The sequence below is a fragment of the Trichoderma virens genome, assembly GCF_000170995.1.
Source record: "Trichoderma virens Gv29-8 chromosome Unknown TRIVIscaffold_2, whole genome shotgun sequence".
NCBI lineage: Eukaryota > Fungi > Ascomycota > Sordariomycetes > Hypocreales > Hypocreaceae > Trichoderma > Trichoderma virens.
Window position 1 is genome coordinate 1 of NW_014013747.1, and position 1,070,581 is coordinate 1,070,581.

The 1,070,581-nt window shown below is 50.6% G+C and overlaps 337 protein-coding genes across 337 annotated transcripts in view; 170 read left to right on the forward strand and 167 right to left on the reverse strand.

The window, feature by feature from the left end:
- Window positions 1–5,990: 5,990 nt before the first annotated feature.
- Window positions 5,991–6,726, reverse strand: TRIVIDRAFT_215156 (uncharacterized protein; the record flags this gene model as incomplete). Its single annotated transcript, XM_014104655.1, has 1 exon — window positions 5,991–6,726. One exon carries the CDS (start codon window positions 6,706–6,708, stop codon window positions 6,043–6,045), a length of 666 nt encoding a protein of 221 aa, XP_013960130.1.
- A 3,268-nt stretch (window positions 6,727–9,994) lies between these two features.
- TRIVIDRAFT_79618 (uncharacterized protein) lies at window positions 9,995–12,754 on the forward strand (the record flags this gene model as incomplete). Its single annotated transcript, XM_014104656.1, has 4 exons — window positions 9,995–10,334; window positions 10,394–10,764; window positions 10,818–12,220; window positions 12,280–12,754. 4 exons carry the CDS (start codon window positions 10,042–10,044, stop codon window positions 12,712–12,714), a joined length of 2,502 nt encoding a protein of 833 aa, XP_013960131.1.
- Window positions 12,755–16,550: 3,796 nt separating this feature from the next.
- On the reverse strand, window positions 16,551–17,483 carry TRIVIDRAFT_185525 (uncharacterized protein; the record flags this gene model as incomplete). The annotated part of the gene is made up of 2 exons (XM_014104657.1): window positions 16,551–16,874; window positions 16,951–17,483. The coding sequence occupies 2 exons, from the start codon at window positions 17,379–17,381 to the stop codon at window positions 16,871–16,873; spliced, it is 435 nt and encodes a 144-aa protein (XP_013960132.1).
- Window positions 17,484–17,806: 323 nt separating this feature from the next.
- Window positions 17,807–18,367, reverse strand: TRIVIDRAFT_218088 (uncharacterized protein; the record flags this gene model as incomplete). Its single annotated transcript, XM_014104658.1, has 2 exons — window positions 17,807–17,958; window positions 18,154–18,367. 2 exons carry the CDS (start codon window positions 18,365–18,367, stop codon window positions 17,807–17,809), a joined length of 366 nt encoding a protein of 121 aa, XP_013960133.1.
- Window positions 18,368–22,993: 4,626 nt separating this feature from the next.
- Window positions 22,994–24,443, forward strand: TRIVIDRAFT_218089 (uncharacterized protein; the record flags this gene model as incomplete). The annotated part of the gene is made up of 3 exons (XM_014104659.1): window positions 22,994–23,033; window positions 23,090–23,348; window positions 23,492–24,443. 3 exons carry the CDS (start codon window positions 22,994–22,996, stop codon window positions 24,441–24,443), a joined length of 1,251 nt encoding a protein of 416 aa, XP_013960134.1.
- A 2,106-nt stretch (window positions 24,444–26,549) lies between these two features.
- TRIVIDRAFT_86039 (uncharacterized protein) lies at window positions 26,550–27,968 on the forward strand (the record flags this gene model as incomplete). The annotated part of the gene is made up of 3 exons (XM_014104660.1): window positions 26,550–26,709; window positions 26,776–27,196; window positions 27,254–27,968. The coding sequence occupies 3 exons, from the start codon at window positions 26,689–26,691 to the stop codon at window positions 27,835–27,837; spliced, it is 1,026 nt and encodes a 341-aa protein (XP_013960135.1).
- A 112-nt stretch (window positions 27,969–28,080) lies between these two features.
- TRIVIDRAFT_111005 (carbohydrate esterase family 5 protein) lies at window positions 28,081–29,162 on the reverse strand (the record flags this gene model as incomplete). The annotated part of the gene is made up of 2 exons (XM_014104661.1): window positions 28,081–28,593; window positions 28,680–29,162. The coding sequence occupies 2 exons, from the start codon at window positions 29,102–29,104 to the stop codon at window positions 28,272–28,274; spliced, it is 747 nt and encodes a 248-aa protein (XP_013960136.1).
- Window positions 29,163–31,328: 2,166 nt separating this feature from the next.
- On the reverse strand, window positions 31,329–32,734 carry TRIVIDRAFT_218092 (putative PTH11-type G-protein coupled receptor protein; the record flags this gene model as incomplete). Its single annotated transcript, XM_014104662.1, has 4 exons — window positions 31,329–31,671; window positions 31,741–32,422; window positions 32,480–32,615; window positions 32,684–32,734. The coding sequence occupies 4 exons, from the start codon at window positions 32,732–32,734 to the stop codon at window positions 31,329–31,331; spliced, it is 1,212 nt and encodes a 403-aa protein (XP_013960137.1).
- A 105-nt stretch (window positions 32,735–32,839) lies between these two features.
- Window positions 32,840–33,603, forward strand: TRIVIDRAFT_91995 (uncharacterized protein; the record flags this gene model as incomplete). Its single annotated transcript, XM_014104663.1, has 1 exon — window positions 32,840–33,603. The coding sequence occupies one exon, from the start codon at window positions 33,118–33,120 to the stop codon at window positions 33,334–33,336; it is 219 nt and encodes a 72-aa protein (XP_013960138.1).
- A 2,163-nt stretch (window positions 33,604–35,766) lies between these two features.
- On the reverse strand, window positions 35,767–37,557 carry TRIVIDRAFT_35965 (uncharacterized protein; the record flags this gene model as incomplete). Its single annotated transcript, XM_014104664.1, has 2 exons — window positions 35,767–36,384; window positions 36,505–37,557. 2 exons carry the CDS (start codon window positions 37,555–37,557, stop codon window positions 35,767–35,769), a joined length of 1,671 nt encoding a protein of 556 aa, XP_013960139.1.
- An 841-nt stretch (window positions 37,558–38,398) lies between these two features.
- On the forward strand, window positions 38,399–39,814 carry TRIVIDRAFT_215161 (uncharacterized protein; the record flags this gene model as incomplete). Its single annotated transcript, XM_014104665.1, has 3 exons — window positions 38,399–38,807; window positions 38,877–39,106; window positions 39,185–39,814. The coding sequence occupies 3 exons, from the start codon at window positions 38,414–38,416 to the stop codon at window positions 39,332–39,334; spliced, it is 774 nt and encodes a 257-aa protein (XP_013960140.1).
- TRIVIDRAFT_176263 (uncharacterized protein) lies at window positions 39,592–40,837 on the reverse strand (the record flags this gene model as incomplete). The annotated part of the gene is made up of 1 exon (XM_014104666.1): window positions 39,592–40,837. The coding sequence occupies one exon, from the start codon at window positions 40,835–40,837 to the stop codon at window positions 39,707–39,709; it is 1,131 nt and encodes a 376-aa protein (XP_013960141.1).
- A 1,176-nt stretch (window positions 40,838–42,013) lies between these two features.
- Window positions 42,014–42,699, reverse strand: TRIVIDRAFT_218096 (uncharacterized protein; the record flags this gene model as incomplete). The annotated part of the gene is made up of 2 exons (XM_014104667.1): window positions 42,014–42,375; window positions 42,435–42,699. 2 exons carry the CDS (start codon window positions 42,697–42,699, stop codon window positions 42,014–42,016), a joined length of 627 nt encoding a protein of 208 aa, XP_013960142.1.
- Window positions 42,700–43,904: 1,205 nt separating this feature from the next.
- On the forward strand, window positions 43,905–45,323 carry TRIVIDRAFT_135855 (uncharacterized protein; the record flags this gene model as incomplete). The annotated part of the gene is made up of 5 exons (XM_014104668.1): window positions 43,905–44,603; window positions 44,673–44,702; window positions 44,784–44,845; window positions 44,914–44,971; window positions 45,036–45,323. Coding segments are annotated over 5 exons (1,137 nt in total), but the record flags the coding sequence as incomplete, so codon positions are not given.
- Window positions 45,324–45,565: 242 nt separating this feature from the next.
- TRIVIDRAFT_112183 (uncharacterized protein) lies at window positions 45,566–52,790 on the reverse strand (the record flags this gene model as incomplete). Its single annotated transcript, XM_014104669.1, has 8 exons — window positions 45,566–46,480; window positions 46,540–46,781; window positions 46,834–47,430; window positions 47,710–49,122; window positions 49,205–49,877; window positions 51,266–51,504; window positions 51,572–52,409; window positions 52,572–52,790. Coding segments are annotated over 8 exons (5,136 nt in total), but the record flags the coding sequence as incomplete, so codon positions are not given.
- A 2,080-nt stretch (window positions 52,791–54,870) lies between these two features.
- On the reverse strand, window positions 54,871–55,760 carry TRIVIDRAFT_35553 (uncharacterized protein; the record flags this gene model as incomplete). The annotated part of the gene is made up of 2 exons (XM_014104670.1): window positions 54,871–55,475; window positions 55,547–55,760. The coding sequence occupies 2 exons, from the start codon at window positions 55,758–55,760 to the stop codon at window positions 54,871–54,873; spliced, it is 819 nt and encodes a 272-aa protein (XP_013960145.1).
- A 287-nt stretch (window positions 55,761–56,047) lies between these two features.
- TRIVIDRAFT_35142 (uncharacterized protein) lies at window positions 56,048–56,505 on the forward strand (the record flags this gene model as incomplete). The annotated part of the gene is made up of 2 exons (XM_014104671.1): window positions 56,048–56,219; window positions 56,312–56,505. 2 exons carry the CDS (start codon window positions 56,048–56,050, stop codon window positions 56,503–56,505), a joined length of 366 nt encoding a protein of 121 aa, XP_013960146.1.
- A 129-nt stretch (window positions 56,506–56,634) lies between these two features.
- TRIVIDRAFT_215162 (uncharacterized protein) lies at window positions 56,635–58,237 on the reverse strand (the record flags this gene model as incomplete). Its single annotated transcript, XM_014104672.1, has 2 exons — window positions 56,635–57,819; window positions 57,901–58,237. 2 exons carry the CDS (start codon window positions 57,965–57,967, stop codon window positions 57,071–57,073), a joined length of 816 nt encoding a protein of 271 aa, XP_013960147.1.
- Window positions 58,238–59,180: 943 nt separating this feature from the next.
- On the reverse strand, window positions 59,181–61,199 carry TRIVIDRAFT_188355 (uncharacterized protein; the record flags this gene model as incomplete). Its single annotated transcript, XM_014104673.1, has 2 exons — window positions 59,181–60,931; window positions 61,058–61,199. 2 exons carry the CDS (start codon window positions 61,197–61,199, stop codon window positions 59,181–59,183), a joined length of 1,893 nt encoding a protein of 630 aa, XP_013960148.1.
- A 7,340-nt stretch (window positions 61,200–68,539) lies between these two features.
- TRIVIDRAFT_82204 (uncharacterized protein) lies at window positions 68,540–72,635 on the forward strand (the record flags this gene model as incomplete). The annotated part of the gene is made up of 7 exons (XM_014104674.1): window positions 68,540–68,881; window positions 68,994–70,106; window positions 70,504–70,560; window positions 70,805–70,889; window positions 71,076–71,542; window positions 71,609–71,842; window positions 71,898–72,635. 7 exons carry the CDS (start codon window positions 68,540–68,542, stop codon window positions 72,345–72,347), a joined length of 2,748 nt encoding a protein of 915 aa, XP_013960149.1.
- Window positions 72,636–74,271: 1,636 nt separating this feature from the next.
- TRIVIDRAFT_188357 (uncharacterized protein) lies at window positions 74,272–75,980 on the forward strand (the record flags this gene model as incomplete). Its single annotated transcript, XM_014104675.1, has 3 exons — window positions 74,272–74,384; window positions 75,012–75,727; window positions 75,844–75,980. The coding sequence occupies 3 exons, from the start codon at window positions 74,272–74,274 to the stop codon at window positions 75,978–75,980; spliced, it is 966 nt and encodes a 321-aa protein (XP_013960150.1).
- A 785-nt stretch (window positions 75,981–76,765) lies between these two features.
- On the reverse strand, window positions 76,766–78,317 carry TRIVIDRAFT_55386 (uncharacterized protein; the record flags this gene model as incomplete). The annotated part of the gene is made up of 4 exons (XM_014104676.1): window positions 76,766–76,846; window positions 76,906–77,997; window positions 78,082–78,210; window positions 78,279–78,317. The coding sequence occupies 4 exons, from the start codon at window positions 78,315–78,317 to the stop codon at window positions 76,766–76,768; spliced, it is 1,341 nt and encodes a 446-aa protein (XP_013960151.1).
- Window positions 78,318–82,389: 4,072 nt separating this feature from the next.
- Window positions 82,390–83,939, forward strand: TRIVIDRAFT_176270 (uncharacterized protein; the record flags this gene model as incomplete). The annotated part of the gene is made up of 2 exons (XM_014104677.1): window positions 82,390–82,535; window positions 82,664–83,939. 2 exons carry the CDS (start codon window positions 82,390–82,392, stop codon window positions 83,904–83,906), a joined length of 1,389 nt encoding a protein of 462 aa, XP_013960152.1.
- Window positions 83,940–85,939: 2,000 nt separating this feature from the next.
- On the forward strand, window positions 85,940–86,701 carry TRIVIDRAFT_36024 (uncharacterized protein; the record flags this gene model as incomplete). Its single annotated transcript, XM_014104678.1, has 2 exons — window positions 85,940–86,020; window positions 86,096–86,701. The coding sequence occupies 2 exons, from the start codon at window positions 85,940–85,942 to the stop codon at window positions 86,699–86,701; spliced, it is 687 nt and encodes a 228-aa protein (XP_013960153.1).
- Window positions 86,702–87,565: 864 nt separating this feature from the next.
- On the forward strand, window positions 87,566–89,034 carry TRIVIDRAFT_63275 (uncharacterized protein; the record flags this gene model as incomplete). Its single annotated transcript, XM_014104679.1, has 2 exons — window positions 87,566–87,953; window positions 88,016–89,034. The coding sequence occupies 2 exons, from the start codon at window positions 87,566–87,568 to the stop codon at window positions 89,032–89,034; spliced, it is 1,407 nt and encodes a 468-aa protein (XP_013960154.1).
- Window positions 89,035–89,178: 144 nt separating this feature from the next.
- Window positions 89,179–90,190, reverse strand: TRIVIDRAFT_86048 (uncharacterized protein; the record flags this gene model as incomplete). Its single annotated transcript, XM_014104680.1, has 3 exons — window positions 89,179–89,758; window positions 89,862–89,943; window positions 90,052–90,190. The coding sequence occupies 3 exons, from the start codon at window positions 90,086–90,088 to the stop codon at window positions 89,314–89,316; spliced, it is 564 nt and encodes a 187-aa protein (XP_013960155.1).
- A 1,299-nt stretch (window positions 90,191–91,489) lies between these two features.
- On the reverse strand, window positions 91,490–92,125 carry TRIVIDRAFT_119825 (uncharacterized protein; the record flags this gene model as incomplete). The annotated part of the gene is made up of 1 exon (XM_014104681.1): window positions 91,490–92,125. A coding segment is annotated over one exon (636 nt), but the record flags the coding sequence as incomplete, so codon positions are not given.
- A 643-nt stretch (window positions 92,126–92,768) lies between these two features.
- Window positions 92,769–94,114, forward strand: TRIVIDRAFT_36290 (uncharacterized protein; the record flags this gene model as incomplete). The annotated part of the gene is made up of 3 exons (XM_014104682.1): window positions 92,769–92,920; window positions 92,988–93,683; window positions 93,751–94,114. The coding sequence occupies 3 exons, from the start codon at window positions 92,769–92,771 to the stop codon at window positions 94,112–94,114; spliced, it is 1,212 nt and encodes a 403-aa protein (XP_013960157.1).
- Window positions 94,115–94,751: 637 nt separating this feature from the next.
- TRIVIDRAFT_218113 (uncharacterized protein) lies at window positions 94,752–95,841 on the reverse strand (the record flags this gene model as incomplete). Its single annotated transcript, XM_014104683.1, has 2 exons — window positions 94,752–95,569; window positions 95,634–95,841. The coding sequence occupies 2 exons, from the start codon at window positions 95,839–95,841 to the stop codon at window positions 94,752–94,754; spliced, it is 1,026 nt and encodes a 341-aa protein (XP_013960158.1).
- A 1,314-nt stretch (window positions 95,842–97,155) lies between these two features.
- On the reverse strand, window positions 97,156–99,214 carry TRIVIDRAFT_36006 (uncharacterized protein; the record flags this gene model as incomplete). The annotated part of the gene is made up of 3 exons (XM_014104684.1): window positions 97,156–98,305; window positions 98,361–98,948; window positions 99,000–99,214. The coding sequence occupies 3 exons, from the start codon at window positions 99,212–99,214 to the stop codon at window positions 97,156–97,158; spliced, it is 1,953 nt and encodes a 650-aa protein (XP_013960159.1).
- Window positions 99,215–99,642: 428 nt separating this feature from the next.
- Window positions 99,643–100,565, forward strand: TRIVIDRAFT_197368 (uncharacterized protein; the record flags this gene model as incomplete). The annotated part of the gene is made up of 5 exons (XM_014104685.1): window positions 99,643–99,647; window positions 99,757–99,764; window positions 99,944–100,026; window positions 100,077–100,133; window positions 100,383–100,565. 5 exons carry the CDS (start codon window positions 99,643–99,645, stop codon window positions 100,563–100,565), a joined length of 336 nt encoding a protein of 111 aa, XP_013960160.1.
- Window positions 100,566–100,592: 27 nt separating this feature from the next.
- On the forward strand, window positions 100,593–102,330 carry TRIVIDRAFT_188365 (uncharacterized protein; the record flags this gene model as incomplete). Its single annotated transcript, XM_014104686.1, has 4 exons — window positions 100,593–100,840; window positions 100,952–101,561; window positions 101,617–101,898; window positions 101,980–102,330. The coding sequence occupies 4 exons, from the start codon at window positions 100,593–100,595 to the stop codon at window positions 102,328–102,330; spliced, it is 1,491 nt and encodes a 496-aa protein (XP_013960161.1).
- Window positions 102,331–104,597: 2,267 nt separating this feature from the next.
- Window positions 104,598–104,867, forward strand: TRIVIDRAFT_218116 (uncharacterized protein; the record flags this gene model as incomplete). The annotated part of the gene is made up of 2 exons (XM_014104687.1): window positions 104,598–104,663; window positions 104,736–104,867. The coding sequence occupies 2 exons, from the start codon at window positions 104,598–104,600 to the stop codon at window positions 104,865–104,867; spliced, it is 198 nt and encodes a 65-aa protein (XP_013960162.1).
- A 276-nt stretch (window positions 104,868–105,143) lies between these two features.
- Window positions 105,144–106,799, reverse strand: TRIVIDRAFT_218117 (uncharacterized protein; the record flags this gene model as incomplete). Its single annotated transcript, XM_014104688.1, has 3 exons — window positions 105,144–105,851; window positions 105,908–106,045; window positions 106,116–106,799. 3 exons carry the CDS (start codon window positions 106,797–106,799, stop codon window positions 105,144–105,146), a joined length of 1,530 nt encoding a protein of 509 aa, XP_013960163.1.
- A 466-nt stretch (window positions 106,800–107,265) lies between these two features.
- Window positions 107,266–108,081, reverse strand: TRIVIDRAFT_35831 (uncharacterized protein; the record flags this gene model as incomplete). The annotated part of the gene is made up of 1 exon (XM_014104689.1): window positions 107,266–108,081. The coding sequence occupies one exon, from the start codon at window positions 108,079–108,081 to the stop codon at window positions 107,266–107,268; it is 816 nt and encodes a 271-aa protein (XP_013960164.1).
- Window positions 108,082–108,883: 802 nt separating this feature from the next.
- On the forward strand, window positions 108,884–111,513 carry TRIVIDRAFT_55393 (uncharacterized protein; the record flags this gene model as incomplete). Its single annotated transcript, XM_014104690.1, has 8 exons — window positions 108,884–108,951; window positions 109,018–109,164; window positions 109,247–109,467; window positions 109,526–109,611; window positions 109,665–109,907; window positions 109,983–110,290; window positions 110,370–110,540; window positions 110,598–111,513. The coding sequence occupies 8 exons, from the start codon at window positions 108,884–108,886 to the stop codon at window positions 111,511–111,513; spliced, it is 2,160 nt and encodes a 719-aa protein (XP_013960165.1).
- A 1,239-nt stretch (window positions 111,514–112,752) lies between these two features.
- TRIVIDRAFT_36003 (uncharacterized protein) lies at window positions 112,753–113,176 on the forward strand (the record flags this gene model as incomplete). The annotated part of the gene is made up of 2 exons (XM_014104691.1): window positions 112,753–112,901; window positions 112,996–113,176. The coding sequence occupies 2 exons, from the start codon at window positions 112,753–112,755 to the stop codon at window positions 113,174–113,176; spliced, it is 330 nt and encodes a 109-aa protein (XP_013960166.1).
- Window positions 113,177–114,644: 1,468 nt separating this feature from the next.
- Window positions 114,645–116,762, forward strand: TRIVIDRAFT_79625 (uncharacterized protein; the record flags this gene model as incomplete). Its single annotated transcript, XM_014104692.1, has 9 exons — window positions 114,645–114,838; window positions 114,897–114,932; window positions 114,997–115,551; window positions 115,613–115,755; window positions 115,841–115,994; window positions 116,067–116,148; window positions 116,207–116,298; window positions 116,360–116,493; window positions 116,552–116,762. 9 exons carry the CDS (start codon window positions 114,699–114,701, stop codon window positions 116,596–116,598), a joined length of 1,383 nt encoding a protein of 460 aa, XP_013960167.1.
- A 727-nt stretch (window positions 116,763–117,489) lies between these two features.
- On the reverse strand, window positions 117,490–119,132 carry TRIVIDRAFT_36444 (uncharacterized protein; the record flags this gene model as incomplete). Its single annotated transcript, XM_014104693.1, has 4 exons — window positions 117,490–117,733; window positions 117,807–118,646; window positions 118,714–118,955; window positions 119,037–119,132. 4 exons carry the CDS (start codon window positions 119,130–119,132, stop codon window positions 117,490–117,492), a joined length of 1,422 nt encoding a protein of 473 aa, XP_013960168.1.
- A 1,210-nt stretch (window positions 119,133–120,342) lies between these two features.
- On the forward strand, window positions 120,343–121,433 carry TRIVIDRAFT_17533 (uncharacterized protein; the record flags this gene model as incomplete). The annotated part of the gene is made up of 4 exons (XM_014104645.1): window positions 120,343–120,510; window positions 120,602–120,676; window positions 120,817–121,083; window positions 121,149–121,433. Coding segments are annotated over 4 exons (795 nt in total), but the record flags the coding sequence as incomplete, so codon positions are not given.
- Window positions 121,434–122,687: 1,254 nt separating this feature from the next.
- TRIVIDRAFT_218123 (uncharacterized protein) lies at window positions 122,688–123,302 on the forward strand (the record flags this gene model as incomplete). Its single annotated transcript, XM_014104694.1, has 2 exons — window positions 122,688–122,905; window positions 122,966–123,302. 2 exons carry the CDS (start codon window positions 122,688–122,690, stop codon window positions 123,300–123,302), a joined length of 555 nt encoding a protein of 184 aa, XP_013960169.1.
- Window positions 123,303–123,921: 619 nt separating this feature from the next.
- TRIVIDRAFT_63289 (uncharacterized protein) lies at window positions 123,922–124,353 on the forward strand (the record flags this gene model as incomplete). Its single annotated transcript, XM_014104695.1, has 1 exon — window positions 123,922–124,353. One exon carries the CDS (start codon window positions 123,922–123,924, stop codon window positions 124,351–124,353), a length of 432 nt encoding a protein of 143 aa, XP_013960170.1.
- An 873-nt stretch (window positions 124,354–125,226) lies between these two features.
- Window positions 125,227–127,372, reverse strand: TRIVIDRAFT_176279 (uncharacterized protein; the record flags this gene model as incomplete). Its single annotated transcript, XM_014104696.1, has 3 exons — window positions 125,227–126,524; window positions 126,629–127,102; window positions 127,256–127,372. The coding sequence occupies 3 exons, from the start codon at window positions 127,319–127,321 to the stop codon at window positions 125,283–125,285; spliced, it is 1,782 nt and encodes a 593-aa protein (XP_013960171.1).
- A 4,992-nt stretch (window positions 127,373–132,364) lies between these two features.
- On the forward strand, window positions 132,365–133,815 carry TRIVIDRAFT_229171 (uncharacterized protein; the record flags this gene model as incomplete). The annotated part of the gene is made up of 1 exon (XM_014104697.1): window positions 132,365–133,815. The coding sequence occupies one exon, from the start codon at window positions 132,458–132,460 to the stop codon at window positions 133,640–133,642; it is 1,185 nt and encodes a 394-aa protein (XP_013960172.1).
- A 194-nt stretch (window positions 133,816–134,009) lies between these two features.
- On the reverse strand, window positions 134,010–138,258 carry TRIVIDRAFT_35415 (uncharacterized protein; the record flags this gene model as incomplete). The annotated part of the gene is made up of 3 exons (XM_014104698.1): window positions 134,010–134,123; window positions 134,211–134,619; window positions 134,699–138,258. The coding sequence occupies 3 exons, from the start codon at window positions 138,256–138,258 to the stop codon at window positions 134,010–134,012; spliced, it is 4,083 nt and encodes a 1,360-aa protein (XP_013960173.1).
- Window positions 138,259–140,723: 2,465 nt separating this feature from the next.
- Window positions 140,724–142,711, reverse strand: TRIVIDRAFT_36050 (uncharacterized protein; the record flags this gene model as incomplete). Its single annotated transcript, XM_014104699.1, has 3 exons — window positions 140,724–142,009; window positions 142,071–142,282; window positions 142,338–142,711. 3 exons carry the CDS (start codon window positions 142,709–142,711, stop codon window positions 140,724–140,726), a joined length of 1,872 nt encoding a protein of 623 aa, XP_013960174.1.
- Window positions 142,712–149,693: 6,982 nt separating this feature from the next.
- On the reverse strand, window positions 149,694–151,039 carry TRIVIDRAFT_141948 (uncharacterized protein; the record flags this gene model as incomplete). The annotated part of the gene is made up of 3 exons (XM_014104700.1): window positions 149,694–150,160; window positions 150,267–150,704; window positions 150,961–151,039. The coding sequence occupies 3 exons, from the start codon at window positions 151,037–151,039 to the stop codon at window positions 149,694–149,696; spliced, it is 984 nt and encodes a 327-aa protein (XP_013960175.1).
- A 407-nt stretch (window positions 151,040–151,446) lies between these two features.
- Window positions 151,447–153,404, reverse strand: TRIVIDRAFT_86059 (uncharacterized protein; the record flags this gene model as incomplete). Its single annotated transcript, XM_014104701.1, has 1 exon — window positions 151,447–153,404. One exon carries the CDS (start codon window positions 153,013–153,015, stop codon window positions 151,738–151,740), a length of 1,278 nt encoding a protein of 425 aa, XP_013960176.1.
- Window positions 153,405–154,588: 1,184 nt separating this feature from the next.
- On the forward strand, window positions 154,589–156,073 carry TRIVIDRAFT_73394 (uncharacterized protein; the record flags this gene model as incomplete). The annotated part of the gene is made up of 2 exons (XM_014104702.1): window positions 154,589–155,076; window positions 155,180–156,073. 2 exons carry the CDS (start codon window positions 154,664–154,666, stop codon window positions 155,979–155,981), a joined length of 1,215 nt encoding a protein of 404 aa, XP_013960177.1.
- A 441-nt stretch (window positions 156,074–156,514) lies between these two features.
- On the reverse strand, window positions 156,515–161,711 carry TRIVIDRAFT_176292 (uncharacterized protein; the record flags this gene model as incomplete). Its single annotated transcript, XM_014104703.1, has 1 exon — window positions 156,515–161,711. The coding sequence occupies one exon, from the start codon at window positions 161,709–161,711 to the stop codon at window positions 156,606–156,608; it is 5,106 nt and encodes a 1,701-aa protein (XP_013960178.1).
- Window positions 161,712–163,370: 1,659 nt separating this feature from the next.
- On the forward strand, window positions 163,371–164,377 carry TRIVIDRAFT_197386 (uncharacterized protein; the record flags this gene model as incomplete). Its single annotated transcript, XM_014104704.1, has 4 exons — window positions 163,371–163,479; window positions 163,519–163,539; window positions 163,907–164,047; window positions 164,250–164,377. 4 exons carry the CDS (start codon window positions 163,371–163,373, stop codon window positions 164,375–164,377), a joined length of 399 nt encoding a protein of 132 aa, XP_013960179.1.
- A 1,256-nt stretch (window positions 164,378–165,633) lies between these two features.
- On the reverse strand, window positions 165,634–166,855 carry TRIVIDRAFT_128284 (uncharacterized protein; the record flags this gene model as incomplete). The annotated part of the gene is made up of 3 exons (XM_014104705.1): window positions 165,634–166,029; window positions 166,102–166,377; window positions 166,448–166,855. Coding segments are annotated over 3 exons (1,080 nt in total), but the record flags the coding sequence as incomplete, so codon positions are not given.
- Window positions 166,856–167,493: 638 nt separating this feature from the next.
- Window positions 167,494–169,371, reverse strand: TRIVIDRAFT_73396 (uncharacterized protein; the record flags this gene model as incomplete). The annotated part of the gene is made up of 3 exons (XM_014104706.1): window positions 167,494–167,752; window positions 167,811–169,155; window positions 169,279–169,371. 3 exons carry the CDS (start codon window positions 169,286–169,288, stop codon window positions 167,677–167,679), a joined length of 1,431 nt encoding a protein of 476 aa, XP_013960181.1.
- A 478-nt stretch (window positions 169,372–169,849) lies between these two features.
- TRIVIDRAFT_35124 (uncharacterized protein) lies at window positions 169,850–171,280 on the forward strand (the record flags this gene model as incomplete). Its single annotated transcript, XM_014104707.1, has 2 exons — window positions 169,850–169,921; window positions 170,090–171,280. The coding sequence occupies 2 exons, from the start codon at window positions 169,850–169,852 to the stop codon at window positions 171,278–171,280; spliced, it is 1,263 nt and encodes a 420-aa protein (XP_013960182.1).
- A 2,518-nt stretch (window positions 171,281–173,798) lies between these two features.
- On the reverse strand, window positions 173,799–178,519 carry TRIVIDRAFT_176299 (uncharacterized protein; the record flags this gene model as incomplete). The annotated part of the gene is made up of 5 exons (XM_014104708.1): window positions 173,799–174,725; window positions 174,786–175,124; window positions 175,178–176,740; window positions 176,831–178,205; window positions 178,278–178,519. 5 exons carry the CDS (start codon window positions 178,517–178,519, stop codon window positions 174,261–174,263), a joined length of 3,984 nt encoding a protein of 1,327 aa, XP_013960183.1.
- Window positions 178,520–180,006: 1,487 nt separating this feature from the next.
- On the forward strand, window positions 180,007–181,398 carry TRIVIDRAFT_35482 (uncharacterized protein; the record flags this gene model as incomplete). The annotated part of the gene is made up of 1 exon (XM_014104709.1): window positions 180,007–181,398. One exon carries the CDS (start codon window positions 180,007–180,009, stop codon window positions 181,396–181,398), a length of 1,392 nt encoding a protein of 463 aa, XP_013960184.1.
- Window positions 181,399–181,985: 587 nt separating this feature from the next.
- On the forward strand, window positions 181,986–182,375 carry TRIVIDRAFT_188383 (uncharacterized protein; the record flags this gene model as incomplete). Its single annotated transcript, XM_014104710.1, has 2 exons — window positions 181,986–181,988; window positions 182,064–182,375. 2 exons carry the CDS (start codon window positions 181,986–181,988, stop codon window positions 182,373–182,375), a joined length of 315 nt encoding a protein of 104 aa, XP_013960185.1.
- A 311-nt stretch (window positions 182,376–182,686) lies between these two features.
- TRIVIDRAFT_36235 (uncharacterized protein) lies at window positions 182,687–183,441 on the reverse strand (the record flags this gene model as incomplete). The annotated part of the gene is made up of 2 exons (XM_014104711.1): window positions 182,687–183,128; window positions 183,242–183,441. 2 exons carry the CDS (start codon window positions 183,439–183,441, stop codon window positions 182,687–182,689), a joined length of 642 nt encoding a protein of 213 aa, XP_013960186.1.
- A 299-nt stretch (window positions 183,442–183,740) lies between these two features.
- TRIVIDRAFT_86068 (uncharacterized protein) lies at window positions 183,741–185,950 on the reverse strand (the record flags this gene model as incomplete). The annotated part of the gene is made up of 4 exons (XM_014104712.1): window positions 183,741–185,160; window positions 185,224–185,386; window positions 185,465–185,615; window positions 185,694–185,950. 4 exons carry the CDS (start codon window positions 185,891–185,893, stop codon window positions 183,992–183,994), a joined length of 1,683 nt encoding a protein of 560 aa, XP_013960187.1.
- A 2,351-nt stretch (window positions 185,951–188,301) lies between these two features.
- On the reverse strand, window positions 188,302–189,502 carry TRIVIDRAFT_35473 (uncharacterized protein; the record flags this gene model as incomplete). The annotated part of the gene is made up of 2 exons (XM_014104713.1): window positions 188,302–188,729; window positions 188,854–189,502. 2 exons carry the CDS (start codon window positions 189,500–189,502, stop codon window positions 188,302–188,304), a joined length of 1,077 nt encoding a protein of 358 aa, XP_013960188.1.
- Window positions 189,503–190,721: 1,219 nt separating this feature from the next.
- Window positions 190,722–194,869, reverse strand: TRIVIDRAFT_211535 (uncharacterized protein; the record flags this gene model as incomplete). The annotated part of the gene is made up of 4 exons (XM_014104714.1): window positions 190,722–191,093; window positions 191,159–194,715; window positions 194,775–194,812; window positions 194,866–194,869. The coding sequence occupies 4 exons, from the start codon at window positions 194,867–194,869 to the stop codon at window positions 190,976–190,978; spliced, it is 3,717 nt and encodes a 1,238-aa protein (XP_013960189.1).
- A 711-nt stretch (window positions 194,870–195,580) lies between these two features.
- On the forward strand, window positions 195,581–196,394 carry TRIVIDRAFT_73408 (uncharacterized protein; the record flags this gene model as incomplete). Its single annotated transcript, XM_014104715.1, has 4 exons — window positions 195,581–195,633; window positions 195,701–195,714; window positions 195,796–195,821; window positions 195,880–196,394. The coding sequence occupies 4 exons, from the start codon at window positions 195,625–195,627 to the stop codon at window positions 196,191–196,193; spliced, it is 363 nt and encodes a 120-aa protein (XP_013960190.1).
- Window positions 196,395–197,304: 910 nt separating this feature from the next.
- Window positions 197,305–197,811, forward strand: TRIVIDRAFT_35234 (uncharacterized protein; the record flags this gene model as incomplete). The annotated part of the gene is made up of 1 exon (XM_014104716.1): window positions 197,305–197,811. A coding segment is annotated over one exon (507 nt), but the record flags the coding sequence as incomplete, so codon positions are not given.
- Window positions 197,812–199,749: 1,938 nt separating this feature from the next.
- Window positions 199,750–202,011, reverse strand: TRIVIDRAFT_35847 (uncharacterized protein; the record flags this gene model as incomplete). Its single annotated transcript, XM_014104717.1, has 6 exons — window positions 199,750–200,119; window positions 200,174–200,472; window positions 200,531–201,484; window positions 201,552–201,586; window positions 201,656–201,884; window positions 201,988–202,011. The coding sequence occupies 6 exons, from the start codon at window positions 202,009–202,011 to the stop codon at window positions 199,750–199,752; spliced, it is 1,911 nt and encodes a 636-aa protein (XP_013960192.1).
- A 1,394-nt stretch (window positions 202,012–203,405) lies between these two features.
- On the forward strand, window positions 203,406–207,420 carry TRIVIDRAFT_73413 (uncharacterized protein; the record flags this gene model as incomplete). The annotated part of the gene is made up of 7 exons (XM_014104718.1): window positions 203,406–203,667; window positions 203,742–204,152; window positions 204,208–205,443; window positions 206,024–206,238; window positions 206,301–206,618; window positions 206,784–207,013; window positions 207,072–207,420. The coding sequence occupies 7 exons, from the start codon at window positions 203,472–203,474 to the stop codon at window positions 207,418–207,420; spliced, it is 2,955 nt and encodes a 984-aa protein (XP_013960193.1).
- Window positions 207,421–208,174: 754 nt separating this feature from the next.
- Window positions 208,175–209,863, forward strand: TRIVIDRAFT_36072 (uncharacterized protein; the record flags this gene model as incomplete). Its single annotated transcript, XM_014104719.1, has 2 exons — window positions 208,175–208,322; window positions 208,404–209,863. The coding sequence occupies 2 exons, from the start codon at window positions 208,175–208,177 to the stop codon at window positions 209,861–209,863; spliced, it is 1,608 nt and encodes a 535-aa protein (XP_013960194.1).
- Window positions 209,864–215,635: 5,772 nt separating this feature from the next.
- On the reverse strand, window positions 215,636–219,043 carry TRIVIDRAFT_35404 (putative phospholipase C; the record flags this gene model as incomplete). The annotated part of the gene is made up of 2 exons (XM_014104720.1): window positions 215,636–218,602; window positions 218,699–219,043. The coding sequence occupies 2 exons, from the start codon at window positions 219,041–219,043 to the stop codon at window positions 215,636–215,638; spliced, it is 3,312 nt and encodes a 1,103-aa protein (XP_013960195.1).
- A 9,247-nt stretch (window positions 219,044–228,290) lies between these two features.
- TRIVIDRAFT_218149 (uncharacterized protein) lies at window positions 228,291–228,758 on the forward strand (the record flags this gene model as incomplete). Its single annotated transcript, XM_014104721.1, has 1 exon — window positions 228,291–228,758. One exon carries the CDS (start codon window positions 228,291–228,293, stop codon window positions 228,756–228,758), a length of 468 nt encoding a protein of 155 aa, XP_013960196.1.
- Window positions 228,759–237,602: 8,844 nt separating this feature from the next.
- Window positions 237,603–240,518, reverse strand: TRIVIDRAFT_211539 (uncharacterized protein; the record flags this gene model as incomplete). The annotated part of the gene is made up of 6 exons (XM_014104722.1): window positions 237,603–238,329; window positions 238,387–238,852; window positions 238,952–239,686; window positions 239,748–239,927; window positions 239,977–240,295; window positions 240,360–240,518. The coding sequence occupies 6 exons, from the start codon at window positions 240,516–240,518 to the stop codon at window positions 237,603–237,605; spliced, it is 2,586 nt and encodes an 861-aa protein (XP_013960197.1).
- A 525-nt stretch (window positions 240,519–241,043) lies between these two features.
- Window positions 241,044–245,283, forward strand: TRIVIDRAFT_73420 (uncharacterized protein; the record flags this gene model as incomplete). Its single annotated transcript, XM_014104723.1, has 3 exons — window positions 241,044–241,301; window positions 241,877–244,892; window positions 244,967–245,283. 2 exons carry the CDS (start codon window positions 241,917–241,919, stop codon window positions 245,159–245,161), a joined length of 3,171 nt encoding a protein of 1,056 aa, XP_013960198.1.
- Window positions 245,284–245,291: 8 nt separating this feature from the next.
- TRIVIDRAFT_111011 (metallopeptidase M48) lies at window positions 245,292–246,990 on the reverse strand (the record flags this gene model as incomplete). The annotated part of the gene is made up of 3 exons (XM_014105442.1): window positions 245,292–245,798; window positions 245,861–246,790; window positions 246,928–246,990. 3 exons carry the CDS (start codon window positions 246,940–246,942, stop codon window positions 245,376–245,378), a joined length of 1,368 nt encoding a protein of 455 aa, XP_013960917.1.
- Window positions 246,991–248,138: 1,148 nt separating this feature from the next.
- TRIVIDRAFT_141803 (uncharacterized protein) lies at window positions 248,139–249,789 on the reverse strand (the record flags this gene model as incomplete). The annotated part of the gene is made up of 5 exons (XM_014105443.1): window positions 248,139–248,615; window positions 248,676–248,919; window positions 249,001–249,149; window positions 249,215–249,486; window positions 249,597–249,789. The coding sequence occupies 5 exons, from the start codon at window positions 249,787–249,789 to the stop codon at window positions 248,139–248,141; spliced, it is 1,335 nt and encodes a 444-aa protein (XP_013960918.1).
- Window positions 249,790–250,605: 816 nt separating this feature from the next.
- TRIVIDRAFT_36229 (uncharacterized protein) lies at window positions 250,606–253,675 on the forward strand (the record flags this gene model as incomplete). The annotated part of the gene is made up of 2 exons (XM_014104724.1): window positions 250,606–250,892; window positions 250,945–253,675. 2 exons carry the CDS (start codon window positions 250,606–250,608, stop codon window positions 253,673–253,675), a joined length of 3,018 nt encoding a protein of 1,005 aa, XP_013960199.1.
- A 1,594-nt stretch (window positions 253,676–255,269) lies between these two features.
- On the reverse strand, window positions 255,270–255,948 carry TRIVIDRAFT_197407 (uncharacterized protein; the record flags this gene model as incomplete). The annotated part of the gene is made up of 3 exons (XM_014104725.1): window positions 255,270–255,273; window positions 255,392–255,576; window positions 255,739–255,948. The coding sequence occupies 3 exons, from the start codon at window positions 255,946–255,948 to the stop codon at window positions 255,270–255,272; spliced, it is 399 nt and encodes a 132-aa protein (XP_013960200.1).
- Window positions 255,949–256,040: 92 nt separating this feature from the next.
- On the forward strand, window positions 256,041–258,548 carry TRIVIDRAFT_86092 (uncharacterized protein; the record flags this gene model as incomplete). The annotated part of the gene is made up of 2 exons (XM_014104726.1): window positions 256,041–256,127; window positions 256,428–258,548. One exon carries the CDS (start codon window positions 256,904–256,906, stop codon window positions 258,248–258,250), a length of 1,347 nt encoding a protein of 448 aa, XP_013960201.1.
- Window positions 258,549–259,050: 502 nt separating this feature from the next.
- Window positions 259,051–262,055, reverse strand: TRIVIDRAFT_113067 (uncharacterized protein; the record flags this gene model as incomplete). The annotated part of the gene is made up of 3 exons (XM_014104727.2): window positions 259,051–259,279; window positions 259,339–261,374; window positions 261,423–262,055. Coding segments are annotated over 3 exons (2,898 nt in total), but the record flags the coding sequence as incomplete, so codon positions are not given.
- Window positions 262,056–263,203: 1,148 nt separating this feature from the next.
- On the forward strand, window positions 263,204–265,212 carry TRIVIDRAFT_188400 (uncharacterized protein; the record flags this gene model as incomplete). The annotated part of the gene is made up of 3 exons (XM_014104728.1): window positions 263,204–263,271; window positions 263,392–263,419; window positions 263,476–265,212. The coding sequence occupies 3 exons, from the start codon at window positions 263,204–263,206 to the stop codon at window positions 265,210–265,212; spliced, it is 1,833 nt and encodes a 610-aa protein (XP_013960203.1).
- Window positions 265,213–265,658: 446 nt separating this feature from the next.
- Window positions 265,659–266,796, reverse strand: TRIVIDRAFT_36225 (uncharacterized protein; the record flags this gene model as incomplete). The annotated part of the gene is made up of 3 exons (XM_014104729.1): window positions 265,659–266,418; window positions 266,473–266,641; window positions 266,703–266,796. The coding sequence occupies 3 exons, from the start codon at window positions 266,794–266,796 to the stop codon at window positions 265,659–265,661; spliced, it is 1,023 nt and encodes a 340-aa protein (XP_013960204.1).
- Window positions 266,797–270,530: 3,734 nt separating this feature from the next.
- On the forward strand, window positions 270,531–273,613 carry TRIVIDRAFT_188402 (glycoside hydrolase family 3 protein; the record flags this gene model as incomplete). Its single annotated transcript, XM_014104730.1, has 5 exons — window positions 270,531–270,576; window positions 270,679–270,832; window positions 271,086–271,513; window positions 271,575–271,663; window positions 271,742–273,613. The coding sequence occupies 5 exons, from the start codon at window positions 270,531–270,533 to the stop codon at window positions 273,611–273,613; spliced, it is 2,589 nt and encodes an 862-aa protein (XP_013960205.1).
- Window positions 273,614–273,699: 86 nt separating this feature from the next.
- TRIVIDRAFT_82218 (uncharacterized protein) lies at window positions 273,700–274,360 on the reverse strand (the record flags this gene model as incomplete). Its single annotated transcript, XM_014104731.1, has 2 exons — window positions 273,700–274,209; window positions 274,296–274,360. The coding sequence occupies 2 exons, from the start codon at window positions 274,358–274,360 to the stop codon at window positions 273,879–273,881; spliced, it is 396 nt and encodes a 131-aa protein (XP_013960206.1).
- A 407-nt stretch (window positions 274,361–274,767) lies between these two features.
- Window positions 274,768–277,820, reverse strand: TRIVIDRAFT_211545 (uncharacterized protein; the record flags this gene model as incomplete). Its single annotated transcript, XM_014104732.1, has 5 exons — window positions 274,768–274,782; window positions 274,857–275,417; window positions 275,472–275,551; window positions 276,064–276,484; window positions 276,540–277,820. 5 exons carry the CDS (start codon window positions 277,818–277,820, stop codon window positions 274,768–274,770), a joined length of 2,358 nt encoding a protein of 785 aa, XP_013960207.1.
- Window positions 277,821–278,328: 508 nt separating this feature from the next.
- Window positions 278,329–278,899, forward strand: TRIVIDRAFT_35233 (uncharacterized protein; the record flags this gene model as incomplete). The annotated part of the gene is made up of 2 exons (XM_014104733.1): window positions 278,329–278,374; window positions 278,436–278,899. 2 exons carry the CDS (start codon window positions 278,329–278,331, stop codon window positions 278,897–278,899), a joined length of 510 nt encoding a protein of 169 aa, XP_013960208.1.
- Window positions 278,900–279,201: 302 nt separating this feature from the next.
- Window positions 279,202–281,443, forward strand: TRIVIDRAFT_79642 (alpha subunit of hypothetical CAAX farnesyltransferase; the record flags this gene model as incomplete). Its single annotated transcript, XM_014105436.1, has 3 exons — window positions 279,202–279,244; window positions 279,855–280,457; window positions 280,524–281,443. 3 exons carry the CDS (start codon window positions 279,202–279,204, stop codon window positions 281,390–281,392), a joined length of 1,515 nt encoding a protein of 504 aa, XP_013960911.1.
- Window positions 281,444–281,738: 295 nt separating this feature from the next.
- TRIVIDRAFT_142066 (uncharacterized protein) lies at window positions 281,739–283,191 on the reverse strand (the record flags this gene model as incomplete). Its single annotated transcript, XM_014104734.1, has 2 exons — window positions 281,739–283,022; window positions 283,090–283,191. 2 exons carry the CDS (start codon window positions 283,189–283,191, stop codon window positions 281,739–281,741), a joined length of 1,386 nt encoding a protein of 461 aa, XP_013960209.1.
- A 2,929-nt stretch (window positions 283,192–286,120) lies between these two features.
- Window positions 286,121–287,039, forward strand: TRIVIDRAFT_176336 (uncharacterized protein; the record flags this gene model as incomplete). Its single annotated transcript, XM_014104735.1, has 1 exon — window positions 286,121–287,039. One exon carries the CDS (start codon window positions 286,121–286,123, stop codon window positions 286,760–286,762), a length of 642 nt encoding a protein of 213 aa, XP_013960210.1.
- On the reverse strand, window positions 286,643–287,566 carry TRIVIDRAFT_73437 (uncharacterized protein; the record flags this gene model as incomplete). Its single annotated transcript, XM_014104736.1, has 4 exons — window positions 286,643–287,040; window positions 287,136–287,264; window positions 287,389–287,422; window positions 287,489–287,566. The coding sequence occupies 4 exons, from the start codon at window positions 287,516–287,518 to the stop codon at window positions 287,006–287,008; spliced, it is 228 nt and encodes a 75-aa protein (XP_013960211.1).
- Window positions 287,567–287,912: 346 nt separating this feature from the next.
- TRIVIDRAFT_218166 (uncharacterized protein) lies at window positions 287,913–288,367 on the forward strand (the record flags this gene model as incomplete). The annotated part of the gene is made up of 4 exons (XM_014104737.1): window positions 287,913–287,951; window positions 288,011–288,023; window positions 288,078–288,208; window positions 288,284–288,367. 4 exons carry the CDS (start codon window positions 287,913–287,915, stop codon window positions 288,365–288,367), a joined length of 267 nt encoding a protein of 88 aa, XP_013960212.1.
- A 365-nt stretch (window positions 288,368–288,732) lies between these two features.
- Window positions 288,733–292,060, reverse strand: TRIVIDRAFT_86106 (uncharacterized protein; the record flags this gene model as incomplete). Its single annotated transcript, XM_014104738.1, has 2 exons — window positions 288,733–289,552; window positions 289,620–292,060. The coding sequence occupies 2 exons, from the start codon at window positions 291,977–291,979 to the stop codon at window positions 288,898–288,900; spliced, it is 3,015 nt and encodes a 1,004-aa protein (XP_013960213.1).
- A 754-nt stretch (window positions 292,061–292,814) lies between these two features.
- TRIVIDRAFT_63330 (uncharacterized protein) lies at window positions 292,815–294,368 on the reverse strand (the record flags this gene model as incomplete). The annotated part of the gene is made up of 3 exons (XM_014104739.1): window positions 292,815–294,003; window positions 294,066–294,196; window positions 294,279–294,368. 3 exons carry the CDS (start codon window positions 294,366–294,368, stop codon window positions 292,815–292,817), a joined length of 1,410 nt encoding a protein of 469 aa, XP_013960214.1.
- Window positions 294,369–294,945: 577 nt separating this feature from the next.
- Window positions 294,946–298,380, reverse strand: TRIVIDRAFT_73445 (uncharacterized protein; the record flags this gene model as incomplete). Its single annotated transcript, XM_014104740.1, has 3 exons — window positions 294,946–297,426; window positions 297,717–298,190; window positions 298,244–298,380. 3 exons carry the CDS (start codon window positions 298,337–298,339, stop codon window positions 295,612–295,614), a joined length of 2,385 nt encoding a protein of 794 aa, XP_013960215.1.
- An 828-nt stretch (window positions 298,381–299,208) lies between these two features.
- Window positions 299,209–301,494, forward strand: TRIVIDRAFT_124891 (uncharacterized protein; the record flags this gene model as incomplete). Its single annotated transcript, XM_014104741.1, has 2 exons — window positions 299,209–300,573; window positions 301,141–301,494. Coding segments are annotated over 2 exons (1,719 nt in total), but the record flags the coding sequence as incomplete, so codon positions are not given.
- Window positions 301,495–303,091: 1,597 nt separating this feature from the next.
- Window positions 303,092–305,290, forward strand: TRIVIDRAFT_35658 (uncharacterized protein; the record flags this gene model as incomplete). The annotated part of the gene is made up of 5 exons (XM_014104742.1): window positions 303,092–303,277; window positions 303,337–303,423; window positions 303,484–303,788; window positions 303,864–304,072; window positions 304,146–305,290. The coding sequence occupies 5 exons, from the start codon at window positions 303,092–303,094 to the stop codon at window positions 305,288–305,290; spliced, it is 1,932 nt and encodes a 643-aa protein (XP_013960217.1).
- Window positions 305,291–306,762: 1,472 nt separating this feature from the next.
- On the forward strand, window positions 306,763–309,062 carry TRIVIDRAFT_73447 (uncharacterized protein; the record flags this gene model as incomplete). Its single annotated transcript, XM_014104743.1, has 5 exons — window positions 306,763–306,803; window positions 306,870–306,918; window positions 306,977–307,061; window positions 307,152–308,716; window positions 308,784–309,062. 4 exons carry the CDS (start codon window positions 306,892–306,894, stop codon window positions 308,838–308,840), a joined length of 1,734 nt encoding a protein of 577 aa, XP_013960218.1.
- Window positions 309,063–309,282: 220 nt separating this feature from the next.
- TRIVIDRAFT_141842 (uncharacterized protein) lies at window positions 309,283–310,176 on the forward strand (the record flags this gene model as incomplete). The annotated part of the gene is made up of 2 exons (XM_014104744.1): window positions 309,283–309,645; window positions 309,709–310,176. The coding sequence occupies 2 exons, from the start codon at window positions 309,283–309,285 to the stop codon at window positions 310,174–310,176; spliced, it is 831 nt and encodes a 276-aa protein (XP_013960219.1).
- A 635-nt stretch (window positions 310,177–310,811) lies between these two features.
- Window positions 310,812–312,232, reverse strand: TRIVIDRAFT_35525 (uncharacterized protein; the record flags this gene model as incomplete). Its single annotated transcript, XM_014104745.1, has 2 exons — window positions 310,812–310,986; window positions 311,061–312,232. 2 exons carry the CDS (start codon window positions 312,230–312,232, stop codon window positions 310,812–310,814), a joined length of 1,347 nt encoding a protein of 448 aa, XP_013960220.1.
- A 2,415-nt stretch (window positions 312,233–314,647) lies between these two features.
- Window positions 314,648–318,029, forward strand: TRIVIDRAFT_35428 (uncharacterized protein; the record flags this gene model as incomplete). Its single annotated transcript, XM_014104746.1, has 5 exons — window positions 314,648–314,983; window positions 315,036–315,652; window positions 315,705–315,798; window positions 316,095–317,388; window positions 317,593–318,029. 5 exons carry the CDS (start codon window positions 314,648–314,650, stop codon window positions 318,027–318,029), a joined length of 2,778 nt encoding a protein of 925 aa, XP_013960221.1.
- Window positions 318,030–318,126: 97 nt separating this feature from the next.
- Window positions 318,127–319,434, reverse strand: TRIVIDRAFT_36315 (uncharacterized protein; the record flags this gene model as incomplete). Its single annotated transcript, XM_014104747.1, has 5 exons — window positions 318,127–318,723; window positions 318,799–318,949; window positions 319,025–319,041; window positions 319,099–319,212; window positions 319,276–319,434. 5 exons carry the CDS (start codon window positions 319,432–319,434, stop codon window positions 318,127–318,129), a joined length of 1,038 nt encoding a protein of 345 aa, XP_013960222.1.
- A 1,225-nt stretch (window positions 319,435–320,659) lies between these two features.
- Window positions 320,660–323,454, forward strand: TRIVIDRAFT_197427 (uncharacterized protein; the record flags this gene model as incomplete). The annotated part of the gene is made up of 5 exons (XM_014104748.1): window positions 320,660–320,666; window positions 321,014–321,050; window positions 321,111–321,445; window positions 321,621–323,097; window positions 323,166–323,454. The coding sequence occupies 5 exons, from the start codon at window positions 320,660–320,662 to the stop codon at window positions 323,452–323,454; spliced, it is 2,145 nt and encodes a 714-aa protein (XP_013960223.1).
- Window positions 323,455–324,617: 1,163 nt separating this feature from the next.
- Window positions 324,618–325,635, reverse strand: TRIVIDRAFT_36419 (uncharacterized protein; the record flags this gene model as incomplete). Its single annotated transcript, XM_014104749.1, has 2 exons — window positions 324,618–325,401; window positions 325,469–325,635. The coding sequence occupies 2 exons, from the start codon at window positions 325,633–325,635 to the stop codon at window positions 324,618–324,620; spliced, it is 951 nt and encodes a 316-aa protein (XP_013960224.1).
- Window positions 325,636–327,858: 2,223 nt separating this feature from the next.
- TRIVIDRAFT_63340 (uncharacterized protein) lies at window positions 327,859–328,375 on the forward strand (the record flags this gene model as incomplete). Its single annotated transcript, XM_014104750.1, has 3 exons — window positions 327,859–327,900; window positions 328,028–328,069; window positions 328,136–328,375. 3 exons carry the CDS (start codon window positions 327,859–327,861, stop codon window positions 328,373–328,375), a joined length of 324 nt encoding a protein of 107 aa, XP_013960225.1.
- A 399-nt stretch (window positions 328,376–328,774) lies between these two features.
- TRIVIDRAFT_63341 (uncharacterized protein) lies at window positions 328,775–330,323 on the forward strand (the record flags this gene model as incomplete). Its single annotated transcript, XM_014104751.1, has 2 exons — window positions 328,775–329,567; window positions 329,674–330,323. The coding sequence occupies 2 exons, from the start codon at window positions 328,775–328,777 to the stop codon at window positions 330,321–330,323; spliced, it is 1,443 nt and encodes a 480-aa protein (XP_013960226.1).
- A 398-nt stretch (window positions 330,324–330,721) lies between these two features.
- TRIVIDRAFT_82225 (uncharacterized protein) lies at window positions 330,722–334,527 on the reverse strand (the record flags this gene model as incomplete). Its single annotated transcript, XM_014104752.1, has 2 exons — window positions 330,722–331,210; window positions 331,277–334,527. The coding sequence occupies 2 exons, from the start codon at window positions 334,525–334,527 to the stop codon at window positions 331,171–331,173; spliced, it is 3,291 nt and encodes a 1,096-aa protein (XP_013960227.1).
- Window positions 334,528–337,762: 3,235 nt separating this feature from the next.
- TRIVIDRAFT_55440 (uncharacterized protein) lies at window positions 337,763–340,081 on the forward strand (the record flags this gene model as incomplete). Its single annotated transcript, XM_014104753.1, has 4 exons — window positions 337,763–337,780; window positions 338,462–338,899; window positions 338,978–339,247; window positions 339,305–340,081. The coding sequence occupies 4 exons, from the start codon at window positions 337,763–337,765 to the stop codon at window positions 340,079–340,081; spliced, it is 1,503 nt and encodes a 500-aa protein (XP_013960228.1).
- A 296-nt stretch (window positions 340,082–340,377) lies between these two features.
- Window positions 340,378–341,383, reverse strand: TRIVIDRAFT_197433 (uncharacterized protein; the record flags this gene model as incomplete). Its single annotated transcript, XM_014104754.1, has 3 exons — window positions 340,378–340,417; window positions 340,696–341,277; window positions 341,337–341,383. The coding sequence occupies 3 exons, from the start codon at window positions 341,381–341,383 to the stop codon at window positions 340,378–340,380; spliced, it is 669 nt and encodes a 222-aa protein (XP_013960229.1).
- A 699-nt stretch (window positions 341,384–342,082) lies between these two features.
- Window positions 342,083–343,867, forward strand: TRIVIDRAFT_35993 (uncharacterized protein; the record flags this gene model as incomplete). Its single annotated transcript, XM_014104755.1, has 2 exons — window positions 342,083–342,282; window positions 342,397–343,867. The coding sequence occupies 2 exons, from the start codon at window positions 342,083–342,085 to the stop codon at window positions 343,865–343,867; spliced, it is 1,671 nt and encodes a 556-aa protein (XP_013960230.1).
- Window positions 343,868–346,687: 2,820 nt separating this feature from the next.
- Window positions 346,688–348,016, forward strand: TRIVIDRAFT_35177 (uncharacterized protein; the record flags this gene model as incomplete). The annotated part of the gene is made up of 2 exons (XM_014104756.1): window positions 346,688–346,711; window positions 346,868–348,016. 2 exons carry the CDS (start codon window positions 346,688–346,690, stop codon window positions 348,014–348,016), a joined length of 1,173 nt encoding a protein of 390 aa, XP_013960231.1.
- A 549-nt stretch (window positions 348,017–348,565) lies between these two features.
- On the reverse strand, window positions 348,566–349,390 carry TRIVIDRAFT_218185 (uncharacterized protein; the record flags this gene model as incomplete). Its single annotated transcript, XM_014104757.1, has 3 exons — window positions 348,566–349,056; window positions 349,115–349,186; window positions 349,255–349,390. The coding sequence occupies 3 exons, from the start codon at window positions 349,388–349,390 to the stop codon at window positions 348,566–348,568; spliced, it is 699 nt and encodes a 232-aa protein (XP_013960232.1).
- Window positions 349,391–350,695: 1,305 nt separating this feature from the next.
- TRIVIDRAFT_197437 (uncharacterized protein) lies at window positions 350,696–351,286 on the reverse strand (the record flags this gene model as incomplete). The annotated part of the gene is made up of 2 exons (XM_014104758.1): window positions 350,696–351,234; window positions 351,274–351,286. The coding sequence occupies 2 exons, from the start codon at window positions 351,284–351,286 to the stop codon at window positions 350,696–350,698; spliced, it is 552 nt and encodes a 183-aa protein (XP_013960233.1).
- Window positions 351,287–351,689: 403 nt separating this feature from the next.
- Window positions 351,690–352,633, forward strand: TRIVIDRAFT_35237 (uncharacterized protein; the record flags this gene model as incomplete). The annotated part of the gene is made up of 2 exons (XM_014104759.1): window positions 351,690–351,958; window positions 352,018–352,633. The coding sequence occupies 2 exons, from the start codon at window positions 351,690–351,692 to the stop codon at window positions 352,631–352,633; spliced, it is 885 nt and encodes a 294-aa protein (XP_013960234.1).
- A 368-nt stretch (window positions 352,634–353,001) lies between these two features.
- TRIVIDRAFT_63350 (Hypothetical protein) lies at window positions 353,002–355,749 on the reverse strand (the record flags this gene model as incomplete). The annotated part of the gene is made up of 1 exon (XM_014105446.1): window positions 353,002–355,749. One exon carries the CDS (start codon window positions 355,747–355,749, stop codon window positions 353,002–353,004), a length of 2,748 nt encoding a protein of 915 aa, XP_013960921.1.
- A 621-nt stretch (window positions 355,750–356,370) lies between these two features.
- On the reverse strand, window positions 356,371–359,269 carry TRIVIDRAFT_73453 (uncharacterized protein; the record flags this gene model as incomplete). Its single annotated transcript, XM_014104760.1, has 5 exons — window positions 356,371–357,241; window positions 357,298–357,797; window positions 357,866–358,025; window positions 358,203–358,452; window positions 358,967–359,269. 4 exons carry the CDS (start codon window positions 358,360–358,362, stop codon window positions 356,556–356,558), a joined length of 1,506 nt encoding a protein of 501 aa, XP_013960235.1.
- A 3,535-nt stretch (window positions 359,270–362,804) lies between these two features.
- TRIVIDRAFT_63352 (uncharacterized protein) lies at window positions 362,805–365,574 on the forward strand (the record flags this gene model as incomplete). Its single annotated transcript, XM_014104761.1, has 2 exons — window positions 362,805–365,411; window positions 365,473–365,574. 2 exons carry the CDS (start codon window positions 362,805–362,807, stop codon window positions 365,572–365,574), a joined length of 2,709 nt encoding a protein of 902 aa, XP_013960236.1.
- Window positions 365,575–365,703: 129 nt separating this feature from the next.
- TRIVIDRAFT_86122 (uncharacterized protein) lies at window positions 365,704–366,677 on the reverse strand (the record flags this gene model as incomplete). Its single annotated transcript, XM_014104762.1, has 2 exons — window positions 365,704–366,198; window positions 366,325–366,677. 2 exons carry the CDS (start codon window positions 366,569–366,571, stop codon window positions 365,945–365,947), a joined length of 501 nt encoding a protein of 166 aa, XP_013960237.1.
- Window positions 366,678–367,974: 1,297 nt separating this feature from the next.
- TRIVIDRAFT_36433 (uncharacterized protein) lies at window positions 367,975–370,938 on the reverse strand (the record flags this gene model as incomplete). The annotated part of the gene is made up of 2 exons (XM_014104763.1): window positions 367,975–368,428; window positions 368,546–370,938. 2 exons carry the CDS (start codon window positions 370,936–370,938, stop codon window positions 367,975–367,977), a joined length of 2,847 nt encoding a protein of 948 aa, XP_013960238.1.
- Window positions 370,939–371,333: 395 nt separating this feature from the next.
- Window positions 371,334–373,956, reverse strand: TRIVIDRAFT_86126 (uncharacterized protein; the record flags this gene model as incomplete). Its single annotated transcript, XM_014104764.1, has 3 exons — window positions 371,334–372,430; window positions 372,495–373,640; window positions 373,698–373,956. The coding sequence occupies 3 exons, from the start codon at window positions 373,926–373,928 to the stop codon at window positions 371,408–371,410; spliced, it is 2,400 nt and encodes a 799-aa protein (XP_013960239.1).
- Window positions 373,957–375,015: 1,059 nt separating this feature from the next.
- TRIVIDRAFT_35862 (uncharacterized protein) lies at window positions 375,016–376,539 on the forward strand (the record flags this gene model as incomplete). The annotated part of the gene is made up of 1 exon (XM_014104765.1): window positions 375,016–376,539. The coding sequence occupies one exon, from the start codon at window positions 375,016–375,018 to the stop codon at window positions 376,537–376,539; it is 1,524 nt and encodes a 507-aa protein (XP_013960240.1).
- A 334-nt stretch (window positions 376,540–376,873) lies between these two features.
- Window positions 376,874–377,373, forward strand: TRIVIDRAFT_27430 (uncharacterized protein; the record flags this gene model as incomplete). The annotated part of the gene is made up of 3 exons (XM_014104766.1): window positions 376,874–376,921; window positions 376,999–377,059; window positions 377,141–377,373. Coding segments are annotated over 3 exons (342 nt in total), but the record flags the coding sequence as incomplete, so codon positions are not given.
- A 247-nt stretch (window positions 377,374–377,620) lies between these two features.
- Window positions 377,621–379,657, reverse strand: TRIVIDRAFT_176372 (uncharacterized protein; the record flags this gene model as incomplete). Its single annotated transcript, XM_014104767.1, has 1 exon — window positions 377,621–379,657. The coding sequence occupies one exon, from the start codon at window positions 379,655–379,657 to the stop codon at window positions 377,750–377,752; it is 1,908 nt and encodes a 635-aa protein (XP_013960242.1).
- Window positions 379,658–380,828: 1,171 nt separating this feature from the next.
- Window positions 380,829–381,770, forward strand: TRIVIDRAFT_63359 (uncharacterized protein; the record flags this gene model as incomplete). Its single annotated transcript, XM_014104768.1, has 2 exons — window positions 380,829–380,850; window positions 380,896–381,770. The coding sequence occupies 2 exons, from the start codon at window positions 380,829–380,831 to the stop codon at window positions 381,768–381,770; spliced, it is 897 nt and encodes a 298-aa protein (XP_013960243.1).
- A 427-nt stretch (window positions 381,771–382,197) lies between these two features.
- On the forward strand, window positions 382,198–383,406 carry TRIVIDRAFT_92008 (glycoside hydrolase family 18 protein; the record flags this gene model as incomplete). Its single annotated transcript, XM_014105440.1, has 1 exon — window positions 382,198–383,406. One exon carries the CDS (start codon window positions 382,234–382,236, stop codon window positions 383,245–383,247), a length of 1,014 nt encoding a protein of 337 aa, XP_013960915.1.
- A 103-nt stretch (window positions 383,407–383,509) lies between these two features.
- Window positions 383,510–384,697, reverse strand: TRIVIDRAFT_35692 (uncharacterized protein; the record flags this gene model as incomplete). The annotated part of the gene is made up of 1 exon (XM_014104769.1): window positions 383,510–384,697. One exon carries the CDS (start codon window positions 384,695–384,697, stop codon window positions 383,510–383,512), a length of 1,188 nt encoding a protein of 395 aa, XP_013960244.1.
- Window positions 384,698–386,412: 1,715 nt separating this feature from the next.
- Window positions 386,413–387,142, forward strand: TRIVIDRAFT_111017 (uncharacterized protein; the record flags this gene model as incomplete). The annotated part of the gene is made up of 2 exons (XM_014104770.1): window positions 386,413–386,768; window positions 386,828–387,142. One exon carries the CDS (start codon window positions 386,577–386,579, stop codon window positions 386,745–386,747), a length of 171 nt encoding a protein of 56 aa, XP_013960245.1.
- A 148-nt stretch (window positions 387,143–387,290) lies between these two features.
- Window positions 387,291–387,911, forward strand: TRIVIDRAFT_131035 (uncharacterized protein; the record flags this gene model as incomplete). The annotated part of the gene is made up of 1 exon (XM_014104771.1): window positions 387,291–387,911. A coding segment is annotated over one exon (621 nt), but the record flags the coding sequence as incomplete, so codon positions are not given.
- An 11-nt stretch (window positions 387,912–387,922) lies between these two features.
- On the reverse strand, window positions 387,923–388,989 carry TRIVIDRAFT_215180 (uncharacterized protein; the record flags this gene model as incomplete). Its single annotated transcript, XM_014104772.1, has 7 exons — window positions 387,923–388,239; window positions 388,297–388,362; window positions 388,420–388,464; window positions 388,524–388,582; window positions 388,639–388,682; window positions 388,746–388,776; window positions 388,844–388,989. The coding sequence occupies 7 exons, from the start codon at window positions 388,861–388,863 to the stop codon at window positions 388,040–388,042; spliced, it is 465 nt and encodes a 154-aa protein (XP_013960247.1).
- Window positions 388,990–389,769: 780 nt separating this feature from the next.
- On the forward strand, window positions 389,770–393,030 carry TRIVIDRAFT_86135 (glycoside hydrolase family 31 protein; the record flags this gene model as incomplete). Its single annotated transcript, XM_014104773.1, has 2 exons — window positions 389,770–390,012; window positions 390,072–393,030. 2 exons carry the CDS (start codon window positions 389,928–389,930, stop codon window positions 392,879–392,881), a joined length of 2,895 nt encoding a protein of 964 aa, XP_013960248.1.
- Window positions 393,031–394,277: 1,247 nt separating this feature from the next.
- On the reverse strand, window positions 394,278–394,652 carry TRIVIDRAFT_141673 (uncharacterized protein; the record flags this gene model as incomplete). The annotated part of the gene is made up of 2 exons (XM_014104774.1): window positions 394,278–394,453; window positions 394,514–394,652. Coding segments are annotated over 2 exons (315 nt in total), but the record flags the coding sequence as incomplete, so codon positions are not given.
- Window positions 394,653–396,732: 2,080 nt separating this feature from the next.
- TRIVIDRAFT_55458 (uncharacterized protein) lies at window positions 396,733–398,492 on the reverse strand (the record flags this gene model as incomplete). Its single annotated transcript, XM_014104775.1, has 2 exons — window positions 396,733–396,807; window positions 396,894–398,492. The coding sequence occupies 2 exons, from the start codon at window positions 398,490–398,492 to the stop codon at window positions 396,733–396,735; spliced, it is 1,674 nt and encodes a 557-aa protein (XP_013960250.1).
- Window positions 398,493–399,894: 1,402 nt separating this feature from the next.
- On the forward strand, window positions 399,895–401,243 carry TRIVIDRAFT_63367 (uncharacterized protein; the record flags this gene model as incomplete). The annotated part of the gene is made up of 2 exons (XM_014104776.1): window positions 399,895–400,227; window positions 400,284–401,243. The coding sequence occupies 2 exons, from the start codon at window positions 399,895–399,897 to the stop codon at window positions 401,241–401,243; spliced, it is 1,293 nt and encodes a 430-aa protein (XP_013960251.1).
- A 187-nt stretch (window positions 401,244–401,430) lies between these two features.
- TRIVIDRAFT_36012 (uncharacterized protein) lies at window positions 401,431–403,191 on the reverse strand (the record flags this gene model as incomplete). The annotated part of the gene is made up of 3 exons (XM_014104777.1): window positions 401,431–402,397; window positions 402,456–402,895; window positions 402,958–403,191. 3 exons carry the CDS (start codon window positions 403,189–403,191, stop codon window positions 401,431–401,433), a joined length of 1,641 nt encoding a protein of 546 aa, XP_013960252.1.
- A 4,369-nt stretch (window positions 403,192–407,560) lies between these two features.
- On the forward strand, window positions 407,561–410,053 carry TRIVIDRAFT_35864 (uncharacterized protein; the record flags this gene model as incomplete). The annotated part of the gene is made up of 1 exon (XM_014104778.1): window positions 407,561–410,053. The coding sequence occupies one exon, from the start codon at window positions 407,561–407,563 to the stop codon at window positions 410,051–410,053; it is 2,493 nt and encodes an 830-aa protein (XP_013960253.1).
- Window positions 410,054–410,501: 448 nt separating this feature from the next.
- On the reverse strand, window positions 410,502–412,627 carry TRIVIDRAFT_123879 (uncharacterized protein; the record flags this gene model as incomplete). The annotated part of the gene is made up of 2 exons (XM_014104779.2): window positions 410,502–412,333; window positions 412,420–412,627. Coding segments are annotated over 2 exons (2,040 nt in total), but the record flags the coding sequence as incomplete, so codon positions are not given.
- Window positions 412,628–414,103: 1,476 nt separating this feature from the next.
- Window positions 414,104–415,548, forward strand: TRIVIDRAFT_35626 (uncharacterized protein; the record flags this gene model as incomplete). Its single annotated transcript, XM_014104780.1, has 2 exons — window positions 414,104–415,340; window positions 415,397–415,548. 2 exons carry the CDS (start codon window positions 414,104–414,106, stop codon window positions 415,546–415,548), a joined length of 1,389 nt encoding a protein of 462 aa, XP_013960255.1.
- A 4,182-nt stretch (window positions 415,549–419,730) lies between these two features.
- Window positions 419,731–422,706, forward strand: TRIVIDRAFT_143141 (uncharacterized protein; the record flags this gene model as incomplete). The annotated part of the gene is made up of 1 exon (XM_014104781.1): window positions 419,731–422,706. A coding segment is annotated over one exon (2,976 nt), but the record flags the coding sequence as incomplete, so codon positions are not given.
- Window positions 422,707–423,806: 1,100 nt separating this feature from the next.
- Window positions 423,807–424,631, forward strand: TRIVIDRAFT_63373 (uncharacterized protein; the record flags this gene model as incomplete). Its single annotated transcript, XM_014104782.1, has 1 exon — window positions 423,807–424,631. The coding sequence occupies one exon, from the start codon at window positions 423,807–423,809 to the stop codon at window positions 424,629–424,631; it is 825 nt and encodes a 274-aa protein (XP_013960257.1).
- A 1,496-nt stretch (window positions 424,632–426,127) lies between these two features.
- TRIVIDRAFT_142964 (uncharacterized protein) lies at window positions 426,128–427,264 on the reverse strand (the record flags this gene model as incomplete). Its single annotated transcript, XM_014104783.1, has 1 exon — window positions 426,128–427,264. One exon carries the CDS (start codon window positions 427,262–427,264, stop codon window positions 426,128–426,130), a length of 1,137 nt encoding a protein of 378 aa, XP_013960258.1.
- A 1,288-nt stretch (window positions 427,265–428,552) lies between these two features.
- Window positions 428,553–430,911, forward strand: TRIVIDRAFT_35845 (uncharacterized protein; the record flags this gene model as incomplete). The annotated part of the gene is made up of 2 exons (XM_014104784.1): window positions 428,553–429,106; window positions 429,171–430,911. 2 exons carry the CDS (start codon window positions 428,553–428,555, stop codon window positions 430,909–430,911), a joined length of 2,295 nt encoding a protein of 764 aa, XP_013960259.1.
- Window positions 430,912–434,270: 3,359 nt separating this feature from the next.
- On the forward strand, window positions 434,271–435,697 carry TRIVIDRAFT_35523 (uncharacterized protein; the record flags this gene model as incomplete). Its single annotated transcript, XM_014104785.1, has 3 exons — window positions 434,271–434,666; window positions 434,749–435,271; window positions 435,333–435,697. The coding sequence occupies 3 exons, from the start codon at window positions 434,271–434,273 to the stop codon at window positions 435,695–435,697; spliced, it is 1,284 nt and encodes a 427-aa protein (XP_013960260.1).
- Window positions 435,698–436,783: 1,086 nt separating this feature from the next.
- TRIVIDRAFT_79653 (uncharacterized protein) lies at window positions 436,784–439,618 on the forward strand (the record flags this gene model as incomplete). The annotated part of the gene is made up of 4 exons (XM_014104786.1): window positions 436,784–436,994; window positions 437,047–438,394; window positions 438,454–439,035; window positions 439,094–439,618. The coding sequence occupies 4 exons, from the start codon at window positions 436,839–436,841 to the stop codon at window positions 439,408–439,410; spliced, it is 2,403 nt and encodes an 800-aa protein (XP_013960261.1).
- A 61-nt stretch (window positions 439,619–439,679) lies between these two features.
- TRIVIDRAFT_36434 (uncharacterized protein) lies at window positions 439,680–440,528 on the reverse strand (the record flags this gene model as incomplete). The annotated part of the gene is made up of 1 exon (XM_014104787.1): window positions 439,680–440,528. The coding sequence occupies one exon, from the start codon at window positions 440,526–440,528 to the stop codon at window positions 439,680–439,682; it is 849 nt and encodes a 282-aa protein (XP_013960262.1).
- A 558-nt stretch (window positions 440,529–441,086) lies between these two features.
- TRIVIDRAFT_215182 (uncharacterized protein) lies at window positions 441,087–442,451 on the reverse strand (the record flags this gene model as incomplete). The annotated part of the gene is made up of 1 exon (XM_014104788.1): window positions 441,087–442,451. The coding sequence occupies one exon, from the start codon at window positions 442,052–442,054 to the stop codon at window positions 441,254–441,256; it is 801 nt and encodes a 266-aa protein (XP_013960263.1).
- A 583-nt stretch (window positions 442,452–443,034) lies between these two features.
- TRIVIDRAFT_55467 (uncharacterized protein) lies at window positions 443,035–444,073 on the reverse strand (the record flags this gene model as incomplete). The annotated part of the gene is made up of 2 exons (XM_014104789.1): window positions 443,035–443,911; window positions 444,012–444,073. The coding sequence occupies 2 exons, from the start codon at window positions 444,071–444,073 to the stop codon at window positions 443,035–443,037; spliced, it is 939 nt and encodes a 312-aa protein (XP_013960264.1).
- A 322-nt stretch (window positions 444,074–444,395) lies between these two features.
- On the forward strand, window positions 444,396–445,406 carry TRIVIDRAFT_86143 (uncharacterized protein; the record flags this gene model as incomplete). Its single annotated transcript, XM_014104790.1, has 2 exons — window positions 444,396–444,877; window positions 444,984–445,406. The coding sequence occupies 2 exons, from the start codon at window positions 444,622–444,624 to the stop codon at window positions 445,115–445,117; spliced, it is 390 nt and encodes a 129-aa protein (XP_013960265.1).
- A 269-nt stretch (window positions 445,407–445,675) lies between these two features.
- Window positions 445,676–448,264, reverse strand: TRIVIDRAFT_113531 (uncharacterized protein; the record flags this gene model as incomplete). Its single annotated transcript, XM_014104791.2, has 2 exons — window positions 445,676–446,426; window positions 446,499–448,264. Coding segments are annotated over 2 exons (2,517 nt in total), but the record flags the coding sequence as incomplete, so codon positions are not given.
- A 1,385-nt stretch (window positions 448,265–449,649) lies between these two features.
- TRIVIDRAFT_142467 (uncharacterized protein) lies at window positions 449,650–457,340 on the reverse strand (the record flags this gene model as incomplete). The annotated part of the gene is made up of 5 exons (XM_014104792.1): window positions 449,650–453,761; window positions 453,893–454,075; window positions 454,307–454,371; window positions 456,061–456,720; window positions 457,000–457,340. 5 exons carry the CDS (start codon window positions 457,338–457,340, stop codon window positions 449,650–449,652), a joined length of 5,361 nt encoding a protein of 1,786 aa, XP_013960267.1.
- A 2,489-nt stretch (window positions 457,341–459,829) lies between these two features.
- On the reverse strand, window positions 459,830–462,649 carry TRIVIDRAFT_211568 (uncharacterized protein; the record flags this gene model as incomplete). The annotated part of the gene is made up of 10 exons (XM_014104793.1): window positions 459,830–460,194; window positions 460,251–460,291; window positions 460,413–460,593; window positions 460,704–460,940; window positions 461,038–461,236; window positions 461,311–461,376; window positions 461,458–461,493; window positions 461,552–461,632; window positions 461,709–461,754; window positions 461,927–462,649. 10 exons carry the CDS (start codon window positions 462,432–462,434, stop codon window positions 459,997–459,999), a joined length of 1,593 nt encoding a protein of 530 aa, XP_013960268.1.
- Window positions 462,650–464,879: 2,230 nt separating this feature from the next.
- On the reverse strand, window positions 464,880–467,339 carry TRIVIDRAFT_63385 (uncharacterized protein; the record flags this gene model as incomplete). The annotated part of the gene is made up of 7 exons (XM_014104794.1): window positions 464,880–465,711; window positions 465,791–465,921; window positions 466,000–466,032; window positions 466,126–466,496; window positions 466,570–466,733; window positions 466,790–466,898; window positions 466,973–467,339. The coding sequence occupies 7 exons, from the start codon at window positions 467,337–467,339 to the stop codon at window positions 464,880–464,882; spliced, it is 2,007 nt and encodes a 668-aa protein (XP_013960269.1).
- Window positions 467,340–468,988: 1,649 nt separating this feature from the next.
- On the forward strand, window positions 468,989–469,578 carry TRIVIDRAFT_19037 (uncharacterized protein; the record flags this gene model as incomplete). Its single annotated transcript, XM_014104648.1, has 2 exons — window positions 468,989–469,141; window positions 469,246–469,578. Coding segments are annotated over 2 exons (486 nt in total), but the record flags the coding sequence as incomplete, so codon positions are not given.
- Window positions 469,579–469,818: 240 nt separating this feature from the next.
- Window positions 469,819–471,697, reverse strand: TRIVIDRAFT_73486 (uncharacterized protein; the record flags this gene model as incomplete). The annotated part of the gene is made up of 2 exons (XM_014104795.1): window positions 469,819–470,490; window positions 470,553–471,697. 2 exons carry the CDS (start codon window positions 471,464–471,466, stop codon window positions 470,118–470,120), a joined length of 1,287 nt encoding a protein of 428 aa, XP_013960270.1.
- A 677-nt stretch (window positions 471,698–472,374) lies between these two features.
- On the forward strand, window positions 472,375–473,339 carry TRIVIDRAFT_35406 (uncharacterized protein; the record flags this gene model as incomplete). The annotated part of the gene is made up of 3 exons (XM_014104796.1): window positions 472,375–472,412; window positions 472,504–472,594; window positions 472,662–473,339. 3 exons carry the CDS (start codon window positions 472,375–472,377, stop codon window positions 473,337–473,339), a joined length of 807 nt encoding a protein of 268 aa, XP_013960271.1.
- A 419-nt stretch (window positions 473,340–473,758) lies between these two features.
- TRIVIDRAFT_35842 (uncharacterized protein) lies at window positions 473,759–474,549 on the reverse strand (the record flags this gene model as incomplete). Its single annotated transcript, XM_014104797.1, has 2 exons — window positions 473,759–474,300; window positions 474,375–474,549. The coding sequence occupies 2 exons, from the start codon at window positions 474,547–474,549 to the stop codon at window positions 473,759–473,761; spliced, it is 717 nt and encodes a 238-aa protein (XP_013960272.1).
- Window positions 474,550–476,258: 1,709 nt separating this feature from the next.
- TRIVIDRAFT_55476 (uncharacterized protein) lies at window positions 476,259–478,223 on the forward strand (the record flags this gene model as incomplete). Its single annotated transcript, XM_014104798.1, has 2 exons — window positions 476,259–477,027; window positions 477,091–478,223. 2 exons carry the CDS (start codon window positions 476,259–476,261, stop codon window positions 478,221–478,223), a joined length of 1,902 nt encoding a protein of 633 aa, XP_013960273.1.
- A 1,374-nt stretch (window positions 478,224–479,597) lies between these two features.
- TRIVIDRAFT_35309 (uncharacterized protein) lies at window positions 479,598–480,688 on the forward strand (the record flags this gene model as incomplete). The annotated part of the gene is made up of 2 exons (XM_014104799.1): window positions 479,598–479,817; window positions 479,892–480,688. 2 exons carry the CDS (start codon window positions 479,598–479,600, stop codon window positions 480,686–480,688), a joined length of 1,017 nt encoding a protein of 338 aa, XP_013960274.1.
- Window positions 480,689–481,157: 469 nt separating this feature from the next.
- On the reverse strand, window positions 481,158–481,952 carry TRIVIDRAFT_55478 (uncharacterized protein; the record flags this gene model as incomplete). Its single annotated transcript, XM_014104800.1, has 3 exons — window positions 481,158–481,742; window positions 481,820–481,857; window positions 481,919–481,952. The coding sequence occupies 3 exons, from the start codon at window positions 481,950–481,952 to the stop codon at window positions 481,158–481,160; spliced, it is 657 nt and encodes a 218-aa protein (XP_013960275.1).
- Window positions 481,953–482,505: 553 nt separating this feature from the next.
- TRIVIDRAFT_35425 (uncharacterized protein) lies at window positions 482,506–483,641 on the reverse strand (the record flags this gene model as incomplete). The annotated part of the gene is made up of 3 exons (XM_014104801.1): window positions 482,506–483,200; window positions 483,254–483,422; window positions 483,483–483,641. The coding sequence occupies 3 exons, from the start codon at window positions 483,639–483,641 to the stop codon at window positions 482,506–482,508; spliced, it is 1,023 nt and encodes a 340-aa protein (XP_013960276.1).
- A 624-nt stretch (window positions 483,642–484,265) lies between these two features.
- TRIVIDRAFT_188465 (uncharacterized protein) lies at window positions 484,266–485,970 on the forward strand (the record flags this gene model as incomplete). The annotated part of the gene is made up of 4 exons (XM_014104802.1): window positions 484,266–484,290; window positions 484,341–484,390; window positions 484,461–485,890; window positions 485,952–485,970. 4 exons carry the CDS (start codon window positions 484,266–484,268, stop codon window positions 485,968–485,970), a joined length of 1,524 nt encoding a protein of 507 aa, XP_013960277.1.
- A 1,712-nt stretch (window positions 485,971–487,682) lies between these two features.
- TRIVIDRAFT_197485 (uncharacterized protein) lies at window positions 487,683–490,248 on the forward strand (the record flags this gene model as incomplete). Its single annotated transcript, XM_014104803.1, has 7 exons — window positions 487,683–487,801; window positions 487,975–488,005; window positions 488,063–488,119; window positions 489,172–489,298; window positions 489,454–489,469; window positions 489,621–489,756; window positions 489,907–490,248. 7 exons carry the CDS (start codon window positions 487,683–487,685, stop codon window positions 490,246–490,248), a joined length of 828 nt encoding a protein of 275 aa, XP_013960278.1.
- A 5,282-nt stretch (window positions 490,249–495,530) lies between these two features.
- TRIVIDRAFT_207878 (uncharacterized protein) lies at window positions 495,531–497,309 on the forward strand (the record flags this gene model as incomplete). The annotated part of the gene is made up of 4 exons (XM_014104804.1): window positions 495,531–495,672; window positions 495,749–496,341; window positions 496,599–497,030; window positions 497,080–497,309. The coding sequence occupies 4 exons, from the start codon at window positions 495,531–495,533 to the stop codon at window positions 497,101–497,103; spliced, it is 1,191 nt and encodes a 396-aa protein (XP_013960279.1).
- A 1,242-nt stretch (window positions 497,310–498,551) lies between these two features.
- Window positions 498,552–500,161, reverse strand: TRIVIDRAFT_4555 (ankyrin repeat protein; the record flags this gene model as incomplete). The annotated part of the gene is made up of 3 exons (XM_014104634.1): window positions 498,552–498,958; window positions 499,027–499,293; window positions 499,528–500,161. Coding segments are annotated over 3 exons (1,308 nt in total), but the record flags the coding sequence as incomplete, so codon positions are not given.
- A 1,040-nt stretch (window positions 500,162–501,201) lies between these two features.
- On the forward strand, window positions 501,202–504,164 carry TRIVIDRAFT_218236 (uncharacterized protein; the record flags this gene model as incomplete). Its single annotated transcript, XM_014104805.1, has 3 exons — window positions 501,202–501,386; window positions 501,517–501,875; window positions 501,931–504,164. 3 exons carry the CDS (start codon window positions 501,202–501,204, stop codon window positions 504,162–504,164), a joined length of 2,778 nt encoding a protein of 925 aa, XP_013960280.1.
- Window positions 504,165–504,237: 73 nt separating this feature from the next.
- Window positions 504,238–504,750, reverse strand: TRIVIDRAFT_35351 (uncharacterized protein; the record flags this gene model as incomplete). The annotated part of the gene is made up of 1 exon (XM_014104806.1): window positions 504,238–504,750. One exon carries the CDS (start codon window positions 504,748–504,750, stop codon window positions 504,238–504,240), a length of 513 nt encoding a protein of 170 aa, XP_013960281.1.
- Window positions 504,751–505,372: 622 nt separating this feature from the next.
- On the reverse strand, window positions 505,373–507,958 carry TRIVIDRAFT_35537 (glycoside hydrolase family 63 protein; the record flags this gene model as incomplete). The annotated part of the gene is made up of 3 exons (XM_014104807.1): window positions 505,373–505,618; window positions 505,697–507,663; window positions 507,727–507,958. 3 exons carry the CDS (start codon window positions 507,956–507,958, stop codon window positions 505,373–505,375), a joined length of 2,445 nt encoding a protein of 814 aa, XP_013960282.1.
- A 311-nt stretch (window positions 507,959–508,269) lies between these two features.
- TRIVIDRAFT_111022 (uncharacterized protein) lies at window positions 508,270–509,417 on the forward strand (the record flags this gene model as incomplete). The annotated part of the gene is made up of 2 exons (XM_014104808.1): window positions 508,270–508,704; window positions 508,777–509,417. The coding sequence occupies 2 exons, from the start codon at window positions 508,341–508,343 to the stop codon at window positions 509,211–509,213; spliced, it is 801 nt and encodes a 266-aa protein (XP_013960283.1).
- Window positions 509,418–510,111: 694 nt separating this feature from the next.
- Window positions 510,112–515,335, reverse strand: TRIVIDRAFT_132188 (uncharacterized protein; the record flags this gene model as incomplete). Its single annotated transcript, XM_014104809.1, has 4 exons — window positions 510,112–511,595; window positions 511,681–514,116; window positions 514,204–514,714; window positions 514,808–515,335. Coding segments are annotated over 4 exons (4,959 nt in total), but the record flags the coding sequence as incomplete, so codon positions are not given.
- Window positions 515,336–517,752: 2,417 nt separating this feature from the next.
- Window positions 517,753–518,239, forward strand: TRIVIDRAFT_35936 (uncharacterized protein; the record flags this gene model as incomplete). Its single annotated transcript, XM_014104810.1, has 2 exons — window positions 517,753–517,779; window positions 517,886–518,239. The coding sequence occupies 2 exons, from the start codon at window positions 517,753–517,755 to the stop codon at window positions 518,237–518,239; spliced, it is 381 nt and encodes a 126-aa protein (XP_013960285.1).
- Window positions 518,240–520,761: 2,522 nt separating this feature from the next.
- On the forward strand, window positions 520,762–521,978 carry TRIVIDRAFT_63404 (uncharacterized protein; the record flags this gene model as incomplete). The annotated part of the gene is made up of 4 exons (XM_014104811.1): window positions 520,762–520,804; window positions 520,883–520,988; window positions 521,058–521,895; window positions 521,952–521,978. The coding sequence occupies 4 exons, from the start codon at window positions 520,762–520,764 to the stop codon at window positions 521,976–521,978; spliced, it is 1,014 nt and encodes a 337-aa protein (XP_013960286.1).
- Window positions 521,979–522,348: 370 nt separating this feature from the next.
- On the reverse strand, window positions 522,349–527,930 carry TRIVIDRAFT_112067 (SEC16 protein; the record flags this gene model as incomplete). Its single annotated transcript, XM_014105449.1, has 3 exons — window positions 522,349–522,914; window positions 522,986–525,694; window positions 525,731–527,930. The coding sequence occupies 3 exons, from the start codon at window positions 527,928–527,930 to the stop codon at window positions 522,349–522,351; spliced, it is 5,475 nt and encodes a 1,824-aa protein (XP_013960924.1).
- Window positions 527,931–530,243: 2,313 nt separating this feature from the next.
- Window positions 530,244–534,459, forward strand: TRIVIDRAFT_63406 (uncharacterized protein; the record flags this gene model as incomplete). The annotated part of the gene is made up of 4 exons (XM_014104812.1): window positions 530,244–533,630; window positions 533,693–534,102; window positions 534,187–534,300; window positions 534,432–534,459. The coding sequence occupies 4 exons, from the start codon at window positions 530,244–530,246 to the stop codon at window positions 534,457–534,459; spliced, it is 3,939 nt and encodes a 1,312-aa protein (XP_013960287.1).
- An 84-nt stretch (window positions 534,460–534,543) lies between these two features.
- Window positions 534,544–535,836, reverse strand: TRIVIDRAFT_218245 (uncharacterized protein; the record flags this gene model as incomplete). Its single annotated transcript, XM_014104813.1, has 1 exon — window positions 534,544–535,836. The coding sequence occupies one exon, from the start codon at window positions 535,834–535,836 to the stop codon at window positions 534,544–534,546; it is 1,293 nt and encodes a 430-aa protein (XP_013960288.1).
- A 63-nt stretch (window positions 535,837–535,899) lies between these two features.
- Window positions 535,900–536,897, reverse strand: TRIVIDRAFT_215186 (uncharacterized protein; the record flags this gene model as incomplete). The annotated part of the gene is made up of 1 exon (XM_014104814.1): window positions 535,900–536,897. One exon carries the CDS (start codon window positions 536,732–536,734, stop codon window positions 536,219–536,221), a length of 516 nt encoding a protein of 171 aa, XP_013960289.1.
- Window positions 536,898–537,516: 619 nt separating this feature from the next.
- On the reverse strand, window positions 537,517–538,578 carry TRIVIDRAFT_136635 (uncharacterized protein; the record flags this gene model as incomplete). Its single annotated transcript, XM_014104815.2, has 2 exons — window positions 537,517–538,239; window positions 538,327–538,578. Coding segments are annotated over 2 exons (975 nt in total), but the record flags the coding sequence as incomplete, so codon positions are not given.
- An 814-nt stretch (window positions 538,579–539,392) lies between these two features.
- TRIVIDRAFT_211573 (uncharacterized protein) lies at window positions 539,393–543,146 on the reverse strand (the record flags this gene model as incomplete). Its single annotated transcript, XM_014104816.1, has 3 exons — window positions 539,393–539,864; window positions 539,938–541,953; window positions 543,108–543,146. 3 exons carry the CDS (start codon window positions 543,144–543,146, stop codon window positions 539,694–539,696), a joined length of 2,226 nt encoding a protein of 741 aa, XP_013960291.1.
- A 1,914-nt stretch (window positions 543,147–545,060) lies between these two features.
- Window positions 545,061–549,173, forward strand: TRIVIDRAFT_35744 (uncharacterized protein; the record flags this gene model as incomplete). Its single annotated transcript, XM_014104817.1, has 6 exons — window positions 545,061–545,205; window positions 545,271–545,808; window positions 545,873–546,320; window positions 546,393–547,401; window positions 547,471–548,306; window positions 548,523–549,173. 6 exons carry the CDS (start codon window positions 545,061–545,063, stop codon window positions 549,171–549,173), a joined length of 3,627 nt encoding a protein of 1,208 aa, XP_013960292.1.
- A 444-nt stretch (window positions 549,174–549,617) lies between these two features.
- TRIVIDRAFT_63412 (uncharacterized protein) lies at window positions 549,618–550,709 on the forward strand (the record flags this gene model as incomplete). Its single annotated transcript, XM_014104818.1, has 1 exon — window positions 549,618–550,709. One exon carries the CDS (start codon window positions 549,618–549,620, stop codon window positions 550,707–550,709), a length of 1,092 nt encoding a protein of 363 aa, XP_013960293.1.
- A 143-nt stretch (window positions 550,710–550,852) lies between these two features.
- On the reverse strand, window positions 550,853–551,983 carry TRIVIDRAFT_35931 (uncharacterized protein; the record flags this gene model as incomplete). Its single annotated transcript, XM_014104819.1, has 1 exon — window positions 550,853–551,983. The coding sequence occupies one exon, from the start codon at window positions 551,981–551,983 to the stop codon at window positions 550,853–550,855; it is 1,131 nt and encodes a 376-aa protein (XP_013960294.1).
- A 514-nt stretch (window positions 551,984–552,497) lies between these two features.
- TRIVIDRAFT_35508 (uncharacterized protein) lies at window positions 552,498–552,963 on the forward strand (the record flags this gene model as incomplete). Its single annotated transcript, XM_014104820.1, has 2 exons — window positions 552,498–552,666; window positions 552,776–552,963. 2 exons carry the CDS (start codon window positions 552,498–552,500, stop codon window positions 552,961–552,963), a joined length of 357 nt encoding a protein of 118 aa, XP_013960295.1.
- A 1,396-nt stretch (window positions 552,964–554,359) lies between these two features.
- On the forward strand, window positions 554,360–555,797 carry TRIVIDRAFT_14161 (uncharacterized protein; the record flags this gene model as incomplete). The annotated part of the gene is made up of 2 exons (XM_014104640.1): window positions 554,360–554,819; window positions 554,887–555,797. Coding segments are annotated over 2 exons (1,371 nt in total), but the record flags the coding sequence as incomplete, so codon positions are not given.
- Window positions 555,798–555,921: 124 nt separating this feature from the next.
- On the reverse strand, window positions 555,922–557,714 carry TRIVIDRAFT_197505 (uncharacterized protein; the record flags this gene model as incomplete). Its single annotated transcript, XM_014104821.1, has 2 exons — window positions 555,922–557,412; window positions 557,442–557,714. 2 exons carry the CDS (start codon window positions 557,712–557,714, stop codon window positions 555,922–555,924), a joined length of 1,764 nt encoding a protein of 587 aa, XP_013960296.1.
- Window positions 557,715–558,600: 886 nt separating this feature from the next.
- On the forward strand, window positions 558,601–560,401 carry TRIVIDRAFT_36017 (uncharacterized protein; the record flags this gene model as incomplete). The annotated part of the gene is made up of 3 exons (XM_014104822.1): window positions 558,601–558,819; window positions 558,913–560,273; window positions 560,344–560,401. The coding sequence occupies 3 exons, from the start codon at window positions 558,601–558,603 to the stop codon at window positions 560,399–560,401; spliced, it is 1,638 nt and encodes a 545-aa protein (XP_013960297.1).
- A 136-nt stretch (window positions 560,402–560,537) lies between these two features.
- Window positions 560,538–561,974, reverse strand: TRIVIDRAFT_82240 (uncharacterized protein; the record flags this gene model as incomplete). The annotated part of the gene is made up of 3 exons (XM_014104823.1): window positions 560,538–561,060; window positions 561,119–561,709; window positions 561,766–561,974. The coding sequence occupies 3 exons, from the start codon at window positions 561,907–561,909 to the stop codon at window positions 560,686–560,688; spliced, it is 1,110 nt and encodes a 369-aa protein (XP_013960298.1).
- Window positions 561,975–562,302: 328 nt separating this feature from the next.
- TRIVIDRAFT_73492 (ras-related small GTPase) lies at window positions 562,303–564,030 on the forward strand (the record flags this gene model as incomplete). The annotated part of the gene is made up of 7 exons (XM_014104824.1): window positions 562,303–562,573; window positions 562,640–562,693; window positions 562,775–562,870; window positions 562,932–563,111; window positions 563,170–563,214; window positions 563,274–563,376; window positions 563,439–564,030. The coding sequence occupies 7 exons, from the start codon at window positions 562,541–562,543 to the stop codon at window positions 563,546–563,548; spliced, it is 621 nt and encodes a 206-aa protein (XP_013960299.1).
- A 414-nt stretch (window positions 564,031–564,444) lies between these two features.
- On the forward strand, window positions 564,445–566,021 carry TRIVIDRAFT_35353 (uncharacterized protein; the record flags this gene model as incomplete). Its single annotated transcript, XM_014104825.1, has 4 exons — window positions 564,445–564,468; window positions 564,561–564,637; window positions 564,705–565,449; window positions 565,509–566,021. 4 exons carry the CDS (start codon window positions 564,445–564,447, stop codon window positions 566,019–566,021), a joined length of 1,359 nt encoding a protein of 452 aa, XP_013960300.1.
- Window positions 566,022–566,905: 884 nt separating this feature from the next.
- On the forward strand, window positions 566,906–567,329 carry TRIVIDRAFT_139472 (uncharacterized protein; the record flags this gene model as incomplete). The annotated part of the gene is made up of 3 exons (XM_014104826.1): window positions 566,906–566,964; window positions 567,036–567,122; window positions 567,227–567,329. Coding segments are annotated over 3 exons (249 nt in total), but the record flags the coding sequence as incomplete, so codon positions are not given.
- A 487-nt stretch (window positions 567,330–567,816) lies between these two features.
- Window positions 567,817–569,514, reverse strand: TRIVIDRAFT_63422 (uncharacterized protein; the record flags this gene model as incomplete). The annotated part of the gene is made up of 5 exons (XM_014104827.1): window positions 567,817–568,402; window positions 568,461–568,892; window positions 568,945–568,969; window positions 569,021–569,035; window positions 569,466–569,514. The coding sequence occupies 5 exons, from the start codon at window positions 569,512–569,514 to the stop codon at window positions 567,817–567,819; spliced, it is 1,107 nt and encodes a 368-aa protein (XP_013960302.1).
- A 471-nt stretch (window positions 569,515–569,985) lies between these two features.
- On the forward strand, window positions 569,986–571,408 carry TRIVIDRAFT_176419 (uncharacterized protein; the record flags this gene model as incomplete). Its single annotated transcript, XM_014104828.1, has 4 exons — window positions 569,986–570,146; window positions 570,209–570,591; window positions 570,659–570,746; window positions 570,797–571,408. The coding sequence occupies 4 exons, from the start codon at window positions 569,986–569,988 to the stop codon at window positions 571,302–571,304; spliced, it is 1,140 nt and encodes a 379-aa protein (XP_013960303.1).
- Window positions 571,409–571,440: 32 nt separating this feature from the next.
- Window positions 571,441–572,363, reverse strand: TRIVIDRAFT_55501 (uncharacterized protein; the record flags this gene model as incomplete). The annotated part of the gene is made up of 2 exons (XM_014104829.1): window positions 571,441–572,186; window positions 572,249–572,363. 2 exons carry the CDS (start codon window positions 572,361–572,363, stop codon window positions 571,441–571,443), a joined length of 861 nt encoding a protein of 286 aa, XP_013960304.1.
- Window positions 572,364–572,381: 18 nt separating this feature from the next.
- On the reverse strand, window positions 572,382–574,823 carry TRIVIDRAFT_229224 (uncharacterized protein; the record flags this gene model as incomplete). The annotated part of the gene is made up of 2 exons (XM_014104830.1): window positions 572,382–574,691; window positions 574,766–574,823. The coding sequence occupies 2 exons, from the start codon at window positions 574,821–574,823 to the stop codon at window positions 572,728–572,730; spliced, it is 2,022 nt and encodes a 673-aa protein (XP_013960305.1).
- Window positions 574,824–575,453: 630 nt separating this feature from the next.
- TRIVIDRAFT_79664 (uncharacterized protein) lies at window positions 575,454–580,646 on the forward strand (the record flags this gene model as incomplete). Its single annotated transcript, XM_014104831.1, has 6 exons — window positions 575,454–575,657; window positions 575,717–577,867; window positions 577,924–578,262; window positions 578,313–579,312; window positions 579,382–579,800; window positions 579,860–580,646. 6 exons carry the CDS (start codon window positions 575,454–575,456, stop codon window positions 580,571–580,573), a joined length of 4,827 nt encoding a protein of 1,608 aa, XP_013960306.1.
- Window positions 580,647–581,915: 1,269 nt separating this feature from the next.
- Window positions 581,916–583,294, forward strand: TRIVIDRAFT_176425 (uncharacterized protein; the record flags this gene model as incomplete). Its single annotated transcript, XM_014104832.1, has 3 exons — window positions 581,916–582,106; window positions 582,164–582,247; window positions 582,305–583,294. 3 exons carry the CDS (start codon window positions 582,041–582,043, stop codon window positions 582,830–582,832), a joined length of 678 nt encoding a protein of 225 aa, XP_013960307.1.
- Window positions 583,295–584,176: 882 nt separating this feature from the next.
- Window positions 584,177–587,316, forward strand: TRIVIDRAFT_79666 (uncharacterized protein; the record flags this gene model as incomplete). The annotated part of the gene is made up of 6 exons (XM_014104833.1): window positions 584,177–584,278; window positions 584,334–584,390; window positions 584,468–584,552; window positions 584,825–586,150; window positions 586,223–586,473; window positions 586,553–587,316. The coding sequence occupies 6 exons, from the start codon at window positions 584,177–584,179 to the stop codon at window positions 587,258–587,260; spliced, it is 2,529 nt and encodes an 842-aa protein (XP_013960308.1).
- A 1,969-nt stretch (window positions 587,317–589,285) lies between these two features.
- On the forward strand, window positions 589,286–591,457 carry TRIVIDRAFT_215192 (uncharacterized protein; the record flags this gene model as incomplete). Its single annotated transcript, XM_014104834.1, has 3 exons — window positions 589,286–589,615; window positions 589,835–590,579; window positions 590,658–591,457. The coding sequence occupies 3 exons, from the start codon at window positions 589,536–589,538 to the stop codon at window positions 590,949–590,951; spliced, it is 1,119 nt and encodes a 372-aa protein (XP_013960309.1).
- A 1,041-nt stretch (window positions 591,458–592,498) lies between these two features.
- TRIVIDRAFT_79668 (uncharacterized protein) lies at window positions 592,499–593,566 on the forward strand (the record flags this gene model as incomplete). Its single annotated transcript, XM_014104835.1, has 2 exons — window positions 592,499–592,588; window positions 592,658–593,566. 2 exons carry the CDS (start codon window positions 592,580–592,582, stop codon window positions 593,384–593,386), a joined length of 738 nt encoding a protein of 245 aa, XP_013960310.1.
- Window positions 593,567–593,669: 103 nt separating this feature from the next.
- TRIVIDRAFT_134900 (uncharacterized protein) lies at window positions 593,670–595,349 on the reverse strand (the record flags this gene model as incomplete). The annotated part of the gene is made up of 3 exons (XM_014104836.1): window positions 593,670–594,799; window positions 594,947–595,137; window positions 595,183–595,349. Coding segments are annotated over 3 exons (1,488 nt in total), but the record flags the coding sequence as incomplete, so codon positions are not given.
- Window positions 595,350–595,567: 218 nt separating this feature from the next.
- Window positions 595,568–597,145, reverse strand: TRIVIDRAFT_86174 (uncharacterized protein; the record flags this gene model as incomplete). The annotated part of the gene is made up of 3 exons (XM_014104837.1): window positions 595,568–596,727; window positions 596,789–596,951; window positions 597,020–597,145. 3 exons carry the CDS (start codon window positions 597,044–597,046, stop codon window positions 595,664–595,666), a joined length of 1,254 nt encoding a protein of 417 aa, XP_013960312.1.
- A 1,390-nt stretch (window positions 597,146–598,535) lies between these two features.
- TRIVIDRAFT_215195 (uncharacterized protein) lies at window positions 598,536–599,576 on the forward strand (the record flags this gene model as incomplete). The annotated part of the gene is made up of 1 exon (XM_014104838.1): window positions 598,536–599,576. The coding sequence occupies one exon, from the start codon at window positions 598,548–598,550 to the stop codon at window positions 599,496–599,498; it is 951 nt and encodes a 316-aa protein (XP_013960313.1).
- A 577-nt stretch (window positions 599,577–600,153) lies between these two features.
- On the reverse strand, window positions 600,154–602,243 carry TRIVIDRAFT_229232 (uncharacterized protein; the record flags this gene model as incomplete). The annotated part of the gene is made up of 7 exons (XM_014104839.1): window positions 600,154–600,577; window positions 600,633–600,811; window positions 600,885–601,269; window positions 601,319–601,368; window positions 601,650–601,680; window positions 601,739–601,833; window positions 601,884–602,243. 7 exons carry the CDS (start codon window positions 602,134–602,136, stop codon window positions 600,284–600,286), a joined length of 1,287 nt encoding a protein of 428 aa, XP_013960314.1.
- An 884-nt stretch (window positions 602,244–603,127) lies between these two features.
- Window positions 603,128–611,750, reverse strand: TRIVIDRAFT_35498 (putative polyketide synthase; the record flags this gene model as incomplete). The annotated part of the gene is made up of 12 exons (XM_014104840.1): window positions 603,128–604,294; window positions 604,352–608,939; window positions 609,017–609,167; window positions 609,240–609,719; window positions 609,789–609,963; window positions 610,031–610,112; window positions 610,177–610,251; window positions 610,335–610,425; window positions 610,473–610,815; window positions 610,933–611,204; window positions 611,329–611,473; window positions 611,547–611,750. The coding sequence occupies 12 exons, from the start codon at window positions 611,748–611,750 to the stop codon at window positions 603,128–603,130; spliced, it is 7,773 nt and encodes a 2,590-aa protein (XP_013960315.1).
- A 2,125-nt stretch (window positions 611,751–613,875) lies between these two features.
- TRIVIDRAFT_218274 (uncharacterized protein) lies at window positions 613,876–614,911 on the reverse strand (the record flags this gene model as incomplete). Its single annotated transcript, XM_014104841.1, has 3 exons — window positions 613,876–614,447; window positions 614,758–614,776; window positions 614,870–614,911. 3 exons carry the CDS (start codon window positions 614,909–614,911, stop codon window positions 613,876–613,878), a joined length of 633 nt encoding a protein of 210 aa, XP_013960316.1.
- An 835-nt stretch (window positions 614,912–615,746) lies between these two features.
- TRIVIDRAFT_35636 (uncharacterized protein) lies at window positions 615,747–616,205 on the forward strand (the record flags this gene model as incomplete). The annotated part of the gene is made up of 1 exon (XM_014104842.1): window positions 615,747–616,205. The coding sequence occupies one exon, from the start codon at window positions 615,747–615,749 to the stop codon at window positions 616,203–616,205; it is 459 nt and encodes a 152-aa protein (XP_013960317.1).
- A 1,292-nt stretch (window positions 616,206–617,497) lies between these two features.
- On the reverse strand, window positions 617,498–618,961 carry TRIVIDRAFT_35703 (uncharacterized protein; the record flags this gene model as incomplete). Its single annotated transcript, XM_014104843.1, has 1 exon — window positions 617,498–618,961. One exon carries the CDS (start codon window positions 618,959–618,961, stop codon window positions 617,498–617,500), a length of 1,464 nt encoding a protein of 487 aa, XP_013960318.1.
- Window positions 618,962–620,661: 1,700 nt separating this feature from the next.
- On the forward strand, window positions 620,662–622,162 carry TRIVIDRAFT_197528 (uncharacterized protein; the record flags this gene model as incomplete). Its single annotated transcript, XM_014104844.1, has 6 exons — window positions 620,662–620,845; window positions 620,958–620,977; window positions 621,049–621,156; window positions 621,200–621,221; window positions 621,271–621,607; window positions 621,697–622,162. The coding sequence occupies 6 exons, from the start codon at window positions 620,662–620,664 to the stop codon at window positions 622,160–622,162; spliced, it is 1,137 nt and encodes a 378-aa protein (XP_013960319.1).
- A 1,050-nt stretch (window positions 622,163–623,212) lies between these two features.
- Window positions 623,213–625,040, forward strand: TRIVIDRAFT_188499 (uncharacterized protein; the record flags this gene model as incomplete). The annotated part of the gene is made up of 3 exons (XM_014104845.1): window positions 623,213–623,304; window positions 623,416–624,677; window positions 624,730–625,040. 3 exons carry the CDS (start codon window positions 623,213–623,215, stop codon window positions 625,038–625,040), a joined length of 1,665 nt encoding a protein of 554 aa, XP_013960320.1.
- Window positions 625,041–625,734: 694 nt separating this feature from the next.
- On the forward strand, window positions 625,735–627,234 carry TRIVIDRAFT_218279 (uncharacterized protein; the record flags this gene model as incomplete). Its single annotated transcript, XM_014104846.1, has 1 exon — window positions 625,735–627,234. The coding sequence occupies one exon, from the start codon at window positions 625,735–625,737 to the stop codon at window positions 627,232–627,234; it is 1,500 nt and encodes a 499-aa protein (XP_013960321.1).
- A 1,156-nt stretch (window positions 627,235–628,390) lies between these two features.
- Window positions 628,391–630,864, forward strand: TRIVIDRAFT_176444 (uncharacterized protein; the record flags this gene model as incomplete). The annotated part of the gene is made up of 3 exons (XM_014104847.1): window positions 628,391–628,967; window positions 629,040–629,260; window positions 629,341–630,864. The coding sequence occupies 3 exons, from the start codon at window positions 628,806–628,808 to the stop codon at window positions 629,819–629,821; spliced, it is 864 nt and encodes a 287-aa protein (XP_013960322.1).
- On the reverse strand, window positions 629,357–631,162 carry TRIVIDRAFT_111031 (uncharacterized protein; the record flags this gene model as incomplete). Its single annotated transcript, XM_014104848.1, has 2 exons — window positions 629,357–630,898; window positions 630,991–631,162. 2 exons carry the CDS (start codon window positions 631,104–631,106, stop codon window positions 630,349–630,351), a joined length of 666 nt encoding a protein of 221 aa, XP_013960323.1.
- Window positions 631,163–631,480: 318 nt separating this feature from the next.
- On the reverse strand, window positions 631,481–632,280 carry TRIVIDRAFT_176451 (uncharacterized protein; the record flags this gene model as incomplete). The annotated part of the gene is made up of 2 exons (XM_014104849.1): window positions 631,481–632,057; window positions 632,214–632,280. 2 exons carry the CDS (start codon window positions 632,254–632,256, stop codon window positions 631,588–631,590), a joined length of 513 nt encoding a protein of 170 aa, XP_013960324.1.
- Window positions 632,281–633,603: 1,323 nt separating this feature from the next.
- Window positions 633,604–635,122, forward strand: TRIVIDRAFT_55520 (uncharacterized protein; the record flags this gene model as incomplete). The annotated part of the gene is made up of 3 exons (XM_014104850.1): window positions 633,604–633,634; window positions 633,820–634,704; window positions 634,770–635,122. 3 exons carry the CDS (start codon window positions 633,604–633,606, stop codon window positions 635,120–635,122), a joined length of 1,269 nt encoding a protein of 422 aa, XP_013960325.1.
- Window positions 635,123–635,736: 614 nt separating this feature from the next.
- On the reverse strand, window positions 635,737–636,585 carry TRIVIDRAFT_35258 (glycoside hydrolase family 16 protein; the record flags this gene model as incomplete). The annotated part of the gene is made up of 1 exon (XM_014104851.1): window positions 635,737–636,585. The coding sequence occupies one exon, from the start codon at window positions 636,583–636,585 to the stop codon at window positions 635,737–635,739; it is 849 nt and encodes a 282-aa protein (XP_013960326.1).
- A 6,156-nt stretch (window positions 636,586–642,741) lies between these two features.
- TRIVIDRAFT_229236 (uncharacterized protein) lies at window positions 642,742–643,802 on the forward strand (the record flags this gene model as incomplete). The annotated part of the gene is made up of 4 exons (XM_014104852.1): window positions 642,742–643,140; window positions 643,196–643,245; window positions 643,295–643,538; window positions 643,593–643,802. 4 exons carry the CDS (start codon window positions 642,742–642,744, stop codon window positions 643,800–643,802), a joined length of 903 nt encoding a protein of 300 aa, XP_013960327.1.
- Window positions 643,803–646,800: 2,998 nt separating this feature from the next.
- On the reverse strand, window positions 646,801–647,526 carry TRIVIDRAFT_218286 (uncharacterized protein; the record flags this gene model as incomplete). The annotated part of the gene is made up of 2 exons (XM_014104853.1): window positions 646,801–647,137; window positions 647,216–647,526. 2 exons carry the CDS (start codon window positions 647,524–647,526, stop codon window positions 646,801–646,803), a joined length of 648 nt encoding a protein of 215 aa, XP_013960328.1.
- A 2,369-nt stretch (window positions 647,527–649,895) lies between these two features.
- TRIVIDRAFT_176452 (uncharacterized protein) lies at window positions 649,896–652,700 on the forward strand (the record flags this gene model as incomplete). Its single annotated transcript, XM_014104854.1, has 7 exons — window positions 649,896–650,008; window positions 650,196–650,382; window positions 650,448–650,511; window positions 650,624–650,741; window positions 650,810–651,114; window positions 651,212–652,134; window positions 652,203–652,700. The coding sequence occupies 7 exons, from the start codon at window positions 649,896–649,898 to the stop codon at window positions 652,500–652,502; spliced, it is 2,010 nt and encodes a 669-aa protein (XP_013960329.1).
- Window positions 652,701–652,785: 85 nt separating this feature from the next.
- TRIVIDRAFT_82254 (uncharacterized protein) lies at window positions 652,786–654,655 on the reverse strand (the record flags this gene model as incomplete). Its single annotated transcript, XM_014104855.1, has 6 exons — window positions 652,786–653,152; window positions 653,215–653,554; window positions 653,622–653,682; window positions 653,739–653,954; window positions 654,018–654,250; window positions 654,306–654,655. The coding sequence occupies 6 exons, from the start codon at window positions 654,624–654,626 to the stop codon at window positions 652,857–652,859; spliced, it is 1,467 nt and encodes a 488-aa protein (XP_013960330.1).
- A 992-nt stretch (window positions 654,656–655,647) lies between these two features.
- TRIVIDRAFT_229239 (uncharacterized protein) lies at window positions 655,648–657,883 on the reverse strand (the record flags this gene model as incomplete). The annotated part of the gene is made up of 3 exons (XM_014104856.1): window positions 655,648–657,023; window positions 657,086–657,635; window positions 657,699–657,883. 3 exons carry the CDS (start codon window positions 657,881–657,883, stop codon window positions 655,803–655,805), a joined length of 1,956 nt encoding a protein of 651 aa, XP_013960331.1.
- A 1,321-nt stretch (window positions 657,884–659,204) lies between these two features.
- TRIVIDRAFT_63451 (uncharacterized protein) lies at window positions 659,205–659,875 on the reverse strand (the record flags this gene model as incomplete). Its single annotated transcript, XM_014104857.1, has 3 exons — window positions 659,205–659,593; window positions 659,702–659,717; window positions 659,783–659,875. The coding sequence occupies 3 exons, from the start codon at window positions 659,873–659,875 to the stop codon at window positions 659,205–659,207; spliced, it is 498 nt and encodes a 165-aa protein (XP_013960332.1).
- A 515-nt stretch (window positions 659,876–660,390) lies between these two features.
- Window positions 660,391–661,379, reverse strand: TRIVIDRAFT_188510 (uncharacterized protein; the record flags this gene model as incomplete). Its single annotated transcript, XM_014104858.1, has 2 exons — window positions 660,391–661,240; window positions 661,306–661,379. The coding sequence occupies 2 exons, from the start codon at window positions 661,377–661,379 to the stop codon at window positions 660,391–660,393; spliced, it is 924 nt and encodes a 307-aa protein (XP_013960333.1).
- Window positions 661,380–665,630: 4,251 nt separating this feature from the next.
- TRIVIDRAFT_36107 (uncharacterized protein) lies at window positions 665,631–667,436 on the forward strand (the record flags this gene model as incomplete). The annotated part of the gene is made up of 2 exons (XM_014104859.1): window positions 665,631–666,063; window positions 666,232–667,436. Coding segments are annotated over 2 exons (1,638 nt in total), but the record flags the coding sequence as incomplete, so codon positions are not given.
- Window positions 667,437–672,819: 5,383 nt separating this feature from the next.
- TRIVIDRAFT_218293 (uncharacterized protein) lies at window positions 672,820–673,188 on the reverse strand (the record flags this gene model as incomplete). Its single annotated transcript, XM_014104860.1, has 1 exon — window positions 672,820–673,188. The coding sequence occupies one exon, from the start codon at window positions 673,186–673,188 to the stop codon at window positions 672,820–672,822; it is 369 nt and encodes a 122-aa protein (XP_013960335.1).
- An 8,143-nt stretch (window positions 673,189–681,331) lies between these two features.
- Window positions 681,332–689,746, forward strand: TRIVIDRAFT_229241 (uncharacterized protein; the record flags this gene model as incomplete). Its single annotated transcript, XM_014104861.1, has 3 exons — window positions 681,332–682,462; window positions 682,515–684,046; window positions 689,627–689,746. 3 exons carry the CDS (start codon window positions 681,562–681,564, stop codon window positions 689,744–689,746), a joined length of 2,553 nt encoding a protein of 850 aa, XP_013960336.1.
- A 6,064-nt stretch (window positions 689,747–695,810) lies between these two features.
- On the reverse strand, window positions 695,811–697,557 carry TRIVIDRAFT_79678 (glutamine amidotransferase class-II protein; the record flags this gene model as incomplete). The annotated part of the gene is made up of 4 exons (XM_014104862.1): window positions 695,811–696,440; window positions 696,512–697,256; window positions 697,365–697,460; window positions 697,543–697,557. 4 exons carry the CDS (start codon window positions 697,555–697,557, stop codon window positions 696,121–696,123), a joined length of 1,176 nt encoding a protein of 391 aa, XP_013960337.1.
- A 3,453-nt stretch (window positions 697,558–701,010) lies between these two features.
- On the forward strand, window positions 701,011–703,259 carry TRIVIDRAFT_35188 (uncharacterized protein; the record flags this gene model as incomplete). The annotated part of the gene is made up of 3 exons (XM_014104863.1): window positions 701,011–701,457; window positions 701,512–701,613; window positions 701,682–703,259. 3 exons carry the CDS (start codon window positions 701,011–701,013, stop codon window positions 703,257–703,259), a joined length of 2,127 nt encoding a protein of 708 aa, XP_013960338.1.
- Window positions 703,260–703,625: 366 nt separating this feature from the next.
- On the reverse strand, window positions 703,626–705,090 carry TRIVIDRAFT_188514 (uncharacterized protein; the record flags this gene model as incomplete). The annotated part of the gene is made up of 2 exons (XM_014104864.1): window positions 703,626–703,655; window positions 703,858–705,090. 2 exons carry the CDS (start codon window positions 705,088–705,090, stop codon window positions 703,626–703,628), a joined length of 1,263 nt encoding a protein of 420 aa, XP_013960339.1.
- Window positions 705,091–706,316: 1,226 nt separating this feature from the next.
- On the reverse strand, window positions 706,317–707,864 carry TRIVIDRAFT_63458 (uncharacterized protein; the record flags this gene model as incomplete). Its single annotated transcript, XM_014104865.1, has 4 exons — window positions 706,317–706,625; window positions 706,690–706,731; window positions 706,804–707,577; window positions 707,667–707,864. The coding sequence occupies 4 exons, from the start codon at window positions 707,862–707,864 to the stop codon at window positions 706,317–706,319; spliced, it is 1,323 nt and encodes a 440-aa protein (XP_013960340.1).
- A 2,092-nt stretch (window positions 707,865–709,956) lies between these two features.
- On the forward strand, window positions 709,957–711,146 carry TRIVIDRAFT_63459 (uncharacterized protein; the record flags this gene model as incomplete). The annotated part of the gene is made up of 2 exons (XM_014104866.1): window positions 709,957–710,270; window positions 710,333–711,146. The coding sequence occupies 2 exons, from the start codon at window positions 709,957–709,959 to the stop codon at window positions 711,144–711,146; spliced, it is 1,128 nt and encodes a 375-aa protein (XP_013960341.1).
- A 310-nt stretch (window positions 711,147–711,456) lies between these two features.
- Window positions 711,457–712,173, reverse strand: TRIVIDRAFT_218300 (uncharacterized protein; the record flags this gene model as incomplete). Its single annotated transcript, XM_014104867.1, has 2 exons — window positions 711,457–711,791; window positions 711,852–712,173. 2 exons carry the CDS (start codon window positions 712,171–712,173, stop codon window positions 711,457–711,459), a joined length of 657 nt encoding a protein of 218 aa, XP_013960342.1.
- Window positions 712,174–713,314: 1,141 nt separating this feature from the next.
- Window positions 713,315–715,791, forward strand: TRIVIDRAFT_218301 (uncharacterized protein; the record flags this gene model as incomplete). The annotated part of the gene is made up of 10 exons (XM_014104868.1): window positions 713,315–713,455; window positions 713,512–714,211; window positions 714,270–714,362; window positions 714,433–714,532; window positions 714,621–714,732; window positions 714,802–714,996; window positions 715,069–715,184; window positions 715,246–715,431; window positions 715,487–715,575; window positions 715,646–715,791. The coding sequence occupies 10 exons, from the start codon at window positions 713,315–713,317 to the stop codon at window positions 715,789–715,791; spliced, it is 1,878 nt and encodes a 625-aa protein (XP_013960343.1).
- Window positions 715,792–717,113: 1,322 nt separating this feature from the next.
- Window positions 717,114–720,821, reverse strand: TRIVIDRAFT_112497 (uncharacterized protein; the record flags this gene model as incomplete). The annotated part of the gene is made up of 3 exons (XM_014104869.1): window positions 717,114–718,911; window positions 718,959–719,772; window positions 719,822–720,821. Coding segments are annotated over 3 exons (3,612 nt in total), but the record flags the coding sequence as incomplete, so codon positions are not given.
- Window positions 720,822–722,043: 1,222 nt separating this feature from the next.
- Window positions 722,044–723,931, reverse strand: TRIVIDRAFT_63462 (uncharacterized protein; the record flags this gene model as incomplete). The annotated part of the gene is made up of 4 exons (XM_014104870.1): window positions 722,044–722,675; window positions 722,739–723,656; window positions 723,733–723,828; window positions 723,892–723,931. 4 exons carry the CDS (start codon window positions 723,929–723,931, stop codon window positions 722,044–722,046), a joined length of 1,686 nt encoding a protein of 561 aa, XP_013960345.1.
- Window positions 723,932–725,852: 1,921 nt separating this feature from the next.
- Window positions 725,853–728,001, reverse strand: TRIVIDRAFT_55531 (uncharacterized protein; the record flags this gene model as incomplete). The annotated part of the gene is made up of 2 exons (XM_014104871.1): window positions 725,853–727,163; window positions 727,255–728,001. The coding sequence occupies 2 exons, from the start codon at window positions 727,999–728,001 to the stop codon at window positions 725,853–725,855; spliced, it is 2,058 nt and encodes a 685-aa protein (XP_013960346.1).
- A 597-nt stretch (window positions 728,002–728,598) lies between these two features.
- TRIVIDRAFT_36088 (uncharacterized protein) lies at window positions 728,599–730,026 on the forward strand (the record flags this gene model as incomplete). Its single annotated transcript, XM_014104872.1, has 2 exons — window positions 728,599–729,508; window positions 729,776–730,026. The coding sequence occupies 2 exons, from the start codon at window positions 728,599–728,601 to the stop codon at window positions 730,024–730,026; spliced, it is 1,161 nt and encodes a 386-aa protein (XP_013960347.1).
- Window positions 730,027–730,592: 566 nt separating this feature from the next.
- Window positions 730,593–731,786, reverse strand: TRIVIDRAFT_79679 (uncharacterized protein; the record flags this gene model as incomplete). The annotated part of the gene is made up of 2 exons (XM_014104873.1): window positions 730,593–731,459; window positions 731,525–731,786. The coding sequence occupies 2 exons, from the start codon at window positions 731,663–731,665 to the stop codon at window positions 730,593–730,595; spliced, it is 1,008 nt and encodes a 335-aa protein (XP_013960348.1).
- A 2,122-nt stretch (window positions 731,787–733,908) lies between these two features.
- TRIVIDRAFT_63466 (uncharacterized protein) lies at window positions 733,909–735,918 on the forward strand (the record flags this gene model as incomplete). The annotated part of the gene is made up of 5 exons (XM_014104874.1): window positions 733,909–734,545; window positions 734,630–735,175; window positions 735,659–735,741; window positions 735,815–735,831; window positions 735,861–735,918. 5 exons carry the CDS (start codon window positions 733,909–733,911, stop codon window positions 735,916–735,918), a joined length of 1,341 nt encoding a protein of 446 aa, XP_013960349.1.
- Window positions 735,919–736,426: 508 nt separating this feature from the next.
- On the forward strand, window positions 736,427–738,015 carry TRIVIDRAFT_55533 (uncharacterized protein; the record flags this gene model as incomplete). Its single annotated transcript, XM_014104875.1, has 2 exons — window positions 736,427–736,672; window positions 736,741–738,015. 2 exons carry the CDS (start codon window positions 736,427–736,429, stop codon window positions 738,013–738,015), a joined length of 1,521 nt encoding a protein of 506 aa, XP_013960350.1.
- A 146-nt stretch (window positions 738,016–738,161) lies between these two features.
- TRIVIDRAFT_176469 (uncharacterized protein) lies at window positions 738,162–741,929 on the reverse strand (the record flags this gene model as incomplete). The annotated part of the gene is made up of 6 exons (XM_014104876.1): window positions 738,162–739,249; window positions 739,309–739,603; window positions 739,665–739,754; window positions 739,818–741,247; window positions 741,326–741,679; window positions 741,890–741,929. 6 exons carry the CDS (start codon window positions 741,927–741,929, stop codon window positions 738,537–738,539), a joined length of 2,922 nt encoding a protein of 973 aa, XP_013960351.1.
- A 4,324-nt stretch (window positions 741,930–746,253) lies between these two features.
- On the forward strand, window positions 746,254–747,288 carry TRIVIDRAFT_35920 (uncharacterized protein; the record flags this gene model as incomplete). Its single annotated transcript, XM_014104877.1, has 1 exon — window positions 746,254–747,288. One exon carries the CDS (start codon window positions 746,254–746,256, stop codon window positions 747,286–747,288), a length of 1,035 nt encoding a protein of 344 aa, XP_013960352.1.
- Window positions 747,289–748,862: 1,574 nt separating this feature from the next.
- TRIVIDRAFT_188521 (uncharacterized protein) lies at window positions 748,863–750,848 on the forward strand (the record flags this gene model as incomplete). The annotated part of the gene is made up of 3 exons (XM_014104878.1): window positions 748,863–749,016; window positions 749,180–750,310; window positions 750,598–750,848. 3 exons carry the CDS (start codon window positions 748,863–748,865, stop codon window positions 750,846–750,848), a joined length of 1,536 nt encoding a protein of 511 aa, XP_013960353.1.
- An 874-nt stretch (window positions 750,849–751,722) lies between these two features.
- Window positions 751,723–754,005, forward strand: TRIVIDRAFT_197561 (uncharacterized protein; the record flags this gene model as incomplete). Its single annotated transcript, XM_014104879.1, has 1 exon — window positions 751,723–754,005. One exon carries the CDS (start codon window positions 751,723–751,725, stop codon window positions 754,003–754,005), a length of 2,283 nt encoding a protein of 760 aa, XP_013960354.1.
- A 285-nt stretch (window positions 754,006–754,290) lies between these two features.
- Window positions 754,291–759,698, reverse strand: TRIVIDRAFT_36031 (uncharacterized protein; the record flags this gene model as incomplete). The annotated part of the gene is made up of 16 exons (XM_014104880.1): window positions 754,291–754,543; window positions 754,604–755,077; window positions 755,146–755,622; window positions 755,678–755,819; window positions 755,886–755,924; window positions 756,087–756,184; window positions 756,235–756,355; window positions 756,410–756,766; window positions 756,837–756,999; window positions 757,050–757,804; window positions 757,864–758,097; window positions 758,150–758,432; window positions 758,506–758,735; window positions 758,802–759,330; window positions 759,396–759,526; window positions 759,599–759,698. The coding sequence occupies 16 exons, from the start codon at window positions 759,696–759,698 to the stop codon at window positions 754,291–754,293; spliced, it is 4,386 nt and encodes a 1,461-aa protein (XP_013960355.1).
- Window positions 759,699–760,562: 864 nt separating this feature from the next.
- Window positions 760,563–762,263, reverse strand: TRIVIDRAFT_55538 (uncharacterized protein; the record flags this gene model as incomplete). The annotated part of the gene is made up of 3 exons (XM_014104881.1): window positions 760,563–761,496; window positions 761,574–761,829; window positions 761,903–762,263. The coding sequence occupies 3 exons, from the start codon at window positions 762,261–762,263 to the stop codon at window positions 760,563–760,565; spliced, it is 1,551 nt and encodes a 516-aa protein (XP_013960356.1).
- A 917-nt stretch (window positions 762,264–763,180) lies between these two features.
- TRIVIDRAFT_86201 (uncharacterized protein) lies at window positions 763,181–765,248 on the forward strand (the record flags this gene model as incomplete). Its single annotated transcript, XM_014104882.1, has 2 exons — window positions 763,181–763,535; window positions 763,593–765,248. 2 exons carry the CDS (start codon window positions 763,277–763,279, stop codon window positions 764,216–764,218), a joined length of 885 nt encoding a protein of 294 aa, XP_013960357.1.
- Window positions 763,181–765,248, reverse strand: TRIVIDRAFT_185571 (uncharacterized protein; the record flags this gene model as incomplete). The annotated part of the gene is made up of 2 exons (XM_014104883.1): window positions 763,181–763,535; window positions 763,593–765,248. One exon carries the CDS (start codon window positions 765,150–765,152, stop codon window positions 764,445–764,447), a length of 708 nt encoding a protein of 235 aa, XP_013960358.1.
- Window positions 765,249–773,396: 8,148 nt separating this feature from the next.
- Window positions 773,397–775,090, forward strand: TRIVIDRAFT_176477 (uncharacterized protein; the record flags this gene model as incomplete). The annotated part of the gene is made up of 3 exons (XM_014104884.1): window positions 773,397–773,486; window positions 773,860–774,014; window positions 774,082–775,090. 3 exons carry the CDS (start codon window positions 773,397–773,399, stop codon window positions 774,986–774,988), a joined length of 1,152 nt encoding a protein of 383 aa, XP_013960359.1.
- A 531-nt stretch (window positions 775,091–775,621) lies between these two features.
- TRIVIDRAFT_63477 (uncharacterized protein) lies at window positions 775,622–777,524 on the reverse strand (the record flags this gene model as incomplete). The annotated part of the gene is made up of 2 exons (XM_014104885.1): window positions 775,622–776,455; window positions 776,523–777,524. 2 exons carry the CDS (start codon window positions 777,522–777,524, stop codon window positions 775,622–775,624), a joined length of 1,836 nt encoding a protein of 611 aa, XP_013960360.1.
- A 757-nt stretch (window positions 777,525–778,281) lies between these two features.
- TRIVIDRAFT_86207 (uncharacterized protein) lies at window positions 778,282–778,977 on the forward strand (the record flags this gene model as incomplete). Its single annotated transcript, XM_014104886.1, has 2 exons — window positions 778,282–778,584; window positions 778,656–778,977. 2 exons carry the CDS (start codon window positions 778,282–778,284, stop codon window positions 778,788–778,790), a joined length of 438 nt encoding a protein of 145 aa, XP_013960361.1.
- Window positions 778,978–779,008: 31 nt separating this feature from the next.
- On the reverse strand, window positions 779,009–781,111 carry TRIVIDRAFT_185573 (uncharacterized protein; the record flags this gene model as incomplete). Its single annotated transcript, XM_014104887.1, has 3 exons — window positions 779,009–779,674; window positions 780,133–780,324; window positions 780,386–781,111. The coding sequence occupies 3 exons, from the start codon at window positions 780,864–780,866 to the stop codon at window positions 779,388–779,390; spliced, it is 960 nt and encodes a 319-aa protein (XP_013960362.1).
- A 4,027-nt stretch (window positions 781,112–785,138) lies between these two features.
- On the forward strand, window positions 785,139–787,831 carry TRIVIDRAFT_36104 (phosphatidate cytidylyltransferase; the record flags this gene model as incomplete). The annotated part of the gene is made up of 2 exons (XM_014104888.1): window positions 785,139–785,688; window positions 785,736–787,831. The coding sequence occupies 2 exons, from the start codon at window positions 785,139–785,141 to the stop codon at window positions 787,829–787,831; spliced, it is 2,646 nt and encodes an 881-aa protein (XP_013960363.1).
- Window positions 787,832–788,276: 445 nt separating this feature from the next.
- On the reverse strand, window positions 788,277–789,806 carry TRIVIDRAFT_134748 (uncharacterized protein; the record flags this gene model as incomplete). Its single annotated transcript, XM_014104889.1, has 2 exons — window positions 788,277–788,385; window positions 788,491–789,806. Coding segments are annotated over 2 exons (1,425 nt in total), but the record flags the coding sequence as incomplete, so codon positions are not given.
- A 657-nt stretch (window positions 789,807–790,463) lies between these two features.
- On the forward strand, window positions 790,464–791,220 carry TRIVIDRAFT_36057 (uncharacterized protein; the record flags this gene model as incomplete). The annotated part of the gene is made up of 3 exons (XM_014104890.1): window positions 790,464–790,685; window positions 790,741–791,079; window positions 791,134–791,220. The coding sequence occupies 3 exons, from the start codon at window positions 790,464–790,466 to the stop codon at window positions 791,218–791,220; spliced, it is 648 nt and encodes a 215-aa protein (XP_013960365.1).
- Window positions 791,221–791,640: 420 nt separating this feature from the next.
- TRIVIDRAFT_63483 (uncharacterized protein) lies at window positions 791,641–792,074 on the forward strand (the record flags this gene model as incomplete). The annotated part of the gene is made up of 2 exons (XM_014104891.1): window positions 791,641–791,818; window positions 791,875–792,074. 2 exons carry the CDS (start codon window positions 791,641–791,643, stop codon window positions 792,072–792,074), a joined length of 378 nt encoding a protein of 125 aa, XP_013960366.1.
- Window positions 792,075–793,218: 1,144 nt separating this feature from the next.
- Window positions 793,219–794,666, forward strand: TRIVIDRAFT_73544 (uncharacterized protein; the record flags this gene model as incomplete). The annotated part of the gene is made up of 2 exons (XM_014104892.1): window positions 793,219–793,739; window positions 793,812–794,666. 2 exons carry the CDS (start codon window positions 793,246–793,248, stop codon window positions 794,467–794,469), a joined length of 1,152 nt encoding a protein of 383 aa, XP_013960367.1.
- A 353-nt stretch (window positions 794,667–795,019) lies between these two features.
- TRIVIDRAFT_176485 (uncharacterized protein) lies at window positions 795,020–796,087 on the forward strand (the record flags this gene model as incomplete). Its single annotated transcript, XM_014104893.1, has 3 exons — window positions 795,020–795,097; window positions 795,192–795,287; window positions 795,369–796,087. The coding sequence occupies 3 exons, from the start codon at window positions 795,020–795,022 to the stop codon at window positions 795,720–795,722; spliced, it is 528 nt and encodes a 175-aa protein (XP_013960368.1).
- Window positions 795,068–797,635, reverse strand: TRIVIDRAFT_79686 (glycoside hydrolase family 16 protein; the record flags this gene model as incomplete). Its single annotated transcript, XM_014104894.1, has 6 exons — window positions 795,068–795,097; window positions 795,192–795,287; window positions 795,369–796,335; window positions 796,429–797,098; window positions 797,171–797,271; window positions 797,349–797,635. 4 exons carry the CDS (start codon window positions 797,605–797,607, stop codon window positions 796,238–796,240), a joined length of 1,128 nt encoding a protein of 375 aa, XP_013960369.1.
- Window positions 797,636–798,996: 1,361 nt separating this feature from the next.
- On the reverse strand, window positions 798,997–800,824 carry TRIVIDRAFT_142219 (uncharacterized protein; the record flags this gene model as incomplete). The annotated part of the gene is made up of 2 exons (XM_014104895.1): window positions 798,997–799,161; window positions 799,238–800,824. The coding sequence occupies 2 exons, from the start codon at window positions 800,822–800,824 to the stop codon at window positions 798,997–798,999; spliced, it is 1,752 nt and encodes a 583-aa protein (XP_013960370.1).
- A 559-nt stretch (window positions 800,825–801,383) lies between these two features.
- TRIVIDRAFT_35707 (uncharacterized protein) lies at window positions 801,384–802,144 on the reverse strand (the record flags this gene model as incomplete). The annotated part of the gene is made up of 3 exons (XM_014104896.1): window positions 801,384–801,677; window positions 801,734–801,922; window positions 801,992–802,144. The coding sequence occupies 3 exons, from the start codon at window positions 802,142–802,144 to the stop codon at window positions 801,384–801,386; spliced, it is 636 nt and encodes a 211-aa protein (XP_013960371.1).
- Window positions 802,145–802,639: 495 nt separating this feature from the next.
- TRIVIDRAFT_82265 (uncharacterized protein) lies at window positions 802,640–805,812 on the forward strand (the record flags this gene model as incomplete). The annotated part of the gene is made up of 5 exons (XM_014104897.1): window positions 802,640–802,856; window positions 802,926–802,931; window positions 803,002–803,952; window positions 804,015–804,622; window positions 804,687–805,812. The coding sequence occupies 5 exons, from the start codon at window positions 802,782–802,784 to the stop codon at window positions 804,880–804,882; spliced, it is 1,836 nt and encodes a 611-aa protein (XP_013960372.1).
- On the reverse strand, window positions 805,023–806,687 carry TRIVIDRAFT_176493 (uncharacterized protein; the record flags this gene model as incomplete). The annotated part of the gene is made up of 1 exon (XM_014104898.1): window positions 805,023–806,687. The coding sequence occupies one exon, from the start codon at window positions 806,500–806,502 to the stop codon at window positions 805,249–805,251; it is 1,254 nt and encodes a 417-aa protein (XP_013960373.1).
- A 563-nt stretch (window positions 806,688–807,250) lies between these two features.
- TRIVIDRAFT_55553 (uncharacterized protein) lies at window positions 807,251–808,519 on the reverse strand (the record flags this gene model as incomplete). The annotated part of the gene is made up of 1 exon (XM_014104899.1): window positions 807,251–808,519. The coding sequence occupies one exon, from the start codon at window positions 808,517–808,519 to the stop codon at window positions 807,251–807,253; it is 1,269 nt and encodes a 422-aa protein (XP_013960374.1).
- A 715-nt stretch (window positions 808,520–809,234) lies between these two features.
- TRIVIDRAFT_55554 (uncharacterized protein) lies at window positions 809,235–810,140 on the forward strand (the record flags this gene model as incomplete). The annotated part of the gene is made up of 1 exon (XM_014104900.1): window positions 809,235–810,140. One exon carries the CDS (start codon window positions 809,235–809,237, stop codon window positions 810,138–810,140), a length of 906 nt encoding a protein of 301 aa, XP_013960375.1.
- Window positions 810,141–810,400: 260 nt separating this feature from the next.
- On the reverse strand, window positions 810,401–811,052 carry TRIVIDRAFT_55555 (uncharacterized protein; the record flags this gene model as incomplete). The annotated part of the gene is made up of 2 exons (XM_014104901.1): window positions 810,401–810,743; window positions 810,814–811,052. The coding sequence occupies 2 exons, from the start codon at window positions 811,050–811,052 to the stop codon at window positions 810,401–810,403; spliced, it is 582 nt and encodes a 193-aa protein (XP_013960376.1).
- A 421-nt stretch (window positions 811,053–811,473) lies between these two features.
- Window positions 811,474–813,422, forward strand: TRIVIDRAFT_79689 (uncharacterized protein; the record flags this gene model as incomplete). The annotated part of the gene is made up of 3 exons (XM_014104902.1): window positions 811,474–811,893; window positions 811,962–812,443; window positions 812,502–813,422. 3 exons carry the CDS (start codon window positions 811,474–811,476, stop codon window positions 813,097–813,099), a joined length of 1,500 nt encoding a protein of 499 aa, XP_013960377.1.
- Window positions 813,423–814,399: 977 nt separating this feature from the next.
- On the reverse strand, window positions 814,400–815,138 carry TRIVIDRAFT_211610 (uncharacterized protein; the record flags this gene model as incomplete). The annotated part of the gene is made up of 1 exon (XM_014104903.1): window positions 814,400–815,138. One exon carries the CDS (start codon window positions 815,112–815,114, stop codon window positions 814,590–814,592), a length of 525 nt encoding a protein of 174 aa, XP_013960378.1.
- A 1,894-nt stretch (window positions 815,139–817,032) lies between these two features.
- Window positions 817,033–818,476, reverse strand: TRIVIDRAFT_176499 (uncharacterized protein; the record flags this gene model as incomplete). The annotated part of the gene is made up of 3 exons (XM_014104904.1): window positions 817,033–817,528; window positions 817,615–818,240; window positions 818,413–818,476. The coding sequence occupies 3 exons, from the start codon at window positions 818,471–818,473 to the stop codon at window positions 817,139–817,141; spliced, it is 1,077 nt and encodes a 358-aa protein (XP_013960379.1).
- A 2,822-nt stretch (window positions 818,477–821,298) lies between these two features.
- Window positions 821,299–823,656, reverse strand: TRIVIDRAFT_188545 (uncharacterized protein; the record flags this gene model as incomplete). Its single annotated transcript, XM_014104905.1, has 2 exons — window positions 821,299–821,410; window positions 821,735–823,656. The coding sequence occupies 2 exons, from the start codon at window positions 823,654–823,656 to the stop codon at window positions 821,299–821,301; spliced, it is 2,034 nt and encodes a 677-aa protein (XP_013960380.1).
- A 1,607-nt stretch (window positions 823,657–825,263) lies between these two features.
- Window positions 825,264–826,748, forward strand: TRIVIDRAFT_36187 (uncharacterized protein; the record flags this gene model as incomplete). The annotated part of the gene is made up of 7 exons (XM_014104906.1): window positions 825,264–825,368; window positions 825,433–825,493; window positions 825,558–825,645; window positions 825,705–825,810; window positions 825,860–826,460; window positions 826,518–826,589; window positions 826,663–826,748. 7 exons carry the CDS (start codon window positions 825,264–825,266, stop codon window positions 826,746–826,748), a joined length of 1,119 nt encoding a protein of 372 aa, XP_013960381.1.
- A 1,027-nt stretch (window positions 826,749–827,775) lies between these two features.
- On the forward strand, window positions 827,776–829,197 carry TRIVIDRAFT_82268 (uncharacterized protein; the record flags this gene model as incomplete). Its single annotated transcript, XM_014104907.1, has 4 exons — window positions 827,776–828,140; window positions 828,233–828,616; window positions 828,676–828,808; window positions 828,871–829,197. The coding sequence occupies 4 exons, from the start codon at window positions 827,897–827,899 to the stop codon at window positions 828,983–828,985; spliced, it is 876 nt and encodes a 291-aa protein (XP_013960382.1).
- Window positions 829,198–830,245: 1,048 nt separating this feature from the next.
- Window positions 830,246–832,976, forward strand: TRIVIDRAFT_211614 (calcineurin A CNA1; the record flags this gene model as incomplete). The annotated part of the gene is made up of 4 exons (XM_014104908.1): window positions 830,246–830,690; window positions 830,855–831,444; window positions 831,510–832,423; window positions 832,493–832,976. The coding sequence occupies 4 exons, from the start codon at window positions 830,525–830,527 to the stop codon at window positions 832,515–832,517; spliced, it is 1,695 nt and encodes a 564-aa protein (XP_013960383.1).
- Window positions 832,977–834,876: 1,900 nt separating this feature from the next.
- TRIVIDRAFT_142897 (uncharacterized protein) lies at window positions 834,877–835,212 on the forward strand (the record flags this gene model as incomplete). Its single annotated transcript, XM_014104909.1, has 1 exon — window positions 834,877–835,212. A coding segment is annotated over one exon (336 nt), but the record flags the coding sequence as incomplete, so codon positions are not given.
- A 700-nt stretch (window positions 835,213–835,912) lies between these two features.
- TRIVIDRAFT_35347 (uncharacterized protein) lies at window positions 835,913–837,706 on the reverse strand (the record flags this gene model as incomplete). Its single annotated transcript, XM_014104910.1, has 1 exon — window positions 835,913–837,706. The coding sequence occupies one exon, from the start codon at window positions 837,704–837,706 to the stop codon at window positions 835,913–835,915; it is 1,794 nt and encodes a 597-aa protein (XP_013960385.1).
- A 3,064-nt stretch (window positions 837,707–840,770) lies between these two features.
- Window positions 840,771–842,288, forward strand: TRIVIDRAFT_35378 (uncharacterized protein; the record flags this gene model as incomplete). The annotated part of the gene is made up of 3 exons (XM_014104911.1): window positions 840,771–840,858; window positions 840,920–841,024; window positions 841,099–842,288. 3 exons carry the CDS (start codon window positions 840,771–840,773, stop codon window positions 842,286–842,288), a joined length of 1,383 nt encoding a protein of 460 aa, XP_013960386.1.
- A 1,241-nt stretch (window positions 842,289–843,529) lies between these two features.
- Window positions 843,530–845,593, forward strand: TRIVIDRAFT_86235 (uncharacterized protein; the record flags this gene model as incomplete). Its single annotated transcript, XM_014104912.1, has 2 exons — window positions 843,530–844,904; window positions 844,984–845,593. 2 exons carry the CDS (start codon window positions 843,635–843,637, stop codon window positions 845,481–845,483), a joined length of 1,770 nt encoding a protein of 589 aa, XP_013960387.1.
- Window positions 845,594–845,684: 91 nt separating this feature from the next.
- TRIVIDRAFT_35950 (uncharacterized protein) lies at window positions 845,685–846,287 on the reverse strand (the record flags this gene model as incomplete). The annotated part of the gene is made up of 4 exons (XM_014104913.1): window positions 845,685–845,727; window positions 845,842–846,099; window positions 846,186–846,218; window positions 846,268–846,287. 4 exons carry the CDS (start codon window positions 846,285–846,287, stop codon window positions 845,685–845,687), a joined length of 354 nt encoding a protein of 117 aa, XP_013960388.1.
- A 514-nt stretch (window positions 846,288–846,801) lies between these two features.
- Window positions 846,802–848,306, forward strand: TRIVIDRAFT_63506 (uncharacterized protein; the record flags this gene model as incomplete). The annotated part of the gene is made up of 2 exons (XM_014104914.1): window positions 846,802–846,855; window positions 846,915–848,306. The coding sequence occupies 2 exons, from the start codon at window positions 846,802–846,804 to the stop codon at window positions 848,304–848,306; spliced, it is 1,446 nt and encodes a 481-aa protein (XP_013960389.1).
- Window positions 848,307–849,764: 1,458 nt separating this feature from the next.
- On the forward strand, window positions 849,765–853,799 carry TRIVIDRAFT_55566 (uncharacterized protein; the record flags this gene model as incomplete). The annotated part of the gene is made up of 2 exons (XM_014104915.1): window positions 849,765–849,861; window positions 849,925–853,799. The coding sequence occupies 2 exons, from the start codon at window positions 849,765–849,767 to the stop codon at window positions 853,797–853,799; spliced, it is 3,972 nt and encodes a 1,323-aa protein (XP_013960390.1).
- A 651-nt stretch (window positions 853,800–854,450) lies between these two features.
- Window positions 854,451–857,410, forward strand: TRIVIDRAFT_73573 (uncharacterized protein; the record flags this gene model as incomplete). Its single annotated transcript, XM_014104916.1, has 3 exons — window positions 854,451–855,057; window positions 855,118–856,438; window positions 856,517–857,410. The coding sequence occupies 3 exons, from the start codon at window positions 854,600–854,602 to the stop codon at window positions 856,685–856,687; spliced, it is 1,950 nt and encodes a 649-aa protein (XP_013960391.1).
- On the reverse strand, window positions 856,782–858,119 carry TRIVIDRAFT_166775 (uncharacterized protein; the record flags this gene model as incomplete). Its single annotated transcript, XM_014104917.1, has 1 exon — window positions 856,782–858,119. One exon carries the CDS (start codon window positions 858,117–858,119, stop codon window positions 856,923–856,925), a length of 1,197 nt encoding a protein of 398 aa, XP_013960392.1.
- An 892-nt stretch (window positions 858,120–859,011) lies between these two features.
- On the forward strand, window positions 859,012–860,269 carry TRIVIDRAFT_35388 (uncharacterized protein; the record flags this gene model as incomplete). The annotated part of the gene is made up of 4 exons (XM_014104918.1): window positions 859,012–859,199; window positions 859,290–859,309; window positions 859,370–859,822; window positions 859,974–860,269. The coding sequence occupies 4 exons, from the start codon at window positions 859,012–859,014 to the stop codon at window positions 860,267–860,269; spliced, it is 957 nt and encodes a 318-aa protein (XP_013960393.1).
- Window positions 860,270–862,042: 1,773 nt separating this feature from the next.
- Window positions 862,043–865,027, forward strand: TRIVIDRAFT_229267 (uncharacterized protein; the record flags this gene model as incomplete). The annotated part of the gene is made up of 2 exons (XM_014104919.1): window positions 862,043–862,918; window positions 862,994–865,027. The coding sequence occupies 2 exons, from the start codon at window positions 862,043–862,045 to the stop codon at window positions 864,725–864,727; spliced, it is 2,610 nt and encodes an 869-aa protein (XP_013960394.1).
- A 133-nt stretch (window positions 865,028–865,160) lies between these two features.
- On the reverse strand, window positions 865,161–866,499 carry TRIVIDRAFT_166777 (uncharacterized protein; the record flags this gene model as incomplete). Its single annotated transcript, XM_014104920.1, has 2 exons — window positions 865,161–866,214; window positions 866,380–866,499. 2 exons carry the CDS (start codon window positions 866,497–866,499, stop codon window positions 865,291–865,293), a joined length of 1,044 nt encoding a protein of 347 aa, XP_013960395.1.
- Window positions 866,500–867,432: 933 nt separating this feature from the next.
- On the forward strand, window positions 867,433–869,629 carry TRIVIDRAFT_35666 (uncharacterized protein; the record flags this gene model as incomplete). Its single annotated transcript, XM_014104921.1, has 4 exons — window positions 867,433–867,530; window positions 867,600–868,148; window positions 868,206–868,338; window positions 868,481–869,629. The coding sequence occupies 4 exons, from the start codon at window positions 867,433–867,435 to the stop codon at window positions 869,627–869,629; spliced, it is 1,929 nt and encodes a 642-aa protein (XP_013960396.1).
- A 216-nt stretch (window positions 869,630–869,845) lies between these two features.
- On the reverse strand, window positions 869,846–871,881 carry TRIVIDRAFT_207931 (uncharacterized protein; the record flags this gene model as incomplete). The annotated part of the gene is made up of 3 exons (XM_014104922.1): window positions 869,846–870,558; window positions 870,615–870,684; window positions 870,745–871,881. The coding sequence occupies 3 exons, from the start codon at window positions 871,879–871,881 to the stop codon at window positions 870,095–870,097; spliced, it is 1,671 nt and encodes a 556-aa protein (XP_013960397.1).
- Window positions 871,882–877,484: 5,603 nt separating this feature from the next.
- Window positions 877,485–878,592, forward strand: TRIVIDRAFT_215213 (uncharacterized protein; the record flags this gene model as incomplete). Its single annotated transcript, XM_014104923.1, has 1 exon — window positions 877,485–878,592. The coding sequence occupies one exon, from the start codon at window positions 877,653–877,655 to the stop codon at window positions 878,154–878,156; it is 504 nt and encodes a 167-aa protein (XP_013960398.1).
- Window positions 878,593–879,836: 1,244 nt separating this feature from the next.
- Window positions 879,837–883,048, reverse strand: TRIVIDRAFT_63516 (uncharacterized protein; the record flags this gene model as incomplete). Its single annotated transcript, XM_014104924.1, has 3 exons — window positions 879,837–880,047; window positions 880,145–882,945; window positions 883,046–883,048. 3 exons carry the CDS (start codon window positions 883,046–883,048, stop codon window positions 879,837–879,839), a joined length of 3,015 nt encoding a protein of 1,004 aa, XP_013960399.1.
- An 891-nt stretch (window positions 883,049–883,939) lies between these two features.
- On the forward strand, window positions 883,940–886,282 carry TRIVIDRAFT_35867 (uncharacterized protein; the record flags this gene model as incomplete). Its single annotated transcript, XM_014104925.1, has 4 exons — window positions 883,940–884,076; window positions 884,128–884,254; window positions 884,316–885,724; window positions 885,790–886,282. 4 exons carry the CDS (start codon window positions 883,940–883,942, stop codon window positions 886,280–886,282), a joined length of 2,166 nt encoding a protein of 721 aa, XP_013960400.1.
- Window positions 886,283–886,684: 402 nt separating this feature from the next.
- Window positions 886,685–887,308, forward strand: TRIVIDRAFT_63518 (uncharacterized protein; the record flags this gene model as incomplete). Its single annotated transcript, XM_014104926.1, has 1 exon — window positions 886,685–887,308. One exon carries the CDS (start codon window positions 886,685–886,687, stop codon window positions 887,306–887,308), a length of 624 nt encoding a protein of 207 aa, XP_013960401.1.
- A 490-nt stretch (window positions 887,309–887,798) lies between these two features.
- TRIVIDRAFT_142290 (uncharacterized protein) lies at window positions 887,799–890,132 on the reverse strand (the record flags this gene model as incomplete). Its single annotated transcript, XM_014104927.1, has 5 exons — window positions 887,799–888,503; window positions 888,575–888,912; window positions 888,970–889,049; window positions 889,115–889,446; window positions 889,500–890,132. 5 exons carry the CDS (start codon window positions 890,130–890,132, stop codon window positions 887,799–887,801), a joined length of 2,088 nt encoding a protein of 695 aa, XP_013960402.1.
- A 1,682-nt stretch (window positions 890,133–891,814) lies between these two features.
- On the forward strand, window positions 891,815–892,662 carry TRIVIDRAFT_229271 (uncharacterized protein; the record flags this gene model as incomplete). The annotated part of the gene is made up of 1 exon (XM_014104928.1): window positions 891,815–892,662. One exon carries the CDS (start codon window positions 892,147–892,149, stop codon window positions 892,660–892,662), a length of 516 nt encoding a protein of 171 aa, XP_013960403.1.
- TRIVIDRAFT_215215 (uncharacterized protein) lies at window positions 892,616–893,546 on the reverse strand (the record flags this gene model as incomplete). The annotated part of the gene is made up of 2 exons (XM_014104929.1): window positions 892,616–892,666; window positions 892,823–893,546. The coding sequence occupies one exon, from the start codon at window positions 893,465–893,467 to the stop codon at window positions 892,844–892,846; it is 624 nt and encodes a 207-aa protein (XP_013960404.1).
- A 664-nt stretch (window positions 893,547–894,210) lies between these two features.
- Window positions 894,211–896,535, forward strand: TRIVIDRAFT_176531 (uncharacterized protein; the record flags this gene model as incomplete). Its single annotated transcript, XM_014104930.1, has 1 exon — window positions 894,211–896,535. One exon carries the CDS (start codon window positions 894,211–894,213, stop codon window positions 896,332–896,334), a length of 2,124 nt encoding a protein of 707 aa, XP_013960405.1.
- Window positions 896,536–896,934: 399 nt separating this feature from the next.
- Window positions 896,935–899,131, forward strand: TRIVIDRAFT_35336 (uncharacterized protein; the record flags this gene model as incomplete). The annotated part of the gene is made up of 2 exons (XM_014104931.1): window positions 896,935–898,613; window positions 898,687–899,131. 2 exons carry the CDS (start codon window positions 896,935–896,937, stop codon window positions 899,129–899,131), a joined length of 2,124 nt encoding a protein of 707 aa, XP_013960406.1.
- Window positions 899,132–900,196: 1,065 nt separating this feature from the next.
- Window positions 900,197–902,428, reverse strand: TRIVIDRAFT_114462 (uncharacterized protein; the record flags this gene model as incomplete). The annotated part of the gene is made up of 3 exons (XM_014104932.2): window positions 900,197–900,262; window positions 900,334–901,615; window positions 901,689–902,428. 3 exons carry the CDS (start codon window positions 902,426–902,428, stop codon window positions 900,197–900,199), a joined length of 2,088 nt encoding a protein of 695 aa, XP_013960407.1.
- Window positions 902,429–911,587: 9,159 nt separating this feature from the next.
- Window positions 911,588–913,471, reverse strand: TRIVIDRAFT_141699 (uncharacterized protein; the record flags this gene model as incomplete). The annotated part of the gene is made up of 2 exons (XM_014104933.1): window positions 911,588–911,710; window positions 911,840–913,471. The coding sequence occupies 2 exons, from the start codon at window positions 913,469–913,471 to the stop codon at window positions 911,588–911,590; spliced, it is 1,755 nt and encodes a 584-aa protein (XP_013960408.1).
- A 621-nt stretch (window positions 913,472–914,092) lies between these two features.
- On the forward strand, window positions 914,093–914,932 carry TRIVIDRAFT_35549 (uncharacterized protein; the record flags this gene model as incomplete). Its single annotated transcript, XM_014104934.1, has 3 exons — window positions 914,093–914,296; window positions 914,386–914,691; window positions 914,783–914,932. 3 exons carry the CDS (start codon window positions 914,093–914,095, stop codon window positions 914,930–914,932), a joined length of 660 nt encoding a protein of 219 aa, XP_013960409.1.
- Window positions 914,933–915,276: 344 nt separating this feature from the next.
- Window positions 915,277–917,967, reverse strand: CK1b (casein kinase I; the record flags this gene model as incomplete). Its single annotated transcript, XM_014104935.1, has 3 exons — window positions 915,277–917,334; window positions 917,410–917,479; window positions 917,614–917,967. The coding sequence occupies 3 exons, from the start codon at window positions 917,740–917,742 to the stop codon at window positions 916,172–916,174; spliced, it is 1,362 nt and encodes a 453-aa protein (XP_013960410.1).
- Window positions 917,968–920,421: 2,454 nt separating this feature from the next.
- TRIVIDRAFT_197618 (uncharacterized protein) lies at window positions 920,422–921,570 on the reverse strand (the record flags this gene model as incomplete). The annotated part of the gene is made up of 4 exons (XM_014104936.1): window positions 920,422–920,566; window positions 920,690–921,019; window positions 921,368–921,427; window positions 921,488–921,570. The coding sequence occupies 4 exons, from the start codon at window positions 921,568–921,570 to the stop codon at window positions 920,422–920,424; spliced, it is 618 nt and encodes a 205-aa protein (XP_013960411.1).
- Window positions 921,571–922,557: 987 nt separating this feature from the next.
- Window positions 922,558–923,798, forward strand: TRIVIDRAFT_82276 (uncharacterized protein; the record flags this gene model as incomplete). Its single annotated transcript, XM_014104937.1, has 3 exons — window positions 922,558–922,684; window positions 922,804–922,958; window positions 923,031–923,798. The coding sequence occupies 3 exons, from the start codon at window positions 922,558–922,560 to the stop codon at window positions 923,796–923,798; spliced, it is 1,050 nt and encodes a 349-aa protein (XP_013960412.1).
- A 549-nt stretch (window positions 923,799–924,347) lies between these two features.
- On the forward strand, window positions 924,348–925,840 carry TRIVIDRAFT_55583 (uncharacterized protein; the record flags this gene model as incomplete). Its single annotated transcript, XM_014104938.1, has 5 exons — window positions 924,348–924,471; window positions 924,611–925,153; window positions 925,223–925,251; window positions 925,349–925,614; window positions 925,732–925,840. 5 exons carry the CDS (start codon window positions 924,348–924,350, stop codon window positions 925,838–925,840), a joined length of 1,071 nt encoding a protein of 356 aa, XP_013960413.1.
- A 29-nt stretch (window positions 925,841–925,869) lies between these two features.
- TRIVIDRAFT_79701 (uncharacterized protein) lies at window positions 925,870–926,695 on the reverse strand (the record flags this gene model as incomplete). The annotated part of the gene is made up of 3 exons (XM_014104939.1): window positions 925,870–926,320; window positions 926,385–926,585; window positions 926,672–926,695. 3 exons carry the CDS (start codon window positions 926,685–926,687, stop codon window positions 926,157–926,159), a joined length of 381 nt encoding a protein of 126 aa, XP_013960414.1.
- An 801-nt stretch (window positions 926,696–927,496) lies between these two features.
- On the reverse strand, window positions 927,497–928,539 carry TRIVIDRAFT_55585 (uncharacterized protein; the record flags this gene model as incomplete). The annotated part of the gene is made up of 2 exons (XM_014104940.1): window positions 927,497–927,551; window positions 927,629–928,539. 2 exons carry the CDS (start codon window positions 928,537–928,539, stop codon window positions 927,497–927,499), a joined length of 966 nt encoding a protein of 321 aa, XP_013960415.1.
- A 1,304-nt stretch (window positions 928,540–929,843) lies between these two features.
- TRIVIDRAFT_63533 (uncharacterized protein) lies at window positions 929,844–930,680 on the forward strand (the record flags this gene model as incomplete). The annotated part of the gene is made up of 5 exons (XM_014104941.1): window positions 929,844–929,846; window positions 929,918–930,022; window positions 930,105–930,109; window positions 930,178–930,257; window positions 930,346–930,680. 5 exons carry the CDS (start codon window positions 929,844–929,846, stop codon window positions 930,678–930,680), a joined length of 528 nt encoding a protein of 175 aa, XP_013960416.1.
- Window positions 930,681–932,790: 2,110 nt separating this feature from the next.
- TRIVIDRAFT_55586 (uncharacterized protein) lies at window positions 932,791–935,551 on the forward strand (the record flags this gene model as incomplete). Its single annotated transcript, XM_014104942.1, has 2 exons — window positions 932,791–933,029; window positions 933,130–935,551. The coding sequence occupies 2 exons, from the start codon at window positions 932,791–932,793 to the stop codon at window positions 935,549–935,551; spliced, it is 2,661 nt and encodes an 886-aa protein (XP_013960417.1).
- Window positions 935,552–936,115: 564 nt separating this feature from the next.
- On the forward strand, window positions 936,116–937,869 carry TRIVIDRAFT_176543 (uncharacterized protein; the record flags this gene model as incomplete). Its single annotated transcript, XM_014104943.1, has 1 exon — window positions 936,116–937,869. The coding sequence occupies one exon, from the start codon at window positions 936,116–936,118 to the stop codon at window positions 937,700–937,702; it is 1,587 nt and encodes a 528-aa protein (XP_013960418.1).
- Window positions 937,870–939,287: 1,418 nt separating this feature from the next.
- Window positions 939,288–941,184, forward strand: TRIVIDRAFT_218376 (uncharacterized protein; the record flags this gene model as incomplete). Its single annotated transcript, XM_014104945.1, has 3 exons — window positions 939,288–939,450; window positions 939,506–939,933; window positions 939,994–941,184. The coding sequence occupies 3 exons, from the start codon at window positions 939,288–939,290 to the stop codon at window positions 941,182–941,184; spliced, it is 1,782 nt and encodes a 593-aa protein (XP_013960420.1).
- A 5,195-nt stretch (window positions 941,185–946,379) lies between these two features.
- TRIVIDRAFT_122714 (uncharacterized protein) lies at window positions 946,380–950,321 on the reverse strand (the record flags this gene model as incomplete). The annotated part of the gene is made up of 7 exons (XM_014104946.1): window positions 946,380–946,701; window positions 946,769–947,386; window positions 947,443–947,547; window positions 947,627–948,300; window positions 948,379–949,153; window positions 949,258–949,367; window positions 949,443–950,321. Coding segments are annotated over 7 exons (3,483 nt in total), but the record flags the coding sequence as incomplete, so codon positions are not given.
- An 8,744-nt stretch (window positions 950,322–959,065) lies between these two features.
- Window positions 959,066–959,552, forward strand: TRIVIDRAFT_218378 (uncharacterized protein; the record flags this gene model as incomplete). The annotated part of the gene is made up of 2 exons (XM_014104947.1): window positions 959,066–959,245; window positions 959,331–959,552. 2 exons carry the CDS (start codon window positions 959,066–959,068, stop codon window positions 959,550–959,552), a joined length of 402 nt encoding a protein of 133 aa, XP_013960422.1.
- Window positions 959,553–964,521: 4,969 nt separating this feature from the next.
- Window positions 964,522–965,318, reverse strand: TRIVIDRAFT_63538 (uncharacterized protein; the record flags this gene model as incomplete). The annotated part of the gene is made up of 2 exons (XM_014104948.1): window positions 964,522–965,102; window positions 965,180–965,318. 2 exons carry the CDS (start codon window positions 965,316–965,318, stop codon window positions 964,522–964,524), a joined length of 720 nt encoding a protein of 239 aa, XP_013960423.1.
- A 558-nt stretch (window positions 965,319–965,876) lies between these two features.
- On the forward strand, window positions 965,877–967,325 carry TRIVIDRAFT_36327 (uncharacterized protein; the record flags this gene model as incomplete). The annotated part of the gene is made up of 1 exon (XM_014104949.1): window positions 965,877–967,325. The coding sequence occupies one exon, from the start codon at window positions 965,877–965,879 to the stop codon at window positions 967,323–967,325; it is 1,449 nt and encodes a 482-aa protein (XP_013960424.1).
- A 188-nt stretch (window positions 967,326–967,513) lies between these two features.
- TRIVIDRAFT_55590 (uncharacterized protein) lies at window positions 967,514–968,459 on the reverse strand (the record flags this gene model as incomplete). The annotated part of the gene is made up of 2 exons (XM_014104950.1): window positions 967,514–967,987; window positions 968,142–968,459. The coding sequence occupies 2 exons, from the start codon at window positions 968,457–968,459 to the stop codon at window positions 967,514–967,516; spliced, it is 792 nt and encodes a 263-aa protein (XP_013960425.1).
- A 1,182-nt stretch (window positions 968,460–969,641) lies between these two features.
- Window positions 969,642–971,037, reverse strand: TRIVIDRAFT_127703 (uncharacterized protein; the record flags this gene model as incomplete). Its single annotated transcript, XM_014104951.2, has 3 exons — window positions 969,642–969,801; window positions 969,860–970,097; window positions 970,212–971,037. 3 exons carry the CDS (start codon window positions 971,035–971,037, stop codon window positions 969,642–969,644), a joined length of 1,224 nt encoding a protein of 407 aa, XP_013960426.1.
- A 1,371-nt stretch (window positions 971,038–972,408) lies between these two features.
- On the reverse strand, window positions 972,409–972,988 carry TRIVIDRAFT_35929 (uncharacterized protein; the record flags this gene model as incomplete). Its single annotated transcript, XM_014104952.1, has 2 exons — window positions 972,409–972,642; window positions 972,716–972,988. The coding sequence occupies 2 exons, from the start codon at window positions 972,986–972,988 to the stop codon at window positions 972,409–972,411; spliced, it is 507 nt and encodes a 168-aa protein (XP_013960427.1).
- A 1,008-nt stretch (window positions 972,989–973,996) lies between these two features.
- Window positions 973,997–977,393, reverse strand: TRIVIDRAFT_218384 (uncharacterized protein; the record flags this gene model as incomplete). Its single annotated transcript, XM_014104953.1, has 2 exons — window positions 973,997–976,807; window positions 976,854–977,393. The coding sequence occupies 2 exons, from the start codon at window positions 977,391–977,393 to the stop codon at window positions 973,997–973,999; spliced, it is 3,351 nt and encodes a 1,116-aa protein (XP_013960428.1).
- Window positions 977,394–979,104: 1,711 nt separating this feature from the next.
- TRIVIDRAFT_129118 (uncharacterized protein) lies at window positions 979,105–979,662 on the forward strand (the record flags this gene model as incomplete). Its single annotated transcript, XM_014104954.1, has 1 exon — window positions 979,105–979,662. A coding segment is annotated over one exon (558 nt), but the record flags the coding sequence as incomplete, so codon positions are not given.
- Window positions 979,663–980,999: 1,337 nt separating this feature from the next.
- Window positions 981,000–985,251, forward strand: TRIVIDRAFT_73591 (uncharacterized protein; the record flags this gene model as incomplete). Its single annotated transcript, XM_014104955.1, has 3 exons — window positions 981,000–982,034; window positions 982,093–983,351; window positions 983,403–985,251. 3 exons carry the CDS (start codon window positions 981,000–981,002, stop codon window positions 985,189–985,191), a joined length of 4,083 nt encoding a protein of 1,360 aa, XP_013960430.1.
- Window positions 985,252–987,471: 2,220 nt separating this feature from the next.
- Window positions 987,472–988,837, forward strand: TRIVIDRAFT_229280 (uncharacterized protein; the record flags this gene model as incomplete). The annotated part of the gene is made up of 3 exons (XM_014104956.1): window positions 987,472–987,819; window positions 987,885–988,497; window positions 988,599–988,837. 3 exons carry the CDS (start codon window positions 987,715–987,717, stop codon window positions 988,835–988,837), a joined length of 957 nt encoding a protein of 318 aa, XP_013960431.1.
- A 1,433-nt stretch (window positions 988,838–990,270) lies between these two features.
- Window positions 990,271–992,202, reverse strand: TRIVIDRAFT_82279 (uncharacterized protein; the record flags this gene model as incomplete). The annotated part of the gene is made up of 2 exons (XM_014104957.1): window positions 990,271–991,295; window positions 991,357–992,202. The coding sequence occupies 2 exons, from the start codon at window positions 992,169–992,171 to the stop codon at window positions 990,386–990,388; spliced, it is 1,725 nt and encodes a 574-aa protein (XP_013960432.1).
- Window positions 992,203–993,651: 1,449 nt separating this feature from the next.
- TRIVIDRAFT_9172 (uncharacterized protein) lies at window positions 993,652–994,119 on the forward strand (the record flags this gene model as incomplete). Its single annotated transcript, XM_014104636.1, has 1 exon — window positions 993,652–994,119. A coding segment is annotated over one exon (468 nt), but the record flags the coding sequence as incomplete, so codon positions are not given.
- A 132-nt stretch (window positions 994,120–994,251) lies between these two features.
- TRIVIDRAFT_166812 (uncharacterized protein) lies at window positions 994,252–996,558 on the reverse strand (the record flags this gene model as incomplete). Its single annotated transcript, XM_014104958.1, has 3 exons — window positions 994,252–996,065; window positions 996,122–996,338; window positions 996,462–996,558. The coding sequence occupies 3 exons, from the start codon at window positions 996,556–996,558 to the stop codon at window positions 994,457–994,459; spliced, it is 1,923 nt and encodes a 640-aa protein (XP_013960433.1).
- Window positions 996,559–998,047: 1,489 nt separating this feature from the next.
- On the forward strand, window positions 998,048–998,859 carry TRIVIDRAFT_17977 (uncharacterized protein; the record flags this gene model as incomplete). The annotated part of the gene is made up of 2 exons (XM_014104647.1): window positions 998,048–998,391; window positions 998,457–998,859. Coding segments are annotated over 2 exons (747 nt in total), but the record flags the coding sequence as incomplete, so codon positions are not given.
- Window positions 998,860–1,000,018: 1,159 nt separating this feature from the next.
- Window positions 1,000,019–1,000,613, reverse strand: TRIVIDRAFT_92044 (uncharacterized protein; the record flags this gene model as incomplete). The annotated part of the gene is made up of 2 exons (XM_014104959.1): window positions 1,000,019–1,000,210; window positions 1,000,282–1,000,613. The coding sequence occupies 2 exons, from the start codon at window positions 1,000,420–1,000,422 to the stop codon at window positions 1,000,136–1,000,138; spliced, it is 216 nt and encodes a 71-aa protein (XP_013960434.1).
- Window positions 1,000,614–1,005,486: 4,873 nt separating this feature from the next.
- TRIVIDRAFT_197641 (uncharacterized protein) lies at window positions 1,005,487–1,007,647 on the forward strand (the record flags this gene model as incomplete). Its single annotated transcript, XM_014104960.1, has 2 exons — window positions 1,005,487–1,006,039; window positions 1,006,413–1,007,647. The coding sequence occupies 2 exons, from the start codon at window positions 1,005,487–1,005,489 to the stop codon at window positions 1,007,645–1,007,647; spliced, it is 1,788 nt and encodes a 595-aa protein (XP_013960435.1).
- A 371-nt stretch (window positions 1,007,648–1,008,018) lies between these two features.
- Window positions 1,008,019–1,009,134, reverse strand: TRIVIDRAFT_197642 (uncharacterized protein; the record flags this gene model as incomplete). Its single annotated transcript, XM_014104961.1, has 4 exons — window positions 1,008,019–1,008,065; window positions 1,008,107–1,008,502; window positions 1,008,558–1,009,080; window positions 1,009,129–1,009,134. 4 exons carry the CDS (start codon window positions 1,009,132–1,009,134, stop codon window positions 1,008,019–1,008,021), a joined length of 972 nt encoding a protein of 323 aa, XP_013960436.1.
- A 939-nt stretch (window positions 1,009,135–1,010,073) lies between these two features.
- Window positions 1,010,074–1,012,457, forward strand: TRIVIDRAFT_63551 (uncharacterized protein; the record flags this gene model as incomplete). Its single annotated transcript, XM_014104962.1, has 7 exons — window positions 1,010,074–1,010,275; window positions 1,010,426–1,010,667; window positions 1,010,781–1,010,831; window positions 1,010,883–1,012,136; window positions 1,012,188–1,012,208; window positions 1,012,336–1,012,345; window positions 1,012,393–1,012,457. 7 exons carry the CDS (start codon window positions 1,010,074–1,010,076, stop codon window positions 1,012,455–1,012,457), a joined length of 1,845 nt encoding a protein of 614 aa, XP_013960437.1.
- Window positions 1,012,458–1,012,890: 433 nt separating this feature from the next.
- On the reverse strand, window positions 1,012,891–1,014,621 carry TRIVIDRAFT_86266 (uncharacterized protein; the record flags this gene model as incomplete). The annotated part of the gene is made up of 5 exons (XM_014104963.1): window positions 1,012,891–1,013,421; window positions 1,013,483–1,014,120; window positions 1,014,179–1,014,314; window positions 1,014,377–1,014,506; window positions 1,014,585–1,014,621. The coding sequence occupies 5 exons, from the start codon at window positions 1,014,603–1,014,605 to the stop codon at window positions 1,013,201–1,013,203; spliced, it is 1,146 nt and encodes a 381-aa protein (XP_013960438.1).
- Window positions 1,014,622–1,015,720: 1,099 nt separating this feature from the next.
- TRIVIDRAFT_188594 (uncharacterized protein) lies at window positions 1,015,721–1,018,998 on the forward strand (the record flags this gene model as incomplete). The annotated part of the gene is made up of 2 exons (XM_014104964.1): window positions 1,015,721–1,018,027; window positions 1,018,099–1,018,998. 2 exons carry the CDS (start codon window positions 1,015,721–1,015,723, stop codon window positions 1,018,996–1,018,998), a joined length of 3,207 nt encoding a protein of 1,068 aa, XP_013960439.1.
- A 393-nt stretch (window positions 1,018,999–1,019,391) lies between these two features.
- Window positions 1,019,392–1,021,906, forward strand: TRIVIDRAFT_55602 (uncharacterized protein; the record flags this gene model as incomplete). Its single annotated transcript, XM_014104965.1, has 2 exons — window positions 1,019,392–1,019,436; window positions 1,019,522–1,021,906. The coding sequence occupies 2 exons, from the start codon at window positions 1,019,392–1,019,394 to the stop codon at window positions 1,021,904–1,021,906; spliced, it is 2,430 nt and encodes an 809-aa protein (XP_013960440.1).
- A 604-nt stretch (window positions 1,021,907–1,022,510) lies between these two features.
- TRIVIDRAFT_218399 (uncharacterized protein) lies at window positions 1,022,511–1,024,184 on the reverse strand (the record flags this gene model as incomplete). The annotated part of the gene is made up of 1 exon (XM_014104966.1): window positions 1,022,511–1,024,184. The coding sequence occupies one exon, from the start codon at window positions 1,024,182–1,024,184 to the stop codon at window positions 1,022,511–1,022,513; it is 1,674 nt and encodes a 557-aa protein (XP_013960441.1).
- A 1,998-nt stretch (window positions 1,024,185–1,026,182) lies between these two features.
- Window positions 1,026,183–1,030,537, forward strand: TRIVIDRAFT_229287 (uncharacterized protein; the record flags this gene model as incomplete). Its single annotated transcript, XM_014104967.1, has 8 exons — window positions 1,026,183–1,026,305; window positions 1,026,364–1,026,501; window positions 1,026,556–1,026,666; window positions 1,026,720–1,026,866; window positions 1,026,923–1,027,296; window positions 1,027,349–1,027,643; window positions 1,027,697–1,028,811; window positions 1,029,305–1,030,537. The coding sequence occupies 8 exons, from the start codon at window positions 1,026,183–1,026,185 to the stop codon at window positions 1,029,591–1,029,593; spliced, it is 2,592 nt and encodes an 863-aa protein (XP_013960442.1).
- TRIVIDRAFT_211639 (uncharacterized protein) lies at window positions 1,029,243–1,031,360 on the reverse strand (the record flags this gene model as incomplete). Its single annotated transcript, XM_014104968.1, has 3 exons — window positions 1,029,243–1,030,266; window positions 1,030,323–1,030,444; window positions 1,030,517–1,031,360. 3 exons carry the CDS (start codon window positions 1,031,358–1,031,360, stop codon window positions 1,029,724–1,029,726), a joined length of 1,509 nt encoding a protein of 502 aa, XP_013960443.1.
- A 138-nt stretch (window positions 1,031,361–1,031,498) lies between these two features.
- Window positions 1,031,499–1,032,595, reverse strand: TRIVIDRAFT_86271 (uncharacterized protein; the record flags this gene model as incomplete). The annotated part of the gene is made up of 2 exons (XM_014104969.1): window positions 1,031,499–1,032,301; window positions 1,032,408–1,032,595. 2 exons carry the CDS (start codon window positions 1,032,505–1,032,507, stop codon window positions 1,032,144–1,032,146), a joined length of 258 nt encoding a protein of 85 aa, XP_013960444.1.
- A 316-nt stretch (window positions 1,032,596–1,032,911) lies between these two features.
- Window positions 1,032,912–1,034,491, reverse strand: TRIVIDRAFT_215227 (uncharacterized protein; the record flags this gene model as incomplete). The annotated part of the gene is made up of 3 exons (XM_014104970.1): window positions 1,032,912–1,033,136; window positions 1,033,229–1,033,671; window positions 1,033,741–1,034,491. 3 exons carry the CDS (start codon window positions 1,034,297–1,034,299, stop codon window positions 1,032,990–1,032,992), a joined length of 1,149 nt encoding a protein of 382 aa, XP_013960445.1.
- Window positions 1,034,492–1,035,072: 581 nt separating this feature from the next.
- TRIVIDRAFT_215228 (uncharacterized protein) lies at window positions 1,035,073–1,035,849 on the forward strand (the record flags this gene model as incomplete). The annotated part of the gene is made up of 1 exon (XM_014104971.1): window positions 1,035,073–1,035,849. The coding sequence occupies one exon, from the start codon at window positions 1,035,120–1,035,122 to the stop codon at window positions 1,035,771–1,035,773; it is 654 nt and encodes a 217-aa protein (XP_013960446.1).
- A 371-nt stretch (window positions 1,035,850–1,036,220) lies between these two features.
- On the reverse strand, window positions 1,036,221–1,037,735 carry TRIVIDRAFT_35899 (uncharacterized protein; the record flags this gene model as incomplete). The annotated part of the gene is made up of 5 exons (XM_014104972.1): window positions 1,036,221–1,036,325; window positions 1,036,408–1,036,870; window positions 1,036,992–1,037,256; window positions 1,037,328–1,037,417; window positions 1,037,600–1,037,735. 5 exons carry the CDS (start codon window positions 1,037,733–1,037,735, stop codon window positions 1,036,221–1,036,223), a joined length of 1,059 nt encoding a protein of 352 aa, XP_013960447.1.
- Window positions 1,037,736–1,041,614: 3,879 nt separating this feature from the next.
- On the reverse strand, window positions 1,041,615–1,046,917 carry TRIVIDRAFT_35144 (uncharacterized protein; the record flags this gene model as incomplete). Its single annotated transcript, XM_014104973.1, has 2 exons — window positions 1,041,615–1,046,758; window positions 1,046,854–1,046,917. 2 exons carry the CDS (start codon window positions 1,046,915–1,046,917, stop codon window positions 1,041,615–1,041,617), a joined length of 5,208 nt encoding a protein of 1,735 aa, XP_013960448.1.
- Window positions 1,046,918–1,047,965: 1,048 nt separating this feature from the next.
- Window positions 1,047,966–1,048,385, reverse strand: TRIVIDRAFT_35915 (uncharacterized protein; the record flags this gene model as incomplete). Its single annotated transcript, XM_014104974.1, has 2 exons — window positions 1,047,966–1,048,239; window positions 1,048,297–1,048,385. The coding sequence occupies 2 exons, from the start codon at window positions 1,048,383–1,048,385 to the stop codon at window positions 1,047,966–1,047,968; spliced, it is 363 nt and encodes a 120-aa protein (XP_013960449.1).
- A 320-nt stretch (window positions 1,048,386–1,048,705) lies between these two features.
- TRIVIDRAFT_35562 (uncharacterized protein) lies at window positions 1,048,706–1,049,154 on the forward strand (the record flags this gene model as incomplete). Its single annotated transcript, XM_014104975.1, has 2 exons — window positions 1,048,706–1,048,846; window positions 1,048,936–1,049,154. 2 exons carry the CDS (start codon window positions 1,048,706–1,048,708, stop codon window positions 1,049,152–1,049,154), a joined length of 360 nt encoding a protein of 119 aa, XP_013960450.1.
- A 52-nt stretch (window positions 1,049,155–1,049,206) lies between these two features.
- On the reverse strand, window positions 1,049,207–1,051,410 carry TRIVIDRAFT_73611 (uncharacterized protein; the record flags this gene model as incomplete). Its single annotated transcript, XM_014104976.1, has 5 exons — window positions 1,049,207–1,049,633; window positions 1,049,712–1,050,106; window positions 1,050,158–1,050,264; window positions 1,050,323–1,050,458; window positions 1,050,516–1,051,410. The coding sequence occupies 5 exons, from the start codon at window positions 1,051,408–1,051,410 to the stop codon at window positions 1,049,256–1,049,258; spliced, it is 1,911 nt and encodes a 636-aa protein (XP_013960451.1).
- A 6,482-nt stretch (window positions 1,051,411–1,057,892) lies between these two features.
- On the forward strand, window positions 1,057,893–1,059,962 carry TRIVIDRAFT_188606 (uncharacterized protein; the record flags this gene model as incomplete). The annotated part of the gene is made up of 2 exons (XM_014104977.1): window positions 1,057,893–1,058,148; window positions 1,058,203–1,059,962. The coding sequence occupies 2 exons, from the start codon at window positions 1,057,893–1,057,895 to the stop codon at window positions 1,059,960–1,059,962; spliced, it is 2,016 nt and encodes a 671-aa protein (XP_013960452.1).
- A 3,781-nt stretch (window positions 1,059,963–1,063,743) lies between these two features.
- Window positions 1,063,744–1,066,986, reverse strand: TRIVIDRAFT_188607 (uncharacterized protein; the record flags this gene model as incomplete). Its single annotated transcript, XM_014104978.1, has 3 exons — window positions 1,063,744–1,065,458; window positions 1,065,555–1,066,779; window positions 1,066,888–1,066,986. 3 exons carry the CDS (start codon window positions 1,066,984–1,066,986, stop codon window positions 1,063,744–1,063,746), a joined length of 3,039 nt encoding a protein of 1,012 aa, XP_013960453.1.
- A 736-nt stretch (window positions 1,066,987–1,067,722) lies between these two features.
- On the forward strand, window positions 1,067,723–1,068,300 carry TRIVIDRAFT_36126 (uncharacterized protein; the record flags this gene model as incomplete). The annotated part of the gene is made up of 3 exons (XM_014104979.1): window positions 1,067,723–1,067,866; window positions 1,067,925–1,068,029; window positions 1,068,094–1,068,300. 3 exons carry the CDS (start codon window positions 1,067,723–1,067,725, stop codon window positions 1,068,298–1,068,300), a joined length of 456 nt encoding a protein of 151 aa, XP_013960454.1.
- A 1,074-nt stretch (window positions 1,068,301–1,069,374) lies between these two features.
- Window positions 1,069,375–1,070,581, forward strand: part of TRIVIDRAFT_35433 (uncharacterized protein) — a gene marked incomplete at both ends in the record, with an annotated part of 1,936 nt that continues 729 nt past the window's right edge. The window contains 4 exons of the mRNA XM_014104980.1: window positions 1,069,375–1,069,663; window positions 1,069,717–1,069,816; window positions 1,069,876–1,069,888; window positions 1,069,946–1,070,581. The exon at window positions 1,069,946–1,070,581 is cut by the window's right edge and continues 729 nt beyond it. Of these exons, the coding sequence (XP_013960455.1) occupies window positions 1,069,375–1,069,663; window positions 1,069,717–1,069,816; window positions 1,069,876–1,069,888; window positions 1,069,946–1,070,581 (1,038 nt within the window). The remainder of the gene's footprint in view (window positions 1,069,664–1,069,716; window positions 1,069,817–1,069,875; window positions 1,069,889–1,069,945) is intronic.

A 1,070,581-nucleotide genomic window follows, 5' to 3' on the forward strand; every position in this document is an offset into this window, starting at 1 on the left:
TTATTATATTAATAAATTAATAAATAATTATAATTTTCTATAAATAAAGTATTATATATTAACTATACTTTTTCCTATTTAAAGAATTAAGCTTTAATTAAAATAAAGTAATAAAGGTTTATATTTATATATTCTATTAACCTATTATTCTTTAATACCTATTAGTAAATAATACTTTTATAATTTAATAATTATTAAAGTTTATTTTTAAGTTTTTTTTTAATTAAGTCTTTATTATTATTTAAGTTATTTTATTTATAAAAATAATTTAATCCCTAGAGTTCTTAAAATTTACAGTTTTTATATAGCTCTAAAATATTAAAATCTATATATTTTATTTTTTTATTTTATTTTTATATTTTAAATAAGATTTATTATTTATTTTTTTTTTTTCCTCTATAAGTTTAAAAGCAGTAATAATAATAAATATATTATTAATAAAACTGCTAATTTTATTTATTTCTTTAAAAATTATAGTAATAATAATAATCTTTTTAAATTATTTTTTTTTAATACTTATAGAAACTATTCTAATCCTTCCTTTCCACTTTTATATATAAAATATTAATTATTATAATAGGTAGTTTAACTAAAAAGGTTATAAGGTATAATTTTAATAATATTAACTTAGATTTTCTTAGTTTTTTTAATAGATTTTTATAAAGTATTAAGTTTACTATATTTATTCCAGCAGTTTTTTTTCTTATAACCTATTTTTTTATAATAATTATATTTTCTAATAAACTTATAAATATTAATAATATTAAAATCTATTTTTTTAAACTTACTATTATTACTATTAATAATATATTCCTATTTAGCTTTATAGTTTATAATATATATATTTTTATATTTTTTTTTTATTTTTTTTTTTAATATTTTTTATATTATTAATTATTAATTTTAATTATTATTTAAGTATACTTAATATATATTTTAAATTAATCTTTTATATTTAGTTTATTTTTAACTTTTAATTTAAGATTTTAATAATATATAGCTATCTTTTTTTATTTTATTTAATTAACTTTACTTAAAAACTATATAAAGGCGACGGTATATTTTAAAAGTATTTTTTTTTATTTAATAATAGTTAGTTTATTTTTAATTTTTTTTTTTTATTAATAGTTTTAAAAAAAATAATAAACTAATCTTTAAATCTTTTATAAAATTAAAAGATTTTTTTAATTTATTTCTTTTAGTTAACTTTATTAATATTATAATAATCTTTTTAAATTAGTTTAAATTAATCTTTAGCAGCTTCGTTAAATTAAAATCTAATATAATAAATTTTTACTTCCTTTTTAAATTCCCCTAAAGTTTTTAAAAAATATTTAAAATAAATATAAACTGCTATAAGGAATTTCTTAAGGTTCTTAAAGTCCCCTTTAAATTTCTTAGGGTATTCTAACCTTATAATTTCCCCTTTTTATTTTATTTTAATAAGGTTTTTATCTTTAAAGTTATTAATAATTTTTTATTATTTTTTAATAGTTTTCTTAAATTTTTTAATTACTGCTATAAACTAAATAATAATTAGTTTTTAAAATATAGTGTTTTTATTATTTTTATTTAATTTATTTTAAAATTTAACGTTATTACTTAAATATTTATTTTAAGCTTTACTTTTATAATTTATTTTATCGTTAGGAACTTTATAATTAAGTATTTAAATTTCTTTATTAATTATTACCTAAAGGTTTAAAGTAACTGTTTAAATAAAAATTATAAATATATAATAAGCTGTAAACCTATAGGTTAATATAAGTTAGGATTTTTAAAAAATAAACCTAGATTTTAGTTTATATTAGCGGATAAATTAAACTAAATATTTAAATAATATAAATAATAATATTATTAATTAATAAAAAGTATTAAGTAGATTTAATCTAAACGTTATTATTTACAACTAGCTATTTAACTATTTTAAATAAGTGTAAAAACGTAATTTATATATTTAATTATATATTCTAAAGTTAATATAGATTAATATCGATTTATATTAATTTTGTTATACGTTAATAAAATCGACGCTGATTCCTATCGACCTAATACTAATTAGTGCACCGGTCCGACATTTATCCAGGAGCGCCTACCCTGTAGGCCCATTGTCGCGACCATAAGAGTTGGGTCGTGACATAACTGCAGCAGATTAATAGAAATTGGTTTAGATAATTAGGGAAATTAAGATCTTTATAAAAACGATTATAAGCTCCTATTAGAAGATTAATATATATTTTGGTTTTTAAAAACCTTTTTTTTATTATTATACTTAGACGTTTATATTAGTTTTATATAGAGGGATCTATGCTGTTTTTGTTGGGGGGATATAAAGTTATATAACCTCCGGTACTTAATATATAGATATATATATTAAGTAGTTACCTTCATAAAGGTTAAATAGAAGTAAGTTATCTTTTATATATCTCTTAGTCCTTTACTACAGTAACCTAAATATCTAACTTCTATACACCTCTCCTAACGTTAATATCTCATATGCACGCTGTAACCCAGAGGTACAGAGGCTGACTTGCCAGTATTCGGTTCCACCAAGCCATGACTGCACAAAACCCTTTATAGTCTTATCGAAATTCAACTTACTCCTTGTAATGTTTTGGTACCACGGCGCCTTGGTTAATCCTCCATCTTGCAATAGCTCGTACCATAAATCGTTATTGTCAAAATAGGACCATATGTAAATGAGTTGAGAGTCTGCGATAAAAGTATTCCCATTCAAAGTACAGTACAGTCTAGTGCAAGGCAAAGCAAGGAGACATGCCTTCTATCAACGCCCTAATTTCACAAAATCCAACTCGGACCCTCCATGTTCTGCCGTGAAATATGCCAGTGGCTCTTCCGGTTCGAAGAATGTCAGGGGCTTTCACATGCCTCCTCCTCAACAGCCGTCGAAATTAATGTAACGCGTCATGTGTCTTCCATTTCTGTCCAACTTGACTGTGATGTCAATTCGTCCTGTTTGGGAGATCCATTGTTTACCATGTTCTTTTGAGGAATGGCGTCTCCAGCCGGCCAAGGTGAGAGCACTGTGCTGGGATTTGACAGCTGCAAATACATAACGGCAACACCTGCAGGCAGCGCAAACAAGCGATTAAAAGAGTCATCGTCAAATTCGGGTAGCTCCTCAGGCCGGGCCGTCTCGATTTGCAGCCCGCCCGGGCGTAGACCCCAAATTATTAGTCTTGGCAAAACACAGGATAAATTGCGAATCCATGCCTCTAGCTCAGGGTGGTGCCTATCTATGTAGTCAAGGAAGTCGCCGATGCAGATACGATTGAGCTCATTTAAACTACACCTATTAGCTCTGTCAATGAGTACAGCCAAGTATGAAGCACAAACCTTTTCCTAGTTATCCCGCAAAGTGGAAAGACTAGGACACCGTAGCCAAAGCGTTGCACTGCCTCGAATACAGCTTCCCCTTCACGGCGGAAGTAGTCCCAGGACGACCGTGCTTCTTTGGGACCTTTTTCTGGAAAAAGCTCTCTCTTAAACTATTTAATTATGCCGTCAGACCTTTTTCCATCTCTTTTGTCTTTCTTCATCCTATAAAGTTCAACCATGCAGTAACAACCAGGCAGCGGCAGATATAAAGTCGCCTTGCCCGCTATTGAGCAAAACGATGTTGCTCTTCTCGTTCGTTCCTGTCTTCAGATTTGCTTCCATTGCCGTGACCGCGACACCGAAATGTCCTGCCCGGGTCTGATCTCTTGCCCTTGCCAACTTGTTTCTGCAATTGAAGTAGATTCAGCAGTGTACGAGTACCAGTTGTACAAAACTCATGCAGTGGCACACCAAGAATGGCTCATCTGCACATTCAGCCAATGGCCTGTGTTGCAGCAGTGAGGCTGTCGACATGATGCGGTATGCGACCTGCGGGCAACATCTTCTTCAGTGGGTAACTAGCAGCAGTATCTCAAGCTGAACCCTATTGCTGCCTTGCGTCTGCACGCCAGATACTCCACAGCATCTTCCATTGCTTGCAGGCACCTGGGGAGCCAGAAGTCTGTTTCCCAAGACAAACCACAAGATTATGGGGCGATGGAAAAGGTGACAAATGTATTAATACAATCTACTTTTATGATGAAGTTTATTAATAAATATTGTCAGCGAATCCGGATGAGGAGCCTCAAAATGAGCCGACGATGTGGTGTCAACCCAAGGCAGTTATGTGGAGAGTGTGACTGTTCGTGGGAACAGAGGTCGCGGACAGGCCTACCAAGAACAAATATAGCTAACCAAGCCAGGCCAGATTTCGTGGTGTCAACCCCACTTAACCACGCTCTAGCCCACTGCAAAATTCCGCGCTACAGCTTGCAATGCGGTTTGCAAGCCAGCCACCACGGTGCCTAGAATTATGAACAGCTTAAAAGAGCATATATCTTGGTCAAACGCTCTAGGAATCACCTTCTTGGACCAATTTGCAGCCTTCCCAGGCTGGCCTGCTTGAGGAATTCGAGTAATAGTCCTACTTTCCTTTGATAGCGGTCATCGAAGAATCATTCACACATCACCTCTTGGTGCCAAGCGTTCTACTTTAATCCCGACAACTACCTAACTAGGTACATACAGTGGGGTGTCAAAAGTCTGGGTATTTTACGCTTTTTTTTTCCCGCGACGCGTTTTCGCGAATTACTTCAAACCACCAACTTTAAAAATTCATAGAAAATCGCTATGTTATCCAATCAACGCCGTTTTGGTACTGTAATATCCGGAAATCGTCAAAGAAATCAGGAAATTAATCCTGAATCGCGCGCAGCTATTATTTCCGCTGTTTTTTCCGGTCACAAAAGTGTAAGGTTGCACGCCAATTTCAGGTCCCGCAGACCACAATCCAAGGCATTTTAAATCGTTACAATTCAACAGGATCAGTATTCTCACAGCCCCGAAGTGGCCGGCCAAAGGCTATAACGCCTCGGAGCATTCGATCTATAGTACGTACGGTTCAACAGGACTTCCAAGGAACGAGAAAACAGCTTGCGTTTGAACTCCCCTTATTAGTAAGCGCTTCGACCATCCGACGAATTTTGAACTACGAAGGCATCCGCAAATGGCTGTCGAAAAAGAAGCCGTTTATAATATCAAAATCAGCAAAGCTTCGGCTTGCTTTTGCATAAAATTGGGAAGGAAATAAACAAAAATTAATGGCAGTATGTGTAATTAAAGTTAAGCAGTTTATCAAAGGTCTAACCGAGATTTCTAGTCTATCTTTTCCGACAAGTCTACAGTCCAGAATTTAAGTTCAAATCCCAGAACTTAAGTATAGAGATATTCCTAAGAAGCATACAATCTAAAGTATGTAAATAAAACCGCACATATTAAAGCCAAAATCTTAATAATAGTCTAGGAAGCAATCTTACGAGGGAAAAAAAAGTCAACTTTTCATCGTAACAGAGAACACGCCTGGGAGAAAACGAAGATTTAATTCTAAGCAGTATATTAATACCCTAAAGAAAGGCCTGTTTCTAATCTACGATGAAATGCGTTATTTCCAACAGGATAATACTTCTATTCATACAGCAAAGCGGGTTAAAACCTTCCTCCTCTAACATATTGTTTCTCTTCACGACTGGCCTCCTTACAGCCCTGATCTTAACCCCATTAAGCATGTATGGAATCTGCTGAAGCGAAGGTTTTTTGAAATATTCCCTTTTCTCTTCGATTCCAATAGAAATTTAGCGGAAATCGAAGAATTCAACGAACGCTTAGAGAAAGCATGGGCTACTATTACACAGGAGGAAATTCGAGGGTTGATTGATTCAATCCCCTGTAGGCTAGCAGAGTACAAGCGGCAAAGGGGTGGTATACTAAATATTAATCTACTTTCAAATAGAAACCGTAGCGACGCGAGAGAACAGATTGTAAGAGCAGAAACTGGATGACAAGGACTCATGGGCTTGCATGAGACAAAAGCTAAGCTTCAGAATGTACACGTGCCATAGGTTCATAGTTGCCCTTTTGGACTTTCCACCGGGCGTAATAAATGAATGAATGAATGAATGTAGCACTGATTGGGCGCGCCAGACTCTACGAGTTCTTTACCGGCCCGTAAAAGATCACTTTATCCCCGTTCTTCACCGCGCAAGTTGAACCAGGCGTAGTGTGAATGCTGAGTGCAGCTACACAAGGATCACCATTTTGCACAATACGGTGCTTACCGTTTCCCAATACAGAGTTCAATTGGAAACAAATTCGCACCGTAAAGATTTGGCCATCTTTCTGTCCCTTCTTGTTTCTCGACTCGTCTTCCAACTTCCAGTAAATCATTTCCGGGCCGTATTCCTCCCCCTCACACACTCCTGGTTTTACGCTTGAATCCCAACAAATTACATCTACCTTCCGTGCCATGATAACATCGCCACTGGAGTCGACAACACCACTGGAGTCCAGTTCATCATGCACGGCTTGACGTAGCTGTTCTGCACACGGATCGCCTTGACCATGACCGTGACCCACGAAACCGTCCAGGTCAATCCCCTGCGTGCCCAAGATACCGCATTGGGCTCGAATTTCCGCAGTTCCACGCACTTCGACTGGAAACTCTAGCACGAAATGCGTAAATCGTGTCATGTCCTCAATCCGAGGCAGATGAAAAGTAGCGACACGCGTCTCACCACCGATTCCAACATCTTTTCTCGCCAAACTGCGAGACACCCGTCCCTTCAATATGAAGACGCCTTTCACATCCTCCATGACAAAGTAATAAAGACGTCACAGGCTATGTTCTATTGTCACCCTAACAATAGTACCAACAACGATGTCTCAACAAAGCAGATGTCCGCTTCTCATGAGCACACAGGATAAGAAGAGAGGAAAGAGGGGAAGAACGAAAGTAGGCTGTCAAAGTCCCTCGTGCTCTTTATACTTTCGGCGCAAGTAGTGGGTAAACTCCATCGGTTACTACGTGCGTCCGTGACATACTATTGTCTGTGCAACCTGGCGCACACCTATTCGTGGGCCCGGATTCGACGGTGTAGTGCGTGGTGTCGTGCTTGGTGTGGCGCAAGCTCGGGTCAGCACTAAATGCAGCCCCACCTTCTATTGAATATTGACACTTTAGTCACAATACCTCCTGGGTCCGACGTATTATTCGAGTCGACGTTTTCTCTGTGCGCGGAAACATCTCGCAGCGAAATAGTGAAGCCGACTCCATAAAAGCAACAACGTGTGGGGATCCGTTCTGGCACAATAGCGGCAGACCAACAGGTTATGAAGGATGGTATTACGAGACCAGGCTTATATAGCATAGGCACGCAATTGATCTCGCATCTTTACATGTGGTGGGGATACATACTGTTCAGGCTAGGCAGCTGAGGAGAAGAAGGGTTCGCTTCGGCCAATTAGAAGCATAATGCTTGTCCTTGATGTGTGGTAGCTTGAGAAAAATGAAGCTGCCAAAAAGACTGCCTGGGACGAATGCCAATCACATTCCGATCGATTTGGACGCGCATCCACACAGGAAGGAAGTTGAGTGTCCCTGGATAGTGGTTGAACCTGGAAAATACTTTGGGTGGCACGAGAGATCTATGTTATGCTTTGGATCAAACAGTGGCCAAGAAGTTATCGAAGCTGTCCGTAGTTCATTGGTGATCATCAGGCCTGAGTTGCTGACAGATCTGATTGACTCATCACACGGATCAGGCCTCCGTTGGCTGCACAGTTACATCATAATATGCGGCGGGACGGTTGCTCGATGCTCAAAGAGCGTCCGACTTCATTCGTCGAGGAAGCCCTCTACTTCGATTGAGACCTGGCGAGTACGCAAGCCACGTCACATCACAATGCAACCTCAGCCAATTATTTCCACCACCTGACCGCAACGTGGCCAGCCCAAGATGTTCCGTGGTAATATACCATATTCAGCCTTCAAGGGCCCACAAAACCGGCTACTCAGAATTCTATACTTAGCTGTTGAAACGACCCTAGGCTGAGACTCTCCCACAACTCACAAAAAGCTGCAGTCGCCAAGCGCGACCCGGATAAAGTACTTTAGCTCCTTCCGTCTCGTTAGATCCTACTACTCTGTTCCCCGCCGACTATGTAAAAATCTGGTCCTTGTAAGGTTTGGTCACTGAAGACAAACCAACAGCTTGTGGAGCTGATTCTTCAGGCTCCGTCGATTTCTACAGTTGTAACCGAAATTAGTGTCCGGGTCTCATTATAGAGAGGGCGCCTATAGAGAGGCGCCTAATAGGGGGACGGGTTCGTACACAGACAGGTCCCTATTCTTAGTCAGCAACACACGCTGTAATATTCCCGCCTCAGCGCTAACCGCCTATAATTTCGCCGTTACAGCTATTAAGGGCTGTTGCTGTATTTTATCAGACAAGATTTTACACCTCTCCTATAGCCTTCTATATAACACTTACTACATATAGGTAGTCTTTTTACTGGCTTACTTAAAGATAGCTTATCCTAAAGCCCGCCCTAAATCTCATCTTAAAGTTCATCCTCTCATTCATCCTGCAATTTACCTTAAAACTCATCTTAAAGTTTGTTTAAAAGCTTATCTTAAGTCTGATTGTAATTTAATTTATGCTGATATAGCTCGTAATTATACTGAGAAAACCGGGATTTAAGACAGTGTTTATAAAGCCAGTTTTCACACTATTCTTCCTTTATAAGTATTAAAAATTAACAACCAGATTAAAATCGGTTATATAAGAATATAACCGTAGGTCGACCAGATTTACCAATAGTTGACCGTCTGATGATAAACATAAAGCCTCGAGCTGCTGCCCATATATTAATATCCACAAATAAAGCTTCTTACAATACATACCATCGCTGAAGCAGAAGGCTATTGTAAGGGAATAAAACCTAATTAAAATCCATTACTTTATGCAGGCAAATGTAATAGCGGGGTTACAGGCGGTCAGCGCTAAGGCGGGAATATTACAGCAAGTGTTGCTGACTAAGAATAGGGCCCCGCCCCCCCATTAGGCGCCTGGTTACCGGCGGCGCTTACATAAATCCCACGGGTACCTGTGGCTCTATTGGATCCCTATTTAGAGGCTATTCTCTAGTTAAGTGTTCAGTATCTATCAGTAAACGGGGGCACGCAATCGATCCGACGATTGGTTCAACACATAATGAATGCAATTCGGTCAACCTTGCAGCCACACACGATACGGTCAATTCGCATCACCCTCTCAAAGGCAGCTACGGGCACCGCGATCCTATTTATCTTACAGCAGTCGCGGTTACCCCTGAATCTAGCGGGTCTCAGTTTATCCGACGATCTCGGGCGGTACATAGCACAGTGTTCTGACCACTGTACCTATTTCATCTTGCCCGTTGACAGTATCCTATCTACAGCAACTGAAGCGATGCCTGCCGTTGGGCACAGGATAGTAGTTGTTGGCTAGTAATTAATTGTATGCTTTAGTTGGCATCTAGTCTTCCGGTCGCAAACGCAAATTTGATAGTAGCTCTTACTGCTCGCATGTCTGGTTTCCAGTCGTCCTTATCTGATCGTGTTTTTCCTCCGAGATAGAAGGATAAAGCTATTCTACAGTACCTTTCGCTGCTATGTATGTATTGTATTGTATGTCAGTAGCAGGCTAACTGCCTTATTACCTTAATCTAAACAGGTGCTCAGGCCTAGGGACTTAGACTAAAAATAGGGGACCCATATCACCCGCAGAGAGCTTTTCATAAGCTTTATCAAGGAAGCATCAAGCTGCCAGAAATGCCCAGTCAAAGACGAAGGAATAGACAAATTATAAGCTGCCCTAATGTTCATCATTATAGCAATCGCGTATGAATTCAATACATGCATATTAGTACACCTGTACATAAAGCTTAGTACAGGTTGATGTACTTACACAGCATATCTAAGCGTACTGCTCCATAGTAGCTACGTTACCTGACTTTCTTCCTCTAGTGCATACCATTGTGACAACTTCTCAGCTGTACCCCTCTTCGCAGGCCAAGCACGTCCCGCTTTTTCAATGTCCCACGTTCCCCTCAGACCGGATAGAGGTAGAACGAAGCAGAAGCAGCGTTCTCGTTATCATTTAAGCCATGGATGTCGAGACGCAGTCATGGATCGAGAACTCGGCGCGGAGCATCTGCGCGACCTGCAAATCCATTCCGTTTGACCGTCTACCGTCCGAGGAGGAGCCTGCGTATCCCCACCATGAGTCGCTAGCTAATCTGGAGGCATCTGCTCGCAGATGTCGACTCTGTCAGCTCTTGCATCACTCGATCAAGGACCTCCAGGCATGCATCGACGACGAGACATCCGAGGGCGTATTTGCTGCCGATGCTGCGGTGTCGGCTGCGGCCGAGGAGAACAACTATGAAAGAGCATCTGTGTATGTTTGGCTCTCCGTAATTTTACCGTGTCTGCTGGATTCACACTTACACGTTATAGTTGCTTTCTGCAGGACACTCAGCGTTGGCAGTCGCTGCGTGTCTTCGCCGATGGCAAGTTGGAGGCGACAGATCTTGGAAAGCGTCTGATGGAGAACCCTGGTACACTTGAGCTTGCAAAATATGGAATATCTACCGCCCCTCCGACAAAAGAAGCCAGCCCCGCCCACGACAAAGCTCGTCCCTGGCTGTACGGTAACTGGTATCTTTTGGCTCAGCCGGAATCGCGGCTCCTGGACGCAACGTTCAAGTTGCAGTTAGTGGGGATTGGAGTCCGCATCTCCAAGCTACCCTTCATGCACGATTGCAAAACCTACGGGAGGAGGGCAACGCATCTGAGAGGCAGCTCTCTACGTGTGTTTACCGACGAAGGTGTGTATGTCATGCCATCCGAATGAAGCCTGCAGCTGAGACGTGATGACTAGCTGATCCTGCGGCAAGGCATGTTCCTGGGAGGCTGCGAGAAATGTTTCCTGCATCCAGGAAGGCCTTCGAGCGTCTCGGCAAGTGGATAGAGAACTGCAGTCACTTCCACGACTGCGTCTCTCCAACCCCTCCGTCTATGCCAACGCGCGTCCTGGATCTTGGGAGTGACTGCATGAGCTCCCAAACGATTAAGCTTTTAGACACACATGGTCGATCAGGGAGATACGTCGCTTTGAGCCACTCATGGGGAAGAACGAACTATCCGTTCACGACGACAAGGGTAAACTTGCAGTCTCGTCAAACCAGGATTCGGCCCGATGAGCTCCCACCGACCTTCTTCGATGCAGTACGGGTCTGCTGGCAGCTCGGGGTCCGCTATCTCTGGATAGACTCGCTTTGTATCATACAGGATGACCCGTCAGATTGGGACAACGAAGCCCCACGCATGTCGGATGTTTACTCACACGCATGGCTCACCATCTCCGCATTGACAGGCCTAGGCTCTGATGCGGGGATCTTCCCGCGTATGCGCATGTTCGAATACATCTCAATGGACAATCACTCGACTGGGTTCACAAGCACACGCGATTTCCGCGATTTTGCTGAAGTATACACCAACTTGTCATTTCGTCAAACGTCTAAGCTATGGTTTGGACGAGAGTGGCTGCCCGCTTCCAGCGCGAACCGGCCTCGCGTGTACTCGATTGGAAATTATGGTGAACAGCATGATCCTCTGCTGCTGGAACCGTTATCTTCGAGGGCATGGACACTGCAAGAGAGGCTTCTAGCACGGAGGACAGTCCATTACGGAAAAGAACAAATGTACTGGCAGTGTTGTACTTGCTTTGAATCAGAGGATGGCACCAGGTTTGACCCAAGAACATTCTCCCTTGACTCAATTCTTGAGCAACAACGCGAGAAGCTCGATGTCGAGACCCCGTACATCTCGTTCAAGCGAGTATTCGAGCCTAATCAGCAGCAAAGCCCTGGCCGAAGGAAGGGCGGATGGCTTGAAGTAGTCATGGGCTATACAATGCGTCGACTAACATACGCAGCCGACAAACTACCGGCTCTGTCGGGAGTTGCAAAGCAGCTTGCATCTCAAACAGGCGATACATATCTAGCGGGGCTATGGAAGAGCCATTTGTTTGAGGAACTGTGTTGGAGAGTTCTCACACCGGCTGATCTCTCTGCATACTACAAACTTTGGGGAATCAGGGAGGAAGCTCGAGTCACGAAACCTGCTTATCGGGCTCCGACGTGGTCTTGGGCTGCGATTGATGCTCCGGTTGACTTTCCGGTTGTCCAGCAGAAGTTTCTGGCGGCACAGCTTGTGGATTTTAAGATTACGACAGGCGCTGATCCATTCGGCCGCGTTACTGATGGCTATATTGTCCTTCGGGTAAGTTCTCCTGTTGGTGTGTTTGTTGTAGATATGGAGATGCTGATGTGGACTATAAGGCTCCGATGTTTGACGTGCAGCCCAGAAGTTTGGGCGAGCACCCTGACTGGCCTGATCAAGAGGAGCAGGCCACCGACTCGCTTCTTGAAGAAGGCCTGAAGGAGGACTGGCCCGACTGTACCGCGGTGAAGATCATGCTCCCAGACCGTGGTGGCGAGGTTTCGTGCGGGCTCGCCGCTTTCGACCATGGGCCTGTGTTTCCCTGCCATGCACTCTTTATTGACTCGTCCAAGTCGCTTCTGCTAAAGGCGTCGTCGGAGCGTGATGGCTATGAGCGAGTCGGCCTGGCACGGTTTGCATGGTCATGGCCCCAGGTCTTGGAATTTCTCACACCATCGGGTCAGGACCCTGAGGAATGTTTGATCACGTCGAACAAGGACCCATCTGGTCCAATAAGGCCACATCATAAGCGCTCTGAAGTGGTTATATACTAGAACACTATCAGGTAAAGATCTAGACCTTTGCATTGGGAGTCGATCCTGCATTTTTAAGGACCCAGCTGTATGATAATAGCATTTTAGGTGTTTACATATAGCTCAACTTGGTATGCAAAAGGAAACGGGCTTAGTACTATTTTTTAAAATATGTACAGTGGGGATTCAAAAGTGACGAGCAACCCCACCACAAGTCGCGACCGCGTCGCGTTTTTTAATTATCTCATGACATCCCTTCTTCCTTCAACTTAATTTTTCTCAACAACCATGTCTCCAATTACTCCAAGAGTTGAATATAGTCCTCATAAGCGGACTAGGGTTGCATTAAAAAAAAAAAAATTTAGGCTATGCTGCCCATCGCATCGCGTTTGAAGGAGTGTCACAAGGCTCTGTGTTCGGCATTACTCAACGCTACGAAGTGCAGAAAAGTGCACAATCTTTGTTATGAAAATATGAGCTTCAAGGTCCAAAAATAGTTTGTGCTAGCCCAGTCTGTCAAGGGATAAAAAGCTCTCGCTCGCCTAGGCACCAAGTTGGTTTGGGTGGTGATGGAACGGCACAACCAGGCCTCCGCAATTCCGCTGCCGCCGCCTCTACCCGTTGGTATGACTTTCAGTAAACCAACGGGTAATTGAATCCGCTGGGAGATGTCTCCTTTTATATGTTGGGTGCTTATTCCCTTGACTACGCTTAGCTTTTTATTAAAATATATTCCTGTTTACGTAATTGAATAGGAAACCTTGACTTCTTCTATTTTGAAAACCCCGTTGGTGGCATTTTTGCGGGAGCCCATAGGTTCGCGGTACCCGCGAATTTAAAATTCCACGGGTACCGCGAAAATGACTAAGCACATCGTGTCCCGCCACGCCAAATATTTAACTGCACCGACCGCGACCCAGAAGTTACATGCAATGTCCATAAAATTAATTGCTACCCTTTTACTACGATATAATCTTCTACAGTAATGCTAGCTGAGTGTAAAGTATTTCGTTGCCTACTGTCAGTTTCTATTCTCTTCCAGATCTTTGTTACACCTCTTCTTGTAGTCGATGGATTGGTCCTCATTTCCATCGCAACTTGGGCTTCGATCCGCTCGTCCTCTGCCTTGCTCCAGTCCAGGTATGCCATCATTTCCTCTTTCGTCCATTCTCTGGACCTCGATGATGTAGAAAAGCGTCTGGACATTTGCTTGTAGTCCAGGCACCACTCGTAGCTCTCCTTATTATACCTCAGTGGAAGCCCTATTGCCCTACGATATTGTTGATTGGTCTTGATGCTTCCAGCAGGCTGCGCTGCATACCACGCACTTCTTGCGGCTACATACCTTTTATAGATAGCCTGTGGGGTGTTGTACTTAGGTGGCACTGTTGTTTGTGGATTAGGCAAACGAGGCGCCTCGCCAACGGGACTTCCCGACAGCTGAAGGTTTCTGGTGGGCGAGTCCAGCCTGACCATTTGGCAACGAGAGGCATTAGCCATTGGCAACTCTACTGCAGCAGGTGAAGATTGAGTAAGAGGGGAGCATGGGGCAGCAGAGGATTCCGCTGAAACGCCGCGGACCACAGCCAGCGACACATCTCCTTGCGCCTTTTCCGATGGCTCTTTTACTGCATTAGCTAACAGTGGAATTAACTGTGGCTCCGGATTCGCACTCTGTGCTAAAACCGACTGCGATTGTGGCTTTGGAGCTAGAACTTTTTCTTGGAGCAATCCTTGGAATCTTATTGGACAGGACTTTGCTGTCCTGGTGTGCCCAACCGCATGGCATCTACTGCACGTAGGCGGCGCCTTAGGCACCATCTCGACGCTCTTAAAAGCGCTAGGCTCTCTCCGAGTACTCTGTTTGGGAATATTGGAGTCTTTTAGCATCGGCTTAAATCGTTGGCGAGGCTCTAAAAGCAGCTGCGGAGCTCCGTTGCGTTGTAAATGCCAGTGTGGGTGAAAATGTTCAAGGGTCAGAACTTGGCCTTGCTCTTGTAGAGACTTCAGAGTATGTAGGCACGGCAGTCCGTGGGATTTGGTGAAAGCCCCGGTGCAAATAAGCGATGGGGGAGGGTCTCTCCTGCTTAGCAACTTCCGTTGCTCCTCTACTTTTCTCAGGGCTTCATGAGATACCCAACCACGTACTGCATCGTAAAGCGGTTCCGACAGTTCTATTGGAGTTCGAATTTGCTGCCGGGTTTGATTAGACCTCAGCTCCGATAGCTGGTTAAGCAGTGTATGTTTGATAGCTCTCCAAGCTTCGAAGAGGTCTAGTGTAGACTTCTTGAGATGAGATTTCATCAATGCGTGTATGCCCTCAACTCTTGAAGTGGCAGTATTGCCAAAATGGGCATGCTGATCTACCTAAGCCTTTATAAGCTTCTCTTTGTACTGTTTAAGCCAGAAAGTTTTAATATACCCAACCTGTTTAAGGTATTCCGGTAAATATTTTTTCTTAAACTGTGTCACCCGATCCTTAAATGCTTCCTTATTAGGTGCGCCTATGATTAAGTGCCAGAATTGGTAGAACTTAACCCATTTATTTGCCTCCAGGGTGTCGTTTGTTGCTAGGTCGACAGAGTCCGATTGGCCCTGGCGTATAAAAGCCGGCTGGCAGTAGCGAAGGACTGCTTTGTTGGTATGCAAGAGGCAGAGAAGTGAGTAAGGCGTGGGGAAGGCGTGGGGAAGGAGACTGCAACAGCGTTCATGCAGGCCATGCAGCGATCCGTGAAAATAACAGAGGGGAGTCTATTGCAATAGTGTTCGTAAAGTGACCTCAACCGATTTAATGCCTATAAAAAGTCGCCTTCGATTTCACCACTAAGAATGCAAAAGCTATGCAAAAAGACCGTTGGCAGGCATCAACTCCAATCATGTCGAGAAGCGGCATGCTATGTTTGTTTGTCTTGTAAGTGCAGTCTAGTAAGAGTACATCCGGGTAGGCATGAAGATATGGCATGGAGTCTGGATGAGCAAATAAGACAGCAGTAACCCGGCCGTCTTGACTAAATTGTATTCGACTCCAGAAGCCTTCTTGATCAAGTTGGCTCGCTAGTGCATGGACAGAGCTCTGCCCTTCGTAAACTTCCCTCTGAGTCGCTGCAATTCCGTTGTAGATATCTTGCTGGGTAGTAAGTGAATTACAATTTTGCCTTATAAATGTCCGGATGTCCTTTGGAGCTATGCCAGCATTTGATAGACGTGATAAATTTTCGGCGTCATCTGCAGTCAACTTGCGATGTGCTGGGTGAGCAGAAGGGTGTTGGCTAGGTGTATGGTTATGCTGAGAGAAGCGTGGGTCCGGGCGATATTTCACAGCCCAAAAGGTCCTGTCCGCCGACTCTTTAGCCAATATAGAAAACTTACAGTTCGTCCCCCGAGTTGCTGTCTTTCGTTGGCGTTCTATTGACGCACTTGGGGGGCGACAGGACCGATCACATGCGTACGTAACCGTTTGTCTGCCGCCCATAGCTCTCGTGGATTTGCCAGTTGTAAAGGCGTAGCCCCGTGGCGCTGCCTACGCATTAATCGCTCTAAAAAGGTCATCGCGAGATGCATAATTGAGTTTTGGAGGCAAGCAATTATAGGCAAACGACTTTATTAAACCGAATAGGGAATGACTTTTCTGTTTTACATATTGATTTTTCGATCGGGCGTTTGTAAGTGAATGCTTGTGTAGCAACGCGAACTCAGTTCATGACGCGGTCCTAAGAATGCTTAGTCATTTTCGCGGTACCCGTGGAATTTTAAGGATGGAAATGGATGCACGGACCATCCATTTCCACGGCGTGGATGCGTGGACCGTGGACGTGGAATGGATCGCCAGCCTGACTTACTCGTCGCATCTCCATCTTCCGACCACGATAAGTTGGTATATAGTCATCAAAACAGCTATTATGACCCTTATGGGCTTATTGCTGCCATTGGTTGGTTGCTAAATTAGCTCTGACGATCGTCAAAAAGTTCGCCAGCTTTTAGCAAAGCATTCACCCCGTCAAGACCGCTTGTTTCATAAGTATGAGAACTGGATAGCGGCTCGTCTGCTGAGGTCATTATTACATCGCTATCGCTTGTCTCCTCGACTCTCATGTGCTGCAAAGCCGAGGACGCGGTTTGAAATCCTTAGCGGCCTATATTAGCTGCATTTCTATTCAAGCTTTTCATGTTCAAAGGATTAGGTACCATATCCCTTAGGCCCTTGGTATTGACCGACCAAAGGCTGACCTTCCCCGCTCGACTGGACTAGCAACCTAGCTAGCTGTATATAACGGATCTTCATCTCGGCGGTGAGGCATTTGATTTTGGGCTGATAGAAGCACATGGATTGGTAACGATCCTTCGCTCAGTCTACGACCAGCTCTGCCCGATGCCACCGTCGGGACACTGCTGCCGCTTGACGATGACTCGTGGTGAAGAGCTGGTACTGATACTAGCGGCAATGCATGTTCTCCTTGAAACGCAGATGGCCTGTGATGAGTGGTTGTAAATGCGTGGGCGAGTCCCACAGTCTCGATCACGGGGCCGTCTAATCTTCCTTGCCAAATGGCCAGCATATTGGAAAGCGATGGCAGATGTTGCTGCTGCTGTTGTGGCATGTCGGCTTGATGTGGTATCATTTGTGTTATCCCTCTTGATGATGAAGAGCCTCGCCGTAAGTGGCCTGAATTGCTGCCTCTCTTAGGCATGTCGACTTCAAAGTAAGCCGATGCTGGAGATGGGATAGGGGCTATTGAGAAATGATGTGATTCTGGGCCAGACAAAATTGAGTTGACGCTGTTTTGCCGAGGATTTGGAGACTCGCGAGATTCGCTATCTCGCGTTCTCTCACTACTGCTACCACTCGCCGTTGAAGTTGTAAGATGCTTGATGTGTAGATTTTAACGGTGAAGAACTCTGATATGGCTCATGATTGTGCTGAGCAGTGATGGATAGAAACGTATTGAAACTGAAACAGAGCTCAGTATCAGTTTCAGTCACTGAAACGGAGGTCTGTTCCGGTTTCGTTTCATATGTTTCATATGTTTCAATACAATTCCTGAGCCTCCCCGAGAAGCAGCGTATAAACACGCTGTAAACTGGAGAGCTTGGCCAACTATCTAGATACTTCATTCTAAGCTAAATCGCTGTCACAAAGCTCTCTATCGGTGGCGCCCTTATTGCGCGGTTTGTCGTGGTCAGGTTCCGCATCGTTCGATTCGCGAAGTGGGGCTGACATTTTGAAGTCCCGAGGTTCTGAGTTGGGCTCGGCAGTAAAAGAGCGCTCTAACTAGAATTTTGCAGCATTTTAAAGATGAACTATTAAGATATAAATCAGAGAGTTGGACTGTGGCATTTAAATAGGGAGTTTTCACGACATTTATACCTTGTGCTGAAACTTAGTGAAACTCCGAAACTGAAACGGCAAGGCGTTTCAGTGAAACGATACAGAGCACAGTTTCATATCATATGAAACTGTACCTGAAACGACTATGTTTCTATCCATCACTGCCCAAATGTCGAGCGCAGTAGGGGTCCGGGCGCGTTTTCTATACACCGTAGGAGAGGATGATTCTGAGAGGTGAGAAGACTCCCCAGTGGTGTCTGCATCCTCGACGAGATTCTCTGTCAAGGCAAAGTAGTCGTCGTTGACAGAGACAGTGAGTGGGTTTGTATTAGAGGCCAGGATGTGCATGGCGATGGCTAACAAGGGCCAAATTCAGCCCTGCACCAGCCAATAATATCCATAGTCTGGCCGTTGACTCCACTTTAATTAATCGTTGAAACTTAATTAATCCTGGGCGGCTCGATTCAGATAATTAATCCAAACCTCGGATTCAGATTCAATGAATCACTAATTAATCGCCCCGATTAATTACATCACTGGAACCAGGGGAGACAGCAGAGACTTCAGACAAGGGAGAGAACTATTCAGCAAGTAGAATTTAGTGGATGGGAAGGTATAGATGCTCTCCAGAAGCTCCACTATCTTGCAGTCTGGGTCCGAAGCTCTCCAATCCATAGCGATTACTGGCGTGAAGCTGTAGGTCGCAGTCTCGGGATTGACAATGCAACACGGTGGTCATCATGGTATAAAGTTATTAATGTCGCCCTCGATAAGAAGGTGCAGATTGTCCAGTTTATAGTAGACCATGATAAGGACATTGGCTGTGCTAATCTTCTAACGGGCGCTGACTGGGATATACTGTTAAAAACATATACTTTCCTCCAGCCCTTTACTGAAGCAATTTTAATAACAGAAGGCGATAAAGCGAGCCTCAGTAGTACACACGGCTGATGGATGGTTTTCTTAGCCACTTTGAGAAAGCGAAGGTATACAATTTCTGCCTTTAGTAAAGAAATAACCCTTAGATAGATATAGGTATGTTAATATCACCTGTAATATAGATATTAAAGGTAATATTAATGTAAAAGAGAAAAATATATTTAATATTAATGTAATAATATAATATATTTAATATTTATATATTAATATAATATATTTAATATTTATATAATAATATAATATAATATTTAATATTTTTATAAAAATATAATATATTTAATATTAATATTAATATAAAATTTTAAAATTTAATTAATTAAAAGTTAATAATATTATTTTAATTTAATTTATTATTTAAATTTATATTTATATTAATTTTTATAATATTATTATTTAAAAAAAAATTATTAATTTTTATTAATATTATATTAATAAAAATATTAAAATTATTTATATTATTAAATAATTTATTAATAATTAAAATTTTTATTTAAAGTTTTATAAATTTATTAAATTATTTATAAAATAAAAATAAAATACTATTAAATATTTTTTTAAATATTAATAAAATAATAATATTATATTTTTTTTAAATTTTATAAATATTATTAATAATAAAAATATATTATAATTTATTTTAATTATATTTAATATATTTATTTTATTTTAAAAAATTTAAAAAAAAATAATATATATTAAAATATTATTAAATATAATATAATATTTAAAAAAAAGTTAAATATAACTTTTTAATTTATAATATTATTAAAGTAAATAATTAAAAAATTTTATATAAAAAAATATTATTATTAATTAAATTATTATAGTTAAATAAAAATTATTTAATTAATTATTATTTAATAAAAAGATTATTTAATAAATTATATTATAAATTTTAATATATAATATTGTTAATTTTTAATTATAAATTTACTTTTTTATTTTAAATATTATTATAAATGGTAAAGTTATATAATTAAATTATAATATTATAAATTTTATATAAAAAATAATTTATTATTATTTAATAAAATTTTTTAATATATAGTTTATTATTTTAATTAAGTTTTAATTCCTTTTTAAATTTTATTTTATTTAATTTATATTTTTTAATATTATTATATTATATAATATATTATAAAATTATATAAATAGTTAATTATTAAATATATTAATTATAATTTTAAAAATAATAAAAAATATTTTTTTAATAAAATAAATAAAAAATCTATAATAATAAGTTAATAATCTAAATAATATAGTAAATTTAATAATATTTAAAGTTAAAAGTAATTTTAAATTATTAATTAAATATTATAAAATAAAAAATATATATTTATATTATACTTTAGTTTTAATAAAATAAAAAAGTAATTTAAATAAATATTATTTAAGGTAATATTATTTTTTATATAATAACTTAAGTAATTAATTATATTATATATTTTTAAAATATTTATAATAAATAATAATTAATATTTTTTATTATAATTATAATAATATTTTAATATTATTAAAAAAAGCTTTTTTAAATTAATATTTATTATGTATTTATTAAATATATATAATAAAAACTTTATAATAATATAATCAAAGGCTGGGGCATAGCCTTTTATTGAACCAGCTGTTACAGCATTGAACCTCTCATTTTGATATTAAATTTAATTTCCATAATAATATAATAATATTTAAAATTTTAAAAAAAAAAAAAATTTAAAATAAATTTTTTTAATATAATTTTTAATTAAAAATAATATAAATTAAAAATTATAATAATATATTATATAATAATATTATAAATATTTAAAAAAAATTTTATTAATAATAAAATTAATTATAAATATAAACTATTATAATTTATTTTATTTAATATTTAAAAATATAAATTTTTAATATATTAAAAAATTAATTATTTTTTATATATATTTTTTAATAATTAAAAATATAATAAAAAAATCTAATAATTAAAAAAAATATATATATATATTAAATTATAATTATTTATATATTTTTTAATTATATAAATATTTAAATTATTATTAATAATTATAATTTTTATATTATTAATTATATATATATAATATTATTATATATAATAAATAATATTATTTTATTTTATATTATATTATAATTTATTATTTAAATAATATAAATATTTATATATAATTTAATTAATTATTTTATATTTATTAAAATATTTAAAAACTTTTTTATTTAAATATATTAATTAAAAAAAAGTTTTAAAATTAAAAAAATAATAATATAATTTTAAAAAATATTAATTTTAAAATAATATTTATTATAAATAATTAAATATTATTAATATTTTATTAAAATAATATTATAACATAAACAAAAAAATTTTCTAAATAAAATAAAATATTATATTATAAAATAAAATAATTATAAAAATATATTTTTAAAATAAAAAAATTTAATATTTAATTTATTAATAAAATTTAATTAATTATTTAAAAAATATTTTTATATTAATATTAACTATAATATTAAAATAAAAAAAAAACTTTACTTAATATTATATATAATATTAAGTAATATAGTAATATAGTAAAGTTAATATTAATATAGTGTATTAATATACCTATATCTGAGATCCCCTTATACCTTACGAGTATAGGTACGAAGAATACCACATACGGGCTGGCTGATAAACGGCGCTACAATGCGACAAAATTATTTGTATGACATTTATGATATATGTGTTACGTTCCGTTATACCGTAGCGCCAACAGGGCAAAAGATTAGGCCAATAATCGCAATTATAGCAACTATTGTAACGGAACCAGCTATTTATAAGGGATTACTGTTACGATTGAACGGGTCGTAACAATATGTAACAGTCATTTTACATATCGTAATTTAATCGGCATGAGGCACCTTTCATCTCCCTCGCCTCCACTGAATCCAACACCCGACTGCGTAGCCAAAAATCTTGTCAATCCACCGCTCAAGTCGAGAATAACTCTCTTCAAAATATTCTGTTTGTAGGGTCAACCGATTAGGCATTTCAATGAGTCAGTATTATTCGCAGAATCTGATTGTGCTGCAAGGGTTATCGACTGGTAACACTGATTGATTCAGCACGTGGTAGAAGGGAGAATTAGATTTGCATATTATATTGTAGCACCAAACAAGAGCTTGTGCAACATTTCAATTTTGTTAATCCGGCGACATAACTGGCTGGCGGTTGCTGCACATTGTGAAACCATTGAGGGGCTCTGTGCTCCCTTGCAGAACTGCTTGCATAGGCATTGGTAAATCCTTCGGGCAGCCCTCCACAGCAAACGAGGAGTATTCTCTGATCCGTGAATCAGATTACAGAAATTTGCACGGGGCGCGTATACCCGATCGAAAGCACACTCCGTGAAACCCGTGGATCGATGAATGCTTTGGCGATCTAGCATTCTGTACCATTAAGTTGCTGTTCCCATGTCCAGCTTCAGCTGCACTTTTATCAGATTTATATTACCATGCACACGGTCACGCTCCAAGGGTTACATTGTGGCTGTTTGAGCTCCCACAACTCGCTTATTCAACCAGTAGCCCTAGCTAATGCAACTGAAAATGTGTTGGTTCCTTGACTGGGTGAATATTGCCAAGCTTCGGCTTGCTATGGAGGAGATAGCATCCGACACCGTTTCCTAGGTCTTATGTTGCACCATTTATAAGTTCTCAATGGAAGCCATATTCAAATACAGGTGAGCTGTATTCCTATAAAACCAACTTCGCCCTCGGCAGAGATGCTCCTCGGCGGGTACCTCATTTAAAGTCAGTACGGCACATATGTGGAGACATTCTTGCAGCTGGCACATCCTCCCTTAAACGAAGCTTCGCCCATCACGATTCTTCAACTTTACATCCATTTGCCAACTTCGTACCAGAAAACGGAGTATAGGGCAAGGACTATATCTCCATTAAAGTGCAGATATTTTCTTTCACTCAAACCCTCCAGTCCCAGGGGCAATTGCACTCATTCAAGGATATACTCTTTACGATCAGCATCGAAGCATCAAAATGGCGGCCGATAATTTTAAAGTTATCATAGTCGGTGGCGGTAAGCAAAACCTGCATTTCAGCATTCTAATTCCAACGGATTAACCCTTTCAAAAGGCCCAGTAGGATTGATAGCCGCCCATGCTCTGCACAAGGCAGGGATTGATTTTGTCGTTCTCGAGCGCGGCAAAGAAATTGCCCCGGATGGTGGCGCTAGTCTGGTTCTGGGGGCGCAGAGTTTGCGAGTCCTTCATCAGCTTGGCTTGTTGGATCGACTGCAAGATATGGGTGGAGAGGTGGTTTTCAAAAGGTTCTTCACCATAGATGGCCACAACTTTAAGAGTGGCACCAGCTTATTTGATGGCGCAAGGAAGAAGTAAGTTTTCCATCGTGGGATAGTATCGCCATACATATGATACATTTTCTCACTGCAAACCTCCAGTCACGGCACTGCCCCTTGCGCCTTTCACCGATCTGAGCTGATTCAGTTCCTGTACGATCTACTCCCGAAGAGGTCAGACCCAATATTTTGATGGGCAAAAAAGTCACGGATATACAGTCCACTGAATATGAAGTCAAAGTCTTCTGTGACGACGGAAGCATATATGAGGGAAACCTAGTTCTTGGCGCCGACGGCGTGCATAGCAAAACTCGACAGATCATGAGAAAGCTTGCTTTGGAAGCAGATCCAAATGCTACTTGGGATTCTGAAGTGCCTTACACGTCATATTATAGATGCTTGTGGGCGAGTTTCAAGAGACCCTCAGCTATTGGAGATGCATTCGAAACCCAGCACAAGGATACGTCAATCATGTACATTACCGGCAAGGACCGTGGTTGGATATTCCTTTACGAAAAGCTTCCAGAGCCCACTAAAAAACGCACATCCTATACCGCCGAAGATGTTGAAGCAATGGCCAACCGATTTGCCGAGTATCCCATCACCGAAAAGCTCAAGGTGAAGGATGTGTTCCCAAACAGAATGACGGGCGGCATGTCGGATCTGCAAGAAGGCATCTGCAACAACTGGGGTTGGGGTCGCATCGCGCTTGTGGGAGACTCCATTCACAAAGAGTGCCCTAACGCCGGCCTAGGCTACCAAAACGGAATTCAAGATGTTGTATCGCTGGTCAACCATTTGAGACAAATGGTCGTCTCTTCGGAGCCGTCGACGGGGCCTAGTGTCTCTGCCTTGGAGGCCATGTACAAGAGCTATCAAAGCCAACGATGGGATGCTCTGTCCTTGGATGCCTCTCTTTCAGCGCACACTGCCCGTATCCATGCCTGGGCTAATACGTGGTATTACTTGATTGCCCGTATCGTGCTGGTGCCGCGCTTTATGGACTATATCATAAATGAGTGGGTAGAAGCGCCAGCCAGAAGCAAAGCTTTAGCGTTTAACTTTCTAGATGCTGAAGAACCATTTGAAACAAAGATTGCTTGGGCGCATCCACTGAAGAACGTTTATTAGGGCCATGTTTTGTTTACTGAGAGTGTCAGGGTGTAATTTTCGCAGCGCTAGTTTGTTATTAGGATATGAAGGCTGCTGAGTTATTAAATAGATAGCCCACAATGAATTAAAGCTGACAAATTTCTCTATGGACATGCTACTATTTCCATGCAGGGTCTAGTTCTGATGAATCTAAAGCAAGGCCCCAGAATTACTTAAGCTATTGATGCAATTGGCCTGCTGTCTCTTTAAAAGGGCTTAACTCCTACATACTTGTAAGGCAAATAAGGGTAGGTTGTTATCAAGGCGGGCGTTGTTAGTCCGCAGAGTGGCGACGAGTGGCGGCATTACGGAAACCAGAGGGTTCTTGACGCCAAAGACCTTGGTCGCATGATGATCCTCATGCTCATTGAGGAAGAGCATCAGTTTGCAGTTTTTTTTTTCCCCCAGCAGTCACGGTCAGTCAGTCCTAGTTACATATGCCTACGGCTCTTCCAGAGGCTACGGGTGCTTTTCTGCTCGAAGCAGGTATCCAACGACCGACCAAGAAAAAAAAGACCTCAGAATACTAGTACCAATTATTTAGGATTATTGGAGCTTCCGGCAAGAACTATCGAATATTCAAACTGATAGAGGAAAGGTGAGTATAGTCCAGAATGGGGACTGCTAATCAACCTGTCAGGGTAAACAGACTGCCGTCCAAAACGCTGCATTGACTAGTTCCCCAAAACTCCGTTTCTGTCGATTATCTCCATTATTTCCGTGGTTGCAGTTTCTTGGGGCTACCCAGATCCGCTCTTGTTCTCTTTTGTGCCAAGATTTTGACTGATGAGATGGCACCACAGTATACCATAAAAAGAACTTGCCTAGAATTCGGCCACATCAGGTGAAGCCTTTTTACCATCTTGCGAACTTATCTATCAAAAGCCCTACATGATTGAAAGGTATCCTCAATTTCTAATCATATTTGGGCAGTTGATGAATCGCTATCCAACCATTGCTTAATTCTTACCATTCCAAACTCTTCCGCCCAAAGTAATCCCAGGAGAAGACTGATGGAGATTGAGGAAATAGAGGGAGATTAGGGAGATTAGAGAAACTGGTAGAGACTGTGAGAAGATCCCCGAACTTTGGATGTTGCGTTGGTGCCAAGACGCAATGTGTACAAAGACGTTTCGGGATCGCACAACCTGCCTTGCCATTAATAGGACTTAGTAATTTATTATCAATTATACTAGATACTCTAGATTAATCCTCTGATCATGGGATTCCATTTTTACTTGAGTAAACATGTCTGATTCGCATCATCTTGGCTGCCTGTAGATCCTAAAATGGAGTAGTCCAATATACATACCAGTCAACAGTTGTCATACGCAGCTTCAGCTGACAAAATCTCCTGGTTCAAGCCCGGTTACAACAGTAATAGCAAAGTTTCGAGCACCCAATCTGTGCCAAACGGTATAGATTTTATGCCGATTCGGGAGGATTATGGCATTCCAGCGATTGTTAGTGCGAGAACTCCATATGTCCGCACCGATTATCCAGCCATGCTAGTTCCCGCTGTTCTGCTTTTGTTCGAAATGAGCTCTAGTCCCAAACTATGCGAAAGCATCTAGGCACTGGCGTTATTAATAATGAGCTATGGCCAATCATGGCCCTCACGACTAATCAAAAAAGGCCTTCGAGTATTCCGAATAGTAATCAGAAAAGTCCCCTGGCCGCGTCCTGATTGGTAATTCCAGCCCCAGAGCCGCGGCTCATCTTCGTGGCGCCAGATTCACCGTGTGTGGAATCTTTCGAAGTGGAGACCTCGGCTCCTCGCACTCTTATGCGGCCAATTATTGCACGGGTTACATCATTTGGGCGTATAGTTGCGGTGTTTCGGTGTTTGGATAAGACCGCAGTCTGTATTTGCGCCGTTATTTTTCAACACCACGCAGTGGCGGCGCATAGGTGACGCCGTGGAAGGATGAGCCCAGTTAACGATTAGAAATGCAAATCATGAGCAGTTTCATCATGGCAAGAGATGGAAGATTCGGAGTCCGTGAGAAATGCCTCTGGCAGAATAGAGATATAAGGATGGCACCGGTCGGTGTTATTGAGACTCTCATCTCCATCTTCAGACTCAATTCAGCTGCAAACACAGAAACAACAACAATAACAAACAAACAACTCAGTAATACACTGACAACCGATCAACTGATCAATTGACTTATCGACCAATCAACTTATAAACAAAAAATCCTCGAAACCCAACATCCTCACAATGGCTGGCGATCTTGTCCTTGCAAGTCCACTATATGCAGATTCCCACATTTAGCAATATCCTGCTAACAGCCTTACCCGCTTTCAGCTCACCGGTGCCACTGGCATGATCGGTTTCAAGACTCTTGTCGAAGTCGTCAAGGCTGGCTACAAGGTCCGCGTCGCTGTCCGAAACCAAGCTGGCTTTGATCGTATCACCGCTCTTAAGCCTCTTGCCCCTTACGTCTCACAACTGGAGAGCATCATTGTACTTGATATTACCATCCCTGGCGCCTATGATGAAGCTGTCAAGGGTGTCAAGTATGTCGTTCACATTGCTTCTCCCCTAGCTCTCCCTGTCGAGGGCGAGGAGGCATACCAGACTCAGATCATCCAGCCCGCCATCCAGGGCACGGTTGGCATCCTTGAGTCCGCGAACAAGGTTTCGGGTATCGAGAAGATTGTCATCACAGCCTCCGTCTTGTCTGTCGCCTCCATCATGGCTATGGCTACGGGAACAAAGGTCAACGGTAAGTCGTCTTCAACTTGCAGCCTACAAATTGAAACTATACTAACTACTTCCTTAGAGGAAACTCGCGCCACTAGCACCGAGGGTCCCTTTGCTTCCAGCCTTTTCGCCTATGAAGCCTCCAAGGCTCTGGCTTTCCAAGCTACCGAGAAGTTTATCGCCGACAAGAAGCCTGCCTTTTCCGTCGTCAACATCCTCCCTGTCTTCGTCGTTGGCCGCGATGATACCGTCACTGATGTTTCCAGCATCGCCAAGGGAACTAACGGCCTGATGATGGGTCCTCTCCTCGGCCATGCCCGCGACCAGCCCCTCCTTGGCTGTGCTGTCCACGTCGATGACGTTGCAAAGATGCACGTGCTTTCTTTGGAGCCCTCTCTCAAGGGCAACCACGATTTCCTCGCCTGCGCACAGCCAAATGAAGTGGTTGATTGGGCAGACTCTTTCGAGATTGTTAAGAAGCGCTTCCCCGATGCTTATGCCAACGGCGCGTTCAAGTTCGAGTCTATTCCTCGACCCGTCTCAGTCCCGGCATATATCGACTCAACAAAGGCCGAAAAGGCTCTTGGCTTCAAGTTCAAGTCATTTGAGGAGCTGACTGTCTCGGTTGTGGGACACTACCTCGAACTCATTGGTAGCAACTAAATTACTATCACACGATGTAATAATGGGATCACAAGAATGGGGGGAGTATAACTGGAATGTTTTTGTGGAGCATATTCAATCAATCCGATATGCTTAGATTAGATTAGCGATGAATTGATTTGATCTTATTTATAATCCGTTATTGGTAGATTGTGTGCAAGCCCTTCATTGGGACAACGAAACACGCGTGAGTAGCAGTGCTGAATCCCACATTTAAGAAGTGGAGTAAAGTGACATTGCGTTATGAAACAGTTGTCAATATTTCCATCCAACAGTGGCTATAAATCTCAAAACGCTAGCTTATATACAGTATCATCAGGCGGTCGGCTATATACATGTACACCGTTTGATGACTTTTAGGGTTCCCTTTTCCATACTAACACCCTCCAGTCCCTAGCGTCGTGTTCATAAACGTGTCATACAGGAAGAATACTTTAAGAAACAAGTGGCTTTACAAAAGCAGCTGCTGTATCTGCGTCTTCGGCATACGTCAAATGCGGCAGCAGAATGAAATCTCCACCCTGGCAAATGTTGTCGCCATCATGGCAGACAACCAAAACCTTTGAAGCGTCATAGTTGGCCACAGGTCTGCCGTCATATGGGTCACCAAAGAGAACCACGGCGCTGATTTTGGACATTGTCGCCGCATCAAGATGGGTTGCTGCGTTGTGCACGACCATGCTGCCTTGAGAGTAGCCACCAAGCACGAGCTTTGTGTTGGGGCAGCTGCTGAGGACAGATTTGATCTGGTTGGCCCTGTTGTTGTTGACATAATATGATTAGCACACAGTCCATCTTGAGATCATAGGAGAAAACCGATGGTTGGGTGGATTGTTACTCACATGTCAATGCCTGGTTGCACTGATCCAGACAAGAAGCCTTGGACGCTTGCAGGATACGGAACTCCTTTGACGCCAACTGTCTTGCTTCCGAGTGCAGTCTGAAGCGATCTAAAGAAGAAAGGCCCAACGAGGACTCCAACGTTTCCAGGATCGCAAGTACCGCGAGCAAATAAGACGGTCACATCGCCACAGGCATCATTCTCTGTATTGGAGATGCCAAAGAGGTCGGCAGCAACGTCTTCGGCATCGCCGATAAGGTCACAGGCAGCTGAGACGGTATCCCCAATAGGCATAATCTCTGCCAGCTCAGTGAGGAACTCGTTGATGGTGGGCCAGTCTCGTCGAGCGGGAGACTCAAGGACTGGTTTTGGGTATGCAAATGCATGACCTGCCAGGAGGGTAGCGAGAATAGCAAGGGACCGCATCTTGCACACTGATGGATGAGAGATGATACGATACTGAGAGAATAAAAATTCACTTTGTTCGGAGGTGCCAGGGAATGAATGGGGAGAAACAGAGTCATTCGAGTAGCACTTTATATACTTATCATCTCCGCCTAGTAGAATGCTTCCCCACGAAGCACATGCTTTCTCCACGATGTATAAACTCATTCCGAGCCCATCTACACACAGGCGTCGCAAGAAATCCGATAGCTCCAAGCTCGGACTCGATTGGCGAGTAGAAACTCAGGCTGAGCCACCCTCTTCAGGTCATCCATTCTCGATAGTGCAAGGAGAACCTTCCAGATCTGGTTTGGAGTGTCCTTTGTTTTCACGATGCGGCGCTTCGCTGCTCCGCCAGTAAGACGGAGCCAATGCGGGACCAGAGGCCATGCGTGACTATACGGACGGAGCATTAAATCTGGGGTTGACAAAACCTGCGTCGTCAGAGAATTTGTCAGTTCGGAGAATTGTGAGACTACGAAAGTGATGTGAGATAGCTTCTCCTAATTTCCGGTGACTATTCGAGATGAATCTAGACAACATGAATATAGGCATGGCATCAAGTAAAACCCAGCACCAATCATGTATATTTTAAGCTATTCTGACAGCCCGGGAACGAGACGATCGCAGCGAAAACCCTTGTATATTCTTTGTTCTGTGCGTCTTACATGCGAGGATCCAAGATCGACGCCCGGTTGGCTTTGCAAGGGTCGGTTGGCACACAGACGCACACACTTGACATGTCCGAGCGACCTATCGCAAGGCAGTATCGCTTTCCCCTCATTGTCTCCAAATTAAGTGGAAAGTTTCTCGGTATCACAAGCCAAAAGATGAAAAAGCAGCGAAGAAGAAGCCGACAGCTTTGCGCCTAGACGGCACTTGCGACCCGCGAACACCCTCAGAGATGGTTGTGACAACGGACCAGTCGGGAAAATAGGAAAACATCCCGACTTGGCACTCTCTAGACAAGAGCAAAATGCGATCAGAAGAGCCTCGAATTCGAAGTCGCTGTTGCTGGTTCGGCGGAGAGTTATACGGCCTCATTGTGGCTCCTCGCCTTCAGCTATGCAACTCCAAATAGGCAGCACTCATATGAAAGGGCTCTTCAGCATTGTGACAAAGACAAGATGGGACTAGCCACTGAACGAATTAAAGCGCTTTCTCATGCATCCCGCATTTCTTCTTCCCCAGCTCCGCCCAATACCCCGCAAACCAAACGGGTCTGTCCGAAGGAAACTATTCGCTTGATACCCAGATGGGAAACGGACCGGCAGATCGGCCACCGAAACAGTCATGAGACTCGTGGGGTTTGTTCGTTGTTATGCGCCCTGTCTGGCGGCTAAAGCATTCGCTCGTTATGCTCACCGATTCATCGAAAATATCTCGGTACCTGACAATCCTTTGAGCGACTCAAGATGATTCATAGCATGTGATTTGCGTTCTTTTAATCCTCTAGTGTCTAGAGAGGAATAACGGATCTTACAGTCTTCTCAACCCCATATATTGTCTCCTCTTTTGTGGTTTCCTCCTTTTGAACATGGATTCCCCAGCCTCATGGCCGGTCTTTGTGCCTCATTTGGCAAGCCGTACTGCTTGGCCACGTCATGAGGCCCAGTTTAGCCACTCTTTATGTATTATTATTAGCTCAGCATCGCATTGAGACGGAGAAAAGCATCTTGTACTTTTATTTTGGTTCGAAATGTTGCTGTCAGATCTGTTGACAGATTGTGGGGCATGGATTAGGGCTCTTTTCAAGAACTGCATACAGGTACTCAATGTGGAGATTTGTACGTAATGTTCTACTACTTTGCTCGTGATTGAAGTTTTGAGTTAAACATATATATTATTCAATACTTCTTATCCTACAATCAAGAGTTGTGAAATATTAAAATTCCTTGTGCCAAACGCACTCAATTTCCTAAATTGGCAATGCGTCAACGTTTCGCGCTCGTGCTTCATTCTTTTCCATGAGACTATTTTCTTATGCATAAGTAAACATAATCCATCATTCGCGTAATCATCATCAATCTTAGTCGTATACAGAATCCTTTTTGTTCACATGATCCAGACCCAAACCTTCAGACAAACAAGATGCCTCCTGCAAGCCGTCATCGTTAAGTTAAACATGGATATAATAATAAATATTCGACAAACAAGACAAAACAGACTGCTCCCGTCTATTCCTTTACTAACAACTATCATGTTCTTACTCTTGGCTATCAAAATGCTTATAGCTAGATCGCGAATCTGTCACAAGCGTAGCCGTCGATAACTCTAAGGGAAATGCCGGTGTTTGTGCATCTCCTCTAGAAGAAACATCTCTAGCCCCAGATACACCAGCATTTGTACTGTGTCCGTCGCCAGTGGATAGCAGATTGGGGAACATGCGCTTGAGAATAAGGCGAACGGTCGGTAGGCATGTACAGATGATGCCAATGTTGACCTCCATGGTCGACCACCAGGCAACGTTCCATTGATCCCAGGTCGGATTGATGAGTTTGGCGAAGAATATCACCGACGTCAGGCGGAGACACGATATAATGCTGACACTAGGGGCAAGTCAGTCACTGTCCTAGCAATTCCGGAATTTATGCCCAGCCGATGCAGAAATAACTCACAAGGTTCCCAGTAAGAACATGACAACGACTCCAATCTTCTTTTTCCAATGGAGATTCAGCCTTCTGATCTGTACCATTGGTAATATGATCATCCACACATCTACCACCAGACCCAATCCTGCATTTGCCCAAGCAAATCTGTTCAAGTCGAAACATGATCCCTTTGGGGGATAATCGTAAAACTGCGACCAATAATAATGGAGCGGCATGCATTGAGCCATTGCGGTGATGAAGAAAACAACCCCAAAAACGATATTGAAAATGGCTGTTCCGATTAGGAGACGTCGGATATTCGGGCCTTGGAAGACGTGGAGGTAGAAGAGCGATAGGCTAAGTTTGACCAGGGACATTTGAACGATATAAAAGATTTCCATGACGAAAAAGAACTTTGCAAAAAGGGGAAGCTCGGGCGCTGGTAGAGTCCAGATGTCTTTCCCTATGCCATGGCCGACGAGCCCGACTTGGTTGACGATGATTGCAGGAACGGCGATGACGATGGCGGTAAAGATGACCCAATCATCTAGTCCGATTTGGCCACTGCCACTAATAAATTGTTTGAACAATAGGCGGGCAATGACTAGAAGAATGGTGACAACGCCAGAGACAATATTCATTGAAGTATACTGTCCTGATACGTCCCTCTTGGGCCGGCCACAGGCGGTCTCTGTAAGATTCATGGTCTCTGCAGTTCACAGTTGGCGTTAGCTATCAAATCACCATCTATCCTTTTAAAACGTACTCAAGGCCTCCGACATCTTGCAAGCTGCCCTAACGCATACTGTCCCCGCGTCGAAAAACTTCTCGTCACCACACATGCACGGCAGGTCGCTAAAAGTGCAAGGCGTGTGGACAACAAGCGTTTTCAAACAGTCGAGCTAAATAAAAAATGAAGTTAGTAGACTTTTTTGACATGATCCTGTCCTCGTCCTTTTCTGTCACCTACAGCACAAGATGGAATGTGTGTGATTAATTGGCTGAACTCCTCTGGTGACATGGTTTCATGACCTCCTAATGATCTGGATTCTCGTTGAAGTCCATGGCCGTAGGCGAGCGGCACTGCCAGCAAAAGCCCTATCCAATTTTTTGTCTTCATTTTTAAATCCTGAGCTGTGATGTGAGAGTTTTTGCGTGGATGGCGTGGTTTGACCAGACTTGTTAGTCTTCGCGGATTGAGCGTCGAGTGCACATATTGCTTCCACCAACTATAGCCTCATTCCGTAGCGTTTTCCCACTGGACAAGAAAGAGAAGGAATTAGAATCAGAAGAGCTGGGCAGCCGGACAGCGAAAAGGAGTGTATGATGTGAGAGACCCCGATTCCCAACGGCAAGGTCTCCCGGAATACCTAGTTTAACTAGCATCGATATCCGGGATGAGATATGGATATACAGGGATACGCAAGCTCTTCCATTCATTTAGACTCCCGAGAAAAAACCAACTCGTACCTATACGAAACAACAAACAACGCGAATCCTACCCACACGCCAGCATCAACGACATGGGCCTCCCCTGAAGACCAGACATCAAAGTTGCCCGTGCGCCACGGCGTGCAAGACAAACGCTGTGCCTTGACAAGCTCAGGCCTTCTTTTAAACTAGCGCTACGACCAGTTACGGTGTTAGTGCAGAGACAAACTCTGTGCCCCTGCATGCAAAGCCCGGCGAGCTTCCAGAGCAGAGGGACTTGGCACCTCTCTCATGTGGAGGTTTGCGAGGGATCGGCAAAGCCGCCAAGAGGGTCGGCCGGGCAAGGGGAATGTTAGAGTTAACAGATAAGGTGATCCAAGGTAACAGATGATGTTATTCGGATGGTTACTTCCATGAACCTGTTTCGAGAGGGTCAAAGCAACCAGTCTCTATTCTGCCATTGTCGTATGTACAAGCTAGGTAGCATTTGCTACCACTATACTCATTTGGAATATTCAGGCATTTCCGTAGTACTCGTATTATTGTGATACCACAACTAGGCCAAGTGAGCGATGTAACACCAATTCCAGTCTTCATCTGGTATCCGATTCCCTACACTGGCGTCAGCCTAAGGCAGAGGATCTTTAACAGATTTAACGCCCTCGTTCACAGACGATCATGCATTACGACTACTGGTACTAGAATTTTACTACTGCAAGGTCAAAGTTTGCTCTGCCAGCTCATACCTCGCCAATCTTCAATTCCCAATAATGTCGGGAAATCTCACACACGTGGGGGTCACCTCAAAAGCAGTAATGCGTGAAAAATGCGTCTGGATCTATTGAGCGACATGCCCGTAACAACTCAATGCAGACTGGATTCTTCGCTTCCGATGACTCCTTACATGTACATGCAGCTTCACCTCCACTTATGAATTCTTTGCCCTCGTCGTCATCAGATTCAAGGCGACAATTGTAACCATCTCGCAACGTTCGGCGCACTGATCAAAGAGCCCAAAACGTGGGCGCCACTAAAGCAGGAACACACGGCCCTTTGCTTCACTCCATAGACTGTCGCCAAGGGAATCAGGGAAAGGCGGTCTTTGGCCAGTGAGATGCGATTAGAAGCAACCGCAACATCACGAGGTGCGACACAGCGACCCTGTAGGGCCAAGGTTTCCGTATTAATCGTACTATCTAGTTCGTATTCCACATGATCAGCACGGCGAACGTTGTGAAATGGCCCTGATTTCCTTTTGCGACGGGATCTGTGACTTCATGTTGATGCATGTAGTAGCAGCAGCACTGACACAGCATGGCTTTGATGCTACATGTATTCTCGGCGCTTATTTTGCCGAAGGCTCCATATCACCACCATCTGGTGCTTCTCTGTCCAAGGAACTCGAGCTGAACTGAATCTAGACAAGAACAACTTGGCTTGGCCTCACGGATTCACCTTGCGCTAAGTCTTAGCCAGAAATACACATATACTCGTACAGGTAATAAGCTGCAGCCATGCAGGTTCCAGACCGAGATGGCGACTCTTCCCTACAGGCATCTTCCTCGTGCCGCGGCTGCACCACATATTCAGCTTCGTCCATGGGGAGGCCATTCCTCGGTCAATTGGAACAGGAAGAAAAGCCGTGTAAATCTCACGGACAGCCCGTCACTAATCTCAATCCATCCAGAGCCAAAAGAGCTGAATGTCGCCGAAATCCACACCCTGCTCACAGCTTCCGAACAAAAAGTGCCTTGCATCTGCCAACCCCTGCATTTCCAACCTTCCAAGACACTCGCCATCATCTCGTCCATTTTTTTTTTTCTTTCTCTTCTCGGCTTATCCTCCCTCTATGAGAAATTCAACGTCTCCACTTGAGCCATCATATCCTAGTTCGCTCTTCATCCTGCCGTTTCTGGGCAAGCAGTCAGCAGAAAGAGAATCGGGTTGCATAAATGGGGCGGCCTAGAAAAGGCCAAGAGAGAATTGCCCAATGCTACAGACGAAGAGTCTCGCCGTCAAATACGAATTACGAGCAAGTGGGAATTACATGATTTACACAATAGAGGATATGCAATGTCCCGAGTCATCGGTTTTATAGGTAGGAAGTTCGAAGCACTATTCAGACGGGCGTGAATCCATCTACACCACAGGTTCATCTTTCACGATACCAAATACCCAATCAGTAGAAGAATAGAAGAGAAATTGGCACAAGGATCACTCACTACTCACTCCCTCTTGTCCTTTCAAAGCATACATATCACACACGCGACGGCCCTGTTGCATTGTCATGTCAATCTGCTGGATCTAGCTGCAATGCAACGCCATATAATGCAGAGCATCACTACATCTCACGAAAATACATGTATCTAGCCATAACGATCCACAAGTGCTAGCTTCTTCAGCTTAGACAGTCCTCCACGGCAAATATTTTGTCTTGTTTTATCAGCGGTGATAAGATCAAGCGGTCAAATATACTAAATTGATGCAGAGGCGGAACACCTCAGGGAGACATACAGCTTTGTCATAAAACATTAATATTACAATCTCGTCTCTCGTTCCCATCCTTTTGAGAGCGAACAGTCATCTATAATAAGCACGTAGGTACGAACATGTATCACGCCCTCACGCCTTTTCCTTCTTCCTCACAAGCCCTGCGCCCAGCACATTGACCGTAGGAGCGTTCACATCGCCGTCATGAGCATCATTCTCCTGCTCTTGCTTGGGCTTTTTCCTAACCAGCCCATCGCTCAGCACATTGACGCTACTGCCATCAGCCGTCTCTCCCTGTGATGCCTCCGTCACCGTGTCGGCCCTTTTCCTCTTGACAAGGCCAGACAGGTTATTGACGGGTGCAACTCCTTGAACCGGCTTGTCTCCATCTGCTACAGCAAGCTCCCGCGTCCCTGTAACGTCAAATCCCCACCGGCTTCCAAGGCCAACCTCGCTTAGCCAGCGGCGCGTGCTCCCTGTGGCTTTTTCCAAGGTAGCAAAGTCCAAGCGCAGAAGAAGCTCATGCATACGCTTATAATCGGCTTCGTCCACGATCCTCTCGCCTCGGCCTTGGGGCGGCCAGTAGTAGTATGCGGACGATACAGGCTGGTCTAGGAGGTAGTTGCGCTGTTTGGTCTTGATACGTGGCTGCCGGGGCTTGATGGGGCCTCTGAGCTTGCTCTTGGTCTTTGCCGACTTCTTCTTCTTCTTCTTGGTCTTCTTGTCTTCAATCTCAGAATCACGTTTTGGCTTAGTTGGTGTGTGGTCACTCTGATCTGTCTTGAGCGGGAAGAGTCTCCTTGGTGTTGTTGTCGGTGTGATATTGGACACAACTCTCTGCTTCTTGGGCGTCTCGGGAGCGATACCCACCGCACTGGTCACGACTGAGGCACTAGATATCGATACAGTGTCACTACCATCTTGCTTTGGCTCGTCCTCCAAGTCATCAAACACGACCCATATGAACCCCGTCATCCTACCACTTGAACACTCTTGTCGGAAGGCCATCATCTCCCAAAACATGTCAAGTGTCTTGACTGATTTCCAGCTCCCCGTAGTCTTCATCGCCTTGGTCTTTGTGACTTCGTCATCCAGCTCGTCGCGGAATCGGGATTTGGGGTCATCCGGGAACCGGGGGATGAGACACCGTGGCGGTACCCAGTCAAACTCTCGAAAATAATGTGAAATACGCTCCAGCGGGTGGTTCAATGACCAGCAAGATGTAGCACCGGCACGTCGCGGAATGAACGCACGAGTCTCGTAGGCGTCAAGGCCAGGAACAAGTAGATATCCCTTGGTGTTTCGCCATGCCGATAGACTGCCGGTTGGAGGTGACTCGACAACGGGGTCAAGCACCCGACACCACCACTTGACGAGGCCGCGATCGTCCAAAACGTGCTTTCCGGGGTATTCGATGCTTCCGGGGAACAGGTACTGGTCTTGCGCGCGTGCAAAGAGACTGACTACGAACTGCACGTCCTTGCGCCTTCGTTTGTCGACCAAGTAGCGGATGAAGGTCGCGCACACTTCTCGAATCGGACTGGGAGCACCCTTGGGCAGCTGTAGCTTGTCCAGAAATCCGGTAGAATCAGCCTTGGACACAAATAAGGTGGTAGATCTGGCCGTGGTGTATATGAAGATTTCGATCCCGAGGACTAGGACTCGCTTCCGCTGCGCAGCCTGCTCCGGTGTATTATCACTGTATGAGGCACTCTCTAACGTGTCTTGAGAGTCAATTGAAACGCTGAGGAAGTGTTTCTCGCAGTATGTTCGTTCGGGCCGTTCGCCAGGAGGTGCAGAGTAGAGCGCGTCAACCTTGGTGGGAGGCGTCGATACATGATGGATGCCGAATTTGTAACCTCTGGGAAGGACGGCAGCAAGGCGGCCGCGCAGGCTAGTGTCTGGAGAGTCTGCAGAAGCCATCTGGGATCAATGAAGACGAATACTGTAGCTCGACAGGCCATAGAATGGTGAAGAGCAAAAGAGGAGAGCAAACGGCGAAGCAGCAGACATAGACCAAGGTTTGGCGCCTCCCTTGAAATCCAAGTCGCGACAAGCTCGGCGCACGCAGAGTGAATGCAGTAGCTCCGCCGCTCTTACAGCTGAGTTAGCGCATAGGTCCACTGAAACCCAGGGCGCCACATGCCGGGAATGGGGACCCCAGCGGACGGCAATAGCGAACAATAGGGCTGATTTCGTACATGAAGCTAAACTGTGGCGTAATCGATCAGGTACGCGAGCCGCGCTGATCGCGTATGCGAAATCGAGGTAGCAGATAGAATAGTTGATGATAAGTGAATCAGTGGAACAATTCTAGTTTTGCTTGGGCTTTTTGATTTTCCATGTTTTGCCCTTGTTTGTTCCAACTAGCATGTAAGTGAGAAGTGACATCTTCATCCACTTTTTAACCAAGTACCTCCTATAACCTGTGAATAGTAAGGATAATGCTTGACCAAATCATTACCATTAGCCAGAAGAAAAGCTGCTAATTTCAAGAGTACAAAATGGATTTTCTCTAAAATTGTTTGAATAAAGATTCACCATGATCGAGATGGAATTTGGACCAAACAGCGCCATCATCTAGGGTAAGGCGCATGTTTCTAAGAAGGACCTTAGTTATTGAGTTAAGATGACGCCCGCCATCGTTAATCGATAAGAAGCGATAAGATAAGATGGTAAAATGCCACCAAACACGTGACCTTGGAAAATGCTCCAGGTTTGTCGATAGAGGCCTTCAACACCATGAACAGCATCGCAAACCACAATTGATTCCACAACCATGGCTCTCCAGTCCTGTCGCCCGAGCCTGGCCCGCTGCCGGCACGCCGCTCGCGCCTTCTCCCCCTGCGTGCGCACATACGCGACCGAATCCGCGCCGTCAACGCCAGAGTCCTTCAAGGTCCCCGCAACAACACCCAGCACAAAGACGAAGCCGCGATGGAGCCAGACGCCCGAGGGCATGAAGGCGCCGCTGCAGCTGGACTTTGCAAAGAGCGCCAAGAACAAGGTCTGGGCGGTGAACAACGACCCCACGCGGCTGGACGAGGTGTATAACCGTTTGCTCGGGCCGGGAGGCAGCAAGATGCTGCCGGAGGAGCTCAAGTGGCTGGCCGTGACGCACAAGAGCTTCGACCAGGGGAGGAGAGGGTTCAATGACCGATTGGCACTGCTAGGTTCGTTGGTGGATTGTACTGTGACACATGGGCGTATCATGATGAGCTGACTTTGGGGTTGTACTGCAGGACGGTTGACAATGGTAATGGAAGCGACAAAGGAGATTGTCAGCAAGGAGCCTCTCGCCGGCTCAATACTCCCCGACCAATTCGACAGAAAGCCCCTGGAAGACGAGCAGCTGCTGTCGGTGGACAACCTCAACGTCATGGGACCCCGAGACGTGATCGGCAAGGACAAGCTCTACCAGCTGGCCAACAACGTGGGGCTGTTGGACGTGGTGCGGTGGAAACCTCGATTGGTGTGTTCCCCCTTGTTTTGGTAGACCGGTGATGCGGTACGACTTTTAAGAAGAATGGGAGAGCTAATGCAATTGTAGCCCCGACGGCTCGAGGCCTCTGGTGTGGAAGTTGTGCTGAACTCGGCGCTCATGGCCATCATTGGCGCCATCACGCTGCAGCACGGATCGGCCGTGGCAGCGCAGGTGGTGAGGGAGAGAATATTGGCACAAGTACCCAAGGACAACTGAAAGATATAGACCAGAGCGGGAGGGGAACCGTGTATGAAAAAAAATTGGACGGCGGCGGCGGCGTTGTGTAATCATACCTTGTACTATTTATGAGGAGACGAAGCTAAACGTGTTTTGAAATCTAGAGGCATGAACTGAATGGACCTGGCTCGGCTTGGTTTATCGTCATGGCGGCAGCATGTAACATAAAAAATTGCGCTTCTTGGGACCTGAAACTTGGGTAGTGAGATTTGTACAAAACCTTTCATCTGGTGTTTGCGATTCATGACTGCTAGATATTGTATTGAAACAAGAAATCATTCGGGGTATCTCATCTAGAGCATCTGCGCAATCATGTTGCCTAGCTACATAATCTCTCACTCCAAATACGGCTCATCCCAACAAGGGCCTCTCCTCTGCTGCATTGTCCTCGTCCTCGATAATGGAAAACAGGTCGGCAAAACCATTCTTGACCAGCCTCTCACGATATAGCCACCCGAAAATAGTTCCCGCACCGGGTCCGGCAAGAATGGATGTTGCAATCATGCTCAGCGGCACCCTCCACCCTGCCTCTACAAAGACCCAATACAAGACGGTCCAGGCAATAAACTGAATGTCGATTTCGATGAAGCTCACCGTCAGCTTGGTCATCTTCTTGCGGTCGTCGCCCTGAGCAAGGTTCCAGAGGACGAAGATGTGCGCAGCGACGGACAGCACAATGGGCAAGGCGTAGACAAGAGCCACACACTGCCAGTGAGATTCGTGATGGATGCTGGTTGGGCTGACACGGCGGATTCTCTCAACAATGTAACGAACGCCCTGACGAACGAGAGATACGTAGAGAGGGAAGAAGAGCCAGACAGTGATGGTGGCCGGAGAGTTGAAGACGAGCATGAGAATCGAGGGCAAGAAATAGCCAGCGGCAACGGCAATAGGGATGGCCACGGCCTCGGAGTCTGGCAGCGTGCGGCCCTCCTCGCTGGCATCTTCAGGTGCAGCCGCAGCTACGGTCGAATCCTCATGACCAGTTCCCCGGCTCTGCTCCTCCGCCAGCACCAGCGCCTTGGCCCGGTGCAGAAACGCCGGCACAATCACCAGCTGCCAGACCATGGCACCTCCCAGCAAGTTGAACAGCAGCCACCACAGCGTGGGCTTCGCAATGAGTGTATTAGACCTGTTGCAGCGTCTGGCCGACTCCACGGTGCACACAGTCGCCAGAGCACCGACATAGGCCAGAATCACACCCATGACGGCCTTGGATCGCAGCGAATCCAGCGCGCACTGGAAGAAGCTGACGAGGAAGCAGCTCGGCGTGCCAATCAGCGGGATATGGCTGAGGCCGGGGATGCGGGCGCGTGAGTGGCATTGCGACCACAGAAGAGCAATGTCGACGTCAGAATGGGTGAAGAGAGCTGCAAAGGTGGCGATGGAGAGGAGAATGGGGATGACGAGGAGCGATTTGAAGGATGCGGTCTGGATGGGCGGCGCGAGCCACTTGGACGAGCTGAAGCTGTGGGAAGGCATTTTTCCTTCTTTTCTCCCTCTCTTCTTTCTTTTTCAGCGAGTCTGGATCTGTAGTTTAGAGAAACGACAGCGTGAAAAGAGGAGAGCAAAGCGCCGGCATGGCTCCTGGAGAAGAAGAAAAAGGCGAAACGACGAGGATGAGGTCGTGAGATGAGAGGGAGGCTAGAGTGAGACATGCACTAACAGGTGCACTAACACGAACGGGAAGCTGCCTGAGAGCTGTCGCTCGTATGAGTGTTAGCAGCTGAACAGGCGAGACTCAGCGTAGCATTTGCTGGGTTTATAGCGGCTGTTAGTGCTGTGGCGCAGCGCTTGGGGACGAGTGGCACCACACCTACCGTTTTGAGGGCACGTGTGCTCCGTAAAGAGATCTGATGACCGGGTTGATGCATGGAATCGGAATGGGGTTTACAACCTAGTTTTTGGGCTGAAGCTGAGTAGATTGATGCAGTAGCCAAGTTGTTTTACATCATGTACAGTGCAGTAGAGAGAGGCATGCAGGTACATAGTACAATGTTTTGATCCATATGTCGTATACGTACTTCAGCCTCATCCATGCATGTATATCAGGACTGGACATGGATGTAGAACACTCACACCTAATAAGGAATATAGAAACGGCTATATAAAACTTCAAAAGCGTCCAGTATTAAGAGTGCTGACAGCTTAATAGCTATATTATCCCCTCTGCTCGGGATGGCAGGGTCTTAAGCTTCATCTCTTAGTAAAGCATCTGCCCCTCTATACAGTATAATATTCCCACTCGATGGCGTCTGCAGTCTGACATTTGTCAATCTTGTTGCTCTATGAGCGGACTACCGACGCCATTGACATAAATAGTAATGAGACTCGCTTATGGACATGGAAATCTTTGGGTAAATAATTTGATAAGATGAAAGCCGGAAATGTTCGGAATGGTAGCATTATACATGTATATCTCAGCTGTTACAGCATTGTTGAACCTCTTATCTTGATATTAAATTTAGCCTCTATAAATGTATATATACTTCACACTGCTCAATAGCGTATGTTCTTTTTTTTGGATCCTCTTAGGAAAGGGGATCGAGCTGGCCAAATAATAAGATGTTGGTATAATGGGTATTAACAAACACTACATGTATTGCGACATACCTGTTCCGCGCAATATTATGAAGCGCCCATCTGCCTCTATTCTTGCTACCGGAACCAAATCTGGTGCAGTTCTTCGCATTTCCCCACAAATGTCTTCCATTGTGAGGCAATCTGTGTATCTTTCACATAATCTGTGGCCATGCGAATGCGTGCAGTTGCCCAGAAGCCCAAAGCCAATGCTGGACCAACGACGGGGACAAAGGTTGAGGCACCAAGCCCGACCATACAACCAACATGCCTTTGTATTCGTTTGTTGAACACAAATTCACGCCTGGATGACATTATTCTGCTTATGATTGAAGCTGATTCTTCTGTAGCAACAGTGATCTGAGCGATGAAGACGGCAAAGTGTTGGCAGTTCCATAGAATAGGCCGATAGGTCCCCCAGTTATGGACCAGGAAGTGGGCTTAAGAAAAGATCAGTTGAAGCTTCTGGAGATGCTGATATGAATGTTGTGAGATATACCTCGCTCCAAGATCCAATCGTTTGATCTTCCGGTCGACCCTATCTCTAGAGCACTCGAGATATCCATGATTGCGGCTGGTTCCCGCTTCGGGCTAGAATGAATGAAACTCATATATGAGTCACTCCCGCTGACCATGCGGAAGATGGAATGTCTCGATACGCCAAGATCGAAGTAGTCTGCATTCAAGAAGGCCTCTCGGGCTGATGGATCAGATGGAACTGCATCACTCCCAGAAGGCAGGACACACAATGCCCAATGCTCCATGAATGGGAGCCTCTCGTTGAGATTCGGTACTGGCTTGCCGTTTCCAATAGTGCGCCATGTTGTAACTTTGGTTGGAGGGCTTACGGCTTCGATTGGCTGAGAGACAAGAAAGCAGCGGCGATCTGCGAGACGATGGTCAGATTAATTAGCCGTCATGTACTTCTCTCAGAAAGCTATCGACTACTTGCCCATTCTTGCCGGAAGGCAGCTTCAGTTTGTTGCTGTTTACATGGATTTAGCCTGGCATCTCCCGTCTTTTAATCGGGCTTTGGCCCATATTGCGCGGCTGTCCGTCTCCTTGGGAGGTAGATAACCAAGCATCGTCCGCCTCTCACGCCACGAGCACGTCGTGCAAGAATCATTGGTTAGGAACCAGGGATCAGACGGCACACGAATCAAGAGGCTGGGCCACCATCGTCGGCCCACAGCTCAGTCGCCGACTATGCCACTGATGTATGCAAATACTATAAATTTCTGGATCCATCATAAATTATTTCATCTCACTTCTTCTTCCCTGTGGCGTTGGTAATGGGTGTAGGTGCACTCACGACAGAAGCAATGTAAAGCGGGGCTGTTGACTATCTCGATTAGGAGTGAGAAGCTCAACCATCACCAACTGAGGACGGAACATTGGTGGAATAGTGCAGGCCAATGACATACTCAACTCAGCGTCCACATGAGTCCAAAGACCTGCGACGAAGGATAGGTAGGTTGTAGAGTGCATGTACATACACTGTTGTGGACATCAACAATCAACATTGACATCTGGACTAGTTGCAGAGCTGCAAGCAATGACCCCAATCTTGCAAGAAACCCAAAAACAACATGTACACATTCTTATGCATGCAGAATCAATAATCAGAGTGCCGATAGTCAACAGCTGTCACCAATACTCGGGACGGCCCCTCACTCACAAATGGCGGGGATCGACAAAACGTACTTGTATAAGCCCCTCATCTTCAGCCATAAAATCGAACAATAAAATCGATTCATACTTACATCACAACTCCCAACTATTTCCACCAAACACAATCATCTAAAAATAAACACACACGTCCAAAACATCCATCCACCAAAAATAATATTGAAAAGATTAAAATAAAATGGCCGCCCCTCCCCCAACATCCTACAATCCCGCCTCCCCCTCCGAATCCGCCCCTCCGCCACCCTCCGCTCCGTCATCCGTCCTCGGCCCCTCCTCCGTCCTCCAGCCGCCGCTCTCCCGCCGCGGCTCCGGCCCAGGCCTCATCCTGATCCTTCCAGGCCCCGGCGCCATCCCGCAACTCGCCCCCGGCGCCGAAAAGCCGCTCGACCCCGAGCCGCTGCTCAAATGGGCCGAGGAGGGCTTCGCCGTTGTTGCCATCACCCTGCCCGAGCCTGAGATGGAACTCACCGGCGACGACGCCTCAGCCTCAGACGTCGTCAACTTGATCCGGGATGCTGTGGATGCGCTCCGGAAGCATGAAAGCGTCGACACCAAAGACAAGTTCGCCCTGGTCGTGTATGAAGAGGCCATCATCAGCTCACTGCTCCTCGACGCCGACCGCCTGCAGCAACATGGAATCGCGGGCATCGTCGCCTTCTCCAACGCCGCTCCCGAAATCACCACTTCGATCCCGCTGCTCGCTCACACCGGCACGGCTTCGAAACCAAAGTTCGACGACAGTGATGAGCAAAAGTCCAATGTGACGGTGCACTGTTATCCCGAGACAACGCCTCACTTCATTTTCCCCTCCGCCGCGGCGTACAACAACGCTGCTGCTAATATGTCTCACACACGCAGTCTAGTCTTTTTACGAAAACATCTTGGCGGGCCGACGTTTGATCTCGAGGCTATCTGGGAGGAGCACTGCTACTGGGAATTCGAAGGGCGAAGTGTGGCCAAAACCATGGCGACCATGGTGGTGAGTTTGTTTACATCTCCATATCCATCAACCCGCTATTTGCCGTTGATCTCTAACTTATCACTATAGGCGGAGCCATATGTTAATCACGTCCCAACGGTAAGTCATAGCCATCAGATAATACACAAATACAGCCTCAAGCAGGGACGACTAACCTCTGCCTCTTCATGACACGTCTAGATGACGGGAGGCATCGGCCGTGAGAAACTAACCGCCTTTTACCGCGATCACTTCATTTTCTGGTAACCAAACCCAAACCCACACCCGCAATGCCATCGAGACACCCTTTTCTAACTCTTCAAAATCACAGCAACCCCCCAGACACGCACCTCAAGCCCGTCTCCCGCACCGTCGGCCCAGACCGCATCGTCGGCAAGTTTCTCCCGCTCACCTCAAAAGAGCCCATTCTAACACAATAAATAAACAGACGAGTTCATCTTCTGCTGCACCCACACGCAGCATATCCCCGCCCTCATCCCCGGCATCCCCCCCACCAACAAGCCCCTTGCCATCCCCATGGTCGGCGTCATCAACGTCCGCGGCGATAGGCTCTACCACGAGCACATCTGGTGGGATCAGGGAACAGTGTTGCGCCAGCTGGGCATCCTGCCAACCCACTTGCCGTATGATGGTGGCGTTGTCAAGCTGCCTGTTGCAGGAGTCGAGTGCGCGAGGTTGGTGCTAGATGAGCGGGATGGGACATGCAATGAGATGATTGAGGGCTCATTGTAGCTGTACTAAAGGACAAGAATGAGAATGAGAATGAAAAACAACAAATAATGAATTGATTTCATGTATCTGGTATCTCTTAGTGTACTGACACCGTCATTTAGGGAGCCAGCCCCCTTTTCGTATATGTATGCCATCAAACACAACACAAGTAAAACAAAATACAATGCAAACATAGCCCATCAAAATATTCCCTGGCTCCTCTTCAGCCTCGACTTACTCACCGGCGGCGCCTTATTCACCTCGGGAATCTGATATCCCCTCTCCCTCTCAAGCCTATGCCTCTCCCAGAAGTCGCTCGTCTCCGTACTCAGCCCACCATTTCCATCGCGATCATCCCCTTGCCTTTGCCGTCGTTTCCCCCTCTTTGCTATGAATATCATCACCTTCCTAGTCACGGGTCTCCCAAAAATCACGTATAACCAGCGCATCATCCTGCCGTATCGCCTGCCGATCCATTTGAAGAAGCGTCGCGCAGTGGTGCTCCACGCAACGATGAGCGTCCCAACGATCAAAGCGACGCTTGCCGGAATTGCAATCACGCCAATTGTCTTCAGCGTCAGGTTGTCCCCGCCTCCCCACTCGCGTGTGTTCATGCCAAAGACACCCGTGAAGAACTGCAGTGGAAGAAAGATGACCGTGAACGTGGTGAAGATCAGGACGCTTCGGCTCTGCGCGCTGGCGAGATCCGCGTGCAGCCTGCTTAGTCGCACTTCGTCGACTTGTGCCTGCCGTTGCACCATCTGAAGCAGCTTGTCGTACTCGTCTCGGGTGTTCTTCACCCGGCGAACCATTTCCTCTGTCGTATGGATATACTCAGCCAGTCGCTTCAGCGCCTCAGCAAGGAATCCTCTTCCATGGACTGTGTGCGGCCGCATCTCGGGGCGGTTGTAGATGGTGTGCATCGACGAAATTACTTTGGACTGTCTCTCGAAAAGACCAAGCAGCGTTGCCAATTCGTCCTCAATGTCTCGAAGCTCCAACAACGCTGATGTGTTGTCTCTATTCTCCTGCTCAGCCCGTCGCCCCTCCTCTTTATGCCGCTCCCGAATTGATCGAGCTTTATTCTCCACCGGCTCGTAGTCGAAGGCCTTGTCACGAAATCCCTCTGAGCGGAATTCCTTGAGCGATGTTGTAAGCTTTTCGGTCTAGCAAGCATATTAGTAACAAGTTCAATATACCGTCAAGATGCAGCAGCTCGACTCACCAAGACACTAATGGCTTCTTCAAATATTCGGAACACTTCTAAATCAGGATGAGAAGCGCGATCAAGAAGCACGCTCACCGCATGCAGAGCTGCCAAGGCGGCAAGGTCCAGGGAGTTATCACATAGGCGTGTTAAATCTACATTGACATCGTTGAAGATGCTGTCTCGAAGATCTGCTTGTTGATACAGCGGTCCCTCGATGGGATCGCTCTCTCGCTTGGGGAAGAATGAGAGTAGTGTATCTGTAAAGATTTAGTCTTGGATCACACCAACAAGAAAACGGCATGGACTTACGAGTTGAGATAGTCCAGAGCCATAGCTGATCCACCATGAGCACATTTCCATTCAGCACGTCCTTTTCAGTCTCCTCTTCGCCATTCTCCTCAGCCTCTTTGCTTAGTCTCTCTCGCCAGCTAGATGTGCGACTTCCACTGCCGCTACCGCTTCCACTTCCGTTTCCGCTTTTATTGCTGCTGTCTCCAGATCTGAGATCGCTGCCAGAAGTCTGGTTATACAGCCCCCGATACTCTGCTACATCGTAGTACCTTTCTTTTGTCAACTTATACAACATCTGGTCATCATCCCGCGATCGCGTATCCCTCATTGACGGATACCCAAACTGATCTAGCGTGCGCCGGCAATTGATTGGCGGGTCGTGCCCCAGGAACTCCCATACGACTTGCAACTCCAAGGAATCTGATTTGGCTACAGATTCAGGAATGGGCCGAGCCCTGCCGTGGGCCAGGCGCTTAGCAATCAGTTCACGCCGGCGAATAAGCCTCTTGTACGAGTCAAAGTGGAGGTACGGAAGAAACAGACAGACATACATCTGATCGTCTCCGCCAGGGGGGGAAAGGGAGCGGCTCGGTCCTGAATGACCTCGTGGAGATACTAATTATCCAAGAGAGTTGAGTATTGAATCTTCCAAGAGCAGAGAATCAAGGTCCACTTACAAGTTCGAGGCGCCGTAAAATAGCACCCTGGCTTTGCAAAATGCGCATAATGCTGCGCATGCCTACCACGCGTGTGCCTCCTGACCCAAAAGTCGTGATTCGATAGAGCAGAAAAGTCTCGCTGGTACGATACTTGCAACGTTTGAAGAACAGACTTGAAGTATTTCATATTAGTAACATAGCTTCTTCTTGGGGAGAGTAAGTAATGGGAGGCCACTTACAGTTACCCAGGTAGGATTATTAAACGGCAAATGAATCCAAACAAACTTGCGCGCCTTGGCCATTGGCTTCATAAAAGGGGTTTGAGGAGCATCATCCACAATGGCGCTTTCACTTGCTCTATGCCCCTTTTCTTTTGCCATTTTTCGAATCGCAAGAACACTCTCAGGTAGCTTCGGGGATGCATCAAGCTCATCATCTTCAGTATCATTCTCCTCTCCTGTGAGAACTCTATCGAATGTGCTGCGGCTCCTCTGGGAGAAAGGTGGAAAGTCGCGATATCGAGGAGGAGATGTGCCCCCGATGTCGCTATCAAGGCTCATTGAGCGGCTGAAGGAGTTTCTCCCCACTCTCCCTCTCAAAGGAGGTGATAGGCGATCAATGGCGAGCTCCTGATCCAAGCTAGCACGCATGAGAGGTGACGGCTTGCGAAAAGGCGTCGATTGCCGAGGGGGAAGCGAGTTGGGTCGAGAGGGAGGCGTCAAGGGTCCAACGCCGGGCTGCGAAACCATTGCCGTTGGTGCAGATTCCGTGCTCAACCTCGGCCTTGATCTAGGGGAGTCAACTGGAAGAATGAGTGGCGATGGCGGGACTGGCAACACTGCAGGGGGCGCCGAAGTCTGGTGAAGCAGAGGATGAGGATTTTCATGTTCATGTTCATGCTCAAGTTCGGCGTGGCTGATTCCCAGAGCATTCTTCACAGTCACAGGATCGGGAGGAAATGAAACAGTAACCGGCGGTCCCTCCATTTCAACCAAGCCCGTCCTTCCTCTCATAGCCAGGAATCTTCCTTCTTCGGGGGGGATTTCCACCTCATTCAATCTCTCGCTGAGACAGGCTTCTGGACCTTTATTCATAAACTCTCTCAGCGGCAACCTCGTGGACCAAGCTCGCACGGTGCCATCCTCAATGCCCGCCTCGTCAAAGAAGCCATGGACCTCTACCGTAACCTTTTGCTCCAAGTTCAGCATCCATTTGCCCCCTCTTGCGTCCTCTCTAGCATTTGAATCCGCCTTTTCAATGTTTTCCGCTAGTTGTCGTAGGAACATGCGTAGAGTGTGAACATTGTGTCTCCCAAACGACGCGATGTTGGCGTGGTCGCTCTGCAGGGGGAAAATACGTTCTTGGCGCATCCCGAGAATAGCAGACTTGATCGACGTGAGCGGCGCGGTAAAGTAGATGTTTCCCGAGTTGGCAGAGAGGCGGGAGTCGATTGTCTCGTAAAACGTCCACACGCGGAGATCGTCTGACACGACCTTGAAGTCCTCATCCACATGGAGGAGAAGGTGGTTTCCCATGCGCAGATCGTCCGTCAACGATATAGGCAAAGGTACCGAGAGCTGGAGCAGGTGCTGGATGCTCGACGCGAGGGTGGGCATGGCAAAGTAGCTGGAGCCCTGGTGCGGTGTTCCTACAAGTTGAATCAACAGCATCATCAGTATCGTTGAACAAAGACCATAGCCATAACTCAAATAACATATGGATCAACTCACCAAAGAAAGCAACCCCGTAACACTCGCGCAAGATGCCCTCATACCTAGTATCCCTACTAGCCTTCACCAGCGCCATCTTGACCACCAACCCTCCGATGCTGTGCCCAATAAACAGCAGCGGCCTCTCCTGATGCCTCTCCCGGGTCCTCAACGCCCTCAACTCATCCAACAGCGCAATAGCCAGCATGTTGAGTGTCGTCCCCTCGCTAATATCCGGATGCTCATACAGCAGAATCCGCGCCATGTTGGCCTCCCTCCGGATACCCTGCCTCACCCACGACGGGTTCTGCCGCTCCGCCTCATGAACCTCGGCATCTCGCATCGACGGCGCGCCAAAGTACCTTCCCATGAGGCCATCGCGGTTCCAGCTGCGCAGCGGATGGGCGGCCGGACACGGAACCGTAACGACGTCGACGCTCGTCTCGTCGTGTGTTAGTCGGCCCTCCGGATCAATCGTGAACCGCAGCCCGCCCTGTCCAGCCCGCTGCTTCTCGACAAACTGCCCGCCATCTCCAGGCTTCAAATCAGTCTCGTCTGTATCGGTGAAGGTGCTCGGCGGCCTCGTTCTGCCAGATCTGGTCCGAGTAGGAGAGGGAACAGGCACGTCCAGGGCGAGACCAGTGGTGACCCGCTGTATCGGGGGGCCGCCGCCTAGAGCCATGGCTGTCCCTCGCTGTAATTACAGCGCACTAAGGTCTGCTGATAGGTGGTGATGTTCAGACCAAGCAGACATGAAGCAATGTACCGAGATGCAGCATCATGAAACTCGTTGATTAAAAAATATCCCCTTTATATATCAAGTGAAGAATAAAAATTGGATAATCAAATAAGAAAAAAAGAGGATGCAAAGGAAATCAAAGTCAAATTCCATCACGATCAGCCCTCAGCATTTCTCTCATCCCCACAATCCAAATCACACTCTCAACTTACAAAGACTCAACATCACCTGCTCCCCAAGAATACGCAATACCCGCACCCTGCAAAGACCAAGCCATCTGCCGGCATCAGACGCTATCGGAGCAAGGCAGATACCGATCAATACGAAGCCAGAAACCTCCCCACGCCCCAGCACACAGCATAGCATCCGAGGCCCCGAGAGCTAAAAGACACCAGAAGGTACCTAACTCGCCTTAGCATCGCAACCCCAGATCACGACCCTCGCTCGTATCTCACACCAAAGACCTCGCCCGCAGTTACACTCAAATCAAGCCTGAAACCATCCCCTGACTGCGCGAAAAAATGAAAGATATCATTGATGTGGAAAATCAAATCCCCTGCCTTGCTCGTGACAACAGCCTCCCCAGGCCGCGGAATGGATGGCAGCCACTGATGCATCTTTCAGGGGCCCCTTCAACAGGCATACAGGGCTTACACGAACTTACAGCTGACCCCCCCTTTCGGCTCGATAGCTGGCCATGAGACTTGCGCCACCGTGACCGCGGCACATGGGCTTTTGAAGCTTCAAAGCAACATGCCCTGCATGGAGTAGCTTGATCGAAATACAAGACTGCAAGGTCCACACGAAAAAGCTTTTAAGCTCATCAGCGATATTTGCCAGTCATTTCCGAACTTTGAATAAAAACTGCACATGATCAGAAGCTGCCATCTCCAGGCTCGGCATTCGTCATCTAGCTCCAGACTCAACTCCAGCTTGCAGGAACTTCTGGGCGTCTGAAGCAGCATGCAACCTCTTCGCCAGCGGCGCCATCTATTTGTAAATTAAACTATAGCTATGTTATTTGCTGCTTAGTTTTGGAGTGTACACTCCATCATCGCCTCCAGAGACAGCATCCAGCATCGACAATATTCATGGCAGCCACATCAATATACACAGCCCAGTCCCTTATATAACAGTTGTATGATTTCAAAAAACGCAAAACACAGAGAATCAACGAGCTCCCAAACGCCGGCCTGTACAGGGGTATCAACTCGATGTAACTAACTAGGCGACCCGCAAAGCTTTAAATCTAATTCGCTAATAAATCCCATTTCTTGTGGCTAAAAGTCATCTTCAAAGGTCGTGCAGTGAAGGATCGCATCCGAGTAAAGCCGATTTGCTACCATGCAACTCTGGCCTGACCGTATGACGACTAGGCCGTTCGGGCCCAGCTTGAACGCCTGGTCGTTTCCCATCTTGACACTAATTTTGCCTGAGGCTACCGAACATGTGCGCACCTTGGTCGCCTCGATAGGCCAGTGATGCGTGTGCCCTGGTTTTATAATGAGAACGTTGAAGCTAAGGCCTGGTGATATCGTAATGGGATGCTGGTTAGACATGTAGGCGTTGGAAAAACCGACATCTAAAGTAATAAGTCAGTTTGATGAGTCCTCAATGCAGAAGTGGCAGCTGGCGAAGATTAAACTCACTCATATTCGTCTTTTCATCCTTCATAGTACCGGGGGCTATCTCCCAGTCTTCCATCTCCTCCATCTCCGCCACCTCAGCAGATGATGGCTTCTGACCAGCTATTGAGGTTGTTAGGGCAGTCGTTGAGAGCGGGGGGCTCTTTTTCTCAGAACTTTGCACGGAGTATTGCTCAGGCTGCTTTGTCGACGTAGACAAACCGTTGCTCCGTCTGGTCGACGCGCCGCCGTCCACATCCTCATCCTCTAGTACTACTACTTTATCACTCTCTTCAACCGATTGATGATTTTGCTGGGATACCGCCCCCTCGGTCGTGCCATTAAGATCCTGCTTACCATCATTGTTGGCCCACTCGCATTCGTTCTTGAGTCGGTAGCAGCAAAATTGGTATTGACAAGCAATGCATGTCGCCGATTTACTGAACGCGGCTCTCGCCTCGGCTGGTAGATCTCGAGGCAAACCCACGCATGGATCACTCAGCCGCGACAGCCCTTTCCACCTGCGACAGGGATTCATTTCTTCCGCCTCACCCACAAGATATGCAAGGATACAGGCGTATTGGAGGGGATCAAGTGTCTTATCATGATGATGCTCCCACCATACACCCGGCAGGTTACGAACCTGCTTGTATTTTGACAATGCTATTATGTCTATCCGGGTAGGGACTTGCTGGCTGGGCGAGAGACTCCTGTGTAAATATCGGAGAACATCGGTCATGGGAGGTTCCAAAGATTGAATAGGGGGAGGCGGCGGCGGCGGTGGTATTGATGGCACCGTTAGCGGCGACGACATAAGAGTGGCGGCCTGGACAGGCAATGGGACCGGTGTGGTTTTTGGCCTCTTCGGAAATCTTTCATCTAGCATGGTCTCATTGTTTGCGTCGCCACGCAGAGAGCGCTTTGACGTATCAGGCGGAGCGCTTCCTGCAGCGCTTGCTCTAAACATTGGGGAGCTCTTCTTGCTAAGCAGTTGCTTCTTTTGGCTCTCCGAGTATTCTGGAACCGCAGGCGGTGGCGCTCCCGGCGATAGAAGATTGCAAGACACGATGATGCCTGGAGAACTGCTCTCTTCGTTCACGTAGTCGCCAACCTTGGAGAATGTGCCATCCCCATTGTCGTTAAACAAGGAGCGGTTGTGCTTCCCGTGAAAATGTGACGACAGAGCCCTCATAGTGATGGAAAGAACTCGGCAATCCCGTACGGGGCACACAAAGGGCAATTTCCCGTTGTTTTCGCCATCGTCATATCGTTCCTTGCCCGGTGGAATTGGTGCATTGTTGGTGCTCTGCTCGGACCCGTCATCCTCTAGAAGCAGGACATGTCAGCTCAACACAACACGAACACAAGTGCCGTGCGCAACATGGTGTACTCACCTATATAAGTATAATATGATTCATCGTCCGCATTTGTCAAAAGGCCAGTGCGGGGAGATTCGCCGTCCCCAGTATCCATGGCATCTGCAGGATCAGAAGGTAATGGCTCTGTGGATGGAGATGGAGATGCAGATGCAGGCGCAGATGTAGACGCAGAGGCAGACGAAGAAACTACACGAGGTCTCGAGTCTCGCCGTCTCGAACCAGCACTCGTAGGTCTATTCAACTCTGTCATCTGCTTGAGCAGAGCTTCTTCTGGCAAGCGCTTCAGCCCAGCCATTCCATCTGTCTCTGATGTCTCGAGTATCTCTGTCGATTGGCGCCTTGCGGATGCCTTTGTCAAATCTGAGTGCACCTGAGGGCGAAGTATAGGTATGCTTGGACGTCCCTCCTGGGTAGGACCTGTGCAAGGGTAAAGGTTAGCAGCAGCCAACGAAAACAAAGAGGAAACACAGGTAGGCAGGGGAGGAGACCAAGTGAATGGCTGCTCTGGTCAATTCGATTCACTGCGAGCTGGCCATTGGCTCAGCCCGTCACAGCCCTTGTCTCCCTGCCCTGTGCGCCCAGCAAACGCAAACGCAAACGCAAACAACGCAAACGCCATGAACCGCACTGCTCACCTTGGTTCTCTACCGACGTCTGCTTCTTCTCCCAGTCCCTCTGCGCCTGCAAAATGTTTTTGTTCGCCGCTAACGGCTTTTGTTTCGCCGTCGGCCCAAGTGTTGAAGTCGTCGAAGTTGGGGTTCGCATAGGTACGGGAAGAGGCACAGGCGTCTCGATAGGGGGGGCGCTCGGATAGCTCCCAGCTGGTGGGAGGATATCGTTGACAGCCACGGGAATCGGCACATCGTCCACATCGCCTGCCTGGCTCTCTGTCCGATTTCCTGCCGGTGACGATGACGATGCCACTCCAAGGGTGTTCCTTTTCCACAGAGCCCGTCCAGTTCGTTTCATCTTATGCGCTGGATTGCCGCCCTCTGCAGTGGAAGCCATGGCTGGGCGTGCGCGGGACAAGAGCCGCTGATTGCGCTCGATAGCCCGGATCTCGTCTTCAAGTGGTCTCGGGTCAGTTCGATACGCATATACGAGATACACGATCACAATGTACAGGTGCGGACGTGTCACCAGGCGCGCGATCTCGTATCATAAAGTTGAGGCTCGCTCAAGCTTCCCAAGCTCCAGGCATGACGCGCAGACTAGCTGCGACGGCCACGTTGGTTGTCCGTATAGAAAGTTGGAAATCGAATCGCAGGATCGAGTCGTACTTAAAGCTCAAGCAATTCACCACCTGTCCCAGCCCAGGGTTTCGCAGCCTCTCCTCTTCGCGCCAGACCGCGATCGAGCGTGGGGAGTGGGAGGAAGTACATCCAATGCATTCACGGCCCTTACGGAGGGCTGCAGTGGAGTTTCAGTGACGTGCGGTGGGCAGGGGCACCACCACAAGGCTCTCAGGCTGTAAAAGGGTAACCTCTAAGGCTCTGGCTCAGGAACAAGCGCGGCAAGCTGGCCGGATTAGGTAATATCGCTGAGCGTACCCCCAAGCTTCACTCAATTCATATCGCGGAGGTCGTCCTACATGTGATACGTAGATGGATCTATCTGCCCACTCCCACGCGGTCATGTTCCTGAGATCGGCGGTGCTTATAGTCTTATAGTGGCCATCGGTATACAAGTAGAGTATTCAAGTTTGCTGTCTTGTCCAAGCGCCTCTTTCCACCCAATGAAGTCAACAGAAGGGTGGTGATACTACCATAGTATCGATCTCAATTGGACAAAGATTCATCCACCTCTACCTATTCATTACCAAGCAGGCACAACCAAAGACGCACCCGTCTCAAGTCTAATTCAAATCAGTCCGTTCATTCGTTTCTACTATACACTTGGATAAGTACAAAATCCCACACAGCTCAGCCCTCTCTCTCTACCGTTTTATTTGGCCTTCTTTCCGGCCTTCTTCGCCGCCTTCTTCGCAGCCTTTTTGCTAATCGCCTTCATCACCTTGCCGCCGCCGCCGCTCTCCGCCCGCTTCTTCTCAGCCTCCTTCTGCCCAGCAATCTCCCGCTCCCTCCTCCACCGTCTATGCCTGAACCACTGCTTGCGCGTCCTGAACGCCTTCGTCTTCAGGCCCGTTGTCTTCACCAGCCGGCCGATGCGCCAGTTGTCCTCGCGGTAGCTGTAATCCGACCTCAACCGCAGCAGTCTGTCGGGCTCTCCAGCCTCCACTCGCGTGACTTCAAAGGGAATTCCTGAGGGCGAAACCTCCGCCTTAGCCACCTCAGTCCGTATCGTGTGCACCGTCTTGTTGAGCTTGCGCTTTCGCTCGGCATGCAGCGGGTAGGGCAGAGTGTCATCCTTGTTGAAGACGACGCCAATGTACTTTCGGTCGGGATGCTTCGCAGGGTCACGGTAGTACTTGACGTAGCCTGTCGCCATGGAATGGATGGTGTGATCACGGCCCATGATGCAGTTCTCGCCTGGCCACCAATGCGTTCCGCGCTGTTTGTAGAGAATATTGCCCGGGATGACGAATTGATCTGTGTTCAGACACACCGAGTTAGCAAGACACAAATCCCAGCCATGGAAACCCCAATTGCAGTCAACATACCTCCAGTCCGCTTAGCACCCAGCTTGTTAGGAATTCCCCTCTTGCTCTTCTTCTTGTAGGCTCCCTGCGCCTTCACCGAAGCATTTCTTCGACCTTCAACCAAGGCATTGGCCAATTGAGCACCGAGAGGAGCAACAACGCTGTTGACGACACTCGGCCTAGAAATGCCGGCCACAGCAGCCAATATCGGCCGCTGTATGGTGAAGAACCGCATGGCCATGCGACTTTCCCCTCTTGTCGTGGGGGAATTTTTTCTTTGGCCTACGAGGGGTTTGAGGTCAAAATGCTTCAATGCACCTTTGCATGATCCTAGTCAAAGTTGCCAATTTTGGAGGTTTTGCCGCTTAGTCATCTGGGGCGCTTCTTATCGATAAGGATTTGTAGTGGCCAGCTTATCATCCAGAGCTTCTTCTCGAGTCGCAAGAGCGTCATCACACGACCTTGTTACTTCCACCCGACTTCGATCTTGTTTTCCCTTTCTCGCCAATCAAGCTCTTCAATATGCGCCTCCTAATAGCCCTCCTGTCGCTCTTCGCCCTCGCCAATGCCCAATTTGGCTTCTTCGACCAAATGTTTGGCGGCGGCGGCGGCGGCGGCGGCGGCCATCACCAGGAACAGCGCTCGCAGAACAACCCCAGCGACGCTCGCCACTACCAGCACCAATACACACATTGTAAGTACAGCTTTTATGCCTCTATTTTCACCTCTACTATCGTCTCAATAATATTGGAAAGGAATATGGAGCTAACATGGAGATGCGACAAGCCGCCTGTGACAAGTACCTCTGCCCCGATACCCTCGCCTGCGTCCACTTCCCTCACCACTGCCCCTGCGCATGGGACGCCAACGACGACAAGTTTGAGCTTGCAGAAGGAAAGCGCACGTGCGTTTCAAAGGGCGGATTCAAGCAGGGAGAAGCCGCGCGCAAGATTGAACTGGCGCGCAAGGGTTTGCTTTGAGTGGCGGCGAGGCGGCGGCACGACTTGTCTTTTGGGAGCACAATAAGATGCGATGCGACACAACACAACATAGCACAGCACAACATAACATAACACGATACACTAGATGCAAGAGTTTGGACATATTATGGAAAATAGGAAATGGGCAGCGTATAGAATGATAAATGGAAATTGCAGCTTGTGAAAAAGGGCTGCAATCAAAAGCGCTAACTCTAAGCTCACGTTTGTCAATGAGAAAGACATACAATCCCTGTTCCGACCACCACAAATCCCAGATGTCCAAACACTCGAGATAACTACCACGCCCTTAATCCGGGCTCGTCGTTGCCTTGCGCACACTGCTCATTCCTCGTTCCACATTCCTACTCCCACAACAAACGCCTCAGATTCGTATCCATAAAACTCCAGCCAAGATCTCGTTACGGGATACGTAAAAAGATAGGCGAAAAAAAACCCTCCATTCCATGACCCTATGCAGCGGTGCACCGAAATGTAATAATATCAATAAGAAGAAGAAGAGAAGAAGAAGACAAACCGGTTGCGTGGCAAAGCCTATCTCTTTCAACTATGACGACCCATTGACAAGATTTGCAGGCAAGGGGGGTACAGGCGGAACTCCATTCTCTTCCTCATTTTCGTCATCATCGTCCTCGTCCTCGTCCTCGTCCTCGTCCTCATCATCCGGCATCGCCTCCGGGTGTCCTAGAATATGCGCCACGCTCTTCATCTCATAATGCTTCTTCCGCGCCTCTTCGAACTTGCGGTGCTTCTCCCTTTCTTCGGGCGAGAGCCCCACAACCTCCTCTTCGGCGGAGGGGGTGACACTCTCCTTGTCCACATGGACCGTCTTTTCGCTGGAGCTGCGCGTCGCCGGCGCCGGTCTCTCCGGGATTTCCTCCTCTGGCTCACCCAACGATAGGCCCGGAATGTCGTCTTCAGCACCAGCACGTTGATTCTTGCGACCAGAAGCAGCACCGTCAAGGCTACCCTGTGCCGCTTCTTCGTCGTCGGAGGGGTCTTCTGTCGGGTCGTAGTGTTTCGCATAGGGAGTCTTTGGTTCAGTAATTTTCATAGTCGAGGTGCGCTCCTGCTCCGTCAGGTACAGGTTGGCCTCATCCCACTTGAGACGCTGGGCCGAATCGGACGGGTCGGTAATGCTGTGAGAGGAGTGGCGGCGGGACCCTGCTCCAGAGGACGATCGACGGTGTCCGGCGTTGATCTGGGTGTTTGCGAGGGTGACCTCTTTGTTGGAGGCCCGATCTCGAGACTCGTCGGGAGAGTGCGGGGCGTTGAAGGAAGGGTTTTTGAGGATGCCTACCACTCCAGAGTCAGCGACAATGGCGAATAATAAGAAGAATAAGAAGAATAAGAATAATTCAGAAACCAGAGACTTACCCCTGGGCCGTTTGGCATCCGGGCCCGGTGGGCTGTGAGAGGGCGGCGACCGCTCGACGGAAGTCATCCTGGCGTCTCGTTTCCGCCTCGGCGTGACTGGCTGGTAAGATTCTGGGCTGCAATAGCGCGGGCTGAGGCTCTCGTGGGAAGGCAGCAGTGCTGGTAGCTTGCTGGTAGCTTGCAGGTGATGCAGGTCGTGTGAGTGAGGTGAGTGAGGGCACAGGCAGAAGCAGAATCACGCTGCCAGCAACGAGAGAGAAATAAGTTTTTGTTTATGCACAAGCTAGTCTGTGCCTTGTCGAGGTGGGGAGAAGCAGCCCAAGCTTGTGAGCGGGGGATGCAAAGCGCTGTGGCAGCTCAGCAGATTTAGTGGCTGCTGGCCACTGCCAGATGACGCTGTGGTGGCATGTCGCCACGCCCCATTTGCAGGCTTGGTTGATCACAAGCCAGTGGAACTATCAGCAGCTCAGGCCTTGTTTTGTTTTCTTCTTGCTGCCACCGGACCATGACAGGGCGTTTGATCATCTCATGCAATGGGCGTTAAGTTGCAAAAGGCGGGCGAGGCCAAGGTGCTTCCTCCGCCGCCGTATGATCTGCAACCTCTCGCCGGCTTGGGTTGGCGTTTTTTTTTTTTTGTCTTTTTTGTCTCTCAACCCATTCATCATCCAATTTCTTCATCAAGTGGAATCATATAATCGGGAATAATATTACTGTATCTAACTTCCACGGGCATCCCTTACCCTGGCCATGGCATTATACCATCAATGTCCTGCTAACTTCGCTTCGAATTTCACAAACCACCCGCCATGCTTAACATCATTGCTTCGTCCTTGACGCAAATCGACCAGCCCGCCATCCGGATGTTACCCAAACCAAATGATAAGAAACGAAGACTCAAATGCAACAAAGAAAAGGGGAATCTCAACTAATGCTCTGCAAAATAAGGCTCAAAAGAGAGGGGATATAGGCCGGCGTAAGATGGGTAGACGAATCCAACTGCTATGATTATCTGGTTGGAAATGATACGATCTCAACCTCCAGTATACAACGGAATAAAAAAGAAAGAGAAGAAAAAGAAAGAAGAAAGGACGGATAAAGGTGGGGTATGATGTTGTAAACCATGCAACATATAAACAATATCGAAGTGACCATTGAGTTGATAAAACAGGGTGAAAAAGTAGTAAAAACGACTCTCGAATGAATATCGTCGCTCTTCATGACAGCCTTAGACAATGCTTAAGAGTGATCGACAGCACATCCACCGTCGCACTTCGGTCAAATTAGATCTTATTTTTAGGAACCAGGTTGAGCACGGCAACAACCAAATTGTACCCAGTGCGGTAGCACACGCTTTTATCCTTTTCCGAGCTCCAAATGTCAACACAGCTTCGCAGTGTGTCGAGAATGATCTGCCGAGGCGGAATGGCGCATCCCATCGCAGCAGCGCCAGTTAGAGGTGCGTCTGCGCGAAGGACATGGATGTATGTCGTCAAGGTTGCGGAGAAGAAATCGAGCACGAAAGCTCGTCCGACCAAGTCCAGGCGCAGGTGCGGCTCACCAGCCCACATCTCGCGGTAGTGTACCAGCAGCGCGAGGCAGCACTCCAAGGATGACCAGTACGACTCGGGAAACATGACGGGCCCCTCTGGGTGCAGGGCAAAGGGACGATGAAGAACCATAAGGCATCGTCGCAAGAAGATGTCGACCGTGACGCGTTGCAGCTGTCCGGTACAGACCCGCTGGGCGTGGCTCATGAGCTCTCGCAGCTGGGCGTTGTATCGCAGCACGTCGGGGTAGGATATTTGCTCCTTGTTGGAGTTGATCTGTGCCATGACGGCCAGCACGGTTGGCAGTGACTGGTACAGCACCATCTGCAGGCTGTCCGGCGGGCCCCAATCGGGGATCTTCTCCAGGCTGCCGAGTTCGTCGGGCCGTGTAAGGGGCGGCATACCGGTGCACATGGCCACCTTGACGTCAAGATACAGGATTGTGAGCCACAGCTTTCGCCGGGAATCCTTTTCCTCCTGGTTACGCCCCTCGTCTTCGAGGCTTGACGGGTCTTGAGGAAGGCCGTAGATAAAGGCCGTGCGAACGAGCATTCCGAGCAGGGACCAGCATGAATCTACAGACCAGCAGGTAGGATTACAGACTTGCTTGGCCACAACCATGAGGGCGAGCGTTTTGAGGGCCAGCAAAGTCGGTCGGAAAGAGAATGGTGTCTGCATAAGACATGCCTCGGCAGCCATCATAAGCTCTGTGGCAACGGGAGGCTCTCCCTCCGGAGAGGCAAAGCTGCCTAAGCCCATGACCATGAGGAACTGTGCCAGCCAACATAGATCTGAGGCGTTGGGATCTACCCAGTAGCGTTCTATCTCACGCTTAAAGATGTGAATGTCCACGATTGGATTTACCACGTCGAGCAGCTCGAGATACCGCTCAAGGTACCTCTCGTGGTTTGCCCTCTCACTCGCCAATAGTCGAGTAACGGCATCGCGGGTATAGTACTTGCTTGCTCCAGGGGTGCCAAAGGGGAAATTGCCCGGCAGCGTGAAGTTGGCCAAGCAAGCATTTGTAGCCACATCCTCAAGGGCGGCAGCCAGTGGTGCTGATTCCAAAGTCGTCAAAGTGCCAATCTTGGTCATGAGGTCTCGCCAATGGCTAGATCCTCGTACTTTGTGCTGGACTTGCCAAGTAGCAAGAACCGTCGTTGTCTCTTCACTGGTGCTGGATGGGGCTGTGGGACAAGGGAACTTTCCGCCGTTGGGACCTTTGTTGTAGCTGTAATAGCACTCCCTTCCGTTGCCGCTCGACTTACAGCGACCGCACGGCAGCTCCTTGTCACACTTTACCTTGAGGCGATGGCAGCGCAGGCAGCTCAGGCAATTGCGCTTGCGCTTGCGGACAACACGCAACTGATTTGCCGCAGACCCAGCAGCAGAGGCACCGTCGATCGGCATGCCATTGGCATCAACTCCGGCGTGAGGCTCAGGGCTCTCAGTCGACGCAGTGGGAGAAATCAACCCATTCTGCCCTGGTACGCCCTGGGCAGGGTCGCCATTGACGGGAGGAGATGATGCCAGCGCAGTTGCAGCCCTGGCCTGTCGCGATGAGTTAGGGGAAGCAGAAGCGGCGCCATTGGCAGCGGCAGCCACTGCACCGGGCACAGCGACGCCATTGACGTCGAAGCTACAGCGCACTCCCGCCTGAATGCATCGTGAGCAAGAAGGCTTGAGCAAATCGCAGCGCCGTTTGAAATGGCGGCAGCGGTCACACGTCTTAACCTCGCGCATATGGGGCATGCTATTCTTCACACCAAGCGAGGGCAGTCAACGGGTGATTCTCCCTCGTCGCCGGTGCAACAAAAGCGACGACGAATGTCTCGCCTTCGGGATGGCGAAACAATGAGCGGGTGGGGGGGGGACAGACGAAGAATGTGTGTTTCCCACGGGTGGCAGACGGGAGGGCGTGCGTTGCACCTTGTCTAAGATGTTGGATCGGAGGACTGTTGGAGACGTGTTTTGGATGCTTGTGCTTGTGCTTGTGCTGTCTGTCCAGTGTCGAGAGAGCCGTGCTGCGGCAGACGAAATGGAATTGAAACCACCAGGCTGAAACCAGGCTATTTCAAGAATATGTTCAGCCGCGCAGAGCAGATGCTGGCCCCCAGCTTAGACACAGCCTCGGGGACGCACACGCGCGCACTCAGCTCAGCTCAGCACAGAGCACTCAGACTCGCTCGGCTTGGGTCAATCGGATCAAGCTCAGGGCGAGAGGGGAGAAGCTGGTTAGCGAGGAGCTGGTCGTCCCGCTTGCTGTCCCGCTTGGGCGACTATTTGCTGTGGTCTTTTTGCAAGCGCAGCGTCAACGTCCCGCGCGTGAGATAATGGTAATGCAGCAGTCAATTGACGGTTGGGAGTGGCAATGAGGGAAAAGAGATGAGGAGTCGGCGGTAAGCGGCCAAACCAGCGAGGCGACCTTGTTAAATGCGAGAAGGATTAAGGACCTGGCAAAGTCGGCCGCAGATATCGCCGGCTCTGGGCCGAGCTAGGAGCCGTTTTTTCTCTCTTAGCAGAGCAGTGCTGTGCTGCTGCTGCTAGCACGAGGTGCCTGCTGAGCAAGCAAGCTAGGCGCCACACGCTGCTCAAATTTACTGGATTTGGAGGGCGTCTGCTGCGCTAGGCCGCTAGCTTTTAGCGCTGCGGTATCCTGTCCTCCTGTATGTAGGGCGGCTGCGGGGGGCGGATGCAATGGTGCCGGGAGCTGGAAGATCAGAATGGCTGTGCTGCGTCGAATATCGTGCTGCGTCTGTCGGGAGCAGCGTCAGGACCAACGCCAACTAAGTACAGGTACTCGTGCGAAGGAATCGTCCACTGTACGGGGTACTGTATACGGTAATCGCTGGGCACTGCAGTTGGCAAGCAGCGCGCGTCAGTTCCAAGCCTCTTGCCGCCCCAAAATTGGCAGCAACTCCATGGACATTCCATCGCGTCTGTGGAGTTGAGGTGGTGGAGATGTGGCCGGGCCTATTAACCAGGGCTGACCAACATGCGGAAAACGGATTAATTAGGAGGGTCGCCATCACCTCTAAATGGCCAGTCTTTAGCACGCAACTGCCAGACTAGGATCAGGCCGACCAGGGGGATCGCTTTGGGGCCAAGCCTGGCCAGATGAGGCCAAGCCGGCGCTGGCCCTCTGGAACTCTCGCTCCTCGCTGCTTGGTCCGCACAAAGAAGCTTTGGGATAACCAGGCGCTAGGGTGTGGCAGCTAACAAGCAGAAACCAGAAGACATGCTTAGCTCTCGATGTGACCTGCCAAGGGTCCAGGCCGCTGCATGGCTACGCCGGGCCTAGCTTTGGCGCAGACTAGCATCGGCAAGTGAATCGAGGCGCGTCGATAACATGTCAAGTCCATACTACTCGTACAGTACAGAAGCACTGCCGCTCGGTTTTGCTGATTGTACGATACAGCACTTTCTCTTGCTGGTCCGTGTCTGATCGAGAACGGGAGCCAGGAGGCCCTAGGGAGGCGGAGAAGCGTTCGACGCCGCTATAAAGCGAGGTGGATAAGGCGCGGAAGCTCTAGCCAAGTCGAGTCCAGTTCGCCTGCGCTCTCTTGACTTCACCAGGCCGTCTGTCCAAACGAAACAAGATCAAATGGCTGGGACGTCGGACGCCAGGGAGCATGGACCTGTACAGTACCTGTACTCGTACCGTCAATTATGCCAGGATTCATCAAGCGGGTGTCAGTGCCGCTAGGAACGGCAGCCTTTTGGCTAAACAGCATCATCCTTCGTACTCCGTGCATACGCCTTCCTCTTCTTGAACAAGACATGGAGCGGCATACCTGTAAGGCTGAAGCAGCCGATGCCACTCGCAATCGCTCAGGCAGCCCTCGGTTCCGTCCTTGCACGTCCAGCTACACGCACTGTACGGTGCATGTGGTAGGTGGGCGGATGATCCGGGAAGACGCTGGAATGCACTGCAACGCCGGGTTTCACATATCGAGAGGCCCGGCCATGGTCCGAAAACGTGGTGGCTGCAGGCCCTAGTCGCGGTGAATCGATCTCTCCGCTCCAGAGGTTGTTCAGACGCCAGTTGCCACTCAGCAGCCCGTCACCTAATAGAGATCTCGTTTCCCAGGAGGTCTTGCTGATGTGGTAGCAGTGCGACAGTGTCTCGTGTAGTTCCAATATCCGCGAAAGTGAAAAGACAGCCGCCTTGTTGCTTTACCTTGCCTGGTGCCACCATGCAATTACTGTAGTGGTTATCAGCATGTACTCGTAGGTAGGGAGGATATACTTCGTCCAAGTGCGAGTCTGAGCACTGCATCTGCAAGTACTCGTATGTGCAAAGTACGAGTACAGCCAGGTACAGTATGTGGACTGCAGTGACTGGGTTGGCGACAGGGGAGATGCGTAAGTCAAGTTGAGGGGACCGCGACTCCGCGAGGCCTCAGGCCAAAATACATGCCATCGCCTCTACTTTTGCAGCCCCAACATGTACACTTGGCTGCCTATATCATGTCTGGTACCTCGTACTCATGCGCATGCAACTCCTTCTTGGCTGCATCAAGCAATACAGTAAGTGATATCACAATCCACTACATGATTTCCATGCACCTGTGCTCCGTATCACAGCCCCGAACTCCGTCATACATGACATATGCCGTACGTGGACCAGCGAGCTCTCAAGTGCCGGAGCCGTTGGAGGAACAAGACTGTTGTTGCTCTGGGCGCAACGGGCCAGAAAAGCCTCTCTTGCTCTCTTGCTCTCTTGCTCTCTCTTTGCCCTTTGTTTTTAGCGAGGCGATTCAAGCCAGCAAATATGGCCGAGATGATGGCATCCACATAGGGGAACAATTATGCCCAAAAGAAAACGAAAAAAAAGAACCATCTGGCCCGCTGCGGTGTGTAACGGCGTCCCCCCTGTCCATTGCAGTGCTTTGACTGTTGATCACACAAATGAGACACAGCCCCATCAAGAGAGAGACTGAGGGCCAGAGAGAATGCGAGAAACTGCGACACTCTTTGCATTCGAGTATTAGCCCTGTCTCATCTGCCTGCCTGCCTGCATGTGGCCAGGCTCACGATATTCATCTGCCTATCACACAAGTACGGGGGTTGCATAGACGACCAACCATACTGCACTTGTATCCGAGCATCGCCAGGCTCCTTGTACCGGAAGAAAGCTCCGAAGAACCAGAGCACGAAAAATCCCCTTGGTTTTGTGATACCATACAGCGCCTGTATATGGAGATGGAGGAGAGTCATGACCCTGCTGGCTTCAGATGAGAGTCTCCACCGCGACAACGTGGGGATGCCTCCCGACTCGTGCAGGTCGAAACATTCGCCATTTTGGCCACTCTGGACGGGTAAGGGCGCCTTTACAGGTACGTTCTGTACTCGTGCTTGCGCTCGGTGCTGCGTCGAGCAGGTAGTATCAACGACTGGGAAATCAGGGCGTACGCGTACCGTCCATACGAGCACTCGTCCATAAACGAAGCGCTACTACTCGTACTAGCCTCCATAGTACATGTGGTTGAACTGCACTACAACCTCGAGCTGTGATAAGCCCAAACTGTGCGCCCTCTGCTACGTCCCGTGTGCCAGTACCTGGATGGGCACATGTCTCCAGGTCACGGCACGATTACTTATTTCTCGGCCCGGCGACCAAATATTTGTCTTGCGGCACGGTTAAATGCTTCTTCTCAGCCTTTCAACATGTCGCCACTAATCTGCCATTGCGAGGTCCAAAGTCAGGGGTTATCTCTCCAGATACAGTATCATGAAGTCCATAGGTTTGAAACAGCAAAGCCCCTACTTGATTACTACCTGTTCGATCTCTACGGGGTAAATACTACAGTACTCGTACAAGTACACGATAACGGAAGCGGGCGGACTTGGCCCTCCGTGGATAGCGCATGAATCAAATCACATACCCATGTCCATCGCAGCATGGAAAGCATGCAACCAACCCTGGACCTCGCACACTGTGTACAGTACGAAGTATTAAGTGTCCGCGTTGGCGAACCTGAGACATCTTTCGTCCGCATTGGTGTAATACCTGGCGAAGAGTACAGCTACTAGGTACGGAGTAGTCATCTCACCATCATTGTTGTGGCTGTCCACATGCAATTCTCATCTCGGCATCGCCCTGCTTTCAAATGCACGCACGACTAGGACAAACAGGGCTGTATACCGATTTACAGGTGCCAGCAAAGCAACGCTCCGGCTACCTATGTAGGGAGGACAATGTCGTCTGGAAAATACGGAGTAGCATTTACAGGCAGTCCATCGCGTCTAAGCTGGGGCTTACAGTAGTTACTCGTACATGTGCGAGCACTACGAAGACCCGCTCCACGTGTTCCCTCTGCTGAAGCAGGCATCGATTGAAATTGGGACCAGGGAAGGCGTTGAGCGCAGATGCCCTGATATCTGACAAGTGATACGTTGGGATCAGGGCTTGCCTCCAAACCCTGTGATGACAGATGAGCAGCTTGGCTTAGTAGATGTGTACGGAGTACGGAGTGCAACTTCGTACATGCAGCCACAGAGGAGCGGCTCAAGATGCCAGGGCTTAGAATGGCGCACGAGGATCTTTCATCGCCAGCTACTGTACTATCAGGGGCTGTTAGTGCCATGCTTTATCAGGGGTTGGATGGTGCGGGTAAGACGCCTGGGACGGCAAGCATATTAGTAGCATCTTATTTCCTGCTACTGTCCGTACGTCCTGGAAAGTCCTTCTAGGTCCGAGGCACTTTGTTTCTTGTTTGTCGCGCTTCGTATTTGGCTTCTGCTCGCATGCAAGTCATGTTTCGCGGTTTGTGGTGCTGAAACTTGGCATTCTCTATTGCGGTCCTCTGGCTAGGCCCTTGAGAATCGACAAGATGCCAAGTCAATTTATCTTGCATGTCATTTTTCAGCGCAGAATGCTATATTTATCATTATCAATTTCCATAATAACTAGGTAATACCCGGTATAAGACCCACGGAATATCCCAAAGTGCCTAGGTATGTTAGCGCCTTGGTTTAATACAATATACGATGGGTACGAGTATATCGTCCTCGCTTATACCAACCGACCTCGCAGCAATCTCTATCCGTTTTTTATCTCATCGTAGCTTATAAACAGGGATTCGTCGTCTTGAAGATCAAACTGCCATAATGCTGCGAAAGAAGTTGAGACACGTGAGCTCATATGCAACTTAAATCTCGATCGCCCAAACTGTGGGGAGGAATCGTGTCTTAGCAAAAGCGAGGCTTGGCATCGACAATACAGTACAGTAATCTATTATTTTTAGAGAGATTCAGAGAAGATCTGACGAGAAGTAATTCAGTAGCATCGAGGAGGGAGGATGACTAATAAAGGCGAAGAAGGGTGAAATTCGCCGCTATAATAATCTCGAGATCATCTGGTGGCGGTAACAATGCTCATGTTTTGGGAGCAGATGGATGAGCATGTTCAGTAAGGAATTCTCCTTCGAATACTCCACGGGGATGGATGGGTTCAACCCCATAGCCGAGCTAATATTGATGCTAAAGAGCTAAAATCCCGTAATCCCAACCAGGGCAAAGATCTACCCTTGCATTTCCTTGTATGTGCTGTTCACGAGAGACGATGGAAATTACCGGCTCCACACATTTGATGATTTCATAGGGCGGTGGCGTGTCTCCTCGGTAGTTGGTTGAATCAAAGTTGCCGACTAGTTGAGCAGGCGGAATTCCCTGTAAAGAGAGCTTCCGTACTTTTGAAGTGCTCACCTCTTTGCCTCTCCCAGGTGTCCCAGGTGTCCGTATAGAACAGATGCAGCCCATCCCGCAGCTGTTTAACTCTAGGGTAAGGGCAGTGAAGCTCAATATGTAGGAAAGGCTGTTGGTGGCAAGACTTCCCCGCATACAGACGCCCGGAGCAATTGATCCATTGTGCGTCAGAGGAAGGCTGTGTGTATTAACTCGTATCCAAACATGTGGAATTTGGCCCAGATGAAATCATATTCAGGGTGGTATCCAAGGGCGATGAAAACAAAGCATCGTGTGTCGCCATATCGTGCCTCCAACTCCCTGCCTCTTCGGGGCTGCTGACAGCCATGGCGGAAGTTGAGCTCCGAATCAGCATTCTATTGTTTGTGTTGCAAGTACACGGACGCACTGCTCCGCGGCACCAGGCACCGACAAGGGAGGGTTACATCAGTGTGATGCGGTGGTGCTCCAAGTGCTGTCCCCAACCATCACCACTAAGTGCTAAGAGTTGACGCTAGAAGCTCCAAGAAGCCCAACCACCCTTTGTTTCTCGTGCCTGTAGCCCAACGGCTGCTATTGATGGCAACTCTCCAGGCTCATCAAAGATGTCATCTAGCAAAGGCAGAGTTAAACCGGCCTAGCTTGAACCAGAAGATATCCCCAAAGGAGACTCACAGTTGCGCCTTTGAGACAGCAGCCCGATGGCCATTCGCCCAACCTACTGCTAGCAGTGGAGCGGTACGTCTCCACCCTCGCGCGATCCCGATCGAGATGAATTGGCGGTTGATGACTTCATCGAAGTCATAGCCAGGAATCGTTAAATCTGGCATCTGGGCACGGATCGAGGCCTCAGGCCTTGCTGTGGTACCCTGTTTGCCCTCCCTCGCTTTGTCTTGGGCGTCTCACCCGCTTCCCCCTTCTCTGGCCAAAGCTGGCTGTAGAAATAGCCCAGTTGCCATGCTTCAGTGTGCAAAATAGAAGCCATTGTTCCTATACCCCTCGATCAGCACACACACACACACTCATACGAGTGCCCATATGGAAAGACTAACATGAAAACCTTGTTCAAAGATGGTTCATGTGCCTGACACGTCCCGCTGCGTCGTTCACTCTTGCAACTCATCACCGCGGTGCTGCTAAGTGGCTCCTAACAAATTCCACCCATCTCACGGCCAGCATCATACCGGCCGCTTGTTCGTTTTTCCCACACGATGGCACCCAAGAGAAAGAAAGCCGACGCTTTCGTAGCCGATCCCCCTGCAGCCAAGGTCAGGCGTAGCTCAAGAAGAGGCAATGGAGCCGCTGGACAGCAGCAAGATGGCGCTCGGCAAGGAGACAAACCAAAGGATCCCCTGGGCCCGGCGGGAAGCCCAAATGGTTCCCGGGAGGCGTTTGAACGCACTATGAGGGAGCTCGGAGAGATGGGACTGAAGCTTCAAAGTGCAGTAAAAATTCAGCGGTTAGCTGTGGAAACGTCCGATTTGTCCAAGTGTGATCCCGAGAAGGTTCGAGAGGAGGCCTTTAAGATCAGACCAGCGTCAATGAGACAGGCAAAAGCTGGCCACGAGAAAACAGCCGAAATCAAGACTGCAGAGCAATCTAGCGTCGATGTCGACTTGGAACCGGCTGATGTAGCTGAAGAAAAAGTGGACTCCGAGGCTATTCAAAGTGAAAGGGCCGCAAGGAGACCACCGCCTGTGAACAGTGGCGTTCTGCCACTGCCATGGAAAGGCCGATTAGGATATGTGAGTGCTGATATAGATATACTTGTCTTTCGCTCTTCAAAGGGCCTTGATTGAAGAGCTCCAAAGTTCACAATTCAAAGTCCACACCGAAGCTAATGCAAGGGGCCAATAGGCTTGTCTTAACACATACCTTAGATCAGCTGGCACTCCAGTCTTTTCGTCCCGAACCTGCCGCATTGCGTCGATCATTGATCATAGATATCCTCTTCAAGATCCAACGCAGCCTGAACATGCTACCAAAAACCGGCCCGACAAGACACAGTCGCCAGATATTCAGCGCGGGAGGGAATTTGTCCAGGAGCTGGGTCTTGCAAACGCCAGAGATATTGTCAAGATGCTGCGATGGAACGAAAAGTATGGCATCAAATTCATGAGACTTAGCAGCGAAATGTTCCCTTTTGCGAGCCATGAGGAACATGGTTACAAGCTCGCCCCATTCGCGGCCGATGTGTTGGCAGAGGCGGGCAAAGTAGCCGGTGAGCTTGGCCATCGCCTGACAACACACCCGGGCCAGTATACGCAAATTGCCAGCCCCAGAAAAGAGGTCATCACCGCTGCTATCAGGGACCTCGAGTATCATAACGAGATGCTGTCGCTGTTAAAACTTCCGGAGCAGCAGGATCGAGACGCTGTCATGATCCTGCACATGGGCGGTACGTATGGTGACAAGGCGGCTACTCTGGATCGCTTTCGCGAAAATTATGCCACGTTGTCAGATGGGGTGAAGATGAGGCTGGTTCTGGAAAATGATGATGTCTCTTGGAGTGTCCATGATCTGCTACCGATCTGTGAAGAGCTCAACATTCCTCTGGTACTGGATTATCATCATCACAACATAATTTTCGACCCCAGCATTCGCGAGGGGACATTGGATATCATGGATCTCTATGATCGCATCGCAAAAACCTGGACGAGAAAAAACATCAAGCAGAAGATGCATTATAGTGAGCCAACCGCAGAGGCCATCACGCCACGAGATCGGCGTAAGCATTCAGCGCGCGTTAAGACGCTGCCACCTTGTGCAGCAGACATGGACTTGATGATCGAGGCGAAAGACAAGGAGCAGGCAGTATTCGAACTCATGAGGACGTTCAAACTTCCCGGATGGAACCTATTCAACGATATCGTTCCCTATGAACGGGACGATGAGCCTAGAAAAGAGTCGAAAAGAACCAAGAAGGAGAAGAAGAGCGGCAATACTGACGAGGCTGGAGAGGAAGCTGCTGTAAGTACTATCGGCCCGGAAGAGTACGGAATGGGAGGACAGCAGAACCGCGTATATTGGCCACCAGGCATGGAGGAATGGCTCCGACCCAAGAAGAGAGAGACGAACAAGAAAGGCAAGGCTGAAGATGAAGAGTAAAACAAAAGCGGTAAAGATACATGACAAGAGGAAACATCAAGGTAAAGACAGAAATATTGTTGATGCGGTCCGTATCGACAGAAGCGAACTTTTGTAGAAGATTCGAGAACGAGGGAGGCTAGCGGAGAACATCTAGGAGGATGGCAGGTAAAAATTGAGATATCTTTTGGATTCAAAACTGTTGGAGAGATAAGTTGGAACGTAGATTTCGTGATACTCTTCCATTTTCTTTTCCTGTGTTGAGGCTATAATAAACAAGAAGCTCATCGAGGAGCTCACTTGGAAGGAGATATCGAGACCAGCTCTAACGAAGGGCGTAAAGTGCTCCGTGCGAGCGAAAATTTTCAAGGCGCAAGCCACGGACGTACGCACTGTGAGAAATTGCTTAGGCAGGTACCTCTTGAAAGATTCTACCTACCTTCACCAAAACACCACTAACAATCCATTACTCTTGCAGAGCGTACGTTCCGAATTGGTATTTTATATTGTTCTGTGCAATTGAGCGGATTTTCGTCATGTCTGAGGAAGATTTTGGTGGCAAAACACAGGCGTTCCTTGAGTGGTTCAAGGCGCTTCCTGGATCAACGTTTTCTGAGCTTATTGAGATCACTGACCTCCGAGCGAGAAATGCCGGCCGCGGTATAGGTGTGTGGGCAAGTCGTCTTCTTGTGCCGTGTACAGTGACTAATAATGACGTTGCAGTGGCTCTGGAGGATATCCCGGCTGACACAGTTCTGTTTACCGTCCCAAGAAATGGGATAATAAACATGGAGACGTCTGAGCTCAAGGAGAAGCTCCCAGACGTCTTCAACCAGGATACGGCTATGGAAGTGGATGACAAGCCGCAGCAGGATCCTTGGAGCATCCTGATAATTATCATGATGTTTGAGTATTTTAAGGGAGACGAGTCGAAATGGAAGCCGTACATGGACGTCCTTCCTGCATCTTTCGAGACGCCCATGTTTTGGTCTGGCGCTGAGCTCGACGAACTTCAGGCGAGCGCTACGCGGACAAAGGTCGGCAAGGCTGATGCTGAGGAAATGTTTCACGCCAAGGTCTTGCCTGTCATCCGTGCAAATCACGAAATCTTTCCATCTAGCCAGTCTTACAGTGACGACGAGCTTGTCCAACTGGCTCACCGCATGGGAAGCACCATAATGTCCTACGCTTTCGACTTTCAGAATGAGGATGAAGAAGACGAAGAAGACGAAGAAGAATGGGTCGAGGATCGCGAGTCCAAGTCTACAATGGGTATGGTGCCGATGGCTGATATTCTCAATGCTGACGCCGAGTATAATGTGCGATCCTACCCATTGCCATTGCGCTTTTAAACGATTTGCGGGTGGCTGACTCGCATTATACAGGCACACGTCAACTATGGAGATGATGCTCTTACCGTGACAGCATTACGGACTATCAAGGCCGGAGAGGAAATCCTGAACTACTATGGCCCTCACCCCAACTCAGAGCTTCTCCGCCGTTATGGCTACGTAACGCCGAAGCACTCTCGTTATGATGTTGTTGAGCTTCCATGGAAATTGGTCGAGAATTCCTTGGCAGCAAGCCTGGGCTTGTCGGAACAGCAGTTGGACAATGCAGTGAGTTTCTTTAATGCGTGCTTCATTATCGTGACTGGGGCTGATAGGAGATAAGCGAGAGTACTTGGACATGGATGAAATCGAGGATACGTTTGTTTTGGACCGAGAATCAGACGAGCCTAACCCGGACGGCACGTTTACTGGTTCGGCTAGGTTTAGCGACATACCAGAGGATCTTCGGGATCAGCTCAAACTGCTTCTCAAAGCTGTTCGCAAAGTAGATCCATCAAGTGTTGCCGACAAGCGAAAACGCGATGAGATCCAGCATTCCGTGCTCATCAAAGCGCTTGATGCTTTGGCGTCGCAGTATCCAACGACCATTCCTGAGGACGAGCGGATTCTTTCCGGCAGCGACATTAGCGAGCGGCAAAGAGCCGCTGTTACCGTGAGGCTAGGGGAAAAGCGATTGATCGAAGAGGCTAAAAGCTACTTGTCAGGCATTGCTTCGGATACCGCTTTGGAGGAGACTTCAGCGCCAAATAAGAGGGCCAGGCGGTCGGATTGAAACGACATATCGATTTATGGTGGCTGGCCCCTCACAATGAAGACCGCTCAGCTTTTATGCGTAGGATAACACCATTCCCGGAACCAACCGGATCAACATTGGAATCTTGGGCGGTAAAAGGGAAAAAAAAATCAATATATCACATGCGTAACCAGGCGGCCCGATCAAGATGTTCATACAGAGCCTCAATTTTAGGGTCCACACGGTCGCGCGGACCACTTAGTACCTACCTGGCAAGGCAACCAAAAATAAGGCAACCCGTCAGTGATTTTGTCAGAAAAATTCTTTATATCTCTCCTTCTCTGTCTCCATGAATCTCGGAACGTATTTATTTCACCCAGTCACCTTACTCCCATCACAATGAAGTGCGAGGCCGCCACGGTCCTCGTTCTTCCATGCTCGCCTTTGAAATAGCATCACATGCTACATCTTCTTGCTACCTTTCTCGTGGTTCATGCTATTGCATTGAATTTACCAGTAATTGATCTTCGCAGCATTGACCTTTCATGTTATTTGCTGAGATAGTTTGGAAACACTGGGTAAGCCGACAATGTGTCAACTAGTTGGGCATCTTTGACTAACATTTGGATGAAGCCTTGGCTGCGCTATTCATTCACCGCTTTATCAGCATCGTCGCAATGTCTATGACTTGCCTTGGAATGCGTCTTGTTATGTCTGCCAAGTCGCACGATTGAGCTCATGCATGAAAGCGGCTTGCGTTTGTTTGGGGTAGCCGTTGGGATTGCCCATCCAAACGGAGAGTCAACGTCGTCGCAAAGATGGCGTGGAATACAACGATCAACTAAATTATGACATGGAAGTTGTTTCATTTCACTGCATCTTGGTGCCTTGGCTCCGCCAAATCCATCCATGTTATGGATCCCTGCCTGCGGATCGTTTGAGTCTTCACCTTCTTGCTGGCATATGGGAAGAGGGCTCTCGGGAGCGGACAGTGCTCTACCCGATATTTTTTTTTGTCGCCATGCATAAAGCAAAGAGCTTCATAGTGCTAAAATTCAGCATTGTGTGACCCTCCATTGTTGGGGACGGACCGCAGATCTGTTGTCTTATAACTGGCCATTCGGCTGCTGAAACCCTGACGGATGGCGAATCTACAACCATTTTGCATTTCACCCGACAGACTTTTTTCCTCTGGCCCCTTATTTTCCCACTCGCACAGAAAACATACAACTGGCCTCCAGTTTGGGCTAGTACTAAGGTGTTACTCTGCCTGGGACACGGTGTCTTGCCACATCCGTCGATAATGCAGCGATTGTTTCGAAATGGACATTACACGACCCTCGCACTGCATACTCGTATCATCCCTTCTGATGCCCCCACACTTGGAGATTGATTGAAACCGGGATTGCAAACCGTGCATGGTGGTGCTTTATGATACCATCAGACAATCGCGGCTATTTACTCCCCGAGGGGGCCGTAATTTGGAACCCCATCGCAGCCTCGTCATCACCACACAGCACATAGCGCTGTGAGCAGCGATAGGCTCAAGGTTTACGAGCCCAAATATAGGCCCGTAACCCCTCTACCCTGGCCCGCAGAGCTCGTGATTTATTGGTCCACGACTGTGACTGGTGGTGTTCAACTTGCCTGAGATATTTTTCAAGCTTAGGTCGGCCCAGGAAACCAACAATTACGTGCCTCCACCAAGAGGATCTCAAAGCCTGCGGCGACCGCATGTTGGTGGCGTGGGTGTACAGCCAGGCTGGGATATGCGCTTTATGGCCTTATGATTACAAAACCGAGCAAGACATACGCCCTGCATCTTATACCGGCCTATCATACGAGTTGCCAGTATCTCGGAGAGCTTGTGACCAGGGTCTGGTGAAAGCGGTGTTGGGCCCAGTTGGCACGCAGTCGTGGGACACTCGAAGAGAGCCCAATAAACTCTACTCAAGCGCAGAGAATGAAGAGCGACAACCAAGAGGATGAGGTACAGTGGCCGTTAGGGACCCAATGGAATCGAACTTTGCTCTCACCGGCTCGGAAGTTGAGCGTCCACGAGACACTGCTACTAATGTATGTCGACGTCAAGCTTATCCTGAGCCTTCCTCTCCAGAGTTTTGAGCCGCAAAGTCCGCGCGAGTGGCCAGCGCGGAACACCATCTTTCCCAGGCCCGATCTCTATGCTAGTGGCCAACTGCCCTCATCGTGCTGTAACGTTGGATACGTAGCATCCCGGCCTAACTTGACCGGTAATTAAGCACTTGATACCTGGCCTTGGGCAGCGACACCTCTGGCATTTGGTGGAGGGTTGAAAAAGAATGATGAGGAGCGGAATTGATAATATGTAGCTCTACGCCACACCTGAAGCTCCATGTGTATCGCCTTCACAAGCTTGTTGTATTGTTGACTTGCAACCTTTCTGAATCGCCAGCCTTGATCACACAGCCATTCAGAGCGTACATCGGTGAAAAGAGCGGTTGTTATGTCTGGATATGTGAGTTTTTAAGTTTCCGACTGGCGTAGCTGGCATATTCGACGATCTCCTGTCGGGGGTTCAACCCAGAAGTACAAAGTACTGACTCGCCATCTTATACCATAGGCCAAAAGCTCACATAAGCATGCGGGGGGCCATGGCAAGCATTCGAGCAGTTCGGGGGCCTCTGCGAGTGCCAGCAATCACCATCTCGAATACGATCCCAGAAGCTTTCTCTTTGTGATCAACGAGCTTCGCGTGCGAAGTGATATCAATTGGCACCAAGGAGATGAGTTTTACAACCTTTTACCGCCTGCTCAGCCCAACGAATATGCAGGCGAGATCCCCGGCAGGGTCATGAGGTATCATAATGGCCAAGTAACCGAAGCTCTTGGATATCGGTGGTACCGAGGGGGCTTCAACGAGCCTGCGTGGCCTCCTGGCTATGTCCAGGTGTGCAATTCCGACGGATCATTCAGTAACGAGGGAGAAAGCCTGTCATATGCTCTCACGTACAAACAGCTCGCAGTCTTCTCATGCAACCCCCTACTCCCGATCGTTGTCTTCAACGGAGACCCATTGTCCGCCTTCTCGCTTCCTCGAACGCCTCTACTGTTCTTCCATCCTCCTAGTCAACCGGAGCTATCGCAAGCAGTGCACCCGGACAGTCCCATGGAGCAAGGTCCCGGACCGTGCAAATACGTGGCCGGGGCAAATCCAAGCTGGATGCCCAGCCTGGTTCCCACGACGTACAGCAACCCTTATAATACGAATCCGTCGAGAGGCCTGGCGGGAGAGCTTCCCATCGTTCTTGGGCTGATGGCGTTTAGCGGGCCTATGAACCCGGGTGGAGAGGCAGTGACTCGCACTTTTCTGGGAGAGGGTGGACACCGTGGCAGATGGCGGGATGGGCAATGGCATCGCACGGAGGCTCCTCAGGGATGTAAGTTTCCACCCTTTCAAATTCTGCGTTGTCATTTTTCGTATAATTTTCTTTCTTCTCTTTTTCTGCGTTTTTGGTACAGGGATGTGATCGTTTGGATATTAATCTTGGTGTAGATCCGCGTTCCGCTGAGGAGACTCCCCGAGGCTTCCTCGTTACGGTGCTCTGCGATCCCGAGAACGAAGACTCCAACGAAGAGACCCTCATGCAAATGGAATGGAGTGGTGTGATTGTCCGAGAAAGTCGACGATAGACGGTACTGAGATGGCATATCTGCTGGCTTCTGTCTTTCTGGATATCTGCCTCTTTACCGTTTGTTGATCTTTCGTTACGCTGAGGGCGCGGGGTGCTCGTTTTCGTTTCCATTTTCTTACTGCTTTATCTGCTGTATTCGATGTTTTGCTCCTCTATTCTCCCTAAATACGTTGAGTCATCCCCGTCGTTGAAGTTTGTCCATGAGCGACACTTGATACGTTACAGCTCCATGCAGGAGGACCGTGGAACTCTCTGGCTCCTCTCCTTTTAGAGCGCATGGGGCTAAATCCTCCTCTTCTGTCTACTCCTACATGCTTTGTTTTGTTACATGCCCTGTTGTATTCTGCTTTTCTTTCCGCTACAATGAATTTGAGGGCTATGATTCAACGATACGCCGAAACTAGGTAGTGGGAGAAGAAATCCAAAAAATTAAGGCAATTTCAATTCATTTAATCTTATTCATCCAGCTAATTTTACGGTGATGACAAGATGATAGCTCTCTATGTTTAGATCCGCCTTCCCTTCTCCCTTCTACATGGCTCCCCTCCAAGAAAATAGAGCGCGGAAGCCATGTAATATACTTCCTCTTGTCACCCCCACGAGCCTGTCAATCGCTATAATTTGAAGACTCCACGTGAATATTTACGGCATTTTCGCGCTCTCTCTCCCCTTTCCAAATATCACGATGCTGGTTTTGCAAAACGAACGGCCAGCCGCTTAAATTAATACACCTTTCTGCTATCCCGCCTATGATTATATAGCACGTCAACTCGCGGCAATGGCTCAAACTACATCGGGCAGTCGAACAGCAATATCACCAGATTGTGTGATATATCGGACCCATGGGAGAGAGGGATATTGAAGCTAGAGCGCATATATTCAGCATGCCGTAAAAAAATCGAGAGGATATCAGCAAAGCTTACCTTGGGCTCAGTGATTTTGAGGTATCGGACTTGAATTCCACTCGTCGTAAAGTATGGAATCTCAAACTTGACTTGGATGGGCCGCTTGGCGCCCTTGCCACCGATTCCACCCATACTGCCTCCGAAGCCGCCCGTCATGCCACCGCCGTGCTCGTCGTCTCCTCGCACGCTGGGGAGGCCAAGCTCGGCGCGCATGAGGAATTCCTTGTTGCCACCAAACTGCTTGATCTTCCACACAATGGCGCTCTGCTCGGGGGCGTAATGCACAGAGCCGACGTTGGTTCTAAATCGGGGGGAATCGGCATCGTCGGGGACGGGGACAATGATCTCGACATTGTTGGCCGTGCTTCGTCGCTTGAACTGAGCTCTGGCCTTGAGCATGTATTCGATACGGGAGCCGGAGTGGGATTCGACGAGGCACTCGACCCAGATTAGGGGCTTGACTTGGGTGTTGAGGCGGTACGACATGAGCTCGAACTCGCCATCGGGGGGGATGAAGGAGATTGTACGGTCGTTTTCGAAGCGCGAGAGCCGTACGCACTGGTGGAACTTGACGTCTTCCATCTCAATGGCCTTGCCTCGCGTCGACCGGCCCGTCGTCTCAAACATGACCTTGTCGTTGAGCCCCAGTCTCAGTTCGGGCATACCACTGAGGTAGCACTTCATCTTGATTGCACCAAGGATCTCGCTCCTCAGCACGTTTCCGTTGGCACTGACGAGGAGGTTCAAGCTTTCGACAACATCGAGGAAGACTTCGTTCTTGCGGTAACGGATACCCTCGGATCGCCAGGACACGGCGTTGGTCACGGCGATTGGTGGGCGGGCCTGGATCTCGAGTTTGTGTGATTCCTGAGTAATGTACTCCTGTAGGATCTTGGATTCGGTGGTTTGCGGGTAGCCAAAGTCCATCATTTCGTCGAGAAGCTCGTAGATGACGACGAAGTTGTCGCGGATGGATTCCTCCTCCAAAGCCTTGAAGTACTCGGTAAAGACCTCGACGACCTTGTGAAGGAAGAGCAGGATCCCGGCGGCATTGGTGTTGCGCTTCGTCAGCGCCAGGAGATATAGGTTGTTGTGGCGGATGTATAGGTACTGTCGCGCGCGTTAGCCATTTCTCCCCGTTCAAACCCCTGATTGCATGGAGCTCCATGTAGATGCTCCATGGGAGCTACGGACATTGATTCCTTCGTGGGAGAAGCATGGTGGAACGGCTGACGACTCTTCTTCGGCTTCTGACAGGAGGACGGGGAACTTTTCGACGGCGGACATGGGAATGTCACCCCTATAGTTTCGGGCGAGAAGGGTCTAGGACAAGACATGTTAGATTGACCCGGCGATCCGTTAAATGCCACACGTTACAAGAGGCTCCGTACCTTGCCCTTGAGATCCAGAAAGAAGATTGCAGATGCCATGGCGACGGTTTATATGGAAGACGACAGCTTTGGCTAGGAGAGATGGCGGGGAGGAGGGGCAGCTAGAGAGACGAATTCGGGGATTGGCGCGGCGGCCAGGGAGAGACGAGGACGAGAGAAGATGCTGGCATACACGAACAACGGCTAGATATGGGAGACTCAAAGAAGGGTCATGATGGCGCGATCTGGAGAGCTGGTTCGCGACAATGTAGCTTCAACTTAGGCTGCTACGAATCGGACAACTGGTTGCTCACCGTATGCGCTGCGATAGGCCTATTACAGGGCAGGGGGTCAACTACGGCCGGTAAAACCGTGGCTGTACTCCGTTGGCAGAATGGACAGAATTGACAGAATGGACACAGCAGAGGTCACGTGCGATGGATCTTGTCTGTTCCTGAGCTGCCCCACCATGCCGAAAAAAAAAAACCAATATCCTAGATGCAGTGGATTTTTTCCCTCTTCTTCTTTTTCCTTTCTCTTCAACGCGCCCATTAGACAGTGCAACTCATCTTTTTACCTGCGACCGCGTGGCTTTCTGTCATGACAGCTGCAGAGCCGTGGATGAGGATGCGATTTGGCGGTGCGGAGAGGAAGGAAACTTGTTTCATTTGGTTCATTAAGAGCTGCCCGCGTGTGTTTTCTGCTTTGGCAGGATTTGATTGCTTGGGCGGCGTCAGAGGAGCCACACATTCATTCACCAGCACTGGATCTTGTCCAATGTTCTGTTAGCGGCGGATGATGATTCCAATAGTCGTGTGATGCCGGTCTGAGAAGATCAAACGCCGACCCTACGGCATGCTGTCCTTTTTTTTGCATGTGTCAGGCATGTGTCAGGCATGGGATAAGCAGAGAGTGATTTTGATGGGAGAGCTATCCGGGCCCGGCTTTTTTCGTGCGCGAGCCTGCTGGGCCTCAACCAATAATGGCTTCCCTGTAGCGCATTGCGCGGAAGACGGCAGCTCGAGCCCAGATCCCAGAAGCAACCATCAGCCTCGCAGGACACGATACAGTACACGAGCTACAGTGCTTTTTGCCTAATTGAACGGGGGCGACGTAAAAGGCGTCATGTGATGGGTGTGCGCCAGCACTGCTCGGAGCATTTCTGCGAATAGGTGCTTTACTGTCTGAGACAGGACCACTGCCGTTGTTGGGGAAGACGTCAAGGTGCCTGTGATGCTGTGCTAGTACCCAATGCACTGCCTGATGATGTGAAGTCGAGAAACAATCTGGGGTGCGTCGGAATGTGTGGTTTAGGGGAGCGAGCCTGGTGTCCTTGCCCGAGAGAGACACAGACAGCAGCGAAGGTTACGGTATATCGTACTGTACACCGAGAGGTCTTGTCCGGGGTCCCCGCATTTGGAATCAGGTTTCGGGGTAATTGATGAAGCCTGCTCGAGCTATACCGATGCCCGTCCTTACAAGCTCTGCTGCAAGTACTGTACCGTACCTGTTGACACATTGGCACACACATGCGTGGCTTGGTTAAGCTCTGTTGGGAACGTGGCTGTTGATGACCAGGTGGGCTACCAGCCTCGTTTGCCTCGCTATCGCTATCGCCCAGCACGATTTTGGAGATGCAAAGGCAAGTCTATTGAACGGACTCAACTGTGGCTCCCCACACGGCGCGTGTTTTGGTGAGAATTCTCGTGGCCATGTGAGCAGTAAACCCTCCTCTGGCACAGTTAGTGGCTCCCACTTACCCCTAAGCCCCCCACTGGAAAGGATGTGGACATTCCAATCACGACAAGGGCACGATGAAGAGCGAAAAGCGGTGGGTTGCTCGGCCGGGAGGGGGCAAAAGCACATGAAATATGCCATGGACGACATGGATGGGAAGCAACACGTCTCGGTGGGGAAGCGAAAAAGTTGGGGCACAGCGAGGCGTCACATTGCATGTGATTGTAGCTTTGCAATGCTCAGGCACGTGCTTGTAGCGAGTTTCTGCAGGGCCGTTTTTGGGTTTGCTTCTAAATTAGCAGCAGTGACGGCACCAGCACTTTTTTGATCCATTGCTGGATTCGGCATGTCCTCGGGAGAGCTGTGGCCGCGCGCCCTCTTGTCTTGTCTTGTCCGTCTCCTCTTCTCTCTGGACAGTACAGTATGTACGGAGTGCTATTGTTGTTGTTGTTGTTGTTGTTGTTGATGATGATGATGATGATGGATTGATGGACAAATGGGATGAGGCGATGATGGGATGCCAAGCAGTTCGTCACAGCAGCCATAACTCAACTGCGTATCATTGCTGGATGTGCTCTGCAAGGATGGCACAGGCCTGCTGGTTAATGGCTGAATGCTTTTGCCATTCTGTACGGAGTACTATGTATGTACAGAACGGCACTTCCAACGCAATGTCTTGCCTCCATGTGGGAGTTGCCCGCCTGCTCCACCCGGACCAGGCTGGAGAGGGCACCAGTCAAGCGTCGAGACGAGACAAGACGAGACGAGGGTGAGATTTGTGTAGCGGCATCGCCGTCTCGAAATCTGCAGCAGCGCGGTAAATGGAACATTCGCCGCCTCTTCTGCCATCCACTGCCTGTGATGATACCGGCCCAGGTGTACCGGTACATGGTGCGCCCACCCGGTGCTCCATACCCTAGCTGTAGTCCCCCATCAAGGCCCATTCGCAGCACCAGGCATCAAAAGCATGAGCACTTTGAAACCCTGGAGACCCTGCAGAAACCCCAGCGCCTGACCTGGGCCCTCGGCACCGCGTACAGGTACTTGGCCGTCGCATTAGCTGCTGTCAATACGTAAAAGCCCATTGATGGACCACACCACGCCGTCACTGAGTCCCCAACAAATGGTAGCATCGAGTGTGTGGCAGTAGGCAATTCTTTTGCAGGTTAGCAGCACCAAGTGGTGTGGCAGAGAGCCGTCATCCATTACCGGATTATGAATGCAAAGGAAGGGATTGATCCATTGCAGCATTGCCCGTTGATACCTGCCCAGTACAGTGGTAGACTAGGTACAGTACCTGTGCTCGTAGGTAGAATCACGATGCTGCTTTGGCCTGACTCGGCGCTTGCACAAGGGCAGAGGCACAAGTGGATTTGCATCTTTTTTTTTTTATCTCGATTTACCCTCTGGCTTCCAATTTTTCTCTTAAATCAGCCGGGCAAACCCTTGACCGTCATTGATATGCCGTCGGCGGGTTTATGCTCTGTGCGCACTTGATGTAATTGCCGTCGTCTTATCGCCATCCCATCCATTGTCATCACGATCCATCCACGTGCCCTGACCACCCTGCTCTCCCCTTCTCTGGGCATCTGGCCCCAAGAAGAAGGCCTAAGTATGTATCAGAGCTCGTTTTCCCCCATCTGAAGCTATTCTCGCGACCCGTTTCCACCGTCGCCTCTTTTTCTCTCGTCTTTTCCCATCCTTTCCCATCCAGTTGTGCGCAAAACCGGCCGATTGAGCTTCGCAGCCCCGGCGTTTATTCCCGCCAAAACCCCTGCCGCAGCGCCAGCCAGCCACTGGAGTGCTTGCGTGCTTATCAGCCGTTTTCCCATATGTGCATATCATGTATGCGTCTGGACCGCAATCACATGCCATGCATCGCCAAACGCTCTCCAACAGTCCAGCTTCGGCCCCCCTCGGACCATCACCATCACTTGCACCACCTCTTCCGCCGCGCCCTCGCCTGCCGCCCATCGCCTCGATACAGCCCATTCCTGCGAGAAATTCGAGCCACTCGATAAACCCCATCCCGGGCTTCAGCAGCGTCGATTCGCGGCCGTCGAATGCGCCATTGCCGCTGCCCTTGCCATTACCGCCATCGCCCCCCAACTACTCGCAGTCCATGCACAGCCATCACCAGTTCCCCAGCCCGTCCGACAACGACAGGCTTCCCCCGCTGGTGCACCATGACGGTGATAGCAGAACATTGCCGTCGCTGAGCAGCATTACCGGCGACGTCGCCATGCGCGCTGACGACCAGCATCGCCCTCCGCAGCATCTCCACAGCCTGCACCAGCACCAGAACCATTGGCCGTCGTCCTTGAATGGCTCGTTGAACTCGTACCGACAACCACCGCCTTTCCACGCGCCCGACAGTCCAGCGACAATCATGGACATGGACGGCGCAGCAAGCGTTGCCAGTGCGGCCTCGCCGTCGCCAGATCGCATCTATGACGGAACACCAACCCCGAGCAGTCTCACGCTCGACGACCCAGACGTGCGGCTTGCGGCCGAGGCTCTGGGTGATTTACGTGCAGGTGAGTGACGTTGCCCTTATCAATCTCCAATGTTGAAATGCCCAATTATAATGCCAATGTTTGATGCCAACTGCCGTCTTGCACAGATTTCGTATCATCGCCGCCCGACTCTTCTTCGCTGCCGCCCATGAGCCCACCCATTGCGCCGTTCCAACTTCAGCAGACAAAACCAAAGTCACCCAAGCCCGAGCCGCTCTTGTCTCTCCTTACAACCGCTCATCCCCTCGTCGCGTCGACAATTGGCGGTGCCAGTTCCGCTTATGGCGGCGCCAAGAACTTCTCTCCGCGATTCAAGTCGGGTGCCGAATATGTTGAGGGCTACCTGACTCCTCTCGCCAACACGGTCAATTCCGTGGGTAGAGTCACCGGTGTTGAGGGTGGTGTTCGATGGTTCCTCGGCGCTGGCCGTCGGCACCCGGCGCCCACATCAGACCCCGATTCGAACGGCTCCAACAAGAGACGGAGGACGGGAGAGAGCAGCAGCAGCAGCGATGCGAATGGATCACCCGACATCAACGGTCTTGACGATTCGTCATCGGTCATGTCCAAGACTCCTCGTCGCCTATCGACTGCCAGTACGGTGGACACGCTACCGGCCTACGATGACCAACGTTCGCCCGCATACACAGAAACCGCGCCCGCAACGCACAAACCGCCCAGTAGCCAGCCGTGGCAGACCCGCCTGATGATGTCTACGTCGGGACTGAGCGTTGCGATGAGCGCCGAGAGCCTACGTAGCCTCAAGTACTGTTTGCGCTGGCTTCGATGGACAAACGACCATATGAACAGGGCTATTCTAAACTTGAAGCACGCATTGGAGGAATATGAAAAGGCAGAGAAGAAGGAATGGTCAGAAGGGGGCTCATCTACCAATAACGCCAGCGATGGTGAAGCCATGGATGTCGACGGCGCGGAAAAGAGCCAACAGGAGCCGGAACCGTCACGAAGCGAACTTGCCGCGCGAATCAACAGCCTTAAGGGGGATATTCTGAAGACGCTTCAAGACGTCATCAACAACGTTTCCAAATACGCCGGCGGCGCCCTTCCCGAGAATGCACGGGTTCTAGTTCGCCGCCACCTAACCAGCCTCCCCCAGCGCTTTCGCCTTGCAACCATGTCTGATAGGCAGTCGGGGGGTGCCAACGGAGACAATGATTCAGCGATGCGTGAGGGAGCGCAAAAGGTGTTGGTGTTGGCCAAGGAGGGCCTCGACATGGTGACGCAAGTGACGGGCGTTTTGGATGGGACCATTGTGAGCGCCGAACAGTGGTGTGAGAGAATGGGCAAGAGGCGAAAGCCTGACGGGGAAGAGAGAGAAGAGGCGGCTACATCGGGACAGCCAGTTGATTTTAGCACCGATATGAAGTCGGGCTAATGCTGAAGCTGGAAGCCCGAGAGAAGTGAAGAGAAAAATGGGGAAAAGAAGAAAAATTACAGGGAAGAGAAATTCCCATCGGGGTGAGACTGAATGCCGAATGGGAGACGGCGCATGGCGGGATAAGCAAAGCAACCTTTACGAGAAATCCTTCAACGGGCAGCCTCTAATCGGCTCAAGGAGGCAAGGAGATACCCAACGAATGCAACAGATTGCAAAAGATGTGAGAGGGTAATAACAGGACTTGATCTAGTCTCTGGTTATGGGCTTTGATGAGTCTATTTTTACAGGCGACTAACTTTTGCAAGGCTGAGTTGGAATGGTTTTACTGAAACCTAACCATTTTACTTTTTTTATTTTTCCCACGATAACCAACACATATTCTTTCGCTCATAAGGCTTTTCATTTATCAACTAAGGAGGGGGGTTCAATCTATCGAGATGGTGTCTCAATGTGTAATCTACGATTTGTCAGGCAAGGAGCCTACAGGGACATTCTTTTTGTTTTTGAGCGCTGACTGTACCTTTTTTATTTTTCCTTTTTACTCTCTGGTTTATTTTCTTTTCCATTCTATTCCTTTGCGAGGCTCTCTGAAATACGAAAGCTTTAGTCAATGAGCGATTCTTATCTTGTCTTCCTTTCCTTTTCTTTTTTTGTAACTAGTTGTTTCAAGGATTTGAAAGAGAGAAAATGACGGTGTGGGTTGTGCGATTTTGGGAATGCGGGATGTTGGGATGCATTACTTGCGAGACAGCAATCAATTTCCATAATGGTCATATTTCATCGTCTTTTGGTATCATGATGCGTCTTTGTTCGAGGGTAGAATAACCGTTGCTTTGCCATTGTAAACTGCATATATGGATAGTTGCTCTTGACGACGCTGCTATTAGAGCACCCCAAACGCAAGGCTCCCCTGGATTCAGGAGTGAGAGACAAATGATATAACGGATTGATTTCAAATCTCGGGCAACTATTATTGCGTGGATCGAGCTGGTGTATACGCCCTCGTCCCATCCTAACGAGCCTTTGATATACGTCTCTACACGAAAAGAGACAGTGTTCGAACAAGACTTGGCAGGTCTAAACAACCATAGCAACTCCATGATTCTCATTCATCCTCGGAAACTTTTCGACGGAGATGTCTCTCTCTCCATGTAAGATCCCCAGCATCGTCGGTTCTGTACGGAAACTTGCGTTCTGCCGTCTCTCATATCCGGGACGGTTGCAACAAAGAAGCCGAGCCCATCCCGTTGATCACCAATCCATCGCAGCAGATGGTGAGAAACGACGCTGCTTACAAAACAAAAAAAGCAAATGAGGAATACACGCGTTAACGCCTATTCCAAGCCAAAGCATCATCTCCAACACTTCTGTGTCTCTGCCTGTTGTTGTCGCTCGGAGAATATCTTAAGTCCTTCTGCGTACATAGTACCTACGTAATAAGGTAAGCAGCTGGGCGGGAGATTCCGCCGCCCTCCAGGCACAGGGCCCTTGTACCCTGCGGCATCATCCGCGCTGGGGCTGACTCAGCTCAGCTGTGCGCTCTCGCCTGCGTCGCCTTTCTCTGCTTTTGCGCATTGAATTGGACAAGTAATATGGGGAACTTGGGCATTAGATAATCGCAGGACTCGGAAAATGTTCCGTCGAGCCTCCAGGACGAACTCTGTGACGCGATTTCAAACGTCAATCGACCCTTGGATGCTGCCGCGGCTTAGGGGCTAAGAGCTACCCGCAGGCGGACCAATAATGGGCGTCAAGGCGGACGGACAACATGCCGAAAGAAGCCAGCAGAAGCTGTTCGCATGAAACTTGAAGCAGGAAATGAGGGGCGATCGCTTCGCCATGTGGAGAGCTCAAGGCCGACGAGGTGGCAGCGCGATGGAACGAGAAAAGGGATATATAAAGAGCATGCTGTTGATTGTCGCTAGTTGAGGAGAAGCAAGCAAACAAGCACTCCAACACTCTCAGACTACAGCAATCTTCAAACAACCCAACTTACAACTTACAACAACTTCATCTACACCTCAGACACAATGGCTGCCAAGAAGGTCCTCGTTGTTCTCACCTCCCACGACAAGATTGACGCCATTAACCGTCCCACTGGCTGGTACCTGGTAAGCTTCTCTCTCTCTCTCTCCTCTCCTCCTCCTCTCCCATCTCAACATCAAGCTCTGACCACATAAAACCAGCCCGAGTTCGCCCACCCTTACCACGTCCTCTCCGGCAAGAACGTCGAGTTCACCGTCGTCTCCCCCAAGGGCGGCGTCGCCCCTCTGGATGCCGGCTCCATCGAGCTCACCAAGGAGGACCCCGTCTCCGTCGCATTCCTCAACAACAACAAGGCTCTGTGGGAGAACACACTGCCCATCAAGCAGTTCGTTGGCCGCTCTGGCGAGTTCGACACCATCTTCTACCCCGGCGGCCACGGCCCCATGTTCGACCTCGTCGACGATGCCGACTCCATCGCCCTGATTGAGGAGTTTTACAACGCCGGCAAGATTGTCTCTGCCGTCTGCCACGGCACAATCGCCCTGGTCAACGCAAAGGTCAATGGAGAACCCCTTATCAAGGGCAAGGAGATCACCGGCTTCACCAACGCCGAGGAGGACGCCGTTCAGCTGACCAGCGCCATGCCCTTCCTCGTCGAGGACCGTGTCATTGCCGCTGGCGGAAAGTTTGTCCAGACGGCCGTCTTTGGCAACAAGGTTGTTGTTGATGGTACCATCATTACTGGCCAGAACCCGACTTCTGCTTCGGATCTCGGTGAGGCTATTGCCAAGGCCATTGGTGCTTAAGCGGTCGTTGCTATGTCTTTTTTTTGTTTTCTTTGTCGCCTAGGCAGCTCGCAATATAGTAGCAATTGTTAAATATCCATGCCACTTATAACCTGATTTTTCTCGCTCCTCTGTGTCGTCGCATTCCTTTCATGAGTGAATTGACTGGCGTGTCACTTTGAAAATGAGAATTACTTTCAACTTCTTGCCCGCGGTATGAGTAGCATCAAACAAAGTTATAGCTTAAGACCAAAATGAAGACTGTGTTTACAATAAATTGGCTAATCATGAGTTTCAATGCCTGTGTCGAGATGCAAAGAAGCAAACCCCACCAAACCACCACTATCTGGTGCCTCGGTAGGGATTGATGACGTACCAGTTTACTGCACCAAACTCCACTAGAAACGCTGGAACTTGCGCTGTAAGAGCTTAACACTAGCTGTTACAGTGGGGTCCCTAGAGTCTCCATTATGTGCTGATTCAGTGCTGATAATACAAATGCGGTGTCCAGTCTCAATTCTTTATGCTAGAGAGGATTCGTTCTATGTTAGCGAAGCAATATTGTTTGATATGGAAGTTGAAGGATCAAATAAAATTATCTTATACTACACTTATATATTTATACCCTTTGATTCAACACCTATAATGCCAGGGATGTGAAGTAGATATACGGAGTACAGGCAGTCAATTGATTCTCGCTTACTAATCTAAGCCATAGCTTGCACCAGCCTTCTCTCCCCACAATTCGCCGGTAGTGGTCCAAAGTTGCTCGCAATTCAAGCATCCTCAGCCTCACGTCAATCCGCACGCGAATCGCTTTGCAGCCAGCTAGCCACCCAGCCTCGACCGTATTCGCAGCTTCGCATCGCCTAGCAGACGACCAATATGGCGAGCGAAACGCCCAAATTGCTGTGGAATACCGAAAATGTTAAGGATGTTGCTGAGTCGGTGGGCATTGGCTCCATGAGCGACGAGGCCCTCAAGGCTCTCACGCAGGATGTCGAATACCGTATTGGCCAGGTCATCATCGAGGCTCTGCGCCTCATGCGTGCTGCACGACGGACGACGATGACCGTAAACGACGTCTCTATGGCCCTCAAGGTCTTGGACGCTGAGCCATTGTATGGCTACGATTCCACGCGGCCTCTTCGGTATGGCGAGGCAAGCTTGGGGCCCGGCCAACCGCTGTTCTACATCGAGGACGAAGAGGTGGATTTCGAGAAACTGATCAATGCACCTCTGCCTAGAGTGCCGCGAGACATGAACTTTACTGGTGAGCTCCCATTGCGCGCGATGAACGCAGCTCTGTATCACACCGCTGACTGCTTACCGTAGCGCACTGGCTCGCCATTGAGGGCGTTCAGCCTTCTATCCCACAGAACCCGACCTCGGCCGAGTTGCGACCACAAGATTTGCTGCCCAAGGGGCCGGGCGCTAACCCTGCTCTGTCAGCCTTGGCTGGAAATGATGCTGCCTCTGGCCAGCCCTCTGTTAAGCACATTGTGAGCAAGGAGCTCATCCTTTACTTCGACAAGATCCAGGCTGCTATCCTCGACGATAATCCAGATGAAGAGGTCATACGACTGCGTCAGGCGGCGCTTGGGTCCGTTAGAGACGACCCTGGCTTGCATCAATTGGTTCCTTACTTTATCAACTTCATCATGGACAGAGTCACGCATCAACTTGACGATACATTCACCTTGAAACAGATGATGGAACTGACGAACGCTTTGATCGAGAACAAGAGCTTGTTCCTGGATCCGTATGCTAGTTCTCTCTCTGCACCTGTGCTGACGTGTTTGATGGCGAGGAAACTGGGCACGGAGGACGGTCAGGATTCTCTCAAGGAACAGTATGATCTTCGACAGCTGGCCGCCTCACTACTCGGCCGCATTGCACGCAAATACTCGGCTTCAAACTCGTTGCTCCGACCAAAGCTCACAAGGACATGTCTTAAATACTTCCTAGACCCCACGAAACCTCCCGCAGTTTTGTATGGTGCAATCCACGGCCTTCTTGAGGCGGGAGGAATGGAGGCGATCCGGGTATTGGTCTTGAGAAACCTCAAGAGCTTTGACTCTGGAATTCTTCAGCCTTTGAAGGAAAAGTCTGAAGGCTCAATCGAGTATGAGATGCTCGTTCAGGGGCTTGTGCAGGCTGTAGCCTCTCTCGCGCACAAGACAGACACTACGGATGCTACCGACTCGCAGATGAACGGGGTGAACGGCAACGCCCCCGCCTCGGAACTCTCTGACCTCAATGATTTCATTGGGCCCATTGTTGGCGAGAAGATTGCATCTGCTCGCAATCACCAGCTGATCAAGACCATTCTTGATGCCCGGTTTTTGGAATAAGGAGTGCTCTTGGTAGGGAGTTTTAAAGAAAACAGCTACAGCTGACGCAGCATATGAGAAGGCGCATGGCGTTCCGGATTGGTTGATATCCAAGAGATGAGCTCACACGCCATGTCATTGATACATGGTGTTCGGATTGTTTGTAAACTTTTTAATAAAGTCTTTTGGACAATTAATCAAAAAAGGCCCCTTAAAGGCCATTTATTTTACATGCACCGCCCGCTGCTTGTCCGGTGTTATTTTTCCCTTGCTTCCTCCAAGCCTTCCATTGATGTTCTTTTACAAGCCAAAAGCCAGGTAACCACCACCGATGAAGCTCGATACCCACAGAGCAATCTCTCCTCGCTTAATCTGGGCCTTGGCAAATCCGATACCCAGGTCGTACACCAGGTGCTTGATGCCGTTGATGAAGTGGAAAGTGAAGGGGAAAGCCAGAGCGAACTTGATGGCGCCCTTGACGACGAAGGGCAGGGCAGCGAAGCCGGAAGCCAGCGCGGCGCTCTCGACGTGGAGGCCTAGGAGAGGAGAGGCGAGGTATGCGGTGAAGTAGACGTAGGCGGCGCCAGAGAGAGCACAGCCGGTGATACGGGTCCAGGCCGAGGCACCGAACCAGGTCTGCTCCATCTTGTAGATGCCCAGGTTGGGGGAGACGGGGCGGTTAAGGCGCTGGTTGACGAGGACCTGCTGGCCTTCTTCTTGGGAGAGCTTCTGGGTCGATACGGGTCTGTAGAAGAGAGACGAGGGAAAGAGGGCCTATATCAGCAAGCTGTTTCTTCTTCCGGCTTCATATCCTTTATGGAGGGGCAGATGCGGCGGGCGTGGCTTACCGGGCCTGTGAGGTTGACATGGCGGAGGCGAGAACCATGCGCGGGATGTTCTGGCTGAAGAAGACATTGGGCTTCGTCGCGCCTAAGAAAGAGCTTCGTGGTTAGAAACCGTCCATGATGAGGCTATTCGCAGTGGTTGCATGTGAAGCAACCCAGTTTCGCCGAGGGAGGGGAAAAAGGGAAGACGTACTGCGCACGGCAGCGAGGCCGAGGCGGTGGGCGATCATGTTGGGCGAAGAGGCTGGATTGAGGGAGAGCGGCGATTTCAATTGTTGTTCTCGATTCCCCAGACGAAAAAGAGAAAGCCGGTCGCCGTGGTTTCGTCGGTTTGCGGGTTGGCAGGCGTTTGGAGACGAGCTTCTTCGGAACGGAACTGCGTCGGTTCCTCGGTTTAGGTGGGCCAATCAGGTAGCTCCAATTCATCATCTCCAGAACTCACGTGAGAGAGAGAGCCGTTTGCTTCTTTGGAAGATGTTCCGCCGTCACGTGCTAGAGATGAAGTTGCTGACTCATCTTGATTTTTCTGGTGGCCCTTACTTTTGGCAGGAAATTTCGCTCGTGGAATTTTTCTTTCTCTTTTCTTTCTTCTCCAGATAGTCACGAATGTCCGCCGCGCGGTGTCTACTATGGACATCGATTCCGGCAAGGCCTTTTTGGTTTGAGGATGTTTGGAGAGGAATTCTTGAATGGATCCTTCGTTAATCTCGGCATTTGGTTGTCCTCCGTACCGGTGCCGTTTCATTCTGAGATCTACATTTCCATCGTCGATAGCTCATCTGTGTGATTGTGATTGTGATTGTGCTGTGTCTTGTAGTGTCATCATTGTTTAAATGAGCATACTGCGGTAGAAGTCATTCGGACTGCAAATATGTTGTTAGGCTCATGGCTTTGATGCACTTTGGTTGCTGTTTTGTTGCTGCTCTGCGACAAAAATACGTGTGTGGCGCATAGCTCCGATTAAGCAAGCTTATTGTGGTTTGGAGCTACCCTGGACTACCCTGGAGCCCGTCATTGTCAAAGGCCCAAGGAAGATATGAAACGTCAATCGCTGTTTCAAGTTCTTTCTTGAGCTGTCCAGAGTGCTGCGCATATGTTTGCTGCTAAATGGCCATGATGGCTTTACAATTGTCGCGATACATAACAGTCCAAGACCGTTCACTTCGTGGGCCAGATCTTACCGATGATGTTAGATATTCGTGATTGAATAGTCCATGGAGTTTAGCAATCACATTTATGCACATCAACTTCTTCTCTCTAATAATCATCTTCGATTCAAATACACACATCTATGGCCATTGTCCAGCTACTGTAATCTGATTCAAATGATTGGGCTTGTAATTCCGAACCATTCGCAAAAAGATAGCGACGCCCTAATTGTATCCAAGCAACTTCTTGAGTTCTTCCTTTAGGCTCTCAATTGGTCGACCAGTTCCAGGCTCTTGCTTGTACGAGTAATCTCCATCATAGCGGTTCTCTTCATCAAACAGTGCCACAGTCCCCAACATGGTGTATGCCTTGCTGAACAGCCGAGTCTTCACACCCTTCTTCGTGTCTTCATCCCAGAGCGCAAACCCGTCTTTCCTAAATTCTTCAACAGAAACATCGACAACCGTCCATTCTCCGGCAGATGAAATTTCTTCAATGATAGCGATTAATTCGTTTGTGCTGACGGCGTAGTCTGCAACGTAAGTGACGCGATTGTGATACTTTTCTGGGTTTTGAAGAACAGATACGATGGTCTCAGCTGATAGCTCTAAGCGGCTCATGGACACCTTTTGGTTACCCGATCCAAAACGAGTAATGGTCCGCTGCTTCTTGTCGATCCAGAAGAATCCAAGCTCGATGCCCCAGTCAAACCATGCTCCGGGGATAATGGCCGTCCAGGAGAGGGTACAACCAGGCGACGAGGTGAGCTCTTCAAGCTCTTTTTGTGCCTTCTGCTTAGGTTCAAAGATTCTAATTTCCGCGGCATGGGTTGAAAAGGAATCAGTGCTGAATTCAGGCGTAATCAGGCGACGCACGCCAGCAGCCAGAGCGGCTCGCACGATAATGCTTTGGTGCTCAGCGGCAGCAGGATTGAAGGCTTCGACGAGAGCATCTTGGCCCTTCAGGGCTTCAGTAAGAGCCTCTAGGTCATTGTAAGATGATTGTTTGACGGTGACTCCGTTAGGATAGCTAGAGGCGCTCTCTGGTCTTGCGATGATAGTCACAGTGAAACCAGCAGAAAGCAAAGCTGGAACCGCAACTTTGCCGACATTTCCAGAGGCCTTAGAAATTTAGTTTTGTTAGTTGATTACTAATCTCCAATACAGAAGAGAATGGAAATCTTACTCCAAGAACCGCGACGGTCTTAATTGGCGACATCTTTTCTGCAAAGGATTGGATTAGAGATTCAAGGTTTGGAGATTCAACAAGCCCAGACGCTCTTTACTCTTGATAATGTGTAAGTGGTTTCAATGAAGAAGAGAGAGAAACAGAGAGAGACAGCAGGCTTATATAGATATTCAGTCAATGATGTTCCAACGCATCTACAACTCATTTTCCCAGCTCCCGGTGCATGATCATGGACAACCGCAGTGACATTCATACTATAGCGCAACTTCTGATTGGATGACACTGCCATCAGGGATCTCAAAACGGATTTACAAACTGGCGCTAATGCATCGGCCGAACCCTGCTCGTGATTTATAATTTGTTTAGTTCCGCATACTGGCAGAAGGTTAAACCTCCGGCCCCACGGTAGCAACACCTCTGGAGCTTTATTCCGTGTATCTTATAGCTGACATCCCCCTTAACAGAATCTCAGTTCCGTCTTTGTATCTTTGATGTCATAATATTGCAGCCATCCACGGGGAATTGACTTGAACGTTACAGCACAGCTGTATATGATTTGATAGCCTCAACGCCATGCAGGCATCGGCTTCTACATCGGATTCCACTCCTCTTCATCTTCCGCCGCAATTTCCAGTTTTCAGTCGAGCGGCTGGGGTCTGCTACCAGTGCAAAAGATCCAAGACCCGCTGCGATAAAACCCTTCCTACCTGTGATCGATGCCTACTGTATGTAGTCTTCATCTCCCGGCACAGTGTTACTACGGCCCTCCTTCCCATACTCAGACTTGCCTAGGAAAAAGATTCGTTGCGTCTACGGGCGCCAAATATCCACCAGCAACTCCGCTGGCGGACTTTGTCCAGGAGACGGAGAAATCATCATGCCACCTAAAGATGCTCAGGCCTGCTGTCTCTCTGAAGTACCTCTTGACATGTGTTACAAGCTCGTTGGTATGATATCAGTGGCCCTGCTTAGCGGCGTTGATGATGCTGAGCAAGATGCTTCACTTCTTCGTATGACACTCAAGTCAGCAGCACTGACCGCCACGTCCATTGTTCAAACTTACAGGGAAACGGTTCATGGCTGGTTTCCAATTGTGGGCGATGATCAAATTAATCAACTTCTCGAGATTTATGCTCAGGGAAATTGTCGAGGCATTGACGGAATGCTTCTTTTATCCATGGCGCTAGTATCTCAATTGCCTTGCGGACATTGTGAGTTTAATATGCACAGCAATTTATACAAGGCAGTAAAACAGTCATTTTTGCTTTTACAAACAGCCTCAAGATCACATTTAAGGGTTCTTCAGATTGGACTTTTGCTGTCACTATTTGAGTACGGCCATGGCTTTGACCAAGAGTCGGAATTGACAGTTGCTGCTTGTGCCGTCATTTGCAAATTACGCAAGATGCCTTCTGATTCTGAGAGGAAAGATGTTCCAGAAATAGGCATAGATGCTGCGTGTCGGAAGGCAGTCATTATCATGGACTGGTATGTGCTGAGGAGACGCGTTCATCCATCTGTGAATGAAGGCCAATGACTGAACTATAGACAACAGTTTGGTAAAATTACCGAAATCCTCGGCAAGGGAACAAAACTTAAACGATAGCAGCCCAGATTCAGTAGCGGAACATGTACAGCTGGATGACGAACACTTCAAAGAAAGCTGTGGCTCATCGTCCAACTTCGAGATGCTCTTCCAAGTTGCTGGGGTCGTCCGAGAGGCAATACAGTATATCAAAGATGAGATAACGTCTAAATCTCCTGAAAATTCATACCCCGTAGTCGAATCGCGGCTTAGAAATCTTTGCTATGCCCTTATCCAAGCAGCGGGTCCTAATTCTCTTATGTTTTGCGACAGCATCGCTCTTGCGCTTAGGTACCATACTCATTACAGGACCGATCACCAAGCAATTACATGAAACTAACCAAATGTATCTAGTTTTTTATTTGAACTCAATGCATTTCATTTGACAAGATCCAAAGAATCTGTCAGCATGGCGGATAGACTCGCCATAGACTCATCCCGTCGAATGGCGGTTGATATCTGCAAGTCCATGAACGAGATAGTGCCAAAGAAGGGTGTCAAAGGACTTTCCCTTATTGGGCTGTCTACAACATGTCGAGCCGCTCAGTTACTGGCCAGGACTACTCCCAGCTTGTGTGAAGAAGGAATATTTACGACTCCGGAGCTTGAAGCTCTGGGCCGTGCACAAGATGAATTCGCGCAGAGGTGGCGAGTGGGTGGTGAGTACATCTAAATTTTGCATACAATGCGCTCATTTACTCCACCATTTCTGATGATAACCGTCTAGCAACATATAAAGAGTCAACAGTCTAGCAGAGTATATTAATTGTGAAGACTTTGTCAACAACCGTGATGCTTTCTCGTTCATGAATCTTCAATCTTCTTTTTGGCATCATCTTAGCAACACGCGCAATAACCATGGTTGCCAACGTATCTTTGTTTAATTTTTCTAAATATTACAGCTATTAATCGTCTAATCCAAACACTTGCATATGCATTTGAAGTAAAGGAAGTAAACAGCCCATACGCCTTCATGCTGGAAACCCGAGTGGGCCATGTAACTTCCCATCAAGTCCTAGAGTATCTCGAATCGTACTCGCACACGAAGCCAACCAATCTTGGATCTTTTCCCAAATCTTCTTGATCCCTGTCTTTAACCATGAGACAACGGTGTTCAGCCAACCAAAGATTGACCCCCAGGGAATGAAATAGACGGCTGCCGCCACGCCTGGCGCAACCAGCAATGCGCTACCTGCTGAGGCGGCAGTCATTGAAGTTGCTGCCGCTGTGCTAAGGGCGTACCCAATAAACTTATACTGCACAAACATACCCCCTGCAGACATCTTAACGAACCCAGTTGAAGCGAGTTTGGCGGCACTTGTAAGAATACCAACGATCGCGGAAATGGGGGCCCGGAAGTCGTCCCACCAACTGCCCTCCATTTTCACACCATCCATCTTTTCAATGTGTGCGCGAAGCTTATCTCGATCAAAATCCGAGATGGCAGTAGATACTGCAGATAGTTGCCCTAATTGACCTATGTGAGAGCCGAGATTGAACACGACTCCAGGTCCAAGCCAAAGTTTGGCTTCATGATGCATTCCCTCCCAAGATCGAATGGTTTGTCCATGAAAAGTAGAGAATCCATCGACGTGAAGGTATTCGTCAGGATTGTAATTGGCTGCGCATCGATATATCTTCAAGTCCATTATGCTAGACCCGATCTCGAAATACAAGTGGCTAACAAATCCACTTGCGATGATAACAAGATTGTCATATAGTCCGGATTTCTCAGCGGCAGCGACTACTGCGCTGAGTCTAATGTCGTCTGTCGCTCTGATCTCGAAATCTGAGGTTTGTGGGCAGTTAGATGAGAGAAATCATTGAGTTGAATACCTGCATGAGATGCCTACTTTTAACCTGTTTAAAAGCCCTCTCTTGTTTCCTGTGATTCAATTTATTCGTCAAGCCTTCAATGGCACCATGGCGGCAAACAATAATCACAAATGTATTGGGATCAAACTCCAGCTTCTTGACATAGTTGACCAATGATCCAATTTCCCGATTCAAGTTCAAGCTAGGTCGTGGCTTGAATTCTTCGTAGGCAGATAGCTGTGTCATGGTGGATAAATAGCCAGAAATATGGCAATGTGAGAATTCAGCAAGCAAATGGGAGAAATCTCAACACTCTTTCGTATCACAAGGATCTACAAATGCTTTCACTCAAGGGTATAGTTATATGTAAAATTACCCACGGAAATGTGAGAAACGGGATACTGAGGGGGTATTTATACAAATAAACTTCAGCCGTAAGGGTAAACATGTCTTGAATTCATCCCTTGCAGAGTTGTTGTACAAGGTCATACGGCATAATGTTGACGTCAGTATACGGATCGCCAGCCGAATCAAATGACACGAAATTAACCGGTGAAGGCAAGCCAAGTCAGCGCAACCTTAAAATGTATTAGAAAGATATATCCGCTCCCAACGCCGCTACGTGTGTAGACCAGTAGGCGTCTGACAGCAAACAAAGTTTGTGTAGCGAATTGGGCGGCCTAGGAAGGGATTGGACGTTGGTGAGACTGGTGTCGGTGAGAGTGTCTTATCCTGAGATTAACGCAAGGGGGAATTGCTGTCATGTCAGGAAATGAGCTAAAACGTTTTAGCGAGAGGCAGCTGAACATGTTTTGTTTCAATTCATGGCCGCTGATTTAAAAGGGAGATGATCAGATATCTTTGGGTGTTGGAACTCAACCCAATTGGATGAGTATAAAGAGAATTAACCACCACGAGTGTTTAAGACGAAAATTAAAAAAAGAAAAAATATTTTAAAAAGAAGATCGACAGGGTGAGAAGGGATTGGAAGCAATAAACTTATAAAGACCCCGATCTGAGATATAGATCTCGCATATTGCAACAGTGCCTACGAAAATTGGAGCAAAAAGGTCTCTGGTAATTATATTATTCTTTCGAATTCCATGATAACTCAGACACTCTCCGAATCTAATTGTTGAATTTTTTTCCCATCATCCAGATATATGAGCCAACGCTGCTTTATCGTGAGTAGCTGTTGAGTGCAACCTGAGTGATTCTAGGATATCGTTCCTTGCACGACCATCCCTTTACAAACAGGGGGGTTGGCAGCCGTCTCTGTAAATCTGTCTCAAGCAGCAAACGCCTCTTATTTGCCCCCCCCCCCCCCCCCCCCCCCCCCCCAAAAAAAAAAAAAAAAAAAAAACCTTTACTGCGCATAAAAAAATAGACAATTACACAATGAAAGCAGAAGTAATTCATTTCGTAAGTGGCTAGGAACTCTTAAAACTTTAATAAGTCCTAAAATAGGACAGAGTGTGAACTTCCTTATGGCTTTCTCTACTGGCTACTACACCGTATTTGACGGTCTCCAACCAAATCATTGCTGTTGCCGTTCCACGTTTATTTAGAACACAGGCTCATGAAGTACTCCAACATCCTGGGATAGTCTGGAGTCCCCAAACCCGATACCGGATCCCAACCCTTCGCAGCCAAAAAGCCCGGCGTTCCACAGCCAGATGAATTACCAACTGTGACATCGTTTAGAACGCTAGGATTAGCGTACAACGCTGGAGTTACAAAGCCTAGAGTGGGCATGCCCGCCTTCAAGCGCTCCTCGTTAATGCGAGTAAGAATAGCAGCGACAATCGGAGCAGCTGATGACGTGCCGCCGCCGAGGAAGATGGAGTTGAAATCAATCGACACAATACGATAACCAACTGCAGAAACATCAGGGAATCCGCGGCCGCCACGATTGAAGATGCCGCCATCGGCACCAATATTCTTGCCCTCAGAGGTGTTGTAGTACTTGTAGGGCGTTGGGTTTTCCTTAAAGTACGTATCAATGGCACTTTTCTGCCATTCAGGAGTAGGATAAATATTTGAGAAACCACCACTGGAGAATAGATTGCTGGTAGCAATCTCATTACCCTCCTTGCCGTCGCTATGACCCGGTGCTAGTTGGGTCGAGCCAACTGCCAGCACATATGGGCAATTGGTCAGTGCCAATGGATTAAAGATGGTGAAGTTGCCGTCCGCGTCTTCAATACAGTCGCCACCGTTGCCAGCGACACCAAAATCACCCGTTGCCCCGACTATCGTCACGCCTTGCAAGCTGAGCTTCATCCACTCACTGCACTGGCGGCGGTCGTAGTTGACACTTCGCTGTTGTTCCTCTGGGCTCCAGGAGATGGAGATGACATTTGTAGGCTTGAAGAGGCCGCACATCCTCTCTCCCGTGTAGCCATTTGGGTCTGGGTATGTTGGGTCATACTCTGGGCTGTCTCCAGTAATGTTGAAAGCGGTGCGGTTGCAGTAGCTGCCGTCAAGTGCGTCGAGGAAGGTGTTGAAATAGCCTTGGGTCGTGTTTATTTGCCAGTAGAGGTCGTCAACATTGTAGACACGGACATTCTGTGGGTAAACGATCGGGTATGCGACGATTATGTCTAGCATAGCCTCGCCATCGCCCGTGGTCATTGGGGTATCGTTATTGCTGAGCCTCATAGCGCCATCAATCGAAGTGAACAGAGGCGTGGTGTTGGTAGGAATATTTCTAAGACGGATGTCAGCTGCATTCTTCCCTAGACTAGAATAGTGAAGATTCCTACGACGAGAACTTCTCAAAAAATATACTCAATGAGGTTTGGTTGTATGGCTGCCGCTCATAGATGCCCAGATCATTGCCTTCGACGGCCGAATCACCGAAAGGGATGTTGTACATGTTGCGGATACAACGGGGCGTGATGAAATCATTGCAGTTGCTCGTTACGTTTGGACCAAACAACGGAGCTGCAGGAATGACATCGTCCGGGTTCTTTGTATTGACATCCCGACGAATCCGCCGCTCTTCGACGTCCCCGGAAATCTGAAGTCTTGAGATGCCTGGGGTAATGTAATCGACATGATCCAAAAGATCAGCTGGGATTGAGTACTCATCCGTTCCAACCTGACGAATGCCGGTCTTCTTGTTCTCATATATGTCATAGGTTGCGTTAAGGAGTTTCTCAAGCTCCCCTACCGTGGCATGGAACTGTATCCATTGACGATTGTCCGATCGAGACACGCGGTCCAATTTGATACCCTCGACTTCAAGCCAATTGTGGACTGCATCAACACTGTCGTCATGGGGTGCAAACAGATCATTCACCTCATCTTGGGTCATGTGCTGGCCATACTTTGGAGAGTCAGGGTTGGATCTTGAGGGGAGTCAGTCATGTTAAAGGCTGCTGGGTTGTATCCTCACGTACCTTTCCATGAGTAACTCATGGCCAAGATTGAGATTTTGTTGAGTCAGGCCAATGCGCACAGGGAGTAGGCCATTGCGATTGATGTTGCCTATTTTGACCCATCCGCCTAGAGAATCCACCGCACGTTCGTGAACGACATGTTTGGCCAACGAAGTTTCAACAAACGTCACCGCTACAGCGTAAATATACGCCAAAGATGTGCGTGACACATGCATATTTTCACTTATTATTTTGAAACCGCCTTGTATAGCAGAGGGGTTGAAGAAAGAGAGCGATTGAAGAATGTAGATATAGGTTCAATCGTTTAGCCTAGATACATGATCGGTCATATAGCACAGCCTCATCCAGTTCTGTATAGAGCAGAGCCTCCGTACCGAACAGGGCTCCCCAGCACCTAACTTCTCGTATTAACCGATATGATTATCATGAAACAACCGCAATCGTGCATACAACATGGGTCCCGTCCACACACGTGCGCAAAGATGAATCAAGTCCTATAAGAGCAAGGGGTTCTACGGAAAGCTCTCTCTCGGAGTATCACTTATTGAGTTTTACGCCCGCATGGAACTTGCCGTTCTTGCCCCGGAGCTCTGCATTTCGCCGACCAGTTTGTCATCTTATACTGATAGTCTAGTATCACAAGATGGCGTGAGTTCCGAGGTTCCGATTCTGCATGGGTGCAAGAGGCCAGAACATGCAACTTGACTCTACTGTTCATGGTATCTACAAATAAGCGTTAAATCTACCTGAATTACAGGCGTAGGTGTAAGGCGGTCAACCAAGTTGTTGACCGCGTCTTTAGGCCTCTCAAAGAATTTCCTAGATAGTCACCTTCGCAACACCTTGACAAGGCTAATGATACTAAATAGTGTAATGATTAACTTTATGATTCTTATTATACGTTACAAAGTTGGAAGGTGATGCTATATGCTTCTAATATATAGGCTGCATGCTTATTGTTTCATGTTTCGTCTTTGAGTTGCATGCTTCGTATTTCATAAGTACCATGAAGCATATGAGCTACAAGGTAATTAATTTGTAGTTAATAGTTATGAGCCACATATACCCTGGAACTAGAGATTACAGGGCACGAAGGCTGTGCTGCAAGCTTCGTATATTGACCACTCACGCACGGTATACCAACCGATCCATACCCTGCGACATGTTCCCCCACAATCAAAGAAGAGCCTGTTTGTCTCTGATATTAGCCGTTATATTATACACTGCCGTGAGTAGTTCGTATCCGTATTCAGAAGGTAGAACATGCTTTAGAGAGTATGCTTTAGTTTAAGAGAGAGAAACGAAAACTAACCCCGCTTGGCATATAAATTGTAAGATGTTGATATTCTCAAAGTATAAGTTCACAAAGCTAGAGTTCAACAGCTATCAACCAAACTCAGAATGAAGAGGCCCGTTGTTGCTACTGTTGTGACGGTTCTGCTCAGCGTGGCTGCAGCTCGTGTGGCACCATCAGGTCATGTACGGCATGCTCTGCGTGACGAGCATTTAGACAGCCTTTGGACAAAGGAGAACCGCATTGAAGGAGATACCATAGTTCCGGTTTGAGTTGGCCTGGCACAAAGCAACCTGGATATGGGCGAAGCTATGTTGATGAATATATCCCATCCCAACTCAGAGCACTATGGGAAGCACCTCTCGGCGTCCGAGGTAGACGAGATGTTCGCCCCGTCAAAAGAGAGTGTTGATGCTGTTACTATATGGATTAACTCCGCTCTAAGTGATAGGAAGATTACGTTATCTAGGAGCCGTCAATGGCTGGAGTTTAATGCTACAGTTGCAGAACTTCAGGATCTCCTCCATACCGATTACCACGAGTATACGTACAAACTATAAGGCAGGGCTGCCATTGGCTGCGAAGAATATCACATTCCAATTCAAATTCGAGATGTTGTCAATTTCATCATACCTGGCGTTATGATGCTCGAGATCAGGAAGCGGGCTGATGACACTGTTCGCAGCTTCGGCCCCATGCTGCCTGGACCTACACCCATGCCGGATCTATTGCCGGAATACTCAAACAACCTCTCGGATTGTTCTTTAATGGTCGCCCCGAACTGCGTTCGCGCTGTGTACAAAGTAGCAGATAAATCCAAGGGAGACCCAAACAACTCAATTAGCATATACTCAAACCAGAGGCAGCGTTACAGCCCGGAAAGCCTCAACACCTTCTTTAAGTATTTTGCATTCGAAATTCCACAGGGTACGACGCCAGAGTTTCAAGGTATCGACGGAGCACCGGCACCCTCTCCACTGCCATACGACGCCGCCAAAGAGGCCGATCTTGACTTTCAGGCGTCATACCCTCTAGCGTACCCAGACAAGGTGGTGAACTACCTAGTTGACGACTTCTATTATGAAGCTGGCGGCGGCGGGGTTAGTGGCCTCTTCAACATCTTCCTCGATGCTCTCGATAAGTCATATTGTACGTACTCCGCGTTTGGTAAAACAGGCGACTTCAAGGGTGTTGACCCAAGCTACCCGGACACGAGAGAAGGAGGCTATGATCAGACAGAACAGTGTGGTATCTACACCCCGACCGATGTTATCTCCATTTCTTAAGGTGAAGACGGTCTGAGCCTACCGATGAACTAACCAGCGACGTCAGTGTCACGAGTGGATGAAGTTGGGTTTACAGGGCGTCACCGTTATCGTTGCCACGGGAGACGGAGGCGTGGGCGGCTTTGGTGGGTTTGGCTGCCTTGGTGGTGTCTTTGGCACGGTATCACCGGCAGACTGCCCGTTTGTTACAGCAGTTGGTACGACGAATCTCACAACTAGCAGCATTGGTGGTAAATTGAAGATAGTAGAGCAGGGGGCAAGGTTCAGTGGCGGTGGCTTCTCCAACATCTTTAGAACACCGACTTACCAGACCAACGCTGTCCACTCATAATTCGATAAGCACCCACCGCCTTACGATTATTATAACATCACGCTCAACGCTACTCATGAGACGGGTCAGTATAACCGCGGTGGCGGTGGATATCCTAACATCTCCGCTATAGGGCATAATTTTGTTATTTGGGTTGGTGACGGTCTCACGCTCGCAGAAGGGACATCTGTCTCCACCCCTGTGTTTGCGGGTCTTATTACAAGTATTAACTCGTTCCGCTTGAATGCGGGCAAGAAGCCTGTTGGATTTATCAACCCAGTGTTGTATCAACACCAAGAAATATTTAACGACATCACCACTGGCAATAACCCAGGCTGCAATACTGCGGGATTCAGTGCGGTCAAGGGCCGGGATCCAGTAACCGGCCTGGGCGCGCCTGACTACAGTAAGCTGAAGGAAGTTTTCCTGAATATGCCGTAAGAAATCTATCCTGCTGTTGTTCAGTTTATACTCCGAATATAGTTTAGGGTAGAGAAGCACTGAAGGTCATGGAAGTAAAGTAACATTTGAAAACATCAAGATAACACTATCGGGTGTATACTAGAGGATGGAAAGTGAAAGCACTCCGTATTATGCAGCCAAAAATATCAGAAAATAGTCCCTGTAGGTATACTTGCTTGCGCTGGTATTTAAATTTCTCTTAGTCAATTAACGAAGATGAAATACCAATGTGCAGACTAGTTAATTTTCCAGAAGTAGAATATATAAACGTAGTGACAACTTTTATAGATGAATAATTGTATTCGGGTGGTAAGACACATAGCTAACAGTACTCCATAGATCTAGAACCAATGCGCCACCAGTTCGCTAGTTCAATTTGGCAATGATATAATAGAGCACATATAATTTCCCCTCGGTCGGTAAATTTAACTTAGCTCAAAAGAGATGCAAAAGAAAAGCCATATGTGCGTGGTCTTATACAAAAAGGGGCCTTAGATGGCATGGTGGTGTCGATCTGGCAATGCCGAGCACACGATGGATTGTAGCATTCAGGAAAAGAATGGAGCATAAATCATAATACGAGAATCAAAATTGCCGAGGATACTATGTGAATGTGCTGCAAAGTAAACGATTACAAAAGTCCTTCCCAGCTCACAGGGGTCAGGCATGAAGGTCTATGAAGGCTTCTACTTGCATGTACGCTTCATGCTCTTTGTCTTTAGTTGAAAAGGCAGAATGACTACCGAGTTGATTTGTTCTATTCAATAATGCAAGATGATTATTAATTTGCCGTAATGGGATCTCATATTGTATTAGTTATTGTGATAGCTCAATGTGATCGCATGTTGTCATGTCGTTCTCGTAATGCTTTTCATCAAGTCATGTGTTAGGTTCCGAGCTACCGGAGTAATAAGAGTTTTCCTGCTATGGTACCCATGTAAATGCAGGAGAAAACAAGGTACCTTGACACGACTTCTTATGTATTGAGTTCACTTGGTAAATAATTTGCGTGCATCGGAACCGGCGTCGGCAATTCGCAATAATTAGCCTTCGAATGAGAAGCCAGATTGGGAAATCCTTAGAGCCCGTGTTGTTTTAGTTGACTCCCGTAGTTAGCTTTTATAGTTAATCTTGTAGCATGCTCACGAGAGTGGGTGTGGACGAAATAGGAAGGCAGATCTTCCTAAGCGGACAGGCTTTGAACTGAACGTTGAGTGCTGTTAGTCAGATAATACGGCAAAAATAGTTGGTTCCGGATAAAAGATATAGTTTTTGGATAGTTTGAAGATACAAGGAGCTCGGTAATTTCGTTCATAAGCGGTTCCATGAGACATCTCCCCTGTTATTGGGGAAAGTTGACGATTAGAGATTGATAGGACATAGGCAATTTATTGAATATATGCTTAAAGATCCCGCCGGTCATTTTCCGCGAGCACGGGAGGCGGCATTAGACAAAATATTATTACCTGATATGGAAAGAGATTGGGAATCGGCTGATGCCCGATACCCTATGAGGAGGACCCAATTCTTCGTAAGGACGCTATAAATATACGTAGTTTTGTATCACAAAAAATCAAGCCCACCAATAACACCCTGTTCACTCAGTCAGCTTGGGTCGTCGGGCCCATACCGACCCCAGTAGAGGGTGTTTGTCTATGCCAAAGAATTCGTATCACTACTCCAGAATATGGGGATACTATGTTTAACCTGCAAATGTCAGATAATAATACGAGAACCACGTCTTGTTAGAAAATAATTGCTACTTTATGAAATGCTAATAGCAAAGAAATGACTGTGACGAAAGACTTCTGGTCCGAGCTGACAGATGTATCGATGTAGGCTGATGTTACTCCCCGGATTATTAGAACGAGTTCCTCTATGTGAAATGGAAACTGGGGTAGTGACCAACTTTAACCAAGAGCAAGCCCCCCTAGTTTGTTGGAAGTCGGTGAGTCGGCTAATGGAACTGACGTCGATGATGTGGTCAGCCATCGCAGTAAATCCCTGAGAGTGACCCAATGCAAGGTACATGGATCAAGTTGAACCAATGAGACAATTTAGGAAGAGGGTTGAGCAGATCATGAGTTGATCTTGTTGAGAGTCTATCATAGACTGCAAAACTTATAAATACTCCTCTCAACCCCCTCGAACATTTAACTTTCAGAAGAACATCCCAATCAACCCTCCAAACAATAATCCTCAATTCTCAGCAATTTAAACAGTCCACCAACCAATCTACAAGCAAGATGAAGGTCTACGCCGCTCTTCTCGTCCTTACTGCTGCTCTGGCCAGTGCTTGCAACACCTGCCACGTATGTCTATCATAATTCTTTCCCTTACCTACTATTTGTTGCCATGTGCGTGTGTTATTAACAATCCTAAAGGACTGCCCTGGAGACCAAGTTTGCAACCACCTTGGCGGTTTTGGAGTTACCCCCACCTCTTTCTGCGTTGAGCCCAATGACCCCAGCTGCAACGACCCCCGTGCCAGCTGCGATACCGACACCTGCAATTAATTTGGGGTTATCTATGATTTATGTGCATGTAAATAATATGCGTTAATGTGAATAATGGTGAAATCAAAGCTCTACTGCACGGTGATCGATCAAAAACGGAAAGGTGTCTGAAGGAGTGCTTTAAAAGTCGTGATTCTACATTTGTGCTACGCCTGAAGTGAGCGCTTGGATAAATATGAAACATTTGGTGTCTGTTTGAGAGGAGTTAATCGCCGGATCACCGAAAACTATCAATGTATTTACAAAAGTCGAATAACGTAGACCATATTATCCTTATTAAGATATCTTCCTTCCAATTACTTTGTTCCATTTCTCAAACTTGGACTTGCTAAGCATGCCCTCGTGTCCCTCGCCTTCCTTACCCCATGCATCTTTCGTTTCAATTATACCCTTAGCTATCCAGCTGCCTTGAGCCATGAACTGATTCCATACTAATGCTGAATCTTTGAAAGAGGCCATCCCTTCCTTCAGACTGAGAATTCTATGGGCTATGTCCTGAGCCTCAACTTCCAGGTCATGGAACTTTGCTGGAGAAACGGCATACAAGAGCCGTGATTTGACCATTCGGCAGACTGCATATGTTCCTCGCAAAGCTAGACGCGTTAGACACCAGGGGCCTAACTCCCTATAGTTAAAGTCGCTAGGAAAGACGAGAACTCCGTATTCATCTTCACCAAGGCCTCCTGTTTTGACAATGGGATGCTTCCTTATCATCGATAGCCATATCACAAGATTTTTGCGTTTTGCCAACAGGCGTTCTGTGAGGTCGTCGATCTCTTTCTGCGGAGGCGGACACGGCGAAAGCAGCAATTCTGTTGTTCGTTTGAACAACCTTGGCATCTCAATAAGGCCACCCCATAGCGCAAGCGCAAATTCTTTATCATTCGTAAGAGTCGTCTCCTCGTTAACAGCCTCTCGAATGACAGCTTGCCACTGGGGCTGTTCCAGAAAGCAAGGTGTGTTATTTAAGAATGCTGACATTACCTAGAGAGAAAATGAGTTTACTAATCGCGATTTGCTTGGGGCTTGAATGTCCTTACTGTTGGTCCAATATGTGCCAGGAATAGGGCCTTTTCGAATTCCGACTGGAACATGTGGGCGCCTCGGGCCTCTACAAGTCGAGCCGCACCGCCAACATGGTGCATCCAAGAATCCTCCATATCTTCTCCATTAAGAGCCTGCAGGGATTCTGTCAGTTGGTTGCATAGTCCACGCTAGAACCACCACAGCTCTACAAGAGATACGAACCTCGAAAATCCCTAGCAATTGTGTAGCACATAGAGTTTCTGGTTTCGCCCACTCGCGCTCATCGAGCAAAGCCTGCTGCAGCGCTTTAAGTGCTTTATGATAGTGCATCAGCGCCTTCACATCGCCTTTGGGTGATCTATCCTCCACTCGCTGCGATTGATACTGAAGCTTTGCAATAACACAGTCGGTTGCGTGACGGAGCAGTGATACGTGACCATATCGGCTCGGAATAAATGACAAGAGCCTCTGGCTTGAGGCTTGTGCTGTGATGATACGATCTTTGGGCTCTGTTGACTCGTATAAGTAATGTGATAGGGTGCCGACACCAAGACGGAGGCCGGTTAGCGGCATGAGATCAAGAAGTACAGAGAATTGCTTGGGCATCATCGGGTCTTGGAAGGCAAAGGGCATGGAGAGGGAGGGAGGTTGGTAAGAGCGCTTCCATTCATCCGGATTTGAAACATCGTGATCAGCCTCTGAATCGTCACGCAACGGCTTGGGCCCCATGAACAATGGATACTGCCTCATGTTGTGCTTGCCGTAATCTCCCCTCTGCCTCCGGGCTATGGCGGTGTCTTTCATTGCCTGCTGTCGGATGCGACGCCGGACCTGCGCATCAGTGGCGAGGTTTGGCCCATCATAGTTGACAAAGGAGAATGACTTGGCCGAGGCCTGCTGCGGCATCTTGACTGTCTCTCTGTGGCTTCACTTCTTCAGATGGCTGAAAAGCGGATACTGAAGTAGGAGTGGGTTGATCCAGGATCAGTAGGTCATACGTGCTCCTTAACACCAATAATCGGCTTCTCGGCCAATATTGCAATTCATACGCAAGGTTCTTTGTTGGCTAGAAACGAATGGGTGGAAGCGCGTCCAAGGGATTGACTGATGGCTTGATTACTATTCACATTTCAAATCGAGTTTAGACCATCGACAAAGCTCCGACACATGCACAAATGCGCCGCATTAGGAATAACTATGGCCTTAGTGTAATGCAGAGGTAGACTATTCTTTATTATCTCTTGTGTTACAAAGTATTATATCATGTCAATATAGATCGAGAAACTCTGGCAGTGATGGCATGGGAGACGAGGCCAACGTGGTTCAGAACTGGAACGTGTTGTAGGCGTACAGCAACACAGTGCCAGGCAACTTACATGGCGGAATCCTGTAGTCTACAATACAACTTGCACAGCCGCTGCTTTGATGGCCTAAGCGGATAATACTCGTTGCCAGATTCATCCTCAGCCACCACATCCATGCTGTTAATCTCGCTCACTAGGTCCGTGTGGAATGGCGCTGGAGGATGACTCCAGACATGGATGACCGCATCGGACACGCATTCGATTTGAATCGCTCGAAACCCTTTTGCTGCCGAGGTGCGCATCAGATAGTGTGCCAGTGATTTCATGATGCCCTTGCCCTCATATTCGTTCCGCGTGCTTGTCGCAGCCCGAAATAATACTTGTCCTGGGCCAGTAGCCTTCCAGGAACTGTCAATTCGTTGATCGGCTGCTTGCAAGGCGCCCATTGCAGACCCGAAACCAGGGAGCGCAGCCATCATATCCACCAGTCTTTCTGGATCTAGCGGATCGAAGCTGTCGTATGCCATGGCGACCGACACCAGAGGGAAATCCATCTGTTCAAGTAACTTGGAGACGCCGGCAGCCTCGTCATCAATATTCCAGTAGAGTCTTCCTGATGTGGCGGCCGACTCTGATCGTTTGAACTCGTATTCTTTGTCAAACACTCCCAACGAGTGGCCGGATTCAATTTGATGCTGGATCAGATACGCCATGCCTTTGTAGGCATCGTAGGTACGACGTGTCAAGTTGTCTGGACATGAGGCTGTCCATACTGTTGTTTGATAGACGTTGCTGAGAGCCACAATGGCCTGGGCCCAGGTGCAGTGTTTCAATTCGAGCGGTCGAATCTCATAACGTGGGGGGAGGTTTGTTATTGATGTCATGAGTACCTGTATAGATGCAAAACCACCAAGGGCTTGGTTTCTAGAGTTGCGATATAATCACGGGCGATGAAGATGTACAGGACGATAAGAAGGGACCACATTTATTGAGCTACAACGGGAATTAAATATATACATAGAGCTTGGACATGCGATGATGGATTGCCGGATACCGATGGACGGCTACCTGCACCTGTATATGGTCTATTTAACAGGGGATCAGTCTAGAGGCCTCATACAACATAGCGCGTATAAATGCTTATCCAACTGCATAATTTAAGCTCCAGCTACCATTTGTATTCTGCACGCATCTGCATCAATTCCGCCCAGTTAAAGCACATCAACGCCTTTCTCTCGCCACCATGCATCTGCTTTTTAGCTAGGTACATATATGCAAGATAGATTGCCCCCCCACAAATGATGCATCGTTCTGTAGACACGAGAATTTGCCCTCTAACAGCGCATAACAGCGTATAACAGCGCAAATGAATATTCCAGCGCCATTTCAATTTACGAGCTAGTCCCCGCATTCCGGACGACGATAATCATCCTCTTCCTCTTCTAGCTTGGCTTATGAGGATAGCAAGGTCGAGAATCCCGACCTCGGCTTGCTCGGTCTCGCCCCCGTCGCTTAGTCATCCCGAACTAGCAGCCCTCTCATATCGCCCTCTGGGGTTCGCGATAAGTCAAAGCAATCCACTCTCCTGCTCCATAAAGTGATGGGCTTCATCATCTCACATCGAAACCGGAAAAAATCTGCGGCCTCTCGGACTGTCACTGCATTGATGTCATCGCTGTGACCCTCATGGACATTCAGAAATCGCCAAAGCCAAGCCGTCATTTAGATAGAGAGAGGAAACGAGCGGCTCGAGCGTATGTTGGCGTAGACCCGCGGCCATGAAGCTTAGAACACCTGGTGTCTGACTCTGTTTTGTGTAGGTGTGATGGCTGCCGCCGCCAGAAGGAAAGATGTGATGGCGGCGTGCCTTGTCGGAGATGCTTCCGGCTAGGTCGCCCATGCGATTTCTCGGGCAGGGCCTCAACCGAGACGGATTCACAGACTGGCTCAGGATTGCGCCCCGGAAGGTAGAACTATCCCATGATATGACGCGGAATTGGTTAAGACGGCATGTTCTGACAGTCAAAGACCTCGCGCATCTGAGTACAGCTCCGCTGAGCAAGCAAAGCGGCTCGAGTACTTGGAGAGAATCGTCAAGGGCTACGTCGGCAGCAAGGATGCTTTAGATCTCGAGACCCTCAAGGGCTTGGCTCAAGCCACAGAGAAACGTCGGAGTTCCCCTCGTCCGGCGGACGCTTCCTCTCAATCCTCTGAATTTGAGGGCGTGGATGATAAATTTGAAATGCGGCCCCTCCACGGCAATGTCACACGTACGAACTTAGTCTTGTCACTCTTACCAGCAAGCTGGATGCTTACTTTGGCTGCTAGATTATTCCGGAGAGTTTTCGCATTGGAACTTTTCAATGCGGATCAAGAACTGGATCGATCAGAGCGCTCCAAACGACACATTAAATGTGAATGCAGCCTATCGTTGATATTTAGCATTCAAGCTGACCAACCTGTGTAGCATTCATCCAAATCCGTAACAACGTGGAAGGAATACTACCGCGCTGAAGAGCTACAGTCACATTCGGATGCAATAGGTGCATTATCACTTTTGCCGCCGAGACCTATCGCTGACTTTCTCATTTATTCCTTCTTCAAACATGCGCAAACCAACTATTTCTTCGTTGAACAGAACTGGCTCAAAGCCAAGCTTGACCTCGCGTATGAAAACTCGGCAGCATTTTCTCGGCGGGACGTAGGATCAGTGTGCATCATCTTTGCCATCCTTGCCATTGGAACCCAATTCGCCTACCTCGAATCGCTGGTTGATGGTGTCGAGAATCCCACGGAAAAGGGACCCGATGCATTTACCGAAGACTCCGTTGGAATACTCTTTTATCAACAGGCATGCCGACTGCTTCCAGATGTGATCACGGCCTCATCGCTGGAGAGTGTCCAAGCCTGTTTATTGCTTGGCATATATACACTTCCAGTTGATGCATCCGGACTGTCGTACATTTATCTCAATCTTGCTCTCAAACTTGCGATACAGAACGGCATGCATAGGAAATACCCCGTCGAAAATCGAGATGCGGATATTGTTGAAACTAGGAATCGGGTTTGGTGGAGCGTGTACACTATCGAAAAGTATGCTTTGCTTAAATGACTTCCCTTTTATGACAATACATGGAGAGAAATACCCAATGAGCTAACTGACGATATTTAGGCGTGTTGGTACCTTTCATGGCAGACCTACATCTATATCTAGTGATGATGTGGATGCCGACTTTCCTGTTCATCGCCCTGATATATGGACCTCGACCTCGCAAGCCGATACTGCACATATCTTGGCAACTTTAGAGCTGAATCAGCAGCTAAGTAAAATGTCTCGTGGAATGTGAGCTACTTCGTGACAGTTGAGCATCAAGTCGGATGGCTAACTAGTATTATCTAGAGCAACCCTGAGATCTGTGCCTAAACACGAGATACCTGACGGACTGAAGAGGCTCGCACAGCTGCACCGTGAGCTCAAGACGTGGTGGGATGCTCTACCGAATGACATATTTTTCAAAGAATTCACGTCCCAGTCGAAAATTTCTCGCAAGCATATGCATCTGCAATTGGAATATTGTCTTGTACGCATGTATGTTGGTCGCGTCTTCATCTTCCCTGAGGCAGGTTTGAGGGATGGCAGCAGCCCGGCCACGTCTGCGAACGGACCTTCGAGTGCGACTCTGGGCAAGAAAAGCACTCGCTCAATCTTGGTGGCCGACTGCATCGAGGCCGCTCTGTCAGTTATAGACACTTGTCGCTGTTTGCGAAACACGATTGGTCTTGCTCGCGCGTCTTACACCGAATTCAGTTCTTGTAGGGCAGCTCTTATGGTCATTACCACACAGTGCCTTTCTCAGAAGACATACATGTTCAGACAGGCTTTGCGAGATGGGCTATCGATGCTAAAGGAGATGTCAACTGGTAGTCTATCAGCCCACTCCGAAACCTCACTGATTGAGGCATTTGAACAAGCCATCGCCAACATGAGCGCGCAGGAGCAGACAACCAGTGCCACGGTGAGCGAGTCTGAATATGCCAAATTCAAAAAATGGGAGCAGCTGTGGAAGAACGACTCGCCTACATCAGAAACAGCAGATGGAAGCACTCAAGGCAAACAAGCGCCAATGGCACCCCCAGCGCTAGAGCCGCCGAAACAAATAGGAGATGCCCCGAAAGACGATACCATGATGATGCCGTCAAGTACCCCGTTTTTCGGTGTGGATGGACATTTTGCATCATTTCCGCAAAGTCTGGACGAATTTTCGGCCTTCTTTGGAAATGAGTTTGGGTCGAATGTTGACTCTGGACAGGGTTGAAAGGTGTAGTATACCAGCAAGAAAAGGCTTGACCCTAATGGACGATAAAGGCAAACCCCTTATCGTGTCGCCCACATTCTTTCGGTGAAAGGATGATGGACCAGACGGCAAGCACTATGTCCTGGTTCTATCAGAGGCAGCCAGCCTGCTCCTTGGTCCAAGGTGCAGCTACTGAACCCACAGCAGCACAAGGCTGTGTATTTTGAGAGATGAGGTCCTCCGCCGAGATATTCTCGGGGGCCAACAAAACCCCGATATTGCATTTATTTTACGGACTCTTGCAAGGCAAAGAAGGGCAAGTCTGTCGATCTATGGGGCGTCATGGTTGTTTTTGACAATTGCAAGATTTCTCGCCAGTCGATTTATTTTATTCAAGCGAAATTAGGAAGACAAGATATTTTTGTCTTTCGCCAACGGCCACTGAACGAAACTTATACAAGAAACTAATATATTATATGATCTGCTACGTCAATGTGTTTGCAAACGTGACATACAGGGATCCTTCTGAAAATATCTCTTGGTCTGATATGACCCTCCGGAAAAGGGCCGGAACTCGTATTAATAGCAGGTCAATGCCACCATGTCCTGGTGTGACAACCTTGCAAACTCGGATCAGTGTTGCCTGTTCGAAATGGTAATGCCTCGTATTTGGCAATGCATCATTTGGCCTTCCTCTGGCATCTCTTGCAACAATGACTTACTTGTATAGGATAGAGGCATGCGCACGTTTCTTCGCCAATCGTAAAAACCTGCGACAGGCCAATCCCGCGCCGTCTGTGCAGGGCGTTTGAAGGATACGATGCCCAGGATAAGGCGGCTAGAGAGCGTCTCATTGGCGCCTCAGCCTGGAATCGCCATACCAGAACGATCAGCCACTTGTGAAGCTACTCCAAAACCGTACGCCAACGCGGGGTGAAACCAGGCACGCACAGCCTTCTATTGGCCTGGCGACTTCGTTTCATTTCCCAGGACTGCGGGGAATGCAAATCTGAAACCTCCGCTGCACAGCCTCTTGGCCGTGCGGAATGGTGATGCGCTTAATATAGCTACTGGTAGCAGATATGCGGACCTTGGCGACCAGAAACGGACCAACGGTGATTATGTGAGGGCGAGGTATATACATGGCTCGAGGTGGTGGCTCAAGGGATGTGGTTTGTTTTGTAGCTGCAAGTTTTCCGTCGCTTTTACCCCCAATCAATGATGGAAAGCAGCAGAAGCATCGAGATGACGCGCGAGACAATGGCAACCGCATTCAGACGCTCAATTGAGCAATTAGACAGCTTCACCAAACTCCTCACGACGCGTTGTGTAGACACCCAAGAAAACAACACATGTGAAAAGCCCGCCGCGCACACGCAGATTGTGGTTGCAGTCGTCGTTACAACAGGGTGGGCTCCCTCCATTCTCATGAAGCCTCGAGTGGCAATATTCCACTTCAATAGCAACCTCACTGACTTTTTCTCTTTCTTGGCCGTGTTGCAGTCTTCTTCTCTTCGGATCGGCACTGTTCGTTCTAGTATGGCTGCACCTGAGACGGAGGCAGATTGACAAACTCGAAGATGCGTCTGATCCATTCGAACTGGCAGCTTACGGCATTGAGCAAACTGCTGCACAGAAACAAAGGCGGCGCGATCGTTTACGTATGATATTCGGGAGAAGATGAGAAGGAATGAGTCGCGATACAAGTTCTGACAGTAACTTCTGTCTTGAATCTTCTGTACAAGATAAAGCGACGAGAAAGAAAGCTGGATACGAAAAAAGAAGGCAGCCTTGGTGTTGCCATAAAGCACTACTTATCCCCACGAGAATCTGAACACCGGACGAACGAGTGGTTAATTGGCTGCCCACGCGACGAGCCATTCCTGCGAGCCAGCTCAACAAGCCGACAACGCGCGCACATGTTCTACAAGTTGGCGATTTGATCTACATTTTGGAAGCGAAATATTAGTGGAAAATGGAAAGGCGTATTGGAGTTTGCCGTTGCGGGTTACGGGTCCACTGTTGCGATTAGGACTGGATTGATCGTCAGATCCAGCCAGGGTTTTTATTTCATCTTGGATTCTTTCGAGCAGACACTGGATGGCTGCCATATTTATTCTACGGATACCTTGGCTTTTTCTTTTTTAGCGCTTTATTACTAATTTGATTTATTCCTGAACAATAGACGGATACAGTTCGATCTCATCATCAAGAAGAATATGGGCATGTTCGGCTTCATATCCGCTGGAGTTGTTAAGTCGTAGTCTTGCCGAAGACATCAATTCACTTTCTCATCTGATAACACGGCAGTTTGGGCTATTAAATGAGATATGTCGCCATGGACCGGGTTGTTTCTCGAGAACCGCTCGAGTATCTATGGCGTGAGTGACTTTCGCTCTGGCAGCTTCCAAGGCTCTGGCGTGCTCTTCAACCAAGGCTCTGGCCAAACATCACGCACGAGCTCATAGTAGCATCGAATAAGGCGATGCATTACTTGAGATTGTTCGTTTGGAGATGACTGTGAGCTGCAGCGATGGCGATTCCGGTATTTGCAGTGTCTACTCTGGGCATTGGCGACTTTCGTTTCCAGTCGAGGTCTCTGTGAATCAGCTCGTTGACATTCTTCAGGAGATGCATGTATAAACATTTATTAGCCATCGTATCATTGAAGAAACTTTCCGTTAACAGAGCACCGCCGTGTTTTCTGTGATTTTTCTTATCTTTGGGTATAAAATGGATGCTTCATCAGCCGTGTTGAATAGTTGACACGGCCCGCTCAAAATACCTTTTATACGCGAATCATTCCGCATTCCTTATCGCAGGAGTCAGACAGTATTTGATTATCAATTCTACATCTCATATGATACGATATTCTACATTTCCATTCCCCGTCGATTCCGATATCGTCTTTACGTCGTTAATCTCGGCTTTGGGCAACCGGAAGTTGTTCACGTGGGTCCGGCACGGGACCGGAACCGGGCCGGTCGACTCTCCTCCATCTCTTCAATCTCTCTTTGCACGCTCTCTTCTAGCCTGGATTCCCCGCATCCGCCACTTCGTCAACCGGCAATCGTAGTTCCGGGGTATCAGGAATTTGACTATATAAGAGTCTATCTTCCAAACCTTCTTTTTTTTTTCTTCTCCAAAAGTATCGCCAGCTCATACTTTAACGAACCTGAAGCTCATCACATCAAGTTCCATTTACAATGTCTTCCGTTCGTGAAGTGAAAGTGACCACTGAGGTCCCTGGACCTCTTTCTAAGGCTGAGGCCGAGAAGCTGGGCTCATTCTTTGATAACCGAGCTTTCTACTTTGTTGCTGATTACGACAAGAGCTCAGGCAACTAGTATGCTCATTCTCCTTATACATTTGGAGGAAACGTGGAGGCTGACTTATATGTGAAGCATTGTCGATGTTGACGGCAACCAGTATCTTGATGTGTATGTTTGAGGCCTCTTAATCAAGAACACGCTCATTTCATGTCATGTCTAACAACTCCAACAGCTACTCTCAGATTGCCTCCATTCCTGTTGGTTACAACAACGCAGGACTCATCAAGGCCGCCCAGTCCCCTGAGATGATCTCTGCCCTGGTCAACCGTCCTGCTCTGGGCAACTTCCCCTCCAGCCACTGGCACGACTCACTCAAGAACGGTCTTCTCAAGGTCGCCCCTCCCGGATGCGACAAGATCTTCACTGCTCAGTCCGGTTCCGAGGCCAACGAGCTTGCCTTCAAGGCTGCCTTTATGCTGTACCGCCGCAAGGAGCGAGGCGAGGGCGTTGATTGGTCCAGCAACGAAATCAGCTCATGCCTCAACAACGCAAAGCCCGGCTCCCCTGATCTCGCCATCCTCAGCTTTGCCAACTCGTTCCACGGACGAGGATTCGGTAGTCTGTCTGCCACCCGATCAAAGGCTGTCCACAAGCTCGACATTCCTTCATTCAACTGGCCTCAGGCCCCCTTCCCGGCTTTGAAGTATCCCCTTGACAAGTTCGCTGCTGAGAATGCCGCCGAGGAGAAGCGATGCCTCGAGAAGGTCGAAGAGCTCATCACCACCTGGTGCGTTTAAGCTACTGTCAGCAGAGACGGTACTAGTTTCCACTGACACATTTTCACATAGGCAATTCCCCGTCGCTGGTTTGATCGTTGAGCCCATTCAGAGTGAGGGTGGTGATAACCACGCTTCCCCTGCCTTCTTCCAGGGCCTTCGCGACATTACCCAGAAGCACAATGTCACCATGATCGTGGACGAAGTCCAGACTGGTATGTCGATCTAATCTACATGGGCAGGAAAACAAGATTCAAACCTGCCGCCCCAAATACGACGTCGCTAATGCATCGTGCACAGGATTCGGCGCCACCGGCAAATTCTGGGGCCACCAGCACTGGAACCTGACCTCACCTCCCGATATTGTTACTTTCTCCAAGAAGGCCCAGACTGCCGGTTACTACTTTGGCAACCCCAGACTGGTTCCTGACAAGGCTTACCGCCAGTTCAACACGTTAGTTTTGTCCCCCGTGGATTTGAAAGCCGTTGTGACGACATTGAATGCATGTGCTAACTCTAAAACTAGTTGGATCGGTGACCCAGCTCGTGTTCTCATGAGCAAGGCCGTCGTCGAGGAGATTCTTGCCAATGATCTCGTCAACCAATGCGTGAGTCCAGCAAATATTTCTCCATCCAAGCCACTCCAAAGACTAACTCGATTGCCAGGCTCGCGTTGGTGTGGCGCTCTATGGCGAACTCGAGCGCCTCGCTACCAAGTACCCACAGCTTGTTAAGAACCTGCGCGGCAAGGGACAAGGGTGAGTCCAACAGAACAAATCAATTAGGATAATCGTATCCTTGCTAATGCAGATTGTCCAGAACATACATTGCCTTCGATACGGCGGATCCCGCTAGCCTCGTCAAGACGATGAAGAGCCTGGGCGTCAACATTGGCACCTGCGGCACCCAGACAGTGCGACTCCGTCCCATGCTTATCTTTGAGGAAGCTCACAGTAAGTCGATCGATCGAGAAGAAAATTTTCATCGTTCTAGTGACTAATGGTTCTATAGTTCCCTTCCTGATCTCGGCGTTGGACAAGGCTCTTGGATCAGCATAGAGTGGAAAAAAAGATTGAAACATTTTCTGGGCGTTGTTTGAATAAGAGAAGCGACATTTCATTTTAGCTGGGCTTTGTAGGATAGGGATTGGCTGGCATCATAATTCGGGTTGGAAAATAGGGCTGAAAAAATTGAATAATTTTACGTTTTACATATTAATGTGCCTCATTCGCATTGCATTACTGAGTGTCTCTATTTGAACAAGATATCCAAGTCTCTCAACTTTTCATGATGATGCCAGTAAAACTTTTCTTACGTCCCTATCTGATGACCTCATGGCCTGCAAGAGCCTCTATCTCTCTCCCACGAGTCAGCCTAGATAACGAAACCCCTGTGCCGAGATTTCATTGCGCGAGCGTGTGGGGGAATATTGCCACCACGTAATGGTTTGATCATGCCGCATCCAAATTCGCGCACTAAACCCCAGATCGGTAACAATGTTGTTTACATTAGCTGAACGAAATTCGAAGCCCGTCACGGGGCTTTCTTCGTTGTCTCCTCCGGTGTCCGGCCCGGGAGCTTGGACGCCGAAATCTTCTGGGCCCGAGTCAGAAGTCAGTGCCATCCCCGCAATCTTATAAGCCGAGATGCATCTATTTCAGGCGTCTCCGGTTCGTTGCCGGTTCACTCAAGGTATCCGGTTCCGGAGGGCCGTTGATCTTTTTGCCCGAGGATAGCCAGCGATAAATACAATTCCTAACGGAACAACGGATCCTGAACCTGGCGATACGAAATCGTAAGAAAACAGTTACAGCAACTTGACTCGATTCAGATGCATGAATCCTGGAAATCTCTGTTCTGCCGCGGCTGCAGACGGTTATTTATGCAATGCAATGCATCTCTATCTCATTCTGTGTGAGAGAGAAGAACAAAAAGTCAAATCAATTAATCTACACGCTTCGCTTTCCCCTGGACTCAAACGGAAGAATAAGACTCAAAATAACAAGCAGCCCAAATAATGCTGCGCAGACAAACAAAGGAGCCGTCGTCTCCACGTTTGCATAGCTTCCAACCAAAACTCCCAGAATGCCGCCGACTCTGTTGAGAACAACGCAGACGCCGTAACCTGTTGCGCGATGGGCAGCTGGCAAGATCTCCGGGGTATACGCATAGATGGTGCCATAGTAAATATTGCTGCAACGGCAAAATGTCAGCGTTTACTCACCGAAAACAAAGACGAATTATAGGTGCTAAGGAGAAGACTCACGATGCCGCTGAAATGGCAGCTGACACGCCGACATTCTGCGCTTCATTCTTGACCTGTGTATAGCCAAACTGGAGCACCATTGTTACCAGGGCTCCAACGGCGAGGGTGCCTCTGTGACCAAAGAACTTTGTTTCGACCAGAATAGCGGCTATAATTGGGCCGATGAGCCCTGCAATCTGGTTGATGGCGTAATCTCTCCACGTAGTATAAGTTGTGGTTTCGCCAAAATCGGCACCACGAGAGGCGAGGTAGAATGGCAAGAAGACGCTGTACAGGGGAGACACCATTCCGATGACGAACCAGTTAGCAATGATGACGCTGGTGGACCAGGCGAGCTGCCGCGTCTGGAAGAGGCCCTTGAAGTGCATCTTGAGCCGTGTAGCAGACCAGGCGGATTCCTCAGTGTGCAAAACAATGCCCTCTGCCTGCAGCTGCTCCAGCGTCAGGCTGTGTGATCTTCCGGCCATTAGAGAAATGTCGTTAAGCGTCTTGATGACCTGCTCATCGTTGTTCTGAGCAATGAGCCATCGCGGTGTTTGCACCATCCGGATAAAGGCAATGCGAGCAATAGCCATAACCAAGACAAGGCCACCGCAAGTAAAGTGAAGGTATCGCCATCCCATGTTATCGGCTCGACTGCATGTCTCAGGCGTAGCATCGGGGGCGCAGCTAAAGTTGCCCATGAAAGCCCAGGCAAGGAGACCTGTGATTGTATATCCAACAGCCCACCAAACGGCCATGAATGTAACGAGCCAGGTATGGCTAGTTGGGAGGAACTCGAGAAGGTTTGTTGCGTCGAGGATGTAGTTGCCACCAGCACCTGCTGAATAGAGGGCCACACTGATTCACAGGACACAATCCCTTGTTAGTCACGGCCATCAAATACAAAGGAAGGGGGGGAACTCACAGGGCAGCGAAGGAGATGTAGGAGGGCATGGCACCGGCAATGAGGACAAAGATGGCGCACGACAAGAGACTTGTGTTAAAGGCCAGCTTCCTGCCGATGATATCGGCAGTGAAACCCCAGAGACCAGCGCCGACTAGAAGACCAATCTGCGAAGCCATGGGGATGCCGGAAACGTGGGCACTGGGATTTCCATACTCTTGCTGGACGGCAGGATTTGAGATGGACTGGCAAAGAACAAGAAGCTGCGCGAGAGAAACGTATTCCACATGTCAGTTTGCAACAATACTTCCAGAGCACAACGCAGTGAAATGGGAACTGCATACCGAATCAACTGTATATCCAAATCCATTGAGCCAAAACAGTTTCCATTGGAAGCCAGTCATGCCAATCTCGTCAATTGCGTTGTTGACAAGCGCCATCTTCCTAGCCAAGACAGGGTCAAACAGCTTAACCTCCAAGACATCGCTAATAGAACTAGAAGACGCTTCGTCTTGGTCATCTTGAGAGCTGACAACGACCGCAGATTTCTCGTTGTTGTCGTCGTTGGAATTGGAGTTGGATTTGGAGCTCGCGCCATCATACGGCGATCCCTTCTCGCTCAACCCCAGCGTTGCCGCTGTTGTTGGTGTTGTTTCAGACGCCATAACTGTGGGTACACACAAGACGATGAAGACGGAAAAGAAGCCGAAGCAATATGTAATCTTGCATTTCGAAACCAGTTCATCGTTCGTATATATATAACATTGAACCCGACTCGCACCAAACGTCCACTCTCTGGGCCTCCCCTTGCACCACTGCCTCCAGAGAGAAATCCATTCGGGCTACACGAAAAAGCTGCGCGCATCGATCTAAAGATGCGATACAGTTTCTAAAAATCACGTCTTCGACTTGGAAATGGTATCATATGCGAACCGCTGCGTGGCCAAGCGCTGCAGCCGCCGTATAGCGTCGCACATAATGGCTGTCAAACCGCAAATAGTTGCCGCCTGTCTATTTCCCGACTCGCATCGCAATTTGGCTGCGTGGTGATGGCGTTTGCTACATTATAATGGTACCATTGCCCTTGTCTGGCTAGAGGGGAGACATCTGACGAATGCGTATCTTTGATTCCATATCGTGATGCTACTTACAGGCTGCTTCCCCGCGTCAAGGCTGCCGTTAGCACGACATCTCTTATCCGAAGATCGCAGGGCGTCGCAGATTGGAAATGATTGACTGCATACACGATCCGCGGAGTTATCGAGACGCATGTTGGTGCTTAATCTGTAGATAGGACGAAGTGTCGTCATCGCCAGTTGGCATGGCGATAGATTTGTGGCTGAGAGATTGTCCGTATTTCGGAATAAGCAGACGAGTATAGCTTCACTTCAGTTTATTGAGCCCACTGGGAGATCACAAATCATGGCTGAACCATCACAAATCATTATTCGCATCGAATCCTTAAATATTGCCTTTGTTCCTTGTTCTTTGATAAGAACGAAAGATCGAGATCGGATAACAAAGGACAAACCAGGATAGAACAAAAACCAATCTCAGAGTCAGAATCGCACAATGGCCACTGTCTCCACCACAATTACTCCGGCCGTATTAGCCTACAAGCCTCCTCACCCCGAGCTCAAGGAATTTGTCCCAGATCGCGATCGCGCATTTTTCGCAGACCCGGCAAAGGCTTCATTGCTGGGCCTAGCGACGGCCGTCGAAGAAGTCACTCCAATTATCGGGACGGAACTCAAGGGCGTCCAGCTAAGCAAACTCACCGACCAGCAAAAAGACGAGCTTGCGTTGCTTGTAGCCGAGGTGTGCACAAAATGAAGTGCTCTGCCGTGTTAAATAATGGCGGCACCGGAGTTGTAAAACGGGAGAGATGTGACTGACAGGTTTATGCTAGCGAGGCGTCGTCTTCTTCCGTGACCAGGATATCACTCTCGAGCAGCAACACGCACTGGCATCATACTATGGCATTGTGCGTACATGTAGAATCAGATATTTACTCACACATGGCATCTAACACAAATTGAAATGCTTTTAGCAAGACAGAGACCCTAACCAGCAAGATCCGAGACACGTAACCATCATTGGTCGAGGCGGGTATGTGCGAGATAGAATATCCAGTCGATTAACCCATCAACCAGTTCAGTATCTCACCCTCTTCTCTGCAGAAACATCCGAGCTCACGGCAACTACACTGCAGAATGGCATGGAGATCACACTTTCGAGGTGAACCCGCCTTCTTATACACTCCTGCGCCTAGTCAAGACTCCTCCAAGCGGTGGAGACACCATCTTCACCAGTCAAACCGGCTTGTTTGACAAACTGAGTCCCGCTTTCCAGAGGGCCATCGAAGGCCTCCACGCCATCCACTCTTCAGATGTATGGTTAAACATCCTTGTCGTCGTAAAAGCTGCTAGCAATCAAACTAACGTGGGAAACTGTAGAGGGCCTATCTGGCTTCGATCAACGGGGGAGGAACACCGCACAGAGCCCCCATCGCCACGGCCCATCCTCTAGTTCGAACTCATCCAGTAACTCGCCTCAAGTCTCTCTTTTACAACCCATCATTCATAGAGCGCATCCAGGAGCTCAACGCCCAGGAGTCTCACCACATTCTCGCTTTTCTCCGCGAGCACCTCTCCAACGCCGATGATTTGACGGCTCGGTGGAAATGGACTCCTGGCGCGGTCGCATTCTGGGACAACAGAATTATTGCTCACAGGGCCGTGCCTGGCGGCTATGACACGGAGTTGAGAGAAGGGAAGCGCACGGCCGTCCATGGCGAGCGACCGTTCTATGACCCTGAGAACAGCGAGAGCTTGTCGGAGAGGGCTGAGCGGCTTGCGAAGGAGAAGAGCGTGAATGGGAACGGGATCAGCGAGAAGGTGAACGACCTGGTGCTTAATAATTAGAAATATGTAGATGACTCAAAGATATAGAAACTATCCATATCCGTACAAATCCGTTGACTTGCCTCAGAGTTTGGTAGCTTCGTGCATCAAGGATGGGCCGCCGTAATTCGCAGCTATTGAATAGAAGAGACGACAGGCATATCATCTTGGCTCAAAGAAAGTAAACAAATGTACCCCGTAGTGAGGGTGAGAATTAGCCAGCTGAATTTGACTCTCTCTTTTCGAATTGGTATCCTAGAGCATGGAGCAGGAGACCCTCTATCGCGATAATGAAGTGACTTTCCTTGGTAACCTGCACGCCTTCTTCAAGGACGAAAGATGGTCGGCAAACAGTCGCTTTCTCTTCGAACAACTGTAGTCCAGGAATCCTAGATAGATAAAGAGAGGAAATAGTCAGTCTTCCCAACAGTCTCCCCAAAGTAAACAGTTACAAAGCAAATATATACCACTGCCAGAAAACACACGCCCTTCCTTCTCCCATCAAATCCCCCGGTACTATCAGAAGTAATTCACTTCTCTCTGCTCGCCCTCCAGGCTGCATTAACTCTACACAAAGACATGACAGAGACGAAAGTACAAAAAAGGGGGAGGCCAAAAAAGACAGACAGACTACCTATGCGTGGACAGTCGACCGCAACAGCTGCCAGCACTTGCAGAATCACTCGCACTCTCTTCTGGCTTCCCCCCTAATCACTTTCTGCCAAACTGCCAGAAGGGAAAATCTTTTCCCCCCTCTCGGAAATTCCATCCTCTTCACCTTCCTTCTCCCAAAGAGACAATTTTCACCTTCAAAAGTTACCACACATTCCATCATTTGATATCATTTTGAAGGTTTCTTCATCAACGCTTCATCATTAATCCCATCATTTCTCCCAAGAAAAGCATCTGCATCAAGGTATGTTAAAAATTACCTCCTTATTTTCCTCGTCACTCAGTTGCATCTCCATCTCCATCTCCATCTCCATCCTCCTCCTCCTCCATCCTCCTCTTCATCATCAACAACATCTTCCTCTTCCTTTCCCCAGTCTCCCCAAACTAAATCTTTTCTCAACAAGCATCCTCATCATCATCATGAGTGACGCCAATCCCAACAACAAGAGGTTCTATCTTGCCATTGGCTTTGGCATCCTAGCCCTCTTCCTACTCCTCATCGTGCCATGCATCATCGCAATGGCCGTCGCCCGTTGCCGCGAGAAGCGTCAAGAGGCCCGTGACGCCCGCGCCCGCGAGCTCGAAGAAGCCCAGGGCGACGAGACCGCGTTCCCCATCCCCGAGGGACACATCCCTGTGTACCGCGTCGACGAGATTGGCGAAGGCTCCGGCTAGCAGCAAGGCGACCATCTCCAAAGCGCTCCTCTCTACCAAGAAGCTACTCTTGTCCACCATGACGATGGCCACATCGAAGTTCGCAAGCCCGAGTCCACCAAGGGAAAGGGCGTCGCCTCTCCTCATGCCCGCCCCGTCGGTCGCTTCCAGGAGGACCTCCCCGAGGTCTCTGAGCAGCTCAGCGACAAGCAAGAAGGCGACAAGCAAGAAGGCGACAAGCAGGAAGGTGACAAGCAGGAAGGTGACAAGCAGGAAGAGGACAAGCAAGAAGACATCAAAGAGTCTCAGGGCTCCCAGGATTCCCAGGAAACCCAGGAGGTGGCCGCCACCGAGCAGAAACCACTTGACAAGGAGAACTAGCCGACTTGAGCCAAGCAAAGCCGCGGCGAAAATCATCTCGACGAGAATCTGATGGCTGATGTATTTCGAAGAATGAATTGCCTTTCTTAATAGGGCTTACGAAAATGGGACCGATTACTGGTTTAACAAAGGGGTATCACGTCATGGGAAAAGACGTTATTTTATTTCATAGGGTGTCAGATTCTTCACCATCAACGTGAGTGTTCTTCGAACAAAAGAAATGCACCCTTGATTCATTGCATCCTATGGTTTTCATCCTTTAAAGTGACTGTCCATAATTTATGTTCCTATTTGTAAACAAGAACGCGTATCTTTGTCTGAACTGCTTTCGCTGTTTTGTGGTATTTCATTGTTTTGCTTCGCGAGATAAAGGTTCGGCCATTAGCTGTTCAACAACTCCCACAGCAAGCTCCATTTCTAAAATTAAACTGTTAACAAGATCGTGGCTGTTCATGCCTCTTTCATCTGTACCAATAATATTCCAGCAGCAGATATATCATCCCATCCCATAAATCTCCCAGCCTCCACCATTCCATCCCAAGTTTCCTAAGCTCTCAACGACTCAGACCACAGACCAAACATCGCCAAATCAAAAGCAAAACCAATTCTCATCTCCAAAATGTTCGTCGGCGGCTACTTTATCCGCTTAACCACCCCTCTCTGGAATCCCTTCACCCTCACCTCCATCTTCTCTCGCTCTCCTCCTCCCTCTTTTCCCTTCATCCGCTCCTCTCTGGCCGCCATAGCCGACTTCTTCCGCGACGCAATCGCCATCTTCCAGTTCTTTTGGCCTCTATTCCTACTCGGGTTCTGCATCAACATCTTCGCCGCCTTCGTTCAGCCATACATCTTCTCCGTGTTCGCCTTTGCATTTCGAGCATTCGCCCATGGCATGGGTAGAGTTATACAGCCTCTCCGCGACTTGGTCATGCCAGCTATCAGGCCAGCTATCCAATGGTTGCCAACCAACTGGATTCCACTGAACAAAGGCAAGAAAAAGGCCGGCGGTAGACCGCGATCTCTTTCTGATAAGAGTGGCAAGCTTCGTTAGCCCTACAATATGGTACGTGGCATAAAACTCAGTCCTTCCCCCCTTCCCCCTGTCTCCCCAAAAGCATTTCGCTTAACCGTTTCACTTCGACAGAATCGATTCAACCCACCAAGCATTACGACACGGTGTAGAGACACCTGCGCTACGCACGGTATTGCATCGATCATGGGCTTGGCAGCTCTCAGCTATTCGAGCATTACTTGGCAACCAATAAGTTACCTCTGGGATCGCAGCTAGAGAAAGCTAAACATCAAATCTCAGCCTCAACGAGCAGGATGAGGTCGATTAAAGCATAAAGATATCTCAGATATATACCGATAAGAGTTTTATATACACTTCATGCAAGTCCCCTCCATGTTGTACATAATCACATCTTGTGATTTGCCTTGTCCAATCGCATACTCGATGAGTCTGAAACTCATCCAAGTACCTGATACATTGTGCCGTTGAGCTGAAGAGAATATGCAAGAAATAAAAAAAATAAAAAAATAAAAAGATAAACAAGCGTAGGAGTGGTTCCATTTCAATCGTACAAGCAATCGTGTCGACATTCACCTATACTCGACACGAGAAAAGAATTAAGTTTGTGGCAGCTCGTGCCCATTGCAGAGAGGAGACCAACTCTATGTCGACCCAAAACGCCCTTGGTAAAAGCATGTAGAGGAGAAAAAAGTAATAAAAAATGGGAGGGTAGAAAAAGAAGAGAAAAAAAAAAAACGCTTCCCATGTAGAGGTCCGTCGACTCTGGTCCATCCAAACTTGTTCCCCTCAATCAAACATACACCTTGCATTCCGGCCAACTCCCAGCTCTCATGTGCACAGACGGTTTTTTTTTTTTGTTTCTCTCCCTTTTATTCTTTTTCCTTCTTTTTTCCATCTCTTTCTGTTGCCTGGTCCTAGTGTGTATCTCATAGAGAGAAATGAAGCTTCTAGCCCATATTGTTCATATTGAGATTGCCCATGGTATATCCGTCAAACATGGAGGCTGAGAGTTGCTCTCCGCTATTCGGCAGAAATTCTCCAAATATTTCCCAATTGACTGTGGAAACATCGAGATACCCACCGAGAAACTGGTTGAAGCCTGTCAGTGGCTGCTGTTGAGGTGTTACCGTCGTGGTGGGAGATGTCACAGATCCCTGGCCAGAAGACCTGGAATCGTTGCATGGCACCAAATCCCTAAGTCGATTGATAAAGTTTGGTGTATCAATCCGCTGGCCATTCTGGGCATATGCAAGCTCCCGCGCCCGCCAGGCTTTAAGTACGAATTGTGCTTGGGCGACGTGGGGTTTGATGGTCATGTCAGAGAATTCGAGGTGGTCAGAATAAATCTTGCGCATTACCTCCCAAGCGCGGTCCGACAGACTTCCCACCGGACGGTCGTGGAGCAACCCTGTGAAGACTGCAAATGCATCAAGCTGAAAGTGAAACCGCATAAACCACTGGAAGCCGGCGGCGACCATCTGCTCGTGAGCCTCCGTCTTGTGCTCCATCATCATCAGAAGAACCTTGAAGAAATTGTCCTTCGGACCGAAGATCTCGGTTCCCCACTCTGGCTGCTCTTGAATTGGAACGAGCATCTCCTGCAACCTGTGGGTGAGCATTGGTCGAATAGCAAGCGCTGCGGCATGCGCATTGCCCGCTCTTATGTCAATCATATTTTTCTCAATCTCCAACAGCCTCTCTTCTAGCGCTTCGGCCTTTTTCCGAAACTTGTCAAAAATGGCTTTCGTGTTGTTCTCAGCGTCTGCACTGTCATCGAGCGTCTGGCCCATCATGGCAGCTTCAAAGGCACGAGATTCGTTAGATCCATCAGTCTCTATTTTGAATCGGAATATTTCTCCGATGACAATGCTGAAAGCCATTTCTGTAGGGCCATCACGCTCCACGACCGGCTCGGTTGAGCCGGGGAAAAGGTCTGCATCGTTCAGATTCAGAGGCTTCTTAGTATCCCAGTTAATATTCACCCATGACTGGCTTAGACCAGACATCATGGCACATTTGGCATCGAGCATCATAATCTGCCACCAAATGCGTCTGCGCATCTCGGTTTCGAAGGGGGTCAAGTTAAGCTGGGAGCCATCTCGATGGTAGCCCATTTTCTGAGCTATCCGCATAATGACCCCGCTAATGATCCATTGAGCATGTCTATCATAGCGTCCCTCAAGAGAAAGCTGAAGGCTTGTTAATGATGGCACATTTCAAATAAAAATCTCAAGAGAAAAGATGGGCGGGAGACAAGGGTAGCAACACGTCTATTGCGTAAGGTCAGACTTACCAGATAGAGAATAATGGCTTGCAGCGTAGTCATATTATAATTTTTAAGAAAGCTGTACTTGATCAAGGCCGCCTTGGTGCCGGTATTGAATTTCTGGATAGCGGCGTCGCGAGACATGCCAAGTGATTGTATGCACTCGGCAGCCGACATGGAAACACTTGCCATGCCAAAGATGGAGAAAAGAAGGGCTTGATTGTGTAGCGGCATAGTACTCATGTTATTCACTGCTTCCATGATTAAGGGCTGCACAGACGGTACGTGGAGAATTTTGAAAAGGGGGTTGACACGATCAAGATAGAGTTGCCAGAGCCGGAAAATATGAATGGGGTCGGGTTGCAGATCTTCAACATTCGTATTGAACAGGTCGGCGGAAAGAACGAGGTCTGCGTTATTGTCGGGGGTGAGCTCATCTGAGCCGAGGAGACTAGATTCTTCTGGATCATCCGTCTCTACGATATCTCGCATTTTTTGAAGCTGTTTGTACACTTCAAGTCAGCATCCGTTGCAGAGTTGAACCAATGAAGAAGGGGGGGGGATTTTTGGAGAAGGGGCAATTTCATGGTCCGAGACTCCGGCTCAGGTTATGGTTCCAGATTGACCAACGCCTATGTCATGACTTCCACTAACCTCATCGTAGACACTGGCCCAAATGTAACTATCCATAAATCGGACGTTGCCATCTTCCTTAACCATGAGAGAGCCTGGATTCCGAGACTGGGTAGAATCGATACTGGCCGGCGTGGCGACGGGGGCGTCGGAGGTTGGCAAGTTTGGGTTAGATGGCGTTGCTGGCAACGATGGCAGTGGGCGCTGGGCAGTAGAAGGGGCAGGAGGAGCAGGAATCGGCACAGATCCGCTTGCATATTGCTTGAGAAGCTCCTCACATCGAGCAAGGCGTTCCTGGAGATCTTGGTTCGGGCGCCGGCGTTTGCGGGCTGGCGCTGGTGTGCTAGGCGTGCAGGTGACATTGGCCTGAGGCAATGTAAGCTTCTTTCAAATCAAAGACCAGGCAGCGAGCTGGAAGGGTCTGTATCCCTTTCCTTTCCATCGCGAACATGTTCCCGGCAAGGGGGAGCCTGAGTTCGGGAGCCGAGAAACGGAGCGGGAGACAGCACGTTTGGACAAGACCTGGAAGCTACCGGACCGGGTCAGGGAGAAATAGATCGCGCACCTTGATGCAGTTGGAACATGGCGAATTCCTGTCGCACTTGATCTTGCGATGCTGGCACAGGACACAAGCCAGTATTCTGGGATGCTTGTGAGGTCCGGGTGAAGCGTTTGACGACATGTCCAAGTTTGCGCCGGTGATTTCACATGTCACCAGCGGGGAGGACGTGGGGTGTGATGTCGGGCCAAAGCCAAACCCCGAAGTCTGGCGATGAGAGCGGTAAAAGAAACAAAGCCCACGAGAGAAGCAAGGCAAAAAAAAACAAGGACCACAAGAGAATGCAAAAGTGGACAGTACGAATCAAGTGCGCCAGGCACAAAACAGTGAAAAAGAAAAAGAGGAAGAGGTTCTAATGGCGCGTGAACAAAATCTTAAAAGCCGGCCAAGTAGAAGAGATGATATTGCCTGACACAGCTACTTTTCGCGAGACAGGGGCAAGAGGCTGTGTGCGTGCAGCAGGTCGGAGGCACGGAGTCGCTGTAATTGACGAAGAATGAAAGCTGCTGGCGGGCAGTCCCTCTTTGAGAATCTGAGGTTATGGGGGGCGGGAGACCACCTAAACCCTGCTTAACAAAGTACCGGAGAGTTCTCTTGTGTCCGGACAAGCCAGGGAGCCGGAAAACGGACGAAACGGCCGTTCTAGATACGCGTATTAAGAGAGGTATAGGCGGTGGAGATGACGTTGGGGCCGAGAAATGAAATGCCAGGCTGGGATCCCGTGCGCTGCCGGATACAAGGCAAGATGCCGTGAGCCAGAAATAGTATTCAATGGCACAGGCAAAATAGACGACAGTATGTCCGGCCAACAATACGGACGGCGGAGACGGCAACGGCGACGGGAAGATGCTCAGCTTCTTATCGAAAGTCTTCCGCAGCCGTGGGCCCTTTTCCCGCAGCCTTACTAACCAGACCCTCTCAGCCGTGGACTCTTTCCGCCGTCTGCTAAAGTATTCCGCAGCGCTGGGACGGTGTCAATTGCGGAGAGAAAAGTTGTTGGCCTAGGTAGATATAAGATGATGAAGCAACGTTGGGCTAGGTGTGAGGTGTCAAAGGGCCGTGGAATCTCCTCCGTATGTCCGTTATTCCGTTCGAGTGTGCGCCCGACGCCAGGGCCTAGCGGTTTCTCGCGCCAGGTACCAGACAATTTATAATACAGCGGTGGATTATACCGAGCTGGTAGGAGGGACGCTGCAGAGTGCGTGTGATCGCGTGCGTGAGTTGGGTTGACCTTGCGCCTTGTGTATTCGTAGCTGCAGGACAGGGCGTGATGTAAGCTTCCAGTGGCTTGTTGGCCTGCAGCAGTCAGGATCAATGCTGTCAATTCCTTTCAGCTCCAGAGACAAAATCAAGGTTCGCGTACTCGGCTATCGCTGCCGTCGTCCCTAGAACGGAGGCCGCGGAGAGAAAAATTCCAAGTAGTAGCTTGGAGCTTAAGCTGGTTGGCCAGCGGCGAACTTGGCAGCGGGGAACAGAATCGACGCCTCGGGGCCTGAATAGAAATAAGAGAGAGAAGGGAAAAGATGCAAGTTTGAGATGAGAAAAGAAAGAGAGAAGAGAAGAAAAAAAAATAAGGTATTGAATACAATGAAGTACTAAATTGGTATGATTTAGGAAGGGAAGGAAGCGGAATTGAGTTTTTCTATCTTCCTCCTTCCTTCTCAGCGCCTCTGCTCGCTTTCGTTCCCGTGGACAGCAGGTACGAGGCCACTATATACATATACCTAGGTAGTCATTCTCGCACGTCCCTGAAGCTCCCACCGGCGAATTGGCTTTCACTAGGCAATACAGTATCACTGCTCTCTGCGGCAGGTACCCAGTACGTCCGAATCGTGTACCTTTGGTCATTGCTCCATACGACCAGTCGTATAATTTTCAATCGCAACTACAGGTGGAGCTGTTTTTGTGGTGCAAGGGTGACTCGACCAAACCTCTTCCAGGCCTTTCTTTTCCTGACTGAGCAAAACAGGAAGAGCGATAAAAGGTCAGCAACAAAGTCTAAAATCCTGTCTTCGTCATGCTCATTTCTCCTGGCTGGCGCTTTCTGACGTATCGTGCTCAACTCACCCGAGAAATTATCAGCGAGCTTCGAAAAGTCCCGAGCCCAGCAGGGGGACACAGGATTGGCGAAACCCAAGACGTGGCAGTGCGCAGCGGCTGAAGGCTAGGCTACAACACTGATGACTCAGGCGTGATTTAAACGGCATCCATTTCAGGAGAAATACGGTTTAGATGCGGCCGTGCTAGTGTTAGACGGGCAATACAGCGGCTTTGCTACGTTTGATATTGGCCAGGCCGCGTATCGATGGAGCTTCGTCTTCTGTCTGCTGGGCGGTACCGTGCGAATCAAATCAATGGCGTTACGCGGAATACGTGGCTTTGTCAGTACCATTTCCATTTCTAGAAAATGGCCTTCCAAAGGGGAACCAAAAGGGAAGGCTCTCATTTCCAACAAGGCCTCCAATTAACCCTATTGCGGAATGCTTGGCCGTCATACTCTGCTTGTGCTCGGCGACGCTGTGCTCATCTCGTTTACGGGCATGATGATTGAAAACCACATCGGAATCTTCAGGAGCCGGATCGGATCCGAAACCCCCAAAAAGACTGCGATTAAGCCCGGCGCTGGGCCGCAGCCTTGTCCAGCCGAAATCTTGGCCTGGCGTGTGACCGAGTGACTCTTGTCCCAGCGCTCGTTTTCATCGTTTGCAGAATTTGCACAATTGGTGACATCGGCCGAGATCAGCGCGGGATGACTCTGCGATGCTTTGGCGCCGGTCGAGCCTTGGAGGCGATTCCGATTGGCCTCTTTAGTCCTCTCCAACTCTCGTCCTGTCCGGCTTGACGTCGCATTGGCAGCAAATCGCCCGCGCCCTCTTCTGTGACCCCTCCATGGACGCCTCTCAGAAAGCGGCGTCGCGCCGGCGCTCCTCCAGGAAGCACGCCAACGACCTCGAATCACAGACCCATGAGGTTAGAGCTGCTTGTGGGCGCGCGGCTGCTTGTCTCCCATTGACTCGTCCCGGGGTTCGGGTCCTTGCCGTCGTCCGAGAGTCGGATAAACCCACACGAATCCGCTTCGCAAGTCCGCACCCCGGTCCCCAGGGCCTGCGGAGGGCTGGATCAATCACCAGACTGGGCTAATGCGTTAGTTTTTGCACAACCTCCAGCTCATCCGGGCCAGACATGGCGCACGGAGTTGGGCGTCCATTCGATGTGCTGCTTCTACAAGTAGCTCTGGCACCACCGATACATCATGTGCAGCCCTTTGTACATGGAGTGTGGTGAGGTGTTGCTCCATTTGGGCTTTGTCGACGCACAAACGCCCGGAACCATGAACTGCCGCAGCACAAGCTAGAATCGTGGCCGAGCACATGCCAATATTACCAGCATTATTGCAGGCTTGGCCTGGTATTTGGCACTGATGCGAGTAACCCGATGACGTCTGTGACAGCTCGAGATACGGCAGCGGCCCCGATAGGAACTCTGCAGCCGAAATTGGCTGGCCTTTTTTTAGTTCTCCAAGTGCGGCATGATGCAAACGATACGGCTCGAGTATTCTGGAACATTCAGACGACATTCCGATCCGCTTTAGAATCTTGATATTGAATCAACTCCGTGCTTGAGCCATCGCTTACCTATTTTTTCCCTCTTGGGCATCGCGGCGGAGTTTCAAAGCTTGAACACATACGCACTTCAACCGCTTTGGCGAGATGTATATCAGATCCGAACCTGCAACGTAATTTTGGTGCCTGTTAGGCACGTTCGAATCCATAACGGTAGCTTTGGATACCTGACAGGCATCTATTCATTGCGCCTAGTGAAGTTTCAGATTCCGTTTCGAACCCCCTCTTCAAAATTGACAAACGGCAATTCAGGCTTCAATTCTGGAGCCTATTTTCCCAAGCACACACCGAATGTCGAAGCAGATGATCCACAGAAAATCAACCTCCTATTATAGGCAGAGTGTGCGGTGAGTACAGAAGCGAGAACTTTAACATGGATGCAGAGCGCCCGGTAATGCAACTCCCTACCGAAGCGTTGTTCTTCTACCAGGTTTCTCGATGACCTCAGTTTAAGCTTAACATGCCGTTGCGGTTCATCCCCTATTACTATAAGCAAGCCCCCGGTGGCTTCAGCGGCACGTAATCTAGCTGAATGCTACTGACTGTGACAGCCAACGTTGCTTTGACTAACAGCTGCATACGCGTGGCTTGTACCGCCCCCTTTGCGCCCTTCGCAGCAGTCCGCCAAGCCTAATCCAAGATTTTCAAAGCCACCACACGCCGGTAGCCTCGACTTTTCTGGTTCCAGACCTTTATGCTGCAGCTGAAGCTGAAAAGGATGGAGAGAAGAACCAGAAGAAGAAGAACAGGTGGCATTTTGGAAGCTCGTCCTTCTGTGAAACCCCACTTCAAGTGAACCAGAGGCTGCATCCTCACAAATAAGCTTCATTCAGCCTCAGCCTCAGCCGTAGAGAAACCCAAGCTAACAACATAACGTGAACCAGAGGTCGTTTTTTATCTCTCGCTCCATTTGCATCTCCAGCCATGGACATGATTTCCTCGATCAGAGGCCAAAAGTTCAAAGTGAAGCCCCGGTGATTTCCATATACTCATCAGCCTTATATCGAGCAGCGGCAACAACTATTGTTGCTAGTGTACACAATGGCCACAACATCGCGAGCCTGGACATTCTCCCAGCGCGGCTCCCCTTCAGATGTCCTATCCCTCTCGACATCTCGACCTATACCTACTTTTCCCCCCGAAGCCGCTCGCCCGGAGGAATGGATCCTCGTCAAAGTGGCCTTTGCAGGACTCAACGTCGGCGCCATCTTCCAAATGACTCTCATCCCTGCTTTCCTGCGCAACAAGACATGCATCCCGGAAATGGACCTATCCGGAGTCGTCCAGGACGTCTGGCATCCTCATGCCAACATTGGCGATGGCGATGAGGCCAGAAGTGCCACTACAAGTGCTGGTCCTGTGAGTTCTGACAGCACCGAGAACAGCACCCAGACTCGCTTCCGTAAAGGTGACAAGGTTATGGCCATGCTATCGGCCAGCCACGCCCTCCCAACGGGCACTGGTGCCCTGGCCGAATATGTCGCCATCCCGGCCAGCTTCGCCGTCCATAAACCCACCTCGGCCCCCTTCGCCGACGCAGCCGGCTGCCTTCTCACCGGCATGACAGCTCATCAGCAGGTTGTCGAGTCCGGCGCCAAGCCCGGCGACCGCGTCCTCGTCAACGCTGCCAGCGGCGGCATCGGTACGTTGGTTGTCCAGATGGCTCGTCAGGTCGTCGGTCCCGATGGCGTGGTAATTGGCATCTGCAGTGGCCGAAATGCCCGGCTAGTCGAAAGCCTCGGAGCCGACGAGGTCATCGACTACACCCAGCACGACAACCTCCCGGCCTACCTCGCATCTCGCTTCCGCTCCAAACCCTTCAACGCCATCATTGACACGCTGGGCCACCAGTCCCTTTACGTGCACTCCCCTGCCTACCTCGTTCCCTCGGGCACGTACTCATCCGTCGGCATCAAACCCCCTGACTTCTCCGTCCCCAACTTCCTGCGCGCCGTCTGGCAGATGAAGCTCAACGAATGGTGGCCCGTCAGCCGCTGGCTCGGCGGCATAGGCCGTCTCTGGCGGGGCGTCTCGATGATGGAGCCCACACTCGAGGACCGCCAGCGCATCGCCGACATGCTGGGCGCGGGCCAGATCCGCGTCGTCAGAGACAGCATCTGGCGTTTCGAGGATGCCAAGGAGGCATACGCTAAGCTGGGCGCCCTGCATGCGAGCGGCAAGGTCTTGGTGCGAGTGGATGAGACAGTGGGCGATGATGAGTGCTAAGACGTTGTCTCGCTGCTTCGTGTTCGTGTTCGTGTGTGGGTTCGATGGGCTACCAGCCGTTTCATCCAAAGCGAGGTCCTCCATATCTGGTACAACTTCGTAAAGACTCCTCACCGCTCCTGTTTTTTGTACGCTAATGTCAAATCTGATTCTCAATTCTCAATCGTAATTATAAAAGTAAAATGACTATTCTACTAGAGCTAGTAACCAATTTAATCATGCTGTCATGTCTCATGTCGTACCAAACCCCCCCCCCCCCCTCAACAAACCAAACCCTGAACCCGCTATGCCAAGAGTTCCAATATGCTTTATACCAACATCATCAAATAACAAGATAGTAAAAAATCCGTCCTCCTTTGAGAGGCATTCACTCTCTCTCTCTTCTCGTATCAACCTCTTCAAGCGGATATTCCCTCTCTTCCGTCAACGGAGTAAAGCCCGGCGGCCGATAATCGTCGTGGCTCACCCTCAGCGACCTCCTCTGTCCCAAATCGTGAAAGCTCCTCCTCGAAACTGCGCTCACCGGCTGGGGACTCTGGCTTCTATCGTGATCCGCCAGCAGCGTGACACCTTCTTCCCTCTGGTCAGTTTGCAATCCCATCTCTTCCAGCTCAATGCCCTGTGTATCTCCCGCTTCTAGATCTCCACCTCCATCTGCGGCGTATTTCTTCAATATTTCCTTGGAGTTGGCATCCTTCTCTATCCGCTGCATCAAATCTTGGTCCGTTGGCCAGTATACCCGACGGACCGCCTGCACGACCAACTCCATGATAATAGGGGTGACCAATCCGAGGACCAGCGACGTCCACCAAGAGAGCCGAGGCCCGAAATTGTGGATGAACTCGTCTCTCACTATTATTGGACCGACGGTTCTTTGGTATATTGTGGACAGAATCAGGTTCCATAGGAACCATCCGGTGATTTCTACAGCAAGGCCAAGAAGTGGAATCAGTGTCTTGCTGTGAAACTCCAAAAGCCTAAAGAGTCGCTCAAGTCAGTCTCAAATCCCTTGAACATGTTCCAATGTTGAGGAAAGAGAGGGCGTATATCACTTACAGCAGCTTCACATTGATGAAAATAACGCCAACACTGAAGCATATAGTTCCCATCGCATAGAGCCCATTATCCTCCGTAAACAGAATGCTTTGAAACGCCTCCAGCATGAAGTAGAACGTAACAACGCTTTCCGCAACAGCCATAGCCATCCATCCCATATACTGCAGCAGGTTAAACCCCTTTCTCTGCTGTCCAAAGGTATACAGTTCCGGCACAGACAGCAGCGTCGCCGGCTGCAAGTCCCTATCAAAAATGCCCAACAGAACAACCGGTAGCGAAGTAAACGCTCCGTTGAAGAGCGTGAGACTCCACGACTCGTAGAGAGAGGTGCCCGTATAGCCGTTGAACCGCTGGAATTGCGCTTGTATAAGGAAAAAGAAAGTCTCTTTCCAAAACGTAGCCAAGACATACTTGCCCGTCCGGATGTAGTTCCATCGACCATGTACAAACAGCAATTTCTGAAGGAATCGAAATTGGGCAATCGAATAATCGGCTATTCTCGCTGCCTGCAGGCCTTCGCGGCCAGAGATGCCAATGCCCACGTGTGAGGCTTGAATCATGCCAATGTCGTTGGCACCGTCACCAATGGCCAGAGTCATGCTCTTGGGGACAAACTTCCTTATGGATTTGACCAAGTTGGCTTTCTGTGAGGGAGATGCCCTGCAGCAGATGACCGAGTCGACTCGTACGATTAGGTCGTAAAACAAGGCGGCAAGGTCTTCATCAGCATCAATCACGGCCAAGGTTTGTCCATCGACCACCACAACCGAGTGAGGCACCATCCCTCGCCCAACTTCAGTGAGCGTTGTCATCAGGGCGTCTTGCAGTTTGCCCTTGGAGGAATCCAAGATGTAAATCTCCGAAAACGGCTTGCACACTCGTGCCGAGTGCCCAATGTTAATGGCAGTTTCTCTCTTGTCACCAGTGAGCATCCACACTTTGATATTTGCACGCCTAAGCTTGTCAATTGTTTCCGGAACTCCCTCTTGGAGCTTGTCTTCTATAGCTGTGGCGCCTGCAAGCTCGAACCCTTGTTCGATTTGCTCGCCAGCTATTTCGATGCGCTCTTGGCGGTCAACCAGGCTCGTTTCGGCCTCCCTATATGAATCTTTCCATTGCACATAGGTGTCTTCATCGATGTAGCGATATGCGTACATTAGAGTCCGTAGTCCCTCGGCAGCAAAGTCGTCGACATGTTGGAAGCACTTTTCAAAAATCGCTGCCTCATCTGCAGCCACCAATTCGTCTATTCTGTCATCGTCATCGCCAGCATAATCCCTGTGGTCCCAAGATGGCATACGACCCAGGCTTTGTCTAGGACTCCGCAGAATGTCGGTCGAAGGTCGAGGAGTCACAATCTCTTCTGTGTTCCTCCTATGAAGCCACGAAGCCATTTCTTCGGCCTGTGATAGCCGGTTAAGATCTGTGGAGCGCCTAACAATGTTGGTTCTCAACCCTTCAAGTCCAGCGGTTGATCCGCTTCGTGCCAAGCCAAAGCTATTCCGAGTCGAATTCTTTCTGCTAATCTGAGTGCTCATGCGTTTGATTGCTTTGTCCTGCTCGAATGTCTTTCTCACGCTCGCTCTACGAGTGACATCTTTTGCCTTCTGCGCAGCTACTTGACGAAGCCTAAGACGGGACATGACGATATTGTCTGCGCCTTTACAAAAGACGCAGATCCGGCTGTCAGGCATTCTAACGATGATAGTCATTCGCTTCCTTTTGCTACTGAACTCGATCACGTCCAGCACTTGGTAAGTTTCTGTTTGCAGCACGCCATGTGCATCTTGCATCTGCAATTTGATAGACTGAGCCGGTCGGTCGATGAGTATATATCCCAGATCCCGTGCTGCCTCAACCAGGGCCAGTTCATCAGGAGATGCGGCCTGATATTCGATTTCTCCGCTTTCATTGGTCTCTGGCAAGCAGGTATGACAAAGGGCGATGCAAAGCAAAAATTGTTTAGCTTTCTGAGAAAAGGGGGTATTTGGTCGACGGCGAATATAATCAAGCAGCTCTTCGGTTCTCATGTCCGGAGCAGCATTCATTGACATGGGTTGCTTTCCCTTTTTCAATTTAGCCACCTCGTCCTCTGGAATATCCATGTCATGGAGACAGACGACACCAGCAACGCTCAACTTCCGAAAGCGCATCAAGTTCTCCGTCAACGTCCCCGTCTTGTCCGAAAACACATAGCTAACCTGCCCAAGATTCTCCAAAATGGTCGTAGTGTTGGCCACCATGGGGGTGTCCGTGACTGGGTCGTACATGTCCACGTCTTGCAGTAAGAAGAGCTGTCCGATCTTGACAATCTCCAAGCTGATGTATAGTGACAGTGGAATCAACGTGTTGAACATGATCAGGAATCCGAAGAAAATCTGCTTGAACGGCACGCTTGCGTCATAGACGCCGCTCTGGACAAGATAGAAGGACTTGTCCTCTGTTCCATTTTCCCACGTGAAGTATCCAATGGTAAACCCGATTGCCAGGGAGAGGACGATTGTAATTTGGAAAAGCACCATCTTGTTAATTGTCGACTGCATGGCCGGCTTTTTGGCATGGACGTTTTTATTGGCATTCATTCGAATCTTGCACTCCTCGCCTGAATTGATCACAAGTCCAATCGCCATTGTGGTATTTCGCAACGTAGAGCCTCGATAGACGACATTGTTCATCGATAGAGGTACGGTTTCGCCTCCATCAACAGTGACTCTTCCGACATAGCTGTATAAATCGAGATTGGGATCCTCGGATACCACTGTAGCCTGAGTCGACCGAAGCCCCTCTACCGTGCCGCACCTCTCCGCAAGGAGAGGACAGGCCTGCTTGGCTTTGAGGTTTGTTTCGCCATCTAGCGCCATCGTTTCGATGTATGCAACGCCGTTTGGTCCCGTGGCATGAAGCATAACAATGTCTGCAGGCACCGATTCGTCGCGGCGGAGGCGCACTACATCTCCAACTTGCACATGCTGCCATTGCACATTCATCCAATCGTTCGTCTCGTCCAATCTAGCGAGGGCTCCCTCTTCAATGTCTTGTAGTATAACGTCCTCTTCATCCGCTCCGAGTCTTTTCTTACTGCCCTTTCGTTTTCTCCTCATTGCATTTCTCCACCCCGACATTCGTGGCCTCTCTCTCCCCTTTCTCACACCGTGTGTCAAAACCCAGGTCATGCTGCGATTCTCCGCCTTATCGAGCTGGTATCGCCTGTAGTCATCGTATCCTTCCTTGGCCATGCTAAAGGCTACGAAGCCAGCGAGCGGAGCGATGGTCGTGTACCTCCCAACCGTGCTCAGACCAGGAATTACCTGAAGAATACCCATGATAAGGAGATAGAAGTTTCCGAGCTTACTGAACTGAAAAACAAGCTGCTTCGGGACAAAGTCGTAGACTGTGTATCGACTGGAACGAATGAAATTGCTTATATAGGGTTTGCTGCTGCGTTCGTCTATCAGACCGCCGGGATCAACGCCCGTAGGATTGAGAGGGATATGACGTCCATCTTTGGAAGGCTGGAGTGGCTTTCGCCGAAGAATAGTCTCCAAGAAAAACTTCTGCATGGAAGCTCCAGCATGATCTTTCCATTCAGAGCTAAGCATCCCATGCTTCTTTTTTGCCTTGGCCTTGGGGACTCTGCTTCGCCCGAATTCCTTGATAACGGTGGATGGGGATGGCTTGACGGGCGTCGGTTCGGTGAACAGAAGCCCATCTCTCGGTGACGTTCCATGGGCCATTCTCCCTTCAGGCGGCGAGTGGAAATGCTCGCTGAATTGTGGTCTCGGTATCGGTTCTGCCAATGACCTCCCTGGCGTCTGCGACAGAGGGCCTGGGGCTATAGGGTCCGTCTGAGAGCGTCTAGGACCAGCAACTCTACGCGCAGTGTTCTCATCGAGCAGCAAAGCATCAGAGTCAGTGCCATCTCGACCTGTCTCCTGGACCAGAGTCTCTTGCTCCGTGTCGTCTGCGTGGCTGTGCTCGTCCGGCAGAAGCGGCTGGTGCCGAGGAAGAGGCATCGTGATGACGTCTAGTGCTGACGGCTGTCAAAGCATTGGCCCCGAAGAGTTTCAACATGGAAACAGGGAGCGTGCCATATCAATAGAGATGCCAAATAATATATCCAGATGCAGTGGTAATGAGCCACAGCAAAAGATGAAGGATGCTGGATTTGGCGATGCAGATGGGCACAAGACTCAACCTCAACCTGGCAGGACGTCACGCCTGATACCCGGAGGCTTGCGCTTGTGCTTGGTGTCCGGCACATGCAAAGCACAGCAGCGCTTCATCCTCTGCCGGCGTGCCCTGCATCCTGATTCGGCCTCTGAAACGAGCCATACTTTATATGACGCACCCGCATTACGAGGCCCAACGAGGCTTTGCCTCACCACAGCCTCTGAGCTGCTGCTTAGCCTGATCTCACATCTCCAACGCCCCACCTCGAAACTGCCCGAGAGAGCTAAGTAGAGCGCCATCAATCAGATGCCCTATCCGAAGCAAAGTTAAAAATATATTGAATGGATGTCACCTCCAGCGATCAGATGTCGATTGGGGCCCCTCCACTCTAGCCGAGTTTAAGTTGGGGATGGAAATGATCCGTCTCCAAGGTATGTAGTTGGTTGTAAATCAGTACAGTAGTTACCGACTTGCTTTGACGTCTGTGGAATTTCTCTGGAAACACATCGCTCGATAGAAGGATGGAAACAGTGTCCAATGGTAATATTAATGTCGCACATACTTTGGCCCTCAGCCACTAATCCGCAATCCCATACATCCAGCAGTGCTCGTACACGATGGCGGCGGAGCGCGAGGCTCTGTGCTTGAGTAACCCACGAGATCACCAAAGGACATTACGAAGTACACGAGCCCAAGGCTGTGTTTACATGTACGCCACTTATTCCGCACAACAGATAATAATAGCATCTTTGTAAAGCAGATGCAGTGATTGGCTGTATTTATACCAGGCAGTGTTGTGTATGTGTAATTCTTCTCCAAGCTACAAGACAAAATCAAAGTGGCGACCTCACCAATAGCAACAGCATATACTCAAGGTTCTAAACACACAAAGGCCAGCGCGAGAGGTTGAACGTCAAAAAAGTACTATTGCAAGGCTCACGGTTGGCAATCACGAGATGCCATATTCCTAGTAACTCTAAAGTTACCCAATAGTTCAAAGTGCGATGCTTTCGCCATCGCCATCGCCAGCCACGTTGAGGAGCTATTTACCTCCTCGCTTCCCTCACACTCCCCGCACCACTATACTTTTAAACAAGTCTCCCACCTCTTACACTATATATCCCTTTGACCTCTCGGTTTTTCCATTAAAAATCCAAGAAAACAAAAAAAAATAAACAAAAAACAACTGACTGGGTCACCGCCTCCGGGGCTGCAAACCAATTGAAGGCATCGAAACACACAAAAAAGATAACTCCCCTAACTAATGATATGCGCCAAAAGAAAATTAGGCTCCTTAGGATGCGAAATAGATGTGCATTCCCCCGAGCAATTACGCGTCAGGTGGCCAAAGAAAAGGCGGAAGGCAGTAAATAAAGAAGAAAAAGAAGAAAGAAGCAGATAATGGAGTGGATGGATGAGATACATCCAGCGACTAAGATCACCAAGCAAAGAGATAAATGCGCGGGCGGTAGATAAAAAAAATATGGCTGAGCAAAATCTCCACGCGCAGAAATAACTCGTACGATCGCTGTACCGGACATGCATGACCGATGTTAAAGAATGATACCGTCATGCAGATTCGTCATGGCCGCATTTTGTGATGGCAGGTGGGTAGGTCAAGCCAAACGTATTATACCGCCGGTGGCAGCTAACAAAAAAAAAGATGGGCGAACAAAAGTTGTGTGGTGAGATGAGCTCCAAGATGTCTTGCAGAAAAGATATCATGTACTTTCCCCATGGTATAAGATTACCGTAGAACGCCCTTTCGCTGATATGATGATTCCAAACAACACCCAGGGCAATGAAGGGCCAAAAGCAGCACGCAGCTAGAAATGTCACCAAATCATTCTTCCAATTACCGATGCATCGTCTCAGGCGATAGACTGGATGGATCAACGGCGTCAAAATGAACCAGCTGATCCATGTCAATATCTGCCTGTGAGTGCTGAACATAGCTCCCAGGCGAATGCTCGTGCAATGGCATGTTAATGGAATGTTTGGAGTACATCTCGTTCAAGCTAACGCCATCATCCGACACAGCGCATGAGCCATCTTGGCCCATGTACATTTCGGAGGAACCAGGGCGGCCCATCATGGACATGGGAGGGGATTGCTCGACAATTGAAGGCTCAGTAGGGCCATTGAAGGGCAGGGGAGAAATGGCTGTGGGCATGTTGGCTTCAGCAGTGACCATGGGCGACAAAAAAGCGTTACCATAGGGGGTGCTGTAATTCGAGGGAGCCAAGGGGCCAGTCTCTTGTCCAGGAGGGAAAAAGCCAGGGCTCGGGGGGAACTCGGATGGCGAAGCAGTCGTCGCCGACATTGGATATTGCCGCATGTCCAAACCAAAGCCTGCCTGTGTGTCAATCCTCAAATTGTGCGCCACATTGGGCTGCTGTGGCACCGGCGCATAAATGTTTGGATTGTGCTGAGCAGCCATATCACCAGGAGGCTGGATGTAGAAGGATGGCATAGGCTGGTTCTGGAACATGGCAAAATCAATGGGGCCAGGAACAGAGCGACTACGCTGTCGCTTGTGGCCCTGAGGCCGCATATTGGCAGCAGAGTGCATATTGGCCATTCCCCACTGTTGCTGAGCCATGGCCATCGGCGGTGCACCAAAGCTGGGCTGCGATGAGGGTCGAGCTGTGGGAGACACCGGCGCCGAGGCAGAGATTGCATGAGGGTCTGCATATGCGTGAACCTGTCGAATGCTGTGGGGGTTGTGGCGGTTCATGAAAGACTCCAAAGAGACCAGCTTGGCCAACTGGTTGGCCAGTACCTTGGGGTTACCCCCAAGATGATGAAGCAAGCACTGGGAGGCCTGTTGATCCTCAGTGAAGTCACTAACATAGTCAAAGCCTGTAGTCGACGAGGTTGCATCCATCATGAAGTAGGGTGGCTGGTTGAGCTCAATGAAAATACCGGCCAATTTGTTCATGTCATTGTCTGCGTTCTCCAGCCAAATGTTCTTGATGTGAGAGAAAGGATATTCGATCTTGTACCCAGCCTGCTCGTTATTAATGTAGTAGGTCATGGTACATTTATCCGGCGAATAAAAGATAATGAGATCCATGGTGTTTTGTCCAACTCGCGTCCATTTGCCGATGCTGAGGGAGCGACAAGTAAGATGGTGAATCACTGGAAACATGGTTAGTACGTTGAGCCCCAAATAGACGAGGAAAACTCATGGCAGACGTACAAACTTTGCCCTGCGCGCTCTGGTCGCCACCAAAGAGCATGTTGCCGCCACCAAAAGGGAGGAGGCCAGTGCGGCCCATATAGCTGCCAGCAAACCCTTTACCGGATTCCATGGCCTGCATCGCGAGATATTGTCGCATCGACTCGGGAATCGAATCAATGTCTTCACCGGTTTCGAGGCTCTTCTTGGCCAGCATCTTGATCTTGGCTCGCCTATAGAAATGTCAGCCCCTGAAGCCCCATTCCGATCCCATGGAGTCATGAATACCTGTTTTGGAACCAAATCTGCACAGAGCGCTCCGTCATATTAATCTCCTCGGCTATTCTGTCACGAACGCTAGCCGTGGGAGTCGGGTTTTTGTTGAACTCCATTTCGAGAGTTGTCAATTGGTCCTGTGTGGCCCTTTGTCTCTTTTGGTTCTTCTGCTGCTGCGTGAGAGTGCTTTTGCGCGGTGGGCGCCGAGAGGCATTAGCCTGGCCATTGGCGCTGGTAGGGGAAGGAAGGGGCCTGGAGGCAGATCCAGGAGTGCCATCTGAGGAACCTGTCGCGGAGTGATGAATGGCAGATCCAGTTGGGCTGGGAGCGGTTGGTGTAACCACCGTGGCCGTCAAAGCCAGCGGCTGCTCAATCTCCGTGGCCATGACGATGAGTACGCGTCAAAGTCGTATATCGCCCGTAGCCGATGGTCGATGGCGTGTTCGAGTTGTTTTGCTTTGGACAGATGGTTGCTGCCAATGAGACTAGGCGCACTAACGCGGTTGCCAAACCCTCTCGATGGGATCAGGGCTGAGGAGCGTTTGGGGGTTCAAAAGGAATGAGGTGAGAAAGCGGCGGCGATGGGCGCTCGAGGGGATCGTATACAAGTATGGTTGGTGTTGATGCTACAAGTAGGCAAGGACAGGGAGTATAACCAAAAAAGAAAACGGCGTCGAGTTCCAGAAAGAAAGAATGTGGTCTGGGACCCTTGCAAGGAACAAAGGCGATGGTTGAATGGAAATAGCGGAGTCTACCCAGCAACGATTGACAGGCCTTGGATATGAAGCCGAAAGAATGGAATGGTCCCGGAAAGAGTGACGGGAACCGAAATGGCCGAAGATTAAGAGAGTGACGTGAAGAAAGAAAACACACGAGAGAAAGGGAAAAAAAGGAGGAGACAATGGCCGCGAGGATGGTGATGGGGGAGACGGAGGAGAGAAACGGGGGACAGGAGGCAGAGGGAAGAAAAAGGCGAGCGGCGGTGGGTTGGGGAGGGGGTCCCCTGGCGGCCTGGGGGCACAACTGGGCGCTGCCAGTGGCTAACGCTGCTGCCAGTGGGTGGGCGAGGGATCGCAGCCGCATTGCTAGTGCCTGTAGCTTCTGTGCAGGCCCTCTGCCCACGAGTTCCCTCAATGGCAAACAGACCACTGCACCGCACAGGGCTCGACACCCAAACCCGTCCAGGTGCAGATGCATGTGCAGGTACGGGTGCAGGTACGGGCAGAAGACGTGTCGGGTACTTGAGCAGTGCAGCCTTTTGGCGCGGCCGCAGCGGCTTCGCGTTGAGGACTGGACGGGCGAGGATGGGCAAGGACGGGTGAAGACGGGGTACCGCACAGGTACCGCACAGGTAGGCGTGGCCTGGAACCGGCAAGGCACAGGCTCCAGACAGGCTCAGGAACAGGCACTGGCCCAGGCACAGAGCGCTAGCCACAGTCCCGTCCATACTGTCCCGAACCCTGGGCGGCCCTGCATCCGCTGGTCAACGCCAGCTGGTCAGAGCTTTTTCCTGCTCTAGACATCCGTTGGCCAGGGTCGTGAGGAGGGGTACCGGCTGGGGACAAAGGCTTCGGAGCCGGCCAACGGCGTCATCGACGTAGCGCCCAGGTACTGGCTGTCCCGTTGCTGGCATGGATCCATCAAGGCCAATCCAACCCTGTCAACCTGCCTGTCAACCCTGGCCAGCCTGCTAGCTGCAGCACTCGCACAATCCGGCCACAGAATCGGTGCTCAAAGAAGACTCTGGGCCAGCGCTACTCTGCAAGCGCCTGAGAGCACAGTGCGGCTACGGTTCTCCAATCGTTGGTGTGTTGCTTGGGTTACTTGGGTCAGAGGCCGCGGGCTCGCGCTCGAAAAGGACTCGGAGGCGAGAGCTGCAGGTACGCTCGCCTGCTTCGGCACTCCGTGTCAAGGTACCCAGTACTCGTACAGCATGCAAGGTACCATATTGATTGTATTGATTGATTGATGGATGGATTGGTTCTCGGCCTCGTCCAGAGCCTGCCACTCGTACTTCCGCATGTATTAATGCGTACTGCTGCGTAGATGAGCGTCGCTGACATGTCGCATCCATCGACATGCTGAAGAAGATGTGCGGGTTGAGCCCAGGGTGCTAACCTAAAGCGAGAGAGCTTGAGGGCTGCTGTGCGTGTCTGCGAAGCTCGGGGCATGTAGGTACCTTGGTATACTATGTACTCTACAAGGCACACGTGCTTCTTGCGCTTCACCCACGAGGATGAAACTGCTCCGCTCGCCGTCGTCAGCCTAGACTGGTCTCCATCTGAGCGACAGATCATCACGTTGTGCCATCTTATCGGCTGTTGAATAGGCAGGCCTCGTTGTTTTTCCTTTTCCATCTCAGCTTGGCGGCGGCTGTGCCCACTCAACCACTGTGCTCCGTACAGGTTCGTCCTGCATGCATGCAGGCATGCATGGTTTGGCTGAGCGGGCGTCGGTTGATGCTCATGATTCGCGGAGCTGCGCCAAAAGGTCCTATCCTATCATTCCCTTCACCTACAAAGTACAAAGTATTGACTACCTGGGAATAGTGGTACTACCCACGGAGCGCATATGGTGCATATGCATCCAAATAGGTAGATTCGACGGAAAAGTAAACCGAAAAGACCCTTGGCCGATTCCTCCATCCAGTCGAGCCATCATACTGTAGCGAATGCAGATACGAAGAGAGGCAACTCAGTATTTGTAGCTCCAAGGTGGCCCTTGGAAGCTCGGCACAGCTCGACGCCACCAACTGGCCGCTGTCTGGCGCCCATCAGTTGATATATGGGGAGCATCCTGTGGGCGAGTATGCGCGACTTACTCGCACGTTGTGCCCCAAGTCGATCTGGCGTTCCACTGGCCGGCCTCCATGTCATGTCCCCTTTCTCTCTCTTCCCCTTTTGTCGCCGGCAACGCCAAACTCTCACGCAACTCGCGCGTTGCCCCAAGGGCGAGGATGCGTGCCTTCGGCGAGACAATGGGCCGCCATTGTTGATTACAGCACCGGGATGGCTTGCTCCGTTGTCATCTCTCTAAACAGCGCCTGTGTCCGCATTGTCTCTTGGACCAGTTGCTTTCTAAGCTGAACAACGAGCCAAAAAAAGAAGAAGAAGAAGAAGAAGAAGAACGAGCATCCAGATCAACCAGCGCTACTGCTTCTGCTCAACTAAGTGGCAGCTCTAGGCGGTCTAGCCCCCAGAGATCGTCACCTTTGAACCTCGCTTGACCCAAGACCCCCACAGCTTGAACACCGACCGACTCGGAGCTCAACATCAGAGTATCCAGCCGGGATAACCCAAGGTCACGATGCTGTGCCTGTATAAGCGGTCCCGTGTCTTGCCGTGGTACGGAGTAGCGTTAGGCTCGCACCAGCAGCAAGTGGTACAGGCATATCCAAGCCAACAAGTGCGTACAGTAGTACGAGACACAAAGCTCACACAGACCTGGCTCCCCGGCACTTGTCCAAGCGACTGACAGGAATTTGGTGTCGCTCCTCCGGGTCAAGTCCCAACATGCCATCTCAACTCTCCTCCTATGATTCGTTCTCGGACTCGAGAAGCACTTGGCAGACCTGCCATTTGCTCCATCTAGCTCCCATCTTCCACGACATACTGGCAACCTCGGCACCTCGAACTAGACACGATTCGCAACGGACGAGACATGGTTCCCAGCTTCTGCCCGGTTTATACGCACTACCCGTAGTGCTACTCACAAGTGTAAACGCCTACGAGTAGCGGCACTGCTAGTTACTCCGTACGAGCACTCCGTACTTACTTATTCAGACGCACGCAGATGCAGCCTTCAAATTAGCTCCAACCCCATACTAGCACCGCACTTGGTGACCCTAACGCATGCATTGCATGGCGCTACTCGTATGTCTGTGCGAGAGTTTGTCGCTGTCGCGCCCGCCATGGCTCGATTCAACGTACATAGTATCCAATGGATGGTGTTCGACCGACAGTGGGGGTGACATCATGGGGGCTAATGGTGAACGGCGAGAGGCGCCTTACGTCTGTTCTTTGTTACTACTAACTACTACAAAGTTGTACAAGCAGTAGTTCATACGGAGAGCTACCACCGTTGGTGCTACGACCGTCGACATGCCAACTCGAAGCCATCCACGGCACAATCACAGATCCGGCGATTCAAACCACAACGGTGTTAGTGTAGATGCGAGTCCAGCATGGCGAAAGAACGACGACTGGGAGGTCGATTGAGAAAAGCCGATACTACGAAGCACTACGCACTACCACCCAAGTACCTACTCGTACTCCGTACAGAACAGCCAAAATGGGAGACCAGCCCGTGTTCCTGCAGAAGGGTGTGATGCGGTCATGGAGCGGGTCGCGTTTGGACATGCTGGTACAGTGCGCCCCTTAACTGCATGTGTCTGGTACTGTGCCAACCAGCTCTACCAACGTCAGGCGAGGGGCCGGCAATTGGGGGAAATCCTAAACACAAACTCCCCTTTTCGACTCACGTCCGCCTCGCTTCCCCTTCGCCGCCGATGATCGCGGCAGGACGATGTCTGCGAGTGGCAGTCGCAATGCCTGCCCAGCGTGGAGTACAAGTACGAGTATAGTCAGGTTCATCTTCTTATTGCCGGTCTGCTGGTCCGAGTTACAGGTCGTCCCGGTGGCATCATGCACGGTCGATACTCTCCAAGTACACGTACTTGCGAGCAACATGCATGCACGTAGCAGTGCTACTTGTTACTAGTAGCATCAGTGGCGCCATCTCTCTGAGCCTGTGTGAAAGATGACAGAAAGCTCAGCGGCATCTCCGCAGAAAAGGGCCAGCATGTCCAAAGGGGTCCCTATCGCAGAGGCACCCAGGGTAGCCAGCTGATAATACGTGATCGATACGATACACGTGGTGGCGACTTCTATGTATATACTCCCCATGAAGTAAAGCATGCATCCATTTCGTACACTTCGGGAGGGATAAAAAAGGTAGCATCGCCTTCGAATACGATGGACCAAGGCTTGTCTTGTCTTGTCTTGGGCGCACAGTACGGGACACACGATATGCAAACACAGTGCAGCATGCCCAACCGTCTCGGAGAAGCTCAAGGAAGCTCCACAGCCTCCTTGCCCCTGACTAGGACCGACCGGGATTCTGGGACCCTGTCGCTTGGCATCACTTCCAACCAGTAGTCGGGAGGCGCTCCGCCCAACCGCCACAAGCTACCCGCTTAGACTTGTGCTAGACCCAAAGGACGATAGGGAGAGATCGTAGCATCGAGCAGACCGGACATATGCACATGCAAGCGGAAGTGCAGGTGCTTTTTAACAGAAAGAGCTCCATATACTTGCACTCCCGGTTCCTATCCTATCCCATTTTGAGAGCTTTCTACCTCCGATCGATCATTCACAAGCACGGCTTTTCAACTTCTCCACACAACCCCAGCGGCATCCCTTCTCACGCACAATCGCCTTGCAGCATGTCGGAGACTCCAAGAATGAAACCTTGCCGACGGCTCGACTTCCCACATGTCTCTGGCTGCATCCTAGGATGAGACCAGTAAACAAACGCCGTCTTGATCCCACCCTCGTGGCAGAACTTGAATGCCCGCAGTTTGTCTAGTCCCATCCAACAAGATCGAGGAGCCAAGTGGACTGGCCCATCTCAGCTCTCTTAGTTCTCACAACTTCACAATTGCTGCGTGATCCGACCAGTTGGGGGTTACACACGAATAGCTGCTTGCTGGTTTTTCAAGGTTCCCAATCGATAACTTGGTAGGCAGATGTGTCTTTGTATTAGAAGCCGGCGAACATGCTCTGACTCCCCTACGCAAACCTCGCAACTCGCTGGCCATTTTAGCCGTCGGCCAAGACACTCGATGCATGCAAGATGCAATGGCGATGAGACTAGTAGTGTCGCAGGATGCTTGACTTGTCTTGCCACTTCTGGGTCTCCATGGCTTAGCCGAGGGGAAAGGTTCAAGATATTCACCCGACGCCGCGATTGTCGGAATGCCTGCTCAAACAGTGAGGACGAAGGTCTAGCCAGTAAGTGGTATTAACTCTACTGCAGAAAGACGTCAAAGGGCTCTTTGCATTCGACTAATATCTATTACTATACCAACTTTTACGTCTATTAATAACATTTTTCCAGCTTGACTCGAGCCTTTAGCAAACTGGATCCCACCAATTGGAGTTGCACAATTGAGCTTGACAGCATTCGGGTTAGAACATCAGCACTTGGAGGCAGTGGAGTTCAGCTGGACTCTCCCCACCAAAGGTAGGACAGTTCACACACTGACTCGAGCGTCCAAAGCAATACTGTACTCGATGCTGCCTACAGTATGGAGTGTCGGCTTAGGCTTTCAGCAGACGCTGAGCCACACATCACGGAAGAGTACAGTATCGAATATTGCCTTTTAGAATTCAGATACAACGGTTCAGTCGTACGATGTTTCATGCTGCCCTGATCCTCACCTAGCTTCCTCTTTCTACTCTGTATTCTCTCCCTTTTCGTCACCCCTGTCCGCAAAGTATCTTTGTGTGCAGCATCGCCCATCAGCATGCTCTGTGTCTCACTTCAACAAGACCATGACGAACTAGGCCGGGGAAACGGATCCGCCCGGAAAGCGTACTTGTGGCATATCCCTCCGCTTATCTGCAAGGAAACCTAATCACGATGATACGAGCACTCAATACGCATAACTTGACCTCAAGCTCAAACCTAACCCTCGCTTTCCTCAACCGAACGGATTATGGTGCCTTGATTTGTGAGCCAAAAGGCATCATCGACCCATTAAATAGCAAACAGGCCTCTGCAACCAGCTTCTGGAGTCCCGATTCTGCGTCCCAGGCCGCCCTTGAATCGATCACCGTTTTGGAACACCAGCCAAGACATGTCTATGGGGACGGAGCAGACCGCGGTGGATGCTGGACGTCGAGGGCAATCGAACTAACCACATACGAGTATAAAAAACTTCCTACCGTGGCCGATTTATATGCAAGGCGTCGGCATGTCTCACATTGTCATGCTTTGGCATGATGCATGACGGCTGTCCCTTGCAGCAAACCACGGTTACCAGGCTGATTACTACTAGCTGCATTGCATACTACCACTAGTATTTTGTGCAAGAAAACATATTATGAAGTCTCCATGGGAGTTGTAGGATCGTCTTAGAAATAGCGAGATCCGTTGTGGAGGCAGCACGAGACATGAGAACCCCCAGCACATATGGCGGGCGTCTGGTGGGATACCGTTGTACATGCACATCCAGGTAGGAATGCCACGAAGCGCCACTGTCAGTTCAAGACCGGAACCTAGGATGATATTGTGGATTGAAAGACTCTGGCTTGCGTATGAACAAAAAGGGAATAAGCAGGGCGAGAAGCATCGGCTTGTTTGACTTCAAAGCTCTCTCATTACCTCCTCCACAGCTCTGGCGGCCAGCCGCTTTCTCTGCGCCTCGCTCATGCCCTCCCCCATTTCTCTAGCTGCTTGAAGCTTCCTCATCATCTTCTCTACCTTGGCAACATCTTCGTCATCTAGCTCACGGTCCTGCGTCTCGTTATCGTTGGTATCAGCGGCGGTGCCCGCATTGACATCCGTCACCTTGGAAATACCCGACTCGGCTGGTTTGGGAAAAGTATTATCGGCATCCCCTATCTCGAGCCGGCTTGTTTCCCATATTGCCATACGCAGCCCTTCAAAGTCAGAACGGTCGACACCAAAGTCCAAGCTCTCTGGATCAAAGTCCTCTGCATCTTCGGATTTATCGGAGTGCGTCTCATCAAAATCAGAGAGTGGGTCATCGTTTAACTGCTCCCAGTCGTTTGATTCAAGGGCTTCCTTTACACGGGAGATACCCGTCTTTTCTGTAAATGTGTTTGCAGTCAGCAAGCCGTCACACCAACGGTAGTGCTATATCGCACAGGCCAGCATTGGCAAAGGTGATGCGGGAATGTTCTTGAGTCATCGTACCTCCAAACTCGTTTTTATCCTTTTGCCCGCTCTTCAGCTGTACAAACTCCAGGCCAGCCTCTGCGCATAGCTCATCCCATTCATCGGCGTCGCCCTCACCGATGCCAACGGCCAGTCTGACTCCATCCCATTCCCATCCTCCAAGGCCCTTCTGAACGACACTGCCGACGTGCCGAATAAGACCGGGGGTGTCGTTATCCGCGGTTAGAGTTTCGGGCTTGGCATTGGGTATCGCGAAGACCAGGACAAGGCCGCCTAGAACTGCAAGGACCTCGCGAGCCTCTTCAGATAGGAAAGATGAAGCCCATTCTGACGGGGAAGCGATTAGATCTATCCAAATTGGGATTGAAGCTGTGTAGTAAGAAGTTTTGAGCTCAAGGTCATGCGTGGTGCCCGCCAGTGACGTTGATGCCGCTTCTGGTGATGACCCGGTAAGATCTGGTGAGATACAGTTAGTCCATAGAGCAGTACAGCTTATTTGATGCAAGATTGATGAGATTGTAAGCTCCGTGGGCATAGTTATGAAGGAATTCCATATGGGTGATGGCGGCAGCTCGTAATCGTAATATATGTGATGAGAGATTCATCCAATCTCCCACTTGTATCCCAGATATACAAGTCGATATACCACAGAGGCCACAAAAGACGCATCCTAAGCAGATAGGCTCATAACAGCAAGGGAAGAGAGCATTACCTTTAATGACACGACTCAAATGATGCTCTGAGCCCTCTAGGCTGACTGCCAGAATCCTCCTCGGGTTGGAAATGTCCATTGTGTTGAGATGTTTGGCTACCCCTTCCTCGTCCTTGCGATCAAAAGCAAAGTTTGCAAGAGAGTGATTTGCTCTCTGTGTTGCAAGGCGATATAATCAATGGTGGCTATGAAAATTAATTGGTGATGAGTAATGGAGCCTTAAATTGTCTTCTTCTGAGATTTTGTAAGGTTGGAAGAAAGAGGAATATATAAGTTGCAGTGTAGAAAGTTTGGTGTTGCCTTATTTACGCTTAGTGATGGCTTGTCAGCCACGCTTGAGCAGATTACAGCGGGGGCAAATTATTGGTTGGAGGGGCAAAGCGCTGTGGAGTCTGAATGCTAATTCCACTGTCAAGTGTCACAACAGACAAGCTATCAAAGTGCATCATGAAAAAAGAGTTGAAACTGTAACCAAATAAAACAGATCAAACGAATATATAAATTCATATCGTGTCCAGTATATATGCAATAGCCAATAAGGAATAGACATGCTAAAGATCGTACATAGGAATGGCTCAACCCGCCTCACCTACAAAAAGGAAAACCCATCAAATGCTACCCTGTAACTCCAAAAACTCCTCCACCAAACAAGTCTTTTTAAAGTGTTGAGGGAAGTAAGGAGCGCTTTATCCAATGAAATGCGCATCTCCAGCCCATCTAAATTCGCACCGTTTCCATCGCCTTGTTCTTTACCACAGAGCTCAACATGCAAATCATTCACCGTCTGCCAAACTTGAAGCGCCGGGGCTGGCTGCCGCTGTCACCTCCCCATCCAAACGACCTGTTGACCACACCCATAGCCTCTACACCAGCCTGAACCATACCAGCAAAGCCACCAGCTTGGTCAGCTGGCTGGTCGGCCCTCTCCACGTCTCCCTGGTCAAGGTGGCCCTGTCTGCGTTCCAAGACGGCCTTCTGGATAGCTCTCGCCCACATCTGATACCACTGAGCCTCGCTCATGGAAGCGTAGCGACGCTCCACGCAGCCAGTGCCATCCGGCTCATCACGGCTCATGGACCATTCGGCATATACTGTCTCCCAACGCTTGGTGCGGAAGAATAGATACGGCCAGGCGATGAGGAACATGAGCGTAAGCATAAACATGACCTCGATCCACTTGGTCAGGCGCATCTGGTTGACACGACAGGCATTGTAAATCTCCACACGCGAGTTCCGCACTGGGAAAGTAATGCTGGTGTGGCCACGATAGTTGGTGTCGTGAACCAGGCGTTCCAGCTGCTTCTTCAGATAATCCCAGTCCCAGCCGGTAACACGGCGCTCAAAGGCCATGTTCTTGAGGCCGGCACGGCTGGCACAGAAGCGGTGGCACCATTCCTCGACGGTAGGCTCGCCGCTTTCGATGGCACCACCGCTGCCACCGAAGCCAGGTGCGCGAGTTGTGAAGACAGTACCTCGGCGAACCTTTTCCAGGTTGCCAACGCTGTGGAGCTGTCGCCAGGCCCCGTTTGTAGGGTCCCGGATATTGTGGTAGAGCAAGTGTGTGAGCTCAATCTCAATGTCAAAGTCAACCACGGTGACCTGCTCCGTCTTGTCATCAGACTTGCGGCGAGTCTCAGTGTGTGTGCCGCGGATCTGAGCAAATGGTCGAGGAGGCAGCTGGGACAGGTGGACGAGGGCATCGTTGAGATACTTGGGATCAGAGTCGAGGCGGGAATCCAGATAATAGACGGTGTCCGAGCGAGGGTCACGCTTGAAGGGCTCGAGGTTTAGGATGCTGGCGGCAGGTCCAGTAGGAGCAAGAGGGTCGATGAAAGGCACGGCATCGTTCTCGTGCTCGTCATACAGAGGGGGCAGGTCGTCGGTGGCGAGCTCGGTAGGATCATCGTCAAAGTACGTCTGGCGATGGTTGCCGAGATTCGCGGGGGAAAAGGTATTCGACGTTGTGCTGAGCGAGATGGAGGCGGCGCCTTCGGCCAAGGGCGATGCAGGGCCGGCAGCCGGAGACGGAGGAGGGAGGAAGTCTGGCTTGCCCATGGTGTAGTTGCTGGTAAAAGTGGAGCAAGAGGGAGAGCAAGAGTAAGAGGGAGAGGAAGTAAAAGGAAGACGAAAGGCGAATAAGCGGAAAAGAGCACGAAATGGGAGAAATAAGAGAATGGAAGAGCGAGAAGGAAAAGATGGCGTCGACGAGTGTGGGAATCGATAAGGAAAAAAGAAGCTTAAAACCGGTGAGAGAGAGGCAGGTACGTAAGCTTTGGGTAGCGGTCCCGGCTGCTACTCGTACTTTCCGCTTCTCTGCTTGTGCGCTCTGGCTTTTTGGCTCTCTCCGATTCTCTCTCTCTCTCTGCAATCAACTGATTCCCGCGATGATCCCGCGATGATTCAAGTCTCCTCCGGTCTTCAATTCCAGCGTCTCTCGAATATTAGCGGCAAAAAAACGAGCACGAGATGCAGAAACAAAACACGAACGTGGCTCCAACTCCGGCTTTATCTGTCTCCAGGCTGCGAGCTGGGCAGACACCAGTCTCCAGTCACCAGGCCCAAGAGCGGACCAAGCGTAGGTGCCCTATGAAATGCAGGAGTGCGTCGAAAGCCAGGCCATGCCGTGCTAATCAACCACTAGACGGAACAATGCGGCTGAATGGCACTAGAGTCCTTTGCAAGCTTACGTCGGCCGTTGTGATTCTTCAGCACCGCCTCCACTTGTTCGTGGCATGATTCCGGAAACGGAAATGGCCGCGGCATTTCACCTTGGTTCGAGACGAGATGACACGAGACGAGACGAGACGAACCTTGGAGCATCATGGCCCTTGGAACAAGCACTACGAAGTACAAGAGAGTTAATATTGCCATTCATCTCTGCCACTACGGAGTGCTGCTCATAGCATTGCCATCTCGGCGACTCCATTAGCTGCCTCTGCTACTGCTCTATTAGCTACCTCTGCTACTGCTGCTACCTCTGCTGCTGATGATACCACTTAACTGCTGCTGATGCTACTACTGCTCTGGTGCTATCACTGCTACTGCTACTACCACTACTCCGTACTGCTATGTAGTAATGGCGCTCGTCGGTGTAGCCGTCTCCATCCACGGCACACATGTCCCGTGCGCCGCATGGGCCAAACTATATTCTACACACAGGTAGCTGGTTCAAGATACTGACTAGCCTTATTATACGACTGTACAAAAACCTCAAGATGCTTCGATGGATAAATATTGGACCGTCTGGGTTTTCACTGAGCTGCTGCTCTCGCTAGTCCGTTTCCACCCGTCTTCCGTCTCAGCTTACCCCACCACCATCACGACCTCACCATGCCCTTCTCAACCGAAACTGCTGCTGTTAGTCTGTACGTGCAATCATCATTGCGACTACACAGCCTTCTTATGAGCATGGGGCTCTCCAACAGATACATCTGCGACGGCGATTGGCTCATGAATGGCATGCCGGTGTATTCCTTGTAAGCGGCTCAATCACATACTTAGCTCTATGATTTTGGCGCGCGGCTGCTGCCTTACCCCACAGCCAAGGTTGAGTGAGTAAGGAGGTGGTATCGCAGCACTACAAATACTCCGTCCATCGAGATTTCCTGGTGACTATCTAGATCGATCGCGTTGATCCATCTATCAAGCATATCGAGGAGCTTATACTACCCCCCCTTAATTCTGTGACCGGGATAGGTACAACATGGACCCTCTCGGGATGTCGTCCGGGGTGCCAAATCTGCTCATAGGCGCCATCCAGGCCAGCAAGACTCTACATGAGACCATCCAGTCCTTTAGAAACTATGAGCGGACGATACGCGATCTCCGTTCCGAACTCGAATCCCTTATAGGTGTCCTCGAGACTCTCAAAACAGTCGTCACCACCGATGAAGGGCCCATGATATCCATGCTCAAGATCCCGGTTCTTTGCTGTCACCAGACTTGCCAGGATTTTAACGCCGTTATTATAAAATGTACCAAACATTCAGCTGGCTCTCGAGCGAGCTTTCGCGACTGGGCTCAGATCAGATATATGGGTGGCGATATTAGAGACTTTAAAGATATGCTGGCTGGCTATAAATCAACTATTGCCATCGCCCTTGGAAGCCTCAACATGTCAGTTACTCCTTCTCGCCATGTCGTCTAGATTTTTGCCTGAGGCTACCACATATGGCAACCTCTCTCATTTTGCCTTTTATAGCTAACATGCCCCAAATAGGCAAAATGTTCAGGTCACTCGCGAGGCACTGGATGGGTATCACGAGATGATCAGAGAAACAACAGCCGATCTCCAGGCCCATCTCCAGGATATTGATGACAAGCTTGCCGTCATCACAAACCACCCTCAACAAGATACCGACCCGGCTGCAAATGAGAGCATCAAGCGGATGGAAGAGGAGAAACAGAGTGCCCAGCAATGCCTTCTGATCTGCGAGAGCGCGAGATCACACTTGCAGAGCTTGCAGGATGGCTTTCAGCCTTTGGGCATCCGGCCAGATGAAACTCACGCAAAAACCGCAGTAGCTCTCAGCGATGCTAGAGATAGGATGGTCCGCATGATTTCTGATCTGCAAGGCCGGCTCATCGCTCTCTCAGAGCAATCGCTAAGCACCAAGGTTGTACAGCCGCGGCAGATAGAGGAGGACCGACTTCGGCTGCTTAAGGAAATCGAAACAGCAAGGCAGTGCCTCGAGGTCTGCAACCTGGCCGCTGATCAGGCATCCCGGCAAAGAGTTCACGTTTTTGGCGACGTTTCCGCCGATGATAACAGCCATCAAGTCATTGTGTCAACCGTGGGCGATCTACTTAATGTTAAGAGCGTGAGAGTTGACCGCTTCTCGACACAATGGCTCGGATCTATGACAGATGCCTCGTTGCAGCGGCTCTCTAGTGACCGTGCCGCCTCGTATTCTCCCTCTGCCCCAAAAGAAGATGATCCAGCTTTTAGGGGGAAATACGGACTTGGACACAAGCTGCAGGAGAAGGGGTTAAGTGTCAAGCAGAGCTCTCCGACTAGATAGGGAGCAGTTTATATCTACTATATCTATTACATCTGCTATATCTACTATATCTATTACATCTACTATATCTACTATATATATTACATCTACATATCTACTATATCTTATATTCACGTTGCCCTTAGAACCAGCTACTATAGCACGATTTAAACAACAAGCGAGGATGAAAGAGGGAAGCTTGCTTCTATTGCTACTAACTAACGGCTACGTACTTCATCAATTGATGATGATAACTCCTCAATTGATCAAAGTCCGATTCATCCCAAGCCTCAACACTAATGAAAAGCAACAACCGACTTCATTATAATATACCCTATAAATGTACAGTTTCCTCACAATTTAATAGATCAAGTTGCGCAGCCGTTACCATATTAGGCCAAGGTATACTTCATGTACTCTGACAAGCTACTCCCCTCTATGTTAGTGCACCCTGGGGTGCAACTGAAGTGATAAACTACTGGAATCGGCACGAAGATTTGATATACACGAAAACAAGTAACATAGCAGGACTGATTAGACGCTTGTCATGAATTGAGGGCGATATAATACCTGATGACATTAATTTATATAAATACTATTGACCTAATTCAGATCTTTTATTTTTATATTTCCTTCTTTTTATATTCAGTTTTGGCCCTCTTCCCACTTCTTCTTTGCCGCTTTCAACAGGGTATCCATATCACCACTGGTCTCACACATACTCCTGAAAGTTCCATCTTTTTTATTGATCAGCTCCCACGGGTGGTCAAATTCGACCACTTCACCCTTATCTAGCACCAGGACTTTATCATAATCCACAATCGTCTGGAGACGATGAGCAATTGTAATGACAGTTCCAGTAAGCTCCCGGATGGTTTCTTGAATTTTTGAGTCGGTGTTGTAATCGATGGATGCTGTAGCTTCATCCATGACCATGACAGTCGGCTTCTTCAGCATTGCTCGTGCCAGGCACAGAAGCTGTCGTTGACCTTGAGAGAGGTTGGAGCCGGATTCGGAGACGGGAGAAGACAAGTCAAGGAAGATATTCTTGTTGGTGGCTATTGACGGTGTTCGAGTACCAGATGAGCCTCCTGCGCTCTCTCCTTCGGCAGAGACTGGAACAATAGGGGTTGTGGGGGTGGTTGTCTCGTCATGGCCAATTAGCTGCACTCGTCTTAGAGCCTCAAACACCTCTTCGTCCGTATACTGATCAAAGGGGTCAAGATTAGTTCGAATGGTACCCATGAAGAGTGTGGGATCCTGCGGTACAATAGTGATGTTTTCTCGCAGATCCTGGAGACCAATCTTGCTAATATCAATACCATCGATCGTAATGGATCCTGAGTCAGCTTCAAGGGCACGGAAAATGGCCAGCGTCAATGAACTCTTTCCTGCACCGGTTCGCCCCACGATGCCAACCTTTTCCTTAGGGTTGATCTTAAGCGAGATGCCTCTGAGAACCGGATCCAAGTCAGCACGGTACCGAGTAGAATACTTGACGAACTCGACACCGCCTTCTGCGGGCCAGTTCTTTGGCGGCCGGCTATCCTCGATGATCGCTTCCGCTTCTTGTTCAACATCTAGATATTCCTTGACACGTTCCATAGAGTTCATATTTTGCTCGTTCATGCCATATTGGCGGACAAGCCACAAAACATTCTCAGTGAAATTCATCGCGTAGCTCAATGAAATACCAGCCGCACCGGCATCAATCTTGCCCAGGTTGACGATAATGAAGACACCTGCGAAGAAGGATACGAAGTTGCCCAGCAAATCAGCTCGGAATGCGAGCCATCTGTTGCAAGCCCACAGATAGATGAATGGCCGGCTCTGCGTGTTGATCTTGGCCAAATTGTCCCGGATGAAGCGTCGTTCATCGCCGTAGGCTCTGATAGTCGTCATACCGCTGAGAGTCTCGCCAAACTGCTGGAAGAGCGGGCTGCGTTGAACTGACTCCAGGCGCTTAAGATCGCGAGATGCGCGTAGATAGAAAGCGGCGACAACATAAAAGAGAATGGCGATGAAGAAGGCAGCAATGAGGAAACCAGGAGTGATGAATGAGATCAGCACAATGGTCACGACGAGAGAGAGTGCGCAGACCATGACACCAATCGCCGTGGGTGCGATTTCTTGGTCTACGGCCTCGAGATCTTTACTAAAGCGGTTCATCAGCTGGCCCAGAGGGGTAACATCGAAGAACTTGAACTTGGCTCGGGTCACAGAGAGAATGAGACGATCGTGAATTCGCCTGGATGCAGTCAAAGATCCAACAAAGATCCATACATCTCGGATCAGAGCGGCCAGGGCGCCAAACACACCAATAAGGGCAAGTCCGGTGAGATAATAAGGGACATTGACTTGTGGCACTGCAGTCGAACCAAGAGTGATCTGATCATCCAGCACGCGCAAACCTGGCCCTGTCGAGGATCGCAGGTTACCCAAACTGGCAATAGAGGCCCAGGAGCCCTTGGAAATAGTTCCAGCACCGTAGGCATGTGGCATAGAGTTTAGAGAAACGTTGATATTCTCCTCTTCGATGTACTGGTTAGCCCACTCCCTGACCCAAATGTTCGTTGCAACGGTCGAGAGCTGCTGCATGCCAAAAACCATGAAAGCGACAAGCCAGAACCACCAGGGTCCCATAGAAGAGAGATAAATGCGCAAAACAGACCATTTGACGGATCCGGTCGCCTTGGTCTCTTCGGGAGGGCCTTTAGGCGGTTCCTTCTTGCCCTTCTTAGAATTGTCTGTGCTCTCTGAGGCGTCGCCGTTGCTGTTAACCATAGTCTCCTCATCGCCGACGCTTGACGGCACACGAGATGGGATACGAGATGCAGTATGAGAAGCAGGTCGAGAGCGCTGGATTTCCTCTCCGAGCTTGCCGGAGGCGATGACCTCCTGCGAGGGTCCTTGGGCTACAACCCGGCCGTTCTCTAACAAGACGACATAATCGGATGACGGGACACAAAGCTGTATGTTGTGAGTGACGAGAATACAGGTGCGGCCCTTCATCAATGGGCCATTGATGCAGTTAGTAAAGATCCATTGTGCCGTGTGCGAATCAACAGCACTGAGACAGTCGTCCAAAAGGATATGCGCCGAGTTTGAATACAGAGCACGAGCCAAGGAGATTCGCTGCTTCTGACCACCAGAGAGAGTGATACCTTTCTCGCCAACCAACGTTTGGTCTCCATGATCGAGGATTTCGAGGTCACGCTCAAGAGCACAGGCGACAATGACATCCTTGTATCTCTGCTCATCATACGGCGCGGCAAAGATGATGTTGTCTTTGATATTAGCGTTGACCAGCCAGGCAGCTTGGGCAACATAAGCGATTGTATCGGCAAGACCAGTTTCGGGATCGGGGCGAACGTCCTCTCGGCTGCGACCGCCAGGGCAGAATACCCTGCCCTCCACGAGTGTCATCTCACCAAGAAGACCCATGAGCATAGAGGTCTTGCCAGATCCAGTTGGGCCGGCGATGATGTTGAGCTTGCCAATCTGAAAGTCAAGGTCGAGATCAAGTAGTCGGAATGCCCTGGAGCCATCTTCGGCCACGCTGTTCTTGGCGCCCCAAATCAAAGTAGCGTCCCTGAAGCCAATGCGCTTCTTGCCATCTTCATCCACGTTGTCCAATCCAAGCTGTTCATACTTCTCAGTCTCCTCCTCCAGAAGGTACTCCTCAACTCGATCAATGGAGACCTTGGCTTCCTGGACGTGAGCGAACATGTCGCCAAGGAGATCGAGGGGAACGCGAAGGAGCATGAAAAGGGAAATGGCCGTGAAGGCAACAGAGGGATACAGGGGCTTCTTCTCAATCAGAGTGTACACCAGGAAAGAAAAGAAGGTGATGAGGATAGGAACCGAGTTCCAGATGGCAACCGCAACCGCCCATAGAAGGAATCGAGAGCGAAGAGCCTTGAGCTCGGCTTCGCGCTTCTCATCCACAATCTTGCCGAATCGACGCTCCCATGCAAAGTACTTGATGATGCGGATGTTTTGAAGAATCTCGTTTGTCACATTGATGCGCTTGTCAGTAGCAGCCATAATGTTCTTGGAAGTGATGTTGAAGCCACGAGCCAGCATGTAGTTTACGGGCAGGAGGATGAACATGACAATGAGACCGGGAATGGCGCTGAGGCCCATGACCTGCCAAAGCAAATAAATGGAGACAATCAGCTGAGTGGGGGCTGAAGCGCACAAGAAATGCAGGTAGGCGGTGATCTCGGCAATCTTGAAGCTGTCAACTGACATGAGGTTGATAATGGTTCCCAGGTTGGCCTGTTCATCATCTCCTTCCTTCTCTACGATGGCCTTGGTGGCGTTGGAGACGTTGGCGGCTTCGGCGTCATCTGAACTGGCAGCATTCTTCTGCTTCTTGTCACCGAAGCCAAGAGCGCGCTTGATTTTACCGACGACGCCTTGGCCACCCTCCTCTTCCTTATCCTGGTCGGATTTGGCATTGTCACCGAGCAGGACTTTGTCCTTGCCGGCGGCAGCTTTTCGGCGCAGCGCCTTTGCGTAAATATCACCAACAATAATAGCACGAACGCGAATACAGATCTTGCGGCCAATCCAAAGAGCCATTCCATCGCAGTAAGATCGGATCGTATCAAGAACTGGGAGACCAATTACGAGGAGCCAGAGAACGTTGACGGGTGCCTCTTCAGGGCGTTCCACATACTGGAGGATAGCTTTAAGCAGCAAGGTAGGGGCAAAAGTGAAAAGGCCGGCAACGGCCGCCATCGCGCATTGCATAATCAGAAGACTGCGGAAATACTTGAGCAAGTGCCATGAAAGGGCGGTGGTCTTCTTCATAAGTCTGTAATCGGCAATGATGGCCGTAGATTTGTCCTTGGGCAGAAGATTCCAGACATCCTCAAGCTCCATGGGCTTCTTCCAACCTTGCCAGACTATAGCATCGACCCACGAGAAGGTGGCAATGGAAAAGAGACTGGCGAGGGGCTCGCGTGAGGGTTCAATGCCATCCTCCCACTCCAACACAACAGTCTTGTTGCCCTTTCGAGTGGAGACCGCAATGCCGAATAGCAGAGTGTTGAGGGCAAAGTCGACGATGACGAGAATCTGAGAGCGCTGTGAGAAAGGGTAGAGAAGAGCCGAGCGGAAGATGAAGAGTGAGAAGAGCCATTTGCAGCCGTAAATGGTGGCGGTGTGGTTCCAGATATACGGAATTCGCCACTTGGAGGAACCCAGCGCGACTCGCAATGTTGCAAGAATCAAAGTATATATCCAAGTCGTAAGACCAGCAGCGGCAACCAGATGGGCGTCAGGACCATAAGCACCAGTGACGAGAGCATATGCGTTGATTGCAACCAGGCCAACAAGAGCAAGCTCCTCGACGAACTGCGAGAAGCGCTGACCAGCGGGAGTATCGGCCTGGACTATTGAGCCCCTGGAAGTCACCTTGGCCAGAGCCAAGCGGCCGCCGTTGATCTCGAGATCATCGTCATCGCTGTCTTCGGATTCTTCGTCGGGAGGGATGGCAGTGTGATCGGGTACGGCGTCGGTGGCAGAGATGGAGCTATAACCTTTGGTCTTGTCACTGCGGACACGGCCAATGTTGGACCAGGCGAGGCGCAAGAAAGAAATAGCAATTACGATTAACGGGAAGAGGACAGCAAGATAACTGTGGAATTGGCCATTAGCTGGATTGTACGTCTTCAAGTGGCAAAGCGGACTGCGAGCGCGAATCAACAACTTACTCTCTGCGGAAGCAGCCGCTGAAATCATCAATGTTCCATAGCGGATCTGAGCATTGAGCAAAGCCCATGGCTGGTTCCAGATTGGGGGCAAGAGCTGCCCGTGAAGCAATAAGAAAGTATAGGTCGAAAAAAATATATATGGTGGTGTAAGATTGAAAGCAGAAAGAGAACGGATAAAGGGAAAGAACACGGACGAGCCTGAGTGGTCTCGCCTCGGTTCCTGGCGTGTGAGGTCTTGTTCCTGCTGCCTCTCTATACACTCATAGCGTTAGCGAATGTACAGGCGTGCGAATGGAAGACATTCAGCGGACAGGAGAGGAAGAGAAAAGAGGAAGAAAGAGGCGACTGGCACAATGATGGGATGTACAAGAAATGGGCGGTCGCATTGGTCAGAAGGCGACGGCGGGGTGGAGCTGCCAGGTAGCGCTAGCTGCAGTGCAGGTACCGCCGGTGGATAAGACATGAGCGCGGACGCACGCACAGGTATGCCGCTCCGTACAGCGAGGTACCTGTACAAGTAAAAGCACACTAGTACATGGTCCAAATATTATGTACAGTATGGCCCGGATCAGTTATCAGTGGGGAAAGAGGCCGACAGGGAGCAGAAGGCAGTAGCTTTGCGCGCGATGCGGTGGGGAAGCAATACGCAGGGAGGAACTTTTTTTTTTTTTTTTTGCCCTCTCTCTCTTAGCAAGCCTCTTTCTTTCGGGTGGCGGTTGGAGTTGGACGGGGAATTTCCATATGGTGGCTCTCACCTAAGGTACAAGTACGTGCTAGCATGCGGAGTACATGCAGCTCTCTGCGTGCGGTGCTCGACAACCTTGAAGGTATTCGTGAGGTACCTCTAATACTGATGCAACAGTACGAGTACAGACATCGTGAATTTGAACGTTTGAGCAAGGACCAAACTCGCACAAGCATGCGGGCATCGAGACTATTGATATCCTTACCGCCCCCAACTCCTTCGCAATTCATCCGGCCACTAGCCTGATGAGACAGAATGATAGAGCCGCGGTGGCACGATGATCGACTTGAGAGTCAAAACGAGGCCTGTGTTGAATCAAGAGTCACACGGCAGGAGCTGCATTAGTGCATGCGTTGGAGCTCCTTTTGCACACCAGCACATGATGAGGATATAAGGTGATTACGGCTCTGGGCTAGTGCCATCCGAATCAACTCAGAGATTGAGAGCAGATCTGGGATGTCGTGAAGGGCTCAAGAGGCGAGGGTGTGCTAACTTGCTAACTCGTTCGGGGCGACTGCAAGACCGGCTTATCCTGCCGCTAGACCTCGGGTAGGGTTGTACTCCGTCCCGTATGTCTAATGAAGTCTTCGTCAGCGGCTCGAGAGTTGTTGCAGTCACGGAGCTCGAGAGTGTGAGTCTTGACGCGAGGTTTGCTTTCGACTTAGACGCAGGATTACCTTTGGTACAGGCAATGCGAGTACATGCAAGATACATGAGCCTTGGTCGGAGTTGCAGCTGCTAGGGCAGTAGTGCAAGAGCTTAAAAATGCAGCAAAAGTACCCTCGAGTACCCAGTATCCAACGGCCAGCCTCTGATGAATCTCGCAAATCACCACCTCGCAGCCCGATCATGACCTGCAGCCATATCCCGCATTCCCAGCTGGGATTTGCACTTGGTATAGCGTCGACTCATTGACTGAGTCACCAGAGTTTGGCGTTGCAAATGTCCCTTGTCCCCCATCCCACAGCCTTTGCTCGGTACCACATGCTGCGCCCTCTGGACACATCGGGATGCGATTATCCATCAGATGGCACAGGCGGTAGCATTCTAGGTAAGGTACTTAATCTACTGACTGTCTTTATGCATCTAGCAAGCTTAATCTTTGATTCATGTGAGTGAATCCGTTTCTGGAATCCCTCATCACTGACAGGATGAATCTATGTTCTTTTCATCTTCTCCTTCAGCTAGACTCAAACCAGGCTAACTGAGCCATCCACTTGGTCAACTCCACCACCGCCCCTCCCCGACCTTCCCCCTTAGGTGTACAGGATCCTCCACAGAATCTCTCTTTTCCTCCATCTCGCACTGACTCACCGCTATGGCGGAGCCTCGCAGCCTCCTTACTACTCTACTCTACTCGTACTACAGTCAAAAGAGCGAGCGGGTGGCACCGAACTACTGAAAAGACGCCACTAGCCATACCTCGACCATGACAGTATCAGCAACTCTCGACCTGACCACGACTCTACTATGTACAGCTTCTCTGCCTCTATTCACCAACCATGACAGCGGCACTGAGCTACTGCACTACGACACATCTGGCCCTGCAGCGTGTTCCGACATTGCCTGCATGGCGTATCCCGGCACGCACGCCATCCCGGACCGTCTACGGCGCGCTGGTTTGCTACCTGTTTCGTTTGGCTATTTACAGGTACCTACGCGTTGCGGCAGGGAGGGAGGCCCAAGCTCCACGGAGCCATCATCCGAACTTTGGCTTGGTTCCTCCTCGTTGATCCATCTGATCTCGCCTAAAAGCTATGAAATATAGATACCATACTCGGTTATCTTTGCGGCGATAGCACTGCCACAAAGCGTGTATAGGTTGTTGGCGCTCCCTTCCAAGCACAGTTGGCTCAATGTCAAATCATTGGTTGGCCAGGAGAGACAAGGTGGTTGGCATCTTTGGTTATTTGCGCCATCAGCAACAGCTCTGTCTCAGCGCCAAGTAATGCTTTCTTTTCCTTTTTCAGCTCGCCATGGCCAACATCAACTAGCCATTTCTGATTGGCCATTCCATCATCGACAAGCGTTGCTATGGAGAATCGAGAAATTGGATACGGTCATCGTACATCATGGCCGCGGCCAGTGACTCAAAAAAATCTCCCCGGGTAAGTTCCCCGCAAATACCCCGACTGTGCCTAGTGCTGTTCTGAGGTGTGCGTCAGGAGACTCGAATAATATCCATCGCCTGGGAACCCGTGTAAACGCTCGCGATACCAGATGCCTTTACAGGGTGGTAGTGATACAAAATGCATGTTTCAAGCAAGATTGACGAGAGAAGGCTGACAACCATGTATGTACTACCGCATCGCAACGCCACTGGCGCCCGTCCTACCATTCAATACCTCTACAGGTAGTTCTACAGGTAGGTAGTACCTCTACTAGGGCATCTTGATCCAGTAACACCCTGGCATTACCATCGACGAGAGCCGAGGAAGACGTTGGATTTCACATCGCTAATCGCGCAATCCCGTTCCGTAACCCTAAATCTTTCTTTGTACACGTAGCTGCCGGCCCGTGGGAAGCCTCACCGTCTTTCTAGCGCTGACAAATGTGCTCCATCGACCCTGGGCCATAATACTGACTGTGCTGAGACGCTGCTATCATCACCCAAGTTATGAAACATGTTTCCGTGGACGGCAGCTGGAGTGGACCCGTTTTAGATGCTGTAATACTTCGTAGCTCTGCATTTCCCAAAGTATTGCTGCACGTGGTACCGAGTAGAGGCAGAACAAATGAGAAAGAGATTAAGATCTGTCAAGCCTTCAGGCTCGTGGTACCTTTGCTGTCTGTTTGTCTTTCAATGGTATTACCAGCCACCTCTTGAGACAAGGAGGTTGTTGAGCTATTGCAGGCTAATCGCTGCCCAATTACGAATCCGAGACAGTGATCTTCCATGCGGTATCATGGTTCACAAAGCTAAAAATTTCCTACGACTACTACGCGATTCTATCACAATCCTGGTCAGATCACGACATGTTCCTCTTGGCGAAAACGGCCAATGCGTCCCGAGAGCGGAACCTATTAATTCCTAGATATGAAATCTTCCATAGATGACACCTGTTCCACAGGATGCTTGCTCAGACTTTCGTAGAGTTGCAGGTAGCTGCCGATCAAGAAAGCCCATGAGCCCCTAAGAGACAGCAGCCAAGAGTCAGTAAATGTTTCCCCCTTGGAACCGAATCTCAATGTACACAACTTACCAGAATGTAGCCAGTCCAGCTTGATACTGCGCCCCAGAATTGTTGTACGCCATTCCTAGGGCACCGCAAAGAGTAAATCCAAATGCTCCCACGAGATTCCAAAATGCAATGTGCCAGCCCAGGAGGTGAGGTGCGGGCTTCCACCATTTCTGCTGTGTTTCCAACATGTACAACGAGCTGCTGACGATGAAGCCACTGCCGCCAATGACCTGAGGGATCCAGTACGCAGCATTGAGTCGCCATTGCGGCGTGAGGTGATTGTTAATACCTGGTAACGCGGTAAACCCAGAGACACCGAAAACAGTGGCACCGAAGAGCTGCGCGGAACCGGCGAGAAATCCCAATTCGTGGATGTAATGTATGCGCAGGTCGTGCCAGGAAGGGAACCATTGCCAGTGCTTTTCACCGCGAACTCCACTACCGGGGCCCGGTTGAGCTTCAATCGAGGTAGCAGCTGAAGGCTTGCCCACAAAGTTGCGTCGATTTTGGTGATGGTGGTGGCAATGATGGCGACTTGCGACCACCCGAAGCCTCGGCTTGCCACTCCTCCCCTTGTCCACTAACTGCTCGACGGCCCAGCCGAAGCAGCCCGATCTGTTGGCGTTTATGGCTTCGAAGATGAGGAGAATGGAGCCCGTCTCGAAAAAGATGATGGCGCCAATGAAGGCGGTGATGCCGCCGCCGTAGTATATTTCGCCGTCAAACTCGGTAGAAGGTGCCACGACCGGAAGCCAGACGAAGAAACCCTGTACGATACATCAGTTCACCAAGCTCAAGCTCTCATTAGCCGACCTCCCCAATTCATTCCAAACATACGTTTATGACCCAAACAACGCTCCCCCACGTGAAGATGAAGGCCACCAGCCACGAAATATCCCAGATGGGATAATGTGTAAAAGTCTTGATGACCGTCTTTAAGATCTCCCGAGGATGCGAAGTCCGCCTCGGCGTTAGGAAGCGCGCCTCTTCTCCTGGAAGCGGCTCCTGGACGAGTAAAGGATGCCGACCCTTTCGATTGTCTCGAGACCGCCATAGGAACCTAACGTTCTTGGCCGGGACATTTGAACCGGAGGCTTGTTTGGGCGGTTCGTGTCTGGTTTCTGCATCATCGCCGCTCTCCTGTGGTGTCGCTGTCTCGTCAGACGCTGGCCCCGAAGCCAATCCCGAGTGATCGAAATGGGCTCTTGTTGGATTGAGAAAGCCGAAAGGCCCTTCGGCGTGCTGCAGTGTCAATCTGTCATCGTTATGGAATGGCTCTCGCGTAAAGAAGCGCCTATTCCTCCTCGCCGGCATTTTCTGCGGCGTGCTCGTTCGCGAGCTCCAGAGTCGGGTGTCTTGTGGCGGTCTCTGGTCTCTAGATGTCCGGGGCTATCGATTGCCTACGCCAAGCAGCCCGTTGAAGAGTATGAGGACGCGTCAGATGCCATTCGGAAGGCCTGATGAAGTCGAATTGGCAGCTAGAGAGCGATGACGACAATAACATGTTCATCCTTGCATGACGCCGTTCAAGAGTTAGCCGATCTTAGCTTCAGCTCCCATGTTAGTGCTACGCACGGGCATTACGTAAAGTCACCCCGAGCTTTGCTTCCCCGCGATCCCCCAACATCGACTAGGAAACCGGGCGTCGGGCAGCGAGTATTAACTTGAAGTTACTTTGCAGCATATACGGCCATACGAGTGTTGGCATCTATATGTGTTTCGTCCATGTATTCGTCCATGTACAATCACCCAATTGCACCGTGTATCGCCTCAGATGTAACTTAGTCTAACGAATATTCAACCTGTAGACACGTAGCTAGATGTCTGGTGCGGCAAACTAAAACACGACACTTATATACATTCACTATGTCGACTCCCCAGTTGCCAGAAAAAAACAAATCGTACATTCCATTTTATATTTTGGTTCATACTCCTTATCCCCTAGTGATATTTCCCTGTTGGTACATTACTACAATTTCCATATTTGTCAAGGATTTACCGAGACGGTAGAAATCAAAGCGATTTAATTAGAGAATCAAGGCTCCCCCGCTTCCCCATGGTTACAATTAGCCCATGATCATGCCCTTCATTCCGGCAAGATCTCCCTCCTTGGCAGCAATTTCGAAGTAGCCGTAGATGATACTGGTAAAAGTTAGCTTGATCCTAATTCCGCTTGAGAATCTGGGAGAATAAAACTTACGTGACAGCGAGAAGTGTACCGGTACCAGAGCCGAGAGCCCCCATAAGGTCGCTCAGGACGGACAGAGCACCGATGCAGGCACCGCCAAAGGCAGCGGCAGTAGGAATGATGCGCTTGAGCTCCTTGTACATGCTCTGATCACGGTGTCCAGCCATGACGAGACCCTGGTCCTTGAGCTGCTTGGCAACGTCACGGGGGCTGGAGCCGGAAACCTCAATCCAGGTCTTGGAGAAGAGAGCACAGGCGCCGAGCATGTAGATGATGTAGACGGCAGTGTGGATGGGGTCAAGGAGAGCGTCCTTGAAGTTGAGAGGAGGGGACATGTAGTAGACAAGACCGGAGACGGCGTGGAGCTGAGAAGTGCCATCCTTGGCCTCCCACACACCGAAGAGACGAACCAAGAGGTTCTCGGAGAAGCGGGAGTAGAGCATCTGGCTGATCAGGAAGACGTTGGAGGAAAGGGCGGACTGCAGCATGATGGGCATGTTGGAGGTGTAGAACAGGCGAACGGGGTATGAGCCTCGAGCACCACGCTGGCGGTTAGACTTGACGGGGATCTCGACGCGGAAACCCTGGAGATAGATGATGGCAACAAAGACCAGGATAGTGGCGAGCAGGTTCATGATGTTGGGGAGGTTCTGCCTGTAGAAAGCCTCCTGGAGAGCGCGCTGCTTGTTGGGCCAGGTCATCAGAAGGTGGAAGAGGGCAATGACAGCACCCTCAAACTCGGGGCCACGGCCAGTGTTGATGGTGGTGGGCGAGAAAGCCTTCCACATGATGGACTCGCAAATGTTGGTGGCAATGAACAGGGAGATACCGCTGCCCAGGCCGTAACCCTTCTGCAGAAGCTCATCGAGCAGAATGACAATCATGCCAGCAACGACCAGCTGGAGGATGAGCAAGAAGACAATGCCGGCGCCGAGGTCGGAGGGAGTGCCGTAGAGACCAGTGAAGACGTAGACGGTGGCGGTACCGGCAGACAGGATGAAAGCAAAGAGCTTCTGGGCGGTCTGGTAGAGCTCGCGATCCGACTTGAGGTCGAGGTTGACGTCGATGAGGTGGGTACCAGCGAGGAGCTGGAAAACCATGCCAGAGGAGATGATGGGGGTGATACCCAATTCCATCAGAGTACCTCGATTACTCGCCATCACCATTCGCAGCCAGTATAGAGGATCCGAATTGTCGGAAGAGACGATGCCGTACAGAGGCATTTGGCTCATGACCAAGAAGATGAGGAGCGTCAATGCCGTCCACATCAGCTTCTGATTGAAGGGGATTTTGGTTTCCGGCTGCTGAACCTCGGGGAGGAACGGCACGAACGGCTTGACCAGATCGAGAAAACGTACTGCAGAAGCATTTCCATGTTAGCAGCGTGCCATTGAGCATCAATTGCGCGTTTCCGGCCGTCTGCGCGCGCGCGCGCGACACAAACCGGCTAGAGGATTAGTGGGGGAAAGATGCAACTCACGAGAACTCATGGCGGCGGCTGAAGGGGAAAACCCGAGAAGGAAAACTAATTCATCCAAGGAAAAGAAGGAAGGAAGAAAAAGTCGAGCTGGGATGAGCTCGGGGGCAGAAGAAAAGGTGAATCGATGGGAGGAGTGGTGAAGGGAGCTGGGGAAAGGTTGCGATCTGGCTTCAAGCCCCGAAATGTTGATGTGTCCCGAAACTAGATGGGGTCGCACGTGACTCGCTCGACGTTAAAGAAGCGTGGCCTCGACAAGCCAACAAGGGTCTTTTTCCCACCCCAGCAAGCCCAGTACTATGTAAGCCAACCATTTCGAGCCACTTGGATGCAACAAGGAGCTGCAAGTGGGGTGGATGACTGTTCCAGTTCGAAATTCTTCTATTGATTTTCTGGTGCTCAGACACGCTGCGGCCCAGCTCGAAGAGGAAGCTTCCACAGCGTTGCGCCTTAAAAGACAGATTGCAGGATTGCAGGATTGCAGGATTGCAGGATCCTGCCGACGACGCCCGATTTGGTTCGTTGTCGAATGCTCAGCCGGGGAGTAGGGCTGTTGCGCCATGTACTATCTATGATGGCCGTTCGCAAAGCTCCAGCCGAACCGTTGCTGGTTGTCTTAGGCTCTACAGGCACGGGCAAATCCGAGGTTGGACTGTCTTTGCTCTAACTGTAGATGACCTCTGTTCACTCTTCTGACTGTTTTGTACAGCTAGCCGTAGAACTGGCAACGCGGTTTAAAGGCGAGATCATCAATTCTGATGCTATGCAGCTTTACGATGGCCTGCCTATTATAACGAACAAGATTAGCCAAGAGGAGCGACACGGCATTCCGCATCATCTTTTGGGCCATATCCCTCTTGACGACGCTCCGTGGGATGTAGAAGACTTCAAGTCTCAAGCCACCAAGATTATACGCGAAATCCGCGGTCGTGGAAACCTACCCATTCTTGTTGGAGGGACTCAATACTATGTTGACCCGCTTCTTTTTAAAGATGTAATCCTTGACGATGTGCAAACGGACCCTTCCTTGTCGTTTCCAATCTTGGAGCAGCCTACAGATGTGATTCTGGAAGAGTTGAAGAAGGTCGACCCGGTTATGGCGGAGAGGTGGCACCCGAATGATAGACGCAAGATCCAGCGATCACTCGAAATCTACCTGCATACAGGCAGACCTGCATCAGAATTATATGCAGAGCAAGAGAAGCGCAAAGCTGCAGCTGCTCAAGAATCAGGGTCAAGTCAGCCTTGGGAGAAGTTGCTCTTCTGGGTTTATTCAGAACGTGACACCCTGACTGCGAGGCTGGACAACCGAGTGGACAAGATGCTCGATAACGGGCTCTTGGATGAGGTTCAAGAACTGTTCGATATGAAACGGAACAAAGCTGCTGAAGGCCAAATCTTGAATATGACAAAGGGCATATGGCAGTCTATCGGTTACAAGCAATTTGAGCCTTACATGGCTGCCAGAGAAGAGGGCAAAGATTCAGCTGACCTTGATAAGCTCAAATCCAACGGGCTGGAGGAAATGAAAGCGGCAACGCGCCGATATGCTAACTACCAAACCCGATGGATCAGACTGAAACAGATCCCACGCCTCAAGGAGCAAGGCCCCGAGGCGCTTGGCAGCTTATACTTGGTCGACAGCACGGATGTCTCCAAGTTCAAAGCCAATGTTATAGAGCCTGCTGTCGATATCACATCCAAGTTTCTCTCTGGGGAATCGAGGCCGGTACCAACTGAGCTGTCGGACTTGGCCCGCGAGGTGCTTACACGAGTGGGTGAGCCTCCGCCAAAGGAAACCCCCTGCAAAAGGACGTGCGAGATATGTCAAACAGTCTGTGTGACGGAACAGGCTTGGCATCGGCACATCAAGAGTGCCGGGCATAAGCGAGTCATGAAAAAGAAGAAGAGATTGGCGCTTGTACCAATAGACAAGACTTCGGACGTCCATTCTGACACTGAAGCGTCTTCGGAGCCCGATGTAACCTCAATCTTCGCCACTTAACACCCCATCCATTCAGATATTACGCCGATAAAAGATAACAAATGGCTGAACCGCATATCGACATGATGTACTGTAACTTTATATACATCACGTGTCATCTCAGCAGGGTGATTGGAGACAAAGTCTTCGGAGATAAGCATGGATACCCCTGTATCGTATCATTGCAGAATTGCTGAGCAATCTGCACTTTCGAGTATCTTGGGAAATGTATACATTGCCGGTTAACGCTTCTTGACTCGACCAAGGCGCATCGCTTGAAAGGCTTCATCTCAGGCTCTAGACGACATATATTCTGCGTCAACTTCACAGGAATGATTACTGTGTAAAGCAGTGGCACATATCGGGTGCCTTGGATCTTTCAAGCAACAGAGTTCCTGCATGCCGCAATTGCCCCATTGATATCTGCTGCAACCCTTATGTAGTACAACCATATCGACAATTCATGCATTGCAACTCATTTATTTCTGTCAATGAGACCTATCACCCAATCCTGGCTAAATGCTTTGAGACTGCGCACGGAATATCCCGTGCCTGATTTCTCTCGCTTCCTCCGAATGGCATCTGTTGGTCTGCCGAATCCTCCAGGATTGTGGCCCTGAGATTCGCTGGCCCACATTGAGATTTGAAGAGATGGAAAAAAAATTTTATCACAAAAATGCACAAATGGTTCATTCTGATTCCTGTCATTGTCGTACACTATTCAAGACTCTCTGAATCCAAATCCCAGCTTCATTGCTCAGGGGTCCACCCAACTGACAATATTAAATTGTCACTCTTGCTAATTCCATGAAAGATGCTTCATCCCACAAGATCCAATGCATAATGCTGTAACAAACCCAAAGAGGAAAAGGGAAAAAAAACAGACAAAATCTCCGAGGAACATCCCGAGCCGTGCAATGAGTCATAATGATTCGAGTGCTCTTCTCAAACTACAAACCGTGCGCCATAACACTCCAAGCCAAGTGGCCAAGAAATGAGAAACAGAAATGTGAGTAGCCTTACAGGATTGACTTCAGCCTGGCTGATCCCGTGTGCTTACATCTCTGACAAGACGGACTGCCGTTTGTGGTGATGGCCGCGAATGCAAAGTCATCGCCAAACAGTCATCGCCAATGGATATCAATGGGGGTGTAAAACAAGAAAGACGGCAAAGAGGATGTGCTTCCCACCACTTCGAGTGAGGCAATGCATAATCCTCCTAGAATGTCTGCTTCTCGATCGTCGGTGCCTTGACGCTGGGTCCACTGCGGGACACCCAGGTCTGGGCTTCACGCACAACGCCCTTGAAGAATGTGAGGACGCCACTGGACTCGCCGGCAGCACTGCCAGAGGTGTTGTCGCTGAGGGCGTCGAGGTAGATGGTTCGTCGAGCCATGGCTAATGTTTGTGTGTGTGTGTGTGTGTGTAGGACTGTTGATTGTCTCGTGCAAGTGCCGGACAGCAATGAGCAGCAGTCAATATATATATTGATATATAACAGAGTCGAGTCAAGGAAGAGAGAGCCTTGTTACGCAAAGAGGGAGACACAGATGGGTATTTATACTGGATTGTGTTTTGCCGAGTGGTGTTGGAACAAGATAAGACAAGAAACCAAAGCATTCCAACAAGCGGCACGCCTCATTCTTTATAGACGACCGGTTCCGTCCACACAATGCGGGCGAAAAAGCCACACGGACGCCCACGCCCACGCGGCCATTCAAAGCTCGTCTATTGTCGCCCCAAGTCCTGCATTGTCTCTCCTAGGGCCGCGGCCGGAGGCTGCATCCAGCCAAATCCCGTTATCTCATAACTTTCTCTTGCTTCTGCGGGCGGCCAATCGTGGACCCCTGCTCGCCAACAGACTCCGCAGCGCATCCATGGTTTTGGTAAGCTCGGCAGTGACAGGTAATTATTTCCTGGCCGAACTCACCTGCGGCTGCTCGCCAGGCTATGCCATGAGAGACAAGGCCCCCCCTCCTCCTCCCATATTGTGTCATCTGGCTCTGCGCTTACCGGGTGGTGCCTAGGAATGCGGGATGGAGCCTCGTGAGCAATAATACTCGTAACACTTTGCCTCTCTCTTGTTGCAGTACGACCTTCGACGAAGCGCCCATGGCTAATCGTGCGAATGCGACCTTGGCCGTTTGCTTGCCTGCTCCATTAGGCAAGCTAGTAACGGGACATCATCAATCTCATAGAATCTCGCGTCTCAGACCCGCCAAGTACCATGGGACGCACGCCATAAGATAGCGTTACTACGTTGCGGCCTTCTCTCGTACTCACCACGGACGAAGTTCGAGCACTGACGTGTAAGGGCACTTGCAATGCCTTAGTGGCTTTGCCGTAAGATTCTAGTTCAAAGTTCAAGGACGGATGGCAATCGTTAGAACGTGCTACCGTTACTTAGTGCTTCCCCGCATCTCGCTACGAGACATACGAGTATCTGCCTCTTTGAGATTGGGAACCCTTGCTTTTTGCAGTGGAAGGTAATCGTCACTTCACCACTTCATCTTGATGTTGTGGAATCGCTGCTTGGCATGCGAGGACTGTGTTATTATTAGAACTGCTACTGTATTTGCCCGTCCGACAAAAGCCCGCATACGACGTTGAAGAGATGGACCCCTGCGGAGTATCGCGTTCTCTCTTCGGCGCTGCTCGTACTCGTAGGAGGAGAGACGCCTTCGTCTGATAATTTGGCCTGCCAAGCGGATATATCTGCAACCGGCCCGCATCAGTGTTATGGGTGCTGGCCACATGCTTTGTAACCCGTACCCAGGCCCCCTGGACCCTGGATCTGTTGGCTAGTCAAATGAGTCTTTTTTTCCCTTCTAATCTGCTACTACTACTTCATACGGGAGCCGTAGAGTGAATGGACCCTGAGCCAACATGCATATTTTAATGGGACACGAGCCCGTGCCGTAAGGCAGAATGCCATGGTTACACCGCATCATGCGTCCGTTTCTCCCTATTGGCCTGCCGATTCTCTTTGCATCCACTCTCCTCAGAGAGTCCTCGTGTGGAGCTGGCTACTCTCTTCCCGCAGACCTTTAAGTTGCCGATCAAACTCCTTATTTGCCCACTCCCAGTAGCCCGTCCACGCGCCCGCTGCCGCTGCATTACTGGTTGCTGCTCCGGCATTTCCAGTCATCGCCTTCATCTTGTCTCCCAGAAGGAGAGTCACTCTCAATATGCTCTTATTGGTTTCCTCCTGCTTCTCAACGTCCTGCTTGACGGCATTGTCCTTGAGCTTAATGGAGAGAACTCCACGGTAGGCCTCGGCAATCGAGTCCAGTCGTCGTGCCGTCTCATCAGGGTCGATGACAATCAGTTTAGTAACCATCAAGTTGCAAAGCTGGCGGATATCGTTGTCATCCTTAAGACCTGCGATAACCCGGTCGTAGAAGTCGATGTTGTTTATCCGTGTGAAAGCCGTCTCCATCAGTGCATAGAGGGTCTCGTATGCGCTCTACATCCAATTTAATGTCAGCAATGTTCAGAATTGCGTGCGATGATGTAATCTACTTGCCTTGCGAACTTCCAGACCGTCGTCAACCTTGTGCTTGAACGGGCCTAGCATGACTTCCCGGATAAGCTCCTTCTTGATCACCGATTCACTGAGTACGAAAGGCAGCAGTTCGCCCAAGTGAGGTAGAATAAGATCTGGCTTGTTATGAGCTGCCGAGTTCAGTGTCGTCATCGCCAGTCGTCGGATTTCCATGTCCGAGTCTTGTAGCATCGTCAGGAGCATTTCGATGAGGACATTTCTGAGCATAGCATCGAACGTCTCATCGCTCTCAGGGAGGGTGTACCTGACAGCCTGGACTGCCATGCCTCGAATGCCCGATGATTCATCCTTCAAGAGCGTCTACGTAACATTAGCAACTTCTGAAACCCACTCGTAGGTTATGCTAGACTTACCTGAAGTTTGGGCATAAATGTTGTAGGGTCCAGGGTGGATAGGCGGCCAACACACTCGGCGCAGATGATCTTGTTGTCAGCATTCAGTGATGCTCCAATAAGCTGACCCCAGATTGCCGTGGCATAAGTCTGGAGATCGGTAGACTGCGACGGAGTTGATTGGAGAATCTCTTTGATAGACTGAATAAGCAAGTACTGTGTATTGCCTCCACCCTCCATTGTCTTGAGGATAACTGGGAGGTACTCCGGCACGTTTCCAGATCCAGCTCTGCCAAGCGCAATGGCAGCAGCCAGCGACACCTTGTCTGGCTCCGGATGGAATTGCTCCAAGAACAACTGAGGCTGAAGAGGTGATTTGGCCCCAAGCCTCATTCCCGCCTCTCCTAGAACAGCAAGGGCGAGGCTTACACCGGCCTCGTCTCCACGCTGCGTGCTGCCGTGAAGTTCCGTGACAAAGCTATCGATAGAAACGCCTGCCGAGGTACCACCCGTCACGAGCAGCGTGCCAATCACCTTGCCCACGACAATCGGGTCGCCCTGAACGCTCACATCCTTCAAAAGACCTTGCATAAGAGGTTCGCCGGCGCCACTCTCGCCAACTCGACTTATCAGGTCAAGCAGCTGGTCGAGAACAATGTTGGCAAAGTGGGATTTCAGCAGCTGGCAGAGCGCCCCAATCACCTCTTCGTTGATAATCAAGTTTGCATGGCTTTGTACCATGTTGCCGAGAATGATCAAAGTTGGGCCAAGGAGATGGGTATCGCTGTTCTTAATGGTAGGCAGCAACGCAGATACTAGTCCCTGGATAGTAGCTGGTTCTAGTTTGCCTTGGGTAGCTTTTGAGAGAACAAGATGCTTGAGGGCCTGAATGCTGGAACCTCGCAGAGATCGGTTTGCCTTTCGCAGCTGAGCTGAGAGCTCCAGAGCAACATCTTGGATCCATGGTTGTTGCAGCTGGTCAGGCGAGATAGCAAATGCGGCAACGTTGTCAACAGCACGAACCGCAGCGAGACGAGTTGTCTCATTCTTCAGTCGCTCCTGAATGATATTCAAAGCGAGTGTGCGCTTCTCAGGGGATAGGAGGCCGGATGCCTCCGTGCTGGATGTCCTGGAAATAAGAATGCCTAGAGCATGGATGGCACGTTGTCGAACCTCTGCATCGGCGTCGTTGGCAGAGCCACGGTCCACGATGACTTCGTAGAGCTTATCCAGGTCACCCTTGAACTTTGAACTACCGTTTCGCGATCGCGGAGGAGTAATCGCCTTGACGAGCTCTTCTGAGGTACGAATGGCCTCGCTTGAGATTTTGTAGAAGCGGTCATGAACGGCAGACGCCACTCCAGCAACAACCTTGCTAAGATATGGCTGCAGCACAGAGGACGAATGCGTCTTGGCGATATCGCTAATGAGCTTCAATGAGGCAACGCGCAAAGTGCTTGGGGTTGCTGATGCAGAGCCTCCCGCGGCTGCGAGAGAAGACGAGATTGAACTCGTACCTGTGGTCTTGATGGCATCGATGATGGGGCCGATGATTTCAGGGAAAAACTCGACAAGGCCGCCGTGCTGAACAGAGACCAGGTCATCCAGCATGCTGATCACAGCCTGCTTCGTCGGGACAGTCTTTCCCCTCAGTTGCTTCGTCGCGGCTTTGACAATCGTTGGCGTAAGTCGAGAGAGGTCCGCCCGTGGGCCCTGGGAGGGGATTTTCTCAGCAGCAAGTGATGTGATGCCGGCGCCTGCCATGAACTTGGCTGCGCTCGATCCTCCAGCGCTACTTTGTCTTCTTCTCTTGCGACTGAGCGGCATCTGAGAGACGATTTCAGGCTCATACTCATCACGGGTTAGATCCACTGTGTGAAGACCTTCACCAGTCTTGCGAATGAGGAGCGACAGGGCGGAGATGACCTCGAGACGAACGTTTTCTTCTCTCTCCTCGATACGCTTGACAAGATTAGGAGCCGCCTGGTTGTATAAAACACCATTGTCCAGAAGATCGCCACTGCCACGAGTGGAAATAAGGGTGTATATGGCCTTTGCAGCACAGCGACGGACCTTCCAGCTTGCATCGTCGTCGTCATCCTCGAATCCGTCGTCGTCTTCGAATTCATCGTCCTGGTCTTCCTCTTCCTCCTCATCGACATCCATCTCCTCGTCGTCATCTACGGCGTAATTGGGATCATACTTTAGATATCGCAAGCAAGCAGCGAGGGAGGCATCCGTAAAAGGCCTCATCTCCTGTGGACATGAAGCCAAGAATGCCTCAAGGGCGACTAGGGCCGTCTCGCGGATCTCGTTGAACTCTGGTCCCAAGTCATCGCCATCGCTGATCTTTTCCAGGTGTTCTTCGAGTTCTGCTTCGGACAGGGCCTCCAGAATAAAAGGCATCGTCTTTTGAAGATGTACGCCGAATCTGGGAGGGATTGACCGAGCCATGCTGCCCAATATGGAAATGTAGAGGCGGCGTGTGACGGGGGGGATGCTAGACTGGGCCAAGCCAGCAGTGATGCGGTTAATAACGTCTTCAAGGTGTGCATCGGACAAGTAGACGGCGAGCATGGAAATAGCGACGACGGCCCTCTTCTTTACCACAGATGTAGCCTTATCCCCCTGAAGTAATTGCAAGACGACCTCTTGCATTGCCTCGACTTCAACCTGCTGCAGCAAAGGGCCGAAACACCGGACAACTTCTACCAAGACATCCACTGCTTCAGCGTTGACACCATTCTCGTCCTGCAGCAGCCCTGTCGGGACCGCAGGGAGATTGATTCGGGTTACCTCTGGGACTCGTGTTAGGGGTCCAGGCCCAATAAGTCGCGGAATCAACACCCGGCTAACGGCATTGTATGCCTCTTGGACACCAGGAGTGCTCGGTATGCCGGGGATCGGTCGAGGAAGGGCGGTGATGACGGCTCGAAGCGCCAACGCAGGGACAGCCGTGTCAACAGAATTCTTAAGCTTCAGTGACGACAGCTTGTCAATCATCGGGGCAATGATGGGGGTGGGGACTTTGCCAACAAGAGGCCCAAGGCTACAAGTTGATGGAGCGTTAGCCACTTCACGGTTCCATTTGACAGGCGTGGGTCACAAGGTTCAAACAGACCACTTGATGGCTAGGTTCTGCACCTCTCCGTTCTGGTCGTCCAGCGTCTTGATTATACCATCGACGGTTCTTGCGGCGATGTTATAGTCGTGCTGTAGGAAGTCATCTCGTGCAGTCGTGAGCAGCTGGAGCAAGTCGTTGAGGGACATGAAGCGAAAGTCGGGGTCAGCATCGCCTAGCTTCTGCACATGGCCTATGACGGCCTGTGGCGTGGCTTGGGGGTTGCCGGCGGTGGTGGCCATGGTGATGCTCCTCGTCTTCGTAGGCGGAGTGATGCCGGATCAGCGCATCTACCTGGAGCTCACAGGCGGTTGATGCTGGAGGCTCGGGGCTGAAGCAGCCTTTGACAGAGTTTGGAGGTTGGAGGTTTACAAATCAGAGATCAGAGGCAAGAGGTTGGAATCGAAGCCGTGATGCTCGAGTTGTTGGTGGGGTCGAGCTTCAGGCAGGCGGGGGCGCCCGTAGGTGACAAAGACGCCTGTAAAACGTCTAAAACGTCAGAGCGAGCGCCGCTCCCCACTAGAGCTGCCAGTTAGTGACACAGGTACATGGCAGAGTGGTATCAGGCGGCATCGGTACACAATTCACAGCGAGATGGCGGGCAATCGGGGGATTATCCAATTAACCAGCCCTGGTTTGATGCTGTTAAGCTTGCAGTTCCTTTTATGCAGCATGCCGCCGTGATTGCTACCTGATTGCTACATGCTGTGCTATCAGATATGGGCAAAGCCGCGCAAGGCAAGCTGAAGGAAAGCTGAGTCATCAAGCTTAGACCAGGGAGTGCAGTTGTTCCTGTGAATAGGTACTAGGTAGGTAGGAGAAGCAATTGAGGACAAAAAAGGAAAGGAAAAGGAAGAAAGAGGACAAGTCCACATACACGTAACATTAAATACTGAATATGTCATTTGGATTTTTTTTTAACCAAACTGCGTGCAATGAACTTAATTTCTCCACTATATTGCACATGCTTCTCCCGCTTCTTCTGTGTCGTTCCAGGTTAACCCACATGAATTAACTCTACATGGCCATCCCCATGGGGTCAAATGACGATTTGCTTTTTTACACCACGGAAAGATCCGGGGTCTATTTGTCATCTCTATTAAGAAATGGGATGCAAATCACCCGAGTCAATCTTATGACCTCGCCGGTGGCTCGCGGAGGCGCTCGGAAACTATCACAACCCAGGCCAAGAGACATTAACTCCGATATTGGTCAGCAGAGATGCGTAAGGAGATATTCGACACGGAGTATCCTGTCCTATCTCAACCAATCCGAATCACTCCGGGGGCAGTATATCGAACCCGGCTCTTGCGGGGTCTGGAGAAGATGGAAAAAGAATCAAATCAAGTCCTCTGGGTGGGGCCGGCCGGCAAGTACCGTCTTGCCCCGGTGGCCTCGGGTATCTCGCTTACTTTGCAAGGATGTTGTTTGGCGGATGTTCAACATCATGGCAGATGTGCTTCTGTCTGGCGCTTGGGTCAATGGACAAGGCGGAGCCGTGGCTAATGTCTGAAGCCGAGGTAGGCGGGTGTCTCCTAACGTGGAAGAAGGCATCTATATAAGACCATAATGATGGACAGACGCTGTTCTTCAGTATCACAATCACCTCATAAGAAAGCAAACATCAATCAAGAGAATCATTCAACTCTAATTCTAAATATTCAGTCTTTGAAGAGACATTGAACGACTTCTACATTATCCTCCTTTACCACATCAGAAAAAAACCAAAATGTCACACTTAACAGAGTACCAGACCATTGACCCAAGCAATGGCAAGCTTATCAAGAGATTCTCTACTACAACCGACGACGAGATCTCTGCCGCCATTGACAAGGCTCACCGCACTTACACTACGGTCTGGCGGTCCACCCCGGTGCGTGAGCGAACAAACGTCCTCCGCAAAGTGGCCGATTTAGTCCGCCAGAACAAGGAGGAAATGGTTGATATTGGTGTTACGGAAATGGGCAAGATGATTGAAGGCATGGAGGGAGAGATTGAATTTATCGTCCAAATCCTCGAGTATTATGCCGACAATGCCGAGCAGTTTATGCAGCCTGTTCCTTGCCCAGGTGTCCCTGGTGCTGAGATTGTCTCAGAGTCTCTCGGTGTGGTGTTGGCCATAGAGCCCTGGAACCTTCCCTACTATCAGGTCATCCGTGTTGTAGCCCCCCAACTTGCTGCTGGCAATGCGGTTCTTGTCAAGCCAGCCAACTGCGTTGCAGAGTCTGCGTTGTTCTTGGAAAAGCTCTTTATCCAGGCCGGGGCCCCCGCTGGCGTGTTCCAGGTCATCCTCGCCACTATCCCTCAAATCAACACCATTATCGATGATTTTCGCATTAGAGGTGTGACTTTGACGGGCAGTGAAAGGGCCGGTAAGGCAGTTGCAGAACGAGCTGGTCGCAACTTGAAGAAGGTTGTTCTGGAGCTTGGTGGTTCGGACCCTTTTATTGTCCTTGAGGATGCCGACCTCGACGAGGCCGTTCAGATCGCATTCCAGGGCAGAATGGAGAACATGGGACAGATCTGCGTGGCTCTGAAGCGCCACATTGTCGTTGGCCGTGAAAGGGGCGAAAAGTTCAAGGAGGGTTTGGTCAAGCTCATCAGGGGTATGAAGGTTGGTGACCCCAGAGATAGGTCTACCACTATTGGACCTCTCTACGCTGAAGCCGGTGTAGTCAACATTATGCGCCAAATTGAAGAGGCCAAGGCTGCCGGTGCTACGGTTGTGGTTGGTGGAAAGAGGATTGACCGTCCTGGTGCTTATGTTGAGCCCACACTCATCACAAACATTTCTCGAGAGAATCCTCTCTTCTTGGAAGAGACGTTTGGACCAGTGGCCTCTTTATACGTTGTTGATACAGAAGAGGAAGCCATTGAGCTCGCCAATGCAACGCCATATGGCCTGGGAGGTGCTGTTGCCTCTTCCAGTGTTGAGCACGCCAAGAGAGTTGCTTCGCGGATTGAGACTGGCATGGTATTCATCAACTCTTCACTCAACTCCAGCCCTGCTATCCCATTCGGAGGAGTGAAGAACTCGGGCTATGGCAGGGAGTTGGCTGAACTTGGGTTTCAAGAGTTTGTCAATAAGAAGATGGTTCGTGTGCATGAGAAATACTTGTAAGTTCAGACGGAGGCACCAAATGTACATGTATGGATATTAGCTAGATTTGTGATGCTATACGAACCACGATAGACGACGGAAAGTAAATTGGCAATTACACTCTTTTTGGTTTTATATCTCATGTATATTATCAATTTATTCGCTTTGTTGCCAGATTTGGTATCGAGTATTTGGTTGTTTACTATGTGCTACATATCGGTATGCAACGATATTGATGGAAGCTCATCCTTCTATCGATTCAGCGTGCATTCCTATGGGCACTCACGCACACAGATGTGAATAATATCGGAAACTACTAATGCTCTCAACTACTTTGAGTAAATACAAATTATAGCCACTCATCTAATTAATGGTATTTTTTTTTGTCTTGGGTTATTTGACACCGTATTAAATGGGTGCCATCATGTCAAATTCAGGTTGTGTTTACTGAGGCTCTCACACATGGCCCCACAACAGCCAAAAGTCAAGGCCCATTCATGTACCTTGGACGGAGTACTTCTTCCAAAGCAACACAAATAGTCATACCTCTCACAATAACACCCGAAATATCATATTGTATTCCATTTTCTCACTCCGCACTCTGCAAGATGGTACGTACGGCCTATATTCACTTACCCCCGTTCCAAAGCAAAACCTCAACTGACGCGCACAATCTCCGCTATTAGAACAAAGACTCGTGCTTCACCTTTGTGCACATGCACCGTTCTGGTGACGCTGATCTCTTCGAGGACTTCTGCAAGGACAAGCTCCCCGATGACGAGATTTACGTCCCGCCTCAGCACCGTCCCATCAATCCAGAGGATGAGGACGACGTTGTCCCTGATCAGCACGCTGCCTTTGGAATCCAGCGCGCGACACAGCGTGTCAAGGAGCCCGCGTGGAAGGACCTGGGCCTGTCAGATCTGATGAGAAAGGGCCCTGGGCCAGAGAGCAAAGCTGCTGGGCCTAGCAAGGCGTCAAAGGCACTGCCGCGGTGAATGAATTTGGCTTGTGGGTTTCCAGGGAGACACGCGGGTTGCGAAGGACACTATGGAGGGCTGGGAACTGGCACGGCGTTACGGTGACTGGGCATTACTTCGACTATTGGTCATTAATTGAATTTCATCTCACATTCCTTCTACTTCATTGATACTAAACATCAAATTTGCCTACAGCCTGAAATAGCCTGAACCGGCGTATCCATCAAACAGACGATTGCTGACTTGTACCCTCAACTCCAATAACTCCGTCCCATGTAGCCTTCTTACAACTCCGTCTTCCCAGTCTTTGGATTGTATCAAATACCAAATCAAGTCTTTGCCAAGAAAGCCTCTCTCTCCACCACTTCGCTTCTGAACTTGACCAGGAACACAGTCTTTCCGGGCCACATCTCGCCCTCTCCAACCGTATGTGCTGTTACCCTGGCAGGGAAATCTGCACCATCGCACACCCCCTCCACAACGCCCGCTACAAAGGCTGCACAGTTCAGCTGGCTCATCTCGCGCGGCACGCTAATATACTGGTTGACCAGCGGCTCATTATCGATGATCATGTATTCGTCGGGCTTCTCCGCGTCCGTTGATTTTTCCAACCTGTCTGCTTGCCGGCCGAAAAGATGCTGCCATACGTTCTGCTTAATGAAGTGGAGGAGAGCAACGATGTTTTGCGGTCGCAGCTGCGTGCGCACGGGTTCGCGGTAGAGGAGGAGGTCAAGAAGCTTGATGCCAATGGAGTGGCCCTGCACGTTGAGTCTGGAGCGTTGAATATCGTTTGTCAGTCCTAGTCACCGAGCCTTGGAGGATTTTGGATCCGGAGAAGGAGAACCAGAGAACTGGAGGGGAAAGAACCGGGCAGACAACCGTACCTGTGTTCAAGCTCTTGGATCCCCTTGACGCGCTTCTGCGCATATGCCACCATCTCGGAGAAGAGAAAGGCGAAGCTCGCCTGGCTGAGCTCCGACGTCTTGGTGCGATTGATGGGGCGGTGGTAGATGGTCTTGCCATTGCTGGGCACGCGCAGGCCCGACTCCTTGCCTGAGGAGGCGCCTGAAGGTAGTGACGACATGGCGATTACCGGACGGGATAGCGGCGCATTGCCGTCTTTGCGAGAATAAGGCGCTTGGGGGGAGAGGACAGGATGCGGCAGCGATGTTGGCGGAGGCTAGATTGGCGATATGGAGGGATCCAAGCCAAGTTCCAATCCAGGGAGCTCCAGACGTGGGGTTGGCTGACTGTGAGAAAGTACGTACTTGTGCGGACGTGCCTGCCCACCAAGCGCCTTCTCTGACTCCCTTGACAGCAAGGCCATGATAAAGCGGCTTCTTCTTTACAACTACACTTGATTTGACTTGATTCATGCAAATTCTCAGCAATGATGAATTATTATCGCGGTCAAGACTATGAAAACGATCGAAAGCGGCCTATGCAAGTAACATGGAGGCGATCGACTCTCAACACAGAACCCACCACAGCAACCGAAATACCTGTGACTTGAAATGAAACACTGCAATATGATATGACATGAGTTTTTCCCCATGAACCGCGAAACCCACAGTTGTTGCACCCCCTCCTTACTTAAAGATGGCATCTTATCGCTCAGTCCAGCTCAGTCCAGCTCACTGCATAGTCGAGACTTTAGAATTCGCCTCCTTCTGTCGCATCGTCGCTTCTACCCATTCTGAGATTTCTTCCAACGCTCGGCGCGGAGACTTTTTGCGCTTGAGCAAGAACCCCTGGATCTCCGCGGGAGAGAAAACACCCTCTGGGATCCGGCGTCCAAACTCTTCCGAAATCTCCTTCATCTCGTCGGCTGTGATTTCTTCTAGCTCTTCGGCATCGTGCTTCGCCGCCGGCTGTTCGTTCGACTTATCTGGCAGCTCCCCCACCACTGTCGTCTTGGTTGTCTCATTTTGGCGAGATACCTCATACATCCGATGGAATAGTTCTCCAGCTTGAATGCTACTAGCATTGCTGAATCTCACTTGGACGTCTACTCTGCCAGGACGAATCAACGCTTCATCCAGGGCCTCGGGCTTGTTGGTCGTCATGATCAGGACGCGGCCTTCGTGAGATGCAACGCCATCAATGGCGTTGAGGAGACCAGACAGAGATATGCCGTCCACAGCTACGGGGTTCTTCTTGGCGGCATCCTTCTTTCTAAGCCCCCTCTTTTTCGGTTTAATTTCAACCTCGCTCTCCGACTCGCTGTCACTGGTGTCAGATGTGGTATTATGCTTCTTCTTCTTCTTCTTCTCCTTCTTCTCCTTCTTGCCCTTGTCTTCGCTATTCTCTGTCTTATCGTCACTCTCAGAGCTAAGATCTCGTCGTAGCCCTGCAGTGTCAATGTCCTCCAGAAGAACAATGCACCTTCGTGGCAGTTTAGTAAACAATGTCGCAAGATCTTCTTCGTTTACACCGGCGTCTTGCAGGCTAATAACATAAATGTCGATGCCAAACACGCCCGCTAGCGCGAAAGAGAAACTCGTCTTTCCGGTACCTGGTGGCCCATGGAAAAGATACCCACGCCTCAATGGAATGCCGCGAGACGCATACCACCGCGGCGTCCAGGGGTGCAAATACTCGTTCACGTCGGCCAGAATATCATGCTTTTCGCTCGAGTCGAGCACAACCGTCGACATGGCCCTTACGGGGCGTCGTGCTACTTGCTGCCACATGTTATGATCCCTTCTCTGTTCCTTGACTCTGGGACGATAGATGGTTGTCTTTTGACGAGTGTCGTTGTAGTAAAGAGCCTTGGCATCCGAAAGTAACTCCTTGATTGGATCTGCGCGAGAGTCAATAGGCCCGAAATTGGCGAATCAAGAAAGAACAAGGTATAATCTCTCACCTATAGAACGACCAAAACAAGAAACCTTGATCTCTTCCAAGTCTTTCATGGGGCCTCCCCAAGAATGAGTGTTGATGAACGACTCTTTTTTTCGGTGAACCCGAAAGTAGGTCCCCTTATGCCAAAATGCTGTCGAACCCATAGCGGGAACAAACCTGGGGCTCTATTTGCGAGATTCACGCATTTTCAATCAGCTTACATCGTTGCCAAGATATAGCAGAGGGAGAAATCGAACACATACCGATCTGGCTGCTTGGTTGGCGAAATTCAGGTACATCCTATTGCCACCGTTAACTTCGCCACCATCCGTCCAGAACAAGGCGTCTTCCAGCTCTTCTTCCTCTTCCCACGCAGTCTTCCAGACAGTCTGAGCCATGAGGTATTGGTTATTTCTGATGCTGGGATGGTGAGACAACCATTTCATCAGATGCATGTATATGTGGTCATCTTCAGAAATGTACATGGCGCACATGAGATAATCGTCAACAAATCGCTGGGAGTAATCGTAAATCTGCGACCCGATCTTTAACGCGCCCCATATGAATCCCAAAATGGCCAGCACCATTGACGGGTCCAGACCAAATTGCGTGCCTAGGAGCTTATAAAAGAAGACGACAAGTTGCGCAAGGGGTGATACATGGCCAGTGGTTGTGAGAATGGTGTCCATCATGCCGCCGGCAGAGAATGGGACGTTTGGGCTATTGCTCTCACCCGCATCATTCTCTGCTCTGATGGTAGTGGGGAACGATGATGCATTAAACGCCGATATATTGGCGGTAGGAGTGCTAAAGATGGGAGGAAGACCCATCCTACTAAAGGAATTGACGAGGGAATGAAGCGTCATGGTCAGTGAGGGACTGTGTGAAAAAGAGATCGATGTTTAACGGACAGCACGACGCTGACTATTTAACCAGGTGCCGCGCCTACAAAGTGAAGGAGGCCACACTAGATGAAAAGAAAGAAAGCAGGTCCGCAGCGGCAAATTTCTTTCGGATTCACCAAGCCCCAACACGCGCAGATACGGGAAGAGGAGTCATAAAATCTTCCGTGATGAAATGCTCGTGGTAGCTGAGGGCAAAGGCAGCAGGGGAGCTATTTAACATGTCACAGCTACACTAAGACTCGGGTCAGCCAACTTCAAAGAGAGATACATGGCGTCAGCTAAGGCTCAAGACAGTTAACAAAGCGCGGCCCAAACGAGACCGTGTGGCTCTTGGGACGCAAGGTAATGTAATACTATGTGATGGCACCGATGAGCGTCGTGGTTGGGACCAACGCGGCGGTTCTGTTTTTGGGTATCCATGAATGCCTGACATTAGGTTTCTTTTCTTTGTTTCTTCATTTCCCGTTTGACTTTCTTTAGGCTCTGAGAGAAGATTGGAAGGAAAGATTAATCGACATGAGTTCGCAGCGCTTTGTCAACGTCAAACATTCTGCCTGCTGGTGGCGAACAGAGTCGAAGCGATCTCAGAGCGACTGCTGAGATGGGTACCAGACCCCGGCTTGGAAAGGCATAATATCGAAAGCCAGGCCTCCCAAGATATGAATTAGCCCTACGGACCTTCAAATATGCGACATGCCGCATTTAGGTTACGTCCGAGTGAGGTGAGTGCATAGCCGCCTCACAGGCGCGAGACGCCACTGACTACGAGATTGCTAGTCCCGCGCGCGTCGTCATCTGTCCGCCTCCCTCTCTTTAGTCGAATCCTGCCTGAACCAAGAGTTGAAATGCTAGCAGAGACCAAATCTTCAGCGCGCATCCTTTTGCTCAAACCAACAACGGGTTATGGCCCAAGTCGGTTAGGGGAGGGGCTAGGGGGATTTACGGTCTGAAAACTGCGATCCATACCGAAGCCACCGTTGGGCGTCGTTGCTTCAGTCTGTGTCAGCGCTACTTGGAAGATTACAATTGTATGCGGCCTTCAATCAGAGATTATGTCTTTGCAGGGACTTTTTGGTACGAGTCTCATGCTCGCTTGCTCACATAAAATAAGCGGCAGCCTGTGATTGACTGATTGTCTGCTTCGGTATCGCCCAACGCGGCACGAGACTCGCTGCGGCCCGTGCAACAATACCCATCAGGTTGAGATTGCGAAAAGCTGCCCTCTTTGTACGACGACTGATGTGTATCACTATCGGGTCAGGTCGTAACGCCGCGCGTGTGCGATGCGGCATCTCTTGATTTGAGGCTTTGGCAACACATGGTTTAGCAGTGAGCTGGCCCAACATCCAAGCGCATACAACATACATATTTGACTGTGCCTTAAGCCATGCGGCGGCTCAGGTGCGGATCCCCGCCAAGCAAGTACGAGTATGGAACCGGATGTGCAATACTGGCATCTGGCTGTTGGGTCTCTGGCTACTATTTATGTGCTTTGCCCAGCGGACTGTCCACGTATCCAACAAGACGTATCTCACTCGGGTATGAGTAATAGTCAGACGTCAGAGATCCGGGAGGTTGGTTCGGCGAATCAACTTACATCGGGCCGGAGCTGGCTTGAACATCCTACTTGACAAATGACAAAAGACCCGGTACCAATGACATCTCGCACGCATCATATCCTGCCTGACCGGCCCTATCTAGACTCTGGATGCGGAGCACTAGTGCCAGGCGTTAGCATGCACGCATGTAAGTCAATATGCAGTGTCCAAATTCTCATCTTCTGAGCTGGGCATAGCTCTGCTTGTTGGCCCTAACTCATCCGGCCAGGCCCCCCGGACTGCCTTGGCTAATGAACGAATCATGCCCAATTGCTTGTGCGAGTGTGTGTAGATGCCCTGTAACACGGGATATGGCCTCATTGCTGTATCCATCTATTATGCAGTCATGTGTGTAATGCTGCTGCTGCTAATGTATGCTAATCCTTGGAGCTACAGTATGTAGCTGCCAACAACAGTCTTTGTCTTTCCAACAGACGGTGACGGAGAAAAAATAGTAATAAAAGTAATAAAAAATAACAATGCAGCAGGTCATGGCCAACCGATATCTCCTCGTCTAACCCAATTAATCTATGTCTTCCCAACCAATGCTCGCCGCTGGTCTCACCGAAAATGAGAAAAAAGGTCTCTCTTGTTCGCTTATGCCTGAGCCTCTACCGTCTCCTCCTCAAGACTGGCCCCTGCTAGCTTCTCCGTCAAGACGCTGGTCTCTGCCTCTACGTCTTGCTTCTTCTCCGAGACTTCCTTGTCGTTGGCTGCGTACTTGAACCCCGTGACGCTCAAGTCTGTGCCGCCAGTGAGATACTCCTCTGATTCGCCAACGGCCTTGCCGGCAGCCGCCCATCGCGCCAGCTTCTGCTCTCGCTTCTGCTTGCAGAGGTCGTTGAGGGCCGGCCAGTACGTCTCGTGATCATACTCAAAGTCCAGGTCGCCGTTCCAATCAGAGCTCCACAGCTGCTCCGCCGGGACGTACTGCTTCATGTCCTCGTTGAACTTTAGCTTTTCCCGCGTCACGGGGTCAATGAAGGGGGTGATGATTTTGAAGAATCCCTGGACAAGCCAAGGCACTGTCGAGCAACACGCCGTGTTAGTTGAAAAATCTCTTTGTCATTTCTCGTATTCCAAGTTGAAGCCAAGGTATCATAAAGCTCGGCTAAAAAAAATTGGGACGAGGGTACACAAAAAACTTACCATTGATGATGAGCGCCTTGCCCAGCCTCTCGGGGTAGTGGTTCTGCAGGATGTGCAACACCTCTCTGGCCGTCGACACGGGGACACTGGTGTTCTGCCTCTGCTTGCTAGGCTTGAAGTTGATCATCAGGCTCAGCATCTCGACGTTGGGGGGCATCATGTCGACGACCCTCTCCACCATGTAGAACAGGTGGTGGATCTGCCTCGGGCTGCTGTCCGTGTTCTGTCGGCCCGGGTTCAGGTACTGGCAGGGCCTTCCCTGGCGATCGAAGCCCAGGATGATCTGCTTGCCCGTCTCCTGCTCAGGTGAGATGTGCTCGGGCGTGAAGTCGTCAATGCCATACTCTCGCCGCCACGCCATCGTCGACAGCAGCCGCTTGGCCGCGTCGTCGACGGTCCATTTGGTTGCGCGCAGATAACGCAGTAGGCACTCCCGCGTCAGCCAGGCGAGCTCGCGGTCCGTCAGAGGGCCCGACTTGTCCTTCTCCTTGTCGCACTTGATCTCTGTGAACGCCTTGGCCTTTTCCAGCAGCGCCTCGTACTTGGTCTGCTGCTCCGCCGTGAGCTCCGGGCGAGGCGCCGGCTTGCTGTCTGGCGTGGGCGCCGCGATGGGCGTCTTCAAGGGCGCGTCTGAGGTGACTGCGGCCATTGCTTTGTGTGACGGATGAGTTTGATCTGGATGCTGTGTGTTGTGTTGCAAAGAAAAGTCGCTGCGCACAGCCACGGTCGGTTGAAGAAGTAAGTGAGATGAAGGCTGATGAGTGAATGCTTATCGCCAATCACAGACAGATATAAGCGTCTCACGCCCCCTTTTTTTGCGCGACCTGGTCAACAAGAAGGATCTCACCTCCTTCAAAGATAACACACAGATAAAAAGAAGAAGAAAGAAGATTCTTATATCTCTTCTCTTCTCTCTTCACCAATTAAAGGAATTGACAAGATAAGATCAAAAAAACAATTGAAAAGGGGAATCCCCCCCAAGGAATTATTTATCGCGGATGCTAGCTGATGTGCTAAAAACTCTTGGCCCCGGATCCCCGAACCGCCCCGGCTATTAATTTCCACTGAAAATGAGATTGCCGTCCGTCCACGTTTTCTTTAACTTTTTTTTTTTCCTTTTTCTGCCTTTCTTCTCTTCCCCCTGCGTCTTCCGAAGCGCTCGGCGTGGACCACTTCCGGGCCACGCCACTCACGCCTTTTTGTTTCGGCTCTTTCTTTCCCCCCTTCTTTTTCGTATTCGTTTCTGGGGTTTGCTGACTGTACACTCGAATTTATCGTCTTCACTTCATATTCATAAGAAAGAAGTAACACGGCATTTATCGTGACGGCGTTTTACTGCATCTGCTGCTATAATATTTTCTGCTCCATCTCGCCATTGAATGTATCTAAGATGCCAAAAACCTCGGACTTTTAATTATGTAATGTCGTATTGCATACCCTCGCACAGCCTTTTGTACAATGTGATGAATCGGAAATTTCGTCTTACTCATCTTACATTCACAACTCTAAACCTTACCCTCGTCCTTGCTGCCGCTGTGTTACCCGATATTCCATAGTCTTTTCTGGTACTCGTATCTGTGTGATGTCACTTATTCCTTGACACAACGATAAAAGACGGGAAAAAAGATCCGATGTAGTACAAATACCACTTCCGAAGGTTAAGCAACTATACCTCCCATATAGCACGACATACTACCAACAAAAAGAGTCATATCAAGAAAACACATGGTCTGCTCTTATTTATTATATATGAAACCAAAACGAACAAAAGCCTCGTCTACCTCTACACCGTGCCCTCAAACTTTGGAAACCCAGCTAGATCCGCTCAATCCGCCCATATTGTCTGTCCTTCCGGAACGCTCCAGTCGCTAGAAATTATGCAGACTTTCTATAAAAATTTCATAACCTTCATCGAATCTCGCTTTTTTTTGCGCCTTTGAACCAAAAAAAACTTGGGCCCCTTTCTCTCTCGCATTCCCTTTCCCTTTGTATCATTTCAAGCGCCTCGTCTTGGGTCTGCCAAATGCCAACTCTCTTTTATACCACTAAAACCCGCCCAGCGCCGCCGTATGTGCTTCCCTCCGACATACGATGCATTACATAGATAAAAGGGGAATCCAAATTAATACCCTGCCCTGCTTCTGCTAGGGCTCCTGTGTGGTTTTCGTGACGCTCTTTCTAGTATTAGCTTCTGGCTCGTCGCCTTGTCGAAGCCACAGACGTGTGTTAGATAATACAGCCTAATCCATCCCAAGTCAGTAATGCTGAACGTTTTTTTAAGGAGATTGTGTTGATGACCACTTACTTATCTTCTGCCAACTCTTTCTGCCGTACGTCTTCAAATCCCTGCTGGCATTGCATCCACGCAGCCGCCCGCTCCTTTGGTCTAATCTTCTTTACCCAAAGTCGGAAATCTCCCGTAACCGGCCGGTGATCGCTCACCCTCACTTCATGTCGTCTATAGTCTAGTTGCTGTACTCTGCCGCGTCCTCGGAATAAAAGACGGTCACACCACGCGGGGCTTCTTCGCTTCTCGCTGGTATCATACGTGTCTGTTCCTACATCGTACTTGTATGTTGGTGCAAACGTGATTGGGAGTTCTTCGAATGCTCGTAGTCGTAGAGCTGGATTGCGGCGGCGCGCAACGAGGAGCTGGTCACGCTCAAGGAGTTTGGCCAGATTGTTCTGCTCTACGGCCTTGACCACTGTATCTCGGGACATTGTATCAATGCGGTAGTTGAGGTCACCGTTGAGAATGCAAAGCTCGTGGTCAAGAATCATGGAGCCATCTCCACCACCACTGAAGGTGTCGATCCGGATCTCATTGTCTCTTTCCACTGGGAATAGGCTGGCTTCGAGTATTGCCGCCGCATCATTGTGGCGTGAGCTGGCCTGTGTCTGACCAGCTGCCAAGTGACAGTTGATAAAACATAGAGATGTGTCGTCCACCTGGAAACGAACCGCAACTGCGCCCTTGTTACCATGCAGACCTCCCATGCCTCGCTTTACTTCAGCACCGCTTAGATGCGTGATCCTGTCCCTCAACGATGACTTGACAAAGATGCAGGTAAACAGCCCCACCATAGGCGCAGTGTGGAGAAGATGATATAGATCATCTGCCGGCATATAATCGTCCAAGGTTTTGAGCAAAAAGTCGCGCCAGTCTCGGTACTGATGGCTCATTCGCTCCTGGTCCGTGCCTTCCTTCTTCTTTGACTTGAGAAGCCGCTTTGCAGTCGCTTTCTTGTCCTCCAAGTCTACAAGCTCTTGGAACCCAAATACTAGGATGTCAGGAGAGCCGCTCGATTGCAAAAGGTCCTGGAAGAAAGTGGCGTCGCCATCCGAATACCGGAGGCTATGAGGAGTGGAGGCTCCGGCATTCCATGTAAATATCAGCGTTTTTATCTCGTCGAAATCGCAGTATGTCGTGTCCTTGGACTTCATCTCGTCTTCAAGCCAGTCATCTTGTAACATGCCGTCCCACACTTTGATCCGACTATCTGCGCCTAGAGAGACGACTTGCAACTGATCTAACTGGTATGAGCTGGCGAAATCCACCTTCATCTTCAAGATTGTGGTGTCATGGGCCTGCCATTCCTTCAATACGACCCATGGTGTCTGAGCAATGTCGTAGACACACACCTTTCCAGTGTTGTATCCCGCCCACATGTACTGGCCAACTCCTGCTAGCGTATTGATTTTCCACGTGCTGATGTTGACGATTGTTTTGCAAGAATAGTCGGATGTAGAAAAGATGCTGATTTTCCCATCGACGTGTCCCAGGAAGACCTTGCCGGGGCAGCTCTTCATCAGAGTTCCGCAAGTAATATCTCCAGCGCCCTCTACCGTGATTGGCCTTGCCAGGACCTGGAATGCAGTGCGGTTATCTCGAGTGGGAGCAAACACCCGCAGCTGCTTTCCAGTCGCTTGCCAGAGCTCATCCCCAACCACCATCGAGAAGGTTTCGCCCTTGGGCACCTTGAAAGTTTGGTGTGGGTGGTTGTTCAAATTTGGTTCGCCATCGCTGTCAGGGCCCCAGACGTGAAGGTTGCCACCTTCGTCAACAGTCCACATCTCATTCAGGTGTCGATATATCCTGGTGACTTCTGACTTCCCATGAATGCCAGCTTTGCAAATCAGTATACGTTGAGTCGGAACCTCAACCTCCATAATCTCTCCCAGATTAGTGCCAATCCACACCTTGGAGCCTTCTTGGTCAGGGTCTGCACTGGGCTTAAACGATACGGCAGTGGCCTTGACGCCCTCCGTGTGCGCCAGACTGACAATCTGTTCTCCATCTAGCAGACTCCAGACACGAGTCAAGGGGCCGGTAGTGCAGACATACTGGCCACAGACGTCGAAGATACGAGGATCATACTTTGGCTGAATCTCGTAACAGCCCTTCTTGATGAATGGAGGTCGGCGGTTGGTACTCGAGCTGTCGGGGTACGCCGCGATTTGAGCTGGAGGGTCAGATTTTGGTACAATTCCCCCCTCATTTGCAGCAGGTGTCGGAACGTGCTTTACTATGGCGGCTGCAGCGGGCGCCGGGGAGGCACGAGCATCCAAAGCAGGATGATCTGCCGCCCCTAATTCCATCATTGTCATAGACCGTCCATGCGCCTTTAATGATAGTTGTTGTGGTTGTTGGGGTTGCTGCGGTTGTTGCGGTTGTTGGGCAAGTGGATTGGAAACGACTCGATTCGCATTGGAGGCCGGAGGTTGTGGCTGGGGAACAGGAGCGGCAGCGACGTGCGCATTGTTTGATCCAGATGGCCGCGGGGGTTTAGGAGGTGGCTTCATTCCATTATTCACTACTGCTTGTGGAGGAATATCCGTGGTTTGGGGTCGTGCTGGCAAGGCAGGGCGAGCGGTGCCCGTCTGCTGGGGAGTGATGGGAGCCCTGACAAGGCCATTGAGCTCTCCTTCACGGGCCGGCTTCCGTACAGATAGAGAAGGGCGGAGCATTGACTGGGTAGGCTGGGCAGGCTGCTCAAACGCTCCTGCAATCTGTCTTGTCCTACTCGGCGCATCATTCTGCTGCACCGGCTTTGGTCGCGCGGGCAACTCTGGAGGGTTTTCTTCCACCTTTTCTGGGATCCTCGGTTCGCCAAACGGGGAGGATTCCTGGGAACGACTAGGCCTTTTCGTAGCCGGTCTCCCTCTCGTCTCAACACCCGTAGCTGATCTCATCAGCGTCCTCTCTGATCGTGAGGCAGGCGGCGGTGGCGGCGCAGGTTTCCATTCCTTCTCTCGCTTTAGCTCGGCGGATCGCCTAGGAGGTGGCGGTGATGGAGCTTTCGAAATCCCCTGCTTTGGCGATCGGGGCGTTGCGGTACCACTGATACCACCACTGCCGGTAGGAGTGAGTGGTCGGCTTGGTATTCTCAACGGCGTGGGGGATCGACTCGACGTGGCAGAGGATATGGTAACCGGATCTAGGAACGGCGATTGTTCCCCAGGAGCAATACTCAGCGCGCCTCCTTTGGGTGGTGACTGGGGAGGTTGAACTGTAACTGCAGGCGGATGAATGGGCAACACTTGCGGTTTCGTCGCAACAGGCGGTGGCCGTGTAGAGAGGGGAGGCGGTGGAATCGGTGCCCCTCTATCTCGGTTTGCAGGGGAGGGCGTTGGAAAGGCTCGGTCCTTCAGATTCGATGGTTTGGCGGGAGTGATTGGAGAAATGGGAGCAGACGTCGCCTCCTGAGAAGTCTTAAGGTTTCTCAATCGATCCGGCTTTGGCCCTGGCGAGACGTTCCGCGACTGAGGAGGAGCGGGAGCGGGAGAAGGCTGCGGCTGGGTCTGCGCCGGGGCGGCTTTGTTCATATTCTCAAACCGAGCAAGGAGGGAGGAGACGGGCCTCTGGTAGGAAGAACAAAATGTTAGTACCCTGGTTTATACTTGCTATTAAGACAACTCACGATGGAAGTGCCATCAGGCCCGCTGCCTTCTGTCTGGTCTATACTGGGGGAAGACATGATTTCTGGTCGGTGGGGTCCTGGGCAAGACTACCCATTACACCCACGGCTTGGTCTCCTAGTAGATCATACGCGCACCAAGAGATGGAGCAAGTGTCTCGTAGAGCACACGTGCAGACGGTCCAGAATATAGAAGAAGTAGTAAAACGTGTAGGGTCCTCGTATGATAGGTGGAAGTCGGTGCTGTCTAGGGGGGAGGATTATCGAGGGGTCGAGGGGATCGCGGTGACGAGCCGGAATTCGAGTGTTGAGATGGTATCGAGCGCAGGCGGCTTTAGAGCATTCTGGTACAGCCGGATAGTTTGCGAAACAGCTGAAGCGTCGACCCTTCACTTCAAAGCGAACGAAAAGAGAAAAGGGGGGGCTCTCCTGCAGCTCTCGTGATAGAAAGTTTCCAAGTTTGTCGAGGTGCTTGCGTGTCTTTAGATGGTGCGGATGATCTATGTCATATCCAGAAAAAGGCTGGGACCATTAATTAGCACTGTAAATTAGATCTCGGTAAGGATGCCCCTGCACAGTGTGAGCCATAGGCGGCCTAGTGATCCACCACGGGCGTTTGAGCACTAAAATTATCACTGGACGCCAGTGGCAGTCAGTGGCAGTCAGTGGCAGCCAGTGCGCAGCGGTTCTTGGCCAATTGCGTGTACCGGTGCATCGCCGCCTGCTAAGCTTTTGATCCGACGACTTGGCTTTCTCCTAGCATCAACTCGGAACTTCCATCCTGCCGGCTCCACCGCTGCGATATTTGACAAGCTCCTGAAACCACCGCAATACTGACATCTGAACCGCCACGATGAACACTGTAGGTGCCTTTCGGTTTGGCTCTGGCTCTGGAACAAGGCAGCCTTTTGCTTACTGTCGTTATCCAGGTTAAATCCTTCTGGTACTAGCCCGGCCATCCCACATGTCACTGCTCACCAACACAGCCTTTTGCTAACCAGACGTGCTTTGTTCTTCTTGCCAGGCTTGGATGGGGCTCCCTTTGCGTTGGTAGGCAGATACGATGTTCTCCTTTTGCTGACTCCCTCAGCTGATGTGTCATGGGCAGCCGGTGGCGGTGCATACTATTTCGCCAAACAGCAAATCCGGGCTGATCGCCAAGCCAAGCTCGAAGCGCACCGCCAGAAGATAGCAGCCAACAAGGCCTTCGAATATGAAGCGACCGCAGCCTCTGCCGGCGCCGGAACGAACAACGGTGGCCCTGCAAGGACTGACAATGCTGGTTCGCCGAGCCAGGAAGCCAGCAACGATCCCGCGCCAACAAGGCATGCGCCAGCGACAGAGTCTGAGCGAGTAACCGAGAAAAGCAAATACGAGAGCGATACGCCGTATCGCACCCGTAAAGGGGACAGATTCAGTTAAAGAGACAAAGAAAAGGAAGGGAAAAAAGAGGAGCTCCTTTTATTGGTCTTTATGCTGGGCATCCATCCATGCTGGCCTTGTATACTATCTTGGTGTAAAAATAATGCCCTTAGCAGGGTTGTATATAGCCTTCGCGCCGCGCACTGACGCAAATCCATTCTTGAAGCCCGGCTGAATAAAATGAAGAATGTTGGCAATTGGAAAGAGAGTTACAGTGCAATTAACATGTGACGGGACGGGCTGTGCAGCAAGCATCTAGAACATTTCATCTCTATTCCGCCCGAGGGAGATTTTTCTCTGCTGATGCGTTTTCTTCCGCTCTTTGCCGGTGACAAGCCCTGGCTCTACAAACTAGATGATCTTGCTATCCAAAGGCAATAATGCTATTATACCATTTCAATTATCCCAGTGAAGTTGTGTGAAACTGTTCCTTGCAGTTTTGTATTCCACCCAGCTCATGTCTACTGTAGCTGTCGTGAGCTTCGGAACAAAGCTCTCCAGAGCTACAAGGTACCTCCGTGGTTTTCCCGGCATTTGCGACAAACTCCCAGCCTCGAGCAACTTCAACTTCAAGCTCCTTCGTTAACCCTCTTTATATCTGAGCTCTGGGACATCAACGGCTTCCTGCACCCTCTCCAGGGCCGCCTTTCCGCCCGCCATGGCTTCTCCAGAGCTGGCCATCACGAAGGCGACGCTGTCAGCGACTCTCTTTCGCGCCGATCCCGTCTCGCTGAACCGCGCCGCGGTCGACGACTTCTTCTCGCTGCTAGACAACGCCATCATCCAGTGCTCCCGCCAGAACGTTCAGGTTTGACACATTGCTCGCAAGCATTTTGTCTTGTCCGCGCTCAAATTGCTAAACTCCCCTGGGTAGAAATGTAAGGCTTGGATAGTCGAGAACATTGTGCCTTCCACCGCGCGCTGCACAGCCTTGGGCAAGTTCTGGGCCGTCTTGTCCAAGAATCTGGCCATGGAGAATGACGGGAAGCGCCCAAGCACAAAGAGGCGGCGGCTGCATCTCCTCTACATTGCCAATGATGTTCTTTTCCACGAAGTTGTGCGCCAGAGCAACCGAAAGCTTGGAGAAGCGTGGGCGGGAATCCTGCCCGCCATGATTGGGAATGCGGCGGCTTTCGATAACTGTCCCAAGCACAAGACTAAGCTGGGTGGGCTGATCAATCTCTGGGAGAAAAAGGCGTATTTCTCGCCCGAGCTGGTTGCTCAGCTCCGCACGGCCTTGTCCAATGGCTCGGCCGAGATTACTGCTGTAAACCTCGAGCTCTCGGAGAGCTCACTAAAGCTCGCAAAGGATGCCCCATACATTCTTCCCTCCTTCCACGGAGACGCCTCGGTTCCATGGTATGACCTGCCTGCTGGAACTTGGTTACCTCACATCACCCCGAACTCTTCTAGGCCTATGATCCCTGACCAGGTCCGCCCTATTCAGCTGGCAGCGGGGCCTGCTGAGAAGCGAGTCGTGGATGCTGTCAAGATGTTGTTGAAAGATGCAGACTACATCTACTCCAAGGATAGCGAGCCGAGTGACGACCTACATACGGGATACAGTGAAATGGGCGAGCGTATCATCCTGGATGAGATTACAGGCGAGGTTATCGGAGGGGAGAGCTACTACGGCTGGTCTCGCCAATTCTGCGAACGAATGAAAGAGAGACTGAAGAAGTCAAAGAAGGCTTCCGGAGAGCGCTCACGATCTGCATCGAAATTACGGCCAAGGTCAAGATCAAGAAGCCGTTCTCAGGACCGATCCCGAAGCTCATCTCCGCCTTCGTTCAAACGTCCCCGGCTTTCGTCGCGTTCCAGAAGTCGCAGTCGACAGCGGGATCGGTCGTATAGCCATAGCCGCAGTCGCAGTCGTAGCTACAGCCGGAGCCGCAGCCCTAGCCGCCCTCGCGGTCGGGGCCGTGATCATGATCGCGACCATGACAGCCGAAGTCGAAGCCCAAGTGGGAGATACGGCAGCAACGAACGACCTAATTCGAGGTTTCGTTCGTATGATGATCGGTCTCCTCAACCTCCTCAACCTACCTCTGTACCACCTATGCCATTTCCACCTCCTCCTCCACCTCCTAACTCTACAGGATTCCCATTCCCAATTCCCCCTCCCCCTCCCCCTCTTCCCCTGGGAGCATTTCCCCAGGGGTGGACTCCTGGTATGGTACCTCCTCCACCGTTTGGCGCCCCCCAAGACGGCTGGGTGCCTCCTCCTCCCAATGTGGTGGCTCACCTCATGAACATGAACCAGTTCCCCGCAGGATCTGTACCCCAGCCGCCGCAGCCACCTCAACCGCCTCAGCATAATAACCAATATGGACGCGGCAACGGCGGATATAGGGGCCGTGGAAGAGGCGGGTACGGCCGCGGTGGCTACCGCGGGCAGTATTAACTGCTCATTCTATTCTGAAGATACCATTTTATAATGCAGGGCGTTTTTGGTCATTGTGATGACATGAGGGCTTGTCTGGAGTTGTGTAACGATTTTCTTCCCTAGACTCGGATTATGTGACGAACTTGGCTCGTAGGCTTCACGAGTAGTGTACTGCTAGATATTTACCCTTTCAATTGAATCCTGTAATAGAAGCTGAGATGATGATACTATGTACCCAGGTAGTTGGTGACGTCTACATTCAAGGTGGCAAACGAGAACATCGTGTCGCCCTCACACCAACAGTCCGTGGAAAATAAAAAATTCAAGTAGAATAGAAAAGAACAAAGCAAATAGTCTATCCGAGTCAAGTACACACAAAAGCACACACAATTCCCCCACAGCTACCAACCCAAAACCCAACTCGCGTCCATCATCCATCACCTCCTTCAACGAGAGAGAGCGAGAAGAAGAAGAAGGAAAACAAAAGAAAAAGCAACGCTCTCCCGTCTTTTTCCTCCCTCCTGAACATGGGGGAAAAGAAAAAAGGGAGCCGCTATTCTACCAACACAAAATGCCCTTGGTCTCCCTCCCAGCTCCAACAATGCCTGGCAATCTATAGCCTAAACACTTTTTTTTTTCTCCTCTCTCCGCTTCCATGTTCAAGGGGCACGTTGTAAAACTCTCCTCGCTGCTTTTTTGGCATCCCCTGTTGAGAAAAAGATAAAAAGGACAAAAAGAAAGGGTAAAAAATATGATTATTGGAACGACCCTCCCCGTCGTACATGAATCCTGCTCAATATCGGTGTTTTGCAAGTCTGCCTATGCAGATAAACATGAGAAAAGGACGAGGAAAAAAAAGAAGAATCATCAACATTACTTGAGTCACAGCCCCTTCGCAGTCCCGTTTAAGCAGTCCCCTTATAGCTCCAGCCCCGACGTTGATCTGCCATCCAAGAAAGAAAATCCCCTCTGAATACTACTGGGCAGCTCTTAACCCCCGGGCACCTACAATAACAGTACTTCTACCGAGTCTATATGGCAGGACTCTCGGTTGCCAAGAATAGAGATTAGCGGGAATGGAGGGCCATGGGACAGGCAGAATCAGGAAGACGAAGCGAAGCAGTTGGCCGTTGGCTCGTAGGGAAGAAAGGCTCGTTGGTCAAACCGAGGCTATCTGCTTCGGTTGGACCCTACGGAGCTTTGTCGCTCGTGAGTATTTTGTTGGCGACCGGTGGCATCTTGAAGCTTTAGCGAATCAAGGCGTTTTTGGTTATCTTCAGCGGCGGGATCCACCTCGTCAACTCGTGGGAGGTTTCCTCCTTGAGCTCTGCCAGGCGCCTCGGCGTGGCCCAGCCCCAGTGACGCCCTCCGCTCGTCGGCCTGCTGAGATAGAGCAGCCCACTTCCGCTCCCGCAGTGCCTCTCGAGCTGCCGCGCTGTTCTGCTGCTCCGTGTAATCGTGGGAGCAATCGTCAAACAGTTGGGGGTTGATCTCCATGAAAAGTTTCATAGCATTGTAAACCATGCCGTGGATTGTTCTACTCGCACGTTAGTTTACGCGACGCCGCATTTTTTCCAACCAGTCGTCAACGTACCTATTCCAGTGACCCTTTGAGTTTTCGTAGAGGGGAGCAAACATAATGGGGAGGATGATTTCCACATTGTCGCTTACAAGGTTGCAGAAGTATTCGTTATTCCAGAAGTACAACGCACGCTCGGCGACTTGGAAATGAGGGCTGGCCACTGACTTGGCAAGCTGGTGGAACAGAGGCTCCTGGACTTTGGCGAATTCGGCTGGGTCCATCACTTCGAAAATGTCTTCAACCTCGTTCAAGAACATTACCTCTTTTGTGCTATTAACCTTTGGCCAGTAGCGTAACAGCCCAAGGACCACCTGAAGAGAGTTTGTCAGTACACTAGCAACTTGGTTCGGGTGAAAAGAGTCTCCTTACATCTTCGGTGAGAGATGCATCTTTCTCCAAAAATTGAACAATACAATAAGCGAGCTGAGGGTGGTACATGCTCAAGCTCTTGGGCTTGTGCAGGGGGAGCAAGACGCGGGTCAAGAAGATCTTGTGTTCTTCCTTCAGAGGCAGAGCAAATCCATTGATAATGGAGCCCAAAATCTCTAGAAGCTCGGCAATTCCGTTGAACCTCTCGGTTTCGTAGGTGAACTGGAAGAAGACGTTGTTGATTGATCGTCGAATAAACGATCGAAGGTTGAGGAACTTGCCGTAGATGCGGTGCAGGGTCGTCTTCAAAAAGTCTCGCTCCCGGGGATCTTCAGAGTCAAAGAGATCCAGCAGCTGGAGAACAAAGCTATGATCAATATGGGCCTTTGCAATGTTGGTGTTGAAGTCCTGGCTTTCAATGAAGCGCAAGAAGAACTCATAAACGACCTGAATATGAGGCCAAGCAACCTCCAGGACGGGCTCATCCTCCTCTGGATCGAATGCCTCGCCTTGGGGGTTCAATGGGGGCGGGATTGGTCTGAAAAGATTCTTGCTGAACATCTCGACGACTCTGGGATACATGGGCTCGGTGATGACCTGCCTATTGTTGGCAACGTAGTCCAGCAGTTCGTGGAGAGCTAGCCGCTTGATCTCCTTGGCTTTCATGTCACCACTAGCGTCGTTAAAGTCAAAGATGACATTGCACTGATCAATCTTTTGCATAAACAGCTCCTGGCGCCTGTTAGGCGGTACTTCGTGGAAGCCGGGAAGCTTCTCCAGCTCGCGGTGGGCGGAAATATCAAATCGCGATGAGTGCTGTCGCTTTGGCGTCCGCAGGCCTTCTGGGATGGCATCTCGGTTGTCCATGCGATTGATCATGAGAGACTTTTGGCCAGGCTTCGGGGGCGCCAGCTCATGAGGCATCGTCTCGGTGGCGCCAGGAGGGGGGATGTGCTAGAAGATGGGAGAGAAGAATCAGCATCAAGGTCACGAGCGGCCCGCGAACTTAGGCGATACTTACACCTGGGGTCGGGCTGATGACGACAGTTGGAGGTCCTCTGCCACCCGCATTGGCGCCATTAGAGTTGGCAGCGCCGCCCAAGGGCCCGAATCGGTCAGCGAGACCCGGTTGAGAAGCGCCAGAAAGGCCAGATGGCTGGCTGGGACCGTGATCGCCCCCATGGCCAGTGTTTGGCGGCAGCGGTTTATTGCGTAAATCGTTGAGGGTCGATGTCGAGGACGACGGGGTCAGTACCGGGGACTGGTTGGAGTCTCGAGACGAGGGGGACGAAGTTCCATCCTTGGAATCCTTATTCTTCTTGGAGGACTTTGTGGCATCTTTGCCTCGCGAGAGCTAGTTGGACGACTTGGCATCAGAGACTGCTTGCTAGCTAGACAAAGGGGAGCGCCGGCAGCGCCTAGGGCGCGCAGCGGGCATCAGGGGGAGGGGGACTCACGACTCTCTGGCTTAATCGCCTCATCTTGGCTTGCAACACTGCTCAGGGATAACTATATCGAAGACCGGAGGCCGTCCAGCCAACTCCGTAGCCGCAGTGGGGTAGCAAGGCAACACAGTCGGGATGCGGAGCGGAGGTGAGGCGAGCCTAGGCGAAGGGGGGCAACGCCAGCTATGCCGGGGGGAAACGGCGTCGTCGTCGAACCACGAAGGCGCGTTTTGCAGCGGCGATGGCAGAGGCGATGGCAGAGGCGATGGCCTGATTCCGTCGACGTCTGTGTAAGAGGCGGCTTCGACCTGGCCTGGGGGAGCAGAGAGGCTCGTTTGGACGCAGGAACGCGGGTCTCAGGGAGCTGGTCGGAGACAGCAGGAGGGCAGGGGTCGATCCGGTGCGATGGCAGTCCGCCCAAGGAGCAGGATTGGATTGGATTGGACTGGGCTGGAGGGTGTTGGGGGGGGCTTCAGGGTGACCAATTGTCGCCTGGTCGCGCAGAGTGAGCGTCGAGAAGGCGATGGTTGGCCTTTGTTCCGCCCGTCGCCCAAGAGAGATCGCGAGATAGAGATGAAGAGAGGTTGGGAGAGGTCGAGAGAGGTCGAGGTAGAGAGCGTCAGCGGCAAGCTGGATGCTGGCAGCACGCTCAGATGGAATCAGAGGAGCTAACAACAACAGCTTGGAGGTTAGCCGTCAAAGAGGCGTTGACGCGGGGGAGTTGTTGTTGCTGAAGAGTCGAGACGTGGAACCTGAACCTGCCTGTGCCTAGCCGGCGCTCAGGCGATCACTGCTGCTGGCAATGCTGCCGGGTACCTGTCCAACGATCCGGCTGTAGGGGCTGTAGGGGCTGTAGGGGCCGTAGGGGCAAAGTTGTCGCTAAGGACTGGCACTAAATCCGATTCTCCCGTAGCGGCTCAATACTGCTGGCTGCACAAAGGGCCGCTTGTGCTGCGAGGCGCTCAAGACGGGAATGAATCAATTGAGGGCAGCAGAAAAACGAGAGGACAGACGATTGCCAGCTCGCTCAATGGGCAGGACACCTTTGTGATTTGATCCCACCAAGGACTGTCGTCTCCAAGGATCCGGGCGTTCTGTGCCAGTATTGCCCAAGCTCCTCGACAGGGCCACGTACGGTGCGGCTTGTCTGGGGGCACTGTCCAGACGCAGCAGTGGTCAGGATGGACGCTACCATTAGCCAATCGGAAGTGCAGACGCTCGAGTCTCAAACACCGCCCCAACAAGCGCGTGATGCGTAAATTACGTACCTCCTTACCTGGGGCCTCCTTTAGCGGCTGCAGCGGCACAGTGCTCGATGCCCCTGGACTGCACTGTATCCCACCCCATTCCAGCTCCAGTTGTTTGATTCAGACTGTTTCGCTAGCTGGAGCTTTTTCAGCAGCTGTCGCAGGGGTCTTGTTTGGCAACCGCAAATCTATCATTGATCCATCCATATGAAGCTAAGCTATTGAAGCTTTGGAGAAAAGTCGTTCGCCATGGATACGCCTCGTCAAGAGGGCGTGGGAAGCGTCAGTTCAGGCATCGCCAGAAACTCGGCTCAAGACCGCCGCGAGGATGGTGCTCCTCGATATGCCATTCCATCGAGGGAGCTCACTGCGGTCGAGATCCCGGCGGTTGTTGAAGATATTGACCGAGCCGTCAAGGCCTTTGGCAGGGCTCCTTCTCTACGACATGTAAGTGTTACGCTGTAGCTCATATGTGTAATGCCGCGCCTTGTCTGTTTGCTCATAAACGAACCTTACGATAGGTCTTGGATCCTCTAAGGAACTCAATACCATTGTATATAAATCCAGAGGAGCCTTTTTGCCCGCCCATCATGTCACATAACGCCAGATCTCACAACATTGTCCTTAAGGTCACAGTCCCCAGGCGAACGGGGAGGAAGCGCAAACGAGGGACGGACGGGCCTTGGCAAGGAGACGTAGAGCTTCAAGGCGCCGACACCTCGCCCTCAGAAAACGTCCGTTCCATAGCACGTCTCGATGATCCAAGACTTCTGAGGCGCAAACTAGAGGACAATGTTGATAAATATCACGTCGAGGCTGTGGGTTTGATTAAGCACACTCATCGATTCAGGGGCCTTGCCGATTTTTATTGGGACATGGACAAATCGTCATTCGCGCAAAGATTTGTCGATCAAGTGTTGCCTGGAGATGGTATGAAATTCCGTTTGCTTGTGCTGTCTGGCGATGTACTAACAGTGGCCCGTAGTCGACAAGATAAAGGAGTTCAAGTTTACGCCCGGCATCGACCAGGGCTCGAATGTGGACATCATACCGCCCCCTATCTTCACCCACATGAGTCTGCCATTCAACTACTTTTATTCACAGAACCCATATGTTCGCTTGACAGAAGATGGTGGAACCGTCAACACAACAGCAGTTAAGCAAGTTGGCCACTTTATAGGGACAGAAGATGCCGCCCCTACCGGCCCTCAAATCCCCCCGGACATGACAGATCCGCGCATGGTGGAGGTAATAGCCCAGCTCGAAGAAGCATTTGAAGACCGTCCAGTCTGGACTCGCCGGTCTCTCTTAAACCATCTTGCTGGCAAGCTTCGAAACTGGAACGAGCTGAAAAAGTACCTCAACTATGCGGCATACCAGTTCAAGGGTGGGCCGTGGAGAGACGGAGTGGTGCCATATGGAATCGACCCCAGAACTGACCCCAAGTACCGCATCTACCAAACCCTCATGTTCAAGCTTCCTAAGCAGAAGCGAGCCCGGAAAGATCAGACCTGGCAATCCCTGCGGAGAGTCCAGATGGGCCGAACAAAAGAGTTTGTCCAAGAGCTATCAGCCAGCCACATGTTCGACGGAGAGACGTACCATACCGATGGCAAGGTGTGGCAGGTGTGTGATATCACAGATCCTTTACTCCGGGAGCTGCTTGATAATGCAGAGGTGCGTTCGACATGGGATGTCAGCAGTGGATGGTACCATGGAGGCTTGTGGGCAAAGGTCAAGGCAATCATGAAGACGAAGCTTGTGGCGATCCAGTTTGGTCGGCAACTGACCAAGGAAGATTTCGCCCCAACGTTGCAGTGCGGAGATCAGACGCCTATTCGGTCTACCTCGGCCACCTTTCACCTTCCTCTACCTAATTTGAACCTAACGAATGAGGAGCTTACGCAACTCCGAGGTCGAGAGCCATCAAAGAAGAAGAGTCAGGTTTACAACGTAAGAGTCCGTCCTCGCGCTAAGATGGGCATCGAGACGGAAGAGCAGTCTGTTGTTACATCGCACGACGCAGATGCGGACTTGGATGTGGATGCAGATGCGGAGGCAGCCAGCATACTTGGCAGGATGGAACAGAGCGAGGACTCTGAGGCTGCCAGCGATGATGATGACGAAGACGAGGATGAGGATGATGAGGAAAACGAGAACGGCTCAGAGGAGGAAGAAGGGATGGAGCATCCCAGTTTTGAGGGAGACGAGGATGACTACGGTGGCCTGGATGACGAAGAATAGATTCAAGTACCATATAAACAATTCTTATCTTACAGACCTAGGCACATGATGTTAAGCTCAAGGCGTATTGATATACTCAAGGTGCCTCCACCATGCTTCGAATATAAAGCATATCGCTGCTTACCTACCTAGGTAGGTAGGTACTGACACAGAGAAAGTGTTCCAATGTTTGTATTGAACCGAAACTTTATGCCAGCTCAGTGTTTTCATCTGACCTACCGCCGGGCAACAATAAAGTCTACAGGTGCTAATGTCTATTGTTGCCCGGATCAACGCACTGCAAACGCATGCGAATAAATGTTGACCCGTGATTCACTGCCCACACACTGAACACCTTCCCTTCAGCACTTTCGATCCCCTGGCTTCACTTCATGCCTTAGGCTGCCTCAGCTTTCCTGCTTCTTCTCGAAGCCACCTCACTATTTATTACTCTTCAACTTCCAATTCCATCCCCCTCTACCTTTATATATTTCATCCTCTTCTAGCCAAATCGCACGGCTCCAACTAAACAAAGTTGAACGGCCATTGACCTTTCAATCTCGCCTAGGCCTACAAAGTTCAAGTTTCTTTGCAAGTCACCATGGATTCTAAGCATCCCTTCTCCGAGGGACCCTGGCACTGCAAGCACTGCCAGAAGCCGTTCTCAGTTTGGGAAGACCTTACTGAGCACAAGAAGCGTATGCGGAACGAGAATAAAGAGGATCATATTCATTGCAGGTTCTGCGGGCGCGACTTCCATACTTTGGAGGGAGAGATGAGGCATATGCAGGTGGTTAGTCAATCGGCACGAGTATTACCCTGCCTGAAGACAGTCTCCTCTGACTTTGAAAATAGGAACATCCCCTTGAGCAGAATCTCGACTGCCCCGGCTGTGGCCAAGGTCCATTCAAGCGCTTAGGTACTCTCATGAGCCATATCGAAAGAGGGTTTTGCACCCGCATAGACAGTGCCGTACTCGATGAACTCAGAGAAGAGAAGCTTGCGTTTCCACGACGCCTGGAACAGTTGACTCAAGAGTCGATAAAAGGAAACTACATGAAGTACATGCCATCACCCAATGACAAGAGCTACATCACGGGGTGGTACGTTGAGGATAAGCCAACCCCATTCAAGATGGTCCCAGAAGAGTTTCCAGATCTGTCGACTACGGCTGTTGAACGCACTCAGCCTCCCACTGCCGTTTCGTCAAATGAGGCGAAGCCTAACGATGGCTCTGACGCTGGAGAGAAGGTCAAGAAGGCTACCCAGCATCAGCTTCGGCTTCCTTTTCGACCAGCCAACAAAACAGAGATCCCACCCACCTCCAACAGCGACAAGAAGGCCAAAGGTTCGATCCGACTTCCCCTTCGGCTACTCTCTGATACCAACCGTGGAAACAATGTCGAGGCGCCGAACTCGGTTCAACATACCCAGCCGGCCTTCAATTCAGGCGTGACTACCGTCATCGCGGGCATGGATCCTGATGATCCAAATAGTCCGTCGTTCAATGTAGCCCGCTATTACTGCTCAATCACTGAGAAATACAACTGCCCAAAACGGCTGTGCGGGTAAGAAAATATCGTCAGGATGTGGATTTAACCATATGCAGCCATTGACATAGTATAGGAAAACGTTCAAGACAGCCAGGGGGCTTGTTGGACACCTTCGATCGCCGGCTCATGGAAACAAGACCTATAGATGCCCATACTGCCTCAAAATATTCAAGACTTTAGCAGGCATCACCTCGCACGCTGAGACTAGAGGCTCAAAGTGCCGACTGCAAGACACTGCGCATTACGAGACTTTCATGGACCAGCTGACGGCAGGCATTGTCGATATCGAAAGAACTCGGTATCAAGATGGAAGTATCATCTTCAAGACTTCGGAGCAGGCGAAGCAGAAACTCCGCGGAGAGGCCACTGAGAAGAAGATGAAGTATCCGATCAACAAGGAACCAGAGGCTATATTCTGGTAGAGATGATTACGGCTTCTTGCGTCGCAATGGAGATTTGTGCTTTTGCTTTTTGATTTTGCTTGGGAGGGTTGATGATTATCCCCTGCTTCGCAGTACTGAGATTTACCGTTTGACCAAAGGGTCGACGCATGCGACGTGAGATTATGAGAAGCCGCCGTTGAGAATGAGATTTTATCAAGGCTAGAAATAAAGATTTCCATCTTGCTCTTAATATGACTGATTGAACGAAATGCAAAGCATTGAGACGCTACTTGTAGAGGCTGGTTGACATGCAAAGTGCCCAATTTCGAAATGCAACATAGGGGTGTAGGGTAGGTAGGTAGCAGTGGTAATGGGCCTGGCTGTTCCAGAAATAGCTGGACAAGGCCGTTTCAGGCTGAGCCGGCGACTCGGGACATTTCCCGAAATCAACTGCGCCCCTGGATGACCTAAGCTCCAACCAGGTGTACGCATCCTCCGAAACAACAGGCTTGATTGCTCAGCACCAGGCCAGATTGATTAGACAGAGCAGTCTCAAATGTGCGAGTCGACCCCTCGCAGCCAATCTCGATTGCCGAGCCGAGTGGTTCCTTATCCGTTGCGAGACTGACTTTTGGGCCAAAGAGAGACGGCCGCGAGATCGATCCCACCTGTGGAAGACCAAGATCAAGATCAAGACCCAACAAGCAGACGACAACGAGGGCAGAAGCTCTAGCAAGGGGGTTGGGCTGCGGCTGATTTAATGGAAGACGAGTCGTCCAGCGACAATCCCAGTATGGCGTTCCGTTGGGCGCGCAGGTTCGAGCGCGCGTGCTGCACGACGGCCAAATACTTTCCCTTGGCCTTTGTCTACGGTTTGACGTCGTGGGCATGCTGGGTGGTGGTGAGCATTGGGCGCGAGAGCGACGGCACCCGCTGGATAGGTAGGTGAAAGAAGACAAATCAAGGCAAGGCGACGGTGTTTCTGGCTATCTGGCTGACAAGTCTGGCGCGCGCAATTACAGGCTCGACATCCTCATTCTTCGGCGTCGTGCTCTATCTGCTGCTCAACTGGTCCTACACAACGGCCGTCTTTACAGATCCCGGATCGACGACCAACGACGACGGCTACGGCCTTCTCCCGACGAGCGGCGGCGGCCAGAGTCGCGTGGCGACATCCTTCACAGTCAAGAGCAATGGAGAGATTCGATTCTGCAAGAAGTGCCAGGCCCGCAAGCCGGACCGCACGCATCACTGCTCGACGTGCCGCCGATGTGTCCTCAAAATGGACCATCACTGCCCATGGCTGGCGTCGTGCCTCGGGCTGCGCAACTACAAGCCATTTATTCTGTTTCTGGTCTACACAACCATCTTTTCCTTCTACGCCTTTGCCGTCAGCGGCACGTGGTTCTGGACGGAAGTCATGGACGACACCAAATATCTCGACACGCTGCTGCCCATCAACTTTATCATGTTGGCAGTCATGAGCGGCATCATCGGGCTTGTTGTCGGTGCTTTTACGACGTGGCACATCATGTTGGCGTGCAGGAACCAGACAACGATCGAGTGCCTTGAGAAGACGAGGTACCTAACAACGGTCAAGAAGACGCTCCATCAGGCCCAGAGCCTTGCCAACGGCTTCCCACAGGCGAGGCAGTTTGTCGACTTTCATGCGAGCGCGTTGCCTGGCATCACAACTAGGGAAGAGGGTGAGGAGCGACGCTCGCAGGAGCCAATGCCCCGCGTGCAAATGTCGTATGAGGAAATGGAACGATACCAGAGCCGCAAGCGCTATGAGGAGTACCTTGATGAGCAGGACTCGGAGAAGCTGCCCAACGCCTTTGACCTTGGCTGGAAGCGAAACCTGCTGCATCTCCTGGGACCCAGCCCTCTGCTGTGGTTCTTGCCCATCTGCAACACGACCGGAGATGGCTGGAGCTGGGAGGCCAACCCGAAATGGATCTCAGAGCGCGAGAGGCTGAGGAATGAACGAGAGGAACAGCGCCAACGGGAGGTGAACGCGGGCTGGGGATACGGAGAGGACATTCCGTCAGCGACCGCGGACGTCACGGGCAATTACCACGGCCGCGGACCTCTGAATCCGGTCAACGGCGGCGCAAGAAGGGCTCCGAGCAAGGCGGATCGTATTCTGGGTAGAGACCCGAATCTGTATGCTGACGCCTCGCAAGACGTGCCTATGCGAAGGCTAAGCCCGCGAGGCCGGGCGGCGCCACCGGAAGATGATTTGCTGGACACGGATGACGAGGAGCAAAGCAAGCTCAGCCCTGGCAACGGCCCCCAGACGGCGGCCAGCCGGCTTGAAGCTGAACGGGTGGCCATGAGCGTAGTGACCAATACACGGCCTTGGGGCCGCGGTGGTGCGAGCGGAATGTTGCGCCATGGAAGCCAGCAAAGCAGCGGCAGCGGCAACGGCAGCCGAATGGAGAGCCCCAGCTCCGAGGTGAATGACGATGGCGTCGACTGATGCTTTTTCGCTGTTCCCTTTTCGTCCCCGTTTTAATCATTGTTTCTTTTTCATTTTTTTCTTGTTTTTTTTTTCTCCAACGTGGCGAGTAATTTATTCGAAGCTTTAATCTTGTTCTATATTACTCTGTCTTATTACACTTTACACTACAGCGGATTTGGAACCATGGGTAAATGAAAAGGGGGTCAAGGGAGGAGAAGAAGGTTAAGACGGCGAGGATCCTACTTGTTTGTTTTTTCCCCCCCGTCCGGAAAGAATGGATTTGTTTAGATGGAATCGACAAACATCCAAGACGTAGATTGGAGGTGATCAAGGGGGTTTTTTGGTGATGAAAAGAGGGGAAAGGGGGGACCAAGTCTTTTACGCCACTGGACGATTCCCTTTTGATGAGAAGAAACGGATGGTTTTAGTGTCTACGCATATATATGAATGAGCGGCATGTTAGTACGGTGTAGCTGCTTTTCTTTGCTGTTTAGAGAAGGGGGGATAGGGGATAGGGGGATCCCTCTAGAGAAGCAAAGAGCCTTAATGTCTTTTTATTCCTACTGGTTTTTAGTTTCCATTGTGGCTCTTAATTTGTGCCTAGTGCTTGTTGGAATATCGACTGTTGCTTCAGTTAAAGAAGCTGACGTCTGTCTAATATACGGGCTTGGGCGAGCCTTGCTTATCCGGATAGCAAGAAGAACGGGCTCGTCATTGGGCATATCGCAGCCGTCTTTTGCGTCCACGCCCCCCTTTTTGACTTTTGACGCGTTCGCGGACACCATTTCGGCTCCGACACGCCGACCTGGGAAAACCGCCCTTGGGAGAGAGAGAATTTGGGCGGTAATGAATGGATTAGATGAGGGAGAGAGGGAATATAGCTCATTGCGGGGAGGGCTTTTTAGAGCGGGAGGGGGCGTGCTGGTTCCATTAGAGGGAATTCGTTCGAAGGCCGATTCGAAGAACGCGGCACAACTAAGAAAATGCCGTTCCAACATGGATATCCCATGTTTGCTATTTTCACGTTGTTCTGCCCACTGTACTACGACTTTAGTTCGACGGGGCTCGTACAGGGGACATCCAGGCAGAAAGGGCCAAGAGAATGGGAGAGCCGTTATCCGTTAAGCTCGTTTCGAAGAGGGAAGAAGCAATGGAAAGAAAAGAAGTGCCCAGCTGAAATGCTTCCCTAATAGACGTCGACGTCGTTGTTGTCTTTTCCCCCACACCCCCTGAGTTTCATCATCATGGCCGAATCTCTTACGAGTACCCAAATCTCTTGATTCCCCCGTTGTTTCCGCTCATCGTCCTCACACGCCCCCCCATATCCCCCCCTTGTCACATCCTTTATTTTCATTGAAGGCATCGTTCGATTGGACGAATGAGGTCACATCCGGGCCGGGTTCAGCCTTGGGGGGGCAACATGTGCGGGATTATACCAGGATTCTCTGTGTTTTTTTTTTTTGCTTTTGCTTTTTTTGCTGCTTGACAAGGGTGTGTGTGATGACAAGTACGAGAACGGGCTCTTCGTATGCAAGTGCGAGCTCGTTTTGTGTTTAAATACGAAGTCCATATTAAGCAACCAGCTGAGCTGAGAGAGCAAAGTGAGGCTTTGGGCTTGGCGTGTTTTACCGCTATGGGGCAGCCCTGGCGCAGCGGGCAATCCCATTCTATTACTGGAGGCCTTGCGCTGTACGAGAACGAGGTCTTATTGATTCTTCTTTGGGGTTGATTTTGCTTTTTGGTTTGACAAGTGGCAGCTGCCTAGAGGGAGGCTAACAGGGTTGAAAGTACTGCTCTGGAAAAGGTACTTGGCCGGCGTCGAAGCTGCTTGTACCTCTGGGCTTTTGGCTTGGCCGTTTCTCCTTTTTTCTACGCGCACCCTTTTTACACCCTCTTCGCGGCGATTGCTTTGGGATCCCCCAGCACAACGCTGCCCCCAAATCGAAAAGTATCTTTTTATTTTTTATGTCTTTCATTCGTCCTCTTTCTTTTTTAATTAATTTTACTTTTCTTTGTCTATTTTATATTTTATACAACGTACATGTTTCTTCACAATTCCGCGGAGCAGACGCAATGCACTGTAGATCCCCCTCACATCAAAATCTCAAAAGCCCAAAATCGCCAACAAGCCAAAAAACCTCCCCCGCTCCCCCTCCGTCACTGTTAGCCATCCCTCTAGCCAACAATCTAAACTGCCTCTAGTAGTACTTTCAAAACGTGGCTCTTCTTTATCTCTCTCCGTCTTCTCTCCTTCTCCGTATTCTTTCTCTCCAGGCCAAGCTCTGCCCCCGTTTTCTCCGTATACCGAGTTGAGTAAAAAGCCGGCTCGCTATCTCTTTCTACTACACGATTTGGCCGGCGCCAGTGAAAACTAACAGGCCAGCCACGAAGCGGAAGAGGAGTTTGGGGAAGAGACCGAAAAACGCCTTGCCTTGATTCAACGCTGCTTGCTCTTTTTTTTTTTTTTTTTTTTTTTTTTTTTTTTTTTTTTTTTTTTTTTTTTCTGTTCCCTCCCTCTTTTTTTTTCTTCCCGTTTCCCCTCAGCGTAATAAATGGACTGAGGTTCCTCCGGAGACTTTAGTCCCCCATCCTCGGCCCCAATCCTTTAGTCGATTGCGAAGAGTTGACATCACCTATTATGCGGATTCTCCTTGGGTCCTTCATGCAATGCAAAAGGCAGTATTAAGTGCTTACATGTCATACAAGCAGCATTAATGTTCGGCCTCAAAACAAATCAGCCCCCCTTGTCAGGAAATCTCGCTTCGCCTTCGGGGACTTTTTTTAACATTTTTTTGACGTGTAAATCAAAGTTTACTTCCTTCTCTATCTTCAGCTGCACTCTTGAAACAAAACCCAAAATACCAAAACCCAAAATCTTAATCTCCAAAACAAAACAAAAAAGATAAAAGAGACAAGAAAACAAGACAGCGGCACAGAAAGTTGAATTCCGCATAGGTAGACAACGCCACGCAAAACTACTAATACACTTCTTGGGATAGTATAGTATAGTATCCTTAGTAGCCTTAGGTTTTCTGCTGTTATTTAACACACCACCTCATTCCTCACCTTTTGCAAACTCACTTATATTTAAACTCTCCGCTAGAGCCGCACAGCTCTGTTTTGGAAAAGCTCTTCTTAGCTTAACGAGGTAATAACTGAATTGTCATCTCAAAGTAGTGTCTTTTTTCTCTTTTCTCTCTTCCCTTTTCGCGCTCCCTTTTTGTTGTGATAGTACATGCTGATGTATTCTTTTCTCAACACACGCCCCCGGCCCCCATTTTCCCTCCTTTAGCCCTTATTTTCCTCTCACCCAAACAATTAAAAAAGCAATTAAAAGGAAGAAAAAGAAAAAAGAAAAGTCACTCTGAGTACTGCCGATCTTTTCCCTTTCCCTCTTTCTTTCTTTCTCCTCCCCCGGGTTCAGCAAAAGATACCTTGATTAGCTAAGCTGCCACATGAAACGTGCCTCTTGCTCATCATTGCGCATTCCAAAAAGTCCGCCGCCATATCCGCTTTTGCATATCGTAATCCTCCAGTTTGCCTATATATCCGCAAAAAGTGCAGATGGGATTGTCGCTCACGGGACATTGCAGTACCTAAACTACACGTCATGGTTCCATCAACAGGACAAAAAAAAGGACATGGACGAGGCAAAACATGTGACGCAAGAATACCTAGACTACACCCAAGTCTCCCCCCTATTACATACTAAACGTACCAAAGATCTGTGTGACTGTACCTACACACAGACTCGTCGTACCAAAAAAGAAAAAGAATGGATAAAATAAAGCACAGCTTTTGCATTAATTCTGTATCGTAATGGCGCAATCCCTCCCCCCCAAGCCTCCTTTTCCTTCAGCCCTTTGGCCAAGGGAGCCTAAAGCACAAGCCACTTCTTGTCATGACACCAGCTGCACGCCATTCGCAGCACAGCTCGCGCCTCCTTGCCTTGGCTCCTCTTGAGCATTATTAATATCCTACAAGTTGTGCGGGATTGTATTAGACTAGTAGCTGGGCTGTTGACCACTAAGGTACTATACTCATTGTGTAGGTGGGAGTCTAACAACCTCCAACAAATGTAATAGCAACTGATAGCACAATAGCCATCTCGGCGCAACAAACTCAAAATCGTTCGATCCACGCTCCCTAATCACATCATTGTCCTCTCTCCATAATTATCAAAGAATCATCTTCTCAGAATAGAACATCATCTGGAATCACGCATGAACTGTCCCGGGGGGGTACACTTGTCGTTTCACCTTGGCTCATTGTCTTACTATGATTACGCGGAGGCAAATTGCCTTGACTTACCAAGGTACGCAGTGGACATGATCAACTATTGCTCCGTGAGCCGCTGAGATGCAATACAAAAGTACGCTTTAGCCGGGTAGTACTTTAGCTGTGGCTCCAATGTAGTAGCAAATACTAGGTAATTAAAGGTATCCGCATAAATGTCATCCTCGTAAAAAAGGAAGCAAAATAGTGTCACTGTACACGCACAAGCATCGACAACACAAGTCTGCGATATGAATCAGGTCCACTATTTCCTATACATCATATGCTATTCGTATTCATCTCAGAAAATGCGCCTTGATCCGCCGTTTCATGCAATTGCAGCAACTACGCACGTGCTGCTGCTCCCGTTCCAAATTCACAAGCTCAATATGCCGCCAAGCAAACAGTCATGAAATGCCCTCATAATCATCCTCTCTTGCCCAACTACCCCCCTGTCCGTCTTGTGCTCTCCCCCCCTTTGCCCATGCATCATCAGACCGACCTTTCCGATGTGCCAAGAAAAAAACAACAGATTTCGCAACGCCGACGCTAAAAAGCAAAACACAAGACAGTATGCATCATCGTTGATGAACAGATCCATTTTCACACCTAATCCCTGACGCTCTCTCCACATGTATCATTTGTTTGTACAAGCCCAATTGGTTCTCTCCTGACCAGTAGTAATGTGACTCTCATCTTATTTGGAGACATGAGAAAAAAAGGGAAATAAAAAAAAGAAATAAAAGAGAAATACAGGTTTAAGGGAGAAGGAAAAGGAGAGAGAAAAAAAAGTACAGAGTGCCAATACATAATTTATCGCAAAACGCATAAAAATGAAAGAGAAAAAAAAAAAAATTGAGAAAAAGAAAACAAAGCCAGTGTGATTTCCTTTGCCCATCCCGTCTATGTTATGCCTTTCATATGTGTCCTTTCCTTATGCAATGCTTTGCTTGTAAATACCAGATAACAGTGTGGTATATGCATTCCCTTGGACACTGTAGTCCCTGCATCCCATCATAAAAACCAAGAAAATTGAAAAAGAGAAAGGGGGCGAAAATGTGACGCAAAGTGAAATACATGTTGTACTCGTTTCCCACACGTCGAGAGTGGGCGGGTATTTGGTTTCGCTTTTGGTTCCGTGCGCCATACTGAACATGAAAAAAGGGAAAACCAAAATAATAAAAATAGTAAAAGACAAGGGGGCGCAGTGCCTTGCATAAAAGCTAAGTCGTTCAAAGATGCCGCTGTTTAACGTAACAAATCATAAAACAAGCATCAGCCGGGTAGGGCCAGCCCTGGCCTGATGAGAAGAAGAGGAAGAATCGTGTCCCAGAAATCTCAGCATGCAAGTGCGCCAGCACAAAGGCGAGCGTCGAATTTTGTGCAGGGGACAGATAGGAGCGGGGATATTTTTTTTGTAGCACGCCCTTGAGAGGCGCCCCAAATAAAGTAGCTTGTTGTCGTCAACGGCTATCGCATATGCCGTTTCGTGTCGGCGAACTTGGTGGAGCTAACTCAGTTGCTCTCAAAGCTGCGCTTCTCTGTGCTGCTTTTCTCAATGGTGCTCCGAGGGCTGGAGTTGCTGTTTCGTCCAAATACCTTGCCGGGGAAGCCCTTGAACATGTTGCCTCCTTCTGGAGCGGCAGAGGGGACATCGATGAATTTCTTTTCAATAGCATCAATGCCAATTTTGCAAAAGAGGCTGGAGAAGAGATATTGCTCCCCAGCGTGATTCAGAAGGGGCAGTGTGCGGTATCCCTGCTTCAGATTGGTAAGCTTGGCAGTGTAGCTAGCCATTGCGGGCTTCTCCTTGGTGCTGTTGCTATAGTTTTCGCCGTCACTAGACAGCCTGACAGACCAACGAACAAAGATCAGCTCTGGGTGTTTGGTGGTAACCTTGAAGCGGAACTGGCCGTTGCTGAACATTGGGTTGAAGCCATTCTCACGAATTACTTCGGTATGGCGTAGTAGAGGTGAATCAGGCTCATGGCTCAGCTCAAAGTCCTTGTCTTTCTTGTTGCGCTTGTCGTTTGCGTGAAACACGTCAACGTCAACGTAAAAGTCCATCGACTTGTTTGCAGCCAGATTGGCAGGCCGCATCAGCTGTTGGGCAGAGATAACGTCAATGTTAAATGACACAATAGACCGCAACTTCTTGCCCTGGGCAAGAGCTTCGTTGGTAGCCTCGTTGTACGGAAGAACCTGGATGCCGCGAAGCTCTTGGGGCTTGAGGACGTATCCAGACGAATCTGTGCCACCCTCAAACATGGCCCGGTTGACTTGCATGCCCATATCAAAGGTTTGCCAGTTCAAAGCCGCCATCTGAACGCCGCGGCGCCAGTACGAAAGCGGGTCGAAATTGCTCGAATTCAGTCGTGTGCCATCTGGGTAAACACGCATAAGGTAGCGCATGTTGTGAAGGTTCAGCTGCGACTTCTCAGTTTTGGATTGAGAATGCTTGGCAAAGCTGGATTCCATGAAGGAGAAGATATGGTTGAACTTCTTAGCTGCCGGGGCTTCGAAGCCCGAGAATTTGAGGCCTGCGCAGTACACTCCCAACTTGCCCAGCTCTGGGACAATGTTGTTAGATCCCTTGGTTGAGCCAAGATCGCTTCCGGTGTCTGAGTCACTGTTGTTGTTTGCCTGGGGCTCTTGCACCTCGCCCTCAGTGATGAGTCCAACCCGGCTTTTGACAAGCTTGCGCGTAGAATTGCTAGGGGTTAGCAGAGGGCTCTGAGGAAGCGATTGAGACGTGGAAATGGCGGTGGCATCGGGATTAGCTGGTCTTCCGAATGCCGCACTGAGGCTGCTTCCGCGCTTCCTGGTACTCAGGATATCGCCACCTGTGGGTTCCTCCTTGACCATCCGTGGCTGCTTGACCTTGATAAGAACGCGTTCCATAAGCTCCGAAGGGGAAGGCAGCTGGGACGAGTCTGGATCCAGTGGCTCTGTAACAAGTTGCTTTTTGAAAGTATCCTTGATGATCTCGGCCATGATGCTTTGCTGTTCAGCGTTGCAGTGGACCTCTAGAGAAATCCAAAGTGGAAACTTGGACTTGACAAAAGCATACTTCTTGATGGTGGTCATGACCTCCTTGAAACTAATGGAGCTAGTAAGCGTGCGACCATGGACCACCAAGGGCTGGCCATCGCCGCCATCCCAGCAGTCGACTTCGACGCAGCGGCAACCTCTGACAAGAGCAGAAATGTATCCTTCGATGCTGGACTGGCCCGCAACTTGTCGTCCTAGGAGGTAAGTATTGTGTGAGCTGGAGACGAAGTACTCGTTCAAGGGTCGATCAAGCGTGAACTCCTGCTGCTCATCGACAGTGGGTAGATTTTGCCGAGAGCTCAAGAAACCCATAAATGCCGTCTCCGACATGAAGGTGAGATCTTCGGTTTTGACCTCGGCACCCGCATCATCGTTTCTATGCTTGCGGACGTATTTGTTAAAGATCCTCTCCCAGTAGGTCCGATTTTTGACGTCCTCCTTTTGGACGTGCTCAATAAAGTCGAGGAACTCGATAAAAGTGAGTCCATCTTCGGGCTTTGCTGCTATGCTCTGCATGAGTCGGTGAACATCCTGTCTTTGCCTCATGAGACGAACAAACTCGAGAAACTCGGAGAAGTTGAGCTTCTCATTCCGCCGGGTATCAGCGAGCCGGAAGTTGGACTGGACGGTAGCCTGAGAGCTGTAGATGTGTAGGTTTTGGCACACTCGCTTAACACCATTGATGTCAAGCTCTTCTTGGTCTTCGGAGTTGTGCTTTTGCATCTCCGATTGCCAGTATTGGGCAATTGCCCTCTCGTTGAAAGTCATCAAGGAAGTCATGACTTCCTGGCGATGCTTTAGCATGTCATTTAGGAATGTGGTCCAAATCCTGTAGGTATCGGCATTATCCGCGATGAGGTGAAGGAACTTTTTCTTGGACTTGTCCGGAACGACATAAGAAATGGAAAACAGTGTCTTGCGTTCCTTGTCTGTAATGCCAAAGTCGCGGGCGTACTGCTGAATGTCCGATTCAGTCCGGATTTCCTTAATCTCGTCGACATGGAGAAATTTGTTCGGACGGGCGCGATCCCACAGCAATTTATTGGTCTCTTGATCATAGGCAAGGAGTATGGCTTTGGAGCGGTTCTTCTTGGAAATCTTTTTGAGCCAAGTCCCCTGTTGCAGCTGCAATGGAATGACAGGGCCAATCATTGTGTTTGAGCCGCTGCTGATAGAGCAAGTCGTGCTGTTAGTCGGTGAATCCCGGGTGCCATCGAAATAAGTCCACAAGGAGCCTCTATCATCATCCATGTCGGACTCGGAATCGGTGTTGATGACGACACCATATTCGGGAGCGGTCGCATTGCTGTCACTGCGCATCCGCAGCAAGCAGGGACCAACGCTAGTTTCACGGCTAGAGGGAGCAGCCGATGATTGGCGCCTTCTGTTGGAGAGTCTTGATGCTCGGTTGGAAAAGCGTCGTATTATACTCTTTGAAGGTGGGAAGGCGGTATTGTTTGCGATGTATGGAGCCGCGGTCGACGAAGTAGTAGTGGGAGTTATATAGGGGCTACCGCTGCTGAAGACAGCTTCGGAGGTAATGTTTGGGCTTCCTGTCCAGCTTTGCCCGAGAGAATTGATGCTGGTTTTTCGGGAGATGGAGTCGGGCATGATGGATTCAGGGAGCTGAAACCCAGGGGGGACTGAGTCCTCATACTGGGGTCGCATAGCCTCTGGAGATGCTTGGATAGATGAGTTGGAGGTGAGAATGGTAGGTTCCGGAGACATGATTGGTGATCCATGCTGGGAATTGGAGGCCCGGGAAGACGCGCTGATGGCGGATTGGGGAGCCATGGCGTGACGTTGCGCGTTGAAGTTTGTCTGAACGTGGCCAGGGCTTGGACGCTGAGGGTTGTTGGATTGTGAGGGCATGGTGTTGCTGGGGCCCAATGCTAGAGGTGTAGAAGAGTGAATTGAGTCTGAGTTGCTGCTAGTCATGTCTGAAATTGCATGTAAGTGAATAGCAGGCTCATTGCAGAGGCAAGCCTCGAGATTTCAGTAGGCGGATTGACCCTTATAAGTCTCGAGCTGTATGCATATTGTAGCATCAAATCTGGGGAATTGAACGGGATGCGGGGGGTGCGAGTGTCGAACTAGTCGATCCGCCGCAGGGGCTGCGGATGGTCCTGGTGCCAGGCAGTGTCCAGGGGTGAAGGAGGGAGTATGGGAAATGTACAAGTAGAGCTCGAGGGCAAAGGCGTCCAAGGCAGGCGAATTGGCGTCCTACACACAGGTCCCGCGTTTGCAGCTGCTGCAGATGCTCCGTTCAGTGGGCCGTTCAAGGGTGGCTTGAGCACGATGATCAGACCTGGTCGAGCGATGCCAGGCCGCGACAGGTTGGTGAGGTGGCAGAAACGTAGGCGTATGCAGGTGGCTACTTTAGGGTATATACCCCCAAGCCAGATGTCTTGGAGACGCTGCACGAAGGACGGCCAAAGCGCGCGAAGCTGCGAGGCAACTATATGATGCGACACAGCCTGCCAGTTCTTGGAGGGGGCGAGTCGGCTATTCTTGCTGGATGTAGGCCGAGAATTGTGGGCGATGCTCGATGACGACTCTGGCTCGAATCTTTGGTGAGGAGGTCGTTGGGGTAATGCAGAGCAGAGCCGCCGGTAGATAGCGAGTATGAGGACGACGAAGAGGACCAGTTAAATAGGAAGCGAGCTCTGGAGTGACAAGATGTAAAAAGAGCCTGTTCGTGACGGAGCCGCAAAGAGGCAGATCGAGGACCGGATGTAACACTCGGTGGCAACGGCGCCTTGGAGGGTTTCGTGCGATGTCCGGGGGAACGATGGCCCAATGGAAAGAGGTGACGCAGAAGGTTTTGTGCACACAATGGCTCGAGGACGACAGCTCAAGTAGAACACTTGCAATATCTGGTCGCAAGACGAAGAAGCGTTGAGAATGGAGGTTGAAGCACAAGAGGTGGAAGCGGCTTGAGTAAAAAACCTACTACCTACTAGGTATGCTGTGACTGGTTTGGGGGTGTGTGTGAAAGCTTTGGGTACTGAGGTACCCAGGCTGGAGAGGAGGGTGTGGCGGTTTTGGGGGAGTGCGCATAATTGCTTCTGGGGGCTAAGGTTTTTTCTTCTTCTAGGTTCTTTTTTTTTTTTTTTTTTTTTTTTTTTTCTTTCTTTTTTCTTTTCCATTCTGTCAACCACCCCCCTCCCCCCCCCTTCATCCCTAGTTGCTGCTGGGCTAGGTACTAACATCAGTCGGGAAATTTGCAGCAGCACAGCTTTAATTTTCGAAAAGTGGCAATGCCTTGGGGGACTTGTACCAGCCCAGTATCAGTGCTTGAGACAGGAGAGACAAGGATTAGAGAGACGGCGCAGTCAATCCGATGCCAGAGTCCGTCTATCACGTCAAGTCAAGACGTCAGAGGGTAAAAGTGAGGCGGCAATGATCCATGCAACGCAATTTCCAGTGAAGGCCAGTGGGAGCCCGTCCTTTCACCATTGTCGGTGACTACATTATCTTAGTTGCACATGGACAACTCGGAGCGGCCATCTACCGTCACCGTCTTCTACCTAGTAGTATCTGCCGCCATCACTATGTATTCAAGTATTAAACTCGGCACAAGTGATGCGGGACTAGGTACTACATAGTAAATTACTGAAGACTCAAGGACTACTGAGTAATACAAATTCTAGGCAGGTATGCAAGAGACCCATGGATCTGCCTAAGTATGAAGGTTTGCACAGGGAGGCTAAGAGGTTGTTTGAGTTAGCATCCCGAATCCAAAGGGAAGAGGGAAAGACGGGCAAAATGGCAAAATGGAAAATACGAGTACCATGTACCGTACAGAATAAAAGCAAAAATAAAAATAAAAACAACCACTTGTACCTACTTACTCTGCTGTATCTAGCTCAAAAGCTCTCCCCAAGGGCGTCGTTTTAACGCTGCGGCAAAGCAAGGGGGAGGCGAAAAGATACAAGTCTGGTCTGCTATGTTTCTGCCAAGCGTCCTCTGTAGTAGACCGGCATGAGCATGTCCAGGGACGGCCAGTTATGACGCGGATGCGCCGGGGGGGAGGGCGTGGCTGTAGACGCCGGCGCCATACGAGCCCCCAGAGGTACCTCGACCACCGCAAGTACCTGAGGTACCGGCCATCTCTGGGTACCTTGCCATGTGTCGAGCCCTCGCGATCAATTTTCTCAGTGTGGTCAACCTTTTCTTATCCACCCCGCGCTTTCGCATGGGGGTTATGTACGAATAAGCTACTGCCTTGGTACTAGCACTGCGAGCAGCATCCTCTAGGCACGCAGCTGTTATTCCTCTATTCCCGTTGTTACTAATCATTGTTGCGACTGGAATTTCCGGTACAGCAGGAAAGGGTTAAAAAAAGAAAACAAGGGAGCGCATTATCAAGGCAGAGCCAGAATCTGCCGGGATGCCGGTGGCGATAGGCGGCCAATGTGTTTGTTGAATCTCTCTGGAAATATGTCAGACTCGGTCAGAGTTGGGCATCCAACATCCATGGCAATTGGAGAAATCCCCGTCTCTCCTGACCATCGTCCCGTTGTCAAAAGGCACTTTTTCTCTGTGGCATTCGCTCTCCATGGCGATCGCCGGCTGTTAGCTCGATCCCTAATATGTATGTGCTTTGAGCGAGCGAATCACATACTACACTTGTTCCAGCAGTTCTGGAGTGAGTACATGCAGACGTCAGATGCCCAGCGGCCAAGCGACTCATGTAGCCTGCTAGTGTGCCGTTACACGTATCATTGCGTGCGCTATCTATCAAGTGAGAATGCCTCGATATTTCCGTCGCCTATCCACGTTTCACCTCGACGCTGTGTAGGTGAGGTCCAGTACGAGCATGTCAGCCAAATATTACCTAGTAGTAGTAGTGCTAGCCTCTCAAACTACGAATGTACCTAGCCTAGGTCTGTTGAACCCTATTAGACGGCGTCCGTGCAACATGTCAACTCTTGAGCCTCTTACTCGTCACATCCACCTCTCCCGGACCCCAATTTGTTCCTCATGATGATGATCCTCGGCTGTGCTTCAGCAAAACTTCAGCGCGGTGATGCTTCATTGGCCCAGTGCTGCTCTTTCGTTGGCGCAGCTGATCACTGTTTCGTGCTGCCACGTCAGGACAACCAGCGATGGCCGGAAGACCAAGTGTTGGGCTCAAAACGCCCCCGGGCCGGTCAAGCTGCACGCCGGATCGCGGACTGAGACCATGGGAGCTCTTCTTTCGCCATCAATGGCCCTGTATCCGTTGCTCAAGACACAACGACAAGCTCAGGCTCCTCGGGCATTTCCGGGAGTCCTTGCTCTATCGACTTCGCGAAGCTTGGACTTGTACTACGTGGAGGAACAAACGGCTGTGATTTTAAGGTGCTGATCCCTCTCATTGCGCAGTGATCACGTTGCGCATGTCAGAGCGAATGATAACGGCGCAACAGTCTTTTCCCCTTCCATTATGTCTTTCCGTAAGCGCCATTGTGTACCTACCCCCCATGAATATGAAACGATACAGTCGGCCAACGAGACTGCAGAGATCGGCGAGATGAGCAGCTTAACCCTTGGCGCTTTCGCTGTTGGTCTGCGGGAACCTTCTGCAGGAAGCCCACGAGGACCGCTTTGGGGAAGATGAGAAAAAAAAAAAAGAAGAAAAAATTAGAGCGGGAGAAGAGGGGCATGAGTTCGTTCTGATGCTCCAGCTACGACCGTTATGGCCTTGGTGCTTGAGTAGTGCAAATCTGTGGCTGCGGATACGAAGCAGCTGGGCTAGGCACCGTAATCCAAACACCACGACACGGGAAGCCCTCTGCTGCTTTGGGGAAATGGCAGAGACCAACGGGGCCGAACTACTCCATTCTGTTTGATCAAGTGATGCTGGGCAGGCTTCACTGCCAAGACCGCTCTATGAGCCGAAAGGCCGCCTGGGCTTCCCCGCCATCCAAGCCCTAGCCCCCGAATGGATGCCTCATCAGCAGCGCAGAGCATTTCGGCCAGTCGGAGATGGCAAGTTGGCAGATGGTCCTCCGCAAGTACGAATATTATGTGCGTGATGCGTTTGCCTCGACGTCGTACTGGAGTCGTTGGGCTAGTGCTGCGCATCTAGTGCGAGCCGTGTATCGAACCTTGTCGCAATCTGTTAGCTGCTCAACAAAGTGGATGACGATTATCTTGGGCTCGATAACCTCTGTCTCACCTTGTTGGCTACCCAATACGACCTACCTTTACCTTACCTGCGACTCTGACTCTGACACTGACATGACACTGACATGCCGTTACACAAGGCCGCGCTGCAGATGAGATGCCCGCTCGTCCCGTCGACGCTAGCAGGTACTAACTTGTGCGGATGTGTACTACGTACGAAAGTACAATAGCAGACGCCCAAGGCTTCGTATTTGAGCACCTTACCTTTGCCTATCTTCTGTAATATGGAGTAGCAAGCGGCACGCCCTTCTGACGGGGCAGCTCAGCCGCTGACTCTGGCTGTCGGCGGTTTGACGGGTAAATTGGCGTCGAGAGAATCCCACGAACACGCGGCCTCACGATGCATACATGAAATAGTGCCAGCTGAGATGTATCCCTCACCTGGCTGCAGAAGGACGAGGCTTGGGGGCATGGATCAGTGGCTACAGGCTCTCTTCCGGAGACGCATGCAGCCGAGATGTGAATCGGGCGCAACCAAGTGGCATCGTATTGGTACAAGTGCGGGAGGCAAGATACTTCCAGTTGGCATATCGACTAAGGGACGGCATGAGGCGCAAGTACGACCTGCATTGGCATTTGATGCTAGTGTAAGGGTAGTTACACAGGCGTCGGCATGCCAAATAGGAAGCTGTGCTTAATTCATTGACACAGGCGTGCTTAATCCATTGACATTGGATGCTCAATGATGGGATCATGGGTGCAGCCTTGGCTACATGAGCTGTGCAATGCCTGTCCAAAGGACGCTTTCGACATGTCTTGGCCGCTTCGCACGGGAGGTAAGGCGCCAACTTGCGGGAACGATGAGATCATCGTTTGCTTATTTTGCTGTACTCCGTACTCGTACGAGCATTCTTTTCTTTTTGGCTTCCAATTCCAACCCACAGGGCAAGGAAGAAAAAAAAAAATTGCAAAGAGGAGCCCAACCCTACGGAGCAAGGACCGCAGCCTCTCGCTCAGTCTCCGGCGGCCTGGTTGGGGGTGTCGTTAACCAGGCCCGCCAGGTAAAAATTAAGGTAGGAAGGCGGGTGCTACCTTTGGAGAGCTCCCGTTATGAGGTGCTCTCTTATCCCCTCCGTCGGGTACCTGTACGACCACTCCCATATCGTTTGACGCATGCGGTGCGCGTGCAGTACGTACTATGTACGTGTACTGCACTCGTATCGCATGCCTTATTCCGTTACATGGAAGGGAAACAAAAGACAAAATGGCGTCACTGCTAGTAAGTCTCCGGTCTCTTCCCCGCTGGTGCAAGTACTGCAGTATGTACATCTTCGTAGACGCTGCATTGGCAGGTTGACAGGTACCTGGCCGGTACAACGTGCTGTGCTGCGCTGGCCGTCCGCACGACTCCAAACAAACGAGAAGCGGCCATACCCAAGCTCACCTCGACACCACAACACCCATGGCCTGTCTCTGCAGCCTTGTGAAGCCCATGCTGCTCATTTATTGCCCAGACTTAGCAATCCTGCAGAGGCATTAGCGAACTGCATCCATGCTACTGAGCGGTCAAGAGCGTCACCTGAGCCGTCAGATAGGCTTGAGGTTAACCATGCCAGCCGCAATCAGCAACGGCCGGTTTGCTTACTGAGTCACCGAAAAAAAAAAAAATCAACGGGGGACGGAAAACGGTTCTATTTGCGGAAGCCATCCATGCCTACAGTAGCGCTGCTACTGGGTCATTGTGTTTGCATTGGTTGTTAAAGAAAGAAAACTCTCCTCCCCATTGGATGGCTTTCCCTGCAACCCCGCGGCGACTAATTCACAAAACGCCCAAGTATCCAGAAGGTACCTCTGCTCTGGTCGACAGATCATATACAAGCAGAGTACCTGCCAACCAGTGGCTCAGTGCCTTCCCATGCCCTGCCCTTCTCGCCAAACAGCCGCCTAGACCATGACCTACCTGCCTTTCTCTCCTCCAGAGCAAGCATCGTGGGATTTGTCGCAGCGCTTCGGGCGGACGAGGCCTCAGAAACCCATGCACGCCCAACTGCGGGGTCTGGCGGCTATCCTCATAAGAGTCATTGATGGCAAGACAACCGCCTCTAATTTCACCGACTTTTAAAGACCGGCTCATCGCGTCATGAGGCCACTTGATGATCGGGTCCGAGTTGCTCACCAGCTTGGCGGCACAACAGGACAGAGTGCCCGGTCGGACGAGACACAAAGCTCCGAGAGTCGCATAATTCGCCATCGAGACAGCGCCTATCAGATGCGGTGAACGGCGAGCGCACGTTTTCCCTCTGAGATGCCCAGGTCTGGCCGCCCAGCGGAGCAGCCAATCAGTGATATCGTCGGCTCCAGAGACAAGGCCCCTACCTGGACAGACACAAGAGGCACAACCCGACTAGTTGGGCCACGGGCTGCCGCTCTAGGGTTCTGTTTCATGCTGCAATCCAGAGGCAGCATGACGTCTCCAACCCTGAATCTGCCCAATCGGCTGCCAAGGCGCAGCCTTACTAGCCCAACTGGGGATCTGTTTGAATTGGAGACTATCGCGCCGAAACAGATGGAGAAGTGCTCCAGGCCCTTTTCTCGAATCATTCTTCGCCTCGGCCGCTGTAAGGGAATGTATTTTCCCCTGACCCTGGACTGCCGAGCCGTGATTACTGCTTCATGGCATCACTTGAGCTCGTCGGGTACTCGTACTGCTGCCCTCGACAACGGCCCAGAGGAAATATTCGGGGCTGCCAAGTAGCCCTCGCTGGCACTACGATTGGTGCTTGGGCCTGAACTGTGACGTAAAGTGACTGGCACCGTCATCTCCGGGTCCGGAGCTCACGAGCCACCCACCACAATTGCATCGTATCGGTACAACTTGGACGACATCGAATGCTCGGCGGCATGGTATACGCTCCATCTCACCCGCCGCTAGTAATACACTGCTAGCACCTCTTCTAAAAAAATTTTTTAAAAAAAAATCTCAAGCCCCGACGGAACACTCTAGTTAAAGTTCCTCTTGTCCCGGAAACTATTAGCTTGCCGTGTGATCTTTAGTTCAGATGAGCCTGTCAGACCTTGGCGGCCATATAAAGTGTCAGTTGGGGAAATGCGACTTTCCCACTGCCATTGTCAATATTGTTAATCGCAACAACCAAAAGCAATTAGTTTCAAATGAAGAGGAGAAGAGAGAGAGGACCCCCTTTCACCCGGCAGAGATAGACGAGGTGGGCAAACCTAAGAGAAAAAAAGACTATAGTTCAGGGATGGCTAACTACTAGGTACAACACTTGCATCTCTACCTACCAGGTATCTATCAGGGTATGCCAAGCGTGCAACCAAACAGGGCAGATGGGCACGCTTCGCATGTTAATGCCAAAAACAAATTCATCATCACATTCCTCTTCATTGTCTCCTGTTACTCTTCTTTTCCCCCCTTGTGCACAAGGCCGACATTACCGAGTCTCTCTACTGGCCCCTCTTATTCCCTTCCTGCCGCCTCCTTTTTCCGTCTTGGCCGTTGAGCTGATCGTATTGGCACGAAGTGCCTAGCGGTTTAAGTTCGAAAAGAACCCGCCAAGAGGTTACAACGAGAACGACAGCAAATCATCATGTACTCTCAGCTTTGACTTGGCTCGGCTGCATCGGATATATCTCAATTCAGGTTAGGTCGGCATGACCAAGCGACCAAAGAAGCAAGGGAGGAACTCCCTTCAATTTTGACCTGCAAAACTTGGTCCGCTGCGTTGGCTTCCAGCACAAAAATATCAACTTTTTTTGAGAGTGCTGAGTCGATCTCAACGTCTCATGCTTGCTCAATGCAAATGTTTACTCAGCACTCTGCTTATTCCGTGCCGGAGCCGAGAGACTTTGGCTGATATAGTGTGCGAGTGCAACTGGTCTTCCCCTCAAAACATAAACCACACACACACTTATACACATGTACACGAAAGACAAGGGGTTGAAAGGGAGCAAAAGGGCACAGAGAGAAGGGAACTTCTCCGAAGATACCAATCGAATCATGCCATCAGGGTGTGACACCCAAAGGACCACCCCAGTCGACGTGGATAAATCGTACAAGTAATGCAACTGATGCCATCAACCGCACCATCAGGAAGCTCAGAACCCATTTATGAGCCCTGATTCCTAACACGCTTGGCTTTTTAATAGCTGAGGCAAAAGATCCATGGATTCAGCCTCACGTTGGCAACATCATATTGTCTAGCGGCATAATCCCATCCCCTGCCATGTCTGATGCAGAGCATCCGCGCCATTGCAACACACCTCCTGCATTATACACTGAATCCTACCCGCCTTCAAAATGCACAAGCATGCATGCGACCAAACATGGCTTCAGTTATTAAATGCTAAATCATGCGCCTCCATACCCGGCGACATACGGCGCAATGAGCGAAGGCCGAAACTCCGCCTAAAGGCTTGTCATTGCCCATGCATTTCAAGCACATGTGCATATACGGGACAATGACCCGTCAAGCACTTGTGTGGGCAAAAGGGCAAACTGGATGGGAGTACCATCACGCTCATTGTCCGGGAGAAGGATTATACACACTTGCAGCCCATCTCAGCGTCTCCTTGTCCACCACATATCATCTGTATGTGCAGCAGCGCAGGAATCGTTCTAGTGGCTCACGAGTCACCTTCGACAACGTCGGGCTAGCATATACGCGGCTGCAAGATCGCATGCCCGCTCCGACAATGGCGTTTACAAGTCACGATCAATATATGCTGAGTAATGGTGAAGGGTCGGCTTGCGGTCCCCGGCGTGGTAGGATGGATGCTGCGTGAGCTGGCGCTGCAACACGGTTGGATCGCTTACTCAACGAAGAAGCCTCATCCATTTGGGCGGGATTGATGCGGGGGAGGCTTGAGTCTTGACCTTGCCGAGGACAATCACCCGCGTCGGATCGTCTTCAATCATACCTTATCTGCCGATAAGAGCTGGTGTTTGTGTTGCCACAACCCTGGCCTGGGCAAGGGTCATTACGCGATGAGAAAGCGTGGAGCTGCCGTCGCTGGCGGCACTCGCGGGAACGAAATGGTGTGGGTTCATGTAGGTCTCATGTCCTCAGGAGACTGCTGTCGTGGCTCACTCTCGGTGGCCTTGCTCTACCGATTGTCGTCGCTACGGGGGTTTTCGGGAGGCGGCTTGGCTTCAATTGTAACCATCGATACCCGCTACGCAGCAAAGGATATGATCAGCGATGTTCTGGCAGACGCCTCTTCGCCCGTTCTGGGAATTCAGCTTGGTCAACGCACCACCACTCACTCCGTGTTACTTGGCCCCAACGTGTGTACTGTAGGTACCACCGCTTGGGCATTCGTATATTCGTTCGATGACCAGGGTCTTGCGACCACCACCACCACAGACAACCATCTGTCACAATGCGTGTTGGAGGCAACATGCATTTACGCAAGTGTGCCTTTCGTCTATTTGAGTGTTTGTTACACCAAGTGATAAATTGATTGATTTGGCGCGCGATGTTGCCTGCGCCGGCCTTGCAGCAAGCTGGTCACGAGTCTCGTCTTGCAGATGAAAACAATGCATTAGGCTCAAGGCTAGTTATCCTTCCCTTGCAGCATCATGCACCCATCGACCAACTCTTGCAGCAGAGCTGCAAAAGTCATCGAAAAAGGGAAATTACTGGTCTCTCAGGTGGCTCTTCTCACGATTGCACATACTTGTACATCTCCTAGGGATCCAGCCACAATGATGTTGGTCTGTAGGGCTGTTCCCTGAGGAAACTCCATTTGTCGCAGCAGCTACAAGAATATTGGATGAGATGAAAAAAATTGTTGCCCCCCCAAAAAAGAAAAGAAGAAGAAGAGAAAAAAGAAAAAAATTGAGCCAGCCAATCTCAAGATCAACTGGAATGGGCATGTGTCAATCGGCCCCTATTATTGCTTATGCAGATCTGGAAGGATGGATGTAGACTCTCGGGCTCTTATCCGCTGCCCTTTCATATCCATTCTCCGCCCCATCATTGCAGGCCGACTATCGTTTTAGCAAGGGGTGTCCCATGGTATTTCGCTACCATTCTGGCTTCTCTTTCCGCAAGCATGCCGCAGGAGTGGCAACTATTGGGTACAAACTCAGAAAGATAAGGCGAGCTCGATCACAATCATCTCGGGGCATGGGCGGAGCAAAGTGATACAACAGCAGGGCACGAGTTTGTTCTGCCCCGGGAGCAGCGCGCGCGCGGACAGGGTATCCGGGACTGATGGAAAGGCCGTCTTGTTTCCAGTTGCTTCTCCAGCAACATAAGTTCCGTCTGGTCGGGTTCCCAGGTAGTTGGTACAATTTGCAACTGTGCCAAGAGGGTGGCCCTGCCAACCAAACTCCCTTTTCCCGGACAAATGCACGGGAGAAGTCATGCCGAGTGCAGCCGGCAGAGGGTGGGATGCAACAATCTACCTATACCAGCTCTACCAGTCCTAAAGTACCTACGTTGCGCATATACTTGCGAATTTGTAGATGCCAAAGGGGATGGAAGATAAAGTAGGTATAGCCGAGTCGATTCGCCGAGGGGTGGTGGTGTGAATTATGATGGCACGAGCCATGATGAGGGCATAGTGACGCCTCTGAGGTCGGGCAACATATGCATCTATTGACCAGCTTGGCTGATATGCAGGGAATGGGCTGCTGAATGACGAATTGGCTGTGCTAAGAGCGCACGAACGGCTGCCACGACAGCACCAGAGGAATCAAATCTTGGTACGAGGTGTTCATGAATGTACGGTGGGGGACGCGCACTTCTGCCAGGTCAAGTCAGTTGATGAAGGTGAACCCCTCTGAATCCTACTCGTACATGCTGCCTACATTAGAGGCCGTGAGCCTGACCTGCTGTCTGGTTGGCAGGGCATTTTCGCCTTTGCTGGTTTTCTCCACACGGCCAGCATTAGGACGAGCATGATGCAGCCCAGCCATGCATGGGCTCGCACGCACACCACACAATCTCCGCACGCCACTGCCGCTTCGTGTCACCATTGACAGCCAGTCACGGCCATCCATCTCCGCTCGGCGAGAGCCTTGGAGTGGGAGGGGGACGCAACGGATTGCCTCTTCCCTTCTCCTCTCCGGCTCTACTGGCGATCAAAGCAGGCCGTGGGGAAGAAGGGGGACAGCGGCAAGAAGGGGCTGATGGAGGGTATGCCAGCCAGCTGGAGACTGGTTTCTAGAATACTTCTCTTTTGCCATTGGCGGCTGGAGTGGGTGGGCTTACCCGAGTTGCGCCTTGGCTGATGTATTGCCTCTTCCATCAGTCGCCATATATCTCCATTTCTATTTACTGAAGCTGTACGCAGCACTAGAGAGGAACGGCCTGGAGGATGCGCTACCTGTCCCCATGTGTCTTGGGTGCCTGGCAAAGAGGATCCTCGCTCTCCGGTAGGGCATGGCATGGCATGGGCGATGGGCATGAGGCATGTGTATGACCAGATGCGTAAGGCCTTGCGCACTGAGCTATTTTTCCCTTTGGGCAGGCCGAGGGGAAGAATGTGACGATGCTATTTTGGCTCCATTTTTGGCTTCTACCAGCATCTGAGAAGCTTAGCAGCACCACCGCGGCCGCGACCACCACGATCCTGGCGCCCTAACCGCGTTTCTGGGGCGCTGCATCTCGATCTTCTGACCAGATAATATGCAGTGAGAGTAAGCAGGTGAGCGCACCAAGAACCTCTGGGTTTGGTTTGTCTGCTGCCTCTCATCCTCCTGTTTGTCCGGCTGCCAGATCTGGCAACCTGGTGTCAGGCAGCGTTTTGCCGTTGCAGGGCTGAGAGGAACTTAACCTCCTTTCAGCTCAGCAGCATGTACCAACGACGCTTGGTATTTCCCCTCGACTCACAAATCATCTTTTTTCTTTACAAGTCGAGTTCGCTCCGTCGCATTGTCGACAACAGACCTGCCGTCAGCTGGTAGCCAACCAACGCCCATAGGCCTGCGCTTTGACTGACGCACGTCCGGGCCGTCTCTCGACATGCAGCAGCGGCAGCGGCAGCAGCAACAGCTTCGCCATTATACATGATGCTATTGGCGCGTCATACCCTCCTTTCGCTGGCGGTGGACTGTGTCTGAGTGTGAGGCTGACCTGCAAGCGGCTGCCTTTTGCTCCTGCAAGAACACTCCGTGGCTGGCTGGCCTGTTGCATGCATGAGGACTTTTTTTTTTTTTTTTTTTTTTTTTTCGTTTGGTTACTATTGATCACGCAAGTCCCATCTCTTGCGGAGCACTCCGTGCAGAACGCTACTTGCATGTCTTACAGCATCACAGGATACGGAGGGGAGACGAAGGGACTGCCTGCTACAGTGAATGTAGCTGCCCAGGGAGCACATAATATTCCGAAATTCACAAATAATGGACTGCCATCTATGGCGCCATCATCACCTATCACGCGACCTATTTCTCACGGGGGCCGCACAGCGATTGCAAACGGCTCAGCTGGCATAACGAAGAACACTAACTAGTGCTTTGAAACGAGGCAATGTTTGAGACCCCGGGAGAGTCTAGGCTTTGGCACCTATGGAGTACTTGTATGGAGTGTTACCAGCTCCATGGTTCTTTGTACTTTGTACCCCTAGATGCTGATAGGAGCACGCCGATTCTCCCTCAGCACCCGCTACCGCCCAGCAGGGGAGAGATCCTGGTGATGCGAGCTGGGACTACGGGACCCTCGTCTCCGGCAATCGCCAGGCATCTTGGTCCAGGTTGACGGGGCAGTTCATCCGCGAAATGGGTTGCGCTACTTCGCACTGGAGCTACGGGTACTCCGTACGAGGCATTGGGAAAATAGTCTGATATCGTTTGCGGCTGCGGATGGAGTTGGGAATGAGGGCATTAGCTACAAATGCTACCCCCAACCATCGGCGAAACACGGCATCTAAATCACAGCGGTTCGTCCGCGATCCTCAAGCAAACGACCCAACAGCCCCTTTCTTGTGGATTCAAAATATTACGTGCCGACACTTTGGCAGAGGAAAAAGTACATGCACGAGACGTATCGCCTCTCAGCCTTGTGCTTGGCTGCTGCCCATGCTGCTGGGGCAGACAGGGGTTTCGGTGAAGGCGGCATGCCGTTCAGAGTCAGGGTCACCGCAACGTATAGCTACCGCTGGAAAGACCCACGCCATCTACGAGTACGAGTACATTGATGCTTCCTGCTTGTACGCGCTGGAACCCGTTCTGTAGCCGTGGGTGCATTCGAATGAGCAGACGCGGCGTCACGGTGCGGCACGGGGTCCTTTCTACGTGCTCGCACTTGTATGTGACGCGGGTTCAATGCAGTGCAGTGCAGTGCAGTGCAGTGCATCGTACCAGCAGCTGCAGGCCGGTTCCCAAAGGGCAAGTCGTGCCGAACCTTGATCACGGCGCAGCAAAACGAGGGCTGAAGGATCGCTATGTCCAAAGAGGCACCATGGCCCGCGGATGCGCTTTGGGCATCGATAGTGGCGAACGGCGCCAAAACTATGCATCGCGGTACGGTTGGGATGGGCGGCTGGAAGGTGTCGACTACGGCACGGTCCTCTGCTACCTTGAGCCATCTCTTTGTCAAAGGCCCAGCCTCCGCCACCACGTTTTTGCCCACAAACAGCGACTCGTCATTTCTCACTCCCTTCAGCAGTGCTACGTAGGGTCATGACTGAACTAAGCCTGCAGCTACAGCCCGCTTGCGTGATGCAGAGCCAATTTGGTTATTGAAATGTACTGCTGGGCGACCGCAACTGGCTCCTGACTACTCATTTTGTATTCTCAGGGGAGGGGTTCCCTGTCCCTTTTTACCGGCCTGGATGATAGCGAGGCGAACATTGAGCTAACATGCCTACCGAGGCAGACTACTGTTACCCTGTCCAGATACCGAGCGGCAGAAAGGCCTCTATGTACCAAGCAAGGGTCTCTGTGCTAGATAAGCGCGGAGCGGTTGTCAGGGTATACCTATAATGAGTCCGTTCAAACAACAGGCTATGCAAGTACAGCACTCAGCACGGACAATGACGCAGACGATGCCTAGAATGGGCTGCCACCTCCTGCCAGCACGCATAGCGGGTTGCTTGCTGCACGGGGTTAAGCGATGCAGTGATTAAAGAGGGCGCTGCAGCTTCCTCTTCGCCGGTTTCAGGGTTCATCCATCGAGTTGCCCGCTGCCAACGGGCATATGCCGCTGCGCAAGGCGTCATACGGTGCAGCGAGACGTGCGGAAAGGCTTCACCGAAGACGTGCGGGCCCATGAGCGGCTCGCGTACAAGTAGCGATGCTGATCTCAGTCTCCACAAGGCACTCAATGGCTACTGTACGGTTCTCGGCGGGACAGCTGAGTTGTCAGAAATCTACCGTTGGGAGGTGAAAAGTGGTCGAACCGTCCATTAGGCCTACCAACAACACAAACACGGCGTGAACGGATTGCTTCGCAAGCTGACTGCATGTGCATGCGTCGGCCGTTTGATGCAGACGAGAGCTGACGCGCCGATGCTTACGCGTATGTCTACAGCATTCGTTTGCGATACAAGCAGAGGAGAGCTGATAAAAATGCCCCCCCATCGCCCTACTGATGCTGCCAGTTACTTTGTCTCCACTGGTCCTTCAGGAAGGGATGTTGAATGCTTAGGTGAGCCGTGGCAGCGACCGGCAGCGTGACCGTTCCCTCTGCATGCGATGGGCAGTATAATGAGCAAAAATATGCTCAAGACAAACAAACAAACGAGAGGGAAGTGGGATCCGGCGCTGGCAGCAACGTTGGATCAGAAGCAGAGCGCCCGCAGCGTGACCTATCGCACACAGGAGCACTTGTCTGAGTCTGCAAAGGATGGTCCGATTTCAAATTGCCCATGCATGCACGCATTGCGGCTGTATGCGACGAGTACGACGCAAAACGCTGTCATGTAAGTACGGAGCACCCTGTTCGTTGAACCGTGCCAATACTACGAGTACGGAGTACTTTCCGATACGATGACATCCTCTCGACCGGAGCTGGCTCCGAGACTGCTATTGGTGCCTCTGACATTTGTTGGTTTGGTTATGAGTACTTGTGCGAGATATACGAAGTCCTGAGGTTGTGGTCGCACTGCTATAGTACTTGGTAGCTCCGTCTCTAACTACCTAAGTAGGTACGGAGTACTTTATGTTCTCGTCTCGTCCCGTCCCGTGTGCCACAGAGGGGAAAAGTTGACGGCCGACCCACTCGGTGGTTGAAACACAAACAGCATCTCCAGAGCACTACTGCCACTCCTACTGACTACAAGTGCGGAACGTCATACCAGGAGGAGCCATAATCTGCTGATGCCGCTTCGAACAGCGACGGGATCCGGCTTCCTGGTTGGATCACGATCGAGGCTGGGTTGGATCATACATAATTGACCGAAAGGAGAGACATTCCGCTAGCCCAGGACGATAAATGGCCCTCTTCGGCAGTAGTGAAATATGCAGGGAAGCTCTCGTGTTGGGGCTGCGGCAGCTTCGGCAGCCTCACCATCCTGATCCAGGCGTGGATAAACATCATCGACGGTTGGTCATTCCCCCCTGGTTAGCTGACTACTTGTCCAATAGCTCGGGCCTCGAGTCACTGCTGATCCCATGGTTCACAATTCTTGACCCCTTCCTTTGGTACAACCTGTCTTCCTCCTTTCCAGCCGGCTAGCAAGGGTGTTTGGTTGTGTGGTGTGGGCTGCACGAGTACAAGTAAATGGCATGAGCTACAACCAAGTACTTGGTACTCTACATGATACAGCTGAGACGGGGGAGGCGTGTGCATTAAACACGGACTATTGCCTAATGCGCGCGCGCTCGTGTACAAAGAATGACTCCCAAGCAGACACGGGCGCAGAGAAAAAGGCAGTGCCGTGTTTACCCCCCAGCCCCAGCCCAATTTGTGGGTGTCCCAAGGGGGCCGGAAGTGAAAATCTGGGGAAATGGCATGCCCTCCATGCGTACCCTGACCTGTATCCTGGGTCCCCGGCAAGAAGGGCTTGTGTGTGTGTTGTGCCTGGCTAGGCCTCCGGCTCTGCCATCCAAGCATGATGGGATATTGTGAATCGCGAGTTGGGGATACAAAGTAAGTTTTTGCATAGCCCGTCCAGGCCGTCAGCGGCTTTTCCCGTCTGGCACCAGGAACCAGCAATCTTGATTGTAGATCAGAAACATACTATAAAAGGCAAGGGCTGTACTTTTGAGCGACGCGAGCGCAAACTAGGCTCAAGTGAGGCTAGTTTTGCCTGCTCTCGCCCAGCTGCTGGCTGAGAAGAGCGGTGGATATGCTCGTGATAGGTCACAGCAAGGCTGCAGATGCTCACATCTCATGTCCCAACGCATCAGCCAAGACCATCGTATTAGGCAGAGGATCAGCTGTACCAGTAAAAATAGCAGTCCGGCGCCCGGATGTATTACTCCTGAGACAAGCTGCTTATGGTGCCTAATTAGCCCCCGAGTGAGGTTCTGAACTTGGACTAAAGGGAACTCGTACGGAGGATTTCCGCAGGAGTTGTGGCCTTATTTTTCCCCTTTGCTTCCTTGCTTCCTTGGTAGTGCTGCTAGCAGGTACTAATTAATCCCTGGAGCGGCAGCTGGAAGGCTGACGTGTCGTTGCAAGGCTGATGACCATGCGCTACTGCATGAGCAGGAGACCGGGGAAATTGATGGTGGTGTTGTTGTTGTTGTTTGTTGTCTCTCGGCTCCCCTTTTTGGAGCACGATGGATGGTGTTAGTGCCACCGCGCTTCCGTTGAATCCGTCCGCGGCAGGAAGATCACGGTGATCAACATGGGACTTTTTTTCTTGGCTCTCCTCTATGAACTGTACAGCGCATTCTTTCGTATCTGGTGACGGACGTGGCGGATGCAGATTACCGGCAAGGGGGGGTTGTTTATGCCCGTGAACATGGGGAGGAGATAAAACAGCAGAGCTGAGCTGACAGGCATGGCTGAATGACTCGGAGCAGGCATGAGCGAGAAAGCCGATATGAGTCAGGGGCTTGCTTGTGCTGATGCAAGGGGTGAGAAAAAGAGATGGACGATGTTTTTCTTTTTCTTTTTTTTTTTTTTGCCCTCTGGCCCTGGGATGCGGTGGCGATGAACGGATGCATGGAGTTGCATTTTATGTACAAAGTAGTAGGCGGCAGTATAAGTCTGGGAGCGGTGAGCATGGGCAAGGCAGCTGGTGGACTAATTACACTTGATTTTTGCCTTGCAAGCAGCAGAAATTTGCCCTGGCTTGCCTGGATGCCTAAGTAATGACTGATACAGACAAAAGTAATCGATACTATGTAATTGCCTTTTTATTTTTATTTTTATTTTTTTTTTGGAAATAGAGTAAAAAGAGACGGGACACGGATAGATGCTATTCCAGATGCATGTGGAGTTACTCCGTACAAACGGCAAACAAACAACTTACTTACTTACACCCCACCTTCAAGCCCCGGAACTACCGTCAATAGATGGAAAGAAAAAAGAAACAAAATTGAAATTAAAATAAAAAAAGAAAGAATATCTTTCTTTTCTGTTCCCACACATCCATCGCCTCTGCAGGAACGAGTCATGAAGGGGAAAAACTATCGAACGATGAAATTGCGATTTAAATTAACCCGCATGCCCGGATGTCGCCCTCGGTACTTTTTTTTTTCTTTTTCTTGTCTTTTTCTTTCCTTTTTTCCGCTAAAGGGCTGAACTCCGATCTATTTGATCTAAAATAGTTCTAGACTACGACCCTTGGCGAATTTTTTTTTTTTTGGTACAGGTAATGTTGTATTACGGGACGGGAAGAAGGAAAGGGAAGAAAACGCCACCAGATTAAAAGAAGAAGAAGTGTGTGTGATAAAATAAAGTAGTCATTGATTAGAAAAAAAGGGGGCGTGTGTGGAAGAAAAAAGGAAGCAGAGCATCTAGAAGTTCTCATCCGGCTTCCGAGTAGAACAAGTGAAGTGGAGTGAAGTGAAGTGAAGTGAAGTGAAGTGGATGGATGGAATTACACTCGTAAACTAACTAACTAGTAGTTGAAAACTCCACCAAAAACGCAAAAAAAGAAACGCTGGACGAACGGGGAATCGAACCCCGGACCTTTCCCATGCGGAAGTATCTAGTCTTTCAAAGGCCAGAAGATGCTAAGGGAAAATTATACCACTAAACCATCCGCCCATGCTATGCGTTGCTTCAATCGTGATGGCAAGAGGCTCAAGAAGCCATCGCGAGAACCCGAGACCCAAGTCTGTCAGCGCAACACCACTGCTGTGGGAGGAAACCAGAATATTCACATCACTCAGGCCGCCATGTAGAAAAGAATGTCATCATCGTATTCATTTGTATACGCCAATAGGCCCATCCTGTCACCTGGCCAGCGGTTCCTTGGCTTTAATCTCCCTAATCGTGTCTCTTGTCCTTGCATTGTCCTCAAAGCTGGCGTGTATCAGATCAATCACCTCGTCCACCGTAAAGTACAAGCTCAGCTCGCTATCACACCACAGGAACTTGACTTCGTTGAGGTTGCTCTGCAGGACCTCGCCTAGATACTTGAGGCGCAGCCAGCTGGGCGCATACTGAGCCGTCGTGGGCATTTCATCTGGCACCGGTGCTGTACCGGCTAATTTGCTGGGCATGAATAGATCGTCAAGTTCTGTTGCCAAAGCTATGAGCTGGGCGATGCTATAGGCCTCATCCTGGCCAATGGACGACATTTCCAACACATCTGATATTATCCGTGAAGAAAGTGCGTCTGCAAGAGACCCGACAGCCTGAGACCAGACGGATCTCCTCAAGATAGGGTCCCACGTTGCGGCCACACTTCGAATGCGCGTTGTTCCGGCCTCGATAGACGCCTCTCTATCGTCTTGTTGTGCCAAGCTCTGTGAACCCCCAATAAGGTCTTGCAGTATTGTCTTTTGAAGACTCATTTCGTTAGAATAACTGCGGTTAGCAAAGCTTTTGAGTGTCCTAACATCATTGTCGATACGGAGCATGCTTCGTGCTCGAGGTGTCAGATCCTCGCGTTGTTTCCAGGCCAAAGAAAAGTCAGATAGCTTCTCTGACAGATACATGGCGTCGTTATATAGAAACCTAATGGCTGTGTTAGTCCGAGTTCAGGCTTGAGACTTGTCGGGTTGCCAAGCTTACATGTTGCCTCCAGCGTCAGACGAGTAATATTGAGGCGAAATTGCTCGAAACAGTGCCAGGATGAATGTAGGCAAGCTGAAGAGGCCGGGTGCCGTTGCTGTTAGCAGATTATATTCATCTCCTTCCCTCGTCAACGCTGCTCCGTCTTCCAGAATGGAGAATATTAGTTCGAGAACAGGCTCAGGCATTGATGAGATGCTGTATGTCTCTTTAAAGACCAACTCTCTTGTCTCTTCTTTAGCTTTGTTCGGCTTTGTCTTGGGAGCTACTGGCGCAGGGGCTACAGCGGGAGCAGGGACGACATGGCCCTCTGGTTCAGGAGCGTCTCCATCATCGCCCCAACCCCATGCATCAGCGCCATCATCCTCATCTTGTGCTTCAGCGGCGTCTTTTGCTTCTGCTGCCTGATTCGCATCGTCGTTATCCCCCCAACCCCAAGCATCAGCACCGTCATCCTCGTTAGTAGCTTCAACAGTTTCCTTTCTCTCTGGCTTTGTATCCTTGTTGTTTGCTTCATCATTATCATCCCACCCCCATGCACCTGCAGCATCGTCGTCGTCTTTACTGTCGATTTCCATTTGTTCATGAGTCTGGGGCGCCTGCTCATTCCCATCTCCTGCCTTTTCGTCATCCCATGCCTCTCCCCAGTCCTCACCCCAGTCGTTTGTGTCTGCAACGGCTCCAGCACCGGTTCTAGAGAGCTCTTTACCCTCCGCGATGGAAACCATTTGCCTCTCAATCTTTTCCACTCGTTTTGATTGCCCAATCCCGCTCGCGAGATTGACTCGGACGCTATTGAGCGCCGTCTCCCTGCTTTTTTCGAGCCATATTGTGGGCGCCTTACCAGCCCAGTCTTGTATTTGCTCAAGGCCGGTGAATCCACTGTGTTGAAGAGTTTCACAAAATGATTTCATTTTTGAAACTAGAGCCTGAAATTCATCCAGGTCCTTGAGTCCTGAGGGAACAGCAGGGTTGAGCCACTCCCTAGTAAGTTTGGATATAATGTCGCCCATCATGACACCAGCTAGCGGTTGAAGTAGATCGGCTGGTAATTTGTGAGCGATAAATGTCAGAATTTGTTCGAGATCTGATAATAGGGCTTCCGCGGAGTTGTCAGCAGACCCTGCAAGCTCTAGCACGTCTCCTTCTACTTTGATGCCTGGGATGTTTGATCTTGTAGCATCCATGCGTGGTGATACTACTGCGGCATCCAAGTTATGCCACAGCTGCTCCATCCTCTCGTCAACCTCTTTATAGGCCTTCAAACCAACAACAGCATCGTCCAGGACCATTTTCTCATCTACAAAGATCAGCACGTCTACCGGAGAGAGGGCTGGGGGTGGAGATTTGCATATGCTGACCTTGACGTGTATTGTAGATTGCAACCTTTCCCAAGTCTGTATCGACTTGTACCAGAGTTTTCCAGACGTGGTCGAACACTTGGTGTATATCGGACTTTAGCTCAAACGCCCGAAGGTCCAAGAGCTTCATTACTCGAGTAGTCTTGCTGACGCCCACCTCGTCGAGGGCCGCCCATGATTCTTCCTCAAAGTCAGCCCAGGCCAGCAATGAATAAATAGGGATACGAACTCTCAAGCAGCCGTAGTGAGTCAAGAACACGCCTTTCTCTGCTTGCCTGCTCGACTTCGATGAGGAGCTGGTTGACATGCTGGATCCGCCTTAGGACATTGTGCATCTGCTGGCTGTATTGAACCTCTCGATTGAGGAAGTCGGCTTTTTCCTCCGCATCTTGGATGGCTTCGCCAGTCACATCAGGGGCCTCGGATTGACGGATGATGTCATTGGCAATGGTCTTTGATCGGATAATATCCTCCTGCAGAACCTTTGAGTTTTGCACCCACGAGCTGATGTCATCCTTCGTCACTTCGTTTATGGTGTGAATTTCGGCCTAAAAATGGTTGCGTTAACACATGCAGCCTTGCCGCAGCAACATCTGGTGGTGCCTCGTGTACCTCGATATCCACCTTGGCCTTGCCCAGAGCTACGATTGTAGGGTCTAGATCAGTTTCTGAGACCGAAGGCAGTGCGGAAACGTCATCAGGAAAGCTCCCTTCCAAGGCAAACGATAGGACGGCATTGCTAAGCTGTTGCGGCTCCGTCGCGGCCGCCATTGTGGTTGCCTCGGGTGGCCCTTGATAGCTGTCGTTTTGATATGCCTGGTCTAGGAAAGGTGGTGATAAGACTCAGAAAATCCCATCAATGGTAAGCAAAGGATTCGCTCGCATCGCCGGACATGGCATTCGTGCGATGGGGCTAAGGGCGCGTCGGTTTGCGCAAATCAGAAGGACTCGATCCTATCTTTCGGTGTTGCTGTCATTTGAGCTCTCTGGGACTGGCAACTTGATTGGCCTAGCACAAACGGTACGTACCCGGGTCTCGCTGCAGCTCAGCTGGCATGTGGTGCGCCACACTGGCTGAGGCTGGCGCCTATACGTACCTGTTGGGTTGGGCAACGCGCCTAATGGCGGTTAAACCCCTCACTCTGTGGCGCAGCTCGGCATGTTACTTCACATGCTCTACCCCACCAACATTGATGCATGAATGGAACAAACTATTTGGGTACGTACACTGCATCACCTTCCAGTTAGTATTGTTCTTTTGCTGAGAATCCTTTGCAGCAGCGACTAGACAGGGATCGACTATTTAAATCCCATTGCTGTCAGCCTTCCGCCTTTGGTCTCGTCTCTTCAGGCAAAGAGACATTCCATAAGCAATCGTTGCCCCTCTTCGATCAGCAGACGGAGGGCCTCTTCTCTTCTCTTCCCACCTCCTGTTGGCTTACCAGCGGGGTAGATTGAGCAGGTAGCTTAACAAACGCTGTTCAGGCAATTTCATCTTCGCCGGGTAGAGCACAGTTTGCTCTGTCTCTCGATAGCAAGGCGTCGTTGTGTTTGGTGAGTTCCAGGCTGCTGAGAACAGCTCCCAAAGCCCTTTGCTCCTTTCCCCCTTCGAATCTCCCCGACGCCTCTACAGCCTGATTGCCTTGTCATCCGTATCACTCCTTGTCAAAGCCCTGAGCTGGGAGCCATCATTCGGCTTCTACGCAACATTGCAGGAAGATTCTGTTGGATGCTGTCAGCCAGGCTTACAAACAAGATACTGCCGCTCATTGTCGCCATCTTCAGTGCTGGTTTGTACTTTCTATTCATCAGCGACCATGGCCAATCTGCCCATGCATTCCTGGAAGCCTACCTGCTGAGGTTGGTCCTCTCTATACTACTCTCTAAGTGGTCCATGCGGACAAACCATTCGCTTACTACACCCCCTCCTCGAAACATGAACCCAAATCCCACCAGTTTGCTTCTTCTCCAGCACACCAATTCAGTATCGAGTGACTGGATTCCGCCTGTCTCACAGCAATCTCTTCTTACTCACGGGACTTGTACGATCTCGCTGCTTTACCAAGGCTGTTCAAGTGCCTTGCCTTTTTTTTTCTGTCTCTCAGTTGTGCTGACTGAGTGCTGCTTAGGTCTGGCTGGAAGGGGCACCCTTTCTCGGAAGACTCCAGGATGCCGTCACAAAAGATAAAGCCCAGTTTCCGCAAGGTTCAAACCTTCAAGACCGATTACGCGCCCTGCACAATCACTCAATATGTGTCCGAGCGGAGTGGTATGCAGGTCGTAGTGGCTGACCGCAAGGGGCCAAAGATCAATGGCTACTTCACCCTGGCCACCGAGATCTTCGACGATTCTGGAGCCCCACATACCCTTGAGCATCTAATCTTCATGGGCTCCAAGAATTACCAGTGGAAAGGCCTTCTGGACAAGCTGTCTTCCCGCGCGTACTCTAGCACGAACGCCTGGACTGCCACCGATCACACAGCCTATACCCTTGAGACAGCTGGCTGGGATGGTTTTGCCCAGATCCTCCCCGTCTACTTGGAGCATGTGATCCTACCTACGATTACCGACGACGGTATTGTCACCGAAGTTTGGCACATCGATGGCGAGGGTAACGATGCAGGTGTCGTGTACTCGGAAATGCAGGCTGTGGAGAATCGCAGCACCGAAATCATGGATCTGAAGGCCCGCCGGCTTTTATACCCAGAAAACGTCGGTTTTCGGTACGAAACAGGCGGCATGACGGAGGCTTTGCGAGTTCTTACCCCTGAGCGCATTCGCCAATTCCACAGGGACATGTATCAGCCGCGCAACTTGTGCGTTGTTATTGTAGGCGAAGCTGATCACGAGAACCTCCTGGAAATCCTAGATGCATTCGAGGAAAGTATCAAAGATGATATTCCTGCCCTCGATACCCCATTCAAAAGGCCCTGGACAGACTCAGCTCAGCCGCCCGTCCTCAAAGAAAGCATTGTCACGACAGCAGAGTTCCCAGAGGAGGACGAGTCCGTTGGTGAAATCCTCATTGGCTTTTTCGGTCCTCCTTGTACCGATGTTCTTGCTACATCGGCTCTTAACATTCTTCTTACGTATCTTTGTGGTTCATCGGTCTCCGTATTGGAAAACACACTTGTTGAACGGGAGGAACTAGCAAGCTCTGTATCATACTGGTGGGAATCCAGACCGAACTCGCTCATTTGGCTGCAGCCCACCGGTGTGGCAACGGAGAAGCTGGCCTTTGTAGAGAAGCGTCTTTTTGAAGTCTTGAAGGATGTTGTGTCAAAGCCCTTGGACATGGATTACATGAGAGAGTGCATTCGAAGAGAGAAGCGACAGGTCAAGTATCATGCTGAGACGTCAGAATCATTCTACTCTACCAACATCATTACCGACTACCTCTTTGGAAAACGCGACGGCTCCACGCTCAAGGAACTGGAAACTTTGGCAGAGTATGATGTTCTTGAAAAATGGTCGGATGAAGAATGGCGAGCATTCATGAGAGAGTGGATGGCTGATGCTCATCACATCTCCATCTTGGGTAAGCCATCTCTGGAATTGGCCACCAAGATCAAGAGTGACCATGAAGCTCGTATCGCCAAGCGCAAAGAGGAACTTGGAGCAGATGGGCTGCAAAAGCTCGCACAAAGACTCGAAGAAGCCAAGAGCAAAAATGATGCACCAATCCCACCTGAGGTAATTGATCGCTGGGCTGTTCCCGGCACAGAGTCGATTCACTTCATAGAATCAGATACTGCTCGCTCCGGCAATGCCAAGTCTGTTGGCCTGGGTCCCGGACGTGCGCAGGAGCTCATCAATGCTGCTTCGGATGGCAAGCTACCGCTTTTCATTCAGTTCGAGGATGTACCTACAAACTTCGTCCACATCACTCTTCACGTTGGCACATCTAAAGTCCCTGTTCACCTGAAGCCCCTGATATCAATCTTTAGTGACAATTTCTTCAACACCCACATCACACGGGATGGGCAGAAGATCAACTTTGAGCAGGTCGTCATGGAGCTGGAGAGAGACAGTGTTGGCTACGACATTGGAAGCTCTCGACAGCTTGGTGACACAGAAGGATACATGATTCAGTTCCAGGCGGAGCCCGAAAAATATGATGCCGCTGTCAACTGGCTTCGTACTATGATGTTCGACTCCGTCTTCGACCCTGTCCGAATCAAGGCAGCTGTTATGAAAGCCTTGGCTGACATCCCAGAATCCAAGCGTGATGGGCGCAGCATGGCCGCTGAAGTGGACACAGCCATTCACACGGAAAAGTCTACTCTTACAGCTGCCAGACGGGTTGTTGTTAAGGCGGTCTACCTCAAGCGTATTAAGAAGCTCTTGAAGAAGAAACCAGACCAGGTTGTGGAGTGGTTCAATGAGATCCGTAACTCTCTTTTCACATTTGAAAATTTGAGAGTCCTTGTCACGGCGAATTTGCAAAATCTCCCCAACCCCATCACTACTTGGGATTCGCTCTCCACAGCGCTCAAGTCACAGAATGAGTCTATGGCTCCTATTCCAAAGCCATCGAGTATTTTGAACGAGGAAGGAAAGGCTCCCGGTTCTGTGGGTGCCACGATCATCCCCATGACAGCTCTTGACAGCTCTTTCTCCGTGAGCACTGCCCCTGGCCTCTCTTCATTTTCAGATCCTATGGTGCCTGCCCTTATGGTAGCAGTAGGATACCTCGAGACAGTAGAGGGACCTCTGTGGAATGCTGTCCGCGGCGCCGGGTACGCCTACGGCACCTTCTTCACGCGCAACGTTGAAAGCGGAGTCATATCCTTCAAAGTGTACCGCTCTCCAGACGCGTCCAAGGCCATCATTGCTTCACGGGATGCCATTCAGAAGATTGCCAACGGCGACGTGCCAATTGACAAGCACCTGCTGGAAGGCACCATCAGCCAGATTGTGGTCACCTTTGCAGACGAGCAGTCCACCATGCCCAGCGCTGCCCAGCAGAATTTCGTCCAGAGCGTGTTCAAGGGGCTGCCCAAGGATTGGAGCAAGGTTATCTTGAAGCGCGTTAGAGAAGTAACCGAGGACGAGATTCGACAGGCACTCAAGGACTTCGTCATGCCTTGCTTTGAGCCGGGCAAGAGCAATGTCGTGATTACGTGCGCCAAACTAATGCAAGAGGTATTTGTTCAATCCACTTTGGGTTTTCACTCGTTTTATGTGTGTGAGGCATGCTGATCATTGTTTTTGCTTAGGGTATCGAAACTGCATTCAAGGGTATGGGCTACAAGGTCCAGACTCATGAGCTCAGTCACTTTCACGATGACTACGGTTTGGATGCTGGTGATGACGAGGAGGAAGATGAGGATGAGGACGACGAAGATGACGATGAAGATGAGTTTGATGATGAGGAGGGGAGCGAAGAGGATGAGGATGAGGACAAGGACTAGATATCTGGGTTAGATGGACACAAAGCCCCAAGGGCAGGCTCTCCGACCTCCAGCATAGGCTCGTATAGAGTAACATAGGCAACTAGAAACATGCTGCAAGATGGTACGAATGCACATTTACGAAAACCATGACTTTGCTTTTGAAAAAGCATCGGTGTATTGTTCACTTTGAACTTCTACCTTTACGCATATCTCCCTAATTTTTTATAACATCTTACAACTCGTCGCGGCCACTGGCTTTGACGACACCCTCGTCCTCCTTCTCGCTAACGGCCTGTTCGCCCTTCCAGTCCAGGGCCTTGAGGCGTTCTGAGAGATGGGGGTGGGAGAAGTGATAGCTCGCGTACATCCAGTCAGCGTCCATGGAGCTGAGATTCTGGATATGCAGCTTGATAAGCGATGTGGCCAGCTCGGTGCGCATACCCAGGTCGTTGGCGAACTTGTCAGCCTGGAACTCGAAGGTGCGGGAGACGATGTGCAAGAGGAACTGGATGACAGTGTCCATTGGCGAGAGAGCATCGGAGAAGAGGAGGAAGCCGATGATGATGGGGTGCTCGTTGTGGAAGCCAAAGGAAGCATAGAGGGAGCGGTTGTTGATGAAGACGGAGAACAGGCTGAAGACGTAGAGGAGATGGGCCTGGAGACTATGTTAGTGATGCTATTCGGGTCAAGTTATGGCGGTTATCGAAGCGCGCGTACCTGAGAGATACCAAAGAGGCTTGTAGTGTGTCCCAGCTTCCAGTGACCAAGCTCGTGAGCCAAGATGGCGAGAACCTCCTGTGGCTCAGACTTTTCCAAAAGGGTATCGTAGATGACAATGTGCTTCTTCCATGGAAGGCCGTAAAAGAATGCGTTGGAGTGAGCGCTGCGCTTGCTACCATCGATGACATACAGCTCGTGGAGGGGGAACTTGAACTGGGCGGCTAATTCATTGACCTTGGTCTTGAGCTCGCCATCCTCGAGGGGGGAGAGCTTATTGAACAGGGGCTGGATGAAGGTGGGGTAGAGGGTAGTCATCAGAAGCTGCAGGCTGGCAACAAAGACCCATGTGTAGAAGACAAACCCGGAGCCAGTCTTCTGGATGATCTTGAGGAAACCAGCGAGGATCGGGGGCATCAGGACGGCAGTGAGCAGGTTGGTCTTGACCATGTCGGAGATGAAGAGGCTGGGCGTCTGCTTATTGAAGCCAAACTTTTCTTCCAGGACAAAGGTGCTGTATACGCGGGTCGGCAAGCTCAGCCCCTGCTGGATGAGCATAAAGGCAAAGACGAAGACAATCGAGTGCGAGATTTCACCCGTGAAGCGTGCGGGCGCATACTTGAGCAGCAGGTCGCCGGTCCAGGACCACAGCTTGGGCATGACATCGAGTTGGATAAAGGCAAAGTTGACGAGTTGGCCCCACAGGCCGCTGGCGACGGAGAACTGGGCTTTGGCACGGCCATAGGCTTGCGACTTGTCAAACGTCTCTTGGTTGACTTCCTTGGCGAGGACGGCGGGGGGCTTGGGCAGCTGGAGGACACGGTATTGGCGGAAGGTGAGCAGGGACTCGAAGACGAACTGGCCGACGGAGAAGCCCAGGACGAGTCTCTTCCATGGGAACAGCGGGCGATCGAGGAATTGCGACAGGCGCTGCGGGGGGGAAGCAGAAATGTCATGGTTAGCTTGGGTGTTTATATGACGTTGGATAGGTATAGTAGTTATGAAAAGTATTTGAATGAAGCTCAGAGTTATGACAATCGAGGCTAATGCCCTGCCTGTAGACGTACCTGTAGAAAGTCCATGATGGCCGTATCTTGATGTCGTCAGGACATCAAACAGCTGGACAGTTTTGCAGAGGTTGAATGAAGATGGACGAATCCTGCAACAACGTAATACTGGGGGAGGCCAGGGTGTCAGGTACCGTTGCGATGCGCGTTGCTGAGCTAATGCATTCCCCGAAGCGGCTCGGATGCTACCCGGGAAGGCCCTGGCTTCGCCGCCAGAATATTACAGGTAGGTACCTGGACCTGATGTAATACAGCACGAGCTTGGTGATATTTGCAAAGGTGTTTATTCAGGTCGCAGAACTAAAGGTTCCCTACCCATTGGCCATTTACTTGCGCCCCAATGCCGTTGAATGCCTATGTAAAATCATCATACTGATGATCGTCATGTCCCATTGACTTCAGCTTCCCTAAGCGGAGCTACAGGGCACCGCTAACTGTTACGTGCCCCGGTACCTCAAGGTGGCTGGACAGGTACCGCGGCTGCTTCTGCCCTTAGCAGCGATCCCCACTGAGCAACAGCCAGTACCTGCTTGGGCCTTAGCCATGACTCCGCGCGCTACCTCGGGCTCTATTAGGGCAGTGTTAAATGTATCTATTACGACACCTCTTCTGCTTTACTAAGTCGTGTGTCCAAGTATTACTGCTCTTACAGTACGAGCAGCAGCTGGGGCACGCGACCCGAATAGAGCCTCATGCTTAGGTACTTTTATTTGTTGAATCATCTCATACGAGTACAACACGTTTCAGAAATGATGCTGAGAGGAGGAAAAAAAAAAGGTTCGCCGAAAAAGAAGCGATGCAATTGATAATGTCGAGGAATATAGCTTAGTACTACACAAACAAACAATACATTGGACGGATCGCATCCCGCTCTGCTGTAGAGTCGCTAGAGGCCAGACAGACAAGAGGCCACGCTTCTACAAGCATCACTGCTTAGCTATCTCTTGAGCCTGAGCCCTTGAGCGTCTGACAATCTCATAGAAAAGCGGTCCACGCTCATCTCGTGGCACTTTGTCAAAATCTGGCCTTGGGACCCCACGGGGCAGATATTTCTCTAGGCATAGATTCAGCAGGGCGGGAAGCCATGGCTCGTTCTTCAATGGCTCCAACAGATAAGGGAGCAGCTGGTCTGGCGGCACACTGCCGAGCTTAAACTCCTTCTGGATTGCCTCTGGGGGTACGCCCGTCGCCAATGCCCGAATAACCGATTCCTAATGTCCATTCGTAGTTGGCTGAGGCGGGCGTTCCGGGCCATATGGCACTGGGGGGGCCTGTTCGCTCGGTTGAGGCTCCTCTTCAGTATCATCGTCGAACTCACTAAGTCCTTCCTCTTCGCCTTCCTCGTCAGAGTATTCGCTGTCTTCACCCTCGCCATCTGCGCCTCCACGTGTTTCCGGAAAACACGCCTCGACTGCGCTGGCCGCGGCAGGTGGAACTTTCCGCCCCTGTTGCTGCATCTGTTGGATGATGCTCATGAGCTTCTCGTTCTTCTTATCCGCGGCCTCGATTTTCCTCTTCCAATCTTGCCGCTCTTCCGCCATGTGGATAATGTTAGCTGTGGTCGCCTCTTTTTGTCTCTTAAGCGCCTCATTCTCCTTCTCCAGCCGCTTGCCCTTTTTTGACATGTCCTCCATTTCTTTTCGGAACGAGAGAAACAGGTCGTTACTGTTATTAAGTGTGTCCTCCACCTATAAGATGGAGTGTCAGTGCTGGGTAGTTAGTGGGCCAATGCAAGCTGTGCTGCATACCTGTTTAAACTTGTCCACGTATACATTGAGCTGATTCCTCAGCTCCGTCTCCGTCTTGGTAAAGGCGTGGACCTGAGCTTGCAAGTGACGCGCTTTCGTCGATTCGGCCTCGGCGTTCTTCTTCTCCCTATCATGGCGAGACAGATGATACTGGACCTCCAGTTCCTTGGTCCTCATAAGAGAGTGGAAATGAAGTTCGCGCAGCTCGTACTGCTCAATGAATGATTTGAACCGGACTCGGAACCTGGTAATTCCCCACGTTAGTCAGGCAATGTACACTAGAGACAACTCTCCAACCGTGAGGCGGCGGGGCGGGAAAATTTACAGTTCGTCCATTTCCATGTCCACGACTTGTTTCTTCGGGGTGTCCTTTTCCTCTTGATACCCCTCTAACTTTGACAACAAGCTCGCAAATTTCTCGTCCCAGGCCGTGTTATTTCGCTTCTGCGTGCTCTGGAGCTCCTTGTTCTCATTCTGGGACCCAGTGTCAGTGCGCCATGTTACGCCCAAGAGTCGATAGCTTGTTTTGCTGGGCTAACCTTCATCTTGTTATTGTCTCTCTGCAGTTCTCGACACAGCTTTTCCAGCTTCTCCTTCAGTCCCACCGTCTTGCTGAGTTCCGTACGACTGGCGTCTCGCTCTTTCTGGAGGGCATCTCCGCGTTTCTTGTTCTTCTGGTTTTCCCTTTCTAGGCGTCGCATGTCGGCTAGGAGTTCGCTGGAGCGCTTCATGAGGTGTTCAATCTTCTGCATGTCGTCCATTTTGGACACCTGCTGCAAAAGATCTCGATTGGCGCGCTTGACTTCTCTCTCTGTTTTACGTATATGAGCATTAATCCACCTCGGGGTTTCTAAACGACATAGCTGGCCCGAGTGGTCTCGGGATGACTATTCCTTCCATCGCAAAAGTTTCTGCACGCACCTATTTCCATCTCTTGGTCTTTCTCTCCAGCAGCATCTTGCTCCAGCTGCGAGATACGGGCCTGGAGCAGGCGCGACGCTTCGGTTGAATCCATTCCCCTCTTTCCTTTGGCCTTCTTATTCGCAACGGGAGATGAATGTACATGTGGTTCATGGCCATTCGTTAGGGCCGTCTCCACATGGGTTGCCGGCATGGCTCGAGAGGATCGTCAAGGCGGAGAGTTTCGGCAGGGCACGAGTCGCATCAAGGGCCAAATCACATCGGTAGAGAGCCGTGGGCACACGGGAAGCGCTCTTGAGGCGGCCGGGTCCTCCCTATTCCCTTATATCGCTGAAATCAATCGATGTCGGGTTCTAAACGTCGGCTAGCCTGCAGACTGTGGCGGGCAACGGCTTGGGCGGCTAAGCAAGCGGAATTGCCGTCAAAATGGATCGCCGGCTGAGGCTGTTGGCCGGGCTACTGGGCAATAAACGATGCTGATGCTTACGAGATGCCGATGAATCGCGAATTGAGGTCCGAGACGGGTGTTATGACGTCGTTGCGCTCCAGACGTGCTGAGACTTGTCCCCAGCCGTCGATGAAAAGCATGTGTAGGTTGGAGGCGTGACCAGGTGGGTGGTAATTCGTAGAATTCTAATAGTGCGATGATGCGGCGTGCAGGTTGCAATTTGTTAGTGCCTCAATGGATTAGGTCAGCAGCCAATATGGTGGGGTTGTTAGTGCACTAGCAACCGTGTGGCCGGAAGCCTTGGGGGCCCTTGCCGAAGACATCACTGGCAGCCTGACTAAGCGCTGCCTTCAACTCTGAAATTTCTACCGAGGAGATCCGCGATGACTCGCAGCGTTAGCATCAGCATCAGCACCCTCTCGTCCTAGCAGCCGTCGTTTTCTTGATTGCGTGGTTGAGCCGTGGGCCCTGTGCAGCTGCTGGAGCCCTCATCTCACTTCTGCTTCAATGTATAATTAGAATCTTTTCTTCTTTTCCCCTCCGTTATAGACATCGATCATCATGTTGCGCAACGCCGCCAACACGGCTCGCAAGACCGTGACGGATCTCGCCTTGTACCCGAAGCCTGGGTCCAAGCTCCATGGATTTACTCTCGTCCGAGCAAAGCATGTTCCGGAGCTGGAACTGACGGCACTGCAACTGCAACACGACAAAACTGGCGCCGACTACTTGCACATTGCGCGCGATGACACCAACAATGTCTTCTCTATTGGCTTCAAGACGAACCCTCCCGACGATACCGGCGTCCCCCACATCCTGGAGCATACCACTCTTTGCGGCAGCGAGAAGTAAGGATGTCTTTTGGCAGCCAGCGGGAAGCGATGGCTGACAATGTCCTAGATATCCTATTCGCGATCCCTTCTTCAAGATGCTGCCCCGGACCTTGTCCAACTTCATGAATGCGATGACAGCTTCAGACCATACCTTTTATCCCTTTGCAACCACCAACGAGCAGGATTTCAAGAATCTAATGTCCGTGTACCTCGACGCAACACTTCATCCATTGCTGAAGCAATCCGACTTTCAACAGGAAGGCTGGCGAATTGGACCTGAGAACCCGTCAGCAGAGACTGCAGAGGGCAAGAAGCTTGTCTTCAAGGGGGTCGTGTATAACGAGATGAAAGGCCAGATGTCAGACGCGGGATACCTCTACTACATTCGATTCCACGATCACATCTTCCCCGATATCAATAACTCCGGTGGCGACCCTCAGAAGATCACAGATTTAACCTATGAACAGTTGAAGAATTTCCACGCAGAAAACTATCACCCAAGCAATGCGAAGCTGTTTACCTACGGAGATATGCCTCTAGCGGATCACCTGCGGGAAGTTGACACCAGGCTTCAGGCCTTTGAGAAGATCGCCAAGGACAAGATTATTCATCTACCGATCGAGCTGAATGGCCCTAAGGAAGTTACCCTTCATGGCCCACAGGATCCATTGGTCGCTCCGGATCGACAGTACAAAACATCGGTATCTTGGATCACTGGTGATACTACTGATGTGGTAGAATCGTTCTCAGTATCATTGCTCTCTACACTCTTGATGGACGGCTACGGGTCGCCGTTGTATCGGGGTTTAATAGAGGCCGGTATGGGGGCTGACTGGAGCCCCAACGCAGGCTACGACAGCTACGCGAAACGCGGCATCTTCTCAATTGGTCTTACTGGCGTCCAGGAATCCGATGTTCCCAAGGTCAAGGGCAAGATTCAGGAGATTCTGCGGGAAGCGAGGAACAAAGGTTTTGACCAGGGCAAAATCGATGGCACACTTCACCAGCTCGAGCTTTCCCTTAAGCACAAGACGTCCAATTTTGGCTACTCCATGCTCAACAGACTGAAGCCGAAGTGGTTTAACGGCAGCGATCCCTTTGATTCTTTGGCCTGGAATGACACCATTGCTGCTTTCCAGGCCAAGATGGCCGAGGGTGGTTATTTGGAAGGCCTGATGGACAAATACCTACTCAATGACAACACCTTGACTTTCACCATGGCGCCATCAGCCACCTTTGGCGACGACTTGATTGCTGAGGAACAATCGCGACTATCTTCCAAAATCCAGGATGCCGTGAACAAGGCTGGAGACGAGGAGAGTGCTCGCCTGCAATTCGAGAAACAGGAGCAGGACCTACTGGTGGAGCAAAACAAGACCACTACCGAGGATCTGAGTTGCTTGCCTACCGTCTATGTCAAGGACATTCCAAGATCAACGGACCCAACGATTGTGCGAGATGAAATTGCTGATGGTATTCCGATCCAATGGCGAGAGGCGCCAACCAATGGTCTGACTTATTTCCGCGCCATCAACACATTGGAAAATTTGCCCGATGAGCTTCGAGAGCTCATTCCTTTGTTTACGGACAGCATCATGCGTCTAGGCACGAAGGACATGACGATGGAACAGCTCGAGGATCTCATCAAGCTCAAGACGGGCGGCGTTTCTGTCGGCTATCACTCCACGCCTTCACCGACAGACTTTGCTCAGTCCAGTGAAGGCATCATTTTCACCGGTATGGCGCTTGATAGGAACGTACCTGTCATGTACGACATTCTACGCAAACTGGTTCAAGAGACCGACTTTGACAGCCCGGAGGCTTCCCTGCGCATTCGACAGCTGCTGCAAGCTTCGGCTGACGGAGTTGTCAATGATATCGCGTCATCTGGACATCGGTTTGCGATGGGCCACGCCGAATCGAGTCTGACTCGCAGCGCTTGGCTGCGGCAGCAGGTAGCCGGCCTGTCACAGGTTAAACTGGTCACCTCGTTGACGAGCAGGCCGGAATCCGATCAGCTAGAGGATGTCATCAGCAAACTCAAGAAGATCCAGGCGTTTGCTCTGACCAGCGGTAAGATGCGCACTGCCCTTACGTGCGGCACCGAGAACGTGCAAGAGAACCTGAACTCTCTAAAGAGCTTTACGGGAGGGTTGTCTCGAGAAGTGTCAGGAGTGGCACACAGCAGCCCATCACCCCTTCCCAGAGATAGCAAGGCTTTCTTCCCTCTGCCATATCAAGTCTATTACGGAGGCCTCTCTGTCGCCACAACATCTTACACCTCACCCGAAGGTGCGCCGCTGCAGATTCTCGCACAGCTGTTGACACATAAGCACCTTCACCACGAGATTCGAGAGAAGGGCGGTGCCTATGGCGGCGGGGCTTATTCGAAGGCTTTGGAAGGCTTATTTGGATTCTACTCCTACCGTGACCCTAACCCGCAAAATACATTGAGCATCATGCGCAATGCGGGACGATGGGCTGTGGAGAAGGAATGGAGCGATCGAGACCTGGAAGAGGCCAAAATCTCAGTCTTTCAGGGAGTTGACGCTCCGAAGTCGGTAAACCAGGAGGGCATGGCAAGATTTTTGTCCGGAATTACGGATGAAATGAAGCAGAGGAAGAGAGAACAGCTATTAGACGTGACAAAGGAACAGGTCAGGGACGTGGCACAAAAGTTCCTTGTCGACGCTATTGAGAGAGGAGAGGAGCGTACAACCTTCCTGGGAGAAAAGCAAGGCTGGGTAGATGGATCATGGAGGGTCCATGAGATGAACGTGAACGGCGCTGAAGAGTAAGAGGGCACATACCAGCACACCAAAGGTTCCGGGTACAATGGGAAAAGGGCGTCACTGGACGGGTTATGGCTAGGTACGTTGTGATGATATGGATGTATTTACGACACAAGATGTACATTATGTTATAGAAAGTTTTCTCCTCCCGAGGGCTCATTTTTCAGGCTGAGGCTTTTTTGGTTGGCACAGACGCGTTCAGATACGATACATCTTCTTGCCGAGTCGGGTCAACCGACTCAATTCACCTATGGCATGGAGATCACAGAGCAACGCAAGAGCAAAACCACTCATTATCACACACGCCACGAGCTTGTCTCTGCCAACTACTTTCGGGCCGGTGCTGAGGTGTGCAAGCATCAAGCATTGGCACTTGAAAGAGGGGGCAGAAAGCAAGACGCGGAGTGACGTGATTAGTTCGTTCTATCAGAGCCAGAGCCCCTGAGCTTTGGGTTCCTGGACTAAAGAGCTGAGCACATTGTAAGATATTTTCCGGGCAAGGCTAGAATGAGGGGGCTTCGCTTTCACACGGAGACAGGTTGAGTTGCAGCCTGGAGGTAAGCGAAAGAGGCTGTGTTGAGTACTTGCTGTGTGATACTAAGTTGCTGGGACTGAGATGTTTTTTTTTTCTCTCTCCCTTCTCCTTGTCCGTTTGGTGCTTCCGTCATAGCACTTGACTGCGGAACGTAATAGACTGGGTCTACGAGGGAGAGGATGGCGAAGCTAGGGCTTGATTAACTGGGGAAGACTTGAGGGAAACAGCTCTTGAAGAGTGGAGAAGGTTGGCGTTTAGAGTTGGCAAAGGCCTTGTCCTTTCGGCTCGCTAGGAAGCTGAACTAACGACCTGAGACTAGGACCACTCTAGACGGCGGTTGAAAGAAAGGGGAGAGCTAGTACCGGCGTTTAACTGCAGGAGAGTGAGTACTGTCTCGGAACTCAAGGCATCTTGGGCATGGCAAACACCGATATTAGTAGCAATCTACTCTTCTGGGAATAGATTACGTGAACCTGCATATGCACCTGGAGCTATTACTGCGTCGAGCATACTTGTATTGGGAAACACCCTCACCACAAGGCAAACAGGAAACAAGAGCAAACCAGCGGTGACCAACGCTGCGAGTTCCCTTACATGAATGCATCACTACCTCACTTCTTTGCGGGGATTTCAGCAAACGAACCAATCAGTCAGGGGCGGTTGGTCATGTTTGTCATTTGTTCCCTTTTCCCGACTCCTGCGGTGTGGCGGCGGCATCGCAAAGGTTTTTGTGCTTTGCCTGGGCCAGTGAATGACTGTGAATGACGCCTGCTTGAGGGAGGCTTCCGATGACGGAAAAGCCTCTTTTGGCCGGATTTGTAGAATGGTCGTGTGAGAGGGGTAAAATGATAAAGGAAGGATGAGTTTTTTTTTTATGCTGTTTGTTTGTTTTTGTAAAAGGGGGGAGATGAAAAAGACTCAAGCTTATGGCGAGTGGACGGAGGTGTTGAGTTAGTTGTGTGAGTGAGTGATGAGTGAGAGTGACAGAGATTCGCTGGAACCGGGGACTGCTAAGAAGCACAGCCAGGGGCCACTTTCCGGAGGCAGCCCAAAGGCACAGAGTACCTACCTGTAGTAGGTAGTAGTACTACATGCTGTACGTACAAAGGCGGCATTTACGTTGGGATGCACGACATGTGCCATTAACGGAGCGACAGTGCCGAAGTCCACAGGTAACGAGTACTTACGTGAGGCAGTGGTTTGCGCATGTTGCATCATCCATTGCCTTTTGGAGGTATGCGCTGCAAAGTCTAACGTGCAGCAGTAGCGGGCGAGTATCGACAGGGGGGAGCTTGTAGGCGATCAGCTCCCATCGGGTACAACGCTGTACCCATCGGGGATAGAGCGCTTGATACCCGTCTCTGTTGGGTACCTATAATCTGGTAGTACATCAATCCAGAATATCAACATCGTGGTACCGGGTACATGAACACGAAAAAAAAAAAAAAAAAAAAAAAAAGAGGGAGAGAGAGAGAGACCAGTACTGCTTCGTCCTCATCTTGTCCTCCTCTCTCCTTGTCTCCCTACTTCTCACACACTCTTTTGCTGCAGCTTCTTGCATCAAAATCCAGCCTCTCCCATTCGCCCAAGCTCTTCCAATTGGCTCCAGTTTTCCCTCCTCCCGCCCCCAGCTGCCACTAAAATGCCATCCAAAGGCAAAATTTCTCCAAAATTGTGGGCAGCGCCAGCCGTTCCCGGTTCCTGCACGCAGGTACGTACCCAATATTCCGCACTTCGCTGTCATTTTTTATTGATTTTTTTTTTTTCGTTGGCAGAAAACAGGATAAAACCTAGCTCGACCCCTCGTCAACAACACAACTTTTCAACCGCATCCTCCTTTTTTTTATTCGCCTTGTGCGCTTTGCATTCAAACATTCCCACTGCATTTGCTGCTGCCGTCGTTGCTCTAGACTCGATTTCTAGGTAGGTTGCCTTTTTATTCTTATTCTTTTTTTTTTTTTCCCTTTTGTGCTCCTTTTTCGAGGGCGTGGCCTCATTGGCGCACCGCCCTGCACGGATTTTCCCGTTACGAGGCGAATGTCACCGCCACATAGGCACCTGATGACTCCCATCTCGAGTTGTGCGAGGCTCACCAGCCGCGTATTTTCCGATATCGCCTTCGCAGCATGGTTGCCCAGTCACGAGTTGAATGATATAAATTGAACATGCTATGCCATCTGGAGAGCTACTGAGCTAACAAGCCTTTCTTTTCCGCTACTCTAGAGCTTCCTCTGTCCTCTCTTCGATACCGTCTTGGTGCCTTTGGTCTCTACAAAGGCACTCACCTCTCCCATCACGGCTCCCCAGGCCGTGACTGACAAAGATTTCTGCGCTCGCAAGATACCTCACATCATCAACACCATCCCCCCACCCGCTGCTTGGACACTCTAAGCAGCTCCGCGACTTCTTGCTTTTCGACGTGCCGCCTCGTCACCAGCCTCCGTCCCCGTCGTTAAACGACACCCATCAGCTGCCGCATAGGAGGAGTTCTGCGGTTCTTCCTCTCGCCGAGGAAGAGTCGTCGAGGAGGCCTCGCCAGATCACTGAGGGAACAGTCTGCTATCGCTTTCGACCACCCTAACAACCGCTTTGCTATATAGCTGCACAGTTTCCCCTTTTTAGAAAACAGCTTCGGACCTCTCTTCGAACTACTTTTCTTTTTCTTCAAAGAAAACATCCCCCCGATAAACTCTTGGGATATGGTTATGGCAACAGCTGTCCTCGACAATTACGTCCACAATGTCATCCATAATCATGTTGTGAAGAAGAAACCCCAGTATCTGGGCGCTCTTCAGAACAATGTTGCTATTGATCCGAAGCAATTGATCGGTGAGGCCTTCCACCAGCGCGTGGGGGCCGTTGACCATGAGCTCTGCGACCCCGGTGAAGAAGATACCTTCTTCGTAGCAGACCTTGGTGAGGTTTACCGCCAGCATCTCCGCTGGAAGAAGAACCTGCCCCGCATCAAGCCTTTCTATGCCGTCAAGTGTAACCCTGACCCCAGGGTCCTCCAGCTTCTTGCTGCGCTCGGCACTGGCTTTGATTGCGCCTCCAAAGGCGAGATTGAACAGGTCTTGGGCCTCGGTACTAGCCCAGACCACATCATCTACGCTCAACCCTGCAAGACCAACTCCTATGTCCGCTATGTCAAGTCGGTTGGTGTCAAGCAGATGACCTTTGACAATGCTGATGAGCTCCACAAGATCGCCAAGCTGTTCCCAGGCGCCGAGCTCTTCCTTCGCATCATGACTGACGACACCTCGAGCTTGTGCCGCCTCAGCATGAAGTTCGGTGCCCCCATGGACACTACCGAGAGCCTCCTTGCCCTGGCCAAAGAACTGGGACTCAACGTTGTCGGCGTGAGCTTCCATGTGGGATCTGGCGCTTCCGATCCCGCAGCTTTCTACAAGGCCGTTCTCGACGCCCACACCGTCTTCCAGCAGGCGCGCACCTATGGATTTCACTTGCGAGTCCTCGACGTCGGCGGTGGTTTCTCCGGAGAGACTTTTGAGAAGATGGCCGGCGTCCTTGACAGTGCTCTAACTGAGTATTTCCCCTCTGGATGCGGCGTTGACATCATTGCCGAGCCTGGTCGTTTCTACGTTGCTACCGCCTTTACTATTGCGTGCAACATCATCGCTCGTCGTACCGTCGATGATCCCTCGGTCCAGACCACTAGCTACATGGCCTACATCAACGACGGAGTCTATGGCAACTTCTCGAGCATCATGTTCGACCACCAGCACCCCGTTGCCAAGATCCTTCATAGCGGTGGCCAGACCCTCTATGACACGTACGCTGCCGAGCCCTGCTCACCTGGCGACGGTGTCGAGTATTCCATCTGGGGTCCTACTTGTGATGGCATTGACCAGATCAGCCAGAGCACTCACTTCCAGCGCATCCTCAATGTCGGCGATTGGCTCTACTTTGAGAACATGGGCGCCTACACCAAGTGCTCCGCCACCCAGTTCAATGGTTTCCCCAACTCGCACGACACCATCTATGTCTGCAGCGAGCCTGGTGCCAAGGCTCTCTTGGACCTCTAAATGGCGTGGCCTCACGACGAATGACTTTGGATTCATTTGCCTCGATCATTCGTATGCAAAAATGGAGGAAAAGATGGGTGGAAGTGGGTTACTTTCTTTCTGGCCATTGGTCTATGACGGCTCCTTAAGGGGCCTCCTAATTCAGGAAGCCTATGAGAGCCAAATAGCAGGCTTCTTAAACCGCTGTCACATGTGGTTTGAATATATTGAACAATCATTATTGTGAGAAAAGACTCTCGAGAGTAGATAGACAATCAAAAAAGATGCCTTAATACAGCATATGAAAAGTTTTATATCATATACATGTGTGCCCCTTTGTCCACTTCGTGTGTGTAGCCCACAGAGAGCACCCTGGATCCTATCACATTCTTAAGCGAGAAGTCAATTAATATACCTGATGCATTGTTTGATGTTGTCAATCTTGACCAAGAGACGTAACTGACTCTATCCCATTTATGTCTTACCTTGCTTCTAATAATTTTCTCAAAGGAAATAAAACAACGGATTCTTATTGTTTTCTCTACGGAGCTTTTGCCGAATGACAACAACAGAAACTAGGAAAACTCGATGCTACAAATGTTAAAGTTTTGTTTGCATATTGCCAGCATTGATGTATACCCGTCTTCATACCAAAAAAAAAAATTCCTCAACGCGAGCAAAAGTCAACCGTCTTAACGCCTCCTGAGCAATTCTTGAAATCATTGATGACCATTATACCCCTCCACCCGATGATGGATTTAATTCCTAATAGCAGATAATGACGACGATGCTGGCATCAAAATCAACAAACAGACCAAAATTTACGAGCCGCGGAAAAGGAATTGCATGTCTTCAGGGCTCAAAGTATCCATTGCTTTGTCATCAGCATTGACAGTAGAATGGATCATACTCGTCTTCTTTTCTTGAATTAACACCATTCGACTTTCCACAGAGTCTTCGATACAAAGACGTGTGATGACGCAGGGCCGTTGCTGTCCAATACGATGGCAGCGGTCAGCAGACTGCCACTCAGCTGCCGGGTTCCACCAACTGGCAACGAAAGATTAGTACAAGTGAAGTAAACAAAGATTGGAGGTTAAAAAACTTACGGGTCAACAATGAAGACTCGTGACGCCTCGGTGAGGTTGAGTGCAACACCACCAGCCTTGAGTGAAACAAGGAAACACTCCACATCGATGTTGTTCATAAAGTGCTCAATTGAGGCCTGCCGCTGGGCAGGAGTCATGCTGCCATCAAGCATGACAGTCGTGATTCCTGCTCTCCGAAGGCGCCATTCGATAAGTTGCAACATTGTGGTGAATTGGGAGAAAATAATTGATTTGTGCGTGGCGTTGTCAGATCGCATCTTGTGAAGTTCGTGAACAAGAAGCTCGATTTTGGAGGATGATGTCCAGTTCTCCATCTTGATACGATTGATAATCGAGGACTTCTTGACCAAAGCTTCGTCTTGTTCAATTTCTGGTTGCTCAAGGTCGATAACCAGGCCGATATGACACCGCGGGCAGTCAGGCTCATCGGTCGATTTAATATAGCTAGAGACACACGCTCTACAGAAATCGTGCTTGCAACGGCTTTTGATGGTGTCCTCTGCTGGTTCGTCACAAATACAGCAGACCAAAACATTTTGGCCCCCATCTGCATTCTTCTTCAATATCAAGTCAGGGTGATCGGCAACTTGTCTCATTTGCATGATTAGACCAAAGATATTGGCATAATTGTTCAAAAGAACACCCTGCGCAACATAGGTGTCGAATTTGCGCTGTCCGTTGGTCATAATGCTGTTGGCAAAGTCATTTTCCTCTTCTCCGAAAAATTGACGGTCAACATGAACTTCCTTGACAGGAAGCTCCATGGAATTAGTGTGGTCCTTCTTGAGTCGCCGTAGCATGATACGATCCGTCATCAGCCGTAGTTTCTTGAAGGCCTCTCTGCCAGGGCCCAGGTTACCGAATTTCTGAATGGGATTAAGGAGCTCCTGATTGAAGACAGATACATGCTGCATGCCTGCATGCCCGCAGTCGGAACAGCGACTGTTTTCATCCATAGACCACTCAAGCGTTGAGCAAGGGCATTGCTTGCAGAGATATGACGCAAAGGGCTTGATGTTGAGGAATCTCACCAAGGAGAAAAGCTCTCCGATTCGGTTTTGTAGAGGTGTGCCGCTCAAGCACCAACGGTAATTTGTCTGCAAGGCGAAACAGGCTTTGGCGGTCATTGTGGTTCTCGTTTTGATACAATGTGCTTCATCCAAGATGGTGCGATGGAAATTGATGGCATGAATGACACTCTTTTCTTTGTGTATGCCGTCCTTTCGTTTGAAACCCTTTTCTTGCTTGCGGTACATCGACTCAAGGCTGTTGTAGGACATCATAATAACATCGAACTTCTTCAGCTCTTTCACGGTGATGTTTTTTGCTTTCTGATTAGTTCCATGAAACACAAACGTCTTTAGCGTTCCATCTGTGTAAGACTTGATTTCCGATTGCCATTGCATCAGGGCGACAGGAGGAACGAGGACCAGAGTGGGTTGCTTAGCCGGGTAGTCAGACATGATGAGGGAGACCGCTTGAATCGTCTTGCCGAGTCCCATTTCATCACCCAAAAGACCTCCTTTCCACTCTGTGGTCTCCATTGCCTTCATCCATGCAACACCCTCGAGCTGGAACGGCTTTAACTGCCTTGAGATGCTCGCCGGCTGGTCTATTCTGCCAGCCTTCATCACAGGCATGTTTTCCAAGTCTTTCCACATAGTGCCTAGCTCAGGGTGATGCTTTTCAAGTCGATCTCGTTCCTTGGCAGTACGACTTTTGTTTTTGGCCCTTCTAAATGCACGTCTGCGAGCTGCAATTCTCCGCAGTTCCCCAGGCAATGGTCTCGTATCTTGGTGAACAGCAGAGCTCTCACTATCACTATTAGATGCAGAGTTGGTGCCAGATGACAGGCCGGATGAGAAGTCAGACGGGAGCGCAGACATTCCAGATTCCGAATCGGCAATGGGAGCATCTGCCAGGTTGGCGGACGGTCGAGCAGCCGCGGCGCGCTTAGCAACAACTCTTGCAGGCTTCTTCTTCCTCTTAGTCGCCAAAGGCTCATCGTCAGTTGAAGCTGCTATTTCAACTTCATCCTCATCTTCAACTTCATCCTCATCTTCAACTTCATCCTCATCTTCAACTTCATCAACATCTTCAACCTCATCTTCACCTTCATCTTCAGTTTCTTCACCAGATGAAGGGGCCTCGCCGATTAATTCGTCATCGGCCAATGCAAGGCCAGCAGCAATTTCAGCATCTATGTCCATATCAACGTCAGACAGATCGTCAGAGTCGGGAATGGTTTTGCTCTTTTTGCTAGGTCGCTTGTGCGCTGCAGAAGGTCCCGAGAGGGATCTTGTTCGTTTGCCTTGGATTTCAGTTGAGAGAGACGGCTGTGCAGCAGTAACCTTAGTACGACGGGACCTCAGACTTTCCATACGGAACTCATTTTGCAGGTGACGAGCAACTTTAGCATCACGAGCACTTCCTGAAAAGTCATCGTCCTCTTCATCTGTATCCTGAACTTCTGTCACTTTCCTGCTCTTGGTGGTTGAGTTCAATGAGTAGATGCTGTGCCGTAGTGCTCGCTCATCTCCACTGGGTCCCTGAAGCCTGCTTCTAGCAGGGATTTGTACTTCGAGGGCCGATGAAGTCTTTCCACCAGGCGCAGTAGCTGCCTCAGCAGGGCTTGGGAGTTTACTAGTTCCAGGCGTTGAGTAGCCGCTTTCCGAAGTTTGTCCAAATGGAGTGAAGACCGAAGAAAAGGAGTCCGTAGTCATAGTATCATCATCTTGCGCAAGAGATGCAACGCGGCGCGATCTACCCCGGAGATTCCTTGCCGCTGAAGCCACAATCTCTTGTGGGGGAGTATTAAGTTCATCTACCGCGGAAGACCCTCTAAGGTTCCTAGCAGATCTAGTGCGGGTAAGGCGTCCAGGCGCACTAGCAGAGGCAGAGCCATTTTCAGTTTCTATGAATTTTGTCAGAGATGAGTGGGCAATGGTGGTGGTGATATATATGTAATCATACCGGAAGCCTTCGGGACAGGGGTGGCAGATGCCTTCAAGGATGGACGGCCACGAGGCATTGCAACGGCTCACCAGTCCGGGTGACAATGAAAATGCGTGAAAATGTGTGGAAACAAGATGGGAATAAGAGAATATATCTTGCTTGTTGTGAGCGCACAAGGAAAGGGCAGGCGCCTCAGATGGGAAACGAAGGAAGATGGGCTGCCGATCAGAAGGGGCTTCACCCGCCCAAGTAAGCACAGGCTTACAGGTTAAGCGCTGGAGGCAGACTTCAAAGTGACCGTCGGAGGACGATTGAATGGTGTCTCGTCTCGAGAGCGAGAGTCCAACGGTAACTGGTGAAGCCAGCCTTGTCGGTTTAATCCGATGAAGTGGGAGAGAGAAAAGAAAAGAATGGGCTGAGGTAACTGGATGAAAAGTTGGTAGGAAGTTGCCTCATCGACCGTGACTACCTAACCTAGTGGCCATGCCAATTCACAGTGTCTACTTTGGCAAGAGGACGCGCATAGCCACTTTACGCGAAAGCACGTGCGATGATAAGGGGCGGTCGATTGGCGAGATCGACACTGTGAGGACACTGTGGCGCCAACTGAGATGTAGCGTTGTTTGCTCCTTTTTGGTGAACCTTGACAGTGTTGATTGCTAAATGAGTTTGCTAACCAAGTCACGTGCCACCGTGTTATCTCCGCGACAGCAGTGACACGCCTCTTTCCATTGGCACTGGGCGAAAGAACGGCGCATACCTAGGTAGAGGCGAAACTCTTCACGCCATCTCTCTGCACCGCTTTGCAAGGGGAAAAAATTTCAGAGACCAGTTTTTGCATGGCCCTTTCAGAGAATAATACAGGAGGAGAAGAGATCTAGAGACTTGCTGGGCCGCCTACGCACTCATCATGTGCGTTTTCCATGTCCCAGCCCAATACTTCGCAGCAATGGTAGCTGACCAATCTTTCTGTTCAGGGTTCGTTCACGCCGCTATGATCAAAGTCAGAATGGGCGACCAAGTCGTAACATTACTGGGCCGTAAGTACAGCGATATTGTGGTTGTTGATGCCGATTCAAGCTGACAATGTCCCTCTAGCCAATCTGCCTTGACTGATTTTCTTGCGGTATGGTTCGATGCGCAATCCTGTTTGCAGTCCGATCTCGCTGACACAACTACCAGTCGCATAACATCTCGGCTGCTCAAATTCGAGTCGATGCGGACCGTCGAAGGCAACAAGGCGTGGAAAGCGAGCCAGCACAAGAAAACGATGCATCCGAAACGGTTGAAACCGTCACAGTCACCGTAGAAGCAAGCTCCTCTTCACGGACAACCAGAGGTCGCAATGCCAACGCCGCAGCAGAACAAAAAGCTAAAGCCTTAGAAAAGATTAAAGGTAGCAAAGCGTTCAAAAAGCGCAAGAAGAGAGCTGGAGATGATGATGATGACGACGACGACATAGCCCAGGCCATCTTTGACGAGAGGCGGGCGCCGCTTCCCGGCCAGATGGAGAACTGCGAAATATGCGGCAAACGCTTCACTGTAACTCCCTACTCTGTGGCAGGACCTGAAGGAGGTCTTTTATGCGCTCCCTGTGGGCGCGAGGTGGCCAAGCAGCGAGAGGGGCAGCCCAAAAAGAAACCTCGAAAGCAGACAGGCGGCGTGGGATCACGCCGAACCATCCAAAGTCGAATGCTCGACGGAGATGTCGGTACGAAAAGCCTTGCTACACTGTGCGTACAGACGCTGGCAAAGAACGTGGATTTGGCGGAAAGCCTGGGCGATTTGCCAGAACACCTGATCGACAAGATTGCTCGGATCTTTTCCAAGCGGCGTCTGCTGAAACCGGATACCCTGCCTTTGTTTATGCAGCCATCTACCGAGGTTTTGCACATTTACGATGGCGCAAAGCTAGGCCACCAAGAATTCATCAGCATTTTCCAGGTGGCCTCAAATTTGAAAAAGTTCAAGGCGCGGTGTGCAGTTCAGTTCAAAGACGAAGTTATGGACTATTTGCTTTCGAGGGACATTCTTCTCGAGAGCTTTTATCTTCATGGTGCAAATCTGCTGAGCGAGGATAAATGGCATGAATATCTCGCTGCCAAGGGCAAACCTTTGAAGGAACTGCAGGTCTATTATACTGACAACCATTTCGGAGACGAAACACTCAGGCTCCTGAAAGAGTATTGCCCCGAGTTGACTCGTCTTAAGGTCTGCCATAACCAAAAGGCCACAGATGCAGGAGTAATCGCAATTGGAAATCTTTCTACCCTGAGGCATCTCAGTCTGGAACTCCAGCAGGATCTCTCACCAGAAGCTCTCAGCTCATGTATCACTCAGATCGGGAAGGACCTCAGAACATTGTCCTTTAAAATTGTACCTGATGCCGACGATAGTGTTCTGGAAGCTATTCATAATACTTGCCGTTCGCTAGTCAAGCTTCGCATCACGGAAAGCGAAACCATGACGGACAAGGGCTTCGCTCAACTCTTTACCGACTGGGAGAACTCGCCACTGGAGTTTTTGGACTTGCAAAAGTGCCGACAGCTTGATGCTGCTCATCCGCGGGAAAACCCTAAGAATATCGGACTCTGTAGCGAGGGATTCAAAGCGCTTATGAATCACTCTGGGCATACACTGAGGCATATCAATGTACATGCTTGCCGGCACATTTCTCGTCAAGCTTTTGAAGAAGTCTTTGACGGAACGAAACAGTATCCGGAACTGCGGCATCTTGAGATTAGCTTCTGCGAAGAAGTCACAGACTTCATTCTTGGGTGCATTTTCCGAGCCTGCCCGAACATCAAAGAGGTGAATGTCTTTGGTTGCATGAAGGTGAAAGAAGTTAGAGTACCGCGAGGTGTCATCTTGGTTGGTGTACCCAACGCCCAAGGGATGATAACCGAGGGCACGGAGTGAGTGCGATGTTTTGTTCTCCTAGATGAACCTTGTGCTGGGCAGTGGGGACTATAATAATGATGGCACGAGGCCACTGCATATGACTTTTATGTTACTTCTTCCAGAAGATTTAAACCTTACCCACGAGTGGTCGACATTAAGTACCGGAGTTTTAAGGCACGTACAGCAAACGGAATAAAAGGGTCATTTAGACAATGAACATGTTAATTCACGTTATTCCTTATAATTGTGCTTATATACGATGCACTGTACATTTCCACCCTTGTTATATGCCTGGAATTTATACACCCCAGCCTGTTGAAGCATCCTGAAGAGGAAATATTGGGGGTTTATCATCCCTTCGTCAAAACTGGTTTTGTCCATTTCACTACATAATTTTCATTTTCCGAGATGCAAGAGCCCATATAACGCCATATAAAACATAATTTCTTGTTATGTGCATTTGATTATGCCTGTCCAGAAGCAACGTAGGCCTGATCCTCTTGGCTCCATTGGTTGATCCTGTCAATAGTCTCCTGGTCATAGCCAGCGGTCGAGTTATCGTCACGCTTGAACTGCAGGGGTGAGGGAGCACAGGCCGAGACTTTCCGGAGGTAGTTGGAATGAGCAGTCAGGTCGAATCCACCGGTGCCAGCGTTGCAATCCGTGTTGGCGATGCCGGTGCAAACTTCAATATCAGCCACAGTATAGTCAATGGTTGAGCCGTCGCCAGTAGAGAGCCAGAACTCGGGAGAGACGTGGCGGTACTCGAAGATGATGGGGGGAAGGCGAGGCACGGGGTCGTCGACGTGTGTAACGCGGAGCTCGTTGCCAGGCTGGCTGGTCACAAAGTTGGCATAGACGTCGTTGCCCACGCGAGGAGATCCAAACGTGACAATGTCAATTGGGAAGCCCTGGGTACGGAGGATCGAGGCGGCAAGAGTGGCAACGGCACCACCTAGAGAATGTCCGGTGGAAACGATTTCGAAAGAAGGATTGGCGGCATGGGCCTGAGTGAGAGCGGCTGTGGCGGCGCTGGAAACTTCCTCCCAGGCAGCGTTGAAGCCATCGTGAACTTCACAGCCACTGGTGAGGGAGCAGTCGGTGAAGGCGAAAACAACATCAGTGATGAAGTTGCGAAGGTTGTTAGTCCCACGGAACGACAGGACGACTTGTTGGTGTGCGCTGTCTACGGCAACAAAGCCGCCAATGCCAGTCAAGGAGCCTCTATAATGGCATGGTTAAATTGATACTTTGCAGAGAAATTTAGTTGTGACTTACTCGAAGGAGTTAACAACAGTTCCCGCGACATCGGGACAGGCGTTGTCGGCGCATGTGACAGCCTGGCCAGGGGGGGTTGCGGAGTTGCAATAAGCAGCTCCAGCATACTGGCTGAAGAATTCGAAGGTGTTGAGTTCTTGCTGGTTAGCAGTGAAGCTGGTGTCGCTCTCTTTGTGGCTTGTTAGTACTTGAACGTGAAATGGGAGTCGAATGGTGAGGGTGAAAGTTACGTCGAGCCTTGAGCATCCGAGTATAGTCCTGGATGGACGGCACGGGGCTGCCAGCTACAGCAGCGGCAAGGGAGAGAAGCTGCCAGCACTTCATTGTAATACTTTTGTAATATTGGACTTTAGAAAAGGAGTTTCAAATGGGGAATAGAGGGCGAAGAGTTGCTTTTGAGCTTGAGCAATCAATGCTTAGCTTCAAATAAAACAAGTACAATGTCAAATTTGCTTGGAGTATTATGAAAGAATTAAACCATTTTATCGTGGAGCGGCTGGATGTTTATATACATTTTATGCGTATCGTGTTTCCTGATGTTGACATGTGAGACAGCACACAGACTCGGACAACCCGAGCACCCCTGATACTACCAGTCAGCAGCGGGATCACCTTTGTGCCGGACAATTTGTGAAGCATGCGTCTCACGATGCGACGAGCATTTCTTGAGACAACTCCATAATTTTTTCTTTTTCATTTTTTAGGTCGACGCATGAACCTCCGTTGTTCCATCACCCCGCAACTTCATGCGTGAGGTTTCTAGTGCCCGTTTGTTGACCGTGTCCGAGTGGCTTAGACGCCTTTGCATCCCAAGGGAAAACGGCACCGGAGGCGGCCCGAAATAGAAAGATTCATTACAAAATAGACGATGGAAACTGTCCGAATGACGAACTGATGTCTAGATTCTCGGCAGAACTTCCAAAGGAGGAATGGGGAAAGTCGCCGATTGGGATAGCCGCAAAGGGAAGCGTAAAAGACGATTGGTGGCTTTCCGATACGGTACTATCTGTGAATAAAAAGATCGGAAGAGGCGGTGCCAGAGGGCGGCTGTTGTGATGAACGGCGTGACTTACATGGTTGGCGGGCGTGGGGGATGTGCTCTAGGATCCGGGATCTACGTTGAGATGGTACTGACAAGGGAGGTGGGATTAATTATAGCGGTAGCGGCTACTTTCCAGATACGGACTTTGCGACGGTTTCAGGTTCTTTTGTGAGTTGTAAGTGATGGGACGAAACGGGAAGACGTGTAGGAGGAGTGTAGTATTCCAGCCCTGCCAAGACATTTCCTCCCCCTTGGAGTCGATGAGTTGAGATGACGAATAGTGTACGGAGTATATCATGTTAATTTCTATCAGCCTTACCATGGTAACAAGCACGACATAGATGCTATATGTGGCAGAGGCTGGAGGATACATATTGTCACTGTATAAGCTAGAGGCGCTGACACAACACCTCCCTCATAGGTATGTACCTACATAGGCAACCTTCAGTACCTATCATCTTAGCGACATGTCTCCTCTAACCGTAATACCAATGACAAATGCTCTTGCTTCTTTACGGACGCACTTATGCTACTCCGATATTAATGGCTCGGCCGGCACCTGGGATGGATCTTTTGCTATATTGTTGCGGGGAGAAGTTCACCTTGCAGTTGACTGCCTTGACTTGTTTGAAGACCGAGTCGGATATTTGTTGCCGTAGCATCCACGTTGCGAAGCGAATAACATCAATGTTGTCTTGTAAATGGGGCCTAGAAATATTCTTTTTCACGAAGTATGGCTACAATGAAGATGGATGGAAAGCAGTATACTGTATGTACCTATTTTTGTCTCTGCCTTTTGCTGCTGTTTCTGCGTCTGCCTCCCTCTCGATTGGCCTCCTCCGTCCTATTGCTCACGAGTCATGGTTTCACGCTGGCGGTCGAGATCCCACGTGGCTTACTCATGAATCTTCAAACTTAATGCACACAACGGCTATACTATAACTGTAGGACATGCCCACAGCCTACGAGCGATTAATGAAGCACCTGACCTCGGACAACATCTCCAAATGGCAGCTCGCAAACAGGCGTTGGTACCCGCAGTGGCTCCTCGTCAGACGCTTAGAAAGGCAACTTTGGATATCAAAGGTGAAGCAGCCCGGCCATTTTCCGAAGTTCTGTCTTCAGCCGCAAAAAAAGAAAGGGAAAAATGACGACAACGGTAGTGAATTAATATACGATGCATGTACAGCTGCAGTATTCGGACGAACCAACTCAGCTGTTGACGTCGGCAATCGGACCGCTTTCATCACCGGGAGCACATCAGGCGCCAACGAGTCGCATGAATTCCACCTATAGTTCACCTAGTCTGCATCTGGAGACGCTCAGATCCCAAAGCTGTTCCCACGTTGTATTTTTCCCTAACCTTTGCAGGGTTCTTGGTACCAAGTGTCTGCCGGTGGGATACGAGTAGTACATGGACGAAGTATTCGAGGCATTACCGCATAGGGATTCCCGGATTATCCTTATCACGGCTGCCCATGTCCGGCATTGAATGCCGTGGCTGTTGGTTGGACATTTCAAACATTGCATTGCCGTTGGCGATTTGTCAAAAATTATATTAGTCGGCGTCAAACACTTGCCTTGAACTTCACAATATCTACAAAATACTGACAACAGTAGAGATCGATGCTGCAATCTTTCATCTACTTCAGCCTTCAAGTGTGCACCTCAACTGGGGGGCATCACGCGGATGCCCTGCCACTGTTACATTTGGGCATCTGGCGCGTGCAGACCCCTCTCGACTTGTCAACTCCAACTCTGGCTGACTCCAACCGACGAAGCGAACTGCTCTATGGCCATACCATGCAGGGCGCTAATGGCATTTCGCCCTTGATTTGGACACAAGAGCTCTAGACGACTTGCGCGAACCGAGGGTCACCCGCCTTTGTCTCCTGGCTGGTCCTGATTTCCTTGTGATTTCCCCGAGATTTGACGATGAATCTGGGGAGCATTTGACCTCGACAAAGGCTTCCACACCATTTCCTTGTGTTGCTCCTCAGGTTGTTTGTGTCCCCTCGCCAAGCCGCGCCATTTGACATCCGCGCCATTGAGATTGATGTTTCCCCAGACTCTTGCCGGCCTCTAGCTTCAGTCCCCTGCACTTACAAGCTCTTCATTGCCGTTGTTGTAGCGATAGCGGGAATCCCCCGCCACTTACAATACGCTTGGACAGCAGAAAAAGCAGCGCCGCTCCACCGCCATGGCCTTTTCGAGACATTTCACCGAAGCCAATGCTTGATGCCCGAACGAGCGAGCCTGAAAGCACATGGTGACGTCCGGTCTGGGCTGGCGGTCAATCGTATCTGCGAGCTGAAAGCGGTGACGTGGGATCGTCGTCTGACTTCATGTCTGCTTTCTTGGTGATACTATCTGCTGCCATGAGCATGGTACGTGCAAGTGCAACCACCATTCAGCTCTTGGCTTTGGAAAACGGAAAAAAGGGAAAAGAAAGGGCCCTTGCTCTTTATTGGTTTTATTGGTTCTAGACCTCTCCGGCTGGTCTGTTTCCCGTCCGAGTGTCTGCAGGTCTCCCTCGCATTGCTGCTAGTATCCTGGCATTTGGGACAATACAATGCGCGATAACTGCTGCCCAAGAAGAGACATGGGGGGGTTAAGCAGCACCAAAGAGGCAGTAGATTACGAAAACAACCAAGAGAAAGAATCGAAAAATGTGACAGCCCAGAACCATGGGCCTTGGCCTTGCGACCTGGCAGGCCAAGCAAGAGGGGTCATGGATGTCTCATCGTGGACACGAGGTCGCAGGTGCTGTGCTCATGCATGCTTTCCTCCCTTGAGCCCTAGGATTCGCCTTGATGGGGAAACGATTGACGGTAAATAGTCGAGAGTTTCTCCATAACTCGTCCCAGTCCATTGGAATTCTCTTGACCCTTGTTTGTGAAGTGCCATGCTCTTGAGCACGCGAGACCAAAAGCACCCGCTTCAAGAGTCTCTATCTACTACACCCTAGCTACGTTGTGACGCCTATTGCCCATCCGTGCCCTGGGCAGTCGGAATCATGACCTCGTTTTCCGACAGCGTCAGAGTGTCCACCGCTGTGACCTGTATTCTATCCAGCTTCGTTGGGCTGGGACAAGCCGGACCTAGTGCTTTCTCAGCAAATGCGCAGGTAGCAGCGGCGGCAGCCGCCCAAGGCTGGGTTCCAGATGGCTACTATGTGCCACCATACTATCCTGCGCCATATGGTGGATGGGTGGATGATTGGCGAGAGAGCTATACCAAGGCCAAGGCTCTGGTCGACTCTATGACTCTGGCAGAGAAAACGAACATCACTGCAGGAACAGGAATTTACATGGGTGAGTAAGAAATCCTTTGAATAAAAAGGGCGATTCCAATGTCCGGGTGAAATTTAGTAATTGCCTGGGAAGTGTAATACGTTATAATGCTGACTGGATTGATATAGGGTGAGTTTGTTTTATATCCTAAGACTTTGCAAAGCACAGTCAAGTCTTGTTCGAGTGTTAGAAACGGGTTCTTATGGCTGGTATCATCAAGATTGACACAATGTTGTGCTGGACGTGAACTCTCAAGTACAAAGCTAACCTTGTTCAAGACGATGTGCCGGAAACACAGGCTCTGCACTTCGAGTAGGCATCCCCCAGCTGTGTCTTAATGACAGCCCTGCGGGTGTCCGACACGCGGACAATGTTACAGCTTTCCCCGATGGAATCACAGTTGGCGCAACTTTTGACAAGGCGCTCATGTACCAGCGCGGCGTGGCCATTGGGAAGGAAAATCGCGGCAAGGGAGTCAATGTTTGGCTAGGACCAACGGTTGGACCGATAGGCCGCAAGCCAAAGGGTGGCCGTAACTGGGAAGGCTTTGGTGCTGATCCTGTGCTCCAAGCTGTAGGTGCAAGAGAAACGATCAAGGGCGTTCAGGAGCAGGGAGTGATTGCTACAATCAAGCACTTTATTGCAAATGAGCAGGAGATGTACCGCATGTACAACCCTTTCCAATATGCCTACAGCTCAAATATTGGTAAGTATTTCCAGCTAGTATGGCAATATGAGATGCTAACGAGTGGCGGCGACTTGAAAAGACGATAGGACGATGCATGAAGTTTATGCCTGGCCATTCGCCGAAGGCATTCGAGCGGGAGTTGGCTCTGTCATGATGGCATATAATGCTGTAAGTGAAACCTAATTGATGGTGAAATATCTAAAAAGAGCATGAAGGCTAATCAATCAATTCACACCACCACCGCAGGTAAACGGCACTGCGTGTACTCAACATCCTTATCTCATGAATGCCCTTCTCAAGGATGAGATGGGCTTCCAGGGCTTCACCATGACCGATTGGCTCGCTCACATGTCTGGTGTCGCCTCTGCTATTGCCGGCCTGGATATGGACATGCCTGGCGACGTTCAGATTCCATTCTTCGGCAGTTCATACTGGATGTATGAGCTTAGTCGGTCTGCTCTCAACGGGTCGGTTCCTATGGATCGCATCAACGACGCGGCCACGCGCATTTTGGCTGCATGGTACAAGATGGGCCAGGATAAGGGATTTCCAGCGACCAACTTTGATACCAATTCTGCTGCTGCGGTCAACCAGTTGTATCCTGCCGCGTGGCCATTTTCGCCGTCAGGAGTCACCAACGAGTATGTTCAGGTCCAGGCTGATCATGACGTGATTGCTCGCCAGATTTCCCAGGATGCCATTACCATGTTGAAGAACACCGGCGGCATTCTTCCTTTATCGCCTTCGCAACACCTCAAGGTCTTTGGCACCGATGCCCAGAAAAATCCAGATGGAATCAATTCGTGCACAGATCGCAACTGCAACAAGGGCACGCTCGGACAGGGCTGGGGTTCAGGGACTGTTGATTACCCCTATTTGGATGATCCCATCACAGCCATTACTGCAGAGGCCAGTAATGTCACCTTTTACAATACCGACAGCTTTCCTTCGGTAGGCCAAGTTGCAGCCAGCGACGTCGCTATTGTGTTTATCAATTCGGATGCCGGCGAGAACACTTACACTGTTGAAGGCAATCACGGTGACCGCGATGCTTCCGGTCTATACGCATGGCACAACGGCGATAAGCTCGTACAAGATGCCGCCAGCAAATTCAGCAACGTCATTGTGGTGATTCACACCGTTGGCCCCCTGATTCTTGAGAACTGGATCGATCTACCATCCGTCAAGGCCGTCCTCATCGCGCATCTGCCTGGCCAGGAAGCCGGAAAATCACTTACAAACGTCCTCTTTGGACACTCTTCGCCATGCGGACACTTGCCTTATTCAATCACAAAACAGGAAAATGACTTCCCCAGTAGCGTCACCACGCTCATCAACTCCGAGTTCCTCAACCAGCCCCAGGACACGTACACTGAGGGTTTATATATCGACTACCGCTGGCTGAACAAGAACAACACCAAGCCGCGGTACGCCTTTGGCCATGGCCTGAGCTACACAAACTTTACATTCAAGGCAGCATCAATTACAAAAGTCACTCAGCTAAGCTCATACCCTCCCGCTCGCTCCGCCAAGAGCGGCGTCCCCAACTTTGCGCAAGCCATTCCATCTGCCAGCGAAGCCGTCGCACCCTCTGGATTCAACTCAATCCCCCGCTACATCTACTCCTGGCTGTCGCAGGGTGACGCCGACGGTGCCGTCTCGGACGGAAAGAACGGCAAGTATCCATACCCAGACGGCTATTCTACCACCCAGAAACCCGGTCCTCGCTCCGGCGGTGGCGAGGGAGGCAACCCTGCGCTCTGGGATGTCGCGTATAGCCTCACGGTGACGGTACAGAATACGGGGGATGAGTTTGCTGGCAAGGCTTCCGTGCAGGCATATCTTCAGTTCCCGGATAACAATGGCTATGATACGCCGGTTATCCAGCTCCGTGATTTTGAGAAGACGGACGAGTTGGCGCCTGGAGAGTCGACGACGGTGACGCTGACGCTTACGCGCAAGGACGTCAGTGTGTGGGACGTGGTGGCGCAGGATTGGAAAGTGCCTGTGGTTGATGGAGGGTATAAAGTATGGATTGGAGATGCCAGTGATTCCTTGAGTATAGTGTGTCATGCGGATACGTTGAAGTGTGAGACTGGTGTTGTTGGGCCGGTGTAGATGTAGATGTTTCGAACAAGGTAGTCAAACGGATGTATTTGAAGAATCAATCACTTATTTCTTTTTTTGCTTCATCCTGTTTCGATGATTTCGAAAGGTTGTCTTTTTGAGTCTTGGTGTCAAGTAATAGTACAATACAATACATCTCTATCTCTAGTAGATGGCCCTTTTATACACCTCCCCCATCCCCCCACGTCAAAGCATACCCTCATGTCAATTCCACAGCATATTCCCATTTCAAGCCGAAAAAATTCCCTCCCGCCCTCTACCACGCAACGTGTCTCCTCCCCTTCAGCTTCCTCCGCTGCAAGATCCTCCGCCCAGTCTTACTCCTCGTCCTCTTGAGCCACCCATGTCTCCGCTTCTGCACCAGCCTCGTGTGGCCATTCATGGTATTTCGGGGTCCGAAGCGCAGCTGCAGGCCCTGCAGGGCGGGATGCGAAGACACTGCCGCGGTGGGCACGAGGTCTGCGGATTCTGGTGAGGTAGCAGCTGCTGTTGCTGGTGATTGCGCTGTGAGGGAGGGCGTGAAGGAGTTGTTGGGGCGGAAAGTAGATGTCAATGTCGGACGGAGAGGTGAGAGGCATGTGTATGTCCTGGCAAGAGAGAAAAAAAAAGGCAATTATTAGCTGAAGCTTTCGCCAATGGAGGATTTATGGCGGGGAGGAGGGAAAGTAAGTACCGTTGGGCGAGGGGAGAAATGCGCGGGGCAAGGAGTGGCCGCGCGAGGCGGATGATGGAATTCATTTTGTGAGAAAAGAAATCGAGCGACTCGTGTGAGGGGGAGTGTCGAGTTGCTGTCCGGAGGGCGAATTGGTGGGGGGTTTTGGCTGGATGCTGCGAATGAATGATTTTGAGGTTGAGGTCGAGATGGTGTTGAAATTTTGGAGGCTTCGGATTGGCGGGCGGTTGCCGGCTGGTGGGTACGTACTGTGTAGAGTACTACCTAGGTAGCTGGTAGCGCCTTTTTGATGGGTGACGATGGTATAGAAAATGGCTCCCTTTATGATGAGGATTGTGTTTCGGTAAATTGGGGATATTAGAGTAAAATATGTTGTTTAATCTTATCTACGGTGCTTCTTTACTAGAAGAAAAACAAAATGAAAAGAGAGGGAGAAAATAAAAACATGTCTAGTTCTCAACACCATAACCTCTCACACAAAGCGAATCTATAGAATCACATCATATACTCCAACTCCCGATATTCCAGTCCCTCAACCATATCCTCGCCCTCACTCGTCACCCAATCCATCACCATCTTCACCTCCCCAAAGTAATTCGCCTCTCCCTCTTGCCTGAATCCCAGCTTCTTAAACAGGCCCCTGCTTCCAACATTCTCCTGCTTAATCTTGGCCATCAATCCAACCAGCTGTATCTTCTCCACGTCCAGCTTCTCGCCTTGTGCGTATTCTTTCAGTATTTCTGGCAAGTGTTTCCGTATGTACGTCAATATCGAACGCACTGCGGCTTCTCCCACACCTTTCCCGCGGTGCTGTGTATTCGCTATCATGACGTCTACTTCGCCGGTCAAGCGTATCGTGCTGCTCTCCCGCGGTCCAGCAGCCTCGTCATCGTCCTCGTCATCTAGATATAGGAAAAAATTGATGTCTCCTCTCATTTTATCGGGTGAATCGTCGACTTGAGCTGTGATTTTTTGTGATTCACCATTCTCATTGCTTCGCTCCCCGCTCAATGGCTCGCATACAATAAAGGTCAGCTTATCATGAGACGTCCGCCATGATTGTTGGTTTTCATATTCTTCTTCCAAGGTCATGGGCTCTGATGCAGTTGCTTCTTGTATGGCCTATATCTACTTTGTAAGCAAGCCATCAGGGCAGCGGAAGTGGGTGTCTAGTACCGGGTCTTTCATCCAGTCGTGATAAGTGAGCACATGGTGGGCTTCATATGGCACCAGCAAGGCTCTGTTTGTTGAAACCGCTGCTAGAGAGTTAGCGTCAAAAGGAAAAAATTAGTAAAGATCTGATTTTTTCATACATATTGTCTGGTTGGTTTTCATCTCGAGTCAGTTATTTCCCGTGGGATGCACTTATGTGATGAGGAATTGTGGGAGGAAAAAATTGGCTGAATGAGAAAGCGCACCAGGTCTGACTAAAAGTGAGGGCGTGTAGCTCAACCTCCACAGTTTGCTTTCAAAGCAAATGCCTGCCGCCACGCAAATAGATGATTTAGGCTCTTCAAAAGTTGAAAAACGCATTGATTGATTCATTGGCTTCGAGTTGTATCTCTACATTGTAATTTTATAAAAATCTCAGGGCTAAGTGGCGACCTGTATTGACTGGCCCCTCGCATTCCATCCAATATCATACATATCCTACAACGCCACGCCTTGCTATGTAAAAGCGCCAACAACTCCATGCTCGTTCATGACTGGCGTGCGCCAACCTTGGATGCATGTGTCTCGGCCAGAAGCTTAGCGACTGCCTCTTCGCCCATCCGCGCCTCCATGGCCAGCAGTTCAGCCATCTGGTTCATCTTATTTCTAGTCTTATCCAGCAATGCCACCCTCAAGTGCTCTACCAGCTCGTCATCTGAGAGGTCTGCGCTAGGCGTTGGTGGGAAAATAGTGTCCCATTTGCTCATTCGAGGTCCTGGCTCTACTGGTTTGGACTCGGTACCGTAATCAGCATCCTTCCCCTTGGCGGCAAACTCAATGGTGCGCCTATCAGACCGAACTCCTAAAGCATCCAACAATTCTGAGGCCTTAGTGGGCATGATGGGCTGAAGCAGGATGCCGGCAATACGCAATGCTTCTGCGCTGTTAAAGATGACCCAGTTGAGCAGCACCCGAGACTCTGCATCTTGAAGTTTGACTAGATCCCAGGGCTTGGTATCTGTAACGTAGCGATTTGTCTAGTTTCATCGGTTAATACTTGGGCGTCATGTGTACAACAAATTATAATCATACCTCTCTCAGCAATTCGAAAATCTCGCGAATTGCGCCGCTCGTGTCATAGTCATCCATTTCTTTGGCGAAAGCCACAGGCTTTTCGGCCAAGTGGCCTTCCAAGCTGAAGTAAGTCGCATCGGCATCACTCGGGCTATGTTTTTCAGCCCAGATATTCAATTCTCCGTTGCGATAGGCGGTCACAGCTTCGAGAGTCGACCATCTGACGGATGCTTTTGGCTTCGCGATTCTGTAAAAGAGGTTGCCAATGTTTGCCTGCAGCTCTTTAACGTAGATGGTGCCAATCAGCTGGTTAGAATAGCTCATATCCTTGTGGAGACTAGCGTTTCTCATGAGGAAGTATCGTAGGGGATCAATGCCCCATCGTTGGATGGCGAAGATGGGGTTGACAACGTTGCCCAATGACTTTGACATCTTGCGGTTAGACATGGTCCAGTGATTGTGGCAAAGGAACCCTTTTGAAATAGGCAGGCCCAGAGCAAGGAGCAAGGCAGGCCAGTAGATGGTGTGGAAACGCAGAATATCTTTTCCAATAACCTGGAGGTCGGCCGGCCAGAGCCCCATGTCTTCCTTTGCCGAGTGCCACTTGCTTCCGTACCCGGCCTTGGTAATGTAGTTGATAAGAGCATCGACCCAGACATAGATGGTCTGGCTCTTATCCTCGGGGTCTGGTATACCCCAGTTAAGCCTGGAGGCGGGCCTGGTAACGGATAAATCCTCAAGATGGTTTTCTATCCAGTCTCTCGCTTCTGCCATTCGATGGGCTGGCTTGATCCAGTCAGGGTTCTCATCATATAGCTTCAATAAGGCGTCTTTGTATTTGGTCAAGGGGAAAAACCAAGTTTCCTCCTTGATCCATTCCACCTCGTTATCCGTCTCAGTGCTCACCATGATCTTCTTTCCGGTTTGGGGCGCAATGCTGGGTCGTACCAAGTCCTCGGGATAGAAGCACTCGTCGCTCACGCAATACCATCCTTCATGAGAACCTTTATACAGCCCCAAGCTTTCAGGCGTCGCATGTTTCAGATGCAGCCAGAACTGAGATACTGCGTCCTTGTGTTCCTGGTCAGTCGTCCGGATGAAGAAGTCGTTTGAGATGTTTGCCGCAGCCACCAGTTCTCGAAATTTGCTTGAGTTGACATCACAAAACTCTTTTGGTTCCATTCCATTCTTGGTGGCAGCTCTCTGAATCTTCATTCCGTGCTCATCCGTTCCCGTACACATGTAAGCTTCTTTGCCTTTAATTTGCTGCCAACGCTTGAGCACATCTGTCACGACCATGGTATAGAGATGGCCAATATGAGGAGCTTTTTGATTAATAAGTTAGCCACGCCATTAAAGAATCAGCTCACTGCTTTACTTGATATTTACCGGCATTGACATAGAAGATTGGAGTTGTAATATAATACGGCTTCTCGCCTGAAGACCCCGCAGAGCTTTGAGAGCTGTTCCAGCGTTGCACAGCAGCAAAACTCGTTCGGCAGCCGGAGCAGATCCAGCCAGACGACGAGCCCAGCCGTGGCTGAGCTCGCCGTAGCCCGGAAATGGCCCGCGGTCTTAGTGAGAGCATGGTTGCGACGAGGTTTGATCTAGAGCGAGATCCAAAGATGGATAGATAGAATTGCATGATACAGTGCTGCCAGTGCGAATTGGCTGCGACGATAACTGTACGATAGGCGGGGCGGTCTTCACGTCATAAGAAAATGTCTAGCTGCCTAATAAACAGTTCGCGTCTCTCTGATCAACAAATATCAATAGCAGCACTGATGCTGCTGAAAACAAGGGCATCATGACACTGCCAGATGCGGACACAGAAGTGAGGGCTTCTAGCGAAGGTACGTCTCATCGTTAACATGACTTTGGCTGGGTCTCAATCACTAACTTGGCTTGAAATAGCTGCTGAAATCTTCGTCAACAACTATTACCAGGCAATAAACGGCAAGGCCAAGCTTGAAACATTCTACATCAACTCTTCAACTCGCTATTCGATCCCAGCCGACATCTCCATCAACGGCTCTGTTGTTCCCACGCCGGAAGAGTACTCCAAGCTCCTCGATTCCCAAGGCGAGAATGTGTTTTACGAGATAGAATCTCTCGATACTCACATCATCAACCCTTCATTCCAATATGGCGCTCCCGAGACTGTCTACGAAAGCGAAAAGAACGAGAAGAGCGGGCGGCGCATGAGCATTGTCGTCACAACGATGGGCAAGGTCCGATTTGGCAAGGGACGCGAGGCACCACAGAAAATGTTCAACGAGACTTTTGTGCTGGTGCCCAACTGGGACGCCATGGCAAGGAATCCGGCCCGAGGACTCAAGAGGTGGCTCATCATGTCACAAAACTTCCGCGCTCTCTGATTCTGGACCTGATGAGGTATTCCATATACAAACAGGTCTGGCCATGACGGCCAATATTGGAATGCGAAGAACACGACAGCACCAAATCCACGATACCCATACAAAACCAAATATTATTCAACCAAAAAAGTTCATAGGATGGTCTCAAGGCATTGTTTCAAGTAGTACTCGTTCGTCTGAGCGGTGTACGTGCAGCTGACCAAACCTATTGTAAGTTCACGCTACACAAGCCAGGGAACGAGTACTACTTGAACAATGCCTTGAGGCCGGTGAAGCAGGATTCATATTCGAAATGGCACTTGATGGCCATTGGGATCGATATGAATGATTGCCAGATATATGTTAGTACGCTGAGTGGCGGGTCCAACCGAATACACATCTTCTGGTTGGTAAAATAAAGAATGGGAAAGATAGATATACTCGGAATTCAAGCAGATAGCAATAAAATCCAAAGACAGGTTCCTGCATACTCCATTCACACTAAGCTGCCTAACCGTAGTGTTGTAACAAGTTGGCCATATTTTGGTCTAGGAAGAGTGACAATCAACATCCTAAATGGGAGAGCCAATACTGGTAAAACAGTAGAAACGCCGTGTCTGAGCAGGTGACTATATCAATGACTGCATCAATTAGAATCCACAATACCAGTAACAAATGCTAAAGGCAAAGTTGAGCGCCCCGTGTCTCTCATTGTTCTCGCCATTGTTCTCGCGACGCTGCGCCAATAGCCGACCCAAGCCCCATCGCGGGGAACCTCTGTTGGTGGCAGACACCAATATTTGCAGCTTCCAGCTGCACCCCAAAAGCCCCGCCATTCACACCTCCAGCATCCAACATGCCGCCTAAGGCAAAGGCCACTGCAAAGGCTGCCAACCCCGAACCCAAAGGCAAATATTAACAGCATCTCGTCTGCTCTACGGAAGGCCCAGCTAACGCATTTCTCCTGTCCCTGCAGCTGCGCCAGAAGCCCCTCCTGAGACGGTTGGCGAGCGGTCCAAGCAGCGCTACTACCAGACAAATCCTGTCGAGAAGCGATTCGAAGAGGTCGGCTTCCCAGGCCTGACGCCGGCTGAAAAGAAGACGTACACGCACGCGAACCTGATCCTCCCTGTCGCGAACCGCCTTGTGTCACTGTCCAACAAGACCGACCGCGAGTACTGGAAGCAGGTTGCTAAGGAAGGCCTGCCCTGTCGACGCCTCAAGAACAACTACCACTGGGGCCAGGACAAGCACGGCCGCGATATCGGCACGTATAGATTCGAAGAGCTCAAGAAGCGTTCGCTGAGCCAGGCTAAGCTGACTGCGCTTGACGTCCTGCACCGCCAGTTTCTGACCAAGAGAGACGCTGCTCGCAAGAACGGCACTGAGCTTCCCCAGGAGGATATCGACCAGGAAAAAGAACGACGGAAAGAGATGGCGGCACTGAAGAGGGAGCTTTACGGCGAGATCCCCGGGCCGCTGGCCAATGATCCGGAGTGGGATGATGTAGCTCCCATTCCGCAGACTGAGCCAGAGGATGCTCTGGCCAGGATTGCTTATCCCGATGAATATGCTGAGGGTATGATGAAATTCGATACGATGACGAAGCGAGAACTGTTTGGCTAACATGATTTTTCATCACCAGCTGTCTCTTACCTCCGCGCCGTCATGGCATCAGAGGAATACTCCCCCCGCTGCCTCCGCCTCACCGAGCGTGTCATTGGCATGAACCCAGCCCACTACACCGTCTGGCTCTACCGCTTCAAAGTTGTCGCCGCCCTCAACCTCCCCGTGCTAGACGAGATCCAATGGCTCAACGGCGTCGCCATGGACAACCTCAAGAACTACCAAATCTGGCACCACCGCCAGCTCCTCCTCGACCACCACTACACGGCCATCTCCTCCGATCCCGAGGCGTGCAAGCAGTTTGCAAAGTCCGAGACGGACTTCATCTCCAAGATCCTCGCCGAGGACACCAAGAACTACCACGTCTGGTCGTATCGCCAGTATCTCGTCACGAAGCTCAACTACTGGAGCCCCTTTGAGCTCGCCACCACGCAGAGCATGATTGAGGACGACCTGCGCAACAACTCTGCCTGGTCCCATCGCTTCTTCGTCGTCTTCTCTGATCCTTCCGTCTCGACCACGGGCAGCGCCCCCACGGAGCACGATCCCAAGGTCCCCGCCGAAATCATCGACAGGGAGGTTAAGTACGCAAAGGAAAAGATCCAGCTTGCGCCCCAGAACCAGTCTGCGTGGCATTACTTGCGCGGCGTGTTGGTAAAGGGTGGACGAGGTCTTGATACCGTGGGTGAGTTCGCTTCACAGTTCTTCACCAACCTGGGTGGCGACGACGAGGATGTCAAGAGCTCGCATGCCCTGGACCTCATGTCCGAAGTCTATCATAAGCAGGGCGATATTGAAAAGGCCAAGCTGTGTCTGCAAAGACTGATGGAGAAGTGGGATCCTGTTCGGGAGGGATACTGGAAGTACCGACTGTCAGAGCTGAAATAAAGTAGAATAGCATCGATGAAATCTGACTTGAAATAAAACTTGTTATCAATGAGTACCAAGATGCCATATTGTCATATCTATTTTAATATCTACGTGTTTATTAGCAATGAATTTTTTTTAAGGCCATCATGTCATAAAGAGAAAAAATGGTTTCCTTAAACGCCAAGCAAGCGACCAATGCTTCATGCGTAGAAACCCCCGTAGTGAAGAAATCCCCCTTTCGCTCAGAATGTCCCAAACCGCATATGCCTTGTCGCCATGATTACCCAACGCCAGACTCAGTAATACGTCCCTCCCCAGCGCCAGAGACACCACATGTCCATCTGCAGCTCACCAGCCCGCCCGGCTACTCGCTTTCCACTCGCCAAAACTTCCACCCCTCTCTCTCTCCACCGTCACCGTGAACGCCGACAAGCTGCTCAACGCCCTCAGTTCCTTTAGCGTTGAGGAACAGGTCCACGTCAATCTCCATGCCGCCTTCGTCGTCTTCGTCGAGGCCGTTCTTCAGGACAGCCGGCCACAGGACACCCACGCCATCACCACCGAGGGTAGTGCCAAACTTCTGGTAGCCTTCGGCTTCAAAGCGGCTCTCTAGAGTAGCGAGCTTCTCCTTTGGCACATCCGGCTTCAGCAGAGTGATGGAACAGCCACCGCCTCCAGCGCCAGTGAGTTTAGTCCATCCGATTCCCTCATGGTCGACCAATTCACGCACTCTCTCCAGCCTAGGATGAGACACGCCCAGCGAGTTCAGAAGGCCGTGGTTGATTGTCATCAGCTCGCCGACCTTCCGCAGGCTTTCCTCCTCCTTGGGGTCAAAGCTCTTGTCCTCGATGAGTTCAGAAGCAGCTTCGGTAACGTTGTGCATGGCATCTAAAATTGTGCCCACAAGCTTAGGGTGTGTCTTGTTCAGCTTTCCAACCTTGGCCACTTCATGCGCCGTAGACTTGGCTTGCTTTGTATCCACGAGGAGCAGAGGCAGCTCGGGGAAGTCCCATAGTGGGCGAACTGATGGAGGTTTGCTGTAGTCTGTTCGTTGGAACACTACAGCCTTACCTTGGCAGGCTACAGTATTATCGACTCCCGAAGGGTTTCCATGAATGCACATCTCTGACACAAAAGCCCAGCGGTTGATACGTTCGATCTGGATACGGGCCTCCTCTGAAGGCTGGTCTGGATGGGGGCCAGAGAGCGTCCGTAGTTGAAGGAGGAGGGAGGCGGCTAGACAGACGGAGATGGAAGCACTGCTACCAAGGCCAGCCGAAATGGGAATTGTAGACCGCAGAGTATAGAGGCATCCTGGGAAGCGCGGTGACCCCAGAGAAAGGAAGAGGTAGAGGAACGCGGTGGCAGAGCTTCGGTGGACTTTTCGAATCTCTTCTGGTCGGTCCGGAGAGACCTCGTCAATGTGTGGTTGCAGAGCGGCCAGTAGATCGTTGTCAAGCTCCGTGACCAGGGAGTAGTACGACTTTTTCTTGTCTGGGTGGTGGAACGCTGCCCAAGGGAGGTTGTCAATATCCCAGGTGTGAGTGAGGTCGATGTCGGGGAAACGAAGCGAAACGGTGTGTTTTGATTTCGACAGCGTTGTGACATGGAGATAGGATCGTAGAGCGATGGCAGCGGCAATGGCAGCCTACACGACAACAAAAGGGACCAGTTAGCCATTGACAGATCACATCTCGGTCACAAGCGACACGCACCTTGCCATAGACAACGGAGTGCTCTCCAAAGACAATCACCTTGCCTGGAGCAGACACCATAAAGGCCGGCGCCATGGGAGCAGACGGCCGGCGAAGCGACATGGCGCGCTGGTGCCCAGACAAAAGTCCCCCACTGCCATTGACGGATGGCTTGACGCCGTTGCTGGGGCCATCGGGGGCGTCTGTACCGTCAGACATCTGAGTTTCCTGACGGAATTGAGCGAATCGTCTGCCGGTTCTGGACGTTGATGTGTCTGGAGTCGTTGCTTGGCAGTCGGCCCACGGCACGAGGGGCAGAGGGGGGATGTTGAAGAGTTGGCAAGGATAGCAGCTAATAGGGCAGAATGGTGAATCTAGTTGTTTGTCCTCGGTCGCGTTAAGCAGGAGTCGAATCAGGATATAAAGGGCGCGCGAGAAGTTGCCAGCTGCCACCAATTCGAGGTTTCGTGGTTGGGGCCAGGAGGTGGGCGATGGAAGGTTGATTTGTACAGCCTGGTCGTGAGATATGGACTAGAGAGTACCAGTCAGGTACCTAAAGGATGGGTGTAAGCCCAAGCCTTGCCAAAAGGGTCAATGCAATAAAGGGTCCCCGCAGAGCGATTGTGTACCTGGTGGGTTCTTTGATCTCCAACTGCCCCCAACTTGCACCTCTTTTTCTTGGGCCGGTCTTGCGATTAGTTGGTTTGGAGCAAAGGGGGACTTGGATGGAACTTGTGCCTCCACTACAACCAGCAACCCTTTTACTAAAGCTACAGCCAACTACCTAATACACACAACTATTTCTATGTTGCTTATTATGAGAGAGAATACTGTTCATCGTCAAAAGGAACAAAACCATGCCCATGTTGTACATAAGCAGTACGTGCCGGTACGTCATGTCTTACCCCAAAGACACAGACACGAATGCGCGGGTCAAGTCACGACTACGAGCTCGATGCCACGATGCGCAAACGGACAGCCTGCATTAGCCGGCCGCCGCTAACCTCAAGGTACCCTCCAGCTCGCTTTGTGCATGCCGGTACATGCCGCAGATGACGGTGGGTGCGTAATAATAGGACGCCAATTGGAAGAAATTTGGTCAATGGCGGGCTTCCATTCGCTGGACCAATTGGCTGGCTTATCTCGATAGTGGGTGGAGAGCAGCGATGCGGGATGCTGCTGCGTATTCGTATTGCCCTTCGCAGCAGGATTTCAGTCAGCTTCTGCTTCCTTAGTACCTAGTAGGTATATCTCACCAGCGTCTCTCTATATGACCCAAACCCAAGCCGCGGCAGATACGAACGTGCATCTAATGTGGAACAGTCTCACTGCATGAGCTGTAACGTTTTGTCCCGGACTTATCTACAGTAGAACATGGTCGAATATGCAAACTCTGTACGGAGTGAGGCATCTACCACACTATACTGTAATCGACATTGAAGCCAGAGTCCACCCGTCACAAATGCATGTCACCCCAACCTGATGCCGTCGAGGCCCAAAGGCTTCACATCTCCGCAGTTGTGGCTGTCTGAACTTCATCTGCCCGCCAATGCCGTATCAAAGGCTAAACAGGCTGCATTGATGGAATCCATTCAGCACACGGGGTGTCAGCACGACTAGGGCGGGGGCTTCAACGTCAATCAATGCCTTGCTTGTCTATAGCCTTCTACAACAAGGGGAAGCACCCTAGCATAGCTCAATATACCTTGGGGCATAGTAAGGTCTAACTGGTACTTGAATATCTCATTATGGGATTCAAGATGGTTCCTCAAACCGCCATATAGTGGGCGGCTTGTTGATTGCTCACGTCTCTTAACATAGAGTCCGGCTAGGAATTGCGAACAACAGCATGTCCCTATCCAACCCTTGTGTGCTCTTGACACCATCTTAAACACTGTTTCATCGTGTCTTATCATAATGCTGCATCAGTAATAACTCGAAATCCCACTGGTATCTCCAAAGTGCCATTATACAGGCCGTATGTGACTTGTACAAACATTCATTACCTTACATGGTAGGCCACACCGGACAAGGAGTAGCGTGGAAGATGTGAAAGCTTCTATGTCTACCGTAAGCCAGCCATCTTGATCAATTTTCATCTTATTGCCCGACATATCTCTCTGCGGCTATCAGTCCAGATAAACATGGGTACTTGCCTAGTAACTAAGCACTTTAATTACGCCTTCTTTGCTCCATCATTCCTGAGACAGAGATACTGTACTAAGGTGTGCCTCCAGGATGATGTGACACTTACATGAACTTTTCAATCCTAGGCAAAAGCAATCAACCCTCGAAGGATCTCCAACAAAAAAGATCACAATACAGCCATTACAGTAACATATACACTCAGATCCCAAGAAAATATATATGGAACCGCAAATCCACATCTGCCCTCCTCTCTCCAGAGTCCCTGCCAAGGCCTTCTAGCTCAGAACCGCACCATCTCAACCATTCCATTTCCATAAACGCCACAACCAAAGGCTAAAACCCAAAAGCAAAATCATCGAATCAAGTTTCCCCATCCAGTCGATCCAATGCCACCGCCATGCCTGTCACTGCCCTGCTTTCCTCTGGCTGGACCTACGATGCGCGGGGTGATGACGACACTCAAACCTCAATCGCAGCCAATATTTGGCCCAGACATGGCTTGCCGATTCGGTGCGACGCGCAATCCCACCCCGATCAGGTTCGCCAACTTTGTTGCGGCTGAGCCGTCATGGGCTGACTTTAGAGTGTCAATAATTGGGCGTTTCTTATAAATTACTTGTGCCTGTTGTTCCCCGTGATTTCGTAGCACCATGTTTGTCTTTGACAAGGGGGCTCTAGGTAACCACCAACACACGCAAACAATACGAAAAACGAGACCAAGATACCCGCGGCTCCGCGGACAACGATCGTCACTGAAAGTCTGCCTAGTTGAGAGAAAATCAAGTGTAAAAGCATCTGCAGTTGTCGGCAGCGTCTTTCCCAGTCAACAATCAAAAAACAAACGATACAATCACTTTGCCCCTCTTGTACTACGTTCACAACGGTTTACCGCAGGCCAGCCATCATGCCAGTTACCGAGTTTGCCATCATTAAGCTGAAGCCTAATTGCGACGCCCTCGAGTTACTCGAAACTCTCATGGAGTGTCAAGAAATTCAGGATAGTTGGATTTGCCGCAATCAGCCATGCAATCTGGAACCTGGCACCAACCTGAGCAGCATGTATACAGATGCCACAGACCAATCAACACTGCTCATCACGGCGCCATGGGATTCTCCCGAGGCGCACAGAGAATGGATTCAGAGTCTTGAGAATAGGATGGCCAGTGGCAGCTTAACCGAGTTCAGTGCTCCGGGGTGCAACTCTGTCATGCTCTTCCACATGGACCCGGCGGGGGCAAGACCACAGATGCGAGAGGCCTTTCAGCACAAGGATACAAACGACGTGTTCGACGTATGTCGCTTAACGTTCAATGGGGATCAGCGGGAGGCAATACAAACTAAATATCAGGCACTGGAAAATGAGTTGCGAGAGCAGGGTCTGGAGAAGAGCATATGGGCAGGCTGGAGGATTGAAAAGGCCGCGGGTGAGGAAGACAAGGAAGATTTGATTGTATTCTGGACTGGCGATGTTCCGAGGAAACGACTGGAAGGATTGGCAAGCCTCGCTCTCAAGAAAGATCATTGCCGCTTCAGGCATATCGTGTAAATAGGCATCACCGAGTAACCGGAGCCCCCTTCTTCAGGCGGCCTGGCCGGCACAAAAAGACATCGGGCTCACCAGATTGGTGTGCGATTGTTGCTTTTTTTGTGTCTCAAATCGTTATTTTGAGCTCTATTGCGAGCGCGCGTTCTGAGCACATGAAATGCAAGGTATCCCGAGACGCCCAGTTGTGCATGTAAACCCTTCCCACGCCGAAAGCCACCCCTATTTTACCACCAATTCATTTCCTTAGTTCTTCTTGGGGACCTCTGCGATTTGCAGGTCTGTCAAAGGGTCAGCTTTCATCTTTCTCGTCTCGACACCATGGCGGTGGGATGGAGATTGGGGGATTTGTGGTGTCAAGGGTCGGGGCGCATACTGGGAGGGAGGCTCTGCTTGAGCTTCTCGGCCTTGTCATTGTCCTTCAGCACCAGGGTGTAGAGGTTCTTCTGGCATCGGACCTTGAACTTGATGTTGTGGGCCTTCTTGTTCTTCTTGATCCGCGCGGCTGTATTCAAGTTAGTCGATACAATTCCTTCTTCCCATTTCCCATTCTCTCTCTCAATTCTCGTCGAGGTTTTCTCCTCGGAAAGGAAGGGGTGCCTTCGGATAGCTGCGTTGAGAATACGTACAGGAAGCGTCCTTCCGACGGCAGATCTCGATGAACTGGAGAGGAAAATATTAGCATGACGAGATTCTACATGTTTTCTTGCTGGAATGATCATCTCCTACCTTCTTGATGTCAGCGACCTCCTTGGGCATTTTGGCGGTATTTGATCGGCTCTGTGAGACGGGTTTGGGACGACAGAGAGTACGAAATTTACGATTCGAGATATGGTGGATTTTTGGCAACAAATTATTTTTGTGCGCTCCCGCTTCGCGGGGCGGGTCGCACGGACCAATGTGCGCACTAGCCACATCTGATTGTGGCTGGTGATTGTGGCGTCGAGCGTGCGCGTTGCCATGCATTGTCTAAGTGGCTTTGCTTTGATGAAACGATTGAGCTGAGAACACATTTCATCAGTGCTGGCTTTTATAGAGAAACATTGATTCCTTCTTCCTTCTCTGTTCATTATAAACCTCCTTTTGACACGCTGCCACCCAACGGATTTACAACCTGCCCTGTTTCTGATCTGATCGTATCCCTCGTCTCAAGATGACCAGTACTCCACTTGATAGTGCGATGAAGTCCAAGGTAAGCCGTGATATATGTATAACCCTCAATTCAGTCTTGATCTTCTAACATATCTCTAGAGTTTACTACTAGGTATATAATTTGTCTATTAATTCGGGATAGATTTATTCTGACAGCTGCCAAAAGCCTTTGGAGGCACCGTGGTCGCCGCAGCAGTTTGGTCCATCTTCGGTGGCGACATGTTTCCAGCACAAGAAGATCCCAAAGGTGATCCAGAAACATGGACCAGAGAAGAGATGCGAAGATGGCTAGCCGCTGTAAGTTGAAATCTAAATCCCAATTGAAACATCTCAATACCAAATGCGCTCGCTAACCTGGTCGTCTTCTTATAGAGAAACCTCTTCCCGCAGAAAAGTGATACCCGGGAGGAGTTACTTGCTAGGGTGCTGGCGAATATGAGGCATCCACGGACATGAAGCATGATGGTTTCCTCTATACCCTTGTTCTTATGTAGTTCTTTTATATTCTTTATCTTATAGCTATGGCGGTGGTTGAAATGAATTCTATTTTTCGTGAAATAAAAGCAAAACTTACAACTGCAAAATATTATGACGAGCTAAGCTATCGGGCTTACACCCAAAGGCCATTACATGGCGACAAACATAAGCAAGACTCGCTCAATTAGCCGCGCATGTGATTTAGTAATAGTAAGATTGACGATTGTTAACTCAGTTTGCAAATGCCAAATCATTTTTGCTAGATTTTCTCGGGGCCTATGCATATTATACAGGGGCAACAATAGGGTAGCACCGGTCAAAGAGAATCCTCTTCACGTTTCCCTCACCATGATAAATGTATTTCTCCGAATCGTATGCAACTTCCTCTTCTAATATTGCTAGACATTCAAACATGACCGCCCTACAATAAAGCCCCCCATCCCCCATCCTCTTCATCCTGCTCATAATCATCCGTCAACTCCCATTACGCCGCCCGCAAATGCTAGTTATTATTGCCACTTAAACTCGCTCAACCTGGCAAACTTCTCATCCAGCTGTCTCCTGGCCGCCGACGTGATACCTCTCTCGGGGTTTGCCATCTGTTCGCTGTAGCAGAGCTCTATCAAAGCCTTGAGCTCGTCATATGAGAAGCTGTTCAGATCAAGGGCCAGTGTTCCCATCCCGTGTCTATCCTTATACTCCCTCGCTTTTTCAACAATAGCCTCTGGACCCCTCTCGAACAGTTGAAAGTAGCTTGTCGCCTTTGCCAAGTCGACCCCGTCCTCAACATTTTTGAGATTCTGCTGAAGAACGAGAATGTTTAGTTGCATGCGATGACATCCTTTGTCGTTCATGGGGGAAGCTAAGGAGGCATTTTGAACCAGGAAAGTGTTGATAAGGATGCCCAATCCGGTCCGAATAAAGACGACTTCCTTGTCTCTTAGGAATTCCACGATAGTTTCATCCAAAAGAATCAGTTCTTGATTGAGACTGATGATTTGAGGGTCAGGCTCGTTCACATCCTGTTCCAGAATATACGGCGCCGAGTCTGGCGAGAGGGTGTTGCGCAACGAGTAAATGACCCGACAGCGAACTTCCATGTGTAAAGTCAGCAAAGCCGTAGCAGCTAGTTCTTCGAATGAAGACACAATGGTATCAAAAGTTCTATCAGAAAATCTTTTGTTAGTGGATACAGGGATGTAGAGCTGCCAAGTTTCCGACAGTAACTTACTGAGCACTCTCCGTTGTAAGAGGAAGCTGTACTGGACTTTGCCCTGAAGTCTTACTCGGGTCATTCAATGTCCACCGCTGGCCTGACTGGCGTGAGAGTTGCTGCCGTGATGAATCCGTCTCTTGCGATGTTATGTGCCTCAAGCTCAGAATCTTCGCAGCCAGCCATCTCATGCTGGTGTATAAGAGGCACAAAGATGAGATTGTGTCTCGGTCTTGGATAACGTCGTTTGCCTCCAGTCGCTGGGCATTTGTTTTCTGAATCAGAAGCTGCACCTCGTTCCTCATTAACGCGCTATCTAATTCCTCTGCGGCCCAAAGCTGCTTTGCTATGTCGTTGACTTTGCTAGATTGCACTGAGAAGCGCGCGGATGCTCGCAAATTGCTTGAATCGGCAGGCTGATCGTGTCTCTTAGTCACGAGGGATTGGAACCAGCTGAAACAGCGATCATAATATCGCATCATCTGGGTCACAATGAGAGAGCTCAAAGCTTGGTCTGGAGGGATGGTTCCAAGCATTCGGCAAAACGCAGTGACTACCTGGAAGAATGCAGTGGCACCCTTGAATATAGGTCGCTGGGAGCACTGGTTCCAGTCGGGATCTTGCAAAAATGAGTCAGCCTCGCCAAAGACGGCGTCGCAAAGCTTCCCAATAGTCTCGTCTAGCTGTGGTTGGAACACATTGACTAAGAAGTTGTCAAGGAATGTGGTTAGAGTGCTTGTGGCAAGATCAGAACCAGGAGGAACTATGGTTTTCAGCCGCTGTAGGAAGATGAGAGTCGGCGGTAGGAGAAGACTCATGTTGAATACGCTCGGCTCAACCAAAGATTTGTAAGAACCTGGTGCCCCCCGATTGACACCGTAGGCGCTCCGTCTTGAACCGAGATCATCTGCCGTTGACTTATTCCTCTTGTTCTCGGCACCGTGCTTTCGGGAACCGCCTGTCAAACCGGGAACAGTAGCCTGAATGATGGTCTCCAGCGCATCAAACTCTGCAGCTACCTCAGTAGACTTGGTGTCAGCCTCGGAAAACTTGAACAGGTGCTCTCGCATGCCGTCCTTGCCGCCAACGCCTGCTCCTGGGGTGGGAGAATCGAATTGGTAAACGTCGGCATCTGTTGTCACGTAGTTGTGCAAAAGAGAGCGGATCTCGTTCTGGTAAAGGTGCCATAGCTCCTTGAAACTACCGAGCAGGGCAATATTATTGCCAGAGCCCTCGCGGCGAATAAGAGCCTTGATGGACTCGTGGAAGACACGCTGGCCCTCTCCGATGGCCTCAAACTTGCCATAGAGCGTCCATAAGAGGTCGTAAATGACGTCTGCTCGCATCTGAATCTCTCTGGCGCTATATATTTGCACCCCGTCCAGCCTTCCCACGGCGGCGCGGAATGAGGTTGGGTGCCGCTGTTCAACCTCGTTAATAGTTTCATTGACGACGACAAACAGCTCGACAGGGAGCCTTTGCTTCAAAGTTTCTACAGCATTCTGCAGCCTGCCTAGCTTGTTCAGCGCCTCGACTAATAGAGTCACGTAGTAGAATGTGTCCGCCTCTGGGTTCTTCATTGGATCTTCCAGCACTGGTCTCTCAAAATCGATTGAGTCTAGTATTAAGTAGAATGGGGTGACAGGGGGGTTTGCATCATTGTGATTGCCTTCGTTGACTCCGCCTCGGTTCTTAGCCAAACTTGACCACCTTTGCTGACAGTAGGGCGACTTCAAATAGAGGTGTTCGTGAAGCTCTTCCACTAAAATATCCATTAGGACAGTTTCCTGGTTGGCAAGGTAGCTTCGTAGATCGCTCAGGGCACCGATATTATCTAGTTCCGGCTTTCTCAGTTTTCGTAGAGCAGTTTGCAGCACGTCAACCGCCGTCAGAAATCGTTTCTCGGATATACGGGCCTCCAGTTGGTCAGGAACGGCTCGAAGGTCGTCCAACTCGTTAAGCGTTTGCAGTAGCTCGTCATACTCTTTCGACTCCTCGGAGAGAATCTTCAAGGTCGGATCCGTCGCGCACAGACTGGCCTTGGACAGTGCCAATGACTCCTTGAGGGCGCGGACTCGCTTCTGCGAGACCTGAATGCTACTCTGGATCTTGTGGAATGTACCGATGGAGCTGTTGAACCCCTGATGATGCTCGTGGACAATGTTTTTCAGCGAGTCCTGGAGATACGTATGTGTCGTCTGGAACTTGCGATAGTCGTGCGCGCGACCGACCGAGCTGTTATCCAGGAGCTGGAGCGCGAGCTGGACAGGCACGCAATCATCACGGCACATGGACGGCCACTCGCTCTTGATGTGATCCAGGACCTGAGCTATCTGTCTCTCGGCGCTCGTCTCCTGGACGCGCGGTCGCGAAGGCATATTGCGGAGGCTCTGCGACGACACCTGGGCATTGTATCTTTCGCCTCTGTAGTTGTTATCGCCGTACGGATCGTAGTCGTCGGCCGTCCGCCCGAAATTGCCGTAGCCATCGCCATTGCGCATCGAGCTGCCGTAGCTGTTGGACATGATGCCGTCGAGTAGTGTCACCAGAGGGGCTCACAAGCGAGCATCGTTGTCGGTGTTTGGGAGGAAGGAATTGCCGTGGCCGGGGCTTGGATTCCCGCAGCTGGTCGTCGTCGAAACCCTGCACGAAGTGGTGGCGAAACAAATGCAACCTGAAGATATGAGGATGTCGCTTTAGGCCAGCATCGGTTCTGGCTGGGAGTTGACCCTGAAGGTTGGCTTGGGAGTCTTCAGCGGACAGCACGCACAGACCACCCCAGCAGCCAAAATGGCCACGAACCCCGCCAAAACCTTAAGCTGCAGGAACATGAAGAACAAAACAGCCAAGGTACTGTACTAAGCCTTGCGATGATGAATTGGCACAACACTTGATGAGTAAGGTAATTAAGCACCAATTACGTATACTTATGATGTTCACTCTATGGACGCTCTATGATACAAATCTTCGTTTACACTGAATTGCAAAGAAAAAGAAGAAGAGAAATACCAAGTTCAAATCAACAAGCATCGCAATCTTATTGTGAGTTCACCAAATAGTGACATCATAGTGCTCAAAATCGCAAAATCTGGTATCGATCCTTCCAACGTACAAACCAACTACTCAGTATTAATACATGAAAGTCATGACCAGATCATCTGGAAAACATGACTGAAATTAAAAATAAATATGTTTGTCCCGGCAGCTATTCAACTAAGCCGTTCTGTTCCCAGCTCCATGGAGCCTCTTGTCTACGACGAGCAATGCTTTGGCAAGATTTCTTGCACCGTCTGCAATCACCTGTGGTCGCTCCCAAGCCAGCAGTCCCTGCTTCCCCTGGACTCGGTCAGTCCAAACTACCTCGTAGTGTTGTCTGGCCCAGCTGGGGCATACGTAGGGATTGACCGATGTTGGAGAAATGCCCTCCCTAGCTGAGCTTGATCCATTCTGAACCGCGACATCATCAGCCAGGAACACTGTGATGGCAGCTTTGGGTTTTCGTGAAGATTTCAACTCTGTATCATCCCTTGCTGACAAATAGTTCTCTGCCAATAATCTTAGTGTTCCCTCCGGACCTGGAAGCCAAGTCAACTTGGTCATTGTGACGAGTTCTGATGCAGTAAACTCCTTCTCAGATCCGAGTAACCTAATTATGGTCAGGAAAAAGACCAAAAGTCCGGTAGGGGAATCGCAAAGTGCGTATGCTAGCGTATTTAGATCGTATGCACCGTTTCCGAACGACTCTTGCGTGGCAAAGTCTGTAGCAGATATCCTGGCTCTTTCTCGCTGGTTCTTCTGAAGAGCCGCAATGTCTTCCTTCGTATAACCCAGAATAGAGGCTTGCAGAGTCTTCGCTAACGTCAACTTTAGCCATTCGACTGGCGATTTCAATGCCTTTGGTGCTTTCAACGGCGGCGATATTAAATGGACGCCGAGGCAAGAATCCGAATAGTTAGCAGCTAGATGTTTGATGATTTTCCAGTCAATTCCACCCTGAGGAGTAATAGATGACCCAGAATTAGTCGCGAGGTAATGCCTATACCCTAGTCGCTTCATGAGGATGTCTAGCATTTCGGATGTTTTGGAGATTACATGGACGTTTTTGGGCAGAGAATCGCTGAAGCCCAGCCCAGGAAGCGAAGGCATGACGAGATGAAATGGCTGATTGGTGTTGGCATCGTCAGGATGCGTAAAGGTGTCGGTGATGTGGCGGAAGGATAGATTGGTAAATGGAAACGGCGGGATCAAGAGCAAAGGAACGGCGTTTGGATGCCGTGAGCGCGCATGGATGAAATGTATCCTTGAAAGGCCCTCTGTGGCAGATGCCTGGATGCTGATCCTGAACTGCGGGACCGAGTCATTGATTTCCCTTTCATGCTCTCTCCAAGTGAAGTGCTCAAGCCTGGGTGTTTCCATTAGTCATCGAGCCGTTGATAAGAAGAGAGATCGTGAGCGCTCACTTACCAGAAGTCGATGAGCGGCTCTAGCGTTGGCTTCGGATCCCACCGCGCCCTCGAGTTCGCGTCAGGAACTTCGCGAGGAAGCCGAGCTAGCTCGAGCTTCTGCCGCGTAAAATCAAGGTACCTGCTCGAGGCCTTTGCACGTCAAATGCGATTAGCTGCGACGCTACATTATGCTTGATGAATTCGGTGGGTATTTGCCGCTCCGGGGTCATACGTGAATCTTATACTCTTTGATCTCTTCATTGGCGGCAGCGGCAGCACCAGCACCAGCACCAGCACCTGCTGCCTCGGCAGGTTGAGCCATGATGCTGACGGGTCAAGGACGATGTCCTCCGCGCGCTGCAAGCTCGTCAGACGGGTGTTAGTTGAGGCCAGCGATCATGGCATCGATAGCACGCGCCGAGACGCAAAAACACTGCGCCCAAGCCCAGAGTAATCGCGAAAGGCTTTGAAAGAGGAGGGATAAGAAACAAGTCTCATTCGGATTGCTGCATCAGCCGCGGGTAAAAGTAACGTTGGGAGCTACACGCCTTATGGCCGCCAAGCTGGACTCTCGTGCAGTCCATCAGAAGCGGCGGCTAGTGCTAGCGTGCCTCTTATTCGCAATTTATGGGGGCAGACCAGCGCCTTGTGGCTTGGCCGCTCACTGAAGGCGTCATGTCTCGCTTCCAACCGTCGTGGGGCTGGAGCTGCTACGGGGCATTTTATCTGTTAGTGTGTCAGTGGCGGTGCGATGAGCTCAGCTTGGGAGATGGCAGAGCTGATATCATTCATCCAGGCGTGCTGTCGAGGCGGCTGAATCGGGGCCAATCGCTGGTCTTGTTCGAAAGCCTCACGTCGCATCCACATCACGGCGCAGCTTTGCAGCATAAACCAGAGTTATCATTAATAGTTCCATTCGTTCTTTCAAGTGCTAGCCCTCCCAAACGTTAAAATGCAATACTAGTATCAGATGTACAAAGAGTTATCAAGTGCCTCGGCCTACCGGGATTCAGCCCGCAGTAAGTGATACTTCAGGAATGTTTGCTACAGCCATGGCGGATGTGCAGCCCAATCTCCAGCCCAGCCATAAAATCTTGGTGCCCATCGGTGCCTTCTGCGCAAATTACCGTCGGTAATAGCAGTCCCCATGCCACCCGGATCGCTGTGATTTCATCGTGAGGCCTCTAGCCACGTCAAGTTATCTGATTGGCCCACTCGGGGCTGTAATAAATGAAGAGCAAGATATACGAGGCAGTAGCCAAAGAGTTCGGTGTGCTACTTTGCTCCTTGTCACCAGTGGATGTGAGCATACACACAGGGATGTCCACCAGGCATCCAGACTTCCAGGGGGGATGATTGGACCAATACTTGTTGGTAGTGCCGCGTATGGGCAGAATGAGATTTGCTGGGCATGCCAGCTAGGAAGAAACTCGCAAAGCCATAATCAAGCATCTGATCTATATCTCAGTAGGCTACTGTACAAGCATATCACACTGTCGATAGTTCTTGGCTCGTCTCATGCACCCTGTTTCCGGAGGGTAGCACATGTAGTACGAGTAGTACCATCATGATGCACCCCTGTTCGGCGCAGAATTTGACGCTGCCGACGCGCCGCGAAGATTTATTTGGCCGATACGTGACACAATATTGCTTCCGACAGCATCCACTGCCCCTCTGGGTGAGGTCAGAGTGGGGCCTGCCGGCGCCGTTTCCTGGACTCGGAAGAGCTTGATGGCCGTGCCATTCCATATACCCATGGTACCCTTTGCAATCTGCATTTCACTGGCAAAGATGACTCCCCAGAGTAGGGACTCGTACCATCCAAGTGCCAGCTGAGACCATTCAAAGGAGTGAACTCGTATGGCAGACGGCTCGAGGCCGATGAATTCAATCTTTTGAATCCGGCGTAGCGTGTCAGCTGCAGCATCTCGAGCTGATGCCTGCCGTGGGAGAACGCTGGTTGTTTGCTGGATGATGGTTAGGATAGTATGCAGAGGTAATTCCGGCAGCCAACTATCGATCCATGGGGCTGTCGGCTCAAAACTGCCACCAAACGCCTGGTTTGCATTCGAATATGCACCAAGGCTTGTTGAACTGTTCTGCCGGGAGAAGGATTGAATATTTGCCGGCATTTTCCCCCTGGCTTTCTCTGACATTCCCCGCAGTTGTACAGGCACTGCATCTTCGACGTTAGTTACTGATGATGCCTGGGAAGGGTTTTCGCTAGCAGTTGACGCAGCTGGTGTGGGCTGAGGCTCCTCGTCGCTATCGTCGTCATCGTCATCTCCGACGGCAAATGCGCTGTCCTCTGGGACTTCTTCCAACGACTGGGTTCGAGATAGAGTGTTTGATGGGCTCCGTACACTATCGACAGAGCTTCGTCGAGACCCATCATCGAAAAGTCCGGTATGACCTCCAGCATCCTTTCTTCTCCTATTGATCTTCTCAATCTCCTCCTGTCCAGTTTCCAAGGTGAACGTGCGGAGTGCCTCAATACGCTTCTTGTTTTTGAAAATTGCCATTATCAGCTCCGGATTCTGGCGGTATTTATTTTCAAGAATGGAATTGATAGAATCTAGCAGAGAGTGCAAAAGGCCATGGTTAGTTTCATTGGCAAGTAGAAATGATGGTGATGCCATCAACGAAAACAGATGCATGAGCTGAGAGCCACTAGAAGCACTTAGTCCCTCGATATGCGGAGCTATGTTGTTGATGATTGCTAGGAGCGCCGGATAGACTGGAGCGAAGTTGCCCTGACTTGTAGTAATCAGGGTATAAATCGAGTGCAGTAAGAAGTCGGCGTATGTGCCCCTGAATGCGTTAATTCTGATGCTCGCAGGGAGGCTTTCCTGGCCCTCAAATGTCTTGTTCAGGTGCGAGCCAAAGCTTGCTTCGACGCTCAAGGTCTGCAAAAGAAACGCGCACATGCGCACAACACCCTGTTTGGATGGTTCATTTCTGTATTCCAGAGCATAGAACAATGCTAGGACAACGAAATCATGCGCCCTATCGGTATCGATAATGAAGGACCGAAAGCGTTTATTGCATTGAATCAGTTCCCAGAATAGCATCAATACCTCTGGAGCAAGGTTAGAAGAAGATTGAGAGCCAGGAATATATGAACTCTTCTCTTGAAGCGGTTGATTGAGAATTCGCGTCATTCCATCAACTATGAATTGGAAGTCTTGAGGACGATGTATGCGGCCGAGGAAATGACGGAAGTAATTCTTATGGGAACCTGAAGATGCATCCTCGGGTATAGGGTATATGAGCATGGCCAATAAGAAGTGTATAGAGTAAGTCACAAGAACCTGCTTAGTGTCTCTGAACACCAAAGTGTTGTATGGTACGCGCCAGCTGGCTGGATTATATTTCAACGTCTACAGGAATGTCAGTTAGCTAATAGTCTTCCTGGAAGAGATATCTGGGCACTCACAGTGTTTAGAAGGGAACATAGAACCGAGAGCACCACCTGCTTATCAGAAGACGTGCAGAGGTAGGTTAGAGTCCGCACTCCCCTCTGTGGAAGTACTCCCGGGGTTGTGTACATGCTTTGGCCAGCAAGAGTCATGAGAAGCCTTAGGATTTCACATCGGTTGCTTTCAAATTCCTTGGTCGTTGCCACGGCTGTATTGCATCCAACCCCGCTCTGCCATATAGCATACGTGACCTTGGATTGCCCATTTGGCTGACGAGGGAGGGTGAAATCTGAGAAAAACAGGAGATCGACCAATGTATCTATCAGTTCTTCTGCTAGAGGCTTCAGATTCTCATTCGTCTCAGCTGAAGATTGCACCGGTTCCTTCCCTTCCTGGGCTTCATCAAACAGAACTTCAGCCTTGGGAGTCCGGCCCTTAATCCGCCGTGGGGTCCACAAGAACTGTTCTTCCCAAGGCCCTAGGCTCTCTTTCTCATACAAGTATGGCAGTATTCGAGTTAGAACCCTAATGCAGTTCAGGATGTCTCGCTCCGGAGCATGGTCGGGATCTGGAAATGATGGGTGATGCCGTAAAGTAAAAACTCGCGTTGTCAAGGCTTGAATCAACGTCTCGATATTTTCTAGGGCATTGTCACGAGTTCGGCGGATATCGTTGGGCGAGAAGAGACTAAAAACATCTTCGGACGATTCAGGAAGCTCCCAAAACTATGACCCCATCAGCATCCGAGCGACCATGTGAGATCAAAGGCATGACGCACCGAGGTCCAGTAAGCATCATTCGCCGCAATGTTGCGCTCCTCTGATAACCTGAAGATGCCCTGCTTAAATCCTATCTTGGAGTCGCTGGCCCCCATAGCTGCCGCACAAGGCCTCGAGCCCTGCTGACTGTTTTGGATGACGTACCAACTGACTGGAGCTTTTGGAGATCCACGATGAAGCTGTCGCAGGGGAGTTCGTCATCAGCGCCATCACTGCAAGGCTGATCACGTGTGGCGCACGCAAACGGCAGTCGCTTGTCCCGCCGTATTGCCGAGTGCAATGTGCCGTCGTATCGATAAGAAAAGTTCCATGATGAAAGGCGAGCTACAGCTGTGAGAAGTACATCCAGGTGAATTCGGAATCTACAAGGGTTCTTTTGCTTCCCTCCGCCCAATACAATCGCATGTCGTTCATATGAGAGCATGTTGTCTCACAATCTGAGATGATTCAACCATTCCTTCGTGCCAGGCCACTGGCCCATACTGCTACCCTGTGGGCCCTTCGCCGACCACAGCCTCTCATCATCGGTGGTCTTAGAAGCTTCACAGCCACCCAGGTGCTTGATGGTAGACCGGGGAAAGCGCGAGAAAAGCGTCGACGGAGGGCAAAAGCCAAGGAGCGGGCGGCTCTCCCGACCAAGTCCAAAGAAAAGAAGAAGAAGCTGCCAAAAGATGAACAGCCCAGCTCTGCGGAACCTGGAGAATCTGTCTTGGATGGGGGGGAACCCCAGGATGCAGCGGCGCCACCATCTGCAGGGTTATGGACTACCCTAAAATCTCGACTTCAATCTTCGACCTCGAAACGGAGAACAAAAAAGGCCGATGAACTAGAGGGTAGGCAGCAGGATGTGGATGTAATGACTCGATACGCAGAGGAACCGATGGCCCCAGGAGATTTACCTTCTGAGAAGACCTCTGTAGCTGGGAGACTTGGAAAAGGGAGGCGAGCAAGAGCCAAAACGCCGTTAGACGTGAAGACGATAAGACCGCAGCATCTAAACCTCTGTCCAGTTGAAGAGGATGCTTTGCTGCCGGTACCGCAGCTCTCTCATAACCTCGACCGTGTGCTCTTCAACCCGGGAGTCTATCACATGCAGGATGGCCGATCTCGTGTTTTTAATTTCGACCCTTATCTCGCTTCCATCATGCCGGTTAAAGAGTTTGATTTTGATGCGCTCAGGAGTTATGTTACCTCATCCAAGGACGTCAAGCTGAGACAGCTCAGCGCTGCACATGGGATGAAGTACTGTGGCTCAACGTCAAGCATGACTTCAATTCTCTCCCATTTCCATTTCTTGCTGTCTGCTTGGAGAAAACCCAATTTCGCATTCTTGTCACGATCAATAGAGCCCGAGTCCTATAATTTCACTGCCATAAGCCGTGGCCCTTCTGCAGCCTTTGCTCATTACAATGATGGCACCTATGCCTTTGATTCGGACAAGGAATACGACACAGAGAATATTCTGAGCTTATTGGGCAAGTCAATGGAAAAGCTCCTCACCCTTCCAAAAGAAGAATTCGAAAAATATAGGCGAACGCGGTCTCATCAGTTGTCAGAAGAAGAGAGAAATGCACAGGACTCTTTCCATTACACGACCTTGGGAGATTTTATGATGCGATCTCAATTGGATGCCTACGATCCTCGACTTCCTGGCTCTGGTATGTTTGACTTGAAAACAAGAGCGGTAGTCTCCGTCAGGATGGATGTTCGGGGGTACGAGAAAGGCGCCGGCTATGAAATTCAGAAGCGATTTGGCCAGTGGGAGTCATTTGAGCGAGAGTACTATGATATGATCAGAACCGTTTTCCTGAAATATTCTCTGCAGGTGCGAATGGGTCGCATGGATGGTATCTTTGTCGCATACCATAATACGCAGCGAATATTTGGCTTCCAGTACATCAGCCTAGAGGAAATGGATGTAGCTCTTCATGGAACATCCGATCGTCGACTGGGTGACCAAGAATTCAAAACAAGTGTCACTCTTCTGAACGACCTCATGGACAGGGCAACAAAGCGTTTCCCAGGGCGAACGCTGCGATTACATGTCGAGACACGGCCAACAAAGATCCCTCTCACATATTTCTTTGTGGAGCCGGTGACGGAGGAAGAAATGACCACGACTCAGGAAGCTGGCAAATCGTCAGTCGAGGAACTGGAGCGCGAGCTTCAAATCCTTAGCGAAGCTGAAAGCGAGGAAAGCCCAAATGAAGCCGAGAGTACTGAACAAACCGAACCACAGCCGTCCAATGAAGAAACAGAGCAAATTCCCGACGAGCTTTCCCGCCAGGACCCACAAAACGAAGCTGCTTGGAACGTTATGATGGCAAAGGTTGATTCAACAGTTGAAGACGAGTCTCTGGGTATAGGTTCTGTCAGAGAGGCCGTTCAAGAGGCTCTAGAACAGAGTGGAATCCTGAATGACAAAACGGAGCTAGAAATTGAACAGTACTTGGATGCTATGGTGGCATCTCTTACAGCACACTCCTCCAAGATTAAGGAGTTGAGGGACAGGTCAGATGACCCGGGAGATGTTACAGAGCCGGCTCTCAAGCGCACCACCGAGGATAATCTCAGCGCGGAGGACGAGTCGATGGCAGACGAAAGGCAGATCTCGGAGCCTGAGTTTGCCAAAGATTATTCGGAGATGCGGGATGCCTCATTGGCCGACTTGATTCTAAAAGCCACCGAGGGAATTGATAACCGGGCAAGCAACTTAAAGACGTTTCAACGCATGTTCGCTGATTTGGCTGTAAAGACCAAACAATCGGATTCAGAAACTAGCGAGATGACAGGAAAGCCACCTGGTGAAGACGAGGCTTTGAACGAAGATGAACTTGCCGAAGAGGATGGAGACGAGAGCGAAGCTGCCGATGTCCTGGAAGAATCGGGGCGACAGAACCGTGAACTGTTGGGCATGTACGTTACTATTCGCAACACAGTGAATGGTGAATATGTCGAGCGACCAACGAACATCAAGAAAGAGGACGACTTTGACTGGTCAGTTGAATATGCCGTCAATGAACTGTCCGATAGAAGTGCGCGGAGAATCTACTCGGGGATGAAGCAGCGGCGGAGAAAGGTACTTGCGCCATCGCCTTCGGATAGGTGGGATTGGTATAAGATGTTCCAGGGGAAACTACCAGAGTTGGCGAAGAAGGGGGAGCAGTTCAGAGAAATGCGCTCGCAGCAGGAAGCTGGCGGTCCATTGCACGTTGCATGGGAGCGAGAAGCTCTGTCCCAGGAAGCCTTCAAACCCACCAGCGAGGATATCAAGAAAAACGAATGATGGAATCACGAAATGACGATGTGTGGTTGTGAGACGGCAGAAAGCTGCTCTCGTGTACAATATGGAATTTGCATAATACTGCTTCACAGCTGATTGGCCAGATTATTGCCTTGGGAATCAAGAGGACGGCTGTATTATCACTTGGACAACTGTGGGAGGAAACAAGGGGCGTCGGTTGACAATGTTTGTCTGTATGTACTGTATACCTAGCGATGAAGACCTGTACGATTTGGCGAAAACTCTTGGTATAGTTGCCCGGATCTATCCCGCGGCGGAGAGCCCTTGGGAAGCGGTGCCTCGGACGTCCAGATTGTCCAGCAAGCCGCGATATTTCTCACTTGAGCCTTGGCAGCGCCAAAATAATCGACGAAGCCGTTAAAATAGGGACGCCAAGCAAAAGATCTCTCATTACGAGAAAAGTGCAAACATACTCGTATATTAGCTAACTTGTATGGGCCAAACTTGACGATCCGGGAAGGTCGGCGGTGCAAAATGAAAGAGGCCAAGCTCGATTTCACATGACATGGAGAGTTCCTCGGCCGACTTCAAATAGCGAAGCAGCGCAGCCCCTCATTCATCGACCTGGTACTAATGTAAGGTGCTAAGTTGGTGACCGAGAAGGATGAAACAAGAGCGGGCATTTTTAGGTGCAGAAAATGGCCCGGCCAGGTGATTGTTGCAGGGTTTGGGCTTGGCTGAATTGAATACAGGGAGCGGTATTTGCGCCTTGGCTCGTGATTCATGCGAAGACAAAGGCTGGAGTCATTTGACAGCCGTCTTACACGGTACCTTGACAAGAGGCTGTCGTGGACTTTTTTCTACATATATTGATTGATTTTGTCAATCTGTAGGTGAATACAAGTCTCATTCCCACGAACTTGGCTTAGATGCCATCTCCAAGTCCATTTAAATTAGCGCAGTCTCTTAACGGCAACCGGACACGATCCTAATAGTTTCTAGATGCATCCGTCTCCGCGTATACCGCGTCGTATCGGTCTTGTTGCCATTACCTCACCTCACATAAGCTTTCTCCAAACAATCAGCCGCCAATAACCTCCCCCGCCTCCTGATCTGCCGTGCCGCACATCATTTCCTCTAATTAAATGGACTCTGCCGATGCATGTGTACGGGATTGCCTCTGATTGGACCTCAATCTCGGGGCCTCGCCGTTGGACGGTCTCAGGGCGGCCGTTGAGGGGTTCTTAGTGGACGGTGCCTCGGTCCTGAATTCGTTCAGCGTGGCATTGGAGATGGAGCGAGACAAAGTACGGAAGGTCATCCGCCCAAGCGAGCATTCTTGACTAGACACAGGGTTGGTTCCTTGTGAGCTGGAGTTAACCTTGTGAATCCCCAAGTTCGTATAGTCGGGCGGAGACGAGCTGCTAGGGGTTGGATTGCGGATTGCAGATTGTAAGTAGACAGGCACTAACTATCATGTAGGCAGGTGGAAATGGATAGGTATCTTATATATATAGCTACGATGGAAGACCCTGTGAGGTTACTGGTTCCTGCGGACAAGCAGGCATCTCGAAGCAGCTCAAGCTAGCATCTGTTATCAACTATGCGTCCCGGATCGGCGCTCTCCCTGCTGGCTCTGGGCTCTGTTGCCCAGGCTGCAATTTCTCTTGAGGACAGCAGCCTCTCTCCCCGAGAAATTGAGAATCTCGAGAGGTCCATTGAGGCGAGAAGCTTGGTTGATGATATATGGAACGATATCAAGAATGCGGCTACATGCACTGCTTGCCAGGTTAGAAAATACCGTTCTCAGCCAGCTGTATGCGTGATTGTATACTGATGCAGCTCCAGGGCATTCTCGTCCTTCTCAAGGGTGTCGCTATATTTGGAGATGACGCTTTCGTTAGCATAGCTACAGGCCTCTGCAAACTCGCAAAGGTACATAGATGACTACGCCAGGCTTGTTTCCATCTGGCTATGGCTAACGAAAGACTTCAGGTCGAAGATGACGACGTCTGTGAGGGCACCGTGGCGCTAGAAGCCCCCATCATTGCGGATGCTATTCGAAACATGGATCTCGGGTCTGATACGTCGAAGCTCTTCTGCGGATCGTTCCTGGGCCTTTGCCCTGAGCCCTCTGTTCCTCAGTGGAAGATCCCCTTTCCCTCTTCGAAGCCATCGACTGGTCGCCCTGCGCCAAGTGGAAAGACGCCTCTCAAGGTTGTTCAGTACTCGGATATTCACATTGACCCCCTTTACGTATCGGGCTCAACCACAAACTGCACCAAGCCTGTCTGCTGCAGGTGAGTTGTTCTGTACTGGAAGGAGTTGTGACGAAAAGCTAGAGATAAAATGCTGACGATATTGTTACTAAAAAGACCTTATACTGCTGCTGATGAACCTGGCCATTCAACGTCACCTGCTGGGCCAAATGGAGACCACAAATGCGATACTCCTGTTGGCTTGGAAATTAGCATGTATCAGGCCATCAAGAACATTGTTCCAGATGCAGCCCTCACGCTCTTCACGGGCGATATTGTTGACCATGCCATCTGGAACACCTCGAAGCCCTACAACCAGAAGCAAAGTTGGTTCCTGTTTTCCTGAAATATGTTTCGTACATGTATTACAGAAGTTGACTAATATGCTTCCGCTTACAGTTTCTGACGCCTATACATACATGAGCCAATATCTGGGCCTCGTTTACGGCACCGCTGGTAACCATGAAGCTGATCCTGCCAATGCCTTTCCTCCTCAGTCTATCAGCAACTCATCACAGTGGGTGTATGACGCACTATCTGCTCAATGGACGCGCTGGGTGGGAGCCTCAGCGGAAGCTCAGATTGAAAACATTGGCGCCTATTCTACCAAGTATCCCAATGGCAACCTGAGAATCATCTCGCTCAACACCAACTTTTACTACCGCATGAACTTTTGGCTATATCAGGAGGACATTGAGCAGGACCCTGATGGCCAAATCAAATGGCTGGTGAGTGAACTCGATGCCGCAGAGAAGGCAGGAGAGAGGGTTTACATCATTGGACACATGCCCATTGGTGAAAGCGATGCCTTCCACGCAGGGTCAAACTACATTGATCAAGTTGTGAACCGCTACTCGTCCACCATTGCCGCCATGTTCTTCGGCCACACGCACGTCGACCACTTCGAAGTCAGCTACTCCGACTACAGCAAGCAGGATGCTTCGCATGCTGTAATGGCCTCTTACATCTGCCCCTCGCTGACACCCACCTCGGGCATGCCCTCGTTCCGAGTATACGATGTCGACCCGGTGACGTTTGCAGTGCTCGACACCACGACCTACATTGCCGACATGACCAATGCAAACTTCCAAACGACTGGCCCAGTGTGGACGAAGCTTTACTCTGCCAAGGAGGTATACGGCTCCAAGCTGAACCCCCCCGTCACCGATCCCAGCGCCGAACTGACACCCGCGTTTTGGCACAACGTAACGGCCTTGTTCGAGTCAAACTCGGCCATGTTCAACCAGTACATCTCACTCAAGAGCCGTGGCTGGAATGTCGCCTCGTGCACTGGGGACTGCCAGAAGCAGGAGATCTGCCAGCTCCGAGCTGGTCGTAGCGAGAGCAACTGCGTGGTCCCCTCGCCCGGCCTTCATATTAGCAAGAGGTCGGATGAGCGACATGGTCACTCCCACCACCGAGCTCATGACCACCAAGAATGCGGTATGTCGGCAGGAATGAAGACGATTGGCTCGTTGGCCATGAGGAAGGATCTGTTGAATGAGCTCCAGGTGAGAGTCAATGAGTTGAGGGCCAAGGCTTGAGCCATGGGGAGGTTTGGATAGAAGGATGGGATTGGAGAGGCTTGTATTTTATTCTCAATAGAGCGTAATGAATGCGTTCTTTATCCCAATTGCGCGAGATTGTCGATTTCAAGTCGGATGTATTATGTCATGATGGAATTATAAAAGCGAGATCTGTCCGAGCATCAGCGAATTCGGAATTTTGCAACGAAGTAGACGTGAGAATGAAGCCGGAGTCTACTAATGGAGGCCGCCGACGGAGGCATGTACCTATTACGTGTATTCCTACAGCGTTTGTGCTGCCTTTTCAAGCAAAATTCCAAGGTAGGTACATACAAGTACAGTAGGTGCGGCCTGAAATAACAATGGGGAATGGATCTTTTCAGCTTCATTTCTAGGAAGTCACACGGATCAATGATGTATTGTAACAACAGAAGAAGCATTAATCTCAATCATGGAGCAAATGCGCGTCTATTGTGGCTTTGTTTAGGTTCCGTCTGTAACGCAGATGTACCTGTACTCAATGCCCCCCCTTGATACGCCAGCTGCCTCGCAACTGTAAATGTACCGGTACCGTCTGTGTGTCCATCCCTGACGCTTGATTCACCATTGCTGCTCTACTTGATCATCTCCCAACTTTCGCATTCATGTTCATGTCTCAGCTCGTAATTGTCACTCTTCTGCATCGCTGGAAAATACGCATCTGTTCATAAATGTTTGCCCGCACCGCGCTCGCATGCTCGGACTGCGGCCACGGCTCAAGGCGCGGCCTTCTCTGCTGGATCTGATTCGCGAGGGCAGCATCAAGGGCTCCAGCGACACCGAGTCCAGCAGCGCCGAAAGCGACAGCGACAGCGACGCCGACGGCGCCCCATCCCCTGGCCTGCAGTCCCCTGTGGGCGCTGCCAAAAGCGCTCCAGCTGCTAGCACCGCTGCGAATACAGGCTCCAGCAGCGCTGAGGCCGCTACAGGCACCAACGCGGCTTCGGGGGCCAGTTTTGTTAGTGGCCTCGTCGGCCCCAGAGCTCAAGCTGGTGGGACTGGCAGCGCTACATCATTGCCTCCACCCCCGAGCCCTGTCCTTTCAGCAACTGCTGCTATCAAGCTTCCTCTGTTGCGAAACTCTCCACCTCCAACTCCATCTCCCTCATCTCCCGACTCTTCCCCTACCGCTGCCGATCGAGAGCTCGACGACGCTCCTCCTCTCCAATCGCTCACGATGCCTTCTGTATGCGTCCTCCCACCCCCCGCACGTCTCCCAGCGCCGTCACTCGGGCATCGGCACAGGCACAGGCACAGACGACCGCAGCCGCAGCCGCAGCCGGTGGCCAGCTGGAAACGACGACGAGGCTGATGCCCCGCTACGTCAATCACTCGAGAAGCTGACTTGTATGGCGTTACAGAAAACCACACAGCCAGATGGCGATGCCATTCACTATGGTAAGGGCGTGATGACGAGAGAAACGCACTTGATTGCGGCGAGATAGAGAAGAGTTACTGACAAGCTTGCAGGCAAGATCTACTCCATCTCAGGGTTGGTCACCTCGACATATCCGGTATCTCTATCAAAAGCATGATTCCGTAGCTGACCTAAATGCAGTCCCGTCATTGTCGCTGAAGACATGATCGGTGTTGCCATGTACGAGCTGGTGAGGAACCAAGAAATCAGCCACAGTCCTGGCTGATTGGCTAATTGTCTCTGTTCAGGTCAAAGTCGGTCACGACAACCTCGTCGGTGAGGTCATTCGAATCTCCGGCGACCAGGCCACCATTCAGGTCTACGAGGAAACTGGTATGGCGACACCCCCCTCTCACGCTTAACTCCACGCTTCGAGACCGATACGAAATACATCAAGATTCGATACTGACCAAGCTCCCTTAGCCGGTGTCAAGGTCGGTGACCCTGTTGCTCGGACAGGTAAGCCCTTGTCCGTCGAGCTGGGCCCCGGCCTGCTCAACAGCATCTACGACGGTATCCAGCGACCCCTAGCCAGCATCTCCAAGCTCTCAAAATCCATCTATATCCCTCGCGGTGTTGCTGTTCCTGCGCTCGACCGAGAAAAGAAGTGGGAGTTCACTCCTACGCTCAAGGTTGGCGATCACATCTCCGGCGGCGATGTCTGGGGAACTGTGTTTGAGAACTCCTTCCTGGCGGTTCACAAGATTTTGTTCTCTCCCCGAGCTCGCGGTGTCATCACCAAGATTGCCCCCAAGGGCGAGTACACTGTTGTTGAGAAGATTCTCGAAGTCGAGTTTGACGGCAAGAAGACGGAGTATCCCATGATGCAGAGCTGGCCTGTCCGAGTTCCCCGTCCCACCTCTGAGCGATTGACAGCCGACCAGCCGTTCGTTGTCGGCCAGCGAGTTCTTGATGCCCTCTTCCCTAGTGTCCAGGGTGGTACTGTTGCCATCCCCGGTGCTTTTGGCTGTGGCAAGACTGTCATTAGTCAGTCCGTATCCAAGTTCTCCAACAGCGACATCATCGTCTACGTTGGATGCGGCGAGCGTGGAAACGAAATGGCCGAAGTCTTGAAGGACTTCCCCGAACTCACCATTGAGGTTGATGGCCGCAAGGAGCCCATCATGAAGCGAACTTGCCTCATTGCCAACACCTCCAACATGCCCGTCGCTGCTCGTGAAGCCTCCATCTACACTGGTATTACAGTCGCCGAATACTTCCGTGATCAGGGTCTCAACGTCGCCATGATGGCCGATTCATCGTCTCGATGGGCCGAGGCCTTGCGTGAAATTTCTGGTCGATTGGGAGAAATGCCTGCTGATCAGGGTTTCCCTGCCTATCTTGGTGCTAAGCTCGCCTCCTTTTACGAGCGAGCTGGCCGAGCGCAGACTCTGGGATCGCCCGAGCGAAGCGGCAGTGTTAGCATTGTCGGTGCCGTCAGCCCCCCCGGAGGTGACTTTTCCGATCCCGTCACTACTTCCACCCTCAACATTGTCCAGGTGTTTTGGGGTTTGGACAAGAAGCTTGCTCAGCGAAAGCATTTCCCTTCAATCAACACCACCGTCTCATACAGCAAGTACACCATGGCCTTGGAGAAGTGGTACGAGCAGAATAACCCCGACTTCCCCAGACTGCGCGACCGTATTAAGCAGTTGATTTCCGATTCGGAAGAATTGGACCAGGTCGTCCAGCTGGTCGGCAAGAGTGCTCTGTCTGATACCGATAAGATCACTCTTGATCTCGCCGTTTTGATCAAGGAAGATTTCCTACAGCAGAACGGATACTCCGACTACGACCAGTTCTGCCCCCTTTGGAAGACGGAGTGGATGATGAAGCTCATGATTGGATTCTACGACGAGGCACAGAAGGCCATTGCTCAAGGCCAGAGCTGGGCAAAGGTCCGCGAGTCGACAAGCGACCTGCAGGCCAAGCTACGTCAATTGAAGTTTGAGGTCCCCACCGATGGCGAGGACGTGATTGTCAAGAAGGTACGTTTTGATAATATCTACAAACAGCATCGATAATATCCGTTGCTAACACACATGTTCTTTACAGTACGAGGCCATTCAGCAGCAGATGCTCGACAAGTTTGCCTCAGTTGCCGACGAGTAAAAGGATGCTGCTATTTTCTATTTCCTCCAATTGTTTGTAGATGTGGTTGCGCGCGTGTATATGTATGGTACAGTGGCAGGACCTTGGAGCAACATGGTACCTCAGGAATGAAGATGGGTAGAAGTCGGGCAGGAGACTTTGAGACGCCGCTTAATATTGTACCAGCTCGATGCCAATATTACTTTTCGTTTAATTCAAGCACCGTTTTATTCCATTGATTGCATTCAATAGCTACCTATATATGAATCAATTCTTGAGCATGTCCTTATAAATACAGTGCGACTGATGCACGAAGCTTAGAGACAGCACTGTGCGAAAATCGTACACCAAGCCAGCGGCTTATTGGACGAATATCAACTCATATCGATCTGGATCAGTGTGACCGGCCTGATGAATATAATATAAAAAAATCATTTAAAACTATCTCACTCCTCCCAAAGCAATGTCCGAAGACCTCCGCGATGAGGTAGAGGCTCTCAACTCAATTTACGGCGAGGGTTGTCTCGCCCCCTCTGAAGATCAAGATGAGAGCCCAGCATCCTCATCGACAACATATATCTTGCAGTTACCCGGTGATGAAGCCTCGTCATTGAGGCTACAGTTTCCAGACTCATACCCGGCTGAGCCACCGACGGTATTGGGGACGCAGCACAGTTCCGGGGGGAGAAAAGGCGCTGGCGCGAGGGACCTGGGAGTGTTTAGGGAAGCCCTGGGGACGGTATTCCAGCCGGGGAGCGTGTGCTTATTCGATGCGGTGGAGGAATTCGTGAGAAGGATGGAGGAGGAGAGGGAAAGAGAGGAACTTGTCCGGCAGCAGGAGGGTGACGACGGCGACGACGGAGAAGGCGTGAATGCGGATCGGGGCGAGCGCGCGGTTGACGGCGGGCAGACGGATTTCGCGGCCATGACGCCTCCCCCGTGGACGCTATCGGAGGTTGTCGTGGAGAACAAGTCGACGTTTGTGGCTCACGTCGCAAGAGTCTCGTCGCCGGCAGAAGCGAAGCTCTTTTTGCAGCACCTGCTCTGGTCCGACCGCCGGATCCGCTCGGCGACGCACAACATCACGGCGTGGAGGATACGCGGGCCGGGGGGCACGAGCTATTCCGACTGCGACGACGACGGCGAGGACGCTGCTGGCGGGAGGCTGCTGCATTTGCTGCAGCTGATGGAGGTTTGGGATGCGATGGTTGTTGTGACGAGGTGGTATGGAGGCGTGAAGCTTGGGCCGAGGAGGTTTGCTTTGATTAATAGTGTGGCGAGGGATGGGCTTGTGAGGGCTGGGATGGGGGATGGGGGTGGGAAGGAGAAGGAGAAGGAGAAGAAGAAGGGGAAGTGAATTGAAAGATGGTGACGTGAAAGGAGAGGAAGAGGAGGAATATCCATATATATCATCTACTTATATGTAGCAAAATAGAACAACATACTGCCTCTATTCGTGGCTACTAATATCATCAACTCTAGCATACTTATTGAAACACCCAGAAAGAATACTAGCACGCGTCTTGAATTTCTTTTATCTTATTTTTTTTTATTTTGCAAATTACTCTCTCATAATGCGTCATGTTTCATTGCCATCGTTATCCCGATAATCCTGATCCGATATAACGGATAGCCAGCTTTTGCGTAGAAGCAGTAGTAGTAGTTGTAGAAGAAGAAGAAAGCTAAAAGCAAAAAGCCAAAAGCAAAACATCAAGGACAAACAGGCATGCTCCCATACAAACTCTATAAAAAATCTTGCGGTACCATCTCTTTGATGTTCCTTCATCCAAATCATTCCAAACTATTGTCGTAAGATGTACCAAAATCTTGGCGGCTGCTCATCGCCGTGTTCTCTCTCTCTTTTTTAAACATCCTTGTTTTGAATTCCACGTCTTTGAGCTTGTTGTGCACTCGCTTGGTGCCGGGGGTTTATAAGATAGAAAAGAAAAAAAAAAGAAAAGGAAAATAACCAAGGCCGCTCATGAGCCTGCTCTATGCGGTGGCAGTTTCCTTGCTTCGGGACTCGGGAGCCACCAGTGACTTTTCCCATTCATCCATCAAATTGTTGGCCGTCCTCTTGAGATTGCTCGGGGATAGATGATGAACAACGCTAGGAAATAGGTCTTCAAGCGTTGGAGATAGAAGTGATGCATCGGCTTTCCTCGCCCTAAAAAGATTGTAGATTTGAATATCAGTCAATCCATTCCTGCAAAGCTTTATGGAATAAGGCATAATCCTTACGGCTTGGCATCCTCTTCGTCCTCCTTCTCGGGAATGTCATCAATGCCACTGCTATTAATGGTAGAACCACTCCAGCGGGCAGACTTGGTGGAGACGGGGGAATCCCAGTTTGACCAGTCAGTATCGTCAACAGAGTCGAAACCAAGCGGTGTCCAGGAGAATTTGTTGTTCCCTTTCCCAGTCCCGGTCTTTGGCTTCAGCTCGGGGGTTCTGTTAGCTTGGGATGTGGTCGACGCGGCCGTACTGGAACCTTCATTACTGCTGGTCCTAGTGTGGGTGGTGGCATGGTTCGGCTTACTCGTATCTTGCTCACGAGCATTGGCGATCGAGGTCGACATTGGTCTCTGCGACTGGCCGGTCACCGGTTCATCTCCCACGGTAATCTGGCGAATGTCCTCTACGAAGGCGCGGAATCCTAGCTTAAAGTCTTCGACGACGGATGCGACGCCGACAACTGATGCGACGCTCTGCTGGGACCGGGGCTGCCAGGATGCACGCTTGTTTAGGGTCGGGTCGGTGAGCTGGGCCATTCTCTGTTCCACTGATGGGAGGGCGACTGGATCTGCTTGTGTAACTTCATTGAGAGAGAATACGCTCTCTGTCCGTACGGGGGAGAGAAGAGATAGTGTGCGGGCGTGTCCCCCACGAATAACCTTGCGGCGAGCCTGAGCGGGAGTGGTTTGGCCCTGAAGAATGTGCTTCCGACGATCCAATTCGACGCTGCGCCGTGATGCCACCAAGGCATCATCGTCAATAACGGCCTGTGGGTTTCCAAAGGGGTCGCCTCTGTGGCTGTTGCTCCGCTTGCGGTAGACTTCTTCCGATGCCCATTGCTTCTTTAGTCTCGCTAACTCAATCTCGGCCGTTGCGAGTTCCTCCTTCAGCTCCAGCACTCTCCGCTCCTGGGCTGCAATTGCTATTATGAACTCGTTTGCATTCGACGGAGAGGTTGCGATACTGGCGGGAGTCTCCAATGGCGTTTGCGGAACCGACGAGGCCATAGCTGACGCAGCCAGGATGGCCGGCGAGTCGGCCAGCCTCGGGCCATCACCAAGCGGTACGGCAACGGGAAGGGTAAGAGAGAGGCGGTTCTTGTGCCGAGAGACGGAAGGGGATGCACGGGAACGGCCTCGAGTGAAGGAGTCGCTCCGGGGAAGAGGCGGTGGAGGCATCGCGTGAGCCGAGTCGTCAAAGGTGGACGAAGTACTAGACGCACTGTGCGATCGTGAGATTCCAGGGGAAGAGGCGGAAGAAGAAGAAGCGAACGTGGCTGTCCTGGCGGTGCTGCTGCTGGAATCGGTCACAGGGCTTCCCGCCGCCGACGAGCGAAGGCGGATCTCGTGTTGCTGCGAGGCCATATCCAGATACCTCGGTAGGTTGATGCGGGCTCGTAGAGACAGGACGATTACAGGTAATAGAGAACGGCTGCCGTCAACCGGACGGCGTTTTTCAGAGTGCAAATGAGTGGCTGGGGCCCTGAGGCGCCGAAAGTGAACGGAGACGACCGCTACTCGGACAAGAAGCGCTCTGTGATGGTCCTGGCTCAGGAGCTGGTAGTCATCGAGGAGAGGGCGAGCACTGCTGTCGACGATGCAAATTCCAAGGCACAGGCCGCTCATGGGACAGCCGATGCTGATAAGGAGAAGGAAAATCGGACGCTCCCGCTCTCATAATAGCACCGGCTGCGGAGCCCTGGCCAGGTTTGTCCAGTCCTTGGGGCAGATGCGAGGACTCCGTTTCGTTTCAGCGCAGGGCAGTTATTGGACAGCCAGAGCGCTGCCGGGGTCGCCTTACCCAGAAGTTGCCCGGGGACACGACAGGGGGCGGCGAGCCTTTTGTCAACAGAGGCGGATTCTCTGGAGCTAGGCTGGCGTGCTTGTGGTTCTAGTCCCGGTACCAGCAAATGAGGCGGTGGGCGATGTTATATGCAGCCCGACGAGGATTGCTGGACGCGAGCAACAGCAGCAGGCAAAAAGCGCCGTGGTTCTCTGTTTGGTTTGGATGGAGGCCTAAAAGAGGGGGGGGCTTCGCTTCCCTTGCTGGTTGTTGACGCTGAGATCCGCTTCTCCCCTCCTCGCTTCAAGAGGGGGAACAGAGAATGCCAACTTTGTCTCAAACGGATGGACCACTCAGTGAACTCGCAGTGGGTGTGTGGTGTGCGTTGGCAGCGAGGGAGCGGTGCCCGAAGTGGTTGAGTTCTATTATTATGAGATGTTGAGCTTCGTGGTACAGGATCGTGGATGAGACAACACCAGGCGAGGTCGCACGCAGCGGGTGAGAAAAAAGTTGCAAACAGCTTAGCACCAGGCAGCAGGACTATATGTATCAAATGTTGACATCCGTTCAACGACCATGACGCAGTTATAACCACTCAACTCGTTGCTCGTACGAGGTAAGACATGCCTTCGCCGTTTGGGCTCCCTTGCGGAGGCGTCAACTGACTTGCACGCTGGAACCCGAAGCCGCCAAACCCGCCCAAACAGCTGCGCATCTCCAGTGGATCGCTTGTCACTCTCAGGGGCTCGGCGGAGAGCGAGTGGGGGGCAGCTGTAGTGCTTGTACCACTACGTGCTAGCGGGCAATTCTCGCAATTATGCTCACTGAGCTTGTTGGGGGCTGGCGGGCTTACAGCACAGCTTGCTTAGCACGAGTACGTCAACTTCGATCAATGCTTCCATGCTTAGGTTGATAGCAGCTGCTGGCTGGCTGGGGCACAACAAACTTGGAACCGTGCTGCTAGTGCCACCAAGTAGCGGTACAAGCGATCGCGTACCCGTTCTACGGCTAGCGCTGATCGCTACCGCCCGTGCTGAAGATGTGGTACGTGCTGGTGGCGCCTTGCTCAGTACAAGTACCTCTTACGAGTTCAAACATGCCTGCTCTCTGCCCGGTGGCCGCATATACCGACCGCCGGTACGTAATTTGGACTTGTACTCGTACAGCACTACTGCTAAGGTACTCTATGCTCGCTAGACGTCAAATTTCCGCGTAATATCTCGACACCTGGACAAGCGGCGCGGCCGTGTTTCGCATGCCTTTCCTTGCGTGTCCTGCAATAATTATGCCCTTCTTCCAAGTAAGTTTGTGACTTGTATCTTTCCCGCTCGACAAACTTTCTGCCTTCTCCACACGGCGCTCTCCAGAGGGCTGCAACCCGTTGCACGTGCAGCCTGTTCATGTGACTTCCCGTCCATCTCGCGTCGCGTGCCCAGAGATCCATGTCAAAGCTTTTGGCTGTGTTTTTGATGTGAGTGGAGATCTCACACCCATCCGCACTCTCGGCTGTTCGTGTCCTATCGTGCTGCCACAAGCGCTCCCTTCCATATGCAGGGCATGATCACGGGCGACTTGCTTCGCTGAGTTGGGGCGTCTAAGCTCGAAAGTCGATGAATCTGTCTCACAGCCTTGCCGGTTCAGCCTCGCGGGACGGTGAGAACATCCAACGAGGAACTACCAGGTACTGAGCTGCTCAGATCGTGAGTGCCTTGGTACTTGGTAGTTAACCACATCTATCTGTATACCTAGGTATTCGTGCACCAGGGAATCAAAGCATGTCGTGAAATGTCGTGCGGTCATATCGAGACGAAATGCCCGTGCCCTTCTCCCTCGTCTGCGACTTGCTTGAAGCATCTTACGCACTTGCAACAGCTCGCAAGTCCAGCACCCCGGCGCTTATTGCCTGGTGCTCTAAACATCGCAGCCTTATTGATGCACCAGACACCAACCTCGCAGCTTTACTCTCCACTTTGCTCCCTGACAAGAGGGCAGACAGGGTGTATTGTATACAAGCAAACGGCCTTGAGCGCATCATCGGGCGCGGTTTGATGCTTGGTTCGTCTCGTCTCAAGGAGCTCTCAATTTATAAACAGCCGGGCCTCGGACTGGATCTTGCCGACTGTGTAGAGCGTATTTTGACTGCCACTGTAAGCTATACTCCTACCACCTGAAGGGGAGTGGCATCTGACCCGTCTTTAGCCGAATCCAACTCTTCCAGAGAGGCTTCAAGTCACTGTTGAAGAAATTGACGAGGCCCTGCATTCTGTTGCAGCCCAGGTAAGATGGAGCTCTCCATCTATACGAGTTCCAGATGCGAGTGTCGCCAAACCACCCGCTCGGAGTGGCTTAGAGGTTGTCTATAGACGACTTACTGCGAGAGAAGCGAAATGGTTCACAAGGATGGTTCTCAAAGACTTTCAACCACTAGTATTTGATGCATATGAAGTCTATTATTCGTGCGATCCTCTTTTGCCGTCAATTTTAAAAATCCGCGAAGACTTCACCATTGCCATCGATACTATGCAACGACTGAGGAGAGAAATGCGCACTCTGCACCCTGAAAAAGTATACATTGAGCGAGAGAGACTCTCGTCAATCAAACCGCAGCTATCTGTCAAAGTGGGCAGGCAGCAGTGGTTTAAAGCTCGCAGCATAAAACACTGCATCAGTATGTGCAAGGGTCTAATGAGTGTTGAACCAAAAGTGGATGGAGAATACTGCCAAATCCACGTTGATGTTAGCAAGGGTAGACGCGGCATCCAAATCTTTTCCAAGAGCGGGAAAGACAGCACCGAAGACAGGGAGCGATTAATCGGGTAATTACACATGAAAGATCTTTATAGAACAAGAAGCTAATGATCATAAAAGGATCATCGTTGATTCATTGGGGATAGGAAAGGCTGGATGCAATATCAAAACAGAGTGCATACTGGAAGGAGAATTAGCTGTTTACAGCGAATTAGTAGGCCATCATCACCTACACTGAGAGTGCGGCTCTACCTTGGCTAACTCGATACATACAGCATAAGAAAATCCTTCCCTTTCATCATATTCGAAAACACGTCGCCCGTCGTGGTCGATTCATGAACACGGGCGAGGATTCTCCGTAAGCCCCTGCTTCCGACTATGTGATTAGAGACATGGCATTCTAACTTGGCCAGTCCGAGACCTCATGAGCACCTAATGATAGTATATTACGATATTTTGCTTCTCGATGGCAAATCTCTGTTAAATGTTCGGCATTCAGAAAGATTCAAGCTACTCGAGAAACTAGTTCGTTGCGACAGGGGACAAGCTGAACTCATACAAAGGCAAATTATCAACACTAGTCATCCTATGGCAGCTTCAGCGTTGCGAAATGCATTCGCCGAAGTAATTACAGACAGGGGTGAAGGATTGGTACTGAAATCAGACCAATCTTATTTCAACTTTGAGAATGATGGACGACCGTTTACAAACCACTGCATTAAGTTCAAAAAAGACTACATTGGTCGCTTCGGAGAGGTTGGCGATTTCGCTGTGGTTGGCGCTGGATTTAATGCGGCCAAGGCGAGATCATACAACATTGACGGCCTCAAGTGGACTCATTTCTATGTCGGCTGCATCGACAATAGAGAAGAGGTGAAGCGATGGAATGCCACGCTAGAGTTTACCGTTGTCAATGTTGTTGAGCTCACTGAAGCTATGCTCAAGACATTCGTATTGTACACGAATCCAAAGCCAGTGCCAGTTGGAGAAAACGTTCAGACCAAACTGAAGCAAGCCGCCGGAAGCCAGCCCACGCCGATGACCGTCGCATTCGCGAATCCTCCCGTTTTTGACATGAGGTGCTTTAGCTTTGACAAGGCAGGCGACACAAATTGGTGGAGTTTACGGTTTCCATCCGTCGCAAAGATTCATTTCGATCGGGATTTCTCCGATGTACTCTCTTTCACTGATCTACAAGAGATTGCAGAGGGTGCCACATCAGCCCCTGAACTGGAAGATAGCCGGGATAATCTTGCCTGGATCGCGAAACTAGAGCAAGCTGACCCGAGAGGTTTGGCAGTTGACGCTGCTACGCAGTTGACAGCAACAACGATGCCAACACCATCGCCGAGACGAGCATCTCATAATTCCTCGGGCTCTCTGCCTCTAACCAGACACGTTACTGGAAGCTTTCTAGAACGATCCCTTGAATTATCAAACACCTCGGTATCAGAGTCTCATAGAATTGCTGCATCGCAGCCATCTCCTACAACGCATCTATCGAAAAAACATCTCAACGATAATAAAAGGAAACGCATCACATTTGCATCCGCCCTGTTCTCTCCACCGAAGAAACGTCGTCAGTCTTCTAGGGAGGAGAACTCTGAATCAACATCTTTGGGTCGCGAACCTGTATCCGAATCGCCAACCCGACGTCCTCTGGGGGAGATAGATGGTAACTCTAAACAGAAGCTCCAGGCATCAGAGCTTCCTCCAATTGCCTACCCTCCCGATAACGAAAATTTGAAGGCCTCCCCCCACACCAAAGATTACCAGGACAAAGGGGCAGATACTAGCAGGCAGGGTCGCGCTGCAGATCAATCGATAGAATCATCTTCTTCTCTTTTTCCATTAAATGATAGCGCTATCGTCATACCTGATAGCGAGGATGAGGATGAGGGTGAGTATGAGACTGGCACTGATTCTGCTAGCCATGGACAGCACAGGCACGATGATGAGCAGAATCGGAAGCCTCCAAGTGAAGGCTCTGAAGAAACAGGCGCTGAAGAAACAGGCGCTGGTTGTCAATATGCTGGTCCGGAATGTCAGCTAGCAAATCGACTTATTCTACTACCGTCGTACTTTCGCAATATCGAAGAAGCCGAGCCCTTGTTCCGGACGCACGGATTGTCAAACATTGTCAGAGATGCCGAAGCCTGGATCAAAAACGACACAGCCGATTCTTCCCAGATATCAGACAGCCAAACAGGTCGTAACAAAATTCTGTTTGTTGATACGGTAAAGAAGGAACAAGAGACGAAGACTTTGCTCTCTAATTTGGAAAGCATCCGCGAAAAGATCCCAGAAGAGAAACGAGAATGGATAAGTGTATTTGATTGGCGGGTCCTAAATCATCTCGCCATTTATGAAGACGCAGAGACTACGAAGAAATATTACGATGGATTTCATGATCCTTGGCGGCGTTGGTATTCAGGGTTGATTTGAAACATATGATATCCACGAGCAGAGGCCTCTAGCATTGTTTTTATCGGGCATATATGGAGAATATCATATTTACATAATTCTTAATTAGATATGGGCCTCACGGCTTCTTCTCATCATCGTACAAAGTACCGTAGCTCTCCTTTAATCTCATAAAGAGATGCTCATTTGCCGTCATGACCTTCCTCTCGGCATACGGGTTCTCGTTCGGCGCGCTCTCATCCGGGTTGAAGTTCTTTACCCTCTCGCTTGGCACAGGCTCCAACGCCACCGAACCTGCGGGATGACAGAAGAAGGCAATCGAGTAACGCGGTCCCGCGCTAGTCTCGCCCTCTACCTTACTTGTTGCATCGTTAGAAGGGAAGACCACTCTGTGGACGGTACTTCTAAACAGCCCGTTGGTCCAATAGGAGAGCAAGTCTCCGATATTGATCAGAATAGGGGGACTGGGGTCGTTCTCTGAGCCTGGGGGACAGACTGGGACGGGAGCCCAAGAGCCGTCTTTCTTTTGCAGCTCCAAGCCTGCCTGGCCTTTCAGCCGGAAGAGCAAAGTGATTGAGCCGTAGTCAGAGTGTGCACCAGCACGGACATCATCACTGGAGGAAGAGGTCTGATCAGGTGGTGGGTAGCGGAGGAATCGCAAGATGGAGCTGGATTCGCCGTTGGTGATGTGCGCCGAGGAGAAGAAATCACTAACCTAACAGACGATTGTACAGATGTTAGATGACAATCAATGTGATTCAATGAGGCTAAAAGAGCGAGAGTGACTCACCTCGAGGCCTATTCCGAGGAGGTGAAGGAGCTTCCGGCAGAGTTTGTGGCACGAGTCTGCGAATGCGCTGACCTGAGGCTCATCCTCTGCGATGGTGGGAGGGAGAGGCTGCTGGGCTTTTCCGTCGATGAATTCGCCAAAGTTGAAGGCCCTTTACTATGGTGAGTTCATGTTGTTTATGTTGGCATACCCGCCGCATTCAGAGGTATAGACGGATATTTCTTACTCTTTGAAGTCTCCAATCTAGTAATACTGTAAGCCAACCACCCGCAAGAAATGTGGAATTGAGGAAGAGTTTACCTTTTGATGTTTAGGATCCAGAGTCTCCGAGTGCATACCAGACCAACCGCGGTTATTTGTCTGGATAGTACATGCCTGCTTTTCAGCGAGGGGAGCATCGAACAGCTTCCGGGACTAAACATGGGCGCCCAATGTCAGATGATAATCAAGGAAGAGACTGCATGAGAAGAGCCCTACCAATGCAAAGGCTCCGTCAATGCTGTTGGCGGATATGTCCGCTCCAAGATTTCTTATGTAAATAAAGCCGTGCTCCTGGGCGGCGTCAACCAACTGCTTGGCGACGACATCCTGGTCTCCGGATATGTCGATGATGGGGATATCTGCACTGGCAACCATGGTTTTTTACTCGTTTTTTTTTCCTCTGGAGTTTGAAGATGACAAGTATAGGGCGCGGGAGAGCAGCTGCCGCAGAGATAGCTGGAGCAGAACCGGCGCCTCGTCTTACGATCTAAATGCCCTAATCTTAGAGATAGCGTCACAGTCCCTTGACGTCGGTTCCGGGATCGCTGCGATAACTGGATTGGGACACCCCGCTATCCGATTGGAACAGGGCTGTGAGTGCTTTGTGGCGGGGTCGAGGAAGCTTGGAGCTACAGTACCCGCTAGTTGGGGGGGGGAGCTTGTAGCTCCTAGGCAGTAGGCAGTATAGGTAGGTAGATTAGTTGTAGTAGGTTGTAATAGATAGTAGGCGTAAATAGACGGTGACCAGGCGTAAAATGATATTTGATTCAAACTGGTGGTGCCGGAAATCCAATCCTGAGCAGCCGAGGTACCTCTTGCTTGGCCCCAAATCATGAGAGACTTACAAACATCCATCTCCATGTTCAGCCCACTTTGCGGTGCCTGCCCACTAGCCACAGACACTCTCTACCCAGTACCTACTCACATGCTAAGCCACACTCTCGCCCTGGGTGGGCGCCACACCAACTCGGGATCGACCTAGGGGAAGAGAACCCCCAAACGCCAGCCAGAAGCAACGCAAACCAAAGCCAAACCTCCCTCTGCCGTGTGCGCTTACCTTTGCATCTCCACCGTGCAGCGACCGCACTGTAACTGTACCTTATTGACTCGCTTCATACTCCTCGCCAGCTCTGCTTACCTGCGCAGGGCTGAACCGAATCTCTCCATCGACTCCTTCTCGGGTGCGGCTGCTGGGGACGTCTGTCTGTTTGTTTGACTCGCCACGGGAAAGCGAGCCTTGCCCAAGCGTTGCCGCAGCCTTTCGTATACGGCGTCTGCGTGCTGTTCTTCCAACGAGCCTGCTTTGGCTTTCTTCCTTTTTTTTCAACTCCCGGTGCGCACTGGCAAGGGAAGCTTTCTTTTTTTGCGAATCCGTATTCTGGCCAACTCGAGAGCCCACCACGTCGACCGAGCCGATACATCCTCCCAATTCCGCCCGCACCTTCGACATCTCGCCCTCTTCCTTGGCTCTGCTCCGTCTGACAGCCGCGGGTTTTCAGCCTCGTCTTGATACAGCACAGCCCTTCCACCCCCGCCGTTCCGAGTCGCATAGCGAAGCCGATAGTCATATACTTGTTTTATTTGAGGAGGCTTGCTCGAGATGCCTTGTGAGTTCATTCTTGATCGCTGCAACGCCGGCTCTGAGCTCGACGAAGCAAATGTGTCGTCTGCGCGTGACTCCTGTTGCGCTACTTGTCATGGGCCATGACCTGAGTCCGGCCACTCTTCGGGTCGTCGCCAAGAGCCCCTCTGAGATGCTACAGCAGCAGATGACGCCTGTTTTGCTGTTTGATGCTGCTTGCCGGCTCAATTGGCAGCTTAGGCTGCCTTTTTGCGGCAGTGCCTCAACACTCCTATCTGGATGTCGTTGCATCGGGAGTCTCATGCCCACGCCCACGCATTTTTACTCTTGATAAACAGCTGTCAAAGCTACACAAGCTAATTCTTGCCTTAGTCCTTGCGGAGGATTCCTGGATCAATGCCCAGGCAAGGTACGCTTGCTCTCTCTCTATTTGAAAGCGAACAAAACATGCTAACTGCCCACCAATCAGCACCTATGACATTGCCGAGCTCGAAGATTGCGCCATTGCCGTCGATGCCTCCTATTATTTGAGTCTTCTTCTGGATACCGATCCGTCCCGCGAGCCCCTGCTCCCGGCACTTGGCGGTTTGACCGGCATTCAGATCCATATCCGGCAGAATCTTGATCTCTGGGACAAGCATGGAATTGTCCCCTTTTTCATCTTTGATGGCCAGTCCATCATTGGCCAAGATGATATTACTCTTAAGCGGGGCCGGGCTGCGAACCAGAAGACGGACGAGGCATGGGATCTCTACTCGCAGACTGAAGCCGAGCAAGCTGTCGCTGCCTTTGGAGCTAACCAAGGTATGTCCTACCTCCCTTGGAGTTTCCTTCATGTTTGGCTGCGCCAGGGGCAGACTCACTAATCGGGCCGCGGAAAGGTGCCTATCGTCTTCAGAATCTATACCCTCTTTTCCAAGGCATCTTGAAAGAGAGGGGACTGCACTTTTTGGTGCCTCCTTACAATGCATGTGCTCAGGTTCGCTACCCTCAATGCCCCCTTGCGCCGCACGACCAAATCTGACCATGATGAAGCTTGCCTACTTTGAGATGATCAACTCGGAACAATGCTCTGGTGTCATGGGCCCCCAAGAACTGCTGCTGTACCCCATTCAGGATTCCATCATTCGAAACATGGACTGGGCCGCTGGAACAGTGACCGCCATCTCAAAGAAGAGGGTCATGCGCGCCCTCGGAGTTGGCGAGCCCATGTTTGTCGACGCCATGCTAATGACGGGAACCTCGTTCCTCCCTCCGTTTCCCCCACTGCAAGACACATCCATGTATCCGAACCCGTATACCATCATGGATGCCGTCAACATCCTGCGGACGTCAGAGAAGACTGTAGCTAACGCCTGCGCATCATTCAACGATATCTTGCAGGCTCATGATCCTAACTGGCTGGACAAGTACCGCAAGGCCAGAATGGCAGCCCATCATTTCATCTACATCTCCGAGAGCGGCGAAGTCAAGGTCAATGATTTTGAAAGGCTCACAAAAGACAATCACGAATATCTTGGCCTGCAGATGCCCGCAGAATTGTTTCACTACCTCAACACGGGACTCATCGGGCCTCGTATCCTGAACGCTATAACACACGGACAGATTATTGTCTTGCCAACCTTGGACGGTACTGCTTCGGACGAATACAAGAAGCTGGTGACCAATCAAATCCTCCCGATCAAAGAACAAGCGCTCGGTCTCGTTATCCCCCGAGTTCACAGAGCAATAGGTCACAAGGACATCACCATGAAGGTTTGGTTCGACCCGAAATTCTCGTACACCTTGAATCACCGTTCTGCTCAACCGCTACCTTCACAATTGGTGGGGACCTGGGACGTCAAAGAGCAAGATCTCCGTCGCTTCTTCCCTGCAGATTTTGCTGGTCCGGTATACTTGGAGGTGCTTGCGCTCGCAAACCAGGACTTTGTTGAGAAGACAATTTCCAGAGAGAAGCCTATCCGAGGTATCGACAGCACTAATATGGTGGTGTCTGTCGCCATCTGGCGCTTCCTCCATCTCAGGGGATATGTTGATGATTCGCACAAGCTAACCAAGTGGGGAAATGCTTTAGCGACCACTCTTATTGCCATCAAGGACACCATGGAGGATAGAGTGCCATTTGTCGAAGAGGCTGCTTTGTTAGCGTTTGAGCTCTTGCGATTCGGACTCTTGAGCGGCAAGTACCGTGAAGGTGCACCCGGCATGCCGCGGAAGGGAACAGATGACGAAAAGTCCAGCGTCATCCTCATTAGCCAGTGTGCTTCGTTGCTGAAGCTGAGGCATAAAGTTTTTGGGTATACCGGACCTCTAAACAAGAGCCTATTGGGATTCCGTGCACTGTCCACAACGGTACGCGAGGCCAATCGCGACTTGATTGAAGCGATTGTTGCGTCCATGTTCATGTATGGACAGTGTAAGCGCGAAAGGACTGACCAGCTCGAAATCAGCCAAAAGTACGAACTACTCCCTTTTTTTGTCATATTTCTATCTATATTTCAACCTTTTGGCTAACTCTATACAGGCTACCTTTCTCGCAAGAGCCACATATCGGACTTGGCATTGCTGTTCTGACCTTTTTGGACGAAGACGAAGTCGAAGATGATAAGGAGACACGAGCCGCTCGGCTAGAAGCATTCCCAGCTGTTTTCGTTCCCCTATCAGAGGCACTCCCAGAAGACTTCCGGACTGCCATTGACTTTGTCAGTGCCCTCAACCAGGGCGTGCAGACGCTGAATGACACCTCTCTCCCAGCCAATGAGAAGTCTGCCTGGACAAAAGCTCAAGACTACATCAACGCCCGACCATTCTAATACGACACATTAGATGCTTAATAAAATAGGAGCAACCAACACATTTAGCAAGAAAAAAAATTGAAAAAGGAGTCCGCAACATTATGGATAGCCTCTTTAGATACCACCCTGCACTGCGTTAACATTTCCATGACATTCCACAAACGGTTACACCATAGAGTTAAAGGTATTCTTTGGAGGACTCGGTGGGACAAGGAATCGATTAATACTTTTTTGACTCTCGCAGTTCACTCAGGTCTCGATTTTGGGGGTTTGTGTAAAAGAATTTTTGGGGGAGGGCCGGCAATCAAAAGTTATTTTACTCATGGTCGATTGGTATGTTCTTTGTGGGTTGGAGCAGAGGGGGAGAGACGCAGTTGTCGGGGGGGGGTTGTGAACGTCTCCAGCGGGCGAGAGCCTCGGGAAGCGAGGATGTGCAAACAGGCTTAAATAGCAAGTTGAAGGTGTTTGCGTGTTCAGGTGGCTTCTTGCGGTATTAATGTGACCCAGAGGTGTGTTTTGTAAGATGGGGGAGGATTCATGTTGTCTTTTTTTCAGGGGGCAGATATGTGCCGTGTTGAAGTGACAGCCCTGGATTCCGACTTGAGTTAAACAAGCTACTCCGGGCTTTTGGGACCAAGATGACGGAAAGTGTTTGGCTCCTGCAGCATTTTCGCAGCTGAAATTCGGCAAAGGGGGGGGTTGATTTGGTAATTGTGTGCCACGGATGTTTCAGCTTTGGTCTTCCGAGAGGGACCCTGGATGAGATGAGATCTGGATTCAGGGCTGGGCTGGGCTGAGCTGGGCTAGCCAAAGATGGTTGACGTGAGTTTGATGGGAACAAGGTGTGTGAGACGATTGGTCAAAGGGATGGCAAAGATGGAGAGAGGTGTACGTTGAATAAATAAATGTAAAATACACCAAAGGTGATATCTTTAATAGTGGTAGCCCTACACAAAAAGGACTTGTCACGATGTGAGGATAGATAGTAATACCGTGTACCCCATATATGCTCGTATTTGGTTTCAATGTCAATGGAAGAAGTAATGGAAAAGGCTTTTATAGAGAGAAAGGTAAAAAGAGTATATATTAAAAAAAAGGTTTGACTCGAATCTTTCCATATTTTTCTACTTGGAAATTGCATCCTCTAATAAATCTCCACTCCCCAAATGAACAATTCCTCCTTATGACACCGTAATAGCAATGGGGCCGGCAACAGTAATGTCATCTGTAAGAGCGCCAGTCAGAGGGCCGGCGCTGGAGAGTGACAGATACGTAATGCCAGCAACTCCCTCGGGGATCTTGCAGCCATCGGTTTGGGAGAAAGGCGTGAACATGGTGCCACCGGGAGTGACGCCACCAGATGTGAAGGCACAGAACTTGGCGCCGCTAGCAGCGTCAGACTGGAGCTTCAGGATAGAGTTGACGGTAGTGGGATCGCTGGGGTTGGTCATCTTGAGAGTAGGGAAAGCGGTAAGCTTGAGGTTGGAGCCCTCAGGGCAAGACTGGATGAAAGGAGCGGCGAGGGAGAAGACAGCCTTGGGGCCGAGAGGCGCATCAAAGGCCTGGGGCACGGCATTCTGGCCGCCAAAGACGCGGATAGAGCTCTGGTGGCGGGCTTCAATGGTGAGAATGGAGCCAGCAACACCGAGAATGGCAGGGGATGCCAGCAGGGGAGCGGCGCCGAGGTAGGCTGAGATACCGACGTTCTCGAGAATGGCTGCAGTCTGGACCATGGCTGCGGCACTGGTGAAGCCAAAGTTGTAAGTGCACCGCTGAACGGGCTGGATGCCGTTCTGTGCGAGCGAAGACTGGAGAAGAATGACATGCTCGGCCTCGGTGAAGCCAATGTTCTGGAGATCCTTGATCTGGATATCGCTGAGGCCGAGGGCGGTAAAGTCAGACGCGGGGAACTTGGCGAAGCCCTCACGGTAGAAGGACTCTTCGAGGTTCTCGAGGGTCAGGGCACTGAGACCGGAGTGTAAGTTAACCAACTCATATTCAACCACGTCATCAACTATAGAGATAAGCTTACAATTGAAGAATATCAAAGTCATTGAGACCCAGAGCCTGGGCAGCAGCATTCTGCCTCTTGGCAACGGCATGATACTCCAGTTGACGGTCAGTCAACTTGGGCACCGAGGGAAGTGCGGCAGCAGTAGCAGCCAGGAAGGAAATGACAGCAGCTTTGAAGGAAGGCATCTTGAATATTCTCTTTTTCTCGTCTCTTTCGATTTTTTCTTTCGTTTATTTTCGTCAGGTGTTTAAATCAAATGGTCCAGCCGGGCGGTTGCGCAATGAGAATTGAGTAGAAAAGAGTTGAATGAATGGAAAGCGGTATAAGTCAAGGGTCGAGTCAAGTGAATAGAATTGAATAAACGAAGGGTATACCAGCAAAAGCAGGCCAGCGGCTTTTTGACAACCCACGGAAAAAAGAAAGTGAAGGAGAGACGGATCGGAGCGAAACGATGGAGATCAAGAGAAGAAAGAAAAGAGGTATCCAAAGCGCGCGTCAACAGTCTTATATCCCAGAGCCAGCTGGGTGAACGATGCTTGGTGGCCAGCTAAGGGACTGCCTAGTCGGTATAAGTCATGATAATAAGGCCAAGGGGCCACCGCAACGTGGGACAAACAGCCATGGCGGCTCCATGAGGATCCGTTTCCTCGCTTCAGCCTGTGTAGAAACCCCAATGAACGGATCCGAGCCTCAAGCGTTCCCCCCTGGACACCTGGACAGTAGGAAAAAGGCCCGGAAGCTGCCAGAAGCGAAGCTCGTCCCAGCTTCCCCCAGCTTATTCGGGCAGGGTCCCAGCTCTTTTAGCTCGCCCCCGTCCGTAGTCCGAAACGAATCTGATACGCGCGCAAAAGCAGCGCCCCGGAGCCAATCTCTTCCGCATGGAGGGGGGCCATTGCAGCCAGGTCGTCTTAACTTTAATTATTTCTTCTTTTGCTGCTGCGAGCTAAAAGAGACGGGTTGCATCTGGCCCTTGTTAGCGCATGCGTCATGACCACGGGAGGGACGCTCGTGTCGCACGATGCAGAAGCGCCTACTCGTGCTGGAGGCCGTGCGCGCGTCTTGTTATCGTGAGTGATGCTGGCCAAGTGCAGTAGTATGTAGGAATTGAAATTGAGTCTGTGGTTGTGCAGCAGCCTTGGTGATTTAGTCGTGGAACTTGATATGCACGTGCTTCCTCAAGGCGGCAATTGAAGCAAGGGAAGGTACGGGAAACGGAGTATCTCGTCGGAGTATTCACATCTGATTAGATTAGTAACTGAAGGTGAATGCATACATATACATCTCTGCTGTTGTCATACCGAGCAATTAATAAGATAGCATCAAGGTGCAGATATGGGTCTGTAATCAGAAAAAATTATCAGATTTCTCCTGTGGCAGCACGACATGACTAGGCCTCCCAGCACGGAGTCCCTGCATCTGTCTCACGGAGACACAGATAGCCTTCAACACACTAACCGTTTCCTCCCATCATCCTGCCCACTAGAGCAGGTTTCCCATGAAATGTTTCAACTGTCTCGGAAACCCCCCCAGCCGGGCAATCCTTCACCATCAGTCACAGGTGACACGTGCTTCCGTCACAAATCGTTACTCACTAAGCAGAGGAAACACTGCTTGCTAGAGCCGCCAATCGGGCGAAAAGTTTCGCCGGATTAGGAGGCATCTACCTGTATTGCGGGAAGCCAACGGTAATAGATGAAGATTCGAGCCACACTAACAAGAAGCCATTATATTACAAGATGCCCATGCTATGGGTGTTTAAGACGATCAAGAGTAGAGCTGTGTTTGTGGAACTGGCTGCTTCAATTGATACACTACGTTATTACCACTCCAAACCATACATTTCCATCATGTCCCCAAACATCCCCAGACATCTTTCATCATCACGACCAAGAACCATTTTCCTCCCGAATCTCTAGCAAGTCTTAGCTTCGCCTGATCTCTTGTCTTCTCCTTGTAAATTTTCCCCTCACATCACATCACATCATATCACATACACAACGGCAACTCCCTGAGAAGCTTTGGTCAAGTAGCCTGAGTGGAGGTGTCAGTCAGAAGGTTCTGGCTGGCCCAAGCCGATCAGCTGGCACCTTCTCGTGGTGTCCTGGGTTGGTAACTGAGGATCTTGTCCAAAAGAAAGTAACGACTTACGATCACTGCCGCTGTGCGGCCGCCAGCCGCGCTTGGGCGCGGTACAACCGCTTTTGACGGCACTCAAACTCCTCCTCGTCCCCGAAAGGGGTCTCGTAAAGGTGGTGTCACGCCTGCTGAACACGTACTTGCCAGAAGGCAATTCTTGTAGCTCTGGAATACGTATTTCCGGACCGCAGGGTAGGCCTAAGTATAAAGGTTAGTACCTGTGCTCAGAAAGGCAAAGGCATAGAAAGTCAGGCAAGGAAGCATATAAGGAGATGCTCTTATTGGTGTTGCTTCTGTTGCTGGTGCTGGTGCTGGTATGTTGGTGTGCTGGTGTTGCTGCTGGGGATGTTGTGGTGCGAGAGCAAAGGAGAAAAGGAGAAAAAGAAACATCCTCGTCAAGAGCTTTTCTACATATCGGTATTGCACTTACCTCGAACACAGACAGTAACGAGAGAAGAAGGGACGCTTGGAGTCTTTCTGCAGGTATGCTGCCACCTGCGACTTCTTCTAGTATCTTCCAGTGTCTGCTATTATCGCTACTCTCTCTAGTATCTGCTACTATCACTACTCTCTCTGGTACCTGCTACTATCTCTACAGTCTCTGGTATCTGCTACTATCGCTACTCTCTCTACTACTTTATCTATAATATTTGCTACTACGCTACTCTCTCTAATATCCGCTACCATCGCTACTTTCTTCTAGAGTCTACCATTGTCACGACTAACCCTTCTGCAGTCTCTGCCATCGTCACGAGGTATCTTCGGTATCAAGCATCAAGAACCTTCTAGCAGGGGGATATCAATAGATAGCGCCCTATACGTCATGTACCATGGAGGTAATTTGGGATACGGGATGCTGGATACGTGGCCACTATAGGTACCTAGTACATGGAATAAAGTTCTTGATCAAACTCATATATTGCGCCAAAAGGCCCGAATTATAGAGTTACAAGATGATGAGTCAAGCTTCATGCCTGAGAAAGTTGGCCCGATGTATAAAATTCGACCATTCCACAATCCTCAAAGGTTGTCATCCTGACCTTCTATCTAGCAGGCGAGGACACTCTTCAGAAACCCAACATTCTCCTTGATTGCTACTCAAACCAATCCTCAGTCCCTCCCGATACCATTTTTGTGCCTATCACCTGCAGCTCCTCTCTCAAGCAATTCAAAATAATACGCCACAGAATGAGACTCCGCAGCGTAACAAGAAGAGCCTGCGCATGGCTACGCCTCCCCGCAGAGATTCGCCTCATGATTTTGGAGATAGTCGCTGCCCAGAAACATCGCGGCTGGGCTTCCCTTGCGTCTGTATGCAGAGAGTGGCAGCACGTTTTAGAAAAGGTCAATTTTCGCAAGGTGAAGCTGCGAGCATCTTGTCTCGATGGTTTCGAATCCATCATTTCGCCGCAAAAGAGAGAGCTCATCCACCACATCTGTCTCAATGTTGAGTTACCACGATGTAGGGGCAAATGTTGCGTAAAAGTACGTCCGCCTCCAGTTGCACTGGGCCCTCTCTTGAGGGATGCAATATCCAAGCTCTTCTCCATTCTCAGTCTCTGGGGGCCCATGGAGAACTTGGCATTGGAGCTCAATGTATATTCTACCAGCGACCGCGAACATTGGTTCAAAAACATTTATTTGTCCTCCGATAATGTTGAGGATGGCACGGAGACAGAGCCGGACGTTTGTATTGAACCTCTATATCATGACCCAAAGTATGGCTGGATGCATGGTCGACAATTTAGGGCTCCACCAAAGACGGCTATTGAACGACTCTTCGGATCTATTCCCTTAAATTTCGATGAAGAATTACCTCCAGTTCAGGCAGTCACCAGCTTCATTATCCGTCGACAACTCCGGCGTTATATCCCTCCGTTCGGATTCGCCCATATGATGGAAAAGTTTCATCGTCTGGAGCATATTTTATATGAGCCATGGGCGCCATCTACAAGTTGGACAAGATATTTTCATGATCGAGGTACGTATTCAGACCTGTAGCAGAGATTACCATGTTAAATGCATTCTGATGATCCACTGCTGATGCTGAGAAATAGATCTTTCTTATGTAATGAGATTTTTTCCAGATACTCTCAACAGCTTGACAATATTTGAGGACTCCTATGAATTCTATGATCGATTTCCAAGGCGGCGGGTCCCTGATTACATGTTGGATATGGATGTTCCTAGTAGAGCTATTGGTCGTGATTTCGCATCCAAAAGCCTCAGCTTACAACACTTTGCCATCTCCTTTATGGTCAATGCCGAGGATGTCTTTCGAGCTTGTCATTCGACATGGTGCTGGCAACATCTCCAATCCTTGGCACTTACATCAGAGCTCCTACAGGCCAATGGCGAAAAGCGCGACTGGATTGAGGTTCTGCTCTGCCGAGCCGGAGACCTTGCGCAGCAGATGCCCAAGATACACACCTTTGTTCTTTGGAACGGTGGAAAGGGAAACGCCTGCGCGTTTGTATATCGTATAGTCCAAGGCAGAGGCTCAGTAACTTGGCGCGGAACATGGCTCCTAAAGCTGTCTCCTCGTGTAATCGAATCATGGCAACTCGCCAACTCGAAGTTGCGTGTGTCTCGCCCTGAACTTCAACTAAAGCAGGAGCAAATTCAGGCGACAATAAGATCTCCGGGTGATGCAATATATCATCTAAAACTGCCCTGCCAAGTTATTGAGCCTGCATCTCTCTGGCAAATCCGGAGGGAAGCATGCATTGGGGAATAAAGTTCGTAGATAGCCTCACAGCAAAGATTACTGTTCAAGGATCATAGCGAGATACAGAAAAGGCACCTTTTATCTAAGGGAGGGCTATTCAGCACCCCAAGTTGGCTATCAAGCACCTCAGCGATTAAAAAGAGTTATAGATATCTTAACAATGCAGAATAAAGATCTTTCTTATCACTATTATTTAAATAAATATACGGTTCCTGGAGTGTCTACTATTCTCGCTACTTTCTGCTACTTATCGCTACCTTCTGCTATTATCTAAATTTTCTGCTGCTATCTGCCATCATTACTACCTAGGCCACCTTAAATTTGAGAACGGGATGCTCAATAGCGAACGTGGGGTGCTGAAAAGTCATTCCCTTAATCTACTTGGTTCCTCAAGGGGACACACAATTATATAGCATCTCCAGTTCTTAATGCCGCGTCACCTTGCCAAGTTAACAAGTTAACAGGGAGCAATACGGCTCAATACAGCTCAACGCAGTAATATATATTACATCACAACTTAGTTATGCTCGTTTCTTCATCTCATGCTTTCCACCCGCAGCACATATCAATCATATCTCATTCTGCTCCACCTCCTGCTCAATGTTCTTCCATTACACCAGTGCCTTTTTCGTTTGCCATTACATGAGATGCATCGCCTTTGTAACCATTATGCGGCTTCCGCGTAAGTGTTCCTTACCGGTTCACTTTTACCGTGTGCCAAATAATAAATAAATATATACCACACATCACTGCTATAGCAGGCAACCCCTGCTCGATACCCTCGAGCCACCCCCGACTATATCAATCTGCCAAAACGCCTCCTCACTTCTACTCCCCTTTTTCAGCTTCGTCCAATTTACAACGCGTAGGGGTTGAGGGATCGGATGGTTAGGCAACTATTTGATTCCTCCATGTTAGCAAGTCTGATATCAATAATGACTCTACAATGTAAGGGAACTTACGGTGGGCTCTTGGTAAGGTCCGTCTTAAGGATGATTGGCACCCGGGTCATTTCAGTCACATCTTGGATGTAATCCCCACCCTCTTCGCGCAGCGAAAACAACTTGAGATACTTCTCCTTGTTCGTCAACCGAGTCTCCACAGCCTCTGCCACAGGAACCTTGGAGTCGGATCGAGTGCGGTGCAGAGTTCCGGCGTTGGATGCAGATCGTGCCGGTGATCCTGGCACGCTCTGTGTAGGTCGCTCAGCCAGCGATGCTCCCGCCATGGCTTCGGTGACATCTGAAGTGTCGTCCTCATCGTCATCGAATAGGGCGTCAACATCATCGGTAGAGATGGTGCCGGTGACTGTCTGCTTACGAGCAGCCTCCTCGCGCTCCTTCTTCACACGCTCTGCCTCTTCTGCCTGTCGGGCAGCGGCCAACGCGTTTGACATTCTCATGGAAGCCGCCGCCTTGGGTCGTTCATCCTCGGGTACATATGCAGAGCTAGGAACGCCCTTCTCCCAGTAGAGCTCCAAAACGCGCTTTTCTTTTCTGAATTCTGCCTTCTTAAGGGGCAGCTGATCGCAATGCACCCGCTTCTCGAAGCCCCACTCGGGAATCAGCACGTCGAAAGCCGACTCGTACACGCAGAGGACGATGCCCTCGGCAATGAGATCGCCATTAACTTCCTGTCGCTTCTTATCCATGGTGCGGCATGATTCGATGTGCATGCTCTGCTCCTGTGCATTCTGTGCCGAGTCCTTCTTGGTGTTGCAAGCTTCGACAGTCTTGACAAGGTTCTCCATATCATCGGAAAATTCAATCTTGCCCTCAGAAAGGACAGCCTCCAATTGTCGGTGGACAATAAGGTCGGCGTAGCGGCGGGTAGGGTTGGTAAAGTGGGTGTAGAGTGGTAGATTGAGTGTGTAGTGAGGCCACACGATCTTCGCAGTCTTACCAGCAATGAAATACTTGGCACGCTGCATAGACTTGAGAAGAACGGTTTCCATTCCCTTGCGCAGGTCCGCATCATCAACCTTGAAGAGGCTGTTTTGGAGTGCCCCGCTTCCAGAGGCGTCGATGTCGTATCCCAGAGCTGTCATGCGCTCGACAAACGTCTGCAGACGTCGTGGGTTAGGGGCAGCTTGGCGACGCAGCAGAGCCTTGTCGGGCAAGCCCTCTGCCAAGCGCTGGGCCACATAACTGTTTGCCTTGTGCATGAGCTCCTCGACAAGCTCCAAAGCCTCGGTAGAGTCAAAGATGTTGTGTTGCACTTGAGGGTTCTCGTCATCAAGCTGCTGCAATAACCGGAGAGGGGCAATGGGCTCGCTGCCAGCACCCAAGCGGGCTTCTCGGAACTTTTGAGCGACAGCGTGCAGAATCTGAATAGTGTTGATCGGAACGCTAGCGTTATCGAAGGTAGAAGCGTCAGTCAGAGCCTTGTCAATATCGCTCAGTGACACCTTGCCGGTGGATTTGATGATACTCTTGCCCACCCAGCTGTCACCTTCAGCAACAGCGCCGTTGACAGGGTTCACAGTGAATACAACACTGACGGTGAGACGCTCCTCGCCTGGCACGAGGGAGCAAAGCTCTCCGGACAACTTCGGAGGCAGCATTGCGCAGAATCGGTTAATGAGATGAACGGCGGTGCCACGCTTCTTGGCCTCCCGGTCCACGAGAGAGTTGGGCTTAACAAAGTGTGTGACATCCGGAACGTGGATACCAATATCAATCTTGCCATCGGAACGAGAAGTGACATGCACTGCATTTCCGAGCTCAGAGCTGCCATTGAAATCAATGGTGAAGATCTTTTCATCCCGGTAGTCGCGGCGCGAGGCAATGGCTGCTTCATCCTCTTGGGCGAGCGACCAATCCTGGAGGCCGACACTGCGCAGAACGGCTTCGGAGAACTCATCGGATGAGAAGTTGTTGTCGCGAAGCAGCGCATCAGTTTCCACCTTAAGGTCACCCATACGGCCCAGCTGCTCTACAAGCGTGCCAAAGGGATGAAGAGACGTAATGGGCCATCTCTTGATGCATGCAACAAAGATGCGATCGGCATAGTCCTGGTGCTTCTCAACAAAGTCTCGAGGAGCCTGCTCCGTGGGGATAGCAATCAGGGGGACACGCTTATCAGTAGGCTTGAACCAGACAATCTTGGGCTTGTCTTGCTGGCGACCGTCGTTTGAACGGGAGTTGCCACCTTCCCGAGCCGCTCTCTCGGCTTCCTGCTTCTCCTTGGTAGCCTGGCTGCTGGGTCGGAGCAGGCCCAAAGTACCCGAGAACATCTGGCCGGCAACACGCTCAATGACGGCGACAACATGACCGGCGTACAGGGGCTTTTGTTCATCATTAATTTCCTCCTCCTCGACAAGAAGAAGGCTCTGGCCCTCGACTTCGACGTCATCATTTTTCTTCTGAGTGGGTCGCTGGCGAAGACTGCCACGACGGCGAATTGCTCCATCAGGAGGGTTGCTTTCATCATTTTGTCCAGAAGCTTGGCTGCCTTGGTTGGTGGAACCGGAGCGAGTATCGGTGATGTCCTTGCGCTTCTTTTTCTCTTCCTTCTCTCGCTTTTGGCCCCATACTTCGTCGACATCCAGGAGCTCGATGGCAACCAAGTCACCCTCAAGAGCACGGTTGCGGTCCTTGCTACCGCAGATGAAAATGTCGGCATCCAAGAGGCCATCAAGTGTAGTGACGTAAGCATCACTGCGATTCTTTTTGTTGACTCGGAGAATACCAGAAACAAGCTGGCCATCTCCAAGCAAGGCGGGAAGGGTAGCTTGGGGGAGGTAGGGGGTGAAGAGGGTCTTTCGCTGCTGTTGCTGTTGCTGGCCAGCAAGCTGGCCGGCGTGCTGCGAGCCCTGAAGACCTTGGAACTGCTGGGTGTTCATCTGGGCAGCTTGCAGAGCCTGAAGCTGGCTGATCTGCATAGGGTTGAGCTGTTGGCCGTACATCTGAGGCATCATCATCTGGCCAGCAAGCGGAAGGACCGGAGCTTGGCCGGGATTGAACTGAAAGCCTCCCATAGCAGAGATGGACTGGTTGACGGAGCCGCGGGGTCGGTGGCCGGGCTGGAATCCCTGGTTTTGGCCAGCGTTGGCGGACTGATCCTGACCTTGGCCTTGGTTGCGCCAGTTGCCCTCATAGTTTCTGGATCCCGTGCGAGCGTGGCCAGGACCGCGGCGCTGAAAATCATTGCCACCATCAGTGCCAGTATTGAAGGAGCTGCTGCGCAGACCGCCACGTCCGTTGACAGCCATGCTCTGGCTGCGGCCGTGTCCACCGCGGCCTCCACGTGTAGATCCTTGGGCTGCGGGGACGTCGAGGCTGCTGGACTGAGAGACGGGCTGGTTCTCCTCCTCGGGCTTGTCAGACGCTGGAGCGCCGGCGGCGGGGAACTGGAATCCGGATGTCGTTCGCTTCTGCTGTGCGAGCTCAGCAGCCTTCTTGGCGTCGGCCAGGGCCAGGGAATGTCGTCGTTGATGGCCGCCACCGGCACCGCCTCCACGGCCACCTCTGGAACCAGCGTTCTCACGCCCGTGGCTCCCTGGTGCCTCGAAGTTTCCAAAAGCAGATCCGGAAGCTCCTGAGGATGGCGCAGGCGGCGGACCCATGCCCATATTAGGCAGAGCCGACTGATTACGGCGATGTGAGAGTGGCTGGGTCGGGGGACCCAGCGAAACATTTTGTTGTGGAATCTGGTTAGGGAACTGGAAAGCATTGCCCATGGGCTGCAAAGGATTGAATGGAGCGCCGGGGCCGATGGCTTGTCCCGGCGGCATCATGCCCATGTTGACATATTGCTGGTGGGTGGCTTGGATTTGCTGCTGCTGCTGTTGCAGGAGCTCAATCTGCTGCTGGATTGCAAGTTGTTCCACTACGGCACGAACGCTTTAGCACTCAATGTCCCAGGTTTGACGGTCTTTGATGTTTGCGATATGCTGTGGATGCAGGGGTTGTGGATTGGCAACGCGGTTGCCCCGCGCCTAGAGCTGGCGAGCGACAAGGGCAGCCACCAACGAGGAAAAAAAGCTGTCCTCAAGGCCAAATAAAGAGAGGGAGAGAAAAAGAAAAAGACGACGGCTTACTTCCTGGGTTGGCAAACATGCTCATAAGCGGCGTGAGTTCAGACGGGCTCCTGCGGTGCGCAATGTGCAGCCTGCGTCCAGCCGGCCCATGAACGCCGCCAGTGGCATGCTGGGCAGCTTGTTGCTGCGACGGCTGCTGCTGCTGGTCCATGGCGCAGACAAAGGGCAGCGGAAAGGTGCACGTCGGGTGCGGGCTGGTGGTGAGCGATGCTAGAGGAGGGGGTTGGCGATGGAATTGCCGTGGGCGAAAGCTTTGGGGGTGGTTGTTTTGGTCGGGATCGTGGAAGTTCGGCTCTAAGAGACAGTGGCAGGCCCCCGTGGACAGGACAGATTTTGCCAAAGGAGGGTCGATGCAGTGGATTCAAGCGAGCTCGGCAGAGCCAAGGAGCGTTGGAAAGGAAGGAGTCGGGCTGACGGTGCAATGCAGATGGGAAATGAGAAGAGAAGGTGAGGATGGATGCGGATGGGAAGTCCAGCTCCTTGCGAGAGGCTGTGAGGGAGGAAGATGGAGAGAGGATGGACGGCTCTCTGGGGAGATACAGGTAGAGCTACCGCCGGGGGCGAAAATATGGGGGGTGCAGTGACGCTCTTGATTCCCACTCGCTAGCAGCTGTTTGGCGCACGCCACCTCTGGGCGAAACAGCTTCAGTCGGCCCCCTTGAGAGCATTTTGATGCCGCTGTACGGAGGATCAATGCTAGAGACATTCTCAGCACGTGCTGTGAGCATTCCACGGCATCCGCTGTAGAACCTAAATCGTTTGACACCTTTCAGGGCTGGGCTCAATCAGACACTCGACGGCGCTGGCTCTACGAGTACATCCTCCATGCAAGTACGGAGTATATTGACAGTAAAATATACCGGACCCTGTGTACTGTATCCATGGACGTGAAGATTACATAGTATGTCGACAGCGCCGGTCCGGTAGAGAGCAATTAGCAGCGGGAGCGTGAATCGCCGTCATTCAATTGATGCCAATTGCTCTACCTGAAGCAGCATCGCTGGCTGGTCTACGTCCCTCAAAGCTGTGCCTGTATTATGCCTGTAGATACAGTATCGAGTGCCTATCAATGGACGATACATGTACTCGTACATATTGATTGACAGCTTCAGACGATATGGATATTGCAGGGATGGGAGGTCAGTCCCTCGCACGGATACGAGACCGCTCCTAGCCATCAGCGTCAACAAGCCGGGCTTTGGCAAGGACCTGGAAGCCCATACGAATACAGCACTGGCCGATATCAAAACCGCTTCCGCCTTCGTTTCGCGCTCATCACAACTCAACATCGACCCCTGCTTGGGGCTGCTGGCGCCGCAGCCGTAGCGCTTCTGTCCCGCTATTCTAACCCATCACGTCGTCACACGACACCGCGGAAACCTGCGATATCACGATCAACGGCAGTCCCGGCCGTCTTTGGCCCTAGGATTCTTTGCAGCGCCAGACAGCTCGTCTGCACATGTATCGCATGCTCTAGGCTGGAGCATGAGCATTAGCCGTGCCCTTTTTCGCTTCTTTGCAGCTGCTGAGGCACAGCTGCTGCTTTGTACAAGCATTGGATGGAGCAACGAGCTCTGATACCCGCCCCTGAAGTTAACTAAACCACTCTTGCCCACCCTCATCAATACGAGCCCCAAATACTAATGATATTGTGCCCACCCGGTCAGGCCCTACTAGTAACAGTAGCACTACGGTACGAGTCTAGTACGCGTAGCAGAGACATCAAAATACTCAGCTGCTCAATTGAACCCATTCAACTGTGTCATGGAGCAGGCAATCATAGACCGGGCCCATTGTACGGCACAGGCAGAAGCTTCTCACCTATCGTGCTGACAGCCAAGCCGTTTGCCGTGCCACAATTCTCTTCAAGGCAGTCAGTTGGTAACTGGAAGCGATAAATATTATCTCAGCAGAGACAAGAGTATGGGGTAGCATGGATCAAACAGCACTGAGTTCAAATACCCTGGCGCCACCATACCAGGGTCATTTGCATGACCAAATCGAGTGGCATACAGACAGGCCATGCATGGGCTCTGCTCTGCTCCAGCCCACAAAACAATTGGGATTTTTATTCGGCACGCGCACAAGAGGCAGCGAGCAACGTGTTAGCAGCCAGGCTCCTTTATTTGTCTCTCGAACATGTACGAAAAGACCAAATCGTGTCTAGCGCGCCCTTGTTCTGTTGCTGGGGCAAAAAAGAGCAGGCCGTCCTTTTCCCACCGGAAACTAAGACAAGCTTCCCCCATAACAGCTGTAACCTACTTCGCAGATATGGTTTTACGCTTTGTCATCTCTCATTCTCCGAAGGAGATACACCATGAAAAGGGAGTCGAATCGGACAGAGCCACGTCAGCGGTGACATGAACGAACAAATCCCTACCGTGCCTGGGCTAAGAACAAGAGAGATATGACACTCGCTGCCAATGTAAGGTACCTCAGCAGCCAATGCCAGGCACCTGCCCAGGATGATATCACCAAATCTGTGTTGAATGTCTGGAGAAAGCCAACCGAAGCATCCATGCCCTCGCGAAAGCGTCCTAGTTAGACGAAATGAGACGAAGCGTCAATCGTAGATCCCGGCCCTTGCTTAGCCCAAAGGCCTCTCTAGCTCCCAAGCTTTTTCTGTAGGTGTACGGAGTACCTAGGTAGTGCTACAGTACATGCTGCGCTGTACTCTACTTGGCCAGCGTGTGCCTGGGCTTGCCGATGCGATGCGGCAGCCTTCGGCGTTATGTTTTGGCGATTCCGGCGCGTCATCACTTTCAGATTTGTCCTGCCAACCAGGGCAGGCAGTACGTACCTCTACCTAGTACCTTGACCCTTGACGCCTCTCTTTTCGAGTAAAGATGCAAGGTTCAAACCTTGATAACAAACAGTGATTCGAAAGTCATCCATCTCTCAACATAGTGCATTCATCGGACGATTTGCTCTTTGATACTTGCAAAATCCCCCCACGGAGAACGATTGGCCCATTCCCTCCCACTGGCCTTTCTCCTTTGTAAATTTTTATGATCGATATTTCCACACTCCAACGATTGCAAATGCCATCGCGATAACGACTGATTGTCTCACCACCCGCCTCGAGAACATGACCAATCCCCCCCAGTCGAGGAGGGGCCAATTGCTGTCGAGTCCGGAGAGCGGCCTTATCTCTAGATTTCTCTTTGACGGCCGAAATAATGAGCTGAGCCACCAGAGCGCTCTCGCCGCTGCTCAGGCAGAGCACAAACGCGTGCGGGAGGCGGCTATTCGGGTTTTTGAGCTCCATTCGCTTCAAGAAGAGCGTCAGCGAATTCTAGAATTGGAGCGCAAGGAGCAGGAAAGGTTAAGAGTGGAGGCGGCAATAGTCGAAGAAGAGAGAAGGCTCCGAGAGCTCAAGGCCAAGACGGTGCCAAAACTTCCTCCCGAACCCGTGCCAGAACCGCCCAAGAAGGTAGAGCCAACGCCTGTTCAGCAACCAGTCGCTGCGAAGCCTCAAGAACCTGTCAAGCAGAACCTTACCGAAGCAAGGCAACAGCCGACGTCAAATGCTGCTGCCCCCCTGGTGAACGGCTTTCTTGGAGCGCAGACCAAACCGGCTACGAACAATCTTTTTGCACCCACCACCGCGGCAAAACTCGAGAATCGCTTGGCACCAACAACACTGGCCAAGCCCGTCGCTCAACCGCCTGCCGCTCAAATCCCAGTAGCTCGCCCTCCCCCAGCGCAGAAGAATGCCCTGGCAGATCGATATGTCGAAATTCACAAGGAGCTGAAGAAGCTGCGTCAAGTGCTGCAGGCCGAAGCAAAAGTGCCTGGGTCACCCCTGAAAGGCAAGATGGGGACCTACCGAAGAGAGATTCGAGTCTCTATCGGACAGCTTACAGCAGGTAAAGGCGCAAACGCTCAACCTGTAAGTCGAGATTTCTGGAGTCCACAAATGTGCTGAGGGTACTAACACGCAAAATAGATTGCCAAAATTACAATGGCACTCACAGAGGCACTCAACGGTACAGTGCCTAGCGCTCCCATTGAAGTGAGCCGGTTTACCGTGGGACAGAGACAACCGGTTGCGGGGGCAGTAAATAACGAAGCCACTCTGCCCTCTCTCTTCATCTACCTATTGAACATTTGTGCCAAGGGCATCATTAATCAGTTCATCAACGAGTGCAGTGCGAATCCCAAGGCTGCAGATCCAATCGGCGTCTTCACAGCCCAGATATTTTCTCAGAAGGAATTTCAATGGTGCGGTGAATCTCTGATTGACATCCTCATGGCCAAGTTCCGAGTCGTCTGTCCGGTCTTGTTTGGCTTGAGAGGAAGTGACAAAACCGAAAGAGGGAGACAAGCCATAGGATGGAAAAAGGATGGGCCTGGGTATGTTACGGAGCAGACTCACAACGATAGGATGACAGGTCTGGGTACCGGTTTCGCTTCGATTTCCCTTCGCGACTTCAGCAAGACGGCCAAGGTGAATCCGTATACATCAGTCAACTACTGGAAGGCGTTGGCCGGTATCGTCAACTCACCTCCTAATGAGACTTCGAACACACAATACGTGGTCTTGAGAGCCATGATTGAAGGCCACGAGCAGCGGTTTTTGAATTTTTACGGAAACGCAGCCATCGCCGCGCTGCGCCTGGCGTTGGTCGAATTCCCCAAGAAGGCGCCGGCGAATGCAGCCGCTGCGCAATCATTACGAGCAATGGTAGAACTGCTTCGCACGGAAGGACTGGTCCTGGGCTGAAGGATTCATTCTCATTTCTTTTTCTTTGCTGCTCTTTCTGCTCCTTAACTATAGCCGTCTCTTTATTACGTTTTAGGGGGTCAAGAGAAGGAAGATCTCATGTATTCGGGTAATACATTGAAGCAATGGCGTTTGGAAGGCAAATCGGTATGCCGCTGCAGGTTATATATACACATATATATGATAGACCCCTGAGGTCCCTTGTTTACACTGCGTACGAGGCGCTATGGGGACTTTGGAAGTGTCTTTCTAAGCTATGGGCATTATAGAAGAAACCCATGCTCTTTATTCTCGCTCTATCCTGCATCATCTTGCGCCGTAGATATTGAACCCACGCTGTATACCTAGTAGGCATGCACGGCTGTAACAACCGATATGTCGGCATAAACCATTCCGCCAAAACTCCTAGTCCCAATCTTCATTCGCCCATTAGACCTCTTCCTTTTTATCTCTCCATAAAGACCATTTCCCAAGCATAAAACATAAAAAGACAGGAAGAGAAGAACACTCTCTACTACAGGATCAATAGAAGAACAAGTAAAAGAATTAAGACAAAAATCAAAACCGCAATACAACAACTGCTCAGCCGGTCCTCGTTCTTGCGCATCACATACTGCAGCTTTGCCATGCCGGTCTGTAGTCGACTGCCTACTCTGTCCGCCAGATCGTCCACCACCTCGAGCATCTCGTTCTGCTCTTCCAATTCTCTCCCCATGTCATCCGCCTGGCGGCGCAAGTTGCCAACCGTGTGAAACACCCCATCGAGATGTCTATCCTGCTCCTGCATAATCTCCATTTGCTGCTGCTGCTCAAACTCATTGTACGCATCGCCTCCGTCGCCCTCGCCGATAGCAAAGGAGCTTGGGTCTGGCAAATCGTTATTGCCGCCTCCGCCACCGGCGACATTCTTATTGAGCTCCTCGCGCATGTCTTGGATCTCGGCGCCAACCTCTTGGACAAGGCGCTTCCGGCGGGAGGCTTCATGATCGGAGATGCCGAACTGGGAGGGGTTGGACTCGATCGCCTGGACGGAGGCGACGAGGTCTGCTAGGTCCTCGGATAGAGAAGAGAGTGCGGTTTCGAGTTCGGCGCGGGCAGATGTGAGCTCGGGGGAGGTGGAGGATGAGGCGAGGGAGCGGATGCGAAGGTATGACGCGAAGAGGGGCCGGATGGATGAGATTTGGCTGAGGACATCTCTGTGAAGATATTGGGTTAGTAAAGCAATTGATCTATGCGTTTACAAGAGACTGCATACTGTTGGACCTGGAGGAAGGGGTCCTCCTCGTTTGTTGAGGACATCATCCTGATGACGGTTCAGGACACATGAGCTCGAGGCTCGGTGCGCCGGACAGGAACAGAACTGCGGGCAATGCGGTGTATACTAAGCTCGAAATCAAAGGAGAAAAGAAAGAGGAAAATTCGCAGAACAAATCGCTTTATTAATTCCACTTGATTGCTGAAGGATCATGCAAAGCTCGGGTGTTGAAGGATGACGTTGCAAGCAATCTTGCGACAGCGAACCAAGGTGTGGCTAAGGTGAGCCGAGTAGCGGTACGTACCGCCTCGGTGAGACACCAGATGGGCAGTGGCCCAGCGCCAATGATATGAGCCTGAAAAACTAACATATTTTACACGAACCTGGCAATAATCGAGACCGAAGCAGCATATCACGACTTTACGACTGTTTTAGGCATTATTTGTGAAGAAAAAGAGTGTGTTTGTTACTTGGATATCTGTCACTGGGAAGAATTTGTCAACCTCAAAAAAAATCAACTCCGACTTAGGTTGGGAATTTTTTTTTTTCCTGAACGATTCATTTTTCAACGCTGGAACTCCTCAACGTCAACACAACCCCTTTGCTCCAACAACCACAAGACACATTTTGCAAAAAGGGATCAGAGATATTCGAGACGTTTATTATCACATTACATTGGAACCATCCTCCCTATTCGCCCATATCATTCAGGGTAAGCTCGGTTTATCTCATTGAAACAAACAACCATGATACCTTCTCGGCCGCTGCCATGCAGCGAAGAATTCTCGACGCCGGAAGAGTATATCGAAGCTCTATTTGAATTCGCCCGGAACACAGATGTATTCCAAATCCTCTGTGGAGGCGTTCATATTCTCGACTTCTTCACCTCGGATCCAGGCATCTTCCACTCAGCGCTGCCAGACGAATGGAAAGAATTCTTGTTGTCGTATGACATTATGAAGACGCTTGATCTCTTTTTAAGGGATGATTTGGACGCTCTCAGCTTCGAACCGGGCCAAGAGCCACCGGAGAGCCTGATTGAGTACGCTAAAGCACTGAGGAGGTTCTCTCTGAGGAGAGAATTCACACCACGACAGCAGAAACTGCCGGTTCTACCAAAGTCAGTCTCTGTAGGGATGAAGCCCAAAAAAATCCACGAGGTTGTCAACTTTGCAGACTATGTTGATGCCCTCTCGGAGGACATTTCTCAGCAGACCGGGAGCGAGATATCCCACTTCGTGGACTTTGGCAGTGGCCAGAATTATCTTGGTAGGGCTCTCGCCTGCGAGCCTTATAACCGTCACGTTGTGGCTGTGGAAGGCAGAGACCACAATGTCACGGCAGCCAAGGTGTATGATTTGACTTCCAAATTAGCTGTTCGGCCCAAGATGAAGAGGAATAAGAAGATGTGGAACAAGGCATTGGAAACTCTCAGCCCAGAGGAGCAAAAGAATCAGGAGGCAGTACAGGCAGCTATCAAGCAGGTCGAGGGGACTGAAGATTTTGAGTTTCAGCCAATGAACATTCACGAGGCCGAGTACGTGGCTGAAGAAGGGAAAGGAGGTGTTCAATACATCTCAGGAAGGCTGGATAGTGGCGATCTCTCAGAAGTTATAGAGGGTATCCAACACAGAAAGCTCAAGGATGGATCTGAGGAAGACCTCAATCTAATGGCCGTCTCTATCCATTCCTGCGGCAACCTGTCACACTACGGCATTCGATCTCTCATCATGAACCCCGATATACGAGCTGTTGCAATTGTCGGTTGCTGCTACAACCTCCTGACAGAGAAACTGGGACCCCCAAGTTACAAGCAGCCCTACCTACGACCCAGTCTTCAGGCGCTCAACGGCAGAATTGTCCGCGAATCTGAAAAGCGAGATCCGCAGGGCTTCCCTATGAGCCAGCAGTTCTCGTCTTACCAAGGTGACGGCATTCGCCTCAACATCACGGCCCGCATGATGGCCTGCCAAGCACCACAGAACTGGACACGAGTAGAGAGCGAAGGCTTCTTCACCCGACACTTCTTCCGGGCTGTTCTGCAGCGAATATTCTTGGACCGTGGCGTGGTAACCCGCGTTTGGCACGATGATTCCGTCAAAGATGGCCAAGACGAGGAGCAGGCAAGCCCCTTTAACATGAGCACGAACCCCGTGGTTATCGGATCGCTGCGCAAAAGTTGCTACGGATCGTTCAAGGCCTACGTGCGGGGAGCCGTGGAGAAGCTGACGACGAGCACGGAATACAAGCAGTACGCGGCCGTGATGAACGAGAAGATGGCGGACATATCAGATGCGGAAATCGAAAAGTACGAGGCCATGTACGAGCCGCGGAAGAAGGAGCTGTGCGTGATTTGGTCGCTGATGGCACTGAGCGCGGCGGTGGTGGAATCGCTCATCGTGGCAGACCGGTGGACGTTCCTAAAGGAGCACGACGACGTCGTCAAGCATGCCTGGGTGGAGACGGTGTTTGATTATGGTGAGAGCCCAAGGAATCTGGTGGTTGTTGGAGTGAAGAAGGATGGTGTTTAATCAGGGTTCGGGGACGGACCGGGCGGTTCGCTTACATTGCGGCAGACGGCCCGGCTTGTGATGGCATCATGAACTGATGGGAATATATTGGGTGGCGTGTTTACCTTGGTGTTGTCCAGATTTGGGGACTTGCATCTGCCGAGAAGAGCAAGAAATGCCCTTTCGGTAGTTTATGCCGCTGGGGTTGCGCTCTTAGACACAGCATTTTGGGCTTCGTCGTCATCAATCTCTCGCTTCCGAGGCATTTAATAGTAGAGAGTTGCATTTGTTCACCCCCAGCGAGCTGATTATGCTTCCATAGGTGATTCTAGGCCTCCATGGCACAGCAGTGGAGGCAGCGCTACGTGATGATAGACAAGTACCTCTTACTTTTACGAAATGACTACTCAAACAAGCCAAAAAGAACTTGCATCAAACAAATGACGTGCAATAGGGCTCTCATAAATCGGAAAAGACGAGCGAGATTGCGATATGTTCCGAAGGGTCGGTTACCGCTTTCATGCGGTAGAGACGACGTGTGGAGTGGACAAAGAGTCTAGGCCAATGAGGTGGGACAAACACCGGCAGCAAAGACCCCGAAAATCATCTCATCTACCTCACGATTACAGCAGAGCCCCAGATATCGCCTACACAAGATACAGCAGAAGCGAGGCGGCGGAGAATTGGCTGAATTCAACCAGAGTGGCGCATCATCACTAATACACTGCCATGAATTGACGTGATGTTGTGGAAACGGCCGTTGAACAGAGGAGGATGGGAAAAGTTGACAGGTCAGCCTACCACGCAGGGCTGACATCAGCCCTCTGCCACATGAGAGGGAAACAGAGGAAAAAAGGAGAAGAGCGAGCAACTAAAGGGCCTTTTGATGGAAAAGCTTGCTTGCTTCAGCCCGGAGGTGACGCTGGTGGCGCGCCCCGTGGACCCGTGGACCGTCTGGCAGTGGCCGTGTCGAGGCGGTATTGGAATGGGAGAGGATGATGGCTTGATGAAATATATATCACCACACCAACTCGTCAGCCTTAACGCGGAGAGCATGGAGGATCACCATGTACATGCACAGCAACAGCAAACAGCGGCTACAACCTTGCCGACGGTGATTGGGCGCCCAGGCAGCATGAATCGTGGGAAAGGCTGAAACGCCGAGCCGTGGTCACGATGCCTTGAGGGTGCAGGCTAAGCGTCTTGTTTATGACATGGCGGAATCTTGGCCGCCAGTTAGCACTCGAGCTGAGAACCTCGGACCTGAACCGTGCCACCCATCATCCGCATTGCCATCACATCACCATACTCCAATCACCGCGGCCATTGAACTGCCGTCACCTGCGTCATGGGCCATGGCCGGGTCGAGCCCTCTGACTTGACAACGGGCCCTGTCACTGCAGCTAGACGCCTTCGTCTCTCCCTGCTTTTGCAACTTGTCCTGAACCTGTTCTTTGCGGCCGCCGTTGGTGCAAAAAGACCTCCGCACTGGATTTTGGGCTTGTCCCGTTCTTCCGCTGCTGGTTAGAGGGGACTGATTTGAGGGGAAAGAGAGAGAAGCGAGATGGACAGAGGAACTGGTGCCAGCGCATTGTACATACAGAAGAGCCATGCTATGCTAGTACTGGAAGAGGTTGCAGCAGCCTTAGTGGTGGTTAGCTTTGGGCTGCCTCAAGCTGGCATTTCCATTACCTTGGTAGTACAACCCAGCAGCAGCAGCCCGAAAGCCGCCGTCGTGGTACAGGTCATGTAACGGTATCGCCAGAGCCTCGGGAAACCCTTGCCCCTGCGCCCCAGGTTTTCCAGCATCTTGCCGGGCTTCAACGGCTCCCCGCTCCGCTCCCTGCAAGAATGCTCGAATGGGCTGTCAGGATTAAGGCGTTCCAGGGTCCTCCCTATTTCGTGTGGGGGGACCTGGTCTGTTCCCTGCTCGAGTGGCGTTTAACCCCCGTGGATGATGGTTGAAGTCTCGTCGCTGCCTCTGGACAATTGCGCTCCCATGGGAGTCTGTGGCATGATTGCCTGTCCAGGCCTTTCCATTAGATTACATTATTGAGTGCCAAGGTATTACCGCCTTTCCACTGCCCAAACCGACAGCGGCTTGGGAATTACGCCATTCATTGCAATACCCGGATGCGCTCGATTCCCAATGCTTCCAGCTGTTCGGGACGGGGGGGCTTGCCGCAGCTACGCCTCGCACGCCGTCGGTTGATATTTTACCATCCAATCCCTACGGCTCTAGGTCACTTAGGCATGTTTTCATAGGCATACATATATAGACGCAGCAGGTCCCTCGTTTTTTTGACCGACGTCTCGTCTTCCTATCATACCCACTAAGTAAGACCGTTATCAGTGCAAGCTCCATGTACCTCCGCCAAACGTAAACCTGCCTTATCACTTATCAGCGCCTTCCCCCCCGATTTACGGCGCTTCGACTGACTCGCCTCGATTTTATTTCCTTTATCGCGACAAAGTTTATCTTCATTTCTTTTGAAATTTTCCCCTCGGCTTCTTGCTCCTCTCGTCCGCTTGTTGTTCTTGATATTGCCGACAGCTTCCCGTGCTCCTGCGCAACCGCATCGTGCTCGCTCTCTGGGACTTGTACCAGCAGGGAAACCCCCCTGCTGACTTGTCCCAGGATTACGTCGGTTGACCTGCCGCCATATTGGAACTGGAGAGCCGAACGTCGATAACGACAGTTATTGCGCCATCTCGACAATTGCAGCACCCACGAGACGCCTGACAGCTATATCTCTTTATATAGTTTCCTTGTGATCCCGTTCTTCTACATCAGTGATTGCCTGCTCTTCGTCCTCGCCGGCGGAGGGGCTCAAAGTCACCATGAACGCTCAAGTCTCATTCCTTGTAAGTCGGCGCTAGCCTATCATGCTGGCCCCCCTCTTGCTCAACGTCCCTTGACGACATCTTCCTTTTCCTTTTCCCCACGACATTTGCGGTTTCTCTTTTTTCCGCATTGCAATTATAAACCCCAATTGATGCTGACTATGACTCACTTGCTAGGAAGGCACTTACACCCTCATCCACATACCCCTCGACCTTTACCCGACTCTCCTGCAACCTCTCCTTCGCATTCTCCTCCCACAAACCCAGAGCCTCAACTTCTCCCGCGATTCAAGAGAATACGAGCTCGAAGGCCTCACGGTAGATTACCAACATGGCTTCCTCAACATTAGCATCACTCCAATCGAGTGCTCCGTTGTCTGCCACAGCTCGTGGGCCAAGAACGTCTTCGAGCCTGCTCTCAATGCTCTGCCGAAACCCCTAAAAAATGCCGTCAAAGTGTACAAAGATACGTACATGATCCTCGCAGTAACAAGTGCTGGTTTGGATCCCGGCGGCCGTGTCATGGAGCTCAGCTCACCGCTGGCTTTCGCTGGGATCCCCATCTTTTTTATCACCACGTATTACTCCGACTTCATCCTTGTCCCCACCAAGGAGAAGCAAAAAGTCGTACAGGCTCTGCTAGCCAAGGGATTTGAGCTTTCAGAGAACCAGTCCAACTTTGTCAACCCGTCCATGTACGCCCCCAACAGCTCAGACACCGACTTGTCTCAGAAACCACCCAGCACCCCGCCCCCTTCCAACGATGATGAGCTTCAAGCAAGGACTTTTAAGCTTCTCTTGAAACACGATGTAAAGGCTCGTGTTGAGCCAGATCTCGAGCTTGTCCAGTGCTCCGGTCGCGAAATAAACCTTCTCACCAACGCTTACGGCCACCGGCCGTCCATGAGTCGGAAGAGTTCGGCCGACTACCGCCGCTCTTGGATAACCCATGTTGACACAAAACTCTATACGTGCATCGTATCTGCGCTCGTCTCGCAGCCTAGATTCTTGTCTCTCACCCTTGCCCAAGATGATCCCCCGTCTCTACTGCTTGACAAAACTCTGCTCCCCATTTTTGACGACTCACTAGTGGGCGACACAGAGGGCGTCTTGATTCCCATCTTCCTCGATCTAGGCGGTCTGTCATCCGAGTCCACCGGTATTGTCTGCGGTGTTGCCGGGCGACTAGTCAAGGGCACAGACATGGCCGAGAGTTCAGAGCTGTCCTATCTCTCCACCTCTCGCGCTGGCACTGTCATCCTATCAAGAGTGCAATCGATACGAGCACTGGAGATTTTGACTCCGTTGCTCACCAAAGGGTCATGAGACCGTATACTCCATGTATAATGTATTCCTAGGTATTTCCTGCGTTTGTCCATCTCCTTGGTTCTCGACTTGGTCGTTCCCCCTTGCGGAGCGACGATGGGAAGTCTAAAACAGTTGACACGATGATTTTTCCTTTGTTCCATTAGACCTATGTTAATATGAGAAGAATGAGAGGGAATGAAAAAAAAGGGGGGAGGCTTCTGGCTCAGGTGGTCGGTCGGTCGGCTGGTGTCTTTGGGCGTTGAATTTGTACAGAGCTGCGTGTGCCATTGTGAGATACCAACTTGTTTTTTTGCTCCTTTGGTCTACAGGGTCGACATGGGATATACATTCGCTTCTCTCACGAGTTGAAGAAATCTGAATAAATAATTTCAATGCAGTACCTATGCTTTGTCTCTTTCTATTTACCACGTCATTCGCCTCCAAATTCTCTGGGTTTGTGGTCATAGGTGACCTTCGATCCCATAACACGACGGCGCATAACACAAGTCTTACACCCCCCCTTTTCCCGGTATCTCCTTAGACAGTTCGATGCTCTTAACCAAACCCTCAAGCTGCCTCCTCCTGCATGAATTTCTCCAATCGTCGTGTCCTTATCGGCTTAATCACCCGCTTGTAAAACAAGATCGCTATAAGCAATGCCACACATGCGCCTCCAACAGCAGACAAATAGTACACCCAATCGGCAATTTTAGGCTTTTTGTTGCTCTTCTTGAGCTCCTCTAACCAATCCGGGGTTGAGGTGTTGTATCTGATAGTAGGTCTTGTGTAGAGAGTCTTGGGTTCTGTTGTATTGAAGCACGGGAGCCGATATGGGACGTCATTGGAAGCTACATAGTTGATATCGGCACAGACATAGAAAGTCTTGTTACCGAAGGGCAAGCCGTAGTTGGACACGTACTTGAGCTGCAGAGTAGCTGGATGACCTGGTCTGACGAGTGGTGGAGCGTCGGGCACGTTGATGCAGGTGATGCCAGCATCGACCTCGGCGATAGATACGTACTCCAAAAGGGGCTTGAAATGGGAATTGTTTTGGGGATCTTATATTTATTCGGCGTCAGCAAGAAGAATGCGAAGTATTGGAAACCATTTACGTACGCGAATAGGTTGAGACGCCCAGTCGAAGGTCCCAAGCCTTGGCTTGCGTCAAAAGAATCACGAACCCTTCATCTGTTGGCGAGTTAGGACGTATCAAGACTGTGAGTACCTCGTCATGTGAAAGGGATCATAAAGCATACGGTTTGTAAAGTTCATTCTGTCACTTGGATCCTCGGAAGATCCGCAAGGAGCGTTGTTCTCAGCAGCGTCGTCCCAGCTTCTGGGCGGTGGCCATCCAAAGGAGGCTGCGCCCATGAAGACTTGCGCGGATACCATGCTAGCAATGGCCACGATGGCCAACGATAACAAGATGAAGTGAGATATGTTGATGATAATAAAGGCTTTGAGCTGGTTATGGATAGTTGGTTGATAGACGTAGAGATGAAGTCGAGTAAGATGTGATTGACAAAATGCCTCCTCAGAGGGAGAGGGGATGTGCTCCTCCCTTATAGCGATGAACTCCTATCAGCGGCATTTACGCATCGTGCCTATCTCTTTACAGCAGTCACTTGTAGAAACGGTTAGAATATTCCAACTTTATTTCTACGGCCCCAACTCTCGTATCCATACCTAGGTGACGATTTGCCTTGCAATTTCGAGTCCTCTCTGAAACGAGGGGCGTAAACTCTCTTATCAGGGGCGCCTCTTGCCGTGACTGGAACAGAGATCCGCCATTGTAAGTACCTATAGAGCAATATTGTTAGCTCTTGTCTCAAAGATCTTCTACTTCAAGACTAGGGAAAGCGTTGTAGCAATACCCTCATTGAGTATCAAAAAAACTGGTGGATGGTCTGGCTTAGATATATGACTTCGAGTACACAGATATACCGGAGACTTTGGTTGAACGTGGCCTGATGTACTCGCAAGGTACTATGCGTATAGCACATTAATAAAGACACTTTCTCTGTAACCTAGCTCGCTTATCTCCTTTTCTGGATCGAGGTAGATCGAGATATGTGTCGATCTTGCTTAAAGCCCCTCCTTTTTCTCTGCTACGGGCCGAGCACATACTTCCTATTAAGGATCACGCCGACTAGCCCCGCTGGCAACAAAGTGTATATATACAGGAGTACGTCTTGTCGACGCAATCTCCTTCTCACCAAGAGTTACTTTGATAGCGCCACGTGGTTGTGGAAAGACGTGACGAATCAGGATGATATCGTATCAACTGCATGGCCTTGATCCTTTTATAATAGTAATTACATACCTAGGTAACGATCTACAGATATGGATGGATCTACTAGATGGAGATAGATCTTGTAAGTGGAGATTCCAAGTGACATAGTTGTTCTCAGGAGACCAGCAAATGCCCGTCACTGCTGAAGAAGGTAGCACTTTTTCTATGGTCGACGATCCAGAACATCGAAAGCATCGTACGGACTACTGGTTCAACTGAAATGTTTGCTTACGTCACTGGATGAGCAAGGGTTATCTAAAAACGTCATATATATATATATATCTCATTAGCAAGCATCGAAATGATAGCCAGTTCTTGTACCCATGTATCGTAAGTAGCCATTACAAACACCCAAACAAATGAGAGGGAAAACAAAATTTATCAGCCGTAAAAACAATCAGCATCTATCTCAATGCCATATCACCAAAAGCTCGATCCAACTGGGCGCCTTCGTCGCTGGAAATATCCCCACTACCGCCTTGGTCGCTCTGTCCGAGGGAAGTCGGCGGACTCGGCTCCATGTGAGGAGCTGCCCCGGTTCTCTCGGGCTCCAGCAGCCGAGCGTCACTGTCCAGCCATCCCGGTGCCAGCCGCCTCTTCTCGGCAAGTTCTCTCTCTCTTATGCGCTCCTCCAGCTCCCTCAGGTCCCTTTCTGCATCCTCCTGCATTTTCGTAATGTGTGCCGTTAATGCACGGCAAGATGCAATGATGTCGTCGGGATGCGCGGCATGCCCGGAATTCGATACCACGTATTTTGGTTTCGGCTGTGAAGAAGGGTCGTCTGACGCATTAGGGATACCCAATGGTGAGGGAGGAATGTTGGAAGGCATCGTCTTGTAGTTGTACGAGAGTGTGGTGGCAGTGGGGAGAGAGACGAAGGGCGATACGGTTAGAGGAACCTGCTCAAGCAGGTGATGTGCTCCTATGGCTTTTCTATCAGCATCTGTATTGCGCCTGTTTAGGCAGCACTGGACTGACTCACTGTTGCTGTGCATATTCTGTCGGTAGCAGATGGGACGCAGAAGACGCAACCTAGGCGAGATGCCGCCGATGAGTTTGATGGTGGCGAAGCTTCAGATATGGCCAGTGGTGATGATGAAGACGGAGGGGATCAAGGAATTTCCTGGAAAATAAAAGTAGGCGATTCAGAAACCTTTCGGCTCTTTGTGTTGATGATTAATATGGCGGATTGGGTATCTCAGCTGAAAGGAAGTTTGAAGTCTCGCCGAAATGCTGGGCGGGCGTGTCATCACTGGCCCCACGTCGCTATGCCAGGCTGGAGCGGTATCGATAAGGCAGCAAGATGCAGCTACCCCACGATCGCAGCTCTTTTTCCGCCTTGCACGCTCCCATCATCTCAAGCCCAGCGTAGTCCAGAAGCTCAACAGCCAGTCAATCATGCTGCCGACAACAATCCGATCACCGCCCGCAGAGGCAGACTACACGCCCCTGGCGGAGTACCAGTCACAGACGCCCGAATCCTTCACGGATGGAAAGCCAATTCTACATTACCATCTGGCCGGTGCAAAGGCAACACTCCCACGATCACAATGCGGCAGCCTGGCCGTCTTCCCCCAAGACACTGCTGCGGCACCCAACGACTCAAATGATGGAGAAGCTGCCGAGGAGCTAGTGGAGCAGACTGTTGATGTGTTTGCGACTTCAGAGTGCGCGCTTCGTCCCTGTTAGTTGAGGTTGGTGTAGATACTAATTGACCTGTAACCAGAAACTTCATCATCTTCAGCCACCAAGCCGAAGCCGGCGTATCGATCCCATACCCTTCCATCTCTATTCACGCCCTCAAATCAGTCGACAGCTCGCAAGCTGTGTGGATGCAGCTTGACCTCGCCGACGGTGGCGTCGACGACTCCGATTTCCAAACTGTCGAGCTGACCATCATCCCACCAAGCTCCTCCGAAGCCAATTCGGCGCAACAGCTCTATGAAGCTATGGCCAATTGCTCCGATTTACATCCCGACCCCGAGAATGAGGAAGACGACGACAATGAGTACGACCGCATTGTATTCGAGGGAAACGCAGGGCACGAGGCCATTGAGGGATTCACCGGCGTCCTGCGCGGTGTCACAGACGGTGGACTGCCTCCTCCTATGCCTGGTAGCGGCGGTTGGATCACAGCGGATAACGTGCATGAATACTTTGATGCGGATGGCAACTGGATAGGAGGAGAGGAGGAAGAGGAAGAAGCTGAAGAGCTTGGCGAAGGGGCTGGTAGAACACGCCCACGAGACGAGCTTGAGAAGGGTGATGATGTCAACGGACACGATTCAGCTGAGGATCCGGAGAGCAAGCGGCCAAGAGTAGACAATGGAGACGACGCGTAGGCTGCGGCTATTGCAAGTAGACTGGAGAAGTAATGGTATGGCGTTTAGGGTCAGAAAGGGGATGTGTAGTCTCCTGGGTCAATTTTTTCCCCCGAAAAACATGGAAGATGAGGAACAAGTGAGTACCACGTACCAGGTTACTGATATTTAACAAAGGAAAACTAAAGATTAGATTTAAACCGGGCCTAAGGCCATTACCAGCTAATATACATATTATATCTACCCAGAACTCCTTCGTTAACCCGTCCCCTATTATTCAACATAGAACCAAAAGTTGTGTTGCTCACAATTACATTAACATTAATGGCCGTCAGGTCTTCCAAACAAAAGAAAAGAACAGAAAGTATTACATCTTCAATACTGTTCGTTTATGCCCTCAGGCCTTTTCTCTTCGCCTCTCTTTCCGGCGAGCTGAGCAAAAACCCGTCTTTGTCATAGAGTTCCAAACTCTCTATACTCGCTCGATGCAAATCCTGCCGCTGCTCTGCCTCAATGAGCTCTTCCACGGGACCGAATTTCTGGGTCAACACCCGTGGGGGGATGCCCTCGATGATTTCGATGGTAGGCTTATAACCGAGGTTGAGGCTCTGCGTGTGCCGTTGTACCTGCATGTCATCAAGCGCTTCGTCGGGGATGCAGGACAATCGCAGTCCCAGCCCTTGGCTATCTTTGCCGTAGTAGCAGGTTTCTGAGCGACGATGCCGTGATCCTCGTGTACCATATCGGTGGGTGATCATGGACCTGGTGTTTCCGACGTTGAGGTAATGCTTGCTGCCAATGTTTGCAGAGCTAAAGCGGATTGACCGTGATTTCGCTATCCCACTGCTGCTACTCAGCGTGGATGGAAGAGTGGGCGAGTCGCCCTCTGCGGCAGCTGTTGAGGCCAAAGACGCGACACTATATGTGCTCAACACGCTGTTCATGCGACGCAGCTCGGCGATGGTGCTGCTCAGTCTAGGGCCCTGGATAGATCGGCGAGACGGCGAAGTCGCCAGTGAGGCCCCCTGATGATCAGCAAGGAAAGACTCCAAGGTGTAAACAGAGCTCGCGGTAGACGCCTGCCGCGTCAAGCCTCCTCCTCGCGACGGCGGCGAGAGAATCGTGACGATGCTCCCATCTGGGCCCGACATGCTAGGTGGAGGCAGCGGCAAAGATCGCCGAGGCGGCGCCGTACTCATCAGCAGAGACATGATCTCGCGCTCATCGTATGGCGATGACGACGACGACATGTCGGAGAACTTTGTCTTTCCCGTAGGCGTCGTAGGGCTGGATGACGCCGAGTCGCTGCTGTCGATCCAGTCTGCTCTGGCCGTCTCGTTCGCAGGCACCTCGGTGACATCAGAGTCAACCGACATCGAGACAAAGCTAATCTCGGACGGAGCCTGAGGTAGGTACGGAATCTGAGAAAAATCAGATCCATGAGCGCCGCCATTCGTTTCATATTCCATGGCTTGCGGTTCGAGCATCAGAGGAGACATCAAGCCCGCGTAGGCAATGTCTGGCTGTGAAATCGCCGAGATGGGTCTCAATGGCGGCGGGCATGAAGGCTCGCCCATCATGAATCTGGTCAAGGCTGTTGAGCTGAGCGTCTTTGCCCGCCTCTGCGAGTCGGCATTTATAGGACGCTGCCGTGCCTGCCAGCTTGGCCACCTCCTTGGCCCCCCCTTTTCCACAAAGGGGTCATCCACCTGTCTTTGCCTGGGTCTTTCTTCTTCTGGCTCGTTTGTGCTATACAGAGTGGATAATGAACTTGATTTATCGCTGTCGAGTGACATACGACGTTCGGGGCTTCTCTGTGGGGAGCGTTGCTGAATTGGTGGCATCGAATGATGCTGTACATGTGGGAGAGACTGCTGTGGATATTGCAGTTGGGAAAACTGCACCTGCGCGGCCTGCATCTGAGGAATCATCATCATCGCTATATGGGTTTTCGACCCCTGTGGGCTGTGCCGTTGAGGGCTGTGCCTTTGCGGACCTTTTGACTGGCCGGCCGTGCTTCGACTCCTCTCAGGGCTTCCAGTCGCCAGCATCCACTGCTCTTTTGACTGCCCTTGTCGAGCTCCTCTAGCCTTGCTGGGGCTTGATGTGCCTCCCGGAAGCTCAAGCTGTTTTGTTGCCGCCGCAATCAGACTGTTCGCAGCACTGCCAACAGTGCTTGTAGAGTTGTTCCCGCTTCTTGTGTAAGGGCCTCTCTTGGGCGGACTTCCCGCTACGTGTATGCCGCGGCTCGATCTCCCTGATGAAGCGGTGTGGTGGCTGTGGTGGCTTCGAGGCGTCTTTGTAGGCGATCCATTTACAATAGATGATCCGGGTTCCTTAATAGGAGACTGTGATTTCCTCTCAGTGAGCCTCATCTCTGTGGAGCGCAAGATGCCCTTGAGATTTGAATCCGTTACTGAAGAGCGTATATGTGCTAGCGGAGGAGCTGATATCTTCATTGGCCCAACCGGCACAGCTCCATTTGGTACAGCATCAGGACGCAATGAAGGGTTTGACACTGAAGTCATTCTCGGCTCCGTCTGGCTGCGTGGCAACCATCTCGGCTGCGGATGTTGCAAAGGCACCGCAGCTTGCACTTCCACCTCCTCTGGCACTGCGTCAACGTTGGGCAGTGTTGGCGCCATCCCAAGCCAACCATCTCGCCCAAACCACGACTCTCGCGCGTTTCTCTTGTTCCTCGCCATCCTGGGTCCGTGCATATCGTCCTCGTCCACCCAACTCCTCGATCTCTTCCTCCCCCTCGAAACGGTTCTTCGCCTTTCAGGCAGTTGAAAACTCTCATGTGTCGGCAGCTGAGGCGGTTCAGGAGGTGCAACGAACGAAAACCGGCTGGAAAATCGACTAGATAGCTTGCCGAATGATGCAGACCCCAGAAGCCGCCGCTTGGTCAATCGCGAAGACGACGGTGGCAGAGCAGAGTTGTGAGCCGCCGCGTATGAATAAACCATCTGCGGTCCGGGACTACGGCTCTTCTTCACCCACCAGACAAGAAGCAAGCCAACCGTCGTGAAGAGCAGGACGCCACCACAAAGTGCAATGGCGAGCAGCCATCCCAACCCTATGGGATGATCAGCTTGCTCGGGATCCCGCCGAAATATGCGCGTCGCGTAGCTCATGTTTGCTGTTTTATTAGTAGTTTCATTCGGATTCCACCTCTTTCATCTCACGGCAGCTTCGCAGGCGAACTGGGATCCTGACAAGGAGCACGCTCACGTAGGAGTCAAGAAGCAGAGAGGCTCAAAATAACAAGAGCAACTACGTTTCGGGGCCACCGCCTTTTGTCATGATTTCTGGGCAAATAACATTTCGAGCAATGCAGACGGTCATTGCTTGCAGTTTGATTGTTGCTGCACCTCAGGAATGCGTTGCCTGGCGTGATCCATTCCACTCAGACCACCATCCGCCTGACCCTCCTCTCAAAAGCCGGCAATTTGAGACTTGACAACATGTCAAGCATGCGGTGTGTCCAAAAATACCCGATGATGCAAAAATATGATAAATAAACGGCTCTGCCGCTATCCATGGCCGTGACCGTTGCGACACATCCTTTGGGCCTTCAAGGGAGGGCTGTCACTCTCGATTCTCTACTCCGTGGCAGTCACGCGCGACATGGGAACATCAAGGTCTAAAAAAAGAAGAGGAGAAACACCAAGCCTCACATAAATTGAATAAATAAAAATTAAATCTCACTTATTGATTGTCACGTAATACATCTGCCTGCGCAGCTCTCGTTAAATCTTTTGATGCCAAAGACTGGATAAACATCTTTTTTACCCTATGAACAAAGCCAGCAGCCAAATGTTGATTCAATCATGCCACACTAAAGCCCCTAACTATCTGGATCCTGTCCAGATTCACAAGAAAATCTTTCAAAAATGACGAAAAAGGAGGATATCAGCGTAATCTATCTTCTGCCACAAATCTAGAGCTGTCCCTGTCCCTGTACATGGCCGTGGCCATGACCGTGGCCGTGACCGTGAGCGCTGCGTCGGTGCTTGGCAGGACGAGCACCAGTTGCGGTAACAGTCACAGTTGTTGAGGGCTGAGGCTCCTCAGTAACGGTAACGTATGCCTGCTTCCAAAGAATTTCGCTGACAACGTTGCCAACAGTGATGAACTGGGTGCTGATGACCGCGCCCTCGGCATTAACAGCCGGTCCAGCTGGGGAGCCCGTGACTGATGGCTTGTTAGACTCAACAGCAGCAATCTGCATGCCATATCCGTTATCTGTGGCAGCCTCCTTAAAGACCTGTCCGGGGAGAGGAGAGCCTTTCATGGGCGCAGTCACACCAGGCTGGTAGGGCAAGGTAGGAGCAGAACCGCCCTTGGTGGGAGTAGCGCTGGGCTTGCCGTGACCATGTCCAGAGCTAGGGCTGGAGCCGCCGACCTGGTCACCTCCAGGGAGCTGGTTGAAGGGGCCGTTGCCAGCTTCGCTCCGCAGGTGCGCGGGCATATCCTCCAGGTGGCACTGTTCGGCAACGCTCTGGTCAACAATGTTGAAAAGGGGGCAATCCTGAATGAGACCAGAGGGGTTCGTGCACGTGTTAACGGCCTGCTGCAAGAAGTCCTCTTCCCAACCCATGATGAAATCACCGTGGAGTGCGTAACCTGGCGAGCGTGTCAGACAGCTTTACTTCACTAAATGGTTCACATTTTAATCTTACCAGTAACGTCTCCATTGGACATGACAAATTGTCCATCTCGGCCAGCATAGGCATTAGTGTTCCAGATGATCTCGAACAGCATGCTGGGAAGACGCTCAGGATAGCCCGGAGGGCAGTTGCCGGTCATGACAAGGTCAGGGAAAGCAACGTGGTCCTTGTGGTTGGGGCTGTCAGTCGCATCACCTCCCTTCCAGCAGGACGGGAACATGATCTCAAAACGGATACCATCAGCGCAGTTGGCATCGAGGTACGCCTTATCGGGCATGAAGTGGCGGTACAAGGTGCCCTCGGGAGCCTTGGCGTAGTTGAGGCAGTTGAAGCCGATGGCACGCTGAGCCAGGATTTCTTGGGTAGTTTGACCCAGTGAAGCCCAGAGAGACTTTGCCGGATCAGGCTGAGTTGGATCACCAGCAGTGTAGGTGCGGCGGTTAGTGTCGCCGGCGACCATGCGGAAATTCGTAGGGAAAGCCTTGATGTTGTCTCCATAGAGAAGGTAGTATCTAGTACGCCTTATTAGCTGACCTGTCTGGAAGATGGCGGCTTTTGAGTCTACAACGAGGTCACTTACGCAAGCATACCACCGACTTGAGGAACCAGCTCGAATTGCTTAGTCTTGGCGTCTTGGAAGTACAAGGCTGGGTGCCAGTAGGCAGATTTATCTTGCGTCACACGACATGATGTACAGTTGCCGTTGAGAAGCTCGGTGGTACCAGACGTTTCGGAAAAGCCTAGAGGAGTATGTCAGCAGCAATATCTAAGAGACAAATCTGAATTGGGGTCAGGGGATGAAGACTACGTGAGTCGAGGGCCATTGATCGAAGGAGACAGTGACATATCTCACAGCAATCGGTCCCTTTGGAGATATAATCAAATCCAACAGTCCTAGAAGAAACAATATTACTCACCTGACGATCCGTGAATAGCGTGCATGTGAGGCGAATCCGCACCGGGGTAAACGACCGGGTCCATTCGCGCGAGACCAACACGTCCCTGGCACTCCATACGCCAGAAAGCGTCGGCAACGGCGGCCAGACCCGCGGTGACGGCGACTACAGACTTGCGCATTGTGATAGATGCGTATCCAACCTCAAGGTGTTGCTCCAGGCAAGACTGATATCAAGAGTTGGTAAGGAGTGGACGACGCAACGAGGCTGTCTGAACAGAGTGTTAGCCGTTTCTGCAGGCCGCAGGCTATGGCAATGAACGAAAAGAACAGAAATGAGAGAATTGATGAAAACGAGAGAAGTGAAGAGTGAGATGAGAGAGTGAAAACATATATGATGGAGAGGAGAGGCTGCAACAAGAAAAGGGAAGGCGGTCCAAAGTCCTCAGTTATGGGAGAAGGTGCGGCAGCGTCACCAGTCCAATGAGCAATTGGCAGGAAGCAGATCAGACGTAGCCTCAACCGCAAAGTCCGTCACTGACGGAGATTTTTCTGATAACTCTGCATCTTCACAGAATGATGCAAAAAAACATATAGTGTAATCGACCAATTCCCCCCGTCGAGTAGCAGCTCGTCGAGGAGCCAATCGCTTCACTGTGGCTCGTTGCATTTGCAGGTTCCCTGCAGAACGAGGTAGGCCAGACCTGTATGCGCTGCTGTGTATATCCTCTCGGAATGGCCCTGCATAATGCCAAACAAAACTGTCAAACTGCAAAATAGGCTTACCAAAGTATCGTCGTTGTCGTCAAACCTTCCCAAAAGAGAAAGGGTCGAGGATGATGCACTCTTGCACAAACTTGTGAAAGACTTTATCTCCTGGGCTATTTTCCCAGCCTCACGAAACTGCTCCTAAACTAAGGATTCCAGAGAAGAGTCCTCAGTTGGTTGATCACACGTGTCCAACCACCAGAAAGAATTCCTCGCAGCAAGTCAGTGGCAGTGTACCAAGTACCAAAGTTTCCGCCTTGCGACACAGTCGAAACGGTCCGATGGGAATCGATACAATCGGTGGCGAGTTGAGCGAACGGTTTATCGATGCGCAAGGGTTGCCACCTCTGTCAGTACGAAAAACGCAGAGAAAGATCGGATAACAGCAATATCCAAAGAAAATCAGAATAATCGAATCCCAGAGTATGGGAGGAATGTGTATAGACAATAGAAAGAAGGAATGTACGTTGGTCGGCCGAAAGGAATGGTAAAGAATGTGGGAATGTTGCGCAAAACACACGACAAAGCGTAAAGAGAAAGGAGCAACACGAAATGAGGGATGAGAGTGGTAGTGGTAGTATACGGGGTTATTAAGGGCGATCTTGCTATCGACAAGGGATGGGGGACTCCAGGTCCTCGCGCCAATACCGATGTTCGAGTGGTTTGGTAGGGAAGAAAGGTCAGGGACAGGCCCCCAGGATCGATGAAGAGAATGGGAGAGATGGTGGATGAGACCAACAACAGGCGGCACGGCGCACCGACTGCCTCTGCTACTGCGCTATACTACAACTACCATCGCGGCCAAGGTTTTGAGAAGTGCAATAGCCGGCTATCAGGCATCTCTCGTTGGCCATCCGCCGGGGGAACACTAAAAGCAGATTACGGAGGATCAAGGGTCGACAGAGCACCCCAACAACGGACCAGTCAGGCCTCGTTCTGGATGGCCCGACTTTCCAAACGCGGCAAATTCGAATAGCCACGGTCACTAGCAGGGGTCACGATGAGGAGCATCTCTGCGATGAGAGGGGCGTTGAAACTTCGCTTGCCGTGAGGTATTTGCCTGGGTTTGCTCTGGATGAGATGATGTAATGACTCTCTGAGCAACTGATTGGCCAAAAAGTCCAAGAAATTTAGAGACATGGAGTTGAGCAGGGATACTCATGTGCCCCTGGGAAGGTTTTTTTGTCCGACCCGCGTCATGATACCACTTCAAGGACCCTTACTCTGTCGACTGGGATTTCATGAGCAATGTATTCAGCCGGCATCAACGCAATGCTTAGCCCCCTACTGCTCGCTAGGGAGGCTCTTGATGGGGAAGATGGACTCAGATTATTCCGCCTCCTGAATCCGACTTATGCGCATAACCGTTGAGGTGAGTTTAGACCCTCTCAACCTGCACCAGGAACAAGGCTTACGGCTGAGAAACAGTCGACGCTAGATTTCTGCCGAACGAACGCCAACCGCTGTTCGACATCATAGCGCCCTTGTGGTGCGGCGGTCTACGCCTGTGGTTAATTACACATCTTATTCCAACCACGAAACAAGCCGGAACTTTGCACAGCTTCTGGCGTGTATGACGATGCCGGTGGAGCCTCAGGCCTTGCGATGCGTAAATAGGCTGGGGGGGGCAAGTATGTCGCTTCCCGTTCATCCCAATTTTGCATCGCAGAACCCGGAAAGCACAACAGTCGGTCAAGCCGTGGATTCGTGGGACCGCCGAGGGCCAACCATGCCTGTACTCGACAGCAAACGAAATGCTGTGGTTCATGAGTTGCTCGCCAGAACATGGACCATCGAAAGAGCGAGCACCGTGCAGCAGGACAACCATCATTTATCCAAGGTCGCCGCAGCGCTTGTTTGCTGCTTTCTTGCAACGGGATGGCGGAACACTCGCATAAGGCCATGGATTTTCAGGGGCGCCAAGATAGAGGGGCCGCTACAAGTGCGCATTGCATTGCATTAGGGAGACCCTGCGGTCATTTGAAACGGTTTCATCAGCACAACTGGCCAATCAAACACCCGAATCTGCCCCAAAGCAGCAGCCCCTGCTTTTTGTGCCTGGCGGGTAGGCGAAACCAACACAGAAATGAACATGGAAGCGATGTCCTGTGCAAGCTTGTTTGCTGCTCCATAGTGGTAAATAAGGTGCAAGGTTCGCTATGAGGTGTACAGTAAGCCTCTGTGCTCACTGGCGGGAAATCAGCTAGGCTCGGTGCAGCTGCCTCCTAGTTTGTCTGTTTGAGTCTCCCTCTCCTCATGGATTCAGGATGAGGGGCTATGACTTGTTTGTTCTAGAAAGCCGGGTCCCTATAACGGCCCCGTGGAGTACGGAGTATTATTACAGTATACACGTACCTTTATTGTTCGCCTGCTGTACAATAAGCGAGGCAAGTCCGGATAGTATACCATGATTACAGTATACTATCTGCCCGTATTTCCAGATTCATCTCATCTCGCTGGCTTTCGGTACGAGTCGTTGTGTGTGCTTTCGAGCTATCACCGAGACTTGGCGCTATGCAGCGGCCTGTGAATGTTCTACTCTTAGATTTCACAAGTAACAACACACCTCCACTAAGGAGTGAGGCTGTCAACAAGTATGGGTACATGGATGCTCTCTCAGGAGAGCTGAAATATAGACCGGCGTTTTTCGTGATGTTGATTGGATCTAAGGGGGCCGCAGCTCGCTAAGATCACTAGTATCCAGCCGGGTTGTTTGGTTTTAACAGCCTCTGATCCGATGACGAAATCGACAATGTTTTGGTATGCCAGGAATTCATATCCGTATTCCGATTTGATTTACTAGCCCAACGAAGAAAACGATCGGCAAGTGATTCGCGATCCCAAACACGTTATTCGCTAGGGGGCAGCAGGCATTATAGCATTCAGTACGGAGTACTCCGTATGAAGTACCACTGCTTGTGCATGCAGGTATTACGCTCTGTATAGGCACTGGATATAGTACCTATATGCTCACATGTAAATGGTACGAAATAATTCATTTAAGAGATGCGCAAGTATATGTCAGTTCCATGAAAGGGTAATTTTGCATTACTCGTCACCAGCTTGGATGTCTCGGGGAGATCAAATGGCCTGATACTCAAGGTATATAGACTGATTTAAGCCTTCGAGGTAGCATCAAAGAACATATCCGACGTGGTGTAGTGGCTAGCATACCGCGCTTTCACTAGAAAGTCCCGCGGCGATCCGGGTTCGACTCCCGGCGCCGGAATTCATTTTTTCCATTTTTTTCGTTTTGCTCATTTAGCCCCAGCCTACCCTATATTCTTCTTGACTGTTATTTTTAGAGAGTGCACACAAGCCAGAATTGCATGAGAAGTCGATCTTTTCGATGCGTGACTGATGTATTCTTATTTTCCCTTTTGTATATAGTCCGTCCTATGCATTGCTGTAAGGCGGTCAGGAGGGCAATAATAATAGCAGTTGCGATAAAGTGGCAGCTTGGTATCCCATGTAGGGAAATACTTCCAATACGACTGGACCAATCAGTTGCCTTTCCTATCATTGCGCTGAAAAGGCTACCCAGCATATAGATCGAGGCACAGAATACGGAATTCCCAAATTTATTGCGTACCAGGTGCTCATTTAATGTGAAACTTATATACTTCCGCGCAAAGTGCATTTGCTGTCATGAACAGGGTCATGTGACCCGGAGCTGTAGCGATTCGTTGCAGTGCCAATGACACCAACCAGCCCCTGTCTTTTGCAGCTGGCGGTTCGCGCACTCCAGATAAGTATCCCCTCTATGGGGCCAAGCGAGCGATAGCCTCAGCCTCCAGAGCGACAACGGATTGGCTATGCCTGACATCCTGCGATAACCAACAACACCGCCTTCACCATGAATGACCTGTCCGGACTCGATTGGTCTTCGGACGCATCGGCTAACAAGCCAAAGCCGATGGCTGTCAACCCTTCTTATCCTCCGTTTCGATCATCGCCGTCTCCCTTCGGATCGGGACAGAGCACGCCCCTGTCGGCTCAGAAGCCAAACAGCCCAGCGCCCAAGGCGGTTCCTGCAAAAGCTGCGCAAGATAGCTTCAGCAACCTGAGCTTTGGCCTGCCGAAAGCCACCCAGAACCTGTCGCTGGCCGAGAGACAGGCGCAGCTTGAAATCGAGAAGCGGAAGAAAGAAGAAGAGAGACGGAAGCTGGCAGAGGCGCAATTTGGAAATGGCCAGCACTGGGACTCTCTAGGATCGCGAGGCTTCACGCCCAGCCCGGCGCCCCAACAGCAGAAAGTAGCCGCCAAGAGCGCGGCAAACGACGACGACGATCTATTCGCTGCGTTCAACAGAGACACCAAGGTAGACAATGCTAGCCATTATCCTCCACCCCCGCCAGACAAAAGCAAGCTTGACTTGGGCGACCCCTCAGCATGGTGCGACCCTAAAGCATGGGTTATAAACGCAGCCTCTAGCGGCGGCGGCGGTTTCAAAGCAGAGGACGATGACCCCTTCGGACTCCACGAGGTGAAGCCTGCTGCCTCGAAAGGAGCTGGCCGAGGCACCACCACCAGCGCAGACGACTTTGACTTTCTGGGAGATCTTGGACGACCTGTGGACGAGGTTCGAAGAGAACAACAAGCCAAACAAGAATCCTTCCAAAGCGAACCAGGGAAGCCCATCGAAGACGACTCGAGCTCTTCCGACGATGACGAACCTGCGGAGCAAAATATTGAGCGAGTACCCAGGGTGAATAAGGATCCCTTTGACAAAGCGGTTGCGCAGCTTGTCGATTATGGGTTTACACCCGAGCAGGCCAGGAGGGGGCTTGTGGAGAGCGGGACAGGTTTCAATGCCCAAGCAGCTGCCAACTGGCTCTTGGACGAAGCTCACAGGAAGTCCAAGGAGGCATCGCAATCTCGGAGTTCCCAAGGCGGAAGTTCTGCTGCGCCAGGAAGCCAAAACCAGCGGAGCGACAGCCGGTCTCCCGCCAGGGGTGAAACTGATTTTGCAAAGACGGCTGCCGCCATGGGAAACACTTTATTCAAGTCTGCGAACACGTTGTGGAAAACTGGGCAGAAGAAAGTGCAGCAAGCAGTTGCGGAATTACAGCAAGATATAGGAACAGACCCAACCCAGCCGAAATGGATGCGGGATGCTCAACAGGCGCGGGGACAGCCGAGACCTCAAAAAGCTGACGCTGATGTCACGGACGAGGCACTTATGCTCGAGTCTGGCGGTAGACCGCAACCAGCCAGGAGTAGTAGTAGCAGTCGCCATGCTGTAGACCCAAGAGCCGGTCCTCAAATTTCGCGAACATCATCACCCGCCCAGTCCTCGGGAACACAGAGTCGAAATAGCCCTGTTCCACGATGGCAGCAGCAGACAGCGCCGCCACCAATGATTCCGGATGCGAGATCAAGACTTAGCAGACTAACGGCCGATGATGATGACAGCTTCTCCAGCTACGTGAGTGCTAGCAGAAGAAAGAAGGCGAGCCCGGCACCGGAGCCACCAAAGAAGACTGAGCCTGAACCCGATCTGTTGTTTGGTTCACAAGCGTCGAAACCATCACAGAGAACTCCATCTCCGGCAACCCAGAGACCAACAGCAGCTACCCCAAGCCGACCTCAGCCAGCACCAGCGCCTGCACCTCCGCGCAAAGTTACACCTAGACCTACAAGGCAGATTCCCCAGATCAGCCCCGAAGCATTACAGGCATCAACAAAACATAGACTACAGGGAACCACGCACTTCAAGCGTGGTGATTATGCTGCGGCTCACGCGTCTTACTCATCGTCTCTAACCTCCGTCCCTTCTACGCATCCTCTGATGATCATCCTGCTTACAAACCGTGCTTTGACCGCCCTGAAAACCGGAGAACCCAAGCAAGCAGTGACTGATGCAGACGAGGCACTGAAGATTATTGGGCCTGGGAACGGCCAGGGAGAGACTGTGGCTGTAAGAAATGAATCCGGACAGGAAGAGAGTCGTGATATGAAGGAGCTCTACGGCAAGGCGCTGAGCAGGAAAGCAGAGGCCTTGGAGCAGATGGAGAAGTGGGCAGAAGCAGGCGCTGTGTGGAAACAATGCGTCGAAGGCGGCGTTGGCGGACCTACCGCCGTCAAAGGCCGCCAGCGATGTCAGGATGCCCTCACTCCTAAACCCAAGGCTGCCCCGAGACCTGCGGTGAAGCCTCGACCTCAGCCAGCTGCCAGCCGAGCACCACAGAAAGACTCGGAAGCTGTTACCAGGCTACGTGAGGCTAACCAAGCCGCCGCCAAAGAAGATGACGAGAAATTTGCCCTTGCGGATAAGGTAGATGCCAAAGTATCCGCCTGGAGAGATGGCAAGAGGGAGAATCTGCGGGCACTGCTGGCCAGTATGGACTCAGTGCTCTGGGAGGGCAGTGGATGGAAGAAGGTTGGGCTGCACGAGCTGGTAATGGCGAACAAGGTCAAGATTTCGTACATGAAGGCCATTGCAAAGACTCATCCTGATAAGGTAAGAGATTTACTTGGTATTCGGCTAAAATGACTGAGAAACATGCTTACCTGAGTGTTAGCTCCCACAAGACGCGAGTACCGAGGTTAGACTTATTGCTGGATTGGTGTTTAGCACTCTGAACGAGAGCTGGGACAAGTTTAAAGCGGACAACGGGCTATAAAGTGGAGTGACTTATTTGACAGCGTTCTTAGGCAAAGGTGGGAGCAGCAGTAAAGACGGCAGAGGGGCAGTTTCCTGCTGGCTGATGACGACGACGGCAACGATGTTGATGATGGACGCACAATGATTTCAATGTTTACCCAAATGATTTCTCTTCTCTTTGGATTATCTTCGCCATACGCCATGCTAGCCCCCAATCATACATACATATATGTTTATAACAAATACAATAGAAGACGCAACCCTGCCCGTGAAGAGATAGTTCCATCCAGGCTACATCATGCATACTCGTCTCCGCCTCTATCCGCGCAGTCTTACTCGCTTTGTGTTTTATTTGCCGCAGAAGAGAAAGCTCAAGAGAAAACCCGCTCTCACAAACCCAACATGCGCCGAACACCGTCGCGGACCGTCTTTTCGTACTCATCACGACGCTCGCGCCACATCTTGGCGGCCTCGACATTTGCGGGACTCTCATCGTTGGGCTCGGCCAGCATGCTCATGACGGAGATGAGGATCTTCTCGACGGATTGAATGGGGGACCAGCGCTCGGAGGCGTGCTCGTAGTGGTTGGGGTCGTCGCCAGGGGGGTGCAGGATGGAGATGCAGACGAGGCCGCTGGGGTAGACTGGTTCTTTTTGTTAGTCTTCTTTTCCCACTTTCTCTTTAATACCATGATTATCTCCCCTTTCCTCTTCCGGCATGAAAGCTGCAATGTGAAGATGACACGGGATTGTACACTTAGAAGACATACCGTTTGGATGCCACATGTCGGCGAGGAACTTCATCGTGGGCGGCGCCAGCGGATAGTCCTTGGGAAACTTGAGCTCGGCGGGGAAGACGCCGCCTTCAAAGGGGGTTCCCTCGGGGCCCTGGATGAGGCATTCCCAGTGCAGCAGGTCGTCCTCGGAGACGGGGCCGGCGGTGATGCCTTCGGGCGGGTTATTTGTGAGGGCGCGGTATTCTTGGAGGAGGCGGCGGTGGGCGGTGGATTGGGCCATGGTGGGCGGATGGCCGTTTGTGCGAAGAGAAAGAAGAGAGAAAAGGAAGGGTTTGATTGGGAAAAGGGGGGGAATTAGAGATGTGGTCCTTGTCTTGTGTTGTCTTTCGGTGGGTTTTGGGATTGTTGATGTTGAGAAGTTGGAAGGTTTGGGTAAAGCGGCGGAATCGGGGCCGCGGCCTGGGTGGAACTTGGGCGGCGGGGCGTGGCGGGGTTTCGGGGCGTTGTGAAAGTTGGGGGAAGATTTGTGGCGTCGTTTTTGTTGTCTGCGCCACAATAGGGGTCGAGTATAAGAATTGGTACGTACTGTACTTGGACGGGCCGTTGTAGACTACCTATGACGACTGCATTCCTGTGGCTAAATGAAGTGGTGCAAGAGGAAATAAATGACTTGCAGCTTTTGTTTCGTATTACATGTGGCATGGAGGTATCGGCTAAATGACGTTGTTAATGAGGCTAAGAAGCTGAGTCCAGATTCTCTTCAGGCATTTATTACTCTGCATGAACGAAGTAGAAGGTCTATCAGCTGAACATGGTACACAAGGAGCGGAATGATTCCTCGAGGAATGGCCTTTTGTACTGCATGGAACAAGGCAATGATGGACGCACTCGATGCTGTCCCGTGAAAATGGCAGCTCGTATATGCAGCGGTACTTTATGCGAAATGCTACCACACAGCTGGCTGCATGTCTTGATGTTTGTCTCAGGCGGCGATACGAGGCGGCTGAGAAGAGTATGACATGTACGCCTTTCGGTTGGAGCCGTGGATTTAGCTGTCCTTTACTATATGAGAGCCCCTTCTCACCGTATTACTTTCGAGATATTTTCCATCTTTCATTTTGTAAACCAATTGTTACAGTGATATACTTCAAGTCAAGTGATTAAACTTGAGAACATGAGATTCTTTACCCCCCTCGCCATGCTCCTTGTGGGAACAGCTGCTGCTTCCCCCTTAAAAGATCGCCAGGACGACTTGGATTGTTACGACATTTGTTTCAATGGACCCCTGCCTTGTCCATCTAATAGAGTATGTACAATATGAAAAGAAGCAAGCAATGCTGTCTACGCCGCGATGCTAACGAGATATCGTATAGATCTCTCAAGAGATTGTGAGTTTCCTTCTGACATCACCTTTTTTACTGTGGACATAGCTAATGATTATGATTAACAAGAATGGTTGCTGGACCTGCTGCCTGGTGTAAAATACAACAGTTTTGATCGAAGCTGGAGACTGCAGTCTTCAAAGGTTCTTCAGTATAGGCACTCAGTTTACATCAAGCTACATTGTCCTCTTAAGTTACATTTTCTCATCAAGTTCCTTGTTTCCACAGTACAAAGCTCAGTGAATCGTCGCAATTCCATAGCGCCACAGTTACATCCATTCAATCCACACACATCCCCTTCCTACATCACACAGCAGTCTGGGCTTCCAGCTTCCACCACCGGTCCATCAGTTGCTTCTGCCATCGATCCCTCGTCAGGCCAGTACATGAAATCAGCCATACTTCCCCCACACCTCTCAAACGTCTTTGCCATCGTCTTCAGGAGCTCTCGGTCCTTGCCGTCGAGAGCACGCAGCGAAAGGAGCAGCCTTTTATCGCCTTGAATGGAGCAAGAGCTATCACCGGCTTCATTGCGACTATAAAGAGCTCTGATCATGGTGCTGCCGCTGTTTTCAGCCTCTTTTTCGAGTTCTTCGAAATACTGTAGAATTCGTACTGTAATCCATAGGTAGTTGAGGCTTGAGAGGGGACGAAGACCACCACAAATGTCGCCGTGGATGTCGTTCCAGAGCGTGCTCAGTATCATCTCCGCGGTGAATTCTCCGTCTCTAATTTCTTCGTCGTCGTTCGCCTTGCTTGGCACCTTGCAGGTATTACGGAGCCAGGAGAGCTGCGTAGAAGCGCAATCCGGTATGCGCAAGGTCATCCGAGCCATCTCTGCCCGTCGTTCATTCTTCAATTTGTCAAATAACGGATCAAGCGCCATTATGAACATATAATCTATGCCCGCAGCGTAACTTCGCTTGACTAATTCCGTTTCCTCCAGCCGCCAAGGACATCTTGCTGAGTTGCGAATGCGCTTCGTTTGGGCGAGCCGAATCATCCCCAGAGCCGACATTGGCTCGATATCGGAATCTGGGATTCGTGATGGATCCCAATCGGCCTCACTGTATAGAAGCAGGATCGACTTCTGCTTAAACAGACGTAGAATGACGAGTTTTAGAAAATCGCGGGTATGGGTGACTGAAGATGCTGCCCGGCGATTTGCTCGCTCTTGAAGGAATTCTTTGCGAGTCACCATCTTGTGGACGTGGGATTGAAAAGAGTCGACAAAGTTGTCCTTGGGGCGTTTCCCTTCCAAGTAGAAGCTTTCAGAGAACATGATGTCCAAGCGAATGTACATCTCTATAGGTCCTTTGAGATATCCCTTTTGCACAAGCATGTTGTGTAGATGAAGGACAAGCATTGGCTCTCGCATACCATCCCACAGAACCATGATGCTCCGATAAGTGATCTCGAGCCCTTCTGCCAGACCAGCGCCGCAGAAAAAGGGAGAGTAGTCCCAAACACCATTCGGATTTGTCGACGAGAAGCGAGAAGGTAGTACGGCTGATAGCTGGCGGAAGAGATCGCATCTTCCCAAAGCCTCGTTAAATTCAACACTGAGCTTTTCAAGTATCCCTATGCAGTCCATTGTGTGCTCAAATGACCTGCCACTATTCTGGAAGCGCAGGTAGAACGACTTGAGGTTATACGTGCCCTGGAAGAATCCGTGGCCCGAAGACGCCCAGCTCCCTCGGCCGAGAAAAATGTCCAAGTCACGTCGCGGTTGAAAGCCATGCGCCGGCTCGCTGATGATGTGGCCCTTGACACCGCTGATTGCCCATCCGCGAGAGATGGTCCAGGCATCCATAATGCACTGAAGATAAAACACGAGGTGAGGTGGGATTTTGTGGCTAAAGGCAATGCCGGGTTTCTGCATCGCAAGCGTCGTTATTTGTGCGGCGAAGTCCATCAAGCCAAACATCCTGTAATGAGATTTCAACGGGCCATTGTTTGACCAGTCCACATCCTCTAATACAAAGCCTTCTCCCTTGGCATCCGCACCAAATAGGGCGGCACACGCAGTGATGTTGACAAGATCATACAACCAGTTGATTGTATAACAGCGTCTCCACTTGATTCTCTCCTCCTTGGTAGCGTCCTGTATATTGAATTGAGGATCCCAGTCATCGAGCTGGGCGAGCATTCGTTTCGTCGGTTTTCCGCTTCTTGTCTTCTGGTAGTCCTTGATGAAGTCGACGAGATCTTCGTAGGCATTGATAAGGAAAAGCTCCTTGATGTCTAGCGACACTTCAGTAAGTTTCGCCGAGTCCTCCTTCTCGTTAGCTCGGATGGTAAGGCGAAACTCCTTTTCTGCTTTCCTGATATTCCCGCGCGTGAGGGTTTGCATGATCATCTCAAACGATTCGTAATCTGGAAAGTCAACAAAAATCGTTGCCTCGGATTGCTTGACCATTGCCACAGCGACTTTGGCGAGAGTAGCCGCTACTGCACTATTTAGGTTCTTGTAGGCTACTCTTCGCCAAATGTCCTGAAGGAATGATCGAAGCTGGATCCAGTCTCGGGTCAGCGCAAGCACCGCCATGACATACTCTGTCATGGCGTTGTCCTCAATTATGCGGTAGCTCTCTAGTGGTATCTCGTCAAGAGGTTGGTCAGCTACTCGTGAAGTCTTTCGCTCCCGCTGCACCTTCTTTCCCTTTCCTTTCTTTCTTTTGCCTTTTCCAGCTTGTCTCCGTCGCTTCTGCCGAGGACTTGCGACACTGCTGGCCTCTTTTTCGGACTCTTCGTTATCGGCATCATCACTCTCTGAGTTGCCATTCAAGTCCAAGACTGAAAACTTGTTGGCAGTGGCGAAAATGCTAGAGCCATGTTCCTCTTCGCCTCTCTTTGTTTGTTTCTCGTGTTCATTTGATATCCACTCTTGACTGCCCAAGATGTCGAACGCTTTGGTGAGGGTGTCGATGAAATACTTGTGCGTTGCGTTATTCTTTTCAAGCTCTTCGCTAGGACTTACGGATGCTAGCTGCTGAAATTGAGAGTAGTAGATAGAGCGCAACTCAATCACAGACTGGAACAAACCAAATATCGCAGATGGTACTTCGATGTTGTGTTTTGCAATGAGCTCCGACATAGGGACAAGATCCGAGACAGTGACTTGACCTGTAACATTGAGTTGCAATGGCGAGTCATTATCAGCAGCTTCCAGAGACTGGATGATGCCATTTGAAGTCTTGACCAGCCAGTACAACAATAATCTGGTGTCTTGTTTGTACAAGACGTAGAAATTATTGAACTTCATCGTCGATGATGGATAACCAGCATCTGCGAAAAGCCGATCCAAAAACACGTAGTCTGAAGTTTTGATGGATGGAGGTGGAGGCGAATGTCAAGGCGTGTTTTTCTTTCCCGTGAGATGCAGCTGGCTAGCTGAGATGAATGAAAAACAAAGGCTCCTGGTAAACACAAACGACTTCACTTTGCCATCAGCCCCTTATCACGTGCGGGCAAATGTTGTCACAGCTGCCAGCTGGCGCAGCTGTCGAGGTGACCTTGTCGGTGGGGATCAAGAGAAACGCGACAGTGTAGAAGCACTATTCTCCTGTTGAATCAAGTTAGGGGGCGGTTAGGGGGACCGGTCGCCAACATGATGGCGTAGGAACATTGCCAATTTTCCGACTCCTGAACTCTCTCGGTGGGGGAGCAAAAAATATATCGATGTCTGCTAAAGCTTGTCTACCTGCTATCTAGCATCCAAAACAAAAATGTGATCAAAGGCCTCCCTTGGCTTTCAGATCCTCATGAATCTTCTTCTGCTTATCCCATGCCTTCTTGAGCGTCTTAAGTTGGCTCTTGGGAACCTCACTGCCATCTTTCAGCTTGGTTGGGATTCCCTGCTCATCCCAGGCGCCGTAGCGCTCATCCTTTTTGAATAGCTCCTCTGGAGGAACCTTTGCCTTTTCTCGGGCCTCCTGGTCTGCCTTTTCTTTGGCAAGCCTTGCCTCCTCCTTCTTTCTTGCTTTCTCGGCTTCTCGCGCAATCTTCTCTTCGCGAGCTGCAATAAGTTCTGCGGCGGGTACGAATTTGATAAGCGATGGCTGGTTGTCAGGCCGGTCATCAAGATAGACGCCGAGGTTGGTAAGGTCCTGATCGCGAATTCGGTCTGTGATTTGCAAAATCGCCTTCTTGGTTTGCTGATCGTAAGAGGAGACAGTGCGACGCAGCTCATCACGAATCTGGGACACCACCCTCAAGTAAGGCAGTGATAGTCTCTCAATATCACGAGAGCCTCCCTGAGCAATGGCTTGGAACTCTGCAGTAGGATCTCTAGCGAGAAGTGTAACAACAGCCTCGTTGGACAGTGAGAGAGCGCTTATATCTGACTTGACCTTTTCGAGCACTTCAACATAGAGCTTGACAGCAGTTTCAGGATCCGTGTTCTCGGAAATCACAGACGCCCAGCCAAGACCTTCGTAGGGAGGCTGAGCATTGGCATCGAGGCCAAAGATGCCAACCAACTTTGTAATCCAGCGAGCAATAGCCTCGACTTCAACGAGATCCGTGTCCTTGTTATCTTTAAGATAACTGTTAGTGGTGTTGACCAGCTTCAAGATGACTAGCATTGCTCGCGGGGTATCAATTGAGTTTGCGAGCGCCGCCTCTACGTCCTTCTTGGCCTGCTCGAGCTCGGCTAGGAGACCGGTGGCAGGCTTGTCTGAGCTGATGCTGAGTGACTTGACGCCGCTCTCGATGCCAGCCTCGGCTAACCACGACTTTGTGTTTGTGAAGAAATTCTGTGTCAAGTATGGTTAGTTATAGGATAAATCCAATTGTTAGTGGGCGATGATCTGTACTTACGCTAATCGTTGACTCCCAGTTATCAGCCTGAGCTCTCATGTCTGGCGAGATTTCGACGCCATCATTCCATTTGCCCATCAAGAAGACGATGCGCATGCTTCGAGGAGTATAGCTGGTTGCCAATGCGTCTTGGATAGTCTGGAAGTTCTTCAATGACTTGGACATTTTGGATCCGGAAATGGAGAGGTGTCCCATATGAAGGAAGTACCTAACCCAAGTGTGCTCGCCTTTGCCATGTTCGCAGAAGTAAGCTTCACTCTGGGCCAGCTCGTTGTCGTGATGAGGGAAGGCAAGATCGATTCCACCAGAGTGAATATCCATCTGGGAGCCTAGAATGTCGGATGCCATCACTGAGCACTCAATGTGCCAGCCAGGCCTACCATCACCCCATGGGCTAGGCCAGAACGGCTCTCCAGCCTTGGACTTTTTCCAGAGGGCAAAATCACCGGCACCCTTCTTGCCTCCCAGGTTCTTCGACAAGGATCCCTCGCCCTCTTCCTGGAGAGCCTTGTCGTTTTTGCTTTCCGGTCGTAGTCGCGCATAGGAATTACCGGCCTTTTCAAAAGCAGCAATGTCGAAATAGACAGATCCTTCGGATTCATAGGCGAACCCCTTGTCTACAATCTTTTCCACAAATTTGGCAATCTGGGGAACATACTCAGTCACCCTTGTGATGTGATCCGGCCTGAGGACATTCAGCGCATCCATATCAGCCATGAACAGATCTTCCATGCTCTTAGTCAAGTCTGTAAACATGGTCTGGTCTCTTGTGTCAACGGTTTCCTTGTAGAGAGTGTCGAGGTAAGGGAGGAAGATTTCGTCCGCCCCGGGAAATATCGAGCCATTCTTGAGAGCCTCTGCAGCAGCATCCATGTTGCTGATGTGCATCTTGATTTTGGCTTCGGCATCTCCTGGCTTTCCTTCCCCAGTCAAGGTCCCCCCCGTGAGGACTTTGCCGTACGATGCGTCTCGTTGAGCAGTATACGTCGTCTCGTCCAAATCGCCTCCATTTTCCACCAGCAATGGCAAGCTACTGGCCGCATACGCCTTAAAGGCCGCACGTGTCAGCTTTGCAAGCTCTTCTTTGGTGTAGTTTTTGCCCTTTTCGATGTCGAGCAATCGCTGTCTTCTCGCCTTGATGATGATCTAATAGAGTGTTAAGCTTCGAGGCAGCCCAATCCCAGTCCAAACGATTCCTCATACCTTGTCGTCGATGTCAGTAATGTTCATGACAAAGTTGAGCTTGAAGCCAAAGAAGTGCTGCAGGATGCGCCGAATAATATCTGTTGACACATAGTTGCGCGCATGTCCCAGATGACTCTTGTCATAGACGGTCGGACCGCAGGCGTACCAGGACACCTCTCCAGATCTGATGGGAACAAAGGGCACCGGCGCACCGGGCTTCAATGAGTTATGGAGCTTCAGAGACTCCATGGCAGCGAGGGAGAATCTTCGATAGACGTGGTTTTTCGCAGGTTCGTAGAAACGGAGGCGGGGTCGAGGTCGGGAGACGAGACGCAGGAGATTCATATATAGACTGCCCACAGCTAGGGTAGAAGAGGAAACAAAGTTAAGAGGGCATCACCGAGGTGATCAGGTGAGTCACAGCACAAATGCGACACGAAGCTTTGGACACAATAGTAAGTTGATGCAGTCTCACCACACCCTTGCAGAAATGCCCCTCCTAGTTTCGAGGAATGGAAGCATAAGATCTCCCACTAATTTTTTTTAGCGCGTTTTGATGCCCTGAGTCAATGGTGGCACGATGACTCGAATATGCAAGAGCCTTTCATTATAATTTTACAAAAGCAGAAAACTGCATGTGAAGCTCTAAAAATAACTACAAGTTCTAAATAGATCATGTTCGTTATGAGTGAATTTCTCTAGATAGAGTATGTTTCTCTCCGTGATGTGATTTATAGCACCATATAGTGTTCAAAAGCGAGGGCTGTAAATTCAGAAACATAGAACTTGACACCTAAACACACTGGGCTGTCTACTACTGCAAGCTTCTGTAGATGCCTACATAGCACTATGCATGGGTCAATAAACTTTGACGGTTGGTTTAATAAAAGGCCATAGCCAGCCCTTGGCTCAAACACTAGCATCAAATCCTTAAATTGGACCGGTAAACCTTGGCCTTTCAAGCTATACTGACGGCAGAAACACATTGATTGATTGATATGGCTAATAAAGGCTGTGGGATTATCCAATTTGCCAAAATCGGACATGGGGAGCTGCTGCACTTTTACCATGGAATCCTACCCTCTATTGCACTGAGCTGGCATGCCCCTCCATGTAATCGCCCCTAACGGCACTGGAAGGCTGGAAGAAAAGGCGGGGCACGGCGCCGTTCCGCTGCGGAAATCAGCGCCAGTCATCACCGTAGTGCAGCTGGGGAAATATTTTTTTTTTTTCTGGTGATAAGGATAACAAGTCACTGGTAGACTTCGTTTCTGCCACCACACTCTGTCACCTTCTCGGCGATACTCAATCGCACTGCAAATAACATAATTCGACAATGGTTCGGCCGTCGACATTTCTGGAGCCTGGCGACAAGACGTCTGCCGGGACGCTCGCCATTATCAGCTTATCGCGCGACAACTTCCTGCCGCTGACACTGGAGAAATCAACAGGCGCAGTCGACGGTTACCTCGAAGGCGCAACATTGAATACACGCTTTGGCTCATACCCTCACTCAACATTGCTTGATGTGCCATGGGGCTCCCAAGTCCGCGCGTCGAACGTCGATACGGGCTCTCGAGGCAAGAAACGGAGACGAGATGCCACCGATGAAGATACACCGATAGCTAGTCAAGACGACGAAGAGGACTCCACGGCTGCCAACGCGTCTGTCAAGAAGGCTGTCACAGCACCAAGCGGCTTCATCTATGTCCTGCGTCCAACCCCCGAGCTGTGGACCACCAGTCTACCACACAGAACGCAAGTCGTATACACACCCGACTACAGCTATATCCTGCACAGGATACGCGCCCGACCTGGAACCAGAATTATTGAGGCTGGAGCTGGTAGCGGAAGTTTTACTCATGCATCCGTGAGAGCGGTTTACAACGGATACCCACGGGATGCGGACGATACAAGAGGGAAGGTTTTCAGCTTTGAATTTAACGAATCGCGATATCAGAAGATGCAGGTGGAGATTGGACACCACGGGCTTGACGATCTTGTTAGACTCACACATCGTGATGTGTACAACGACGGATTCAACGTTAATGGCGAATCGCCAAATGCGACAGCTGTATTTTTGGATCTGCCTGCTCCTTGGGAGGCTCTACATCACCTTTCAAGGCGAAAACTTCAAAAGGGAGGCGAAAGAGCTGATGATGACAGCGATTGGGTATCACCACTAGATCCCAAGCAGAGCGTCCACATTTGCACATTCTCGCCGTGCATAGAACAAGTTACTCGAACCGTCACGGAGCTGAGAACCCTAGGCTGGGTAGATGTGGACATGGTGGAGATTTCTAACCAGAAGATCAACATATCAAGAGAGCGCGTTGGGGTAAACTATCCTACCGAAAAGGGATACAATTCCTCCCCTGCGGATGTTTTAGAGGCTATCACAAAGCTCAAAAGCCTTGCCGACAGGAATAAGGAGACTCAAAGAGTTCAGGCGCTGCAGACAGGAGCCGAGGGTCCTGATAGCGAAATGGATCTCGACTCCACTCCTAGCCGCGAAAATCGGCCCTCAAATCCCAATGGAGCAGTTAACGATGAAGAGAAACCTTGGATGCAGGGACGGCTGGTTCACAGACCTGAGAGCGAACTCAAGACCCACACTTCTTATCTAGTATTTGCTATTCTGCCGTGTGAATGGGATGAGGAAGCCGAGGCTGCAGCCATGGCTAAATGGCCATGCGGAAACGAGAAGAAGACGATTGGAAACCTTGACAAGCAAGCCCGCAAGGAAGAGAAGAGAAAGATGCTGGAAGGGAAATCCAAGAAGCAGAAGAAGGGGAGTGATACCCAGACAACGCAGGTTGTGGTGTCAGCTATGGCGACACCAACGACGGATACGGCGTAGCTTTGAATATTGATACGAAACGTAGAATAAAGCTAAACTGCAATATTTTGCAGCGCCTTAATATGCCCATTAAAGTTGAACATCTCATACATGGAATTTGGTCTCATTTACACGGAATTTCCTCGGTAAAAGCCCACCTCTACCTTGTCAGGTACCAGGCTTCATCGAGTGCTGCTCCGGAGAGCGGATAAACAATTGACCACCACAGGCAAACCTCCAACCTAAACACCAACCAGCCCGCCATCATAGCCAGGGTCTTGTAAAGGTCAATTTTCAAGCTATCCATCCATAGCTCTAGATTGCAGCATTCCTTACTTCCCAGCAAATTGCCACAATGACTTCCACCATTGGCATCCCGATCAAGCTCCTCAATGAGGCACAGGTTCGTCTTTTCTATGCTGCCAAAGATTGCTTTTGACTGGGTTCGTCGAATGGATGGGAGAGCTCACGTATAGTTAGGGTCACATCATCACCCTCGAAATCACGTCCGGGCAGACATACCGCGGAAAGCTCCTCGAAGGTACAATCATCTAACTCGTCCCAATAGCCCAAGTGCTCAAGGCACGACCTCGCGCGTTGACACGAACTGACATCAATGCAGCCGAGGACAACATGAACGTCCAGCTCAAGGACATCACCGTCACCGCTCGCGACGGCCGCGTCTCGCACCTCGACCAGGTCTACATACGAGGATCTCACGTCCGCTTCTTCATCGTCCCCGACATGCTTCGCAACGCGCCCATGTTCCGCAGCCGCAACGTACGGGGTAGGGGTGTTGGTTTGGCCAGAGGTCGTGCGACGGTTAGCCGTGCCCGTGCTAGCGGTGGTCGTGGTCGGTAAAGAAAGAGCGTCTCTATTGTACGAGCGAGGGTGGTGGTGGAGGCTATTGTGCGTCGTGTTGGGGGGGGAACATGGGCTTGGCGTTCAGGATTTACGGGATTTTGTGCTTTTCTATATGAGAGAGAGAGAAAAAGAGATCATGGCAATACAAGGTAATGTTGTGCTGAAAGCGACAAAGATACCATGGCAAAGTGGCAGTCGGAATGGCAGTCTGAAGTTACGTAGGATAGGCGCGGCTGAGCGAGGCTCAAACTTTTGGGCTTCGTTTCTAGAGCAAAACATCTAGATATACATGTGTCATAGGGCTCAATTGCCTTCCCATACTCGTACAAAGTCTATTCCTATCCATATTCGTACACAATCTCAATGTCTATTTTAGCCGTGCCAGCGCGTCTTCCGCTTTGGCCACCAATTCACTAGCATGCTCCAGCTCTTTGATTCTCTGAGCCGACAGCTTATCTTGTTGCACTCCATCGAGAACCTCGCCGGCGCTCTCTTCTGCGGCTCTGATGGCCTTGCGACCTTCCTCTCGAACTTCGCCCTCCCAAAACTCGCGAGCAGTCTCCCACTTCTTCTGCATTCGGCCAAGGCTGTATACAACACCGAGAGCTGCTACAGCACCGGCCTCAAATATCGTTGATGAGAATGATGATACGTACAGCAATGCTGCCAGACACGATGTGACGGATGACGTGCCAATAGACTGGATAACCAGTCGCTGAGCTAGTGACTGAAGAGCAGGGACGGTCTCATTCTGAATGTAGCGCCTCGTAAACGCAATGTGTCCTGGCCACTTGGGAAGATGTGATCGAGGAGCAATGGGAATCACCGGTTCGTTCTTGGCAGACCTAGCTGACGAGCTCTCTGAAACAATTTCGCGGGAGGATACAGGCTGCGAATATTGTCCAGCTTCGCCTTGAAGTTGGGCAATCCGTCCAGTGAGATAGACCAGCTCCTGCTCCGATGTGGGCAAGAAACGTTGGCTCAAGATCTCGTTTGTTAGCATCGCAACATCGTCCACGCGCCAAAACAGCTTCCACCATCCCAATTTTTTCCAGCGGCGTCCGGAGAAAGCCAAGTCAAGCTGCTCTTGCAGCTCGGTGTGTGCATTCTGGGCCCATTTTGAAAGCCTCTCATTCATAACACGCATTTCAGGGTTGATCATTGCGTGCGACAACTCGCGCGACATTTTCCTGCTCGTGGACTCAGTCTCAATCGCAGAAAGGGCACCTTGTAGAACTGAAGCAATGAGTTTTCGAACCGCTGGTTTGGTCGCTTCATCGTCAGCGGCTTTGAGGCCGGCTTTGAGCCATGCAACCAACAGGCCCAGGTTGCTCGCAGACCAGCGATGTTCGTACGCCATGGCATTCTGGGGGCCTTGGCGGAATAGGTTGATGGCTTCTTCCGCCAACGAGGTATCGATTACTGTGAAATTGGCTCCCAGCTGTTCCTTTGAGAACCCCTTTAGGTTAACAGCGGCAGTGATGGCATCGCCGCAGTCCAATACGGGTAGCCCAGAGATCCCGACAGCTCCAATTAGTCCATCGGCCACCAAGAGTGCCTGATGGACAGGAGTGATCATGGACGTAGCGTGTTCATCGGTAGCAACTGTTGGGACTAGGACAGCCTCCTCAAGCGATTGAACAGTAGCTAGGCCTGATCCGTTGACAGGCACTTCCACATCCATTAGAAGGAGCTCCAGGTTGAGTCCATTCAGTTCTGCAGAAGAAACCTCCAACACATCCGGCAAGTTCTCCTTGGATGATTCCAAGCGAGTAACCTGGCCTTGGCTTGGGCCAACCCGAATAATCAACGGCCTGGTGGTGTCGTGCTCATCAAGCCTCTTTTCCCAATCTTGCTCATCAACCAATGGATCCACAATGAGCGCTTTCAGAACTTTTCGCGCTGCATCTATGCCTTCCGAGCCGTTGGCAACTCCTAGAATTGCAACTCGTATCGCTTCCTGCCCAGGCACCTGTCGCAGTCCCTGGAGCGCCAATTGCAGCCTCGAGAGATTCACCAACCCCGGGATTTTCTTTTGCAGCTCCAAAAGGGTCTTTTCAAGTTCATTTCGAGCATTCGATGAGGCGTGCACTGCAGCTGTTGAGGTCGATTGCCACCTTTGAGACTTGAGACCGGGCCTTGATCGAGTCTTGGCTGCTCGAGATGCTGGAGAAAGCGAACAGAATGGGCATACTGATGAGAGGACGGGCGGCTTCGGCCCCGTCAGCAGACGGAGATGCCCGTTTCGAGACACTAGAGATCGCTTGGATGCCATCGCCGCAGCGATGTTCCAGAAGGCTTTTGGGGTTTGAAGCTCATGAGCTCAGTGAAGCAGTCTGAGCTTGATTCGGAAAAGTTGCGGCAAAATTCGGAATCGCAGAAGCGGGGCCCCAGACGCTCTTCAACGCAGCTCAATACTTTCAGCTACTACTAACCTCAACATGTGAACTCTGACAATGCCTAGGTAGGTAACATATGAATAATTCAATCACGGCAAAGGTGACATTTGACACACTGGCAATTCTATTAACGGTGAATTGAAAAGGGTGATGGTTACATCGACGACTATGTTCTCTCTGAATCGGATAATCCGTACGTTGTGCCATCTGGTACTAACTGGTGGTTTCCAAGCCTAGCGCTCGTAAAGGCAGCGCCTTTAGAAGCCACCATGGCGAATTGAATGTCCCCCTTTTACGACGCCTTCAGCCTGAGGCTTAGCCAAGACCAAAAGTTCAGCCCTGCATTGCTCTAAACGGAAATCGATTCAACGCCGCCGCTGCTCATGAGGCAATAGGCCACGCTGATCGGCGATGTGGACCACCGACGACCGACCACCGACGGAGATGCTCCACTGAGAGCGGCACCTTGCCAGATGAGTGCCGATATGCTTGACGATGGAATCAAGGGAAGCGATGCTCTGGAATTGCAGCGTTGAATGATTACTATTTGTATTGTAATACATTGTATTGTAATACAAGATATTTATCAACTCATATAATATTTAATTTGAGAAATTGAACCATATAAACAGACAAACTAGTTGTTGCTATTGATGGTTGCAATTTTGGCGTTCTGGAACGCGGAAGATAATAAAGACCGCGATGTATATCATGCAGAGCCAGTAGCAAGATCGCGGCACTTACTATCAGCCCCGTGCGGGTTCATCTCCCTAGCTCGTTACGTACGCACGGTTCTAGAACTATGGTTACGAGGGCGCAGTTGAAACCTGGGTTGTCGATGAATTTGGATCTCTAGCTGTCGTTTGTGGCTGCCAAGCCTGAATGCTACTTTGACCGCTACCTCTGACTACTCTTAGACTTGGAGGATATAAGACAGACGAGTATTCTCACAAAGACAAGACTGGAATACAGAGAATAAACAACCTTGTTTAATCATTTGACAATTCTCATAGCTGCTACAAAATCTTAAACTTGACTTTGAACACCATGGGTGCAAACGGAACAACTTGTAAGTTACTACTCGTCCCCCAATAACTTGGCTCGACTAACACAGCAACACCAGCCGACGGCTATGTCGATCCAAACTGGCCAGACCCCAAGGGCAAAAACGACATTCGAATCATCATCTATGGCTACACACCATCCTTCTCCTTCGCCGTGTTTGCGGCAGTCTGGTTTTTCCTCATGCTTGCAGTCCACCTGGCCCAGACAATTCGCTACAGAAGCTGGTGGTTTATTCCATTTTCCGTCGGCCTACTATTCGAAATCATTGGCTACATCGCACGCTGCCTCTCGGCAAAGGTAGACCCCTACAACTTGATCTACTTCATTCTCAACTACTTCTTCATCGTCGTCGCGCCTGTCTTCCTCGCTGCGGGTATATACACCATCCTGTCGGCCCTCATTTCTCGACTGGGTTCCAAATATTCCTTTCTCTCGCCCAAGGTCATCATGTGGTTCTTTGTCCTGTCCGACGTTATATCGACCATTACCCAAGTCATTGGCGCTGCTCTCATTGGCATCCAAGAGTCAAAGCACAAAGACCCGACTGTTGCCAACAACATTCTCTTGGGCGGTCTAGCTTACCAAGTATTCTCCATCGGTGTATTCATCGTGGTGACTGGAAGCTTTTTAGCACGTGCCGGACATGCAATTAAACAGCGCGGTCTATCTGCTTTTTGTGTCGTCTTTGCTTCTGCAACACTCTTGATATATATGCGAACAGTCTTTCGGCTTGCAGAGACGGCCCAGGGGCTGAACGGTTCTATTCAATCGAATGAGATTTTATTTGCTTGCTTCGAATTTGCGCCAGTAGCGGCGGCAGTGCTCCTTTTCGCTGGGTGGCATCCTGGACGATGCCTGGGCAACACAGTCTCAGGGACTGAGGTGACTGGCGAAGCAGAACGTAACAACTGGGACAAAGCTTAAATTTGGGGAACGCCTAGGTTTAAAATTCTTGACACTATTTCTTTTCGAAGTTCACACCATAGGGCTGTAGAAGCAACATGGCTATGTTGTATTATTACTTTTGGGAATATACGTGTATTTTGGGAAGCGCTTCAGCATCGGATATCTCAATGGAGGATAATCTGGAGTATATATCAATTCTCAGGGTTCACTCGATTAATTCCATATAATATTAATGCGCGTCAGTATATTCTGGTTTGAAGGAATATCTCCTACTGTACCTGTGATTGAACTGTCAGCTGCGTGCATGTGATGTCGTTATCCATTTCAAGCTCACCAAGCTGAGCGTCCCTTGATAGCGGGGTCCTCCCACCCCCACCAGAGGTCATTCCAGCTGAACACCCGCCATCTCAACTCTGCTTCCTTCGCATATTCCCAACTATTCAAAAATCTTTCTCTGCTTCATTCATATATTCTATCCCCAATGCCTCCAATACCACTAGCCTCGAATCCCCTCCCCAGGATCATCACCTACTACCAAACCCACCATGACTCCGCCGGCAAACCCATCTCTCTCCTCCCACTCCTCACCCAGCCCGGCATCTCATTGACGCATGTCATCCTGGCCGCCATCCACCTTAACGAGGACCCGAACCAAATCACCCTCAATGACCACCCTCCTCATCATCCACGCTTCGAAACCCTCTGGGCTGAACTCCGCATTCTTCAAGCTTCCGGCGTCAAAGTCCTGGGCATGCTTGGTGGAGCCGCCAAAGGCTCATACAAACGTCTGGATGGCTCTGACGCGCAATTCGAAAGATACTATGTTCCCTTGAGAGAGGTGATTCGCGCGCGTGGACTCGACGGTCTGGACCTCGACGTCGAAGAGGAAATGTCTTTAGGCGGCGTCGTCAAGCTCATCGACCGTCTAAGAAGCGACTTCGGCAAAGACTTCATCATCACACTCGCACCCGTCGCCGCCGCTCTCCTCGACCATAGGAGCAACCTCAGCGGCTTCGACTATGAGGCCTTGGAAGTCATGCGCGGCCATGAAATCTCATGGTACAATGCTCAGTTCTATTGTGGTTGGGGTGATATGAGCAACCCCATCATGTACGAAATGATCATTCGAAAAGGCTGGCCTATCGAAAAGGTGGTCGTTGGCCTTGTGACAAACCCAGACAATGGCAGTGGATTTGTCATGTGGGAGTTTCTCTCAGCCGTCCTGACTTTGCTCCGAGGCCGTCATGAGCGGTTCGGTGGCGTCATGGGGTGGGAGTACTTCAATAGCCTTCCAGGTGGAAAAGAGAGGCCCTGGGAATGGGCGAAGCAGATGACATCTGTTCTGAGAAATGATGCTTCTCTAACAAGTGCCCAACCTCCACCAATAAACGAGGCAACAAAACCTGTGCTAGAGGCTGACCCTGATGCCCCCAACAGCAAGCCCGTTCAGGTTCCTAAACAATTTGACTACTATTCAGATGACTCAGATATATGAAAACAGACAAACGTCAGCGCTGTATGCAATTACATTGTGATACAATAGGCAGAAGCCAAGGTGGACGGAGTAGATGAACAAAATGAGTTTGTATTCGAGCAACATACATACATCTATAGTATTGAGCAAGTAGTGTAAAGATGACTCTTGATCCTCCTCAACCATTGCGATAGATAATGACAACAGGTTAAGCCATAGTGCCTTGTTGATACATACAGATGCTGAGAGCTACAAAAAGACCACAACAATCGTGGGGTACTGGTTATGCGCAGGCCATCCAGGGGCTACACTGAGCCTCGATGGTAAAGTTGTTATACACCGGATAGCTGCCCTGAACGGCAGAAATAATGGGGTTGAAGAAGTCCGAGTTGAAGCGGGCAGTTTCACATGCTGAGCATGGGCCGCTGAGGAAGCCATCATACTTGGTGGCGTATGACAGATAACCGACAACCTTGCGGGTTGACAAGTCTGTAGCTCTGATTGTGAAAGCCTCTGGCATGACGACCCAGCTGGTGGAGGTGACATTGGTTCCATTGATTCCAGGGATGACAGGATTCTGGTTGAACCACAAACTCTTGAGGCCGACGTCACGGAGGGCCTTGATGAGAAGGAGTGTCATGTGAGTGTCGTCGTCGATCTTCACTCCAGCACACTCAACGTTGATGGTGTAACCCTGTCCTTTGATGGGACCACCAACACAATTGCCAGTAGTCTGATCCCAAACGAAATTGTTGATGAATGCTCCCCAAGTGTTTTGCCAGTTGATGAATCGGGGACTGAGAGTGGAATAGACAGCAAGCTGGCCGGTGTGAGGAGTGGAAGTTGGTACGGGCTGGCCACCATTGCTCCGGGTAGAGACAGGTGTCTGGGGTGGCTGAGAGAAGAATGTAGTGGAGGGGGCCGCAGAAGATGTGGTCAGCGTCGAAGTCTGGGAGCCCATATCCGCGGGGCGAGGAGGCGGGTGGTTGTCACGATTGCAGACAAAGGCACTCCAGCAGATGGCGTCGTGATTGACAGTTTTGTTGAGGGCGGCACTGACGGGACGGCCACGGTAAGCCCAGCAGTTGAGAATTTGACCACCTTCCTTGGTGGTGACTGCACTTCCAGCCTTGAAGCCATCAGGGGTGCCGTCTTCAATATACGCGGTCCAGACATCACCGTTGGGCATAGTGGCGGTTGCGCCCGAGGGAATCCAGGGATACCAGCCCTCCTTGAAAGGAATTTCAACAGCCATGTCGGGAGCTTCAGGATACTTGTAGGCGGAACTAGGCCAGTTGATATCCTGGTACCAGTTCATCTGGCGAGAGGTGGACCAATCTGGCTGATCAGAGTTGTCTCCAATTCCACAATCGCAGAGGATGAGATCCTCATTGCGGAACTGCTGGGCATGGACAGCTTTGAAGAGGCCGATGGCACCGACAAAGCCGGCGGTGATCTTGAAGAGAGCCATGATCAATAAAGACGTCAGGGCAAGTCAACAGAAGTCGAAACAAAGAACGTTTGAAGAGGATCAAGCTGGAGTGATTGGAACAGTTGGAGCTTTGTTGGATATGTCAGGAGAATGAGTGGAGGGTGTAGGAAGAAAGTAGAAGTTCAGAAGAGGTGAGAAATTCAGAAGTAGAGAACTCATGGTCATTTTGCTGCAATCGAAAAGTCTGTTTCACCGCCATACTTCGTCATGTTGGTGCGTTGAGGAAGCATCACTGGCTGTTAAGGCAAGAGATGTGTTAGATAAGAGGTGAAAGAGTGTCTCGAGGCAGCAACACTTGCACGTGACGTCGATTTTTAACGTGCAAGCGCATTTACGAGCAGGCAGAAACATCTTGATACTTTCCAAAACTAGAACCTCTCGTGCTGGAGGCGGTCAAAGATGTTGCTTCGCGAGGAAGGCGGGAACCAACTTGAGGCAAGCTCACCTCCCGCGATATGATGTCAATATCACGAAAGAAGCAACCTGCTGAGCCCGTAACAGCTACACCAAGTGACTGCCTGCTATTGCTCTCAATTGTGATGAGCCGCTGGTTTGTAGGCATGTATTCTGGTGAGCTACACCGTTGGGCTGGGGAGATTGGGACAGATTGATGGGAAACGCCTTCGTTTTACATGGGCAACGCCGTAGACATTTCGAAATTTCATGATTTGATTCGGCGATAGCTCTTAATATCAATACCGTGCTTCTCAATTACACAGTTGATAAACATAACGCTCATCATGGAGATGTTGTGGCTTTGCGACAGAAGAAGGTATCATGAGATTTAGCAGGCCTCGAATCAGCTGAAAGTCGCCAACTTGTACAACCAGGATCATCAACAAGATCGATATCGTGTCAGCATGATGGACAGTTTGGTCTTCATAACCAAAAAGTTCTTCAAAAAAGAAATCCAGTATTTTGAAGTTCCATCTTAGGTCGCATTTCTCTGGGCGCTTCAAAGGACAGCGGCGTGACAGTTGCATGCGGCGTAGCTATGGGCGAGCAATACATAGTAGGCAGTTAAGGACGGCGGCCTCCAGGGAAGATGCGTGAATGTGGCTTGGACATTCCGTAAAGTTCGATCCGTGATATGAGGCAACACAAGACCAAGTCGGCCTGATACGAGGACGAAACACAAATGCCGTCCACTCTCTATTTTTATGACCTTGTGCTTGCCATACTCAGTTGTGACGATGCCGCGCGCCTAGTCACCAGCCGCGATAACTTTGGGTAACATACCAAGATCTTACCGCAGCCAGCAGAATGCGAATAGCATGTCTTACCGACTCTTCACCGCAATGTGGACAAAGGCTATACTGTCTATTTGTACGGTCTGCATCGAGGCTTAGCTTACAGCGATTGCGCGATAGCGTTTCATTATCTCAAGGTGTGCTCATGATTATCGAACGGATTTGCCGCGGTCTGCATCGTCAGCAGCATTGATTGGCCAAAAGCCTCCGTCATGGCCCCGGCACTTTTGGGGCAAATACAGTCCAGAAGCGCCAGGAGCCCCGGCATGTTTCTCGTTTCAGATTCGGATGGCGAACCAAAGTGAAGCTCTCCATGTATGATGGCCTGGGCAAACATTGGGGCAAACTGCAGAACCCAACCAAACTGTTCAGGGGCTGTGCCACCAAGCGAGGGGTGCTTTTTTATGCGTCGACATCGTCCTGACGTGTCTTGTTTGCGAGCATCTATATAAGCGGTCTCGTCTGTAGAGTGCCTTGATATCTCATTATAGCGACCGTCTGCAAGCACATCTCCAGAAACAAACTATTCGCATCACGACCATTATACCTGCGAAAGTTCCCATCTTTTGCCTCAACAGAAACATCACCACAATCACACACAAACAGTCATGGCGCAAAGGCTCATTGCTTGCTACCAATGGATCAAGGCTGCTGGTGGAAGAGGCAACTTGTACACCAAGATTAGCAACAGGGGCTCCTCATACAAGAAGATTGCGGGAGAGCCAACTTTGGCCCAGAACCAAGATCTGTACAACGACAATGTCCCGCTGCTTGACTGATGCATAAAGCATGTCTCAGTGGTAAGTCATCACTCATGATCAGTCACAGTTCAGCTGAATTAAATTAACCAAACATCTAGATGAAAAGGTCGGCAAACTGCTACGACATTATGAGAACTACGGTTTATACACGGATTTTTTGGGATATTTTGGCTTGGGCGCTCTTTATTACACAGGGATAGGGGCATGGCTGGTGGGTTAGGCTAGGGAATACAGTTGACACTGCTGGACGGACACTTCAACTTGGATATCAACGGCGTTTTCGCTTTTCGGGCATTGTGAGGGAATATCACGGTCAAGGGTCACATCATGGGTCGAGATGGAGCATTTTTCTCAAGTTGCATAGAAATTTACAGACTTCATCTGTCAAAATGGCGATATTCAGTTACAAAGCGCTATGGCTTTAGGCACATCGACGCAGAGGAGCCCCACTGCAACAGCGCATGCCCACAACAAGGGTAGCTCACGACTCGAGCTGCTTATCACAGCCCAAAACTTCTCTCCAACAACGTGCTTCTGCCACAAAACCTGCCTCTGCTGGCCATGTCTCGCTCTCGCATTCCCTTCAATTGGCGCTCGCCATTTCGATCACGCCCTCCTGCGCTCCACCTGCGCTCCTCCATCCGGCCCCAGTCCACCGAAGCGAGCGGCATATCGCGCCTTGATCGCCTGACGTCTAAGCTCCCAAAGCGTCTGCAAAAATACACAAACGGCCTCCGCAATGCCCCTGTTTCGCATGTCGTTTCGTTCATGATTCTACACGAAATGACGGCGATTGTGCCTCTGTTTGGGCTATTTGCCCTGTTTCACTACACCACTTATGTGCCCATCTCGTACATGACGGAGCATTTTGGCGAATACGTGCAAGGAGGGGTATATAGGTTTGAGAAGTATTTCAAGCGAAAAGGTTGGTTTGGCTTTGGGCAGGAGGACAGCAGCACAACTGCACAGCTTACGCCCGGGACCACGACCCAAGACGCACACGTGGAGGACGCTGTGCAGCGATGGAAAAATGGAGAGCAAAAGTACAAGATCCTTGTCGAGGTCGCCTTGGCCTACGCGATAACGAAAGCCCTCCTGCCTGTCCGAATCATTGGCAGCGTTTGGGCCACGCCATGGTTCGCAAACATACTCGTTAGAATCAAGTCCTCACTGGCACGAAGGCCGTAAACGAACGCGAAGAGACCAAATTCAGCATGTCTTTTTTTTTTTTCTACCCTGTTGCAACATATTCAACGGTACAGTGACTGTAGAGCTATACAGCTGCTTCAGAGCTTCGCCACAAAGACCGCTTAAGCCTTCTCGTAGATCCAGTCGAACTGAGAAGCCTTGTAGGAGACGGCCTCACCATCCTTGAACCAGAGGGCAATCTCCTTCTGGGCGTTCTCGACGGAGTCGGAACCGTGGCAGACGTTGCGGCCGACATCGATGGCGTAGTCGCCACGGATGGTGCCAGGGGCAGAGGCAAGAGGGTTGGTGGCACCGAGGATGGCTACGTGAATAGATTAGTTAATTGCATCCGAGAGCTTGGAATATCGAGGGAACATACTGCGGCCGGTCTTGACAGCATCACGGCCCTCCCAGACCATGGCACAGATGGGGCCAGAGTTCATGTCTGTAGAGAGAAAGTCAGTCTGGGTTTTGGCTTATTAGGCGTTTGTTAGGTCCTTACACTCAATGAGGCCGTTGAAGAAGCCCTTGCCCTTAAGGTCAGCATCTAGAAGGTGGTCAGTTAATAATGATGATTCTGATTGGCATTTGGTTGGGAGGACGAACAGTGAGCCTCGAGGTGCTCCTTGCCGGGCTGGGTGAGCTTGATAGCAACCAGCTTGAAGCTATCATCTTGTCAATTTCGGTAGATCGTATGGAGGGGTCGGTCGAAATTTCTTACCCTCGGCTCTCGAAGCGGCTGATGATGGGGCCGATCAGGCCACGCTGTAGCAAAAGTTAGAACAAGGAACCTCGAGAATGAGAGCAGCAATATCAAGTGCAGCTTACCTGAACACCATCAGGCTTGATGGCAATGAAGCTATTGAGTGTGTTAGATTCCCGCACAATTCTATCGATGGAGGGGTAGATGGCGGGGTGCTGCTCACGTCTGCTCGGTGGAAGCCATGGCGACTGTTTTTGGAGTAGAAGAGGGAGGGGTATAGGATACTGGTTGGACTGGCGGGATGTGTTGAAGTGAACAAGCTTGTTGGACTTGAGAAGAAGGAGAAGAAAAGAGAAGATAAAAGGCGGCGAGAAGTAGTAGCGGGACGAAGAAAATTGGTGGGGGGAGGGTTACCGTTGTCCACCTCAATAGCGGGTTGTGTCGCTGTTGTTCTCTTGGCTGCGGGATCTCCTGAGTGGACTTTGGGCTTGGAGCGGGGTCCTCGTGGTGGGGTTCAGGCATGGTGATTTGCTGGTGGTTTCGGGAGCAAAAAAGCAAAAAAGAACAGTTGGCCGTTGTACAGTGCGATGGGTTGGACGGATTCCTCTTGATAATGACAATATTATATACGAGCAGGTACTTTCAGAAGAGCCATATTAGATATTGGAGAGAGGCTTGTGATGTTGATGACGAAAATAGATGTGTGATATGATGGGACGAGAGGTTCCGAGTACGTACAGTTAGACAAGCAAGACTTGGGCTACTACCTAAGTCGTTCGTCAGCTCAAGGTACGCTGGGAGTGCTTGGATACGCAAACAAATTTCGTCACAAAACCATCAAAAGAAGAAATAGCAGAAGCCTCATTCATCGTTGGATCTCTGCGTGTACAGTGCCAATCCAGTGCTTGGCTACCGCTGGTTAAAGGGGTAGAGGATGAGTATAACGCGAATGTTATATCGCATTGTTGAATATAATGCACCTAACGCGGCTGACCCCTCCAACATGGCGGTCGGGCCTTGGAGCGGAACGTGTCTAATTTTAGTCTATGCCCGATTGAGAGCTTGTCGAGGAGGTCGAAACGGACAGCTTAACCTCGACTCCACGTCTCCCAATCCCAACGGTGTCAGATACACCTCTGGAAGGGATTCTATCACCAGCATCATCACGTAGCCTCGGCTGACTGTCTGGATGAGGCTGTGTATTACTGATCTTCCCGAGAATTAATGTGGCTTGCCATTGCCTGCATTTGAACGACGCCTTTGTACTACGCCCTTGATTTGTTTACCTACCCAATCTCGCCCTCGGCATGAGGTCGACGATGGGGCTGTCCTGGAAGTGGACAGCGCTCTTCAGCCTTCTGAGTGCATTTTTATGCCTAATTGAGCCAACCTGTATGATGAACCCCCCATATTTGCTTTGGAACCTCTTTTGCTGATGGTAAAGTGTCTAGTGGCTGTCAAGGAGCATGATTTCAAAAAGTGTGCCCAGGCCGGTTTTTGCAAGCGAAACCGAGACTATGCCGATCAAGCGGCTGCCCAGAGCTCGACCTGGATCTCCCCCTATCAAGTTGTTCTCGAGTCTCCTTCTCTGAAAGACGGTCAGATCCAGGCTGTCATCCTCAAGACGATCAATGCCGCTGGCGAAACCGTCCGACTGCCTGTTACAATCTCGTTCCTCCAATCGGGTGTTGCTCGTGTCGTCGTTGACGAGGAGAGGCGACAAAACAAGGATATTGAAGTCAGGCACGGCAGCGCCGCAAGAAAAGAACGCTACAATGAGGCCGCCAAGTGGTCCATTGTTGGTGGTCTGGAGCCGGATCTGAAGGCCGAAATTGTCCATCAAGACGACTCTCAGATCAACGTCAAGTACGGCCCTGAAGCCAACTTTGAGGCCGTCATCAAGCTTTCACCTTTTGGGATCGATTTCCGAAGAGATGGTGCCTCCCAGATCAAGTTCAATGAACGTGGCCTGCTCAACTTTGAGCATTGGAGAGCAAAGATCGAACGGCCGGAGGGAGAGGAGAACACCGAAGAGGATGAAAGCACTTGGTGGGACGAGTCCTTCGGTGGAAGCACCGATACCAAGCCTCTTGGCCCTGAAAGTGTAGCCCTCGACATTTCATTCCACGGATACGAGCACGTCTACGGCATCCCCGAGCACACTGGACCTCTCTCCCTCAAGCAGACCCGGGGCGGCGAAGGCAACTACGCGGAGCCGTATCGCTTGTACAACGCCGACGTGTTTGAGTACATTCTGGATAGCCCCATGACCCTCTATGGATCTATTCCTTTCATGCAGGCTCACCGAAAAGATTCCTCTGTCGGTCTCTTGTGGCTCAACGCTGCTGATACTTGGGTTGATATCATCAAGACCAAGGGCAGTAGCAACCCTCTGAGCCTGAACGCCGAGGCTCCAAGCAGCACTCAAACTCACTGGATCTCTGAGGCCGGTATTCTTGACATCTTTGTCTTTTTGGGCCCTACTCCTCAAGATATCACCAAGAAGTATGGCGAGCTGACCGGAACTACCGCTATGCCTCAAGAATTTGCTCTCGGATATCACCAGTGTCGGTGGAACTACATTTCTCAGGATGATGTCAAGGATGTGGACCGCAGATTTGACAAGGCGCAGATCCCGTACGATGTCATCTGGCTGGATATTGAGTACGCTGATGGAGTAAGATACTTCACATTTGATCCTCATTCGTTCAGTGACCCCATCAGCATCGGTAAGCAGCTGGACAGCCATGGCAGAAAACTTGTGGTTATTATCGATCCCCACATTAAGAGAGTTGACAACTATCCGATCAATGAGCAACTCCAATCTTTGGATCTTGCCGTCCACGACAAAGACGGCAACATCTATGAGGGTGACTGCTGGCCGGGCCTTTCAAACTGGATTGACTGTTTCAACCCCAAGGCTCGCGAATGGTGGAAGACTCTACACAAGTACGAGAACTTCAACGGAACGATGGAGAATACCTTCATCTGGAATGATATGAATGAGCCCTCAGTCTTCCATGGCCCGGAGACTACCATGCCCAAGGACAACCTTCATTATGATAACTGGGAGCACCGAGATGTTCACAATCTGAACGGAATGACTTATCACCACTCTACCTTTGAAGCTCTTAAGAGCCGTAAGAAGGGCGAGTATCGACGTCCCTTTGTGCTCACTCGCGCTTTCTTCTCTGGCTCCCAGCGCTTTGGAGCCATGTGGACGGGTGATAACCTGGCGGACTGGGGTCACCTCCAGACCTCCATTACCATGCTTATAAACCAAGGCATCTCTGGATTTCCCTTTTCTGGCGCTGATGTCGCCGGCTTCTTTGGGGATCCCGAGAGTGAATTGATTACCCGCTGGTACCAGACGGCTGCGTTTTACCCATTCTTCCGAGCCCATGCTCACATCGACACTCGTCGCCGCGAGCCATATCTGCTTGGCGATCCATATTCCGCTATTGCTACTGCGGCGCTGCGACTGCGATACTCGCTCCTTCCCTCATGGTACACTACTTTCTTCTACGCAAATCGGGATGGCAGTCCCATTCTCCGCCCAATGTTTTGGACGCATCCTTCTTCGGAGGGAGGCCTGGCAATTGATGACCAATTCTTCCTGGGATCTACCGGTTTGCTCGTCAAGCCAATTGCAGAGAAAGACAAGTACTCTACCGACATCTGGATCCCCGATGATGAGACTTACTATGAATACACTACGTACAATCTGGTGAAGACGCAACAGGGCAAGCACGTCACATTTGACGCTCCGATTGATCGGATACCGATATTGATGCGAGGAGGTCACATCATCTCCCGCCGTGATATCCCCCGTCGCTCAAGCACTCTTATGCGTTTCGACCCCTACACTCTGGTCATCTCCGTCTCCAAGAGTGGCGAGGCCGAAGGAGAACTGTACGTTGATGATGGCGATAGCTACGAGTATCAAGACGGTCAATACATCTACCGCAAATTCAGTCTGAAAGACGATGTCATTTCTTCAGCTGATGCTGAGGGACGCGACACGCGAAAGATTAAGCCTGGCAAGTGGCTCAAGGCTATGCGAGACGTCCATGTGGACAAGATCATCATTGTCGGCGCCCCTGCCTCGTGGAACCGAGAGGAGGTGCAAGTCGAGTCAGAAGGACGCACCTGGTCGGCCAAGGTGAATTACCAGGCTGCCAACGGAGACAGGGCTGCTTTTGCAACTGTCAGCCACATCCGTGCACGTGTTGGAGAGAACTGGAGCATCAAGCTGGCTTAGATGGCTGAGTCGCGGAGCTTTTTGACAGTATTGAGATAGAAACGGATGGTTATTGGGGGCAAAATGTGAAGGAGGATATTTAGATGTTTTGGCCAGCTATTGCATGTTGTATGTAGATGAATGAAAAAGAGAGCGTTGAGCGCCGTCGTATAAATTATTGCCCACAGTGACATCTTGCGATGCATAGTATGTGGCAGATTGAACCAATCCTGATGATGAGCTGCTGTGTACATGTATATTGGGGTAACACAACATTAAGGCACGATAAACAACTATAGATCTGATCAATTTTGGTGCCGGATTATCAATTCGGGGCTTTATAGAAATCATACTCAGCCATTGGCTGTCTCGCAGACTATTGCAACGGCTGGATAAGCTTAATTGTTGAGCTCGCGGGATTAATATACTGCAGCTTGACGCCCCAAAATCGCAACAGACTCCCGTCGTCATAGAAGCCCTGCATGGGCTGTCATCGAAGTGTCATGAGTACATATCGGATGTACCGGCCGCTCTTCGGAATTTACGATAGTCCGCGAGCGCATAGGTATCTCGTAGTTTTTCGACCACCATTCGCTGAACAGCTTGCAAAATCACTTCCACTACTAGACGACAGGATTCCAATCTCAAAGACCGGTATGTTCTTGCATCTTCTGGTTGAAGACATCAGGCCAGATTGCTGAATGGCAATAGCTTCAAACGGCATCTTTTGCCTATTCCCATTAGCGCAAGCCCGGTCTCAAATGGCCAGCCACATCAGCTACGGCGCATGGCGCGTCCTGGAATAGCAGACAGAAGTCGAGAAGACGGTGTGCCTCCGCAGCGCTCCTCCGGATACACGGCAAGCTCCCAGGCCTGATTCGATCCACCTGCTGTGGCTCTGGTCGATGAGCCCCGCTAAAGATCCCTGGAGCGACCCTTTCGCTGCTGAAGATGGTTGAGCGTTTCAGCCAGGAGCTGGCCAAAGCCAAGCTTTCTCCAACGAGCAAGGCTTCTCAGCCACTATACATGCAGCAACTGACATGGTCTTGGAGCTAATCGGCAATCATTTTCCGGCTAGCCAACCAATATCGTCACTCGGACCCAGGGGCGGATTATATTGGTTTACATCACAATTCACGCAGAGCACCCTACTACGCCAGCTACAAGTATGTACAGTACTGTACTCGTACTCCGTACTGCTACCACACTTGACCGCGCTTACGAGCCCCTAGCTCGCCTGTTGCGAGACAGGTGCAGCAGATAACATCATCTCACCGACTTGGGGACACACCAAAGCTTGTGGGAGAGCTTCATGGAGGGGTTCTCACAACCCCGCAGCGAGACACGCGTCTTGAACGAAACGATTGGCTTCAATTATACGTCGATTTTTTTGTTTTCTTATTCTATCTGACTGCATTTACCATCGGTCTCCGTACTGGTTGCTGAGCTGCTCCTCGGCCTGCTCCTGAGCGTGGCGCTTGGCCTTCTCACGGTCGATGAAGTCGAGGCCCTTGGTCTCAACCTCGCGGTCGACGAAGAAACCAATGGCACCGGCGAGGATCTCCTTGGCCTGGGCGTGCTCGTCAGGGTGGCCTAGACAGTTGAAGTTAGAATATGAACCGCGATACAAGAGTCAATGAGGGCTATTCTCACCGTTCTGGGCGACGTGGTCCTCGTAGGCCTTGGCAGCCTCATAAGCGGCAGCACCGCCGATGAGCTCGTGAGACCACTTGGCTTCGTGAGGTCGCTGGGTGACCTCCTCGTAGGCCTGAGCCTGATCAGAGTTATCTGCATCATCAGTTAGACAAAGTCACATCACAGGCGGTTCTGGGGCTCATCATACCGTCGAACCAACCCATTGTGAATAAGAAGAAGTTGAGTGATGTGTGGATTTGTGAAGAGTGTGCTTGATTCAAGGAGAGAAGAAGAAGAAGTAAGTTCCAAGGGAGAGGGACGGGACTATTTATAAGCTTACAGCTGCCACATTGCGCAAGAGGGGTCAGTCAGAGGCCTCATGAGTCTCTGGATAACCAATGATTTACATGACAGCCCCTTGCCCACTAGCCGCACATACAATTATGCACCCGAGGCTACTGCGTTGTTATTCTGGCAAGTTTCAATGGCGTAGCAGCGTGGATCAAGGGGCGTTGGCCCCCTCCATACGTGGACACACCGTCCGGCGTCCGCTCATCTGATGATCTGGACTCACCACAGCTCCAGAGACACGATAACGCGATTGGTGGCTCTCAGCACATACGTGGTGTGGCAAACGGGGTCCAAGGGTCTCCACGCACAGGAGAACAGCCGGAGGTGTACCCTGGCCAGCTGGACATTGCTAGCATCCCGACTTGAATCGTGGAGAGGAGCTCGGCACCTTTGTGGCTCAGCCCATTGTCCGCAGGCCACCCGTCTGTTCCCCTGATTTCAGCGCTGCAAACGTCATATCCTATCAACGTGGCGCATGGGAGGACGGAGTTGAGGGGCAGAGGCGCCATCGTTTCTCACCCGACGGATTCCTTACGAGTCTGGTACTATCGACATAGCCTCCCTAGTTGGGAGTGTTGTTGCAATCCCTGGACGGCTGAGAGTCAAATGACTTGTTGCATACGAACAACGGGCATAAACGACATTGATGATGCCAGAATGGTTTCTCATTGAGTGGTCGGAGCTATGTTTGCTCGAGCTTCCTGGCAGGCCTTCCCGGGCCCCCGCCATTCCGTCTCCCCCTCCCCCCACCACATCCTGTTCCGCGGGAACCTGGTCGACGAAGGGCTGCCCCTCCGAAGCCCGCGAGAAATATCCGCCTAAATGATGGATGAGTGTTTACAAGTCCTGGCTCAAGCAACCCTGGATGCTGGAATTGAGGTATAATATCGACAACCCCTATTCTATTCCTCTGGGCGACCATGGTCGTGTCTCTGGAAGAATCTGGTTTTGCGCATAATTCGGCCTCCTGATAAATGGCCGACTGCATGACGCATTTCCACCCCTCCATCCTGAATGGTTAACATGTGCCTCAGTCGATGTACGAGTATGCTTATGAGCAATACAGTAGATTGATTAGTCGCCATACGTGGTGCATGTTCAACACATGCATCCCCACCTGCAGTACATCCTCGTGCTATTGTATAAATACTACGGAGTATTGATTTATATAGTTCCCGGGTAAGTACCTGAATCTGAATTTAGACAAGCTTCGGCGCTAGGATGCTCCCAACATGCTAGCATTGCTGAACTATCAATCTTAATATAGGCAGTAGTATAAATCAATCAATAAATATGAAGCGGTGAAGCATTGCCTGCCTCTTTTGGGAAATGATTCGCTTGATGAAGCGGTTTCTTGAGACTGGTAGTGTATCGTATAGACCAATCCGCTGCATTGCTTGAGTTGCACGGACTACGAGTACATCCCTCTTTTTCTCATGAGAGCTGCTTTGGCAATGAGGGGCCCTTGGCTGCAGGTACGTACCTCCGAGATTCTCCGGCGCCGACTAAAGCCGGCCGGAGTCCCGCCGAAACCACCCGCAGAATAGGAGGAAGAAAAAAAATGGATATAGTACAGAAAAAGAAGGACGAAAAATCTTCAAAAAAAAGAAACAACTGGACGAACGGGGAATCGAACCCCGGACCTTTCCCATGCGGTTAAGCAGCTCGAAGGTTGCTTGATGCTAAGGGAAAATTATACCACTAAACCATCCGCCCATTTGCGTTGTTGAAAGGATTGGCCGTAGAATGCTTTATACACTATCAACGCCTGCTTTGTATCGATGTTGTAGACGTCGGAGGTGAAATATTAATCTAACTAATCGTACAATAATGCTACACTAGATGGATAGTGGGATTGCTCCAAGTTTTCTTCTTTCATTATGTCTCTATTGGACGCCTTCAAACATCCAGTTTATGGGTTCTGTTACGCCTCCATTGTAGGCAAACATGGCGTCCGATACCTGTGAAGCAGTAACACGAAAATTAATCAGTTAGCAGCATGCAAATACTAGGAGTCAGAAGAATCAAGACTTGGAATGAAACTTACCAAGAAATCCCAATCTGGGCTCTGTGCCCGGATTCCTATGTCTAACGCATCCGCTCCTTCGTCTTGACTTTGACCGGCTCGTTCTTCTAATATCGCAAGGCACTCCTCTATAGCATCTTCGGCGGCTTTGAGAAACAATGGACTGATTTCTTGTTGGTCGAGACCCTGCATTAGACCTTCTACGTGGGCGACTATGACGCAGTTGACCATGTAGCCCTTGACGTTCGTCTCACCGGCTTTGATGGACTGGAGGCACCATTCCTTGGATTCTTGGATGACGGAGAGGAGATCTGCTCGGAAGGGCGAAGGGACGAGACCTTGCTCTTCTCTGAGCTGGTTGTCGATTTCGGCGGCGATGAGCAGGCTTGCTTGTAAAGAGGCGATTCTGAAGAAGCCCACCCCGCAGCAGGAAAGACGTGAGAGGAGGTCTTCCTCGGACGAGTTGGAGGCATCTTGGCGGACATGCGGGGCCATGATGGCCGAAGAGGGATACATTGCGGACCAGGTCTTGAGAGCCGCCTCGACGGCGAGTTTACGGGACACGGCGTATTTCGTTTGGCGCATCGCTGGGATGAGGTACGGCGTGTGGAGAGCCGACATGTATCGTTGCATGATGAAGTCTACAAAACGCAATTCCAGTGGAGAAGGACCGGATGTTCCCCCAGATTGAGACTTGAATCTTCCAAGGGTCTGGCAAAGAGTCTTGTACGCTGACCGTAGTTCGACGTCTAGTTCCAGCGTTCTCTCGTATGTACCGCACGAGGAGAGGTCGTTCAGGAACGCGGTCACTGTAAGCCGAGCAGCAAATGTCTTGCGAAGGGCTATCGCAATCGACATGCTTGTGTATTCACTTTCAAGCTTTTCGACTGAGGCCTCGATCATGAGCTGCTCGTCGTCGAAATTGCTGGGAGGTTCCGTGTCAAAGTCTTCGAGGCGAATGAGCGGAGGGCCACCTGACGTGAGGCTCATTCTCAGGAGCATCTCAAGAATAGTATTCCACAGCCTTCTGTGCATCTCAGTTGCAAAGAGGGACCGCTTTGGTAGGTGACGCGGATCTCGATGCAGGCCCATGTGCATAGCCCTTCTGACCAACTCGCCTGCAGACACCCAGACCGAGTCGCCAGCGACACCAACATTTTCTCGAGCCAGCAGCAGCAATATCTGCGTTTGTATAAACTGAATGCCTAACCGGGCTTTGAACTCGGGCTCCGCTGCCCAAGTCTGTCCTTCGTATACCCAACGGATTGCGGAGGGACGCATGGAAAATCCATCGTCGTAAGACATTGCGCCAATGGCCAGTATGAGCTTGAGATGAACGATGAACGCTATGTCTGGATAAGCGCCGGGCTCCCACAACTCTTCGTAGTCCCTCATGAAGGACGGGAGGTGCAGAATCCTGTATACGCTCTCCGATGTCTTCATATAGCAATCAATGAGCTTGTCGCAAACTTGCTTTTCAGGCAGCTCTCTTGTTGGTATGGTCGGCCAGGAAGGAGTCCTCTTGGCTTTAATAATCCTCGCTAGAGACTTACACTTGAGTAACTGCGGATAGACATTGGACTTGCTCTCTAAAAGATGTATATCATTCATGACAAACATGCTTTTGAACTGAAATTGAGATGAGCGATGTTTTTTGTTCTAAATAGAGCCAGGTAAAAAGGTTTGCCTACCATTTGAAAGATATTAATCCAATGGCTCTGACCAAAGAACCGCGTCTTATGTGTGACGCTCCGTAGAAGTACGACGTTTGTCGAATCTGCTGGGTTGTTGTCACGGTGAAAGTGAATGGCTCCTCCAGTTATGCGAGGTGCGTCGGCAAAAAGGTCCTGGTCAGAACCTACGTCGGTGGACTGACTCTGGGGATTTGGTACACCTTCAGCTCGATCCAGGCCGAAAAAGCCAGGCCTGCTCGCATCAGAAACGCTCAGGTTGAGCGTCGACTCATCTTGGCTTCTAGGGGTCAAGGGATTGATGAGACTCCTGTGTGCTATATTTGATGCATGACCTCGTACTGTCAACGTGTCATGAGAGCTAGAATCCAGAGCAGTCTGTGCTTGAGTCCGAGATTCAACTGGGAAGACGCCAAGTTGGCTGTGTGCAGGCGACTGCCCAGTCGCCAGAGGCGGATCCACCAAGTGGTGATTCTCGTAGACGCAGGTCTCCGTTTTAGACCGGATGCAGTTGCTACAGGGCCGTTGCCGGTTACACCTGAGCTTGCGTTTTCTACAAAGCGCGCATGATCTGCAGTTTCATTTTATCCCCTCGTTAGATGAGATGTGGTGCAAGTTGAGATGCAGACATACATACATTGCTGGTCTCCGACGTCGTCGCTCTACTTCGACAACAACAGTCCTGGGTGCGCTGGATGGCTGATTCATTGCGCAGTCGTCTTTTCGGTGCAACACTCCATTAAGTAATCGATATCAGCGATAACAGTCGAGTTGTAGGTAAAGAAAGTCGAAGGATTGACGTGATGGATTATTACCTCTCGGACTCGGGAAATTGCCAAATGGGGACTAAAGACCGAATCGGATCGGAGCTTTGGTTTATGCCCACCGCGAAAACAGTTCGGACAACATGTTCCGCCCATTTCCCAATTCGGCAGAAGCCCGACTTACACGCAATCCTACGAAAAGTCGTTAGGTTGGATTGACGACAAGTGTTCAGCTCCGTGGCTAGTTTTCAGCTTAATGGCCAGTTCCATCTCCGAGATGTGGATTAAAGAGCCTGATGATATGGCGCGACCCGAGACCGATCGCTTCTTCTCGGTCTTGAATCGCTGTTTTCGCTATTTTGCTGGTATAAGAAAGATGCATTTCCTGGTTATCAATCGCATTTCCGTCCAGCATGCCAAAGCAGATTCACTATTCTCTCTCAAGTCCGAATCAGATAAACAAGATTCAATATTCTCATCTTCGAATCAAATACACAACGTTCACCACCGCACTCTCACCTTCGAATCAGATAAGCAAGGATACCCCGATCTACGGCATACCCAGCCATGTCAACTACTTCGTCAGACGAGCCAAAGGCACCTTACCCAGAGGAGCAAGAAGGCCTTGGACGGCAAGAATTGCCTTTAGCTGAGGATGAACTGGAGCCTGCGCCTGATGGTGGTCTCAGAGCATGGCTCGTCGCCCTAGGAGCCGGTTCCATATTTTTCTGCTGCATGGGCTTTTCCAATACTTTCGGCACCTTTACTCAATATTACTTGACACACCAACTTAGCGATCGGTCTCCGGATGATGTCGCCTGGATTGGTTCCTTGTCTGCATTTCTGCAGTTCTTTGTGGGAATGGTTGGAGGTCCTATGTTTGACCGTTATGGCACAAAGGTACTAAGAGAAGCGACCGCCACTGTGGAGAGTCTTCGTAACTGACTGTGCAACAGGTTCTTCACCCGGCGGCTGTCGTGTACATCTTCGGCGTCATGATGTTGAGTCTATGCAAGACATACTGGCAAATCATGCTTGTGCAAGGTGTGCTCATGGGCGGTACCATGGGTTTTCTGCAATTTCCAGCCATGGCCAGCGTATCGCAGTACTTCGATAAGAAGAGAGCTGCTGCTTTCGGAGTGGCGATATCCGGCTCTTCTGTCGGCGGCATTATTATGCCCATTGCTGTGTCCAAGATGCTCAACAGTAGCTCTCTGGGCTTTGGATGGACAGTGAGGATCATGGGATTTCTCATGCTACCCTTCATGGCATTTGCTCTTGTTGTCGTTAAGCCTCGTCTGCCACCGTGGACGACTTCATTCTGGATCCCTTCAGCGTTCCGCGACGGAAAATATGACTTTATCATCCTCTCCACGTTTTTCGTCTTCATTGGCATGTTTATGCCTATAATCTTCCTTCCGACATATGCCGTAACAAGAGGCATGGACCCAACGCTTGCAGGCTACTTACCCGCCATCCTCAACGGCGCATCTACTTTTGGTCGTATTATCCCGGGTGTGCTGGCGGACAAGTACGGGAGGCTGAACACGTATGCCCTCGGATCCGTCATCACCAGTATCGTCATTTTCTGTATGAATTCGACAATGAATAATGCAGCAATAATCGTATACGCTGCGGTGTTTGGCTTTACTTCTGGAACAATTATATCTGGAGCGACGGTGTCCATCACGGGATGTGCCAGTGACCCACGCAATGTCGGTACCTATACCGGCATGGGGTTGGCTCTGGGAGCTGTTGGAGCATTGATAGGGCCTCCCATCGACGGTGCCTTCGTGAAGCACTATGTTGGATTCTTTGAGGCAACCATGTTTAGCGGAGCCATGTGCCTCTTCGGCGGCTTTGTTGTCCTTCTGGCCAAATATGCATCTCCTCAGGGTCTTTTCAGTAAATCGTGAGCCGGCTGTGCAGCATTCGCTAAGCGTATACGACATAGAAAGGTTAATCGGGGTGGGAACAAAATCAGAACTGCTATCTCAGCTCACTTGTACTTTGGAAATAATGATAATAGAGGCGCGGCGTTTATCGAGATAGACGGATACTATAGTTGCTTTCACTTTCTAGACCACTCATCTTTTTGTCTAATTAATAGATATACACGAATTCGTCATTCTCGCGGTCTGTGAGGTCTAAGAAAGCGTTTTGGCCAAGGTGATCCTCACTCTCACCGGCTTCCTCGTCATCTTGAAGCAACCCATTCTCGTGATGCCTGGTTGTGTGGTAGTGGTTTTGCATGGACCGGTCAATGACAACTGCCTCCTTTCCGTTGCGTACGCGTGCCTTAGCTTGTATCTTATTGAGAACAATGAGGTTGGCCCACTGGATTAAAATCACTCCAATCAAGGCTGAGAATACGCCAAGGCATGAACGTAAGCCAGGTTTATATGCAGGTGCGTCTCTATCGTTGAATAAGATGGGGCCGATAATGTTGCCCACCGAGCTAGCCGCGTTGTACACACTCATGATGATTGACTTTTTTGTTGTTCCAGCAGTATTGCCGACAATCCAGGAGACTATGAGAGGGTTACCTGCAAAGATGAAGGCCAGAAGATAGTACCCAGCCAGTAGAGCCCCCTGCTCTGATTTTTCTCGTGGAACACAGTAGAGAATAATCAATCCGGCTAGAACTGGCAGCATGAAGACAGCCAATATGGCCCCTTTTATCTTGGCTCTCTGGGCTAAAAAACTGGCAAGAAGAATTAGGATTGTTTGGAGAGCACCAAACGGCATGTTGAGTAAGCTGGTCTTGTATTTGTCAAAGCCGAGTCCATTTATGATGAGAGGACCAAAAGTGTTGGTAACACTTGCCCCTACGTTGAGCAACAAGGTCATTCCGAACCAGAGATACGTTTTAGGCTCTAGAGCGGCCTCGAAGACGTGTTTCCATTTGAACTCTCGATTACCAGTACCCGTCTGGTTGGCGCGAAGCCGCTCGATTGCCTTGGGTTTCTCTTCTTCAGTCAGGAATCTCGCAGAAAGGATGTCGTTGTCCAGTTTCCAGTAAATGAATGGTACAGAGATAACGGTGAGAAGGCCGACGAAGAGAAAGATGCTGTGGTGGGACCACATTAGCCAAGGCCCAAGCGTCGATGCAGATGGTGAGTACTTACATCTGCCATTCTCTCAAGACTTTGGATTCGATTCGCCCTAGTCCGTAAGAAATAGCGGCAGCAAAAATCGTGGCGGCGCCGTTGGTTCCATACCACGCGGCAACACGGATAGGCTGCTCAGCTCGTCGATACCATTGGCTGGTGATGACACTGAATAAGGGCAAACAGCCGCCCTCAAACAAGCCGAGAAAGAAACGAGTGGCCATCAGTCCCGAGAAGTCGTTGCACGCCGCCATCGAGGTTTGGGCGATCCCCCATCCGAGACAGAGGACGGGCATTAAGATACGGTGAGGCACCTTGACGATGAGATAAGACGAAAATGGCTGCCATATCAACTGGGCGATTGGAGCGATGGACCCAATGAGAGAGTATTGACCACCACTTAGGTTTGTGTCTTCTTTGAGTCCGTATGTCGCACCATATCCCAGCACGGATTTGTCCTTTGCTTGTTAGATCTTGTCATACTCCTCTAATTGAAATGATCTCATGGGACTATTCTCACGAGTATCTGGAGGAAATAAACCCAAACCAGGATGACCAAGATGACTCGATCGGTCTTTCGCAGGATCCGACGATTCTCCTCCTCGGAAATTTCAATCTTTTGATGGCCAATGATGGCCAGCGCGCGATCAGCTCCTTTGCTGCTGGACTGACCGCCTCGCCGAGAAGGGCCAGGGAGTTGACTGTGTTCCGAGTGCTGCACTTCCGTCGGCTGTTTATCGTCGGGGGAATCCATCGTCGCAGTTCTCGAATAACTGATGATAGTAGCTCTATTCAAAACAGTAAAAGGCGAAAGACGCGTAACAAAAAACACGGAGACATGAAAAGAATGAAGGCGCCAGGAATCGCCTGCAAGCAATAAACTAAAAACCACCAAAGCTCTGCGATGATCTTGTCCAACCGGCGTTTGTTGAGGGAGGTTCGCGCTGAACCTTTTATATGGATGCCCAGTTATCGGCTTATCTGCCTATAGCTGCCGGCACTCACTGGGCGACCTGCCTAGTGGCCCACCATCCGCCAAAGATTGCCTGAACGGTTCAGCGCCGGGGCATTTTGCTGCACCCCGCATTCTGACGAAGGCCCGCTAGAGCAAAGTTAATCTCTGTAGAACTTATTGATATCTAATGGAATTCATCCATAGCAAATTTAGGTGCCTACACAGCCAGACAGATATAAGCAATAGTGTTTTTTTTTACTGCTACAGATTATGACACGATATGGATAAAAATTATCTTACATCTCAGTATGAAAGGTGTTTCTGCAGGCGTGTAGAGAGAGGTAATGCACCATTCTCCCTGCGCTTGTGACAACCTGCACCAGCTAATCTAAAGTTGAGCCGGATCCAAGCGCTCTTTTGGAAAGGATAAACTAAGAAATGTCACGCTGGATGCTTCGTTTATGACGCGTGTAACCTTTTTGAATTGCCGAGAGCCTAAATCAACGTGACCAGGGCTATGACTCGTCAGGAGTGCTGAGGGGGTATCCAAAACCCCAAGACGGAAGAGGGGATTAAGAGTAGACAACTGATTGGGTGCCCAGGCAATGTAACAGTAATCCACTCTATCTAGGTTGAATTCATCTATTCACCCATATCAGGAACCATAGTCTTGAATGGGGATAAAGTACCAATATCTAATTCATATTGCATCAGGCTTTTTTGAAATACAGAACTTTGATGGCAACAACTTACCTTGGTATCCGACAGACTTAAGCTGCACCTTCATACAGATAGATAGGATTCAATGTTGAGTATCAACCACACAAAACGCGGATGCAGGATATCTCTGTAAAGGCGTGGCTTGGAGTGATAGCCCCGTGTCGCCATGATATATCCAGGATTTTATTAGCACTTACTATATATAGTGTGAGATCTCAGACCAACTATGCCTCAGGAACTAGTTTCATAGCCTATTACCAAAGCTCTTATGCAAACATGTAAGAACATGGAACCTTATTGGGTGGAAATTTACTGTCTGTGCTTAAAGTGCGCAGCGCAGCAACTTTTTACTAAGTGGCTCATTTTCAAACATGACCGTCTCGAAAGGGTTGAATGCCCATAGTTGCTGATAGATGAAGATGAGTCCGAAATATGGCTGGCTCTTGGCTAAAAGTATTTTATGTACAGTCACAGATGTTATCAGTAAGTGATTTGAACTTCATTCCGGGAACACGGTAATTAGGGTCTGCTTTCATTGCAGACTCTCGTCGTCAGATAATAGATGTCCTAAAGGGCGTTATATTGTTCACACTTATTTTCCCATATTGGGAAAACGTCATTTATTAGTCTGAAGTTACAACTTGTGTCTGATCCTTCAATGCATGATAGTTGTCTCTTCCTTTCAAATTTGATAAGTCTTGAGCTCGCCTATGTCGGAGCCATTGTCGAAGTAAAGTTTCCAGAATGGACACTGTTCGGCTACTGTTCTTCAACGTTTTATGCTCCACATTAGTTTTCTTTTAATAGAAAAGCCATGGTGAACGCTACTATGAGTCAAAAATCCTTATCTACGTTTGGGTCCGTTTTTTAGGGCAAGGATCTGGTGGGTTGATATCCAGGGACGCGCACTCACCACTGACTCAATTGCAGTTACAGAAACAGTGAGAGAATCTGACATGGCCCCGATGCTGCCGAGTCATTTATCCACCTATTGAATACAGTATTTGCACATGGGATTTTATGGAGCAAAAACTAAAAAGTGTTTCATCCGATTCAGGTGTTGCCGGGTAAAGGGGAGGGAGCTCGAGGACAGCAGAGTGGCAATGCTAGATGGCTCTGCAAGGTTTACGTACTAGGCATGTATCTGCATAGGTACATGCAAGTGCTCAATTTAAATGTGGAATCAAAGTCAATATCGTTATGTTCTTTAGCCGTGCGGGCGTGCTTGGACGCATTCCATGGCAAGCAATCTCGATTTGTAGCGGGCCCGGCGGGCGGTGGAGAGCAAACCGAGAAGCTTGTCTTTGCCACTGGCTGTCTCATGTCAAAAAGGAGGTCGGGCTATTGACCTTGGCTGTCGTAAAGGAAACGACTGATCATCTTGCTGAGACGGGCGCTTGATTTTCTTTGGCTTAAAATAAATCTGTAAAGGCATTGATAAGCTGATCGTCTTCAATACCATCGTCTTATTTGCCGACTATATATCCTGACAGGCGTCATGAGAATGAATACGGATTGCTAGTGTGCTAGCTTGCGAGCTTATCTTTGTGCGGCCAGCCGTCGTGGCCGCTGCGGACAATTATCTCGCAACAGACAACTCATGGGAATCGCCGATGGCTCTTGGCATCGGGGTCCGATGCTGTGCCTGTGCACGTACGTGTGTCCTCCCACAGTCCACGGGTCCGGTGCGGGACTGGGTAGCGGTGGGACTCGCGGGGCCGGCAGCACAGTGAGAAAACGGCGCTGAGTCGGACAGTGGCAAGGCCCCGAGCTGCGGTTTTGCAAAGGCAGAGCCAAGCCGGGGAATGAATATTGACGCAGCGGATGCGTGTGTGTGCACGGAGCTGCAGCTTAATCAAGGCGGAAGCGGCGGGTAACGTGTGCGGTCCTGTCTCGCGGTATGTCGTCAATCGTCTACTGCGGTGAGGGTGACGGAGGATATGCACGATGCCGATCACTTGCAGAGGGGGTCAAAGCTCCGTACGTCCCAGCATGAGCTTCGTCGATATCAGCCAATTGTTTGTTGCAAGGCGGACACCTGCAGACTCTGGCACGATACCCCCCTCCCCTCCCTTGACGATGCCGCCATCGAAGCAGGGCCCTCGCATCCCCTCGCCAAGCACAAGCAAATCGAGTCAGCCAAGAGGCCAAGCTCTGAAGGTTGGTGAATGCGACTCGCCGCCTCGGCTCGATGAGACAGGCTCCAGCTGTCCCGCATGCTGGGCTCCACTGCGATCGTCAGCAACCCTGTCAGGCTCGATGGTTATAAAAAGCTTGAGGGGGAAAATCAAGGAAATCGCACAGCATCTGGTGGGCCTATGGATCCCCGTAGGCCTCTGTGGTTCTGGGCAGTTCCAGCAGGGCTGTGCCTTCCTGCTTTTTCTCGTCCCAATAAGTGGGAAAAACGAGGTCTGGTATATTAAAAGCAGCTTCCAGCGTCTTCCGTCCATTTCAGTGACATGTGGCAGAAGCGGGCTAAGCTGGAAGAGGCACTCCGGAGGCACCTCGTCCTTATGGCGGGTGGCGCTAGCAGATGCACTACCACCTGTGTTTGCCGCCATGCGGGTAGAAATGGATATCGTGGGTGGGAAAAGATTTCCAGCGCTGGGGAGAACCGGTCTGGTGGCTGCAGAAATGCCCTGAAGGCGCTGCATCGCCGGCGAAAAGCACGCCGCTGGGCGCCACAGGGGGTTTAGCCGTGGACAAAACGGGCATGAGGGCGCCGCCAGGAACAGGCGAGATTCCCGAAACATGCTCGCCTGGCAGATTTTTCTCCATGGAAATTTTCTAGCCACATTAGCGGTATCAGTCACCAGGCTATACTCGGAGGTCGTAGAACTAGCACACACAGTAGTCCACAGCCTTACTATGTGCTGCACAGTATTCGCCATCATGATGAGAAAAAACCCTCTCCAAAAGACGTCGTCTCCTCTTTTTTCTCTTGCGTCTGTTTTTAAGGGTGAATTCCCGCCCTGGCCGGAACCTTGTCTCTCGTTTCTTGGCTACACATTCCTCTTTGCGTCTCTAAGCAAACGGCATCGTTTCGTCACTCGCTCCACAGATCCGTTACTGAAGCCAGCAAACACCACGCCGATCACCTCGGACCCTGTGCTTCTGACATCGACTTTATTGAATTAAGGTCAGCATTGGCTTGTGGAGAGCCTCCCCGTTGGATCCGATGTCTGGATGCCATCCATACTAGCACATTTGCTTCCCCTCTCTGTATCTCTATCTCCCGTCTGCTCTTATAAACCGCTGCCAACGGTTTCATTTCCCCATTTTATCCACCATCCTTTTTGAGCCCGAGCCAACTACAGCATATACATACTCCTCCGACTGCGGGACAGTTCGATAATTCAAATTCACCATGGCTGGAGAGCCATTTCCTCCTGTCCCTCCCCTCCCCGCTGCCTATGCCTCATCTTATCAGCAACGTGTATCTTCGGACATGAATCGAATTGAGGAGCACGATGGTGAGACGTATGACGGCAAGTATGACGAACCATACGACGAAAAGTACGAGGCTCCGACTCTCGATACCTTCAACACCTTAAATACGCTGGCCCCCACTCACGACGACCCCAATGGTGCTGTGACCCCGACAAGCCAGCGTGCTGAAGCGAATCGCCTTAATGATGATCTTGAGCTTCTCCGCGCTGAGCGCATGGTCTCAAACCAAGAACATGACGGAGCCTCCAGGTCTCGGACAAAAAACCGGCATCACAACCCTGAGCCTGAGGATGCTTTTAACCAGACACCTACAGAAGTCGCGCCAGAGAGAAAGAAAAACACCGATGCTGCCCTTTATAAACTATGGCTTTTTATCAGCAAATTCCCTCGCTTCTTCCGGTACATCATCTACCTTATCCCTGGCGCTGCCTTGCTCCTGGCCCCCGTCCTGCTCGGTACATTTAAATTCAATGGATCTGAGCACGCCGTGGGCGGCCCCGGCGGCGTCTATATCATGTGGTTTGGCATCTGGCTGGAGATCGTGTGGTGCTCGCTTTGGGTGACACGGATGCTTACGAATCTTATCCCGCCTCTGTTTCATGGTGTTGCTCGAATGGTCGGGTCGACCAATGCCCACAAGTGGCGGGACATTGGACAGCGTCTTGAGCTGCACACAGCCTTGTTCTTATGGTTCCTAACTATTCTCATCTCTTTCCAGCCCACCATGGACAATCACCGTGCCCCTGTCCCAGATGGCGATTCAGGAAACGTTCACATGCACTGGATCAGCGTCGTAAACAAAGTAATCATTGCTCTGTTTGTCCTGGCTGCGTTGAACTTTGTGGAAAAGATTCTCATCCAGTGGATTGCCCAAAGCTTTCACCAGCGGACGTACGCCACTCGAATCGAGAACAACAAGGCTGATATACGCCAGCTCGTGTGCCTTTTTGAGTACGCAAAGTCCAAGCTAGAAAGCACTGACACCTTTTGGAAGGGCAGCGTCGGCAATGCCTCCAGCAGCGGCTTGCAGACGCCCATGAAAGCTTTCCACAACAATGCCCGCCAGATGCTGGGTAAAGTTGGGCACGTTGCTGGTAGAGTTGGCAATGATATCCTGGGCCGGAAAGGAGCCGACAACAACCACCCTCGCAGGATTGTAGCTGAGCTGCTACGCAACACTGCCTCCGCACACACCCTTGCCCGCCTCATCTATCGTAGCGTAGTGCGCGAGGGCCGCGAGACTGTTCATCTGGAAGACCTGCAGGCTGCCTTTGAAACAGAAGAGGAAGCCGAAGCGGCCTTCTCCATGTTCGACAAGGACCTCAACGGCGACATTTCCATGGATGAGTTTGAGGCTGTCTGTAATGAGATTCATCTCGAGAAGAAAGCTATAGCAGCATCACTCAAGGATCTCGACTCCGTTATCAAGAAGCTCGACAAAGTTTTCCTATTCATCATTGTCGTCATTGCCGTTATCGTCTTTGTTGCCATCCTGTCAGATTCGACAGCAGCTGGCCTTGCGTCTGCGGGCTCCTCGATTCTTGGTCTGGCATGGATGCTTCAGGCGACGGCTCAAGAATTCCTCCAGTCCATCATCTTCGTCTTTATCAAACACCCGTTTGATGTAGGCGACCGAGTTACCATTTACGGCAACACAGGAGCTACACTGACTGGCGATGACTATTATGTCACAGAGGTCTCGCTTCTTTATACCGAATTCAAAAAGATGCAAGGTCATATTGTTCAAGCCCCAAACTCACTTCTTAATACCGTCTTCATCCTCAACCAGCGGCGATCCAATGGTCTTTCGGATTCGATTCCCCTCGAGATGCGATTTGGAACACCGGCTCATTTGATCGAGGACCTCAAGGCCAGGATGCTGGAATTCGTCAAGAGCAACAAGCGGGATTATCAGCCGAGCATCATCACCGAAATGACTGGCTTCAAAGAAGTGCGATCGTGCACTATGAACATGGTCTTCTTCCACAAGAGCAGTTTCCAAAACGAACTTCTTCGACTGAACCGCCACAACAAGTTTGTCACTGAACTCATGTATCAGATGGTCCAGGTGGGCATTGAGGCACCACTCAGAGTCGACCCTGGTGGTAGCCGAGAGCATCCCATGTACTGGGCAAATATGCCTGCGCCGCCTGCATACGGCAGCGGCAACAATGAGACTCCGTCTCAAGGTCGACCTCGAGCTTCCTCGAGTATTCGCAGTGTTCCAATTCCAAACCAAGAGCCTACTACTGGAGGGTTCCAAGATGTTTTTGAGAAACGACGAGAAAATGTTCACATGCAGAGAATGGCTTCTATCCGAGAGAAGGAGAGGGGACTGCAAGAGGAATCTGAAGCAACTGCTCGTGCGTCTACCACCTCGGCGCTGGCCCCAGTCATGTCAGTCGATTCTCAGTCTCAGTCTCGGTCTCGCATCTTTGGGCGCGCACGTAGCGGGACTAGGAGCATCAACAGTCATAAGGACATGGTCTAACCCTGTGGTGTACTCTATTTATGATATTTACGGCCGCCCCTTTTCTGTCTTGTCCCTATATTTTTATGAGCCAAGCGCATAGATTGAATGGTTTGCTGGGACCAAGCCTTGAATTTTGTTACGGTTTACTCTCCTTTATCACGTTAAGCAAGCTTAGCATTGCATGTTTCGGACCGCCGCATGGGCGGGTTATTGTTGGACAGATACCATGGGTGGCGCAGAAGTGTTGATTTGAATGAATAATGTGTTGCTCACTGGCTGAGACAGGTGAATGGAGGCAGCGAAATATGTCGCATTCACGTAATGGTTAATACGGTATGCATTAGAGACAACAAAATGAAGAAACTAGATTAGATGTATCAAATTTAGAAAGCACTCGCTGAACTCTTCAGCATTCAAGTTACAGTTAGAAATCTTAAGAAATGACTTTCGAGTAAATTGGTACCTTCTAGATGAGTGTGATTATTTTTTCTGGCGTCAAGATCCCAGGCCAGACGCTCTTGAACCACTCTTCTCTCTTCGCCTGCGTACTATGTGTTATAGTTACCAATCCTACTCTCTCAAAAGTGTCAGGTTGGCCCTTGACTTCCGCCAATACCAGAAAGGCATCTGCATCGATCCCCCTTTCGCCCGCCTTCGACTTTCGTATTCCACCACCCCTCCCTTCAAAACGATGTACATATAACAAATGACATGGGGCCAGCTTGCATGATCCTTTACCAATGCACGAGAAGAAGCCGTATCGTGCCATATCATCGACCAGAGCGTCAGCAAAGAAACCAAGACTTGCGCCCGTCACGTCCAGTCGTGGCTCTGTGAACTCGCAAGGCGACCAGTCTTCTACTGGCGATGGAAATGTTTCATTCGTGTATAGAGTGTAATCGGCGCGGGGAAGGCCCGCCTTGCCTTTCCTACCGGCTGGAGTAGTGCACCCTCGACAGCGAATGCGCCAGAATGTGTGCCCCAGAGATGCTTTGAGGCGGATGAAGCCAGAGGTCACTTGGCCAAAATCATCTTGCCCAGCGATGACACATTCCGCGGCTTCGATTTTGCCGTCGAATGATTTCGAGAATCTCGTCGCAGGAGCGATAAAGCCCAGCCCAGAGGGTGAATCGATGCTGGCCCATGACCAAGACGGTGCTCTCCAGTCTTCACCTCTCGGTCGAGGCTTTGAGAGCGGCGCTCTGACATACCAGAGCAAGCCCTCCATCAATGTACTCCTCCAAATGCCCGCCAGGTAACCATCGCCCATGTTTTCAGCAAGAATCCTGGCCGTCGCGGACAGTGCAGGGAGCTTGTCGGATCCCTTGGTCAGATTGAGCTTTGCATATGTCTCGACGACTTCCATCCAGTTCCGGTACAAAAGACTCGTAAAATCTTGGCCGACAAGACCGCCGCCATGCTCGTCCGGCTTCAAACTCGCCGCGCCCTTGAGGCTGGCAACGTTCAACCCCCTCGGGGCGGGCGAGAAATGGGGGGCTATCAGGCCGGCGCCGCATTCACATCGGAGCGATTCCTGGCATCCGACTTGGAACTCGGATTTATTGCAGTAGAGAAGGCGTCGAGAGAGCATTCGTTCTTGGTAGACCCACGCACGACTGAACAATGGGAAGTGCTTGAAGAAGGCGGCCTCCCTGTTTCTAGTGGTCTTTCCGGCCCCGTTGCAGTCTCTAATGCAGACGTATACATCTGGTACTCCCGGCTCTTTTATGGCGATGCAGTGATCTGGTCTAGTTTTGGAGAAGCATCCGCCAAAGGAGCCAGGCGATGCCGATGCAGCTATAGTGATGTAGCTATTCCGGTATATGTCGCCCATCTTGGTAGATTCCACTTCCCAATCACTCCGAGAATCCTGAATGATGCAAAGGGAATCGATCCATAGGTATTCGATGCCGAGCTTCCGGCATAAAATGATGGCATCTTGAAATGTCTTGGGTAGTATTGTCCATGAAATAAAGTCAAAATAATCATCGATGGTTGTTGTTAATGTTTTTGAATGAATCAGCCTCGGGTCGCCCCAGCAGTGAGAGAGGCAAGCATATGTTCCAGTCATGCCTTCAGTCATGACTAGTTTTATCCCCATATCAGCGCTTGAGTTAGTGATTTCGGTCACATGAAGGAGTCTTTTGGGAAGTGCCACGTTCCGTCCAGAGCCACAGCTTGGATGGCCGGCTTCACATTGTGTTATGAATTTGTATGCTCTATCGAAAGACGTGGAGGAAGACGTATCTCCAGTCAACAAGCTTGATGGAGGCATGCCGAAAACCCTCATCTGTGCGCCTATACATGCAGAAGTTAGCTGGTCAATGGATTCCAATTACACATCGCAAATCTACTTGGACATGGGAGTTGTGTCTAAAGCCAACCTCTGGGATAAAAGAATTGAACATGTCGAGGACTTCCGTTTTGGGGCGTGACCTCTAATGCAAACTGCGCTCCAATCCATCTAAGATGTGTATTTTCGGGGCTGAGTTCCGGGCAGGCCTCGAACATTCCTGACAAGAGGAGGCTGAAAAACTTGCATCTTCTGCACCCGTGGCCTGCCGAAGAAGCGACTTGCTCGAACTGGAATGAAGCTGTGGCAGATGCATCTGATTTGTGATGCCTAACGGGGAAGATTAGTTAAAAGGTTCTAATGTTGCAGAAGGGTATCATTGAAGTGTCTTTCATCGCGGGCTACATGCTTGTGATTTGACTCATTCCAACAATTTAGAGTGCATTTGGATGTGCTTGACGAAAAATAATGCATATCATATTGATCTGTCTTTGGATGACTCGCCATATTAATGACATCTTGAATGGGTACTGCGACGGATTCCATCTTCACGACGAACAAGCGGAAGAAGAGATGCCAATCTGGAAGGGGAAGAAGAGGGGATCTGAGTACAGGTATGTACCCCGCGGATGCATCAAATGCCTCCCCATTTCGACGCTGACAGATTCTCAGGCTGGCAGTGACTTTTCGTTCATTAGAGGTACCTGGGAGTGGCTATTCAGAAGCCCGATTTTGCAGTAAGTCTTGTTAAAAGGCCACAATTACTTGTGTAAATAATGGGCAAGTACTAATGTATTAATAGATATGTTAAAGATATATAAATTTCTCCCTGAGATGCGTGCAACACACCTTTTGCCTCCAACTATATGCTATCCCTATATAAAGATTCTCCATTCCCTGATCCTCTACAGCTATCTTAACAAAAGGAGAGGCGTAGTGTAATTTTGTCAAAGCTCCGTCACATCCAAGGATTTCTAACTACATGTCTCCGTACCTCTCCATTGTCTTGGGGCTGTGATGGTGACGACGCCGACAAGGGCAAAGTACAGGCTAGTCAAGTCAGTGCAGGCCATGCAAGAGACTTGGTTGCACTCGCGAACAAAGCATTGTCTGATATATGACCAATGACACAATGCGAGCATGACCAATAACACAGACAGATGTTTCATGGAACAAAGCCCTGGTTCAAGAAGCTGTCCGAGAAAGGCTAGAGGCCGGTTGGCCCAAAGTGTGCCTAACAAGGCGTCCACTGGATTTCCATTCCAATGCTGGTTCCAATAGTGATGTGGATGACAGCCCCCGCCTATCGGCCGGTCTCGAGCCCCAGCCGCAGTGGCTTGGATGGCAGCAGCGCGGCATCAGCTTCAGCTTGGCCCATCATTTGCTGCGTTTGCAAGCTGTCAGCTTCTTATTTATTTTTATCTTTTTTTTAATATTGACGCAGAACAGCTTGGCCGTTCTCGTTTTGGTCCTTGCTGCTTGGATCCTTTGGACGCACCTCATCTGCCGAGAGACATTGAATGTGAATGCCAGATCCAGCAGGGCGATTCCTGGCATCAAATACAACGCTTCCCCATGCATAGCGTCGACGACTCTTCCTCTTCCGCGGCGATGCGACAAAGGAGCGGCTGAACGAGACGAGACGACCCGACACGACGCTTTTGAAACACGCATTCAAACACAGACACTCCACCCTCTGATTTATGATACGGGCTGGCGGAAGGGCTTCTGCGTTTGTCGCTTGTTTGGACTGAAGAGCAGAGCAGCGGCTTATCATGGCCACTCTGCCGACTGGCTGGGAGTGGGACTATGACGGCAGTCGATGGCTCTACCGATACAAGCCTACCGGCCATGTCCAGTACCATTTCCCCAATGCAGGCGACGAGTTCCCCGACTATGTCGACGCCACCTCTCCGGTGCCAGACCTGGCGCCCGAGGAGCGGCTCGAGTCGCAGCAACAAGTCAAGCGACATGCGAGCGTCAGCGGGAACCCCCTTCGCCCGGCTCACGCTCCCCCGGAAGACAGAGATGGATGGAGATCGCGCATGTCCGCAACGGCGCAGCCCGTCAGCGCTGTCTGGGACGACGATTTCGCAAAGGAGGATAACCATGCGGACGAGGCGGACGAGGCGGAAGAGGAGGGGGTGTTTCAACCCGAGAACTTCATGTTCCTGGGCCCAGGCACATATACGGATGTAAGCCCGCTAAATGAAGAGGAGGAAGAGGCCGCGAGGAGGATAGTAGTGGGAGCGGATTTAATGGGTGGACAATCGACGGCACATAAGGGTGTCAGCCCCATGGTGAGCCAGAATACGACGCCAATGGTACAGACGACCGAGACGGTGGCCAGCGGTTCCACGACCGCCATGAACGAACGAGCTGTTGAGCCACCACCTATAGTGCATCACGAGGAGCAAACAACAATGGTGCTCCCGCACGGGTATGTCATGGGAGATGATATCGTGGGAGAGGCGAGTGCAATACCTGACGACGGAGGCTATCACTATGAGATGTACGAGCTTCCGGTCGAAACTGCCGTTCCGATGCACCTCCAATTTGATCCAGTGGGCTTTGTGGCCGAGATGCCGACGGAACACACGGCATCTGCCCGTGTTGAGACACACCCCGACCCCATTGAACTGGCGGACAACTATGTTATGGCGCCGATTGAGACGGAACCGCGACCTGGTTATGTGGAGCTACCGGTTGAAGTCAATCCTTTAGAAGAGGGAGCTATGACACAAGAAAGGTTGACGGAAGAGCAGCAGTTGGAGCAGCGGCGACAGGAGGTGAGGCGACAGCAAGAGGAGCGGCAGCGTGGGGTGCAGCAGAGACAGGAAGAGCGAAAAAGACGGGAAGAGGAGGAGTTACAAATGGAGCTGCGGCAGCAACAACAGCAGAACGAGGCCTATAGCCCGTCTCAGGAACAAAGCAGCGACGCTTCAAACAAGTTTAAGATTGCCAGGAAACCGACACTTCGAGAATCCAGTGCCGTTTACAATGCTTATGCTAGTAGAGGCCAGACACAGGAGGACTACCAAGCTTATGCACCAGGCCAAGCTCCTCAGCAAACAGCACAGCCCGCGAATTTACTCCCAGGTCGGGTAATGAGCCCAGCATTGCAACGAGAGGCATCACTGAACTTGAGCATGAAGCCGAGCACCGAGTCCACGCCGCAGGTGGACGCAAGGCGAGTTCCGTCTGTCCTGAAGCCAGCTAGGAACTCGGCTGCTCAGCAACAGCAACCTCCAGTGCCAACTCCAATTACCCCCGTGGCTCCCCAAGGACAAAATGATGCACTCACCCAGGATACCTCTGCTCCTGGAGTGGTCAAATATCCGTCCGTTCTTCGGCCTGCTCGAGGGAAGCCAGGACAAGATGCTACGAAAAGCCCAGAGCAAGGTTCTGGTACAGACGCCGCAGGGAAAGATGCTCGAGTATCGGGATACAAACTCGTCGCTCATGGACAACACCCGCCGTCTATGACTCCGGCTCCCGTTCCGATTCCAGCTCCAGCTCCACCCCCGGCTCCGCCCCCAGTTGTCGCACAGCAAATTCCACCACAGAACCCCCCAGCTCCAGTTCAGCAAGCTTTTGGCATCGCAACAGCCCAGCCTCCGGCTCCTATACAACGACCATACACGACCGCGCCAGATCTTTCAAAATCCAATGTACAGCTCGCTCAACAATATGCAGCACCCCCTGTACCACTGAAAGTTGTAGCTCAGCCTCCTTATCCCATAGAATCGGTTGCAATGCCGCAGCTACCAATTGCTCGTACATCCACAGCACCATATCCCCATGACGATGCTCCATTGGTCGCAGCTCCTTATGGACCGCTACAGAACCAACAACCGATGAGACCTGCAAGTGCAATGCCCGTTCTTCAACATCAACGAGCGGGGTCAGTTCCTGGTCAGCCGCCACAGATGCCTATCAGAGCAGGCCCTCCGCCTCCTGGATCAGTAATAGTACCGGCTGGAATGGCACCGCGTTCGGCTACTGCTGGCCCGGCACAATATCTTCAACAGCAACGTCGACAATCTTATCAACCAGGAAGTGATCCGCGACAGAATCCGGTTCCGGTACAAAACTCGCAGCCTCTAAGGCCGCAGAGCGCCGCTTATCCAGGCGTTTATGCTAGTTTTGCGAGCCACCAATCACCCCCACCCCAACCGCGGCCTATTCAGCGCCGGGCAACTCAAGATGAGATTCTACCAGTATCGCCTATACGATCTCGATCCCAGAGCACTACTTCGTCTGGCCTTCCTATGGAAACACCATCACCGCTGGAGTCTCGAAGGGGATCTGAGAATTCTATCGCATCTCAGAATGTCAATAATTCCTACTTTGCGCCCACGCCTGGCTCTCAGAGCTCATCCTCAGTGCCCCCCTTAAATACATCAATGGGGAGACCTCCTGCTCAAGAACCGCTTCATTCTCCAATTCATGGTGGTGCTCCAAATCCCAATGGGAAACAGCCATACACTCCTCCTATTGGTGCGGTGCAAGATAGGTCAAACAGACACTCGATGCCACAACAACAGCTGGCGAATATAATGCAGGGGAATCCACAGGGTATGACATCTCCCCAGCCTCAGGCTCAGATACAGCCAAGCCTAGAACAAGGACCAGGCGGAGTACAAAGGTCTCAATCTCTGCGTCAAGCTAGATCAAATTCGGGTGATGTGCCCAACCAAAAGGGACCACAATCTCCCACGGGTATTGGGCCTTCCTCTTCCAGTCATCTCCTAACTAGTATCGAGGAGCATGACGAGAGTCAGCATGTCGCGGCTGTGTCTCCGCTGAAGATTAACCAGAGAAAAGTTCTTACCAAGCCACCGCCTTTTACGACACCTGCTTCTCCGTTGGACAAACGCGGACCTCAGCAGCAGTTTGTCCAGGGGGCTCCCGCGCCAGCTCCTGTACAGACCCAGGCTCAAGTACCCCAGAATAGCCAACAGCCACAAATGGTACCACAGATGCCACCAGGCCATGCACCGCCATTTCAACAGAATGTTATCCAAGGCCAAGGAATGCCGCTGCAGCAGAACGTTATCCAGGGTCAAGCAAGACCAATGCAGCAGAATCCTGTCCAAGGTCAAGGAATGCCGCTGCAGCAAACTGCTATTCAAGGCCAAGCAATGCCACTACAGCAGAATGCTATCCAAGGTCAGGCAAGGCCAGTGCAGCAGAATGCTTTCCAAGGTCAGGGAATGCCGCTGCAGCAAAGTGTTATCCAAGGCCAAGCAATGCCACTGCAGCAAGCGGTGGTCCCTCCAGGGCAGCAGATGGCATATGGCCAAGCCCCCCAAATGCACATTGCGCCACTGTCAGCTCCCCCTTTGACCCAAGGGGCTCCGATCTTGCAACCAGGCCAAATCCAGACTCAGGCAGTGCCTATGCAGGGATTACCAGTTGGTCAGCATGCACAGCCGCTACCGCAGCAGTATCAGCAGCAACAGCAGCAGCAGCAGAGAGTTGCTCAGACTCTCCCCAACTCGCCTTTAGCGACTCAGCTGCCACCACAACAATATCAGCAGCAGCAGAGAATTCCCCAGACTCTTCCTAATTCGCCTCTAGCTGCCCAGCCTGGTGCTCCTCCACCACTGCAAACACAACAACAGACATCTCCTACTAGCGGCAAGGAAAATAGGAAATCTTGGGGGAAATGGTTCAAGAGCAGTGGCTCCAAATCTGCGGCTCAGAGCCCAGTGGTTCAGAGACCGCAGCAAACCTTCCCTCCTGTACCCATTCCACAGGCAATGCCCGGTCCAAACCAGCCATTTCAAATGCAGGTTCCTGGTCAGCCATACCCTGTGGGCTTTCAAGGCGGACAGCCAGCTCCAGTGGCTCAGCAACAAATGCAGTTTCAACAAGCTGCGCCTCATCCAGCAACATTTGCTGGGCAACCTCCCCCAGACGCATCGTCTCTCATGCAAGGAAGTTCTACACTACACAGCCGTGATACATCAGATGCTGCATCTGTCTCTACGATATCATCTGATCTGAAGTTTCTGCCATCAAACAACCAGGCGATTGCTCAAGCACCAGCCCATGCTAATACAGGCAATGCTATGAACGACGCCTCGATGCAGCAATTTCAAAATGGCATGGCCCCTGCTCCGCTGTTTTCGGGGCCGTCAACGCCGAAAAAAGCAGTTGCACAAGATAAGTGGACGGGGAAGTCTCCCGTGGATTATTCCGGTGGTGATTGGGGGGATGATGACGAGGAGTTTTCATGATATACGGAGTGAGAGATAGAGATTTGAGATGAGATCTATACCCATTTCCCTTTGTGTATGGTGTTTTGCATAGGATTTCTCAGAGTAGTAGTACTGATACCTGGTACTTTAATGACATTTGTGTGAATTAGTCTCATATCATGGTGTTGATTGAGTGGGTGACAGTACAGTTGAGCTGTACCCATAAAATTACATACCTTAGTACCTACCTAATAGTAGTAATCGTGATTCAAACCATCTAATTACACATAGTAGCTTGCTAATTAGGCACCAGTGCTAATAATATTGAAAGCTGCGGTATTTGGCTAGATATCTTCACTGAACACTTGATGCACGTGATAGCGCGTTACAGTGGCGTAGAGACTCTTTCCAAGTACTCCCTTCTCTAACAATTGCCCCTCCAGATCCTTCTTTCACAGCACTCGAGCTTCGTTCCCAATCTTTATATCAGGAGACAATGCCATCATAATGACCCGATCGCGGCCGCTCACGCGAGCTGAGCAACTGGCGCTGGAAGAAAACCCCGAATCGCAAGACAGTCAAGCCATTCTCGATGCTCTAAAGGCAGAGTTCCAAGCCGCAACGGTACGTACCTCAGCTGGCCGGGGTCATACGTGCGTTTGCCTTGCTTGCGCGCTGACCCAGCATTTTGACCAATAAGTATCACGAGCCCCTTGCATCGCAGCCACAGCCCGGGATAGAGAGCGAGGGCGTCAAAGGAGGCGTTGATGATGCTGAGGCTGGAGATTTGGTCATTTCAAACCCCAGGAGAGGTGTCCGTCGGCCAGATAGTTTCAAGGTTTGTGCAAGGCCTGTAACACGTATTATTTTCTATGCAGCTACCCTCTCGTATGGCTGCTGCGTTTGATTGAGACAAAATTTTAGAGAGAGACACGTGAAAGCTGACAAGACCCTGCGAAAAAATAAAGAAGCAGCGGCAATCTACGCCACATGGATCCATTGCCATTCCCCATGGCGATGTGAATAATCTCACAGGCACAATTCGCAGAGTGGGACGCGAGGACCCCCGGACTCACCAACCACCGTCGCGACCAGGGTACCGCCAACAAGACTTGGACGATGCTGTCATAGCTGCGAGCAGCCCGTTCGGCCGAAATGCACATTCTCCATCCCCTCCACACCACGACACCTCCAACCAGAGCGACGAACCCCCTACCGTGCCAATTGGCGCTGGTAGGCCACAAGCAAAAGGCATGGACACGTCACAGCAGACGCCCACGCAGCTCAATGTAGAGCGAGACTATGGCCAATTCTACGGACCTCCGGGGTCGAGCCCACCGCCTGATACTTTGCGCTCACACGACGAGCGTGAACGGACGCTGCAAGCTGACGATACCGGTGCGGTCAACTTTGGGAACTTGAGTCCTGGGGTGCGTCCGTCTTCGCAAGTTTCAGAAGATGCAGGGTTCGAAAATACTCGTGGCGAATGGAGAGTGCCGGACGTGACCTCGCAACAGCGGTCAAGCCATGGCTACACTCCATTGAAACCTGGAGGTCAGCTGCCAGAGACGCCAATGCCACCGAAGAATCCCTTTGCCGTTCCGAATAATGCAACCGCCGGTGTCCCTTTTGCAGGCACGCAGCTCTTCGAGCAGACTCCTGTGGTAACCTCTGCTGTGAAAATCCACAGCCCTACGTCATCCCGACCGTCACCAAACATACTGCCCGACACGATTTCCTTGAATATTATCGAAACATCTCCTTTGAGAAATCGCGACAATGTGTCCTCGCCAACCGTTTTGCATACGTCGAGCCCTACTCGCCCGAATAATTTTCCCACAAACACAAGAAAGCCTAGGGTGTCTCCAATTCGGGAAGAGGCATTAGACGAAGACAGAGATGCCCATGATGACATGATTCCAGAGTCACCGACTGTTCAACCGTTGAGACCATACGGAAATCGACAACCCCAAGCTCATTATGAGCCAATGAAAAAGTCACAAGAGCGCAAAGCAATAGTGGAGGAGGTCCCTCAGGGTATTGACAGTGACTCAGACGATGCTATCATAAGGATGAGGCGTAAGAAGAAGATGGAGAAAATAAGACACCAGACTGCAGAAGAGATGGAGAGGGTAAGAGTACAGATACCCACACGGAGAGATTTGAGTGACAGCCGGAATCGAAAGAGAAGAAAGCTCTCCTCCGGTGGTGAAGAAGAGAATCTCCTCGATAAAAATGCAAGCTCAGGCCAAATGGAGCTTGCTAGTGCCCGCATTGATATGCAGAGTTCTCACAAAGGATCAAGTTTGCCTGAGCAGGGTCTATCAGCCGGATCCACCAAAGCAACCCCAAGAGATACAGTATCAGGCGATGGCAGCAGAAAAGTTGCAGCTATTCGATCAGGCAGAAGTAAAGAGGCAGCCTCCGAGGAGATGATTCCCGCTACTAGCCCTGTGAGATCCTTATCAACAGGCGCTCAGCGCGGCCCTCTACTTGCCTCTGAACCCGATCTGCCTCCATTAGTCGAGAGTGTGGCGAGGGAAAAGGAGGCCGAAAACGAAGCGGAAACTTCATCCTTGCCTCCACCCCGTCGACATGCACAAAGAGTCTACGGCAAACAAGTACAAAGCCGTCGTCGAAATAGAATCATTACTTCATCAGAAACTAATGAGAGAGTATCAGCGGAGCCAGATACCGAAGCCCAGAAGGGCCTTGGAAGTGCTAATAAGGCACTTGCTATACCTACCAGATCGGCCGTGGCTCGAAGATTGGCCGAACAGGGTGAGCCAATGCAGACAGGCAACACAGAAACAGAGCTACCGAAATCGTCCCCTCCAAGCTCTCGTTCTGCAGCGACCGCAGCAGCATCGTTTCGGACTCAGAGGCGCGATCGATCACCTCTTACACCTGTGCACCGTCGTGCGTTAGATCGGGGGGCTCATACCTCGTCAAGTTTAACAACCTTGTCAACGCCAGTGATTTCTGGGAAAAATACACCAGATACACAGGCCTCCTTAGCATCTGACGAACCAAAATCAACTTCCAATCTACCTTCCCCAGCTCAGAGTCGAAAGACGAGGGCTCGAAATACGGGACGGGAATCAAGAGAGAAGACTCCACAGCAACCCATCAAGGCGATGAAAACGAGTATGCGATCTGCACGTGTAGAACCTAGTTCTACCGATGAACTGCAACAAACACCATCAAGCAGTGCTGCCGAATTGGGCGTTTCCTCACTGAGATCTAGTAGGATCTTTAAGCAAAGCATCGGATCTACGTTTCGAGGACGAAGACTGTTTGAAGGCATGGTATTTGCGATATCAATGTCGCCTGACAAGGGGAATCAAAAGACTCGTGCAAATCTGGAGACAAAGATTAAGCAAGCGGGTGGCCTCATCTTGGAATCTGGCTTTGAGGAGTTGTTTGAGCCTTCTACTGTCATGAGCACCTACGACGTACCAGTTGGTGGTGATGCAGAACCTCTCAGTCTATCTAAGCAGAGCCTAAGCTATGGTTTTACCGCACTGATAGCAGATAATCACTCGCGGAAAGTCAAATACATGCAAGCATTGGCCTTAGGGTTGCCTTGTCTTGCATACCAGTGGGTAATGACGTGCCTCAACAAGGGAACTCTGATTGATTGGGAGCCCTATCTCCTCGCAGCCGGATCATCTGCTGTTTTAGGAAATGCCGTGAGATCTAGATGCTTGCGTCGATACGATGCTGCAGATGCCAGGCTCGTAGAGATGGTTGAGCAACGACCACAATTACTTGCAGGCGAAAAGCTACTTGCACTTGTGGATGATTCAAGAACACGGAATGAAGGAAAGAAGAAGAAGAGCGACCCAGAGAAAAAGCCGTACATGTTTCTCGCTCAGGCGCTGGGTCCGTCTATATCATGGGTTTCAACGATATCGCAGGCTCGTGAACTGCTCGAGGCACACGACAAGGCAGGCAAACCGTACACCTGGTTATACATGGATGAATCCATCGGCCCTGTTGAATCGGTGCTCACGATATCCGAGCCCACGGGGAAGAAACGGCGGAGATCTCAGGGGCCGTTGGCAACGAGGAATGTTCGTGTCTTGTGCGATGAGCTTATGATTCAAAGCCTCATTCTCGGCAGAATGGCAGAGGAAGATGAAATGGATTACGCGGGAGAGAAGAATTGAGAGCCGACGAAATGGCCCGGGCGTTTTGGAATATTGTGGCTGGGCAAGAGATTTCTTTACAGTAATGGGTGGCTTCAGCTTCAATCTAGCACGTAAAGTGCATTTTATGGTGGTATTAGAGACCATGCATGGTTCAAAAGGCATGGCTAATTGGATTTGTGGCGTTGGATTATTGAGGAGGCTGGATTTGAATTCAAAGGGTACTTATTGCGAGTGCCACAACTGTTTACTTCTGTACTTGTTGGATGAATCAACCTGGCTATGGAGCGAATAGAAGCCCAGCATATGGGATGCGAAAATACAGATGATCCAAGTTAATTATTTCACATACTGCTGTGTGTTGTAGGCCAACGATTTAAGCTTGATGCGATGTGTCAGCTTTATGCTCTGATGTCGGTGTAATATTCTGTCACATAATATCCTCTAGTCCGTAAACTCTTACACACGTACACTATTATTAGGAAGGCGTATAATATTTATGGGGTACTCTTAAAGGCGAAATGGATATATATTTTGTAAAATACCTAGGGATAATAGGAGTTGAGGTCTTTAAGCTACATATGTAACTTTTCAAGGGCCACAGGGTAGATATACCGTTGTGTACTACTACGTACGGGTAGCTTTGCGAGATGCACTTATAGCGGGAACGTGCCTTATGTTCCCATGAGTATCAACCACATTTTGAGAATTTCGCGTATAATGTTTTCCCTTCCACTTGTTGAATTCTGGAGTGAAGGCACTTATCTCGTCAACAGAAAGAGCAGGATATGTTCTTTGCACATGCACACAAGCAAATGAAGGGATCAACGAAATCTTCGCTGCGCCTCAAGGCTTGGGAGTCAGGCCGCCATGTGATAGCCCAACCTAGTACTCCATGCCTGCCGGCTGCGAAGCTGCGCATAATACCTTGAGAGGCACCCAATAAGAAACCAGGTGATCTCAAATTAGTCAGGGCATCCTTCAAAGAAGAAGCCAATGGAACGAGAACATCCGGCGGATTCTGTTATCCCACTTTTTTCCACATCAGTCAACTGCAACTCTTCGGGTCAGAGGTGTTATTGTGTTTTTTTTTTGAATTAATTCCAAGGCCTTCGGTGACTATGTCAGCCTCAAAGACAACTAAAACCTGGATCCTAACCAGATCGCAAACCTATGAGCCTGGCAAGAGCTTGCGTCTTGGCCAGGTCCTATTGGATCCACGACGGCCAGCGGACGCACTGTTTTCAAAGTCCTCGAGCTTCCTACCTATCCCAGCAGAATATACCAGAGATTTAGGCGAGAAGAACAACGTCACCATAAAAGTCGAATCGAAGCTTAATGCATCCTTCACAGCTTGGGGCAAATTGAACAGCACACCGGTCACAGCAAAGGGGAATGCGGCTACAAACCAGTGGACCACAAAGAAGTGGATTTTGCAAAAGCTCGAATCGGAAACATTCCTTCCCGAGTTGGAATACGTGAAAGAAATCTTGAAGAGAGGCGATGTGCCCGCTGCGACTAAGTGGTGGAGGCTGCAACGCAGGATCTTCTTAGTGACTGGTGTGAGAATTGCGCGTGGCGCCAGTGTCTCATTGGAAACCGACTCACACAAGACTTCGGCCAGCATTAAGGCTGGACTAGATGGATCAAGTCAGGGTGTGCCAGTGCAGGCAGGCTTAGGCGCAGCTCTCGGACAGGAGACGGAGCAAATCGAAAAAGCAGAGGAGTCGTCCGACTTTGTCTTCGCCTATCGTCTGCACGAGATTACGTGGATTGCTGGAGTAGATAAGCGTGTCTATACTGGCGGTGACGTCGAATCTGTTCGTGAGAGTCACGCCCCTGTCGATCAACAGGTCAAGAGTGATGCGGACGAGATTACGGGTTACGAACTCGAAAGTCTCGAGCTCTTTGATGAGGAGGGCGATGTGGACGACATGGTAGAGTAATATCGCGCACTGTAATGTCTAGTTGATGCACTTGTACTTTGCAAAGATGCTAGGACATGCACTTCCTCAGTTCCTCTGAAACCCTGTGAACAACATTATCTCGTGATACCTCAGGTGCAAAGAGAGCCCACGGCTTGATGTAGCAATATTGCGGTGGCCGTGGCGGCCTGTCTCCTGCCATGCAACCCCGCAGGACTGCCGTCATCCCCTTAGTCAATAGCAGACGATCATGATGCTGAACATTGGGGCCGCCTTTTTTCTCCATTCGAGAGAATTCTAAGACGAGTCCAGCAGTCCCAGCAAGCATCGCTGTCGCCATCGAGGTTCCGGTCATGCGCTTGAGAGGTTGATTGCCGTTCTTGGCCAAGGGAAAAGCCGCCTGCAACTCCTCTCCAATGATACCAATATTGCTTTCTTCTGAATTACATGTTGGACTGAAGCTAGATGGGGAACCTTGGTGTGTACAAGAGTTGACTCTGATCACTTCGTTCATGGATGCTGGAAACCCTACGGGATTCTCGAGGTCGTGCTTGTTATTGGATGCAGCAGCAAAGATTAATACGTCTCGCTGTCCTTTTGCCTTGTAAATGGCTTTATGTATTGTGTAGTGAAATTGCGTGAAGGCGAAGCACATGACGATGATGTCAACACCACACTGAACAGCCCAGTCGATTGCCTGCATTCAATCTCAGTATCGATGCTGGGTGAATTCCACCCGCCAGGTCACGCACCTCAGGAATTCTCTCCACAGCCCCTTCATCTCCCGTATCTGTTTCAAACACCCTTGCAACATATAGCCTTGTAGTTTGGCACACCTTTAGGATAAGATGCGCGCAGTGCGTTCCATGGCCAGTGCTATCTCTAATAGGTGACTCCCCTGGATTCACAAAGTCACGGCAGTAACCGCCCGTGATTCTACCGTCATCTCTGAACGGCTTGAATTCGGGATGGTCAAGGTCAATGCCTGTGTCCAAGATGGCAATTTTGACAATCTCTTTTTTCGGAGTCGGTTTCCTCCTGTATTGGGCGAAGAACCTATTAACCTTCCCCATCAGATTTCGATTGGAGAACCAATTATCAGCCGCTGCTTGGCTAATGCAAGTTAGCACACACGCTCATGGTCACTTATATAGCACGTACGCCGCAGTTGTGTTATTTACAGACATGACTTCCACAGAGTCAAAAACAGTGTCTCCCCATGAAGTAATTGAAGGAACAGGAACAGCCTCAGAGGGCTTCATACCCGCCTCTTCCTCCCTGCTCAAGATTAGTAGAATTCTCGATTTTATGGAACTACTCACCCAGCAGAATGATCGCGGGTTGTGTGAGCACGATCAGAATCAAAGATCTCTTCGTGTAAACTACGTTGGATTAGGGTTAGATCTGCTAGGACTTATCTTTCAAAAAGGTGGTTATTCCGGTTAGGAAGAGGTGATGAAGAAAACTGCCGATGAGATGCAGGTCTCACTGCGTTGACTGATAATAATGTCTGACGTTCATAATAATACATACCTTGAAGAGACTGTCACTGAGATGGTAGAAGCCTCGTCAATCTGATCAGAGAGAATATTGCCGAATCCTTTCTTAGCCTCAATTGTGCTAGGCAGCATTCGGTTGAGGTTTGAAATAGTGGAAACCTCGTCAACCTGATCATGGAGAGTATTGTCGAACCTCGTCTCGGCCTCAATTTTGATAGCAGGGATTTGATAGAGAAGATCTTTAGCATATGCAGCCGCCGCCATTGCTGCACATCCTTGCCACTCCTTGTTTTTGTGGGCGTCCGCATAGTCGGATATGCCCACTATAACTAGACAGGGGAAGTTGTCCATACCGCCGGCCCATCCTTGGTCAAAACACAGAACGCCCTCTGCTGCTGCAAGTTTATCTCTGAGTAAAGCATCCCTTATCGATGCGTTTCCCGAGGCAATTAAACCATAATGAATCGCCGGGTTATCCTCTTCCTCACCCCGTTCTTGTCGGAGTATCATGAGTGATGGATCATCACCACAAAACGTAGCACAGTCTCCCCCATCCTGATGAGTGACATTGATGCGATAAAGCCTATCACTTCTTGGATGTGGTCGATCATATTTCCTCTGTAACCTTGGTCTGTTCAAGAGGATGTCATGGACAAGCTCTTCAAGCCGGTGGCCCACGATCTCGTACTTGGCGATAAGTTCATTTACCGCTGTTTGCAGAATTGGTGGCGACGCGCTGGACACTCTAGTGGTGTAGAATTCCTGGTCTTGTATCGCTTTGCTCAAGTCGAACTGGTATACGCCACCCTCCCCATTGGGCGGAATGCCAACCACGATGTCGCCCAAACGAATATCATGCTGTTGACTTGGTACACCGCTGCCGATGACGACCATCAGAAAGAATGCGATGTTGGGAAAGCTGCGTAGCATATTTGTAGCGACGATTGCTGCAGAGGATGTAGTAATATCTCCTCTTGGGAGGATGGCCATAACAACATTGTGCTTCCCGATTTTGCCCAGAGTGTAGCTGCTGTTGTCACCAGGGGCCACATCGTCAGGACGGTCGTGCGCCTCGTCGAGAACAGCTTGGGCGGCGACGTACTCGGTAATTATAGTGCAGATCCAGCCGACAGTGTAATCCTTCGAGTTCAACATGGTTGCTTCTAGATTAAGGACAATATAGCATAACGTCAACAAGCATTGTTTAGATGTGCCCAACCTGACGGAACCAACTGCTGAGGACAAAGTCAAAAGATTAGTTATGAAGCGGACTAATAGGGCCGTAATATGCTCAAAGTTCAGAAGGCATTCCTGATCAAACGCTGTAAATGAGGACGGTCGTGAAGTGCGAAAGACTGGGGATGGAAAGATGAAGGAAGATCAGGGACCAGATGGGGCAAGGCACACCTGGACGCGGACTACTACTATAGTTCCCGCTGTTAGTCGGGCTGCCTCTCCTACAAAGTACCTCCTTAGTACCTACCTTAGTACTATTGGTACAGGTGCCTTATAACAAGGGAAGGGCTATTCAGCAACCCAAGTTGGCTATCCAGCACCCCAGCGATTAAAAAGGGTTACGAATATCGTAACAGCGCAGAACAAAGATCTTTCTTATCACTATTACTTAAATAACTATACGGTTCCTGGAGTGTTTACTATTCTCGCTACTTTCTGCTACTATCCATATTTTCCTCTACTATCTGCCATCATTACGACCTCGGACGCTTTAAATTTGAGAACGGGATACTAAATAGCGAACGTGGGGTGCTGAATAGCCATTCCCTATATCAACTACAGGACTACCCTGCGGCCCTTAAAAAATCGGGCATGTAGGCACACAGCTAAATAGGTCATCAGCGACACGTATTTCGCCTTCTACTATAGCATCTTCGATTTTACATTGACTTTCCAGCACGCATACAGTATCGTCGCATTAAGTCATTAGAATGTTATGTAAAGCATCTCCTTTGGATCCTTAATATGATGCATTCTGGAATCAACTATTGCCAGCAGACTTATCTTCTGAGATCTGAGGAGTACTACTGTACACATCTGGCACCAGCCACGCAAGCCACATAATACATGTAAGTGATCTAACACAAGACGGACACTCGTATCACCTTTTGACTATACGACGATCGACTATGCATATTTTTAGCTCAGCACTTAAAAAAAGATGCCCGTCTTGTGCCATGATAAAGGCTGTGCTTGCTTTTGACAAAACTCCGACCCCTGCGGCTCATGCTACGGCGTTTCATGCAGCTGACAAGGCAGCAATGGCAATACTTATATCTAGCTGTAGCACTTACGAATCTCTTTTCCTTGGATAAATGTAGAGATATTACACCGCATAGGTAGCATATCTTGTTTGTTTGTTTTCTCTTGTAGAAGCTCTCTCCAGCTTTCGACAAAAATCGTCGCCTTCCAGGAAACCAACGCCACCATGGCAGACTTAATCCCGACATCTACTCTCTGCGATGTCTGCACCGGCATCTTCGCCGGAAATTGGCAGCCTCAGCTGAGAGGCTGGAAGAGGGCCATCAAGAGGCCAAACGCCCCACCCGATCCGATCAACCCGGAACCAGCCTTCGGAACGGCGTACGACCACGGCATGGAGCCGTACGTGCACCGCACTGGCGCTCCGCCGACGCTCTCCTATCCGCACTACTCGGTTGAGGATCTGCGCAAGTCGGGGGCGTCGTGTGCGCTGTGCCAGACGGTGGTATTGGCGTTTGACGCGCTTCATCCGCGGAACGATATCGGCATGGATTATATGGAGGGGCGGAAGCCGTATGGTGTAGCCGCCTGGGGCCAGGAGGAGATTGCAAAGGCCAAGGGATATGTCTTTATATACACTGAGAAGAACAAGACCAGCAAGCTTATTTTCCGCTATCATGTGTACGCGGACTGGGCGGCGAACAGGAACATGGATGTGAATCCGATAGTAGGAGAGCGGGAGGGCAACGTGAAGGATGTGACGCTAGATATTCATGGTGAGTTTGAATCAACTGTGAAGAGGGATTTCGTCCCTCCAATAAGTGTGTATCTCTGTGCTGATGAGTAACCCAGATTTGTCCAAGGAGGAGAACAAGCACTACATTGCTTGGATGGATCAAGGAACCACGATAGAACGAGTCCACCGGTTTCTCAACGACACGAGCGACTTCGCCAAGGATTTACCCAAGAACCTTGTTCGACAGCTCCCAACACGCCTTCTCCATCTGACTGCCGGATCGCCAGGACCGATGGTGCGACTAATTGATGGAGCAAACGTTTGTCTCGACGTCAACACCCCTTATATTGCCCTCTCCCACAGCTGGGGCAATACCATGCCCATCCAATTAATTGCATCGAGGCTCACTGAATTCACCAATGAGATTGCGTTTAGTGATCTACCTGCAACATTTCGTGACGCCGCGGCTTTGACGCTCGAGCTGGGTGTCTCATACCTCTGGATTGACTCCCTTTGCATCATCCAAGATTCCGCTTCCGACTGGCTCCACGAAGCACAGCGCATGGCATCCGTATACGCCTTTTGCCATCTCACCATTGCCGCATCAGCCTCCAAAAATCCCACCACGGGCTTGTCGCCAAGCCCTCGACCTCGTACCGTCATCATCCGTCCGACGTGGACCGGATTTATCCAAGAATGGGGATTGCAGCCCGGTCAGACACTCCGAGTTACCAATCCGTGGTACCAAGACTTTGGCAACACGATTGTCTCTGCTCCCCTCAACCGTCGCGGGTGGACCTATCAGGAATATGCGCTCTCCCCACGCGTGCTGCACTGCACAGATGGTGAATGGTGGTGGAACGGTATCAGCGATGAGATCTATCGTGAGACATCTACCAACCCCACTAGGTTCTTTACTGGCTCTGGGAGTATCACTTGGCCAGATAAACTGTCTTTTTTCAACAAGGAGAGGCGGCGTATAACTAGAACTCCGGATGTTTGGTTCTGGGATTACCTCACTTCTCAATACAATCAACGAGCTCTGACAAAACGAAAGGACAAGTTGGTGGCATTTGGAGCAGTGGCCCAGCTCTTTGGTCAAATTAATGGCTTGCCCGTAGACAAGCCCGGCGAATATGTCGCCGGAGCATGGCGAACCTATCTACCTTTTGGGCTCCATTGGAGCATAGGGGAGAATGCAGAGCGACATGTCAGCCAGCCAGGCTCTGAAGATGAGGACTATGTGATTCCATCATGGTCATGGGCTTCCATAGATGGTCTGGTGCGCTTCCACGATGGCAAGTCGCTGGAGAAGACACGAGAAGAGCAAACTAAAGGCATGCCGCGACTGGTGGATGTAAACGTAGTAACCGAAGGAGGGCACTTTGGGCCAGTAAAAAGTGGTTACATCGTATTGCACGGCCCAATCTTTCGAATCCGCGTGAGCAAAAAGGCGAGGGACCACAAGCAAAGCGGATTCTATCGCAATTTTAGGGTCCTACGGAGCGACGACTCGGAAGCATGGCAGCATGACGGACAGGCCTTCTCCCTCGACACATGGAAAGGCAAGCTGGACGAATGGGCGGACGACCGGGAGATGTATTTGATGATAGCCGACTTTGACAAGGAAGATGAATATGGCTCTGCATTTGCCATTTTGTTGGAACTTGCTGGGGGCGTAACGAAGGAGAAAGGCGTATTTCGACGGATTGGATCGACCCTGTTCTACTTCCATGGCCTCACGAAGCTTATGAAGGATGTGAGGCAAGACGGTAACGAAGCGCTGAGAGACGGGGAATACATGGACATTGACCCCAAGACCGGCTTCTATACGTATAAAATCGTCTAAGCATAGCCTGAAGAATGCAATTGTTCATCGGGGGTAAGAGCTGCTCCACCGTAACTAAACATTGAGCGCGACGCCAGCGGCTGGCTGGAGCTGAACAGAAATCTCTTGGCTCCCGATGCATCTGAGTAGATCTACTAAATCCAGCCACGATGACGCCAATGTCCTGGAGACATTCTCGAGACTAGGATAGTGACATCGTGCACGGGAGGCATTGGTGGAGAAGCCTTTAGTCTTAGCGTGCCCTGTCAACCGCAGTGTTTCCATCTGGCCTTGGTGGAAAGCTCCGAGAAGGGCGATCTGTTCGGCTCGCAGATTATGCCTGAAAAGCAAAGAAACAAGAGAGCTGGGGAAATTGGACCCAGCGTCTAACAGCAGTTGGTATTAGCGTGGGATCGCCCAGTTCCTCTGCAGACAGTTTCAAAGATCCACGTTGTAGTAGTATTAGAACGGACGCTATCTCGGTAATCGAGGCTGTGCAAACCATATCGGCGCAGGGGAAATAAGCACGATATGAGACCTGCAGCATAAACCGCAAGCATATAATTGAAGACGAACAGATAATCGGTTTCTTCAATTGCTGTAGCGTTGGCAAACCACCCAAATCAGTTTGTTAAATCACCAGCTGTTGGCATCAGTGGCGCAGAAAATTCAAGTCAAAGGTGTAGCAAACTTGATTTGCGAATTCCAAAATGGCTTCTAAAGCTCCTTATATGAAAGAGAGAGAGACACGCGCAATGCAATCGTCAATCGTCCATCGCGGCCGTTGTCGTTACAGTCTTAGAGATCAAGTGGTGACGTATCGTTTTCCTGTCTTGAGGATTAGTTCGCGGTGATAAACGGCGACGCCACTCCCGTTCGCCTAAATAGTCAACGAGTGCCATAATATCCCTAGCACTCCGATGGATTTCTGCTTTGATTTTGGTTTCATCTTGGCCAACGGTCAAATGAGTTTGTAACCTGCTTTGTCATCTCCCATGACATTCTCGTAATTGCAGTCAGAAATATTACCATTCTGTGAAAGGTCTATCTGTTCATCAGTAGTCAGAGAATCGGATAGATAGTAATCATGATGACCATCGTCCCCATCATATGAAATAGCCTCAACGTCATCAAGGAAGAAACGGCACCTAGCCTTCCGCCGCTAACTTGGATCGCCGCATTTCAAGACAGACGCTCTGGTAGCATCAGCACGTGCTCGTTCGATTCGACGGGTCCCAGGTCGCAAGATGCGTGGGAGCGAGTATTACGGACTTCGGACGTCTGCACGAGCCGATGGATGGATAAGTGATGTGAACGACTAATGGTATCAATTTCCGGACAATCCGGAGGGCTGAGAATTTTGAGTTGGGCAAGCTTAGTGAGACCCATTGCCGTCCACATTATTAGGATTTTATGCGTAAGGGGTTCTACATTCCCAAACTTCAGGTACCAGCAACACTTGACTTCAAGTTTTGCTCTGTCGCCTAGAATCTCATGTTTCGCTTCGTGGTGCCCGTCAATGAACACACGGTGCCCAGGATACTTGCCCGCTCACACGAGGAAAAAAACCCCACGTCCAGTTAATATACTTTGCCAGACTCTGCTCACCGAATCAGACGGCACGACCTTGGTCTTGGCAAAAGCATTTGTGGCGCTAGACGGTCAGAATCCACATACTCTCTGGGTTGCCAGAGCCGCGGAGCTTTGCAAGGGAGTAATCAAGTCGGCAGTTAAGCTCCTGCACAGTGCAGCCACGATACACTATGAATGGCGACCAAACGGCTGTCTCTTCTATTAGCATGAATCCTCTCAGCCACATGCAGCACGGTTCTTGGAGGCTGGCGACGATCCTTTGCCTCGCTTGGAGGGGATTCGGATCGAGAAGCCGATTATAACCCAGTCGTGGAGGGAAGCTTTATGATGTGAGCACCGATCTTGCGTTTCTTCTCACGAGTCACGCGACACCACTTACACACACAAAGCAGCGCTGCCCTTCTCAGTGAGCGATGCATATTGGTACTGTGCCACCCACCCCTGCCGAAAACAACGGACCAGTTGAGACCGAAATATGGAGCGGGCACGCGACAGCTGCTGGAAGATGGAGCCAGAACAGCTTCGAGCTAGGCCTCTGTGGGATGAGATAACAGCCCTTTCGCTTGTTGCGGCCTGGCAATGGCTGGCTGCAGACATCAACTCAGCAGAGCGGCACGAAGTTGCCGCTGCTTTCGACATTATCCGCCAAAAGAGCCTTGCATGGGAATTGATACGAGTATCAATAGGATGAGGACTGCCACCATGCAGAAGTGGAAAGTTCCGCATGCTAGTCCGCTGCTGAAAAGCTGAAAAAGACCGTCCCGTGTCAACCCATCACTCTATACAATGGGTCCCAGATATCAGGCAGGTGTTGAAGGCAAGGAGAAGAGGGCCTCGGCCTCTTTCTAATGTGCGCCTTTGCAAAGGAGTAGAACATTTTTTTTCCCTTTCCGGGTTTCGGGTGGGCACCAACGCCGCGAGCCTTTTGCAATTGAAGTGCCGCTCTTCTTGTTTTGCGTTGTAAGTCTTGGGTGTAAACGGATACATCGGGAAGGATAAATTTGTCTTCCATGGGCCAGATGCTGACAGCGCATGGCTATCTATCCGACAACTGAGAAACTCTCGAGAGCTTTGCTGGGTTAGAGCCCAGAATGTGAGAGCAACAAGCAGGATATACGAGTAGCAAGGGGTGTGGTCAAAACCCAATACCCATCCCACCCGCTGATGCCATTAGCCTAACATCCATGACGCTGCATCACCTCGGCGGCTTCATTCGTAGTCTAACTTCCTCCTTCACATAGACCCTCCCTCCATACTTATCCCACTGTGGCTTCGGGGCCGAGGTTGTTTGTCTCCGGATGGGAATTGGTCCAGGTACTTGCGAGGAATGTGTGGTTATAGTACGCCACGCTCCGTACTAGATTACGAGACAACGGAACCAAGGGTGTGGGAAAGTTGCCGACACTGGTACCCAAAAGAGTCCGTTCCCCGTGGCGCTGTCCGTGATGTCTTGCTGTTTGTAATATCTGTACGTGCCTGCATGGTTCCATATCCACTAGCCCTCGCATTCCATCATAGCTCGAGTGCCTGGCTCATATTTGTCGCCTCTAGCCATCTGCTTATCATGTTTGCTCGGCCTCTTTGCATCTTCTCACCTCCTCTTTCCTGAGTCCTTCCCCTCCTGTCCTTTAATTAATTAATTGATTCTCGTCATCATCATCTGGCGTTTTCCTTCATCTTCAAAGTCGCCTTTTGAGAGCTGGTAACTCTTTCAATGATCTTTTTTCGTCTGTTAGATGTATTTGCCACAAGTCGACAATAATTATAATATCTGTGCTCTTTTTACCATGGCTGTCGGCGCGTTCCTAGAGCCATTCGTGGTTGTGTCGCTTCTGTTTGGCGGTGCTTGGTTCAACAGAAACAAGGAGTATGACTTTTGGAAGGGGACCCAAGGCTGGGCTGGCGGCAGCACCAGTCACAAACGAAGAGATGACTTTGGAGTAAAGCGTACATCAACAGATAGCAGTCCTACTTGGAGCTCTGGTTCATCGTCGCCCACTCTCTCGTCTGATGATGAGTCGCCTTGGTCTCTCACATCTCGGCAGCGGAACATTCGATTTTTCGGATATAAAAGGACTGTCAGAACTCCCAACACTCTCATCTTCAAAGATCGACTCCTTAGCCGAGTTCTCCAAAAGTTTCCCTTTCTGGTTGAAGCGTGGTATTGGGCTCTCATCTATTGGGTAAGTCGAGCTCCTGATATTGGTAGCTGCATCGCGCTCTTCCATCATCCGGACGACTAATTTCTCTTGGCTGTTTCGATAGGTATACCAATTGGGTCGCGCGTTTACGGCCGTCACCGTTGTCGAGGGAACTGTCCATGTCGCGCGAAAGCATGCCCTGAAGCTGGTTCATCTGGAGCAACGCCTCGGTATCTTCTGGGAGGTGGCCTTCCAGCAATGGTTTTTGGAGCGTCCTGTTTTGTTGCACTGGATAAACCGAGTCTACTCCTTCATTCATATTCCTGGAACAATCTTCTTCCTGGTAGCATTGTTTTATCTTACTACCTCTCAAAAGCGTCGGGGAATGAATGGTGGAGCCCGAAACGACATCGTACCCGCAGGGCCAGCATTATACGAAGCCAGGCGTCGAACGATGGCCATGTGCAATCTTCTTGCCTTTGTCGTCTTCACGGCATGGCCTTGCATGCCCCCTCGACTATTGAGTGATCCCAACTATAACGGACCTGATGCTCCGGAGGCGAAGAGCTTTGGCTTCGTTGATAGCGTCCACAGCAGCGCGGGCGAGAGCAGCGTTTGGACAACGAACCGATTCTGCAACCAATATGGTAAGCATCAGACGATATCCATTAAGATTGTGTCGATGAGCTAACCTTGTTTCTCTGGCAGCTGCCATGCCTTCTCTGCATTTCGGCTATTCTCTCCTTGTTGGCTTGACCGTTGCGACTCTCCCCGTCAATGGCGTTCGACCCAACTCCTGGAAGCGCGTAGCTAACGGCGTTTTGGGCTTATCTTACCCAGCACTCATCTTCACAGCCATTGTAGCAACCGCAAATCACTTCATCCTGGACGCCGTTGCCGGAGCGATTGTTTGCGGCATTGCTTGGAACGCGAACGGCTTGCTGTTGAACCTATGTGTTTTTGAGGACTACTTCCTGTGGGTTGTGCGGATTCACAAGCCCGTCAATCACACCGATCCCGAAACTGCAGTTGAGCTAGAATTCCACCCGATTCTCCTGTCGGAAGAAGTTTAGAAGGTGGATCGATCTTTGCTTGAAGGGACTGGGTTAAACTTTGGCCATCAGGGCTAAGCGAGATACAAAGAGGTTTTTCTCCGGTCGTTGTGTAACGCTTGATGACGGAATTTTATTAAAGCGGATAAACGAATATTGGCGTACGGTGTACCTATGAGGGAGGACATTTATTATCAATGACGGACTGATTTATCTAGCAGTGGCAGAGGATATGGATGCATGAGATTAATTTTGTATTCGCTGTATGTGGACGAAGTATTTATAATGTCAAATATTAAAGGCCGATGACATAGAGAATACTAAAGCCGATGAAATGCTAAGCTCGATACACCGCGAATGTCGGTCAGTGACAGACAATAGGTACTCTGTGATATTTGCTTTGCCAGCTGTTGTTGGTGGTGAATGCCAGCAGTGCTTCATACGCTAATGGGCAATGGCTCCGAGCTTCGGGGAGGCGTCTCGTATTCTTCAAGCTTCTAGACTGGCTATTCGTTCCAGACTGATGCTTTGATGATGAGCCATATAGATAGAGTTGGCAAAAAAGAGAAAAAAAAGAAGAAAAAAGAAAAAGCAACCAACAGTCCAATGGGGAAGACGATGATGATGCGGTTCCGCGTAGGACAGTACGTAGGCATTGTCTGAATAGGGTCAAGAGCCAGGCGACTTGCGGTTAGCCTGGTCGCAGCGATTCCGCCTCGCCTGGCCACTGCCGCGCAAACGCCACAGCGAGTACCGCTACCCGCGCCGTCGAACAAAGGCCGCCGCATCCTCCGGTAGCTGTACCCAGGCATCAGCCCCTCTGCGGGTGACCTCTGGTGCTCTGATGGCCTCTGGTGGCCTCTGGTGGCGGGGCACATGCGCTGCGCGTCTCTCCGAGTCGTCATTCAGCTGCTCACATGCAACTCAATTCCGCAAACGAACTTTTGTTCTACGAGATGCTCCTTCAAAGGCGCTGCAACCCTCCGTTTTGCTAGACACTTCTCTGGAATATCCCCATCTTGAGTTCTGTCTTTTTTTTCACGCCTTTCTTTCCCTAGGCCCCGTACGGACGTCGAAGAGGCAGCTGGAGGTTCTACTGTCGCAAAGCTAACCGTTACGTCAACGACGATCACGATCGATCTACAAAGAGAGCGCTCGCATCATGACCTCTAGCCAGGCTTCTCAGGGTGGCTCTGCCCGACCAACGTCGCCGACTGGGAGCTTCTACGCTATGAGTGACGATTCTGAGGGCGGCTATGAGACCATTACACACATGGAATCTGGCAGAGGAGTGAAGCTGCTGTTTTCAAAGAGCAAGGTGCGCAGTGCGCTCTGCGGCGATGCCTGTTGCAACAACTGACATTCTCTAGGTCTACGTCCACCCGACACCATCCTCAAAAGACAATATCTGTGGCTACATAGCTCTGCTGCAGCAGAAGGGACCAAGGCGTGATCGCCCCTCCACATCATCTTCGACAAAGAGTATTGCGTCTTCGGATCTCCTTCTTGCTTGGGTTCCCGAATCGTCACTCGGTGACTCGGCGAGCATCTATGTCAAGGTGGATCTCTCCGATGCCGACTCCCCTCCAAAGCAGTCATATCTTGTCCCTCCACCTCCTACCGTGACCTCCCACAGCAGCTCCGTTGGTGGCTACGCGTTTGCCATCCCTGTCAGTGCCATATACTCTCTGTTAGTCCGACCACCGAGTATAGGCTGGTGGTATGGCTCTATCATCATCAACTCTCGAGGAGGCGATAGCTTTCCTGCCCTCTTCTTTCATGATGACGAGTGCCAAAGCACCATCCTTCAGAAGAAGAAGTTGGCCCGGGAAAACTTCGATCCGTTTGGCGAGAATGGCCAGATGTTTTGGGGCGCAGATGAAGTCCTGAGATGGCTAAAGAGATATATCAAGATTGAGAGGTCCGGGGCAGAGCCCAACATTTATCTCGTTGAACCTAGTAAAGAAGATCTGGAGAGCTTTGGCGCTAGAATGACAACGACAAAAGCACAAGGAAAAGCCAAGGCTGGGAGCTCAAGCAAAAAAGATGCCCAGATGGACCCCTTTATGAAATTCGTCAAGGAGACGGGATGGAGCCTCATGGAGCAGTTTAGCAAAGTGACCACTTTGACTAGGAGAGCAGCGCAAGACTTGTCAGAAAATCCTAACCTGCCTCCTCAAATGCGAAGACTGCTCAGAAATCCCGAGGTTCAGACACTACAAGATGAGTTCGACAGCGCAAGAATATATCTTGCCCGGTGGGCGATGGGCATGGCAGAGCAGAGCGAGCGTGATCATCGGCAGAGAATCTGGACTGTTCGGGATGTTATGGAGCTCGAAGATACTGATGTCGGAGAATTTGAGCTTCTTGATGGAACACATTCCATGTCCTTTGAAGACAGGAAGCAGCCATTATCGATAGAGGAGTGGGACGCATTTTTTGACCCTGAGACCGGACGATTATCCATCTCAGTTGATGAAGTCAAGGAGCGCATCTTTCATGGCGGACTGGACGCCGACGATGGGGTCAGGAAAGAAGCGTGGCTATTTTTGTTGGGCGTGTACGAATGGTACAGCACACTTGATGAAAGAAAGGCCACAATTGCCTCCCTGAGAGACCAATATTACAAGCTCAAGCAGTCTTGGTGGAATCGACTGGAGGGAGAGGGAGGAGAGGGGGATGACGGCGAGTGGTGGCGCGAACAGCGCGGCCGTATCGGTAAGCTATACTTCAATCCGATCATTTGCGTCGAGAGCATACTAACGACTACGCTGCAGAGAAGGATGTTCATCGAACTGATCGAAACGTCCCCATCTTCCACGGAGAAGATACTCCTCATCCAGATCCAAACTCGCCGTTTGCCGAGGTTGGCACCAATGTGCACCTCGAGCAGATGAAGGAGATGCTTCTGACGTACAATGAGTACAACAAAGAGCTCGGATATGTCCAAGGCATGTCTGATCTCTTGGCTCCAATTTATGCCGTGGTCCAGGATGATGCGGTGGCCTTTTGGGCATTCCAGATGTACATGGATCGCATGGAACGCAACTTCTTGCGCGACCAGTCAGGCATGAGAAGCCAGCTGCTGGCTCTAGACCAACTTGTTCACTTCATGGACCCTAAGCTCTGGGATCACTTGCAAAAGACCGACAGCACCAACTTCTTCTTCTTCTTCCGCATGATACTGGTCTGGTACAAGCGAGAGTTTGAGTGGCTGGACGTGCTTAAGCTTTGGGAGTGCCTGTGGACGGACTATTACAGCTCTAGTTTCCACCTCTTTATTGCCTTGGCTATTCTGGAGAAGCACAGGGATGTTATCATGACACACCTGCAAGCATTTGATGAAGTCCTCAAATATGGTAAGCTGCAAAATCTCGACACCCCCGTTACATGACAAATTACTAACACATGTCAAAGTGAATGAGCTATCCGGCACTATTGACCTCGAATCGACGCTGATTCGCGCCGAGGTCCTTTTCCGCCGTTTCCAGCGATTGGTTGAGGCAGTTGACAAGAAACATAACTTCCCACCTCCTAGAACTGAGAGCCCGGCTCAGTCAAACGCCAACACAGCTAACCAGACTCCTTCAAAGGGCAAAGCCAACACAGCGTCGCCAAAACAAGAGCGGGTAATCACCCCCGAGCTGCGAAAGCTACTTAGCCGAAAAGTCGAGTTTTTGGAGAAAAAGCCCAAGGCGGCTGTGAAGGTTGATGGATCAGCTGATTCAAAATGAGAAGAGGGTGTTTCTCCTTTTCTGAAACTAGCTATTTGAGTTTCTTCTTTTATCTTTTGTTATTGGATATGTATTTTTCTATCTGTTTCTTGTTTTCCAAGCATGGAGGCCATGAAGAGTCCTGAGACAGGGGCGTTATTATTTTGTTTTGCCAGTACTTGGTCTATACGCAGCGATGAATTGAGAATCCTTTTTGACACGGACCCGGAGACTTTGAGCTTCTCCTGACATAGGTGATCCCTGGCCCATTCTCTTTATGCACTTTCTATCTACTCGCTATATTTGGCCAAGTCTTGCTCTGTGACAGTTCCGAGGACAGCACCCAAATTACGCTCAACTTCTTCATCTTTCTGGAGACCTTTATCAAAAAGAGCCTTCATACGAGCAGCGGATGGCCATTTGGTGGATTCCCCAAAAAGAGCCATTCCGGCAGCAAAGTCGACTTGGCTCGGCATCCCCCAGCGAGCGTCCACGACCCGCTTCGTCTCAACCAGGAGCTTTGCATCGAAGCCTGCGAGTCGTCGAGCAAACTTATCGACGAAGTCTTCAAACTCGGCGTCTGGGATGGCGCGGTTGATCCATCCGTACAGCTCGGCCGTAGTAGCGTCATAGTCGTCTGAGCTGAGGAGGATCTCCAAGGCTCTTGCGCGGCCGACCTGTCGAGGGAGCAGCTCGAATGCTCCGCCACCGGGAATGACGCCCGCGCCGACCTCGGGCTGGCAGAAGACGGCGCGCTCACGGCTGGCAAAGCGCAAGTCGCAGTTGTTGGAGAAGTCGGCGCCGAAGCCGCGCGCGCGGCCTCTGATTGCGGCGATGGTGACGACGGGGAGACTGGCGATGCGGACGGCGAGGCTGGCCCAGGTGGCGACGAAGCCGGTGCCTGGGCCCTGGGGCTCTTCGGCGACGCGCTGGATGTCGGCGTGGGCGATGAAGAAGTCTGGGCTGGAGGAGTCGAAGACGATGACGCGGACGGACTTGTCGGATTCGAGGTCCGCGACGAGGTTCTTGAGGGCGATGTAGCCTTCGGGACCGAAGAGGTTGAGGGTGCCGTTGTTGAAGGTTGCGCGCCAGTAGGCGGGGGTGATTTTGTTGACGATGATGGCTTCGTTGGAGGACATGGCTGAAGTTTCTTTTCTAGTTTTAATTTATCGATTCAATACAATTTCGTAAACTAAGAAGGATGATAAGACTATGAGAATGGTTAATGTAGAGTAACTGAGGCCATCATGTTCCTTTTATAAGAGCTTCCAAGCAACTTGTTTCCATCATATCGACATTGATTATTCTAACAAGAGCATCTCCTTTCAACCATCTCCACTCAATATACAGCTCTTTGACTTGAAGACGACTAAACATTTAAAAGTTTTACAACTGACTTCGATGTAATAAAATCTTCAGCTGTAGGAGTATCTCTGCTAATAGCTCAACGCCGAGAATGGACCCGGCTCGATTAGGAAAGTGCATGGATGGCGACGATGGAATCCAAACAAGTCTAAAAACGTCGAAAGGCCTCATGCTTTATAAATCAAAGCAATCAATAAGGCATAAGTTCTGCTGAATTACAAATTCGGGTCAGGAATCTATCCGCTGCGTTATGTAGAGATCCATTACATATACAGCTAAGCAAGCACTTGTACATATATCTAGGAGTGGTGAGAAAAGACACGGAATCTCTTAAGAAAAAGAAGCATTAATAGGCATTATACATTGCGAGCCTTGGCTGAAATCGACAATAAGCACGCAACTCAAGACTAGCTACATGAAAGAAAAGAATATACACTACGCACCATTGACCTAGACGTTATACATCATATAAAAAGAGACAAAGCACATCTTCCCGCCTTCATCTATACCCCCGTGGGCCACTGGGCAGCCCTTTTCTTCGTACTCCATTCGCAGCTCCTCCTCCTCCTCCTCCTGAGTAAGGATTACCGTCACTGGACCAAGGGGCGTTTGCTCCGACAAATGGCTGACCTCCACCACCGCCTCCTCCCCTAGCACTGTCATAGGATCCTCCTGGTGCAAACCTGTCCTCATAACTGCCTTGAGAATGGTGACCACCACCTGCACCAGCTGAGCCTCCGCCTGGTGGTGGCTGGAAGGGCCCGTTACCGTTGCTAGAAGACGGGCTCGTAGTGCGGGTTCCCCAAAGCCGCTGTTTCAAACGATCCTGCGCCGATCCAGCCGGAGCCGGGCCGGGTCCAGAATAGCTCCCCGCACGAGGTGCTTGTCCTCTCCCAAGCAGCTCGTCTCTCGAAGATGGCCCGGGCTGCGTCGTCGCCGGTCGTCCAGCCCGCAGGCTCTGCGGAATTTGCGGCGGCGGGGGCTGCGCAGGACCGTTGTCCCATAGACTGCTGAGCCCTCCAGCGCCGGGTTGTTGAGGCCCACCAAGCCCGCCGTAGCGCGAGCCGACCTGCGATTGGGCATATACAGCTTGGGTCATCTGTGGCGGCGGTGCCTTTGGGTCAGGGGGCAGCCAGTTGGGAAACTGACGGCCCTTTTCGGTGTAGTAGTTGCGCAGGACGCGGCAGACGTGGGTGTCGTCTTCGGTGTCGCCATCGGCCTCGCTGGAAAGAAGGGTAGAGCGGAGATTTGAGATTTGGGACGAGGTTTTGGTGACGAGGTTGGAGTACCAGGAACTCATGGCGACGGTGGCATGTAGCTCGCGTGATGTTGTGGGAAAAGGCGTGGTATCGTATCGGCAGAGGCTCGAAAGGGTCTGGTGTGAGCGGCCTGTTGAAAGACAGATTCACAGAGGGCAAATCCGAGCGATACCCTCCAGCTGCGTTCCTTTTATCGAGAGATCCTGCGGTGACTGGTGTGGCTGGGCGAAGAGGCTCAAGCTCTGGCCATCTGGCGGTGATGCTTCGCCTACAGATCTCCTGTTCGAGTCGTCCCTCTTTTTGCGGCGGTGAGAAAGGCGAGAGAGCGCTTCGGCTTCGTATGTCCGTATATCCGGTGTCTGTGGGAGAAATAAAAACAGCAGCAGCAAAGAGCAAGAGCAAGAGCAGAGCGCCGTTCGCCTGGAGCAAGATGCCAAACGAGCTGGAGAGAAGCCAAAGAAGGGCGAGTATGAGGAGGGAAAGGAGGTTGGCGGCTAGACGTGGGGTTGAAGATCCATGTGCTTGAGCGGAGAGTTGGGCCTGTAACTCGCTCTGTTTCCAGCGCTTCTGCTAGCGGGCGGTGCACCAGCTGCGAAGCTTTTTAGTGCCCTGTGTAGCCGTTTTAGGTGGTGGGGGCCCTGCTAAAGCGGGCTACGGAAGCGTGCATTGGCTGATGGTGGGCGTCACAATGCATTCGGCGTTTTGCGCCAGTCCGGTCTGAAACTCTTCCGTGAAACTGCATTACAAGTCCATCCTATATACTCGTACTTTGCTTTGTATATATCTAACAAAATCCTCATCCAGACAGAAATGACCAAAGACCCCTTTTATTATCTGTATCCCGACGCCGTATGCCATGAAGCCCTCGCGGGGACTAATAAGCTGATACAAACTCGAAAACCCATCCATTTCAAAGACACCTCGTGCAATGTCGTGCTCCTGGTTTGACCGGCACGCAATTCGCTGCCCATTTGCCACGATACTGAATTATGAATAAATCTCTTCCATGTCGAGAGCCGCTTTACCAAGCCAAGTCGTTGGTCAATGCCAGCTTCTCCTTCTCCTGCTGCTTCGGTCGCTTGCTCTTCATCTTGGTGACCTTGCCGCGCTTGCGCTTGTTGCCGGCCTTTTCCGCCTCGGACTCGTCGCTGTCTTCCTCCTCTTCCTCCTCCTCCTCGCTCTCCAGCCAGTCCTCAAGGTCTTCAAGCTCGTCTTCGCTCTCATCGAGATCGGAGACGTATTCAATGGCGGCCTCGGCGTCCTCATCCCCGCTTGCGGCCTCTCCATCGACCTCTTCCTCCTCGTCCGACTCGATGCCTTGGTCCATATCCTTGTCTCGTTCACCCTCGCCACCCTTCTCCATGGCATTCAGCACCTTCTTCCAAATGTCCTCGCTAACGTTTAGAGGCTGGTCGCCGTAAGCACCTTGTCTCAGACGCTCAAGCAGCTCTCTCTCGATAGTCCTCTCAAGCTTGGCTGCTGCCTCAGCCTTGCGCTCTCTCGTCGCCTCGCGGTGTCTGACTTTGGGGGCCAGCTTGGGAACCAGCTTCTCGCCCAGGCGTTCGTCCTCGGCGGCAATCCTGCGCATACGGATCTGCACCTGCGTCAGGCGGGTGAGTCGCTGCTTACACTTGTGGATCAAGAACTTGGGCCAGTAGATGAGCCTCTCGTCAATCTGCTCCAGGGCCTTGGTGTAGTTGTTTGACAACTTGATGCGCTCCCACATCTTAGAAGGCAGGTGCGCTCGCTCGACAGTCTTCATGTAGAGGTATAGCGTATCCTTGGTCGGGTGTTGCCGAATGGTGGCATACCGCGAGTTGGCGAGAGGACATGACTGGCGATTGCAGAGTCCAGTGACGTTGTATTCATTGCGGCAGAAGTTTTGCTGCTTCTCCATCCTTGGGATCTGGTTAGCATCCATCTATGCAATGCCCAATTGCATCCAGAGCGACAGAAATCCCAGGATGTGACAGTGTTTGTCTGCTGGCCAAAACTTACTTTAACTTGAAGGCGCAAAACTGCTGGTTGATGATTTGCCACACAATCTCGTCCGACGCCATCTTGTCTGAGTCTCACAAGAGGATCCCTTTACCCAAGTCAATGAAAGAAAAAGAGAATGGGAGAAAAAAAAGAAAACTCTGGCTTTTGATATGAAAAGACTTGCCAATGCAGAAAAAAAAAGTTCCTGGCGGGGCGGATCGTTCTCCAGATTCCCATAATTTTTTTTCTGGCGTCCCAGTAAAGCTCCTGACCGCCTTCCTAGTTGATACCCCTGCGTCGCGGCTCCGGAACAACACTCGCTCCGACGATCCGTGGCTGGTGCTACGGCCGCTGACCTGCGTCACTCGCTGCATCAGCCGCCTTTCTCCATCATCGCCTCAACACCAGCCAGCCAACGACTCGACGTTTTGACGACAGCCCGCGCCTCAGCTCTCCTTTGTCCGCCTCCGCTAATCTTCTTCACCGTTTCCTTTATAAATTCTTCGCAGCTTCATTAGCTCGTACCTCCCCCTTTGCGGGGCTGCCGTCCACCCAATCCCGAGCCAATCTCACTTCATTACGACGACTTCCCGCCCGTAACACACGATCCTCAAAGAACTTGGTCATCATGCCTACCGCCGGCCTCAAGACCATCATCGCCCTTTCCTTTGTCCTCGCCGTAGGATTCCTCCTCGTCATCCTCTCATGCGCCCTGTACAAGGTTTACTATCCGCTCCTCGTCGTCGCCACCTACGTCCTCGCGCCGCTGCCGAACTGGATCTGCGGCCGATGCGCAAATCCGGATGACTTTGTCGAGAGCGGCGGCGCGGCAGTGCTCGATCTGGGAAGGTTCTTTACCGGCTTCTTTGTTGTCATGGGCATTGGTACGTGCTGATATCCCGTGTTTCATCTCCTTTGAACCCTGTCAGGTGGCGAAAGAGGAGTGTCGAAGAAATAGATGCATAACTAACCGTTATCCGTACTCGACAGCCCTCCCCGTTGTCCTCGCGCACTCCGATCTGATCCGAGTCGAAGCCATGATCATGTCCATTACCGGTGGCCTGCTGATTTACGGGACCATCATCAGCTTTGGCATGTTCTTCCAGGAAGAGCAAGAGTTTTAAAGAAACGAAACGGGAATTTATGACCTCATGTATGAAAAGCCGGGAGGGGTTCCGCAAGAGGGAGGAGTTTCTTTATGCCTGTGCGAAAAACGAAGAATGATCCAGCCTACTTTTGCTTGAGACGGTGCTTATCGACCTGTATGAGACTCGGGTCAAGTTGTACCATTAATTTCTTGGGGGAAATTCGATACGAAGCATAAGCGGTCTTTGGGGTTACTGTCTGCAGACTCTTTTTACCATGTGTGTCTTGGATGATTAGATGCGCGCTTGAAATTGAAAGAAAAGAAAAATAAATGTTTCTGTTATTTCCTGAGTTGTGTTTTTCCTTTATCCATGTAAGTAAGTAAAGCGTCGCTCGAGCGCCGTCAGATCTACTAATCTATATAATGTTGAACCATGTCCCCAAGAAAATAAAAAGCCAAAAGGCAAACACCGCTATGCATACGTTGAGTTATCGTTGACATCCAAGGAATCCCATCCCAGATACCAAGCCCTCCCACCAGACCATGTGTACACCGTGAAAAAAGTCAAAAGAATAAAATCAACCCAAAGATGCTTTTATGCCACATCCTTGAAAACGCCCAAAGGCCCACAGAGCTTCGTAAACATCTCCTCCGTCTCTCCTTCAGGCGTGCTCAGAATCGTCACCGCGCCGCCGGCTCCAATGCGCCAAACCTCCCTGGGCTGCGTCTCGCCCGGTCCCTCGGGCGGTGCCTTTTCGTCGTCCCAGCGGAACATGGTCCTGATGGTGACGCTCCAGTCGCCGTGGCCGCGGGCGTCGAGGAAGCCGACGACGCCGGAGTAGATGCTGCGCTCGGACGGCTCGATAGTGCGGAGGATCTCGCAGCTGCGCTTCTTGGGAGCGCCGGTCATGCTGCCGGGGGGGAGGGCGGCGGCAAGGACGTCGAGGCCGTTGGTGCCGCGAGAAGGAAGCTGGCCGTTGACGACGGTGATCATCTGGAAGACGCTGGAATATTCCTCCACCTTGAGGAGATCCGGGACGGTGACGCTCCGGGCTCCACAGACGCCGTACAGGTCATGCCGGACCAGGTCCACAATCATGAGGTTCTCCGCCTCTTCCTTGGGAATGTGGAGCAATTTTTCGGCCTGTGCTAGTGTCGAGACGGCCTCAGATTTGCGGACCGTACCTTTCATGGGACGCATGGAGCAGAGACCCTTGGCGTCGTGGGCCAGGAACCGCTCTGGCGAGCTGCTGAGGATGGTGGCTCCGGCGAGGCGGATGAAGGAGCCAAAGGGAGCCGGCTGGCGGGCTCGGAGAGTTCGATATATTTGCCATGGGGTGCCGTGCCTGGATGCTTCATCGCTTGGCCATGAAGAAGCTGCTCCATTGTTCGTGCCGTTGGTTGTGCCGTTGGTCAACTTCGGCTGCAGGTGATGCGGCACATCGTTTCCAGGCGGCCGAGTCATGGTCGTTTGTGCTGTAAGGCATAGTTCGTATGACTGGCCTTCAGCAATAGAGTCTTGACACTGGCGGACGTCGTCGTCGTACTTGGCTGGCTTCGGCGTCTTGAAACGCAGTCTGCCGGCCGGCTCCTGGATGATCTTCAGCAACGCCTCATTTGGCTGTTTCTTGGCAGCGATGAGTTTATACTCTTCCGTTCCATAGCCTGGCTGTTGCCACGCCCGGGAACTCTGCAGCTTTGCCACGACCTCGTCGATCCACGGCTGAGGATTTGAGTTGGGGGCAGTAAGGGCTTGGACATATGCCACACCAGCTTGGTGGTCGAGAACCAGACTCTTGGAGACCCAAGCATAGCAGAGGTCCGGCCTGTGGTGGCCCCTGTTTTTGGAAACAGATTCTGGACTCAAAGAACTCAGTCCCATCTCATACGTGACGAAGCCCATGAAGCCTCCCTTGAATGCTGGTTCCTGGCCCCTCTCTTCAGCCACCCTGCGCTGCTGCCAAAACTCGGAGATGACATTCCAAACATCGTAAGCGCCGTGCTCAGCGCCACTGTCAATTTCAATCCTTTGGCACACTTCTTCCTGGGCCCCAAATCCAGGCTGGCGTAAAGTCACCCAGTCATCTCCAACATGGTATTCGAAGCGTAGAGCCCTCTCAACCTCGAGTGCAATAACCGAGCTGCGTGCCAGGGGGTCGCCACTGATGGTGCTTGACGAATCCAGCATGATGGAATCAGCGCCTCCCACGCCCAGGAGCTCCGCAACGTCGGCTGCATCCACACCGTCGGGGAGTTTAATCCGGCTGCAGGAATAGATGGGTGCTGCTCTCGAAGCTGCCAGGCCAGACTGCATATCCCGCCACCACTTCTTGCTTGCAAGCTGACTCTCAGCAGCAATACTCCTCTCAACAATCATAGATGGCGCCAAGCTATCGGTAATGTTGTCCAAGTTCATCGGCCTCAGCTGTCGTCCAGTCGATTCGTTCCACTTCAGAGCCTGGCTGAACCAGTTCTTCAGCACCCCGTGCGCCGCAGGATCCGTACACACAGACTCGGGATGGTACTGGACCCCCCAGAAGGGCAATCTCGCATGCCTCACTCCCATCAAGATCCTCTCGGGTTCGCTTCCATCCTCGCTCTCCTCCATCGTCCACGCCAGCGGAACAAGCTCAGGGGCATTCTTGGGCGGCAGCCACATATCCGTCTCCCACGATGCCTGGGCGACTTGATCTTGCCCCACGTCGGCACACAAGCTGTGATACAGCGTCGCCTTGAACTCTGGCACGCCCGCAAAGATGTCTCCCGAGTGATGCTCAATTGGCCTCACCATGCCATGAAGTCCCCTCCTCAACCTCCGAATCCCACCACCAAAGTGTGCAACCAGGCTCTGGAAGCCCAGACAGATGCCCAGCACTGGGATAGCGTCACGCAGCTCCCACAGCAGGCGAAAGGCCCCAACATCGGCCTCGCACAGCGGCGATCCGGGCCCGGGGCCGCATACCACGGCATCGAAGCCCAGCAGCCGGTCCAGGAACTGCTCCGGCGTCCAGTCGGGACTGGGGTCCGCATGCAGCGTCTTCAGATCCATGTGCAGCACGTGCACCAGCACATCGTCGCCGAGCGCCTCCTTGAGCAGCGACACGATGTTGTTGGTGAAGGAGTCATAGGCGTCCAGAAACAGAATTCGGCGGCATTGGCGGCGCTGCGGCTCCGTGTTTGCCGCCGGCACCGGAGAGGACTGCGACTCAAGAAGAGGCATGTTGGGATGAAGATTTGTCTTATCTCATGGAAAATTCATGAAAGAGATGGCAGGATCAGTTATCGAGGTGAAGATGGAATAAAACGGCAGTGTCAGGGCGATAAGAAAAGTCGAAAGCGCGCCGCCGAGAAAGGCATCGGAAATGCCGCGAAAAGCCGGGTCTTTTTTTTTTTCCAATCTTATCTTTTTCGGATACTAACCGACTAGCAGCTGATATTGCGCCGAAGCTTCGCGTAGAATGATGGCATGTGCAGTTAGTTGGCGTCTTCCAGCGAGTGCCGAATAATTCATTCCCTAGTAGCAGTGCCGAGTGCCGGAGTTGTAGACTTATGTTTTGAGCATTGGGATATGATGCTTCAAAGAGAGTGCTTACAAAATGCTTTCACTACAATGCCTTGAAAGCTGCTGGAAAACCCCCAATATTGGTTCTAGACACTTTTTCTGTATGTTTTATTTGCTTTAATGGGTCCTTCCTGTGACGCTACGTAACGCCATGTGGCGGCCGTAATCGCCTTCTTTTCTCCAGGTTGACGTTTGTATTAGTCCAACCTCTTCTAGTCCTCGGGCGACATTTGAAGCGGTAATAGTGACCTGAATTGGTTAGGCGCGCTTCGCTGCATTGGCATTACTTTGGCTGTCGGCTCTGTTTCTGCTGATGTTGTTTAACATGCCTCTTAGATTGTGGCCGAGTTTCAGAGGTTGCTATTGCTACGCAGTGTCTAGTAGCTCGTTAAGTATACATCGCCGGTCTTTTTATTTGTTGTATATATAAATCTACATACCTACTTCAATATGTGTAAGATCGTTCTCTCAAGTATGAGCGTTAAACATCCGTCAGAGTGCTCACTCCAAGGTCGTCCTGTGAGGGACACTTTCCAATATATTGATGTTGCGTCTAATTTCTTTCGCCCTGATTCTCGCGACATTGCATTCGTCCCACAACCCAAAACTGTTTCCCCCTATAGAATGGCTGACTTACGATCCTCTAGTCAGTACTACTTGAATAAGCATTCCCTCAACAGATGCTGCAGATTAGATTAAAATCCATTGCGCAGCAAACTTTATCGTTAGTACTGCTGCTGTTGTTGGATGACATCTGAAGAGCGATCATGGTCTAAAAATATTGTTCTGGACAATCGGAAATACTAGATTCACTTCAACATCGCCTCAAGCCACATATTGCGCAGAATATTAAATGATATCATTTCTAGTATTCCTAGTATTAAACCTATACTATGCGAAGATACCAAAAACGTCTACATGTGTATATGTTGCAGCGCTATTCATCGCCATCGCCATCGCTATCATCATCGTCATCGTCATCGTGCTCTTGAATCGTAAGCTCCAATTCAATCGCTGTCCTTCACCGTCAGTATGCATGGTCGTCGTGAATGCCACATCCTCCGCTCCTTCATCCCAAGCGCCGCATCCTCCCTCGTCGGGGTATCCGACGGCGGGCGTCCCTGGGGCTGCTCACTGCCGTCTCCCTTCTCACCGCCATCTTCCCAGATCTGAACTTCCTCAACCGACGCCGTAAGCTCAAACTCTCCTCTGCAGAGCGCTGTCACGCCGATAACAAAGTCTGTGCTGGCGCCACCCTGGAGCTCCGGTAGAAGTTGCTGTAGTGTACCATTCCACACAAATTTGCGCGTATAATCAAGCGCGATATTGACTGAACGATGACATAGCGCCGGCAGGAGTCTGACAAGCGAGTTCATTGGTCGGCTTGTCCTGTTCGTGACTCGCACCCGCACTTGTATAAACTCGTCCACATATGCTGTGTTGATGTTGCTCTCGCTTTCGCCCGGACGCTCCACAAAAATATCTATACCAATCTCGCCCACCTTGACAATATCAATCATGCGGGTAGTAAGGCGAATATTGCGAAGCTCAACGGTGCCATTTCGCTTCGGCACTGCCGTTGTTCTCCAAGTCGCCTTCAAGCAGTCGAGAATCCTCTCTCTGTACCAAAATGCCTCTCGGTTGGCTCGCTCCATCTCGGGTGAGATCTTGCTGGTGCTCACCACAAACTGTTTGTTCTTTGACGGGTTAAGACTTGGAATTAAGGCATGCGGGTCTTCTAGGTAGACCCGCTTCACAGGTATAATGATTCGGCTCGTCTTTCCCGGTAGAATGCCCTCTTCAACAGCCATACCATCTTCGTTCTCAAGATGGACCGCCATTTGGCTAGGCCAAGCATTTCGCAGATCCACGGACAACAGACAGTACTCGTCAGGCTTTATCGGCTTTGTACCCCCTAGACGCTCCCACAAGGGTTGCGGAATCAAGCCATGCATGGGCAACACATCAATCCTTGCCAACTCGACGCTCGCGTTGACTGTGACTGTCAGGGGCACAGATATCTGCCGTGTGTAAAATTCCTCAGTTACCTCGTCGCGGGGAACTCCAAGATATGTGTAGTCGATTTGAATCGTTGCGTGTGTCAGCCCAGGCTTGCCGAGAATCTCAAACTCAAAAGTCGCCTCGCCTCCCGGGGAGATGTTGCGGTTCTGGTGGTTGCGCGGAAGTCGAAGAGCTTGTTTCTTTATTAGTATCAGCTCATACTCATATAATTCCGCCGGCGTGGCATCTCGGTTCGCAAGAGCTGTCTGCAGAGGCTCCTGTGTCGAGTCCTTGAAGGAGAAGAGCATAAAGTCAACCGGCGTAGTTGACTGGTTTTGCAACGTGACAGAGAATATTTGCCTCTCGCCCTCCAAGATCATAACTGAAGATTGAGGAAGCGTCGTTGACTTGACAACCACGAGGGGCTGGGGTTGGGTAACGTTCAGGTCAAGGCTAAATGGCTCTAGAGGCTGATCGTGAAACTTGCCCGACATCATAGGAGCAGACACTGATGCAATACCCTTGACTTTGATTTTGTCTTCTTGATACGGCTTCCAGTGCTTGGGAAAGACGGCAAATCTCCTCTCCCTACAACCTTTAACCTTGATTATTGCCCCCGTCACTTTGATGGACCCGGACTCCTTGGCTAGACCTTGCAGTCGGACCGCCTGCGTTCGGTAGGGTCCGATGATGGCGGTCTCTTTCATGGCTTCGAAATCGACACCTTCGGTTTCTAAACGTATACTTTCGATATCCAATTCAACGTCATAGGTGTTTTGGATTGTTACTCTGAACTTGGCTGGTTCGCCAGCAACCAGGTTTGCAGCTGTCTCGTCAGGCTCCTGCAAGAACGGATTATAAATAAACGGGTTGACATCCTGCGACGCACGGGTCGTCGTTGCTCCTGGCAAGACGCTGCGAGCGTGGGGGATAGGAACCCGGGTACTTGGGAGAGGCTCCAGCTTGATCTCCCGAACAAGAAACTCGTCCCAAAACTCAGCCGTCAAGTGAGACATGCCCAGCCTCTTGACCAGGTTCGAGGTCCGTGAAATGTTGCTAACTAAGCGGATCTGCTCATCTCTATGAATCTTTGGTGATGCATCTTCGCGACGGGGGCCCGGGGCGACGCCAGATCCAGCTGTGCGCATTAAATCACTGGAAAACTTGAGAACCCCGTTAAAGTCCGGTAAGGCTTCTGAAAAGTTGATGCATGCCCGTAAAATGTTGAGCTTGATATCGGGGAAGCCGAAGAATCTCGTCTTCATCTGGCCACGGATTCGAGCAATCACAGCATCATCCGAGTCGTCAAATCCTTCAGAGAGCGACTGTCGTCGGGGCTTCGCCCTGTCGAAGCCAACAACCCCGTATGACTTGCAAAGGAGTTCGAGGAAAGCCTCTATACCTTGCTCAATGTCTCCCTCAGCCAAGTCCAGGGCCATCGCCCCAGTCGCACCATGCGAGTTGCCACCCGGCGTCAGCGCCACGAGACCTGCAGCAGGATGGACCCCAGCATCCGCAGCTCCGCGTGTTCTTGCTTCGACGAGGCCTCCGATGAGAACGGAGACCAGTTCGCGGGTTACCATGGCCTTCTTCCGATGATAGCCCAAGGGTCCCAGAACAGCCGCAATGCCGCTCAAAATGGATATCCGATCAACGGTAGTAAGCAATTCCGTGGCTGTGGAAGGGAATGCCTTGAATAAAAGTGTTAAAATATGTTGCCTTGAAGGCGTTATCAGCAGTCGCGGCGATGTTGTGAGATCCTTGTCCAACCCTCTACCCATCACAATCATATCAAACGCCCTTTGGTCAAGTTTGCCATCGCAGAAATGCATGGCCGATAAGATCTTGCTGAATCTAATCACAGTCTCCGCCAATGGCAAATGGGGGACATTTTCGGCTGATATTCTAGAATAGAGGCCTACAATTCGTTCCAACAGCTCAGGAAGTAGAGCTTGAAGATATCGGAGGTGCCTGGGTTGAGTCTGGTCTGCATTTTCTGGTTCTGGCTTCATCGACGAGTGTTTATCTTGTGCGGGAAGACAAACTGTCGGAATTTGAAAGGTCAAGCCTGACCAGCCAAGAAGCAACAGATTCATAAGAATCAATTCTAGTGCTTTTCCGTGCCAGATGTGATCGTTCAAAGATTTGGCAGCGGCAGCTCCCTCGCCCAGTTCCTTTAACGAATCGCCCCAGCGACCTGCCTGCAGGTACATGGATCCTATGACAATGGCTGATCTGCCTTTCCCTTTGAGTCGCCATCGATCGTTTGCCCCACCAGGCCCAAATCCTTGTACAGAAACACGGTCGCGGCTTGCATCTTCAATGAAATCGGGCTTTGGGTGAGTTTCGGGAGACTCTGGTCTCTGGCTCGAAGCACCCGGAAAATCGTCCGCGCTTAACGGAGGACTGGAGAGGTTGCTTTTTAGGGGTGTAGACGGGCGACCTGGCGTGGAGACACTGGAGCCGCTGGGAGCCGGAGGTAGCGACAGGCGGCCCCCTGATCGATCCAAGCCCGTAGCAGAGCTTGAGCGCTGGAGGTGCTGCGGTATGGCAAACTGGGAATTCCGCCGAGTAAAACTGGTTGGCGAAGTCGCATCGGGGCCCCACGAGGTGGTACTCAGCTGTCTGGCCAGCGAATAGCCCCCTGGTGACTCAATCGCCGTCATTGCCTCGTAGGATTTCCCCAACGTCGTCATCTCAGCCAGCAGCAGCGACGATATGTCACACATGACCGTCTTCATCGTGGTTCTTTTGGACTCCTCGGGCGGAGGGATCGCCGCCATGCCCTCGGGTATGGGCACTTCTGTCGACGGCGACACATAATCGAAGATGAGGACCCGGTGTATGAGAGCTTTAGGGTAATTGTCTCGCAGCTCTTCAAGCTCCTGGTACAGCGCCCTGATATTCTTCTCCACCGGTGTAGGGCCCTTTCCATTCATGGAGTTTCGCTTACTATACGTCACGTCGCCTAGTTCTTTGCCGTCGGCGATTGCGATAACAGCCATTGGCTCTCGGAAGAGGTCGAACGGCGAGAGCGCAAGGTGCGAAGGAGGGGGGACGTGGGCGATGAGGTCGTAGAGCATTGCGCCGTCGGGATACGCCAATGGCGAGAACATGTCTGGGGAAGCTTCACATCAGTTTGTCTAGTCCCGCGTATACACAGTCTATCACGGTACGGCCCTATCCATGATCCTTCTCCGCTCCCCGTTCTCTCCCCCCGCGGCCAGCCATGTATATGCATGTACTTACTCCTGTTGGGTCGCCCATCGGCGCTGATATCCCTGAGCTGGACGACATGCTCGGCTTGCAGTCTCTCGGCAAAGCTCGCAAACCTGGCGGCCTTGATCTTTCCGAGGGGCAGCAGCAGCGCCTTCACCCTCGCGGGAGCAATGGGAAGCAAAGGGTCCAAGCTCATTCTAGCATCGGGAGGCGCTCAGCATCGTCCGGCGTTGTCGTTCTCAGGGATACCATAGGCGGGTCGCAATGGAGAGGGAATCGGTGTCGCCGGCCAGGCTGATGCGCATGTTCTTGGAGCGCAGCAGTCGTCGGTTGCGCAGAGCCTGGGCGGCAAGATGTCGAGTCGCAGTGATCGAGTTGGAAAGCTACCACAGTGAGGTATGTTGGTCGTTTCGTGTCCCCAAACAGCTTGTCGCACCGTCCCACCCGTGACCTCCCCTTCCTTCCTCGAGCCTGACGCGGTGGAGCTTTTAGAGGGACCAACCCACGGACTGATATTTTTACGCCCCGAGCGAATCAGTTGGGCCAATCTGGGGATCTGCGAGCATGTGTGGCGGGGAACGTGTTGAGACGGTAGGGCTGCTGAAACTTAGCGCGTGTAGGCACAAGGAACTGTCGCTAAGGCCCCTACAGTAAGAGTCAGTGTCCAGCGGGAGACCACATGGAAAGATTCATTCAACGACATTGGACCCACGAGACACTTGACGCATATCATGTTCTTTACCTAGGTGAGCATTAGTTAACAAGCGAGTCATGTAGGCACACTATTATCGTGGAAATCTTATTTACATGTACAATCGGTAGTCTACACTCTCCTCTCAGACTACTAACCCACCCACCAGTTTCCTTTCTCGTCTTCTGTTCCGGGATTATTTTTCAGCGATTCAGTTCAAACTATCAAACTAAATAAGTTCATGACAAGCTGGGGGGTGGGATTATCTGGTATAGAAGCACCCGACATCATATATCACGGAGGCTCCGCACACCCGTAGCGATAATATTTGTCAATGATCTCTTATAAAATACTGCTACGTCATAACTACCTACCTCCTAGTACTTGCTACAATATCACGGTTACTTCATCTTACCTTATTTTGATACTCTTGTCTGCATAGATCTAACCTTTCAGGCTAGGCTTTACCATTCATAGATTGATGTACTTTATGAATTTGGAATTTTCCTAGAAATATAGTTGTGCCTTGCCATCAACTACCTAAAATCTACACCATTCCACAGCCCTTGCTTCTTTTGTCTACAATTTGCCACCGCATCATCAAGCAGACACAATTGGGTCGATCTTCTGCAGCTAAAATAGGTGCATGTGGTTGCATACATATATCTCCAGGTCCCTCACTTTCAAGGCACAGCTGTACATGTATACATGAGTATAAAAGGCGTCTAAAAAGTGAAATATGAAATTAGAATATCAAAGAAAAAGTGCCACAGTCTCATAGCAGAATTCAACTTGGTTAAATGCTATCTCCGGGATACTGCTTAGACGGTAGCTCCCTCTATTATTCGCCCATTTCACCTTTCCTGCTATCAAGTTCCCGTTCACATGGCATCATAACAGCCCAAGCATCTATCAAAGACAATAATACCAGTATGGAGCAACCATGCTCATAAGGCTGCATGCACAAGTACCTTTTCCGAAGCAGCCAGAAAGAGAGAGAAAATGCCATCCATGATTTGTAATAGCCTCAAGTGGATGATGCTAGGAACCTTATCAGCGCCAGTTCATCATTGATGATCGAGCCTAAGGCAGCCTCCACTTTATCGTACAACGAGGGCCGTTGATTTACAGGCTACGGCCAGCAGCTCGTCCGGATCCGGGATCTGCAGTACGTGTATTCATGCATCCTCTAACGGGCCCGTGACCCAACCTCCAGCGAGCACTTCATGAGAAGTCAATGGCCTGTATATTTTTGACTCCCAAAGTTTTTATCTATAAAGTGATTTTGCAAAATGTGTTCGCCGCTGTTTCGTATACAGCAGTGAAGCTGATGCCAAGAACAAGGAAGGGTAAAAGTTTTTTCAAGAAACAGCGCCAATTTCCCCCTAAACTTGAATCCGACGAAAGAAAAAAAAAACCGTTGCTTGACTTTTGTCCTGCTCCAGGTATCAACTAAAAAAAAAACGCCCTCTCCTTCTCGCCGTTTTGCTATAATGTAGTGGTAGACGCAGTCGTAGATGGTCCCGTGACTGGAGTCTGGCTCGCAGCTGGTGTTTGGCTGGCACCACGATTTCTGTCGTCCCTGGCCTCCTCGGTTAATTCGCTCTCAAAGATGTCCACGGCAAGACTCGCTTCGACGAAATCTTCCATTTCCTCTGTAACAGTCTTCAGCTTCTCCTTTACCGCGAGTGCCCCTTCGGATCCTACAATGTGTCGCGAGGGCGGGTTTTCGTGGCCGCCAATGGCCGTCAGGGCGTAAATTGTCTCGTTTACTAGCTTGTCGATGGACGATGTCGGCAGTTTTGGATAGCGGTAAAATATCTCACCCACAGCTTCGCCCGACTCTAGTGAGATGCTGTCCGGTGACGTAGGGGAGCTGTCGGACTCCGGATTTACCGGGACCGCCGTGTCGGGGTTGGAGTTGAGAACGGTAGTTAGCATCTCCCGAACGCTGGGGGCATCGGCGAAGCTGTTGGAGTAAGCGGGAATCTGCGGAGCAAATGTGATACGATTTGTGAGAGACTGGATCTCCTTGTTGGGCTGGACGATGGTGACTTTGATGTTGAACGGAGCGACCTCGTATGCGAGGGAATCGCAGAAACCCTCGAGCGCCCATGTCGCCGCGGTGTACATGGACATGTGCGGCGTGCCGATGTGGCCACCGGTGCTGGTGAGGACCATGATGTGACCAGTATGCTGAGCCCGAAGTTGTGGCAAAGCGGCCTTGATGAAATTGACTTGCGAAAAGAACAGGGTCTCGAACTGGTCCCTTGCCAGGCTCTGGGTGGCGAGATTCGTAGAGAGCTCCTCAACGGTCCCAACGACAGCTAGCGATCGCCGGAAACCCGATGGTTAGCAACATGTTGGCTCGGTGCTCATGAACCGCACACGTAATCGCGAGATCAGTCAATGGACGGGGAGCAGGGTTTTTGTCATACCTTCCGACCGGCAGCAGAGAAGAATATCAATCCTCCCAAAAACGTCGACGGCTTCGGCAACTGCGGCGCCGCAGCCGCTCATGGTCCTCCCATCGCATCGAATACCGCGGATCCTGTCCTTCCACCCTTCCCGGTCCTTCCGCCCACTAGTGCACTCATTGATGAGCTCGCGAAATTCGGCACTTCGTTCCTCGTGTTCAATCTCCAAAGGAGGGAAGCAGGCTGCGACACAATCGCCGTGGGTTAACAACTGCCGGATCAGACGCACCGCCAATGGTGATAGCGATGCAGTGAGGAGCCACGTGCGAGGCGAGTTATGGGTCGCTGTCGGGCTCTCTTGGTCAGCCATTATTGATGCTTATAGATTGTCCCCTCGAAAACATTTTACGAAAGGAGCGAAGCTGATCGACAGGCGGGACTCGCAATCATTTGAGCGTAGGGTTTTTAAGTGCAAAAAAAAAAAAAAAGGAGGGAGGAGAGGATTTGAGACAAGGAAGTGTGTCTTTGAAATAAGTGACTGAGTCCGGTAAGGCAGTCTCAGACTAGCGAGGGTGGTGAATGAAGAATTAAAAAATTAATTTCTTCGGCGTTTAGGGAGAAAAAAGAGAGAGTGACATCAGTTGAAGAAAGGAGTAAGGTATGCATTAGAAACAATAGGGAAAGCAATAACAAATCAGGGATTCTCCCAGGTGCTTGACGAGAAAAAAGCCAGTTACGGCATCGCCACGGAAAGAGGGCGTCGTTCTGTATACTGCTCGGGCGTTCGCCACAAAAAAAAACACAAATGCGAAAGGTATGGGCAGGGGATTTCATGGCATCGTGGAATACGTGTATAGAACATGTACGTACGGAACACGGGATTTTGGCGCACAGGCGCAGTAGTGACGTCGAGCTGTCGGTTCTGGTTCAGAAGGCGGTAGCGCTGCGACGCAGGCTTAGGCGGCGGTACAGGCCTGTTGCCACTGGACATGGTGCTGAGTTATAGGCGTGTCTCGCTACTCGTACCACCTGCAGTGAGCGTCAGAAGCTCCAGTCCCTGACTGACTCTGACAGCAAATCGTATCAAAGCCGGGCCACACAAGACAGAAGCGAGATGGGGAAGGATAAACGAAGGCAAGTGAAGAAAATGTTGGTGTAAAAGAAAGTCTTAAAGAGAGTAAGAAAGAAAAAAGCACACACACAGCAACACAAAAAAAGAGAGTGAGGCACTTTGCAAGGACTGAGCAAGGGGGGGGGGAGCGCAGAAGCATATGAATTATGTAGTTGCTGTACTTGGTAATGGAATATTTTTTCTCTCCTGCAACTGAATCGTCAAGCAGGCTGCATCCCGTCTGGGTACTAAGTAGTAAGTACGAAAATGGGGAGCGGCGATAGTACGTTCACAGGCAACGAAATGGATCAGCCATGACGGCCCCCAGCGCTCGCTTAGACCTGACACCGGGCCCCGAGCGGAAGAGTAGCCTGAATCCATCGCCATAGATAGCTTCTAGTTGGGCATTGTTCCACGGTTACGCCCCCACTGGGCCCAAAGTTGGTGATAGAGCCGACACTTGACACCTCTGTGGCCGTAGCATAGGGCTGGCCTGGTGCAGGTAAGCTTGTTTTCGCCTTGCGAGACCCGTGTCATGACACAGAAGCAGCGGTGGGGAGGGGGGTGGTTCAAGACGACGACTGTTGCTGTTGTCTGAGGCCTGACTCGGAGCTGCTGATAGTGTTGGTGATTGTGGACGACTACAAAGACAGAATTGCAACTGCCGAGTGTTGGTGTTGTTGTCCTCAGCAGGGGGGCCAAAGTTAAAGACGGAGCGCCGCTCAAAACGAAACGTCTAAGCCACTAGTTTGGTCAGCTTTGGCTAAAGGAGCGGACCAGGTTTGTCGTCTGTTCGTCAGCCTTGCATCGACAGTCCGGATTTGGCAATTCTATAGTGGAATCACGCGGTGCCTCCCGGCGGTTTTGCCACCGAACTGGAGAGGGAGACCTCACGTCGTCCGTACTGTGCCGAGGGCTTCCGGTCCGGATACGGTGCTGCAGAGTTTTGAGCGATTGCCGGGTTGGTTTGGGCTGGTTTGATCTGCTTTTGCTCGGGCGAGTCGGCGACAGAGACTGCACTGACTACGGAGTAACTACAGTAGAAGCTAATCACAGATCGGATCCCCTGCTCCAGCTCCAGCTTCAGGTGCATCGAATCTCACTCTGACCAGGTGCAGCAGCTACCGTTCTTGTGCAGCATGCGGCGTCGCTCTGGCGCTGTGATTGCCCAGCCCTGCGGGTGCTCTATTTTCACTCGTCCAAATGCCCGTCGCCCGCTGTGATTGGGCAAAATTACGTGCTGCCACTGAGGGATCAAGGCGTATGGAGCCCTACAGGGCAAGCCCCCCCGCCCTTACCATGCTGCTGGGGAAAACGCTAAACAGGCGTCACTAAATTTGAATTGTTCAGCTGACTGACTCGCTCTCAGTTCGGGGGCAACATGCGGTGCTTTTGCTTCGCCCTGGGGAGCAACCTCTCGAGTCAAGAAGCTGATGATGCGTTATCGCCATGCACTTGACAGCGAATGAGGCAGGCAGCTAGGCCTCATGGGCGGCTCTAGCGGCATCGTGGCGACAAATGGCCGGGCCATGGCTCTTATCCAAGTATTATTTGATCATGACAAGAGAACCCTTGGAACCTTACGAAGGGCTTGCTCAGATGTCAGGGCCGGATCCGCGCTTTTCGCTTCCTTCGGCACGCCAGCTCGCACTAAACACGGAACGCATACGAAGAATCGGCCGATGTGATTGGCTCCCCCGGACCCTCCCAGGTAAGCCACGCCTCACATCAAATCATCAAAACGGGATAAAGAAGCAACAGATTAAGAATAAGCGTATGATGACAATGCACTAACTGGATAACCAAGACAACCAAGAATCTTTCCAATGCGCTACGTAAATCCACCCGGTGTTCCATCTGTCCGCCCAACCGAGCATCAAGCGAGCGCCACATTAAAACAAGGCGTGAGAATTCTTCAAGACTTGATCTCTACTTCCTCCCGAATGCTGTCCGGGTGGCCGGCCTCAGGCTCAGCATCGATCTTCTTGACCAGCTCTGTAACGCCAAAGAGCTCGTCCATCCTTTCCAAGCTAAGACCCTTGGTCTCAGGCACGAAGAACCACACGAAGATGCCCATGATCCAGCAAAATGTGCCAAACATGAAGAACATGCCCTGGGAGCGAGTCAGCACACCAATCTTGGGGTTTCATTTTGAGGTGTAGTACTTACATAGCCAGCCTTTCCCATAGTTTGCTGCATAGTAAGAACAGCTATTAAGGGGTCAGCAAAACGTCGAATACCACTTCAAGCCTTGTGGGCGTATGTCTGCCAGAATGGAGTGCCCAATAGGGGAGCGGGGACAAGGGGACGGCAGATTGGACGGTGGCTTACATCGAGCACAAACAAAGTTGAAGAGCCATTGAGTGGCTGCTCCGATGGCCACGTTCATGGCACGCAGTCGGGCCGTAGGTATCTCGCTAACCAGAATCCAACAGACGGGACCCCAACCGAACTGGAACGACCCAGCCCAGAGGTAGATGCATGTGATGGCGACGTATCCAAAAGCCGTGACCTAAGAAAGGGGTGAGGGCATGATCATCAGCCAACAATTCCCATCGAGTGGCTTCGAAGGAGCGGAGTCGGGGCGCTAGAAGCCCCCGGACGCATGAATGGAACACTTACAGGCTGGCCGGCAACAGGGGGCTGAACCCTTCCGTAGATTCCAACAATGTAGAGGAATATGCCTTGGGCTGCGGCCGTCCACAGGAGACTCCAGCGTCGGCCGAGCGAATCTGCGACAAAGACGAGGAAAACAGCGCAGGCAGCCGTCTTGACAACGCCGTACACTCCAGTGGCGAATAACGACGAGTCATTGCCAGTCATTCCGAGGTTAGTGAAGATTTGGGGAGCATAATAGTTCTACGACGTCTGCGATCAGCATATTCCCTGTAAATGCAACATTCCGATCCATCGGCCCCCAATGGGGAGCAACAGAGTTTCAAGGATCAAGTCTTACGATGGCGTTGACACCAGTCATTTGCTGGAAGATCATGAGGAAGATGGAGATGAGGGCTCGGTTGCGGTTGCCAGGAATTGTCCACATTTCCTTAAGGAGCGTCTTGAAGGTGGCGTCTCCGGTCAGTCGTCTCTCGTGCTCGAGCTGGTCGGCCATCTCCTGAATCTCATTCTGGACGTATTCCGAGTCGGCAGGCAAGCTATACGCATACACCCCCCAAAGTCAGACAGATATTCCTTGCAACACACGGCTCAGAGTTTCGAATTGACTTACCCACGGAGCTTGATGAGAATCTGGTTGGCCCGGTCCCAATCGTCTCTTCGGGCGCACCATCGGGGACTGAATCAGGAGTTAATCTCGGCATACTTGCTTTTGATGTTGAGACGTGCCGCAAAAGGGCCGTCGGGGGTTATTACGTACCTCTCAGGAGAAAGAAACATGCCACCCATCAAGAAGCTTCATGGCGGTCAGCCAACGGACTGGCTACGATTCATGCAAGTTTACATGTACTTACACGGCAGGCAGAGCTTGCAAAGTCAAAGGAACAACGTAGATTGCAGGGGCTGGGACGTGCAATAGGCATCCGTAGTTGACCCTAAGAGTGGATGTTTTAGTAAGATGATTATTATGGCCCAAAGCTAACGAGGGACCGGAGCGGTTTGGTTCCATACCAGAAAGCAAGCATGATGCCGAAGACGTTGAACAATTGGTAGAAAGCTGCGTATCAAGAAACAGGATCAGTAAACGTATAATTATTCCCCATTGTTTAGTTATCATGGGGGCTCATAGGGCGGTGTCTAAGGGGCACGGGGTTTGGCTTGATGCCTGAGGCTAGGGGGCGGGAGTAGGGCTCAGGCTTTCAAGCTTCTTGCATCCTCAATGTTCTTACCTGTCAAACCACCTCGAATGGCACGAGGAGCGCACTCAGAGACGTACAACGGAGTCAATGCAGATGCGGCGCCGATTCCCAGGCCAGCAACAAATCTGCCGACATACATGAGCGCCAGCGTGCCATTGGCAGAAGACGCAGCCTGGAAGATGATGCCGACGATGGTCAGGGCACCAGCGCCAATCAGAGCAGCCCGGCGGCCATATCGATCAGTGATCCAGCTGGTGAAGAAGCACGCGGCAAAACATCCTGCCTGCAGCGTCGAGACAATGTTCTGGCTCATGTTGGACTTTGCCTTGGCCGAGCTGGTGGCGTAGTTGAACTTCTCTTGGAAGTCGGGCATGGTCAGGATGCCACCGATGGCGCCCGTGTCCCAGCCGAACAGCATGCCGCCGAAGCAGGCGGAGAAGACGAGAGTGAAGACGCGCCATCCATAGATTTCGTCGGGATCGCTGCGCATAGCATCGTTACGCACGATGGCGCGCAGGAACTTGGCTGTTACGCCCATTGTGGCGGCGTATTAGAGTCGACTTGGCTTATGCTGGCGTATGGATCCGCCCCGGCAGTTGTCGGCAATGTTGGGCGTGGAGTGACAGACAACAAGCACTATGGGATAAAAGAAGTGCTCTGCCCTGTGCAAGACTCGAGGATCCGGTCTCGTCTTGGGGCAACGAATTGAATGGACGGCTCCTGAGACAAGTCTGAGAGGCTTAATCAACAAGGAGACGGACAGAGCGACAAGGGAAGAGAAACGGAGGTGGACGAGGACTGCGACGCTGATATGTACTATTTTCCTGAGACAGCCGGAGAAGGCGACCCGCTTCTTGGGCTGGAGAGCGCACCCTGGTCGCACCGACGAGGAACAAGCTCAAAGTGTGCAAATGCAAGCGAAAGGAGCAAGCTAGAGCGCGCCCCCCAGATGCACGGAACCATCAGACCAGTGAAACCACCGGGCTAGAATTCCCCAGACTTTGAAGCCAGCTGGCTGGGGGGAGTGGACACCTTGGAGCTCTTGGCTGCCAAGCGCCAGGTGGAGAGGAGCGATGATCTGATGGTTGGTTCTACATCATACTCGTACAGCACAGTACTTGATGGCTCATGAGGGCTCCTGTGACAGACGATGCTGAGATGCATGATATTAGCCGTAGAGGGTGGCTCAACTGCAAGCTGCATGCACCTTTAACACAGTCAGACATGGGACAACAGCACCGAGAATCAGCAAATTGCCCTCTCACGCATGGACATCGACATCACTTGGGACTATTCGTCATTATTCTTGGCCTATGCGGAGCTCTCATGCTTTCAACGAGAGAGCTTTCGGGAGAAACATGAGGAGACAGGCTGTCTGTCACTCTTTTGGTTGGGGCGCCCTTTTGTCGGCCCTTTTTGCTTTCGCCCATGCTCCTTGTTCGGCTACCCAATGTGCTGCGAATAGGGCGATCAACCGGTCCCAGCGATCCGCTGACACTAAGCGTGTCTTTTTTTTTTTTTTTTTTTTTTTTTTCACCGTTGCCAAATTGGCAGTTTAAGCTACCTTACGGCAAGTTGAGCGCCGCAATGCCATGGACGCAGGGCCTGTGCCGACAAAGGGGCCCTGGATTTCGTACATGGACTAACAGTCGTTAGAGCCAGGTTTTGCCTTTCAGCTAAGGCGCTTCTTCACCCTCCGTGGAGCGCCGATTATCTTTAGCACACAGACACGGGCCGGGGTCGTGGCTTCGGCTCTGCATTGAGGAAAATCTCCCTGCGGAAGAATCGAGTCCCACCAATGAACGGGACACTGAGTGCCAAGGACAATGGATTTCCATCTCGTGATGACGAACAAAGCCATCTCTGACCCAACACGGCCACGATTACAATTCGAATTCCAGTCTCTAGAGGTGCGGTGGACTTGCAAGGCATGGGGAAGCGGCATCCCCTCCCCCGGATTCTCCCCCAGCCCGCCAACATCAGAGGTGCGGGATATCGGCAGATATTGAGAATTGCACCACGCTGCACAACCTACACATGAATCACAGCCATGTTTCCCCATTTTGCACTCAAGCTCTTAAGCATACAGGGGCCCCTTTCTTTTAACCGCTTGTGGGGCCGAGAAGGTGGGGTCCGTGGAGGCGGAACATTTGAATCTTTTGGGCTTCTGTCTTTTTCCTCTTGTCTTGCTCCGCACGGATATGTTATTCGCCTTTTCTCCAGATCTCTCCGCATTTCTAGTTGTGGCGCGCCAAGCCATCGAGATGCGCTATTGCTAGCACCAGCTGGATTTTGGGCCCTTTGTTTCGAGGATTTATTTGCGAGCTGGCCGTGACAGCCCTCTCGACAGGAGAGCCTCGGCCGCGATTCAACGGCGGACCAACGAATCCCAGTTCCCCTGGGCTCGTACAGGTATGTCAGACACAGGGCATACTGTATTCGTCTTGGTGTTGCAACCATGTGCCCAGCCAGGCACCCTAGTAAGCTGCTCAACAGCCACTCGTGGGGGAATGTTGACGGCAGCACTCCTTCGCTCAAGTGCCTAATTGAGGCATGCCGTCAAGCGGGCTGCTTCCGAGTGGAGCCTCCGTGAACCGCTGGGATTCATGGAAATTCATTCATCAATCTCTCCGTGCTTAACGACTCTCATCTGTGCAGAAGCACTATTTCTCGCGTGGCGGCAGGTTACATGTGCATGCGTACCTCACCTGGCCTCGCCTCGCCTCGCCTTGCCTCGCCGCACGCCTTGGTGGCTTACGCTACAAACTATTATGGTTTGTGGGATGAGGCTGTCGGTACAAAGTAGTACATGTAAGTTTATTTCTTTATTTCTACGTCTATTTGCTATGTTCACTTTAGGCAAAAATCCCTTAGCCTTGATGGATTGTGACCTCGTCCCCTCTCCTAGCCACTAAAAAAGTGGGAGCAAGGCTGTGGGAAAGAGATGATCGCAAACACATGCGGCAAGCTCGGGCCTGCACTGTTACATCCCGCCATCTGCTGCCATCTCCAAAACTAGCCAGTTGGGGATCGTGGGAGGACTCTTCCATCCATCTAGATAGCTCTCTTTGGGGACGCCAGTGCCTGCTGGTTTGGCATAGACTGCAGAAATGTACCACACCTCTTGACCCTGCGGGATCTTGTGCTGCAAGGTCGGTATTGTTGTCCGACTGTCCATGAGGTTTGTGTTGGGATCAGCATTCACAAGATTGGCTTGTCGTTGGCCTTGTGGTTCCAGAGCTTTGATGCCAACAGCTCCCCTGTCTGCGGCCACTGCAAAGGCACCATTGAGCCCCGTGTCCCAGCCAGCCGGAGTGTTGGTGTCATAGTTTCCAATGATCTTGGGGCTAGTCCCCTCGCACTTTGATTCGTCGTAAAGGTCCAAGTATCTTCCGTTCTCAGAATTGGCATTGCGAATGGCAAAGGCGCCATCTGCGGTCATAACCTCTCGACCAGCTTGGATGCGATGTACCCGTAGATGCCAGTTCGGCGTGCTTTCAACAGGGGGCACCAACAACGTCTTGATCTTGACGTCGGCAAAAGGCTTCCAGACTGAAACGAGGATGGGCTGGCCGTCTCGCTCTTCGATGGCGGCGTACTCAGACAGTCTTCTCGTCTTCCAATATTCGCCGCCATCATCCGAGAGTCCTAGCTGCGATGCCAAGGCATATTGCTCTAAGGAGAAAAGCCCGGACGGTACGGAGTATCCAAAGGCGCTACTATATGCAAACCCTCCATATTTGGCGTGGGTGGCCTTCATTGGGTAGCCACAAGCTTGACCCGAAGAGAGGAGCATGCAATGTCCGCCAAGGTAACTTTAACAGCGATTAATATCGCAGGGTCAGCCAACCGTTTGTGGCCCTCCCATTGGTGGGTAAATGAGGCTGCTCTCACCTGGTAATGTGACCTGGATGTCGTATAGCCTTGACTTTTGGAATCAGGGAGCTGATTGGCTCCTCTTCAGATGTCCAGAATGGGTGCTGCTCTGGAACTGCCAGGCAGATGAAGGCCAAACATGACCAGTACTGATGAGCGTTTCGTGCAGTTAGTACGAGGCTTCTCTAGAAGATGCCGAGATAGGGGGTTGCATCAATGCTACTTACAGGACTTCCAGGGCTATTGTAATTCTCGGTAATCTACATATGGTTCACGTGAAATAAGGGTCAGCAATCTAGCATCGGAAGCAATATGGAACCTGCATGAGTAGCCATCATGATCATCACACGTACATACATGCTCGGGTACGAAAACCCGAGAGACAGCGTCCCACTCGACGTCCAGATGTCACCCTGCGTTTGCCACCACCTGAGATTGCGGAGGACAATTCCCTTGACCATGCCCCACGTTAGGGGAGCCGGCAAGTCGACGTCTGCGTATGCCAGGGCGCCCCAGAATGAGACCATGGCGAAGCGGTAGACTAGACTACGGCCAAACGGGATAGCTCGGCCGAGGGTGTCGTGATAGTGGACGAGGTCGAGGGCGGCAATCTGAGCGCGGTGCTTGAACTCTTTTGCACGGGAGGGGTCGGATGTGGCGGCGAGCTTGGCGTAGAGGAGCTGGAGAAAGTGGATGGCGAAGCTGGAGGAATAATAGTCCATTTCTGCGGATCAAGAGGCGTGAGTATTGTGGGAGAGGACAGAGGAAAAAGCAAAGTGGGAGAGGAGTAGACTAACGATGGATGCCCTCAGGACCGTCGTTGGACCAGCCGTCTCCTCGATAGAAGGTATCGAGGTGCTTGATGTCGCTCTCGAGTCGTTCCTCTGAGTATTTCGCTCCGTTTTGCTTGAGGCCTAAGTTGGCGAAGACGCGGAACCAGAGCCAATTGGTGTTGGGCATGCTGTAGGACTGATCAGTAAGTGAAGGCATTTACAGTACGCTTTTTCTTGCAAGAACTAATCAGACTTTTTCTCGTTGATAGAGTTTCCAAGCCAGTTCTCGACATTGACTCGCTCCTTTGCCGAAAGACCAGCCCATATCTCTGGTGCGACGGCCAGCGCGAATCCTATACAAGATGATATCATCAGCTTCCGTCGTTTTAAACCACCGAGCTCCAATATCAACAGTCGCATGAATTACCAAATGGGCACATTTCCACCATCCGCTGATCATTATCACGAGGATATCCCCAATACTCGGGGCTCTCTGGGTCGGTTCCGGCCTTGATCCCCTGAATCCACCAGTCTGTGCCGCGATACTGGCCGCCTCCGGCCAAAAGGCACGCCAGACCCCAGATAGGACGGAAGAATCCTTCTACTTCGGACGCGGTCTGGTCGAATCTGACGGCCGTGGCTCCAGGGCACTTGACGCGGGCCTTTTGGGGAGAGAAGAAAGGCTCAAGGGGATCAAGGACCGTCCGAAGAAGCTCTTGAACTGAGGCGCGATCTGTAATGGGCACCTGGGAGAAAGGGTGCTTGTCATCGTAGCCAAGCGTGAGGGGAGCCATTTTGAGAAGTGGTGAGCGAGCTGCTGATTGATGGGATCGCTCTATGCTGCTGTATGTTGATTTAACAGTCTGGACGCTGCGTACATGGAGGTTTGGCAAGCTTTATTTTATTTCACGCTACAAAGGTAAGCATCATGAGCTCTCCGGCAAGCAAAGGCACTAAAGCTAATTGCTTGGCCAAAGGGTGTGGAAGAGCCATGCAAGCTCTTTTTTTTTCGGATTCGATTGAGCCGAGCTGGGTGATATCAGACTGCGGCATCGCGGATGAGGGGCAAGATGGGGTTTGTGTGGAGAATGGACAAGAGGAAGAGGAGAAGCCAAGCGAGAGCTACTTTGTATGGCACGAGTGGCTTTTTCTAATTCATTGCGTCTTATGATTGAATGAAATAGTGGGATAATTTAAGCGGGTATGTGATGTTTGCTTCTTCCTCTTTTTTTTTCTTTTGAGAATATTTACGCGTATTGGGTAAGTTGAAAAGCAATGTAGGACGCCTGTAAATGCGCAGTCCGGTACATGGCATTCTGAGAGAGGGTCTAGACTACAAGGCAGAGTGTCTTGAACCCTGCATGGTGGTCGATCATTATTGATGGGGGTCTGGAATTTGCCGGCTAAATTCAAAGGATAATGTCTGCAATGTATAGATGGATTTTTCAGGGCCGCATATGCGGTTTGTCCTGTATCAATGTTGGGGTAGGGGGAATATGACTGATAGGACCTGGTCCGAAGATGGGATTTCATGCAGAGATGGGATGAGTGGGTAATTGGATGAGTAGGTAACCTTGTTAAGAGCTCGAAAACTTTTGACTTTGGAGCTATTTGCGATGATAGGGCTCAGCACTGAGAAGAACTATTCATGACGATAGACTATTGCTACTCTACTAGTATTTATTGAGTTGTGAACTTGAGAATGTGGGAGCCGGGTGAATTAAGTAAATATGCGGTAATTCACCTACCTTACTAATTTAGCACATTGCTTAGTACTAGGTGGGCGGAGAAATAAGAGCGTTGGTAGGCGTAGAATAACTTCAAGAGGTGGCGATTAGAGATACAAATCGGAAGTTAATACAACGAGTCAGGAGAGGCAGATATGGACTGTATGTCTATTATAAATAACGCCTCTTTATTAGAGAATTAAACCTCGATTCAGCCTCCAAGACCAATGCTTTCGTTTCTGGCCTGTCTCATATAAAGATAGGACGTTTAAATAAAATGCTCACATGTAATGCGCTACCCTAGAGCTATATGTCCTTGTTATGGGCTAACAGGGTATCCAGTTCGGATGTCTTCCAGAGTGATTTAACATTTATAAAATCCGCTGCGTCTTGTTAAATCATTGAAGCAGGACCGAGTCACTTTGGATTATATGAAACATGTACCATTTAGCGCTATGGCGACATCCTTAACCTCTACCGCTCATCTCAACATCACCTGAGCGACGCTCCATTTGGCAGCATCAAAACCTCATTTCAGCCCGCACCACAAGATGTCGGCAGCAGATTCAGCGTCGGTTGACGCAAACTCAAAGCCAGAGCCTACGAAGACGGAAATCGCGTCTTCTTCGACACTCTCGTCGCTTGGATCTGAGATTGAGTCGCCATTCACACCGGTGCGACCGCGGCGCAACGTCACTGCTCCCAAGCGCTTCGCATCACCATCCAAGGACGACTCCAAACCGATACCACAGCGGCCAAAGAAGAGAAATCCAGTGAAAAAGCGAGCTAAGGTCCCAAAGAAGCCCAAATGGGATGCTGAGAGTCTCCTAAAGGACCCGAAATCGCCTCTGGCCACGGCGAATCTGAGAGTACGTCCAGTCTCCTCTTTGCCCAGCTGCAGCTTCCCACAGTTGCCGCGTTTTTATGCTGTTGAAACGCTGCAAAGTAACATGGCGTCTAACCAAACAAGCAGAGTATTTTATGTAACCCCATGGCATGGACGGCCCTAGACCCAGAAGACAAGGCGGAAATCCTCGCTCTCTTCCCTGATAAGAGCCACATTCTTGACTCGGGCACGGAAGACGCGCGGCCCAACTTTGCGTCACTGATGAACGACGACAGTTTTCGCTACGACTGCGCTGCTTATACAGAAAACATTGCGGAGGGTCGTCATGATCCGGAATGGCTTGCGTCGGCGTGGAGTGCGCACGAGAGGAGGAAGGCGGGAGACTTTGACAAGTATCTGGTTGATAAGCTGGAGGAGGAATGGGGCGTTGAGATTCCAGAGGGGATGAGGATTCGGAGGGAACTACCTCTGCCTGGGGCTGAGAAGAAGGAAAATGTTGATACGAATGGGAATACGGTGCGAGAGAAGGTTATGTCCAGGAATAGAAAGCTGGACGATAGGATGGAGATTGATGAGCTTGCGCTCTAAGATTTGGAGGTGTTCGTGGGGAGGATGGCTGAGCGTTTGAGATACCAAAGCAACACAGAATGCATAAATATTAAGCAATTATCAAATCTTTGACCAAGTAAGCCCGGCGTTAGTATTGTGAAATCTTATAACTCAGCGATGGTTATAGACATGTCTGTGTTTTATTGTCAAGGAATCTTATAGCTCAATGATGACTATCGACACGCAGATTTTTTACCTGAACTTTTCCAATCTCACCAAATATCACGTACCCACGCTTTCGGACATGTTGAAATTCGACAGCCATATGTCCCAGTTGATGCAAATCCATACCAACGTACATGCACAAATATACACAAGCATATAGAGCATGTCATAAAACGCCCATCATTCATCCAACCCATAACGGCGGCCCAAGGCGCAAACCGCGCTCAAGAAGCCTTTGCGAAATCAACAAGAAACTGGGCCAGCTTCTGGGCTCCCTCCAACGCTATAGAATTATAGTTGGAAGCTCGAATTCCGCCAACACTACGATGTCCTTTGAGACCAGTGAGGCCTAGAGCAGTGGACTGCTTCAAGAAGTCCTTTTCAGCAGCGTCGATGTCGCCGCCCTTGGTCACCCTGAAGCAGATGTTCATTCTGGAGCGCACCGACTTATGGGGCACGATGCGGTATACATCAGGGTGGGAATCCAGAGCATTGTAAATGAGCTCGGCTTTCTGCTTGGAGAGAGTTTCTTGGCCGCTGACTTTGTCCGGGTAGGTGGCCAGAGCCTTCTTCAGGACTTGGCCGGCGATGTAGACACTTGAAGGGGAGTAAGAGTTAGTATGCAGAAATAACTTGAGTTAGCGGAAGAAATAACTTACTCGAAAATGCTGAGCGTGTTGTACAAGCTGTTATTCTGAGCAATGGTGTCGTATTGCAAGATGATAGGGGGAATAGGGAGTCCAAGGTGTCTCATCGAGGGTGCCGAGGGCTGCGAAGTGATGGGAGCAATGAGGTTTTTCTTGATGATGACAACGGTGATGCCGGCAGATCCAAGGTTCTTCTGAGCACCAAAGAAGATGAGAGAGTAGTTTTTGACGTCAATCTTTCGTGAAAGGATGTTTGAGCTCATATCGGCCACGACAATGGGGCCCTTGCCGTCAGGACCGGGGGTCAGGACCTTGGGGAACTCCTGAAATTCCACGCCGTCGACAGTTTCATTCGCGCAAAAATAAACCAAGGCAGCATCTTTGGACAGTTTCCAGGTGCTCTCGTCAGGGATAATGCCGAACTTGCCGTTGTTGGTGAGTCTGGCATCAACGGCGACGTTGACCTTGTCCTGTCCAAACAGTCTTGCCGACTCGGCAGCCGCCTTGGCAGACCAGCTGCCGGTGATGATGTAATCCAGCTTGAGATCGTTGTTAACTGCATCATTCAGGAGCTGCATCTGTGATGGCAAGCCGTCGTCCTCATGTCTGGGCTGTGCAAAGATCTCCTCGCGCTTGTTGGCGACCCAGGAGCCAACCAGGTTGTAGGCCGTGGCTGAGAACTCGCCCGTGCCGCCTCCCTGCATGAAGAGGATCTCATAGTCATCGGGGATGTCGAGAAACGAGGCTAGATCGGCCTTGGCCTCATTGATGATGGTGTTGGCAATCTCGGAGCGATGAGAATGTTCAGCCAGCCCAAGTCCGGTGCCCTGGAAATCAACAAGCGCTTCGGCAGCCTTCTTCAATACGTCCGTAGGAAGCAGCGCAGGGCCAGCGCCAAAATATGTAATGTCCTCTCTGGCAGGCATTTTTGTTGTTGGATTGATTTGTGATGAGCAGAAGTGGGCGAGTGAGTGAGTGAGTGAGTGAGTGAGTAGCTCAGGTGTAGGCCTTTGGCGATATTTTCCTCGGTCGTCTGGTTCTTATAAGCCAACAAAAATTGCGGCTGGGAGTGAGTCACGAGCAATGCAAGGGCGAAAAAACAAGCACAATGGCACCGAATACGATGCGAGTTTGAGACAAATTGGACGGGATCCGAGTTGAAGTGAGTCAAGTGTAATTTCCAAAATGCGTCGGAGCCTGGGGATTTGATAGATCTTACATCGATGCTGCCCGACTCCGCACTGGCCGCTCTCGGAGAAAAAGTACTGTTGCGTTTTTGCTGACGCTTTATGCTTTTAGCAATAAGCTGGCGTCACAGTAATTAATTCTATCTGCTGCCTTATTAGTACTACGGTATGATGCCACCAATGTCTCAAGTGCTCATGAATTGGGCTCCTTTTCTCAATCAATTGGACCAAGACTCGCTCTTGGTACTTGAATTGCTAGTAATAACCGGACGTCACTTATGTATTCCAGCTACCACATTCGACTACATACTGCCATGACAGCTCCATTTGAGATCTAGGAACCAAATTGATGGTTTTCGATTTCTTCCAAGTGGAGCGGACTAACAAACCGCAATGCCGCGTTCTCAACCGCTGCTGACTAAGTCATCGAGCGAAGCTTTGCCGGCTGTGGCTGAAGAGTGCCTGCATTCGCAGTGGCGCCCAGTCTCCAGCCACAGCAAGGCGACGAAGCTTAGGTTGCCTGGATGCGTTTCCCTCATCAGCCATATTGCAGCACCAAACGGCATCTTTCCTTCGTCGCCGCGCCGTTACAAGCAAAACTCGCCTCTTTTTTCCTCCTCGTCATTCCCCAACCGCAGTGAATCACCATGTTCAGGAACAACTACGACAACGATTCCGTCACCTTGTATGTGCCCTGCCCGACTGGCTGGAGCCCCTCCAGCTGCTGTCGCCTCGTAGCTCCAAGCTCGCCATAGCTGACTTGACAACGCTTCTAGTTCGCCGCAAGGCCGCATCTTCCAGATAGAATATGCGGGCGAGGCCGTGAAGCAGGGATCAGTGGTGGTCGGAATTGCCAGCAAAACACACGTCGGCCTGTTTGCCGTCAAGGCAAGTTTCCATCTACCCCTCAGCATAGCACACCGGACAAGCCAAGGCTGACCTGGCCCGCGTGGCACAACAGCGAAACGCAGAGGAACTGTCGTCGTACCAGAAGAAGCTTTTCGAGATTGACGAACACACCGCCATTGCCATCGCCGGCCTCACATCAGATGCCCGCGTCCTGTCCAACTTCATGAAGCAGCAGTCCCTGGGCCACCGCCTCACCTACGGCCGCCCGATCCCCATACACACACTGGTCGGCATGATTGGCGAAAAGGCACAGATCAATACCCAGGTCTACGGCAAGAGGCCGTACGGCATTGGGCTGCTGGTAGCTGGTGTTGACGAGAACGGCCCCCACCTGTTCGAATTTCAGCCATCGGGTATGACGGAGGAGATGGTGGCGTTCGCTATTGGCGCACGAAGCCAAATGGCCAGGACATATCTGGAGCGCAACATTGAGTCGTTTGCCGACTGCTCAAAGGAAGAACTGGTCAAGCACGGGCTGAGGGCGCTCAAGGAGAGCTTGGTACAGGACAAGGAGCTGACGGTCGAGAATACATCAGTGGGATTGGTGGGCCTGAAAGAGGGGCCCAACGGCCGATCAAGCATCGAGCCCTTCAAATTATACGACGGCTTCGAGGTCAAGTCATGGATCGAGAGTGTCAGCGAGAGCCAAGGAGGCGAAGGTGAGGGCGATGCCGCGGGCGAGGGTATGGAGGTTGATAGCTAGACGACACTGATGAACTAGAGGGACTGCGGGAGAAGGGTTTAGATCATGCATCACTAGAGGCTGCCTGGGACAGCACAAATGGTCAAACTTGGTACGAATGAAGGAATAATAACAAAAAAAGAAAGATACCTAATCATGACATTACTCCCGTTCCATGACGTAATTGTAACCTGTCTATGGATATATATCTTTTGCTGAAAACCAACCATTCTATACCATACATCAAAAACCAAGTGTACTCATGATTATTCCCAAAAGCAGCCGGAAAAAGAAAGGAAAAGAAAAAAAATAACATAAAATAAACAGGTGCTAATCCTAGCAAACAAGGGGTTGCTTGCTTACAGCCCTGAAACGTCCAACCATTCCTTCTGTACCTAGGGTTTTGCCTGTTTAACCTCTATATCCTAACCTAACCAAATCTATTGCGATCCCCATTCCAGCTTGAAGGTGCCCTCAGAAACCTGGTAGTTCATCAGAGCCAGGATGGCGTCCTCGGCGCTCGTCGCAGTGACGAGAATGTCCTTGTTGGGCAGCTTGACGAAGCCCTGCTGGACAGCCTTGTCGACCCACTGCACGATGCCGTCCCAGTAGCCGTTGATGTTGAGCAGGCAGATGCCGCGCTTGTGGATGCCGAGCTGGTTCCAGGTGACGGTCTCGAAGAGCTCCTCGACGGTTCCGTAGCCGCCGCTGAGGGCGATGAAGCCGCTGCCGGGCCCGCCGGAGAAGACCTCCTCGGCCATGAGCTTCTTGCGCGTGTGCATGTCCTTGACGACGGTGGTGCGGCCGTAGGTCGACTCGGTGGGCACGTATTGGTTGTTCGTGTTGACGGTCTGGTAGGTGCCGTCGCGCTCGTACTTGACGAGGGCCTCGGGGATGATGCCGTGGACGGAGTCGGGGCCCTTGAGCTCGCACAGGGTCTTTGCGACTTCGCCCATGAGGCCGACGGTGCCGCCTCCGTAGACTGTCGAGAGAGATTAGCAAGAGTGTCTGGTAGGGAGTGGGGTTGAAGTCTATCAGGGGGTGTTTATAGCTTACCAAGGTCAATATCGTTCTCAGCCATTACTCTGGCGAGCTCTCGGGCGACCTCGACATGCTCAGGGTCGAGTCCGGCGCTTGAGCCGCAGTACACGCAAATCTTGGTGCGAGGAGTGCCGTTGGTGTGGCCGTTGGAGGAGCCATTCTGGCCGGTGACGGAGCTATCAGCAGTCATGGTGGGGGATCTAGGAAGTGTTGATTTCGAGTGGTGGGGTCGATGTAGAAGTGCGAAAAGGTGGCGATGCGACAGAAGAAGAGATGTCGACCCGATTTATATAGGGTTTATATCGGATTTATATACGTCTCAGAGGAGTATCGAGCAGACGGGATTGGGCAGATGCCTAAGGAGTGGTGGGTATGACTTGGGCGTTAAGAGCCAGACGGTGAAGTGAAATGAGCGAGGCTAGAGGCTTCAGTCCTGTTGGTTGCAAGGCCGCAAGCAGAGTTCAATCTTTCGTCGAAACAAGAGAGAAAAGACAGAGAGGAGAGGAAAGAACGAAACAACGGTGGCGAACGGGGCTAGATATAACTCTGCGAGTGACGCTGCGAATACGCCAAAAGTCGAGTTCCCGATCTGACGGCGCAAATGCTGCACTAGTTCGAACCCCCGGCAGCCATCGGCCACCGCCGGCCCCCCATCACTGAAGAGACTAGCAGTCTGGATATCCTACTCGAGGTGGGAGTCATGCGAATTGCCGGGGCCAATGCGAATGTGGTAATTTTCAAAATTGCCAAATCCGCTCGCCGCAGCCCGCCATGGCCCAATTGGGCGTTGTGTTCGGGCGGTGGGACAGGCTATTGATGACCCCTTGGGAACGTAGTTTGGTGTTTTGACGGTCCATCTTGTACAACAGCAATTGAGGCGTCCATTTGCTGGTTCACAGGGAGGGGGGTCAGCAGGACAGGGCCGGTGAGAAACAGCAGATTCTGGTCGAGTGGAATGGGAAAGGGAGCACATGGGCCGGTGAGAGGGAGTGGGTTTGTGGTTCAGTTGGACGCAGTTGTGTCTTGTCTCGCGCTGCTTTGTTGCAGTCGAGGCTCGATATCTGCATACCGCCACTACGAGTAGGTATGCATCACTGATACAATTGTCATGTACAAGTATCCCAATTGCACATCGTTGAAGACAATTACCTAGACATGTATCTACAGGCAACACTGAAGCAATGCTGCATTCACGTCTCCGATTCTCGCTCATCGCCAGAGGTCTCTTCTCAGGGCTTCTGGATGCGTCACCTCGCCGTTTGTTGAGTGGATCAGAGACAGCGTGTCACGGCCAGCGCTGATGCAAGACACGGCTCGCAGTTTGCTCTCGATCGGGCTTCATCGTAAAAGCGACGGACCCGCAGTTACTGATGCTAACCATGAGGCTCTTTTCCCGTCTTCTTCTTCTTCTGCGTTTCGCTGCTCTCTCGTGCCACGGAACCCGCCGCTGATTCGCCGATCCGGTTTTGGCGGGACTCACGGCGCCGACTTACTCCGGCCGCCGCCGCCTGCCGCTACGCATGTACCTTTTTGCGCGGCGCAGTGTGTGACAGGTACATCCAGCTTGGCCTAGGCCCAAGACGGAACTGGACCTCTCAAGGCTGTGTGCTTGCGAAAGGCCATCTTGCACAATTTTGAAGCCCTCGCAACGACACTCGCCTTTTTGCTTCCAGGGCGACCAGCTGCTCTCCGGATTAACCACCACAAGGCGAAGAGGCGTCCGACTGACTGGTCTGTGTCCCACGCGACGCCCGACAGTCTGCGCAATGCCCGAAACAGTTGCGCAACGGCCTGCGGGCCAGGCGGCACGGCGCCAGGAGGACCAAGGCAGTGTAAGTCGAGATGCCGGCCGAGCTGTGCCTTGAACGTGCGCTGACTTGTTGCTTGCAGGGCATTAGCATGAACAAAATCATCATGGGAATCGTCTTCTATTTCGGCGTCAACATCTTCCTCAGCTTCTACATGGCCAAGGACCAGACGGGCGTGGCCACCACCAATCCCGAGACCGGCGAATCCATCATCGTCCCCGGCAACTTGGGAACTATCCCACCATACCAGCTTCGGCCGCGACATCTGGATGAGGGCGCTACGTACAGGCACATCCCCAAGACCATTGCCCCCATCTGGCCGCAGGACAGTTACCTGGACATTGTCGTCACCATCTCGCCCTCGTTCAACCCGACCCCTCTGGCTAATGTTCCGGCGGAGTATGTCGTGCTCGACGAGAAGAGGTTTCACATGAACAACAAGACGGACAAGCGGTCAGTCGATACTACCTTTACCGTGCCGAAAGCCGTGCAGAACAATGGCACCCTTTGGGGTCACTTCTACATTGGTCTCGCTGGTAGCGTTCTGGATCCTTATCTGCCCAGCTATGACCCTGGGCGAGCGTACCATGTTGCCCACCCTCTGACCCAGTATCTGCCCAAGAAAAAGGTGGTCAAGACAAGGAACCTGCTGGAGGACCTTCCTTCGCCCGTGGAAGAACCGGAAGAAGTGGACACGTCTGGTCCCCTCATTGCGAGCTACTACCACCAGAATGCCAGCTTTTCTTTGGTGCCTGGCCTGGGAGTCAAGGATTTGGACACTATTCACCCAGCTCTCAAGACGTTCCTCCGCCTTGAGGCAACCGGAGCCCGCGATGGCACGGGCCAAAACGGCTGGTACTGTATGTCATGCTGTCTTGGTGCACTTGTATGTGAATTGACTGGCTAACCTATCACTCTCATAGACCCAACCCTGTTTGTCAACACGTTCTGGCAGTTGAAGACCCACATGACGCTTCTCAATGACACAGTCAAGGAGCTGCCCCTTCACATCGACCTCAACAACATGCCCGGCTGGCAATTCTATGCCATGGCTGCTGTCGAGCAAAACTCAAAAGAGAACGCTCGCCAGGCTGCCCTTGGGAACCCAGTCCCTGGAGGCGGTGACGGATCGGAAATCGAAATGATCAAGGAAATCTTCATTGACACCAACCCTATCCTTCTCGGCATCACAGCTGTCGTCAGTATTGCCCACATGATTCTGGAGACGCTTGCCTTTGGATCCGATATTGCCCACTACCGCAAGAAGAAGGACAACGTCGGCATTTCCGTCCGTTCCATCTTGGCCAATGTGTTTATGCAGACAGTCATCTTCCTGTATCTGCTAGATAACTCGCAGAACACGAGCTGGATGATTCTCGGCACCCAGGTTGTTGGCATCGTCATTGAATTCTGGAAAATCACCACCGTCGTCAACGTTCGTTTCCGAGAGACAGCCCCAGGCTCGCTTTTGCCCTACTGGTTCGTCTTCGAAGACAAGCACAAGCTCACTGAGACGGAGGAGAAGACCAAGGAGTATGACCAAATCGCTTTCAAATACATGTACATCCTGGCAGTTCCTCTGCTGATTGCCTACGGCATCTACTCTCTGTTTTACGAGACTCACAAGTCATGGTACTCGTTCGTCATTACCACGCTTGTCGGATCCGTCTACACTTACGGCTTCCTGATGATGGTTCCCTCGCTGTACATCAACTACCGACTCAAGAGCGTGGCACACATGCCCGCCAAGGCCATGATGTACAAGTTCCTCAACACTTTTATCGACGACCTGTTCGCCTTCACCATCAAGATGCCTTTCCTGCATCGACTGGCGACGTTCCGAGATGACGTCATCTTCTTCATCTACCTGTACCAGCGCTGGGCCTACAGGATCGACTATACCCGTGTCAACGAGTTTGGCCAGGGAGGCGACGATGATGAGCCCGTTGAGAAGAAGGACGAGAAGGACAAGGCCGCCATCAAGGATGCGGCCGGGGAGAAGAGCGAGGCTACGACCACTGGCGCCGATGCCGGAAAGGCGACCAAGAGAAAGTAAGCAATTAAGCCGTGCTCTAATGCTACCTGTGTGCTGTATCGATTGGTTTGGGTTTCGGGATCATAGCAAGTAGATAGACGCCTAGCTGGCCTTGGACTAATTTGATAATCATGTACGACAAGGAGATATAAATAGCTCCTCTCTCCGCAATGCCCCGATCGCCAGGAACGAGCACTAATAAAGCAAGCGCCGAGCTGTCAAAACCAAACTTTGGATGAGGCCTCACGCATGGATGCCCTCACTGTGTTAGTGCCCCCTTGGCTATTGTTTCAGGATTGATGACAAAAGGTGGGAGGGGTGAAGGCTTCAGGTCGGCCAGTCCTCGTTTGTTCTCGCTAACACGAGCTGACGCACCAGCTGGACACCACTGGGCACTACCGGGCTCCCGTGATAAATCCATCAGCCCTATGGACAGTAAATGTCGAATCATATTGGGTCATGAGCCCCTAGTTTTCGTTCGTCTCTTGGTGGTGGTGTCATTAAATGTGCATAAGTGCATGTAGGACATGTCGCCGTCGAAGCGAAGAAAAAAAGGGACCCTGAGCGGGCTGCTAATAATGCGCACATGGGGGACTGCCACAGCGTGCCAACCCCTGTAATCTGTGCATCTTCCCAAGAGGCCGGCGCCCCTTCCAGCGCATTCCCCCCCACCGACGGCCTCCAACCAGAGGCCGCGATAGTGAATTAAGCCACATAGCGGGAACATCCATTTCTTGCGTGCATCCAGTCCTCTAAAGCGCTCAGGTTGGCATCTCCAACCCCATCCGTCGTCTTCCATTCGCCTTTGTCTTCATTACTCTCGTTGCTCAACTTGTGCCCCCCCTTTTCTTCTTCTTCTGCCCTTCTGCTTCCCTTGGCAGCGTGCGTCGTTCGTGCTGATTCGTTATCCCTATCTCTCCCTTTCTGCCACAGCCTCCAGGCCCACCGTTTGCTGCACAGCCTCGTCTCTCTTGCTTGTGTCTAACCGTCTGGGGTTCACGATTGAATGCTGGCCACAGCCACAACGTTCCGTTGAAGATTCCACGGCCCGTATCCATATCCATAACCTTACTTTGATAGTAATAAACGGCCCTCGACCAAGCGCTACGTCATCTGTTGGAGAGCTTCACCCAACCGTGGAGCTTCCCCCCATGCGACGCGCCCGTCGACGGGTGCTCTTCGAGGCCCCTTGACGAGGTCCGTTGATCCATTTTGGTTAATACATCTACAAGCATCCATTCGTTCTCGATACATAAGCAGTGTCACCCCGTGATTGTGTGTGTCTCTGGCTATCAGATCTCACAACGGCCTAGCCACCTGCTCAGCTCCTGCAAGGCGGGGTTCGCATGCCAAGAGAGTCATCATCCTTTGTCTCCTCCTCACCTCACCAGAGCAATGGGCGTCTTCGATTCGGTTGGGACTCTGCTGGCAGAAATCGCGAATCTCATTGCTGACGGGCAACGAATCCTGAGCTTCTCCGACAAGCGACATTGGGGGCAGGACGAGCGCGAGCAGGAGCGGGCGCTGGAGTCGGTGCTGGACGAGGCCAGGAAGGACTTTCAAGAGCTCGGGCCGCTGGTCAACGGGCGCTCGCAATATGAGCATGACCGCAGACGTAAGAGAGAGCCTCATTGGAACAGAGTCCCCGATGGATTTGCTCAGTCACTAACATGATTTTGCTGCCGCTAGATGAATCAATGGAGGAGCTGCGGGCGATTCGGGCCAAATTCCAAACATTGACGGATAAGCTGAAAGACTGGAGTCGATCCGGCGGTCCTATCGATCCTACCTGGGTGCGCGAGACGTATTCGCTAAAACGAGAGCTACATCGAGCTCAATGTCGGGCGGCAATGCGAGTATTCACATCAGCACGGGAGGCTTCGCAGCGGTGTCTGGGTGCGTTTATCGTGCAGCGGAAGCAACGTGCCCCTGCTCGCGACGTCAAGGCCGGAATCAAACCCGACGAGAACACATACCGGAGGTATTATGCGGAAGAGCTTTTGGCATGCAAGAATGTGGGAGCGTTTCAGCGGTTTGGAGATCAAGATATTGCATTTGTCTGTGACTTTTGCGACGGCCATTTGGTCTGGGAGGACTTGGAGCGCATGCCGACGGTACGGTCTTCTACTCAGGCGGTGCCACCCGGCTCATCAGATGTGCCTGTATCATTATTGCCGAACGACTCGAATTGGCAAGCATTGGCCTTGTCCAACTGTGGCCAGCATCAGAAGCAGATCATCTTCGCCCCGGTGGCCATTGCGAACCATATTGTACCGACGCATGGAGATTGGGAGGCCAAGCTGCTATGTCCACTCTGCGAGGCGATTGGAGAACAGCCGCAGGACGAAGACGACGACGAGGAGCCATATCGTCCGGATGAAGAATTTGACGACGTAAAGTCTTTACAGGAGCACCTCGAGTGGCAGCATGGAACAGGCGCATTGCCAACTACAACGACAGCTGACAATAATTGCCGAATCATGTGAGCCATAGGAGCTACAGGTCCCTTTTATGCAAGCAGAAGGAGATGGAGGAAAGTATACCACGTCTTTGATGGGGCTCAGCGACGCATCTGAATTCGGAGTTTGTGGCGAATTAAGGGTACGGAGTGATTTTCTTTTTTTTTTTAATAACGACAGCTGAATCAGTTTGGAGAGCAGCGCTGCCTCAGATGCAGGAACAAGTCTAGGGAGGATACGAAAAGTTTCGGGACATTTGCGGTGCATAGAAGCATTAAGTCACATAACTGTATATAGAATATATAATGGATATCCATCAACGCCACGCTCCGCTCTTTTGTGCATTGATAACTTGATGTTTCCCTCCGCCCCCCCCCCCCCCCCCCCCCCCCTTGTTTGCCCATGTTTTCTCTTTCTACCCCCTTTGTTTCTCTTCTCTTCTGTTCTCCCCCCTTTCTCGCTCTCGACATGTGATAGCGAATTCGCTGCGTCCCTTCTAAAAGAAGCGCCAGTAGATGAAAATCAGGATGAAGAAGCCCAGGCCGGCAAAGGGGCCGTACTGCTTGAGCATGAGCTCCCAGTTGATGCGCACCGCAGCGCGGCGATACTTTTTGCTGTCATCCCGCAGACGGCTGCTGATCTCGCCCATGCGCTCGAGGTTGTCGCCGCGGTAGAGCAGGTCCTCGATATTCTTGGTCATGATCTTTGTGACGTCGCGCAGCTCGTCGTTGAGCTTATCGAGGTTCTGTGCGGCGCGGGCGTCGGCGTAGGTGGTACGCGTCTTCGCGATGAAGTTGTCAAACTCCATGAAGGCGTAGGGGCGGAGGGCCGGGTTGTGGATGGCCTGCGGGGTGTATGTGGTTGTGAACTCGCGGGCGAGGTCGGCGAGGTAGGTGAATGCGAGCTTGCGCGGGTAGGAGCGCTCGCAGATGCAGAGGAAGACGACGTCGGAGTCGATGAGGTAGTGGATTGTGAAGAGGGACGAGGACTCGATGCTGGCTTGGGACTCGGAGTTGCGGGTGAGTTTGCGGAGGATTTGGCGGAGCTGCTGCTTGACTTCGTTGAGGGCGGCGGCGTCGGACTGTGTGATAAGGGAAGAGTTAGTTTGTTTTTTGGTTGATTGGAGTGATTTGGGGGGAGGGCTTTTTGCGGACGAACCTGGGACTCGTCGTCGACGGAAGCGCAAAGCATGAGGCCTGTGATGGTGGGTTAGCGGCTGATGCTTGGTGGTTTGGGTTTTGGGAGTCGTTTACATACCATCTAGCCTCGAAATCTGTGTTGAGCGAATCATGTTGATGGGCTTATTATGTGTATGTGTATATGTAAAGAAAAGAAGAAGCCAAGTCTCGCAATTCTTTCGCGGACAAGTGATTGCGTATGGTGTTGCCGAGAAACTACGTGTCAAGTACTGTAGACACACGACCTTCAGAGCGATTGGTCGCCCAAATAGTCACAAGCACGGCTGAGGCTTTGGCGCGAAAGAGATGCCTGTGGCAGAAAACCGTCGAATTGGTGTTGATGTCTCGAGAGGGAAATGCAAGCTCGAGCCAGACGGCTTATATCAAGAGTTTGTTGTTTTGCGTTGTCGATAAGTGTTGACTCTATGGGTTTGGAAGTGTTGGGTGTGGCTGACGCTATGCAGTTCGGGTGGCGCAACCATCCATGTGCGCCTCAGTTGTAGAGATATCAAGGCCATTCAATGTGGCCGTGCATCATAGACAGCTCTTTGCCTCGCATTTGATAACGGCGTATTTATCTTGGTTTATCCTTTTCTCTTTTTTTATTCCTGCAGTTCTATTTTTCTTCTTTTCTTCCTTTTCTTCCCTTCTAAGCTAGTTTCCCACTTATATCTCGTCTTCTTCATCGTCGAAATCGTCCTCTCTGCCCATCTCGTATAGAATTCTACCTCCCTCACCCGCTCCTATATCTGTCTGCGCATCAAAGTACGGCAGCACAATCCCCTCCCTATCCTTTCGCTGCTTTTCTGTAAGACCCAGGTTAAACGTGCTCTCGGGCTGCTCGTCCCCTCCATCTCCCCGCTCAGCTTCGGGCTTCTTAAACATGGTGTGGTCCGTGAGTAGACAGAGCTTGCCCAGCCTGGATTTTGCAGCTGCAGAGCCGGGCATGAGGATGAACTTTTCGTCGACAGCCCGTCCGCTTCTCCTCCGTAACTCCATGGTAATGACGACGCCTGCTTGGTCCTCGGATTTGCCCTTTTCTGCAAGGCCAATGAGGATGCCTTCGCGGTGTTCTCTAAGGCCCCACTCTGGCTCTACGACGCTTCTGTTGCGCGCCTTTTGTCGTTCGATTTCTTGCCGCAGGCTTGATAGAGTCAGTACGGCTGTGGCCAGATGGCAGAGCAGCGTAAATGGGTGAGGCTCATATTCGTTGAATGATTTGGGTAGAATGACCGGCACATCGGTGTGATATACACCCACGATGGATACTACCGGTGTGATGATGCTCGATAGAAAGACTGCCAAGGATTGAGTGGCTGCGGATGAAAGAGAATTCAATGAGTCAATGAAGACGACAGCTCCTACACCACATGTTCAGTCATGCATCTTCCGTAAAGTAACCAGATTCACTCACTTTGCGCAGTCTTATCCTTGAGAGCTGACGGTTGGAATGAGGGGTAATGTGCTAAAAGTTCTCGGGCTATCGCATTTGAATCTTTTCCAGTGGCTTTAATGAGGATATCTGCATCTCGAGGCTTGCGGAGCGTGGAGAAGGACAAGAAGATGATTTTTGTCTTTGCTAGCTGGTTATAAGTGTTAGTCATCTGCGGCATGAGTAATGTAGAGGAGACTGTAAAAAATACCTTTGATCTGGTCATGAGCTCCGAGATGACTGGGCGGGCGGGCTGTTCAAGGTTGTCGAGGAGGAGAGTGAGAGGGCTGGCGGCATCACGAAAATTCAGAAGCCTTTGAAGCAAAAGCAGGCTGTGAGAGCGGCCATGGGAGTGTGCCGTGGGAGCCATGGTCAGCCGATGTTTGGTTGTTGATCGAAAAATGACCTATGAATATTTCGATTTGTGAAATTCAGTTGGTTGGCTACTGTATCCAAGTTGCTTCTGAAAAGTACGAATGAGACTGGAAATGTAAATTGCTGGGATGCATCATTTGACGTCCATTAGACTCATTGAACGGCTGGATCCGCTAGGACGCTTTGATTTAGTGCAGAGTTGATGCCTGAGAGACCACCACGGGCACTAACAGTAGCGAAAGCATCCACTAAATTCTCAAGTGTGCTCTCAATCAAGGTTATGTCTCCATAGGTATTGCTTGGTCGATGTGCAAAACAGCTGTAGCTCTCATCGTCTCAGCAGTCAAATTTTCCCTTCATCCATACATCACCAGCCTCGTCCTAGACGCATCTATGCAATACAACCTCGCCACTTTGGAGATTCATAGCCACAGCCTTCCTCTTTATTAGGGGACACAATCCATGCGTCGCCACAGCCTGCTGTTGCAGCACTTGACTCGCGCCAGCAGACGAAGTCCAGGTGTTGCTTTATCAATTCGAGCACTCAAACAGCCACCATCAAAGTCATGCTCATGTAACCATAGCCTGAGGCCCCTTTCAACCCAAGCTGCTCAAGCCAATGAGCCCAAACATCTCAACACTAGGTTCGGTGCAGGCACCACCGATACGATTTATGCACTTTCTACTGCCCAAGGCAAGGCGGGAATCGCCGTGATTCGTATCTCTGGCCCGGCATGCTTAGACGTAAGTGGCCAGAATTCCAAATCACAGGACGCCGTCAAGTAACCAATCATACCGCTTTTTTTATTTTTAGATATACAGAGCCCTTTGCCCGTCAAAGGCACTGCCAAAGCCTAGATACGCCTCTGTACGATCGTTACTCGATCCCAAGCTTGCAGGACTCCAACGGGGCGTGCTTGACTCGGAAGCAGTAGTTCTCTTCTTTCCCTCACCCAAAACTGTAACCGGAGAAGACGTCCTAGAGTTGCACATCCATGGTGGCACAGCTACGATCAAGGCGGTTCTAGCAGCTATCCCGCAGTGTCCGTCTGAGCATCGGATCCGATACGCCGAGCCTGGGGAGTTTACCAAGAGAGCATTCCTGAATGACCGCTTGGATCTCGCGCGCGTCGAATCTCTAGGTGACATTCTCTCCGCAGAGACGGAGCAGCAGCGGCGCGCAGCAGTCAGGGGAAACTCGGGAGTGTTGGCTCGCACCTATGAGGGCTGGAGGGAGGAGCTTCTTCTGGCTCGGGGAGAGATCGAGGCGCTGATTGACTTTTCAGAGGACCAGCATTTCGACGAGTCACCAGCGGATTTGCTAGACAACGTAGCGAGGATAGTGGACGGCATTCTCCGAGGCATTCACCTGCACGAACAGGGTGGTCAGAGGAGTGAGCTGCTAAGGAGCGGTATCCAGATCGCGTTGCTTGGACCGCCAAATGTTGGTAAAAGCTCGCTGATGAATTTGATTGTCGGTCGTGAGGCTTCGATTGTATCTGGCGAGGCTGGTACCACACGAGACATTGTAGAGGCCAGCCTCGACATTCGAGGGTACCTGTGCTCCTTTGCAGACACGGCCGGGTTCAGGTCGAGCGATGATATAGGACCGTCGGGTCCCGTCGGGGCGGTAGAGCTGGAGGGAATCCGTAGGGCCAGGCAAAAGGCACAGCAGTCAGACATCGTCGTTGCTCTGGCATCGCTTGAGAGCGGGCCGTCTGGTCCATTCATCCTCTATGACCAGGAAACGCTAGACATTGCAGCGGCGGCCGAAGCCCATCTCATCGTGGTAAACAAGAGAGATACGGTCAAACCAACGGAACTCCAAAGGATACTGGCCGAATTTCGCCAAAGATTAGGCGAAAAGGTTCCCCAGCTGGGATCAGCCCAAATAGCCGCCATCTCGTGCAAGGAGGCCAGCCTGAGCTCTGAGCTGGGCAAGGATCCAGGAGGAATCCACGCTCTGACAGAGACCTTGGTAGGCACCTTTTCGCAAATGACAGAGATGCCTGTCGATTTGCAGGATCTGCTGGGGGTGACGGCACGCCAGGCACAGCTCCTGGCCAGATGCAGGGGCCATCTGGAGGAGTTTCTGGCGGAAGCGCGGCCGGAGGATGCGCAGTTTGAGGCGGATACTGTGCTTGCGGCGGAGTTTTTGCGTTATGCGGCGGATTGCCTGGCGCGCATCACGGGCAAGGGGGAGGCTGGCGATGTGGAAGATGTCCTGGGGGTGGTGTTTGAAAAGTGAGTAGTTCATTGCCATGGATATTGATGCTTTATTTTGTGATGCTAACGTGTGTTTTAGGTTTTGCGTGGGTAAATAAAGACTCGAGGTAGAGATAAAAACTCTTGTACTATTATTCTACATTCTAGATAAAGGTGAAAAAAGAGAGAAGCGAAGAGAAAGAAACTGCATCTATGCCGTAAAGCTCCAGTGGTCTACCCAAAAATGAAGAACAAATCGACCGAACCCGTCCATGTTTCTAAGCTGGCTGCCATGTGCAGCATGTTATCTTGTTCCCATATCCAACGCCGCGTGAATATCGTCAAACCAAAGGGTGAAGAAGAAGAAGAAGTGAAAAGGAGAGAAATCCCGAGGCCCAAAAAACAGATCCTATGCCGATACAAATACAGAGGGGTAAAAAGAGAGCAGGTGTTAATTTTTTTTGGGCCGTGTTTTTTCCAGTGAGGTTGTATTCCCGTGTGGTTTTTTTTTGTCTATCCGTCTTCCCCCTGCGCCTCTGCTGTGGCGAAAATGAAAAATGCCCGCGAAGGCACTTGATGCTTTCAAAACGAAAAAGAAAGAAGCAGTTTTAAGTGCAAAAAAAGCAGAGATGAAGTGAGCCGTTTAGTATTCACGGGCTTCGGGCCGGCGGCCGTTTGAGGAAGAGGTCGAGCCGGAGCTGGAACCAGAGCCGGGCCCGGTGTTGGGTCGGGAGACGATGTTGTAGCCGCTTCGAGCAGAGTCGACCATGGAGACGGAGACGTCGAAGGAGGAAGCAAAGGCGGCCATTGTGATGAGTTTTTGGGTTGTTGTTTTGAAAGTGTGTAGGTTTTTAATGGTGGTTGTAGTAGATTGGGTTGAGTAGATGGATAGATGGTTTAGAAAGAGTTGTGGTGAGGGTGAGAAAGAGTTGAAGAGTTGACGGCTGATGTGATATCCCAAGGATATATATATGTGTGTATAGATCAGAAGAGATGTGGTTGTTTAGAGTTTGTTTTGTTTCTGTGTTTTGAATGCTGTCTGAGGAATAGTGGCATCTGGTCCTGGGATGAAGCAGCCACCTTATATATGCAAAGCCGCAACGTCGATACACCAAGCAAGTTGCCCAAACCGAAACGACGTCTCTTGTTCCCTGCATCGAGACCAGTTCCCAGGATTCCTTGGAACCAGGTCCCTCCCACACACCCCCCTGACTTGCACCGTGAGATGACGGCTGCCCTGCCCTGCCGTTTATTTCTCTCGCTCACTGCACTACGAACTTACAGGTACAGCCCAGTCCGGCGCGTGCTCACATCCAGAGCTGCACACACCCCCCAAGCCAAGCAGAATCCCGCCAAACCCATTTTTCTCTCTCTCGCTCTCTCTCTCATCCCATAGGGAGGGGTGGCAGGGTGGCTGACGGCCCTTCTTTTTTGGGGGCGTGGGCTTTGCCCGCTTTGATCAAGCCGTAGGGCTGAGGTAGGTTGCGCGTGAGTCAGCCCAATCGTAGAGGCTACCGATGTGCAACTAAGCACTGCATCCTGACTGCATACATATGCGAGCGTCTGTGTATAGTGAATACATAGTGTATGATGTATAGTGTATAGTGTATACGACTTGTCTGGCCTCTTGTCTTGGTACCTTTTGCGCGGCATGCAGCCTTCCTGGGCCTCGTGGCAATTCCTACGGGAGGGTTCCTGTCGGCGTCTCCATCCAATCTCATCGACGGACCGGGAGCCGGCTCAGCAGCAAGATGGAGGCGTGCATGCAGATTCTGGATCCAGGGCAAGAGGATTCATGTTGAATCATTTCGCAGGTTTACTCGGGCACAACATGATACATGTTTGGGGAGGCAAGCTGCAAGCAAAATCCAGCGAGAGCCGGTACGAATCGCCCAATCGAGAGAGCTCCCCTGGGCCGTCATCATTCTCTCTCGAATACAACGTCAAACTGTATGTGTCGTGTCATAAACCCAACCCATCACCTTGTCCCTCCCACCCTGGTCTCCCCATTTCTCTGGCTCTCGTCTGATGATGTGCCTTTATTCCCTTTTGTTTCTGCGACGAGGGGAAGGCAAATGGCCGCGAGTGGGTGGAGAAACTACCGTGCCTAAAACCTGTGCCAGGTTGCGCACTGATGCTCTAGACGTTCCGTCGGTAAGGGATCCCTGGGAGTCTTGAAGCCATCATCTCATCTCAAAAGACGACGGGCAGATTACAAGTGGTGCTAGCCAGGCTGATGCCGACCAAAAGGTCATGTCTCCTGCCCATGTAAGTGCACAGATTGGGGAGTTGCTTCTATCGCAGCCCCCACGTGGCGCGTACCTTGTTTGCCTTGAAAGGATGCCGTATTCGTCCAACTGGGCAGTGCCAGGGGGTCCCTTGCTGATGGAGCAGCCACTACGCGCAACCCTGAGGTTGTAGTGGTTGGCGAGAGAGACAAGGCCATGTCATCTCATCGTCGCTGTTGGAATCGCTGAGGCCATCAATAGAGTTACATGATGCGCGCCCTTCTCCACGCCTGCGACCAATATCACACACTGGTCCCAGCAGCTCCCAGCGCCCAGGGAACGCCAATGCCAGGAGCAGGGATAGCCGCATGTGGATATTTCCCATCTGGGCACTTGATATTGTACGCAAGGCAGACAAAGGCGTGGTGATGATGATGATGATGATGATGGATGGGTATATCAGATTTGAGGCTACACGTGGTGTCGTACAAGCAAGTCAAGATGCATCGTGTACCTGTACCTACTCATCGCAAGTATTGGGCGATACGATATGACACGGCACGGCACAGCATAGCACAGCACAGCACGGCATGACATGGCATCATATCAAAATAGCCATGGCACGGCATGGACCCCCCCTAGCAGAGCCAGAGCTAGACAGAGCAACTTGATTCATCCAAGCGAATCCCTTGATCCTCTCGTCTCCTTCATCTCTCTCTGTTTCTCTTTCCTTCGCTCTCGTTCCGGCTCCTGGTACGGGGCGTCATGGCAGACTATTCGCTTGTCAATTCCAAAATAAGACGAGACGAAGCTTCTAAGCCCCTGCACCTAAGGGCCGCTGCTGATCTATGATTCATCGGGGGACAGGCAGAGAAAGATGCCTCGCTTGCGGCCAAAAAAAGGAACATTTCAACGGCACTAATACGGACTGCCGCCAGCGCTTGGCATTGAAGGACTCTTCCATCGTATAGGTACAGGTACAGTTACAGGTACCGAGAAGAGAGAGTCCTTGGAATTATCATGTGCTTGGCGACGACTAACAGGCCACAATCAATTCTATTACTACCATTACTACTAACTACTTGTAACTAGGTAGCTAGCCGTGACAAGTACCGCGGCAGCAGGGCAGAGGAACACATGTTGACTCAACTGTATCGTACTATGGACAAAACGACAACATGTCCATTAGAAATAAAGAGCCCCTCATGGGTTCCCGCCCGTAAGCGCCGCGAAGCTCACCAAACAGCCCTCGGCCTCTCTCTTAGGGTTTCTGGGGGATAAAAATAGCGGCCCAATGGCAAGCGAGCCGCGCGGAGGGGGGCGGTACTTGATTTGCTGGCCTCGCTTGCAAGTTTGTGCTTACTGTGCCGTTAGTAAGGAGTATGGGATGGTAAGTGGACGTGTAATTACAGTACAGTAGCAGTTCTGGCAGAGTTGAACTCGTCTAACAAGCTCCCTAGGTATTGATTCGCTTCACCAGCCTCACAAGGCGTCAGCACTTGACGCCAAAAAAGGGGCCACGCGCACTGCCCATCTCACAGGGTTTTTCGCTTCCATGTTCGCTTGCGTCTGGCTGTGGCGCCGCATCTCGCCTTCGGCTGTTTGGACAATCGAGATGCCGCCCGGCGCAACGTAATCGGGCTTGGCTGGGATACTACATTGAAGACACGCTGCACAGTAAGCACAAGGAAATTGCACTTGATCCATCTGCTGGAGGCCCGTGATAACTAACTAACCGGCCGGCAAAGTAAAGCAATCCCCACGATGGGCAGAGCAGGATGTACCGCTTGGCACAGTTCGCTTAGGCGAAGTGCCTGGTCTGTTTAGCACTCGGGGTTTTGCCTGGCCAGTGTCATGGGATGGAACTGTCATATCAAATGCTTCAAGGTTCACGCTTTAGCACCGTCATCATCGTCGTCCCAGGTAATAACACTTGTGCGGAAAAACCAATTGTTGCAAAATTGCCCTATCTATGGAGCTCCTCTCCTTGCTGAGCTCGACTTTGAGCTCTCCAAGAAACCGGCACCCGCTGCATGTGCATCACGGCGTCTTAGCTCGCCGTCTTTTGACCCGATACGAAAGCCGGCGGCCTATCAAACACGGCCTTGGCCAGCACCGGTGACCTTGGCTGTCAGATCAGAAATGCACGCTCACTGCGGCTGCGGATGAGCATGACTGCCGGGTGACTGATTCATGAGTTTCTTGTCTGGGAAAGAAATTATTAATTATTACTGTCAACGGCGTTTCAATCAATCTCGACGAATCAAGCACCCGTCCCGTCGCAATGGCGAGAAAAAAGCAGGTGCCTGGAGGGAACTCGGGGCGATGCAACATTACACCCATTTCGAGCCTTATAGTACACAGTGCACCCATCCTTCCAAGTGGCAATGACGTATCGTGGAGAGCAGATGCTCATACAGGCACGCCTGGCCTCGTCACAAGCATTGCCGGATCGTCTATCTCGCGGGCCGTCCAGTGCGTGGCTTGCAAATGCTAAAGGAGCGGCGCCCTATGGCAATCGCCCGTCCTGCCGGAGCCCGCGATGAAGGATCAACCTGTACTTTTGTAGGTCCCGCAAATATTCGTCGAAACAAGCCGGCGGTTTCTAGTAGCTGTCGTATTGCGTATTGCGGAATTGCGCCTCCGCCAAGGGGTGTAGGAGTCTACGAGTTTCGGAATCCAGCAAGTCCGGGCGAATGGCTCTCTCGTGTTCGGTGCTGTATTTCTCCACGGTCTGTCGATGGACTTGCTGTATTCGAATGCGGCATGCTCTTCGCGTGCATGCATACATGTAGGCACGCGTAGGGCAATATGGATGTTCAAGCCAATGCATCGAGAAAAGCGAGTGTAACGCCATGGACATGACAGCCTTACCGTCCCCTTACCGCCATTCCGCTAGATCTGGGTTCGCAGAAAGGGCTAGTCCACATACAACATAACATGCATGCCATGCCTGGAAGCGAAATTCGAGCTGGTGTCAGAGTCAGCTTCTAGAAGATCAGATGGAAAGACCTCTCATGCAGCCCAGCCTTGCATGCACTGCACTGCGCTTTGCCGGCACAGCCCTACAGGATTTGGGTGCGGCAGCACAGACAAGCGGCTCGCCGCCGGCAGACGACGATGACGATGGCCTCACGACGGACCTGTGTGTGTGTGCTACTCGACCTACACAATGCGCAGCTTAACAATACCTGGGTACCAGTATATGCCCAACTTGGTGTAGGACGGAGTGGGATTCCGGCAGTGCGCTGTTTCATCCATGTCGTCTCTATCCAAGAACACACTCGCCGTAGAACGGCTGGCTACCCTGCACACAAGACAGGAAGGATAAGGAATTGCATTCGAATCCATTGTCATGCTATCATGGATGCCGAACACCTTGATGGACGACCCCCGAGGCCCCAAGGCGCAGCACGCAGTGCCCGCTCCGCTGCCTCAGGCCTTGCTTGGTAATGCTGGCAAGGGGTACAGCCGGGCTGTGAGGTGAGAGCAGTTCCTGTTGCTGTATTACCTCATGCCAAACTATACCTATTACTCCGTCTGGGCACAGGTAAAGTGCCGAAGCAGGGATTGCTGCCCGTCCGAGTCATTCCTGTGCAGGCACGCCGAGGACTCGAGGATTCGTGATAACTCGTACGAGTCTGATAGAGAGAAGGCGCTCTTGTCCACGGCTCGGGATGCACTTCAAGGCTCCAGGCCCGCCTCACATTGTCAACATGAACCCAATACGACTCTGGTTTCAATTGCAGGGCGCGGCACGGCATCCGGCCGCGTTCCTGTCCCTGTCTTGTCCTGTCCTTGTCCTGTCCTGTCCTGTCCTATCCTGGCCTGGCCGTCTTCCTCACCTGCGTTGGTCGGTCCAGCTACGTTTTGCATGCCGCTGCGGGCGATCCCATGGCCGGGGCAACGCAGCCGGGCTTCCGCGACTTCAAGTCTCAAGTGCACGGGCCGATCTGCCAGAACCATTCAGCCGGATACTCGAGCGGCGTAGAGTCGCAGCAGGTCGTCGACGATAGGCTACATGTATGGACCTTGAATGCTACGGTATTAATCATCACTGCGGCATTCTTGCGGCATGCGCTCTTTTCTGGTCTTGCTTCCTCTTCCTCTATCCTCTCACCGTGTTCATCTCATTTACTCGCTGCACGGAACTTCCCTTTTGGACGCCCTCTCTGTGTCCCATGATCATGATGCTCTCACGTCCAGACGCCAGGAAATTTGATATTGCTCGAATGCTACTCACACCTCTCTGCTGGCGATTACTGCTTGCAGCATCATATTACTGTACGAGTACGGCACATATCAAGTACAGTAGCGGCCTTTGGCCCTTGGCTGTGATGAGCCCTGCAGGTGGGCTATGGGTCTCTTTATCCAAACGAGCACAGGCATCATCCTTACCTGACCACATCCAGGATGAACAGTTTCTCCCCCTGTTCCTGTTCCCCATCGTCAATGGGCTATGCACAGTATCTGTAGCGTCGTGAGGGTGCTAGTGCTGGCATGGGGAAATGCTACGCTACGTTCTGGGTATGAGAGCAGCATCCTGTAAGCCTGCAAGCAACCCCCCCGGCTCACTTACAGTTAACCCTGACCATGACAGTCCCGGATTCAGCAAAGCGTCGAGGCCGACAGCCACGGCAGCGTTGTAGCGCAGTTAATTCCCACGTGGGAGAGAGAGGCTCGTGTTGTAGCTGCATCCGCTTTTGACCTTTGTCAATGGCCGTGTCATCCTAGGAAGATGAGCGAATACTTGGTATATGCTCACCTGTCACCGGACATATATATCTCTCAACACTCCGGCCCTGGAAAATCTGCTGCGATTACTTGCACTGCCTGTACTCGTACCGCTCCTGCAAGGATCTTCACCAAAAGGAGGGCACGGAACAGCACTCTACGGAACTTTCGGGCTACTTCCAGGCTGTCCTGCCCATTAAATCTGCTGATGGCCCTGTAATATTGGAAAATCAGCACATGGGGCTGCTCAGGAAGGGGGAGGGGGTGGGAGGGACACAGGGTGGTCTGGAACTCCTTCGTCTTGAATTGTTCCGACTCGCCCGCGCAATTGTGATCTCACCCATCACGTAAGCGCGAGATCTCTCTCGCAGTACCGGCCTCGAGATGAGCCCGATATTGCGCTGGACTTGCTGGGGATCGACACGAGGTTAGGAAAGGGGATTTCTGCCCACTTGGATCATTTCCCGGCGGCATGCGGTGGCAAACAGGCGACGGCAAACGAGAGGGAGATGGGATTTGCCCGTACGGAGTCGTGTCGATCCAGCGAGGGGAGATTCCTTCCACACACACACACACAATTACATCGAGCAGCCCGTTTCTCCATCTTGCATGTATATACTACTACTTGGACACCACCACCAGCTGTAGCCTGCTCCACACTGCGCACCTTGAGCGGGCCGACGGTGTTATCTCTTTCCATGGTTAGGAATTACAAAGGAAGGTCAGTTCAAGGGTGCTACGACACTCCCACCGTCATGGGTACGGATACAATGTTACAATAAGAAGCACCATCAGTCTGGATTACAGAGACGGACCTTCTCTTAGTGAACCCATGACTCGTGCCTTGCCGTGCCCTTTGTTTGGGAGAATATTAGACACTGGTGAGACGACGATAGAGTGGAATCTGTCATGTTCAAGGCCACTCTCGCCGCCTGCTCCACCAAGGTTGGCATCTTGGGCATGGTCACAGACCCGCCTTTTTTGTGGTCAAGGGAAACGAGCAATACTACCACAGCTATGACTCCGTGTCACTCGGAATCTCTTTCCCAATGACATGGAGTCGGCTCTTCGGCTGTCATTGCCCTCTCCTTTGCTGTCTGTGCTTCTTTCAAACTTACCGAATGCTAGGACCATGAGGCCCGTGTGTCTCCCCCCTCTAGCACGGAATATTGGCAGACGTCCGGGGCATCGGAAGGTTGTAAGAACGCGTCTTTTTTTTTTCTTCTACTTGTTGGCTTACAGGTACAACTGCCGAAAGGGTAAATACTCACGACAAACAAAAATCATTGAGCACTCAATGCGGCTTGAGACGATTAAGGGATATTATAGTGGACCCGTGATGGTCCCCTCACGGCATCGTTTCAAAGGCCTCTTGGCATATGCCATGTCCTCGACAATCTGGCAAAGTCTTACTCAATAAGTGGTGCGGCCAACACCTCCATGGGATGATATCCTGCTAATTGCAATCACATTTCAGGGCGCTACTGGTAAAGATTCCAGCTATGGAGAGCCACTAGTATCTGACTTTATTTTATTTGCTGCTCTGGGACAAGTGCCGCGCAGACAGGGGGAGGTTCTTTCTCGAAACTAGAATGATTCAAATCGCCTTGGTGCTTTGAGTGTGTCGTGCCCTTGCAGGCGTGAGAAAATGGGGCCATTTTAATCCCGGAAGGTGATCATTACAATCCCCTTTTGAGAAGGAAAAACAGGGCTCGATAAACGATACGCCGTCGCATATTGGGGAGGGGGGGCGTTTTGATAAAAAGACGTGGCCGTCCCTGAAATTACGTACATTGCGGTGGGCGCTTGTATGAGCCGTATGAGATTTCCGCGAGGAGAGCTAAAGAATGATGCTTGGCTGGTGTGCCGTGTGTTGCTCGGATGGGAATAGGCTGAGATGACATCTCGTATTCTATAATGATCGACGCTTTGCGAGTTTGGGCTAGAGTGCCATGCTCACTTACACAAGAGAGTCGGATTGCATGTCATGGCGATCCTAGTTGGAGCTAGCTTAGCCTAAGACACATGGGCGGGGGTCAGGTTTGACTACAGCGAGAGGCGGTAGCGTTCCGTAAAGGCACTTATGTTGTTGAAGGATCGATCGAAATAGGAATAACGAGGGGCCATGGATGGCGATGATTACTTTGTAGCATTACCCTGGTTTGATGGAGGAGGGGAAGGGAGGGGAGGAGTGGGCCGGCTATCTGGAGGGCTATAAGGCTACGGCAATTGGGTTAGGATCGATCACCCCAAGCGGCCGTCGGATAGCAAAAGGCAAGAGATGAAAGTAGTTTGACTACATTCAAATTAAGCTAATTCGCCGTCACTACTCGCATCCTGCCGATAGTTATTGGAACTAACTAAGAGAACTAGAGGCACAAGTACACGAGTTGCCGATGGCCGTCAAAGGCTCAAGCCATGTACATATGTACTTTGTGGGGGGACTGTGGTGTGATGCTCGACCACATCAAACGACAGAGCAGTATGTGCTGCTGTATGGAGTTTCATATAGTTGTGCACAGCAAGCAATCTCCTCCAATCGATTACAGTACGCCGTAAGAGTTGGGCAGTCATGCATGGCGGTCTAAGGCATCATCAGCCTCCAAGGCATCCAGGTGTTGGACATTTGTATAGCAGTTGAATAGTAAACCTTTTCATACTCTATTTGCCCCGTGAAAATGCTCTACCGACTTGGGTTTGAATTCTCTTCAGACACCATGGAGTACCCGCGCATCATAGCCGCTGGCGATGTCCACCGAAGCCGCAACGAGAATCAACAACCTGTTGTTGGCAATAGTCTTGACAAGGCTGTTTTCGATCTGAAAAACAGTGTCGTTAGGCTAAAATCTGACTTTGGTGGTACGTCTTTGGTATTCGGATGGCATCGTCTTGCTAGTCTTGATCACATGGCTGATTTTTTGATAACATTTTGTAGATGGAAAACCAACACTCGGCACTGGGTTCTTTGTCAACTTCCCGTCCAAAAAATACGATGTCATATTGACAGCCGCCCACAACCTCATCAATAAAAACAAAGTCGAGGTCTCGAACTTGAAGGTTATATGCGCAAGGGAGAAGAAAGACTCCCAGAAAGACGCCCAGAAAGACGCCCAGAAAGACTCCCAAAAAGATGGAGAAGAGTCCAAGAAGGATGAAGAAGAATTCGAGCATGTTGTTGAGTACAAAATCTGTCCCAAGTACAGGGAACTCCTCGAAAACGGGGGTACCCCTTCCGAAATGTGCTCTCATGACTACGGGATCATCTTGCTTCACAAGGACGATAGTAAGGCAGGCAATAGGCAAGGTCTGGGATTGAGTCTTAGGCTCAGCTCCCATACATCCTTGCAAAACGCAAAAGAAGCACGGGTAAGCGGTTACGGAGCAGGAGACGACGCAAATACTCCGCCGAAAAACAGCTCCGGTTCCCTAAAGCTAGGTGGAAGTCAATATCTTGAATACAAAGCGCCAACAGAACAAGGAATGAGCGGATCACCCGTCTGGGTTCCCTATGGCGGTTACCCGATGGTGGTAGGCATTCAGTGAGTTATTGCCTGAACCTCTAAATAATTTCTTTCTTATTTCTCACGTGTTCTAATTCATCCAAACTCTCCAGTAACATGCGGCCGAATCAAAAAATAAAAGGTTCCGGGAGCAGGGGCACAAAGATCACTGAAGAAGTCTTCCGCACCATCTGCAAGTGGTTAGATATAGGCTTCTTTGGAAAGCGTCTTTGCGTTATCGGAGGAAAAAACAAGTCGCACAATACATACTTTTCTTTTTTCCAGAACAGCGATTTCGCCAAGGTGTTCCTAGGCTCGAAGGAAGTAGCCTTGGAGCAGGATAATGTTACCTTTGACATTATGCCGGCGATGGTTTTTCCGAGATGGACTGAAAAAGTCGCGCTATATGCGTTCAAATTCCACAAGCCGTCAACTTGGAGCGATGGGAAAAAGTGCTGGGTTGAGTGGCAGCCAGCACGGCAACGGGCGATACTGGTAGACATCCTGAAAGATGTCAATCTTGTCAGAATACAAGACGGTATGGGCAAAAGCAAAAAACGACTCATCATCCTTATACCTGTGCCGGGAGATAAAGTCCAATATCAGGAGCTGAGACTATATGACGATGAGCGGGATGAGGATGATATCGAGGATGGAATGACCGAGTTTGCGGGGGTATCATTTGGAGGATGGGGGGAAACGGCGAATATGGTTGGAGTAAGTTTTGACCTCTAGCGGACGAATACGAAGCTAACACTGCTACTAGACCCGGCTCTTGATGATTGAGTAGACCTGAGTGTCTGGTTAGCAACTTGATTCTTGTCAAATTGATTCTTGATTTTCCTGGAATAAAATACTTTCAATTATTGGCAAATTTATTTACAACTACACAGATAGGTATCTACTAGACCTACATCTATCTATTATATCTACATCTATCTACTAGATTTACGTCTATCTATTACATCCATATCTATCTACTAGATCTATATCTATATCTATCCGCTAGATCTACATCCAGCCAAGATCCTCTTTGTCCACGTGGCGTCGTGGGCCTTGGTGGCTCACACCAGACAGCAATCGTAAGGTTAATCATGACTTGAGCGCTAAGAAGAATATGGTTGGTTAACTGAGTCTCCCTCTACAGGTGAATTCTGCAGACTACGGGACGTGAGGGAGTAAGTAGCGTTGCCGCCAAGGGACCAGTATATACATGTGCATGAACTCCTGATCTCAATTGGGCATCGATGATATCAATTGATATCGATTAACTTGAAGAAACTGAACTAATTGACTATTTAAGGGAATTTTAGCACAGGTAGTCCAGTGATAGAAAAGAAAGACGACTAATACAAAGACGACTAATACAAAGAAGAAGAAGAAGAAGAAGAGAGAAAGGAATAGGAGAGAGAAAGGAATAGGAGAGAAAAAGGAATAGGAAAGAAAAAGGAATAGGAGAGAAAAAGGAATAGGAGAGAAAAAGGAATAGGAAAGAAAAAGGAATAGGAGAGAAAAAGGAATAGGAGAGAAAAAGGAATAAGAGAGAAAAAGGAATAGGAGAGAGAAAGGAATAGGAGAGAGAAAGAAGAGGAAGAGGAAGAAGACAAGAAGAAGACGAGAAGAAGATGAGAAGAAGAAGAGAAAAAGAAGCAGCAGAAAGAAAAAAAAAAAAACTTTTCGACAAATGAAAATGATGACTAAAGAATGTCCTCAAGAAAGATTCCTCCGAAAACCGACCCTAGCGCCTGAAGTTTCATCAATAATTCCCATCTCTTTCAATTCCATCTATTCCTGTAACTCCAAGCACCTTTTATGCGCAGAAATGAATACCATCTAGTCGCTACCGCTTCCAAGACTGGTAATAGGCCCCATGAGTGTTTGCAAGAGCTGCATGGCTTGTCAGCATTAATGTTCGTGTGATCAGGCGTCCATTGTAGTCCAACATACCCATCGTTCGAGATCCTCTTCGTTCTCATTGAATTTTCTGTATTCCTCGTCCAAGCGCTCTATAGGTTGAAGTCTACATTAGCTTTTTCTATGCATGTTATTGGACCATGACGCTATGTAACACCACTTACGCGTAGTGCAGAAGAGCACTTCCTCGAGATTGTCATCATCTTTAAGCTTTTGAAGGAAATTTGCGGCAGCTGAATCATTACCAATCTGACTAATTTGGAATCGAACGGCTATCAGGATAATTAGCACTCGATGAACTGTCCCCGTTGAAGTAAATGACAAACCTTGGGCTGGGTAATCGTGGTCTATAAGGAACTGAATGCACTCGATAATTGTTTCCTTAAACTTGTCTTCGACTTCACCACTAGCACAGCCATCGGTGATGCAAGAAATAAGAATTGGTCTTTTCAACTTCTCTCCGCTGTTAATGACGTCGTAAACCAGGGGTTTGAGGATCTTAGTCTCGAGCTGGGTACCAATCCTGGTCTTGCCGCTGGCCTTGGTTGCCTTCATAATATCTTGCACTTGCTCGGCATTTAGATTCGGGTTCAACGTGCGTTTGTCATTGATAAAGAGTAAGCCTGCTCCGTGGTCTTCGGGTACCAGCAATGTAGAGATTCGGGCGACTCGTCGGACAAGGTCAATCTGATCGGCTTGACGGGTACCTTGTTTCATGGAACCGCTGTCGTCTATGTGAAGCAATACAATCATTAGCAGCTGTAAATGTACTCAGTTGCTTAGCTTCATTTCAACTCACCGCAATAGAAGACCGGTTGATAAAGAGCAAGCTTCGTAATGTCTTGGATATCTTGTTCGGTTCTCAGCTGGTTTTCGGTCTTGCCTTGAAGCTCCACTGCTTTATTCGCGACAATTTGCAAGAATGGGTCGCCTTCCTCGAAGAAGTAGTCGAGACCGGTATCATTAATAAACTTCATCATGCTAGCCTGGAATTCTTCTGCCGTGGTATGTTCTGAGATCTCCGAGACAGGCACTACAGGCGGAACATCATCGTTATCATCCTTTTCTTTGCTGAGAGCCAATGTTCTGTGATCTTTGGGCTTTTCGGAACTTGGAATGAGAGATTCGGTTGCGTTCTCTCCCGTGAAGATTCTATTTTTGAGTATTTCGGTCTTTTCGGGTGGAGCATCCGCAGGTTTGGAGACGTTCGGCATTGTGTTCTCAGGTGCATGCTGACAGACAACAAGAGTTAATACTCATTGAATATACATGTAATCTGGTCCTTGGGGATTTGCATCACTTACTATAAAGGATTGATTCAGGTTACCTCGGATGCCGAAGAAGGTCTTGACCACACCTTTGAGTCTATGGTTCATAAAGCCGATAGACTTGAGGACATAGTTAATCAGCTCAGTCACGAGCTCATCCCTGCTTGAGGCCTGTCCCGGCATTTGATTGATAGCTCGGATCACTGCTTGGTCGTTGGTGGCTTTTGCGAGCTTTTCAACGTCCATAGAGTTTGACCCTTTCTTGCCGTCCATAGAGGCACCCTTTTGCGTCAGAAGCTTGATGGCACCGGGCTCTCGATGCTCGATGAGCTTCATGAGGGCAGTCGAGCCATCTTTTGCTTGCACATCGGGATTTGCACCCTTTTGCAACAGATACTCGACGACTTCGCGACGCTGCTGCTTGGTGACAGAGGAGTGGGAATGCGAGGCATACCAAAGCGCAGTCCGATTCTTGTCGTTGATGCTATTGACATTTGCCCCCTCCTTCAGCAGAAGCTTTACAACATCGACGTGGCCCCTCAGAGAGGCATAGGCGAGTGCTGTCCGACTTTTGTTGTCCAGCTCATCAATGCTGAAGTGAGGGGATGACTTATACTGATCAAGGGCTGAGGCCGTGAGGCTACCCTGTGCCGCGGCAGCGTGGAGAGACGCCATTGTTCTGCAATTTTCTTTTGATTTAGGATTGGAAACAAAATTAAAAACCAGATTGAGATTGAAATTGAGATTTAGATTGAGGTGCTGGGGAAAGAATGATATAAGTAGTAGAGGAAAATTCGATTGGGATTATTGATTGTTCTGGTATTGTGACCTGTCATCTGTCATAAACCGTTATATACCTGGCAAGGGAACTCGATGGGCAAAATCAGGCACAAGGCCTATAACCCTGACCCAAAAAGAGCCTCATAATGTACACAGTATGCACAGCCTCGTCGTCACTTACTTCCTGCATGATGTAGGTAGATGTAAAGGAATGACCGAACGGCTTCCGATATGTCCAGCCATTACCGACGTGTCTCTCTCATTGCATTGCAGCTGAACATGCATGCACAAGCGTCAAGCATGGATCACAACACGTTTGATAAGTCACATATGTCTACTCGGTGAGTGAGTGCAGCTCAGCCGCACCGTTGACGAGTTAGAGAACATGAATACATCATGCCCGGATAGAAGCACCACCATGATGCATACAGTTTGAACACGTCGGCAGCAGCCCCCACCCAACGGCCTGCGAGTGAAACCCTCATTGAGTCCCGATGTCTTGCTGATCAGGCCCAATTACATGTAGAGATATGCCATTTCCCCCGGGCGGCGCATGCATGCCAAGTGCGTCCATTATCCGGTGCGAGGCTTCCAATGAATCGGCCTTGAAAGCGTGGCAGTGACGCCAGATGTCTTGTTAATGCACCACATGACGAGCAGAGTTTTTCCATGCGGTTCTCGTTGCCCAAGCTTGATGAGGGCTTGAAAAGGCACGCTGTATGGTTGTATAGACCCGCTTGAGGCTCAATTGTCAATTGCAGCCCAAGCGTCGTCCACCCAATTGGGGGTCCATGTCGTCAAATACGGCGGCTATAAGTTATATGTAAATCAGCCATTAGGTTGCGCAGGGGTCACTGTCGTGGTGACTTCATTGCCATTTCCACAGCTTACGACTCCGAAAACAAGCAGCGCATGTCTGTCTCACCATGGACAAGATCCAGGACGTGACGCGCTTCCTGTTGGCGGCTGGGGGGTCTCCCTCTGCCGACGGCAAATCAACCCATCTGTTTTACGAAGAGAAAAACGCCTTGTACATGGAGACATGGACGAACACTGAGCTTTCCGACCGGGTGCAGGTTGTTGCCGGTGTCAGGACCGGCACATCCGCACCGTTTGTGTACTTGAACTACAAGGCAAGGATTGAATCCACACATACCCAGGCATGCTTACATGAGACACTTACTAATTGTACGACGGCAAATAAAGAGAATCTTTGTTGCTGATCAAAACAACGTGCTCAGATGTTTCACGGAAACATTGCGAGCTGAGGATGAAGACGACGATGAAGACGACGAAGAGGAAGAAGAACTCTGGGAAAACGAAGAGTTAGACGACGTGACCGTTGCTCTTCACCAGAAAAGCCAACTTGCCGTCTCCTGCGGTGACAGCGCAATCGTAGTCTTTTATCAAAAACCAGATGGCACGCTGGGCGCTATTGAAGATGACGGCGACGGATGGAAGGTCGCTGAGCTCCCAAGTTCAGAAGCCTTTCCAGGAACCGCCCTGGCCAGTTTCCAAGCCGAAGACGCTGCATACTTTGTCTATGTTGGGGCCGAAGGAGCTCTTCGTTTTATGGAGCATAGCAATAACGAATGGAAAGGTACGTATTCCTGTTTCCCAAAATCATGGCTCAACGTCTCTTATTCTGGCATTAGATTTATCCTTTTCGAGTGTCAAAGTAGATGGAGCTACCGCCAGACTATCCGTTGCCGAAGACGAACAAGCGGAGAGTAGCCCAAAGCTCTTGGTCTTCTCTCTTGCAGATAACAAACTGTCTACGATTAAACTAGGGAGCACAGAAGCAGAGATCTTGGGGACGGTGAGAGACAGAGAATTCAAGCCAGTATCTGATCAGGAGTGCGGGGCGGCATTGGGGGAATACCTGTACTTGGGCACAGCTCCTTTCCGCCGGAGAGCTTTTGCGAGAAACACTTGTCAGGAATACGGCGAGGATGAAGAGTCTTGCGAGGACGAGCCAGCTGTTTCTGTGATCGTGGCTCCCTTCCAGGCCCTGGCTTTTGATCCTTACTACGGGCCTTATGATGCTTTTCGCTCTCATGATCCCTTTCGCCCTTACGATGCTTTCCGTTCTTTCGATCCCTATGATCCTTTCTACTCGGACTTTCATCATATGAACATGAGGGATGAGCCTGAGTATTACCAGGCCCGTTATCCACTCCGATATGCCCCCCCTGCCCCCCCTCCCCCTCCCCCTTATCAAGCTCCTCCTCACCAGAGGCAACCTGAAAATGAGAGAGGTGAGGAACAACTTGAGCAAACTTCTTTCCGGAGACCTGCCCAGCGACGTGAGATGAGAGCTGATCCACGCTTTGTGGATCAACGAACTCTTTCTCAAGATAACATTGGATACCCACCTAATTCTGAGGAGCATTTGCGATATCAAGTTGATCCTCAGGAGAATTCGAGACGCCAGCTGAATCCTGAAGAGAATGCACGATTCTTTCCAGATCCCCAGGAAAGCATGCGATATCAACCTCATACGTGGGAGAATTCGAGACACCAAAATAATCCTCTGGAGTCTTCGCACATATACCAGATTCCCGCCCGTCAGACTGCGCGAGAGGACCCGCCTCCTCCGCAGGAAACCTCGCGGCAACATCCACCGCCTCCCCCTCTCCCACCCAAGGTTGAAGCGGAATCTGTTGCTCCTAAGGTCGAAGAAGAGTCCGAAGAAGAATACGAACCTGTTCTCGACCCTCCTCATCCTCCTCTACCCAAAGTTGAGTCTGAAGAGGAATCTGATGACGAAAACGAACCCATGCATGATATACCTCCTCAAACAGAACCTCGGCCTGATCCACGAGAAGAATTTCGAGAAATTCTTCGAATAGACCATGAGCGCACTGTCAAAGCTCTTCGAGAAGAGCATGAGCGTGCTCTCCGAGCAGAACGTGAGCGTAGCGAACGTGAACGTGGTAATCTCCAGTCAGAACATGAGCGCGCTCTCCGAGCAGAACGCGAACGTGCTCTTGAAGCAGATCTTGGGCGTTTTGCTCAGGCAGAGCGTGAGCGTGAAGCTGCTGACGCAGAACGTGAACGTGAACGTGTTAGTCAAGAAGAACGCGAGCGCGCCGTCCAAGAAGAACATGAGCGTATTCTTCGAGAGAACCGTGAGCGTGAAGCTGGTGAAGCTGAACGGGAACGCGCCCGCGAGCGTATTTTTCGAGAAAGTCGTGAAGCTTTTGAGGCAGAGCGTGAGCGTGAGCGTCAAGCACATTTTGAACGTTTTGTTCGAGAAGAGCGTGAGCGTCAAGCTGAAGAGGCGGAGCGAGAACGTGAACGTCAAGCTGAAGAGGCAGAGCGAGAACGTGCTCGTCAAGCAGAACGTGAGAATATTTTTCGAGAAAGCCGTGAAGCTGTTGAGGCAGAGCGTGAACGTGCTCGTCGAGCAGAATATGAGCGTATGCGAGAAGAATTCATCGAGCGTGAACGTCAACGAGCAGAATTTGAGCGTTTTGTTCAAGAAGAACGTGAGCGTCAAGCTGAAGAGGCAGAGCGTGAACGTGCTCAACAAGCAGACCAGGAACGTGCTCGTCAAGCAGGACAGGATCGCGCTCGTCAACCTCGTCCCTATGATTATATGAATCCAACCCCGGGCTCTGGAGATCAGCATCGACCTCGTCGATACGACCGCCGATCTGATCGCCGACCTGGCGTCGGAATAGGATTTGGTGTTTACGTTTACATCGACAAGCATCGATGCAAGTGCTGCCATCGCCGCTTCAAGAAGACGCGCGGCGTGTGGATGAAGAGATGTCGCTGTCCAGAACAGTGCACCACCTGCGGCCGCAGTTACAAGAGAAACGCACGAGATGAGTGGGCTAAGAGATGTCGTTGTCCAGAACAGTATGATCCTACGAGGAGGTGAATGAATATCAGATTGAGAAAGAATCTATTTCTGTGAAAACAAACTATCGTTGAAATATTTGTATCTAGTCTAGTTAGTCCTTCCTTTTCAACTCCTTGCGAAAATACACTCGTTCATAACCATCCTCGCTCTTCCTCCCCGTCTCAACATACCCAAACTTAGCATACAGCCCAATGTTCTCATACATCTTGACATTCGTAAACAAAGCCATTGATCCAATCCCCTTCTCCTTCGCCACGTCCTCTGCAAAATCCATAAGAACACGACCATAGCCTCGTCCCTGGGCCGCAGGCTCAACAACCAAATTGTTCACCTTGACGGCATCTGCCTCACCGTCTATTCTCAGAATAATAGAACCGACGATTTTCACGATTTTATCATCGGAAGTAGTTTCTAGGATATAAATATCGCTAGTGTTTAGCAATTCGTTGTAATCGGCTACCATTGGCGCGGGAGGTTTTCCTATGCGCTCGATATACTTTGAGTAGCTGGCATTGACCATGGCCTGTATAGAAGGTACATCTTCAGTTTTGGCTCTTCTGATGCTGAGGCCATTTTCTAGAGCTTTTTGCGAGAGCACAGCCATTGGTGGTGGTTGAGTGCAGGTTGAAATACAACAAGTATGAGGCTGGAGAGAAATAGCCTAATGTCTCTCAGTTGAAGCTCCTTACTGGTGCAAGTCCTAAAACCGGCCCAAACCTGACTCATATTTACTCTCCGATATCCTCCAAGCTCATGCCCTGCATCTATCCAGCAACGCAGCATCACCAGCATTTTTTTTGTCGACGACCATTGAGTGAAATCCGTCTTCTCTCTCACTTTCCCATACAAATCAAGACATGTCGTTGAATGAATTGAGTCAGCACACAGGATCACAATGCGAACCGCTGCCAGAAGCATCCAATCCATGCGAACCACTGAGAATGCGAACTGGACCGTTAGCTGTGTCGCCAATCTCTCTCCATGAGTCATGAATACATGGAGAGCTGCAGCGAATATGCGTGCGCTTTAGAATTGCGGCCTGACCGTCACCGCTGCCACGTAGCACAAGCAGCAGAGAGTGCTTTCGGCCCAACCAGCCCAACCAAGGGTCACATTGATGCAGCGCGCGCTGTTCTCAACCAATCTCTTCTGCTGCAGTACTCTATCTTGGTAAAATCTTGGTAAAATCTGGGCCATCATCTAAGGCATCAAGCGTAACTCCACCTTCACAATTCATCCCTTATCGGCGCCGCCTCGTCTAATGACGCCATGGCCATAATCTTCACCACCAAGCTTGTCCATCCAGTGAAATGTTGGGTGCGCTGACCAGCTCCCGTCTCAGGGTTGTACTGCTCCCACGCGAATCCCGTCTTCTCCCAGCTCTTGAACACCGTGTCGACCAGATTTGTGCGCAGCTTGTTGTACAGGCCTCGAGCCTTACCTTGGAAGGGGCCCTCCTGAGTCGCGATTTTCTGTACCACAAGTTAGTTTCGTCATCTTGGGCTGCTAGTGAAAGGCGTCCGTCTTGACAGCAAATCTGTGATACTTACGTGGAGCTGTGTCAATGCCATGTAGTTAATGGGCATCCATACTGGGCTGCGCCAGTAGTTCTCTTCCGTTCCGTACAGCGGATCTTGCTTGCTCAAGCTGCGCAGGCCATGTGGACTGAACAGGTGACTCTCGTCGCCGACAAGATCAAGAATCTTGCCCAATTTAGCATCGTCAGGCTGCATCAACCCGACTAAAAATGGAAACAACGAGATGTATCCCTTGTGACACACAAGAGCATGCTCCTCATATTCATCAATAGTAGCATCGCAGTAGCACCCATCCTTCTCTGACCAGTGGAGGTCATCGAGGTTACGCTCAATGGCAAATAGGTTCTTCTTGAGCTCGGCAATTTCATCAGCCATGCCCAATGCGTCCGCAATGTTGATGAGTGACTTGGTCATGAATCCAACCCACGACATGAGATCCACATGGAGCTCGCCAGGGTGTGGTGGCTGTGGTCGAGGATAATCATCCAGTCCGCTGGTAAGACAATGCGTCTCGGACCGGCCCTTCCACCTATAGGCCTCCTTGGAGGAGAAGGCCTCTCGGTCGTATGCCTTAATGCTACCCCTCTGCGTTTTGCGGAACCAATCGTATTGCCGTCGAAGAAGTGGATATATCTTGTTGAGAAAATCGCCACCGAGCTCTAGGTTGTCCAGATGAGCATTATACAACGTTTGTCTTTGAGATAGGCTCTCCTTCTCAGCGGGTGCGCTGACGTTGGCACCACGGAGGCGCTCCATAAAGCCCTCAATGATTAGGAATAGAGTCGGCGGGTTGGCGTAGTGGGGGTATTGAACCTGGAATTCTGCTGGCACTTTGCTTCTCGCCTCTGGGCCGAGAATCTGTTCACGGGGGATCCACCCATCACTGTCCATGGTGTTGTACCAGCTTTTGACAACTTCAAGCGTCAAATCAATATCCCAATCAGCAATTGGGATCAGGTGGAATCCCTCATCCCAAAAGAATCCACGGGGGAAGAATGGTCGTGAAGGAACACTCGTAAAGAGCTCGTAAGGGCCTTCTAGCTGCTGGGCCTTGCGGGCTCGGGCTTCGGCGGTATCATCCCAGAAGCCCTCGTTCTCTTCCTCGTACTCATCCGCATAAGATCGATCAATCAATTGATGTCCGTGGAAATATCCAATGCCTCCAATCAGGTTGGAAAACATGCTCTTACCAAACTCTTTGTATTTGTCAGCGTTGTAAGGCGCCTTCAAATCAAAGACGCTGGAGAACCGCTGCCCAAAAGCCTCCGAGGTCTCTTTGATCTCTCGGGTGACGTCTTGGCTTGTCAACTCCTTGCCAGCAGAGGCCGATGAGAAAATGACGTCGAATTCGAATGATCCTTCAAACGCCTTCTGAATGAGGTGGACATTACCACCGCCCGCGTTGGACTTGAGTCGGTACATTTGCCATGGCGGAGGCAGAGTCTCGTCAGTGTAATCCTTTTGAATCTCCTGGATGGATTCTTGCAGCTGCTGGAACACCGCAGGTTTCGCCTGCCAAATGTGTTCGTTAGGGAGGCTAAGGCTGCGTACCACTGTCGTATCTCCTCGTCGTGAGGCGGATAGTTCATGGTCAGAGGTAGGGTGGTTGCCGCTTCCCTGGGTAATCACGACGGTGTAATCGCCCAAGGCATTGGAATTTCCTTTCAAAGTAACATCGCCTTCGAATCCTAGCCCATCATTATCCTCACCCTGGACAGCAAGATCTCCTAGGCCTTCCTGGGCGATGTAGTAGTGCACCAGATACTTGGTGTCGTCAGGTGCATCATCACGGACGGTTCCCTTGATTCTCGCAGCCCAGCTGCCACCGTGGTTTCCGCCAGGAACCTTGATGAAAGAAGTGGTGATGTCAATGCCGTTGCCTTCGTCGTGGATCGTCTGAACGCCACCAGTCCGTGCGTCATACTCATCCCAGCCATATCCATGAATGTCCTGGCCCTGCTCGCAGGTGTAGCGGAACACTGCCAGCAGATTAGCATCAGATCCACGAAAACAACCACCATCCCGCTCAATCTCTCACATACACGACTGGATGTCCATGTACTCATCAGCTTTCCCCCACATCAAGCCCGTCCATAAGCCCTGGGGCAGCCTCGGCCGCACTCCAAAATAGAGGTTTGGCTTGTAAGGCCCCCATAGCAGGCTCTGGTTGTTCAGACGGCCAATTTCGTTGATCAAGACAGTTTCGCTGCCCGTGGCTGCGGCGCCAGCAGCCAGCGCGGCCGCAGAGGCCAGCAATTGGGCGATCTTGGCCATTTGCGCCCTTTTTTCTTCCTTTTTTTCTCTACAGAGCTCGGCTCTATGTAAAGAGAATCCCTAGAAATCCCTCCTCATCCAAAGCAGAGGAAAATGCTAGGTCAAGACTGGCTGCTTCGCCAGAAACAACTTCTAGGGTGCTGTGAACACGGTGGTGCTGCCCGAGGTCACTGCAAGGCTGACGAGCTATGAGAAGCCAGGTGGCCAATCAAGAATGCCGGGATGCGCCACACCAGCCACCACAAGCCACCTATTCTGCAGCCTTGACCAAGAATTGCCAATTGAATCCAGGAACTTTCAAGCTCCAACGTCATAGTCCCCCTCGCTGCTGTGTATTATCCAACCTCTCAGCTGCCGCAAATTCAAAGCATATTCTTCCATCATGAGCGATTCACGTCGTTCTAGGCGGCCCGACAGCCGGCAAATGTGGGACGACTCAGACCGTCGCGACAGGAACCCTCCTCGAGATCGCGAGCGCGAGCGCGGCTGGGACAATCGAGACCAAGGGAGAGACCGTGATCGTGACCGAGGACGAGATCGCAGAGGCTACAGATCACGGTCGCGGGACCGACGCGATAACCAGAAGGACCGCTCAATGTCACCGGATAAACACCGACGAGACCGTGGGGGGGACAGAAATCGGGGTGGCCGAGACCGTCGCCAAGGACGAGATGGAGATAGGCGGGATAGCCCTCGTCGGCAGGACGACTGGGATGACCGCGATGACTATGACAGAGACAGACGATGTAAGCAAACAGACAGGGAACATCATTCACAAGCTACTGGTATCCTCTTGCTAACAGACATTGATAATACAGCAAAACATCGCGACGACCGTCGCCGCTCACCATCCCCTTCCCACTCCGCCCTGCCCACCCGTCCTCATCCCGAAAACGGCTCCCGCAAACCCCAGCCCAACATCACAATCAAGGCCGACAAGCGCAGTCCCTCACCTCCTCGCCGCGACCGAGACCGCGATCGAGATCGAGACCGCGGCGGCAGACGAGGCGCATCTCCCTCGCCTGTCAGAATGGAGCAGGACGAGTACGACGATGACATCGAGGTCGAAGGTCAGGATGACGACGACATGGCCGCCATGCAATCCATGATGGGCTTCGGCGGCTTCGGAACCACAAAGGGGAAGAAGGTGGTGGGCAACAACGCCGGCGGCGTCCGCAAGGAGAAGAAGTCCGAGTATCGGCAGTACATGAATCGACAGGGAGGATTCAACAGACCGCTGAGTCCATCGCGATGAGAGTCATCTTCTTCTCCTATGAAAGACCTTTGGAAGATGAAGCATACCGGGAAGTTTTGTTTTACTTTTTTTCCTTTACCCTTTCTTATATAACGATATCCATGATGGCATAGCACCTGGGGTTTTACTTTCTGGTTTTCAATCTCGGTTTGTTTGCCTTATTACAGAATGTTGTATCAAAAAATGAATAAAACAGTATGATACATGCTTGAGCAGACTCTCTCCATCTACGATGTAACAAAGCTACATATGTGACTGCCGCTAACATGCTGCACAATACAATGCATGCAAATATCCCCTCCAGTTCATACCCAGTACTTATTATACCCATCCGTAAAAGGGAGACGTAGAGAAAGGGGGAAAAAAGCCGCCAACAGGCACACCAACAACCATATCCTCCAACAGGTAGGCAAACGCAAACAGACAATAGTAGCGTAACGTCTATATCGACCGACCAAATTCGCCAGCCCTCTTCCAGATTAAAAAAAAAAAAGTTGAATCAAGACGGATAAACGAACGATGGAGACGTCCTCCCTTCTCGCCTCTTGCGGCTGTTGCAGTTGTAAACATTATGTGTGTATGTACTTGCTGACAGGTATATATGTATATGCTGATCCATGGCTCTTGTTCATGGTGGTTTTTTTTTTTCTTTCTTTCTTGATTCTCTAGAAAATACATGGGGATGCTGGCGTGACAATTACTCCTGCATCTTTTCGGATTCATCCGGTTTGCCGTCTTGGCCAGCAGTTTCTTCCTCCTTTGCGTCCGGCTTTACTTCTGGCGTCGTCGCTGTCGGCGTTGTAGTCTCCTCCTCTTGCTTAGGTACGTCAAGTGTTGGCGTGGGTGGAACATCCTCTGATACCGATAAAATGGAAGACTCGTCCTTCGGTCCGTCTGCTGTGCTGGAGGCTCTCTCTCTCCGTCTTCTCCTTGCTCTCCGTTCTTCCTCTGCTGTCTGCCTCCTGGCCTTTCTCATTGTCTCTCTCCTCTCGACATCGGCCTCATCGTTTCCATCTCCCCCGCGCACATCTTGCAGTAGCGCTGCAGCTCGGTCGGCCAGATCATCCTCTTTGTTGCCATCTCGTGAGGGAGGGGGCTGTGAAACGGGCGTTTGAGAATCTCCGTCTTCGTCAATTGTAGGTTCAGACTTGGAGAGACTGGTCTCGATGTCTGGAATTTCGTCGAGATCGTTTATTTTCTGCCCAGAGGCCACACGGACCTGGTGGCGATCCTTCAAGCGGGCACGGCGGCGACGGTCTCTCTGGTCCCGTGCCTGCGGTGCGGCTGCTCGAAGCCTCTCAAGCAGTGAGTCCATGGCGCCAGTGCTTGATGACGATGCGGGCCCATTGTCTGCCAAGAGAGTGGCGGCTTTTGTTTGCGCATGCTTGCGCTTCATGGAGGCTTCGTTACGCTTCCTCGTCTCCTCCACCTGAACGTTCTTCTCACGCGACTTCTTCCATTCCTGCAAAAAGCTGGCCAGCTTCGTGAAGAAATCCCTCCGAGAATTTTCGTCTGAGGGATCTTCTCCGTAGAACAGCATGATATCTTTGTAAGTCTTCATCATCTCCTCCAAGTAGACTTGCATCTGCTCCGCCTTCCTCCTGGCCTCCTTCATCACCCTCTGAACGACTTGGCCCACACGATCCTGGGGGTGGAATTTCTTGGGGTCGCTCAAATTGCCATTGTCGAGGGACATTTGCACATTCTTCACGTTGGCAATGTAGTTCTTGGCATCGGCCTGGAGCTGTTCAATGTTGATTTTTTGTGCCGTCATGACGCCGGTAATGTCATCGGCGAAGCTCTCCCACTCAGGGTACTGGTTTCGCACAATGCGCTCCACAAGATCGGCCAGCGTCGATTCATTCTTGTCATCCTTGACCATACCCAGTCTAGCGAGCGAGCTGAGCTTGAAACCACGAGCTTGCTTGTTGGCATCATTCATGTAGTTTCCAATATCCAAGATGAGACCAAGGACATTCATAAGTGCGACTGAGTCTCTCAATGACTCAGAGACAGTGACAACGTCCTGCATCTTCGCACTGATCTCGTCGTAATCTGATTCGAAACTCTGCGTGAGAGCAAGTGCCCTCATTCTACTCTTCCAGTAGTGGTGAAGCTCAAATGCCGTATACAGATACATCTGATCCTGTCGCGTGAGCTCTTCGGGGTCCGATTCTCGCGTTTGGTTCTTGGCATCTGGCCCTGTCAAGTCAGTACTATAGGGGGCCATTTGCTTGGCAACGTTGTCGTTGATATTGCACATGTCATCTTTTGACAAGAAATCCATGATACCCTGATTTGTGATTATAATGTCGTCGCAGTGAATAATCATCTGAACAATCTTATCAACAGAGTACTGAGAGAATTTGGCAAAAGCGATTTCTAAAAGATTCACGTATTAGTCCAACACTGCCAAAGTTGCAACGGGGGTCTCAGCGAAACCCCCTTCTCCAAATGATTCACATACCGAATGCTTTCCGAAGGTCGGACGATATAAGTTGCTTCTTGTCATCCTTCTTCGCGCCAGATCCACCAATCTTCTTGATTTCTTTGGCGACGAAAAGCTTTTCGACTTCGTCCAAGATTCCTCTGCGACTAAGCTCGTTGTATTTCTCTTCTCGTTCCTCGGCGGAAGGGGCGTGGGCTGCCCAGTGACTGGTCTCAGGGGTATCAACCTTCTCCCAGTGAAGAGCCTTGAGTTTCTTCTTGGGCCGCATCACCGGCAAGCCGACAGAAGGCGAAGCGGTAAAGGCAGGTGTCTGAGGCAAGAAGTGACCGGATATAGCTCCAGGCATGCCAGGAGGCGGCGGTGGAGGCGGTGCCATACCTTTGACGCCAGGCATAGGCGGCGGCGGAGGAGGAGGTGGCATTCCCATACCGGGCATGGGCGGCGGCGGCGGTGGAGGAGGTGGAGGAGCGGGGAACGCGCCGGGCATCGGCGGAGGCGGAGGAGGCGGCGGGGGAGGTGGAACACCGGGCAGTTGACCGGGCATGGGGGGAGGAGGCGGAGGTGGAGGAGGCGGCGGTCCGCTGGCAGCGGTGATCTCGACCTTGGGGGCCTCGCTTTCTGCCGGAGTAATGGGGGAGGACGATTCCATGCTCGGGTGGGATGGGCCTGTAGTGGCGCCCTCGTCGGCTTCGGAATCGCTGCCCTCGTATCGCTTGACCTTGGAACCGATCTCGCCGAGAAGCTGTGCCTGCTGCTTTGCGTCGACAACTGGTCGTCTCATCTCGATGATTCTCGGTCGCTCGATAACTACACCCTCCTCGTCCATCTCGACATCATCTTCATCAATAGCATGTTGCTCGAGCTTAGCCGGCCGCTTGGACGCTCTCCGTCCACGATGGATGGTTCCGAGCACACTGTTGGTAAAGTCACGAGGAGGTGTACCGCCGCCGGGAGGCGTTCCTGGTTCCCCGTCGCCATCCATGGCTTCTCTGAGGGCACGGAGGCGGTCGGAGGGACCATCCGAGTCTCCCCAAATCCTGCCTTCCAGCTTATACTGGGTTTTTTGTCGCTCAAGCTGCTTCTGCAGACGCTCCATAAGGCGCTCACGGTCAAGAATGCCTTGCATCTGCGCCGAGTTGTCCTTGCCGGGCTTGCCACTGCTAGCCTTAACAGCATTGGATGCCGCGATGTCCTGGGCGTCCCGCAGCATCAGATATAGCTCTCTTGTCTCAAGCTCATAACGCTGCGCTTCCTTGGCACGGACGCTTTGGATGTTATTTAACTCGCCCTTGAGGCCATCAGCCTGGCGTCTCTGCGCTTCAATGAATCGGGCCTGTTCGTCTAGCTGCCTCTGCAACTTGGCCACAAGGCCATCGGCTCCGAGCTCCAGTTTTGCCTTCATCTCGTCTCGCTCTGCCATGGCGGCCTCCGCAATCTGGCGGGATTCCAACGCCTCATCGAGTGCCTGCCGAGCTTCGGAATCGGTATGCAGCTTGTCCAGCAGACTCTGAACAGTAAAGTTGAGACTCTGCTTCAGGTCCATGTTGGGGAGGCGTCGGTCCATGGCCACATAGCTGAGCATTGAATCAACAAGCTGAAACATGCGCAGGCGCTCCTCGCCGTCGTTGGCACGGATAAGCATAAGGTGCTGAAGCGCAGAAACGAAATAATCATGTGTTTTTGTTCCGTGTAGCTGCTGTTGGATCGTATCTGCGATTTGAATCGGGTCGGTCAAGTCTTTGGCATCTCCCTCGATATTGTCCTTGACACTGCTGTTCTCACGCTCGAGCATATCCTCATAATCAATGGCCTCGTTGGTGCGGAACCGATCAATCTGCTTGTCTAGTAGTTCGTACTGAAACCCCTCCATCTTGGTCAAGATCCTCTTGATGCCACAGGCGTGGAACTGGGCTCTGATATGAACCCTCATCTGGAGGTCCTTTTCCGGTGCGTCGATGATCATGTTGACCAATATCAGCGTGGCAACGGCGTATTCCATCAGCAGGTTCTCCATTCCGATGCCTCCCGTACGAAGCTCATCGCTGGCACCCACAAGACTGCCCATCTTTCCTCGCCCATCGACGGTGACCTCAACCAACCGCATCCATGCATCGAATCTTCCATTCTCGCCCGACTGTGTTTTGACTTCGTCCAGAGCCTGAATGACTTTCAAGTGTCCTTCGCCGTGGGTGCCCCAGGTGCAGAGGAAAGTCAGGATTTCGCTCACGAGTTTGCGCGTGGTTAATCGAGATGAAATAAGGCAGGTGGCCAAGGCCAGCAGGACCTTTGATTGCATCAAGGCATCGTCGGCACCGAATTTGTTGTTCATCAAGGCCTTGAGACACTTGACAATGTCGTATTCGCGATCCAGATTCTTCTCCGTCTGTGTGGAGACCGCCGTTGAAGCCGGTCCTCCATTGGCATTCTTCCTGTTAATTTTGAGCAGCAAGGTTACTAGAGCCACTTGACCCTGGCATTCGACAAATCGTTTCACCCAGCCTATCTGTTGCGTTCTCAAGTTGACTTCGAGAGACCCCATACCCTTCGCATCTAGCTTATCCTCCATGACCCTCCTGACATACCACTCGGGGGTTCCCTCCTCGTCGGAATAGGTGGTTACGTCGGGTGTGGCATACTGGTTGGCCCTGGCGGTCTGCTTTCGCTTCTGTTCTCCTTGCCACTCCGTCAGACGGTCCTGATGTAGCAACGTCCACTTCTTCTCTGCGGGGTAGGCCGTCATCTGTCTTCTGGCCTGCTCGGGGAGGTTGTGCCATCCTCGCTTCTGCATAAGCTGCATGAACATCTGCTCAACAACGTAGTTATCATCGGGCTTGGGGAAGTAGAAGCCGTCGTGGGAGGTCGGGCCGTAGGCGCTCATCTTGGTCAGCCGATGAGACTCGCGGGGCGAGTGAGGCTGGTGATGAGAGCTCAAGGGCGGCGAGGGCGCAAGCGTGGTGTGTGAGGAGCGGGCGGATGCCGGATTCAGGAAGCCCTGGCCGCTGCTGTAGGGGTTGTTGAAGCTCTCGCCCGAGGACCGTCCATAGTGAGGGTTCTGGTAAGAGTCGTACCGCATGGGATAGGAGCCGTTGGTTGCGGAGCTGGACGTGCTCCCGCGAGCCGGGCCGGCTCCAGGCATAGCTCCGACGGCAGGCCCGGGGCCCCATTGCTGGTATTGGGCTTGCTTGCCGGTGGTGGCCATGGTGATGTTGTTGACGGACATGTTGGACGACGTGCCCGGTCGCGCAGACGTGTGGGGGTGTGAGGAAGCCATGGCGGACGGATCGATGGACGGATACTGGTGGAAGTCGAAGCCGCTGATGTTGAGCTGGTGAGGCACTGGCTCGCGGCGCTGCGGTGCCTGGTCGGGCTTGGGGAGGAACTCGAGCGAGACTGGCGAGCGGGAGCCTGGCGGAACGTCGTAGGGGATGGACGTGATCACACCCGCCATCTGGTTGATGCCAGCATCAGGAGAACTGGGTTGGTCGATCGAAATCGACGACGACTCCCGCTTGTGGCGCGAGGAGCGCGAAGAGATTATGGACGCCGTTTCGAACTGATCTGACGAGCTCTTGGGATCGATGTCGGTGTAGCGCTTGTCGGCGCGGTGCTTGCCTCTGGAGAAGAGGGATCTGCCGCCAGAAGACTGCCTTGACTTATCGGCAGCGGACGACATGATAATTGATCGTGGAGAGAAGTGGGTAGGCGAAACACGTAACGGCAGCGGAGTGCGAGCCCTGGACCGCTCGCATGATGGAGGCCTAATTTGCTAGCCAAGATGCGGACAGGGCTGGGCCTGCAGTGGGGGGAGGGGGGGAGAGGGGGTTTCTGGCGATTTTTTTTTTCTTTCTTCGTTTGTTTCTCTTGTTGTTCTTGTGGTTTTCGTCCTGTTCACGGGCTCTCTTCCTTTGACGTCTCTCGTGCCCTGCGCTTCCTATTACTGGTTCGGCGACGGTCTTTTCGCAAACGCTGTTGAAGATCCAAGGCTGGACGGCAGTGGCGCCGGTTTGATGGTTTGGAGCAAGGCTGAGATACAGAAGACGGGGCCGCTGAAGGGCTCGAGAAAGTGGTTAGTGATAGGGGGCGGGGGCCGTAGAAGGATGCACGCACACACACTACTGAGTATACTGAGACCAGGGGTGGGTGGGATTGATTGATTGATTTCAGTTTGGTTTTTCGCCGTCGAACTGTCTCGACGACGGCCAAGTTCCGTAGCGATTTCAGCTCTACAGCAGTCGCTCTCTCTATGCGCCTTGGATGCCGCTCTGGTACTGGCCTCGAAAGTCGAAGAGCGAATGAATGGATCAAATGCCATGGATTCGTGTTAACGAAAAAGGGCCCCCTGACCAGACGCATCACAGGGGGCCCAGCGTCGGCCACTTTTAGGCTCGGTCAGTGGCGAAGCCTCTGTAGCTCTTTTTGGCCGCTGCAGCGCTAGCAGCGGGACTGATGGGCTAGTCAGGGTGCCCGAGGGTGCTGAACGCTGGCGCCGAGTGCACAGGCGTCGAGGCCATTGGGTGCCGCGCAGGCGCTGAGTTCAGTTGACTGTGGCCCCTAAACCGCTGGCGCCGCAGTATTGACGGGCCTAATTGGGTCTTGCGTGCATGTGGATCACTGGCATTTGGGCAATCGAAGATGATCCACAATCGACGACAGGCGGGAAATGAGACAAGGGGGGGGCTGGCCTGAGGAAATGATGGCATTGTGCGATGGGCTGGGTTATTTTTATTTTTTGCTGTATTTTGTGCTTCGCATCTATACATAGCACGACACCTTTTTGCTTCTTCTCATTAACCGATGCGGCATATATAGGTACTAATGCACGCCATCCAATGCGCATGTGGCCATGTACATGTAGTAAGGTACCTATTATGTCATCACGACGAACATGCGTGTGCATTGCAAAGCCTCCTCGAAACAGCCGAGGTACCTCACTAGCAGGTACTAGACGACATCAAAGCCGCATCTAGAGACTCTAGTAATATGGCGCATTGATTCTTTTTCTTATTCCTGATAGAAACCCCGTATCTACGGAGTACTCTGACGGCATTATGGATGAAACACCTCATGTGCTGATAGATGGCACGGTAGTACCAAACATCCGATACTACCTGACGGCTCGGGATTAGGGAGTTGGTAGCCCAAATCTGTAACAATCTAATATACGGTAGAGCAGCAATTAAGATCACGCGTTGGGGCCCTCGTCATAGCAGTGGGGAAGGGTAAGGCCTTGGTCCATGCCACATCTAGAAGCAGTCCCTGGAAGCTTCTATCCAAAGTCCGATCCGGTTGGCAATGGGAGGTACCTGTAAGCTGAAGTCATGGTATCTGTGGTCTAGGTACCTACGAGCTCATGGATCATTGATCTCTCACATCGCCGTATCTCAGACCTGGCAGCATCCCTTGCGTGCCTGTACCTGTACCTGTACTCTTGGTCTAGGCACCGAGCAAGTCCATCTCAAGTCTTTGAATGATACAGGTACCGATAAGAAAAAGCCAAGTTTGACACCCCAAGATTCCTAGATCTAAGGTACTGTCAAAATTTCATAGACTCCCTCAAGCACCTGCATACTACCTACGGCCTAGTACCTTAGGTGTAGTGAAATATACCTCGCCATGTACAGTACCCAGTACTCCGTAAAGCAGGCCCAACACACGACTATACTCGTATCCTCGCAATCCCGTCATCGTCAATCAATCAATTCAATAAAATCCCGTCCCCCCTTCCCTAAATCGCCTAGCCCCCAGCGGTGGCCCGTCCCTGCAAGTGCTCAACCGTCGCCAGGCTCTTTAGCGCCTCCGGGGTACGTACATCCAGGTAGCCTGTTCGTACACGTCCATGTACTCAGAACTCTATGTCAAGCCATCATTCAATTGAGTCTCAGCCATCGCCAGCCCCAATCGTCAGCCCGACGCTCAACATCACCCCCCCTATAAACCACATTCTGCTTGCTCTGCTCCATGGCTAGGAGTCGGCCTTGTCGCCCTATCGCCAGTATCGCCTCGACGAGAACGGCGGCAGCCCGCAGCCGGCGACACATAATCGCATTCGCCCATCACCTATAACAAAAGAAAACCAGCATCAGAGACAAAATGGGCGACAAACTAGCCGGCATCAAAGTAAGCCTCATCTTCCCGAGAACAAACCAAAAAAAGAACAATCGACGGATAGCTCGAATCCCGACTTGATGCGCCCGCGACTAACGCGCCGCGTGCCGCAAACCAGACGCTCGTCATCCCCGCCGTCATCTCCCTCATCCTCTTCCTCCTCCTCACCTTCGTCGTCGTGCCCGTATGGCGCCGCTACCGCGCCCGCTACAGCCAGTATCTGCCCATCGACGCAATCTCCGAGCACACAACCTCTCTGCGCTACCGCATCACAAACCGCATCATCCGCATCATAAGCCTCCCCTTCCGATGGCGGCGAGATAGGGACATCGCCATGGCCGGCGGCATTACTGATCGTGACCTCGAGGAGGGCGAGGAGCTGGAGGACATCGACGAGGACATTGCCCAAGTGCTTGATGCCCTGGCCCGGTCCAGACGGCCGGACAACGAGAGACGCCTTAGCCGGGAGTAAGTCCCTTGGCGGCCAGATGCATTTTGTTCTGTATTCCGTCCCGGCTGACTGTGTACAAGGCTAGAGGAGGGATTTATAGACGACAGCAGCGATTCAGACTCGGATTGAAACGAGAACCCGCTGGAGAGATGGATAAAAAGAGAAACAGGAGGAGAGCATGTCATTATAATACACTTAGAGATATCACGCCATCTTCTGGCTATGAAGGGGGTTACCTGCTACAAAGGTAAAACTGAAAGGCGAACAAAGAGGGCTGTATAATTAACAAGGCATCACTAGCTACTCGTCCAAGACGGCCTGTATCAGGCATGCTTCAAATATAGAAACGTACGCATCAGTAGCCTGACGTACAACCTGTCTGATATTGGGGCATTAGATAATATGAGTTGGCACTACACATGATGGACAATCTAGCATAGTTGGATAACGACCGCTTTATTATATTTATAATAGACAAGCATAGCACAATCTATCGAGTTGAATAGAAAAACGACATGATCAGACTGGCCGCTAATAGACGCTGCTCTAAACAAGATGCCCGCTCTTCAGAACAGAAAAATCGCTTGCTGTTCTACCGGCTATATTGTGGCCGTCTAAAATCAAAGACGAATTAATAACGCATCGCTGAAGTTGAACCCGCTATGCATATTGAAAAGATGAAACCGAAGCTGATGAAACTCCTCGAACACCGCCGTTGTGTTCGTCGCTGATGTGTCCCAGATGTAAATAATGCACCGCTGTCGAAGCTAAACAATATCTCCAATCGTGAAGCACTTTTCTTCACCATCTTCACCACACTCCTTCGCTTTTAGCCCAGTGATGATCCTCGTCGCCAACGACTGTTCTTGCGCCCACATTGAGTGCATACATGTGAACGTCTAGCAGCGTTGACTGCTCGAAGTTGGCGGATCCAGCTTCTCCGCGCTAGACTTGGCCCTGGACTGTGACCCTCTGCTGTTTCAAAAAGACTATATTCTGGGGGTGGTTGGGGGGTAGGGAGAATGGGAAAGTCGACGGGTGGCCAGACTGGTTCATTAGACGGATTTCCTCTAGATATGCGCACCCTCAAATCGTTTCTCGGGTTATCGCGCACATCTAGCGGCGGGTTCGAGTTATAATACATATGCGGATTGCCTGCTCGAGTCCGTTGATTCGAAGGAGTCCTTATTGCCGAACGTACAGTAAAACCGTTGCCCGAGTTATCACTACTTGTTCCCGTGGGAGTCGCAAACGGATTATCGCGGCCGGGAGGGATGGGTTGGATGAGTTCACCAATCTCTGAAGATTCCTCATCTAGAAGATGCTCGGCCGGGATCCCAAGAGCCGTCCCAGTTGGAGATCCCGAGGGGCTAAACTCGGCCGCATTATTTATGACCAGGAATGGACTCCGATCAGAGCCAGCGTTTCTAGAACCACGACTGGAACCGCGCCTGGAACCGCGCCTGGAACTACGCCCGGAACCACGCCCGGCAACGGGCTCAGAGTTCAAGTTGATGGCTGGAGTTGTCTCCTGTTTGATGGTTTGCGTGACCAAGATTCCATTGTTCTCGAATTCCTAGTATTGTGGCGTACGATTTCCTCTCAGCCGCTTCCACGAACGCCTGCATGCTGCCTTGATGCTCTCCTTCAAGGCCAGGCTCCAGAACCTGACCTCCATTGCTGGCTTTCCAAGGTGCTGGCCGGCACAACGGACTGCGTGATAGCGCTCATAGCGAAATTGGCGATATAAAGGGGACAGGCAAATTGATGGATGATGGATATAATAGATGGCTGCTTGGAATACAAGCTTGGTGATGGTGATATTGGATGCTTTGTTGTTGGGAGGCAAGTCAATGGTATTGACTTGTGCACGAGTTTCTGGTATGTTTGCGTTAGGTTTCTATTACTTACTTCCAGAGGGGTGGTTGCCTCCTTGATGGCATTGTTGCTGTCCAATTATATCATGGTAAGCTCGACCTTGTGTGTGTTGATAGGTACTTTGAGAGACTAACAAGGGCCAGCGGTTTCCCACGTATCAGGGCTGGCGCTTGCCTCGAATGATAATTCCACTTGTCGGATGATTTATAATTTGAAATGAATCATAGAAAGATAAATAGTGAAGGTAGCTTTGGCTGCAGCATCCCATTTGTTGAGGTTAGGATATTCAGGATGACACTCCAAGGTGCTAAACGACCATTAATGTTTACTATTAAAGTCGGTATTGATTCCTTCAAGTGTTCCGAAAAACAACCAACTCTCTGTGTTCGGCTTCTTTGGTGATAATTTTCAATAATCTCCAATAAAATAAATAGCAAACCAATTGATTCTCTATTTTCTCCCCCCATAATTCAGAATCATGAAGACTATACAGCAAACGGGATGATAGGGATCCCAGATCTTGGCACCAGACTCCAGTAGATGCTAGGGAGATCTAGCCACTATAGAGCTCGTTCCACCCACTAACACCAAAACCACAGCAAACTCCAGCTTCTCTCCGTGAACCTGTCCATTTCACGAGCCACAGCCAATAACATCCCCCCAAGATGAGATTCCACAGCGACCTGAAAAACATTCGCACATTTGCCAGTGAGTCCAGCTACATCAAAGTAAAACCACAACCGTCGTCCTAAAAGAATTGCGCTAACCGACCTTCACCCTCGCAAGAGCTCACGGCCGCATTCTCCGCCTTGGAGAAGCTGGTATGGCTGCGCCTGAGCGATGAGACGGCGCACTTCACCGTCGTGCCGGACGCGGGCTCGCAAATCTGGTCGTAAGACATCACCCTGATTGCTTCTCTTGTATCACTAGTGAATAAATTGCCAACCTGTTTCTGTCAAAGGGTGCTGCCAATGGACTTCCTCTTCGAAAACTGCACCATTCAGTCCGCCGAGCCTAGCAACACCATCAACCTCGAGCTTTCTCTGCAGCCGCTCCATCGCGCTCTCAAATCCGCCCAGAACAGCATCTCGGCTTCCCTGCGCCTCACCAAGAAGAAGGGCATGCCCGTGCTGTCCATGACCATCACAACCACCACGTCCAGGCCGTCCCATGGAAATGCACCAGCTCCCTCAAGGCCCTCTCACGACGATCCCTTTGGCGACGACGATGACTTCCAGTCAGCCCATCTTGAGACTTCTCTGCGGAGAGAACACGAGAAGATCATCACTCAGGATATTCCCATCCGGGTGCTCCATCCAGACACCGTTGCCTCCACCGTCCAGCCTGTGCTGCAGGAACCAGATGTCCACATCCAGCTGCCGCCACTCCTCCAGCTCAAGTCCATCTCAGACCGCTTCACCAAGCTTGCCCTTGCCTCCAATGGCTCCAACAAATCCCCCAGGCTCGAAATCAGCGCCAACATGCACGGCGGTCTTCGCGTGCGCATCGCCACCGAAACGGCAGACATCTCCAGCGCCTGGACTGACCTTGATAACCCGGAGTTAGATCCAGCCCAGCTCAGGGTCCCCCTCGAGGATCACCCTAGCACGAAGTTCCGTGATCGTGGACCTGACTCTTGGGCTTCGATTTATGTCGATGGTAAGGACTGGAGCAGAGTCCTCAGTGCTGGCAGGCTGGAGGGTAGGGTCATTGCTTGCTTTTGCCACAACCACTCCCTGGTGTTGTACGTCTATATACCACATTATGACGACGCAGGTGGGGATGATGCAGTCCTCACAGTAAGTTCTGAAGTCTCATTTTTCCCGCCTCTATATATCAGCTGACCCAGTCATAGTATCATGTCCAAGCATACACGGCATAAGGTAGCTAGTAAATGGCAACGCTATCAACAGGAGCAAAGGTATTTGTGGGTTTCACGGCGTGCATGGGGAAAAAATGTATATAGGGAATCAAATGCTCTTTTTTATTTTTGCTATTCTCACCCAAAGATATCCAAAAATGTTGCGTAGTCATGTATATCTGCATCAAGTCATCCTCTCATTCCCTCATTCACCCATTCCGAAACTTCGTCGCAAAGGAAAAATGACCCCAGTCAACAATTATTACAGTACCATGACGTCCAATCCTATAATACAATGCTACCACCGGCTGTTGTTGATAAAGAAATAGATTTGTGTTCAATGCAAAAAGAAGAAGGAAAGAAGCTCCTGACATTCTATGAAGTTGTCATTTTATTTGGCCATGACATCAACATAGCGCCCAGCCTTCCTAGCTTTCTTTTGCCCTGGTTTACGGGGCCCAGCGTTTAATAGGTCGTCGATGCTGCTGGCATTGCTCATGCTCGTAGTAGGTCTGCTGGATGGCTTGCTCTCGGTGCTTGTGCTGGACATGGACCGCAGCATTGGCGGTGCACCGAGACTCTCCTGCGATGGAGCCCGGTTGAGGACTGCCGGCGGAGCTAAACTTCCAAAACTAGCTGATGGTGGAACACTGGATCGGCCCTGTACGGGAGGAGGCGTCTGCGGAGGTGTTCCGCTGACGGATCGTGGACTACTGGCCTTTGGAGGTGGGGGAGTGGCCGCCTTTGCTTCGACTTGCTCGGCTCCTGGCTTCTTGTTGACCCATCGTTTGAGCTCGGGATCATATACAAAGCTGCTTGCTTCACCGAGCTTGGCCTTGATGGGTTTACCGGGAGACGAGAGCTCTCCAGGGCTTCCGCCTTCCTTTTTGCCACCTCCAAACCAACTAGAGAAGCCCCATCCTTTCTTGGCTTGCGCAGCCTCGGCAGCGCGTTTAGCTATTTGACAGTTAGCAAAATAGTGTTTTAGGGTCAAAACAAAACAGTCAAGCGGGAAGAACAACACCTACCATCCTCTTCTGCGGCCTTACGGAACATCTCTTCATTCTCACGATCCTTTTCCGCTTTGGTTTTCCCTTTAGGCTGAGAGGTGGGGAAATCATCATCGTCGTCATCCATGATACCTCTCCTCCTAGGCTTGGGTTCATCATCGTTTTCTGCGGCAGATGGCCCAGCATTGGGTTCATAGGACGGTGGCTCATAGCCGTAAGACTGGAATGATGGGGGCTCATAGCCGCTTGATGATGGGGCTCCAGCTACGCCATCATTATTGGTATCAGCCTCCGGTGCAGTGGTATTTGTTGGAGGTTCATAGCCGTAGGCAATGGGCTGGTATCCTTGAGTAGAGGAACCTGTCGTTGGCTCCTCAGAGAAAGGCTGTGATGAGGCTGATTCTTGATGTCCATATGGCTGATATCCGGTGTGCCCTTCATTTTTAAGGATAGGAGTCATTGGCTGGAAACCGAGGCCAGATGATACAAATCCATTGCTGTGAGGTGGAGAGCCAGCAAGAGAGGGGGAAACTCCATATGTGCTAGTATTGTACTCGTTCGAGTTCCGCCCACCTTGAGACAAGGTCGTCGGCACCTGTGGTGATTCAGCGCCGTACGTAGGCTGAGAGCTAACGGGGGCGTATCGGGACAATGCTGATGATAGAGCCGATGTTGCGGCGGGAGCACCAGCCCCTGGGTAGCTGGGGGAGCTAATGCCCAAGGTGTCAAAATTGGAAACAGACGGAGAGCGACTCATGGATGGAGTTCCTATGCGGGCAAATGGGCCGCTTTCTTCAGTTGGCGTTGAGGTGGCGCCATCAGGATCCTCCCCGGCAACAAACTTGTTGAATCTGTTCCACATGCTATCTGACACTTTGTTCATGGTGGGCTTGGACATCCATGAGGAGGATTCTTCCTTTGGAGCCTGTTTCAAGCGTATCATGAAGTCTTCGACAGCCGCTTCCAGCAGCTGGTGATGATAGGGTGACCTCTTTGTCTGAGAGGATATGGCCGTGAGAATGGCATCGCAATATTGGAGGGCCCTGTCCCGGAAGCCATATTCAGCCAACGCGATAGCGTGGTGAAGTTTGTAGGCTGCAAGGTGAGGAGCGCCGGCCGCTGCCGAAGGGGCGCCCGAAAGAGAAAGGCCGTACTCGTACACCTCGCTGAGCTGTAAAGCCTCCGTATCCTTTGCAATCTGGTGTGAGTTCTGGCGATGGTCTGATCCCAACAAGACGAAATCCACATTTGGATCATCAAAGCCACCATACACGGATATTTGCTTGCTGAACATGAAGCAGATGTGAGCTGCTTCGGCTCTTCCGTAGCTAGATAGCAGCTTGCCCAAGGCGTTCAAGCCCCGGATGTCATCGGCACTGCGATTGCTCAAAACAAGAGTCAACGTCTCCCTCCACTTGTCCAGCCCTTCCATGGCGTCCTTGGCCGGCTGAGAAGATGATCCGGTCGAGACTAGCTGCAGGCCAGCACGAGCATGCACAGGAACTAGCTCATCAACACAATCGTCATAATTGCCGGACAGGACTTTGTACAGAGCAGCAAGAGACTCGTTGTTCTGGCCAGGATGGTTGACTTCCTTGCGAACAAACTCCTGCGCAACACGCTTGTACAAGTCGGGCGAGACTGTGTGGGAAATGAGCATGGCGTGTCCCCACAAACGCTTGTCAACTGCGGCCCAGACGGCAGTTTCGCGGTCGCCTTTGAGGAGGCAACGGCGAATTTCTTCCATAGTAGTGGAATCGGCGCCATCAGCCTGCATTGAAGTCACTGCAGTGCCATTGATACTAATAGTTGGATCGGTGGGAAACAGAGCATCATTATCCGCAGTCGGCGTAATAGTCCCTGGAGAGAGGACATCTCGTACCGCCTTCTCCGCTGCAGGGTTGCCTTCTAGCACGCCGTCATATTCGACAAAGACTCGAAGTATCCTCCACAGCAGTAGGCGTTCAATGGCCCGTTTCGCCTCATAAGAAAGCTGTGGGTGGAAGGAGACGTCTGGGAGTTCCTTTGCTAAGCTTTCAATTCCAGCACTTAGCCACGTAAGCACCTCTTTCTTCTTCGATTTGCCCTTTAGCGGACCAGGGAACTTGGCCAGACGGTCTTGCAAAGACTCAATGTCCTTAATATTCCGCACCTTGACTTCTCCTGGAGCTCGCAACATGGACGGCGTCGCTTGGTTCATGACATATCTCGGAATACTTTTGGGGAAAGAAGTGACTACCGTGCCGCCAACTCCCCAAGAAATAATGGGAACACCTTGCCATCGCTGAAGAGGGTCCTGCTCTCGTCCATCGGTAGGAGCAATCATGCTCATAGCCTGAGATGGAGGTCGAGGGTGTGAGGTGGGGGCATGCGTGGTCCTAGCAGCCGGAGGAGACGCGGGCGAATGTGAAGATGCAGGCCGGCGAGAGGATTCTAAAGGTTTCGGGCCATAGTTGCCACCTCGAGTAGCCCCAGGAGATTGCGTCTGAGCTCGCGGGGGTGGAACAAACCCTGGTTGGGTTGAAGGAATAGCGTTGGGTATGTAACCAGAGCCTGGCCTTTTAGGGGGGGATAAGGTAGCCTGAGTCGAAGGAGTAGGCAGAGGTGGTGGCGAACGGGTGGTGCTCAACCGCGTAGCACTGGGAGACTGGTCGTCTTCCTCCTCAACCTCGCGCGTGGGAGGGAGAGAAGCAACACGGGTCAGTCTCGGTTCATACGAGGAACTAGCTCGTCGCTCAGTGTGAACAACTTCTCCATTGACACCATGTGGCTTGTCGCTGCTAATCTCAAAATGTGCCAATGGGCTAGAGGTTCGCGGAAGGTGAGGTAGAACTGCTTGAGGCGGAGTTGCTGAGACAGCGGGAGCATATGCAGTCGCTGGATGGGATGCAGGTGGGGCTGGAGAATATCGGCCGGCCGGCGGCGGCGCACTTTGGCTAGTAGCTCCCTGTGGAGGAGGAGCCGGGGAGTATCTAGATACGTTGGCAGCCGGTGAAGGCAGAGGGGCATTTGGCGATTGAAGAGGCGCATAAGGGCTAACCCGCTCAGGAGCCACAAGATTCACCCTAGCGGTCTGACTGGGAGCAGCAGCAGGCGGAATTTGGGTTGCCATGGGAGGGCTCAGAGGAGATGGCCCATGGGGAGAGGTTGCTAGCGCATATGGGTTAGGGGAAACAGCCCTGGTGCTCTGTCTAGAGATGGAACGCGGCCTAGGCGCAGTCGGCAAATCCTCGAAGAAGCTGGATTTGTGTCGCAGAAGAGGCGATTTCTGGATACCGCCTGGAGGAACTGTATCAGTGGCGCTCATGCTGGCGCTTCGCGGTGGAGGTGGAGGCTGAAGTGAAGAATTGCTGCTGTCCAGCTGTAGTTGTTGCAGACTGGCCCGTTTCCTGGGCTTCACAGTAGTGGTAACTAAATCCGATGGGAGGTCATAAGGTGACGAATAGCCGCCCTTGGATTTGTCGGCAAAGCTCTGGGCTTTGGGCGAGTCTGATGACTGCTGCGGAGGAGGAGCTTGGCCATATTGCGGCGCAGCTTGGAAAGCCGCTCCCTGGGAAGGAACACCATAAAACGACGACTGTGATGGTGTCGTAACAGGTGTATAAGCAGAAGCGGATGCTGACCGCTGCTGAGTAGGCACGTATGTGGTGGGCGCAAAAGCAGGTGTTGATACCACACTACTAGCTCGCGAGCTCAGCGGCGCGGTCTGAGTGGGCGGTGGTGCCTCATCAAGATCATCCAGAAGACCTTCATCATCACTACCCAAGAACGCAGCAGCGTCTACTTCCTTGTCACCTGCTGCCGTGTCTTCAATAAGGAAATCATCACCATCATCGTCGCTGGCGAAGGCTTGTTCCCATTTTGATGAAAGATCCTGACCTGAAGGAGCCCCCGTTTCGTTCAAGCTGCCATGTGCTTCGAGTGGATTTGGCTTCTCGGTCACATGGGCAAACGGCGAAATAAGCCCTTCTTCATCCCATTCAGACGTCTCCTCTAATATGGGTTGCTGAGAGATGGGCTCTTGGTTGGCAGCTGCCAAGACTTGCATCGTCGATTTCCTCTGCAGTGACGGGATGGCATCACCTTTGCTCGCGGCATCTTCTCCAGACTGGTTGATTTGGTTAAAGAAGTCATCATCCTCATTATCATCATCAAAAGAGGGGATATGGGCGTTTTCACCACTGGCCGCAACTTCAGGTTCGACGTGCGAATGAGGAATCAGCGGAACCCCTTCCTCGTATCGCGCTTCGGTTTCTGCATCCTCGGACCATTGTATATCCCCTCCAATAGATCTGGACGGCGCATGCCTGCGCTGTGAATCCTTCGCAGGCTCAGATGTCGCATCTGAGCCTGCCTGAGGCTGCGCATCAGCCTGATACTCCTCTTCTTCAACATGAACATCTCTCTCCGTCTCTTCTAGCACGTCGAGCGCCTGATTCGATGGCAGGGGCATATCGTCGATGCGCTCCGGGTCCTCGGCCATTAGAGGCACGACGGGGAAAGAATTCGTTCTGTCGGATGGAGACATGAACTTGAAGGGATCCGTGTCCGTTCTTGAGAGGGTCCACTCGGTTTCGTCGTTGTCGCTGAAACTGACTTCGTGAGAAGTCCGAGCAAAGGACATTGAGCTTGAATGTTGCGCAGTACGAGTCGAAGTTGCAGCGGTATCGCCTTCTCCCTCTATTGCAGGCGCTGGAGGCTCTGCAGAGGCCTCAGCAGTTTCGTGATGCGGTTCGGGGTCCTCCGAAGCTGGCCCAGCATCGCCCTCAACATCGTCACCGAGAGAATAAGCCTGGTCTTCGGTATCGCGTCCGCTTTCATGATGATCCAATCCCACCGGTTCTTCTTCATGTGTCAGGCCATAGTCCTGGGTCTCTTGGGTCTCGGGTAAGGGCTCCGCAGGCGATGCTAATACTGCGTGGTCATCATCGGCTGCTGGGATATCATGGACGCTGTTTGGCATCAATGCCGGATTCCATGATGAGGTGAGGGGCTCGCTGGCCATGGTCAATTGAAGGCCGGAAGGCACAGCTCCTTACGAGCAAGGCTCGAATAGGAAGCTTCTATTCAGGCCGAGGATTGTTAGCAAGTGAGGACGATGGAGACGAAAGCCGACATTGGGGTATCGGGGCTGTTCAAGGTGCGCGCGAAGGCAGAGGCACGAGCAAAAGCAACAATAGGTACCTTGTACAGGAATGAATCGAGGAAAGAGATGGCGGATGGTTTAGACGGAGGTCATGTTCGGTAGCAAGGGCAGCATATAAACCGCAGACCGGATATCAGATGGAGAAGACAAGGGCCAGTTGGCACGTAATGCTTGGAGGATCAGGAGTACTTGAAGCCACTGAGCACGGGCGGACAATGTACAGGTACTAACTTTTGCGCTAGCGGAAGCGTGGGAAAATACCTAGCAGCAGGTACTCGGCTGGGTGGTGCAATGTGTTCCTTACCTCTCTCAGCCGGTGGTTTACCAACGTCACATTCCCGCCGACACAAAAAGTCGACCTGGAGGGCTGCCGAGGCTTAGCCGGCGCGAACACATCCCACCTCACCAGCTTCGTGAGGAATGTTTGCTTCAAGGATGATACGCGGTTGTTCTCCCACTGCCACGTTATTCCTTAAGATGTTTACCCAAGGCAGAGACGGTTGCCGACACCGCCCTCCTCTACTGTCCTCGCAGGCGGCAGAGCTTCCAGTGGCGAGCACCGCTCCCAACAATCCATAATCTGTTATCCATGCGCATAGACCCTAGGTCTGACATACAGCTCGGAGCACGGAAGACCGACTCATCCTCAACCATATCTGGCCACCTGCCTGCTGAGGCCAGGTTTCACAACCGTCGCGTCCCCACGATGTCAGCTTGTATCCTCTCTATAGCCATACCAGCGAACTAGGATTCAGCCGGGCCGTGTGGGCAGTTGCAAGGCCAGCTCTCTCTGAATCAACCTCTGGAAGCCCCGCGATTCTTGGGTTGTGCTCTTTACCTGCATTCACTATACAACATCCCTGTGCCACGGGATCGATCCCCGCAGTAGCTCGAGATGCGATGGCCCTCATCAGGAAGGTCTTATTGGCAGCCGACTGACATGTGGTGATTTTCTGTCCAGTCGGTGCTGCTATCGCAAACTGCTTGCATGAAGGTGCTGCTACCTCGTGTGTAAGTGTGCATGTACACCGTAGCTCTGGCGGGGAAATCAGCAGCGGCATGGCCCAGACGAGGCCTGCGTTGACTCGACTGCAGATACTACTTGGAAATGACACGTACGCCGTAATCAAATCTTGCAGCCGGTTTTTCTTTGTATTTGATCAGCTGTTCGCCACTCCAAGTCACAGACGCCGCTTGGTCTAACTTTCGCAGCCTTCGACAGTTGTGGGGAGCAAGCTGTAGCCACAGGAAAGAGATGTTACAAACTTACAACAGATGAAATAGGTCAACCAAAAGACTCCGTCTGGTACATTGAGGCTACAGTAGACCGACTTCTTCTTGAGTGCCTCATAATATGCACATGTAGGCTGTATTCCATGCGGAGTTAATCATGTAGATGTACCTTTATTCCTACCCGATCCGAGCGTTGCTCCCGGATGCCTAAAAGATGCCGACATGTGATGGCGGCTTCGGCTTCTAGATGACGTGCGATACGGCATTGAAACCGCTATCCATGCACTGTACTGCACAGCGACGCACCTCCTAGTGTTATAATCTTGCATAGCTGCCTCCATCAACGTGTCCTGTGCCAATGCTAGGCACCCATCTACACTGTAATTACTGTAATTGCACAGGTATGGATCTGAAACATCAACCTGCGTCGAGGTACGCATCTCAACGCCTTTGCGAGAGTCCGTCTGTTAGTGCATGTGTGGCGCTGCGCCGGCGCCCCACCCAGGCTCTGACGAAATCCCCTAGCTCCGGGCCTTAGCGCGAGGCCTTACGTATCCCTTCTGTTTGGCTTGATACTACTACTACAAACAAACGGACACGATAACTTCAGACACTCTTGCTTTGACAGCAGAGACGCACATGGACAATCGCATACTTCTCTGAGAGTCTGCCAGCCATCGATACGCATATAAAGCCCGTTTGGGCGAGCTCCACTGCCATCCATCTCACAGACCGAATAATGCTTCCCACCGCATTTACCGGTCTGCCGCTGTAATCCACTCCGATTCGCCTTTTCTCCCCTCCCCTGCTCAAGCACGCAGCATGAGCATCCGGCCGCGGTGGCAGCTCTCTCAGAACGCAACTCATCGCCGAGGCCCGGAGTCAGCTTGATGCGGGATGCCTCCTTCACCCTCATACCAGTCGCCCGAGTCTCCCTCCAACGATTCCGACTCCGATCTCGATCTTGACATCCAAGAGCTCGACCCCATTTCAACAGAGCCAGCACGAGAGGTGCAACAGAACCACCCAGCAGAAGAACAGAGGGCATCAAGAATAGCTCTAAGGAACTTGCGTATGGGTGGGCTGCGGCGCACAAAGCGAGACAGTGGATATGGAGACCTCGGTCGGAATCGACAAGACTCGAATGAGCAAGAACAAGATCTAATAGAAGACCATGATGAGCCTAGCCCCAGGCTCCATTGGTCTGAAGGAGGTGGAAATGGGGAGGATAATGCGCCCTTGCTGGGCGAACAAGGCTCACAGAGCCGAAGAACACCTACGTCCGGACGTCTAGGTTCCGGCATACGACTACCTAGCTTCTTGTCGTCAAAGAAGCCCGACGACAGGGAAGCAGAAGACCAGGGAGAGGATGATGACCCGTTGTCTTCTCGAATGGTCGCCGTGGGCTCTATCCAATCGTCTCGATTCCCGACCAATATCGTCTCCAACGCCAAGTATACGGCATTTACATTCCTGCCTATTACGCTCTACAACGAGTTCTCGTTCTTCTTCAACATGTACTTTTTGTTGGTTGCGCTATCTCAAGTGATACCAGCCCTTCGAATCGGTTACTTATCCACATATATTGCTCCACTGGCCTTTGTCCTTTGCATTACCATGGGAAAAGAAGCATATGACGATATTGATAGACGACGAAGGGATAACGAAGCAAACTCGGAAGAATACCGTGTACTACAGTTTACGGAGCCTGGAAGCTTCGCAAAGAGCTCTAGGCCACGCAAGCCATTAAAATCAGAGACGGTCGGACGCAAGCCCCGGAAAGCGCAAGCCGGCCGTCATGACCTTACGGATATCCAAGAGGATGGAGAGCAGCCCACCTCGGTTGTTCAGGAAATCAGCCGCAAATCAAAGGATCTGCGCGTGGGTGACGTTCTCAAGCTTACCAAAGGCCAGAGAGTGCCGGCCGATGTGGTAATTCTACAGTGTCACTCCACAGAGGGGACTACAGTCGACTCCTCGGCTGATGAGCCTCCTGAAGAGGAGGAAGAGGAGACGTTGCTCGCATTCGATGAGGGAGAGTCTAGCTCTAGTGCCAAAGGCAAGGCGCCCGAGACGCCGGCATCTCAAGAGAACGAAGCGAGCAGCGGCCCTTCTGGGGAAACATTCATCAGGACGGACCAGCTGGACGGAGAGACTGACTGGAAACTGAGGCTGGCGTCTCCGCTAACCCAAGGCATCGCTCTGGAAGACTTTGTCCGTCTTCGTATCACGGCTGGCAAACCTGACAAGAAAGTCAACGAGTTCGTGGGAACAGTCGAGTTGATGCCTACTAGACAAGCCGCAACCAGCCAGCAGGCCATGTCGGACGGTGAGATGAGCAGCGATTCCAGATCGGCTGCGCTGTCTATCGACAATACCGCTTGGGCCAATACCGTGATTGCCTCTCAGGGAACTACTTTTGCAGTGATACTCTACACCGGCCCGCAAACCCGATCCGCACTGTCCACCTCTCCGTCTCGCTCAAAAACTGGCCTCCTGGAATATGAGATTAACTCCTTGACCAAGATTCTCTGTGCTCTGACGCTGGCCCTATCCGTCATTCTCGTCGCTCTAGAAGGCTTCGAGAAGAGTGGCGAAAATGCCTGGTACATCAAGATCATGCGATTCCTTGTCTTGTTTTCGACCATTGTGCCAATTAGTCTGCGAGTAAACTTAGATCTAGGCAAGAGCGCGTTTTCACGATTCATCCAACGAGATCCAGGTATCCCGGGGGCGGTTGTGCGCACGAGCACCATTCCAGAGGATCTAGGGCGCATCGAGTACCTGCTGAGCGACAAGACCGGCACACTGACCCAGAATGACATGGAGATGAAGAAGATTCACGTGGGCACCGTTTCGTACGCCAATGAAGCTATGGATGAAGTCACCTCCTATGTTCGCCAGGCCTTTTACGTCCAGCCCACCACTGACCCTTCATCGCACGGCACACTCATTACTCCTTCTTCTGCCATGTCCAACACCGTCAACATAGGGGCCACTCGCACACGACGAGAAATCGGCTCCCGCGTGCGAGATGTTGTGCTCGCTCTGGCGCTCTGCCACAATGTGACACCAACATCAGAAATTGAAGACGGCAAGGAGGTTACCTCGTACCAAGCATCTTCTCCAGATGAGATTGCCATTGTGAGGTGGACCGAATCCGTAGGTCTGAAGCTATCGTACCGTGACCGCAAAGGGATGGTTTTGGAGTCCACCGAGACCGGAAAGCCTGTTGTCAAGGTGCGGATCCTCGATGTCTTCCCATTTACATCGGAAGGCAAGCGCATGGGAATCGTGGTCCAATTTCTCGACAATATGCATGCCAACCCTGGTCTCGGTAACGGCGAAATTTGGTTTTATCAAAAGGGTGCAGACACTGTCATGAGCTCGATTGTAGCGGCAAACGACTGGCTCGATGAGGAAACAGCCAACATGGCGCGTGAAGGCCTGAGAACTCTTGTCGTGGGACGGAAGAAGCTTTCGCATCAACAGTATCAGGAATTTGCCTCTCAATATCACGAGGCCTCAATTTCCATCACGGGACGAGACGCCGGGATGCAGCGAGTTGTCTCACGCTACCTCGAGAGCGACCTAGAGCTGCTAGGTGTGACGGGCGTGGAGGATAAGCTTCAGAAAGACGTCAAGCCCTCACTGGAACTGCTGCGAAACGCCGGGATCAAGATCTGGATGCTGACGGGTGACAAGGTTGAGACGGCAAGGTGTGTTGCCATCAGCTCCAAGCTGGTTGCGCGAGGCCAATACATTTACACCGTCGCAAAGCTCAACAGGAAGGACAATGCTCAGGAGCATCTAGACTTTCTCCGGAGCAAAACCGACGCCTGCCTACTGATCGACGGAGAGAGCCTGGCGCTCTTCCTGACGCACTTCCGTATCGAATTCATCTCTATTGCCGTTCTCTTGCCTACGGTGGTGGCCTGTCGGTGCTCGCCGACTCAAAAGGCCGAGGTTGCGAAGCTCATTCGCGAATATACAAAGAAGCGAGTGTGCTGCATTGGTGATGGTGGCAATGACGTTTCCATGATCCAGGCCGCCGATGTGGGAGTCGGAATCGTCGGCAAGGAGGGTCGCCAGGCCAGTTTGGCAGCAGACTTTTCGATTGAGCAATTTTGTCACCTGGTTAAGCTGTTGGTGTGGCACGGGCGGAATAGCTACAAGCGCAGTGCCAAGTTGGCTCAGTTTGTTATTCATCGTGGACTCATCATTGCCGTCTGTCAAACGATGTATAGTATAGCTCTGAAGTTTGAGCCTGAAGGCTTGTACAAGGTACGTGAAAGCATGATTTTTGCAGCGTCATTTGTTTTCTCTTTTTCACTAACATGGCACAGAACTGGCTCATGGTTGGCTATGCCACTGTCTACACTGCAGCGCCCGTCCTGTCCCTGGTGCTAGACAAGGACGTAGACGAGGACCTGGCAAACCTCTATCCCGAGCTTTACAAAGAACTCACATCGGGTCGATCTCTGTCCTACCGCACATTCTTCGTCTGGGTTCTTGTGTCCATCTACCAGGGCGGCATGATCCAGGGCCTTTCGCAGCTTCTCCTCGAGGTAGACGGCAAGAGGATGGTTTCGGTCAGTTATACGGTGCTGGTGCTCAACGAGCTTCTCATGGTAGCCATCGAGATCACAACGTGGCATCCCCTGATGATTATGAGCATTGTGGGAACATTCATCTTTTACATTGGATCGATGCCGTTCCTTGGTGACTACTTTGACCTCGCATTTTTAATTACTTGGTGAGTTTTCTCCCTTCGCCTTTATATTTTTCTAGATCACCTACCTTTTGTGACTGATGGCTAATCTTTTTTGCTGTAAAATAGGGGATTCGTCTGGCGTGTTTTGGCCATTGGATCCATCTCTCTAATCCCGCCGTATGCGGGCAAGCTAATAAGTAGGACGATGAAGCCACCATCATATAGAAAGGTGCAGAATAGGTAATATGAGCTATAGTTTGGGGTGTATAGGGCGCAGGAGGGGCGTATCGGCGACTCAGCGATTTTGTTATGCGTTGCATATATATGTGCGATATGCAAATAGAGGTTGCTACTGTTTGTTGTTATTCCAGGCTCAGGAAAGACGGGAGGATTCAATAAATGATGATGTTTAAAAAATCCATCTATTAGCCTTTATGTCGCCATTCTATGTTCGTTTTGGTTTATTCTACATATACACTGAGTCTACAGCTTCAGCACAAGCCAGTCGTCTGCCAGCTTTGGGTATCTTCTCTGAAGCTGAGCTGCCACGCCAGCCACCGGTCCTTGAACCTGCTGGCCACCCAGCCATCTCTTGGGTCCAGCATAGTGAGCAATGAAGCCATCCGGCCCCGAAACCATGAAGAGGTTTTTCCCAGCTCCATGCCCGCATCTACACTCCTCCGCTGTGGCGGGGGTCTCAAACTCAGGGGCCATCTCGAGCATTGCTGAGTCGTGCAGTCGGCATCCGGGGCCTGTGGTAGAACGGCTAAGCGGGAGACGCCCATTTTGTCCCCCTGAGATGGCGGTTTGAAGGTCTGCCTCGCGGAACTGCGTTTGCTCCTCATCAATGGCGACTTGCACACGCAGTCGCTGGCCATACTTCGTCTTCATGGCCTTCAGCTGTTGCGCTATGGGACTAGGATCCTGCAGCTGAGCATGCAATTCGACTGGCTTGCTGCTGCTATTCGCATGCCAAAACTGCCACCATGAGGGCCGCGGTATCGGACTGCTGACGCGCTGCAGCTCCTCCCTCTTGCGTACCGCCCACAGGATATTCACCTGCGCATCTGGGCTCCGCTCCAGCACTGCCTTGGCCACCTGCATCGCTGGGACGACGCCTGTGCCGCCGGCGAGGAAGACGACATTGTCCATTGCGCCGAGCCTCGCGGGGACATCGAATCCTACGTGCGGTCCTCTCAGCCAGACATCGTGCCCAACGCCCAGACGGCTGAGGTACGTCGACATTTCGCCGCCTCCGATGGCGCGCACGTAGAAGCGAAGAGATCCATCAGCCGGATCTTCGGAATCTTGAGGGGGAAGAGGCGTGTAGTGGCGGGCGATTTGGACCTGGGGCTGCTTGAACTCGACAGACCAAAGGGGGTAGCGCCATGAGGATGTAGAGGGAGTGAGATACGGGAGAGAAGGGTCTGGGGTATGAGGTGAGATTGTGAAGACGAATGAGGTGGGAGAAATGGCTTCTCGGGAGGTTATTGTGTAGGGGATGAAGGTTTCTGTGTTGAGGAGAGTGGGTTTGGAAGAGGATGAGAAGTAGTAGATGGTGCCGCCGAGGATGGCAGTGGTGATGAGGATGGGGATTTTCCGGGATCTCTTAACGGGGCGGGAGTGAGATTGAGAGGCGGTGGCATATTGTCGGAGGCATCGTGCAGATGGAGATGTTGCTCTCGCTGTTGAGAAGGGGTTTATGAGAGACTGAGACGATTTGAGATGAATGTGGTTAAGTCTTGCCGCAGAAAGAACGGCTCTCCGGCCCGACATTGGACAGATATTAAGATTTAAATGTCAAGAGCAAATAACAATCATGAAAAAGAAGTGTAAAATACGGAATATAATATATCCAATTGAATTTACTCAACTAACAACTGCTTGCCGTAAAGAGAATCTCATCATGGCGGAAAAAATAGGTACGAAAAAAACGGTTGAAGGCGAGTCACGTGTTCTGCCTGTCCCAACTCAGTCTGTCCCTTCTAAGTGACCAAAGCCCATCACCACCTTATTTCATCCAAGGTACCTAGACATCGATGCTTCTCCCAATTGACAAAACAAAATAGCAAGAAAAGCAAGAAAAACGCCGTTTCGCCATCCCGAACAAGCGCAATGCACATAAAAAATCCAAAGCCGCACAGAATAGAACCCCCAATCACGCAATCAGAATCTCCAGGCTGTTGGACTCGTACAGGCCCGAGAACTCATCTGGGTTGGACACATCGTCCCAGTCGGCATCGCCAATCTCCTCCTTGGGCCTCTTCCACACCGACATCCACTGGCCGCTCAGCTTGACGGTCGCGGAGCTGCCCAACTGGCGCACCGGCACCGGGTGGCGGATGACAATCTCGGTGGTGCGGCTCTCGCCCGGGCCCAGCGTCACCAGGCTGTCGCTGGGCGGCGGCCAGGCGCGCTTGAGGGCAATGGTAGGATAGTCGAGCGGCTTGGAGGAGGTTGTGCTGCTGCTGTCGCTGTCGTTGCCGTCGGTCGCGCCGGGGAAGATGAACAGGTTGCCCTGCTCGAGGATGAGCCCGTCAAAGGGCGACTGGTAAGGCGCGATGGTGACGGAGTGCGGGTTGTTGTTCTTGACGGTGGCCACGATGGTTGGCGGCGACGTGGTGCCCTGGCTGATGGAGACGTTGAGGCCGGCGAGGGGGTCTGAGGAAGGCATCTTGTCTTTGCTTTGCTTTACTTTGCTTTGTTCTGCTTTTCTTTTCTGTGCTCTTTCGTCTCGTATCTCTCCTCGTCTCTTCTTTCCTTATCAGCGACTGACTGACTGACAAAGATCAACAGGTGAATGGATGGAATGGAACAGTTGGTTGCGTTTCGCCTCGCCTTTATCTCTCTACTGTAGCTAACACAGGCAGCGCCAGAAACGGCCCTTCGCGCTGGAAAATGGCCGAATCCGGCAGCTTATATGTGCCGGCGTCGAACCCCTAAAGGCTTCGAATCCATTCAAGGCCCGGCCAGGGCGCACTTTGGGTCGCTGCATGCAGTCATCAATCAACCTGATGCACAGACAGGTGGGTCGGCACGAGGCCCTCGCTGCGCTGTAAGCCGTTTCTAGGCCGTAAGAACGCTGCACAGGTAAGACTTCGCCCTCCGTGATGGATCCTGCCAAGCGGCCAATACGGGGTGGTGGTGTAACTGATTCCGGGAGACGGTTGGCGGAAATGCCGAAGAGCTGGGGTAGCGCCGCGACGAGGAGCCAATGGTGGGAGCGATGCAACCGGAATGGCTGCTGCAGTGCGTAAGGCATGTGGCATGTGGCATGTGAACCACCAATTCCGCCACGTTCTTTGCTTTCCTATCTCGGCCATGGACTCGAGGAGTATAGAGTTTACTGTGTATTCGGTTTACATTTATACCTATGTATTCACGTCTACTGTACAGTACATCCAAGATACTCCCTGGGTACGAATCTAATAATCTAAGATACAGTAATGTCAAACATCACAGCCGCAATATCCGTCGCTGCCCATCAATCCCTCCCCGGAACATGTCCTCCACCACGCGCCCCCCCATCACCGTCTCTCCCACAATGCCCTCCACATGCTTCGGCTCTACTCTCCCATACCAAATCCCGCAGCCTGCCAATGCATGCTTCTCGCCTCCCCCAGTCGTAAATCCAGGTGGAATGTAAATAATCACGTTGCCCGCAAACTTGTGGCCCCCGATGTGGCTGATCAGACCGACTCGGGCCACCTTGTCGTTGCTGCTCCCTTCTATCCTCCCCGTCTCCCCCAGGTTCCCATCCAGGTCCCCGATCTGGACAGCTTCGCTCGCAACGTTGAACCCTCGCCTCTCCAGCTTCTCCTCAAACTCGTCCCTCAACACAGGCCCCATGGTGCCGCACCGCAGATCCCGCCCGCCGTGCCCGCATATCAGCACCAGCACGTCCTTGACGTCCTGCACGCCGGGCAACAAGCCCTGGAAGGCCTCCTTTCGAGTCAGCCGGTCGCGGTGCACAGGCGACAGTCCGGCGTGCGCTGGGTGCAGCTTCTCGGGTAGTAGAAAGCCCTTTGCGAGCGCCTTGACGCTGTCAAAGGACACGCGCGGCAGGAAGGGGACGTATTTGAAGCTGGGCAGCAGGTAGGCCGACGTCGACTGGATGGCCTTTCGGGGAGGCACCGAGCTCGGAAAGGAAGAGTTGATGACGGAGATGTGGTGGAACGGCTGCACGTAGCATCATGGCGCGTTAGTTCTAGTTGCTCTGGCCCCCAGTGTTCATGTCTCATGTCTCGCTGGGCTTCGTCCACTTACATCCGTATACTTGCCCCCCCTCCCAAACAGCTCCTTCAGATCCGCCGCCAGATTGTCGCCGCTGTTCTCGTCCTCAATCTTGGACAGCCAGTCGTCCTTGCCCGTACACACAACGACGTGCTCGGCATACCCGGCCATGACGCCATTGAGCGTGTTCTGGTGGTCAATCTCCAGCCCGTCCGGCATGGCTGGGGTGTCGGCGCACGTGCATGTCGGCGACGGACAGCTCGAGACGGTGGGAAACGGCGGGGGATGCGGCGGACGCGCAGATTTCGAGGTGAGGCCTCGTCTTGATGCAATCGCAGCTGGGGCGATGCTGATTCTGGCTCCGGTCCTGGCTCCGGCCCTCAGAGTGCCGAACCGGCGCGGCAGCTCGAGCTTCAGCCTCAACGGCATATACATATAGACAGGGCCACGGGCATGCACATGGACATGAAGAGGCATGCGCAACGACATGCTGGCGACAGGCGACAAAGACAGATGCCAGCGCTCGACATGCTGGTTGATCCGGGGATAGATCAGATCTGCTTCCACGGGGCGGCGAGATTACCGTATGCAGGCCAGGAATCCGCCGATTTAGCTGCTCTCCATCCTTTAGCATGGATAATGTAGGGAAATACCTACGTCAAGTCAGAAAATCTCGGAAACCGAGAATGCGGGCTTTTGGATTTTTAGTGCAATCCATGCTCCGGCTCAGCATCCCTTCTCCACCACGGAGCGGCCCCACGGCGCTAGCTGGCGGCTCCTTACAGGGAGAGGAGAATGGCAATTCAGGGCATCAGAATGGATCAGAATGGAGCGGTTAACGATACTACTATGTATGTACTCTTGACCTGAGTCCGTGCGATCCCATGTGATGCTGACGTTGATGTTACATGTAGTCACATGCCACTTGCTGCATTCTTTGAGCAGTTTAGCACAGTTCTAAGTAGGTAAGTAGGTAACCAGGGGATAATATTGCGTTGAGTACTGGTCCTTACTACCTGTGTTGCCATTCACAACTTCACGGAATAGATAATTTGTAGGGTATATATGCACATGCTCCCAAAATACGCGTATGTATATTATAGCTGAAAATCAAATATGCTGCCAATCGCTCCCCCTTTCTGTATCTGTACCGACTCTCTCTATCGCAAATTACCCAATGGCCTACATGTAAGTACACAAAAGTGAATCATCCTCCTCTATACAAGTCCTTGCAATCTGAATGTTATCCCAGTCCAATCCCTCATCCTAGTTATCCAAAGCCCTAATGAAACAAACAAACGAAAAAAAAAAATGACTAAATACTTTACCGACGACTACCTAAGCATATCAAAAGCACCACACAGTGCTCTCTTCTCTCCATGCATCAGCGCCGTCCAAACTTATGGGCCCCTTCGGTCACAGTATCCAGGAGCTTTAGGCTCAGAGTTGGCCCAGCTCATAACAGTCAAACTTGTGGTGTAGGCCATGGCGATGAAGCCAAAGATGCACAGCCCAATGTCCGACCACCTCCAAAACCTGTTTCGCGCAACGGCCTTGTAGTGGAGCAGGGGCTATAGGAGAGCAATGTCAGCAAATAATGTCTGCCAAAAAAGGTACAAGTGAAGAGGGTTAGATAAAACTCACAGGGTAGATATAGACCAAGGGAATGCAGGCGAAATTGCCCACGAGCGCGACGAACTTGTCGAGGTTGTCAGCGCCGCCCCAGGCAATGGCAGCACACAACATCACGACGAAGAAGCGGAAGATGTTCTTCTGCCACTTGATCCAAGGGTTGTACTTGCCGCTCCTGGTAAACAGCTCGGTTTCGGCGATACGGATGGCGGGGAAGATCTGCAGCGGTGTCGACAGCAGGATGGCTACCGAGTAGAGGAGTTGCACCACATTGACCATGCGGTTGTCCTGCGGCAGGTTGAGCAGGACGACGGTTTGTGTCTTGGAGCCGTACGCGGCGTAGGAGATGGCGCCCATGACCGTGAACAGGACGGTGATGATGATCATGACCAGGAACATGACCTTGGGGAACTTCTCCGGCTGCTTCATCGATTCCTGGATGGGGATGATGAGGCCAATGCCTTCAAAGGTAAAGATGGCCGTTCCGATAAAGAGCGTCCAGTCCCGCTGGTTGAACATGATAATGTCGGCGAGGCCCTCGGCCGCAAGAGTCAAAACATCGTAGTAGAAGAGGTACGCGAGACCAATCAGGATAAAGGCGTCGGCAATCAGTGCCGTGAATCCAAGTTTGCCGATATCTCGCAGTAGAGAGAAGGGCAGGAAGACAACCATCTGCATGAGAATCAGCATTGGGATGCTGATCGATGTCCGGCAGTTCGTCACAGCCAGGATAAAGGCCTGCAAGTTTTCCGAGGTAAAGACGATGTAAGCAGCGACAAATCCGACCTGACTGAGGACAATCGACGCCAGAATAACGGCTCGCATCCACTTTCCGTACAGAATACCACCCATGTCACCAAACGAACCCTCGACGTGGAGTCGCGTTGTGACCAAGAGAACGAAACAGTAGTAACTTAGCAGGGCCACACCAAGGAGAACCAGGTTGCTGAAGAGCATGCCGCCGTTGAGGTAGGCACGCGGCAAGAACAAGACACCGGTTCCCACAAAGGACTTGAGCAGCAGCAGAGCAGCGTTCATCTGGCTGTTCTGGCCACTGCCGCCGCGCACCTTTCTCTTGCGCTTCTTTTTCGAAGGGCCCAGCAGCGCGCTGTCTTCCATGGGCTCTTCGTCTTCTTCTTCGCCATTGTCCTCTCCAGATTGGAAGTATTCGTTGGGGCCGAGTACTTCGTCATCTTCTTCCAACTCTTCACCGGCGAAGTGGCCGTAAATGGTCAGGAATTCAAGAAAGCTCGACGTGAATAGTGGCCGGTTGCTGCCAGGGGAATCAGCTCCTCCGTAGCCGTTCTCATGGTCTCCAGAAGGGCTGATGACGTTTCTTCGAAGATGGTTCCTTCGGAAGCCGCCCGGCACCTTGATGGAGTTGATGTCAAGCGTCTCGCTTTCAGGCTCGGGCCTAGAATGATCGAAGCTCTTACTACGCTGCATCCTTGTTTTGGCCTCTGCCTGCTCAGTCCACTTGTAGATCCCCCGTGTCACATCTCCACCTTGCAGACGCAGACTCGAAAACTCATCCTCGTGCAGACCGGTTGTACCAAAGCCGAAATCGGCCGTCTGCTTGCCCTTGCCAGTTTCGGACGACGCTTCTGACGTGGGTTTATCCATCTCGCTAGGGTGCACCAGATGCCTCTTGACGATCTCCGGATCTTCAAAGGGCCCCGTGCTCTCCGCTCCAGGGCGGCCCCTCGAGTCGAAGGAGCCGTAGTTTGTCGGTGTAGCAGAGCGACCAATGCCGGAGGGAGACTGCGGACGGACCGGCGGTGTGCGGACGCGGGCTGGAGGAGTGCCATGTCGCGGCGGCGTTTGCCCCAGGGAGTCGGACAAGGCCGCGGCTAGAGCAGATACACCAGGACCTTGGGCAAAGGCGGAACCTTCGCCAAGCGCGCCGCCTTCAGGTTTTGAGAATCCGGGACGAGGCGAACCGCTTCTCATCATGGGCGACGAGGATCGGACCGGCTCCGCGAGTCTGGCAGTAACTTCATCTCGGGGCAGAGATGACGAGAACGGCCGCTGGCTGGGCGAGGAAGACAATGCAACGGGGTCTGGGGTTAACCCGCTCCTCGACGGCGAAGACATTGTGATGGTGTTGTTGTTATCAATCTCTGTCTAGTAAACGTCAAGCCTCCTATCGCATATCGGTCTGCCGTATAGTAGAGGAAGATGCGTCGCTCTGGGAGTGCCAAAGCAAGCGACTCTGATCGCGAGGGAGACTCGGTGACAAACCAAAACACGGCAAGATAAGGTTCGGCGGCGCCCGGAGTCGAGAGTCGAAGGACAGGATGATGATCCGAGGTGATGCCGCTTGAGTTTGGAGATGCTCGTGTTAAGAGATGCTTCAAAGAGGAGATGCGGTTGAAAGAAAACAAAGGCAGAATGCTGGTGTGAGCGAGGATGAAAGAAGTGCAAGCTAATCTATTGGCATAGATTACTCCGTGAGTGCAAGTACGAGCTGCCAAAAGGTCCTTGCACTAATGACGGAGAAGCCACACTAGCCGCCTTGGCGGGTCGCAGGAGACGTGGAGAGGTACCGGCGAGGTACCGGCGTCAAGGCAGCAGCAGCGCAAACGCGCCAGGCACAGGTGCGAGTACCTTACAGGCCACAGGCACGGCACGGGGTGCAGGTACAGTCACAGTACAGGGACTCGCTGGCAAGGCGGTAACGGCACTCGACGTGTTGCGGCGCTGGCCGTTCAAATTGCACCGCCCCAGCAGCGCTCACAGCGGCTACGGTCTGGTGACTGGTAGGGGCTCATCAGTGGGCCTTCAGCGGCGAGGGCCCGCTGTGACATTGATTGATGCGACCTGGAGTCCAAGATCGGCTCGATTCGCTGCGTCGCCTGAAGCGGCAGCTGAGCGCAGGGCCTAAATCCCACAACCAATATTTGCATACAGCCCAAACACATTTGATGGATTTTGTCCAATCCCGCCAGCACGCAATCGTCCATCGAGCGAATAAACAGCATCAATCAGCCATTGGGCGGGTACCAGGCAAGATGAGGGGTCTCAGTTCAAAGGGCCCTCGGCTCGACGACCCGTCAGTTGGCCGGATATAACAGCGCTGAGTTGGTACAAGCTACAAGCTACAGTACAAGGTTTGCACTTTGCTGCTTGATAATTGTGCATGAAGCTTATCGTGAGCCTGGGGTTGCGGTGGTATGACTAACAACTTGGCAGATTTGAGACAGAAACGGTAAATGAGGCATTGTGCCGCACGCAATCGGAGAGTCCTGATTTGCTCCGTCTACCGTCAAGGGCGAATACAAGACGCTGTGCGGTCACGCTGCGAACCCTGTGACTCCGTGTCGAATATGATGGAGATAGCACTGACACACGCAGCATGATGCTGTACTCACTTGGTACCAGCAAGTGGTGGCAGATATCTCACGTCTCCCGTCAGCGTTTGCCCCCCCAGAAATTCAATTCCCTGCCAACCTCAGCCACCAGGACCCAAGACCACGCCTCCGGATAAGAGCGGGGAGGCCTAATTGGACGATGTCGCCAGTGCGCGAGCCAGTATGGTTATCACGAGGCTGGACCATGCATTCCGCTGGCTGCTGACACTGGGCTTATGCTTTACTTGATGATAACGATCGAACCTAATGCCTATAGATGCCCTCTTAGGTGCCGTTGCCTGCCCATGGGGTAGTTGAGATGCCTGGTCACGCCGAGACGCCTCAAAGCTGCATCAACACCAATCCAATCCATAGCGAACGGGACGAGCCGGTGGACATATTAACCAAGTGCCGCACTAGATGATGATCTCCGTACGATGGGCCTACATACTAAGCGGGATCAAGCACTCTTCATACTTGCGTTTCTTCTGCACCATTACAGTGTTACACTCTTGGTCACCAAAAACTCCCATTGGCAACCAATAAACGATGGATATGAGCATCAGGAATATTCCTTGCACCACAATGCATTGCCTGGCTCGGAATGCCGTCATGGCGCGTGATAAATAGAAGCGGGGCAGGCAGGATGATCGCCGCGCATATGCGTGACAGTCTCTGTTTCTACAGTATGGAACGATGAGGCTGCTACATTTTTTTCAATGAAACTGAGTAATGTTTGAAGTGTCGTTTCTATAACCGGAGCTCACTTTCATACAGGGGACTGTGGCCGGCCTTGACATGTTGCAGCCTTGCCGTTGCATCGAGGGCTGCCGTTTATATGGCTTATAACCGTGGCCAAGCAGCCGACAAAAAGCACAAACTGCCCGCAAATCAAATTCCATCGAGTCCCGTAAGAGCCGGGTGAAGATCATCTTGCCTGCCTGCCCCTAGGATGACGACCACCTCCATCCCACCACTGCGGAGCTTACAGTACGATTCTCACCTGATCTGTGGTTTTCTGGACGAGAGATTTATACAGTATCAACGGTGAAGCTAGCCGGCTTAGCACTAAAGTCTAGCGGTAGTGCTTGAGCCAAGCTCAAGTTCGTCCGTCCACGGCGCCAGGGTCACAAACAGACAGCAAGCAAAAAGAGGGTTTTGCCGAGGGAGGATCGATTCACACAAGTCGAACAAAGACCTCCACGATACAGCATCGTCCCCGTAACGAGATAGAGAGCCATTATGTGACGAGACGTGCATATTCATTATGCAACGGCAGCTTCAAACTTGATTTGCAGCATCTTTACATGCGAAATACCAGCATGATGGCGTCGATGGCTCTCTCACCAGCTGCCCCGCTGCAGATCCCAGAACCTTGGCGTGACGCCGGCCTTGATTGATTTTAACGGTATTGGTCACTGCTATAATTTTAGTAGCTCGCCTGGGGATTGATATTGCCGTGATCGCCACCATAGTTTTGTGCGCGCTGCTTTTGATGGTCTCTCAAACCACCTCAACTCGTCGCTGGCAGAGGCGGTGGAAGCCGCTCGTTGCATTTTCCTCCTCTTCTTCTTCCACTTCAAATTAATTTTCACTCTATGCTGTGGTCGTGTTTCACATGAGACATCAATCAAGGTACGGAGCGCAAAGAGGGAGGCTCTTTGGAATACGTCGCCCGTAACCAGCACTTACAAGTTCGTTACGCGACCTGAGAGCCTCACGACGATCATCGTGTCAGCCATGCCTCATCAGTCGCCGGAAAGAAAAGGATCCTTAGCAACGGCCATGGAAGCCGCAAAGGGTGCTGGCAACGGCAAACTGGGCACCGTATCTGGCGTCTACATCCCCGTCTATCTCAACATCCTGAGCATCCTCATGTTTCTCCGGTTTGGCCACATCCTGGGACAAATTGGCTTCATCGGCATTCTAGGTGAGCAGCAAGTAAGAAACGGAAGATGTTATGACGCTCAGTTCCAACCAGTCTCGTCACACTAGGTCTTCTACTCGCCGCGTATTGCATCGATCTTCTCACTGTCCTGTCGCTTTCCGCTATTGCATCTAATGGCGAAGTCAAGGGCGGAGGCGCTTACTACTTGATTTCCAGGTCTCTTGGCCCAGAATTTGGCGGCTCTATCGGCATCTTGTTCTATCTGGCCCAAGCTTTGAATACCGCAATGAACGTAGTTGGTCTCATTGACTGCATCAGACTCAACATGGGGTCCAGCTTCCCTCAAGGGTATTGGACTGGTTATGGGCTCCAGACAGCTGCTTTGATGTTGTGCACAGCTCTTTGCCTGCTTGGCTCGTCAACATTTGCAAAGGCCTCGAATGCACTGCTTATTATTCTAACTATCGCCATCATCAGCATCCCGGTATCTGCCATCTTCAAGACGCCTTTTGTAGATGAAGCAGCTGGAATCAAGTTTACGGGAATCAGCGTCGATACGCTTATTGGAAACTTTGTACCCCGGGTCTCTGAGGGGAGTTATGGGGGCATCAGGACATTTCGAGATCTCTTCGGTGTTCTCTTCCCGTAAGTACTTCCCACCAGTACCCGTTCACAAGCACCATATCAGCTAATAGTATCTGGCATAAAGAGCCACTTCGGGGATATTTGCTGGGGCTTCCATGTCTGGGGATTTACGAAATCCGAGCAAAGCTATTCCAATAGGAACACTATGGGCGACCCTTACAACATTCATTGCCTATTTCACCGTCATCCTATCGATGGCAGCGGCTATCACTCACGAATCTTTCTTGGCCAACAATAACATCATTTCTCTAACGAGCTTGTACGCCCCTATTATCCTAGCCGGAGAATGCGCCGTCACTTTCTTTTCGGCTCTGATGGGGGTCATTGGTTCAGCCAAGCTCTTTCAAGCGCTTGCTCGCGATAAGCTTCTCCCAGGGCTATCGCTCTTTGGGAAAGGATCTAAAAATGGCGATGAACCCATCTTTGCCATATTTTTAACTTACTCTATTGCGCAAATTGCCCTTTTCGCGGATTTGAATCAGATCGCTACACTCATCTCCATGGGTTATCAGGTCAGTGTGTAGACAGGCGTCTGGATTATGTTACTCGTTGCATTCATGCAGCTAAGCTAACAAGTCGAATAGATGACCTTCTTTGTCATGAATCTAGCTTGCTTCCTTTTGAAAATTGGATCTGCTCCCAATTTCAGGCCCAGTTTTCAGCTTTTCAGCGCAGAAACTGCATTTCTTGGGAGCTTCCTATCTGCAACCGCCATGTTCTTCATTGATGAGACTTATGCTTCAACCGCAATCTGCGCTCTCATTCTAGTATTCTTGCTGATTCATTATCTTTGCCCCCCGAAGCACTGGGGTGACGTCTCTCAGAACCTCATCTACCACCAGGTGCGAAAGTATCTGTTAAGGCTAAAGCCAGAGCACATCAAGTTTTGGAGACCGCAAATCATTCTCCTTGTCAACAATCCCCGACGGCAGGCTAGACTCATTCAGTTTTGCAATTCACTGAAGAAAGGTTCGCTCTATATCTTGGGCCATGTTATCGTAACGGACGACTTCAATGCGGGAGTCCATGAGGCGAAGCTTCAACAAGCAGCTTGGACGCGATATATATCCGAATTTTCAAAGATTAAAGCATTTGTACAGCTTACAATGTCGCCGTCTATCAACTGGGGCATCCGAAATCTCATCCTGTCATCGGGCCTAGGAGGTATGAGGCCCAACATTGCCATTATGGGATTTTACAACATGGACGATCTACGAAGATCTAGCCATCGATTAAGGGTGCCAGATATTCCAATGGCTCCCGCTTCTAAAATGAATCGACCGCCAAAGTCCCATGGGGAAACAGTCACAAGGCGTCGCGGCGATACGTCTGCTCGCTTACTAGAGGGGTTCCTACCTACCGATGCAATCCGTAACGAGGATATGATGTCTCCGACAGAGTATATGACGGCCTTGGAAGACTTGGCTCTGGTATATCGGCTGAACGTAGCTGTTGCGTACGGATTTGATGAACTAGAGACGCCCCGAAAGGACGAGTCCAACACAAAAAAGTATATTGACTTGTGGCCTATCCAAATGTCTGCCGAGGTTTCATCACAAGGAAAGAATATGTTGACTTCTAATTTTGATACCTGTAGGTTTAGCTTGATCTCTCTTAGTAAATGCCTCTCTTTGAGCTTTGGGTATAGCTAACTTTCAACAGACACTCTCATTCTGCAACTGGGTCATATTCTCCGAAGCGTCCACACTTGGAAACGAGTCTTTACAATCCGGGTCATGGTCTTCGTCGAATATGAAACCGAAGTTGAAGAAGAGCTGGCGCGAGTCCAGGCCCTTTTAGAGAAGCTGCGTATCGACGCCGAAGTCCGGGTCTTTTGGTTGGCGTGCGGCCAGTTGGACACATATGAGCGCATCATTAACGGCAGGAGCAGCAACCTCGACTGTGAAATTGTCGTTGGTGACGCATTGAGAGATGAGGAGTGGTGGAATGATTTGGAAGACTTCCGCGGGAAAACCGAAGCCATGTCGTCCAGCCAAGAGTTTACGCATCTGGCTCATATCCTTACTTCAACCTCTGGACGACCTGGAGTATACAATCCGCATGAGGAGCTAGAATCGCGACGACGGCGTTCCAGTGTCATGAACCTTCCGGGTATACCCAAAAAGCCGAATATTGGCTCCCTTTCCAAGATGGGTATCAATATCGGGATGCACACTCATCACTTGAACGAAGAGGTCTTTGAGGAATCTGATTCGGAATACGAAAGCGGGAGTGATACAGATAGCATAGGCACAATGGGATCTACAATCGATCCGGCATTGCCAGAAATGCCATCTTCGAATCTTTCACGGGAGCCACGAACACCGAGGATGCGGGAAAATGGAGCTTCTGACCTGACCGTCAGGCCAGGATATCCTGCCAACGGCAATCGCCCAACTACTCCATCATATGGTACCATGTCAACATCTCAAACCTTTTCACAAACTCACAGCGGGCATGATTCGGTCATCATTCCAGCAGCTCAGCGGATTCCCGAGGTCGACTTGGACGCCACCCCGCGAGCGAATAACCGACAGAGGAGCAGCTTCAAAGTCGAAATTAAAAGCATAGAGTCTTTTCCGAATTTAGATCAGTTAGCAGTCCCTGATGCTCGCCACAATACCTTTCCATCAAGCAGCTCAGCAATGACCTCCAGTGACCGATATTCTGGAGATGACGATACATCAACACCCCGACCGGGTCTATCGCGACAGTCATCTGCCGCACGGTTTTCAAGCCGACCTGTTCCAGAGATGAGAATAACGACGGAAGCAGGAAGCTCGAGGATTGGTTTCGCCACGACCAGCTCCTCAAGCCCAGGAACCCCTAAAACAGACCGCCCATCGTTCTCTCGACAGTCGTCTCTCGGCAAGTCCTCCGCGCAACCACTATCTAAATCGAGGAGAAACTTTGGAGGAGGCGTGCGGGCGATTTCATATACCGAGCAGCCAACGTATTATGCACGCGCAAGTACACAGCCTCTTTACCAGTCTCGACTGGAACCTCAGCCTTCGCACGTTGATCAAGGGGATGTCAGCTTGAACATCCCTGAGCTTGTACAATCCTACAGACTTGATACCGAAGCAAGCCAGGCAGATGGTACACCTTACTCTACACAAGGCGTTGCTTTGTCCTTCAACGACCTGCCCAGTCGAGCGCAGCACCTAATCTTGAACGAACTTATGCGACAGAATTCCAAGTATACGGCCGTGGTTCTAAGCACTCTACCAGTTCCCATTGAGGGGACGTGCTTGGACAATGATAAAACGATCAAATATCTTTCGGATGTCGAGCTATTGTGTCATGATCTTCCGCCTGTTCTCTTGGTGTTAAGCAATAGCATGACGGTCACAGTGAGTTTGTAGATGGGAATTTCATGGGCATTTGATTTGAGCGATTGCACAATAGCAAATTGCAGTAAAATTAGCGGACATTGATTTTTTTTTCTTCATTCATTATCATGACCATTCATGGCGCGTATATAAAATGTATCATCCCCTCCAAATTGAGACATCGAGGACTTCTCGTCTTTTGTATATAAAGCAGTTCATAAGAGAGATTTTTACGACTATAAAAGATCTTTTGTCACATTGATGGTGAATTGTTCAACAGCACATGAAAGTATTGGTTTTGGATGGGCGGTAAATGTTTCAAGGCAACAAAGAACAGGCGGCTGTTCAAGCTCGTGATCCAAGGTGAATGCCCCTTTATTCCTCTCCCACCTCATACTTATCTACTGACTATTAATTTTTCTTGTGACCAAAGAAAAAAAAAAAAAAAAACCATGGTAAGATAAGATGCCATCAAATATGCCACTTCACACCTTCCAGCGAAAAAATCGCAAGGAATCATCCCATACAGTCGAAAAGGAGCAAGAATTTCGCATGACCCATTTCCCAGACAGGCCCCTGAAAAGAGTCGCATTCAAAGACATTCCCGGAGAAGCAGACTGCAGACGGATATTGTCAGGCTGGAAGAGTGGCAAGATGATGCCGCCGAAAATGTACAGCAGCAGAAGAATGAGTCGAATCATCGAGAGAGAGTCGGAGTGTATGAGCGATGTGCGTCCAGAATTGCAGAGGAGGCAGTATCATGAGAATTACGAGAAGCAAGGACTAGAGCAGTATATTCGTGTGGAACCGGGGTCGGTTCCAAGTAGCAGTCGAATGGCAGAACATGGTTTCATAGATCGAATTCCTCCAGAACATCAGCACGCGTCGGAACAGATTCTTCTACCAAGAACGACTTACAACCCTCAGCTCGAATCAAAAGCAACAGAGTCATTGCCAAAAGCATCCCATCCATCAACACCACCCTCCACCATATATCCTCGCCGACCAACACGATCCTCTACGCCACATCGTCGAAGCCCTCCTATACCTCCATCCACATGCCCCCTCTGCCACTCCTATTCAAGAGACAACCACGGCGACCTCTGCAGCACATGCAAATCGGAATTCGCAATGCCATTCAACGATTTCTGCGAAGACGACGAGAGCATTTTGTGTTCCTCTGCCTGTCTCCCCAGTGTCGAACATCTCGCGCCCAAGGAGCTCTATGGTTATTCTAGTTCAGTGTACTCGTCAGATACGAGTTCTACAGACAATAATAAACTTGCAACGTCGCCCCAATTGTTAGGTGACGCTGATAATACAATCTCGCCAGTGTCGTCATCTTCGAGCATGGAGGATCCATGTATTCTAGGGCCGGATACGAGGAAATTGGCAAGTCATCCGAGTCAGTATGAAAGAACGGAGATGGAAGAGGAATATCTGGATTTATATGATCGCGATTGGGCAGAGTACTACTTTGATGAGAGTAACTTTACTCCTAAAAAGGATCCATGGGAGAGTCTCTACAAGTACGTGTTGGTTCTACACAATACAGCACAGAACAAGTAATAGAAACCATTTGAGAAAAGAGAGCAATAATATAAATGTCCATATTCTATTTGCCCATTGTATCTGCGTTTGTATTCCATGTCATTCCCAGTCGCCTGTCTAATTTTCTTCAAGTCATCGCATCATCTATATCAAAACCATCTCTACAACATTCTCTTAACAAGCAACTCCCCTTTATCCCCACCATCTAATTCGATCAAGCCACCAGCCTCTATTCTCTTCTTCCACTTATTACTCTCGTATCGTGCCAAGATCATCGTTAACCGTAGCACAACACCGTTGCTCGAAGAATGCTCCTCGGCGCTCTCAGCTAGAGGCGTAAACGTCCATCGACCAAAAGCCCAGTTCAAGATGTACCGGCCACGGGGGTGGGCTTCAGGCTGCGGTACGTCTGGGTCGGAGTTCTTGGGTGTGGATGAGAGAGTGAGGACGGACTTGATGCGGTAGGCCTCATCCTTGGGAGCTGATTTGAGAAACCCGAGCAGCTTCTCTGTGGAGACGGCAGCACCGCTGTCGCCTTTGAGCTCTACCGAGAGCACTTCGACCTCGCTTTGGTGGCTGTGGCTGTGGTTGTGTTTATGGCCATCGCCGTTCGCATCGTGATCGTGATTGTGCTCTCCGTTGACTTCCACTTCCGTCAACTCCCTAGCCAGGCCACCATCAACACCAAACACCACGCCGATATCAACCAGTCCTTTGTCGCTCTTGACACGGGCCACGTCCACATCCAAGTCGCCCACTCTATCCAAGCAGTAATCGTATCGGTCCTCGCCCGCAGTCTCCCACTTGTTAAACACAATCAAGTCGGTATATCGCGCCTGAATCTTGGCCGTATAACTCGTGTCCTCGTACCCCTTCCAATTCTCCACGTCAATGACGCTGATGACGCCATCAAGGACATATTTGCCCGTATCTCTCGCAATTCGGTTAACCTCGAGCGCTAGAGTCGCCGGAAACGCAGATCCGCTCGTCTCGATGATGATGCGATCCGGTGCGACAGTCTTTTCGAGTTCTGCAAGCGCGGGGCCGAGCTGGCCTACGAGATTGCAGCAAATGCATCCGTTGAGCAATTCTTGGACGCCGGAGATGGCTGAGCTGGAGGCCAGCTGGGAGTCTACCGCGAGGTCGCCGAACTCATTCTTTAGCAGGGCGAGTTTGTATGAGGGATTCTGGGCTCGGAGTTGAGGGATGAGGTTGAGAATGAGGGTCGTCTTGCCAGAGCCCAAGAAGCCCGTGACGATGGTAACAGGAATCGGGACAATTGTAGAGCCCATTATTAAAGAAGGCGTTTATCTTGTTCGTCTATATCGAATCAAACAAAAGAAAGAAGAAAGAAAACCAGTATTCAATCACTGGTTATGCCTTGATCATTGTCATGGAGGAAAATATCGCGGCTTGTAAATCACATGGAGGAGGAATAGAGGAATGCACATAGGATGATTTGCTTATCTTATCAGCGCCGTTCACCGGACCCCCCGAAGCCTTAGCAGCAGCGCTAACTAACAGCCGCTATAATTTCAGGGAGCAGTTCACGGGTACTGTACCTCGCAGCGGCCAACACCTCTCTGCACAGTACCGGTTCTCACTGATCTACAGCACTCTTCTTCCAAAGTCTCAACTTGACGTCACCCTTCGCTGTAAGATCCAAAGTCTAAAGCGCCAGCCATGACATCGTTTAAGGAATCCAAAGTCGGCAAAGTCGCCCTTGATGTCGCGACTTCTAGCATATATTTGGTGTTCATTCTTTTTGATGTTTTGCGAGACCAATACGACAAAGTGCACTACATGATGAGCTCGCCCAAGAAGAACAACAACAGCAGCAGCAGCAGCAGCAGCAGCAGCAACTCGGCACCGGCGCCGACGTTCAAGGAGCAGCTCGACAACAAGGCGATTGAGAGCCGGATCCACGAGAACGAGAGCGAAGGGAGCTCGGTGGTTAAGACTGTTGTCGATACGAGTAAGTTTATCTCTTCTCGACTGCCCAACTTATATAGTTGAATGGGTGAAAAGCCATACGACCTGGTCACTCTTCTTGGCTACAACTCAAGTTAACATGCACGCGACAGTATCGCATGTCATTCCCGCGGCCGCGCCCATCATCGGCGGATCAAATCCAGACAGCAAGGTGGAGGAGAATAAAGAAGAGCCCGCAGGTCCTCCTCATCGACCAGAGCATGACACCCAGATTGAAGAATTCGTGAGGGAGCAGCATCGAAGCACCATTGCAGACAATGTGAGCTCCGGAATGGAGTGATGGACTTATCCATGTATTCAGTCCAGCAGGTCTCTTTCATGTACCAATAGCCATCGAGCTTTACTTTGCTTTTTTTGCTTTAATACACCAAAGTCTGCGCAAATACTATGCAGAGCCTTACAGATTGAAATAATTCGAGACTCGTGCGTCATAGATGATCTTGTGCTACCAGACATTTCTGCCCTTGATTCGCACTCAAACACCACGAGCAGAATCCCCAATCATCGAGGGACTACGATGCGAGGCAGCCAATCTCCCCAGCTGAACGGGCACATCCGAGGATCTTCAAATCGTCCCCAACAAAAGCGTCAGTTTGACAGCTGACAGCTGATAGATTGCATAGCCCCTCTTCAGCTCTTCAGCTCTTCAGCTCTTCAGCCGCACTTTGGCACTATGGCACTACAGCAAGGGCGCAGGCACGCGCGCACAAAACAAGAAAATAATCCCGAGCTTTGGAAAAAGCTGGCATGTCCCCCCTTCTTGGCGTCTACCGCCCACTGATTAAAAACGTAGCGGCAGACTTCCTATATCCAAGGGTTTTACTCTTCTGAGCGTTTCCCACGAGGGGAAAGGCAACGCAACACCGTGGGTTAGCTGGGTGAGGGTCGTGGCAGCTCAGTTGGCTTTTTGATAAAGAAGAAAAGAAGAAGAAAAAATTCAAAAGATTGGCTGGCGATGGCGGCTTAAAAAGGCTGCGGCAGGGTGGGGCTGTGGGAAGTTGTGGATGATGACTCAGCAGGGTTTAGTTTTTTTTTTTTGCAGCGTGAGATACGTACTTCCTAGCTCCAAGCGATTGCGGAGCTCTACTAACTCTGATATTCAAACATACATACTCCGTATAGGGTAATGGGAAACAAACACCAGTTGAGCTCTCTAGAAAGCATATATAACAGGTATACTAGAGGAGTTGCCCCCTTTATTCTAGCAATTCATCTGTAGTGAATAATCATTGCTTTCGATTTTAAATACCATCATAGCTAGCAACATTAAGCAATGCCACTGTCAGCGCACACACAATTTGACGTCAATTTGACGTTATGAAGATGACGCTACAAGGGCATCAGGATGAATACATCCACCACATCACATACGAGTATATAAAATGAGTGATAATCAGTCTCGTGGTGTTTACGTTGAGAACACATTATAAGATGCGATATTCATCATGTGGTCTCTAAGGCAGCGTCGTCAAATTAAAGAGCAGGTCATTCGGGAGCTCAACCAAAGAAGAGAATCGCAATCGCAATTACTATCGAATGGGCGTGCCGACCTCGAGGTGAATCAGCCTCTCCAGCCATATCATAGAGAAGAATCTTCGCTTCATGCTGGACCACCTTTTCAAAATGTGAAATCGGACCCAAAGGCTTCATCCAATGGGCAATTATTAGTCACCTGCGGACCTGACGATACGCTCAATCCACAGAATTGGCCGCTGATTTCAAGGTGTAAGAACCTTTTCATATTGGCATTTCTCATCTTTACCCAAGGCTGGGCAGGTGCCTCCCAATCAATGGAGAATTTAGTAGCAAGTTCAACGTTTCATGTAAGCCAGACAACGGAGAGTCTAGATACCGCCATGTATCTTTTTGGTGTTGGAATCGGCGCTCCATTTGCAGGTCCATTGTCCGAGACGGTGGGAAGAAATCCTGTATACCTATTGGCTACTTTCTGCTATCTGTTCTTCGTTTTGGGATCTGCCAAGGCAACCACATTTGGCGGGCGTATTACCTGCCGTTACTTCGTGGGCTTGTTCTCCAGTGCTACTTTGTCCATCAACGGATCCAGTGTTAGGGACCAGTTCAGAGACGTAAAAAGAGCTTTCGTCTTCCCAATTATTGCTTGGGTTAATGTAATAGGTGAGTAGCATGGTTCCCCTACGATCGTCATCTATAAATGCTGATGATACTGATAATTCTGAGACAGGCCCTGTAACTGCTCCGGTAGCAAGTGGCTGGCTCGTTTCTAGCCCTGGATTGAGTTGGCATTGGCCTGATTGGGTTACGTTAATAATATCCGGTGCAGCCTTCTCGATTGCAGTTCTGTTTCTTCCAGAAACATACTTGCCGCTGCTTTTGGATTGGAAAGCAAAAGAACTTCGGCATTTGACTGGCGACGATAGGTTTACATCTGAGCACGCCATGGCAGCCAATTTCCTAGGACGCCTGAAACACAACATCACACTTGGGGTTACGTTTTTTCGAACAGAGATTATTGTAACGGTACTGGGCTTCTACCTTCTACTCCTATACACGCTACTTTTTACTTCCCTGTCTGGATTCGATTTCATCTTCAAGGACACATATGGGCTCTCCACGGGCCTTACCGGTAGCTGCTTCGCCTCTATTGCAGTAGGATCGACGCTTTTCACATTCAGCGCACCAGGCTTATACAGCTGGGCCCGCAGAGTTACAGAACATGTGCGTGGGGCATCTGTTGAACCCGAATTTCGACTATGGCCTGCGATTGTTACATCGCCCTTGTTGCCCATGTGTCTTTTCTGGCTCGGATGGACCAACTACCCTCAAATTACTATATGGTGCGGACTGAGTGCCTGTTTAGTGTTCGGTATTGTCTTGACTGCATTCTATGTGAGCAGTTATGAATACATAATAGATAGCTACGGTGACCATTCAGCCATCGCTCTTGCGAGTGTTACATCTGTCCGGTATTTGGCTGCAGGCGGTATGGTAATGGCTACGCGCCCAATGTATACGGCCATCGGTGTCCATTGGACTATGACGATCCTGGGTTGTGTTGCAGCTATACTGAGCCCTGCTCCTCTTCTGTTCTGGTTCCACGGACCCAAACTCAGATTGAAAAGCAAGTATGCGAAGAATCCACGACAAGACTCATAGGAGTCATTGGACAGCAATTTATTATATTAAACTTAACAAAAACGCTCTATAACTGTAAGCAGAGTTGGGTAATCATGTCATCATCAAAACGCCAAACTTCCAATCATCCCGATGCTGCTTTGAGGCCCTTTCCCAGGAGCTCACTTCCAACTTCTGTAATCAGTGCCTCCTTAGGGAAAGCCTTCTTCTTTGCCAACACCGTTCCCTCGGCATCTAGAGCTCGAAGGAGGTCGGCAAGCTCGCCTTGAAGATCTGTGTAGTACACCAGGTGACCCAATGCCGAGAGCATGCCCTGAAGAGCTTCCGCCGATGCCTCTTCCTGAGCGATTGCCTCAACCACGGACGCTGCAAGCTCGATTAGATCCTCATCTGGGAGACTTGATTTAGCTTCACCAAGCCTTGATTTGCGGTCTGCCAGTGCGATGTTGAATAAGAGTGACGACGCCGCCACGCGAGTATTGCTGTGGCTGTCGTCGAGGAAGCTGGTTGATATCAATCGGGTGATTGGTGCCCGAAGGTGCTCTTTCCGTAGGATTTCATCTGGGAACAGGGGCGTGGAGAAAAAATTACATGCCATCTGCAAAGTGACAAGACGTAACGCATATGGGCACTCGCTCTGCTCGTTAACGGCATTGAGGATGCTCACAGCCGTCTTGTGTTCCGTCTCTTCGGCGAAATACCCGCTAACCCGAGGGTCCAGAAGAGCACACCGGAGAAGATCAACAATAGTAAACATGGTATCGATAGGCAGCTTGGTGACTGACTCTTGAAGAAAACTGGCCATGTGTCCCATATTTGGCAGTACTGCATCCAGAGCCTCGCCTGTAGCGCGGTCCTCAATGAATCGCTTCAGTTGCTCGACTTCTGGCTTGCTCGAAATCTCGACCCCCATCTTGGCCACCAGTTTCTGCATCGGCGGCACCTTTCCAAACAATACGGGCTTCGTATTGGGATTGGCAAACGTGGGAAGCCGTAGCTTCTCATGTGGGTGGCTGGGATGCGCCATCTGTACCAGCAACTGGACATTGCCTCGGAGAGCAGCTTGGTCAGCCCCAGACCATCTATTCTCCTGTTCTCCCTTTAGGAAAGTGATGAAAGTGGGCGTTGCACTGATCGAGTATTGACTGGCGACCAAGCTCGCCTGTGGCTGCGCGATGTCAATCTTGATCAAGGTTGCCTTGCCAGCAAACTCATCGGCCAACTGATTGTACAGAGGATAAAGCATCTTGCACGGTGCACAAGTCGCGGAAGTAAAGTAGACAACTGCGCAGGACGTCTTTGCTTGATCCAAAAGCGTTGATAGCTCCGACTGGCTATTCACGTTCTTGACAGATGAAACCGCCTTCACGGGTGCAGTAGGCTGGGAACTCTGCTGCAATCCTAGGATTGAGCCGTTTTGCCTGCTGGCATTGACGCCTTGGGTGAGCTGGGGCATCAGCATGCGCCCGAACGGCGAGTCGAGAACTGCTTGTGGCATTTGCGAGATGTGGCCTGGGATGCCTTTGCCGAGGAGGAAGTTTGAGAATGCATCTGTGAAGTTGTTGCAATTGTGACGGAACAAGTCATAGGCCTGTTTTGAAGAGTCAGCAATCGCCTGTACATGTATAAGGCATATCACCATACCTCTATCGTGAAGATCGATCGTATTGACTCCAGATAGTCTCCGATAACGTCCATGGGGAGGTTTGTCTTGCCGAGATGGAGCCTCTCCAGCGGCTGGCCAAGGTGTGAGGAACCGGGCACGATGGAGATGATGCCTCCGTCGTAGACATACTCACGGCCCTGGAGCTCAATAGAGGTGTGGTAGATGGCATCGAGCTGGAAGCCCAGGAGTCCCATGGACATCTGGCGGGCCAAGCCGCGAGACAGGTCGTATACAAGGAGATGGACGTCCATCTTTGGCTAATGTGTTTTATGCCTGAACAAATGTGAGGATTAGGCGGCGGGTAAATAATAGGCTGCAAATTCAACGCGGTTTATTTCGAAAGCTTCTGAATGCGATGGGTATCTTGTAACGGTGGGAATGGCGATGGGTATGAGTCTATAGACAGCTGGAGGGCTGAGCTGAGCCGATGTAGGCAGATATTTATTGAATATCAAGGCAGCAAATGGCATACGAATCGACGAAGCTTCCAGCTACAGCGGACTTTGGCCTAGAAAACTCCGCTAGCCTAAATCCGAAGCCTCTGGCAGTTGCTGAATTGATGGTGAGAAGCACGATGCGCAATGACTGTGTACGGAATCCAAGAAGATGAGCCCCCGACTTTGCATCAGCGTCTGTCCAACTTGCTTTGCATCTTCATCTCATCATCTTCGCATCCTGCCACCGCGTAGAATGCCCCTCGGCACTTACCCTGCACCTCTCCGCTAAAAACCAGCGCTTCAGGCCTAAGGCGACCCACTGACGCATCATCCAGGGGGGGCGATGGCTTCGAGACGCTCGATTTCAGGGGCTGTGGAATGTGGCGAATGGGCTCGTCAATCTTGGCCGCAAATGCAATGGGCCTGTAGCGTCGCGGATGTGGATGGGCAAAGTACCCCTCCATACAGAACACGGCCATGTGGTACCTGGCACCTGGCAACGGGCCTTGTCCCTCCACACACCCCCGGAACAAGTTTGTTCGGCTGGACTCCTTTTTCCCTCCAAATCATTTCCACCTAAATTAATGAAACCTTGTGCCGTTGTTCGTCCCGCAATCCAACTGTTCTTCACTCACTTCCCGTCCTTCCTTTGCCCTATTTAATGCGTTGCGGCGTCTCTCATTGATCGCCCCGCGGCCTGATGAGGAGAACTTCAGTGTCGCTGCCCACCAAGCACGCTGCCTACGACCCCCACGAGAAGACAGATCGATACTACCCGAGCCAGCGAAACCAAGGCCTGTTCAGCAGCATGAAAGAAACCATGCTGTCGCAGGCGCAGAAGTCGCGGTGGCTCAAGACGGGCGCGCTGGTCCTGATCTTGATGTGCCTGTTCTACTGGCTGTCGCCCACCGGTGTCGAGGTCTACAACAAGAGCCCTCTGGGCGAAAGCTCCGAGAGCGTGAGCAAGCCTGCTGGCAACGCTGTTCCTGTTGCCAACACTCCCCCCGTCGAGCATGGTGCTGCCGCTGCTGGCAACGGCGCTCCCAACAGCGGCCAGTCCCCCGTGGACTCTTCGTACGGCACCGACAAGTGCTCCAAGTCGTACTCCAAGGACAAGCCCATCGTTCAGTATGTCCTCATGATCGACGCGGGCAGCACCGGTTCGCGAATCCACGTCTACAAGTTCAACAACTGCGGTCCCATCCCCGAGCTCGAGAAGGAGGAGTTCAAGATGACTGAAAAGTCTGTCGGTGGCTTGAGCGCTTTCAAGAACGATCCCGTGGCTGCTGCCAAGAGCCTCGACCCCTTGATGGCTGTCGCTATGGAACACGTCCCCGAGGCGCTCAAGAAGTGCTCCCCCGTCGCTGTCAAGGCTACCGCCGGTCTGCGTTTGATCGGCAAGGAGCTCGCTGATGCCATCTTGGTCGAAGTCAGGCGACACCTGGAGCAGGACTACCCCTTCCCAGTCGTCTCTGCGGAGCAAAACGGCGTTGCCATCATGGACGGTTCGGACGAGGGTGTTTATGCTTGGATCACCACCAACTACCTCCTGGGCAAGATTGGCGGTCCCGACAAGAGTGAGACTGCTGCTGTTTTCGACCTCGGTGGTGGCTCAACCCAGATTGTCTTCGAGCCTACCTTTAAGGGAGTTCCCGGCGGAGGCATGCCCGAGAAGCTGGCTCCTGGTGATCACAAGTACGAGCTTGACTTTGGCGGCCACAAATTCGACCTGTACCAGCACTCTCACCTTGGCTACGGCTTGATGTCCGCTCGCAAGGCTCTCCATTCCGCCTTGATTGACGAATTGGTCAAGGTCAAGGGAGACGACCAAACCTGGATGAACTCGCCCGTCGTGCACCCCTGCATTGCCCCCGGCACCACCAAGGCCATCGACGTCGAGGTCAGCGGCGGCGAGGCCCGTACCTTCAACTTCACTGGACCTTCCCAGCCCTCCCCGGCCCAATGCCGTAACATTGCCGAGAAGATCCTGAAGAAGGACGCCGACTGTGCCCTCGCCCCTTGCTCGTTCAACGGTGTCCACCAACCCGCCCTGTCCAAGACATTTGCCAAGGAGGACGTCTACATCTTCTCATACTTCTACGACCGCACCAAGCCCCTCGGCATGCCCGACTCCTTCACCCTACGTGAGATGCACGATCTCACTCACAAGGTCTGCGAGGGCAAGGATGCCTGGGACGTCTTTTCCAGCGTCCCCGGTGCGCTGGAGGAGCTTGAGGACCGACCCGAGCACTGTCTGGATTTGAACTTTATGATGGCTTTGCTGCACACTGGATATGAGATGCCCATTGACCGTGAGGTCAAGGTTGCCAAGAAGATTAAGGGTAATGAGCTGGGTTGGTGTCTTGGAGCTAGGTAAGAACATGACTTCTCTGATGATGTAGCATTGGCGTGTTTTTTTTTACTAACTCTTCTCCCTTTTTAGTTTGCCGCTTTTGGCTCCTGGCTCGGGCTGGTCATGCAAGATCAAGGAGGTTTCATAAAGGCGTTTTTATGAATTAAACGGTTCATGATATTTAATTGTAATGTGCTGCTAGAGTCGGTTATTTTACGTCGTCAAGCATATCATTCATTGTATGACATGTACGCTGTTGGAGAGGGCATCGGGATTGGGGGCGTAGTATGTTTAATGCGGTGTTGATGCCATTGGAATCCGGGATTCTACCTATATTATGTATACTTGGGACACTACTAAAAGGGCTTGTCTTTTCTTTAGCGACAAGCTAGCTCGGGTTGAAAGAAACAACATGGAGCAAATACAAGATTTTCAAAGAGGCGCGGTGACCATTTCCAAGACTTCTTCCATTACCTCCTCTGGGCCTACATCTTCCAACAGAGCCTCCACAGCCTCCAGCTGGCTCCCCCACTGCATACTCCTCTCCTTTTCAGGCTCAGTGATGCGTATCCGGTGGAGAAAGACTTTTTTCACAGCTAGCCCGATAAGAGCAGGCGTCACGAAATCAAGCTTGTGTAAAGGGGCGAGGCTTTTGACGAGCTGGTGGAGATGCTTGGTTGCCGCGGGTGTGATGCCCCCGGCGACTGCTCGGTGCATTCGGAGGAAGGCGATGATGTTCATCTGGTACCGGAGGATGTCGATATCGATTTGGACTTCCTGGCTTAGCTTTGCGAGTTGACTGATTTCCTGAAAGCTGCCTGTAAGTAATGATGTCAGAGCTCAGGGGATTGTGACCATAGCTTACAATATCCGATATTAATGCTGTCGATGGTGTTGTGTCATTCGAAGCCTTCTTCACAACACTCTCCGTAGATGCCGTCTCATCGTCCCCATTGTTGCGATCTTCAGCCTCGTCTAGGTTGACATATCCATCTTCTGGGTTATGCCAATGCGCAACCGCGAAGAAGTCATTGAGATGCGCCGTAACATGTGCTTCACCACCGCTTGCGGCCCCCAAGACAGGAATAAAGACAAACTGCTTCGGTGCCGCCTGCACTGACGTGCGCGTGAAGATGCGTCTCGTGCGCAGTAATTCGAGGGCCTGGATCTGGACGACTCGCGGGGCGCGGTCGAGGTTCTTTGCGATGACGAAGTGGGCCATCTGCGGAGAGAGAGGGAAAGTTCGGGGGCTGAGCGGTGTGGAGGATCGGTGGTTCGAATGCGAGCTGAGCGCAAAGTATGAATCTGTCCGTGCAAATGGCGAGATGGACCCAGCGGTGGAGTTGAGGGGGGTATGCTGAGGCTGGAGAAGCAGAGCTGAGGCGAAGTCTTCGAGTGTCGTGGACGGATGGCAGTTGACGACGACGGATTGGAGACTGTATGTCTTGCTTGCTATCTGCGCGTGTGTCAGCCTCCTCGTGGGTGGCCATGGAACAATGGGGGAGAACATACCAGCTGAAGCTCTTGCACCAGGTCATCAATGGCGGCCGGCGGAGTGCTGATGAGGACGTGCTCTCGATTGACAAGACACAACAGAACGGCCAGCTCCAAGTCGCTGAGGCTGTGAACCTTTTCCAGCAGGTCGTCATCCGCCATGGCAAAGCGCCGGTAGCCTCGCCAGGGCCATCAGGGCGACTGCAGTATGTAGAAGCACAAGATCAAGATCACTGCGGATGCTGAAGAAGCATTGATCTTTCTTTCCTCAGTGACAAGCGATATGAGATGCCAGGGTGTGGACTGTACATGCATGATGTAGCTTTGTCTCCCAACACCCAACAAGTGCTCAGAGGTACCTCGTCACGTGCATGCATTGGACGACTTAAATATGGGCTCATCATGCGGAGGCTACATTTATGCATGGGGCTAGGCTGCAAGCGGCCTAACGCGGTTGCGACACCGATATCTGGGCGTCTGGCAAGTCTAGGTACCTACTAATAGGTACCGTTGGGTGGGCGCTAAATCGCTGCCCGCCATCAACAATCCGAAAGCAAAAGCCAGCCTCGTCATTGAAGCCTCAAAAGTATAGGCAACCGACACACAGGGTCTCGTGACGTCTGCAACCCTAATTTCCTCCATCACACAGGCCAGCTCTCTTTTTCGACATCTATCTTCATCTATCTGCGAACAGTTGCACCCGGAGAAGGCCCTCTTCGCTCGCGGCGGCTGTGCTTTGGTTCATATCTATCACGTCATTCGAGCGGCGAGTGTACGACGATAACCGGTCAAAATGTCTTCGCGCAACAAGAAGGTCCTTCTCAAGGTATGAGGGCTTCGTCATCGGTGCTGCGCTGCGTGAGAGCGATGCTAAAGTTGCATTCTTCGATAGGTCATCATCCTTGGAGATAGCGGTGTGGGCAAGACGAGTTTGATGAATCAATACGTAAGCGTGCAACTCCTACGACTCCAATATACCGCCAAGGCATACGACGGCTAATGGGCGAAATGACATTTGGCATATTAGGTCAATAAGAAGTTCAGCGCAAGCTACAAGGCGACTATCGGCGCTGACTTCTTAACGCGAGAGGTCTTGGTGGACGACCGACAAGTCACCATGCAGGTATGAGGTGTTTGAGGATACGCAAGGGTTGCAAACCAAGGGGTGCTAATGCTCTGGTCAGCTTTGGGACACGGCCGGACAAGAGCGATTCCAGTCTCTGGGCGTCGCATTCTACAGAGGAGCCGACTGCTGCGTTCTGGTGTACGATGTCAACAACTCCAAGAGTTTCGAGGCGCTGGACAGCTGGCGAGACGAGTTCCTGATCCAGGCCTCTCCGAGAGACCCCCCCAACTTCCCCTTTGTAAGTGTGACGGCCGAGGCTGCTCTCGAGGTGGACGCTTTGGCTGATAATGCTACAGGTTGTGCTTGGAAACAAGATTGATGTGGAGGAGAGCAAGCGAGTGGTAAGGAACACCCTGCGTTCACATCCACATGCAGAGCATGGGTAGCTGATGCAGAGTAGATTTCGACCAAGCGAGCCATGACATTCTGCCAATCCAAGGGCGACATCCCATACTTTGAGACGAGTGCAAAGGAGGCCATCAACATTGACCAGGCATTTGAGGGTACGAGAAGACCTTTTTACGACGACAATGGTAGGGAAAGACTATAAGCTAACAAATGACAGTTATTGCTCGAAATGCTTTGGCTCAAGAAGAGTCCGAGGAATACAGCGGTGACTTTGACGACCCCATCAATATCCACATCGACAACGATCGCGACGGCTGTCCTTGCTAAGCGGTAAAAAGACGATGGGATAATTGGATGGATACGAGACTGGTCAGAGAATGAGCGTGAACAACCAGAGACGGCATACCCGGTCCTCGAACTGATGCATTTTCTTGTCTGGAAGTAGAGTATGGAGAAACGAGGCCATGTTGGTGTTTGCGTGGAAAGTAATTTTTTTCTTCTTCTTTATTATTTTTTCTTTTTCTGTCTGGGCTGATTTTCTTGCTTTTCTTGTTTGATTGATGGGATGGGAGATGCTTACAATTGCTGGGGATGGAGGCTCGATAGCAACAACCATAGCCTCGGCTCCGACTAGTGGCCATGGGAGAGAAGAGAGGGGGAAGAGGAGAGCTTTTGATACGGTCATCTCATACATCTATTTGTCAGGAGATTGCGGGGCTATAGATTCTATGCGTAGCTGGGAGCAATCCCACGCTATGGGACTTGATTATACGTTTGCCTCTTTTTAAATCAATTGATCCATCATGCCTAGATATACATCAATGGATTGATGTTGTTACTCTCCTCTGTATTTCTGTAGTAGTCTGGTAAGTACTATATTGCCCACTAACAGTCTCACTGTAGCCGCCAACGCAACCCGCTAAACCGCGGCAGATACAGCGCTCTAGGCAGTCGCGTTCAGTGTCGGTGAGGCCCCACTCTGCACCTCGGCTTGCGGCATACCCCAGACTGTCTCCGCGAATCGTGGCCCGATGGCGTTGGCTTTCCGCCTCGGCTCCGCATCAGCGCTCGAGATAAATATCGGACCATTGGCATTGCTGATGATCTGACAGCTTCAGCATTTTTGCGGAGAAGTCTTGGGTTCAAGTTCTCCTCTTATCACTTTATAATTTTTCTTCTTTTCTCTCTCTCTAGTGTGCTGACCCGGTACATCATTCGCCATCATGTCAGCTAGAATTCCAGCTCTTGTAAGCTATTGGAGCTTTCCTACTTGCTTTTTTCTGGTTGGGTTGGATAGCATTGGATACATGGACTAACGTGTTGCGATTGATCACGATAGGTTACAAGATACGTCAGCGAGGCGGCGCGACAAAAGATTGACATTGTCGCCAAGTTTGTCGAGGAAGAATGCATCCCGTGAGCCCTCCAAACGAGTCTCGACATTCCATACCATCTGTGCCGAGGAGCTAACAGGCGTCAACAGCGCCGATCCCGTACTCGAAGCCCAGGTTGGCGAGGGCGATAACCGCTGGGAGAACCATCCGTCCATCATCGAGGAGCTCAAGGACAAGGCACGCAAGCTGGGCTTGTGGAACATGTTCCTGCCCAAGGGCTTCTATGCCGAGTCGCCCGGCTGGACTAACCTCGAGTACGCCCTCATGGCAGAGTGGCTGGGCCGCTCTCGCAGCGCCTCAGAAGCTTGCAACTGCGCTGCTCCCGACACAGGCAACATGGAGGTGGTGGCCAAGTACGGCAATGCCGCCCAGAAGGAGGAGTGGCTGAAGCCCCTGATGGAGGGCAAGATTCGCTCGGCTTTCCTGATGACTGAGCCCGAGGTCGCGTCATCGGATGCCACCAACATCCAGCTCCAGATCACCCGCGACGGCGACCACTACATCCTCAATGGCTCCAAGTGGTGGTCCAGCGGTGCCGGCGACCCTCGATGCAAGCTCTACATCGTCATGGGCAAGACTGATCCCAACAACGCCGATCCTTACAAGCAACAGTCGGTCATCCTGGTTCCCGACAATCTGCCTGGCATCACCATCAAGAGAATGCTCAAGGTCTACGGCTACGACGACGCTCCCCACGGCCACGGCCACATTACCTTCAACAACGTCCGCGTTCCGGCTAAGAACCTGGTTCTGGGTGAGGGCCGCGGATTCGAGATCATCCAGGGCCGACTGGGACCTGGACGTATTCACCACGCCATGCGCAGCATTGGTGCTGTAAGTTGTTATTAATATCAATTGACCAAATCCCTTTACTGATCGACTGTTTTTTATAGGCTGAGCAAGCTCTCGACTGGATGCTGGCACGCGTCAACGACGAAAACAAGAAGCCCTTTGGCAAGCTCCTGCGCGAGCACGGCGTCATCCTCGAATGGATCGCCAAGTCCCGTATCGAGATCGACGCAGCACGCCTCATCGTCCTCAACGCCGCCGTCAAGATGGACGAGGAGGGCCCCAAGAAGGCTCTCAAGGAGATCGCCGAGGCCAAGGTTCTCATTCCCCAGACCGCCCTGAACGTCATCGACCGTGCCGTCCAGGCATACGGCGGTGCCGGTGTCTCCCAGGAGACTCCCCTGGCCAACATGTGGGCTGGCATCCGAACGCTCCGCCTGGCTGATGGCCCTGACGAGGTGCATCTGCAGCAGATGGGCCGCAACGAGAACAAGCGCGGCAAGGAGACGACGGCCAAGATCAAGTGGCAGAAGGCCAAGACCCAGGAGCTGCTGAAGAGGTACGGCGTTGAGATTGCCGAGCCCGGCACCAGGATCAAGCACACCGCCAAGTTGTAATGAAGAATGGCTGGTCAGTTTGGGTTGTCTTGTTTTGATCATGTCTTGTTGGTTTGTAAAATACGGGAACTAGGGTAAGCAAATAGCGTATACAGTATAGCATACTCCATAAAGGAAGTCAGATGCACTAGTACTTGATTTATGAGATGGACGTATGTGAGGTGTTCTCCAGTCTCCTTGTCAGCATACTAGTATACTCAAATCAATCTCCAACACGCCATCATGAACCACCACACCTTCACCAGTCTCTCAATCACATGCCCATGACTCACAAAGCCATCAATTACCCCGTGTTAAACCCATAAAGCTAGTCTTTGTTTCCAGCTTCTTCAAACCTCATACCAAAATCCCATTTCTAGTCCCGAGTAAACCCAACCAAAACGAAGCCAAGATATTCGCTTCCCCTGCTGGTTGGCCAACAAGTGCCGTTGCCGTCTCCACACACATTTCATGCATGCCAGAGAGAAACAAGGGTGGCAAACTCCGTTGCCCAGCCAACGTCCGTCATTCGTTTACTTTTTTTTTTCCTCTCCGGAACTTTGTAGTACGAGTATGTGAATGAAATGGGGACGTCATATTTTTCTGCCCTTGTTTATTCTTCTCCGCCCCTCTATTTGGAAAGTAAACTAAGCTGAAAGAGCTGACGCTTGCATTTCTGGAACGTTTACAAAAACGGGTGCTACCCCCTGCGTTTTTACGGGCTGTGACATTCACGGTCGATTTGTTGCAACACACCGAACCAAACTGTCTTCTTCAACACAACCACCTGCACAACCACCATAACTACACAACCAACACACCGTCAAATCACAATGTCCGGTAGCAGGATCCTCGGAGACAGAGACGTCAACGCCGCTCTAGCCGATGGCCAGCCTCTCGGCAAGGACGTGAAGACCATGGAGTACCATCGCCAGGTGCTGCAGTCCAAGATTGCTCATGAGCCGTATGTCACCGCTCCTTTTTGCCTCCAACTTTCCGCCTTCATGTCTTGCTAACTAACGTCTTGATATCCAGAACCAAGCAATACGTCTCCCCCTCGGATACCATCATGAGCCCTTGCACGGCAAAGCTCTCGGCGCTACGAAGCAAGCAAGTCACCAAGTATGTCACTCACTCTCGAACCTCCCAAATCTCTACATCGAAGAAACCCACAACATCCCTGGACGAGAATCAATTCAGAAGACTAACATAATCTGTGCTTCAAGGGCCAAACCAAAGTCTCTCTTCGCCCAAGCGAGCGCTAAGAAACTCCAAGGCGAGAGCCTCTTCGGCGCAAGGCCAGATCAGAGCGAGAATCCCCTTGGTGCTAGAAGCGTCAAGGCCGAGCGGCCCCTAACTTCGCGACTTCGCTGATCGGGACCGTGTCCCTTTTATATTCATTTTACATTTTTTCCTTTGTTGGTCCGGTTTTATTTCTTGTGTACATTAACGACTGCTTCTTTTTTGCACCCTTCATCACGATGGGAGACGAGAGAGACAAAAACTATCAACTTGGTAATGGTTGGGCTGAGCAAGACCTCGGACTAAAGAGAGGTTATCGCGGGAACTTGTGGGTTATTAGGGGCATTGGCGTTTTCCGGATTACGTACGTATCGAGTACGTGCCCTATTATGGTGATTCCGGAAAGGGTCGACATGAATATTTTCATCTTTGTTTTTTTGCTTTTTTAATTGCTATGACTGATAAATACTACTATCAAGGGGAAGCTAAGCAATTCACCAATACGAGATTCTGATTAGAGTGCAACTTGATAAAACAAGGCTTCGTTGACTATGTGTTTTTTTATGCTATTGTACTACGCTTTCCACGCCGTCACGATATACACGACATCCTCATCTGCAACGGGATGTCCTAATCCCACCCTCTGAGGAATGTGTCTCGCACTGGCGCCCCAAACTAGAGCGTACTTGAACGTATCTTTTAGCGTGCGGTGAATCCTGTCGCACACGTCTTCAATGGTGCTGTTATTCCGCACAATCAAAGCCTCGCTAAAGTCCGGGTCGGTGCCCTTTCGCTTGGTGTAAATGCGGATCAGCTTGAGCTCCTTCCAGCACCGGTCGATGACGTCTTGGATGCCTAGGTCGAGTTCACAGCTCATGACGACGGTGTGGTCCTCCCTGGCGAGCTTGTCGAGAAAGTCAAGCGAGACACTGTCGATCTTGTTGTAGACGTATAGGCACTTGATGTACTTGCGGTGGTCCTTCATGATGATGTCGATGAGGTCGTCGACGGTGGCTTCTGGATCTCGGATGAGCACCTCGCAGTTGAGAATCTTGTAGTCGCGCAGGATGTTGAAAACCATCTTCTCGTCCAGCCTGTTGGGCGGAGACTGAAACGTAATCTTCATTCCGCCTGCCGTTTTGACTTTGAGGTAGATGTTTCTTCACCTTTTGTCAGCTGATAGGACGCCATGTGAAAATCACATTTCCTTCTACTTACGGGGGTTCGCGATTTAATCTGATTCCAACAGCTTCCAATTCTGCCTCCAGCAGAGCTCTTTGTTCAGCTCGTTTCGTCGCGTCCAGGACCATGAGGATCAAGTCGCTCGTCTTGGCAGCTGAAATAACTTGTCGACCTCGTCCCTTGCCCTCGGAAGCACCTTCAATAATACCTGGCAGATCGAGCAGCTGGATTTCAGCACCACCATACTCTAGCACTCCAGGAATGGCTGTGAGAGTTGTAAATGCATATGAGGCTACTTCGGATCTGGTCTTGGTGACTTTGGATAGAAATGTTGACTTCCCTACTGATGGGAAGCCAACTAGAGATATTCGGGCATCGCCGCTTTTACTGACGTCGAATCCGGAACCACCACCGCCGCCACCTCCAGGCCCTGGCTCTAGTAGCTGTGCTCGGAGACGTGCGAGCTTTCTAGTCAAATTAGGCATGGCCGAAGCATGGAGGCTGAATTGTCTTGACTTACCCTTTCAAGAGACCCAAATGGTATTCTGACCTTCTGTCAGCCTTGGTAGATTAATAAGAATCGTTCAAAGACATACCAGTCGCCTTGTTTTCTATTTACATCGTTAGCTAGACTGTAAATGAGGAACTTGATAAATATGTGCATCGATATGCCCTATACCCTGAACAAGCAGGTAATAGAGAGGAGTTGGCGGTTTACAAAGCCGATGATATACTCGACAGGCTAAATGGGATAGGGCTTGTAAATATGCATCTTCAATTGCACACATAAAACGAACCGCCCCAAATGTATCGCAGCTAGCCTGTCGAGTACACCAGTCATCTTCGTAAGAATGCCGTCCCCACGTCATTTCACGCTTTCCGCGGTTACCAAGAGATGTGTGTATGCGCAACGCGAATTGGAATCGCGGCTGTCTATACGACAGCCTCTTGGGGGTAATTTGCGGCTATAGCGGCACATGGAGTACTCAGGGAATTACAAAGACACAGAGATTGCAAGATGGATTCCGTAGGTTTACTTACTCTGTGTTTTTCTCATCTCCTCCTCAATCCTGCGTAGGCCATCAGTCATGATCTCTCATAAAGCGACCAGTCTACTCACTCCTTAATCTTTTCTGTAATGTTCACCATCTTGACAACGGTTATTTATAGACGGAAATACCGTCTTCCCACGTATATCAGTAAAAGAAAAGAAAAAAAGGGGGTATTTGTCTACTTAGAGACGTCTCGTTAAAGCCTTAGAAGAGCAGCGTTGAAGTCGGCTCGAGATTTGAGATGGCGGGGCTCTGGCAATTGGAGCAAAAGCCTTAGGAGGGGCCCGTTGGCTTTGCAATGGCGACCGCACTAGCCTCACCGCCTGCCTCTTACGCCACACTCGTCCTGCAGCCTTGCCGGCGCGTCGAGCTGGACAAAATTGCTGCTTCAAGCTTGCACTTGTCATCGCTGCAAAGTGGGCGTCAGTCTTTCATTTTGCTGAATCATGGCCGACCAACAAGAAGATGGTGTCGCAATGGCTCCAGTATCCGATGAGGAGACTCAGAACATGGCTGTTGCAACGACGAACAGCGAGGTCGCGGCTCCTACCGAGAAAAAGGTCGTCAAGAAGATCATCCGCAGGAAGAGGAGGCCAGCCAGGCCGCAAGTCGAGCCGGATTTCTTCACGAACGAACCTCCGCCGCAGACGGGAACGACTTTTAACATTTGGTGAGTGATGAGAAGCTGCGAACCCTCGATTGTGCGGTACAACGACAACTGATACCGGCCAGGTACAACAAATGGGCGGGTGGCGATCACGAGGCATACCAGCAGACGAAATCGAAGGGACGCTGCAACGTTGCTCGCGATAGCGGATACACGAAAGCCGACGGCGTGTCAGGAAGCTATTTCTGCCTATTCTTTGCCAGGGGACTGTGTCCGCGAGGAGCAGACTGCATGTATCTACACCGACTCCCCGGACCGTACGACGTCTCGGCGCCGAATGTCGATTGCTTCGGCAGAGACAAATTCTCCGACTACAGAGATGACATGGGCGGTGTTGGAAGTTTCATGCGCCAGAACAGAACCATCTACATCGGCCGCATACACGTAACAGACGATATTGAAGAGATTGTGGCGCGACACTTTGCTGAATGGGGCCCGATTGAACGAAGTAAGTGCCGTCACCAGCTGCAACTACACTGCTTTTGTTTTGGACTTCACTGACCACCAGCATTCAGTTCGCGTGTTGAACTCTAGGGGTGTTGGTTTCGTTACCTATGTTAACGAAGCAAATGCGGAATTCGCCAAGGAAGCCATGGCGCACCAGTATGTATTGCTCATCATGCCTCATCTCAACATCCGCTGACCAATGGCAGGTCTCTCGATCATGACGAAATCTTGAACGTTAGGTGGGCCACGGCTGATCCCAACCCCATGGCACGAGCCCGAGAAGCGCGACGAATCGAAGAACAAGCCGCCGAAGCTATCCGGAGGGCGTTACCAGCAGAATTTGTCGCCGAAATCGAGGGCAAAGATCCAGAGGCAAGAAAGAGAAGAAAACTAGAGAGCAGCTATGGGTTGGAAGGATATGAGGCCCCAGATGAAATCCATTTCGCCCAGGGCCCTAGCGCAGTCAATCCTGCTGGAAGACGAGGATTCGAGGTGGAGTATCAAGAACGGCCTCTGATCGAAGATGGAACGGTTGGAGAGACGGAACCAGAAGCACAAGAAGGAAATCAACAACAACCGGCACAGAGCGCAGGTGTATTTTCCAGCAGCACTCTGGCTGCTCTAGGCAGGGCAAAGGTTGCAGTGGCATCGAAACCAGCGGCCCCTGCTTCTACGGGACCTCTGGTGGCATATGATAGCGATAGCGATGAGTAAATGGGGCGTTTTTATGGTATTTGGCTTGGGATTTATCTATAACTGTAGATTGGGTACAGGATTCTTGTTATGCACAGCATTCATAATGATACCATATTAATATTAAAGAGCAAAAGAGAGTACTAGTATATACTGCTCAGCTGTTGAATATTCTCGAGTAGAGCAGCTCATGCCGCCCAACCCACAGATCCATCACCGGCACACTCTGTCCAGCTTCTTCAACCGACGTATGCCATTCCCTCTCCACCACTGAATTAATCAGGGTCTGCACGTTGTCACTCGCAAGCAGCTTCTGTGCCTGATACGGCCCAAACATGTTTGCCCTCACGGCCGCCGAAATCAGCGCCTTGACGTGGCTCAACATGAAGACATAAGCCGTCTGTCTAAGCGTCAGCCCCACGATGGCGCAAATCGCGCCGAACAGCGGACCGAGATGAGCTGAGACGAGAGGAGCCTCGCCACCGGCCTTGGTGCTCTCTCGACGAAGAAGCGTGGCAAAGTCCTTGAGGACGAGGGCGTCGTCCGCGGCGCTGCTCGGAAGCGTCGCCTTGAACGAGCGCTCCCAGATGCTCAGCAGCGCCCTGCCCTGGGCGACGCTGGCACGCCGGCCGACGGTGCAGATGACGGCGGCATCGAGCTGGTCGTCCAAGGACGCGAGGGCCCCGGGCTGGCGGTGCGCGGCGAGGACGAAGGGCAGCGTCGTGCAGGCGTAGGACGACAGCGAGAGGGGCAGAAAGGCGCCAAAGGAGGCGCGGGCGTTGTGCGCGGCGAAGGACTCGAGGCCGCTGCTGAAGGCGAAGGACCCTATGGGAAGCGCGGAATCAGAGAGCAAGAGGAGGAAATGCGTTGATGAAGACGGTGATGGCGATGGGGCTGGCCGGACTGAGGTTGGTTTTTGCGTGAGTAAATGGACGAGATAAAGATGTGGGCGATGTTTGACTTACACGGGATGCCGGGGTTTGATGAGTCGAGAGCACTCAGACGGGCTTTTGCCTCGTGTAGACGACTCTCAAGCTGGGCAATTTCATCTTGGATCTGAATCTCATCTTGTGATGCCATTTCGACGCATGTGTGTATGTAAAGTTTAAAAGTTGTATTGCATTATCTCTCGTCATCCGTTCCGTATTAGACCGTGTGATATCGCGATTGATACGATACACGCCAACGCTGTCTAGCAATAGTTACAAATAGGTATGTATATGAACAAAATTAAAAGCCAAAAGAAAAAGAAAACACAAAAAAGGAATAAAAAACCAAATATCCATCCAAGCAGCAAGAGCTTCCAGCTTGCATTCCACTCGGTCCCGCTCGTAATAAAACATGTTGATAACCGCCCTCCATTTGCCGAATAACACCAACGCTGATCCCTAAATCAAAAACAACTATTATCGTAGATTGCTCACAATGGAGCATCGTCATCTCTTCATGGCCGTACATTTTCCTTGTCTGTTCCATCTCGTCGCTGGGCCCTCTTTTCGGCCATTCTCTTCTCAATCCGAGCCAGAGCAGCTGCTCGACGCTCCGGTGGCAATGAGGCCTTGCCGTTGCCGCTCTTGGGCACTTCCTTCAGTCTCTCTTGACCTGAGTCACCGCTGCCTAGGCGAGTAAAGCGATCCTGTAAAAGGTCGATCTCGACGTCCGTGTCGTCGATGGATGCCGGTTTCTTGGATTGAGCCATGGATTTTGCGAAAGCGGGCATACCGGCAAGTGCAATATTGTCGCTTCCTGCGTCGTTCCCTGGCTGGCTACGCTTTGGCACGGCCTCACTGGCAGAGGCTCTATCTCGGGATGCCTTTGACGCAGAGGGCTGCCATTTAGATTTGTCGTTGATCAGTCGGTCGCCCGAGGCCTCAGTTGTGCCCCTTGACTTCGCTGCTGTCCTAGACTGGCCCGGCGTAGCATCGGTTTGATACTTGTCTCGTAATGTTCGAAATTTGGCATTGCCCGCTTCAAAGAGATGTCGGGGCCGTTCAAGATCTGCCACGTCAATGCTCCTGCGGGTGTCATCTGCTGTAGCGGAGAACCTAGGTAGATATATCTCATCTTCGTCGTCCCTTGCCGGCTTATTGTCGCCAGGTTTGTAATTCCGGCCTTTTGACCGACCTCCGTCAACGGCATCCTTAGCTTTCAGAGTTTTGATCTCTTTTTTGAGATCAGTTATCTTGGTTTGAGCACGCTCAAGGACGCCCTTGGTATCCGCATCATGAGCTTCTCTCTCTTTTTTGAACATGTCAAATTCCTTCTTCAATTGGCCAAGTTCACTGTCCTTTCTGGATGATTCTTCCCTTGCTTGTTTAAGTTGGGCCTTCAGCTCCTTCATCTTTGTCGTATCGGTAACTTCATCGGTAACTGGGTGATCCGCAACTTTTCGCTGTTCAGCAACTTTTAGCTGAGCCTTGAGAGAGGACACTTGGTCTCGCAGGGCGTCCAACTCCTTCAGTTGCGCTCGAGACCGTCGCAGTTCTCGCTGCGTCTCGACCAGAGTTCTTGCCGTATTGGGGGAAGTCGTTCCTTGCAACCGCCTCCACTCTCTTGATTCGTCGTCCTCTTCTCGCGCTTGGTGCAGCTCCTCAAGCTGAGCCTCCAATTCCTGAACCCTATGTCGGTATTGGGCCGCAAGGGCTGTTTGCTTTGTGAGAGTTGCTAATAACTCTGCTGTCTCGCTGCTAGAGGCACTATTCTGTTTCGATGCCATCTGGTTTGCGTTTTCAGCAATCCTCTTCTCCATAGCAATCACCTTTTCCTGTTCTTCCTTGAGTCTCTGAGCAAGATGGATAGCTTCCAAGTCCTTCTCCTCCGCGTAAGATTTGAGATGCTTCTTGTACTTGAGGAGCTTCTCCATCTCCGCTCGTGCTTCTCGGTGATACTTTTCAAACTCCTCTTTCCAGTATTTGCCTGATTGGGAGTGTGGCTCATTCAAGTCCACTGTGGTATCGTGCGCGTAATATTCGCCATTATCGTCAAGTTCATCCTCCTCCCATTCGTCCTCCTCCGGCTCGTCCTTGATAATACGGGGCTCGGTCACCTTGGAAACGTTGGTGGTGCTTTTGCGCCTCGCCTTGTCGAGCACATCGGATAGACGAGTTCTTTTGCTGACTGCAGCCCCCTCGCCATTCGGGGAAATGGTTTTCGTCGTGGCAAGATCACGATTGAATGATACGCGTTTCGGTCTCGAGGTCCCCGTACCAGGTGTGAGCAGGATGCCTTGCGGCTTTAATGGAGTATCTAAGCCATGGTCTGCTGCCATGGTTGTCGATTTTGCTGCTTTGGCCCTGTCCCGCGACGCTCGCTGTGCATCCCGAATAGGAGTGCCAAAGAGAGCACTTTTGAAGGATCTGGCAGCAAAAACGGGCCCGGGGGTGTCTGGCAGATCAAGAAGCGTCGTGTCTAATTATTGAAAAGAAATTATTAGAATACATCCATCACGACCATATTATTATCACGGGAAGCACTTTACATACCGCCGGTGTCAACCGCGTCCGGCGCGTTGTCCCCGCGCCCCAGCATCCAGCCCAGCATGTTGGACGAAATGGCTGAAATAATCGGATCTTGATTAAATCCAGTACAAAATCGATCGTATTTTGTATTGGTGTATTTCTAGTGAGCTTGCAGGCCAATCGATTCGAGCGTTGCTGTATCCGCAGGGTCGATGTTTGATGGTTGCGATGTTGTATTTGTTTACTTTGCTGTGGTATGTTGGCCAGTGACGAAATGCTTTTTTCCCTTATCGACACAAGCCACAGTGCGGCGATAAACAACCAGCCAACCTGAACTCTAGTGGTGAACTCTAGTGGTAATCAGCAGGTCCCTAGTTGGTTAGGAGGGGTTTCCCGCAATCTGGCAGTGGATCGATCGCCACCCGGCCGCTGTAGCCCACTGGACAGGTCCTGGCTCAGCCCTGTACAGGCACAGATTTAGCGGCCCAACAGCTGACCATGGGCCGCAGGGGATCGCTAACGTACCAGGTGATGAAACTGCCCCGCCACCAGGTATAGCTTCATCGAGCCGCTACTGGCTCTTCTCGACATTCTTCCTCCTCCATACCACACCAGCCTTATTATCCCTCGTCTCTACCCGTATTCACAATGGCCTCTTCTGTGTAAAGCGTCACGGCTTTAGCTGTGGCTCTTACCTAGGTATCACGCGACTATGGCGTGGAAAAAACCCAGGATACTGACGGCGCCGCCGCAAAACTCAAAGGATGACTCAAGCTTTCCGGGCCTCAAGCCCCCCGGTCCGGATGCGACGACCAAGATTGAGTACGAAGAGCTCCAGAGGAACGAGATTTTTGCCTTAGAAGCTATATACGGAGATGATTTCATCCAGCATACGGCGGCGCATAGCGCTTGGAAGGTATTCCGCCTTGAGTTTCTCAACCTTGCTGGCGCATGTCGACTTACACATATATTTAGAAGTCCGACCCGTCATTTGACATACGGATCAAAGCCCCAAGCGATGAAGACTTTGCTGTGACAGTCGGATTTACTATTACGGCGACGTATCCAAAGACACCACCGCTTTTGACCCTCAAGGGCCAGAGCTACCTCCGAGAGGCTACTGGGTTCAAGATTCAGAAGTTTTTGGAAACACAGCCAAAGATTTTCGCCAAGGAAGCTGAAGAGATGGTCTACAAGATTGTTGAGGGTATTCAGGATATCCTTGAGGATGCTGCGCAGGCAAAGGCGTCTGGTAAACAGCTGCCGTCGCTAGAAGAAGAGCGTGATCGACACGAAGCGGCCTTGGCAAAGCTGGCGCAGGAGCAAAAGGAGAAAGAGAAGCGCTTGGAGGAAGAGGAGATGAAGGAGCAGGAGAAAGCTGCCGCCGAAGAATTACAACAAGAGCTTCAGCGGCAGAAGCAAAAAGCGAGAGAGTCAAAGTTCAGTCGTCGCACAAATGGCTTGAGCCCTCACCGGCCATCCTCATCCTCGGTCTCGAATGGCGAGACGATTGACTTTGATCAGTTTTGCACTGTGACTGATCGCATGGGAAATGTTTTGACGTTCAGATCTGTCACTGGGAAATCCGACCCTCGTGCCGGAGAGGTTTCCACCGTTTATACCGTGCGTCCAGTTCTCTCGAATGGCCAAGGCAACCAACTATTGGCGTTGAAAGAGGCTGTCTTGCGTCCAAATGGGAAAGATCAGAAAGAATTCAAAAAGCAACTGCAGTCTTTAGAATCTCGACTTCAGGATCTCAAGATTGGGAACAAGATTCATCACCGACATCTTGTCGATATTCTTGATTTCAAGGTCGAGAGTGGTGCAGCCGCTGATCGTACCGCATCCAGTACATGGACGGTGAGGATACTAAGCCCGCTGGCCGAGAGAGGCTCACTGGAGGAATTGCTAGAGCTAGCAGGCCATCTCGAGATAGGAAAAGTTCGAGCTTGGACAAGAGACCTCCTGGATGCGCTAAACTTCCTTCACAACAAGAACATAGCCCATCAAAATATCCACCCAAGGAATATCCTCCTCTTTAGGGAGTCCACCGGTGAAATTATACCAAAAATATCTGATGCCTCATATCAGAGAGAGATTCACAATCTCACTTCCAAAAAGCAAGGCCCCCCAGGGCTCGCCACCGCAAAGTCTGCGTATTGGCTACCACCAGAGATTGCTGCGGCCACCAAACCTCAATACACATCCAAGGCTGATATATGGGACTTTGGCATTGTATTCGTACAGATGGTATTTGGGTTAGATGTGCTTCGCAAGTATTCGTCTCCCAAAAATCTGATGGAATCGGTGATGCTTTCCCAGCCCCTCCAAGAGCTGGTCAGCCGTTTCTTCAAAGACGATAGGCAGAAGAGGCCGAGAGCGTTTGAACTTGGGGCTAGTGAATTTCTTGCGACAGATGCTCCTGTCCTGTTTGAAGACAGTTCTGCCATGCTGTCTCACAGCCCATCCATCAATTCTTTGCAAGCCCTTCCCGTGAGGCTCAGACGAGACTCAATGAATAGAGCAATAGCCGTCTCTCGGTACACGGAAGACTTTGTGGAAGAGGGAAGACTTGGTAAGGGCGGATTTGGTGAGGTTGTCAAGGCTAGGAAAAAGCTGGATGGACAGATATACGCAATTAAAAAGATCACACAGCGTTCACAGGCAAGCCTTACGGAAATCCTCAAGGAAGTCCGACTGCTCTCGCAGCTTAGCCATCCCGCAGTTGTGCGGTATTACAACACTTGGGTCGAAGAGATTCCTGATTCAACAGACACCGAGGGTGAAACATCAACGGATGACTACACAGAGGATACTCGGGACACAGGTAACGAATCCGCTGGTATTGATATCCAGTTTGCTACAAGCACTGGCGGCTTGGATTTTATATCGTCCAATGCTGGAGTGGAATTTGACTACGATTCGGACGAGGACGAGGAGGACGAGGAGGACCATGATTCGTCCGATGACGAAGAAGACGACGATCGAAGCTCTATTATGGACTCCATTGGTCATCGTGAAAAGCATCACGAGAAGGACAGGCTAGCTGCCCTGCAGCGGCGCGCTCGAATGCATCGGTCTTACCGAACAGTTCTCTACATCTCCATGGAATACTGCGAGAAGCGGGTACGTATACAAGATTGATCAGCTCCTCTTGAGCAGTTACTCACTTTAATCCTTAGACTTTGAGAGATCTTATCGCGCGAAAGTTGTACAAAAATACTGCAGAAGTGTGGCGGCTTTTTAGACAGATTCTGGAAGGTTTGGCGCACATTCATTCGCTAAGTATTGTTCACCGCGATCTCAAGCCGGAGAACATATTTATTGCGAGCAGTGCCGACGGTGTGGACAATGTCAAGATTGGCGACTTTGGTTTGGCAACCAGCGGCCAGTTTTCTGTGGATCGAACCACTGTCAACGGCTATGAGGCAGATGACATGACAAGAAGTATTGGAACAGCTTATTACTCTGCCCCAGAAGTGCGATCTGCATCCAATGGAATGTATAGCACTAAAGTCGACGTATGTTTCTCTATACGTATGTCTACAAGTGGAAGCTGACGTGCTTACAGATGTATTCCCTCGGAATCATTTTCTTTGAGATGTGCTATCTGCCTATGATGGGCATGCAAAAAGCCGATGTTCTTGGGCAGCTTCGACGTCCTGTCCCTGTTCTACCCTCGGATTTCCGACCTGCTGAAAAGACACAAACTGAGATTGTGCTCTCGCTTGTCAATCATAACCCCAAAGAACGGCCATCTAGTTCTGATCTACTCAAGAGTGGTAAATTGCCAGTCCAAATGGAGAGCGAGACCATCAGGCGAACTTTGGCGGGTCTGGCAGACCCTAATTCCCCATATTACCAAAAGATGTTGTCAACGCTGTTTGCACGGCCCGTGGAGGCGGCCAAGAATTTCGCGTGGGACATGAACGGCACCACACCCAGTTCTGCCGAGCTTCTGAATCAAAGCATCGTCAAGAATGCGTTGGTGGCCATTTTTCGCCGTCACGGAGCCCTTGAGGCAACACGAACTTCGATATATCCCAAGACGGTGCACCATGCTGACAACGCTGTTCGACTTCTTGATTCCAACGGCACTGTCCTCCAGCTTCCTTATGATCTTACAATGGGACACGCCCGAATGTTGGCAAAACACTCGCAGACTCCTCCCCTGCAACGCACCTTTACGTTTGGCAGCGTGTTTAGAGATAAGCAAGATACAGGGCAGCCTCAGATGTTTGGTGAGGTGGATTTTGACATTGTCACGATCGACACGCTGGATCTGGCATTGAAAGAAGCCGAGGTCTTGAAAGTCCTGGATGAGATTCTCCATACGTTTCCATCCTTGTCAGCCTCGCAAATGTGCTTCCATGTTGGACACTCTGACATCCTCCAACTAATTTTCGAATACTGTGGTATTCCCCCTTCTTCTAGGAGGGCAGCGGCAGATGTCTTATCCAGGCTAAACATTCACAACCATACATGGCAGAAGATTAGGATGGAGCTTCGATCTCCTGCAGTGGGAATCTCAGCTACCAGTATTGACGAGCTTCAGCGATTCGATTTCCGAGGTACGAGTTCACCGTGGCCATTGACCCACAGCCAAGACATTTCGATCCTTTGCTAACGATATGATACAGACACACCAAACAAGGCGTTTGCAAAGCTAAAGCTCGTTTTTGAAGGCAGCGACATGTATCAACGGGCCGCGTCGACAATAGCACATCTCAAGGAAGTGGTGGAGTATACCAAGCGATTGGGCGTCACTACCAAGATTTACATCAATCCTCTCAACAGTCTCAAAGAAGGCTTTTACATCGGTGGCATCCTTTTCTCCTGCATCTACGATAAGAAGGCCAAAGACGTTTTTGCCGCTGGTGGCCGGTATGACCACTTGATCAACGAGCAGCGTCCCAAGATTGGAGGGCAGTTTGAAAAACGCCATGCCGTCGGGTTCAGCCTGGCTTGGGAAAGGTTGGCAAAAACGCCAAAATCCGGCGGCTACTCGTTTTTGAAGAAGAGCGAAGAAGATGTGAGCAGCATATTCAGCAGTAAACGTGTAAGTACCTATCAAATCATGCGACAGTTTGAAGTGCCCGACTGACGCCAAACCTGCAGTGCGATATTTTGGTGGCAAGTTTTGATGCAGCGACTCTTCGATCCTCTGGAATTGAGGTATTGCGGCTTCTCTGGTCACACGATATAAGCGCAGAGCTTGCTAGGGACTCCAGATCTCCAGAAGATTTAATGTCGAAACACCGGGATGAGAGCTATTGTTGGATCATCATCATCAAGCAAGATTCTATGCTGAAAATCAAGACTGTGGGAAAGAAGGATGTACCGGATGTAGATCTTCCCATGGCGCAGCTCCTTTCCTGGCTGAGACCTGAGATTCGAGACCGAGATTCCAAGGCTGCAGCAAAGTTTCGTGGAGCACCCGAGCCAGCAATACAAAGCGAGAAAGATCACGAGCAGGAAGTCAAGATCATGGTTGCCCAAACCAAGAGCAAAAAGTTCAATCGGCGCACAGTGGTGGAGCAAGCACAAATCACCGCAGCCACGCTGATGAATTCGTTTCTCGAAGGCCCTATCTTGGCCGTCGAAACCAGCGATCACCTGATGGAGCTTGTACAGAACACAAACTTATCAGACCCTGAAAGCTGGCGGAGAGCTGAGCATGGCGTGGCAACGTCGGAGAAGAAGAACATTCGTGAGATTCACGATCAGCTTGACACCTGGAGGTACAGGTATGAGAAGAAGAATGGCTCGAAGCATTCGTTTTTGTACAACTTCCGATCGGGAACCTGCATGTATTACGATTTATCAGGATAAGAGACGTATTTTGTTGGGCATAGGGGCATCCGTGCATATCATTCGAGCGATGTATCTTGACAGGTAGCATTGGGCCATTTCTCTATCATATACGTGATACCTTGGATGGAAGGATATCTACGCAAGTATACTTTATCCCTGAGTTGGGTATAGCTCGTACTGGCCCTCCACACGCCGTCCATTGACTCTGTCTGTGTTTGTTTCATTTGGTGCCTAATATAGGAGCCGTCGTCGGGCCAAATGCATGTGTGCGCCACCCAATATGCAGACGGCCGAGTCCATTGGCCACCTATGAGGCGAGAATAAGCCATGCCTATGCAATGATAAGGTGCGCTCAAGCGAGCTGAATGGAATCAAATGGAAGCCGCTAGTTTTTGTTTCTCACCCCTACATTACAATGGAAAATCAGCTTCATTCCCGCCGAATAAATTTTTCATTGAGTGGCTTGAGAGGATGACGGCGCAGATCTTGATGTTAGATCGATGGCTTGATAATTCCAGTTAGAGCACGCCTGTTAGCATTCGGGTTACTCCGTAGTGGCCAATTAAGGTACTACCTAGTGAGTACATGCACGCACATACGAGTACATTATCTAATTACTAGTAGGTATTAGTAGACGCGCTTTGTTGAGGCTCACCTGCAGGATGGAATGGCTGGGCCTTGAAATGATGCATTGATGGATCCAATCGTACGTTGACCCGTGCAGCTAGATACGTATCACCACCACATTAGTCACTCGTCTCTCTCAGTGGAATTCAATTCAATAGCACCGAACTGCCCTCTCATGACAGGTGTCAAACTCCTTTTCCCCCCTCGTCTCAGGCGATTCACGTGGCGGCTATGTAAGTACCGCCTATTGCACAGCTCGTACCGCGCAAGTATCGCCGTCAACCATCGCCACGGGACCGATACTTGGCTGTACCTGCCGGCGATAGCACTCGGGATGCACCCCTAAGCCCAGGCGAGGACCCCTGCAGGCGGGGGCGCTGGGGGAGGGGCAGCGCACTCTAGCTGCGACTAGCAGGCGCCTGTAGAGGCTTCACCGCCCGGGACTTGCGGCAGTCACCTGTTGCAGCCACCTGATGCCGTCACATCTGAGGTGCCATAGCCGGTCCGGCTGAGTTTCGGAAATTCCTGTACGAGCACTTCTACGTCGCCAACCCTTTCTTTACTTGCATCTTCTTTTCTTTTTTTGATCTCTATTCCCATACGCGCCTCATTTCCACGCCTCTTGTCACGCCCAGTGTCTATCCTCGGACGACAGCATCGAGTCTTCAGTGGCGGCCACCCACTCACCCTTCTCATCCATTTCCCCCTAGACTCTGGACTCTCCCGGTTGCTGCCGACAACCAGCCAGACGCTACTGCTCCTGCGCGTTGAGTAGAAGCAGCATAGAGGAAAACAACTTTCGAGCCGTTCTGCCTCCTATATCGTTCCATATAATCTTTACAATCACCTACCAGCGTCATGGCTCAGAAGCGCCTTATGCAAGAGCTGCGGTCTCTCCAGAAGGAGAAATGGGTGGAGATTACAGTAGGTACACCTGAATCGACTGAAACCCGCAAAGACTCTCCTACTCACAATACCCAGACAGATGAGACAAATCTCCTCAAATGGAGGATCGGCCTCTGGGTTGTCAATCCTGACAGCGTTTGGCACGGAGCGTTCCTCAAGGTAAGCCAAGCAATTTGTCCCGGCGAGAGGCGATGAGATACTAACAAGGAACTCCAGGCCGAGATGAGATTCCCATCCGACTATCCTTATCAGCCGCCGGTCTTCAAGTTCCTCACCCCCAACATCATCCATCCTAACGTATATTCCGACGGAAACCTCTGCATTTCCATTCTTCACAAGCCTGGCGAAGACGAGCAGTCTGGCGAACTTGCAAGCGAGAGATGGAATGTCCTACACGGAGTTGAATCTGTTCTCCGATCCGTTCTCCTGCTCATGGACGATCCCGAGATCAATTCAGCTGCCAACGTGGATGCCAGCGTCATGTATCGAGACGATCGTGCTCAGTATAATGCCTTGGCCAAGGCTACAGTGGCAGCGACCAAGAAAAGCATCCCGGCGGGTGTGAGGATGCCCAGCATGGACGAGCTGACTCCGGTACCGGTAAAGCCGATCGATGACGATGCCGACTTTTGGAATATGACAGATGAGGAAGAAGACTTTGGCGGAAGCGATAGTGACGAAAACATGGATGACTTCGAGGAGGAAGAGGAGGAGGATGAAGAAGAAGATGAGGATGATAAATGAGCGTTCAACTGTGACATGATGTGGGGAGAATGCGCTGTTTCCTGAGTGAAAAAGCGAAAAAAGCGAAAGAACCAACAGCCGGCTGGCTTGTCATAACACGCCACAACCGATGGCATACTTTTACCTACGCAACTAGCGGATCCGATTTGATGGCGTTTGGCGGCTTCTTACCTACCTATGCATGGAACGGGCTGGGAGAAGGTTGGTGTCATGGCGTGGCATCTCTACTCTTGGACCACGGAAGGATTGCATTTGAATTTTTGCGGTTTCTTGTTTTACTTTGCTGCCTTTGTTTTTGTTTTCTTGCCTTTTTAGGTCATTACAGGCATCTCTCATATTAGCGGGTTTTTATCGTTTCTTGTAGCTCGAGTCTGAGGGCAGCCAAACTTTACATAGAAGGCAAAAGCGCATAGACGCGTTGATACAGCAAGCACAGATATACAATTTCTTTTTCTTCTTAAGAAGCAGAAGGGTCTCAAGTGACTGTGTTAGCCTTTTAAATCAAAAAGGCGAGAAAACGTAGGCACAAAGGTATTCTAGGCACAGAGAACCCAGAGATACGAAATGTCATGTCTTAACATTAACAGGTACATCGCATGAGACGGCTAATGAGTGTCGAACTGATCATCAAGGTTCTCAATAAACTACTAATTGAGAACAGAAATACACAAAAATACTACCAAAAGGCATTTTAAGGGCCCGAATCAGAAAATTTGCTTGCCATGAGCACATGCACCTACATGTCCTCCATTATTTGACTTGAGTAGAAAAGCAGGGCTGCGTAATACTTGCGTGGCCCAGCTGCGGTTATGCTTTGCAGCGGGCAGTCAGATGTTATTTCCAGCAGCCCCTCAATCCCTCAATGCCAATGCTCAGGTACTAACACGCTGGCGCAGCTTATCTTATCAACTCAGGTCCCTCCTTCACTGACGTGCCGCCCGCAACGCAACCGCCTTTCACCTCCCAAGGTGCTAAACCATTCGACGGCCACATTCCTCCAGGCTGGCACCTACAAGCAGCAGCTTGCGTCGCTTGCTGGCGACGCTTTTTCGCCTCCGGTATTGCTTAAATTGGCCTTTCTCTCATTTTTGCTTCCTCATGCCCGCAGCCGCCACGCTTGGTTCGCATCCTCGATAGCTTCGTTCCGATTCTGGAGCTAGGGTCACCTGTCCTGTCCCGTCCTGTCCTGCCAAACGAGGCGAGAGAGGGAGACACAGGGCTCGAACCAGGCTCTGGCTGGTCCCGGAAGCCGCACGCTGCATTTTAATCTCAATATTCTTTCTATTACAGCTCTAGCAGCTTTGCCATTGTTCCGAATAGAGCTACAACCGGCCGTCATTCGTCATGGCCTCGATGGAGCCGTCCGAGGATGACATCTCGCAGGTCATTGACTTTGCGGGCCTCAATCCAGTCGATGACCGTGCCTTGGTCATAAACGCGCTCAGAGTCTGTTTGCGATGCACCCAGTCGCCAGTTCGTTGCGGTAACTAACACGACGCAGAATAATAATCGAAATGTCGAAACCGTCGTTATGCAATACTTTGACAACTCTGAGAGTGTATGCAAAACTCCTCTAACCCCTCCCGCCTGGAACTACATGGCCGAGTCGCACAATACTAATCTGTGTTGCTGTAGTTCCGACAAAAGTATACTTCGCTATGGAACGAGGCCATGTTTTCAGCCGATAGAGACGGTGCCATCGGTAACAATGCTGGCAGAGGTATGAGGGGGGCTACCCGCACCACAGGAAGATCATCATATGGGATCTGACACTCTAGGCAGCATTTCACATTGAATCGCTGAACGGCAACGATATCATACAAGGGGTGACGCCTCCCCCACCTGGCTATGGAGCTCCATCAAGGCCTCCTTCGCGGTCTAACGATAGATCCCCGCTGGGTAGGATGGTCGAATGGACCACGGGAGACGCAGCTGGTAGTGTTCTGCACTCCCCCGCATCTGCGAAATAATCTATTCTGACATGGCTGGTAGGGGGAAATACTATGCACTCGCAAGAGGATGAGGACATGCAAAGAGCGTTGCGGGAATCAGCTCAAGAAGCGGGGCTATCGATCCCTCCGCAAGAATCTGGAGTCATAGATCAGTCGACCTCAACGCCGTACTTTGGCCCCGCGAACCGTTCCGAATATGACCAGGACAACTGGGCCATGGTTCCCGTTGGGCCGCTCAAGACAAGGCTAGATAACGCTCCATCACCAGCTCAGAGAAAGCGAGCCCCCGAAACTCCGGCATTCCTAATCCAGGGACCTAGCTCAGCGAGACACCACACCTTGGGTGGCTTACTCACGATATTTAGCCAAATTCCACTGGCAAGGAATGTCCTCCTACAGTGTGGCTCTCCTGCGGCATCCTACGGTTTCAATAACGAATGGTGGAACGGGCAGGAGATTCTACCTCCAGAAGCCTTACGACAGATGCAGTCAGGAGAAACGGATTGGGGCTACGATAATACTCCGAAGCCAAACTTTGAAGAAGAAATCCATCGGCTCATGGCGTTTCTTGAGCTGACAGAGAGGAGTTATGCGACAGTCGCTACGCTTTCGAATTTGATGCAGGATGCAACAAATGATACGGAGAAGCAATTTTATGCACATCTCGGAGACACTAATGGTGGAAAGCTGCTAGAGCCGTTGTACCAAGAAGCGGTACTGACAAGCGTCGGTAGTAACGACGATGACGAGGCCCAGCATGCGACTTTTGGACTGCTTGAATTTGACCACTCAGGGCTCGAGTACGCCCACATCAAAACCCTCTACGAAGCCCTGGATTATTTGATGTGGGGAGACTTGCTGTCGTGGCACGATGCGGACGACAGGGCTAGAATCGCCATGTTTCGGAGAATGGGAGAAGTCCTTAGTATCAAAGTCGGAAATGATGGGCCGCTTGATTCGTTTGACATTCCAGAAGTGCTATACCCGGAACGATATCTGGAAAGTCGTAAGGAGGAGGCCAAAAGAATAGCATCTGCTTTACTGGAAACCAAGAATGCTTTCGACATCGTGACAACCGAGGAGCGGCGTCTACAGGAATGGCAGGATGACTGGAACCAGTTGACATTTAACAAGACGGACATGATCCGCAATGCTACGGAGCAGTGGAAGGCCTTTTCCGACTACCTTCAGACCTCCGGCCAGTTTCAGGCGATGGAAGCCTCGGGATTCGACACAAACAAGTATCCCAACTACCGGGATGCGCCATGTCAAATGACGGCGGAACAGGCCAAACACTCTGAACAGGTGGACGAAGTGCTTCTTCTGACGGAACGGATACTGCATGATATGGAAGCAAAGACCGAAGGTGAGGAAAATTATCCAACTATAGGCAGGAAAAAGAAAATGAACACGGCATGCTGATGAATTACTGTTTTAGACCTCCGCGTTCAGCTAGAGCAGATTCAAGCCAAACAACGCTTTCTCGGCAAACTCTTGACTGTCCCAGACAAGCCAGGCCGACCAAAGCCAATGACTTGCAAGAAGTATCTTCTCAGAGGTGTAGCAACCGACAGAGATATTGTTTATGTCTGCCAACGTGTGTACCCGGAGTTCGAGGAGTCAGAAGAACCGAAATCGCCAGTCGATCAATGGTGGCGGCTAGAATACTGTCCCAATGAGGACCAACTAGTTAGATCAGAGGTGCAGTAACCCGAGTTTCTCTTATGCTCTAGTGAGAGACAATGCTAACATTTACACCCTTCAATAGAGAGTAGAAATTGAGCGAGTCTTGAGAGATGTGTGGCATGAGACAAAGACGCCTCTTCTCATATATGCGACCGAAGAAGCACTCTCCACGCCGAGAACCCCGCTGTCAGATGCCCTGAATATGTTTGTCAGATCGGATAATAAGGCTTTTCGGCAAGAACTGAAGCGGCCCGCCGCCGACAGCGTGGAGGAAAGGAGGTATACGTCTGTCGACCCCGTCTCGCCGTCCAAGCGAAAGCACCGAGATAGCATGGACTCCATGGATACGAACCGAGCGTCCATCGGCAGCGAGGACAGAAGTCCATTTGAAAATGCATTTGACGAACAAATAGAGCAATCAGAGATGGAGATGGCAGACATGTCTGGAGGCAAGGTGGAGTATGTCAGAGGCTCTGACGCAGAGGGAAAATTCGGGCCTCACGGAATCCCATCGGCCCTACTAAACCCTGACCCAGCGCTGATTACGATTGAATCTGCAACCCTTACACCAGAAACGCTCGCGGCAGACGAGGGCGAAGCACATAAGCCAACTCCCTCTGAAGATAGCCAGACAGACGACGTGGTGAACAAGTTGGCCGAGGCTCAGGTGGCTAAGAGCCCAGAAATGCAAGAGCGAGCCCGACCACCGTCACTCATACGGCCACCGCTGGGGAACGAAACTGGGAGGGATCTAAACATGGACATGGATATACCAGATGTCCAGGAATAGACGTCTATAAGGGATTTTAGAGGGTATAATGGACTGGGTACAGTATGATTTGCTGCAAAAAGAAGAAGAAAAGGGGCCACGAGGTCGAGTCTGGTTGCGGAAAAAGGAACAGCGCTGGGAAGGGATTACGGACTGGTCGTGAAGGGGGGAACGTTTGTATATGGGGTTACTTGTCTGCCAATGAATGGGCTGGCACTATAGCGCGAGGCTTTTGAATGGCAGTGTTCGCCTTTTGGCAATGAATTTCTCGCTTTTTGGTGAGATTCTAGTTAGAACTCAGCTTCACGGCGAGGAACATGATGCCACGGATGGACAGTCTTGTTATGTTATCATTAGCCTCTAATTTCAAATGTATTCGTATCCAATCACGAAGAATACCGGGCACTAAATGCTTGGTGTTGTAGTGCGTGCTTGATCTCGTGAGCGGTCGCAGAATGGGGATAGAGAGTTGATGGTATGGAAGCTTCTAGAAGCTTCTACGAGACGGGCATTTTCGGCCAGCCACGAGCGTGCACAAGGCGTGATTCAAAGCTGTAACGAAGTACTTTTGGGGTGAAACACTATAACTCTCCGGATATTGCTTGCCTTGGTGTTCGGTTAGCTGCTCTAGTGTGGTGTTTGTTGTTTCTCCTTCTGCTGCTCCATGTGCATCAAGGCGTTACCAAGTAGGGCATCAGTGCTACAATGGCAGCGGGCATATTGGGGCCTGACGTATGAGTGTATGAGTGTATGGCATGGCGTGTACAGGGGTTGCAGAAGGGCCCTCCATCAGTGACATACAGACGAATGGACGATGCAGGGGCAAAAGGGAAGATGGATTCGGTTGCAGGTTCTCTTTGAGGAGGAGGGATGGCTGGGCGTGGCTGGGTTGAGGGCTCATTGGATTTGATAGACAGCGCATCAGGGAGTGTTGACGGGTCATTGCCAACTGGAGCTTAGTGCTGCCAGCGAGCTGTTTTGGCATGATCCTTGTAGCGTGGGGCTGTTTTTGATCTGACGTTTTTGGCTCTGCGTGTGTGTGTGACAATGAAAAGTGTTGATGTGGATGAGCATTCAAATATGGGTGCGGGAGGATGAGATTAAACAAAGAAGCCAAATGTGCACTTGTTAATTTGGTAGTAATACCTTGCAGTAAGGTAGGTAGTAATTAATAAATAGAAGAAATGAAGCCCGGGAACTCATCTAGCCCATAGTCTAATGGCATGACAGAAAAAAAGAGCATCACCTGCCCAACCCCGGACCGCTTGCGAGAGAGTCACCTGCTGCCAATAGATTCCACAGTGCTTCGTGCCAGACCAGAGTCAAAGGGGGAACAAATATGCTCTCTCTCTCTGTCTTGTTCTCCTTTTCCCTCTTGGACCCTTTTTCCTTTTTTTCCCCCGTATCTGGCATTAGCACTTGTTGTGCGTTGGCCTGCTGTATGTTGATGCATCTGCAGCTGCAGCGTTTCCGCATCACATCACATTCACCTTACATGACAACCCCCTCTTTTTATAATTGGTTCTACTGCTGCTGCTACTGCACTTGGTCCGGAGTCGGTAATACGGTACAGACGTGTGCAGAAGATACTAGACTACCTATAGTAAGGCATTTCGACTGAAAGTATCCATCCAACCTGCTGCAGACGTTATCGTACTGGCTTATATAGGACGTGGTCGACCTCTACCTACCTGTCAAACAACCATCACGTCCATCCTTCACTTGTCCGACCGACGGTCAATTGGCCCCTGGCATCAAGTCAAATCGAACCAGCAGCCAAGCTCTGGTCGCCCTGCCTGTGCCGATCAAACGTTGCTTTTTCTGCCGTCTCTCTCTCTCTCATATTTGATCCCCCCCCCCAGCTCTCGTGCGTCATAGCCGGTAGCGGGAAGCTTCTACAAGGTCCCAGCAAAAGGCGGCCCCACAACCGGCTCACCTTTGTGCTGTAGTAACCTGACCAGGCCTGAATATTAGTAGCAGCGAGGCTTGCTCTCTCACGCTCACGCTCTCACTCACTTCTCTCCCAAAACCCCCTCCATACCAATCTCTTGACCGATCTTCCTTTCTTTCTTTTCACAACCTTTACCTTTCTTCTCTCCAATTACACCCCCCGACTGCGGCATAATAATTCGTTGCCAGCTTTGCTCTTTCATCCAGTTTTGATTCCGAATCCCAGCTTTCCGCCTCGTGTCTTACATTCGATTCGTCGCATCTTTTGCTGTGAATCTGCCTTGGCAATAGCTGCCGTTGGCCCCCACCACTGCTAGAGAGAAAGCACACCGACAAGCTCATCATCATGGTCAAGGAGACCAAGCTTTACGATACCTTGAGTATCAAACCCGACACATCGCAGGACGAGATTAAAAAGGCATACAGGTACGTGACAGCTATTTCGCTCATTGATTTCTTTTTGCACGCCCTGCTTTTGCTCCCCAATCTTTGTCGTCATACTTGGCTCAAACTAGCTGGCGGGTGGCAATTGGCCGACGACGACCAAGCGCGTGCTCCTCCCCACACAGCTTTGCCGCCCAACCAGCGAGTTCCAAACCGATGCAGAAAGTGAGATGGCGAGGCTAACCACGATTTGCGTTACAGAAAAGCTGCTTTGAAATGGCACCCTGACAAGAACAAGGACAACCCCAACGCCGCGGAAAAGTTCAAGGAGTGCTCGCAAGCCTACGAAATCCTGTCCGACCCGGAGAAGCGCAAGATCTACGACCAGTATGGCCTCGAGTTCCTGCTGCGGGGTGGTGCCCCTCCACCCGAAGGAGGTCCAGGGCCCAACGCATACCCGGGAGCAGGCGGCATGCCTGGCGGCTTCAGCGGCTTCGACTTCGGAGGAGGTATGCCGGGAGGTACTAGAACCTTCCACTTCAGCACGGGCGGCAACGCCAAGGGTTACAACTTTATGAACCCCGAGGATCTATTTGCAGAGTTCAAGCGCAGTGGAGGCATGCATACCGGCGGCCCCGACGATGACGACTTTGGTGGCTTCTTTGGTTCTTCGTTCGGTCCTGGTGCAGGCGGCCCGCGGTCAGGTCGGACAAGGACGAGATCCGGGTTCGCTGAATCACAGCCCAGAAACCGTGAGCCAACGCCCGAGATTACCACTGTTGAGCGGCCATTAGCTCTCACTCTTGAGGAGCTGTACAATGGAACTACAAAGAAGATGAAGATTAAGCGCAAGACGTTTGATGAATCAGGCAAGCGCGTGCAGACAGACCAAATTTTGGAAGTGCCCATTAAGCCGGGGCTCAAGAAGGGTTCCAAGATCAAGTTTAACGGAGTTGGTGACCAGGTGGAGGGTGGTAGACAAGATTTACACTTTATTGTTGAAGAGGTAAGCTACGCGATCCCCTTGCACTCCCTCTCCCCCTTTTGCAATTGACCGATCACGGAATGCTAACAAGCTGTGCAGAAAGAGCATCCCTTGTTCAAGCGAGAGGATAATGACATTGTACACACCGTCACCTTGGAGCTCAAAGAGGCGTTGACTGGATGGAAGCGTGTAGTCGCTACAATCGACGGCAAGCAGATCAGCATAGACAAGGGCGGTCCAACGCAACCCGGAAGCGAAGATCGGTATCCGGGATTGGGCATGCCCATGACAAAGAAGCCCGGACAACGCGGCGATTTTATCGTCCGCTACAAGGTCAACTTCCCATCAAGCTTGACGCCGGAGCAAAAGACGCAGCTCAAGGAAATTTTGTAAGATTGGAATTGGACGCTCAATAGGCGCTTCTTGCAACGCTTGAAACAATCGAAAAAAAAAAAGGGAAAAAGAAATTACCACACATAACGACAGAGGGCTTGGTATGCGGGACATGAACAGGACCTCGGGAGCCGAGCCGCACGATCCTTTTGAGCAGGTTGGGAATGAATGTCTGCGCATTCAGGCACAGTCTGTCAACTACACATGGCGCGGATGACGATGATGACGAGTTGGCGTGTTTTGTTCTTCTTTTCTCCTTTCTGTTTTTCTTTGGCCACTTTTGTAATGTCAAGAGGAATTGACAAGGAGTAGAGGCGTTTTAGGGATGAATTTCTGGCAGAGTTCAAGGCACGCGGAGGATTCTTTGTTGGCATGAGTGAGACGATAGCATCCAGGATTTTGTGATTGAGGAATTGCAGGGGATTTATACATTATGTTTTAAGTTGGTCGGTGTTACGACGCAACACTTGATAGCGGTTGAAAAGAATTATATTGCTTTTGGCACCAACAATTGATTCCTTGCTGTATGCTCTGTATCTACCATAGTAGCCATTGAAAATTCAGCAGATCATGAGACGATGCAGTGCTCGTAGATTAATGCTTTCCAGCTGCATAACTTTGTTCATAACTACCTACGTTGATTATTTTTGGCATTGAGCTGATGAAAAAGCCCTTACATGCTGGGTCTCAGCCACTAGGGCGCCGTCTCAAACTCGCGTTCCAAGGCATGGTCACGAGCAGTCAAAGCATGACGAGAATTCCAGCGAAATAAATTGATTAAATGGTTTTATTGATTAGATCGACTGGACGTGTTGCTGAAACTGATTTCTGAATGCGCCTTTAACATCGGAGCAAGGTCTGGTGTTTTTATCCGTATGGAGCGACGAACCATTCTAGCATGGGATGGATGGGGGCTGCTAACATGGTTCAAGGAGGGGCGATGACGACACTGATGACCCGCGGAGGGGGAGGGGTAGAGAGACGAAGCAAGGCTGGGAATAATAGCTGTATGATGATTGGGGGGGAGAGGCTGGGTAAGGGGGGAATTGATTGTTTTGGATCATGTTGGGAATGGGGGTCGAGAGAGAGGAAATAAGTATGTAGGCAGAAGATTAGGTAAAGAATAAAGAAGAGTAGAATACAGAGTACGGAGTACGGACTAATACTTGTTTTGGCATGTGAAGGGGACTGTACTCGTACGGAGTAATGATGATTCAATTGTGCATCTGGGGCCTCTGGTGAGACGGGGCTGACGCTGTATCATATCAGCATCGCGCGAAGAAACAAGATTTCGGGGGGCGGCAAGGGGATTTGATTGATACCCACTTTGTGCAATGTGTTTTGACACGTCTGGATGCCTTTTTGATTCGGGTCTCACATGAGGTAATTGCGTCTGTACCTGGACCTGTTACCGCTTTAGCAGCCCTTCCATGTGGAGAGCTTGATTGGCTTGGCTTGGGCGATCTTTGCGCCTTATATACTTGAAGCCGTTCCCGAATTCTCTCGTGTTGGTTTTCTTCCTCTTCTTCTTTCATTAAGACAGTAGACGCTACGTTGTAATCCTTTATTTCTTCCTTTCTCTTTCTCTTTTCTCTTGGAAATAATACCCAACCACTGCATTGATCAAGATGCCTGAAGTGAGCCAAATCTCCATCCCTACTTTCTTCTATCCGCACACCAGCTAACCTCCCTCACTCTTCCTCCAGATCAACGCCATCCTCTTCGACTGCGACAACACCCTCGTTCTCTCCGAGGAGCTCGCCTTCGAGGCCTGCGCAGACCTCATCAACCAGATCTGCGCCGAGCGCAACGTCCACGTCAAGTTCACCGGCGAGACGCTGATCCAGGAGTTCGTCGGCCAAAACTTCCGCGGCATGCTCACGACGCTGCAGAAGACGCACGGCATCGAGATTGCGCCCGAGGACCTGGAGAAGTACGTCTTGGCCGAGGAGGACGCCGTCATCGCCAAGCTCAAGGCCGCGCTGAGGCCGTGCGTCGGCGTCGACGAGCAGCTCGAGGCGCTGCAGCGGAGCGGCAAGTACCAGCTGGCCGTGGTGTCGTCGTCGGCGCTCCGGCGGGTGCGCGCGTCCATTGAAAAGGTCGGCCAGGACAAGTTCTTCCCCGGCGACGTGGTGTTTTCCGCGGCGACGTCGCTGGAGAAGCCCACGAGCAAGCCCGACCCGGCGATTTACCTGCATGCGCTCAAGGTGCTGGGCAAGGCGGCCGGCGAGAGCGTGGCCGTGGAGGATAGCAAGAGCGGCACTCTGAGCGCCACGAGGGCGGGCATCAAGACGATTGGGTATGTCGGCCCGTATGCCGCCGACAAGCAGGAGGAGATGGAGGGCGTGCTGCGGAATGCGGGCGCGGTGGTGATTATGCGCGACTGGAGCGAGTTTCCGGCTGCCCTGGCCAAGATTGAGAAGGGCGAGGTTTAGATTGGCTTCATGTATCTTTTTTATTTTGGTTTATTCTGCATTATGGGTTATGCCCTTTGAAGGCTTGGAATTGGGTTCTTTTTGCTCGTTGGCTTGGTTCATAAAGGAGATCAAGACAGAAACACCAACATGGCAAGCTAGATATGAATAGATATGACGGAACGAATTTGACGCTTCTTGAAAATACAGACCAATTCAAAAGCACTCGGATGCATGTTTGTCCCATGTCATTTATACCATGTATTCCAATTAGACGTCGTTACTAATCAGCTCCTTGCTAATTCCTCCAGTCCATCAAGAAGCTATTCACGCTCTGCAAGGTACTCCTGCTCGGATTCGCCTCGGGATACACCGTCATGACGGCCCCGAGCCTCATCTTGACCAACGTCTTGGTAAACGCCACCTTGTCGTCAGGCACGCGGAAGCGGCCCTCGTCGTCGAAAAGATGGCATGACAGCGCCAGGGCGACGCCTACGGAGAGGTCCTTGCCTGAGTCGCAGGCGACGACGATTTGGGGCGGCTTGACGACGGCGTCGTTACTTGCTGCATCTGTTGGAGTGGAGTGCTCGTTGCGCTGGAGGAAGAGGGTTGCGAAGGAGCAGATTTCGGGGAGGGCCAGGCGGAGGTTGCGGCTGGCGGTTTTGTGTTTGCCGAGGCCGACGCGGAGGAGCGTTGGGGAGAGGAGCCAGGTTTCTTTTGGGGTGGGAGTTTCGGTGAGGAGGATGAGGCATTCGTTTGGTTGCTGCTGTGATGATGATGCCGCTGTTGGTATTGAGAGGTCGAGGGGTGATATTGCCCGGACGGAGAGGTAGGACGTGAGTTGTTTTCGCGGGAGAGTAGCTGGGTTTACATCGCCGGTGGGAGCAGCCTGGCGCTGTGCTTTAGCTTCTTCTACGAGCTTGACGATGAGGTCGGGGACATCGGCTTCTGCGGCAGAGAGAAAGGCTGTGGTGTTGGCCCAGAAGACGTCTGGGGTCAGGCCTAGAGCCCAGTTCTCGGTGTCGTCTCCGGCGCCTTGGATGTAGCCGCCCTCGTCGACCTCGCTGCCGATGACTCGTCTACTAGCGGTACAACAGATGACAGGTCGGTAGTCCTGAAATATGATGCCTTGGTCTTGATTTTGGTCTTGGTCTTCATCCTCGTCGTCGTCCGAGTCTGGGGGAGGAGGGAGAGAGGAGTCCTGTGTGATCCAGAGGGGGCGAAGAGGCTTTGTGAGAGACGTCGGGAGGGTGAGGTTGAGTTCTTTGAGGGAAGATAGGAATGTGGGAATGAGAGCGGTGATTTGGGAGTGTGTAGATGCGGGCAGGTAAGGGGGGAGGAAGAGGTTGGAAGAAAGGGGGTTGTTTGGGAGGAGGGCCATGTTGAAGACGGTGCACCAGATGGGAATGGTGGTTGAGAGGGCATCGGGCATGCCTGAGTTGAGGAGTTAGTACGATATACTGGAAAATGTGTTATTGTTGGGTGAGATGATGGGAGACTTGCGTTTGCCGCGGCGAGTAGAGTCCACAATGATGATTCTGTGTAGGTGAGTGTTAGCATGAGATGTGATGAATGGCAAACACTGGCTGGAGAGAAAATAAGCAACATACCCGTCATTCTCCTCAATTATGTCAATTAGGTGCAGGTTCAGTCTCCTAGTGCTAAACTTCCACGCCCGCTCATGTCCATCCGTGCTCTTGAAATACGCACTGCCGTCTTTCTTGTCCGGCGGGATATACCAGCTCCCACAGCGCTCATTCGCCACCAGCGGCCTCTTTTTCCTCTTCCGCTTCTCTAGACCAGCAGCTGAATTAGACTCTGAATGAGAGGGAGGATAGGTTGGAAAAGAAGAGGCCACCTGGGCGACAAAGGCGGCGTCGGAGTGGATGGACTTGAGGCGGTTGTGAGGCGTGAGGGTGCTGCGGCGGAGTTGGGTGAGGAGGCTGGAGATGGAGGGCTGGTTGGAAAAGAGGTCGTCTGAGTCCATTTTTTGTTTATTTTCCTGGGTAGAGGGGGGATTTGGGGGGGGATTGGCTGAAGAAGAGAGTTGCTCGGTTTGATATTGAGTTTTTGGTATATGGTTAAGATGTTGCTAGCGGAGGATTCATGATTTTTTTTCTAGCATTTACACTCACACGTACCCACCCAACACTTTAAGTCATGTAATTGGCAGCGAAACAGCACAACGACAAGAGACACGGTGAAGAACTGATTTTGGTTCATTCAAATTTCGATTTTACTTTTTTTTATTTTCATTTCATCAAGTCATCTATTTTGTTGAGGATTTTCACTCAGTCTCTACACCAGCTTCCACTGTCCATTCTCCACCACAATCTGAATCTCACGGCCCTCGTCAATACTCCGTCGACCAGCCTCCAGAATAGCCGTCGTCGCAATCGTGTTGTTCAGAGTCGGCAGGCCCTTGGCATCCAGATCAGCAGGCGTCGCCCTGCCCTCGTTGACCGCGCGGCAGCCATCGACAAACTTCTCAATGGAAATGTAGCCATAGCCCGTCTGGCCGTTGAAGTTGCCGTCCTCGTCGGGGGCGTAGCGCATGTAGAAGGGGTTGAACCACTGCAGCTGGCCTGCGCGGTCATCAGCAACGTCGTAGCCTCGGTGGGCCTGGTCGACGCGGATCTCGCCCTCCTTGGCCAGGTAGTGGAAGTACTGGTTGGTGTGAATTCCGGCCCGCTGAGGCGCTGTCCACGACGACGTGTAGACGGCGATGGCGCGCTTGTTGGGCTGGTCCTTGAGCTCCCAGGTGACCAGCAGGGAGATTGTGTCCTCGGTCTCGTCGACGCAGCCCAAGCTGGTGGCGACGCCCTTGGATGAAGTAGCAGAAACCTTGACGGGCAGGTAGCCGCGCTGCTGGACCATGGAGTCGCAGATGTCGACGTGGTGGCTGTTGAGATAGTAGGAAATGTCCGACTCCTTGCCGGCCCACGACTTGAACGTCTCCAGCTGCGACTTGGGCTGCGACATGTATGAGTAGAAGTAGTTCCAGTCTCCCAGCGTCTGCGCCTTGAAGCGGGCGTCTGAGTAGGCGGGGTCGAAGCGCTTGTGGTGCTCGATGAAGACGTAGACGCCCTTTTCGTTGGCCTTTTTGGCCAGCTCCAGGTGGTGCTCCAGCAGCTTCACGGCGGGCTTGGTGATGAGGACGTGGATGCCGCGCTCGATGGCGTACAGCGCAATGGGGAAGTGGGTGGGATCGGGGGTGAAGATGGTGATGGCGTCGCCGGGCTTGAGGAGGTCAATTGCAGCCTTGTAGGCATCGGGATCGACCTTGTCGTTGGCGGGGAATGAGTCGAAGGAGGTGTCGAGGTTGTTGTAGACTTGAGTGATGTTCTTGCTGAGATGCTCTCCTACAGGCCAATGAGTTCAGTCAACCTGGCTCGCCGCATCTTCGAGGGGGCTTGTACGTACGGATTGCGGGAAACTTGGTGCCATTGACGCCGACCATGCCCAGCTGGCCGACCTTGCCTCGTCGTCGCAAGTCGAAGAGAGTGAGGCCGACAACTCCCACCTTCTTGTCGGAACCAGAGGCGCCACCGCCAACGAAGCCGGTGGTGTACTCGCCGGTACCAATCTGTAATTTCAAAGTTAGTCCGTCACTCAGTAAGAGGCACGTTTGCGACAGATTTCAATTGGACTCACCATCAACACGTTGAGAGGAGCTGCCATGGTGAGGAGTGCGTCTTCAAAATGTCTTAAACGGGTATCTTGTATGAGATGAAGAGAACAGACAGAGACGCTGCGAAGAAGATGATGAGAAGGGCTACAAGGATGAAGTGAGAAGAGAGTAAGAATAAATCATGGAGTTTTAAAAGACTCGAAAGAAGGATCATCTACAGCCTTGCCGAGTCGCGTTTCTCATGTGCCAGCTTCCGAGCTGGTGACATTGCTAACGGAGGAATTGAGGGGCATTGGCGGGGCAGCAATTGGAGGGATAAATAAAGGCCGTGGAGCAGCATTGAGGTGATGCTGGACCCTCATTTCTGATGGATTTGCTTAGTTCAATTGAATTAAATTGATTGTGTGATTTAATTGACTACATTTGCATTTATATTGCTACTGTACCTTGATGGATGCAGATGCATATACTGTATTGTGTACATGATGCAAGGCAAGCTTTTCTGTCAGGGGATGATCCATGTTGATTTTATACAAAACATCTCCCAGCTTCGTAGTCTCGGGATTCACTACCCCGCGCTGCCCTTGAATGACCCCGCAATCGTCTTGGAGAAGTTCCAGGATATGGATTGTTGTCATCATATCACATCAAATCAACTCAAGGTCCAGACAACTGGTCAAGAGCAGCCTTTATGTCAGCTGCCTGAACCTCTACATAGTAACTCTTCACCTCTACTCCGTATATCCCCTTGCCATCAGCCAGCGGTCCCCGTTCATAAATCGGCGTCAATAAACCCGACGGACATGCTTCCACTTTCATCTCTCCAAAACAAAATTATATAGCCGTACTACCGTACTACCGACGGATGAATCGAGCTAACCAAGTACAGGTACGGATGAGTGGGCTGGGCCTCTCGTGATCCATCCTGTGAATGGTGGGAAATGCCCAAAATCGAAATATCCACCAATCAGATGAAGCGTATACGCCATGCCAGCCGTCTCCATTGTATCTTATTCCCCCAGAAACCCCCATCAAACCCAACTACGTACTAGGTAGTATCTGCATCGACCTCGACCGGAGCAAGTTGCCTTACTACGTACCTATATATCCACTATCAAGAGCCGTTGTAATATGCAATTCTGCCGTTCTCCATGGCTCCAGCTCACTAAATCTCACCCATTCCCCACGCCGTCTTCGGATCGTAGCCCTTGGAGTCGGGGTCAGTCGGCCGAGCTACAGCATGGCTATCGGACCTCTTCGGTGGCTGCCCCTCCGAACATGTGCCCATGAGTCGAAGAATGACCATGTTTGTGGTTATAAGCGGCTATTTTTTGTGCCCGAACACGACACTGGTGTGTGTATTGGGTTATAAAGATTGGGTCCATCCTTTTAGAATTACAAAACCAATAATCCTCCCTGTCTCCTCTGTAGTAACACGATATCTCCATCCTCCTCTCTCTCTCTCTCCGTGCTGCCTACCCTCTTCTCATTCCTTCTATCCTCCATTGATACCCTCGCCAAAAGCCTCGCTCTGCACATCACAGTCTCACAATGGCTCCCGCTCGATCGCTGCCATGCGGCATCTACGCCCCTACCATGACCTTCTTTGACCCCGTCACCGAAGATCTCGACATCCCCACCATCAAGAAGCACGCCGAGCGACTCGCCAAGGCTGGCCTCGCTGGTCTCGTCATCATGGGCTCCAATGGCGAAGCTGTCCACTGCACAAGAGAAGAGAAGATTGCCGTTGTCAAGGCCTCAAGAGAAGCTCTCGATGCCGCTGGTTTCCAGTCTACACCCGTCCTGTTTGGCGCCACCGAGGGCAGTGTCCGGGGCACCATTGAGCTGTGCAAGCTCGCAGCCGAAGCCGGTGCTGAGGCTGCTCTGATCCTTCCTCCTTCATATTACCGCGCCCAGACCGACGAGGAGTCCATCTACAACTACTTCATTGCCGTGGCCGACGCAAGCCCGATCCCCATCATCCTGTACAACTACCCCGGTGCCGTGTCCGGAATCGACATGGACAGCGATCTGCTCATCAAGCTGGCCGAGCACAAGAACATCACCGGCACCAAGTTCACCTGTGGCAACACTGGAAAGCTTACACGCGTGGCTCTTGGTACCAACGCCAAGACGCCCTTCCAGGAGGGCTCAGGATACATGGCCTTTGGTGGCATGTGCGACTTCACTCTGCAGACCCTGGTCAGCGGTGGCAGCGGCATCATCGCGGGCGGTGCCAATGTCATGCCCAAGCTGTGTGTCAAGGTCTGGAACTCATATGCCGAGGGCAACAAGGAGGAGGCCGAGAGGCTGCAAAAGATTCTCAGCCGCGGCGACTGGCCCTTGACGAAGGCGGCCATTGCAGGCACAAAGCAGGCAATTCAGAGCTTCTATGGATACGGAGGATACCCTCGTCGGCCGCTTAAGCGCTTGGAGCAGGCTCGCGTGACGGCCATTGAGGAGGGCATCCGGGAAGCGATGGAGGTTGAGAAGTCTCTGTAATTATTTCGTTTATAAATAGAAATGTAATAGGAAAAAAAGAAAATAATTTGAAGTCACTCGGTGTCGAGTATATTTAGCATTCTATTGCGATCTATAAATTCAAACTATATTAACATTGAGTCCTCCTATTTAAACGCCGTAGCAACTGGATACATGTACTGAGGCGAACAACATAGCACATCAACTGCATACCTATGGTAGCTGATGTCGGCCACTTCCAGCCACGGGTCTACCACCTTATTTGACGCATTGGGGAAACATTATCCAGGAGACTGGGGTTTTCTTCTCTGTCTTTCCATCAGAGCTATTCCGTTGGAAGAGCTGAGAATAAATGGTTCAGACCTGGACTAATATCAGCTCTGTTCACTTTGGACGATTCCGCTAGGAATGTTGATGTACCTCGTCCACCTATGGGCGCCCATAAGAGTCCCCAAAATCACCGCGGGTATTACTAGTAAAATACCTGTTTCTTTTGTATATGGAACTGATCCGGAACGACATCTTACTATTCCAACTTCTTGACAGCTTTCCTTTGCAAGATTGACGTATAATCCACAAGAAGGATATCACAACATGCCGTAGGCACTATCCTTGCTTCCGGTTTGTCCCGGTTATGCCCAAATCATCAAGATATGCACGTTCCTAGAGCAGCAAGCACATTTATACTTCGTAACATTCATTTTAGTAGATCGAAACTTTCGTGCAAATATAATACACTTTTCCAATGCCCCAAAGCGCCCCAAATACCCAACATATCACATCGCATCACATCATCATTACCACTTCTATTGCTGGACGACATCCAAGTGGTATGAGCGGATGATACTGTCGGTATCGTCGATGGCCAGGGGTCGGATATCGGCCATCTGCTTGATCTTAGCCGTCACCTCCTTGACCTGCTCGTCGGTCATCTTGAGACCAAGCTGCTCCACACGAGACTTGACGGCGTTCCATCCCGTAATTCTTGAATTGATCGAGACGTATCGTGTAAGTCCAAACAAGCTGGGATCGATGATTTCGTATGTTGAAGGGTTCGCGAGAATGGCCTTGGCGTGAATGCCCGCCTTGTGTGTAAACGCCTGAATCTCTAGTTAGCTGAGAAGGTCTAAAGACGGCGAAGTAAGGTAAACGAACGCAGAAGCCGGTAATAGGATTGTTGAAAGGAATGTTGATTTGTACGGCATCGGCAACCAACTCTTCCAGGCTCTTGAGGGCCTTGAGGTTGTACTTCTTGGTAACATATTCGGGAGCAGTCACAACCATGCGGGCCATGAGGGCACCAAGCGGGGTGATGCCGTTACGCTCGCCAATTCCTGTGGACTTGTCAGTCATTACGCCATGAGGTGAGGGAGACCTGCATAGATCCCAAGACAGCCTCTGACTTACCGAGGACTGAGGTATCGATATGACTTGCGCCTGCCTCCAAGGCTGACAAGGCATTTGCAACAGAGCAACCAGTATCGTCGTGGAAATGGCATTCGATGTCGCAGCCTACCACCCCTCTTAAAGTGCGAACCAAGTCATATGTCATTCTAGGGGTTGCGCCTCCGACGGTGTCTGCAACACCCACACGATTGACTCCGGCTCTGTCGACGGCCTTGTACAGGGCAAGGATATCAACGAGATCTGAACGGAAGGAGTCCTCGGAGGAGAACCGGACTTCGACACCCTGACTCTTGACGTATTCGATGACTTCAAGAGCAATCTTCTGGATCATCTCCATGCTCTTTCCGTGGCTGTACTCACGGAGGAAGCTCGATGTTCCGATAACCTGAGATACGGTGAGCACATGAACGGGGAGATGCTGGGAAGAGACGCACGAGATCGACACCATCGACACCACATTCTACAGCCTTGCGGGCGTCGTCCACTATTTGACTTGTCAGAACTGTCTTGGAAATGTGTTGATGAAGAAGAGTAGAGGGGGCTCCTCCAACTACCGGACTACCGCAAGCTTTTCAACTCTGCCTGTATACACTTTCGAGTCTGTTTTCGCTGAAAAGAGATCTGATCGAGGTCTCGTTGCTACATTCAACTCTTCAGGACTCGGAACAGTGTTACGAAAGCATCGATATGACGAGAGGTGTCCACAAGCAAAATCGAACAATTTGAGGTAATCCGGAGTCGAGTCGTAAAAATCGAGGGACGTACTGTTACATCGGACATGCGTCAAGACCTTGGCCTAAGAGATAATCAATATCGACACCAAATCGGGCAAGAGAAATGGTATCAACACCAACCTTCAATCCAAGCTGGCAGATCCGCTTGCAGTCTTCATACGATTGCGGCGACGAAACCGGGGACGTAACCTCAATATAGTCGACACCGAAGTTGTCTATAAATCGTCAATAATCCACTGGTCTCTGTCCGGACCGATTTGCGTACCCAGGGCCTTGGCAATCTTGAGCTTGGTCTCGGTGTCGAAGAAGGCGTTGGCAAACTGCTCGCCCTCACGAAGCGTACTCTCAATGATCTTGAAACTGTTGACATTTGAGATGTAGTCCTGAACGGACTGGTATGGAGAGCTCTTGGGTAGTCCTTGGGCAGAGTGAACTCCGTTGGTGGTGGACTGGGAGGGAGGGTTGGCGGCAGCCGCGGGGGCCCCTCCATTTGTGTCACCGTTGCAAGTGCCGCACATGATGGGTTTTTCGGGATTCAATTGATCGTAAGGAACAAGGCAAAATGGGCGATTGGCAGATAAATCGTGGACTTTGCGCTGAAATCGTTAACTCGTTTCGTTTCGTGGTGATGGTGTTGCGAAGAGTTTTTGTAGCGTTTTTGTATACAAAGTTTTCACAGTTTTTCCGCGGTTACGGAGTGGCTTGAGTCAATGAATGTGGAGGTGTTAGTCAGCCTGTTGCGACCCTCCAATGACGCTGCAAAACAGGGTTCTCCGAGATCGGTACCTGCGTAACGATTGGATGCGTCATTAGTGGGGGCGGCCATTCAATCAAGGGATTTTCTATCCAGCACCCCGGCTTTGCTATCCAGCACCCCAAGGTACTTAACCTTATCATGGTGCGCACATAGAAAGAGTAAGTACCTCCACGACCGATGACTCAGCAAGTTTGCGAATGACTAAGCAAAATGCTCCCTACAGAAGAATACCTCCTCTAGTAAACTAAAGTTTACCCAGAAACTATTATTTTTAAGATTTCTTTTAAAACAAATTAATATATATATTTCTTAGTTTTAGTTTTTATATTTTAAAAAAGAAAATTTTAGTTTTAGTTTTTTTAAGCTGGGAATTTCAGAATCTATTGTTGGAGTTTTGAGTATCTTTGTGTATGTCCCTACTAAAAACTTGGGGCGTTGGATAAAAGAGTTGGGGTGCTGGATAGGCATTCCCTTCATCAAACATGACCCCGTTATTGACAGGTAAGAAAGAGTACTATACATAAAGCACAATGCCTAAGGTACCTACACTATATCAAATGGGATTCTTAATTCCTCTAAAACTTAATGTTAGCGTTACATGTATGTTTATGGTCTAGCAGATTGCTTAGGTAGGTAGGCAGTACTGAAAGTCAGGATTTCCAGGTGTCTACTCCGTACATCCTACTGTACATGCCAAATGCCAAGTTCCACCATCTACATCTACAGGTCAACCTCCATATCCATCTATACATTTATGCAATTGTGCTCCGCTGAACAATCATATCCGCAATCTTCGCAATCGAAGCACCGCCCATGATGTCAAAGGCCGTAAGGAAAGCGCCAAGCTCCCGTCCAATCCAGTTCCGTAAATCTACAGACATGAGGGAATCGACACCATAGTGTGACAGCGACTTGTTCAGTTCAACATCTGCAGATGAAATGGACATGGCACGCGCCAGCCTTGCAGCCAAGGCGCCCAACACAATCTTGGTACGGTCTCCCGCGTCAGAAGCCTGTCGGAAACGAACTCCCACTGCGGCCTCTTGGTTGGCATTTGCGCTTGTTGCTGCGTTTGAGCTGGCAATAAAAGAGAAAGGGGCAAAGAATGGTCTGTCCATCAGTTGCGGCAGGTTGCGACCTCGGGAGAGGTTATCAATTGGAGTCTTGAGTCCGAAGAGAACTTGACCGCTGGCCTGGGACACAATGGCCGATTGGGGACTGGCTGGGTCGCAATACAAGGAAAGGGTGGCCAACAGATCGGCGCCATCAATCTGCTTCATGTCATCAAAGGACCCGCGCTGCTTCTGATATACGCCTGTTTCGGCGACAATACCAATGTTGCGCATCCAACCGATGTCAAGAGACAAAGCTGCTTGACCTTGAGCAAGACGTTGTCGTACGAGAGCGTCTTGGAACGAGCAGCCCGCCGAGTAGTTTGCACTGGCTATTTGACCAACGACACCAGCAAGAGATGAGAGCATGATGAAGAAGTCGAGGTCCTTTGGCAGGAACCGGTGCAGGTTCCATGACGTCTGCTTCTTGGAACGCATCGTGAGGTCCCACTGCGCAAAGGTCATGCTGTTCTGGAAGACAGCGCCTTGAAGGACCATGGCCGCATTGATGCAGCCTCTGATGGGCGGCATTGTGCGAGTACAGCTATCCAGAACATCAGCAAGCTCCGTTTCAGATGCCACATCGCATTTGGGTGCCACGATATTGATGCCGCGAGCTGTCAGTTCTTCTACTGCTTCCTTGGCAGCTTTTGACGTGGCTCCAGATCGAGATGGTAGAATGAGATTCTTGGCTCCGCGGTCAACCATCCACTTAACAATGGCCCGACCGAGGCCACCAGAGCCTCCGGCAATCAGATATGATGCGTTTGAATCAAACCTCCAAGGCCGCTGCTCCTGAATGAATTTCTGCTTCAATGTTAGCATAGTATAACGAAGACTAAGAATATGGGCTTCTCTACTTACCAGCACTACATCTTCACTTTGAGGCATGATAATGACACGACCCAAAAAATCTTCCTTTTGAAGCTCTCGGAACGCATTTTCTGCTTCTGATGCACTGAAGCAGCGCAATGGCTTAGGATGTTCAAGGTGCTCTTGCTCTATAAGCTCCATTGTCTTCATCAAAAGCCTGCCAAGCATTTTAAGATTGAGGTTGGTAACATCAACAATAGAGAAACTGGCGTTTCGCTCAAAGATACCCACAGGAAGAGTGGCATTGGTATTGATGCTGGAGCGGTTCATCTCAAGAAAGCGTCCACCAGAAGCCAGACACTCACAAGAGGCTAGGGTAATGTCTTCTACAGCAAGTAGATTGAAGATAACATCTACTCCATCCCCACCAGTGAGCCTCATCACACCTTGAGTAAAAGCGATACTTCCATTGTCAAGAATGCGGTTCTCAGGCAAACCCATAGTCTGGAGCACGTCTCGCTCTATAGGGCTTGAGTATGTGACAATGACTTCAGCACCCTGCATCTGAGCAATGCGGACGGCGACCTGGCCAAAGGCACTAGCAGCTTCATGGATGAGAACATTTTCTCCTTTATCGAGGCGGGCAATGTCAACTAGAGCGTGATAAGCCGACATGGAGGGGATCAAGATAGACGTGGCCACCTCATATGACATTGATTCTGGAATCTTGCAAATGGCTTTTGCGTTTGCGCGAGGATATTGCCGCATACAGCCTGGAGCCACCATACAAACCCGGTCTCCAGGCTTGAAAGAATTGCAATTTCGTCCTACCCGAGTGACGATACCGGCGCAGTCGACTCCCAACTGGAGGCCATCATGAAAATTGTACCGGCGTCCAATAGCAGCCTGTACATCCTTGTGACTGACGCCCCATGCTTTGGCGTCAATTTCCACTTCATCAGGGTTTAATTCGCTGTCATACTTGGAATCTCGGACAAACTGCAATGCAGTTCTAGCTTCTTGAGTCCCGACAGAGAGCTGTAGAGCCGGTCCATCATACCAAGGCTTCTGTTGGAGCTGACAGGACAAGAGAGAATTGATAGCATCATTGCCAGACACATCCTCGACTGCTCTTCCAGTCATCAGAAGGCCATCCCTGACGAGGTATTCGACCTCCCTAGAAGCTGAAGACCCGAAACTGGCTTGGAAGACCTTTCCAATGAGCTGCGCAGACTTGAGAGACTCTACTTTGCCTTCCATGGCAAGCGAAATGATCAAGCTGTCTGGATTTTCTACTCGAATAGAGCGGAAGAATCCCTGCATGACGCCATAGTCGGCATACTCGTCACTATCTGTGTTGCTGGCAGTTACCCAAAGAAGCTTGGAGGTTTGTCCTACCAAGTGTTGAAGGCACTTGAAGCTCTTTTCTGAAAGATTGGAGAGTAAGGGCTTGTTATTGACTTCAGCAATGCAGACGACAGTGTCATCTTTCGTCATGTTGTTGAGAGACTGAGAGAGATCGTCTATGGAGAAGGCACAGATGCTCGAGTTCTTATTGCCGTGAGGATCTAGTTGCTTCTGCACCAACTCAGCTAGCCTAGTTTGTCGATAGGACTTTTGCTCATCAACAACAATGACAAGCTTACCAGGCTCAGGAGCCAACTTGGGTTCTTCAACGGCCGTCGTAATGATGATACTCACAATGTGGCAAGCCTCAGTCTTGTAGTCGCGGAGAATCACGTCGTTGCCCGTGAACCCATTGTCTCTTAAGCACTTATCCCACATCTTCTCGGGTACTGCTGCAGAATGAGGTCTCCATTCTTCTTTGGCAACCCACCATCCGGGCACAAGACCTGCCATGAAGTTCGTAGCGATTTCATCCGGGTTGATGACCTCAAGCAAAATGAGGCGGCCGCCTGGCTTCAACGCCTGGCGGACATGGCGAAGGCTGGTCTCGAGGTACGGGGTGGCGTGGAGCACGCTGGCGGCAACAACGAGGTCATAAGATCCGGGCTCAAACCCTTGATCCTGAACAGGTTTATCCATGTTGAAAGTCTTAAAGGTTAAGCGACCCTCTGACGTGAGATGAGACCATTTCTCACGCGCACGCTCAAAGAACATCGGAGAGATGTCTGTATATGTGTACTCGGAGAAGCTGTAGCCTCCAGTTCGTTGCTCACGTTGTTGCAGAATAGATAAAACATGGCCAGTCATGCCACCAGTTCCGGCACCAACTTCTAGAATTCGTTGAGCAGGACGCTCGTGAGCGGTCAAGTCCAAGATAGTACCAAGTCGACCATCTTGGCAGAGCTTCTGGAAGAGATCTGCATAGAAGAGTTCCGCCTCGTCCGACGCGAACACAACTTGTAGAGGATCAACCTCACCCGAGAGCATTTCTAAGAGCCTTCGTGCGCAGGTAGTGTACAGCTTCCAGGCTGGAAGAATCTCCTCCATCTCAACGAACAAAGCCTCGAGATCCTCGTCGCTCATGGTTTCTCCAAGTCGTCTATTATCAGGGCTCATGTTGCTGACGTGATGCTCCATCCAGTCGACGTGGCGAGTCAGAGACTCTGGGACTTTGGCCCGGTCTAGTTTCTGAAGTACCCGTATAGAGTGAAGCTCTAGAGCTAAGGACATTTTTGAATGATTCTCTGCAGCTGACGTTTCATCTCTATCAAATGAATCGGCTCTACAGACACGAGCCAACTCCTCTGGCTCCAGCAGGCTAAGCTGTGGTTTCCACTCAGCACTGTAGAGCAGCTTTTTATCGGTTGTCTTAACGTCGCTAGAAATGGACGTTGTGGTAGCCTGTTGTATAGTGCATAATACAGTCCCGTCGTCAGCTAGGGCAGCGATTGTACCTTGCTCGCCATATCCCCGAGCACCATCAAAATGAGCGGCCGAAGTAGACGTTGCGATCCAACGGATATGACCAGTCCCAGGTTTCTGCCACTTGGACGTAGAGGCAAACCAGGCGCCTACCAGGCGTGACGGAACATTGGCAGTGGGCTGTTGGCCGGCACTCACACGCAACACGTGGAAGCCTTGGTCAAGAACACTGGGATGTACCAGGCTGTTTGTCTTGAACCTATCCTTGGACACATCGACACGAGCTACTGCAGTTGCTCTCGAATCCCAGCACACATCTTGCACAAGCTGAAACCAATCTCCGTACTGCAGGCCAGCCTCGGCGGCATCGCGGTAGAGGGTAGCAGACTCGATGGGCCAGATGCATGATTCGGTGGCTTGGCTGTACTGGCTACGGGTCTTTTCATGCCAGAGTTGCCTACGCTCATTGCCATAGATGCTCGTAGATTCCTCGTAGTCAACTTGAATGTTGGCATGGAAGCACTTTGTCCAAGATTCACTTGTATAAGAGAAAATATCCACCTCAAACAGCTGAGGGCTGTTTTTATCTGCTGGCTGCGCCTTCAGAGGGCGAAGGTGAACTTGAGTCTCTGTCCTGTCCTCCCACTTCTCATAAACAACAATGGGATTGAGGAAATCAGCCTCCTGAAAGAGAAAGCCGGCGATCTCTTGGTCTTCGGGAACCATCTGCTCAACAGCCTCAATGGCCATTAATAGCATGCCAGCCGCAGGATACAAAAGGGAGTTGGTAACTTTGTGGTGACCAGTCCAGGGGATAGACTCAACAGTAAGAAATTTTCTCCAGCGAGGAGCGAGGGGGTTCCAATCGGACGCTCGAGCTCCGAGCATGTCACCCTTTACGGTGCCACGAAGTCGGTAGTCGCGGCTGATGCGAGATTCTGTCCAATACTTGTGAGATCGATCAAAGGGATACTCAGGAGTATCGATGAGGAAACCGGGGTTCTCCTTGAATTCGTCCGACTTGGTAACCGGCTTCAAGTTTTGGTTAAGAGCTGTGATGGATACCTTGTGTCCCTGGCAGAACAGCTGCCCTACAAGCTCCAATGTCGTCTGAACAGGGGAGTGTGATCGTTGCAGCGCAGCATTATATCTTATAAGCTGCTTTTTGTTTCCGGCCTGGCGGATAGTATCCTGGGCCACTCTCCGTAAGGCCGGATGGGGCCCAATTTCGACAAGATCAGTAATGTCTTTCAACCCAATTTTGACTTTGGATGGTTCTTGGGTGAGTAGTTGCACGGCATCGGCGAAGCGAACTGGAGAAACCATGTTGTTGACCCAATACTGACCCTTTACCAGAGCAGATGGGCGCACGATTTTGCCCGAGACGGACGACACCATGGGAATATTGCTCATGACTTTGAGATCCGGGAGCGAGGCGCCCTCTAGTGATCCCATTAGCGCTAGATATTCATCAGCAATGGCCTCCATGGCCTGTGAGTGGTATGCAACTCCAGTCTTGAGCTTCTGAGAAAAGATGCCATCTTTATCAGCTCGCGCCTTGATAGCATCTATCGCCGCCTCGGGGCCCGACAATGTGCAGTTGAGGGGACTGTTGATGCAGGCCACACAGACAGCGTTAGCCTCAGTTCCAATGGCAGAAATGTAGCCCGACACATCTGTATCTGTTATGTTGATGGACATCATAGCTCCAGGGGACGACACATTGGCAGCCCTCAATTTTCCTGCAAGTTGGCCCCTGAAATAGGAGACTTTGCAGGCAGATTCCAATGATAAGGCACCAATGGCATAGCTGTTATAAATAGAAAGCATGAATTAGTACAAATCACTCTGAACAAGAAGGGTTTGAATGTTGGTTATTGCACATACGCAGCGGCAATCTCTCCTGAAGAATGTCCAACGACAGCCTTAGGAGTAATACCAAAACTAGCCAGCAGCTCCAGCAGAGCAATCTGAACTGCTGTAGACAAGGGCTGGCTGTACTCTGGTAGATCAATGTTCTTGCTAGAGCGCAACTCATCTGTAATGTGAGGGAGTTTGTTAGCTATAGTCTTCTGCAAGTATCGTTAAGCTGGGGGAATACTTTTCTTACCAAAGATGGACCATGAGCAGCCAAGGCTCTCATAGATTTTGTCAATCTTTTGTAGAGTATCTGCAAAGACTGGGTATTGAACTAGGTCCCATCCCATGCCTACGTACTGAGCTCCTTGTCCCGTAAACACAAATGCTAGTGTAGCGTCTGTTGAGCTCCTCATGGGCTTTACGGGGTCAAGGCCACCGGTACAATCTTGCTTCTCTGCATCATCTCTAACAAGAGAGAAGCTTCTCCAGAGCATGTGCGTCCGGCGAGCAGCCAACGTATAAGCCAAACGATCGAGCTTGGTGCGGTTTCCCGCTATCTTCTCATTGTAGTAGAGCTCATAATCACGTAGGGAGCGTTTTGCTGCCTGCTCGTCTGCGGCGGTCCATACGAGCAGCTTAGGTAAAGCCTCTGCGGTAGACGCTTGCGAAGCTGCAATGGTAGATTCAGTTTCTTCGGAGCCAATAACGGAGGAATCAGAATTGGAGAATTCTTCATCCGAATTGGGAAAGTCTTCAACAGGGCCATCGATTATTGTCAATGGTGGTGAAACTAATTCACCTGACATATTCTCAGGAAATGCAATTGTGCAATGATTTCCAGGCAGATTCCTCTCTCGCAGATAGTGCAGGGCATCATCGATCACAACATGGGTGTTGGAGCCGCCAAAGCCGAAGGAATTGACTGAGGCCCTGCGCACGCCTTGTCCCGGCCAGAAGATACTTGCAGTGGGAATCTGATGAATACTCCAGGTCAGAGAATTTTGATGTGTAAGAGCGGACTGTTTAAAAGGCAGGACTTACCGAGAGATTCCAGAAGTCTGCGTCTATAGCAGGGTTGATCTTCTCAAAGAGTGCATTAGGTGGAATGACACCTTTCTCCAAACTCACTGGAAGCCAAAGGTCAGTGATCCATTACGTAGCTTTCCTGACATACATGAAATACGAACTCACAGATGACTTTCAGCAAGCCAGCCAGGCCGCTGGCACCCTCGAGATGGCCAATATTTGATTTGACGGAGCCACTGTCAGGCAATCTGGGTCAGCATCCGTGAATTCAATATGGTAACGACTGCTACAGAAGGAAGGGAAGGACACGGGAACTTACATGTATAGAGGCTCTTTCTGGGATCTGTATTTTCGAAACACCCGCCCTATAGCCCTTGCTTCAATCGGATCCCCTACCGGAGTTCCCGTTCCTGTAATTATCAGCAAAAGCGTCTTGTTTAGCCAATAACCGACTTACCGTGTGCTTCAACATACCGCGTATCGGCTAGCGAAAGATTTGCCTTCTGATACACGTGTTGAATAAGGTCTTGTTGTGCTTGCTGACTAGGCTGTGTTATAACTGGAGTGTGTCCATCCTGATTTGAGCCGGAAGCGCGAATAACGGCACGAATCATATCACCATCTCTCACAGCTGCAGCGACGGACTTGAGCACTACCGCAATAACACCTTCACCTCTGGCGTAGCCATTGGCTCGCTGGTCAAAACTGTATGATAGACTATCCGGAGATAAGAAGTTCTGATTCGACAACAGGTGGAACAGGGTAGGGTCAAGGAGCAAGTTTGCTCCGGTGACAAGAGCCTATGGGCCATGAACTTCAGCCTTTCTGCCTTTCAAACATTGTTTCTTCGGCGGGGGGGTATCCGAATTACCCGTTTAGGTAACATTAACAGGGATAGAGGGGCTCATTTGACTCACACATGATGCATCGCCACTGCGTAATGTCTTACATGCCATGTCCACGGCGACTAGTCCACTGGAACAAGCCGTATTGACATGGATGCTTGGGCCACGAAGATCAAAGTACCAACTGATACGGTTTGGGACCATACATGGCACTGTACCACCAGTAATAGTGGTGCGTTCTATATTATCAGGGTCCATTATCATCAGCCGCGTGTAGTCCTCCAACATGGATGCATGGAACACAGCTGTCTGAGAACCTCTCAGGGCATCTGTAGTGAAACCAGCTACAAATCATCAGCACAGTCATCCAAAGCTCCCTATGACAGCATGGAAAAGATGAGACAGTCAAGGATGGGGGAGAGGAGGTATCGTATCTAGGCTCCTATTTTGTTTTGTATTCATGCTTACCTTTTTCAAAGGCTCGATACGAAGTCTCGAGAGTCATACGCTGCATAGGGTCCATCGACGCAGCCTCCTTCGCTGTTACCGAGAAGAAAGGAGCATCAAAACAGGTAACATCATCTGTGATGAAATGAGCTCCCCGAGGATATGGCTGCAAATGACGTCGAGTTAATGAACCACTTTCTCTCTTAGAAGCTCGCTAGAGAGATAGAGAAGGGCACTACCTTATCGGCATTCGTATCCAAGAATGATTTGGCGTCCATTCGAGACTCAGGACAGCTAGTCATCAAACTTCGACGATGATCTAGGGCTTCCCAAAAGCTCATGTCGTCATTCACATCCTGGGGAAGCCTGAAAGAGAATCCGACGACAGCAATGTCGTCGTTTGCCTGTACAGCCACCCTGACTACGTCTAAGCCTTGAGACATAATGATAGCGTCAATGCTAGATTCTCAACGCGGACAAATATGTAATATCGAATAGTTTAAAAAAAAAAAAAGTGATTTTCAGCAACTTGAAGAGGACGAAGAGGGTGCTGGTGATGACAAGAGTGCTATATAGAGCGATGGATGACCTGAGCTTAAGAATGGCTCTTCTCTTCTAAGAGTAAATGAAGAGAGATATGAGATATCTTGACCAAACACTCAATGGCGGATGGAAATACCCTTTATCTACTTTACACAATTGTCTTCCCTATGAGAATGTCCCATTTTTACAAAACACTCCAAGTAGGCTAGGTGGCGATTATCAGGGTCCAAACCAATTCAGACACCGTTCTCCCTATACAATGCTATATCAGATCAGGAGAAAGCTTGAAATGAACCCCTGCTGTGACAGTCGGTGCAAAAGAACTCTCCGGATAACGCTTACAAGTTACGCTGCTCCTTGGCGAGGCGCTTGTTGTTTCCGGGGATGAGGCAGGACGAGGTCCGAATGGGTCTCTCGGCTACAAACAAGGAACTCGGAGGAGTCTATCCTAAAGGACCAGTTGGTCTGATACCATTGTGTTGAAAGGGGGTCAGTCGCTCGGTCATGAGGCCATGGGCTGTGCTGCTATATATATTTCTGGTGTTGGTTTGAGGCACAGTGTTGGTCGATTGCTTGCAGTAGTTTATCATACTTTGATACTCCTTTAGTATTACGGGCCAGTAACATTCACGCAAAATTTGTATATTTAGAACGCACAGACTGCTGTCATCCTGTCACTCCTCTTTCATGCGAGTAAAGTAATGCAAATGACACAAGAGACTAGACGGCCACGATCATCATAGTGACCAAGTATCTAAGGGGTACGGTTTTCTGGCAAATTGGCTCAATGTCCCACAAAAAAAGTATGATAAACTGTCATGGATATCACGGGGGCAGTGACCCATTGAGAAAAGGCAAAACCGCGCCATTGAAATGGTAACGAATCGGTCCGCACTCCGCGGATCCCAGTCCGAATATCTTCATTAGATTGCGATATGCAAATGTAGTCGAAACACTGGGTCATTATACCACAGCAAGCCAATGCACCTCCGGAGCCAGTTGAGCCCGAGGAATAGAGCAATATATGGTCAACCAGGAAGTATTATATCGCTGTACTCTTTGTTCTCCGTGTCTTTAGAGCTACCACATTCACCCTGCTACCACAACGTTCCTAGCCTTTCCTTCTGAAGCTGCTCCCGAGTTGATATGAACTGCTACCGCCATTTTGGCTGTCTCTGGTTAGTCTAACCTTGGCAAATCAGCCAATCGCTAACCCTAGGAACTTTCTCTTGCCTCTTAACCGAACAATTGCTTGTCCTGTTGCTGCGGAATTCAAATACTGAACCAATTTCGCGGAACGCGGATGACTGACAGGCTTGCATCTGTGCTCCATATTTCGTACCTAGCATTTGCCGCCTCCCTTTCATACTCTAGTGTTCCACCAGTGAGTTGTTAGCTTAGCCTGTTGGTTTGGTAGCCGTGAAGAATAACGGGGATGAGCGAATATCCCATTCATCTCATTCCGGTTCAAGAAGACGTCTGGGTACATTTGTAACTGTACTCGTACTACGATGTATCTGGTAGGTTCTACGGAGTATCTACACGGCCTGCTGCTCAACATGGTCAACGACATCGGTGTGGCAGATTCCAGGGTCCAGGTTGCAAGGCTACCCTGGGACGTTAGTAGGAATTTAGACCCACCGGTTGGCCCGACCCGTTGAGCCGGTGTATACATAGTAGTTCATAGTAGAAGCCCGAATTTGATCAGAGCGTTCAGAGCGGTACTTGAATGCCGAGGACATGGCCTTAGCGATGCACGGAGAAGTGGAGTACATGGGAGGGTTTGGACAGCTAGCGAACTCTCATGTGAGAGGGAGAGATTCCAAATATGCGAGGGATTCTTAGAGCACTGCCCAATTCAAAAGGGTCTGAACGTTTACTGGCAGAGAACTCCGTAAAATAGCACCTATTGACATTCGTGGCAATTCGCAAGGAAGAAGCTCGATACGTATTACATGGCATCTGCTTTTAGCCGTTTTCTAAGAATATGTCTCCCCCCCCATGGAGACACGATCTTACAAATATTTACCCCAGCTGTGCTCGCTCGATCGTTCGCTCTATGGTCCGAAGAGCCCCTGATAGTCCCTCGGCCGACCTCGCTCCAGGTACCTCATGTCCTAATTGATGGACAAACAATTCTCGCTGGTTGTCGCACAGCCGAAACAGCCACTGGTGCAGCTCCTCCGGATCCTTCAGGCCGCCGCTGATCAAGAGGCCAGCCAGAGGCGACAGGGCCAGTAGGCGGGCGAATGGCTCGTTGGAACCGATGATATGAGCCGTGGGGACGCGAATCACGGCCCCGTCAACAGCAGGGTTGAGACATCTGAGCGTCGCCGGCTCTTGATGAATCCCGCCAGGATCCAATGGTGGCGCGGCGCTTAAAAGGATGCCGCACTGAAAGCCCGCAAATGCCTGTCTAGCGTCTTCAGCAAGCAGCATTGCCGCGACTATACCGCCTTCCGAGAAGCCCATTACCCCCTGGAAAGGCCCGTTGTTGGCAATGAATTCCATCAGACCAAGGAGGAGTTCTTTCGACTGGGCTTGGCTGATGGGCTTGTCGAACCAACCGAAGAACTCGTCAGCGATAGCTTCGGCCCCTGAGAAGCCGACACGTAGTTAGTCTTTACCATTGCCACTAAGAATACAGAGTAAGGGGAGGCAAGGGGATTGATAAGATGGCCATGTGTGTTGCTGCTTTCGGGGTTTCTAGGGTAAGGAATAGAATAGGTAAGTTGAGAGTCACCTTCGCTTGGCTCCGTCGACACAACTCCATTTATAAAGATAAATTCATGGCTGCTGAGCTCTTCCCGGAGTCTGGCTGCCAATTGATATCAATATACTGTTATAAATGTGCCCGTAGTTCTGCACTTTGCAATAGGTTTTGATAAACACCAAATGGAACCTTACCTGTCTGCAGCTCAAAGATCTAGCCAAGAAGGGCAATTGTCAGCGAGTCTATGCATAGGCAAGAACCTGCTCTCCCCTTGAGCGATAGTATAGTTGTACTTGGCTCACGTACCTGGCTGGATGTTCCACGTCCGTGAAGGCAAAGAAACCGCATACTGCTGAGTTGTTGATTTTTTACTTCTCACAGTTACGTACAGGAATTGAGAAGCCCTAGGCACACAAGGCCATACTTGTTAAAAGTACACTCGCACCCGTCCGAACCTCAATCATCCCAAGATGCTCAGGGTACTTTCATGTGGTCTGTACATTTCAAGCGCGCTTTTGAGAGAGTGATGTGTCGTTTCGGCTGTCGGCGTTTCTTCTCATTTACGCGAACTCCCCCCTGGTGCCTCTTAATCAACATGGGTGCTGTTCTCCCCCTGGAGTCGTTCAAGATGCTCCGCATACTGTACGGTTTCTAGTTTCAACATGGGTTGCGTTGCATCTTTTATGAGGCCCCGCTTATTGAACAGCAGTGATTCATCAGGTGCGTACTCCGTACTTGTTGAGCTAAATAGTAGTTGTTGTTTCTATATGCATAGACAGGGATATAGGAAGAGGCGGGATTGGCCCGAATAGTATGTAGAATATAGGTATCAACCTAACATACTCGTACGTGTACTCGTACCAGTAGAACGCCATAGCCTAAAAGTATGCACACGCATGTTGGCTCTGCTGTCGTTGGTCGTGTGCTGCACTTGTGTGGATTTTCATCAACACTTAATCAAATACATATATATCAACAGACTGATTACCAACACCAATGTGCATTGTAACAAGTTTCTCTAGGCTCTCCGCCATCTCCGAGCAGGCAGTACTCTGTAACACCCGCAGGTTTCCCCTTGTATCGACCAGTTTTCGCTGCTGCCTGGCTCATCTGGAGCATCTATCCCTCGTCTCATAGCTACTCCACACTCTCTGAATATCCACACAGACAGCTTTCTCAAACCATGGCCCTCAGCCTTCCAGCCGGCGCCGCGGAAATCATTACCCGCAAAAAGGCGCTATACTGCCGTCTCGCCGACACTAATGACTGGAGCCAGGCCGACAAGGTCATGTTGCCTGATCTGATCTTTACGGCTGTCGATGAGAATGACAATATCGTTAATCTTAACGATACTGACTATCATTGGACTTCACGAGCAGACTGGGTGGCATTTTTCAGCAGGATATTCGCCCCAATCCAAACAATGCATACTGTCGGCTATCCTGAGCTGGAGCTGGTTGCACCAGGCGAGATCAAGGCCATTTTCGGCGTCACTTATCTGGTTGGAACTAAGGAGGCCAACAAAGGGGTACATGGCACTGGTGGAGGACACTATTACGAGACGTGGAAGCTCAAGGATGGCGATTGGTTCATCCAAACGATCAAATTTGTTAGGATCTATTGGAAAGAAATGACCTTGTAGTAGAAGTTGGTTGGTGATCCTGTAGTAATACGAACAGCCGTATGCAGTAATGGTTGTATTATCTGCAGAAGCTATTCACTACCTTGCAACAATGAATATCATTCCCATATATAGTAGATAAAAAGGAGGTAGGTAACGCTCTCAATACAAGGCAACTTGGAAGCATTTTCATTCTCCCGTAATCCTCATGTGGGGCTTTTTTTTTTTTTTTTTTTTTTTTTTTTTTTTTTTTTTTTTCCCTGTGGGAACTTGTCCAAGAATCTACATCATGTCCAACAGCTGAAGACTCATAACGGGGCCCAAAAGAAGGTCGCTGGTGCTAAAAGTGATCGGCAGAGGCTTAGACAGCCTTAGCGATAGAGTTGAGTCCGCTTCTTGCATAACGCTAGGCTATTTGGACGGCATGATGAAACAAGCTCGCAAGAGAAAATGACAAGAAAAGGAAAAAGATCAAGCAAATCCCGTACCGTCGTTGACAATGTTACGCGTACGGAACAAGGATATCACTTCGGCCGTTTATTCATTTACACGATGCCCCTAGACCCATGGTCCATTTTCGTGCTAGCAGTCTATATGATATCATTCTCACTTGCCGGTGACCAAGATCCGACATGCATTCGGTATTTCGTTTTTCTGGCAAGGAATACGAGTATTGCGTGCACATGCACTTCGTACGAGATTCCTTGCTATTTCTCCTACCGGGATTAAACACATCGGTAGACAGAAATTCGATGTTAATGCCGGAGAACCCCCCCTCGTTGTTGCCCTTGGCGCGAATTTTGCCGAGAAGCACCACGAACCCTTGCAATCATCGCCGCCTAACGCGCATATGCAGGCAGTGCGGATTTTTACCTCCTTGGAGCCGAGAAGCCAACCCTCGTACGGAGTACTGATCTTGACATGTGCAAATGAACGCGGTTCAAGAAGTTGGTAAATGCCCCCCTTGCAATTAGCTCGCTGGAAATACACTCTGGCCGCCCATAGCGGTAATATATCATATAACACAATAATGATACATATGAATCATCCGATTCCTGCATGATGTTGTCACACTATCCGTATTAAGATCGTCACATTTCATGTTGGGACTTTTGGAGACGTTTTGGGAGATCATTCTTGGCATTTGGAAGTACATGTACCTGGGCCAGGATCCCAATGTAATTATCACTGAGGCTACAAACGCCACTGGATAGCCCATTGTCTGATCATTGTATGGATACAAGGATTCCATGCTTGTTATCTTCTCATAAGTTTTATTCTTAACAACTGTCTATCGGCTAGGCTTCCAGTAACTAATTGAGGACTGCTGCGGCAGTGGCGTCCTCCGCATCAATGCCTCTATACTCAAAGTACTTTCCGAACTCTGCGTCTTCGATCAAAGTTTGTGCCAGCCGCTTCTCATAAAAGAAGGAAAACTCCAGGCCCTCATCCGACTCTGGGTCATTGCTACGAGATGGGTAGACAATAATAACTCCCTCCGTAATGCGATCCGTAAGGTGGCGATAAGTGATCGACTTAGCGAAGCCAAAGTCTGTTGATGCCATGGTGGCATCTCGGTGGTCGGTGAAAAGAACAGACATGGGGGGCAGGGAGTCGATGCGGACATTGAGGGCCGTCTTGTCGCGGATTGTTGCCACCATCTCTAGTGTCTTGTCCAGGCTCTCCTGGGTGATGCTGTTGGTCATACCCCGTATGTACTGGGCAACCTTGGAAAGAGGCCATTCCGAAATGACTTCGGCTACAGTTGGCTGCTCGACAGGGGCGGTTGTGGAGAGAGCGGCAAACATGACATTGCCCCGAATACGCGGGGGGACTTTGGGGTTGTTGAACCGCCTTCGCATATCGACTGCTTCGATGAGGATGGATTTTGAGGAAGGGTCTGGATTGAATACTGGGGCCCTGACGCGGGTGATGGAGCGCCAGATAAAAGCCGTGAAGGCGTCGTAGGTAGAGATCCATGTCCCATCTGTTGGCGTAGCCATCTTCTTCAACTCAGCTGCCTTGCTCTTGGGTAGGTGGAAGAGTAAGGCAATTCCCTGGACATGGCCCGGGTGGCGTTTGGGCGCAGGAGGCCCTTCAATCTTCTGGTCCTCAGGGGGCTCTGCCTTAGAGAGAAGGGAGAGATCCATGTTCTTAGGGGCCCAGGTGGGATAAGCTGTCTTATTGAACGCGGCAAAGCAGTTCTCTGCCAACTGCCTAGTGTAGCCAGCCCAGCCCATGACATCGTTGGAGTAGTGATGGTGATGCATATTGAGAACCATGCCTCCGCGCACAAAATTCATCTTGAAGGCAGACACAACAGGAGAAGCGCCAGGGTGGGCCTCTGGCTTCTCTCCATAGGTCATTGGGTCAACGCTCCAGAGTTTGAGGTCACCCAGCGGCACTGCACTGAAGTGTGCCTTTTCGATGTCTTCGAAGGACGGGTACTTGTCTGCGTCCTCAGGTGAATCGAGCCACTGTACAAAGAGACGGACCGTGCTGTCCTTCTTCTTCAGGTACATGTAGCCGCTGCCGCTGGTGTTCTTCTCAATGGTGCAGCACAAATGCCTCGCTTGGCTGATGGTGCGTGAAAGTCCTTCTTTCATAATTTCTACTGCCCGAGACTTCATTGCATCTTCCATCTTGAAGAAGAGTGCATAATTGTTATAGGACATGGCTGTAAGGTAGTCCAACGTCGACATACCGAATGTCTCCTGTTCAGGGTCATTCTCCCACCCAAGAGGGTGAAGATGGAAAGCCTCTTGCTTTGGAGCCATGATTCTGGATGATCGTGTAGAATTGAGAGAAAGAAAAAAATAGGGCGAGGGTACAAAGAGGGTTAGCTATGGGAGGTATGGTCAATAGCTGTGCGGTTGTATGGACATAACAATATTTCCTTTTTTCACATTTCTGGCTTCTCCTTTCAACCCTTTAATATGTCTCGCCACTTATGGTAAAACCAAAGTCAAAGCCGGTTGCTCGCTTGTAGCTAATCCTTTCGGGCCTGCTATAGGTCCCCAGTAGCTGTCACTAACTTGTGTTTGATAACTTGGTTAATGCGGCGTAAGGAGCAAGGCTTTGAGACCGACTTGTCAGAAATGATAGCCATGAGATATCCTAGTTTCTCTACATTGCTTGCGGTGAAGCTGGGTGAAACGGCAGACTACCAACAAAATCCTGGTGAACTTTAAAAAGCCAGTCTACAACGGCTTTACAAGCAACAAGCGGTGCGGTAAATCGGTCATGCATATGCGTCTCTAGTGGAGAATTCAGGGGGTTTCTTCTTCGTACGAGCAGCTACTCATGGTCCACGTTTGTACTATTATCTGTACTGTACGTTGGATGTAACTACCTGAGGTGTCATTCTATGTCAATCTGCATCTGCTTGTCCCTGCTTACATGAAGTGTACTCATGTATTGCTGTTCTGTGTGGGTAACATCAACGTACAAGCAATCCCATATACTTTTTGGCTGCCCACCCACGGCTCTCGCCCCAGCTGTACGGAGCTTTCTTTCTTCGTAACGGCAATCGGCAGACATCTCCGCAGCATCGGCTGTGTATTACTCGCAGCCATTGTATTTCTTCCTTTACAAACACCGACAAAGCTCATGTTACCCGCTCGCTTCGCGATGGTCCTGCTGGGTTTAGTTCGACGCGATGGATTTTTTTATCCCGGCTTCTAGTCTCGGTTTACTAGCTAGTATTGCGCGGACTGCTTCCGGAGAGGTACTGCATTAGCCCGAAATGGTCCAATATGGATGAATGCCGAGCTGGGACCAACAATTCGCGCAAGGGTACCATAAATATCAGCCAAGAAATGAAGAGCTAAGTTTGGTGTTCTGCTCGAGTCGATGACGATCAGGGGATATTGTTGACATTGAAGGATCAGCTGAGGAGATTGATCGGCATGTTTTTTTCTGATGTATCATACAGGAGAAACATGGGGTGGACAAAGCTATTGCAAAATGGGTTGAGCAATTCGTCAAGAATTTGCAGCCGCCCTCACGGCATCACCGCAGCTTAAACGGGCTTGAAATGCTTCTGACCCCAGCACTGTTGGATGTAAGCAGCATGAATTACCTGGCAATATTTGTTTCGAATCCGGGATTCTTGGTAGATTACCCGTTTGACCGTAACAATAACAGGCAATGGTTTCCAAACTGTACTACTTACCGTATGAAAAATGTGAAAAAAGGAACGACTCTGGGGTAGAAAGCTCTTCTCCTGATCTTCAGACAGTCATTACCTTCAACAACTTTATCTTTAGACGGGATCCGCATACACGGAGCAAGTTAACGAAAACCAAAATCAGAGAAAGTGCGTAGACTGATCCAAGCGCGGTGCGCAGCAGTTAGTCTTGTATATGGGGCATCATCACTCCAAAGACCAGCCAACGTCTGATCCTTGGTTGACTGACAATTATCTCTACCCATTTCTCTTTTACACTCTTTTGACAAGTCTGAAGCTCATATCATCATGGATCTCAATGGCCCTGCCATTCCGGCACCTCCTGGAGAGGTCTCAATACTTGATAATCCTCCGAACAGCAATGGGCTTGCTTTGGGAGTCCAGGTAGGCACTTGCGTGGTTGCGACAGCTTGCTTCATGCTTCGTATCTACGGCCGTTGTGTTATGCTGAGGAAGTTCCAAGCAGAGGAGAGTAAGTGTAACCCAAATCCAGTAAACCCGTTTAAATTGCCCACATCCAGATCCAACCGATTGAAATCAAACGATGATGGTAGAATTTACTAACCTCTTTTTACGTTACACAGTAATGGCCATATTGGCATATGTTAGTCGACCGACGTTAAAGAAGTGATACAATTTCTGTGGCTAATCTGTTGCTTGATTTCTTTCGTTTAGGGATGCTATTGGGGCGCTATCATCTCGTCGTTCAAGATGCTCAAATATCCGGGCTATCTTGTCCACGCTTGGAATGTCCGCCTTATAGATGTCGTTCCGACAACTTATGTGAGTATCTTTTAATTCAACTACTATTTTTGAAAACCATCAGCTAACTCATGGAACACCAGTGGGTTCTTGTTTATGGTGTATTCTATTCTATTGTGCTTCCGCTGCTCAAAGTTGCCATCATGATCGAATGGGTCCGGTTGTTCGTTCCCACTACAAAATCTAAGAGCCCATTCTTTTGGGGAGCCGTGTTGATTTCATTTGTTCAAGTTGCCGCTGGAATCGCCATTGTTATTGCACTCAACCTCCAATGCACTCCGCACACGCGAATCTGGGATTTCAGAGTTCCTGGTACATGCTGGAATCTGTATACACTCCAAGTGATCTCTGCAAGCATTCAACTCGGCTCTGATATTGCCATGTTCTGTCTTCCACAACACACCATCTGGACCCTGAAGATGACATGGCAGAAGAGACTTGGTGTTGCAGCCATCTTTGGCATGGGTGTACTGTGAGTAGAACTCTTTTCTTTAATTGCACTATTTGCTTTACTTTGGCAAAAAACACAGATAGCTAACATTTTTCTGCTCTACCTCTAAGTGCCATAGTTGCGGCATCTTTCCGAGTCGATGTAACTGTCCAACACGGCAACTCCCCCGACTCAATCTATACTCTCGGTCCTATTGTGTTTTGGGCCTCGGCCGAGATGACATGCGGATTCTTCATTCTTTGCGTCCCTTGTATCCCCAAGATTATACAAGAAACAGGTGTTGTCCCCGCCATCAAGAAGGGAACGGGCTTGTTCCAGTCTAGCGGCAAATCCAACCAAGGTTCAAACGGCTATGCTCGCGGCGGTGGCACTACTAAGACTTCCGTGTCCGCGAACAAGGACTACTATCAGTTGGAAGAGGACGGCGTGCGTATGAAAAATCTGTCAGAGTCGACGGAGCAGCTTCACCATGGAGCACATGGCCCTGCCATCACCCGTACCACACGCGTGACGGTGACCAACGACAGCCGCTCTATCAGCGATTCCGACAGCAAGAATGATGCCTGGGGCAATTAGATGGACAATGACCGGATGCAACAACGAGGCTGCTTCGGGCGGCCATGATACCCTCTCTTAAAGGTTCGAAACTTTTCTTGATGTACTACTACACTAACGGCCGAGGCGCTGGCACCGCTGGCGAGTTGTTGCCGGATATCTTTTGATTTCTTGTCATCTCCTTCACCTCCTTTATTACTCCATAGTATCTAATACATAACGCCAGCTCCATGAGATGAGCACTCGTCTCTGCGGGACTTGCATTGTGCACCTATATCCTATATCCTATACTATACACTATATCCCATAGAAGAATACATGTACACACAACGCTGGAACGTTGGCTTACGCCTAATACTTACTATGCCGTTATACCCATGTCATTGCCGCTTATAAATAAAAATCCGGCATGGCTGTGCGATTGATTAATATGAGATGGATAGTGCTTATGATTTTACAATGTCAATCGTTTGCTATCGTTGAATTGTTGCTGTTCATGTTCATACTGTTAACCCCCCGGTCAGCTTGGAACCGCGGCCCGGGATATAAAGAGTGCTGGATAGCCACTTCCGAGATATATTGCGAATAAGCGCGCTGTCAACATCTAATGCCGAGCAAAATCTCCGTACGTGACAGGCAAAAAGGAGGGCGAAAGAATCCCCTGAGCTGAAAGCAATAAGTCTAGAACATGAACCCTGGACCTGGTTCATGGAGGCGGAATCCCGGGGTCTGCAGTACGGAGAAGAGACCGCTAATAAGCCACAAGCACCCGTTGAATCCTTTAGTGCACCAGCCACAATCCTTCAAACCGCTGTACTGTAGATGATCTGTCAGCACCAAATACTGCCCGCCCATATTACTCCGTGCTCGCCTATCCTCACCCAAAATCCAGGGTCCAAATTGGCAAGGCGTAATGCAACGTCCACCGCCTTTGCCCAGCTCTGCCTAATCCTGCCAATACCAATCATCATCCTCCATTATCCAGCTGGACTCTCGCAATTCCCACTTCTCAAACCCACTGCTGCAGGAGTGCTGTGCCAATTGCTGGCCCACGAGCTCGAGAGTCCAACGATGACTGTAGAACGAACCGGGCATCAGGCCCCGGCCGGGTCGGTTGCACCGGCTTCGGAGCGCACGCCGCTGTTGGGATCCGGCGCGTCTGAGTCTCACACAAACGGCAGTGGACTAACGGGGGCGGCAGCAGCAGCGGCGGCGATTCTGAGGCGTCATCAGCGTAATGAGAGCGAGAATGAGCGGCTGCTGGCCGGCGAGAGTGATGATGGTGACAATGACAATGACAATGACCAGGAGGAGGAGACGACGGTGCTGGCCGAGGAAGTGTCCTTCTCCAAGCTGTGCCTCATCATGGGAACCGCCTACCTGGGCGTCTTTCTCGGGGCCATCGACTCGTCCATCATCGCCACGCTCTCGGCGCCCATCTCGAGTGAATTCCAGTCTCTCAGCCTGCTCTCATGGCTCGCAACTGCGTATCTCATCTCCAATGCGGCGTGCCAGCCCATCTCTGGTCGCTTGACGGACATCTTTGGACGAGGCCCCGGCTTGGTATTTAGCAATATCTTCTTTGCCGCTGGCAATCTCATCTGTGGTCTAGCCCAGAACTCCAGTGTCATGATTCTCGGTCGTGTCGTAGCGGGCATTGGTGGCGGCGGCCTGATGAGCATCTCGACCTTTTTGGGATCCGATTTGATTCCCTTGCGCAGTCGTGGCGTGGTCCAAGGCATCGGCAACATCTGCTACGGCTCTGGAGCCATGCTGGGAGGCGTGTTTGGTGGATTGATGCACGACCACACCACACTGGGCTGGAGGCTGGCCTTCCTCGTCCAAGTCCCCCCAGCAATCCTCTCTGCCGTGGCCGTGGCTATCCTCGTTAGGGTGCCGCCAAAGCAATCCAACAAGTCATACCTTGCACGAATCGACTTCGGTGGCGTCTTCTTCACGGTGTCCTTCCTAGTTCTCCTACTGCTTGGCGTCAATGCCGGCGGGAATCTCGTACCTTGGACCCATCCCCTGCCACTCACGACGATTCCTCTCTCCATTGCTGCATTTGCTGGCTTCATCTGGTGGGAGAGCAGAGCGATGCAGCCCATCATTCCAGTCAGGCTTCTGCTCGACCGCACGCTATTCTCTGCCTGCTTGTGCAACTTTCTCGCCACCATGGTTACCATGTCTGGTGTCTTCTATGTCCCGCTGTACCTCCAGGTTCGCGGTGACTCGCCAACAGTTTCAGGTTTGAAGATTTTGCCTTCTCCTGTCGGTATCTCCATCTGCTCTGTTGGGGCTGGTTACATTATGAAGAAGACTGGCCGGTACGTCTCGCTGGGCATTAGTAGCATGCTGATGGTTATTTCTGGAGTCCTCGTCTTCTCTACACAGAATGAATCCAGCTCGGGATGGGTGACCATGGTGGCATTCTTCCTGGTGGGCGGAGGCTATGGTGCCATGTTGACGACGACTCTGCTCGCATGCATTGCAGCAGTTGATCACTCACAACAGGCCGTCATCACATCAGCAACCTGTAAGTTTCTGTTCTTCTCATTGATCATGCGTTAAAAAGCTAACTTGGTCAGATCTTGCTCGAAGTCTGGGCGCTACGATCGGCATCACAACCAGCTCGGCCGTCTATCAGAACCTGCTCAATGCTCGTTTATGGCAGCGATTCGGTGATGAGCCGCATGCTGCTGAAATCATTCAAAAGATCCGCGATGACTTGAACTTCTTGCGACACTTGCCACCAGGATGGCATGATGGGGTGTTGAGGTCATTCATGGAGGCATTTAAAGGTGTCTGGTTAACCATGCTCACCCTGGCCATTGGTGCTCTCATCTGTGTCTCGCTTATGAGGCAGCACACGCTCCACGAGACTCTTTCTAGGCGATGAGTCTGACAGATTGTCACATTTAAAGGCACAAACATGTGTTTGCCAAGCGCCAATGGAAAGCTCTATGGGGGCTCATTGGCGCTGTTCGACTGTGATGCTATGGAATTAAATTAGAAAGGCTACCTTTATTCAGCACACTAAGTTGTCTGTTCAATCCCCTAGAGACAACGTGGACTTTAAGTGCCGCAACAAGACGCAGAGAAAAGAATCTTTTTATTGCTATTACTCAAGTGAGATACACGGTTCCTTGAGTATCTGCTACAATCGCTACTCTCTACTGTTATCGATATATTCCTCAAGATAGCTTGAGTTTGAGACATGGGATGCTGGATAGCCAACTTGTGGTGCAGAACAATCACACCAATTAAAATTCATCTTATAGCTACTGCGGTAAATAGAATGGATATGTATAGATAGTTTCACTCGCAGGCAGAGATTTACGCATCGGGGACAAGCAGCGATTTGGAGTCCCGGCTTGATCAGAACACGCATTCGCGTCTATTTTGCTGCACATGGGTAAACATTTGGTACTGTTGTTTCCCATTCACTGACACTTTCCAAAGTTTGACGAGCATGGTATTTGGATATAAGGCTCGTTCTTGCCCCAATTCCAAGATATATCATCCATAGTTGTATTTGAAACCAGAAAGAAACGAAAATATTCTTGCCAGAGCTCATCTTTAATTTTATCCCCATGTCGTTTACCCCCACTGAGACCGTCAGCTTTAACCTGACCCCGATTGAACAGAATGGCACCAGACAGTATAAACGAGTTGCTATTGTTCTTCCGTTACTTCTATCAACAAACGATTCCCCCCGGGAGAGTTCCATCATCCAGGAGAGGACGCTGAGAGCGTTCCTCGACACCCTTTCGGCGTGGCCATTTCTCTGGCGCAGTGTTAGAATCTCGGGAGAAAGGAAGCTCGTAATGCTGGGCACACCAAGTACGTATAGCGATTCACAATCTGAGCTGCGTAACGCCCCTACGCCTCCCAGCAACCAGCCTGAAGGGCAAGAATTCTTTTCTCAACTGTATCTCAATTCTTTGAGCGCCGGTTTCTTTCGCTCGGAGAGTGAGTTGAATCTCGTCTCAGGGGTGCCACCGGTGATGATGAAGGTTTCTTTTCTAGATACCCTCCTTGTGCTTGGGTTCTCTTTCTACGAAGCCGTCGTCGACGGTGAGTTCATCAGCCGCTTCTTTTCTTGGATGATTGATGCTACTTGGATGTTCGACTCTACCCACATCACCGCGGCCAGTCGAATGGCATTTGTCCATCGAAGGCCTATTGAGGCTGTCCGACCAGCCGACATCAACCGAAATATGTTCTCCTTTTACGATTGGAGCAAAAGGCCACCTCCCCAATACACACCAAAGGACAGGCTGGTTTGTCGGCTTATTGAGTTCAAAAAGGCCAATATGCTGGACTTTATGGGCCGCATCCGACGAGCGGTAGGCAGCTCCGTTTTTGGGGTCAGGGTCAAGGACGAGGACTATATTGTTGCCATCATATGGGCTACAATCATACATGCACGGCTTATGATGGACAGAATCAAGTTGCGGCACAACGCAAGGCTCAATATCCTGCTCCCTGGAGAGCCGCACGCACGGCGAGCAGGAGAGCACGACTTCTGCTACTTTGGCAACTCGACGGTGCCCACTGTGGCCGAGCTCGGCGTCTCCCGCATGCTTTTTCCAGATAGATATATTATCGACCACAACTTCCAGTACCAGTCCAACTGTCATTACAGCATCAGAGGCCTATCCGAGGCTGCTGGGGCAATTCGCTGGGCGATCAACAAGGTAGACCACAACTACGTCCGGCATCTCATGGGCCTCAAAGACACTCTGCAGCCGAGCACCGATTGGGCGGCATACGAACGGGGCATCGACCGACACACGACCGGCACGGTATTCGAGGACTGGAGTGGCTACTTCAACAATCAGGCGATAGGACTGCCATACAGTATGGGCAGGGCGGTGCGGATGCTGCCGTGCGCGGATGACAAGGAGGAGGGCAAGATTGTGTTGCTGCCAACGCTGGGAGGCCTGGATGCCTCGGGAAACGAGATTGGCTGGACGGCGTGGGTTTGTCTGGACGTTGAAGTGATGCCGATTGTGCTTAGGGAGCTGGATATACAAGGTTGGACCACAGGGGGGGCTGCTGCGAATATGAATACGATGGAAAGCTGGTAAAGGTTGGGGATACGAGGTTGATGTTATTTTGACGTCGTTTAGATACGAGGCACGGACTGGGTTAGAGTAAGTACGAGTGCTGTATGGATACATGTACCCTTCTACGTACCTACTAGGTATCGTCTTAGCACCTCAGGAGTGAAGGAGGTAACTCCAATTGGTAATACTCTGGATCTGTATAAGCATGCGCGCAAAAGATGCCTGGTTTTTTGCATGTGTTCGGCAAATGGAGCCGTATCAGGTCATGTCTAGAATAAGTGTCTCATTTCAGAGGTCATGGGCCAATGACGTAGCGGGTGTAGAGGATGGGAGGGGCTTAGTATTCAGCACCCCGTATTAACTACACGACGGAGAGCTGAAGAGCCGTCCATAACAAAGACGCAGAGGAAAAGCCTACTAAGGTTTTTATTCACTACCGGTACTTGAGTAGACGCACTGTTGCTTGAATATCTGTTACTGTCACATTGTTCCTCTATTATCGGCTATAGTCACTACTAGGTACTTACCAAAGAAGCCTCATGTTTGAGAGCCAACGTGGGGTTCTGTAGGGCCACTCCCTAAAGGATTGATGCAAAACACTCAGCGATTTAGGCGCTGTCGTCCTGTAAACATTACCGGCCCCGGGACATAGTGCCGAGAGACCCGCAGCAATAGGGCGGAGCCACAGCTGCCGAATTTTCATTCATGCTTATGCGCTTTTGTTTCGTAATAGTAAGATGAAGAGAGTAGGCAAAAAAAGAGAGAATATATGCATAATTCCTAAAATGTTGGTAAAAATAAAAGAAAATAGTACTTCCAAATCATAAAGCGAGATTCTATCATCATCATCAGCATCATCATCTCCAGGAACCGAAAGCGAAAAACCCAAAGTGCCTTGGCGGGTGGCGCAGCTCCAACCGCACGCGCCCCATCCCCCATCCCAAGTAAGCCCGCGCGGCTGTGGCTGTGGCTCAGGCTCGAATCAAATCAACAGCACTGATTAGTTAGTCTTGAGCTGGTTGCCATGCCGCAACGCGTGGCTCCCACAAGCTGACCAGACCAGACCAGACCAGACCAGACCCTCCCCCTCCATCCTGGCTGAACAGACGCTTTCTCGTCGCCTTGTCGGTAAACAATGCAAGCCTCTTCTCTGCTGTTCATAATCCTCAGCAGGTCCATTTAGTGCCTTGTTGCCCCCCTTTCATCCCGTTGTTTCTGTTTCGTTTTTCTGTAAATCGAAATTGCAAACGAGGTCCTGTTATTAAACGTCCCGCCATCTCAGCTTACCGGCCCTACCTACGGAGCACGGAGTACCGAGTCCCTAGTACGAGTAGATAGCCGCTGACGGCCAACCGCCATCCCGCTCAGCCTCAGTCTATTAGCTTCAGGCCCAGGCTCTCGACCTCGCAGATCTCCCGGTGCGGGCACAGAAAACAAAGAGGCGTCGTCTCTCTCTCCGTCTCGCACACGTCTCCTGTTTAGCATTCTCGAATTTTGATCGCCTCTGCTCTGTCAACCATCATCGTCCGCCACATTCCGCCAACAACCAACCCCTCTGTCGACGGCTCTCGACCGCTGCAAACGTCGGCACCATGGCGCTCTTCGAGATTGACCCCCAGATTCTCCCGAATCTGAAGCTGGGTCTGCACTCGTTCCAGATCATTCTGGGCTTCCTGGCGTGGTGCTTGGAGATTGCTGTCTTCCGCGGCGATACGTCGAGGATTGTGGGCTTGAACGGATGGACCTTTGCAGTGGTAAGTTTGCGCACACTCTTTTGCTCCCACAGCGCAAAAGCACTCGGTCGCTGACTTTGGCCCCCTTTCCAGTGCTTCCTCTCCATCCCCGCATGGATCTATCTTATCATGACCCCTCGATTCGAACGCACTCGCAGATTCGCCAACCCATATGTCATGCTGGCTGTCGATGGCCTCTTCATCATCATCTGGCTTTCTGCCTTTTCCACCCAGGCAGCCTATAACAGCTCTGGCCAATGTGGTGGCAGCTGTGGCATCAGCAAGGCTATTGTCGCCGCCGGAGTCTTTGTCACGTATGTATACTTTCAACCTTCAAGGTCCCTATGTCAACGATTTGCGCCGGTAGCCTAACCCCTACTTCTTGTTGCTATAGTCTCCTCTGGATTGCAACTGGCTTCCTCAGTGCCTACACCCTGCAGTACTACAACTTCCACGGCACTCTTCCCGGCTACGACAGCCGCAAGATCGGCGGTAGCGACAACATCGACCCTGACAAGGCTGCTTTCTCCATGGCGCCCCACGATGAGGAGGCTTACGAGCGAGTCAACATGGATGACCACGATGCCCCAGGCTACGACGACCACCACACCAGCATGAACAGCCGCTACGGTGACAACACCCCCTACAATGCCGACGACTTTGATGACCCCAACCGCTACGGTGCTCTCCCCCCTCGAAGCAACAGCAACCCCATTTTTGACAGCGAGACCGAGTACCACGGCAGCAACCTCGGCACCGACTTTGGCAAACACAAGACACCCTCGCCCGGCCCATACAGCGGCAACCACTCAGACACCTATGCTGACGGCCCGGTGCAGTTCCCGTCTGCCGACTATGACAGGATAGAGCACTGAAAAGGGGAAAAGCACATTGGCAGGCACAAAGACAAAGATATACGACGACGGTAGCGGGCACTATCAATGACTTGGACAAAAACCAAACCAAACTAAATAACCCTGGGGACGGTCTCTGGTGGGCCTGGATGCTTGTGTTTGCTTGGGTAGAATATCTCTGCGGCGTTGACGGCATCCCGATTTTTTTTCCTCTTGTTTGGACATCTGCAACATGATGAAACGTTGATGAGATACCAGGTGTATATAGAACGGCCGGAAACTGCACACGAAATGTAATTTGTAGTTCTTTTTCATTTTCATTTTCATTTTCTTGTTGTAATCTTTGCATTATCAAGAAAATATCGTAGCTGAGATTCCATTTCGGAAATGCTGAAGAAAAGTAAATCCTTTCCGTCTTGATATTCAAATAACATCCTCCCAACGCCGTGATTTAAAATGCACCGTCTTGGTCTTTGCATCCCATATACATTTGCTGGAAACAGAAACAGGAACCCAGTATGAATCACTCCCACATCCGTGTTATGCTCTCACGCCCTCAACTTCTTCAGTCGCTTCGCAATATCCGCCGCCGTCTGCTGCATGGGGTTGAGCTTAGGATCCCTCGCCATGGCCCTCGTGTCGTCTCCGTACTTGGCGACCAGCCTCTCCAGCCACTCCGTCTCGCGCTCGCTCAAGTATCGGACCTTTGGCGGCGCCGGGTTCTTAGCCTCTTCGATGAGCGACTTGACCACATCTGTCGTGCCCACACCGTCGTCATTAATACCGCCCCATTCTTCGTGGTCGTCACCGTTGTCTTCCTCGCCTGACGACTCAATTTCGTTGAGAGGGTCGTTGAGGGGGTTCGCCTTGCGGCCTAGGATGCGGACAATGTTGCCTTGGGCGTCGCGCTCGACCTTGGCCTCGGAGAGGAGGGCCTTTTCAGTGACGGTGATGGCGAAGGGATCGGATTTAGAGGTGGCCACGACGGCGTCCGCTGATGCTGAATTGAGCTTCTTCTCAGTGCCGCCGGTGGGGGTCTTTAGTCGTGCGAGGAGGCCCAGTCGGCGGTAGTTTTGTGCCAGCGTTTCCTTCTTATCCCTATAAAGGCGAAGTTTGTTAGTTTAACAATTGGGTTTTTACTTTGATTGTAACTTTCTCGAGAAAGAGAGAGAGAGAGAGGGCGAACGTACCAGTTTTTCGCAATGACGGAGTTGCCGCGAGGATTGAGAATCTTTTTGGTGGTGTTTGACTGGCGCACGGCAGGGCGGCCGGAGCGGCGCTTCTTCTTCTGGAGTTCGCGGCCCATTGTGACTGTGAAATAAATGCGATGTTGGGAGGATTTGGGAGTGTCTTTTTTTTTTTGGTTCGGCTTGGTGATGGGAGGTTGGATGGAAGCCGCCCAAATTTTTTGGTATCAGGCTTATCGATAAGGATGGAGCAGCATGCTATGCCTCTTTTGAGCCAGGAATTGCGCCAGATTCTAAGAAGCGCCAGGATTTCATTTAGAAGATCAAGTTGATTCTTTGAGAATCTAATTTCTAAAAGAAAAAGGGCATTTTTAAGTTGGTAATTGAAAAGGACTACTTCATGCAGGTAGATGCATTCAATGCGCAAGCACTATGTAGTACGCGACAACAGAGAAACTTGAAAGCCGTCTCTAACGCTACGTGCGAAGCACATAGGAAGGTATAATTGAATCATCAAATATTACATACATTCTCGTTATTTACAATCTATTCATTCGTTTTTCTTCCTTTCTCATTCCTCTTCTCAAGCATCATCAGCATCTATGGGGCTGGCGCCTTGATGGCCTCGATGATCTTGCTCTGAAACTTCTCCGGCTCGGTGGTGCTGGCCCAGCGGTCGATAACCTTGCCGTCACGGCCGATCAGGAACTTCTCAAAGTTCCACTTGATTCTCTCTAGACCAAGAAGGCCGGGCTTCTCGTGCTTCAGCCACTGGTACAGGGGGTGCGCATCGTTGCCGTTGACGTTAATCTTGGCCATGACGGGGAAGGTAGTCTTCTGGTCCAGCGAGCAGAAGTTCTGGATCTCCTCGTTGCTGCCGGGCTCTTGGCCGCCAAACTGGTTGCAGGGGAAGCCGATGACGGTGAAGTCATCAGGGTACTCCTTCTTGATGGCCTGGTAGACGGACTCGAGGTTCTTGTACTGGTAGGTGAAGCCGCACTTGGAAGCCGTGTTGACAACCAAGACGACCTTGCCCTTGTAGTTGGACAGAGGGACTTCGGTGTCGGCGGCTGTAAGAAAGCGTGCTCGTTAGCGGGAAAAGTCTCCGGGCTGCTACTATCATGGGCGTTGTGTCTGGCGCAATAGCGGGGTGATAGCTATCGGCGCAAAGCTGGGCGACGGGGATGGAGGGGCTCGGGGGGGGTTGGAGGGAATGTCGAGCTTACCGTCGAGCACCGTGAAGTCGAAGAAGTTGGTGGCAGAAGACATTGTGGAATAGAGTCTGTCGCAAGAAGCTGTGGACTGGATGCGGTGTTGATGCAGAGTGCAAGTCGAGGCTCCAGGACGGACCGCGCCAGAATATAAAGAGCGACTCCTCAAGTCAGTCCACTGGTGACGTTTTGCTACTAGCGGCGCTCGGCGGATTGCTTCAAAACGGCCTGTGTCACAGCTCCGAGGGTTCGGGCCCAGCAGCGCCCGGCCCAGCACGCGGGATGTGAATTTGGAATTTGCAAAATGGGCCATTGTCCGATCCCCACGTGAAATTACAAAGCCAGCGGTGATGAAGTACGAATTGAGAAGCGATGCCGCTATTGTTCGGCTTCAGCCTTACGGAGGCCCGAAAATGCATGCGATATGATGCAGTGACGGCTATGAGTTCATCACTCGCATTTCAGCCTCGGTACGCCCCACGTCGGTGGAGAGCTGGCGATAAAAGGGTTCCAGGTTTTCAAGACGCAATCTCAAATACCTGCCGGATCGGAGCACTGAGTTTGTCCGCCACAGAAGATGGATGACCCCGCACCAAGGTGGTTGTGCGATTTGAATTGCTTTCCAGGTTTCGTATGGTTTATTAATCTGGACGTCTTGCGATAAGGACTTGCACGAGCCGCGGCAAATTGTTCAAAATCTGATGCAGATGCCGCCACTTACGGTATCTAGCCTTTTGAAATGCCGGGAAGGCTAAAGAGTTTTTGAGTAGAATGGAGTTCCACAGGGTCCTCTTTAGCGCTTAAGCCAGGTACATAATACACCCAAGATGACAATGGCGATCAGCACTGGAGAGGCGTTTTGGTAGCACCTTGGCACCACAGAGTAAGCTTGGGCATGTGGGGAACGGTCGTGTAAGTCGCCAGGCAATCCTGCTAAACAGCCCTCATATGGATCTCCATCTTGCTTTCAAGATGCTATTTTGAGGCTGGTTCAGCGAGAGTTTTGAGAGTTGTTGGCGACAATATGACCTCAATACTGTTACTCGTTGGATCAACCAGTTATTACAGTAACAACTTTGTCGAGCTGGATGGTGGTGGTTCCATTGACAAAGAAACACAAGACAACATAACCTGAATAGTGTAAAAGGACAACATTTGAATTTAGCAATGTATATACCTGGCAGTCCTGATCCCTACTGTGCTGTGAGCTTCTATTCTTTGGCTCTCTCACATCTGCTCTCATATATCAACTTGACGGGTTGAATTGGCTTACGTCATTGATCCACGACTTCAAGACCCACCGCTCCGACACTGGCAGCTACTTGCCTATAAACAACATTCAAGATGCTCTGCTTGCGTTTGCCTCCGCATCTGCATCCGTGCCAATAGAATCTCGTAGCTAGCCATGGAGGAGAAGAGAAACATAGTCATTGTCGGTATGTGTCTCCTTGTCCTCCTGCCTTTAAACTCAGCCCAAGCAATCGCCGCACTGCAGGTTGCAAGTAAAACTACCTATAGAGGGGTTCGAAGCTCATACCGCAATCAACCATACCAAACCAACAATCTCGCACAGACGCTTAGCGAGGCTTGCAACTCTAAATAGCTAATTGCGGGAATCTAGGAGGCGGCATCATCGGCTGCACAACCGCCTACTACCTGACCCGCCACTCTAAGTTCAACCCTGCTTTGCACACCATCACCCTTCTGGAAGCCGCTCCATCTGTGGCAACGGGCGCTTCGGGCAAGGCGGGCGGCCTTCTTGGGCTCTGGGCCTATCCCGTGTCTCTTGTTCCGCTGTCGTACGGGCTCCATGCAGAGCTTGCGGCAGAACACGACGGAGCCAATCGCTGGGGCTACCGCAAGCTAAAGTGCGGCAGCATCGAGGCGGTGGTTACCAAAAAGAAGCTAGGCGAGCGCCAGAAGTCTGCAGGTGAGCATGGCAAGGAGTGGGAGAAGCTCCCAAAGCAGGATGAGGCTGCCATGGAGCTGCTTCAGGACGAAGAACTGCCTGCAGACCTGGATTGGATAGACAGAGAAGTGGTCAGAGGATGGGCCGAAATGGGGTCTCCGGGAGCTACCGAGACTGCCCAAGTGCATCCATTCCACTTTACTACTTCAATTGCAGAGCTGGCTCGGAAGGGGGGCGCTTCCATCAGAACGAATGCAAAGGTGACAAGACTCATCACCACAAAAACAGGCGTCGAAGGAGTCGAATATCTAGACCGGACAACCAACGAGACTAACAAGATTACCGACGTGACCGATATTATTGTTGCAGCTGGACCGTGGACTGGTCGAGTACTTCCTCGGTCCAAGGTTGAAGGCCTGAGAGCACATAGTGTCGTCTATGATGTCGATGTCAGTGCGTACGCCGTTTTCACAGACATCGAATTGCCCTCAGACTTTATCCCAGAACATCGGGCAAAATTGGGACAGAAGAGACAACACAGGGGGAGAGTAGACCCCGAAATTTATGCACGGCCCTTTGGCGAGGCATATGCTTGCGGTGAGTCTTGTGAAAGAGAGCGTCTTTTCCATCATATGGGGGAAATGTACTGACTTCAATTTCAGGTGAGCCAGACAGCGTCGTGCCGCTGCCAGAAACGGCTGATCAGGTTCAATTCGACGAAGCCTACTGCGACGACATCATCTCTTATTTCGCAACCGTGAGTCCCGTACTGGCCGCTGCGCCTATCAAGGCCAAACAAGCCTGCTACTTGCCACGGCACATTCGATTTGGACAAGAGAGTGGTCCTCTCATAGGACCAACGGTGACACCTGGTCTGTGGGTTGCTGCCGGCCATACTTGCTGGGGGATCCAGAACGGTCCGGGGACGGGAAAGCTAATGTCGGAGTACATATTTGATGGCGAGGCCAAAAGTGCCAATGTGGCTAGTCTGGATCCACGCAAGTTCAAGGTTTGATGGAATGCCGTTGCCTATTATAGAATCATCGACCGACCTATAGAGCGTATTTACAGATAGAGAGCGTGACAGTAAGCAACGATGCGATGATGAATATCCATTCGTGGATTTATAGAAGAATTTTTGAGTTCATACGGCGTTTTTGTTTATACAACGATAGGCATTAATACTTACATTCAAGAGAGAGTCTAGTTGAATTCTGTTTTGTTCTAATGCGTCCGGTTGTTTGTTCAAACATATTACTTCTTTACAAGTTCATCTCGTTGTAGGTCTAGATATCCTTAATTCTAACGGCTTACTTGTCTCTGGGCTCTTGATAATTATACATCTTCTGGAACTTTGCCTACTATCTCGAACAGTTCAAGATGCCAGCATATGAGTTGGAAAATAGCCTAATCATCCGTAATGTTAAAAAAGCTTTGTAACTTGCGAATGGAAACAAGTGATACAAAATTTCATACTATTCTCTCAACAACTTCAATGTTCAATTATTATATGGCGTTGAACTACCGACATAAGCAGCAAAAGGGAAAGAAAGTGAAGGGGTTGCTCCAACAATTAATGTATTCTGCTAATCTCTTTGACTATAAATTTCCATTCACACGGTCCACCCCTTAGTTAGTCTTATAGATAGCCACGTATCTAACCCTCATAGAGGCATCATACCCACTGACGGTGCTATCAGTAGGATTGCCTGGGTATCCTCCTCCAACGGCCACGTTCAAAATCATGTAGTATGTGCTTTGAGCCAACTGCACCCACTGCTGGTAGGCTCCGATCTGAGAACCTGTGACACGGTAGAACTGGTTACCATCCAGGTACCAAGTCAAACTTTGCTGAGTCCAGTCCGAGTTGCGGCGGTCCACCTTGAAAGCCCAGGTATGGTACTGTCCTCCCTGGTACGTAACTCTGCCGTTGAATGCACCGTTGTGGTTGCCGTTTGCATCCTGGAAGTGCAGCGTTCCCTGGTTCTGGTTGCTCATCTTATCAGTAACCTCGAAAATGTCCCACTCGCCGCATCGTGGCCATGGTACACCGCTGCTGCGGTAGTTGTTTCCCTTTGCCCAGAAAGCTGGCCAGAGACCAGCGAACTTGGCCGGGTTCCCGGTAAAGTCGGGAATCCAGAGCTCAGACTGGAAGATCATAGCACCACCCTCGTCGCACACCTGCGCAGTGGCGCTCTCGATGCGTCCCGAATACCATTTTCCGTTAGACTTGGTGGGAACGATGTACAGCTGACCATCGCCCGAGAGATGGACGTTGTTGGTGCCGGATGTGTAGGTTTCCACCTCTCCGTTTGGGTTATTAGACCTATCGATCTGCACCCATTTGCTGTGGTCGATACCGGCGTAGTGGTCGCCATTGAAGTCGTCGGACCAGACAACATGGTAGCCAGACAGGGCAGGGATAGCAGCAAGTGCGGGAGCCCATAGGAGGCCAAGGACGGCAAGATTGGAGATCATGGTGTTGCTGTCTGAATGGATGGCCTCTCTAGTTTATAATTGCTTTGCATGTAGGGTTTGCTTCTGTATGACTTGGACAATATTCCATTCAAAGGCGATCTCATCCACTGTATTTATACTTCTAACAGATCAGACTATGGGGCACAATTATAGAGATGCCTTTTCATTCTTAGAGCTCTCAACACAGCCTGATAGTAAGCCTAGGCTAAGCACCGAAGAACATATTTTAACCCTAGAGCAATACTACTCCTAAGCTTACTCCAACTCTTAAACCCTGATTCGTCTAACTTAGTCGCATGATGCATGAATCCTCGTATCCAGTCTTGCTTTGGAGTCTCCATCCAGCCCTGTAATGCTGTCCCAAACAAGGTAATAGCGGGTAATACCTGTTGGCTTAATTTAGAGTTAACAGCATGTATTCCATATCTGGAAGTTTCAGGGGTCACTAGTGTATATCCTATTATAACCCTTGACGAACCATCTCTATAGGAGCTGTGATTTCTTCCAATCCAATTGAAGTCTGCTCAATTTCTTGGCAGGTGACAAATAATCACCTATACATATATCCACCAGTGCAAAGAGATTAAGAATAAGTCTTCCTATTTGCACTGTAACGTATTCTTATTTAAACTGTAATGCTCTACATCGTAAGTTAGATTTACCCCTTTAATTGTAATTACTATACCTATACACTAAAATACAGTATAATACATTAGAAAAGAAGATTAATATATAAAATTATATATTATAATACTATTAATTATTAATTTATACTAATTTATTTAAAAATAATAATTCCAGCCTTTTTAATTAAAATAAATATACTTTTTATAGCTTAGCTAATTTATTAACTTTATTATTCTCTTTAATCTAAGTGGCTGGGATAATAATAATATTTTTAACCTTAGATTTAATTATAGCTTTTATTTTAAGGTTTATTTTAAAAGCAGCGGCAGCTATTACAGCTAGCCTTATTATAGTAGAGGTATTAACTTATCTTTATAACTATCCCTTTATAGTTCTTTTAATCTATAAATTTAAGTATAACTGTAAACTTTTTGTTAATTATAATAAAATAGCCTAGCCCCAGCCCTAGCCCTAACTATAGCTTTATAATAGCTTTTATAAATTTTTAACTTTAAATTATAATAAATTACAGTATATACTTAACTTTATATAGTATTTACAGTAATATAACTATATAATTTACTTTAGTTTTTTTAATTATATTAATTATATTATTTTTTTTTACTTAATATTATTTTAGCTATTAATAGCCCTTAGTATTAATAGTATAGTTATTCTTTTATTATTTAAAAGCTACAGTTAGTTATAAAAGTTCTAAATAATATTAAGGTTTTAGATTTAAAGTAAAAGCTTATTAATATTTTAATATTATATAATTAATAGTTTTTTTATAAAAAAAATAAAAGAAAATATATTAAAAGCTTAATTAATTATTATTATAAATAAATATTATCTTTACTAAAAGCTTTATTAATATTAAACTTTTTAAAGATTATATAGTTATAAAGAAATATATACTATTATATAAAGCTACTAATGTAAAAAAGTAGTAGTAAAAGTATTAAAATAAAGCTTAAGGGTATTATAGCTATAGTTAAATAATATTATTATATAAGGAGATTAATAATAATATAATTAATAATTATTAAAATATTATTTAATTAATCCTACTGTTAAATAAAATACTACTACAGCTACTACTGTATTTTAACTATCTTTTTATTATAATTTTTTTTTTTTCTATAATATAAAGTAAATTATATTATAAAAGTAAAAAAAATTATTTATACTTATAATAAAAAAAGACTTTATATTTTTATATACTATTTTTATAAAACTGTTAATTTATTAATTAAAGTTATAATATTACTTAATATAACAGTAAGTTTATTACTTTTAATATAATATATATTCTTTTAAAATATAGTGTAAGATATAGTTTTACGTTAAATCATATATAACCTTTATTTTATATTAAGCTTTTTTAAAACCTTTTTTATCTTTAATGTAAATAACCTATTTTTAAATATAAAATATTTTTTTATAAATTAAAAAATTAGCAGTAGGTAGTAAAATAATATTATTATTCTTAGTGATTTTTTATTTAGTAGTATAAATAGTAAAGTTATTATTTATAGCGTTAATACTAACTTATATATTAAAGAGGTTATTATTATTACTATTAGCAGCCTTAAACTTATTATTATTATTACTATTATTTTTACTCTTTTACTTTAATTAAATTTATATTTTAATATTAATATTAATATAGTAAATATATAGTTATTGCTAAATATTAAAGAAGATTAATTTAAAGGTATTCTTTAATATTAATTTTTTATTTATAATTATTATAGTTAACATTAGTATATAAAGGTTTTAATAAAAGTCTTTAAGTTATTAATAAAACTATAAAAAATTATTTTTTTTTTTTATATTAATAAAATTAAATATAAAATTAACTATTAACTTTTAGTTTATAATATTTATAACTTTAAAAAAATATATATAAAAATAATTAATTTTATATATATTATTAAGATTTAAGACTTTAAAGAACTAATATTATATTTTTTTTAATTAAAAATAAGTTTATAAAATATCTTTAACCTTATTATTAACGTTAAATTTAATATAATAATAAAGGTTATTATCTTAAAGTTACTTAATTTAGGCTTAGGTAATTAATAAACCGTTAAGTTCTTTAATTTAAATCTTCTATTTATTATTATAAATATTTAATTAATAAAAGAATATAAGTTTAATAGCGTTAAAGTCTTTTATAATCTCTAATATTTTATATATAGGAAGGGCCTAGTGTTTAATTAGATTTTACTTTTATTACTACTAAGTTAAAGTTTATTAATAATATATATTATATACTGATAAATAAATTAATAAATTATAATTATATTTAATATAAGTAATATAATAAAACTACTTTTAGTTAATGTTTTTAATTATTAATATTATAATTTTATAAAAATATTCTATCTATTAGCTTAATAAATATTAAATTCCTTTATTTATTAAAGGTAAATAATTTATATAATTATAAATAAAAAAATAATAAATAAAGACTCTTTTACTATTAATAATCTATAAGTTTAAACTTCTTTTAGTTTAAATAATAATATTATTATTATAGTAAAAACTTTATAAAAAAGTTAAAAGTTTATTAAATATATTATATAGCTTTAAAAGTAGCAGTAATAAAATCTTTAACTTTAATATAGTTTTTAATATAATTTCTATAACCTCTACAACCTTTACAGTCTTTACAGTTTTTATAGCTTATTACAGTAACCCTATTATATATAAAAGCAGCTGTAATAGCCTTTTAGTATATAAAAGTAATAATATTTCCTTATATTTATCTTTAAGCTGTTAAAATATAATATTATTATTAAATTTATAATATTATAGCTATTTTAAATTATTAAATTTATTATTATTAAAGTTAATTTTAACAGCTAGGGCCTTTAATACCGCTGGTGTATTTAATAAAAAGAAAGCATTAATTTTATTAAAGCCAGCGTTAATTAATATCTTTAATAACAGCAGCAGATTAAAAATACTATTACTAAAGAAGGCGTTATTATTAAAGGGAGGTATTATAATATTTAACTTTATAATCTTTAATTTTGTAATTTTAGTTTTATATAGAGTTTTTAAATATATAGTATATTAGGGCGCTGCACTGTAATTAGGTATAGATTAATAGGATCGGTGGTGTATGTACATTAATTTTAATATAGGCATGGACCACTACAGTTTAAATAGGAATACGTTACGGTGTAAATAGGAAGACTCTTAGGAATACTCTGTAATATCCGCGATATTGAATTTATTTAACATTCGAGACCAAGAAGTTTGTAGATCACGTTGTAACACTTCATCAGACGAATCCACATTTTGCTCATCGCATCAGTCATTATTCTCTCCAAATGAACTGGAGGGGATCGATCGCTTGGCCATCCTGGCATCTTTTTATTTTAACCTCTTAATGTTAACGAGACGCTAATACGATCCGAGGAGATGCAGCCCTACCACTCCAAAGGGCATGTACCCAGTTCCGTAATAAGTAACAGCCCTCCGAATGGCGCCATCGTCAAGCGAAATACGGAGTCCTCCAACGGACATTTGAAACAGTTCAGCTCGCCCTATGGAGTCGATTTGTCCGAGAGATATTAGTCGCAGAAGCTATACACCACGCCTACGGGTCCTCCCCAGCTGTTTGCTGCTTCGGCTGTATAGGTGGAGGGGATTAGGCAAGGCTAGGAACCGCTCGGCTTTATAGGTGGAGGCGAATGAGGCATAGAACTACCAAAGAACTACAGACCACTCAAGCCAGCCTCGCCTCTCAGTGAGCATTCATGGACATGCTATGCCATAATTGGAAGTTTAGAGGCTTTTTGTCCAAAAATGATCATCGCCTTTCACCGCCTCTGCTGACTGTGGGGATATTAGCTGCATGAATCAACGTCGCTTTCAACTAATCAGTTACCAGTTCGCAGCCGTACCGCGCGCTTAATACATATATATATATATACTAATACTTCAAAAGAAGAACAGTGAAATATTTGGAGGCTACCCCTATAAATAGAGGGCGCTTCGTGATCGTCAAGGTCATCAGGAGGCTAATACGACCTACAAGATGCTTCAATGTTTAAGCGCATGAGAGCACTGCATCTGACCATCTCGTTTATGTAAAACCGGAAATCCTCTGGTCAGCTTTCATAGACATCGGCCACCGTGCGTTGTTCAAGTTATCCGATTGATCCCGCGTATGATATAAATGGATAAAAGGCGACTATTAGCGTGGTAGTTTCTCTAATAATTTTTGCGCCGATTCATAGCAAGTAGGAATTGATGTCTAAAGATATTAGAAGCTGGTACGCGCAGGCCAAGTTGTGGAATTTCCATTGTACTTGTGAACGTTCCATGGCTTCGGGACGGTCTTCTGCACCAAATAGTTCAATAAATTATTTTCGCTGGCCACTCACTGTTTAGTCAGGACTTCTAGTAAATGCTCAGCCAATAGGTAAGAACTTGCTAGATTTTGTCTAAAAAATTGTTTTAAGACTGTTCTACGATGACATGCAGACTCTAAGCTTTATTGGACTTCTCATATTTTCCGCCACTAACTTTGTCAAGAGAATCTGCAAGGTTGAATGAGAGACCTGGCGGAATAATATTATTGCTATATGCCTGCTCCCAATCCGTATTACTAAGTCTAGTTATATAATAGCCGGGAAAAAGCATTAATCTGTTAGCTGGGGTAACATTTACTATAATAGCTAAGGTGTGACAGAAGGTAATATTACAGGTAGTATTATGGGACTTGTGTAATAATTAAATGGAGGTAAAGTCTATTGCTAGGTTGTGTAAATTCGGGCTGCATGTTGGAGTAAGTTGGTTCACTGTTTTTGGATATCATCCAGTAATAAATTTTATCTGAGCACCAGATACCAACCGGTAGAATGAGATGAGGGCACAAAGAGAATTCTGGCCATTTTGCAAGCAGAGAATAAGAATGCCAGACGAGAATTCTGTTGCACTAGGGAATTAGGCAACATCAGATGTATTCCCATGTCTACAGAAAAGAAATTTCGATGTAAATCAAAGATGCAACAAGACATCATTCTATACTTTGCCTATCATCACCCAGCCAAATATTCTGTATAGACACCGAGTTAAGAGTTACAGACCATACGGATCAGCGATGTAGCTGATAACTCACTGCTTAAGCCAACCTAATTTTTCTACACGTTGGGAGTATTGTGAGTGGGTACTGACTATATAGAATTACCATTTGACCTATAAATGTATTTATAGTCAGAAAGCCTCTCAGTAAACAAAGTTGCTGTGATGGGCGTTCGTTTGGACTTTACCGAAGTATTTTTAATGCATAATCTACAACATATATTCTCTCCAGTATGCCTTGTGTTGTGCCTGCTGCAGAACGAATCGCTCAGCCTCGTCCGCCCACTAGCAACCACCAATAACAATTGAAGGCTCAGAGTTGGATTGGCGTGCTATGAGACCCACCCCGTCTGCATATACATTCATATTCCCCCTCATTCTTTGGCCTTTGGCCTTTGCTTCACTTATCTTGCAGGAACTACCATGTCTTTTGGTTTCGGAATAGGCGATTTTATCGCCGTGGGGGAGCTTTGCTGGAAACTCTACTCGCAAGTCTACAAAGTTTCTAGAGATGCACCTGAAGAGCTCCGTGGACTTAACCAAGAGCTGGGAAACCTTCACAACACTATCCAGCTGCTTATAGAAGAACTCAAGGACGAAGATTCGGTATTAATACGCTCTGGAGATGTTCGGATTAACACTATTCGGCGAGTAATGTCGCAGTCAGAAGAAACGCTTAAAAGGATGCAACAACTATCTGAGCGGTATGCAGAGCTCCAAACACCATCTGCCGGGCGAGAGAAGCGACGCGTTCTGCGCATTTACTGGGACCAACTAAAATACTCACGGGAACTTCACACTATTAATGATCTACGCGCTAAAGTGAGAGAGCATATTGGCAATTTCGACTGAACGCCGTGCACTAAACAATTCACAGATAATGCTTCAAAATTCTCAGCTAGCTCTCATCCTGCAAGGTGCTCAAAAGTAAGTAAACTCTTACTGAAATATAATGAATTGAGTTAACGGTAGGAAGTTCGTCGTTAGAGCGTATAGAGAAGCAAAACGCGCAGACCGACAAAAAGTTGGACGAGCTGCGGCAACTACTCATGTTTGATCATGCCTCGCGGGATCGACCGATACTTACAGCGCCATTGGATCCAAATACCTTGATGGAGCTGACAAATGTATTTTTACAAAAAGCAGAGTTTGACAATCGGCCCTGGGCCTCAATTGGTATTGATAGCTGGCTCCAAGTAGGGCAATGGTGGCTCATGAAGGTAAAATGTGAAAATATCTGCCGAACTGTGATGATTGCTAATGAGAGGGAGTAGGCGCAGTCGCAATTGGTGGCGGCTCCACCAAGTCATGAGGACCAGACTACATACAACCAAGGATACGCGAATCTGTTGAAGGCATGCTGGATCTTGACTGACATAATCGCCATACATCCCCAGCGGACTCACATGGGCTCGTCAAATGACCGTCGGGCGCAGAGCATTCAGCGTCTTACTCAAGCAAGTAAAATGAACTGGCAATTCTAAGTGATTTGTTACTAATTGAAACTTTTTTTAACAAAAGGGAGCAATATCCAAGATGAAAACCCTTTCCGTTATAGTACTTGAGCTGAAAGATCTCTTGGCATGCAATTTGGATATTTGGAACCTCCCCCCATCTACAGCTCTCACTCCAAGTCGTCGAGACACACGCCATCAGCCTGAGCTGAAATGGCAAACATACCGTGGGGAAATAATATTTCAAAAGTAAGGTTGCCAGACACAGTTTACGATTAATTGCTGAATAAATTCGCAGATTTGCGGAGTACAAGGACGATACACTCGAACTACCAGTCGAGTGTATAGTGATCATCGAGATGCCCAACGAGCAATCTACCGATACTCTCTTGTTAAACCTAATTGTACAAAACTCAATGGGCCATGACATCTATAAACGTCAAAGTAAGCTTGGGGTTTTCCTTATGCACTAGTAGAGTTGCTTATAATTGTGCCTCTGATAGCAACGTCTAGCATAAACAACGACTTATTACAAACAAAAGACTTTCCAATAAGATTTCTTACAAAGCAAGGTTCGTCTTTTCCAATTTGCTTTAGAAGTTATAGGATACTAATACTCTAAAAACAGATGAGCGGCTCTCGGATTGCATTATAAAATCTCTTAATCTGCTTCATGACTCACTCAAACCACTTCCTGTGGACGCATCCATGATATATTCAGCTGCCCTTCTACATAAATGCTGTGGTGCTGGAAAATATCTTGCCCCTACATACCATACCTCCAAACCTGACACCGCAGTCGAAGACATCAATATCTTAACTCGATCTAGAAAAGAACTTCAGATCGCCCCGACGACGTCTCTATCTTCTTCTTTTCAACTAATTGTTGATCGCATTGTTGAGTACACCAAACAATGCTATGAGGACTTTCCAGGGAAATCTGATCGAATGTTTTGGTCACAGGCTCACCATTGCGTCTGGATGTTGATCTACTGGGTCTGTGACACATTTGAAGAGTTCTCAGAGTTTTTCCAAGCCATCGGAATTCATTCTCCAAAATTTCATCCAGTATCTGGGGCTTGCTTAATAAAGTCCTCACTGTTAAGGAAAGATACGGAGTTTCCTCAAAAGTTTATTTCATTTATGAACCTAAAGCCAGATTGGACCATCGGTAAAATTGATCTCCTGTTAATTGCCTTGTCCCGCGGTGATGCTGCCGTTTTCCAGGCCATACTAAAAAAGACCGATGAGAACACGCTCAGAATAAATTGGAGACATGCATGGCATCCCGCATTCGAAAGCTTCAAATGGGATATCATGGGTATGCTATTGTCAGCACCCGGAGTAGATCTGTATGACCTTCTCGGTTCACTTTTCGGGTTGGCACACTGGCATAAATGGCGAGAACTACAAATTTTCGCAGATTTACTTCGGTCTCATGGTAAATACCTTGTCCGCTTAAGTGGTTCCGATGCGCCTTATCGCCACACATATGAATCAATTACGGATTGCTGCACTAAGATAATACATAAAGGTGGTTTACATGACCTGAAGATATTTATCGATTGTCTTCAACAACTAGGCATCTCTTCCTATGTTTCATCTACTGGCGAACTGTGGACCCAATCAGCTATATTATCAGCCTTGGCATCTCGAAATCTCTCTATATTGAAACTGCTTTCTGAGACAGGCGTAGTCTCAATTTCCAGGAAGGCCCTAGACAACCATTATTATACGTTCAAGGCAGAACAACGAAGTGATTACGTCTTACGTGTACCTGAATGGCCATTAGATCTGGCAATTGCTTTTGTTTTGGATTTGGAAACTGTCGAATACCTTTGTCGAGCTGGGGCTCGTTTGGGGAAATGGAATGGCACCGATTTTGACGAACCAGAACTCATACGAGAGCTTCGTCTGACTACCTCTGTTTCAGATGCTCGAGCAAAAAGTTGTTATAGGAAAGCCACTTTGTACGAATCATGTTTCTGGGGTAGAGATGGAGTCCGATACTTGGAGAACCATAATGGTAAGATAAAATATCAATCTTTCTTCGATGACTGGCACACAGCGTGGAATATTATATTTGAGAACGACTGTCGGCACCTCTATGATGTGGCGGACGTGTCTCCTGGATTGACGTGGCGCGGCGTCCAAGATGTGCTCTACCGAAACGGTCCTAAGGATATTCCCATCACAGCATCATGGCCTGCCCCGCTTTCGACGCAGGAACTCTGGGATTGTTGGCGATCGGCAGTCATTGATCTCCTTGAAAGAACACACCAAGGAAAGTATGATATAGGTTCTGAATAGACTGTATTTAGTGTGGTACATATTGCCTGCTAGACAGAACATGGTAGTTGGCCAGCTACCAAATATCCCTACTATAAGATTACGTTTGGTACCATTAGATGTTATTTTTCTTTATGAGCACTTTTCAGAATATATTATGGTTGACTACGTCAATTCTTGGCACAGGTAAATGAAGCATCTATTAAAAAGTGATCACCATATCAGTAAACAGCCATATATTTTTGCCACTCGCTACGCTCAGGATGTTGTTTATGGAATGGTTCCAACTGACATCGCTATTATACATTAACAGCTTTGGTTCGTCTAAAAAACTGATACAGCATACTAAATAATAATAGTTGGAGGAGTATCGGTTTTTAAAGCCTTTGAAACCGAGAGAGTATGAGGTTTTTATGAGGCACAGTGGGAGAAAACCGTGGAATAGCAAAAACCGTAGAGAGTAAAGCGTGTAATAAGCTCCATTTGGCGGTGATGATATGTTTATGATTTGAAGAACTGGGGCAAGCAGGAGCAAGGAGAGCAAGCTAGGGTATGACCCAGTGGAAATGTTAACAATACTACAAACCAATGAAGTATGTAGAGGTTTGTCTCCCTGCACTCTTATACTAAGGTCTGGAGATAATGAAAAGCGGCGAAGGAGTTTTAGTCAATGAGGAATGCGTCCAAACTTGGATAGGGCAGCAGTAATTTCTGCTTTACTACATACGTAGACACCTGATCAACTCCGCACGTCATCTTTGTCGTATTTAAGCATATATGTAGGCCCTAAGCGCTCCTTGAATTTGGACTGATGCATCCTTCCCTCTCTATCGACAACTGAGGAATTTATGCGGAACCGGTCCGTTTTGCCCTTTCTCTTGCCACAACATCTTGGGACTGCCAACACCTTCTTTCCTGTATAGTCTGCTGGATTTACCGTAAATAACAGGCAATCATTTGCGTATTCTCCAGCATCATCATCCATTTCGATGATGTTAATTTGCAGCACTTCTGGATCTTCATCATCTTCAACGGGAACGTGGTGATCAAAAGTGACTCCATAGTAATCGATGCATCTGTCAAAATAAGTCAAGGGTCAAAAAATATAAGCAAGAAGCAAAATAGTGCTGCTAAGAAATACCTATAGCACTTACGGCAGCGGCCTTCGGTCTTTCATCACCCAGCCCAGATACTCGTCCCGAACAACCATATCACCCGTAATTTGGCTGCTAACTTCCCGTCCATAGAGCGCTCGATATGTCAACTTTGCAAGTTCGGGACCAGCCGGTTGTGGAAACACCAAAAATCGGGAATCACTGACGTGCCATTGAACATCCGGTAGTAGCTTTTGCACAGACACCAACGGACCTTCGATGCATATCCTCAGTGGTTTCTTCCATGGTGGGAGATGGAAAGGGTGGGCTGGGGTGCGGATGCATGGGGGGATATAAAGCTCGAGAGCCATATTTATAGATGGATTATAACACGCGGTGATAGGGATCTATATGTTTCGGGGAGAAGCCATGATGGATTGGGAGGCATTGTGGTCCGTTTTTAAGTTCGAATTTGAGACATCTTTTAATCAGACACACTGGAATGCGTTGTGTTTGTATTGGTAGCAACCAACATGTTCCAGTCACTGCAGCTGGGTTCCCACTCATTTAAGTCGGGCATTGACATCATGTTGACCTGGGTCAACGTTATAGGTCCAGGCAGTGGGAATGAGGATGCATTTCGTTTTTCTCTTACTAAAAGATCCTATTTCCACCAAATGGGCTAAATCCAACTGAGATTGCGTACAGAGTTTTATTTTAACAATTCTCTAGATGTTATATCTGCAGCTGCATACATGTATTTACTACCTACGGTGGTTCGTATTCATCTGGTCTCTACGATGTCAGCCACATGCAACCATATATATGATCCAATATCCGTTATCCGTTTGAGTCTAGAGAACCCCCCGAAACAATTATCGTAGCCAGCCATTCAATCTGCTTGAATATTAATTATCATTGCTTGCTTCCTCTTCTTTCACACGATGCTTCAAGCCTAATTGTTAATAATCCAAGTGCCAGATCCATCTGCAAGCTCGGCGGAGTGCTGCCCCACGCGGACCGCTCAGCGGACCGGTCCACCATGCCCAGAAATGGAGGGGCATCGAGTAATAGGTAATCGCATCACCGTCACTGCTCGTCCGCAAAGACAAATCCAACCTCGAGCGTCTTTGCCGGAAGCATCTGCCGGATAAATCTCCAGACGTCTACGCGCGATGCGGTGTCTCAGAGAAAGAGACGCGCGAGGCGACCGATTGCCGTTGGAGATGATCGGGCGATTGCCGTCCAAGCGCTGGATAGCCGCGGCGTTCCGTCTCTCCCTGGGCTTGTGATGAGCTGAATACCGCCAATCTGTTGCATCTTGATCGTGTTGGAGTCCAAATCCAACTCTCAAATCACATCTGGTGGATGGTAAGCAATAGCTGGCACTGCTATTCCAATTGGGATGGGTGTCAATCCTGGCCGCATCTTCATCTTCAAGCATGTAAGCTGATCTCTATTAGGACAGCATACAAGTTGACTCATCATGCAGTGTCGGGAAACTGCAAGACCAAGATCCGGAGAGCAAAATGTCCCCAGTGCTGGAGCAACGAACGATGCGATGTGCCAAGACTGTGACTTCCCTCGTGGCCCTCCCCTCTAGCACACATTGGCCCTCAAGCGCCGACATCACATCGTCTGCTACCCAATGAGAGCTAATGCAGAGCACCTTTACGACGTTGGGTCTGGCTGGAATGCCTGGTGCTGGCTCGGGCATCAAGTCACGCGGAATTCAGGCGGCTGCGGTTCGATCGGCAAACCGACTTCGAGAAGCAGGATCGTCTATCTGGTAGCACATCGACAAAGGATGCTTAAACCCCACAAGAGCTGGAGATTCTATTCCTTGGGCATCGCATCTCGGGGGGTTTCCTGCTCCCAATGGGGATACGAATGATACCGATATAACATGGAAAAGAGGGGAAATGGCCCGTCTCTAAATCGAGACAAGCTACCGAGGTCGGGATTCAGCCGCTCTGCGAGTCGAATCGGAATATTACGCTCTTAGACAACTCTTCTGCACATGGCCAAGCAAGCCAGGTTGTCAGCCGCGACAACCGAATCTCCAAAGGATTTCGCTGCATGTGGTCAGCTCGCGATGCGCTGCGTGATGGGCTGCAAACGCAGGCTTAGCTGAAACATGACTCAGACAGATGGGAGGCTGAAGCAGCAGAAGATGGAACCTTGGAAGCCTTCACGTGGATTGAGAGACGCCACTGGACACTACGGAGTACCTTATGCGAAGATCGTGCAACCGCCATCAAACCGCCCGAAGCCCTTGAAAGGAGAAGATCCCCAGAGAGCCAGAGAGCCAGAGAGCATCACCACTAAAGGGTGTTGCACAATATTAGTGATCAGCCACTGTGTCTGGCAATAGTGCAGGGCAATAGTGCAGGGCAATGTGCAGAGGTATCGGGTACAGGCCTCTAGCGCCAAGGGTACCTGCTGGGCGCTGCGAGGGTTGCGTCAGCCGCTGACTCGATGATTGCATCACGCTGCAATCGTCGGAAACTCGGGCCCAGCAGCCCTGCCCCTGCCGGGTTCTTCCGCAGCTCACCTCATGTACCGGCTACTTTCCGCGGAGACTTGTGCAGCCAGCGACACCAAGCTTTATGCAGGCACGCTATTATGTACAACCCCGCTCATCTTTATTCAGCGTCTGCTACTGCAGCACATCACATCTCAATCGAACATCGTGATCGATGGTTTTTTCGCATCAGTCGCACAGGCATGCGGTAGCACCATGTCCGACCCAGCAGGCGATGCTTCCAACTGGGAGCGGTCCGATGCGCGAGCCCGGCCGGCGCCGACAGTCAACACGATCCGCCGCATCCGCCAGGCCTGCACGAATTGTCGGTGCGCGATCTCGCCTCCCCGTCTCTCCGTCTCCCCGTCTCTCCGTCTCTCCTTGTCTCCCAGGCGCCGGCACAGGTCGGGAGTGCCGTTTCAGCTGCCGAACGGAGCTGTCCAGCCTAGGGAGCCTAGGAGCTGTCAATGCCGTGTCGTGAACCATGTAGCTAACCCGTGCGAACCACCTCTACAGACATCGCAAGACCAGATGTTCCGGCGAGCGCCCCCGATGCATGAACTGCCGACGAGTCGATCGCGTCTGTCACTACGAACCCTACTCGGCCACCAACCCCCCGAACGCAGCGTCCAGCAATGGTTCCGTCAAGGGCAGATCGCCGTCTGCTCCCTCTGCAACGTCGACTCTCTTCCCTCGCACCGGTGTCGTTGATGTGAGCTTCACTGTCTCGAATCTGCATTCGCGTTCTGACCATCGATGTAGCCCGAGCTGCTCAACAGGATCAACACCATCGAATCGCAACTAGCCCAGCTGCACAGCCAGGGCTTGATAGGTTTCTTGTGCGTCACCTTTGTGTCAATAGAGCTACAAGTTCACCGCTTGCTAATGCTTCTCAAGAAATGGCGAAGGTCGAAATGGATCGGTTGCTTTCCCGGATCTGGCAGCATCCTCCAGCTACCAGGAACTCTCGCCAGAGTTCACAGAGCCATCACCGCCTCAGCAGCAATTCCCACCTTCCGTCCCCGAAACAACAGAGCCCGTACCCGATATTTCGAATGCAATGTGCGTTTCCTTACCATTGTCTACACCTTGGGATTATGCATCAGAGCTAGCTAACTCCCTAGCAGGAGGTTTACCACCGCGCCGCCTCCCCCAGTCATGGCTCACCTCATCGACACTTATTTCCTCCACGTTCACAACCAGCCATACACATATTTTCACGAGCAAAGCTTTCGAGAGAGACTAAACTACGGCGTTGTACCCAAATGTTTACTCTTCGCCATTTTAGCATCAGCCCTCAAGTTCTCAGATTCAGACTACTTTGCAGGATGTAGACGCGAAGCTACCGAAGCATATGCTAGAGAGGCGTGGCTGGCTCTCCTCAATGACCACCTAACCGTCGAAAACAACCCTAGTTTACAGGTCGCACAAGCTAGTAATATCCTTGGCGTGGTGGACTTTACATGTAAGTCGTGTTTTGATAATACACGATTAAGCAGGGTTTTTTTTGGCTGACTATGGATATCCTTCAGGTGGTCGTACTAGCTCAGGGTGGCTCAAGATTGGCCTTGCTGTCCGCATTGCCCAAGACTTACAGCTAATGAAGGAACCTAAAAATACATTGAGCCCCATCGAACAAGAGGAGCACCGCCGAGCCTTTTGGTCAATATATCTGCTCGATAAGCTAGTCTCAGTTGGTCAAAGCCGGCCGCCGGCTATATCTGAAGAGGACATACACGTTCAGCTACCCGTAGACGAGGAGACATTCAGAAGGGGCATCTGGAAGAAAACACCGACGCTCCACCAGCTTATCAACTGGAAGTCAGAGGGGGACGTTGCAGTCAACAGCACTTTCACTCAAACGATACTCGCCGCCACAGCTCTTGGACGATGCGTACGATATGTCCTACACGGGCGAGAAATTGACGAGATGCCGCCTTGGGATCCCAGGTCCGACTTCACATTACTAAATACCTTCCTACTCCTCATCGATCATCACCTCCAAGTAGAGACCATCCCCATCCCTCAGATTGTGGAGCAGTATCGCAAGCCCGACGGCACGTTGGATTTCCAGTCTCTTGAACATGTTGTGTTTGCTCGCATCACTTTCCACACTGCCCACTGTCTGCTCAATCATCCATTTCTTCTCCGAATGAGACTCCAGAAAGGAAACTGCAAGGTGCCACCAAAATTCTTGACCCGCTCATTCGAAGTCAGCTGTGATCATGCTCGAGCAATATCTTCCGTGGTAGAAGACGCCATCGCCTCTGGCTGCCACGTACAATCCTCATTTTATGCATACGCCTCCATTCTTGCTGGTGGTATTCTCTCCTTGGCTATCCATATCGACCAGGAAAAGGGACAAGTCACGGACCCAGAACTACTAAGTCATTACCAAAAAGCCATTCACATCTTGGAACGGGTGGGGAGAAGGTGGGATCATGCTTCGAAAATGGTGAGTCTGCGTTACCTATTCCCCTATATATGTTTTTCAAATTATTAACATCCCACCTGCTATTTCAGCATCTTCAATTAATGCTCTTCGACGCCAACTATCACTCCCTGTCTGCCCTTCTGGACTCGACATCTCCGGAGGTTGATCCAAAGCTGGAAGCTGCTTTATGGCTGATGGTCGATTACGTGGCCATGTCCGCACTCAACGAAAATGCATTGACACCGCCCCCTCTATCGACCGATACGTTTCTGAGCCCGCTCGATTCTCAAATGAATATTGAGAATAACGATGGGTTCACGGGCATGCCGCCCGATGCGAATACTGATCCGAACGTTGCGTTTCTTGGTAATGGTAGCGTGCCACTATGAAAATGGCTTTTGATTTGTCTTGATATATGACAAATGGTGAAATGATGTAAAACTCCTTTTGGATTCAGCAGTATGACTTATGCACATATCAATTTGGGAAAATCGACAATTAGGTAGTTTCGCATGTTTGGCGCCTCTTCGGATCAGAATTTTATGATATTAATGCAGCAGTGCTTCTATTAGCGCTCGTTCATTGCGAATATCTCCTTGTAGAGCTCTCTCTTTACTAGTGTTGGACTACATGGTCAATCGTAGATGTCAAGCAAATGTTTGTTGACGAAATACGTAAACAAAGATGTCTTTATTTTCATTCTATGTTTATCATTCATCAAGGCTTGCTTGTCTATATAACCTCTAGCTCACGACGTGCTTGTTTACATACATGGACTGGACGTTGCAGAAGCTCTTGATTCCGTTGATTCCCCACTCGGCGCCGATGCCACTCTCCTTGTGGCCGCCAAAGGGCACATTGGGGTTGATCTCAAAGTGTGTGTTGATCCAGACAGTGCCGGCTTCCATCTCGCGGCCAATTTTGGCGGCCTTTTCGATGTCGTTGGACCAGATTGAGGCGCCGAGACCCATGGTTGTGTTGTTGGCACGGGCAATGACTTCTTCTTCAGTGCTCCATGAGAGGAGAGGGACGATGGGACCTAAGAAGCAGAACAAGTTAACATAACTGAACGCCTTTTTCATTATCAGGCAGGCTTCTTACCGAAAGGCTCCTCGACGACAATTCGGGAGTTCTCGGGGGGTCGGTCAATGACTGTAGGGGCGATGTAGTATCCGTTGGTGGCAGGCTCAATCTTGCCACCGACGGCGACCTTCCAGCCCTGCTTCTCGATATCATCGAAGAAGGTCTTGACACGATCATACTGCATCGAGTTTTGGAGAGGGCCGTGGGTGACGCCAGCCTCAGCACCGTTGCCGAGAGTGTATGCCTTGATGTGCTTGACCATGGCGTCTCGGAACTGCTCGTAGATGGACTCGTGGACGTAGATGCGCTTCAGGTTCAAGCAGACCTGTCCAGAGTTCATGAAAGAGTAGAGGGCAACCTATTTGCTGTCAGTATTTCGACATCTAATTTAGAGTAAATTTCAACGCTGCAGAATGAGGCAATACCTTTTCGGCGACCTTGTCAACATCTACATCTGGGAAGACGATGGCTGGGTCATTTCCGCCTCTATCACATTGTCAGATAAACTCCCATCAAGATGGACCAAAAGAAGGAAGTCTTACAGCTCAAGGGTCACTCTCTTCAGAGTCTTGGATGCACTCTGCATAACCAGCTTTCCGGTCTGTGTTGAACCTGTAAAGCTAATCTTGTCGATGCCGGGGTGGCTTGTAAGCCACGGGCCAAGGTTGTCATCTCCGCTGAGAGACTGGACAACACCAGGAGGGAAGAACTGCTGTGCCAGCTCAACGATCTTCAGGCCACAGTAAGGTGTGAAAGGTCTGCACAATAAACTGTTAGATGAAGTGTTCTTGTAGTATGATTCTTTTTGAGGTAAAGCTTACGATGGCTTGACGATGATGACGTTTCCTGTGAGCAGAGCAGGGGCCATCTTTGAGGTTGTCAGCAGGACGGGGAAGTTCCAGGGGATGATGGCCGCTACGACACCTAGAGGCACGTATCTTGTGATGACAGTGTGCCTCTCGTCGTCCTCAATGACATCTTCGGGGATATTGATGTTGGCCATTCCCCTAAGCCACGCAACAGCCGCCGTGGTTTCGCCATCTGCCTGGGGGATCTAGGAATAGATCAGCACAAAATAGCCATCATAAGTAGTTTCGGTAAGTACTCACAGGCTTTCCTTGTTCTGAAATCAGAAGATCACGGAACTCAGCATGTTGCTTTTCAAGAGCATCTGCAAACGCCAGCACGGCGGCTTTGCGCTCCTCATAAGGGACCTTGGACCACGTCTTGAAGGCCGCCTTTCCGGCAGCAACTGCATTGTCAAGGTCCTCCTTGGTGGCTAGAGGGACTTCAGCCTTTGCCTTGAGAGTTGCGGGGTTGATGCCATGGCGGGTTGTTGCCGTGGGTGCACTTTTGCCGTTGATGATCTGGACGAAGCCGCCCTGGAAGTCCAGGGCATTGGTGCTGGGTTCGGTGGCTGAGGGGGCCATTGTGAGTATAGATTAAGATATTGAAAACTTGCTGTCAAGGACTACGAAAGAGAAAGAGAAAAAGAAAATTTTGGAGAGGGGTTTTGGGCTGAACTCGAGCTTATGTTGGGTTATCAACAAGCCAATTTATGCAACACCAGTCAAGGCTCCCTTGCATATTCCCTCGTCATATCGTGCCAATCAACCAATCCAGTCTGCCTGCAATCCTACCCTCCCGCAGGGCTAGATTGCGGTCCGTAGCACAGGGCGTCGGCCACGGAGCCATTGGAGCCATTGAGCGTGGCTTGCCACGACACGGGCGTATCATCTCCTCTTCCTCCTCCTCTTTGCTTGCAAATTCAGGACTAATCGCTGACGCAAGATATTACAAACATATCTTTTTTTTCGTACGCTTCCCAAAAGAGAAACTATTGCCCCTCCCTCAGCCTCGTGTGCCCCAGATCAAACCGCCGCCTTGCAAAATGTTGAGCGGACCGCAGGCCCAGCGATTGGTGACACGGACCGAGACGTGTCTCAGCCAATGAAGTCGTTCTCAGCTCGCCGGACGACCTTGATCTCTGTGGGGTAGCGGCGCCCATCTGACGCAACAAGAGTTCCGAGCATCTTTGTCTAAAGTTTAGTGCAGCGGGAGCTAAAAAAAGACTGGAAGAGCTAACGGATGCGGCTTCACTCGATTCGTATAATAGAGAGCAAGCTGTATCGCCACATACCGTATTAGGCAATTTCCTGAGAAAATAGCGATGGGTTAGGGCTTCACTTTTCTTGTTTGAACGGACAGTTTGTACGTGGGAAATCCCCAACGCTCCACTTGTTTGCGCGAGACATGTGGTTCTAATCACGGGGTAACGCGTCGAGATCTTTTGGATTCTATGGGGATTTGAGATTGTGGGGTACAGGTGAGATTGAATCTTCGGATACGGACCCGATATCGCAATTAAGAGCTGGCAAAAGAGAAGGGAATCGAAGATGGTGGATTGTGTGTTACGTACAGCATGGTCACAGCTGAGGCAAGAAGAAGATTGCAACAAGAAAACATGAGGAATAGCTCCCATGTATTGGTATTTCCTAAACTAAAGGCCGTTGTAATATCCATATGCTATGGATCCGTGTATCCCAAAAACGCCAGTATAAGCAGTGACTCTTGAGCCAGTACTCTCATGCTTATGATTGTTTCATTTAACAAACAAAAAACTCATTGACAACGTCCAACCCCTCTCCGGGATATTGTAGAAAGCTATCCGCCCTGTAAGGCTCAGCCACCAACCAGCATGTCGCGGCCTCCAAGTCCTTGAGCCAGCCCTGGTCCACCATGAGATAGTCTTCCGCTGCCTCGGGCGTCTCTTCCGGGCTGTCCTCTTTATCCCATTCAAGGGACTCTCTCGACAAATCAGCGCCTGCGTAAATGTCATGCATGGACTGCATGAGCTTCCTACTCTGGCGATAGCTGTTCTCGGTGGCGCAGCCCTGAAGATGGCCCTTTAGCTCCAGGAGATAGACGCTGGCAGTTGAGACAGCAATGTTCGCCGCCATGCTAGGGAGCAGTCGATCGAGGCCGTGGTCGTAAATGTTCTTTGAGATTTCTTCTATTCGCTTGGCAGAGTGCTGCATGTAAATCTTGCACATCTCCTTCTCCATCGTGGACGCAGTTGGCTCGTTTAGCAACACCATGAACCGCGAGCGGTAAAGGCACAACACTGCCGTGTAGTAAATCATGTGTAAGACTGCGCGATCCAACGAAATGCTTGTATTGCCATCCTTGCCAATGTCGTTGTTCGAGATGGGTCGATACGAGACGCTCTCAGGCAAGCCGTCTCTCCATTCCAGCAGGTCCCGGATGTATGTGGTGAATTTTTGCTCGCCATCCGGCGTCATCTTGCGGGCCTCGGAGAAGTTGGAAAAGTTGTCGTGAGGGGCCACGTACATGCTGCTCGACAGGAAGCTCATGGATCTGCAAAGAGTCGCCTGCGCAACGCACATGCGAGCCAGCTCGGCGCGCTTCTTGCGGCTCTTGACGTAGACGCACATGGCCTCGAACTTTGCGTGGTCGTCGTCGCTGCGGATCTGCTCCGGCTGGAAGTCGGCCTCTTCAAGCATCGAGACGTGGAAATCGCCGTCTTTGATACGTGGCAGCCGCTTCATGCCTAGGGAGAGCAGCCGGTCGCGGATGAAGCAGCACCACCAGACCCGACGGCGCAGCCTTTGCTTTCGTTTCGACAGGTTGGGCTTGTTTACGGATGGCTCCAGGTGCAGTCCTGCTGCAAAGGCGTGAGAAACAGCGGCATCGATCCAAAACCATGTCTTGCCGTGCTCGTCAGAGGCATCTTGCCATGAAGTGATGAGCAGCAGCGATTGCGTGAGGACCATCTGATCCAGCTCGCAGTTATACTTGTATAGGAGCTATCAAACGGCATTAGCAACTGAACAAAGCACATCATGTAAGAAATTAAGGACAAACTTACCCGAACTCGCTTCATGAAAGCTGTGCGAGCCTGCTTGCGCGTCGGATATCCGCCATTTCTGAGGTGCTCCAGCTCTACATGTGCCGTGCCAGCGGCAAGGACAGCCTGCAGCAACAGCAAGCTAACCTGTCCCGCTGACCCATCATGTGTCTCTACAGAGTGCAGGAAAGCATCCAGATCCAGTGTAGGAACATATGGATGCACGTATTCGAAGAATGCACGGAGAAGGGCGTTTTGTAGAATGCTGTCTGGTAGATCCAAGGCGCCCTCGGAATGCAGATACTCCATGTCGTCTGGAGGCAGGCTGGTCAGGGGCCTGACATACTTGGGCAGATCAAAGGTATCAACATCATCCGACAATGAATCCTGTGGAGACTTGTCTGAATCGATGTCTGCTTTGAGAAGCTCCAAATCCTCCAGGGAGATGGGCGCATCCAAGGAGTCAATGGCAAACTCCTCCAGCAGGTTGCATGCGCCGTCTTTGAATTCAAGCTCCTTTGAAGCTCCTGACTCAGGTGCAGCCACAGCAGGAACGGGCTTTCTTCTCCGTCTAGAGGTCATTTGTTAATAAACACTGCCATTTCTTATCAATTAATCAATGTCTAATACATACCTTCTGGCACGTCGAGCATGTGTAACACACTGCTGTCCGTTCCATTGGCAGTTGCCGCATGGTGATCTGACTGTCACATCACATCTGACCTTTCTCGCTCTGCACGCAAGACAGGCTTTGCTAGCTCTCCGCACAGGCTGCTTAGACGAATGCGGCTCCGGACTAAGAGAGCTGCTGTCGGACATTGTGTCCAAGGCGGTGCTAAACTGCTCGAGGGTATCCATCTGTAGGGCTAGTGCAAGGAACTGACAAGCGGTATTCGGTTTAAGCACATATAGCCGAGGTCTGGTAGTTACGAGATGCGGGCTTGGGATATATTTAAGCATCTTGCCCTCGAGTGCTATCCGATGCCGGGTCTCAGTCGACTCTTCCGGAGGGCCCCGGCTTCGGTCCGGAGCCCCACCCTACGTCCACACTTGGCCACCACAAAGCGGTCCGCCACCTGATCCCCAGATTCCCCAGATCATGAGCTAGAAGGCGCGGGGCCCGAGCTTCCAAGAAGACCGTCTTCCCCTGATTGTGATTTGTTGGTACTAGTGATGAGAGCTGGGGAAATGGGGAAATGGGGTGATAAGTTATTAAGAACATGTATGTAGTCGGACTGCGGCCCGGGATCAATAACCTCGGATAACCCGAGTTGGTCTGGAAGCTATCCGTGTCCTCGACCGAGAGCTACTGTACGGTACAATAAAGTGGGAATAGGGCCCAGCTTTACGTATTAACACTTCATAATCTAGATTGATCTCAGTTGCCACCAAATGCTTCCTATACATCCACTCAACTCCTATTCCATCTCTCCTCACCATGATGTCTCAAGACGAACACAGCACGAACGAGCGGTAGATCTACGGACGGATATGATGGAGGCAGCGCTACCAGCATACACCAAGCCACAGCTTCGAGACCAGCATTCGATCTAGTCTTCTTAGTTTGAAGTCCACGGAGCGCCTCCCCCTCCGCACCTCTCAGGGCAGTTGCCCTCGGCCCGCTCTCTCTTGAAGCTCCCGACTTGTGCTTCATGACAGCGAAAACATCGGCCCGCAGCAGCCGAAGAGGCTGTTTTGACAGCTCATCTAGTGCTTCTTTTAAGGCTACGAAGCCGGGAGAGAAATATCGTGTGACTGACTCAGGACCCTGAAAATACTCTGAAAACACTCAGAGGTGAGCGGCTATGGCTTTTCTGGGACCAATCTGGATTTTCTTCTCCGGCTCAGTCCGGCATTTCTCGCAAACTGTGATACCGCCCCTCGTAATAAGGATACACTGGATACTGTCGTGAAGAATGCCGCGCCCGAGGGACTTTTGTCTAACGGGGTTTATCAGTTGAAACATAGTCCAACTGCCAGCCCTATCAGTCACACGACTCTACTGCTAGGGATAAGCATACAGATCTCATACAATGACAGCTGCTTTTTATTCGCCTAAAAAATGCACTCTATTCTATTTCGCTGACCACTACTGGGCATGTCATTAGCAGCCTCCCTTCCTTTCTTCTCTATAAAGTCTCTATTCCCTCTTTCTCTCCCACCCGTCCTCCCCTTCTTTGAGAAACTCTTTCCCTCCCTTCAGCAGATCAGTCACTCCTGGAATGGCGTTCTCCATCCAAAATTGTGTCCCATTGGGCCTAGCCAGCTCTTGACCAACCTTGCCGCCGTCTTCATGCACAAGCCACCTTTCATCGACGGTCCCCAGGAAAACATCGACGGTGCTACTATCATCTGTGGATCGCCAAACCAATGAGGTTCCGCACCGCTTGCAGAATCCTCTATAGCGGCCAGGTGATGATTCATATTCGTCGTATGTTTCATGTGTGTGTAAAGGCGGCTCCAGCTGGTCCGGGAGCACAATGATGAATTGCGCAATGAGGGACGACGTCCACTTTCGACACATTGTGCCTGTCAACTCGTTAGCATGAATATAACAGCTGATATGAATGCGTAACAAGTGAAGCCATCTTGACCACACCTGAAAACCTGGCATTTCTAAAAATAGGCCACACCTACATTGACAAGCTGATGACTAAAACAAGGTCGAAGTAAGTCATGTGTTTTCAGGTGGCATAAATTTATTCCTTGAGAGCATACCTGAGGCGGCCATGGGGTCTCACTAGACGCAGATATGGAGTAGCGGACCGAGCCGCAAAGACATCCTCCCGTAATAACATCAGGGAATCCCATCTTGATAGAGTTTTCTCTTGATACTACGCAATCAACTGAACAATTCATAGCGTTCGTGTTGTTTTGTTTTAGGCTTGTATCTTTATCATGACAATAAGATCCTGCCGCATGGTGTAATGTGGACCTGTCATACTCCGACTCTCGATTTCGGCGAGATCGGACAAATCGGCTCAAGCCAGTTCCACCCGGACGAATACCCGCACGAACAAGACCGTTGCTTTGTCCGTGATAAAACGAGGATCAAGCGCGGCCCCTCATCGACGAATCAAGGTTGCTCCGTAAGCTTCCAAGATATCTCATTGATGCCATTTATTTAAAGAAATCTTAATAGATTAACGCACAACTCAGTCTTACACACTAATTGCCCATTTCTGATAATCGCTGAATTGTTGAAATAAAAACGAGGCAAAAGGACCTTCACTTTATGTCAAAAGAATACTCCATAGCCCGCCGCAAATCCAAATAGTAAATAAAAGAGCCGGCTCAAGATTGAATTACAACAAGCAAAACCGTTCTCAGTAACCCCTCTGCTTCAACTCTGCCTCTGTCCAATCCCACAGCCTCTTTTGCATATCAGCATCGGCGGCGTACTTGTTCTTGCTCTCTAGTTGTCCCACGGGCACGTAGAATCCTCCCTGTTGAAGCTTGCTCTTGTCCACAGTAGATGCCCAAAGCTGGGTCAAGGCGCCGTATGCAACGTCGTGGTACAAGATGGGGCCAAAGAAGCGCAAGAGGTTTCTGAGGAAGAAGCTGTTTGTGGTAGTTGTCACATACAGGTCTGTCTGGATCATTCCAGGATGTAAAGACACCGATGTAAGTTCGGGGTGTCGCTTGGCTAGTTCAGCAGCGAAAAGTATGTTGGCAGCTTTGGACGCGCTATAGGATGTCCATTGGCCTTGTGCCGACAGCTTTTCGGTTGATATCATCGTCTCAAACGCTGGCGCAAACGTAAGTCCATTAGATGCGGTGGACACGACGCGTACATCAGGGTTATACTTGGTTACGGTTTGCTTGAGCACAGGGAGCAGCTTCTTTGTGAAAAGAAAGTGGCCGACATAATTGGTACCGAGTTGCAGGTCAAGTCCGTCATCGGTTTTTCCCGGAGGCTGGTTCATGATTCCGGTATTGAGAAACAGCAGATCAATCCGGTCGGTATTGCGAGTAATTTCCTCCGCTGCGGCAGCAGCCGATGCCAGGTTGCTTAGGTTGAGTTTCACAAACTCAATGTCCGCAGGTTTGGACAGTGTGGAGTTGATGGACGCAATGGCATCTTTGGCCTTGGCCTCGTTTCTCGTGGCGAGGAAGACTTTTTTCGGCGAGTGCTTGCATAGTTGCAGTACGGTCTCTTTGCCAATTCCCGCGTTTCTGTTCATCATTATGTTAGCCAAACTTGACTCTCTTAATCTGAAGATTTGAAAGGCTCAACTTGCCCTCCAGTAACCACAATCACCCTCCCTTCTTGAGAAGGGATATCCCTTTCGGGAGAAAATCGACCCCAGCCCATCTTCAGTTTTAATGCTCGATTTTGTTCAAGATCAATTAATTATAGATTGCTTTGTATATTGAAGCAATGTTTGTCTTGATAAAAACTCTCTTATGAAAGAGAGGGGGACTGCCTTATAACACATTTCAACGTTACCCCATTCGGGCATGACGATTTCATCGTCATTAGTTCGCGTACATAGAATGCGAATATAGCATACTCGTTTCGTATTGGTCTGCTGAATATTAAGTTGCGGAGATTCATAGCTGTCGGTAAAGTAACTACTTTTGTTGTGGTCATATTGATGCTAAAGTTATCGGACGACTCACATCCACCAATAGGGTCGGACATAAGCCCTGTGTCCGTTTAAAGACTGAATCCAACCGCATAACTTTGAGGGACATGGTGCAATTTCCACCCTATCAATTGCCAATACGTGTTTATCTGGATATTGATAACAGTCTTCTTCATTACATCACTTCACTTCACAAACAGGTTCCAATTCATTAACAGATTGCTCCAGACACCCAAGACCCTCCTGGTCGCCATAAAATACAAAGATTCGGCAAGCCGGGGAGTAGACCAAACCCGACACTGACGCCCGGTTGAATAGTAGCTGATTGCATTAGTCCAGTTGAATAATTACTAGACTTGCACCAGCTGACTGTCAGTTGACTCTTCATCAAGTGGCTAAACTGTAATCATGTCAGAAAACTATCTCAATATGACAGCATACGCAATGTTAAGCATGCCGGGCCCAAATGTTATCTTATGGCAGGCTGTCTTGCGCATTTTTGTATTCTTCTTGGCTTCAGTTCCATCTTGGTTTATCTAGTCCAGTTGAACAACATTGTTCGTTAACTTCATCAGCATAGTATATTCCTAGTTCTACATGCACGCTACGTATTTCTTCCTTTCATTTATTCCGCTACCTACATAACGAGAAGTATATACCATCAAGCCATGGTATTACTTGTCTCTCTTCGGGTTTATTGGTTAATTCCCTCTTGTTCCCATTTGGCAGAATGTCAAGTGTGGTAAGATGAAGCCCACCACTAGGCAGAGTACTACCCAGCTCAAGGGTCAAGCACTTGTTTAGTTCCGCTTTCAGTTGAGACAAAGTCCGACCAGTTGGTTGCTGAAAGTGGAACTAATTGGTTAATTCACACGGGTTTAGGGAAGTAAAGGGGTATAATAAAAGGGCATGACTTGATCATTTAAAAGTCGCATATGCAGGTATAAGACGTTGCTCGCAACCTGACCGTTCAATCCGCTTGGGATTCATCCTCTGAACCGATGCCAGCTCTAGCAAAGAGGTCCGCAGCATCTGGGCTTGAAAATCTAAGAATCTGATAGATTGGCCATCTTGATACAGCAACTCTTTGATGCAAAAAGATTTGAACCTACTTTCATTACGTTGGTGTCCCGCGAGAAGTCTGCATCAGCGGCTGGGGATGATGAGCACAGCAGCGCCGTGGTTCGGTAGTCTCACACTTCATCGGGCTTTTTTGAATACACAAAAATTTCGCAGAGTTTTTGCCTCTCCCCTCAGGAAATTATCATCACGATAAAAATGCCATCAACAGCCCGACCTTAGAACAAGTCCTCTGCGTGAGACACCAACAGTGTCTGTTCACATTTAGAGCTACCCTAGAGCAAACCGGTGAACTGCCACGCGCATCGTGGAACCAAAATACGTGCATGGCCATCTTCATAAACTTGGACGTTACCAATCTATTCAAGTCAAGACACTCTATACGAATCCATTTGCCAACTACATAATTGGCTATCTTTGGAAGTCCGGTGAGATGCATTCTGAACTCCATTTGGGGAACTGCTGCTAAAAATCAAATTGATGACTGCACTGCTAGTATCAACCTCGCTACGCGTACTATAGATTGTCATTGAATGTAAAGCATAGTGCTCGCTTATGAGCCGAAATTCTATAAAAAACCACTCGGCAAATTTAAAGTTTGCTCATTTGCTTTGGATGCGGTTCCTCCTCGTCGTGGAGAAAAACGATTGCCCCCCCAAGAGGGAAATGGCCGCCGTTTGGAGTAACATCGTACGAGAGAGAGATGTGGCTTTGCGGCTGTATCATTTCACAGCATGAGCTCAGACTGCTCGTACATGTGTCACCAAATCATCTGTCTTGTACAAGCATTCTTTGGTTCAGATCACATGTAAGCGAACAGCTGGATGAATTTGGCCCATTTTACTCCGTATGTTGGTACCAGCTGCTTCGTGTTTTCGCTTTTAAGATTGAAGCTACCTATGCGTAGAGAATGCCGCCATCTTGGCTGATGAACGATCGTGTCGTGATATAACTTTAAATTACTCCGTCGCACTATTCTACACCCCGTATTTACAAACCAGATTACACACAGCAGCGACAATTTTAATACGGAGTGCTTGACACTCTGAATCCCCGCCAAAGGGACGCGCCGCTTGGAGGCTTTTTTTAGAGTTTTGTTATCATCGATCATACTCCGATCATACTATTGCTAGCATATAGTGGTAGTAGCAGTTTCTCTGGGGAAGCGAGCGATGAAAAAGCCACCGCGACTGGCATTGACTTGCTCCATGTGGTAAACAATCGCCAGGACGGGATCCCGCTGTGGCTGAGCCTAAAATGTCGAGGTGCGCTATCAACACCTTATCGCGAGCCGTTACAGTGGTTTGCAGCGATCACAGGCCCGTATCACAGCAAAGGTTGGGCGGCCCCTGCAGAGTGCTGCCGTGCTAAGGCTCAATAAGGGGCACTAGAGCACTGGGCTAGGCGATTAGCGTACAAGTCAGTGTTGGTCTAATGCAGGAACCGAAACGTGGCTCATCAATTGTCCAAATCTCCTCCCCTCACCATCACCACTCGCTGGCAGGAGAGTATCAATCACACACAGTACTCAACTCGAGCTCCAAGCATACGCATAAAGTACGTCGCCCCTTTTCAGCCTTTTTTACTCGCTTCTGCCGGCAAACAAGAAAAAATAAAAAATAAAAAAAAACCGGATACCACCACGGCTGCTGCTGTCGCCTCCCGTCCGTGTCTGGCTTGGCGACTTCTCCGATTTGTTTCGTCTGCTCCGCTACGCGACCCCTTCATGATTAATGTCTCTTGATGTTCAGCTGCGCCCCCCCTTTATGACGATCCCTGTCCGCTCGCCCCATTGTTTAGCCTGACCCATTTCGCTCAATTAATGCTTCCGAAACTTTGCCCTCTGTCGTCCTCCACACATAGCGAGGCTCGCCTTTGCCTTAGCGGGTGACGGTCCTGGATTGACGCTTGCCATCCCGCCAATGGGCGCAGCAGCTGTAACATCAAGGACGAGCAGGATCTACAAGTGCATCGAGCGGTGCGAGAGATGATGGGTACGAGTGGGATTCCTGTGGAGGAGTGACCGTCGACATTTCCCTGATTTCAGGATGGTCGCCAAGGCCCTAGGAAGCATGTCTTCTCCCCTCCTCTTTCGGTACAGCAGTTTGCAGAGCAACATGCATATCTCCGCCTGCTTCTATCCACCAGAGATGACGGTGAAGCCAACGCTTTGAAAGAAAGGAATGCGAAAAAAAAAAAGGAGCTCGGATAGCTGCGCTTATCCAGGTTCTCCTCAGGCTTGCGAAGGCGATATTGCAGGAAGAAGGCATGATGGAAGCAAAATACAAGCTTCGCGGCCTAGCTCTTTAGCGTGAAGAAAGTCGAGTCTAATGCCACCGAGCGCTCCGTATCGTATTCCGCTGCAACACTCGGCCGGTTGGAACTGCACAAGCTCGAAGCTTGAGGCCTCTCTGGCACACGTCTAGTCGCCACTACGTGGAGGAGGAGGTGAGAACGTGAGAATCTGGCGCCCCTGGTCGCCTTCATTTGCTCATTTCCTCTGTGCACCCATTTACCCACTGCCGCGGCTTGGCCCAAACAGACGCAGCAAGAGCCGTCATACTGGCGCAACCTTGTGGCCGTTTGACTTATCCGAGCGACGCCATACTCGTACAAGCATGGGACCCACGCCAGCGCCATGGATGGCTTGGGTTGGTCGTCTTGTTCGCTCATCCTCCGCTATCCACACGCGCAAGGCAGGGAACGCCGATTAAATTATACATAATGCTCCCTAGGCCAGCTCCCTCTGCCTCATAGGTCTCCCTCCTTCTCGCCCACGTCGCTCCCTTTCTTTGTCCAACTGTTTTCAATCTTTGTTTCTTTTTCGTTTTCTTAATACAGCCTCTTTGCCGGTCATTCCTTACGCCGGCAATTGTTTGGCGTTGCATATATTCACTATGCGTTCCACTCTTTATGCGCTCGCGGCGTGGCCGCTTGCCGCTCAGGCCCTCGACTTCATCGACAGCTACACATCCGAGCAAAATGGAATTATGCGATATACTCTTACTACTACCAAGGGTGCCCGTTCTAAGCACCTGCACAGGCGCCAGGATAGCGCCGATTTGCAATCCCAACAGACTGGCTACTTTTACAGCATTCAACTCGAAATTGGTACGCCACCGCAGGCAGTGAGCGTCAATTTTGATACTGGTTCTTCCGAGCTCTGGGTCAACCCCGTGTGCAGCAAGGCTACAGACCCAGCCTTTTGCGAGACCTTTGGCCGATATAGCAACTCCACCACCTTTGTCGATACCCAGGCCCCGGGAGGCATCAAATATGGTACCGGCTTTGTTGATTTCACCTATGGCTACGACTATGTCCAGCTTGGCTGTAAGTGAATGCCTTTTTTTATATAGCAACCATTCCTGAGAGCCGTCACATCGGGGAAGAAATATGGTCTCAGTGAGGAAACATGCACAAGCTTGCCTGAATATTGCCACAAGCCAAACAATTTGAGATTAGGAAACCAATATAACATTTGCTAACCAAATAATATAGCATTGAGAATTAACCAGCAGGTCTTTGGTGTTGCCACTGACAGCGAGTTTGCTTCCGTTGGCATTCTCGGTGCTGGCCCTGATCTGAGTGGCTGGAAGAGCCCCTACCCCTTTGTCATCGACAACTTGGCCAAGCAAGGCTTCATCCAGAGCAGGGCTTTCAGTCTTGATATCCGAGGCATCGACAGCGACCGAGGCTCTGTCACCTACGGTGGAATCGACGTCAAGAAGTTTTCTGGTCCCCTTGCCAAGCGACCCATCATCCCCGCCGCCTCGTCTCCCGATGGCTACACTCGCTACTGGGTTTACATGGATGGTATGAGCATTACCAAGGAGGATGGATCCGACTTGGAGATCTTTGACAAGCCCAATGGCCAGCCGGTGCTCCTCGACAGCGGCTACACCGTCAGCACGCTTCCTGGCCCCCTTTTCGAGAAGATCCTCTTGGCCTTCCCTTCTGCCCGCCTGGAGTCTTCTTCTGGCGACTACATCGTTGACTGCGATATTATCGATAGCCCCGGCCGTGTCAACTTCAAGTTTGGTGACGTCGTCGTCGACGTTGAGTACAAGGATTTCATCTGGCAGCAACCTGACCTGGGCATCTGCAAGCTTGGCGTTTCCCAGGACGACCAGTTCCCTGTTCTTGGTGACACCTTCCTGAGGGCTGCCTATGTCGTCTTTGACTGGGACAACCAGAACATCCACATTGCAGCAAACGAGGACTGCGGCACCGAACTGATTCCCATCGGCTCTGGCCCCGATGCTATCCCGGCTTCTGCCATCGGTCAATGCTCTTCCTCCGTTAACAAGACCACCACCTCCGCTGTGCAGACCACCACTTCTGCTGCTGCCTCGACGTCCAAGCTGGCCACCACTTCTGCTGTCGCAACAACATCTGCTGCCGCCACTACCTCTGGCGCGGCCAGCAGCGGACATCTGCCCACGACCTCTCACCACTTTGGCAATGGCACTGTTGTCTACTCCCTCCCTACCCTTAGCTCCACTTCTGTCTCTGAGCAGAGCACCGACGCTGCTAAGGGTACTACCACCGCAGCTGGCGCCGGTACCACTGCCGCTCCCACTTACACCTCGACCTTCACCACGACCAACGTGTACACTGTCACCTCGTGCCCGCCCTCCGTCACCAACTGCCCTGTTGGCCACGTCACGACCGAGATTGTCACGTCTTACACGACCTGGTGCCCCGTTGAGAATGGCAGTCCCACGGCTCCCCCCAAGACGGCGCCTCCCGAGATCACTGCTACATTCACGCTGCCCAACACCTACACCTGCAAGGGCGGCCAGAACACCTGCTCTGAGCCCCAGACTAAGCCTCACGTCATTGTTGTCACTCCCATTGTCACACATACGGCCCCCGTTACGATCCCCTCGTGCACCACGTGTGCTGCTGTGGTCCCCACCCCCTCCGGCATTGCTTCGACTCCTGTCTTGACCAGCGCAGTTCCACCGGCTACTGCCCCTGCTACCACCAGCCCGGCTCAGTCCGCCTACTACCCGCCTCCGCCTCCGCCTCCGCAGCACGCTGTTTCTACTCCGGCCGTTGTTTCTCCTGTCATTACGCCGGCTCCTATCCCCTACCCTACCGGTGGTTTGACGACCGTCATTACCCCTGGCAGCTCGGGCGCCGTTGCTTCTCAGCCTGCCCAATCCGGCCTACCTCCTGTCCCGGCTGGAGCCGCTGGATTCCGCGCCCCTGCCATGGTGGCTCTGTTTGCTGGAGCCGTGGCTGCTCTTTTGTTGTAAAATGATGTGAATACGAGATGAGCATTGTATACTTTGGTTATGTTAATACAGAGGAAGAAGCGAAGCCCAGGCGCCCATAGACGAAGGAGACGAATAGTGTGTGTTCGTGTGTGTGTGATTGAGTGAATTGAAAGCGGATCACACGAGATGGTTCCATTTGTCTTCACAGGTTGACTCCATAATGCTATATATTTTACCAGTCCAAAGTTGTGGATAGTTTTTTCTCTCTACGAGGTTTCTACAAAAGCAAATGGGAAAGACGGTTGATTGTAGCTCATGTCCCCCATACCTCGATTTAATATTTTATTCTTTCCAAATTGTTACCAAGTGCCGCTCTTTGTTGCCCGAGGCCAAACCCAAGCCCAATTACCTTGAAGTATGTTGGGAGATATACAGACGTCGTTGAAATATGTGAATATCCTTGGCAAATCACATGTTTGAATGTGAATAATCTCGTGTTTTTATACATACTCCACAGAATAAACATTCAAGCAACATCGTCTTGAGCGGCAATGCAAGCCTTGCTGCGGCATGTCACGGCGTGTGTCTTGGCCCTCTGTCCAACGACATCATAACGAAGCATCCCGTCGAATCCTCAGCGGGATGAAACATTCACAGGCGTTGTCATTACCAAATATATATCCAGTAACGGAGCAGAGTGCCATTGCGCTTCATGGCAATCGTAAGATTTGGGAAATGGGGTGCGTTAGTTGTTCCATATTTAGGTCAAGCCGCAATTCTTTTTGGAAATGCTGGAACGGCAGCCGACCTTTAGGGAAGAGATCCCAGCTAGGTATTCATTTATAACTACATGTACGGAACACAACATCGCCATACTCACTTTCTGTTTTTCTAGTACCACATTTGCTGGGAGGAGTTGGTAAATGCAGAATCACACGCCAAGAATACAGCAGATGATCTATTCTAGGAAACGCACTTCTTCAATCATCGAAATGGACAAAAACGAGGGGCGGAACGAAGAAAGCATGCAGGATAATTATCCGCTGCCGGAATGCTACCAACATCTCGCAACTTAATCCCAAACTGAAAACTTTTTCTTCTCTCTCTTTCCACCTGCTGTTCTAGACCTCAGGCATGGTCGGCATCCACTCTGTTCTAGACGAAGCCAATCGATCCCAAGAGGGGACCCTCCCCCCTCTCCCGCTCAACTACATGTATGCGGCCGTTTTAAGGACGCTGCAGAGTGCAGGATTTCAACCATTTATGGAAATGACGACATGAGCCGACCCTGATCGAACATGATCGTATATCGCGATCCTAGCGTCGAGTTTGCGTTTACGTTTGGTGAGGACAAATTGACATTCGTATCTGCAGAGAGAGAGAGAGAGAGGAGGAGGGGAAGGAGAGAAAATGGAGAAAGATGGGAGGTAGCATCGCAATCGTGCTGGGAGACAAATGACTGATACGAGTACTCGTACACTGTAATGCTACTCAGCTCTTGACCTATTCTAATGGAAGCGCCCGTGAGTCAGCTTTAGCTCGGCATCTCTGCTCAGCCTGTTCCATTCCCTTCTTCATGTGAAAACTCCACTCCTAGCGGCATGCAGATAAAGCACGATACAGTAGAAGAAGAGAAGAAGAAGCCAACTTCGTCATAAAGGCGGTAGGCGAGTCGGAAACTCGGCAGGTTGACACAAGGTGAAAATCTCGCACCCGCCAAGAAAGAGGGAGAAATGGTGAACGCCGCAAAAGGACATTACTCTGCCCAACCGTCGAGGCGAGTCTCACGAACTGCGACCCCGCGCTTCCCCCATTTTTCCCTCGTACATGTGTGTTCGCGCGGGCTACTGCAGCCGTCCCAAACCTCTCGCTGGGAGGGGGGTGGAGCAGAGGCAAAAGTTCGCTTTCGCCTCAAGGCGCGAAGTACCTGGGTATCGCCTCCAAGCTATATATGGCATCGCGTCGTTGTCCAGCTGCGATAAGGCCATTGCCAGGACCCTTTGACAGACCGGGACCCTGTCTGCTTTGCCATCGCGTTATTGGGGGAGAGGAGGCGCGTATCGACGATCACTACCTACTATATTTACCGCGGCATAGTCAACTCCGGGCCCGGACTTCAAGGAATCGACGGGCCGTCCGGTAGGCTGCACGCAAAATAGAGGGAGGAAAAAAGACAACAAAAGAGAGGCGCGGCGCGGCGAGGCGAGGCCCTATCACCGACGGCTTTGGGACCCGCTGCCAAGCTGCTTGGCTTCAGCCGAGCTGGAACTCGCCTCTATCGTCGTCGATAGGTGTTGCTGAACTCGCTTCTCGTGAGCTTTCTTTCAACCCAGCTGCGTTGCGCTGCGTAAAAAACCTCCCTCCAGTTGCCGCTAGCAAATAAAGGTGGAGATAAGAACACAACGATCAGCAATTGAGGCCGTCAAGCGATCGCAGGGTAGGGCAAATCAGGCATCATCCCCACAACCGGTGCAACACAGAAGGTATCGTGAATGGGCTCTGCTGAGGAGCTCAGATGAAGGTCGGGAGTCGTCCGAGCCAGCGATTAAGAGGGCCGGGCTGGTCCCCGGACAAGTTTACGAGCAACGCCCTATCCCGATAGCCAATCCTGTGATAAGATCGAAGACTTGCCGTGCCGAACAGTAGGTGCGGTACGACTGGATCTTGCAAACGATGGAGCTGGAGGAGGAGCATCAGGCCCATTGCCACCACCCTCCAAAGGGCTTCGGAAACTGCGGCTATGAATCCCACCCGCACTTTTTCCTTGCCGGGTTTTATGCAAGGGCCCAATTGAGCCAAAAGGAAAAGAAGAACGGTGGTCAAGGCGTATCACGGCAGAGAAGAGCTCCAGTGCCAGGATGGCGGAAATAACTAGTCTCTCCAAGGCTGCAAAGGCTGCAAAGCATTCTCCTACATGATCGTGCTCTGTAGATTGTATACGTCAGTCAAGTGAAATGCACATCAACTGCCTCAATCCGAGAGAGACGTGGGCAGGGCATGCTACCGGTTTTGACATGGAAAGGGCTTCATACCTTCCTCAAGGGGTATTCTTCTTGGGCTGCAATACCACCTCAGCCAGTCAAGAGTTCGAATGTAGCGTTCCATGTCGCATAAAAGGAAATGTTACCTCAACAGCCAAGGTCCGGGGTACAGACGCAAGCCATCAACGGCTGCCGCCGCATATGCTAATTACCGGGGGAGGTGAATCAAAGTGCGGCCATGGGCGTGCTCTCTCTCATGATTTTGGGTTATCTCTCAAGTCGAGGCATTCTGCAAGCTATTGCCACCCCGGACTAGTTCCCCTACCACTAAAGAGGGGAGCTTAACATGATGACAGGAGGGATGAATCCTTCCTTCATCAAATGAGAAAGAGATCGTTTCGATACTCTGTGAACATGCTCAGGGTTCACGCCGCCTTGTCTTGCTTCGAGGCTGCGAGGGAAGCACTAAGGGATTCGGAAACTCGCGCTGCTGTAATCTGGACCTGAACCCCGATGCTAAGTAAGGTATTATTAGTGGAAGAGTAAAGAGAGACTGAAACAAATCAACAAACCTGACCAAAGCGAAGCGTCCATGTGGGGAAACTGGGGGGCAAGCACGCATTCGCTCCGCACCCGCTTGATGCTAACCGTTTGTTACGCAGTCATCCGTATCTTTAGCCCTCCACTCTATTTTCTGCAGTTTGGTCTTTAGCCTATCCATCCAATGCAGCCGCAACCAGAGAATGCGACGCTACATGTCCAGTTGCCCATGCATAATCGTTCATTTCGGAAAACTGTTCGCAAGGTGGATGTAGGCAAGTTTTGCCCACATTTTTGGGCTGGGTCCTATCTGTAGTGGAAATATTGGACTATTGCCGCCGACATGACGCGACTAGCAGGGCTCGGCCGACACCAGCAGCCGTGTGTACATAGTATTGCTCCACGGCCTCGCGCTGGCAATGCGCTCCGTGAACAACCATCATCGTTGTTAGAGCACTTGGGGAGCCGCAAAAGAGGATGCCGGACTGTGCAGCAAACCATCTCGATTGCGTGCTGGGCTGCAGGTGGTTACTCTCGGCACAACTTTTGTGCTCATGAATTGCTGCAGGAAGTTGAATGCTGATGGCCTGGATAGGTCCATCTTGGTAAAGTGTGGTTGACGAATCTGAGCCCTCCGACCCTGCATCTGAATATGCAGGCAGATCAAAGGGTGTACAAGTATAGAGTAGCTACAAGTGGCTTAACGAGGGATGAGCACCTGCATGATATGCCAGGGCCACCAAAAGGTTGTGGTAGAGGGGGCAATGGTCGGCCACCGATGCAGCACTTGCTAGATGCTACCCATGCGCCCGTTTTCCTGCCCAAACTGCGCGTGGCAGAGGGTATCGACGGCGATATGTAGTCGGCAGCGATCAACGGGTGGGATGTCATGCTCGCTAGGCGGCGCGTGGACATGGGTGAGACAGACTTGGAGGGTGACTTGTTCGCTTGCAGACTTTCATGCATGCCGCCAGATGTCATCACACATTTCATGGCTATGTACATAGTACTCCGTAGCTGAGAAACTTTGAAGAAAATTTTCTTGTCGTGAGCCTAATGGTGGAGTTGCAACAACAAGCCGTAGTGAAAGGCTCGTTACCGAAAACCCTTGGGCATAGATAGGTATGCAGATTCTGACATGCGCATACGAGTATTGTGATCAAATCTACTGCACCGAGACCTGATTCATCGTAGCAGCCCACTAAAATTTGGGCAGACGACTCTGTACAAAGTAGGATTACCACTACTGCGTCGTTGGCAAAGGTTTTGGCCCACGATCCGGTTTTGAGGCTGGGAACTTTTGTGGCAACGAGTCTGGGTTGCACTCGAATGACCACTCTGTCCTAGTTCTCCAGCCAGGCAGAAGGATAGACGAATTGACAGAACTCCCGTGACACATTGAAATCGAACCCCATGGGGATTCCACGTGTTGACAAGTTCACGACGTTGGTCCAGCAAGAGGCGGGATGCGAGATTGCTCGGGCCGCAAATTGCTCTCGGGATGGCTCATTTCCATTATCGGGATGTGGGACTGCTTCCATGGACAATGCGGTGTACCATAGCTTCTCAGCGTTGGTAGAGACATTGCGGATGAGAAATCGTAAACGCAACGAATAAGCTTCTTTATCTCGCTCTTTTGTAGCGCCGCTCGCCCGCAACCCCTTGAGCTCTGATTCGGCGGCTAAGGATTGGGAACGGAGAGAGCCATGCATATTCATCCCAACAACTTTTTTTTCTTCATGAATGGGATAACGCTGGATACTGCACTCCGTACTCCGTAGCGTGCCACCTGGCAAAACTTGCCATTACGTCTCGAAAACTAGCATTCTATCAGGGTTGCCACGGGGTGATGGCCAGCCAATTGACCCGTCTTTGCGGGGAAGCATGTCAGCCGACGAGTAGGAAGCGTCTTGTCGAGTCTGGGGAACATCTAGACGGTCTATTTCGCCATCGTCCGGAGAACGGCCAGAGCACTTGTTCCCCGCTATTTCACGGCTCATCATCGGGGTGATTCTTTTAGCTGTCTGTTCGACACACGCCCCGGCGGCAGCTTTGCCTGTCCGCAAGTTGAGCCCATGGGGGCGTAGACTCGAGCACCAATCAAAGGCCTGGATTCCAACCCCGGAAAACAAGGTCCAGTTTTCAAGGTCCGTCGTATACACTAGGATAAATCAGTCAGTCCTCCGTACATAGATACAGAAATTCGTCTAAACAGGCTCCAACAGGGCGGCTAGGAAAAGGTACAGGCCGAATCAATGCTAGTACGTGTCTGAACAAGACACGCAAGAAAGTAAAAAGAGAGGCTTCCGTGACGCAGGGAATAGTCGTACGACGGACGGCTGGTAAACCCCTCCCCCTTGTTGATTCGTCGGTGCTTTTAGGCATGACGAGGCCAAGTTTGGGTGAGCCATTTTGAGCCAGTACCGCAACACTGGACAACAGCCGCCCCTACAAGGCACCGAGTACTGAATGGAGCCAAGAGCAGAGCTTTGGCATGATTTCGGCGGCATCCAAGGTGAAGGAGGGTGGCTATGGGGCAGCCGGCGCAAGAGATGTCGAAGCATGGCTGCAACGTTGTACTCCCAGTCGGCTCACTTCCTCAGCCAATCGGGGAGCAACGATAATCCCACGTCCCAGCTCTAATATCAGTTGCGACAAGGTACTCCGAATATAGGTCCATCCAGAATCAAGCTTGCGCATGTGGGCAGGGCAACCTCTCTGCCTGCCAAGCGTAGATCTAGGGATTCGCGCCTCGCTGCGATACCGAGCCTTGACCCTCACACGATCCCGCAACCAGGCGGGCCATTGTCATTATCAGGACTCGTGTGTTTCATTTTGAATCGCGGCGGACTAAGTGCGGGTACGGATAAGAGAGGGCCAATGTTTACCTCATATCCTTTTGACTGTTTCTCTCGTCGGTCTCGTCTCTCTAAAGCATAGGCGGAGAGGCATGTCTGCGGACGCCGTACCTGAGTGCTTCGCTCTGCCGGGCGGCGGGCCATCGGGAGAGTGTCTAGCCGGATAATCGGTGATGTCGATTAGCCACTATCTTGCCTTCTGGCTCAAAATCGAGTTGGGAGCCCATAGTTGCCCGCAAAGATCGTGATGCTATCCCTATTCAGGGGCCGCTCCGGCATTTGGCTCGAGTTCTAAGCCGCCAAGAGTTCGATGTACGATCAAGATTCCACAATCTCCATTCAGCTTGACATTTCGCTCCGGGATGAATCCAACACCAACACACCTGTTGTTGGTGCTTGCCCGCTTGATTGGAAGAGTTGGCCTTACATAAGCCACCCAATCCCACGTGACACCGTCTCAGGAACAGCGTTAAGCCAATCGATAAGGTTAAGGCGCAAATAGGCACCGGCACGTGGGAGGATTAGCAGCGAGAGGATCACCTGAGATGGCCAAACTCGTTAATGCGGGAAGATCTCTCGGCATCAAGCGCCATTCGCCCAAAGCAGCAGCGTAGCCAACGCCACCAAGTTTCTCGCCAAAAAGAGCGGAGGGACTTTTGGATCACCGCTGAGGCTTAGACATTTGGGCTGCACTCGACTTCCACACAGCGTTCCTCGCATTTTCTAGCGCTCGGTTTGCCCCTCGCAGCCCCTGGATCCGCAATCTCTTCACAGAGGCGCCACCACGCTGTACATGCATGCGTTAACAGTGCAGAGTGGGTTCCTCAGCCAATATTGCTACTGCGTGACGTACATCCACAACTGGAGCTCCATGCACCAAAGCAGCTTGTCACTGCAGCTCTTATCGCTTGTCACTTTGCCAACTTGATACCTGAGATTAGAAGCGGGCTAGGTAACAATGAAAAGTTTTTCTCTCCGTATCAGTCAACCCTTTTTCTCTCTCTCTTTCGCATTATTGAAGTGCTCCCACCCGGCGATAACGCCATCGTTTTACGGAGCACAATGCGGACGACCCAATGGATGCTGCAACCGAAGCGTGGCTGGTCCGCTTTCCAATCCCAAAGTTCGCGCATCTCGGTCCGGGAGCTTCCTCGGACAACTTTGCCGCTGCAGCTACAGAGTATGGCTTTTGCTTCTAGCCCTGATGGGAGCGTTCGTCTTTGGCCACACATGCTTTTCGCACAGGAAGCTCGGATCTGGGGAATCACGGGGCACGTCTATTGCCACGATGACCAGAAGGGCGTAGCATCCATCAGTCTGCTTTGGCAATGAGGTCACAGCCTGCCATCCCGTGCTGTCAGCGTGCCAAGGGCAGTAGGGAATGCCCGGACTCCTCAGTGAAGCAGACAAACGATGCGATGCGACTGCAGCTTTGCTCTGGCCCACCCATGCGTTGCCCGGGAGCCTTTTGGAGTCATAACGTGGCAATGGCAGGAATACTCGTATCTCTCTGTACAGAACCGTATGTTGTCTTGCAGATGGGGCCAAAGGAGGAGCCGATGCGGTCCGCAGAGACACGGAGTAGTCCGTGCAAGTATTTGCCGTGATGCCCGATGCATGTGCAGCCTTTGCTGCTATCGAAACCTCACACCGAGGGGGACGATAAAAAAAGCACGATGGAGCTAAGTAAGCTGGCAAGCATACTCCTACATGCATTAGGATCCTGAATTGCCTGGGAGTGCGGCTTTGAAACCGCCAGCCTTTCCGCAGTTTCTCTTGTCTTCCATCCAAGCCCCTCTGTGAATCGGCGGGTGATTTCGCGAGCTCCGTTGGACCCCTACCGTTTTGGCTGGGCACATACTCTAGCTAGCCCATCGATGATGATTGGATTCGGCACCGAAGCCAATTAATGACAACATGAAGAGTTGGAGCGAGAGCTGACAGAATGGGCCAGGCTAGCAACACACCAAGACCTTCGCAGACAGACTTGTCCAGATGCTGCTATGCCTGCATGTCTTGGAAAGAGCAAGGGTCGATACGCGGTTTGTTTGGTGGAGTCGCTGGTGATCGACAGCCAGAGCCGCCGCCTGTCTGCCCAATCCGGTCACGCAGTCGCGACTTGTCATTCTCACGTTGGTACCGAGCAGCTGATGAGGCAAACGGCCAAGCCCGCGTAGAATGGCCATTTAGTAGGGTGAAGCCCAGCAAGCCTCGTAGGCTCTATACTTGTAGACCAACCAAGGTGAGCGTCCTGTTGTCTCGGGAATACTAATCCCACGGCAACGATTGCAAGGAAGTCAGTCGTTGTGCATCCTCCAATCAGGTCGTCTTAGCCATGTCCACAGATTCTCTGTAACGAAGAACTAGCACCAAAACTCCCCTGGCCCGTCACAGCCTCCGTGCGTGTGGGAAGAGGGCGCAGAGATTTCTCCGAGCTGCCGGCGATTTTGCAAAAGAGGGTTTAGACAACGGATGTCGAGCGACTAGCAAACTAGACTCTCAGAGCCAAGAAAACGAGGGAAAATAGAATAAGGAAAACAATGACGTGAAGGAAATTAGAGCCAAAAAAATAAATAAGAAAAAATAAAGATGAAATTGAAAAAAACAAACCCATACTAAGAATAACTCGCGCCAAAGCCATCGAATGCTCCCGACCATCAGTACCGTTTCCACAACCCTTTTCGACCTTCGGTGTCTCGCGTGGCCTTTGCATTGACGTACAGACAAGGGGGAAATGAACAGCCAATGCTTGGGCGTAACTGGACGGCATGTTTCCAGAAGAGCGAATTACGTTGGTGGCAGCAAGACAGGGCACATGTGCATCAGTAGGCAATCTGATGAGGTTGTTGCAAAACCCATGAACCCTGCTTTGCTCGACGCACGCCGCCTCTCGCCGAAAACAGCTGCCTGTTGCCACCTCCGCTTGGAGGCTCCGTACATGCGCAGAACCTTGGTGATGCTGGGCATCTAACGCAGTGAGACGCTGAACCAGGTCAGGCCAGGTCAGAGACAAGATGTTTCTGCGCGGTAATTTGAGGCAATAGAACGCATTCGTCTGCTGATAAGGCAGCGGCTGTTCTGATACTACTAGACACTTCCCAGCTCTAACAAGGGCCCTGGACCGGTGTAACAATTGCCTCGCTGTAGCGCCTACAGTACTGTCCCGGACCAAGGCGGAAAAGCGAATACGCACAGCGAAGCTCGTACCTCACTAAGAGTTTGGTCCCTGGAGCGTAGTGGGGGAGGGGGAGGGGGGTGCAGAGCAGTGCCCTCCGCATATACCTGTCCCGACTTACGGAGACGGCGCTCCGTTTTCTGGCCAACGGCCCCTCAAGACGGGACGGAGCAACTTGCATCACAGCAAAACTCACACATGACTCTGGTACCTGATTCAGTGGCCAGCAGGTAAGATTGCAGATTAGTATTCACCGCGGTCGGTCATGCTGCAATGTGAGAGCGCGTGTACCAGAAGCATTTGATGTTCGGGAACATGGAATTTGCAACCTATGGCTGCGACCATGTCGACCTGTTTGTCGCCATTGGTCGATGTAGCGTGAGATCAGATGATGCCATTTGGCTGGTGCGCACGGAGGAAAGTTCTCACTGTGTGCTGAGAGTTTGTAGCCTCGACCAATGACATGTTGTACCGCTCTTCTGTCTCCGTTCTGACACCGTCTCGGGGGCGTTGGAGACGGTCCTTCATCTTATCGTGTCGCTCCACTCGGCATCGAGCGATTACCGCTGCCGTGATAGCTCCTACTCTGTACAGACCGTACTCGTACAGTACAGGCTAGTCCGTCGTCGCCACCACCATAGCGAGCCTCCAGAAGAACTCACACGTGCACACTAGATGGGCGATCTGCGGTCAAGGTCATGGGAGAGCTGGCCGGAACCCTCCAACCCTCTGAGACATGCATGGATTGCCTGATCTTCAAGCCGGTTATCTGTCGATGCTCTGTTGATCTCTGCCATGGCCGTTCGATAGCCATGGCACTGATGCCAGCCCTAGTCTTCGCTAGATGGATCATGTAAGTGCAGTCTGGTGGTTTGATGGGGGGTGACTTTGGGTAGCTTTTTGTGGTTTCAGAGGGAAAGGCGCATGGACGTCTTGGCGCGGGCAAGTGGGCAAGCCTGGGCAAGCGGGCGGGCAAATGGAGTACCTGGTAGTACTTATCATGCAAGTACCGGCCAGCGACACCGCTGCCTGGCAGTACTAAGCGGCAAGTATTCCGCGTAGGTGCCTGTGCTCGTAGGGCCCGTAAGCAATTGGTGGCAGCGGCGGCAAGAGCTAAACGCGGGCACCAGGACAAGCGAAGCGCCTCTCACGACTTATTCACCTCGAGAGAGCCTCTCAGGCAACTGACAACAACAGCACGCGGATCGACAATACAGCGCCTTAGTCCACAGACTAAGGTGCAGTAGGCAGAATTCAGTTGGCAGAGCAGTGCCAGATGCGATCAACGGTCTCTCCCACAGCATCTCTCCTCGAACCAACAGCACGATGCTAGCCTCTGCCACTTGTGCTAGTCCGCCTGGCGACAGGGTTATCCGGCGCTCGCGGTTGGTGGCTTTTTCCAAAACGGCTCTCCTCCATACCAAGCGTCGCACCTACAGTGCTTATCTCCTCCGTTTTGTAAGGGCTCCGTCCTGCGCGGCTCCCGACAAATTGGTTACCCGCTCTTGGCCCTGACAATCAGCTACGAGTACTGCTGCTTGTGCTTGGACCGCAGTTCCGGCTCGTGAGTGGTGGTGTTGTGTTTCCGCGAGAGATGCCCTTTTCACCGCCGAGCTGGCCATGACTTGGTTGCCAGAGGATGACGGACGCAGCAGAAACGGAAATAGAGGGGCACCATTTCGTATGCCGATGCAAAAAATTTCCCGGCATTCGGACGAAATCTCCCACGACACACACCTTGCTCGCTCACTAACCCATCACGCAACAAACTGGTCAGACCAACAAGCACGGCCCGCATCCGCTCCCCGCAAGACAGCAGCTCAGTCAGTCAGCCAAGTTGGTTGCTTCTGACGCGGATGATATCGAGAGGTCTGCGTGCGAGGGCGGCCGTCTGCATGGCCTGCTCACATGAGTTGGTGGTGGGTGCGTCCTACCATAAGTTGCACTCTGGTCATTTGCGTCACTCGGCGACGTCTCACGATGCCCCCTCTCTGGAGCATTGAGTAACAGCTGGCTTCACACTGCCGTTGTTCGAGTGGCAATGCCATTTCGGACGTGCTCGTGGCTGAGGGACTCGGTGACTTGAACACTTCCGCCGGCTCATGTTGGAAAACGAGGGGAATGGAATCTGATAACGGCATATGAACCACCCGAGATTACTGACTATGCGCGCCAGCAAGTAGTGGATGACATCTCGCCGGCTTTACCAAGCATATGCCGGACCTACAAGCACTCGATCACTTTTTTTTTGTTGGCCAAACGTCTTTGATATCACCCGCCCCTCATTAAGTGACGGACACTTCTCCAGGACTCAGGCACAAGATGCTAGCATGCGGCGGCCGACTCCGAAGACAAGATACAACTCGTACTGCTACCAGCATTGCGAGTAGGATTACCAGGGCGAAGCAGAGCGATGGAGTCACTGTACAAGTCGACTCTGCGTACAAGCGTAGAACGCCGGCACCGAGTGGGTTCACTGTGGGTTTTGCAAAAGGACCTGTGCAATTGGAGCCATAGCAGCGCTAGATACCAAATGGTAGCCGTTTCCGGGACCTCTTAGTGCCTCATTGCTCCGGAGCCAAGAACATGTTTCGTACCAGTAGTGAAGACCAAACCTGGTTGATTCTTGAGCTCAAGGACGCTGTCTAATTTCAACCTGCCTCAGTCAAAAGCGGCTCCGGTAGAGTAGGTCCGTTAATTCTCTACTGTATTGCTCCGTTTAAGGACATGCCGCTGGCTTGCGAGCTAAGCGCTGTCTACTCCGTGCTTCATATCCTCGGTTGTTCCTGAGTGCAGTGGACCTGAGAAATGAAGCTGTAGGAGTGTTTCGAGGGCTGCCTTGCCGGCCACGGCGTGACCGAGAGGGACAGAGGGAGAAACATATGATCGGAGGTTTCATCTTGCATCCAAAAATAAAGGAAAGGAAACGTTTCGCTCACTCTTACACACAAACATGCATGGCTGTGAGTTTCAAGGTGTTCTTCATCCTCAGGACTGCAAGCAAATTATGCTGGCCCAAAACCTACGAGAAGGGGGGGTGGTCTGCGCCCAGAAGCGCATACAATGGCACTGGCCATGTGCTAATAGTACCAGCCCATGCATTGATTTAGGTATCCTTGGGGTCATCTCTGCATCTTCGCTGGCGTCTGTGTTTTGGAGCGGAGCTGGGTGCAAGTGTCTGCCCGCCTCATATCCAAAAAGCTCACACCACACACCCTCCCGAATCGACCCCCATCTAAGCATACCCCGGTCTGCCCTGATGACAAGGGACCAGCATCAAGACAGAACGGCCCTAATCAACCCCCCTGTTTCCCCATCATGCAGCACATGCCTTACTACCCACCCTGTCTGCGGCTCTCACTTGGGGGCCCTGTCATTGCAAACTCGGAGGCTAGTCTGCCAGAGGGGCCGACCGACGACTGTCGTTTCTGCACACCCCCCCATGAAGAGAGAATCCCGGCCCTAAGCTAGGCTGTCTTCATGTGCCAGTCCCGCTGATCTCCTCTTTCCAGGGCCGCTCCTCTTACTGCAGAGTACGGGGGATTCATATCCAGATAGCCCACACCACGAAAGCACTTGCAAGTCGCCCCTTGCTCACGATCCATGGGACAAGCGTCCCGGCTACCATTGCCTTTGCCGCTACTGTAAAGTGCCATCCTGGACTTGGGTTTGTCTGAGCCATTCCATATCAGCCGGATCCATGACTGCTCCGATTCACACCACACAGATTCCGTCCTTCTCATACATACATAACCCTCATCATGCCCGTTCCCATCTGAGGATTCTTGCTCTCAGCACAACTTGCTTCATTGGCATAATTGACTCTTTGCACACACACATACTTCTCTCTTCAATCGCCCTTCATCTTCTCTCATCTTCGGTCGCAACTAGCGTTGATATAAACAATACCCACTCCACGTCTAAGTTGAGATTTGAAGAATCCTGAGTCTTCAGCCATACCAGATTTCCTTTCTCTTCCTCTCCTTTTCTCTTCAAGAAAAAAAAACAACTTCTTCCTTCTTTTTGAAACAAAACTCAGCCCCTCTATCATCATGACTGCTCCGTTATCCCAACCCACTGTGGCTGTAGTTGCCAAGGACGCTGCCGCAACCATCCGCAAGCGCAGAAGACGTGCCCCCGCTGGTGGTGCCGCAGACGACTGCTTCACATGCTCCAAGCGCAATGTCAAATGCGATCGCCGTCGACCCTACTGCTCTCAATGTCTCGAGATCGGCAACGAATGCTCGGGCTACAAGACACAGCTGACCTGGGGCGTCGGTGTTGCTAGTCGCGGCAAGCTTCGCGGACTGTCTTTGCCCATCGCCAAGGCCCCTCCGGTCACCCGTGAACCAAAGAAGTCGCCCGTCTCGCGCGCAAGAGCCCAATCGAGCGCCGCTGCTCTTTCAACAAAATTGGTTCGAAGTCCCATCGACATTCCTTCAACAACACATACGGCTTCGACGCCGAGCACGCCAGCATATCAAGTCCCCGCTTACGACTACCTCTCCATCTCACACCACAGCCACACCCCGTCCTTGTCACAGAGCAGCTGGAGCAGTGTTGGATACTCTCCTAGTCTTGTTCACTCGCCGGATGGAACACCGAGATATGCTAGATTCCCTCTGCATCTCAGCACCGATGCGCTTTCTTCCTCGTGCGAATCGGTTGGCAGCGAGGTGGACTATCTTTCTCCTCTGAGCCAATCATATGCTCGCGAAGAGATCCCCTTTAGCCATAGCCCGACCGTCATGTATGAAGGATATCCTGCCCAGCACAGCTCCCCTATTGCGCAAAGCCCCCCAACCGTGTTGGTTCTTGACCACTGCCGGGCTCCTACCTCTTATCCTGGGCTGGTCTATGCCCCCTCGGAGACTCACCCTGCCCTCGCTCACCACATGGACCCTTTTGAGTCGCACCTTGGCCACAAACTTATGCGGGGGTGTGAAAGCCTCAGTGAGCATCACATGGCGCCCTGCCCGGCCTACCCCTTCTAATAAGCGAGCAGGTGTTCCTGAAGTCGATGCCGGCGGTGGCTCCACTCCACGAATTGCACGAAAAGCCTTACCACCGCCTAGACGCCATAGCAGTGGCCAGGTGCAATGGTTTGGACAAGCCGGCGCCAAGACGGATCTGTTGGCCAAGATGCCGTTTTTTATGGATTACTTCAAGATTACCATGGCCCCGTCTATGGTCTTCATAGATGGCCCCCACAACCCTTTCAGAGAACACGTCCTACGCTTGGCAGTGCATAATCCAAGCGTGCAGCACGCCATCTGTGCCTTGTCGGCTTGCAATCTGCGAATGAAAAGGAGGCTGAGCTTGGGATACGGAACGCATGAGTTGCTAGCAACTCTAATGGCGGAGAAGCAGGCCTCCGAGACTACCTCTGGCGCAGAGATGGAGGACAAGTCACTCTCTGAAGAGATACAGCATCGCAATCTTGCAGTACGCCTCTTGAATCAACAGCTCGGCGATCCAGTAAAGTCATGCCACGACTCGGCGCTCGCAACAATCCTCCTCCTGTGTCATTACCGAATGGTAGAATCCGGCATTGCAAAATTCCATACGCAGTTTGCAGGCGTGCGCAAGATTTTAGCCATGAGGAAATCCAGAGACTCTAATACGTCCAAGGATTCTATATGGATGGAGACTCTCTTCACCTACTTCGACGCTATTTCGGCGAGCATTAACGAGCGAGAGGCTCAGCTGGCTCCTGGATTTGAAGGGGTCTCTCCTGATGTGCAGAATCTACCTAGTGGATCTGAAAACATGATTGGATGCGATCGCAATCTTTTCAAGACAATTGGCAAATTAGGTCGCCTGAACCTTTTGTCCCAGCATCGATCCGTACAAGGCATGAGCGAGCCAACACTATCACAGCAAGAGGACCGAACAGACAAGTCGAAATCGCCTCCACGATTTGATGGAAATGGTTTCGGTACAAAGCTAGATGACGACGAGATACTCGCTTCTGCGATGTATTCTTCAGTATCTTTTGACGAGCGGCAGTACGTTTTCTGGAAAGAGTGGAAGGCTGCACGGCAAGAGCTTCAAGACTGGCAGTTTGACGCTTCCGCGGTGGCCATGTCACTGCCTGGCTCACCTACTACAGGCCAGCTGCGCGATTTGGGGGCTGTTTCCGAGGCATTCCGATATGCAGCCCTGCTCTACTCTGAGCGGCTGGCAAACCCACATGGGCCATCTACACACAGCAACTTCCAGAACCTGGTCAGCCAGGTTGTGCATCACGCAACAAGCCTGGAGACCAGTAGCGCGGCAGAAAAATTCTTACTATGGCCCCTGTTTGTGGCTGGGTCCGAGTGCATCGTGGAGTCTCAACAAACCATCATTCGCGACAAGTGTCGTGGTATCATGAGCCGATCCGGCTACATGAACAACCTGGCAGCTCTGGGTGTGCTGGAGAAGCTGTGGTCAGGGGAGATCAAGGGTGAAGCAAAGCTTCACTACTACAACGCCATGGGAACTGGCAGAGGTCCCTTCAACTGGACCAAGTGTCTCGGCGGGCCAGGCGCCGGGGTTGAGTGGATCATGTTCTGATTGTTTTGGCTCTCTATCTTAACATACGATTCATACGAGTAATACCTCATATGTTATCGCGGGGGGAAATGGGGATATAAAAAAAACTTCCTTCCTGTTTCGATTGTACATATTTTGCACGTGGCATGTTCGCCACGTTTCCCCCTCTTGTCTATGGTTATTTTTCCTTTTCCTTGTTTTTTTCTTTTGTCAATCAGTCGGCTTGTATGTTAGTTCATGATGAAAAAAAACGATGGGCATAACTTGTACAATAGCTTACTGTCCCTTAGGGACATCTATGATGGGTGGAAATGTCTGCATATACTGAGTTGCTTGTTTGGGATTTACTCTGAGTTAGTTGCATTAGCTAGCGGGTATGAATATCTTGGCACGAATCTGGCGTTTATCAGAAATGAAATTGAATCTTGACATCAACTTTGCATACATATGGCGGCGGAGTGATGTGCATGAACAAGCCAGTTTGACTGACCAAGAGAGCTGACACTGGACGTCCCGTTTGGTTACGACTGTACACACAGCCTACTGATGCGATACGATACGGCACGATATGCACATGTGCGATAACATCAAAAGTGCTAGCTCTCGGCGATGCCGGTTTCAAATCCCAGAGGAAGCCCCTCTACGCAGGCGGATGGAAGCGGACCGGCTGCACGAAGCTTTCCGTGTGCCCATCCGCTCTAATGGAGAGGGGAGAATGGAGAATGCAGAATGCAGAGACAATACCAAAACTGCAAGGCACCAGGCACCAGGCAAAAAGGTAGGTAGGTAGTACAAGAATAGACCCGGGAGAGGGAGTACAAGTTAGTATGGGACGGTGAAATTTCGTAGGCTGGTACGACGTCTACGGAGTATTGCTTGGTCTGGCAGGGGGGCGTGTGGTGAACAAAGTTCAAAAGCAGTTCTGCCCGACACCCGAGAGAGGAAAGGGCATCGAAAGAGGCAATGAGATGATGACAAGGAGGGTGGACTATTGCTTTTTGGTGCGTGCCACCATCTCTTGTGGGTTGAGATGAGTGTTGAAAGGGTGGGCGTGCGTGAGACGAATCGAGATGCGGCAGCGCCTTTTCTTTTTCCCTGTCCTTGAGCGTTATTTTTTTATTGGTTTTTTAGTGGGAACAGGACAGATTCGGCAGATGGTTCGAGTAAGCGGAATAATTTCGAGTTGAAGGGACGGATGAATACGGGGCATATGGAGGAACTATGGATGGCGTATATGGAAAGCTTGTCGTTTGGGGGCCACTGAGGAGAAGAGTGAGAGCTAGGTGTGAGAGGCGTGGGCTAAGAGCGTGGATTTGCCGGTGATGGGGGAGGTGAGATTTTCAGGGTCCTTGAAAAGTGCCTTTGGCTTCTTCTCTCTTTGCTCTAGCTGATATGCAAATCCCCATTCTATTTCGATCAGCGTGTAGATTTGGGGGGAGGGGTGGGTTGGAGAGGGAAATGGATGGTTTCATGGCAGCTATTGGTGTTGCGTTTCCCCAGCATCATAAGATGCCGGAGCGATGATCTTCCGTCTGCAACTCTTAAGCAGCGGGCAACGGTGAGAGCGAAGTTGAGAGAGAGCGTAGAAAGGGCGCCCGTCGCAATGTATTATCGGTAGACACTCATCCGATGGCCTGCTTCGGGAGAGTTACAAGCGAGCATGCTGCAAAATGTATGTCAGGTCGAGGTACCGCTGCGCCAGGATTCCCAGTTCTATGAGACCCTTTTCCTATTCCATACTATTTTCTTCTGCCTTCTTTTCTCTATCTAGGTGCTCCGTTCTAATGCATAATATTTGCGTGATATATGAGACCTGGTCTGTTCATGATTCAGGCATCATGATGCTATAGCCGCCGTGCAAAAGAATCTTCCGCAGGCGGGCTGATTCTGCACAGCCCAGCTAGGACCGGGTTTCCACGGCTAGAGTATGTCATCGGGCTATAACACCCTGATGGGCAGTTTTTAGTTATCCGTTCCAGGGGGGCCGGACATCGATGAACGAAGACAGCAGACATGAAAAAGAGACCAAAGGCGTGGAAGACAGAAAAAACTCCGGTTCATTCATGCACCGTTCTTGGCTACTTGTGCTCATTGGCTGAGCCGGGCTCGACGGGAATAGTAGACAAGGTGATGGCCGCCCTAGGAGATATCAGATCAGAGGCGTAAGCACAGAGATTGCAGTGGCCTGAGCGTGAGGCTTGCTTGTGGAGGCAGCTCCAGTGAGGGGATCAAGCAGGGGGAATTGGTATTGGTAACAGAATGCGAAAGTTTATGCGACGAATGGATACTTTGAGTAATAGGACTCGGCTGTAGGTCTTTTGCCTCTTTTACCTTGCAGCGTCCCCTTATTCAGAAGTGATTATATCATATAATACCCCAGACGAGCCAATCCTAGAACTTAGCAAGTGTAATAAATGATTAGTAATTTGTGCGGTAATATATCTGGGATTTGAAGCTTGTTATGCCATTTTCAAGCTTATCTGATCACTGGGTATTGATCCCAGAAGGGGAACGGTGGATGACCTTGATGACATAGAGCACTGCCAAAAAGGAACGATTCGCCATACATAGTAATCACCTCTTGGATTCGGCGCCTGTGATTGGTGCGTTGCGAACGACCGCCAGCGTGGGACGACTAGGGTCGCTTATGACGAAAGAACGCAGCAATACTCAGTACAGAACCTTGTATTATAGTATTAGAGGGAGAGAGAACAAGCGAGAGCGATGCTATTGCTCGCGCCCAGCCGCGCTTCGAGCGTAGAGACACTAGTATGGAGGGCGTCGTGTGGGCCTCTGGAACTAGGAGGCGGTCCTCTACGGACATCCGGCACTTCCACCGGGATCAACCAACAGATGGAGAAGAGCGGCGGTCATCATTGGCGCTACACCTTCAAATGCCGTGGGCAACGATGAATGATGAGGAGGGGGGACAATGCTACCAAGCGATTCGCTCACGGGGACGAGGCTAGCCAAGCTCCTAAGCACTGTCGGAGGGCGAGGCTAAGCAAGGCGCGCGCGTCAACTAACCTGTGCTGACCGACTCCTTTTTCCGTGAGGCGGAGAAAGCTTCCAATCGATGACGAATCTCCAGCCGACGCAGCGGCTGTGGAGGCCGACCTGGTATCTTCTTGCGTGTTGGGTTGCCTCTTCTTCTGGCCTCGACTTCGTTTGAGCCTAATGCAGAGATGGAGCTTCAAAGTAAGCATATAGAGCCACTGAATCGGACGCTCCGTGCGTTACTCCATCCACGACACTAAGAATTGCCAGTTTGGAGCAAAGGCGTCGAGTCCGGTCCGCAGAGGGAAGAACGTGATGTCTGGTGAATCGCATGATGGGGCCTCTGGAGACGCCTAGTTTCGGTGGTTGGAACAGAGCTTGGCATGATGAGCGGAGACGCGGGAGGCTTTGCTGTCCCAAGCTGGTGAAGAGGGGGAGGGGCAGGAAGAACTGAGGTCTCCCAACGCCAGGGGTGACGGAGGAGAGTCCGGGATTGAGCATCAATGCTGTGTGTCATGGACGTGTTTTGTTGACGCTGAGGTTTTGGGCAGAGCAGAGAGGACAGAGAGGTGCCCCCCTCTATGGCTCGGAAGGGGGGATGTTCCGGGGTGTGACGTTGCTTCTCTCCTTCTCTCCCTCCAGCTTCTCTTCTTCCCCTCCCCCCCCTCCAATCTTCACAAACATCGAGGCCATCGTCGAAGAGGAAACACCACGGCAAGTACGGATAAATCGAGGTGCATCGTCCATGTGCCACTCCTGTACGTATCCGCAGAGGGCATCCATCAGGGCATCCATCAACACCAAAACAGGCACAGGCACAGGCACAGGGCGCTAAAAGATTGCCATATCCATCAACCCACAGAGCTAACACTAGCACGTAGAGGATGGATCAAATCTGTCTGGTGCCAATGCTAATTCTAGACCTAGGGAAAGTCAATTAATGTCGGCCGACTATTGATTGGTACCAGCACTTATCTAGCATCTGGCAATACCTCTATCTGGTTACAGACCACTCGGTCGGTTTCTTGCTATTTCACTATGCGTCCAACATCCCGTGGTCCGGGCCTGCCAGGTACGTGCGCTCCAGCTGAAGCTGCGGCTGCGGCGGCTCTTTCTCTGGACTCGCAAGACAGCTTTCTATTTTCTCCGGTCATATTTGATATTATACGTGTAATCCCTCGGCTTCGCATCGCTTTGCCTTACAAGCACTCTGGCGCATGCGTGTATCCCAGAGCTTAGACTGAAAATATGTCCATGGGATGGGATGGGATGGGAAGAGAAGAGGGGTTGTCTGCGAGCATGGGGCTCCAGTTGGCCCTGCCTTGCCCTGCCAGGCCCCTGGACGGTTGGAACCTGCATGATCGCGAGGCCAAAGTCCTTGGATCAAACACTTCTAGTGCGAATATGGTGGCACGGAGCAATGGTCGTACTCCGTACCTGTAGTACTGCAAGGACTATCTCAGAGGACAAGACAAGGGCCAAGCAGACGGGGGGAGGCAACGAACGCCGTGGCCGAGAGCAGCCATCGTCGACTTCTTCCAGCTCCAGGCCCCTCCCCTGGCGCAAATTGTCCAGTTCTGACAGAGCTCCACGGGCTAACCTGCTTGTGGGAATTGTTGGTGTTTAGCAACGGCCGGGCTGCGGCGGATCTGCAGATTCCACCAGTGTCTCTGCCCCACGGCATGGATGGACCTTGGGGAGGAAGAAGGGGGGTGCATCTACGAGTGCTGCTAGTACCTGTATTGCAGTTTTTGCGACCAGTCAAAGCAAGCGCAAGCTCCTCCGTCTCAAGTCTGTCCCATGCTCCCTCCTGCTTGCTTTCACCAGGCTATGCCACAAGTGGCACGGCGTGCTGTTGGCTGTCGTCTATAATGGTGGATTATCCTTTTGTGACCGAATTCCATACCTCGTGGACTTGATGGTCCAAGTATTGCGATTCGCTTTTTCATTACTGTACGTGTATACGATGGGATGCGACACAGCTGCGGAGGGCGCGAGAATGGCTCGGCTTACATGGCCCTCCGAGATCGCAGCTCATTGTCTGGACCTCGGCCAGGGCTCGAATCCTAAATATAGGTCCGGACTGCTCCCCCATACTTTTGACGTCATTTACGCGACGGAAGTAGAAGGGCGGTAAAAGAAATCAAAGTCAATACTACTGCGGCAAGAGTATGCCTGTCAAGCATGCAGCAATTTACTAGGTACCTGTCTGCTACGATACCACCTCAGACACATTATATGGACTCCTCAAAGACCATGCGTTCATGGATTTGATCCCGTCTCAAGAGGTTCAAGTGCTTGGTTTTACCAAGGTAGTAGCTGATGCGGGCTGTGTATACGTGCAGTCGTGACAAGTGTTGGGCTGGCCCCAATTCAAAAACACGCGCGTCTATTGACGGAATAAACGACTTCCATGGTCCTTCGCAGAGTCTTCTTTCTATCTGCGAGTCAGCCAATCAGTCCCATGATCCTGCCAGCAGTCAATTAAGCAGACCGGTAAATCAATTAATCGATCAGCCATCTCGCTACTGCCGCAAATCCTTTCGACTCCATCCATCAATCATGACAGATGGGGTCGTCTAGGCCATGGCCAAGGCTGTGGACATGGGCATGGATATGGTCAAGGTCATGGTCAAGGTGACTGCGTGGGAGAATGGGGCATGTTCTTCGCTCTCCGTCTCACTCACAGGCACATCCCGATAGCACCAAGGGACCCCTGATGAAGATACTCCTTGTACTCTTCACCAGTGCAACAGCTCGGCAGTACTCCGTCAACTATCAGTGCCTGTACGCCGCTCGCGAGTCTGGAATATGCACCCTACTAGTACGCCTGCGTGCACAGACGGTATCCTCCCAAAGCCATGTCTTATTGCCCATGGCGAGCCCAAGTGCTTTATCTCATGCATCTTTGTTTGATAACAACACCCTCCTTCAACGGGCCCCTATCAGTCTTCGCTTGCTCTCACCCATGGAAAGGCACCATCCCGTGGCATGTAACCATCACTAACGGAACTCGTCGAGGCAAGCTAGCTAGGCAAGCAGTCATTCAGCTACATGTGTTCATCGCCGTTTCTCACGCCCCCAAGGCACGCACACAGGCTTGCACCCTGTAATAAGGCGACTATATGCCATTAACTCAACCAGACCTCCCCTGCTCTGTTGCTCATTCTTACCCCTCCTCCTTCTTTCCCTGTATCCAACTCCCTTCTCTCCGTAGTGCGATTCCCGAGGTGAATTGATGAGTCGACCGGGCAAGGGGAGGAGGAGTACTACTAGTACTGTGTTCCTGTCCCTGGCTGCTTGCTCAAAAGAACAGCCACGTGATGGCGATACAACGGATCGCTACCGCGCTGTCATGATTCGTTCAACGTGTCTTCATGTTACCTCGTACATGCTAATGTACAGCTAGTGGTATGGAGTGCAGCTGCGGACTGAGCTAAGCCAAACCTGCGGTATACCATCCTGGCACACCATCAACAAGTGGAAGAGACAGTTGCAGCAGCATCGTCGCAGGCCGCCGGTGCACTGCCAGGTGTTGTTTCCACCGTTTCATACTCTGAGTATCTTGCTGCCTGGAGCAATCAAAATGTCATTGAAATAATAATCCCTCGTTTGACTGTGAATGGAAACACGCGTTCTGCGACTACACAAGAAGCATCCTGGCAGACGGATATCCCTTGTCAGCCAGGTATCCTGCCCCAGTCAGGATATCAATCAGCTTTCGTGCTAGTACAAGTTCAGAGAGACGGAGAGACGGCTGTCACTCTACGTTATCCGTTATACTCGTACTCGTACGCCGTGCCACAGCCGTCAAACAAGCCGCTATACCTACTTGTACGCCTTTTACGTACATCCCCCGAGCCCTAGTACAAAGCAATCGGCTCTTCGCTTTGCAACGACGCCTCAGGTCCCTTCAATATTAATTACGCCCGACGTGGCCCCGAGTGTGGAGGAATCAAGCGCGTCGGGGATAATCGCCTCTCCCTTGCCCGTAACGCGACAAATGCCCGACTGGCCAATTGCATTCCCTGTTGCGCCGCAAGTTGAGATGGATCCGTCCCTGCAACAACGCTTCGAGCTCATGGCAGCAGCGCATCATCCGTTGACCAGGACCGCACAGCTCCCATGCGACGCTGCATACCTGGACCATTTTGTTTCCTTAGGGTAAGGTTCGCCATTTTTGCCCTTTCAAGCTGGTCGTCTCCCCTTGCCACTCTGTCTGCCTTTTGCCCTTGATGCTCGCGCGCTTGCCTCTTGGGTCTACAGCACCCAGGATGCCAAAGTGCTCTGTGCTCGTCCAGGATATCTCAACCTTGCCACAGGCTGCTATACCTACCCGGCAATCCATGATTGATTGCTCGCATGGATTGTTAACATGCCAGGCCACCCCTACTGCGAATCGAAGTACGAAGTACTATACGAGCAAATGACCGCCACTCACGCCCTCTTTCACGAATAGCCATAAACGGAGTCGTTGCCACTGAACCCAGAAATGGGGTATCAAGCATGAAGCGTGTGATCCGGCCTTCGCAAGTTAGCCCACTTTACGCTCCAAGTTTTATGCAGCAACCCGTACTGCGTACATACAATGCAACTCAAGCACGAGACCAGCTTGTCCCGTCCTTGATGCTTCAAGCATCTTGGCCCGGGTTTTGCTCCGTCGTCCTGCTGCCACTGATACATACGGGGGACTAGTAATGTTGGCGACTCATGCAACCCTGTTTTGGTAACCAATTGCGAGTCTTTCCAAAATAGTAGCGCAGGCACTTGATGAGAGAGACATACAACAAGGACACGTACGGCAGTAACTGGAGGCCAATTATCACCGGCCTCTTAACACTCGCATGAATGCCAAGCGTCAGCCTTGTTGAGGTGCTCTCAGCTCTCCTGCCTACCCGCTCAAGGGAGCCTCGCTTCTGCAATCCTTCTTGCAAAACCTCAGACCAGAGGTTGATCCGTTAAACGACCTCGGGGTTCGTCTAGGCGGTTTACATGTGCAGCTTCAGGCTTTGCTTACCCCTATGAGTAGCATTTCTCCAGCCTCAATTGCTTATGTGCAGCTCACCAACGCCCTGCTAATTGCGGTGCATGCAACATGACCTCCATCCAAAACGCTCTGGATCCTTTTTTCCCACTTCTTACCAACCACAGCAACCGACGCTCACCTCACGCTTATGTCTCCGACCCAAAATGCTACGTGCGTGCGTACTCAGGTCTGTTCTCGCCCTCGCCCTCGCTCTCACTTCACTGCAAAGAGTACACAGCCTCCCAATCCTTGTCTTTGCTGGCCATCTTTGGAAACACCCTCCGGGGAAGACTGTAAGATTACACATCACATTGCCCGTGAAGCTGCTTGTACAGTACACAATTCCCACACACGCTCTCTCGGGGCCATGATGCTTCGGCAGTTAGAGAGACGCCAAAGAAGACTGAAGATTGAAGGAAAAAATAATAAAAAAAATAATAGGAGCCCCCCACTGACTCCCCCGGACGGAGTACACATAGCCCGAGAAGAGAGTAGCATCAAGCATCGTCTCGGGCTCGTCCCGTTCCCGAGCCACAGCAGTTCCTAGGTGGGAAGCTGAGTGAGTGCTCGTATTCTTCTTGCATATTTACATGCATCAATCTATCTTTTGTGCTTTATTTTTTGTTCTTCTATAGTACTATATTGCGTGCTTCCCTGCTCGAGAAGTACGGCAAAAAAAGCCGGCAACCAAATCCCTATTACTCGAAGGATTTTGCGGATCACAAATCGGCGCGTTGACTAAGGAATCTATTAACCCATTATAGAACAGAGTGCACCGTGTAATACTTTGACCTAAATTCACCTAATTGTCTTGTTTGGAAAAACTAATCCTCTCACCGTATTTTACGTCGCTTCCAAGCACTTGCGCTTTTACGAGTACGCCCGAGATTAGTACCAACTGCTTCAGTCGGCTATCGGGGCACTCGCAACTCTAGTCTTCTCCTCACCGAGTTTCGTCTGCCCGGGCTTTAATCAACATCAATCATGCCCTTTCTTGACCCTTTTGCTAAACAGCTGTGAACAAGGCCACCGGAACGCCAGCCGAAACGTCAAAGCTCAAGTGAATCCCTGAATAGAACGAGTATGGCCGAGCGAACGCTCAGCCTCGCTACCCGACGTTTCACTTAAATATTATACCCCAAAACAGTTTCATCAGGATTAAAAAACAAATCGGCCAACGCTAGGAGCATCGCATACAACGTAACAATCCACCAACAACCCAAATATAACACCAAAGGTGCATTAACTCCTTTTTTCTCTGCCTGTGTCTGCCCCCCCTTTTAAGACCATATTGTCCCCTCAAATCAACGCACAAGACACAAGTCGACTGGTGCCTTTTCTAACCGAGCCTCACTCTTGCAGTGCTCTTACAGGTACGTTTGTATCGCAAGATGATGCCTGAAGGGTTTGTTTTCGGTGCTTTCTCCGATGCGCCCGACACGTCACATCTTACTTGTGCGACTGTAGGGAAGAGATGCAAACGAATGGCCTAAAAAGAAGTAAGAAAGGGGGGAACCTGTCAAAAAGCTCGGCACTCGTTAGCTTTGACGCACCCCCCGTTAATCATGCGGAGTGCACGAAGCCAGTCAAAAAGTCCGTGGAGGTCAGATCCCTCTTGGGTATCGTGTAGATTCTCAGCCGCATCTAGAGATCGGACGGACCGATGGGGTGAAAGTGGCTGTCCCAACTAGAGGGGTGGGAGCCTCGGCAGCTCTGTGTTTCATGCATATAAGTGCTTTGAAAGCGAAATCTCATCTACCGAGTGAGAAAAGGGGCAAACTTGGAATATATTGAGTGACATGAAGAAAATGGCATGATGTTCTTGTTTATAAACCCACACCAGAGGAGAAAACGAGCATGCTATCCACCAATTGTAGACGGCATAAGGTTGATCAATCAACTGGGTTAGACCCATCGCTACCTCGGCGGTAGCCAAGTCCTCTCAGGGTGTATGATTCCTCACTCTGTTCATACCTGTATGCACAGACGCCTTCTCTCAGGGGGGGGAAGCTCACGGCTTGTCACATGTGAACGATTGCCGTAAACTCGCCAACGGGCCTCGCCAGCGTTTGTCATCGCAACACCGAGTGGCCCGATTCCTTCACCGCAAGGTACAGAAGTTCTCCAGGCTATATGATGACAGTTGGGTAGCGAGATTATAGTTCTCAGCTGCAACCAGTCTGGGATTCCCCCCTGACCTGCCTCATTTCCCATATTTGCCACTATCTTGGCCCTCATTCCGTGAGCTGTGGCACCTTTTCTTTTTTTTCGGCTTGTGGGCAGATGTGGGCAACGTAAGAGGAAAAGCTCGTGCTGATCGACTTCACTGAGGAATCGGCGTAATTGATGCTGTTGTGCCCGAGGAGTGGGCTGTGTGATTCTAGGACTTGTAGTGGAGCGGGGTGATGGAGGTGTGTAATCTGATTTACTTGATGTAGGAGGTTGCAAGACGGCGTATACGGACCCGGGAGAACTACTGGTGAGAGATGGGGACGATATGGTGAAGAGAAATTGGTGAGAGAATGTTCCAAAAGCAGAATGAATCATATAGGTTACTAAATAACCACGAGTTGGAACTCGATTACAACCATTGTGTTTGTAGAGCTATCGCCTTTAAACTGACCTGAAAGGAGAGGTGTTTTAGAATGTATCTATAGAGATCTAAATAACTATGCTGCTTTTGTGACGTTCGGAGAGAGGGTGGATGAACTGTGAAGTATGCCTTCTCAGGGGGTGAGGCTCAACTTGTCCCCAAAAGATGCATAAATAAGACCTAAACGTAGCATAAGTCGACGTAGCTAAGGCGTATAAGAATTAACCTCAAATAACGGTGACTATTCAGTAAAATGGGCAAAATTATTGAATTGTCATAAGATAGTCAGCATGGGCAAAGATAGATCGATGTAGGATTTGAGTTCAGAAAGCGGCGAATGTTGTGAAATTCGGCTAGAAGCAATGAAAGCGTCAACCGTCTTTGCATGGGCCAACCAATTATCCTATAGATGAGCATATTGCTTGCTGTTTGCTGTAGAACGTTGCCCATTGTCACTATTTAACTATCTCTTACTGAGGGTGATCTTCAGTGAAGCTCATACTTCACTTTGTTGGCGGATATAACTGCGCGAGCTAGAGTTTGGTCATCTTTACAGAGAATTTAACACTTTCTCAAGTGAAAGGGAGAGGAAAATGGGGATAAAGGAAGCCATCGGCTAGCAGGAGACGGCGTGTCAGTTACAGTCACTATTAGGATCAAGATCACACATGAGGGCTCAACGTAGCTGGAAGACACTCCGATATCGAATAGCTCGAGAAATACAGTACTTAACGCCTCGGACAGCCTCTTGGCTAAGTCATGAAGACTGAGCTGGATGAATAGATCGAGTTGGAGGGCTTTAAAACCTTTTGTTATGCACTTGCGGAAACCAAACGGACCGAACTTGTGAGGTGTCGGCGGAGTATCTATCGTCAATGAGATAACATGTTGAAGAATTAAGAAGAGAATAGCCCATCTTGAAAGTACAGGGAGTTTAACCAAGGACTGAGAACTTGCAAGCTGATGGGAATACTTGTCTCTGAAAATATCCTCTTTCTTACTTCAGGGTAGTCATAGTCGGGATATAAAGCCTGGACTTGGCAGAGAGAAGAGAATGTCAAAACAAACAATGACTACATTTCCTCAGCATCAGTAGCATGAATGTTTCACGTTACAACATGTTTAATACAAATTGCTCAGCAAGATGTAAGCTCCGAGAACATAAAATTGATGAATTACAATGAATAGATTGAAGAGAACGCCAGCCGTCTGATGCCACGCTATCTAGGCACGCCAATTCCAACTCCTTAAACCCTTTCGCCCAGAGGCTTAACAAGCCCTTTTATATAACACAAAACAATTATCCGTCGACTTGAAAATTCGCAATTTGTACCATAAACATCATTCCAGAATCAGCATGCAACTATCCCATCTGTTCTGACTAATAGGTATGTGGAGTGGCCAGTCCGTGAAACCGAAGAAGCCACTTGAAGCCCATTATCGTGGCGGCGATGTCAGTTATGGTGCTGTTTGGAGTTGAGAAGTAAGCCGTGACTCTCGGGAAGAGACCGGTGTGAGTGATCGGCGCACAAGATCAGGACTGAGACCCCGAGCAAAGAGTGACTGGGCGGTGGCCTTTCGTGTGCCATCGATGCTGGCTGGGCTTTGAGAGCCGCTTGATGTCTTTTCATTGGTAATGAGGCCCTTTTCTTGAACGAAGGCACTGGAACGGACGTGATACGGATCTCCTTCGTAGTATTTGTCCAGAATGGGATGAACCATGACAGTTTGTTGGTGGATGGTCAATATTGAGTTGGTTGGTACATTGACCCAATTTTCTAATACCCAAAGTCAGTACTTAGGTATTCCGAGTTGAATACTTTGGCGTTGAAATTGATGATATTCTTACCTCTTTCAAATGTCAAGGGCTCGCTTGCGACCAGGACAATGTCACCCCCTTTGTCTTTTCTGTCCATCTGGTATTGTCTATCATCTGGCGAAGAGGTTCTTGTAACCCATTGTGTTCCGGAGGAATAGTATAGACTGGCGGCCTCATCCTTGGAGCTGCTGATATAACGAGTGCAGATGACGCTATGGCCGTCTGTCACAGCAAAGTTCAATAAGCTTCTGGTGTCGACGTCTTCGTTTTGCAAGATGCTTTGCGGAATGGAGTCTGTCAATTCGTTGATCTGAGCAATCGTCTTCTTCATGACCTCTCGCAATACTGTTGGCCCAAATCCGCCGGGCGGGCAAGCGCTCGGGTCGTGGCCTGACTGCTCGAGCGTATTGAGAAACAGAGCAAATGCCCACTCGCTGTCGGTGCCTCCCTTTACGCCCAGATACCATTTGTCTGCCAAGAGACTTCCAAGCCTCCTCTTGATGTGCTTCCAGCCACCGAGGCCGCCGTTGTGCATCCACATCAAGCTGCCATGTGTAAAGGGATGGCAGTTGTCCTCGCTAAGGGAGCCCTCGGTCGTTGCGCGAACATGGCCGAATATTAGTCGCGACGCTGTCTTGGATGCAATGCGCTGAAGATTTGTGCAGTTCCACGCGGGGATCGTCGATGTGAACAGGCAGGGAGCCGAGCCAAGCTTGAGATCAGTATAGAAGCCTATGCCGAAGCCATCGGCATTGTTCTGGCCTCGTCGCGTGTCCTAAGAGGATGGCAAAGAGGGGGATGTCAGCTGAGTCTGAGGGGTGAGATTGTGGCGAGAGGAACAGGGAGAGGGAGAGGGAGAGGAAGAGAGAGGGCTTCATCATACCAGCCGCAACCGTGAATCAAACGACTGCTTAAGGATCGAATGGGTCGGATCGAGGATCAGCTTCGACAGCAGGATCTCGTCGCTGCCTTTGTAGACCTAGAGGCGAGTGCTTGCGTTAGTCGTGGCCCGATCTCGGAATGGATTTTTGGTGTTTACGGTTCCCCGGACGATGACGTACCAGAAAACGACACATGGCGGGCAGCTGGAACGGGAGCTGAGCAAACAGGCGTTGAGTGGCTCAAGAGCAGCGTACGATGTATATCTGATATCTGCCCGTGTCGTACCAATTCAGCAACTGGCGAAGCTGTCAACTGCAGGTTTAAGGAGAAGCAGCTGCACAAGTACGAGGATGCACGTGTATGGAGTTTGAGGAATGAATCACAGCAAATGACACCATAGCGCAGCGAATTATGCCAGCGCCCAAGCCTGTTTGGGGCTAGCTGGGCGGTGCTGCACCGAGTACCTGTACCCGTACCTGGACATGGACATGGACGTGGACCACTTACCGCTTTCGTAGGGCCAAGGGTTCAACACCTAGGTAGGTAGGAAGAATGATGTTGAGGAATTTGGTATATCAACAAAACGTAGGATTGAGTATATGTACAGGTATCTTGTAGGTAATGAGCCGGTAGGTAGGAGATATGCCATGTTGTATGTTTGAGGAACTGCCAATGTGTCCTGGAAATACCCTGATGGATCTACAAGTTCTTGTACTTGGGCACGTGCTCAAAAACATTCCAACAAACATATCATCCTGCTCCACATACACAAGAAGGAAGAAAAAAAATTCTTTCATATCAATGCGAATAGACCCATTGACCCAAGGCAAATGTTCATTTTTTTCAGAGGCACTGACTAGGTTGGTACTTGAAGCATATGATTGTCACTTTGGATGTCTCAGTTCGTCCACCGCAACGTTGATATTGGGGTATCAACGAAATATCCAACCTTGATTAGCCAAAACCCTCACAAAGAGCTGTTGTCCTGAACTATATGCCTTTTATCCCCCCCCAACATATTATAGAAGCACAGATACATGCTTCACTAAGAAATATGAAGCCAGAGCATCTTTCCCTGTGCACTGGAATCAAGGTGCCACGCCAACTGATGTGCATCCAACCGCTCTTCGACGACTCCACCTGTGACTCGCCAAAATAACCCGGAGGTCTGCCACATCTTGAACCGAAATTTCTCTTTGATGTCTTTTCTAGGCTGGGTAGCGCCTTGATGCCCAATGTTGTTGTACGAGCGATCATGGCATCAATGCTGAAGCATGCGTTTCCATGGAACATTACCATTCCAATCTTTTCGCCCCCAAAAGTCTCCGACTGGAATCGGGGGGATCGAGTTTGTTACTTTTGTCGATTGGACGGCGGACAATGGAAACATGAATTGTCTGGCCCCGTACTGAGTCTTTCTGTGTCGAGTGATATCTGGAACGTAGTGCGGCACAAAATGACTGTCATGTAAAATGCCGTAATCACGTTCGAATATGGATTTTACCTTCTTTACAGGATCCGTTACACACTCAACAAACCAAAGCAACTCGCTAATCTTCTTCTTCCATGTTCTTTGGGATGAGAAGACAGCGTAATAGAGAATAAAGGGGGCCAAGACGTATAGCAAAATGGCTGAACAAACATCAAAATCACCCTGGCCAAGACGCGGTAGAAAAGAAGAGAGAGTGCCAACTGGTTTAAGCCCTTTAGTTGCTGCAGGTTGGGTGTTACAGCTCCTAGGGCTTCATTCCATTTCCTTTCCACCGTATCTGAGTGCAGATTTGCTCCCTGACTGTAGATGATCCAGATGTTTGTCCAGCCATTCTGCTATACATTTCGGCTACCTTTGTTTGAGCTGTTGCGACGCCTTCTCACCTAGATTGGAAACAGTAGATCAGCGAGTTGCTTTGATTCGTTGAGTGTGTTGCGGATCCTGTAAAAAAGGTGAGGTTCAACACTATTCTGCTGCAGGAGTATCGCAGCATTTTATATTACCCCAACAGATGGTTAGGCCGTGTCGTCATCAATTGAACCTTGGTTGGATGGCCAGCTGTTGAGTCATCAAGGAAAGCGTAATTAGCCTTTGTTTACTAAAAGTCTTCCGTATTATTAGACAAAACCTTGATTCGTGTGTTAATATCTGTTCTTTTTGATATACTGGGTGTCTCTCATTTGCACTGATTTGACGGATGAGGCACAGGCTGCCTGAGGGCGCTGAATGGATAGATGCGGGTTCACTCCGTATCTTATCAAGAGGTGACAACGCCTCTGCCAGATCCTATTGCATATTACCTGCATGCTTAGAGCACGCGCCACGAATCACGAATGTGCTATTAGGCTATTTGATTTGTGGGCGCTTGCGATTGATGCAGAATGCACGTCGATGCTTGCAGCTTGCGCTGTCGTGGGTTCGGTATCTTTATGCAGCTGGCCAACATGCGATGCCGTCTACATCATCACTGGGCCTGCCTCTAGAAGACGAGAGAATCCCTCAGTAATTCTTAACTTTAATTGCATTGTACGTGGATCTTGTCAAGGAGAATCTTTTCCCTTGACGGTGCAACGTCGGTATCCCTTCTTTCACTCCCTAGTGCAGGGAACTCAAATCGTCAACGCATCGGTGGCTGTCGTCAGGATATGCAAAGGCTTTGAGGAATTCGATGGCCTATAGCGCGCAATGGCGGGCATTTTCAGCCCATGCGAAATTCATCGTATCTGCATATCAATGATATTAATAAGTCAAACGCGAAATACACGTGTAGGATGCATGCAACAGTCTCGCCATTTGAGCTATAAACACGGAGTGCTGATGAAATCCTTACATGAATGGTGATACATCTGTGTCAGCGCTACATGTACATACACGTGCTAATACAGTAGAGCAATATCTACATGTACTGCATACGAATGCTCTCTGCTCTGTTGATTCGATTTCTTTCTTGGATAAACGTGCTGGAAATTGGCATATAAACTTCGCGCATACGTAATAACACGTATCATATAAGGCTCGATTGAAGCTAAAGAAATAGCTCACGTCGGCAACAACAAACATTGATTCAATGCCAGCTGAACATGGATGGATCCAATCATGGAACCCAATTTGTCAATCACAACACGACATCAAGGTGCCTGTAGTGCGACTACCTACTACTACAGCGGGCTCTAAAGCGAAGTGGCCGCCCCCGTCACCCCTGCGAGATCCGCTGTGGCAGACGCCCATTCAGCGCCCTGGATCGCTGGAACCGCCCGCCTAGCGCCCAAGCACACGACGATGCCCCAGATTCGTCAACCGCCAAAAACGCGCCAGCGAGCAAATCCCATTTACACGCTCCCGCGTCGTGAGACCGCGTCTCTCCACTTTGACCTCCCATGTCCCTAGCCTCAGTCATTTTCGCTTATCCAAAATCCTGTCTCCGCTTATTGCCTCCAAGCTCTTTTTCTTCCGTCTCCCTTGCCATGATTCGACTCGCCTAGACTCTTGCATCTTGTCATCTGTCCATCCGCCGCAGCCTTGGGAGGCCTTGCCAGTGCCAGTATATCCGCCGTAGAGCAGCATCATGGTGCATTATCATTATGGCCCGTCTGCCGCGTCTGATGCCGTTCCCTCCAGCCCGCCCGCCATGGCGTCGTCATCGCCGGCAAGCCAGATGCTGTCGCCCACCAGATCCACGCGGCGAAAGGAACGACGAAACCCATCGGTAACGCCACGGAGGTTTGGCCGCTTCTTTACGCCGCGGTCGTCTCTGCCCCCTCTGCCCAGTGGCCGGTCTGTCTTGGGCATGCTGGATAGTGCCTCAGTCAACAATCGCCAGCTGGCGTCCCCCATGTCCTTTTTCAGTGATCCACTACTGAGCTCGGATCCGTTATGTCCATCCTCTCCCACCGAGCGTTTGGGAATGGGCGTGGAGCACAAGAGGTTGATGGAGGAGACACGGGCGGACGGTGCAAAGAGGAGGAGAACCGGCGATATCTCGCCTTATGCTTTCCAGGAGCTACTCAACCCCACCATTATCGAAGAGGATATGACCGAGGAGGATGGCGCCAGGTCACGAGAGACCCTTGAAAGCTTGGGGGACCGGCGCAAGGCGACTCTGGTAAAGAAAGCTCCCTGCTGTGCGGAAGGCTGTAATTTGCTAACAAGCTCCAAGAACCTCTTCTTCAAGGCCAGCCGTAGTGGTTCTCGTGGGCTGCAAGAGAAGTCAGGACTAACTCCACAAAGGCTTTTTGCCGCTGACCCCAAAGGCCCCCTGGTATGGCTGACTGATATCTCTTCTTCTTGCCTTGTCCTAGGACAGGTTGCTAATCTTGCCCGCTACAGCACCTGGAAGGATATCAGCCAAAGCCTGTCCGCAAATTCCGGGATACTGGTTTCGAATCTCACCTTCTTGACCGAGAGCATGGTTTCTCTCTGCACCACGGCAGACAGCATCTGAGCCACCCAGCCTGCGACCCACGGATTGAGACAGCTTCATTTTACAGCCGGAGCAATGACCTCCACCACTGCGCTGCCTCCAGCGGAAACGGCAATACGATTCCCTTTAGCCTGGCGAGCTGCCACAAAACTTCGATTACAGCAATTGGCGATGAACAAGGATGTGTTCGGCTCTTCAAGACCGATCTAAATGACCCGATGGACGACTCCAAAGTTGATACATACATCTCCGTTCATGACAACGCGATTATGGATCTGGCGTTCTCACAAGATGATATGCGCCTGGTAACAGCGTGCGGTGACCGCAGTGGTAGAATACTTGACATTCCTACTCTTACGGTGGCCGCCGAGCTTGGAGGAGGTCACTGGGACTCATTACGGCAGGTTGCGTTCCAACCAGGTGAGGCGGCCGGCAATGTTATTGCCTCGTCTGACCGGGCTGGCCGCATCCAAATTTGGGATTTGCGATGTTCCTCATCACCGGTCAACAGCTTTTCATGCCCCAGCGGCATTGGCCAGCGAGATACCTCCCTAGAGCCCTTCCACGCCAAGGGTGTCAACACCATCGACAACGCCCACGAACGTACGGTGCAGGGCAATACTTCATCAGCCTCCGTCACTGCTATTCACTGGATGCCACCGGGCCGCGAACACCTCCTGCTATCTGCATCTGAAGCCAATGCCTCCATCAAGCTCTGGGACACGCGCTATATCAAGCCTCGGCGGCAGGCCGAAGAGACACCTCTAGCTGTGACTTCAGAACCACGTGGCCACACGTGGCGCTCCTACGGCATTACATCCCTGGCGATCAGCTCTGATGCCGCTCGCCTCTACGCCGTTTGCAAGGATAGCACCGTCTACGCTTACTCAACAAACCATTTGATGGTCGGGCATGCGCCGGAGCTCGAGGATGGAGCCACCAAGCGTAGGCCCAACGGGGCTCAGGGTCTCGGTCCCATGTACGGCTTCAAGCACGATTCGTTCCGCGCCCAGTCCTTCTACGTCAAATGCGATATCCGCCCCGGCACCAACGGCTCCTCCGATCTCCTCGCCGTGGGCAGCAGCGACGGTTGTGCGCTTCTCTTCCCCGCCGACGAACGATATATCCGCAGCGCCTGGGCCAAACGCTCCCACATCCCCTCCGAAACCGCCTTCGCCACCCCGTCACAAAGCATATCCACGCCTTCTGCCTTTGGGTCATCCGCCGCCACGCCTCTCATCCCTATCTCGCGCCTTGGAACGCCTCTTGTGCGTGGCCACAGCCGCGAAGTCACCACGCTAAGCTGGGCTCACGACGGCAAACTCGTCACCGCGTCAGACGACTACATCGTTCGTCAGTGGCAGCAGGACGAGTCTCGAGCGCGGTACTTGCGACAAGTAGGCGAATTCGGTGGCGAGCGCCATATGGCAGGCTGGGCGGACGTGGAAGACGACTGGGATACCTCTGATGACGACTCTGAATAAGTCATTGACGCTGAAAGGAAACACAAGTAATGATGAGTATATGAACTGAAGGATACCATGGTATGGAATTATCGGCCTATTTTCCCTTCCTCTGGCTTCTATTTTTTTTCTTCCAATGCTTCAAAGAGTATATGGGCATGTAGCAATAATATGCTTGGATAAGCATTGTACGGGAAGAGGTCTGAGCTATACACCCTGTTTGCGAGAGAGTTGATTTTTTGTCTGTTTTTATTCTCAAAAAGCATAGCATGGCGTTTGTAGGGTTAATTGCGGCATAGCCAAGCATCGAAGCATTGTCTGAGCCATGATGGGCAAATACATGTAAAATAAACGAAATGAAAGAAGTTTACATTGTAATTCTATTGATCATGTGCTGATATCCAACTCTATAGGGGCCTGTGGCAATTGGTCGAGGATACAGCGCCGTGTGCCAGTACATATATATATGTACGCCTCGCGCTCACTGAACCATCGCGGTGTAACCTAAACTCACAATCCCTCTGATACGAACGAATATGTACAGGAGAAACAGGCCGATTATTCCTACCAGGATCGGTTTCTGCATCGTAGCATTCACGGGTTGCCTTGGTGATCTTACACCTAGCTTGCCATTGTGACTACCACCATTTGCGGCAGCAACTCGAATATGTTTTCGTGGCGGAATAGGGAGCGACTTTGCAAATCTCATAGATTTGGGAATACCAGGGCACAGTTCGATGTCAGTAGCGACATCACCGTGATCAGCCTCTCCATCTACAGAATCATGCTCCCCTTCTTCAGTTGATGTCGTGTCGAGCGATTGGTTCCGGAATGAAATCCCTACCCCCCGTTCTTTGGCTATCAGGAAGCTGTCACGGATACGTGCCACGAAGTGAGTCTGCACAAAGCGACTAGCCAGGGAAGGTCTCTTGGGAATCTGATCGCTGGGCTTCTCTTCCTGCTCGTCGGAATAGATCTCGTCAAGCTGGCGAACGACGGATTCTATGTTCTCCAGGATAACGACCGACTCTCGCACGATATCATCTCTCTCCTTAGGAGACAGCTCATTTTCCAATCTGAGCAATCTCTCCTTATAGTCCCGCTTCAGATCCTCGCCGTCTTCCGCTGTGTTAAAGCGCCAGAACTGAAGCGGTGTTTGGGAATGGAAACTGGTCTCTTCCCAGTCATACGTCGGCTCAAGCGGAGATGTAGCAGCAGTTGATTTTGGTTCGCACGGCCGCATCGTTGGTTTGATGGGCATGGGAACCGTTTCCCAGAATTCATCGCCGGCCTTTTCGAACGACGCTCTGATGAAGCGGCCGCCGGCGAAGAGGGCCATGAAAAAGTTATATGAATAGGCGACGAGTGTGTGAGGCTGTGCGTGAATGGTTTGCTGAATGTGAGAGATGAAAGCGCAGAGCTGGCCTGTTCCTTTTATGATGAGGAGCTGGCGATCGAGAATATCATCAGACCAGCCAGTCATGGATTTGATATCGGCTCTGAGAATATCGGAACGAAAGAGTTGTGGAATTCTGAGCTCTTTGAGAATCGTCCGCATGCGCTCGGAAACTTTTGGTCTTCCATCATCATCATCCGACGCAGCTTCCTCGGGAGGAGTATCGAGAACGATATCTAGCCAAAGTTTCTCAAACGTCATATATACCGGAAGAAAATATAACAAGCCACTGATGTATGGACCAGTATCAGAGGCCTGTGGAGGTAAGGCTAGAGGTAGTCGAGATACCACTAGTCTGTTGATTATTGTGTGCATTTCCCTCGTGGCAGAGATAATCTCAAGCGCGAGTGGCTTTTTGGGCTCAGAGGGGCCATTGTCATTGTCGGGATGAGACATGGTAGGAGGTGACGTCGTTAGGATGCAAGGTAGGTAGGATATTAGAAACAAAAAGAGAGTATAAGAGAAACAGTAAAAACAAGTTGCCTCAGGAATGGTATAGGATGCTGAAGTGGCTTCTTGAAAGAAGCCAAGTAAGAATGAAATGGTATAAGAGGGCCAAAATATCAAGAAAAAGGCCGATAAGTGGTGTTGTAATAAGATATTAGGTAGTCTCGATATGTCGTTGAGCAAGAGAAGGAAGCCAGAGACATATAATATGTACTTAGACGAGCGCCAGGCAAGAGTACTTGTAGACGAGCGGTACCGAACCAAGCTTCCCAGGACTGCTCCTTGTACTTTCCAAACTCATAGAGGGCAGGATGTTCAAGGTACATATATATCCAACCAGCGACTGGATGTCTTGGACTGCATGTGCCCTCTGCAATTTGCCTTATTAATGAAGGCTGATAGCATATGTGACTTGTGTTACAAAAACCGCAGGACCAGGCAGCCTCAGACGGCAGAGGGACTCATGCAGGAGGTGACCGAGAGCTTCGCCACGCTATGCAACAAACAGGAAATATAATCGTCCAGCTGGTTTGCTCTGCCTTTGTCTCGGCGTTCGTCGATGTTTGCCCTGCTGATCCTCCGCCTTTAGATCCCGTCTTCTGGGGCTTGGTGGCTGCAGGGGGCCTAAATACAGGTCACGAACCTTGCTTTCACGGTTCGCTCAGCCAGGCCTCTCCTTATTTGTCCCAGTAGTTGTATTTTAGCTCTTCGTTTAGTCGAGTATTGTGAGCACGCCGGACTTGATGCTAGTAGGCGCGCGAGGGTACTCACGGGATAAGGTCATGCAGCTCTCAACACCAGACGGTAGCGCTGCGGGATGCGTTCACCGAAGTCCAGCAGGTTGAAATATGACAAATAACTCACCGTTGATAAACACGTTTCACGTGTAATGGTACCTCCGGCCGTTGTTTTCCCTCTCATTGCTCGTCACGATCGAGAATTCAGCGCTTGATCGGAGTAAATGGAGGCGGGTCCCGCTAAAGGCATTTACTAGTATATTCTACTGTCCTATATAAACATCTGATAGTAGTAGCGCCAGGGAATTGTACAACCAGTCGCGAGAAAAGGCAATGAAAGGTCTATTGGGATTCATTCTAACAAGAAGATAATTAATATGATGCACCCATTAAGAGGCGTAAGAAGGCGGTAAAAACCTTCCAGTCTACATGCACTTATTACAATCGCCCATACGTCACGCCCTCGTCGGCATCAGGATCAGAGGCCGAGCCAAGACCTGCTGTGCCGTGGGTTGCTTTGCTTGTGTCTTCCTCTTTCGTCTCGTGATTAACAAACACAAATGAGACAAATACAACGGCAGCACCGATCCAGTAGATAAAACTCGAGTACTGCTGGTACTGAATCATTTCGCCAATGAGTGAGAGCGGGATAGTCAGAGACAGGCCCACGGTGACGATTAAGGGCGTCGTCAGGAGCATGGCCAGAGCCCAGGATATGTCACTGACAAAGGATGCGACTGCGTTTACCTGCGTAGATGTGAGCAAATTAAAACGGAAACGGGGAATAAGGGGAACGAGTGGCTTGACTTACTATCATGATGGTCCAAACCTGGCTTGTAGGAGGCAATTCGAACTGTGTTGGATCCAGATCAGTATTCTGATTTGCAACTCCTTTATCAGTATTCCAAGGGAGAGCGGCACGTACCGGTTCAATACCCGTCCAGTGAAGTATGAAGAAAAGTGGCCATAGCAGTGCCAAATTAAACATTCCCACCAGCCCAAAGAATAGCTGCATGTTGACCTTGTCCTCGTCGCCCACCCGTCGCTTCATCACGGTAACATATATGCCGTAGACCACAGCGCTCAAAAAAGCCATGGAATCTCCGAGCGCAATTTGCCCGGGAGTCTTGTGCGGGAAGGATCCTCGGTTCTCGTCGCTCTGGCCTGACAGATCCACCATGGAAATGAGTATGATGCCCGTCAGAGATGCCACAACCCCAACCAGCTTGCGCAAGGAGAAGGTCTCGACGCTAAACATGGAGCCGAATACCAGCGTCCATACACTGCTTGTTGACGTGAGAATAGTGACGCTGGCGACGCTGGTATGCTGGAGACATGCTGACGCCAAGTAATTCGCGAGGAACCACAGCATGCAGAACTCGAAGCTCAGCACTGCGGTTTCTCGGAAGCCAAGCTTCTCCTTCTCCTCTGCAGGACTCCATGTTGGCGTCATGGGATCATGCTCATCTACTAACAGGCGCTCTTGTGCGTGATGATCTTCTTCATCTGGCGGAGGACTGCCCGCGGCGGCTTGGAATCGATGCTCTGCCCACATGCGCCTGACGTCGCTCCGCAGGCCGTGGAATCCCTTCTGAGCGAGATATCGAATGAACATGGGTATTAAAGAAATGGCGAACATGGAGGTGTTGAAGTAGACGAGGAAGAAGGGTTTGTCGTAGGTTTCGTCGGAAAAGATAAACTATAGTGCTATCAGCCGCTGTTCTTTGACTTGTCGCAAAGCGTACGTATATGGCATGTTGGGCAGCCATATCCGATTTATGTACTTACGCTGGCGAGAAAGTTGGACAGCGTCCACAGAAACACCGTCAACAGCAGAAAACAGATTCCCAGTGTTCTCCTCGCAACTCCCGCCAGGCCCAGGCGCTCTCGAAACCCAACTGCTGCGCCATGAACAGAAGAGGCCGATGTCGCTAGACTGGCAGCGCCGTGTGAGGCTCGCCTCCCAAGGCCATCAAATGAAGGCATCGCTACCTCGTATGTCTTATTTGATCTTGATCGCTCGTCTCGTCTCGTCTATTGTCTCTCGTTCTATTGCCTATCGTCTATCGTCTGGTAGCGGCGCCTCTCTCTCTCGCTCTCGACTATGGGCCCGTGATCAAGCGCCGGTCATAGCGTGGTCGCGTGCATCCTACATGTACTTTGGCCTGGGTATTTCGGAGCGCGCAAATCAACGTCGGCACATGTGCCTTGAGCTTCAGAGTTGGCACGTGCAAGGTGAGTTCGCAGCCCGAACAGTTTTGCCGCAAGAAACGAGCGAAGCGACCTCGAAATGCCCAAGTGATGATTCCGCAAAGATAAATCACCGAGCCTGTGGAGGGAATCTTACTCTATGGAGGCCTAGTCTCGGTCTTAGTGCTCAGCCGGTGGGTTGGGCTGCAGCGGCTCGAATCCGCCGAGTCCAACAGCAAGACTCGCAGCTTCTTGAAGGGGGATCGAGGATGCAAAGAGATCGCAGCCTTGTAGGATTTACTATTATCACTAATTTTTCAAGTAGTACATTCATCTGTATTCTCAAATGAACGATGACCCGACGGATATATACGAAAAGGGGTCCAGAATATGTTGGGGTACAGTGAGAGCAACTGTGTGAGACATCGGAAGCTGGACAAGGGTATGTCACCGATAAGGACTGAAGCACACAGCTTATGCCATAAAACAAAACGCACGGTTACGACATGTGTTCTGTCAATCTATAGTAGGTGTGATTGAGATATGAAAGATCCTTTCAATAGTCTGAATTGGCCTGATATTCATGTATACATCTCTTCACAATTGAGGTATAGATACCTACCTACATCTGCTCTGGGACGAATCCTCATTGCAGGCTGAACAAATATCGGCAGATGGCATGTCAAGAGGCAGAATCCGCTAGGCAATGAAATTAAACTTGACACTTGCATTGCCTCTCTTCCAGATGTAGCCAATAAGCTCGGCCCCAAGGACAGACAGAATGCACTATTGAAAGCACCAAGACTTCGGGTAACACAACCACAGAGCACGCACATGACGTGGCACTGAGACTTGTAGTAATATATGTCTTACAAGCTGTCAAATGCCAAGTCCCCGAAAAAGCCGTATGATCAAATCATTGTTATATGACACTCCCTTCAAGCCGATGACTAGATCGATCATTACGCCGGGGCATCGAGGAGCGAAGTCCCCTTCTATCAAGACAGCTCACTCAGACAGCATGACGTTTGATCAATTAAAGGTGCATATATGCGGAAGTAGACTCATCAATGACAGGCAGAAGACTTGGCAGATGAGTACCTATGTACATGTTTGTTGGGAATGAATGAATAGCGAGATAGCGCATCTCCGACTGATCGCTTGAACGTCGCTTCTGCCTACATCTGCAACCACCAACCGTAACTTCTTCTATTCGCCCGGGCAAACGGGGCATCGATCGGATTTGCCTCACAATCGGAGCAAGTTCCGGACACGAACAAGTTCTCCACGTTCCAGAATTTCGTCCTGCACGTCAACTGCCGTTGCTTAATCAGTCACTAAATTCATGGAGTGACGTCTCTAGCTCCCCGGTATTTTCTAGCGTCATGTCATTTAGGGCCAGTGAAAATGCTGGGAATAAAGGCTCCAGCCAGAGGTTGTGGTCGCGCTCTTCGCTTAACTCGCCTGCCCCCTCCAGGTATTTCTTCACGCTCGGAGAAGCTCGAATCAACGAGCTGAGGTAGCGAAAAGTTCTAGCGTGAACGGGCGTTTAGTACCTTTCGAGCTCAAGCTTGCTTATGAGTCTATCTCCAATCCCCTGTACCTCGCATGTCGTAGTTTGGCCCCATCCTCGCTGAGAGTATCCTTTTTAAGGAGAGAGCACCGCCTAATATTCTTCATGGCTTCACGTCATCGATGTTACCACTAGCTATCAATCCACTATCTCTCTCGCTTCTAAAGTGTAATTAACGAAGCGATATCCTGAGAAATATATTTAGTCTTCAGAAACTTTTGCTCTACATATAACTTACACACCTGTAATGGTTGCGCACAACAATTTTTTGAACTTTTCAGAAGAGACCAGCCATTATCTCCTAGAGGCACAACTATGTACAAATCCAAGACTGGACCCACATCGAAATCGATGGGTTTCAATCCAGATCAACGGGCACGAAGCGCACACAGCATCGGCAGAGATGTGCGGCGTACACGAGTATCCAAGGCCTGTGAGCGGTGTCGCCTAAAGAAGATCAAGGTTCGCTTGTCAATAAATGCCGAATCTGACTACCTCGGGCTAACAAAGCGGTCGTATAAGTGTGATGGCGAGCTTCCTTGTCAAAAGTGCAAAAACAATGGCCATGTATGCACTCCCGGTCTCCGGAAGAGGACGATTCACGTAGAGTATAAACAAGTCCCTAAGAGGTATGTATTTTCACCTAGCAATATAAATACATGCATCCAGCAGTGTCTAACCTGCGCTTCAGTTATGTTGAGTTCCTCGAGACCACCCACCTGGCCCTTATCGGCAGCGTCCACAAGCTATACACGATGATCCAGAAGAATCAGCCTTGGGATCTTGGGGACCCAGAACTGAATGATCAAGGCGAGCTGGTTATCCACGATGTGGCCAAGAAGCTAGGCTGCATCGGCCCCAATGGCGAAATCGAACTGCCCATTCAATATGAGCTGCCAACAACAGCTACCGGAATGGCAAGACTCGCGGCCCACCCCGAACGACAACAATATCAGGATGAGGACGATGAAGAGCATGACGAATTTAAAGAAGCCGATTCACCCATGAACGACCACGCTAGTGATGCCTCACCATCATCTGAACCGATGCAGAGCATCAAAACCGAATTGGAATCCCGCAAGGAAGCTTTTACTAGCTACAATAACTCTATTACACATTCCCCTCAAAGCCTCTGCAGTGTTGAGGACTCGGAGCATAGCCATTCTGGATCCGATGGTGTTAACTCATGCGTTACATCATCACCAAATATTCCATCAATGACAGACTATACCGATTCTTCTCTATCGCAACCGGGATCAGAACCTGACGAGATAGCGGCTTTCCTTCATCAATACGGACAGACGCCAAATATGGGCACGTTAGACTGGGACTTTGACGAATCCGATTATGCGCCCAAGGGTGACCTATCGATAATACCAGAATTTGGAATGGAGATGAATATCGAGGGCCAAATGATGCTTCCTGAATACAATGACCACTCAGCGTGGTTGTCTCAAACGTTATCGGGATGGAGGGAAGAGAATCAGATCTCTATAGAGTCATGATCTTTGGAGGCATACCCAAAGTGGTTTAATTGAGATGTAAAGCATGATGTTTAGAGCGTTTAGACAAAAGTTCACACTTGATTAGATAGCTTATAGAAAACCTTTGTGTATCCCACTCGTGGGCCCACCGTTCGGAATAAGATTTTCTTTCTGACTTATATTTGTAAGTCGAACTCAACTGTCAAAATATGTTGGTGCATGAGAGGCCGATTGTGATAATATTGTTCAAGTATAATTACTTCTCATGAAATGTTCTATCATATGTATTAGATTCTGTTCAGCAAGTGCCTGGATCCATAGCTGTAGAAGCCTACTGGCTCATTTCCTCGATATTTTCCTCCATCCAAGGAAACAAGACCCTGCATATACCATCCATAATTTTATCTGTCTTTCCAATTGCGCGTGCTAGTAGAATTCCTGATTTCAATATAATAAAGCCTCCCTGTTTGATAACACCCTTAGGCGAAGTAATCGACATGGCCTTCATCAAAGATCCGTCTAAATTACTAACAAACTGTATCGGGCCTTCATCCTTTGCCACAAACGCAGCAAGTGATGATACAGAATCTCGTGAGATGCCTATGGTGTTCATTTCTGCCGGATCCCAGTCCAGCTGAGCATGGTCAAACTCACCGCAAAGGTCGTCTGCTGTGAGTAAGTTAGGCGTAGTACAAGCCAAATAGATAGAGTGCGTTTAACTCATACCATCCTCATCTAGAGGCTTCGGGTATACAAAAACAATAATCCCGTTAATGCTGTCCTCCACGAGCTGTTTCAGCGAGGTTTTGGTTCCATCGTGAAGATAGAGTGCTCCCCCAAAGTCATCGGTCAATGGAACTCTGGATCCAACGCTTATAATGGGCGCCGTATTTTCATCACTTGTCTCATTTCCTTTCTTAGGGCGGGATTTTTTTACAACTTTGGCCGTTTGCTCGCGTGATGGTTTTGGGACCTTTGGTGGTGGTTTTGTCTCGACCTTCTTTGTTGTGGAGGTGCGACGATTCACGGCCGATCTTGTTCTTGGCATATTGTGGGTTAGATGTGTGAGTGCATTTATTCAGGTAAAACTGGGCGATTTAGCCTTTTTATGTCAAGAAGCAATAGGTACAGGTACAATATAGATTCACGATCATGAGTCTACCGACCGCAACAGAGTGCACCGCAACAGAATGCAACAATGATTGTGCTTGTATTCATAGGTTTACCTGCGCGCGGAGAACCCAAGGAGTTATCGATGGGTACATATATAAATAACTAGGTACATATAAGCCCTAAGCCCAAATTGGCTAATAAGTCACTTACAGCTACTAAACCATACAAATAGCTAATAAGTATATTATGAAACTAATGATGTAGCTTTTTATAGTTTGAACATTTCACAATGCATATTAGTAGTTGCTGAATGTGTATATATGTTGTTTTAAGAATTTGATAAGTTGACTGACTAACCTGTTGATCGTCTGTAAACTAAGATTGGTGACTACCTAAACAGAAACTGGCCTGGCTCTTTGGAAGCATATAGATCGTAAGACAGACGTCGTGAGATTCCATGTCAGAATCACTCCCAATTGCGCCAGCGGGTAAGGTTTAGGGAGTACAGATATTCAGCTGCGGAAGCTTGACCAAATGCTTCTTTAATTTACTGTCACTTGTGGTTTGTAGAGCGGTCGGATAAGCTGGGTTTCGTTTCTGTTATTGTATTGTGTCGGCTACCTGGTATTATCAGTTTCTATGTAAATACCTAGCTGATAATGAGATACCTTTCCAAGCTGTTTTAGTTACATTTTCTATTTCTTACATGCTCAAACAATTAATTAATTATATTCATCGAAATTTGGCCTAGATTGGGAAATAAGGGATTTATTCTGTTAATTAAGCTGATATCGAAAAGTCTAGTTAATAACGTTGATGTATTTGTTATCTTAACGTAGCATCTTGGCCACAAAGTCGATGTGTCCCTTCCTTTGTGAAACTTATTTATTATTGTTTATATTATTTTAAAGAAACGATGTTTTGTGCGTATATGCTGTTTTGCCATGTTGCCGCGGCGCACAAGCCTCCTAAGTCTATGGGGGTGCTGGTAGAAATTAATCCAGCCCGTGCCACCTGCGTGAATCAACTTAATTTCTCAACAGGCGACTGCATACGCCAGCCCTTCTAACAGTATCATGGCAGCAAACGACTCTTCACCTTCACCTCAATTTGCCATTATGAGCCTCTCAGACGACTGGCAAACCGTCATCCGCCTTGATGAACGAGAGTACCGGCGGTCTCATGGCCCTGTTGCTCGCCTCAGCGACGACCTTGGAGTGAGCCCAGCTATTTCATTCGCTGTTGCATACATACTGAACAAATAACCATCTAGCGACTCTGTTCTGAGGTTTCTGGGAGCCCGTGCCTCGTCTTTCGCGCTGACGACTGTCCCGATCTCGTCGACTCCAGCCTCTGCAAGCTCTTCTCGCATTGGCTTACCGTTGACGACGTAACCTCCGCGTTTTTCTGCAAAGCTGTTTTCCTACTAGAACCATCTCTCGAGCCCGGAAGAGCCGAACGCATCCACGTGGAATCGTTTCCAGGCCTCAGAGATCTGGGTGCGATTTTCATCGTCCGCATGGCCATCAGTGGCTTGCAGGAACTGCGTCCGGGGCCATACATTTATCAAGGAGCTGGATTCCATCGCGCCTATCGAGTGTTCCCTGACTCTCAATCTGCATTCTTCTCGACAATCATGCAGAGCCCTGTGAGCGGTCGGTTCGTGGAGCATCGCCCGACGGACCATGTCGCCGTGCCGTCTCGCCTTTACTCTCCGCCTAAGAGTCCCAAACTCCCCTTATCCGGCCTTCGCTTTGCGGTCAAGGACGTCTTTGACGTTGTTGGGTTAAAAACAAGCGCAGGCTCCAGATCTTTCTTCAAGCTCTCTGAGCCTAAACCCGAATCGGCATTCATTGTACAATTACTCACTGATTTGGGCGCGGTTCTGGTCGGCAAGGCCAAAAACACTCAGTTTGCAAATGGTGAAGATCCGCAAGAATGGATCGATTACAGCTGCCCCTGGAACCCGCGCGGTTAGCTATCACTTTGCTTTGTTCGAGATCTTATAATTCCCTGCTAATTGCTTAGTAGGTGACGGTTATCAAAATCCTGATACAAGCAGCAGTGGGAGCGCGACAGCGATTTCTTCATATGCGTGGCTAGATTTTGCCATTGGATCTGACAGTAGGATTTAGCTCTCATTTTCGACACTCTCTCTTCTTGGCCGCTTTTATCGCTGACGAGACCTTTACAGCTTGCGGCAGTATTGCGTGTCCGGCCGCCGCCCAAGGCATCTTTGGCTTAAGGCTATCTACCGGTGCGCTCTCACATGAAGGCGCATTTGCCATCAGCAAGTATGAATAACCGGAGCATGTGGCTTGTTTTATTTGCACTAATTTATATAGCACCCCTACAAACACACTGCTAATTGTCATTTGTCAGATATTTAGATACATCGGGGATCTTCACTCGAGATATCGAGACTCTGTGTCTCATCACCTCTCGGCTACTTGAAGGGGCGTCAGAGACTGTGAAAGCCCCCCATCCATCCAGTGTAAATTCCGCAACGCCCTTCAATTATTAATTATTCGTTATCCGGAAGCTGAAAATTCACCCCCAAAAGATACCCTCGAGGATAATATACCCTGAATCGTCATTTCCACATGATAACGCCGAAACCCTTGAGGCTGTGGATAGATTCGTGAAGGCTATGGAGATTTTCTGCGATACGGAGCGAACAACGCCGAACCTAGATGAAGAATGGCAAAAGGCAGATCCTCAGGGCTCTGGGTTATCGATTTATAGCGACTTAAAAACGGTGATTCCCTCCCCTGCTCTATTCTTTTACTCAAAGTACAGCTGAAATGTGTATCCTGACATTAGTACTAAGACCACAGCTCATCTACACCTGGCTGGATTTCACGATGCTATTGAACCGTTTCGCAAGACATACCGAGATACGTACCACAAGGATCCTTATTTGGACAGAGTCAACACTGAAAAACTGTAAGACCTCTGAAGCTCTTGGCTGCGCCAGGTTTTCATCCATCTAATCGCTGTGCGCTAGAAAACTTGCCCGGTTGGTCACGGCAGAGGATCGCGAAAAAATGGTACGGCAGAAGACACTATTTGCCGATTTTGCCTACAAACATATCCTACAATGCGGCAGCGGCGACCGGCCCGACTCTCTCGGGGGAATTATGGTATGGCCGTTTAACCCCCAGGAGCCACAATATCGAGACAGCTATCCACCGTGAGTTTTGGAGTTTATTACTCATCTGCCGAAGCTGCGTTTCTGACAAACGCAGGGAATATAGCCTTACGCCTCATGTAAACTGGCGCTGGGATGTGGACTATACAGCCCCTCTCGCCGGGTTGCCCCAAGTCATTGTGCCCAGTAAGACAAAGAAACTGCCTTCATCCACATTTGCTCACATGATCCCATCTCTGATAACTCTCTTCCCCAGTTGGCCAGTTCCGGTATGAGTCTCGGATCACGGGAGAGCCAGATTTCCTCCCGATTACTGCTTCGATCGTGGGACCTCCAGGTGAGTTCGTCCGGCTCCAAATCATCCATGCTTCAGAGAATGTGGTGGCATCTAAAAATATGTAATAATAATCACGGTGCTATAGGAAGCGATGTTGCTTTGCTACATTTTGTCTCAAGGTTTCTCCGTGAAACACAGGGACTTATTTCTGTGAAACCTGGCCGGTATATTGTGTGAAGAGCCATAGAGTATAAAACAGTGATGATGATTGAAACAGGGCTGCTCGACCCTATGATTTAATATTCGACTAATACATGCCGAATCTCCTTGGGCAAAACAACAAAAGCAAACCAGCATTTGAATAACTCCATCCTTTTCCCACCTCTTTCTCTTGCTCCTCCAACGCTATGCACTCAGCCTCAGTGTGTGTAACGGAAATAAAACCAGAACTATTGTGATGACTCTGGTAGAGTATTATTTATAGGACAGGCTTCTACTAAAATATTTCCAAGTTTTACGCGGCATCTTAGCCACAGAGATGTGCTCCCTCCTTTTGTCATTTTTGATTTGTTTAGAAGAAAGGCCTGTTGCGGTTATGTGCACCTTTTTCGTGCGGCCGTCGCGCATACGCTTCAGGCTGCGAATGTCGCTCGAACGTTTCACGCGGCGTCGCGGCCGGGGAGTCAACATGATTTTGCCTTTTTTATGTTTCAGTTGTATAGCACAATGACCCTTTGCGCGTATGTGCCGCTTTACTAGGCGTTTTAGAAATATGTGACCTGATGTAGAGTCGCAAACTTTATGTTCGTAGCCATAGGTAGGTAGAACCAACGGGGATGTCTATCATAAGAAAAAGCTGAATAATAGCTCTATACCATTCTCAGCGGCGTAATGTAATGACGTTCGATTGCTTTTATCGGCTAATTTATTTTTGTGAATGCCGCCGGTGGCAAATATCAGTTTCGTGCTCCTTTTACATCCACTCTAACCAGCGTATGACAGTGGTGTTCGGCCATAGTCTATATGTTTGCTGAATTCACATGGGTTACACCTTTTGCAAGCAGTAGCTTCACAATAGATTTCCGCCGGTGGATAACAGCATATGTAAGGGGTGACCGACATCCGAATCTTCTATAATGGCGCTGGGTTCAGGGTTTCGCTTGACAATATTCTCGTAGCTTAGGACTTCATCAAGGTATGATATTTCGCAGAATCCCCTATCGTCAAGATTCACTTCGTCCACAGCGAGCAGCAATTTAACAACATCTTCATGCCCATTTTCAGCGGCATATGAGAGTGGTGTTCTGCACTCATTGTCCCAGAGATAAGGAGTAGCCTCTCCTGTCTCAAGCAGCAAGTTAATAATATCTTTATGCCCATTTTCAGCGGCATATGAAAGTGGCGTTCTGTTTTTATCATCCATACAATCGAGATCAATCTTGCTTGTTGCCAGCAGCAACTCAACAATATCCTTATACCCCTTTTCAGCGGCATATGAAAGTGGTGTTCTGTCGTTCTTATCCGATAGATAAGGAGTAGCCTCCCCTATCGCGAGTAGTGATTTGACAATATCTTTATACCCTTTTCCAGCGGCATATAAGAGTGGTGTTTTATTTTTATTATCTCTATCATCAGGATTAGCCCCTGCTGCAAGCAGTAACTCAACAGTATCACCATGCCCCCCTTCAGCGGCATATAAGAGTGGTGTTATGTTTTTATTATCTGCAGTGTATGGAGCAGCTTCCCCTGTTGTAAGAAGTAGCTCAACAATATCCCTATACCCCCTTTCAGCGGCATATGAGAGTGGTGTTCTGTTTTTATAATCTGCAGTGTATGGAGCAGCTTCCCCTGTTGTAAGAAGTAGCTCAACAATATCTCTATACCCCCTTTCAGCGGCATAGGAGAGTGGTGTTCTGTTTTTATAATCTGCAAAGCAAGGAGCAGCTTCCCCTGTTGTAAGAAGTAGCTCAACAATATCCCTATATCCTTTTTCAGCAGCATATGAGAGTGCTGTCTTAAGGTATTTATCACGAAAACCTGGATTAACTTCGCTTTTTGTAAGAAATAGCCTGATAATATTCGTGTGCCCAGTCCGAATAGCACACAAAAACGGTGTTTCGCCATATTCATCCTCATAATGAGGACTAACCTTGCCCGCTGCAAGTAGCAGCTTGGCAACGTCCTTGTGCCCATTCTCCACAGCATCTAGAAGCAACTTTCCTCCATATTCGCCACTAAAATCATGATTGATCTTCCCAGTTTCAAGCATCAGTTTTACCACACCTTCATGCCCATTTTTGGCAGCGTATGAAATTGGCGTTCTACCGCTTTTATCGCAGGAATCAGGATCAACCTGGCCTGTTGCAAGTAGAATTTTGACAATATTTTCATGCCCATTCATGGCAGCATACTGTAGCGGTGTCGCAGCATGACTGTCTCTCACGTCCGCAGACAGACCGGGTTGGAAGATGGCGTTTACAGCTTCACTGATACCAAAATATGATGCCAAGTGCAGCCCTGTCACGCTCTTTGGAACGTCTGCATATAGGCAGGCAGGCCAGCGCCGCATTAACGCTTGAGTTGAGGCTTCTAGATTTGCTTTGCTGTTCAAGAATTTCATGACTTCCTCATCTAACTTTGAACATTTACGCGCGTGTTTTCCCCAGTGATTTGCAGCATATTGGTAGAGAGGAAAGAGTCGTAGTCGCTCTCTATATGCACAACTTTCTGCACAAGGCCAAAACATAGAGACGCAGTCCGTTTGACAAGGCCCCGTTCGAAAATCATCCAATAGAAGATATGTAACACATGTTCTCGTAATTGCAGATTCAGCCTCAGGAAACCACCGTTCTTGTGTTCGCTTAAGGTATTCATGCGTAGTATAGTGAATCAGCCGTATTATGCCGCTTTCTTCATCAACTGCTACCAGTCCAGCGCATACAGAGGCCATATCTCCGATCGGTAGAAGATTATCCTCATCAATGCGATATTTTTTGGCTTCTATGGCAAGCGCATGTTGAAGTTCCAGCGTTTTAAGTGGCCTTTTGGCACAAGTAATCCATAATAGAACTAGTATGGCTAGCTCTACTGTGTCTGAGTCTTGGCTCATTATCCTGTTCATGGTTTCTTCATAAGCGTGGTCGTATGCGTCTTGTCCAGTAGGCAGATCTCTTAATGCATCCATTATCTTTTTTTGGGTCCTTTTGCTTTTAACAACCCCAAACAAAAGCTCCGCGAGAAGGAACCTACCTCAACGTTAATTAACGCCATACACACAAAGGTTAACACTTACATGCCACCAACTGCCTTTGTGATCTTGGTCTTGATATCTTCGCGACAAATATCCAATATTTTAGAATCTGACTGAGATATCTGACTGTCCAAATAATCTCTCACATCATCGTCATACGCACAAATCTCGATCGTCATACTTTCTTTGAATTTCTGACAAATCTCTGGAAGAGGTCGCGAGGTTGCAAATATGTTTATGCCGCCGTGAATCTGAAGTTTAAAGAGTCGGGAAAGGAATTGAAACCGGCAGTTGTTAGAAGTTTGGCACTCATCCAGAGCATCAACAATTATGAAGATCCTTGGATATGAAGCTATGATGGACTGAAGAGTGTTATACAATTCGTCCACCGATGGTCTTGTTCGTCGAGTATAGTGTCTATTATGGAGGTCTTTCACCCTTGCTGCCAGTAAAGGCTGAGTCTCAGCAAGCTGTTTCAGTATACTCGCTAGCAGGCCACTGGTAGTCTGCTCATTGTGCTGGTGGAAGTTGCAGTATATATATGCGATGCCAACATCCCCTTGACGAAACTCCGAGATAATATGATCAACCACTATTGATGTCAAGATAGTTTTCCCCGCTCCGGGCATACCCGGGCAGAATAAAGTCTGGTTGCTAGTAGCCAACCATTTTTGGAACGTTTCGGAATCTAGGAGCCAACGGCATGTTCCTGGCTGCCGTCTTTGGAAATAATCACTTTGCTGTAAGCCATAATCCGTGGGCGTTAACCAATCAAGGATCTTGATGTCTTCAATTTTATCCAGTTTAGTTCTCGTATATGCTGTGTTCTCCCCGACCGCAGATATGGCATCAAGAACTATACCAGATGTGAGAAATGATTATAATTTAGGATAAAAGTAACTAACCTTCCCTAAGGCTATTCCTCGCCGGAGGTTCTCTTTCGACTTCAGACGTCTGCACATATCCTAGGAGCTCTTTTGCAAAAGCGGCAGCTACAGCAGCAGCATGCTCTTGCCAGACATTGTTTTTATGTGAGTCAGCATAATCGCAGATGCCTCGGATGATGATGCAAGGGAAGTTATTCATCAGACCCGCCGCTTCCATCTCAATACATAGAATGTGACCGTCAAGATCTTTGGTAAGTTTATTTCGGAGGGTGGCGTCTTTAATAACCTGGTTACCAGATGCGATTAGCCCATAATGAACGCGCATCTCCCTAGGTTTCTTCTTCAAAATCTGACTCTTGTCGCATAATTCGCAGCTCTCTTCTTCATCATAATCGTCAATGTCGGAAGCATTGTCGTAATTTGTGTCTTTGCTAACATGCCCATAATCTGATCTAAACAAAATGTCTTTATGATAATCAGATCTGAGATATTTCGATGCTAAACGTGGCCATTTCTCTCTTAGCTGATTTAGATACTCTGGTATCTTAGAACCGTTTAACTCATGCTCCGTCTCCAATCTCGTAAGAGCGGTTAATAGAGGTGTCGGGGGGGTATTTAACGAGCCTGTTCGCTCAAATTGGCCCCCTTTATTCGCCTTACCAATATCCCATTGGACTACACCAGGAAACTGGCCAATTGGTGTGCTAACCACGACATCACCAAGTCTCACTTTAGGCGGAATACCACCACCAATACCGACCATAAGGCCCACCTTAATAGATGGAAAAGCACCAACCATCCAGGTAGCAACAGTTGCTGCTGAACTTGTTCCTATCTTGCCTTTGGGGAGACAGGCTATGGCGATATTATGGCCGTTTATAGACCCTAACGTATAGGTGTTGGGATCATTTGGTGGCTTTGGAAGGTCTGCATGCTTGTGATCCAGCATGGCGATAGCTGCGGTCTGCTCTTTAGGCAGAGCGCAAATCCACCCCACGGTATAATCACTATGGGCTCTAGGCCTGAGGTTGGCCTTAGGAGAGATAGCAAGAGAGAGTTGCGAACTGGATGACATTGCAGACCTGACTCTTAGAGATTTGGCCAGAATTAAGATCAACAATGATTCCAACGGAAGTATTTGGGTCCACTTAGAGAAATAAGTTTATTCAAGGCAAACATTTGAAATGTATCAACTGGGAGCCGATGCTGGGCATGGATGAAATTCAAAAGCTGGACGCGGGGCAGCTCGGGCAGCAACTCAGCCGCAACACGCCAACGCATGAAATTGGGTTCGCCGTATCATAGGGGCTAACAACCAATCATTCCTTGTCCATGTATTAATGGTAGCCTTGTGACCAGTTTTTCTTGGCTAATAAGCATAACTTACAATGCACACCTATATTATTCCCACAGCCTGTAAGTTGACATTGTGCATTGTGTTAACAGTTAGTATCCCTATTGACTCGGAATTAAAGGTGCCGAGGTCATCACCTTACGGTTAGCAGAACTACCTTCACCAAGGACGTACCTCTACCCTCAAGTCTTCGCTGGTTTTTCGTATATCATATCTAGTGTATTTCCTGCTCAGCTATGGCGCGTCATGCCAAAAGACAAGCAAAATGTATGACTAATGTAATGAACTTTTAACTGTTGTATATATAAATCTGTATCCAAATACGCTCCCTTTTTAGATGTCCGCAGCTCACCCTTCTATCTTCTCTCTCGCTAAATCGATCCACAAATGGATTAATGTGAGATCGCGCACAATGGTATACTTGGTTAGCTGTCTATATAGTTTGCAAGACGATCGCGATTTGAACTGGGCATTGTGCGACTGCCTTCTTCCTGGGAGGTGGGTTGCGTATGTGCTTAGCATTGGACTCTGGTTTAGTATAGTGAACATTCTCATCCAACGTTCTTGGGCCTTGAGATTGAATCTACTATTATAGCAAACACTGAGATGCAATTCGGGAAGATGGGTGTGCGGATAGCATGGTAGAGTTTGTGAATTCACACATACGCTCAACCAAGGCAAAGGCGCAGTGGGACTCAGATAGATCTTACTAATGATTCCATATTCACACGACATGCCTAGATGCCAGAGACAAAGTATGAGTTTCTTTCATGACTATCTATACATTAAAACTCCCATGTGTTTTAACACAACTCATCTTTCGAGCAACGTATAATTAAAAAGCTGCGCAAATTCCATCTCGTGTATTTAGCAATTCCTCACAAGTTTAATTGTGCGTTCCAGCCGAGGGCGCTCCGTTACTGCTGTTAAAGTGAGGGCTCTTTTGGCCGTTCGCCGCTCGAAGAGCACTATCCTTTGCCAATCCGTTGTGACAACCGTTGAAAACAAGCCCACTGATACCCGGGTATCCCTTGACCCCTGTAGCCTTTTCCAATCTGGTGGCTAAATCATCCGATACTTCGCGGAAGATACCAATCTGGCGTCTAATGATTTCCTTTTCAGTGCAAGTGCTCATGTGGCCGGCCACATTGCTAATGAATCGCTCCTTGGCGGCATCATCAAAGACTTTTTCCCAGAGGACGCGAGGTTGGTTGAAATCTTCTGGTCTGATCTCGGATAGGAAAGTAATAGCTCTACCAACGAAAGCACCATGAGTCTGATCCAGATTCGTTTTGCGCTCTTTGAAAGAAATGGGTTCGATAGATGAGAAATAATTTGGCCTTGAACCCTGGTTATAGAAAGCCATGGCGCCATCTCGCTGGAAGTTGGCCATGCGATAACCTGTGCGTGGTGCATTGACAGGAAGCTGTTGGTAGTTTGCGCCAAGACGATGGCGATGAGTGTCGGGATACGAGAACAAGCGACTCTGAAGGACAGGGTCGGCGGAGGGCTCAATTCCTAATTCATAGATTAGTATTTCTTATGTGATGCCAGCCTCATCCATGGAAAATGTTAGCTTACCAGGAACGAGATGAGATGGGCTAAAGGCAACTTGCTCAATCTCGGCAAAGTAATTCTTCACATTCTCATTCAAACAGAGCTCTCCAACTTTGCGGAGAGGGAATTGGCCTTGGGGCCAGCAGTGAGTAAGATCAAAGACATTAATCTTCTGGGTCTCCCACAGCTCCTCAGCCTGCTTCGGGGTCATGGTCTGCACACACAAATCCCACTGAGGATATTCGCCGCGCTCGATGGCCTGATAGAGATCCTTCTGGTTGGCATCTGGAGAATATCTTGTCGATTCCTCCTGAGTCAAGAATCCAGTGCCCTGCTTCGAGCGAATATGGATCTGGCAGTATACCCATGAACCTTCCTTGTTGACGAACTTGAAGGTGTGACCGCTGTATCCATGCATACGACGCCAACTATCGGGAATACCGCGATCACCAAATGTGTACATGACTTGGTGGACAGATTCAGGGTTCTGGCAGAAGTATTCCCAAAAGTTGGTAGAGTCATCACCGCTACCGAGATGACTTGCGGGATGACGCTTCTGTGTATGAATCAAGTGAGGGAACTTGGCGGGATCTCGGATGAAAAATACTGGGGTATTGTTTTGGACAAGATCCCAGTTGCCCTCCTCCGTGCGAAACTTGATAGAGAAACCTCGAGGGTCGCGAGCATGGTCGTGAGAACCGCTTTCGCCGCCGACCGTTGAGAATCGAATGGTGATAGGACACTCTTTGCCTTCAGCAGAAAAGATATCTGCGAGGCAGAGATCATCGAGGGGATTGGTGGTCCTGTAGAAGCCGTGGGCACCACCACCCTTTGCGTGGACAACTCTCTCGGGGATTCTCTCTCGGTCAAAGTGTGAGAGAAGATCGATCAGGTGGAAGTCTTGGAGCAGCAGAGGGCCATTCTCTCCAGCCCGCTGAGTTTCTACATATATTAATTAGTACAAATTAATACTTGTAACGATTGATAATGGGATATATGTGCATGCAGCAACACATACCAAAGGGGTGGTGAATTGGCGCTCCATTGCTGGCTGTGTACACAGTTTGCTGAGATGCAGTGTTGCGATCTTCGACGTAATTCAGGTGCAAGTCACCTATGTAACTTGTTAATATAATTTGCAAAGAATTGGGTAGAATCATTTATATGCTATACGCACCGTTCTGGCGGCCTGACACAGAGTGTGATGCAGAACCCATGGCTCAAGTAAGTCGTAAGTCTTGCTTTGCAGTAAGATAAAATGATCTGAATGATATTTTGTTTCTAGAGCATCTGACAAGCGAGCAGCTTTCAGTCCTTTTATACATGTTTATCATCTTTAATGAGGCACACAATATCACCGTTTGTCTCTTCGGCCGATAGAAACGCGTGTAAGTGACCGGTGACGTACCTGCGCCATTCCATCAACCATGTGGCTGTTCAATCATCCTTGCCGCTATTGGTTCGTGTGGCTCACCTTGTTTGTTGTCAGCATATGGGGCAGAAGCTCGCCTCGGCCGACTTCGCCGGCGAAGGGGACTAGTCCACCTCCGGGAACAGACGGCGAGGCTTTACCTGTTTTGTGTAATTCAAGCCGTTCATGTACCTGTTCACGCTCACATAACATTTGGTAAGCCCTGCCCTTCCGTTCAACTGCCGGTAGCATCATAGTATTTCCAAGATGTGATCGAGGTGTAGATTTTCACGGCAGTTAAATTGCTTAGATGGTTGGAAGATTCTCGTAGATACGAAGTACATCCGATGTCAGATGATGCAAAAAGTTCCAGGCAACTACGTAGTGTATGATACCATGGAGGGACATCTTGAGCGATGGTGGTTACATGTAATTGTTCCGAGTGTATTACCTTCTGCACAGGGTAATGTTAAATTGTACTAAGTTATATGTCGGCCACTTCATCAGAGCCCAAATGTTGGTATGCCAACTCTACATCAAGGAGGCATGGTTGCTCCGCGTAAATGCGTCTGTTTGGGAGTATGTGCAGCATGACTAGCTGTGATTGTTTGATCATACAAATTTCTGAGCGTAATTTCCAACAGAGGTCTCTGGATGATATAGTAACTAAATTAGAATGCAAGTTTAGCCAATGTAACAGAGCACAACCTGTCTCGACTAATGGCAATGTATTCTATTTTCTCGTATCAAGGGGCAATAATGCATCTTATAGACCAACTAATAGGCTATTTCGATACTGTATTCTTCAACAAGTGCCCGTCGGCAACTAAGTTTCCGGATTGTTTACAGGTGTCGCGATTGGTTCGGCACTGACGTTCAGTACGCTATTGACCTACGGTTAATCCTATTTTGCTCTGCAATTGCCTAGACAGGAGCTTTATTAAGATAGCGTTTCATTCCTTTCTATAAAGAGTAGCTGAGCAGAATACGAGGATCGCTAAAGCAAAATTTATAGGTCCATCTCTACCATCTCCGGTCTCATACAGTACTCTCTATCAGCAACAGTCCGTCAATAGTTAAGAGTTTCTAATCTATTTATGGAATATTAAATACAAAGCTATTGGCAATAATTTACTATCTCAGATCGAAGTTTCCTGGTCGGACATGACTGACAACCCCCCTCGCTCTTAATGTGGGCCACGATCAACGGTCCGCTAAGTAAAGCATCATCCATATTGAAGACTACGAGATAAAGAATACTTAGTATCTCATATCTAGGCGAGATTAGCGATTATAGCGGTGATGAAGCCTCAGTATGTAGAATTGCACAGGAATTGGGATACAGACACTAGTCCAATCAAAGGGGCTGTTTTGCCAATAACCAACCACAGCGAGAGGCTATTCCGCAAACAGTATCCGACAGCGAGCAGGCGTAGAGATGAATGACATCATACGACAACTCTTGAAGGCAACACCAAGAATTAACAGCATGCTCGATATATTGAATGATAGCACGTGGGTGCACAAATCAAGCAGCTGTAAGCGGAAATAAGAAGAAGAATAAATGCATAATTACGTAGGCATCTCTTGAGATGATGCCGCTCTATGTAGATTACCTGTAGTCTAACAGTGCATTACCCACAGATCGCCGTTGGCCGAAATACGTACGACCTACATTCTCGCTTATAAAATCTGTTTCCTCTCATCACTAAAGTATTAATTATTCTTCAATATCTCATCATAGTCCCCCCTGGCGTTTGCTGATTCATTGGCAGCAAGCGACCTCCATTAATATGATCGCGAAGGACGTGATCGAGGTTGAATCTCGTCTCCGAGGAGCGAGTTTGCCAGTTGTTTGCGACTGGACGACTGAGAATCCACTCGGAAGTAAACTGTTCCTCCATAGACCTTTGCTCATCATACGTATCAATCTCTCTCTTGGCTGTATTATCGTCATCAAGCTCAGGAGAGAAGCGCGCATGGGCAATAGGATAATAGGTGAGGGTATCGCGGTTGATCCAACCGCTGTTGAATCGAGAGGGTTTAGCATAATAGCAAACAAAGCCCTGAGCGTTTGTCTCTGGGATCAGTGTTGAGATAATCCGTAGCGCCGGGTTAGGATATCGCTCAATCCTATCTGTCGGGAGCAAATTATGGCTAAGCTCCATTCTGTGCAGAACTTTAAGGCTCTCGGACAGAACGAAGCCGTTGAACAATCCTTGTTCTCCAATCTGTTTCATCAGTTGCGCGATCCAGCGAAGCCAGGATGGCTGAGGACTGCATTGGCCCGTGATGTACAGAATAGGCAAGAAACTCTTGTCCAGCTCCTCGCTGGCAACAGGAGCATCGGTGGAATAGGTGTTGTTGGGCAGCGTCCTTGTACTATTGTTCGCTGTATGGGTTGCTGCAAATCTCATGGTTTGGTAAAAATGCATGTAAGCTTCAGACTCCATCTTCTTTGCGTCTTGGCTTTTATCATAAAGGCAAAGAGTCCACATTATGCGAGCCATGAGGAAGTTGTACATTGCCCCAGAGAGACATAGGTTTGATGGCAGCGCCAAGAAAGGAGACGGAGGAATGGGGAAATGGTATTCTTCCGAACTTTCGAGGCTGGCCAGGGTCGCCGTATCTGCCTCCAGGTTGGGATGAAGATGGCCATGAACATCCTTCCATTCCCGTAAATTACGTTGTAATCGGTAGACCTTATCTAATAATACGGGTGACTCTTGGCGTATCGGCGTGAGACTCCATATCTCGTCATGAACTCCAGAATCAATTAGAATCTGCAGCAAACTACGCTGCAGAAAGGAAGGACTTGGTGCAGTGTACGCTGCATTTATCGTGCGACCAACAGAGAGCAGCATGCCGGGAAGTGGCACCGCCATGTAGCAGGTCCATGTAAGAGTCTGTAAGGCAGTTCCCAGAGACTCGAGTGCAAGGTCATCAACATGTACTGGTGTGTTAGACTTGAGTGCTGTGAAGTAATAGTTTGCTGTGCAGACATGGCTATACGCCGCTGGGATGTTGCTCGCAAAGCACTGTGATCATGACGTTAAAACCGTGTATTAGATATATCACTCTACTGGCCTTGGTTGACCCGGCTTTCTGCTCAAGCACCATTTTACTTACCTCAAAGTAGGCCATGAGTATTAAGACGGCCGATAAAACCTCTAATGATTTCTCGGCCTCGTCTAGCCGACTTGAGAGCTCCTGTAACGCCTGGGTGTATGCCTGGACGGCAATAACTTTGGTGTCGAGCCCGCGGGCCTGGTCATTCTCACCAAGCATAGAAATCATGAGGGCCGCACGATGCATACAGCCTAGAGCTAGCAACCCCCGCTGAGCATGCTCGATACACCAGGCCTCATCGCAGAGACGGTCCCTCCAGAATGGCAAGTGGTCAGCCGGGAACAGCATTGGCAGCGTCCTGAAGAAGAACTGGTGATAGGCCAGGACCTCCCGGGAAGCCGCACAGGGGCGCTGGGAGAGCCGCGGATTGCTTGGCAGGCCAACCAGGGGCAGGCCGTCGTGACGGAATTGAGGCCTTGGAAGAGTGCAAGTGGCGGGCTGTGTGGATGGAGCAGAAGCCGGGCCGGACGGCGGACCGGACGGGGTGGAACCCGGAGGGCCTTGAGGCGAGGATTGAAAGCGATCTGAACGGACATCGTCATCTACGACGTCTGCTGGCGAGCTCTGCTGCGACTGAGACGCGCGGTGCGACATCCGCACTTCAATGTGCCGCTTTGGCGCATATCCCGCACACTCGACATTGGCAATGGTGCAGCGGTTGCAGGCTGGCTTCCGCTCGTCGCACTTGACTCGCCGCGCTCGACACGTGAGGCAGCCAGTGCGCGTGCGTCTCTTGATCTCACTCATGGTTGAGGCTCAGACAAGGCTCGGCAATTCGTTGCTCCTGAATCCTCCCGTCACCGCGAGATGTTTTGCTCGAGCGAAGCGAGCTAAGCGTCAGCCCAGCCTTAGGGAGTCGTGGAGCGCTTGTGTTCATTAGGTAATTTTGGAGACGTCAACGACACTTGATTAGAGCAGAAATGCGGGGAGTCTCTGTTCTGTGGGTGGACTTAGACGACATAGCCGAGGCTGCCGATGCTGCAGATCTTCCTCCGTACACGGAGTACATGGGTTGGCTCTGCATACCCTACTTCTCACATCAAGCTCTTCGGAAGGACTCGCTGCAGTCGCCAATTGCTTGGATAGACGCGAGATTGCCGAGCGCCTCCTCTCCGCATTTCCTCATGCGGTAAATTTAGTATAGTTCCATGACTACATATGTAGATTCGTATTCAGTATTACTATATAACTACGAGCGGCTTGGTCTTCTTTGGGACTTAGAGAATAAGATAGAACTCATTTAAGCCGCCAAGTGCCATTTCATCTTCATCTTTTATTATAGGCTCTCTATATTAGAAAGAAAAACCACAACGAAGCATTTATATACCTTCTCCCTCCCCTGCAATGTCTCATTCCCAGATACAAACAGAAAACCGAGAACTGCCCTTGAACCAGCCTGAAAACTGGCAAGTCAAGTTCCCTCGGTATATGGTGGAACTTCCTGAACATGTTCACGACGTAAATGTTTCTTATATCGGCATCCAACCGCGTCATGAAGAAATTCCTGTAAGGGGATCACATACCGAACTCAATGCTCATGTCAGTTCTGCTGCTCAGAGAACAGCCGCAACAAAAATCGAAGAATGGATCCGACAAGGAGCCGGAGAATTGGCACCAGTTCTATGGGAGAAGACATATGTGGAAGCTGGCTATGATGTCCCAGATACAGAAATCTATATTCTCTATTGGACTGATAAAGATGTCGCCAAGGCAGCCAACAAGAGCTTGAACCTGCAGCAACTTCATAAAACACTGTCGCCATCTGATCAAGAGATAGTCGGCGTATGGAGAGAGTCATTCACAGTCCCCAAACTCAGATTCGAAACAGTGTATTCCGGAAACGACTATCAGCCGGGCATCGCTTCCCTAGAGGGCGCACAGCAAGTAAGTCACAAATTCACCGGCTACTGGGGAGCAGCCCGCGACCGATTTCCAGCATCATCGCATGATCCTTTTGAGCCAGAATATAAACTCAGCACCCCGAACTTTGACAAAGACAACAAAGGCCGTGTCATTGAGGGAGAAAACAAGGTTTCTGTCCTCCACATCCGGTCCGGCCAATACTGGGAGCGGTGCAAAGAGGATGAAAGGGAAGCATATGAAAGCACCCTTGAGCCGGTACTAAGAGTTGGAATGACCTATCTGGAAGAGAATGCCGCGGAATCGGGTGACATTGGGCTGCGCTTCTCTCGGAACATGATCACAAACCGGCTGCTTCAGGCAGAAGAGGCGCAACAATTGGCTTCTTTGACTGGTGTTGGAAGCACCGTGGTGAACGGACTAACCAACCTTGTCAAGAGCTATGCCGGGTATTTGAATGGAACTAATGGAACAAATGGAGCTCACGGCTTGAATAATACGAACGGCTCCAATGGCACCAACGGCATGCACGAAACGAACGGTACGAATGGAACAAACGAGACGCATAGCTCGGACAGCTCGAACAGCACAAACGTCACAAATGCCAATGGCACCAACGGTGTCTCCAAGGCAGACAAATTCGGCCTCATGGTCACAAAAGAGCGACGAAGGCGTGAGACTTGCAGCAGTGGCTTCTTCCGATCTCTCAAGGACATTGAGGCGTGGGCTTCCAAGCACAAGTCGCACCACAAAATCTTCCACGGAGCGCACTCGCACTCCCAGCAATTTGGCAAGGAGGCGTTCAAGATGCGCACGTGGCACGAAGTTTCCGCTTTGAAGCCAGGCGAGGTGGCGTTTGAGTACATCAATTGCTATCCTAGGACAGGATTGATTCCCTTTTTTGATGTGTGAGTTGGATGTTAGAATTGATAGATTAGTAGATTATGAGCATTGGAGTGATAGCATGGCATGGAATGTGCTTGGATGTTATGGATTTGTCTGCTGAGCCTTTGTAATATATTGATGTCCATACGCCATTCAAACCACAAACGCCTTCCCGGATAGATGAGTTGTGCATTGGCAATCTTGATGTTGTTTGTACGTATGATAAGTTAGCTTTTCAGAGTTGCACCCGAAGGTTAATGCATAGCGATGAAGTATATCATATTTTCCTACCTTCTATTAGTTGTTCCAATGCATCATGCAAGCTACATATTAATGAAGTAATTGGCTACTACCACTGTTGAAGATTTCTGAGGACTCATGTTAATGAGTGCCTTATACTACCTACGCATCTAATATCGTACCTTCAAATCTAATATGTAATCAAATTTTGTCATTGATATGAACCGAACAAGTATAGCAAATGAAACCATGTATTCTTTTATCTATCCTGTAAAGCCTGAAAAATGAACGCTATAAAATCACTGCCGCTTCGCCATTCGCTATGCATCATCCCTCAATCACCACTCGCCATTTTACTGTTGAGAAGGCAGCAGAACAACTCTGTATTGGACCTTGCCGGCCTCAAGGCGCTCAAATGCCTTGTTAATTCCCTCCTCTGTCATGGCGAACCTCTCAATAACAGGCGCAATCTTGTGGAGAGCAGCAAACTCAAGCATCTTGCGGTGCACAGCGCGAGTAGCGACGAGAGAGCCGTGAATGGTGATGCCGCTCATGATGAGTGGCATGTAGGGGATCTCCAGGTTGCTGGATGAGACAGAAAGCGGGTAGATGCGAGCGCGAGTGGAGAGAAGGGGCAGGATCTTGTCCCAAGAGGGCTGAGCGGAAGTGGTCACCAAGAGACGGGAGATCCTCCAGTCGCCGAGCTGCTGCTCAATGTTGCCGTTGTTCATGGCGACAAATCTGTGCGCACCGAGCTTAATAGCGTCGGCCTTCTTGCTATCAGAGCCGGAGAGAACAACAACGCGGCAACCAAGCTTGGCTGCAAACTGGATGGCAATGTGGCCAAGACCGCCGACGCCCATGATGCCGACAGTATCGTTGGAATCAACATCGTGCAGAGCAGTAAAGACAGTCGCGCCGGCGCACTGAAGAGGCGCGGCATTCTCGTCGCTCAAGTCGTCAGGAATGGGGTGGAGGAAGGCCTCTCGCACGAGAGCGTGAGAAGCAAAGCTGCCCCGGTTAATTGACTCTGCGTCACCGTAGAGAACACGCTCTTTGCAGAAAATATCTTGCCCCTGAAGGCAGTCGAGACAGTGGCCACAGTTGTCGGTCTGGTATCCCCAGCCTACTCTGTCGCCCTTCTTGAGGTAGGTGACTCCAGGACCTGTCTCCTCAACAACTCCGACACCTTCATGGCCCAGAGCAGTTTCTCCATTTTTCTATAGGCAGCACGTCAGTATTTGTCGAGGGAAATAGTCTTTTAACTGGTGTCGAGGTCACTTACATAGTGAACGTCAGTGAAGCACATTCCTGAGGCAGTTATCCGCACAAACACCTGGTCGCCAGTGAGCTGGTCAGGCTTGGCGGCATTTCTAGGTCTGACATGTCCGTCTTTGGCTCCAGTGTAGACGGCAAAAGACGGCATGGTGCTTGTGGTTGGATGAATAAGAATAAGTGGTTTTTGGTAAAAGTCGTGTTGTTGATTGATGGATTTCGAGAGTGTAGCTGATTTCGGATGCTGTGTGTCCAAGAAGCTCGAAGATGTTGTCGATGCTGTTTGTCTGAATGATGCAAAACCATTTGACAGCTCCTCATCCAGGACTTATATACCTTTATCGTTCCTCCGATCGATCAACCCAACCCTTACATCATTGCATGGTTTCTCTCCCAATAGTCGGACACGCCTACAGAAAGCCGCCAAACCTTAGCAAATCCCGAGCTCCGGAGTGGTCCGTTCTACTCGCATGCATCGCTTGGATCGGCCGATTGGGGTGAGCTGACCCGCTACAAGGGCCGTCAGCGAATTGACTTCGGCTAGAAATGGAGCCTGAAATCCTTCCGGGCGCTGGATGCCCCGTTTGAGAGCAACTCTATGACAGTTTACCATCTATTGGAAGCTGCATTTCTAAATCTCCAAAAGCAGCTGCTCGGAGTTTAGGATGGGTCGAAATTGGATTTTCTTCTTGCCCGCCAATATGGTGATTTTTCCTTTCAATTACTATCTATTTTACAAGCTGTACTTTTTGTGTGAATACTGCGTAGTCACTCCATGTATATAGGTACGCTTCGCCCTGTTTACATGTAAAGTACACATCTTGCGGCAATAACAAGTTGAAGTTTTCCCCATATCTCCATTACCCTTAGGAGATAACCTACTGAATTGTGTTAGTAAATCTTGATTGTTAATGCCTAACACCCTGCAAAGGCGGCTGAGATCGAATGAGGTTGCTGAAAATATCAATTGCCCTAATACGGAGTACGGCCTGGGGCAAATGCCGGCATGTTTGACGTCAGCAGCACGACGTTGCGGCGGAGCTGTCTCGGAAGTTTCCGTCCAGCCCATGAAGCGGATTTTCCCATTGCTTATTAGATGAGATCAGCGTACCAATGGAAATGGAACGATTTATTAGGGGATGACAAACGCGTCATATTTTGACAACTGATGAAAAGTTTACTCCGTAGATGCGGGAGAATTTAATAGTCGCACCTTAGTTGACGTTTGACAGATTCTAGAGGCTGCGCTAACATCGGCGATGGCACTTCCCACGTGTAGCAAAACTTTGGCGATTTAAACGTGCAATCATATGACGCAATCCAACTTCTCGCCAAAGCTTTTGTAAAATCAATCAACAATCTATAATGGGGAATAAACTATTCTGCATCCTGATATTGTTTCTCCGGCGGCATCTCCTTACTAAGAGTCTTCAGTCTCTGTTGCAGATCTCGTATCAAATCCTCCACAGATTCAACTCCACCGCTCACTCTGACCAGCCTCTGGTCAAAACTGGTATTCGGCATGGCCCGCCATTCTGTCAAACTCTCTACACTTCCCAGAGTAGTCGCATGTTGAAAAGGACGGAGCTTGCTTGGGAGTCGTTTTGCTAGGGTCGAATCCTTCAAAGTAATAGAGAAAACAGGCCGGCAGCGGTTAGGCATCTGTTTCTGAAACCAGCTATCCTCCTCTGTTGCTTCAGCTTGCAAGCTCGCATGGTGAACTTGTTCAACCACCTGATGGGCCGCAGCCGATGAATCTTGACGCTGGCCATTAAGCCACGCGACAAGTGCTGTTGCAGAGACATTCTGTCTTGTGACCCGAAGCTCAAGAGTCCACAGAGATCGCATAAATTGCCAATGACAATGAAACCAGAATACGTGTACGTGAGACGCAGTTGAGAAAGCATAATGAGAGTGGAGGATCTATTATCTCAATATCTTCAACACGAGCCTTGAATAGTATACAGTACCTACCTAATCGTATAGATAATGTATGGTTAGCTAAGGAGCGCACCAAATAGAACCGGCTTGTCTGACCGCTATAAGGGCCACGACATGAGAACAAGTCAGGTAATTATTGGATATAGCCGCCGCGGCCACGTTACCTTTAATTGAAGCCCTTGGTATAATTCGGAATTATTTTGAGGCATAAGATTGTCTTAATTACATTTACTCAAACCGAAGAAACGTTCCTCAGTTGGCGGAGAAACGGAGTAATCCGTCAAGATATAAATGGCAGCGACGATCACGGCCCATGAAATGTTTGGAGGTTCCAGATAATACATTTTCATCTCTTCCCACCTGCTAATCTTATCAAACATTCATGGCAATAACACCAGCAACAGTATTTTCGCCTACGATACCATCGCTACACCAACAACATCTCCGCTCACGATGCCGCCACACGATTCTACCGCGAGGGTGTTGTTTTTGCCCGAATTTATCCATTTAATATTCTCATTCTGCCTCGATACCGGCGATTGTTGGAGATTATCAGGCAAGTCGCTGTACATGCTCGCCGGAGCGGCCCAAGTAAATCGATTGTGGTTCGAGTGTGCAACGGAAAAGATATGGTCACACCTAGAAGCTCCTTATCATCTTCTCCTAGTGCCACATCACCGACGACATATGTACGCCTCCAAGATTGTTACCCTCCATCTCGATTCGACCAATGTAGCGAAATTTTATCGAGAATTCCGAAGCCTCGAATTCAGCCGATTGCGCAAACTAGAAGTTGCAACCGATGGTGGAAAACTTGGATTGACAAAGCCATTCTGTGTACCATCGGTGCAGAAATTTATGTTTTCGGGTACTGCTATCCGACCCTGGATGATTCATTATCTGCAAAACTGTTTGCAATTAACAACGATACACATTGACTTGATACGCGTTGACTGGGATCACCAACCTCCATTCACCTCTGGAGTACTCCTTGATATTGTGAAGAATCTTCGGTTTCTGCAAAAGTTGAGGTTCAAGTCTAACTCCAGAGGGTTTATAAGTGGCGATCTTCTTGTGCATTTGGCTGGAAGTAGGTGTATAAGAACACTGATACTTCCATGGAGTTGGACCGTTGGAGCGACACGACAAGTCATGGCTGCAAATGATGACATAGGATTTACGCCTTTTCCGAGACTCACAACCCTAGGTTTGGTTGCTCCATCAGCATCTATTGGAAGGCTTGTGCCTTGGCTCAGAAATCTCACTTCCCTTGACCTGAAGCTCGAAGATTCGGACCCTGATGTGCTATTGCGCATCGCTCATTTAACCACCTTGACCAAATTGTCATTGATATACTACAACAGGACACATATTTCGGCGGAATCAATAATGGCACTGCGACATCTTTCGCAGCTCCAAAAACTAATCATACGTCCCCATAGCACTTTCATCGCTCCTGTTACTATCACGTCTGATCTCTCAGACGATGACTGTGAGAGGGTAACCTCCCATTGGCCGAATCTTAATTTCATCTCACTCGTGGTGGATTGGGCCAATCTGTCTACCAAAGGGTTAATATCTCTTGCCCGTTCTTGTCGGTGCTTGACCACGTGTCACACCAGTCAGAAGTTTAATTTTGACGAATTATTCGCCGATGGTTCTGATGGCGAAGTCTTGTTTCCACAGGTCAAGGACATGCGTTTAGCCTTCCTAGTGCCAGGTAGGCATGATGTTACAAGGTTGGTTTCGATCCATCTTGTCGTCAGAGGCTATCATAAGGAAATAACTAATGCAGCTTTTCAGTCGATTAAAATTGGAGGAATTTGTGGAACTCTTTGAGTATCATTTTCCTAAACTCGAAGAATTGCGGCTTCCAACCCCCGTCCATATGTGGCGCTCGTTTTACAATGATGCTTTTTATCTCTGGCGCCAGAAGAAACCACGAGTTCGTTGCTACACAATGTTTTAATACTACATGTACCAGGTGCTGGGTTAGGAAAGATTCTTACCTCAGTTCATTGAGCTTGCTCACTGCCAGGTACTTGTCTGCTAATTTTGGTATACGTTTCTCGATCAGAATTACCTGCACTTGCCTGTAACTGCTAGGGTAGGCAGCATTGATATGTACAGGTAGATTTCAAACCAATACACTGTATGGGTTTAATATCAGGTAACTTCAATGGCTCAGTACTACTAACTATAGGCAGAACGGAGGTCCACTATCTTACTCCAACATCTGGCATCGATGACCTCTATTACTACCTCACTAAGACAAGTCACTACCAGGTACGGGTAATTACTAAGGTACCAAAGGGATGCTGATAACTGCATGTAGATACTTAGCACTCTATATGTTTAGTTGGCACCTTTAGTAATGTATGGACTTTTTTATAATATGTATATAGTTCCTATGGAGGTGATCTTCTGCATTATCTACTCCATGTTCAACTCGGCGGTGTCTAGTCCGATTCATGCAGGTACCAGTACGTCATGTACACGCACGCCGCCACTATACGAGTAATAGGCGTTTATACATTCAGGGCGCTTTGCATGGCGCCTTATCCGCTATAAATCCCCTAATCGCCGCTCCGATAGGTTCCCGCCCTTGGCGCCACAAAAGGACCCGTGCTTATCGTGATTGTACCCCAGCTTCTGTCCCTGCTGCGCCCCAGTCCGGGGACATGCGCGCATCTCCTTGCGAATGACTCTCGACAACCCCAACCTCTCTCTCTCTCCCTCTCTCTCTCGCACCGCCTTTTTAACGCGCTCCTCGCCCTCTCTCTTCCTCGTTCTCGTCGCAACCATGACTCGGCGCGTGCCTTCTTCTCTGTCTCTCCGACAACAAGCGCCTCCTCAGGCCCAGTCTCCCCTCTCGGCCTCGTCTTCCGCTTCCACCTCTTTTGCCCCGATCCCGGCCCCGGTTGACGCCCCCTCTCCCTTGGCTTCTTCCAAGCACTTTGTCCTCGCAGACATGAACGGCCGCCCGCCTCTCGACAACCGCGCCTGCCTCAGCTGCATCTCCAGGCTCTCCGCGAGCGAGGTGTGCCAAGTCAACTGGCATGTTGACGAGGAGAACAAGTGCAAGCTGTGCGCCGTGAGGGACCTCAAACCCGAGGCTTTCACCAAGCCCTTCCTCGACTTCCTGCGCGAGAACCCGACTGTCTTCCATGCCGTCGACTACTTCAAGACGAAGCTGCGCCAGTCTGGATACGTAGAGGTATGTGCGCTCGTGATCCCTCTGTGTCTGTCTAGGTAGCACAGATCAAATGCTGACAAACCCCCTAGCTCCCTGCGCGCGACTCCTGGGCCAACAAGATCCAGCCCGGCGGCAAGTACTGGGTCACTCGCAATGGCAGCTCCATCATCGCCTTTGCCGTCGGCAAGTCCTACAAGCCTGGCAACGGTGTTGGCATGATTGCCGGCCACATCGACGCCCTCACAGCCCGACTCAAGCCCGTCAGCAAGAAGCCAACCACGGCCGGCTACGTCCAGCTCGGCGTTGCCCCCTATGCTGGCGCCCTCAACCAGACCTGGTGGGATCGAGACCTGAGCATCGGCGGCCGAGTCATTGTGCGCGATGAGAATACGGGCAAGACCACCAGCAAGCTTGTCCAGCTGGATTGGCCCATTGCCAAGATCCCCACGCTGGCGCCGCACTTTGGCGTCGGCATGATGGGCCAGAACAACCCCGAGACACAGGCTGTCCCCGTCATTGGATTGGACAGCTCCGATGGCTCCAACACCGAGCCGCTTGGCTCCGTTGGCGCCTTTGTCAACACCCAGCCCCCTAAGCTGGTCAAGCTCATCTCGAAGCAGCTTGGCATTACCTCATACGACTCCATTGTTAACTGGGAACTTGAGCTTTTCGACTCTCAGCCCGCCTCCGTCTTCGGCTTGGACAAGGAGTTCATCACCGCGGGACGAATCGACGACAAGCTGTGCTCGTGGCCCGCTCTCTTGGGTCTTCTCCACTCCACGGAGCGAGAAGAGGACAGCTACATCAAGCTGGTAGCCCTGTTTGACGATGAAGAGGTTGGATCACTGCTGAGACAGGGCGCTCGTGGTAACTTCCTGCCCTCTACTGTTGAGCGCGCCGTCGAGGCTCTCAACCCGACTACCTACGGACCTGGTCTCATCGGCCAGACCTTCGCCAAGTCCTTCCTCCTGTCCGCCGACGTCTCCCACGCCGGCAACCCCAACTTCATGGGTAACTATCTCACCGAGCACATCCCCAAGCTCAACGTCGGTCTCGTCGTCTGCGGCGACAGCAACGCTCACATGACCACCGATGCCGTTTCCTCAGCCATCCTCCACCGCGTCGCCAACCTCTGCGGTGCCAAGCTGCAGGACTTCCAGATCCGAAACGACTCCCGCAGCGGTGGTACTGTCGGCCCCATGTTGTCGAGCGCAATGGGTGTCCGTGCTGCCGATGCTGGCTTGCCTCAGCTGAGCATGCACTCTATCCGTGCTACAACGGGTGCCCTGGACCCTGGTCTGGGTGTGCAGTTCTTCAAGGGCTTCCTCGACTTCTGGGAGCAGATTGACGGCGAATGGGAGTAATTGTGAAGTAGATAGATATAGTACTGTACAGAGTAGACTAGAGCATGTTTTGGATTAGTTGGAGGGACTTAATATATATATAGATGAGATTAGAATCATGTCACCCATGAGTTTAATATAGCAGATAGATGCTGCCAATAGTAATTGACCGCAAGCAATGTGATTCAACGCTATGCTGTGTCTCCATGCTACTACACATTATCATTTTGATATATATCATCTCAATCCAATTTGTCTCCTATTCCATCATCATGCACCTCACCTTCCCTTCCCCCATTATGTTGCCAACTTTTTCTCATCCAGTCTATTTTCGTCGTGAATATGCGTGTCAAATAGCCAACATCTTCCCCAGGATATGCCACCTCGACGTTGAAGCATATCCCTGTTCATTATCCATCTCTGATAAATCGCAATGCTTTCATTCCATCCATCCATCCATCCATACATACCCACCATGCAATACTATGGCAACAATAACCAGCCACAAAGTTCCTCAATCATGGTGGAAGCATTAACAAATATTAAGCTGCATCCCCGCTGTTTCGGGGGCGCATATCCGACAGACTGCCGGCGTCATCGTCTTCATCATCGTCATCATCATCAAAATCGTCGCTTTGACCAATTCCACCAGCCTCCTCGCCGGCTTCTTCGACGGGCTTCCGCTTCTTCTCGAAATCCTGCTTATGCGCCTCGGCCAATATCTTAGAGAAACTTCGGGTAATATGAGGTGAAGAGAGGTCGGTGCGGCGCCGAAGGCTACCACTTGGAAGGCCAGCAACGGCAGTAGAGCTTGCAGAGTCGTAGAAGCTGGGGTGTTCTGCTGGCTGCGGTCGTGGTGGCTGCGGCTCAGCCTGCCGCTCCTCTTCGGATGCCAATATGGGGCTGGATTCGATGCTGGCACGCTCAAGCAGCGGCTCAATGTGGTAGGGGAGGGGGACATCGCGAGAAGCCTTGTATTGCGCTACGTTGGCGCAATGTTCGTTTTCTACACGAAGGAGAGACCATATGCCGCGGCGGAAAACTTCCATAAAACTAACCATGAACGAAACAATGGTAGAATGCTGGAGGTCATGAGTGAATATAGCATAGAAAATCCATGAGAATCGGAGCACAGGATCGACAATCATAATCACGTAGTAGATCCAGCGGTGCTTTAAGGCGAGAATATCGCGGAGAGCAGTATGTCGGCTCTGGGGCTGAAGTATGGAGAAATCCATGAACAGATCCCAAATACCTGCCGTCGTCTGTCAGTATCTAAGAGAGTCTTGGGGGAGTTGAACGGGAGCGGCTCACAAGTATATACGCCGTTGATGGTTGAAAAGGTCACAAACAAGGCAAGGTTGGTGCGGCTCTGATGAATGCGGTAGAGGGATAGACAGAGGTAAGATAATATGGTGGCGGCATATTTGCCGCAGTTGACCAAATGTGGGAAGATATTGCGTGTGTCTTTGTAACGTCGAATACACTGAAGAAAACGCCATATTGCCGGAAGCGTCGTCAGGAACCCAAGCAGGCGGGAGCTGGTCGAATTGCACTGCCCAGGATTATTCCAATGATGTGCATACAAGCAGAAAAATAGTTCTATATTCTGTCGCGCGCATCCCAGTCAACTATTGCCCTGCAATGGTTCGGCGACGAGGACCACTTACCGCCATTGAATATGTCAAAGAACAATACATGTCTCCTAGGAAAAAATCACGAAACTCCACAGGGTAAAACCCAGACAAGAGAAGACGCCACTATCACAAGGTTAGCATTGTCTGGCAAGCAACTCTCCATCAGGGGGGGCCTGAGGTACTGACATGTGAATATGCAAGCCATCTGCGGCTCTTGTATGCAAGCACAGGAGCAGGAAATAGAATAACAACGACGGTTAGGCCAACCAAAAGTACAGGGTAATAAAGAAACATGGTATCGTCCCCATATCTGCTGAAATTGGCCCACATAATAACCCCAAAAAGCAAAAGGAACGCAGAGGGGAATTCAGAGAGCTGACGCCAGTCGAGCTGACTTCGCTGATCAAATTCAAAGATGAAGGGGTAATTAACCCTGTTCTGCAGCCAAATAGAGCAATTGATGCAGAAAAGAGAGAAAAGCATGAGCATAAGGAAATAACCACCATATAACTGTAACAGATAGCTTGTCTGAAGACGCACTGTCGGGTTATTGTCATTGAGCAGTTGAGTGCCATAAACGAGGCCCTGGATGCTGAAGACAATTCCAGTGCCGATGAGGAAGCCATTCAGGAATGAGCTGCCGGATTCGTCCTTGGGCTTTTTATGCAACTTCCGCAACTTGCCAACTGCAAGCTTCTGATTGCCGCGCTCAAAGTACCTCGCGTAGAGATCTTCGACAGATTTGATGTGAGCTTCCAGAACATCGCTATTGACGAACCAAGCGTTTTTGACCTTTTCGTTCATATAGCGCATGGGAGGTCGAGCGTTGACAGCCTTATCATACTTCTTATTTAGCTTTCGAAAAGCAGTGCGATTAAGCATGGCGTATGACTTGAGTAGCTCCAAGCTGCGATAAAACTCTTGCATTGCCAGCTTCAGCTTTCGTTTTGCTGTTCGATATGTCACCTCGTGATTTTCTGGCCGTCGCACATAGTCCATGCGATCGTTATTAGCCCTGCTGCCAGCTGCTAGGTGTGGTGTACGGGGCATGTCCTGGAAACTTTTCGAATTTGGTCCTGGCGGGAAGATCTTATTCTTCAACGGATGTATCCAGCTACTCGACTTATCAGGGTTCCCCTCACCAAAATTTTGGTTCGACGACCGGGAGAGTGAGTTATTGGCACGTTCGTTGGCTATTTCTTGAATTCGCCGATTGCGCATCTCATGGAGCTGTTCTCGCAGCATGGCCAAGCGCTGGCCGGCTCGATCCTCATTCTTCTTGTAAAACGTCTCCACCTTGTCAAGCTCTGAGTCGAGGAATGCGTAAAACTGCTGTTCTCGCTCTCGAACAAGGTCAAGGCTCTGGCGCGGAAGGCCTGTTATTCGGGCAGATTCTCTCGCGCTGGAAAAAATGCGGCGGAGGCGATCATCGGAGACGTCTTTTGGTATCAGAGTCGGCAGCGTTCCAGAGCTCAAGGGACCCGACGAGTTTGACCTATGGAAGTTGAAACGAGCAGCTTTTCTCCCAGGACTCAACGATTGTTTAGTACCGGGAGAGGACGATGTTGTGTAAATGGCAGGAGCAGGGAGCTCGAAGTCGTCGTCGTTGCCATCGCCTTGGTTGTCACCCTGGTTGCCATTTTGCTCATTGTCTTGGCCATCCTGCAGGTCGTCATTGTCGTCGTTCTGCAGACGACGCGATAGTGGTCGAGGGTCTGGAGGGGGCGTTGGTACGAAGCTCCCATACCCCAGACTGTTGCCATTGCTGTTCAGGGCCTCGTCTTCCGTCTGCGTTGCGATGTTGACCGGCCCCGACTGACCATGCCATCTCGAGCTTCTAGGAGCCTCATCAGAAGGCTGAAAGTTATCGAATCGAGAAGACGGCTTGGGAGAAGGCTCCGTCTGAGGTCCTGCTATTGAAAAAAAGGTTGGAGTGCGGCGTGGGTTAAGGAGTCGAGGCGTAGAGCCGGAAGTTCTCTGGATGGCCGAGGCGACGGCTTTGACGTATTTTTTCCCCGCCTTGTAATTGAGATACTTGATTCGCCATTCTGTGTAGTTCCCAGAGAGGGAAAAGTCAGCAATCTGACAACTGATGGTTGCACAACCCGGTTCTGTTCTTGTTCGTCTTTTCCTTTTTTGCCCCTGGTCTGGTGGCAATCAAACAGTTACAAGTAGTACAAGAACACCAAAATGAGAACACAAAAATTCACAAAAAAAGACCAAAACACCAAGACAACAAAGCCAATATCATCTCTTACCAGGAACTGCCTCGCGCTCGAGCTCCTTTGCGAACTTCATGGTATCGCGCAGGCCCAACCTTGGCCAGACCGGGGTTCGTTTGCACTGCACCAGCACAGGGACGAGTATGCAGGTCTTTCTCTCTGTTCAGGCGCAGGGGCGACATAGAAATGCACGTCTGCAGGTCGCAATTTGTCGATCGAGCCCTTGCTCTTCGTGACTATGTCTCAGAGGTACAAGCTCCAGGCACAGGAATGAGATGGATTGAGATGGACCTGTGAGAGTTCGTCATGGAGACACGTGCAATGCCGCTGTCTTTGGAGGTTCGTCAAGGCCCGCTTTTTTTGTCTAAGATCCCTGACGTCAAGACGCTAAAGTGCTGAAGAAAAAATGACCGTGTTAGGGGGTAGCTACTCGTAATAGGCTAGAGCTGTAATGCTCTCCGAAGCTGTTCCATTGTCTTGTTCAGCTTGTCTGTGTGTCTGAGTGATATTGAACGTGAGCTGTGGTGTTGCGCTTCAATCAATCCTCTGTGTAAACAGTCATATATATGAACAGCGACCCTTTCTTCATGCTGCTCCAAAGAGCGGTGGACAAAAATGCTAGTTCATTAGGGGCATGACCCCCTGGATTTTATTACCACATGGCGCTGTTGCTGAACCGCCACCGCTTCTCTTATCTCCTGTTCAGCCAAATGTTGCAAACTTGAACGATGCGCAATTGATGATTTTGCATTGAAGATGTTTGCTTCAAGGACGTTCTCCCTCGAACAGATGCAACGCATCGAGACTGTTCGTCTGCTGATGCTCAGCTCTTGCGACTTTCGTATTGCCTATATAAACATCCACGGGATCGAGGGCATCATGAGGATAATACAGAGGCCACATTCCAATCAGCGCCACGAAGCAAACGTCAGCCACCTAAACAGAAATTAACTCGGATAGCAACAGAAGTAACAGAAGCAGCATAAGTAACAGAAGCAACAGAAGCAACATGTGTCATTTCGAGCATCAGCATCACTTTTGTCCGTGCAGAAACCCAGACTGCAAGACTCCTAGTGCCGTATGCTGCAAACAGAGTCCGCCGCCCAAGGATCTTGCCAAGGGCCAACTAGGCCATTTCCTGCCTACCTGCGACGCCGATATCGATTCGTGCTTCGACTGGGAAATGGAACGATTGAGTCCCGGGGCATCCCTTATCGCAACAAAGTGCCCGAAATTTACTCATGGAGCCGCCCTGAAGGTGGTTGGCCTGTGTGCGAAATGTCGGCAGGATTGTGCTAATAAGCAGACCGGACCGGCCCAAGGAGCCAAATAACGACCTAGCTTTCATCCCCCTTTCACTGCAAGATGCTTTAGCATTTGGTAATCAAAACGAGGTATCAAAGGCCCAGCTCGGGTAGGTATCTAGTCAACAGTGAAATCAAGCCTGGGTTATGTATGGGACGTCTGCGTTGAGGAGTCCAGTCCGATTGTCTTTGCTCGGGTCACATGGCGTTGGAAATTGGTTCGGATAAAGGATAAAAGGAAAAAGGAGCGAAGCCATGCTGCGGAGTGCGGAGTAGTTTGGAGAAAAATAGCTTTTGAGAATAAACCTTCATCTGCCCAATAAAGTAGCAGCATCCCAGTGAATGAACGTCCGTCCTATCACATCGAAGCCCCAGCAACGAAACTATTGCCTTTTTCGGTCAGGATTCTACGCAAAGTATGGAGTATGGATCGCTTACAACGGCCATGCAATGCAGAGTGCCCGGATCCTCGTTCGACTGACAATCTGGCAGCTGTCAATTTGACAAAGTCGATTACGTCAATGCATGGTAACCCGGCCGCGTAACCCGTGAAGAAGTGAGGAGAGAGAAGTGGGATAAGATGCCGTTGCCGTGCATTGCGGAGAAGCCATGGCAGCTTCATATAAGTACTCCGTACCTAAACAAGGAAATCGTGCATTAGCGACGGAGTTGAGAGCTTGGTTAAACCGAGGCACCGCAATCCTAAGGTAACAGTAGAGACCGTCTTTGTGTGATGTAGCATATATTTGCAGCGAACATGTAATAATCCAAAGCAGATGAAGCTTCTACAACAGAGGGGGATTCTGATTGGATACCTTCAAAACCCGGTAGATATCCCATACCTGGCAAGGCATGTCAAGTGCTCTCTTAGGCTGGTTGCACTACTTCGAGCATGTGAACATGAGAGTATGTTGTGTGTCGTACTACATTCATTGATGTATTTATTCCCACCTCTGTGTTCGGTGCGAGACAAAATGATGCAGCCCCACTGGTGTGAGATTCATCCCCGCGATTTTACTGCAGAGCTTGGTGGCCCCAGGCAAGACATTGCGCATGTGGAGATGGCTCCAGGCGAGGAATGGGCACGGCGCCTGGCAATGGCTGGGCTGCAATTGGCCTGGAATTTGGTTTAAATGGAAGCCATCTGATCCGTGTGCTCGTACTATAGCGATAGAAAGCGGCCCGTGTGATATCAATCGCTGCCGCGGGGAAATGGCTCGCTCGCCTTGCCCGAAAGGCTGCAGTAAAATACTCCGTAGTAAAAAGCATCACGCCGTGGTCCAGAAGTTTAATGAGATCTGACTGTGCTGCAAAACCGTAAGACCAGCCCCAAATCAGAGGATGCTGCGCTAATCTGCGGGCGAGAGCCGGGGCAACAAGTCAAGAGATCCAGGCACGCACGCCGATTGCTGTGCTGTACTCCGTACTGTACTGTACATACAAGAGCCGATGCTACGCCTTCGGACCAGGGAAGACGGTAGCATTGCCTGGAGATTTGCATTCACCGTGCTCTTCATTCCCGGCGATGCCGGTGACATCAGCGGTGGGTAGCTGCACGACGCTCCACTGAAGAAAATGCTGGAACCACAAAAACGGACGACTCCCTGGCAAGGCAGATTTTACACCCTGATGGGCTGCTACGTAGCAACCGAGGCGTTTTTTGCCTGCTTGTTTCGCTTCAACTGGGAGATTGAAACACATTCGACGGCCTTTAATCAAGAAAGCCCCCTTGGTCGGCGTATGAAACGGAGAGCACGGGGGGATATTGCACCTAATCGGGAAAGATGTATTTTATTTCCAATTTCTTTGGGGAAAAACGTGGCATGAGACGGAGCTCGAAACATGACAGGACATGACGCCAATTTGCGTGAACCACGTTTAATTGTAAGTCTATGTTGACGAATTCTCAATACTGTACTTGCACCTCAAATTGCGCAGTAAAAGTCCCGCCGGGAACAAAAGACCATCCATGGCATCAATACTACATGTACCTACTATACCCAAGTCCATGTATTCGTAGCGAGTGCTACAGCACTATGTTCTGTTCTATGCATCATCATCGTCATCGTCGATGCGGGAGCCCTATGGCCTAGAACCCCCCTTGTCCATTTCTGTCTGCTTCCACTCGCTGGCAATTGTCCCAAAAGATGCCAAATTCAAATTCCCACTAATCCCATCTTCCAGGTAAGCTCAACACTAGTCGTGCCAGCGCTAAACACGCCATGTCGCGCGTAGCCTGCAGATGTTTCTCACCACCGGGGCAGCTAGCGAGGGGGCCAGCCCCTCTGTGCCCAAATCTCTTTCTTCTGCGTTTCTTTGTCGCTTTTTACGTTTCGGAAGTGACCGAGAGGAATCAAATACTGTACATAGTATGTACACGCTACTGTGCAGTGTGTTGGTTAGCAGTTGCTCGTTTTGCCGAATCGCCATTGGCATCAAATCGTTTCTTTATTCGTGATGGGGTTTTAGCCAAGTGGAGTTGTCAACATCAAAGAACATAATCTTGGACCTGATTAGTTCCAGTAGTACATGCATTTCAGGTGCCATCACCACGCTTCGTGCAGGTACCTGCTTCGGCACTGGCTCTTGGCCATTTGCCTTCCAGGCCCTCCTGCAGCCCTCCCCCTCTCCAGGCCCGCTAGCGCCGTCCCCCCAACCACAGCTGGTTCAGCTGGCCAAAACCTGGCGGTTGCCCGTCTGGTGCCATTCTGGGCTCTGCAGTGGGACGGGCAGCGCTAACCACTCAAGGCTCCACGCCAGGTCACATCAAATATCTCACCCTCCCTCCCACCTTTTTTCTTTACAATCTTCTTGGCCAATATCATTTGTGCGGCCGTTCTTCTCTCGCCCGCGTCTCTTTCACGGCTATTTTTACGGGGATAGTCTTGTTATCATCTATTCTTTTCTTCTATTCAGTGTCGTGCGGCTGAGGGCATCGGCCGATTCGGGATTGTGCGGCGGAGACTCGATCCGCGGACTCCCCCCCGCTGACAATCCAAAAACCTCGTTCCTCCCGATAGACATTCCCAAACAACAAACCGAGGAGGAAACGGTTTGCTTCCCAGCTGGCCAGGCTACTGCTCTCTGAGCAGGAAAATGGACCAGAGCAACGTCTATAGCCACTCCCGCTCGCGGACAACGTCTTCCAACGTCTTTCCGTCCCAACCTCAACACCCCCCGCCGATGCTTCTGTCGCACCAAATGTCGAACCAGCAGTTCAACCGGCGATCGCCCTCAGTGAGCACCTTTAGCAACTCGAGCATACAGCCGCCCGCAGCGTACCGAACCTCGTCCAATTCGGACCTTCGACGGTCCATCTCTAACCGCTCCTTCGGCCAACCCCAGGCGTCTGGCTATGTGGCTCTCTTGCGCAAACAAAAGGCTACGGTATGGTGCGATCGCGCCCAGTATGAGGACCCCCGGTTAGTCGCTCAGCAGCGAGCTGCCAAGATGCGCGCCAACTTGGAGGTCAGTGGGGGAAACCGAGGGACTGGCTCAGCTGGTTCCTCGTCAGGTGGCCGCACAAGCACGGGCATAAGCGCAACCACAAAGGTCGCCGCCAAAATCAGGCATCATGGCAAGACGCCCGTGGTTGGATATGCCAACGAGAACCACGTCGGCGTTGGAGGAGTACCCATGCGACTGAGCGCTACAGAAGTCGAGGGCGAGAGCAGCGAAGAGGAAGACAACGGCTTTGCGTCGCGCTCGCATCACCGCAGGACGGGGAGCAGTGGACGGAGCAGCATTGGTAGCAGCGGCCGCCGCAACGTCTCTTACAGGGCCTCTGGAGGCACTGTCACTGGATCCCAAAGCGGCCGACGATGGAGTCCCGGCGATACTCCAGAAAGGGCTGGAAGCTTGGTTGAACAGCCAGAAGACACTATGCCAATCATCGACGACGCTGCTAGCGGAAGAGCTCAGAGTACGCATAGTGGTAGCAGCGCTGAGCGCGCAGACAATGTCGGCGAACTAGGAGCGGCCCCAAGACTCGCGAGCAAGTCGTTAATGCACTCTGCTCTAACAAGAGAAAAGAGCGTCAAGTCTCCCGAGGAGCTGAAAAGACGGGGAAGTGTCGACGAGCGAACAGCCACCCTAACCTCCCAACGTCTTTACATCGCCAACCCTGATTGAAGACTCGCTATTTCGCAACCATTACATTTTTCACATATACACCATTCCATTATTACGCGACGAAGGACGATGCTATCTCAACTGCCTGCCATTCGTTATCCTCTAATCAATACCACCACCAACAACAACAACAACAACAACAACAACAACAACAACAACAACAACAACAACAACAACAACAACTTCACAATCGTTCTTGTGCATTGTCATTTTTTCCTTCTCTCGTTGTTTTTCTATAGTTTTACTACCCGCATTGTTAGGCGTTTGGATATGTTAATATCACTTTGGGCATTGGGAGGGAGTGCAGTCGCTAATAAGGACCCGTTTGACGCTTCATATTTTTTTTTTGCTTGTCTAATACACTTTCGCTTCTGGAATTAAGCTTGCTGGTTGAGCGAGGCGGCGGCTGAGACGAGGATGACTTGGGAGAGCAGGGAGAAAAAAGTACATTTGATGTGCCTCGAGAAAGGCCGGTTGAAAGAAGATAATATGACGTAATGGTTAATATGTAATACTCTTTTTTCTCCGTCGGGTGATTTCCTATTCATGTATCAGATGCTTTTCGACATGCTGGATGCTAATTTATTTGCATGAATCAGTTTGGCAATTCTGTCGTCATCGATTTGATCAAGCCATGCATAGCGAGCATCGGAATCTTGGCTGATTTGGATGAACAGGCGAGGAAAAAACATTTCCTCTGTGTACTCCAAAGGTACATACAAATTCGGATCGTTATAAGTACCAATTTATAACTTATTTGGTATGGAGAAAGCTTGCAATTGGTGTCATGTGTAGAACCTTAACTTAGTAGGGGTGTGATGCTTTTTTCATGTGATTGGAACTTCGCAAGTGTGTCGTGTGAGGCGAACTTAGTGCCCTTTGGCAAGCTATAAACCTCCAATTTTTTGGAGATTGGTATATCTTGGCATGGCTTACTCTGCACAGCAGCTTGGAGTTGTAATGAGAACGAGGGTATCACAAAGCCACAATCCTGCGAGCCTTTGTTCAGCTCTGTGAGATGCCAGGTACTTCCATGGAGAGAAGGCAGAGAGTACCCAGTACAGCCGTCAAAGCCTTAATATTAGTATATGTTGGTACACAGTACTTGAGAGGCTCGTGGTGCTTGAGGACTGGCATCCAACTCCGGCTTTTAGCCGCAGCAGCCTGGACTTCTCCATAACGATTAACGCGTCCTCCAAAGGAAAGCGCCAAATTAACGCGTTCAGAGCAATCGCGACTCTGCACTAATTTGTGTCGAGTATCCAATTCAACGTCAAGCAGCGCAGCCTCTGTCACCGTTGAATGTAACCGCGTGCCCCTCGTTCCTTTCGTTCGAACAGCAATTAATTTCAACTTTTTTTCCCTCTTTGTAATCTACTCCAATCCGCTTTTGTGTCCCTATTCACCAGATCCTCTTTGCATCGCTGCACTCTGCCCCCTCCTTTCTGGATCCTTGTGCACATATATGCTCAGCTGCACGCCGAATGCAACGCCAGGTTTCCCCCCACTGGTGAAGAGAGATTCTACGCAATTCCGAGAAAGCTACAGCCATTTACACTGCGATTTGAACGACAATGCCTCTTCTTGAGGTGTCACATAACGTCAGGGAGCCAGAGTCATCTGGACGGAAACGAAGTCACCAGGAGTTCTCCGCCGAGTCGGGAAAAGTTGATCCGGCTGAAGATGTTAAGAACATCTTGCCCGTAAATATCCAAGAGCCGGATGACTGTGAGCACAGACCTAGAGTTACCCACTGCCGATTCTCTGCAGAAAGATACTGATTATCTACCAGCACCTCCATCTTCACCCTTATCATCACTCGCCCCCTCGGAAGCTGGGGATGACGGCATAGTGGCACGCGACTCACATTTATTGTCATCACCGGCCAAAGCTGTTGCAAAGCTAGATATCTCTGGAACCTCTACACCAGGGTCAGACTCAAAGCCCGCCACAGACATGAATCCACCGCCGAAACGGAAGCGCCTCACAGGCGCAGAAAAGGAAGCTCGAGATAAGGAACTTGCTGAGAAAAAGGAAGTTCGAGAAAAGGAACTCGCAGAGAAAAAGAAAGAACGCGAGGAGAAAGCAGCAGCACAGGCCGCGGAAAAGGCTAAAAAAGAAGAAGAGAAAGCGGCACGAGCAAAAGAAAAGGAAGAAAAGCGAAAGGTGAAGGAAGAAGAGGAACGAGTAAAAGCCGACAAGAAACGAAAGAAGGAAGAGGAACTAGAGCGAAAGGCCAGAAGTCAGAAGACACTGGGCAGCTTCTTTAAGATCCCGAATACTCCCAAAAAAACCGAAGGAGAAGATGTGGCCAAAGAGAATAGCCCCGCAAAGGCCAACTTGTCGGTGGTCGAGAAACAAACAGTATCGGAATACTCCAAGATGTTCAAGCCATTTTTCGTCAAAGACAACACCCAATTAGCACCGATGGCATCGCAGATGGATGAGACGACTAGGGAAACGAAGTCGAAGATGTTGGACGACTATATCGCGAGCCAGAGCAGCGAAAATGCTCCTCCAAAATTCGACCCTCTAGAGGCATTCTCATTTTCCAGCCTCCCTGCTCCCCGTGGCAAACTGCATCAGCCGGTCCGGCACCTGATGGAGACAGCTTACAAGGCTTCACAAAATGCAGGAAAGACAGGCAGTGCAGATTCAAGTAAGATCTTGACAGAATTCCAGACCGGGCTGAGCAAAATCCCCATGAAAGTGATTGCTTTCTCTCAGGATGTGCGTCCGCCTTATTACGGTACTGTAACTTTCAAGCCCTTTGCTCTTGGTAAAGGAAACATGCAAAAACTAGCGCGAAGATCAATGGGCCGTCGACTACCACTCGACTACGATTATGACTCGGAGGCTGAGTGGCAGGACGAAGAAGAAGGCGAGGATCTCGACCTAGAGGATGAAGAGGAAGAGTTGGATGATGAGGATGATATGGATGGCTTCCTTGATGATTCCGAAGACGTTGGCCTCTCTAGAAGGGTGTTCGCCGATACCATGAAGCCCGATATTACGGGCCCATGCTTCGAGAACCAGAATCGGAAAGGCGTAGTCCCCGCTTTGAATGAAAACAAGATGGAGTTCATTCATGGTGAGTTTTTTGTTATTCATTGAATTGTATTTGAGGCCTGCTGCTAACACTCTCTCCAGAGGGACTCGACCAGTTATGGGATATTGATCCTTTTTCAACGAAGTACTGGGAACCGGAGCCTAGCAAGGTTGCCAAGGGCAAGACTCCCAAGACTATTAAACCCGAGAACGATGCCAAGGCTCCCCCGCCAGTTCCGACAAACGCCTTTGCCGCCTTAGGTGGTGCTGCTGGCTCCACCTCGGCCCCAGGTAAACTTGTCAAACCTGAGCTTCTGAACGAAATCAAGAAGGCCATCTTGGACAACAAGGCTCTCTCGAAAGTCGGCATTGTTGACTTTATCTTCCATCAGTTCAAGGATAGTGCTTCCCGTCTGGAAGTCAAGAACACAATTGAGCATGTTGCGGAAAAGAAAGGCACTGGTCGAACCAAGGAATGGGAGCTGAAGCCAGGCCATGAGATTACTCTATGAGGTGTTTTGTCTTTGGGAAGGTTTCGCTGGCGACATTCTTGAGTTACGATTGACGAAAATCAGCTTAGCATGGAGTTCTTTGGACGATACTAGGTCATTCCGGTTGCTTTGAGGGTTTCCCAAGCTGGTTGCGAGCTTTGGGCTGGGGTTTTATTATTCGCATGGCTGGAGGCGGTGTATATTAATTAGATACATGAAGTTCTGAGCATTTACTGCATCTGAGGAGTGGCAAACAAAGGGACTATATTTCGAGAGCGCTGCATGATAGCATCCAATGCCAATATTTATTCCTCTTGGTAACAGTTAGACAAATCTCTCCAGTCAGTGATTGATCGCTTTCAACGACGAATTCTGTTACGCGCATGCAAGGATGACGCGGAGCGCGGGGCGTCCAAGATATCAAGCAATTCGCTAAGGCAGGTCCCTGAACCCCCTGTCTGAGTCGTGTGTCCACTGATTGGCGTCCGCTAAGAACCGCCCATCATCCCAGCTTCTCTTCCATTCTTTTCTCTCTTCCAACTTCCAACCTTGCTCCAACCAGCCAAACAATAAGCACGGCTCCGCTGCGCAAGCAATGATGAGGTGAGAACCTTATTGGTCTTTATAGATCACCACCGCAACTTCCGCCCTACTTCCGCGTAGCTCGATTGCGCATCGTCGATTCAACAGGCTCCTATTTGTTTATACCGTCTATCCCGGGAAGGGGACATTGATTGTCGTTCCAGGAGAAGCGAAATTGGACAGACAGCCCCGATTGCACAGATTCGCAATGTTACGACCCAGTTCATGATAAACACGCTATAATAATATTTCTTGCCGCATCGAGTCTTGCCTTTAGCAGTCCATCTCTGCGCGACATGCCAAGTCGCCTGGAATGGAAGATCCGTGGGGTTCGCCGTGGGCTGCAGACTCTCCGGCTAAGATAGAACTCCCATCCGCGCCCCAGAATGCGCACTTCTCGACCGACCATCTCTTCCCTCGACGAAACTCTCGTTCGCCTGCGCCGTCGCGATCACGGTCACCGGCGTGGGAAGACGACAATGCTTGGGGCGGGTGGAATGGCGGTGATGCCAGTGGCAGTGGCAAGGAAAGCCCCGGATGGGGGAGAAGCCCTGGGCTGAAGCCACTGCAAGTTACACCGTCGGTGAGGTCGTTGTCACCAGATCCCTGGAAGGATATGGCCCTGAAAAGACTAGACACGACGGCGCTGGAGAATGAGGAACGGAAGCCAAGGGGGAGACGAGCTTCTGAGACTTCGGGTGACGATCGCGTCGTGGACTCTGCAATCAGTCTTGGAGAAGACCAGGAATTGCAAAGAGAGGAAGAATTGAAGATTAATATCCCCGTCGTGGTGCCGCCATTGGATATTGATGCCACGGACGATGCATGGCGTGTTGAGGCAGCGCCGGAAACACCGGCAGCCGAGGTGGTGATTCCGGCTATTCAACTTGAACAACCAGACTTTTTTCCAGACACAGAGGCTCCAGTACCTGGTGTTGTGGATGACGAAGAGCAAGACGAGGTTCTATTCACAGCTGATGAGCCTGTTCAGAAAGAGGAAGCCATTGCTGCGCAGAGTAGCTTCGAGGTGGAACAAGATCAACAACCGATTCCAGCTGTTGAAGCGATTGAAACAACTCCACCTGTTGAAGCAATCCCAGCTACTGAAGCAACTCCTACTGCCGAAGCAATTCCAACTGCTGAAGCAACCCCTACTGTTGAAGCAATTCCAACCGCTGAAGCAATTCCAGCTACTGAAGCAATTGCAGTTGTTGAAGCAGTTCCAATTGTCGAAGCAACCACAGCTGCCGAAGCAATCCCAACTGTTGAAGCGACTGAAGATGCGGCAGTCATTCCGGAACAAGAAGTCAGTCAGCCTCCGTTGGGCCTGGAGAGTGAGAGTGAAGTTGTCGCGGGATCTCAGCGCCTGCAGCATGAATCGCAGAATCACATTCCGCCGGTGCTCGCCGTGAGCGAACCCAGAGTCTTGGAAACGATGGCTGCCCCGTTTGAGTCTGACATGGTGGAGCGCCCTACCTCCCCAACGTCCAAAGTACACTACCCTATCGATTTTACCAAGCTCGACGATTTGTTCCCGTCGACGCCGCCCATTACGACTGAAGCGGAGCTTGTTCCAGACGTCATTATCGACGACACTTTTGCTTCCAGCAGCGAGCGCAGAGCTTGGTACCGGGTCTCCCGTTATGGATCGAAGCGGAAGCATGATATGGGAGGGGATGAGAATTATGTGCGCGTTACCTGGTCCAAGTCACAAATTCGAGAACGTACCACTCAGACTGTGAGGAGATGGATGGAAGAAGACTCTATTACTGGGCGTGTGGTTCTGGGTAGACGCCTTGGCGGATCTGGTGCAGTCATGTTCAACTGGAATTCACCTGCACCTCAAGTGGAAATCGGAGAGTTCCTAGGAAGACATTCGAGAAACTCATCCTTGACCGTGCAATCGGCAGTCGCATCGCCTACTGCGTCGTCATTCGGCTGGGCTAGTAGCGTCCCGTCATCGCCAGCGGTTTCGAGGCATCCTTTGGCCAACGAGATCTCACAAGCAGATGCACAAGAACTGCAATCACCAAAAGAGCCCAAAGCGGACTCAGCTCGACAATCCTTTTCTCTTGAGCCGCCGCCGCTGCATAATCGATCACGTATTCCTACGCCAATTCAGATTCCACCCACTTATCCCATCAACCAAGAGGACGATGACGATTGGGGCGAGATGATGACTGCTACACCGACCACTACCGTGTCATTCACCGAGGACGAAGAACCCGCCAGCAACCGCTACAGCATTGCTTCTCAGTCTGCTCTCCAGTTCGACACGGTGTTTGAAAGTCCCAAACTCCTTGCATCAAAGATCGAGAAGGCTCCAAGCAAGCGACCCTTTTCATGGCACTTGGGACAGACGCTTAGCAAACCCTTTAAGAGAGGGGGCAAGACCCCTTTGACGCCATCATTCCCTAGCCCGCTCTCCAAGCCAATGACGCCGTCTCAAGTCACACTTACTCGCCATGCTCATACCATGTCTGCCGACACATCGCTCGTCCAGTCACCAATCGGACCTACCTTGAGCGCTGCGGACGAAGAGACTGTGGCCAGGCTTTTGGAGGATATTCCTGATCTTACATATATGTTGCGTTGATGTGAATGTAATGTTGTGAGGGGTTCGTATTTGATGTTCGATCCCTAGAGAATTTGCCCAATATTGGTGATGATTATAGCATATGGAAATAGCAAGGCGTATCTGGTTTATGTAGATTATCTTAATAGTGTGTACCCTGGAAGGAACAGCTTGGATATTCTGCTCAATATAGAAGCTATATATATACTCTTGATTCTTTATAAATCTATCATGGCTATTACTTAATAAAAATTAATCGTGTTCTCTAATTAGACTCATCAACTCGTATATCGTCCAGCGGAATAATCATTCTCGTGAAATTTCATCCGAGCTTCTCCTCTTGTTTGTTTTATCGGAGGCGTAAAGCTTCGAGAAAGCACCTCCCTTCATCAGCAATTCCTCAGGGGCGCCAATCTCTGCTAGCGACCCCTCTTCAAGCACGGCAATTGTATCAAAGTCGAGTAATGAGTCGAGACGATGGGCAATCATGATGACTGTGCGGTCTTTAAACTCTGATTTGATGACACGTTGGATTTGGGCGTCAGTTTGGTTGTCGATGCTATTTAATATGGTTAGCTTTCTTGCTTAAATTTCCGGGTTTGAAGGCGGAAAAACATACTTGCTGGTTGGTTCATCGAGGATGAGGATGCTACTCTTCTTAAGGAGCGCCCTTCCAAGACAGAAAAGTTGTCTCTGTCCATGAGAGAAGAAAGTCTCATCCATTTTCTCGTCGAGAGGGTTCTTGCTCGTGTCGACTTTAGAAATGATGACATCCCATATAGCAGCTCGCTGCAAAGCGCTGATGATAGCCTCGTCAGAGTGGACTCCAAGGGGGTCAGCGTTGAACCGTATCGTGTTGGTGAAGAGGAAAGGATCTTGGGTGAGGCAGCTGAGCTTCTGGCGGATGAGGGACTTGGGGACTCTGGCGATATCCTGGCCGTCGAGGAGGATCTGGCCGGCGGGCGTGTTGGCCATGCGGAAGAGGGCTTGGATGAGTGAACTTTTGCCGCTGCCGCTGCGGCCGACAAGGCCGAGTTTTTGGCCCGGCTTGATGGAGATGGAGATGTTTTGGAGGACGGGGTGGGAGGTCGAGCTGAGAGAGATGAGGAGTTAGTTTCATAGTATTTTGATATAGGATGAGGTGAGGTTAAAGATACATACTCGTATTGTACGGATAGGTTGGCAAATTCGAGAGAACCCTGGGCAGGCCATTCCTCAGGGGGAGTGTAGTTTTCTTCGGGGAGAAGTTCCGAAGGAGTAGTTTCTTCAAAGGTCTTAATGCGCGTAACAGCTCCAAGAGATGTTTCAAGCTGAGACCACGCGAGGATAATACCCTTCAGGTTAAGTCCCAAGTTCATCATGTTGACGAGTGCGACGCCAAGGAGGGAGGGATTGAGTTTCCCCCTAAGGACCACAGCAAAGACGACGAGCAGCACGGTGAGAACTGCGACCACGAGGTCGAGCACGAGCGTAAGCCATCGCTGAATGCAGTTGAGAAGATACGAGGGTTTTTGCGCGTTGTCGAGGAGGGACAGGTTTTTGTCCGAGTAGGGATGGGTCCAGCCAAAAGCGCGGATTGTGGCTAGGCCGTTGATGGATTCGAGGAAGTGGGAGTATAGTGGTGCCTTGTGCTCGATCCTAAAGTGAAATAGTTAGTAGATGATACTATATGGGATGTTGTGCCAATGCCTACTCTAGAATACGGAGCTGCTTAGATGTTCGGACGTAGAAACGCTGGATCATGAGGAGGATGGTGATGACAAAGGGTAGGGATGCGGCGAAATAGCCGACTGCTCCAACTGCCAGTCCTGTTACACCGACACAGGTTGATACATCTATAATTCTCGAGTAAGCAGTGAAATTGGGGTTATTTTACGAGTATGGATGGGGGAGAAGTTTACCAAAGAGGAAAATGGCGAGGGAGACGGGGAGGTCAATGTCTACCAGACGCAGGTCTTGACTAAATCTATTTCAATATTAGCAAACTTGAAGAATAGGATTCATAGATGTATACTTGCCGGTTGATGAGTGAACCAGTTTCAGAATTGGAAAGAAATGACATGGGAGCCCTGAGATCATGTTAGCCCAATATTCCCAAGAACAAATCAGCTTCGCGTTTAAGTCTTGCCTCATAACTGCATTCAAGATTCTGCTGTGGAATTTCTTGGAGACTGCTGGTCCGAGAATGATCAAAAAGTGCCTAAACCTGTTGTCAGTGCGTGTTTGCTTCCTACTCCCGATTTGTCTTACATGATTGCCAGAGATATCAACGTAGCCTCCACAACAGCCATGACGGTAAAGATGCTCAACCAGTATGCAACGTCGTTGCTCGCGCGTCCTCGCCCATCGCCCCACCAGGTAAGCCAAACGGCTACAGAAATTTGTTAGAGATGACTGGAATAATTGTTTTGTAGGAATCACTTACACCTGAAAGTCGAGAAAAATGCCTGTCCAATGATATACGCGCCGCCAACTGCCAAGCTAAGGGGTCGCATCGCGCCAAAGTAGTACTTGAAAGTGCTGCGATCACTTGAAACTGATTGCTGCTCTCCCCTATCTTGCTCCTCCTCTTCGTTGTTCTCATTGAGGTTCTTAATCTCTTCGACAATGGCCTGTTTAGAGGTTGATTCGCTGTCGCTGTCGCTGTCGGAATGGGGGTCTGTGACGTCGAGGCTTTGGACGTATTTACCGCTTTGCTGAAGCTTTGCGAAAGATCCTTGCTCAATGACTTGGCCATCTTGACCAAGGGCGATGATATGGTCGGAGCTGGGTAGAAGGTGGACTAAAGAGGTAGACACTCATGTTTAGAAACTCATTTCGACACTCCCAGGGATATCACTACTGAGTCTTACCGGAGTGGGTGGCGAGAATCACTGTTGTGCCACTGCGTCGGAGGAGTCCATCTTTGCTGAAGACGCGAGCAAAGACGATACGCTCCGTTGCTTTGTCCAGTGCACTGAACACATCGTCGAAGATGGCCACTGGCTTTCGAGCGTAGACAGCACGAGCGATTGCCTGTGAGGAATTAGACAGCTGCTTCACACAAATCAAAAAGTCGAACTCACAAGTCTTTGTTTCTGACCTCCGCTGAGTTTCACTCCTTTATCACCAACGACGGTCGCAACGCCTTCTGGCAGCCTGGCAAAATCCTGAGTCAAATCACAGGCCTCAACAACCGTTTCAAACCATTTGTCTTCAAAGTGTCCAGATTCCGCCACAATGTTGTCTCGAATCGTTGCATTCATTACCCAGGGGGTCTGATCACAGAACGCGATGCTTGGAGTTGATAGCGAGACCCTTCCGCCAGTCGATGATGTCTCTCCAAGGATGGCCTTGAGTAAACTTGACTTTCCGGAGCCGATTGGACCAACAATGATGGTGAGGGATCCCGACTGTGCTTGTGAGAATGACACGCTAATGTTGCTCAACACTTTCTTCTCCTTCCAAGCAAAGTCTCCTCCAGAAATAGAGATGCGGGCGCCTTCTTCATTATAGCGATCAAGTGTGCGAAGCTCAATGCTGCTCTTGCGTGAGCCATCTTCTTCGTTCTTTGTTGAAAGTCCTGGCTGTGCGCAAATCTCACGGCTATCAACCCTTTCATTAAGTAGTAGGAACTCTTGGATACGCTTAAAGCACCCAAAGGCAGCATAGGCGGACGAAATATTGCCGAGAAGGAAGCTGAGTGGATTTATCATGACGTTGAGGATAGAAAGAGCCGTGATGGCCTGTGATGCAGAGAAGGACTGGTTGTCGCTGAGCTTGGCTACAATGGCGTAGGCGCCAAATGTAGCAGCTTGAGTAAGACTGACGTTTGCGTTTCCTAGAAAATATCACAATAAGTTATGTGAAAGTTCAAAGAGGGAAGAGAGATCGACTTACCAACTGTGTTGGCCCATACAATCATTTGTCGGTAATGTTTGCCAACGTTCAAATCATGGTCGCGCTTGTCTTCAAGGAGATCAGTGAAACGCTCAGTGTATCCCAGCATCTTGACGGCTTTAATGGAGCCGAGCACTTCGGATGTGAAATTGATGCGAGCTTGCGTTGCTTTCTGGTAGACGGTCTGGCGTTTGACTAGGACCTTTCCAATGAACCAACACAACACAATAGATACTAGAAATTATAAGTACTGAGAATCACAAATAAGCTCAATTGCAATACTTACTAATTGCCATAACAATGGGAGCAACACAGACGGCGCCCAGTTGTGCGTACAACATCCAGACGGCGATGGCGACAGTAAGTGTGTTGGCCCAGCCTTCGATGAGCAAAGCGTTTGCTCGCTCAGCCAGAGTCTCAATGTCGTTGCCCATAAGGGTAACAGCTGAAGATTCGTTCAGTTCGCTGGCCGAGAGCTTCAACATCTTACGGTAAATGAGGCCAATCAAGCCACCTCGAATCATGGCGCCAACTCGAAAGGTTAGATGTTCATACCATGCCGTCAGGATCTAGTTTCATGAATCAGCTCTGGTTTGGGGAGAGTGGTAGAAATAATGCTTGATTATTAAAGTATAAACTCACAGCTGATCCGACAAAGACAAGAGCAAAGGCACCAATCAACCCGTAGCCGATATTATCAGAGTGCTCGTTCTTGGGCATGGCGAGGAAACGCAGAGCTTGGGACACAAGGAAAGGCTGCGCTATTGTCAAGCCAACTGTAGCCAACCGAGGAAGGGCGATGCCGGCGATCTCGAGTTTGAGGATCCAGACAGTGTTGAGAAAGAGGGATGCTTTTCGTCCATCGCGAGTGACTTAACAGGCGTCAGTCGTGAGTTCAAAAAAAAGGTGCATGGGGTGAGTTGGTTGTGAGAACGTACCTTTGTCCCATCGCTTTGTGAAAATAACGGCCAGCTTCTCAGAGGAGAGTTTCTCGTAAATGGCGGGGAGGTCGTGGTTTGTCAAGACAGTAGCCCAGCCGGAAATGAGTAGCGAGTTGAGCCAGATGAAGAAGCCGCGGTTAAAGGGGCCACTCGTGCTTTCTGTTGACGGCTCCTTGCTTGAGTCTACCAAGATCCTCCTCTTTTCGACATTTTCCAACACTAGCACGACCAGTTTGAGAACGGTTGAAGTAGATAGCACTGCTGCATACGCGACATTCACGGACAGAAGCCATTCTGTTCGTAACCGAGCAGCATCGAAAAGGAGTGACGTGAAGAGATAGGAGGTGAGAAGAAAAGATGGACGTATAGATTTCACGTGTTCGATGTGCGAGAGGAGAACGATGCAACACGCGGCGATGAGATTGAGGATGGCGGCGGCGAGAGAGAATTTCGTGTTCAGGAGTCGTGAAGAGGCGACGAGGGCTAGGGAGCCAACTTGGATGCCTGCATATGCACTTGATGCAATCTTATGAAACTGTCAGAGATATTTGCCAATACGAAGCTTAGAAACTATCAAGATGGTGAACCGACTAGTTTTGGTGTATAAGCTGATCGTCGCTTCGCCTTGTCGGGAGTTCGAAGGAGATAGATGGCTCTAGGGATGGAGAATAGGAGGAACAGAGCCGAAGGAAGGGTGGACAAGATGCTCTCTTCAAAAGACACTATACAGCAAGATCAAATTAGCAACCGCGTATAATGAACCCCTTTCACCTGTTTATCTGGACATGTCGCACGTGTAAAGTCGAAGCCACCTCGACAGCCATCGGGCCACACCGCCGGGCCGAAGAGGCCATCACCACACGCCGTGGCGTTATAAGATCGGTGGCGAATCATATTCTAAATCAAGCCGCACTCGTACAGGTAGGTAGTTTTACAGCTATCATTCCATGTCGCACAAGACTCTTGAAGGATGCCAATACCGTAGGGCTGAAGGAAAATGCATTACTGACAAACTGTGTGGGGGGACAAAGAAACTTTATAATAAAGGACAAAGAATCCATAATGCTCCGTACATGGATCTATCAGAGACACACGTATACCGCCGCCTAATCGCTAACAAAAGATCCAATCAAGGCGTGGAGCATATCTCAAAGGGGCGCTGACGACTGAGCGGCAATCGTACCCGTTAAAGCCATCGGAGTCATAACTGTCATCCTTCTCTCCCAACTCCCAACACTAGCCGTATCTAAAAGACCCAGGTAGAGCCGCGCTTGCGATGATGACTCTTCGGCGTCTGCCCCGTAGTTGCCCAGATGTTCTAGCTTCGACCGGCTCTGTGGGGAAGAGAGTTCGCCCATTGGATCTTTTGTTTAAACTTATTTCGCAGAAAATTGAACGGTTCTCGTCAGCGGCCGCGTGATTGTTGCGCGGCCTAAGGCGTAACTAAAGGTTCGATTGGCGAATCCATGTTAAACAGACTGACTAACAGATGGAGAGGCTCGCACTAATCGAGTTGGCCGACACCATTTTAGGCAGGTAAACCGTTTTGCCGTTGTTGGACAACCAGCCATGTGGGCGGCTGTTATCAATTGCTTTTAAAGACAAAGGAAAAGACATGTGGAATGAATGCTTCATGGGTTTGACTCCTTATTCTATTGATGTTTTGTATTGCTTTATACTTTATATATTGCATACAGGTAAACAAGGGATTAAACAAGAGATACGAGGTTCATGCTGTTGAGCGGCCATGTCCATACACTAGTCTTCATGAGGATTCATCGGCTCGTCTTCCCCATTTTCGTCGGCGGGAACCTTCTTCGCCGGCGGGGGCCGCACAAAGAGGAGCGCAATCCAAGTAATCATTGACAACAATGCAATGTAAAACCAGGGCAAACCAATCCAAATGCCCTTCTTCTGTAATCCCTGGTCAAAGCACCATGCCAGCACCGGGCCAGCGATAAAGGAACCAATCATTTCGCTCGTGCTAACCAGAGCATAGAGCCTGGAGACAAATTCAGGCTCAACATAGTGAGTTATAGTAGCTCGGGCCAACGGGCTGGCAGCTGCTCCGAAAGTCTCGACGAAGAGGCCCATGATGAAGAAGTAAATGTTGCGGCTGAAACCCTCAATCATTGCGCCGACAAAGAGCAACACCGTGGAATATCGGGTCAGAAACAGATCCTTGCCGAAGGAACTGTAGCCGAATCGGGGCGACATGAGAATTTCGGAAATCTTGGGGAGGACCGCCAACACAGTCAAGTTGAGAAGTCCAAAAGGAGACAGAAGAAAGGTGGTCTCTGCGAGGCGCCATCCAAAGTAAGTGCTAACGTATTGAACAATCGTGCTGGTATACGCTGTAAATCGCGCAGCCTGGAATAAGAACGTAAGGAGTACCAGAGGGATGCTGGGGTTCTTCAACAAGGCCAGAGCTTCTCTCAGGTCGGCCAAGCTCGTGGCTATTTGCTGCTTAATGGCTGTAACAGACATGTCGTTGTCGCCCATCTTCTTCGTTTTGTCCACCGGCAGCGTCTCAGGGATGAAGCAAAAAAGTACCAAGATAAAAGGGAAAATAGAGCAAGCAGCTATCACGGGCACCCAGGGGCTGAATTTCTCCATCAAGAATCCAGTGAGGAGAGGGCCGGCGAGGCCACCAGCCGTGGCGCCAAACGTAAGTTGCAGGAAGCTGGCAGCTCTAGAGAAGGGTATAAAGTCAGCTTTCTTGAGCATAGGATCACACCATAGCACAGTATTTCTCAGAGATTTCCTTACTTCTCCTTCTCAGAACTAACATCAGCAGCCATGGCAAAGAGCATGGCCAGTGTAACTGGGACTCCGCCGCCAACCAATAGAAATAGCGAGCCGATCATTAGCAGGTAAGGGTTCTTGCGGAGGGCATATTGGCCAACTCCAAGCAATAGGGGACCAGAGATTGCCCCCATGATCATGCCTCCATAGGCAAGCAGCGCCGTCGGCTTGCGGCCAATCTTGTCGGCGAGCATGCCAAAGGGAAATGTGGTGAGCAAGCCTATACATGAGGTGAGCGAATAAAGTCAGTAAGCGCCATTATATATTCATTCATTCAAGAGGCAGAAACGCACTCATAATGGAGTTGAAAAGCCCCAGCCATCCGAGCAAATACGCCATCCGAGCCTGGACGTCGTCCGTTTTGCACTTCATCTCGTCAATTATATCCAACGAGTCGTCTCCATAGGAGACGTGGCAGACGGTGTCCTCGATCAGGCGGTAAACGGGCATCATCAACAGCATGCCGCTGAAGACAATCATAAACTCCAAAAAGGCAAACATCCTCACCGCCGCCTTTGGCGTTTTTACCTGCCAACGAGCCGCCTTGAGGACTCGAGGCACAGCCTCATCGTCCCCAGGGATCGGCTCATGTTGGCGCTCGTTTTCCCCTAGAAGAGGCGCGTCCGCGGGACTATCCATTTCGACGTCCGCCATGAAGGGGTGAAGAGGCTGTTAGAACAGCCCGAATTACGCATCAATCAAGAAGGAAAGAGAGAAGGAAAGAAAAACGAAAAACAAGGGCGAGCCAACAGCGAAACTTGTTGCAAGTAAGAGTTCAGCACACTTGACCAGGGGGTAGAAAAAAATGGGGGAGATTGATAAAAAGAGTGCACGCTAAACCTCCGGGTTTACGTGGATCATGATCCTAGTCCGAGATGCTCAGCGCTACATAATTTGACACTAACAAGGACATACTTTATTCTATGCTGTGGCCCGATAGAAGGGAGCCGGGTTGGCATTACGGGACACAACTGTAACATCAAGGAGTCTACATTTAGTTGCAGGCAGGCTAAGCCGAGACAGTTCGTTCGGTGTGCGCGGCTGAAACGAACGAGACGGCCGATGTCGTCCTTGTTCTCAGACAACATAAGAGAAGCAGCCCTACGATGCGTGGGCCCATGACGCGGCTATAGCCTAAAGTTGTCAAAGATGACCCGAGCTGACGGCGAATCGCATCTCAGGGCAGCGGGCAGAAATGCTGCTTGTGGGAATAATGGTTTTTCACATGCGTCCAATGACGACCTTGGCGTGGAGGGGCTGAAATGCGTACCTAAAGATTCAAGTTTGTATGAGCCCTAGAACAGACTTGGACTAAACTCACTTCAATAAAGAGCATGAGGATACTGTCTAATGCGGGAAGTGAAGATGTTTGATTTTATGAAAGTATCTGGTATTACTACATGTAGATCATCATTTCAAGTTTATAGAAAGGAAAACAAAACTCAAAAACTCACCGTGTAACCGTGCTGCTCCGTAAGCCAGTGAGAGCTTTATTTCATCATCGCCATGCCTTCAACCCCACTCAGCGTGACCGAATATTCAAGCTTAGAAACTCTCACCTTCACTTTCTACCATTTTGTCGTGGTATTTCAAGATTGAGCTTCCATTCATGAACACTTCTTCACCAATATCAAGAAACTACGTGTGATAACAACCATCCCTTCGCCATGGCCACCCCTCTTCGTATCGGATTCGTGCCGGAGCACTTTTCTACCCCGCTGCACTTTGCCCAGAAGCACTTTGGTCTTGATGCCACTCTGATCCCCTTTCCATCGGGCACCGGCCACATGATTACAGCTTTGCGGGCCGATGAGATCGACATTGGCATTGGCTTGACAGAGGCATGGATTGCTGGACTCGGAAAGGAGGGCATTGAGGGAGATGGCGGATATCGCCTGGTTGGAACATACGTTGAGACTCCCCTCTGTAAGTATACGGAACGCATCAAGTCTCAATTTACATAGCACTTACACAAGCACATAGGCTGGGCCATCTCAACCGGGGCCAAGCGGCCCGAAATCACCGCCGTCGACTCCCTCAAGGGCGGCAAGATCGGCGTCTCCCGCATCGGCTCCGGCAGCTACGTGATGGGCTACGTCCTCGCCGACAAGAACGGTTGGCTCTCGACTCCAGGCACGGAGCCCTTTTCCGACACCGTCGTCCTCAACACGTTTGAGAAGCTGCGCAACGCCGTCAACTCGGGCGAGGCGGATTTCTTCATGTGGGAGCACTTTACGTCGAAGAAGTTTTACGACTCGGGTGAGATCCGTCGCGTAGGCGAGATTTACACGCCTTGGAGCAGCTGGAAGATTGTGGCGTCGACGAAGCTCACTCAGGGAGGGCTGGATGCTCGCGTAAAGGATTTGTTTGAGAAACTGGACAAGGGGGTGGCCTATTTCAATGCTCATCAGGACGAGGCGGTAGAGTACATCTCAACGAATCTGGATTATTCGGCTGAGGATGCAAGGGAGTGGCTCAAGACTGTCGAGTTCCCAGCAAAGACAGAAGGCGTCAAGCCAGAGGTCGTGTCCAGCTGCATTTCGATTTTACGAAAGGCTGGCGTCCTGGCTGAGGGCAAAGGCATGAGTTCGGATGCGATGGTTGTGTGAGGATTTATTCATGAGAAAATTGAAGATAGCTAAGCGAGCATCGAAGTATAAGAAAATTGATAATGTATTACTATCTAGATTAAATATTACTTTATACTCCCTTACGCCCAGGGCAATACCGAGTACTGTAACACTATTCTTATTACACCTTTCGCTTCAAAATGTCAGTAACAAGCTCAATCATGGGTATTCGCCGCGGCGATGCTGATGCGACTCAAGAGCGCACTTAAGGTCCGTACAGGCTCCAGTTGATGGAGGCAGGGTTGGCGTAACAGTCAGACTTGATGGCAAACTCGTGGCTAGAGTAGGAGCCAGCAGGGAGGTCCTCGAGGGTAGCACACTCAGGGAGCAGGCGGACGGGAACACAGCCGGCGGGGATGTTCCTCTCGACCTGGCCAGTCGAGCTGACGGTGGTGGCGGCCTGCTTCACGACATTGAACTTTGTGCCCTGGTAGTAGGCGAGGGGCTCGTTGCAGATGACATAGGTCTCAGGCTGGAGGAAGCGGAAGCCCTCTGGGAACTGAGAGATGGAAACACCCTTGGTGCCAGGGCCGCCGTTGATATTGGCAGTAGAGAGAGTCGCAGAGCCGGCATCCTTGGCCAGAGAGAAGCCATAAGGAGAGAGGGGAGATCCCTGGTCGGTGATGATGGTCGAAGCACCGAAGCGGTAGTCGGTGGCAGTGCCGTTCTGGTAGAAGATGCTCGGGTTGTCACTCTTTGCTCCGACGCCGGCCTGAGCCAATCCAGCACCGACGTGGATGCTGTTAACGTAGAGGCCCTGGACAGAGGGCGAGAAGTCGAGAGACTTGTCGGTAACGTTGACGAAGAGGCGGAAGCCCGTGGACTGCTGGGTAGGAGGATAGTTGGGGACAATGGCGAGGGGAGAGGCAGCAGCGGCGCCGACAAGGCCAAGGAGAGCAGCAGAGACAAACATCTTGACGGGTGATTTGGTGGGTTGTTGGTTTGTCTGATGTGTTGAGTTCAAGTCTGTTGTTGGAAGACGTTGGCTTTGTGGTGGTGTAAGTTGTCAGGCTTTGTTGGATAAAGACGGAATCTCTTGGCTCAGCGACGGGCGAAGCTACCAGCTTATATACCCGCCGCGAGTCTCCACGATCATCGGATGTCCTCAGCCAGGATCCAGTCTGTCTTGCTGTGTTTCTGCTGAGAAAGTCCAGACGGCGTTGCCACCGCAAGCCAAGGGAGCAGCTTCCCCTCGCCATCTCCATAACTCCATAACTGCCCAAAGCACAGCGCCATCGCGCGTGACCGGAAGCCTGTAAGTCGCCTGCCACGGCCGCTAGCCTAGGCCGCTTAGGGGACTTGGGGGAGCAGCCCAGCACCAAGGCTGGCCCTAAACCGCCTAGCAGCACAGGGCTAAAATGCCGACGGGGGGCGCCACATCTCGATGATCGGCAATATGCCCTTGGCAACGTCATGCTCGTATTCTCTGCCCTGCATATGATTGATTCATGCTGCCTGTCTCTGTACTGTTTGTCAGATTACCGTTACTGCTGCAATTGGCCGTGGTGTATCTTTTTGTTCCGTCAGGGCCAATTGTTCCAGAATGATCTGATAAAGAGCAGTACCAGAGTATGCATGTGCATGTACATCTAATGCAGGTACAAGCATGGACATCTACACTCAACTTGGTACAAACACAGTAGGGTCTCCATGAATAGGTACATGTACCTCGACACTTAGTAATCGGAAGCTACAGCCGTCTTCCTTAGCACTCGTACTTCTACCTGGTAAAGTGCAAAATGGAATATGCAATTTCAGCTTTTACCCAAAACACCACAAGATCCGCCCGTCATCCTAATCGCCGTCATCCCCCTGCTCCTCCCCCCCTCTGACGTGGTTTCTACTTACACCATTGAACGCTGCCATCGCCATTACATTGCATTACTTCACACCTCCGTTTTGCTCCTCGCGTACCGCTAGCATGATTCCACGGAATCCTTCCCCCGGAGCCAAATCGAAATTGATTACATGCAAGCATAAGGAGTTGGTAGTGGATCAGAGCGGACAGCGTGGCTGCTACGATTGATGGCATTTTATTTGTCTGGCGGTATCTTCCGCACTCAACCATGATCCCAGCTTCATCGTATTCCATAGAAGCATCATTACGGTAAATGCGGTTGGCCTCTACCAACTCTGTGTTTGCATGTTTACATACCTGCCGTTGATGTCGTTAGCCACGTTTCACATCAAGGATCGCCCTTACGGTCATTCCGATTGGTCTTTGGAAAGAAACGAATGCTGTTACATACAGCCCTCTCACGAGTAAACACGCCCAAAAACAACTTGACCTAACGATGACTACTTCAATGTTGAACATATGCAGTGGCTGTTGTGCCCGGAAGACCGTGCCGAGCCTTGGCCAACTTGAGTGTGAAATGTCAGAACCGCAGATCATCACAAATGGCTTCCAAGACCCGTCGGGTCCTTTCTGCCAGAACAAGAATAGTAATACGATGGTCAGAGACTCGCTGCTTGCACGACTTTATCCCAATCGCTACGGACTGCTTCATTCATCATAGCACGGACAAGATATCCCGTGTGTTAGTGTTGTCCTACGTTTCACCTACAGCACCTGGTGAGCTTTTCTCCTGAAAGCTCCACCCTCAGCCTACATATGCCGATAATACGTTATTATTCAATGTGTGCGAAAGCATATCTGGATCCAAGTCCCATAAAACATGCAGACCTATTTCCCGAACTGCCGGCAATATTAGCAAATCCGTCCCGCCCTGGCCATCTCCAGCTCATCCTGCATACGGCAGCCGGCGCCATCTCGACTCAAAAGCCGCCTTGCGCCACTGCCATCGGGAGATGTGCATTGGACAAGCAAAGCACCAGGTTATTCCGCCCGTGCTCCTCGTCGAGGCCACGATCTCCTTGGAGGAGAGCCACAAATACGAGGCAGCTAGGACAGGATAGGCGGGCGAGATCCTTGTCATCCTAGTTGACGATAGCAGTAAAAGCGGCCGCCTAATGCCGCTGGCTGGTTATTTCTCCGTATAACGGCTCTCGGTATTTGCATATTGAAGCGCACTGGAATAGAGCCATTGGTTTGGTACAAGCATCAACATCTACCCTGCACACCGCTGGTTTGTTCTAGAGCTCTATGCTCGTAACTGAGCTACTAGGTAGTATCGTTCATTTAGAATACGAATATAGCTTCGTATCCAAATCCAGTCTCCTGAGATGGAAGGGTGATGAGCATTGGTGGCGGAAAATAATCAGACTGGAGAGCAGACAGCAATGCCCTTCGCAAATCCTGTTATTTCTCAGCCAATAAACCCAACACCTGCGGTGGCTATTGAAAGTCCCTTAAACCATTGCAGCTTCATCAAATAAACTACAAGATAGTTCTCCTAATTATAATTTTCCCAGCCAAGATAGAGCGCCGAGTGAAGATGTGGACATTATAGGGTAGCACATCAACATGAAGCTCGCAATTTCCGTGAGCTGTTCCAAAATCAGAAAATCACCAATCGTAGATCATTATGTAGGGCTGCATTACTGATCAACTATTCTCTTTATGCATTTCCCAAACACTTGGAGAATTTGTGCTGCTAATCATAGTGATCCGGTACCATATTTGGGTCTTGATATTTGTCTTTGCCTACCTTATAACTTCATAAGTCGAATGACTATATTGGTGGATTTAGAATAATATGGAGATCGTAGCCAACGATTTTATTGCTTTCGTGAAGAAATTATACTTTACTAAATGGCTTTATAAAGGACACTTTCTAATCATTGAGAAAGCTCTACTCAAACTTACCGTGTGCATTCAACGGCTACCAACTTACTACAAAACGACACTGATGCGATCGGCTAGCGCTAGAAAGTCACTCTACGGAAACATATCATCTTTCCTTATATGTCGGAGATCGATTCTGTCATATAATGTTTAGAAATGCAAATACAAAGTGCCGGATAGTCGGATGGAATGCGAGACGAATGCGTGGCTATGAGAGCGAAGCGTGATTGCGGCAATTGCGGCATCGTATTCATACGTGGAAACGCGTTGCTCATCATTTCCAAACAAGGGCACTTTGTTCGAACCGATATTTTTCTTTTCGTATCTCGGTGATATCACGACAATGTCCTGTTGAAAGGGCGGTATGGTAAGTGAGGGAGATGCTTGGGCGTCTCTGCTCTGCCTCCTGAGTCGCAAATTGTATCATTTTACCCATTCATTAAGAATGATGCACAGTAGCTGACTCACGGACAGTCCGTTCTCGCGCCTCGAATAAGTCTTTTTTTTTTTTTTTTATTGTTTGGCAAGTTGGACAAAGATTGGGCTTTGATGTAGGAAGCGTGCTGAGCGTGAGCCAATATAGTGCGGCTGAAGACGACACCTCAGCTATTGGCTGCACCACTACGAGATGAGTGGATGAGGAGCTTTGACGCGCGCTGGGTTGCTCAACGCCGTGATTTCGATGTATGCTGTCGATCGTCGTTGAGATATATCGAATAGCTGGAGAGTATAGTATCACGAAGTGATCCACCTAACGGAGTATATCGCCGCTCGTCGCGGCGCGATAGAGTATTCCTAGCGGTGACGGCTGTAAGCGGATGATATCGTCAGCACCGAGAAAGGCACATTTTTGTACATGGAGTAAAGGGACCATGGTGTAACTCCATGCTTCACAAATTGCTGGTCGAAACGTTTCATTCACACTCGATATGGGGAAGAAGAAGAAGAAGAAACACAAACTGGTGAAGAGTTGAGCTCTGGCAATTTCCTTGCCATTCAAGGTTGAGCATCCCCTGCACCGTCAGCTGCCATGTCCAGGAGCAATCGATCCGTGGGGGATTCTGGCTTCTGCTTCTTCAGCATCCAACCAACAACAGTTGCTCCGGCTTCCAGCTTTAGTCACGCGTCATTTTTTCGAATCCATGAGACGGCCTAGGCCCAAACTCGACCCGAAAGACCGACGGGGATGTGACAAGCACGACCTTGATAGTTCGGACTTGTCTCGCTGGGGCGGGTTCCTCTCGTCCTCAACCAGTGCACGGCTCTAATCATAATCTTTGACTTTGTATTCCGTAATTGACGCATAATAACCATGAAGCTGCAGATACGCAGCGGCATCTCTGTTTCAACATGAGCGGCAAAAGGGTTGTATATTTGCGGCAATTCTGCAATACATGTATCATGTATGCTTCAGGCGGCACGCCTCGGCTACGTGGAGAGGCAACGCCGAAGATGACCTTTATGGAGGAGATTCGGCGAAGTGGGCATCGCTCCATGGTGGAGAAGCTGGGGCTGACACGCGAGATTGCCGGATATATGGGCTGAGGGGCTTTTTGTACTGGACGCGGCCTTGCGGGGGCTCGGGAGAGGAGGTTCGGAGATTCGGATTCGGTGAGAGCAGGACAAGCGGGGAAGCTGTTTCGGAGTACCTGCATGGCAGATGGGACATGGTTGTTGAAGCCACACGATGTGACGTGATTCTTCGCGACGAGCCACAGGGCGTGCTGTTGTTGGTGCCCGCACAAGCGAGTGGGTGTCTTCATCAACATCGATTGGGTTTCTCAAGGACGCCAATGCAGCAATTGGACGTCTGAGAAGGGCTTAGACCTTCTTACTGGATGGTAACAAGTGGCGTCAACGGCACTACGAACAATGGAGCTCCTAAGAGCAATTAAGTTCAGCGGCGGGTGAAGTTTGCCGTGAGAGTGTACGGGAAGAAGGGGAGAAACACTACGCTCATTGAAACTGGTGCAGGGGATCCATGCTGCGCTTACACGGTACAAGGCTATATTGAAAGTGATGTTTTCGATATCCAAGTCAGTCAGATAGCTGTTGATGGGTTACTTCTTGACATCAGATGCAGCGGCAGTTGGAGAGTACACTGAGCTACGAATTGACATGTCTTTTTTAGTTTCGATGCTAATACAGGTAGTCCTTCTTGGCCTCCAAGCTAGAGGAATCTACTGGAATTTCAGACTTGGATGGACCTTGATGGACACTACGATGACGGTGAGTTGAAATGTCTGTTATTACCACTGAGACTCTCTCTTCATGATATGAGAGATATAGCTGTCCTCTTTCGATTCAATGCGGATGTCTCGGAGGCCAAAGCGTCCACCTGTTGGAATACATTTACCTGATTCAGGTATGGAGAAATTATGGCAGGTAGATAAGATGGGTACATGTACGCAAGGTATCTTCTATTAGGTAGGTAGCATACAATCGGACAGCTCATTACTAAGACCTAAACAACTGAGAAGATGCTAGATAGGGAAATATTCTGCTGCCGTTGTTTTACACGATTACATACGTGTACTACACAGGTGGATCTCCACTGACACTTGCCTCTACAGAACAACCATCTCAAATGCGGTCACTAGTCTACTCTCTATGGGTATATGTCTCGAAAACATGCACCTGGCAGTGAAACATTGATTAACTCTAATGAAACCCTGTCTTCAGATCTTGTATGATACACAAGGATGGTAATGTGCTGGTGAGCAGAGGTAGTGGATATGACTGCTGTGGGTCTCATTGGGTAGAAGCTGAACATGTACAAAGTAACTAGTCGCCATTGGGTAGCAAGGCTTCGATGTCAAACCCTTCTAGAAGCAAATTGGTCGTACGATGAATCGATCCCGCGATAGAGTACCCGTTGATATCGGCCCGCCCGTTCCTGCAGGAGATATGGGGAGAGGAAGGGGCATGAGATGAGGCTGGAGATGAGGTACGCCACAGGCGGTTTGCTGGATGACTGATTGATGCGAGGCTATGACAAGTTTGGGGTTTTCGCTTTTGGTATAGTTGATGGTGTGGCCATGTTGGAGATATTCTTGTGCTACAGTTGCGAAGATTGGGGAAGTTGTGTTGCGCTCCCACATGGGGACTCCCTCTCTATGGTATAAGCTGATGAGCATTGTATGGACATACATCATTTTTGTATATACCATATTATTTTATCATATGCCGCAAATCGATTTTTATCAAATCAACCCAACAAGAACCTTTCCCATAGTACTACCTATGTAGACTTGGTCAATATTAGTAGGGTAGGTGCTTCGTCCATAAGGGAGACCAAGGGCAGCACTTCTCCAAAACGTGCAGGATACGTTTCTTTTTTTCTTTCTTTTTTTTTTTTTTTGCTTGAAATCGAATCACAATTCAGTAAATGTAAGCAGTAGTATGATATCGCTATATCCACAGCTATTTGCACGCATCTCTGGAGGAGTTATTCATCTCATGATAGAAACAGGCCTTTCACGCTGTCAGTTGTCGATACATATTTGGAGGCCCCAAAGCTCCGAGTCTTCAGCGGGGTTAAAAGCGGGACACGACCGCTGTGGGGGAATTCACCAATACAGTAAGGACATGCACCTCTTCCACTCCCATGTATAGCCTGATGTGTCCAAACTCGCCTCTACACCCCTCACCGTGAGATGAGCAAAACAGCAGCAAAAAGGGTTGTCTCAAAGGCGGGGGAAAAAGAGGAGGTCGAGCCAATTGGTCTTCACTCTGGCATATTAAAGGAACATTTCGATGCACAGAGTGACCAAATGGTTGGTGCGGCTCGAGGGCTGGGCGGCTGCTGATTGGCTGGCAGGGGCTCTCCGGCTTAACTTTTAGGCTCCGTGCATGTAAGTTGAATGTTAGTCGAAGCTTCGAATGCATGTAACCTCCTAGGACAGTAAGACCTAATGGACTGCTACTGTAAGGTGTTGATGCTGCTCGGTGGTATCGAGGCTGGGAACTAGCAAAGATGAAATTGCCTCATGGAAACACACACGGCGGCATCAGCCTCACAGAGGCAGGACGTGCATTAGCAGAGTGGCATTGCGTGAAAACAGCCTTGACGACATGAACTACTTGCTACCGTGCAGCAGCATGCAGTGCATCCAACACTGTAGCAGTGGTGCATAGCGTTTTGGAGTGCATGCATAAACGACGAGATAGTTTGTAAACTACATGCAGACATACCTAGTACTGCTACGGAGTAATCTCTCTGTATACACGTACATACATGGATGTTGCAAACAGCCAGTCTTACATGCCTCGAAGCTGTAGACTACTTACACGCAATACGTGCCAACACACACACACACATCAACACAACATTGCCAGAAATAGAATCCCTTCCCACCAAACTACACCTATTCAAGTACTAAAGCAAAAAAATCAGTATCCGGCAAAATGATCAGCAACTCTTCAAGGTTCTCTCCCCTTGTTCTCCTTTCCCCCGCTCCCAGCGCTAAGCACATAACTTGCCTCCCCCACATCTCCAACATGACCCCGAATCCCGAGATATGTACGCTCGCGATGCCATCAAATTACGTCTTCGGCTAGATTAACTGGAACCCGTTAATCCTTTTACTCCCCACCCTCCTCCCCCCTCTGGCCCAGGATTTGGAGAGACGCCTCCCAGACGGATCAAATGGGCCAGTCGCGGCCGTCGGTGGGATGCCGAGCCTGCAGCGAGCCGGGGAAGGCCGTTTGGCACCAAAAGTGACGACTGTGGATGAGCAGGTGAGGAGTAAAGAGGCCTGAGCACAGAGAGGGACAATTACGTACCGGGACGGAGTAGATGAGGGGCTTTTTTGGTCTTTTTTTTTTTTTTTTCTCTCTATCTATTTCGTATGTGTCATTTGTATTGTCCTGGTTGAGACAGAGGGGGTGTCGAGGAGGTGATTTTGGGGCGTTTTCTCGGAGCATAAATATCGGTGCTGCTACTCTGCTCTACCACTCCGAACTATCAACCTCATTCTCCCGACAACCCTGCAGCAACCTCCAAGCCTCATTCAGCCCAAAGAGTCGACAGCATCAGCCCATCGCTCTCCACCCTTGTACGCCTCCCCCCCCGGCATCTACTTGTTGTGTCCCTCCGACGCCCGGGCTCCCAACTAACCACACCCAAACAAACAGATTCCTCTACATATATAAGCTCTCTCGCCCCGATCGATCGAGAAAGCCTTGTAGATCCAAATCACACCACTCCCATCTTCCTTTCTTCTTCTTCAAGAAACTTCCAAAAAATCAGCCAAAATGGTATCTTTCCGCCCCCTGTCCCGTTCTGTCTCTCTCGCTTCGCGAGCCACCCTCGTCTCTTCAACACCTTCTATTGCTTCCCGTCAATTCTCCTCGCGCGCAGCTGGCCTCGCCACCTCCAAGCTGGGCTCCTTCACCAAGCCACGCCTCATGCCATCATCAATCCGCACGCTGACAACCGCCCGCGAAAAGGTCAAAGTTCTCCTCGTTCTCTACGACGGTGGCAAGCACGCCCAGGAAGTGAGTCTCGTCCCTTTCCCCCGTCTCCAAGCTCTATTCTACTTGCCATTGGCCATATTGGCTGTGGCATTCTTTGTCTCTGGTTGAGCTTCTCGTCCATGTTGAGTTTCGGACCATATTTGTGGGGGCCGCATAGTCTCGATCCAAACCACAAAAGATGGGGCCGTTTCGCGCCGGTTCTCAGACCCAAACTCCGCTCATCTGAGTGCGGGAATGCGGGGAGGCCGGCTGGTGGCTGCCGAAACCTCACATGATGCGGGGAGCTCTCCAAAGACTTACAGAAGTAGTAATAGTGTATGCCATCAGTTATCTACTGGTATACAAGCATACGACTTATACGGAGTATCATCTGCTAACACACAAATCTCCACAGGTCCCTGCCCTTCTCGGAACGACTGAGAACGAGCTCGGCATCCGCAAGTGGCTCGAGGACCAGGGCCACACTCTGGTCACCACCTCTGACAAGGAGGGCCCCAACTCCAAGTTCGACCAGGAGCTAGTCGACGCCGAAGTCATCATCACCACCCCGTATGTTTTGAGCCCTTTTTTTCGCCATAATCCAGTGATCCCCAGTCTAATAGTGATGCTCGAATAGCTTCCACCCCGGTTACCTGACCGCTGAGCGTCTGGCCAAGGCCAAGAACCTGAAGATTGCCATCACCGCTGGTATCGGCTCTGACCACGTCGACCTCGTCGCCGCCAACAAGACCAATGGCGGTATCACCGTTGCCGAAGTCACCGGCTCCAACGTCGTCTCCGTCGCTGAGCACGTCGTCATGACCATCCTGGTTCTGCTCCGCAACTTCGTGCCCGCCCACGAGCAGGTTGCCAGCGGCAAGTGGGACGTCGCCGCCGTCGCCAAGCAGGAGTACGACCTCGAGGGCAAGGTTGTCGGAACCGTCGCCGTCGGCCGCATTGGTGAGCGTGTCCTGCGCCGCCTCAAGCCCTTCGGCTGCAAGGAGCTGCTGTACTTCGACTACCAGGGTCTGTCCCCCGAGGTCGAGGCCGAGATTGGCTGCCGCCGTGTCGACACCCTCGAGGAGATGCTTGCCCAGTGTGACGTTGTCACCATCAACTGCCCTCTGCACGAGAAGACCCAGGGCCTGTTCAACAAGGAGCTCATCAGCAAGATGAAGAAGGGCTCATACCTCGTCAACACCGCCCGTGGCGCCATCGTCGTCAAGGAGGACGTCGCCGAGGCTCTCCGCACCGGCCACCTCGCCGGCTACGGTGGTGATGTCTGGTTCCCCCAGCCCGCCCCTGGCGACCACCCTCTCCGCACTGCCGTCAACCCCTTCGGTTTCGGTAACGCCATGACCCCCCACATGTCCGGAACCTCCCTGGATGCCCAGAAGCGCTACGCCGACGGCACCAAGGCTATCCTGGAGAGCTACCTGACCGGCAAGCACGACTACCGCCCTCAAGATCTGATCGTCTACGGTGGTGACTGGGCTACCAAGTCTTACGGCCAGCGTGAGAAGATCAACACTGTCAAGCAGTAGATGGTGGAAGAAAGAAGGAGACGAGGAGGTATTGCCTGGCCTTGAAAGGGGGGAACAAGAAAAACCCACCCACAGAACAAACAAAGTGAAACTTAACAAAATCGGCTCATGTATATGATAACGCTGAAACAACAACACGTATACCTCTTGCATATCTAGCTATTAGTGCCAGCAACAATACTATATCTTTTTTTATTTTTTTCAACTAGATGACCTTCCTTCACTGTGACTTGTAAAGCTTCTTCCTCGATCGCTACCTTACTCTTGCATCCGTACAAAATGGGTGTAAGAGGACCTCATCGACAGGCAGAAAACAAATACGACACATCATGGAAAAATTAATAAAGCCTTTATTCATTATGTGTGTTTATAAATAAATGCGTTTGCCTCTTTCACCATGCGTTACTCATTCCAGTCTTCACATCCGTTAGCAATCATGCCCTCCCAATGCCAGCCGTCATGTCTAAGTAACCCTTTTGAAACTACCCTAGCTAAATCGAACAATATTCATTATCGAACCAGCAAATTCAAACAAGGCATTAATAAGTATAGTAGTATTCTGAAGAAAAACCTCACGGGAATTTACCCGATATGAGAAACGAAAAAGAAGATGAAGAAAGATGCATATATCTTTCATCGTCTCCAGAACTGCCACCACGGCTTCTCTCCGTCGCCGACGTCGCCGCTTCTCCGCGTTGTAGACCTATCTCTCCCCCTGATCCGCCAAAAGTACACGGGTATACCGGCCGCGACGAATGCTACGACAATCATTGTCTGCAGGGGCTGCGCAAAGACGGCCCTGCTGAGCAAGAATAGACTCACGCAGCAAAAGATGATGGGGGTGGAGATCCACGTCTTGTAAGGGCGCTCCAGGTGTGGCTCCTTGACGCGCAGTACAATGAGGCCTAGAACAGTGACAAAGTAGAACGTGTAGCCCGCAACACCGTAAAAGGTGACCAGCGTGCTAAACTCGCCGACGAGGCAGTATCCCGACGTGAGCACGGCGTTGAGTAGCAGGGCATAAATGGGAGTAAAGAACAGGCCGGCATCTTCATCGCCAAAGCAGCTGCGGAACTTCTTGGAGACCCAGCTGCGGGAGCGCTGCGTCGATAGGCCGTGGTCGTTGTCGTTGCTGCCGACACCCAGCCGGCCGAAGATGTCAGGGATGTAGCCCTCCTTGCCGGCGACGTAGATGAGGCGGCTAGCTGTAAAGGTAGATGAGTTGAGAGCGCCGAAGCAGCTCGCGCTGACGATGAGCGCAAAGATGAGCGCGCCAATCGGTCCAAAGACTTTGGATCCAAACATGACGGCAACGGTGTTGGAGGCGTTGATGGAGGCCAGGGGGAGGACGAGGAAGTAGGACACGTTAGCAAGGACGTAGGAGACGATGACTAGCGGCATGGCTGTGTGAATGACGCGGGGAAGATCTCTGCTAGGATTGCGAAACTCGCCCACGACGTAATTTGTCTGCATTGAAGCGCATGTTAGCTGACAGCTCCTTCGTCGTTCACGTATATATACTTTGGCAACTCACATTGTCCCAGCCATCGTAGGCCCATAGTCCGGCATACAACGCAATCGCCCAGTTTGACGGATCTGAAGACGTGCCCGTGAACCAGTCGTGCGATTTCCACTCGCTGCTTGCCTGTCCCTTAAACGAGAGGCCTGTGGCGGCCACCACGATGCCCACCACGGTAACCCCCAACAGTGCCACAAACTTGAGGAACATGAGAAAATCATTGACTCGTGTGCCGACCCTTGTAGAGACGCAGTTGAGAAACGTCACCGCGAAGATGCCCACCAGCGCAACGGCCTTGGTGACCCAGGGGTTGATCGTCTCCGCTTCAGCGCCGATGATGGCCCGCACGAAATACTCGCCCATGATGATGGCGATGATGGCGGCGCTCCCGGGCTTCAGCACCAGGAGGGCCACCCACGAGAAGAGGAAGCCAGCCAGCTCGCTGAAAGTCTTGGCCAGATAAACCTGGGAGCCACCGTTGAGAGGGATTGCGCCGCCAAGCTCGGCGTATGAGGCACCACCTGTCCATGCGAGAATACCGGCCACCACCCAGACGATAAGGGCCGCGCCAGGGGATCCGAGCCTCGCGCTCACCTGGCTGGGCGAGGAGAAGATTCCGGATCCGATAATCAGCCCAATAATCAGCGATAGCCCGTTCAGGTACGTCAGCGTCTTGAGCTTCTCCAGCGACCCTCCCCCCAGGCCCCCATTCGGCCGCCCTGCTGAAGTCGGCGCGCCAATGGGTGCGTATCCGCCAGCGCCGGCCGTCGAGCTCAGCGGAAACAGATTGCCCGCAAAGTCGAACGCCGATGACACCGAATATGAGCGGCCAAGTCTACCCCTCACCGCCGGGTTGCCGTCGTCCAAGGGATCCTCCTCCTCCACCATGGACAGCCTCCGCGACGACGAGATGCTCGGACGCGACGAAACCTCGGAAGCGGCGCCATCGTAGGCAACGCTAGAACTGGCCAGCGACGCGAGCTCCAGCGAGTCTCGCGATTGCGACTGCAGGGGCATGGCTGCCGTGTGTTTGTCCCGTGCCCTTTGTCCTTTCGTTTTCTTTCTTACTCCTCCTCGATTACCACACTGATCGTCAAGTGTTTCAAGTTTTACGTTTCGACCGGCGAATTTAGTAGAGATGTCCCATATCGCCAAAGGCTGGCCAACTCAGTCGCGGGGCACGAGGAACGTCGCCGTATTCCGTGGCAAAGAGTCGCAGATCTCGACAGCGATGGACGAAAAGGAATGCGCTGTCTCGTAACAAACCGCCTCGGTATCAAAAAAGGACGGACGGACGCAGAAATCGTAGTCTTCGTAACGACGTCTCGGAAATAAAAACGAACGAAGAAAGAAGAACAAAGAATGAATGCTGGATTTTTTCCCCCTGAATATAAAAATTATATATAAAAGAAAAGAGTCGGTGGACCAAAGGGAACCTTTAATGAACGGTTCAATGTGAAGCACACACGAGCCCGCTGTTCCCCTCGTATGTACTAGTGAGAGATGTAGCAATTGGGCCCCCTGTTCGCCCGCTCTAATTGGCTTTTTCGGGCGGGCTCTCAATGCTTAAACCTGCTAGCGCCGTATTGTCGGCCTTTCTCCTTGCTGACTAAGGCGACGATTTGGCTCTGCAATCGATCTGCGATTCTGCATTCTCACCTCGTCCTCGTTATTGTCGTTATTGTCGTTTTCGTCGCTTTTATGCGCTGCAACATCATCGTCGCATAAGAGGTCCCTCCACCGCGCCTCTTTTGCTGCTACCTGACGACTAGCAATGGGTTCCGACGATTACAAGGCTATTGGCGGCGGCGCCCTTAAGCTGAAAGGCGCAAAGGTCAGCAAGAAGAAGAAGAAGGCAGCCAAGTCAGACCTGGAAAAGAATCTCTCGACCGGAGACGATGCCGCACTCGCCAAAAAGGACGACGACGACGACACGTCCAAACGCAGCCGCGATAAGAAAAAGAGCCCCGTAGACGATCATCACAGCAACGAAGATGGCGAGGACAAGGAAGAGGATGAACCAGTGGTACTGAAGACGGAGTCGGAGCGACGGCACGAAGAAGCTAGGAAGAAGAGGGTATGCTTAACTCCCATCTCGTTTTGATCTTGAACCGCAAAGACGAACAGTACATCTGACATTTGGCATAGCTTCTCCAGATTGCGCAATCATCTGGATCAAGACCCGAGCTGTTAAAGACACACAAAGAGCGCGTTGAGGAGCTGAATACGTATTTGTCCAGGCTGAGCGAGCATCATGATATGCCCAAGATCGGACCGGGCTAAGAGGCAATGATGCACCAGCATTGGGCCCATGGGAAAGGGTATTTGCATGGAATGGAGTTTCGGCGTTTTCTGTTCCTGGATGTTGAAATTACTGGATTATTATATACCCATGAAAACCTATCAAAGGAAATACGAGTACCAATTTCACAACAACGATTGGTTAGAAAATTGAAAAACCGTCAACATCACAAATCCAAAGATAACGGCACCCATATGTTGCGCCTAAATGTGTGGCTGCTCCGTTTGCATGTGTGCTTGCTTTACTATATGCTGAAAATACATCGTGTCCCCTTTTTATGCCATATGTGCCAAATGATTATGCCAGAGGCTTTCCCGCGTAGGGCCCCGTCCCAGTCTAAGTCCAATTTTGCTGCCAAAAAAGATCAAAAAATGCAGTTACCCAATCTATGCATCCGCCGAGTTGTTGTATTAAGAAAAGAGTGGTAAGGAAGTGGCCGTGAATTGTCGAGAATAAAAATGAATGAAACGCCGTCGCCAATTCCTCTAGCATCGATACGCTTATGCTTATGCTTATGCAATTTGAAAAGAGAGTGAAAATATTGGGAAAAAGGAGGGAAGGACACAGTCGTGTCTAGTTTATACCATCAGAACAGCCCCGACCAAGAGACCGATGGCAGCTGGCAGCATCACCTCGCCGCGAGGCAGGGAGGCAGCGTTCTGAAGGTCAGGGCTCTTGGATCCCTCAGCCTGGTCGGTAGGGACAACGGCAACCCATGAGGTGGAAGTGAGAGTGGTGGTGCCGCCATTGGGAAGAGTCCTGGTGAAAGTGTGGAGAACGGGAGCAGACGTCGTCTTGGAGCCTGAAGTAATGGTTGTTTCTGGAGCCTGGCTAGATGTACTGGTGGTTGATGTTATGGTATTATCTGCTCAAAATAAGTTAGTTACTGTTGACACGGTTATCGCAAACCACCAAAAGGTGGAAGAAGAAAATGACATTTCCATCCAGCAAATCATGAAGCACTCGCAATCAAGCAATCACAACACTTCTCCATTTACATCCAGCAAACGGTCCAAGCATCAACACCAGAGCTGGAATGTCTGTCTCGACAATGTCAAATGACAGCGCGAAAATCTGACATACCAGTAGTGGTCTCTGTCGCCGTTGTTGATTCCGGTGGTGAAGTTGAGGGAGGGAGGGAAGAGGTAGAAGAGGTAGGGGGGGAAGTAGTAGAAGCAGTTACAGACTCATCGGTAAACGATGAAACGATGCCTGATGACGACCTACCAGAAGAGGTGGTGGACGTTGGAGGAGCGGTCGTAGGAGAGGACTCAGAGGAGGAAGCAGCCGTAGTGGTTTCTTCTGTCTTTGTAGTGGACGTACCAGTAGTAGCAGTGGACTCAGGAGCAGAGGTGGTCGTGCTTGGGGGCTCGGTTGAGCTTGGGGTAGTGGAGGGCGCCGAGGTAGAGCTCTGTTCCGAAGTGGTGGTTTGCCCTGCGGTGGTGGAAGCAGGAGCAGAGGTCGAAGATGTTGAGTCCGTGGTTGAGGACTCAGAAGTGCTGCTGGAGGACTCGCCTGTTGATCCACAAGTTAGTCGTCATCATGACAAGGTTTCCAACATCGAGGTACAACTTACTTGATGAGGTAGATTCAGTTGAAGTTTGTTCAGTACTGGAGGGCGTGGATGTGGTTGATTGCTCCGGTGTAGTTGAGGTACTCGGGAGCGAGGATGTAGATGAAGAGGGCGGAGGGGTTGTGGATGATCCGGGAAGAGTGGTGTTGTTGTTGCCCGGGGTATCATCTTGCCTCTTGGCGATCTGGACAATAGCCGAAGCCACAGAAGGATCATTCTCATGGATAGCATCAATGGCCTCACGGTCCGAGGGGAAGACTCCATGCTGGTATCTCTCGGGGAGATAGGCATGCAGCAGTCGGTGAAGCAGATCAGGAGATGCCTTCTGAAGGGCCTCAACCAACTCCCCGTTGGAGCCATGAGCCTTGGCCACAGCCATCTTGGAGTTGTGGCAGTTGATGACGCCCGGTCGAGCAGTGACGACGCCCAAGCCGAGGACGAAGCCCACTGCGATGATGAGCAGTGCCCGCCTAAAGTAAATCATCTTGGTCCTGGGTTGGGTCTGCTGCGTTAGATGTCGATGTCCGGTCTGCTTCTCTCCTTGGGTGCTCCTCAGAAGTCCAGCCTCTAGGTGGCCATCACGGTCGTTGTAAGCCGCGGGAGCCATGACAGCGGATAATATACTGTCAAGAGTTGAACGAATGGGGCAGTTGAGTATGCGAGTCCCGTGTTGCTGCAGGCAGGGTAGGGGGTGTCTTGAAGTTTACGAGACTGGACGAATCCGAGACGCACGCCACCACCGGCAGGCCAAGCGGAGAGGTTTTTGGGTTTTTGGGTTCAACCAGGCCGGACCCGAAAGGTCTAGCAAGAGGGTTTCGAGTGAGGGCGGGTCCGGTTTTCTCCTCTGGAGATTTACGCTCGTCTGGAGATGTCCTCTTGGGGCAAAGTCTGGGGCAGATGGCTGCAGGTCGGTCTCCGTCTTGCCCAGTCAGGTCGAGGTGCTGATAGGCTTTTTGCCTCTGGCCAACGAAGATGCCAACTGTTCGAGTATGTGTAGTGTATATATGCAGGTGGATGAGGAGAAGGCAAAGTGTGGTGGAAAGAGAGGCTCTGGTTCCTCGACAATGGAAAAGTATAAGTTTTGGGGGCTGGGGGAGAGTCCGTGGGCTTGCATAAAGCGCTCCGCCAGCTTGTGAAAGATAAGAGTCGATAGCAAGCATCAGTGAATCGATCCCAACCCAATGCTAATCCGAATCCGCATCTGCCTGCCTGTGCGACCTGACCTTGGCACTGGTGAACAGCCTCGCGCTTGTGCTGTACTGCCCAGTACGAGTATTGCTATCACAGGTCCCCGTTTCTGTTGCTATCCATGGATACGAGGTGGTGGCCCAGGCTTTTCGGCCCAGCCCACTCTGCTTCAGCTGCCATGGCATGGCATGGCAAACACGGCAGGGCAGCAATGACAGCTCACAGCAACAAGGACATGGGCGATAGCTTATCCATGCGTCATTATTAGCGGACATCAGACGCTTGCGCAGGCTGGAGGTTGGGATGGCGGGACTTGAAGCACGGGCTGAGGGCCAATATTTCCAGACACAAGCCATTCGCTGTTTCTGACTGGCCGGCGGCGTTGCGAGAGAGCTCTAGCGGCCACTAGGCCCGCTGCAGGGGGGGGAAGCTATCGCTGAAATCCATGACGAGTTTCAGTTGTGCAGAGCCGCTGCCGGTTTGACAGACTCGCGGCTCTCAATATTTTTTTTTTTAGCGCCAGAGGGAGCTTACTGGTGCAGTACTATGTACAAGGCACATTTGTACCAGGCATGCATCGTCTACTATGTAGGTACTTAGTATGACTCGACACCAAGCAAGGGCGGAGAGAAAATGGAAACCTCAAGAGAAGAGGAAACAAGACAAGGACGAATTCAATCCGATTTATTGGCCCAGAGCCTCCATTCCAGCGACACACAGGCGTTACGCCACGTCACGCACTTGTGCCTGTTTTTAGCTGGAAGCGTTGCCATTAGACTTTCTGTATTGTTTCGCCCCATGAGCCGCGACTTCAGCACCAGGTACAAAGGATTACAGGGAGAGACTCGGCGATAGTAGAGGAGCAGGCAGTGAGAAAAGGATCAGATCTAAATGATTACGCTGGCATAGCTGAGTCCCTCCTGATCACTCACGATCAGACACACATGCTACTGGATTTGAGGCTTCACTCCGGAGCGGCCTCACGATTTCGCACTCTGCCCAGCTGAGGCGAAGCCGTGAGTGAATGAATGGGTTTCCATGTATTCTCGCAAGCTGCTCCGTACTGCCAAGTAGCTATACCTGGTATTAATCCACTTGCCGGCATGAAGAATCGCCACCCTGCTACCAGCATCATCGACTGCGACTGAATGCAGCACAAATACACTACAGTACTTGTCGTGGTTCGTTGTAAGGACCAAGAAGAATACCTAGTAGTTGCTGCCGCCTGATCAACCACTCCGGAGAAAGCAACCATTCTTGCGCTCCGTCGGCTGGATGCTCTGATTTTAGCCCCATCACCCATCGCCATGGCATTCCCGTGCCCGGCTCTTGGTGTCGTATCCCTATTTAGCAGCGAGTGTTTGCGGAGTCCCTACTCCCTACTCCCCGGTTGTACGAGAGCCTGCATTTACGAAGTGCCATCGCCATCTCCTTATGATCATCGATGGTCATATATCACCCGTCTTGGCCCATGCCCGAACGACAAAAGGGCTGCGTAAACCATGATGGCATGGCGATGGCCTGGCGATGGCCTCTTTTCACAGTCTCTCCGCCGTGCACAATCCCTCCTTTGCCCGTAACCGTGCCAATAACGTGCTCCCGCTCACTTGTACAAGTATTCATTTGTATCATGGCAGGAAGCGTGGCGTGATCTCCCATCTCCACAGCCCGTCTCCTAGCCCTCGCTGCCGGCATTCCCGCTGCTTGCTGCTTACCCATCCTTTCTTCCGCTTCATAGACAGGGCCCGTCGTGATCGTGAAAATCGGGGCGGTGTAACCCCTTTGTGGGCGCCTTCAAGACACCGGAACGCCGCCCGCAGCATCCCGTAATCATGACAGCGACCGAGTTCGAATGTGAGCATGTCTTGCGAATGCCCCCCGGATACGCTCTTTTGCTCTCGTTATTCTCCGCGGGATCGCCCCGAAGCGGTATCACAAGGAAACCACACTAGCTGTGCTGCTAACAGCAGCGACTCCGTAACCGCACTCCATCACTGACATCACCGCCGGCGACACTGGCTCAGCCCATTTCTCGCGGCTCGTATTCGAATCGAAAAATGGGCGGACGGGAGAATTGGAGACCGAGCGACTTGGCCGACGCCGACTGGACCATGGACCATGCGGAAGAGGACCAGACTACCGCTCTCTGGCCAATGTGCAAAGGCCAGCAAACTTTGGACTTCAGCCAAGGCTTATTTAGGCCCTGGGATCAACGTTTAGATTGGCGAGTCCGCGCCTTTGGGTGCCCTCAGCCTCATGGGGAATTTTCGACGTAAGCAAGGGTATCCACGCTTCTGGAAACGCCTCGGAGGCCACGGCGCGCAATCCAGCGGATGGCCAAAGACGAAGGAAATTTGAGAGAAGGAGGGGAAGGGAAGGGGGGCAATTGCTTCGATGACTGGCTTCGTGTGAGCGGCATTGTTTTTATATCGATTTGCTTCGTTGGAGCCTTTAACCTTCTGGGCCACATCTGAGGCTTGTGCATGGTATCGACTGATCTTCCATCGAGAATTCCATCTTCGGATGCCGGCTGCAACCCTGCAAACTATGTTCGTGAGATTCATCTCCATAGTCTCAACTTTGTTTGTCTGGTGCACCAGATTCTCAGATTCTCATGATCCTGCGGCCGTCAAATGGCTCCACTCGAGCTGAATACATTTAGCCCACCAAACCGTTTGCCAGCTCAAGCATGGCATTTCCCTCAGCAGCAATTGGCTGTGTGCATCCTGGTTTCAACCTTGGAGCTATGCATGGCATCTGTAGCTTCAGATCCTTCCAGCCTTGTGAGGTGTCATCCTTTGTGCCGTGGCCTTTGGAGGCTCCAATTGGTGTTACAAGAGTATCGAGGCTGCAAGCTTTGCCTCTACTCTGCTCTTTTTGCCCATTTTGGGAATGTTTGGACAAAGTGATAAGTCACTAACTTGAGGGTGGCTGCAACTAGTTGTGGTCGACTCAGTTTGCTGAAACAATTAGCAGAGGAGAAACGGCGTCTAGCTGCGTGAATGGCCACATGAGGTTTCAGTCGCCAAGACACGTGAAGTTGACGGCTGCAATGCTAAAACGCACAGGCACAGGCACAGGCACTTAATTATATTAAATGCCGCTGAAGATGTCGGCATGCTCTGCCAATAAAACGGCCAATAGCCCGTCACATTCTTGGCCAAGTATAGTACGGAGTACCTCTTCAGCATATTTAAAGAGCTGATACATGCAAGTACCATGCACGTATGGTTTGCAGGGCGGTGACTTTGGCTAGCATCAGGACTTCACGTGATAATGCCAGCAAATGGACCAACTATCTATTCGCATCGTCGCAGCAAAACCTTGAGTCAGGTACACGTAGCTTTCATGTGAAAGTCCGACACGATACCACGTAATCTCGTCTATTTTTTAATTCCAGTTTTCCCAATGTGAAGACTCCTTTGCCTGCTGAAGCCGCCCGAGCAGCAGCCATTGGATTTTCCCAAGGCTGTCGACGCCTCAGTTCTCTAATACGTCATCCTTTTTTTGAGCCACATCCCACTCCAACCGACTTCAATGGTTCCTAGCAAAAGTGGCCTCACACGACATGCCAACACACCTCAGCCCAGAGTCGATAGAGACTCTGGATCTAGATGAACAGCATGTCCTTCGGGCATTGAACCGGTCGCCTCACCCCTACCATCACCAGAGTTCCGAGCTGCCCTACCCCTCTGACCAACTGGTCTCTCGAGGCCAACGGGCTGCATCTCCGAAGCTATCTAGTCTACCAACCTTCTCCAAGGAATCGACACCAGCGAGCGATAGTGGCACCGATGCCGACGATGAACACTTCCTCAAGGGCTTGCCGCCCCCGAAGCTACGACCCCACAAAGGACTGAGAGGCCGGAACGAGGTCATATCCGGCACCTCGACGCCGCTCTTGTCGCCTGCAGTCCTGCAGGAACCAGTGCCTCCAACGAGTCGTCGAGCACCGCATAATGGAAACAAGTCTGGGGATAGGATTATCCTACCAGATGTTATCCGCCGGAAGAAGATTCTCGTGCAGCGAGCCATTGAAGCTGGCATCATCACCACACTGGCCGGGATGATCCAAGCAAACAGGTTGCTGGCACCGGTATTAAGTACTTGGCGCAAAGGTTCATCACATTCATTCTTCATACTTTTGGGATTTCTTGCTTACTAGTTGTAGATTTCTATCTCTTTACTGCTTTGTATGGAGGACTGTTACTGCTATATCCGTTTCGGGTTGTGGCATGGAGCTACAAGAATGGCCAAGCATTTTCAGGCTTCCCGTTGAAGATCCCAACAGTCTTCGACCCTGCTCCTCTTCTCTATCCTCCAGCGATCACGATATTTGTGTCACTGCTGGTTTCTGTCAACAACCCGGCCGTTATCCTCCCCAATATTATACTTGGCATAAGCTCGATCCCACAGCAAGTAGTGCCGAAAATTGATCACTACGCGGCATACGACTCTCTCCACTGGGCTCTATCTTGTCTGCCTCTTATTTGGCGGCCTTCTCTGTCAGATCACTCTCGACTTACACCTACTTATTCTTTCCTCTCGCAAGAAGACCTTGTCCTGCTATACCCTCTGCATAGAACTGCGTCTGCCGTATTACATCATCTTACCACGACTAGTCTCCTTACAGCCGAGCTTCAGCTTCTATCAATTGCACTGATCAACGTGTTGCTTTTAGCGTCGTCACCCCAGATTCAGATACTAAAGGCTCTGTTATGGGGCGGTGGACTGGGCGTACTTGTGCTCTGCGGTGCCGTGATTAGATGGGGAATTGTACTGGCAAGAGTTCCCAAATGGCGGTTTCGAAGAGAGCCATATCCGCCACGCCGCCCTCTTTGGAAGTCCTTGATTCGAATGTTATCTTGGCAGAAGCTTAGGAGCGAAATTCTAGGATCATCTTTCGATTTACATAGCGACGATGCGTTGTTCTCAACCGATGAGGAGGAAGACGATTTGCGATTCAGTAGCCCTACTAGAGTTCAATCTTTCGGCACAGCAGCAGACACGCCATCTGACGTATATAATCTCTCTTCGCCCACTGCCGAGAATGGATGGAAAACGGGTGGTATTTCTCGAAGACATACAACTCCGCACCCTGAGAAGGTTTCTCGCAAAGCAGCAACGCACACTCCATCTGGAAGGAGAAAACGGACTGCATCTGTTTCCGTTCGTGCGTATTTCAAATTTACACCGGCACAAGCAGCACTGAGGAAATGGATGTACGCAGGCTATGTATACGTCTGCTTGGGAGTAATCATAGTGGCCCTTATCCGCCCATATATAGGGAAATACGCCCTTGGTGGCAATGAGCCCATCGGTTGGGCTCTCGGCTACTTCTTTGGTGACTTGCCAGAATTCAGGTATCGAGTTGTCAGAGCCGATCTCGAACGCTGGATTTGTCTCCCTCCACGGATTGACACCTCGGATGCGAAGCAGTGCCACCTTGGCTGGGTGCAGCATGTTCGCCATGACGATTTTGGCGAGGCCAGCACGCGACTTTTCATCAGCGGCTACTGGGTCGTGATTTTAATTATTGGACTCGCCATTGTGTTTCAATTGAAAAACACATATGAGGTTGACACCCGACGGAAGGTATTCCACTTTATGATGGTCGGTATGCTTCTCCCAGCAACCTACATTGATCCGACATTTGTTGCCTTGGCCCTTTCCATTGTCTTAGCCATCTTCTTGATTCTGGATCTGCTGCGGGCGAGCCAGCTGCCGCCTCTTTCCAAGCCGATAGCCTCCTTCTTGGCTCCTTATGTGGACGGAAGGGACTTTCGCGGACCTGTTGTGATTTCTCACATCTTTCTACTTATTGGGTGTGCCATTCCTCTCTGGTTATCGCTCGGATCTCTGCCGCGGACCGGATCTGACTACCTGACCGGCTGGGAAATACCCACTAGAGAGATCAGCATGGTTTCAGGAGTCGTCTGTGTCGGTCTGGGTGATGCCGCTGCCTCCCTCATCGGGCGCCGTTATGGTCACCGTAAATGGCTCTGGGGTGGTGGCAAAAGCCTCGAGGGGAGCTTGGCATTTACCGTTGCCGTCTTCCTTGGTCTAACAACGGCGAGTCTTTGGCTTCGAATAGGGGAGTGGCCCGTCGACGGCGAAGGTACGAGCATGACAACTAGAGCTGGGCATGCTTTTGTGTGTTCCTCCATGGCTAGCTTGACAGAGGCTGTCTTGACAGGAGGCAACGACAACGTCATTGTGCCGGTGATTCTCTGGACATGCGTTAAGGCGCTTGAAGTTTAATTGTATAGAAGCATGATACGGGCGTTTTCTTTCTCTCTTTGGGTTATCAACGATGGGTATTTTACTGCAGTGTGGGATGACACGATGATACGATTCATTTCCTCTTCGTCTGCTTGTTTTAATAGATCGATTACAGATGGCGGATTAGACAGCTGCGTATGGTGAAATTCCAGCGATGCAGGAAGAAGATTTTATGATCTAATAGCTAGATATTCACTTGGAGATGAGGTAGACGGTTAGTTTTTGAAAAGAGGGCGCGCATGCAGTGATAATATGACTCATTAGATCAAAAAATATCACCTTAATAGTTGAATGTGAAAAAAATGTGCATAATAATGCGCTTGCTTTTGGTATCATCCTTCCCCCTATGTGCATTCCCCCTATTTCCTGTGCTATATTGGCAGTAAAACACCATGAAAAGGATCAAGAAAGACAACCTCTACGCAGTTAAATCCTCTAAAATGGCTTCAAGGTCTTCTTTTCTAAACGGTAGACTTAGCAATTCCGTTCCCAGGTTGTCTTTACGGCTTGTCAACATCTGATGGTCGTGGAATCTACACAAGGCGAGTTCTGTTAGTACCATTACCGGACGATTTATAATATGACATTTGTCTTAAAAAGGGGAGATATTAGAGAGATTTTGGGCTTCGCTTGCTTACTCCTTGAGCAACGTCCGAAATGCCATTTCGGAGCTGCAGATGAATTCCTCCACGGCCTTGTTGTACACCATTCTATACTCCAGACCAACACCCTCGTCACCCTCGTCCTCCATTGCGATCAGAACCTCGCCAACAAGCAGTCGGAACAAGTTCTTTGCATTTTCTGTGAGACTCTTGAGGACGAACGCGACACCTTCACGGCCGTTGACGCGCTGGGATTGCCGGCCGAGGAGCTCGTGCACGTCATCTACAACGTCGAGCTCGGCCTTGAAAGGCGAAAAAGTGGTACAGTCGTGGAAGACAAAGTTGAAGTCTGACCGAACGCCAATGTCCCACAGCAGGGCGAAATCGGGCGTGTCGGCGGAACCTACAAGGTTGATTTGCGGGTGAGCTGCGAGCTGAGAGAGGATGGCCTGAGAGCCGGGCTTGCGGAGGGGGATGGCGTCGATAGAGTTGATGATGATGGTGATGGTGAGTTTGGTGGTGGAGAGAAGGGAGATGATGCTCTGGATCATGATGGCTGGTTGAGCAGTTGGCACTCTTTGGGTGGGATCAATGGCGGACGCGACGACACTGAGGATTTCGCGAAGGTTTGTGGTGTGGGCGTAGCCGTTGACCATGACAATCTTGCCAGCCTTTGTGGATTTGTTGTTGGAGTGGATGTAGGTTGCAAACTTGCGCAGGAGATGCCTCTTGGACCCCAAGCCATATAGACATATGCTGAAGCCCTGGGACAGCTCAAACGCCCATTGTGGAAAAGACTCTGCGTGTAGAGACTCGAGATACTCGATGTTTTCGGCGTGGCGGTCTTTGTGCTCCCGTAAAATGCTAAAGTACTCGTCGTGGGAGAGCAGATTGAGGGAGGCCAAGGTATTGTCCGACGTCTTGGGCCGGCCTGGCTTGTTGTGCAGAAAATACAGCTCATGGGGAGGCAAGTCTCTCGGCGGCGTTGGCGATCTGGCTCTCTTGGGCCGGCCCTTTCGTCGAGCTGGCGTTTTTGAAGGTGTAGCCGCCTCTGCTACAAAGCTTGCCGCCTCGCCGTCTGTTCTCTCCTCGAGCTCGTCCTCTCCGTCGTCTTCATCTCCACCATCGCTCGACTCGTAAATCTGCCGTGTAATGTCGTCGCCAATGTGTTCGTCGTCGTCATCGCTCCCTCCATCTCCAACAACTCGATTTATCAGGGCTCTCGCGCTCTTCCTCCGCGCAGATCGGTCTGCTGCCCTGCCGGGCGTGAGGGCATTGAAGCCTGTAGGTTTCTGGGGAGTTGCAAATACGGGTACGACGTTTGATTTAGAATTGGGAGTGCTGCCATTCGCCTTGGCCTTTGGAGGACGTCCGCGGCGTCGAGGTGTTGGCGTTGTGGCAATCGGCTCGGGCTCTGTTGCAGTTTCTTGGATCTCAACGTCCATCTTGTCGCCCAATGACGGGGTATTTGGGGTTTCTTCTTCATTTGAATCCATCGTGGCTCTTCAAAACTGCGTGTTATCTGGCTCTTGAATTTTGTGAGCAATCGTGAATGCCTGATAGTGGTTGTTATTGGATGGAGGGGTTGCTTTGAGGGTATCTTGAATTGCAGAGGCGTAGGAGACTGAGCAGCACGAGACCGAGTTGCTGCCTACAATATAATCGCGATCGTCTCAGTGGAATTTGAATTACAGCCCTCTGACGAGAATAGACCTCTGGGAATGATGTTCTCGTCAAGCCTCAATATCGTCGAGCTATGTTGTAATAGCTAATGGCTGACCTCATCCGAGATTCTCCCTGGAAAAGCCCAAGCACTCAACGCGACAGACGCGCTGAAGCTACCGGAGCTCCAGGGTCTTGAGGCGCTAAACGGAATTTGATGATGTGGTGCAGCGCCTTTGACCCACTGGAGCTGCCCGAAGAAATTGCATGTGTCTACAAGTGCATATATCCATACTTGACTCTTCTACTATATTCATTTTGGATATACGGACATTCATACTGCAAAAATGAACTTCAATTTGTACGGATCTCTCAGCTCGGCAAAGCTACTGCTTAAGCCGGGCTTGTGTCTGCCTCACCACATTGCGCCAACCTTCAACGATCTTCCCATCCCTCTTGATGCCGCCCTGCAAAGAGAAGGCCGGAGAGTCAACATCAAGGCTGTTGTTCTAGATAAAGACGATTGCTTTGCCTATCCCGATGCGAAAGAAGTGTATCCCGCTTACAGGGTACGGCCATGTCCCGCCATTTGTGAATGGGAGCGCAACTAACGGAAATCTGCAGCAACACTTTGAAAAGCTGAAGCAGACGTACCCTGGCCGCAAGCTCCTCGTAGTGTCCAATACAGCTGGAGCAACCAGCTGGGATAAAGACCTCAAGCAAGCAGCTGATGTGGAGAAGAGCACAGGAGTCTATGTCCTCCCTCACTCAACAAAGAAGCCCGGCTGCGGCGCTGAGATCATGGCGTATTTCAAGAAATACCCAGAGACTGGGGTGACTGATCCATCGCACATTGCCGTTGTTGGCGATAGACTGACGACAGACATGATGTTGGCAAATATGATGGGCGCATGGGCGTTTTGGATCAAAGATGGCGTGGTGCCGCTGAATCAGAAGAGCATCGTGAGTAGACGAAACTGCTGAGGTGCATCTGCATGTGATATTGACATTGAGTAGTTCTCCAGGATTGACCACTGCATGGCAGGCTTTCTCCAAGCCCGAGGCGTCAAGGCACCTGAGCCTCGATTTCCCGAGAAATACTGAGCCTCCTGTTGCATCGGTGCCAACTTACCTGGCTAACAGAGCTGCTTTGTACCGCTTCTTTCTCGGCGGTGTCTGTGAATCACTGCCACAATTTGGGTCATGTCTGTATCAAAAGAATCTCATCCGCCTAGCCCTCTGGCGGTCAGCATGGACGCTCAAGCGGTTCTCCTGATGGACTGAATCACCCCATGGGCGATTAGACTCCAACGCCTCGGCACTATAAATTCTTTCTGCTTTGCATCTGACCCTGCAATAACTACTGGTCGTGGGCTGGATATATTCTCAACCCCTTATGAATTTCTTATTGATCATCAGCTCCTGATAACCCTGCTCTTTGCTTGGAACTCTTTGACCACATACATATCCACCTTTACCAGACTGCGATTCTTCGTACGATATTATAACCTGAGCTCGCGCACAATGGGTGGCAAAACGTGGTCCAGGCAGGAAGAACGCCTTTTCTGGAAGATTATCGTTCCACAGTCTCCAAAGGCTGTGAAACCGTCTGATCGAATCCATGACTGGAAAGTCTGCGCCGAAATTATGCAACAGGAAATGGGGGTGAATGCTCGCCGCAAGTATTCGAAGCTCATGCTCTGTGCGTAGCGTGGCCCTTGTCGGAAAGTCTCATCAACTGACTGCTACTCTTTCAAGTCGAACATTATTTCCAAAACGTTCAAACCGGCCACAAATCGCCTTGCGCTCGTGAGTTTGTGGTGGAGCACAAGCGTGAACTTGGTGAGTTCCGCAAACGACGAATGCTATCGGACTCCATCGCTGAAGAGAATCCAGCACGGGCTCAACAGCGAATGGTCACTTTGATGCAAAGAGAGACTGCCAGGGCCGATCTCTAGGTAGGGGATACGGGCTCTGCTTCGGCGACTCTCCTTTCAACTTGATCCATCTTCATCAGCATTACAAGTATCGTAGAGTACGGGGAGTATAGGTAAACACGGGATCGAGTTAAACGAATATATTAGCTGGTATAGAGGGATACTTTCCTGGGCATTCGATTGTTGCAGTTTTTCAGTCGCCAAATAGACATGCAGAGCTGCTTTATTGATGCTGCGCGCACTGGTTGGCAAGACGAGTTTTAATGGCCCATTTATACGCAAATCAAGAGTATCTCATTGCTCGTCATACTCTAAAATTCATAACATTCTAGAACAAAATACTCAGAGGGATAGAAGGAATAATCACATGCGAGTATGTACTCGCTCCAAACTCGTATACGAGTAGATTTCTCCTACTCACGTAGCAGCCATGCTCCAAACATAACAACAAAACGCAGGTCGTCTGTCGCCTCGTGAAGAGGATAAATAGGACCAACCTTCACATTTGTAATGTCAAAGCCTGCTCCTCTCCGGGCCCACAGTCATGATGACCTGAATGCATTGTTAGACATTTCAGCTGCCCACTGCCGTCGTATCACTCCCAAAAAAGAACCCATTGTTCTCAGCTGCCGTATTCTCGCCACTCAGATATCCAGATCATCTCAGCATAAAGCAAGGGAAGAGATGTCTCCTCCACAGCCGAAGCAACTATGGACAACACCAGCATCTTCAGCTGCCCCCGATCTGCCTATGAGAGGACAGCCAATGCTGTAGCCCATTTCGGCACAGCCTAGACGGCATTTTTCAGGGCAATATTTCCAGGGGTCTGCCGTGAGATTGGGAGGCTAGTGGACGGCCCGCGTCTAAGTGGAGCCCGCGTCTAAGTGGAGCTGGTCTAGATGAGCAAGCGACAGCTCAGCTGGCCAAGAGTCAATAATTGGCCCTGTAGCGACTCTAGAAACGGGATGGACCGGCAATAGTCTGAGAGGCTTGACGGGGCTGATACTTGATAGTTTGCAGCTCTATTGTGTGGATTACACCAGTGAATCAAACCAGCACGCTCACCAGTATATGTATAAGTATATACTCTCTCCTATGCAAATACCAATTGCGCTGCCACCACTTCTCATCTTCAAATTGTCTAATTGTTCTTGCATTCTTCTAGCCGTTTAGAACAGCACTTCACAGCACCATGGTCTACCTCCCTGCAACAAAGCATCTCAACGGCGTCCGCCTCCTCGCCCTTGATGGCGGCGGCGTCCGAGGCGTGGCCTCCCTCATTGTCCTCCAAGAAATCATGAAGAGAGTCCAGGTTAAAAAGGGCCTCAAAGAAGAGTGTCGCCCCGCAGACTACTTTGAAATGGGCGCAGGCACCAGCACCGGTGGCATCATCGGTATTATGCTGTTCCGGCTTCGCATGACAACTTCGGAAGCCATTGAGCAGTACGACATCATCTCCAAAGAGGTGTTTAGTCCCAAAATCTACGGGTGGAACCTCACGCGCATGATGCCCAACATGATGGCTTCTTGGATCAACAACAGCAAGACGCTGGTTCAGAGCAGCAGATTTGACGATAAATCGTTGAAGGATGCTATCGACAAGGTTGTTGCCAAGTATGGCTTGGATGAGAATGACAGGAAATTGAAGGGCGAAGCGCCATTATTGCATCCCAAGGCTGGCAGGATGTAAGTTTCTAAATCTTTTGTCCATCTTTCACCCGTGTCCGGAGAAATCATGTCTAATAGATGATTGTATAGGTTTGTCTGCACAACTGCGCAAAACAGAGCTGAAACAGTCTTGTTGAGATCATACAAAAACAACACCGTCCATGTTCCATCCAAAGTCAACAACATCATGCGAGAGCATTCAGACAAAGTCACCATCAGCCTAGCTACGCGCGCAACCTCTGCCGCGCCAACATACTTCCCTGAAGTCAAGTTTCCCGAGCAAGTTGCCAAAAAAGAAGACCAGCTGACCTTTTGGGACGGCGGTCTCCTCAACAACAACCCCATCGACCAGCTATGGTACTCAAGATACGAGCTTGTCGAGCCGCACGAGCCTTCCCCCTCCGTATCATGCGTCATCAGTCTGGGTACCGGCTACACTAAGCCAGACGAGTCACCATCAGATGCGTGGTTCAAGCTCGTGGGAGTTGCATCGTCAGTCATGGGATTTGCTACAAATACAAACGCAAAGGGCAAGGACTTTTCGCGGCACATGTCAGTGCTGAACAACCGATCTGAACACTCCCAGACACGATACGTCAGACTGAACCCGTCGCTCGGCAAGAGTGAGATTGGCCTGGCGGATTATACCAAGATGGAGGAGCTGAAGCAACTGGCGACTGCGTACATCAAGGGCAAGGACAACCAGGAGTGGATTGACAAGGCCGTGGCTGCGGTGTGCGGCGAATGAGAGGAGTTGGGCCATGTTTATATAATTTGATGTTTCCAAGGGCGTGCGTAGGATATATTGGCATGTATTGATTATGAGTTGGACGGTTCAAAACGTCAAACAAGATGGATGGAATTCAAGGGTATATTATACTTGTAAGCGTTGTTCATTGGGGTTTTACTTTTGAAGCTTTTGAAAATATTTAAAGGTCTAGCAATAGATGCTTTTACCGCGCTAAAATATGTCCATCATCATCGTCATCAGTATCCTATTTGTTGCACATTAAATCACATGCCACCTCCGGCAAGCTTGTCCGCTCTGCTCCGGCCGGCGGCACCGAAACTCAAGCCTGAATCAAAAGCCCCGCCGCGGGGACAATCCGTCAACCCACCAAGGCGGTCAAGCCCGGCAGAAATAATTCCTCTCGTTCATCTTCAAGGTCCCGTAGCTGGCCTACGATTCATCGATCCCCAGTATTCGCAGAGTGACGGCGCATTTGTCGAGATCGCATCATCACCATACTGGCCAATTACCCGATTCATTTTGTTTCAGAAACTCCTTCGCCGCCATCATGAGCATTCCATCTCCTTTCGGTGGGGGCAACGCTCCTCTTCCGCAGCTGGGCCAGGATGATCCCAACGTCAGAGCTGTAAATCATCCCATCTTCTCTCTCTGCTTTGCGCGCCTACAAGGCTCGACACCCATAGCGTATAGACCGATTCGCTGACTTTGCTCGGATCTAGATTCAAGGCGCAATGGAATCATGTTATGGCAAGTCCATCATGTCAGGTGTCATGGGCTTCGGCATGGGCGGACTCTTTGGACTCTTCATGGCCTCTGTACGTTTCCTCTCTCTCTCTCTTCCTACCGGCGCCAACTCTTTCGTCCATCTTACTAACATGTCCTGTTCCATTCTGCAGATGTCCTACGATACCCCCTTCGGCAGCCCCCTCCAAGGCGCCAACGGTCAGCCCGCCATCACTTCGCTCCCCCTCCGCCAGCAGCTCAAGATCGGCTTCAAGGACATGGGCACGCGGTCCTGGAGCATGGCCAAGAACTTTGGCAAGGTCGGCGCCCTGTTTTCCGGAATCGAGTGCGGCATCGAGGGCATGCGTGCGAAAAACGACCTGGTCAACGGCGTCGCGGCTGGATGCCTGACGGGAGGCATCCTGGCCAAGAATGCGGGCCCGCAGGCCGTTGCAGGAGGCTGCGTTGCCTTTGCGGCTTTTAGTGCGGCTATTGATGCGTACATGAGACAGCCGAGTGACGAGTAGAGCATTTGCTGGCTATAGCTGTTGAAAAAGAGAAAGGGAGGTGTATGATGATATGAAGGAAAGGGTTCGAGGATACTTGCGTTTAATTTGTGGTAATCATGGGTCGAGGAGTTCCGGTAGAGTGTACATATAGAGCATCTGGGTTGGCGTTGGTGGAACTGACATGGCATCTCTCCACTTTTGGTGTGGCCTTTTGATCGATGGAGAGGGAGGGAAAAGAGAGAGAGAGAGAGAGATGACTGCATGTTGTTGATTTTATGAAGAGATTTGGATGTGTATCACAAATACCTAGGCTTCCATAGAGGCGGATTATGTATATTATGACTAACTAGTCTACCAACTGTCTCGTAATTTCCTCTTTCTTGAACACGTCAAGGGCCAAAAGTACCCCCTGATGCCCGTTTCATTCATTTCATTACTATATAATACCCACACATATTCCTCGCGTTTCTCTGCGTATTAACCATGATAATTCATGACGATTCCTCATTAAACGAAAATGTCGGCGCTCGCTCCTACAACGCCTGGTAGACTTGGAATTTGCCAACCTCCCAGTAGGCATTAGTAAAGGACTGGGGGTTGTTTGCAACAATATCGGTGCAGTTGCTGGAGCCTGCAAAATTAATAGAGTTAATACCATTCTTCATATTTAAAGCAAAAGGGAGAATGTGGAATAAGACAAGGCAGAGAGAGAGAGAGTACTCACATCCAGAACTATCCCAAACGCCGTACACCAAGTCGCCGCAAAGATCAATGTTCAGGATAATCGAATTGTTCTTAAAGTGACTCGCAACATCGCAGTCCGTGCTCGGAAAATCGGCCGCAGCCTCGCCCCAAGTGCTCGGATCAGGTTTCTGGCCGGTGATGTCGGAGGGGATGGAGTTGCGCGCAAACTGCCACACACGAATACCCGCATCTCGCCACTCCATGGCCATGATGCCGCCTCCATTGTTGTTGTAAGCCGAGCCAAAGGTGTTGTCCGCACCCTGGACGCCGCAGCCTGCGTTGCTGTTCTTGGTAGCGTCGCAGTTGGTCTGCAGGGCCTTGTCCGTCTGCTTCCTCTTGACACTCATGGAGCAGTCACTGGAGGTGTGAAGCGTCATCTGGTTTCCGTCGCTGGCCTTGTTTGTGGCCTCCATGACGTCGATCTCGCCATTCTTGGGCCAGTTGGACGGATCAGTGAGCCAGAGAGCGGGCCAAGTGCCACAGCCAAACGGAGTGTGACGGACGTCAAAGATGAAGAGGCCGTTGTTGTACGTGTTTTTGGATTCTAATCGCACCGAGAAGCGACCCGTAGAAGCATCGGGGTTGCTTCCCGGGCCGACAGAGGTGTCGACTTTGAGGACTGCAGCATCTTGGGATGCAAAGGTCAGGTTCTAGCAGTACGTTAACGACATCTCTTGCATTGAAATATAGTAGCTGACGGCATGAAAGTTACTGCTACCTACCAGCTGCTGAGCTCTACCAGCATCAACGTAGTGAACGAAGCCTCCGGCAGGGTCAAATCCTGTGAAGTAGTTGAAGTTGTCAAAAAAGGTTTCTCCCTGGACTAATCCGTGTGCGCGCAAGCAGTGGTTAGCATGATTCCCACATCGTCTAGGAAAGAAAAAGAGAAAGTAAACTCACATGTATCCTTTAGGGTGTATGAGAGCTGGGAATAGTCGGGATATGAGCTCTTCTTCCCTTGTGTAACACCAACAGCCACACCAATGATAATGGCGATGACGATGACAACAGCGATGCCGATCCATACTTTCTTAGACCAGTATCTCGGATCCCACGCGGGGGCGGAAGAGCCTGAACGCTGATAGTCACCACCAGAACCAACGGCGAATTCTTGGTATCTTGAAGGGATCTCGCCCGGCTTTACGCTACTTCGCTCCATTCTGTATCTGGATGAAGGGATTTGCGCCACAGAACTGAAAGACGAGAGACCCAGACAGAGAAAAAAGAGAAAGGAAAAACAGGGGCAGAGATGCTTTTCGCTTTTGGATTTGTCAAAAAGCAATAATAAGAAAAAATCAAATCAGTGAGCCAACAATCGAAGGATGCCAATCCTAGCCAATGAGTGTAGGCGGTTAATATCACCGGCGATAACCTTTTTAGGAAACAAACAGATCACCAACGAGCGCAATTTATCTGATAAATGCGTGCCCAGCCGTGTATACCGCAGAAAAAGAGAAAACGAGCGACACTGGCAGTTTGCGGGTTGAAGAAGCACAAAGGCTATCGCAAACACAGAATACGAGGTGTGGTGTAAAGAGTAGGAAAAAAAAACAAAACACAAAAAGGTGGACTGCAGGTTGACCTCGTACTTGATCTGATGCTCACTGACAGGTACCGGTACTTGTTCTATTAGGTATCTTCACCGGCATATTACTGGACCTTATTTTTCTCGCAAAGCACCGGATACTACGGCACAGCCAGCGATCCATTCCAATGCCCCCGGCGTCTGATACATGCCCGCTTCCCCGTCGAGAGAAAACGTGCCATATTTAGTAGTCCGTAGCGCCGCGAATTGTCTGTCTGTACCTACATGTGCCCATCTTGCCATCCACGGTAACCGAAAGGGCCCTGGCTAACCTCTTTGCCTCTACTCCGTAAACAAACTGACAAACCAGAAAATGCAACCTGCAACCGGAAATCGTTCAAAAGCGGGCTAGAAGATAAAAAATGGGGGCGAGGGACCTGGATCGACACAGCCTGTGACAATGACGCGTCATTGAAACTCTACTCGTATTATACATGATGACACTACGGCACTGACAAGCAAAACGCAGCCATTCATCATCTTCTCTTTCTACTACCTGAGGAGTGTCTACTGTTGCTCTTTTGGATAAAAGGGGGAGCAAATGGAGATAAAGAACCAAGCTAGAGACGGCGTGGCAGTGCAAAAGGCCAATCCAAAGTGTGCCAGATACGAAGTGTGAGTGGGCTCAAGCTTTTGATGGTGTGATGCGGGACAGCTCTGTTCTTCACCTGTCATATGCCATACCTTATCTTCATGCGTTGACCATGCTGCACTTCTCTATAAACACCAGCACCCTCTCCTCACAAATCGCATCAGCACAACATGTCAAGTGGTTGTCCTCTTCTCATATGTTTTCCATTCCATATACCTTTAACCGCGAGCACAGTGACCATGACACCGACAAAACCAAAAGACATTGACCCCTGGATATCCAAGCAGCAGCCGCGATACTGCCTTCGTCTCATTAGTATTGGACATGATAATGCATCTCTAAAAAAAATTAAAAAATAGTACATGTACGCTTTAATCGTCATCTTCCTCAACGCGAGCCTTCTTGGCCTTCCGATCCTCGTCTTGCAATCCATATCCTCTCTTAGACGACGCGTTCTGATCAACCTCAGACAAGAACTTGTCCACGTTGAACGGGTCTGCAGCATCCTTCTCAAACTGCACGGGTCCTTCTCTTGCCTATTCCCAATCAGTTAGCAGTGTTACAAAAAGATAAAAGTAAAGGGAGGGGGAGAATATTTTGAAAAGAACTTACCTCTGCCTCACTGGCCCCCTTAAAGGTACCCTTGCCCAGTGCTTCGCCGAATCGGCTTGATTTCTGGATCTTGGCCATCTCCTTGTCGCCAGCTTCAGCATCTTCGTCGTCCAAGTTTGCTCGCGGCCGGTAGATGCTGTTAATAGCATCCTGAGCAGCAAAGAGGGGCTTGTCGTAGGGGTTGTCCTCGTTGAATCCGCTATCAAACCCGCTGGACTGGTTGAATAATCGGGAGTCGTACATGGTCTCTTTGGATTGCGAAGGTTTAGCAATGCCAAGAGCAATCTTCTCAGATATGTCTCGGTTTTGCTCTCGTGCCATGACTTGGATACGTCGCTCTGCGCCCATTCGTGTTTGTCGCAACTTGCGCTCATCTTCCTTTCGCTTCTCCCTACGCGCCCTTTCTCGAGCCCGAATCTCTGAATCTTCGCTATCAGAACCACCCCTGGACTCTGAGCCGCTGTAGCTTGACCGTGATGGTGATCTCGACCCCGAATCTCGTGAGTCTCGCGAATCCCTCGAGTCCCTTCTTCCACGCCGCCCGGCGGCAGCTCGATCCTCGCGAGCCTTTTGAGCCAGAGATCGCAGGTTTTCTTCCTTCTGAGCCTTCTCCTTCTCCGCTAGCCTCTGCTGCATCAGAGCTCTCTGCTGGACCTCGTCTCGGGCATGGCGTTCTGCCATCTTGATGGCCTCTGCAAACTGTGCGTGCTTGTCATTAATAGTAATATCCTGTAAGCCTCGCCCGTCTGCAGCCAAACGCTTGTCCAGGGGCACTGTAAAGCCCTTCGGGTTCTTCCAATTCGACACTGGAGGTGGGATTCTCCACATCTCTTGGTCCTCGGCTGTAAGTTTTCGTGGGGGCGAGTGCATAACGGGAGGAGGAGGTGACGGAGGGCCGCGGGGGATTTTCTTGTGCTTGAATTTCGGAGGCTCCATCGGATCTCGCTGCCGCTCCACAATCTTCATGATGCGATCCTGCTTCTTGGAGTTGTCTCCCATCTGGTTTGCCGGCGTATATCGCACAAAGGTCGGGTCCTTTCGCTGTCCGATGTTGAGGTTCTTTGGCTTCTGCGCTGCCACTGCTCCGCTGACGAGAGCTGCCAACGCGTTCTTGGTTCTCTCCGTCGTCGCCTCCACAGACTCCTTGTCGGGACGCGATAGATCAATCTCTCCAGCATCAGCTCGCTGCCTCAACGGGATCAGATCCTTGAATGATGTGTGAATGATTCGTCCCTCGCCGTGACCCTGTCTCGCAATCGCGTCGTATTTGACCTTGCCCTCGGCATCGACCTGCAGCGCCAAAGCATTGCTCGTTTTCGCACCCTTCTTGCCCATGTCAAGGGGATACTGGGCAATCGGGATTTCGGGAAACGCACCGCCATCGCCGAAATCCTCCTGCGAGCGAGGTCGCCATCCCGCTCGCTGGCCATATGGAGGAGGTCCGCTTCGCTTCAGGACGATTTGCGTCTCGTCCAGCTGGCCGGGACCCACGATGCGAGGGCCGCGCTGCTGCGTCCGTGATGGCGCCTCCTCATCCTCCCCGGTGTATTTCGGCTTGGGGAGCGACGCCTGCAGCGATGCGGCCATGGACGTCATGATGGGCGTCGTGTGAGATGATGTTGAAGCTTGCGAGTTGCGATGCCAACTTCTAGGCAAGAAATTCCAGGTATGGCGGTGCAGGTGTGGCTGATTGCAGGGATTAAGCGTCCAAGAGTGGCGGTGATGGGCCCACGCACAGCTCCGCAAGGTGGCTCGAGGTGAGTAGCCTCGGAATAATTATTCCCCTGTCACCAAGAAGCAGCTGTCTGTATTAGCTGTTGTATACTCCGTACATAAGAGTTAGAATCACGAGCTAATAGAACGATGCGGTTGATGTATGTAATTGGTTTCTTCTTTCAATCAACGTCTCCTTTTTCATTAAGTTGCCACAGTAATTCCCATGACGCTCTTCGCTAGCCATTTTCAGGCTTCTAAAAAACGCCCATTGTCGTGACTTCCAGCCACGCTGGCCTGCCCACCCTTGCGCATAGAAATGCTGGTATCCGTTCATGCCATCCCTCCTCATGTCCACCTGTAGTCTGTTGCTTGCCATCCAGTTTGCCAGCCTACCCTTCCGTCCAGCTGCAGAATAAAGAACAACATTCGCTTAAACGTAACCCTTGCGAGCACCCTGGAAAAAGAACCGGACAACGAACACTTGCAGTGCTCCCATGCAGACAATCAGAGCAATCTGAATCATGCTGAAGTTGACAATGCGCTTCTCCGTGCTCGCCACAGTGCTGAAGTTGCGGTTCTCTCGTGTTCTAAAGTACTTTTGGTTTCGAGAAATGGTAGAAAGCTGGCCAGAGATCTTGTAGATGGATTCCTCCAGGACGGACGTCTGTTCAGGTGATGAGCCCTGCTTGGAGGGGAGCTGGGCGGTTCGAGACTCGTTTTCGACCTAGAGGGGTGTGGTTAGCTACGACGCCGTGTTCGCAAAGCCAATTCGCTACTAACAGCAATTTCGAAATCGACAAATTTCTCGGCAAATGTGCTCATCTCGTTATTGAAGCAGAACGAGTAGTCGCCAACTTGCTGCGCGGTGAAGACAAAGTCGCCCTGTCGCTCCTTGTCGCCCTCCAGGATGACCTTTCCACCAGGTCCCTCGACAAGGTAGTCGACATCGAACGAACCGCCGGATTGCACCTAATGCGACTTGGATGTTAGCATATGTGCAGAACAGGCATCATCTTGACGCAATGCGGCGGCACCAACAGCAAAGTAAAAGGCAATCTTCTCGTTCTCGTTCTTCGTGGTCGCGTAGAAGCAGGCCTTTTCGTTGGCGGTCAGCTTGTAGGTCAATGCTGTAGCGGCAACATTGGTGGCCATCAAGGCCATCAGGCCAGCTACCAGCGTTGGCAATCTCATTGTGTCGTTGTGCAGGTTCGACGTTGTCGAGGACGGACTGGTTCAGGGATGCTTGAATGGGACACGACACATTGGCCCCAAGTCAGTAGTACTACGAAGATACGCCACCATAGGACAGGGAGTGCTAGGTACACCAGCCACTTTTGCAAGCCACTAGCCACACTTTTTGAGCGAGCGAAAATACATCCATGATGTAAACATCTCCCAAGCACCCACTCTCGGCAACGGAATTTCGCAGCGACCGACCCCTGATCCTCCTGCCTACTGCCCTCTAGGGCCGCTGCATTGATGCCTATCCCACTAGCTTCAGCGTTGGATCGCCTGCAATAGCGGGACAGCGCCTTAGCAGCGTTTCGAATGGATACGTACCGCTTGAGCCACAGCCTGAGACACCGCTATATTATTGGCGTGTTCACGTGTTGTTATTCTTATTGGAGGTGACGTCGATTGTACATTCTCGTCTCTTCCATCTTCGCAATATCGCCATGAGGTGATTGGAGTCTTTTTTCCAGCTTCATCGCCTTGCTTCACGCCTCTTCAGCCCCTCCTGGTTACCGCTAAAAAGTGACCTGCTTCCCCCAAGTGAACCCCCCCAGCCGTCTGACTCTGCGGGGGCGGCAGTGGCATCTTGCTCAAGATGGCCATCCAAAGGACTATCGCTAATGCGTCTTCGGTCGCTATAAGGATAGGAGCCATTCTCTTTTTCCGTGCTGTACGTGATGCTCTCTCGCCTCTCGCTGGGTGCATGTAGTGTTTGAATCTGAACTGACGCCCGGTATAGTTTCCCGTAAGTATTGCTCACTTGCTCATTGGGTGACCGTGAACGTAAGTAAACATGCCTGCCTAACCATGTTTAGGCTCGACTGCCGTCTATTATCTTCGCCCTGTTTGCCATATATATCCCAGCGTTCTTGACGAGCTTCTTCTCTCCGCCTGAACTTGAAATCGTGGATGATCAAGTCGACATTACTGTCAAAGAAACTGTAGTTACACCCGATGATGATTCGGATCAAGAGCTTGTCGCAGAAGAAGTCGACGTTCAGGAGACGATTTCTTACTCCGGAAAAGATGTGCCAGCCTGGAAAATCATCTTTTATGGTGCTCCTAGTTCAAAGCGCCCCTTCAGCTCCTTGCTGAGTTTTCTCATCAACCTAGCATTCGTTGGTCTTACTGCCGACGCCTTATACCGCGCCAGGTGGTATTATCCAGCCAGTGACCTGTCTTTTGTGCGACTTGGATATGTCTCTCACAACGAGGCCAACATCCTCATCCGAGAGCCTGATCAGACCAAGATGCCCGTCACTTTCCAGATCCGAAACTACAACGGCCTCATTTGGCAATCCGTCGGCAGCGTCAAGAGCACCGCCAATGAGACGGACTTCACCAGCGCTCTCACCATTCCGCTCCTGAGCTATGCAGAGCAGCAAAAGTATGAGTGGCGGACCTCGAACAACCACTCGGGTGAGCTGACTGCGGCGCCAAAACCCGGCAAGATGCCAAGTCAAAATGGAGGGAAATATACTTTCTTGTCTACCTCGTGCATCTTGCCGCGATTCCCCTACTCGCCTTTGGATCATCCGCTTGCCATTCCAGGATTACGAAATCTTGCCAAACGACTTCCTGAGTTGGGCGCGCAGTTTATGCTATTCTTGGGTGATTTTATCTATGTCGATGTTCCCGAGCGCTTTGGCAAGTCAGTCGAAGAGTACCGTATGCAATATCGGCAGGTGTATGCCTCTCCCGATTGGGCTTCTGTTGGCCAGAATTTGAGTTGGATTCATGTTTTGGATGATCATGAGATTGAGAATGCAAGTCCCCTCTCATCAATACATGCTTGCTTTTCTTGTTGACTAACAACGACGGCACATAGGATTGGTCTGCAAACACTACCGGGGTTTACCAAAATGCTGTAGACCCATGGCACATTTACCAGGCTCAAATCAACCCTCCGCGAGCTGTGACTGCTGGCACTAAGAGCGAGCGCCGCAGGGGTGCGACATGGTTTGAGTTTGTGCAGGGCCCCGCGAGCTTCTTCATGCTTGACACCCGCAGTTACCGATCCAGCAATCAGCTGCCGTTTAATGAGACGGAGAAGACAATGCTGGGTGCCGATCAATTAGCCGACTTTTTAGCCTGGCTTGGACGACCTGAGCCCAAGGGCGTACGGTGGAAGTTTGTGGCATCGTCTATTCCTTTCACAAAGAATTGGCCTGTGAATGTTAAGGACACTTGGGGTGGCTTCTTGGTCGAAAGAAAGAAAATCCTCGAAGCCATGTGGGCTGTTTCTGCCCGCGGAGTCGGAGTCGTGGTCTTGTCCGGAGATAGGCACGAATTCGCCGCAACCAAATTCCCGCCCCCTCCAGAGTCCGACTGGTCAGAGGAGTCTACCGTCTATGAGTTTTCCACAAGTCCGCTCAATCAGTTTGCGTCTCCTATTCCTTCATATAAGCAGGTGGACGATGAGGACGTTTTGATCCAGTAAGTTTGACTAATCTCATAACCCTCCCATATCATCAGAGGACTGTTCTGACAGCAACCATAGATATCATCACTCTGGCATGTCAAAGTTTGGCTCGTTCACTATCGAAGAGGAAGATGGTGAGAGCAAACTCCTCTACCGACTCTTCATCAGCGGCGAGGAGAAATGGAACACGACCATCACAGCACCGCCAGTTCCCCCTGAAGAGGAGAAGAAGGCTTCTTCGGGATCTTTTTGGGATAGGCTCAGAGGCTGGTAACTTTGTTATATAAATGGAACAAGACCTTGGAGTTTGTTTGGCGTCTGCCTGGGAGATTTTGGGTGTCACTTATCGGCTGATGGGGATGTTTCTAAGGCCATTTTCCACCTCTTGGAATGTGTATGATGAGAAGCCGTGCACGGATGACATGTCTTGTCAGTTTTGTTTGGGACGCAACAGGGACCCGTTTTCACATGTGGCGACAATATGGTGATGAGGATTGCTTTTTATTGGATTATCATGTATGAAAACAAAACGGTTTAAGCTTATCGCTCAAAATGTGCTACTCTCGTTTTTGCTCATACAATGCCTGCCGGCTGACTTTCATTAACAGCTCAAATTAGGTATTCTCATTTCATCACATCGTCAAGTTCTGTTTCCGGACACCACCTCTTGGAACCAGTCAAAAACAACTTGGTTTTGCAGCACAGCAGCGCCAATCGAGCAGTGCTCACCTGCTCCATCCTCGGCCGTGAACAAGTGATACGTCGCCAGTTCTCCAACAGCTTCAGCAACAGTCTTTGCCTGTCCAGGCAACAAGTCATCCTTCTCCGCTTCAGCCACGAAGAACGGGACGCTGATATTGTGGACGGCATCGCCTAGCTTATAGTCCAGGCACTTTGTTGCCCACTCATATGGCGACTTGGTGTTGAACGCCCACAAGCCCTGCTCAATCGCCCAGCGGAAAGAAGTGGGCGCTTCGGGACTCGACACGGCGAACTTGACGGCCTGGTCAACTCCCTCTTTGTTGCCGGCTTTATAAAGCTCAAGCAGCTCCGGAGGGAACTTTTGGAAAACCGCCGCGCCAAAGTCGCTGACACCGTCAATGGCCATGACGGCGGCGATGCGAGGCTCGAATCGAGGCTCCATGGCTGCGGCGCGAGCAGCGAGATATCCACCTAGAGAGTATCCCCAAAGACCAATGGCGTCATGGTTAACATCATCTCTCGTCAGGGCATAGTCGACGACAGGGGACACGACTCGTTCCCATTCGTGGGTGAAGCCCAGATTTTGCTCTCGGCGGACCGTGGGCTGGCCGGGGCCTTCATACGTTATGACGTTGATGCCCCGAACAAGGGCAGCCTCAACGGCAACATGGTAGAGCTCTTCCTGGGAACCATCATAGCCGCTGCACATGATGATAGTTGGATGACGGCCAGGGCGTCCACAGCCGTAGAAGATGGCCGGGACATCGAATCCCTCAGCCTTGAGCGTTACCCTCTGGCCAGGAACAGGAAGAAGCGCAATAGCCTTGTCAAAGGCCACCCTGTGCTGTTCCCAGATCGAGTTGATACGGGGGTCCTCCCAGTTTCCATGGAGGAAGAACTCAGCCGAACGAAGATACGTAGCCTCTCTGAAAAACGCCGTCCTCGCTGAGACGGGATACTTGGCCACGTCGATCTTCTCAGCTTGGTTGTGTGCACGGACGGCAAGGTCGTGGAAAGCAGCGAAGTAGCTCTCAAAGTCCCCGGGCTTGATTTTGGCAGCGGCTGTGAGGACCTCACCAATGTCGGCGCCTTGGTAGGGTGCGATGGAGACGGCGCGGAGGATTTCGAAGTGGAAGCTCTGGTCGGTGCTTAACTGAAGCATTGTTGAACCTTGCTTGCCTTCCTCTGCCATTTTGATGAGTTTTGTTTGGTGTAAAGAAAGGTGTTTTAAGTATGGGGATGTTGTAAGTTATTATAAGTGATGTATACTTGACAGATGTCTCAACTCAAGCTTGATATACTATATATCTGATACAGAAACATGATGGTACAAGAAATCGAACGTTTATATAGAAATCTCACCTGTTGTGTGATGCCATTTCTTACACCCATCAAGGGCCGTCTCCCCAATATCCCGAGATGCATTTTCCGAGCATCTCGCGTTCGAAGCGAATCCGAAAACTAGCTCCGCGCAACCTCGTCACATGCGTTTTGACGTAATTGAAGCAACCACCTTTTCCCACGATGCAAACACTTGGGAATGTCTTTTTGCCGTGTTACAAATCTCGTTATCGGTACTTGTGAATGAATTGCTGGTGAACGACGGAACGAGAGCGAGGCTCAAAAGAGATGAGCGACGCAGCTAAGCCTGATTCAGAAGAACGAGAACGACATGCCGCCCTGCAGATGCAAGTCGGATCCGAGAACGAAGAAACACCTCCGTTCGGCTATTGAGTGCATGGTAAAGGATAGTACGGATTGATCCGCTTTGGACACATGCAAGACGTTGGTCATGCCTGGTATTACAGGGTCGCTTGGTATTTATACTATGTGGCAGACCCCAGCATCTCGCCCTCAAACCCACACACGTGGCCGGATACCAGCGCTATTTGCAGATTTCGGACAAGCAAATTGTTTCCTATTGACACCTGGTCCTCTCTTTATATCGGCAGAATGGTCCCCGTCTCTACCACCCGCAATGGCCAGTCCATCATCTTCTGCCACTTGGCCGGCAAGTTTGCCGCAATGCTCTGCACTTCAAGCTTCCCCACATCGCCAACCCACCACAGCTTTTCAATGACAAGCATCGAGAAATAGTATGCCATGATTACCATGGCCCTCGGACGGACTTCTTGCATGAGGTCGAGAAACTTCTTCTTCACGGCCATGGGGAATATCACCAGCCTTCGCCTTGCGTCGCCAGGGTCGATGTTGGCGTCTTTGGAATGCACCAACAGCAAAATCCCTCCGATGTAGCTGAGAGTCGTCTCATATGCGTCCTGGATCTCCATGTCCCACGGCTCCGACACAACGTCTTCGGCATCACGCTCGAGCATGTACTCCAAGCCCCGCCGGTTTGCCTCGCTGTATCTCAGCTGCAAATCGTAAATGATGGGCGAGCTCCTCATCATGCCCGCCACGATCGATTCCGGATGCGCCAAAATTATTCCCCAAGCTTTGGTGAAGAGGGCTTGCGTCGTCGCCGTGATCAATATCCATTCGAGAGGAGGGGTATATGGTTCACGAGCTCGGTACCGTAACGTAGCAAACGTGCAGACGCGCAACAAGTGTGATGTGAGGCATACGACTTCAAAGTTGGACTCGTTCAGCTCGAGAATCTCCTTTTGATGCTCATGGACAGCCATTGTCAGGTATCGTCTATGTACATTGAGTCCGTCAAAAGAATCATCTATGTTGCATATGAGCGAGTGGATGGCCGCCAACGCATAAATGGCATACAACAAGGCTTCAGAGTCCAACGCTAACTTGGGAGCCAAGGTGGCGAAGACTTTGTAAGTCTTTTCATCGATAGGCAACGAAGGTCCAGTCTCAGTGACGTAGAGGTGCATCAGCCTCGTCTCCAACAGCCGTCGCTGCTTCGATTCCAAGACCTCTTCGTCCAGCGGATCCACCGACGATAAAGGGGAGGGTTTGTCAGGGCTGGTCTCGGAAACTCCCGATTCGCTGGCCAGGGGTTGAGATGAAGAACCCGGAGATGTCTCTTGGCTCGTCCTCTTCTGTGGAAGCCGATCATAGATGCACTTGGCCCTGTGTCGCTCGCAGTGCTGGCATGTGGGCTTGGCCTCATTGCACTTTACCCGCCGTGTGCGACATCGCTGGCAGCCAAACCGCGATTTCTTATGATTGAGCTTTGGCACCCGATAGGTTCCATCGGCCGGGATGCCATCGAGCGTGTACTGGCCAAACATGTCTTGGAGATGAAGGCCTGTCGTCTCCTGAAAGGGGGATGGTTGATACGATGACGCTCTGCTAAGCCAAGCTTACCGCACCAGCTCCGCCGGCTGGATAAAATACAGCTGTTTATGAAACAGCACTTTATCTTTATGAAGCCCTCCGGATTGTCGATTGCAACAAGGCAGCGATATGGGCAGATGACGTTAATGACGGCCAACAGCACCGGCTCTGCCCCGCAAAAAGCCGATGCCGTCCGGGGCGCGATTCAAGCAGTTGCGACGATATAGATGAGCGTATCAGAAGCGGTAAGAGTAATAACAACGGCCAGCAATGGTGTCCTTGTCTCTAATTCCGTAGAAGCGTGCTGTTTGTGCTTGTTCTTGTTGAATATGCTCCGTCATGAGGCCGCTCGCTTGCTTGCGCTACGTAGAGAGCCTTGGGATCCCGTAGGATTAGAGGCTTGGTTTGGCTTGAGACGTTGCGCCTCAGTAATCCTCAGTAATCCGGAGTTCGGGCGGTACGTACCACTGGTCCACCTGCCAGGTGAGCCTGAGAGCTTCCCAGCGGGGCACTTTCACCGCCTTCCCCAATGCGATGCGCTGCCTGCTCCAGAGAAAAAAGTTGGACCTGGCAAAATTATCCAAGGCCTTTTGATTTTTCAGAAAAAAGTCCAGAGACAGCAATCATCAAACCATCTACTGTCATATCTAGGACGGTTAATTCAACACAATGCCTGGAATGCAGAATAAGAAACGGCGTTACGACAACAAGTCACACCGCCCAACCAAGAAGCAGCGAAAAGCACAAGCATACAACAGCGACTCAGAAAACGAAGAGGAACAGACCTTTGACGCGGTTAACCTGCTGGATTCCGATGACGATATTCACAATGCGCCCGCGGACGATGTCGCTGAAGCCGAAGAGAATGATTCCTCGAGCTCCGATGAAGAGGCGCCCGTCGTAAAGAAGACCAATGCCAAGAAGTCAAAGCCAAAGTCAAAACAGCCAGAGCCGGAAGCTGAACAGCAGGAGGAGGACGATGAAGAAGAAGAAGAGCAGAGCGGATCAGATGACGATGATGATGACGACGACATGGACCTCGACGTGGGCGCAGCAAAGACGAAGTCAAAACGTAATGACCCCACTGCATTCGCAACGTCGCTTTCAAAGATTCTATCAACCAAGCTTTCTACATCAAAACGGTCCGATCCCGTTCTGTCTCGAAGCGCCGCCGCGCATGAAGCTTCAAAGGTCGCCGTGGATCTCGCGCTCGAGGCCAAGGCCCGGCGGAAGCTGAAAGAGCAAAAGAGAGTCGCATTGGAAAAGGGCCGCATCAAGGACATTCTGGTGGCGACGGTGGACGAGTCGGGTGAGCCGGAGATGACCACTTCGGAGATCTTGGCGATTGAAAAGAGCTTGCGCAAGACGGCACAAAGAGGTGTGATTCGCATGTTCAATGCCGTAAGAGCCTCTCAGGTACAGGCGGCCGAGGCGGAGAGGGCAGTGAGAAAGGAGGGCGTCATTGGTCATAAGACCAGGGAGGAAAAGGTCAACGAAATGAGTAAGAAGGGCTTTTTGGATTTGATTGCTTCAGGAGGAGGCGGCTTGAAAAAGACTCCGTTGGAAGAGGCGTAGGGTGTATTTTTGTCTTTGCCATTGATTTTTGTTTTCAATATGTATCTATACAGGGAGCGAAGTTCGGCCTGTCTTCAGATCTACTCATCACTAGGTATACAATATTTGACCCCAAAGATACCCCCTTGGGCAAATGCTTGCGCCCAACCCCGAGGCTCGCTGACCCAATCCACCGCTTCTATTTTGTTCAACATTATAAATACAGGGTTTCCAATTTTCCGTCGTGTATGCCGTATTCACATCAAACGACTCCTACTCAATCATTGAAAGTCACTCGCTTGCATGTTTCTCGTCATAGAAGGCAGCCTCACGACCAAGCCGTCCAGCTCCTTGGTCATTATAACCTGGCAGCCCAAACGGCTAGTCTCGGTCAGCCCAAAAGCGAGGTCCAGCATATCGTTCTCGTCGTCTTCGGGCTCGGGCATCTTGTCAAAATGGTCTTCTCCCTCTACGATGACATGGCAAGTCGAGCATGCGCATGATCCTCCACAGGCGCCCTCCATCTCCAGGTCGTTGGCCTGGGCAATGTCGAGCAGGTTGTCGCCAGCCGAAACGGCGAACTTGTGCTCTTCGCCCTCCTTATCGATGAATGTGACCCAAAGCCTGTACCGGTGTTAGCCAAGACTTATTTTTTTTTTTTTTTTTTTTTTGCAGGAATTGCATTGCTCCTCACTCTTCTCCGGGCTTTGGCGGGGTGACATGGCCATGCCGCCGCTGGGGTGTTGTAGAGAATGCGCGACGGCTTGCAGCCAATTGGAGAGACTGGAGGGCTCGTGATGTAGGCGCAGATTGAAGGAGAGGGCTCGGTGAGGCAATCAAGCCTCTATACGGCGCACTCGTGGATGGAATTCGACGGCATCCCGCTTGCGACAGCCTAGCAAGGCTTCGTGAGAGCGATCTTGAGGCCGACATGTGGAGCGCTTGGTCGGAACTCGGTGGCAGCGAAAAAATTGGGATCAAGGAAGAAACCCCGGCGTGGTCGAGTCGCAAACTGGGATTGGCCTGGACTAAATGATCGCCAGCGCCCAAAGACAACGCCGCAGCAGTTTAATAGCCGAGAGAATCACAAAAGAGCAGACCCGGACATGCTCGTTAATAAACCGCCTCCGGTTCGCTGGACGCTCGCATCTCCGAAGCTGTTTGTGGTGGGAATTGGCCGCCGTGATAAGGGTGCTTATCGGCTGCACAATGCATCTATCGGGGGAGGTACCGTAGCAGCAGTAGCTCCCCTCCAGCTTGCCAATGACTGCATTTTTATCGACCACAGGAGCCCAACTTGGGTTGTGAAAAAACAAAGGCAGAGATCTGGAATCTCTCTCTTTTTCAATCAATCATGTCGTCCCCCAAAGAAGCCGCCGTCAATCCCCTGCGGCCGTACTACCGGCCTCCCTCAATCGAAGAGCGGGCAGAACCGGTATTGATCCCGAGCTCGAATCCGTTCTCTGGTGGCAACAGCTACGATGTGGCCAGTGGTACCAAGTACGCCTCCAAGGCGAAGCACATGCTGAATGATCTCGACTACAAGGAGTTGATAGGCGAGCCCTCGCCGTCGGTTGTCGAAAGCGCCAGGGAGCTTGTCGATGAGTTGATATGGAAGTACATGTCCGTCTTGATCGGGCAGCCCTTTGAGGTTGCCAAGATGATCCTGCAGGCTCGGGATCAGGATGAAAAGGCTGCTCTCATGGTAGCTGCCGAACCAGAAACCCCTGCTCCCGCCCCTCAGGTATCAAGTCGAGCTGGCTCGGCATTTGATGTAAGCACCGCTTTTCGAGATTTCTCTCTCTCTGGTGTTTTTTCTTGGCTAATGAGGAACTGTAACAGGAGGATTCTGATGGCGAGGAGCCGGCATACTTCACCTCGAGCGATCCGGCCATACCCAATCCCTGGGGTCCGATCCCAGCCCAGCCTGAGAAGCGACCCGGCAGCGGGCGTGCAGAGTCTCCTTTGCAAACCCCCACGACGCCAAAAAAGGTGCCCGTCACGCCGGAGCACTTCTTGAATCTTCGACGACCTGATGCTATTCTTGACGTCATTGGGCAGCTATGGCAGAGGGATGGCGCATGGGGGGTATGGAAGGGAGCAAACGCAACCTTCTTGTATACCGTCTTGCAGTCTCTGTTGGAGAATTGGTCGAGAAGCTTCCTGAGTGCTGTCTTTAATGTGCCAGACTTGGGAGTCAAAGACAACATTGACCGTCTTGTTGACATTGCATCTCCATATCCTTGGGCTTCCCTGTTCGTGGCCGCCGCCGCTGCCGTCACAACCAGTCTCGCCCTTGCACCTCTAGATCTCATACGCACGAGGTATATGACACAGTTCCACAGACCAACTTATCTACTGTAGTAACTGACATGGCAACAGGTTGATTCTCACCAACCCTTTCAAGGGACAGCGGAGAACCATTGCTAGCCTTCGAGCTCTCCCATCTTACTACTGCCCTCCCACCATTGTCGTTCCCACCATTCTTCACTCTCTTGTCAACCCCATCTTCACTCTCTCCACCCCATTGGCGCTCAAGACCAAGTTCATGCTCACAAGCGAAATTGCCCCCATGACATTCTCTGCTGCCAAGTTTTTTGCCTCGTCAGTGGGAATTTTGATCAAGCTTCCCCTGGAGACCGTCCTCCGCCGAGGTCAGCTCTCAGTCCTTTCTGAGCCGGAGTATATCGAGGCTCTCAATGGCGATGAACCAGCGCTAGAGACCATTGTACCCATTGGCAAATACCATGGTACTTTCGGCACCATGTACCACATCGTTACCGAGGAAGGTACTCGAGAAATCCCACCTAAGCCCGTAATAAGCAAACGAGGCAAGGTCAAGACCAAGAACCTCCAGCCAACCTACAAAAAGGGCCAGGGCATGGAAGGCCTCTGGAGAGGATGGCGAATCGGCTGGTGGGGATTGGTCGGCCTTTGGATGGCGAACATGGTTGGACATGGTGGCGATGGCGAGTTTTAGACGACAACGAAATGAGAGAGGTCGAAGTGGACTTTGTATACCAGTGAGAAACGAAAGGGACAAGGGAAAAGATGGGAGAAATATCAGTACACATCTCCTGAGGACGACAGAACAGAGAGGAAGAAGAAAATCCCCGCTTCAACGACTTTTATGATGGAACGACAACATCTGACTATGCCTTCATTCATACGCATGCACGAATAGCCTTGAAACTATCCGTTCTTTTTCTATTAGAAAGCAGAGCATTGAGTGGTATTTAGTTGGCTGATTTAGGAATTTTGCTCTGTAGCCGATATAGGCAGGAATGAATGCATTACAATGACAAGTATGCAGCAGTGTCACAATTGAATTACGGCGACTGAGATTCCATTAGGGTTCCATCCTTGGTCATGATTGTCTTGGTTTTATTCATATTATTGTCAGATCTATACTGTGGAGAAGATAGAGATGGGGTTTATATTCGTCATCGTTCTATGGAGTATAAACGAGCATAGGCTGCAGCAGTAGATTCAATAATGCGAGATAGAAGGAATGAAATCGCTACATACCTAAACAAATATTGAGTTGATTATAATAACTACCTAGAGTATAGCATCAAATGAGGCCAAGGCAAATACTACTTGGGGGTCAGGGCAGATGTAGTCCATCAGTAATACGGTAATGGCTCAGTAATATTACCAAGGCAAGGCTCCCGATGCAACAAGGAGATCGTATTGAAGCAGTTGCATATTTTAACAAAGAAAAATGCAAAATACTCGAAATGCATGTGATAATACAACTCTCTTTGTCCATAAAATGATACATTTGAGCTCGCTCTGAATCGTTGAATAGGTACCAACGTACGATTGCTGTCACGTGAGCTGGCGTTCACCTGATGATACTCCCACTTCTGCCCTCCAACTCGGCAACATCCCTTTGGCAAATGGCATAGGCGGCGTCAAGTGCGGTTTTGGCCCTCCGATTTGATTCTGAGGCTGGATTTGGCATTGCGAGTCACTTTTTGGATTTAGCGGCATGTCTTGATCCGAGCAAAGCGATTCTCCATCTCCAGACGGGACGCGCGCATCACGCCACGCGCAGGCAAATTCAGAACAATGGCGACGTCTGCAGAGAAGTCAAACATGGCAGGCGAATCGACAGCTGATACGACAACGCGGAAGTTCAAGGCTTCCGAGCTGCCGTTGCCATCTGCAACACGAGCGGCGATCGAGTCTCTGGCACATAGCTTCAAAAAGGAAGGCGCCTACGATTCGATACGGAAGCAGGTTTGGGACAAGTTTGCAGCCAGCGTATGCAGAATAATTGCAACTTGAATCATTCTTTCTTTAGGCATTGCTAATCCTTTCATTTCTTGCTATCAGGACTACGAGGCTCAGGTTACAAAAGCCATCCTCGAGGTGGCAGAGCAGGAAGTCGAGCGCAATCCGCATCAGCTCCTCACGTTGGACCGTAGAAAGGCCGCAGCTCTTATCGATGGCGCATTAGAGCGATCAGGAGTGTATCACAAGGCCGAGGAAGTCATTGGCGAGCTGATCGATGTCGGCGCAATCGAGCAGAGTATTCGTGAAACCAGACGAGCCGAAATCGGTGTAGAAAACGCCAACGAGGAGCAAAAACGAGGAGCCAAGACGGACGAAGAGTATGCCGCCGACACTGCAGCCAAGCAAGCGGAACGCGAGAGAGTGCGAGAGGAGCTGAGGCAGAAAGAGGCTGCCATTGAAGAGGAGAAGAAGCGCATCGCCAAGGAAGAACGCCGCCAAGAAGAAAAGGAGCGTGAGAAGGCCGAGATCAAACGTCAGGAAGAAAGAGATGAACGCCGGAGGAAGCGCGAGAAAGAGCGCGAAGAGAGAGAGCGACAGCGCGACTTGGAGCGAGAGCAAAGGCACAAGGAACGGGAGAAGCGAGAGAGGGAAGAGAGGGAGCGCGATCGCGATAGAGACCGCGACAGGGACAGAGATCGGGACAGGGACAGAGATAGAGACAGGGGCCGCGACCGTGATCGTGATCGTGACCATGATCGAGATGGCACTCGCAAGGAGAAGGTGGTCCTGTCTGAAGAGATGAAGGAGAAGATGTCCAAGGAGGACCACGAGCGACTGGAACAGGAGGCTTTAGCCGATCTTCTGCGCGAAAGCAGCAAATCGACCCGTACAAAGCTCGAGATGGAGATTGATTCTACCTTGGCCCCTCCTCCTAGAAAGATTGGCCCAGCGTCGGCCATCAACCCAATTCGAAGAGACTCTTCCAAGACCGCAGAGTCTAGAAAACCAAGCGACAGGAGAGACTCAAAATCGTCCATCGACCCGAAACTGTCAGGAGGAAAGGACGAGCGCCGTTCTAGTAGAAGCGCATCACGGACTCACGATAAGGACCATGAGAGGGATCGAAGCCGTCCACGAGACATGGATGACCGGCGCCGCCGTGATCATCGCTCAGACTCGCCAAGGCGTGATCGCAGTCGTTCCAAAGTTAGAGATAGAAGGGATAGAAGCCGTTCAAAGCTGCGGAGAGACAGGAGTCGGTCTCGGCGCCGAAGGGACGATAGACGGGAGCGAAGTCGCTCGAGGCTTAGACGCGACCGATCTGTTGCTAGAAGTAACTCACGACGGCGAGTTCGAAGTCGGTCACGAGCTAGATCTACTAGACGAGAGAGAAGCCGTTCCCGAATCAAGACCGAACGACGAGACCGTAGTCGGGATCGTAGCAGGGACCGGAGGGAGCATTCGCGCTCTCATGCACGACCCGATCGACGCGACAGGAGCCGCAGCGGTTCTCGTCTACGCACTGATCGACGCGATAGGAGCCGATCCCGTGCTCGACGACAGCGCAGCCGATCACGAGAGAGTCGTCGCGGCGCAGCAGATTCCTACTATCCCCCTAGATCGGACGCACGCTCACCCCGTCGCCGCAGCCGTGATCGATCCGGCGATAGAGACAAGGATCGAGATCGAGAAAAGGATCGCAAAGACCGGGACCGGGAAAGAGACCGCGCCAGCGACCGACGAAGCCGGTCGCGGTCTCGACCAGGATCATCGGCCGTGCCACACACAGCTTCCAAAGACGAGCTTGAGGAGTGGAAACTCGAAGAGGTCAAGAAGCGGGAGAAGGAGGCCAAGGCATACCTGGCGGCTCAGAAGGACGCCAGGGAGAAGGGCTTGCCCATCCCCGGCGTTGACGACAAGAAGACCAGTGGTGAGAGAACCCTTGCGACACGACACAAGGGTGATGGACAAGCTGTTGACAGATATGCCCCTGGAGCCCGGGACGATCGACATAGGAGCAGATCGCGGAGCAACAGTCGGGATAGGGCCCGGTACCGCGAGCGAGACAGAGACAGGGACAGAGATCGAGATCGAGACCGACGAGACCGTGATAGAGACCGTGACCGTGACCGCGACCGCGATAGGGAAAGGGAACGGGACAAGGACCGGAGAGACCGCGACAGGGATCGCAGCCGAGAGAGAGACCGTGATCGCGACCGTGACCGTGACCGAGATCGAGACAGACGGACCAGACGAGACCGCAGCCTATCCCCCCGCCGAGAGAGACATCGAAGCCGGAGCCGCCGTCGCAGTAGGAGCCGATGAGACCTGGGAAGGGTGGGGGAGCTTTAGCTTGCTGCGTTTTCCTATTTTTTATTTTTTATTTTTTGTATGTATGTGCGCGCGCGCGTTTTACTACTTGATACAGTTTGGAAGCAGCGGAATGCTACTATCGATTGGCTTCTTAAATGAAGAGAGAAGATTATATATACCCTGGATAATGGAAGGAAAGGGGACACGAAATAAAATTCTATGTTTTTTGCCTGAGCATAGCAAAGGGAATTCCATAAACACTAGCAAGAAAGCCGTGGCAATCATTAATGAAGACGTTGCTCTCTTGTCGTGGACACGGTCTAGCAGACGAATAGATGAAACTCGAACTAAAAGGGGTATTATTCGTAATTTTTTTGGGTTCGCTACGCCCATCATAGGCTCATCTCGTAGCAAATACTAGAATCTTTTCTCTTTTCTCTTCAACATCATTAAATATCAATCATTCACTGATGATCTCCATGTCCCCCATGCCTCCCCTGCCATGAAGGAGTGGCCAACATCCTCCTCCCCCTTTCGCTCAGGGTCAACTCAAGTACCACGATTACGGCCACCAAGGAAGATAGTCCAACTACAATGAGTCTTTTTGACCGCATCGCACCACTTCCGCCATTTGATGAAAAGAATTCGTTTATCCAAGCAAGCGTCGTCGTGCCAAGGCTGACGATTTGGTCGTAGCCGAGGGAGTAGTAGGTGAGTCCACCAAGAGCAATGGTGTAGCCCACGGTTTGGAGGAAGGTGATTTGAGTAGACCAGATGAGCACGGAGGCGACCACGAGCAGGATGCTTTTGAAGATGCCAGTCAGAGTCATGACTAGACCTGAAGTCTTGCCGATCTGCGCAAGGACATGCGTTAGCATTCAATATAGTTATGTACAAGGCTTCTGCAGGCAGATTCACGAGAGCAAGGGGACAAGCTTACCAAGAATACACTAGCAACGTTGAGAATAAAGGCAATAGAAGCATTGAGGAAGAGCATTCCAAAACCAGCGCGGGCGGCGTCTTCCCAGTGGAACTTGGGCAGTTCACTGACCAGGGCAATAAGGAAATTCATAACCGCACAGACGGGTGCGTAGTAGTAGAGACTGACAAGGGGATCCATGTTGAGACCTTCGCCGCTGAGCATGACTTGAATCATAACCACGCGAACGGCTTCAAAGCAAGTGCCGCCAATCTGGAAAAAGAAGCCTGTCCAGGAAAACTGAATCTCTCCAAAACTAGAGACGGCCACGCCAAAAACAATCACCAAAACATTGATGAATTTGGCCAGGTTCGGTTCGGCAACGCCCCAGGACCACGAGGCAAACAGCACGGCAACTGGAGAAGCTGCCTTGAGCATCTGAATGAAGGAGACGGAGAGGTAGAGGTACACAACATTAGAGCAGATGAGAGAGCCGGAGTATAGCAGGCCGATGGGGAGAATGGTGCGGAGGTAAAGGCGGCCGGTGACGGGAAAGTTGCGGCGAGAGTCGAGGAGCGTCGTCGTGCGAGCGAGGATCTGAGTTGCGATGGTGGCATAGACGAGATGCCAGCAAGTAAGTAGAATGGCTGTTACGAATGGTCAGTACTTGGCTCCCTCGCATGCAGAACCTCTCCTCATATTCTCCTCCCCAGAGGCAATCTATGCGAATCAGACTTACGATATTCTGTAATTGCTTGTTAGCTACATGTATTTCAAAACACGAAACTGCATCATCTGCCGTGGATATTGAATACTCACTGAATCCGGCAGTGTCTATCAGCCACTTGTTGAAGATGATGGTGACATTCGAAAAGAACATCCAATTTCTACACAGCAAGTCAGCCCCCCCGTTCGTCACTGTCCCGCAACATCCGCGACTGCACGCCCAAGCACACCATTCGCACAAGAGTATTCTTCTTACATTATGTGTGCCCAGACGGGAATCTGCATCTTGACAGAGGGCAAGATCTCCATCATCGGCAGCAAGCCGCCATTGGCATTTGAGACGGTCATGGTTGGCCTTGGCACCGCCAATTATAGTACTTCTGCAGCTCTGGCAGAGGTGACAGTTTCCTTGGCGTTCCCGCCCGGTCCCGCCAAACACAAGAAGGGAAGGAAATGCAAATGCCGTGTGATAGCCGTTGTTATCAAGACTGGATGACAGCGTTGCGCAGCGTCCGAGCTGTGCCGCCAAGAGTTACACGGCGCAAGGGGTCGACGGGCGAGGGCGTAAACCGACAAAATAAGCCGCAACGGTGATTGTCCCGCCTATTCAATTCGATCCCAACTCGCGGCGAGTGTCGACGATTGTTTTTCGCAGCTCGCCGTCCTCGTCTGTCGTGCAGAGCTACCAGGGTGTGCGGTTTCGGTCAAGATCACCAATGCCAAGACAAGGCGCGGGCTAGGAAAAAGAACGGGCGACCAGGAATTTATCATGCAATTCGGCTTGACCAAAAAAGAACAGGCAAAAATCCGCAGCTCAGCAAACGTCCAAAGCAAATCCGCGTTAAAAAGGCCCAAAAAACGAAGTCGAGGATAGAGCTCGGTTCCCCCACAAGGAGCGCGACAAGAAAAAGGAAAGAAAAGGAATCTGGCAAAATGCAAGGCTCCAACGCAAGGATGGGAACGGCGGCGCGAGGGAAGGGAAAGAGCATGGCAGCGCACTTCTGGCTTATGAAGAGCAAGAGCGATGGATGGATGTCAGTCTGACCAATCCAGATCGGTCCAAGACGGCAAAGTTAAGCCACCGGCAAGCACTGCTACCTTGCACCTACCGTGCTTGCCACTTCTGGTTGGCATGGAAGGAGCTTCCAGCGTCGCAGAGTCTGATTGAATGCCCCGGCTGGGGAATGTGCTGTGCTGTGCTGTGCGGTTTTTGGTAGGCGCAGAGTGTCTCGTCTGGCTCGTCTCGTCTCATCTGTGGCCGGAGCACGCGCTACTCAATACGAAGTCACTACTTGGCACTATCCAATGTACATAGGTAGTACAAGTACTTGATCTACTTGGTACGCGCTGTTAGCCTGTGAGCGCTGGCGGCTACAGCGACAATTACTGCCTGTACTTGAATTCATCCATTTGTTCCATTCATGGCATTCGGCATTGATGCACTGCATGTGCGCCATCAGCCCAATTCTGCCGGTAACATTCATCCGCCCTCCGAACAAGACGCTTCTGGTTGTATCTTTTTTTGCCTCCACCTCTCTCAGCAACCCTAACCAGACGAAGACGAAACGTTAACCACAATCTCGTGTCACTCCCAAGCCCATGAGCGAGAGATGTCGTAGCCACGGCAGCAGTACCCTTCCAACGACGTACGGAGCTCGTCCGTGGCTGAACTTGTTTTAGCGGGCCTCTTGCTTCATGCCCATCTCCACTGCTGAGCTTCGCCTCGTATCTACGAGCAGAGCCAACACCCTACCAATTCTAGGGGGGTACTCACTCGAATTGCTGAAAAGGCCATGACCGCTCGATCGATGACATGTACATTGCATCGCATCGCTTCCAGGTATCATTTTTAGGTACTAAACTTGATGCACAGCACAGTACTTGTATCAATACTCGCAAACTCCAAACAAAAACCTCGAGATCTTGTCTCATCTAGCCTCGTTTAGCTCTAGCACCATACTGCAGTCGCCCATCGTCGCTAACAAATTTGGCTTCTTTTCTAATACCCTAGGCAATCTCTTGGCCCAGCATTCCTCCCTTGTCCCGTACCTGATCCTGCATCAAACATTCGCCGGGAAAAAAGGGGTCCCATGGATGGTTCCCTTCCCCTGGAGCCCCTCCAAGTCCCCCCTTGGATGCCCGACTTAGCCCTATTTGGGTCCCCCCGAGTGAGCACTATTGCTGTACGGCCCAAACGAAGGTTTTTTGCTCGCCTGCCAAGCTTTCTGCCAGCAGCGGCCTTACAGGTAGCATGACCGCTAAATCGCTACGGGAAGAAGCGCCAATGGTCCTGGCGACGGGACGCCGATTGGGCCGAGATTCGACGCGCCCTTGTCTAGCGTAGTGCTTGTTTCTCGCTCTCCCATCTTCGCATCCTGGGCCTTTTCCAGCTTGGGTTATAATTATGCGGCCAGCCAAGCTAGAGTGCAGTAGTCCCTTGCGGATGGAAACATCCAGACCGCGATCCGGCCAGGCCTGTAACAATGGTCGAGTGACAACAATGCTGACTGGCATCGTCAACAACTTCTGAGCTTCTCTTCTCTTCCCACGTTGCTGTACTCTGCTGAACAATATTCTATTCTGTGCGGCAATCAGCGCGACGACGCGTCTTTTTTTGTTGCACGACTACTGCTCGAGCTAAGCACATCGTCAAATTAGCCCTGCGTGGCTGTGTTGTCTTCTTTCGGCACAACCCATCGTTTGAATCCTCCCGACCCATCCAATAAATCGCACCACGCGCGGCATCCGTTACAGGTGACGCAAAGTAAGGCGTGTGCGTGCATGGGCCATGTTGTCTTGATCGGGGCGCCGAAACAGTCCGACTTCTCTCACTCTCTCTCTCTCTTTTTTTTTCTTACTTCACGGATACAGTACGTTGAGAACCAGGTAACAAGTATTCTGCATGACAACTTCGTACTGCTCGTATGGCATCCACCGTGGCAAATTGGTTAGGTATTCATTCTCTCGCCAGTTTGCGGCTTAACATCTACCGATCAAGTTCCCATTAAACGCGCTCTCCCCCCCATATTGTTGACGCCAAAAATCCATATCCCACTGATCCTGTTTTTGAAATCTCACACCAACGCCGTCGCTATGCAGATATATAATAAGACGAAGAATAAAAAAAAAAGAAGAGGAAAAAGGCATGTCGCTTCAACCATGTTACGTTGACGTCTTGTCTCCTTCCTCCACTGTGCTTTCAGATGCGGCCTTCGGTTCAGCCTTTACAGGTTCAACCTCTAAAGGTGTTTTCTCTTCTTTGAGGGCTTCCGAAAGTACCGTCGTTGCTGGGATAATGGGAGCTCCATTCTCCGCTTTGTTTTCGTCTTGCTTCGTCGTAGCGGCGGCTTGTGAGTTTGTATCTGCGGCCTCGTTTTCCACCTCGGATTGTAGTATCATGGAGGCGTCGACGCACTCGTAGAATAGCATAAACACTCCGGGAGACAAGCTCATGACAGTTTCTTCATTGACTTGTGACACATTATGATCACTGAGTCTCCACCAAGAATCTCTGTCTGCTTGGCTAGTGTTCTTCTCTGTTGTCTCATCTGCATCTGCGTTCGGGTCTGCTGGCTTGTCGTCGGTAACGCTGTCAGCAACCGCCTCGGGCGAGTCAGCTTCTTTGTTGTCTGCACCATCAACGCTTTCTGGCCTGAGAGGCGGATATTTACGATAGCAGATGTAGTGCCCATTTTCATGCCGCCCGTAATGCGTTACTGCTGCTCTCAGCTCGTAGATTGGCCCCGTCAACCTCGACTCTCCCAAGTCCCCCGCAACCATAGAAGACATGGGGTCCAGCTGCCACTGCTCCTCGCCGTCTTTGTCGTCCTTGTCTTCTGTAGCCTTTTCGTTCACGGGCTTTACTGGCTCGGCACTTCCCAGGCACCATGGACCTAGATCCAGCGTCATCGGGAAGCTCACGGGTGCAGAATTCTTTATCATGTTAAAGGTGGACGGGTCAAAGACGGATCGGTTGACGTGGATGGCTAGGCTTTGAGGCGGCCGCGCTATCACCATCTGCTTCGTCTTGGTCACACTAACCCTGCCTTGCGCAGAGATTTTGCAACGATCTTTGATCGTCTCCTCGTCGAACTCGTCTTCTTCCAGGGCTGTTTGAACAGCTTCCAATCTGCGCAGGGGCTCAGCTAATTGCTCTTTTGTCGAGCCCCCCGACTGTAGCCTCTCCACGAGCTTGGTAAGGAGTCTCTGTGCTTTCAGTAGGGTGCATTTCGGACATTCGACTCCCTCGATTGCCTCGACCTTGCTATATGAGTCCAGTCGTTCATACAAATCGTGATGGTTCTTGTCAAGCCCAAGGCTGAGAGTCAGGCAGTTGAATGGAATCATGGACAGCCCGTCTGAATGACCGCACTGCACGCAGGCCACTCTCTGAGCCAGAAGACCTTCCAATGGATTTCGCACAATTCTTTTCGAGTCCGTCCTGGAGCTTGACGACTGGCTTTGATAACCGCTGTCGTCGCTATGCTCGCTGGGTGAACCTTCGTCCGCGCTGTTATACTCGCCGGTTTCCAGCCCCATGAGTTTATCAGAAGATAGCTTCTTCGCCACCAACGCTGCTCCTTTTTCGACATCGTCCAACACCTTGGAATAGTACTCTTGCGCGTCTTGTTGCGTCCACGTGTTCATCGATTTCAGCAGAGAAGGCGTCCAAAGGGTTTTCCCGTTATTTGAAACATCGTTCAGATCTGCAATGAGCATTCGCAGCGTGTGTGCTACATTGTCATCAGCAGCATGTCCAGTCTCATCCACTCCCCTAAGACACGCCGCGAGATAGTCGGGCATCGAGTGCAGAGAGGCCAGACCCTGAAGAACGCTATTCTGATAGCATGAATTATCTCGGTTCCCCAATCCAGCCGGCCGGTCGGATTCGATCTTCAGGCCCAGAACACTTCCCGTCATGGACAGCGCTCTTGTTCTGGCTCGAAGGACCGAGTTCATGACGCCATCCTGGCGATCCAAGCCCATGACCCTCCGCAAGGCTCCGCTTTTAGCAGCATAAGTGCTTTGGTTCGTGGTATCGCGCATCGGTTGTGTCGTGGAAGAATCCATCCAGCTGTCGAGTGCGAAGAGTAGCGGCGAGGGGATCAGAAACACCAGCGCGTCCCATAGAAAACCGCCAAGCAGCGAAAAGATGCCCTCAATCGATCCGTCGGGGCTGCAAAACTTGGCCAGCAAAGTCACCGCAAGCGTGGCGACGGTAACAAGAACGGCGAAGTCGTTGATGCGATTGACGGTGTTCTCTCGCGCGTAAAACTGTCGACGGGCTGCGACCTGGTCGTCGTAAAACGTATCGAACCCGCGCTGCCGAGAATTCATGCTGCAAGACCTCTTTCCCCCCGGGATCCACGCTCTTGTATTACCACAAGAATTAGGCTTCGGTGCAGCAGCGTCGGCTCGATGACGATGCTTCCATGACCAGCAGGGCGCGGCGCAAAGCGTTTGTGTCGAGAATGAAGAGCTTTGCGCGATGCGGCGATCGGAAGCGCCTCGCTGAAAGAGTCGTCCAGTCACGCAGCAAGGAAAGAAGAAGTGGGCAATGCCAAAAGAGCTTGCTGCAGGAGGAGTTGACTGAATATGACTTCCAAGTTATTTCAACTTTTTTTTTTTTTTATCAAGGTGTTGTCTGTGGACTGGCCAGTAGCAGATCGAGCCCCGGAAGTCGGATTATCTTCAGCATAATGTACAGGTAAGCTCGTGCCGAATAAGCGCAGTCTTCACGTGGCTTTTATTAGGTACTTGTTTAAAGATGCATGAACCAGTGAGGAGGGCGCTGACAAAATACATGCTCACCCACTTAACCTACATCCTCACTGGAGAAGCTGGCTAAGAGAATCTTGTACTCAGGCGGCGGTCTCGAACTACTAGGTAGGTAGGTACTATTACCTAGTACCAGGTAGTAGGTTGCTCTCTGCTTAGGTATGTGCGTGATTACAGAGCTGCTTAATCATTCTCAGGAAATTGTAGAACGTTGCGAGTTCGATCGATTCAGCAGCCCCAGGCCCTCGGGTGAGACTAAAATTGCTGTGAAATCTCTGAAAAAGTATATAGTCGACCTCCCATGCCATCGCCTCAGACCTGACTATAGACATGGTACTGTGTAGTAGTACTAAATTTACTAGAAGAAGTACTAAGGTAGTGCTTCGTAAGGAGCGGATTGATTCCCACATCTGCCATTGCTGAGAGAGTTTGGGCAGTCTTTTTTTATCAATCACTTCTCTGGCTTTCCGCCAGCAGTATCAAACAACAGAAGGAAAGAAAATGTAGAGATGGGATTGAGAGTAGCATGAAAAGAGGGACGATACGCATCGTACTATAGGTAGCTTGCAGCTGTGATCGAAACTTGTAGCCTCAGATGGATGTAATAGCACATGTCCATAGTATGTCCCCTCCACTTTTTTCTAGCCGTTCGCAGCCCTGACGTTTGGCACTGCAGCTACCGCCGCTATACTAGAGCTACAAGTACTAGAGCTTGGTGCCGGGGCATATGGAAACATGGGCTGATTCTCATCATTAACCCTCATTACGTCTGAGCAATAAAATGTTGTTCTTGGTGAAAGGCCGTATGATTAGGTTGGTCGCAGTAATTCTCTGTCTGCATCTTGGCTTAACCTTTGAATCGACTCTTTGCTCATTCATGCTATACTCGCAGCTCTGGCCTTGGCCGCCGCCTCAGCTTCATCCCTCGGCAGGCCTCGGCAGCTCTCTCAAGGCCACGATTCTATGCGACAACCCTCGAGACCGGCCCCAAAGGACTCGTCTTGAAAAGCAATGGTTCTGGATCACCTATCAAGGCTGAATTGTAAGTACCCACCTTGTTTTATGACTGCCAGCCACGCACACAATCGAATCGCTAACTTCTGTTTCCAGGTCGAAAATATGGCTCCGGTATGTGCGCTCACATGCCACAAATGACAGCATTGAGCATGAAATGTAACACTAACTGGCGAATCCCTTTCTGCAGCGATAACTGCCGTTGCGCCCAATGCGTGAACCAGGATACCCTACAGCGCAACTTTGACACCTTTGCGGTAACTATTGACCAGGCAATGTCTGCCACAATTTCATTTAATGCTCATCTCCCTATGCTTGCAGATACCCAAGGACATTTCGCCAATTGAAATATCGCCCAAAGATGACGGCGTCGACATATTATGTACTCACCATTCCAAATATTTTCCCTCTTTGGTTATGAGATGAAGCTTATTAACAACTGCCAGGGTCGGACTCCCACAAGAGCCACTACCCCTGGTCTTGGCTCAACTTTACTGTTCAGGAGACGAATAACAAGAAGCTCTCAAATCAAGAGTAAGTAAGGACGGATCAGCTGATAACAGTACGGAATCTAATACTCTACTTAGCGAAAGGAGGCTATGGGGCGCAACAGTATCTTCAGCTCCTCCAGAAGTCAATTATGAAAACGTTATGAGCAGCACTTCTCCAAAGGGAATGGCTGAATTGACGGGAAAGATTGTGTGTACTTGTCCCGTTTACATGATTGATTAAAACTTACCATGAGTAGCGCCAATATGGGTTTTGCTTTGTCACCAACTCGCCCAAAACTCCAGAAGATACAGAGAAGCTCCTAGAAACAATTGGGCCTATTCGAAACACTCACTACGGAGGCTTTTACGATTTCATCCCAGATCTAGCTCTCGCTGATACAGCCTACACCAACCTGGCTCTTCCGGCGCATACAGACACGACATATTTCACTGAGCCCGCAGGTCTGCAAGCATTTCATCTACTATCTCATACGCCACCTACAAATAAGTCCGCCGATGAGGTGCTGGGCGGACAGTCACTCCTTGTAGATGGATTCAATGCCGCCGAGACCCTTAGAAAGGAGTCACCAGGAGATTTCGAGATTCTGCGCAAGATTAAGCTCCCTTGGCATGCTAGCGGCAACCAGGGAGTGGCAATTGCGCCTGATATGGCATATCCTGTGATTGAAGGCAGTGGCGAGAAGTTGCATAGGATTAGGTGGAACAATGATGACCGAGGAGTTGTCCCCCTGGATGTCGACGTTGATGCGTGGTACCAAGCGGCTCGAAAGTGGGATGAGATACTGAAGCGCAAGGAAAGCGAATATTGGTTTCAGCTTGAACCCGGGCGAGTTTTGAGTAAGTGACTGCATTTTGTGAGATTGAGTATGGTGGCATCATCCTGACTCTTCTTAGTCTTTGATAACTGGCGAGTGCTTCATGGGAGAAGCGCATTTGAGGGACTGCGACGTATCTGCGGTGCTTATAGTAAGTCATCTGGTCCCCAACCCCTTGAATCGTGTTCCCGTAATCTATTCAAAGATTGACAATACAAAAATAGTCAGCCGTGATGACTTTATCTCGCGTTGGAAAATGACCAACTTTCCGCGTGAGGAGGTGATTGCATCGAACATGCAGCTGCGATAAGGACTCGGGAACGGGAGAGGGAGATACGTAGGCCATACCCCGTATAGTCAGAGCATCATGTAGTTTAGAACTGAACATATCAATTGTATATCCACAAGCTGTTAATGGTGATGTTGCGGGATGGACTCTTTGGGTGATACCGCTCATAATTTCGGCTAATGATTCCGGCTCTCGATAGCCGTTCATACAGCTTCACCCAATCACAGCAAACAAGCTCCATCAATTAAACAGCATATCTTATCAATTCCCCAAGCCACAACATTCGAGTTCAAAAACACGACCAAAGACGCAGCCAGAAACCCCCACCGCCGATGACGTGGGATCTTCAGGCGCAACAGCCCGACTAAGACATAGCCCAACTGCGCAAAAAGGAGATGGATCCGCTAGGAGGATTTTTAGCTGACCTTGGCTGGCGCTGGGCTTGTTTAGCTGCCCAACAAGCGGCTGGCGGAATGTCCCAAAGAGTTGCTGTTTGGCGGGGAACGAGCTGGTGGCCAGAGACTATCACGTATCTACTGGATTGGTGTCCGGATGACATTTGAGGGGTCCGGAAGATCTCAGACACGCTCAGGCACACAGACATGGGCGAAGAGGCAGAGCACGTGGGCTGCTGTAGACACGAGATGGCAAGCCGCCAATCAATTGACACGGTGACATTTCGATCCACGCACCCTACTGTATGAGCTGGCATATGTGCCCATGTACGAGTATTCGTGCCGGTACAGGTAATAAATAATTCAACATCAACGTGGGGTCAGACGCCAGGCCGTTTACAACGGAATCCCCACATGGGCTGGAGTGACGAGGTCAAGCATATCAGAAATAACGAGTCGACATTGGAGCGCGTCAACGCGGACAAATAGTGGTAAATGTCGCACCGCCGGGCCCGCCTTGGATTCGTCTCGCGGACGGAGTATTTGCGGAGGAAAGCGGTGGCATGTCCTTGTTTGCATGTATAAAGAGGTGGCAGCATCTCCAACTCTCCCCACAGCTCTGCCTCTCGCGGTAGTGTCACAGCAGCCTTGATCTTGATACCTTGTGTTTTCACCGTTCTCTGTTACTTTCAGCTTCAGTCGCGTCTTATTGATTCTCCCCTTATTTACACTAATTGACCATCTTTGCTACCTAACCATAAACCCACCGCCAAAATGGTGCAAACAAAGAACGGCGCCTTTCCCCACGACAATGCGGCTGTCCCCAACGTCGACCGAGTGCTGCCCCTCTTTTCTCTAAAGGGTAGAACCGCCATCGTGTCGGGCGCTGGAGCTGGCATCGGGCTCGCTGTTGCGGAGGCGTTTGCAGAGGCCGGCGCCAATGTGGCCATCTGGTATAACAGCAATAAGCAGGCCGTGACCTCGGCCGAGAACATTGCCAAGACGTATGGCGTCAAGAGTGAGTGGGATGGATGTTTCAGGCTTCCAGTCTTTGTTCCCTGGAGATGCTGCAGTATTATGTTGCTAACCTGAGGACCACGCCCGGCACAGGCAAGGCGTACCAGGTCAACGTGACTTCGGCCGAGGCTGTCGACAAGGCCATCACCGAGATCGTCAAGGAATTCAACGGCCGCCTCGACATCTTCGTTGCCAACTCCGGCATCACATGGACCGAGGGCGCCTTCATCGATGGCTCCGTCGAATCAGCCCGCAACGTCATGTCCGTCAACGTGGACGGCGTCATGTGGTGTGCCAAGAGCGCCGGCGCCCACTTCCGCCGCCAGAAGGAACAGGGCACGACGATTGACGGCAAGCCCCTGGACAACTTTATTGCCGGAAGCTTCATCGCGACGGCGTCGATGAGCGGCAGCATCGTCAACATTCCGCAGCTGCAGGCCGTGTACAATAGCTCCAAGGCTGCCGTGATTCACTTTTGTAAGTCGCTAGGCTGATTGAGGATGGGTGGCAAAGACTGACACGATTACTGCTTGTAGGCAAGAGTTTGGCGGTTGAGTGGACTGGATTTGCCCGAGTCAACACCGTATCGCCCGGATACATTCTTACTGAAATCTCCAGCTTTTGCTCGCCCGAGACAAAGGCTATTTGGAAGGACAAGATTGTCATGGGGTAAGTTGGGAGCGGTCGATCTATTTGACTATGGCCAATTGCTAATACATGCGTTTATACAGTCGCGAGGGTCACACCGGCGAGCTCAAGGGCGCATACCTTTACCTGGCGAGCGATGCCAGCTCTTACACCACAGGCTTGGATATGATTGTGGATGGCGGTTATAGCCTGCCATAAAGAGCTGTAGGGAGGCCGAAATGAAGAAAATATACCAGAAAAACAAAAGACACGAACGAAATAACAGAAGATACAATAGAAGATGGATGCATGCATATTTGCTGCTTATGAATATCGTCTCCACGAGCAAAGGTATGAGGGTTATGAATATATTGTGTTTAATATCTATACGGATGCAGAAATAGCAGAACAATACTTTGCTTGCTCGTGTGACATCAACATGCCGTAAAGTTGTCCAATACATGACATGCATACTCCGAATATAGCGCCTTTGACTGCCACACCCATTCAGACATCTACAAGTCCTCTTTTGGGACGCTTACATCATCAGTGCCCCAAACGGCAAACTGTCTTCAGGGTCTGGCGGCGGAATTAGGCGGGGCTCCAGCGGGAACAGGGACCATGTGCTGTGCTCCGTTCTCCGGTCTCCAGGGAGGTACAAGCTGGTACATGGCCTCGGACAGCGCATAACAAAGGAGGGGCAGCCAGTCTTACAAAGAAAGGGTGCTAATGACAAGTTGCCAATCCCATCTCGGCGTTGCTTGTACTTTGCTCTGCAGTCGCGGAGCTTCAAACCAGGAGACTGATGCTATTTGAGCACAAAGTACCTATATACTGAGCTTGATACATGTATCTGGCAGATCACTGGCAAATGCCACCAAGGTCGGATGCGGTATGGGCGATTGAGGTGATGTCAATGACTCTGCACCTCCCCGCCCCTTTATTTAACTGGTGGCGCGCCGGCAGAGAAAAAACACCTTAGTATTCCCTACATAGGTACGAGTAGGTACTTTAGTAGGTAGGTAGGAATGCTGCTGCTGGTACTCCGTATGGCATCAATGCTAATCAGCAAGCATCAAGCCTGGAGTCTCATGTAACACGTGCTCAATATACACATTTATGTCTCAAACTGTAGATACTTTAGCAAACGACAAAGCAACAAGAGCATCAGCCGCACCAGCTCCTTTCGTGGTGATTCGCTGCCATCTGCTTGACACCAATCATGATTGGGCACAACTCCTGTCCCGCTTTGCCTGCCCAGCCTTAGCAACTTAGGTAGGTACCCAAGGTTCCCTCTGGTAGCGGCCTCGAGGAGGCAAGTTTAGCGCTTCCAGAGGCCTACAGGTAGCCTCTAGCCCCTAGCAGCCAGTTCCAGCCTTTTGCCCCATGGCCAGCTCCCCAACTTCTTCTCCTGTCAGCCTATTCATCTTTGCCTCGCCAGCGCACGGTTTTGGTCTTGGGCACAGCTATTTGGCACTCCGTGACCTCGCCAACATCTGTCGTCCATCTTGCTGCCACGAGCCTTGCCTCGCCCCTAGCTTTTGAACCAGCAGCTGCAGGCCTGTTGCTTGTCCCCCTCACCGCTACCCGCCACGCTCCCGCCGCTCCAGGGCCTCTGCGACCTCTTGGACCCTCGCCGGGCAGAGCCTCAAAGCCTCTTCCTCCTTCAAGCCCTCCCAAGGACAGCATATCCTGTGTCTTCTGGAGCCTCTAGTTTCTTCTTCCTCTCAGCTCTTCAACACACTCTAGTCGCCCGCCATGGACACCGATGGCGACCACGCCGATCAGGCGCCTCGACGGACCGCCCAGGTCGACAATGCCATTCGCGCAATTCAGGAGAAGAAGCCGCTCCCCGAGATCGACTTCACCATTCACATGATGGAGGATGGCACTCAGGTGAGCACGCTCGAGCGAGTGTGCAAAGGTACGTTTGCCTGCAGTCCATGCTGTGTCGTCGCCGCCTCTCTCTTTCAACTACCCCGCCATTGTCGTTGATAAGGGGAGGCTGCTGTCGGGATTCAGCACCAAATCACACACAATGTCTCAAACATGGCATTCGCTGACGCTCGCGGCACCGCTCGTCTACAGATGTCCAGGCGCCGGCCATGTTCAAGCCTACGGATGAACAGTTTTTCGAAGACGACACCAAGGAAAAGCCCGACATCAACTTCCTCAAGCAGCACTTCTACCGCGAAGGCCGACTCACCGAGGAGCAGGCGCTGTGGATCATCAAAAAGGGCACCGAGCTGCTGCGTGCCGAGCCCAATCTTCTCGAGATGGACGCGCCCATCACCGTCTGTGGTGATGTCCACGGCCAGTACTACGACCTGATGAAGCTGTTTGAGGTCGGAGGCGATCCTGCCGAGACGCGATACCTCTTCCTCGGCGACTACGTTGACCGTGGATACTTTAGCATTGAATGTGTTCTCTATCTGTGGTCCCTCAAGATCCACTACCCCAAGACATTGTGGCTTCTGCGAGGCAACCACGAGTGCCGCCATCTGACCGACTACTTCACCTTTAAGCTGGAGTGTAAGCACAAGTACTCAGAGGCCGTGTACGAAGCCTGCATGGAATCATTCTGCTGCCTTCCCCTGGCCGCTGTTATGAACAAGCAGTTCCTGTGCATCCACGGTGGTTTGAGTCCCGAGCTGCACACGCTCGACGACCTGAGAAGCGTAAGACATTCCAACGCCGAGGCTCAATGCATCTGGCCACGAGGCTAACAATGTGACAAATGTAGATTGATCGATTCAGAGAGCCCCCGACTCAGGGTCTCATGTGCGACATTCTATGGGCCGACCCGCTCGAGGATTTTGGACAGGAAAAGTCCAGCGATTTCTTTTTGCATAACCACGTGCGAGGATGCTCGTACTTCTTCTCATATCACGCGGCATGTGCATTCCTGGAGAAGAACAACCTGCTCTCTGTCATCCGTGCCCACGAAGCCCAGGATGCCGGTTACCGAATGTACCGCAAAACGCGTACGACCGGCTTCCCCAGTGTTATGACCATCTTCTCGGCACCAAACTACCTCGATGTTTACAATAACAAGGCCGCCGTCCTCAAGTACGAAAACAATGTTATGAATATTCGCCAGTTCAACTGCACGCCCCACCCATATTGGCTGCCCAACTTCATGGACGTCTTCACCTGGTCGCTGCCATTTGTGGGCGAAAAGATCACCGATATGCTCATTGCCATTCTGAGCACGTGCTCGGAGGAGGAGCTCAAGGAAGAGACGCCATCCTCACAATCCCCCGGCCCCAGCTCGCCATCTCTTGCTGGTAGCCTGGAGGATCCCAACTCAATCGAGTTCAAGCGCAGGGCGATCAAGAACAAGATTCTGGCCATTGGCCGCATGTCGCGTGTCTTCCAGGTTCTACGTGAAGAGTCTGAGCGCGTGACGGAGCTGAAGACTGTTTCGGGCGGAAGGCTGCCTGCCGGTACTCTGATGCTCGGCGCCGAAGGTATCAAGAATGCGATTAGCTCATTCGAGGATGCCAAGAAGGTCGACTTGCAGAACGAGCATCTGCCCCCAACTCACGAGGAGGTTGTCAAGCATCAGGAGGAGGAACGAGCGATTGCCCTGCAAAAGGCGGCGGAAGAGGCGGACAATGATAAGAAACTGCACCAGCTGTCCCGGAGACTCAGCACGTAAGTAGCACCCATCCTAGGTTCATGTGTTTTCCATGTGGCTGGTAACTAACGGAGTCAAATGCATAGGGATCGCAAGAACCGATCATCATGAAAGCATTGGGGATTTCAGCAAACTTGTGCAGCGACAATAGGCTTTAGAAAATTTTGGGATACGGACTGGCAATGCGAGCTCCAATGTCAAGGAGCCGATGACTTGATGCTTCATGTTACCCATATTTATCAACCTCGTCTTTTTCCTTTTTTTGAAGTTTATATATGATTCACTAGGCTTTGGCTAGAGCAAAAAAAGAGTCAAGGGCTGGGTTTGGCGGCGGGAGGTTTAGTCGTAGGATCGGGGAGGGCAGTGAAAGCGATGGTCATGAACATTTTCAGTTACGCATCTCTTTGGTATAACTTCGCTTCGTTGTGCTTGTTGTCGCATGGCAAAGACGTACGGATCGATGCAGGCTGCTATGCTGTTGCGCGGAGATGTCGATAATCCCATGCCATGCTCCAGCCATACGCATCTGCCTATCTAAGCACCTAGGTATAATAATTTAGTAGCATTTCCAACGACGCACATATACGAGTATACGATGATATTTATTACTTATTAATTGCCTTGCTCCAGGGAGCATCCTGAAGCCAAGCTTTCCAAGCCCTAGACTTGGGTATGAAATAGCGTGAATAGTGCAGACTCCAACGGGGGGGCCCACAGTCACGGGAGCCTTAATAACTGGAGCCATTGGAGGTTAAATTCATGGTTTTATATTGGGGTTACATTGCGGCTGAAGACGAATGTCGAGGTAAAACAAGGTCAGCAGCCCGTGATAATCTCAATTGGGGGCTAAGTGGGAAATCCTTCCAATCTCTAAGATTGGCGGATTCTGCAGGGCGGGGAGGACATTCTTATTTTTTTCGTTTCGTTTCTTATTCTTATTTTCCTTTCATGTGATTTTTGGAATTGTTAGAATTTGTGATTCTTTTCAATTGATGAGTCTGCAGTTTTGAACAAAGTGATGACGTTGTAGTAATACACTGCTGATGGGCTGAGATTTAACATTTAGACTTAAAAACGCCAACCTTCGCTACGGCAAGGGGCACGATAAGATGCATCTGGACGTAGTCGGCAAACGAGCATGCGACTACAAATGCGATCAACCAAAGAGAAGGAGTGACTCAACGGCACACAATAAATATAGACGATCTGCATCTTTGCCCTGTCTCTCGTCCGTGGCGGGCGATATTTCCTCCGTCTTACGGCCTCAACCTACGGCCGAGGAGGGAAACGTCTGCGACACTTGGGGGAGCGCACAAGCTGGTTGGAAGGTGAAGGGGCAGGGCTGGTTTGGGCAAGTCGAAGGAATGGATTGTCTTTTCGACAGGATCCATGCATATAGCTAGTAGCAAGGTCTTTAGCTGTGCTGCTAGCTCAACACCCGGACCTATTGGGGGTTATTTTCATCTCGAGCCTTGCTGGCTGGGGGAAATGATGTGCAGAGCTAGCCACGCACGAACCGGTTCGAGCCTTGCGGACTCTAGCCGAGGCCAGAATGAGGCGGTTGAGATTTGATTTGCTTTGTGCTATAAACTGCGGGCAAGGTCCCTACTAGTCTTGTGGATTTCTGCGTTCAAAGGGTCAATTAGTCCGTCCGTCTTGTCTCGCTTCTTGGCTGTTAGTTGTGCTCTGTTTCCATCTCGACAAGCAATCGTTACTATGGATCCGACAAAAGATGACCCGAAGGGGCACCAGCACGAAGACCAAGCCCAGGACCAGGTCACACATAAACAAGAGCCACAGGAGCAATCGTCGGCGGAAGATGAGAACCACCTGCTCCCTCCTCATATCAACCGAGCTACGAGCTCATCATCAACAATCAGCTCAGGCTACGGACCGACTTTTGGCATGTATCCCGCTGATGACGAGGGATTGCCTGAAGTAGTTCCGGATTCGAGTCCACAGGCCTTGTCCCGCCTCGAGGCCGAGTACAAGCGCAAGTTTCTCGATGGCGATGCGCCACAGACAGTGATCCCAAAGGACGTGGACACAAACAAGATTGCCGTCATGGCGGCGGGAGATGGATATAGTGTGGAGCCAGACGGCATGTCGGGGGACATTGAGGGGGCGCGAACGGCGAAGAAGGCGGGAAACAGAATCTGCGGGCTGTCACGAAAGATGTTCTTGATTCTTTTGATTGTGGCTGTTGTTGTGCTCGCCGCGGCAATAGGAGGTGGAGTGGGCGGAGGACTTGCTGCGAAAAAGTCCAACGGGGATTCTCCAGATGCTGCTGCAGCTTCAGAGACAACGTCCAGGTAAGAAGAGAGAATGGCGTCAAGATGAGACAGACAACAAAAATCTGAAAAAGATTAGCTGACCTGTTTTCAACAGCACACCACCACCGACTTCAACACCAACAACCTCAACTACAAGCTCAAGCTCAACCAGAACCACAACATCCACATCCTCATCACCAACCCCGAGCTTCCTCAACAACCAAACCACCTCCGGCAACACCTTTGCCTTCCAGGCCTTTGCAGACGACACCTTCCTCGGCAACGCCACAGCCATCATCGACGACGAGGGCGGCACGGATCTCGGCTTCGAAGCCCACAGCTACGTCTGGGTGCCCTCCGTGTCAGACTGCTGCATCACCTTCTGCACAAATGCCACCAGCAAGGGCATGGTTGGATGGCTGTGTAGTCAGCGGAAGCAGCCCAAGTCGTCGGATGCGTTTAAGCGGGTGTATGTGTGGTGTCATAAAGCCCACGAGAAGCCGAATGCCATCTGTATAGGTGAGTTTATTTGATGTGTTTTTTTTATAAGGAATTGTGAGTGGGAGGATATATGCTGACTGAGTGTTGTAGATCCGAAAACTTAGGGAACTGAATGCCCCCCCTTTTTTTTTGGTTTCACTGCTTCACTGTTTATAATGATGTTTTTTTTTACCCTTGAATAATGATGCGATTTTGTGGCGATATGATTTGAAAGCGGGAGGCTGCTGTTTACAGTTCATTGTGACTAATAAGAGATGTGATGTCTATATTTTCTAATTTCCTTGTTCGAATACAATACCAGAACGCAATAATAGAAGCATTGATCACACTATAATAAAGAGCCAGGATAGGAACAAAGTTAAGATTCCGTATCAAGGTGAAAAGGCCATCGATACTCGTAATCTCTAAGACACACTCGGTGCAATTTTTAATGGGAGTAACTATTCAACACCCCACTCTGGCTATCCAGCATCCTTGGTGGTGGTGATACTAAGAGTATATCGATAGTAGCGGATACTCAAAGAACAGAGTACCTATGTGTCTACCTGAGTAATGGTAATAAAAGAATCTTTCCTCTGCTTCTTATTCAGACATTTAAACTCCTCGTAGTTGCTGGGTTGCTGAATAGTCATGTACTCTTCAATGCCAAAGCCTAAATCAAACAAGGCAAAGAAAACATCTTTCCCTGGAAGTTCAATAGGATATTTCCAGCTCCTCTACCCGCTCTATTTCTCAAAGCCGGAGCAGATCCAATTCCCCCAACATGACCTTATATTGCTCGGCCCGGGCATCGTCATATATATAGCCATTACGCGTCTTGTTGATCCACAGCAACTGTGCGTCGTCGAGCTTCCACTTAGTCCAAACTTCAGGTTGATAGATACCAACGCCTTTATTGGGATCCAGGTTGTACATGAAATTGATCATGTATGTGCGGATGCTGGCAGTCGAGTAGTTCTCCTCCGGGGGGATGCCGAGCAAAAAGTCCTCCTTGTCAAACTCAAACGCAATGGCGTTTTTCTCAAAAGACCCATGTGCAGTACCAAGTAATCCTCCTCGCGATATCGACTTGTCATACTCCTGCGACCCCTGATACCCCCACAACGGTACGGAAGGATGTGAGGCGGCAATCAAGAACATTGCGAGCCGGCGAGGAAATACGAAGAAGAGGTCGCCGAGAATGGATGCAATCCGCTTCCTGTCATGCCATTGCTCGTCAATAGGAGTAAGTTGCGTGCGGTAAGGGCTGCCATCCTCCGGTCTGTCACTGTATAGCGAGGTAAACCTCTGCAGATTGGCTTCCGGCAAGTTGTAAAAGTATTGCCGGCGAAGGTAGCTGTCGAATGTCTCATTTTTCTTGACTTCAAAGAGAGGCCTCACCTTTGCAAAGATGGTACCCTCGTCTTCCTGGTTGCCGATAATCATGGGCACTTGAAGGAAAGTACCACGATTGAGATGCACTTCTGGACTATATCGAATCAACTCACCATCTGGTCGGGGAATAAATTGAAGCCTCAACGCCTCGACAGAGGAGCTTCCCAGGACGGCAGCGCTCGAGATTGCGAGCCTCGCCGGGGTAATCTCACGCAGGCACTGCAGAGAGTCCTCTCTCTCGCTGCATCCAGCGGCGTGGACAATCTTGTCGTAAACCTCTTGAGGCCTCTTTGCGTCTGGATACTCGGCGAGCATGAGACTGCCAGAGCTCATAATGGCACCGTGAAAGAGCTGCCTGCCGTTATACGTTGCGTTTCCATCATTAATAACCAAGTGGCTCAAAACGGAAACACCACCTGATCCTTCGCCCCAGAGCGTGATTCTGTCCGGGTCGCCTCCAAAGGCTTTGATGTTGTCTGACGTCCATTGCATGCTCATTCGCTGATCATAGAGACCCAGATTGGCTGTCTTGTTGGCCATGACCTCTTTGCCGGGCAAGAATCCCCAGACACCCATTCGGTAGTTGGCGGTGACAAGGATAAATGGTTGGTTATTTTCAACACCAAAGTTGAGGAAGCTGGTAGTAGAATGACCAGGCGCCCCTCCCACGACAAAGCCGTAGCCCTGGATCATAAACAGCACTGGCAAGTTGTCTCCCTCCTTGGTGCCCGCCGGACGCTGTACTGTGACGGTTAAGCAGTCTTCTTGAGTAATCTCCACCCTGGGATACCCGCGGGGCCCATGAATGCCAAACGTCTCATTGAAACTTCTGACAGATTCGGCGCTCTCGTTCTCATCCCACGGGTAATAGTCCAAGGGGGTCACCGGGAAATGCCCTTGGTAACATCTTTCTGCCGGCGTGCTTGCATCAAGCAACCCCAGGGGCAAGGTTCTCCTGACGGGTCTCTTGAGACGGTTGAGGCCTGTCGGTGGTTCAGCATAAGGTATGCCGAAGAAAGACTCGACGCCTTGGTAAAATACACCGACGATCTCAGAGCCGGGGAGCTTCACCAATGGTGTTTCTGTCGCCTGGGCGAAGCCAGAAAGGGTCAAGCCCACGGCTAGGACTAGGGGAGATGTGAGTGCCTTCATAATGTAATAGCTATGGTCTTAAGTGTGTGATGTGACGATGTGCCATAGGAGTAAATGAAGTGATGCATCTTGGAGAAGGGGAGTATATGAAGGCCTCATTATAAAACGGGAACAATGAAAAGGAAACTTGTTCATTTATTGAATCTTAAATGCTAAAGTTGAGTTTTTAAAGTTGGAATGCGTAATCGTCCATTGGACTATTGATCACAGTGGATTTACACGATAGGCTAGAACACGCGGTTGAGTGTAATCAACATGATGCAGAACTTTGATATCCACTACTAGCCTCATATAATCGATCACCTCTGCAGAACTTCACTACTCTTTCTGGAATGTTCTTGGGTGACGGCCGTTTTGTTCATGGTGCGAGGCTGTCATAGAGTTTCCTGGCTTATAAAGGTAAAGGTTGGCCTTTTCGATGACGACTCCAGCTTGGTTACAACTTCAAAGTACTACAGGAGAAAAGAGGGGCTTTGCAGCATCAGAAGTTGTACTTGTTGCTGACATCAAATAAGACTCCTTAAGACGTCCAACTTAGGTTCAAGCCTAGGTACCTATGGAATAAGTCAAATTGCATGAGGGTTTGTCTCATGTCAATACACGATAGTCGCTGAGCTCGGACTTGAATCAACGCACAGACGGGGTAATGCATTGAATCGTCTCTGCATATATGAACCATTCAAGGGACAGTGTTGTTTTGGCTTTCGGCGAAACGGGGTTACTTCGCAACAGGCTTTATTGCGTCTATGGTGGACATCTTTCTTCCATCTGGTGGTCAAAACCACTTACGCGTACATATCTACTCTAGTAAGTGCCTAGGTACCTAGGTATCTATACAAGTATACTACTACCTACCTACCTACCTAGGTACTAGTCTTTCTGCTGTTTGTGAAAGTAACAAAGGGCAAGTTACTGAAATTCTTACAAAAGGATATACCCAACTACTGAGGTACCTTGGAATAATGCGCGATAAGGAGCATCCAAATCCCCTCTTGCTATGAAACAATGGCAGATCGTGCCTTCTCCAAGTGCACAAAAGCCAAGCCGATCAAAAAGGAAAGTCCCAACCAAGCCGCCAATAGAATGTCTTTGTTCCCTCGCTTTACTCCGGATACGGGTCGCTGCCTCAACCCCCTTTGACGACCATGAAGGAAAGAGCACGGTACTCGATGCTTGTACCTACTAGCTCATACGTACCAGGTACCTACCTCAATGTCTGCCATCCTGCCTTACCTGCTTCGCAACAACCTCAACTCTTTGTTCATCTCTGTTCCAAAATAACCTCCAGCTGATCGCCAGCCATGATCCGCATAGCCTCATCCCGCCTGAACCACAGCCTGACACCGTTTGGCAGCCACCAGTCCGAATTAGGCGCCAGCCTGAACCCCGACAAGATACATGAAGCACATGCACATGCACACCAAGTTCTGAAGCATCCACAGCGACCGTCGATGTGTCTCTGATCGCCACCTCAGCTCTGCAGCCAATTTTAGGGGCGGTGCTTCGTATTCCAGCATTGAGTTGTGGCCTCGCCCATTAGCGCATCGCCGCAGGCAATTTGCAGCGCCAGACCGTTAAGGGCTCTTGATTCAGAGACGTTGAATGTTCCCGAAACAGACACTAGCCGCTGATGCACAGCCTCACCCCCGGGCTGTATCCACCCTCATATATGTCGGTCGTCCAGTGGTTTGAGAGAGAGGCGGACGCCAATCCGTTGCGAAGACCAGCGGGCCAGGGGCTGCGTTCTTGGCTTGAAACCAGCCCAACTTTAGCACCGTCGACAGCACCTGTGCGCTTGACAGACACTCTGTGGACCCCTGTGGGCGGCCGTGTGTTTGTGTCTTCGGTGCTCCGAGTTTCTCAGCTCGACTTTGTGCAGCAAGACATCAACTCGCTTGAACAGATGGCTAGAAAAAGATATGGGCAAAAGCATCACGGGCATGCGAGCTACGACGACGTTTGAGGCGAAGCAGCAGCCCTACTCGACTCTGGCTTGGCGATTGCTCAGCACCGAGTACTTGATACGGAGTACTGCTACCTTGCTGGCATTGCACTGGCGAATCCCCCTTGAAAAATATGCGCATTGCCGGCCTCGTCCACTGCCGGAATTTCGGCTCCGTAGCAATTACGCAGCACTGCCGCTGCGGCCGATAGTTCAGGTACGAGGGCCTCTTGTATCTCTTCTTTTATTCCTTTCTCGTTTTTGGCGGCTTCATACCACCGAAGGGGCTGTGGCATACGAATACATACATACGAGTACAGGCAAAGGACTCCGTGCCAATAGTGACGGACAAAGATCATCCATCCTCCACCCCAAGATGGAGACGCACCACCTCCGTGAGGCGTTTCAGGCCGTTTGTCCCAAGCTTCTTCAGTCTCATGGGGGTCGAAACCTGGAGTGCCGGGGGGCGCGGCATACTGGCAACTAGCAGGTTCCGTGAAATTGCACAGGCGGCCAACCATGTCTCCCCATGCACTCGTATACTATTACTACTGATACACTTACACCCTTTCCATGGCCTACCTTGCTAAAATGAAAATGACGCGCCTTAACTCTTGTGCCCATCCGTACTGTCATTTTTCCCCCTACCACTATTTTTTCGCGTGCCGATTTGCATGCTGTCTCGCCGCACACTCTCTCTTCTCTTCATTTTCAATCTCTAATCATCGAGCCTCAAGAGGCCCGTATGTAAGCAGTGGAGCAACTACTCTCGTTTGACGCGCGGCGGGGATCCCCTTGAGCAATCACTTCTTTTCCCATTCTCTATCCCATCTTTTGCCATTGCATGTAGCATTTGTCCTCAGCAACAGCCGCTCGTTTCAACAGCCGCATCTCTCTTGCTCCTCATTCTTTGACCCCTTTGACGTACCGAGCATTCCGGTTGCGATACCCCGGTGGAAGCGAATCGCATCTCGACATCTTGTTGCGAATCATCGAATTTGCGCCGCCCTACTTCCTCGTTGGACAGACTGGATCTGGACGACTATTTCCATTTATCAATACAACATATAGATACCTCTTCGACACAACTAGAACATCCCGACCTCTAGATTGCTATAAACCATGAAGTCTCCATTGGTGGCTGCGACAGCGGCTCTGTGCCTGCTGGGCCAGGGGGCGAATGCCATTGCCTTGACGGTGACCGACAGCAGTAAGACAATAGGGACTCTTTAGACACAATGGGACAGACATGGCTCACCAATTTTCCTCAGATTCGGCCAAGAGCGCCGCGGGTACCATTGCATATGGGTTAATGAAGTACTACACGGGAAACAACACTGGCGATAACCCCGGAAACTTGCCAGACCCATACTATTGTTAGGAACCCTCTCTTCTCTTTGCGGCCAGTCGTCTCCTGCTCGAGCACAGATAACTAACATCGAAAAAATAGGGTGGGAGGCCGGTGCGATGTTCGGAACCATGATCGATTACTGGCGCATGACAAAAGATTCGTCGTACAACACTGCTACCATGCAAGCTATGCTTTGGCAGGCCGGAACCGATGGCGCTTTTCTGCCCACGAACCAGTCGCTGACTGAAGGAAACGACGATCAAGGCTTCTGGGCCATGGCCGCCATGTCCGCTGCCGAAAATGTCTTCCCCAATCCGCCGTCCGATCAACCACAGTGGCTGGCCATGGCGCAGGCCGTCTTCAACCAGTATGTCGGTCGATGGGACTCTCACTGTGGTGGTGGTCTCCGCTGGCAGATTTTCTCATGGAACAAGGGTTACGATTACAAAAACTCCGTCGCCAACGGTTGCTTCTTCAACATTGCCGCTCGATTGGCCCGATACACCGGCAACCAGACGTATGCTGATTGGGCACTCAAGGTCTGGCAGTGGGAGAAACAAATTGGTCTCATTGGCCCCCAGTACCAAATCTATGACGGTCTGAGTATCAACACGGACAACACATGTGGCCACATGGACCAGAACCAGTGGTCTTATAACGCGGGTATTTACATGCACGGCGCCGCCGCCATGTACAACTTCACCGGCAACGCCACCTGGAAGGCCAACTTGGACGGCATCATCTCCCAGACGGTCTCCAAGTTTGTCCAAAACGGCGTCATTTACGAGCAGTTCTGCGAGCCTCGTGGCTTCTGCAGTGTCGACCAGAGCACTTTCAAGGGTTATTTGGTCCGCTACATGGCCTCTACCATGCAGCTCGCCTCGCATACAGTTCAGACTCTCATGCCCCTGATCACAGGTTCTGCTTCAGCCGCAGCGGCAATCTGCACAGGCCCAGCCTCGGCTGCATTCAAGGGAATTGACGGCACTGGATGTGGCTTCGCATGGCTTCCCAAGGGCACATACGATGGCAAAAATGGGGTTGGCTCGCAAATGAACGCTCTGGATGCCGTCATGTATACTATGGTTCTACAAGCCCCTTCACCCGCAACGGCTGACAAGGGCGGTACTTCGAAGGGTAACCCCGGTGCTGGTATGGGCAGCATTGACCCCGCAGGCGATCTTGACAAGATTACGAAGCCTACCACTGGTGGAAAGGTTGGGGCGGCGATCCTCACTCTCCTGTTGCTTCTCAGCGTCCTAGGTGGCAGCGCGGTGCTCCTGTTGTGATGAAATTTTAGACCACGCAAATACGCCCCAAGAAGGGAAGGGATTTTTTTTTTTTTTGGATATGTTTCTTTATATATACATGCGTTACACAACGCATATTTTTTTTTTTTTTTTTTTTTTTTTTACAAGTCCGAGAATTTAGAGCGTAGGATGGATGCTCTTTGTGGCTGGCGTTTGGGAGTGGCCTTGGATATACATTTCTTGATCCCCTTTTTTGTCGTGCGGATAGGTACATCTCACGGCGATGTGGAACGCGGGCATCATCACTTATCGTCGTCATCATTACCTAGTATTCATTTGTAGCAGTTTGGAAGAACTACCTAGACAGGCAGAAGCCTGATAACAGAATTGCACGACATTATGACTAAAAGCCCCTGACTGGCTGTTGCGTTTGGGAGTGGCTATGTATGCAGCACCCCGATTTGGCCATCTAGCACTTTGGCGATTAGATTATTAAGTGTCATGCAGAGAGCATTTCTTATTTACATGTGGGTAGGTATGTTCAAATGTTTGGTTTTAGCACAGCCTGGCTCTAGGGTTTATATGTATCCCCTCGCATTATGTTCTGGGTGTACTACCTACCTTAAGAACCTACCTAGTAGTCGCTATATATTAGGACACGGGATGTTTGACAGCCAATTTGTTGTTGTTTTGGCCACGAGATGTTATGGCCCGAATGATTGGCCGCCGACACAAAGACGCCAATGCAGCTCTACAGACAGACTCAATGGCTTTTGCATTTGGGCAGCTTCCAATTCGATTCCGGAGGCGGAGACATAATGCTTGGATCACGGTCGTTTAAGTGCACAAGCCTTGTTGGGACGGGCCGCAAAGTGCTACTACTATAGGCAAGCCGTCAATGCCAAAGACATGGTCACTTTAGTCAATTGATAGGTCAAATACTCTGCAGAATGAATCGAATTCCGAAATGTGAAACCAGGCAGCCAATTCCCCTTCCCCGCTCATTGTCCGAGACACGGCGCTCGTACTGCTACCAACGCGCAAGGCTGCATTTACAGCAGGAAAACATGTAGAGACTTGTACTCGGTTTGTTGAGCTCTCGCATTGTGGCTTCAACCCCGCCGGGATGCCAAATCTCGAGCTTCCCCGCCCTTTTTTCTTTATCAGCCGGCGGTGTCATCACTCTACGTCACTGATAATCAGGCCACTCTTATATATAGCATTCTGTGCTTTTTTGGGGATTGAATATATTACTGCATAGACATCCATTGATATCTTTTCTGCATCATTTTCTCATCCATGATCTGTCTCATATCTGTGTGATCAACGCCATACACATACATAGCCTTTGGATTACAGCTGCAGTCTCCTCTCAGGCGCCCATAATGTCTACAAAGCACTTCATCAATGACCCAACTCACCTTGTCAACACCGCTCTTCACAGCTTGACGCTGACCAATCCCAACGTTGCCCTCGACTCAGAAAACAAAATCATCTACCGCCGGCCATCCGATGCTCCTCCGCAGGTCTCAATCATCTCAGGCGGAGGGTCTGGCCATGAGCCCTCGTTCGCCGCCATGGTTGGCCCGGGCATGCTTTCGGCTGCCGTGGCGGGCACAATCTTTGCCAGTCCTTCGGCCGAGCAGGTCAGGAATGGCATCATGTCGAGGGTAGACACGGAGAGCGGCGTGCTGGTTGTCGTGATGAATTACACTGGCGACATTCTCAACTTTGGAATGGCTGTGGAAAAGGCCATAGCAGCGGGCCAAGCCGTCGAGATGGTCGTCGTGGGCGACGACGTGGGTGTTGGGAGGAAGAAGACGGGCAAGGTTGGAAGGCGAGGAATCGCCGGCACTGTACTCGTGCTCAAGATTGCCGGCGCTCTCGCCGCGCAAGGACGGTCATTGGAGGAGGTCGCAAAGGTCGCACGGCTGACTGCGGCCAACATCGTCAGTGTTGGTGCCAGCTTGGAGCATGTCCACGTTCCAGGGCGAATCATCGATGCCAGTGAAGGCTTGGCACCTGAACAGGTTGAGGTGGGAATGGGGATTCACAACGAGCCGGGTTCCAGTCGCGAGAAGCTGGAGCTGCCTCAGTTGGTGGAGCGGATGCTAGCTCAGCTGCTCGACCAGAGCGACAAGGACAGAGCGTTCCTGCATGTCAACTCAAACGAGGTCGTTCTGCTCATCAACAACCTTGGAGGTGTGAGTGTTCTGGAGCTGGGTGGTATTACTACGGAAGTGGTGAGCCAGCTCAAGGACAAGTACAACATCCAGCCAGTCCGCATCATCAGCGGCACTTTCATGACGAGTTTGAACGGCCAGGGCTTCAGCATCACTCTTCTCAACGTCGTCAACACCGACATTGGTGGGCCGAGCATGATTGAGCTGTTGGATGCTCCAAGCGAGGTCACCGGTTGGTCTGCTCCAGTGCAAAAGACATCATGGGAGGCAAACAACACGGCGACGAGGACAGACACTGCTTGGACGAACAAAGAGACTCAGCCGAGCGGGCTGCAAATGGACGCTAAGCATGCTACGTCTGTTCTCACCAATGCGCTGGAACGCGTAATTGCGGCCGAGCCCGAAGTTACCAAGTACGATACGATCGTTGGGGATGGAGACTGTGGCATTGGTCTCAAGAGGGGAGCTGAAGGTAAGCTTACAGGATATCCCCAATTCTACTTTGGCTTCAGATGTTCTGTGACGGCTGGATACTGACATGAATATTATAGCCATCCTGAAGCATATCCAGCAGAAACCACTAACAGGAGATGTTGTCGTCGACGTGGCTTCCATCGTACAGGTGGTAGAAACCGCCATGGACGGTACATCTGGTGCTCTTTACGCAATATTCCTCAACGCCCTCGTCCACGCTCTTCGCACCCTGGGATCCGGCGAGGCAGGTCCGTCGGTATGGTCTGCCGCTCTTAAACTTAGCTGCGAGGCCTTGTCCAAATACACACCTGCCCGGCCAGGCGATCGCACGCTTGTGGACGCGCTTTATCCCTTTGTCGAGGTTCTGGGTCAGACTGGAGATGTGAAGAAGGCTGCTGATGCGGCGAGGAAGGCAGCCGATGACACCAAAGGCATGCAGGCAAGCCTTGGGCGGTCAGTATACGTAGGCGGCAGTGGATATGAGGAGGTGCCTGATCCCGGAGCTTGGGGGTTGGCATGCTTCTTCTTGGGCTTGGGCGGTGTCAAGCCGACAGAGGAAGGCTGGGAATCAATCTAAATTTCACATAGACGGAGGTCCCCCAATCTCGGAGGCCACGATTTGGTAAGAAATGCCCGCAGATTTGGTGTGTGCTTAAAGCAACCGAATAAATTGTTTTCAACGCCTAAATTCGCCTTTGAGACTCTCGTGATGTAATCCGCCATCCAATAGCTCAATGTCAATTAAACCCCAAAACAACCCAAAGCAGCTCATATAACTCTAGCTTAGAAGAACCAGGATAACGCTATCGCCTCTCAGGAACCTATAACACGTTAGTACCTAATATTAATGCAACGAGGTTTCCATATTTCGACGCGATCATGTCTTTTGAAGCCCAAGATCTCGTCGGCATCTGGAAAGGGGGAGTGTGGCATACATCTTGCTGATGAATCTGTCCTTGTTGACCGGCCGGCCCTTCTTTCCATCCGCTAGCCTGGGCGTCTCCGTCCACATTTCCTTGACGTTCTCGAGCACCATGTTGCAATGCCTGTCAAAGGCCTTGACACGTGCCAGCAGCTTGCGGTTCGAGCGAATGGAGATGAGCACCTGCGTGTGCGACCTCACGGCCGTCTGGAGGATAGAAAGGGGCCCGGAAGAGAACTCATACTCTTCAAGCTGCGCAATCTCGTACTCGCTAGATAGATGTTAGATGACTACACTGGAGGCAATCGTCTGGGAAGCGGTGGGAGGGGCAGAGCGTATCCGCGACAAAAGACATACGTGAGTTCGGAGCGAGATTTGGTGAGGAGTTCCCTGTAGAGCGTCAGCACGAGCACAATTGGCGGTGCGCCGTGGCACTTACTGGATCTTGGGGTCGGCCATGTTTGCTGCTGGATGGATTGGAGGGATGAGGTTGAGTTGCGTGCGCAAGGCTGGCAAGCTGGAAGCTCGAAAAGTTGTAGGCGTATCGCAGGCGCTGATGGTGATTGGCCCTTGTCGCGGCTTGCTGTGGGAACAATTGGTGCTGTCCCAAGTACCTAGTACTTTGTACTAAGAGGCGGACAGCTGTGATCACCTGACAGACAGCTGGAGACAAGCCGACTTTGGCAGAAAAGGTACGTACTGGGATGGTCGGTTCTCCTCCATCCTTATCGGCAATCGGCGGGCCAATTTTCAGGTGGAGCTTCTATTCTTTGCGAAATAGCCGGGGATCAAGTCCAAGTCAAGTCCAAGGCCCTCCGGTCTCGTCCTCCCTCTCTCTGTCTCTCCTGCTTTAGATGTCTTAGAGCTCACCTTGTGAGAGCATCTGTACAGTCGACGTCAGATGTCCTTCCGAATAATTGCGGCTCGAGCTGGCACGGCCGCGAATGCTGCGGGCCGGAGCTATCGCACCACCATGAGCATGGCACATCCCAGCAGAGCCATGAGCTCGTCACTGGGCGCACGACCGGTTAGCAGCGAGAAGATGCTCTATTGTATATGGTGTGGTGCTAATTCGGTTTACAACAGCTGTCTGCTGAGGCCTACGGCGTCAAGGAATTGCCCGGCGACGAACCCAACGATGTCGTCTTCGAGAGCAAGTACGGACTCAGAACCGTGCTGCTGAACCGCCCAAAGAAGCTCAACTCCCTCAATGGGTCAATGATTCGCAAAATCGTTCCCCGGCTGATCGAGTGGGAAAAGTCTGACATGGCAAACGTTATTGTCATGAAGGGTGCTGGCGAGAAGGCTCTTTGCGCTGGCGGCGATGTTGCCGCGCTGGCCCAGTACAACCAGGAGAGTGCCGATGGATGGAAGAAATCAGCCGACTACTTTGCTCTCGAATACCAGCTGGACCACTACATTGCCACATATCAGAAGCCTTACATCGCCTTCATGGACGGCATCACCATGGGCGGCGGCGTTGGACTGAGCATCCATGCACCCTTCCGAATTGCAACTGAGAGGACAATGTTTGCCATGCCCGAGACGACGATTGGATTCTTCCCCGATGTCGGTGCATCTTTCTTCTTGCCTCGGATGAACGGCTCTATCGGAACCTACCTCGCCCTGACCAGCGACCGGCTCACTGGACCCAACGTTTTCTACAGCGGCATTGCGACTCACTACCTTCACTCATCAAGCTTGCCGGATCTCGAGGCACGCCTGGCAGAGCTGCGCTTCCGCGATGAGGACCCCCTCCCCCGTAGACTCGAGCTCATCAACGATACCTTGGAAGAGTTCTGCACCGGTCTGCCCTACGACCAGGCCTTCGCCCTGAGTGGTGAAACCCGACGGGCCATCGACCGGTGCTTCAGCAAGAACAACGTGAATGACATCATTGCTGCCTTGAAGGAAGAGCGGGGTGAGACTGAAGAGTGGGCGCAGAAGCAGCTGGCCACGCTTGGAAAGCGGTCGCCCACAGCCGTGCATGTTGCCCTTAGGCAGATGCGGGTTGGCGGTAAATGGAGCATCTCGGAAACCTTTGAGAAGGAACACCAGATTGCCAGCAAGTTCATGCAGCACCACGACTTCACGGAGGGTGTTACGGCGCTGCTGGTGCGTAAGGAGGCTGCCAAGTGGCAACCCGAGTCTCTGGAAGCCATCCCAGCCAGCGAGAACACCGCCAAGCCGTTCTTCGACTTCAACAAAGACGCCGGATTTAAGCTGTTCACGGACCGCACCTACTCCGAATACCCTTTTGCCGCCCTCGGCGTGCCTACCGAGAAGGAGATTCAAGCCATTGTATCCAGCAACTCTCTGACGCCAGCAGAACTCGCCAAGCAGGTCAAGGCATCAAGAAAGAACCGCCAGGGTGTGGCAGAGGTTGTAGATGAGATTATCAGCAGAAAAACAACTGTTGACGAACAAGGCAAAGCCCAGTGGGTGGCCGGGGAGCCGGCGACTTCAAGTCGACTATAAAAAGGAGGGCAAGGAGACAAAGAAAGAAATTAGAAGACGCATGTAACATGTACAATAGTAAAATTTAAAAAAAAAAGACGATACGCAAATGCATTTAATGAGATGAAGTGACGAATGAATGATGGAGTCGTCATGGTGTTATCTTGCGGAGATGGATGGCGTGTGGTGCGCCCGTGGTTTTTGCAGACGGCGGTGGAGCGTCAAACCATCGGGCGTCATGGAAATAAGGTGCGAGGCGCGATAGAAAACGGCTTCATTTATCGTGCTAAAACGGCAGGGCGAGCCTGGCTATGGAGGGGTAGACTTTGGGAGCCTAAGAAAATGCAGGGAGCAGCCAAGTCACGAGACGGATGAGTTGGAGGGGTGCTGATGGGATGGCAGACGAGCTCTCAAGATGGCGTCAACTCGGCTGGGGCAACTATAAAAGGGTCGACAAGCCCCGCCTGCCACGACCCAGGGCAGAGAGAAACAAGTGAGAGAAAAAAAGTGAGAGACAAAGAGTCTGGCCATTGTCCTCCTGTTTGCTCCGTCGAATTGCCCGCTGAACCGGAGCTTCTTTGCCAGGCCGCCAGACGGTCGTTTGTGTGAGACGAGTTTGCTGGCATTTCAGCGCCAGCACGCGAGCTGGATCGGAGCCGGACCGCTTCCGGGGTTCAGCCGGCTCCAACCAGCGATAAGATCAACTGCTGCATTGGGTAGGTGGGGTCCCCGAGGAGGCGGCAGGTTAGCAGGCGGGCAGGCTAGGCTGGAGCCCTGCAGCCTATTAACGCCCATGATTCAATGACTGCCGGCTGCTGCTGCAGGCACTTTCTCACTAAAAGCTCACCTGCTGCTAGTTCTAGTACACCGAAACAGCTGCCGTGGCGCGGCTAGCGAGCGCCTTGAAAGCAGCAATTGGCGGCACGTCGCTGTGCGTGTTACAGCGTGTTACAGCGTTACAGCGTTACAGCGTTACAGCGCAGGCACACGCTGCTGTTGGCTGGAGCGTGACGGAACAGAGGCCATCATCACAACAGCTGTGCTGCACCTCGCATCTCGTTGCTCCTCAACCTCAACCCACGCACCACCAACGAAGAACCCGGTTTTTCCTCTTGTCCCTTTTCTAGCCAACGGCTCTTTCTCTTGTCTCTGTAGCAACGTGGACCTGACCTCTTTTTTTTTTTTCCGCCCCATCGCCTTTTTATCTTAAAAAAGTCCCCTGCGCGCCTCTATTTCTCAGATCCACTTACGCAGACGCGACCTGGAGCATTTGGCGCGTCACGAGCATGAAACCCGCCTCCCCAATTTGACCCGGCACCAGAACCCAAGTACAACAACCCAGCACTCTCCACTTCCCTTTTTCAAATTCCCAACTCGGCAGAGCAATTCCCAACTCCTGCATCGGCAACCCAGCACCAGGGCTCGAACCTCCCGAAGGGGGACGACGACGACGGGCCGCGAGGGCGAGGCACAATCGCCATGGCTTCACCAATGCCCGCGCACTCCAGCGGCTGGAACAACACGCCTGCCGCCGCCGACGCTGACGACTATGGCGTGCAGACCAGGTTCATCAACTGTACGAATCTCCCTCATGGTGCCGTGTCTTAGTTGGCTGCAGCGGCTAATTCAGTCCCAACAGTGAAGGTGCACTACACGTTCGATAAAGAGGCCAAGGTCAATTGCCTGGCCAGAGGCTCCCAGCCCTTGCAAATCCAGACGGTGCCCATTGACGAGGCCAACTCCATTGGCGTCGTCGACCTGAGGGCTTGCGTACATGTGATAGCCGAGTGCAGCCCGGAGCTGACCAACCACGAGTGCGACTACACCATCTACGCAATTGATTATTCCGAGCCCGATCTCCCTCTGGTCGGCCAAGGCCTGCTGTCATGGGTCTTCCAGTCGATGCGGCCCGACTTTGGGAACCACCAGCCCAAGATGGTGACGGGCCGTGTAACGAGAAATGTCCTGGGTGTTTTTGGCGGTGGCAACAGAGAGACGCTCGAGGTCAAGTTAAAGCTATCTGAGACAGCCAGAATCCAGCGTTCCATCACATATGCCTCTTCCGTGGAACAGCAGCCTACCAGGCCGATGGAGCCAGTCTTGCCGCCCAGTGCTACCTCGGAGTGGAATTCACTGGTTCAGTCCAATCCCCAGATGGCCCAACAGGCGAGCCAGAGCCATGGTAGCCCTATGCCAATCACCCATTCACCCAGCATGGCTCCTGCTTTGCCTCAGGGACCTCCGCCACCGTTGGTGAGGCAGGGCTCCTTTGGGCCGAGCTACAGCCAAAATCCGCCTACACAAGAGCTGCCGAGGTTGGCTCCGATTCCTATCGAACCTCAGTCTCAGTCCATGTCTGGTATCCCGGCACCTTCTTCACGACCATCTAGTAGAGCGTCAAATAGGCCGTCCCGGAGGAAGCCGCCCACGGGTAGGCCCCGAGGCAGACCACGAAAGAAGCCCGCTGAAGGCAACACATCCGGTTACGAGGACGGAACTGAAGGAGAAGAAGCTGCACCCCCCAAGGAGGATGAGCCTGTCAAGAAGAGAGCCAAGGTTACCAAGGTGGACAAGTCAGACGCGAACCCCTTTGCTGCTGAGCCCGAATCCCTCAGAGTTGCGGCGAGCAATTCCAGCTCCCTGCGGAACTTTCGGCCCATTGCCATCAACAGCGACAGTGTGACAGGTAGCCATCTGCAGGAGGTCCCTCGAGCTCCCACACCCGTTCCTAACGGTCGTCTCAGGGCGGTACCAGGACGAGAGCCCAGCTCCCTCAAGCGACGTGAATCCGCGCTGAGCCAGCCGCCCGTATCAAGCTTTGCCACAAGCGAGGTCAGCCGGTTCGCATCTCCCGGCATAGACGACGACAGATCGCCAGAATCCATGGCCCCAACGCCAAACTACCCCGATGACAGCCCCGCTGATATCGGATCCTCGCCACCAGTTCAGCAGGCGACGCCTTATATGCGGTCCAGCCCTCCACCTTCAAGCCCCGTGCTGCCCCCGATGCCGACAATGGCCCCTCGTGAGCACGAGCACAGCATCCCGGGAAATGATATGAGCGAGCTTTTCGGAGAGGGAGATCCGTCTGTTTTGGAAGAGCTACCACCGCCACAGCGCACACACAGAGCTCCAAAGCAAAGCGTGCCGGTTCAGGTTTTTCAGCTCCAGGACGGCCCTAGCGGCCAGGATCTGGTGCATCTTCTCACATACAACACTCCCTATCCGACGTCGAATACGCCTGCCCCTGCCGAGAGCTCCTTACCACCTCCACCAAAGGGGGGACCAAGCCGGCTACAGACGAATGGCCAACCTTCAAAAAGGAAAAGGCCACAGCCGACATCACCAATGCTGGCGCCAACTCCACCACCTACAACGGATGCCGTCGAAAGACCCATGAGCCCAGCCCTCACCTCCACCCCCGCCCCAATCCAGGCTCCAACCCCGATCCCTCTTCCCGCACTTACTCAGGCGTCCATGTTTGCGCCTATTCCTGCGGCCACATCCCCTGTCACCACCGCTGCTGATGTCCCGGCCCTGCCTTCTGCACCTCCTAATGAGCCAGTATCCGCTGTTACGTCTACTCCCGAACTCTCACAAGCCGCCCCCGCGACGGACGACATCTTCAACGACCCCATAGTACAACTCGCCTCTACATTTTCTTCAAAAGAAGTGGCTCCTCCATTCATCAGACCTCCATCACGATCTTCACAACCTCCTCAATCAAGACCGCAAACCTCCAAGCCCAAGTATCCCCGCCAACTAAGTAGATCTCAGTCCGCAGGGCCGCTTATACTACCATCGAGCGATCCCGTTGGCCCGTCAGCTTTGTCTCAAGCCTCTGCTGTCGTCTCGGACCGCCCATCTTCTGTAGGAGGTGCTGACGTCCGTCGGCCAAATTCCATGGGGCAATTGGCTTTACCGATGCCTGAGCCTCTCACTGAAGCCACGACAGAGTCTCCAGCAGACCCTACCCCTTTGGCAAACCCAGCGGCTCCTGAGGAACCCTGTCCTCCAAGTGACTTCCTTCCCGCACCATCTTCACCCCCTGCACAACGATCAAATAAGAATATCGTGAAAAAACATGCCATTAAGCAACGACTAGAGGAGGCCATCAACAACGGAGAGATGCCTCCATTCTGCAGCAACTGCGGTGCCATTGAGACGCCTACGTGGAGAAAGATTTGGATTCAGGAACGTGACGGCGTTCCGGAGCGTTGTGAGTATTCTGAGAAGCCAGGGAAGATCACCGCTGTTGAGGTTTTACGGCGCGATGAAGAGGGCAAACCAACACTTCATCGAGTCGTCAAAAAGAGTCTGGCCATCACCGACGAGAGGAGTAAGTGGCAGGAGGCCCTGCTTTGCAACCCTTGTGGCATCTGGCTTGCCAAGTGCAAAACCCACCGGCCTCCTGACAGGTGGGACAAGGATGCCTCTCGACTAGGCCAGGAGAGACGGAAGAGAGGCACTGGCCGAAGCACTTCTCGGGCGAAGAAGAATCGTCCAAAGGATGATGGCCCTCTCAACCTCACTTCGGAAGCGTATCTCCCCACCGACGCGTTTGAGCCAGTAGCACCCTCGTCACCGAAGATGAACGAAGTTGTTCCTTTGGACTCGAACTCAATACTGATGCCCGAGAGCACCGAAAGTCAGCAAACTGAAAAGTTTGCCGGGAATGACGGGCTGGATGTGGTGTCACAACCAGGATCAACGCATTCTCAGGGCAGTGGGACAGCTCAAAGCCCCATTGATATTGACTTTAACGAAATCGCTGGCAGCACGAGGAGACTGCTATTCCCATCTCCTAGGAAAGAGGGGATGCCGAAAGTGCTTTGCGATGTAGACGTTAATATCGTTCAAACTGCAGAGTGTCGACCGGGAGAACATATCAAAGGCGATCAAGAAAATGGTGTCGTGCCAGGATCGCACGATGGCATTAGCAAATTGGACGATTTAGATGCTCTATTCAACAGTCCCCTTAAAACACGGCCATCCACCCCGCCACCCGATGCAGCGCCTACACTGACTGAGTCTTTCAAGACCCCTACACGACCTACCCCAAGTCATAGACCCATCACTAGAAGTGTCTCTCGGTCCTTGCGATCGGCTAGGTCGATACTATCGCCGAACCAGCATGCGCTCGAGCAGCAAACTCCTACTAAGACGCCGAGATCTTTGCTGAGAATTCCCAGTAGCAGCACTAGGAGACGCAGTCCGCGGGCCCATCAGGGAAGTTTTGACATCTTTGATTCGCCTATTAGTCGAAGCATTGTGCAGCTGCTTTCGGAGGGCAATGCCTTGGGATCTGGGGAAAACGAGATGGACCTCAGCAGCCTACCAGGGCTCGGGGGACACAATGAGGAGCTGATTGACTTTGGCAACCTCTTGAGCACGGATGACATGATGCCCAGTTCATCCCCTAAGAATGGATCTATGGGACTGAGTTTCGATTACGACGGCGCTGCTAATAACATTGCCGATTGGATGGACAGTGTCATGAAGAAGCTTAAATAATGCGTCTTTAAGCAATGCGATTAGAGAAAAGGGATACGGTACTTGATGATTGATGTCGGTTTTCATTATAGCGCGTGGAGTTTCGGATAGGTATTACAAACAAGCTTTCTTGATGAGAAGCAGGAGGAGCACAGAGTTGCTGCTCCATTACAGCTAAAAGAGAGAGATTTCTCTTTTTTTGCGCTCTTATATTCTCTTTACCTAGATAATTTATCTACCTTATATAGTGCTAGCATAGTGGATACCAGAGCGAGGCTCAATGATGTTACGAGGTTATGTTTGTGTGCCTTTTTTCCTCTGCCTGTCTTGAATACTCTTTGTTTTTTGAAAAGTGAAGAGTGTAGATTTGGAGTTTTGGGTTGCCATTATGAGAGACAGTGGCATAGATCAATACATACAAGCGTTCCCTATTCAAATAAAAAGCTACATGATATTATTGAATAAACAAAAGTTAAATATGGTTGTTATAATTATGACCTAGAAATGGGTTTTGGAATAGCGCTGGGAATTGACAAACGCAGAAGCTGTCTTACACTGCTGGAAGAGTACATGCGCTCATGTACCTCGACCCTCCAGCTCTAAAGCTCTGCCACTTAACGCGTCGCGTCTCCACGTCTTCACTCTCAAACCCCCACTACAGCCAGAGAGCTCTGTCTCTCTCTTGTTGCCACAGACAAGAATAAAATTGTCGTAATTGCCGGTACAAGTTTTTTTTTTTCGCATTTGTTTCGATACCGGCAAAGGACAAGAGGAGTCATTAGCTGCATAATTGGCCAATTGACAAAGTGCGGTCGCCCATAATGGCCGACGAAGAAATCCAGTCTCGATTCGCTCCCAATGGGACGCTGGAGCCAGATGTTCTCAGCGAGCTCCAGTCCATGGGACGACTACACGACATCTCGGCTGAGGACCTCTATTTCAAGTGGGAGTCGTACTGCATCAAGATGGACGTGGATGCGCAGGCCGTGACGCTGTCGAATGTGCGCGGCCTGAAGCAGAGCATCCAGGATGAGCTGGAGAAGTCGCAGCGGCGGGTGCAGCTCAAGAGCGAGAGGAAGATGGCGCCGACACCGAGGCCCAAGGCGGGCAAGGGGGATGTGTTTGGCATGCTGGATAGCTTGGTGCCGAGTACACCTGCGGCAGGGAAGCACAAGGCGCCTGGAAGTGGTGGACTGAGGAAGAGGATGGAGATGCAGAGGGACATACCCAGCTCGCCAGCAGCAGGGCTCAACGAGCAGTTGAGGTCGATGAATCTCCCGTAAGTAACTAGTGGCCATGATAGGCTGTTCTGCAAGTTGCTAACCAGTTGGTGTTTTAGAACGGCGACCTTTGCAGAACGACAGAATGCGGGAGAGGTGGTGGAAATCCTAAACGACGAGCTCCCGCCGGCCGAAGCTCCCATTGCGCCCTTCCCCGAACCGAGGATCAAGCTCACAGCGGCCTCTGATCAGAAGAAGATGGGATATAAGCCGCTGGCGATGAAGCTATCGGAGGCTAGCGAGATCCTTGACGACCGAATCGACGACTTTGTTGATCTTGTCCGCGAGCACCATAGTCTGGAGTACTCTGCCTTTGGCAATGCTGCAACCGCAAGCACAAGCGAGATTGTGGCTGTAGGTCGCATTGCATCGGATTCTCTGGAGGGAAAGCTCAACGCCGCCTCGATAGTGCTGGAGACATCAAGACGGATGGGGAGGGGTCTCAGAGTGCCGCTCAAGCTGGACGGTGTTCAAAGCTGGAGCTTCTTTCCGGGCCAGATTGTTGCGCTCAGGGGCAGTAACATCACGGGGGATGAATTCATCGTCAAGGAGATTCTAGATATGCCACTTCTGCCGAGTGCTGCGTCCAGCCCTGCGGCTCTTGAGGCTCATCGAGAGAAGCTTAGGGGGGACCCAGATGCCATGGACGCAGACTCGGACCCTGCGCCGCTAAGCATCATCTACGCAGCCGGGCCGTATACGGCTGATGATAACCTCGACTATGAGCCGCTGCAGGCGCTCTGCAATCAGGCAGCTGATACATACGCCGATGCTCTCGTTCTCACAGGACCGTTCCTTGATATCGACCACCCACTTATTGCCACGGGCGACTTTGATCTTCCTGAAGACGCCACATATGACCCCGATACTGCCAACATGAACACCGTCTTCAAATATCTCGTCGCCCCCGCGTTAAGCCGCCTCGCTTCTGCAAACCCCCATATCACAGTCATCCTCGTCCCTTCCGTGCGAGATGTTCTCGATAAACACGTCTCCTGGCCACAGGATACCATCCCCCGACGAGAGCTCGGCCTACCCAAGTCGGTGCGCATCGTTTCCAACCCCATGACCCTATCCATGAATGAGGTAGTTCTCGGTCTGTCTAGCCAAGACGTGTTGTATGAACTACGCAGCGAGGAGATCTCTAAGGGAGCACCTCCCGGAGAGCTCATGCGGCGGCTGTGTCGCCATCTGGTTGAGCAGCGGCATTACTTCCCCGTGTTTCCGCCGACAGACCGATCAAGGCTGCCCAAGACGGGTACGGAAGATGGGCTTGCGACGGGTGCTATGCTTGATGTGAGCTATCTTAAGTTGGGCGAGATGGTCAGCGTTCGGCCTGATGTGATGCTGATGCCCAGTTTCCTACCTCCTTTTGCAAAGGTAAGATATATTATTCATCTCTTTTTTGTTTCCTTTTTACCGGCCTATCCCCATATGACTAACTAACCATGGCAATAGGTCGTTGAAAGCGTTTTGGCAATCAACCCAGGCTCTTTGTCGAAGAGGCGTGGAGCAGGGACATATGCTCGCATGACTCTCTATCCCCCATCCTCAGACGGAGAAGTAATAAATGGCCTGATAACCCACAAGGTATTTGATAGGGCACGGGTAGAGATTGTGAGGATATAGAAGAAAAGGGCACCAAATTGGGGGAGGGTGGGTTTTAGCAACTGATGACAAGACATTTGGCACATTTTTTTGATATACTTGTTCTCATTTTAATCATGTTCTTTTGGCCATTTTTTCATGCCAAATAGATGGGGTATATATTTGTACGGTTATAAAAATCCAAGGTATGGATGCATCTTTGCATCCCCATTAAAAATATTACATGTGCAAGCCATCCTTTTGGGGGAAACCCCCTTCAGTCCCGATCATCAACCCTGCGTCTCTTGTCGTCGTCATGGCGATATCTTTCACGAGACGTACTCCTCTTTCGGCGATTCCAGTCGTCATCCGGCCGGAATCGATCGTCCTCACCGTCATACCGACGACGGTCATCCCTCCTCCTATCGCCATCAAACGACCCCCATCGCCCAGTATCTTCGGTCCGCATGTCCTTGTACTTTGTCGCGCCCTTCTTGCCCAGCTTGGTCATGTCCCGCAGCTGCAGATACTCGGGAAGCGCCTCGCGGTTGCGCACGTCGTCCTGTATGCGGCTGCCCATGATGTCTCGCTGCAGCAGGCCCGCGGCGGCCGTCTCCTCCTGGAAGAAGGCGCCCTTGTGGTAGTACTTTTGCTTGTATGCCATCTTGCCCTTGCTGTCCTTTTCCTCCTGCTGCTTCGCGATGTAGGCCTCGTCCTCGGCGGCGCGCTCTTCCTCGGTGAGGTTGCGGCGCCGCTCCACCTCCGCGAGCTCCTTTTCTCGTTCCTCGATGGCTTGGCGGGCGCGCTTGAGGCGCTTCAGCTCGCGGACTCGCCAGGCTGCTTCTTCGGCCTCCGGGTCCAGTCCGTCCGTGGTGTCGACGTCGGATTCCTCATTCTCTTCGTCGTCCCAGTGCTTCTTGCCTGCAGCTCGCGCGGCGAGGTCCTTCTTGATTTGCTCCTCGACGAGCTCATCTGCGGCCTTCTTGCGGGCTTCTTCTTCGGCCTGTCTCGCGGCCTCTTGTTCCTTTTCCGTGTCCTTTGCGGCGCCTCGCTGGTTTTTGGGTATGAATTTCGGCCGCATCATTAATCTCCTAGGCGCTTCCTCTTCGCTGCTACTCTCCTCCTCTTCTGACTCGCTTTCGTCATCCTCCTCCTCTTCCTCGTCTTCTTCCTCTTCCTCTTCTTCCGTAACGAAGCCCTCTTCCGCCGCTAACCTCTCTGCCTTTTCGGCGGCAATTCGACGCGCTTCGGCAGCCTCTGCATCTTTACGCCGAGAATTGAGATCGACTTTGTTTAGGTTGCTGATGATTTTGCCGGCGCTGGTGGCCTTTGGGGGAGGAGCGACGGCGACGGGCTCGATGGGCTCTTCGACGTCGCTGGCGTCGGAGTCTGAAGAGGAATCGGCGCCGGAGGGCTTGCCGGCTCTGTGCCGAGACGGCTTGATGGGGTTTGCCGTCATACGCTTTGGAGGCATTGTGAATGTGGTTGTGGGGGGAGGCGAGGAGAGTGGACGTGGTGAGTGGACGTTTTGTAGATAGAGAAACAGTTGTAGTAGCATGTCCAAGTAGAAAATCAGCCTGCGATAAGCCAACGCGGTAAGCTATCGGGCGGATAGAGCACTAAAACTCTCGGCCTGCGCGTCATAGCGCTGCGATTGACTACATGCTCTCACCAAAGTCTTGTGAAAACAGGCCTAGGGAGGTTTCAAATTGGTTTCTGTATGTGCAAGTAAATTTATATATATGTTTTGAATCACCTTGGATATTCTTGGGATGATCCCCCCCAAATTCTGCGCTCAATGGCTGAATATTATCGTCAGCATACGCCCCCTAGGTAGGCAAGTAGGTAAGATAGCGAGTAATACGAATAACCTTGTGTAGGCTGCCGATCACCAATGTCGCACCTCAGCTTCATATTATGCCACCCATTTACCACCAACGACAGTACCTTCCTGGAACCGCATCTACCCACAAAAGTAGACAGTAGACTAGTGTATAAAGATATCTTCCTTAGAATTTATTAAGCTGTGCGTCTTATCTTTCATTCATAAGCTGAAAGATATCCGTTATAGGGTAGGTCTGCCTGGGAAATGCGGAGTTGGCCCCTCGCCTTCACGTCACAGCTCCACCAGCCACCAAGCAATAGCTCAGGCACAGCATCTTTTAAGCTTTGAGGTACGCAAGCTCGTATGTTGCCAAGTTCACCTCATTTTTTCACCACGAGCAAAGTGACCGCTTTCCCTTGTTCCTTGAGGTACCAGCAACAGGTCGACTGTCTTTGCACGGCATTGACGATCCAACAGCTGCTGTGATAATTTAGCTTTAGAGCGGCATCTATAACTCAGACACTTGATCCCCTCATAGACAATGGCGCAGCGAACGGTCCTCATCACCGGTGCTACCGGGCTACTAGGCAGAGCAGTCGTCGCCGCGTTTCACACTCGTAGCGGATGGACCGTCAAGGGCTCGGGCTACTCACGGGCAGATGGCGTTGATATCCTCAAGCTCGACTTGGAGAGCGAAGCTGATATTGCCAAAACACTAGACGAGATACGGTGCGTTTCTCTTGCCCAGCGCTTCATTTGGCGGCTTTGCATAGCCGATATAACGACGTTTATGCTAACGGAGCTCTGAGCGGACGGCAGACCCCAGGTGGTGGTTCATTGTATGAGCCGTGTCTAAGCAATTGGAATTGGAACGGATGCTGATTTCCTACTCTCTCCAGGTGCGGCGCAGCGCTTCCCAGACAAGGTGGACAAGGACCCAGAGGCGGCCAGAGCTCTCAATATCGCCGCCAGCAAATCCCTTGCCAGTGCTACTGCGGCTCGGGACATTTTTATGATTTACATCTCCACTGATTATGTCTTTCCTGGACGCCCAGGCGATGCCCCTTACGAAGCCGATGCCACCCCAGGTCCTACTAACCTCTATGGCCAAACGAAGCTAGATGGCGAAAAGGCCGTGCTGGAAGAGTACGCTGCGGCCGGAAAGGAGGGCCTTGGAGTTGCTCTTCGAGTCCCAGTGCTCTACGGCCACGCAGAAACGCCCTCTGAAAGTGCCGTCAACGTGCTCATGGATAGCGTTTGGAAGGCCCAGACGGAGGGGACCAAGATCAAGATGGACCATTGGGCCATTCGCTACCCGACCAACACGGGAGACGTAGGACGAGTCTGCCATGGTTAGTTTTGTCTCATGCAAGCTCCGCCTCCAGGTTCCCGTTGTCTCATTATCCCTCTACTTCCCCCTATTTGAGCATCTTGATATCCCGTTACGCCTTCAACTGCCAGTGCCGACCCGGAAAGCTGTGCCGACGCTAACATGTTCCCTAGATGTGGCGACCAAGTACCTTGACTCGGCTGATCGCAAGCATTTGCCCCGGACGCTCCAGTTCTCGAGCGAAGACAGAATGACAAAGTACGAGATCTGCCAGCACTTTGGCGACATCATGGGTTTGTCCATTGCCAACATTGAACCCAACACGGAGGGCAACGACCCCAACGCTAGTGTGCAACGGCCGTATGATTGCCATTTGAGCACCCAAGAGCTCAAGAATCTTGAGATCGATGTGTCGACTGTCGATTTCGTCAGCTGGTGGCGCCGCGAGGTTCGAGCGTTTCGAAAGTAGTTATTAATAACCCACTCCTCTTTCCAAGCTGATTGACCGAAATACGATTCCGTATTGGCGACTTGATCTCTCCAGAGCCTTCCTAACAGGGTGACGTGTGCGTGTAAACACGCAGTTGCAAGCACGGGGGTGTGTAATCTGCCGTTCAAGACATGTCGCGCTAATATGCTAGAATGCTCGTATCGTGGACGGAGATTCGATGCATTAGTGGTTGCGCGCACTCCGCGTTACTGTCCAGTTGGCCGCTTGTATTTGTGAATACTGGTCCATGTGCCGCAACGGTGTCTGTCATATTATGCGGAGTACGAAGTAGGGAGGCGAATGATATATCAGACCCCGGTTTACAGAGTAGCCTAGACTCACCGAACGGTGGTTCGTGGGGGATCCGCTTGGAAGGCGACATGAGAAATATCTCAACCGCCTCCATGACCCGCCAAGGAGATGCCTCGAGTTACCCAAATCCATGGGGAGTAAATTCTGGAGAGGCACGAAGCAGCGCGGATCTAATCCGTGTAGTTTTTGGGCCTGGTAAGGGATCGCAGCGTCGCACGGTGAGTACCGCAAACCAAGGGAGAAATCGGAGATGCTGGTTGTACTAACCTTTGCTCTATGATGTAGCGCAATCTCCTATTCACTCTGGTGTGCACTCCAAGAGCCTCCCTTACATGAATTCTCTTGCTAGATTGAAGCCACAAGGTGATGGCTGCTTGTGTTCAGGATGCCGAACCCGGATGTTTGAGCGCTATCCAGCGAGCCGGTCAAATTGGGACCCGCATCAGGAAAAGCAAATATGGACGGCATTCACTCGCACGAACCCCCTTTGCAGGCGCTTGGATGCAGCAGCCACGACGGAACACTCGTACTGCTGTTGGTGGCAGTATTGCTACTGTACTTGCCACGACAAGGCCTACTGCAAGCGAGCAGATATTTTAAGACATTTGACCCATCTGATGGCCGTGGAGACGACTGAGCGGCCGACAGTGGACGGGGCCTGAGGCGGTTGACATTTTGGCGATATGACCTGCATCATGGGCATCGACGCTTGGCAGGGCGACTCCCTGATGCTCGCGCGAAGCCTGTCGCTTGCCACGAGAGATTGCGTGAATTGGGCTTTCTCTCCTCGATTTTTCCCTTTTCTCCAGCCTATTTCCTCTTCTCATCGCCCTTGCTCCTAACCTGTTCCCAGACAGCTGTTCTTCCAAGAGCTGCCTTATTGATAGCTCATTCCCTGGGCGACAACATTGCCATTGATTCTTTCTGCGAAGCCAAGTTAACAGCATCTGGTATGTGAGCTGCGGGACTGGTTACTGCATGATGACAATACGAGTTTTTTCTAATCTTTTTATAGTACTGCCAACCTTACACTTGCTGTTGATTACACCACCCCTTGTCTTTGCACCTTGGTCGTACTGCAGAGGTTGACGCTGAACATAGGGTATTGCGGGCGGAAAAGAACAGTGCAGAGGGCAAAGAAGAAATATTGACGGCAAAAAAAAAAAAAGAAGAACAATAAGGAGAAATTCCTTCTTATTCTTTTCGTTTCTTTTTTTTCCCTCTTCTCAACACTGTGATACACAACCCCCTGTGCACAACATACGAGTACGCCTTTAATCTCTGCTGTGTGGCAGTTATATTGGCGGAGGCACTCAACTCAAAACAGCAATCAGTCAATCAGTCGTGTGCTGTACCTGTGGCGGTTTTAGGTGGCTGATCGACTGACGGATCCGCTGCAAAACCTAATCTGACAGCGGCCCCAGCGCGGCTACAGCAACCATGGCTGCTGCAGACGATGTACCTGCAGGGGACCAGCCGCCAAAGACGCCTCGCAACCGCACCTTTCGAGGGAAGAGCGTTTCTCGCTTCAACCTGTTCCGCGATTCAGATGCGCAGAGCTCGCCCAGCTCCAAGAGCATCCGCAACCCGCCTGCGTCCATTTCGCTCTCGCAAGCTCCCCCGTTGCCAGACGCGCCGCCAATCCCCAACTTTGTGCTCAGCGCAAACCTCAAAAACGACTCGAGCCCCTCGCTGCTGGAACGCCGTTTCTTTGGAGGCGAGCTGAAGCCGCCGCCCTCTCCCTCGGCCAGGTCCTTCATTTCTGAGCCCGGATCGCCATTTGGCTCGCACTTTGGCACGCCATTGAGCACGACTGCCAGCAGGACTGAGAGGGAAATAGACGAACTCGCCGCACAGTTGGACCTTGAAATTGAGGAGGCGCATCGCAAAAAGGCAGAGGCTCTGCAGAGCTGCAAGGAAGAAGACGCCGCTCGCTGCGAAGACGACGTCGCGCGACTCGAAGCCGAGAGGGACCTTGTTATTGACGAGCAGAGGAAATTCGACTTGGCTCGTCTTCAAGCGCAGCCGCCTTCGACTCCGTCCGCGACAAAGCCCAAGAGGGTCCTCGAGAAGCTCAACCTGTTCTCGAGAAGCAGGAAACCGAGCAGCTCCAACTTGATTCAGCCGCCATTAACCCCTCTGCCACCGGCTACTCCAAATAGCATAGCACCATCTGTTTTTACGCCTACACCAAGCATAAGCCGAAGAAGTAGCCTTGACGACTCTCCTCCCCTGCATCCCTCACAAAGGATGAGCTTCATTCGACCACACCCGGATGGTGATGCGCCAATCTCTGCCATCAATGGCGGTGAACGAGTGAGTGCTGTTGATCAACTTGTGTTACCGTCGCCACCCATTTGCTAACCCCTCTTCTCCCAACCCCCCTTGCAGCGCATTACTGTTCGATGCCTTTCGTCGACCATCAATCTGGAGGTAACGGCTGAGACTACGCCGGAGGATGTCCTCATTGCAACGGCTGCTCAGACACGGCATGACATTGACGTTGAAACGAGTATCGTCGTTGAATGCTATGACACCCTTGGGCTAGAACGACGCATGCGACGTTATGAGCATGTACGAGATACCCTGAATTCTTGGGATCGTGACCAGGACAACTCACTCTTGGTTATGCCTTGTGATTTGCCGGGAGATGACGACAGCCTTGAGCTTTCGTCTGTCCCGCAGACAGATGAGCCTGCGCCTGGCTTTACTATCCAGCTTTATCACTCTCCTCGCCCTGGCAAGTGGAGCAAGCGGTTTGTTACCTTGCTAAGCACTGGCCAAATATTTGCTTCCAAGCGCGCCGATGCGCAACCCTCAGATAAGGAGAGCACATCATTGTGCCACCTGACGGACTTTGATATTTATAAGCCAAAGGAGAGTGAGGTGAAGCGGCATCTCAAGCCTCCCAAGAAGATCTGCTATGCCATCAAGAGTCAACAAAAGACAGTCGTCTTTCCCAATGGAGAGAATTTTGTCCACTTTTTCTGTACGGACGATGCCGCTGTAGCGAAGAGGTTCTTCAACCAGGTGCATGCTTGGCGAAGTTGGTACATTGTCAACAAGATAACACACTCACGCCCGATAGAGAGGCCGCCGCCCCTTGATCTGAGCGTTGAAAGTATCAAGATGCCAATAATCCCCGAGAAGTCCCCGCGAGTCTCTAGCGGCTTGACTCTTTCTACTGGATCCTTCATAGATGAGAGCGATTTTACCAGGGCCATCGAGGAATCTACCAGGAAGCTGGCTCTGGAGGCCCAACTCAATAAAAACAAACCTAGAGGAAGAAAAGCCTCTAGCGCATCTGTCGCCCACAGCGTGAAAGAAACGTTTTCACCTACCGGCTTATTGGGAGACGGGTATGAAAAACGCAAGGAGGAGGCAGCAGCGGCAGCCGAGACTCCAACTGAGAGCAAAAGCCCTACCGTCAAAAAGATTGAGGGTCCATTCACAGAAGGCCCATCATTGCTGAATAGCATTCTATCATCCCCCAAGTCGCCCGAACAGCCCCCGGTGAAGTCTTGGTTCCCATCCGCTGCAGAACATAGCGCGCGCAACCGAACCGCTTCGATTTCTCTTCGACGGCCTGTGACAGCTGACCCGTCGGCCCAGTCTGATCATGGCAAGGGGCCAGCGCCGCTTTTGAACTTTGCTACCAATTTCCCAGAGCCTCCACGGGCCCGAGATGGCCCTCGACAGGGCCCTGGATCCAGACATGGCCACGGCCTGCGCCCCCCACCAGGGTCGCCTCTCGTCAACTTTGCAACTGGGGGACAACAAGGACCACCTGGATCTCCAGGAGGAAGACCCGGGCCACCTCCTTCTGGAGTACCGCCGCCAGGCCCGCGAAACCGTAGCCGCTCGATTGCCAGTGCCAGCGGCGGTGGCTTTCGACGCATGCCTGGCGCCGACGATCTCCCTTCCGCATCTTCACAAAACAGGCAACCCGGCCCACGATCTAGTCGAATGCCTCCCCCTCCTTCTCCTCACGGTGCTGCGGCGCGGGACCGTGATCATCGCCGCCCGGGTCCTTTGCTACAGGAACGCCAAGAGCGTCCCAAAGAGCGTCCCAAGGAGCGTCCTCAAGAGCGACGACCAGGGCCTCTAGTCAATTCAGCCCGATAGAGTTTATGCACTGTATATACATAGCAGTGATGCGTGATAGCGATATGCGTTTCCTTGTCATGAGACCCTGATCCAGGGGTAAAGAGTTTTCGATATTAGGGGTTTTTGGTATTCCCTTTGTTTCATTTTTCTTGAATAACTCATCTTGGTCATAGCAATGGTCTTTTTTTCCCTTTGTTCATCATTCAACCAAGGCGAGTGGCACCGGGATGGCTTGTAAGCTATACATGGCAAATATTATGGGGAAAAATTGGACGGACTTGGTTTGAGCTTGTGTGAAATTTCATTTTAGAGGGAAGCCGTGTTTTTAGCATTTAGGATGGTTTGGTATTATAAAGTATGCGCAGACGCACACGGGAGAGATATCATGGGAAGGCTATAGCAATACGTAACACTAATCCATTCATGCGCTCTTTTTTTTTTTTTTTTTTTTGGTCTATATCTGTCGTGAATATATTAATCTGACTCTGTGTCAATTTTTACCATGCTGCAACGCCCTGTTCTAGCTGGATGGCTGCTCCTTTTTCTATATCTGAGAGATTGAGAGAGGGAAAGAATTAGATTTATTTGCTTCGCTTGTAGATCTTGCTCAGGAACACCTCGAACACCTGCTTCTTGAGGCCCTGGCTCTCGTCAATCTTGTTGATCATTTCCTTGATCTCGCCGGCGCGTCTCTCCTCAAACTCCTCGTATCGCTCCTTGAGCTTCAGGTCGTTGTAGAGCTTCTTGATGACCTGCTCCTTGGCGTCGTCCTTCTGGCCGTAGTTTTCCTCGAGGATCTTGCGCTGCTCGGGAGTGACGATCTGGAGGGCCTGGTTGACCAACCAAGAGCACTTGTTGTCTTTGATATCGGTGCCGATCTTGCCAATGTGCTCAGGCAGGCCGAAGTTGTCGAGGTAGTCGTCCTGGATCTGGAAGTACTCGCCAAGGGGGATGAGGATGTCCTTTGCGGTCTGGAGGTTCTCGGGGGTGGCAATGTCGAGCTGGTAGAGGGCCAGGGCGACGGGGAGGTAGAAGGAGTAGTAGGCGGTCTTGTAGATGACGATGAAGCTGTACTTGACCATGGAGAAGTTGTCGAGGTTGACGGTGTCCTCGGGGGCAGTGAGCAGGTCGCACAGCTGGCCGAGCTCGGTCTGGAAGGACGTCTCGTGGAAGAGCTCGACGAGGTCGATGTAGCGGGGGTGGTCGCGGAAGAACTTCTTGAGGATGATGTAGATGCCGGACTCGAGCAGGAAAGCGTCGTTGATGGCGATCATGCCGACGCCCTCCTGGCGGTACCAGCAGGGCTGGCCGCGGCGGGTGATGCTGCTGTCCATGATGTCGTCGGAGACGAGGAAGAAGGCCTGGAGGAGCTCGGTCATCCAGCCCAGGGTGGCGGACTTGAAGTATTCCTCCTCGGTCAGAGGTCGGCCCAGGATGACTGAGACGGAGTCGGGGACGGACATGCCGCGGTTGCATTTGCCGCCGAGGGGGTTGACCTCGAAGTTCTATCAAGGAGGAAATGGCGAGTTAGTATTGGTGGTCTTGTTGTTGTTTGATTTACTACCCCTTCTTCCTCTGCTTGCCCGTCCTCCTCTCCCTTCTTCTTCTGAGATTTGTAGGGGTATGATATAACGAGTATAGGGGACTCAATGAGGGCATTTGTTACTCACCTTCTTGAGCCAATTAAGCTCCTTCTCGGGCAGCTTGTAGGATTTGGCATGGTCAAGGAGAGCTTCTTCCAGCTTGGGGTAGACAGCTTCAAACTCCTTGAGGGTGGTCTTTTGAGCCATGGCGACGGATTGGAGATGAACAAGTCAATTGGACAGCGGGGGGGAAAGAAAGAAGAAGAGAAAAGAAAAGAAGAGCGGGTATAATCTGGCTTGAATCCAAGAGAAGAAGAGAACAAGCCGAGCGAGGGCCGGAGAGAATAATATACGTGCTGGGCGAGGTGTTGGGTCGAATTCGGCTACTCGAAATGGATGAGACCCCTCTATTCAATTCCGGGCCACGCTTAAAGCAGAAAATTGCCAAAAATGACCGGGGGGCCCCTCATTGCTTTTCCATTTGGGGGGGCGGTGAGCGGCCTCGACAAGGGCAGCTGTTTGTATAAGGTACTTGGCAGCTGCAGTTACGCGCAGCCGCTCCAGCGGACAGCACGAGGTAGCGTGTACGCGGCTTGCAGCGCGGCTTGGGATGGTGGCATTTGGTCCGCTGTAGTGGTGGTGCGGTACCTGATTGCCTGAAAATTGGGGTGGGAAGGGTGCTGGAGATAGCTGGGTTTGTGATCCATGGGCAATGATATCGGATGAGACATGCTCGCTCAACTATTAATACGCAGAGAGCAGCGAGTACTCAGTGCGGCGATCCCCCAATCAGCGCACTGCGCACTGTATTTCTCTGCGGGAGCAGCGCTAATTCCTTCCTGCCTCCATCACTGGGTACTTGGCACCACCTCGCCCTGATACGAGTACGGCGCAAGGCACGTACTCGGATTTGCTGTAGTGCTTATCGCGACAACTACCACCCAAAACAAGTTCATCCAAGTTGATGCGCACAGCCTGATGCATCTGCATTTCTGCGACGCTGACGCCCTGCATGATAGTTGAGTTGGATTCATGACACAGAGAGCAAGGGGTTTGGGGAGTCACAGCACGGCCGCGGTCGGGCCTTTGCGCCGCATAATCCATCGCCTGCCTGGTTCTGCTTTGTTTACTTAAGACGCCATGGCGTTGAGCTCCCACGAGGTTGCGCAACTCAGGGTGGCCCTGCAGGACGCGGTTGTCAAGTGCTCTGAGCGATGTCTCTACCAATCGGCAAAATGGTTAGCTGCTGAGTCTCCTGTCCGTGGAATTTGCGCGTGGAAAGGACACAGCTGATCGTCTAATTCAAGGGCAGCCGAGCTCCTCAATGCAGTGCCTGAATCGGAGGACGGCGAGGAAGAGACGGCTGGCTCCGAGCTCAAGCACGCCTCGCCCATCTTTTCACCAAACCAGGACGCCGACGAGGCCGCTCTGGAGGCAAAGGAGCTCAGCAAGTACCTCCTCGCCAAGTCTCTGTTTGACTGCAAGGAGTATGATCGTTGCGCCGCCGTCTTCTTGCCGGACTCACTGCTGTCCACTGTTCTCGACTCGCGCCTCGAGAAGCCCTCGGTAGCTGTCAAGGGCAAGGGCAAGTCCAAGGCAACGGATGACACGAAGCTGAGTGCGGTTCCGCTGCCCAAGCTGAGCCAAAAGAGCCTGTTCTTAGCGCTGTACGCCAAGTTTATGTCTGGCGAGAAACGCAAGAATGAAGAGTCGGAAATGGTCATGGGCCCCCAGGATCTCGGAACCGTCGTCAACAAGCAGCTTCTCATTGTTGGGAGGTTTCTGGCCGCTTGGTTTGAAGAGAGGACGACAGACGATGACGAGGTTCTCGGAAGCCAAGGTTGGCTGGAATACTTGTAAGTCGAATCCATTTTCAATGATGGGGCATCCACTAATGCTAAGTGGCTTAACAGATATGGTATGGTGCTTGCCAAAGAAAAGAATGATGAGAAGGCGCTGGAGTTTCTCATACGCAGTGTCCACAAGTACCCCATGAACTGGGGCTGCTGGTTAGAGATGACGTCTCTGATATCAAGAGTCGAAGATGTAAGTGTCAAATGCCGGCCCTTTTCTTCTGACAACAGTAGCTGATGAGCATCTGCAGCTGAACCGGATATGTCGACACTGCCCCCAAAATATTGTTTCTTACATGTTCCACCTCCACACATCGCTTGAGCTATACCAGCAGTCAGCGGGGCTTGCCAACTCTCTTGATCAGCTCCTTTCCATCTTCCCAACCTCATCATTTCTACTCACATGCAATGCGCTACTAGCCTACCATGCAAAGGATTTAATGGCTGCCGAGCAACATTTCAGCCGGTTGCTATCGCTTCATCCACACAGATTGGACTCCTTGGACCACTATTCAAATATTCTCTATGTGTTGAATCTGCGGCCAAAGCTCGCATTTCTAGCTCACCTATGTTCGAGCGTGGACAAGTTTCGACCGGAATCCTGCGTCGTCATAGGAAACTACTACTCGCTCTTATCAATGCATGAGAAAGCGGTGGGATATTTCCGGCGAGCACTAACACTTGACAGATCCTGTCTCTCAGCCTGGACCTTGATGGGCCACGAATACGTGGAGCTGAAGAACACTCATGCTGCTATAGAATCATACCGCCGGGCTGTGGATGTCAATCGGCGCGACTACCGTGCTTGGTATGGTCTTGGACAGACGTACGAAATGCTGGAAATGCATACCTATTCGCTGTGGTACTATAAAAAGGCGGCAGGCCTTCGTCCCTGGGACGGTAAAATGTGGATGGCGGTTGGATCATGCCTCCAGAAGATGGGTCGAGAGCGTGATGGCATCAAAGCACTTAAACGCGCTCTGCTAGCCGATGCGTACTATGACGTTGGCAGCAGCTTTGGAAGCGGCGGCGATCTGCTGGGTGCTCGTGGCGCCACCGGCCAAATGGACCCAGAGATATTGCTACAAATTGCTACGATGTATGATCAGCTGGGCGAAGAAGAAGAGTCAAAGGCTTACATGGAGCTGTGCATGGCGCAAGAAGATGGCGGCCCGGCCGCTGCTGGAAATCTTGGTGAGTCTGTGAGGATTCATAATGACTCACCGGGAGGCTCTGAAGGCTATCCTGAGCGAGATGATACCAATGCAGAGGGGAATGCTGAGGGCACTGGCGTCACGGCTGCGACCAGCAAGGCTCGGATGTGGCTGGCCAAATTCGCTATGCGCACGGCAGATTATGCGACGGCGAATCGACTGGCAGCTGAGCTGTGCCAGGATGGAGTCGAAGTAGAGGAGGCCAAGGCTTTGGCACGGGAAGTCAGATCGAGACTTGAGGCATCCGGGATGTTGGGGCCTGCAGGCTAGCGGCGGGTGCAGGCGCTGCGTCGATTTCGATCATGACTCCCATCATTAGTAGACTGAATGAACTTTATGATTTACTGTTATGAAGTTGGTTCTCTCCCATTTTGTGCTTTGTAAAGTTAGATGCATAGAATGAATGAATGAATCTAACTTTACAAAGCACAAAATGAAGAATAGGCAAGTTGATTTCACGATGCTGTGCAAGTGCTTCGATGATATAAGGAGCGTACTTTTTTTTATTAAATCAATACTTGTCTAGGTGTAAACAACCCAATCCAGCAAATCCTTTTTCGTCCGCCTTCAGTTCTCACGTATACATTAATCGTTTCCCTAAAATAGCAAGGAGTGTGAAGAAGATTAACTCAAAGCAAGAATTAAAAGCTGAGAACTGTCCCGTGTAGTGGGATAATGGCACTTTTGTTGTTGTTGATGGGCCTTCAGGGGCCCATGTGGTAGCGACGTCGTCACTTAGAGAGCCAAAGCGGCAATACCAGCGATGACGAGAGCTCCGAGACCAGCCTTGTTCTTGTCGGCAGCACCGGTGGGGATGACCGGGGGAGCGGTGCCAGTGGCAGGTGGTGGCGGAGGAGGAGGAGGAGGAACAACGGAGTGGGGAGGAGGAGGAACAATGGTGTGAGGAGGAGGAACGACGGTGTGGGGAGGAGGAGGAGGTGGCACGGAGGTGACCAGAGGAGGAGGAGGCTTGGTGTGAGGAGGAGGGGGAGGAGGAGGTGGCACCGAAGTGTTCGGGGGAGGAACAACAGTGGTAACCGGAGGAGGAGGAGGAGGAGGCGGCACCACCGAAGTGTTGGGAGGAGGAACAACAGTGGTAACCGGAGGAGGCGGCGGCACTGAAGTTTCGGGAGGAGGAACCACAGTAGTAACCGGAGGAGGAGGAGGAGGGTGAGGCTTGGTGATGGTGCAAGGACAGTCTTTTTACGAGTTAGTGGAGGCCGAGGAAGAAGGAGTGTTGCAAGGGGATACTCACTGGTAATGGTCAAAGTAGTTGGCTCGGTGACAGTAATAGTCGTGCTTCCAATAGGGATGGTAGTTGGCTCCTGCAACAGAGTGTTAGTCGCGAGACAAGTAAAAGCTCTGACAAGACATGAGAAACTTACCGGACAGAAGGTTGTAAAGTCAGTGGTGATGACCGTGGTGGTGTAGGTTGTCTCTTGCTCCTTGGTGTAGGTATGGGGCTCCCTAGTGAAGGTCTTCTCCTTGGTGTAGGTGAAGGTATGGGGCTCCTCCTTAGTGTAGGTGAAGGTATGAGGCTCCTCCTTAGTGTAAGTCTTTTCGTGCTCCTTGGTGTAGGTGAAGGTATAGGGCTGTTCCTTGGTGTAGGTCTTCTCGTGTTCCTTGGTGTAAGTGAATGTCTTCTCATGCTCCTTGGTGTAGGTGTAGGGCTCCTTGGTGTAAGTCTTCTCATGCTCCTTGGTGTATGTGAAGGTATAGGGCTGTTCCTTGGTGTAGGTCTTCTCATGCTCCTTGGTGTAGGTGAAGGTCTTCGGGGGCTCGTACTCGTGCTCCTTGTGCTCTTCGTACTTGTGGTCTTCGTACTTGTGATCATCCTTGTGGTCTTCGTACTTGTGATCATCCTTGTGGTCTTCATACTTGTGATCATCCTTGTGATCATCCTTGTGGTCATCCCACTTGTGGTCGTCCTTGTGGTCGTCCTTGTGGTCATCCTTGTGGTCATCCTTGTGACCGTCCCATTTGTCATCCTTCTTTCCATCCTCCTTCTTGAAGTCTTCTTTCTTGATGGCATCAGTATTGGCATCCACCTTAGCAGCATCCGCCTTGGCTGCATCCGCCTTGGCAGCATCACCATTGACAGCATCACTATTGGCAGCATCCGCCTTGGTGGCATCAAACTTGGTGGCATCACCCTTGACGGCATCGCCCTTGACGGCGTCATCCTTGGCGGCATCCGCCTTGGTGGCATCAAATTTGGTGGCATCACCCTTGGTGGCATCAGTATTGGCATCCGCCTTGATAGCATCCGCCTTGGTGGCGTCAGTATTGGCATCCGCCTGCTTGATGTCTCCCTTTTCCTCCTCCTTCTTGCCGTCCGCCTTGCTCTCCTCTACCTTGGCCTTATCGAGGGCGACTGGGGCAATCTTGGGTTCATTGACCTGGGGAGCAAGTTTGTCATCGGCCGCTGGTTCGACGGCTTTCTCATCCCGCTTGTTCACATCGGCGATAGAAACCGCAGACGCAAGCGCCGCGGTGGACGCCAAAATATGCATGAAACGCATGGTTGCGAAAGAGAAAGTTGATGATGTCAACGAAAGACAAAAAGATGCGGCTTCTGAACTGTAAGCGAGTGTATGTCTGAAGACTGTAGCGAAAGAATGTTTTGGTTGTGATGAACGAAAGAATTCCAGTTGAGGACAGGATCAAGACGCCTCTTTGTAGTTGGGAAATAGCGGGTCAATCATGGAATGACGGCTGCATTCAGACTGAGAATCCAAATACTGCATCATGCCGCATGAAGAGAGGCTTCATGAAGCCATCCGTCGCCTCAGAGATGCATCGCCGGATCGAGAGAAGCTCGGGAGCTAAGTCTGCACGGTGTCTGCTCACAAGTATAGTGTTAGTGGGATAAAGTAGTGTTGATCAAGATAAGATAGCTAAAATGACAAGTAACGAACAATCTAATTGCGAATAGTTGTGTGACGAAAGCGTCAAGTGGGTATCCATGTTCCTGGGGGATACTCTTTCGGCTTAAGTCGAAGCATCCAAGGATCAGCGCCTCAACCCCCAATAGCACTGACAGGAAGCTCGTGGTGAAATGCAATTAGACCGTTAACGGCTCGTTGTCATGCAAACGTTGGGAATCTGGCTAGCCTGCGAGCTTTCTAACCGTTGAGGCTTTCTGCTGGCTCCAAGAGGAAGAAGCTCGTAAATTAAAGTTAGAGTTCCATCTAAGCTCTGCTAGCCATCAAGAAATTCCAGTTAGCTTGGTTTGAGACCAACACATAGTTAAAGTCCATAATTACTACCATAGGTAGATCTTCTCAATCGAGAAGGGTTGTTCCCATAGCTATCGCCCCTGTAATGCTCTATCAACCCCCGCGAAGGTGCTGGAGGCAATTTTCTAAAGCAGCTTAGTGCGTTAACATCCTGGGTCGAAGATGCCGGCTTATCTGCTGTTGATTGAACACCCAGTTGATGATATCCTTCATGATAACAATCATGAGGAGAGTCTGGAGGTGTTGGAAGCTTGCCCCAATAGCATCTTTACCTGGCTTAATCATACAATCGTCTCAAGAGCAAGCCAGACTCCTTGCATAGGCCGATTTTGCATTGCTCGAAAGGGTAAAAGCTGGATCCGGGACCATCTATGAATGCAGTCGAACAACCTAGGAATAAACTATTATGGCGTTATATTCTGTGCCCACCCAATCACCGACCGTCATCACCGTAGGTGTAGATGTATGTCCAATTGAATGCGGCTGACAATGGCGATATATTTTTCCGCCGTCAGATAGGTGTTAAGGAGCTTTGTGCCGATCTGCTATTGTGTATATGATTCCGGGTGGTAGATTGAGTTTCGACTGGAATGCGGATAGACGGCACCGGAACCAATCACTAAGCTGGCCAACCGAAAGCAACGCAGCGATTTTGCCACCAAGGGTAGAAAGAAGCTCTCAATGCTATAAGCTAAAAATAGTTTCGACAGAATTGGATGATGGCTGGCGAGAGAAATGCTGGCTTCATGTCTGGCTGTGTGCTTGCATGTGATGAACGGCTTTCGGCTTGGTGTGGTGCGGAACTGCGGTATGCATCTAGAAGTATGTTGGTAAGTTGGATGCAGTCTCAAGATGGGGCAAAATTTGCTAACCGTACCTGTATAGAGATTACCTCCTTATTTGGATTTTATTTACAGAGTTGATGTATGATAATCTGAAGCTCATTGGGAAGATGCATCGTGAGGAAAGAGAAGCCTTGCGCCTTGAGTGATTGGCACTGTACAATGCTGGCTTATCGCTATTATTTTATTACAGTGCTATCTGAAAGGCCTTGAGAATGTACTGTGCAGCCAACCTCAACACCACGTGCCTTGTGCTTCGTCGTCGTCACTCGATCAAATCAGATCAAATCAAACAGCGAACAGGTTTCCCCACTCTAAAAAGCAGGAAATCTGCCTCAACACTATTCCACATATTCACGACAATAATTACTACATGCAGCTACATCCTTTCGGACGAAATAAACACTTTGTCCTACACCCTGTGAAAGAGGGAGCAGTGAGTCACGATGATGGTTCAATGACTGCGAAAGCCAGAGTACGGCTCAGCCTCGAGGTTTCTTCTTTTCTTTCATTTCTATTTCTTTTCAATATTTTTTTTTTTATTTTATTTTTTTTTTTTTTTATTTATTTTTTTTTATTTTTATTTTTTTTTATTTATTTATTTATTTATTTATTTATTTATTTTTGGATAAATCTAACTAGGCTACTCTCTATAGAATCGCGAGACTCGATGATCAAGACATCGCTGGACCTCCCCATGCCAAAGATTGCGATTATCACGAGGTCTTCGCCCATAGTCCTCCACACCATGTGCACCCGGATGGCCCTCGTCATACCCATGCCATACATATATCTGGCACATAGACCTCTGATTGGATTCACATGTTCACACGATGGCTGATTCTCCAAGTGCCACGCATACATGCACATGTACGATATACATGCTCACCGAGTTTACATGCGTTAGTGCGGTGTTACATTCGCATTCCAGCTCTTGGTTGACGCCTTCTCGCACTATCACGCAGCCCAACTTTGACAACCGAGTAGCTCGCTCTCACCAAGTCTCCGAAGCACCCCGTTAGCCAACCAAACTATTGTTTCACGGCTCAATTGCAGTAGCTGCTCTCTCGACTCGGTCAGGCTCAGAGACACGCAGACATATCTCCGCCTGATAAACGGTTATTCCCACCGAGGGCCGAAAGTTGTGAATCGATAGCCCAGTTATCAGTCATGGCAAAAGCTCGGTCTTTGCTCTACGGCTCAAACTCGCCACTGTGCGGGCATTCCGAACAGCCTAGACCGCTGGCTAGCCGTCCGTCTTGTAACGGCGTTAACAATGGATGACTTTTTTTCTGTGCGTATTTTCGGGTTTCCCTTTAGGGTGGCCAAGTTGCCTTCCACCGTTTTAACCCAGCTTTGGGTTGGCTTTGGCAAAATCGTCAGAATTGGTCCGAGCTGTCTTACACGAGAGAGGCAAGTTTACCTACATTTACCGTATCAGGCAGTCATGTCCATCGTTAGCGAGGGATAACTGGACCTTCTGATCTTCCCAGGTGGAGGTCAAAGAGCTTTCTCTTTTCATATTCGCCAAGCACATGAGAAGAAAAAAAATCTAGAATGCCCCAAAAAGAACCCCTCACTGTGTGAATGGTGAATGTCATCGTTGCAATGGATGTTCCTCACGCAACTGCTAGTCTCACACGCAATTGAGAGATAGAGGATTTCCAAAGAGCCATTTGTCAGTTGCCACGCAAGCCTTTGCTGCTTGATGGTTATTCAGGCGTTGCCAAGTTTCATTGTTGCCAAGCTACGGCTCTTGATATGTGGCCCAAGTGTTGGGCAGACATATTGGGTCGGCAACATCATCCAAGTCGCTATGGCAAAGGCTCAAAATGCTTCCAACACGGTGCGCTCTAGTTTATCCGGAAGCTCCACCGTCAGTATTGGATCATGGAAAGGGTTGCATAATCAAGCACACGATTGAGAATGTCGAATCAGCTTTGCAGCTTGGGGCCGCGTTAACCAACAATGCGCTCCCATTAATGGCGAACAGATGCACCTCTACGTGGCTTGCATTGTTGCATTGAGCGTAATGGGATGCAGGCTATTATCGGTCGTCGCTTAACATCAATAGCACGGCTTACACGCAGCTGGGAGTCATCCTTCGACGGATGTTGGCACTGAGATCGTGACAATGGGCCCACGCATCGAGGAGAAATCGCGATTGTTTCTGGAGGCGGAAGGCAGCGGGAGGGAATCACATGGAATCACCCTGCTGCTGATGGAGTGTACTATGGAGCCTTGAGGATTTTTCAGGTTCCACCTCTTGTTGCCGTTCCTTGGAACTCATGAGAAGTTGCGCAAGCAGGTTTGCAGGTGGTTGCAGCATCCCTGCGCCCTGCACTTTTGGTGACAGGGATTGGCTTGTTCCTCAGGACGGATCGTAAAGCATCGGATGCCCCAAGGACGAAACCCTGCAGGGCGCCGAGGCAAAAACTGAGCACAGGCTCAGCCCTCTTAGGCGGGGATGAGGAGAATTACTCGATGGTGCCCAACCCACCGCTTTAGTGACGAGCTATTTACGCAAGGGATAGGCATTTCAGAGAGGCCGTGCATCCAAACCTGATGAAGGAAAGACTGGAAGTACAGTACTCGTACTGAAGCCGTTGCTTCTCTCTCGTTCAATCATCCGCACAATGCTTTCTGCCGCCAAGGCAACTGGCATCAGCCGGACCACACACTGTGGTCACTCTCGCCAAGAGGCCTCGTGCAACTTTCTGCGACTGGCTCGACGCAGGGCATTTTGCTCGGAGGCAACGGAGAGAGGCACAGCAGGAGAAATCTCACGATCCACCCGCCGGTCCGGCCTGTCAGGGCAGGCCACATGGATTCCTGCCAGGCACCGACCAATGGAGTCGCAGCCCCGGGTCCCGGCCGTTATGCAGCTAGAAAAGACGGTTTTCCAAGCCGTCGGGCACCCTCTGGGCCAATTGCAAGCTTTGAATGGGTCTGGATGGTACGTCCGCTTGAGGTACCAGCCGCTGCCACTGGCGGCGAGAAAGCACAAAGTCAAATAACAAATGGACATTGTCGACAAGTATCTGTGAGCTCCGAACTTTTAAGCGTTTTGCTCGGCCCTGGATTTCTGAATCCGGATCAGGAACCCGTCCCTGCCGGCCAGTGACAAGACAGTGCCGCTGGTTTGAATTTGAATTTGTGGCCCTTGACTGCACACCATCTTTCTCTGCCGCTTACTGACAAGCTCTGAGACGCCCGAGCGCCAGCATCGATACGAGTTTCAGTGCTCATTGGATTGCTTGGTCCGTTTGCGAAAACACTGTATTATGCTTTTCCGCAGGGCGTTCATGGCTGAGGGACATGCATCACAGGGTGAGGGGAACGAGCGCAGCGGCAACTGTAACTTCCAACAGCGTTGCAGTTCCCATTCAGCACGGATTACGTTCATCAAAGGCCCTTTTTTATTCATGTGGGATGTCCCGAAGTGGCTGAGAATGGACGCCGTTTGTTTCAAAATGCGCCAGCACAAGACCAGTTTCGGTGACCTGTCTTTGCTAGCTACAACTCGTCTTCTCTTTTTTTCCAAATCGCACTTTTTCCCTTCTGAAAAGGCCCACTCGTAGTCCAAGTGTGCCGCGCAATAGGATGCCGCAGCTCAGACTTTACGAGTCCACCGTAATCCATTGTGGCGTTGAGCAAGGGTGCTCAACGGCTTCGGCTTCCGGGTTCCCATCATGCTACCGCTTCCGTCCACACTACTCGCCAGCACAGCTGCTGGCTAAGAAATGGTGCCTGCATTAGACTCTGTACGCTATGCACATGTAAAGTCTTTCCAAGGCAAGGGCAAGTACGCAGGCACTAAAATAGCTTCTGACCATGTCGGTCTCGTTGAATCGACCCACGATAGGCGCCTACAGGGGGGACAAAGAGGGGAGAGAAGCAGTATCGTTTACTCTCCTCCCCACCAGAGTGCCCTTTGCCACGCGTGTCTTGACCGACGAGCCCTCTTGGCTTTGTGATTGAGTGATTATAAAGAGGACGGCTCCCTCCCTCTCTCGTCCCGCGAGAATCTGTTCACGATATCACCATCACTGTTCATTTCACTTGTCTACGGACTACCATTCTTTCTTGTGTACTTTACACCTTTTCACTCCTTCTGGAAAGCAGAGTATAACGGCAAGGCCCGTCACATTATAAAACAACACTCTTTCTTCTTCAGCTTATCAAGCAAACAAACCCAAACAAACCTTCAAAATGCATTTCGCTACCTCTGTTGCTACTCTCATTGCCTCGGCGGCTCTCTCTTCCGCCGCCACCGTCAACTTCTGGACCCTGGACAATGTTCAGCGCACCATCTACTTCACCTGCAACCCTGGCAATGCTGATATTGCCTCCGTCACCGTCGACGGCAGCAAGAACACCACTGTTACCTTCCCTGACACCTGGCAAGGCAACTTCTACGCCGTCAAGGAGGGCGATGCCAACGTCCCCGGCATGCTTGGCGAGGTTAACTTTGGCAGCTGGCACGGACTGACCTACTTCGACGTCTCTGCCATTGTCGACCCCAACGACAAGGACAACGTCAAGCAGATGTTCCCTGCTGAGTCCTATGAGCCCATGTCTGGCTGTGTCAACTTCCCCTGCAACAACGCCTACTACCTCCCTGATGACATCCAGACCAAGGCTACCCAGGAGAGCGACCTCATCTGCACTCTTGGCTCTGGCTCCGTCGCTCACACCTTCACTGAGGAGCAGTAAATTACTGTACATTCAGAGACTTTCCTTTTTTTCTTTGGTCTGACTTGAGATGCTTTTAGCTCTCCTAGGGTGCTGAGCACCAGGTCACTCACGACGCTATGATGGAATGCAAAAAAATTATCATCTAGTCCAAGATGGCTGGAGATATACGGGCAATGGGTTACTGGGCATGGAAAAAAAAAAGGACAAACTTGGTTGCGAGCACAACCATTCACTTCTTACAGATTTGGTCTTCCTTCTCACGGGGCCAGAGGCTGGCACTCATTTTCTACTTATACCGCCCACAGAGGCGCTTCTCACACTCCTTTATTACGGCCTTTATACAAACTTTTCTTCACTTCTTGAATACCCCTTTTTTTCTTGATGTATATATTTAGAGACTTTATGCAGATTCTGGATAGATATAGAACTGGCAATGTGGAATTTTTTGATTGGAATCATGACTTGATGGCCTTGCTCCTGTGACTCTCAGCTGTTTGATATTACAAAGTGTGTAATCCACGCCATGAAAAACAAGGAAGCACGCAATTCTATTGTTTTTGCCGCCGGAGTTTATTACACGATGACCAATCCGTCATGACAAAAAGAAGCAGCCCGTTAGTGTCAACTATCTTGACGCTAAGAGACCTTTCTTGCCTACTTTAATGCCCATAACTGTCAGCACTGTTAAGAAGTTGCCAACACCAACACCAACACCAAAACCAACACCGACTCGTGCACTAATAGCAAGACCAACGGGGTAAGTTGCCTAAAGGAGATGATGCTCTTTTCCAGGGGCGAAAGAAGAACAATGGAAGGAAACTGGAAGTTGCGAGGAATCGCCGACAAAGACACCGAGATAACTGACTTTGCATTGCGGTTTGAAGCGGAAGCTCTCTCGCCACCTTTCCAGAGCAAAGAAGAAGAAAAATTCATCTCAGCAACAACTGTCCTTTTTTTAAGATGTTCACAACGTCATTGTAATAGACACGCACAATAAAACAGCTTTTAGGGCTTTTCTTTGTTTTTTTTCTTACCATATTAGACAACCGACTAAAACGAAAACGAAAACCTGTGCGAGAGAGAGAGAAAAAAGGGTCCCCGGATGGCGTCTACCTTTCAGTTCACTGTTTTGACTTGACAAGCGCCACAGCCGGTGGATACGGAATAAACCCGAAGGGAAAACGAAAAAAAAAGACGAACAAACAAAAAAAGAAACCTGCTCTATTGTTGCTTTGCTTTGCCCACGTGGAGATGATTGCAGAGGCGTAAAGGTTTTGCGCCAACTCGGCTACTCGCGCTCTTTTCCAATACGCAAAAAACAAAAGAACGAACTGACCAAAAAAAAAAAAAGATCTAGCGGTTCTTTTGAATGACTAGCGGAATGCCTTTAGAAGCGCCGTAGAACATCCGTTTGTCAAAGTGCAAAGGTCCCGTGGCCGAACAGCCGGCTATCTTCAGGTCAGTATAATAGATAATATAGTATTGAGGGCCATAATTTAGATCATCATCCCCACAGCATTATATGTACACGACGCGGATAGCCATGCGTCGGTTCTTCGCTTTGTACAACTGTAATATACAAATCCAACGAGGTAAACCCCCCCAAAAAAGCAGCCATAAACTCCCATCTAATGACCCCGTGTCTGTCGTAGAGCAAAAGCTATCCGATAAAACATAAGGTAGACCCAAGTGACTTTCTCACTCTTGTGGGGCCTCCTCTGAAGATGTCTTGGTTTCCGATTCAGCCTTGTCCTCTGTGTTAGAATCGCCTGTTCCGTTTGTTGTAGTCGTAGCTGCGGTTGTAGTTGCAGTTGCTGTCGCAGTGGGTGAATCTGCCGCAACCTTCTTTGAATTGACAATATTGGTGAGGAAGTCACCAGCATCCCCAAACCCGTCGACCTTTTGTAACCTATTAATGAAGACGTATATGTCTTTGATCATGCTGTGAATAATATGTTAGGTTCCAAATAGCGCGCATTACTTATATATCCAAAGACACCACTTACCGCTCTTGACCAGCCTGCGTTGTTACGGTTGCTTGCCGCATGGCATCTCCTAGCTGGGTCTTGTAGCTCGCAAAAACAGGCACCATGATGGCTTGAATAGACGTCTCGGGAAGATGCTTTGTCAAGACACGGTGTAGCGTTGTTGTCTCTTTGACAAGCATCTCAATGTACGAGTGCGGTCCCTCGGAAGTGTCAGAATCCCAATTGATGCCTCGAATGCTCTTTGCATGATTGACAGCACGGCCACTCATAATTTCGATCAATTTCTGATGGATGTTGTCTTGGTGCTCTTGAAATAATCGTCGAATTTTATCAAACTCTCCCATGAGGTTGGAGGCATTGGCACCGGAGCCTGCCTGACGGCGAACATACTCTCTCACGTGGGGGATCAAGGTAGCCATGAACGCTAAAGCCTGAGATGCAAGTGCTAAATGTCTTGTCGTGATGTTCTTCAGGCCAGCAGATCGAGTAGCACCGGCTCCTAAAATGAGTTGAAAACATCGGGAATTGAAGAGTTGTAGGTATGCCACCAAGGATGTCGCAATATCCGTCGTCATAGATGGGATTCCAGCAATCAGCTGCAAGAAATCTCCCACACCATCAAGGCATAGCAGAGCAGAATTTGGAAGCACGAATTTCTCCGACTCAATGACTGCATTTCGAACCCTATCCTTGGAAGCACCATTTGCTTCTGATGAGCCAACATCCGAGCTCAGCTTCTTTGGACTCTCATAAGGAATCCATATCCTACTGTTCTCAGTCCATGCTTCAATGTCTTGGGTACTGCACTCAAGAATTTGATTCAAGAGTAGAGTGTTCTCGTCTGTAAAGTCCTTGGCACTCCATTGGTCCGATTCCATCCCCTGGGCAAGCTTCTGCATTTCGGCGTCACGATATTTTTGCACAAAGTCTTTGATATGGCTGTTAACCACAGTCTTCAAGGTGGAGCAGCTTCTTCCAGATATCGCTTCGCATTCGTAGGTAAAGAACAGGTTGAGGTTGAAATATCGCAGGAACAAGTCCAGTGGGAGATGGATAGCCTGCTCTGAGCGAACTTTGAGTATCTTAACAATCTTATCGTTTGCCAGATCGACAGCCTGGGCTAGCAGGTTTCCCAAATCGATAGCCTTGTGAAGTTCTTCCTGAATTGCAAACGCGGACGGCTGCGGGTTGCTAGTTTGCCGGTCATATCGAGGGCTGGGCAAGGGAGACCGATTCGGAGGCGATTTGAGCCCATCGCCATTGGGCTGATCTGAAAGCGAACTGGCTATATCCAGTAAAACCTTTACTTGGGTCGACACACGCCTCAATGTCTCTGTCACACCAGTATATATTGTTGTGAGGAGTGCCTCTGCATCTTCTGGGTCTAATGCCCGTAGGTTGCGGGCCAAATTTGCAGATTTCTCCTGACTCGACAAGTGTTTGCCTCCACTTGCAGTAGAAATTGACATCATGGACATGTTATCATCGTCATTGGAACTTGGTAGCGGTCGGCGGATCAAGTTCCTGATTTCACGGAGAATCTCTTCGCGATAAGCGGTTGCAGCAACTGCAACATGCTTAGCGCGATGCAAACCAGTCATAACTGGCAATAGCTGCGCTTTCAATTCGTCCGTACCAGCCAGATACGTAGGAAAGATAGATGGTGACCTAGGGTAGTTGCCCCTTTTTGGTGCTGCGTTGCTCCATCGAAGAAGGACATCGGCCGTTGTGAGAGATTTAATATGCTGACGAACGTCGGATGAAAGCATGAATAAGAACTGAGATTCGTATGCCTTGCCGATGCGAAGCCGGAGTTGATTGAGATCCGAATTAACTCCCTGTAGAACCGAAGCAGACCGTAAATCTCTTAATCGGGGCATCTCAGCCTGCTCACCAGGCTCTTCACGTTCGCCCGCAATTAACATTTCCAGCGAGTCAATGCTAACTAGTGCCTTTTCCACTTCGCCAGCATCAACGAGAGTCTCACAGTTGGCCACGCCCTCAGTAATCAATCTCAGTTGCCAAATGGCATCGCTAAGCTGTCGGAGGTTTTCCTGCCGTCGCTGTTTTTGAACCATCATCAGACCGTTTGCAGCCACTCTCTCATCTAAAGCTTCCAGTTCCTTTCTCAGAGCCTTGATTCGCTGTACCGAGTCTGCTGCTTCAGAGTGGAGCTCTTTCAAGGATCCAAGCGCAGTGAAGAATGTCGTCGATGCGGTTGAAATGGAATTGATAAGGTGGATTTCAATGGTATCCATGTACCAGGAAAGTTTCTCTTGTAGAATGGCATTCGTTGCCAGCGTCTTTCTTGGCACAACGGCACTCCCATTTCCCTCATCTTTATGCTTTTGTATGACCTCGGATCGTTCGCTTACAACATCAAAGGTTCGGGGGTTCTCAAGATGAAAATCATCGTCGAAATACACAGTGGGGATAGTCGAAAGTGGAGGGGGCCCTTGTGCAGCCTTGCGACTGAGCGCCGATGGCCTCCGCAGGGAGCTGACAGTGTCTACCGAATTCACAGAAGACAGGGAAGCCGTAGAGCCTTTCCGAGGGAGACGGCCTTTCGTTCCCGGTCGCAAGAGTCCATCGCCGGTATTTTCGGCCTGTTCGTCTTGTCTGCTGCCTCGTCGATTGGCATTTTCTTCCTCCTCGTTTTCCTTGACGCGGCGAAGCTGCTCGTATAGAGCGCCAATCTGAGAGAGGTAGGGCGCAAATTCCTCGGGGTCAATCTGAGGTATGTTGGTCAATGTAACGGGCGGGATATCCCTTGCGGTGGGAGGCTTGTGAGAACTCGAGGCTGGCGCTGATGTGTGAGGCTGGAGGCCTGTTCGTACAATAGGGGGTTGCAACAACGTCGAGATGGCTATGGCGCCTCAATTAGCTAGCGCTGTCTTGGTCGAATGCGGCCCAACAAACCATTCTGTCCAGATTCATATACAGCAGCGGAGCCGCTGCTCAGCGACGTATCCAAAGTCCCTCCTATCGAATGAATTGAGCTGGCTACAGAGCTCCTTCTCGAGTGCGGCCGCTGATAGCCCTGCCCTATTCGACCGCTGCACTGCCGTCAGCTACCGGATAGCTTCCCCGCCAAGCTCAGAAAACAATGCCCACCTGTGGAAAGGATAGTCTGCTCGGCCTCCCGGAGACAATGGGGCAAGATTATCGACAGATCTGCCGGCGCTGGGGGAAGAATACATGGCGGAAGATTGCAAAAGGAAGCTCAGATTGGCTGTGGCTGAGCAGGACGACGAAGCAACGCTACTGACTTAGAATCTCCAAGGCTCGTACGGAGTATTGAGTATTGAGTATTGCGTAATGGAAGGCACTATCGGGGTATCATCGCTAGCAACTGAGGATTGGAAAAGAATAGACGCCGGATTAGGATTAAACAGAAACCAAGAGAATGGTGAGCAAGATCAAGTGTCGAGCTTCCAGCTGAAGAGTTGACGACTGTCCATTAGCCAAGCTGCCAGGCCAGAGAGCTGCAAGTCGCATGCCGTCAGCAAGTCAGCAATGCGCAGCCAAGCTAGTTCGTATATATGACCCGGATTTCTACCGAAACACACGTGATACGGTCCCTGAAGAGAAGAGCGCGCTAGGCCACTTTCGGCTGCGCCACGACCATGCTGCAACCACTAAACGCGTGTTTCGCGTCTCTTTTTTGCTGGAGGCGCGTCGATTAGCCAGATTTGCCCCGCCAATTCTTTGTACCCAGCAGCTTGGGCTTAGCATCATATACGAGAAGTTGTGTAGCCGCTCGTCGACGAAAATCTGCATCTTTGCCCGACGCAATTTGTCCCCGCGAGCATCATGGATCGTCAGTCTGTGTATTCGGCTCGAGTGTACGAGTCCAACTTTGGCGATGTCGACGACACCAGGCTGCAGCTGCAGTCCCAGCTGGAGACTTTCATCCTGGACTTCCGCCTCGACAACAACTTTGTCTATCGGTAATGGCACAGCTCCGTTCAGGAGTCCGAGTTGGCTGACATTGCATGCAGAGACCAGCTGAGAGAAAATGCGCTGCTGAAGAAGTTCTACTGCGATGTCGATATTAAGGATCTAATCAGCTTCAACGAAGAGCTTGCACATAGACTGGTGTCAGAGCCTGCTGAGATTATTCCTCTTGTGAGTCCCCCTTTAGGTTCTCCTGGAGGTCAGCAGAGTTGACAAACGTTCAATCTTTCAGTTCGAAGCAGCACTGAAGAAATGCACACATCGAATTGTGTTCCCCCACGAGAAAACCGTCGATCTTCCCGACCACCAGCTTCTGCTGCACTCTGATGCAGACGATGTGTCGATTCGCAATCTCGATTCTATGACAATTGCTCGAATGGTCCGCGTCCCAGGCATTGTGATTGGAGCTTCCGTCATGTCCTCAAAAGCAACCGAGTTAAACATCCAGTGCAGAAACTGCAACCATTCCCAGGTGCTCCCTATCCTCGGTGGCTTCACAGGTGTCACACTGCCGAGACAATGCGGGCGAAAGCGTCTTCCCAAGGATCCCACGCCGACTTGTCCGCTAGACCCATACTTTGTTCTGCATGAGAAATGCCGCTTCGTTGATCAGCAGGTTATTAAGCTTCAGGAGGCCCCGGATCAAGTCCCTGTGGGAGAGCTGCCTCGCCATGTGCTCATCACCGCCGACAGATATCTAACAAACAGAGTAGTCCCCGGCTCTCGATGTACAGTGATGGGTATCTTCTCCATTTATCAAAACAAAGCGTCGAAAAACTCGTCAACGGGAGGCGCAGTTGCTATTCGAACACCATATCTGAGAGCTGTGGGAATCCAAACCGACATTGATCAAGCTGCCAAAGGAAACGCTACATTCTCAGAAGAAGAGGAACAGGAGTTTTTGGAGTTGAGCAGACGGCCAGACCTGTACAACATCATGGCAGATTGCATTGCGCCATCCATCTATGGAAACCGAGACATCAAAAAGGCCATTCTTTGCCTGCTACTCGGTGGATCAAAGAAGATTTTACCCGACGGCATGAGACTAAGAGGCGACATCAATGTGCTGCTTCTTGGTGACCCTGGTACTGCAAAGTCGCAACTCTTAAAATTCGTCGAAAAGGCAGCTCCGATTTCCATCTATACGTCCGGAAAAGGTTCATCAGCAGCTGGTCTGACGGCCTCTGTTCAGCGAGATCAGTCGACAAGAGAATTCTACCTGGAAGGCGGTGCCATGGTGCTCGCTGATGGCGGTGTGGTATGCATTGATGAGTTTGACAAGATGCGAGACGAGGACCGAGTAGCCATCCACGAAGCTATGGAACAGCAAACGATATCGATTGCCAAGGCTGGTATCACAACTATTCTCAATGCCAGGACGTCTGTCCTTGCCGCTGCCAACCCCATTTTTGGACGGTACGATGACATGAAGACGCCAGGAGAGAACATCGACTTCCAGACGACCATTCTGTCACGTTTTGACATGATCTTCATTGTCAAGGATGAGCATACCCGTGAGAAGGATGAGAGGATGGCTAAGCACGTCATGGCCATCCATATGGATGGCCGCGGTGCTGAGGATGTAGCCGAGTCTGAGATTCCCGTGCAGAAGATGCGACGGTACATTACTTACTGCAAAACGTATGCTTCATTCCCTTTCTGCTCATTGGTTTACGCATTGATTTTGGCTAACATGCTTCTTTCAGACGATGCGCTCCTCGACTCAGTCCCGAGGCTGCTGAGAAGCTGTCCTCTCACTTCGTCTCCATCCGACGGCAAGTCCACGCCGCCGAGATTGAGGCTAATACACGATCTTCCATTCCCATCACAGTCCGTCAGCTCGAAGCCATTGTCCGAATCACAGAATCTCTCGCTAAATTAACCCTCTCGCCAATTGCCACCGAAGCACATGTCGACGAGGCCATCCGCCTCTTCCTGTGCTCAACCATGGATGCAGTCAACCAGGGCAGCAACCAAGGCAGCCGCGAAATGAACGATGAGGTGAGCCGTCTTGAAGCTGAGCTGAAGCGGCGGCTGCCCATTGGATGGAGCACCAGTCTAGCCACACTGCGCAGGGAAATGGTAGAAGGAAAAGGCTACAGTGAGCAAGCCTTGAATCGGTCGCTAATGCTGCTGCAACGGAGGGATACAATCATGTTTAGAAACCAAGGAGCGCAGGTTTACCGCAACGGAGCTTAATCGAGGGGGGCCGCCGGTTTTTGGGTTGAACTGCGTCATGATGTTTTATTCTATGTTATATGAGACGGCGTGGCTTAGAACGACAGCCGTGATTTGAAATTATAAGAAAAATAAAGAATTCTAAATGCAACGCAGCTATGACTATTTTCATTTACCATGACTCCACGGGTGCTTACTATCATGTGAACTACTCGACTGTTGAGTGTGAGTTAGTTAGCGCGCATCCTACTTTGACTCATCGGCTCAACTCAACCCCGTCTTCTCATGAAGAATCAATCACCCAGCCTCACCATGACCATGTCCCAGTCTGCCTATATATAGCCCCCTTCCTCCCCCTTCGCTCTCACTTCAAAACCCAGTCTCCTACACATCAATGTAATCCCGCCAAAACCAGCAGGGAAAATGGCCCCCGACAAAGTCCTCTCGTCTCCCTCTCAGCCCAGCAACGAGCCGGGCACCGTCCTCCTCGAGACGGCCAACCTCATCATCCGCCGCTGGCGCACCTCAGACGCCCCTGCACTCGCCGCGGCAGCCAATTACCCCTCCATCGCGCCCAACCTGCGAGACCGCTTCCCCATGCCCTACAGCCTCGCCGACGCAGAGGACTATCTCGGCAACTACGTCGTCAACGAGCATGGCTACCCCTACGCCATGGCAATCTTCGTAAAGCCAAACGCTGGCCACAACACCTCCGCCGAGCCGCTCTTCATCGGCGGTGCGGGCCTCGAGGGAAAGGGCGACGTGTATTATCGTACGTGGGAGATTGGATACTGGTTCACGCCCTCGGCTTGGGGAAAGGGTTATGCAACCGAGATGGTCAGCGCCGTTGTGCCGTGGGCGTTCAAGACGTGGCCTAGATTGAACAGGATTGAGGCCATGGCGTATGCGAGGAACGAGGCGAGCAAGAACGTTTTGAAGAAATGCGGGTTTACTTTGGAGGGTTTGAGGAGAGGGGCTTTGGAGAAGAACGGCGAGGTGCTGGATGAGTGTATATTTGGCATTGTGAGGAGTGACATTAAACAATGAAGCTGCTACTTGTAGAAACACATGGAGCGTAATCGATTTTATAAAGCGGTTATTGATTAGGGGTTTGCCTGTGTCTGAACACACTACTGCTAGATGATAGACTCTATGCATGTAAAGTCGACTATCCTGGATATATCGAAGATTTAGAGGAATAGTCCGTTATCACTATGGTCAACTGAGTCATCATCACAAACTGCTTCCCCCCATTACAATCTGCTTCACCCCGTTACTCTAGAGAGAGGTCACATTTTCATCAAGAGATATACATCACACCAAGGGTGGATATGAATGGCACGGGATCATTATGTCGATTGCTCCGTAAAAGTCTATAGAAATGCTAGAGATCTGGTAAAAAGACTACCCGGTGTTCCAATACAATCAAGTATTAGAAAAAGATTGTACCTAAGTACACGGAAAGAGTTGAAAACAATGTCATACAAGAAAAGAGTAGACGCTTTCTCGTTTGCGGGTGAACGCCGTATGATGCTCATTAAATTCCAGTGGCCGGCTTCTGCGGCAACGAGGCAGGATTACCGTACGTGGGTAAATGACTACTACTAAACATTTGATTCGGTCCCTGGGGTATGTTTGCTCGTCCCAGAGCATGAGCCTGCTGGCTCTGGGGTAAATGCTGGGGTGGTGGTATATGTTGCAGGCTTTGCATTGTCGGCATGTGCTGAACGTGGGGCGGCGCGACAAGAGGGGGCGGAGTGTGGTATGCGGCAATGGAATTGTTCGATCCCTGTCGAGCCATGTTGTATCCACCGGCATACGGATGAGGGGGCATGACCGATGGATATCCACCATAGGCCAGATGGGGAGTCCCAATCTGCGGGCTGCTGTGGTGAGAGCCCGGCGCCGTGAAGGGCGGGTGGAGCGGCTGCATCGGCGGTGGCATGCCGTTCGATCCCGGCACAAAAGATTGAGTCTTGGGGTTGAAAGCATGGTTCCTATTATAGCTTCCTGGAATTGGATGCTGACTCTTCGGGTCGTGAGGGTTGGAATTCGCAGGTAGTTGCCCAAATGCGTACGGAATACCGCTCTGTGAATGAGGGCCGCTGGGAGTAGGGCCTCGGGGCGGGTAAGGAGCGGGACTGAAACCGGATTGCCAGTTTGGCGGAGGGGCGCCAGGTAGAATCGGCGAGCCGTAAGCTGTCATTGGGCTCCCATTCGGGGGGTATCGTTGCTGTACGGGCTGCGGCGCATACTGCTAGTATCAAATGTCAGCTTCTGGACTGTCAGTAGGCATCGCGATGAATAACATACCTGAGGTGGGGTTGGATAAGGAGGACCTGGATTCGACACCATTCCTTGCACAGCGGGATATCCAGGTTGCTGACCATACATAGGTGCCACCTGAGCAGGGTAAGATGGAACAGGTTGCGGAGTGAACTGCCCATTCGCCGGGGGGATGAACTGGCTAGGTGGCTGAGACACCCACGTTTGCTGTTGGGGCCCCCAATAAGGCGTGTACTGGCGTCTGGAGTCGAAACCGTCGGTATCGTCACGCCGCTGTTTGGGTGGCTTTGCTTTTTTGCTAGTAGATGATCTGTTGTTGGCAGAGACTGAGCTTGTCCGGGATATGCCATATTCGCCTTCAATCTCTGGCGAGGAATATTAGCTGCCAAATTTCGATGCATTCGACACTCTAAGCTACTTACCAGATGTAGTATCTTCAGAGCTTCCAAAAATTCGCTGTCTAGCCAGCTTGTACATCTCTTCTCGTTCTTCTCGGGACAACCTATGAAAAGGGTTAGTTATCTGTCGCGTTTCTTCTCTTTTCCCCCCCTGGCTTTTGCAACATACTTTTGACTGGCTAGCGGCTGTTTGTCTTTGGAATCGCTTCCATTCTCAGATGTAGGCTTGGAAGCCCCAGCACTGGCACCACCTCCCTCTTCGTCTTGTCCACGACGCATAATCTTCCTTGGGAGAACTGCCGGCGGAGGGGTGCTGCTAGTCGAAACAGTTGTTTGAGGTATCATTGTTGCTAGAGAGGGTGGCACTCGACAAAAGGGTGTCCTGAAGATACGAACAGAGCCAATATGGGGCTCATAAGAATGCGTCATGTGGTAGTAGTCAGCCAGTTTATGGGTCAACATTCTACAAAACGAGTTCGATGGAGGAAGGTCCATGTATGGCTCTCTATGCTGCAGGTTAGTTGAAATTGTCAAATTAGAGCAGGAGGGTTCACTTGCTTGGAATCTTGGACAAAGTCAATAACATCTTTCTCCAACCTTAGAAGGAAAAGTCGGTCTCTAGGAGCCGCCAAAGCTTCGAGGAGTTTATCATCGGGAGCTTGTCTGTAAATAACATTCAAGGCATCTGATGAGCCGCTTGCACTTCTCAATGGGTTCTGTGAAGGTTGCTCAGACGATGTGCTCTGGGGTGTAAGGATGCCATGTCCGTGAGCTCCGGCCACTGGCTGTGCCAATCGCCGATCTGGCATATCTCCCAGCTGAATGCCCCTCGCTCTAGCGGCAAAATCTGAACTCATCCGAGAGCCAGCAATCAGAGATCCCCGGATCGAGAAAGAATCGTCATCCTCTGCAGCAGCCTTAACACTAGCGCTGTCATCTGGACGGAGAGATTCTTTCTCGTCAAGTGCAAAAGTAGTGCCGGAAGTTATGCTTTTCCCATCTAGACTTGGAGGCTTGGTGCCCAGTTCTGAGCTGGAATCAGCCTTTTGAGAATCGTCTGAGCCGCTAGCCCGGCTGAAGACTGCCTGCGATCGGGCGGCGGCAGATGAGTTGCTACCATCAACCACCAGGCTTGGGACATTTGACTCAAGATTGAGGCCATCCAAAGACACTACAACCTTGTCCATTGTCCCAGGAATGTCCGTTGGTAATGGGTTCACCGACTGGGGAGATGAGACGGCTGGCGGCGGAGACTCTGTGGACTCGCCAGTAGGCGATACGATATCGGCAGCTGATTGATCCTTCGGCTGCATCGTCGATCGACTTGTGGATGGACCTGAGGGGTTTTCTGTCGCTACAGACGCAGCTATCTGCGTGTATGAAGATTATTGGTCAGTCCCAAAGGCCTCCCAATGACAGACAGCTTCTGCAGAAAAAAAAGGTACTGCGCAGAGCACACTTACATTTGCAAAGGAGCGTTTAGGTAAACCAGATGAGATTGTCGCCATGACGTTAGGTGTTCGCAGCCTCGAGATGGCTTATTCGAAGCCAATGGCTGGTGTATAACAAGGCGGAATACAAGGCAGAGAAGGAACGTTTTTTTCGACGGTTGGCGTCGCAATCCAAAAGGCGCCCGACCACTGATGCCGAAATCGATCAAAGGTGGGCGGGAAAGACCGTAGACAAGACAAGATTAAGAAGCAGAATCAATGGGAACGAGCCAGAAGATCAAGAACAGAGTGCAGGTGCTCATTGTCGTAGTAGGAAGTACATTGTTGTAAGTTGGTCAATGTCTTGGCGAACGGCGAAGCGAGGCGAGGCGAGACGAATCAAGATTTTCTCAGCGTCGGTCGAGGGGCCGGGGAGGCGTACTGGGAGGTCGGATTCACCTCGCAGCCTGGAGCAATATTCAGTCAGTCAGCCTGCTGCGCGCGAGGAGGAAGCGGACCACTGGCGGTGCGAGCCAGGGCGATGACAGGACTTTCTTTTGTGGAGGGGTGTCCCAAAACGAGGTTATCCCTGAGAGGGGTGGACATTGTGGGTTTGCTGCGGAACGTGGACTTACAGTGACGAATTGTTGGTGGCTCCCCCAGCGCCTATGGGACAGACTTGAAGAAGAACAAGCAGATTTGAGCGCCCAAGTCGCAGTTCAGGCCGATGTCATCGCGGTGAGGGCGAGGAGAATCTGCAGTTACAAATCTCGAGAGGGAGCTCAGATTGTCCTAGCGCCGGTACAGCGCCAGAGACAAAGTGTGTGCTGCTTATGTAAGGCATTCTTTTTACATGTACTCTTGGATTTCTTCTACGAGTACGGAGTACACAGTCACAGCACGATCGATTTGATATGAAGAGCTTTCTCTGACTCCTTAACTGCGAGCAAAAACAATACATTAAAAAGAAATTAAAAGACGACAAAAGGTCCAGTCCATGCAAACCCATTACGCCTACTCGTACATGTGTTGTTCCGGGTGTAATTTGCAGATACGTACAGCATTGACGCCCAGCCGGTCACGTGAGACTTTGCGGTCTGTCTGAGGCTGGGTGGCTGATTCCCCCATTTGGGTACCCAGGCCGTAGGCTCGCGTGCGCGCTGAGCAGCAGCAACAGTCCACTGAAGACTCTGCCCGTACTCTAAACACCCGATCCGTATAAACTCAGACATCCTGAGGCTGAGCCTGAGCACTTCTCATTCAACTTGAAACGCTCTTCTTCGCGTCCCCAAACACGGCCATCCGCCTTCTCACAACTCTTCACGACTTTGATTTTACTGCATTTCATTTCATCAGCCATGTTCGGGAACAGGGGCCGTGGAGGACCCAGCCGGTCGACTCCGGCCAATGTCCAGTGCCAAAAATGCTTAAAACGAGATATGTGCCAGCAATCTATTATTCGATGAGGCTATGTGAACTAACATGCTCAGCACGGCATTATTCATATGAATGCAAGTCGTCCACGCAAGAACGGCCATATGTCTCTCGGCCTTCGCGCTCACAACAGCTTCGCAATCCCAAACTCGTCCCTAAGCTGACAAGTGATACTCCAAACCCTTTAGAAAAAAGGTGAGCAGCATGTAACTTTGCTAGGACAGACCAAACAGCTAACACCGTCACAGGAAGGGTGTTGCGGATGAAGAGCTTGCCAAAATAGAGGCTGAGCGGGAAAGGAAGCGAGAGCTTGAGGAGCGCGAGGATGAGTTGCTAGATGCAGGCTCGAGGCGCCGAAGATCAGTGTCTTCACACTCAGTATCAACTATCTCTACAGATGCCTCACGAGACTCTCGCTCTCCACCTCCTAGGCGAAGAACTAGGTCTCCTACTCCTGATCGACGGGGACACAGCCCCGAGTCAGCGAGTGATCGCAGCTACAGCCGGAGCCCGTCGCCTCCGCGACGAGAGCGGCGTTCAGTATCGCGCGATAGCCAATCACCTTTGCGTGAGGATCCCCAGCAAGGAGATAGAAATCGACAGGGACAGTCCCCTTATGACCGAAGAGATGATGTTTCGCCCCCTCGACAGCGCCAGCGTGACCAAGAGGCAGGACGGCGCCACGGCAGGCGACGAAGCTGGTCAGGTTCACGATCGAGATCACCGCAGCGAGATGACCGACCATATCGAAGGCGAGATGATCACGGCCCCCAGCGTCACGGGCGTCGCGGCGGGCGTGGTGAAGGGCAAGGGAGAGCACCGCCTAGAGAGGCGCCCCGAGAGCGAAGTCTGAGCCCCTTTAGCAAACGATTAGCACTGACTCAGTCTTTAAATATGGGTGGAAGATGATTGGGTATCTTAATTTGGCCGGATGTAAATATTAACCGCAATGTCCAAAAAACAAAAACTCCAGCCCATGCGATAGTAATAACAAACACAGAGTAATTACATACAGTACCTCCAGGTTTCCCCCTTCACAGACCCATTGCTTCCTCTTCCTCGCGCTCTCTCTGTTCCTCTTCTTGCTCTTCTTGTTCACGAACCCTGAGCCCCTCCACGAGGGCGATGCCGTCAACACCAGCAGCGTCTCCATCTAGGTTGCCATTGTCTGCGTCTGTCGTCTTTTGGGCAGCTTTTTGAGCACCCAAAACTCGGTCCCGAACCAACTTGGCGATCGCATTGTCCGTCCGCACGTTCAACAACTCCATTTTTTTGCCCAGATTCCGTTTCAAGTCCCAATTTGGCTTCTTCGGTTGCAACTTGAAGAGATCCAGGCCCTTGTCGTCTCGTGCCTCCTCGGCAGCCTGCTCCCTGACCTCGGCTTCCACCTCTGCAGCCTGCTCTTCCAACGTAGGCTTTTCTTGGGCGAGGGTCGGCGGGGCGTCGAATCCGAGCTTGGGGCCTCTTGTTTCGGGGTCATAGTTGCGGCCAGACAGGTGTAGAGTCGCAACGTCTGGTGCTTCGGGTGGTGATGCCTCTCTGTCGCCTTCTGGCGTGGCGACTTCGTCGATGGGCTGTTTTCGTTTGAGGTTTTTGAGCTTTGCTAGACGCGCTTTCCGCTCGTCTGATGCGGCGCTGAGGCTGTTGTGGGAATTCATCTTGCAACGCTCTGATTGTCACGCGCAGTCTGTCGATTTCAATTCAAAGGCTTCACGATGCGTAGGTATGGAAAAGCGATTTCAAGCTTGGTGGGGCACAGGTACAGAGGTACTCCGGTAAGCCTGCCAGGGCCACTTGCGTTCCGCGAGTTTTAGCGGCTAAGCCAACCGAGGACATTTTCCATCAATCGGTGCTAAAATTGTTCTCTGCGATAACCTCAACGAACAACTGCTGAGACGGTCAACCAGCAAAATCGCGACTCGCAGCAGTGCACCATGCATACTGCTGGCCGTGTGTCGGCCACTGTTCCATTGAAATGCCCGCGGCACTCATGGCCCGCGCCAGCTCCCTGAAAACCAGGTGCTTGACGGCATATGCGGCCGGTATTCTTCGACCGAGACTTCATCTTGCTGCGAGGCCATTGTTGCGGCAGCTCAGCTCTGTAGCGCAAAACATATCGCAGAAACATGTCCCGTCTTTTGAAAATGGGATTCCACCTCGAAAACCGCAATATCTCACCTCGTCTCTGAGTCCACAAGAATCTATCTACCCCACGATGCCTGACGCAAACAGCCGTGTCGATTTGGATGAGCCTCATCCGAGTCACCATGCCACTTGGTCGGATAGAAACGACTTACAGAAAAAGCAGCTGCCATCGAATAAGCATGTGCGTTCTGGACAAAAGCTGAAAACCAAGTCCCATTCTCCGAAGCAGCCTTATATTATCAGAAAGAGGCGATATATGATCACATACGACAGGTTGTATCGCTCTCCCACGCACAATGCGCAACCTACCAACCGATTCTCTGCTGTGGAAACAACTGTTTCAGAACCCGATGAGCCGTCACAAGACGCATATCGAGAATTGAAGAACCTGCGAGGGATGCACTTGCAGTGGGGCTATGTTCGGCATCAATATCCCGATTCTCAATTTCAATCTGCCCGAAAGGACTTCACATCTTGGAAGACCAAGTTTTTCAAAGTTTCTATGCCAGACAGACCGGAAGAACCGAAGCTACCGTGGCCATGGCGCGACAATGCGAAGTGGCTCTTCGAGCTCAACGGTGTTCGTAACATGCAAAAGGCTTGGGAAAGCCTTGACATTGAAGACCGCCGCAAACAATGGCCCTTGATTATGCTTTCCACACTGGATCGTTGCCCCGATAAAGCACACATGGTGCTAGAAGCTACGTTGGATCCTTTACCGCCTGGGTATGCTATCAATGACGTGCTCCTCTTTGTTGCACAGCGTCTACGCATTAGCAGCATAAAAAACGTGCGTGAACGAACGCTTAGAGCCGAACAGGTGCTAGAATTGGTGATCAAAGTTTTGGAAGAGGCGCCAACCGGCCATGTCCCCCTTGGGCAGCGAACAGCCGGTATACTTGCACGGAAATTACCAAGCGAACAAGCAAGCGAGTTGTACAGTATTTTACAGAGGGCTAACATTAAGCTGCACCCAAACACGCTGTTACAGTTTGCAGGAAAGTTGGCTGGTGACATGGCGCATAAAGATACGGCGTTTGAGATTCTCAAGGGGCTCGCCGACAGCGGAGTCGATCTTAATGCACCCAGTCCCTCAAGCGCCATCACTACGCTCCTACATTGCCGAATAGCCCACGGTGGCTCGTCAGAGAGCCATTCATCTTTCTCACCCAAAGATACTCTGGAATATTTCATGGACAGGGGCTTCATACCCAACGTGATTAACGCGACTGCCTTCCTCGACTCTTTATGCCAACGGGCAGAAGTTGAAGAGGCTATACGGCTGGCATTGCTGTTTTCCGAGTCTGGCGTCCAGCTTGATACCAAGGCTTGGTCTACCATATTCAGAGGCGCCAAAGGGAGCCTCAAGGTAGAGAACGTGGCAAAGAGCCTTGATGTTGCTAAAGCAGCCAATGCCCCCTACGTGGATGTGCTCAATAATGCTCTCCATGCCATCTTCTATTTCGCAGAGATGGAATCCCGCGAGAAGCGACTCACTGCACCCTGGATCTATCCCCTGTTTGGTCCGATGCTGCGAGCGTACGCAAAGAAGTTTGAATTGGAACCGCTACAGTGGTGGCTGCCCGACTCCTTGCCCTTGATGCTAACACAGACAACGGGCAATGACGGTGAGAAGTTTGACAGCAATCAACTACGAACATGGGACTTTCTGCAAACCATTGTTCCTCTTACTGAGAAATCCTTTTCAGCGCAAAACAGCGGGCCGAAGTTACAACCTAATACAACAACAATAGCCATCATGCTGAGGGCCTACGTCAAGACACTGCAGTACCCCTATGATCTTATGGCTTTCTATGCCTTCTTCAAGGCCCGGCTTGAGGAGCAAGGCGGGAAAGAAGGCTTCGCCGCTCAGCTGATCAAGGACCAGGGCAGCCTAATTCACGATACTATCATCATGGCTATGATGGAAAGGCGAGGGTTATCACGGCCAGCGCTGCAAATTTTCGGAGACATGCTCAAAGACCACTTGCATAGAAGTACGACTGAGAGTACGGAGAGAAGCACCTCTGCACCGGTTCATCCACCGCCAGGTCTATGCACATTCAGCATCCTTGTGCGTGGTCTACTCAATAGTGGCGATCGGATTTTGGCAGAGCAAGTTATTCATGTTATGAAAGAGCAAGGTGTTGAGCCAAACCTTGTGACGTGGAATACTCTTACAAAGGGATATGCAGCAATGCAGAACATCAACAAGACGGTGTCAACCTTGCAGGATATGGAGGCGGCAGGCTTCAAGCCTGATCTATTTACTTTCAAGGCGTTTGGCAAGCTGAAGAACCAGGGACGGGCATTGGAGATGATGGAGGGCATCATCGACGTGAATAGACAAAAGATGGAGGGCGATGATCTGTATGAATAAGGCGACGTGGATTGTACACTTTAGCATAGTATCTCGGCGCTGCTTGGGACATGTTTTTCCTTCTTTCATTTAAATAACGGCGAAATGATATGATACCATGGAGTAGGGGGCTATGGAAACAGATCTCAGGATTTGGCAGCTATGAACAGATAGAACGGATATTACTCTCATCTATTGAATAAATGACAAGAATAAGATGTTAATATTTCTCTCAACTAAATTATTTTCTTCATTGTTTACAGATGAAAAGTTATATGTTGATCTAATCTCAATCGAATTTAGGGGACATAGAACGAAAGACCGGCCAAAGCCCATCTTTCAAAGTTTCGGATTTAGGACTTATCCAGACATTATATCCTCACGCGGATGGCCGAGTCGCCAAGCAAGAACGACGATTGACTTTTCTTCAAACGAGCCAATCCGCTTATCCTCATCACCATCAATGACTTCGATTGGAGAGCTCGAGAAAAGCCGTGCGCAGCACTTTGACGTCTTTGAGGGCATTAGCAACACCATTATCAGCGCCAAAGCCGACATCACCAGCCTCACTTGGCCCAATCAGTTGCACACATTTCATAACAAATATCTTCACAGTCCTTGATGCCCGATCCCAGCATCTCGCAGTTCACCTCCGTCTTCCGTGCCTCGGACGCCCACCGCGTCAAGCGCTGCCGCCAGACCGTCTCTTGCACGGCCTGCCAGCGCCGCAAGTCCAGATGCGACCGCCAGCACCCGTGCGGTGCCTGCGAAAAGCGCGGCAGCGGCGAGACTTGCTCGTACAGCTCAGCCGCGCCGGCGGCGGGAATTGAAAAGGCAGCCGGTAGCAGCAGCAGACGAGATGTCCAGCTGAAGCTCAGCCAGCTGGAGCAGATGGTGAGGGGGCTGGCCGAGAAGAAGGCGGGCGGCGGAGGTGAGAGGCGCTCGGGCAGCGACAGGGACGAGCTGGAGACGAGCTATCACGGGGCGACGTCGTGGACGGCGTTGGTTGAGAGTATCCGCGATATCCAGGACATTCTGGTGGCTGATCAGGAGTCTGGGTCGCCCGAGGAGGCGGCCGAGCCAGAGCTTCTGCTGGGAGACATGCCGCCCATCACGATCAAGGAGGTCATGGTGGCCTTGCCGTCGCGGCAGGATGCCGACAAGCTCATCATGGCCTACTTCAAAGCCAAATTCATCGCCGTCTGCCTCATCCACACGCACCAGTTCAAGCGCCGCTACGACGCCTTCCGGGCCGATCCCTCGTCCACCAGCTTCCTCTGGATCAGCATCCTATTCTCCATCCTCAGCATCGGCACAATGATCACCAACACCAAAGAACCAGACACTTTGTCTTCGTCGTCATCCTCAACCTCATCAGCGCCAGACTCGCGCTTCTACATGGTCAAGGCCGCCCAGTGCCTCATCGCAGGCCAGTACCTAAGGGGGAAGCGCTTCTCTGTCGAGGCCCTCCTGATGCACGCCCACTCGCGCAATGTCCAGAAACTCGACTCGGACTCGTCGCTGTGGTCGTTGTATGGGATGGTCGTGCGGCTGGCGCAAAGGCAGGGCTACCACCGCGATGCGGTCAAAATCCCCGGCAGCAGAGCCATGACGCCGTTTGAGGCCGAGATGCGGCGCAGGACCTGGTTCCTGATCCAGTCGACGGACCTGTTGTTCTCCTTCCAGAACGGCATGCCGCCCATCATCACGCAAGACGCCTGCGATGTTGGTCACCCTACAAACCTGACCGACGACGACTTCGACGAGGACTGCGTCTCTCTGCCTGCGCCTCGTCCTCCCACGGACCCTCTCCCCATTCTCGCTTACATCACAAAGTCCAGGCTCTGCTCCGTCATGCGCCGTGTTGTACGCCATGTCCTTGCTGTTGCTCCGGCCCCTTACTCCGAGACGCTTGCTCTCGACCGGGAGTTGCGAGAGTGGCATGATACCGTGCCCGCTTGTCTGCGAATCCGCACCATCCGCAACACGGCCTTCACCGATGCCAACTATACCATTATGCACCGGCTGATGCTCGAACTCATGTACCTTAAGAGCCTGTGTATACTGCATCGCCCGTACCTTACAACGCACAAACATGACGCCGAGTACAACTCCTCAAGGCAAGTCTGCAGAGAGTCGGCGCTCATGATACTGGAGATGCAGGCAGAGCTTGATGTTGAGACCGGTTCAGGGGGGAGAATGTATGAGGATAGATTCATGGTTTCCAACCTGACGCTTCATCATTTCCTGCTTGCGGCAATGATCATCTGCTTAGATCTCAGCGAGTCCACAGACATAGAGTAAGTGAGCATCAATTCCCCCCAGGATTTCCTGATACATATACACACTAACACCTTTCTCTCCATTCTCCAGCTCAGAAGAAAGGCTCAAGCGCATAATCACCCTCCGCACCGCCTATTCCATCTGGTCCGCCCGTAGCACCACCTCCGCCGACGCCCTCCACGCCTCCAGAGTCCTCCGCGCCATTCTTAACCGCATCGACTCCCCCGGCAGCACCGCTTCCACAAACTCAGGGCTCATGATTACCACGCCAACTTCCTCCCTTATGCAGAGCTACGAGAATGCTCCTACGATATCAGACGACGCAATGCAACAAATCATGCCCATTGGCGGTAACGACACGTATATCACAGACGACGCACTGTTTGGAAACGGCATAGGTATTGGTATGCCGAGCTTCGAAGATATGTTTACCAACATTGACATGTTCGACTGGGTACGTGACCTCCCCCTTTTTAGCTCTTTTCGTTATCCTCCGCTCCTTGCGCTTTGTATTAACGCCCAGCCTTCTAAATAGAGCTCCCTCGACCAATACATCCAATCTTCCGATTCCAGATCATGGAGGCAGTTCTTTTCCGATACGAGTTTATAGACTGGTCTTTTCCACCCTTTCCCATTGCTCAACTGAGAATCAAGACAGAGAAGAGAACCAAGCAAAAGCACCTTGTAAGTGAAAGAGGGACAAGAAACCACGTTTGTCCACTTTGGGCACCAGTAACTGATATTCGCAGTATTGATAATCATCTCGATACCTATGCTGTGAGATAAATGAGGCTCAACTCTCTACCTTGGTTGTTGTTGCCTACTTGTCTTCTCATCGATATCACTCTTGGCTAGCAAAAGGGGGTAAAGAGAGACATAAGTTGCCCAATTCCTTATACTTGATACGAGGGATTATATCTCTGATTGGTCTCATTCTAATTCAAGCGCTTTGCTCAAAGAAAATAAACAGAAACAATAAACGCAAATCGTCAAAAGGGGTGGGGTTCACACAAAACAAACAGCAAAACGCAAAGAAAAAGCCACACAGCCCGTCCAAATGGACCACGAGTCGCATTATTCATGTTCCAAATACACACACTATTTGCGCCCCCGTCCCAAAGTCATAGCTCAAGGACAGGCACAAAATAACCACAAAAGAAACCATCGCTAAGCAAAATCCCGACATTCTCTTTCCATCGCATCCCTCAACCGAGGACCTTCTGTTTAATCCCGCCAGAGCCAAGCCCAGCCCAGCCCAGCTATCCTATCCCAAACGAGTTTGCCTCTCCCAAATTCCATTTCCGCCCATGTGTCCGCGAGGTACCACGTTCATATCATTAAACGTCAACGCCGACACAAACTTTTGCTTTCTTATTCCTATAAATGACGAAAAAAAAAGAAGAAAAAAAGGCGCATAACAAAGAAAAAAACAAAAACAAAAGAGTCAAGAGAAACAAAAAGGAAAAGGAAAAGGAAGGAAGAAAAAAAGCTTGTGGGAAATCGCGAAATTTTACACACAAGTCTCCATTATGCGCGCACGCTCGGGTATCACAACGTTAGATGCAAAAGCATGCGCCCCAAGGAAAGCAGAAAACCGAGATTAAGAGGCAATGCCGCGAAGTACGCGTGCAGGATTCCCAGCCACGATAGTGAAGGGAGGTACATCCTGTAGAACGATATTTCGTTAGCACCACTATTGTCCGTTTTCACACTCAGGGCGGAGCCATATAAACATACCTTGGTAACAATAGATCCAGCTCCTACGGTGCTTCCCTTGCCAATGGTCCGGCCAGGCAAGATGATGGCACCGCCACCAATCCAGCAATCTTGCTCAATGACAATTGGTCTGCCATACTGCGGGCCCTGTCCTCCTTGACGTTTCTTAGGGTCAATGGGAAGGGAGGCAGTGAAGATGCTGACGTTGGGACCAAGGACACAATTGTCCCCGATCTTGACCTCGCAGACATCGTTGATGATGCAGTTTCGCCCAATGACGACGTCGTTGCCAATAGAAACATTATAGCCGTAATCGCACACAAAGGGGGTTTCAACGGCAACATGACGGCCGACCCGTCCAACGTTTGTAACCGGAGACGCCTCGGTGGGAGACACACGAACAGGATCACGAGGCTGCAGAATCTCGAGGAAGAGGCGTGCTCGCTCCTCGGGAGATACGCCATTCGTCGGAGGTGTCGTGAGGTTGTTGAATCTCCAGCAGGCAGCGGCGCATCGCTCTCGTTCAAGGCAGAGCTCTTTATCAAACGGGTAATAGTGTCTTCCTGAAAGCATCTCCTCCTTTTGGGTTCGTCGGGGAGGAAATTGTGAGTGCGAGAGCGCCAGTTGCGCAGCCATCTGTACATTTGAAGTTGCAGGTGGCTGGGGACGAGGCGTTGGGCTATTTGTCCTTGTGGGATGCAGGATGTTGATTTGCGGCAGCTGGTTGCTTGGATGAGGCGTTTCTGGCTCGGTTCGGCTCAGGTCGTGCAACGGAGGCACCCGCTGATACTCCTTTGCTATCCTTTCCCCAAACGGCGGTGCTTGAGTGTTTGCGCTTACCGGCGTGGGGAAGACATTGGCGGGAGTGTATGGCAGCGCAGAGAGCTTGTTGTCGGGACTCGTCACGGATGCACTTGGAATGGTCGAAGCCGTTGGGCGGTCGTCGTCCGAGATGATGACTGGTCGGCTCTGTGGGGGGTCTATCCGGAGAGGCTGGCCGCGGTAATGGGACAACGACTCTCGTTTCACAGGCTGGGGTCCGTAGGGGGCGGGCACTGATCCCGGCCCGGCCACCGAGGCTGGCTGTGGAGGCGGCTGCGATTGCGGTTGCGAATGAGACTGTGGATGAGGCTGCGGATGAGGCTGCGGATGAGGCTGCGGCATGCCATATGCACCAGGAGGCACGTAGCTGGGGTCCTTGGATTCGAGTGGAACTGCTGCGGCCTTGTTGTCTGGCTTTTGCCAGCCTGGCCCCCGCTGTGGCGGATAGCCAGCACATACGAAGGCACCACGAATGCAGTTACTGCCTGTTTGCATTGTTAGAATAAGGCTCGCACAAGGCATGGGGATTAAAAGGGCGCCTCTGTGGCTGGAACCTACACTCAGGCTTCTGCTCGTCACACTTCTTCTTTCTCTTCCGGCAAGTGAGGCAACCAGTTTTGGTGCGATTGCTGAAATTCCGCTTCCGCTTCTTCGGATCGTGCTGAAGCATCGAGTCTCCTCTATGGTCAGTATACGAACCACCGTAAAGAGATATTGATCGATCATCGCCATCAGGGCTCGTGCCGGCATAGTCACTGTGGTCCATTTGGCCTGTAGCTCGCCTCAAGGCTTCCCCAATCTGCTCTTCCGTGTTGCTCTGTGTCGAAATTGCCGAGTTCTGCTGCGTGTCATAGGGATTCCTCTCATCCCGAGCTTGATGTGAGTACCATAATTCCTTGTCACGATCCCGTTGCTCATCGCCATAGGAGCGATAGTCTCTTTGTGGTGTTCCATAGTGATCGCGGGCCTCGTTGTGCGGTGGAGCCGTTGCAGTTTCCGGTGTACGCTCTTGTACTAGGACTTCTCTCCGAATCTCAACGGATCCCGAGCGCTTACGCTTATGTGATCCTTCTATTTCCGGATAGGTTGCGACGTGTATGGTCCTCTCCGCACTTTGAGGAGTCCAAGAATCCCTTTGAGACGATGATGTTGGCGGTTCAGGGGCCGTCGATACCGATGCAGCTGCTGCCGGGCCAGCGAGACGTTCTTCTGGCGCAGAGCTTTTGTCTCCCGGCGCGGCCGGAGAGTCTGTCAGCTTTGATGAAGCGCCATTGAGAGCAGTGAAGGTAGACATGTTGAGTGCGAGTGTCAGTAACGGTATAGCCGTCGATGACCATACAGCACACTGAACACACAATAAAAGCCAAAGGAGGAAAAATTCAGCCAAAGCAAATGTGAGAAATCCTGTGCTAAAACTATCCGCAGTGGGTTTCTTTTGGCTCACACAGTGTGCTTGTCCAATATGAATGGTGGCGAGGAAAGCGGTTAAGCTTTCGCTTTAACGGGGTGAGTGCTTCAAAGAATATAGGTTCTTTGAGTATTGAGTCCCCAAAATCACGATTGTCGTGTTGTTAGGAGTCCCGAGCTGTGAGCTCTGCCAAAAGCTGCGCAAGTGAGACTAGGGCGAGTAGATCAAGTAGATCCAAGCAGGCACCGCTATGCAGCGAAATTCACATTCCCACAAAGCGAAACAAAAAGATTAAGGCGCGCGGCAGAGAATCTCAAACCTGCAGAAAGTCTCGCCTGAAAAATAACCAATGCTCGTTGCTGCCGCAGCGGTAAAGCGAGTGCGGAACTGACTGTTGCCAACGCTGGTGAGAGCGCGAGCCACGCGCAAACGAGTGAGTGAGCGAGCGAGCGAATCAGGGCCGGCTTCAGTCCAATGCAGCTTGATAGACGGCTTCTCGCCCTTTGGATGCCCTTTGGGTCCTCGTCGAAAAGTCGATGGTGCAGGGCGACGGCCGAGTTGCGCAAGCCGTTTGACTGGCCCGAGTCCAAAGAGTTTTGCTGCGTGCAGACGTTGTCGAGGAGCCGGAGTGGGAGGTGAGAGAAGGGTGTTGAGGCGGAAGAGCTGGGGGCCTGGCCGAAGTTTCTAAGTCGCGCTTGGGGGGCTTAGGTAGCTTTTTTTTTTTTTACACGCGCGATTATGCTGCGCCTGCTAGTCAAGGGGGGGTGGCCGGTTCAGCAGAGAAGCACCTGGAGGCGTGTACCTGGTCTCGGAAAATGGGGAACTTTGCAATTATTCGGCCGTGCAATTCTGGTGCTGTACTCTTACTGTAGCAACGATGAAGAATTCGGCGTGGGATGTAGTCTGCTTGTAAGAATCTATCGCCAGCGACAGATGGCAACAAAGCTGTTGGGGTTCAAGTAGAGCAGGGCAGCGGCCGATATCGTACAGATGGAGAGGGAGGCAGCAAGGCGCAGACAAGCAGCCACAAGTAATGCACCCCAAGAACCAGATACCCTCCGAGAGGAAGCAAAGGAGAGGAGGGGGAAGGAGAAAGGAGAGTAAAGGCTTGCGGACCAATTCCAGGGACACTGAGGCGACGTGGGCTGGGAGGGGGAGATATGGAGATATGGTCGTCGAAATGGTCCTCCGAGTCCAGGCGAGAAACACACAGAATCCACGTCCATAAAAGAGACCCGGGAATGTACCGAAATGCACCTAGGGAAAGCGGCTCTTTTGACGCATGTACGAAGTACAGTTCGTACAGGTACACAAAGTGACAGACTGACAAACTTGCTGCCAACAGGGCAAGCCAGGCACCGTACAAGTGCGTGCGTGCGTGCATCCAAGGCACAGGGTTAGTCGCGGATGGAGCATCAAAAGGACGCACATGATGGGGCCTCTCCGTGGATAGCTGCCATGGCCTGGGGAGCGGCCAGATGGTTCCTCGAGCAGACCATACGAGCAGCATTTCGCAGTCCATCGCTCAACCCAGCATTGCCCTCCACGGCCAACCCCCTCCCGCGCTCAACGGACAGGCACCGTACACAGGGCACAGTCCGGCGAATGGAGAAGGCGTCGCAGCCAATACTTGGCCCATGGCAGCGTGGGGAGCTAATAGGCGGCGCTTCTCGCTGGACCCAACCGAGTGCGCCAACACCTCTCCCAGAGCGACAATCGCCCGTTGCATGTAGCAGCGCTGCTAGTCCAAACCTAGCAACCTTGAACCTAGCTCCCTGGTACCTGGCTGCCATCGCATGTGGCAATTCGCCAGAGCGCCAGGGCCTCAGCCCAAAGCCACATCACGACTAAATGGCTAAACTGCGTGGTACAGGTGCGCCTGTGCTTGGAGCAGTGCAGAAGTGTGTGCGTGCATGCGCGCGAAGGCGCAAGTGTGAGTGGATGCCGCAAGAGCCCTCCGAACTCCACGGAGGAGGGTGTGATGCGATGGCCAGTGTACCTGTAAGACAAAGCCAGCGAGACGGATATACGATCCCAGAGGCGGCAGTTTTCGGTTATGCTCAGTGGCAGTCGCAGCGGTCCAAGGGAGCGGTGTTCCGCGACAGAGGGGGGGCGTGCTCCAGATTGTCTCTTCGATATCATTGCCGGGGCACAGACGACACAAGTCACCCAAGGACTGGCAAAGGCACCGTGGTTGTCGTCTGCTGTATTCAGAATGCTCGCACAGCTAACGCACGCCCGTGGCTCAGCTTGCCCCATCAACAGCGTCATCAGGCCTCGTACGGAGCAGAGGCGTCTTGGTCTCGGGCGCAACATCGAGTCTGAACTGCTCGCTCCAAAGAAAGCTGGCAGCGGGTAGCAAGGGGGTCTAGCCGTGACATGTCCGGTGGTTTGGCCAGACTCTCCCCCACTCTGTGCTAAGCTTTGCAGAGCCTGGCCCAGCTGGTCCTGACGAGATTTGAGTGCGAGGTAGCAGCCTGCGTTTCGCAACGAGCACGATTCGCCCCGGGGTGGAGATGGGTGTGACCGCAGTAAGCGGTGTTGCCGCGGCTCCGCTCTCTCGGCTACCACAGACAGACTAATGCTGGGCAGAGGAGTGAGCGCAGCGCGCGGAACCAGGACGTAAGTCTCTTGTGTCTCGTGTGTGTCCGTCTTCCAAGCCGCTGGCCAGTCTTCTAGCGTTCTTTTCGTCGACTTGAGCGCACCGGGGAGCCATTGGGATGATGCCGCCGCTATTTGTTCCTGCTTTGCGCAAGTAAGCCCACGCACGAGGAATGACGGAATGCTAGTACGTACAAGATACGAAATCTGTTGCACCATTGGTGCTCCAGCCGAACCATGGATGAGCAAAGAATGAGGCATGGGGGAATCTGCTCTGCTTAGCAAGGGCTCGAAATAGTATATCCTTGGGATGACATAGCAATACCTTAGCTACATAGGATTACCTGTCCACGCTGCCGTCTACCGCGATCAGGGCTGGTACCTGGTAGGTACAGTAGCAGTGGCAACCGTAATATTGTTACTAAAGTTGGCATGGACGCAGTAGTGCCAACAGAACCGTCAGGAAAGAAGGACCCGAATCCGTTCAAACATCGCCGTTGACTCCTTCCCACACCAACAAGCCAACACGGAAAACTTTTTCTGTTCGCTCCAGCATCCTGCAAAACACCATCGTGCCGTCTTGCATCTCTTCTTCTCGCAGTCTCTCATGCACGCACCATCTCGTTTTCTGCATTCATTCGTTTCTCTTTCTCTCTGCAGAGCATTCATCTCCTCTCACTCCCCCGCCACGGTCGTATATCCTCTCTCTTACGGGGCCTGCGATGCTAATACGGAGTACAGTAGATCCAATTCTGCCTCCGGGGCCAGGCCGACAAGGGATCGGTTTGGAAACAGTCCATACATTTGCCTCTGCTGCTCATGCATCATCGCAGTTGTCCCCTGTCTGGGTCCCAGGCTTGTTGCTGCTGCGCCCATCTCAATCCCTTCCCACGGAGTGCTGTTCCACCTTTGCGCCCAACCCATCCGGGTGCCATCGCAAGGGGTGCCCCTCCCAAAGGCGAGCCGCGGCCGCCATCGTCGCCAAGTCTCCATTCCAACAAGCACGACCCATTTTTGGGACCCTGATGCGGAAACGCGCGGCGACCACCTACGCCTGCTGAGCCAATCCACGGGTGCCGCTAGCTCCAGGCGCCACCAATTATCACAGGGCTTTCCCCGTCTATCCCGCCAGTCACCGGCCACAATGTGAGCAGCCATCCGCGTGCATGCGGCCTATACCCGATCAAAAGGGCACATGTAGGCCTCTCTGGCCGTCACCTCTGCTTGAAGCATACAAGTAGATCGGTCTGTGGACGTCTATGTCCGAGAAATCGGCGGAATAGAAAGGCGTCTCATCTCGAAACCATCGTACAGCACTTGGGCTCTGGCTCCTTCGTACACAGCACCTGGTTGGATGATGGTCACACCGGCTCGCCTGTCAAAGCCGGCCTGCTTGGCCTTCCTTGCCAGCACAGATACTACGAGCACTCGCACCTGTCGTTGGTGTATACCGGGATCGTGAAATGGCATTTGGTCCCAGATCTTGCCCACTTCTGTCATCGAAGTGGGACAAGAACCCTAACAGACGCCTTGTGAGTACATCATATGCCATCTATGAGATTGAACAGACAGGGTTCGCGGGTAAGTTGATAGGTTCATCACCAGAACCTGCCGGCCTGCCTGCACTTCCGAACTCTCTAGCGGTCCGACACAAGCGTCTGTCAGCTTGCTTACTAGCTACCGGTCCCCGTGCAAATGCCCCTTCCAGGAAGTCGGCCCACCAAAGAGCAAGGCGTAAAAACCTGTGTCTGACTATCTGTGTGCCCGCTCTAGTAGTTCAACTGCTATACACCAGTTGCCAAAATAGTGGCTCAAGCACTCCAATATCCAACTCGGCCATGTCCAGATTCGTAGGCAGGGCAGAGCTGCCTCGATGACGAGCCACAAGGGCATCGGCTGTTGTCCGACCCTGAGAGCCAATAGGAGCTGAGGGACTAGGGAGCAAGCCGTCAAGCACTTTGGCTTATTAACGCCGCGTTTAGCACCGTCTCGTATCGCCGCCGCCGCCCGCGGCTGTGTCAGGCCACGTACGCCCGACGGCATTACCTCTTCACCCGCTGGATGTGCAGCACCGTTCCACTAGCGTAAGCCTTCGCTTCTGCTCCGGCGCCCTCCAGCACCGTGGCACGGTAAGAAACCAGCCTGGGATCCTTACAGCGTCCCATTACGGACGGGGCGCGCTACATCTGCCTACTATAAGGCTTGAAGAAAATCCCGAGCCTTCGAGCCACTGACCAGATCTACGGGAGGTTGATGGAGTGTTTTTGCACGAATTCCTCCATAACCGCGCGCGATGTTGCCTGGGCTGTTTTTTCTTGCCAAGAACGGAAATGGCTTACATGGTCAACCATATCGCTTTACGTTGAACAGCTGCGGAGAGAATAGATCACAACGCATGCCGGCCGTCCTTCAGCACAAGGCAACAGCTCCTCGTCACATCACTCCAGTTGATTGCCCACACTGTTGAACGCTGCCACGGCTAGTCCAAAGGATTGCTTGGCCATAAAGACTAGCACGGTTCACACAGCACGCCACATCATCCTTTGAGGGTCGACATTGGACTCCAGGTAACACATGGCTGAACACGGCCTGTGGGAGTTTGGCCAGACAATTCGTGGCTTGTTTTGGCTTGAAACGCATGCGCGAAGATGCTGAGATATCACACCGCCGGAAGGGCTTGGGCCGAGAAAAGGATGCCGGTCTCGACACTTCTCTCATGCCCTCTTGTGCCGCCAAGATAACCGCTGGAGCAAACCCACTCGGCGGCTACCTGGTAGTCACCTTTTTTTAATACCTGTGGGCTTTGAGTAATTGCTTCTGGGCTAGCTGCTAATCTGTGATGTTTCTCGCAACCTCCTGCAACGAACATCAGAACTAGACTCTAGCGTGCCGAAGGATCAGGGTCGCAAAGATAATGTTCCGTTCTTATGGCCAGAGGCCCACCTACCATCCAGGTTGACATTTAGTTCATGAGTACTGATGTCGAGGTCGCCGATGCTGGTGCTTAACGCCGGTCGTTTTGGCCATCGCGGCTTCGACGACTTTCAACGGCTCCGGACAGAGTTGTCCCTTTGAGGGGGGCAGCCCCCACTACCTATGTTGACTAAAAGGCTTACAGCAGAAGTGTATTAAACGTGGGGTAACTGATTCTGCTTTCTTGATTGCAGGTGCGTTTTACCTAGAGTGCGATTACCCAGTAGATAATGTACAGGGCAAGATGTCGATCTTGCCAATACTGTACCGGGCGGCGTATCTACATCCAATATACTGTACAGGCGATACGGCAACCACGACACTGCTGAATTTGTGGACAAAGTGGCACAAGACTCGTCTGGATGACAAGGGTGATGACGGCACTGTTACACGTGTAATATGTTATGCTCCCCCATCAGCCCAAACTTCGAAGGGTCGTGGGCAAACAGGGGAGTGGCCAAGACGGTACCCTCTCACGAAAAGCTAGGATATGTCGCCGGATAGCACTCCCACGCTTTCTGTCCATAAGCAAGGTAGCACCAGCATTGTGACCAAGCCCTTGTAATCGCCACGGCTCGAAAGATTCTGACGGGGTTCTTTCAGCTCCGATCCAACTGCTGGCAGGGTGTTAGGCTGACGATTCTATTCCCAGATGGGATATGATGCCTGAGGGAGCGCACGCTCACACGCAATACCAATGCCTGTTGGCTCGAGAGAGCAAACGATACTGCCATTAGGAGTAGTGTGCTACTATGACTGACAGAGCCCCTTGATACGAGAGGGGGGAAGCAAGCAAAGCAGCCCCAACTCGATGTCTGCGTGGGTTCAATCGTCTATTCGTTTTCCAAGTCCTGGGCATGGCAACATGCGAGATAAGACGTACGAGCATATCGTGGAAGCCATGTGCCAAGAGTCAAGAGCCAAGAGCCAAGAGCGAGGATCCGTTGGTGCCGGCGTGGCCTCAGGATCGCATCCTTGTGGAGAAGGCTCTCTGCGAACATTCAAGCCAGTGAGTACTCAGAGTGCTCTAGCGGCAACGCGGGACATGACGGCAAGCTGTTGGCTCAATGCCAGTCAGAACAGCACAGAACAGCACAGAACAGCACTACACAGTACTGCAATTTGCTCTGTGCTGCTGAAGCCACAACCTAACAATAGACTGGACGAGTTGAGGCCCAAAAAAGAACAGTGGGGATTGGGGGGGCGTGTGCGGTTGGTTGAAGATTGCGGTCGTGGGCCTGTGCGTGTCTCTGCTTTAGCGAGGCTAAAATTAAGTTGGCGGTTTGGCAAGCGCGCAGCGGACAAGGGAGCGCCGGGCCGGAAAATCGTTTCTTCATGCTTCTCTACTCTGCTCTGCTCTGCTCTACTCCGCTCTGCTCGATTGCAGTTACGGCACGAGGATTTCCTCAATACTTTTGTGCAACCGATGCTCCTCCGCACTCCCCGAGCGGGCTTTCGTATTCCGCTAGCACTGCTGGGCTGGGCTGGACCCTTGCGTCAACCAGGCAAACATTGCCGAAGGCGGACCTGGCGAGGGGAGGCGAGTTTAGCATCTTACAGTGCCTTGGGTGCCGTAAGTAACGCTGACTCAGGTGCTAATCCAGGTGCTGTACCTGGTCGTTGGCTGCTGCTAATTCATTTTAGGTCTCGAGGCAGCACCAAATCACGTCAACAACATCATCATCATCCTTGGAATAAATCGAATGAGGGCATCCACACAGAGTAAATGCCCAGTGCCAGTCTAACTAATTACGCACCATTCAAGTGCTTGTGCTTACCAAATACAACTAATTCATCTCCATCGCCAATCACAGCACGTCATCTTACCGTTTCTCGTCCTCGCTCTCCTTCCTCCATCACGACAGCGACAGCATGCTATTCATCCAAACAGCCAAAAATAGCACCAGTTGACAAGGTTCATCGGATATCTCTTCCTTCTCTCGGCATGGCAACCAAATCAGATTAAATCAAATTAAATCAAATCAAATGCTACTCAACTCCAGCATCAAAATCTATTAATATTTCCTCTCTCTCCTCTCTCTCCACCCCCACACCCGCCCCGGCCAATGATTTCCCTCCAAATAGCCGCTCAGCCAATACTAAGCGCTTGCGAATAGGCGGGCAACTCTTTTCTAGAACGATTCTTGCTCTTTGGCCCTCCAATCTCGGAGCCTCTCGACAATACTCTTATCCTCCGGCCATCCACTTTCCTCTCTCAAACTGCAGAACAAAGAGGGTAGCACTCTGGCTATTTTTATCGCCCATGTTTCATGCAAGGCATCGCTCTTGGGACCTTGCATATTGCCGCCCCCCCTTCCCCCAATCACCGGTTTCCAACAACACCATCGAGGTTCTTGCTTTCTTACCCGCCCATGAACCATTGTCGTGATGGAGACGCCGGACCTCTTTCTCCACCTCCCATGTTGAGAGAAACCACCCGGCATATGCCAGTAGCGGTTCTTCATCCGCTTCTATTTCTGTCTTGCCGCCAGTAGAGTCCCACTGCTCATGCATCGCGAGATTCCCCTGATTGGTGTTCCTGATCCCATTCCGTGCTCACGGTACCGCCGTGATTCTTGCTGCTTCATACACGCCCCTCCATCTCTTCTCCTCCCCCCTGAACGTACAGATGCTAGTTCATGAAGCCCAGATATAGCTATCTCGATCTTTTAATTCCACGCGAGATCAGGGCTTGTGTTATTTTTAGAGGCGTTGTTGCTATATTAAGATGTAGCCTCAATGCAACTGTCTAAAAGTAGCATGAGCTTTAATGAGACATCATTCATGAACCCGTCAACGACACTCTCGTCTCCCCTTGAGCTCTTTTCTAGCCACCGATCCCCCCGTCAAGCCCCGTATCTTATACGTGCTCTGAAAAGAAACGCTGTTTCATGCGGAACCCCCCCTTGTTCATCCCATTATTGCTTATACGCCAGCCACTCAGAGTAGATGTGCCGTTGCGAATAGTTTCCCCCCTCCCCCTCTCTCACCCAGATAGCACGCGCCCACTAGTACGTCACCATACGTTGGGACCTGCAGGGTCCTTCTCATATTCACGGCCGGCCCTGCGACCATGGCGCTTCTTTAGTTCATGAAGCCGAAGGGGCAAAGCTAACACCCCGTAAGAACTGCTCTCCAAGCAGAAGCGCTCGGCTCATCGAACTCAACACGGTAGTCGTTTGTTTGTTTCATGCCGTGCTTTCATCTCGCACAAGCGCTGTGAACAAACCATGGGTCACATCGGCAGCTGCTAATCTTGCAGATAATGCTTCAATGCGCGCTAACATAGACTATAGCGTTTGCTAGAGTGGGCGCGCCACATCTAAGATGATCTCGCTTCCCGGTTTCTGCAAGTTTCCATTCATCCCCGCGACAGGGTTATCTCCCTGTCATTTGATAGAACAAGATGTTGGCAATGGGCGCGTAGGGCAATGTACCGGTACTCGAGAGGTACTCGAGAGGTACTCGACATCATTTCTTCTGCCTCTTTGCGCTCTTGTCGCTCACAGAACTCATCACACTAGCGCTTCGCTTGCGCGCAGCAACACCGCCATCCTGACGACCCTCTTTCCCTTCGTCCGCGTCGTCTTCGTCCTGTTCCACGGATGGCTGAGCAGCATCTTCGGCAGATGGTTCTGCGTTCTCATCTTCGTCCTTTTCACCATCTTCGGGGTGAGTTGCGGTACCGTCTTGATCGTCTTCTTTGGAGGGCTCATCTGCCACTGCCAACTCGTCTTTGGCATCATCACCGTCAGCGTCTTCGGATTTTTCGGCTTCTTGATTGCCCGAAGCCTTTTCCCGTTCTGCCTTCTTGGCCAGTTCCAGCTTAATCTCTGCGTCAATCTTGTCTGTTATCTTGCGAGCATCAAGAAGGCTATTCACAGATGCCAAGAGTTGCTCGAACGCATGAGTTGTCGCCGCTGTAGGCATAGCCAGCTTGGCCGGAACATCTAGCTCGTTAAGCGTGTTGGTAATACGCAGCTGCTGCTGGTTGGATTTGTGAGAGAACAGCTTGTTGATCTTTTCTGTCCGGAATGTAGGGCCGGAACCCAGACGATCGTGATGTGTGACACCGTAGATGATCTCCTCGTGTTCGGTAAGTTTCTTGCGCTCCTGCAGCTGTTGCTGCTGTGACTGTTGCTGCTGCTGCTGCTGAGCCTGTTGCTGCTGCTGTAGCTGTTGCTGTGTTTGCGACTGTGATTTCTTGTGTGCAGAGGACGCCGCTGTTGATGCATTCGACTCCCGCGGTCCAGAAGAAGCCGCAGCGCTATCGCGTCTTCCGTTCTCTGGAGCTGCCTGCTGCGGCGTGGGTTGTCCCGTGGGCGTAGGCACTTCAGCGCCCATAATAGACTTTCGCTTCTTGGATTTATCGGCCGTCATCAAGTTTTGGAGTAGCGTCTGTAAACCAGCCGATGACTTGAAAGTGTTGATATCTTGCTCCGCATGGGGATAGTCGAGGCGGTTGTATAACTCTCTCCGTTCTTCGTTAAACCTGTCACTTCGAGCCAAGATTCGCTTAATTTCCAGTAATAGCGATTCTTCCTCGCGAGCCTCTTCGCGGGACCTTCCAAAGGAGTTGAGCGCAAAGTCCTTGCGCAGCTTTTCCTGCTGGGGATTGAAATGTGCCATCAACTCATGCAGCGCAAACTCGGGCTGTGTCATATATTGAACTGGCTTCTGGACGGCCATCATTCTGGACGCCACTTCGTAGTATCTCGCCTTGAGGTCCTCCATCGACCGAGACCGCGTAGCTGGCACGATGGCCTTACTCTCGTCGCCATCGGCGTCAGCCTCTCCATTAGTAGCTGGCGGGCTCCATTCATAGCGATCCCATATAAGGGGCCATCTGATATCAAAGTCTCGCACCAGCTCCATCAAGTAATCGGTCTCTTCCTTGGTCCAGTCGGGATTCTCCAGGACTTGATGATACTGATCGTCATTGTACTGAGGCACAGAGACCTGAACATTGTACTTTGCATACAACGAATCTTCGATATCCTCTTCCTCCTTAGATCCGGGCACATTGCCTTCCCCTGCCGCTGAAGATGACTCCTTCCCTTCTTCGGCCCTTCTCCAGTGCCTCAACACTAGACTCGCATCTTTCCTTCCAGAATTCGTAAACTGCCGCAGCTCCCATCGGGCGGCCGGCTTGCGACTGACGAACCGGCGCTTCTTGAACTGCGTGACCTCTGGAACAATGGCAATGGGGTTGTCGCCGCCTAGATTGTGCACCTCGCGCGCGAGGCCCTTGAGGTTGGGGCGCGGTGCGGTGACCTTTTGCTTCTTGGAGGGACGAGGGCCACCGGCAGCGCCATCGGGGAGGTTGAGCACGTCGCGAACGTCGGAAGATGTCATCGTGGCAGAGATTATCGACAGCTGTGTAGGGAAAGTTGGGGAAAGAATTTATGCCGTCATCGCTTGCTTCTCTCTAAAACCGCGAGCAAGAAAAAAAAAAAAAAAAAAAAAAAAGAATTCGTTCGGAAAGAAATATTTTTATCGGTCGGGATGATTAAGAGCGATAAGCTGCAGTCGAATGCGGATGCAGCGATTATCGAAAGTAGGAAGAAAATAGCCAAAGACTGGAAAATAATAGTAGTGCAAGGCTGATGGTTTGTAGAAGCTTCAAGGCCTGGAAAAGCGCGTTTGAGCAGCCTGTTCGAGTGCACGTGACCCGCGCCGGGCCTTGGTGCAGCACCCCTGGATTTTCTGAACGTGGCAGCTTCGCCGAGGAGGGACGAGTTTAAGTGACCAAAGGGAGAGGCTCAACCGCAATTGCGCTGTCTTTTTCCTCCACAACCAGGCGAAAAGGGCCTCAATTGCAACTCACCTCGCCGGCCTGGGATCGTGCTGTTTTGCTATTGCACGACAATCACAGATTCATTCCTGGACCAAACGCAGATTCGCTGGTCCGCGCAAGACAGCTCCGCCGGTTTATAACACATCGCCCCAGCACAGCAGCTCCCCCTCGCCGACAAGATGAGGTCCCTCTTCTCTCTGGCCACCTTTGTGGCTGCGGCACAAGCTCTGTACTTTTACGTCGACGGCGGCACTCCCAAGTGCTTCTACGAAGAGCTTCCTAAGGACACTCTGGTCGTGGGCCACTACGCTGCCTCGGAGTGGGACGAGAGGGCGAACCAGTGGCAGGAACACCAAGGCATCAGCATCTACATCACCGTTGATGTATGTATACATGTCTTCTTTATCCATGAAACAGGAGCAATCGAAAAGAGAGACACCTAGCTAACGCAGCAATTTCCCCCCCTTGACAGGAAATCTTCGACAACAACCACCGTGTCGTCTCCCAGCGAGGCACTTCCTCCGGCCGCTTCACCTTCTCCGCCGCCGACGCGGGCGACCACAAGATCTGCTTCATGCCCTCGTCCAGCAGCGGCCGCGCGGGCTGGCTCTCCATGGCAAACTACAACGGCGGCATCAAGCTGCGCCTCGACATGGTCATTGGCGAGACCAACCAGATCGAGAGCGACGACAAGGAAAAGCTCCAGGACATCACCACCCGTGTCAAGGACCTCAATGCCAGACTAAACGACATTCGCAGGGAGCAAGTTTTCCAGAGAGTCAGTGCTTTATTCTTTCCTTCTCCCCCCTTTCCTTTTGACCTTTTTGCCGTTTTATGTTAGTTCGATGCTTACAAGCTGTCATCTGCAGGAGCGAGAGGCCGAGTTCAGAGACCAGTCCGAATCCACCAACGCCCGCGTCGTCCGCTGGATCATCATCCAGCTCGTCGTCCTCGGTGCTACCTGCGCATGGCAACTGTCACATCTACGCTCTTTCTTCATCAAGCAAAAGCTTACTTGAGAGGATACAACTAGAAGCAAAAATAGACCATAGGAGCGGGGGGTTTTGGCTTACTGGCTTGGGGAGAGAATAACCTTTTTATCAAAACGATGCGGTGGGATTGAAAAAAAGTCGAAATACGATAAACAACCTGTCGTTTCGTTCCACATCTAAACCGTCGAAAACCTCTCCATCAAAGTACATATCAGGTGTGCAATGAAAGGATGAGGCTTCTTGTCCATTTACTTAATGTATGATGCGTAGCGAAGTTACGGCAAATTGAAAGAAATGAAAAAGTCGATATAGTAATTGTTCCAGTTGATTTTTTTTTTAGTTTACTTGTTTGCTGCGACCACACTTTTTTTGGACAATCCTAATTCCATTACAAGGTATACCGATGAATAACTCCCTACCTAATGACGGATCCCAAACTCTCAAAAGACATCTTCTCTCCGTACAAAGCTCGCCGATTTCTGAACTGTCACGCACCAAATGCTGCTGCTACCTCGCCTTCGTCTCTCTATACACATCCATGCCCGGCTCGTCGCTCTCCCCTCTTTGCCTCTATTTCATTCTCCGCCACTCCATGATTCGCAAGACTTATTATATAGACGGCGCAAATAGAGTAAAAAGAAAAGCACACCTGGACCAGACCCAATGCTGCCCTTCGTGACCATCCTGCGCCTTGCTGCGCTGCACATCGAAAGTGGTGTAGTATGGTGTCGTAATGGAATGTCAGACATAAGAAAAAAAAGGAAAATAATATGAAAAAGGAAAAAAAGGAAAAAAAAGGTCCAACCAAAAAAATCAAGACCAGTATCCGTCTGTCGTTTTTTACTCTCTCTCGCAACTCCTTCTCGGTTGGTCGTAACGGACACGCGCTCTCATCAATGCCGCGGTTCTTCTATTGAGTGGTAGGTGTTATGACATGGATGTGGTGAAAGTATGGAGTAAATCGATTCGCTGTTTTGTTTCCAAGCCAGGGCGTCTTCGCCTTGGACGATCCATCGTCTTCTTCTGGTCCCAACCCTGCAGCTCTCTTCTGCCATCTAGTCATTGGCCTAAGCCGCAGTCGCCCGGATCCAGAGAACAAAATGTCCGTCTTGCCAGCAGGTTGATAATTTTTTTCTTTGGTTGCTTCAAGGAATCAATCTCCAATAGAATTAAGAGGGGCTTCGGACATAATTTGTCGGGTACAACGTCGCCAGCCATGCAGGGTACTAAATAAATCCCGAAAACTCGCAAAAACAAACGCCTGCTTTAGCCACAGCAAATGGTCTTCATGAACTTCTGGAATCCGCTGGGCTGCTGGGCCTCGGCGGGTCGCGCACTAGGCTGGCCTGCTGCCGTCATGGGGCCCTGCTGGCTCGTTACCGGTTGGGGGAGGTTCTGGGTGCTGTTCTGGAACTGGGCCTGAGTTGAGCCAGTGGGGGTACCCATTTCGCGAAGACCTGTTCCACTCATCCGCTGGGCTGGCAGCGCGCCGGGGGCGTTTGGTCGATCTCTCTTGCTCCCCATCTGCTTGATCGGCGATGGAGGAGGGGGCTGCGCGGCGTTTAAACGGCCGACAGTGAGATTCTGAGCCTGCGATTGAGAGGTGGTATTCGTAGGACGATGACCACTGTGCAGCTCCATTTGAGAAGGACCGGGGCGCGCGTTTGGGTTGTGCAAGTATGCTGCGCCATGATTCTTCATCGAGTCCCACCCCTTTCCCGAATCCTTGCTAATCTTCATCCAGTCGTACTCGCCATCCTCGATGTCGCCAGCGTTCTTCAAGGCCTGGGTGAAGAGCTCTCGAAGGTAATCGTAGTCGGGGGTGTCTTCGAAACCAAGGTTTCGGACATATGTCAAGTACTTGCTGAACTCCTCAGGGAAGCCCTCGCAGAGATCCTTGATTGCAGTGGTCTGCTTCTTCTCACCAATCTTTTCATATTTTTGCTTGTTAGTGGCAGCTTTGAGTCCCTGCCAAGGAAGACCACCGCGAAGGAAGTACATGAAGACGTGGCCAAGAGCCTCCAGGTCGTCTCGTCGAGACTGTTCGCGGCCAAGATGGGTGTTAATACTCATGTAGCGGGCAGTACCAGACAGCGACTTCCTCTCGCGGTAGGGGATGTGCTGCTTGGTCTTGGGGTCTCGGTACTGCTTGGCCATACCGAAGTCGACCACGTGGATGACATTGGATGCCTTAGTTCCTGGTCGTCCGATCAGGAAGTTGTCAGGCTTGATATCACGGTAGATGAGGTTCTTTTCGTGGATCGTCTGGACTCGGGAAAGCATCTGCTTGGCGACCATGACGACGGTCTTAATCGTAAACCGACGTCCGCAGTGGTCGAAGAGGTCCTCGAGTGAAGGTCCGAGCAGGTCGATGACGAGGATGTTGTGCAGACCCTCCTGTCCAAAGTAGTAGACATTGGGAATGCCGGCTAGAAGAAGCGCGCCACGTTAGTATCAACCGTCTGTGTCTTTGAGGTTGGTGCAAATGAACGGATATGGCTTACGGCAACCAACGAGAATCTTATACGTGCGGTACTCATCCCGAAGCTGTGGTGCATCACTCTTCCGAGGTTCCTGCGAGGCAGCACGTCAGTATTAACTAAGGGGGAAGAAAATCAAGAATCGACACTGTATGGCGAACAAGACGCGAATATCTCGTCTTTGCGTGTGGTGTTTCTATAGGCGGAGATGCAAGCTTGGCTACTCACAAATTTGATGGCCACCTGCTGGTTGTTCAACAGATTGGTTCCCTCAAAGATGACTCCAAAGGAACCCTCTCCAATTTTCTTCCCGACCCGGTAATGGACGCCGACGACGTTTGAGGACGAAGAAGCCATTGCTGCGGAGGTCGAAGAGCGGCGTCGAGATGTCGAAAGAGGCTCGGAATGATGGAGGACAGAGGGCGAAAGAAGGATCGTCGACTACTTCCGGTCGGACGAACGGTCGGGGGGCGGCGAGCAGACGAGGCTCGGGAGCAACGAAGCAGCCCCTGGACAGGGGGCCGGAGAATCAGAGGGCCGGAGTCTGTGGGAAGGGCCAAAAGGATACAAGCAGTCAGCAACGAGGTGAACTAAGCATTCCGGCGTGGTGCTGAAACGGAGGCGATGGCGATGGTGATGGTGATGATGGCAATGCAGCGCTGGAGAAGAACGACGATGTGCAGAAAAGGACGAAGGAGCGAGTGGACAATTGCTGGGGTGCTCATTTTGGGGCGAGGCAAAGTCTGCTGAGGCGGGCAGGGGTTGGGCAGGGGCTGCGCTGGGGGGGTCCGGGCGGTCAAGCCAACCTGGGGGTTGTCCCGTGTGGCCTAGAGGCCTGCGACGAGCGCTGAGTGGCGGGCGGTCCACTAGCCTGGCCGAGGCGCTAGCGGTGCATCCAGTGCCTTGCACAAATAATTGTCCACTGCAGCGCCTGGAGGCCAGCGAGAGCCAGCGCCTAAGTGTACAGGTAGTGCTGCCACTGGGCGCTGAGCACGAGAACAGCCCAGTGCAGACCAGAGCGGCGACACCGCGCCACAGCCCGCACTCGCCGGCAGCCGCGCTTCCTAGGCCGGGAGGTTGTCTTGCACCCGACCCTTTCAATCCAGGCACTCGGCGGTTAGCAGGTGCAGTAGCAGCAAAGTAGGACTCACACAGGCTGGTAGCTTGTTGCCACTTTGTTGCTGAAAGTTTCAATGCCTGTTTTTCTTGTTTTTCGTCTTATTATTTTTTTTTTCCTCTCTCGATCGGTTTGGATTGCCGGTCAACGGGCGGCGAGACCTCGGCGGGAGGATGAAGAATGAAGAATGAAGAATGATGCTGAAGGCCCAGGCACGGAGGAAAGGAGGAGGAAAGAGGAAGGAAAGGGAGAGAGGGAAATGGGACGCTGCAAGGTTTGCCAGTGCATTCTCACCCAGGGTCGCGCGATTTCTGTACCTTGGACCGCCAGGGTACTCGCTCCACAAGTAGCTGCCAGCCTCTCAGGCCGCGCAAAGATACCTCGCTGGACGGTGTTTTGACGCGTACCGGGAACGCGAGCTACCTAAGGTACCTGGTAGTAGGTTAGCAGGCGATGGGTTGGAGCACAGGGCCCAGCAGTAAAGTAAGGCAAGTGTACGGATTCGGCCGCGCAGAAGTTCTACTCCAATGCAAACGAAGCTATGGAGCAAGCTACTATAACCTTGGCTCCCACGCGACTCGGTGCCTGGCCGTTTCTTTTCTCAACGGGCACAAGTGCTATGCTACGAGTAATACTAGGCACATAAAGCAGAGCAGTTTGAGCGGCGGCCTCAGATCCAAGAGCAATCTGGACTGGATTGGAAGCTAATGCCACCTAGCACGGAGAGCTAAAGAACCTACGGTCGGGTAATAACCTGGAGAACCTTATGGAGTGCTCGTGCTTGGACTTGGGACTTGGGCTTGGGCATGAACATGGACGGAATCAGGGCGAATCCGTCAATGCGACCGTTGCGGGCACAGGACACGTGCAGCCAGTTTGTTTTCTTGCAGCGCTGCGCTGGAAGACCAATCGATGGATTTGGAAATTGAACCAATTCTACAGAGTACATCTACAGTACAGCAGAGCACATGCAGCAAGCCCTACGCCAGCGTCGTGCAACAGAATCGGCATCGTCATCCACTGAGCTATTTCGCTTCCGAAGCTCTCAATGCGCGTCAAAGTCAATATTACCACTAAGGCTAAGATGCACCAGCCCGGTCTCCCACGGGCACCGCCGATGGTGTTCCGAGTCGTTGCGCTTGGCATCGACCAGCCGAGTGCAGCCTGGCGTGCTGGCATGGGCGGATCGAGAGGGCCGTCGCTTGGCCCTCGCATTCCCGCAAGCTCCAATCATTGCCTGCTATGTGCCTCCAAAGCGTCGATTTCCGATGTCGTCTGGTTTGGTCTGGTCTCTCGACGGCCCAAGATGCAAAAAGCCGTTCATAGCATGGAACATGGACGGCGGTGACATGCTGCGATGCTTCCTGTACGGGCAATGTACCTACCGCGCCGCCGTGTGGAGCACCTCGTACCAAGTGCATACATGTACATTGGGATTACTGCTCCGTACTACGCTCCAAGACGGCCAAGCTCAAGCAAATGGCCCCCGATCCCAGAAACAGCGTCCCAGTTCCGTTAGCCGCACTGGGGAGCGAGCAGACGAGCGCCCCATCGTCTCCACGGCAATGATAGCAATGCGTTTCGTTATACGGAGTACGGAGCTGTTCATAACGACCCCCTGGTGAACCGATGGTACTTGTGCTCGTACCGTGGCCGTTGCCCGAGTTTTCTCATCGCTAAGGGCCCCCTTACCAGCAAATTTATTTGCTAATTATCCTCACCTTGGATCCCCGGGCAGCAAATGTTTGGGAGGCCAGTACGGATACGGAATGCTGCCACCTGGAAATGCCGTGTTAAAGCGGGAATGTCGACGGTAGGTACCTATTGGCCTTACTTGCTTACTAGCATGAGCACGAGTACACCGTCTTGTAGATAATATTACAGCTCCATACTGCGTTATTAACTGGCGGCACTGGCATCTAGCGAGAGGCATCGCCGGTTTCGTCTGTGTTCGATGTTGGGTCGAGCACGGAGTAGAACGCAATTACGGCTTCTCCATCGTCATTCAGCTCAGTCGTTTGCGTGCCAGCTATTGTCGCAAGATGGCTGCTATTACCGTTACCCCTTCACTAATGTAGTGTAATTGATCTGTCCATGTCACGTACAGTACGGGATATACTCGTACATCATATCCACGCCAAAAGGCCAATGCGCGTACTGGTGCTCGTACATAGTATTACTCCGTACTTGTGCAGCTTGCAGCACTCTCCTGCTGCATTGATCGAATCCTCATCCCCGCCGTCAGCTACGAGGCACTCAATGACTGGCTGTCGCAGCAAATAGTGCGCTGCATCTACTTTCTCCTCTGCACCGCTAGCCTCGTCACACGCAGCGGCACATGTGAGTTTGCTGCCCTTGCAGGACGGTTGAGGATATCTGCTGGGTCGGTTGCACAGTCGTGGGGCCATGAATGCAGGCGTGTGCCAAACGCGGCCGACAACCAGCGCCGTATTACTTGCTGTACTCGTACATGTCTCTGGCCGACGAACAATGGGATTCGTTGACCGCACTTGTTCTCTGTGTGTGTGTGTGTCTCTCTCTCTCTCTCTCTTTTTCACTTTCATAGCGGGGTCTCAGCTGCGCAAAAGTGAGTATCCGTAAGTACCTACCAGTATACAGAGCAGAGCAGAGGTACGGCGCACAAGCATGCAGTACATGGTACAATTGGGAGCCCGAAATATGTAGTACCCAATTGCTGGGCAACGCGTGAGTCTCTTCAAATTCCCTCCACCATCAATACAAGATGTAAGAAGGTCGGCTCCTGTCGAGTGCAAGAAATCATGGGGGCGTAGCAGCTTCCAGCATACCCCAAAAATGGACATCCATTACCCCAATAAGCGCCAGGCATTGCCAACTACTACCTACATGTACTCGCGGCAGAGAAGGCACCACAGGTGACGTACAATCGAGGTCTGGTCCAACAAGCTATGAGAATAGTTGCAGTATAATATACGGAGTACTATTATTGCTCCATACCACACGCACGGAACCGAGAACCGAATCTGAAGCGTCTTTTTTCGGAGTAATCCTGGGGTTAGCTCTCCGTCCAGATGGGGGCTTCGGGGCATGGCGCTTTTTGCCGTCTGATCTCTGCGCGACAGATCGGCCTTGATTCCCCGAAGCTGGTCTGTCAGCCAAGTGCCTTTGGTTTCGTCGGCGTGTGACTCAAACGATGTTAATCGGTAGAATGAACTGCCGCGATACGGTCGATCAAGAGCTTCTGATTAACCAAGCCCGAAAAAATCACCGGCGCTTTTGTTAAAACGGCCCTGATAATAGGCAGATGGCGACGTGGCTTTCGTGGAGTTGCCTGCCTACCCTGCAGCTGGCGATGAGATTTATATGGCCAGGTACCTAACTAGTCTATGTACTACCTATTTATTGAATGACGCAACTGGGAGTTGATAATCTGGGCGTCGCTGTGATACTTTGAGGACTGCCTGGTATTTGAATCAAGTCAGGCTATCTACCATTGATGCAACTCGCTGACTTTTTTTTGCCTATCAAGGTGCCTGCACCGCATGCTTTGCTCTACCGTTGCGAGTACTCGTACACTCTGCAACACAAAGTTCCAATCCTGATATGCCTAGTGCCGACATCTACTGCAGCCCCTCGCATTTAGCCCAACTAGGCCGATCCACAGCCATCAAAAGAAATGTTGCAAGTCTCCCCGGCTTCGTGCTTAGAAATCCGGATATATCGTTGTTATTGGACGGCCGTCAAAACTCAGGGACGCCAAGGCTGGTCGTGCTAACGGCCGCGGCTATTTCCACCTTAACAAGGGCCCCAAAATACACCTCACGGTAACGGCTTCTCCCCGTCACTCGGTGGGGGGTGTTACGTCGTAGATGGCCATGGACAAAAGTTGCCCCGCCTTGTTTGTGGGAAGCTGTCCGTGTATGAGGAGAGCACATGGGAATCGAATTACCCCTCCGAGAGGGGGACCAAGGCTTGTGGGCTGAGGTACTTATAAGGGACGGTTGCTCCGAGCTGGTCGATTCTCCTGGACTGTTCTGTGAAGCAAACATCGCGAGATTCCACCCGACTCAGACACAATGGTCGCCACTGCCAAACCCGAGGGGCTCCCCCCCATGACATACCGATTCCTGGGACGCTCAGGTCTTCAGGTTTCGTCCATCTCGCTGGGTGGATGGCTCACATACGGCGGCCACGTCGACCGAGGTGCGTAGGAGAATTGGCAACTATAACTCCAAGAAACCGAAGAGGGGACGAGAGGAGGGGAAGAAGAATAAGAGAAATAAGGGAAGAAGACAAACCGTGTGCTAACTGATGGTCATCAGAGGGCACCTACGCCTGCATGAAGGCTGCCTATGACTGCGGTGTCAACTTCTTTGACTGCGCCGAGGCCTATGCTGGAGGCGAGTCTGAGAAGGTCATGGGCGAGGCCATCAAGAAGTTCGGCTGGAACCGTAACGACTTGGTTATCTCCACCAAGGTACTGTGCAGCTCCTCCACAATAGCAACCTGCTTCTGCATCTGAGAATCCCGCTGACGTTGGCTTTTGTAGATTTACTGGGGTCAAGCCTATGGCAACAACCCCGCCAACAACTTGGGTCTCTCCCGCAAGCACATTGTCGAGGGTGTCAATGCTGCCCTGAAGCGTCTCGATCTCGAATATGTCGACCTGATCTACGCCCACCGTGCCGACCGCAAGACCCCCATGGAGGAGGTTGTCCGTGCCTTTAACCACATCATCGACTCCGGCAAGGCCTTTTACTGGGGCACATCGGAGTGGACCGCGGTCGAGATCGCAGAGGCATGGCGGGTGGCCGACAGGCTGGGTCTCATCGGCCCCCTGATGGAGCAGCCTGCATACCACATGCTCAACAGACAAAAGGTTGAGGGCGATTACGAGATCCTGTACCGCGAGCACGGCCTTGGCCTCACCATCTTCTCCCCCTTGTACCAGGGCATCTTGTCCGGCAAGTACAAGAACGGCATTCCCGACGACTCTCGTTTCGCTCAGACCCAGGTTGCCTTCATCGCCGGTTACTGGAAGCGAACCGGAAAGGAGGTCTGGGAGGGATACATCGAGAAGGTCAACAAGCTGGAGCCCATTGCCGACAGGCTGGGCGTCAAGCAGAGCGCTCTGGCCCTGGCCTGGGTGCTCAAGAACGACCGAGTCAGCTCGGCCATCACCGGTGCCAGCAGCTCTCAGCAGGTGTACGAGAACATCAAGGCTTTGGCCGTCGTGGACCAGTTGACACCGGAGATTATGGCGGAGATTGACGAGATTCTGAACAACAAGCCTCCTGCGTTGGTGGAGCGAGAGTAGAAATCATGAATTAAAAGAAGAAGGAAGAAAAAAAAAAGTTACGAAAAGAGCTATTGCTCCAGCAATATAATGACTCGGCGGCTTGCTGACATCTCACCTTGCTATTGTTCCAGTCATCTTCTGTGACGTATCGCCCATAAACTATTAATATCTCCAAGCCATCGGATTAGTATACTAGTAACCAAAGAGGGCATTGCATCTTGGTTCATTGCTTTTGGCTTGCTTGGAGTTGAATCAGGGGTTTCTCCACCACTGTCTTAATGCAGGACCGCCCAGCTCATATAATATTCAAAAGCCAACATGTACTAAGCCCTAGGATGATGACACGAAGTTTAAAGAAGCCGCCACTAGCTATTATCAATCAACAGAATCAGCATCTCCGGACAACGCTTACCCCTCTTCATCCACCTTCAGGCACGCTTCTACTTAAGCTTGTGTTGCCTCATCCAGCTGTGTGGAAGTCCATGAACCAACCCTTCTTGAAATTCAACCTGTTGCATCCTACTCTTGATTCTCAACAAGTTCCTTGTTCTTTACGTATTTTTCATAATGTCGGCTTCACAGATCCAGCAGTGGTTTCCATGGGTAGAAGCTCCGGTGATCGCTAATGCGCCCATGGCTCACGCTGTCAGCGCGGAACTTGCCGCTGAGGTTTCCAAGGCGGGAGGCCTTGGTATGTGACGGCTTCATTTACGCGTAACTCTGACCCCAAAAACAAAATGGAAAATCTATACAGAGAATTATTAAGATAATAATAATAATAAAATCCATAAAAAACCAACACATTAAACACTAACAATTTGACCAAAAAGGCTTCCTCGCATGTATCGCCGACGTCAGCGACAACTCGCCTCAAGTCACCAAGCTTGACGCCGACCTCACCAAGATCCGACAGCTCCTGGGAGACGGAGACGCCGCAACCACGCCCTCGGGCCATCTCCGAATCGGCGCCGGCTTTCTCTCATGCCACTCGAGTATTGGAAATTTTGCGGCGACGGCGCTGCCCGTGATCCAGAAGCACAAGCCCGCGGCAGTGTGGCTGTTCGCCCCTCATGAGCACATCCGGCCGCAGAAGGAGATTGTTCGGCTTCTGAAGGGGCTCGAGACGGCGCCGAAGGTGTTTATCCAGGTGGGCAATGTGACGGCGGCGGAGGAAGCTATCAAGGATGGCGCGGACGTGATTGTTTGCCAGGGGACGGACGCGGGCGGCCATCAGTTTATAAGAGGGATGGGCGTGGTGCCGTTGCTGGCTGAGACGAGGAAGTTGGTCGATGAGAAGGGCTATGATGAAGTTTCTCTGTTTGCGGCGGGAGGTATTTCGAATGGCAAGGGTGTGGCGGCTATGTTGACGCTTGGTAAGTCTGGTTTTCTGTGATGAAGACGAGGATATGTTTAGGTTGGGATGATGCTAACAAGTGATGTAGAAGCTGATGGTGTAGTCTTGGGCACAAGAGTTCGTATTCCCCGTAACCCATACAGAGGACATTTGCTTGATTTCAACACAAACTCATTACAACATCCAAGAGAGGTCAATCTAACCGTACATACAGTTCACCGTCTCCGAAGAGAGCATTGTGCCCGAGTTCCGGAAGAAGATCATCCTCAACGCCACCGACGGCGCCATTTCCACCCTCAAGTCCCCCTTCAACGACCAGATTTCCAACTCTAGCCTCTGGGGATCTCTATACGATGGAAGAGCCGTCGTTGGACCCATTCACGAAAAGTTTCTTGCTGGGGCGTCGCTTGACGATTGCCAGAGGAGCTTGCGTGATGAATATTCGCCCGAGGAGGGTCCGACGTTGATTGACACCTGGGCGTGAGTCTCGCTCCTTTTCTTTATGCCTTGTTTTGTGCTTTACCTGTTGGATTTTTTTTTTTTGATATGTGCTGTAATTGGTGGTGGCATTGTTACTGATGAGCTTGACATACATAGAGGCGCGGGCATTGGACTGGTGACAAAAGCGCAGCCGGCAGGTGAGATTGTTCGCGAGGTACGTGAGGAAGCCAAGCAGGCTATTCGGAAGGTTGCGGCTCGTGTATAAGATACAGAAGCAGGCACAGGTCAGGTCTTGTATCCAATGTACGCTTGATTCTTTTGAAAAGGAAAAAAAAGTACTCCAGACTGGAAATGATCCAGCTGGAATATGGTATTCTCGTCTATGCCAGTATTCATAAGGCACTATAACCAACCATCCCTAGCCGACTCTTGCGGCGGGAACAAAAAAAAAAAGTGTAACATCAGTGGTAGCAGCAACAGATGTGATATGATACATAAATAAAACAGAAATGCCGTTTAATGGTTGTTTCCACCTGTGTCCTGTATTCAGCACCCCATGGCTAATGCGCGTGGCCTCGCCTTTACAGCTTGGCCTTGGTCTGGGCCTTCTTCAGGATAGGCTCCATCTTGGTAGCCTTCATGACGTCGCCCTTGACCTTGAGCTTGCCGGACATGAAGAGACGCTGGGCCTGAGCCTTGCCGGTAACGAGCTTGCCAAAGTCCTCGTCGGAGAGAGACAGAGTGACTGGAGAAGTAAATAGAGTTAGCTAACTGTAGATGGGGAGAAAAGAAGGGGAAGAAGCCCGTACCGGTAGGGTTCTCGCCAACACCAGTGCCGACTGTGCCCTTCTCCTTGAGGTCAATGTGCCAGCTGGCCGTCTCGCCGGCCTTGTTCTTGAGGGTGAAGGCGAAGACGGCCTTGCCGTTCTTGATGGCGTCCTTGCGGTCGGCCTCGTTGCTGCTGAGAGCGGCGCTGATGGCATCAAAGGCCTCGGAGGAAGGAAAAGCGTCTGTGAAAGAGCGAGCGCGCACGTTAGCTTTCGGTTTTATTTGTCTGCTTGGGAGGTGTAAAACGGTGGCCACGTTTGCTGCTTACCGTTCTTGAGAGACATTGTGGGCGAGACGAGGGAGTTGTAGCTGCGAGTGGTACAAAGAGAGGGAGCTCAAGGGTGGTTTAATGCGACAGTTTGATGGATTGGAGAGAGAGGGAGAGAGATTGAGGAAGGAGATTTGTTTAATACTGAGTATTAGCCGGAATGGATGGATGGCTTTGGAGGGATCGTGCATGTGATGCGAGCCTCGGCCAAACTTGCTGACATCATCATCCTGACCACCGAAACAGCCGCTAGAGCTTCAGCGGTCTCCATTGCGCTTCGTTTTAGCTTGTTTCCCCCAATACATGCTGCTGGGGCTAGTCTGAATCGAGCAGGCCAACGAAGAGATGCAGCGTTGGTTCTTTCGAGCCTTTTTGTTGAGAGACGCGGGTTCTATGACATATGGCGCTCTGTGTGCCGTGAATGTACATAGGTATGGCTGATGCACTTTCGGCTATTCTTACGCGTGGGGTTACCCCGGATCTTGCACGTGGTAATGACAAAGTCCGAGCAAAGAGATCAAGTTGGAATTCGGTTATTGTCTTGAACTCGGCTGTTGATCAATATGGTAATACTATCTATTGGCTACTCCGTACATACAACGCACATGGAGAAAGGGCATGAGTAATTTTGAATGGAGTGAGTGCATTAAATTACCAAGCTCTATACACACTACTGATACAACAACAACAAGACATGGCCTTGCTATCCCGTCTATTCCGTGACCCAACTCATATGTATATGTATAAACATCTATCAAGAAGCCTTTTCCCCGTGATTACCGATCCAAGCACTCTCAATATGTATCATCTCCGCATAGCCCTAATTTACAGCTCCCACTCAGGAACGGCAAAGTTGCGCTGTTGGGGCCAGTTCTCGGGTCTGCATACATCACATGTCACATGTCAGTTGGGTGTTTCCCGAGATCAACCTTAGGAAAAAAAAAAAAAGGTACATACCTTGTCAACATCAGCGTTGCCATCCGTCGCCTTCGCTCTCCCAGTTCCTCAGCCGCGGTCAATCGCAGCCAGTCCCCAAGTCGGATCCTAAGCTCCGCCTCACTCTTGCCCCGAATATTGAGGCCACGGTCAGAACAAGCAATACGCAGCTCCTCGACTTCGAGACCCGATGGACCACCGCCGTCAATCAGTCGTTTGTCGTCGACTTCAAGGAACGACAAGCGCAGCCTGCCCTTGACATTCCACATTCCCGGAGGAGTGAATCCCAGCCGATCCCACATTGCTCCGGGGAGATCCAAGGCTCTGAGAACGTGCTTGCGCGCCACGGCCTTTGTGATTCCGGGGCTGAGGACGCCTTGAGGGTGCTTGCTCTCCAGCTCGTCGAAAGCAGTTGCACGCCGCCGCTCAGCTTTCTCAATGGATTCATTCAGTAGACTCGGAAACCGGCATGTGTACGGCAAGATGCCGCTGACAAAAACGACCAAAATGGGCGTAAATTCGCCGGCAACTAAGAAAAACAACGCAAAGACGGGCAGTCGCAGAAGGTCGTGCCTGGTTCGCCACAGTAGCACCCAATCTGCGCGAGAGAATGAGTCGGGAATGTAGTGTGGCCTGAACACTGATGGTCGCTCTCCGCGCGGCAAGCTCTTGGCTCTGGCGTTTAGCAGCCTGGCATTCGCCACAACGGCCTTGACGCCTTGAGCGAAGAATTTGGCATAGGATTTGCCCAGCTGGAAGTAATACTTGAGCTTGGACTCCTGGGGCTCAACGGGCAGTAGTGGTGGCGGGCGAGTTGAAGCCGGAGGATTGAGGACTGCGTTTACGGATGCTAGCCGTTTGGCTCTGGGACTGATGCCCTTGTCATTGCCAAGGACTCTTGATTGATGCAAAGCTCGGCTGGTGCGAAACATTTGGGACTGTCCGACTAGGAGTTGAGGGCTAAGAAGCCTTCTGTGTGCTGTGAAGCCATATCGCTGCGTGATCTGATAACTCATCGCCGCAACCGCACTCTTGCCGATACCGTTAGGCTGAAGTCAAGAATGAGAAAAGAGGACTAGATGGGATTTTTAGCATCATGAGCGGCTGAAATTGGACCCGGTTGCGTGGAGCAGACACCGTGGAAGCTTTACACACCTATGGACGAGTAAGTGTATATGAGTAATCTATGAGTCGTCCATTCAACGTTCCATGATATTAGTGTTCACCAACTGCTAAAGTGTTAGTCGTGCAATAGGGATGGGACTGATGTTTGTCAAATAGTTGGGAAGTGGATTTGGTACACACGCTTGCATTCCATTGAGGTAATTGTCAATTATATCTGAAGACAATTCTGGACATGTACTCCGTATGCTGTTAAAAAGAGAAAAAAAAAAGAAGGAAAAAAGGCTTGCTGCATCTTACCAACCTAGGAAGCCGCACTCCGCGGGCATTTCTTCTCCGAATCCCATTTGGAGTCCGTGCGGGGAGAAGCGCCGACTTTTGGAGATGAGATGCAAGTCTATCAAGCGCTATCAACAATTCGCCTTAGTACATGCAGAATTGAGACGGCACAGTATAGGAATTACTTCTAATTTAACAGCTTGAAGCGATATCTAGACACTACATAGTCTATATATTCGATACAAAGAGACAAGCTGGCGTGTATGCGGCCAATTGGTTCTCTGTCATGTCCCGGTTCGTGTATGTACATCTCAGCATCGATTTACTCTGCAGCGTTCGAAGGTATTGTTCCGTACTGCTTATTACGCATTTCGTGCAGCTCATCTCGGGATCGAGTTGTGAGAGCCTGACTTCCATTTCCACCAGACTCTCCGTACGTGTATAGATACTAGGTGCTTCTGATACTAAAATCGTTAGTTCTACGTGTATCCAGTCTATGCTTCGTCACTTATGTAGACCAAGTCATGTCATCCTCCAGATTCCTCAGCACAATATCTTCAACGGGACAGGAAAGGAAAAAGTCCCCACCTAGCCCCAATGGCGTCAATATCGGGTCTTGGTGAGTGGGTTCCCATCTCGAGTTTTCGGTGACTAATCACCCAGCTCAAGCTCTCCCACATCCTTCGAGAAAAGCATTTTGAATCGCGAAACAAGCCTCGCCGTTGCCGATCTGTGAGATTAAAAGGAGATTGATTGACGCCAAGAGAAAAAGAAAGTTCTTATCCGCCACCAGGGGTACCGAGGAAAGGAGAACAAACGTCGAAGAAAAGGAGCCATGGTTCGTTCAGGGCCCCAATGCTAGCTAGGAGATGGAGAAGGGAGGCTGGTATGCTCACCTGAAAGCTGCAGGTCCACGCCGATGCGTCCAACTTTGCCGAGGGCATCACCAAGGATGATGCCTATGAGCAGGTGTTGCTCCAGGCCGAAGGGCTCTTTTACGGTCAGCGCAACTGGGTTCGTCAATCTCCTTTCCTCACCGTCTTATGTGCATGTACCAAGGACCAAGGCTAACATGCGGCTCCTCCGGTGGTGACAGGTTTGGTAAGTGATCTGAGGGAGAGCAGAGCTTCTCACATCAGACATGACTTGTACTGACATGATGCGGCTAGCAATCTTTCCAACGCTGCCTCACTGCTATGGCATGCCTACAAGTCCCTTGCCGCCCCGAGCAGTGAGGTAAACTGGGCAGGTAAATAACAAACCCGTCAACTCTAGCCATAGTGCTTGGAGTTGGAGAGAGCCACGAAGGATTTATGCTTATTACTTCAATTGTTTAGGATTCTATGTGCTGGATCCCACTGCCAGTGAGCAGCTCATCCTGGGACCGTTCCAGGGCAAAGTTGCCTGCCAAACGATCAAGTTCGGAAAAGGTGTGTGCGGCACTGCTGCGGCCACCAAGACTACGCAACTAGTTGAGGACGTGGAGAAGTTCCCCGGCCACATTGCGTGTGATAGCGAGAGCCAAAGTGAGATTGTGGTGCCCATTCTGTCAGGCGACAAAGTCGTTGCCATCATTGACGTCGACTGTGCCGTCTTGAACGGATTCGATGAGACGGATAAGAAGCACCTGGAACGACTTGCCGACCTTTTGTCAAAGAGCTGCGACTGGTAGACAAGATTAATCAAGAAAATAATATTCAAGACATGTCTTTATTGCGTCCACAAACAATCATGGCTCCTTGATTGGCTCGCATCACGTACGTGTAGCATGACGTTGCAGTCGGTCTTGAGCCTCAATGCGCCAGGAGAGACTTGTGAGGGGTAGGAAAGATTCAACGTCGTAATGCTTTAGCCATCGTATCGGCCACGCGGTCGATTATACGACATGCCGAACGAGTGGGAGTACTGATCTATACGAGAAAATTGGCAATCTTGACCTACCAATTCCGTACCATACCTACTTCTCATCCCACCGATATTTCATCGAGCAATGCGTCTTCCAGTCCTAGAACACAAAATACTTGATTCGACTCATGCAAAAGGTAAGCGAAACAGTGACCGCCAGTTCTGTATCCGCGCTCGATGATATATGATACGGAGCACACCGTATATTATGCGTCGCGCAACACCCACACGGGGAAGCTCCGTTTAGGTAACGAAAAATATATCCTGATCCGCAATCCAGGAAAGCCAATATCGGGCACGAATACAGATGGCAGGGATGTGGGGTTGAAAAATCAAGTTGAGCACCAAGAGGCTGCTGGTACCCGCTGCTGACGCCTCCTGAGATGCGCAGCTAGGAGAAAATGCTGCACCAATTCCACACGTCGCGGGCGCCGAGATTTCTGATTCGATGGCATCATCTGCGGGACGGGATGGATATTTGACGACGTTGATGGGTGGCAGGGCGACGTCAGCTGCTGGGCTTGGGAGGGGGAGGAGGAGGAGGAGGAGGAGGAGGAGGAGGAGGAGGAGGAGGAGGAGGAGGAGGAGGAGGAGGAGGAGCAAGGATCAATGATGTATTTTCTCTTTGTATGGAGTGGGTATAGGTAACTGTTTGTTTGAGGTTAGAGATCCGATGGAGAAGAGACACCAGCAGATTGATAATATCAATTGGATCAATGCTGTAGCGAACTGTTCCCGTCTCCCTGCAGCTGTTATATAACCCAAAATCACGGAGCTGAAGCTGCAAACCCCCCAAAACAGGTCGCTGCAGAAACGCGCGTGGGCGATGGTGAGACACCCAATCCCAATGCCATGTGCATTCCGCTTCAGCAATGCAGGGAGCCCGATCGATCGTCATTTGCTTGATGCACAACTGATTTGACTCTTGGTCTTGTTCCCGCTCGGCGTGGTTGCTGAGCACACGGGCTCCGTTGACAGGGCACCGCCCCTGCTAAATGAGACGCCGGGCGGGGCTGAGGCACAGCTCTTGGGCCACTAGACCGCTGGAAGCAGCCAGTGAAGCTGCGAGGCCCTTGCAGTAGCCCTCTCCAGCCACCTTGATTTTGGCAACCAGCCACCCAAAGGGCATCATCCAAGGGATCGCGGATTGATCCTTGGCCAAAGGGCGGGCGGCTTGCTGCAGTTGCTCGACGCCACGGCCATATCAAGCAAGACGTGCAGCATCGCCGGACCAGCCCTGAAACATGCCACATGCAGCCGTAGATGCCAAGGGCTGCCCTGTACTGCCTGGTCTTGTGCTGTTGGCGCAAAGCAACCTGAAAGCAAAGCACCGCTGCAGCGCCTGGCCGTGCGCTAAAGCTCGACTGCAGCAGCGCTGCACCCGCTGAAAGAACCCGCCGGCCAGCGGCGCTGCTCCCTGGAAGGGCGGGTGCATGACGCTTGGCTGAGCTGGTGCGCCGGGCAGAGCGGTGCTGTCGCAGCATCCGTGCTCCCCTTGATGCGGGACGCCAAAAAAACAATATTATCTCTCCGGCCCTCTCTTTTCTCTTTTAACCTCTGCATTGCCGTGGGCTTGCTGAGCACCACCTCGGCCAGACTTGTTTTATTTCCCTCATCCACGATAATTCTATTACTATTATTACTATTAGGTTTTGCTCAGTCGTCATCACTGCCCTCATCTGGCACAGCCCTTCTCAAAGCTTAATGGTGGCGTCCAATTACGTGGGCCGCTGATCGCCATACCGCTAACATACCTTCGAGTACTGCCGATGTAAACAAATAACATTGCTCTTATAATCTGGATTATGGAAGTCTCCAACTTCTTACCGTCCAAAAACGCCCGAGGCAGCGCTCTTGCGAGCCTGTTCCAACCTACCATGGCCATGTCCACGGCTTCCAAATCATTTGCCATCAACGGCCCGCACACGGCAGGCCTCTTTGCAGACATGAGTGTTGATGGTCCTATCATCGGCACCCTCGTTGCCATCGTCGACCGCGCAAAGAACTTGCCCAACCGCAAGACCATTGGCAAGCAGGATCCTTACTGCGCCGCCAGGCTAGGCAAGGAAGCCAAGAAGACGGCGACGGATGTCAGAGGCGGCCAAACGCCTAAGTGGTAAGCCGTTCCATTTCCCATCCTATCCCGTCCTGCATCTTGCTTGGTGGTGAGACAGTTTGAGGGCTGCGGCTGACCTGAGCCGTCTTTGTTTCTGCAGGGACCAGGAGCTCCGGTTTACGGTGCATGACTCGGCCGACTACTATCAGCTCAAAATCTCCGTCTTCACCGACGACAAGAAGACAGACCTCATCGGAGAGTCATGGATCGACCTCAAGGGCATCATTATTCCTGGAGGAGGCCAGAACGATGTGTGGCAGACACTGACCTGCCGCGGCAAGTATGCGGGGGAAATTCGACTCGAAATCACCTTCTACGACAGCAGGCCAAAGCCCGACAAGCCTGCCGCCAGACCAAGACAGTCCATGGGCGGCGAGCTGGACAACATGTCGCCTAAACGCAAGGATATTGTGAAAAGACGTCCCCTGCCGACTGATCCCGTCACCGGCGAGGTCACTGCAAATATCTCGTCTCAAACCCCTCCAGATTACCACCAGACGCCTCCTCGGCCCCAGGGCAAACCCATCTCGCACTCACCATTTGGCTCTACCAACTCTCTAAACGAAACTGGCGAGTACGGTACCCCGCCGCAAGGGAGTACTCGGTCCCGCCATGCAGATTATTTTTCTTCACACTCGCCTAGCGCTCAGGGCCACCCTGGTTCCGGTCGTGTTGAGGGGCCTCGCCAGCCACGCCCGACACGACAGGACTCGTATGAGAGAGAGAGAGGCTATAGCCAAAAGATACCCGTCTCGTCATATGAGCAGCATGACCCCCGAGGGAGCAGCTACTCGCTCGCCGGGGAGACGTACGAGATGAACCCGACAGATGATGCTGCTCAGTATTCTCCTCATGGCGACCCTCGACAGGCAGCTCCTCCGCCACCGGCTCATCGATCACGACATAGCACTAGCCAAGAAGGTCTGCAAAGGAGAGGCGATGAGTCACCTCAGAGGGCCGCTCCGCCTGCATCCATGAGATCCGATGTTCTGAAGAATGAGGCTCATAGAAACACCACACCGACCTACCCTGGCCGCCCAGTGTTCCGGGCCTATGACCCGAGCCTAGCTACGCAGGCCCCTATCCAGAAAGCCATCACATATGAGCCGCACAACTCTTACGACGCCTATGATGCCCAGTATCGTTCCATGCAACCCACCGTGGAGGATGTGCCGGAATCGCCTCCAGGCTCCATGCGAAACAGGCCTCGTCGAAGCATCCCTCCACTGGATGAGGTTGTATATGACGCTGGCCAGATCCCCATGTCGTCAGGCCTCAGTCGTTCTCCAGGAGCATCTCCTGGTTACCTAAGTCAATCCCCAGGAGGCTATCCGGCGTACCAGGAGCAGCCCCGGAACCAGAATTCGGTCTCCCCTCTGTCTGCCAGAGATTACACTGAGAGCCCAGGGCAGATGACGCAGTATTCTTATAGCAGCCAAAGCCAGCGCCCCAATCAACAGCGTGAGCACGAGACAACCTATATCCAGAGTTCTTCGAGCTACGGACTTCCCGCATTGCCGCCGTCTTTGGCTCCCGGCGTGGACCCTAATATGGTTCAAGAGATGTCCAATAGGGCATACGAAGACAGGCATTATGATGGGCGATACCATAATCACAACAATCAAATTGTGAGCACGTCTACTCGTGACCGCCATAGGAGCGAGCCGCCGCCGCCTTCACACGAGCAAGCCTTTGGCACCTCGCCGCAGGCCTACGAATCATACGACAGACCAAGATCCGGTGCCTATGCCGGTGGGCCTGACCCGCATGCGCAGGGATATCGAGATGCTTCTCCTAATCCCCAGCATAGAATCCGACGCAAGTCGGTCAGCCCTGCACCTCGTTCTTCTGACAATAGGAGGCACTCCGACATTCCCTTCAGTCCAGACTCCTACGAAGCCTTTAACCCTGGAATGTCCTCTAGGGATGGATCACCTGGACTCGATCAGCCAGATCCACCATCGAAGATTGTGACACACGATGGCCGAGAAATTGACCCATCTGATCATCTACCTGAAGAGTCTTGGGCTCCCGAGCCTGAGACCAAACCCGCTCCGCAAGAGCCCGCGCAGTCTCGCACCAGGCCACCCTTGTCTGGAGCACAGCCGATGCCCCCGAGCGGCCGGAGACCACTCCGAATTAGCATGGCGAGAACCTCACAGGCCGTGGTGCCGTCCAACGCATACGGTTACTCAGAGGGACCGCGTGCCCCCCCGGTGCAAGGCGGGAGACAGCGCCTCCAAAAGAAGACCCGTCATTCGATGGGGCCGACGACGTCTGCTCCAAATCCTGACAATTTCCAATATAGTTCAACTCGATCACGCGCTGGCGCGTGGGATTATCCAAACGAGAACTATGCACCTCAGTATAACGGTGGTAATCAGGGACCTCCCATTCCGGCCAAAGTTCCACTCCCCATCATGAGCGGCGCCAATGGAGGGGCGGAAGACATGGCTCTGATTCAGGAAATGTCAACGATTGACATTGGCACGGGGCGCTCTAGACGCCGAGGAGGATTCTAACACGTTCGATTAGCATGTTTTTTTGTACGAATATTCAATGAGACTACATACAATGGTATCACGAAGGATAAGGGGCGGCGTTTTTGGAATTTGGGAATCATCTGCGATGTATAATGAGAAGGGGATTTCCCCCTTATATTTCCCTTTTTCTTTTCTTTTCATTTCTTTATGAATACTAAGATCGGCTTCGTATATTGACGTGATGTATCGGTATCTCTAGAACAGGATTCAATTAAGCAGTACCGATCATGTTTTTGCATGTGCATGTGATGTTCTTGTTTCTCATAGAGACTTTATGTGAAGCAGTTGATGCAAAGAAAGCGCCCGTCTCAATTGCGCTAGTCTGTATGAGGCATAGTGGCATCGCCCCGCGAAAGGTAAATACAATTCGGTCTTAGATAAGATAAGCAAAAAAAATATATCCAGGAACCTGCTGCACGGCTACTTCATTTATCCATTGAAAAGAGACTGGCCACCAAGACAGCGCTCGTTCAACCAGAAAAAAGAAAACTACTCACAAAACCGTTGCTGCAAAGAATCAACCAATCGAAACGAACCGATACAATGGCAACCCAAGCGGCGCCCTTGCCAAGGGTGAAGCTGGCATCTGGTCCCGCGCCTTTGACGGCAGAGCAAAGATACTGGAAGGCGTTCAAGAACCAGCTCCTGATCCCATCGCCGACCAATTTCCCTATTACGCACGTCTCGAATAGCAACGACTGCTTTGCCGTGACGACAGGCACGCGCGTTCAGATCTACTCGAGTCGCACCCGCAAGCTACTCAAGACAATCACCCGCTTTGGAGATGTGGCGCGAAGCGGAGAGATTCGCCGGGATGGCCGCGTACTGGTGGCAGGAGACGACACGGGCAGGATACAAGTGTTTGATGTGAACTCGAGGGCTATCCTGAGGACGTGGTTGGAGCACAAGCAGCCCGTATGGACGACGAAATTCTCGCCTGTCGAGCTGACTACGGTGCTGAGCACGAGCGACGACAAGACGGTCAGGTTGTGGGATTTGCCTACCAGCGAGCCGACGAGTACGTTTGTGGGACACGCGGATTATGTGCGAACCGGAAGCTTCATGCCGGGCACAATGGCCAATATGGTGGTGTCGGGAAGTTACGATTCGACAGTCAAGCTCTGGGATCCGCGAACAGGGAATAACTCTGCCGTCATGACATTCAAGCACGCCGCCCCCGTCGAAAGCGTCCTACCTCTGCCAACGGGAACAACTGTTCTGGCTGCTGCTGGTAGCGCCGTCAGCGTACTCGATCTTGTTGCCGCACGACCGCTACATCTCATCACCAACCATCAAAAGACAGTCACGTCTATGAGCCTGGCCTCTGGCGGTCGCCGTCTTGTCACCGGCAGCTTGGAAGGCCATGTTAAGATGTTTGAGACGACCGGGTGGAATGTTGTCAACAGCTTCAAGTACCAAGCCCCCATTCTCTCTGTTTGCGTTATCCCCTCAAGCGATACCTCTGATGCTGGTGACCGCCATCTCGCCGTTGGTATGCAATCTGGTGTCCTTAGCATCCGCACACGACTCACCGCCGCCGAGGCCACGCGTGAGCGCGAGCGAGAAAAGGAAATGGATGCTCTCGTTGCCGGTACTATCGACTCCCTTGATGCGAAGAAGCAGAAGCGCAAGCGCCGCATCGAAGCCACGAAGCGCCTTGATCTGCTCGGCGAGGGCGCAGACGTTGTCATTGCCAATGAAGGCCGCGTCAGCAAGAAGAAGGAAAGACCATGGCAATCCGACCTCCGCCATGCCCGCTATGCCAAAGCTCTCGACCAAGTCATTGACCGTTCGTCACCCGAGTACGCGCCCCTCAACGTCCTTACCTTGCTGCTTGCGCTTCGTCACCGCAGAGCTATACGAGATGCGCTGGAGAACCGCGATGAGCAGAGCGTGCAGCCCGTTCTGAAGTGGGTATGCGGGCATATCTGCGACCCACGCTACGTGAGCATCTGTGTCGAAGTTGGCATCCACTTGTTGGACCTGTACGCCGAGTACGTTGGTGCCTCAGCGGAGCTACATCAAGGATTCAAGACTTTGCACAGGAGAGTCAAGCTCGAGGTTGAGAGAGCACAGTTGGCTTGCCAGAGTGGGGGCATGCTGGAGAGCTTGATGATGGGGGCGATATAAAGGGAAGAGATACGGCATATTATAGTGCAGGGCTCCTGGGACGTATTATATGAGGGGAGGAAAAGGAGGCGGGAGCATTTGGTATAGTTTGGCGTTTTGGCGGCATCATTCAAGGCTACGAATGCTCGTTCGTATAAAACTTGGGAATTCTATTGTCAATTTTGTCTATCTGAGTCGAGATAAGTAATACAACGTAAAAAGATTCAGTATACTGATGATTTTGTGTCTGTGATTGTCAGGAGGTGGTAACCCCAGCCAGGATGAATCCCTCCTGCTTGGAGTAGCATCGCCTTCTGCCTTGGACAAGTTTCTAACTAGGTATTTAAATAATAATGACATAGAGAATACGAACTTACTGTAGTATCAAACTCTCCATTATATGCAAGCCAAGAAGCGCTCCAGTTTATAGTAGGTCCCAGGATACATGCCCGCCATCTACAGGACGGCTACACGTTTGCTTACTACCTACTAGGTAGGTATTAATTTGTCTTTGTATTCTACCAAATCTTCGGATTCGCTGCAACCTTCCTCTTTAATAAAGTACAGCTGCAGCGGCCATATTTTACAAGAAATGGACGCCGTGTACAAAACTCAAGCCCATCCCCTCGTCGTAGCAGCCGGCACTTGAGAGTCTTAGATGTTACTTCTAAGTCACAAACTATAACGCTACTAGAAACTTTCAAGATGAAGTCTGGGGCAACGATCTCAGCTCTTTTCGCGGGTCTCTCGATCGCCAGCCCCTTACAAACCCGCTAGTTACCATCGGATCACTTCAACATATCTTTTTTTCACACTGCAATGTCAGACCTTTAGCTGCTGCTACACAAAGCTTCTCAATGACTGACTTAGAAGAAACTTCAAGTATTTAAGGCACATGAGAGTGCTGCTTTTGATTAGTAAATACTATTTTTACTTTCCAGGGAAAAATTCCAACAGTATGACTAGTCCACATACATCACATTTGCGTCGTCATGAGTGCGTGCTTGTGTTACTATACCTTAGGTATGTGCTGGCAATATACAAGATGCTGTATCAGGCTGATGTAGATATGGACATCAATCCATCTCAATAATTGGATTCTGCGCCGCACACTTGGGAGAAGTAATAATGCCCAAGCCAACCAATGGGCTTGTGCTACAATTCCCTCACAATCCTTATCTTTAGCTTACGATGCCTCCCGCATAGAATGAAAGCAAAATATTCAATACAGCCAATCCCGTGCCGTTGGTTCGAATCTGCATATGCAATCAGGCTGCGAGACTGGAGGTACATCCATTGCACCTGTCAACCGGCAGACAGGTGTCACGCGCCTGTAGGCCTCCCCGTTGCGACTCGCCAATGCAGCGCTGGAGCCCTAATTCACCTGTATATGTTTATCCCTTTCGAAAATATATTCCCTGAAGCTATTTTTCTTCTTCCCTTACTTCTCATCAAACCATCAGTCTTCCTTCCACATCTGCCAACAGCAAATTCTACACACCTTGTGTCTCACATCACCAGCATTTATTTGCATCTCTTTCGGATAATTTCTAAAGCCTCGCAGTGGAATAGCGAATCTTGATCTGTGCATCAACCTGCTCATGCCATGGAGTCTCAAACCCCAGAACAGCGACTCCGGTCGTGGTACGCCCATGTGTGGGCTCCTAGAGTCGACCTGATCGGTGACATTGCCGGCAAAGAGCCATTCCTTATTCATGGCGAGTCCCTGATTCGACACTGTCTTGAAGAGTCACCCGCCGATTTTCAAGGTATGATGAAGAAACCCCCCGATGCCCATCGTAGCAGCCACCTAACAGCCCATAGATGGGTTCCAATTGCTGCATGCTGTATATCTTGTCGAACGGTTCCTTAGCAATCTTCAAAAGAGAGGATGCGACTTTGACGTCGTCTTCTTCCGCGACCTAAGAGATCTTTGCGTTCCTCGTCTCTCTGGCTTCGAATACAAATATCAATACGCAAGAAGGGTGATTATCAAGCATCTGCAGAGACATACTAAAGAATGTGCCAACAAGTCTGGTACACGATCTTCTATTTTAGAATTTGACTCCCTTCGCAGCCAGGAATTCAGCAATTACCTCCAGGGTTTGCCCATTCATTTTGTTTTATGCCATGATGGGGATGATTCAGAAGATGCCAAGGATGCCACCATCTTGCGGTATATTATACGCTATTTAATCTCTCTTGGCAAGAATGTAGCCATTATCAACTCGCTTAAGTGGAAGAGTTCAAAGGTAGCATGTGTGACCTTCGTTGTGTGAGCATCTGAAACTGATATTGCGCATTTTCTCTAGGCATATGCAGCGTTGCTAAGCAAGTCGCCTGTGCAGCTGGCACCATTGTCCATTCTAATGGAATTCGATTCACCATTTACTCCACTATTTGATCAAAAGAATGATTGTATCCAGCCTATGCTCATAGAGCTTCAGCATTTGACCATTCGAGAGCGTCTAGGCATTACGGCCTGTCAATCTCTAGTCAAGCTATTGAAGGGCAACTTGGTGGCTCAGGTTGGCCTGGACGAGAGAATACAAGCGTTTCTTCTCCATCTCGCAGTCCTCAAGCACTGTACTCTGCTTGAGCGTCAGCATTGGGTTGGACCACAATGTGGCCATCTATACCCCGAAGACCGTGAATTCTTGCGTCAGGTCATTGAACTGTCATGGAGGTTGCTGGAGAACGATGAGTGGCTAGCCAGCATGAATATTTCGGAAAACGAATGGGATCTGTATGATGCCATTGATGGATCTTTATTCCATTTTATGCTCGAGTCTCTCCGCTCTAGCCAGCGGCTTCCTAGTCAAATCATCCAGTCGTGGCAACACCTTTGGACAGCTTTTCGCGCAGGAACAGATACTCATTTCCCAGAGCATCTCCCCCAACTTACCAATATTTCGGACGAAACGCCTCCAGGAGAGTCGAATATGTTGCGAGTATCGGCTTTGCCGTTTAGCCACCCCGTGCTTGATACTTTTCTCAAGGATATCCAACTGAATGAGAGTCGAGAAATACAGGATTCAACCTCCCACTACGTCTTTGAGGATCTTCACCATTGGCATAATACCAAGATGCTGTTGCCTCAGAGAAAAATCCGGAAGCTTGGCTTTTTCGCGAGACAAAGGATGCAAAAGCGCATTGCTAGCGTGGTGGCATACTCGGCGAGCCTTACAAACGCAAGAGGCAAGCTCATTAACCCCGAAATCGTGGTTGTGAAGAAGGTCGTGAAGAAGCCTGCAGTTGCGCATAACCTCAAGAATAAAGATGCACAGACAAAAAATGTCAGCCTTCAGCCCCAGGCAAAATCCAAGAAGCCGGGACGCCATGCAAACAAGCCAGGTGGTAAAGAGCTCGCACTAAGAGCTGCTCAAGAGCTTCAAGAGCAAAAGGCCTTGGTCAAGCGAGACAACACAATCACCCTATGGATTCAATGTTCCCACGATGGCTTCAAACGTCCAATCACACCCCAGGGAATTTACTTTGTATAATTATAGAACGATTATCTAATCGCAAAACGCCTCCTTTGCTCTGCGAAATCCAACGTAAATTGCGTCTCTCCACCCAGCTCCATAAAACGACCCGGCCCGTCCGATATCCGCCGCCGAACCAACCCCAGTTTCGACCACATCCCTCAAAAAGGTATGTGTACATATATGAAGGAGCTGGCAAACGAGTTCTCCCTCGGCTTCAAGAGGTGACTTGTCGCCACATCTGATTACAATGACGTTGCATAAAACAACTGGCGGTGGGCTGCCGGTGGGTTGTCCGCAGTCAAAATGTGCGACTTGTCTCTCTGGCAACGAGCGCGAATCCGCAGGTACCGGTACGACTAATCGAGTAGCATGAATAGAAACAAGAGACACGAGTAATATAGATGCCTAGCTTTGCGTAGCATTGTCTCATGCAATGTGGTGTGTTGCATGGCTCCTAGTGCTCATACCGTCACCAGCCAGTCATCGCTAGTCGCGATGGCATCAAGAGCTGTTCGAGACCAGCCATCCTGGTCCCACGGCAAGCAAGAGTACATAGCCGGCACAGGCCATCTCAGGGCCCGGAAAATATCCAGGGAAATCCAAATGCCCGGAAACTAAACCCCAAGGAACCTGATCCTCGCATCCCTTGCCCGCATGCCTCGCATCTACGGGGTTGCCCGGGCCTCTTTGTCTTAGATTTTGGTAAAATTATTTTTTCATCGACACCCACCACAAAGGCCTGATCGAGGGTAGAAATAAACGCAAGGCAATCCCCTGCTGGCACTTGAGGCATAAAAACTCTCTGCCCCTACGTAACGCCGAAGACCATGTCACTGGTAACATTCACCCACAGACGGGCCGTTTTGTTTTGGAGGGATCGTCTCAAGCTAGCGGGGAGATGAAGAAGATGCCCAAAAACATGGACTCCGTGCCACCAACTAGTAAATACATGGGGATAACGCAGACAGACAGACAAATAGTTTGCGGGGTTTAATTAAAAGTCTCGTTAAAGTTCGCTTATACTAACCAGAAACTTCCCCTTACCGCGCAAGTGCCGCGCGTATGTAAGCTGAGAAAGAGAGTAAAGAGGAAAACAAACTGGTACGGAGCTGGGCTTAAAGCCGAGAGGACATTAATCACAGCCTCACCTTCGAATCAATGCCGCTAGCTACAGTTACTCGGTGTTACAGTAGGCGGCATACGGGAGGTCTGAGCTCAACCTAGAAACGCGCTTGCGGTTGTCGTCTACACTAGAGCTGAACGGCGGCTCCTTGCTAACTCATCTCGTCTGTCATTCTCGTACGATTTCGGAGGGCGCCCGATGAATAAACGCATCCATGATTGGCACTAAACAGCGATTCTCCCATCTCGCCTAACTATATTTGCGATTGGGATTTGTTACCTGTAAGAAAAAAAAGAGAGAGGCAGTGACGAAGGACGAAGAGAAATAACTCGGTTGATCCTTGAAAAAAAAAACACACACGGAAATGTCCCGACAGCAAACTAATTCTTTAGTCGGCCTCGTGATATGTGCCATTATGAGTAAAAGATGCGCGGCAAAGGTTCTTTCAATGATACCTCCTTGAATAGGTACGCGTTCATCTAGACCTTGCCACCACGGAACTCGCTGTCACATATCTCTTCTTTTCTTCTCTCCATCTGTTGTATTAGCGAAGGCAGCAATCAGATTAAGCAGACCCCAGTCCGCTAACGAATCAACCTTGTGGTTTTGATGCCCTGTTGAGCGGCATTAGTCGGGGTTCTCTATTGCCGAGCTGGACGACCCTCGGGAAATACCAGTACAAGTAGACTTGTAGCAAACCCATCATACCTCGGCCCTTCAATTAGCACCAGGTTCGTTCGTCAACTTGTTTCCCTTTAGCGAGCCGATTGTCTCATCGCCAACTACCTATTCCATTGACAATCTGTGAGGCCAACACGAATCTAACAACAGAGTGTTGACGAGTGTAACCCGGACATAATCATTCTGCTCCTAGCTTGCAGAGTTTACAAAGTAATCCCAGTAGTAACACCTTCTTGGCACAGGTAGAGACGGCACAGAGTCGTCAAACACAGCATTGCAACAATGCCCACAACTCACTTACACACACGCCCTCCCCCCCCTTTAACCTCCAAGCCTCCTCCAATGGGTGTATCCAGCTCACTGGGCATTTCCAAATCCAGCCCTAGAACCCCGTCTTTACATTAGTGCAGATTTTCAATTCCCAGAAACCCATCCCACATGTTGTATCCTTGAATAGTAATCTCCGTGGTATCTGTCAAAGCGGCAAAGCCCCAACACCCCAGGACCCGAGTTTTGGCGTCTCGGCTCCGTTTCTCCATCGCGGAATCCTTCAACCGTTCGCCCACACCGGGCCCAATTGCAACGTTCTTGGGAGCCTTCTTTGTGCGTGACAAATTAAATATTTCCCGCCGCCCTTACAATGTCACTCTGGGAGGGTACCTTGCACCGCGGGTTGGCATGTACATGCAGCCTGCAGTCCTCACATGAACATCCGCAGCCACCACACAAGACGGTGGCTGAAACCAGCCCCGACAAATCTCCAAAGGCCCAGGCCTTTGAAATCAAAACATCAACGGCGTTAGATGGATGGGCCAGAAATCGCAGATGATGCAAGCTGTTGCTTTCTTTCCCGGGCTTCCCAAAGCCACACATGTTCGACAGACCGGGAACCCCTTCCTTTCTCCACGAACACATGTAACCATCTTTTGATGTTTCGCCGTCTTGTCGCGAATCAACAGGGCACGCATCTGCTCGTTGCTTCAAGAACAGGCCAATGACATTCTCGCACACTCACCCGCACTGCATACTGCGTCTTGGTATCAATCCCAATGCTACCTTGCGTGCGATTCGCTTCGGCACATGGGGCTCGTACTCGGCACATGCTACAAGCCATTCACCCATTCATCCTTTCATCCTTTTCTTTTCCTGTACCGGCATCCCCCTTGCTTACTTAGCATTGGGCGCTCACGGGAATAGAAAGGAGAAAGAGTAAATGGCAAAGAGCAATGGGACATCCCACATGGATGTACATGTACAAGTCCATCCATCCATCCATCCATCCATCAATCCCATGATAGTTGCAGTGAAAAGGGCCCCCAGCCTCCAAAACGGCGGCAAACCTTGACTCAAACCCTCTCCTCACTTTGCCCTCCCCTTGCTCTCCTCCAATTTTTTTCCCCAAGACCCCCTTGCCCTTGTCCAGTCGGTCGGGTCAGCTCTAAGCTCCGTCGTCCCTCTCTGATCCCCGCTCTATCCAACTAACTGGCAATGCATACCCAAATGCTCTTATCATGTCAATCCCGTCACCTGCTCGCACTAACACACACACACACACACACACACACACACACACACACACACATACACGCATAACACGCATAACGAGGCTTTTTTTCTCCTTCTTGCCTCTCTTATCAGGATAATCAGCCGCCGCCAAGCGACGTAAAACCCCTGCTCCAACACGCCAGGTTTTGATCTCTCGATACACGGTCCACAAAAGTGCACTCCTGTTGTTGTGTCGACTTGCATCCTTCCCTACATGGCTACCAAAGTTTACTCCGTGACTATTGTAGGCGACCAAAGACCCCCCCCCCCCCCCATTCCCGCCGTTTTGCGGATATTGCGGTGGTTGGCTGGGACACAGGAGTAACATGGTCAGGGGCGTTTTATTGTGGAAATAATATGTCTGCTTACTGCCAGCTTGCCCTGCATCAAACGGTCTGTGCCGGTACTTCCAGGTTGATGGCCCAAATGGAAAGCAAATATTGTACAAATATATGAAAAGTAAAGTAAACAAAGGGGGACCGGGTGTGCATGTACATGTATAAGACATACATACTCCGTAGATATGGATACTCCCGGAGAGGGTTGAGAGGGAGAGACCAGAAAATGCTGATCGCTACACCCTGGCAGACCCGCCTCCACGGTAACCCCGGCCTAGACGAGGAACATCAATCATTATTGCCACCAAATCCCCAGCACATGGCATTGATCGTCCTTGAAGGCTCGGATCTTTCGTGCCGAGGTCAAGTCTCATATGGACTAATACATATCTTGGTTCTGTACAGTATGTACATGTAGCAAAGTCCACTAACTGCGACAACAAGCAACACACTCGTATCGACAAACACCAGCAGCGATATACTTGTACAAGAAGCTTAAATCATACCTAGTATGGAGTGAATATTATGTATATACTTTATATATGTTTGGGTGTAAATAGCGTATCGGATATGTGGCGACAGGCCCCTTTGATAAATAGATGCAGCCACCATAAAATCCTCATTCATGGCCCCATGATGCCACCTTCACTTTTCCCTCTCGACAGAGAGCAAAACAAAACAAGAGTAGATCCATGATTCCCTTTATCCCTAGTTTCCCAGAACGAAGTACCCAATGTTACGACGCATGCAAATGATCGCTTCGCCCCCTTGTCCATTCAACCGCTCCTCCCCCTTCTCCCCCTTCCCCTTGTCACCGTCGGCCATTCCTTAAAAGTCATGGATACGCGTGGTGGCTTGCATGCAGAGTGGTATCTCCTCCAAATCCATCCAAGGCTTGTAATAGTTGTGTAAAAGGGGAAGAGAAAATGAAACAAAAAACGTAAAAACGGTAAAGTGAGCATTAGCTTTCCGACAGCGCCAGTCCTGGAACAGAGTATTCGATACATTGTATGAAGTAGCAGCGATACATTTTGAAATGATAGCTTCTAGATTGTTTCAGAATTTTTTTTTTTTTGGTTTAGCAAGAAAAAGAAGAAGAAGAGACATGGTCCGAAGACCATCAATGAGGTCTATGCCTTGCGTGTAAATGATATCCAAATGAGAAATACGAGTCAAAAAATCGCAGTACGATGCAATCGTCGCGCCCTGCGCTGCGCCGTCAACCGTAATATCGGCGTATCGCTGAGCTAACCGCCCATTCAAACGTCTTTGTATTGTCCACTGAATGCTTCCCCGTTCAAGTTCATGTAAATAGTTGTAAGAGAGACAAAACAAGATAATCCCTAGATTTCGCCATTGGTCAAAGAAGCACAGTTACAAAAGCAACAGAGCTAAGCCACCCAACTTTGCCAAAGAATAAACAAGGAAATAAGATATCAAGGGACTTTGTTGGTCCATAAAAGAAACGGAGGATAAGAGAAAGTTGGCGTTTTCTCTTACTGCCCCGAGGGCAATCCGATCTGCGGCGGTGGCTGTGGCACCATCGGCGGTGCAATATTAGGATCGCTAGCATAGGGTGGTGCTGCGATCGGAAGCTTGGGGGTATGATGGCTTGGATTGCTGGAGGAGAAACTCGAAGCTGTTCTTCCATCCGTTGGAAACAGGTCTCGCTGAAGTCCTTCCAAGATGTGCATGTCAATCCTCAGAGAGCTCGTATGCGTTGCCGACTGCCGGAGGAACGCAATCGTCTTGGTAAACAAGTTGCGTAAAAGCCCGTCGTCTACAAACTTGTGCAAGACGGGATCTTTGAAGGCTGCTGAAAGAACGAGAAGATTGCCCCATTGCCTATACCAGTCATGTTAGTAAACAATCTGATTCAACTTCACCTTTGTCATGGTGGATGCAAACTTACGCATGCGCCGTGCCGAACACGTTAGTGATAATAGGTCGCTTATCCCCAAGCCCGTGAAACGACTTGGTGCTTTCAATCAAAGCCACAATGCCCTTTCGAGCCAGCTCAATGATGGAAGGATCTAGTTGGCTTGGTTTCTTGGTATCTGGGCGGATATACGGCGCGATGATGCCATCGCGGTATTCTGACATAACAGGGATGTGGGGGCTCGAGGGGTGACGTTTCACCTCAAAGGACCACTGGAGGATTTGTCGAACAAATGGCCGATACGTAATCATCTGTGCTCCCCAATACTTGGCTCTCAGACGCGCTGACAGAATGTCATGTGCAGGGGGGTCCGACTCATTGAAGCGGAAGCTGGCCGGGACCCAACGCATTCCGGAGACACCACCCGCCACCAACTCCACGTTCTTGAGGCCCTCGGGCTTACTGGAATCATCCGGGGAGTAAAACATGCGGTGGATGCTGTTCAAGTGCGTCCGGAGATAGAGCTGCGCGGGATAGCTATCCACAACTCGTTGATCGAATCCTTGCAAAAGACTCATGTTGGGCTGGGGCATGTCATTCTCATACTGCAAAAGGCCAGACGGTGGCAGTGGGAGCTCGGCAATCAAGTCACTGTGACGAATACGAATTAGTACCAAACAACTGCACGATACGTGTCCGTCCCTTACCTTTCTAGCTGCAGACACGTCCAAAAGGCGAGCGCAAGCTGGTTGTACTTTGTTTCTTGGATAAATTCCATCTTGGTCTTTATTCTCCGTAGCTTATCCAAGCTCCTGTAAAAATGTGTTAATAGCCTTAAACAGAATCGGTGTTTACTGTGATTGCAGTAAAGAAGCAAAGGGTGAGACTTACGGTCGCATAATGACTTGCAGCTTGTGGCTTGCTTTGTGGATAAATGCAAAGCTCTCCAGCGGGCGTGCGAGCTGGCCGTGATATAATCCAGCAAAAATGTTGGCGTAGACATTCTTCATATTATGGTAGGCGCCCGTGTGGTTTCCGAGAATGTCAGTTGCCAACGCAAAGTACTCCAAACCAGGAATAACCTCATAGTTCTTTTTCAAACTATACCCTGAGCGAACAGTACCACTGGCACCGTGGATGGATGATCTCCTGCTCTGGTAGCCACGTTCCTGATCCCTAGGCGAGGGGAAACCAGAGGATTGAGAGTGTGATGAGAATCCCGGAGGTGATCCCTGTGTTGGCGATGGAGGCACTCCGTTGCGACTGACTGGGCTCCCGTGAGGGATCGGGTCGACAGGGAAAATCACGTCAGGAACATCTTCCTGATGCAAGCAGACCTTGCCGAGAGCAATGACGATGAGAACCAGCGCGCTGTGGATAGAGCGGCTCGGCTTCCCAACACGAACAGGCCCTGGCGTTGAAGGCCCATCCGCCTCTGGAGTTCGCTTTCTCTTGGAGCCCGTGACCTCCAGCGGTGGAGGTGGCTGTGGCGGAGCGACAGCGAAGGCCGACTTCAAAGGTTGGGGCTTTGGCTTCGGGTTGGCAGTGGGAAGATCGTTCAAGAACTGCGCGACCCACTCGTCCAGCACTTTTGGCTGAATGATGGGGTGCATGTTCAAAATGTTGTCCTTGAAGCTCTGCACATAGAGCGCGATCTTGTGCTCGCTGAAATCCGGGTTTCCGTCAGAGCCAAGAACGCCACCTCGATACTCGATCTGATCGCCAGGACTAAGACCGCCTAGCTGGCCCCAATCCGCAGCGGGAGAAGAGGAGACAATGTCCGACATGTTGTCGTCGCCCATATCAACGTTGCCATGATCAGCTGTTGCCTCTCTGGAAACTCGAAAATGCGCGTCTTCTCCTCGCCCGTATACCTTCAAGATTCCGCGGTTCTGCTCTATGCTGATGGGATACTCGCTGACAAACTTGATGCCTTCGCGCTCCAGGTGGTTCCGCGTTAGCTCTCTGATAGGGTCCCAATCAAGAAGAAGGCCGGCCAAAGTAGTATGGTTGATGGGGATTGCAGGCTCTCCTGGGGGCACAGGAGGCCCAGGTTCCGCCTCTATCTCGTCCTCGGCCATGAATGTGGTGGCTACAGGTTCGGTTGGCACCGATTCTGCGGGTACCGTTTCAGTAGACAGTACCGGCTGGTCTCGGGAAATTTCATCCACGGGTGATCGGTTCGCCATGTACTCGTCCGGCGGATGTGGTGAGCTCGGAATAGGTATTGACATGGGCTTGAGCTCCGGATCATGGCTGGGATCTCGTTTAGGCTGAAATAAGCTTGACGTCCTTGAGAAGACTACTTCCATCTTAGTCAACCTGTCATCCATGTGTCCGAAGCGCTCTGCAAGGTTAGCAAGCGTGGACTGCATGCTTGAGATGCCATCCAGAATGTCGGCTTGCGCTTTGTCGGTTCTATACATCAAATTTATGTCAGCCTACCATCATATTTCGCTTTCAAAAGGCCAAGACTGGGGGGGGGTGAAGGCGAAGATGATAAAAAGTCCGGTGCGGCTTACGCTTTTGGCACGGGGTCGCGATATCTGCACTCCGTGCCCTTATCTCTACACGTTTTGCATGGTTTCGTCTCATCGCACTTGGCTTTCAGTTGTCGACACTGATCGCATGCCTAAGAAGGGTCAGTTTCCGAGTCCCACACAGCCACGCGTAAGAAAATAAAGTGATAAGGGGGGCCAAGTCAGACCTGTGAAGCTCTGGTATTCTTCTTTTTCTGGGTCGAGTAAACACCGTAGAAGGGTTCCGCGGGTTGGTAGCTGGGGGTCTGTTCGTAGGAAGACTGATGCGCCATCGGTGTAGGAGGGGGGGGAAAGCTGGGAGCTCGGTAGGCTGAGGGAGTCGGGGGCAACGATGGTCCATTCTCGTAATTCATGTGTCGTGGCGGAGGATTATCTTGGAATGGGGGCGGAGGGTGCTGCTGCTGTGGCTGCTGAGGATGTTGTTGCGGATGCTGCTGCTGAGGGTGCGGTGGTGCCATCTGTGGTGGCGGCGGAAGCGACTCTGGCGCATGGCCGGTCGAGTTGGGCCTCCGTAGATCCTCGCCAGGCTCTCGTTTTATGATGGTATCTCGGTTGGCATATGGGTGATAGGGAGTATGCGCGGGCGACATAGGATGCTGAGGCCCCGGGAGTTGCGGTCCCGGGTGCTGAGGTCCCGGATGATGCTGGGGCGGCGGCGGCGGCGGTTGGCGATACGGGTCCTGCATGGGAGCGAGAATCTCTTGATCGGAGTGTCGACGGTCAATCTCAGGGTGCTGCTGAGCATGCCCATGAACCGACGCCGGTGCTGGCGGCGCAGGAGGAGGCAGCTCTGGGGCACGAGACGGGTATGGCTGGTAGTGGTGATGGTGGTGAGATGAGCCTTGGGGAGGAGGAGGCGGCGGCGGCGGCGGCGGTGGTAGCTGGGGATTGGAAGCAGCATGAGGAGCGTGAGAAGGATGAGGAAGAGAGTGATGAGGTGACGGAGGAAGAGGATGATGATGAGGATGCGGCAACGTAGTGGGCTGCGGCCCGGCACCCGCCCAAGAGGTGAGGCGCGGCCGTTTGCTGTCGGGTCCTGGATCCATGCTGGCTTGACGTAGAGACAGTACAAGCTAGGACACACGGACACATAATCAGGAACGAGGCGAAGAGAAAAGCAAGGACCACAGAGGGGTGTTGGCCATGGGCTGGAGGCGAAACACCAGACACCGGGGGAGTGAAGCCCGGAGGGCTTGATGAGCGGTGCTTGGTTATTGGACCTTTGGCAGCGGGAGACCGGGAACCAGGGAGGACATGGGGTGGGTGAGCCTCACACGATTAGGGCGACTATGATGACATCTGAGTTGCCGCCGTCGAGAGACTTGAAGGTATAGGTGTATGTGTAGGTATACGTGCAGGTGTAGGTATACGGGCAGGTATACAGGTACGAGTACAGGACAGAGGACGTCGGTTGATAGTCGAGGTGAGAAGCGGGCTATTGACGGCTTGGCCTAGCCCCAACCCAGTAACGCGAACGCGGCAAAGGGGGGCGATCAACCAGGACGAGCCTCTCGTTGGGCAGCAGGATGTAGGAGAGAGAAGGAAGAGAGAGAGTGAGAGAGAGAAGCAGAGCAGAGCAGAGCTTCACCAAGCTATCCTCCGGTTGCCGGCAGCCTGTGGGGGCGGGATGAAAAGAAGGAAGAGGGCCAAGGCGAGAGAGACAAAGTTCCCAAGTACCCAGAACCCTGCAGCCCAGCCAATCCTGCCCGATGAGGTCGAGCCGCCTAGGCGAACGAACGACGATGACGGGCAAATGGGCGGAGGGGGGGGGGGAGTGTCAAATCGAACAAGGCCGGCCGAGGGACGTGAGAGGGCGAGAGAGGGAGAGGGTGGTGGTAGCACAAGACGTCAAGCAAGAGGTTGGATGCCGTAGCATGGCATGGCATGGTATGGACGGACAGTAGAAAAAAAAAAAAAAAAAAAAAAAAAAATAGCTCCAGCGTCCAGGTGAGACGAAATGCTGATACCGCTCGCTGGTCCAGAGCCCGAGAATGGCCTCCATCCTGGCAGGTACCCCGACTCAGCGCCAGGCTAATCAGCGAGGGTGTCGGCTGGCGTCAGGTACCTGGCGAGGTACCTCGACATGCCGTTGTCCGTATTTTTGGCATTCTGGGGGGGCGCGCGCATGTGGCCCGCTGACGCCACCAGAGCTCCAGAAGCTCCCAGGTACACGCTAGCAATTAGCTGTCGTACTACCTGGGAGGTACATGTTGCGCTGTGGGGCGCGCAGGGTTTGCTTGCGAGAAACCGGGGCCTCGTTGCAGGGTTCAAACTTGGGACTGCGGCGAGAACACCAGAGGCTGTGGGATGATGTCGGCGATACAGGCCAAGCAAGGGATCCCTGGCTGCTGTCTGCCGGGCTCTTTGGCGCTGCGTCTGGCTGTTTTTTGTTCATGGCCTGGCCGTAGACAGGAAGCGGCAATACATACGTCGCCCAGTGGCCGGGGGGATTCATGGTTGGCACCCAATGGAACAGTTGCCCAGAAACTCGGAGGCGACCAGGGGCTGGGAGTGGGAGCGATCACAACAAGCTGCGAGCGAGGGTGTCATTTTGGAGATGGCTGGCTGCGGGCCAGGGCATCAAGAAAAAGGATGGATTACGGGTACAGACAGGTTGGGCAGTATGTGCGAGAAGGCACAGTAGCACCTCCTTGGCTCTAGGAGTATGTAGGTACTCAATACTGTAGCAAATATTGGAGTGGCGGGAAAACAACACTAGCAGCAGCAGCAATAATATCAACTACTCGGACACCACCGACAACACAGACGGGAAAGAAAAAGGAAATAACAAACAAAAAAAAGAAAAAAGGCGGCACATGGTGGAGGAGGAGGATGAGGGTGGACTCCAGCCAGTCGCGTGGACCACGACCGCCTGCGATTGGACATGACGGCATGTACTTGGGTACATTCGCGCTCCAAGACCTCCAACTGCCTGAACAGAACAAAGATGGTGATACAGCAGCTCCAAATTTGCTCCGCACGCACTAGCGGCCGGTACTCGTACATGCACAGTACTACTTGCGAGCGCTCCAATCCTGGCCCAGGTACTGCACCTTATGATCAAATACCTAATACTGCCAATACTTTGCATGTACTCGTGTCAGCGGCTCCCGCTGTCCTGCCAGAGCCATGTACTTTGCGAGTACCAGCAGAAGCGTGCAGTAAACGACATTGGGACGGAGGTTTGCGCATGTCCGGCCTTCTCTCCGACTACGTGTGTGTACGAGTACTCGTACTGGCGCTTGTACGTATCTCCGTGCCGCCACTACCACAAATGCTGCTACAGTACAGTACGGCCACTATACCGTCATACTCTACTGCTTGTCTTTGTTATGCTCATCATTCCCGTCATCTTTTTTTTTTCTTCCTGTCCTTGTCTCTCATCGTCGTCGTTCCTTTCTTGGCCCATCTCGCTAGCCGCCCCGTATACAGCGGTAATATCTGACTAATGTTCTCCGAAATGAGCCGAGGCCAATGTACATGAGGTTAGCACCAAGGCACCCCCAACGTGAAAAGTCCCGAGCAACAAATTCGCCTGCCTGATGCCAATGCCTTGGTTTTGTTGCCTCTCGAGCTGCATTTACACCGTGGAGACGCCTGGTAGCACACCGACGGAGAGCAGCAGCAAAGCAAGCAAAGCAATAGTGCACCAGCTAGTATCTAGAGCGCACCAGCTCCGTCAAGCCATGGCACGTACGAGTAAGATCCGGGCGCCGGATGCAGTCCCTAGAGCGGCGGAGAGGGCGGAGAAGCCTCGACGGTTGCTTTAGAACCCTCGCCATCGTCACCACCGCCTGGTTTCATCCTCACGATGGCTCCAGAAAAGCCAGTCAGCTCTCCCAGCTGAGGCCCCGACGAGTGGACCGTGCCGCATCAAGTCCAGCAACAGGTCCAGCGACTGGTGGTGGTGGCGTGGGGCAGCCGGCGCCGTTTGTTAGCAACAATTCTGTTTTTCGTGTGCCTGTAGTTACTCGTACTCCGTACTTGGCCTGTATGTGCGCGCTGCCAACTCGTGGTTCGCAGGTCGTGTCGAGGAGGGAGCACCAAGTACGTGGCAGGTACTTCCGCGCGCGGTCCGCCGCCTGCCAGCTGGGCGGGGCACGGGGGCAGCCTCCGGGTTCTTCTAGAGTACCCAAAACGAAAAATGCTCCTGTAGCGCGGCCATGCAGCCACTATAATTCGCTCGGCGCACTAGGCCGCTGAGAAGACGTGCGCTCGGCTTTAGACACCAGACCGCAAAGCCTCCATCCCACAAGCTGCCTCCGTCGCTTCTCTCGATCCAACGTTGGGCACAAGCCGTAACGGTGGCCTCCCGACTTCTTGTTTTACTGCCGCCACTTGCAGCTCAGCCGTTGCAGCGCCTGCACCCATTGGCTTTAGCCACTCCCGCCAGTCTGGTTTAGTGTGTGGGAAAAACGGCCTCTATGTCTCTAGCGCGGCAGATAGGCAAGGGGAATTCCACGTGAGACGGATACGCCGGGCATTTTAGGTTCATTGGGCATTAATTTCCCTACTTGGCCCTCAGACGTCTTCAACCATTTGTCTAAGAGCGTGCACAAAGATCTGCAAAGGACGCAAGTCGTTGACGCAGGGCGGGCAGAAACTCCGAGGCGCGGCATCAATGTTTTACCCAACGCTCACACGGACCACACGTTGGCTTGGGGTCAGTGAGGGGTTCTAGTCTTTTTTTTTTCTTCTTCTTTTTTTTCGCCTTCGTCTCTTGATTCATAGCAGTGCATGCAACATGTCCTTCAGCCTCTCTCACTCGCCGGTGGTCGTAGCTAGCCTCGCATTCGCACCCAACCACCGCGCCTCATCTACCCGTTTGTACTAGGCCAGGGGCTTTTTTCTTTTTCTCAGCGCCGTGCAGTGGAATCACGCTGTCATGTTCATGCAGCTTCGTGAAACGGCCCGCACAGCAGATGAAAGGCAAGGGAGTGGAAATCCTCCGTCACCCTATTAATAGTGAAGAGCCAAGATCAAGCCAAGTCAACATCCCCGCCGGCAATACAAAAAAAAAGAAGAAAAGAGAACAAAAGAAAGAGGATACGTGCGGGTACTGGTAAGAGAGGATGGCTGTGCCTTTGTCGCCTCCCACTCGGCGAGCCCACACTGAAACCTGGAACCCCAAATTGGCCTCTCACGACGTGACCGTCCAGCGACTATGACAGTACACAAATATGACGATGAGCGATTTCAGGCCCTTGTCCAGCTGCCTTTACCGCCCAAGATAAACCATGTTGGATGTGTCTGCCGGGCTGTCCGTGCTAGCCGATGCGGCTCGGTTCCCAGTTACCTGGTTTTACCTGGGGGGACCGGCCTGGGTAGCTGAGGGCTGGCGAATCTGGTGCTGCAAAGCTGCCATCGCCACCATCCATCAGCTCTGTCTTGGTGCCATGACATGTGCAGCGCAGTCAGTCCGCCTTCATGCAACGCAACCATGGCGAGGCAGCCTGCGCATTACAGTATTCCAAATTCCCAAAGGCAAACGTTCAATATCCCATGTTCCTTGTCCTCCCCCTCTATTGGTAGGGGAGGGGGGAAAATCCTCTCCGTCGTAACGTATGAACTTTTTTTCATCTTACTTACTCGTTGACTTTCATTCGTCCAGGGTAAGTCGGCGCGGCAGACGAAGTAAAAGAAGAGACCAATCGGCATACTTGGTGACCCTACATACCGTGGCTGGAGTGGTGTACGGCTCCAATAAAATGCCGGTACCCCAACGACAAGCACCAACTCTCACACGACAAAGATCGTGCGCGATAATATAGCGACAGGTATAAGTCCCTGCGCCAGAGAGAGGCTATGGCTCGCGGCAACAGAACAGTGACCTTTAGTCGTGTGCTAGGCAGAGTCAAGAGTCGTCGGGGCTCCCTGTATCCTTGCCATGAAATGCTCCGGGGGGCGTCCGATGACACTACGAGTGCATAGTATGATAGAGCTACATCCCACAACCCCAACCGTGACAAGGCATCTCCGTGCCATTTTCGCCATTGCAACCTCCAGAGGCAAAGCCGTTGCCGCCAGACTAGAATAGACGCTCCTATTGATCAAGAGGCTTCCCAGGATGAGGTCACCAGAAGAGCTCTACTGGCCAGCGAGTTCCTAAGGGTACCATTGCGCCGGTACCCTCCATCAAGTGATCCGGGCCGACAGTAGTGTTACTCCTACTTGCTTGAGGAGAGGCAAGGACCAGACGTGAAAGACATTCATGCAAGCGGCAGCTTGACAAGGCATCGATCAAGTTGCCGACAAGCCTGCTAGCATGCTTACTTGGGCACTCATATTCAAACAGCCGCTAGCGAGGCTATTCAAGGTCCTCGAGTCAAACCAACACCCGGCCTCATTATCGACAAGTCCATGCTTTCCTTGGCAGAGCTCATCTGTGGAGTGATTTGTGTCATATCAGACCTGTCCGTCGGCTGCTCCTTGAGCTGGCACATGCAGTATCACCTATCACATTGGCCGTACCAACGAGACCCCAAAATAGTGGACTGGAATGTCGGTAATGTCTAGGGCCCGATGCAGCCTCTGGCGATTTCGTTCCAGATTGGTGTTTTTCTTCTTCGTTTCCGTGGCGGGGACTTGAGGACCCTACGTGCACGTCTATGTACTTTCTCCTCTCATTTGGCCGTAGTGATGCCTCTAGAGTAGACAAACAGTACTGTATGCCTTGTCGTCTTCCGGGATGCATCGGTGCTAGTGGGATGGACACGTTCATCTCCTACCAGTATTATACGTACTGTACGAGTACGTACTATGATTACGAGGATCTGTAACCAACCATACATACGAGCACCAATCGAGTAACTGATCAAATGGACTCTTTGACGTGCTGGGCGATCGCCATCCGACGGCAACACCGCCACTAACACCACGGGTTTGCCTCTTCGCTGCGTGCAAGTATGTACGATACATTGGAGATACATGCGGGCCCCATGAGACATCTAACGAGCACAGCATTGACCGCCAAAACCAATCTACCTAGGCATCTTGACGCAAGCTATGAAGGTGCAAACTCCATAAAAGCAGAAAATTTTTTCCTCTGCTCATTCCCCCTCTGGGTCCCCGCTAGGTCGTTCCGGAGCACTCACTTAATTTCATGCTTAGCATAGTTCGGTTGTTCGGTACTGTATTTTCCATCAGCTGGGCGGTTTAAGGTGGGCAAATATTGCTCCGTAGCTGAGCATCCAAGGGTCTGATGGGGCAGACCATTCGCCCTTCAATATTTCCTTTTTTTTCCATTTCTTTGGTTTTTTTTTTTGTCGTTGCTCCAACCATTTGATCCACTATTGATCATTGCCTGGGGCGTTTCGTCCAAGATAGGAGAGCACAGACTTTTTTTTACGAAGTACCACATACGAGGCGCTGCTCCGTGCCCATCAGTACCTGGTACATGCAGTGCTTTCCATTTTTTCTCTCGCAACTCCAGCAACACTGGACGAAACACCTACCAGGTATAGTACCTTAGTCCTGGGCGCCGATGGAATTTCACCAGACCGCCTCGAGTCCCTTTTGCGCGCCGGTTGTACGCACGAGGGGATTACCTTAGTACATATGTAGGTACCTCTGTACTGGTAGGTACCTTTTCTTGTACCAGTACAGGACCGGGTTCGTCATTGAGTTTCGCTTCGTGCAGGCTAAGCTGCTGGTGGGAGGTTGGTAGCAAAGTATACTGCAGCATCAGCGGGAGTAGCCAACGACAGACAGGTACTTGGCCGCGCCTATCTGAATGGATCAAATGATGCCAACCCAGCCGTCTCCAGGTCTCACTTTGCCGCAAACGTCCCGGAATGTCGCAGAGTGGCCGTGTCCCCCCTTGCTGCCGTCTTTTCAATGTCATGTTACTACTAGTATGTACTACCTACTTGAGTGTCTTGACACGCGCACGTCCTGGGACAGGTAGCGCTAGCAGCTCGAGTACATCCAGACAACATCCAGAGCTGCACGTCCCGCGCCAACTTCGCTTTGATGCCTTGATTTACAGTAGTCCCTTCTTTTCTTTTTTGCAGACCTGCTAGTACATAGGTAGTAGTGCCATGTACACGGTACCCCCTCTGCACCACCGTGGCTTTGTACGAGTACATGCCCTACACCCAACGGCTCACTTTACTCACCGCATCATTTCCCGAGCATGGATGTCACAGACTTGGCCCCATGCCCTTGGGCCACCCCCTGGTCTGCCCCGAGAAGAAAAAAATCAAAAATAATCGACGATCTAATCTCGCGCAGAGGCGGCCGCTCATGTGAGAGGCAGGACGTTGGCCGTCCCTTCGGAGATGACTCCGAGGGCGTGATTGCACTCGCTCTTGAGATGCAAGTACTCGTACATAGCACAGGTATTCTCGCTCGCTGTTTGTTGCCGCGTCCAAAGCAATAGCCTATAAAAAGAAAAGAAAGAAGAAGACGGAAAAATTTGACAGGTCTCATGCATGATGACCTGTAAGAAATGTCTTGCTTGCCTTTGCTTTTTTTTCTGTGCGCTTGTGCTTGTGCGCAGGATTCTTGTGTTACACTTGTCTCTTTATTGTTCCGTTTTCCTTTTTCCTGTGGGTGCAAATGAGCCTGACATGGGCCGTCTGTCTCACCCAGCTGGGCGGTTCGGAAAAAACTACTGCATGATTCAGTCGCCTGCACAATGAATCCCTTCGGGTATTTTTTAGTGCTTGAAATGTACAGTACGGAGTACAAGTATACGTGTACAGAGGTATGTAGGTACGGAGCACCTTCCCTTGCCGTTTAGATTGTGCGCAAAAGAGGCACTTGCAAGGCCATGCAAGGCCAGCGATGAGGCCTTTGCGATGCTGCAGAGCTGACCGACTGCTTCGCGGCGGGCAACAAGGTGCATGGACTCGTACCAGGTACAAGGTCCTCTGCTTTACCGCATTTTCATCTTGGCCGTGGCCTTCAAGGTTCTGTTATCTTATCACGCGTCTGTCCATTCAAAATTGGCTCTCCAGGTTCCTGCATGGCACTCGACCTGCAGCCGGTCTGAGGACATTTTCCCCACGGGCTGAGCATTTGTGGCTGGTTGGCCAGCTTTGCTCCTTAGCCGGTGTCATCCGGCGCGCCATTCCATCAATATGTTTGTAATCAGGCATACTGTACTCCGTACAAGTACGAAGTAATATGGCCTGTGCCTGTGTATCGTACGGCGGTACTCCGCAACACCGCTAATAGTATTCCGTAACACCGCTTGTTGCAACTGACGTTAGTACTACTAGATAGGTATGTACTACAAGGCACAGACAGTGCTGTACGAGGCACTTTACTGAAAATGAAATGAGCGAGGGCTTAGCATCGGGGCCGAAGATGACAGTCATCGCCGCTTTTTGTCTCGTTCAAGCGCCATCGAATCGACGCGCCACGGCAGCGAGGCGTTCCGGCCCCGATCCCCATATTGTCTCTGCTCCGTCCAGATGCAAAAATGGCAAATCAGCGCATCCAATGGTGACGTCTGCAGCTTCATTAGAGGCACCAAAGTTGCTGTTGGAGCTAGCGCTAACACGAGGCTCGTGCCGTCCCTGCTGACTACACGTAGTGGGAGAGCGGTTGAGACTAGATTTTAGCATGATGGTGAAAGACCCAGAAAAAAAAAAGAGAAAAGAAACCTGTCGAATGACGGAGGAGGGACTCCGTCATGGAGTCTTCCTGCTGCTAAGGCAGACGTCAAGCGTGAGGCGAGGCGTCGTCACTGACAAGCAGAGCATTACATAATAGCAGCAGGATCGGTACAAAGCTGGTACCTCTTTGAACCCGTTCCCGCTTGGACGTCACTTTGGCTCTGCCAATGTCACTCAACCTAATCTCTGGTGCTTCCCCCACTCCTCATCACAGCTTGTTCGAGATAGACAGAGCTGTTATCCTTGAGTACACGTACAGTACGAGGCCAGACCTATTAAGCGTGCCAGTCAGCGTTCAGAAGCAGGCTCAGCAGATATCCAACTCCTCCCTCAGCTCCCCACATGAGGTTTTTTTTCTTTTTTGTCTGCTGATGTGCTCGCTCCTAGCTTTTGCTTTTTTTTGCCTCTACTAAAGGCCAAGCGAGAGAACAGGAGGAGCAGCTCGACGAGGGGTTGATCGCCCAGGAGCTCGTGGGGGCCAAAGCAAAGGAATCGACTGGCTGCTCCGCCCAGGGTAGCATGGAGATGGTGCCCTTAGCAACATCGCCAAGTCAAATCGCGCAGCCCCAAGGACACGGGCTTGGGTCGGCCGAATCCCTTCATGGAATGAGCATCGCCTCCGAGCCATCCAGCCCTCACTCGTCTCTGTCGTAGCGGGAGGTCATGTTTTTCCAACAATGTCACCTCCTTGACATTGGATTGGTGCGTGTCGGAAAATATGCTGGGATTCAAAGATTAGGGGAATGTGACATGTCAGCTGCTGTCGAAGCCATCAAACGCGAAAAGACTCAAATTTAAAATTTGCATCTCGACAAAATACGGCTGGCCACACTAGCGGAACCACGACCTTTCGACCCTGCTGGCATGCTTGTCAGGTAGTTTGTCTTATCCCTACAGAGTGACAGTTTCGGTCGTGTAAGCACCATATGTCATATTTGACAGCTGACATCTGGATTTTGCCGAGGGAAAAGGAAAATTGGAACAGAAGAAAAAGGACAAGGTAGTATATGGGCTCCTCCCGTTGCTTTTTTCTTCTTTTCTCTGTTTCTTTGTTTTCCCTCTTTGCGGTTGGAAGGCTTCAATGTTGGTATCTTGGTTTCCGCTCCGTGGGTGGGGGCTAGCTCTTTTGCCCAGCATCGTATTGAGACGTTTAGCTCGCTAGGTTTTCTGTCTCTATGATTACTTTCTGAACTAGCCGCCACGGCCGCGGATACGAAATCACCAGCGCTCTCTCGCGGCTACGGCCACGGGACTAGTATTGTCAATATAGCGACATCTGGCGAACCGTTTCCCTTGCTACGTCGCTTATAGAGTTTGTCGAGTGGATTTCTGGCGATTCGGCATGGGGTACACTGATTCGACCTCGTCATCAGACGTGGAAGGATGTCGCTGCAACACGACGATGGGTTTTGCATCCAATAAAGCCACGCGCTACGGCCACACGCACATATCCGCACGTGAAGGAAGATTATCCAGCTGGAGGAAGCGCGCGGGAGCCCGGAGACGGCGTGACTTCGACGTGGGATGTTGATGGCCAAATTTGCCGGTCGGCGAGAACAAGCATCCGACTGCTACAGGTTCGCGTTGGGTTCGTGAAACGTGCTCAGCATATTAGCTGACGTCCCTTTCCCGTGGGCTACACAGTGCATAGGCTCTGGCTCTTGGTTTGACAGCATGTACAGTACTCGTACGCGGGCATGACAGCCAACCACTCGTATACTAATGGTTTGCTGCCGGTCTGTACTCCATACCTACCGAGTGACAGGTTCCGCTTACCGGGTATCGAGGCAGATGCTTCCATTACAGTACACACCAAACTTGTCCGGTTCCTCTGTCAGTCACGGCATGTAAGCCGGCCACAGGCCAAGCATCGGAAGCGTTAACTTAAAAAGATTGGATTACCATACGGAGTCTAGGTGCTCCCATCCTCTTTGGCTTACCGAACGAGTGTCACGTATCATGAGAGGAACGCCAAGCTAACCCCAGCATGCCGGCCAGCAAGTTGAGATCTTGCTATGCACTTCCCACGTTTTGCATGGCTCCATCTCTGCCGTAGGGCACGTGGACGATCTACGGATGCGAGCACGGTCAGTGTACACGGCCAGTCCGCGCGGGAAGCATCTCCTAAACAGAAGGAGGTTGTTGAAAAGGGGACCATCGCCGGCCAAGGACTAGATGTGGTTGTGACAGGGCAGGAGATGCCAAGATTTCTAGATCATCCAACGAGACAGGGCTAATTCAACAAGGCAGAACTCCGCGTTGGAAAGCTTGTTGATTAGTCGACGAGTGTACCTGCCCGCCTGTAGATATTACCAAGTTACGCGTACGTAGGTGACCGAGTTTACACGGTACGGAGCATACGAACAAGCTTCCTTGAGGCATCTCTGGGTCTGTTATCCGAAGTCAGCTCTCTGCCGTCTCTTTGTTTCGTCTACGGAGGAGAAATGGAAGGATTCCCTTTAGCTTGCCGAAGTCGAAGCCGAACAGGCCTGTTGCCTCTGCTCACCGCAGTCGTAAGCCTTCATTCAAGGGACATCCTAGATATGCTGTTGGTGATGGGCACACAATCACCCGAACGTGACAGGACCGTGTGTATACAAGGGAGAAACAAGGTGTTTGCTTGCTGACATGCACTTGTACAGATATGAACGTCATGTTTCCTAGGCTGGCAAGCTGGGTAGGGGCCAACCGCTTCCGGTTTTCTTCTCCAGCCACTTCCCTTTGTTTTCCTCTGTCAAAGCTTGTTAAGTTTGACTTGTTTTGCGTTAAATTACGGCTCTATCTACGGATGAGACGGGCTGGTACAGCAGAGTGAGCTTCATGTCAGATTGACGGATTTCTCTTTTCGTCGATGGAACCTTTACTGCGAATGGCAGTCAGAGATCCATGTCCTCCTTGGCGAAAAGGAAGATTCTTTCAGGCTTCCCTGTCACTGCTAGAAGAACGAAATTACTCTAACCTTTGGTGTGGAGAAGACTGGGCAACAAGGAAAAACAAGAACCAGGTACGGAGTACAGGTTGGACAAGGTCCTGGATGCTTGTTCGGAGCAATTGTCTGCGCTCCTTCGGAGCATACAAGTACTGCCTAAGTACATGTATCTTAGTGGAGCGTAGAGCCAGGGGGGATAAAGACCAAAAAGGTAAAAACACAACAAAAATGAGATGAGATGGGTAGGTTTAGCGTTTTCTCGCAAAAGTTACTGTACGGGCATACAGTTACTCGGGTACCTCTGGGGGGTATTAACCCATTAATCCATTAACCCACGGAATAGCACGGGCACGTTGAGTTTGATGGTTTAAGTGGCTTGGGACTAAGAAGGACTACGACCCTAGTCGAGCGTATCCTTGGGCTGCCACACCTGGGGGAAGTTAGCCGATAATAACAGAAGAGGCAGGCTGTGTTTATGGGATGATGCGAGTTTCAAGGCAGGCTGCAGAGAAACGCTCCTTTTGAGGGACGTAGATTCTGGACTTTTTCTTGCTCTTCTCCATTTTAGTTGTCACTGTGGAGAGGTCTGGAATGGAGGTGAGGTTCACGAGCCTCTCTGGGGGTGAGCGTGGGGCCCATGCGAGGTGAGATTTGACAGAGACTAACACAACGGAAACGGTCACTGATCCGTACCTTGAACCGGGCATAGTATTCCCTTTCGAGACTCGACAGGTTTTTGCGCTATGCGATGTTTTTTTTTTTCTCTTCCTCTTTTTCCTTTCTATTTTGTTAAATGTGGGTTTTGTTTCGGTCTGCTGCCGAAAGCGCAGATCTGGGAGCACGCGCTCTGCCAGCATGACGCTGGACTTGAAACGTTTGCCAGTTTGGCTGTGTGGAGAAAAGCCAGCAAATTCATATCAGGCACTTTTGCTTAGGCTGCTGGTTATCTTTTTCTCTGTTCATGCTCTTCTCTCATTTCATTCGTCTTTGAGCGGCATAGTCTGCATTGCACAAGTACAAGTTCATTGGGTGCTAGTCCAGGGCACGCGATGTCTGGCTGTGTTACATCCAAGTGCGGTGAAGTGACTCCGTCCTATGTTAGCCAGACTCGGTCAACAAGCAGCTTACCCACATAAGAAGCATGGCCGCGTGATTAGCCTCGCCATCGTGCATTCGGTCTGCATGCAGGTTGTCCATATCACATCTTTCCTTGAGTCTATACTTGTACCAAGTAGTATCAACCACAGCCAACCACGTTCTGTGCGAGGGTGTGCGTGCTTTTGCGGAGGTTTAGACCCGGGGGTTCTCAAGTACATGTCTCGGAGGGTTGTTGCATTTCCTCTTTCTTGCTTCTTTCGAGGTACCCTATTTTCCCTAGGAGAATGCATTGGGCCGCAACGTCGTGCTGAATGTCGATCATTTGCTGCATTCACCCGGTTATTGCTTTTTCGTGAGGCCGCATTGTTTGGCCAGCCTCAGAGAACCACTGGACAGGAAGGGACGGCTCGTTTATTTGGCACATCACATGCCAGCTACTGTGCATGTAATGTAATAAGACAAAGCAGCCACATGCGCAGGTCTCGAGCAGATCCTTTCGGTTCCGGTTCAGTCATGGAGCTGTTTTCTAGCGGCACCTCTGATGGGAAACGGGACGTGCCAACTCGGATGCGGTGTTAGTTGCAACCTAAAGTCAGTCCACAATTTGGGGGCACGAAGTGGTGCTGCGCTTCGTCCCGGCTCGGTAGATGATGCCTAAGATGTATTTGGAATAAAGAAGAAATTAATGTAAAGGGAAAGTAGAAGGATCTGCGAGATATACAAGCACATGTCAGAAATGAGTTGTAATAGGCGCTGAGTTACTAAGGCAAATATGGAGCAGCCCATCTGCTTCTTGAATCTAAGAGAAATATGCGTGAGTCTAACACAGAGTTGTATATGCATCCTCTTCCCCTTAATCGCTTTGTAATGTCTTTGCGAGGACACACGAAAGCGGTACGTGCGCACCCGTACGCTGTATTTGTACTCGGCTGGCAATCTGAGTTCCACATAGAATGTAACATTGGAGGCTCCATTACTTGGGATAACCAACAACCACTCATGGGTACTCCAGTGGTAGATCATTATTGCAAATACGACGCTACGACGCGGAAATATACTCGTAGCTTCACTGGATGGGGGTGTCGTAATACACTTGCGTGAATAATAACAGTATGATGGATGGGTTGTGAGAATTTCCACTAAATGTAGATGCCATCATTACTTAGCTCCTCAGTGCCGAGCACGCCCACCCAATTCAAATGAAATCTTTATCATGCAGTATTTAGTACATGTATAATATTATTAGTCGAATTAGAGCTAACGGTTTATCCTTGGCTCCTTTGACGAGCACACTCTCTTCGCCATCGGCTGCACTAGGTATTTTGAGTCACTGGCATAATCTCGCCATCTCCTGCCTTGGGTCTTCATCTAACAGCCTTCGCTTCTATCGCTTGACTGGATAAGGCAACGGGCAGTGTGCAATCTTCGAAACTACGGACTTGTCTCGGCACTTTGAGCTGTTGGCTTCCTCTCCAGCGAGACCGACTTGGAACTAAGGAAGAGCGTCTAATTGCGCTGAGAAGCAAGATTTTCCATGGCAGAGTCCCTGCAAAACGACGATTTTCCCATCATGGCAATGCCGAGCCAACGTTACAGTCAGTCGTCATCTGCTTTCGCAAGCTTTCTTCGCTTCCTTCCCGGCTGTCGGGATCCGACGTCCTCATGGCCCACCACAGAATCACCGCCGGAGTCCTGCGCCGCACTGCCTCCTTGCCACTCCTGCTCACCGCTGCTGTCGCCATGAGTATCCTGGGTGCCCTCAGTGAAGACAAGATGCCCTCGTCGACCTAGAACCTCTCGCCCCGCCTCTTCTAGCAGGATGCCTAGCGCCAGAAGTGCCGTCTCATCCATGCTACGCTCGTCCAAATTACGCCCACTTTCGAGCACCCGCTGGTTGCGGTTCAGGGCTCCGTAAAACTCGGACGAGTACTCGTGAATGGCTTTGAGAAGATCGCTCTGCGGCAAGACGCCCTGGCCGCCGTTGGGCAGCTCCCACTCGTGCGCGCGGTAGATATCATGCTCCGCATAGCGTTCCGGGGCGTCTTTGCGGCGAAACAAGACATCATCTGGAGCGAGCTTGAAGCCATCTCGGGCCGAGCGCTGGTCGATGATCCCAGGCTGAAATTTCTTCTGGTCCTGGCCCTCATCTCGCAACACTCTATCATAGGTGACCCTTCCTTGCATACGGTCAATTTCACGTGACGATGATTTCCAAACTGCCGGGAGAGGCTCATTTCGGATCCCTTTAGCTTACCTGCGACGGCGTCGTATACGGTAGCGAGCACGCGCTGATCCTGGCGACGGCCGTGGGAGGACTGCGGCAAAAGCGGCGAATCCCCGATTTCGGCAATTCCGGGGGCAGACGACTGCATGTATTCATCTGTAGAGCCCATGGTTTCCTTGTTCTCCGTGGGAGTTTCTCTTTTGGGTTTTTTTTTCTTGTTGTTTCCTCTCACCTTGCCCTTGGCCTGTGCTTTGATATGTACCTAATCAGGACGATCCCTCGCCTAGTCCTCCTTACTCACGGGTTCCAACGTGCCGCAAAAAGACAACTAAGCCGTATCGAGCAGATCATGGCAGCTAATGCAATGGACCGACGGGGTCAGTGAGAAGAACAGCAGCCGTCTTGGCGGCAGTGAAGCGTCGCGAGTGATGGGAATGGAAGAATATCGTCAAAAGAAAGTTTGCGCGTGGAGCGGTACTAGCACCAATAGCATGTGGGGTTAGCCTCTGACCGCCTGGGGGTGACATCACCCGCGCAACTTGTGACATGTGCTCCATGCTTTTCATCCAATCTCGACATCTCGACTTCACGCTTCTCGACGCAAAGTACTGCTGCTATTAGCTGCGTACCAGGTAGGTACCAGTATACGGCGTTGGACAACAGCGTTTCCTCTCTAAGTACCCTATACCTACATACCTACTGTCCGTTGCCGAGACCCCTCAGATGAATGCAGTCTCGTCTGCTGGCCCGCGAAGTGGGTGATCTGCCTCCTCGCGACCTCACCCAGATCGTAGCATCTCAACTTCTGCGTTCCTTCGAACCAGCCCCTCAACACCGCTTCAATGGCGAGCTTAGTCTACCCGACAATGATCAGCAGACCGTGCTAGAGGACCGCCCTCACAGGCTCCGTGCTCACGGTGCAGGGGTGAGCAGCCTTGCCCTGGAGAAGTTTGACGGCCGCATCCTCCTCTCTGGTGGTGCAGACGGGGCCATCAAGCTCTGGAACCTGGAGAGCTGCCCAAGTCCATACCAGATTCACACCTTTCGGCCAGTGGGATCCATCACCCGGTCTACGGGCGGTCCCAGGAGCGGAGGGCATAGCCACGGCATCACGCATCTGGCCTTCTACCCGTTCGACCCTGATGCCTTTCTGTCTAGCTCCTACGACAAGACGCTCAAGCTGTGGGCCACTTCGCGGGCAGCCTTGTCCGCAGAGTTCGACCTCAATGCCACTGTATATTCCCACGCCTCCAGCCCAATAGCACCTCACCTGCTTATCTCGTGCGCCACCCAACACTCCAATGTCCGGCTCGTAGACCTCAAATCAGGATCCGCTGTTCAGGCACTCGTTGCTCACGGCGGCCCCGTTCTCAGCACGGCGTGGAGTCCTCGCCACGAACACATCCTCGTCAGTGGCCACGCAGACGGCAAGGCCCGCATATGGGATATCCGGCGCGCTGGTGGCGTTATAGCACAGCTCGATCAGGAAGACTCTCTGGGCATTGTGCATCGCTTCAAGCACGCTACGGCGTCTGGGTCCGACTGGGGTAGCATGCCGCATTTTCGTGTCTCAGCCCAGGCCCACGACGAAGCTGTCAATGGGCTGCAATGGACCGACGATGGGAGGTACATTGTGTCGGCTGGGCTTGACCGCCGCGTTAGAGTTTGGGATACCGATACAGGAGCCAACACGCTTGCCAGCTTTGGGTCCATCGTGCAGAACCAGCACGCTAAAACTGCAAGTTTCCTGGTCACTCCGTCAGGCCTCTCCACGGGCCGCCAGCTTCTGGTCTGGCCGAACGAACAGGAAATCCTCCTTTTGGACCTCCACGACGGAACTGTGGTAAGCCGCCTGAGAAGCCCTGGCTCTACGCTCTCCACGGGACCTCGAGGCAATGAAATGGGGCGAAACCGCATCACAAACATTGCGTGGCGTAGTGCAGGGGGCGGCAATGGACAGATTGGGCCTGCCATGGGAGGCGGCAACTCGATCGGAGCCATTTATAGTGCCCATTTGGATGGGCAGATACGAGTGTGGATGCCGCAGCTTCCCGGTCCAGAGGATGTGGACGAAGAGGAAGATGTTGGCGTGGATGAGCAAGCAAAGCAAAGAAAGAGGAAAGCTATCGAGAACGCATATAGAAGTCTCATGGGTAAAGAGATTACGTTTACTTAGCCATACCCGACTTGTAAATACTATGAAAGAACAAACACATACTACGGAGAAGAACTTAGATGATCAAACTTAGTGCCGTCTATATTGAGAGAACAAAATGATCCAAATCGCTAGCCTATCCTTGACGCCACTCCTACCATAAGCTCAATCCTTTCCCAAGAGGCTGCGTAGCTACAACCAGTGACAACTCAGACAACGACCACGAAGCAAAGCCAGCCATCGGGATATGCAGCTTCCCTCATCATTTCTCCTAATGGGGCATCAAAAGGAGCGGACACACCGTGAAGCACCACGCTGGCCAGCACAGGGTCTCGACTGCTGGGAAACAGCATGGGCATCAAGTCCTTGAGAGCCTGTCCCAGGAGCTTTGGCTTGCGGTCTGGTGTCACGACAGGGACCAAGGATTGGACGATCCTGAAAGATCCAGCTTCACCGGCTGCGGGAGCAGAGGGGGAACCATCACCGCCTGCATTAGGGGGGGTTGAAGGGATGTAGACCCGAATGGGGGCGTGCTTGAGAGTGGCTGGGGCGTTGAGCAGGCGGGTGTGTATCTTGGAAAACGCAGCATAGTCATTGTCAATGACCGAGTTCCAGAGCTGGGTGGTGTGTTCCTTGCTCATCTTCATGATCTGATTGGCGTTGCCGTAGCGAACAAAGTCGGCCTGACTGCAGCATGAGCATGGGCTGTCCCAAGAACCGGTGTGAAGCGATGCACATGGGGGCAGTACTGCAGCATGTGCCTGCAGCAAAGAGCAAACAAAAGAAGACAGAGGAACCGAAAAGAAAGGGCGGATGGATGAATGGGGAAAGGCTCACCTCCTTGACGCTATTCAGAAAAGTATCTCCAATATCCCATGCAACCCCATCATCCACCACCAGCCGCCACGGCAGGCTAGGCGCGTACAGGTCGGCCAGCAACCCCACTGCCAGGTTCCTTAGCTGCACATCCTCAAAGTGAAAGCTGGAGCAGGGGGCATCGAAGAAGGCCGACAGGCGCGGCAGTAGCAGTGACAGGTAGCTGAAGCGCGGGACGCTCGTGATGAATGGCGTGGAGGGCGCGGACCGGTGAGTGATGTGCAGGGGGATCTGTGCTGCCCAAAGCGCCTGGGGGATGGACGAGGCTGAAGTGGACATGATGTTGGAAGAGACTTGGTGAGGACTATGCTATGGCGGATTCATGGCGAAATGCGACAGTTGCGGCAGGCTTCAGATACAGCCGGAGGACTGGAGCCTAGAGCAGCTTGTTTTGGGTACTGTGTATTGGCTGCCGGGGGAGAGGACTGTAGCTGGTTGAAAGCTCGGTGGAGGCTACAGCACAATACAGTACAGAGCAGTACGGTACAGTACGGTACAGTACGGTACAGAGGCTCTCTGGATCCCACCAAGATGGAGAGAAGAGGTCAAGAGAGGCCGATCTTGAGCGGCGATGCGATGCGATGCGATGCGGCTTAGTGGGGGTTGTAGTTGTTTGGAGGAGTTCAGGTAGGCCAGGCACATGGAGAGAAGGTGGGGTTTTGCGCTGGCTGGCGCTGTGTGCCGTTGTCACTCTGTAGGTACTCCGTACCTTAACATTGATCCCCCGCCATGAGATTGTACCTGTACCTGTGCCTGTGCCTGTACATCGATTGTACTGTACACCTTCTGTACACCTTCTGGCATCGTGACCTTCAGCTCATCTCATCTCAAATCTCGACTTCGCATCTCCCTCTCGAGTGCCTAAAACTCCGTCCAGCTTCACCCAGAAACCCGGTTTTCGTCCCCTCCCAAATCTCCCGACTGAGACAGCTCTGCGCTCTCAGCTCCTCGCCGGCATAGCCGCTTCCGATGCATCCCTTGCTCAATCCTACCTCGCTCAAGTCAGCCGCACCGGCGTGGCTGTCTGATAGATGATCAATCCTGTTTGCTCCCAGCTGCGATTGGCTGTGTTGCATAGGTATCTGCTCAGCAGCTCGTACGACGTGCCAATTACGCGTGGTGATACACCGAGTGTGTCTGTGCATGTTGACGTGTCTCTTTTGATCGGATTCTCGTGCGGAGCAACAAGACAAGGGACGTGAGCGACGAGATATTGCACTCCCCTCCTGGCACCCATGTTGCCATGGCAGCTTGGACTGACTCTGCGGCCGCAAGTCACGCGCCGCTGGACAATGTGGTTAAACGACCCAAAACTACGGAGAAATAGACGAATACGTTCACATAATTCCTTTTTTTTCTTGGGTTCCAATTTCATTTCATTGACCTGACGCTAAAAATACAATAATATTACAGACTGCATGTCCAATGAGCCATCAAAAGAAAGTTCCCTGCGGCCTACTCCTACAATCCACGATGCTGTTCCTGATGAGAGACGCTGTGTCTCCGCACACGATCATATGTGCTATCCCCATGCTCAATAGTTGGCTCACCAATGTGCTTCCGCAAGACTGAAGGTGGCACCTGAGCGGCATCCGTGGGATCCTTGGCCGTGGTCCTGTCCCTGGAAGTCATTAGCAAGTTGATGACTTCCTCAGGGCAGGAAAATATACCCCACTCACGACTGCGAATAGGTCTTGTCGCCTCCAAAGGTCTTGCTGTTGTCGAGGTCGCTGTCCACACGAGGATCCATCTTGTTCATCATGTCGGACTTGTGGGGACCGGCCGTGGTGGGAGCTGGGCCAGTAGCCTGGCGGGTTGTTCCATAGCCTCCACCGAGACTGCCCATACCGCCGCCATATGCACTGCTCGTAGTCTCCTGGCCCATGCCCGTTTGATGGCCTGTACCGGAGCTGAACTCTGAGGTCCGGCCCATGCCAGTCGAGCCATAGGTATCAGTACCACCGCTGCTGGTGAGAGTATCACTGCCCATGCCGGTACCCATTCCAGTGCCCATCGTGGTTCCAGAAGTACCAGTGGTGCCGGTGCCGTAGGTAGCGCCGCTGGACCGGAGACCCATGTTGCGGCTGCCGTCGAGGTCAGAGTCAATTCTGGGGTCAGCCTTGTTGGCCATGTCTGAGCTGTGCATGCCCGCAGTCTTGGTAGTGCCAGTACCAGTTCCAAAGCCAGTGGTTCCAGTGGTTCCCGTTCCAGCAGTGGCGCCGCTGGAGCGGAGGCCCATGTTGCGGCTGCCGTCGAGGTCAGAGTCAACTCTGGGGTCAGCCTTGTTGGCCATGTCTGAGCTGTGCATGCCAGCAGTCTTGGTAGTGCCGGTGCCGGCTCCGAAACCAGTGGTTCCAGTGGTTCCGGTGGTTCCAGTGGTTCTAGTAGTTCCAGTAGTTCCAGTAGTTCCAGTAGTTCCAGTAGTTCCAGTAGTTCCAGTTCCAGTTCCAGCAGTGGCACCACTGGAGCGGAGGCCCATGTTGCGGCTGCCGTCAAGATCAGAGTCTACTCTGGGATCAGCCTTGTTGGCCAAGTTGGAGCTGTGCATGCCGGCAGTCTTGGAAGCAGGGCCGGTGGTGGCAGTTGAGCCGAACCCAGTGCCTTTGCTGGAGTCCAAGGTCGAAGTACCAGTCGTGCCCTGGGTGGTAGTGTCACCGCCATAGGAGTAGTTGTCTCCGCCGGTGGTATAAGAGCCATCATGGCGGCCCAGTTGCTCACGGTGGTCGCGGTCGGAGTCGACGCGAGGGTCGGCAGCATTGGCAGCTCGGGAGCTGTGAGGTCCATGAGTGCCCTCAGGCTGCTCCGTCTTGTTGTCGGAATGGAGCTTTTCCTTGACCTTGTTGATGAGAGAAGACATGGTGACGAGATTGTGTTAGGCTTCGAAGATGTAGATATAAGTTTTGTGATAAGGTTGTGGTGTTTGACAGTTAAACTAAAAGTTTGGATTGATCTGAGAAATGGACGGGAACTACGGAGGAGCATCGTAATTATATAGCACTTGGTCAGATCACCATCCGCAAAGACCTGATCGCTGTCTATGATGACATGGTGGCTCACGCTGTAACCTCAACCGATGGCGTTCAACTCTGGAGCTTTCCCGATCTGTTTACGAATGTTCTTACTTTGCTACCTAGCCCTTGCTAACCTTACCTGAGCAGCCACAGATCTCATGGCTCAGGAATGAGTTAAGGCGTTTGCATCTCCATATCAATCCGTCATATCTGGGGCATGGTGACGTTGAGTTGGTTATCAGCCTCTCTCCGGAGTATTTGCGCCGCACCCGCTTTTCTCTGGGGGATGGTTTGTGGAAACCTGACAGCTTAGGTAACCTATAGCGAGCTAGAAGTAAAATACGAAAGCAAGTTGGCTTACGGTTTCTCTGCCGCTTTGACTATGTGATGGTGATGCAAGGACGTTTGAAGTTGGATTGAGTTATCGATGACGCAGCTAGTGGGGCCGCGTCTTGGTGGAGCTCATGGGTGGCGGCAACAACAATCATCGTTGCATCATCAGTTTAGCTGTGGCTGGTGAGTTACAGAATTACTTGTAGTAGAAGAGCTTGGCTCTAAGAAGCATGAATTCATCGTGTTGGATTGGAGGAATGCTGCTGTGGCACAGCAAGTTTTGTGGAGGTGACGTTGACGGGAGGATCTACACTGGGGCTTCGTTGTGGATAGAGCTTATGCTGTCCGAATATCAATGCCATGGCGTCGGTGGACCAAAGGTTTCTGAATTCCAGCATATGCCGGAAACTGTAATAGACCGTAGCACGAAACTGGAATTCTATTACCAAAACGGAATCCTTGGTAGAAACTCTCTTTGATATCACGATAATCAGGTTGGAGAACGATGCGCCATGTCTGGGTATTAGTTCTCCTTCATGTTGGGTAGATGTAAATGAGATAAGCACGATGGCAACAAACAGATGCGTGCTCTGAGTAGCAAAGATAAAATAATATTAATTAAGTGCTAATTTAACGGGGTATAGTCGTTATAAAGTCATTAGGTTGAAACGGCATTATGGGAAGTGACAGAAGCAATACAACATCATTGCCAAAACAATTTTTTCTCACACCCTCCCCTCATCCCCCACTCAACCCCAACCTCCTTTTCATATTATTATAAACCATAGACGACAAAGGAAAGTATACAAGCAAGGGTATCATGAATGAGCGTGTGTCGCCTATGGCTGTTTGCGGATTTGCAGATGCTAATTGCGTATAGCACTTTAGACGCGGTTGCGTCGGTACCAGCGGCGGTGGTGCTGGCGGTGGGCAGCATCGACTCGGGCGCGACGCTCATGGCTGTGAACCCAGAAGATGCCGAGCAGGGCAGACACGAGCCAAAGAAGAGCCGACAGGAAGATGAAGGCAATGTCGGCCTTGAACTTGCCGCACTGGTCACCAGAGATGGGGTGAACGTTGTTCCAGTCGAAGATGTAGCCGCAAGAGTTACCCAGCAACTGAAAAAGGAAAAGTCAGCCTCGATATTATCGAAAGAGAGATAGACTGTATACATGTATAATAGTCACTTACGTTAACCAAGAGGCCAAAGGCAGCCCACCAGCAAAGGCTGAGAATGATGTCGACAGGCCAATGCACAAAGGACCACGAAAAGGGGACGAGCCATATCAACGCAAAGAACATGGACAGCGCTGCCACCACCTCGGTGTATATGAAGCGGCCCTGGGACCAGTCGGACGCATGACGGAACTGGTGAAGGTGCTGGCCTGTCACGCCCGCGACGATGGTAGCGAAGACGAGCTCTGCAGCTCGCAGGACGATGTTGACGATGCGGTCGAGCGCCATTGTTGGTGACTGATTCCCTTGGTGGTGCGTGCCTGGTGGCGGTGGTTATACAATGTTTTGGTTGGGCAGGCGAACTGCTTTAATAGATGAGGTGGTGATGTCGATATGTCTGAGCGATGGATGATGAGAGGCTGTTGATCTTGTCTCGAGGGACAGAGCAGCTGCATTTATTCATTCGTGGATGGGCAGCGACTGCCCAAGACCGTTGATCTGCAACACCAACTTGGGGCCTTCATCGTCATACCTCGCACACATGACCCCTGTGGACGGCAGGACATACGACATGCTCATCCCCAAAGGCCTTGTTTGCGTCTTCCGCCTATGGGAGGGTGTCCGATTAAGGCAAAAACGTGGTTTGTCCCTGCGGCATCGCTTGCCCAAACACGGCAGCCGCTGTTAAGCGAATCATGCTCTTTGTGGTCGATACACGTATTCTGCGCATAATTGGGTATCTACGGAGTACATGTCACTTAGACAAGGGCCTTGTAAAGTGTCGAATGCCTTATTTCCTGGGAATATTATGCGTGGTGTCGTGATTGCTGAATTGGGCGGCCTTCAAAATCGATTGCGTCATACCTGGCTATACCTTGATTGTCATTTGCTGGCGCTGATCATGGTTGTATGGCGATTGGCAGCAAGTTCAAAAAATGACGGGCTGTTATGGATTAATTGGCCAAGCTGCACTTCCAGGTTTTGGCTGCTGGTTGGTTTTAAAATCCCGACTAATTGCAATGAAAATCCTTGGCAGCGAAGCACCATCGTCGAAGCCTCATTGAAGGGAAAATGGAGAAGGGCTGGTTTTAACGTTATCACCCCTTTTGACCGAAACAAAAAGATCAGAGCGTTTCCATCACCTCTGAACCGAGACAGAATTGCGAAATCTGCTATTTACAATCGGTGCTATTGGAGAACTACACTCTCACTTTCACTTAGCCATCAGTTTATAACAAAAATAGTGAAAAGGGCGCTCCATACATGTATTGTGCTAATGTTATAGCCATTGGATTCTTATTTCGCTTCCCATTCTTGCAACATCTGGACAATCTCTTTATGACCCTTTTCTGATGCGCCATGTAGCGCCGTATCCCTATAATGGCTTCTCTTTTCATTAATGTCAGCGCCACTCTCTAGAAGCATCTGGACAATCTCTTTGTGACCAAATCGTGATGCTACCCCTAGCACCATCATTCCATCAATGCCTCTCTTTGTATGAACATCAGCGCCATTCTCTAGAAGCATCTGGACGATCTCTTTGTAATCTCTTTCTGATGCTGCAAATAGCGCCGTGTCTCCAACGGCGCCTCCCCTTTCATTAACATCGGCGCCATTCTCTAGAAGAATCTGGACAATCTCTTTGTAACCATTTTCTGATGCTATATGTAGCGCCGTTTTTCCATAATAGTCTCCCTTTTCATTAATATCGGCGCCATTCTCTAGAAGCATCTGGACAATCTCTTTGTAACCATTTTTTGATGCTGTCCGTAGCGCCGTTTCCCTAGAGATTGTCGCTGCATTAACATCAATGCCATATTTTAGAAGCATCTGGATAATTTCTTTATGACCTTTTTCTGATGCTATATTTAGCGCTGTTTTCCTAGAGTATGTCGTTGCATTAACATTAATGCCATTCTCTAGAAGCATCTGGACAATCTCTTTATGGCCCTTTTCTGATGCTATATGTAGCGCTGTTTCTTCTCCATAATATATTCTCTTTGCATTAATGGCAGCGCCGCTCTCTAGAAGCATCTGAACGATCTCTTTGTGACCTTTCTCTGATGCTAACTTTAGCGCCGCTTCTAAATTGTGTCGGGCATCCGCCTTCTCTAGCAGGATATCTTGGACAATTTGTTGTAGACCAAAATAGCTGGCCCACTCTAGACCTGAGAAATCCCGACGAGGGACGTATACTATGTCTTTCCAAACGTGGTCTATACAACACAGCGTGAGCGCATCCTTCCGGTACAAATAAGTGTCAGTAGCTTCCTGCGAGGCATAATGAAGAGCCCAAGAGTTGGCGGCGTATAAAAGAAACCGATAAGGCGAATCATTTTGTCGTTGTATGGAGACAGTTGCAACGTCCAGCAAGAGTAAATATCGTATGCAAATTAACGATACCCTGCTGTGAAGTTTTGGCTCGTTGTTGAACTTCCCTTTCCAGTTCCCTCCTTGTTTAGCATGGGTAAGAAACTCTCTGGCTGTTTGATGTATGAAAGATAATTTTCCATCATGAACAGTAACAAAGAGACCGCATAGGTTTTTCACGTCATCCTTGAATTTATTTGATGGCCAAAGATCATTTTCCAAAGCCGCATGAGAGTCAAACCCTTGCTCCTTTGTGGCCACTGTCAGGGCGAAGTTGGCCTCATCCAAAGTCAGAGGGCGTGTTGCAGCTAGAAGGATCTGAAGGAGAGCTTCCGTATAATCTTGCCTTTTGCTTTTATCCAGGATCTTTTCATAAGCTTCGGATACCTCCGTCGGTAGGCTAGAAAGAAGAACCTCGACATCAATGCGCCTGCCGTATTCGCTTGGACTTTTCTTAATAATGTCAAGTGTGAGGTGTAGCCAGAGATATGTGCGGTGTTCCATGCTCTTAAGCTTATCTGAAATTAATCGGCGATCCTCCTCTTTAAAGTCTTCTGCAATTTCGTTTACTCTGTCATCGATGACTAAATTGATCTCATCGCCGATATCCCCAGATTTGTCGTCACCATCGAATCGTAGATACCCAGCAACACCAGAGAGATATTTGAAAGACACCTCTATATCATCATATGGACGACTGGTGATAAGAAACTTGAGCTTTGAACGTAATAGCTCAGAGGGACGCCGATAAAATTCCTTGAGCTTTTCGATAAAGCTCTTTCTGCTGTCAACATTGCATTCGTCTAAGGCATCGATAACACAAATGATTTCACCAAACTTCAATGAGTTGGAACACCGTATTAAAATCTCCCATAGCTCTGAAAAACTCTGGGCCAGTTTTTCACCAAAGCTTTTATGAGCGGCGAGAGCTTGTGCAATCAATTTGCCAGTGGAATCTTGCGTAAAAAGCTGGTGAATTACTGCACAAAGAGCATTATGAGCGTACATTCGGCCTTCATCACCATCCTTGAAAAAGAAATAACAGACGGTAGATGTGGTGACATTGGTAGATAGTCGTCGCTCATCGATCAGCGCCCGCGACAAGACAGATTTTCCACACCCTGGGCCCGCTGAGACCCAAAGAAGACTGGAAGCATTGCTATCGCGCCAGTTGCGAAATCTCTCATCCGCAAAAAACCATTCACATGTACCTTTGACCTTCTGTGGATTGAAGTCTTTGTAGCCTTGATAGTCGGATGCGAGAGTTTGAAGGAGCTCTCTCTCTGTCCGTTCCTCGTAGTTCTTCTGGTTCTCTATTCCGCTTTCTAGGAGAGTATTGTATATCTTATCGAGAAAAATCCGCGACTCTTGCATCTCAAGTAGTTGCTCTTTCCAGTTTCTCTCAATCTGATTTGCATTGACAAGATGGAGAATATCGCGGCATTTGTTGTTAAGTTGGTGAATTTCCTGTATCTTCTCGTCCCATTCTCCAGGGCTGGTTATATCACTCCATGCTCGGGAAAGCTGACTTTTAGCGAGGTGGCATATGACTCGAGCCTGGTATTCAATAAAGAAGGAATATAATTTGCCTAAAGATTCGATAAAAGGCTGTGGAGATGAATCATAGATAGATGGAGAACCGGTGTTTTCGCAGATTCGCCAATACATTTGTAGATCGCCAATGGAGTTAAAACCCTTTAGCATAGCTTCATTTTGTGTGGTGCCGCTGGTGACAAGCTACGAGTATTAGCATAAGCTACAAGACTGGAGGAAAAGCGCTTACTGGAAGAAGCAATGAAACGCCAGACCATGCTAGTGCTGCGTATGGCTGATTGCTCACAGTAGCTTTAATGATCGGATCAGACCACAGGAGGAATTTTGTTAGCCTCTCAGCTTGTGCTCTAACCTCGATAGATGTGCCAAGGAGCGAGAAGCGCCACTTCTTCTTCTCTCTTTCCTCTATCGCCCTGTTTACAATAGAAGTAATGAAGTCGGGGATTGAGAGATCTCCACTGGCTGCATTGTCACTTTGTAGAGAGGATAGATACTCCTCATAGGCAAGCATTAGCTTGCCCTCCCTCTCCTGGGCCATCTTGAACGCGAGAGCCCATACGTCACCGTCAGTGCGTACGATAGAAACAGCTGCGTTGGATACAGACTGCGATTGAACAGACTGTGGTGCCGAGGCTGGTGACGTGGAGGGTAAAGAAACATCAGTACCTTTGGCCGTAGGGGAAAAAGAAGTTCCGCCATTTGGCACCGGGTTTCGCCTCTTCAACTTCTCCAATATGGAATTGGTGGATTTGGAAAGCCGTTGTCTCATGTTGGTCTAAGATTGGATATGTTGCATAGGTATCGGTAACGAACTGACGGAGAGTATGTTAGTATGTTGATGGTGTAGCATTTAGATGAATGTGAAGGATCCTGCCAACCTATTTAGGCTGTCATTGATGCCTAACCACCGACCGATGGACACCTGCGTTGTGAAAGCACTGAAGTCTGTATGTCGCATGCGCATTTCTGTGTTCCACATTTCGTCTGCAAGTAATTAAAGTGAGAAATTTCCCCTGCAAACAGAAATCGCTTAAGCGAGCGTGGGCTTTCCATAGTAATCGAAGTTAAAGCAAGTGAATTTTGCGCTGGAGGAGCACGAGGCTTGCCAGTATAATTATTTATATGGAATCTATCCGGAATTAATATGCGTGTTGTACAACGCCGTGAAGGTACCAAGGCTGCCATTGCAACGCGACCCGCATCAACGAACATTAATCTTAACAGTATGAACGTGCCGACCGAATAAACCGACGAACTATTGGCTGTGCAGCTCAAAGGCTGCGAAAAAGCTCTTAGAATATATAATACCTAAGTATGCGATATGTGAAATAATTAAAATGGGAAAGCGTGCAAGGAAAACATATGCGTACTATCTAAGAAGAGAACTACAATGTGGTCGCGAACACCTCAATATAATCTTAGGATACTAAAGATGCACCCGCTCACCTGTAAAAGAAAAAAACTAAGTATAGAAATCAAGTTAATTTTGCACATAACTGTAAAGTAACAGTCTTAAAAGGGCCAAATTACCCCACTGGCTTTCATGACAGTTCTTTGTGCCATTGTGTTCGCCAGCCAGCTTCTGCCGCTTTGAGTGTCATCATGTTCAAAATCCTCCTACAGCAAAGAAATACGGCTTAGAGTCATCGATTAAAAGTTTGAAATACCATAGAACTGTATCTGCATGATTGACTGTTATCGAACAATATTATCTCAGTCATTATTGAACAATGTCTGACGGGTTTTCTTTACAGGGTGAGAAAAATGATATAACATGACCGAAGTTTCCGAATTCAATATGAACTTGATACGATAAAAGTCTAGCATTATATGGCAACTCTGCAATCACTTCAAACTAGAAATAAACTCGGGGCAAATACAACAATCAGTACATTCAGTCAACCATGCCACCAAAAGCAAGAAGACGAAACGCGGCAGTTGCAGATGATTCAGACACGCCACAAATTCAACTAAGGCGTTCCAAAAGGAGAAATAAAAAAGCACTTACACCAATGGAAAACGAAGGCCAAGCTGGACCAGAGAGATTCGCGCCGTGGTATCCTCTTTTACAAAAAATCAGGAGAGATGATCGGAATCAACAGCACAATGACTCGAGCCATATCCCGGTAGCGAAAGACGATTCACACCAGGCTGAGGAAAAGTTGGGAGAAGAATTTGTCGACATTCTCGAGCATATACACCACAGCTTGAGTGTCGCTCCCAAAGTATTTGATAACCATCTAGTCCCTTCAAATGAGTATCCAGCTGTACAGCTGCGAAATGGCGTCCTCACGCTAGATATGTCCAGACCACCGAGAAACTTGGAATGGCTGCAAATGCGACTCAAGTCTGCACGGCATGTGCCCGACTGGCCTACCAACAAATGGCAGTCTTACACAATGCATTCGTATCTAGGCACAACAAAAGAAGCCATCATGTTTGAGATGATGCCACTGTTCCAAGCATTTCCAAATCGGCCCGAATATATCAGAACATTTTGTCAGCGCTTCGATGATTTCCCGGAATACGCACCTTTCGCCCTAGGAATCGAGAAGCCTTGTCCCGGGTTCGCTCAAGGCTTCAGATTGGAAGCATACCCGTGCATGAACATTGAATACGTATCTGCCGCTGTATGTCTTGTTCGCGATCATGCTTCGCTTGTTCACCCACACCTCGCTGGCGATTTTACATCTGGAGATGTCAATGATTTAGAGGCAGTCAGCGCACGCCATGGTGCGGCACTCGTCTACATGAGGAATCTGGCTCTCGCTCACATTAGAGCAGAAATCTTGGAAGACATGGCAGGAATCATGACTTTTACCACGAACGGCACGTATATCAACTTCTTTGCGCACTATGCGTCCACCTCTGCTGAGGGTAGGCTGGAATATCACCAATACCCTATTGCATCGGTGAATCTGATGGGCTCTTATTTTGAGTTTATTCAGGGCGTCACCATGCTCCGGAATTGTCAGGATCATGCCCTTTTTATTGCCACTCATCTCAGAGACGATTTGGAGAAATATCATATGAGAAATGGAATCAATGCATGGACTTATCATCTAGATGAGGATAAACACATACTGTCAGAAGGCGAAGACAGTGAGATGGAGGATGGTGAATGCAGAGAGTATGGAAACAAAGGCAGTACTCGTCGAGACAATCTCAAGAGAACTGGCATTTCAGGGAAAAGGATCTGCATGTACAATGAAGCTAGCAGTTGTATTAAGATAGGGCCCAACACACGAGCAGCGAGGGTAGAAGAGAAGGGAGGGTCTGGATCTAAGAAACGACCAGCCGGCAAAAGTCCTAACGAAGCTCCACGAAAGCGTAGGAGATGATCTTTTCAACGCCGTTCACCACCAGGGGACATTGTATATATAGACAATAAATCTCAGAGCAGTTACCAGCAAAAGAAACACAAGTCTATTACCGTACATGAAAGTGAGATTATGAGCAGCTCGTGATGAGATATTGAGAAGAGATATACTAGTTGCATGTACTTTGTACACACCAGATGACGCAAACAAACTGTGAATTGTGACTGACAAGAAAATGTACGTACCCCGTACACCATCCAAAATAGGCAGTGAGGGCAAAAAGAGAAATCCCCATCTCCGTTATGAAGAACACAACATAGAGAGAGAAAACCCAAAAAGAATGACACCTGAGGGATTCGAACCCTCGCCTATTACTAGACCGCGATTCTGGACTAGTCCTGAACACGGCGCCTTAGACCACTCGGCCAAAGTGCCTTGATGATTGGATGGGTGGAGGAGGCAGATTTTGCACTATGAGCTCTTCACAGCAAAGTGTCACGTATCTCCGGTCGGCTTGGCGTCCTGGAGTGTTGTATTGCGGAGTAATGCTTCTAGCAGCAGCAAGGATTGTTTTGAATGGAATGGAAGACAGCTCTCGTCTGAGTGTTGTTGATTGATGCTTTGTGTCTTCTCATGGCATTTGAGTGATTTATAGGTCGATAGAAACACCAATCAGACTTTTCGTCATCTTGCAGGATGTTATACAAGACGTCTCTCACCAGGTATCATTCATGATTGATCATGTTATTCCTACGGAGACGGAACCCCGCCACTGCGAGGACTAATACTGGAGCTCTCCACACCCCGCCATTCAAAGTACACGCACATACACCTTTGTCGGCAATCATCGCCTCATGTAGCTACCCGTTGTTTAATCCGACTTCGCTATGAGATAATTGCTCACTAAGCAGCTGAGTTGATGTAATATATATACTGTAGCATTAGACCGTTGAAGTGCTGCTCTTCTCTCATCAAGCTCATTGTCTGCTATTGAAGATCTTTTTGGTGATACCCCTCCATCTCCATATCTTTGTCATCTCATCGTCACCCTCATCATGGCAAATACATCCAAAGAGCGCGGCATTCGCATAGCAATCGACCGAGGCGGCACCTTCACCGACTGCGTTGGCGAGTACAATGGCGAAGAAATCATCATCAAGCTCCTCTCTGAGGACCCGGCAAACTACAAAGATGCGCCGCTTGAGGGAATCCGGCGCATCATGAGCCATTTCCTCAAGCGGGATATCCCCCGCGGCGAGCCCTTGGACACATCCAAGATTGATTCCATCCGCATGGGCACCACTGTAGCGACCAATGCGTTGCTGGAAAGGAAGGGCGAGAAGATTGCCATGGTCGTCACAAAGGGCTTCAAGGACTGCTTGACGATTGGGAACCAGTCCAGGCCCAAGATCTTTGACCTGGCTATCAGGAAGCCGGATGTCCTGTACGAGCAGGTTGTCGAGATTGATGAGCGCGTCACACTGGAAGACTATGCCGAGGATCCGGAGAGGACAATCACGGCGACAGATGCTCAAGCGGGCACCAAGGAGGCTGAGGGTAAGGACCTCGTTAGGGGTCTCTCCGGCGAGACGGTCAGGATACTGAGGCGCCCGGAACACGACGACATAAGAGCAAAGCTGCAAAAGGTGTATGACTCGGGAATCCGCAGTATAGCCGTGTGTCTTATGCACGGGTATACGTTTCCTGACCATGAAGCCCTGATAGGCAAGATCGCAAAGGAGATTGGCTTCCAACACATCTCACTCAGTCACGAGCTAATGCCCATGGTGAAACTTGTGCCGCGAGCAACATCAGTCTGCGCAGATGCTTATCTAACTCCCGCAATTAGGAAGTACATAGATGGCTTCCAAGCAGGCTTTGAAGGAGGCCTGGGCACGCAGAGCGTGAAGCACGAAAAGGGACCCAAGGGCGCTCGCTGTGAGTTTATGCAGAGCGATGGTGGTCTTGTGGATGTCGACAAATTTACGGGTCTCAAAGCCATTTTATCTGGTCCGGCAGGAGGTGTAGTAGGATATGCCATGACATCGTATGATGAAGAGACGAGGGTTCCCGTTATTGGATTCGACATGGTAAAATTTCTCGCCTACATTAATCTTCGAGTTACAACTTAGTCTAACCTTGAAATAGGGAGGCACTAGCACAGACGTCTCTCGTTACGGAGAGGGTCGGTACGAGCACGTCTTTGAAACAACCACTGCCGGTGTCACGATTCAGTCTCCTCAGCTTGACATCAACACCGTCGCCGCTGGTGGTGGCTCTCGTCTCTTTTTCCGCAACGGGCTGTTCGTTGTAGGACCTGAGTCTGCTGGTGCTCACCCCGGCCCAGCTTGTTACCGCAAAGGTGGCCCTGCAACTGTCACAGATGCCAACCTGTACTTGGGCCGTCTCCTACCTGAATTCTTCCCCAAAATCTTTGGCAAGAATGAGGACGAGGGGCTGGATCTGGAAGCGAGCAGAAAAGTGTTGCAGGAACTGGCAGACCAAGTGAACCAGGAGACGGGAAAGAACTTGTCCGTCGATGAGGTCGCTTTTGGATTCCTAACAGTTGCCAACGAGACCATGACAAGGCCCATTCGGTCCATCACTGAAGCAAAGGGCCACGATACCTCTAAGCACAGACTGGCGACCTTTGGCGGTGCCGGCGGTCAGCATGCCGTCGCCATCGCGGAATCTCTCGGTATTAGCCAGATCCTTGTCCACCGATATTCATCTGTCCTCTCCGCCTACGGAATGGCTCTTGCAGACGTTGTGGATGAGCGACAAGAGCCTGATTCTTCAGTCTGGAAAGACAGCGGCAAAGTCATCACTGAACTCCAGGCCAAGATGGAGAAATTAAAAGACAAGTCACGAGCCGCTCTCAAAGATCAAGGTTTCGATGAGAATGAGATTGTGTTTGAGGAGTATCTCAACTGCAGATACCGCGGTACTGAGTCTGCTCTCATGATTATCAAGCCTAGCGAAGAAGAAGCAAAGGCGAATTTTGATGGCAAAGACTGGGAGTTTGGTAAGGCGTTTGTCAAGCATCATCGCTACGAGTTTGGTTTCACGTTGGATGATCGGGACATCATCGTAGATGATGTGAGAGTTCGCGGTATTGGAAAAAGCTACCGCCATCATGAAAAGTCCATTGACCAGCAGCTCAAGACGATCAAAAAGCAGGAAGCTTCTACAAAGAAGCAACACAGCGAACAGGAAGTTTACTTTGATGGCGGCAGAGTCAAGACTCCTGTTTACAAGCTCAAGGACTTGAACGAGGGCGATGTGGTCAACGGACCAGCTATGCTGGCAGACGGAACTCAAACCATTGTCGTGACTCCACGGACCAAGGCTCTCATTACGGGAACGCATGTTGTGCTTGATATTTCGAAAGAAGGTGCCAAAGACGAGTATGCCTATAGACCCGCCTATTATGTTAGAACTGAACTAATTATGAATAGGTCCCATAGCACAGGAGGAGACCGCGAAGTCGATCCCATCATGCTCAGCATCTTCGGTCACAGATTTATGGCTATTGCAGAACAAATGGGCCGAGCTCTGCAAAAAACAAGCGTTAGCACAAATGTCAAAGAAAGACTCGATTTCTCCTGTGCCATATTCGACGCCTCTGGTAACCTGGTAGCCAACGCACCACACTTGCCCGTACATCTAGGAAGTATGAGCCACTTGGTCCGTCGACAAGCAGAGATTTGGAAAGGACGACTAGAAAAGGGGGACGTCATCATCTCAAACCACCCTTCGTACGGAGGCACCCATCTTCCAGATGTGACGCTGGTGATGCCCGCCTTCGACCCCAAGGGCGAGAACATCCTCTTCTACGCAGCATCCCGAGCCCACCATGCCGACATTGGTGGAATCAGCGCCGGCAGCATGCCACCGCACTCTCGCGAACTATTCCAAGAAGGAGCCTCCATTAAGAGCGAAAAGTTAGTCAGCGGCGGCAAATTCGATGAGGAACGTGTTATCGAGCTTTTTTATAATGAGCCTGCCCAGTATCCTGGATGCAGTGGCACGCGATGCCTTGCCGACAACATCAATGACCTGAAAGCGCAGGTCTCTGCCAATAATAAGGGAATATCTCTTATTGAGACTTTAATAGAGGAATACGGCGAAGAAACTGTTCAGTTTTACATGGTTAACATCCAGAAGAATGCCGAGATGTGTGTACGCAGGCTGCTCAAGGACGTCTACAAGCGATTCGAGGGCAAGGAGTTATCCGCTGTAGATTATATGGACGACGGAACCCCCATTCGTCTCAAAGTCACCATCGATCCGGAAGCAGGCGAGGCTGAGTTTGACTTTGAAGGAACCGGTCCCGAAGTATACGGCAACATCAATGCTCCCCAGGCAATCACCTATAGCGCCATCATTTACTGCCTACGCTGCCTCATCTCCGAAGACATTCCCTTGAACCAAGGATGCCTGAAGCCAATCCACGTCAAGATTCCCCCCAAGTCTCTCCTTTCACCATCCGGCAATGCAGCTGTCGTCGGTGGAAACGTACTGACTAGTCAACGTATTACCGATGTTGTGTTTAAGGCCTTCCAAGCTTGTGCTGCCAGTCAGGGATGTTGCAATAACCTTACATTCGGATTTGGTGGCAATCAATCCGGCAAGCAAGCTGTCAAGGGCTTTGGCTACTATGAGACTATTGCAGGTGGAAGTGGTGCTGGACCCGACTGGGTTGGTACGAGCGGTGTGCACGTTCATATGACCAACACGAGGATCACAGACTCGGAGATCTTTGAGCGAAGATATCCCGTTATCTTGAAGGAGTTCTCCATTCGAGAAGGATCAGGTGGTGACGGTCAGCACCGCGGAGGCGATGGAGTCATCCGAGATATAGAATTCCGTATACCGCTGCAAGTGTCCATCCTCAGCGAGAGGCGCGTATATCGTCCATACGGTTTGAATGGTGGAGAGGATGCCCAGTGTGGGTTGAACCTATGGGTAAGAAAGGTGGAAAAGGCGAATTGGGAGCGGTCCCTCAAGAGGCTCCAAGGGGAAGAGGACGCAGGGCAGACGGAATATGAAGAGCGGCACATCAACTTGGGAGCCAAAAACACAGCTGCCATGTCAGCAGGGGACCGCATTATCATATGCACCCCTGGAGGCGGAGGCTGGGGAAAGCCAGGCGAAAAGAGCAAGGAAAGGAAAAGAACCGATTTTACTGAGAGCTGGAGCAAAGGCAGTTTCGCGGCCAGAGAAGAAACTGCCTTGCAGGCTTAGTTGGGTCATTTCCAAGTACTAGTCCGGAATAGACGTAAAGCAGACAACAGATGTTTAAAAAGACAAGGATGACGATTATGATCAAATGAGAGAAATGATCACCTTCCTAAGCTGTGCTGAATGCTAGGAGATCTGTAGGAACACCTGATCCGTGCTACTGACCGGTAAGCAGCAATCCCAGCCCTATTTACGAAGTACTTGGCTTCCAAAAACAACCAACCTGACAAGGTCGAAGTTGCACAGGGCCAGACGCCCCGGTGAATGACTTTGGATAGGGGTTCAAAATCAACCCCGGTCAGGTAGCGAATTTAGACACAATACTGTTAGCTAGACTCATCCTGTCCATCGCCCAGCAAACGCTGCCCATTAGCCAGTAAAATGGTGCTTTTCAGCCTCAGCCCTACGAGTCAGGCTGCCGATCTCCGATGTGCCGTGGTTGCATCCTTGGCCCCCAAATCCTTCGAAGCGTAGCTACTGCAGTAGGTAGCATACTCTGCACTCTGCCGACCTGTGCTAGAACTTTTGTGACCTTGCATGCTACTCTCTCGCCAATTACAAGGCGTACCACGGTTTAGGGGAGAGGCTCCGCCATGGCTCTTGAGCGCGATGCGGTGGGATCGGTGATCGATTCACGACGCTCTGGAGGCATGGCCTCACCCTAAACCTAGCCCGAGGAAAGATCCGAGCCGTGGTGCTTGTCTAGCCCCACAACCAGTTCTGTTCCATGTCCGGTGGCCTTCTCGACGTGTAATCCGCCGACTTGGAGCTTCATAGAGCATCGTCCTATCATCCTGTAGCACTCTCTCCTGGATCATCTTGAATAGGGAGCTCGAACGGAGGATGAACTATTTTTGACGCACGGCTATTATGTGTTATGCTGTCGAAAAGTGCCTCACCCCGTACGGAGTACCGTAGCTCGTTTCGTTGGCTGCATATGGAGTTTGTCATAAACCCCGGTTCATGTCGGCCGACCCAATGGCCGAATGCCCTTGTCGACTCCATATAAGAGATTTGACAAAAAAAACTGTAGCACTTGTACGGAGTACCTGTAAGCACAATGGAATCCTAAGAAATGGGAACAAAGACTGTGATCGTCGGGGAACCGGAAACACAACACGTGCATTGCATATTCAGCGTTGTACCGGCAGGGTACCATGCCTGTCTCGGCTAAATTGACACTTTTGCTTCTCTTCCTTGGAAGATTACCAGGAAGCCGCCTCCGCTTCTGCATGATTTGGCCTTGTTAGCCAGCGTTAGATGCAGCTCCTAGCAGTAGTGACGCCGCTATCAATGCTCCTTTGATAGGAAGCTTTGCCAAAGTCGACACTAAAGTTTGGAACTCCGAGGCCTTTCGGCATCTTGTGATTCTTACTTACAGCGGGCTTATCAATTCGGCGGGTTTCTCTCTGCTGCCCTTCTCCATGTCTTTTCTGTCTATGAAACCCCCCTTTCATTTATTTTATTTTTTTGGAGCTGCTGGTGTTCAAATCCTTGCTTGTTTCCACAGGAACCCTAGTCCAAAGAGAGTCGTGGATGCATGAATTGATAGACATCCTTTTATCTGTCTTGCCCGCCAGCTGACCAGCAGAATGGAGATGGCTTCGTTTACACAAAACCGCCCTCCGTCCAATAGGCGCCCAGCAAAGGGCGTGGCATGCCACAAAATGCCCTGGGCGGCGGCTTTGATTTACCACTCCGGCACTCTATGCCGAAACTGTGCTTAGTTGTCTGAAACGCCTTGTCCCCTTTCATGAGATCTCCCGGTGAGGCGATCAGTGGCCCTTACGGCGGATCAGTTCGTTTTCCCCACATGGACCACAAACGCTGCGATGCTGCATCGTCACCCATCTATCACTCAACCGAGGCGCCAAAAAAAGTTGTGCCCTGATAATCACCTGCTTCACAGGCCACCATTCCGTAAACAAAGATGCGGCCTACTCGGGCCTTTCCGGCCGGAGGGCCATATGCATGTAATAAGGAACCGTCTCGTACTGGCTGCCGCCGCCGCCCTCTGCCGCCCTAAGCACACACACATGGCCTGCGGCATAAGTGAAAGGAAGTGTATCCCGAAACAGAAAAAAAGCCAGGCTTGCCCACGGCAGCTCGTCCCCCCCCTCTCATTCCCTCCCTTCACCGGGTCTCTTGTGACTACAGTAAGAGGAAAGTCGGATAGGGTGGCGTATCTGGGCGATTCCGGGTGGTTTCTCACACATATGTATGTGGCCTTTTCCCGCGGCAGGCCAAGACGTCTGTCCATTCGTTCGCTCTGCGTGTCGCATATGCACGGCAATTGCAGCATGGTGTGTGTATGGGCGAATGTAACGTCAATGTCGCGGAAAATCGAGAGCCCCCCAGTTTGGTATTTATACGCACATGAACCGCACACTACCTCGCGACGCCATTAAAGCAAGCCGGCGGCCATCCAGATCCCGGGGGAGGAGAGCAACACTACGCATTCACGCCTAGAAAGAGTGCAGAAACACAGAGGACGGCGGCCCAAGCTGGCCGCGGAACGGTACCATCATGATGCGGATTGCAGTCGCCGGCGGAAGAGGCTTCGGGTTCCTGCTGGCGACGGAGCTGGCACAGGCGGCAAATGCCTACAACGTCGTCGTTCTATCAAGATCTGTTGGGTTTTCCGCGCCACATTCCCATCGGGCTCAGAGCTTTTTCGTGTTAACCCTGCGGCGCAGGCAAGACCCGAATTCGATCAATTCGACGTCCAAGTTCACGTCGTGGACTATCACGATCACGGCAGCCTTGGCTATGCGCTCCAAGGGGTCGACCTGGTCATATCAACAATCTCCGGCGCCGAACAGCTAAACCTCATCGATGCTTCCGGGCGCGGGCGCGTCCGCATGTTTGTGCCCTCGGAATTCGAAGGGTCGCTCAGCCGACGACAGTCACGCAACGATCCCCTGGATCGCGGGTCATCGCAGGCACTCGCCTTGCTCAAGCAATGGTCCGAATCATCACGAATGAAATATACCGTTTTCTCATGCGGCCTCTTCATGGAGCGCTTTCACCCTTACGGGCTCTTCAATACGTTTAACATCGGTCACGGCTCTGGCGTTGGCGGCGCTGGTGAATTCCTCGTCAACTTTAGTACGGCCACGGCCGAGTATGCGGAGCGAGACTCCAAGGGACATTCAGTACGTGTCTGCCTGACATCGGTGTACGACGTGGTCCGATACGTCGTGGCAGCCGTCGACCTAGGGCCCTCACATTGGCCCCAAGAGTTTACTATGTGCGGGGACCGGATGACAGTCCGAGACCTCATCAACGCCTGCAGCACCGCTTCCAATGGTTAGTTTGCCCCCTTTGCCGCCCAAAACCTCAGACTTCCTGGGATACCCACGCCAGAAAAGCTGGCAGGTGACACAAAGAGCTAACGGGGATGTCGTCAGCGGTGTTTACGCGGCATGTACGGCAGTACGCGGAGCTGGAGACGTACCTCAGCTACTCTGCTCAGCTGTGCGACTATGATAAGGTGGCATACTATCAGAGGCTCGTTGCGACGGCCAACGGGCGATACGATTTTTCGCAGGCGACGCTGAATGAGGCCGTCAACCGGAGCAACAGCGTCAATGTACAGCCAGTCACATTCGGCACCTGGTTAGCGGGCATATGGAATCAAGCATTTTGACGGATAGCCACGGCACGGAGTTTATTATCTTGTTTTTTTCTTTTTCCTTTTTTTCTTTCCTTGTTTTTTCTCTTATTTTCTTGGCATTAACATGTCATGGACTGGCTGGAGCGGGCGTTGCATCGGGCTTGCTTCCTTTTTGCAGCCCCTGAGGGGAAAAAAAGCAAAATACTCCATGGGATAAACTGGGAAATTGGGCCAACGAGCTGGAGCAAGGAAAATTAACTGTCGATGCCTGCGTCTTGGAGCACTTGCTCGCAGCGGCCTGTAACAGATAGATACAAGCCTCATTTCACCTCTGCGGTGGCACGAGGAGTAGCAACTTGGGAATGGATGGAAATAGCACGATACCCAAAACCAATTTCCACAGGTCGGCCGAGCAAGCCCCAGGCCGTGTATGGCTCATTTCCCATGCTCCGGTGATTCGTCTGTTTGTCCCGATGTCTCAGACTCGCAGCCACTTCGTAAGCACTCGATGCTTGCTGCGTGCTGGCAGCAGGCCATTGGGTCACGACGAGCCCGCCCAAGCCACAGAGGGCGAAAAGCGACACTGTCTTACCCATGTCTTGAGCAGAATCTGAGTTGTGATGGTGCTTGAGGAGAGGTTGGTTTGAGGGAAAAAAGAAAGGCGAGCTGAATAAAAGGGCTGGGCAAAAGTTTTACGGGTTAGTACGAAAATCGCAGGGAGGTCGCCTGAGGGTACCTGCGGTGGTGGCTGGATATTGCCGCACCAAACTTTGATACATCAGATGTCAACCCTGGTACCTGAATAATACATGTGCTGATTTATGTCAGCTCTCCCCCTGAAACATGCCTAAACATGCCTATATTTTTACTTCTGCCTAGGTACGAAGCATATCGCCAGTGCCTGGCTGGCGGAAACCCCACAACGGATAGACGGGACGATTCAATGAGGCAATTCAGTGGCGGTAGCTGTCGGGATGTTTTCCCGGGGAATTTCGTAGTGGCTGACACTTGGCATCTCGGGGATGATTTGGCGGATTCCTGGTGCCTAAGAGTGATCTGATTGATCAGGTACTGCACATCAGCTGTTGATGACGCAGTACGGACGAGGGATGTAGCCCAGCGACATGCTCGGCCATATGGAGGGAGAGTGTTTAGGTGGATAAAAGCAACAAGCATTGGGTGAATACAGTACCAGCGGTGCTTGATATGGGGAGAAGTTATCCTGCATCACAGTGACCACATTTTACGTATTGATGTGTCATGGGCGGAAGAAATGCCATTGTTGTATATCAAAGCCTTCATAGACCTGCTACCTACACAGGCACTATTGCTATTTTCTTCCAATAGATATATACTAGGTACTATCGTTATCTAGAGGTACCTTGATTAATATCTTCATCATAATCTTGAATTACGCACTCCATCTTGAGTAGCAAGAGATTTTTCCTGATCGCCCCGATGATGTTACGTATTAAGTAATTTGGAACACAGTATGCCGGATAGCCGCTCCCTTTTTATTGATCTTCTGGTCCTCAATCTATCTAGTGTATTGTTGTGCAAGATGAATAACCGAGACAAATGCTAAGCCTCTGCTTCAGGGTCAAACTCATCGCCAAACTCGGTCACAATCCACAAACAGAAAGCCTCCCAATCCACCCTCCACTGTTTAAGTCTATCTGCTTTTATGCCGCTTCCAAGACTGGCCTCTTGGATACCTTTCACCCATTGCTCCTGGTCTTGGTCTTCAAACGTTGACCATCGAACGCTGTTTTCGGCCAAGCTACCCAATCCAGCCAGACCCAAGTTGTCCCAGCCTTGAAGGGCTTGCCAAAAATCGTGAGACATGCCTGCCGTGTTTTGGCCCAGCATTGCCGGGTCATCGTTGCAGAGGCTGCACGGAACTCCACGGGCAAGAAGAGCGGGTAAGGGGTGTGCAGTCACGGAACCGCAGAGCCGGAGGACTTCGTTTGAGATGGGGCACGATTCGATGAGGATACGTTTGTCCTTGACCATGTCTATGAGGAGAGGATGCTTATATAGACTGAATCCATGGCCTATGCGGCGGGTGCCCAACAGTATGGCGTCAAAGAGGTTGTTATCTGTGCTAGAGCCGTCACCGAGCGTTTCACCTGCATGGAAGTAGAAAGGCAGGTTGACGCCCTCCTGCGCACACTGCTTTCGGAACCAGAAAAGCTCGGGCAGCAGGTTTACCAGCGGCTTACCGAGATCCTCGGGTCCGACGAGGTCGTATCCCGCTATGAGATTAGGGAACTCCATCTTGGTCGTGATGCAGTGGTCCATATTCTCAACTATACGCCGCGTCTCAGCGCTCCGGAGAGTCGTCCAGATGAGTGTGAGGCCCCAGAAACCCTTGCCTTCCTCGGAGGCTTGGAACTTGGCGACTTCCTCCTGGATGACCTTGCACATGTGGCTGTAGTCCGTCTCCGGCTCCTCCCTACGGTCACGGCAATAATCGAGTGGCCATGTGAAACTGTGTGTAGTGTAAGCCTTCAAGTAGTTGTGAAAACATCAAAACATGCGGGGTTTCATACCGAAGCTCGGCCCAGTTGACGCCGTCGGCCTTGAGAAGCCCCATCAGGCGCCGCAAAAAGGCGCGGAACATGGGCTCGTAGTGTATCATGGTCGCGACGACGACGAAGCACTTGGCAAACTTTTCCCAGATGGCATCGATGCCATGGTGTTGCTCGTGGCTGTCGACGAGAGAGAGCGTACACCGGCTCTTGAGCCACTTTAAGAACCCAGTCCGGCCGCCCTCGGGAAACTCGTCAGCCACTTTGGTGAGTAGCAGAAAGGTGCCCGACTCGTAGCTCTCATCCCATATCGACCCGTCTGCCCTTTCCTTGGCCCTGAATCTAAACCGCACGACTGAATTCTCCCTAGCTTCGTCGCTTGTGAGAGGCACGTCGCTAGACATGTGCATGCCGGGAGTCTTAAGAAGCTCATCGAGAATAAAGTCAAAGTCCACCATCGCGTCCATGTGGGCATGCAGCAGGGACCCCTTTGGCATACGACGAACAATCTTCCACAGGTTGGTCTTCTCCATGCGATCCTTGGCCATCATGAACATCATTCCCGGGAAGATGTTCTGCTTGGTCTCCTGGGCCAGCTGCTCCTCGACGCTGGGCGTCCAGACAGCGGCCTGTTCATGGGCACGGATGCGGTCGACGATGGCGCAGGCGCGTCTGGCGATTGGCGACAGGGACTTGCGAAAGGACGCATCTGATCTCGTCTCCTTCTCTTTGCTGATGAGGCTCTCACGGCCCGTCAGATACTGCGTCACGAATGGATCCGACGTGGACGGAATATCTTGGGAGAGCGCCTCCCAGAGGTCATCAGGCATGGGCATCTTGGGCGAGTGCTGCACGTTGTTCGGCGTCCTTCAGTCACATGCGCTTGCGAGAGAAATAGAATCAGAAATCAGCGAGGAACAAGGATGGGACAAGGATAGTTTGAGGATAGACGAGAGTGGACAAGCGGTCTGCCGTACGGAGTCCCGGCTGCCTTATAACAACTCGGCCGGCTCCGAAACGGGGCTCCGGCGAAAATGTAGCTGAGGATTTGAGCAGTGAGTCACGACCGAGCCGCCAGTGGAACTTTTGCTTGCCTCGTGGTCGATTTGAGTGCGTTGGTGAAATGAACTGATCGCCGTGAAAACGCGTCAAAATTCGGCCTGTATGCAAGTGGGATTCACGCGGCTAGACTCGCATGTGGCTTGAGTGGAGGCTAAATTACATGTAATTAGAGTGACAGCCCTATTGCAAGATTTTACAGTGTACATAATCTCTCGTGCCATGCGAGGAAACCTGAAAATGAGACGTCTCTTCTTGATGACAAGGAAGCAAAAATGAATGTCTCACTCAGCCCGGTCTGTCATTTCACGGCGACCCATCTGCAGGCAATGTTACTCCGTACTTGTGCTCGAAATACATCGCATGCATAATACAAGTGCTGCGTCGGGAGAAAAAACTCACGGGATTCTACCCCAATTACAAACAAGCTATGAAACAATTCGGCCGACCATTTAGTCATTCCTTAAGCTTATGCACAGCTAATCACGTAAAACCAGCAGTATTATTTGTCAATCTAGTTCGAATCGTCTCAAACGTGATCATCCGCCAAATCACAGCCAAACCCCTGTAATCACGGCCGGACAAGCAGCCATTCGCAGCCCCAGACGCATTTTCCCCTCACAAACTACCGTCCCATCGCCACAGTAGGTGAAACTCCCGTCTTGGCCAGTCATCTCTCTCGGCAGCCTGTGATCAGGCATCTTGTGCCTGAAAGGGGGAATGCGCTACTGGCCAGAGCTAGACATGTTCTGGACGCTGATTCGCCACGCCCGTCACCAAGCTTCCGGGGATATCACTGACAGGGCGCTTACAGCCTTTTGATTCAAAATCCCAGAAAGTATAATCGCTGGTGGAGCTTGGTCAAGTGCCATACAATGTCTCGGGATGTGCAATGAGCTGTGATGAACGTGATGGTCACTTGTTTTGCGGATTATTAGCTTCACTTGTCCAGCCAATGCGGCGAGATGAACAAGACCGATTGCACAACGCTCTTTTCGCCAGTGCAATTTAGTAGTAGAAATCGAGGCTGCGATACAAGTATAAATTGCCTCGCCTTCCTGAGTGTAAGTTACATGGAATATGTTGATTATCCTCCAGACAGCATCTCGGTGAAGCTTCTACTCAGCCAACACATCTTCTGATATTTCAAGTCAGCTACCTATTGACATCATTATAAGTCCCAATCTAGAGGCCACTCTCCATAAGGCACATCGCCAAGCAAACTATAAAATGATCTCTTCCAAGTTATTCTTCCTCCTCTCTTCCTCATTATCGTTTGCTGCTGTTATCCCACGAGATAATAGCGTACCACCTGGTTATTGTTGCTTCACGCTCTCAGATCTGTCAACCGGTAAAACCGTCCAGCAGAACACGGAATATGGTTTCCTCTACTTCGACGCAAGCCAGCCAAACGGCTGGTATTGCATCAATCTCGCGGACACTGCTCATCCTATACTGTGGGGTGATGGCTTCAATAACGCTTGCATTATTGCCTGGGATGGGCACTTCCAGTGCCTTGATCCTACGCCTGGTGACGATACGTGGACGCTAGGTCACAATGGCAGTAGCAACACTCCTTTGTTGCTACATAACAGCTCTCCCACTTATCAAGCATGCCCTAACAAAGGTGGAGGTGAATTCATTTCGTCCGGTGCCCCAGCAGCATCCGGATGTAGGAATATCCAGTTGGAGGCCACAGGTCTCAAGGGAACATGCTCGAGCTTCACTCGCTAAGCTATATTTCGAACTTCTTGATGGTGCATCCAAAGTCAAGATAAAAGATGCTGTATTATCGGCAAAGAGTTATCCCTCTTCATGCGTTAGGTTAAGCAGAAAAAGATGGGGTACAGATGACTTCTCTCAACTTCTTTCATGTATATATTTTGCAGCTACGGAGTGCCGGCCACTCCAAATATTTTGTTAGATATAAATTATAGTACATAGTGACCGCCAAGCAATGCAATATTCTGACTAGATCCTTGCCCATCCCTACCATCCCTAAAATCCGAAAAACAACAGGAAGAAAAAGAAAAGAAGGAAAATTTCAAGATACAACTATTTGTTACAATTTCGGAACGATAATCTCCCTGCTCACAGCCTCTGCCTCCTCTACACCATACACAATAGCCAAGTCCCTGTTCAGCTCCTCCGCCGTGGTATCTCTCTTGCGCTTCTCCCTTGAAAATTTGTCCTCGATAAACCGACGGAAGATTTCTTGTGCTGCCTCGTTTGCATCGGTACTGACATCAACGAAAAGCAACAGGGAAATGAGAATTTCGGCAATATCCCACAGAATCTCCCTACCCTCGCCGACCAGGTCAGCCTGCTTCCTTTCGTCAATATATGCTCGCAGAGCAGTCCACTTGGCTACAGGATCCCATTCAAAGGGCCTGACGACGCCACCTTCACTGTTGAGGGCGTATGAAGTCTTGATGAAGTTCTCAAGAGCATCCAACGACTGAGTCCCGGTCTTGGGATGCTTGAGAGCGCGGATCATATCCGTGCACAAGACGTCGGTTGTGCCCTCCCAAATGGGCAAGACACAGCAGTCACGGTAGAGTCGAGCCACGTTGAGGTATTCCTGCTCTTCATTAACGAGATAGCCCACGCCACCGAGCGATTCCATGCACGAGTAAAGCAGCGGGACAGACGCCTTGCACACGTAGGCTTTGGCAAGTGGCACAACAATACGGAGGAGTGGCTCGATGAGCTGATCTGCTGGTGTAAGAGCGGCGAGAGCCGACGTTGGCGGCGTCGCCTCGTGCTCTGAAATGCCCAGAAGATAGCCACAGTAGTTACTGAGGAGCATCAATCCGTGATATTCGGCCGTCAGCTTGGCTAGAGTGCGCATATGTAACGCGCTTTCAGTCAGCTTCATCCGAATACCGCGGCCAGCCCCGACTTCTCGTCGACGCGCATATGCCCTTGCAATACCCAATCCGCGACCAACGTAACCGCAAGCCGTAATAACGTTGTGAATCCTAGTGAGAGTCAAGATTGTGCTAATCTCCTGGATGCCCTTGCCCTCTTCGCCAATCTTCCAGCCGCGCATATCTTCAAGCACGAGCTCGGCAGTTGGAAGCGACTGTGTGCCCAGCTTGTTCTTGAGCCGCTGGATCCAGACGCCGTTGAGTCGAGTTCCGTTAGCTTTGGGGTATCCAGTCATGGTTTTGGCATTAGGGTCGTGTCGCCGCATAGGTGCCAAAAAGGTGCTCAGCCCGCCTTGGGAAGTACGGGCGAGCAGAATGGTCATGTTGGAGTCTGTTGCGGACGAAAACCATTTGAACCCATTGATGCTCCACGGTCCGAGAGGTATCTTGCCTTCTCTCGATGCGAGCGCGCCCTCGGCTTCTTCGGGCTGATATTCGGCAATGGTCTCTGTCTGAGATACGTCGCTACCTCCAGATCGCTCCGTCATCCACTGGCCGCTAGTCCAGGCAACGCTTGGGTCGCGAGAAATGAGGCGGCGATAGGCATCCTCGAAGACCTTGCGCTCCGCCTCGCTGATACGTCTAGACGCCAGGTGCCTCCTGAGAAGAGCGGCCGCGCCATCTTGCATCGCAGAGGGGCAGGTGACGTTGGCGGACGAGGCCTCCCAGAGGTGCAGACGAAGATACTGTAGCGGACGAGAAAATGCGCCATATGGCGTGTCATAGCCGGTGGCAACGATGCTAGCCAGTTCGCGTCAGCAATTGGGACAATCCAAGGTCGCTCTGGATCGACTTACCCCCTAGAAAGGCCAAACTTTTGCAGCTCGCGCCATCCCTCGCCAGTTACCAGCTCACCGTGCCATCTACCAAAGGCATCGCGGCCGCTGCCCTTGAGATAGGGCTTGTTGCGCTCGGCATCTGTGACCCAGGCAAACACCTCGTCGGAGAGGACATCCCTACCCAAGGCTGCGACTTCAGCCTCGACCTCCGTGATCACGCTAAACGGGAGGAATACTGCGCAAGCTGCGTTAGCGATCTATCGTTTTGTCATTGCAGCGTGGAAGCGGCTTCAGGTGGTGGATTTGCTGGGCGTCGGCGACACGTCATTGCCTTTGTTTACATGCACTTGGGACTCACGTTTGAAGCATCTGCGAAAGGAAACATCGTCATAGAACTGGTTCGGCAAAATCGGGGCAGGCTGGAAGAAACCCTTGTTCGCCCCCGAATGCTCCATCAGGTACGAGTACGGGTAGTGCTACCAGGAGGCACAGATAATACAGGCAATCAATCTGGGGTTCGCGTCCGTCGCGCAAGAAATGGCGTTTGCAGAGAGACGAGATGCCGCACCGAGGAGTCAACAAGACAGGGGGCAGATGCCAGCTGATATACGCAGCGGCCGTAGCTGAAGGCTCGTGTGTTTTGGCGCCCGAGTTTTAAAATTGTCCAGCTTACTACATGGAGGTCACTCATGTCAGACGCAGGTTTGTCGCTTCACGTCGTTTGTCCTCCTCTCGTCTCCCTTGCCCGAAAGAGGTGGTGTGGAGACGATGGTCAGCCGAGGCTTGAGCTGGAACGGTTGATCTCAAATCACGGGAATTGGAAAATGCAGCTGATGATGCCGCGGAACATTTCCGTTGTTTACCGGATGGCATTATTTCGACGGTGCTGATCTTGTAGAACCGAGAATAAGGTTGCGGAATGCTTTCAATTCTATGGGGTGGCGTGCTGTCGTGTACAGGGCGTAATATTGAAGCTCCAATAACAGCTGATTCAATTGAAGCAAAGTGAGATGCTATGGAGAGAAGTCCAGCAACAGATGATGTCACATAGAGAACGCTCACAATTGCAGGTGTAGATATTACAGCATATGGCCAAAATGGACCAAATTTTTGACTACAGTATACGAATTAAAGAAACCCCAATTGTGGCTCGACTGATGATGGAAATAGCATCTTGTGTTGACCTACTCCATACTAAAGTCCGAGCTTGAGCGGCTCCACGTACCAGTGCTACCCTACACTTTTCAACCAAAATATTCAATCAGAACGTCGTGCAGCAGAGCATTACTGTCATGGAATTCACAAATCTCAATAGCAGAGTTGAATTCCCTATCTCTTATCTAAATAACAGACGTCAATGCTATCACTTTCCAAATCGAGGCGACTGCCAAAATGGGGTTTGCGGCCCACCATATCATGCAGCCGGATCGGATCCGAATATGCGGATCACCTTAAGTCAACCCGCCACTTTCCATTCCCCGTACCCTTAAAATCACCTTATTCACGACAATTCACTTTACACATTTCCACAACATGGCCATCAAGTGATTGACAAGATCATCGACAATGCGCACATCACGAATATCAAAAGACACGGCCAAGCTCTTGAAGCAACCCGCGGGTTCGGGTTCGGGTTCGCCACCGCGACGCACGACGCGATCCTCTCTCGCGCGGTTCGCACTTAACGCGGCCTCTTCAAGCGCGACGAGCAATTCGCAGACACCCGATATTGAGGACAGTGTTAGCCCGCCGCCAACAAAGCGAAGAAGAGGCTCCGATGAATCCTTTTCTGGCGAGTTTACCAAGCCTGAATCCGACGAGGATGAAGACGACAAGCTCGATGCGATAGCTGCGGCTCCTTCGAAGAGTGCACGCCGTGCACCCGCTCGCGCCCGCAAACCTGCGCGCAAAGTTGCCGATCCGACAACGGGCGAAACTTCCATCTCACCGCCGTCCGACTGGGAGGAGATGTACAATGTGGTAAGGAAGATGCGTGCGCCGGGCGGCGCCGCCTATGGTGCGGCCGTGGATACCATGGGCTGCGAGCGGCTGGCGGACAGGAACGCTTCGCCAAAGGATCAGAGGCTGCACTCGCTGATTGCACTGATGCTATCAAGCCAAACAAAGGATACGGTGACGGCGGTGGTGATGCGGAAGCTGCAGACAGAGCTACCGGCGTACAAACCGGGGGCTCCGGTGGGCTTGAATCTGGACAATCTGCTGGCGGTGGATGCCAATTTGCTCAACGAGATGATTTGGGCAGTTGGCTTCCACAACAATAAGACCAAGTTTGTCCATCTCACGTCTACATGGCTACGATACGTGGATGCTAACCATCGGTTCTCTTATGCAGGTACATAAAAAAGACCGCCGAGATCCTCCGCGACGAATGGAACGGCGACATCCCGGATACAGTGGAGGGCCTCACGTCTCTGCCGGGTGTTGGCCCAAAGATGGCCTATCTTTGCCTATCGGTGGCCTGGAACCGTACCGAAGGCATTGGCGTCGACGTGCACGTTCATCGCATCACCAATATGTGGGGGTGGAACAAGACTAAGAATCCCGAAGAGACGCGGCTGGCCCTGCAGTCCTGGCTGCCCCACGACCGCTGGCGTGAGATCAATGGCCTGCTGGTGGGATTGGGACAAAGCGTATGCCTTCCCGTGGGCCGGCGTTGCGGTGAATGCGATCTGGGGCTACAGGGACTTTGCAAGGCGGCCGAGAGGAAGAAGGTTCTTGAAGGGAGGAGGTTCAAGGAAGAGGCGATTAAAGAAGAAGCGATAAAGGAGGAGACGATTAAGATTGAAAAGGATGAGGACCAGGGAGTGAGTGGCGGCGCAATTGTCAAGGTTGAAGCCATCGTCAAGGAGGAAGTCAAAGTCAAGCAGGAGCAAGAGGACTAGGCGACCGTCGTATTGGCGACAAACACATGGTCGCCGACTTCGCTCGCAGATCACGAAGTCCGTGGAGTTTGCGGTCAGCCACGTTGCGACCACATGTAAGCACATTACTGGCCTTTTGACTTTTGTACATTATTGTAGATACAGTAGGCGCATGTATATAGCACCGAGCGATAGCTAGACACGCCCTCATAGATTGTCATAGAAATGTACGTTTATTCGATGGCGGATGCTTTCGCTGGCTGATCTCGCTTTCCGTATTACTCGTTTACATGCCGCGTTTGCATGTGTTATTGGCTTATCTCACATCACATTGATGGGCAGGGATTCGTATCACTTGATGCTCGGTCCGTAATTATGAGTAACACGTAACTTGTCACCATCGTCGGATCGAGGCGCCGCTCGGAGGACAGTCGGTGTTGGGTTCGACCAGCCGAAATCACCAGCCCCGCCGGCTATATGAAGCAAGTCGATTTGCATAGAGATGTCAATCCCGACATTTGATGACGGGGGCCCCAGCCATGCCGAGCCCCGGAAATGCGCCACCGAGGCCAAAAGCCTCACGAGACATGCCATTGCATCGCCGGATCACGCAACGCCGCGGTTCTTTTTTCACGATGCAATAGACATACTGGATGACTTTGTTTTTTTTACTGAATTTATTTCTTTATACGTATTGCGAATAAGAATAAAGTTTAAAGTTAAAATCAACAACCAACGCGACATGGCTCCGAATGGTTCCCCGAGAAATGCCAGAACAGATGAATCATACCCAATACTCCGTGCGATACAAAAGCCGCAGCTGTTCCGACCGAAACAGTAAAAAAAGAACAATAAATGGTAGAAATGTACAAAAAACTAGAGAGTCCACTATGGTGCTCTCCTCTGTTGGTTCTCTCCCTCTCGCTGTGGCAGAAGAATCAAGTCTCTCGCCAGTGTCTGTGCATCCCCGTTCGCCCCCCCCAAAGAATATTTCGTTTCATGTAATCATAGTCCGTGAGTATGAATTGGGCCGCGGCGGGCAGCAACTCATGATGTGAAGGAGAATGGTAGTAAAGTAGACGGTGCGGTAATTAAACGGTCGGGTTGTGTTGGATGATGGCTATTCGGGGGTGTTTGCAAGGATGTCGATTTAGACGCCCCGGATGACTTGCGTCCGCTCAGCCTCAAGCTGAGCGGCATTACGTGCGTGAGACTGCTTCTTGCACTGCATGCCAAGCGTTAGATGAGTTAAAAGGTTTGAGGTTATATGAAAGGGGAAGCGCTGATGAAACGTACGTCTTCTAGACCGCTGCACTTGTGGTCCTCCAACAGACGGTGCTTGCCACAGAAGTGGCCGCTGCAAAAGGTACAGTCGCCAACGATGCGCTGAGCAGGCTCTCGGCAGTCCTTGGCGTTGCAGCGGAGCTTCTTGGGCATGATGGGCAAGTCGGAGGGTGAAAGCGAGACTGAAAGCGAGGTTGGAGAGAGAGGACTGGCTGGTCGACTAGTAGAGTATGACGCTCTGTCGTGTGATGCTGTTACTTGCAAGGAGTGTTTTGTCGAGGATGCAGAGAAGTGACTGGGGCCGGACGCCGTGGATTAAATAGCCAAGACACAAAGGGAAGCAAGATTGACGCTGACCGACGAAGCAAGGAAACCTGAGCCTTTTGAGTCAGCAGCAACAGACGCTCGCGGCCGGCGGATCGCGCGAGGCTTTATATGAGAGAGTCCCGGGGGGAGTGACAAGCGCAAGACAACAGCGGTGCCACCAGGGTGGAGAATATCCCAAGGCGCCGGGGGTGGTGTCAATCCGCCACCCACACCCCTTCTTTGGCCTCTTTGGAGAAGACGAGAAGTCGGTAGAATCTCTGAGGGGTGCGGATAGACTTGGCGGGCGTTATCAGTGCTTTCTATGGAGTACGTTTCTTCCATCTTCCATCTTCCATCTTCCGGCATTTCCTCCATCTCTTTGTCTCTCCGCTCTTTCTTAAGACGTCTTTGGAATTGGGATGAATGGAATTGGGTTCCGCAGCGTCTTGGGTAAAACAGAGACCGCCTCGGCTATATCAACTGATCAATTTACACCTTGACGCAAAGGCGGCGGCATGGGCTATTTGGTGGCGGCTCCATGATCCCGGCCGAAATTCCAGCCGGAGCAGCTGAACATCACCCATACTGAAATTGCATGGGGGACGCCCGGCATGTACTTTGTACACGTGTTGTTGAATTGACTGAGACAGCTGCGGTAAAGATACTGTACGGAGCCCAGAGATACGAAGCTATCTCGTCAGTCGATTTCCAATCAAAGCCCGCACAACGATGCCAGCGGCCACTGGATGCTAGCCTAATGTGACCCGGTACGGATACGACAGGTACCTGTACCACCACCACCTTGCTGTTGCGACTATCACCTCTAGTACGGCTCTGCTGAGTGACCTGTGACCATACTTATTTCTGGTTCTGATCTAAGAAGTGACTCCAGTCTTTTGCCGCCTCCGAAAGCGGCTGAAGACTTGCAAGCCGGGGTAGCCATCTGGAATTCAATCGACAGAAAGTAAAGGCATTGGTACTTGGAAACAATGCCGCAACATGGTGCAGCACGTAGCTGATAAAGGTATCTACTGCCGTACTTACTTGCATCTTCTCAAGCCGTAGACAACATTAGTATTTGTGCTTGACCATGTCCGTCACCCTCTGTGGCATCAGTTGGGCACCTATGTCACATCCATCGCTTATTATCCCATGCCGATGCTAATGTAGAACCAGCGCAGCCCCAGCTAGCCAGCGAACACGTAGCGGTGGACCCCTGTCTCGCAATGCATCGATACATCGTGGAGAATGGGGGACCATTGGGATTGTGCATATTAGTACATGTACGAGCACATACAAATAAGTCGATACTTGCATGTCCGGCATTGTCGTACAGGGACGATGTCTCCGGACTTGGACGCTGTCATACACTCTCACACGCAAACAGGGACAAATAAAGTGCGGATGTTGTCCCCATCAAGCCTTTCCCTGCATTGGCGGGCTCCACGATCAACGGAAGAGAAGGGATAAAAAGCCACATTGGTCGCGTGCGTGCTACTTCTACGTCGCGGCAGATAAAATCCAAGTGCATTTCATGTCTACACTGGTAGCCAGCAGCCTTCCTCCATCTCCTCACTTCCTCAGCCCATCTGCTGCGTGCAATCTCCCATATCTTTAACCGCTCACGTATTTGGTTGACTGATTTCAAAACCCGTCTCAAGCTAGGCTGCCCTTTTCTGGTTTCATCAGGGTTGGCGGCTACATGGCGAGACGTAAGACATGACTTGCCATGCAACAAGCGCCCTGGAGGAGCAGCTGAAAAGTCGCGCGCTCACAAGGCCAAGGCATGAGGCCCAACCTGTTACATGGTGAGCCTGTCAGCTCTGAGATACGAGTAAAGCGAATTCTCCTACGATGCCCTCAGGTCGTAAAAAGTAATCCTACCTAGTACTGCATCCAATGTTAGGTAGGTGGTAATAGGGAATTCTCCGCATGTGTGACGTACCCCGGCCTCTTTAGGCAGCTTAGTAGCTGACGACTACTCGTACAAAAAGCCATGGCCAAGAGTAAGGGCAAGCCAACAAGCGGGCATCCTTTGATTAGAGCGCCATCAGTCAGACGTCTCCGGCCAACGGTCTAACAAGCGTTTTCCTTTAACACTAAGGGAGAGTGTGAGCATGATTTTTCAGCAATCTCCTAAGCCTGAGCGAAATGGGCTCCGTACAGTGGTCTGTTGCCAGACGGACTGTTCATGTTTCCATGGTCTGACTAGTATGTATATAAGTACTCCGTATTAAGATGCATACTTTTGGGTAAAAAGACTGCATCTCGTGAGTCCTTTACGGGGTTGGCGATACACCCCAATGCATTCCGTCTTCTCACCACTTAATCGCCGTTTTGGGGCGATCGTACCCGGAATCTTCGCCGTCGGATCCGACCTCCGAACCAACCTCGACGCTCTTGGTCTGCCCCAATAGGAACTGCCGAGTTTCGCAATTGCCGGCATTATTGCTAGAGCAGAATTTTTCTTCTTCTCTTCGGTAGCCATTTCGTCATTCCCGGATCCCGCTGGGGTGCTTCAAACTGATGTCACTTCGGGCTGAGCGATGAAGACTAGTCGCTGCCGGTGTAAAAGCTTTGCTCCGCCATCATTGCGTCTGTGGTGGATGTACTTTGCGCCAGCCAATCCCTGTTGCTAGGTTTTCTTCTTGATCTGTTCAAGAGGAAGAGAAGTCTGTGGCTGGGAGGCTTTGACTCAGCAGTCGCTTTTGTTACCTACTTACTAAGGTGATTGATTAATGGATGAGCAGTCAAATGGGCATTATTAAGTCGGCTTTGTAGAATTGTTAACTGGAGAGATGTCTGGTATTCTCATTTTAGGGAGTTTTGTTTTGTTTTCTTTCCCGTGGATCAATTTTTAACCTGTGAGGTGGTGATTCTATTGGGCCTCATATTCTTCTCAATACTTCGAGGGTTCATTGATGAAAAACGGCGCAAAGCAAAACGTGCCATACACATACGCTGAGTCATCAATACCCACACTTTGATTCCGAATGCACGTGATCAATCCCCACTTTCCGAATTCGGCAATGCAGCCAAATTTGGCAGAGGTTGGGAATGGGTGGTCTTGACATAGAATTACAGACATTATCTATCATCCATGTGTGGTTTGATGCGATAGAAGGAGAAGAGTTGACGATTGGTAGTGAGTGGCCAGCAAACAGATTCCGAACTGAATCGCTGAAGCTGGAGTTGGCACTGGCACGCTCCTGTTTCTCTGCTCGAGAATTCCTCATGGCCACTGTTTGACCGTTTCAACAAGCACGTTTAACTGTGCAAACCAGAGAACCACAAACTAATTTGCGCAGCCTGTGCTCCGTAGTACAGTACGGAATACATAGCTATCTGATTGGTTTTTTTTCCTTTGTGACCCCAGTCGTTAGCGTCTCCACCCACTACATTCCAAGCCCCCAAAAAAATCGCTACTAGACGCAAAAAAAGATTTGTGCCGTGACCAGGAATCGAACCTGGATTTACAGTGTCTCGTAAGATCCACAAACTGTTGTACTAACCGTTATACGATCACGGCTTTGTTCTGATTGTTTTTCTGTAGTTTTATTTTAACTTATATCAGAAACATTCTTGTTTAAAATAGTGGGTCTACAAACTGCAACTCTAACCTGCGTCTATGCTCCGAGAAATAAGAGATATGGCACTTAAATGGTATACAAGGAAACCCAGATTACCAAAAAGGAAAAAAAAAAAAAAAAAAAAAAAAAAAAAATCATACCTCTATTATCAATATCTGTAGAACAAGCATGAGACAAAACATTCACACGAATTATACAAGCGACCGGATAACAGCACACCGCGTCAAGAAATACGAGGTCCAGTACCGTCGGCAATCGGACACTCCTCCCTCTCCTCCCGGGCGCCTCCCCGTGGTAGGTTTCGCGGACGGAACATTGTACAGCACAAGATAGCGACGACGTGGCGAATGATAATGCTCAAGTCGAAGTCTTCCATGTACAAGAGGGTCCCAATGACCCCTTGGTTCGATCTAATCTCATGTGTAGGAATGTGGGCCAATCTTCAGCTTTGTTACAGCACACATCCTAGGCTCACATGGGCAACTGAAAAGCTCATAAAGCAACGTGTTCTCGTCATCGAATATGCGGCGGTTTCGTTTGTATCAATACAAGGCTCAATCGTATGCTCTACCTGACCAATCTAAGCGTTCCGACATCATGCGTGCAGTCATGAGACTTAATAGGAATTTATTCTTGAAAGAGAAACCTTCAAGGTACATATCGACCGAGCTGCTTGGCAACAGTAGACCACGTAAAAATATCTCCCGACATTTCTATTATCTTTTCGTACTTACGGCACAGGCAAGTAGAAGGACAACAAAGCATTTACTAAGTCTTGAGTTAGAGCACACATATCCTACTTCATTCATGCTCAATTGAATAGGCGGCCCCTAATCGACAAAGCTCACTGCTTCTCGTTACACTGAGTCAGGTCCAAAATTGACGAGTGGCTGCTAATTTTTTTTCCCCCGTACACCGTAGGACAAGAATATAAAGCCCCTCGTACGGATGCAACTGATCGGATAGACTCGGAATAGCAAGTAGTACCGCCATTTGGTTGGGCACCCCTTGAGTACACGTACGATAATTAATTCGTTGGCCTTCCTTTGTGTAGCAATGTACGTGTGGTAGCAGAGTGCAATTTCCGAATTCTTTGTCCCGTAGTCAGTCAAACAAGTGCACAGATGATTGTATGTCCAACAATGCCCCCTTGTTTTAGTTAGGTAACAGTAGAACCTGGATATGATCAAGTATATTAACCCTCATTCCTGGTATATGGTCTCTGTCATTGCCCAAGTAATCTAGCGACGGCAAAGGAACACTCTAATGACTCGAGTCTCAGAATCCAGACGCCAATAATATGAAATCGAAATCCAACAAGATGGCTCAAATATCGACTGAAGATGATGTTTGGCCACCGTCTGCACAAGCGCAGAGCTCAACCACGTTTCGACATACAGACAACGGTGCTTCTACCCTGTCGCTTCCACCTGCAAACAGGTCTGGTTCTGATGAACAGCCGACGAAACCATCCATTCTCACTTCGGAAATACACAGAGAGGTCATGGGTTTACTTATCTTGGTAGCAAAGCAAGATGCAAGCCCGATGCGATCGTCCATGGCCAAGCTGCCTTCACATGACCGAACGGAGCTGACCGATTCATCAACAATTCTCGCAATGCAATCTGACATGAATAACGACATATCAAGAGCGACGGCTAGCCACTCAGACGACCAGCAGACATGGCACTTTGATTCTTTGGGGTGGCGTCAACAAAAAGGACTGCTCCAACGAATTATTAGACGCCTACGAGGCTGGAACAAAGTTGTCCGGGGGGATGATGAAGAAGACAATCGATACCTCGGCAATGATAAAGAAACAGAGGAAATGGCTGAAATTTACTTTTCCACCATTGGTAAAGTCTTGACAGAGAGTAAGTATTTGATGGCATGCTCAACAACTTCAGGAAATGGCTAACAAGTAAGTGCTACGAGATGATTCGCATTTCAAAGAGCACATTGATCGCATTAAGAATCTACTCAATAGCCAAGTGTACCAGGAGGCTACTAAACAGGCTGAAGCTGAGAATGATCCATACCAAAACTTGGAGGCTGCGACCGACGGCCTTTACGACCTCCTACGTCGTCCATTGAAGAGAAAGCGAACACGAGATTTCGCATCGACAGACTCAACACCAAGGAAGAGGTCCAGATCGCTTGCAGGAAATCTGAAAGCAATGCATAATGAGGAAAACTACAATAGCTGTGTCGATTCTCCCTTATAAGAAGAGTATGAAAGCTCCTTAGAAGAGGAGCATATAGACAGCTCACCCGACCATGAGAAGTCAAGAAATTCTGCGGTTGAACGAAATGAGCCAGAAACCGAAACAATTGGTCAAGTAATGAATCCCGAGCACAAGATCATTCTGAGGTTTGTTACTCGGCCAAATGCTATTCAACAAACGACAAATATCTCGAATTCTTTGAACAGCCAAGAAAGAAGCAGTAAAGACATGCCTTCAAACCTGCCTGGAAATACTGAAGAAGAATGCATTTCGCAACTCGGCGAAAATTTTGCAGCGTTCGGCATAGCAACAACACCAGAGACCTCATCCTACCCCATGGCAAGAGCACTGCTTGACTTTGCACAAATTGCAGAGAGGTCAGGGTCCAAAGCGTATTGCCTGAAATTGAAACCTGAACTTAAGCAATTTCTGGACAATTTGAATTCCATCATTGGCTTAATTGCCTCCCTACCTCACTGGCAAATATTTATTATACCAGATCAAAATCACTACGCAAAAGAAGCTGCTTCGTTGATTTGCCTGATTCTAGTAGAAGAAGCCATGAACTGCGTGACAGATGTTTTTCTGGAATTTCGCAGACACATCAAGGATAGTCATTCAATGGGCCATGTTCTGAAAGAGATGCATTTCTTCTGCTCTTGTCTCCGGCGACTGTCGCAATTGGTTGCAAAGCATGACAAAACATTTCCCCGCTTTCAGCCCCGTTTCAGAGAAATCCTGAGCAAATACAGCAATTTAAGTAGCATCGTCTTCCGTCGTACGGTGGTGGAGGAAGCTGACTACAGTGAAACCGAAGCTGAAGACAGCCAGATTGAAGACGATTCAGATGAGGACAGTCAGCTTGAAGACGATTCAGATGAGGACAGCCAGCTTGAAGACGATTCAGATGAGGACAGCCAGCTTGAAGACGGTTCGGATGAGGACAGCCAGCTTGGAGACGATCCAGCTGAGGACAGCCGGATTGAAGACGATTCAGATGAGGACAGCTGGATTGAAGGTTTAAATAATGATTGTGTTCTGCGATCGGAATTCGCGGAGAAGCATCTACGCACCACGATTAAATGTCTCAAATCCCAACGTCAATACCGCCCCCTTTCTATTGCCTGCTATTTGTCAACTGATTCCAACCACTTGCAATTAGATTTGGCAAGATTAGCTGACACAGAATTCCCTGGCGGTTTCCAAGAGGTAACGGCTGGAGATTATTTTGAAGAGACCGAACTAGAATTGTCCTAGTCTGGGGCAAGGCTTTCTTGACCTGTTGTTGAGCTGTCAGGTGCTTCTTACCGCGAATCATTGCCCTATATAGTCTTCATAATTAAGTACCTAGATGGTGTCGACTCATCGGCAATACCTACCTTCATTGTACTGGACACGCTGGGGTTGGATCAGATAAATGCAAAGTCGTCATTGGAATTTGGAAGTATAATGGAAATCACGCAGTTTGGACGCAATCGTTGATATAAAGAATTATTTGAATGCATTTACATAAATAAAATCCAATTCCCTTACTTAGATGGTCCCGGGGATGCACTGATGCGGCGCTAAATGTATCTGAAAACTCATGGAGTCTTCCACCGCCTTCGTTAGAATCTAGCTAAATGTGTTTAGGTCTCAGCCTTCGTCGCATCTGCTCCACGGACTTTCTCACTAACTAGAGTTAGCTGTCGTAGGCTGAGTATCAAATCTACTGACCTCGAGATCTTTCAACTCTTCCCTCTCTCACACGATCAGTGACATTCTGTTCGGGGTCCCTCTGTAAAGCCTTTGTAATGTTCTCCCCAGTGAGGAGACCCTTGTCAGCTAAGAGGTTGATCATTTTGACTCTCTCCTCTCTGACCTGATCCCATGTCTTCTCCGAGATAGAGGCATTGACCATGGTTGCCTGGTTTTGGGCAACGTTGTTGGTGATTTTGACGTGCTTTGGTTCGACAAATCCCTCAATGCCAATGGTTCCGTTAATCATGATAGCCTGTCCAATCGCGATGTTGTTATCAATGAGCCGAGAGCCGTCCTGATATGGGCCATCTTCCTTTGTCTTTAATCCGAGATCCACTAGATCAGACTCGTCAAGGAGAATAGTACCGTCAGCTGTATATTTTCAGGTTAAATCTTGATCTATATAAAAGGACCGGGGCATACATACAGCTTTGTTCTCGTCCATGCAAATAATCCCTGATCATCAAACCTTCAAATCCCGAAATCAGTCTCTTCAGATTCGCATCCACCTGTTCAATCTTATCCATTTGCACTATAAATCTCTGATTGGACGAAACGGTCAAGCCGACATGAGCGCTCTGAATTTTCATCATCAAGTTCGATTTCACTCTCGAGATTTCGGCCGTTAGAGTTCTCAGCTCGTCTCTGTGATCATCCCCATGTCTAAATCTGCCAAGAAATCCTGCAGATTCCATTGTCTTGAGCAAGTCTTCGAGGCTAATAGCTAGTTCTTGTATTATTGCGATTTCCTCGATGATAGTCTTAGTCTGTAGTGATTCTTCTTCCCCGATCGTCATCACAATATCTTTGAGGGAGGTGACTTCGTTTTGGCTTTGACTAATCAGTAAAGATAGAGCCCTTTTGTCGGCAGCAGATTTGATTCTACTGGACAAATCAATGATCACTTGTAAGATTTGAACAGCAGCACCAATGCTACTTTCCAGAGGAGTCTATGCATCGCTGTTAGCACTATCCAAATCTTTCAGCTTCAGACTTACCGCCATTGCGTTAAAGTCGAGAGAAAAACAACCGATTTGCGGATGAATGTGGAGTAGGGCCAGTATGATTAGAGAAGAAGTTGCTAAGGATCTTAAAATGAAGGCATTTTGGTCGAACTGCCTTTATAGCCGTGGCAGGATCTTCTCGTGTTGTTGGGTGGGTCTTCCAAGGGGAAGTAACAGTTACAGCTTGGGATCATGAAGGCGGTATAACTCCTGTATCACAAGCCGTATTCATTTAGATGGAACACGCATAACCTGCGGCTATCCGAGATGCTTCGCCCCTCTTTATCGGAAGGCAAAGTGCGGGTGGTTGCCGAACAGCCAGGCATACTTGGATTCTCCTGCAGGCCCCGCATAACTTTGTGCCCCTATATTCCAAATACAACAATAGTTGCAACATTCATCACAACAACTTAACGACAGCTCATTGAATATTTATAGATGAAACAAACAAAAACCCACACACCTATCGCTAAGTTTCGACTCTTGCGTTGGTTTTGTTATTCTTATCCTGCATGTTCTTAGGATTTGTGGGTGATTCAAACTGAAGCTTCGGAAGCTATCAGTTGAATCAAGCTAGTTGCCGCCCGAATATATGTCGTACCTTTATCTTTTGAACATCCCGATGGGACACAATGCTAAATTTATGCGCGCTTAAGTCGTGGTGGCACGACATGCTGCCCAATCACATGAAGCGCTGATTTTCGTGGCTCTTCTGATGGAATTTTCGTGGATAACTGGAACAAACCGCGGCCTGGATCTTTTAGGTTTTACTCACATAGCTGATTAACCGTTTTGATTAGCCGTTTGTCAGTCTCAGGATACTGATGCTTATTCGCTTCGTCTCATTATATATCTCTCTGCCTATCCCTCAAACCACACTGCTGGCGTCCTTGTACGCCTCCAGTGTTACAAACTACATGCATTTGTAGTGTTTGTAAAATGGTGCCCAAATCATCCCAAGCACCTGCAGTGCGTGAATTACGAGGAGATGAAAATCCTATCCCGGCAACAGTCTCGTCCTGTGGAAACGATGCCAGCGGCATTGGAACCGTGCAAAGGAACAATAGTCACAATATCATATGCAATACCTTCTACCATTGTCCTGAGTCTGGTATGCGGGGTGCGGTGGGTTCCTCCACAGGTATGTTAAGCAACTTCCATGGGCGGGATAAACTATTAATGGAAGAGAGGCTCACGCTGCTATAAGATTTACCCTTGACGCCTCCGTCACCGCCGACTTCTCCACGTCATTGTGCTGTTACTACCATACGAACCGACAGTCAATCTGTAGTTAGGTATAATCACATTCCTCCCGTATATGAGGATAAAACTTCGTTATTTTATTGGCCTCAGGAATACGACAAGGTTCGGGACGTGTTGCAGTATATGCTTGCCAATATGACTATCATTAATAAGTGCCTTGAGCCTTATCACAAGAATGAAGCTTTGATGGGCCATTGGCGAAGTGTATCACGAAGACGGCATGCATTGAAAATACTTTGCGACGATGGGACATTATTAGAAATTATGAGGGTAGGTGAATTTCTCCAAAATGGCAGGGACCTACCACAACTGATCAATAATAACACCAAAGTCTCGAAAACTTCACCACCAAACTTAACGCTACAAACAATATAACCACAAAGATCTGTAATTCTTTGAACTGGGACGACAATAAAAATATCTCTATTAAAATGGTATGTGCCGTGATTGAAGATAAAGTAGATTTGTATGCTCACCATGATAAGTACAAGTCAAAAGGCGGAAGTTCGCCAAGACAACGACAAAATAGCATGGCGCCGAAGTCCAAATCTTCTCGCTCCAGGCGGCGGCGACGAAACAAGCGGCGACGAAACAATAAGACGCCAAAATTACATGCCCCGTCCACCAAACGCTTAACATGTGTGGGGACCAAGTTTGGCCCCTCCATTTGCCCAAAAGACATCAAAACCCTGAAGAACGAATTACATTTGCTCTACCAAAACACTATGGGGTTACTCACTGTATACCAAGATCTTCACAAGCGCTCTAAGTTGCTTTCGGCCTTGACATATGCAAAAAACACACATACTCTGTTATACGATCTTCTGTCCAGCCACTGCCTTCAGCATAGTGCTCATATAATTGAGTTTGATCTAGAGGCAGGCCTCGAAGAATATAGCCACTGGGCAGACATTAAATTCCGACTTTCTATCGGCATAGGTTTTCCCAGAGATGAAGTACGACTGGCCTTGAAGACCACGGAAGAAGACGTATCGATCCAGGGCCCCCCCATAAAACATCCTTCAGGTTGCCTGTTGAACCTTGATCCGCGAATGACTAATCGTTCGCGACACGGAACCGTCATCTGCCCAATACATCCCCACCATGGAGCTGAGTTGATTTGTAATGGTCTCGTCACTGAAAAGAACGCGGCATGCCTTCTGACCGAGAGAAACATCATTCTGCAAAAGAGGCATCATGTCCAGGAAGCAGAGAGCCTTCACCTTGCAAGACAAATCGCTACAACTGTGGTTAAGTTCAGTTGTACGCCATGGCTCAGCGCCTTCTGGGGCTGTGATAATGTAGTCTTCTACCTGGACCAACGAGGAGAACTTCCTTACCCAAAGCCTCATTTCCGTATCCGCCTCGAAAACGCTACAAATCGCAAGTCCGATGACTTTTGCAACTCAAATACGGGAGAAACGCTTTTTTATCTCGGCCTCGTCCTGTACCAACTGTGGAAAGACTTTCCTAAAGACGTACAGTCAACTAAATACGAGCCTCCTCTTCAAGAGTTTGATAGAGCTCGGATCCCTCGCATTAGGTGCTGTGTTAATCGTCAAGTGAAAGAGTGGATTAGGAAGAACAAAGTACCGAATAAATATGCAAAGATTATTGGATGGTGTCTAGATGCACCAAAACGCTCAACTAAGGGGATGAGCGATTCAAAAATACTAGCTGAGATGTATGAGATGGTGGTCTGCGGCCTGGAGGAGGTGGAGAGAACATACGACGGCCATGTGTGATATGATGAATACCATAATACTAATGGCTGTTGCAAATATTCGCAGTGCTGGCACTGCTGCTATTGGGTGAGAGATGATTACATGATTGAACATAAATAGATTTTGATCTTATAAAATGAGACTATGTCAACTGATTTGAGAGCAACTGTAAACTTCCAATCAATAATGATGGATACACGGAAAGACTGCTTAGCTAGATACATGTAAGTAGCTGTGAGGTACCTGAACTATCTAATTACTGGGTATGTAGGTACCTCTTCCAAGCCGCTGTACCTCGGGGCTACTGCCACGCAACCCGAACCACAAGTCCTTTAACACGTACCTACCTATATCAAGAGATTAATCAGAGGATTCTTTCAAATTTACGAATTGCCTTGTGGTCAGCCAGTCGCTGTGTCATCTTACACCAAAAGAAGATCAGCCATGCGGTTTCCCCCAATTACTATATGTATCTCTTGCTTTACTGTTGCACCCACCAGAATGCTGAACGGACCAAGATTTGATACTTTCCTCTGCGGCTTCGTCGATAGCTATCACTCTCCTCGACCTACTGGTCTCACCTCTTTCACCCAGTTCAAACTTGCCTCTACGCTCTGTAATAGGGATCCACGTTAGTATCCTAAAGATGAGTCTTTCGGCGATTCTTATCTGTATCAGCCTTTCATTAGCATGGTATGGCTTGCGATTAGGACTTCTGATTCACATGGGAAAATATTATAATCCTTCATCAGTCTTTCGAGAGGTAGGTCTCAGAGTAAGAACTGGGGTTTTAGATTTACTACAGCAGATCGCTTTGCATTTCTTACGCAACCCTCTGATCTATTGGACAATGTGACTTATCGCCCTCGCTGAGATCTTGTTCCCCCCACCTGACCATCAAGGTGCAAATTGACGTGGTAACAGCAGAACACATATATCTCCCAATACTCTCATCCACCTTTCTCTCACCCTTCCTTTTTTTTCTTGCTCTCGCTTCCATAAGTATCATTTTAATTTTCATATTTTACATCTTCTCTTAAGTTTGTCTCTCGAGCTTAGTCCCTCCACACAAATTTGATCTACAGCGTCCGGGAGTCAACAACGGCGCGGATGCAATCTCCCTGCTTCATCGTCTCGAATGCACTGTTAATCTCGCCAAGAGTTTTGCGGTGAGTAATGAACTCATCAACCTTGAGAGCTCCACTCATGTAGTCGTCCACAAGTCCGGGCAGCTGCGAGCGTCCCTTGATACCACCGAAGGCGCAGCCCTTCCAGACACGACCAGTGACAAGTTGGAATGCTAATAGGAAGAAAAAACTTGTGTTAGTATTATTCGGCTTTAAGATGGACGGGTTACTCACGGCGAGTGGCAATCTCCTGGCCAGCAGCAGCAACGCCAATGATGATACTCTCACCCCAGCCCTTGTGGCAAGCTTCTAGGGCAGCACGCATAACGTTGACGTTACCAGTGCAGTCAAACGTGTAGTCGCAGCCACCATCGGTCATCTCAATCAGCTTCTCGACGATGGTCTGTCCCTTGAGGTCGTTGGGGTTCACGAAGTCGGTAGCACCAAACTTCTTAGCCCACTCCTCCTTGGCCGGGTTGACATCAACAACGATAATCTTTCCAGCCTTGTTGACAACAGCTCCCTGGACGACTGACAAGCCAACGCATCCGGCTCCAAAGATGGCAACGTTGGAGCCCTCTTCGACATTGGCAGTGACGCGGGCCGCACCGTAGCCGGTGGTAATACCACAACCAAGGAGACAAGTGCGGTCCATGGGGGCATCGGGCTGGACGGCAACGACGGAGATGTCGGCCAGGACAGTGTACTGAGAGAAAGTCGACGTTCCCATGAAGTGGAGGATGTCCTTGCCCTTGCACTTGAATCGACTGGTGCCATCAGGCATGACGCCCTTGCCCTGGGTGGCTCGAATCTTGCCGCAGAGGTTTGTCTTGCCAGACTTGCAGAACTTGCACTCCTTACACTCGGGAGTGCTGTGTGCTTGGTTAGCTTCTGTCATGAAGCACGCTGTTCGCTGGCTGATAGACATACTAGAGAGCAACGACGTGGTCGCCGGGCTTCACATTGGTGACGCCCTCGCCAACAGACTCAACGATACCGGCTCCCTCGTGTCCCAGGATGACGGGGAACGCACCCTCGGGGTCCTTGCCAGAGAGGGTGTAGGCATCTGTGGCTGTTAGCTTCTGGTGCCGGCCCTTTGCGCCATCAACCTTAATCCGCATAGCTTACCAGTGTGGCAGACACCGGTGTAGTAGATCTGCACGCGGACCTCGTGAGCCTGGGGAGGAGCAACTTCGACATCCTCGATGCTCAGCTCCTTGCCCGCCTCCCAGGCAATGGCAGCCTTGCAGGTGATGGTCTATTTGCTCTTTGGTCAGCTCACAGCAAATCGAGGCGGGGCACATCATGGAGAGGCATTTGCAGCGACGCTTCTCACCTTGCCAACAGTCGAGGCCATTGTGTTAGTCAGATGTTGAGATGGAGAATACGGGAGAAAAAGCTCAGTCAAGAATGGAGCTCTTATTTATTTGCCAGTAGCAGCTCAGCTCTGCCCAGCCAAGCTCGTCGGCCCCGAAGCGTCATCATTATTATTCGATGCTCCAGTCTGCTCTACCCCGCTGTCAGGTGGGGACGAGTAAGAGACAGGATTGCTCATTTCTGAGCGCTTACCTCATGCACTCAGCCAGACACTCCCAGGCATGGCCTTCAACCTTCATTTTACCCGTCAACGAATCGTATCTTGGGACGAGGGTAGATTTTCACGAGTGTTGCTCTCTTTGCCGCCTCCTCTACCGGGTGTTATGTGACAATGACATATATCCAGATCCGTGCTCTCCGTGCTCACCCATGAAGCGGCTATAATTATTGCCGACGTGGTAAGTGAAACCAGGTCAGTCATGCGGCGTGTCGAGAGAGGCATGGCCCTGTAAACAAAATATCTTTACCAATCACCGAAATATCTCCTGCATATGATTACATGTATGAGAGTACGATTTATAAGCCCCGTGGATTGAGACAGTGTAAAGCGTCGAGAGACGTTCTGAAACTGTAAGAGCAGAATCGGAATTTTGTCCAACAGATGCCTACCTGTAGAATTTGGTATTTTTTTTCAACTTTAAAACCGACAATCATCATTTCAACGGCAGCATAAAGAGCCCATTATGTGTTTCATTGCATTCAATAGTCTCTATTCCAGCTGCATATCTCGCCTTGACTCAACTCATGTCCAAGCTCAGGCTCCACACCGAGCTCACCTTGGCCCTTGAGCCCGGCTAAATATCGGACCGCGTCAACTTGGCGCGACAGCAGCTCTCAAAAAATATCCAAGACGCGTGCTGGGCAAAATGAATTGAGAGGACAATTTCCATTCACAAACAGCCTCTCGAATCCAGCGCCCGCCTCACCGTTTGACCTTGCGTATCACGACAACTACATGTTGGACGAATACGGAAACCAGCTCGCACGCATGAACAAGTGATCCGTCGACGCTGCTGATACCAAGACTCTGCGGGAGCAGCGAGGCAAACATCGCCATTCGCCATGGCGCACCGATTCATCATTGATTCCAGCCCGATGGGCAAGGAGGCGCCATCAACGCCGGATAGACGGCATGCCAACAACTTCGCATTCTCGCAGTTCGAAGACAGCCCATCAAGCACTCCCCTGGAGGCTCCCCCCTCAGCTTCGAATCTCGGTAGCTCGGCGCTCCAGTTTGACCCGCCAAGGCCTCCCAATTTTGGAGTCAGCACAACCTCGAGCACGGGCGGAGGAGGATTGTTTGGTCGAACACGCAACCCGAATGCTCCTCTCGGCCGGCCCATCGGAGGCGGCAGAGCACCCTCTGGGCTGAGCCGACAGCTTCGTACGGATGACAACGACGACAAGGAGATTGATTTCGACGAGGACATTGATGACGATAACGAGCTTCCCCCTCTAAGAGGGAGTTTATTCCGCATGGCAGCTCCACCAGTGAGGCCATCTCAAAGAAAGGAAGAGCCCGATACTACTGACGACATGGTGGAGCGGTACATCGATGAGGAAATGGAAGAGGAAGAAGAGGCTCCCATGGACGAGGAACAGAGTGCAGATGACTCTGATATGGGCGACATCTTCTTGAACATGCGACACGATGACCGTGCATATGGCCAACCTCTCATTGGCGAGGAGTCGGATTTGATGATGTTGCAAACCCCTGCGGCAACAGCCAGAGTGCGCAAAGAAGCGGAGAGCATATTTAGTCAATCGGCTCGCTTTAGGGCCTCTGGAAGAAACCAACCGCTTCAGTTTAGCACCATTGCCAAGGATATCTATACCTATCAGGAGCCTGCTAGAATCACGGAGAAGCCTGAGTTGATCCTTAAGACGGAAAACCTGGTCTGCCAGCTATACAATGATGGGGTTGGCGCCCATGACGACCCAGAGAGGCTAGAAAACTCGCTTGCTGACATCACCTACAAGCTGATAAGGGTTTGGACGGACTACGTAGAAGAGCTCCCACCTCCAGAGGGCGAAGATCTGGCTACCATTGGTCCCGGGGAAGACGCAGATCCATTTGAAAAGGCCGTCTACGTCGCTCATTTGATTCTCCGTATGCACCACACCCGGTTCGACACGAAGCTCGAGGATGATAAAGCGTCACCCTTGCCGGAGATTTTGTTTGACTGGATGCAGTCCAGCCACAACCTGTATCCCGACCAAATTCGAGAAATCTCCAGATATAAGCCCAGCCCCGCATGCCATAGCCTGTACTGGCAGACACTGAGAAATGCGCTGCTGCGAGGTGATGTAAACGGAGCGAAGCAGCTTCTGAGGAACGCTGGTTGGGAGCATGTCCGCCGCGGCCCGCTAGGAAGCCAGACCTACATTGGCAAGGCCCTTGAAAACGTACGAAGATTTGCAGAGGCCACGTGCGAGATGCTTGACCAGTGCCCCGGAGCACGAAACGACTGGGAGATTCTTAACAGCAGCTGGACCTTGTTCCGAGTCCAGGCTCGCGGCTCTTTGGATAGACTCACACTGTTTGCCGAAGGCAAAGACACCAGCCTACTCGACTCTCTGAATGACGAAGTCGACACATCCATGTCGGCAATGGCCAAGAAAGCCTCAAGCCAGATTCCTTGGGACATTTACGAAAATCTGCAGACGGTATACGAAATTGTCTTGGGACAAACCGAAGCCATCTTGGAGACGGCGCAGGATTGGTGTGAGGCAACAATTGGTTTGTTTGGTTGGTGGGATGAGGGTGTCCAGCGCCCCAAGAGCCTGCTGCAGTCCCAGTTTGGTATGCCAGGCATGTCGCCAGGCAGTTTCACAGACTCTGAGGACTATTTCGACCGGCTTGTGAACGTGTTCAACCTTGTTATCCAATCCGGTCTTAGCCCCAACTCGATGAACCCCGTCGAGGTTGCTCTTGCATCTGCTTTTGAGGGCAACACCAATGCCGTCATAGGATGCTTGAGGACTTGGTCTCTCCCGGTGGCTTGTTCAGTGGCTGAGATTGCTTCTCTGGGTGGGTGGCTTCCCCCGCCAGAACCTGTGAAGCCGCTGCCGGCTGATACCCTGGACATGGATGACTTGATGCTCCTTGGAGTTGGACAGCCTAGCACCGATGATGTGGAGGGTATCAAGGACACGAGCATTGTCATTTACGCGAGAGAGCTGGCAGGTATTGAGCATCTTTCGCCGCAGCGGGATGGTTGGGAGATGGCCATTCAGGTGCTGGGGCGGATGGACGTACCGGAAAAGGCAGAAGAGACGGTTGGCGAACTGTTGAGGGACCTCCTGGCAACACTGGACGAGACCTCTAGCACAACGGTGGACAAGATGTGGAGAATCCTGAGCGACCTGGGCATGATGAATTATGCTGAGGAGACTGCAGAGGTGAGCGATGCTCCCCTCCCCCCACCCCCTTTCTTATCCTTGGAATTATGGTAAACTGACTGAAGTAATAGACATTTGCCGAAATCTTGTCCAAAGAGTCTCACCGATATGGTGAGGCGATTTGGTACTTTGCGCTTTCTCACCGGACAGACCGAGTTCGTGAGGTCCTTAACCTTCTCATGTCCTATTCGCTCGTACAGTCAACAGTTTACCCTGCCGAAAAGGACCTTGACGAAGATCTCAAGAGCATGCTTCGCAACAGATCAGAGACGTTGGAGGAACGGGCGAAGATTGACCTAGAAGCAGCTCAGCTGCTGGGCCGGATGCTCAGTGGCTATGCGACGCTGCGCAAATTTTACGAACTCCGGGACGAAATAGCAAAGGTTGAAGAGACTTCGCCATCCAGGGCTCTTTTCCTAAGGAAGCAAGCTGCGTTTGCGTTGGTGGCTGTCATCTCTAGTTCAGGCGACAACATTCGTGGTGGGCTTTACGATGAGACGAGAGATGCTGTGGTGAGCGAAGACTTCCTGTTGGCTCTGCTTGGTGAAGCGACTGTCTTTATCAATCAGTCGCCCTCGATCATCTCCCTCGAGCAGCTTGATATTCTCCTCAAGGCCATTGAGGATATCCAAGCGGTCGGATCCCGCGTGTACTCGACTTGTGAAGAGTTTTTCAACCTGGTGCTTGCATCAGGACAGGGTCTCAAGGGCTCTACGCCGGCGGATCTGATGAAGTCGACTGGCGCGCTTGGCAGCAGCACATTCATGATGAGCGGCAGCTCTCTCCTGGCCAGCCACATGCAAAAGTCCATGATGGGAGGCCCGGGCAAAGTGAATAGGGGTTGGGATTGGAGGAAGGGCTGGCTAGCCAACACCAAGGGAGAGGACGTGATTCGAAAGCTGCGGCTGGGCTTGGCCAAAGACCTGGCGGCGCTATGGCTGGATGACGCTGATGGAGTTGCAATTTACTAGAACTAGAAAGAAAAATGGAACGGAGGGAGAGGGAACGAATGAACTTTTTTTGTATGATGGGATTTGGGCCGAGGCAACGAAGGATACATGAAGTTGGTCAGGTGTTGAGATACCTATATAATACTCGTACCGCAAAGAGATTTCAGGCGTTGCGTTGATTCAAGCATTTACCAATGGACATGGCAGTGCGCAATACGAGTAAAAGTTATGACTCAAGTCCTGGGGCTGCCGGAATGCCAGTTTTCGTACTAATGTAGCTTGAAGTGATCTACGGAGCCGTGCGCCGGCTGGTAGCCCGAAGCCCCTCCAATCCGATGGCAACAATTGACAATCCGTCCGATCCAGCCCAAAAAAATTCACCCTCCAGCATCACGAGAGCAGCGATTGCGCAACATGGCACCAATTGAACTGGCAGGCCGTTCTGGAGGCGCCATGACGGTGAGTCTTTGATGTTTCAGCTTTTGTTTGTTTTTATTCTTGATAAGAAAAAAGACAATGGCAAAGACTGACTTGCGATTCTAAGAGCCTCTTGCGACGAGCGGGATCCGTCTCCGCAACCGGAGCGCACCGCGCATTGCGAATCTCGTCAAGCAGATTCTCAACGGCGAAGTCTCTGCCGCCGACGTATGAGAAGCTCTTCACCAGATACACCGATGTGCGGCGAGTCCTGGGACGGCAGCGCCTGACGCTGGCCGAGAAGATCCTCTACAGCCACCTGGACAATGTCGAGGAGTCATTGCTCACCAACACCGATGGCGGCCGCAACATTCGCGGAAAGGCGAACCTGCTGCTCAAGCCCGACCGAGTCAACATGCAGGACGCTTCGGCGCAGATGGCGCTGCTGCAGTTCATGTCGTGCAACCTCGAGAGGCCTGCGATCCCGGCCAGCATCCACTGCGACCACTTGATTGTGGGCTCCAAGGGCGCTGAGGACGATCTTTCGGCTGGTATCAACGCCAACAAGGAGATTTTTGACTTCCTTGAGTCGGCGGCACGCAAGTATGGCATGGACTTTTGGCCTCCTGGTGCGGGAATCATCCACCAGACCGTGCTGGAGAACTATGCCCTGCCAGGCCTGATGATGCTGGGCACTGACAGCCACAGCCCCAATGCCGGCGGTCTTTGCACCGTGACAATTGGTGTGGGCGGTGCTGATGCCGTCGAGGCGCTGGTTGGTGCGCCGTGGGAGCTCAAGGCCCCGAAGGTTCTGGGCGTCCAGCTCACCGGCAAGCTTAACGACTGGGTTGCGCCCAAGGACGTCATCCTCAAGCTGGCTGGCGAACTGACTGTTCGTGGTGGTACCGGCTCCATCATTGAGTATTTCGGACCCGGTGTTGATACTCTGAGTGCCACTGGCATGGCCACCATCTGCAACATGGGTGCTGAGGTTGGCGCGACTACGTCCATCTTCCCTTACACGGAGGCTTCTGCACGATACCTTCAGTCCACCCGCCGAGGCCAGGCCGTTGAGAACATCAAGGCTCTGCAGAGCTTCCCTGGAAGCGGCACCTCCGAGGATGCCCGCTTCCAGTTCAAGGCTGATGAAGGTGCCGAGTACGACCAGCTCATCACCATCAACCTGTCTGAGCTCGAGCCTCACGTCAACGGCCCCTTCACCCCCGATCTGGCCACCCCCCTATCCAAGTTCAAGGACGTCGTCAAGGACCAGCAGTGGCCCGAGAAGCTGTCTGCCGGCCTCATCGGCAGCTGCACCAACAGCTCCTACGAAGACATGACCCGCGTCGAGAGTCTCCTCAAGGAGGCCGCTGATGCAGGTCTCAAGCCCGCCGCCGACTTCTACATTACTCCTGGCAGCGAACAGATCCGCGCCACACTGGAGCGTGACGGCACTCTCAAGACGTTTGAAGCTGCCGGCGGTGTTGTTCTGTCCAACGCCTGCGGCCCTTGCATTGGCCAGTGGCAGCGACAGGACGGCGTCACCAAGGGGACTTCCAACGCCATTCTCACTTCCTACAACCGTAACTTCCGTGGCCGAAACGACGGCAACCCGGAGACCATGAACTTCCTGGCCTCGCCTGAGATTGTCACCGCCATGGCCTTTGCCGGCTCAACCACCTTCAACCCCATGACCGACAGCATCAAGACGCCCTCCGGCAAGGACTTCAAGTTTTCTCCTCCCCACGGCCTCGAGGGTCCCACGACCCCCTTCGAAGCTGGCGTTCCTTCTCTCGGCGTCCTCTCCCAGCAGCCCGACCCCAGCGTCCAGGTCGCCATCTCCCCGTCCTCGGACCGCCTCGCCTTCCTTGAGCCTTTCGCCCCCTTCCCCGAGTCCGACCTCTCCGGCCTCCGCGTCCTCGTCAAGGTCACCGGCAAGTGCACCACCGACACAATCTCCGCCGCCGGCCCCTGGCTCAAGTACAAGGGCCACCTCCCCAACATCAGCACAAACACCCTCAACACAGCCATCAACGCCGAGACGGGCGAGGTCAACGCCGCCTACGACCTCGACGGCTCCAAGCACACCATCCCCGAGCTCGGCCAGCTCTGGAAGGACCGCGGCCAGGACTGGCTCGTCGTCGCCGAGCACAACTACGGCGAGGGCTCCGCCCGCGAGCACGCTGCCCTGCAGCCTCGCTACCTCGGCGCCAGGGTCGTCCTGACAAAGTCCTTTGCCCGCATCCACGAGACCAACCTGAAGAAGCAGGGTGTCGTGCCCCTGACGTTTGCCAACGAGGCCGACTACGATAAGATTTCGGCCGGAGACGAGGTCAGCACTGTGGGCTTGTACGAGATGCTGCGCAACCAGGGCAAGGGAGACGTCCAGCTCAAGGTGAAGAAGGCGAATGGCGAGGAGATTCTCATCCCGACCAAGCATGCTGTTAGCAAGGACCAGGCAGGCTTCATTTTGGCGGGCAGTGCGCTGAACCTGCTGTCCAAGGGTGTATAAAAAAGAAGAAGAAAAGGGATGTATAACAGGGCTAGGGTATAGCCAATAGTTTGACGTTAAATAGAATGTGACCGTCTGGAAAAGGAGGAAAGGAAGGGCATATAGCACGCAGCCTGCTAATTGATTTCAGTTACCAAAACGTGGCATCAAATTTGATTTTGCAAACACCTCTTCTATTTCGCGGACACCTCCAAAACTATGTACTGAAATATAAATGCTGTCATTATTGTTCCTCTCGTAGAGCCCACGGCATTTCGCATATAAACTGCTGAGTCAATTCATTTCACGAGACTGTCGTTCCACCTGCGCCCCTCAAAGAAGATAAAATCACGGAAAAAAAAAAAAAAAAAAAAAAGGTACAAAAGTCGACCATATACACCCATTATAACCTCGTACTTCCAAGACGCCAAACATGGACCTTGCGACGGTGAAAGTCTGCCTCTAAATCGAACCTGTCGTAAAGAATAAATAAATGCCCGAGCGGATATCTGGAGACAAGATGATTTAAAAAAGAGAAGAAGAAAAGAAGAACCGATTACTTTTTAAAGGGGAAGGAAGAGAAAGAAGAGAAAAAGAAAACCGATGTGTATAATGGCTCATCGCTTTAGTGGTTCTCGCGGCTTCTCTGTGATGCCAGTTTGGCATCTTCCATGATACGCTCAGCCTGACTCCATGCTTCCCGATTTGCATCCCTGGCTGCACGGTCCCGTAAGATCCTCTTTGCTTGATTTTCTCGATGCCACGCGCACGCCTTGACCCATGCAGGATTCTGCAGCACATCTTCTGGCAGCTCCTCCTCGGGAACATCTCCAAAATCAATGATTCGATCATACGACCAGGGTCGCGGGTCTATCCGTGTTGGCTCTTGGATTGACGCATTTCGTTCATCTTCTGCCTTCTCTTTTGCTCGAAGCCACCGTCGTCTTTCAATTACTTTGCCGAACCATGCTTTGCGTCCTCCACGAGCCTGAATTTCCAGCGCCTTTTCCTTGTACCATTCCTCGGATCGGTTGTATGAAAAATGAATCGCAGGATTAATTGCCAAGTATTGGCTTTGATCCTCGATGATCGAGGGTTTTTGGACTGGAGTATTTGGTCGGGCAGGAGCCTGCACAGAAACACCTGGCGGCGGATGCAACGTGGACTGGCGATAAATCATAGCATCAAAGGCTTCCGAGTCAAAAACACGAGCCTTGGCCGTCCTAGGTTGTTCTGCCATTCTGGGCTCCGCTGCTATGCTAGGTTCTGCTGCATTTTGGATTGCCACCGTAATAGAATCGTTCTCCACAGAGACATCTGTTTCAACTGTGAAAGGAGGTGCAGCGGTCATGCTCTCCTGCTCATCATTCAGTTCATTTGCCTTAAGTTCGAGCTGCTGCGACAGCGGAGATGCATATGCCGGTTTTTGTCCGCCACCATCATCCTGGATGGGAAGGGTATGATTCTCAAGCTGCTCATTGGCCTTTGCGAGGGCTACTTCTATCATGGGCATCAGTTTGTCTGATGCTCGGGCCTTTTTTGAATTACGTAGCTGACTTGAAATTTGGTCGTCGCTGGGTCTGTGGCTTTGATTTTTAGACAAGTCACCCAGAGGAGTCGGTTGATAGCCATCTCTTGGTTGATTTGAAAATAGCAACCCGGAAGTTTCCCTCTCTGGTGCAAGAGTAGGGCTTCCCTCTGGCCTTTGTTTTGCGGAGGGTTCCTTGCCTCTGGGTTGAGTATCTGAGGCATCGGCTTTTCTCTTTTTCGGAGATATATGTATAGGGAGATTTTCCTTGAATATTTGAGCGGGCTTTTGATAAACGTAAATGGTAGACCCTTCGCGCTTGTGTGTATTCCCCGACTCCGACCTTCTTCGGCCTGGCGTTTTGGCCACAGTAATCGTTGACGGGTCCTCCGGCCTCACATCCTCAACCCGGGTGGATGGGATTATTGAAGGAGGGATATTATAAGCGGCGCTAGACATATTGGTAGACAAAACAGGCGGTTGGGCATGAGGAAAATTCAAATTGGATGCAAATTCGAGGCCCGCACCAACCAATTCGCCAACAAGATCATAGCTCCGCCTAGGAATGGTGGTTGATGGCACATGTCTGCTCTGCGAGAAGTCTTGATTATGCCGTGGACGTGCATATGCCGGGTGCTTTTTATCAATGGACGTAAACTCAGGATTCAGAACGAAATAAGGCTCGCGAGGCCTAGGCGGCATGGTCTCCACCGTGATCGTCGAGGCGTTGACCTCTATGACCTCCGCTGTTGCTCGTTTTTGCCTTGACATTGAAGGATTTTCGGACACCTGGAATGTCTGATGTTGTGGCATATGGTTTGATTCTTGGTGGTTTGGTGATGGATATGTGAAAGAAGTTGGGAACGCTTTATCAGCATAGGACAAAGTGGAGTCGCTCGGGCGCCCAGAATACGTGGGCCGCAGAGAATTACCTTGCGGGGGACCAGCCGCTGTTCGTCCAAGAGGGAGACGCCGAGTTCTCTTTGCCTTATGTACGGGTCGAATCGCTTCAGAGCTAGGAGCCCTGGGGGCGAAATTAGGGACGTGGTGAAGAGAGCAGAGAGATTCTGCAAAAACAGGTTCCTCGCAGCCCCAAACAGAGCATCTCCCCCTCAGTCTAAGCGCCTCATCGCGGTTCATGTCTGAGTGCCTTACCAGTTATACAGTATTCCCGGCGATATTTGCCAAATGTCATTGCACGCCAAGCACTGGAGAGGGATCTCTCGCTAACCGATCGCGCCGTGATTATCGCCCAAGCTAAGATGACGAAGCTTCACAGCGTGATCATGCCAGGAATCAAGTGCACAATCTAACAAACAACCCAGCGTGCTGCCCTTGCCAGGAAGCATTCAGAGCAACAGTCCTCGGCTCAAGGCAGGCGTACCAAATATCAAGGAATATAGAATCTGTCTCTTAGTCAGCAAAGGCTCTTCGTCCATATCGTTTTGCACAGTAGAAATGAAAGTTTGGTTCGCTCTTCAATGTCAGATCTTTTCAGTTTATTTTTGTGACTTCAGGCTAGGAACAGCAACGGTTATGGACTCAAGTGTCTTCCCAGGGGGTACACTGCTCACATGAGCAGCCAGTGTACGTCGCGGCCTTTGGTCTCAGTCCGTGGGTAAGGTAAGAGAGAACAGAGACTCCGTGTGCGACGCGAGTGTTGATGGTATGCAGCACTTGATGCCGTCCAACAAGGAACAGGGGATCGGATCCCATCCTGGGGAGCTGGCGAGGGCTGCTGCCTGACGCGTTACCGTGAACGGGAAGCGTTGCTCAGACCAGGAAGACACGGGAGACCATGACCAGGAGGTTCCATTCGGTCAGACCTTTTACCATTGCGGCATCATCCATTGTAGCGAGGAACCCAGCAGATGCAGATGTAAGGGGAAAATAGGCATTTGCCTCCACAACTTACTTTGTGCCCGCCAGCCGGGAGTGAACGTGCTCATGGCACAGATATTTGCGAATGGGTTCTGGAAGCGGATGGCCCCGGAGAATCTGGCCATGCGAAGCTCGAGACTCGGGAGGTTGGCACTGGAAGAGCGCAGGTGCTTTGGCAACGGCAGGATCGCCAGATTCCAGCTTCTCGCTCCCCCGCGGCTGCGCGCGTTGAAGAGGAGAGAAAAGAACGGGAGCAAGGCTGAGGAAAGGCGTCGATTGTTGGTTCGCGGCGAATCGTTGGCCGTAGTGGCCCAAGCGCCCTGCAACAGCGCCCTCTCCAGCTGGCTATAGGTACGCAGAGGCCACTATAGCACTCTCGAGTACCTGTACCTTACGGCGCGTGTGATGGCTTACCTAAGATCCCCAGGCTTGAGGGGTTCGTCGCTTCTTGAAGCCTCTAGTTGTATACCCGTACTCCGTAGGTTTATTTTGTCTTGCGGCTGGCCCCGTTTAGAATCACTTAGACCCTTGGCTTTGGATGCACATGCAGCTGTCGACAGGTTGTATCTGGGTAAGATTTTAGGAAACTGCGTCAGGGGTCCGACACGAGAGATCCATTTGATCTACGGCGTTCCAACGGTCTTCTGTACCACTACCTCTGTTTGCTGGTTCTAGCGTGCAGCGGCACGCCATGCCCTGAGAGCGGCCCAGCTTAGCGGCGCGAGTCGCTTAAAGACGCCCGTGCTACGGAGGCTCGAGCCCCGGCATGGATAGCGGTGTTTGACACGTGCCAGATGTCTTCCATCTAGATGCGCAATCGACGACGGCTCTTCTGGTGCAACCATCTCTCCACCTACCTCTCGACGATACTGCGCCGAATAGCTCGACATGGATTTCTTGAAGTCGGCCGTGGCTTCGGCCATGTCCCAGGGACCGCCGTTCCCCTACAATTTTGGCGACAAGGTCGACGTGGACGAGTCAATCTGGACTTTATACAATGGAACAAGGCGGGTAGGCTACCCGCTGGCTGCGATGTTGCGTCGCATGAGCTAATGGTCGCGAGCAATAGGAGGATGGCTCGAACTGCAGCATCTTCTCGTTCGATAGCACGGCAAAGAAGAGCCTGCTGCCGCTCGCAAAGAACGCGCTGAGAAAGCTGCGAACGTTGCGACACCCAGGAGTCATCAAGGTTCTGGACACTGTCGAGGTATGCGATGCGACCGCCATGGATGCACCTCAGCGCTGACCGTCAAGCAACTAGACAGACACATACATCTACATCGCTACCGAGCGCGTTACCCCTCTTCGATGGCACGTTCGAAGGAAGAGCCTGAGTCCCGAGACGATCAAATGGGGTCTATATACTGTCGCTGTAAGAGCTCTGTTGAAGTGACCCGACAAATCCAAATGCTGATTGCATTGCAGCAAACGCTCAAGTTTATTAACGACGATGCAACCTCAAAACATGGCAGCCTGAGAGTCGGTTCAATATACACTACAGAGAGTGGAGAGTGGAAAATGGGAGGCTTCGAGGTTCTAAGCAACGTCAAGGAAAGCGAGTCTACTCTGGACGTTAGTCTCATATTGCCTCAAGACCGGAAATGACGAATTGCTAATCTTGCGTCTAGAGCTTTGGAAGCTTGGTTCCCGACTCTGGTCGGTATGCGCCACCAGAGGTGGCTCAAGGAGGATGGGCCGCGACAAAGGCGCATCCCACCTACGCCGTAGATTCGTTCAATTTTGGAACCCTCATCTTTGAAGTCTTCAATGGCGACTTTCACGGTCCAGACCAAGCCGGTCAAACCAAAAACATACCGCCGTCCATGCAGACAAGTTATAAGCGCCTCTGCAACGCCAACCCTAAGGCACGGATAAGTGCTGGCAATTTTCTAGATCTTGGGCGCCGATCAGGCTCGTTTTTCGATACTCCGTTGATTCATCTTACAGACGGGATAGAGAATCTAGGGGTGAAGAATCCTGATGAACGCGAGGAGTTTCTCAAGTAAGCTCCCTTTGCATCCTATGCCTCGTTCTTGCCTAACCCGAAGCGCTAGCGATTTGGAGAAAGTAACAGATGATTTTCCTGAAGAGTTTTTCAAGTCCAAAGTTCTCCCAGAACTCGTCAAATCGGTTGAATTTGGCGGCGGCGGTCCTAAAGCTCTCACTGTTGTGCTGAAAATAGCTGCCAAGTTGCCCTCTGACGATTTTGAGTCAAAAATCACGCCTTTCATTGTTCGGGCCTTTGCAAACCCTGATCGGGGCATTCGGGTGTGCTTGCTGGATAGCCTTCCTCTTATAATTGATCAATTATCGCAGAGAATCGTCAATGACAAAATCTTCCCCCAACTAGTAGGTTGACCTCCTTCTTTTGATTGGAACTGGTGTGCTAATTATAACATTAGGTTACTGGATTTACAGATGCGACACCCGTTGTTCGAGAGCAGACGTTGAAATCCGTACTCGTTGTCATTGGCAAACTATCAGATCGCACCATTAACGGTGACCTTTTGAAGCAGCTGGCGAAGACTGCAAACGATGAGCAGCCTGGCATCCGTACAAACACCACCATCTGTCTCGGCAAGATTGCAAAAAATCTTGGCACATCTTCAAGATCAAAGGTGTTGATAGCTGCCTTTACACGCTCCTTGCGTGACCCCTTTGTGCACGCGAGAAATGCGGCGCTCATGGCACTGGCCGCAACGGCCGAATACTTCAACGAGGATGATAGCGCCAACCGTGTTTTGCCAGTTGTATGCCCGGCTTTGATTGATAAGGAAAAGATCATTCGGGACCAAGCCTCGAAAACTATGGATATCTATTTGCAAAAAGTCCGTAAAGCTGCTGCTGCCATGCCTGAAACCGCCCTACCTCCAGCGCAGTCGGCCGATTCTTCCACCGCTCAAGGGAGCACGGTGCAACCAGGCGCATCTTCTGGAAGCAGCTGGGCAGGTTGGGCCATCTCATCATTCACAAACAAGCTTACTGCTGTGGCTGGAGACATGCAAACTGCAAATAGTCCAACCCCAGCTCCTGTTAGTCTAACACCCGAAACCGAGGCGAAGAAACCAGTTACAGCGTCCGCATCAAACCTTCACCGTCAAGCCGTGACATCTCCTGGCCCAGCATCAGGCCTATCGACGCCTGGTGTTGCCAGTGCTATAGCTGGACAATTTCTACCTGATGATGACGATGACGCAGGTGATGCATGGGGCGATTTGGGAGACGACGATGCTTTCGAGACGCCTTCTGCAGCTGCTAATGCATCAACAACTGTGTCTGCAACGCCTTTCGGTGAGGACGAGCCTGATTTTGCAGGATGGCTAGCGGCGCAGCAGAAGAAGGGACCAAGCAAGCCGCTGCCAAAGGGGCTATCGAAGACTACCACAGCCAAGAAACCTGTAACAAAGACAGCAGCGAAGCCCGTGGCAAAACCGGCCGCGAAACCCGCAGCTGCCAAGAAGATTGATCTGGCGCCGAAAGAGACAGACGACGATGATGATGGGTGGGGCGATGGCTGGTAGTTGACGGTTGGTATTCCCAGGATTTCTATTTGGAATGTGTGATTGTCAAATCGTTGTGGTTTCTATTTAGAGTGTATGGTTAGTCAGTCGTTGTATGTGAGGAAACGAAGCCGGCGTTGGTTTTAGAATTGGATTAAAAGAATACACTTTCTATCAATCACATGTCATCAAATTCTATTATCACATGTTCTTTCAATGCACTATTCGGTCGCAACGGCATGGCATTGAATTACTCTCTAACATTGAATACTGGATGGATGAATGCAGTTGTGCAGGTTCCCGTTGGCGGCGGATATTCGGTACCACGTTTAGGCTGGGCCTTTAGTGCAAAGTGCCTGGCTGGTGGCTATCTAAGCTTATCGGTTATCTCGACCAAAAAAAAAAAAAAAGTTTCCCACCTCATCACCACTTTTTCCATCGAGATCGACTCGACGAACAATCCGCAGCTACAAAACGCTGCAAGGAGCCCTAGCAAAAGCCGGAAATCAGGGAAAGAGGAGGTCGAAGACGAAATATAAACATGGCGCAAGGCACGGTCAAGAAGTCCAACAAGGCCGCCGCGCCAAAGGCCGTCCACTCAAAGCGCCAGGCCTCCAAGGTCACCAAGCCCAAGAAAAAGGTCAACGCCGACAAGATGCTCAAGAAATTCACTTCGGGCATGGTGGCCAAGACGGAGGCGCTGCTGGGCGAGAGAGCGGGCCATCTCGAGCTGATTGGGCCGGGCAAGAAGGGGAGCAAGAAGTTGTCGCAGAAGGGAGGATCAAAGAAGTTTGGCTAAGAAAAAGAGAGATGGGAAAATGGAGAATGCGAGGGGATGGTTTGGAGGAAGAGGGATTGGAACGAAGCGAAATTTTCGGACTGCGAGCGACTATGATTTTTAAACAACTATATTCTTTTTCTTCTTACGATTACAAGCATTTCTCGATGTCAAAATCTCTTCCTTCGGCAACGTCGTTCAAAATCGTCGATACCACTCTGAAATCCCTCTCGACATCGACCTTCCAGTTCGACACGGCTACTCTCACGGCCTTTTCGCCTTTCCAGCTGGTCCCGCTCACGTACAGCTGCCTCGTCGCGTTGATCTTTGCCACCAATTCATCGTTTAGCTTCTTATCCTTCGCTCTGAACAGAATAATTATGAAAATTTCCTCAATATCGCCGCTCTCATCAGGCAGCAACTCATAATATGGCGACTCTCGCAGGAAGACGGCCAGTTTGCGAGACAGTTGAGCCATGTTGTGAAACAAGTTAGCGAAGCCGGGACGTCCTTCGCTGAGGAGCACCGCGTAGGCGGGCAGCGCGCGGAAACGTCTCGAATTTTCGAGGCCTATGTTGAGAGGAGACGGGATGCTGGCAGCTGGGCCTGGTGAGAGGTATGCGGCGTTGGGGTTGACGAATACGGATTCTAGAATGGACGAGGTGCGGGTGAAGAACATGCCGCAGTCGTATGGCTGAGGATGTTAGCGAGTTGGAGATGGAGATGGGGGAATCAATGAATTTCACATACAACGTTGAGCATCTTGTGGCCGTCGATCGTGATGCTGTCGGCTAGATCGATGCCCTTGACGCGATTGCGAAGCAGCCGGTACTCATCTCGATCATCTAGAACGCTACAGAAGATTCCGAATGCTATAACGACAATGGTAAGCAACTGATACACCTCAGAATCATGGCCTTTCGGCATATATAGTTCAAACATACCTCCATCCGCGTGGATCCAAGCGTCATGTCGATCCGCCAGTTGCCTCAACCTCTTCCACTCGTCAACGTCATCAAGGGCGTAACCACCAGTGTTGACCTCTCCCATGCTAATAGCAATGATGCTTGCTGTCCCAGGGCGACTCAATTCCCTTTCTACTGCATTAAGATCCAGCTTCCACGGCTGAGCTGCGCTTCGAGGAAGTTCCTTGACAGAAGCTCTCCCTAGGCCAACTACGCTTGCTGCTTTGGAGAGCGAGCTGTGGCCGCCGCTTGTGAGAACCTGAATTTCAGAGACTCCTGCTTTGACGCAAGCACCCAATAGACCGAGCTCGCCCACCGAAGCACCCCTCTTCTGAAGAATAGCTTCCCGCCCACATGCTAGCCCGAGGACGTTGCTGCCAGTGGCTCCTGTGGTGAATGTGCGGCCCTTCCAGTCTGACTCCAAGCGTAGCAGACCTATCAACATCTGCAGAGCTGCATTCTCGACGATTGTAGACACGGACTGCTCGGGGAGATGGACCTGTACGTTTTGATCCATATGGGAAACGACATTGTCAGCCCATTCAGCCAGCGGAAGGACGCCGCCAGTGACGAAGCCGAAATAGCGGCTGGACTGCGACTGTCCGCACAGCGCGGGCACTATGTGTTCCGTGATATGCCGGGCGACGTCAGCGGCAGGCTGGCCGGATAGGAAGTTTTGATCCGATGGATGTGGGAGGGTGGCTGAGGCATCGTGAATGAGGGCGAGAGGCGGGAGTGTCTGGCCCCTGGGGAGAGATGGCTGGGAGATGTCTCGCTGCTGGAGACGGACAGCCTGAGCGTCAATGTCGAAAAGGTCGGTCATGCTGAAGATTAGGGTGTAAGTGAGGAACTATGTGAGAGTGAATGAGTGGGATGCCAATTGCCCCGCCGATATAGGCCAATGGCTGTATCACTAGCAACGATACTATAGAAGCAAGCTAGAAGACGAAAGAGAAACAATGAATGATCAATGGCATTTATATCAAACATGTAGCTGAGCTATTGGTAAAAGAAATGGTAATGGCCTTCTCCACCTGTGTGCTTTAGGCCGTAAGTTGGGGATCGCAAAGTCTTTCTCTCGCGTTTTGCTCGCAAGCTGCTCCAGCACGATGCCCAAAAGCGGTATAAAGCGAATAGTGTCAGCGTCGCCTTTTAGCACCAAAAGGCCAATGGCATCAACCTGTCATTAGTCACAGCTTGTCATGGCAATTGTCGCAGCAGCGTTTGTTGCGGTTTGCCAGCGCTCGCGTCTCCGTCTCTTACAGGTGATTCGCCGGCCGTCAGACTCGGCACCGGCTCGGGAATCATGATGGTGCATCTGCATCTGCGGCGGGCGGCATCATTGATTGCCGCATCTGCCGCTTCACCGTCAAGCCGCGGAATCTCGGGGATCGGTGTGTGTCAAAGCCTCAGTAGCGCCAGGCATAGAAACTCGCAAAAGAGAAGAACATCGGAACAAAACCTAGTTTCGCATTCAGACAGACGCGATGCTGTGTATCCAAAACTGTCTACCAATTCCTAGAAGAAAAAAAAAAAACGCCTAGAAAAGCAATTCCACCACCTTGACACAATGAAATCATACGAAATAGACCCAGGTTCCCTTTCTCTACAGCTTCGCGGCCTCCTGGACGGTGCCAATCTTGTACTTGCCGCCGTACTTTTCCAGCACGCTCTCGTTGTGGTACTTCCAGAACGCCTTGGTCGCGTTCTTGCCCGCGAAACGCTTGAGGATCTTTGCGCCGCCGGGGTGCTCGTCGAGGAATTCTAAGGGGAGTCGCGTTAGCTTTTGACACCAGTATTTCCTGCTTCTGCTTCTGCTTCTGCTGCTTCTGCTGCTCGATAGAAAATGCAGGGGAGGGGGGAAACGTACTGGAGACGTCGTAGACGTTGTTCTCGACAATGAGCCAGTAGCCCTTCTCGTCGTTGTTGTGCGAGCCGACCTCGGCGGTGGTGAAAGACTTGTCGGACATTTTTATGGGTTTGATTTGCTGATTTATTCCTTGGCGCGGAAAGAATACGCTTGCAATGCAGCTCCCTAGGCAGTGTAGAGACGAAAAGATGGAACGGGTGAGAAAATGGGATGACAAGAGAAGAGAAACCGCATTCCCTAAGTATTCAGTTCGAGCTCTAGAAAAAGGGACAATCACGGCAAAAAGTTACCTCGGCACGGCCTGTTCAGAGGCAAAGAGGGTCCGCTATGCCAGCTTTGTTCAGTGCCAGTCCGGGGGATTTATGGGGGGGTTTGGGGGGATTCACAATTATTAATGGTGGTCTGACGAATCAGGAGACGCGGATTGCAAAGGTCTCGTGAGCCCGTCTTGGTGGTGACGCTTCATACGGGTGATGACATTGGAAGAGGTGAAGACTCTCGGATAATCGTATTAGTGATACTCCGTACTGATCGGGTCTATTACATCAACATCTATGTACCTAGGTATGTAGCACTAAATCTCTAAAGCTCAATCACCACCGGCCGGCGCTTCCTCAACGCCTCTCTGAACCGGTTTGCAAATGCGGTAGTGCTTCTACAATCGCTCTCCATCCGCTTCTTCATCGCCTCTGGCAGCCATTCCTCAATCTTGGCGATGCGGTGCTCGTTCTGGTTGGGTTGTCTGTTAGCTGGGATGCTCACTCACTGCACTCGCTGTAGAATGCCAATTCGCAACGTGAAAGAAAATGAAAAGAACATACCGATGGATGTGTGCTAAGCATCTCGGGAACCTCGTGTCCGCCCAGCCGCTGGATCGTCTCCATCCTCTGCCAGAACCCAACCGCCTGGCGCGGATCGTAACAAGCCTCGGCCATCATCATCAGTCCAATGTAGTCTGCCTCGCTCTCCTGCTTGCGGCCCATGGGAAGGTAGAACAGCAGGTCCTGCAGATAGTAGCCTCCAATCACGTTCCACAGGGCAAACAGCGCAAGGCCCGGCAGCGCCCCGGCCAGGAAGAAGAGACTGCCGGCCGTGAGGTTGCCGACCCAGGCAGTGGAGAGGCGCTCTGCAGCATGGGAAGCAGTGTTGTGGGCGATCTCGTGGCCAAGCACAGCCGCGAGGGCATCTTCGCTGCGGCACACGTTGAGGATGCCGCTGTGGACAAAGACCTTGCCGCCGGGGATCACAAAGGCATTCGCAGTCCCTACAAATGAATCGTGCCAGTATTAGTATCTTGAAACGACGAGACATGGATACGAGAGGAAACACCTACGGCTGTCTGCTATCACGCGAACCTCCCACTTGAGGTCGTCCATGCCGCTGACCGGAATCAAACGCTTCATGACTCTTTGCACTATCATCGTCCGCGGGTCCCAGTCGGACAGGAAATGCCCGCCCTGCTCCTCCACCTGCCGCACAATCGCATCGGCCGCCCTCGAATACGCCTGCGCCACCAGCGCGTCCGACAGGAAGTTGAAGCGCCTGCGTCCCGTCACCGGCACCGTCTGCGAGTTGTACAGGTAAAAAGCCACCGCGGCCACGACCGAGGCAACGACCAGGGCGCGCGAGTTGCGGCCGGTGCCCGCGCTGGTGAATTTGCCGGCCAGGTAATTGGACACGAGCGGCTTTGCGTTGCGCAGGCGCTCGTGGGCATCGTCGTGGATCGATTGCCTCGAGACACGCCCGAAGCTCGAATTCAGCTTCAGCCCGGAGCCAGACCAACAGACGGCATCGCGTCGAGCAATTGCTCGCAGCACGCCCGAGACTCTGTGAGGGGCCGGAGCCGATAGGCGCACGAAGCCGCTTCCCCGGAGCAAATGGCGGGGGATCATCTCGCGAGGGGAAAGGATGCGGACCGAGGTTTCGTTTCGTCGTCTTGTTTTGTCGGTTCCCCCCAGCCGGTGCCTCTTTGCGGAAAAGCGGCGTCGCCGGGGGTTTGTTGGTATTCGTCCAGAGACGAGATGAAGCAAAGGGGAGAGAAGAGGATCAATTGGTTAATTAATCGATTAACTACTTAATTAATGGTGGGATGTTTACGTCGAGTGGCTACGGCTACGTCAGTCCATCCGGCAAGGCGCCCGATAACAGGCACCTGTCGATGGCGTGTTAGTGCAGCCATGAGCAGAGCGACGCGGCCCACAGATCATCCATCATACTTGTTTATCCATGGTAATTCTCCGATGCTCTTGCTGCTGTACAACTCCTATCGATCACCTGGAATCACATGCTTGGTTTTCTCTCTTCTGCTCGATCCTTTTGTATCTCTCAATGCCTTCTATAAGTCACTGTTAATAAGCGGAGATCAAGCAGGCTTATACACAGGCTCGGGCGGTGTGGCAGAAATTACCTGTTAGGTACTAGGTACTAAAAGCATGTAAGACATGATGCAATCACAAGGCAAAGTCTCCGACGGGATCATTAGGTACATGTACCTAGTAAGGCAGCAATATCAAGGAGCCAAAAAGTAATTCATAGGTTTTAGGTCTCATCCTTCCTCATCCTTTCTCATCCTTCAACACTGCCTCAATCTGGTGATCCTTTAAACGCTGAAGCCAACAAGTCCCGCCGATTCAAACTGAGCCCTTTATCCCCCGCTTCCAACTATCACAAAACTACACATAATAGCAATATCATCACAATATCATCTTCATCATGAGCGCCGCAAATCAACACGAGGTTTCAAACACCCTCAGCTCAATCGTCCCAAGCTTCACCCCCTCCGAATCTCCCGAATCCGCCGCCGTTAAGGCAATCATCGGCTCACTCTCTCTCATCGAGCACGTCGAAGGAGGCTACTTCGCAGTTACAGACGCCGACAGCACCAAAATTCCTTCTCCATACCCGGCCACGCCTCTCTCACAGCGCACTATCGACCTCGTCAATGGCCTCCCCGCTGATTTTGACTATGCGTTTCGCCAACTTTCTACCACAATCTTCTACTATCTGACACCCAATCGCCCCCTGGGCTCGTTCCATCGGAACCGGAGCCGCATCATTCACAGCCTCCATCGAGGTCGTGGCCGCTACGTTCTTATCCATCCGGATGGCCGGATCGAATCCTTCATTGTTGGCCCCAACATTGAGCGTGGCGAGAAGCTACAGTGGGTGGTGGAAGGTGGTGTGTGGAAAGCAAGCTTCCTTCTCCCTGACAGTGATGATCAATCTAGCAGCGATGGCCTGCTCATCTCAGAAACCGTTGTGCCTGGTTTCGAGTACGCCGATCACGAGTTTCTGTCTAACGAACGATTGGTAGAAATCCTTCCCGAGTCAAAGGTCAATGTGGTAAAGTGGCTTGTTAAGCACTGATATCACCTATGAGAAAGTGGGACCTCGGGGTTTGCGTCTAGACGACATGTAGAACCAATTGACCCAAACCCTGAAAACATCTATATCATTGCTATAACTTTGATTCTTTTGCTTCAAGTATATGTTCTAAACACCATCGTAGTTTCCCCTCATGGCAAGGTAAATGTATATCAGCAACAATGGCAAATCTTGAAACGTATATCCCCGCCAAACTCATTTTATCATTTGACATTGCTCCTAACGCCGACGTATTCCGACAGGAATGCATTGCAATATATGACTTGAAACAAAAACAAAGGAGAATATAAAGAAGAGAAGATGAAGAGGTAAGTAGAAGAAAAAGTGAAAAAAAAAAAAAAAAAAAAAAAAAAAAATACAAAAGAGAAGGGGAAGAGAGAAGAGAAATAAGAGCGGAACGGGGCTCCCACAGTATCTCTTCTTGCATCATTACCGCTTTTCTGGAAATGGTTTCCTCCCCCAGACGACAAAAATAGGCAAGTATGCGTGAATCGATGGATCTGACACGTCTCGCCGGACCTCAACAAGAGATACCTGTAGTCACCACGTTGTTAGCTGTCTCTGCCTTGCTCTTGATTCAATATCAACCATAACACAGCATAAACAAGGCTCTCACCTCAATCTCTTCGGGGGTTCGTCCATATATCCGATTAAAAAGGCCTAGCGAGAACGCACTCAACCCCATTTGCATATTCGCCTCCATCAGCCTTCCAATCTCTTTTAGATTCTGGTCTTTAGGCCAGCCATTCAACGGGACCTTGAATATACGCTCATGGACATCGACAAACCCCACGCGCTCATATATGCTCTTGAGATGGCAAAATTCCCCAAGAGGGCGTTTAGCTGCCTCCGCAGCGTTAAGGAACTCCTGAAACCATGATCCCAGTGCACTATCAGGCTTCAGTGTGCCATCATCGCAGTAAGGCACCGAAGCGCATTCCTGAGACTCGAACCAGCCGCCTGGGGAAAGCGTATCAAAGGCCTGCTGTGCAATCTGAGTTTCGTACGATTCCCAACAACCGCCCGTCGTTTTTGTGTGAATGTAATCAAAGGCGTCACTGTAATTCCAAGGTTCGGAGCTATCGAGGTTCCACCAAGCAGAAATGGTTAGTAACTGATGAGCATTGTTGTTTTTCAACCACACACTACGCGTATTGAAATAGAAGCATGGTCAAAAGGGCAGATGGGAGAGGTGCTCACGAATCTTCCACGTAGAACTCGACATTCTCCGGGACGACATCGGGCTGGATTGGTGACAAATCCGTAGCCGTAACTCTTGCGTTTGGGAAGCGATCGCCCATTGATATGGCCCAGTCCCCCGTGCCAGTGGCAATATCGAGGATTTGCTTGGGAGGATGGTCATCCAGTGGAGCAAAGTAGAGCCTATCGCCCATCGCTTTGGTGAATACATAGTCCTGTATGGCCAATCGCTCTTGCTCCGGTTCATCATTAGGGAAAGCATACGCTATAAGTAGATTTGAGTTAGTTTTAACGGCCAAGTAGCGTCATTGTCGCCTAAGGTCTGCTTCATCTTACATCCTTCCTTATAGGCATGATAGGTCCGGCCAAACTGCCGCGGAAAATCGAGGATGCTCTCTGTTAATGACGAAGAATCCAACCTAGGAACTGTGATTAGCTTGCGATGCTTGGGCGTTGTCTAGGACATGAAAGCGAATTGAGAATTTGGGAAAACGGATTGGGCGTGGTAAACGTACATGCTTTCGGCCTGAGGCTAACAGCACAGGTGTTAATTATTGTCAACTCACAACTTGAAAGGAAATGAAATGGGAGGAGAAAGAGAAAGGAACAACTTGCATCTGGTTCAATGAAGCTACACGTAGATGAGCTAGGTGCAGAGCAACCAAAGGTGAACTGGTAATTTTCCAACCCCGAGACATCTCGACCATCGCCCTTTTCTGCCGGTGATTTTGACTCATCTTCCATTGCTAACCAGGCACCTAGGCAACAAAAAGCGAAATAAAAGTCGGAAATAAAGGAGCAGGAATGCCGGAGAGGAGTACGGAGTCGAATCACTAGAAATTCAAACGTATGGATGAGGAGAGTAGAAGAAGAAAAAGTGTGAGAAGTAGCCGGGCCAGTGGGAAGAAGTCGTAAATTAGACGAAACGAAGGCGCCGTAAATACTAGAGATGACACCAAGGCAGTGATGACTGATGGAAGAGGTATCAAAGACGGAAAGCTGAAGTTATTAGAACAGCGGCGGGACCTAGTTGAAAGCATAAATATGGAATCCGACAGCCAACACGGGATACATACACACGCATGTATCCGCACTGGCAGAACCGACCCAAGCAGGTGGTAACGTAAGGGAGATCCCAAACAGCCGGGCTAAGCGCAACAGAGCTCGTACGAGAGAGACACTTGCCGCATGCTAGCTGTATAACCGTGCCCTGACAGACTGACAGGGGGGTCGGAGCCTGGTCGATTTGCCTTTCTTCTTTTCCTATTTAGGGGCGTTGGCTTTTGTTCCGGGGCGTCTTCTATAAATCTTGACTTGGCTAGATCGCTGTGGCTGGACCAGATTGCCCTTAGCTGAGAGGGTAGCTAGTAGTATGCAGTTAGGACTGGAACGCAAGCGCCAGAAGCTCGGGTGTCAAGTGCTCCAAGGAGGAGGAGAACAATAAAGAAAAGCCAACGCCGGGTTGTAAGACGGAAAGTCAAGAGTTTTAGTCAGAGAGAACAAGACCAGGGCGTGAAGGGCTTAGAGCTTAGACTCGACGGCGGCCGTAGGGTTTCGTGCGATGTGGTCAGACCTTGTTGCTTCCAAGTCCCGGGAAGCTGGTTCGGCCAGGCAGCAGGACTCGAGACATGAGAGTGGGACCAAAGCTCAAGCCAGAAACATCAGGCAAATACGAGTAGAGAGCATTGCCAGTGGAGGATCCTTTCACTTGGGCTACTTAACAGCAGCACAACACAAGCAGGTATTTGGACACACTACTTTGGGCTTTGGACCTGCTCCAGCCTCCCGCCACTCGCTGTTCGCCAAAAGCTACCTGGCATTTCGCCCCATCTTGGACGGGTGGCGGATACGGCCGATGGGTAGCTTTGGCAGCGTCGGATCATGTCCCAGGCGTCTGGGACTGGTGGGGGCTAGTTGTGTCCTTGTCCCGCGCACCCATGCGCCGGCATTAGAAGTCCTCGTCCTAGCAGTTAGCACTGGCACCAAGCCGAGATACAGCAGACAGCAGGGAGGAGGCTTGGTGGCCCCCCGAAGATGCATAACCGTGCCGAACAGCCAGGGATCACGGCCAGGGTATTGGGAGCGCGTGTGCGTTTCCGGTTGGTAGATCGTAGATGGCGGTTGCAAGACGGCCCCCTTTGACCTCACGCCATTTTGAAGTAGGCGAGGATTCAATGACAAACGAGTTGCAGTCCGTCCAATGAGCACAGACTGGGCGCTTTTGTCGCGGCCACACATGCATGTCGCAGTGGTCGGTTCCGCCTTTGGGCTCGGCTGCCGGGGAGGAAACAAGGGAGATTCGAGCTAGAGAATGAGAAAACGAGACCATCGGCGGTAGATGCGGGTGAAAGGCGGGCGAAGCGATGCTGTTGGATCTCTCTTGGAGTACGGAATAGTTTTGTCGTTATTTTGTAATTGTGTACGGAGTACTTTGAAGTTTTATGTACTCCATGGGGTGTTATTGAAGTACTGGTTGCTCTCGCTGCTGCGACTTCGTATGTACGGCAGTGCACGGGAGTTCCTAGCAACTCTGCTCTGTCCTGTGGATTTCTCCATCGAATCAAACAATTCCCCTCAATGCCGGTGCCTTGGTAGGACTCTTCCTTACATGTGCCAGGTATCACTGACCCGGTTACTCGCACCATATGCATGAGGCGTCTCTAGTGCCAGAGCAGGGATAATACGCCTTGCCTCATTTCTCGGGATATGAAGGGATCCGTCCATGTTTAGACGGTACTGAATTTATTGCACATACCCTCATGTAAGCATCTCATTACGGTCAGGCCTAACAGAGGCTCCCGCGTTATCTTAAATGACGCGAGCAAAGCACTCCCAGCTTACTACTAGTGCTTGGTATAATAGAGGCAAGTAAGATGGGTGCAGGGCATTGAATCCAACCAACAGACAAATGGGCTCTCCCAAAGCATCTCGGCCATATTAAGGCTTGAGGCCCCTGTCTGTCTGCCGCCCACATCTGACATGTAACTTTCTGCGTGATACAAAAAACGGCCTATTTGCTAATATCCATCACTGCTATACCTCCCATGGGAGCACTTATTATATCCTGCAGCCAACAGCGTTCCAGTTTTATTTACACGCATAAACGACCAGGACCAAGTGCATCAACTCCCTGGTCTATAGGAGCTGGTGGCTGCAACTCGGTGAGTTAGTCTGGATGCCATCCTTGCAAGCCAGAGGCTTGAGCTTTACCTCCTCTAGCATATCCTGCATCTTGCATCCTGCATGCCTGAGCTACCGCGGAAATCCGGGTAAAAGAAAATCATGCTAGCTTGCATAGAGCAAGACGGTTTCATAGTATAACCCCAGCAGGCCAGTAGGAAAGCCACTTGCATAGGCCCTATTCAAGACGGCCCCCTGCAAATGATGTTAGTGTTAAGAAGACATGTAGTACGACTATTCTCCATGCACACGACTATCTCTAACATACCCTAGGTAATAGAAACCAGCCGTCACAACTCCCAGTACAGGGCCTTTTCAGCTGGCAAACGGCCCTCCATCACCACCCCAGCCTCCCCCCTCACCGGTCACACAGGATCAGAGCAAGGGCCTATCCCCGACCAAAGACGGCCCAATAGCTCAACTCCATTAACATGTGATATATGACAAGACGGGACAACATGCATGACGTGGTGTAATAACCTGTGGCACGACTACTTGCTCGTAGCAAATAAGAGCTTCAACATCGACGGGACGCTTACAGCATACTAGTAGTGTTGTGTCCACATGGCGGGTGGATAAGTCGTCTCACATTGCCATTGCGTATGTATCAAAAAGGCCCTCGCATCAAGCCATGTACAGCTCCCCATATGATGCTCTCCCCTGTTGTTGACGCATAAAATTGCCTGCAAATACGAGTAATTCCCACCAGTGACGCCCCCCCCCCCCCCCCCCCCCCCCACAGCACGCTTCCCTCGTTTACCAAGCCAATAGCTTCTCCGTATCAAAGCACCGACTTCGACTGGCATATGCCAAGCCGGGCAGATTCAGCCAACACACTAGGCAATAACTCCCCCGCGAGACAAGTCCAAGCAGACTAGAAGTAACTTGTGCTGGTACGAGTATGTGTCACTAAGAGAGATACAATATGCTTCAATAATTAAGATTTCGGAGACTGATAATCGTATTCACTACTAACGAAAGAAGGTAAGACATGAACCAGCGGCTATTTGCACCGTGAAAGCGTATTGGACATGACCACATATGCAAACAAGCCACCCAGCTTTCTTCTTGTAGTATAGCATTATCATCATCCATCGCACCTACTAAGCTATCCAAACCCTTCCTCCACCAGAGAGCGACCCTTCTATTCTATATGTGCTTCCGCACTTGCGATTTTTTCTTTTCTCTTGTTGCGTCCATCTGAGGGGGGGTATAATCTAACAGGTCATCAATGACCACACAAAGGGAAAGAAATATATATATTTGTAGGGAAACCCCCGAGAGAAGAAAGGAAAATCGCGAGCACGTGGGGCTTCGTGAAACGAAAAAAAAAAAACAAAAAAAAAAAAAACAAATAAACTCAAAAAAAGGGAGCGCAAGAAAAACAACAATCCGTCAAGATTCATAATTCTCCTCATTCATTTCTCATTCTTCGTCTTCTTCTTAATAGTCGCTGCCTTGGCCGGGGCTCATGATGCCGCTGACAGGTGTGTTCTCGCCGTTGGAATTGAACGTCTGGTCAATCCTAAAGATCCAATCCTGCTTATCGCGCTCGCTGCGAGCCGCAAAGAGCCATGTGTTGTCCGTCCCATAGATGGCAAACACGGCCGCTTGCATCCGTTCGCTCAGCCGCTGCAGTCCTTGTCCAGCAGCAGATCCCCCGCCATTAGCAGCAGTCCAGATAGTTGAAATTACGCGTCCCGAAGCTGTTCGTCGGTGGCCGGGGGTAAAATCAGGTGAATTGGAGCTTCGCGGTGGCGAGTCGTAGTCATCAGGTCCGTGCAGTAATCCGAGGACGCCAGGCTGGCTATCGATGCGTGAATTACGCAGGCTTACAAGGCCCACCTCGTCGCCGTCCGTGGCAGAGTATACATGAAGATATGGTCTTCTTAGCTCCACAAATCTCTTGACCCATCGCGTAGATTCGTTGTTTGGCACCAACAAGTATCCTCCCTTTAGCACCTTGGGATTTTTGGGCACGCGCACGATGGTCGTGATGAGGCTAGGGGGCGCGGGCTCTGCAGTGACTCCATTCTCTGGGGGGAGCGTGTTTTCCGGGCTCAGAAGCTTCACAAAGGGGTCCGGATATTTCTTCCACAGCTTCAAGCATAGCTCCAACAAGTCAGTTTCCCGCGTGTTGTATTCAGACGCCGGAGGAGCAACAGGTTCGGGCTTGTCTTCTTGCGGTATCTGTTGGCCATCATCGGATTCGAGGGCTTCATCGCCGGAAGTGGGCTCCTCCGATGCCAATTCCTCTTCATGGATTGATGGGGCTGGAGATGTCACAGGTGTGTCATTGAGCAAATCATCGTCATTCGGAATAATGGCTTGCATATCTGGCGATGCTTCACGCTCAGTCTCAGGTCCCTGCTCTTGCCCGGCGGCTGTAACATCGATACCATACTGAGCAAGCATGCTGCTTATGGCGCCGAGCTCAGCGTTGCGCCGCCTCTTCTTCTTTGAGTGGAGGAAGTCACTGACAAGAGACACGCCTCGAGGGGTCCAGCTATGCAGATTTTCCTCACCCTTGACGTAGTCGTGTTGACTGTTCATCCTCCACAAGTCACCTACTCTCTTGATAGGGGCAGGCTTCATGGTCAAGGTAAAGATTCCAGTCGAGGAGCGCACAAACCGCATGTTCTGGAATAGCGACGAGAACATGTTGCTTTGTCGGACAAACGTACGGGACATCATTTGCAGGTTCACTTTTTGAGAGAATCTCATGGGCTCCGCGAGCTTCTCTGAAGAAATATCCCAAGAGACAGTCATCTGCACACGGAACTTTTCAGGCGTAACACGGTCGAGGAGAAGTGAATTGTGCAAGCTGGAGTCCCATTGGGCTTGCACCACGATGTTGCGCGTGCCGTTGGGATTCTCGCGGAAAACGGGGTTTCCTGCAAGCTTGAGGGAGATGTCACGATCGGTGACCATGTCGGGAGACTTGCCAGCGGAGTCGACCGTACGAATTTTACCAACACGGACGGCAGTAACATCTCCCCAGGGCAGGATATCCCCCGAGCTATGCGCAATGTCAATGCTGATACGTCTCTGTAATCCTTGGTGCAGCTGAAATGTTCCACTGTCGAGCTCGCTAGACTGCGTCACTTCGACAGCCGCATACTCTCCGTGCTCGTTGAGCTCCATAATTTGGATCCTAGAAAGTAGGTCGTGTTTTTCCTGCGTGTAGAACTGCGATTCATTGATACGAGCGGCCTTTGCACCATCTGCCGTGGGGCACGCATCTCTCATGTCGTCCCAGCTAAGGAGTTTATCAAGGTGCATTGTCGAAACTCTGGCGAAGATGGCTGCTCTCAGTGTAACCTCTGGAGTTGCAAACAAGGGCACGCTCATGCTATGAACGCTCTCGAAGCGGATTGGCCCTTCGTCAAAGTCTCGAATCATTTGCGTTGTCGTGATACCATCCTCCTCGGAGATGCCAGGAATAAACAATTGGGCGTGGACGTCCGTGCCCTCTCGCTCAGCAAAGCCCACCATCTCGTGCATAACGACGTTGAATTTGAGCGTGTTGGTCGGTGCGCGGGCATGGGATGGCTCCAGAGACAATTTAAGCATGCCAACCTCGTGAGAGGTGTAGGGAGAAAGGACGTCGAGCGCAAAATCTTGGACACGGCTTTCAAACACGGCCCTTAGGGGAATGTCCACCTCGCCAACTAGAGTGTAGGCAGGCATGTTTGTCTCCACAAACGGGTTGTCTAAGCTCAGGTGTTGGGCATACTCGGGCTGATCGAGGTACTGGTGCATCTGGCGCATCACACGCACCCGGTCATACAGCTTCTCAAGACTCCATAGGCGAACTACGTTATTCTTGTAGTCAATTACGCGGACACCGATGCAAGGCTTATAGGCCTCCTCCAGCGCCACATCATCTCCTTCACTCGTTAAGCCGTTAAGGACCATATCGTAGGAGGAACACAGCACGTGTCCCATATCAACAGTGGTGAACTGGAAAACAACGTTCTCGTCAAGCTCGTTGCCCATGATTTGCGCCTCTTTCAAAATGGATGCGTTCTGGAGCACAGTCTCGGCCATCTTGACAAAGTGGCGGCTGCGCCATGCCTTGACCGTCTTCTTTGCAATCGCAATTTCCGCATCAGACAGCCTAGGGCTGGCCTTGGGGCGCTTCAGGGGATCCATCTTCTCGATTTTCTCCTCAAACTGCTTGCGCTGAAGGCTGAGCTGCTTCTCCATATCCTCTTTGAGTTCTCTGAGGGCGTTTGCCATGCGAGCCTTTTCTTGCCTGATTTCTTCAACTTCCATGTCAGAAGCCTCTGCACCCCTGAGTTGGCCCCGGAATTCCTCTTTCTGCCTCTCGAACTGAGACTGGAGTTCTTCCCGAACTTCCCTAAATCGGTCATCTTGATCTCCCTGTCTTGGTGTCGAGGGCATCGTCAGAGCCGTGTCGAGAGAAAAGTTATCAATAGTTCCTGTCGACATATATTTCTCCCTTATCGGATACGACGTAGCTGATTCCGAATCATCTCCATCATCACGTCCATTCACACGCTCTGCTCTAGCTCTTTGGACCTCTTCAAACAATGAGTTTAGCTCTTCATCGGTCAGACTGGCGAAGTTATGGTCAGTCCCAAGAATGGCACCGGCAGCTTCTCTGCGAGCGAGAGACCAATCGGAATCCTTGCCATTACGCGAGAAAAAGGCAGGTGAATCAGGCCGAGACAGTTCCCCACTGTCTGAGACCGAGACTCTACTAAACGACCTTTCGTGGCCGGGCGTTCGAGGAGTCTGCGGCGTTGGGCTGAGGGCTTGAAGCTGGCTGGCGGTGATAGATTGTCGCAATAGGCTTTGTCTTGCGCCCTCGCCTTCGGCTCTTTCTGCCCTGGCTTCCATGGGATGGTTGAATCGGAAGATGTGGAAGTCTCCGAGAATGACTCGGAACCCGGAATGGAGCTGCTTCGGCTCGGTGATTCGCTTGCCGTTGACCATGACCGAAGCTCCTTCTCTAGGTATGACAGTAACGACTCCGTCAGCGGCATTCTCAAAAGTACAATGGTCGTGTAATATCCTGGTGCCGTTCAAGCGGATGTTGGCTTGATTTTCTGCGTTTGTGTCGACATTGCCTACGGTGGTTGTGCCAGGCTTGAGGTTGTAAACTAGACACTCTGCTAGGAGGGGATCGTCTGACAGGTTGACAAGATGGGGCATTTTCTTTGGCGTGTGAAGACCAATAAATCCCTTTTCGATGCTGATGCCGAGTTCTTCCAAGGCTGCCTCACGCTCCTTGTGAATCTCCTCCGTCTTGGCCAACTTCTCCTCCCATGTTTGGTTCAGGTCCGTAAGCAGCTTCTCGCTTTGGCTTAATTGCTCTGCAATTTCTGCCTTTGAGACTTTCTTGACCGTACCATCAGCTGCCGTGATGCTTACTATCTGTTTCTCCAGGGGGGTGCTCTCGTCGTAAATTTCATCGGGAGGTACGCCGGCACCTCCACCTCCACCACCGCCGCCACCACCGCCGCCAAGCTTGCTCCTCAAAAGGTCCAGTTCCTCCTTCAGTTCTCTGATCATACGAGCATTCGCATCCTCGTTGACCACAGCGTGGTTCTTGATTCGCTTCGCAGAATCGGCATATCGAAGCGTGCTTATCGTCTCATCATAATTGATGTCGGCAGGACTGATAGCTGCAATCATGGCCGTCATACTGTTTCCTCCCAAGGAGTCTTTCAACAACCAGGTAAGGACACTGTCACGATACGGCACCTGAGAGGCGCCCTTCTTCTTCTTGCCAGTAGACAAATCTGCCAGTGCAGCAATGACACGACCAAGCGTAGAAAGCGATCTGTTGATTTCCGCGCCTTCCTTTAATCGCGCGCCGGTTGCACCAGTCGAGTTGGCTCTCTCAGAACCAGCCAAATCGACCAGACTAATCTTGGCAACCTTTTCCATCTCCATTTTTGTCTCGGCGTCATACTTCTTCTGCGTCAACATGAGCGTGAAAACGGCATGACTTCGACTGGACGTTTCGTTCATGTTGGTTGCAGCAACAGTTCTAGCCTTGTTTCCCTCGTCCATGAGGTTTTCGATTTCCTGGAAACTCGTCACAACAAGCTTGGCGAGATCCTCAACGTATGGACCAGTGGACGGGTGTTCTCGAACTTTCAAGTTGCCCTTTGTTGACGGGTTGAGCAGATCACGGACTCGCTCATTGTAGATTTCCAGATACGACACTTCGACGGTGCATTTGTTCGATTTCTCTCCTTGTATCTTATCGATCCTCTGGAACATTTCCTGACAGATCATGGGAATAATACCAATTTCTTTGCCATAGCCCATCATGGAGTATGACTTTCCGGAACCGGTCTGGCCATAGGCGAAAATACAGTTGTTGTATCCCTCAAAGGCATTGTCCAAGAGCGGCGCACCCAAGTCTTCAAAGAGGTTGTGCTGGCCCGCATAATTGGGGGCGTCCTTGTTGAAGGACCAGTATGACCTGTCGAAGGCAAAGGCCTTTGGGGCATTATCTTTGGTCCCTTTAACCGAATGACCTTCAGGCGGCGTGATGACGGTCTGGTTCCCTTGCATGTCCACGATACATTTTGATCCGCGGTCGATTTCTGTATCCAAACTGTTAACCCTCGTCTCGTCCCCGCATGCCTGCCGTAGACCGCCTGGGATTAACCGCTCGACGGCCGTGTGTTTGTGAACCCACCTCTGCCATTGAACGGCCGCACTCTCACCACCACCTTGATGTTTCCTCCCCCAGCTGGCGCCATGGCTGCTCGAATGGATGCGGGGACCTAGACTGGTCCCCTCTGCGGCCGCGCGGTTTCGTAGGCAATGCGCCCGAGTCGGTGAGTTGAATCGTCTAAGCGATGCGATGAGGGGAGGCTAGCGGAACAACGCCCCCATGTGTTTCCAAGAAAAACAGCAGAAAACACGGGCACAAGAACAGGAAAACCGAGATGAGCGTCAAGGCTTCCTGTCCATGCTCGAGCTGCAGCTTCTTTGTCACCTCTGTCACCTCTTTGTGGCGGCAGCGGGAGCCCCGATTTTCCCGAGGTCGACGTTCGCAAAGCGACGGTCGCAAGGCTTACGGTTTCCAGGGTTGCGCCGACTCGATGGCGCAAGGCCGCTTCGTGTGCTCGGTATACGCTCAGCCCGCAGTCGAGGGCGGTACCAGAGCGTCCGGAAGTCGTCAGAAATGGTGCAAACAGCAACAAGAGAAAAGGCAAAGGAGTGTCGCCAGGAGAAAGAAACGCGGTCGCGCTGATCTTGAACTCCTTGCGGCGGAGCGGCCCTCTTCTCTTGATTGGAGCGGAGAGCATGCAGGTATAGCCAGGGGAGCGAGTTTGCGGTCTAAGCTTGTGAACATGAACACAGGCGCCGCGGATTAGCCGCCACTCTTTACTGAGCCTTATCGCTGGCGGATGGCGGGATTAGGGGAGAGCTCGCAGGGAGCAAGCCCGCCATGGCTGGACTCATCCCACCCATGGGCAAGCGCTTTAGGGGCTTCACTTTGATTGAGTCCATGTCGACATCCAATACACGCAGGTGCTGTAATGTATGTATCCATAATGTATTGATCACCACCTCTGTTTTGATGGATGCTTATGCGCCCCACCCTGCCTCGTGGCGCGGCTTCTCGTCTATGCCGTCAACTCTGGAGTCTCTTTGTTTTGTTTCGGATTTGCTAGCTGTCACGCATTAAAGCCCATCCATATCAATGCACTTGTAGTTTTGCGGCATCAAGATCCTTCGCCCGCTCCAAGACTGTCCAGCGCCTCCAGTATAGTAGCAGATTTCAGATAAAATAGAGGCCCATCATAGCCCAGCCACTTGTTCCTGCAGGCTCTTCTCGTATCTGCCAATATCCAACGGCCCCGTTGACCACAATAACAGGGCTTGGACATGCACAAGCGACTCATTGCCCGCGACGATGTACCCCACAACGTTCACCCATTGCCCAACTTGCGTTACTCCTGGCTGGATGGTCTCGAGAACCAGCTCAATGTTAACCCGTACAGTCTCGTTAGTGCCTGGCGGGTACATGTGCCCTAGATTGAGACATGCTGCTGCAGTATCGTACGAAGTGACGCTGTCGTGGGCTTAAGCAGTGGATACCAAGGCCAAAGGGGAGAGAGATCCGGCATACCATCCCAAGAACCTCACTTTGTCACCAACAGACGCATTTTTCAGTTGGGAGAGCAGACGCAGCTGAGAGGGTACAGGCCCCCACGACATTGCTCTGTGATGCTCAGGAAACTTTCATTTGGAAGCGTCAGAATTTAGCGATTCAGACGGGTTATCGGTGTCAAATGTCGTCAGAAGCTTCGTGTAGTGGTGCAAGCTGAGGGAGCTTCACGGAACCCCGCGCTAAGCAGCTTCCAATTCGGTTTACTGTGCGGTAAAAACATACGCACTGCACCACTCCAGAACAGCTATTCCCTTCAATGCTTAAGCTGACATCGACGCTTTTTTTCCATCTAACATCTCGATATCACTGTATATCACGCTCACCCAAACAAGCCTTGTAGTGACATACCATCATCGCCGCTTTCACCATGTCTGCTCCGCCCAACCCCCTCCCCAAATACATCTACAAAATTTTGCCTGCCGCTCCCCAAGACCCGCTGCCTGAGCAGTTTCCCTTCTCACAGCTCGATGCAAACGATGGCTTTGTCCACCTAAGCACGGCTACACAGGTAAATACCGCAATAAGCTTTACTAGTGTTTAATTATTACATACCTAGTAGCTAGAGAGGTTCATCTGACATTTGCGGGATACATCCAGGTTCCCAATACGGCCAATTTGTTCTTTACTGAGGCTTCTGAGCTGTGGCTCATCAAGCTGGAGCTGGCACAGCTGGCGGATCCGCTCAAGTGGGAGGATGGGTTCCCACATTTGTACGGCAACTTTGGCGCAGCCGATGTCCAGAGCTTGCAGAAATTTGAGAGAAAAGAGGGGCAGACGTGGCCGGAAACCATGAAGACTTCAACATGGCTAGAGTAAAGCATTGCATCACAGACGAAATAGACATGGATGGGTGAAAAAAGTTCCATGTGCTTCTTTTCTCTTCTTTTTTTTTCATTCTTTGCTATAAATAGGGGGGATTAGACACCAAGATCCTTTTCCACCATACCCCTGCAGATGGGGTGATAGAAGTCCTTGTTCTTGGCAAAAGTCTCCAGGGCGAGGCTGCGATCAACCTTGCTCAGGGAGCGGAACAAGGGTCGAACAAACTTCATCCGGCCGACCTTTCCGAGCAAATCGGCGGTAGTCTGGTAGCTGGTGCTGTCGTTGGCCTTGAGAGCAATTTGGAGATAGGCAAATTTGAGCTCCACGTTCTGGGTGTTGAGGAGATCGTAGGCGCTGCCGAGGAGCTGTGCTCGTTCGGAGCTCAGAGGCTCGTACTGCTGCAGCTTCTCGAGGAAAACGATCTTTTGGTTGGAGGAGAAGGATTCGATATCCTTGGCGTTGGGCACATAGGACTGTTCATTTCGCAATGTTAGCATGCGGCAATGAAGCGCCATAGTACGGCTCAAAAAGAGGTGAAGGAGAAGACTCACAGCATCCTTCCACTTCTCAGCCAATTCATAGCATTGGCCAGCAAGGGTGGTGTCAAACTCGGGCTTAGGAGGCAGGCCAGGGGTATAGAATCTGCCCTCCCAGTCGATGGTAGCGACCTTTTGCTTGACCTCTTCATCACCCAGGTTGTTGAAGAAGTCTACAAAGGTATCCCTGAACTCGAACGAGTCCAGAGACTTGCCAGCCCACTTTGTGAAGTAGTGGGGGATAAACTTGTTGAAGTTGTCTCGGCCAACGAGGCGATCCAGATAGTAAAGGAAGTGGAAGCCCTTTTCATAAGCAACAGTGCTGTAGACATCCTCAGGGTCCACGTTGTCATGGCTGATGATCAGCTTGGTGTACTCGTGGTCCGCGCCAAAGTGTGCAACAGCATCCTCTAAACTCGGCATTAGGTTTCGCCTACATCAATTACAACACAGATACTCACCGAGGGCCTTCCACCCAATAATGGATGAAAAGTCAAACTGAGGCTCGCCGTGGACAGCAGCCTCAATTCGTCGCTCCAGATAAACCGTCCAGCCCTCATTCAGCCAGCTGCCATATTTGTCAGACCAGTCTCATAAATCTCAAAGAAACAGTTCAAAATACTCACAAGTGCTCCCAGCTGGCGTTGGACACCAGGTTACCGCTCCAGCTGTGGGCAAGCTCGTGAGCGATAACGTCAACGTTCTGCCTGTCACCGCTGATAATGGTGGGGGTAGCAAAAGTGTAAATGGGGTTCTCCATGCCTGACATACATGTTAGCAAAGCCACTGAAGCCCGATTGATGCATAGATGATGCTAACCTCCATAGGGGAAGCTGGGGGGCAGAACGAGCACATTGTACTCTCCCCACTTGTAAGGGAAGACGATGCTCTCGGCGATTTCCAAGAACTTCTCCATGTCGCGCTCGAGCTCCCATTGGCAGCCCTTGAGCTCATTGGGGCCAGTAACAACCTTGCTGCGGGAGCCAATAGGGGCAGCAACGATATCACCAGAGGCAACAGCAAACAGGTACGAAGGGATCGGGACCTTTTGCTCAAATTCATACACCTTCTCCACGCCGGGAGTGGCCGTGTGGTCGCCAACAGCAACACCGCTGGCAACAACCGGGAGGGTGGAAGTGAACTTGAAGCTGATGGTGGACTTGACATCAGGAGTGTCCTGGCAGGGGAAGATGGAGCGAGCGTTGATGGCCTGGCACTGAGAGAACATGTACGGGTGCTTCTTGTTGGACGTCTGAGCGGGCGTCAGCCACTGAAGCGCAGTGCACTTGCTGGTCGTCTCCAGCTCGATGGCCAAGTGGACGATCTCGCCCTTGGCCGCGCCATCGGGAACCTGCACATGCAGCGGTGCTCCAAAGGGATCCGAGTGCGGCTTCAGCTCCCACTTGGATGCTGTGTCGTTGACGTTGACGGACGAGACGTTGACGAAGCGCGAGTCGAGGATGATCTCCTTACTCTCCTTGTCCGTCTGGCTCTCCAGCTGCAGCACCACGGAACCCTTGAGGCGCTTGTTCTCAAAATCAATGTTGAAGTTGGCCGTGGTGTGCCTCGTGCGCCAAGCGCCGTAGTTGGACAGTGTGGTGGGATCACGAGTGCCGGCCATGGTGTTGATTGTTGCAAAGCCCCGCCTTGCGTAGCTTGTGATGATGCGATTCGTGCTGCGTAAAAGACCAACTCGGAGGGAGAACCACGACATGTGGCACAAACACAAACTCGAGGGTTTTTTCGACGGCGAGATGGAGCGGGCAAAAGGACCGACTCAAGCCGAGTTCGAATTCGAGCTCATTGAAGCGTCGAGCAAGCTTGCAAAAGGTCCTTCATTGTCCAGTTCCTATTCGAGGAGCATCACGTGCCGCACCACTTGCGGAACATTTTGAGTTTCCACTGTGGGCTCTTTCGGCTCAGCGAATCTCATGCATTGATTATGTGATTGATGGATTGTTTGATTGCGCTTGGATTTGAATCCATCACGACTTTCAACTCTTTTGAAGCAATTCATTTTCCCTCTTTCTTGTTCATCCTCTTCGGGGTTTTTGATCAGATTAGCCTAGTCGAGTTGACAACTAGACCAGCCGTGAAACGATCGGCTCCAAGCCGCTCCCCGCCACTGTGCACCTGAAACGACCGCTAAGCTTCCTGGATAGAAACAAAGGATCTCATCCGGGGTGGCCTCTCGTTTCACGCGGCTGAACCGGGCACTTGGGGTGTCAAATCCACAGAGATGAGCCCTAGCATGGGCCATTGTTTCAATTGAGACGCGATGAAAAACCGATGAGAATGGGGACCGGAAGAAGTGATGCGGAGCCGCAGACACCTTGGCTAGAAACATTTTGCAAGTGTCAGATCGGACTGATCGTGGAGCGTAGCCCTGGCTTTATATATTGGCAGGTAAAGAGTGTACTGCTAATTAGTGAAGAAACGAAAATCAACTCGACTTGTACATCACTTTGCCTGCAAACGCTCTGCTTATACACTCTGTTACAAACATATCAAAGCGTCTCCATTACTAACACTGGTAGAGAAGATGGCAAAGGTGTACTAGGGGAGACGTAGATGTAGACTTTGAGTGGGTAAAAGAGAAGAAAAAAATTCTCCCAACATCTAATCGAGGGCTACTAACACTAGAAGCATGAGCACATAAAATTTCATCCAGATAATCCCACTCAGCTTCATCCGAGGCCTTCCGTAGACAATGGTGCCACAAAAGCCAGCGTGGAGCGAGTCATATGCGATGTGGATGGCATTGGGCGTTATCCATGGCCCTACTTAAGCTGCTTGGCCACAAGCTACAAAAAGAGTTTTGCCAAGGCATCATTTCTACCGGTACTTTAAATACTGCCGGTATACGTCCGTTGGGACCGCGTTCTTTTACTATGTACCTAGCAAAATATAAAGTACCTATTTCTCCGACTTCCAGGTACATGTACATTCATATGGCCGAAAAACCAAGAGTTCTTCGCTATAACCAATCTCCTCAGTGTTCTAAAGTCATATGCCTGCCGATGCTGTGAATCCAAATCGCTTACTTAAGAGTTAAGAGAGTAATTCTCTTCCAATACCGAACTAGCTTGTCAAAAGTCTGAGTTTGTATAGATACCTTAGGCAGTTTGATGTTATCTATTTCCACGCATTCTATATTACTTCAGGGTATTCAAGATGCCACTGGATCATATCAGTATTAGATACAGGTAGGTAGATACTACTCTCTACTACCTAGTAGAAGTGGGAATTTGGTGGTGCCTTGAGAATTCGATCTACTGCGCCTGATCAATGACGTGAAGGTACCGTGGGTAGGGTCAGGTAAACATGTACAAGTACATCAGGCTTGCTCCGCTATTAGGACATGCTGTTGGGTTAGCATCATTACTGAACCTTAAGATGAGATATTTCTTTGGATTTAAAGAAGAGTTTTTGACGCCTTCATCTACCCTCGGTCATTCATTGTTCTATCCATTCTGCTTCATAGACCCTGAACATTGTCCGACTTCTCCATTTCCACAAGATTGGTAACCCTCTATTCATCGATCCATCAAAGGAACGATTTTTCACCTCCAAACGGGGCAATACCCCTCCTGAACACGACCCTCCTTAACGCCACTCTCTTCAATGTAATATACCTATCATCGGAATACCGGAATTCTTCATTTGGTAAATCCTTAGGTTAGGGGTGTCCAGAGAATGCTTGAAAATCTAGAATTTGTAGTCTGGAATGTGTAACCTGTAATCTCTATAATGCAACATATGATAGCATACTCTGGTGAAAAGATACCAGACTGGTAGATGCAAAGCAACTTCGACATATTTACGAATGCATCACCTAAACCCAGTGCCCAACAAGAACAGCAAGGCCAATATGATTCTTTCCTGTTTTACAATTAGTTTTGGAAATGAAGCTAACAGTCGAATCCACATGGGAGACAGACGACACGACCGAGGATGCTCAAGAATGAGTTCAAGTCGGCACTTCTCTTGCTTTAGCCTCAATACTATCCTAAGAGTGGGTTGGTAGGTATTGAGCTACGAGTTTGCAAGTGGTTGGAGAATAATGGCGCAAAACACCAGAGGGCGATATTATTTGGTGTTTGTTGATAATGTGGCGTTAAGAGTGTCGCCATTGTACATATCCAGCGTCGATCTTGATCTTAATTTTATCAGAGTTCTTTAATATGAATGTGGCCTTATTCATATAACTGTGTATGCGAGACACCTTCTCGAATTATAAATAGAAGCACTGGTATTGTACCACCCTCCATAGATTGTACTTGAAGCTGAACACGATTTTTTGACAAGTCATTTTTCTAGATGATTCCATGCCACACCCACAAGCAGCCCTATGCGACCCAACGACCCTACCTTTTCTATAGATGCATTGCAGAATCCTTCACTGTTCTGAAGGTCAAGGCGCTGTGGGGTCGATTCATGTGGGCGACGAAACGGACGCACTGCGTTTGACCCAAGATCTGAAACATGGCATTAGCCAGACCAAGTCAGAGCCGCTCTGTCGTTGTAAATCTTTGTCCATCGACAAAAGAGACGCCATTGGTCTTAGTGCTGAGCACGGGGTGAACTCAACCCGGCGTGGGTTCGGGTCTTTCCTGGAGCCCATGATGTACGTATTCTCTCCAGGCTTAGAAAATTACCAATGGCAGAGCTATGTAATTATGATTTGGCTTCATTTACAAGGCAGGACTCGAATATTTCATCGCCGTGGCTGTAGAGAAGTTGTTTAGCGGCTGGAAAAAGCAAAGAGCCTCCACCGTTACGGCGGTGAGTGGGGCCGGACATCGGATTCGCGGTGGATCTTTGAATCATGACCATCAAGTTCAACAATGTTCAACTCACTGACAACGCCATCGTCTTTTTTCTCCTTGGACAAAACAAGATCACGGCAGAGAGAGAAACAAAGATCCAATTGGCTCTTTCTGTGGGCTTGTTTCCCCGCAGAACAGGCTTGTAAGCAGGAGTTGGCTCAGGGGTTGAAACAACTTGAAACCGGAACTCTCGATCAATATACACCAAACCGGAGCAGAGGTGGAAGCAATCTCTGCCCTCATTATACCTTTCGTAGTTGTAAATTGCTTTGACTTTGGGTTTTACTTGAAAAAAATCATTCTCGTGAAGAATAGTGCTCGGGTCTTGGCTCAATCTCCGAAGAACATCACGAAAGGAAATTTTGCTCCCGCTGTTGGCGATGCATAATGATAGTAATTAGCTGTCGGAGATATCCGAAATAGCATTTTGCACGGAAAAAGACCTATCCGGCTGGAGTTACGTAGAGCAGAAGCCTGTGAACGGGAAGGAAGACGTTACGGGGGCGGTTGTGCACATTCTCTCATGGAATTGGCCTAGAATCCTTGACCCCTGCTACTCCGATTCCGCGCACTGACAAAGACGAAGCGGAGAATACGCCAAGCCTTGATGCACGCCTGGAAACATGAAAGTCTGTGCAGGCGGAGAATATGCGCATGGAAAACGAAATGCAGTGCCGCAGTCCACAATGATTGAGCTGAGATTTGCAAGACCTGCCTGTGCGGTGCGGTGATGTGCGGTGCATGACTAGATGTCGTATCAGATTTAGGCCCGACACAGCGTGGCTGCACACGACTATACTCCGTTTAGCACCGAGAAACCGTGCCGTGTATCAAAATGCGTTACGAGAGGGTGTGCATCTCCAAACATTGATCACACGGCTTGCATCCATCAACGATGTGACGGAGATGTGACGGCTTCTAGAAACACTATCGGTGTGTCTAGTTGCGGTTTGACAATTATCGATTGCCATGACCCTCATCATCACCCATTCGGATTAGATCTTCATGTTAGCCTACAAGTTGTTCTCCGTAGAGTCTGTGCTTATGCATAGACGCGCAGTCATGTACATCAATAGCCCAAGAATTCAGCTTGGCAGGGCGAAATCGCCAAGTAATCGCCAAGGTTCCCTCCACAACTACCCTGAGAGACTGTATTTCGGGCAAAATTATATGAGCACAATATTGAGTTCATCGGGAATGCCGGCGTCAAAAGCAACGGAATGAGCTCATGATCGAGGTGGTATGTAGGGTAGTGAGTGAAGCAAGTATACGTCAGAAGAGCGGTATCATATTCCAGATTAACCTACATGTACTAGAAAAGCCTCATTTGAATTCTGCCAATACGCCTAATATTTTCCGAATAAGATGATTACAAACAGCCTTAGTGGCATCACAAACAACTAAAAATAATCATTGGAGACGAATGCCTTACAACGCTGGTCCTTTATGGGGGCAATGCAAGCTGAGGACGAATATACACCATGGGAAAAGAGGGATGTAAACACCACAGGGCAATCTTGAAACCATTACGGAGATATAAAAAGCGATTGGATAATTGGGCCCATTAGGAGGTAGGCCGTAGCCTCAGCCTGCTGGTCTTGTGACTCCCTGGGGCCAAAAAGGTGCATATGATCGTCTTGCAGCCTCCTTGTGCAGCCCCCAGTGGCGAGGCAGAGATGAGATGAAGATGAAGGATCACCACCAACGTGCACTCCATGTCTTGGCTATTGCATTGCGCTATTCCGGGAGCATCGAGATCGCTTACAGCACAAAAGAGAGTGGCAACGCACCGTAAAGCAGAACAAACGCAGCCCCCTCCCCCCCGGACAGCTGCAGTTACGAAGTACTTCGTACGAGAAGGCTGAGTCTGCGACGCGCTAACGGTGACTGACGAAGGGCCGAGTGGAGATTGGAGAGAATAGAGGCCTGCAAGCCTGCTAAGTGCTACTGCAAATCGCCTAGGTTGGATACTCCAATATTGAAGCTTGGATTCTGTGATTTCGTACCGGCTTCTGCTATACAGTTTTGGGCAGCCGCAAAGCCAGAGCCACCGGAAAATCGCCAGGGGCCTGCCTCGCAGCACGTGCAACCCCGGAGCCTTGTCGTCCAATGTCTCAAGTGGACGCCTTGGCTTTCAGGCTTATTTTTTTCTTTCTCGCTTACGGAGTACAAGTCTACCACTTTTTCTCTCTCTTGGTGATGCTGCCATCTAATCTCGTCAAATACCGAATGGCAAGGCTGCCCCCAGGCTCTCGAGCAACTGCCTCGCCCATCAGTGATTGTGTCGATCATCGCCCCCAGAATCCTGCTTCCTCATACAAACACGGCAAAGCAAAATGCAGGCACCGCAAGGCAGAGCACTGACGCCTGAAACCAAACCCCCACTGACGCTAGTCCCATCAACAGGGCCTTATCTTTTTTCCCATCTTCGTCTGGCCTTCTGTCCTGCTCTTCTCTCGCGTTAGCAGCCCCCGAATACCGGTGCTAAAACGCAATCGCCCGAAAGATCGGATTGGTGCGGGCGAACATCATGGCAGGCAAGGATATCCTGGCGCGGTGGGGAAGACGCTCCAACCTGAAGAACGGGTCGAGTCTGTCCAGGGGCCTAGCGTTTGACTCCTGGTTGCCATGCAGCAGTGCCAGTAGCTCCTCGAGCCAGGGTCCGGCTGTCTATGCCTCTTTTGAAGCTTCCGCCGCAGCCTACTCGACTCTAACACGGGCCACCCTGGTGGCTCTCCGTCCAGCATGGTGCTTGTACAGCCACCCAATGCACCCGTGTCACAGACAGGACCAGCATCTTCATATCCTTGACACTTGAGCTACAACTCTTTGGGCCCGCTGCCTTCTCCTGGCCCTTCGGTTGTGTGGTGCCTGTGGGTTCCCCCTTCGCAGTCGGGTGCAAGCGAAGAGGAACAGGGTGGACATCCATGTTCTCCACGCTAGCCCAGCAGGCCCTCGTTTTGAGTGCAATGCGTCTTTCTTCCAGGCTCCGTCGTCCCGGTGGCGTAGATATATACCCTCTTCGCCTTGTTCCAATGCCTTGCTCTCCTTCTTGCTGGATGGGAGAATCGTTGAGGATGTTGAATGTGTAGCACTGTCGTCTGAGGCGAACTGCTATTCTCATCTCACCTGGAGCTGGATGACTGTGTCTTCCCTCTATAACTGATCCATACGAGTAATGGATCATATTGTTGGCTGCATGACTGGGGTTGGACAGAGTGCAATGTCGAGGCCTTTCTCACCCGCTCTTCAGATGCTTTCCGTAAGCACATGCCCTCTTATCATATATACCACTAACTTACACCCGCCATTTCAGTCAGCGCCGCTGGCGGCTCTATCAGACAACGAGAAGCCAAACTCTAGAAAGATGCAGCAAGAGGGACAAGGGAAATATCAGCTCTTCCCCAAGGGGAGGCAGTCGCCTAGCTTTAACAGCAATGCTTCGGTGGATCCCGAGACTGCTTTTGCAATGGCCATGAACAACAGCGAATTCAACGAGAAGCCAGGTGCTGCTCCAACGCTGAAGATCAAAGTGAACCAACAAACTATTGTCCGGCGTCGAAAAGCCACCATCCCGGAACTGGGACCGATGACAACGGTCCAGGAGGTTACTATGGACTCTCGTAAGAACATACCCCTCCAGCATTTACTATTCCAGCTCTAACATAACTCTATAGCAACAATACCGGGTCGACCACCGCTGCGAGAACGTTCTATTAGTGCTCCTCAAGACGGATCAACACAAGATACAGTCCCTCCATTGACGCTTAGCAGAGCCATATACGCAGCTCCAAAGCAGATCGAGGTGAAGAGACGACCCATTGACCCTCGGCCTCCTCGCTTGCCTTCACCAAAGCGACTGGCACCCCTGGTTATCCCCGAGCCAGAGCAGCTGTCTTTTATGCAATATGTACGACAGCCTTCTCCCCCGAGTCATCTCGAGGCTGAGAATACACCACCACTGGGGACTAGTACCAACCAGTACTTGACTCCTATTAGCAGTTCTACCTCGGACTCTAGCGGCTTCCTCAGTTCGTCTAGCACTGAAGGCACCTCGGCCACCACACTGCCAACTCCTGTCTCAGCACCGATTATGGAGAAGAGCTCTGCCATCAAGCAATGGGAGCCTCGTATGCCATTGAGCGCCAACCGAGCGGAAGATAGCTCGTATAGCCATAGGCGATTTGCCTCTGAATCACAGGGAGACAGAGGTAGACCAAGGAAGCGAACGGAGCCGCACAAGAAGAGCAACTCTCATCCAGGCAACGGCGAAAAGAAGCGATCCAAGAGCGCCGAGCAGCGCGCATTTGAGGAGCTTCCTTCGGGCTGCAGACCAGAGAAGGCTGCTAGCCAAATGAGTGCCAATGATCTGGGTATTCTTCGCCAGCAGGCGCTTGGCCAGGCTGAGAGATTCGAGGTGCTGCGTGTTGAAGATGTCGAAAGCTTATCCAAAGAACTCCGACGACTCGACGAACGAGCAGAGTACCTCCGCCGTACCTACAACTCTTTGAGGAACGGTCGTCGCAACTTTCACTCTCGTATTTGCCAATACCTTCGGTCGCCAATGCGAGGAGCCCGGTTAAGTGCCGAGTCCATGCTTAGACAGGAGGAGGCGCTGGCCGAGCTAGATGCCTCTATCGATGGCTGGGTAATTAAGCTCGAGCGAACAGAAAACAGGCGTACACGTGTTCGACAGAAGCTGCTTGAACATATTGCTGCGGCCGCCATACTCTCCATCGGCAAAGAGACCCCCCCGCCACAGCAACAACCACAACAAACACAACCACAACCATCTTCGCCTGTACGACAACCATCCCCTGTACAAATACGGGTAGTCCAGGACATTGCCACGCCACCACGGAGCCCGGTTAAGACAACTTTCAGCGACAGGCCTGAGAGTGCCTCACCGCCGCCTCTGCGAGTGGTGGCTCAAGTACCCAGTATGGTTCTTGAGCTGCCCGCCGAGGAAGTTGTACCTGAAAACAAAACCGACCTATCACGAAAGTCTACCATGAAGAGCACAGATGGTGAGAGCATCCGCATCTATGCCGGCGATGAGCTTTTTGCTCTCCTGACCGACGTTGAGGATGAGATCATCAGGATGAACAATGCCATTCCAGAGTCCAATGCCACCCCAGAGTCTGCCACACCAGAGCCAAATGCCTCACCCAAGCCCGAGGCGAGCCAGTCCGAGTTTCTACAAATCGGACACGAAGTACCGAGAAGCAGCAACTTTAGGCTTAGCGCCCAGCCCGACTCTCCCACTCTCGCCCCCTCGCCGATGTTGCCCAAGAGCTTCTTCTTCAAGCCGCCTACTTCCATGAAAGCTATCCACTCTCCCGTACCACCGTCCCCCCCTGCACCGGTTCCTCCTCTCAAAGACGTGCCAAAGGAACCTGAAATATTCCTTACCAGTGCAGTGTTTAAGCCGAAATGAGCAATTTTCACACCCAGTCTCTTTTGCCTCTTTCTCTTCTCCCACTCAGTTATGCCATTATCGGCGTTGATTCGGTCTTCTTCTTGTCACTCCTTTGCATAGATGCATCCTGGCCCCGTGCCTAGAGCTATTGATACCCGGTCATGAACCTGCCTTTTTTGTTCTTGCATCAAGTCACTCATTTACTACCTGTCATGCCTAGCACTGCATGGATATTTTTTGTTTAATGTTTATTTCTTACACGGTTTGAACATCGTGATGCGACAGTGGCTGGCCAGACTAGGCGTGCGCTAAAAGCTTTTCTCTTACATCAATCATTAGACACTGCCGGGGCGAGTAAGAGTACTCTCCGGGAAATTGACCAGTCATATTTTTGAATGTCAATGTTCTATGATTTTGATATAATCATTTTATTCTTCCGTCTCTCTTTTGTTTTTATTTTATTACCATTTTTCAACTTGTTTCCTTGTATTCTTTCTTTTAATTTTTTGTTCATTTCATTTTTCATTTCATTTTCATTTTCATTTTTCTTTGTCTTTGGGCCAGGAAAAAGGCCAATTTGCTTGTTGACTCTTCGAGGCAGCCTAGCAGGGATAGATTGTTTCTCGAATTCAGGCACTTGATCACACAAGCCCATGGCCCTGAAACAGACGAGGCCTGGGAAACGAAACAGCTAGCGGGCGGATGATGGCGGATGCCGCAACAAAAAGCATTGGATTTGTATTTTAGTGGATAGCATAATGTATACCTGTACAGCTACGATTACCTAGATAGCGGCGGTTTGAGGAGCCGAGAAAAAAACTACTACTTTCTATCAAATCGAAACATGGTAACCCATTTGGGCAGTGATGGATCTGCAGCATGACTAATGTTTACGGTGGCATCCTGGATTGTGTCGGCCGACGAGGCGCGGATTCGGCCGCAAGTCAGCAGTATGTATTAGCAGGTATTAGCAGTGCATAGTGCATGATCGTGATGGCCTCTCTTTTGGCGTTTTGACAGCTTCTAGGGGTCGGTGACGCCATCGTGTGGTGCTAGGCTGTCACCTGTCACGCCCCGATTTCTCGCTTGTCGTATAATCTGCATCTGTGCCATCTGTCTGTTGCTGTTTTATCTATCTGACACTATATTTGGCTACGGAGTGTTTGGCCTGGAGGTGCCCGCATTGTGTTACGGCATCTCGGGAATCCTGCGCTGCGACGTGATTGGGCCGGATCATGTCCGAGAATCACCCTCGACAGAGTCGTTGCCAGCATGAGTTGCTCGCATGCATTATCACAAACACCTGCGGATTACTCCTTACAGTACAGTAGGAAGAGGAGGCGGAGGAGGCGGCGGAAGAGCAGGCGAGACGGGGAACAAGGCAAAGTGCATGGAAGCGAGACGTGGCGTCTGTCCACGTGTATGTTGTATGCAAGGCGTGTTGCACTGACAGCTGCCGAGAGGATTTAGCACGAGGAAATGCCGTGGTAGGATTTTGCGGCGGGCGGACGAGATGGGACGAAAAAAAGTTGGGATGATGGGCAAGCGAGCGACTCATGATTGCGTGCAGAAAGCGGAGGCCAGGGGGTTCGTCTGGTGTCTGAAGAGGCTGATGGCGGTTTTTGGTGATGTCAAGTGACGGCCTTTTGCTGCACGCTGCGCTCACGCGTGTTTTTGGGGGGCGGCCATGCAGGGACCGAGGACCTAAGCTGTGGATGTCAATAGTAAGCGGGAAAAAAAATTCAATACTTTTGTAGTGTTAGTTGCAGTGGTTAGCATGCACTGGAAGCGAAGCGAGAAGCAGCAGTGCATGCATGGATCGCAGATGATGATGTTCTAGATTTGGCAGCGTGGACGGGAGATAACGAGGAGCCGGAGGCATCCCCGCAATGCCCAGTAGCGCTACTGTACGTATAATACTACGGTATTACTACCTATGTACTATTGAGGCACTTGTGCATGGAAGAGAACGAGAAACAAGGTGGCTTGCCGGGGATAGAGGGCCTCCGGAGCCGGTGTCGAGTCTGGGTTAGCGGATGAGATGAGCTAAGTGGGCGATTAATTGGGTTCCATACAGCTAGCTATATTACCTGGTAGGCATTGAGTATGCATAAATTACAATAGATGATGGGAAAGCAATAAACATCAATGGGAAATTGGGAAGAGAGGGGACTCAAAGATAGGAGAGAGACCGGAAGCACATGTCAATGGACGGAGCACAACATTGCGATGGACTCTGCGTCTATCCTGCATTTGGGTAGGGAGGCTGACGATAAAACTTGATATAGGAAGCTTCTCCGTTACATGTAATATAACTTGTGCGGTGGGCATGCGGACAGAAGGGGACTGGAGCGGCTAACACCACGAGGCGGCAGAGTATACGAGGTGCAGCTACGACGGATTGACACAAAAGAGGGACTAAAATTAATAAACCGAATAATACCCAAAAAGTGAGGAAAGCTGGGGAAAACCGTTGAACAATGGTCCAGGGGGGGGAGGGACCCGTTGACAGGACAAGGGACAAGGGGGGGCCTCTACAGTCTGGTGTTAGTGCATGATATTGGAGAGAGGCGAGAAATTGACGTGACACGTCAAAATCCCTCTTTGCTGCAGTAGAGTATTACTGCATATCACTCACTATACATGCACGTAAAGCACTCACTCACCCACACATGCCAACTTACACAAGACGCAAGGTACCAGCATGGAGAATCCTGGGAGCCGGATACGCAGGCCCGGAGTCATGATCCCGGCCAGTGATATGCAGTGCTGCACTTCCTCCCCTCGCTGCTCTTTCATTTAAACGTTGGGTCTTGGCTGCAGGACGGCCGATCGTCACTTTATGCCAATTGATAAAAAACTTGATAGTTGACATATTGCTCTCTGCTGGGCTGCCTATCCTGTCCCGGTACCGAGTCCTTGACCCATTTGCCGACCCGCGGACAGGAGAGAGAGGGAGGGCGATCCAGACCCTGTTCATGCATCGTAGACCTACCTGAACTCCATTGCATGTCAATGTCCGGTTTCCCCATTCGCGGACGCTCGAGTTACATTCCGGGACCCGATGTCCGGTTAATGACAGTTCCCGGAACGAGGAGAGAAAAAAAAGAAAAAGAAAAAGAAAAACTTGCAAGAGGATCACAATCTCTCGGGTTACGAGCCGTTTCCCCTCACTTTGCTTTTTTTTTTCTCTCCTGCTGTTTCAAAAAGGGGGCGTAAAAAGGAAAGATGCAATTAGGCGAAGCAAAAAAAAAGATGAGCCGTAATACGGGATTACCAGTTTGCCCGACTTGGCTGATCTATAATATTACGAGTCTGCATTCTAATAAAAAAGAAAAGAAAAGAAAAGAAAAGAAAAGAGGCCGTATTGCTACTGCTACATAATGACTCAAAGGCATAATATGCAGGTATTCTTGTTCAGAAAAAAAAAAAAAGGAAAACTAGAAGCACACACGTCTCATCCCATCGTTGGAGGCATCTACTCTACTCCCATGAAACAAAAAAAAAGGGGCAGGGGAGCAAAAAAGGCGTCCCATTCGTCCATTACTCCTTGGAAAAAAACAAAAAGCAACCAGGTATCATTTCTGTTTTCCCGCCCTCGTTTATCATATAGATTGAAATGAAAAAATCAATAATGGCCGGGATCCCTTCCCGGTTTCCGTAGCAGAGTGTGTGTCGTATGCCGCGTTATAAGTCTCCATGCACCTCGTTGCGAGGACCCCGAAGGAGCAATCGCTAGCAATACGTTCGGTCGTCTAACTCCGTACTTCGTACAAACATGCGCGGCGTGTCGACGTAATCAGTGTGTAAGAACCCTCACTGCCTGCAGTATTAGGCCAAAAATTAGTCCTCGGGCTACTTCCTCAATTTGCAAACAGTCGAATACACGCCCCAGGGCCTCGCCTGTGGCCGACTGCCCCATGACGCCCATCAGTGCCGCTGGTACTCCACTTTGGATCAGAAGCCTACGGGCCTTGATGGCCAGTTGCTTCTTGTCCTCTTCAGTCAACGGCTCCGGCCAGGATGCTTGCTCCTGCTCTGTGGGCATGGTGTTCTCCCGCACTTTGCGTAGCCCGGATGCAATCCCTGCATCCGAGGTGTTGGCGTCTATCACAGATGCCTGAATAAGAGACTGCACCGTTAGGAGTGAGGGGTTGCCAGGGCGTAACAGGAACGACTTTGCCGCCGTGAGGAGCGTACGACGAATGTTCCAGGCCGACGAGAGGGTGTACATTTCGTTGATGACGGCAAAGATGAGCTCGACAGCAACCCGCGTTTCCGCTTCGCTTAGCTGTGTGAACTGACGAGCGGGCTTTGCCGGGCTCTTTTTCCCAGATAAGGCCGGCGCCGACGCCGACCCGTTCAAGGCTGCCGAACTATTGTTACGACTGTGATCCTCCATGATACCGAGGTCCTTTCTACGAGGCTTGGCATCAAACTCGTTTGATTCGTAGTCATCGCTAATCTCATCCGGCGGCGGCGGGAGCTTGGTAAAGTCCAGGCTTATGGACGACGGTGACCGGAGAGCGGCCAGGCTGGATGTTCTGCTGTGCTCTCTGCTAGGTCGAGCACTTACCGAAGTAGATATCGAGTCCAACCGGCCTCTCTGGCCTAGTCGCAAGTCCGTCTCGCTGGTGTTTGGAGACTGGAAGCTTAGCATTCGCTCCATCGGTGCAACCCGGCCTGGCTGGGTAGCAATCACCGACGACCTCTGGCTATCGAGACTGGCACGCTCCGATCTCGCAGGTGACCGTGCAATGCTATCGACTCGGTTTCCTGTTGTTGATGATATGGACAGTCGATTCGCATTCGCCGTAAGGTCGATAGACTGGGCAGTCGACTTTCGATTCAAGCCAGCCAAGTTGCCAAAGACGCCGCTAACGCCGCCAACAAGACTCTTACCGCCTTCCATGGCTCCTTTGGGACCGATGGATAGAACCTCGAGCATGTTCTTGCCCATTGTTTCCCAGCCAAATGACTTGGAGTTGCCGTGCGTGTGTCCCTGAGACTTTTCGAGGAATCGCTTCATGCCCTCGCTCTCTGCCAGGGCTTGATACCAACAAGCATCTCGTAGATACCTCTCTAGTTCGCCACGAAGAGACTCCCTGGTGTGAACCTTCCAGCTGGGCAGTTCCTTGTGAAGCTCCATGAAGGCGGTTGCGCCAGATACTGCAGCAATGCGCCTCAGGATCTCATGTAGCGTCTCAAAGTCTGAATATCGCCTCACAATCATCCAACCGGGGTAGTGAGAGGACGATGGCTCGACCTGGATCAAGTAGTCCGTATTTGGTTTGCTCTTGATCTTCCCCGTGTCCCCTGAACCATCGTCATGTAGCGTAAAGGAAGCGTTGTGCAGAGTAAGCGGTGCCTTTTTCGGCGAATCCTCATCGCTATCTGGTTGGCCTGGGGGCACAATTTGATCAAAGCTTGTAAATGACTGGTCTTTGCTTTCTTGCGGAGATGATGCTTGGCTGATGGAATCAGTGGTAGATCGCGGCGTATGCGGAGTGTAGACTGTGTCGCTTTTGGTCGAGACGCCATCTACAGAAGCCCCGCGAGTCGGGTATCGGCTCGATGTTGGCGACAATGCTTCTGCTGCAGAGCCATTACCATTCTTCTGGGCCTCCCCATCTGCAGTCGCCAAGTCCATGCTCTGCTTAGAGCGCTCGGATGCCTCCGTTAATGTGGATGCTCTTTTCCGTCGTGCGTCATCCTCCAAAATCATGGCATTCATTCGTTTCATTTCTTCCATGGCCTCTTCCAGCTCCTCATCTGCTTTGCTCAGTTTCTTCTTGTGGGAAGACTCTTTCCGGCGAGCCTGGCCTTGGTCGTTACTGCCGCGCCGAGGCTTCGCGATGCCGACATTACCAACATTGCCATCCAAGTCGGCAAAGACATTGTTAGCCACGTCGCGGCCAGTCTGCATGCCAACGTCAATTGCTTGATTCAAGTTGGGCTCTCCTGCTTCTAAGAGATATACGATCCACCCATTGATCCACTCGGCCCTGCTGCATTGCTGTAGCGTCTGCTCAAGCACCGAATTTGCCAGAATCTCCCGCAAGAAAATCCGTGCGGGATCGCAGTTGTAGGCACTCTTGTCCAGGAACCCAAGCAAGTCCTCAGACACCATCTTAAATTTCGTTGCCTGCTGCCGCTTGTTGAGTAGATTGGCAAGGCGGCTGTCAGGGTTTTCCGCCAGATAATTGTATATAGTATCAGCAGCGGTTATGTTTGTGTCGGGGGGCAGTTCAGCGAAAGCAGTGGCTAGTTCCGAAAGGAAAACGATAACCATGGACGTTGAATTGGTCAGGAGATCGAGAAAAGCATCAGCCGGTCGCTTACGGCTCATCCGGTTCGATATCGCCAACAGATAGGACGTGATGGTCTTGCGGACAGCGAGAGGAAAGGCGTGATCTGAGGGGACGAGGGGGTTGTACCACCACTTGATGTAGTTTTGAACAATGGCGTCGACCAAGCCACTCAGCGCCTCTCTCGTTTCTGGACGAAAGTCGTCAAAGCCTCGCATGCGGTACTGCTCGTCGTCATCGTCATCATCCTGCTTCTCCACGGCTCTTACAGCCTTCAAGTCTGTCCAAACCCTATCCAATACCTGTGGCCCGTCCTCGCCGCGAATTGCCCTTGCAAATTCAGGGTTCTTCGACTCCCATATGATAAAGGAGACCACTCCGCCAAATGCCCCTATCAACACGAGACCAAGCCGCCCAAGAACGGCATACGTCACTGCAGAGACTCCGACGCCGAATCCTGCAAGAGTTGCCGGCGTTGCAGTCGCAAAGAATTGAATCGCTCTGGAGGCAAAGGTGACTTCTGGCGGCTGCGCCGACTCTGTTGGCCCGGCCCATGCTGTCTTGGAATCGCATTCTAAGCTTTTGGAAGCATGATTATTAATGATGTTATTGCTGTCGCCATTCGAAGGCGCAACGTCGTCGCCATTTGCTCCGGTTCGGCCGGTCGATTCGACCGAGACCAGCTCGGATGAGTCGTCGCGACGCTGCGCAAGGTCGGTTGCGATTGAGCTCATTGGGGTTGAGCTGCTGCTAGCTTGACCCCAACGGCCGGTTTCTCTAAACTATCAGTGTCTCGTGATGCGCGGGAGACGAGGGAAACATGTCACGCAAACGCCCAATGCCGCAGTTTTTGGTACAGGAGAGAGACGGAGAGACGCGATGCTGGAGAGCAAGTTCAGGGCGCAACTCCTGTTCGTACTCGTATGTATATGCAAATGCTGGGTCCAAGGGAAGTCTTGAAGATGCTCCGCCATTCGAAGCACTCCAGTCTCATAATCCTCCTTAAAGGTGGGTCTCCGTCTAAATTTGGAGCTGCAGCCCCCTGTTTGTTTCCAACGCGAGTCGCTGTAACCTTGTAGAGTTGATCAGAAGAAAACGAAACAATGCAATTTTTGACGAATTTTTTTACAATTACATCCATGAAATAAATAGAATTATTAGTTATTCCATTGAGCCATAAAGTTGCCACCGCATCAAATATTGACATATATGCATCTCACCTCATCTTTGGTGCAGAGCGAAATCTTCACGTGAGCTGGCGTGACCGTTAAAGCAGATGCCCCGCCTAAAGCTCCCAGCGCTGTAAAACACTTTGGGCCTGACGCGTTCGGCAGCTCCACGCGCCGCATTGAGCATCCATTCCTCGGCTTCCCCTGCTGATCTATATCGCAAACGCAAATACGATCCCTCGTTTTGCGATTAAGCTTCCTCTCAGAGATCCAGCAGCATTACTCTGAAGCTCGCTGAAAGATGCCTCCCACAACCAAGAAGCGACGAGCTGATGATGACAGCGAAGACGAGATTCCCCACACTTCTGTCGCAAAGAAGAACAAGAGCGCCGCCGCCGCCAGTGCGCCGGATGGCAAAGATGACGAGGGCAATCCATTTTGGGAGGTGCGATATGACAGTTGAACCTGGTTTTGCATCTCGCTTACTCACGTCTTTGCAACAGTTGTCGAACAAGCGACGCGTAGGAGTCTCCCAGTTCAAGAAGATGTGCTTCGTCAACATCCGCGAATACTACGAGAAGGATGGAAAGATGCTGCCGGGCAAAAAGGTAAGCCCCGCGTGTTCCGACGAAGCAAACATGGCGGGATATACGATGCTAATATCGGCACAAGGGCATTTCTCTCTCCGTTGAACAATACCTCGCCTTGATAAAAGCAGCGCCCGGTATCAACGCGGCTCTGCGCGCAAAGGGCCAGGATGTCGATGACCCCGACGAAATGGACATCGAAGAGCCAGAGGTGGCCACAAACAGGCGGAAGTCCAAGTCGGACAAGTCTAATATTGAGGCAACCAGCGATGAAGATGAAGGCGATGATTAGATCTCCCTGTAGACCTTGCGGTATTTGATTTATGATGTCAGCCCTCTTGGGCTTTAAAAACGCTGGAGTTGGGATATTCTACTTTGGCACAGCAGGCTAGTGCCTACCATGAGCAGGACGCCCGTGGATTCGGGTTACGGCTGTCATGACGGTTGACGGGTATATGATCTGATTTGATTTGAATTACGGCGATATCCTTGTCGGAAAAGTTTTAGTAGGTAGTGACAAACATTTCTGAGTAAGTCGCGGACAGCAGCTGTGATGTCTCAGTAAGACGATGGACGCAAGGGTTATCTAGTAGGCCAACAACGACGTATATTGTCTCACAACGTCAGAAATGCCATGTCTCTTGACCGCGTCGCATTTGGTGGATATGGACGTCCAATCACGGGCGAAAGATATGCGGCGACGACGCTCATCGCAAATACTTGACTAGTGCAGCACTTGGGAGCCTCTGCAGCGTTACCTAAAGATCCCGTGTGACACATCTCCAGTAAAGGGTGTTGCCAAGGCAGTTTGAGGATGTCCCAGGCCCGTATCAACGACTAAAGTAGCGCTGAAGCCCCCTATGATTGGCGCACGGGGGCGTCATCCTTCACTATCATGCCTGCAAAATTGTCATCTGGTGTCGATCCGTGAATCTCATCTTAACCACTTCCACGCTCGCTCTCTTCCCACAACCCTCTTGCATCCATGACTTTGCAACGATTTCCTGCACAATAACGCTCCGGATCTAAACAAACGGTACACGTGCTGCCTGAGACTGACTTGACGCGATCACGGTGCCTGTTTGCCGCCGTTTTCGGGCTCCGGCTTAGTCGACAGATCCCCCTTGCGTCAGATTACCTAACCCGACGTCAAACTGGCAACTTGATTCCACATCATCAGCGCCGGTCTTGGATTGCTTTTATCTCAGCCGCCTCCCGACACTTGCGGTCTTCTTTTACTTTTCAAACACATGGATGGCCGGATGATATAGAGCCAGGAAACAACCGTGTTTAATGATTTAACCCTTTTTAATCCTTTTTTTGGACCTTCTCACCTCGGTTGCGCCGGCGCGACTGTTCTTTAATCATGATCTCATGGCGGGTTGGGCTGGGGCGTACGGAGTCCGTCAATAACTATGAGGGAGTTCTGGTTTCTCTAGAGGAGGCGCATCTACACAGCCACTCGGCACGGGTTGGACGAGTCGAGTTTGAGACGCAAGACGAAAGTGCGGGAGATGACGATGACGAGGATGTGAACTCGGTCAAGGACGATCAGGGAGAGGGGATGCTATTGATGAATGCCGCTGAGTACACAATCGAAGGCCTAAGGGCAGAGATGAGGCAGGGCAAGCGAGGCGAGTGGACGGATTATGAGAGTGAGTATTTGCGATGAAAGTAATGAGGGGAACCGCCACTAAACCGACAATAGTCAAATCCAAGCTCATCAATAAGGCAATTCAAGACATTGGCATGGGGCGTTACAACTGGCAGCTGTTTATCCTCTGCGGCTTTGGATGGTTTGCCGATAAGTAAGGGCAATCTATTTTCTCCGTTTCTACTGCGAGCAGTTGGCTAACATGCGATATAGCTTATGGTTGCAGGTGTGCTGAATAGACTGTGATGAGACTATTGCCACATAACGCTAACAAATAGAACAGGGCGTTTCACTAACATTGCCATCACTATCAGCCGAGTTTGACATACCAGAAAAGACTGTGAGATATACGACGAGCGCCTGCTTTGTCGGGCTCTCTCTCGGTAGTTTCCTTTGGGGCATAGGATCGGATCTCTTTGGCCGCCGAATCGCATTCAACATGACGCTACTTATTACGAGTATCTTCGGCATCTTGTCTGCGTACGCTAGAAGCTGGGGAGCCGTTTGCTTCCTCTATGCAGCGTTTGGTTTCGGTGTCGGTGGAAACCTGCCCGTTGATGGAGCCTTATTCCTGGAGTTTCTGCCAGATGCCTCCAGTTCGCTGCTCACGCTGCTGTCCGTATGGTGGCCCATCGGGCAGCTGGTATCTTCTCTCGCAGCCTGGTTCTTCATCGCCCAGTGGCCTGTGGAAATTGGTTGGCGATACTTTATCATGACCATTGGCATCATCACCTTTGCAATGTTCTCCATCCGCTTCTTTCTCTTCCACATGTTTGAGTCACCGAAATTTCTCCTCAACCAAGGCCGCCAGAATGAAGCGGTTGCTGTCGTTCATGGCATCGCCTATCGGAATGGTTCAAAGACATGGCTCACCTCGCAGATTCTCGACCAAGTTGCGGCTGAAGATCCCGAGCAATCC